A 1,153,433-nucleotide genomic window follows, 5' to 3' on the forward strand; every position below is an offset into this window, starting at 1 on the left:
ACTGTGCACCCTAGGGACTTCACCTTCCTTCCTTTCACAGCTGCCATAGATTGGAATTTCTGCCAGGGGGACAATGGCCAGCAGAATCTCTGATGGTTCATAAAGTGCCTATGAATAATGTCATGTATATTTTCTCCTGGGAGAAAAGGAATGTTGTTTCTAGCTTATTCAGATGCCTGCTCTGATGCTGCCAGATTGCCACAGCTCAGATTCTGTGGCATGTCTATGTGTTTGTTTTCTTCTGATGTAGATCCTTCCTAAAGCCCCAAACACTGGAGAGATCCAGAAGGGAAATTCTAGCACCAGAAGGTGGCTACAACCTCCGCTAGGTTGAGGGATTCCTTGCATTGCCTGAGCAACCTCCTCTGGTGGGACTCCTGCAGAGCTTCAGCCACAGCATAGAGATAATCAGAGAATCATAGAAATGTAGGGACTGGAAGGGAGTTCAAGAGGTTATCTAGTCCATCCCCGCATGCTGAGACAGCACCAAGTAGACCTAGACCATCCTGAGAGGTGTTTGTCTAACCCGTTCTTAACAACCTCCAGTGGTGGTGGGGGGTGTCCCACAACCTCTCTGCATAACCTATTCCAGTGCTTAACTATCATTATAGTTAGAAAGCTTTCCCTAATATTTAACATAAATCTCCCTTGCTACAGATTAAGCTGATTTCTTGTCCTATTTTCAGTGAACATGAAGAACAATTGATCACCATTCTCTTTATAGGAGCCTTTGGCATATTTGAAAACTGTTATCAGGTCCCCTTCAGTCTTCTTTACTCAAGACTAAACCTATCCATTTTTTTAACCTTTCCACATAGGTCAGGTTTTCTAAACCTTTTATCACTTTTGTTGTTCTCCTTTAGATTCTCTCCAATTTCTCCATATTTTTAACAATGTGGTACCCAAAACTGGACTCCATCTGAGACCTCATCAGGTCAGTATGATGGGACAATTATCTCCTGCGTTTTACACATGACATAGCTGTTAATATATCCCAACAAATCAGCCTTTTTTTGCACCTCCGTCACATTGTTGGAATATACTCAATTTGTGATCACTATAACCCCCAGATCCTTTTCTGCAGTACTACTGCCTACCCAGTTGTTTTCCATTTTGTATTTGTACATCTGATTTTTTCCTTCTTAAAAGTAGTGCTTTACATTTGTCCTTATTTAATTTCATCTTGTTGATTTCAGACCAATTCTCCAACTGGTCAGGGTCACTTTGAATTCTAATCCTGTCCTCCAAAATTCTTGCAACCCCTCCCAGCTTGGTGTCATCCATAAATGTTATAAGCATGTTTTCTACTACGTTATCCAAGTAATTAATGAAAATGTTGAATAATAAAAACAGGCCTACTGGCTCCCTTCAGCCAACTGGGCTGGGCAGCCAATTGGGAGGTCTTACCACATACCAGGTCAACTCATTAATCTGCCTGGAGGCTGGGCTGGCTAGTCCTCAGGCTCATCTGAAGCTCTCAACGAAGTCCTGATGCTCCCAGATGCTAAGTAGATGAACCACTATCCCTGCAGATCCCTCACCTGCTTCCTGAAGGACACCATCAACAGACACCTCTCACATTGGGTGGTTCCTCCTGCCTGGCTTTCTTCAGCAGGGACATGCAGGCCACATTCCTAAAAAGTGAAGCCCAAGACCTGGCTAGAGCCTGCAGGGTCAGGATGCTTGTCTGATGAGGGCCCCTACAGGTGCAGGCAGAGGAAAAGCTAGCAGTGGTGTGGGAGACACACTGTTTTCTTCCCATTGCAGGTTCTTCCTTGCAGAGTACGTGGGAGTTGAAAGGAAAAAACTACCGCCCTGCCTTCCTTTGTTGGTGAACTCAACTGGCTAATTCCCTTTGTCTCCAGCTGCCTTCATCTCACTTCCAGAAACCCTACTGTAGGGCAGATGGTGTTAGTACAGGAAAAGATTATGTAACTAAACCCAAATGGCAAGAAGAGGCTTGTCTTTGCTTTAGCCAAAGCTGGAGTGCCCATTACTCTGTTCAGGTGTAAGGATCACCTCCTTTTCACAGGCTTTCCCCCCTTGCTTTCCCCCCTGTAGAGCTTTCCAAAACTGTTAATGAAGATCATGTCTCATTCAAGTATAGGAAATAATTCCTAGGACACGTACCAACAGCAGGCAAGGTGGAATGGCTGACAGGTGGCCTAGAATGGAAGCCTTTGTCACTAGTTAATAGCAGACATAATGGACTTTATTCTTTTCTCACTTACAATGCTTAGACACCAGCAGTTTCACTGACTTCAGTGGAGTTATTCCTGAGGGAAGGACCAGGACAGAGCTGACATTTGGAAGCTAATTCAGTTGTGATGGATGGGGCTGTAAGCTTTGATGAAGGCATCTTAGCCAAAGTGTTAGCAATTCTCTGCTCTGTATACAAAGCCTGACATCAAATGAAGATGAGTCTGAGTACGTGAGGAGCAGCTTCCTGTCTAAAGCTATTTAAGTACTTGTGGCCTCTCGAATGTCCATCTCACACGTACAGCCAGAGATGTTTTGGAAGGTAAAAAACCCTAAAGTATCAGCTAGTTCAATCTCTCTCTTTTGGCGAGGAAACCTGCAACCTATTCAGAATTAATATGATGTTACTTTAAAGAACACTTTGTTGGAAAAAACCCACTCCAGAAGCCTGTCTCAGCCTATAATATGTAGTGTTGGTTTTGCATTTATGAATATTGCAGATAATCCTTTTCCCCCTCTTCTGCGCAGTTTCAACTGCTATAATTGTCAATTGTTTCGAGGGACCAGATAAAATCCTGTCACACGTTCTGAAACAGAGTCAACCAGAATGTGCCATTTGCCAAGGACATATCTACAGAATGAAAATGAACATTGATCTCTGTTGCTCTTTTTAGGCAAGGTACTGACTGAGCTTCCCAGATCCAAACCACCTTTTACCATGGTCAGGAAGGTTGCTCTCAATATTCTGGAGATATCCTTTTTTAAGAAAGGAATTTAGTGCTGACAAAAGATGCCTGTTTGACGCTGGAACCCTTGAGTCACAAATCTGGCACAGTGCAAAGAGAGGCAATGCAAGCCCAGAAAAGAAGCCTAAGGGTTATAGGCCAGCTTTGAATAGCTAAGCATAGTGGGTCAAATTCCTCCCTAGTGTGACACCAACTGAAGTCAGTGGAAATTCACCAGCGATTAATTCAATCCCTTCTGTTTCTTTCTCTCTGGTCAAAGTTTTACCTCATTAAACCTTCAGACCATGCTGTGCTCACGAATTATAAGGAGTTATGAATTCTAAGTAGCAAACACCTTCACATCAAGAGGTGATGGTTTGAAGTTGATCCCTTGAAAGTTTTTTTGCCTTTTTTTTTTTAAAAAGGCAAAGTTACAATAAAATGTTAAAATACTACATCGTAAAGGCAATGGATATATGAAGCTGCCTGCTTACTGAGGAGAAGAATTCCATGATGACTTAACCAGGCTGACCTTCACTTGACTGTACTGAAGCAGGGACAGGGTAGATCTTTTACATCATTGCAAACTTCCACCTCTTTATAGCCTTTTGGTGGGATCCTCTGGGATTCTTTCATTTCCTCTCAGTGTTCCCTGGACACTCAGAGGCCCTGTGGCTGCTTCCCATCTGGCTGAGGGAAGGGAAATCACTCCTGAGGGAGGCAAGCTGCTGCCTCCTGGTCCGTCCCTGCTTCTCACTGCTCCCAGTTGCTGGCTAACAGGAGCAAGACCCAAGCTCAGGTACCCTGTGTAGTCATGCAGTGAGGGGCTATTAGACTCCAAGGCCCTTTAAATCTTTTTTTAAATGCTAGTTTTATGTGAGCTATTTTGGAAAGTTTGGGGGATGTTTTGCATTAGCAAAACGTTTGCTCTCTTAGTGTCAGTTTGCTCAGTTTTGCCTTAAATATTTGATAGGGTATGTCAGATCTGAAAATGTATTGATAGGCTCAGTGAAGCAGCCTTGGGCAGTGTGGGTATCTTTAGGGAAAGCTTCTGAGTGAGCCTAACTCTTCTAATCCTGCCGTGCTACACTACTACGTGCTGATTACAGCTCTGGCTACCTGCTGCTCTGTATCTCACTTGTCTGTTATCTTAGGGGCTGATCCAAAGCCCATTGAAGTCAATGGGCAGCTTTTCAAATTACTTACTTTGGATCGGATCCTTAGACTACAAGCTCTCTGGGGCAAAGACTGTCTCCTGTATGTTCTGCACGGTTCTAGGGACACCATCAGCACTCCTTGAATAAACAATGCAAGAGTGTGAAAGCTACATACGTGTACAAAACTTAGCCAGTGAAAGCAACACCTGGGTAAATGGCCAAAGAAGAATGAAGTGTGCAGATGAGAGTGGACATTTCATATAAATCAAGGACTTATCAAGACAGAAGCAACAGTTGTATGTGGGTGGGGAAATTCATTGAAAGATGCTTAGCTGGCCACCGTTTAATATTCTTTGTACGTGCCTGGAGTATCTACAGGCATCCGTACAGAGTACAAATGTACTTCAGACTTTGGTTTATTGTGTGACCCCTCTTTTGCAGAGAATTTGCTACTTAAATGGCAGCACATGTACTAACCTAATAGAAATATCTGCTTTGATTAGAAAATAGAACTGTGTTTTTGTCTGGGAGAGTTGCTCCCCATGGAGTGCAATTCTTGTTGCCATTATGATAACCTTTTCCATATGTTATAATTATTCTAGAATGTCCCCTGCCCCTTAGAGAAAAAAATAAAGGAAATGCATTGTTTTGCCTAGAAAGGAACAGGCTCCATGAGCCAGTCTTGCTAATAATCTATTTTCCTCTCTTGTTTCTGTCTCCCTTTGTCCCCCCCTCCCCCACCCCAACCATTTACAGCTGGCTCAAGACTGAAACGTAGTAGAAGTAGAAGCTGGAGAGGTTCCTCTTAGTTATATTCATGGGAGGCAGTTTCAGCAGCAGCCCAATTCTCCAATGTGACCTGGACACATGGGGTAATTTGCTTCCTTTATGGAGCTATAACTCTGAAATTACAGCTCTGAGAAACAAGATCTGAACCAAATAGCTGTTTTGTGCTTTTTGTTTTTGGGGATATAGACTAACATAAATGAAGGGGAAAGACTTCAAGGCAGAGAGAAAACTCATCATCCAACTAATCATGCAGAGAGGTGGGGGAGGAACGGAAAGGGAATTTGTGGGTGCATCTGGAATGCAGGTTTGGGGCCACAGTTGCTTCTTAACCCTCAATTTTGTAGGGCCTCATAAATTATTTCTTTGTGGTATATGAGCACTCACCCTGTCTTTTATTAATCTCTTCTACATTTGCTTTTGAAAACATCTTGTTGTAATGGGTTTGGCTGCGGTCATCTCTTCTAGTAAACAACTATGACTCCATTAACATAAATAACTAGAGACTATGTTTTATAGAGAATTTACCTATTTCATTGTATTTAGGAAACCAAAGTTCAAATTCAAAGGAACTACAGACTCTTTATATAGTCTATTTCCATATACCTTTTTCTTCCTAAAAGAACCAGTTTTCCAGACAGTTACCCATTTAGTCAACAAATCAGAGCAATTCTAGAAGCAGCAATTCTACAAATCCTTCAGCAATATCTTTTCAGTCACAGAATAATTTCCACAAGCTAGTGCAAGGTCACAGCCAATGTATTTCTTTTAGTTTTAAAAATAACTACAGCGGAGTGACCTTGTCTGGCTGCTTGAAATCACCTATCAAAGGCCATTTGGTGACGTAGTGCTTCTGCATGGCTCCAATACTTTTAAAAAACAAAGTAAAAATTTTAACCTTTTTTGTATAATAAATTAGTATTTTCAAATCTGTAAAATTTAAACTAAAATCTGCCTTCTGATTTTCCTGTTTACCGCCTACCCCCTTGATACGTTAGGGAAGAAAGGAATTTGGTGCTTTTGTTGAGGTGGGCTCTGGGAGAAGGATTGGCTTGTGGGTAAAATATGGGGCTGAGAGTTAGATCTAGATTCTACTCCTGGCTCTGCCACAGACTTCACATGTGACACTGGGAAAGACACTTAATCTCTTTGTGATGTAGTTACCCCATCTGTAAAATTGGCATGAAAACTTTCAATCACAGAGGGTTGTTGTAATGGTCAATTCATTAATGTTCTTGCAGATCCTTGGAAGGAAGGGTACAAAGTAGTATATTTTATTAACAATGGGCAGAATAAGGAGAATTCTGGCTCCTGAATTGCAACACTGAATTGCATTCCTTAGTCTACCAATGATTAATGTTACTGATTTCTCTGTATTTTATTTCAGTTGGGTTTGTTTTGTATTTTTCTCTTGCTTTCATCCTTCAGATAAAATACTGAAACATCTCTTCACATTATAATTTTATTGTAATTAATAGCAAGGCATCAGTGACATTTTCTTAACAGCAAAGTCTTGACTTGTCACATGAAAAAGTGGTGACTCCATTTGATGAAAATGCTGGATGCTCTGTTCTTTCAGGTACAGTAAACTTATCCTTAGTAATGCACTGACGCATCTTAAATAAATTATTCAGATGGGTTGGCTTTTACCTGTCTGTTTTCTGAGTATGCTGCTTAAAGACAATACAGAGCAAATCAAGTTATAATACGGTTTGGCTAATAACTCACATACTCGGATGAATTACAAATTCTGGTTTTGAAAAAGGATAGTAAAATAGTGTTTTTTCTTTAAATTGGGGTCTAGATTTCTGGTCAGAGCACAGAGAAATCTACCTTGGAGACCATTATTTATTCCTTAAAGATGCTCAACTCAGACTCCGCCTCCCCTCCCCCACCATATGCATCAATGAGGCCTTTTTAGCACAGCAGCTTAACTCATTTAGCATGATAAATGATAGGAAACATTTGCTCTATTTTTCTTTCTAAAACTCTTTTGGAAATACACTGTATTAGCATGAGAAATACCCTAGTGAAACCAATCCTATTAAACATTAAGAGATGCTTTCATACATGAGAGAAATTAAACCCGCTCAGATATTCTGGCTAGAAAGGGGAAGATGGCGAAACAATTCTCTGCATCAGTGGTTCCCAAACTTGTTCCGCTGCTTGTGCAGGGAAAGCCCCTGCTGGGCCGGGCCGGTTTGTTTACCTGCCGCGTCTGCAGGTTCGGCCGATTGCGGCTCCCACTGGCTGCAGTTCGCTGCTCCAGGCCAATGGGAGCTGCTGGAAGCGGCGCGGGCCGAGGAACATACTGGCCGCTGCTTCCAGCAGCTCCCATTGGCCTGAAGCAGCGAACCGCGGCCACTGGGTGCCGCAATTGGCCGAACCTGCGGACACAGCAGGTAAACAAACCGGCCCGGCCCGGCAGGGGCTTTCCCTGCACAAGCGGCGGAACAAGTTTGGGAACCACTGCTCTACATTCTTCAGGCCTGACTCTGCAATTGTCCTATATTAGGCTGTGTCTACACTATGGAGATTACACTGGCATTGCTCTATTGGCGTAGCTATGCTGGCATAACCCCACAGTGTTGACACAGCTTCACCAGTGGAAGAGTTTTTTCTGTCACGGCATGCCTATATTTTAAATGCTGTGTTGCTGTGGTGCTTTACTGTAGACACTCACTACGGCAATGAGAGGTGTTCTCCCATTGCTGTAGTTAATCCACCTCCCCAAGAGGCAGTAGCTCAGTTGATGGAAGAATTCTTCTGTTGACCTAGCACTGTCCCCATCGGGGGTTAGGTTGGCATAGCTACTTCTCTCAGGGGTGTGGATTTTTTCACATCCCTGAGAGAGGTAGCTATGGCTATGTAAATTTTCAGTGTAGACAAAGCCCCAGGAACCCTCCATGAGCCTTCAATGGGAATTGCGGGTACTTAGCATCTCTAGGAATCATGCCCAGTGACTCACATGGCACAACGATAGAATTGGACCTCTCAGATTACCAGCTCCCATTCAACAAGGTATTTAAGTACATGCCAACTTCAAATATGTGAAGTAGTCCCCATGAATGGGGACTAAAATTTTGCTGCCTCCAAAAGCATGTCCAAATCCTTCAAGTTGTTTCCAGTGCTCAGACTGGCTGTGGCAGGGCTAGGAAGAAGTTCTGAGCTGGAAGAGCATTCCATGTACTGATATGCACTTCAATCTAGAATGCTGAACTGCCAAGGTGATGACACGGATGAGCAGGGTTGACCTACTTAACCAGATGGCCTGTGTTAGCCCTACTTCTGTTCCAAAGCTCTGTTATGGTCTCTACCCAATTTTCACTGAACTCAGTGGAAAGACTCCCTTTGACTTCAGTGGAAGTTATCCTCGGTCTCAGCTATAGATATTCTGAAGCAAAATATGGTGCTCTGTGCTCTCATTTGCAGATGATTACCCAGAATTCTCAACAGAGCTCTTAACAATGCAATTATCTGGGCTCCTAGAACAAAGTTCACATTTGATTTTGGATGCAAAGGTTTGTTCTTAGATTTTTGTTTTGCGGGGGAGGGCAAGGGGTTGAGTCAGAATTGTGAAAGGCCTCCCAACTCTTACTCACCTCACCTTTATTATGTCTAACTTTTAAAAATTATTGTAGGAACTAAAAATAAAGGTAACATTTGCAAAACCTGAACAAGACAGAAGAGAGGAGGGTCAAAATCTCCATACCAGAGAATTTATACTATAACATTTAATTAGGCAATGCTTTTGGATAAGACAAAAAATTTATCATGGAAAAACAGCCAAAATGGTTTTAAACAAAATGGCCTACATTCATTCTTAAATGCAGAAAAGACAAGATGGAAAGTACTGAGTGGAGGCAAAAATCCGTTTTAGCTGATAGCAGCATTTACTGAGGAATACAAGTCTGTGTTTGAATATACCATGTGTCTGAGCCAGTTTAAAGTGGGAATGAGGGAAGCAGTTCTGATCACAAGAATGAACAACCCAGTCTTCTGAAATTGAAAACAAACAATGTGTGGGCTTACATTTTTACTTAGTGTTATTTAGCCATTTTTGTGATTCCTTTCAGGAGTGGAAGTAGGGAAATACTACACAAGGGGTTGCTAGCTGTTGGATCTAAATGGCCAGACCGCCTTGTGGTGAAGGAAAGTCAAGAAGCCTTTGTGAAGGCATGACTGCGAATACTTGTGCCAAGATTCTCAGCTAGTATAAATTGGTGTAGTTCCATTGACTCCAAAGGAGCTACACTAATTTACTCTAACTGAGAATTTGTCTGCTTGGATGTTTTTTTCCTAGATCAAGCTTAACTTCAACAGTCTAATTAACAAATTGCACTAGGGAACTGCTAATGATATTTCTTTTGCAACCTTCCTTAATTTAGTGAGCCTTAAAATGCAATCTTTAAAAGTACAGGGACACAGGGGGAATTTTTCAAAAACACTGATGTGATTGAGGAGGCCAAGTCCAATTTACAAATGCAACTTAAGCATCTAAGAGACTTGGATTCCTCGATCACTTAGCAGCATTTGCAAATTTTATCCATGGACCCTTTTTTGCACATCCAAATCAAAGAAGGAGCAGGCATCAGTGACTGTAAGGAGATGACAATGGGCACAAAGGTAAGATTATGTAAATTTTTTTCCAGGCTTTCATGCTGGCACAGACACATTCGATTTAAGTGTTGAGAATTTCGTATGAGTGTTTGAAGTGTATTGGGCACAATGCTAAGTGGGATGTGGAGTAACCAAGAAAGAAGTTAAATTGATCTGCTTGTAGAGTGGAGGGGTTTATCAAGAGAAGATTCAATAAGATTACCATTGGATATGAAAGCCTTTGTTAGACAGTGAGGCCTCCTGCTAGGGAGGGGAATACCTGCAGAAGGCTACATCAGGTGGTGCAGTGGAAGCATCTGGTTTGTATTTGTATCGAATGGTACTAGTGTAAGCAGAGTCAGGATGGGCTCCACCCTGACATCTGGTGGTGAGGTGTGGCAAGTTGTGGAAAAGAACTTCAGGGGCTGATCTCATTTGCATAGGCACACCCACCCCGCCTAGAATGAGGCCATAACTGCCCAAATGGTCACTTTGGCTGTTGTGGGATCCCCAGTGTCTCTGTTATTGGGGCGGGACGAATAAATTGTTATTACCCTGATTATGGGAACTGTGCTTGGAACTGTACTTGGCCTTTTGTTATGATGAAGGGACTCACCATCAACTGAGTAGCACTCGCTAGGCAAGGGACATGGGATCCAAAACTCTGTGAATTGAGAGAGACTTGAGGCAGGTATTAGTACCTGGTGGTGTGGGCCCCTTTGTGAGGGCCTGAAGCACCAATTGCACCTCTGTCTCTCTCCACTGTGGAATGTCAGAGCTAATTTTGGGTCTATTAAGAGTCTTGCTACAGGTACTGTGCTGCATTCACTTTGGCCTTATGGTGCACCAGCACTAAGACTCCCACTACTATGAGCTGAAATCACTGAGAGCTGAAATCACTGAGCACTGTGTCAAGAAGTGGGGAGCCGGAAGATCTAGAGTGCAGCGGTGCTGTTCATGGATAGGCTGGCGGAGTGCTTATGAGACGGCGAGGTGAGCAGAGCTGAGCCGGTCGTGGTGGAGCGGAGCTGTTCGTGAGACAGCGGTGTGTTCGTGGGACGGCGAGCTGAGCGGAGCCGGTCGTGGTAGAGCGGAGCCGTTTGTGAGACAGCGGTGTGTTCATGAGATGGCGAGCTGAGCAGAGCTGTTCGTGAGACGGCGAGCTGTGCAGAGCGGAGCCGGTCGTGAGACAGCGTAGCAGAGCAGAGCCCTGTGGGGCAGTCAGCTTCAGGACACGTAAGGTGCCCCTTACCTCTTTCCCCCACACACAGGCACATTTTAGCCAGACTGGGGAGTAACACTCTGCAGATGAACTTTTGAACTCTGGGGCTGGACCTTTTGGACTTTGGGTGATTTGTGGATTGCTGGACTCAAGAGACGTTTGGGTTCTGGGACTCAAGAACCCGAGGGAAAGGATGTTGTCCAATTTTCTGGGGTGGGTCTTTGCTCATGGTTTCGTTAATGAACACTAGTTGTGGTGTTTCCCCAATTTAATGCTGATGTTGTTTACCTCATGTTATTAAAGATTCTCTACTACACAGACTCTGTGCTTGCGAGAGGGGAAGTTTTGCCTCTTTGAGGCACCCAGGGGGTGTGTAAGATTTTCCCAGGTCACTGGGTGGGGGCTCGAGCCAGTTTTGCATTTGCTTTGGTGAGAGGGAACCCCTGTGTACTGAACCCGGCCCTTGCTGCTATCAACTTGGCCTGGCAGAAGGGTTACACTAGTTTGCATCCACAGACACTTTTGAACTGAAGCAGCTCAGTGGCAAGGTAAAAGGGCCTGTGGGTCTTGAAGCTAGGCCTATAGCTTCTTGGGTAGTCTACACTTCCTGGCCATGAATGGGCAGCCCACCCAGAACTACTGGAAGTGAAGAGCTAGCAGAACTCTGACCTTCCCAGAGGCACTGCCTCTTCCAGAGGCTGCTGCAGTGGATCTGATTCTTGCTTGATCCGTGGTTCCCGATTCTGCCTCTGACTCTTGGCTTGGTTCCTGATTCTGGATCTGACCCCTGGCTTGGACTCTGGCTCTGTCTGACCACCCCTGCCTAGACTACTAGGTCAGACCGCCCACGTCCCAGTCCTGACACAAGGTATAAATAAACTCATTGACTGTTCTCGTAAAACCACATGGTTTTGTTACACAGAGCATTGTGGCCTACCCATTTGGATGTAGCCTCAGAGAGCAGGAGGCACTGGCAACCCACCACTCACCTGGCAGAGAGCCAGGTTTTGGCAGGGTGGGAATTAACTGTAATAACAATAAAAGAAGAGCTTGAATTCTAACCTCATTGTCTCCAGATTTTATATCATTCAGTGGCTATGGTAGTCGGTTTGCAATGAGGGAACTTGGAGGTGATGAAATAGGAATGCCTGCACCTACTGAGCAAGAGTTCAGAGCAGTTCATATATTGTTATATGCTGAGAAAACTGCAGTAGGCCACTTTGCCCTTTTACTGTCATAAGCCAAGACTATTAGTTGGAGAGCTGAAATTATGTCAGTTTTAGTATTTCACTTTCGTGCTCCTTCTCTGAAAGAAACATGCTAATCCCGAATCCTGTTTTAAACAGTCTTTTGTACTGTATTTACAAAAAAATACCCAAGTTATGGAAATAATTCTGCAACCTGCTTTGAAGACTGCTCCTTGAGTGTCAACTTCCAGTATGATTGTGTTTTATACTTTAAAGGATCCCAAAGAACTTGAAGAACTCTGGTTCTTGTCCTGAAATCCTTATTCACATGGGTATTCCTTATGGCAATGGTTCTATTAAATTCAGTGGAACTTGGCATGTGAGGGCAGCTCCACTGATGAAGGGCTGCAGGATCAAGTTTTTTCTTGAGAAGAATTGCTTCTCTCATGATTAAAATGTGGCAATCTCTGGTGTAGAACACAGCAGGGCTGTTACAGTGAACATTTCACTGTAGTTATGAACATAAAATGATTAATATGACAGCAAAGGGAGTGCACGATGGGCAGCAGGGACCAAACTTGTACTGGAAAAGCAAAAAAAGCCACATATTTAATATTCACTATTTTTTATATTGCATTTCAGAGCTTGATTTTCATCAGTGCAGTGCCCCTAAAATTCTTCATGCTGTGGCACTGGTTTGGATTTGATGTAAATGTGACCCACTGTGGGTAATTGTGGCCCCTAGAAGTGGATTCTTCCAAGCTAGGCAGTGGCATGGAGATTTGGGGGTTAAATCTCAGCAGCAATTTTTCAGAGCACTGAAAGTTTCTTCCTCAGCTGAGTCTGTACTGAGAATTTTCAGAAATGTTCCTGCTCTTGGTCTAGTACGGGTATAGCAGTTCCAGCAGTGATAGCAATGGTGGACGGGGTAGGGCAGGCATTTTCATCACTGTGTTACCTAGCCCATCACAGCTAGATAATGCAGAAGTTAGAATAACTGTGCCAGGTCTACACTACACTTCCACTGTTGCTAGTACTGGTGGAGGTGCATCATGGGAGAATTGCTAACAAGTCTTACAGTAGACACAGCCCTTAAGCCCAGGGTCACTGCGGGAGCCTTCACCTCAAAATAGGCTCAGACCTCTAGAAAGGGACATGGCTCCACTCAAGGGCTGGAAGCAGCCAGAGCTTTGCTGACTAGAAGCCAGGATGAAAACATCTGGAGATTAAATAGCTATCCTGTTCTCATTGTTTTGTAGCATCTACAAACTGTTAGGGTGCTTGACGGGAATGTGGCCAGCGGCTCTGCTGGCTTGTTGTTATGATTCTTCATGGGGAGGGAAAGTATGTAAATCTGAGACCCTGGAGAGGGTCTGCTTTATGTGGGACTCCTGCTGAATTCCGTGAGCCCTGGCCCTGTCACATACATTAAAGTACTGGTAACACTTTCTCTTTTCCCATATCCCTGTGTTGGTATGGTGGCAGCTCCATTGTACTGAAATACATTCCCATATCATAAAAGTCCTAGAAATGTAGGGCTGGAAGGGATCACGGGAGGTCAGCTAGTCCCCCCATGCTGAGGCAGGATTAAGTAGACCTGGACCATCCCTGACTGGTATTTGCCTAACCTGCTCTTAAAAACTCCAGTGATCTGGGTTCCACAGCCTCCTTAGGTAATCTATTCCAGGACTTAACTATCTTTAGAGTTACAAAGATTTTTCTAATATCCAACCTAAATCTTCCTTGCTGCAAACTATGCCAATTCCTTCTTATCCTACCCACAATGGACACAGAAAACAATTGATCACAATCCTCTTTATACCAACCTGTTACATACTTGACGATTATTATGTCGCCCTCTTACTCTTACCTTTGCTAGACTAAACCTCCCCAATTTTTTCAACCTTTTCTCATATGTCACATTTTCTAAACCTCTTACCATTTTTGTTGCTGTCCTCTAGACTCTCTCCAATTTGTTCACATCTTCCTGTAACCTCTCACCCCCCTGCAGCAAAGAATATGCTTCCATTGTCTACCAAAATACATTACAAATAGAGAGCAAATTGCTCCCTTACAATGTTAGTTTGCCTAAATGTTCCAGTTTGATTGTAATCTGTGAATAGCCTTCCCTCCATTGGTCTACTCCATAACTTTGTTTTGTATGGACACCTCTTCCAAAGGTGTATGTGTAGACACCTCTGTTTAAAGGAACACCTAGCCTTTACTCTAAGTACTACTTGCCAATTCTTAAATATATGGCTATGAAATGGAGCACCCCAGAAACTTCCCTCCCTTCAGCCATGAATTAACACATTCACAACAGTCCGCAATAACCCAGCAGCAAAACACTTTTTCAATCTTTAATAGAAGACCTTCAGGAGTCTATTGTCTGCATGAGGCACGAGCATAAATCCCCTTAGTACCAATGGCCATGTAGGAAATGGAAGATATTTAATAGTTTTAAAAATTCATTATGTAGCTAAACACTGAAAATGAAACATCCAAAGTGAGTGGGGAGCTTTCCATTTTCTGAGGTAAAAGAATAAAGGAGATTTGCCTTTCCACAGAACCACCTGTCACATGTTTCATGTTGAAATGAATTGTGTCTAATGCGCCTTTTGTATAAGGATCAAAAATACTATGTGAAAATTGAGGTTAACAGTTTCTTGCTGCCTGAGGCCATAGAAGTCCAAAGGCTAACAGTACAAGAATCATATATCTTTACTATCTGATTAAAATAAACCCTCTCCCAGCCTATTTCCTTGTCCTTCACAGGGCCACCATCATCCTCCAGTGATCTGCCACAGTCCCCTTCTCAGTTTCATATTGCCCCCGTAGTATCACTGTGGCCCCAGTCCTGTTCTCCTCACACACCAGGGACTCCTATTATATTTAGTGTGAGCTTTTGACATATAAAGTATTCAGTATTGAGCTCTTAATGATGGAAACCTCAGGCAGTGGGACAATAACTAGGAAGGTAAGTGGCCATTTGAGCTATCACTGGCATGAATGATCAATAGTAAAGGTAACATCATTATCACTTACCTGTGGGAGAAGGGCTTGTGGAATTACTCTAACAATATAAATCTGAAAATACGATCAGCTTTTTATATTTATTAAACAATTAATACATTGTTGTTAGCAGCCAATGTAAGAAGGCATTATAGATGTGCAAAGTAGTCATATAGATATAGAACTTTGTGAATTACTAAGCCTGAAAATCATTGCAAATGTGGTATTCCTGCTACTATTTTATCAAGACTTAATATGTGTTCCGTGGTCCAGTTTTGAGTGGGACAAACGTAAATCAAATCTTGCCACTTCCTTTTGAGCTGGGTGTCCTGCTATGCACATAACAAGCTGTTATTGATACATAAGAACAGTGATCCATAAAATGTTCCCCCCTTGCCCCATTGCAACCCAACTATAAGAACTCATTGTGGTCCTGTGACTGTTGTATTTTAGTCATTTCCTGTGCCCTTTTGTGGAGCACTTAATAACAAGTTAATTCTTCCAAAATATCTAATGAAGCATTGCGTGTTTGTTTATATCTTGAGCAGTTGGGAATCATATATAATATAACAGAACAACTGCTAACAGCAAGCTGAGCACACTAGAAAATTCAGACTTTTTTTTTTTCTGGACATGATGAACAGATCTTGAAGCTGTCCCTGAGGAAGTTCTATTTGATCCTAAAAGCAGCCAGAGAGATTAGCCTCATTTGAACTATACATGTGAGTTTGCATTTTGCTGTTATTAAATGAAAACTAGATAACTTAAGCAAGCTGTAGTAAAAAGACCCTTACCCAATTCTTGCTTTCTCTTGTTCTGCAGCAATTCATTTTTATAAATGTGAAGACTATGCCTGCCTTTGCACAAAAGATTTCTTGATATTTTGTGGTTGAGACCAGAGGTTACATTTATATCACAGAGAATTCTTGCTGGGCCTTCACATTAAGGGTACATTTACAAATAGCTTATAAAGTCTTAATAGATGTTTATATATATATATATATAATAGATGTTACAGACGTAAGGAATATGTGTTAGAGATGGTTATAAGCACATCTGTAGAAGGTGTTATAAATGGCCTAGGTTATAAGAAACATTTTGACCTGTTGGACTTTAACAATAGAATCATTTATTAAAACATCTATTACAATTAGTAATTTAACCCTTAATGAACAGTTTATAAATGTACCCTTAATAAAAAGTATGGCCAAATTTTTACAGTGCCTATTGCTGTTGTATGTAGGTGTGTTATGTGACTTATAGAAACTATGAGCTCCACTAAGTGAAGTGTGCTGGAGCGGCACAAATATAGTGGCGTGTATCAGTATGAGAGGATATCTGTCCTGTGAAGGTCTTTCTAAATTAGTGTTGGAACATGGAATGCAGTAGAAAACAGGGAATGAGGCTGTGATATGCTGTCTCAAGGTTTCCCAGTGTCGGAGATGGGATGCTGCACTAGATACCCACTGTAGTTTCTTCACCTGTTTCTTATGCACAGAGCATGTAGAGACAATTGCAGCATAAAGACATTAAGTGCTGTGTCAAGATCATTGGCTGAGAAGACTGGAAAGCATCGTCTCCTTGCTGGAGCAAGGAACTCTTGTGCCTGATCTAGCCGGGCTGAGTTCAGCGTAATCCCAAGACTCTTAACCAGCAAAGGGCAGTTGTCCTGCAGAGAGGGTGAGGTAGTGCTGTCCTCTGCCAATCCATTTTCCAAACAGAATCACCTCATTCCCCTTGGGTTTAGTTTGAGACAGCTGTTCTTTAGGTGGGAAGGACTGTGGTTTTGTTCTGTATTTGTACAGCATCTAGCACGATGAGGTAACGGTCCATGGGTAGGGCTCCTAGGCACTACAATAACACAAATAAAGTTAAGTGGGAGACAGCACTGTCTGCCTGGAATGAAAAGGGCACCTGTCATCACCATGTGGCTGGGATCATAGCCCAGGTTGTACATGTAATTAAATAGAGCAGTGTCTGGACTGAGCATTAAGGAGCTCTGCATGCCAGAGCTCTGGGAAAGAAGAGCAGTTCCCTATCGAGGGATCTGTTGGATAGGAATAAGCAGAGCCAGCTTAGCCTGAATCTTCTTTACAGGCTATGTCCTCCCAACACTGCAAGAAAGCATGTAATGTGAAAACATGCACCAAAAATTCCTCTCCGACAGGGTGATGTAAAAAGCACTCACGCATTCCATCAGCTAACTCCCAGATGAATTTGTGATGCTAGTCCCTGTCAGTGAATGTGGTTTCATATACAGGTAAGGTCCAAACAAGGAAAGGGCAGAAAACACATCTGCACTTCTGGCTCTTGGAGACACCCAGCAGATTGTGCATAACCCTGGTTAGTAATCCCTGTCAAACTCAGAAAAAGGCAATGCCAGGCAGCAGGGATTAGCTCACTCGGGCATAAAGATGTAAGAGTGTGCAATAAGGAAGGGGTGTGTAAAATACTGTGCATAGCTCCCCAGAAAGGCAGGTTACATGGAATAGGAGCAGGATATATTGGGGTGGTGTAGGGGTCATGGATGTCTGGCACAAGTACAGATTGTGGCAGTACTGAACTCTCAGGGCACCGTACCCCGCCCTTCTATTGCTCTGTTATCTCGTGCGGCATATTACTGTGTTTGAGGGCAGAACAAGTCAGATAGAAGCACCTTAGCTCCAGAATGTAAAAGATAGAGTTGAACTGTGTGCCACACCACTGATGACAGATACTAAACAAAGCAGCAGAAAACCTACATCCCAACAGGATATAGTAATTGTCCTTTGTGAAGAGAATTGACCACATTCCAGTGGTCCATTATGTGTTAACTCAAAGCTCAACAGTGAACAGCATGCATCCAAAACCAAGCAAGTTCAGATGGATTCAGTGCCTGTGTTAGCCCACTGGGGGCCCTACACAGGAATATTTTTGGGGGACCCCCACACAGCACATACTGATATTTAATAGGTGGCCCCTTGAGCTGCTTGGGCAATTTCCCTTGTCAGCATGAAACTAGTTTATTTCAAACGTGTAGTGTCCTCTCATAAGTGATTCATAGGCTGCCACCTAGCCCTTGGCACAGGCTTAATTAACCCAGAGCACCACAAGATACAACTAATTGACTTCACTTCTACTTTTCATTTTAACATCTTTGCAGCGCTGTGCAACATAGCATATATTTTATGTCAGTAGAGTTATGCTTCTACTGCACTTTCTGGAGAGAAGCAAAGGAGTGACAATTTCAGACAAATGTGAGGAAAAACTCATGGAAAGAGGGGAGCCAAGGCTATTTTGCCTGCTTTCCGTCTTTGCAGAAGTTCCACTCCCTACCCCCAATACCAATATATGTCTAGGGCTTCATGGGAAACCAGGGGATGAAGGTGGATAAAGGAGGGGAGCCAGCTCAGGAGTTGTTACACCACACAGCTTGATCCCCTAGAGAAAACTTTAATTTCCTACTACAGTTGACCACAGAACTTGGTATTAAATTAACAATGCATAGTCATGGACTGAAAACCAGCAGTGACATGGCCACAGCACCAGCTTTAATGTGAATGAGGAGCTCAGACGTGTGTGTGGATGGGCAGATACTCCGTGTGGGTGCCCTAAGATCTGCAAGGCTTGGGTCGAGATTCATCACTGATGCTTGTGTGTGGCTTTGCTTCCAACCCTTTTGCCCCAAAAGGAGACTATGTTGAGCTCTGTGACATTTCCATTGGATACACTTCATGACATTTTTTGACTTTCACAGGCCTTTTCCACAAGGCCTGAGAATTAAGGAAATAATTTCTATTTCTTTTTTCCCTTTATGTAAATGCTGGAGTTTGGGAAAGGTGACACCCTCTTTACCCTTAGAACAAGTGCAGCATAGTCAGTAACACCAGCGTAAGTTCCGCAACACCACCTTAACTCCGCCTTGCAGTCATCTCTAGGGTCATTTAGTCCTTGGAATCTCCACTGAGATTGATTCCGATGGTAGGTTTTAGGGTGCAATGACCACATCAGACTCATTTCTAATGAGGCACTAAACAACTGGTAACAACTCGTGGTTACTGTTCATCTTGGCTGCATTTGAACTAGTTATCTAGGGGAGAAAAGCACTATAGTCTACCTTGTTACCAATCCTGAGGCATCAAGCAACCTAGTAAAAAATAAGTTTTTATGTGTCCCCTTCATTCCTCAGTTATCAAAGGATGCCTGGTCTGACTGACTGTTTTATTAATTAATTTATTATTCAGACACTATTTTTGGTGTAGTTTGTATTTGAAATAATAATATTTTTTCATCACCATGTTTGTGCTAATGCCCTCATTTTATTGCTCTTCTAACGCCTGCGATATAAAGCATTCCCTGGAAGGCAGAATGTCATATTTATCTCTAGGCTTAAATTGTTTGCCTGTCTTTTGACTACTATGGAGAGTTATCATTTTAAACCAACAACGCAAATCTGCTCGATGCTAACAAAACTGAAGCTATTGTTCTTGTGACAAAAAATCATTACACAGTGCTCCTAATAATTCACTTTCGGCAATAAGCAGGCAGCAGTCTCCCTACAAGTGCCCTGTGTCACAAAGTGATATTTTTCAGAGTTTCTTTATCTAGAGCAATGGTTCCCAAACTTGTTCTGCCGCTTGTGCAGTGAAAGCCCCTGCCGGGCCGGGCCAATTTGTTTACCTGCTGCATCCACAGGTTCGGCCGATCGCGGCTCCCAGTGGGCGTGGTTTACTGCTCCAGGCCAATGGGAGCTTCTGGAAGTGGCGACCAGTACGTCGCTTGGCCCACACAGCTTCCAACAGCTCCCATTGGCCTGGAGCAGTGAACCGCGGCCACTGGGAGCTGCAATCAGCCCAACCTGCGGATGTGGCAGGTAAACAAACTGGCCCATCCCGGCAGGGGCTTTCCCCGCATAAGCGGCGGAACAAGTTTGGGAACCACTGAATTAGAGGAACTTTCGTGGGGGGAGGTATCTCCCAAACGTCATTCAATTAGCACAGACAGCCAATAAACTTTCTCTTGTTTTTCATATTTTCCCTTGTAACATTTGCTAACTATTGGACATATTTGCATGCAATAATGATATTTGGCACTTACTGAGCCTCTGTCATCCAAGAATCTTTCCTTTGTGAGTGGCCAAGCTCTTTGAGAACATCAGCTGGAAGGTCTGAGAGACATCTGAAAGCACTTTACAAAGATTAATTAAACATGGTAACCCCCCCGGGTTTGGTAGTTAAATATCTTACAGCCAGGCACTTGACCTGGACATGTCGTTCCCAGCTCAGGCAAATGGATGGGTCCTCTCTGTGGTAGAACTAGCACACTGAAAATAGAAGTGTAGTTGCAGCAACATGGATGGTGGGAGAGGCTAGTTGCCCCAAGTACAAACCCATCTGGGATCCTAGGTAAGTACTCAGGCCGCTAGCCCATCCTGCCGCCCAGGCCTCTGTGGCTACACTGTTTTTTCTTGTGCACACTAACTCGATCAAAGCTAGTACTCGTCCATCTACCCTAGCTGGAAATTACACCTCCAGCTCACATGTAGATGTACCCTGAGATTCAGAGGGGTATAAATGTCTTCATGAAGGTCACATAGCAATCCAGTGGCAACCGAACACAGGAGTCCTGACTAGAACTGGTTGGAAAAGGGGTGGGTAGGTTTGTTTTTCACAGAAAATGTCAATGATTTTTTTTTGTGTGGAAAAATCAAAAGATATTTTGATTCTGAAACTCTGTTGTGGTGCCTCATGCTCCGTTTAGGTAAGGCCCTCTGGTCAGATGACATATCCCATGCTCTCCCCTTTTGGTGAGGAGAGGTGCTGCATTGTGGCAGTCCCATGGCCTTATTCTCATGCTCAGTCTAATCACGGGACACAAAGCCTTCCCTTCCCTTTTAAACTCAGAGTTTGTTCCTCCTTCTCCCAGATTCCCCTTCAAACCTGATCTTGTTGTAAAGTCAACATTCTGTGACGTTGCCTCCATTTCTATGGTAATTGGCTATGACATCACATTTACAAAATCACAATGGTTTGGAAACATGTATATAGCACTTTAACGAGAAGAGTATACAATTACATCAGAGCAAATAATTCACAGCAAACCATTTATGTGATTCATTTTATCCCCTTTTTCTACTCACAGATTGTGGTTTCTTGAATATATTCAGCCATTGTCCTACAGGCTGACTGCAAATGTTCTAAATTTGAACTGTGTTGCTTAATTGTGATTAGTGAGATAAAATCACGTGGCTCCTTGACTGAATGAATCCACAAATACTTCTGGCATCGCCAATGAAATTCACAGAAATTTGCTCTCTGGGAATATTTGGGTCAGTAAATTAGCCTATTTATTCCAGTTCTAGTTCTGGCACTCCTCTTTAGAGAGGTCAGTGGGATAAGACACAACTTCCTAAAGGGCCACCTTTCCCCTGGCCCTGCTCCAAGAATATTGCATTCAATAGGTACCCATGCAGCCAACATTAACCAGGACTAAGTTTCACAGAGGTGGATACTGTTATGTTCATGGCATACACACAGAGAAGTTAGCAGGGGATAAAACTTCTTTCTGGAAGGTTGCGACTAACACCATTTTATTTCTTAGAATCCAGAACCTTAACACACACCAATCAAAACCTAAAGCAGAGAGGTGCAAGACCCACCTTGCGCTTGGCTGGCTCTTTCCAGACTCTCTCTGAGGACTTAGATCACACAGTTTTCCTCAGAGTTCACAAGTCTGCAAGCAGGGCCAGGAAACCCCTTACAATTTAAAATGGTAGCTTATCATTTTAACACAGTTTTCAATACACTCCAGATACAAAGGACAACCTCCTGGACCTATTGAAGTAAATGGCAGTACTTCCACTGACTTCAATGGGGCCAGGATTTCACCAAAATTATATTGAGTGACAGGCACCTGACTTTAAAACGCTTTACTGCAGGAGATCAGGATGAACTTGTCTATCCCATGAGTCATACATTTGCTGTTGCCTCTGCTAAGGAAGACTTATGCATTTTGGGTAGTGATCCCTTTTCCCGGTTAATACAAAGGCATACCCTACCAAATGATGAGGCTGCCTATATCCCATGGTGTTTGGCGCACTCCCAATATGTACGTAGATATGGAGGAGTTGAAGGTAATTTCAGGATTTCAAACTTGAGAGACAGATAGTATAGAAGAGTTGTCAATGGTAATACAGGAAAAGCAAGGAATTAGGAAGAAAGATACAAAGTTCTGTTTTTTGACATGTTTCCTTAAAGAAAGCAGCAGTAGATCCAAGAGGAAGTATTGGAAAACAGGAAGAGATGTGACCCAGGACAATGGAGGTAGATTTGACAGTCATGAGAAATGGAGACAGAGGTCAGTGGATAAGATCACCCACAGGGAGAGCGTAACAGGGGAAAAGGAAATATTCAAGTACAAGACCCCCACAAAGAAGAAGGAAGGAGGGGGCATACAAGTTCTTTGACCCTGTCGTTGAAATAATTAGGGCTGATATTTTTAGAAAAATATCCATGCAATTTTATACTTAATGCTTCAAATGACAAGTTAGAGACTTTGTTAGTCATTTTCACATGTAATTATTATGAATGTTAGTGCAGATGTACAGCTGTGCACCCAATTTTTGCTCAAGCAATTGTACCCACTTTTTTTTTTACATGTGGGTCTCAGTGCTCAGGAATATTCTAATTTCCTGTCTATTCCCTTTCTTAGCATTTGAAACACGCATTCTTGACAAATGTTAGTCTGTGTCTGGGGAAAGTGGCAGAAAATAAATGTTTGTGTGGCAGGCATGTGTGTATTTGCCTCAAACAATATTCTATTAGCTTCTTTTAGATAGAGATCATTAAAAAAAATGAGAGAGAGAGAGAGATGACACTAGAAAATTCCTTGTAGCTGAATGCAACCTGTTCTTTTTAAACAGGACAAAAAATGTAATTCTCAGAACACCATGCTTGCCTGCCTGCCTTCCTCCTTGTATTCAGGAAGGCGACAGAACAAACTAAAACATAGCCACTGTGTCATGCTCCAATGTTATGCTGAGAATAGTGTATTATATTGCAATTATGATAATATGTCTTTATTATTTTTTCACACCAGGAGCATGCTTTGGAAAATCCATCTATTACTTGTGTGTGCTGACTGAGAGAGGAGCAAATCACATTTTTATTAAAAATAAATGATACCCAGGGATTGAAATTTTCACTAGTATAAGGTTCAGAACTTACTACATTCAATCTTCGAACACAATCAAAACAGCTTTGCTGGATTGTGAAGGACCAGTAAAAGTCTTGCAATCTACCAGTGCTAGGAATGACTGCTATATGCAGGAACATGGGAGAACAACGTATCTTAGGGTATGTCTACACTACAAAATTAGGTCGAATTTATAGAAGTCGGTTTTTTAGAAATCGTTTTTATATATTCGAGTGTGTGTCTCCCCACAGAAAATGCTCTAAGTGCATTAAGTGCATTAACTCGGCGAAGTGCTTCCACAGTACCAAGGCAAGCGTTGACTTCCAGAGTGTTGCACTGTAGGTAGCTATCCCACAGTTCCTGCAGTCTCCGGTGCCCATTGGAATTCTGGGTTGAGATCCCAATGCCTGATGGGGCTAAAACATTGTCGCGGGTGGTTCTGGGTACATATCGTCAGGCCCCCATTCCCTCCCGCCCTCTGTGAAAGCAGCAGCAGACAATCTTTTCGCGCCTTTTTTCTTGAGTTACCTGTGCAGACGCCATACCATGGCAAGCATGGAGCCCGCTCAGGTAACCGTCACCGTATGTCTCCTGGGTGCTGGCAGACTTGGTACTGCATTGCTACAGAGCAGCAGCAACCCATTGCCTTGTGGCAGCAGATGGTACAATAGGACTAGTAGCCGTCATCGTCATGTCCGAGGTGCTCCTGGCAGACATGGGTGCAGGGACTACATTAGAAGTGACTTGACCAGGTCATTCTCTTTAGTCCTGCAGTCAGTCCTATTGAACTATCTTATGGTGAGCAGGCAGGCGATATGGATTGCTAGCAGTCCTATTGCATCATCTTCTGCCAAGCAGCCATGAGATGTGGATGGCTTGCAGTCCTTCTGCATCGTCTGCTGCCAGCCAAAGATGTAAAAGATAGATGGAGTGGATCAAAACAAGAAATAGACCAGATTTGTTTTGTACTCATTTGCTTTCCCCCGCCCCCGGTCTAGGGGACTCATTCCTCTAGGTTGCACTGCAGTCACTCACAGAGAAGGTGCAGCGAGGTAAATCTAGCCATGGATCAATCAGAGGCCAGACCAACCTGCTTGTTCCAATAAGAACAATTACTTAGGTGCACCATTTCTTATTGGAACCCTCCGTGAAGTCCTGCCTGAAATACTCCTTGATGTAAAGCCACTCCCTTTGTTGATTTTAATTCCCTGTAAGCCAGCCCTGTAAGCCATGTCATCAGTCGCCCCTCCCTCCGTCAGAGCAATGGCAGACAATCGTTCCGCGCCTTTTTTCTGTGCGGACACCATACCAAGGCAAGCATGGAGGCCGCTCAGCTCACTTTGGCAATTAGGAGAACATTAAACACTACACGCATTATCCAGCAGTATATGCAGCACCAGAACCTGGCAGAGCGATACCGGGTGAGGAGGTGACGTCAGCACGGTCACATGAGTGATCAGGACATGGACACAGATATCTCTGAAAGCATGGGCCCTGCCAATGCATGCATCATGGTGCTAATGGGACAGGTTCATGCTGTGGAACGCCGATTCTGGGCTCGGGAAACAAGCACAGACTGGTGGGACCACATAGTGTTGCAGGCCTGGAACGATTCCCAGTGGCTACGAAACTTTCGCATGCGTAAGGGCACTTTCATGGAACTTTGTGACTTGCTTTCCCCTGCCCTGAAGCACATGAATACCAAGATGAGAGCAGCCCTCACAGTTGAGAAGCGAGTGGCGATAGCCCTGTGGAAGCTTGCAATGCCAGACAGCTACCGGTCAGTTGGGAATCAATTTGGAGTGGGCAAATCTACTGTTGGGGCTGCTGTGATGCCAGTAGCCCACGCAATCAAAGATCTGCTGATATCAAGGGTAGTGATCCTGGAAAATGTGCAGGTCATAGTGGATGGTTTTGCTGCAATGGGATTCCCTAACTGTGGTGGGGCCATAGACAGAACCCATATCCCTATCTTGCACCAAGCCGGTGAGTACATAAACCACAAGGGGTACTTTTCAATAGTGCTGCAAGCTCTGGTGGATCACAAGGGACGTTTCACCAACATCAACGTGGGATGGCCGGGAAAGGTACATGATGCTCGCATCTTCAGGAACTCTGGTCTGTTTCAAAAGCTGCAGGAAGGGACTTTATTCCCAGACCAGAAAATAACTGTTGGGGATGTTGATATGCCTATAGTTATCCTTGGGGACCCAGCCTACCCCTTAATACCATGGCTCATGAAGCCGTACACAGGCAGCCTGGACAGTAGTCAGGAGCTGTTCAACTACAGGCTGAGCAAGTGCAGAATGGTGGTAGAATGTGCATTTGGACATTTAAAGGCGCACTGGCGCAGTTTACTGACTCGCTTAGATCTCAGCGAAACCAATATTCCCACTGTTATTACTGCTTGCTGTGCACTCCACAATCTCTGTGAGAGTAAGGGGGAGACGTTTATGACAGGGTGGGAGGTTGAGGCAAATCGCCTGGCTGCTGGTTACGCGCAGCCAGACACCAGGGCAGTTAGAAGAGCACAGGAGGGCGCGGTGCGCATCAGAGAAGCTTTGAAAACCAGTTTCATGACTGGCCAGGCTACGGTGTGAAAGTTCTGTTTGTTTCTCCTTGATGAACCCCCCTGCCCCGTGGTTCACTCTACTTCCCTGTAAGCAAACCACCCTCCCCTCCTCCCTTCGATCACCGCTTGCAGAGGCAATAAAGTCATTGTTGCTTCATATTCATGCATTCTTTATTCATTCATCACAGAAATAGGGGGATGACTACCAAGGTAGCCCAGGAGGGGTGGTGGAGGAGAAAGGAAAATGCCACACAGCACTTTAAAAGTTTACAACTTTAAAATTTATTGAATGCCAGCCTTCTGTTTTTTGGGCAATCCTCTGTGGTGGAGTGGCTGGTTGGCCGGAGGCTCCCCCACTGCGTTCTTGGGCGTCTGGGTGTGGAGGCTATGGAACTTGGGGAGGAGGGCGGTTGGATACACAGGGGCTGTAGCGGCAGTCTGTGCTCCAGCTGCCTTTGCTGCAGCTCAGCCATACACTGGAGCATATTGGTTTGATCCTCCAGCAGCCTCAGCATTGAATCCTGCCTCCTCTCATCATGCTGCTGCCACATTTGAGCTTCAGCCCTGTCTTCAGCCCGCCACTTACTCTCTTCAGCCCACCACCTATCCTCCCGGTCATTTTGTGCTTTCCTGCACTCTGACATTATTTGCCTCCATGCATTCATCCATGCTCTGACAGTGTGGGAGGACAGCATGAGCTCAGAGAACATTTCATCACGAGTGCATTTTTTTTTCTTTCTAAGCTTCACTAGCCTCTGGGAAGGAGAAGATCCTGTGATCATTGAAACACATGCAGCTGGTGGAGAAAAAAAAAGGGACAGCGGTATTTAAAAAGACACATTTTATAAAACAATGGCTACACTCTTTCAGGGTAAACCTTGCTGTTAACATTACATTCATAGCTCATGTGCTTTCGTTACAAGGTCGCATTTTGCCTCCCCCCACCGTGTGGCTACCCCCTCAACCCTCTCCCCTCCCCGTGGCTAACAGCAGGGAACATTTCTGTTCAGCCACAGGCAAACAGCTCAGCAGGAACGGGCACCTCTGAGTGTCCCCTGAAGAAAAGCACTCTATTTCAACCAGGTGACCATGTATGATATCTCACTCTCCTGAGGATAACACAGAGAGATAAAGAACGGATGTTGTTTGAACGCCAGCAAACATACACTGCAATACTTTGTTGTACAATGATTCTCGAGTACGTGCTACTGGCCTGGAGTGGTAAAGTGTCCTACCACAGAGGAAGCAATAAGGCTGCCCTCCCCAGAAACCTTTTGCAAAGGCTTTGGGAGTTTATCCAGGAGAGCCGCGAATGACAGGGCAAATTAATCCTTTCACATGCTTGCTTTTAAACCATGTATAGTATTTTAAAAGGTACACTCACCGGAGGTCCCTTCTCCACCTGCTGGGTCCAGGAGGCAGCCTTGGGTGGGTTCAGGGGGTACTGGTTCCAGGTCCGGGGTGAGAAACAGTTCCTGGCTGTCGGGAAAACCGGTTTCTCCGCTTGCTTGCTGTGAGCTATCTACAACATCATCATCATCATCTTCTTCGTCCCCAAAATCTGCTTCCGTGTTGCCTCCATCTCCATTGAAGGAGTCAAACAACACGGCTGGGGTAGTGGTGGCTGAACCCCCTAAAATGGCATGCAGCTCATCATAGAAGCGGCATGTTTGGGGCTCTGACCCGGAACGGCCATTCGCCTCTCTGGTTTTCTGGTAGGCTTGCCTCAGCTCCTTCAGTTTCACGCGGCACTGCTTCGGGTCCCTGTTATGGCCTCTGTCCTTCATGCCCTGGGAGATTTTGACAAAGGTTTTGGCATTTCGAAAACTGGAACGGAGTTCTGATAGCACGGATTCCTCTCCCCATACAGCGATCAGATCCCATACCTCCCGTTCAGTCCATGCTGGAGCTCTTTTGCGATTCTGGGACTCCATCATGATCACCTGTGCTGATGAGCTCTGCATGGTCACCTGCAGCTTGCCACGCTGGCCAAACAGGAAATGAGATTCAAAAGTTCGCGGTTCTTTTCCTGTCTACCTGGCCAATGCATCTGAGTTGAGAGTGCTGTCCAGAGTGGTCACAATGGAGCACTCTGGGATAGCTCCCGGATGCCAATACCGTCGAATTGTGTCCCCAATACCCCAAATTCGACCCGGCAAGGCAGATTTAAGTGCTAATCCACTTGTCAGGGGTGAAGTAAGGAAATTGATTTTAAGAGCCCTTTAAGTCGAAAAAAAGGGCTTCATCGTGTGGACAGGTGCAGGTTTACGTCGATTTAACACTGCTAAATTCGACCTAAAGTCCTAGTGTAGACCAGGGCAAAGGGTATTGAGTATTTGTTTACACCTGCCAAGGTAGCAAGAAATCAAACCTTAAAATCATGTCATTCTGATTGCCATCTTTCTTTCCTACCCCCACCTACCTGCCTCAGCTGAATTCTGACACAAGTTTTGTGGATGCTATCTCTTCAGTAAGAACCAGTGCTATAAGCTGTCTCAGAATGTACTGGAGACCCAGATCTCAAATGCATTACCAAGATTATGTCCTGCCTTTAAGAAGGGTTGAACATCCACAATCCATTGGCTATTAATGGGAGCGGCAGGTATTTAGCACCTCTCAAAATCAAGCCATTAATTTACATGCTCCAGTATTTTATGAGATCATCTGGTAAAATCATGTCGAGGGAGAAGAGAGACAGAAGTGAGATGGCAGTCAGAATCAGAACGTGGTTTTTGAGAACCATTGTATCCTGACTGGCCGGAGCTAGAAACTCTGCAGAATAAACACATTCAGGGACCAGTAAAATTTCCAAACCCTGGGTCAGTGATTAGAAAGGGAACATTTGAGTTGCAGATGGCATGCACTCACTTTTGTGACCTTGGTGAAGCTTGGCATTTCAGAGCCAAATCCCAGCCGACTGTGCAAAGTGATTAAGGCAGTTGGGAAAGGCTAAATCCAACAGGCAGGGCATGGGACATCTGTGGAGCAGGTGCTGTTCCATCACTTGGAAGTCATGACCCACTCCATAGTCCACTCCATATCAGATTTGTTGATAGTAGATGCGGTAAGTTTTCAGAAACACCATTGCCACAACATTCTCTACCAGTGACTTTTCCTCAGTGGCGCTCTGCAGAGAGAACTAACAAGGAACTCAACACTAGGACTCATGCAGGGGAACTGCATGAACCCTCCATTTCTAGCAACCTCTGCCTATTCCACAGCTACCACTGCTACCACATAGTGAAACATTTCAGCCCTACTGCATTTGAGGCCTTCTGTGGCCACAAAGAGAGCAGGAAAATCTGGCTCTTACAGAATGTTGGTATCTAGATGTCCCACCCCTATCATTTCCAAGTGCCTCACAATAAGCAGGGAAGTATTAGCTCAGTTTGGGGTGACTTGACCCATGTCACACAGGAAGTCTGAAGGAGAGTGAAGAATTGAAACCAGATCTCTGGAGTCCTCGATGAGCAGCTTCACCACTGATCCATCCTTCGTTTCTGGAGAGCTTAGTTTAAATATTGTGCCGAAGATACAGAGAGGCAAGATGCATTTCATTTTCTTCCTTGGCAGACTGGAACAATGGGCTTCACTCTGCTGTTGGACTTTATGTCCAAAAAACACAAGTCTTTTGATATTACATAAATTGGCCTTTTTGTGTTTATTTAATTCTGCCTCTTTGTTTTATTAATGCAGTCTTAGCCTGGCCTAAATATATACAGAGATAACAGATAAACAAGTTGGCTTTACTTTTAACACATAAAGGTACTTTCAATATTTCATGGGATTCGATAGCCTGTGAAATGGAAATATGTGCTTGACAATTTGGACATATCTTGGATTTATATTCATTTGGAGTCTGACATGAATTTCCAAAACACTTTAATCTGTGATTACAGCAGGGGGGTTTTTTAAATTTCCTCCCATTGTTTCAAAGAAAAGCTCATCTGGCTAGTGGCCACAAAATGACACATTAAAAGCTCTATAAATTGAGTTGTGTACAGGTGGAAACAAAAAAAGGATATTACCAAATGTTCGTCCTGCAAATTACATCTGATCAAATTATGTATAGTGGATAAATTATATACCAATTTTAACCCTTTTTCTGACCATGAATTGTTGATGATGTGATCCTGAGTCCCAGGAATGTATTAATTATCTGCAAGTATTCACCAAATAATTTGTAAATATATTGCAGTTTATGCGTTGTTCACAAACAGTTCATTTCAGCTGTTCACTATTTATATTATTCATGGTACATAGTTGGTCACTTAAATGACCAAGTGTGCTTTCTCCTCCTTGATTGGATGAGTGAAAGTTTTTAAACCAGAGAACAATGAATGCTGAAGAATGAATTCTACTCATGAGGAGATATTTTTGTGCCTTCCAAAAAACAAACAAAAAAAACAACCCCAAAATAAAAAACCCCACCACATTTGACTCTTCATCAATTTAGTTACCATTGAGATAGTTATGATGTCACAGAATATTGTGCCTGCCAAGGATGAATAAACTTTAGGAGCTGGTGTCTTCTTAAGAAAAAAAATCTAGTTTTCAGGTTTCCGTATTGTGATAAGTCCATTAGAGAGAAAGAAGAAATCTCTTTCAGAAAACATTCTTGTTTCTAACTGAGATGGATTGTTAGCTTTACATGGGGTACCGTGGAATTTTTAAATACCTTACACTGAATCCTATAGTATAAAGTAAAAACTGTTTCCCACATTCGCAGCACTCCAAACTTTCAAAGGTATGTTTCTGTTGTTGTTTTAACAGTCACTGAAGTAGAGACAACAAAAGAAAATAAAGTGGGAGAGCAATGTGGAAGCCAGGCTTTCTGTGAGCTAATGTTTTTGGTGTTCCAGTTGAAATAGATTACAGATATCAGTACATGTCAATGAGTTAGGAAAGGAAGTTGTTCTTGGCAACAACTCTCTAACTGGGTGGAGGATAAAGATGATATTCTACTGCTGAGTAGGAAAAAACATACAGAGTCAGTAGATCAAATTTCCAGGCTTCTGTTCTGGGGAAGGTTATAGCAATATCCCTTCTACAGCATTTTCATGGAAATCACTGTAATAAGGAAAGAAAACAGTGGCAGCGCAAGCATGTGACTATGATAAATTTAAAATAAATAAAAAATCCAATTATCTAGTTCTTTCTCAGGTGAAATTCTCATTGAAGCCAATGATAGGAGTAATGTATGGTAATAATAATGTCATGGTCAATATCACTGACCAGTATTTAATGGGATTAAATCTGTCTTCTGCTCTAGATTTATATGCCACTGGTATGGCATAAACTTCAATAAAGTTCTAATAGATATTTGAATTCTGATTAGGAAATTTCATTTTAAAACAACATATCACATCAGTTTTATGTTCTCCATTTTCTTCCTATTTGGTCTTTGCTTTCCAAAACATATTCCCATCAATTTAATGTTCTCATTCTGTTCCTTTACCTTCAGCTACTTCTGAGCTGGCCCTTTCAACACTGCAGCACTCACCATTTGGTTACATGCTTCCCACACAGGGCTTATATGACATTGGTCCCAGTCCTGCAACATGCTCAGCACCCTCAGTGCCCATTGAAATCAATGGGAGCTGACCCATTCAGCACAACTTGCACAAAACCAAACACCCTTGCCTTGCCGCTTCTCTGTGGCCCCACCCGGCTCACTCCATCCGCGTTCCCTCCGTTGCTCGCTGTTCCCCATCCTCACTCACTTGTTCATTTTCACCAGGCTGGGAAGGGTCCCTTTTCTACTGGGAGTTCTGGTTGAAAACTGGATACCTGGTAACCCTTGCAGGCTTACACCAAATAATTTATAAGTAAACTGGTTGTGTGTTTGTGTGTGTTGGGTAGGAGTTACCACTTAGATTTTCACATGGAAATCAAATATGCAGAGAAAAACCCTTTTCCTATTTGATTAATCAAAGCACTTATCCATATGCTTAATTTCATCCCTATTTGGTAAATGCTGAAAGCTGAGCATACACCTAAGTGCTTTGCTGAATCAGGACCTAAGTACCAATATGTGTAGTAAACAGCTATAATTTAAAGGGGTGTATGTGTGTATCTCTCTCTCACTTGAAATCAAATAATAGTGGCAGGACCCTGGGTTATTCAGTGGCTAAAGCACTGACCTTTCACCCATAGTACTAATGTTTAAATCTAGCTTCTACTACTAAGTGAAATTAGTTTGATGCTTGTAATGGGTAGCTGCCCCTTTAAGGGCCAGGTTTTCCCCAGTCCCATTTAATTAGCACCACTGCACCACACCTGTGCTGGGTGTAGGATTTAAAAAAGGATTGGAAAGCAGCAATGAGGAGTTGGCTGGGGAGACTAGTTAAGCTGAGTTGGAGCTGGAGCGCAGGGTCATAGGAGTGGTGCTAACTCCTGCAATAAGCCCCTGGAATAAGGGGCTAGGCTCTAAGGTGACAGTCCTGGGGCTAGTGTTCCACTCAAGGCACAGGGAAGTGAAGAGAAGCCCAGGAGGGGTGGAAGACCAGTGTACAATATGTTGTACTTGGACTCCCGGCAGGGAAAAGCCTGTGAAGTCAGTGCTCTGATAAGAGTGAGAGGCATTGAGAGTTGAGCCCCAAAGGAGTGAAACACTTTTTGTTGGTTAACTTGGGACTGTCATCAAAGGCGGTGTTTATTTTGGGACTGTGGGTGCCCTGAGGGGACTGAACTCTTAAGTAAGCTGGCTGGAGGATTAGGCCATAGAAGACCCAGATGGAGGTGACCAACAGGAGGGGGTAAACAAGGCAAAGGCCCGGCAACCCCACATCAGCCAGTGAATTACTTCTATGCAGGTATGGCTCACTCTAGGGTGGGATCCTATATCTATGGTTTACAGTGATTATATTTAATTTATAGCTATGACTATACCCAGTGTGTAGGAATCCCCATTGTACACTCACCTTCTTATAAACTGTTAACAGTCTTTACCATGTTTTCACTTGTGACTTAAAACATAAGCCTAGTATTTTTTTTTATCCAAGTTTCTAAAGGTATATTAGCTGTGTGTGTAAATTCTTGTTGGTGCTCTTCTAATATTGACAATATCTCTACATCCTTACAGTTAATATGAGCAGAGCAGACACTTCAGCTACTAAACTGAAATATTGATCTTATTGGGAAATGTATAATATGATGAGCATCAGTGGTACATAATCTCTGTCTTCACATCAGTTTGCAGCATCATTTATTTTTCAATGACACAAACTTTGGGGGCTTCACAGCATTTAAAATAACACTCTCTAATACAAACTTCTAACCAGACTCATTAATTTTTTTTAGCTTACAAACCCCCAACTTAATTCAATTTCCATACAGTCCAAACTCTTGGTAGGACAACAATACCACTGCCTAGTATAAAGATGCTACATTGTTTGAATAGCCTTCTAAAGGAAAATATATACTGTCTGGTATTTATCTTGTAAATAAGAGTTTGGATTATATTCTAGTGAGTGAACATATGTCTATTTAATTTAAACAGTTATTCTGTATCTTTGGAAATAAATATTTACCATTTATAGAAGTTTCCATTATAAGCAGTGTGATACCAAATTACATAAAAATATTAGGAACATGGGGCTACTTAGTACCTATGAATATTAGCATCTCCTCCTTTGCATTATTTAGGGTTCGAAGAGACTTAGGTTACAAAAATGTAATAAAATGTTTAAAATCTAATACTTAATGTTCAAAGTCTAGAAGAGCTGTTTCAGTGAAAAACATTTCTGCATTCTTATTACAAGTAACTCCACAATGCAACTGACTCTTCTGCTGTCACATTCAGGTGCATAACTGAGATGGATCCAATTACTGTCATAGAAAAAGGATGTTAATGAATTGCAGAATTGTGCATTTTTCCTCTCCATAAAGCACATGAACTGCACATTTTCCCCTGAGATCCTCACTGTTTATAGCAGGTGGGAAAATTGTTCTATGATAAACAAAAGTTTATCATAAACCACTTATGTACATAATTTAAAAATCAGAATTAAGGACTAATTTAAAATGCAGTTATTGTGGACACAGCAGTGCACCCACACAGCATGAAATGGGGGAAGAAGGTCAAGATCAGATTTTTAAATATTTATAACTGAGCTAGGAAATTATATTCTGGATAGTTTAGATGGTAACTTGAAGAAAATTCCTGTTTACAAGATAACCACAAACTCAACTGGGGGGTAAGGGGGGAAGGTGAGACAGATGGTTGAAGTGTTGATTGGCCTAATGCTGATTTATATTCAAACCTTCAAACATGTACCATGTGATTGCAGCTCTTGCAACCATCTTGGTGTTAGCTAGCAATAGATGGAGGGCCTGAAGTTACAAGATGGCTAAGATGTGTTATAGACAAGCTCCCTGCCAGACTCTCTTCAATGACACACAACGATGATAGAATCTGTTTGATTGAAAGTTGTTTAGGATCTGAAGGTTCCAGGGTATTGGAAATAAACTGAGGCAGCAGAAGAAAGACCGGTATAGATCCTTAAGCCTACAGTCTGTAAGGGATGGTTACAGTAAGATCAGCCTTGTATGTGCTAATGAGAAGCCCAAGCAGAATGCGGTTATGAAGTGCTTTGTATCAGCAGATTTGTTCAACAGTAAAACTACTTCCCAGGGAAGTACAAAGTAACACTGACACAGTGTTCCTCACAAGAGGAAAGAGACAAGACTCGGTTGCAATGAATGAGAAGGGGATTCTTTATTCAGGGTGCTGGAAACATACAGATCCTCCAGCTTACAGACTGAAGAACACCACTTATTCTATGCAGTGTCACCATGCGTGGTCTGCCTAAATCTGGACCCAGATTAAAAAATCATGGAATGAGGATGGCTCTGATTATATTACATGGAAGAAATTTTCCACATACTGACTGAGACTTGAAATGACAATGACGCCCCAGGAACTGTTGTTACACTGAAATATCTAATATGTATGATGTGACCCTCTTTCTCCAGTTGAACTAACTTCAGCAGGGGCCTAGTTTAGTGAGATACCTAGGACTTAGGAATGCAAGCTGAAGGCAGGCTGCTACCCAGACTAAGAGATGCATGTAACAGTTGCTTCTATGCATGCTCAGCAAAGATCTTTCCTACAACTCTGCCTGCTTGCCGCATCGCTTGCTGTCAGTGAAAGCAGTAGTGATCTGTCTAAGAATTTCTAGCCACATAAACCCTACTTGCTTGCTGTACCACTTATTGCCAACAAATTATAATAGTTGAATATTTTTGAGATGTAACTGGACATCTTTGTCTGTCCTGTGAATGAAATGAGAAGTTGAGGATGCCAGAACTGTTGTGAGCATATGGATGCTGAGTTCTGAGGATGCCAAAGTGCAGACATTATGATTCTATACAGTGAGTGAAAACTAATGTACATTTGAGAATCAGTAAATGCAGATAGTGCAGGGAGGATTACATTCCTGTGGCCATTCCATTCCAATATAATCTCTTCTTAACAACGACTAGAATGTATAGGTAATTCAATGTATGAAAATATCAAGGGTATGCGAAGGAAGGAGGCAAGGACACATTGTGTAAACATCCAAACTCCTCATGCAGGTAGAGATGTCCTAAAGCAGCACCTGCCACCTCTCGAGTGGTGACAAGCAACCTCGTCCCCCACAAAGAACACTTTGGTTCAATCTTATTCCCCCCAGTTTCTCTCTCAAATCTCTCTAATCCAGCTAATAGGGGAGGGCTGGCCCATCACTGTACTAACTAAGTTGCATATTGCAAATTACAACAGATTCAATCATTCTCCCTGGTCCAGTGCACTCTGTGAATGGGTCTCCCTTGGACCACAAAGGAAGGTAGGAGTCAACTGCCTCTGTTCACTCCCAGAACTCTAAGTCCGATCCACAGTTTCCTTACAGGGAGAAGGTGATTAAAGGCCTCATCTGGGGGTACTGTGTCCAGTTTTGGGCCCCACACTACAAGAAGGATGTGGAAAATTGGAAAGAGTCCAGCGGAGGACAACAAAAATGATGAGGGGGCTGGCACATGACTTACGAGGAGAGGCTGAGGGAACTGGGATTATTTAGTCTGCAGAAGAGAAGAGTGAGGGGGGATTTGATAGCTGCTTTCAACTACCTGAAAGGGGGTTCCAAAGAGGATGGATCTAGACTGTTCTCAGTGGTACCAGATGACAGATCAAGGAGTAATAGTCTCAAGTTGCAGTGGGGGAGGTTTAGGTTGGATATTAGGAAACACTTTTTCACTGGGAGGGTGGTGAAGCATTGGAACGGGTTACCTAGGGAGGTGGTGGAATTTCTTTCCTTAGAGGTTTAAGGTCAGGCTTGACAAAGCCCTGGCTCGGATGATTTCGTTGGGGATTGGTCCTGCTTTGAGCAGGGGGTTGAACTAGATGACCTCCTGAGGTCCCTTTCAACCCTGATATTCTATGATAATGTATTTCAACAAATAGATTTTTCTATGCTAAAGAGGCTGGAGGGGTCCATACACATTGTCTCTCATTCTACTGCCGAACCCAATGGGAAATCTTGCAGCCTACAAACTGCACAGAGACTCTTGGCAATGAGAAAGGACACTTCAAGGAAAGCTGTGCAGGCCCCACCTGGGCAGGGTTCTGAAGTCTTGACTGGGAGGTGGAGTGGGTGTAAGGGCCTCAGGATTGCTGTGGAGGTGCAAGGACTCCACAGCAGACTCGTGGCTGCAGCTGATCTACAGTCCTGGAGCTGGATGACCACCTCCCCTTGAGAAAATAGCTATGCTGCGTTTTCCTCTCTGTAGAACTCTGTTTTTCTTGCCTGTGGGAGGGGGGAGATTTCCACACCTAAATATTATTTACTATTAACCTGATATCAGAACCATTTGTGGAATTTAAAAAAATCCATTCTTTTTACATATTCTCATTAACATAGTGCAAAATACTATTTTCCCAGCCTATTTGTAGTGTAAGTCTGTATCTTTCTGTGCTATAATATGTACAAATGCAGTGAAGACATTGCAAAAAACACTATAGGTTAAGAGGGCAAATACACCAAAATGAACACCAAACACCAAAATGCTGTTGGAGGAGGCAAGAAATAGGTAAATATCTATTTTTCCCTCTAACTTATTCTTTTAGTTCCCATTTCTGACTGTACTTTAATATCTTTGTTAAATGTTAGTGATTGTATTCTGACTTTGCTGATCTTCTGTTGGGAAGAGGGGGGTGGGAAAGGACTGATTATTTCTTTTTTATGCCCATTAGAAGCTGTCTCTTAGCTTCCTGTTTCATAAGTCTGGTTTCCCTCTTGCCGCTCAGCAGACATTGTTCTCTTAAGACTCCATGTAGTAGAAATGTGGTACGTAAGCTGCAATATGAGCTCAAAAAGCCTTCCAGCACACTTCCTTATTGTACCAAATTAACTGGTAGAACAAGAATTCCCTGACTTTTTTTAATGTTACCTGTTGTCTCTTCTCCTTATCCCTGGTGCTTAGCTCTGGATAGATTTCATTCTGCAGCCCAACAGCAAATGCTCACTGCACCACTGGTGGGCCATTGATCCCATTTTGGGAACCATGTCAGTAGACAGATGCCTGGGGCAGTGCATGAGTCTGGGTGTTCGCCAGTCTCCTCACTACTAACCTTCAAGCCACTGTGCATTATTATATACGGCCAAGAGGGTGATTTGTTTGGCTATAGAAACTAGGGCAGGAGGGTTGGAAGTTATCCAAAGGCGCTTGCCACAAATATAGCTCTTCGCTGCTCAGATCTCCTCTTCACCAGCAATATTGGGTGGCCTCTTAGCAGCCTATTTGCCTGGCTCTGTGTCCTCTAAAAAATTGTTTGGCCCATTTAAGGAAGTCATAGGTGCCACGTGACAATGGGTTGTGGTGGGCAGTTTGCCTAATGCTGCCAAGACCCCTCTTCTATGACAGCACTGCCATATTGCTGCCGCATGTCCCATTTGCTTGATAATACCTGTTGACACTTATTTGCTTGAATGATTCAACTCAGAGCATTCTCCTGTTTATCACTCTGCATATGGCAATTACCCAGTGTGTGAGCCTTGTTCAATAGGGTGATTCAAACAACTGCATAAAAGGCGATTGTTGTTGGCATCCAGTGAAGGAGGCGTGATCTCATCCCTCACTGCTGTTTGACCACACAGCAGCTTTAGCTGGGAGGGGTTTCTGACACCAAGCGTTTGTTAAATCCCTCATTGTTATACTTGTCCATGATCAATATTCAGTAGGAAAATAGCAGAAAGCAATGTGGCTCATCATGCCCCTTGCATTTTTCCATAAATCTTGAACTGACTAACAAGAAGTGTCTCTTTCAATACCAGGCTGACAAAAGGGCAGCTAAAGGGCTCTGCAATCACCATATTACGATTGCTTTGCACCCACTGCTCTGATAGACCCTAAGTAAGTATTTGTCTCAGATGCTGGAGATCAGTTTGCCAAGTTCCTCCACTTGATTTCCTTACATCGGAGAGATCTGTGCATAGAAACCGTGCTGCTGGAAGTTTCTGGTCACCGTCCGGGGAATCAGAAGACAATATCACCTGGGAATGAGGTCAGCCACACAGCTGACAGAAACCAAGACACACGTTGTACTGTTGCTTTAAGTAGTCAGCAACCAGAGAGAGGCAAATGACATTGACAAATTGATGCTAGGGCATATGATTCTCTTTATTGTGGAGCAATAGCCAAGGGGCGGGGGAGAGAGGGGAATGGCACAATGTTTGCTCAGCAGTAGAAATACAGATGGTTGTAGAGGATGCCAGTGAGAACCAGCCAGTTAGTTTTCACCACAGAGATAGAAATAATGTAGATGCACACAACTAGGTATAATAGCTTATTTAATGCCATATACTTAGTGGGTTGTTTCAATCCAACTTTATTTCAGAAATTTAGCGCATTGATTTACTGTACATGGAGCTGTTACAATCCAGTCTCCCACTAATCCACTTGCTAAGGGGAATCAAGAGTCTTCTGATTAAAAATGTCCCCAACTTGAATGTGACACACACAATTTTCTGTTCCTCCCCACCCACCATTTCTTTATCAAGCAGTAGCGGATTTCTAGGGTGACCAGACATCCTGATATTTATTGGGACCATCCCAAAATTGGGGCTTTGTCTTATATATGCAATTATACCTCCTTCCCTCCCCTTCCCCCTCCCCCCTGCACGCCTCCCCCGCAGAAAGTGTCCCAATTTTTCACACTTTTTATCTGGTCACCCTGTTATACCAATAAAATAAAAACCAGCAGGATCTTATTAAAGGGAAAAAGGCAAAATACCACATTTATTGTGAATACAGAAAGAATCATAGTAAGCAGTTAGTTATAGTTATAACATTCCATTCAATCTCATATTTATTCACACATTCATTCATACAAACACATACACACACACACACACACAGGTTCTGCAAGGTTATCATAGTTACCAGCCTTAGAGTTGCTCATGCCAAGCCACTAGCCAGGTGGCCTGGACGTGAGGAGGGAGCAGGGCCTTGTCAGATGCTCATCTGATGCTCCTGGAAGTTGGTTTGCAGAATCAGACCCCAAAGTTCTCACTTTTTAGAGTCTATTTTTATAGGAATTTCTTCCTATGCCAGTCTATGGGAATTGTTTCATCATGCTGTTGCTGAATCAATCAGCAGATAGCACATTCCTGATGGCTCCAAGATGTTATCTTGTTCTTTGATTCTCCCATTCTTGAGGCTGTTGGGTGGATTCCAGTCTGCCCTCTGGGGCGGGGGGGTCCTCTGGTTATTTCCACTTGACGCCTTCTTCAGCCGATGGACACTGGATTCTTAGGCTGGCACCTCCCTGATCATTCAGTTATTATTCACACCAAGCATCCATCCACATACATCCTCTATCTCTATTTTAATCACAATGGTTAATACAACAAAAGGGTTGGGAGTCTCTGGGTGCTGTTTCTGTTGTTAGAGTATTGCTTTGAGACTCTCTCTCTGTGAATTGCTTTGAGAATAGACTCTGTCTTAGAATGTACTAACACAATTAGCAGCTTGCAAGTTTCACACATAGAGGGAGAGAAACAGTACCAAAAACCAAGAGACCTCTTAATTAGTAATACCCTGGAATTTAAACTATGGGGAATCAAACTCATTTGTGATTTTAATACAGAACTTCTTTAATATGATCCAACAACCTACAGCTGTCCAGAACCAGGTTGGCTTCCCGGTGGAGAGGAAATCAGTGACATGGAGTTTGGGTGTACTCTAAAAGTAACTTGTTCAATTTATACATATACATCAGTCACGTAAGTGACATGGTGACAACCCACATGCAGGCAATTCCTTCTTTCAGGAATCTCAGCCCAACACCAATACCTGGTTCCCAGGGAGTAACTCTGCCCCAAGAATTTATTCCAATCATAGGACTGGAAGGGATCTCAAGAGGTCATCTAGTCCTGTCCCCTGCAGTCATGGCAGGACTAAGGATTAACTAGACCATCCCTGACAGGTGTTTGGCTAACCTGCTCTTAAAAATCTCCAATAATGGAGATTCCACAACCTCCCTCGGCAATTTATTCCAGTGCTTAACCACTCTGACAGTTAGGAAGTTTTTCCTAATGTCCAACTTAAACTGCCCTTGCTGGAATTTAAGCCCATTTAAGCTTCTTGTCCTAGCCTCACAGGATAATGAGAACAATTTTTCTCCCTCCTCCTTGTGACAACCTTTTATGTACTTAAAAACCGTTATGTTCCCTCTCAGTCTTCTCTTCTCCAGACTTAACAAACCCAGGTTTTTTCAATCTTCCCTCACATGTCATGTTTTCTAGACCTTTAATCATTTTTGTTGCTCTTCTTTGGACTTTCTCCATCTTGTCCACATCTTTCCTGAGATGTGGCACCCAGAAGTTGAGCAGAAGAATTACTTCTTGTGTCTTGCCTACAACACTCATGCTAATACATCCCAGAATGGTGTTTGGTGGTTTCTTGTTTTTTTGGGTTTTTTTTTTGGAAAGTGTTACACTGTTGACTCCTATTTAGCTTGTGATCTACTATGACCTCAGATCTCTTTCTGCAGTATTCCTTCCGACACAGTCATTTCCCATTTTGTATGGGTGTGCAACTGGTTGTTTCTTCTTAAGTGGAGTACTTTGCATTTGCCTTATTGAATTTCATCCTAATTACTTCAGAACACTTGTCCAGATCATTTTGAATTTTAATCCTATCCTCCAAAGTACTTGCAACCCCTCCCAAGGGAGAGAAAACCCTCCTGCTGCTTGTGCAGTTCCTTCGGGCTAGAACTATGCATTACAAAACTCACCACACCATACTGCATATGCCTTTCCAAGAGTGAACCTTTTCTTTCATTCTGAGAAAAAGAACTTGGGAGCTATCAAGTTCACCACCTGGTGGCACCTGCTACAACACATATCACTGTGCATTAAAGAATCCCCAAGTGGGTATTTATCATATACCGCCCCCCCCCCAAAAAAACCTTTGGAGTCATCATCTTCCTTGTAACAGGTTTCAGAGTAGCAGCCGTGTTAGTCTGTATTCACAAAAAGAAAAGGAGTACTTGTGGCACCTTAGAGACTGACCAATTTATCTGAGCATAAGCTTTCGTGAGCTAGAGCTCACTTCATCGGATGCATTCAGTGGAAAATACAGAGTTCCTAAATACTCTTTGAGAGTTGTCTTAAACATTTCCCCTAAGCTTTCACCTCTTTGTAAATAATATTGTAATAACAGTTCAGGCATACAATCTCTTCAAATTCTGATGTGGACACCAAAAATACTGTCCTTACAGTGACTCACTCCAGTATGCCCAAAGAGAGAGAGAGAGAGTGTGTGAACAGTGCTTGGCAGTGATGGAGTTAAATGTCTTCATGTTAGGAAGGGAAAGGAGATTTTCCCCAACAGGATGGCATTCTCTCTATTCTTATCAGGTGAGAGAAATTCTTTCTGGTGTGGTTGACTGAGGTAGGCCAATAATAAGAATCATTTAATAAAGTGGTGTTATAGTAGCCAGTGGGTCCCAGGGTATTGGGTTCAGGGGACATGGGGGGGTAAAGTAATATCTTTTATTGATCCAGGCACAGAAGCTCTCGCCACAGAAGCTGATCCAATAAAATATATTAGCTCACCCACCTTGTCTCTCTAATCATTTAATGACACAGATAAAGAGTGAAGCAGGTTGCCTCTTATTCCTTGCTAAGCTCTGCTCTGAGAAAGAGTTTAGCCCCATGTGGAGGAGGAGACCTTGTCCAATACTTTTTATTATTATGTCAGCTGTAAAGCTGGTTATTTGATGGTCTGGCTATGAGACTTTTAAATGAATTTTTTTGTGCTGATGAGTTACTGGCCATGTTCTGACTTCAGCTGACCAGCTGCTCGTTGATTGGGTCATCTATTCTATATTTACTACACTGGCACAACATACTGCTCCAAGAACAGAGTTTGTTTTAATTCTGAACTGTCTTGTTCTTGTGGGTACTAATCAGCTTTGGGGGGATACATTTTTTCCATGTGTAACAGGGAAGATTTAGTTGCACAGCTCCATTAATGTTAATGGGAATAATATGGTTAAATCACTATGCCGGAACACACTTTTGGTGGTTTTAATTTAGTTCTGCCACCAGGTGGCACTGGCAGTGGATTGATGTTCAAATGTATATTATCTGCTGCACTCTAAAGATAAAGCATCAAAATCGATTTAAGACAGAACCCTATTTACAAACATGGATTTCACATAAAGGAGGAACTGCTTTTCTTGCCACTTGGCGTTGGTAAGAACTGAAATGCAGCCTGCTAATATTTAATGTCTTTCTGTGGAGCCGTATATTTGTTGGCCTGAACTATTACAAATGTGTATTTTAGTCTGTGGATGGCATTCATCATAATACTTGTTTTTTAAAAGAACAAAGGGTGTGTGTGTGTGTGCCTCATGGTTTTGCTGACCCTGAGTATGCAGATGTGATGCTGTAAGGGCGCTAAAAGTGGAATTGGGTCGATGGCTTCAGATAAAGCCATCAGCATCTTTTTCCTATGCAAAAAGGCCCTTGTCAGATTATAGCTGTGGTTACAGCAAGCAGAACAAGGGCAATGTCTGGCTACTGTAGCTTTAGCAGCAGGGTATTACTTACAGGGATAAATCCCTTTTGTGGCAGACATTCTCTGAAATGATACTGCATAATAAAGCAAGGGCCCGTGTGCATGGATAAGCTGCGCTCTTGCTTTGGGTGGGGAAATACTCCTGCAGCTGGAACCCAACTTCAAAAGTGACCTAGGGAAGAACAAGGGCAGCGTTTAGCTTGTGTCCCCAGACTCAGTCTTGTCTGGAGTGTATGGCTAGAAAGATGGCAGAGGGAACAGGAGAATTTTTTGAAGTTTAAAAAAAAGAAGTTAGGTGACAGACAAAGCACCAGTGTAATTATAAGTAATACCAAGAGCACCCGAGATGGCACATAGATCATTGAAATTAGAGCCATGTGCACGCTTCTTGTCAAAGAGCATATTTTTTTCTAAAAACATAAGCTTTATTGCTCTGCGGGAAACGAAATGGTAAGACGAAAAGTCTGTTGTACGTGGGAATAGACCAAAAAGAGGAGATAAAGAAAAAAACACAAAGGGTAAGGGCTGAAAAATCATCCCTAGGAAGCAAGGAAACCTACTGTTCTTTTAGCATGAAACTGGGATGTAGGCTTCAGGGTTGATTGTTTGTTAATAGATAAAGACACATAGAAGGAAAACACATTTTAGTAGATATAAGGCACAGCTGGAATAAAAATAAATTCCTGCAGCTCTATTTTAAACAGCAATTTCCATCTAACAGCTCATAGGGGAGTTACACATCACTGGTCATGACGCTGAAAAACCTTAACTGGAAGGCAAATTGGCCACAAGGTGAGAGAGCCCACAGCATCCTGGGCAGGTCATAGGTAAACAGTACATGGGAGAACTATGTTTCATGAGTCTTCATTGGAGGTGAGTGAAATTAAGTCAGGTGTATGTGAGTATTTATTTAAGCCACTTCACCTGTATCTGCAAAAGATGCTTTCCTGTGCTTGATCACATGACGTTCATAGTCTATCTTTGTTCTGTATTAGTTCAGCAATTAGATGAGTGACTACTATAAATCCTAGAGCCCCTGACATATGGTATAAAGGTTGAAAATACAATTCCAAAATTATCAAAGGCACCAGTCCCTGTTGAGAACAATGAAATAAATTGCATGTGGCATTTGGATTAATAACTACTTGTGATATGGCATCCCCCCAGCACCGCTCAAATTAGGAGACTTTTTTTACAAAAGGGAAACTGCTAAATTTGATACACACCTTGTTGGAAAACTCTGAGGTGTTTCAAAACAAAACTTCCTCTGACTGAGCAGCATATGTGATGCGGTTCAGGCAACTTAGTTTAGTTTTGGCAAAGTTAGGTCAAAAACAGAATTATAAAGGGAAACTAGTTGTGACTTCAACTATTTCAGTCACTGACTTAGCAGCTCCATAATATATTTTCCAGAGAGGAAGCAAATTCCTCTTCATGCGTCCCTTGATGTAGAGTTCCAAGTAGATGTCAAAAATGCGTAGATGGTAGCACTGGAGCATCTTCAGAGTTGTTGTTCCTCAAGGGAGACATTGAGAAGGCCAATTTTAGAAGGCCCAAGTCCAACACCTATCTCTATACACATCACTGGTCACGGAATATTTTGCTGTTACCAATACTTTTTGCCATCCTTGATAACTGACTTTTCTGTCCGTATGGTATAGCCAGCTCTGGACAGATGGCTCAGAATCAGACACAATCTTGCCATCAAGACTGGTTGCTCCTCTTCATTGAGAGGCAGCTGGAGTGAACAGCTTCCTTATCTCCAGGAACTTTGAAGAACTGTCAGGTTTCTCTGGTCCTTTCACAAGGATGGGTTCCCACTGCAAGAGAGAGAAACCCAGCCTTCTTTGCCTCTGTGTGGCAATTACCAACTAGCAAATATTTTTTTCATGTTAGCGTTGACAGAAATAACTCCCATATCTGTAAACCTGCACAGAGTTCAACAGAGCTTAACTATGCCGCTGTAGGGCTTCTTGATGTAGATGCAGCAGAAATGCTCATAAAACAGAGGCTGACAAATTACAAGTACTATGTAAAATACTTTAAGGTTCCTAGATCCAAATTGTAAATAGCACTCTTGTTATAATGATATATTGTAGATCCACCCCTATACTCCCTCTTATATCCCTTTCAACAATACAAATGAGAAGGGATGGGAAAAGAATGATTGTCTGATCTCAGCATTTACTGTTGAGTTTTCCATTCTCTATTTTTGAATCTTCATCAAAGACGACATGCTCCCCTTGAGATTTAGCCCCATTTATCAGTACAGAGAGCAAATAAAATTGATTTGTTTAGATTGTGATTTTATTTTATTTTTTGGTGGGGGTATAATACTACACAGTCTGAACTTCCAAGTGTATTTTTAAACATCAATAGTTGCTCCAAATTTCATTACTGTGAAAAGAATTTTTATTTTCCCTCAACTATTATCAGTGATATAGTTGCTATATTTTTTCCATTCCCCATTCATGAAATTTAAATCAAAAGCTATATTTCTTTCCCCACCATATTTTGAATAGAGATGCATGCTATCATCAAAAAATAATAAATGAAACAAAAATAATATCCACAATTGCAGATAAGTCAGAATGCAGATAAGTCAGAGGTGATTCAGAAAACAGACTACCCTAACTAGACTAACAAAAGGACCTATAGTCATGACACAGTCATGATGGTATTAATTTACCAAACTTCTCTTAGCACAGTATCAATCTGTAAGCAAGACAAGAGTCTGACATTTACATTATAGCACATTTGTCTGCTGATCACTCAGGATGTGCCTACACTAGGAAAAAGGTGGCTTCAATACACAAGATAGTTATATCATTGCAAAAACCAAGATAAGTGATCCATCCTAGGGTTCACCTCAACCAGATGCATCCAGGTAAAACTATCACTTATGTTGCTTACACTGGGTTTTCACAATGAGATAGCTATCACATATTAGCTACAGCACTGTAAATACGTCTCCCCCGCCCCCCCCCCGCCTTTTCCCCCCCACACACTTCACTAACAATTAACTACTAGACATACTACCTCGCTACTGTGATAGACTTGTGTTCAAGGAGCGAACACACATTGCCGTGTTCAATAGAACTGGGTTTACAATGGTGCCAATGGCTCTGTCACACCGAGTCTACACTCAGAAGGGACCAATTAGCGTTGCCAGACGATTGGATTGTCTGGTAAAAAAATGGACAAAAAGCGGACCTGGCAGTGTCCAGTCAGCACTGCTGATCGGACAGTAAAAATCCAGTTACAGGAGTAACCGGAATCAGCTTCTCTGCCAGGAGGGCAGGAAGAGCAGCTGCTGCTACCTGGAGGAGCTGCAGCTCAGCTGGAGAGAGAAGTGGCTCCACCCTGCCCCGGAGGGATCCTCTATGCTCCCCACCCCTGCTGTGTTCTTGCCCCCACCCCCTGCCTCACGCTGGGGACAAACTCCCCACTGTGCCTGCCCTGGGCCCACAAATATGTGGCACCAGGCCCACAAAAGGTTAAAATAAGTAATAAAATAAAAGACCTATCTTTAACAATTTAGAGGTTTCTATTTTAACCATCTTCAGTCTTTCTATGGCACACATCACTGTAGTTTCTGAGCACCACCTTCCTCACTCCTGTTGTATGGCTAGCTCACAGAAATCCAGTTACCCTGGTTTTAGTTAATAGCCATTTATATGGTAAAATACATGTCCTTTTTGAGAAATTATTATTGGTCATCTAAAGCAGAGAAAATTGGGCTTAGTTAGCTATGATAATCCTTAAATGACTTATATTGGCATAAAAGAGCCTGGTTTTAACTAGCAAAACGTAGAAATATAATAGGTGTGTTGTAATGAAAGAGCTTAACACCTTAAGACAAATGTGGTGGTGGGGGGGTTGACCCTCTGGTACAATATTGGCTCCCAGGTGGGTCATCAGCAGTGCTGGAAGCTTTAGATCCACAGCACAGACCTCTCTGCCACTTGGGCTAAATAACTGATACCAGCCATAAAAGGGGAGATGAGGCACATTTTGACAGTGGGTGTAGCTCACGAAAGCTTATGCTCAAATAAATGTGTTAGTCTCTAAGGTGCCACAAGTCCTCCTTTTCCTTTTGCGGATACAGACTAACATGGCTGCTACTCTGAAACCAGAGGAATGTTGAGACTCAGGAACCCTGGATTCTAATATTGGTACATGGGCATATACTCTAGTGGTTATAGACCATTCACTGTCCTGGCCACCCCAAACTGGAGTGTCTGCCCAGTCTGCTCCAAGTCTGTCTTTGTCCCAATCTCAGTCTACCCCGCATATCAGCTCCTCATCCCAGTCTCTTTCCTCTCTCAGGTTCCAGTCTTCCCACCTAGCTCTCAACTATTTTTTCCCCCAGTCTCCCTCTACTTCAGTCCTTGTCCCAGTCCCCACAACCTCCATCAGTCTATCCCATGGACACTATGCACCTTCATGCTTGACTCTTCACTCCTCTGCAGCCTATTTGAAATGCATCCTCCTCCTGAGGACCACTGAGAACACAGGAGTAACTATCTCATTTCCTGTGCTCAGTGATGCAGTGACCCTTGGCAGTCAGGTAAAGTAATTGTAAGAGAAGTCCTGCTCATTCCCTGCATTCCTGGGATGGAGCATGCTCAGTCACTCTGTGGGGATGGCACATGTGCAGTCCAGTTGCACACGAAGTGTGAGGGGATGGAGCATACTCAGTGCAGACACTCTTCCGAAAATGTAGCTGCCTAACACTAACAAGTCTCTGAGAATCTGTGAACTGTGTTTTGTCTGAGGGTCATAGCTGTGCCAAATTGCAGCAGATTTTGGTGGGGACACTGAAAGGCACATCCATGGCACTAAGGCAACCCCCCTGCCAAATTTACAGTCTCTGCTCCAAAGCCTGGAAACGCTAGCGCGTCCCAAAGGTTGTAAGAATCTCTTTTTACACGGGCAAAACAACATATTTTTCCCTAACCTTGTTCTGAAAAAGAGCTGAACTGTTTTTATAGAAATTTTCCAAAATAATTCCACCTGAGGTTGATATTGGGCATGGAAAATCTCAGCCCCCCTAGTTAAAGTTTGCAAAGTTATAAACCACTGAAAACAGTGTCTTATTATGCAAGTGTTGGGTAAACTTAACTATAAGCAGTACAAGTAGTGATACCTATGATGTAGTGTATAAAATAAAATGTTGGATTATGGATATAACTTTAATTCAATTAACAATCATTTGATATGACATTGTTACCTCATAAGTTGTTACTTTTTAGTTTCTTATTGGAAAATAGACTTCTCCAAAAAAGCGCTCTGTTCCTATTTGCTATTTAAAAGGAGTTTGTATTTATTGACTTTTTACTGTATACTGTGTATTAATACTTGATAAACTTGGCTAAGAAGGATGTCACAATGAAGTCATGTCTGATCATTTTAAGTTACAATGGCAAAAAACATAGAGAAAATGAATAATTTAGCACGCTGCCTTTTTTTTTTTTCCTTTCAGTGATTGCAGCAAAGTTGTAATTTTAGGACAAGTTTTATTTTTTTCATTAATTAGCTTCCCAATTTCTGTAATTTGTGATCCTTACTTTTTTTTCATAAGCCTTCTATTCATCTTTAACTAAAATAAAGTATTGTTTTAGATACTTAACTCTGTTCTTCACATGAAATAATGGCTAGACCTATGTTTTCCTTTCTCATTCATGACTTCCTCATCTTTGTTAATTAAACTCTTACATTTTAAAAAAAGGTATCCTTATTCAGTACAGCTTTGATTTGGCTTGAGTCAGAGCTTAATTTGCAGAACCAAGGAAAATTATTTTCTGCCCTGTTTAAAAAATAACTTGTTTAATTATAGGAGGCAGAGATGAGGTTGTATTCTAAATTTAATGGATCCTCTATAGCTAAATTTGAGTTACAGATTCTATTCTAATCCCACTTTTTCAGTTGCTCACACCTTGCTCAAGCAAATTTACTTAGGGTTAAAACTGCCCATGCTTAAGTCCCAAAGGCTAATTTTGAGAAGATCAGGAGGGATGTTTTAGAAAAATGTACTTGGTCTGTTTTGCATTATGAAAGCATGAGAAAAGAAAATCTCTTCCCCCAAAATATTCATAGTTTTTATGCTCTGATAACTTAAAACAAAAAAACCCAAACTGTCCAATGCTAGAATCTTCAAACTTGCCTTTTGCCTCAAAAAATAGGACAAGTTTTAAGAATATTCCATTTAGTAACTTTAAAGTTATGAACATTTTAAATTGCCAATTCCACATGCACAGTACACTTTTTCTGTTGTCTGATTTTGGGCACATATTTTTGGTACTCAACCTAATTCCTCCTAAACTTATTGTGTATAATATCTAATATGAGACTGTCTCATATTACAGAGACTAGAGCTTGGGATGTCTTTAAGCAAGGATATGCTGAATTGAGGTGTTTCAAAACAATGTTCTCACATGAAGGTATTCCAGATCTGGGTTATCCTAGATTTTTTACAATTCTTCAATAAAATTGTAATCCAGGGCGTCATAAACACAAGGCATCCCAAAGTAAGAGGGCTCAAAAGTCTTCCTAAACCAGTGCATCCTGAATTTGAGGTATCAAAAATTCAATCTTAAACAATTGTTTCCCAGATCTAGGCTGTTATACTAGTAAAGCCTATATCTCAAACCCAATGAATCCGAATTTCAGGCAATTTTTAAGTGACTCAAAGGGATGCACGGTCTATTCACAGCCCCATATGCACCCCAGAAACTTAACACAGTTAAAAATCACATTCATGCTTGTCTGGTGACTATTCAGAAGTACATTCATATGCGAGCTCTCCTCTCATGGACTCTGGATTCTGTCTCCGTGGACTCTCAACTGTCGATACACAAAACATACAGTAGCATACACAGATGTCCTCACTATGTATTTTCACACATGAAATTGAGCACTTGCATGTACGTTTATCTCTAGGTGTGATCCACTGAACAAGCATTCCCTTTACTGTATAAGCACATTACAGATCTGTCCCCTTCCATCACAGATAGACAGAAATGTTCCTTCCTAGTCTCTCCAATCTCCGTTCCTGCACATACAGCCCCTTGGTCTTTTATTATTTATTAAGCATTGACAGTGCTGAAAGGACCAAAGGAAGAAGTGATGCTTGCCTAAAGAGCTTGCATGTCAACTGTTTTTGTCCAGGACACATGGTTTCTCCTGCCAAAGACAATTTTGAGCTCTGGGCTTCTAAACAAAAACAAAAACAAAAACCAAGAGAATTAATAGAAACAGCCAAAAATATGAAGGAAGACAGAATTTTATTACATACACCACAGAATTAAAGACTTGGTTAAGTATGGCTGGGTTTATCAGATGTCCAGACTGATTAGCATCAGATCAAATTCTTCTGATGAAGCCTGTAGAACTTTTAAGCTACACAAGTTGGAAAAGCAAATATTTTTAATTTTTATTTTCTTTACAAATCAATTTAATAGAAATGTCTTACAAATAGGAATAATTAATGCACCAAATTTAAGAAACTAAACACTCAAGGTCAGAAAACAGTTCAAACTGAACACTCACCTCTACCCCCTTAGGTGTATGCCTCTAAATATGATCTGTTATCTCTCTGTGTGTCATGCTTTGCTTGTCATGTCTTACCTAGCTTGTAAATGCTGAAAGGCAAGAACACTGTCTAATTCTTCTATGTGCTAAGTAGACCTGTAAAACTATTATGTGGTAGTGTTGTGTAATGCAGATTGGGGATCTAATGCTATCCTGATAAGAAGACAAACCCAAGTGGTACTCTCACAGGGACAGGTCAATCCCAAGGAGAGGGTGTGGAGCTCAGGAAACTCCAAGGTTAATCCTGTAGAATTCCTTTAGTCTCCCCTTTAGGGGAAGGATTGAAGGAGGCAGGGGTGAGCCTTGTATGGAAAAGAACTCCCAGTCCTGCAGAAGGACCCACACAGGTGCACAATAGCACATACAGACCAGGCCCAAGCAACATTCATGCCAGATCAGGTTTTCAAGAGAAAATCCTCATGTTCAGGAGGGTATAAAACTGTGACAAATGACTTCCCCCTCTCCCAAACAAAGAGTGCCAGGAAGAAAGAACAGTGCTGTATGGTGTGCCCTTTCCACACATGCCAGCTGGAATTTTCTGGCTCCCAATCACCTCTGCTTATGAGTGTGGCTGATTAGTGAGATGTGAAATGATTCAAGGCCTGGAGAACATGTCGTATAATGCGAGGCTAAAGAATCTCAATCTATTTAGGTTTCAGAGTAGCAGCCATGTTAGTCTGTATTCTCAAAAAGAAAAGGAGTACTTGTGGTACCTTAGAGACTAACAAATTTATTTGAGCATAAGCGTTCGTGAGCTACTTCTGGTGAAGTGAGCTGTAGCTTATGAAAGCTTATGCTCAAATAAATTGGTTAGTCTCTCAGGTGCCACAAGTCCTCCTTTTCTTTTTGCGAATACAGACTAACACAGCTGCTACTCTGAAACCTGTCATTATGTAAGGCACTGAATTTAGCCGTATGGAGTAGAAATCTATCAACTTCATGATAGGAATGCATCCGATGAAGTGAGCTGTAGCTCACGAAAGCTTATGCTCAAATAAATTTCCTCAATCTATTTAGTTTATCCAAGAGAAGGCTACAAATACCTACATAGGGGAAGAGATTTCTGATAGTAATCCAGCAGAAAAAAACATAATGATGTCCAGTGATTGTCTGTCTTCAGCTTCCAAATAAGAACATACTAGAAATAAGGTGCCAATTTTTAACAGTAAGAGTAAATAACCCACAGAACAATTTACATAGTAACATGGCAGATTCTTCATCTTTGAAGTAGATTCGATCTCACATTTGCATGGTTTTTTTTGTTTGTTTTAGATATGCTATAGTTCAAACAGAAGTTATGGGCCTGATGCAGAATTTATTGGGTGAGGTTCTTCTCCATGTGTCATGCAGGTGGTCAGAGTAGATTATCATAACAGGCTTTTCTGACCTACGAATCTCTGAAAATAATGCAGCAAAAATTAACACAGCAAAAGAGAGAGAGAGTAAATATTGCTTCCCCTCCAATTTTTTAAGACATTGTGAAAGGGACAGAGTTATGGTTAAGCACAAGTCACTGCACTGCCTGACTTTTGGAGATTTGGTTTCTCATCCTTAACGTTGCACTGAGCTAATTTATGGCATGGAACGTAGATAGCAGAGGAGAGGATTGCTGCTTATATTCAGAGCCTTGCCCTGAATTTCTCTTTCCTTAGTCTGGATAAGTATCATACGTTCACAACTTGCAGTCTTCACTGGTATTTTCAGTTAAAATATAATGGGCAATGCTCTTTTCTTGAAGGACTGAAAATTAACGCAAACTGTGTACTGTAATGGAACATAGTTGAAGGTGGGCGCCAATAAACAGCATATAGCAACATTACACAACAATTGAGGGCAGAGAAGTAAGAGCAACAACCAACTGAAACTACAGGAGAATTTCAGGTACATAGACTGTAACTACCTGAGGAAGAGCTCTGTGTAAGCTCAAAAGCTTGTTTCTCTCACCAACAGAGTTGGTCCAGTAAAGGATATTGCCTTACCACCTTGTCTCTCTAGTGTCCTAGATTAACATGGCTACAACAACTACCTAAGGCAACAGTCCCAAAAAAGAACACGCAAAAATGTTTGGGTGCTCTTATCCATGGCAGGCATGGGTACAAGAACAACTTTGTGCTTACAAAACCTGATTTTAAAAAGGCAAATCAGAGCCTGCATGTGCACATCAGAGTTTGGGCATGTACAAATAACACAGCTGTTTGGAAATATTCTGATGTAACATTTTTGCATTGGAAAGTGCCAATACATCAACATAGAAATGTTCCACAGGAATATGTTGTTTTCAATAAAATTCCAATGGAAATCAGGCAGCTCCTCTACCGGGCAGCTCCTCAGCAGCCCCCATTGTGGGCAGATGAAGAGCCAGGGAGCTGGGGAGTCAGGACTTCCAAGCTAGCTCTGAGACAGCCCGGCTCTCTGGGCAGCTTGGGGAGCTTTGGAAATATTTCAGAACGTATATTTCATACTGAAATGTTTTGACTTTTTTCTAAATGAAATTTTGGAATTCCTGTTCTGTGGGAAACATCGTTTCATTTTTTATTCTGTATCAAAACAAATATTTTTGAAATTTCAGAATTTCATTAGAAAGAGGAATTCAAGTGTCCAACAGGCTCTAGCAAATTATGATTAGCATTATAGTAGCACTTAGAGGCTCCAACCATGATCAGAAAACTATTGTGCTATGTGCTGTACAAACATAAATAGAGGCAATCCCTGCTCCCAAGAATGTACAGTCTAAGGGGACAGACAAAGGGCAGAAGAGAGGAAATATCATTGCTGTTTTACAGATGGGGAAACTGAGGCACAAACAGATTAAGTGATTTCCCAAGGTCTCACAGGAAGTCTGTCTGCAACAGATCCAGGAATGGAACTCATATTACCTGAATCTAATTTATTGCCATAGTCATAAGACCATCCTTCCCCCATAATCATAAACTGAGAACCAGGTGTGGGGTAAACTCTCAAGGCAATAAAATGAGCAAGTATCTGAATGATAGTCTTCTTTTCTGGGCCCTTCCATCACCATTTTGCCAGGACACAGGATTTAACACCCTTACTCTTGCAAATAGTGCCATGGGCTACTGAATGACCATAAGAGGTCAAACTGTGGTATAATACTTCTCAGCTGAAAGCACAGTGGCCCGTCACCCTGACAAGGGGTGTTTCTTCATTACTGGCTAGGTGGGGAAAGTCCTCCTCCTAAAATGATCAACAATATTTACTACAGCATGCACGTTTTCCGTGCACTTTCTTTCCATGCAAGAATCGACCAGCCCCTGATTAGCTTATGAAAATGGGCAGGGTCCTATCCCAAGGTAATAGGATTGCAAATAAGCAAAATGCTATTTCTGTAGCTTCCATGTTTAAACAGGTTAGGCTGGAATTTCCTATATTGTTCTACAGTACAACTGGATCTGTTGTAACAAACCGCTTGCACCTGCCCCACATTGGTATGGAAACTGAGTGCCTTACTGATTCCATTAATATGCTTATTTTCTGAGTTTGCAAATTTTCTGAATGTATCCAACATCATGTGGCATGCGGGCCCTTTGGGAATCAAGGGAAGATTGAAATTGGCCCTATAGGGCAACTACCCTGCTTTTGCAACGTATCAGGACTCTAGTGGGGGTCTAGGAAACCAGCTGTTGCTCTTAGGGAGCCTCTGGAGATTGGATGTGCTCTCTCTCTCCAGGCCAGCTGGTGGGTCCCTCAGAGTAGAATTCCTGCTGAGTGGGTGTGAGTTCCTCCCTCTCTAGTGCGGCTGAGAAAAAGCAGCTGGACTTCTGACTGACAGCAGGCAGTTCTCGTTAGCTTGTTAATGAATTCAGGAAGGTAGACAAACTACTGCTATTCTCTCAGAGAAAGCAGAGGCTCTTGACAGACAGCTGGGACCTTTCTGATTTAGCTTATTTATTCCTCTAGTGGCTTATCTTAAAGGGTACTAGCCATGTAAACATGACATAGCTCTGTAGTTGAAGAAATGAGGGGCTTCTGTTTTTTATCTGTGGAAGAAGTTAAAATCGTAACCCCAGGAAGAGGAAAATGTTTCTTTCAATCAAGTTTAGTGTCACTTATGCCAATGCTGCCTGGGCCACAGGAATCTCTATCTACAAATGTCTTTTAAGCAGATACTAGTTGTACTAATGGCTGCTATGCTTCTACATGTGAAATACTTAATAAGTCTTTAATGTATACAGCTACACTAATGAATTTTGGGTGTTTGCATTTTATTGTGCATATATGAGTTTCTCCACTCTTTACCACTTGATTTAACCCTGTGATGAATAACCTGGCTGCATCAATTAATATTGTGCACTTTGTTCATCTGGGAATAGCTGTGATGAGAGATTCTTCATGTTTTACATCTCTTCAGCAATTTGTATGAAAATTGTACACACTTTTTTCCAGTGTGATGAGTTGTGGTAGGTTTACAAATATTTTGAAACATTCTAAAGCTGTGGTTACACTGCCACTTTCAGCGCTAAAACTTTAGTCATCCAGGGGTGTGAAAAAACACCCCCCCCCCAGCAACAAAATTTTTAGTGCTGAAAAGCGCCAGAATAGACAGCGCTTTATCACTGGGAGCTGCAATAATTTTCAGCAACTTTCTAGTGAGGCAAAGGTAATCAAGCTGTGGAAGATTTTAGCCTTAACCTATCACCTTCTGTATGGGTTACAATAGTTGTAGTAAAAACAATGAGGAATTCTTGTGGCACCTTAGAGACTAACAAATTTATTTGGGCATAAGCTTTCATGGGCTATAACCCACTTCATCAGATGCATGGAGTGGAAAATACAGTAGGCAGGTATAAAAATACAGCACATGAAAAGATGGGAGTTGCCTTACCAAATGAGGGGTCAGTGCTAATGAGGCCAATTCAATCAGGGTGGATGAGGTTTAGTGTAGTTGTAGTGTATTTAACAGAGGCTGTGGAAGATTCATCAGACCAAAAGGGTTTTTCTGCCCATTCACAGGAGTGTTAGTCCTCACTGGTGCTATAAGTTACATTGTTTCATGATTCAATTAGTCCATTAAGAAAAACAGCCCTTTAGTGCAGGAAACTATATCTAAGGTGAAATAATGGGATTTGATGAGTCAGATACCTTTGAAAATAAAAGTTTTAATACAGTTAGGCTACTTGCCAGAAAGGAATCTCTTCATTTCAGGATTTTTGTTGGTTTGTTTTTCCCCTTATGTTCATAAGTCAGTTGTACTGGGGAGATGGAAAAGGAAATCTGAATGCTGGGCCAATGCTGTAGTTTGGTGAGGTATGTGTCTGTTTTTAATGTTCTATGCTGAAGAAAAAAAAAGATGCTATGAAAATTTTCAGCTGCTGGGCCTGTGGATAGGGGCAGAGGTGTGATAATGTCCTAATATAGTAGCCAGAGCTGCTACTGGCCCTCTGGTTTCCACTCTGCTGAATCAGCCATGCTCCAGAGGCAATGTATCCTGGCCAAGAAGGAAAAATGCAGTCTCCAGAAGAGCTGACTCTGCAGAGGAGGGGACCAGCGAATTACTGACAAGACAGCAACACCATTTAGAGACATTGAAAACTTCGTTTTTTGGGGGGCAGGGGAGGGAGCTGATGATGAAGGAAGAGAAAGAAATGGGGGAAGAAAGGAAAGAAGCGAAAGAAGTGGGGGGCAGGGAGAAAAGAGAGGAAAAGAAAACAGAGTTCCCTCACATCTCCATCATCCTTCTCCTTCCTACATCCCCACTGGCACTTCCTTTATGAGCCTCCCTATTTTTCTAAGCCCTCTCTGCATCCATTCTCCTGGACTTAACCATGAGACAGGGAGGGACATGATTCCCCATAATGACAGGTTTCAGAGTAACAGCCGTGTTAGTCTGTATTCACAAAAAGAAAAGGAGTACTTGGGGCACCTTAGAGACTAACCAATTTATTTGAGCATGAGCTTTCGTGAGCTACAGCTCACTCAGTGAGCTGTAGCTCAGGAAAGCTCATGCTCAAATAAATTGGTTAGTCTCTAAGGTGCCACAAGTACTCCTTTTCTTTTTATGATTCCCCATAACTTTCTCCAGCCTGATGCAGTCTTGACAGACCGCAGTGTTTCTATTAGAAGAGGTTTGAAATGTCCAGGAGGCTGCTGGAAGAGGCAGACTGCCTCTTTGGTACACTGCACTACTACCGCGAGCAAAAATGACTTCAGGCAGGCTGGGAGTGAGGTCACATCTCTGAAGCACCCAGCACATTGGTGCTATTTGAATAGTAATTACTCCCATGTTCCAGCAGGAAGCCTTATTCTTCCAGCAGGTCTCCCACATTCCTGCATCGCTGATGGCTAGGTCGATGGTTCTAAAAATGCAGTATGGCCTTAGGCAATCTCTGGCCTGCCTTTAAGCCCGGAGTGGCAGAGCCGTGTTACTAAAAGAGCAAGACTCTAAGCCGCTTCCCGCCTTCTGCAGGGTCAGAAGGGGTGAGTGATTGGGTAGGTGCATGGCTGTACCACACCCAGTGAAGGATCCTGCCGTTTTAAGGAGGATCCCCCACATTTAAGAAAACCCTTCTTCACTCTATTTGCTCCCCAGCTCGCTGGGGATAGAGGGCAGGGGTGTCTAGTGAAATTGAACCCCCCCCCCGCCAAAAAGCGAGGTTTAAAGAGGTTTCCACCTGCACCCGGGGTTCCCCTCCCCACTGGCTTGGAGAGGAGTGTTCCACTGAATGCACCGTGGGCCCCTCTCCTTCAGCGGTGGGGCCGGGCTGCGTGCAGCGCAGGACCAGCCTGCTTCCGAAAGGGGACGGCCCACAGCAGGTGCCCGGCTGCCACCTCTCGGGGCCAGTGGTATCTTCCTCCGAGCCGTCCTCCCCGCTTCCGTCCGAGCGCTGGCCGGGAGGCTGCCCGCTGGCCACCCCTCGGTCCGACCCTGCGCTTCGCCCAGCCGTGCCCAGGGGCGGGGGGTGGATCAGCCCGGCGGCTCTCGCAGGGCAGCGCTGGGATGCGTCCAGCGCCCGCCTCGCCAGCCCCGCTCCTGCCGCTCAGCCCCTCTCGCGGCCCCCGACCCGCCGCCACTTTGCAAACTCCGCGCTGCCGCCGGCGGAGGCAGCTGGTGCTACTTAAAGCGCATCAGCCCCGGGGCTCAGAGGGACTCGGGCGGCGCGTGTGGTGGCGGCGGCGGCCAGGCAGAGGGAGGCGAGGGCTGCGCCGGGCGATCAGCCGGGCAGCAGGCACAGCCCCTCGCCTCCCGTGTCCTGCTCTCTGAAGGGCTGCTGCGCGCCCCTGCTGCTGCTGCTGCTGCTGGCGGCGGCTTCCCCGAGGCGCGGAGATCCGCAGGCGAGAGGCTGAGCCCGCTCCCGCTGGCGGGGCTCGCGGAGGAGGCGGACGCAGAGCGGCGGCTCCTGCTGCGGACACCGCGCCGGCTGCAGCCCCGGCTGGCTCAGTCCCCTCGGTCCGGACCAGGCGGAGGAAGCCGAGCACGAGCAATGGCGGCCCGGAGCCGGAGCCGCTGCGCGCCGCTTTGGCGCTCTCCTGGGCATCCCTAGCTCCAGGCAGCCGGCTACCAGCGGAGGAGTGGCCCTGCCGGGGGGTGATTTATTCCCCCCCACCCCGTCTCAAGTTCTCAGCGCAGCAGCCCGGCCAGCGCCTCCCGCCCCTTCCCAAAGCCTCCAAGGGGTGGGGAGGTCGGTGGCCGGCCAGGCCATGGAGAGCCCGGCGGAGAACCCCAGCAAGGCGGCGGGGTACCTGAAGGAGCTGAACAAGATCATCGAGACGCAGCAGGAGCTGCTGGAGAAGCAGAAGCGGAGGATCGACGAGCTGGAGCAGCAAGTGGCCAAGTTGTACCACGAAAACGCCTGCCTGCAGGACGAGCATCACAGACACCTGGCCACATGCAGGCTGCAACAGGGCATCCTCCCTGCGTACCCGGCGGGGCCAGGGCCGTCGATCCTGGGGGCCATCCAGGAAAACGCACAGCACGAAAAGTAAGAGCTGGCTGGGGTTTATTGGCCTTCTCTCTAAGGGTCTGTCGATGCATTGGTCACCGGGTCCTCTCCCCCACTCCACAAAACACCCGGAAAGCAGCCCCACGCTCTGCTTTCCCCTATGTTAGTCCCATTCCGCTTAATGGGCTGGCGGGCTCGCAGGAACTGGTTCAGAGGGGTTAAAGCACATGGCTGCGTGGATTGTCGTACCCCACAGGCTCAGTATCCGAGGCACAGATCTTGCAGGGAGCAGGGTAGGTGGGGATTGCTTGCCGCCGGGGCAAGTTCTGGTGAGCACTGGAGACAGATCCCGCTCTTAACAGCTTCTAGTAAAGCGATTCCTGCTGCTTTGCGCTCAGCCAGACGCGCTCCAGAGCCCCGGGCAGCGCTTTGCGCTCCGGATGGAGCTGCCTGGGACGCGCTTAGGCGCAGAGCAGCAGCAGCCGCAAGGTGTTTCAGAGCAGAGGGAGATGCAGAGGAGGTGCCCGGCTGTCACCTCTCTAGGCCAGTAGTATCTTCCTCGGGGCCGTTCTCCCTGCAGCCCGGCTCTCCTCCAAGCGCTGGCCGGGAGGCTGCCCGCTGGCTACCCCTCGGTCCGACCCTCCGCTTCGCCCAGCCGTGCCCAGGGGAGGTGCTTGCTGCTTTCTTCCCGGACCCCAACCTCCAAAACCAAACTCCCTAATAGCTGGGCAACCCGAATGTGTCCGTGGTGGAACGCATTTCGTGGGATACCAGCTCACCATGGAGCGGTGGCTTGTTAGTCTGAGAGGAGCCCAATGGCATATCTGTCCCTCTGGCGCTCCCCATATGGGTTAGTGTGGGGGGTATCGCATGCGTTCAGGTGGCATACCGATAAATTCTCAACCGGTGCTAGCAGGGGAGCTGGAGTAGCTTTTGGGGCCCCTCTGTCATTGTAGACAGCTGTCTCTCCCGCAGCTAATGAAAGTGGCTCACAGAGGGTCAGTAAACATTGGCAGATGGCCACCTTACCAACTGTGACTAGTTCAAATATAAACGGGTTCGTCTTGGAGACCTGTTTGCTCTCAATCTCTGCGTCTGTTTACAGAATCTCTGTTTTGTAATTAATCATGTGCTTCTTACCGCGCCTGGAAAGCGGTTTAAGTGCGCGAGATTTTTAAGTAACACAAGAATTCAGGAATAGCAAGAGTTGAAATAGTTACACTGGCCCGACTTGGTTGTGAAATAGTAATTAGGGATTAGTTTGACTTGAGTGAAGTGGGCAAAGCATGCATCGTATTATGAGCCCACTTCTCGCTCCCAGTGCGACACAACGAGCCTTTTGTAATCGCATACATTTTGGTTCTTTATATTTATAAACTTGTGCCTTGGAGTAGTGGGCTTGTCTCTTTCCACCAAAACAGCTTAATCTTTAACTGTCTTCTCTAACTGCTTACCCCTTAATACACCAACGAAGGCACAGTCGCGGACACATTTGTATTATTGCATAATCAGGACACCAGTAGCACAAGGTGTTTCTTACTAGCTCTGACAAGAGGAGAAGCGAAATATCACTTTGCCAGGTCTCTGCTGCAGGTGTGTGACTGTTTCCGCTCCTCCGCCTGAAGTATACGGGCAAGGGGCGTGGGGTGTTCTCGTTGGAGATAACACACGACCTGGCACTAAATCCTGTGCAGGTCTGATCTCCCGGGCTTCCATTGGTTTTCCTGTGAATTACCGAAGTAAATATCTATGGCCTAAAATAGCACGCACCCTGCATGCGGGGTATATGGTACCCTTGGACGTCGTGGCGTGCTGCTTTGGTAAAGTTGTTGAAAATTCACCTTGCGGAAGGTGATGAGGCGTCACTTCTCCTTGGCTTGTGTGTTTTCAACCTGCCTTTCGAGGGGCAGGGGGAAATCGCTGCTATAGAAGCAAGAGTACAAATCGGAGCATGACCACTTTTATGTGGAAAAAAACTCTTTGCCCGTTTTTCTCTTGTCGCCTCCACACGTGGTGACTCTCCTGCGTGTGCGTCTTTTGGTAACCAGCAGTGAGTTTGTGATAGGAGGAGGCTGTGTCCACACGTGTCCGAACTAAGTGAGGTTGGGTGAGCGGTGAATGTCCAAGACCTCCAGCTGTGTGAGTGGGATAGTGTTACTCTAGCCCCATCCGCTCTTGGAAAGGCCAGGGTTCTCCAGAGTGTCTTCAGGCCAGGAATAAACCCAAAGGCACGGCCTCATGGGTCGAGCTGATGACGGTATGTTTTCCAGCCGGGGGAGCATGGGTTACGCTAGGATACTAAGCGCTGCTTTTCAGACTTCCTCCCATGTGCTGTCCCGTGGCGCTCTGGCGTTGTTTGTTTCAGCTATTTAAAAAAATAATAATTCCCGGGGCTGTACTGAAGTGACTTCTAATTCCCTGCTCAGAGTCCCCAGATTGCCTCGCAGGCGCCTGTTGCCCGGTGTTTTGATTCCCTTGCGTACGTTTGCACCTTACTACAGAGACACCACCGCGCTGCCTGCCTGCTGGAGGCACGTTCACTGAACCCTTGTGTTTAACGCGATCCTGGGCTGTCTCTTCCCAGAGTCTCCCCAACCAGCCAAACCTTGAGGCCGGCTGAGAAAACAGCAGCTCCTTGAATAACCAGCCTGGAGAGCAGGCGCCAGGCCTCAGTGCCAGCCGCTTGTTTTCAGATAGAAGGGTCCTTTGCAGGGCACACACAACAGCTCTGAAACCCTGTCCTAGCAATCCCAGCCCCACCCGTGGGTGCCTTGTTTCGGGTTCCGCGGGCTGCAGGAAGAGGCGAATAAACTCTTCAGCCGGCGGAGGCTATTCTCCCCCCTTTGCTGAGCATCTGCCTAGAAATCGCACCCGTGCCTTGCAATGGTCCATGAATGACGCTTTTGTCTCTCCAGCCCGCCCAGGGCTCCCTTGTTGCAGCCTTGACGGCTCGGGGCTAAGTCTGCTAAGTGGATTTGATGCTGGCTCAGAATTAAGCTGGGATATTTATGGCCGAGTTCTCAGCGTCCCGCGGTGCAGGTCCCAGGGCTGGGGAGAAAGTTGCACGGCCCCTCTGCTGAGCCACGCGAGCCCGTGGGGGGGGGGGGGGGGTTGGGCCGCCTCCGTCCTCTGCAGGCTCCCCGCGGCCTGGGCATGGTTCCTGCAGCAGTGCCATAGAAGCAGCGGCTCCCCCGGGATGGCTTCTTAAAGGAGCCGCCGTACTCTTTCCCCCCCTCCCCCCCAGACTGTTGCCTTTGTTTACTTTGGTATCTCTGCTGCTCACGGAGCCCAGAGTGTAGAGGAAGCGCCAGCTATGCAGGACCAACTGAAAGGTGAAGCCACGTAGCCACCTTCCTGATGTCAATGAATAGCTGGGTGACCCCCGTTTTTGGAGGACTGTGAATGTTCCTGTTTGCAAGGCCTTGCCTATTTCCCAGTCTTGCAACAGCGGTTTCCCTTCCTTTTGTTTCCAAACGCTGCAGATTCTGGTTGCTTGTTATCATTTATAGATGGGGAAACTGAGACACAACTCAGGCTCAAGTATGTGGTGCATGAGCTTTGCCTCCTCTCAGCGGGAAGCAATGATGGGGAAGCAGGGCATCAGTGGAGGCTGGCCAGAATCTCACTGGGGTACTGGGACCCCCCCCCCCAGCTAGTACCCCATGGGACTAGCTGTCTGAAAGTGGCTGTAAAATGAAATTAAGAGGTGTGTTTCTCCCCCTCTCACCACACTGTGCCTTGGGCATGAAGTAGTGAGTATGCTGCACCAGGTGTGCAGGAACAATTTTTCATAGTTGGGGCACCGATGATGAAACAATGTTTTTGGTATTTTGTTATTCCTACTTTTAACCCAGGGAGTGCAGGAGCACCCCAAGTTCCAGCCCCACTATGCTTCACCCTCTGCTTGGGCTTTATCCCTGGCTCTGCACTAACCTGCTGTCTGACTGTGGGCAAGTCATGTCTCTTCTTGATGCCTCTGTTTCCCCTCCAACCCTCTGTCTCGCCTGGTTTTGATTAAGTTGTGTGCCAGAGACACTGTCTATGTGTGTAGCACAGCACACAGTGGGGCCCAATCTTGGTTGGGACTTTGTATTTCAGTGGCACCTAAAATATTTAATAATCTACCTGTGGCCAAGCCAGGAACAGAACTCGTGTTTCTCAATTCTCAGTCCAGGGCTTTACGTACAAGACCTGCTATCTGTATTTGCCTACGAGTTTAAAGTCCTATGGGAGTGGCTCTCTCCGGCAAGGTCATGTTAAGGTGATCCAGGGCCCTAGCCACATCATGACATGAAGTGCTGCCACAGATCAGCTGCAAGGGGGGGCCCTCTTCCATAATAGCAAAGCAGGGGTAGTGGCAAGGGATACCACTCCTAAGAGGAAGAATCCCTCCCACAGCTCCCAGGAGGTAAAAGCCCCCATGCACCCCTCTGCTTCCGGAGAGGCAGTGACATGGGGCAAATTGGCCTGACCCCCTGAGTATCAGCAGGGTTAGTCCTCTCTTCCCCCACCCAGAGAGGTGTGGCTGATGCGGGGAGGCAGTACTTAGTCCAGTTTCAGGGAATGTCTGCCTAGGTGGGCAGGACTTGTTGCATTCTTCTTCTCCTGCCACCCCTTGAGCTCTCTGCTGGGATGATATGTAGGCATCCCACAGCAGTGGGTCTTGGAGTTAAGACCCCACTGGGATGAATGGGGCAAGTCACATCTCTTGGCGCTATTGTTTCAGGCTTCTTGCAGATTGAGATGGATATCACTTCATCAGTTTCACTTGTCTCATGTTGTGAAGACCAGCTTGAAAACCATGAGGACTAGAAACTTAAAAAATAAGTAAGAAACATTGAGATTCTGTTGTAATCTAATGACTCTAGGAGCTAGGGCTTTAGGCATGGGCCCATAGTGCCTGTGCCTTAATTCAGTTTCTCCTCAAGAAGTTTATACCCAGGTCTCTAACAACTTGAAGGAGGAAGGTTTTCAAAAAGTGATGAGGGAGATTTTAAGGGTTTGTCTAGACTAGGGAAAAATATCAGTATTGGTGCCAGCCTCTAATGTAGACAATGCTGCCCCAGTGCAAAATGGGGCTTGTACTAGTTTGACTTGCCTTGGTAAATTACTGTGGAAAAAGTCATTGGGCTATTACAGTTCTGCCGCCAGCAGTTTCTGTTTTCTCTTTAGGAGCTTCTGGGTTCTGAATACTCTCTTGACAGTCCAGCCACTTAATGTATGTATATATATTCCCAGATATAGCAGAGCACTCTTGAAAATTTTTCTCTATGTACAGTAGAAGCAGGGGGGATACTTTTTCATATGGTACACACGTCTGAACCACTTTTACTTTAACTTAGCATGGAGCCACTCAGATTTGGACTGGCTACCCCCTGTCATGATGGAGGGGCTGCCGGGCAAAATTTATTGATGGTGTTGCAACCCAGTGTGACAGGTCGCACCACCCCCTTGGTTTGGGAGCCTCTTGAATGGGGTTCTCTGGGCAAACTGTCCCTTACCCCCGTGGGTGGCCCTGCCCTGGCCAATGATACACACACTGTGCAACATGCATATAACTGTGGCTGCCACTGTGTGGAAGTGCTGCACTCTCACTTTTCTCAACACTGTGTGTCCTATTGTGATACTGATTTTATTTATTTAGTTTTAATTGGACCTTGATGTTTTCAGTCAGGAGTTATGTATGATAACTGCATGTTATTTGGAGTTCTAAAATCTCTTCTTTTGGTATAATTAGAAGGGTTGGTCAAAAACCAGAATTTCCCATAGAAGGGAAATTCTGAATGCATGTCTTGGTGGTTTTGGGTTTTTGGGTTTTTTTTTTTTTTTTTGCCAGGGGGAGGGAGTGGGGAGTTTTTGTTCAATTTTGGAACAAAAAGTAGACATTTTCCATGAAAGGGAAATCAAAAACCAAATTTGTGAAATAATTGGAACACTTAAAAAAAATTTAAAATGAAATTCTACCTGGGAGCCGAATTGACAAATAAATTGGCATTTTTTGATGGAAAAACATTCACTTGGAAACTTCTGGTCAGTTCTCATATGTAGCCATATGAACAGCTGCTTATTACACTTCCTGGATGGATGCCTATGATACGTATTAACTTTTAAGACCTTAGCCCTGTCTTCTCATTACCAAAATAGAGCATATAGCCTAAATTAGTTAAACATTTCAGGAGCACAGGCATAGCTGAAGAACCTCCTATTGTTTGATATCTTGAAACCACTATTGATAATTCAAATAATTTTAGTGGAAAATAGTCACTCCCCAAAACAGTAAAAGTATTCTAGGTTGGGTCCTTACTTGTATAAAAGATCTAAATGGAGACAGTCTAATGGATGCTCCCATTTCCATTGTTAGTGTGTTTTGTTTTTGTTGGGGGTGATTTGAGTCTCACTGGGAAGACACTACGCCAGACAACTTACTTTTAGTGCTGCATCACTTGGTTCAGAAACAGCAAATGACTATAAAATTAACCTTAGAATAAACAAATGGGGCTGCTGATAGACTAGTTGATTATAAGGCTTTATACTGGGGGTAATGAACCAATATATTAACAATAACAATGGGTACTCATCTCAACAAGGAGCACAAGTCTAATTTTCAGTTGATCTGTTTCACTTAACATATAGATGGGGAAAACAGGAAAGCTTTCCAAAAATTACAGCTCCAGCTCACATCCTCTATCTGTTGACAAAAAAATAGTACTTGCTTAAGCGATCAGATTTAATAATGCTACTTTATCTGCTATGTGAATGTTATAAAGTGCTTTTAGGATCTCTTCAGATGCTGTGTAACTGTATGTACAGGAGTTATTCCAGGATTGCAAAACTGTTTAAAATTTATCAGCTCAGGTGCAATGTTTAGTCATCTGTTTTTTACCAGGTTGAATGACGAAGAAGATGGGGGAGGAGAACTGATGTTTTCCACATACTTTTGTTTTGTTTTTTTAAGTAATTTCTCTTCCCCCTCCTCCATCTCTCTCTGCATGCCTTGAGTGGGGACCTGTTTGTTATGGGTTGTTTATAATGTACTGCAAATAATGGAAAGTAAAAAAAACCCAGCTAAACAAGTACTACTTAAACTCTTAGGTTGGCACTGAATTTAAAGATCAATCACAATTTATAGCAGTAAAACACCTCTATCTTATTAGAAAATATTGTCCGTCTCAACTGAGGCCTCTGTATAGTGTGAACTAGTACCCTGAGATTAGACTTCGAGACATGGTTACCAGATCAAGGCAGCTTAAATAAGTTTGTAGTTTCACGTGTCACTATTAGCCAGCAAGTTTAGCACTTAATGCCATCTCGGTAGAGATGCCAAAAACTGCATTAGTGTCGCGTCTAACCTGATTTCTTGTTCCTAGAGGGCCTCTACAAAGCAGGGATGAGGCAGTCTGTAGGTGTGAGGTAGCTTATGTTCCATTGCTTGGGTTGTATCACCCAACGGAGGTCTTTGGTTTCTTAGCAGCATCAATCTTGGCAGCTGTCATAGGAAAAAACTCACCATCAATTACTATTCGATAGAATGCTTTTCCGACCTTTACCTTTCTGCAAATGCAGGATGTAGTCCGTATTAACCAAAATATAAAATGACAATTGTTTCAAATTTTTTTTAGATAAAACTTTTTAAACTTTCTGTTCTACATATAATAGAATTAAACTAGAAACAGATAGCTACTGAGCTGCCAGGATAAGAACTTAATGCTCAGTCATGGGAATGTGCATATCCAAAAGAGAACATGTGAATCTCATTAACTTAATGCAACTTACACATGTGAATTAACCAAAGACTGCATGTCTTAAAATACAGAGGTATTTTGTTCGGTCAGACAGATGTAGGTAAGTAAGCAGTATGAAGAGAAGTTAAATATCCGAAGACTAGAATCTTGAAAAAAAATCTTTATTCCTTCACCAAAATTGTCTGTTAAAAATCTTCATGTTTGTAACCTATCTCTAAAATGAAGTGAAGAGACACTGAGACCACTTATTTTTACAAATGATGGATACCAGAGGGTTTTATTTCATTATGCTGGCATCCTACAAACAAAACTACTGTAAGCAGCAAATGGCATGCTGGCGTCACCACTGGCCCTGAACATCTGAGGGAAAAGCTGAATGTACTCCCCCAAAGGAAACTGTTAAACAAAAGACTGCACTGAGGGTTAAAAAACAAACATGACAAAAGGTGCCAAATACTGTAACACAATGTTGTGTCTAAAACCAGTTTCAAAATCTTAGTGCATATGGAGCACCCATGGCACCAGCTGACCTTAATGAAAGCAGCAGGTGCTCAGCAGTTCTGAAAATTGGACTCTTAAATGAGACTCTTCATTCTGCTGACACTGGGAACATATGTTTCACTGTAGCTTTCTGGATGAAACTGTCAGCAATTTTATTTACATCTAGGTTCCCTGGTATTATTTGGATGCAAGTTAAGGACAGCTACATTATTCAGTTGTCTGTTCCATTGATGACTAGAGATAATTTTTAAATCTTCTGAAGCAGGAGAATGAGCATTCCACAGATCAGGATGATACAGGCACAGTGAGAAGGATCTTATGAATTTGCAGTATTCTGGAAACCTAGTGCTTTCAGAGTACTGCAAATACCCATCAAGAAAGATCTTGGAGTCAACAGCTAATTTAGGCACCATCATTTTGTATATTTTGTTGGGATTATATTTTGCCATGTGCATTACTTTGCATTTAATCTGCCATGTTGTTGCCAAGTCACCAAGTTTTGTGAGATCCCTTTGTAACTCTTTGCAGTCTGTTTTGGACTTAACTATCTTGAATAATTTTGTATCATATGCAAATTTTGCCACCTCACTATTTACTCCTTTTGCAGATAGTTTATGAGTATGTTGAACAGCACTGGTCCCAGACCAGTAGAAGCCCCTCGTGGGACACCACTATTTACCTCTCTCCATTCAGAAAAGGGACCATTTATTCCTACACTTTGTTTCCTTTCTTTTAACTGGAGTGTCTGGGAATGCTTTCAGGATCATCTAAGGATCCTTCATTTCATTTAATGACAATGCTTTTGTTTTCTTAGGTTTCAGAGTAACAGCCGTGTTAGTCTGTATTCGCAAAAAGAAAAGGAGTACTTGTGGCACCTTAGAGACTAACCAATTTATTTGAGCATGAGCTTTCGTGAGCTACAGCTCACTTCATCGGTATGCATCTGATGAAGTGAGCTGTAGCTCACGAAAGCTCATGCTCAAATAAATTGGTTAGTCTCTAAGGTGCCACAAGTACTCCTTTTCTTTTTGTTTTCTTAATCACCCTGCCTCTGACTATAAACAAACTCTCCGCCCCAAGGGCAGAAGTTTTTAGCAGCAGCACAGAACACACCAATTCCACACTCAAGCTCTGACTTCTGGGTGCTAAGCACCCACTATTGTTTTTCCATGGGTGCTTGAGCCCCGTAGCACCCACGGAGTCAGTGCCTATGAGTGTGCCCACATAGGGGCTTGCACAAATTTAATTAGCTGGAGCAAGTTTGTGTAGCCTTGCATAGACGAGGCCAAAACAGCTGTTAAAACAGGAGTTTAAAGAGGGGGAGAGACAATTTCTGTCAGCGAAGAAAAACTGCAAACCGTAATAAGTTCTGTACCTGCCTCCTGCCACAACCTTTTGTGAACAATATTGTACCACGCTGAGCTGTGGATTTTTTCAATTTGCCAGCTATGGGTTTGTTCAGAACTTGGATCAGGGGTGAAAGTAACTGAGGACACTTACCAGTAGGGGACAGTGGGGGGGCCCAGGCGGGGCTGGGGGTGTCAGCATCCCCCAGCCAGCCCTTCCATGCCGCCCGGGGCTCCCGTTGATTTAAAGGGCCTGGGATGCCATGGGCCCTTTTAAATCGCCGCCCCTAGGACAGCTGCTCCCTTTGCCCCCTCCCCAGGCCCATCGGCGGCCGGGGGAGCACAAAAGGGGCAGGGATGTTAGAGCGCTACAGGGTCCTTTGCCACGGCAGCGCTTTAATGTTGCTGTACCCCCCACCCCCACCCCATCGGCAGCCCTGCCGGTACGGATCCTACCAGCAGGGCCGCCGACAGGGGAGGCAAAAGGGGCGGGCTGGTTCTTACCTGTCCGCCGTGCCAGCTCACTTTCACCCCTGACTTGGATGGGGGAGATCTCAAAGAAAACCTGCCTGACATTAGCAATTTTTTTTCTCCATGTAGAACCAGGACCCCAAGTTGGTGTCTTGTTGACTTTGCATCTTTTGGGTGACGCATAAAACCAAGGACTGATCCTGACAACTATAGTTACTACTACCAAGATATTGTGGCATGAAGGTTGCTGGCCTATGTGACGTGGACAAATTTAAATCTGGGCAATTGCATTCTACCTTGCAATGTCAATAGATTAAAATAAGGGTTGTGCAATGTTTCTGAACATATACTAATGGCTGCTGAGTTCTGTTTGTAGTTGTTCCCATGTGCCAACAAAGTGCTTTTAGATCCTTTTAGAGGAAAGGTGCTATCTCAATGTAAGCAATAAGTAATTTAAAGTGTGCAAAAATGGAGAGGAAAAAGTGTACTTAGTGATGCTACTTTTTCAGAAAACATTATTATTATTATACATTATTGAGTCTGAGATGCTAACATTTGTTACCCCCTCTCCTTTTTAAGAGTCTGCCACATAATTAACTTCTCAGTGAAACAAATAAAATGCAGGCATAAAAGCAACAGACACTTATTTGCAGGTTTGATTCTTTTTAGTAGAAGGATATTCTTGGAGGTTTTTTTGGCGGGGGAGAGACAGACTTCCATCATCCACTGAGGAAGATGTCTCCTAGCTAGAAACAAGTTGCAGCTTGTTTTTGAAAACTTGAAGTGGATGGACAAAATACATCAGACTCAAAGGAATCTATCTATTGGGAAAGCCTTGTTTTAGTGGCAGATGGTGGAAGCTATGAGCGAGAATGTGGCATTTGAGAGTTTTTCCTTATGGCATACTGACAAGGGAAGTAAATTATTAAATTTAAACTTGATACATTATGAAATTCTCTTTGCAAACCAGCATCTCAAAAAAATTAGTTTTACTGGCTGTAAAATGAAATTTGGAAGCCTTTATTCATGTAATGGCCAGAGATTTTAAATTGGATTCACTGAGCCAGATTCATTACTCTAGGTCAGGCCATAGCCCTTAGAGGCAGAAAATCTGCCTAGACTGGCTGCAGCAGTGCAAACTGCCTGCAGTACCTTCCTGTGTGAACCTAGAGTTGGCCAGGGCATAGGCAGTCTAAGTGGGCAATGTGTACCTTAGAGCCCTGGGCAGGACTATTTTTAATACCACTCCTGCTATTATGGCAGCAGATCCTGCAGGACCTATGGGATCCTGGTCCCACTGCAGGCTCTACACGAGGCCTGCACAGGGCTCTATACCCAGGAAATATCCTGATTCAGCATGCTTCCTGAGTGCCTTCAAACCTGAATGCTGCTACCCTTCTCTGACAGGAAGTGGTGGCGCCATTCCCTGCCGTCCCTCTGTGGACGAATCCCTGGACAGACTATTCCACAGGCTAATAAATCTCACAAGCAGGAAATACTCTTTCCAGACATCCGGCCCAAGTTTTTCCTCTCTGTTTCATTCTGTTATTTCCATTTATGCTCCCCGTTCATTATGCTATAATCATCTCTCTCCTCGGTGTCTGCGCTCATCAAATATCTGTAGACTGTTACTATTGCCACCACTCCAGCCCATGGTCAATGCTTATCCAAACTATAAACAAATGGGTTGTCAAATTTAATTTTGCTCTGTACCTTTGCTCCATTTTGATGTTCCCCCCCTGCAGAGTTGTTAAACTAGAAACACAGACCATTTGGACTGGGCCTTGGTGGAAGATTGAGCAGCATGAGTCAAGGAGGATTCAAATGAGTTGTGCATTCTGTGACTGTTGGTTTTAGACTTCAGTGGTTGTGTGCGTTTGTGGGGGAGTGTTGTCCTTTCCACAAGGACAAGGAGTCGCCGATGAAGTGAGCTGTAGCTCACGAAAGCTCATGCTCAAATAAATTGGTTAGTCTCTAAGGTGCCACAAGTCCTCCTTTTCTTTTTGCGAATACAGACTAACACGGCTGCTACTCTGAAACTTGGGTGATTTCTATTTACCTACCTTTCTGTGAAATGATAGGAAGATTCTCAGCTGGTGTAAATCAGCGTAGCTCCATTGAAGACAATAGAGCTACGCTGACTTACATGAGCTGAGGATCTGGTCTAGTAGAGTATGTCCCTTTGCCTTGACTGAATATTTAACAGTATGGTTCTATGGATGAAATGCAGAAAGAGAAGTTATGAGGAGTGGGTTCTCTTTCCAGCTCTGACAATGAATTCTTGTTTGGCCCTGTAAAAGCTTGAGCACAAGGATGATAATTGACTGTTGACTTGTCCATTCTTAAACATTAGCATTGCCATTTTACCCACTTTTTATAAAGTGTTTTCAGAACTCTGGGTGGAAAGTGCTATGTATAAGTGCTACATATTGTCATTCGAGAGAGGGGGTGGTTTTTTTTTTTTTAAGTACTGTATAATTCTGGGTGAAATCCTACAAAAGCTACAATTGCCACTATTTCAATAGCTCACCTTAAGTGATCACTGTCTTTACAGTGTGTATGGTAACACCCATTGTTCCATGTTCTCTGTGTATATAAATCTCCCCACTGTATTTTTTCCACTGAATGCATCCAATGAAGTGAGCTGTAGCTCATGAAAGCTTATGCTCTAATAAATCGGTTAGTCTCTAAGGTGCCACAAGTACTCCGGTTCCTTTTGCGAATACAGACTAACACGGCTGCTACTCTGAAACCTGTCATACAAAATAGTGATTTGTGCTCCCTCTGCTGGCTTGTTAGCAGTAGTTCACTGTTCCCTAGATAACAGATTAGTCTCCGAAACTGGTATATAAACCAAATCTCTTTTGATGAGCTCCAATACAAGTCAGAATGTTTGATTTATTGAAATGAAAAGACACTCGCTTCCAATTTTAATTACATCCGTAACACTGGAAAGAAAATAAACATAAAATGGCTAAGGATAGACTAATCCCACCACATTGATTCTATCCTAACTGTAAAATCATAGAAATGTAGGGCTGGAAGGGAGTTCAAGAGGTATCTAGTCCAGCCCCTCATGCTGAGGCAGGACCAAGTAGACCTGGACCATCCCTGACAGGTTTTTGTCTAACCTGTTCTTAACAACCTCCAATGACAAGGATTCCACAACCTCTCTACGCAACCTATTCCAGTATTTTTAAAGTTAGATATTATGGAAAACTTTCTAATTTAAATCTTGCTTGCTGCAGATTAAACTGATTACTACTTGTCATATTTTCAGTGGACATGGAAGGAGAAAATTGGCTACCATCCTCTTTATAAGAGCCCTTAACATATTTGAAGACCATTATCAATTCCCCCAAGATTGGATATGTTTAGGGTTTTTTTGTTTTTTTTTTTAACCTTTCCACATAGATCAGGTTTTCTAAACCTCTGACTGCATCATTTCTGTTGCTCTCCTCTGGACTCTTCACACTTTAGGAAAGATGGACAAATTGGAAAGACCAAAACTAAACACAGTACTCGAGGTGAGACCTCACCAATGGTGAGTAGAGTGGAACAATTTTCTCCTGTGTCTGACATATCACACTCCTTTTAATATACCCCAGAAAGATAGCTGCCTTTTTTCCAACTGCATCACGTTTTTGACTCCTATTAAATATGCAATCCACTTTAACCAGCGGATTGATTTTTTTTCTGCAATACTACTGCCTAGACAATCATTCCACATTTTGTAGTTGTGTGTTTTGATTTTTTTTTCTTCCTGTCTTTATTGAATTTCATCTTGATTTCATACAGATTCTCTAATTTGTCAAGGTCATTTTGAATTCTAACCCTGTCCCTCAAAGTGCTAGCATCCCATTCCAGCTTGGTGTTCTGTGCATATTTTATAAGCATAATCTCCTCTCCATTATCCAAGTCACTAATGAAAATGTTCAGCAGTACCAGACCCCTGTGTAGGGTGATCAGACAGAAAGTGTGAAAAATTGGGACACTTTTTTTTTTTTTTTATTTTGGGGGGGGGGGGTCGGAAGGTTGGGGAGGATATAGTTGTTTATGTAAGACAAATCCCCTAATAGCAGGATGTCCGGTCACCCTACCGCCGAGGAATATCACGAGATAAGTCTCTCCCCGCCCCTGTTTAACAGCAAGGTATTGATAACTACTCTTTGATTGTGGCTTTTCAACTAGTTTTGCACCCATTTTCAAGTAATATCATCTAGACTATATTTCCCTAGTTTGCTTATGAGAATGTCATGTGGGAGTATGTAAAAAGCCTTAATAAAATCAAGATATATCACATTCTCAGTTTCCACCTACCCATTAGGCTAGTAGCCATGTCAAAGAAGGAAATTAGATTGGTCTGGAAAGATTTGTTCTTGACAAATCCTTCTTATCCTCTAGATGCTTATAAACTGATTGTTTAATTATTTGTTTCAGTATCTTTCCAAGTATCAAAGTTGGGCTGACAAGTTACCATGTTAATGCAGAAGACTTGTCTGCTGATGTTTCACTGTAGTAGTAAAAACTGTTCTATTGCAGATGACCTAGAGAAGTGTAGTACTACACTTCTGAAACTCAAATCTGTTTGAACCCATGCCTTCCTTTTTTAAAATGATGTTGATCAGACAAATCATGCCATGGTCTGAGTCCTGACATCCTTACAACGATTATCTTCAATAATTACCATTGACTACAGCAGAAGGTCTGCGCCCGCCTGCCCCAGCGCTCCCTGGGTAAGTATGTCAGAATGGGGTGTAATATTTTTAGCAATCTCTTGCTTTTAAAACCTCCTACTGAAACTGGCAATTACACTGTATAAACTGCATTGTTCTTGTCACTAATTTTACAAAAATAATTCAGCTGGGAGGTACTCTATAGTAAAGAGATCAAAACTAGAATTTGAGTAAGTACAGTTTTTCTGCAAATTTGGTATAATTACTTGTCGGAGCCCAACTTTCAAAAAGGACTGACGGTCATATGAGAATATTAGTTTTTAAATAGAACACTGGATTGATCAATGGCATGATGTGGCCTTGAGTCATTATCCATTATTTGGCAATGCTGAGCATTATTTCATTCAGGATAATTTTTTTTACCACTTCCTTAACTTTATCTTTCCTTAAAACAAGCAAACAAAAACCCTTACTTCCATACAACATTACTCTAATACATATACAAAGGAAATGAGAGAGGGCTGAAGACATCTGTGTGGATTGAATGGGATATTATTTATAAATAATACAGCAATGAGAATTCTTCTATTAGAGTAATTTCCTGTAGAAATTGATCAAAAATTGCTTACATTATTTGCATTTCAATGGGAGAGTTGTAACTAAACTTTTCTGATGAATGGGAGGACAGACAAAAACATTCATATTGCACATCAGTAAAGCTGAACTGCTATTATTTTGGTATTAAAATATTCTCCTCTTTAGAATAATTGGAAAAGATGCGGCGGAGGTAAGAGTAACTTTTATTTTCTTGAATTCTATAGTGTTTTTCTGGGATCCTGTATTTTCAATGGATTTCTAGTCACTGGAAACATCTGCAGGTTCTGTGGAAAATTCATGAACGGGAGGTTTTTAATGACTTGTGGGATTGAAACATGCTGTTTATAAATTGATCTGATTGGATGGTCTTTTATTAACAATCCAGGCTTGCCAAGTAGTAAGCATTCTCCCGGGCACCAGGAATGGATGCCCACCTTCTCTAAGATCATGAGCACCTTCTCGAGTTGTTCTGAAAGGGGTTTTAGCTCCTGAGAAAGTTGTGCTGCCAGGGTTGCCTATCTATGGGCTGGCCCTCTGAGGTGGTGAGGCCTGACTTTTCATGTTTGTCTTTGAGGTCTACCAGATTTGAAGGCTTACCTCACCCTCTCCCGTTCCTGTACCTATCCATGAGAAATAAATCCTTTCTGTACCCTTTTTCCCCTCACTGAGTGTTTTCAAGGGAAGGGAGTGTTTAGCTATTTTATAGAAATTACAAGCAGCATGTTTTATTTCCCTCCAGTTTCCTATCTACTTGTGCTGTGATCATGATTGTCAGGCCTGTGGCTGAACTCCTGTGATTGGACTGTTTTCACTTGCTGCTTATAAAGGAGAGATTTGACTTTCTAAATTGGCATGTGTGGCATATGGGATGGGACTGGTTTTTTTGTTTTGTTTTTTAAAAGGCTTTTAAACATGTTGGCCATGGCTATTTTGGGGACCTGCTCTTTGAACTTTTTGCTCATAGTTATTGGCCCTGGCAGTTCAGATAGGATGTTGAGAAAGACCCTTGAAGTCTCTGTAGGGTTTCCTCACCTTTTGCTTTAGAACTGGCCTTAGCATTTTTGGGCAATTTTCCATGCCCATTTTCTTCCCTCACCTACCTACCCAAACCAACCAACCAACCCCCCCCCCCCAATTCCTTTCTTCACCAAGTTTTTAATCATTTCCTGACCACCATTATGCATAGGACTGGCCTGAGGATTTCTGGAAGAGTGATCCAGATACACTGCAAACTTAATTGACTTACTTTATATGAGAAGTGATGTGAGTGAGCACTCTCTGTTATGAACACACACTATTGCTTATGCAGAGGTGGAGTACAGCAGCTTGTTTCCTTCAGCTCTAATAATCAGATGACATATGCTTTGAAATGAAAGCCAGTCTTCATGTGTACTTTTTTCTTTCTCTCTTTCTTTCTTGAAGGCTAGAAACCTACTTTAAAAAATTTCAGAGATTCTCCTTTACATTCCTAGTTCCTCAAATTGCCATTGCCCTGGGCTCTGCCTGCAGCATAGAACTTGCTCTTCTTTTGAAACTCACCTCATCTAAGGCCTGACCAAAGTGCCTATATTTGTGTTACACTGTTCCTAACTGAACTCAGAGTCCCATTGTGCCAGGTACTGTGTAAACTCAGTCAATGACAGCATGTCCCTGCCATGAGGTATTCTCTCTCTAAATAGTAAAGAGACGAAGGATAAGAGGAAAAACTGCGGCAGAGAAGGGAAAAATGCCCAAGGTCACACAGCAGTTCAGTGTCAGAGCTGGAAACTAAGCTCAGGTCTCCTCTCCTGACGCCTAGTTCAGTGTCATGTCCATGGGACTCCTCATTGAAATGCAATGGAATTAGATTGGGTACTTAAGGTGCTTCTAAAAAGTGAGGAAGGATTAATACTTTTTTCATGGGTGTTCCCTACATTTATTACCATCCCTTTTAGCCTCTTCCCCTGCCCCTTTTTTCAATGGTTTTTGTTTTGAATTTGAAACTATTTGTTGTGGTGTTAAGAGGATGATATTGGTCTTTATTTGATGGATTTCAAAGGTGCCCATCACCATGGTACAAAGTGCTGTTACTGAGGTAGCATGTTACCTGGTCCATTCTACAGGTTTGCTAGTAAGGGAATGCCTGCCAAAAGAAGAGTCTAGTTCACAGATGAGTAGGGGCAAAGTCTGAAGTATTTTAGATGGGTTATGAATGGAGTGCCCATTCCCAGCTGTTGGGTTTATTGTATGCAAAAATTATTAAAATGAAGTTAATTACTGATGATTGTGTTCTGTAGTGGCTCTGCAGGTTCAAAGTTGAAGCAGAGGAAACTGGATAGAGGTTATTGAAGTTCAGTTTATTGTAGTGGTTCTCAAACTTTTGTACAGGTGACCCCTTTCACATAGCAAGCCTCTGAGTGTGACCTCCCCCCACCCCTTATAACTTAAAAACACTTAAAATATATTTAACACCATTATAAATGCTGGATGCAAAGTGGGATTTGGGATAGAGGCTGACAACTCGCAACCCCACATATAATAACCTTGTGACCCCCAGAGGGGTCCCGACCCCCAATTTGAGAACCCCTCGTCTATTGGAGGTTGGAGAGGTGCAAGGCACTCCTTTTCCCCAATGACCTTTGCAGCACTTATTGCTCCTAACAGGTTGGGGAATAAAGGAGTGGGAATCTAACAAAAGCCTTCTTTATGGCAACACAGAAGACCATCACTAGTACCCAGGGTCACATGAAATAGAGTTGTGTTCCCACTGAAATAACAATTTAAAAAAAAATACTTCTTGGCTACAGATAGGGCCTCTGATGCTCTCTTATGTACCAGACCCTAAGAATTGCTCTGTACCTTGGCTCTCATTACAGCCAAAGGGAATTATAGCACTCCGAACATCTCAAGATTCCATGAAAGTTAGATGTCTCCGGGACTAGCAATATTTATAATGCTCTGCCACATTTATACAGTTTTATTTTAAATAAATGGAAGGTGCAGTCTCTGAGTCTGAATTATTTTCAAATATGATTATTGGTTAGGTCAGCAGCTACATTTAAAAAAATATTCATATTCAAATGGGAATTTAGCAGTCTGACACTAATAGGTTGTCCACTTGGTAAGTACTGGGTGTGGGTGTACGGGTGGTGCGTCACTCCAGGATTCAAGGAATTTCCACCTTTTGCTATTTCCTGATAATGTTATGCCATTTGTGAGAATGCTAAACATATGGGGTGTGCATGTAATCTTTGGGCATTGCACCCATGTAAAACAGAGCATCTCTGGATTGGTGAGCATATTACTTGGTAAAGGAATATTTTCTATGTAATTGGTGCATATGGGAGGATGGTGAAAAGAACATGCTGTTTAAAACAGCATGAAGTGAGCAGGGAGACTCAGACTTTTAGGAACGAAAAAAAATTCTAGACAACGATTGTCTTCTAAAGATCAACATAATGAAAACATTACTTTGCAGAATCCTTCTTTCAGAGGCTTTGATGTCTAAAGGACTAACTTGTCATAAATGTGTGTCTGCTCCACTTTGTAGAAATAATTCAGGAATTGGATCAGGAACTAAAACCCAGCTCCTTTTTCCCCTTTCCTGCCCTCAGTGGTGCCCTAACCACCAGCCTATAGAGAGTCTCCCTCTCCCTCTCCTCCTTGTGGAAAAGCTTCAACAGGTGAGATTTAGACCCACCCCTGTAGCTTGATGGGTAGGGGACTTGCCTGGGAGGGGCAGACCTGAGTTCAAGTACTTGCTCCAGGGTCTCCTATATCTGAGATGAGTCCCTTAACCACAGGGCTAAAGGTGAAAGGTAGTGCCCTATGACCACTTCTTCCCACCTGTATTTTATGAATGGCACCTAAATCCCCTTGTGAACTTAGCCTGAAAAATTTAAATGTTTCATTTTGATGATTTCAGTTTGTTTAGACACTTGCAATTTTTTTTTTTACCCAAACATTTTGTGAATTTGAATCAGTTTTGGTAACTTGTTTTGGGTTTATCCGGATCTGCATTGTTTCGGGAGGGGGGGAAGTTTCAGCTGAAAAGCTTCACCCAGTTCTAAGCATCATGCATGACTTATCACTTTTCTATTTTGATCTCTCCATTCAGTTTTTTTGGGTGGTTGGTTCTGACTTGTATTGTGTGCCAGAGTAATCAGTATGTAACCCTTCTGCCCATCAGAGTTGGCAGCAACAAGGGCCGGGTTCAATATCTAGGGGATCCATTCCAATAACACAATGCAAACCGGCTCGAGCCCCCACCCAGTGACCTGGGACAAATATATACCACCCCCGCTGGGCGCCTCCAAGAGGCAATACTTCCCCTCTTGCAAGTACATAGTCTGAGTGTAGCAAAAAGCCTTTTAATAACAGAGAGAAACAATGTGGCATTATGCTGGGGAAACACCACCAACAGGATTCATAACACAACCCATGAGCAAAAAAACCCACCCCAAGCAAATTGGGGCATGCCCCTTTCCCCTTGGTTCTTGAGTCCAGCAACCCCAAATCACCCAAAGTCCCAAAAGTCCAATGACCCAAAAGTCTCTGTCCCTGGTCAGGGCAGCCCCAGAGTTCGAATGTTTATCTGCGGAGCTTTACCTCCCAACCTGGGTGGAGATGGGATGGGGGTAAGAGGCACCTTACATGATCTGAAACTGACCGCCCCACAGCTCCATAGGCCTTCGCTTCGTTCCGCTCTGCCAGCCGCCCCACGAACTGCTTCACTCAGCTCCGCGACCCACAAACAGCTCCCGCCGTCCCACAAACTGCTCCGCGTCCTACCAGCAGCTCCCACTGTCCTACGAACTGCTCCACCAGCCTGTCCACAAGACACTCCAGCCATCCCGCAAACTGCTCCACAATATATCTTCAGGCTCCCCCACTACTTAACACAACGCTCAGTGATTTCAGCTCTTAGTCAGTTCAGCTCTTTGGTGAATTCAGCTTGTAGGAGGGGAGCCTCAGTGCTGGTGCACTATTAGCCCAAAGTGAGCTCAGCAGCCTGTAACTAGACTCCTAATGGAATCAAAATTAGCTCTGATATTCCACAGTGGAAAGAGGAGGAAGTGCAATTAGCATGTAAGGCCCTCACCAAGGGGCCCATGCCACCAAGTATTAATACTTGTTCCTAGCCTCTCTTAATTCACAGAGTTTTGGAACCCATGACCCTTGCCTAGCGAGTGCTACTTAGTTGATGGTGAGTCCCTCCATCATAACAAAAGGCCAAGTACAGTTCCAAGCACAGTTCCCATAATCAGGATAATAACAATTTATTCTTCCTGCCCCAATAACAGAGACACTGGGGATCCCACAGCAGCCAAAGTGACCATTTGGGCAGCTATGGCCTCATTCTAGGCAGGGTGGGTGTGCCTATGCAAATGAGATTGGCCCCTAAAGTTCTTTTCCACAACTTGCCACACCTCACACCAGATGTCAGGGTGGAGCTCATCCTGACACTGCTTACAAGTATATAGTACAAAAGGAGCAAACAATGCAAATGAGAAACCAAAATCGAGAAACAGCAATAGTTCTAATGATCACATTTCTATAGTTACAGAAAATGGGTGCATGTCAGGCTTTATAAAGCACACAGTATATTCATATGATGCCCATCTACAGCGCCTCTCATCTCAGAATCTCTGAGCACTTTTATAAATATTTGTAAGCCTCCCCATGCTGCTGAGGAGTAAAGTATTATACCTATTTTACATATGGGGAATCTGAAACATGGAGAGGTTAAGGACTGTACCCAACTGAAGAAACAGAGGGCTTGACATTTCCGAAGCTTTGGCACCCTGAAGCAGGGCTGCCAGACGTTAGTCATCTTAAATAATACACAAGTGGCATCCCTGTCACACATCCCCACATTCTTGCTGGGATATCATGCATCTGGCAGGGGGGCAGGAACTCCCCTGCAGCTTCTCCTCCTGGCTGCCAGGAGGTTCTGTGGCAGAAGAATTGCAAGCAGTCAAGCTGTTCTCCCTTTGCTCTCACTGCTTACCTTGCTGTGGTACCTTTCTGTAGAACAGCTGGGAGGAGAAGACAGTGGTGGCAGAAGATGGTTCAGGCTCCGTCCGGCTTCCTGGTCTTCTCTCACTCCATTAATGTGCTGCCTGCTTCTGCTGTGCACCCAGTCATCAAATGCCACTTTAAAAAATTAGAGCTTGATGTCACCCATATAAAAAATTAGCAGATTATTTTTGAAAATGTTAAACCAGTTTCACATAGTGAGCGACAGTATGTTTCTTTTATAGGGTGGTTTTCTCACATTGTTATGCTTCTTTTATATTCTGCATTACTGTACAGTTTCCAGGAGCATCTGGGAGGGGGGGGGGCTGTGTGTGATTGGAGTACATTAATGATTGTAGGGAAATTCTGTAATTATCACTACAATTATGAATTACTACGTAGTTCTGAGTTACAAATGTATTATAATGAATTAGGACTGACCATTTTGTTGTTGTTCATTAATTGTTATCGACCCCTTGTACGTAGACTTCTAGACACAAGCTAGGCTAGAAGGTTTAATTGGCTGGATAAATGTCTCTTCAAGCCAATGGGGATGTGGTATTTGTATCCTGTCAAAAGCACTCCAGGTAGGCCTATTTCTTTCCCCCTGGGGGCTTGGCTGACTTGCGCAGATTATCTGAAACAATAATCAAAGTACAGCTTTACTGCTGATAGTGCTCTTGACTGAATGAAAAGCAATGTTATTGGCAATGATGTCAAAACCAAACAAAAAACCTTCATCCTTAAACATATATTTTAGGGTGTGGGGTTTTTTTTTAAATTTTTTTTTAAAATTCTGTTAGTGTAATAATTGAATTTATATTTGCCCTGGAGCTATTTTAATTTTGGGAGATGAACAAAACAGGGATGATAATAGCTCCTTTGCACATATGCCTGACTTATGAAGTAATTTGGAATGTGGCATGTGAGTATTAAAGTGTAAGAAGCTGAACACATATTGAGCCAAATCTTGAGAACTTTGGCCCACTTTTGTCCTGTGAGAGAGCAGAGAGGGAGGAAAATATCCATGAAGATGCCCTCTTCGTTTCCTGCAGAAAACATGACTGGGATAGCTGCCAAACCCAGTGGATCCTTCAGGAATCATAGAGGCCAGAGTGGCTCCTTCCCTAACCATCTGTCTGCATCTCCTCCCACATTCTGGTTCCAGAGCTACGGAGTACAGTCTGTAAGGTGTGGAGGCTGGAGAGAAGGTGACACGGAAAAGGGACTCGACCTCTCTTTGTGCATTGTTCAGTGGATGACCTCCAGGTCACACCCTTCTGAAGTATTCTTTCAAATGGTTCAGCTGGAGGATTTGGCCTGCTCACCCACCAAACAGCTCATGGGGACTGCCTATATACCTAGTGGATTCTGAGTGATCAGCAGGAGGCTATACCACTTAAGCAGAGGTCTTGTGCCTCCAATGATCCCTGTGCACCCTGGTAGTTTAGTCATGGAGACTGGAGATTTGCCTAGCCATGGTGGCATGGGACTGTACTTGGAGGAATGTTCATCATTGCATAAGTAGCTCAGTGAGAGAGGCAACTTCAGCCTAATCATTGTGGGACTGTGTAGTGGGGTGGTCACCCACTCCTGCCTGGAAGAGCTTAAAACAGCCCTGGGAGAGGGCTGGGGCAGGGGAAAAGCTGGGCTGATTGGGAGGCAGCCGCAGCTGGGGCCATGCTCCAACCAGACCCAGCTGGCCCTATAAAGGCCAGGGAAGCCAGGAGCTGAAAGAGTCTCCTCTAGCTGTGGAGGGAGAGGAGCCTGGCTGCTGGGAAACTGAGAAAGTACCTGAGGTGGAGCAGGGCTGGGGGAAGGCCAGGGGAGCTCTGGCCTGGAAACCCCCCAGGCTGCAGGCCTAGTGGAAGGCCAAATAAGTACTGGGGGATGCAGGGGACAGTCAAAGGTAGGCAAAGGCAGCAGGTCCAAACCCCCCTTGCCTGTGATGAGTGGCACTTACACTGCAGTCGGCCTCATGGAACAGGGGCTAGGTGATGACTGGCAGTGGCCATAGACTGAGGCAAGGTGGAGATAGGGGGTGGGGGTTCCTTGCGGAGCGGAGACCCAGATCTGTGTGGGGTACTGCAGGTGGCAGCACCCCAGCATGAAAGGGAGTACCAGGGTCCAGGAGGGACTCGGAACCCAGCGGCAAGCAGGACACCGGCCTGCAGAGGGTGCTCCAGAGGCTGGAACGCTAATTCCCTGGACGACCAGCAGGAGGCGCCGAAGGGGTGAGTCGCAGCACTGCCACAGGCTGGAATGAGGAGGATAGGCATTTTATTTCCTCTATGTCCCCTCCACATCCAATGCAGTCCCTTTTTGCCACACTGATTTCCACATCTGAAGAAAGCCCCAACTATGCAGTGACCTGAGAAGTTGGAGGAGGCAGGGTGCTATGGTGATGGCTAATCTCCCGCCTCCCACATAGGAGAGGTGAGACCCATGGGAAGTATGTCCACTCTACATGTGGATTTAGGGCTCCATGTAGCCCAGAGTAGGTCCTTGAGATTTGGCCTGTTGTATGCAACTGATTAAAATGCTGTCAGTGAACAGAACGATCTGGACGACTTGGTAAGGGTGGGCCCCGTGACACAAAATACATTTTAATACAGCCAAATGCAAGTATGTACATCTAGGAACACAATAAGAAGGCCATATGTCCAGAATGGGGGGACTGTATGCTGGAAAACAGTGATTCTGAAAAGAATTTAGGGGTCACTAGTGAACAAGCAACTCAGCATCTGCTCCCAGTGCAGTGCTGTGGCAAAATGGGCCAATGCAATTCTTGAATGTATAAAAACAGGAGTAGGGAAGTGATTTTACTTCTGTATGTGGGATTGGTGAGAGAGATGCTAGAATACTACATACAGTTCTGGTGTCAACATTTTTAAAAGGTTGTTGCAAAATTGGTGAAGGTGTAAAGAGCATAAGAGTGTTTCAAGGGCTAGAGAAAATGCCTTAGACTGAGAGATTTAAAGAGCTCTCTCTGTTTCACTTGTTTCATAATAAATTGAAAGGTGATTTGATTGCCATGTATAAGTATCTTCATGGGAAGAAAATACTGGGTATTAAAGGACTAGCTAGCTTAGTGGAGAAAAGCAGAGCCACCCGCAGTGCTGGAAGCTGAAGTCAGAAAAATTCACATTGGGCCTTTTTTTTTTTAATTTATTTTTTATTTACAGTGAGGGTGATTAACCATTGGAACAAATTATGAAGAGAAGTGGTGGACTCTTCTTCTCTTCAGATCAAAACTGGATTCCTTTCTGGAGGATATGCTTTAATTAAATGCAAGTTATTGGGCTCAATACAGGAGTAACTGGCTGAAATGTAATGGTCTGACTTCGCGTCAGACCACATGATCTAATCATGCCTTCCAGCCTTAAACTTGATGAATGTTTGAACAATCAAATGTTGATGGTTTGAAGTGGTCTAGAAGAAATTTGGGAGGAAAATTATGTGCTATGTTGGCCAAAGTATTATATCCTAAATTAGGTTCCTATGGCATGCTTTCAGTAAAAGAATGGAACAGAATGGGGCACTCTAGATGGGAAGGGCTCCATGTTACTACAAAGAATTATTTCCCAGATTTCTGGCTGGTGGTTCTCACCCACATGCCCAGGGTCTAACTGATCACAATATTTGGGGCCAGAAAGGAATTTTTCTCCCAGGTCAGACTGGGAGGAGACCCTGGGGGTTTTAATCTTCCTCTGCAGTGTGGAGCATGAGACACTTGCTGGTTTGAACTAGAGTAAATGATGGATTCTCTGTAACATGAAGTCTTGAAATCTTCAAATCTTGATTTAAGTAACTCAGTCAGAGATTATGGGCCTATTACAGGAATGGGTGCGTGAGGTTCTGTGGCCTGCAATGTGCAGGAGGTAAGACTATATTATCATGATGTATCTTTTATGGCCTTAAATTTATGAAAATAGATCCCAGTTCCATGAACATGTAAAGCTAGTAAATGACTTCATTTGCTATTCCATACAAAAACATGGGATTCAAATATTTGGTAAAAGCATAGGTGCTGGCTTCCTCTGGGCCTGGGTGATCAACCCCCTGCTCTGTCCCAGCCCTGCTCCCAACCCCTACCCCCAAGTCCCACTTGCATCCCGCCTCTTCCCTGTGCAGTTGTGCGCCCCGCCCACTGTATGACCCATCCCCCCTCCTCCCGCCCCTCCTGCCCGGAGCCTCTTGCACCCCACAAAACAGCTGATTGTGGTGGGCGGGAGGCACTGGAGGGAAGGGTGGAGCTGGCTGCCAGTGGGTGCTGAGCACCAATTAATTTTTTTTTGAGCCTATGGGTAAACACAATTATAACAAAATGCTGGCTAAGATTTAGTATTCTGTTCTTTCTTATGCCGTCTTGATGTATATCTAACATAGGGCCTGATCCTGCAATCCTTTAAGCATGTGAGTAACCTCAAGTATTTGCAGGATTGGGCTGTTATACAGTCAGAAACCATATGCTTGTCTGAGGCTCATCTGGTAGGTGATCAGAGGCAGTTCTGAACCTGCCATTATGAAGCTACTAGAGTAAAAGAACCATGCGTAACAAGTTTCTGCCATATGCTCTTTCTGCAGAGAACAGTGAGCAATCAATCTTGGTGTATCTAGAGATGGGAGTCCAGATCCAGAATACTGGAAGCATTACTCCTTGAGTCCCACCATAATAGTTTATAACTCAAAACATGTTTAATATAAGCAGGAAAAGGCCCAAGAGACTACTTCATAGAATCATAGGATATCAGGGTTGGAAGGGACCTCAGGAGGTCATTTAGTCCAACCCCCTGCTCAAAGCAGGACCAATCCCCAATATTTGCCCCAGATCCCTAAATGCCCCCCTCAAGGATTGAACTCACAACCCTGGGTTTAGCAGGCCAATGCTCAAACCACTGAGCTATGATTTTAAAGTATGAATGAAGAGACTGACAGTAAACAAAAAGCTTAATGGAAAAAATAGGCTAATTTTGAAAATAAGGAACATCCCAAAGTACATGAACAACTTCTTCTCAAGATGGGAATGTTTGGCCTCCCTAGCTTCTCAAACATGTTCTGGAGCCACTGAGAGTTGAAAATGGGATTCCCTCCTGCAGGCTGAATCCAAGCTATAGTGCTTTGTCAATGTGGGAAGGAAGTGTTTGCTTTTTTTTTTTTTTGTTCAGTTCCTCCGTTTTGTGTGTCTTTCACATAGTATCAAGGACAGAAACACACCAGGAAATGTGATTGTAATGCTTTTGGCAGGGGGACTCAGTGGCAGGTAGAGTGCCTGAAACTACTTCAAACTCATTATTTGAAACTGACTACATTTCAAATTTAGTGTCCCTTTTAGCTAGAAAAGAAACTCTCATATTTTTCAAAATATATTTGGCGTGTGTCCTCACTCAGGCCAAACTCCACATAAGCAGTAAAAACTTGTGTAAGAGCCACATGATTGATACCAACAAGTAATTTTCCTTGAATTACATCTTTTAAAAAAAACTATCAAAAATGGCTTTAACACACAGTAGAAAAGATTACTTTTCCTCCATAAGAAATTCTAAGTTATAACATTTTTCAGTATAGCAGATTGTTTTAAGAAGAACTATCAAAGGGAGCATTTCATAATAGATCATTTAAATAGCATACTAGAAAAAACAGACAAACTTTTTAGATTAAACATCTTTATTTTACTAATTCATAATATGAAGGGTTTTTAAGTATAAATTTATTTTCTAAGAGCTAACCCCCCACCCCCCCAAAAAAAACCCCAAACTCCTTGAAGTAATAAATACAGACCTCATTTGGAAGTTGGCAGGAAAATAAGATAAAACTAGGCAGACAACTGGTATTTAAACCTAAAAAATTATTCTAACATAAAGCCTTTTTTAATCTGTGACATTTAATCTAGAAAGATTGTACTTTAATATTTAATTTTTTTTTCAAGGCTTTCAAATGGCAGCTATATATTTACACTCCTCCTGCTTGAAATCTAGGGTGAAATTGTTTTGGTTCTGTCTCAAATCTAAAACTGGCAAATAGAGACAAAGTAGGTGAGACTATCTTTTATTGGACCAACTTCTGTTGGTGAGAGAGACAAACTTTCAAGGCACCAGAGCTCTTCTTCATACAGTTGTATTCTTTCTATGCTTATGAAGACGTTTGTGTACATTTAGACTGTATCCAATAACCTTCGCTTAATATACTAAGTACTGTATTGAATTAGTTGAAAACAAATAGTTGATAACAAATGTAAACTAATTATGTAATGGACTTTTTTGTTAAGTGATTTGAAGTATAATGCTGATGGGAACAAGAGGATGCAGAAGCAAATTTTTCTTACGGGGGAAAAAAGGGGTGAGCATGTTCAGAAGAAATGTCAAGATTCTTTAACTTGATGTAAAAAATAAAAAAAACTTGTATGTGTTCAACAAAACAATCAAACTTTTAATCTGCAGATTTGCAACCTATTGTACCAGAAACACTCTACTTCCAAGTGTCATTACATAAGCGTGGGGGTGATGGGGGGAACCAACCCCAAGCAAGATATGATATGTTAAAGCTGGGTTGGTCAGCTAATGTTTTACCTTGAGCATAACTTCTAGTGGATAAGTTTTTTTTGTTTGTTTTGTTTTTTTGTACTGAAGTATTTGAGGCTGACTTGCCATCTGGGATTTGTTGATCAAGGCTAATAATTTAACTGCCTTACAGTGTGACGCACAATTTAAACCAGACTGAAATTATGTTCAGATAAATCTTGTAACTTGGTTCATCTTTTTTTGTTAAGCAAACAAATGTATCTTTTTATGATAGGTCATCCTGAAGCATGTGCTTGAACTTTTTGCTGCCTTTTTAAGGAATATGTACAAATTTTTTTTTTTTTTTTGGAGGATCTCTATCGGCGATAAAGGAAGCGGAATTATTTTTAAATTATGCTTTCTGACTTTTGCACATGTATGTGTGGGCTTTTTCAGATATGCACTTCTACTAAATGTAGCCGTCATTCTCCTTTTTTTATCAAATGGTTGAAACACTGCCAGTCGTCTTTGAACAGATATTTACCCCCCTACAAATGATTTTTAAAAATCCCTCTGCATAGTTCAGTCCTGAATCTTTCTGCCTGAGGTATTTCTAGCAGTACCTCATGTGTACTTACCGATAGTGAACAGTTCTAAGGTAGGTATAAACTTTGTCTCTAGATAAGAATCCTGTCCAGACCCTTTTAGTCCTCTTCACCTGTTCTCTTACTTTACATAAGTAAGCTTCCTTTTAGAAGACTACCTCTGTTTCCGAACCCATCAAATTCCAGTTCCAAAATGTTCTGCCAGTCAGTGTGCTTTCCCTGCTTTGTACTTTTTTAGCCCCATCAGAGAGCAAATAATTGCTATGGTTCCTAATACTGGTGTGTGACTGACTGGCTCCTAATGTGTAACAACTGTATAGTACTGCTGAGACACTGACTCTATTCTTACAATGTTCTTCTGTTAATATGGGTCTCTCTGTATTTATAGTTCCCCCTCTATTTTTGTATTGCTACACAGCTGAGTGTCTTTCTCCTTTGGCTTACACTTTGCTTTCAAAGCTACACCCTAAAGGAGGCCCTGCAGATGTATTTTGTTTAGTTCACATTTGGTAGCCTGTCATTTTTCCGAGGCTCCTTTAAAAATGTTGAGCTTGCAATTAAGTTGCATAAATAAAAACAGCACAATGAAACTATTATTTATGGAAAGCTTTCTGTCTCTTACAAACCCATGCTTAGTAGCCTTTGGGTTAGAGTTGAGTCTTTTCCACATGAAGGTAAGAAAAGTAATAGGTTAATGTTTGTATTGAATGTTTGAAATGCTACATAATTATGTCATTATGAGGGCTTGGAAAAAGTCTTTGACACTTACTAGCCCAAAGATGAAATCTACTAGCCCAGGGGAAAGTACTTGTACTCTCACTAAACCTTGATTTTTAGGATTCTTTCTTATTTTTGTATTGCTTCTTCCATTGATTGCAAAGTGCCTTTCAAACAATGAAGGCTCAGAATGCTTCTCTGATGCAGGTGATTGCGACTACACTCATTTTACAGATAAAATGAAGTTAAGGGACTTGTTCAAGGCCCCATAATGAGCTGGTGGTCCAGCATTACCCATACATTCAAACTTCTTGTAAGTCTTGTGATATTGGGTGTCAGTCTTTTTCCCCTTAAAGCTGCCAGCTCATAGCCATAGCAATGTGTGAGAATTTCAGTTTGCTTTTTCTTACATGAAAATTTCTAGTCCTCATGGTGTGATGATTCTCTGGGTACCCAGGACGGAGAGTCACTTTGTTAGCCCCTGCTTCTGTAGTGATAAGAGAGTCTTGCCTGAGGTTGCTGGGTGTTGGCAGCCTGTCAGCCACTCAAACACTCTCTCTCCTGTGGACTAGGCAAGCTTTGACTTTGCCTTGGAGGTTAACAAGAGGTACACCTCAGTCTGCGTCCCCTTGAAGCATTCCCCTGTGATATCCAGCTCTGACACTGGCTCCTCACAGAAATCCCAGATGCTCTGCTCTCAGTTTTACTTTAAATCACTGCTCTGCATAATGCACAGCACTTGTGAGCACTTAAATCTTCTTCTCTTTTATTCTAAGACAGAATAGGGTTCTTCAAGACACAGATATTGGCTTCCTCCGGGCCCTGGGGGCGCTGAACCCCACCCCATTTCCAAGCCCCCATCCTGCCCTGACTCTTTCCACCTCCACTCCACCCCTGCCCCACCTCTTCCTGATCAGTTCTGCCCCCTCCCTCCCAGCACCTCTTGCATGCCGCAGAACAGCTGATTGCAGTGGGTGGGAGGCACTGGGCGGGAGGAGTTGATTGGGGGGGCTGACAGCTAATGGGAGGCACTGGGGCTATGATTGTCAGGGGCTATGCCACGGAGTCGGCACCTATACTCCTAGAAACGAGAGTGATGGAAATGAATGGTTACAATACAAAACACAATAGTAAAAAGTGAACTAGGACCTAAGCTTATTAATAACTACCTGTCCTAGCTGATAAAGTAGGTTGTCCCCCAAAGTTCAACCTGTTGCGGAGCTAGATGGCTTCACAGGAACCAGGATTCAAATTTTCATGAAACACTCCCACTCAACAAGAAGTCTCCTCAGTGAATGAGTGCAGAGCATCTGTGCAATACTGAATTGTTTTTTTGTCTTTATTCATAGATGGGGCAATCCACTGTCTGTTATGTTCCTTTTTACTTCCCGTGGTTTTGATTGTTTGCAGCTGTCTTTGGTTTTCCATTAACTGTTTTGGGATGGGGCAAGGGTAGACAACTGATCCTTGCATTGCATTACTGGCTGACCAGGAGGGGTGACAACTCCCTCTCGCCTGAATGGGCTATCACTGAGACACATGATTCCCTGCTGACTAAGTTTTGCCTTCAAGACTATACAGCTTAGTTTTCAATATAATTCCATTATCCCTTAAATATTAGACGTAAATATCTCTCTCATTGGTTGAGTATTGATAAGTTGCAAACTTTCAGTAGAGACCTTACATGCTACCCTTCAAAGATGAGTACCATGAAAGTGGTGTATTAGGTGTAGTGAGTTTGTCAGATTTGAGGCAGGGAGTTGCTTGTAAAGAGCAGTGAACCCTTTGTCAGTTAGAACAAATAGGCCTCTGTGTCACACATGGTTGCAGAGGAATGGAAAAATGTGAACCTTAAAGACTCAAAACCAGAAGACAAATAAAATGAACCTAGGGTTAAAAATAAAACCTTTTCTCATGATTTGGGAATGCTTGGGGTTGATCATATGCTTGTGAAGAAGAGAACCTTTAGAGAACTAAAGCTATATTTCTTCTTAGCCAAGCTACACCCATTAATACAAACTCAGTGATCCTACAGAGGCTTACTCACGTGGGCAAGTATTTGTAGGATTAGGGTTTAAGGGCCAGATTTTTAAAGATATGTAGACCTCAAACTCCTACTGATTTCAATAGAAGTTAGGTGTCTAAATTCTCTTAAAAATCTGAGCTTAAGTCTCTAAATATTGGAAGGACACAAGCACCAATGAGGGAGATGAGTTGTTGAGGATTGTGCAAGGCGTATGACTAGGACTATAATTGGACAGTATAAATATGTTGTTGTTTATGAACCATCATTTTAATAGCTATGGAAGAAATGTTGTTTTTGTGGAGGGAAGAGCTCCAGCTGTTTCCTGAGACTACAATGGGCAATTCAATAATTACTCCTAGCCTATGCTACAAAGAGGATACGCAAAGTTACCAGGGGTGACTATTGAAACTTCTCAGCAGTAGCCAAACTCTGCTCCTGTTAAGCTCAGTGGACATAGTTAGACGAGTGTGGAACACTTCTAACAATCCCACCCACAGAGATTCTTCTACAGTGCATGTGTATACTGAATTGGACTTCACTGCTCACAAAGCATTTTTTACTAGGCCGTTCATTCAATGCTCTATCAGAGGGAGACAATCTTGTTTTCCTTCAAGGATACTTACCGTATGGACATCTACAGGAAATCTTAGCTGGGGAGCCAAAAAAATGTAATTGGTTTGATTCTGTTTCAGTGCACCCTTCTGAGCTTTCAGTTTCAGTACTCTAATGTGGAATAATTTGTTTGATTTAACATTTCAGATTGGGTTCTTTTTAGATGAATTGGTGGTGATGGGAATTCTGAGTCTCTGTACTTGTGTACTGAATATATGCACCTTCAGAGCAGCATGTTAGAGTTTTTATTTGAGAGTAGTCTCAAATGACTAGTACAAGTTTTCATCTTGTATTAATGTATGTCATTACAGATTAAATGCCATTCTAATTGAATGGAAGGCTGCAATTCTAACAAGGGGTTCTGAAATAGCCCCCTTCCACAAAAGAGCACTAACCCAGAGAGGAATTTTATACAATAGTCATGGATAGGATTTGTAAATCGCTTCCCTAATTGTATTGAAATTTTTGTTTCTCTTTTCTCTAAGGTAATTTATTGGTGTAATGCCCAAATCAGATTTAGGCATTAGATGGTTTGTTTGATCAAACAAGAGTCACTGATAGGTGTAAGACAAACACTGAAAATCATACTTAAAATCTAGAATGATCCTTATAATAATGAAATTGCAGAACTACTAACTGCATGGTATGTAATCTGTCAGTTAAATCAGCCTCTGTAGTAGAAGACTGGTGGATAGCTAATGTGATGCTGATTTTTTTAAAAAGGGCTCTGCCAGGGTTCCCTCCCCACTCTGAATTCTAGGGTACTGATATGGGGACCCGCATGAAAGACCCGCCCCCCAAGCTTAAGTTTAAAAACTTCCCAAGGCACAAATCCTTTCTTGTCCTTGGACAGTATCGCTGCCACCACCAAGTGAGTTAGACAAAGATTCAGGAAAAGGACCACTTGGAGTTCCTGTTTCCCCAAAATATCCCCCCCCCAGCCCCTTCACCCCCTTTCCTTGGGAGGCTTGAGAGTAAACAAGGTGAGCACAGACCAGATCCTTTGGTTTTTAGTGTCCTAGAAATCCATCAGGTTTTTAAAAACAGAACTTTATTATAAAGAAAAAGTAAAAGAAGCACCTCTATAAAATCAGGATGGAAGATCATTTTACAGGGTAATAAGATTTAAAACACAGAGGTTTCCCCTCTTGGCAAAACTTTAAAGTTACAAAAAACAGGAATAAACCTTCCTCTTAGCATAGGGAAAATTCACAAGCTAAAACAAAAGATACTCTAATGCATTTCCTTGCTATTACTTACAATTTTTTTAAATTTAGATGCATCATTTCAGCAGAAGCTGGATTAGTTGCTTGGTCTCTCTCTTTGTCTCCGAGAACAACAAAGAGCACAAACAAAAGTGTGTCCCCCTCCTCCCCCCTGCAAATTTGAAAGCATCTTCTTTCCCCATTGGTCCTTCTGGTCAGATGCCAACTAGGTTAATGGAACTGATTAACCCGTTACAGGTAAAGGAGGGATTTTGTGCTACCCTTAGCTGTATGTTTATGACAGGCTCCATAAGTGATCCCGGTAATTACAGGCCAGTAAGCCTAACTTCAGTTCCAGGGAAACTGGATGAAATTATAGTAAAGAACAGAATGATCAGAAGCCTAGATGAATACGATTTGTTGGGGGAAGACTCAACACAACTTTTGTAAAGGGAAATCATGCCTCACCACTCTGTTTTAATTCTTTGAGTGGGTTAACCAACGTGGACAAAGGTGATCCAGTGGATATAGTGTACCTGGACTATCAGAAAGCTTTTGACCAGGTGCCTCATGAAAGGCTCTTAAGCAAAGTAAGCAGTCTTGGGATAAGAGGGAAGGTCCTCTCAGGGCTTAGTAACTGGTAAAAGATAGGAAGCAAAGGATAGGAATAAATAGTCCATTTTCAGAATGGAGAGAGGTAAATAGCATGTCCCGCAGGGATCTGTACTGGGGCCAGTGCGGTTTAACATATTCATAAATTATCTGGAAAAAGGGGGAAACATTGAGCTGGCAATGTTTGTGGACAAGACAATATTACTCAAGATAAGCCCAAAGCAGGCTGCAACGAGTTACAAAGGGATCTCACAAAGCTGGGTGATTGGGCAACAAAACTGCCACATGAAATACTGAGTGCTGTTCTGGTTGCTCCATCTCAAGAAAAGATATTAGAAATGGAAAAAGTAGACAGGCAACAAAAATGATTAGGGGTATGGAACAGCTGCCATATGAGGAGAGATTAAAAAGACTGGGTCTATTCAGCTTAGAAGAAAGATTGGGGGTGGGGGATGTAATAGAGGTATTCAAAATCATGAACGGCGTGGAAAAAGCGAATACGGAAGTGTTACTTAATACACAAATCAGGGGTCACTCAATGAAAGTAATAGGCAGCAGGTTTAAAACAAACATAAGGAAGTCCTTCTTCACACACTTCCTATAGTCAACCTGTGGAACTTGTTGCCAGGTCAAAAGTATCACTGGATTCAAACAAGAGTTACCTAAATTCATGGAGGATAGGTTCATCAATGACTATTGGCCAAGATGGTCAGGGATGCAATCCCATACACTGGGTGTTCCAGAAGCTGGAACTGGATGAAAGGGGATAGATCACTTGAATAATTGCCATGTTCTGTTCACTCTCTCTGAAGCCACTGACATTGGCCACTGTCAAGACCAGGACACTGGACTAGATGGACTATGGGTCTGACGCAGTATGGCCATTCTTACGTAACATAAAAGGAAATAACTATTCTTCCACAACTTCATTTGTCCCTGCTTTGTGCACCAGGTGTCCTGCAGTTTTCAGGCTGTTGGTGGAATTACTTGTAACTTTTGAGGATTGGATGATCTCCGTTAGCAAGCCGGGCCCTTGCCTGGCTCCCATTTTACCGCAGCAATTTTGTTGTCATGAATTTACTCACAGGAAACAGCTTTAGCATTCCCTAACAATTTCCCACAAAGTTCATCCCTCCTCACCAATGGGTCTTGCTATACTACTGAGAACTTGCTTAAACTCCTTCTTTTCAAGTCCTATTGGCTGTGAGCTGACATGAATCCAAGCCTTTTACGCTGGAAGGAGAGAGTCGCTTTGAGACCATGCTATTTAACTGAAATTATATTTTGGTAGTGATAACTTTTCCAATGACCCATGATGCTCAAATACCTCCATAACGTTAATTAAATGTGTTGATTTACCAAGGCCTTTGGCGCTTTGTTTAATTTTAGTTCATTTAGATCTTTAGTCTAGCCTGGCTCCATTTATGTAGTTGCTGTACTCCCTCCTATATTACGGTCTAGTGAATAAAGTGATAACTAATTAAGTGAATAAATATATCTATTTTTTAATATATTGTAGTACCACTAAAATGCAGTGAGTAAATCTGCCTACCTAATGTTTGCATTTCTGTAAGAATTGAAATAAAACCAATTATTAAAAAAAAAAAAAAAAGATTCAATGGAGAACTCCTAGAACTAGAGGTGGGCAGAAAACTGTTTTGCTGTCCCACCAAAATTTTTGAGACCTCAGATAATCTTCCTGTCCCAGATTGGACTGAAGTGTCAGACTTGAAAATGTTTCTGGTTTGTATGAATTGAAACATTTTGTGGTTCAAAATGAGAGTTTCAAAACATCAGCTAAAAAATGAAACGGTCAAAACTGAAACAAGATCCTTTTTTTAATTTAGAAAATGCCAGAGCAAAACTTTGCAACAATTTCATATCTTTTTTTCCAATTAGTTTTCGTTTGAAAAATTTGTCAAAACTAACACCTTCCCGCATTCCATTTTGGTTTCAACGAATTGGCATTTTCCCGTTAAAAAACATGGTTGGAAAATTACCAACCAGCTTTATCCAGAACTCTACAAAAAGGCCAAAGGCAGAGGGTGGCCTCCATTTAAAGCAAGACAAACAAAAAATCAGCAACAAATAAGGCCATTTAAAGAGGAAAAACCCATTTTAAGTAGATTTTTAAGTCCCTTGCTAAAATGAAGCTCCTATGAAATATTTCAAAACTGGCATGTCAACTGTTCAGCTAAACACAATATTTCCCCCTCATTGTTCAGCTGAATAGATGTTTCCGTTGATGGAGAGCAGGAATGATATTTCACCAGTAATTCTTATTCATCCAGAACTGATCACAACTTGCAGTTTTGTAACCGTTATAGATCTGTTCCCTTTTCAGATAAAGGGATTCTTTCAAGAAGTCAGTCTTAATAATTGATGGCCATCGTATCCCATTATCTTCACCAATTAAAATGAATTCTGTTTCTTTATTCTAGAAAGGGAAAGTAATAGAAACTAAATTAGAATGTGCTGCTTCAGGCTTTCCATCAATTTATCAGCTGGCAATTTTAGTTGGAATGTGTTTGTCAAGAAGGGACAAAAGATTCATGACTCAAGCAGATCCCTTCCATTTCCAAAGAATAATGAAGTGTAGGGTAAATCGATGCTCCCTGTTTGGGCTGCTTGCCCTGGTACAGTACTGGGGCCGAGGGGAGAGAGGGTATTTGACCTCCAGTGATTTTTAAAGTCAGCTTTCTAATCCAACTAAAATCAAAGTCTTAACAGATAATAATGCCTGCACATGGTTACAACACCTTAAATAAATGATGATGGCTTGAGGACTCAGGCTTTGATTGACTGCCAAAGCAGATACTTTGGCCTTTTTCTTTATTTGCTAATGTAATTGTGTATTTTGATTTTAAGATGATATAGAGGGAAACTGTCATTTTCCTTAACTTTATGACATAATGTCAAAAATAAAGAATGGTTGGCTACTATTAACTCAGACTTTGCACTTATAATAACTAGTGCTTTTCATGTGTAGCTCTCACAGCTTCTTACAAGGGTGAATAACCACAACTGTTCATACCCATTATACAGATGAGAAAATTGTGGCACAGAGAAGCTAAACGACTTTTTTCAGCAAATGTAGCAAGTCAGAGTTCCTGACTCCTAGTCCACTACCATATCCACTGGAGTACTTTGCTTCCCTCTGTAGTAATTACTTTGCATATACATATAGATATATTTCTCCAAGGGCACCATAAAAATCCCTTAAATTAGAAAATGTCATGGGTGGATGGCATGCTGCTCTTGCAGTCTGACGTTAGTCATAATTAATTCACAAATCATATGTGATAGGAAGGGAAATTCAAAATGTTTAGCTGGAACATATAATGGAATAAAGAGAAATGAAACATTACAGTCGGAGTGTATCTTGGTTAGACATTAATTGTTGCCTGCTGTTCCAGCAGGATAGCCTTGAAAACAAAACGCCTTATCTGAAGGATTTATTCTACTCTAAAAACATAAATAAATAGCTCTTGTTGACTTGTTTGCACACACAAACTACATAGATGAGCATTGGGCTTGTTTTAAATACACGTTTATTTAGTCTCCATTATGGTCTTTGTGTGCTAGCAAAGTGGAGCTAATATCCTGCTAAATATAGATGTTATCCAGAAGGCCTCTAAAATTCCTCTTCTGTTGCTTTGTCACTTCTTAAACTGAATGACTGTAGTTGCTTGTAGTACTGCTTTGCTCCCTCTAAACTCTAGCACCAGAAAAACAAAGTGCACGAGTGAGAAGAGCACTCACCACTTAAACAGAAACAAACGAAGAGCTGGGGAGTGTGTGGAACATGAAGGCTTTGTGGAGTGGAGCTACAGAGGATTTAATAGTACAGCTATGCATCCATGCTTTCAGATGCTTGTTTGAATCTTTCCATTAGTTATTTTTATTTATTAACAGATCTTTCTTTTATAACAAATCTTTATTTGAAACTGTTTTACAACTTAAAAAGATAAACTTGATATCTACATAATTATAAATTGGTCTATGTAAGTCCTTAAAGCAGTATTGATGAGGTCTGCTATCAATCACTTTCTTCGTTAGTTCTATTTGTATATTTTGCTTGCTTGATGTTGGCTTACTGCATATGTTTTTGTACATGGTTTAGAGGCTAACTTGGTGTAGGCTGTTCTATGCCGAACCCGTCACACTATACATTTTTGTGAGTAGTAAGGGGCTTGTGTGTCCTGGGTTTAGATACTGTTTGCACTTGTAATCTTCAGAAACAAGGCAAGAATTTTTAATGGAGTTTGGGATTCACAAGTGAAGAGGGCAAACTTGGTACGTGTTAAACATTCTGTCTTATAGGGTGTGAATCCCAAACCAAATCTGTCTCATTTGCTTTCAGTTTTTACTAGCTGAACAGCTATTACTTCGTTTCTTTGCCTGTTAAAATCCTCTGAATGTAGGTTGCAAAGCAGTGACGCTAGATTGCCTCTTTGGTTCCTCTGACTTTAACTTTTATGTATTACACCTAGGGAGATAAATTCTGTGGCCAGTTATACCTGTCTGGCCCCACTGAAGTCAAATGAGTTGCATGGATGTAACTGGGGCAAAGTCTGACCCATAGCATGTTCCTGAGATTCTGTTTTCTCAAGCACTTGTGCTGGTGAAAAGGCCGGTTTATCTGCTGCTCCTCCAATTTGATGTAATTCTATTAAACTTCCATTTGCTGATCTTCAGTCTTGTGATACTATGTGCAGTGCATAGTAATGAGATCTACAGTCTTAGCAGTGGAAAAAGATCCTGACTAAAGAACAGCCTAACTGCCCACTGCCATGGGTACATGTACCTCCTGGTATATGCACCAGTGGGTCTTCACGCTCAATGGAAGATGTGGATACCGGGCACCCAAGCCCAGGGCATGATCATATTTCTCTGTGGGTGCTCTGTAGCTTTGACCCATGGTGCTGTGGTCTGATGTGTTGCCTAGGTCCATGACTAACTTTCTTCCCATGTTCTGTGCACTTCCCACACAACTAAGATGTGGTAGGTAACTATTCTGCTCTATTCAGCACTGGCGAGGCCTCAGCTGGAGTACTGTGTCCAGTTTTGAGCACCACACTTTAAGAAAGATGTGGACAAATTGGAGAAAGTCCAGAGGAGAGCCACAAGAATGATGGAAGGTTTAGAAAACATGACTTATGAGGAAAGGCTGAAAGAATTGGGTAGGTTTAATTTAGAGAAGAAAAGATTTGAGTGCGGGGGGGGAAATAGGTCTTCAAATATATAAAAGGCTGTTATCGAGAGGATGGTGTTCAACTTGTTCTCCACATCCATAGAGGATGGGAGAAGAAATAATCATCTTAATCTGTAACAAGGGAAATTTTAGGTTAGACATTAGGAACAGCTTTTTAACTATAAGGATAGTTAAGTACTATAATAGGTTTGCAAGCTTGATTGTGGAATCCGGTCATTGGAAGGTTTTTAAGAGTAGGTTAGACAAACCCATGTCAGGGATGGTCTAGGTATACTTGGTCCTGCCTGAGTGCATGAGGCTGGACTAGATGTACTCTCAAGGACCCTTCCAGCCCTACTTTTCTATAAGTCTATGAAAATCATTTCTAAGTAGAGTCTGGAGTTCTCCAGGAAACATAAGCATCTCTTTAAATTTTAAATGCATTTCACACTGTGTTCATTTTAAGAAGTGCATCTCACCTTTCAAACATTCAGCCAATCATTCTGTGCAAAATGGATCTAGATTTTCTTTAAGGAAATCTCCTTTGGCTTTATCGTCTTCATTTTTGCCACATATACATAAATAATTATTTGTTAGACCTGAGAAAATTTAGGGCACCCAAGAGAGCGTTATTTTCAGAGAGCATTTTTTTCCCCCCCGCAAGCTGTCAATGTGTAACAGATACATGGTACACTTATCTCAACATATTGCGTTTAATTTCTCAGCAAAAATGTATGTTTAATTTTTAATGAAAATCCTGTGTGTGTGAGTGGGTCTGATGATGTTTATGGCTAGGAAAATAGGCAAATGTAATGAAGCAAAAATATTAATTCTGCATCTTAAGCTTTTTATTGCATTTTAGAATGAACTTAAAATGCATCATATTGTTCTAGCTCTTGCTGTTTTCACCCTGTATGAAAGCTAATAAATCTCATTCCTCTTCTTGTCTCAGTTTACTTGAATTTTTAAGCAGTGATCTGATAGTGGGTTCTAAATAAAGCTGCTGGAAAAAGAAGAAAAGAACGGATTTGAAATAACAGTAATATTTTGACTTATTTTCTAAAATAACTTTCTCTTTTTAAGCTTGCAAATAGAAATGTGACACACTAGAGAACAGTAGAGATGTTAATCAAAGGCAGGTAAAATAACAAAGCCTAGTGCATCACTTAAGTGTTTTAGAGATTTTATTATTCATAGGATCTCTTTGTGGTTTCTTTTTTGACTAATCCAGTGTCTACATTGCAATTTAATAAATTCTGATTTAATGGTGTTTCTTGCTCAGTTTTTCCATCAACTCAAGAATGAAATTTGTCCAAATGTAACTGACCTATAAACATTATTTGAGCCCTCTGAACTGGTGTGACATCCCCACCCCCCACCTTTGAATACGTAAAACACTGTAGAGGAACACTTAAGTAGAATGTAGGGGTCTGACCTTGGAGTCTTTATTTCTCATGTGCGCGGCCCATTGATTTAAAGTAAGTCAGGGCTACTCCTGTGTGTCAGAGCTGTCGGATCAATTCTAGCATTTGCCCACTTTTTTAAAATTCTTGTACCCTTCTTTAAATTTAGTGCGGGAGTTTTGATTACTGACTAAAGATGAACAAATGGAGGTTGCCACAAGACATTATGATAAGAACCTAGGGGATGTTGACACTTCTCTTTTGTCCCATATAATTCTTATGTTAAGTGTGAATTACTACCCAAGTTCTACTGTGCATTCAAATCAATGGGATGACTCATGTGAGTAGGGAAGCATTTGGCTCTGCTACATTGTGCTCAGTGTAGCACCAAACCCTGCCCCCACTTCACCAGAAAACTAATGGAGCTGAAACTTAGTTAATTTAAAATCCTTTGCGCTTTTGCAGCATTATTCATTTTGAGGCTCATAGCATTTCACAAATAGTTGACCTTCACAACGCATCTGTGAGACAGCTAAGTAGTCTCTCAGTCTTGTAGATGTGGACACTGAGGCCATGTCTACACTACAGAATTAAGTTGACCTAACTTATATCTGCATAGAGCCGCCACAGTAATTGCATCACTTGTGCATGTCTGCGCTTTGCTCCTTGTGTTGGCAGTGCGCGTCCTTACCAGGAGCACTTGTATCGATTGTGCTGTCAGTTTGGGGCATTGTGGGATGGCTCCTTAAAGCTAGTAACAATTGATGTAAGCAATGCAATGTCCACACTGACACTGCGTCGACCAAACTATATCAACCTTAACTCTACGCCGCTCACAGAGGTGAAGTTATTAAGTTGGTGTAGTAGGGCAGTTACATTAGCAGGAGAGAAATTTTAGTGTAGACACTGATATAGTTAGGTTGATGAAAGCTGCCTTGCATTGATCTAATTCTGTAGTGTAAAGCAGACCTGAGGCTGCTAAATAAGTTGCCCGAGATAAAATAGCAAGGAAGTGACAGGTGGAAACAAAATCCAGAAGCCCTGATGATCAGTCACCTGACCTTACCCCTAGAGCACTCTGTTATAATTCAACACTTGACGACTTCAGAAATGTGAAAAAAAAATCTGATTTATTTCAGTCTCCACTTTTTGCAATTAGGGATTTTAAAAAAAAAAAAAAGAAACACACCCAAAACCCAAACTAGAAATATGTTGCCAGCCCCACTGGACATAACTTTGTTTGGGCTGTGTTGCTAAGGTCACTGAGTCATTGACCAATAAGGTCACCTGCTAAAATTTTCATTGGTAGCTTATTGCCAGTTTGTAAATAAATGGACTTCAAATGGCCCCTGTGTAGCTGACTCTTCCATGACTAATAGCAGAGTTGTGGGTGCTCACGGTGTCCCTTGTTTCATGTTGTATGTAAAAATGTTGTTGTGTCAGAAATCTGTGTAGGCTCTAGAAGAAGCAATGTTCCCAAATATGCACTAATTTATCATTAATCTGTGGACTTCTGCATAAAGGCCAGGGGTGAAATCCTAGTTCTGTTGAAGTCAATGGAAACTTTGCCACTGACTTCAGTGGATCCAGGAATTCACCAAGATATATATTTAAAGTAGGTGCATAATGTTGGATTCCTAATCCCAAGTGCCCAGTAAATCTGTGTCTGAAAAAACCCTCCAAGCTCATAATCAGAAGTAAGCTCCCCACAGATCCAGAACCCACAACCTCAAAGCAGCACCGCACCGTGCCATAACAGATGCAAAACCTGCAGACCCATCTCCACTGCTCTGCTGATCAATACCCCCCAAACACCCCTTTCAAGGTCCCTGGGTCCTACATATGCCTATTGCAACAAGTGGTGTACCTTATCCACTGCACTAAATGCCCCAATAACTATGTGTATGAAACAAGACTATCCACTCAAATAAACGCACACAGAAAAATGATAGACAAAAATACCACAGAACATTTTTTTCACAAAACAGTCACTCCATATTTGACCTCTCAGTCCTCATCCTCAAAGGAAACATGGGAAAGATGAATCTGGAAGCTTCAGTTCATAACTTTGCTAGACACTAATAATCATGGTCTTAATAAAGACACTGGATTTATGACTTATTACAACAATCTCTAACCCACTAACCCATCTTTTTCCTCTTATGACTGCAGAGGCGTTAATGGACCACTTCACTTTGAATATGTGTTAACTGCTTATGCTAAACAATCTGTTCCACCTTGAATTTAGCAGTGACACTCTGAGGCTATGTCTGCACTACACGGCTTTTAGCGACACGGCTCTCCTGCCAACAAAAAACTTCCACCCCCAATTAGTGGCGTTTGCATTTTTGGCAGGAGAGTGCTCCTGACAATAATGCTCTATTCACACTGATGCTTGTCATGGCAAAACTTTTGTCTTTCAGGGGGTAGGGTTTAACACCTCTGAAAGAAAAAAGTTTTGTCATTCAATTTCTAGTGTAGACGTAGCCTGAATATCTTTCCCAGACCTGAAGAAATTTGTCTCTTTCACCAACAGAAGTCAGTCCAATAAAAGATATTACCTCACCCCCCTCCACCATATTTCATTCTTTGAATATATCAACCATGATTTTGAACCTGAAAAAAGTCTGAAACTGCCTGCTACACTATAGCATTCAATATTTACACACACATTTAGCTAAGAAAATCTGAAGGCTGGATGAACTGACAATAGCCCAACATTGCTAGTTTACAAGTTACACACATGACTCGGGCATTTCCTTCTCTGAGTTGCTGAGCATTCTAAGCTCCCATTCACTTTAGGAAAAGCTGAGGCTGTCTATTACCTTACAGGACTGGTCCTTTGAGAGGGGTGAAAAGCTAGTGTAAAAAATCTAGTGGCCTGTAAGCTCTCTGAGGTGAGGGGGGAACCAAAACCAAATCTACCTTGATGTCCTACATGAAGTCACTGGGCTGTTGTTAGTCTCTTAGATGGGGTCAGCGTCAGCCTGACAATTACCTGTAAAAGAGGAATATAATTGCCATATATTCTATTAACCATTCGTAATAGGTCTTTCCATATATTGAACTGGATGATACAAAGTGCTTACAAAATGACATAGTCAATCTGCCGTGATTTAAATAAAGGTTTCAGAGTAACAGCCATGTTAGTCTGTATTCGCAAAAAGAAAAGGAGTACTTGTGGCACCTTAGAGACTAACCAATTTATTAGCGCATAAGCTTTCGTGAGCTACAGCTCACTTCCTCAGATGCCTGCTGCAGTTTCCACGATATGCATCTGAGGAAGTGAGCTGTAGCTCACGAAAGCTTATGCTCTAATAAATTGGTTAGTCTCTAAGGTGCCACAAGTACTCCTTTTGATTTAAATAAAAACACCCTATACTTTAACACTGATAAATTTTAATAGTATAAAGGTACCTAATATTATTCATGAAATGCAGCATAATGAGGGGAGCCTGCCATTATCTGAGTACCTGACTTCATTTGTATTGTGGCAGCTGTTGCTACTCCATTTGGTTCTCACTTAGATAAAACTTCCATTAATTTGAAAGGGAGCTTTGCTTGAGCCTAGTATAAAGTTGTACATAAACAACAATTGAGGAGTTGAAGAATATCTTCATTATGTTTAGTAGTGATAGTATTGCCTAATAGAAAATAGCAAAATGGAATGCCAGCCAATTGGAGTTGCAAGGTTTCTAAAAAATTACCCTATTTATTTTCCACTAAGTAAATCTCAAGTCCTGCATACTGTATAACTAAAAAGGATGGAAATGAATACTTTATGAATGCAGTAGAAAAGCATTTTCGTACAAGCCATGAATTTAAAGACTGGTTTTGCATAAATAAGAGAATGTTAGGAGTACTTTCCAAACGAATAACAAGTTAATTAAAATGCTTTAGTACTGGGGAAAAAGTGCAGGTCAGAGGAGCTTGCTTATCACCTTTTTGGAGTTGAGCTGAGCTGTTCTTCAGTCTTCTCCATACCTGGAGAACAAATTTCTGTGCTGAAATTAGACCGGCAACACCAGTACTACCACCTTACGCTAGTCCTTGTAGTGTTTTTAAAAAAAAAAAAAAGTCTGTCTTCCTTCAGTTATAGATGCCATGTAACTAGGGCTAGATGAATTGTTTCTGTTAAAATAAGCACCGTTCCAATACTTTGTCCTTCACTTTAACCAGACACATTTTTTTTTTTTGTTAAAACTGCTAGTTTGGTTAAGGGCCCACATTTTAACTAAAAGAAAAGGAGTACATGTGGCACCTTAGAGACTAACAAATATATTTGAGCATAAGCTTTCGTGAGCTACAGCTCACTTCATCGCATGCATTCAGTGGAAAATACAGTGGGGAGATGACTACAAGCCATCAGGAACAGTATCCCTGATAATGTCACGGCTAACCTGGTGGCTGAACTTTGTGACTTTGTCCTCATCCATAACTGTTTCACATTTGGGGACAATGTATACCTTCAAATCAGCGGCACTGCTATGGGTACCCTCATGGCCCCACAGTATGCCAACGTTTTTTATGGCTGACTTAGAACAACGCTTCCTCAGCTCTCGTCCCCTAATGCCCCTACTCTACTTACGCTACATTGATGACATCTTCATCATCTGGACTCATGGCAAAGAAGCCCTTGAGGAATTCTACCATGATTTCAACAATTTCCATCCCCCCATAAACCTCAGCCTGGACCAGTCCACACAAGAGATCCACTTCCTGGACACTATGGTGCTAATAAGCGATGGTCACATAAATACCACCCTATACCGGAAACCTACTGACTGCTATTCCTACCTACATGCCTCCAGCTTTCACCCAGATCACACCACACGATCCATTGACTACAGCCAAGCTCTACAATACAACCACATTTGCTCCAACCCCTCAGACAGAGACAAACACCTTCAAGATCTCTATCAAGCATTCTTACAACTACAATACCCACCTGCTGAAGTGAAGAAAAAGATTGACAGAGCCAGAAGCGTACCCAGAAGTCACCTACTATAGGACAGGCCCAACAAAGAAAATAACAGAACGCCACTAGCTGTCACCTTCAGCCCCCAACTAAAACCTCTCCAACGCATCATCATCACCTATCCTGAAGAACGACCCATCACTCTCACAGATCTTGGGAGACAGGCCAGTCCTTGCTTACAGACAGCTCCCCAACCTGAAGCAAATACTCACCAGCAACCACACACCACGCAACAGAACCACTAACCCAGGAACCTATCCTTGCAACAAAGCCTGTTGCCAACTGTGTCCACATATCTATTCAGGGGGACACCATCATAGGGCCTAACCACATCAGCCACACTATCAGAGGCTCGTTCACTTGCACATCCACCACTGTGATGTATGCCATTATGTGCCAGCAATGCCCCTCTGCCATGTACATTGATCAAACTGGAAAGTCTCCGTAAAAGAATAAATGGACACAAATCAGACGTCAAGAATTATAACATTCAAAAACTGGTCTGAGAACACTTCAATCTCTCTGGTCACTCGATTAGAGACCTAAAAGTGACAATTCTTCAACAAAAAAAACTTCACAACCAGACTCCAAGGAGAGATTGCTGAATTGGAATTAATTTGCAAACTGGATACAATTAACTTAGACTTGAATAGAGACTGGGAGTGGTTGTCATTATACTAAGTGAAACTATTTCCCCACATTTATTCCCCTCCCCTCCCCTCACACTGTTCCTCAGACATTCTTCCCACCTTGATTATCACTACAAAAGGTCCCCCGGTCCCTCCCCCCCCCCCCCCCCCGCTCTCCTGCTGGTGTTAGTTCACCTTGCCATACACACTGAAAGGAGAGTGATCAGGTAACACCCATTGTTTTATGTTCTCTGTGTATATAAATCTCCCCACTGTATTTTCCACTGAATGCATCCAATGAAGTGAGCTGTAGCTCACAAAAGCTTATGGTCAAATAAATTGGTTAGTCTCTAAGGTGCCACAAGTACTCCTTTTCTTTTTGTGAATACAGACTAACACGGCTGCTACTCTGAAACCACATTTTAACTGGCTATCATTACTACTTCCCTATGTTATGTTCTCAAGGGTTGGGGGAAGGGTTGCCAATCCACCCACCCTAATCCAATAAAGTATTCTCTCCAGGGTGCGATCTGGTGACTTGCTCCCCTGCCATTCCTTCCAGCCACACTGGTTTAGTGGGACCCACTTTCCCCCTCTGATAGGGCGGGTGATACAATGGAGTTAAAAGCTGTAGGCATCCCGGGGCTTCTCAGTAGCTTACATACCAGAATATATTGCAGGATCATGAAATCCAAGATGGCATGAGAATTTCCTCCCTTACTGCTGCCTTGTCTGATGATAGAGGCTTTTTGCAAGAACCCTGTTCTGTAATTAATATTTTGTGTGGTCTTGTTAAGACTTATCCAGTGCAACAACTGATTGTCTTGATCGCTATAGAATGAATTGCTAAATGTCAAGGAAAAAAGACAGACCTCCAGTGTTACCATTAGTGTTTCTTACATGGCTCCTTAGATTTGCAAACAATTTGAACAGGAAATTTGTGATGTTGCCGAACTCTGAACTGGCAGCAGCAGACACTGATGGCAGCATGTTCCTGTAACTCAGATTTGGCTGGTGAGCTAGAAAACCTTGCAGGAACTATATAAATAAGAATACAGGAGTTTCTGCAATCGGTTTTCTCTTTTTGTTTCTTTTGTTTCCCACTGTTTGTGTATGCGTGTACTCATTTTTTCATAGATCTCTCCTTATTAGCAAACTTCATCAATACAAGACAGTTCCTAAAAGGATTATTTATTGCAATACTTTATGCAGCCATTCTCCATTCGTAAATATAAAGCTGTTTAGGTCACAGTGGAAGCATCCTGATACCTCTTATGTAGTGTTTAAGCACAGTGTGATTTAGAGGGTAAATTAGCTAGGCTGCTTATTCCCTTTAAAATTTCCTTTTTTAAAATCTTCCCTTACAACAAAATGGTAACTAAGCATAAACTAGGGTGAAACAAAAGATGTATTTGTATAAAATACTGCTAAAATCTCAAGAAGAAGGTTCTTAAAAACAAGGAACAACTTGCATAAGGAAAACTTTGCAATAGAAATGAATTCTTGAAACTATCAATAGGAAATTAAACTGTCTCCTACCATGTAAAACATCCTTAAGCATGCCTTGAGGTTACTTAGTTCATCCAGTTCTTACCATTTTCACAGATCTCTTATCCTGGTCTCTCTGTGCTTTGTCAGTTTATTCTGTATGGTAGATTGCTTCCTCGATGGAAAAGGGGAGTTCTATCTCTCTAGGAGTTCAAAATCTCTCTCTCAATCCCATGGTGGGTCCTCTTGTGCTTTAGAGCAACAGAAATTCTCTTAGCTGTGCCGTCTCTTCACCTGACTGTTAATCCTTTCTGCTTTGAATCTCACCAAGACATGCTGCAGTCTGCAGTATGCTTTTATCATAGCAGCCCTCCAATGTCTACTAGAATGCCCCTGAGTTACAGGTTAACTTTATCTGTTCATGTTTATAAATTCCTGGCAGGGGGATGGGAAGATGGCATTTCAACAGAATGCGCACACTCAAGCCTAAAAGTACAGATTTGTACTAATAGCATAATCGTTATGTAATAAAATTAAACTGGTTTCCTGATGTGCTTCTACATTATAAACATTAAAACCACTATGACTTCTGTTCTAGTCGACATTTTTTTAAATGGATAGATAAAATAATTTTACAGTTAGTTTGGTACCAAGTGGTATCGAGTATACTTAAGGAGCCTGCAGAACTTTGAGAGCTTTTTTTTCTTCCTTTCTTATCCATTTTTGATGTTAATGCAATTAAAACCCGAAAAAGATGGCAGTGCCCAACTGTCAGTCTGGGTGGCTTTGCACAGGACAGGTCATTTTTAAAAAACAAAACAAATGTTGTTGTATCACTGCAGATACATTTAGCTGTCTGTTACCAGGAGGAATTTAATGCCCATGGACAGTGCCAGATTGACAACCCTGAATACTGAAATCCTCTTTGTGCCCAGAGAACAGGTACAGCATGTGCAAATTCCTTCATCTCTCTAGTCCCTCTCGCAGCTGCTCCAATTCCTAGCTCTGTTTTGGTTTAGTTAGTGTGTGTGTGTGTTTTTGTTTTTTTAAATTATTAACTCTAAGGTGCCTATCCAATAGCTTCAGGCAGCCTAGCGCTGCGTAAGCATGTAGAAATTCCAAATGTAAAGATGCTATGCAGCCTTGAACCACTCCCCACAAGATCCCACTCCATTAAATCAAAATAGCAAATTGACACCCCATTCCACTTCCAGACTTACCCCCTCTTCCCCACCCAAATGCTAAAGGCAATACACAGGGGCGGTTCTAGCAATTTTGCCGCCCCAAGCAGCCGCCACCAAATTGCCACTGCCACAACAGCGGTGGAGCGGCCGCCGCATTGCCGCCGCGGGACACGGACTGCCGCCCCGAGCACCTGCTTGGAAAGCTGGTGCCTGGAGCCGGCCCCGGCAATACACAAGGATTCTAATTAGTGCCCGCTGTTGTGGTGTGGAACCTTCCCATTGGGACCTGGACTGCTGGACTCATTTCACATAGACTACTTAATTGCCATTCGATAGAAATATCAGGCCAAATCTTGCTTGCCTGACACCAGTAAGACCAAAACCATTTGGCCTATCTTTCAATCACTGCTGACCTGGGTTGGATTTGAACTGGTGGCCTAATGCTGAAAATCTCGTTATCCCATTACCAACTCTTGAGCCATCTAGTCTCTAATCTCTTCTTTTAAAAAAAATAATATTTAACTAATTGTGCCAGGTATTAATCATGCACTTTTGGCAGGTTTTGTTAGATTTTTCAAGCTTTTTTGTTGTAATTTTAGAAATCAACTACAGGACATTAGCCATAAATAGACAAGTATCACCATGTTCAGTTCTCAAACTTTAGATAATCTCAGTGTTAATATGTCTACAAATCTTTTAAATTATCCATTTAGCAAGCTCTGAGTTTTCTACTGTAGACACCATGACGTATCTGCTAGTGTAGCTTTACTATACTTGTACAATTATTTAGTAACATTATACAGCCTTTTCGTTTTTATATCAACATTTATAAAAATGAACTACCATCTCATAGTCTCTATTTATGTAGCTATTCTTTTGGCCACTTGATATGATTTTTGTTTTAGTATAATATCTCATGCCACATCAAACTGGACTACCTTTCAATAGGTCACAACTGAGCTTGAAATATAATTTTTATGTGCTACTTTTATGGTAGTGAAGATACTTTTGTCATGTGAAACTGTTCCAATAAGTCATTGTTTGATGCAAGTTATGCTGGTATATAGTTACAGTCGATGTCTCCAACAAAAATTCCTGTGTGTTTCAAGTTTTTGTTCAGTCCAACCCATCTCAGTAAGTCAGCGTAACAGTAGACTGTCTTATGCCAACAGCTGGCAGTAATGACTACTGATTAATAATGGTAAATGACAGAGAAATGCTGGCAAGTTTCTAGTACCAGCAGTTGGAGATGGTTATAAGTAGTCTTAAGACTGACACTTTAGATTACTATGTATATTACATAGTGTGACAAAGTTCCTCCTCTACCTTGGTGGGTCTTGCGCTTATTATCGGATTTGCTTGCCTTGGAGCTTCATGGCAGCCTTCAGTTTGGCCGTTTTTGTGAACCCACAGTCCAGTTCAACTCCTCCTGTGTCTGACCAGGAGTTGGGAGGTTTGAGGGGAACCCGGGCCCGCCCTCTACTCTGGGTTCCAGCCCAAGGCCCTGTGGAATGCAGCTGTCTGGAGTGCCTCCTGGAACAGCTGTGTGACAGCTACAACTCCCTGGGCTACTTCCCCACGGCATGTCCGGAGGGACTGCCCCTTAGCCCGGCAAGGAGGGGCACCTGGGATCCCCGAGACCCGGCAGGACATTGGCCCCGTCATTGCCGACGCCCCTGGCCACCCGGTACCCGAACCCGCCCCCCCTCCTCTTCGGACCACCGCTACTCCCTCTCAGGCCCAAGGGGCACCTCCCCTACAACGCCCAGACGAGCGGGAGAGCCCCGCCCTCGCTGCTGACAATCTAGCAAGGCCTGTGGAGGAGGGTGTGGCAGAGATACCACCAGGCATGGGAGAGAGCCTGCCCCAGGGAGAATCCTCCTTCCCTTATGCTGTCCCACCGTTTCCCCCTCCCCCCCAAGTCCCTGAGCCATCACCTTTACCCCCTGACACAACCCCTGCTAACCAGCCCCCAGATGATGCCATGGCAGCCTGGGCCCTAGTCCAGGGGAAGCGAGGCAAGCAGAAGGCTCAAGCTCCGCCTCATCTACCCGAGGCGGAGGCCCCCCGGAAGACCAGGAAGGGGGGCACCAAGGCCGAACCTTCCGCTTTGCCCACGAGTGCATCCCATCCACCGGTGTCAGCCGGGAAAGACATGGCAGCACCGGAGGGTAGTGTCTCCCTTCCACGGGAGACCCTCCCCTCCGAGACCCTCGAGGAAGCCCCCTTTGTCCTGATGTTACCCGAAGCCCCTGTGAATCCTGAGACAACTGTCGTGGCGGGTGCCGGCGGGGAGAACCCCGGGGCAGCGGAAAGTGTCCTCTCCTCCATGTTCGAGGAGATTGAGGCCTTAGATCTGACCGCAGTCGCCCAGAGGGAGGACGACCTTTTGCCAGCAAATCTCGATCTGGGCGACCTCACTCCACCCCTCTTTTCCCCATGTTCCCTCCCCTAAACTGTTGCTTCCGCTCCCATCTCCGAGGAGCCCCTGGACTCCTCCACCGACCCAGCTGCTGGTGGCACCCCGCTGACAACCACCGAGCTTGCTCAGGTGACAGCCGGCATCACGCGGCCGGGGCACGAGTCGCCAGGGGCACCCCTAGTTGGTGCGGAGCAATCGACTTCCTTCCCGGGCGGGAGCCCTACAGAAGATAATCCACCTCCTGATGCTGTGACCTCTAAATCCACCACAGAGTGCGTGCCCAGGGTCACTGAGAGCTCCCTCCCCACCCCCTTATCCCTTGAGCCTGATGAGGAGGCGCCACCATCCAGCTGCTTGCCTCCCAAAACCCAGAACCTCGCCCCTGCCCCTACCCCTGTCCAATTTACCTCCTGCAATATCATTGCCGCCCCGGGGCTGTTTCCTTCCCTTTCCCAACTGATGACCCGCAGGGAGCAGCCTTTGTGTTCTCCTGACCCGACCCATTAGGAGCTGCTATTTTCCCTCCACCGCCCCCTATCGCCCCAGAGCTTGAGGCGGGCCTAGAAGCTCCAACCCATCAGGCACCCCGTCGGGGGTCCACATCCTGCTTGTCTGTTTTAGTGGACCACAGGGCTGCACCAGGGGCCCCGCCAGGGAAGAACTGGAAACCGTAACCCCACCCCCCCAGGAGCTGCGAGGAGAGCTGCGGAAGTTTTTAGAGGATGTCCGTGGCTCCTGCAACAAGGTACAGCTTGCTCTCCATCGATGGGGGGACTTTTCTCAAATCCTCCGGCCACAAGGACCCTCATGGGGGAAGGTAAAGGGATGGGGAAGCAGGATGCCGCGGCCTACTGGCGGGTCCGTGTCTTCCGTGACCAATTACTCACCTACGGGATGGGTCAAGGACTGTTGCGCGGCCCGCTGGGGGATGCGAGCGGCCCGCTGGGGGATGCGAGCGGCCCTGCCAGTGAGGACCCCCCCCGACCCTCCCCATGACACCTCTCACCATCGCAACGTTGAACACCCGGGGTTGTAGGATGGCTCTCCGCAAGTCCCAGCTGCTCTCCTTCCTTCGGGAGGGAGGGTACTCTGTGATTTTCCTGCAGGAGACCCATACGGATCCAACCGCCGAAGACAGTTGGCGGCTGGAGTGGGGGGACATTTAGCCATGCCACGGTTTGACAGGCTGGAGTGGCGACCCTGTTTTCCCCCGACCTACGGCCCGAGATGCTAGAGGTCGCCGAGGCCATGCCGGGTCTTCTGCTGCATCTCCGGGTCCGTAAAGAGGGGCTCGTGGTTAACCTCGTTAATGTCTATGCCCCGACATCAGGCCCGGAGCGGCTGCAATTCTATCAGCAGGCGTCTGCTTTCCTTGGCATCTTAGATCCTCACGAGTGCCTGGTCCTGGGAGGGGATTTTAATACCATCCTCGAGGAGCAAGACTGCTCGGGGACCGAGCAGAGCCCGGACACCCTCCGGGAGACAGTCGAACATCACTCCCTAGTGGACATCTGGCGTGACCACCACCCGGATGACACTTCCATGTTCACCTTGGTCCGGGTGGAAGCCCATCGTTCTAGCCACTTCCGGTTGAAGTGCATTTATTTATCACGCTTCCATCTCTCACGAGCCCACTCCTCCAGCATTCAGCTGACCCCATTTTCTGACCATCACCTAGCCACCGTGACAGCCTCCCTCTGTGCGGAGAGGCCGGGGCCGGCCTACTGGCATTTTAACAACAGCCTGTTGGAGGATGAGGGCTTTGTGATGTCCTTCCAGGAATTCTGGCTGGCCTGGCGAGGGCAGCGGCATGCCTTTCCCTTGGCGTGGCGATGGTGGGACCTGGGGAAGGTGCGCGCCAGGCTTTTCTGCCATGACTACACCCGGGGCACCAGCCGACGGAGAAATGCGGCAATAGAGCAGTTGGAACGGGAGGTCTTAGACCTGGAGAGGCGTCTGGCTGCCAGCCCCGAAGACCCGCTCCTCTGCGGAGTGTGCCGGGAGAAGCGGGAGGAGCTCCGGGCCCTCGAGGACCATCAGGCCCAGGGCACCTTTGTTCGATCCTGCATCCGCCTCCTTCGGGAGATGGATCGCGGCTCCCGCTTCTTCTATGCCCTGGAGAAAATGAGGGGGGCCAAGAAACATGTCACCTGCCTCCTGGCAGAAGATGGCACCCCCCTCACGGAACTGGCGGAGATGTGCGGGAGGGCCCAAGCCTTCTACGCAAGTCTTTTCTCCCCAGATCCAACCGACCCTAGCACTTGCAGAGTGCTTTGGGAGAAGCTCCCTACGGTCAGCACGAGCGACCGAGACCGGCTAGAGTTGCCTGTCACTCTGGCTGAGTTCTCGGAAGCCCTCCGTCTTATGCCCACTAATAAGTCTCCAGGCATGGACGAGCTGACCGTGGAGTTCTACAGTGTGTTTTGGGACGTCCTCGGCCCAGACCTAGTCACCGTCTGGGCCGAGTCTCTGCAGAGTGGGGTCCTCCCTCTTCGGCAATAAGGCGAGCACAGCTCGCCTGCACAAAAGAAGGGGGACCTCTGCGATTTACGAAATTGGTGTCCCGTCTCGCTCCTCAGCACGGACTACAAAATCGTAGCGAAAGCAATCTCGCTGCGGCTAGGGTCTGTGCTGGCGGACGTGATCCACCCAGAGCAGACCTACACCGTCCCGGACGGCAGTATCTTTGATAACCTATTTCTCGTTCGGGACCTTTTGGAACTCAGGCGTAGAGATGGTCTGTCGTTCGCCCTCCTGTCCCTAGATCAGGAGAAGGCGTTCAATAGAGTAGACCATGGATACCTCCTGAGCATTCTGCGGGCATTTGGCTTCGGACCCCAGTTTGTGGGTTCTCTCCAGGTGCTGTACACTTCCGCAGAGTGTCTGGTTAAGCTCAACTGGACCCTGACTGAACCGGTCAGCTTCGGGCGAGGAGTACGGCAGCGGTGCCCCCTGTTGGGCCAGCTGTACGCTCTGGTGATCGAGCCCCTCTTCTGTCTCCTCCACAGGAAGTTGACAGGGTTGGTGCTGCGGGAGCCAGAGCTGCGGCTGGTCCTGTCGGCATACGCCAACGATGTGCTCCTCATGGTCCAGGACCCCAGCGACTTGGCGTGGGTGGAGGCTTGCCAGGCCATCTATTCAGCAGCCTCCTCTGCCTGGGTCAAGTGGGTCAAGAGCTCTGGCTTGGCGGTAGGAGACTGGCAGCAGGCGAGCTCCCTCCCACCCATGCTTCAGACTGTCCGGTGGACCGTGGGTCCGCTGCTCTACCTCAGCGTTTACCTTTCTGCCACGCATCCCTCTCCGCTGGAGAACTGGGAAAATTTAGAGGGTGGGGTGATAGAGCGGCTCCGGAAATGGACGGGACTACTCCGATGTCTCTCCCTCCGAGGGAGAGCACTGGTGCTTAATCAACTAGTCCTGTCCATGCTCTGGTACCGGCTCAACACCCTGGTCCCAGCCCGGGTTTCCTGACCAACCTCTGGACATCGATTCTGGGGTTCTTTTGGTCAGGAATGCACTGGGCCCCTGTAGGGGTTCTTCATCTACCTCTGAAGGAAGGAGGACAGGGCCTGAAGTGTCTGCACACTCAGGTCCGTGTCTTCCACCTCCAGGCCCTACAGAGCCTCCTCTATGGTGCAGGCAGTTTGGCGTGGAGCACACTGGTGCACGCCATCCTGCGCCTCATCCGAGGACTCCGATATGACTGGCAGCTCTTTTATCTCTGTCTGGGAGGTCTTCCGCGAGACCTCTCCGGGCTGCCGGTTTTCCACCAGGACCTCCTCCGGACTTGGAAACGGTTTTTAACGACGAGGTCCGTGGCAGCCACCGAGGGAGTAGATCTCCCCGCGGAGCCCCTGCTACACAACCCCCAGCTCCGTGTGCAGGTGGCGGAGTCCCGTTCGGTGCACCAGAGCTTGATCCTGGCAGAAGTCACGAGAGTCGGAGACCTCCTGGACTAGGACCGGGGAGACTGGCTGGATCCCCTGACGCTCGCCCGGCACATGGGGGTCTCCAAACCTTGTACCCCCCAGCATGTACTTCAGGAGGTGAAGGCCGCTTTGCCGCCCGCTGCTCGAGCTTACCTTGATCGGGTCCTGCTCGAGGGCACGCCCCACCCACCCTCTACCCCAGGCCTGCCGGACCTTTTTAATTGGACCCCTGCCCCGCAGACCCAATCAACCCCCTCACCCCTTCACTGCGAGCCAGCTGCATGAACTGCAGCCAGTATGCTTCCAAACCGCGCCAAAGAAACATCTATACACGCTCATGTTCCACACCCTTCACGCCCTCACCCTAGTATCCCGCCCCGGCACAAAGTGGTGAGACCTTCTGCCACCTTGGAGGGTGAGCAGCCCCGGTGGGCCAGCCTATATTCCACCTTGGTTCCTAGGCCCATCGGGGACATCAGTTGGCGGCTCCTTCATGGAGCTGTGAGCACGGGCACGTACTTGGCGCGGTTCACCCCCGTCCCAGATACTTGTCCCTTTTGTGGAGTGAGGGAAACCCTGGCACATGTATATTTGGAGTGCACCAGGCTGCAGCCCCTGTTCCAGTTCCTCACAAATCTCCTATTGCGTTTTTGGTTGCATTTTTCCCCTCACCTTTTTATTTATGTACTCCCCATCCGTGGCCTCACAAAGTCACAGGATCTCCTAGTTAACCTCCTCCTGGCCCTGGCTAAAATGGCCATCTATAAAACCAAAGAGAGGAGGTTGGCCGATGGAGTTTCCTGTGACTGTGGGGCCGTTTTCCGATCCTCGGTCCATTCACATATCTGGGCAGAGTTCCTCTGGGCGGTGTCCACCGACTCCCTTGACGCTTTTGAGTAGCGGTGGGCGCTGTCCGAGGTTCTCTGCTCGGTGTCCCCGTCTGGGTCCCTTTCTTTGACCCTTTGATTGCGGGAGAGAGTAAGGGGCCCCAGCCCCAGCCGTTGCTGCTGCGGACACCACCATCTTAGAGGGGTCCTTTCACACATGGGTGCACGTTCCTCCCCCCCCCCCCCGCGGATTGTCCACCCCACAGCCTGCCCCTCTTGTTGGGTGCTTTCAGAGGAGAGAATTGTTGGTGACACTCGGGCGTGGCGCCAGGTAACTCGAGGGGGTGGCAGACCTTGAGAGTCAATGAAGCCCCCTCGCTCTGGACCACCATGTAACTTGGAAGAGTGGAAGACCACGAGAGTTGAGGAAGCCCCCTGCTCTGGGCCCAGGCAAGCTTGAACACTTCCCTCCCCTGAAGCTAATGAGAAAACAATTGTGATTGGTTGCTGTGTTACACATTGCATATGCTGCTGTTTTTACTTTGTCAGTGTGTTATGCAAATAAAAAAAAACATCTTTTGCTACAAAAAAAAAAAAATTACTTTCCTGTAGCCATCTGGCCTGACCCTGTCACAATAGTAACACGTTATTTGACTTTCCTATACAGATCAACAGATTGAATGTTGTCAGCATAAAAATAGTAATTTTAAAAGCTCTTGAGCACAAGAAGAACCTCCCAACGCTGCAGTAATGTGTTTTTATATGATGTATTGCGGGTTTATATTTTCTAGGGGGGAAAGTTTAGAGTAATATCTTGATTTACTTTGAACAATAAAATGTTCTTGTCACTTCTTCTGGCAAGAGCTGCGGATGGGGAATTGAAGTGAATTGTTTGTTCAAAACTAAATGTTTGTCTTATTGTTAATAATGCAGTACAAGCAGTTATGCTGGAATCACATTGGCTTGTTGTACACACCTGAATTTATACTACAGTAATAAAATACTTTTATGCTCACCAATGTATACGAGAACCAATGTTTAGTCTTTGGAAAGTAGAAGTGCTGTGTATATATTGATCTTCTAAGAAGCTAAATTGATTTAAATACAGATTAAAATAATTAAACCTGCACTAAAAGTCATCCCCGATGTCTTCTAGCTGATTCTGAGGCCCATTTACTGCAGTGTGGATGTTTTCATTTAAGAAACAATGCACAAGAACCTGTTCTGGATATTGGAGAAGTCATCCTCTCATAGGTATTGCACAGAGCAACTAAGCGCCCGATCCAAAGTCCACTAAAGTCAATGAAAAGACTCCTGTTGACTTCAGTGGGATTTGGATTAGGCCCCATGTGCTTCTATTTCCAAATGGTGTAAGTAGCAGTAGCTTTTAAAGGTATAAGTAAATTAAATTAGGTAAACTTAACTTGCGGTTACTACTTACACATTGCTAAAATGAAGTTACCTCTTTCATATCCATTGGAATGAGAGCTTTCTCCCAGAGGGAGAAGAGACACTGGCAAATATATAGCTAATTCACTTTTATATGCCTTACAAAAAGGCTTAGCACTTCTACATGTAGTGAACCTGTAATTTGCCGTTCTTAAACTTTTTCCTTCCATTAATTTTAAAACTATGGATGAAATTCTAGCTGCTTGGAAATCAATAGTAAAACTACTATTGGCTTCAATGGGACCAAAATTTCACCCTCTATTTTTAATAGTTTCTTAGGTATTGTGACGGGGCAAGGCCGGATGGCTATAGAAAAGTAGTGGGAGATAGATAGATATATTAGCTCCAGGCTAAACAAATCCCTGGTACCAGGTTAAGTGAAATAGAAGCTGCTCCAGGTCAATTGAGACACCTGGGGCCAATTAAGAACTTTCCAGAAGGCAGGGAGAATGCTAGGTTGATTGGGACACCTGAAGCCAATCAGGGGCTGGCTGAAACTAGTTAAAAGCCTCCCAGCCAGTCAGGTGGGTGTGCATGTCAGGAGCTGTGGAAGGAAGTTGCGCTGTTGGAGAGGCTGAGTAGTACACACCATATCAGGCACAAGGAAGGAGGCCCTGAGATAAGGGTGAAGTGGAACTTGAGGAAGTGAGGGCTGCTGTGGGGGAAGTAGCCCAGGGAATTGTACATGTCATGTTTCTAAAAGGTCTGCTACCATAGCTGATACTATTAGGGTCCCTGGGCTGGAGCCCGGAGTAGAGGATGGGCCCGGGCCCCCTTCCCCCCTCCCCCGCACCTTTGCCCCCTGATTAATCACCGAGACTGGGAAACAACAGAGACTGTGCAAGGAAGGATAACTTCTCCTCACCTCCCTCGCTGGCTTATGATGAAAATGGCTCAGTAAACAGTGACCCTTGTCTCTAGAGAGAGAAGGGTTACGTGGAGGGTCACAGTGAGCCTCTGAGGCTAGCGAAATCCGCCAGAACACAGGACCCACGGAGGCAAGGACCGAGCTTTGTCACAGTATAGGCAGTTTGTTTATGCTTACGTACTTCCTAAAATAATTTAAGTGGCATGATCGTTGGAGGCACTGAGCTCCTTCCAGTCTTATTGATGCCAGCTGGAGTGGAGGTTGCTCAATATCTTGCAGGACTAGGCCCTGAAGCCCCAGTTCAGCAAAGCTTGTGCTTAAATAAGCATGTGAGCAGTTCTGTTCAAAGTCAACAGGACTACTCTCCTTCTTAGAGTTAAGTGTGTGCTTAAGTGTTCAATTGAATCGGGGCCTATATGAAAAATTTAGCACTTTGGGATAGCCAAGGAGTTCTAGGATTGTTACTATCATTATCTTTGCCCATGTGGAATTGTTTGCAGGCCATGCTCTTGCTGCATTGTTTCCTTTCCAGAAAGTAGTGTTCAGTATGCACAAAGCCCACTGTCACCAACAGACTTGCACTCTCCAGGATTCAAAAATTGTAAAAAGCTTCAAATATCTCCCCTCAGCTCCAAACAATTCTCCCTCCAGCTTCTGGCTGAAACTTTGTAGCTGTGGAGAGAAACCAGGAGGGGAGCCAGAGCCAGAGCCAGTGCCAGCTGGAGAAGGCATCTAAATAATTATAAACAAAGCATTCAGTAAAAGTTCCCATTGATCTTGCTTGCCAGGCATGTACTCTTTGCAGATCACACGTTCCATCCAAAACCTGTTGAATATAGAATTTCCTGTGAAACCAGAGGATGCAATATTGTTTAGTATGGAAACAAAGGGTGAGGATTGGGGTTATGAATCTTGTTTGGGAGCAAGGAAGAAATTTGTAAGGTTTAATTCTGTGCTGGCCATCAGGAAGGTGTAATGTTGACAACTTTTGTAATATTTGGTATTTGAGTTTAAAGCGCCATCTATTCAAGTCATGATGCTGAGATTCTCAACTTTTTTCTTTTTTTAAAGTTGAGTTTCTAGCTCTCATGGTTGCAAAGCTTGAAAAAGTGACCTGAGCATACCCTAAAGGTTAAAAAAGCAGAAGGTAAATAACCCTCTCCCAAAATATCCTTAAAAAAATCTTATGACTTTTAAGCTAATTTTATAATGTTGGTGGTTATGGCTCATGATTATTGCAGGATTGGGGTTGGCAATACTGAAGGTGGTGAACCGCACTGTAACAGGAAATCTGGAAGAGTTACTGTAGAATGACTTTAATTTTGAGGCTCCATGGAAAACTACCTATTTAGAATGTTCAATAGCTACTACATTTCTGAAAGCTCTTGGAGAAAACTGGTTGTCGAATATACACACAGTATAGATCTGTTGGCATAGGAAAAAATTAAGGTAAATTGGTGCCATTGGTGGGTTTTATGTAGAAGTAACACTCTCAGAACAGAATTAGGAAGCATAATGAAGTCACTCCCAAAGTAGGGATGGATGAAAGGTTTACATTTCCTGATTAGGACAAGTATTGAATATCAGCTCTGTCACGTGAGCCAGCTATTTCCAAATATTCACTAACAAGTGTTTAGGCTCACATTGAACTAGAGCTGCACACTCCTCGTTCTTCCAAGCACTGTGGGAGGGGAACCTTTAGCACCATGCAGTCATAAGGACCTCTCTCGTACACATGGCTCCAACCATCCTCAGGGATTGTGGGAGATGGTGGTCCATAAGCAGAAGGGAGTTCCATGCAAAATGGGATATGGATTTTTAATGCATTTATTACACACACACACACACCCCTGTAATAATCTCTATGGCTGCAATTGCACAGATATGGATGATTATTGTTATTTAAACACAAACCAGAATTACTAAGTGTGTCCTATGTATGCTCCTAAGATGCAGACTTGAGGCCCAATCATCCTCCTAGGAAACATGTCATGGGGAGGAAGACAGTGTAAAAGAAGGAAGGGGAGGAGAAATGTAAATGGCCTCCTCCCCCAAAACCTGTGGGCCATGGTCTGCTGGGTATGGAGGACTTGATGGTGTTAAAGGTTTGTGGCCAAACTCTGGGTCCTCTTTCACCCTGAAGCCCGATAGGGATTTACAGGTACAGACAAAACTAAAAGCGTCAACATGATTTTAAAAAAAAAGAGTGATGGAGAATATAAGCTTTGGAAAGATGAGGAATGGCTGAAATAGGTTGAAACCCAGTCAGTCTGATTTATATACTTCCATCAGTGCCACAGTATGCACACCTATGTGTAATATTCACCCTGTGGAAAGGACAATGCAGTCGTCCCCTTCCTAGCTGCTAACCTCCTTGGACACTATCTGGCCCAGAGCTCCAATCACAAAATACGAGTGCATTTTGATTGATATAGTTACCACGAAGAGACACTAACTGTTAGTAGCACAGGAAAAATGCAAAGTATTCGAACCAGTAAAGATGCAAAAAAAAGTGATGTTGGCTGATCCATTTTTCCCTTCTGAAAAATGGAAAGCATCACATGTGGAATCCTTGTCATGTTGTTAGTGTGAAAATTAACTTTTTAAGAATAGGGTGCCAGGAAGGTGCTCAGTGTAATCAGTTCTGGGAGTACCTATTGAACTCTTTACTACAATTTTGCAGCCTAAACAGGTTTTTAAGATTTTTCTAATTTTAGACACAACAGAATTATCCTGCAGAGGCTTTGGTTGTCTTTAAATCAGTAAATCCTCTGGATTAGCAAGTAAGAGCAACATTGGCATTCACATTTGAAATGTGAACAATTCCATAATGAGACCGCTCTGAGCTTTCATGTGTTACCTGTGATGCAGGAAAGATTTATTTAACTGCATCACATACTGTACCTTATTTTATAGGACTAGAATCATTCGTGATCTCCTACAGAGAAACAAGAAACCCCTACAGGTTTTGATCTAAAGCCCATTGTAGTCTATGGCAGTCTCTTCAATTACTTCAGTGGGCTTTGGATCAAGCCCATGGTGCCCCTCATTCAAGAATCTCAAAGTATTTTACAAACTGAGAGCCTTATAGTGGCCCCACTGAGAGCTACCAGAGTGGCTTATATTGCGCTGGTAATAGTTTCTCTGTGCCTTACTGTATTGTATCATCAGATAATATAAACTGGTTTTAGATCACAGGCAAAATGCAGGGCTTGTCTAAACAGAGAAGTTGCACCAGTTAACTTAAATGTGTGTGTTTTAATTAACTCAGTTGTTTGTTTGTTTTTAAATCTGTTGACATCTCCCTGTGAACACGTTTTATCAGTTGAAAATTGGTTGTATTGGTTTTGCTTTCATTTGTGGTTTTATCAATGCAAGCTAATCCGATATAAGCCAGGTTTGTATCCACTTAAGAGTGTTAACACACAAAGTTTCAGTTTAATTAAAGTGGTTTAAAGTCAAACCTTTTATTTAAACCAGTGCAACCTTGTGTGTAGAGCAGGCCACACTGACTCCAGTGATGAAGAACTGTGCTTCAAATCTGGAGTGCTGTTGAAGTTGAGGGAGTTCAGCACCTCGGGGGTTGGTCAATTCACGGCAAGCTGGGGCATGAATCTTACCCTGCTTTTGCAAACTACCAGTTCCCTTCCTGTGTTTTTATCTACCCCACTTTAAAACAGGAGTAGATCAAAGAGCACTAAGGAATGATTGGTGTGTGTCAGCAGCATCAACCTGGGTATTTGGCCCATGGCAGGCTAGTAGGGATAGATTTACGCCCCTGCATGTTGCAATATAGCATTTGTGTAAACAAGCCCCTAAGGCATAGCTCTCACTGACTTCCACACAAATCTGAACATGCACATGAGCACAAGGCAATGTCTTGGGTCATGATCTGATAAAGCACTTAAACACATGCTTAACTTTAAGTCTCATTGTTTAAAGCATGACTTAATTACTGATCCTTTGGCCAACTGACTTAGTGGAAGGGATGGGGTATCAATTTAAAACAAACAAACACACTCCTGCTTAAAAGTGAGTGACAATCTCCTACTCAACTGTCACAATGCGCTGGATCTTTTTGCCTAATTACTTGATGATGGATCAGTGATTGATAATCTGCAAGGACAATTTGAAAGCACACATTTTATTTTTGTTCATAACATTATTATTTTTCTTTTTGGGGAAAGTAATAAACCTCAATATAAAAAGAAATACTGATGAAATCTTCAGAAGTGAAATGCTTTCTTGTTTTTCTGTTGTAAATTTGTGGATGGGTTGAACAACTTCTAGAAATGACCTCGTGAGAACTGTAGTCTTGGGTATATTTGTAATCTGCCTAACATCAAGTAAAGAGCTAATAATGGATCTCTTGTAGTAGAAGATGATGAAATGCCATGGGGCTAATGCCGTGCATTATGCTGCCTTTGAATTTTGAACAACTTTTGCACTGTGAAATAGTTTAACTGTTGTACTTATTGGGAAAAAAATACCAAATCTGCTACCATTTCAGTCTGTACTGGGTTATATTATTTAAATTATCTGTAATTCAACATAGACTTATAGGACCATGTTTACATTTTCAAAAATCCAGTGTGATACAGCAGTCATCTTTTTACAAATCAGCATTGCCAATATTTAGTTGTTAGCAGTGTCTCATACCATAGTTCCCCTTATATTTTGGAACAGAAAATAACTGTGGTAACTGGTGTGGCATTTATTGGCAAATATTAACTTTTTAATGACAAAATTTGTATTTATTATTCCAAAATGTAGGTGTTAAATCATGGAAAAAAATCATTAACATCCTCTTACTTATGTTGATATGGAGTGACTTTTTTATATCCTCTGCATAATTTTAGTCTAGCAAAGTTTCGCTTATTAGTATATAAATCAGTTCATGCTTGACAAATCAAAAGCTTAAACACACTCTTTAGGGTCAGCAAAATTTTTTATCTCTCTGTTCATCCAAGTTATACTTTCAAGGATTGCCTTCTCAATTTAGAGGAGATAAAATACAGATGAAACACTGGATGTTACATTTCTGACTCTACACCGAGGACAGTTTAAAAGGAAAGGGTTTCGGTCCACAATACTTTCGGATTTTCTTTTTGGATCTGATTCAGTGTACTTTTCTCATGCAATGCACAATGGTGCAGAAAGAATATCTGTCTTTCCATTTAAGTACTTACATGGGCACTGTCACCATAATATTCCAAGTATTTAAAAATAGAGATTACAACACTTTTTTTTTTCTTTTTTTCTTTTTTCTTTTCTTTCTGTCCCAGCCTATAGCGAAATGAGCTTCACCGGTTCATTGGATTCTTGGTTGTTTCCTTGTTTGTGTTTCAGTGTGGCTGAGTATGTGTAACTGTGTGTTTTTGTCTGAGGGAAAACTAAGTTGAAGACTTGAGTTCCTGCATTTGGGTCTTTGGTTCATTGTGATCTCTTGCAGGAGTGAGTTCCATAGCTTAAGTCTAGTTTGTGTGAAAATTCTGTTACGCTCTTAAGTCTCCCCCATTGGTTGACAGATTCAATGTTCTGTTGAAATGTAGCTATTGTCGGAGGAAGAGCCACTGTCTTTCCTAGTGAAGGTTAGTCCTATGGAGGGCTTTGCATATCATGATAGACACCTTGTACCACACTCTGTATTCAGTGAGCACTAGCACAGCTTGCAGAGCACCGGGTAACGTGCACAGCAACCTGTCCAGCTAAGCAAATGGGCTGCTATCATTTGCACTCTATGGAGTACAAAGGGATGGGGTACAATCTTCTAGTCAGTCACAGAAAAAAATTGGTAACTTTTTTTTTGTTTTAAGCCACCATAGCTATTTGAGCATCCGGTAGCCCTGAGGAGTCCAAAGAGACCCCTCCCCCGAGGCTGCGGTCCAGCTTAAGTCTGAGGCAAAGCTGAGAGATGGTACAGAGGAAGCAAGTTCTTCCAAGCACTTTCCTCTTCCTAACACCATGACTTTAATCTTAGCTGGCAAAAGCTGAACACCGCTGCTTTTCTTCAAAGTACCAGGCACTTGGGGAGCTGGCCGATTGGTGCTGTTCATTTGGTGGATATGTGTAGAACCTGGTGTCCAGCGCGTTGCTGGTGCTTAAGCCTGTGTTGTCTCGCCAGCTTTCCCAACAGCTTCAAGAAGACCTTGAATAATTTTGGCAGAGAAGATTGAGCCTTGCATGACTGCACAGCAGAGGATGGAAGAAGAGCTGGACATAAAGACTGTCTTCATTCTTGCAGCCTTTCAGAGGCAGGGCAGGAGTGTGTAATATTAATCTTTTCCCAAATGTTGCAGAGATCCTGGTAGGATGAGTATAACCCTTCCCCATGGACAGAGGGAAGTCATTCACCAGAGGCACAAGTGCTGACGTAGTTCCTGTTTCAGGATAAGACACAGTACTGAAATGGATTCAGCCTTCTAGCAGTTAACAGGAGTTGGAAGCTGGTTTTATTGGCATTTCCATTAGCTTCCTTAGAAAAAGGTTAGACAACCCTGTAAGACTTGCACATTGTTTCGTGACTCTTCACCAGGGAGAGGAACTCTGAGGTCTCTCCTCAACTTGTATTTCCAGCATGGAGATCAGCATGCTCCTGACAGAGCCACTGAGTTGTCTCCTGTTAACTTTAATTAATGTTGTTCAGCTTTTGTTTTATTTTTCTAAATTCTAAAACATAGGGTTTCATTCAGTGGCCCTGGCAATGGACTGGCTCTCCTGGCTTTGACTATCATGGAAACTAATCCTGACTCATGAATCAGAATAATTTTCCCCCCTTAAAGTTTGAATTCCTACCTTTCACCACACCACTGGAAGTACGGTATTCCTACTTCCATTATCCTTATTAGCCAACACACTGGGGGCTAGGGCTCAACAGAATAGTGATGTTCTTTCAGAGTACTGGTCAATTGCTGACGGGCATTGCTGTACTCATTTGCTCCTAATAGCAGACAGACAAAGGTGGTAATGCTGTATTGATATACTCCAATACATTGCCGGATTGCAGCTGGGATAAGGTGACTTACCTGTGCCTTGCACAGTCTAGACATGGGGTAAAAGCCTATGCAAAGTATCACTTATTCTGCTTGTTATGAAAAAGCTTTGTATACCCACTCAGAAAAAGTACGAATTCTTTTCAGCTGTTTTTCTATTTTCTAAGATTAAAACCTCATCTGATTCCTTTGTATTGGAATTGGGGCCAATCTGCTCTTGACTGTGGTGCCAGTTCATTCTACAAATCTGTGGATATAGCACAAACCTTCCATGCCCTGTATTATCATTTTAAAAGGTTTACATGCTTCCTGTGCAATATATACCGTCTTTCTGGCATCAGTAAGGGGCCACGAACCTCTTCTTTGTCCATTGTCCAGTTAGTCTGGTTGGGACATAAATATCAGTCTCTCTCTTTATGTGGAAAGGTATTTGTGGCTCCAGTACAGTATTCTTTTTTTTGTTTTTGTTAGTGACAGCAAACTTCCTGCAGGAAAGATGGCAACTGTAATTCTTATGTATGCTGCCAATCTTGGGCTGGCATCTATTTCCTAGAGAAAGCAAGGTACCACTTTGTAAGTGGGCACCATGCCATACTAACACACGGGTAGGCATGCAAGCAGCCCAGCAGTCATATTTGTTGTTAAGGATATTTGTGTGATATAGACACCTGGATAGAATTTTTGCTACAGCAGTCTGGCTAAAATGTCTGTGCTTAGGTTATTAGGGGATATATCATTGCTACTGCAGCTCAGAGCTGGATTAACTTCAAACGTCTAAAAATAGCTTGCACAGCCATGAAAAGCAAGAACATTTTTTTCTCTAGTGAATCAAGTGTTCTGACGGGGGGATGTAAAAATTAAATCTTCACTGCCTCTCCTTCTCTGTGGAAATCTTACATAGAACTGGCTAAACAATAGGACACACTGTTCTATAGGTTGAAAAGGCAAAGAACTTTCCACCTATCTTACAAAATAATACATAATACATGATGGTTTTAAATGGATTGTTAAATTTAAAATGAATTTAGTCAAGAAATACTCTCCATGTGTTCCTGAATTCGTTTCTTTCAATCATTGGTGTTTTCACCTTTCAAATACTGGAATCCATAAACAGTTGTCCTGTCTCCCTACTTTGTCACTGAGCAAGCTATTCTTTGTTAGCTCTTTCATTATTTCTTCATAATTCAGTCCTGGAACATTTATTATTTATAACAACACTTACACAGATCATTTTTTGTTGCTCTTTCAGCTCCTTCCAATTGCTATCCTTCTGGTAATGTTGTACCAGAATTTAACAGACTATTTAATGTGTGATCTCAGTAGAGCTGTAGAAAGAGGGACTATTGCTTCTTGTTTCAAAAAGCTCCATATCATGCATATAAACCCAATGGCATTGACTTCTTCTTTTATACCCATATCTCACTGGAAAGACATTTACTTTTTCACCATCACCCCAGTTTCTCTTTTAGCATTCTTGTTTCCCAGTTCCCACCCCCCTCCAATGATCTGTTTCATATTATTTTTGCCCAGATACATTAACTTGCATTTTTCCAAGTTTCATTTTGTTGTCTTCACACCAATATTGCCAATATTTCTGGTCCTTTGTGATTCCCGATCCAAAAGAAGCATTTGCAATTCCTTCTCTCAATATGATATCCTCTATAATTTATCTTTGCTAAAGTTACTCATTAAATTTGTTTTTATTAAAAGGCCACATTATAAAGAGAAAGGGGCAAACTCATCTGAACAAATTATGATTTAACTCAACTAATGGAAGTTTGAAAGTTCAGCTGAAACTTGAACAATATTAAGTTCACACTTGCCATCTGAAGGTAAGACTTGGGGGTTAGTGGAAGACGGAGAGGGATGACGTAGGAAAATTTCTAATGGAGTAGGAAAATATAAGTGCTGTTTACAAGCTGCACAGTTGTGTTGGCCTAGGAGGGTTGGATTCTATCTTGGATGCATTGCACAGGCTCGCAGGATTAAATCCTTAGGCCTCAATTACGCAAAGACTTAAGCACATCGTTAACTTCACTCACTCTGAGCAATCACATAGAAGTATGCACATAGACATCACAATGGAAGTATTCAACGGTGTGCAAGTCTTTGCAGGATAGAGACCTAAGACTGTAATCTCCTTTTGTGTGGAAAGAACCATTCACTCCTATGGTGCTATTAAATAATAAATGAGGTGAAGTGACTGGAAGTTGCGTACTTTTGTCTATGGGTAGAGTGACAGGGTCGGGCCAGATGACTATAGGAGAGTAATAGAAGGCAGATATATTAGCCCCAGGCTCAGTAGGTCCCTTTTAATCTGGGTAAGGTAACAGGGAAGGTTCCTGAACAATCAGGAACCTTCTGGAGACAATTAATACAGGCTGATTAGAACACCTGCAGCCAATCAAGAAGCTGCTAGAATCCATTAAGGCAGGCTAATCAGGGCACCTGGGTTTTAAAAAGGAGCTCACTTCAGTTTGTGGTGTGCGTGTGAGGAGCTGGGAGCAAGAGGCACTAGGAGCTGAGAGTGAGAATTCAGACTGTTGGAGGACTGAGGAGTACAAGCATTATCAGACACCAGGAGGAAGGTCCTATGGTGAGGATAAAGAAGGTGTTGGGAGGAGGCCAGGGGGAAGTAGCCCAGGGAGTTGTAGCTGTCGCACAGCTGTTCCAGGAGGCACTCTAGACAGCTGCATTCCACAGGGTCCTGGGCTGGAACCCGGAGTAGAGGGCGGGCCCGGGTTCCCCCCCAAATCCTCCCAACTCTTGGTCAGACACAGGAGGAGTTGACCTGGACTGTGGGTTCAAAAAAACGGCCAAGCTGAGGGCTGCTGTGAAGCTTCAAGCCTAGCAAATCCGCCAATAAGCGCAAGACCCACCCAGGTAGAGCAGGAATTTTGTCACAGTAGAATTTGGCTGAGTGTTTATCTATTTAAATTGGATTTTGTCACTTAATCCTTTTTTCTATTATCCTGACTTGTAAACGTGCAATACACAACAGCTCAGACAGAGTAGTTACCAGCAATGGCATTTAAATATACTTTGACTCCATACTCAGATTCAACAAAACAAACACACACTTCTCACTGTTGGCAAGGTGGAGACCCTGGCTCTTTTATGACCAGAGAGAGTTTCAAAAGTAAAATTTAACTTCAGGTATGGAAGTTAAGAGAACATCTTGTGATGATACTTGCTGATTAAAAATGAAACTTAAGCTGTGGAAAACTGAAACATGGATCTTGAAGAATTTTACTGCAGAACTCTTCAAGTTTTATTTAAGGCTGCAGCTGTAAATTATCCTCTCATCTTTGACTGTATTTAGAAACTGATTTAATCTAAACAGATTATTTTATGAGACGTGCACCCAAAACTTTTAATTTGTGTTATGCAAAAAGTACAAATAACAATAACAGGACTTTTCCATCAGGAGCATATCAGGGTTGAATGCAAATCTCTCTCCCCACTCGGTTTACATTGAAATAACAAAGTTGCCAACAAAACTGTTTTCAATGCATCTGGTGCAAAGGAACAATGTCTTCAAGAAAGGCCTCCTTTTAAACACGAGGACAAAGCCAGAAGACAAAGTATAGACTAATAGTAAGGAAAAATGAAAGTAAAGAGAAATGGTTGAGGTAGGGAATATGCAGGAGAAGGGGGAAATCTATTGTCTCTTTCCACCTATGTCTATTTACAGATATATCAAGCCAATCAAATTATTATTAGGGAATAAATTTGACACATAAATCATGTTCTGTTGCACAGTTGTAAAATTCTTTTAGCTTTGTTTGAGCTTCATATGTTTTGCTCCCCATTCTCCCCCTGTCTCCTTGAACCTTTGCTGTTGCTTATTTTGGTCTGGAAGTGACAATGCTCCAAAAGAGGCTGCTGCCTTGCTACTTCCAACGTTGCTGAAATCAGAAAGTCTTATGAGGATTCCAGCCAGACAAGGTTCAAGGAAGCGACACCTATGCATCCCTATCTACTCAGCCTGATGAGGTTCATCCAGACCTATTTTAAAAGGCAGAATGAAAGTTGATTTTAAAAATAAATAAATAAATACAGCCTTAAGGGAAGAGACGCATTTAATGGTACATTGTAATGGCTGTGAAGAGGGATCATTGTAATCTATTTTGCCAAACTTTCTCACAGGATCTTTAAATTACGGAACAATTCACAAAGTATGTGTGTGTTTAATATGATTCTTCAGGTGACTGTTATGGACATTAAATACTAGGGAAGATTTAAGTCTTGCTTTCTGGAGTGAAGGGGGTGTTTTAAGCTGCAGCCTTGAACAAAACAGGGTATAATGTAATACTCAGATATTATAGGTTTCAGAGTAGCAGCCGTGTTAGTCTGCATCTGCAAAAAGAACAGGAGTACTTGTGGCACCTTAGATACTAACAAATGTATTTGAGCATAAGCTTTCATGAGCTACAGCTCACTTCATCAGATGCATTCAGTGGAAAATACAGTGGGGAGATTTATATACACAGAGAACATGGAAACAATGGGTGTTACCATACACACTGTAAGGAGAGTGATCACTTAAGGTGAGCTATTACCAGTAGGAGAGCAGGGGAGAAAAGGACCTTTTGTAGTGATAATCAAGGTGGGCCATTTCCAGCAGTTGACAAGCACATCGAAGGAACAGTGTGTGGAGGGGGAGGAGGGGGAATAAACATGGGGAAATAGTTTTACTTTGTGTAATGACCCAACCACTCCCAGTCTTTATTCAAGCCTAAGTTAATTGTATCCAGTTTGCAAATTAATTCCAATTCAGCAGTCTCTCCTTGGAGTCTGGTTGTGAAGTTTTTTTGTTGAAGAATTGTCACTTTTAGGTCTGTAATCGAGTGACCAAAGAGATTGAGGTGTTCTCCGACTGGTTTTTGAATGTTATAATTCTTGACGTCTGATTTGTGTCCATTTATTCTTTTACGTAGAGACTGTCCAGTTTGGCCAATGTACATGGCAGAGGGCATTGCTGGCACTTGGTAGATGCGCAGGTGAACGAGCCTCTGATAGTGTGGCTGATGTGATTAGGCCCTATGATGGTGTCCCCTGAATAGATATGTGGACACAGTTGGCAACGGGCTTTGTTGCAAGGATAAGTTCCTGGGTTAGTGGTTCTGTTGTGTGGTTGCTAGTGAGTATTTGCTTCAGGTTGGGGCGCTGTCTGTAAGCAAGGACTGGCCTGTCTCCCAAGATCCGAGAGTGATGGGTCGTCCTTCAGGATAGGTTGTAGATCCTTCATGTTGCGTTGGAGAGGTTTTAGTTGGGGGCTGAAGGTGACGGCTAGTGGCATTCTGTTATTTTCTTTGTTAGGCCTGTCCTGTAGTAGGTGACTTCTGGGTACTCTTCTGGCTCTATCATTCTGTTTCTTCACTTCAGCAGGTGGGTATTGTAGTTGTAAGAATGCTTGATAGAGATCTTGTAGGTGTTTGTCTCTGTCTGAGGGGTTGGAGCAAATGCGGTTGTACCGTAGAGGTTGGCTGTATACAATGGATCATGTGGTGTGGTCTGGATGAAAGCTGGAGGCATGTAGGTAGCAATAGCGGTCAGTAGGTTTCTGGTATAGGGTGGTATTTATGTGACCATCGCTTATTAGCACCATAGTGTCCAGGAAGTGGATCTCTTGTGTGGACTGGTCCAGGCTGGGGTTGATGGTGGGATGGAAATTGTTGAAATCATGGTGGAATTCCTCAAGGGCTTCTTTTCCATGGGTCCAGATGATGAAGATGTCATCAATGTAGCGCAAGTAGAGTTGGGGCATTAGGGGACGAGAGCTGAGGAAGCGTTGTTCTAAGTCAGCCATAAAAATGTTGGCATACTGTGGGGCCATGCGGGTACCCATAGCAGTGCCGCTGATTTGAAGGTATACATTGTCCCCAAATGTGAAATAGTTATGGGTGAGGAGAAAGTCACAAATTTCAGCCACCAGGTTTGCCGTGACATTATCGGGGATACTGTTCCTGACAGCATGTAATCCATCTTTCTGTGGAATGTTGGTGTAGAGGGCTTCTACATCTATAGTGGCTAGGATGGTGTTTTCAGGAAGATCACAGATGGATTGTAGTTTCCTCAGGAAGTCAGTGGTGTCTCGAAGATAGCTGAGAGTGCCGGTAGTATAGGGCCTGAGGAGGGAGTCTACATAGCCAGACAATCCTGCTGTCAGGGTTCCAATGCCTGAGATGATGATATAGTGGTGGTGCGAGGTGGGTGGTCTCTATATAACTACATAGATAAAATTGGAAGTGTAACCAGAACTTAAAGCATCAATAAAACTGAACATACAGCACTAGGTTTCTTGCTCTCTTCATGAGGGAAGATAATGCTAGGGCCACTGAAATCTCTATTAAATGTTAGATCTGTCTGGACAGGATGCTGAAAGGGATTTTATGAACTAATTTCCATTTTTGTTTTCTGTGTTATGTCATCCTTTTCTGTACATTTTCAATGCTTGAATTGTCTTCAACTTTTAGAGAATGGATTCAGATTGCCCTCTTTTAGTCGTGTTTTTTATATTCAAACAAAATGTTTAATTTTTTTTTAAATAAAATCCTTATCAAATTACTGTTCAGAGCTGGAAGGAAACTCATTTGCAAGCTGACAGTATATTCCATATGCTATTTGCTAATAAACAGTAACAGTGAAGAATTGCTCCATTTGTAGCGACAAGCCTGATTTTATAATATACTCCACAGTTTATTCTTGGCAGCTTTTTTCACAGTCTGAATAAAGGCAGTACAGCTTTTGCAGAACAAACATTCCTTTTCTAATCTAAACCATCCTTGTCCCCTCCATGCATGCCCTTTCCCACTCTGCTCACTGTCAGGAGGAGATATCTGGGAAGGACAAAATCAGCCCATGACAACACAGTCAAATGGTGGCAGTGGCTGGTGTAAACAGTGAGTTGAATTTTAAAAATCAAAGGATTGTTCGGTAAATGGTAGAATCAGTACGTGGTTTAGTGACCAAATTGAAAAATTGGGAGGAAAAAAAATTTGAAAAACTTTTCATTCAACTTGAAATGAATTGTTTTGGTTGATTTTGTTTTTAACCTTATTTAAATAAAATTGAAGTAAAATTAAAAGGTAATTTTTGAATAGAAAAATCCAAACTGTTTTGAAAATGCCCAAATGAAATGTTTCAACTTTTTTTGGAACGTTTTTGTCATTTGGCAAATTTGTAAAATGTTTGTTGAACCAAATATGCATTTCTGAGTCCCATGCCCAAAAAAATTCAATCTGAAAAATTTCACCTAGTGCTGTGTGTAGTACGGTACCTATATTGGCTGAGGATTTGGACTTCAACTTCAGTTGATGAGATGTACATGTTAGCTACGCATATCTTTAGAAATTGCATAGCTATTAGGTCACTTCTAACTGTGGAAGATAAATTCTATATCCAAATTTTAGTTGTGTAGAAATTTTGGTTAGTCTACTATATTTGGCTTTTTCTTCATTATTGTAGCTATCTATTATGTGGAGCAAGGAGAAGGAAGAAATTATTTGATGTCTGAACTCATAGTTAAGGTTAATTAAATTTTAAGGAAAGAGAATTATAACTATTGGGCCCTGCTAGCTCAAATTTTGGTGTCCGGAGTTGTGCTATCTGTACATGCAGATGAGAACACAGGAGTGCAAGGGACTTCCTGGGTCACTGAGGCCAGTCCTCTGCTCTGAGGCAACCATGTCATATAATCCCTTTCATAAATTTATCAAACTCAAATTTTCACAGAGCCTTTCATCCAGTGACCTCAAAGTGCTTTTTTGGTTAACCCTCATAACTCTCCCTCCAAAGAGGCATTATCCCTATTTTGAAGATGAGTAAATAGGAGTGAGGAGAAATGCAATGAATTGCCCAACATCATACAAAAGATGACTGAGGGCCATCATACAGTGTCACAGGCAGAGTCAGAAATAGATTGAGGAATCCCGACTCCCGGTCCTCTGTTCTTACCCCTAGGGCCTGCCCCCCTTTGACATCCTTGATTAAATTTAAAAGGAATTGCCCGAGTCCTTAATGGCCATAAATTACTGCCACTATTATTGCCACACTTTCATATGTGTTCAGCCTGCACTCGTCCTGTTAGGAAGGCAGATAAATGACTCCCAAGGGAACTGATGTCAATGTTCAGTTTGTAAAGTAGCCATCAGGTCAGCACAGCACATAATGCAAAGAACCCATTTTATTCGTTTGGCTTAGACCTATAGGTATGATCAGTATGACAGAGCTTTGGGGTGGGTTTTGTTTCTTAGTATAACTCTTTTAGAATTAAAGCTGAATGCACTATATAATTAGCCAAAGTGGAGGCAATGTTTCTTACTGTCTAATTGCTGAAAAAGTCTGATATGAAATGAATATTTATTTTACAGTTAAATATACTACAGAAGATTCTCTTGTTCCTTATTAGAAAGCTAGAAAATTACTAAGAATACATTGTCTCCCCATATCATCGGTTTTAAAAAGCTTTGGGAAATTAAAAGTTCAGAAAGTCCAATAAACATTGCCTTTTGATTTCTTGTAAGATACATTTTTTTTCCCCCAAGCTCATTTGATGAAAACCTTGTAAGGCTAATTTGGTGCATACTAAATAGAAAACCACAGCAACAGTGCTCTCCTGTGTAATTAAATTAACAGAAGATAAGGATTCCTCCAATGTGGTTGCTGAGCTTGTATCTGGTGCAGGTCTGCCTGTACAAAAAGGGAATGTGAGAGAGGCATGAGGAAATGTCCAGGCAGTAAACTGAACAGCCAGTAATCTTAATCTCTGATATTGATATGAACTTTACACACTGTAATAAAAGTGACTTTCTCAGGCTTAACACTGCCCTTGGGTAGCTTTAGTATACATAGAAATGTAGGGCTGTAAGAGAAGTCCTCAAGTCCAGCCCCCTGCACTAAGGCAGGACCAAGCAAACCTAGACCAACCAGTTCTTAAATACCTCCAGGGATCAGGATTCCACAATCTTCCCTAGAGACTAAAGTGCCACAAGTATTCCTTTTCTTTTTGAGGATACAGACTAAAACAGCTGCTACTCTGAAACAATCTCCCTTGGAAGCCTATTCCCTATCTTAACTACCCTTATAGTTTAGAAAGATTTTCCCCTAATATCTAACATAAATCTCCCTTGCTGCAGATTAAGCCCATTTCTTCTAGTCCTACCTTGAGTGAATATGGAGAACAATTGATCAACGTTTATAGCAGACCTTAACATATTTGAAGATTATCAGGTCCCCCCTCTCCCCCCGCCTGGCCCTCAGTCATCTTTTCTCAAGACTAACATGCCCCATTTTTTAAATGTTTCCACACTAGTCAGGTTTTTGAAAATTTTTATTATTTTTACTGCATGTCTTTGGACTCTCTCCAATTTTTCCGTGTCTTTCTTAAATTATGATGCCAAGAATTGGATGCAGTATTCCAGCTGAGGCCTCTCTTGTGCTGAGCAGAGCAGGAAAATGACCTCCCTTGTCATATATGAAACACTCCTATTTATACCCCAGAATGCTATTAGTCTTTTTCACAGCTGTATCACATTGTTGATTCACATTTGATTTGTGGTCCACTATAACACCCAGATCATATTCTGCAGTACTACTGCCTAGCCACTTGTTCCCCATTTTGTAGTTGTGCATTTGATTTTTTTTCCCTTCCTAAGTGAAGTACTTTGTACTTATCTTTATTGAATTTAATTCTGTTGAATTCTATTCTCAAATTTGTCAAGGTAGTTTTGAATTTCTAATCTTGTCCTCCCAAGTGCTCTCAACTCTTCCCAGCTTGTTGTTGTCCACAAATGTTATAAGCATACTCTTCACTCCATTATCCAAGTCATTAATGAAAACATTGAGTAGTACCAGACCCAGGACTGACCCTTGCAACACCCCACTAGAAACATCCTCCCAGTCTGATAGCAAACTATTGAATATGGTCTTTCAACCGGCTGTGCACCCACCTTATAGTAACTCCATCTAGACTGCATTTCCCTAGTTTGCTTATGAGACTTTCCTGGGGGATTGTGTCAAGTCTTACTAAAATCAAGATATATGACATCTAGTGTTTCCCTACCATCCACTAGGCCAGTAGCTCTTTTAAAGAAGGAAATTAGGTTGATCCAGCATGATTTGTTCTTGTCAAATCCATGCTGGCTATTCCGTATAATCCTATTATCCTCTAGGTGCTTACAAATTGATTGTTTAATAATTTGTTCCAGTATCTTTCCAGGTATCGAAATTAGCCTGGCAAACTATAATTCCCTTTGTCGTCTTTTTAAAGATAGGCACTGTTTGCCCTTCTCCAGTCCTCTGTGACCTCCCTCATCCTGCCTTTGTTCGCCAGGATAATTGCTAACTGTTCTGAGATTGCTTTGGCTAGTTCCTTAAGTTCCCTAGGATGAAATTCATCAGAGCCTGCCAACTAGAATACATCCAATTTATCTAAATATTCTTTAACCTGTTCTTTCCCTATTTTGTCTTATGTTCCTTCCCCCTGGTTGTTAATATTAATTGTGTTGATGGTCACCATTAACCTTTTTAGTGAAGACTGAAGCCAGATAGGCATTAAACACCTCAGCTTCCTTGATATCCTCAATTATTAGCTCTCCTTCCCCGCAAATAAAGGACATACTCTTTCCTTCATCTTTCTCTTGTTCCTCATGTATTTAAAGACCCTCTTATTATTGCCTTTTATGTCCCTGCAGTTGTAACTTGCTTTGTACCATAGCCTTTCTGATTTTTGCCCCTACATGCTTGTGCTATTCTTTTATATTCCTCCTTAGCAATTCATCTATGTTTCCAGTTTTTGTAGGATTCCTTATTTTCTGGTCATTAAAGAGCTCCTGATGGAACCATATTGGCCTCTTACTATTCTTTCGCATGGGTATAGTTTACTGGTGTGCCTGTAATATTGTCTCCTTGAGAAACTGCCCGATCTCCTGAAGTCCTTTTATCCTTAAATTTTCTTCCTATGCAGGGGTGTGTGCAGGGATTTAAATGGGGGGAGGGGCACTTTAAACACTGGCCTCCCCACGCATCATCCTAGTGCCTTGCTGCCTCCCCCTCTCCACCCATTGTCCCAGGCTCCAAACACTTACTGGAGGCTTCGGAGAGGAAAGGACGGGGCTCAGCAGGCTTCCCGGGCCCCATGTCGCAGAACTCTGCGGCTAGCCCAGCTTCCCTGCTCTGGGCACCCTCTAGTGGGGCTCAGTGGGAGCACTAGCTGCAGTGCCTTTCTGAGGCACGTCTCTTCAACTGCGCTCAGCCAGACTCCCACCCTGGCAGAAAGTGGGGAGGATGAGCTCAGGGGAGGGAATCCCAGATGGTGAGCCAGGGCAGAAGCTGTGAGCAGTAGCGGAGATGATTATTGAGAGGGCTTGCCCCCCTCCCCTTGCGCACGACCCTGTCCTGTTCCCATGGGACCTTACCTACCAGTTCTCTGAATTTGTTAGTCTGCTTTTTTGAAGTTCATTGTCCTTATTCTGCTGCTCTCGTGCCTTTCTTTCCTTAGAATCATGACCTCCTATCATTTCACAATCACTTTTACCCAAACTGCTTTCAGTCTTCAGATTCGCTACCAATTCCTCCCTGTTGGTCAGAATCAAGTCTAAAATAGCTGTCCCCCTGGTTACTTCCTCCACTTTCTGAAACAAAAAGTTGTTTCCAATATGTTCTAAGAACTTACTGAAAATTTTGTGTTTGCCATATTACTTTTCTAACAGATGTCTGGATAGTTAGTCTGCCATTACTATCAGATCATGTGTTTTGGATTTTGCGGCTGTTTTGTCTAGAAATGCCTCATCCACCTCCTTGTTCTGATTGGTGGTCTATAGGAGATCCCTACTATGAAGTCACCCCTATTTTTTTATCCCTTTTATCTTTACCCAGAGACTTTCAACTGTTCTGCCTCTCACCTCCTTCTGGACCTCAAAACAAGCATGTATATTTTTCATATATAATGCAACTCATCCTTTCTCTTTATCCTGCTTGATGTTCATGAGCAAGCTGTACCCTCTGCCAATATTCCACCCATGAGACCTATCACTTGTGATGGCAATTGTCAAAATTCAGCCTATGGACTAATACTTCCAGTTCTTCCTGTTTACGCCTTGTGTTTGTGTATAGACATTTGAGATGCTGAGCAAATTCTCCCACTGATTTTCCTCTTATTGCTTCTATTACCCTATTTTAAATTTACATGGGACATTTTTGCTACAAGATTACATCCATTTTTGTCAACACCAAACAATTCCTTCAAACTGGTGCAAGCTCATGGCACAGATGCATAACTCTGCCCTGTACAGTATGTAAATAAAAGCTTCTGCTTGAGTAATTAACCCTTTGGTTGCTGTCATCTTTGGATATGGATTGCTTTTCTTTTTTAACACAGATGAAGGAAATGTGTCCTTACTTACCTTCCTCCTTCCCATTTCACTTAGGGATGAGGGGGAACGAGAGGAGGGAAAAACAGGACTCTAGCATTTTCCATTTTTGCACTTTCTTACATTATACATTGATTTATATTCTACAATCAGTTTATCTCCCTTTACAAAATGGTGGCTGTCTTTATTTCTCAGGTTTGTCTTTTAAATGTGCATTTGAAAATTAGGTGACAGAAGCACTATATTGTATGATTTCTACTCCACCAATGATAATTAGTTGCAGCTAGATTAAAATATATAGATTTGTACACAGAGGCATTAACAAAAAACAACCAAACTTAAAAATAGATGTTGCTCCAGACTGAATTAACTATTGCAGAAGACTGATTCCCAGCAAGTAGCTGTTAGTTCTATTTTTAGTACCTATCATATTGTCTGTCTGTAAACCAGAGCCGCCGTCTATGTAAATGAGTAATATATTTTTTTGTTTTTGAAAGCCTTTCTTGTTCAGAGAGGCCTTCTTTAGGGTGCTTATGTGCTTCATCAGTCTTAAAATCAGGAAACGACAACCTTTCCTAGATGAAGAATCTCATTTAAAACTGCGATGACTTTGTTGAATAGAAGAGCTCCCAGTTAGATAAGATGCAGACATAATTGTCCATGCATATATTACTATACCTTGGATGGATAATCTGATATTGTGAACTATTTTAAAGAAAATCAATGAAAAAGTTATTTCCATTGCCAACCTACTGATCAAAAGGAGGACAACTAAAATTGGAAGGCACAATTGGCTGTAAGTGCTTGTTGTTTAAACACAAAAGAATAGAAAAGGAAAAAAATAGGCCAAAGAGAGAACTCTAATTCTCCAATATGCCAAGAAAAAAATTAATGCAACATAAAAAGCAGAGAAACTCAGACTGCCTTTTGTCTCTCTCTTTCAGCCACACAGCCAAGCTCTCTTTAGCAAACACCATGTGGGTGTCTTCCTTGGTGTGGCAGAGAGAAGCATGACTTTGATGATTTTCCAATATATTCTCCCCCCACCCCATCTTCAGTCTACACCAGAAACCTGGGCCATTTCCCACTATCATCTGCACAGTCCCAAGGGGAAATGCAACCAACTAGCAGCCCTTCATTTTAAAAAAATTTGTGTGTGTGTGTGGTCTAGGGCTATCAAGCGATTAAAAAAATTAATCTTGATTAATTGCGCAGTTAATCGCACTGTTAAACAATAATAGAATACCATTTATTTAAATATTTTTGGATGTTTTCTACATTTTCAAATATATCGATTTCAATTACAACACAGAATATAAAGTGAACAGTGCTTACTTTTTTCAGAGTAACAGACGTGTTAGTCTGTATTCGCAAAAAGAAAAGGAGTACTTGTGGCACCTTAGAGACTAACTTACTTTATATTTATTTTTGTTTACAAGTATTTGCATTGTAAAAAACCAAACAAACCAAAAGAAATAGTATTTTTCAATTCACCTAATACAAGTACTGTAGTGCAATTTCTTTATCTTGAAAGGTGAACTTACAAATGTAGAATTATGTACTACAAAAACTGCATTCAAAAATAAAACAATGTAAAACTTCAGAACCTACAAGTCCACTCAGTCCTATTCAGCCAATCACTCAGACAAAAAAGTTTGTTTACGTTTGCAGGAGATAATGTTGCCCACTTCTTGTTTACAATGTCACCTGAAAGTGAGAACAGGTGTTCTCATGGTACTGTTGTAGCAGGCATTGAAAGATATTTACATGCCAGATGTGCTAAAGATTCATATGTCCCTTCATGCTTCAACCACCATTCCAGATGACATGCATCCATGCTGATGACGGGTTCTACTCAATAACAATCCAAAGCAGTGCAGACTGAAGCATGTTCATTTTCATTATCTGAGTCAGATGCCACCAGCAGAAGGTTGATTTTCTTTTTTGGTGGTTCGGGTTCTGTAGTTTCTACATCGGAGTCTTGCTCTTTTAAGACTTCTGAAAGCATGCTCCACACCTCATCCCTCTCCGATTTTTGGAAGGCACTTCAGATTCTTAAACCTTGGGGTGAGTCCTGCAGCTATCTTTAGAAATCGCACATTGGTACCTTCTTTGTGTTTTGTCAACTCTGTAGTGAAAAGAAAAGGAGTACTTGTGGCACCTTAGAGACTAACCAATTTATTTGAGCATAAGCTTTTGTGAGCTACAGCTCACTTCATCGGATGCATTCAGTGGCAAATACAGTGGGGAGATTTATATACATAGAGAACATGAAACAATGGGTGTTACCATACACACTGTAAGGAGAGTGATCACTTAAGGTGAGCTATTACCAGCAGGAGAGCGGGGGGGTGGGGTGGGGAGGGAAGACCTTTTATAGTGATAATCAAGGTAGGCCATTTCCGTTCCTCAGACGTTCTTGTCAACTGCTGGAAATGGCCCACTTTGATTATCACTACAAAAGGTGTGTGTCGTGTTTCCCCCCCCCCCCCCCCGCTCTCCTGCTGGTAATAGCTCACCTTAAGTGATCACTCTCCTTACAGTGTGTATGGTAACACCCATTGTTTCATGTTCTCTATGTATATAAATCTCCCCACTGTATTTTCCACTGAATGCATGCGATGAAGTGAGCTGTAGCTCACGAAAGTTTATGCTCAAATAAATTTGTTAGTCTCTAAGGTGCCACAAGTACTCCTTTTCTTTTTGCAAATACAGACTAACAAGGCTGCTACTCTGAAATCTGTAGTGAAAGTGTTCTTAAAATGGGTCATCACCCGAGACTGCTATAACATGAAATATATGGCAGAATGCGGGTAAAACAGAGCAGGGGACATGCAAATCTCTTTCAAGGAGTTCAGTCACTAATTTAATTAATGCGTTATTTTTTTATGACTGTCATCAGCATGTCCTCTGGAATGGTGGCCAAAGCATGAAGGGGCATACGAATGTTTAGCATATCTGGCATGTAAATACCTTGCAATGCCAGCTATAAAAGTGCCATGCAAATGCCTGTACTCACTTTCCGGTGATATTGTAAATAAGAAGAGGGCAGTATTATCTCCCTTAAATGTAAACATACTTGTTTCTCTTAGCAATTGGCTGAACAAGAAGTAGAACTGAGTGGACTTGCAGGCTCTGAAGTTTTATATTGTTTTGTTTTTTTTGAGTGCAGTTATGTAACAAAAACAATCTACATTTGTAAATTGCACTTTCACAACAAAGAGATTGCACTACAGTACTTGTTTGAGGTGAATTGAAAAATACTATTTTATCATTTTTACAATGTAAATATTTGTAATGAAAATAATATACACTTTTATTTCAATTACAACTCAGAATACTATATAGATATAATTGTATTCTGTGTTGTAATTGAAATATGTATGAAAATGTAGAAAAACATCCAAAATATTTAATAAATTTCAATTGGTAGTCTGTTGTTCAACAGTCACATAAACACCACCCTATACCGGAAACCTACTGACCGCTATTCCTACCTGCATGCCTCCAGCTTTCACCCTGACCACACCACACGATCCATCGTCTACAGCCAAGCTCTGCGATACAACCGCATTTGCTCCAACCCCTCAGACAGAGACAAACACCTACAAGATCTCTGTCAAGCTTTCTTACAACTACAATACCCACCTGCAGAAGTAAAGAAACAGATTGATAGAGCCAGAAGAGTTCCCAGAAGTTACCTACTACAGGACAGGCCTAACAAAGAAAATAACAGAACGCCGCTAGCCGTCACCTTCAGCCCCCAACTAAAACCCCTCCAACGCATTATTAAGGATCTACAACCTATCCTAAGGGATGACCCAACACTCTCACAAATCTTGGGAGACAGGCCAGTCCTTGCCTACAGACAGCCCCGCAACCTGAAGCAAATACTCACCAACAACCACATACCACACAACAGAACCACTAACCCAGGAACTTATCCTTGCAACAAAGCCCGTTGCCAATTGTGCCCACATATCTATTCAGGGGACACCATCACAGGGCCTAATAACATCAGCCACACTATCAGAGGCTCGTTCACCTGCACATCCACCAATGTGATATATGCCATCATGTGCCAGCAATGCCCCTCTGCCATATACATTGGTCAAACTGGACAGTCTCTACGTAAAAGAATAAATGGACACAAATCAGATGTCAAGAATTATAACATTCATAAACCAGTCGGAGAACACTTCAATCTCTCTGGTCACGCAATCACAGACATGAAGGTCGCTATCTTAAAACAAAAAAACTTCAAATCCAGACTCCAGCGAGAAACTGCTGAATTGGAATTCATTTGCAAATTGGATACTATTAATTTAGGCTTAAATAGAGACTGGGAGTGGCTAAGTCATTATGCAAGGTAGCCTGTTTCCTCTTGTTTTTTCCTACCCCCCCCCCCCAGATGTTCTGGTTTAACTTGGATTTAAAGTTGAAGAGTGGTCAGTTTGGATGAGCTATTACCAGCAGGAGAGTGAGTTTGTGTGTGTATGGGGGTGGGGGGGATGTGAGAAAACCTGGATTTGTGCAGGAAATAGCCCAACTTGATTGTCATGCACATTGTGTAAAGAGTTGTCACTTTGGATGGGCTATCACCAGCAGGAGAGTGAATTTGTGTGGGGGGGTGGAGGGTGAGAAAACCTGGATTTGTGCTAGAAATGGCCCACCTGATGATCACTTTAGATAAGCTATTACCAGCAGGACAGTGGGGTGGGAGTAGGTATTGTTTCATATTCTCTGTGTATATATAAAGCCTGCTGCAGTTTCCACGATATGCATCTGAGGAAGTGAGCTGTAGCTCACGAAAGCTTATGCTCTAATAAATTGGTTAGTCTCTAAGGTGCCACAAGTACTCCTTTTCTTGTTGTTCAACAGTGTGGTTAAAACTGCGATTAATCACAATTAATTAATTTTTTGAGTTAATTATGTGAGTTAACTGCAATTAATCAACAGCCCTAGTGTGGACTAAACTCCCTTCCTGAGTTAAGAACATAAAAATGGCCATACTGGGTCCAACCTCGAGCCCAGCATCCTTCAAAGGGAATAAACAGAACAGGGCAAATTACTGAGTGATCCATCCTCTTCCGTCCAGTCCCAGCATCCATCTCCTTCCGTCCAATCCCAGTCCCGGCAGTCAGAGCTTTAGGGACACCCAGAGCATGGGGATGTGTCCCTGACCATCTTGGCCAATAGCCATTGATGGATCTATCCTCCCAGAAACTTATCTAATTCTTTTTTTGAGTCCAGTTATAATTTTGGGCTTTCACAACATCCCCTGACAATGAGTTCCACAGGTTGACTATGTGCTGTGTGAAGAAGTACTTCCTTATGTTTGTTTTAAACCTGCTGCCTATTCATTTCATTGGGTGACCCCTGGTTCTTGTGTTACGTGAGGGGGTAAATAACACTTTTATTCACTTTCTCTACACTATTCAGACCTCTGTCATATCCTCCCTTTAGTCTCTTTTCCAAGCTCAACAGTCAATCTTTTTAATTTCTCCTCATATGGAAGCTGTTCTTGTTGCCCTTCTCTGTACCTTTTCCCAATTCTAATGTATCGCTCTTGAGATGGGGCAACCAGAACTGCACTCAGTACTAAAGATATGGGTGTACCATGGATTTATATGGTGGCATTATAATATTTACTGTCTTATTTCTATCCCTTTCCTAAAGGTTTCTAACTTTCTATTAGCTTCTTTAACTGCCACTGCACATTAAATGGATGTTTTAAGAGAACTACCCATGATGACTCCAAGATCTTTCTTGAGTGCTAACAGTTAACCTAGACCCCGTCATTTTGTATGTATAGATGGAATTATGTTTTCTAATATGCATTATTTTGCATTTATCAGCATCAAATTTTGTTTTTTTTTGCCCAGTTACCCAGTTTTGTGAGATCCCTTTGTTCTTTTTAAAATATGGAGTATATAGCTAATATCTTTCATTCAGAGATGCTGGTGCTTACCAACACTGATAAATTAAGCCTCACAGCACCCTTGGAGATAAGTAGTACCCCTTCTTTATGTAATGGGGAAATGGAAGCACAAAGGTGTTAAGTGATCTGCCCTAGATCATGTGAGAAGTCTGGCAGAATTGAGACAAGAAGCCAAATCTCCATAGTCACAATTATGTGCTTTAACCCAGAGACTATCCTTCCTCTTTGGCCCTTTAGGGTCGTCTGTGAACTCAAGCACACACATTCCTTCTCTTTGAACTTCACCAGTTGATTAAGTGACTGCAACTCTAGTGTTGAAACAGTGTCACCTTTTGGAATTTAGTGGCAGACAGAAATAAACCTTCTGTTGATGCGGTGCATCCTTTACTGAGTGCAAACTATGTTTGAGGAATAGGCTTTCTGATTTTGCAAAGTGCTGTTTTTTCAGCTTCATTTTCTTTGCTGTCCTGTAAGCAAACTGAGAGTTGGTTGTTTTTGTTCACTAAATGAATGACTTGGTGATGTTTTAATTTTTAAGGGTGTAAAGATATTTCAGCCATTTTAAGATATTTTGGAGGGCTCTCAAATTAATGCAGGTTCATAAGAACTTTTCCTCCTCTTTTATATTTATTTGTAAGTCCTTTCACAGTTCAGTGTATTCAAATTGACATTTCATGAGCAGGACTGTAACGTTGAGTATTCATGTAGTTCTCTCGCCGGGGAAATAGTAATATATACAGTATACTGTTAATTCCAGTGTCTCTTTGAAGAGTAGATAATATCCCACTCAAGGCTTCTCAAAGAATGTGGATGAAGAGAAATCACTAAAAACATTTAGCATGTTCAATAGTCATTCTTTTTAAAGTTAGAAATGTGTTGATGATTTGTTCTACTGACTATACGGGAGGGGTGGAGGAAAGGTGTAAGCTGCTGTTTGAATTTTTATTTTTGTTCATAACTTTTGTTAGGGTGCATAGAGCTCTGGATAAGTAGAAATCCGAAGAAATAACAAATAAAAATACATGAAGTAGTATTTGGACTAAACATGTAAGCAGTGTAACAAACTGCAACAGGAGTAGAGAGAATTTTATACTCCTGTTTTTCTTGGAATAGCTAGGGAAGAGGGTCACCTAGACAGATGCCATGTAATCTTTAATTTGGTCTAAAACCTTTACTGACTAGGTTAGCAGATGGACCCCAATTATCTCCCGCTGTCTACATGTACCTTTCTGAAGAATAATTCAAAAGCAGGTGGCTGAGATAAGTATAGACTCTTGACTATTTGCCATGACACCAGAACACCAGTCGTCAAAAGGAAGAAAGCTGTTCGCAGGTGTTGGATTTTGATGACTACTAGCATGGGTTTTTTTCTTTAATTCGCTAAATTCATTTTTGACCATAATTTTCTTTCACCTTGAGTCTTACAATAGTGAGATTAAATCGTATTTCTAAACATATTAGGTTATGTTCAGTCTGTCTCCTTGTTGACACAAGATTGTTCCCTGTAGGACTTTGTCCAAGCCAATTTTAAGTGTTGCATAGGATGGCACTTCTACCACTGGTAACCTACTAGCAAACTTATTTGGAAGCTGATTGGTGTGCAAACACGTATCTGGCAGGGAGAGGAGTCCGATGTAGTTTGATGACTATTGAATAAAAATATTTCACACTTCAACACCCACTTCCTTCTAAAGCTTGGAACACACTTTACCTTGTAGGGTTGTTATGAGGTTTATTTCATTAATGTTTGTAAATTGTGTGTTTTGTTCGGCTGGGTTTTATTATCCCCATTTTATAAAGAGGTAACTGCACCACCTACAGCTGTACAGATGTTACACACAGTGCATCCCATTGGCAGGGGAAGAGCTACGGAGGACAGTGCCTTCAGCTGTTCCTGGGCATACTCAGTGGCTGCAGAGGAGTTCAGGGATGGGCATGACACTTGGCAGGCGGGGCTGGAAGTCCAGGGCTGAGTGAGGCATGAAATCAGTGGGGGAGGTGCTGAGGACAGCAGCTGCAGCAGGGATGGCTCTGGTGGGATTGGTGGTAACATCTGGGATCTCCAGCTCCCCCTGCACTGGCTTGGCAGCTCATGGGCCCCACTGACCCTCATCATCTCCCCACTGGGGCTTTCCTTGGTTTACTCTCTCCTTCCCTCGCCATACTCCTCTGTCTCTCCTTCTTGTTTTAATTAATTGCCTGTTTTGCCGGTGAGCAAAGACAAAAAAGTCTAGGTGCCATGCTAAGTTAAAGTGAGGTTGGTTCATTTCAGCGTACCATGTGACAAATTTCTGCGGGGGGCCCTGCACTGAGAGAAGGTGAAGTGACTTGACCAAGACCATGCAGCAAGCCAGTGACAGATCTGGGTATAGACTTAGACCTTGTATTTCCCAGTCTGGGGCTCTCTCCACTTGACTCTGCATGCTCCCACATGGTGTTATATTACAGCCATTAATTAATGGGATCTATCTGATACTTGTGGAGAGACTTGTTCCCTTAGGGTAGATTGGTTGTGTGTGCTGGAACTAGCTTGCCCAGGCTCTTTTTAAATTAATGTTATTAATCAATATCTACTCAGAGCCAAGGTTGTATCTTAATTACATTTTTTTTTTGGTCTGAGAATTAGATCAAGCATTACAAGCCTGATGGGCTGTAGAATTCTATTCCTATTATTAAAGATTTAGCACTGTTTAGTGTGCCTGGTACTTCACAGGAATGGAAAAAGGCTCCACTTCTGAACAGATTGCAATCTAAAAATGCCTTAAACTTTCAGATATACATTGTGGGCATTCTAATTGATGATGAGCAGCCTCATTTAAGTTCCTGCCAAACCAAATGTGTGAGCTATGCTTTACAAAGAGCCAAATGCTATGTAGTCATAACTTAGAAATTGGACACTGCTCCTGCTTTTTGTGGCTAACTTACAGTCCTTAGAGCAATTATTCTAGTTAAAAATGGCACTTCTCACTTAATGTGGCAAACCAACTGGCTTTGGAGCCTTTGGAAATGATTCTCTATGCATTTTAGTTTCTAATGAAATAGACTCTACAGCATAAGGAATGTATTTATTTGTGGAAATTGCATGTGTATGATTGTGTTGATATATAAATTGTGTGTGTTTGATTATTCTCATTACTTAGTATACCAAATATATCTGTGCTACACAATATATTTCAACTATGGTTTATGTGTGAAAAGAATATACAGTTTTAATATATACTGACACTATTTTAATCTACTCTTGATCCTTTACATTCCTGTTTGGGAGCACTCAGACACTCACTTTTTCAAACAGATGTGACTTCCTCTCTCTGGGGAAATGCTTATGCAGGAAGCTTATGCAGGGTTTGCTAGTGCATATTTAATGAGAAAATGAACAAAAGATTTGTGAATTTATAGCTAAATAAAAATTTTCACTAGATTTTTAAGTTTGTCAAATGACCAAGTCCAGTAATAAGATTTTCTTTCTGGCAGTAGAAAATCTTAGATGTGCATCTCAATCTTTTTATGCATATTTCCAAGTAGTAAATGAAATAATGTCAATAATGCTTCAAAACTCTGTTTGAAATTCAGAAAATACTTGCTTGCCTTCCATAAATAGTACTGTCTAACAGTGGGCATTGTAAAACGAAAACCAAAGTGATTTAAAAATGTCTGCTAGAGAAGATGGAAACCTTCCTAATAAAGAGAGATCTCACAATTACCTATAACATAATGCCTGATTCATGTAATCAGCAGTTCTGTTTTAGAGAACATGTGCACATGATGCTCGTCGAAAAAAACTGAACCACCATTGAAACATGCCTAATTGGAATAGAACTAAAAAACTGGGTGAGTGTGAACAATGTGATAGCGAACATAAAGAGAGACTCTTGGTGGCTTTGCCTGGTAAAATATGACTGGGACACTCAAAGGAGTTAGGCTAGCTCCCGTTGTCAATCCTAGGGAAAGTATAGCTGTGAGAGAAGAATAAAAATGCAAAATACTTCAGACTATAACTTTTCAGGACCACTTCATGTGAATCTCAATTTGCTGAACAAGGATGGCTAATGCAATAGAAATGTATTCTATTAATAATTTGTCGTCTGTGGCGATTTAAAACTGTTTTAAATCTGAATGATACAATCATCAAATTCTTCACTCAGCTGATCTTTGTAACCACACCTTATCCTCCCTTCCCTTTTCCTTCCTATTGTTACATGATCTCGTCTTCAACGTAGATTGTAAATTCTCCAGGGCAGAGATTATCTTCCCATATGCTTGTACAGCACCGAGTTCAGAGGGACCCTGACCCTGATTGGGGCCTCTGAGTGCTATTTTAATACAAATAATAAACTATTTTGTTATTGTTGAAGTGGAAATCTGAAGTGGTATCAGTTCTTTTGTGCCTTACCCCTAGAGTGCATAGATTTGCCCTCTTGGCTCATGCTGTGGCATATGTAACCAACTGAGCGCTATTACTGTTTTGCTTTTAAAAGGGTTTGTCTAAAGTGAGAGCTGTATGTTGTTCTGTGTTTGTACTTATTTTTTTTTAATGTAGTGTTGGACTCGTTTTAGAGTCTAGCCTGCCGTTTAAGTATAACATTTGTGCTTTTTGTAGTTGAGAAGATGTTTTTGACCTGAGGCAGGCTGCATGCATTTGCATGCATCTGAAAAAGACTGCAGAAATGTTTTGTGCTGTGAAGGGAATTTGCCCGCTCTGAGCCCAATTCAAACTTCCAGTGCTGTCAGTAGAATAACTCCCATTGGTTTCAGTGGGATTTGGATCCAGCCTTATCGTGCCTACCTCCAAAAGTTTCATGTTACAAGATATAACAGCAGCAAGATATAAGCTGTTACGGCAGCACTGTGATTTATTGGTGGGAGGGCAGTGACTAAGGTGTGGGAAGCAGTGTATTATTTATAGCTATTTTTGTTTAATCCAGCATTTACGCAGAACTCATGGCACTGACTCCAGGTTTCCTGCTTGTGTGTCGTGATTGATATTCCTCCTCATTAACTCTGCCCTCTCATTCTCTCCTTCCTGAGGAAGCCTGCCAGCTGTGGATATCCATCTAGATTGGGCACCTGCTTCTCTCTCTCTTTTTTCCCCATTCCAACCACCTAAAGATTTAATATAATGTCAATGGCTCTGCAGCACTTCTGAGTTCTTCTTTTCAAATGTAGCCAAACTTGCTAGATGGGGTAGGGGAGGGAATCATAAACAAAACTGCTAATTGACTTTGTCACAGTCTTCAGAACAAAGTGCACCTGTGCAACACTGGCATCTTGTTTATATTTCAGGTTCTTAATAAGTTGTTTCTTTTCAGGGATACCAGGTCAGACCTATTGGAGAAGGATATAAAAGTTATTCTGTACTGGGCATACAGACCCATTAGAGGTTTATAAAGGGAATTATCTGGGGTTAGAATCGCCCTGCTCCAGGTTTGTCTAAATCTGTAAACTGAAAAAGGGAGAAGCTGTTACCGAGAGAAGGGAAGTGATTTCAGGAGTGAGAGCACATCCTGCTGACCTTGACTTTGCCTATAGATTCTGAACCAGAGTTGTAAAGTGGCCTGGAAATTCCTTTACTCCTGGTGTTAAATGGCTGGCTCCTGTTCGTTCGCATCCAGCTTTTCTCTGAGATCTGGGTGAGCAGGGCAGGTTGGGAATGGCAGATCACCACAGCTTCCATAGTTGTAGTTTTAGCTTCTGGTAAAGCCTGCTGGGAAATAGAAGATGTAAATAAACAGCAACCTCCTCATAGACCAGGTAGAGACTTAGAGAGAGCTATCCTGTTTGGGTGGCCTGTTCTTGAAGGTAGGTTCTGTTCTGCTTATACTTTATAACCCTTTGTTATGTATTATCTCTGGGCAGACATCTCTGAAGACTGTCTAGAGCAATCCCTCATTGTGGGTAGCTCTTGTTCTATTTTGGGAAAGTTAAAATAAAGTTATAAAAACATGGGGGATTCTTTTGTTAGCATGTTCCAGTGTAGGCTTTACTTCTTTTGTAGGGCAGCCTCTCACACAAGCTTGCTCAGACATTTTAGGCTTGTATGTCTGTGAGGTACTGAGTGCCACTTGTGGGCTGCTGAGTTGCTTCAGATCAGATGCCCATTGGCTTTAATGGGAACTGAGGGTAAGAGCTGCTTCAAGGATTAGGCCTTAAATGCACACTGGGATTACTATCCAGATTTTCTTATAATACATATAATATTTAACATTGCTGTGCTTGATGGAGCAGAATTGTCTGTGTGAGCTCTGCAGATGTATTCTGGGGGGTAATTCTCCCCTCACGCACCTCAGGCCAAATTATTTATTCCCTACTTGCTTCTTCTTACCATGTGTGCTTAGTGGGGGTTCTCAGTCAGGCAGTGAAGAACATAAAGTGGCTTTTGCCCTGACTTTCAGTATTTGAAGGTATGCTCCTACAGCACTACTGCCTTCCTCCCTTACCACTGAGTTTTAAACCTTCATGCCACATCACCCCTTTCCTTTGGCTACTCTCTGGAATGCAGCTTCAGGTGAAAGGAGAGACCAGGACCTTCAAGCTCTAACCTCTTTCCCCTTTCAAGACTTCAGGTAACCCTTCTGACTTGCCATAACGCCTTGTGGCATTCTTATCACATGTCCAAAAAAGTATAAGATGCCATCTGTGGACAATGGCCCCAGTAGTCTGTAGACTGGAGTGACCGTAAACATCTGCATTACAGATGAAGTCGTTCCACTTTATGCCCAATATACGACGTTGGCATTTTGTGTGGAAAGCCTCCAGCTTTGCCCAGACTGAGCGACATAGTGTCCATGTTCTGCAACCGTACAACAATACGGAGAGGATACAGCTTGAATAGATCCTGAAGTTGGTGGCTGTGCCAAGATGACGTTGATTCCATATTCATTGTAAATGACCCATGGCAGATTCTGCAATACCAATATGATGGAGAACCTCCATGTAAAAGTTGGAGGAACTGGTGAGTATAGAACTCTAATAGCAAAAGCTGGAGGCTGCTTTGACAGTTTCATTATTGAAAGAGATTGGGGTCATGGGTAGACCTGATCCTAGATTTTGCAGCTTTGTCTTTGACCACAAAACATAAAGGCTGACCTTAGCTGACTCCTCCTCAATTTGTTGGAGTGCCTCGTGAAACCTGTCGGGGCTCTGAACGTCATCTGCATAGTCAAGGTCTGAGAGTGAGAGATCACTGATCTTAATGGCCATGGATCTGATAGAATGCTGCATTACGAAATCCATTGCCCAACAAAAGAGCACAGGGGCCAACACACGCCCTGCCTGACATCAGATACCGATTTTAAAAGGTGCTGACATCTGATTTTCAAGATGTCTGTGAGCAGTGGTTTTGTTATGTAGCTCGGTAATCAAGTCCAGCAGAGTGGTTGGGACACTTATGCCTTTAAGGCCTTCCATAGCGTGACTTGATCAACTGAATCAAACACAGTCTGATGAATGACATACGCTACATAGAGGGACTTCTTGAACTCACGATGTATCTCTGCCAACACGGAAAGCAAGGTGATCGGCCTGTAGCTCTTACATTTGCTGCACGGTCTCTTGCCCTTATAAAGTGAGATCACAATACTATCCTCCCAAGGGGTTGGCAAGGTTCCAGTTCTCCACACCACGCGAAAGATGGCCAGAAGAGATTCCGCTACAGGGTCAATAGTGCAGCTCTGGGGAAATGCCATCAGCACCAGCTGTGTGTCCATTTTTCAGTTTGCAGGTGGTGCGTTTCACTCCATCCAATGATGGTGCGTCAGTACAAGTGTCTGGGTCTGATACCACAGTGGTGGCCAAATCATCCAGCTCTGAGCACGCAGCAGCGGGAGGCTGGTTCAGGGCGCTGTTATGATGTTTCACCAGCATGAGAGGATGTCGTCATCCAATCTACATGGATGGCCGTGGCTGTTGTTCAGGATACCATTCATAGTGACTACCTCTTGAGCACTGAGATTGCAGGTCCTGAAGAATGCTGGCTTTAAGTGTCCCATGGCTAAGCAGAGTTCAACATCATTCACCACTCGGTTATAATATGCCTTGCGATCGCAAAGTGCCAGGGCATTGAACTTTCACTTCAGTTGATTACGAATGCATTTATTGCCACGCTGGTGGGCTGTGGCCTTCAATTTAATTGTCTGGAAGGCCTCCTTTGACAGCCATGGTTGACATGCTGGGCACCTATAGCTGATCATCTGCTCAGCAGCTGGGCAGAGGATGGAGGTAAACAGAGATCAGGTGACCTCAGCGTTGTCTGGCAGGTCAACTAGGGCTGAGAATCTATTGCTGACGTTGATACAAAACCTGTTGGCTAAACCCGGCATGCGGAGAAGTGCATTGATGCCAAGGGTGACTTTCCCTCTACATAAGTGCAGTTCTCCCACAGATTCAGGAGCTGTCGAGGCTTTGAAATTGCTGGATTTTGTCAGTTGAACTGGGCCTTCTGTGGTTTGCAACCAAGCCATTTTAATACTAAATGGACTTTTTTTCCTCATAAAGACTTATTATGAAGTCAGAACTTTGTCCTAGTACTGTCATATCTGTTTTGCCATCTGTGCAAGTTAACATTAATTTGAAAAAAGAAAAGGAGTACTTGTGGCACCTTAGAGACTAACCAATTTATTTGAGCATAAGCTTTCGTGAGCTACAGCTCACTTCATCGGATGCATAATCTTATTATATACACACTAAACTTTCCACAGTATGCATCCGATGAAGTGAGCTGTAGCTCACGAAAGCTTATGCTCAAATAAATTGGTTAGTCTCTAAGGTGCCACAAGTACTCCTTTTCTTTTTGCGAATACAGACTAACACGGCTGTTACTCTGAAACCTGTCATTAATTTGAAGGCACTGTATATTCCCTACATCTCTAAGAAAGGTTGAGGCTTTGATTTTTACCCTGCAATGTACTAAACAGATGGACAACTGAAAGCAAAGTACAAGTTTTTTAACCGCTACTGTACATGGAACATATCTATACCAAGAGGTGTATATAGGGTATTACCTTTAGTGTTTTGCATTAAGCATCCACTAAAAGAAATGTTCAGTGATAATCCAACAGGAATGCATAATTACTATGCAAATCAGAATATGGTTGTTTAGGACTATACGTGGTAATCTTGTAAAGAAAAGTAATACAATGTCTGCCTTGTAGCTTGGTTGTACTAATCCTGCATGACAGAAAACTAATCTTGTTGTTGTTCTGTTTGTTGTTTTTAAAATGAACAGACTAATAAATTGAACACTGTTTATTTTTGGTGGTTTCCAGTCTTGGCCATAAAAACAACACAAAACAAAATAATTGAGGAAACCTAACCAGAGTTAATTAATAGGATCCTAAAAGTAACTCTCCTGTGCAATAATCTTTGCCTGCAATAACCAATAATGAACTGTGCTGAAGATACAGCAAATTTTCAGACTGCTGACACTAATGTATGGATGGATTGAATGTTCAATTGAGTAGAAGTGTTGATTACATTAATACTGTTGGGAAAATCAGTTAGATTTTAATTTTATGCATATAATTTTTCACTTAGGGTACTGTACAGGTATTTTTAGAAATGAAAGAACTCTGATTCATGTATTCATGAAGTCCACTTTAATGTTAAATAGGAATAGACTTGTGTATCTATGTGCATAATACGCATAATATACAAAAACACTACAGAAATCTTTAAGGCAAAAAATAATTTTTGTATCTACACTTGGTGCAGGAAAATGGGGAAAGTAGGAGGGGCAAAGGCACCATAGCATCTCCCTGTAGAGTGACGAGATGTCCCAATTTTATAGGGACAGTCCCGGTTTTGGGGTCTTTTTCTTATATAGGCTCCTATTACCCCTCCACCCCAGTCCTGATTTTTCACATTTGCTGTCTGGTCACCCTATCTCCCTACATAATGTCCCCAGTCCCTGAAAGAAATTAGAGCAACCTGAGGTTTGCTCTGATTTACACTCTGATACCCACAACTCATAGAATCATAGAATCATAGAATATCAGGGTTGGAAGGGACCCCAGAAGGTCATCTAGTCCAACCCCCTGCTCAAAGCAGGACCAATTCCCAGTTAAATCATCCCAGCCAGGGCTTTGTCAAGCCTGACCTTAAAAACCTCTAAGGAAGGAGATTCTACCACCTCCCTAGGTAACGCATTCCAGTGTTTCACCACCCTCTTAGTGAAAAAGTTTTTCCTAATATCCAATCTAAACCTCCCCCACTGCAACTTGAGACCATTACTCCTCGTTCTGTCATCTGCTACCATTGAGAACAGTCTAGAGCCATCCTCTTTGGAACCCCCTTTCAGGTAGTTGAAAGCAGCTATCAAATCCCCCCTCATTCTTCTCTTCTGCAGGCTAAACAATCCCAGCTCCCTCAGCCTCTCCTCATAAGTCATGTGTTCCAGTCCCCTAATCATTTTTGTTGCCCTTCGCTGGACTCTCTCCAATTTATCCACATCCTTCTTGAAGTGTGGGGCCCAAAACTGGACACAGTACTCCAGATGAGGCCTCACCAATGTTGAATAGAGGGGAACGATCACGTCCCTCGATCTGCTCGCTATGCCCCTACTTATACATCCCAAAATGCCATTGGCCTTCTTGGCAACAAGGGCACACTGCTGACTCATATCCAGCTTCTCGTCCACTGTCACCCCTAGGTTCTTTTCCGCAGAACTAGCCATTCGGTCCCTAGTCTGTAGTTGTGCATTGGGTTCTTCCGTCCTAAGTGCAGGACCCTGCACTTATCCTTATTAAACCTCATCAGATTTCTTTTGGCCCAATTCTCCAATTTGTCTAGGTCCTTCTGTATCCTATCCCTCCCCTCCAGCGTATCTACCACTCCTCCCAGTTTAGTATCATCCGCAAATTTGCTGAGAGTGCAATCCACACCATCCTCCAGATCATTTATGAAGATATTGAACAAAACCGGCCCCAGGACTGACCCTTGGGGCTGACTCCTAACTCCTAGGGGTCTTCTGGCCCATGAGCACAGCTGGAATGCAGCATGCTCTGGTCACACAGCCACATTCTCTCTCCATAGCTATACACCATCCAGGGAATCCCCTTACGTGTTTATTCCCCAGTGAGGGGATCTGCTTGATTTACAGTTACTTTATGCTGACTGAGCAGCATAAAGGGCTGATAATGCAACCCAGATCCCAGCCAAAGATTATTTTCCCCATAGGCTTTTAAAATTAAAACAACCTTTAAACTTCGAGCATAAATTAAAGGTGGCATTTTATTTTAAAAGGGTTGGAGATTTAGTAAGAAATAACATCTATAAACTAACTATTACGACCATATTATTGCATTTTTTGACCTCATGCTGTACAAATTTAAACAAATTATAAAGTTCATAATTATAAAAACACTTTCTAGAACAAGTAAATAAATCTTTAACCAAATCAGCACTTGGCTTTGATTTAACATTACTGGTTGTGTAAAGTTGGGACGGGAGTGAGTTTCATAACCACAACACATGCAGATTATAGGGAAGAGTTTTATGCACAAAGCTGCCATGAAAATGGGCTGTGCACCTGGCCAGCTCATTCAACAAGAAATCAGTTCTAGGGAGCTGTTTCTTCTTTACTCTGCATCTATGCATGGAGAGGATTAAAATGCAGACTAGGCAGTGCATGCCTGTCTCTGTGGATTGGCTTGCCCCCACACCTCTGCTACATACAGATTGTTTCAGGTCTGGGTTTGCTGCTGTAGTTGGGGGGATTGGATATAGAAGATTGCCTCGCTCTTGGGAGTGAAGATGGGATCCTTCCAGAATCCCCAGTTTTACTTTCCTTCTCTCCACCCCCATTCACAGAAAAGTGCCATCTTCAAAGCAGGATGATCTGGACATGTTTGTCTCCAAAGCTCCTCCACACTATGTGAGCAGTGGTCAGAGCAAGCTGTTAAAAAGTGATGAGGTGTTTTCCTGGCATGGTCCCCATCCCTTCTTCTGTCTCAGGATGCCACTTCAGCAGCAATTCTAGCTTCTGCTTGTTAGTAAAGCTCAGGAAAGAATGCCCATATTGCATAATTGCTTATCTCACCAGGGGGAAATTGTAGGTTTTTCATGATGTAATGCATAGTCTTTTATCCATTTGTGAAACTCGGTTCCTGGGGTTAGTAGTCAAACGTTGCAGTCCATTAGAAAGTGTGTGTACATTTGTCCTAACTGCTATAGAAACTAAATTAACCCTTTACCATTCACGAAGCATCAACCAAAGAAGCTATTGATTGTAGATTACTGTAATTGGCTAAAGCTCCTGCTGTACACTGTCACAAACGCATACAATTTCACTGAGGTCTGGGTTACAGACGTCACCCGTGAAAAAGCCGCTAAAGCAACAAATCGCCTAGTGGACTTGCTCCAGGATGCGTGCAGTATGGTTAACTGGGACTGCCTTCAGCAGGTTCCAGAGCTGAGTGTTTATCATTGCTAGGAATGGTCATGTGTAAGACTGATCAGCTTCAGTGCAGTCTCTCTGGTGCTGTGAAAACCTTGCTAAAGCAGTTGAGTTGCATCCATTTTCACAGCTGGAGCTTGGGAGAAGCGTCAGCCACTTATTGCATGGACCTAAGCGGCTGTGTGATCACTGGCCTGATGTTCTTTATTAATGTTCTTTATTGACTGCAATAGTCAATGCCTCCCTGGAACCATTAGCTACTGTTAAACCTGCTGTGGCCTGTGCCTTGCTCAAAGAAATCCTATAGGGAAGGAGATATCCTGAAGCTCTCCAATGGAGGTGGCTGAGGCATCATGCATGACAGCATTTAGATGCCAAGGTAATGGACACCTGAGGTTAGGAATAGATATATATTCAAGGCTGAATTATAGAATGCAGAGATGATGTGAGACCTATTAGGTGGTGTGGGATGGCTTCCTATTATACTTTTGCTATTCTAGTTCAGTTTTAAATATGCTGAGCAATCAGACTTTTACCACATTAGTTGGGGGAAAGAATTCCAGACATTTTTAAATCCACACATCCTGTTATTCCTAGTTACAGCCCCTTCACTGAGCTAAAGAATTCCTTTCTCTTCTTAATCCTTGGTATTTGTGAAAGCTATCTTGACACGAGGATTGAACCTAGGACTTTCAGAGCTGAAAGCATGAATCTCTAAAACTTGAACTGAAGAACCAGGGTCTCAAGCAGAGAGCTGTAAATGACCTTTATCCTCTGTGGATTGGGGACGGGGAGTGAAGGAGGGCACCTAGCACACGCTGACCAGTGAAGTACACTTAATTTACAAATATTTGTTGTAGGGCTGTCAAGTGATTAAAAAAATTAATCATGATCAATCGTGCTGCTAGACAAAAATAGAATACCATTTCTTTCAATATTTTTGGATGTTTTCTACATTTTCAAATATATTGATTTCAATTACAACACAGAATACAAATTGTACAGTGCTCACTTTATATATTTATTATTACAAATATTTGCGCTGTAAAAAAAAGAAATAGTATTTTTTTCAATTCACCTAATACAAGTACTATAGTGAAATCTCTTTATCATGAAAGTTGAACTTACAAATGTAGAATTATGTACAAAAAAAAACTGCATTAAAAATAAAACGACGTAAAACTTTAGAGCCTACAAGTCCACTCAGTCCTTCTTCAGCCAATCGCTCAGACAAGCAAGTTTGGTTACAATTGAAAGGAGATAATGTTGCCCGCTTCTTGTTTACAATGTCACCTGAAAGTGAGAACAGGTGTTTTCATGGCACTGTTGTAGCAGGCGTTGCAAGATATTTACATGCCAGATGCGATTTAAGATTCATATGTCCCTTCATGCTTCAACCACCATTCCAGAGGACATGCGTCTATGCTGATGACGGGTTCTGCTCAATAACAATCCAAAGCAATGAGACCAACATGCCACCAGCAGAAGGTTGATTTTCTTTTTTGGTGGCTCAGGTTCCCTCTCAGATTTTGGACAGCACTTCAGATTCTTAAACCTTGGGTCAAGTGCTGTAGCTATTTTTTAGAAGCCTCACATTGGTACCTTCTTTGCATTTTGTCAAATCTGCTTTATCATCGGAGACTGCTATAACATGAAATATATGGCAGAATGCAGGTGAAACAGAGCAGGAGACGTACAATTTCCCTCAAGGAGTTCAGTCACAAATTTAATTAACGCTTTTTTTTTTTTTTTTTTTAATGAGCATCATCAGCATGGAATCATGTCTTTTGGAATGGTGGCCAAAGCATGAAGGGGCATATAGATGTTTAGCATATCTGGCATGTAAATACCTTGCAATGCCATGCGAACACATGTTCTCACTTTCAGGTGACATTAAGCAGGCAGCAATACCTCCCGTAAATATAAACAAACTTTTTTGTCTTAGCCATTGGCTGAACAAGAAGTAGGACTGAGTGGACTTGTAGGCTCTGAAGTTTTACATTGTTTTGGTTTTGAGTGCAGTTATGTAAGAAAAAAAAATCTACATTTGTAAAGTGCACTTTCACGATAAAGAGATTGCACTACAGTACTTGTATGAGGTGAACTGAAAAATACTTTTTCTTTTATCATTTTTACAGTGCAAATAGTTGTAATAACATAAAGTGAGCACTGTACACTTTGTATTTTGTGTTTTAATAGAAATCAATATACTTGAAAACGTAGGAAAGCATCCAAAATATTTAATAAATTTCAATTGGTGTTCTATTGTTTAACAGTGCAATTAATTGCAATTAACTTTTTTAATCACAATTAATTTTTTTGAGTTAATCACATGAGTTAACTGTGATTAATCAAGAGCCCTAATTTGTAGACATACAACACCTAACACACATACATACATTGTCACTTGTGTTTTCTGTTTTCTTGGGTTTGCATAAGATAGTGAATATTACACATATGCAGTAGTGTGTGATTGAAGACCCTATTTTGGATGGAGGTAATTGGTCTCTTGCGCTCATTCTTTGAAAAGAGCATAGGTTTTGCTGGGGTAGAATGTCTTGGTGCACTAATAGCCTGACAACAAGTTGGTTCTCTTAAGCAGATGTACTTTCTTTCCAACTCTTGCTATCGAAGGACTTTTTTTTTTCTTTTCATGCACTCTGGTTCAAACCTAGATTTTCTTTTTTCCCTTGACTGTATCTGACCTTGCCTTTTTGTGGACTCTGAGCTTTAAACACTCTTTTCAGCTAACATCAGCTGGAAACTGAATACAGAGATATTCATGCTGTGTTTTTTCTGAGTCTATATCTTTAGCATTGGGAGCTGGAGCATTGTACATTGCGGGAAAGTTTTCTGAAAATGGTTTTAAACAGCACATTAACAAAGAAGATGTAGTTATGAATGATGTTTTTTAGCATTTGAACAGCTGCATCATATCCGTATCCAAAATTTCCAACACAATATTTATGTCAACAGAGAAATGTAAGGAAAAATTAGGCTTGGTTTGATTTATAAAAAACCCTAATCTACTGTGAGGGTTGAGTTCCTTTTTGTATTCTGGGCAAACATCCCACTGATTTGTTGTTGTTGTTTTAATAAAACATTTCGCAATAAAAATAAAATGCAGTTAATAATGCTTGGAAAGTACACTAGAGGATAAGCACTGAATTTGTTGGTACCATTCCAAAATATTGTTGGCATCTGAAAAAAACCCTAAAGCCTGGCCAGCAATGATACGATATTCTGTGGACAGTGTGGCCTCATGACTAGGGCATAGACTGGGCCCTGGAAGACCTGAATTCTGTTCCAAGTTCTGCCACTAGTCTGCTGGGTCACCTTGAACAAGTCACTTCACTGCTCTGTGGCTCCGTCTCCCCATCTATAAAATGGAGATGATGATACTGATCTCCAGTGTAAAACACTTTCAGATCTGTGGATGAAAAGAGCTAGAGTTAGGATGCTTGTTTTAAGTAACTTGTTATACAAATGAGAAATCTGTTTGGAAAGCCTGGAAAAAATTCTGTGTTCGCTGCCAACCCCCATATTAAATTCTGATCTCACTAAATCGAAATGTTTTATGATCCAATGTAGAAAGCACAAAGAATTGATTCATGCCCCCTTCTGGCAGCCAGTTGCTTGAGTGCAAAGTATCTGGGTTAGGGGGAAGGTTTTACTTTCTCTTGCAACATGTTTCACCAAAATATGGGAGGTACAAGTCATGGAAAAATATCCCCATAAAGGCTGAAACTAAATAACTGTACATGGAATCTTTATATCATTTTTCAGAGATACATTTATCTGTGGTCATATTCTTCATCCATCCATTCTGTCCTTGTGCTGCATTCTGTGCAGCCCACCATGCTTACAGCTCCCTGACCCGATCCTGTATACCAGACCTCTCACACTCCACCTTAAAGTCTCTGCTTAAAACGCACTAGGTCCTTCCAAGTGGACTATAAACCTTCATCTTTATAAGAATCTTTATAAAATCTTTTTTAAAAAAGAAATTCAAAATGCTTAGAAATGTGCCTTACTAACTAGAGCAGCTGGTTGATTTTACTGCTGTAACTCTTGTCCTTTCTTCTCTCCCCATGGTTACCAACCTTCAATGGATCATATATAAAATTAGGCCCTGATTGATTAAAGCATATACTTAAAGTGTTCTATTGAGTGGGTCTACAGAGCATAAGCTTTTTAGGGAAGGGCCATATTTTATTATTTGTCTCTAATATGAGAGTCATATTTATGGTGCTGTATAAATAATAATTCAGATGGTTTCCTAGCAATGCAGTCCTCTAATTCTGTTTCATCCCTATAAACCACAAGGAACAGCTCTGCCAAGGAGTAAAAAATATAGTGTAATTCTTTACATTTGTAAAGGCAAATCTTTTTATTGCTTATTGGAGGGACCTCTTCTGCCAGGCTCATTCCTAATGTGTGGCTTCAATGTGGCTATCTGTAGGCTTCTACACAATGTGAGTAAGGCTACCAAACTGGGTCCTGAATTTTTACTTAACTACATCCTTTTCCAGGTCCTTTACTACCCTCATTACAGCTCTCTATCTGCTGTTTATCCTGTTGCAAATGCAATATTTTTTAAGTTGATATTAAAAGGCATAGTTATATACATTGCATGTGCTGTACTCCTGAGCTGGGCAATTATAAAAAAAAACTTATGAAAACTGGAACATCTGCCGCACCTGCTCATTAGCTATTTTCAAGCATAAATATCTGCACTTATTGAAAATATTTTGTTTTAAATACCATCAGGCACCAGTCCATGATGAAGATTGATTAAAACTAGAAACATTTTAAAATAACAATAATTTGGTTAGAACTTTGAACCACAAAAACATCTCCTTTTGGTTTTATTTTTAAAGCTTTTTACATTAAACTTGATTTTAAGTGAGAACTTATTGGTTGTGCTATTTTAGTTCTAGGTCTGAGCCTGTAAATGCCTAGAAAATCTCAGCACATCTTGCTCTAATAATCAAATTATATTCAAATGAACTTCCTTCTGTGTGAGGGGGCATAATCTCAGAATTTCACTAGGAGCGTGGTGAAGCACTGGAATGGGTTACCTAGGGAGGTGGTGGAATCTCAATCCTTACAGGTTTTTAAGGCCTGGCTTGACAAAGCCTTGGCTGGGATGATTTAGTTGGTGTTGGTCCTGCTTTGAGCAGGGGATTGGACTAGATGATCTCCTGAGGTCCCTTCCAACCCTAATCTTCTATTATTCTAGTCTCATCTGCTAATTGGACCAGAGGCAGCAAGGGCCTGAGTCAGCAAAGCATGTGTTTAAATTTAAGCATGTTAATAATCCCACTGAAGTCATTTCTGCCTGACTTTAAGTGTGTACTTTTGCTGAATTGAGACCTGCATGCTGGCTCTTTCAGACAAGAGGAATTGACAGGTAAGGGACAACATTTTTCCTTAATGACCTTAAATGATGCAAAATCAATGTAAAAAGATATGAACTGATATTACAGTGGGGCAATACATGGAGTTTTGTAATTGTTTGATTTTTCTGGACAGTACATATCTAGCCCCTTTTGTGTTTCACAAGTGTGAAAAGCTGCAGTTAAGTATTATTCACTTAAATTATTTCAAATAAGTAGCAATTTATGATGAAAGAGAGAGATAATTGTTACATGATTTTATTAAAATGTCATGAACATACTAAAAATATTCCTGGTATAATTGTTTCATCAAGTTCTACACATGCTGTCACTTAATCACTGCTTAAACATTCTTCTCTTCAAATATTGAGGTCCTACTGGGTGTCAGACAACACAATCCCTTTTAGACATACATTTATCTGATCTGCTGAAGGTTATAACTTAAAGCGGCACAATGTGCGTATCAGGGAGGGATATAAATCTCAAACAGGAAGTATGCCCTTTTGTGAATAAAACGTCTGAGAAATTGTTTTGTAATAATTAATTATTTGGAAAGAGTTTGCATTGAACTTTCATGAGAGGAATGTCTCGGATATACTGTGTAGGTGGAATTGACCAGAATATAATCAGTCATTGTTTTTCTCCTCTTCTCTGGCAGGTTAATATGTGAATCACTTGGTAATCTAAACTGTTGTCTTGCCAGATTGTCTTGCCAATTCACCAGAAATAACTGCACTCAACTTCCTTTATTGTACTTTGACTTTCTGTTAGGACAGTAAATGCCAGATCTTGTACAATAAAATAAGACATATTAAAAATGCAATAGAAATATAATGCCAGGATTTAGATGAATGTGATTTCAGTGTTTGATATGAAGCATTCTGATGTAGACAGGTTATGTGAAGTTTGCCTGGAAGCAGATGCACTCTTCATAAAAGTTGCAACATCGGGCCCCGATCCTGCAAACACTTCAGCACATGCTTGATTTTACTACCGTCAGAAGTACCAATGAAATCAATGGGACCACTTATGATAGTAAAGGTGAGCACCAGCATAAGTGTTAGCAGGATCAGGGCTTTGGATGTGTATGTAGGTTCTTGAGCCATAAAACTTCCTCTGTCCTACAAGGGATTTCCAGCACTGTAGAAAGAATTCCATTAACACTTTCTATTTAATAAAGCGAAAACAAAGCACTACCTTCCTGCATGATCCGGTAGAATTTTAAGGTTCCAGGACAGTACTGGAAACATAAACAAGATATCATTCCTGCTCTGTGTTTCAAAAAGCAAATTCCTTCAGTAAATATCTCCTTTGGAATGTTTCATATGTATTAGACTTGTATTTTGGCTTTACAACTCTCAGCATCTTCCCTAGACCCCAGAATTCTCACAAGTACATCTTCTGCAGTGGACTGGTAGAATTTTAGACGTTCAAACCTTTTGAAACTTCTCTATCAAACGGTTTTGCATACCAGGTGATCTCCTTTTTCTGTCCCTTCTAGCAATCCAGGAGTGAGGGAAATGGAAAAACTTTCACTGATCCCATCTGAGAAACTGACTTTGCAATCTGTTCCTGTTAATAAATATTTGAAATAGTTATTGCCATTGTTTTATAATTTTGTGCATCTCATTTGGTTTCCGTGTCCTTGCCACCTAATTTTGTCTAGAATTCTGCTCATACTAATCATGGCTAATTCAGGAGAATGGAAGACAACTTTTTTACTACCAAGAAAACTCCATGACAGCAGTATCCTTGAGGACCTTTGCAACCATAGAAATCTGTATTAATAAACCCATTAGAAAGAAGTTGCCGATGGCCATTGCAAAAAAGCTCATAGAAGTCATTTTTAAAAAAAAAAGCCTTCATTCTCTTCCACTCTCCGTCCCCCAACACAGTAACGAATAGCCCTGAGCAGCTGTGTGCTAGTGTATTGTCTTACCTTACATCTTACTGGGTTACTTCCTAGTTCGGTGGCTTTCAACCTTTTTTCATTTGTGGCCCCCTAAACATTTTCAAATGGAGGTGTGGACCCTTTTGGAAATCTTAGACATAGTATGCGGACCCCAGGTTGAAAACCACTGTCTTAGTTTATCACCAATCTGTGACTGACTGCTCCATGTGTACTCAGGGGAAAAAGGTGCAAAGATCCACCCTTTCCCCACTCCTATATTCCCACACAGGGGGTGGTCACAATAAATCTTTGTGCTCTTCAGTGTCACTAGCCCACCCTAAAGGACCGTGGTCTTGATACCCTTTCAGCACTGGTTAGCAGAACTGGCCAGCTGACGATGGGAGCACTTGCTGCACAACTGCCCTTCCCACGCACAGCTCAGGGCTTTTCACAGGGCCTGCTGGAAACCCTCCGGCTGCACATCACCCCCAAGGCAGGCCAGTGCCTTCCAGGCAGAGTAGAGTTCTCATGCAGTAAATGTACTCCATTCGATTTCTAATGGCTGTACAAATTTAGTATCAATATCCAATGGGACAGAGACAGTGTTATTTATTTTGTGTTGTCCCAACCACACAGTCTGCAGTTAACTAATAATGATAGCAAACCCAATGGAATGTTGTAGATGAAGCCTGAGAGGCTTTCCTAATGGTTGTCAGGAAAAGACCAGTTCTATCCACAGAACACTGTATCCATGGCAACTTGCAGTTAATCATTTGATTTTTCAGCATGTCCAAAGGTAATTGCTTTTTATTTTCCTGTTCTTATATGTTCATGGTTTGTTACAGCAGTAATTAGTGTCAGGTTGGGCATTTCCTGGGTGGTAATTACTTGCTGGGTTAAGAATACATGGCTGTGGCTAAGGTCCTCAACTTCTCCAGCTATTTATTAATAGCCAGAAAAGGCTCCATTTGGAGGTCATCATTGCCTTATTAAAGTGTTTTTCAATTAAATCTGGTAATTGTTCATAGATATTTGCTAAGGCAATATGCCAATGGAGAAAATGGCACAATATTTTGTTTAGTAAGCCACAAACATTGTGCCTAAAATATCATCCTGGTTAGAGACCATCATTTGGACATATGTTTTCTTTGCTTCAGAAAACAATAGCCATGCACAGACCTTCAGGGAAATGTTTATCTTCCAATATGCTGAAGCACCCAGTGCTGTAAACTGAGCATTCCTGTAAAGCAGAACTATTGGTGCAAAATGATATCTTGATTCAGCTGTTTTGCAGCCTTACTACATGTTTGTCTGTTTAGTGTCTCTTACCAAGACTTGGAGGTTTATCACAAAGGATGCAGATGTCCATTAGCTCTTCCCCAAACTAGCAGTTATAGTGAGTGGATCTAGTCCCTGCTGTGACAAAAACATTTTTTGGTAGCTTGAGTGAAAAGGAAGTCGAGGAGGAAAGATGCTGAGAGCTGCTGTCTGCACTTTGGGGAAAAACAAAATGACAGGAACAAAAAAGTGGGAAAAGATAAGACTCTGTGACAGGAAGCATCTGTAGTGTTCTTAATTTCTCTTGTCAGCAGGGAGATATGAGTTATTGTCTGACAGGGACAGTGATTAGCTAGTTTGGGGAAACCTGTTCACATGGAATGACTTTGTCAGTGAGGCTTGTATGGTAGAGTATTTATTATGACAGACTTTTGGTTTGGTATGGTCTGTCTGTGTTTCAGATGGGCATTATATAATACACATAAAATATTCATAGTATCAAAATATTTTTGTGTTGTGCTTTAACCTTAACACATTTTAAAGCACAAATGGGAATTCTAAGACTTTGTTTAGCATTGTGGGCAGTAAACTCTGTCATAACCTACTTGCAGAATACTGCAGTGCTGACTTTCATGATGGCACCTTTGTTACACATCCTAGAATATCTTTTATACAGTGCTGTGTAATCACTTGGTGTATGAGCCCTTAGTGTCAAAGCAGATACATTAGGGTCTAATGAGTACTTCAGCTTTTGAAGCTTCAGAAATAGGGCAGGGCAAATGTACAGTATTTAGATTCAGCTGGTGATTCAGCAACAGATGTAGGTTCCAAATGTGTCTTAATGATGACATAGATGGCCTGGAAGGGCTAATCCCTTTTCTGGAGGTGAAAGATACCTGGTTCTACTCTGGGCGGAAGCTGTCTGATTGGTCAGCTTTAGTAAAATGGTTTTGCATTAAGGAATACTATCCACTGGGAGTTTGAAATGTATACAGTCAAACTCCTTTCACATAGTCCTTAGCATTGGCTTTGAGCCATGTTCTTATGAAGTAACAAAAAATTGGTTCCATAAAATCTTACCATCTTTCAGTTAAGAGTCTCATGAATATAAATAGCAAGACCATAGTTAAGGTGGCATCAGAATCTTCTGTTTTTCATGGATCTGTACCTCCGTGTCTCACTCCCCCCCCCCCCCAGCCCCGAGTCCTTTTTTGTTGTTGTTGTTGTTGTTAAAAATGCACTGGGGGAATTTGAACCAAATTTCAGCCACTTTGTGAGTGAGAGAGGGAGAGCGCCTCCAATGTAAATTGTGTGTTTTTATGTTGTCGGTCTTTTTGAGAAATTTGGGAAACTTGACTCTTCCCCCCTCGGCACAGTGCATATTTGCTGCCCCCTTCTGCTGTCTGAGCAGTAACATTGTGACATCAGAGATAATTGGCCCCTCATTACCCACTCCTTACAGTTCATTTGCATACTTGGGGACAGTTACAGTAGCCACAGTTGTCATGGCAATGCCTGCCTTTGATAACTGATGTACCTCAGATGACCAGAACATTGTAACGAAGAAGGATCCCAGGAGGAGCTTCAATGAAAGCAGACTGGGTTATGATAAGCCCAGCTGAGGTCCTTTTGGGTTTGTACTGGGGTAAATTACACTGTTTCTTTCAAAGGATAATTTTTGTTACTTTCCTCAGATAGGATTACCATGACAATAAGAGACAAATTCCAGTTCATTTTCACGTATGTTGTTTATTTGATTCGTACAAATTGTGGACTGAGGCTTTCTGAATTTTTGCTTTTTTTTAAAAAAGTGGAAAATTGCAACTATGATCCCCTACTTAGTTTTCCATTAGACATTTTTTAAAAAAAGTAATTCCCCCCCATACGGTGAAACCTGTATATTTCAAATATTATTTTTGCATGGCATTAACTTCACCCAAAATACAGGGAGATGTATTAAATTCATGTTGACAATGACATATTTACATATGTTGATTTTCTATGAACAATACAGCTTCAGTTTACAAATGCTGTATAAAACATTGTACTAAATAATTTTACGACACAGTTACTTATATGTATATAAAATGTTTTCTATTTAAAAAACTAAGGATATTCACAAACTTCTTTTAATGTTAAGATTTGCTATCATCAATAAACTAAATTAGGAAATTCAAAGGAAAGGATTAAAAGGTTGCAAAGTAAAGTACTCACAAGTTGAGAAATGCCAGAATTAATGTTGCCCATACAATTCAGCCCCCCATGTGTATCCATCATGATACAGTTTTCAATTACCGACACCCTGGAGACTTGGATTCTATCTCTGCTTCTACCACTGAGCTCCTATGTGATGCCTGGAAGGTCACTTACGCTAAACTTTTCACAGTTAATCACTTCTGCATGTAATTAAAGGTTGTATCATATGCACAAGAGGGATGAATCCGGGTTGCATGGACAACATTCATTCATTTCTTAACTTGAGTGCTTTACTATGCAAACTTTTAATCCTTTTTAGTCCTTTAATTTTATGTTTCCTAATTTTTAGGGTTTATTTTGATTGATGAGAGGAAACTTAACTAATGTTAAACACCATTTTTATTTTTGAATAGAGTAGGAAATGGGAGAAAACTGCAGATTACTGACTTCTAATTCAGAGGCTCTGGTGACCATGGAAATTGAAAAGTGAACTTGCACAGTTTGTGTTAACATTGGAACTTTCAGTAGAATTGTGGTTGTGTGTAAACAAGTCTAGTTCCACAGTTGTTCTCACAGAAAAGAAACCCGTTTCTGGCACAAGACAAAAGCCTGTTTGGGGAAACAGGTCTCTAAAATAGAGTAGGCCTAACACAAAGTAAAATCTCTTCATAAAGGCCTGCAGTTCTTAGGATGCTAATTCTAAACAAGCTTCAGAACACAAAATAAACCATGAAAGTACATATGTTGGGAACTCTTTTTCACAAGGTTCAAAGTTGTTTTTCTACAGTCAGCAGCAGTTTCCTTCTTAGAAGCCTACTGTCTTTATTTGTGCTTTGGAAAATTGGGTGCATTTGTCCTGCTTTCTTCTTTTGGGCTGCTGAGGGGGCTCTTCTGGGTCCTAATCCCCATCCATCACACGGATAGTTTCAAAGCGTTTAAGGCCAGAAGGGACCATCAGTCATCTTATCTAACCTGTATACACAGATTGCCAAAGTTCATCCAGATACCCCTATATTAATCCAAAGACTATAGTTAGACGAAAGCATTTCAGTCCTTGGGAGACTAAACTACAGGCAGAGAACTGGAGAGACCAAGGTGCCATGTTGTCTCCCCATGCTAAAGAAGCTGGGACATATGGTAACCATGACTACAAGGGCCACTTTTGAATCCTGAAGGGTCTGTACTGTCTATTATGCTCCATAATTTTGCACTTTGTTAATTTTATTTAATTCATGGATCTCAGGCTGGAGATTAGATGCATATTTTACACACTGTTATTGATTCCTGTTTCTTACCTATTTTACACCATTGTTCTCCTCTTCTTCACTGTCTCTGTGCTTCCAACTCTAAATAACTACCACTGTTTTCTCCACTAACCTTTCCTTTCACTCTGATTTTGAATAGCTTTCCTCTCCTGCTCTAGCAATGTGTTGAATTCCACTTTTTAGAATATCACTATCGACACTGAATCATGGCAGGGATTTGTTTGTTTGGATTGCAACATTCTTCACTGTTTCAGAGTTTCAGTATTGTTCCCCACCTCCGTAATGTGTCCATTACTGGAATATTCAGTGTACATTACCTAGGTTAGATCAAATACAAAACTACCACTTCTGAAAAATTGGAAGCATATACCCCAGGTCCTTTCCCCTGCACCAATCTAAAATCCCTGAAAGATCCAGAGGTTAAAGAATCCCCAAAGCACAACTTGTAAATTTTAAAACTTGAACAGGCTACTCCAGTACTTTAAATCCATTCTAATTATCTTAGCCATGACAACAACTCTTTATCCTATTTAAACTGTCTGTCTCCCAAGTGTGATATGGAATGTATGCAGTATACATTATTCATTAAAATGTTATCTTGGGACAATGAGTTGGGTAGCGATTGAAGCAGTGAGACGGTTGGGTGCTTCTACTATTCTCTGTTTCTTTTAGGACTCAAATTGCTGTGGTAGATATATCTTTTTGAGTGTTTGGGGAGAAAAAGGTAAAGAATTATAATGATAGCCTACTGACTGTATTATGTGTGCTTGTTTCAGTTTTTACTGCAAACTGGTCTTTCTTCTTTCTGAGCCTCTCTGTAGAATAGGTGCATTTATTTCCTCATTCATTCAATACATTTAGACTGAGGATTTAAGTGTTTAGACGATGAACCTATCAGGGCTCAAAGGCTTTGCCTACAGTAGAGTATATTGACATTGGCACTGCCACTGCAATCCCCCAGCAACTCTTCAACACACCACAGTGAACAGGTAGTCACATAATCACTGGGTCTGTAATTGCACTTGCTCTGAGCAAAGCTAAGAACTTTGCATTCTGTGCTGCATCCCTCTACCTTTTGTAGTGCCAGTGAGGATGCCAGACAGATGCAACAGCACAACTCGTCCTCCCAGCATACTCCCAAATGAGCCTGACTGTGCCCTGTCCTAACTGATAATGAGTGCTCTGTACTATCAAAGCTATGTCCTCTTTCAGATCACTCCCCTACTAGCTATATACAGGCCTGTGACCAATTGAGAAAATACTCTCCTTTTCCACTTAGATACTTGCAACCACATATCATTTCCCATAACTTACAGTATAAATGAACAGTAATATAGCTTCTTTCAAAGACCAGAAAAGAAATCTCTTTAACACTTAAATAGCCTTAGATGAATTATATATGTCTTAGGGAGTGATACCGGTATGGCATTATTGTCTGTTTTACATGCCAATGCTCATCTGATGCATTGCTGAAAATGTATAATGCAAAACCCTTAAAATGTCTGGCCTTTCTAATTTCTTCTTTGTTACAGCACCAGGCCAAACACCTGGGTTTCCTGTGTAGCTCACTTTGACAAACAGCTAAATAGCAAGACTTAAGTTTTAGTACCTCCACTCACAACTCTAACTCACAACATTCTCCCTCCTTTCCTCTCTCTCTTTTTAGCCTCAACAGCAACAAACTGGTTTTCCTCTGGAAAATGTCTGTGGAGACTGCAACTAAACAAAAAAAAAAAAGTATATTAAATGCAAGATACATATATCTCCATTAGTGGCCTCATTTTGTTCTGTTTACATCAAGGATTGCCACCATCTCCACTTCCTCTTTTTCTTCCTCCTCTTCCTGGAGAAATCTAGTTTTGCTGCAGTTATAGAAACATTAGCACCCAGAGCAATAGATTTCAACCAGACTCTTCTTCTGGAAATCCACCAAACCCTAATTTGAGTCACTAAAATCATTCTGACAGCTTACCCGAGTATCCCCTTGGATTTGTCATTACAGTTACAAAACAAAGTATAGGGATCCTTAATCATAGGTTTCTTCCTCTCAGTCTTGTCCTCCTTCGACTAGAAAAAATCAGGGAGAAGAAACCATTTGAATTCTTCTTATTATTCATCTCCTTGAGAAAAGAATATTCCTCTTATGAGTTCTCAGGAGATTTCTTAGGACTATCACTTGAACTTTGAGCAAGTATTTACAACATTGTATGCCATAACTTTCCTGATGAGAAACCAGAAAGTTCAACTAGATCTCTATTACCTATAGGGAATTGGGTGGGGTGGGGTGGGGGGCTTCCTTTTACATTTTAGTTGGGAGAGGGACCCTTCAGGTATATTGGGTCATTCTGGCTATTGAAAATTTCTCAAATCTCATCACAAAATACTTTATAGGCTATGTAAAATCAAGAAATCTTCCATCTTTATAAAGTACTATTTCTTTTAAACAATCAACTGATATAAAAATTGAATGCTGCTTTCAGGAAAGGTTGTGTTGTCTCAACTGTATGGGGTACATAAGCTGACAGCCTATTAATAGATTATCACCTGTGACCAGAGGGTTTCTGCATATCTTGGGAGCATTTCTTGTATTGTTTTAAACATCTTCCATGGCTAATGCTCCTAGCAATGAATTATCCTGTAATCTTCACCATTTGGAAAAGAGTCCATACTACATCTCACTACAAAAGCAATCATTTTTGGAGCCATCAGAGAGCAAAAGGCAAACAAGATAATATTCCCTATACTGTATCATCTCCAAGCTTAGGAGAGTTCATAGCAGTTGTGTGCTTTTTTTTTTTTAAAGCCCCAACAGTTTCAGTGCCTACAGATGTCAGATAATGGATAGTTTAATAATAAAAGTTGGCCATTTTTAAATAAGCATGAATTTTTATTAATACATAGTACTTGCGCCTAGGGCTAGACAGCATACCCACATATTTAGCTACCTATAGTATCTCGTGTGGTATATGGAGTGTGGTTACTTTTAAATCCCGGAAGATTTTTTTTTTTTAAAGAAACTATCCAAACTCTGTGCTATCAAGATTGATACTCCCTGAGAGACAGAATAACTATTGAAACTTCAGTGACGGCCAAAAAATCTATTGATATGACTTGGATACTAATAAGACTGTCTCATTGACTATGTGGGAACATCTGTGTTGTCTTCATGCCAGGAATATGGGGTCCGTTAGAAGGGTGGAGAGGCATTATCTCTTCTAGAAATAAAGGCCTTTCACAAGGCTATTTTAGCCCATTGGCATTTCACGAGCCAGTGGTGATTAATTATGGGCAGAAAGGTAAAGTACAGTAATGAATCAGGAACTGTTTAAAAGACAGAAAACACACAGTAAGAATAAACGAATAACTCTTAAAATGGCAACAGTTAACAGTACAGTGACCAAGCGTCTGTATTAGGACTCATGCTGTTTAATGTATTTATTAAGAATTTAGTAGAGGCTGTGAAGAGTAAAGTGGAAACACTTACAGGTGACATAAAAGATTTGTTAAGATTAGAGAGTGGACTGAAGAATTTCAGACAGATCTAATCAAGCTGGGTGAATGGGCACCATGTTAACAATTAATTTCAACATCATGAAGAAGCACATTGGAAAGAATACCTTGAACAACTCATCCATGTTGCTGGGTTTTAAATTAACTAAGGGCATGTTTACGCTACAAAATTAAGTCGATTTTTATAGAAGTCTATCTTTAGTAACCGATTTTATACAGTTGATAATGCATGTCCCCACTAAGCGCATTAGTCTGGCGGAGTGTGTCCTCAATACCATGGCTAGCATCGACTCAGAGTGGTGCACTGTGGGTAGCTATCCCACAGTCCCTGCTGCCCATTGGAATTCTGGGTTAAGCTCCCAAAGCCTGATGGGGCACAAACATCGTCACGGGTTGTTTTTGGGTACATGTCATCTGTCTCCCCTTCTTCCCTGCCTGAAAGCAATGGCAAAAAATCATTTCACACCTTTTTTCCTGGATTATCCATTCAGATGCCATATCATGGCAAGCATGGAGCCCACTCAGTTGCGCACTGCTTTTGTGAGCATTCTAAACACCTCACGCATTATTCTGCAGTATGTGCAGAGCCTGGCTAGGAGCCACCAGCACGAGGACATTTTTGAGTAGGAAATGGACACATGTTCCTGAAAGCACAGGATGTGGCAATTGGGATATCATGGCGGCATTGGGGCAGGTTGATACAGTGGTACTCTGATTCTGGGCCTGGCAAACAAGCACAGACTGGTGGGACTGCATAGCGTTGCAGGTATGGGATGATTCCCAGTGGCTGCGAAACTTTCACATGCATAAGGCCACTTTCCTTGAACTTTGAGAGTTGCTTTCCCACGCCCTGAAGCACAGGAATACCAAGATGAGACCTGCCCTGACAGTTGAGAGGCGAGTGGCAATAGCCCTCTTGAAGCTTGCAAGGCCTGACTGCTACCGGTCAGCTGGGAATCAATTTGGAGTGGGCAAATCTACCATGGGGCCTGCTGTGATCCAAGTAGCCAAGGCAATCAATAACCTTCTGCTAACAAGGGTGGAGACTCTGGGAAATGTGCAGGTCATAGTGGATGGTTTTGCTGCAATGGGGTTCCCTAACTGTGGTGGGGTGCTAAACGGAGCGCATATCCCTATCTTGGCACCAGACCACCTTGCCAAAGAGTACATAAGCCACAAGGTGTACTTCTCAATGCTATTGCAAGCACTGGTGGATTACAAGGGCCATTTCACTGACATCAGCGTGCGATGGTCAGGAAAGATGCATGATGCTCGCATCTTTCAGAACTCCAGGCTGTTTGAAAAGCTGCAAGAAGGGACTTTCCCTTCTCAGACTAAGAAAATGTACCATTTGGGGATGTTGAAATGCCAATAGTTATCCTTAGGGACCCAGCCTACCCCTTGCTCCCATGGCTCATGAAGCCGTACACTGGCAGCCTGGACAGCAGTAAAGAGCAGTTCAACTATAGGCTGAGCAAGTGCAGAATGGTGGTAGAATGTGGCTTTGGACATTTAAAGGGGCGCTGGCACTGTTTGCTGAGTAGGTTAGACCTCAACGCAACCAATATTCCCATTGTTATTGCTGCTTGTTTTGTGCTCCATAATATCTGTGAGAGTAAGGGTGAGACGGGGTGGGAGGTTGAGGCAAATTGCCTGGTAGCCAATTTTGAACAGCCAGACACCAGGACAATTAAAGAGCACAGCTAGGCGTGCTGCTCATCAGAGAGGCTTTGAAAACCACTTTCATGACTGGCCAGGCTATGGTGTGACAGTTGTGTGTGTTTGTCCTTGATGCATAGCTGCCCTGTTTGGTGAATGTTCTTCCCTGTAAGCTGATTCCCCTCCCCGCTTCGACCACAGGAATAAAGTTCCTATTGTTTTGAAACCTACCTTTCTTTCTTTTTCTTTCTTAAAAAAAAAAGAGATCACTGACAAGCTGACTAGTAAAACGTAGCCTGGATGATTTGGGGGAGGAGGAAAGGAAAAGGCCACATTGATTATTGTAGCCACACTACAAATCAAAGCTGTTTGAATGACAGCCTTCTGTTGCTTGGGCCAACCTCTGGAGTGGAGTGGCTGGGTGCCTGGAGCCTCCCCCGCACACATCCCCCCCATTCTTGGGCGTCTGGGTGAGGAGGATATGGAACTTGGCGAGGAGGGTAGGCATTTACACAATGGATGCAGTGGGTGTCTGTACACTAGTTGCCTTTCCTGCAGCTCCAACAGATGCCTCATCATGTCTGTTTGCTCCCCCATTAGCCTCAGCATCTCCTCCTGCGTGTTTCAGTCACGCTCACTGTATGCTTTCCTGGCCTCTGCCACCAAATGCCTCCATGCAGTCAGCTGTGCCTTTTCAGTAAGGAGGACTGCATGAGCTCTGAAAACATGTTAGCGTGAGTGTGTTTTTTCCACCTTCTAATCTGCGATAACCTCAGAGACAGAGTTGATACGGGGAGCATAGAAACATTTGCAGCTGCACAGGGCGAAAAAAGGGAGAGTAAAATTTAAGGTGATACAGTTCTGAGAATAAAAGGGAGACTCTTTCACAGCGAATCAAGCAATTCACAGCAGACAGCACATGTGTTTTAGGTACAAGGTTGCATTTTGTCTTTTATATTGAACAGCTGTCGTTATGGTGACACATCACACACGGCGGGGCAACAGAATTCGGTTTCCAGGCAGCCATGGTAAGCTAAAGGGTGTGCGGGGTTGGCTTCTTCGTTCATAACATGTGGGAATGGTTTCAAACTCCAGCACCCTCCTTTCCCATAGCAACCAATGCCAGTTGATTTTGCCATTTAAAAGGAGGGTCTGCGGTTGCCATTTAGAAGGAGGGGCTGTGGGTTTCGGAGTGGATGTGCAGCACACCCCCACCCCTATGTGGCTATTCTCTGAGATGATCCCTTTTAGCCAAGCGCAAACAGCCCAGCATGACCGGGGTCTAATGTGCCGGGGATCACCAAACAGAAGGGATTACTGTTCCCTTACAAAACTTCCCCTATTTCAACTAGGTGACCATGAATGATATCACTCTCCTGAGGCTGACACAGAAAGATAAAGACCAAATGTTACATGAAGGTAACTAAAATCCAGGACCATTCGCTGCTGTGCTTTGTGCTGCAATGATTCCAGACTACTTGCTCCTGGCTTGGCATGGTAAAATTTCCTACTGTGGTGGATGAAATAAGGCAGCCCTCCCCAGAAACCTTCTGCAAAGGCTTTCAGAGTACCTCCAGGAGGGCTTAATGGAGATATCCCTGGAGGATTCCCACTCCATCCCAGACACATTAACAGACTTTTCCGGTAGCTGTACTGGCCGCGAATGCATCCCAATTCTTCAGGGCAAATCAAACATTAAACACAATTGCTTTTAACCCCTGTAGTGTAGTTACAAATGTGCATTCACCAGAGGTCCTTCTCCACCTTCAGGGTGTGGGAACAATACGCTCTGGGAGGATGATGGAAAAAGTTCTGGCTGCTGGGGAGAAAGGATTCTTCACTTGCTTTCTGCGCAATATCCTCCTCCTCCTCCTCATCCACAAAATCCTCCTCCCTGTTGTGTGAGACTCCCCCCTTGCAGGTGTCCACAGACAGTGGTGGGATATTGGTAGGGTCCCCCCCTAGAATGCCATGCAGCTGATTATAGAAGCGGCATGTCTGGGCCTCTGACCCGGAGCTACCGTTTGCCTCTGTCTTTTTTTAGTAGGCTTGCTGAGCACCTTAATTTTCACGTGGCACTGTTGTGTGTCCCTGATGTAGCCTCTGTCCACCATGCCCTGTGCAATTTTGGCATATATATTAGTATTTCTTCTGCTGGATCAGATTTCTGCCTGCACAGACTCTTCTCCCCATACAGCAATCAGATCCCATGTCTCCCATTTGCTCCATGCTGGAGCTCATTTGCGATTTTGGGACTTCATGGTCATCTGTTCTGCTGAGCTTGCCACACTGACCAAACAGAAAATTAAAATCAAAAGTTCCTGTGCTTTTCCTGTGTATCTGGCTAGTGCACCGGAGTTGAAAGCGCTGTCCAGAGCGGTCACATTGGAGCGCTCTGGGGTAGCTCCCACAAGCCAATACCATTGAATTGCATAGCGCTGCAACTACAGTACCCCAAATTCGACCCAGGAAGGTTGATTTTAGTGCTACTCCCCTTGTCAGGGAGGAGTACAGCAGCTGATTTTAAGAGCCCTTTAGGTCAGCGTAATGGGTTTGGTTGTGTAGCCGCATTGCTTATAAAATTGACCTAATGTGGCTAAATTCGACCTAACCTCATAGTGTAGACCAGACCGAACTAACCATTCAGGAAAAAAATAACCTAGGCATCATTTTTGGACAGATAATGAAAACCTCTGCTTAGGGCAGAGCAATGGACAAAAAAGCAAACAAACTATTAGGATGTATAAAGAATGGGATAGAAAATATAACTGATACTATTAAAATGCTATTATATGAATCAATGGTATGCCCTCACCTGGAATAATGTGTTCAGTTCTGGTCACTCTGTCTGAAAAAAATATAGCTGAAAGAGAGGGGATTCAGAGACTTGGGGATATTCTGTCTGTACTGGAATTTTGGATGATTTTTTGAAATTGTGTCAGGAAATTATGTCACAGAAAGCTTATAAGTATGAGGATCTGCCACAAATTACCAGGATTGTCATGTCTCTGCCAGGCCAGACACAATGGTGAATGATCAGCACATAATGATCATCTCTTCAAAGTAAAACACCTTGGAACAAGAGGTTTGCTCTATCTAGGAGATAACACTTTCCCCTCTTGTCTCACAGGGGAGAAGTGGGGAGGGTGGGGGGTAGGAGGGAAAGGCATTTTGAGCTAGGTTAAGATGAGGGAGGCTGCTGCAGAGGCAGGGTATGCAAGAAGGTGGAGGACCCCTCCCCTGTCTGTGGGAGCACAGACTATCCCCCAAGGATTCTCAAGGGAAGGGAGAGTAAGCCCTGGTGTACACTACAGAGTTAGGTCAAATTTAGCCATGATAGGTCGATTTTTAAAATGAATGCATCTATACAACCAACCCCGTTCCGTTGACCTAAAGGGCTCTTAAAATCGACTCCTCCCCGGCTAGGGGAGTAACGCTAAAATCGACCTTGCTGGGTCGACTTTGTGGTAGAGCAGACGCAATTCGACCGTATTGGCCTCCAGGAGCTATCCCAAAGTGCTCCAATGTGACCGCTCTGGACAGCACTTTCAACTCCGATGCACTAGCCAAGTACACAGGAAAAGCCCTGGGAAATTTTGAATTTCATTTCCTGTTTGGTCAGTGTGGCAAGCTCAGCAGCACAGGTGACCATATAGTCCCCCCAGAATCGCAAACTAGCTCCAGCTCAGGAGCTGGAGCCACTGGTTCTGATTGCTGTATGGGGAGAATAATCTGTGCAGGCCAAACTCTGATCAAAAAGAAGAAATGCTAATATATGTGCCAAAATCTCACAGGGCATGGTGGAGAGAGGCTACAACAGGGACACACAGCAGTGCCATGTGAAAGTTAAGGAGCTCAGGCAAGCCTACCAAAAGACAAAGGAGGCAAACAGTCGCTCTGGGTCAGAGGCCCAGACATGCCGTTTCTATGATCAGCTGCATGGCATTCTGGGGGGGGGGGGAACCTACCTTTACCACACCACTGTCCGTGGACACCTGCAAGGGGGGAGTCTCAAATAACAGGGAGGAGGATTTTGTGGATGAGGAAGAGGAGGTGGAAGAGGAGGCGAATGAGCAGCAGGCAAGCAGTGAATCTGTTCTCCCCGGCAGCCAGGACCTTTTCATCACCCTGGAGCCAATACCCTCCCAAGGTGCAATCCCCAACCCTGAAGCCGGAGAAGGCAGTTCTGCTGAGTACACATTTGCAACTACAGTACAGGGTTTAAAAGCAAGTAGTCTGGAATCATTGCAGCACAAAGCATGGCAGCGAATTGTCCTGGGTTTTGGTAGCATTCAAGCAACATTTGCTCTATATCTTTCTGTGTTAGCCTCATGAGAGTGATATCATTCATGGTCACCTGGTTGAAATAGGGGAATTTTTGTAAGGGAACAGTAAAAGGACCCCATTCATGCTGGGTTGTTTGCGCTTGGCTAAAAGGGATCGTCCCTGAGAATAGCCACGCGGTGGGGGGAGGAATGAAGGGATCATCCCAGAGAATAGCCACGCAGTAGGGTGGGGGAGGTGTGTGCTGCACATCCACCCGAAAACTGCAGCCCCTCCTTCTAAATGTGAAACCCAACTGACATTGCTTGCTATGGGAAAGGATGGCGCTGAAGTCTGAAACCATTCCCACATGTTATGAAGGTGTAAGAAGCCAACCCTGCAAACCAAAAGGTTTACCATGGCTGCCTGGAAACCGAATTCTGTTGCCCAGCCATGTGTGATGCATCACCATACCGGCAGGCGCTCAATATAAAAGACAAAATGCAACCTTGTACCTAAAGCGCATGTGCTGTCTGCTGTGAATTGCTTGATTCACTGTGAAAGAGTCTCCCCTTTGTTCTCAGAAATGTATCATCTTAAATTGTACTCACCCTTTTTATCTCCCTCCAGGTGCAAATATTTTTATACTCCCCCTTTCATCTCTGTCCCTGAGCTTATAGCAGATTAGAAGGTGAAAAAAACGCACTCAAGATGATGTTTTCCGAGCTAATGCAGTCCTCCCGCACTGATAGGGCACAGCTTAATGCATGGAGGCTTTCAGTGGCAGAGGCCAGGAAAGTATTTAGTGAGAGTGAAGAGCAGAGGCAGGAGGCTAGTGGGGGAGCAAACAGACAAGATGAAGCATCTGTTGGAGCTGCAGGAAAGCCAACAAGAGCACAGACCCCTGCTGCACCCATTGTATAACTGTTTGCCTTCCTCCCCAAGTTCCATATCCTCCTCACCCAGATGCCCAAGAATGCTGGGGGGAGGCTCCAGGTACCCAGCCACTCTACTCCAGGGGATGGCCCAAGCAACAGAAGGCTGTCATTCAAACAGTTTTGATTTGTAGTGTGGCTACAATGAGCAATGTGGCCTTGTCCTTCCCTCCTCCCGCACCCCACCACACCCAGGCTACCTTGTCAGTTATCTCACTTTTTTTTTAACTAATAAAGAAAGAATGCATGGTTTCAAAACAATAGTTACTTTATTTCCTTTGCCAGCTCTGATCGAAGGGGGGAGGGTGGTTGGTTTACAGGGAATTAAAATCAACAAAGGGGGTGGGTTTGCAGCAAGGAGAAACAAACAGAACTGACACACCATAGCCTGGCCAGTCATGAAACTGGTTTTCAAAGCCTCTCTGATGCGCAGCACACCTACCTGTGCTCTTCTAATCACCCTGGTGTCTGGCTGCTCAAAATCGGCCACCAGACGATTTACCTCAGCCTCCCACCCTGCCATAAACATCTCTCCCTTACTCTCACAGATATTATGGAGCACACAGCAAGCAGCAATAACTATGGGAATGTTGGTTGCACTGAGGTCTAACCTAGTCAGCAAACAGCACCAGCGAGCTTTTAAATGTCCAAAGGCACATTCTACCACTATTCTGCACTTGCTCAGCCTGTAGTTGAACTGCTCCTTTCTACTGTCCAGGCTGCCTGTGTATGGCTTCATGAGCCATGGGAGCAAGGGGTGGGCTGGGTCCCCAAGGATAACTACTGGCATTTCAACATCCTGAACGGTAATTTTCTGGTCTGGGAAGTAAGTCCCTCCTTGCAACTGCTCGACAGTCCAAATTGATTCCCGACTGACCGGTAGCAGTCAGGCTATCGCCAGTGATGAGCTGTCAAAATCTTAACAACTGGTTCCCTATAAAAAGTTCTGATTTAAGGGATGTGCCAAGAGGTGGAGGGGGCAGGGGTGTAGTGGCAGGGAACAGCTTGCTCAGAGGCAAAAGGGGGTCATTGCAGGGGGTGCAGTGGCAGGCAGGGAGGGAGTGGCACAAGGGAGAAGTGGGCAGGAGGGGGTTGTTGCAAGGGGCTGGCAGGTAGGGGGGTGTATGTGCCCAGGGTTGTTGCAGGGGGGTGAAGGTGGCAGGGAGGGGTTTGCACAAGGGAGTAGTCAGCAGGAGGGAGATGGCAGGTGCGGGGTGTGGAGGGAGTCCCAAGGTTGATGCAGGGGTGAAAGTGACTGTGGCTGGCTGGGGGTGGTTGCCAGGTGGAGGTTGCCCAGAGGCAAAAGTGGCAGGACAGTGCGTTGTTGGGGCGTGGGGTGCACAGGGGAAAAGGTAGCTGGTTAGTGGGTGTTGGAGGGGGTGGCACTGGCTGGGGGAGGTGTGCCCTGGTTGCTCCCACATACACCATTCCCCAGGCAAGGGACTGGACCTGCCCACCCCCTGGCACTTCATGGGCCCGTGTGGCTCCCTGCAGCCTGGCACTTCATGGGCCCGTGTGGCTCCCTGCGGCCTGGCACTTCATGGGCCCGTGTGGCTCCCTGCGGCCTGGCACAGTACCTTGCAGGTGGAGTAGACACCCAGTTTCTCTGCCTGAAGAGAAGAGCGCAGCTGCTCTCAGGGCTCTCAGTGGCGGTGCAGGCAGCCAGCCCTGCTGCCCCAGAGCCGGGCTCCCAGCCGCCCCCCACCCCCAGACGGGCTCCCAGCCGCCCCCTGGGCTCTCAGCGCTGGCAGCGCAGGCAGCCAGCCCCCTCCCCCCTGCCATGCACCCAAGTCAACCACCGCTGAGAGCTCCGGGGTCAGCGGGGAGCTTGGCTCAGCCCACAGCACAGGGAACAAGGCGCAGCTGCTAGCGCTAGACCTTTCCCTGCTCCACTGCTAGCTGCTCCCCCGAGCGGGGGGACTGGCCATGCCGTGGGCGGCCCCTCTGGAGCTGGGAGGCGGGGAGCAGCAGCAGCCTTGTGCTCTGCTGTTTAAAAATTTGGGGGGGGGCACCGCTTTTTGGCACCCCCAAACACTTGGCACCCTAGGCGACTCCCTAGTCTGTCTAGTGGTTGCACCGGCCCTGCCCAACAGACCCCCCGGAACTCCCACGCCTACCCAACCTCCTCCCATCCCCTGACCACTCCCCCCCAGAACCTCCGCTCCGTCCAACCGCTCCCTGCCCCTTATCCAACCCCTCCTCCCAGTCCCAGCCCTGCCCTGCCCCATTACCATGCTGCTCAGGGCAGCGTGTATGGATGCCGTGCGGCCCGCTGGAGCTCACAGCCCCACCCCCTTACCATGCTGCTCAAAGCGGCAGGAGCTGCAGAGCTGCCCAGGAGCAGTTCAGGACGCCAGCGGTGCAGCACACTGAGGCTCTGCGAGAGTGGGGAAGGTACGGGACGGGGATGGGACGAGGGAGCCTCCCCGGCCGGGAGCTCAGGGATCCATAACAATTTTTAACAAGTGGTTCAAAAACTGATTCCTAATTTAACAATCGGTTCGTGCAAACCATCTCCAGCTCACCACTGGCTATCGCCACTCGCTTCTCAACTGTCAGGGCAGCTCTCATGCTGGTATTCCTGCACTTCAGGGCGGGGGAAAGCAACTCACAAAGTTCAAGGAAAGTGGACTTACGCATGCGAAAGTTTCGCAGCCAATGTGAATCATCCCATACCTGCAAGACTATGCGGTCCCACCAGTCTGTGCTTGTTTGCCGGGCCCAGAATCAGCATTCCACTGTATCAACCAGCCCCACTGCCGCAATGATGTCCCAATTGCCACAGCCTGTGTTTTCAGGAATGTCTGTGTCCATGTCCTCATCACAATCATCCTTGTGCTGGCGTCTCTTAGCCCGGTTCTGCACATACTCCAGGATAATACATGAGGTTTTTACAATGCTCACAACAGCAACGGTGAGCTGAGCAGGCTCCATGCTTGCTATGGTATGGCGTCTGGATGGGTAACCCAGGAAAAAAGGCACGAAACTATTGTCTGCCATTGCTTTCATGGACGGAGGAAGGGAGGGAGGGGCGACCGACTACATGTACCCCAAACCACCCGCGTCAATGTTTTTGCCCCGTCAGGCCTTGGGAGCTTAACCCAGAATTTCAATGGGCGGCGGTGACTGTGGGATAGCTACCCACAGTGCACCGCTCTGTAAATTGATGCTAGCCACAGTATTGAGGACGCATTCCGCCAACTTAATGTGCTTAGTGGGGACATACACAATCGACTGTATAAAATCGATTTCTAAAAATCGACTTCTATAAAATCGACCTAATTTTGTAGTGTAGACATGAGTGAGGGACATTGTGTTTAGCATGTTTTAATGTTTTGTATGATCTGTGCTCTCCTGTGCTTTATCTGTTAAGTAAAGAGCATAAAAAACTGGTCGATTAAACAAAATGTGTTTGCGTGTTGAGTGTTTCACAACTGCTGTGTGCCCCTGGTGAAGTTAACCTGTAAACCAGAAGCTTCACACTTTTGGGGTGGAGTTCTGGAAGAGGGGGGTGTTAAATATTGGGGAGTCTGAAGGGTCAGTGCTGTGCCCATAGGGGCTAGGTGGCTGGACACTGGGTTCCCACACTTGGGGGTGTGCCAGATAGACGATCTGACCCCTGAGATTGTGCCTATGGTCCCTGAGAGTGAGGCAGTGGCTGGACTCTGCTCAGGCTCCTGCAGCTTAATACACTTCTGGAACTCCCAGAGTGCAGGATCTTGGATTCTCCTTACAGCAATCCTAGTGGGTGGCTGGGAAGGAGCACTCACGAGGACCTGATAAGGACAAGGCAACAGTAATTTAAACTGAAAGGTAACAGATTTAAAGCTGGTGAAAGGAAATTCTCTTATATAATGGATCATTTTAACGTGTGGAATTCGTTGACACAATATAACACTGTGGCAGACAAATTAGTTGGTTTATCTGAGACATGATACTGAACTAGATAGACCACTGCTGTGATCTGGCATAGCAATTCCTGTGTCAGTACTATTTATGTAGCTCTTCACTTATATCTACCAGACAGTTTACAGATTATCCTGAGTCTCTCAAGCTCTCATATTCACCAGCATGTCATCTTTTGGCCCTAAAGACATTCCATAAAGCAGGAAAGATAGGAGGAGGCTGGCAGTCTGAGCAGTTAACTCATTCTTCCTGCAGAAGTGACTTCAAGGAATTGGTGTTCAGTCAAATCTGCCCAAGCTAGGTCTTGCCGCTCCAAAATTAATGCCAACACATGAAGTTTTATAGCCATTACAAGAAGGCAGACGTATTTTTGTTAAATGCTTCACAAATTTTTCCATCAAATTGTCTGCTTGTGCTAAGATGTGCTGTGCTATTAGTTGGAAAATTCTCTGCTTTTCCAATATATTGGATTGGAACTTCTGATCTGCTGTTTAGCGGGAAGGTGCTCTGAGAATGAATGCCCTGGTACTATTAGATATGTTGCATGCCTCCCAACCAGGTTCTCTTGAGATAGTGGTATGATTCACCCCAGGGCCAGATCCCCAGGAGGTATTAACTAGCAAAGCTCCGTTGAATTAAATGGAGCTATGCCAATTTATAAATTCCACCAGCTCAGGATCTGCACCAACTGTCTGGATTGATGTTCTCATTAGTGAGAAAAGCAAAAATTTGTTCTTATCTGTACATTGCGTTTCTACTAATTAGATATACAAATCTGGCACTTCTCCATACCTTGTTTATCTTGATTGACCAAAGAATACAAATAGGGCTAATATGCAATTGTTAAATATTTAACTGTTTTTGATGGCAGTAGCAACCGCAAAAGCGGGCAGATTAAGGCAAAAAGTTATGCCAAAATCTAGATCTAGAAACTGGTCCATCTGTATGTGAGCAGAGTGGGAAACTCCTCTGTCTGGATGAGTATATCAAATTAGCAAAACCTCATTTTGTAGTACGGACCAACTGTATTTATTGACTACAGACCTATATTGTTCCAGCAGTATCTTCAGTCATGCTTTTTTCCGAACTGCTATTAACTGTGTAGTATATTTTTAGAATGAATTTATCAGGATTGGCTCAGTTATGAGGATGAGAGTGCAGTTTTGAGCCTTTGACTGGCAGGAATCTGTGGAAATAATTCATGCAGCTCCAGGAACTTTCATGGAGGCAGAGTCCTTTACAATTTGAAGAACATTGTTCTTTAAAATGACAAGCCTCCTTCAGAGAAATTCATACACAAAACTGGCATTAAGGTAATCGTGTCATCTTAGAGACTGAGAACCCCATTGGCAATCTGGCTATAGGCTACCCCAATAGGTGTAAAAATATACATAATGTGTAAAATATAAACGTCACCTTAATACTTGTTTTTACTTGTATCTTCCTGGATAGGCAAATAGACATTACGTGTGTTTTAAATTGACTTCCCACAAATGGCAGTTCTTAAGCTTTGTCTTCACCTTGTAGTTCCAGGGGAAGATTGACTACAGCCTCATCTGACCACCCTTTCATCACTATAGTGGTGTAAGTACTGTGTGATTCTCAGGTCAGGATGTTATGGGAAGTGATTCTGACTCTTGAAATAAATGATTGGTGTTTTCATTTGCTATGGAACAGTGGTTCTCAACCAGAAGTACGCGTACCCCTGGGGGTGCACAAAGGTCTTCCAGGGGGTACATCAACTCATCTAGATATTTGCCTAGTTTTACAGCAGGCTACATAAAAAGCACTAGCGAAGTCAATACAAACCAAAATTTCATACAGACAATGACTTGTTTATACTGCTCTATATACTATCCACTGAAATGTAAGCACAATATTTATATTCCAATTGATTTATTTTATAATTACATGGTAGAAATGAGAAAGGAAGCAATTTCTCAGTAATAGTGTGCTGTGACACTTTTTTGTATTTTTATGTCTGATTTTTGTAAGCAAGTAGATTTTAAGTGAGGTGAAACTTGCGGGATACACAAGATAAATCAGACCCCTGAAAGGGGTACAGTAGTCTGGAAAGGTTGAGAGCCACTGCTATGGATTACTGTACTATTGATGGTTCCTGTCCCAGCCTTATTATTTATCCTGGTTCCTGTGTGTTCGCTTATGTCACTGAGAGCAGCTCCTTTCACTGTATTTTCTAGTTCACATGGTTTCTCTTTTCATTCAGTAACATGCAGTTAAAACAGTTGTTTGTAATGCTAATGGTTTCCAGGAGAAATTGCAAAGCAGAAATCTGTTTTAAAGCCACCTTTCACATTATTCTGCTATTATTGCTGCTCACCAGACCCAGAATCTGATTAATTGTAGTCTGGAGTGCATTTTCTAAACCAGTGTCAGGGGTGGGGCAAAGCATTTTATTTGTCAAAAAGAAATAACACTGTTGCACTGCTGGTTGGGGGAAAGTGGATATAAATCATTGCATGATGTGAAAATCAGTGAATGGAGATAAAGAAGAAAATTAACATCTCCACTGAAAACAAAGGAGTTCTTTATGACTCAGGAACTGACAATGGGATACTGAGCTTTTAATTTTTAGTTCATTGGTTCAAAGACAGTCCAATTGTGTAGTGCCTGGATTCCTGGAAATGGTTGGTTTTTGCCCAGAAAATGGGTAGTCTTAGTCAGAGATACACATCACAACTGGCACCCTGTGTTGTTTCAACAATGGACATGGAATAAGCTTGGATCCTTGCTACCCCTTCGTCTCTCTAAAAGAAACTTAACAAATCCCAGTGGCAAAGCTTGCCTGTGCTGTACCTGTCCGTAAGATAAATACAGCATTAAGGTTAGATATCCATAAATACTAGTAGTTTGTACAGTATATTTTTAGATAAATTCTTAAACTCCTTATAGCTATACAAGTCTACTTTGGAGGCATGATGCAACAATTAATCCTATAGCTAGGAGGGCAGCTGTAAAATATGTAACAGATATTTCTGTAGATAAATAGACATACCATACTATGTTCCCTTATTCCTTAGTTTTGGCAAGAGCAAGGAAATCTGAGCAAATACCAGAAAACTGATCAGGGCAAAAAAAATTTCAGCAAGGATTTCTTATTTTGGGTGCTTCCCTAAAGATACCTTGACCTTGACAAGTGCTGAGCACCTGGTAGTCTCTATTGACATCAGTACTAGTTGAGAATGGGTCTGATTCTTAGAAATGCTGAGCAAAGTGTCCCAAGTTGCGTATCTCAGTATTAAAATACCTACCAATCAATAGCCACTTATGAAAATTTTGTCCTAATTCTCTTATTGGTATTACTCAAGATGTACAGCATACCAGGACATTTTATTTCAACCAAATAATCATTCTAAGTAAGTTAATATGAACATTTATTACAGGGGTTTTTTTAAACTAGGACTCTGATTAGAGATTGGCTGGAACCAAACCCCATTTCCAAACACTCCTGAACTTCGAAATTGAGACATGGATCTAAAATTTGTGGCTCGGGCTAATCACTGGCTCAACTGTAGTTAATGTATATATGGATATGTATGAAATGCATCTGCAGTCATCAGTTTTAAATTTATATGTGTTGACTTATATAGAAGTAAATTTATTTTCTAAGGAAATGACTGTGGAATTCCATTCTGGTTTGCTTCCATGGTGTCTTGAGTCTTAGATCTTCCAAATATAGTGGGGTTGCTTTCTTCTATCAACTTAAAAGATCATTATGATGTCTCTGTGCTGACAGAATCTTATCATCATTAAACACACCTTAGAAATTTCTTTTTTTCTGGTTGCCTTTCAGGGGCTGGGTCTATGTATCACTTTTGGGCATAAAACATAATTAAGAGTTAAAATTATTGTATTATTGAAAATTCCATTGCCAACCACCGCCTCACAAAGCTAACTCTTTAAATAAAAGGGGCATTCCCAATTCAATCACTACTTTATCTAAAGGAAGATAAATCCAGTGCAGCAGAGAGTGCATGTATGTGGTGTGTATCTTTTTGATAAGATTAACATACTTGTGTATACAACTTTTTCTATGTGCCCATTGCCATAACATGTTATGCTTCATATCATTACAACAAAGAACTGCAAAAACACATAATGTCCAACTGATACAATCAACGAAACTGTATCATACTAACCAACAGGCAGTTGACTAGAGACCTGGTTGAACAGATAATTTATTTTGCTGCTTTCTCTTCTGACGGCTGCAAATTCCCAGACAAGAGCACTCATTGTAGAATTGCCTGCTGCCATTTTGATGGACTGGAAGCAGATACACATCACATACCATTGCATAGTGACTTTTTTGTTGTTGCAACCATATAAATACTTTTTTTTCCCTTAAAAGTCATTGGTTATAGGATTCAAAGGTCACCATTGACCAGTAATAGTACACCAGTTACTGACGCATATGAGATATGACCATTTTGTGGTGATATGTGAAAATCATTTATTCTTTACTAATGTGAATTAAAGAATTTTTGGTGTCAGTAGAGATTAAAACCTGAGGGGGAAGGGAGGGGAACAAAAGTATGTATTCTAAGTAGGGCTGTAAAGCGATTAAAAAAATTGTTCATGATTAATCGCGCTGTTAAACAACAATAGAATACCATTTTATTTTAAACACTTTTGGATTTTTTTACATTTTCAAATATATTGATTTCAACTACAACACAGAATACAAAGTGTACAGTGCTCACTTGATATTTATTTTTAATAATAAATATGTGCACTGTAAAAAACAAGAAATAGTATTTTTCAATTCACCTAAGTATTGTACTGAAATCTCTTTATCATGAAAGTTGAACTTACAGATGTAGAATTATGTACGAAAATAACTGCACTTCAAAAACAAAACAATGTAGAACTTTAGAGCCTACAATTCCACTCAGTCCTACTTCTTGTTCAGCCAATCGCTCAGACAAACAAGTTTGTTTACATTTACAGGAGATAACGGTGCCTGCTTCTTGTTTACAATGTCACCTGAAAGTGAAAACAGGTGTTCACATGACGTTGTTGTAGCTGGTGTCACAAGGTATTTACTTGCCATATATGCTAAATATTCATGTGTCCCTTCATGCAACAACCACATTCCAGAAGACATGCCTTCATGCTGATGAGGGGTTCTGCTCAACGACGACTGAAAGCATTGTGGACCAATTCATATTCATTTTCATCAGATGAGTCAGACAACACCGGCAGAAGGTTGGGCCTTTTTTTTGGGTTTTTTTGTTTGTTTTTTGGTTGTTTGGGTTCTATAGTATCCACACCAGAGTATTGCCCTTTTAATACTTCTGAAAGCATGTTCCACATCTCATCCCTCTCAGATTTTGGAAGGCACTTCAGATTCTTAAACCTTTGGTTGAGTGCAGTTATGTAACAGCAACAAAAATCTACATTTGTAGGTTGCATTTTCACAATAAAGAGATCGCACTACGGTACTTGTATGAAGTGAATTGAAAAATACTATTTATTTTGTTTATATTGTTTTTAATTGCAAATATTTGCATTGTAAAAGTAATAAAGTGAACCCTGTACACTTTGTATTCTGTGTTGTAACTGAAATCAATATATTTGAAAATTATAGAAAAACATCCAAAATATTTAATAAATTTCAGTTGGTATTCTGTTGTTTAGCAGTGAGATTAAAACTGATTAATCGCAATTAATTTTTTAATCAAGATTAATTTTTTTGAGTTAATTGCGTGAGTTAACTGCAATTAATCAACAGCCCTAATTATAAGGTAACTAACTATAAGAGAGACCAACTTTTTCTTTGCAGTCTTCTCATTTTTGTCCCATAAGAAATAATATTCCTAGTGATACTTCTGAAAATACAGGAGAGCACATATGTGTACCTGTGTGGGCATTTATAAGTGTGTAAATATGGAGGGCATACTTGTGATTACATGCAGACCTATGTCCTAAATTCTCTAATCCATCATTAGGATTTATTCTAACATTTCAAATCAATCAGCAGCTTAAAATTGCCACCATATGTATAATATATAAATCAAGCTGCGACATAAATGTTTTCTCCTTTTCTGCCAAAAATGGCATTTTCTCCTGAAAATTACATCTCCCTGAAGGTCAGGATGGGGAAGATATAATTCCTGGGCCAGTGACTGCTCTTCTCTACATAAAAATGTCATGGTTTTGAAGTGGGTCCCCTTGCATTTCTTGCTGAGCTACAAATGTGAGATTTTAACCATTTTTAAGAGTTACCTACTTTCCAGTGTGACATAGCACCTACTTTCTAGTTTTGGGAAGAGTTGAGATAGCAGGCTTTAAAGCTGTAACATCTTTATGTGTAGAGCAGCTATTTTTGCTCACTCTGAGAGATTTTTATGGCGCCCTCTGAGCCCTGTACAGCTGGACAACGGCAAATGCAGGGTTATGAAAAATAGTCTCAAATGTGTTTCAAATTCTCAAACCATGACAAAAATAATTTTTCTGTGCATATATAGAATACACAATGCTGTGGTATAAAGAGGTTGTCTGCACTTGTTTGGGATAATCTGCATAACTCCACGTATAGCTTCACCACTAATTATTTATATGCCTGTCCCAAACTCCTGATGATAAAATTTGTGCATGAAATCCTAGCCATAATGAAGTCAATGGCAAAATTTCCATTGACATCAGGGGGGCCAGGATTTCATCTTATATACCCATGCCACCATCAAAAGTTTAAATCATTCTAATTCACCTGTGTAACTCTACTCTACTTTTGAGAACTAATTTAAAACAGGATTTCAGAGGCTTGTCGTAATTTGATTAGATATTATGATTAGAATGGTTGTACGCACACATACATATATTTGATACATGTGTATTTTATACATATACATGATATATAGGAAATACATGATGGTGAGGTATGTGGGTTTTACCAACATGAATGCAATGTGCAGCACCTGCTGGCAACTTCTGTGGATTGCTTCAAATATTTTTATTTGAAGAATCCGTTTGTAGCTCTTTAAAAAATTGAAAATGTAAAATTATGGTAAGTATGAACCAGCCAAGCACTAGATTTTGTTTGTTTGTTTGTTTAGTATGTGCAGGTAAATGACCAGTTAGATAACTAACTAACTAGTTATTTGTGCATATAATTACTGTCAGTGCTTATATATATTATGCTTGGATGTTTTTGTGCAAAAGACTGCTAAACATGTATCTTTAAACTTAGATACAAATGTACAGATATAAGCAGTCCACAAAATAAAAGTATAGCATGGTATTTTACAGTTGATCAAATCCATTCTACAGTACAGTCTATGTAATAAATATGACTAATGTAGACCATTACATCCTCTTACTGTTCTCTCTTAATTGCATTTACCTTAAAGAGCTATTAGAAATGTTAGGATTTAACAACACTTTTAGAATTAGTTGCAATTCGTTTATTCAATATTTAATCAAAGGCAGAACGATCAGCAGGCATCAGAATGTAATGAACTGTTCTACCCTTGTCATGGTCGACTAATGAAATTATGTCTGTCACTGTTCATATCTCAATAAATATAACACACACAGCTAATCCCATTTGTAAGGCTCTCTTGCAGTACCATGCATTCTTCTTATAGGAGTTGTTTTTCATTTGTACACCCTCCCATTGGATGGGCCTCTTGATAGGAGTTAATTTTCTGGAAATAAAAATAAAAAGGTTTTCAGTGTTAAGAACAGTTTAAATGTCAAGGATAAAATCATCAAATTTAATTGTCCAGCAGATGTACAATATCACTCGACTGTTTCTTTTATAAAACAGTACAGGAGGTAGGTAGATGAAATCATAATCTTTCCTTCCATTGGGAAAATGCCAAAAATACCCATCATGTTTCTCTCTCTTGCTGTGCCTGTCTGCTTACAGAATCTATTGTGTCCTGTCCTCTGCACTGTTCTCTGTGCTTGTAGTAGGTATGGAGCTTGCTGAACAAATTATTTGATAAACTACTGCACATGTTGCACTTTGTCACCCTCCAGATTATTATAAAGTGAAAACATCTAAAAATGACCAATACTTAGGGGGAAACTGAGGAATGAAGAAAATCCTGACATTTTAATTTTATTTCTTTATAATTGGAGAAAATTAGGGAAGATCTCTCAGACCTACATGAAAGACATTAGACAACCCTCTTTTGTAAGCTCCTACTGCAAAGTATCCTCATCTACACTCTAGAAGAAATGTCAATTTACTTAGCATAACTCTGCTTGACAACCACTGGTCCGGTTGGTTTATTGTTGAAGAGAGACCTAACTTTCAGAAAATATTCACTTAACACATCTTTCCTGATGTAGCTTCCACCAGTAACAAAACTGGGTGCCCCTGTCCATCAGACAGGTAAGCCAATCGTGGAGCAGAGTTTCAGGCACAACTCCTCCTCAGCTTTCCTGTAGGCGGGCTATCTAGGTCTTTCTTGAATCCTGCATTGTGCCAGTGAAACAGCAGGTGCCACCACCTGAGACTTCCCACTCCCCCAAGCTACCTCCCCTCTTTCAGGCCTCAATTTTCAGTGCAAAAATGACATTCCTAAAGAAAAATAAATGCAGAATTGCAGCAAACCCTACATATTTCCATTGTTGGGGCTATCTGCACTCTGTGTCTCAACCACTCCTCCTAAAATCTTCTATGGATGTGGGGAATGGAGTAGAAGGAGGGAATGTGAATGTGCCTGAAATAAGTGGCTGAACCTTGCTTCAGACATTCTCCTAGCCCAGCCTACAACCATCTTTGAAAATTAAGATCAGAATTTTATCCTAATGTGGTGTGTTTTTTTTAAGCCAGAGAATGCCATTTATTTAACTTCCACAAACAATTATATAAGATTGATTTTGCATCTCAGACATACATATGAGTATTTTGTTTTGAATTTATTCACACAGGCACATTTGCAGCTCTGAAAGTTCTGTGTTGCTGCATTGCATTGAAGTCATCTGTTTTGAGTGTGGAAAGCATGCTTCTGACTTGGGTCAATGTTAATAATGAGCCTGACACCTTCCAAATATTTTGTATTGATCCAATGAACAACCAAGTTTCTCTTAATATTAATAAAAAAAAAGTTTCCTATTTCTCTTCCCTGTATATCTAACGTGCTGCTAGGGACAGAATTAGCATAGTAGCACATAAGGATTTACTGTGCAGGCAGACATTACATGACCCTTCATCTCAACCCATGTACATTTCTCTATATATCACCTCCCTAATGGGCTATTTCCTTTAATCCCCTCTTGTCTTCCCCACAAGCATGTTTAATTGTCTGTTGAACTCACTTAGATTATTGCCCTGTATGGTCTCACTTGGCACATTGCTCCATATATTCACCACTGTGTGTGTGTGTGGTAGATCAAGCTAAATCACTTATTTACACTGTTCAGACTCTGACTTGTGAGATCACAAACCTGAATAGTTCATGAACAACACTGGCCTGATTATTTCAAGGACTGAATATTCACCATAACCCTCAATCTTTTCCCAGGTCATTCTTCTGCCTAATAATTTGCTCAGTATTGTTGAGCTAGATGCACCTTGATACATCTCCAGAGCAAGGATTAAAATGGCAATTTTATCATTTCCCAGTGATCCATTATCTATGGATTATTGATGTTATTAGATTGTAATGGCTCTTGTGAGATATAAATTTTTAAAGTAGCTCCATCCTTTTCTTTAAATTTGCATATCTGGAATTTTATGTACAATTTGGCAATTTAAGTTTGAGTGTACAGAGTTGTTTTCTCCACAAAGACTTGACTAAAACAATGCATTCCTAAAAATGTACATGTAAATTTAGAGAACTCTTCTGAGATCTAAACACGTTAATATTCAGATATTAGTCTGCGCTATCCAGTATATGCACTAAAGTTGCATATTAAAAAGGTATATAAACATTTTGTTGACAAATGCCTAGGTAAAGGAATGTATTGGTAAACATGCAAAGGTACTAGACCATAGGATTGACTAGGGCTGTCCATAGTATTTGGAAGAAAATTAAAAAACCATAACAGAAAAGGTTTTTATATTTCATTTGGATTTCACAAAATGGGACAAATATAGTGAAATCCTTAGGGTTTTTTATTTTCTGAAAAATGTGACCACTTAAATAAAAAAAATTTAATTTTTTAAATAACAAAGTAGTCCTATTTTCAAGCAAAAAATCCACATTCCTGGGACTGTTTTGACAAAGATAATGTTTTAAACTTTATTTTTATTGTTCTTATTTAAATACATGAAAAAGCCATCTAAATACATGCACAAGATGGAAATACTATATAAACAACAAAATTCAATGTTCATTATTTGTAAACCTGGGAGAAAAAAAAAAAACCCGAACACCTGAACCCATAGAGGTCACGTAGGGCAACAATTGTTAAGTGACTAAATGGGTAAATAAGTGAGAACATAACCTAGAAGTATTGAAGGCTAAACTGCAAAAGCATGCAATAGTTTCATGTGTGACCAGACATCCTCCTATTTTTTCCAAGCATTTCTGTTAGTCATTTTTTTTTTTTTTTTTTTGCTGTTAATACAGTAGTAGAGAGCTCACTAAGCCAGTCTGTGTCTGAGGAAGGAATTGCAGATTTCCATTTTTCTCAAAATAACTGTTTTGGCCACTAAAAACTGCAATCAATTTCTTAACGGTAGCTGCAAATACCAACCCATCCAGTACCTCTAAAATACACCAGCTTGGAAAAGGAAAAAACAACAACATTTAATGTTTTTGACAGAGCACTGAATATGGTGTTCTGGAACACATGCATTTCTTGACAGGTATAGAAGATATGTGAAAGGGTGGCTGGCATGGGGCTGTTTGCATCTCCAACATTCACTGTGTGTTGCCAATCCTGCCTTAAACAAATGTTCTGGAGACCATTCCCTGTTTAATATCTTGTTCTGAAAGAATCTCACAGATGAGGAGCTTGAAGTATTTTTCACGTTAAGTCGGATAACCTCCCAGGTTTCTATAGTGATAGTAAGGCAAAGTTCTTTTTCCCATTTTTTGCTGAGGTTGAGAGGCAAAAGCAGTAAGCCTCCTATAAGTAATTCTTACAAAGTGACTTTTCTTTCCATATTTCTTAACATGTTTTTCTAGAGGTGAGAGAGTTGAAACAGACCATTATCCCCTATCCTTGCATGAATCCTTGAGTGTAGCCACTGAAAGGAGGAACTGTGAGATAACGGTAGATGATATTTATTGCATATGTAATCGAAAGAGGCCACTCTGTCATCTTGTATTATATCTTTGTTTGTTCATTGTTTTTCTATCCAAATTGTCTTAAGCGTAGACTTGCCCTTGATCCTGAGGCACAGGTTATCCCACAGTGGTACGAGAAGAGGATTAGTAAGATCGGATGCTGTAATCATCTTAATGTGCTGCAGGATGCCTCATCTAGATGCAAAGACTGGATTTTTCCTTAAGGGTGTGGGTAGCCTCATAAGGAGCAGTTCTCAATCAGGGGTCTGGGGCCCAGTGGGGGGCTGCATGCACGTTTCAGGGGGGCCGCCAAGCAGGACTGGTGTTAGACTTGCTGGGGTCCAGGGTAGAAAGCCAAAGCCCCATCGCATGGGACCAAAGCCCGGGGCTCTGAATCCCACCATCCGGGGCTGAAGCCGAAGCCTGTGCAATGTAGCTTCACTGGGGGCTGGAGCCTCTGTGGCGTGGCCCCTGCTTGCTACCCCCTAACGTTGGCCTTGGCTTTTTTATGTAGAAAACCAGTTACTGTGGCACAGGTGGGCCATGGAGTTTAATAGCATGTTGGTGGGGGCCTCAGAAAGGAAAAGGTTGAGAACCCCTGTCATAAGGTATATAAAAGAAGAGAGGGAACCAAATGGCATAACTAAGCTTTTTTTCAATCTCAAGCTAGGCTGGTGTGTATTACAGAGCCACTGGAGGGAAACAACCTTACAATGGCATACATTTAGAATGCTAGATAATCTGGTAACTCCATGTAGCCCATTTTTTTGTATGGGTCTTCGGTGACAAGCGAGGCTATTTTTTTTTATCCCATATAAATTGCACGATAAGCCTATTTATTTGAGCAAAGAGCAAGGGAGAAACCTTGAAAGGTAATAGGCTAATGATATAAGTCCTTCTTGGGCAAATATTCATTTTGTCTATTTATATTCTCCCCAGTAAGGATAGAGGAGACACCTCTCTACATTCTTGGAAATTTCTCTTAATATATAGCACCTATGTATAGAAACAATTTTCAGAAGATTAGGCAAATTTTAACATCTAAATAAATAAATCTAAATCTAATCTAATCTAAATAATCTTCTAATAATATAATCTAAATCTAATCCAATCTAAATAAATAAGTTATTTTCCTTGCATATTTGAAATGGAAAATGCTGAAACTGAGAAGAAACTGGTCTTATGGATACAGCCGTTGCTTGTGATTTTTATTCCAGTAAGTGCATAAACCAGAGATCTTTTCCAAAAATATCAACTGCATTCAATAATGGTGGGATTGATGAGGTTGGATTCTTCAATAGTACAAATATTTAATTGGCATATAAACTGATTTTGTATTTTTTCCTGTTTATAGTCACACCTTCAATGGCTGAATGACAGATACATTTTGAAAGGAAAAAAATGTGGAAAGGCAATACTGTTTGTGTGAAAACTTCCGTTTTGTGATAATGTTATAAAAATTGGAATTTTATGGTCATTAAATAGCCCAGAATGGAATTGCAAATAGATTTTTGTTAAATTACCTGCAAAAATATTTTCTAACTTTGTACAACTGTAGTATTGACTAATACATGTATTTGTATATTAATACTGAGAGGTGAACATGTTTGAAAATCTTCATATTCTGTTTCCTTTTTTATAATTTAACAGCTGAATGGGTTGCTTTTAAAATAACACGATCATACTAATTTGCATCCTATATAGAATCTCTATGGCTGGATTATAATTCCCTGGCACTAATTACAGGTTAATGGAAATTCAACTCTGTCATATTAACAGGGTTTGTAACATTTGGGTTTGTGAACACACACAAGGTTTTAAATGCTTAGTTAGGTGTTTTGTGAACCAAAGTACTTATTTATGCATTCAAATCCAGAAAGTACATGTAATTTTGGTAGTCAATTCAGAAAATTGGCCCAAGATCTTAACAGTACCAAGTCCACCTGATGCTGCTATTTCCTACTGACTATTGGCTCAATTCTGCACCACTGAAAGACAATGTGAATTTTGCCATTGTCTTCAGTGGGAGAAGAATTGGATCCTATATGATGGTTGCCCAATGGGTGTTGATTTAATATATTTAATACCTCCATAGTTTATGCAGTCAAGTCCAAAATGTAGTCTCGGCTTTACAACTTTCATTTACCAATATCAAATGTGTTAATAACACTTTTCTTATGATGATTTCCTTCGACTTTGACTTTCTAATAAGACTTCACCTTCATACCTAGCTATGGGCGTGATTTTTTCCCCTTCTTTTGCACTAAAGTAAACTATTGTCTTCAGAGCAGACCATTGACTTCAGTGGGATCACTGTCTGTACGTAATGGACTATTACCTCCCTTGTAGGTATCCTTCAACCATATGGATGCAAAACTCCAATTTACTTAAGCGGAAATTATTCATGAGTCAGAGCTGCAGAATCAAGCTCATATATGTTGAGAATAGGGGACTAGCTCCTTTGTAGTAACATCCAGAAGGTGTCTCGAATTGTGAAATAAAAAGGTGTACTATGTATGCTGCTGGTTTTAGGTTACATTGTTCCTTAGGGTTTATGAATTCAATCCATCTCATGAACAAAGGATATTTTGCCTACTTCCTGAGCTACTTTTTGCATTACTGGGCTTTCATTGTGTAATATTCAGTTGGAGCATCTCTGAAATAGTGAGTCTTGGTTATGTAAGAATCCCCAAGGTTTTAGTTTTCAGATTAGATGGATGAACAAAACTTGCACCCACCATCCTTCATATTTCAGGAAATAAACAGGAAGGCAGACTTCTGATTCTTCCTGTTCAAGGATTTCCTCTGCAGGTATTGCTTTTTCAGCAGCAGTTCAAATGAACCCTTTATCTTTGCAAGGGAGATCTTTAATCTTACTTGTATCAGTGGTGTGAGATCCTCAATTAAAGAAGTTAGATGAAATTAAATATTGACATTTCCTGGTTTAAACGGCACTCCCTCAGGGAAATCTCTGTTTCTACTGTATGTCTGGAGGATATTAGTATAAAAATCATGGTTAACTGTCAGTGACTAGACAGTTAAGTAGTTTACCAAATAACTAACCACTGTAATATTACTGTAACAGAGTATAGAGAGTTAACAGCTGAGCCTGCACTCTGATCACTCTGCCACCAATTAGTTTTCCAGAGAAGGATAATTGGGGAATGAACTGCCATTAGCTAATCAGATAGGCTGGGTGAGCGAAAGAGCTAATTAGCCCATCAGCTGAAGACCCATTAGAAAGGCAAGGGAAGGCAGTGCCAGGGAAAAGGAGCAGGGCTAGCAGAGCCCAGAATCGGAGAGATCTCCAGGAAGAAAGACCTCTTCTCCTTTTGTCCCTGGGGGAAGGGCTGAGGATATAAGGGATATTGTAAATAGTATTGCTGCACAAAACTGTAAAGGTGTTGGTGGAGGGAACATAAATAATCTGTATGAGTTGGTGTAGGGAGGCTAGCTGGGGCTCGTCTCTCTCCAGGGCAGCAGGGAACCACACTTCCTCACTCCCTTTGGGAACAGCTCTTGCAGGAAATTAGTCCAGCCACAGGAGTCTCTCTACGGCCTGAGTGAAGGTACAAATAAACACAGTGAGATCCGGCCCTGGGTCAGGGCAGGACACTGGTGAGTCAGGCGCTCAGGCCCCCAGGCAGGGCCTGAGCAGTTACACTATATAATAACAAGGCCAGGCCCTGGGTCAGGGAGAGGCACTGGTGAGTCAGGCGCTCAGGCAGGGGCTGAGCAGTAACAGTATATATAACAGCAGTAGGCCCAGGCCCTAGGTTCCAAAGGGCCTGGGAGAGGGGGAGACTGCCACCTGCGAGTTGAGTGGCGGGGGGGGACACAGGCCCTCCCACTCCACTGCGTCCCAGCCCGGGGCCTTGCACCGGCAGAAGACCAGCTGCTGAGTCAGTGGGGATCCTGGCTACAACACACTGACATGGGTGCTGGCAGTGCTGCAACCAGACTAGGTTTGGCTGCCCCCAGCTACTTCCAGACTTCCCCTCTTGAGGTACCTGGGTCAGGGTGGTATCCTCAGGGGGATCCAGCACCATGGGTTCCTTGGGATAGCTGGCCAGGGGCAGGCCCGGCAACTCCTCCAGGTAGCTGGCACGGGACATGTCAGGCAAGTCCTCAGGTCTTCCACAGGCCACTGGGCTTTTCCACTCGTGAGCTAGGCCAGAGGTGTCTGGCCATCCCAGTGGCTGCTTCCCCAGTGAGCCCTGAGGTCAGGCCTTTATACTGCCGGGGCAACGCCTGACCCTTTCGGGGGCGGGCTCAGAGTTCCCTGGCTCCACCCACCCTGGTGTCCAGAGGGGCTCATCTCTCTCCGTGGCTGCAGGGAACCACACTGCCTCACTACAGGTGGGTACCCAGACAATGGAGTCTGAGCAGGTTTCTGTGGCTCAAGAAGGAGCAGACCACAACCTGCTACAATTATCCTTCATTAAAGATTGCATTTTTTCAGGTCAATGCCTTTTTCTAGCATTGCTTTATGTTCATTTTCAAAGAAATGATAATACATTACATAATTTAAGTAAAGAATACGCCTCAGGTTCATTGCAATATAATTCTGTTTTATTCAGCTATCGACTCTTTCAGCATTTCCTTTCTTCTTAACATTCCAAGCGGTCAGTGACATATGTCCACTATTTGGTAGTTTCCTTTCAAGAACAATTTTTATAACTTCTGGGTCACAATTGGGTTCCAAACCCTATATATTCTGTGTGGGTGTATATTTATTTAGAGATGACAATGTATTCTACAGCCCACTCTAACCCTAAGTTTTTATTGACTGTGTGTCTGCTTTAAATATTACTGTCCCCGCAGTTGTCATTGTTGTGATCACAGGATGATATGTAAATACAATAATACTCCTTTATCACTGCTCATATTGATAATCATCTAGTTTTTTCCTCTCTATTTTCTGTCTTGTTCTTTTTGGTATTCTGATACTTCAGAAATGGTGTGTCTGCACTGACATCTTCCAAAACCTGCTACTATTAATCAATAAACAATGCCAAGTGAAACTTTAATTTTCAGGTGCCCTATATTTCTAGTCATATCTGTGGGGGCAGGCTATGGTGGGTTATAGGATATTTTCCTTTCTTTTATGAAAAGAAGGGTATTGCATTTCATTTTTTTTCTTCAGAAACTTTAGACCTTGTTTTTACCCATTGCTGGTTCATTAAGTAAGGCCAAATATTGGTGATATTTTCTGAGACTGAAATGCTGACAAGAGCATATGGTTAATTCTATGAAAATGTGATTAGCTACCAAAGTGAGAGGCACTTCTACAAATCCTTAAAATAAAAGCTTCTCACAAAGTATAATGTATTGGTTGTTAATCTCCAGGAGTCTTAAGTGACTAGCTGCTTTTGTCATTGAATGGCCTAACTGTTTTGCTGTTGCCCCGTGGTGTAAGATTCCTGTCCTCAGAATCTATACGAAATCTTTGTCAAGCATAAATGGAGAGGTAAGAGGATCAGCACTTTAGATAATGTGTTAGGCGGGGCTGAAATCAAAACATGTCCAAAATTCCAATTTGATTATGTACTTCATCCTGATCAAAGTTGGAAGTGTGTGCAATTAAAAATGAGATGAAGAACATAAAGGATGTCAGTCAATTTATCTTGAAGGATGTATTATTGTTGAAACCCAATGAAAACTTGTTCCATCGTGTTCAGTTGCTAAACAGTTTGAGAAATACAAGCATTCATGGAATAATGGATAGGATAGCCGACAACAAAATTGTCCATTTTTGTTGAAGAATGCTCAGAAAACCTCTAGACCTGCACAGTTTAACAATACAGCATGGGAATTTACATTGTAGGTATCGGTTGCCTATAGTCCTTGAAATGTAAAATTCTACAACTTCTTCATGAAGGAGTGTCATTGTTATAGGAATACAGTGTTTATTTAATGGAATATCCCTGACAGTAAAGACAGTCTCTTACAGAACAGGTGAAAATGTAAGGACTACACTATCTTAATCAGATGGGACTGAACTAGCTGCGCCAACTGAAATGGAAATTCTCAACTCAATACTGGAACTGCAAAAAAGGGAAAGGAATAGTTGTGCATATGTTCTCTGAGCATCCAAATATGCCAGTATAAGTAAGATACTAGGCTGACTATAAAATTTCAATTTTCTTGCCATTCTGGTTTGGAAAATGGAAAATATGCAAAAATATTTTCTGAAAAACTTGTGTGGATATTTGAATCAGGAAAGGCTCATAACTGTAGTGTCATCAGTTATTCATCTCTTTAGAATTACTGATGAGTGGGAGAGGTGTGGAAGATGATATATGAACAGGGCAAAAGAATGAGAGAAGAAACAAGTAACAAGTCAAGTAAAATAAGTTTGTAACTTGTGTCTGATTCTCCACCTCTCACCTTGTTTAATTCTGTACACCTACACAAAAAGTATGTAAAATACTGTGATTCTGATTTGGTTGCTTGTTCACCCATTTTGCACTCGCTTTACACAGTTGAGGTGGACAGTAGTGGAGAACTGGACCTGTAATTGTTAATGAAAACCAGCCAGGAGGGAAATGGGAGCCATGATAGAGAAATGCTTTGATTGAAGATGTCAGCATTTTTGTCTATAATCATCAATGTAAAGCCAAATCAGGCTTTATGCATGTGCTCAGGGTGAGAGTCAGGGGACAATGGCAACTTTTCTCATGTCCCAAAACCAAAGGGGTACCATTCTACAAATGTTACCTGCTTTCTACTGGAGCTCATCTTACACTGGGGCTCTGACCAGTGGGCTTGTGGAGGCTTACTGTACCATTGTCGCTATTTCCAAGTGCTGTATGTTGTGGTGGAAGGAGCTTCCAGGGAAACTAGGTCCAATGCCTTAAGCCCTTTGTGGACCTTCTCCATTTCTCCATATTTAGCCTGATATGTAGTGTTAATATAAGTGTTCTGTTGTCACATGGTTTGGATTGTGGCATTACTTTATTTAGGACGTCCTGTCCGAGGCCCAACATCATACACCATTTACTTTGTTTTCCATATAGTAATGGAAATGTTATGCTGAGACTTTCAAAGGAACCTAGAATAGTGAGGCAAAAATGTCCCACTGAAATTCAGTGGGAATTGAACTTGATATTGAATCCCTTCCCCCACCCCCCTTCCTTCTACAGTACTGTGACAGAGTGCTAGGAACCTAGAACCGACTTAGCGCTCTGGTTACTAATGTATTAGCTATTTCTCCCTAGACAGGACTTAATTGGGAGATAGGTGCTAAATGACTTCATTTAGCAGGAGGCTGTTGGGTTAATCAGAACAATGAACCCATGGAAAATTAAAGGAAAGGAAGAAAATGCAAGGGGAGGAAGCTGGCAGGTGCTAGGGGATCTCAGGATGGTGAGACCTTGTCCTCACCTCACAGCCCGCTCTCCAGGGAAGGAAAGTTTACTTCCAGTTGTATGTTGGTGCACAAGGCTGAACTGGTGTTTATAAACTGAGATGTGTCCAGCCTGTTTGTGGTGGTCTAGAGAGCAGAGAAGAGAGCCTGTTACAGGTACTGTGTTGTGGCCTTCAATCTCTAAGTTTAGGGTGAATTCTTTACTGTGGGACAAAGTAACTAGTCTAAGGAAGCCTCATTTAAAAGATGGATCAGAGAAAATGTCTAATGTGCGTGAGTATATATATATTTTGATGGGAATTTTCAAAAGCGCTTAGTGTTGGCTTAATTATGCTCCTATTGAAATTTACGGTAAAACTCTCATTAGCTCCAAAGGGAAGCACTGGAGTTAGGCCAACATTGAGCACTGTTTTGAAACACCCGCCACTGGTGTTGATAACTACGTGATACCGTATAATTCTATCAGAGGGATAGCCATGTTAGTCTGGATCTGTAAAAGCTGCAAAGAGCCCTGTGGCACCTTATGGACTGTCATAAATATAAAGGGAAACCACCTTTAAATCCCTCATGGCCAGAGGAAAAACCCTTTCACCTGTAAAGGGTTAAGAAGCTAAGATGGCACCTGACCAAAATGACCAATGAGGAGACAAGATACTTTCAAAGCTGGAGGGGGGGGAAAGAAAGGGTTCTCTGTCTGTGTGTTGCTTTTGCCAGGACCAGAGCAGGAATGCAGGTCAGAACTCCTGTAAAAAGTCAGTAAGCAATCTAGTTAGATATGCGTTAGATTCTGTTTTGTTTAAATGGCTGATAAAATAAGCTGTGCTGAATGGAATGTATATTCCTGTTTTTGTGTCTTTTTGTAACTTAAGGTTTTGCCTAGAAGGATTCTCTAGGTTTTGAATCTGATTACCCTGTAAGGTATTTACCATCCTGATTTTACAGAGGTGATTCTTTCACTTTTTCTTTAATTAAAATTCTTCTTTCAAGAACCTGATTGCTTTTCATTGTTCTTAAAATCCAAGGGTTTGGGTCTGTGTTCACCTATGCAAATTGGTGAGGATTTTTATCAAGCCTTCCCCAGGAAAGGGGGTGTAGGGCTTGGGGGGATTTTTTTGGCGGGGAGACATTTCCAAGTGGGCACTTCCCCTGTTGTTATTGTTAGACACTTTGGTGGTGGCAGCGTTTAACCTAAGCTGGTAAGAATAAGCTTAGGGGGTCTTTCATGCAGGTCCCCACATCTGTACCCTAGAGTTCAGAGTGGGGAAGGAACCTTGACATAGAGTAACAGATGTATTGGAGCATAAGCTTTCGTGGGTGAATACCCACTTCATCGGATGCCGTGTAATTGTAATTATGGTGTCATACAAAAATATAATTGTAGCTTCGTATTACTTTTTGAAGCTGTCAATTCACATGCCATTCTGTCAATGAGCTCAGGGCATCAGACTCATTATTCCCTTCAGTGTTTTGAAATACTTTATGCCTCATTTTAATATTAATTATTTAACCACAAAACCTGTTGGGATCTTAAGTTATTCTCAGCAATATCCTATTGAAAAGCATATGATGTACCTTTATGCAGAAAGTTGTTTTTCCATACGTGCACTGTCTATATTCAAACATTTGGTTTTAAACCTAAATAGCAGCTGTCTGCTAAATGATGTACTATTTAATAATTAATATATTTGGAAATAAAATTTTTTAAAAATAAATTAAGATATTTTATCCATTTGAATCTGAGTCCACATATGTACACAAGTTTTAGCAATTGCTCAACTTCAATATTAAGATTTTTTGATTAGGTAGGTGAGGGCTCCTAGATTTGTGATTTGCTAAAAAATACACTGAATCTAGGGTGAACATTGACCAGTTGTTGAGAAAACAAAGTATATTTCTATAATTGTCTTTTAAATCCAGGAGGACGAAGTCCTTATTGTCTTGCCATCTTCACGATGCTTGGAAATTCTCAAAGTTTAAAATGCATTCATGATTCTACTGCATGGAGCCTTCCTTCCTTTTTTTGTACCTATTCTCTGAGATGCTGACCCCGCAATGCACCATTTTTCTCAATCTCCTTTATTGCATTAAACAAATACACAATGGAGCTGAAAGGGGCCTAGTTTTGGATAGTCTGCACCAGTTGAGGAGGAAAGTATTCCAGTAATCTCTGATTGGTATAGGAGACTTGGAGAGAACCATTTTATAAGCAAGGAAAAATCTTTTTTCTAGTAACCGCTCTAACAAAATTCTCCAAGATAATACTTATATGAGCACCTATGGATGCTTGTGTGCGTGCTTTTACAAACGCAGATAATGTTTATAGCTGGACTTTTTAAGTCTAAAATTTCAGGGAAAAACAAGATCATGTGGCCAGATTATTACCTATGCGAGAAATACCTGCACAGGGATCAGGAAACGCCATATGTTGTAATTTATGAAGTGTCTGTCCTATTATTCTTTTGTAAGGATGTGATTTCTGACCCTTACCTGTATGCATGAAGTATATAGGGGGCAAGACCCACTTAAACCATAATGTCTTGAGATCCTTGTCCTGAAATCTAGTTTAATAAACCCAGGGAGAGCAGGGACACTCACACAGAGGCCCAGTGTTTCCTCACTGCCTCACGCGCACCCCTCAGCATCGGCAGCTCAGCTAACACTAGCTTGCTTTTGTAGACAGCTGTTCCAGAATCCCCTTTGGGATAGAAGTATGGCTGGTGTTTCACATATGAGGAGCATGTAGAGGGACTATTACAGGAGATAATGCTGACAGAGCAAGCATTCTCTTCTGCAAGGAAATTCCCATGGGTTTGTATGGGGAAACAACCTTCTGTGGGGTGGGAGTCTGCTATGGAGCCATTACTTCCCCTCCTCCTAACCCCGCAGCTGCTTCTTGGTGGGTTTTGCCTGCCTTTATTTGTGCTGGTAGGAGAGCCTGCCAAGACTTAGGATTTGTGGGAACTTTGGTATTTCAGGTAGTAGCAGGAAAACTGACAAAAGAATATCCATTTTAGTTGGCAGCTGCTGGGCCTCCCAGGGTCTGAGGACTGCCCCCAGAGCCTACCTCTTACACTGCCAAGTAGGCATACCAACCTGGGTCTGTGGGCTCTGCCTTATGGACTCAGTGTTTTTAAGCCCATACTTGAGTGTCCACACTGCATCGTAAATATAGGCTTACAACTGCTGGACCTGGGTCTCTCACCCATGCTAATGTGTCGATACTGCACTACGCAGACCTTCTGGCTTGAGTTTGCGGCTTGAACTGTGTCCACACTACAAAATGGCAGGGCTTGCACCCGAGTCACAGTGGGTCTGAGACTCTGATCCACCCTTAGGACCCAGGTCCTTGGACCTTGCTACAAGTGCTTTCTGATTTGTGTGTGGATGGAAGGAGGGGTTGGGCTCAAACTGAGTCAGAGCCTGGGCTTAGTGTGCAATGTGGATTACCCACAGCGGGCAGTCCCGGGCCAGCTCCTCCTAGGGCTGCCAGGATTGAGCTAGGGATCTCGGGTCTTCCAGGCTTCCTGCTGTGGAGCTAGGAGCCAGAGCCACAAGCTTGGGATCTCCTGCAGCTTGCCAGGCAAGCTGGCAGGGAATCAGGCAAGTATCCGGCAGAACCGTGCCTACAATTAGATGAAAACTTGTCAGATCCAAACCATTACTGCAAAACAATTCAGGTTCAGATTGGCATTTTCCAAATAAAACTGTTTAGTCAGAAAACTTCTAACCAGTTGTAGCTAGCAGAAGGTAGCTTATGGCTCTCTGTCAATATTATAGACAGAGTGATAACTCATAAGTTATAATGTGATTCCTCTTATAGATTTGATCAAGTTTCAATATACAGCATTATAATGGTAAGTGATTTATACACATTACCAGAACTCCAGTTCGACAATGTGCTTTCTCATCCCTTTGCTGCTGCTCTTTTAAGATGTCTGTATTACTAGCAGTCTCTATTCCTGCAGTTGTTCACTGACCTAGACCCTTTTTGGCACTGAGTCTGCGAAATCATCTCTCTGCAGTTAACAAAAGTCCATAGAAGGTGAAAACCTTTCAGCTGAAGCATTTTATATAGTGAATGAATCTTACAAATTGAGCTCTGCTCGGAATAAAAGTAATCCACGTCAAGATTCATACTTGGAATCTAATTCCATCTATTCAAATCTTAATTACGTTTTCTAAGTTAAAATTTCATCATGATCGAACTCTGTAATGCATCTAGGTTTACGTCCCCTCTCTTTGGATTTTTGTATACGATGAAGTTTTAAGAAGTGACAGGAAAACCTCACAGGGTTTAGCTTCAATTTGGATGCTCATCAGAGTTTTCCAAACCACTTGGGTCTGCAAAATTTATGCTGGAAATCTCATGCAAGGAAGTGTGTACATGTGAGAGTTCTAGTACTTGCTGCCTCTGTTCAGGAGGGAACTACTAGAAGAATAGCATCTTTTGCAATATTTCAAAATATCTCCTGGATCTATTCTGAATGTATTGGCATAGAAGTATGTGAAAATGAAAAATAATGGGTGGGGAAGCTGCACACACTTTGGAGTGCTAAACTAGGGTTCTGTATTAGAAGTTGGTTTCAGTTTTAACTATGAGAAGCTACTGATTCTCAGAAAGGAAGCTTGTAATTTTACTGTTTTGTTTTAAGGGATTACAGGGCTAGCTCCAGTAAGCCCGTGGGGACTGCGTTCTGCTGCCCTTACTCACCCAGAGGAGTACGTTACTCTGAGTCCCTCTAATACTACATTTGAAATAATTCTAGCACGCCATATGCTGTATAGGAAATAACGCCAATAAAAAAATCTCTTCTATTTCTAAAAAATTCTGACTCGTATTGCCACATAAGTTTCTACCAATGGATGTAATAACCTGATGCTATAGACCAGTGAACAACCTCTCTCTCTATAGTACATTGGGCCAATTAAATTGAACTAGACTTAGACAAAGACCCATGACATGTGATAACGCAGATACTGTAGCCCTTCAACCAAAAGCAATATTATTCATTGTAAGTTTCCCTGTTGAATTTTGTTTAGACACTTTTCTGAAAAGTAATATTTTAAAAATATTTACGGTTGTAATATTCGAAAATGAAATTAATCAGTATATTTCCTTTGTCTTAACTAAAAAAAACCTACTGCTTGTGAATCCCACTGATGATGCATAACTCCCAAATAACAAGAAGGAATGTTAGTCACAAAAAATGAATCCTGCATCTTCTAGTTAACTCACATTAATGCAATGCCTATGCAAGCTTGACAGTGCACAGTTGCATTAATGATCCAGCACACCCCTGAGGATACTGGAGCCAATAAGTGCAGGCCACTTTAAAATAAAATAAAAAAATCACCAGAGAAGCAAAAAAATCAATTTAACTTAACAGTCAAATGAGCATGAAACATAAGTCATTCAACCCTATCCAGAGCTTGGTACCAGTGACTGAAACAAAAATAGTCCAATGACAGATTGTATAGATTTCTTATTTTCCCAGGCAGGATGACTTGACTGTAGGTTCACAGCAGCTCAGCAGCACAGCTCCCTCTTCAAAGGAAACACCAGATAGGAAAAGGTGTTGGAGTGAAAACTCCGTCTATTTTTTTATCTTCCCAGACAGAATGTCTTGACTCTTTCCCATGGGAAGTTTGCACAAATACAGAGCTAAGTCTCCAATTCAAGGCACATCCACAGACACACAGCCTTGAAGCCTTGATGCAGCATGCATAACAAAGTCAAAGTCGACAAATACCCACTTCTGGAAAAAGGGTTTGAGATTACAACCTCCCCACCCCTGAATTCTCAGTTTTATAGTAGCTTTAGAAGAAAAAAAGAGATGAGTTTAGTACAACTGAAGATATAAGATGTAACACCTATTTCTTTCATTCACTACAAATATCGGAACAGGAGGCAAATGCATCAGTTGTCATCGAAATATTTTGAAATACACTTTTATTCTATACTTAGGTTTGCAGAAACCAGTCACAGCTAATCAAATAAAATCTTATAATAACCTGCTCAAACTAAAATAAGCTTCCTGAGACTTTCACTTTTTTCACTTTTATTACCAATTTTGAAGGAAATAAAATAATTTTAAAACAAATTAAATATGGATCAGTGTAAAGCCATGTTTACTCTTTGTACACTCAGATGGTGCCAGCTTGTCTCTCAGGTTAACGGGATATGTAGCAATATTCTCACTTGATTCTCTAGTCTTTATTTTAGTGTAATCAAGGACAAAATACAAACTTTGGATGTTTTACTGTAGATGAAAGTAACTGTTGATTTATGTCACACATACCCCTTGCTCTCTACCCAGTTCATTCAGGTTGCTTCTTGTTATGAGAAGATCTAAAATGTTGATATTGTAATGGAGATATATTCCAATTTTCAAATCAAGACAGCGTAACAGGTTAGGAGATTAGGAGGATTCTAAATTACGTATAACTCTTGTTACTCATTTTGACCAAAAAAGTTAGTCAAATTGGAGATGATGTGACTCCGAGTTGTTCCAGTCAGGAGAAATTGATGAGTCAGGTGTTTTTCTTTGATGCAGACTTGTTTATTGACAAAGAATGTACAAAATCCTGTTTCCTTGGACACAAGAGGAACCAAACTGGAGTTAGTTTCTTTGCTTATACCCCCAAACCTGGTTAGCCACCACCATACCCAGAAGCCCCCTTTCGCAGCTATTCCCAGGGTCAGGGTCACACATTGTGTTTATGTTTATGTGTAATTGTGTCAGACAATATTCAGTAAACCCTTCCCCCTAGGTTTCAGAGTGGTAGCCATGTTAGTCTATATCAGCAAAAACAACGAGGAGTCCTTGTGGCACCTTCCCCCTGTGTCATTTGAATTTCTGAGCAGCCTTAAGTATTTGCCTTTGTTTTGGGCGGAGACACGTGCCTGTCTTTTGGGTTTAGAGACTGTAAAGTGACTGAAAATAATAACATTCATACTGCACGGTTATGCACAACCCATACTGACAAGGTTTAACTCAACCTATCTACAACACTCAAATACACTCGCCTTTCCTCCACTTCAGGCTACTTTTCTGCTGAAGCACAGGCCAAAGCTCAGTCTTTTCAGGACTTTTAAATCTCAAAAGAGTGTCCTACAATGCTAAGGAGTAACATTTAATTTATCTATTACATCTGCAGCCTACATTTGGAATACTTGTGAAAACTGTCCCTTAACAACTGTTATGTGATACCTCTATTGGTGTCTTCCAATGCAGATTTCCCCACTTTGTTACTGGTACAAAAGTTTTTCAGTGCAAAGTATAAGTTAGCATGCATGTGCACATGTACCCACTCCCGGATCTCTTCAAGGAGTTGACTTCTCAGTCTGTGCCACATGGCATCAAAAGCGCAGGTATTTCACCTGGACACAGTACTTATAGCCAGAGAAGAATGGCACCCTCTTCCCCACCCTCTCACATAGTTTCCCTCCAAAATCCTTGGAATCTCCTCAGCGAAAAGCAGCCTGAAGATTCTCTCAGCCAGCAGAGATTCCAATCCTAGAGTCAAGAGCTAATTTCTCCTCAGCTCCCAGTGAGACATGAAGTCTGTAGTCTGCATCCAAAGTAGCACAGGCTTTGGGATGCAGCTCTCATGGCAGATACCTCTCACTTCTATGTTCAGCTGCTGAGTCCACAGACCAGGTCCCAACTCTCCTGTATTTATAGCCTTTTCCACCCACTGAGCTCAGCCGGTGGAGAGTGGAACCTGCTAGACTGCTTGCCCTTTAATGGAAACCCTCTGGACAGCCTCAGACAGCTCTTGAATGTTCTGAGTACCTACCATATGCCTATAGACCTTCGAAAAGCCCTTCCCTGCTTGCTTTCTGCACGTGAGTGGAGGCACAGAAGAGTCAACAAAAATTCAGGTCTCCTCCCCACTGCGTCTCTCCCTTTTTTAGACTTAAAAAACAATCAGTTGCTGTATACAAGCATGTAGGTTACAAGAGGTTTAACCTTGAGATATTTGATAATTGCCATTGGTAAAGTAAGTGGGTATCTGGAAAAAGGATTGTGCTGCAAGTATAATGTTCTTGCTGTATTTAGGGTAAATTTTCTGAGTTGATCTGGATTTTAGCTGCATGACCAAAATAACTATTTGTGGAGCCATATAGACAGAAACCTTATGCATTGCTTTGCAGTATATCTGGGTGTAATTGGAAAAGTCTTTCTGGTTTATGCACATCTCCAAAATTAACAAAGAAAACACACTTTCACCAACAACATCCTTGCCATTGAAGTTCTGACCTCTGTTCAGCCATGATTGACAGTCCTAATATTAAATAGGATTTCTGCAATAGTCACAAATGGAGACTAGTCTGGAACCATGGAAATCATTATCCCTATAAATCAAAATTCAGGATTTGAACCCACCTGAAAGGTTAGTTCATGTATTTAACGTACTGGCTAGCACCCTTTCTAGTGTTCTCCTCGATACTTGATTTTAAAAGTACTTGAATTTTATTATGTCAGTGAATTTATAGCACATGAGAAGAGAGAAATTATTATGGAGTTGAAATGTATATAAAGAATCCTCTGGAAAATAAAACTTTTTTAAATGTGGAATACTGATTAAGTTTGATCTCTGAGGTCAGCTATTTCCATATGAGTGGAATATAATTGCTCCGTAATGTTTGAGTATTCTGAAACTGGTATGTCATTGGATAAATTCCTGAAGGGAAGTCACACCTTCATGCTTCCCCCCAGCTACTGCACATAAACTGCAGAGTGGGTGGCAAGTAATAAATTTGATGGTGTTATACATTCTCCAAATATATTTAAGTATGACCCTCTAAAGGGCAAAGCTTGGTTAAGCAATCCATATATTGAGTAGCAAACAAATGTTATCATAGTTATTAGCCTGAGGCAGCGCCATTCATCAGGCACTATTTAAATGTGGGTGGCTCAAAGCATTGCTAAAAATAAAATGATCTTTTTCCAAAAGGGGTTTGACAACAGCAAAATTAAAACCATCTTATTTGTTGAAGGGGGAGGCACAAAGCCAAATAAGTGCTGATAATTTGCTGCAGTTTTGCTAAAGTATGCACTGTTGTGTGCTTGTTTTTTTTCTCCCCTCACCCTTCTTTCCTTTACCGTAAGCTTCTGTGTGCATTCCAGAAGAAAAAACAGCCAGAACACGAAGTAAGGGGCAGAAAAGGAGTTGCTGGAGGGGTATTCCAGGGCAGGGCCGAGAAGGCAGACAGCCACTACTAGGCAGTATACAGGCACATGGTAGCTTTTGTAGGATTAATCTCTGCGGCCAAGCTGCAGAATTCCCCAAACTGACTGTAGATGTTTGGGTGATAATTCAGGTATTTCTAGAGGATAGCCTTCACTGTAGCATAGGCAGAGCCTCCAGACCTTTGATGTGCTGAGGGGAGAAATGGCAAGTAAAATTAGCCCAGAAGCTTGAGGCAGACAAATAACTCATGCAAACCGTATTTGCTATGTCAATTGAATGAAGAATTTGAAGTAAATATGTTGTGAAACATTCAGTAACATTAATTTCCAACAAGCCTATTGCCACCATAAATGACCGCTTTATAGCCTGGAAAAACTACTGTGCAAAAAATGGCACTGTGGGATTCCATGTTGGTGTGTCAGCAGCTTCCAGAGCAAATGTGCTGAGTTCACATAGGAAAAATATTTCCCCCAACTTTTAGTCTAAAAACCCCTAACCTGTGACGTCAGTATCAAGATGGAATCACTAATAATAAAGATCCTGCTGATCAAACTGCGGCCACCTATATAACCCTCCTGTCTTCTGTGTAACAGACTTGACTTTAGTAAATAACTCCATTAATGACGCACAGGAAGAAATATACTCCATCTCTCAGACTTTTAGCTCCATTGGCTTTCCAGTGATAATAGGAGTTAATTATCACTGGTCAGTTAAGAGCTAAGGGATATATCCTGAGCTGGTGTAAATTGATATAGCTCTATGGAGGTCAATAGAGCTATGGGAGTTAATACCAGCTGAGGATTTGTCCCTTAGTCCAAATCCTTAAAATGTCCCTTGTCCTTCAGGGGATTTCTACCCTTGAAGGGTGACCTCTGTTGAATAACATTGAGTTCCTGTAAAAAAGAGAATACATCAAATAGGAAATGTGGAATTTTAAGTCTCCAGAAATGCCCTTCAGTCACTAAAGAAAGTAGATCCTAGTCTGAATACACACTCAACAGATGTGTTTTCTTGTACAGTAGTGCTGTTATTACACAGTAGCTTGTCAGAGTGGGACTGTCCCTCAGCGTAGGCCCAAGACTTCCAGTAAAAGTTTAATCAGCCTTTGAGTTTGCTGCTAGACAACTGATTGGTTAAAACAAGGTTTCACACAGATAAAAATGACAATAACACAACTGATTTGTTATAATTTTCTGGTAATTACCCACGAAGCACTAGGGCCCAGATCCACAAAGGTATGTAGGGCTTTTTAAACAGAAGAGAAAAGACTACCCCTACCCATAAGAGCCCACAATATAAACAACATAGAGGCAGGAAAACAGATGGTGAGAGGAGTAAGGGTTACCACATAGACCTAGTGGTCAAGGTGTTGGTTGGTCTTGGAAAAATAAGGCTCCGTACACATAAATATGTATATTGTATGTTTATTAGAGTAAATACCCATATAGCCTCATACATGTCATTATCAGTCAGCAAGTTTCCCATAGGCACCACGGCAGGAATCTTCCTTTAAGAAGGTCTTGAATGCAGTAAAGTCAGTGCCTTCCAGTTCACCTCAGGAAGAGTATTTTTATGCCTGGATGTGGAACTGAATAAAGAACAGCCATTTATGTAAGAAGCTGATGAATAGTCAGACAAGGTTGGCATCACTGGAAGACGGGGGCGGGGAGGGGCCAAAATAACACATGTTTGATAAGCAGACCGTGGCAGGCTTGGAAAACTGTGCAAGGAACTTGACCTTGATGCAGGGATGGAGCAGCTGGTGGAGGGATTCAGAGACTGAGCTGGCATAGTTAAAATGACAGGCTAGGAAGATGATCTTGGCATCAGTATTTTATTGGGGCTGGAGGAAGATAATGTTGGCATCACAAAACCATCTATGCATAAGATTTTGGGCTTCATCTGATCCAGAAAACTGATCCATTCCGGTCTTGGATCCAACCGAGAATTAAAACTATGGGGGCAATTTCCACATCTATTTCGGGATCTGAATCCAAAAATGCCTGAAATTCTAATGTTTTGGGATTCAAAGTTGGTCCGTCTGTAGTTTTAAATCCTGATCCCATTGGTATCTTTTTTAGAAAAAAAAATCTGGTTGAAGCCAAATGGGTAAAATTTTCAAAAGTGCTAAAGTTCCATTTTCAAAAGTTAGTTAGGCACTTAGATTCTTAAGTGCCTAAGTCACTGGAATGGGACTTAGGTGGTTTTAAAACTTCAACCTGTACACCAGTGTATTTTATGTAACTTTTGTAGTAGCTTAAATTGTACAGAAAAGCTTTAGCTGGTGGACTTTCTGACTTGTAGCTGTTGGATCAATGATTTAAAATGAATGAGCTCCCAGGATAAAAGGTCAAGTTCAGTCATGACTTAGCTGTTATTCTTTTCTTCCCACATTCTTTAGTGTTGTGCTGTATAAAAGATAAGTCTGTAGATTCATTGGGATATTATGCTTGAGGATTAAAGAAATGAATTCTATGGAAAAATCATTGGCTCGGTGTTATGAAGTCTTTTTGATTGGTCATTTTTGCTCCAATTCCATATTTTTATTTCCCCTTGACAAGGAGCCTCTCTAGATACTTCATAAGTTTTATTAAACAGACAGCAGAAATTCTTATAAATGAAAGGTTAAGCTTGACTTGATCACTTTTAAAGGTTTAAGGCTGGTGATTACCACATATATTTTGAGTTTAAATTGACTATAAACCCTGATATCTTCTTCAGTCTGAAGAGAAAAATCATTTAGCTGCCATCAGAGGCCGAGATCTTGTTGACGAGAGAACATTTTAATTAATTGGTGACACACCATCAGAAAGACACACTTCCTGAATTTTAACTTTTCATTCAAATTAGATATTAAAAGATATATGGTGTGGTTAAAAATATATATTTTTTAAAGAGAAAAATTGACTTATTTATGTTGGAACTAACACCTTAGATCAGTGGTTCTTAACCCTTTCTGTACTATATTACAACAGCAAAAAGTGTCAGGACCCTACTCCTATCTGCCATAAAGAAAGCGAGGGTGAATCATAATCGAATGGACCTATTCTTGACAAGAGGTGTCATGAACCTCAGGACGAGAATCCAGGAATTAAATGATTAAAACTGTATAAAAGAATTATTAAAATCTCATTTACTGTTCAATATTGATTTGCTTTTTTCATTTTTATTAGCTGAGAAAATAAAAATAATAGTAGTCCATTTCTCTAACTCTGGCTCTTGTGCCTTTACAAATAAACCTGGATAGGATTATACTAAAAGTACATGGGAATGTTTCTGTTTAAGAATTTTTTCCTGTGTGCACGTTAGGTTTCCATGAGTTCCTAAAAATTAAAATTTTCTACTTATCCTAGCTTTTCTAAAAGCTTATTATTGTACAAAATCTAAATTATGAACCAAATTTTACAAAACAGTCCCTTTAAATATTTCTGTTAAACTTACATTTTCATTGCTTTGGAAACATTTACTTGTCTAGATTTTTGTAGAATCTTATTTTCTTTTACAGGGAAGAATTGAGATCATTTTCCTTTAATACTTTGAAATTGTGCTGCTGCTTAGACTTTCATTGTAAGTGATACCACACGTTTATGGATCCATAACTTCATTATCTTAAGCTGGGCTATAATTTAGGGTATACTTTGGGGTCATTTAGGGCATTCTACTAAAGCTAATGGATAGTTGCTGATAACTGTAGTAGTCCTGTGTAGGACTACTTGAGTATTTCTGATCTTCCATCCAGTAGGCACAGGGGTGCCATTTCTGATTTTTTGGGGAGGGGGGGGCAACTTTAACCATGATTTCAGGGGCTACTTAGGCACCTGAAAACTAGGGTGTTTTTGTGTGTGTGTGCAGATAATTTAGAAATTAGCTGATAGGAGCACAGTATCTAATCCCTATATTATAAAAAGAGGGCTTAATAAATATTAGACCCACTCAGCACTAATAATAATATGTTCTCACATCTTGTCAAGTCACTTAAGTAACACTAGTTAGGTTTAAAATTTTAATGTATATTCTTTGTTACTAACTCTTGAATACAACAATTGAAAAATCGGTAGAAAGATATAGATTACTTCTTTCACTTTTTTTGCAGTTCACCAGGCTTAGAATAGATTATTTACCTTTGGAAACATCCTGCTAGGGCAAGACCCCATGAGTTTATACTGCACTTACCTGGGGCTCTAGAGATGTTACCTCACTACAAATAGTAGACTAAGAACTAACCTTAAATGGGAGTGAAACTGGCACTTTCAAGTCACTTTCACAGTAGTGCCAATCCCAAATGTTCAAAAATCATGAATCAAGGTCACCAAAAATCATGAGATTGGCTTTAAAATTATGAGCCTTTGTAAAAAATAACCGATTTGGGGTTCTTTTTATTTGCCTTCTGCTTTTTGAGCCTGTAGGGTGCACTGGGGTCACATTTTGAAGCTTTCTCCACAGCCACATGGTCTAGAAACTTCATTTTTCTTTAAGAATGAAGGCTGAAATCATCACATCACCACTTGACTCCAGGAGCTGGGGCTTTAAGGAAAACAATTATTATGAGACTCATGACAAAATCATGGGAGTTGGCAACACTGCTTTTACATCTGTTGAAAGGCTAGTTAGTTACTTTCTAGAAGGCTCTCAAAACACAACACTACAACTGAGTTGCAGTTCTCACAGGAGAATATTTAAAACCAAATACCAAGAAAATTCTACATTTTAAAGTTAAGAAAAAAACAGAGACATCAGGGCCACTGCAGGCAGGAAAGGAAAATAAACAGGCACAGGAGCTCTGGGCAGCTCTTCCTTTAGAAAGAAAGTTGGAGGGTCAAATCTTCTAGTCCTTTATCAACTAAAACTTCTATTGCCATCAGTGCCTCCACTCACGGTAACCATGTGATAATGTGTGGTCAATAGCTATACACTTCATACTTAAATATCTGAGCCATCTTATATGCATTAGCTCAGGGGCTGGATTTTCTGGTAAATTCTGAACAGTGCTGTGCATGCAGTTGGTGCCCAGTGAATAATGCAAATCATGACAATAATCGTCGACTTTATGGACTCTGTGGATGCAGTTTCTATTCTTTGTTCTGGAATTGGCCTGAATACAGCTGCAACCCTAAGAATTTGAGGTATAAACACATCTGATGCTTATATGACACTTTCTCATTCCTTCCTTTTCTCAAACTCAGAACAAAAAATGACTGAACAAATTAGTTTTCAGTTAAAATGTAAAATTGCACAGCAGCCATTGCTGTACAACCCCCTCTCATCTTACTCTCATTCTCCATCCTTCCTAACCTCTGTGCTGCTTTTTATGCTATCAACCATGATGTCCATCCTGGGACCATTTGCTGGAGTCTCAGATAACTGGCCGCCTTGATTTTGCTCCCGTCTATCAGAGTCCTCTTTTTTTGCAGTGTGCAGCGGAGAAAGAGAGGCTGGTCTGCTGGATAGGGAGCTAGCCCTGAAAGACCTGGGTTCTACTCCCCCGTAGATTTCCTGTCCAATCCCAGGCCAGTGCTTTAAGGACAGAATTTCAAAGGTTTTTAGGCACCCAAAGATGCAGCTAGATATCTAGTGGGGCTTACAAAGCACCAAACCTAAGTGCATTTGAAAATCTCACTAGCTGCCTAAATACCGTTGCAAATCTGGCCTTTAGTCTGTGTGTTCCTCAGTGCCCCATCTGTACAATGGGGATAACAGCATTGCTCTACCTCACCGAGGGGCTGGGAGGAGAAATAGGTTCGATATTGTGAGGCACAGCATCAGATACCATGGTGATGGGGCCACATAAGTACCACAGGTAGAGTAGGAACTTCTCTATACGCTGCTAGCCCTTCCCTGGGTTTGACCCCTTCTTTTCGCCTACACCCCCAAACCTCCCCCTTTTCTGAATGTAACCTAGGCTCAGTGCTTTGCTGTATCTTTTTTGAGTCCCCTGTGTCTAAAACAACCCCTCCTCCCACTCCCCCCTCCACAGAAGGATTCCTTTTTTACAGGCTAAACTTCCATATCCTTAATTTAATCATCAGCCTTTTCTTATCTTAATCACCCTGCCTCTTGTTTGTAACAAAATACTGACTCTCTGCCCCTGGGGGACCTCTCCTCTGCAGAATTTACATTTCACACTAATGCTGTGCTGTAGTTAAGAGCTCCACCTGGGAGCTTGCACTCCTCCTGTATGAAACTCGGGGGGCTTCTGTCCTCCCCTACCCCTCTAATTGGCACTCTTGAGAAGGCATCAGTAGTGTATACACGGTAACCAGTATGGGAGCTCTTTGGGGCAAGGACTGTCTTCTTAGTCTTTGTACAGTGCGTAGCACAATGGAGTCCCTGACTGGGGCTCCCAGGCATTACAGTACTGCATCATCAGCTGCATTTATCCTATACAGATCAGGGCTATGAAATATATCCATTCAGTGACTGTCCGACTTGATCCCATAATGCCTGCTACAAGGTTGCAGGAGCTAGACACAGATCAGACTAGCTATCTGGTACATCAGAAAAAAGCAAGCAATATTTGCTGTGTTACTTGTCCTAATGCCAACATCATCATGCCAAAAAGTAAATGTTTGACCAAACTTTATAGCTTAAACAGTTTATTACATACCAGTTCCCATCTTTGGTTTTGTAAATCAGATCTGTTCACTCCCGAGACCCCAACTGACCAGTCCATCCCTGTCCCATGTTCTTAAGTCCCTTTGAAGCCAATATGATGAAAACATGTGCCTAAAGCTAAGCATGTGCTTTATTGCTTTGCTGAATAGAGATGGACTTAAGCACATGCTTAAATGCTTTGCTGAAATGGGACCTCAGTAGTGAAGTTTGAAGGATGATTTTTGTACCAGGAGAAAATTGAATTACATTAACCTTTTACCAGTGAGCTAATGCCCACACATCAAAATCAATAGCTAGAACATGAGAGACATGGTTTTTTTGAGAGGGGGACTTGAAGCAGGTACAATTTCAATCTTCCTAATATCAATGAGTATCTTAGTAGAAGGGACTCACAAGACCAATAAAAATTAGTCATTATCAAACCAGAAATATCTGTAGAACTTTTTAAAGTGGAATATAAAAACATATGCAGATAAATTCAGATATCATTAGGTTTTCAAAAATAGTTTTTTATTGATCTGATATGCTGAGTTTGAAAGGTGCTCCAGAAAAAATGTCAAATGTCTATTTTCTCACAAAAAGAAAAGGAGTACTTGTGGCACCTTAGAGACTAACCAATTTATTTGAGCATGAGCTTTCGTGAATTAAATTGGTTAGTCTCTAAGGTGCCACAAGTACTCCTTTTCTTTTTGCGAATACAGACTAACACGGCTGTTACTCTGAAACCTGTTATTTTCTCACAGTCAGTCATTACTGCTGTCATTAGCAGCTCACTGGCTTCCCTTGATGTTTACAGCCTTAAAGTCCTGATTCTGTAGCTGATTTGTGCACAGACCTCTAATTATTTTCACCTCAGGTCCTGCCTCTGGAATAGCTATAGAAGCGCCTGATTCCATGAGGCCTTGCAGAGCACCTCCTGCAAAATGTTGAGTGAGAGAGCCTTCAACTCAAGGTTGGCATTTTGGAGGATCAGACCTGAAGAAATCATTTTGTTGCAATGTATTGTTGTTGAAGAGTATGATGCAAAGAAGTATTCTCAATCTAAGGCTATGACTACACTTAACAGCAGTGTGTAGAGTACAGGCACTACACGTGTAACTACGTGTTGCAGTGGAGAGGTAGTAGGGCAAGGCTCTTGTTGTGGGGAGGCAGTGGACAAAGATTTCAGTAGCAGGGAGCTGCCGCCAGAGCCTTTCCCCATTGCCTCTCCCTGCCCAGAGCCTTTCACTGCAGCAGGGAATGGCCCCACCAGGGGGGAAGCAGCAAGACACTACACTGCTAAAAATAGCGGCATAGATGTTTCACCCTAACTCCAGGGAAGAGTTGAGAAAGAAAAACAAAAGAAATCAGCTGTTGCCACAAGCTAATTAAACAACATATGCACAAACCTGTTAGGACACAAAAATCCACTCCTGTTCTTAAAAAAGGTAAATATTATTAAAAACAAAAAGAAAGAAAATACATTTGGAACTTAGGCTTTTTGCTTGATTTAAAAAACCAAAACAAAACAATTACAAGGATTAAGCATCAAGATAGCTCTCTTGAGGTCCAGCTTAAAGGTTACAAGCAAAGCAAAAGCACCTGGAGTTAGCACAGAGGAATCCACAAACCATAAGGAAATAAAAAGAGATAAACCTAATCGTGTCTTCCTAGACATTTCCTGATCTACTTACACGTCTGGGGTTTCAAATGAGTAGTTTCTAGGTATGATCTGATGATTTTCATACCTGGCCTAAAGCTCTTAGCATGGCTGCTCTGTCCCCCCTCTCCAGAGAACAACCACAAATAGACAAGGGCAAAGTTTTTTTCCCAAGTTTAAAAAGTTCTAGCCTTCCCATTGGCTCTTTGGTTAGGTGCCCACTCCCTTCCTTTTATCTATGCAGGGATACTTTTTAACCCTTTACAGGCAAAGCAAGTAGAGAACAACTTCTAAAAGGGATTTTATAGCTAACTGGCTGGCTGGGTGTCCATAAAAGGGAGCACCTCCTCGCATCCCCCTTTCATTTATCACACACGCAACAACCAAAAATAAAGTGTCAGGGCCCATCTGTGAGCAGTCTGACCTAATGGCTGAAGCCCAGAATAGAATTGGGGTTGTAGTCAGCAGTCATGCCCAGGGTCACAACTGGACTCAGAGGGAGAAGCCACGCGAAGGGTTAAAGCTGGAGCCAATAACTGGGGTCAGGCTGAGGCAGCAGGAAGAAGGAGTGGCAACCAGGCAAGGAGGCAGCAGACCTAGTGACTAGTTGCTCAGACAAGGGGTGTGGCAGGAGTAGGAAGCTTTATACTAGGAGGTGATCCATCAGCGGTGGGCCGCTAGTCAGCTGATCCCCCTGGGTCAGCGGATGTAGCCTCTGTTTGTGGTGTATCATATGCAGTTTCTTTATCTGCTCTTACAGCATGGTGGTGCAGCACAGGCTTCTGCTTGGCAACCTTGTAGGCATAGGTTCAAGCAGGGCCGGCTCCAGGCACCAGCTTTCCAAGCGGGTGCGTGGGGCGACATTCAGAATGGGGCGGCCGTCTGTGTCCCGCGGTGGCTGTTCGGCTTCGGCGGCGCCGCTGCTCTTCCCGCGGGGGCTGCTTTTGGCGGCAGCTCCACCGCTGTTGCGGCGGCGGCAATCCAGCGGCGACTGCTTGGGGCGGCAAAATTGGTCGAGCCGCCCCCGGGTTCAAGACCAGCAGTACCTGACACTGAGAGATACAAAGTAGGCTGCTACTTAAGACAGAGAGGTACAATTCACCCTTGCTGCTCCAGACTGGCCCTTTTGCAGACTGGCTGCTGAGGACCCAGATAGCTCTTCCTTCAGAGCACCCTTGCCTGGAAACAGGATTAGAAAGCCACATTGATAGCTTGTAATTTTGACATAGTTTTCAATACACCACAGCTTTTCTTTGGGGAAAACAGCTCAGCTAGGCAGAAGTGGGTCCTTCCAGTTAGTAGCAGCAGCAACATCCAGCGCTATTCTCTGTGTGACGCATATGCAAAGTTTGAGAAATTGAATCCTATATGGATGAGTCTATTGTGTAAGTTGAGGGACATAGCAGCTAGCTGGCTGGCTAACTTACCTGCCTTTTATTCCCCTCGGTTTATGACATGTGGAAGAAGTTCCCAAGCTCTGTCATAGTAAGAACCACATCTAAATAGAGAGCTTGTCTTCCCTTCTCCTTTCCCATTTACAATCACGTAACTTTCCTGTGCCAACCACATCAAATGCACACCTATAGAAATGTAACATTGGGAAAGTGATCATGTATTATCTGTCTCTGTTAGGGAACCAATAGCATATAACAGTAGTATTAACATAGTGCATGCTTGAGTTTGTATTGGAGTCTTTCCAAAAGCGAGAATATGGCTGGGATTTTGATACAGTCTCATTAAGAAAGATTTGTGGCAACTTTAGTTGCTCAGATTGTGCATATTCTCTCCTGTAAGCAGTATTCAGAGAAGAATGGTCTTACCTATCACCAAATAAAGCAAGCAGGAGCTAGCGATTTGGTGAATTTACACCTTACATATAGCTGGAGAACTCTATAAACCGAGCACAGCACTGTTTCTCAAATATTTCCTATGTGGCCCAAGATAGACATCAATGTGCACCTGTTTCCTGCAGAGTGACTCTCTGTTAATGGCTCAGGTATAATGGCTTATAATGGGGCCATCCAGGTGGTAGGATGAGGTAGCGTCTGTCCAGTGATCACTCTTTATGCTGGAGAGAGAACTGTTTTTATGCTCTCACAGTAAGCAAGCAGATGGTGTCCATAACCTTACTGTAAAGCATGCAGCAGAAACTGCAGAGGAACTTGCGTCTCATGAGGAAACATGGAATTTTGCATCCTGTCCATTGTTTATTTTCTTTTTTTTCCTCTTTCCCTGGGGAGAGGAGAATTGGGTTACTGCAAACATGTCCTGGATAAGCAAGATGACTCTGTGCAAAGAGGATAATCTCATCCCCAGTCCAGTTACCCTGAAACAGAGAAGCAGATGCAACAGAAGAGGAGGAATGGTAGCAGGAACAATGGTCAAAATGATCTTTTTCTGAATTTGTCATCAGTGATCAGAACAGTCTCAGAGAGAGCTTGAGATATGCATTTCTAGTACAAAAATAGTGTTGGTAGACTCTCCAGACTCTAGAATATCTAGCTCTTGGGGCAGGGACTTTCTTTTAAATTTGGTTTGTGTAATTCCAGTAGATTATACTTGTACAGCATCTAGTATAGTCAGGATTGATGCCTCTTGGCGCTGCTGTAATATAAATTATCTATTAATATTACTGTCCTCTACTTGCAGGACAGTTGGAGGTATATTTACATATGGCAAACTATTAGAATATTGGAAGCAGAAGCAGAAGTGGTGTCTACTATTTAACCAAGCCTCTGTTGAATTTTTAAGATGTTCATAGTCAAATATTTGGAACGTGTCTTCAGTATAGCAGGTACTATTGGAATTCCCTCTCCACAAAGATCATTGACAGTATGATGGTCATAGAGAGGAGAACTTTGATAGCACTGAAGGTGACCAGATTTTATAGGAATAGTCCTGATATTCTGGGCTTTGTTTTTATATGGGTGCCTATTACCCCCAGTCCTGATTTTTCACCTTGCTATCTGGTCACCCTCGCAGCAGCATTGAGACAGTTGATAGTAACAAAAGCCACAGTGAGGCTGGGGAGTCTACGGAAGGTATCCTTGTGGATTAGTGATGCATCTGCAATTAACACCAATATATACAAATAAGTGCCCTTATATTGCACCCTTGGGAGTTTGTTTACTTTTTTTTTTTAATCTGCCATATGCTGTATGTTTTTTGAAAATTTGATTGGGATTTCAAAGTTTAAAACCAACAAACATTGCAATTTCAATATAAACAGGGGAAACAAAGCAATATAGTAAACATGATTAGTTAAAGGTTATACTTTTGCATTAGATGTGTATCAAATTATTTTTCTGTCATTCTTTATTAAGAACATAAGAACGGCCATATTGGGTCAGACCAAAGGTCCATCTAGCCCGGTGTCCTGTCTGCAGACAGTGGCCAATGCCAGGTGCCCCAGGCATTTTGTAAACTATAGTTTTTTGATTTTGCTAATGGCTTGTGGTGAGTTTGAATTCTAACATGGGTGGTTTTCTTTACATTGATCAATGGAGAGGATTCAGATTTGGTAAATGCCTGGTCTCTTGCTTTATCATAGGTTTTTTTCCTATAATAGAAATTCAGAATGCTCTTGTATATCTAAAGTCCATTGCTGCTGTTTCTCATGGAAATATCCATAGCACAATAATTCTTTTTTCTATATGTAAACACGCTGTCTGGACAGTACAGGAAAATTTACAAAGCACAGTTGGCAATTAGTCACCTTGCTGCCACTGATTTTCAGTGGGAGTTAGGTGTGCTTACTGTTGTTTGTGCCTTTGAAAATCTCCCTTTGATGTATTTTTGTATATAATTAACTTCATACCTCACTATTTAAACAATTCATATGGTACTTGTCATATTCTTAAGTTATCAGTATTGATGGTGTTGCTGGATGGGAGAAAGGAATGCAAATTCCTGTGAGACCTGCAACAAGAATGTGCCATTGGCCTAAATATCAGTCCAATTACAGTTCATATAGTTTTTATGTGAGTTGTTATAGCTCATCAGTGTTGGAATAGAAATTCCTTTTCTTTGAAGTCAGGGACAACACACATATACACTCTCACATAAGCAAACGTTATTGTTACATAACTGAAGAAAGAATTGTTTCTAGTTTACACCAGATATCTTTTATATGTCTGTACCAAATGGGATCCCCTATTATGCTGATCCTCCTAGGCAAAACATATTCTTGCATAAAAATTAAGAGGCCTGTTAAAGAATCTCATGAATATTTTTCATAGGATTTCATTGGCATGACCTTGGAAGTCACTTGAATGCAATCTATTTCAGCTGTGTAATGAAGCCACAGAGATTGGTAGGCCCTGACCTGCTCTCTTTGATCACAGTGGTCCATTCTGGCCTCATAATCTGTATCCAGGGATGTATACAGCATTAAGAGTAATAGATACAGATGTTAAAAGGATGAACTTTCGATAAATTTATCAGACAAACAAGAAACCATTTCTTAAAAGTTGACATGAGATAAAATTTTGAAAAGCACCTGAGTCCAACATTCAAAAGTGTCATTGACTTCCAAAGAGACTTAGGTCTGGTCTATGCACAGATTCTGTACTGGTACAATTATTTCAGTTAGGGGTGATTTTTTTTATTATTGTTTTACTGAAGTAGTTATACCAGTAAATCCCCTAACGTGGATGCAGTTATAAAAGTGCTTTATACCAGTATAGCTTATTCCCATTCCTGTACAGGAATAAGCTATAATGGTATAAGCACTTTTATATCAGTATAACTGTGCCCACATAATGGGAGGCATATATACCGATATAGTTAAAGCAGTAAACCCCCTCTAATGTGAATGCAGTTATACTTGTATAAAATCACATCCCTAATTGAAATAGTTTTATTGTTACTGCATCTAGCATAATAAGGCTCATGTCTAGAGCTCCTATGTCCTACCGCAGTAAAAATAACAATATTAATATTGTACAAGAGCTGTGTGTGGACCAGTGTAACCGTGCCTTAGTGGGTCATAACTGAGAATGCCAAATTCAGGACGAACTGCTGAGAAATAGGGCAAACACAACCCAAAACTGGTGCTTATTCTTTTATAAGATATACCAAACCAGCCACAGAATTCAACTCCTGTTTAACGAAACAGGCTAACAAAAAACCATAAAGCCAGTTTCTTCAGGCATTCCAGTTCTTCTATCACCACCAAAAACACTGGATTCAGAGATGAGTGGTTCTTTACAACCAGTCTCATCATATAATAGGTTCTTCTGATCCCAAAAGACCAGCCACACACCAGGTCCATATACAACTTAGATCTTACCCAAAAATCACACTGATTCCAGTCCCTCAGTGTCTAAAATCTAAAGGGTTATTCAAAGAAAGAAAGAAAGAAAGAAAGAAAGAAAAAGTTAAAATTGAGAGTGAGAGTTAAAGTGAGAGTTAAAATTGGTTAAAGGAATCAATTACATACAGTAATGGCAAAGTTCTTGGTTCAGGCTTGTAGCAGTGATGGAGTAAACTAATGGCTTAAGTCAAGCCTTTGGAGTACATCCACAGCTTGGATGGGTCATTCAGTCCATTGTTCAGAGCTTCAGTTTGTAGCAAAGTTCCTCCAGAAGTAAGAAGCAGGACTGAAGACAAAACAGAGAAGATGCAGCTGCTTTTTATAGTCTTTTGCCATGTGGCCTGTACTTCCTTTGTTTCAAACACAAGCTGCCAAGCACATGGCTTGGAAGTCTTAGAGTTCTCTCCATAGGCATGTCCCTGCATGCCTTGCTGAGTCATAAGGTGTATCTGCTTTCTCTCTGTGGGTCAGTTGTATAGCTGATGGTCGTTAATGGGCCATCAAGCAGGCTAGGTAGTGCTGATGCCAAACTGTCTGGGGGTGTCAACCAGAAGCATAGCACAAGTTTGAAATACAGACATACATACGTATCTATAACTCATAATACAAAGGTGATACAAACATATAAACAAGATTATCATATCTGGCAAATTATAACATTTTTGCAGATATCTTACATGGCATATCTGGTTGTGACCGGTGTCCCAGTGTGGGATAGCTTTGGTCACTCAATTAGGGTGAACTGCAAAGAATGGGGCAGACAATCCCCATAAAGTTGGGGAATATTCCAATATGTATAACTTCACATACAAAAATGATACATGCATACAGATAGCACAATCATAACCAGCAAGTCATAACCTTTTCATAGACACCTTACTCGACAACCTTTGTACAATATTTGTTGCAAATATATAACAGTGGTTGCAACAATGATCTATATGGCCACATTTTAATCAGATAACATCAAAACCAGACATAGGACACACTTAAAAATGAGAATTATGCACTATCTTTGAATACTTGTTTGTTGGTTGTGAGCAAGAGCAGAAGAATTATTTGATTGTCTAATTATATTTGTTTTTTAAAAATGTTTGCTTCTGATTGTACTGAGAGCCCTATCTACTTTCTAGTATTTTACTTTTTTTTGTTAGTTGCCATTATATGTCTCTTCCCAAACTAAATCCTCCCATTCTTTTACAGCAGTGGCTCTCAACCTTTCCAGACTACTGTACCCCTTTCAGGAGTCTGGTTTTGTCTTGTGTACCCCATTTTCACCTCACTTAAAAACCACTTGCTTACAAAATCAGACATAGAAATACAAAAGTGCCACAGCACACTATTACTGAAAAATTGCTTACTTTCTGATTTTTATCATATAATTATAAAATAAATCAACTAGAATATAAATATTGTACTTACATTTCAGTGTTTAGTATATAGAGCAATATAAACAAGTAATTATCAGTATGAAATTTTAGTTTGTACCAAGTTCGCTAGTGCTTTTTATGTAGCCTGATATAAAACTAGGCAAATATCTAGATTAATTGATGTACTTCCTGGAAGACCTCTCCGTATCCCCAAAGGTACACGTCTGGTTGAGAACCACTGTCACCTGACTTAGACTGTCAACTCCTCAGGTCAGGAACCGAGTCTTTCAATGAGTATGTTACTGACCAAGTACACTGGCACCTCAACATTGACTGGGCCTTTGAGTGCTGCCATGATACAACTAATAAGAACAATGCTTTAAAGTAAAACATGAAACTTGAATCATCCAAAATAGGAATAAAACAGAAAAAATAGCCAAGTAAGGTGCAAATGAAACCATTATTGTAGATGGAGTGAAACTGCCAGTGTGTCAAGGTTGTATAAAACATCAATCAGGTTTTGGCCTTGGATACATGTTCCACTTTTTCTCAGCCATCAGAAGTTAGTGGGGGGAGAGGTTAAATTAGAATACTTTTAGTTTTAGTTCATCTCTCTAGCCATTATGTGATTTATATTTACCTTTGTGCTGCTTTGTTCCATTAAACACTTTTTCACTTTGAACAATAGACTACTTAAAAGGATTTATCAGACATGATGCTTTTTATTGGGTAATTTAATATGTAGTACCCTGGAGCATCTGTGATGGAGCAGTTCTAAAGAATGTATTATTAAAAAAAATTCTGACGTTTAATTCTTTATATCATAAGAAAAACATTAAAAGAGTGTCATGCTAGTGAAAGATTCCAGGTTGATTTGACAGTCCAAGAGATGAAAATCTTTTACTCACAGAATAAGTATAACTCATGCAGAGGTAGTGTAGCTTTCCCATGACCCTACCTGTTCAACACTTTGCCTGTCTTCTGAGACTGCCAACTGGGCTGTTCCTCAGTAATCATGACGGTGTAATGTGAGCACCTGTTGGTCAGGAGCTGGACCAAAATCTGCATTTTCTTATAGATAGGTCACTGAACAGGCATCAGGTGGTAATGACTTCTAGTCACTACCAACCTCGGTCATGCTTGAACTGATGACTTAGACCAGGGGTCTCAAACACGCGGCCTGCCAAGCTCCCTGCACCCCCTGCAACCTCCCTGAGTTATTTCCTGTGGCCCCCACGCCCCAGTGAGCCACATCCCCGCTCCTCTGCCTACCTCCAGGCACTTCCCACTGCCAAACAGCTGTTAGGCAGCGCTTAGCACTTTCCAGGAGGGAGGGGGGAGAAGCAGGGAGCCACTCACTCAGGGGAGGAGGTGGAGAAGACTTAGGACAGGGGTGGGGATTTGGGGAAGGGGTTGAAATAGGGCCAGGGAGGGGGTGGAGTTGGGGTGGGGACTTTGGGGAAGTGCACCATATAGACAAGGAGCCCTCTGGTGCATACTAACACACCTTGTAGACAAGCCCTGTGACAATTACCTGTCTTTGTTGTAGGACAGCGAGTTAATCTTGGTTCTGATTTTAACACAGACATGACCTTTAGATTTTTCATAAGTAATGTTTTTGTCACTTTGGACCATCATGTTCCCAATCCTTATATGCTGTGAAGAGATGTTGTGTTGTCTGACTTTAAAGGGGCCATTTTGTGGAGCCTGATGAAGAATCTATATCTCCTCCATGATAATGTACAAACTCTCCATAACCTATCTAAGACTTCAAACAAACAAACACACAGAAAATCTGCTATCTGGCGTATACCTATAAATGATTCATGTTGAAAGAATTAAAACTTCAAACAAAAATTTCATGGGGAGTTGTACTTATGGAGCTGAAGGCAAATTTGGCCAGTGGAACAGAAAAGATAAATTTAAAAAATTCTACTAAAGCAGAGAATCTGAAGTTTAAAAAGCGAAAGAGAGCGAGAGTTGGCTTCATTCTGTGCTTCCAACAGAGAATCTCTATCAATTCTAAGGATGAAGGGTCCGATTTTTTTAAAGATACCTAAAAATGCAGATAGGCCCATAGAGGAATTTTCAAACTTCCTAACCGCCTAACTCCCATTGATGTCATATCTTCTATGAAGTATGCGTGCTTATATTTCTCATGCCTAGAGCAAACAGTACTAGTAGGAATGCGGTACTAAAAATACAACAACACTGCTCTATTTACCTTTCATCTGCACACACCATATATCTGATTTATGTGGCATCAAACTTTCTGGAGTAATTTGCTTTATTTTGTAGAAATATTTTAGTGTTTATAGTCTGGTCCAATGGAATCCTAAGTTAATGGAAGTGTCACCTATAAGGCAGCTCTCAGACTGACCTCTAAGTTGTATGTGCCTGGAAAGAACAAAAGAAAAGCAGTTAGGCACTTTAATTGATCTGTTTTTCAATGGCACATTAGAAATAGCTGTTTTCATACTGTGTGAGAGATGTAATTTGTGGAAGTGCAGAAATACAAGGCTTCTGTTGCTAGTGATTCATGGTACTTTTTTTGTTAATTTGTCTTTGATTATTGTTAATGCTACGATAGTGACTCCCCAAAGCATGTTTTCATAGTGAAGGCTCTGCCCTTGGTTCCATTACATATGATAACAATATCCTGTTGTTGAAATGGTTATAATTAGCATTGGCTTGAAACATACAGATTTTCAGCTAATAATGTGTTTTTAGAGATCTTGGAACCTTTTAGGAACATTTTACCTTAAACTTAAAAAAAACAAAAAAACCCCCAAAAATCAAAAAAACCCAACCCCAAATACTTCATTTTAAAACCTGCACAAATGAGTAAGATTTTGAAGGGATTTTTAAAAACCAAAACATTAAATTTTTCAAAAACAACTTCATTTCAACAATAGCTGTTTTTCTAACTTTGTCTAACATGCATAGCATTACATATCACACTTTTTATACAAATACAAGTTGGTTTTTCCTCTTGATACATGGGAGCTTTCTGTGCATAACTCCACGTAGCATTAATTTGGTATTTTGGGCATAAGTCCAATGCATTGACACTGAACAAGACAATCATAATGTGGGATGGACAGAATGTATCCTCTTTTTAACACTGAACAAAACACTGCATAATAGTTTAGACCAGAAAGTGATGAATAAGGGCATAATCCTGCAAATTCTAATGCCCAAAATTACTGACATGCATAAATGTCTGTAGGATTAGGCTCTTATTCATCAGTTTCCAATCAAAACTGTTCTGTAGTGTTGTGTGCACTGTTAAGTAAATTATACATTCCACCCAAGGGATGATAGCAGTTCAGTGGTGTGTGAAGTGATCTTCTATTTAATTTGTATTTAAGAAAAAAGTAGGTAAAGTGATTTTTGAGATCTTTCTGGATGAATGGTGCTCTAGTAATAATTAAAGGATTACTTTAATAAAAATTTAATATTTAGGTGTTAAGATATCATAAAGAATGAAATAGGAGGCTTCTGAAAATATTAGAATATGTATGGCTGGAAAAATTAAAGCACTATATATTTGCTGTTCTAGGTTGTTTTGAACTTATTCGAGGTTTATATCTTCAATTGCTGCAATTTATATGCTGGCATGACTTCTTTTAACATGAAAAGACTTACTCATAAACAAACCAATGCTTTAGTAATTTTTAATTCATTGTATTTAATTCTAATCATGCCCTGTACTTTGCAGAGACTCTAGAACACAAAAGAAGGCATCTTAACTTTTAAAAAAGATTTCTACACATGATGGTGCACATAATGCAACTGAAACAGATATTTTTATACAAGTTTGTATAAACTTCTCAGTGAATGGGGAACAGATTGGGGTTTCTCCAAACTCCTTTCAGACAACAACAACGAAGAGTCCTTGTGGCACCTTAGAGACTAACAAATTTATTTGGGCATAAGCTTTCGTGGGCTCCATTACACCCAGGCAGCTCAACTGATACTGAAAGTTGCCTAGGTGTGAATGAGAGCAGAATTTGTTCCAAATGACATACAGCAGCTTCTGCAGATGAAAGGGTTATGCAATTTCCAAGGAGAATTATGAATGAGATAGAATAGAAATTGGAGACAGAATGCTGATGTAACTGGAGAGGAAGCCTGAACATCTCAAAGCTAGTAGTCTGTTTATACCTGACTGTCTCAAAGGATTCAGAGTGGTAGCCGAGTTAGTCTGTATCAGCAAAAACAACGAAGAGTCCTTGTGGCACCTTAGAGACTAACAAATTTATTTGGGCATAAGCTTTCATGGGCTAGAACCCACTTCATCAGATGCATGGAGTGACATCAGCAGGACTGCTATGAGTACCCACATGGCCTCACAGTATGTCAACATTTTTATGGCTAACTTAGAAAAATGCTTCCTCAGCTTTCGTCCCCTAACACCCCTACTCTACTTGCGCTACATTGATGACATCTTCATCATCTGGACCCATGGGAAGGAGGCCCTTGAGGAATTCCACCAGGATTTCAACAATTTCCACCCCACCATCAACCTCAACCTGAACCAGTCCACACAAGAGGTCCACTTCCTCGACACTACAGTGCTAATAAGCGATGGTCACATAAACACCACCCTATACCGGAAACCTACTGACCGCTATACTTACCTACATGCCTCCAGCTTTCATCCAGAGCACATCACATGATCCATTGTCTACAGCAAAGCTCTAAGATACAGCCGCATTTTCTCCTATCCCACAGACAGAGACAAACACCTAGAGGATCTCCATGAAGCGTACTTAAAACTACAATATGCACTTGGTGAAGTGAAGAAACAGATTGACAGAGCCAGAAGAGTACCTAGAAGTTACCTGCTACAGGACAGGGCCAACAAAGAAAATAACAGAACGCCACCAGCCATCACCTTCAGCCCCCAACTATAACCTCTCCAACGCATCATCAAGGATCTACAACCTATCCTGAAGGACGATCCCTCACTCTCACAGACCCTGGGAGACAGGCCAGTCCTCGCTTACAGACAGCCCCCCAACCTAAAACAAATACTCACCAGCAACTACAGACCACACAACAAAAACACCAAACCAGGAACCAAACCCCGCAACAAACCCCGGTGCCAACTCTGTCCACATATCTATTCAGGGGACACCATCATAGTGTGGCTGATGTGATGAGGCCCTATCAGAGGCTCGTTCACCTGCACATCTACCAATGTGATATATGCCATCATGTGCCAGCAATGCCCCTCTGCCATGTACATTGGCCAAACCAGACAGTTTCTACGCAAAAGAATAAATGGACACAAATCTAACCTTATGAATTATAACATTCAAAAAACAGTAGAGAACACTTCAATCTCCCTGGTCACTCAATAACAGACCTAGAAGTGCCAATTCTTCAACAACAACAACTTCAAAATCAGACTCCAACGTGAAACTGCAGAACTGGAATTAATTTGTGAACTGGACACCATCAGATTAGGCCTGAATAAAGACTGGGAGTGGTTGGGTCATTACAAAACCTAAACCTAATTTCCCCCATACTAATTTCCCCCTACTGTTACTCACACCTTCTTGTCAACTGTTTGAAATGAGCCACTCTCATTACCACTACAAAAGTTATTTTTCCTCTGTTGGTATCCTACTGTCAATTGAATTGTCTCGTTAGACTGACTCACACTTGGTAAGGCAACTCCCATCTTTTCATGAATTTATACCTGCTTCTGTATTTTCCACTCCATGCATTTGAGGAAGTGGGTTCTAGCCCACGAAAGCTTATGCCCAAATAAATTTGTTAGTTTCTAAGGTGCCACAAGGACTCTTCATTGTTTTTGCTGATACAGACTAACTCGGCTACCACTCTGAATCCTTTCAGGCAGTCAGGTATAAACAGACTACTAGCTTTGAGATGTTCAGGCTTCCTCTCCAGTTACATCAGCATTCTGTCTCCAATTTCTATTCTGTTTCATTCATAATTCTGCTTGGAAATTGCATAACCCTTTCATCTGCAGAGGCTGCTGTATGTCATTTGGAACAAATTATGCTCTCATTCACACCTAAGCAACTTTCAGTATCAGTTGAGCTGCCTGGGTGTAATGGAGAGGAGATTTTGCCCCCTTGTCTATAGAATTCTTCCGTACTGTAATCCACAAAGCTTGAGTTTTAGCTCGGTCTATTTATTCTGTTCTTTCTCCCTTTAATTGATTCTCCCTCCCTGGTTTCTATATTACTGTTTTTCTTAGAATCTATTAGTCCCAATTGATTGATCTGATAGATAGAAAGGGGGAAATGAGCCCTTTATAAGTGGAGTTACTTATAAGCATCACTGTCAATCTGGAACAGTCTTCTAGTGTCTTCTGAGGCCCAGTTGGAGGGTGGTGTCATGGAAGAGGGCTTTGTTACTGCAGATAACATAGCAACTTCACTTAAAATTATACATCTCAATCTTCCCACCTGTTCATGTGTGACACCAGCAACCAGAATGTTTGACAAAGGACTGAAGTGTGGAGCTGCTGTATCTAATGTGTTGCACCACAATGGGCCGATTCCTAAGGTTTTAATTATAAGGCCTGTTTTTAAAGGATATTTTCTAATTGTGTGAATTAAAACAAAAACAAAAAAACAAGACAACTGGAAAAACAAATGTTTTCACTAGGGGCTGTCGATTAATCGCAGTTAACTCACGCGATTAACTCAAAAAATTAATCATGATTAAAAAATTAATCGTGATTAATCGCAGTTTTAATTGCACTGTTAAATAGTACAATACCAATTGAAATTTATTAAATATTTTTGATATTTTTCTACATTGTCATATATATTTATTGTGTATTGTAATTGAAATCAAAGTGTATATTATTTTTGCTGACAAATATTTGCACTGTAAAAACGATAAACAAAAGAAATTTTTTTTCAATTTTTCAATTCACCTCATACAAGTACTGTAGTGCAATCTCTTTATTGTGAAAGTGCAATTTACAAACAGGCGGGCCTTACCATGAGGCAAACTGAGGCGGCCTCCTCAGGTGCCAGACTGTGTGGGGGGCGACACTAGGACCCAGAGTGTAGAAAATTGTGTCTGCTGTTGGTGCATATGTATTCTCTCTGCTCTAGATGCACAGAGATGGTGGAGTGCTGTGCTGGCGGAAGGAGGGCACAAAAGACATAACAGGCAGGCAGGAGAAAAGGTCAGAGGGAATAACAGAAAGCAGCAGGAGCTGCAGGGAGAGAGAGGAGGAGGAGCCTCTTATGTACCTCTCCAGCACACCCAGAAGCCTGGACTGATTAACACCAGCTTCTCAAGGAGCTTCCTGTTTCTTGTTGCTTCCCTGAACCCACTTGAGGAGAACAGGCAGTCAACTGAAGTAGTAGAAGCCAGTTAGGCCCTTAAGATGCTGATATCTTCCCTCCCTCAGGCCCTGCTACCAGCGTGCTTATTTGTCCCCTTCAACTGAGCGTTGAGGGCCACGATAGCTGGCACAGAACAGCAGTCATGAGTGAAAGAAGAAAACACCCCTCTGGGGCAGCATTCAGAAAAAGAAAGAAAGCACAGGGAGCTTTTCTATCTAAGCAGGAAGGAGCTCTCCTGAGATACATAGACACAAATGTTCACGGTGAGCCTTCCAGCGCCAGTGAGGATGTGAGTGGTGAGGAGATGCCTGATCTTCCAGTTAGTCAGAGTGCAGGTGACCTAGCAGCTACTGCAGCGTCCATATCTCCATCTCAAACAAATGTTACCCTGCACATTCCTGAAGAAAAGTGTAGATCAGAGAAGACTGTGGTGGAGGCGCAAGAAACAGCTGCTGCTGAGTTTAGTTCCTTAAGTCTAGATGATCCAGAACTGTGGACCCACTTGGGCAGTAGCCTGAGGGACTTCCTCGTACTGCATGGGCCACAGCAAGTGAAAAACTTCATGTTCCCCAAAGACAATGAAAATAGATGTTTCCATCCAACACATTACTGGCGTGAAATCCCCAATGGTGACAAAGTGGAGAGGCCATGGCTTATGTACTCAAAAACCCAGAATGCTGCATACTGTTTTTGTTGCAAACTCTTCTAGTCTAATGTTCCAGCCACATTGGGTTCTACAGGAACAAAGAACTAAAAAAATCTGGCTAGAAATATGGCATGCCAGGAGAAGGCAGCAAATCACCAGAGAGCATTCCATAGGTGGAAAGAGCTTGAGATGAGACTAAGTTTAAAGGCCACCATAGATGATCAGCATCAAGAGAAGATTGTATCAGAGTCTCTTTTCTGGCAACATGTTCTGAAAAGGCTCATTGCCATTGTGAGAATGCTTGCTACCCAAAACCTAGCACTGCGTGGCACTTCAGATCAGCGGTATGTGCCAAACAATGGAAACTTCCTTAACATTGTGGAGCTGATGGCTGAGTTTGATGCTGTACTACAGGAGCATCTAAGAAGAGTCACCACCCAAGAAATTTACACACACCACTACCTTGGAAAAACAATTCAAAATGAGATCAGACAGTTACTGGCAACAAGAGTCAAACAGAAGATTGTGGCAGATCTGAAGTCAGCAAGATATTACTCTGTTATTCTGGACTGCACACCTGACATCAGCCATACGGAACAAATGACTTTAATGGTGCGTTTTGTAGCAACAACAGAACCTAGTGGAAATGTCCCTGCAATGGTGACTGTCAGAGAGCATTTTCTAGAATTTATTGACATTGATGATACTACAGGAGCTGGTATGACAAATGTGCTTCTTAAAAAGCTGGAAGATACGGGAATTGCGATAGCTGGCATGAGAGGTCAGGGCTATGTTAATGGTGCCAACATGAGAGGAAAGAACAGAGGAGTGCAGACACGGATCCAAGAGTTAAACCCTCGAGCTTTTTTTGTCCCATGTAGTTCTCATTCATTGAACTTGGTGGTCAGTGATGCAGCATCAGCTTCTAGTGAGGCTGCTGAATTTTTTAATGTAATTCAAAGCATCTATGTATTTTTCTCTGTATCAACTCATCGATGGCAAATTTTGAAGAAACATCTGAGAACATCCTCTCTGACACTGAAACCACGGAGTGCCCCACTATGGGAAAGTTGAGTGGAGGCAATAAAGCCTATCAAAATACCAAATTGGGAAGATAGATGATGCCGTAGTTGCCATTATGGAGGATAATGCAATGACAGGAACTGTTCGTGGAAGAACAGTGGCAGAGGGAAATGGAATCACCAGAAAAATTCATAACTTCAAATTTCTGTGTGGCTTAGTGTTGTGGCATGACATACTGTTTGAAATAAATGTTGTAAGCAAGAGACTCCAAGGTCTTGACCTTGATATATCTGGAGCAATGGAACAACTGGACAAAGCAAAGTCATACCTACAGACTTACCGGTCAGACGAGGGATTCGAAACATTCTGAATAGTGCACAGAAGTTGTCAGAGGAACTTCACACTGTAGCTATTTTCCCACCCATTCAAGAATACAAGAGTCATGGAAGAAGAAGACATTTTGATTATGAGGAGATCCCAAACAACCCATAAGAGACCCCAAACAACAATTCAAAGCTGAATTCTTTAACCAGGTGCTAGATTGTGCAATGCAGTCGGTTGAAGAATGTTTCATGTAGCTCAAGGAACACAGCAGTATATTTGGAATGTTGTATGATATTCCAAAACTCCTCACTATACCTGAAGAAGACCTACACCAGCAATGCAGGGCATTAGACACTGTTGACACATGATGACATGCTCAATACTGATGCGAGTGATTTAGGTGATGAACTGAAAGCCCTTTCAAGATACATTTCAGCAGGATCAACTCCAAAGGCTGTTCTGGAATATATGTGCACAAATAAGATGACCACCCTCTTTCCAAATGCTTTTGTTGCTCTGCGCATACTTCTAACACTTCCTGTAACAGTTGCCAATGGAGAACGCATCTTCTCCAAGCTGAAGTTAATAAAAACACATCTACGCTCCATAATGACACAGGAGAGGCTGGTCGGCCTTGCAACCATCTCAGTAGAGCATGAGCTGGCCCAGACTGTGGACCTTCAGGAAACAGTTTAAATCTTTGCAACCAAGAAGGCACAGAAAGCACCACTTTGATTATTCAAACAGATAAAAATGCCAGTGTTTACAATGCAGACAAGAAAAGCTACATTTGCTGTTCAGGTGTTTGAAAGTGAAGTGTTACTTAAAATTTTTGAACAAGACATTTTAAGTTGTTAGTTCTCCTTTATTGGGGTAGGTAGCAGAGCAGTACCATGAGAGGAGTAGAACAGGAAGAAGGCAGAATTGAGACCTTTCAAAGTTTTGGTCTAAGCGAGAGGGTATGGGGGCGTCATTTGAACTCCCTGCCTCAGGTGCCAAAATGTTGTGGGCTGGCCCTGCTTACAAATGTAGATTTTTTTTTTTTGGTTACATAACTGCACTCAAAAACAAAACAATGTAAAACTTCAGAGCCTACAAGTCCACTCAGTCCTACTTCTGGTTCAGCCAATCGCTAAGACAAACAAGTTTGTTTACATTTAAGGGAGATAATGCTGCGCTCTTCTTATTTACAATGTCACCAGAAAGTGAGAACAGGCATTTGCATGGCACTTTTGTAGCTGGCATTGGAAGGTATTTACGTGCCAGATATGCTAAACATTCATATGCCCTTCATGCTTCGGCCACCATTCCAGAGGACATACTTCCATGCTGATGATGCTCATTAAAAAAATAAGCGTTAACTATATTTCTGACTGAACTACTTGAGGCAGAATTTTATGTCCCCTGCTCTGTTTTCCCTGGATTCTGCCATATATTTCCTGTTAACAGCAGTCTTGGATGATGACCCAGCACATGTTGTTCATTTTAAGAACACTTTTGTTAGAGATTTGACAAAATGCAAAGAAGGTACTGTGACAAATTTCCTCCTCTGCCGTGGTGGGTCGTGCACTTTTTGGCAGCCTCAGAGGTTCACGGCAGCCCTCAGTTTCGCTGCTTCTGCTAGAGGCTCAAACCTGCCATTCACTCAGCTAACCTTATCACTGGCCAGCATGAGGGAAACGGAGAACAATCTTCGCAGTCTCTATTGTCCCACCTAATGGGTCGAGGACAGGCCAGATCCCTTTCCAAATTAGACCTTCCCTTCTGGTGTTGCTCACAGATCCGGCCAATTCCTCCTGTGTCCAATTGGGAGTTGGAGAGATGGGGGGAACCTGGGCCTGCCCACTACATCAGGTTCCAGCCCAAGGCCCTGTGGATAGCAGCTGTCTATGTCTTCTGTATCAGCTGCATGACAGCTACAACTCCCTGGGCTACTTCCCCATGGCCTCCCCCCAGCACCTTCTTTTTCCTCACCGCAGGATCTTCCTCCTGAAGCCTGATCACGCTTGTACTTCTCAGTTCTCCAGCAGCAAGCCTTTTCACTCCTTGCTCTTTGCACGCCCCCCACTAACTGATGGGAGGTCCTTTTAAAACCAGGTGTCCTGATTAGTCTGCCTGCCATAATTGATTCTTGTGTGTTCTTAATTGGTTCCAGGTGTCTTAATTAGCTTGCCTGTCTTAATTGGTTCTGGCAGGTTCCTGATCTCTCTAGTGCAGCCCCTGCTCTGGTCACTCAGGGAACAGAAAACTATTCATCCAATGGCCAGTATATTTGCCTTCTACCAGACTCCTGTGCGCCACTGGTCTGGGTCTGTCACAGTACCAATGTGAGATTTCTAAAGCTGGCTAGAGCACTCAATCCATAGTTTAAGAATCTGAAGTGCCTTCCAAAATCTGAGAGGGATGAGGTGTGGAGCATGATTTCAGAAGTCTTCAAAGAGGAACACTCCGATGCGGAAACTACAGAACCTGAACCACCAAAAAAGAAAATCAACTTTCTGCTGGTGGCATCTGACTCAGATAATGAAAATGAACATGCGTCAGTCCGCACTCCTGTGGATTCTTATCGAGCAGAACCCATCATAAACATGGAAACATGTCCTCTGGAATGGTGGTTGAAGCATTAAGGGACATGTGAATCTTTAGTGCATCTGGCATGTAAATATCTTGGGATGCCGGCTACAACAGTGCCACAAGAACATCTGTTCTCACTTTCAGGTGACACTGTAAACAAGAAGTGGGCTCCATTATCTCCCATAAATGTAAACAAACTTGTTTGTCTGAGCAATTGGCTGAACAAGAAGTAGGACTGAGTGGGCTTGTAGGCTCTAAAATTTTACATTGTTTTATTTTTGAATGGAGGTTTTTTTGTACATAATCCTGCATTTGTAAGTTCAACTTTCACGATAAAGAGATTGCACTACAGTACTTGTATTAGGTGAATTGAAAAATACTATTTCTTTTGGGTTTTTTACAGTGCAAATACTTGTAATAAAAATAAATATAAAGTGAGCACTGTACACTTCGTATTCTGTGTTGTAATTGAAATCAATATATTTCAAAATGTAGAAAACATCCGCAAATATTTAAAGAAATGGTATTCTATTATTGTTTAACAATGTGATTAATCGTGACTAATTTTTTTCAATTGCTTGACAGCCCTAGTTTTCACTCACAACTATAAAGTCATTCTGACATGGGTCTTAAGTAAGATTTCAACCCTGGACCTTCAGACCGCAGCATAGATTTCTACTACTTAAGGTACAGAAATAACCATTTTCAGTGTGAGCCACCCACTAGAATATAACTTGACACACACTTTGCCTATGGATTGTAAGCTATTTTCTACATAAGGGGCACCATATAAGAACCTAGACAGACTAGAGAGCTGGAATCCTTTTTTCTGCCCCACACTTTCGGACTTTAGTGTAGTCTCATGGTTAGAGATCAGCTAATCTAAGAACACAAATTTAAACATTCAGTTGCAAAGACAACGTGGCTGAGATTTCTTTGCTGCATTAGAGACATGGGTTCTATTCCCAGCTCTGCTTGAAGTGAACTTGTACAACCTCTCAATATATTTGTAAAATTGGGTGGACTAATATTTCACGGCTGGCTGTGGGTAGGAGTCCTTGTTGAGTTATAAGGGTTGCACAGTAGTACAAATGGCGGTGAGTAGAGATGAGACTAGAATTTGTGACTTTCTGCCTCCCAAGACTAAAAGAACTTGAACAGCATCCTCTCTCCCCCTCCCTCCTGAGTCCATGAAATATTGTCTGATGTGGTAGTACAGTAGAACAGGCAGACTGATTTAGCTCTGAAGTGGAATGTTCTGTAAAATCCAGTAGTCTTGATTTCTGCTTCAAATGCTTTGAATTTTGCTTTGTTTTCAGGTTCAAATGAACTCCAAAACCAAAGTGAAACCCAACCAAAACTCACAGTTTTCCCTGGTTTGATCTTGAAACTCTGTGTAGTCCTAGAAATATTAAAAACTGCATTTGGGCTGCTGCAAAGTTTGCTTGCTTTGTTCAAGGTTTGTGTTGGTAATAAAATCTAACCCCAGCATATACCTGGTTCTTGGTTTTGGTATGAATATTTCTCACTACTTAGGAACAGTCGAGTGAGGAAGCTGAGCCATGTCTCTGTATCTCCAACTTTGTCATTCACATTGGAGGCAGAAAGGCCTATTTGATTGTGTAATCCTATTTAATGAAGTTTATTCAAGTTCCACTTGCTGTGGGTTTTCTCCTTTTACACACACTATTGCATATAAGGGGAATTTCAGTGCATGCAGCGGTGCCCTTTCTGTCTGAACATAGGACCTCAATGACCAGCACATTTTTTTGCAAGTGGTGCTGAGTCCCCTTTATATGTACTTTATTTTTAATGGTACACTGTGAAGTAACAGCAATAAAGCACTTGCCCAATACAATACAACACAATAAATTGTTGAGTTAGGAGTTGATGCAGTGGCATTTGTATATGAAAACATCAATATATAATTTGTTTTAATGGTTATAAAATAGTTTTCAAGATTAAATATAGTACTTTAATGTGTCTTCCTTTTAAAGCCTGTCCTAGGTGCACCTGTGGCATTAAAGGATATTTATATCAGGGTATATGTTTCATTTGTGGACATGTAATTTAGATGCAAGTAACAAATCAAATGTCATAAGAGTAAAACCTTTATTCTTCGATTCCACCACCCTGGAAAAATAGTTCCAGAGCACAAAGAAACCAATAGATTTTGAACTCTTCTAGAAGAGGCTTAAAACAAATCACATTTGTGTGATAACCAAAATTTGTTCTGTCTGCTGTTTTGCTATCTGCTTTATAAAAATGGCATGTTACAAAACTAGTGTATGTGTTACCTGTTGATGTGATGATTATAATGGTAGGATAAGCACTTTACAAAGAAAAGGCATGGTCCCTGATCTAAAGCTGTTGCAAAGTACAGAGAGCAAAATCAGTTGGACAGCTCCTTGGGGGCCAGGTGAATGGCAACACAGCTGTATGCTCTTCTTTTGTTAAATGGCTGCCCACAGGCCAGGTACAACAATGGCATGTGGCCAAAGATAATATGAATTAGAAATTCCGTGGCTTAGGGAATTGTGTGGAATTGGAATAGCTGTACTATATGGCATACTTCTGCTGTAACATTCCTAGCAAACTGGCACAAAAGCTAATGCTGACCGTTTCAGCATTGTGTCCTTCAGTTCCATGTGCCACTGGAGAGGTCTGGGCTTCCCAGCAGATATAAGGCCTGCTAATGGTAGGAAGATATGGAAAACAGCTAAGTGCCAGTGCTGGCTGGCTTTGAGGCACATGGAGGCGGCAGGAGTATGTGTGGATGTCCTGATATGCACGGCTTTCTGCCTTTTTATCACCCTGTGGATCTTTAGGGTTTGTTTGTTTACCAGGGTATTCCCATAGCTCTTGTGCACCTCCCCCCATGTTGTGCAGTCCAAAGGAGAGATGTAAAAGTAGCTCCTTGGAAGCTGTAATATATAAGGAGTAACTTTCCCACGCTGTGTTTTTTAGGGGCACGAGGACATGTGTCCCATGGTTTTGCAAACAAAAAGTAATATTGTAGAGATCAGTTTTATGATATAAAAGGTGAAATTTTCACAGTCTCAGCAACTGAATTCTCTTTGTTGGGGAAATTTGAAGCGTAAATAGGATTGCTTGGATCTCTAGTGTAGGCTTTTTCCTTCCAGCTACTTTTTCCTGTGAGAGACTTGTGAGCATTGATTTTAGTTTCAAGGCTGGCTGCATCACAGCTGGCCATGATAGCATTTGTTCCTCATGGCCTCTACTTGAAGTGGCCTGAGATTAAATCCTGCTAGGAGAAAAATGATAGTTTTGTCTCTAGCTGTTCTAATCTTAAGGATGTTTGGTTGCCAGTTTAGGCACATTTCCCAAATGGATAAGAGCGATCTGTCATTAAAAAAACAACAACCCCACTTCAGTGATGTGTAAGCATAAATCCAATTCCATTCAGTAAAATGGAGAAGAAATTTAAATTTCTGCAATTGAATAATGCTGTAAGCCAGTAATAGGTGTCTAAAACCTACTGTTCCTCATTTTCCTTTATTACAGTACATTAAAATAAAAGGCATTGGGAAGAGGTAGCAAACTGAGATTTCTTCATAGGTTAAATTTGTATTGTTTTGGAATTAATAAAACAGCTTCGATATGATGCTTTAGGAAACTTTTTTCTGTGAAAATCTCTCTTTCTCTCTCTCTCTCTTTTTTTAAATTAACTGCTGTAGTTAATTATGCAGAACTGTGCTCATCTGTGATGTTCTGCAGTCTTCTGCACTACAGATCTTGGCTGTGAGGCAAAATAGAGAAATCAGGCAGTGCACTGAAAGAATATTATTTTGGGGGTGGGGTGGCAGTGTTCTTTCACCTTCTTTTACTCTACCTACCACTACAGTGATCCTCTGGGGTATTTCAGAGGGGTGCTGGATGTGGCTTCTTCTGGAGTCTGCTAACTTGTTTGAAGATGATGAGAGCAACAGAAGAAGCTTTCTACTTCTCTAGTCTGGGGACTACAGGACCAAACTCTTAAATGATCTCATACTTTCTCAGGGCACCCTACCATGTGGTTTAATGTATCAGGCCAGTAGCCTTTAAGGTTTAAATTGGGATGCAGTGAGTTGAAGTATAGTGCATTTTCTATGCTAGTTCTGCAAAAGAGACCTTGTATCTTCTATATTTATTGTATATTTCAGTGCTTTAGACACCTAAGTGCCTGATATATTTCTAGCTGGATATTCACCATACGGATTTATTAGTAGGGGAGTTGGTCACAACATTTTCTGACCAAAAAATGTTCCTGTTGAAAACTGTATCAAAAGCAACATTTTTCACAGGAAAATGTTTTCTAAATGTTTCAATTGTTTTTGACAGATAACTTAAAAACAAAATTTACAAAATGTTCTTAACACTTAACATGAAATTTGTTTGGTTTTCTACATCTGTTACCACTCTGTAACATTTACAGAGATGTAGAAATCTTGAAAAGTTACAGAAGGAAAAAGGAAATATGAAAAGAAGAAAATGGATATGATGGGGGTCTAAACTGTCATTCTGTTGTGCAGAAGAAGAAAGAAAGAAACCAGAATTTCAAAAAAACTTGTGGATTTTGAAAACAAAAACAAAAATTTATTTTGAAACCAATAGAAAAGTTCTATTCTAATTGAAATTTTCCCATGAAAAAGAGGAATTTTGAATGAAACATTCTTTAGACTAGCTCTAATTAGTAGGAGTGAGGCATGAACTGTGATGAGGGAACTCTATTCCAGTGAGGCTTCCTGTTCATTCATCCTCTGACACCCACAGTACATATGCATGGATAAGCATATTTAGACGTTTCAAAGGAACACATTCATACGTTTGTAATTTTAGACTATATAGAGACATGGAAGATGAAATAGGTTTTTCCTCTTTAAGCATCTATTTTTTGTTTATTTTGTTCCAAACTTTGTCGACATTTGCAATATCTGGTTTGGGATCAATGAGATCAAAAGGGCTTTCTTCAGCACTTGATTGTGGTTATTCCATAGCCATTTGGACATAGAAACACAAAGCTATTTGAGAACTTGCCTTTAAAAGAATGTTTTATTTAAGGAGTTTGTAACGAGCTAAGAACATTCCTCCAACAAATTAGTTTGAAATGTTTGTGACATTCTTATTTTGCTACTTCATTTGTAACCTTGTGTTCCTCTCACCAAGCAATTTGCTTGTTCATAGGGCTGATTGGACGCTTAATGGGGAAAATACAAACCAGCTCTAAATAGCCCTGTTGGAATTCTCCTAAATAAATTCTAGCATTGCAGGTATGAGTGCAAATTTTGACAGTCACCATGCAAATGTTGACATTTCACTGCCCCTCAGGAAGGTTTGTATGCTGGTAGCCTGTGCCAGAAGCATAGGTTAAAAGGAAATGTTGTTTATCCTCCTTGGTTGCCTCCAGTTCAGCCCCAGAGAACAGTTGATACTGGACTGTGTGCTGTTGTTTGGCACAGCATGACCAGTATAGTGTTGAAAAATTTTGTTTAGGTAACAGATTGCTGTTCCTATAAAGAGAGTTTCTGAATTCCAAGAAGCAAGACAAAATAATGGTTTTCTAGTGAGCTAGAGGAAAGGCAAGCTGAGGTTGGCCATTAAGATCTTCTACTGCTGACCTGAGGCGAACATTTTCTGAGCATTAGTAAGACACTGTGGCCAAGAAAATGGGTTTTACTGTAGACCAGTTCTATTAGTGGTGTTGCTGTAGTTACCCTATCCATCTCACCTGTGTTTGAATACTCTATGGTACAAATAGCTGCATGTAACTTCTATAATTGTTCAGTACATGTCTGTATATATAACCTTCCAAAATTTTATTCACCTCGATGGCTGGGTGAGTTTTTTGCGTGTGTATTTAATTTAAAACAGGTAAGTAAAATATCACTAGTTTTTCATGGTAGGGTGTGTGTGAGCAGATTTTTTTTTTTTTTGCCTCTGCTAGTAAATTTTCAGGGTAATGTATCTGTGTAAAGCTAAGGTGAGTTAAATAATCTTTTGCATGTGTGTGCATGCGCACATATACACACAGATGCACACAACAAGATAAAAAAAAAACATCCTGGGTGCACATAAAAGCTTTCTTTTAGAAAGATTCTACTGAAATAAAAAATGATGCCCAAAACTACATCTTTCAAAACAGAAGGAACTTTTAAAGTGTTACCAAAAGAGTGAATAACGGTCATGAATACCAGCAAAGTGAATCAGCAGAGATCCTTTTGAATCCTACTTTGAAATAGTCACTCATCACTGTATTTGATTAATAGCAACATTAAGTCTGGGCCAGTGGCAGTTTTAAAGTTAGATTTTTTTGCAACCTGGCATAGGTAGAAACAGTTTCTTTATCCTACTGGAGATTTAATATTCTAGGCCTTCCAGTGAGGTGCAGAGTACAGCATTCATTTTCTATCCCTAGTCAGCCATTAGGTATCATTCGTGGTATTGATGCAGGGTATTATCATGATGCCAATTTAACCATAATTCCTCATCCAAACAGTAACAAAATGTTTATAAGCATTTGATCAAGATACCTACAAATGGATTAAACAGAGGTGCTAGACACATAGCCCTGGTCTACACTAGGACTTTAGGTCGAATTTAGCAGCGTTAAATTGATGTAAACCTGCACCCATCCACACGATGAAGCCCTTTATTTCGACTTAAAGGGCTCTTAAAATCAATTTCCTTACTCCACCCCTGACAAGTGGATTAGCGCTTAAATCAGCCTTGCTGGGTCGAATTTGGGGTACTGTGGACACAATTCGACGGTATTGGCCTCCGGGAGCTATCCCAGAGTGCTCCATTGTGACTGCTCTGGACAGCACTCTCAACTCAGATGCACTGGCCAGGTAGACAGGAAAAGAACCGCGAACTTTTGAATCTCATTTCCTGTTTGGCCAGCGTGGCAAGCTGCAGGTGACCATGCAGAGCTCATCAGCAGAGGTGACCATGCAGAGCTCATCAGCAGAGGTGACCATGATGGAGTCCCAGAATCGCAAAAGAGCTCCAGCATGGACTGAACGGGAGGTACGGGATCTGATCGCTGTATGGGGAGAGGAATCTGTGCTATCAGAACTCCGTTCCAGTTTTCGAAATGCCAAAACCTTTGTCAAAATCTCCCAGGGCATGAAGGACAGAGGCCATAACATGCAGCTTCTATGATGAGCTGCATGCCATTTTAGGGGGTTCAGCCACCACTACCCCTGCCGTGTTGTTTGACTCCTTGAATGGAGATGGAGGCAACACGGAAGCAAGTTTTGGGGACGAAGAAGATGATGATGAGGTTGTAGATAGCTCACAGCAAGCAAGCGGAGAAACCGGTTTTCCCGACAGCCAGGAACTGTTTCTCACCCTGGACCTGGAGCCAGTACCCCCCAAACCCACCCAAGGCTGCCTCCTGACCCAGCAGGTGGAGAAGGGACCTCTGGTGAGTGTACCTTTTAAAATACTATACATGGTTTAAAAGCAAGCATGTGAAAGGATTAATTTGCCCTGGCATTCGCGGCTCTCCTGGATGTACTCCCAAAGCCTTTGCAAAAGGTTTCTGGGGAGGGCAGCCTTATTGCATCCTCCGTGGTAGGACACTTTACCACTCCAGGCCAGTAACACGTACTCGGGAATCATTGTACAACAAAGCATTGCAGTGTATGTTTGCTGGCGTTCAAACAACATCCGTTCTTTATCTCTCTGTGTTATCCTCAGGAGAGTGAGATATCATACATGGTCACCTGGTTGAAATAGGGTGCTTTTCTTCAGGGGACACTCAGAGGTGCCCATTCCTGCTGGGCTGTTTGCCTGTGGCTGAACAGAAATGTTCCCCACTGTTAGCCACGGGGAGAGTTGAGGGGGTAGCCACGCTGTGGGGGGAGGCAAAATGTGACCTTGTAACGAAAGCACATGTGCTATGTATGTAATGTTAACAGCAAGGTTTACCCTGAAAGAGTGTAGCCACTGTTTTATAAAATGTGTCTTTTTAAATACCGCTGTCCCTTTTTTTTTCTCCACCAGCTGCATGTGTTTCAATGATCACAGGATCTTCTCCTTCCCAGAGGCTAATGAAGATTAGAAAGAAAAAAAAAAGCACTTGTGATGAAATGTTCTCTGAGCTCATGCTGTCCTCCCACACTGACAGAGCACAGACAAATGCGTGGAGGCAAATAATGTCAGAGTGCAGGAAAGCACAAAATGACCGGGAGGAGAGATGGCGGGCTGAAGAGAGTGAGTGGCGGGCTGAAGAGAGGGCTGAAGCTCAAATGTGGCAGCAGAGTGATGAGAGGAGGCAGGATTCAATGCTGAGGCTGCTGGAGGATCGAACCATATGCTCCAGTGTATGGTTGAGCTGCAGCAAAGGCAGCTGGAGCACAGACTGCCACTACAGTCCCTGTGTAACCAACCACCCTCCTCCCCAAGTTCCATAGCCTCCACACCCAGATGCCCAAGAATGCGGTGGGGGGGCCTCCGGCCAACCAGCCACTCCACCACAGAGGATTGCCCAAAAAACAGAAGGCTGGCATTCAATAAATTTTAAAGTTGTAAACTTTTAAAGTGCTGTGTGGCATTTTCCTTCCCTCCTCCATCACCCCTCCTGGGCTACCTTGGTCGTCATCCCCCTATTTGTGTGATGAATGAATAAAGAAAGCATGAATGTGAAGCAACAATGACTTTATTGCCTCTGCAAGCAGTGATCGAAGGGAGGAGGGGAGGGTGGTTAGCTTACAGGGAAGTAGAGTGAACCAAGGGGCAGGGGGTTTCATCAAGGAGAAACAAACAGAACTTTCACACCGTAGCCTGGCCAGTCATGAAACTGGTTTTCAAAGCTTCTCTGATGCATACCGCGCCCTCCTATGCTCTTCTAACCGCCCTGGTGTCTGGCTGCGCATAACCAGCAGCCAGGCGATTTGCCTCAACCTCCCACCCCGCCATAAACGTCTCCCCCTTACTCTCATAGAGATTGTGGAGCGCACAGCAAGCAGTAATAACAGTGGGAATATTGGTTTCGCTGAGGTCTAAGTGAGTCAGTAAACTGCGCCAGCGCGCCTTTAAATGTCCAAATGCACATTCTACCACCATTCTGCACTTGCTCAGCCTGTAGTTGAACAGCTCCTGACTACTGTCCAGGCTGCCTGTATACGGCTTCATGAGCCATGGCATTAAGGGGTAGGCTGGGTCCCCAAGGATAACTATAGGCATTTCAACATCCCCAACAGTTATTTTCTGGTCTGGGAATAAAGTCCCTTCCTGCAGCTTTTGAAACAGACCAGAGTTCCTGAAGATGCGAGCGTCATGTACCTTTCCCGGCCATCCCACGTTGATGTTGGTGAAACATCCCTTGTGATCCATCAGAGCTTGCAGCACTATTGAAAAGTACCCCTTGCGGTTTATGTACTCGCCGGCTTGGTGCTCCGGTGCCAAGATAGGGATATGGGTTCCGTCTATGGCCCCACCACAGTTAGGGAATCCCATTGCAGCAAAGCCATCCACTATGACCTGCACATTTCCCAGGGTCACAACCCTTGATATCAGCAGATCTTTGATTGCGTGGGCTACTTGCATCACAGCAGCCCCCACAGTAGATTTGCCCACTCCAAATTGATTCCCAACTGACCGGTAGCTGTCTGGCATTGCAAGCTTCCACAGGGCTATTGCCACTCGCTTCTCAGCTGTGAGGGCTGCTCTCATCTTGGTATTCATGCGCTTCAGGGCAGGGGAAAGTAAGTCACAAAGTTCCATGAAAGTGCCCTTACGCATGCGAAAGTTTTGCAGCCACTGGGAATTGTCCCAGACCTGTAACACTATGCGGTCCCACTAGTCTGTGCTTGTTTCCCGAGCCCAGAATCGGCATTCCACAGCATGAACCTGCCCCATTAGCACCATGATGCATGCATTGGCAGGGCCCATGCTTTCAGAGAAATCTGTGTCCATGTCCTGATCACTCACGTGACTGCGCTGATGTCGCCTCCTCGCCCGGTATCGCTTTGCCAGGTTCTGGTGCTGCATATACTGCTGGATAATGCGTGTGGTGTTTAATGTGCTCCTAATTGCCAAAGTGAGCTGAGCGGCCTCCATGCTTGCCTTGGTATGGCGTCCGCACAGAAAAAAGGCGCAGAATGACTGTCTGCCGTTGCTCTGATGGAGGGAGGGGCGACTGACGACATGGCTTACAGGGCTGGCTTACAGGGAATTAAAGTCAACAAAGGGGGTGGCTTTATATCAAGGAGTATTTCAGGCAGGACTTCACGGAGGGTTCCAATAAGAAATGGTGCACCTAAGTAATTGTTCTTATTGGAACAAGCAGGTTGGTCTGGCCTCTGATTGATCCATGGCTAGATATACCTCGCTGCACCTTCTCTGTGAGTGACTGCAGTGTGACCTAGAGGAATGAGTCCCCTAGGCGGGGGAGGGGGTGAAAGCAAATGAGTACAAAACAAATCTGGTCTATTTCTTGTTTTGATCCATTCCATCTATCTTTTACATCTTTGGCTGGCAGTAGAAGGTGCAGAAGTACTGCAAGCCATCCACATCTCATGGCTGCTCAGCAGAAGATGGTACAATAGGACTGTTAGCCATCCTCATCTCTTGCCTGCCTGGCAGAAGATGGTACAATAGGACTGCTAGCAATCCGTATCGCCTGCCTACTCACTATAAGATGGCTCAATAGGACTGACTGCAGGACTAAAGAGAATGACCTGGTCAAGTCACTTCTAATGTAGTCCCTGCACCCATGTCTGCTCAGGCGCTCCTGGCCGATGTGGCCAGGAGCACCTTGGACATGACAATGACGGCTACCAGTCCTATTGTACCATCTGCTACCACAAGGCAATGGGTTGCTGCTGCTGTGTAGCAATGCAGTACCACGTCTGCCAGCACCCAGGAGACATACGGTGACGGTTAGCTGAGCAGGTTCCATACTTGCCATGGTATGGCGTCTGCACAGGTAACTCAAGAAAAAAGGCGCGAAAAGATTGTCTACTGCTGCTTTCACGGAGGGCGGGAGGAAACGGGGGCCTGACGATATGTACCCAGAACCACCTGTGACAATGTTTTAGCCCCATCAGGCATTGGGATCTCAACCCAGAATTCCAATGGGCAGCGGAGACTGCGGGAACTGTGGGATAGCTCCCCACAATGCAAAACTCCGAAAGTCGACGCTTGCCTCGGTACTGTGGAAGCACTCCACTGAGTTAATGCACTTAATGCACTTAGAGCATTTTCTGTGGGGACACACACACTCGAATATATAAAACTGATTTCTAAAAAAACGACGTCTATAAATTTGACCTAATTTCGTAGTGTAGACATACCCATATTGGTTGGCTCCAACTTCGTCAGGCAGGTATTAGCAATAACCCTTCCAAGAGTTTACCCTTTTATACCCTTTAATAAACAGGTGGTGTTATTGCCTGATGCTAACTTAGCTGAAACCAGATTTTGGCCGGTTTGAGTTAATTACTGGTCCAACACGCACAATCCTTTCTTATTTACTATCCCTCATAACTGGGGCCTCTTCTTCCTTCTATCTTATCAGTTACCTTTCAGGTCCAGTTTTTCCAACTCAGCCATATTCTTTCAAAGCCCTTCCACAACTGCGAACAGACCTACGCTTCACATGATATATATATATATACACACAGATTGAGAGAGAACGTTTCATTATGTCATTCATGGTAAGCATCTCATGGTAACTAAGAAAGCCTGGCACAGTGGGTGGTCTACATTTTCAACAGTGATTTTAGGATGACTCAATTTTTGGGTGTCCAACCTCAGAGACACTCAAAGGGGGCTACTTGTCAGATCAGCGGCGCATCCGCCTTTTGAAAATCACTAGTTGTGTTTGAAAATGTAGGCTTGTACTGATACCTTTTGAAATGCTAAAATATTTCTTTTTTTTCTTAAAAAAAATCTTGTCAGCTGAGAGTCTGTATGTTTTAAGGAGTTATGTTGGGTATGTGTGAAAGGGATTTGTCAGATTAGGGTTAAATGTTAAGGTGCGCGTTGCTGGTGATAAATATCATTAGGATATAGCCTCTCTCTCCAAACTAGGTCTTTTAGCTCCACCTGCCTGCTTTGCAAGCTCACTAATGCACAGTGGAATTATAGGCATTTGGATTCTCCAACCTGGATCACAGGTGTCAGGTTAATTGCACTGGAACTGAGCACAGTCAGCCATGGGTTTCTTTAAGACAGAGAGAGGTATGATAGTGTGCAGCCCCACACCTGCCCCCTGCAGTGCAGTACACTTACTCATGTCTCTGACTCTCTGGATAGTCCAGACAATTCTCAAAAAGCCTACACAGGATTCCAATAATCTTGAAAATTGTTGCCCTATGTCCAATCAAAAAAGTCTCAATGACATTCCACATATAGCACTGAGTGCAGTGCTAACATCTTGGGGTTCAAATGGGCCTGGCACAGAAATGGCTTTGGTAGCCACTCACTTGGGGGGGTGGGGGTAGTTTGCAGGGATCAGTCTTTCCATTCTCTTTTTAAGTATATACAGAAGACCCTTCAGGAGTGAATTTACTTTGTGCACTCATTCTAAAGTCTTCACTATGTGTTTTCATTTGTACTTGAAACATTTAATGTATGTTTCAGTTACAAATAAATGTATGCTAAGCAGATGCCATCTTCATTAATGTGAACTGATCTATGGCAAGGGTCAATTCAGTATTCATTTAACTGACTGCCATTGATTTGTAGATATGTAGGGTTGTTCTACCCTCCATGTTCCTTCTGTGAAAAAAATAATTTATCTTTGTATACAGTAGGATTAACTTTATATACCGTAAATAAGACTACATTATATCACTGACACTTTAGAACTCAGGCATTCACAAAGGTCAGGATTGTTCTTCGCTAATGCCTTTTATAAGAGATGATGTTATGCTTGTGACTGACACCAAATACTACAGTAAACTACCACCTTTTAGTGCTGAAAGATACCACTAAGCATAGCATCCTCTTGTTAATTGGAGAATGAGGACACCCAGAAATATTTTCAGTAATCTTTAAAAGGAGATGATTGCAATGAAATTTTATCCAGACTTTCCAGGAAGGTAACTGTACCCGTTTACAATTTTTTTGTGTTATTTACATCTCCCTGGAATAGTTTAATTATATTATGTGGTTTGGATTTTACTACATTTTTATTTCTGGCAGTAGCATTCTTTACTTTGCTTAAGGCAGCAATATTCTCCAGAGCATTAATTTATGTAATTTTGCATTGAAAAGTTTGTGACGCTGCCTGTCAATACACTCAGCTATCTTACTCTTTTTACAGCTATTCAATATCTGGAGATCACTTCTTGGTCTGTATTCAGAGCACTAATCACAGCCCTCTCAATGACCAGTTTGCATTTTCTGGCAAATCCCTTTTGTGCCAAGAGACTATGTAAAAAGACAGCAATACTGTTCTTTAAAGTCTCAGCCACTGCCTGCCCAAAAAAGAGCATCTAGATCTGGTTCAGCTCAGATAAAGCCAAAGTGACATTTATTGGAAGTTATAATAGAGAAAACAGAAGGCAAAAAGACCTTCAACACCTGACAATATCTACAAAAAGATCCTGACAATAAGGTGCTGAACTTTAGTTACAGAATCTTGAAAGCTACTTGTTTCCCAATGTGGTAAAAATCTCTTGGCTTTTTCTTAGCCAAAGCTTTTCCTCACCTTTAGGATAATGTTTCATATTCTCCTTGGAGATTATGTATTTTTCTAACCAGGTTTTAGATACAGTCCATTCCTCTTTTCATCCAAAAGGTCACATGCTTACAGGAGGCATGAAATATTTTGTGTTTGTTGGTTTTTGATAACCAACATCCTTCCCTGGAAAGTTGCACAGACAACCTTAAGTCTGGAATTTCCTAACATCAGTTCTTGAATTTGCAACCTTAACATTCCTTTAACATAAAATTTGGGGTGCAATTTCCCAAGTGTGTTTAAAAAGAAAAAAAAACTGAACCAGAAATTCTGATTTTTTTAACCATATTGACAACCCATTCCTTACCCCTCCCACTCCCAAACCTGGATCATCATCAGAGTTTTGACCTTTTGATTAATAGCACAGACCTCTAATCCTTGAGCTAATAGCATAACTAGTAGCAGTAGAAGGCTGTTATCTTCTGTGGACCAGGCTCAAGATGAGGATGAGATGCACTGTTTAAAAGTGGGTTTCACAACTATTTGCTGACAGCAGAGAAATGTAGAAATGCAGGACTCCTGGATTCAATTCCAGATTCTGGAGAGGCGTGTACTCTACTTGCTACAGACCCCTTCTGCCTCTGGGCCCCCACTCTGACCCCACCCTCTCTCCTCCTCCCTGTGCCTGCACCCCAATGCTCTGCCTCCTGCCTTTTTGTGGCTCTGCACCCCCTGAACACCGTGGCTTCTGTCCCCTTTCCCTCTGCCTCTCCTGCAGCCCCAGCCTGAAGCATACACAGGGCAGCTCTTCAGAGAATTTAGCTGCCAAAGTCTAAGAAGTCTCTACTGAAAGTGTGCCAACTGAGATTTGAAAGCCTCATAACTTGGCCAAATTTGGACATATTTTCACAGGGATGACACAAGGGATATCCCTGACAGCACAGCAATCCTCCTTCCAAATTTAAAGCCCTTGTTCTAACATTTGAAGTCACTAGAGCTTCTCAACTAAATGGTTGTGAGAATTTTTTAACTTGGGGAAAACAGTTATTTCGACTAATTTTGTATTCAGAAACAACTGAACCATATTAGCTGAAACTTTCCAAAAGCAATTTAGCCTTAGGCAGAAACCCAACATGGAATATTTCAGTTTGAACAGTTAACATTTGGTGAAACTTATAAACAACTGAAAACAGGGTCTTATAATAGAACGTGTCACATAAACTGGACTATAGGCTCTACTACCAACTCTGCCTATAATCATGTAATAATTAGAATATGTACTCCTCAATAATTCATTACTCATAAGAACGGCCATTCTGGATCTGACCAAAGGTCCATCTAGCCCAGCATCCTGTCTTCTGACAGTGGCCAATGCCAGGTGCCCCAGAGGGAATGACAGAACAGGGTAATCATCAAGTGATCCCTGTTGCCCATTCCCAGCTTCTGGCAAACAGAGCCTAGGGACACCATCACTATCCATTGTAGCTAATAGCCATTGATGGACCTATCCTCCATGAACTTATCTAGTTCTTTTTTGAACCCTGTTATAGTCTTGGCCTTCATAACATCCTCTGGCAAGGAGTTCCACAGATTGACTGTGAGTTGTGTAAAAAATACTTTTTTGTTTGGTTTAAACCTGCTGCCTATTAATTTAATTTGGCAGCCCCTAGTTTTTGTGTTATGAGAAGGAATAAATAATACTTCCTTATTTACTTTCTCCACAGCAGGCATGATTTTATAGACTTCTATCATATCCCCCTTAGCCGTCTCTTTTCCAAGCTGAAAAGTCCCAGTCTTATTAATCTCTCCTCGTATGGAAGCTGTTCCATACCCCTAATAATTTTTGTTGCCCTTTTCAAACCTTTTCCAATTCCTATACATCTTTTTTGAGATGGGGCACAAAGTCACAATGATAGTTATATCTACTTCACATGGGACTTTGATCTAGAATTCGGTGATGACATTGTTAGATTTACTTGCAGTAACCAAAATTCATTCTGTGTTCTGTAGTTAACATCGTCTTTTTGTGCAGAACTGCATTAATATGCTTATGGGAAGTTGGCACAATGATAGTTCATTTGTGTAATCCCCAGCACAGCTCTTACTATAGGTAATTGAAAGGCCTAAATAAAGATTCCAAAACAATTAAGCTGTAGAGTTTGGTTACAGCTGTCATAGTTTTCTTTCATGCATTTTATTTGGGTTCTTACAAAGGATGTGGCACATGGTTTTTGTTCCTCCCTTTTGGCTACAGAAAAAAAAAATCAGCTACAGATTAGGGCTGTCGATTAATCGCAGTTAACTGATGCGATTAACTAAAAAAAATGAATCACGATTAAAAAAATTAATCATGATTAATCACAGTTTTAATCACACTGTTAAACAATAGAATACCAGTTGAAATTTATTGAATATTTTTGGATGGTTTTCTACATTTTCAAATACATTGATTTCAATTACAACACAGAATACAAATTGTACACTGCTCACTTTATATTATTATTTTGATTACAAATATTTGCACTGTAAAAAAACAAAAGAAACAATAACTTTCAATTCATCTCATGCAAGTACTGTAGTGCAATCTCTTTATCGTGAAAGTGCAACTTAGAAATGTAGATTTTTTTTGTTACATAACCGCTTTCAAAAACAAAACAATGCAAATCTTTAGAGCCTACAAGTCCATTCAGTACTACTTCTCATTCAGCCAATCGCTCAGACAAACAAGTTTGTTTACATTTACAGGAGATAATGCTGTCCTCTTGTTATTTACAATGTCACCAGAAAGTGAGAACAGGCATTCGCATGGGACTTTTGTAGCCGGCATTGCAAGGTATCTACATGCCAGATATGCTAAACATTTGTATGCCCCTTCATGTTTTGGCCACCATTCCAGAGCACATGCTTCCATGTTGATGATGCTCGTTAAAAAAATAATGTGTTAATTAAATTTGTGACTGAACTCCTTCCCTGGGGGAGAATTGTATGTTTCCGGCTCTATTTTACCCCCATTCTGCCATATATTTCATGTTATAGTAGATGACCCAGCACGTTGTTCATTTTAAGAACACTTTCGCTGCAGATCTGACAAAACTCAAAGAAGGTACCAATGTGAGATTTCTAAAGATAGCTACAGCTCTCAACCCAAGGTTTAAGAATCTGAAGGGCCTTCCAAAATCTGAGAGGGACGAGGTATGGAGCATGCTTTCAGAAGTCTTAAAAGAGCAAAACCAACAGAACCCGAACCACCAAAAAAGAAAATCAACCTTCTGCTGGTGGTATTTGACTTAGATGATGAAAATGAACATGCGTCAGTCTGCACTGCTTTGGATTGTTATTGAGTAGAACTCATCATCAGCATGGACGCAAGTCCTCTGGAATGGTTGTTGAAGCATAAAGGGACATATGAATATTTAGTGCACCTGGCATGTAAATATCTTGCAACATCAGCTACAACAGTGCCATGTGAACGCCCGTTCTCACTTTCAGGTTACTTTGTGAACAAAAAGCAGGCAGCATTATCTCCCTTAAATATAAACAAACTTTTTTGTCTGAGCAATTGGCTGAACAAGAAATAGGATTGAGTGAACTTGTAGGCTCTAAAGTTTTATATTGTTTTATTTTTTAATGCAGTTGTTTTTTGTACAAAATTCTACATTTGTAAGTTCAGCTTTCACGATAGAGATTGCACTACAGTACTTGTATTAGGTGAATTGAAAAATACTCTCTTTTGTTTTTTACTGTGTAAATATTTGTAATAAAAATAAATATAAAGTGAGTATTGTACACTTTGTATTCTGTGATTATAATTGAAATCAATATATTTGAAAATGTGGAAAACATCCAAAAATTAAATAAATAGTATTCTATTGTTGTTTAACAGTGCGATTAATTGTGATTACTTTTTTAATCGCTTGACAGCCCTACTACAGATTAATTAATCAAAATGTAAGTTTGTCATCATTACCTCACAAGGATACAGAGGCAAATATTTTAGGTCTTCTGTAGTGCTAAGACCAAATGCATTTTTTGACAGAATCAGACAAATGATTTTATATATTCTGCTCTGGATTCTTCACTCATTCATGAAATATTAAAACTATATCCAGTTCTATTTTTCTTCAGGGAAGTGAAGTTTGTCAGTTTGAATGATATCCTATTCAATCTCCACATTTAAAAATAGCAAACATGAGAGGGAAAAGTAGGTTTTGCATCATTGTGGATTCATAAAATTACTCTTCATTTGGAAGAGAAAATATGGTGGTAGCCTTTAAATAACTGCAAAAGAGCATATTTCCTTCACTTTCCCACAATTTAAGAAATATATACATTTTCAAAAAATCATATTTTAGGTTGATTGTATTTGCAGTCCATAGCTCTTTGGGAAGCAGAGCAGTATTTGAGAAGTCTGGGGATTAGATTACTAAATGTATTTGTCCATGACCTTTTAATACTGAAGACTGAAAAAAGACTAAAGAATGTAAAAGCTAATCTGCTGCTAATATGGGATGTCAGAGGCTGACATTTTTACTTTACAAATGTGGAACATAAATCTGTGATAGTGCATATTTACAAAAGGTCTTTATGAAAGTTCAAGAGTGTGACAGCTAACATTTAAGTGTCCTCATTATTGAGTTGTTAACTGTTATCTTCTTTTTAATTTCTCCTAAATGATTTCTTGTTACTTTAAGTAGAACCAATTTTTTTAATTGCTAATTGGTAGTGAAAGTATAAAAGCACTGGAGATATAAAATGAAACTTAAAGAGAGAAAGCATTAAAAATGAGTAAGTATTTCTGGCATTTGCAAAACATAAATGAGGGTATGTTTATTTTATGAATGCAAAGAGCTGAAGTGGTGGTGTTCTTAATACTACTTTTTGTTACTTTGCAGGTCTGAAGGTGAAAGCTCAAGAAGCGTCAGGTACGTGTTTACATTGTCATTTCTTCCTTCTGTCACACAGTCCTGTCACACAGAGCTGGCTATTTTAATGAAACAATGTGCTTTGATTTCTGGCTGAATGCTGCAAGTAAACTGTGTTTTGCATTAAAAAGGCTTGATTTAAAAGCACAAAACAAAAGAGAGAATGTTTTACAATCTTTTTTAACTTTTATTTTAAAATTGGTCCTATTTTACACAAAAATAAAAAAGCATGCTATAGTCACTGTGTTTCAATTAGGACCAACAAACAGACAAACACAATGTTTGCTGGCTTTGTTGTCTAGCTGCAACAGACTGCAAGAAGGTTTAGTTCAGATTTGTGTACAAGAGGATTTTCTGTACCTTAGCAAAACCAAGACTGGGACAGCCAGGCAACATAATTTCATTGTCATTTCTAGTGTTTCTTCTTACCGTGTAGCATGTTGGCCACTACTCTAGCGAAGGAGTGCACCAACTCTTAGTTCTAGGGCGTAACCACTGTCAAATTCCATGTCAATACAAAATGTCCCTCTGCTCTCATGTTTGGTTGTCTTTGTACAATCCTGTTTCTTTTACGTAACAAGGAAGAGAAACTCCTTAGATTTTCTTTAAATTAGTTTGATTTCACGGAGATCCTGATGACATTGGAAGATTTTGATGGTTAGGGCATCAGACCTTTAATGCATTTAACATATTTTATCATTATTGTCTTGGATTTGCCTCACACACTGAAAATATATTTCTGTTCTTTGTCATAGTTGTGAACTGTGGAACTCTTAATGGGCATTTAAAATCAGTCAGAACTTTAAAAACTGCACACTTGGAGCCTGTTTCTGCATTTCAATTGCATTCATACTCCTTTTAGCTACAACAAATGTGTTGATGCGCAAGCAATGCAGGCTTGGGTCCATGATTGCTAGATTGAGAATGGCAGCCACAAAATCTCTGCCTAAGTTTGCAGTTTGCTATATTCATGGTTACCATGTTTCCCCATTTGCTGGCATTGTAAGCTATTGCCGCCAGAAAATCACTACCATGAAAAAATCAACTCTAGGCTGCTCCAGTCCGGAATATCTGCAAAAACTCACAGACTTGCAGATTAATCAGTTTCATATTTGTGTATCAGACATCAAGGGATTTTCTAAAACATGAGTGAAAACTCTGCTCAGAATCACGCACCAGCTTTCTGTGCCTTTCAGCTGATTGCTTAATTAGGACACTTTCCAATAAATATCAAATCAATGTGGAACTGACCTGCATGTGGAATAGAGTGTGGGAGAAGCGGAAAGCGTGTTCTGTGCATACAATAGGAGAATTAGAATAATTGGCCAGTAGTTAGGATTGTAGTGAAGGAGACATACGCAGATAGACAACTGCCTTAAATTAGTAATTAGCATGGCCTCACATTTCTAGAGTTGAAGAAGAAACTATTCTTCGTATGGTATATTCAGATCATTCATAAAAGAAGGAATAGATAGCTACTGTTGGTAAAGCATTTGGAAACACATGCTATAAATGTGCTATCTACTGAATTTGTCCCAATGAATAAAACACTTAAATCCATTTTAAATTTGCCTGAAATAAGGACTGAGTGAAAACTGAAAAGAGAACATAGAATTTTGCCTGTTTATTTAGTTATTATGCTGGGAAGGGGCAGTAGAAAGGCCCCCACAACTTAAACTCCTTCCTGGAGTTGCTATAGGTTCCCTTAGTTGTCAAAGATATTATAGGTTGTGTACACAACAGTATCTGTTGGTAAGACAATTTTGTATTGCACTGAGTCCAATGGCCAGGCAGTGGAGTTTGACCACTTTGATAAATAATTATTTATAATATGCAAGTTCATTTACCCATAATCTCTTCTTATTCATTGCAATATTGATCTGCTTAGGGAGCAAGTTAAAAAGAAAAGCCCAAAATAGCTAAAATCACATTGGGTTATATTCTGATCTCATAGGTTGAGAATCACTCCACTGAAGTCAATAGAGTTACTTGAGACTTACCGTGATGTAACTGAGATAAGATTCTCGCCCATGATGATTTCCTTCTTTGGCATTTTGATTTTGTTGATTTGCCCTTCTTTGACTTAACTGCTAGCAGCCATTTTCTTATTGCATTTGGTGACTGGAAAAGGATGATCTGCTATCTTCATATGAAATCACTATGGAGAACCTATTCTACATTCAAGCATGTGTTTACTAAAGGTGCAATTCACCCATAGAGGGCCTGCTGAAGTTCTTCTACACTATGGGAGTCCCATGATAGTCTAGAGGGTGTAGTCTAGAGGGTGCAGATAGAGCAGAGATTCCTCTACAGTGTGGAGGTCAGTTAGCCTCCATGCTACCTTAAAATAAATATGTATTTATCTTTATAAAATGCTTTGTCTGGGCCCACCCCATGCTCTGGGTATGAAGCCCATAAGTTAGAATTATATAGTGCAAAAACCAAAAGAACTTGACAGTAAGTATCACCAGCAACTATAACAAGGATAATAAAATAAACCCAAACTCTTCAGCCCTCCACACATCTTTTCCTCTAATGCTTGGGAAAATAGATGGGATCTGTAGCACTCTTGGAAGACTAATAAATCCAGACTTTGGTGAACTGGAGTAAGGGACTGAGTTGCAAAGCTGGGGAATGCCCCGCCAGCAACATCCTACTTCTTATAGCAAAGAGGTTGTCTAGACTGAGCATCTTCACATAACGAAGCTGTGACAGTATAGCGCAGAGAGAAGCATCATTTCAGGTAACCAGATCTCAAACCATTTAGTCCTTTAATGGCAAACGCCAACACCTTGAATTCCTCCCAGAGGATAGGTGTAATGTTCTTTCAGCATGAAATTCTTCTCAGCACTAGCACTAGCTTCAGTTTCAGAGTGATCTCAGGGTGCAGCCCCAAGTAAAGCGTATTACACCAATCTAAAATAAACCAGCACAAAGGGTGTATTTAGGAGTAGGCCAGAGCTAACATAAATCTAATCTAACCAGAAATCCCAGCACATGGGGTGACAAAGGGGCAGCATTTGCTATTTCAGCCTATGGGGTATATTCTATACCCTACACAGTCCAGTTATGCTGAGATTTACAGAGAGTGGGTGAATTTAATCCAAAATGGCCTTATATCCTTTTACCTGTCTGTGTTCATGCTTTTTTTCCTTCTGATCTTACTACTTTTGCTTTGCTTTGTTTTCCACACAAAGGCCCACTTTTCTCTCTAGGTAACATCTTGACCTTGTAGTCAAGTTGCTTGTATTGTTTTGCTTCTTTATTACTTCTTTCATAGTGCACAGCTCAAGGTGCAATTTAATCATCTCAAATGAGGCGATGAAGGCAGTTTGGGGAGCAGCACTTCAGTTCTGTGACAAGAAGAAATAATCATCATTTCTCTACACAAATGAATACATCAGTGAATGTAAAAATGCTGGACAGATCAATATGCTGACCATAGCGTTTGTCAGTTTCTTCTGCCAAATTGTTCTCAGTAGAATCCATGAAGTAGGTTAGAGAGGCAAGATGCTGCAGTCTGGTGGCAATCCAGGAATAAAATGCTCAATGTGAATATTTATTGGACAGATAACAGATACTATGAAGGGATTTCATTCAGGGTTTGTTTGATACACTTATAGATAATAAACAAGAAAGAGAGCAGTGGCTGGAATTCACATATGTCAGACTCTTACTAGCTACAGTACACAAAGAAAACAGCAATTTCTACTAATAAATGTACCATTTCACAAGCACTGTTTTTGCAAAGAAGTCAAAAAAATAAGATGTTTGTAGGATTGGATAACTAATGGGATTGATAATGAGACATGGTGCTGCTTACCCCTAGGTCATCAAAAGGCATTAGCATCCCCTGCTGTTTAGTGGCCTAATATATGCAGAAGGAGTCTTAATTGACTTCCTTTTGGACTATTGTCCAAGTTATAGCAACCAGTACCATAATTAGCTCTTATGTTTGCAGTCTCAGCAAATGGACGTGGAAATTGCGAGTAGTAGGGGAGTGGGCTTCTCTCCCTCTTGTAAATGTGCTCAACGTAGGTCAGAGCTGAGGCGTAGTGGAGTGTGGGCTAATTAACTCCTGTGACTCTTAGTTCCTTATATTAACAGAAAGATGGATTAATTTAGTTGGCTCAAGTGCAAGTTTAATACATTAGTACCAGTGTTGTTAATCTACCATATAAAATTTAATACTAGCAGGTTCTTTCTTGTTTACCAGTACAGAATTTTCCTTCCCCTTCTGTATAAATGGGCTAAGAAAGGATTCTGGACAGTTACAACAAAGCTACAAATGGCTGTATTTTTGCAATAGTATCAGGAACTTTCTCCATTTTGTTAAGAAATAAAATAATAATATTAATGGAATAGTTGACTTAAATGCAGTGTTATGAAATTCAAATGCTTGGTAAGATTTGGACTCAAAGAATAGATTATTTCCTTTTTGGGAAGGAAATGAGTACATACAATACAGTAGTCTGTGTCTAACTTACAATATGTTTATTATTTGTATTATGGTCTTTCCTGGAGGCCGAGCTGAGATTGGGACCCCTTTTTACTAGTAGTTGTACAAACACCTAGTGAGAGCTGGTCTGTGTCCCAAACTGCTTACAGTCAAAATAGGACAGAACAGATAGAGGGTGGGAGGAGAAAAGTCTCATGGTATGTGGTGTTTTTGTTAAGGACCCAGCTCCTGGAGTCATGTGAATACATCAGAATCTCAGCTTTAAAAGTAACAAGTTTCTAGCTGCCATGATTGTGGAGAAAAGCTTGAAAATGTGAATTCTGCAACCTCAAACAAAAACAGAAGGCAAATAAAAAGGATCCTCTAAATTTTCTTCTAAAATTCCCACCACCCTTGGAGATGTACTATAAACAAGATGCTGGAAGCTTCTGGCATTTAACTACTATTCTCCAACCCAGCTCAGTCTAAATCTAGACAAGATATTGAAATCCACCAAAACTATTGGCTACCAGTGTCTTGTTTATACTAGAGCTTAATCCAAGTCTGATCTAGTTTACACTCAGGGCCAGTCATGCCGCCATCTATTCTGGGAATGCAGGGTATGTAAAGGTGAGTTAAAGCCATTGCAGGAACTGAGCAAACACACTGGATGTAAACATGGTTCTAAACCAGTGTTTCCCAAACTTGGGATGCCACTTGTTCAGGGAAAGCCCCTGGCGGGCTGGGCCGGTTTGTTTACCTGCCGTGTCTGCAGGTTAGGCTGATCGCGGCTCCAACTGGCCATGGTTCACCGCTGCAGGCCAGTGGGGGCTGCGGGAAGTGGTGCGGGCCGAGGGACGTACCGGCCTCCCTTCCTGCAGCCCCCATTGGCCTGGAGCGGCAAACCGCGGCCAGTGGGAGCCGCGATCGGCCAAACCTGCGGACACGGCAGGTAAACAAACCGGCTGGGCCTGCCAGGGGATTTCCCTGAACAAGCGGCATCCCAAGTTTTGAAAACACTGCTCTAAACACATGGCTATGTTAAATACTGCAAAACCAGTTGCAAGTTGTCCATTTACCAGAAGTATTTTGATTACTTTTGTGAAATGAATGCTGCAGCTGCTGCTGCTAACAATACACTTTGAATGCTCTGACAGCACATTTTGTGCCTAAAATTAAATAAATGATCTCCAGGTGGAAAATTACTGAAGGTAACTTCTCATCTTTAATAAGAGAGTGTTTACCTTCTAAAACAAGTAAAACTTGCTAGTCCTGCCATTGAATCAATAAAATTACTTGACGAACAATACCGTGTAGAACGTTAAATATGTTTTGTAAAATGTGGTAAGTTTGCTGTCATATTGAGTTTTAGAGCATATTTGATTTAGAATCCTAGGCCTACTGTAAATATAATTTTTTTTTCTTTATTGTAGGTCTCCCCCACCCCACCCCCAAGAAATTCTGAAATGTAGACAATGTATTTTACCTAACTGAATTTACCTTTGGGCACTATGTTTTTCATAATTCTTGTTGGAAAAACAAACCCTTTTTAAAAAGGTAGATGGGTCATCTTTAGAAAGAACCAAAGAATCCCCACACAACCAATTTCAGTCCACATTCAGATGACACCAGAGCATTTGTGCCAGTCTCTGTGGATGAGTAAGACCAACAGACTCCGGTCGTCGGGGGGGATCAAACCTGAGACCTCTGGAGCTTAGTGCATGAGCCTTTACTGCGTGAGCTAAAAGCCAACTGCCTGTTAGCTAAGGCTGTAGAGCAAACTCTCTAAGTGGTCTCGGTGCAAGTAGATGGGACAGAACACCAGACCCAGGAGGTTTGTGGGTTACACATGGATGTATTGAGCTGCAGTATAAATACTAAAGAGTTTCCCCTTGATAGATGGTCTTTCTTAAATATTTGGTTTTGAAGTACTTACCTATGTTTTGCATATGAAATGGTATATCACATAAGATCATAGGCGCCAAGTTTCTAATCTGCCGGGGGGGTGCTCCCCCTGGCTCCCTGCAGGCCCCGCCCCCACTCCACCCCTTCCCCCAAGGCCCCAGCCCTGCCCCTTCATGCTCCTTCCCCACCCAGTTCTGCCCCTCCCCCAAGCACACTGCTCCCTTTCTCCTCCTCCCTCTCCCCCAGTGCCTCCTGACACAACGATACAGTTGATCCGTAGTAGGAGCTGGGAGGGAGGGGGAGGCGCTAATTGGTGGGGGCCTACCGGCAGGCAGAACACACTTGGGGAAGGGGGAGGTTCTGGTGGGGGGGCTGCCAGTGGGTGCTTAGCACCCACCATTTTTTTTCCCGTGGGTGCTCCAGCCCCGGAGCACCCACAGAGTCAGCACCTATGCATACGATTGTTACATCCGAATAGGGCACTTTTGTTGAGTTGCTTGAATTTGATGGTCAGAAGTTCACACAGCTAGATAGAGGAATTTGATGTTCAGGGTCCCTCTGAAGATACCTGCTCTTCACGCTCCAAGCAGGCACATCAAAGGAAGTGCATGACAGTGTACATCAGCTGATCGCATGATGGTGCATATGGAAAAAAACAGTGGCCTAAAAAGTCATCAGGCCCTGGCCAATACAGGACTTTATTTCATTAGTAACATTTACTCTGATTTTACTTAAAAAAAAAAAAAAAGTCAGAAAGGCTGTGATCTTACAGTCCTCACTCATTTTAGTAGGATTAATGTGACTAGTACCTTCACTTCAATGGTGGTTTTCTTTGTCTGTGTGTTCTTCCAGATCAATAAAGATTGCCCATAACTTGAAAGAACACTTCTGGAAACTGAACTTCATTAAAATACATTTTTGTTATATTGAAATGTAACAATATTATAATAATATTGGTTTGAGGTTATTGGGGTTCACACTGTTTTCAATATTTATATTGTGTTATTACAGTAAATATGATCTAGATATTTAAATTAACGAAAGCCATTAAAATAGATAGTTTGAAAATTTACTTTCCCCAAGTCATAAACATGTATACATGGATCTATTAAATAGGTCCGTCCTTTTAATTAGCTGTGCCTTTTTTCATACAGCTGTGAGTAGAAAATGCAATTTATTTTATGAGTCATTTTAATACAATGTGACAGAGCTCAGAATATTTACTATGAAAAAAGTAGTATAAACCATCACTTCAAAGCTTAGAGAGACATGGTGGGTGAGGTAATATTTCTTTATTGGGCCAACTTCTGTTGGCGAGAGAGGCAAGCTTTCAAGCCACATAAAGGTCTTTCTCAGGTTTGGGAAAAGTTTCAGAGTAGCAGCCATGTTAGTCTGTATTCACAAAAAGAAAAGGAGTACTTGTGGCACCTTAGAGACTAACCAATTTATTTGGTACTCAAAGTGTCACAGCTAAATACATGTGCTAACTACCTATGCTAAATTATCTGTTCCATCATGGTATTCCAAGTGTCACAGATAATGTCTTCTGCAGTCTCCACAGTATGCATCCGATGAAGTGAGCTGTAGCTCACGAAAGCTTATGCTCAAATAAATTGGTTAGTCTCTAAGGTGCCACAAGTACTCCTTTTCTTTTTGTGAATACAGACTAACACGGCTGTTACTCTGAAACCTGAGATAAATACAAGATGTCAAGACCACAGTTCCTTAGAATATGTGCTATGTATGCTAAGCTATGTTTGATCTAGTATTTAGCTGTGACACTCTGAGTACCTTTCCCAGACCCGAAAAAAAGCTCTGTGTGGCTTGAAAACTTGTCTCTCTCCCCAACAGAAGTTAATCCAATAAAATATATTACCTCACTCATGTTTTTTCTCTAGTATCCTGGGACCGACACAGGTACAACAACACTGCATACTTCAAAGCTTGTAAGAATAGCATGAAGCAACACCTCAGAATGAAAAAAATCTTTTTCTTACCTCTGGATTACATAGCTGAATCTTTAATAGCTCTGACAGGCAACAAAAAGACAAAGAACTCAAGAATGTGTATGGTGTGGGAATTTCAAAAGAGGAGACTTACATACTTGTCGTTTTCAATCAGTGTGAGTCTTTCTGTCAAGCAAGACTGTAAAAGAATTCACTAGCAGCACTGTTATCTACCTTAAATTTCACTTTGGGGAGTCATGTGTACTCCCCCCGCAGTGTGTGGCTACACTGCAGTCATAGAGTGTGGTTTGTATAGACATACCAGAGCTAGCTTTAATCGAGTGAGCTCAGGAATTGGTGAAATGAAGCCATGGCTGCCTGGGCTTCATGCTGGGCTAGCCACCTGGGTGGGTCCAGGCAGGCTTATACAGACTGCACTGAAGCCCATGCTACCACAGTTTCACCACTCTCGTACTTGATGTAGCTAGATTAAAGCTCTCTTGGGTACGTCTATGCCAGCTGCAATCACACCCCCATCACTACAGTGTAGACACATGTTGCGAGTCACAGGGCCAAATCCTCATCCTCTCTGTTCCAGTGCAGCAATGCAGAGGGGCTGTAAAGAGGGCACAATACTTTTTCCCACCCTCAGGGAACTGCAGGGTGGTGCAGAGCTGGTGTACCCACTCAAAGCCATCCTTCCACATAGCCGCTGGTGTAGTAACATAGCCAGTGCAGTAGACCTGGTCAAAACGTTTTCAGTGAAACATTTTTGAGAACCAGGTTCCCATCAGCCTCTTTCTCTTTGGCCCAATAAATATTTAGTTTATGTATACAGCATGGAACAGCTCTGACAGGAGAGATTGAGACAGTCTGATTCTATAACCCAGTTCTTCAGGCACTCACCTCATGGGTGTTGCCAGCAGTGCCCTTCAGAACATCCACTGCAGCAACCTCATGGGGTCCTTGCTGTACTGGCCCACATGAAGGGAGAGGATGACTGGGACCTTACCCCCCAGCCCTTTTGTCCCCTTTCAGGTATCTGACACCACTGAGTGCTAGGAAGGAGCAGGGAGAATAGTCCCCATTGAGATTCAGGCCTGTTCCTGCACAGGAGGGCAAAGGTAGTGGGGAGGGGCTGGTAAGAATTGGGCCCTGAGAAGGAGTTTCAGATCTGAGCCGAAGAAACATCTAACAAGAAACAAAGCAGCTCTGCACAGTTATTTTACTTTTATTGATTGATTTATTTAGAAGGAGTTTATTAAAACTCAGTGTCTGCTTGCAAATCAATTCTGAGTAAAATAAAGGTATACAGAGCCACAACTTCAATGTCATAGTTTAGGGGTGAGTCACATGAATGTTCAGTTACTGTGTCATCTCTCTGATTCACTGACTGCATGTGACAGGGACCTTCTCTGGCTACTTTAATTGTGACATACAGACTTTTCATATGGTATTTATGGTAACCCTAAAAAATTAACAAAATTATCACTTAGTATTAATCAAAAACTATTACTTTTCTAAATAGACTCTTAAGCACCAACATTGAAAAGGTCAGGTTGACCCTTCAACTTTACAATAGTTAGGAGAACATGCTGAGTTGCTTCATATTAATTTCCTTGGCACTTTTATTGTTAATGGAGATAAAATGGACAGAATAGGTATTTTATTTTAAAAATATTTTAGATCTTTATGAAATTGCTTATATCTTTTTAAAGCAATAAAATACATATAATATCATTAGACTAAACTTTATGTATGGTAGTGCAATACATTCATTTTACAATGTTGTCAAAACTTCAGCAGTGCATTTTATAATTAACAAACTCTATATTAGAACCAAATAAGTTTGTTTTTTCAATGTCATCACGAAATAAGCTCTGGGTTGACATGAGGTGGTGGGGAGGAGAGGAAATGGGTTGCTTCAGGAAATAAGGTTGTGAATGTAGTTTTTAAAAAGCAGTATAAATTGAAGACACATTGTATTGTGCAATTCGCAAATGTATTTAATGTGTGTACTGCATATACATACATGGCATACAAAAATACATGACAGTATGGAGTAAAGGTTTTAATACCTGGAGTTCAGAATGGTCACATTACTTAGAGGAGATGAAACCACAAATTAGGTCATCCCAAACAAGAGCTGACCTAACCTTTATACCACACCGTTAGGTGTTCTGTATATGCCAGGTAGTTAACACGAAAGTGTTTCACAAATATGTTAAGGAAGTGACAAAAATGTGGTGAGACAATTATTTGTATCCTTCCACCTGTACCTCGGTTATCATGGGCCTGATGCTTATCTTATTTACATCCGTATTAAGCAGGAATACGTATAATTAGAATTATTCCCCGGATGTCTAACTTTGTGGCTTCTAAGGAAGGAAAAATTATTAATAAACTAGCAATAAACCCTAAAAGCATAACTCTACCCTCATCCTTCCCAGTTACACAGTTCACGAGCACAGGGATATCGAACACAGATAGACCATATAAGTTAGTGAGGTCGTAATTAAGATTTTGCATTAGATCATGAAAAATGTGGTGTGCGAATTGTGATACTGTATGTATTGGAAGTCTCAGGAACTTATTTAGACCCGCCGTCTGTCAGGAAAAGTGGTAAATGTGATGTGTTAGTTACAGTTTATTTCAGGAGGAAGCCTTAATGGGGCATTTCCTTGCTTGTCAGGGTTTGTGTGGGTAAGTGTTCCCCTTAATATTATTATATGTTATCACAGTAGCACTTTGGGGCCCCAACTGATATCAGGGCCCTATCTGGCTGGGTTCTGTACAAACACTAGTTAGAGACAAGTCCCTGACCTGAAGAACTTAGTGAAAATAAACAAGACTGACACCGGGAATAGGGAACAGAGGTGCAGAGAAGTGAAAGCGACTCACCTAAAGTAACAGAAAAGGTCTGGTTTCAGAGTAGCAGCCATGTTAGTCTGTATTCTCAAAAAGAAAAGGAGTACTTGTGGCACCTTAGAGACAAACAAATGTGTCAGAGACAAGCCTAGAAATCTTGTCACCTGCCTCTCACCCCAATGCCCTATTCAGTAGAATCACATTGTTTCTTGGCTTTTAATGAAGCTTTCACTTTGTGGGAAAATATATAAGATACATGCAGGGACACTACATAATACGTGCATCTTTAATCACGTTAAATTTGGAGTTTGATAATTAGATGCAATGGTGTGTGTGTGTATTATCTTTAAGTATATGTAATTACTTATAGAAGTGCTGGAGTATGAAGATGCCAACATATTAGCTAATAAGCATTCTTAAAAGGTGAGTAATGTTTTCCCTGTGAATCTCCTAATTAGAAACACACATCTCTTCCTATTAACATTTTAAAATTAGATTAAGCTCCTATTAATACATAACTGTAACTAAATGTTTTCTCCAGTTGTTCTTGGAGCCTATCAAAACAAATTAGCCATTTATTTATTAGCTCAGTCTTGGACTGGTGTATGTATTTATATGCAAGGGAGATAAGCCAAAACTGGATCTCTAAGGATGCAGCTGCTTTTTTAGCATAACCTTCGTGTGCTCCAAGTACCCCCATTAACCTTAGATATTTTCCATTGGCCTTGTTTGGTGTGTATCTGCTAAGGACCTGTCACAATGGTGGATCCACATACATATAAAAAACTCATGATTCAGCATTTTTTCATAATACAACTTCACAATATCAGCTAGAATTCATAAGCTGCACAGACATAGCCCCAATTCATCACATCCTCATTTAATATTGTACTTTCCTTGACAACAGTAGAGATGCTCCAGTCTTACACTAGTGGTACAGAAAGCAGAATTTGGTGATTTTTGTGTGTTGTAGAAGTGGAATGGGAGTCAGGACGTGAGCTGTGTAAATGTGATGGGTTTCAGAGTTTGCATCCAATCTCACTTAATGGGAGTTTGCTTCCATTATCTTTCCCTGAACTTTTAAAATGGAATGCATGCAAAAAACTCAAAATTCACTCAGTTGCAGATGGTCTTAAAATAGCATTCCTTCACAGTGCTGGAAACCAAAATACAGCAGCATCAGTGCTGTTTTTAATCACTTGGAAAAGAGAACTAGAGAATGAAACTAACTGTAAACAAGATTTTCAAGAGTGTCTAGTGGTGTTAAGTGCTGTAATTTTTTGAGTGACCAACTTGAGACAATTTAAAAGGGTGCTATTTTCAGAAAGCACTGAGCACCCACTCTCTGAAAATCCGGCCCCTTTAAAGTGTCTTGGGTTGGCCATCCAAAAAAATTAGCCAAGCAAAATCACTAGGCACTTCTGAAAATCTTGACCAGAAAGCAAAATTGCCAGTCTAGTGTCACTGTTTAAGCTGAATGAAGTTTAACAGTTAAAAAATCGTATCAATTATTTAAAAGATTAGCTGTTTTAAAAGCTTTTGGATTTAAGAAACAAATCATTAGTAATATAGGAGAAGCTTAAAAACTACTTTTATATTGAAGCTGTCGCTTGTAGTTTTAATAGAACTATGATTGAAAAAACAGAGAAAAAAATAACCACTGATGTAAAGAATAATGGATTGTTTGGATTAAGCAATCTAAACACAAAACTAAAAGAGTCAGGTAAGCTGTAGTTCTGGCACTGAACTGGCCGAATCATGACACTACCTGAGAAGTTGTAGCTCATGGCTGCATGGTAACGTGGGGTAGCAGGAAGAAGAGAGAGAAAGAAAATAGCTTTTTAACCTAACTACCAGCCTCTGAATTATCTGGTAATGCCTTAAGCATATTGAAGCACCATTCTGGGTATTAGAATTCTTCATAATTGGAATAAAAGCCTGAGATACTATAAATGCTCCTAAAATAATAACAGCCCTAGCATATATTATGTTTTGGTGACAAAACACCTTTTGCATGAGCTAAGCTAACTCTCATTTTATTTTCCCCCTTCTTATTGCTACATTAGGTCCAATTTGTAAAGAAATGCAACAATAGCAAGTGTTTGATATGTACATCAAGGGAAAATGTATTCCAAATTGACTTGATAATATATTTGATATGGCAGTAGCTCCAGAAAGAGGTATAAGCACATAATCATTTTAATGAAATTGTTGGTTCAAGTAATGAATATTATCATAATTTAATGTACAAAACAGATTTATATTTGTACTGAAAAATAGAGCTGTAACTCCTGTTAATATTCAGCATCATCCAGGTGGATAGACTAGCATTTGTAAACTTCGCCTTGAATTCTCTTCTCTATGAAATAGACAGCTGTAATTTATGAAAGTTTATAAGGCCTAGATCTGGAAAGGTATTTAGGTGTCCAATTCCCATTGAAATCAATTGAGGATCTGGGCCTAAGTGTTGATCCTGCTCATTGAATTATCTTGACTGATCGGTGGTTGTCCAATGTACAATCTTAAAGAAAAAAACTAACCTCTATAAGTGGATTCATATGTGTTCAATGTAAATAATTTTAGGCCCAATCCTGCAGTCCTTGCAGGAGCTGTCCTTATTAGTGAGTAGTCACATTGACTATAATGTAGGATAAGACCCTTTACCTGTGAGTGCAGTTTAACCTGCACAATAGATAAATCCTTTGTCTTTACAATATGCTCAATTGAGTGATTTAAGTAATTGTAATTTCCTTCACATGATTTCATTTTTCCAGGGCAGACAGCACTCTGAAATACATTCATCTTTAGCATTTGGCTAAAGCTGAAGTGACAGAATGCAAGTGTGGAAACAGAAGAAAAATTAGGATTTCTAGTCCAAGAGTATCTTTTCTGGAATAGGATGTGTTGTGCTTCATAATGTTCCCCAGTGGTCTCTGTTGAAGCAACCTTTATAGCCTCCATAGAACTGATCATAATTACTTAGGGCAAAATCCTGTCCTGGCCCATACAGCGAGGGGGAACAGAAGTACTTTTCAGTGCGGGCAGACATGCTTTGGATCTGTTCTACTGCTCCGACTCAGCAGGAGCACCGTGCACCCTTGAGTAGCTCTTACTGCTGTATACAACATACCTGCTGGCTGGCTGGGGAGCTGGGTATATACCCTGTAAACTGCAGAGTTAGGGAAGGTATGCACTAGCCAGCCCTCTGTCTTCCTTGAATGCTATAGACAGATCCTGCCCTGCTGCGTGTACTTAAGGAAGGTGTTCCCTATTCCCTCTATGCATTTGACTTCCAGAAGAGCACAGGACATGATGTAGCCTTGGAATACAGTGCTATTCGTTCTGGAGATACTGGGACAGACTCTATGGTGTCAGGTATATGCAACTCCTAGAATTCATTTGGGGGCACATGGGAACTGACTGCGTAATTGGCTCATTGTATTTAGAAAGTGATTGAGAGAACCTACTGTCATGACACAAATATGAGTATAACTGCAGACTTGGTTACAAAAGTGTGACTCTCATTAAAATCCTAGCTAACAACAAAATATGACCCTCTGAGCTTGACTTGTTTATAAACAATTTATAATAAATAATTCAGATAAAAGCATCTATCAAATATGTTAATAGAGACCAGGATTATTTTTGTATATAAGGAAGAGGAATAAAATTGATTTTATGATCAAGTTTAGACAGTTTATTTTATTCACATAGTATACTGAGCACATAGTCTAAACTGAGCAAACACATCTGCAGCACCTGTCTATATGCAATTGCCATGACTGTGCAGGTAAAATGGACAGTTGTGTGTAGTACACACAACTAGGCATTTTGTACCTGCAGTAGTGATAGAAATTGTGTGCAGGCTATTGTACATACATTTTCTCACATGCAGTTTAGAATATCAGGACTAGAAGGGAGAAATACCTGTGTGATAGAATTCTATAGTGTGTTTCTTGTTTCCTTGCTGATCCCAGGACATACTTCACATTTTTACTCTTATTATTGATGGAAGGCTTTTTTTTTTATTTTTTTTTTATTTTTTTAAACTGAAGAAATAAAGGGCAGGACAAATTACTGACTATGCAGGAGTATTTAGCCACCTTCCGAGTTATTAATTTCTTTATTGCCTTTATTTTATATGAATTTGTATTCTAGGCCCCTCAGTGGCTAACAGTTTAATTCAAGAATGATCCTAGGATTAGTGCTTAAACATGACTTAGATATTTTGTTCATCTTCTGAGCTGTTGTAATGACACTGTTGGAAGGATTCCAATAAAAGTGTAATTTGAAGCAAATTGAAGATGAGTTTGGTAAACTTCATTTTGTAAGAGCAGCGAACAATGTAACATTTTAATAGAAGCATTTCCCCTGGCTTTCTATGTCTGCATTGCAAAAATATAAAGCTTGCATTTTGGTCAGTTCTGACTATATAAAATTAATTTATGGATAGTGTCAAGGTTCCTCCCCCACTCTGAACTCTAGGGTACAGATGTGGGGACCTACATGAAAAACCTCCTAAGCTTATCTTTACCAGCTTAGGTCAAAACTTCCCCAAGGTACAAAATATTCCACCCTTTGTCCTTGCCGCTACCACCACCAAACTAATACTGGTTACTGGGGAAGAGCTGTTTGGACGCGTCCTTCCCCCCAAAATACTTCCCAAAACCTTGCACCCCACTTCCTGGACAAGGTTTGGTAAAAAGCCTCACCAATTTGCCTAGGTGACTACAGACCCAGACCCTTGGATCTTAAGAACAATGAACAATCCTCCCAACACTTGCACCCCCCCTTTCCTGGGAAATGTTGGATAAAAAGCCTCACCAATTTGCATAGGTGACCACAGACCCAAACCCTTGGATCTGAGAACAATGAAAAAGCATTCAGTTTTCTTACAAGAAGACTTTTAATAAAAATAGAAGTAAATAGAAATAAAGAAATCCCCCCTGTAAAATCAGGATGGTAGATACCTTACAGGGTAATTAGATTCAAAAACATAGAGAACCCCTCTAGGCAAAACCTTAAGTTACAAAAAAGATACACAGACAGAAATAGTTATTCTATTCAGCACAATTGTTTTCTCTAGATTACTTACTAAAAGTTCTAAGACTCCATTCCTGGTCTATCCCCGGCAGAAACCAGCATATAGACAGACACACAGACCCTTTGTTTCTCTCCCTCCTCCCAGCTTTTGAAAGTATCTTGTCTCCTCATTGGTCATTTTGGTCAGGTGCCAGCGAGGTTACCTTTAGCTTTTTAACCCTTTACAGGTGAGAGGAGCTTTCCCCTGGCCAGGAGGGATTTCAAAGGGGTTTACCCTTCCCTTTATATTTATGACAGATAGTTTTTAATTAATCTTTAGAATCAAGGTTCAGCAGTTACTATCCAGCATACTAACCTGAACAACTAAAGCTGATACTAAAAAAGGCTTGATCATCAGCCTGGTCTAGTAAGTTTGGGGCGGCAGGCGGTAAATGGTCTGCTCTCTCCTTGCTCCCCATATTCTCTAAGCTGATGAAAAGAGAGTGCCATTCTTTCTCACACTCTTTCCTTTCACCTTTAACACCGGGTCCCAGTAATCATTATCTTCATCTTGGTAAGACTGTTTGAGCAGACTTTGTACCTGGTCTGGTAAATTGTTACGGGAATTTAGCAAAGATAGACGAGGTTGATTATCTTTAAATCTATACTATTTAAAGTATGGTACAGGCTAGGGGTTCTCATTTTCTTTCTGAGGCCTCCCCATGGGCAGTGGGTGACACACCATCTTGGGGAGGCTGGCCCCTGGCCAACCCTGCCCCTCCCACCCCCTCTCACGCAGGAGCCCAGAGGCCTGCTTCCAATATGCTATAAAAATCCCATGCCCTACCTGTGCCACAACTGTTTTTCTGCATATGCAGTAGATTAAAAGCCGATGTTGGGGGATAACAAGCAAGGCAATTGCCCAGGGCCCCACAAAGTTAAATTGCTTGGGCTTCAGCTTTCAGCCCTGGGCCCCAGCAAGTCTAACACCAGCCCTGCTCTCTGGTTTATTTTGGCAGACCCCCTGAAACCTGCTCGCAGCCCCTCAGGATGTCCCAAACCCCTGGTTGAGAACTGCTGCTATAAGCTACTGTAATAATGACAAAGGATTAGATAGCACATGAGCAGGGAGTGACACTGTCTTCTGTGGACATAGCCATAATGTTGGGTGGGGAGCTTGCTGTGGAGTGCAGGCATTCCACAGGGTAGGTGGGTATGTTTGTTCTCCTGGCTAAAAGTAAAGCCAGTGACTGCAGGGCAGAGGGACAACACCTTTCTAATACTTTTTATGAAAAATTTTTAGAATCTTGTAAGGCCTTTTAAAATCTCAATTTAATTATTCTTAAGATATGTCAAGTATGACTTTAAAAGGAAACTGAAACTTTTTTTTAAAAAGGGGGGGAGGTGCTATACTATTGACTCCATACCGAACGTCCAAATAAACCTTAGATTTCAGTAATTGGGCACTTCCACACCTTTTTGTTGTCTCGTTTACCAGTCCATAAATGCAGCACTGCTGCTGCCCACATCCCACTCGAGTGAGACTTCTTTATGTACCTTGGTGACATTAGTAACCCTTAAAGTCAGGCTGGAGATAGGTAATCTGCATATTTAACTTTAATTTTCCTTCCAGTAATCCAAGCAATTATGTCTGATTTTCATTATTTTTATGTTCTACTTTGTCAGCTATGAAATAAGAAAATTACAGCAATGCCACTTTATCGATAATTCCCCATATTAACCTCACAGCCATGGGCTTACAGTAACACATAGGCAGAGACCATACTCTACCGCTGGTATGATTATCCCAGGATATATCATTGGAGAATACAGAGGGAATTTTCATTGGGGATTTGAGCAACTTCAGAAGAGGAAATATAATTTGTTAAATGAATTCTAATCATGCCCAGTATAAGTGGGCATTAAGTTTCTTATAGGGAAATTGAGCGGTCTTTATTTAAAAAAAAAAAAGTTTGGTTCACCTTTAAACTATTTCTGATTTCTGTATTTTAATCCCTTGGGTATTCATGTACTGTGTTTAAAGTCAAAATCAAAAGGAATAAAGCTGTTTATATACAGATTAACTGGAGTATAACTAGCAAAGCATTAACACATTGGCATCTTACAAATAAAATATAAAATGATCTTAAATACTTGCATTCTCATTTTCCCCTTCCCTCTTGAAAACATTTTTTTTTCTAGATTTCAGGTTGTTTTAATCATCAGTCCTGAGCGTAACAAGTACTATACTAAGAAATGGCCATTCCATTCCTGAATGTTGTTTTACTCTAAATATCTGTAAGTGTGTAACACACTGTTGGTGGTCTGAATATCCCTTATGCACCTTAGCTGTAAGTTAATAATGTTTTTTCTATTTCTAATCACTTTTCCCTCCTCATAATTAGCCTCTGAAAAAAATTTCTTGGGTCATCAAAGACATTTCATCAGACATTCAGAATACATTATTAATTTGATTCAGTCTTAGCCTTATACCAATTGCAATTTGGTTAATCCTTATAAAGGAAATAATATATACCAGCCTTGCTGGGTATACAGATCTTACTGAAGAAAAGCAGGTAAGTAATATATTGTAGGTCCTGAAGGAAGTGTTCTGGGACTATATTTTTTAAAAGTCACACACAATACAAAAATAATTCAGATGAGTGTAATTAATATAAAAAATCAGCTTGAGTATTTCTCCTAAGCATTATATGCTCCTTCATTTACAGCAATTTATGCTACTTATGGTGGGGAAAAAAACAGGAGAAAGGTGAAAAACATTGACGTGACAGTGAGTTACCATGTGTCTGCTTATAATTTATCATCCTGGTGAATACAGGTTTCACAGTGGACATATGAAATATGGTTGTGCTTCAGATGTAATTTAATTGGTGGCACATAAGCCAGAATCACAGCAGTGTAAATGCCAACAGAGCTGTGTAAATAAAAGGAACTAACTACAATTTGTGGGATTATCTAAACATTTAAAAACAAATCCCAAATATGGTGGTTTGCATTTCATAGTAAAAGGCACAGAGTGTGAAATTATTCCAGCCTAAGTAGTAAAAATATAGGAGCAAGTCATTGCCTTCTTAAATAACAAAGATAAAAGACCACAGAGTACTTTTAAAAAGTAATACTCTTCTTTTCATTCAGAACATACTGAATTTATTACACACCAGTGGAAATTAAATAAATAGAATTACATCAACTATCCCAGTTGCAGACTGCAGATGAAATAATATCCTTGCTCTAATTATCTTCAAAGAATGAGCCTTTCTGGGGGGCGGGGGGGAACAGGAAAAGTGGAGGGCAGAACAGGGGAAAGAGCTTTAATGTAGTGACTCTCTGTCGCTCCTTCATAATCTTTACTTGCATGTGTTGTGAGCATTGAGAATAGATTTGAAAACTGATCAGCCAAGAGCTAGCTTGCAGATGAGAGGTAGTTGCAGGGCTAATAGATTGAGTAGGGAGTGTGGATTTGGGAGACCCTGTCCCCCCACTGGACCCTATTCCCCCACTGCAGGATATAAGTAACTCCCACTGAAATGAATGGACATTGCTCAGATCATTTGGTTGGTATGTAGGGTCCATTGCTGAGATCTTGTCACTGACTGGGATAAGGGCAGTCTAGCATAGGGGTCAGAGGGGGCATAATGTCTAATGGTTAGAGTGAGCATCAGTAAACAGAAGCTGGAGCTGAGGGTCAACCTGGCGGTCAGGAGCTAGATACCAGAGCTAATGATCAAGCCAGAGTCTATAGTCAGAAGCCAAAGCCACTGGTCAACCTAGAGGTCAGGAACTGGAGCGAGCAGAGTAGCAGGCAAGGGGGGGTTCAGGGCAGGGCAGAACAGAGGCAAGGCTGCGTGCAAGGCAGGAGCAACAGGAACAATGGAATGCAGGAGCTGGCACAGTGGTGGGCGTGAGCATTGAGCAACCAGCGAGGAGCTGCTGTTGCTGGCTTACGAGCTGGCCTGCTGGCCTTTGCATTAAGTTCTTCCTGCTGTTCCTGCCAATCAGGTGACACGGCCAATCAGGCAGCCTGCTGCGGGCCAGGTGTACTGATGAGGCCGCCTGGAGATTAGCTCTGTTGCAGGCCCTGATTCCTGACAGATCTATCTCCAGGTTGATACATCTATCAAGGCCATCCCTGGGCAGGAGCATTAGAATGGGATGTTCCTGGTTACAGATGTCTGCACCTTGCAGCAATGAACAATTTTGTTTCAAGTGATTTCCCACAATGTTCTTGGTGGATGCCATTTTGTGGTTCTATCTTATGTAAATAAAGTTGCAGATTTTACCTTCCTCTTCTATGGGGTGGATTAACTGGAGGAAATGGAGGGGTAATAACCCTTTCATGCACATATTTGTAATTTGAATGAAATGAAGACTGTTTAGGTTTCTGTGACTTTTTTTCCTCTTCATTTAGTAAAGACGATTAACTGTAAGTGTTAACCTTTTGTACCTGCATTTCTTTGCACTGATCAGTTATCATTTGCTGTTCTCAGTTGGGGTTAGAAAGAGAAAGTAGAGCACTGGTTACTTTTCCCCATAATGAATGCCCTCATTTGCTGAAATCCAGTATTGATCTGCACAATCTTATCATTTTATCAATATATCTGTAAATAACTGTCAGCTAGTCTTGACTAATTCATGCCATCAATTTGGCATCTTTAAGTTCTGGTTGATTAAATAAAATACATTACTTAAAATACTCCTATAATTAATTTATAACAGCCAACAACTTTATCATGGGAAGGAGGGGAAATCTTCCTATAGATTGACTCTTGTTGCAAGAATCCAGAAGTACCCGAATGTATACAATGAATCAAGTGTACAAATTTATTTTGACTTCACAAAACATTTGGTATGTTTACCATTTCACAAGTGGAAAATATTTTAAATCAGATATAATTATATTGCTTAGTTTCCTTTCATGTTTGTCCAATTCAGTACAGCTCTCTATACGTGGAGTACATGACTCATCACTTGTGCGTCATGCTGTAGAATTTTGTAATGAGGTGATTAAAGTAAACAGAAAAGAAACAACATTCCCTGGATATATTTAGTTTGAGGAGCTTCTCTTTGGGCTTTTGTTTCTTAAACAGTAAATCCAGCTTGACTGTGCTTTAAAAATAGTACTGATTGATCATGTCACCCAGAGTGAAACAGACCTTGGACTTGCATTAAAAGCATCTTGCCTCTAATAAATAAATAGCATCCATCACTTTAAACAAGATAGCTGTAGTTGCAATGAAATATTCAGTTCGAGAAAAATGATCTACCATGTGTTCACTTAGATAACCTAAATCTCAAATAGGTTTTGATTTAAAAATTAGCCCTCCCCCAAAACCCTCAAATCTGAAAATTTCTGAATCTGGGAAAATTTCCACTCTCATCTGAAGATGAAGTGTGAAGCTCAGACCCATCTCTGCTTTCAATATGTGCTCAAATAAGCTATCGCTGTTAACCTAATCTTCACTAATGATACATATCACTATATTTTATTTCATCCCCAGGCTTCTCCTCTTTCCTCCCTTGTTGATTGAAATAAACAGGTAACAGCCTATCCAAATACAGCTTCACTCGGAGTCCCCTTCTTGGCTACCAAGTATTTCAACCAAAGTGACAACAATCCTTTTAAATATGTAACCACTATAGAAGAACTACATGCATTACAGTTAGCACTGTTTTGACTCTCTGGCCCAGACTTGTAAATCAAAAATGCTTCATTGACTTTCAAGATCTGGCCCTGTATGAGTTTTATTACAAACTATTATTATCTTATTTAAGTATGTATCTTATTTGTGTATTTGTATTATAATGGTACCCAAAATCTGCTACCCCTGGGTTGAGTTAATTGGCATTGCTGCTCAACATAGAGCAAAAACCAATGTGCTTCCATTGAAAACCCACAGCCATTGTCCAGCCACATCAGAAATAAGACAGGAGGCAATGGATGTGGTTTAATTAGGCAGCAACTTTATTAATTTAAAATAGCTAGGAATATCTGGCAATAAATTGTACAGCACGGGTCATAATAATTTCCTTAATCATTTCCACATATTCAATCATCAGTCCTCCACCTTTGCAAAATGGTCCTGTCCGCCATTAACTCATCCAGTGCTTCTTTAAACTCTGTTATAAGTTTTGGCCTTCACAACATCCTCCGGCAAAGAGTTCCACAGGTTGACTGTGCATTTTGTGAAGAAATACTTCCTTTTGTTGGTTTTAACCTGCTGCCTATTAATTTCATTGGGTGACCCCTAGTTCTTGTGTTCTGAGAAGGAGTAAATAACACTTCCTTATTTATTTTCTCCACACCAGTCATGATTTTATAGACGTCTATCATATCCCCCCTTAGTCATCTCTTTTCCAAGATGAAAAGTCCCAGTCATATTAATCTCTCCTCATATGGAATCTGTTCCATACCGCTAATTATTTTTGTTGCCCTTTTCTGTACCTTTTCCAATTGCAATATAGCTTTTTTGAGATGGGGCAACCAGATCTGCATGCAATACTCAAGATGTGGGCATATCATGGATTTATATAGAGGCAATATGATATTTTCTGTCTTATTATCTATCCCTTTCCTAATGATTCCTAACATTCTGTTCACTTTTTTGACTGCCGCTGCACATTGAGTGGATGTTTTCAGAGAACTATCCACAGTGACCCCAAGATCTCTTTCTTTAGTGGTAACAGCTAATTTAGACCCCATCATTTTATATGTAAAGTTGGGATTATGATTTCCATTGTGCAATACTTTCCATTTATCAACACTGAATTTCATCTGCCATTCATCTGCCATTTTGTTGCCCAGTCACCCAGTTTTGTGAGATCCCTTTGTAACTTCGCAGTCTACTTTGCCTGATCATAGAAATGTATCATATAATTAAAGGTCTGGAAGGGACCCCAGTGGGTCATCTAATCCAGTCCCCTGCACTGAGGCAGGACTAAATATTATCTTCTTAAAAACCTCCAATGACAGAAATTCCACACGCTCCCTAAGTACTTTGTTCCAGTGTTTATCTACCCTGACAGTTAGGAAGTTTTCCCTAAGGTCTAGCCTAAATATCCCTTGGTGCAATGTAAGCTCTGTCCTCAGTGGTAAAGGAGAACAATTTATAACCCACCTCTTTATAATAATCTTTTATATACTTGTAGATTGTTATCATGTCGCCCCTCAGTCTTCTCCAGATTAAACCCAATTTTTTCAATCTTTCCTTGTAGGTCATGTTTCCTAGACCTTTAATCATTTTTGTTGCTCTCCTTTGTATTTTCTACAGTTTGTCCACATCTTTCCCAAAGCGGGATGCCCAGAACTGTACACAGTACTGCAGCCGAGGTCTTATTAGTGCTGAGTACAGCAGAAAAATTACTTCTTGTATCTTGCTTACAACACTCCTGCTAATACATCGCAGAATGATGTTTGCTTTTTTTGCAACAGTGTTACACTGTGGACTCATATTTAGCTTCTGATCCACTATGACCTCGGATTCTTTTCTGCAGTACTCCTTTCTTGGCAGTCATTGGCCATTTTGTATTTGTGTATTTGAGTATTTCTTCCTAAGTGTAGGGTTTTTTTGCATTTGTCCTCACTGAATTTCACCCTATTTATTTCAGACCATTTCTTCAGTTTCTCAAGATCATTTTGAATTCTGATCTTGTCCTCCATGGACATTGCAAACATACCCAATGGTGCAGGGAAGGAGATGCAACATATAAGGTGTTGGGGTGTTGATATGTATTTAACCAATTCTCACTCGTCGTTCTACCTGATAGCACTGTACAGCTTTTCCTGTACTTTGAGCACATATATATTTGTATTCCCAGTGCTGAAGTTTATCTAAGGACTTTCCAAGTTCTCTAAAAATCAAAGCAAATAGTTCTATTCCAAAGTCAGGCTATTAAGAAATATGGAAGTTGTTATTATTGCTTATTGTTTGCAGTAGCATTCCAGTCCCATTGCACTAGGCACTGTATGTAAGACTGTCCCTTCCGTGAAGAATTTACAATCTAAATAAAGATGAGAACGTACAATAAAAATGGATACAATAAACAGCTGATAAGCAGTTATCACAGCACACCAGCTTCCTAACCATTGCTGAAATTCTTATTAGTTAATAAGAGTTTACCCAGGAATGCACACATGTAAGGTACAGATTTCTCTTATTATATTTACTCACCATCTAAGGAAAACAGGATGTGGCATATTATATGTATGTTAGACATGTTGATATTTCAGCCTTAAATCCAAGGGTATATTCTACATTTGGAAGATGTGTAATATTGAGTGGAGGGATGATGGTGTAGTTAATATCTCCTAACTAGGTTTCAGTATAGCCACAGACTTGGGCAACTCAGTTAATCTCTTTGTGCCTCAGTTCCTCTTTTATTAAATAGATATAATGCTACTTCATAGAATCATAGAAGATTAGGGTTGGAAGAGACCTCAGGAGGTCATCCAGTCCAACCCCCTCCTCAAAGCAGGACCAATCCCCAACTAAATCATCCCAGCCAGAGCTTTGTCAAGCCAGGCCTTAAAAACCTCTAGGGATAGAGTTTCCACCACCTCCCTAGGTAACCCATTCCAGTGCTTCACCATGCTCCTAGAGAAATAATTTTTCCTAATATCCAACCTAGATCTCCCCCACTACAACTTGAGACCATTGCTTCTTGTTCTGTCATCTGCCACCACTGAGAACAGCGTAGCTCCATCCTCTTTGGAACCCCCCTTCAGGTAGTTGAAGGCTGCTGTCAAATCCCCCCTCATTCTTCTCTTCTGCAGACTAAATAAGCCCAGTTCCCTCAGCCTCTCCTCATAAGTCATGTGCCGCAGCCCCCTAATCATTTTTGTTGCCTTCCGCTGGACTCTCTCCAATTTGTCCACATCCCTTCTGTACTGGGGGGCGTGGGCAAAACTGGACACAATATTCCAGATGTGGCCTCACCAGTGCCAAATAGAGGGGAATAGTCACTTCCCTCAATCTGCTGACAATGCTCCTACTAATGCAGCCCAATATGTCATTAGCCTTCTTGGCAACAAGGGCATACTGCTGATTCCTATCCAGCTTCGCATCCACTGTAATCCCCAGGTCCTTTTCTGTAGAACTGCTGCTTAGTCAGTCGGTCCCCAGCGTGTAGTGGTGCATGGGATTCTTCTGTCCTAAGTGCAGGACTCTGCACTTGTCCTTGTTGAACCTCATCAGATTTCTTTTGGCCCAATCCTCGAATTTGTTTAGGTCACTCTGAACCCTATCCTACCCTCTAGCCTATCTATCTCTCCCCACAGCTTAGTATCATCTGCAAACTTGCTGAGGGTGCAATCCATCCCATCATCCTGATCATTAATGAACATGTTGAACAAAGTCGGCCCCAGGACTGACCCCTGGGGCACTCCGCTTGATACCGGCTGCCAACTAGACACTGAGCAGTTGATCACTACCTGTTGAGCCCAACAATCTATCTAGCTTTCTATCCACCTTATAGTCCATTCATCAAATCTATACTTTTTTAACTTGCTGGCAAGAATACTGTGGGAGACCGTTTGAAAAGCTTTGCTAAAGTCAAGGTATATCACATCCATCACTTTCTCCATATCCACAGAGCCAGTTATCTCATCGTAGAAGGCAATCAGTTTGGTCAGGCATGACTTGCTCTTGGTGAATCCATGTTCACTTTTCCTGATCACCTTCCTCTCCTCCAAGTGCTTCAAAATGGATTTCTTGAGGACCTGCTCCATGATTTTTCCAGGGATGTTGTGAGGATAAATTGATTCATGTTTGTGAAGCACTCGCTACGCTGACGGGAACTCCATAACTATGGCATGTACTTACAAGTATAATTCTGCATTACAGTTTATCTAGTTATCTTCTTGCTTTCTCTAGTGATTGAGAACATAGAAATTTAGGAACTGTGTGAATATATCCAATGTAGATACACATTCTTTTAAAAAATCAATTTTCTAGAGTTTCTATGTTAAAAATACAACAGAATGTAGGCTAATAATCAAGTATGGCTAATTGAAGAACATTAAGATTTTATTTCTTCCACTGCCAAAGAAAGTACAATTAGCATTACAGTCCTGCAAAGGCTTAAGCATATGCTAAACCTTAAGCATTTCAGCAGTCCCCTTGACATGATTGGGATTACTCTTGTGCATAAAGTTATACACGTGCTTGTCTTTGCAGGGTCAGGGCCCAGGTTTGCACAGTAGGAAGGATTTTCTCCTTCCTGTTATGGTGCACTAATTCATTAATAGAGTCCAAGGCTAGAAGGGACCAATTTGACTGTCAAGGCTGATCTTCTGTATAACACAGGCCATATAACTCCCCCAAACTAATTCCTTTTTGGACTAGAGCATGTCTTTTAGAAGAACATCCAGTCTTGAAGGCAAAATTGTCAATGATGAATAATCCACCAGAACTTTTGGTTAATTGTTTCAGTTTTTGATTACCTTCACTGTTTTATAACTTTACACCTTTATTTCCAGCTTCAACTTCTGACCATTGGCTCTTGTTATACCTTTGATCTGCTAGATTGAAGAGCCTATTATCAAATTTCTGTTCTCCATGTAGGTACTTATTACTCCTAGGGGAATTCTGTGTGTGCATAATTAATGAGCCATGCATACTTTTAAATTTTTGCACAGAAAAAAGCTTCTGCTGAAATGTTGGTGCAGTTCCACCTTTTGCCCACTAGAGGGTGCAGTGGCACAAAACCATCAGCAGCTCCCAGCAGAAAATAACTTCTGCAGTTCCGCCTTTTGCCCATGTGGCGGTAGAACAAAGCAACAGCTCCTGCCAAGCCCCAGCCAGCTAGGGAAGAGAAAGAGCCTGCAGAGCCTTTTTCACAGTGCCTGTCAGGCCAGGTCAGGAGATGGGTTATGGGAGACAGATAGTGTGGGGCTGCTGGGGGAATCAGAGAGGGGCTCATAAGGACTAGTGGGGAAGGACAGATTGGGGCAGGGGCTGAATGGGAGTGGAGGCACAGGGCCACAGGGGGAGGATGGTGCAGGGCCACATGGTGATGGGGGAGGAGGTGCAGAGATACATAGGGACAAAGGAGTGGATGAGTGGGGGCACAGAAACACATGGGGACAGGGGGAGGGTGTACAAGGACACATAGGGACAGGGGAGAGGCTGGGTGGGGGCACAGACCCACATGGGGATGGGGGAGGGGGTACAGGGACACATAGGGACAGGGGAGTGGCTGGTTGGGGGCACAGAGACACATGGGGATGGGGAGGGGGACAGGGACACATGGGGGCAAGGGGAGGGGTGCAGAGCTACATGGCGGGGGAGTGGGAGCAGAGGGACACATGGACAGGGGGTGTAAGGATGCAGAGAGTGCAGGAACATGGGGGTGGGGCAGATGTGCCTGACTGAATAGGAGAGGCTGGGGGTCAGCTAGGGTCTGCATGGGGCAAGCTCCCTAACATCCTTCCCCGCCCCCCAGAAAACATGTACCATGCTTTTCCTACCCATACCCAAGAACTTTTCAAGTTCATACCCAGGCTCCTTTCCAGAAATTTACTTCCCTCTCCCACAGCTCTTCCATTACCCCTGACTGCACTTTGCACTGCTTCTGAGGGGTGTGGGAAATACGGTTCTGTATTGTAGTTTAAATGAATTATTACTCAGAGTTCTGTATTAATATGTGTAGTAAGGAATCTATTTGTCAAAATACGTTTCCTGAATCTTTTTTGTTGTCTGTATTGTTACAGACATACTTGCTGACAGTTATTTTGAAATAAATGACCAAAAATAATTGAAACTGGTGTGATTATATTGTATTATTTTGACAAATAAAATATGTAGATTTTTTCAGAATTTTAAAATATTGTGCACAGAATTTTTAATTTTTTGGCACAGAATCCCCCCAGGAATAACGTATAGACTGTGATCAAGTCACCCCTTAACCTTCTCTTTGTTAAGCTAATAGATTCAGCTCCTGGAGTCTATCACCATTAGGCATGTTTTTTAATTCCTGTGGCTCTTCTCTGATCCATCTTCAATTTATCAACATGCTTCTTGAATTGTGGAAACGGGACCTGGACATTCCAACATAGGTTGCACCAGTGCCAAATACAGAGGTTAAATAACCTCTTTACTTCTACTCAAGATTCCCCTGTTTATGAAGGATTGCAGTAGTGAATTTGTACTGCAACATGTTGCAATACAAAACACCTGATGATAGATCGTCAGTAGACTGGAGGAGAACAACTACTATCATAATCTCTAGTAATCAAATTTCTGCCAAGATGTTCCACCTCTTTCCACCATGTGGAAAGTTGCAAACTTGCAGCTTTAATGCTATTTGGCTCCAGGATGCCAATATATGACTAGCAGCAACACTATCACTGACAGGAAGAGGCTTGTGGTGTCATATCCCTTGCAGACATCTAATTATCATTATTTTCTGAGGGTTTCATCAAAGCTGAATTTTCCTTCATGAGGTCTTGTATTTAAGAGATTAGGTTCCATGAGATTTTTCTTAAATCAGAGTTCAGACTTCAGTGTTCCTATAACCTTTTCAGGGGGGAATTTAATTTGTCCAATAAGAATACACTCCAGGCTAAAAATTGGCATACAGTACAAGGTCTAAGTCTAAGAGCAACTACAGTCTTGAATTGGAAATCAATTCATCTGGCCATTTTTAAGTGATTAAGTGAAAGAAACATGTAACTTTCACTTTTACAGAATGTTTTTTCTACTCCTAAAATTAAAAAATGGTTTAAAATTTTGCAGATCGTTGGTTTTGCAATATGAATTAATTAATTTGGGCCATGGGGAAAACTACATTCACAATGATCATGTAGGAGCTATTGTAACCCACACACCTTCTGGGTGTGGGGTTCTGTGCCATCTAGTGGCCCTGAGGCCACTTCGAGAGTTAAATGAGTCTGCTCTACAGCCTTAGCTAAGAGCCAGTTGGCGTTTAGCTCATGCTGTACAGGCTCATGCATTAAGCTCCAGAGGCCCCAGATTCAATCCTGCCTGCCAACAGCCAGGGTCTGTCAGTGTTACACTAGCTCAAAGGTCTCCCACCGGTATGGTGCCATGCCATGCAAATGGGTGTGAGTTCACACCCTGGCAGCAGGAGTGTTGCAGAAGCTGACCAAAGAACAGCATGGATATGGTCTGGAGAGAGAGCCATGTCCAGCCTTCCTTTGAAGAAGGATACATAGCTCAGTTCAGGGGATCACAATAGACTCCTCTCACTTTTGTTTTAAACAAGTCATTATTTTAGAAAAGTAATTTTCTGCTCATCTGCACAATTTATTTTTCTACAAAGAGGGACTTAATGAAGGTGTGTGGTGCTTCCTTTTACATGACAGATAGTAATGTTGCCAGGGTGGCATGTGCTCTCTGTCACTCGGTCCAGGAATTAAGGCCTTGATCTTGTTAACACTTATGCATGTGCTTCACTTTAAGCATGTGAGTCTCAGTGAGGTCTTTTTGAAAATATGAATGATGCTATTTTAAGTGTGTTAAAGATACAGAAGTATCTTCTCTACAGTGGACTCTTAAATCCACAAATTGGTGCTTCTTTAATAAATTCTGGTACCACAAAATGTAAAGCTTAAATGTTATAGAAATCTTCCTTGGCATTCCTCTGGGACTACTCACATGCTTAAAATTAAACATATGTGAAAGTGTTTGCTGGTTCAGGGCTTCAGTTCCTAAACTCTCATGAGAAACTCTTTAATGGTAGCTTTGTAATTTGCCCATATGAATGCCAAAACAAGCAGTGATAATGTAAAGTTTGTTTATATGCCGAGCAGATAGCTACCATGTCTATAATATACCCCAAAGTCCACAAATAATGTTTTTAAAAAGACCCTAAATCCCCATAGTATTTAACCTAATAGTTTAGAAGTCCTAGGAGCCTACACAGTCTATTATGTAAATCCAGGTATCATAAATTATGAGCTCAAAGTAGCTATGAAAGATTCTGAAATGCGTATTATTTACACAATGGACCAAAAGGGCTCGTGGGGGAGCAGTATAGTCTATAGCAACATGGATGCACATAATAATGAATCAAATATCTGTGTTTTTAAAGGGCCCTCAAGAGTCTCAGTCTAAAAGAGCAATGGTACTTTATGGATTATATTCCATTTGAAAATCTCCCCACTGTATTTTCCACTGAATGCATCCGATGAAGTGAGCTGTAGCTCACGAAAGCGTATGCTCAAATAAATTGGTTAGTCTGTAAGGTGCCACAAGTCCTCCTTTTCTTTTTGCGAATACAGACTAACACGGCTGCTACCCTGAAACATTCCATTTGAGTTATTTTGGTCTAGTGTGTAAATGAAACACTTACTAATGTATCTGTAAAAGTGTTGATAAAAAGTCCCTCAGTATATATTAGCTCATAAATCTTAATGACTGGAAAAAACTAGTGTATTGGTCTCTTGTGTTGATTATATAATTAGTGCCGCCACCAGTGCATTATTTTACTGTAGCAACACAGGCAAAAAACATTATTTAATAGCTAAGAGTTTATCAGCTGTTGAGTCTTTTCCTTCCTTCTTTCTTTTCTATTATTGGAATAAAAGAAAGTTATTGCCGCAAACATATCGAACTGTATAGATTTGACTTACAGACATTAAAGGTCTGTAATTATTATCTTTAAGTGTTAACAGGACTTGAATATTACATTCTCAATATACACTAAATAAGGAGTTGTTTGAATTATACTTGCTGCAAGAGATCTATGTCCCACTTATAAATAAGATTAGATAATTTAAAGCATAGCACCAAAGACCAGAAATTATGTAAATATGGGAAGGTATAAATTTCACTACGTCCAAAATGCAGAAATTTTTCCATTTTCATCCATTTTCACTGAGACTAATAGCCATTGGCTTTCGCTCTTCTATTAGATAGTTAATGCCTCTTTCACTCACTGTTTGTGTCTCACCAAAGCCATTACCAATCTGAGTTTTTACTAAGGGCGTTGAATAAAAGTGCAGTTCAGTAATGAGCAACTTAATTATCACTTCAAGGGCAAAGATCCTGCTGTTGTTTCTGAGCCAAAGCAGGACAATGCAAAAACGCTTGATTATAAGAAACCAACACAGGCTAGGGGCTTTTTTTGATGCATGGCTTGTGGCTAAAATGATATGAACTTTGCTAAAGGAAGTGGAAAACTAATGGGCCTCGACCAATGAAGAATTCAGAATAGAAGAGTGATTAAAAAGTACAATAAGATTTTTATATGAACAAGGGAATTGGTAGATTTTTTTATTCAGAATTGAAGATGAGGAACCTACTAATCTAGTTTGTATTTTTTCTGCAGCTGTCTCAGGTGAAAAATATTAGCTCATAAAATGATCCCAAGTGAAATAATAAGTGAAAATTATTAACTAGTAAAAATGATCCCAAGTGAAATAAACAAACAGAAAGAGCCCCTGGGGGATGCGTACCCCCAAGATTCGAATTCAGGGCCTGAAGTCTAATCTGCCTACCGTCTACACACAAGTCATGCTAACCCAGGGCTCTGACTCGGAGTCCAAGACCCCACAGGGCTGGAGGGTCAGACAAAGACTGAATCAAACCGGGACTCAGAATTCAAGCCATATAGTTTTACAGTGTAGATCCAGAGCACGCATACTATGGGGATTGAGTCTACCAAAAGTATCCCACAATGCCCTGTGCCAACTTTCTTTGTCCTCTGGACAGCCAAGTTTGGTGGACAGTCAAGTTTTCCCACACTGCACCATGAACAAAGGGCTAGAGCAGCCACATATGGGGAGGGCAGTAGGAAGTCTGGGATATGAGAGGTTGGACTGTGCCCTGCATAATGCAGTGTAGACTCTGGAGCCCCCTGTAGGGACCCAGGGTTCAACAATTCCTAACCTGGGGCTGCAAATGAGTGTAAGTGCTCAAGCCCTAGGTTAACAAATCCAGGGTCTGCTAACTTGAGTTCTACTAACCCTAGGTTTACATTGTAGTGTAGACATACTCTAGAACACCTCTAGTGAAGACTTAGTTAACTTCAGCTGTGACATTCATCGATAAAACACAGGCTTTCATAGATTCCAAGCCCAGAAGGGACCAATGTGATCATCTAATCTGACCTCCTGTATGCCACAGTCTATAGAACATCCCAAAAATAATTTCTAGCACAGATCTTTTAGGAAAACATCCAATCTTGATTTTAAAATTGTCATTGATGGAGAATCCACCATGACCCATGGTAAATTGTTCGAATAGTTAATTACCCTGACTGTTAAAAATGTATGCCTTAATTCCAGTCTGAACTTCCCTGTTCTTCCATTTGAGATTATTTTATATAGCTCATATTTAAAAAAATGTTATAGCTGTCTTCACTTCTCATCTAAACCAGGTTAGTTTTATAACCAATACGACCTCCTTCCTTGATTGTGGCTTTTTTGGCATCTAGTAAGCAGTCTTTAAACAATTCCCAATCATTCACATTTTTCTAATTAAATTCTTCCTCGCAGCTGATGTGGCTCATAATTGTTTTCAGCTTTGTAATATTGTCATCAAGTATATACATTACTGGCCTACACTTTATTCTGGCTTGTGCCCCTTTCTAGTAATGCCAGTTTTGAAGAAAAGGTACCATATGAATAGAGCCATCCCTAGGGTACGGCAAATCGAGGCGACTGCCCCAGGCCCCATGCTTTGGGGCCCCCCCACACTTCGTGAGGAGACGGCCAGGGAGGTGAGATGAGGTCCTGGGGGGGGTGAGGAGGAGCCCCCCTACCAACCACCCCCCGGCAGATAGAAACTCGGCTCCTATGTCCTGGGCCCTGCATCCTCCTAGAGATGACCGTGCATATGAATATGAAACACTCCTGCTCCATTAGGTGTAAATGAATAAGATCATCATTATAACTTACAACAAGATTTTAAAAGCTAGACAAATATGTACATATCTATGTACATGTACATATCTTAGATGTGCTTGCATAGTTCAAGTGTCTGTGTGTGCTTGTGGCCTTTAGGCATTATCTTGACCAAGATAAAGAAAGTTGCAGGGATTCAGGACCCTAAGTTCTCCATCCTCTTATCCTATGACAAGCTCTGCAGCCTTTCCCGAACACAGTAGATAAGTGGCAGCCCTTCCCAAAGACTGACCCATCAGTCATTAAGTCTGAAAAAATCCATCCTGATGAGAAGCTAAAGTTTCTACCTCTGACTCTGAAGATGGAAAAGTGGACTCTACCTTAAGAAAACAGTATGAATGGGCACTTAAAGGCATCGGTATGTTCCTCAGTACTTCTCTGTTTCTTTCAATCTTCTCTTCTGTGTTTCAGAGAATATGTTAAAATCTGGAAGCTCAAAGCCAATTGCTTAGAAAGCTTAAATAAAGCAGCTAGACCTCATTCTCCTTAACAACTAATTTGAGTGGGCAACTCTGCCAGAGACACAGTTACAGGACTCATCTGAGTGATGACAACATTATAACTCACCATGTGCAATGGTTAAGACCATGGATGGGTGACTTTGGATCCAAGATCCATCTTATCTCCCTATCATTTTCAGGAGATCCTCCTCTTTGGGGATAGTTTGGATCAGCCTTGAACGGTATGGTGGATCTCAAGATATCATTTCCTTCAAACAATCTTGAAAAACCACAGATGACCTCAAATAAATTCAGTAGGAACCAACTGTCTTTTCAAGGGTCCTTAGCTGATATTGTTCCAGGGTCCAGCTGTTCAAATACACCACGGTTAACATGTGAGCTTATAGAGCCTACAGACCTGTTAATCAATTGGACAGGGTGCACAGGCCTTTAGGAATGGCTTCTAAGATAGTTCCTCTCCTCCTCCCCCCAGAAATTCTGCTAATGGTAACAGGGAGTATGAAGAAATCATTTCAGACTGATGTCTTCTATCCATTACTATTTTCTCACTTTCCTCCAGCTTTTTCATGGGCCTCTTCTCCACTTCCTTCTTCTCCAGAAAAAGACACCAGAGCTGAAACTGTATGTTGTTGGCTGAACATTTGTCTATACGCTCACCTCTTCAGGAAGAAGAGGAGTCTGTTGTCTCTTCTTCTAGTCATCAAAAGATCAGGAGGAAGCTGTCTAGTTCCAAACCTCAAGTAATTGAATGAGTTTATCCAGTTCAATCCATTTCGGTTGCCACTGAGCAGAGTGAATTTCTCACATCTGTAGAACTAAAAGATCTAGATTCTATCAGATCTAGAATCCTAGCACAGGCTTTACTTTCAAACAGAGACTTTACTCTGCCCTTCTGTCTTGCCTTGGGACTAAGGGTGTTCACAAAGACCGTAGCAGTGGCAAAAAGCCAGATGATTCTCTACTTGTGAAGGGATCATTACTACAGTTATATTTTTTGAAGTCTTCCCACTTCTATGTAGCTAGCTACATGCCTGGTGGTGAGAGAAATATCCCAGAAGTTAGTGATTGGTTATTCTACCTAGCAAGTTCAAACCGCAGAGGGAAACTCCTTGGTTCACTATCAATTGTTTCCCTGTAGAACCCTGATTTAGAAGGAGGGAAAATCTTCCTTTTCACTTGGCATTTTTGAAGAGCAGTAATATTTAATGTAGAATTCACTGCTGGCTTGGGATGTTTGGTGCAGTGCCAATGCTAGCCAGGTTAGTTATCCTGAGTAATTGATATAGGATGCACATGTAAAATACCTATTATAAAGTCATGTAAAATTCATGCAGTTGTAAATAATTGTCTCATTTGAAAATGTAGGCCTGTCATTTATGTTCATTCTTAGAATTTTAATACATTCATTTTCAAACTTTGAAATTGTGACTTGAAGCTATTACCTTTCAACTGGTCTGCAACAGATGGAGCTTTTGCTGGTGCATATCACCATTCTCATCTAAAACTCAAGGTATGTGAATTAATCCTTAAATGAACTTTTAGTATGGATCCAGTTTGAAATTGATGTTTTGATAGATGCAGGTTAACAAGAGTGTTTGTTTTCAAGACCAGGTAAAAGCAATATGAGTATTTGGAGGGTTAAGCATTTTTCTAGTGAGAAAGAATTTGGATTTAAACATGCTCCCAAGAATAGAGTATTTCAGGCTACATCACAAAAATATTTATACTCACTCCCTAACCTCCAATATATGTATATCTGTCACTGTGGCATGGCCTTTTTCTTGGTCTAACCCTATTCTGTACAATTCTCTTGTCACCAGCTTCTTTACATACAGATTCTAAAGAGCTCTATTAAACATGTTAATTCTTTCTTGAGGCTGGGGTCAAGAAATGAAGCAACTGCATGCTACTTTAGGATCCAAACCTAAAGCAGTATTCTAGGGCAGTGGTTCCCAAACTTGTTCCGCCGCTTGTGCAGGGAAAGCCCCTGGCGGGCCGACCGGTTTGTCTACCTGCTGCATCTGCAGGTTCAGCCAATCACGGCTCCCAGTGGCTGCGGTTCGTTGCTCCAGGCCAATGGGGGCTGCTGCAAGCAGCGGCCAGTACTGGGAGCCGCGATCGGCCAAACCTGCAGACACGGCAAGTAAACAAACTGGCCCGGCCCACCGGGGCTTTCCCTGCACAAGCGGCGGAACAAGTTTGGGAACCACTGTTCTAGGGGATAGCATATCACAAAGAAACTTAACATATTAGTAGATATTTCAGAAATACTTGGAATGCTTTCAACAGATATTTCATCCTAGGCAAAGACGGGGCCAGACTGTTGAACCTTTTTGACCTGAGTAGCTAGTCAAAGTTATGGGTCCTGGGGATGTTCCAGTTGGGGGGGTAGAAATTGACAATGGAGTCTGGTATTTTCTTTGGTGCAATTTTGTCTGCTTACAAGGAATGTACAAGGTCTTGCTTCTTCAAACACAGGAGGAATCATAAACAAAAGAGTTCTTTCTTAGCTTACAGCCCAAACCTCTAGCCAACACCTGACCCCCAAAACGTCTTTCTCTCTAGCTTTTTTCGGGTCATACACTGCTCACAGATTCCTGCTTGGCTTTCTTGCCTTTTGCCTCTGTCTTTTCTTCTCCTTTCCCTCTCATACACACACACGTTACTCAAAATAATACTCTGCAAAAGCTTCTCCACCCACCCAGGCTAAAACTCCTGGGGGGATTCATGTAACCCTTTTATCTTAGGTGTGGGGGAGGGGACGGGAAGTTGTGATTAATTTATCCTTACAGTTATGCTATTTAAAGGGTATGATCACATCCATCGACCTCCCCAAGATTTTTTATGGTGAGATGGTGATATTTTACTCATCTCAGAACACTACTGTCCCAGTGGTGATTAGCATCCCTTTTGACCCCAGACTCATGGAAGACTCTTAACCAGCCTTGGAAGAAGCTCACTCTACCCTGAAGCTTTAAAACTACTCTTATTTCAGCTCCTGTTCTACAAAGCATTTAAGCACCCACTCTGTTGAACAGGGATGAATTTAAATGTGTGCGTAAATGCTGAATTGGGGCCTCAAAAAGCAGAAATCTTGTCACCCTAAGAAACAGTCTTCATGAACTGTGAGCACAAGGTGATCATTCTTTTTGTGTTAAATGAACACAAAATCTAAGTGTACAAATAAGTTATTTTACTGTACTGATATTTGAAGGGAAGACAAAATTAACCTCAGTAATTACCAGTCAGTTAGGTTGACATCTAAAATAATAGCTAGCTTGTGTTTAGAAGGGGGCATAAAGGGAATAGTATGTGAAATAATAGAAACTGTCCTAAGTGACAGGTTAGAAGAGTACCTATATGAGAACAATGTAAAAAAAAATGACAAGTGTGGCACTGAGAGATTTAGATCTTGGTCAACAAGGCTTTCGAGTATATGGTGAATAAGCTTGATGATCATAACATACACAGTATAATTTATTTGAAAGTTCATAAGGCTTTCCAGGAAGATTTCTGAAAGCTTTCTCTATCTTTAAAGATCACCCTTCTGGAATGAAGGGTTGGTCTTTTCTCCCTTGACACAGTGGTGACTAATAGTGTCAAATAATTTTCAGTATCTTTCCTTTCTCTCTTGCTCTTATTCCTGGCATCCATTCTGTAGTCTCTCCAGTGGCGGATTAATGATTTTGCCGCCCCTAGGCCCTGAAATAATTGCCACTCCCGGCCCCATATGAATTTGTTTTAGTTTTTATACAAATTCGTTTGAACCCACCGGCAGCTCTTTCCTGCGGCAAGCCTGGGAGGGAGGGGGTAGAAGCGGAGAAGTGGCGTGCTTGGGGGAGGAGGCGGCGGTGAAGTGGAGGTGAGCTGGGGTGGGGAGCAGTTCCTCTGTTGTCCCCCCTGGATTACTTGCTGCTACCCTCCCCGCACCCCCAGCTCACCTCCGCTCCACTTCTCCCTCCCAGCGCTTTCATGCTGCAAGCTGGGAGGGAGGGGGAAGGAGGGGAAATGTGGCATGCCCGTGGGAGGAGGCGGGGCTGGGGATTTGGGGAAGGGGTTGAAATAGGGGGTGGGGAAGAGGTGGAGCTGGGGCGGGGAAGGGGGGAGCAAGCACCCACCGGCGCTGGGTAAAGTCGGCACCTATGGCTATTATAAATTTGCCGCCCTAGGCCTAGGCCTTGTCAGGCTAGGCAATAATATGCCACTGAGTCTCTCTCTGCTTCAATTCAGTTTTGAAAACACTTCCCTCTGATTTAGAAATTCTCAGTACATTGTATATATGTAAAGAAAGAAAAGAAACCTGGAAGAGTCCTACTTCTCAATGGCCAGTATAGCCAGGTATTACAGGCTCCATGAGAATCTACTGTTCTGTGCAAACTGGATTATAAGGTCATGTTAATTACTGTGTTTATAATTTTACAGTGTCCCAAAGGTTACTTTGTGCTCTGGTTACAGGAAAGAACCTCTAGACTCAGTGAGTAGCAACCCATTTTCCTACACTATCAGGGAAGATGAGGAGTATAATTCTTGGGTTCCACAATCTTGCCTGTTTGGTGGATTCCACTATAATGATGGGGGAAAGATTATTCCTTCCTTCACTTAACATAAGAATGGCCATACTGGGTCAGACCAATGGTCCATCTAGCCCAATATCCTGTCTTCTGACAGTGGCCAATGCCGATACTTCAAAGGGAATGAACAGAACTGGGCAATTATTGAGTGATCCTTTCCGTCATCCAGTCCCAGGATCTGGCAGTCAGAGGCTTAGAGACACCCAGAGCACAGGGTTGCAGCCCTGACCATGTTGACTAATAGCCACTGAGGGACCTATCCGCCACCTCAAGGCAAACTCTACTTTAAAGGCTGCACTGAATAAAAAAGGTTAATGGTTTCTCTGGAAAAAAATCACACAAAATATTGAATATTTGCTATGAAAATACCACTAGATCCCTTGGGAAATTTGTAAACTATTACAGGAATAGAGGGCCACAGAGATAGGCACTTGTGTTGAGCACATACACTTCACAGGAGCACAGTTTCTCATGAGACACATGAGTGGTTCATTCTAATCTGTCTAGCTCTTGGCACATCTTTCTGCCCTTTTACCTTGGTTCACTTCTATCTCATATAATTAAGTATAAGTCTACACAGCATATATATGGGTCTAAGAATATTTTAAAATTATTTGTACACCTAAATCAGGGTGTACACAAGTATATAGAGTAATATGTTTTTTCTTCATTCTTTTCTAGAGGTAAATGAATAGTGGAGGGAGTGGGGGAAACAGGGGAGGGAATCTGATCCTGAGAATTAGTTCAGACATTAAATGAATTTCAGTTCAGATGTATTTATGACTCTTTCACTTTTTAACAGCAGATGAACATAACTAGTAGAGAATTTTAAGCTTCATTATTTTGGGAAAGTTAATTTCAAATTGTATTTTCAGTTATAACATTAAAGTTTCACTCTGTGTATGTTAGTCATTCATGCTAGCCAATCAGGAAACAGAAGCAATATGATGTGATTTATGTGAATGACCAGTAATTGGCAATTAAAATAGTGTTAGGAGGAACCAGAAATGGTACAACAGAACATTAAAAAAAAATTGAGATAAAATCTTTAACATAGTCAGAGTTATAAATAGGTATCTAGATGGGGCCATATATAAGCACATAGATAAATCTATTTAAAACAGCATTATTAAAATGATTGTAGTTATAAAAACCTAAATGTCAAGATTGGGAGATAATAAATTAAGATTTCAGTGCCATCCTTACCTTGGTCCCTGTACCTCAACCTCTCATCTAATGCTCTACTACAGAACCTCATGATCCTAGAGAAATTTCTACATACTAGTCTGTAAACTGCAAACAGCCTCGCATTAGTTGTCAGAGTGTAAACTTGAATGACCCCCTTAGTACAGGCCAGGGACCATAACATATCAATTGTTAACCTCCACATATGCTTGATCTATTCCTGTGTTCCTCCATGTGCTTGTATAGCCTCCACCACCGTAGTATCTGAGCATAAGACCTCACCCTTGTTCACCAGGGTAGAGTGAGCTATTATGGGAAAGGTACCCCATTCAGCCACTTCCCCTGTAGTGGTCAGAATCCTCATACTTGGCTACATGCATTGAAATGATAGTGCCATGTTGGTGAGAAACTGATTATAATGAGATTGGCATAACATGAAACCATAGTGTTTGTGCTAATTGTTAGAGCAAAGCTGGTAAATGGTATACATCTAAGCTCTAGGACTGGTACATTTGTGGAGGCCCTACTATTGGATTTATGCCTTTGGTAAGTCTTACTAAAGATCACTGGAGCTAATTCTCCACTATCCTACATAGTTACCTTTTCCTGTGCTGGGTGTCTGAAAAGTGGGATAGTGTTTTAAGCTCACTTTTCACATAGGTGTAAATGACTACAGGAAGGCCAAAGCAGAGGAGAATTAGGCCCATTGCATTTTGTTCTGGTTGCTGCCTAATGATGTCACTTTAAAAGACCAAGGGAATTTCAACATGATTGATCTCAACACCAAAAAGTATAAACTGAGAAGTTGAATCAATGGCAGTCCATCTTGCTCAGGGGCCTGAGGGCTGCATCAGGTTTCTGAAATTGTATGGAGGGCCGGTTAGGGGAGGCTGTGCCTCCCCAAACAGCCAGGCATGGCCCAGCCCCCACCCCCATCAGACCCCCCCTTCTTCTTGCCCCCTGACAGCCACCCCCCTGGGACTCCTGCCCCATCCAACCTCCCTGTTCCCTGATGGCCCCCAGGGACCCCTGCCCCATCCACCCCCCGCTCTCTGTCTCCTGACTGCCCCCTGACCCCCCACACCTAACTGCCCCCCGCTGCCCCATCCAACTCCCCCCTCTCCTTCCTGACTGCCCCCTGGCGGGACGCCTGCCCCATCCAACCACCCCTTCTCCTTGACCACCCCCGGGACCCCTGCCCCCACTCAACCACCCTCTGCCCTCTGACTGCCCTGACCCCTATCCACACCCCCGCCCCCCTGACCACCCGCTCAAACTCCCCTGCCCTCTATCCAACCCCTCCCTGCTCCCTACCCCCTTACCGTGCTGCCTGGAGCACCAGTGGCTGGCAGTGCAGCTGCACCAGGACAGGCAGCCACGCCGCGCAGAGCACCCGGGTCAGGCCCCGGCTCTGCCACTGCGCTGCCCCAGGAGCGCGCTGCCCCAGGAGCTCGCAGCCCCGCCGTCCAGAGCATTGCGCCAGTGGGGCAGTGAGCTGAGGCTGTGGGGGAAGGGGAATAGCGGGGGGGCGGGGGCTAGCCTCCTGGAGGACGGTCCCGCAGGCTGTAGTTTGCCAACCTCTGCTCTAGCTCATAATGGAAGTGCTAAAGAATGGGTCTCTTTGAAGCAATTACATAATCTGAAGCATTTAAAAAAAAAGTATCCGGCATTTTTAAAACCTCCCATGGTATCAGTCATGCCACCGAGAGTTAATATGTTCAGTCTAGAAGGAAGAATAAGACAAGAGAGAGATAAATGCACTTTTTCATGCACGGAATATTAGATATGTGATGGGGAAAACTACCAGGCAAGGTTATTGAACATCACACTGCAGTTATACAAAAATACTAAATGACATTGTGGGGGGAATTAATTACTAAAATAGCCATAAGTCCTGATTAATCATAAGGCAAGACTAGAAAACTGCTTTATCTGTAAAGCCAGATTGAATCATGGGTAAGGTCTTGTCTTTAAGTCCAAGTATATTGTATACATGTTTCCAATTGGATTATTTTACATGCATATATAAATGGGGGATATGGGGGGCACTTGCTCCTGCTTTTAAAGATGTAGGTGAATGTAGTAATTGACTTCAGTTGTTCCATTCATCTGAGGGTAGGATTTTTTGTCTGGTCATTGCTCCATTTATTTATTTAATCTTCACCAACATTGTAAACCTGTGAAACATATATCTTTTATATAAATGTCTGGGCCAGGGGCAGGCAAATTTTTGGCCTGAGGGCCACAGCGGTTTTCCAAAATTGTATGGAGGGCCGGTTAGGAGGGGCTGTGTCTCCCCAAACAGCCAGGCGTGGCCCAGCCCTCACCCCCTATCCAACCCCCCCACCGCTTCTTGCCCCCTGATGGCCCCCCCACGACCCCTGCCCAATCCAACCACCCCTTGTCCCTGACCGCCCCCGGAACGCGTACCCCTGATTGCTCCCCACCGCCCCATCCAACTCCCCCTCCTTCCTGACTGCCCCCCTGGAACCCCAGCCTCCAATCAACCCCCCCGTTCCCCGCCTTCTGACCGCCCTGACCCCTATCCACACTCCCGCCCCCAAACTCCCCTGCCCTCTATCCAACCCCCCTGCTCCCTGCCCACTTACCACGCTGCCTGGAGCCAGCTAGACACAGCGCAGCACAAAGCACCAGGTCAGGCCACGGCTCTGCAGCTGCGCTGCCCCAGGAGCTCGGCGCCCAGAGCATGGCGCCGGGGACGCAGTGAGGTGAGGCTGCAGGGGAGGGGGAACAGCAGGAAAGGGGCTGGGGGCGAGCCTCCCAGGCCAGGAGCTCAGGGGCCGGGCAGGAGGGTCCCGCGGGCTGGATGTGGCCCATGGGCCGTAGTTTGCCCATCTCTAGTCTGGGCCGATAGTGTCTGCAGCTTTTAGAAGACAAGAGTATCAGACACACATGAACAAGTCTCACAATTTATTCAGGAAAGAGGAATGAGAGGAGGGATAGAAAGATGTCGTTTATGATACAGACTGTTACAACAATTGCATTCTCCCATTCTGGAAATTCCCCTACCTATGAAAAAAAATATCATAGTATCTCTCATTGCACAAAAGAGTGGAGGAGGAAGAGGAGCAGAGAAACAATTATGGGGAAGAGGTAAGTTTTGGAGCAGAAAAAGATGGAGGACATGAAGAGAGACTTGAAGAGTCTAGATAGGTGTTACAGATAAACCAAGGTAGATGTGGCCTGGTGGAGAGAGAGAAATGGGGTACAGATATTTAAAAAAAGTGGTTTAAAGGAGAGGGAGAGAATAGGCTGTCCGAGGAGACAGGTTTGAGGGAAGACTTATGTAAAGGAAACAGTGGGTGCTGAGAGGAGAAAAACTGTTCCTGAGACCCTTGATGCAAAAAGAGAGAGAACTGAGGATTGATAGGCAGCAGCTGCACCTTTAGTTCCTATGCCCCTACTATATAGGCCATGTCTACAGTACAAAGTTAAGTTGACTTCATGTAAGTCAACATTGAGCCTCCGATTTAAGCAAGTCAATCTTGTGTGTCCACACTATGCTCATTGCGTCAGTGGAATGCATCCTCACTGGCAGGGCTTGCATCAAGGCACGGAGCACTGCACTGTGGGTAGCTATCCCACAGGGCATGTAGCTGAATGGAATTTTGGGTTGGGCTTGCAATGCCTTATGGGACCCAAACATTGGTGCAGGTGGTTATGGGAACATGGCGTTAGCCTCCCAGGATACACTTACCTCCATTCCTCCTTCCCTTCCTGATATCAATGGCAAACAAACCAAGCCTTTTTTGTGCCTTTTTTCATAACCCTGGGTTACCCATGCAAATGCCATAGCACGATAAGCATGGGCCCTGTTCAGCTGTACACTGTTGTTGTGAGCATTACAAGCACCTTGTGCCTTATCCTGCTTATTGACACAGCCGATACAGGAGCCGCCTCACAGAACAATGTAATGCCATGCAAGCAGCCCTGCTGGGAGACGTAGAGCAAAGCAATTTGTAGTTGCTGGCAACAGTCACACATCCCCTTCACATGGTTGAGCACCATTTCTGGGCCCAGGAAACAAGCACTGACTGGTGGGACTACATCGTTATGCAGCTGTGGGATGATGAGCAATGGCTGTAGAACTTTCGAATGTGTAAGGCCACTTTCCATGAACTGTATGAAGAGCTTTCCCTGGCCCTGAAGTGCAGCAATACTAAAATGAGAGTTGCTCTGACAGTCCAGAAGTGAGTGGTGATAGCTCTGTGGAAGCTTGCAACACCAGACTGCTACCAGTCAATAGGGCACCAATTTGGAGTGGATAAATCTACCATGGGATCTGTTGTGATCCAAGTTTGCAGGGCCATTAACAGACTTCTGCTAAGAAGGGTAGTGACTCTGGGCAACATGCAGGACATACTGGATGGCTTTGCTGCGATCGGGTTCCCTAATTGCGGTGGGGTGATAGATGGAACGCACATCCCTATCTTGTCACCAGACCAACTTGCCAAGGAGTACATAAACTAAAGGGGTACTTCTCAGTGGTGTTGCAAGTGCTGTTGGATCACAGGGGCCATTTTACCGACATCAACGTGGGATGGTTGGGAAAGGTGCATGATGCAAGCTTCTTTAGGAACACAGGTCTGTTCAGAAAGCTGCAAGCAGGGACTTTCTTTCCAGACTGCAAAATAACCATTGGTGATGTTGAAATGCCAATCGTGATCCTGGGAGACCCAGCCTACTCCTTGCTCCCAGGGCTCATGAAGCTGTATACCAGCAGCCTGGGCAGCAGTAAGGACCAGTTCAACCATAGGCTGAGCAAATGCAGAATGGTGGTAGAATGTGCCTTTGGACAGTTAAAAGGTCACTGGCACTGTTTGCTTACTAGGTTAGACCTCAGTGAAAGCAATATCCCCATTGTTATTACTGTCTGCTGTGTGCTCCATAATATCTGTGAAACAAAGGGAGAAAAGTTTCTGCCGAGGTGTGGGGCAGTTGAGGGAGATTGCCTGGCAGCCAATTTTGAGCAGCCAGACACCAGGGCAATAAGAAGAGCACATCGAGGGGCTCTGCATCTCCGTGAGGCTTTGAAAACCAGTTTCAGCAATGAGCCAGAGTAATGTGACAGCAAGGAAAAGTAAGATAACCTGGGGCAAAAGGACTTATAACTCTGTGGGGGGAGAAACAAGGAAAGCTTACTTACAGGTGCACTGCAATAACAATCACAGATGTGGGAATGGTCACCTTCTGGTCCTTGTACCCTCCCCTGGTGTTGAGTGCAAGGGATACCAATTTCCCACCCTCCCCTCCATGCACACACACCTCATAGGATGTTTTGGGGAGGAGGATGCAGAACTTGGCGGTGATGGCAGCAGGTTTAGCATAGGCTGCAAGGGGACTCTAGCATCCAGCTGCCTTCCTTGAACCTCAACCAGATGCCTCAACATGTCTGATTGCTCCTTCATAATCCGCATCATATCTTCCTGCATAGCATGCTCTTGTTCCCTGCATGCTCTCCTGTCCTCCCTGTCCATGTCCAGGTTCTTGGACAATGTAATCCTCCATGCTCTGAGCTCTATCTTGTCACTCTTGGAGGCATGCATTAATTCACTGAACATGTCCTCCCAAGTCTTCTTTTTCCACCTTCTAATCTGGGAAAGTCTCTGTCCCGGTGTGAAGAATGTGCCAACGGGCAAGGTTTCAGCTGCAAGGAATGCAAAGCACAAGGGTAGCACTGACAGTGCATACATTGTTTCTGGTGCAAGGTTAATTTTTTTTTATTAAAAAAACCACGCCTCAATACACTTCACCACAAGCCACAATGTCATCACAACCACTGGCTATTGCAAGAGTCAGTTTGCTGCTCCAGCCATGGTCAGTAAGGCCACGAGGCATGGGCGAGAGGTCTTGTGCCTCTGCTTTTGTGAAGATATCCTTGAGATCTCAGGTTGGAATTTGAAAAAAGCCTCCTTTCCCCTATCAACCTGGATGGTGTTTGAGGACAGGCACCAGTGTAAAGCCCTCCCAATAGTTCTTTTTTTTTTACAAAAGCAGCACTGGGGGGAGGAGGGGAGACACAAACAGGAAGTCTCCCTTCCCCGCTTTTTTTTTTTCAATGCTGCTTGCAATACACAGTGATCCCGTCCAACCATAGCCATGGCACATTTGGGAAAGCATGGTTATGTGAACCAGATTTCACCGAACGGGGGAGGGGGGGTGGGATGGCTTACTTGTTGAATTGTTTGCATCTTAAGGGCTAGCACTGAAAACTTCCCTCATTTCCCCTAGATGAGCCTATGCGATATCACTCTCCTGAGAGTAACAGAGGTAGCAAGGGAGCAGATGCTGCAAGCGTCTGGGTACAGACCTGGCCCTTATTCTGCAATGCTGTGTGCTGCAATGATGCCAGCAGTTAATACTGAAGTGGTGCGGGAAAGTGTCCCACCGGGTTGGACGAAATAAGGCAGCCCCTCCCAGAAACCTTCTGCAAAGGATTGCAGAGGACCTCCATGAAGCTTCCTAATGATATCTGTGGAGGATTCCCAGGCCATCCCCGTGCAGATAAACAGTCTTTTTAGGAGAGCACCCTCTGCATAGCTGGAGTGGCCACTGATACCCATTACATCTACTTTTTTGATCAGATTAAACATTAAAAAAAATAGCATGTAACCCCTACAGTCTGATTGGCAATGTGCACTCCCCAGAGATGCCTTCCTCGGCATCATGCTCTGCCACCAACTGGTCCTGTGAAAGGGCTCCAGAGCGGTCACAGCAGAGCACTGTGGGACACCTCCTGGAGGCCAATTCATTCGAATTACACAATGCAGTGTCTACATTATCCCCATGTGAACCCGTGGATGTGGAATCAAGTGGTACGCCTCTCGCCGAGGTGGAGTACAGAATTTACTTCACAGGCCACTTAGGTCAGTGGAAGGGACTCGGTAGTGTAGACACATACATTATTAGATCGACATAATGTGACTTATGTCTACCTAAGTTTGTAGTGCAGACCAGGCCAGAGTGTGAGAGATATACCCAGTAGTTGTGAATCAACCAGCCTCACCCTAATATCTTTCTGCATTTAAGGATCTGTGCTATAAAGAGTTAAGCATGGGTCTGCTACTCAGGAGAACCTCATTGGTTTCCCTGCAGACAGTGCTCCATGCTTATGGAGAGGGGAAGCATAGGTTTTGCTCCATTTGCATAAAAATTACAAAATCTTAAAGAAAAATGGCAAAGCCTGAGAGGCCCATCAGGGTCAAGCAAGGGTACTTTTTATTCATTTCATTCCAAAGAGCAAAGCTCAGAAAACTGTTAACAAACTGCAACGCCTTTTGAAATGCATTCAAAGAGAAATACCATTCAAACTGCAGAAAAAGGGGACCTGATTCTGCTCTCACTCACGCTGATGTAAATGAGGAGTAACTCCATTGAGATCAATGGAGTTGCATCCATGTAAAGGAGAGGTGAACTGGGCTCAAGGAATCTTGGAAACCCTTGACAAAAAGCAAACTTATTATAATAAACTCTTCTAGGTAAGATGTTTACTGTTTAATCCATAGATGCATAGTGTAGTTCCCTCAGAGAGCCAAAGTCTCCCTCTTCCAGTCATCTGGCAGAAGGAATTGATAAGAACATAATATTAACAGATGGATAAGATATTCCTAGCAGGGAGCTTCTCTAAACAGGACAGGACCAAAGTCCCATGAAATTCACTGTGCACAAGGAAGTGGAGTGGAACTCATCTGCTTCATTAAACACATTTTAACTCCCGAACTCCCAAACAGCATAGGAGCATCTAGTAAGTCAAGTTTCGTCAGGAATTGTCAAATGTTGTACCACTGATATTCTGAATACCATTAAATTTTCTAGGTTCAGATATGGGGCATCCCAAATGTGGGCAGCATTCAAGCTGCACTCAGGAGTGACAGCAAAGGTGACAGATAAGGAAGAACTCTGGGCAGAGATGCCTGTAAGCCACCCTTTTCCTCTCCAAGCTTGAGACCATCCAGTCATATCCTTAGATTAAAGTAGACAAGCCTGCTCTATTTTATTTACACTGGCTGACAACAGCCTCCAAGGGGCAGATCAGGGATTGCTAGTATATAGGGGCATAACCCATTAGGGAGATCCTCCACTGGTAAGATCAGCCAGGTTTATGGCTGTTTTTAACTGCTGGAACAACACAAAGTGACTGCAATGCATCCAAGAACTGGGGCCAGTGGGTATAAAAGAACCAATCAATGTAAAGCATTTATTACCAAGAGGTGACAGTGATTTTAAATAGCTTTCTAAATTTATTTTCTCTTAGAAAATAATATGTCAACAGCCTTGAGGTAAAGGAGGGTTTAGAGCACTTTAATATCTTTATAATGAATAAGTAATCTTCTTTGTGATGTTAACACAATGCTGATATATGAAAGATGAAAATATATTGCTGCAATTTAGTAGTTCTATTCTTGAGAAGATCCCTCTTGAGTCTAGACCAAACACAGGCTGCTCAGAGAATAATAATAGGATGTGGCATGGATTTATACTGTTGGGTGTTTCTAGCATCCAGCAGTCTTGCAACATATTTAAACTAGTCTGTCTCAAATATTTACTAAATTAACTGCCTCTTTAGTCAGTTTCACATATCTAGCACTCTTCTGAACCATATGACCACTAGTCTACAGTTCAACAAATGCAGGGGAAGAAACCAGGTAATTAGAACTCATTCCTATTGGCAGCACTTCTCATTGAAATAAGGGCAAGGAAACCAAATAAGATGTATGAACACTTGCAAAATTCTGTCTTTGTTGACATTTTTTGCCTGAGCGGGTGACACTAATTGTGTATTTTGATATGCCAAGCGACATGATAAACACAGCACTCTTTGCCAGTGTCTTTTTTAAATAGTTTCATAGTTGACATTCTGCATTTTTTACAATGTCCATTTTGCATAGAAGTCATTATGTATTTTCATTGTCTTCAAGCATTCTATCCACAGTGGCTTATTCCTCACATTTTAAACGGCTGATAGATACAAAAAAAATATGGCAGAGGTGGTTCAACCCAGTGATATTAATCTGATAATTTTTACATGTAAAACAAGCCTAAACTTGTCTAAGTCTGGAATTTGATCAAATATTTCATACTGTAATATAGACCCAATTTCTCCACAGCACCTTTCTCTCTGTTCTTTAGGCAGCCTCTGCTATGCTAGGTGCTGTAGCTGCAGCCAGCTGCTGATGTTAACACTATCTAAACAAAGAGGGTGGGAATTCTGTGCAGAAAAAAAGAAGGAGGAGTGGATCACCTTGGGCCCCAGAAACATCTAGAATCAGTATGAAATTAAAAAAAACAAAAAACAAAAAAAAAACCACCCATAGGTCATTTACTCACCAAAACCACAATTTATAATATCTGTACCAAGAAAGACATGAGCCTCACATATATACATGTAAATTTTGTGTGTGTGGAAATATATAGTAGATATTCGAAACAGTATTGTTTTATAAAAATAAAATTTTATTTCTTGGCTGATTTTGTGTTGTTTATCATCGGATGCTAGGGAAAATGATATGTGGGATCACATCAAAGATTGGTATGTTCTTGTCCCCTTCCCCCAGCTTGTTTGTTGCTGCTGTAATGATGAGTTGCAAGATATGATCTGGGCATGTGTACATAAGAATATTATTGCAATCAAGCTGACCTGTTCCCTCCACTTTAAGTGTTCTTTGGGTATCTTCTGGTTGTAGCACTTTTGGGTTAGTCTAGTACAAAAGTTTAATTGCTAGTGTGATAATTTTCAGTGAGCTGTTTTCAGCTACATTTCTTCCTCTTAAGGCTCTTCCAACCCCAATAGTTTCAAACAAAAATTCTTCACTTCACAATCATTCTCATTGAATATTCATGATCAAAGTTACATTTTGGATTTGTGTTGTAAATATATTATTGAGTGCTAGACATGACTATTTCTGACATAAATATGTGATAGAATGGCTTACAATAAAATATACCGTATGAGAGTACTTTGAATTTAAAAAACAAAACAAAAATAGACTGGTGTATTAAGCAGCCTGAGCATGTTTCTCTTTGCCATTTGAGTTCTTAAATTAAGGTGTTAACCCATTTAAAATGAACTCATCTTTCTTCCCAACTTGGGCATTTTATACAATAATTCAGCTCTTGATTATATTAACTAATTGTCAAACCATAAATCTGCTGGACAACATTAAAGACCCATCACTGGATACAGTAAAGATGACATGTTTAGAGAAAAGAAGCACTTGGTGCATGTATTTATTAAAGCTGACAGTCTCTACAAAAAGAGAATGTATGTGATTATAATGAGGTTTAATTTGAAGCTAAGTACTGTTTCATTGTATAGTCAGCTAGTTATGAATCTGATATGTGCATAAGTGCGGGGTAGAGAAACTGCTATTGACTTACAGTAGTTGATTCATTTTCAAAAATAATAATATACCAATTTAATCTAGCTCTGGCAGAGCAGTTTCTGTAACTACTGACATTTGTACTCATTGGTTCTTAACTCCAATGGCTGGCTTGAAAAAAGACAACTTATTGCTGAAACTGACCTTAAAAGGCTGAGAGCTTTATTTTAGAAAATAACTAAAATCCATTGGTCAAATTTTGACAAATTACAAAGTTGTGGACTTTAAAACTGCAACAACAAAAAAATATAAATAACCTATGTGTAAAATAGGATGCTTCAGGCCCAATTTTCAGAGGTGCTGAACACCCATAATGCCCATTCAAATAAACAGAAATTGTGAGTGCACTTACAGCTCAATCCTGTCCTGTGAAGATCTGGTGTAAAAGAAGGGGAAGAGAAGTATATTGAGAGCTTCTTCCCTGATGGCAGCAGTCAAGAAGAATACCTCCATATTAGAGCTGTGCACAGGATGGAAATTCTGCTTTACAAAGGATTCAGAGACTTCAACGTTTCTTTGTTCTGGTTAGAAGCAAAAACTGAACATTTTAAAATTCTCTGCAAAAGAAAATTCTGGGGAAAAATTGCTTTGCGTCAATTAAAATGTTTCATTGTGACATCAAAATGTTTCATTTTGATTTCACCATTTAAAATTTGATGTATTTAACATTTCATAGTCATTTCAAAACAAAAAATGGAAATGTTTTGTTCTGAAAAAGTCAAAATGAGACATTTTGATATTGTCAGGACTCCTTTGTTTTGAAATGACTATAACATTTTTAAAATGTTGAAATATTAAATGGTTACATCAAAGTTTTTCTGACCCGGTCTGTTCTATAACATACATTAGTATCCTCCAGCTAACATTTCCACGAAGGATTTTGGCTCATTGTAAGCGGCAAGCCACCACATAGCCAGAGAGCAGCAAAGAGCACTCATCTGTTCCCTGGCCCACCACTCAGCTTACACACTGCTCAATGTGCACAGGCAAGTCAGGAATTTGTGAGCGGGGGGAAGGGGAATGTTTTGCCAACATGAAAAAGTGCCACAGTTGTCCAATTATTAACCTGGCAATGAATACATAACTACTTAGCAGAGTTGTACTGGGGTGTAATTGTTTATAAAGCACTTGAGATTCTCAGATGAAAAGTCCTATATAAGTTCACATTTGCATTCTATTGGTTTGGACTTGGAAAGTCACTCTTACAATTTATAACATGGTTATGTTGAAGTTTTGATTGTGATGCATAATCATAACTTTAATGGGTTGTGTATTCTACTGTGTATGCTGGCTTTGCTCTCCATTATTTGGTTATCTTTGCAGTGTGAAAAAGTCATATAAAAGCGAGAGAGCAGGCAGGCAAAGTGTACTGCAGCATATTTTGCAAGCTTTTGGTAGACCCAGATGTATAAAGTTCATTTAGAGCTGTCTTTTTACAAGATACATATGACTTGAATAAAATATATATATGTATTTGCTGTACTTAAGCTATCTGGGTTTTTTGCAGCCTAGATTAATAAAGGTGAGATTGCTCTATGCACTGCATTAGTTGTTGACATGTTTATGATGCGGTCTGATTGATTGTGTTGTGGCTTGCAATGCAATTGGTTTATGGAAAGAAAAGAAATGAAATCAAGCTCCCAATAAATGGAATTGGAAATATTTTTAAAACACCTACTACTGAGAGACATGATCAAACATGTTCTGTCAACATCTTCTGACAAATAATTAAACAAAACAGGCTCTCTACACTATGACAAGGTGGGTTTACTCTAAAGTAAACACTTGACTCTGTATTGATTTCTGCATAAATATTATATTTTGTATAATAGCTATTAATGACTATAATTTTAATACCATTAGATGTAAATTATGAAGCTTACAATCAAAGTATTTCTGGGAACTGGAATCAATGTTAACCATTAAAAGTTTGAAAATTTCAAAATGTGCATTATTTTTCAATAAGTTATTTTCAAAAGTACTGAACTGCATTTAAAATGTTTTCTTCTTAATTATTCTATCCAGAGAGAGCTCTGCTCTCTGAAATAATTACAGTACATTTAAAACTTGATAAAGAACAGACAGAGCCTTGTTTGAAAGTTAGAGTTTCTCATGAATAGTTTGTGGTATAATCCAATCTAAGGCAATTTCTATTTGGAAAGATTGCTAATTTACTAAATATGGACTAGATTAGCTCTACCAAGTCATTTCTCCCCACCTCAAAAACCCAAAGAATCCTGGATCTAGTAGGTAGGACAAATGCTCAGTCTGAGTCTTTTAATGCAGTTGGTTTGGGGAGGGAAAAGTCTATTTGTACATTTCACTAGTTACTTTATAGTGCATTGTGAAATGTAGTATGTATGCAAGCCACTGCCAGAGAAAATACCTAGATGTGCTTCAGCCTTGTAAAAACGTGTTTTACAACTGTCAAAACAAAACTCTTTCTTGCCATAAAGTGCTGAGTGGATTGATTTATTTTCAGCCTGAACCTCTTAGCAAAATGGTGGAAAAGCACTGATACTTATTTATTAGATGGGTTCTTAAGGTATCTTATGTCAATGTGCAGTAATGGCTATTGCCCGTTACATTATGTGTGTACCATTTTCTAAAAACTAAAGTAAATTACCTCTGTAGCAAAGAGAGAAGAGCTGCATAAAACCAAGGCACACAGTAATAAGATGTCAACACAGATGTGATTGGGGACTCTTTATTGAGAAGAATAGATAGGCCTGTAACCAGAGCTGATCCAGAAAATAGGAGGGTGTGCTGTCTTCCAGGTGCTAAGATACGGGATGTAGACCTGAGGTTAAAAAGGATTCTAAAGGGAGCGGGAAAGAATCCCCTAATTATCCTTCATGTGGGAACAAATGATACGGCTAGATTCTCACTGGAAAGTATTAAGGGAGACTATGTTAGGCTGGGGAGGACGCTTAAGGAAATTGAGGCTCAGGTGATCTTTAGTGGGATTCTGCCTGTTCCTAGAGAAGGGCAACAAAGGTGTGACAAGATTATGACTATCAATAGATGGCTTAGGCAGTGGTGCTATAAGGAGGGCTTTGGGATGTATGGCCATTGGGAGGCATTCATGGATAGAGGACAGTTCTCTCGGGATGGACTTCATCTGAGTAGGGAAGGAAATAGACTTCTAGGATGGAGGCTGGCACAACTGATTAAGAGAGCTTTAAACTAGGAATTTGGGGGAGATGGTTGGGAGATGTCCAGGTAATCTCCACGCCAGAATTTAGCATAGAGTGGAAAGAAAATGAAGTAAGAGTGGATACAGCTGTAGGTAGGAGGAAGGGCAGTGTAGATACAAGTCTAATAGGTTATACTGGTAGTAAAATAACCGTGCCTAATAGGGTACAGAATGTGAGTGAGGCCAAACAGCAAAAATTAAGATGTTTGTACACTAATGCAAGGAGCCTAGGTAACAAAATGGAGGAACTAGAGTTACTGGTGCAGGAAGTGAAACCAGATATTATAGGTATAACAGAGACCTGGTGGAATAGTAGTCATGACTGGGCTACAGGTATTGAAGGGTATGTGCTGTTTAGGAAAGACCGAAATAAAGGTAAAGGTGGTGGAGTAGCACTGTATATCAATGATGAGATAGAATGTAAAGAAATAAGAAGCGATGAAATGGATATGACTGAGTCTGTCTGGGCAATAATTAAATTGGGGAAGAAAACTATTAGAGCCTCCCCTGGGATAGTGCTTGGGGTGTGCTATAGACCGCCGGGATCTAATTTGGATATGGATAGAGCCCTTTTTAATGTTTTTAATAAAGTAAATACTAATGGAAACTGTGTGATCATGGGAGACTTTAACTTCCCAGATATAGACTGGAGGATGAGTGCTAGTAATAATAATAGGGCTCAGATTTTCCTAGATGCGATAGCTGATGGATTCCTTCAACAAGTAGTTGCTGAACCGACTAGAGGGGATGCCATTTTAGATTTGGTCTTGGCGAGTAATGAGGATCTCATAGAGGAAATGGTTGTAGGGGATAATCTTGGCTCAAGTGATCATGAGCTAATTCAGTTCAAACTGAATGGAAGGATTAACAAAAATAAATCTGCAACTAGGGTTTTTGATTTCAAAAGGGCTGACTTTCAAAAATTAAGGAAATTAGTTAGGGAAGTGGATTGGACTGAAGAATTTATGGGTTTAAAGGTAGAGGAGGCCTGGGATTATTTTAAATTAAAGCTGCAGAAGCTATCGGAAGCCTGCATCCCAAGAAAGGGGAAAAAATTCATAGGCAGGAGTTGTAGACCAAGCTGGATGAGCAAGCATCTTAGAGAGGTAATTAAGAAAAAGCAGAAAGCATATAGGGAGTGGAAGAAGGGAGGGATCAGTAAGGAAAGCTACCTTATTGAGGTCAGAATATGTAGGGATAAAGTGAGACAGGCTAAAAGTCAAGTAGAGTTGGACCTTGCAAAGGGAATTAAAACCAATAGTAAAAGGTTCTATAGTCATATAAATAGGAAGAAAACAAAGAAAGAAGAAGTGGGACCGCTAAAAACTGAGGATGGAGTGGAGGTCAAGGATAATCTAGGCATGGCCCAATATCTAAACAAATACTTTGCCTCAGTCTTTAATAAGACTAAAGAGGATCTTAGGGATAATGGTAGCATGATAAATGGGAATGAGGATATGGAGGTAGACATCACCATATCTGAGGTAGAAGCGAAACTCAAACAGCTTAATGGGGCTAAATCGGGGGGCCCAGATAATCTTCATCCAAGAATATTAAAAGAATTGGCACAAGAAATTGCAAGCCCATTAGCAAGAATTTTTAATGAATCTGTAAATTCAGGGGTTGTACCATATGATTGGAGAATTGCTAACATAGTTCCTATTTTTAAGAAAGGGAAAAAAAGTGATCCAAGTAATTATAGGCCTGTTAGTTTGACATCTGTAGTATGCAAGGTCTTGGAAAAAATTTTGAAGGAGAAGGTAGTTAAGGACATTGAAGTCAATGGTAAATGGGACAAAATACAACATGGTTTTACAAAAGGTAGATCGTGCCAAACCAACCTGATTTCCTTCTTTGAGAGAGTAACAGATTTTTTAGATAAAGGAAACGCAGTGGATCTAATTTATTTAGATTTTAGTAAGGCGTTTGATACTGTGCCACATGGGGAATTATTAGTTAAATTGGATAAGATGGGCATCAATAGGAAAATTGAAAGGTGGATAGGGAATTGGTTAAAGGGGAGACTACAACGGGTCCTACTGAAAGGTGAACTGTCAAGTTGGAGGGAGGTTACCAGTGGAGTTCCTCAAGGATCAGTTTTGGGACCAATCTTATTTAATCTTTTTATTACTGACCTGGGCACAAAAAGTGGGAGTGTGCTAATAAAGTTTGCAGATGATACAAAGCTGGGAGGTATTGCTAATTTAGAGAAGGACAGGGATACCCTACAGGAGGATCTGGATGACCTTGTAAACTGGAGTAATAGGAATAGGATGAAATTTAATAGTGAGAAGTGTAAGGTCATGCATTTAGGGATTAATAACAAGAATTTTAGTTATAAGCTAGGGACGCATCAACTAGAAGTAACGGAGGAGGAAAAGGACCTTGGAGTATTGGTTGATCATAGGTTGACTATGAGCTGCCAATGTGATATGGCTGTGAAAAAAGCTAATGTCGTCTTGGGATGCATCAGGAGAGGTATTTCCAGTAGGGATAAGGAGGTTTTAGTACCGTTATATAAGGCACTGGTGAGACCTCACCTGGAATACTGTGTGCAGTTCTGGTCTCCCATGTTTAAGAAGGATGAATTCAAACTGGAACAGGTACAGAGAAGGGCTACTAGGATGATCCGAGGAATGGAAAACTTGTCTTATGAAAGGAGACTCAGGGAGCTTGGCTTGTTTAGCCTAACTAAAAGAAGGTTGAGGGGAGATATGATTGCTCTCTATAAATATATCAGAGGGATAAATACCAGAGAGGGAGAGGAATTATTTAAACTCAATACCAATGTGGACACAAGAACAAATGGATATAAACTGGCCACTAGGAAATTTAGATTAGAAATTAGACGAAGGTTTCTAACCATCAGAGGAGTGAAGTTTTGGAATAGCCTTCCGAGGGAAGTAGTGGGGGCAAAAGATCTATCTTGCTTTAAGATTAAACTCGATAAGTTTATGGAGGAGATGGTATGATGGGATAACATGGTTTTGGTAATTAAATATTCATGGTAAATAGGCCCAATGGCCTGTGATGGGTTTTTAGATGGGGTAAGATCCAAGTTACCCGGGAAAGAATTTTCTGTAGTATCTGGCTGATGAATCTTGCCCATATGCTCAGGGTTTAGCTGATCGCCATATTTGGGGTCGGGAAGGAATTTTCCTCCAGGGCAGATTGGAAGGCCCTGGAGGTTTTTCGCCTTCCTCTGTAGCATGGGGCACGGGTCACTTGCTGGAGGATTCTCTGCTCCTTGAGGTCTTCAAACTACAATTTGAGGACTTCAATAGCACAGATATAGGTGTGAGGTCTTTTTTAGGAGTGGTGGGTGAAATTCTGTGGCCTGCATTGTGCAGGAGGTCAGACTAGATGATCATAATGGTCCCTTCTGACCTAAATATCTATGAATCTATGAATCTATGAAGAGGTGGCAACATTTAGAAATAACCATAGCTTCCAGTTCCTTTTCCAAAAGAATGAGGAAGACCTGGTTGTTTATTGAGTGCTTGAGGCAGGGTTAAACTATTAATGGATAAACAAGTGGAGCTGTAATAGACAAGTATGAGGATATTATTTTTAGTTCTCAGTAAAAAAGAGGGAAAAGTATGAGGCAAAGCCACAATGACTTTAAGTGTTCCTTAAAATGAATGAAAATGAGTGAAAATGAATGCCATCAATGAGATGATTAAAATTTCAATCTTCTGCTAGTGATTTGAAACGTAATCATTCTTATGAGGCGCACAAGACTATTATACTTTTATTCCAAAGGTAAATAAATAATAAATGGATGAGTTTAGAATAAAAATGAAAATAAGCTTAATGACAGAATGCAGGTTTAGCATCTTGTTAAAACTTTTAAAAAGCTATTTATTGGAGTTAGGCTTTTTAAACTGTTTTCATATTTGTACCTTTCACATGTGGTTAAGAATTTCCATGCATATTTTTGAACATTTAAAAAAAAGAGGAAGTACTGGTATGATTCCACACTGAAAGCTGTATTCTGCTATGGGCTTAAAATAGAAAATACATTCATGTTTTCTCTACAAGCTTCTCTTTGTGAAATTTCACAGTTTAGTTTTGATGCCCTTTGAATTTTCTAAGTAGTTTTATGTTTTTAAAATACATTTGTAATTGGAAGAAATTGGTCTTTGGCTGAAATCTGTCAGGGTTTCTAACATTTTATTGTGTGTATGTATGTTTAAAACAGCATTTTGTATCTACACAACAGATATTGGCACAGAGGTGAACCTTAACTATATCTGGTATTGTCGGATGTTCTGTGGTACTAAATATTTAGGATAAAGCGTAATGTTTTTGCTCTTATTCTTCATAACATGGTGGACACACATTTTTCTCCTTGAGAAAACAAAAAATTTCCCTATTTCAAAATGGCCGTCATCTCCCATTGTTCTCAGATTAATGCTACAGGCTGCCCTCAGCTGAGATGACCATGATTTCATTACAGCCTGTGCAACAGGAAACTTAGGCTGCCCTTAGCAATGATGGCCTCTGACTCCTGTTGTTCCCAACAGGAGTGAATCCAAGCTACCCTTAGGGAAGATGGAGGCCACCTATGCCTATCAAAAAGGAGACAATGGCATTGTGAGAAGTAAATGAATGTGGGAGGGCATGAGGCAAAAACTGGAATGTATGTGTGTGGGGAAATGTGGAGGGCAGGAATAGAAAACTGGCTGGGGAAGCTATGCAAAAGGGAGCCTGAGAAGATGGGATTAGCAAAGGCAGGAGGAATAATGTGAAGGGCAGGAGAAGAGGGATGGCAAATATGGGGGAATCCGAGGAGGATGGAAGAACAGAGAGAGAGTGTGAATGGGGCAGAGAAGAACAAGAAGTAGATAGGAGAATGATAGGGAAGGGGGATGGAGGGTATAATGGCAGCTACTCCTCCTTCGGGGATAGGTAAGGGTAAGTGGAATCTCCTCCAAGTTCCCCGTTGAGAGGTTTGTGTTTGTGTATTTAAGATTAAATTGTGAACCTGAAGTGATCAATGGAAGCAGAAGACTTCCCTCTAAAGGCTCAAAAATCTGAAGGCCAATGGAAAACAACCTGAGATTTATTATTTTTATTGAAGTCTTATGATTTTTAAGCAAGTTTGCTATTTGGTAGTCTGAGTCACGATTTTTGAATGCTTGTGACTGGCAATACAGTTATTCCTCACCCACACCACCACCAGTTCCTTCCACCACAATAGCCACATATCTCTTCTCCCCTATGTCCTAGCCCCTAGAAACTGCAAGAGGAGAAAAGGAAGCTCCCCTTTAACTCTGTTACTGAGCCAGTCCGGGGTTTGATGATCTTCCCATGGCTCACCACAGGAGCAGCTTCTTTGAAGCAAACCATGAGGGAAGTTTATTTGGCTCAAGACTGCCACCAGCTGCCATTCTGAGTCTGGGGTGAAAAGAGACATGAATTTGAAAACTGATGTGACAGCTAATACATTCGGGATACTGTTATAATAGCCAAACAACAAAATAGTAGGAGATCTTTGTACTCCCAGTGACACTGTTTAGCACCACTCTTACACCATGAGCAAGATAAGTCCTGTGCACATCAAGGTATAACTTAAATGTGGACTGTTGCAGCGTCTCCTAAATGATACAGACATCTGTCAATCACATGTCACACTTTGAAATCTGAATCTTAATCCATCTAATGCTGTACCCTAAATGTACATAATTGTGAGTATGACAGACAGAGTGCAGTGAGATTAGGCCCTCAGTTTTGGTAGCATTTGCAAATTTCTTCACATTTAGACTTTTGGAATTCTAGATGCTAAAGTGTCAGCCCTTGGCCAGGCAGGAGAGTAAAGCCCCGTTCACCTCCCTGCCTGGCCCTGCTTCAGTTGTGACTCTGATTTCAGGGGTCAGGGAACTCAGGAACTACTCCTCACCCTGTAAGCAAGTGGGTAGGGAGTTGAAGGAGCCCTAGTCTTGTCCCCCTCTAAATTGCCGGCTATGCAAGCTGGCTGGGTGCACAGCAGGGAGCAAGCTAGTCTATGGAAGGCTAACATCTTTCAATGAGCAGCATCCTCTCCAAGCAAGGGGGAGCAGGGGAGGAATTGGAGGTCTCTGCTCCTGGGGCACAATAGCTATGCGCTATCCACTGCTCAGGGCAGATTTTAAAGTTACATTCTATCCCCACATAAGTACAAATTTTTATTAGTATTAGCATAAAAGAATCTGTCATGAAGTTTATAAAGCTGTATATTCTTTATTATTTATAATAATTATTTATTATTAAGCAACCCATTTGCAAACACCTAGAATATAATAAGGTGATAAATAATAGTCAGCATGGATTTGTCAAGAACAAATAGTGTCAAACCAACCTGATAGCTTTCTTTGACAGGGTAACAAGTCTTGTGGATAGGGGGGAAGTGGTAGATGTGGTATATCTCGACTTTAGTAAGGCTTTTGATACTGTCTCACATGACCTCATAAACAAACTAGGGAAATGCAACCTAGATGGAGCTACTATAAGGTGGGTGCATAACTGGTTGGAAAATCATTCCCAGAGAGTAGTTATCAGTGGTTCACAGTCTTGCTGGAAGGGCATAACAAGTGGGGTCCCACAGGGATCAGTTCTGGATCTGGTTCTGTTCAATATCTTCATCAATGATTTAGATAATGGCATAGAAAGTACACTTATAAAATTTGCGGACAATACCAAGTTGGGAGGGGTTGCAAATGTTTTGGAGGATAGGATTAAAATTCAAAATGATCTGGACAAACTGGAGAAATGGTCTGAAATAAATAGGATGAAATTCACTAAGGACAAATGCAAAGTACTCCACTTAGGAAGGAACAATTGGTTGCACACATACAAAATGGGAAATGACTGCCTAGGAAGGAGTGCTGCAGAAAGGGATCTGAGGGTCATAGTAGATCACAAGCTAAATATCAGTCAACAGTGTAACGCTGTTGCAAAAAAAGCAAACATCATTCTGGGATGTATTAGCAGGAGTATTGTAAGCAAGACACGAGAAGTAATTCTTCCACTCTACTCCGCGCTGATTAGGCCTCAGCTGGAGTATTGTGTCCAGTTCTGGAAAGATGTGGACAAATAGGACATTTCAGGAAAGATGTGGACAAATTGGAGAAAGTCCAGAGAAGAGCAACAAAAATGATTAAAGGTCTAGAAAACATGATCTATGAGGGAAGATTGAAAAAATTAGGTTTGTTTAGTCTGGAGAAGAGAAGACTGAGAGGTACATAACAGCTTTTTCAAGTACATAAAAGGTTGTTTCAAGGAGGAGGGAGAAAAATTGTTCTTCTTAACCTCTGAGGACAGGACAAGAAGCAATGGGCTTAAACTGCAGCAAGTTGGACATTAGGAAAAACTTCTTAACTGTCAAAGTGGTGAAGCACTGGCATAAACTTCGTAGGGAGGTTGTGGAATCTCCATCATTGGGGATTTTTAATGGCAGGTTGGGCAAACACCTGTCAGGGATGGTCTAGATCATGCTTAGTGCTGCCTTGAGTGCAGGGGACTGGACTAGATGACCTCTCGAGATCCCTTCCAGTTCTATGATTCTAGGATTTCTATTTACTAAAGACTCTATACTGGCGATACCATGGGATCCTGGAGAGCAGTTCTACTTATGATCATTTTAAGCGGCCCCACGCCTGAAGGCCTCGGGGGCATATGATGCAATATTATTAAAACGTACAATGAAAAATGGCAGCATGTCCCAGAAAACTGCTGACACATCTGTATCCACAGAGTGCTGTTATACTGAGTGAGAGGGTTTTGTACCACGGTGTAGCATTTTACTGAGTAACCAATTTTTACATCCTGTGGTGCGTACTTCTGAAGATGAAGTATTGCTGATGCTGCTACAGGTACTGTAAAGGAAAGTTAATACCATCTTTTAGGGAGATCACAGTTATGGTGATCTATCTGGAAATCCTTCTGGACAAGTGATGAAATAGCAGATGCAAAACGTGAACGCTGAATTGCTCACCAGGGAATGGATAACAGGAGAGTTTAAGCGTCCCTTGATAGTCCTTTCTGTAAGGATTACCTACATTTCCCTCCACAGATACAGTTCTATTCCTATGATAATTCCTAGTCAATTGCAGTACCAGAATGGCAGTGAAAAAGAAGTTTCTAAGCAGTGATGATTAAAATTTATACCGCTATTATGTCCTTATTATAAAACCTCTAAAGAAAAATAGAAATTGATCAGTGGTTAGGTTATGCATTTCCTGTCTGTCTCTTTACTGTATCTCTACTGTTCTTTCTCCTAAATCAAACTGTTCAATCCAAGGAAACAACTATTGAAACAGAAAAATTTGAAGATTGTGGACAGATCAGATTTTCAATATCAGTCAGCATTTTTGGTGTAAATTGACTTATGCAAATAGGAGGTGTGACCAAATACAAAATAAAATTAATGCAGGTTCTTTGGTTCCTGTCATCTTCAACGCACATGGAGCTGCATCATGTTAGTCTGTGCCATATGAGAGTGAGAACTACATGGACGATATGTCAATGTGCTGTAAAAGTGCTATGCCACTTACCGGCATGCAGGCTTTACTTTCAGCGACATTGAAAGGGGTAACAAGGGTAACTAAGGTGGAGCTGTATGTTCATGCTTTACACCACATAGAGAGGGATGCAAACATGGAAAATACATAATTTGCCTCACAGTTACTGATCTATGCCAATTTGAGCTGCACTGTCAAAGTGTAAACATAAAAAATGTATCTCTGGTGTCAGAGGTCTATGTCTCTGCTAATTTCTGTTTTATGTTGATTGTTGAGAACTGGCAAGAAAGTTGTAAGGAAACCTTGGTAGAACTCACAGTTGCTATTGGAGTCTGGATGGGTATTGGAGTCAGGATAATTTGTCTGGCATTCCTATTAATAAGAAGAAACAATTAGTGACCATCCGAGTCTATTCTGTGTCTCAGTACACTAATCTGCAGTGCCCCTCACTTAGTTTTTTCTTATTGTAAAAAGGGTGCAAGTTATTTTTTAGATATTCTTCTAAACTTTTGGGGTGCTTAGAATTCATTTCATTAAGATGGTGGCCTAACTGGAAATCCTTTTAAACAAGTGATGAAATAGCATTCAGTTGTGGTCTGGCTAAAGGACAGATGATGGTACTTCTTACATTTCATTACTGGTAATGAATGTAGCTAAGGGACTGCATGGAAGGAGACCTCATCATCTGCATGTAGTCATTACGATCAAGATCTGTAATTTTAATAAAGCAAAGATCAGGTTAGTGTTTGTAATTAGATATACTGTACTGTGTAAAGCAGTATGTGCATGTAGAAAATATTAACCTTAATTTGTGAAATACAGCCCATCTCTTATGATGTCATTGGTTACAGCAGCACTGAATGCTTGTACAATAAAGAAATAACTATATAGTCAATTGCAAAAAAACATTTCAGTGAGAGAGAGGGAGAGAGAGATACAGAACAGCAAGTTGCACAAACTGAAATTAAATCAGGCATCCCTTACTATTACATACTTTTTAAGCCACCTGTCATAGAAGGGACACAGCCACAACATTAATGTGGGATTTGATTATATTCTCAGGATTATTTGTTACACAGATTTGAAAAATAAATTAAAACATATGGGGGATTAAGAGGCAGTGTTTGGCTCTAATACGTGGTGGATCCATACAGGGACTACTCCATGGAGAGAACAGAGATTATCAATACTTTATCATAGCAGATCCCTGCTTGGAAGTGTGTTTAGAACAGGAAACAACCTGAGAACAAACAGCAATAATGCACTGCCCTAGGAACAAAGAAAAGTTGCAGAAATGTTTATTTTCCTTCTGCAAGTGTCTGACAGATGTTATCTTTAGAGATACATACTCAAACGGACACCCTCAGTGGAAGACTGATTGAAATGGTTGAAATTAGGGCTGTCAAGCAATTAAAAAAATTAATTGAGATTCATCACACTGTTAAACAATAATACAATGCCATTTATTTAAATATTTTTGGGTTTCTACATTTTCAAATATATTGATTTCAATTACAACATAATACGAAGTGTACAAAGTGCTCACTTTGTATTTGTTTTTTATTACAAATATTTGCACTGTAAAAATTATAAACAAAAGAAATAGTATTTTCTAGTTCAACTAATACAAGTACTGTAGTGCAATCTCTTTATCATGAAAGTTGAACTTACAAATGTAGAATTATATACAAAAAATAACTGCATTCAAAAATAAAACAAGGTAAAACTTTAGCACCTACAAGTCCATTCAGTCCTATTTCTTGTTCAGCCAATCATTCAGACAAACAAGTGTGTTTACAATTACAAGAAATAATGCTGTCGGCTTCTTGTTCACAGTGTCACCTGAAAGTGAGAACAGGCGTTCACATCACACTGTTGCAGCCGGTGTCACAAGATATTTACATGCCAGAAGTGCTAAAGATTCATATGTCCCTTCATGCTTCGTCCACCATTCCAGAGGACGTGAGTCCATGCTGATGACAGGTTCTGCTCAATAACAATCACAGAAGATTAGGGTTGGAAGAGACCTCGCAGTCATCTAGTCCAACCCCCTGCTCAAAGCAGGACCAACACCAACTAAATCATCCCAACCAGGGCTTTGTCAAGCTGGGCCCTAAAAATCCTCTAGGGATAGAAATTCCACTACCTCCCTAGGTAACCCATTCTAGTGTTTCACCACCCTCCTTGTGAAATAGTTTTCCCCAATATCAAACTTAGACCTCCCCCAAGGCAACTTGAGACCATTACTTCTTGTTCTGTCATCTGCCACCACTGAACAGCCTAGCTCCATCCTCTTTGGAACCCTCCTTCAGGTAGTTGAAGGCTGCTGTCAAATCCCCCCTCATTCTTCTCTTCTGCAGACTAAATAAGCCCAGTTTCCTCAGCCTCTCCTCATAAGTCATGTGCCGCAGCCCCCTAATCATTTTTGTTGCCTTCCGCTGGACTCTCTCCAATTTGTCCACATCCCTTCTGTACTGGGGGGCGTGGGCAAAACTGGACACAATATTCCAGATGTGGCCTCATCAGTGCCGAACAGAGGGGAATAATCACTTCCCTTGATCTGCTGGTAATGCTCCTACTAATGCAGCCCAATATGCCGTTAGCCTTCTTGGCAACAAGGGCATACTGCTGACTCATATCCAGTTTCTCGTCCACTGTAATCCCCAGGTCCTTTTCTGCAGAACTGCTGCTTAGCCAGTCGGTCCCCAGCCTGTAGCAGTGCATGGGATTCTTCTGTCCTAAGTGCAGGACTCTGCACTTGTCCTTGTTGAACCTCATCAGATTTCTTTTGGCCCAATCCTCCAATTTGTGTAAGTCACTCTGGACCCTATCCCTACCCTCCAGCATATCTACCTCTCCCCGCATCTTAGTGTCATCCGCGAACTTGCTGAGGTTGCAATCCATCCCATCATCCTGATCATTAATGAAGACGTTGAACAAAACTGGCCCCCTGGACCGACCCTTGGGGCACTCCACTTGATACCAGCTGCCAGCTAGACATTGAGCTGTTGATCGCTACCTGTTGAGCCTGAGGATCTAGCCAGCTTTCTATCCACCTTATAGTTCATTCATCCAGCCATACTTTTTTAACTTGCTGGCAAGAATACTGTGGGAGACCGTATCAAAAGCTTTTCTAAAGTCAAGATATATCACGTCCACTGCTTTCCCCATATCCACAGAGCCAGTTATCTTATCATAGAAGGCAATCATGTTGGTCAGGCATGACTTGCCCTTGATGAATCCATGTTAACTGTTCCTGATCACCTTCCTCTCCTCCCAGAGTTTCAAAATGGATTCCTTGAGGACCTGCTCCATGATTTTTCCAGGGAATGAGGTGAGACTGACTGGTCTGTAGTTCCCTGGATTCTCCTTCTTCCCTTTTTTAAAGATGGGCACTACATTAGCCTTTTTCCAGTCATCCGGAACTTCCCCCAGTCACCACAATTTTTCAGAGATAATGGCCAATGGCTCTGCAATCACATCAGCTAACTCCCTCAGCACCTGTGGATGCATTAGATCCGGACCCATGGACTTGTGCATGTCCAGCTTTTCTAAATAGTCCTTAACCTGTTCTTTCACCACTGAGGGCTGCTCACCTCCTCCCCATACTGTGCTGCCCAGTGGAGCAGTCTGGAAGCTGACCTTGTCTTGAAGACCGAGGCAAAAAAAGCATTGAGTACTTCTGCTTTTTCCACATCATCTGTCAGTAGGTTGCCTCCCCCATTCATTAAGGGTCCCACACTTTCCCCGACCACCTTCTTGTTGCTAACATACCTGTAGAAACCCTTCTTGTTACTCTTCACATCCCTTGCTAGCTGCAACTCCAGTTGTGCTTTGGCCTTCCTGATTACACCCCTGCATGCTCAAGCAATATTTTTGTACTCCTCCCTAGTCATCTGTCCAAGTTTCCACTTCTCATAAGCTTCCTTTTTGTGTTTAAGATCATCGAAGATTTCTCTGTTAATCCAAGCTGGTCACCTGCCATATTTGCTATTCTTTCTGCACATCGGGTTGGTTTGTTCCTGCGCCCTCAATAAGGCTTCTTCAAAATACAGCCAGCTCTCCTGGTCTCCTTTCCTCTTCATATTAGCCGCCCAGAGGAAATCCAAAGTAGTGCAGACCGACGCATGTTCATTTTTATGCCACCAGCAGAAGGTTGATTTTCTTTTTTGGTGGTTCGGGTTCTGTAGTTTTTGCACAGGAGTGTTGCTCTTTTAAGACTTCTGAAAGCATGCTCCATACCTCATCCCTCTCAGATTTTGGACGGCACTTCAGATTCTTAAACCTTGGGTCAAGTGCTGTAGCTATCTTTAGAAATCTCACATTGGTACCTTCTTTGTGTCTTGTCAAATCTATAGCGAAAGTGAACACGTGCTGAGTCATCATCTGAGACTGCTGGAACATGAAATATATGGCAGAATGCGGGTAAAACAGAGTCAGAGACATACAATTTTCCCCCCAAGGAGTTCAGTCACAAATTTAATTAATGTATTATTTTTTTAATGAGCGTCATCAGCATGGAAGCATGTCCTCTGGTATTTCTGTGCCCTTTTCTTTTTAGCTTCCCTGTGCCTCTAGGTGCCTATATGGGGGCAGCTGCCTCAGAGGGTAGTCTAGACTTGTCACGCTTGGAGCTGGTGCATCCACATGCCTGGTTAAATGATGTGTGGACTTTCCTGCTAGAAGAAAGGAAACTTTCAGGTAGGCAAAGATGAATGTTCCTTTGTTATTTTTCCAAGATCTCAATACTGGACAATACTGTAAGACACAAGATCCTGGCTTCAATTCTCTTCCACTTTCCAAATGAAAAATGACTAACTAGATGGATTTGCTGAACTCCAGGCAACATGGATAATAATGCCACACTGTACTAATATTTATTACAAACCTCAGTCATTTAAAGCTATGACTATATAAATGTTCTGTAAATCTAGAGATGTCCTACATATGTAACAATAGTAAATCACTGATTTGCTTTTATGCAGCATCTGGTTTAAAATTAATCAAAATAAATTTGTAAAAGTAGATTGGACCTTCGTTCATATATTTTAATACATCAAGGAAAAGTGTTTGAGATCTTAAATATGTGTGTCATGTTTCAGTACTAAGATCTGATGTACTAGGAACTAAAATGACTAGGGTCAACGTGGAAGTCAAGCCACAATATAATCTATTGAAGATTTCTATCTACAGCACACTTTGATCTCTGTCCTTACACGAAGTAGGAAATATATGGTTTTGAAAGGCATTTCTAGTTCTTTTTACAATAGTTATAGTTAACCAAGTGTATTACCAGGAAAGACCTAGCTTTAGTTGTGCTTCCCTATAACAACAATTTTTAAAGCCTTCATCTTATTGCTGTTTTCTTATTTTGTGCAAATCTTAGAATCATAGAATCATAGAATATCAGGGTTGGAAGGGACCTCAGGAGGTCATCTAGTCCAACCCCCTGCTCAAAGCAGGACCAATCCCCAATTAAATCATCCCAGCCAGGGCTTTGTCAAGCCTGACCTTAAAAATTTCTAAGGAAGGAGATTCTACCACCTCCCTAGGTAACGCATTCCAGTGTTTCACCACCCTCCTAGTGAAAAAGTTTTTCCTAATATCCAACCTAAACCTCCCCCACTGCAACTTGAGACCATTACTCCTTGTCCTGTCCTCTTCTACCACTGAGAATAGTCTAGAACCATCCTCTCTGGAACCACCTCTCAGGTAGTTGAAAGCAGCTATCAAATCCCCCCTCATTCTTCTCTTCTGCAGACTAAACAAACCCAATTCCCTCAGCCTCTCCTCATAAGTCATGTGTTCCAGACCCCTAATCATTTTTGTTGCCCTTCGCTGGACTCTCTCCAATTTATCCACATCCTTCTTGTAGTGTGGGGCCCAAAACTGGACACAGTACTCCGGATGAGGCCTCACCAATGTCAAATAGAGGGGGACGATCAAGTCCCTCGATCTGCTCGCTACGCCCCTACTTATACATCCCAAAATGCCATTGGCCTTCTTGGCAACAAGGGCACACTGCTGATTCATATCCAGCTTCTCGTCCACTGTCACCCCTAGGTCCTTTTCCGCAGAACTGCTGCCGAGCCATTCGGTCCCTAGTCTGTAGCTGTGCATTGGGTTCTTCCGTTCTGTTCTTACCCTGTGCAGAGGGTCAACACAAGGCCTATATACTGATTATGTCTCACTAAAGCCCTGGTGGCACAATTCAGCTCACATTTAAGTCAATAGGAGTCTTTCCATTGACTCACTGGAGCAGGGCTGGCCCACAACATTTTGGCACCTGAGGTGGGGAGTGACGTCCCCATGCCCCCTCACTTGGTCCAAAACTTTGAAAGGTCTCAATTCTGCCTTCTTCCTATTCTACTCCTCTCATGGTACTGCTCTGCTACCTACCCCAATAAAGGAGAACTAACAACTTTAAATGCCTTGTTCAAAAATTTTAAGTAACACTTCACTTTCAAACTCCTGAACAGCAAATGTAACTTTTCTTCTCTGCATAATAAACACTGGCATTTTTATCTGTTTGAATAATCAAAGTGGTGTTTTCTGTGCCTTCTTGCTTGCAAAGATTTGAACTGCTTCCTGAAGGTCCACAGTCTGAGCCAGCTCATGCTCTATGGATCATTAGACTGGAAGAGTTTGCAACAAAAACAGTGCAGCATTCTGGGGTTTTGAGTACATAAGCCATGGCCTCTCCACTTTGTCACCATTGGGGGTTTCACACCAATAATGTGTTGGATGGAAATGTCTATTTTCATTGTCTTTGGGGTACATGAAGTATCTCATGAAGTATCTTTCACTCATAACTGCTGTTCTGTGCCAGCTATAGTGGCTCTCAACACTCAGTTGAAGGGGACAAATAAGCACTCTGGTAGCAGGGCCTGAGGGAGGGAAGATATCAGCGTCTTAAGGGCCTAACTGGCTCCTGCTACTTCAGTTGACTGCCTGTGCTCCTCAAGTGGGTTCAGGGAAGCAGCAGGAAACAGGAAGCTCCCTGAGAAGCTGGTGTTAATCAGTCAAGGTGCCTGGGCATGCTAGAGAGGTACATAAGAGGCTCCTCCTCCTCTCTCTCCCTGCAACTCCTGCTGCTTTCTGTTATTCTTTCTGACCTTTTCTACTGCCTGCCTGTTATGTCTCTTGTGCCCTCCTTCCTCCAGCACAGCACTCCACCATCTCTGTGCATCTAGAGCAGAGAGAATACATGTGCACCAGCAGCAGACACAATTTTCTACACTCTGGGTCCTAGTGGCACGTCCCACCGTCTGGCACATGAGGCGGCCGCCTCAGTTCGCCTTATGGTAAGGCCAGCCCTGCACTGGAGCCTGGACCAAGCTCTTATATTTTGCATAAGCCTTCTTGTGATTGTCTGGACAAGGGCAATTTTCACCCATTGTGGAAATGCAGAATTTGTTTAAAGACGAGTAAACACCACTGACCATATTTTTACAGTTAATAGCTAGGCACAGAACACTCTTCCTTCTCTTAGACCCTACATCGTTTCTTCAACACATTAAAGTTTCATATGCATAAAGTGTTGTACTAGTCTAGAATTTGCATAAGACAAATGAAGCTGAATAGATAGGAATCCGTGAATCACCATGCCTAAATGATAATGCTTTCTGATAGAATCTTAATAAATGTGTCTGTAGGAGAAAAAAACTGCAGTCCTGTGTTTTTATTGCTTAATGTTTGGAAATTGTAGAGGCAGCAATATTTCTACTAGCATAATGCAGAAATGTAAAAGAAAAATGGTTAGGCATAGTGGACGATTATCTGTATTTAACAGCATAAGGACTGGCATTGTAATAATGTTTGATTTACACTTTAATTCAGAATTGTGTCCAGTCTTTTTTCTAGAGTGTCAAAGAGGAAGCTTTTTTTTAAAAAAAAGTTTTTATAAAGGCTTTTGAATTTCTAGTGTGTCTTTTTTTCTAAATCCTGTTGCGATACTCAGTGGTTATGGCAGGACTATAACGCCAAGGAAGCATTTCCAAAGCAAAGTCTTCTCAGTGATGATTGTTGACCTTCTACAGAGGTATAGAGAGTTGTTCCAATAATCTTTGTAGAGTTTCCTCTGTCCTTACAGCAGGGGTGCATTACAAAGAGTGGCTGTTCGTAGTGTGTGCTGAGATCTGGAACAAAGTGCCAGTTACACCTGTTTGGAATCTGGACTGTCACAGCTGTTTTGGGGATCCATGTTGCCAACTCCACATAGCAGGAAGTCATCAGACAAACCTGAAAAGTCACAAGATGTAGCTCTTTATGCACTCTAAAGAAGTCAAAAATGTCACTAAACAAAATTTCCAGAGAATTATATTTTTGTTTATGCACCCAGGCAAGCATAGTCACAAAATCATTCACAAGCAGCTCAATAGTGTTAATAAAATCCATTCCATGCTCTTCTTACTACGTTGGCAGGGATGGTGTCCCTGGCCTCTGTTTGCCAGAAGCTGGGAATGAGCGACAGGGGATGGATCACTTGATGATTACCTGTTCTGTTCATTCCCTCTGGGGCACCTGGCACTGGCCACTGTCAGAAGACAGGATACTGGGCTAGATGGACCTTTGGTCTGACCCAGTAAGGCCATTCTTATGTTCTTATGTTCCTTTACACACCACATCAATGTCATTGTGTCTCAACTGAACAATTGTGTCCTTGGAAGGAATTGCATTCCAGGGCTTCTTGGACTGAAATCACTATACTCTGCTGGTGAGGAAGAAGTTTGTGGAGGCTAATTAAATACTTCGCTAAAGCCTGGCACACTTTGGAGAGAGCAGCAAATTAACCAAAGCTTGTTTTTACACAGATGTGTTCTTTCTTGCTGCTCCATAGTGGGTAGCATACATTGTGATGCAGGGAAAGATGGCTAATGAAGCGGGCAGGATGGGGGAGCTAGGTTAGCTGGCAAGGAGAGCCACACAGATGGAAGGTGGGGTGGGATGAGACAGGGTCATGTGCCCCAATGGGGCAGGGGATACTGTGCCTCCAGGGATTAAGCCCTTACTGTAGGATCAAAGGTGGAGCTAGCTTGATTTCGGCTCCTCTTTACACCTTGCCTGGGGTTAGCTGCCCAGCTCTTTTCAGAAATCAAACCCTGGAAGCAGGGGGATTGGGAAGGGGTCCAGCTAGTGGATTTTTGTTTTTAAATCTACTTTCTTGGCTCCCTGCAGCTCAGGTGAGGTGAATGCCGTCTTTCCCATGGCTCTGACCCCTTTCACTAACCTGTTGGCTCAAATCCAGGCTGGCAAGAAAGGGAGGCTTGGCTGAAATTAACCAACCCCAGTCGTACTGGGCTGCAGTGTACAGAGGGATTAAAGTAAAACTAAGGTTTAATTTTGGTGAAATTCACCCTTGGGCAGAGGATAATGTGACACCCAAATCCCACTTATGCTGTATTTTGAGGGTTTGTATGATACGATAGGCCAGGAGTGGGCAAACTACAGCCCGCAGGCCGGATCCAGCCTCTCAGGGCTTTGGATCCGGCCTGCGGGATTGACACCCCCCATGGTGCTGCGGGCCCCTCGCTGCTCCTGGAAGCAGGTGGCACCATGTCCTTAAGGCCCTGGAGGTAGGGCATAGGGCTCCGCGTGCTGCCCTCGCCTGCAGGCACTGCCCCCCGCAGCTCCTATTCGCTGAGAACAAAGAATAGGGGAGCCTGCCCTGGCCCCGGCACACCACTGCCACCCTGGAGCCGCTCCAGGTAAGCGGTGCCAGGCCAGAGCCCACACCCCGAACCCCTCCTGCATCCCAAATCCCAACTCCCTACTCTGAACCCACCTGCCGCACCCCTCCTGCATCTCAACCCCCTGCCCTGAGCCCCCTGCCGCACCCCACAGCCCTCCTGCACCTCAACCCCTGTCCTGAGTCCCCTCCCACGCTCCTCCTTGCACCCTTGCCCTGAGACCCCTTCCACACTTTGCACCCCCTCTTTCACCCCAACCCCCTTCCCAGAGCCTCCTCGTATACCCTGGACCCCTCCTCTGCCCCAACCCCTTGCCCTAAGCCTATTCCTGCACACCACAGCTCCTCCCGCACCCCAACCCCCTGCCCCTGCCCTACATTCATGGCCCTGTATGCAATTTCCCCACCCAGATGTGGCCCTCGGGCCAAAAAGTTTGCCTGCCTCTGTGATAAGCCTTGTGTACAGGGAATTCTACACTCAGGGAATTGAACGTGGATGGTTTAAATAGCTATATGAAATGGATACTGTCAGGGACTACATCACAAAGTAAAATGTGTATCATCTGCCTCTTGGAGGACATAAACCTTCTGACCGTTTGTGACCACTTAAGACTCTATATTATTTTTCAAAGATACAGGGTGCAAATCCCAGTGTTCTTGCCAAATTCCAGTTAAGATAGCTACTTCCTACCTACTTAAATTCTCCCACCAATTTAAACTGGCTGTGGTACTGTTATCTACTTCTTGGCTTAAACTGTTCAGTGGTGCTACTGTGTTTAACGGCTGTTGCATCCCCTCAGCAGTGAGATCCCTTATTATGCTGAAATTAATGGTCCTCATCCAGAGAGGATCTGAGCATTACAAATCCCATAGACTAGAGGAACAATGCTCCAATAAGAGCGGAGGAGCTGCCGTGCTCAGCACCTATCAGGATCAAACCCAATGACTGTAAAGTGCTTTGAGAACCTCTGGTGCTGTAAGTGCGGATTCTTTGAACTCTTCACGGTTTACTAGAAAGAAGTATAATTCTCGGCAACATACATTAATTTTTCTCATTTATTCTTTCTATCTAGAAAATCATAATAAAAGGTAGAGTTTCATAGATTCATAGATATTTAGGTCAGAAGGAACCATTATGATCATCTAGTCTGACCTCCTGCACAACGCAGGCCACAGAATTTCACCCACCACTCCTGCAAAAAACTTCACACTTATATCTGTGCTATTGAAGTCCTCAAATCGTAGTTTAAAGACTTCAAGGAGCAGAGAATCCTCCAGCAAGTGACCCGTGCCCCATGCTACAGAGGAAGGCAAAAAATCTCCAGGGCCTCTTCCAATCTGCCCTGGAGGAAAATTCCTTCCCGACCCCAAATATGGCGATCAGCTTAACCCTGAGCATATGGGCAAGATTCATCAGCCAGATACTACAGAAAATTCTTTCCTGGGTAACTCGGATCCCACCCCATCTAATATCCCATCACAGGCCATTGGGCCTATTTACCATGAATATTTAATTACCAAAACCATGTTATCCCATCATACCATCTCCTCCATAAACTTATCGAGTTTAATCTTAAAGCCAGACAGATCCTTTGCCCCCACTGCTTCCCTTGGAAGGCTATTCCAAAATTTCACTCCTCTGATGGTTAGAAACCTTCATCTAATTTCTAGTCTAAATTTCCTGGTGGCCAGTTTATATCCATTTGTTCTTGTGTCCACATTGGTACTGAGTTTAAATAATTCCTCTCCCTCTCCAGTATTTATCCCTCTGATACATTTATAAAGAGCAATCATATCTCCCCTCAACCTTCTTTTAGTTAGGCTAAACAAGCCAAGCTCCTTGAGTCTCCTTTCATAAGACAAGTTTTCCATTCCTTGGATCATCCTAGTAGCCTTCTCTGTACCTGTTCCAGTTTGAATTCATCCTTCTTAAACATGGGAGACCAGAACTGCACACAGTATTCCAGGTGAGGTCGCACCAGTGCCTTGTATAATGGTACTAAAACCTTCTTATCCCTACTGGAAATCCCTCTCCTGATGCATCCCAAGGCATGAAGTGCTACTTGTTTCCTTGGCTTTTTTTTTAAACTAACATTTTAACAGCAGTTAATGCTTTTAGGTTTGCTTCACTTGTGGCAAAGCCATTTTTAAATCTTCCTTTTTAACACCAAGGACCTGCTCTGCTTTTGTTGAAGTCCGTATAAAATCAATCATTGGCTTCAAAAAGAACAGGATCAGGCCCTAACTTGGGGACGACCACTCAACTCTCAAATAGCAGACAAAGGCTAGGGGTAGATTCTCCAATGAAGAAGAATTTATTATGGCATATGTTGCTGCTTTTATTGTTATAGTCCTGATGCTGGGCTCTGGCTGCAGAATGCTTGACGGAACTCAGGAGGGGTGTGTGCATACACAAAGATAGCTTTAAACCACTGTCATTCCCCTCTGATCTTAGGGACCAATCCTCTGGTGCCAATTAAAACAAGACTGACCATTATGGCAGCCACAATTGTGTCAGGGCTAGGCAATGTCCCTTTTCCCCCACCCACTGCCCCATTATGGTGGATCTACATGATGAGAATATCCCCATGTGCCTGGATTAATCTCATCTGGTCAACTCAACTGTCTTTAGGTGCTTATGTTTTTTTTAATTATTATTATCACTGTTAACTAAAGCTGGTCAGGAATTTTCAGTTAATTTTTGTTTTTGTTTTAAAACATTGATTCATCAAAACAGAAAGGGACAGGTCCCTTTTGACAAATCTCTTGATTTGTAGAACATTTATTTAAAAAAAGTTGAAATGTCCCATTTTGAAATGGTCAAAATTAAAAGTATCTCTTTCCAGTTTGAAATGGCTTTTTGAAATTTTAGTTGATTTATAGAAAATAATAGTAAAAATTTAAAAAGTCAGAACTGAGTTTTGATTGACTTATGGGAATCAAAGTCAAAATCAAATTCCCTAATGGGAAGTTTATTTGGATTATTGGTTTATAAAATCTTTTGAGATTTTGACTTTTCATTCCAACTCAGGAGGGAAAAAATTCTGAAATCTCAAAAACTCACTGAATGGGAGAATGGTTTTCACCCAGCACTACAGTTGACCAATCAGTTATGATTTCACTGAGCTATCCCCAGTGATACCTACATCTTGTTATTGAGCAGTAACTGTTAGCCTAGAACCTAGGAATATGTTTGAATACAAATGATTTCTTACAATGTGCACCACCTTGCGATAAACTGGTGTATGTTCACCAACAAGATTAGCTCTTGACATTTCCTTTTCCAAAAAGGACAATCCCTTATCTAGCTATGATATTTATACGGTTTCCCATCACCTTGGGATGAAGACAACAAACACAAATATGAAACAGCAAAGGTTCTCAAACAAATGTTGCTTTGTCTCCATCTTCCTAGAGTAAAGGTGTATGTGAATTTATATGTTCAAGCTTTGTTTAAATATATATGAGAAATGTTTCTGGGTGTCATTGTTGGTGACAAGCTAAATTGTAAAGGTGTGTCCTACGGTATCATCTGAACACAGTCAGGTTTGGGCTTAGTGTGATCTCTTCTGGCAAAAAGAAAAGGAGTACTTGTGGCACCTTAGAGACTAACCAATTTATTTGAGCATAAGCTTAAAAATTTATTTGAGCATAAGCTTTCCCATAAGTGAAAGCTTATGCTCAAATAAATTAGTTAGTCTCTAAGGTGCCACAAGTACTCCTTTTCTTTTTGCGAATACAGACTAACACGGCTGTTACTCTGAAACTCTTCTGGCAAGTAGTTCCTGCTTCTATAGCTCCTTCTGGCAAAGAGTTCCTAATCTTGTACTTTCCTTTGCTCAATTCTTTGTCATGTTAATGCTTTTAGATTCTCAAACTTTTCTATTGGTGACCCCTTTCACAAAGCAAGCCTCTGAGTGTGACCCCCTCCTTATGAATTAAAAACACTTCTTTAAATATTTAACACTATTATAAATGCTGGATGCAAAGTGGGGTTTGGGGTGGAGGCTGACAGCTTGTGACCCCCCACTTAATAACCTTGCAACCCCCTGACTGGTCCCAATCCCCAGGTTGAGAATCCCTCTCCTACAGTCAACCCTGATCACCATGAATCTAATCTTCGGGATAAGGCACCACTGTATTAGTAAATTCTTTCCCCTTCCCGCCTTGCCCGGATTTCTTCAGGGTTGTGAAGATTAAATGTTTCATTAGAGAACTTGTCTGGTGATACATTGTTTGTTGATGGGTTCTTTCTTTTGTTCTTCCTATGAAAGAGGATTATTCCTTCTGTATGCCTCTGATATCATAGAATTACTATGTTGATAAGATGGATGGCATTCATTTATTCTTTTATTATTTAGTCTATGAGCAACTGTATATTACATTTATTTATAATAGAATTTTCTCAAATATATAGTGTGAGGTCAGCTTCTGCTCTGCTATAGCATTATGTACCTAGAATAATTCCATAGCTTTCAGCAGAGTTACACTGAATTTACACCAGTGTTACTGAGAGCAGAATCCGGCCTTGTGTAGTTACGTCTGTCAAAGCAACCACTAAAATTCCCTTTCTTTTCTGGGTCTTGCTAAGAACAACTCTGGAATGGTTTAGTACCTATTGTATTGAAAAAATAAATATAAAAGTAATGCATACTGACATATTTGTATTAAGGCCCTGATTCAACAAAGCACGTAAGCCCGTTTAACATCAGGTATGTAAGTTATCTCATCTATTCAGCAAAAGCCTATGCTCAAGTGCTTTGCTGAACTGGGCCCTAACTTTCCTACTGAATCCCTGCAGACTGCCTGACCCACATCCTGCCCACCTTTTCCCCATGTAAGGATATCCAGCCCCACACAGACAGCCCCTCCATAGACAGAGAGACACATTGTCCAAACGGCAGATTCTTGTGTCAGGGGTTTCCGTCATATGTAGATATAGGGAGTGTAATGATCTTGGGATTCATTAAATAACAAAACAAATGAATGAGAAAGAAATAAAGCTTTTAATAAAACAAACTGAGCGCTTCTGTAATGAGCTGCTGCACACAACCATGCAGTGTTCTGTGGCAAATTGCCGGCACTACTTTGATGGGTCTTGTGCTTTCTCTTCTTGGGGAGGGTTCAGGGCACTGTTTCTCGCCCCTGAACTGGGGTATTAACTGCCCCACCAGTGTCCTAGAGGAAGGGAGTGGAGAGGGAGGAACCCGGGCCCACCCGCCCTCTACTCCGGGTCCCAGCGCAGGGACCCTAGGGATAGCGGTAAACCGCTTGAACTAGCAGTTCCTTCCCTGGACTACTTCCCTCTCCTGCCCTTCAGCTTGTGGGGCTTCCTACCCTCCCTCTCTACAAACCAGGCGTCCCTTTACCTAGGGTCTTGGTTTTCTTAGCCCAGCGCAGCACTTCTTCAAACTCTCCTCTGCTTCCCTCCATACTGCTCTCTGCTCCAACACCAATCCACTCTGCTTCAACTCCTTCCCCTGTCTGAGTGAAGCGGGGGCGGGGGGGGGAGGGTTAATCAGGTGACTGGCTTCAGGTGCTCTAATTAGCTTCAGGTGCTTTAATTAATCTATAGCAAACTTTCTTCCCTCTACAGGGAATAAGGCTTCCTTCTAACACTCTCCTGCTCGGTGACACTGGGCATGGCACTAGGTAACTCGAGGGGGTGGACGACCACGAGTGTCGAGGAAGCCCCCCCGCTCTGGGCCCAGGCTAGCCTGAACACTTCTCCCTCCTGAAGGCTGCTGTGTTATACCTTCTGTTTGCTTTGTTTTGCTTTATTCTCTTTGGTAATTCTTTGTAAGTGTTACACAAATAAAATTCTTTTCTGCTTCAAAAAAAACCACTCTCCTGCTCGGTGACACTGGGCGTGGCACTAGGTAACTCAAGGGAGTGGAAGACCATGAGTGTTGAGGAAGCCCCCCTGCTCTAGGCCACCAGATAACTCAGGAGGGTGGAAGACCACGAGTGTCGAGGAAGCACCCCCACTCTGGGCCCAGGCTAGCCTGAACACTTCTCCCTCCTGAAGGCTGCTGTGTTATACCTTCTGTTTGCTTTGTTTTGCTTTATTCTCTTTGGTAATTCTTTGTAAGTGTTACACAGATAAAATTCTTTTCTGCTTCAAAAAAAAACACTCTCCTGCTCGGTGACACTGGGCGTGGCACTAGGTAACTCAAGGGAGTGGAAGACCATGAGTGTCGAGGAAGCCCCCCCGCTCTAGGCCACCAGATAACTCAGGAGGGTGGAAGACCACGAGTGTCGAGGAAGCACCCCCACTCTGGGCCCAGGCTAGCCTGAACACTTCTCCCTCCTGAAAGCTGCTGTGTTATACCTTGTGTTTGCTTTTGTTTTGTTGCATAGTTTTGCTTTATCCTTTATGGTGATTCTTTGTAAGTTTTACACAAATAAAATTCTTTTCTGCTTCAAAAAAAAAAACACTCTCCTGCTGCCCTCTGGCCATGCTGTAGCACAGTTCCCAACTCCTGCCTCCAGGGCATATCTCCAAATTCCTATATTCATAAGACTGTTCCTTATGAGGGAGCATCTCTAAATTACAATAGTCTACAAATGTATCTCTACATCTTCCCTCTTAAAGAAAAACAAATTAATTCTTATATATATAAACAGCTAGCGACTATTTAATAACACATGCATTAAATTCTTAACCCATGGGTTACATTTCCATAAATCCCAATCTATGGCAAATTGCCTGAGATCTGCACTGGAAAATTGCGGCCCAAGATCACTAAAGACTTCATTTGGAATTCTATCCTTGAGAAGATTCCCTTCATGCCAGCTATCAATGATTTACTATTAGTACTGTGCAGTGTGCACATTTCTGGATACAGAGAATAATAAAATGTGATTATTAAATAATTTTTTAATTGCCGGTAAATAAGTCAGTGTCTACCTTCTCATAAGGCCTTTGTGGAACTGGATGAGGTCTCAGTGGCTCTGCCTGTTGGCATGACTTGTATTGGCATTACAACCTTATTGCCCTTGAAAATCACCCCACCTATCACAGTAAGTTCATGTCTGCAGCTCCAATAGGCTCTTATACTTGGAAAGCAACTGCTTATTTCTTCAGGCTACCCTTTAATGATCCCTTCTTTAAGTAGGGTGACCAGATGTCCCGTTTTTAAAGGGATAGTCCTGTATTTAGCCCTCCTGCCGGTGTCCTGACTTTTTCTTTAAAACAGGCAAATTGTCCCATATTTTCTGTCTCCCCCCATCAATACTTGTGGGTCCTAGCCAGATCAGTGCTCGCCAGTTGCTCTCTCACCAGCAGTGAGTGGCGGAGGTCCAGTGCCCCCCCAACTTAGGGCTTAACCCCTTCCTGCCCATGCTGTAGCCAGGGAGGGGAGGGCACAGGAGGTGGCTGGGTTAGGTCGGTGGCCAGCAGCAGCCTGGTGGTGTTAGCTGCCTTTCAACACTCTGCAGGCACGAAAGGACAAGCTCAGCATGCTGCCGGTCTGGGGTTCCATCTGCTGCCCATGCTGCCGGTCTGGGTCCTGGCCTCCGGCCCTGCTCATCCTGCCACCAGCCTGGGTGGACGGAACCCCGGGCCGGCAGCGGGCTGAGCGGGGCCGGCGGCCGGGACCCCAGCTGGCAGGGCCCAGCGGACAGAACCCCAGACTGGCAGCATGGGCGGCAGACGGAACCCCAGACCAGCAGCATATATAATCCTCATGCTTCTGGAAATAATAGCACCTAACCCAGACTGTTAAGCATCTGCTGAAATTTTAATAGACTTTCCTGTTCCTTCAACACCTGTTCTTGTAACAGTTTTTGTTTTAAACCTTCTCATGATTCCTCCTGTTTTGCACCCCAATACTGTTCATTTTCATTCTCTAGGAGTTTTCTCAAAGCTGCTGCTCTTGATAGATAGATTAGGTATGCATTTTCCAAGATAATTAACCATTCCCAGGAACCATTGGACATCATTCTTTGACTGGGGATGTGGCATCATTTCAGTGGCTGAAATCTTCTTTTTTCAGATTTTGCACCTTTGTTGGAAACCATGTCCCCAACAAAAATCAGTTCTGTAACCCCTAAAACACATTTCTCCCTATTTAGTTTGAGGTTTGCAGCTCCAGGTGCATCAAGGTTTTCCTGAAATCTATAATCATGCTCCTCTTTCATTGAGCCCCAGGTGATGATGTCATCTACTGAGGTATCAGCATCATTATTATGTTCATAGGTCATATGAACCGTATGGTTCTGTGGTACACTTCTGGTACTGAAGCTATGCCGAAGGGTAAGCATAAGAATCTGTATCTTCCAAATGGGGTATTAAATGTGCATAGTTTTGAGCTTTTCTTCAGTTAATTTTAGTTGCCAAAAACCTGAGCATGCATCCAATTTACTGAAATATTGAGCATTTGTAAATTGAGCCATAATCTCTTCTCTTGTTGACACTTTGGAAATGTTCTCTTTTTATAGCCTTGTTGAGGTCTCTGGGGTCTAAAGGAGCTCATCCATTCTGTTGGCTCCTCAGTTTTTTGTACTACTTGCATTGCTTCCATCCTTACAAGCTCAGCCTTGAGTTTATTACGGCATAGAAATGGCAGCTTTCTACATGGCTGGATAACTGGAGGGACCTGCTTGTTTATCTGGATTATATGCTCACCCTGAAAGGAACCCAACCCTTGAAACAGGTCATGATGTTCCTGACAGAGTGCCTCATAGGCAGGTTCAGTATGATCTTGCAGTGAGAGCACCCGTTTTACTAAATCGAGTTTCTCACATGCAGCCAGGCCTAAAATTGGTGTCCCCTCCTTCGGCACTACAATGAAAGGGAGCCTGTACATGGTGTTTTTATGATTGATGCTAGCAATGCACTTCCCCTTCACTAGTATATTTGTTCCAGAATAACCAGTTACTTCTATTTTTGTTGGTCCCAGTTTTGGTCTTATTTTCACTCTCTCATAAATTTGTTGGGACAGAATATTAACCTGAGGTCCTGTGTCCAGTTTCAGTGGAATAATTTTTCCATTCACTGTCATAGGCAGTATCCAGTCCCTCTCATCAGGCTTACTAGATCCCAGTATGTCTATGAAAAAATCCTCAACCAGATTGTCTTTAACTGAATGCACTTGACTTTTCTGCATTTGGGAACTGCAGCATTTTGCAAAATGATTATTTTTCCCCATTTATGACAGATTTCAGAGTAGCAGCCGTGTTAGTCTGTATTCGCAAAAAGAAAAGGAGTACTTGTGGCACTTAGAGACTAACAAATTTATTTGAGCATAAGCTTTCGTGTCCGTCCCGCCTGAGCTTCCCCACCCCTTTAACAACCGGTTCTAAACCGGCTTCAAAATTTAACAACCAGTTCGCACGAATCGGCTCCAGCTCACCACTGGACCCATCCACTCCCAGTCTTTATAAAGCCTAACGTAATGGTGTCCAGTTTGCAAATTAATTCCAATTCAGCAGTTTCTCATTGGAGTCTGTTTTTGAAATTTTGTTGTTGTAGTATTGCCACTTTTAGGAGTGACCAGGGAGATTGAAGTGTTCTCAAACTGGTTTATGAATGTTATAATTCTTGATGTCTGATTTGTGTCCATTTATTCTTTTACGTAGAGACTGTCTGGTTTGGCCAATGTACATGGCAGAGGGGCATTGCTGGCACATGATGGTATATAGCACACTGGTGGATGTGCAGGTGAACGAGCCTCTGATAGTGTGGCTGATGTGATTAGGTCCTATGATGGTGTCCCCTGAATAGATATGTGGACAGAGTTGGCAACGGGCTTTGTTACAAGGATAGGTTCCTGAGTTAGTGGTTCTGTTGTGTGGTATGTGGTTGCTGGTGAGTATTTGCTTCAGGTTGGGGGGCTCTCTGTAGGGAAGGACTGGCCTGTCTCCCAAGATCTGTGAGAGTGATGGGTCGTCCTTCAGGATAGGTTGTAGATCCTTGATGATGCGTTGGAGAGGTTTTAGTTGGGGGCTGAAGGTGACGGCTAGTGGCGTTCTGTTATTTTCTTTGTTGGGCCTGTCCTGTAGTAGGTGACTTCTGGGTACTCTTCTGGCTCTGTTAATCTGTTTCTTCACTTCCGCAGGTGGGTATTTTAGTTGTAAGAATGCTTGATAGAGATCTTGTAGGTATTTGTCTCTGTCTGAGGGGTTGGAGCAAATGCGGTTGTATCGCAGAGCTTGGCTGTAGACAATGGATCATGTGGTGTGGTCAGGGTGAAAGCTGGAGGCATGTAGGTAGGAATAGCAGTCAGTAGGTTTCCGGTATAGGGTGGTGTTTATGTGACCATTGTTTATTAGCACTGTAGTGTCCAGGAAGCGGATCTCTTGTGTGGACTGGACCAGGCTGAGGTTGATGGTGAGATGGAAATTGTTGAAATCATGTTGGAATTCCTCCAGGGCTTCTTTTCCATGGGTCCAGATGATGAAGATGTCATCAATATAGCGCAAGTAGAGTAGGGGTGTTAGGGGATGAGAGCTGAGGAAGCGTTGTTCTAAGTCAGCCATAAAAATGTTGGCATACTGTGGGGCCATGCAGGTATCCATAGCAGTGCCACTGATTTGAAGGTATACATTGTCCCCAAATGTAAAATAGTTATGGGTAAGGACAAAGTCACAAAGTTCAGCCACCAGGTTAGCCGTGACATTATTGGGGATAGTGTTCTTGACGGCTTGTAGTCCATCTTTGTATGGAATGTTGGTGTAGAGGGCTTCTACATCCATAGTGGCCAGGTGTCATCAGGAAGATCACCGATGGATTGTAGTTTTCTGAGGAAGTCAGTGGTGTCTCAAAGGTAGGTGGGAGTGCTGGTAGCGTAGGGCCTGAAGAGGGAGTCTACATAGCCAGACAATCCTGCTGTCAGGGTGCCAATGCCTGAGATGATGGGGCGCCCAGGATTTCCAGGTTTATGGATCTTGGGTAGTAGATAGAGTATCCCAGGTCGGGGTTCCAGGGGTGTGTCTGTGCGGATTTGATCTTGTGCTTTTTCAGGGAGTTTCTTGAGCAAATGCTGTAGTTTCTTTTGATAACCCTCAGTGGGACCAGAGGGTAATGGCTTGTAGAAAGTGTTGTTGGAGAGCTGCCGAGCAGCCTCTTGTTCATATTCCGACCTATTCATGACGACAACAGCACCTCCTTTGTCAGCCTTTTTGATTATGATGTCAGAGTTGTTTCTGAGGCTGTGGATGGCATTGTGTTCTGCACGGCTGAGGTTGTGGGGCAAGTGATGCTGCTTTTCCACAATTTCAGCCCGGACACGTCAGCAGAAGCACTCTATGTAGAAGTCCAGGCTGCTGTCTCGACCTTCAGGAGGAGTCCACCTAGAATCCTTCTTTTTGTAGTGTTGGTAGGGAGGTCTCTGTGGATTAGTATGTTGTTCAGAGGTGTGTTGGAAATATTCCTTGAGTCGGAGACGTCGAAAATAGGATTCTAGGTCACCACAGAACTGTATCATGTTCGTGAGGGTGGAGGGGCAGAAGGAGAGGCCCCGAGATAGGACAGCTGCTTCTGCTGGGCTAAGAGTATAGTTGGATAGGTTAACAATATTGCTGGGTGGGTTGAGGGAACCATTGCTGTGGCCCCTTGTGGCATGTAGTAGTTTAGAAAGTTTAGTGTCCTTTTGTCAGAGGATCCACCAATTTTATTGGATGAGCCCTTTTCTTATTGTGTACCTGCCTGTATTGCTGCTCTGGGGTGAAGGTATAAATGTAACTCTATGCTCCCACTTTGAAGACTAACTTAGCATTCATTTTATCCTTATGCAGGTTTATATTTAAGCAAGTAGAATGCAACAGTTTTCAGCTCTTTGAAACTCCCTAATGCCTCATGTCTAGATACAGGTGTAAAATGATTTGATGACAGAGTAAATTAGGCCACTTCTCCCTAATTACCCTTCATCTAGGAGATAAACAGAAGATTAATATATTTATGTAAACTAACAATGATGTTGTGTGTTCTCATTCATTTAATCTAGGTACATTTTGTAAACCTACTTGGAACAAAACCAAAAACATAGCCAACACCTCCCCTGAACAAACCCCAAAGGTAAATTATCCTTAACCCCACCTACACTACTGCAAGAGGAAATTATGCTGAGAGGGTCTTTGCAACTAGGTATTGGAAAAAGAAAACAGAGAAAAGCTAAAAAATCCTGAATAGAGGTTGGAGTCTTATTCTAAAGCTCTCCCTCCTGAGACAACATGAAATTGAGGGTAAATACTAGAAATTCTCTGTAGAGTTTACAAAGACACTGAGAGACTGCCTTGATGGTGACCTATGAGACAGGCTGTTAGTAAGACTTCTGCAAAAAGATGTAGCTAAGGAAGTTTTAGTTAATACAAATTAAGTAGCCCAATTCATACATTTAAAATGTTATCAATTTTTGTTTTGTTTTTATTCACAACCAGCTTGCAGGGTTTCATGTTAGACTGGAGACTAAAATGCTGTGTCTCCCATTTCACCGAGGGTCAGATTGTGCTCCCTGTAGAGATATCTTTGTAGAAGGTTATAATTTGGAGATGCTCCCTCATAAGGGACAGTGTTATGAACATAGGGACTTGGAGAGGTGCCCTGGAGGCAGGAGTTGGGAACACCGCACGGCTGGTTGCAGCGGCTCACTACAAAAGTTCTCCAGTTTGTTTTATTAAAAGTTTTATTCCTTTCTCATTCATTTGGTTTGTTATTTAATGAACCCCAAGATTGTTACATGGTGTCAGAAGTGCTGAATGAGAAGGAAACTACAGTAGTTTTGAAGTTAACTCCTGTGTTTACAACTGAAAGCGGAAACAAAGGGAAGCACCAGAGAAGAACATGAAGCACCAGGTAGAGAGGCTTTTGCATGAATTTGGTGAGCACAATAGTAGCTTGACTAGCTTAAGAAGTGGGGGAGCGACCAAAAATGGATGTGTTGCAACCTCCTTCTAGTTTGCAATTGTCCACTAATGTTGCAGAGAACTGGAAACAATTGAGACATATATTTGAATTGTATTTAGCTGCCATAGGGGCAGAGGAAAAAATTATAAAGTGAAATCATCTATCTTTTTGCATATTTTGTTGGGGAGAAAGCATTGGATATTTATAACAACTTTAAGTTTGAAGAAGGTGAAAGTTAAATACAATACTGACTACATTTGAGGAAAATTGCAAGCCGAAAAGGAATGAAACCTTTGAGAAACACACATTTTTACATGCATGCAAAAAATCTAATGATACCAGAGAGCAGTGGTTTTCAAACCGTGGGTTGTGACCCAGAACTGGGTCGGGGAATGGAAGGGACTGAGTCATGGCTGCTCTGGTCAGTATTGTCGACCAGGCTGTTAAAAGTCCTGTCGGCGGTGCTGTCCAGCTAAGGCAGGCTAGTCCCTACCTGTTCCGACACCACGCCGAGCCCCAGAAGCGGCCAGCAGCAGGTCTGACTCCTAGGCGGGGGGCCCATGGGGCTCTGGACACTTCCTCCTCCCTGAGCACTCGCCAATGGGGGATGGGGGGGCGGTGCATGTGGGCAAGAGCCGCTTGAAGCCGCTTGCGTGCCTCCACCTAGGAGCCAGACCTGCTGCTGGCTGCTTCTGGGGGGCAGTGTAGTCCACAGTGCCAGGACAGGCAGGAAGCCTGCCTCTGAACCCCTGCTGCACCGATGACCAGGAGCTGCCTGAGGTAAGCCCATGCCCCAACCCTCTGCCCCAATCCCTTGCCCCAGCCCTGAGCCTCCCCAAACACAGGGCCCCTACCTGCACCCCAAACCCCTCATCCCCAGCCCCACCCCAGAGCCTGCACCTGCAGCCCAGAGCCCTGACCCCCTCTTGCATCCCAAACCCTTTCCCCAGCCCAGAGCCCCCTCCCACACCCTGAACCCCTCATTCCCGGCCCCACACCACAGCCCTCACTCCTGCACCCTAACACTCTGCCCCAGCCCTGAACCCCTATCACACCCCAAACCCCTCATCCCCAGATCTGTTGGGTCATGGGCATCAACAATTTTCTTCAACCGGGTCGCCAGAAAAAAGGTTTGAAAACCACTGCCCTAGAGCAATATGTCACATAATTAAGGAAACTCAGTAATATGCCCCTACTCTACTTGAGCTATATTGATGACATCTTCATCATCTGGACCCATGGAAAAGAAGCCCTTGAGGAATTCCACCATGATTTCAACAATTTCCATCTCACCATCAACCTCAGCCTGGACCAGTCCACACAAGAGATGCACTTCCTGGACACTAAAGTGCTAATAAGCAATGGTCACATAAACATCACCCTATACCATCACCCTACTGACCGCTGTACTTACCTACATGCCTCCAGCTTTCATCCAGACCATTCTACAACCACATTTGCTCCAACCCCTCAGACAGAGACAAACCCCTACAAGATCTCTATCAAGCATTCTTACTTCTTACAAGCATTCTCGTTCACCTGCACATCCACCAATGTGATATATACCATCATGTGCCAGCAATGCTCCTCCTCCATGTACATTGGTCAAACTGGACAGTCTCTGTGTAAAAGAATAAATGGACACAAATCAGATGTCAAGAATGATAACATTCATAAACCAGTCGGAGAACACTTCAATCTCTCTGGTCACGCAATTACAGACATGAAAGTTGTGATATTGCAACAGAAAAACTTCAAATCCAGACTCCAGGGAGAGACTGCTGAATTGGAATTCATTTGCAAATTGGATACAATTAACTTAGGCTGGAATAGAAACTGGGAGTAGCTAAGTCATTATGCAAGGTAACCTATTTCCCTTGTTTTCCGAGCCCCCCTCCCCTTCCTCAGATGTTCTTGTTAAACCCTGGATTTGTGCTGGAAATGGCCCATCTTGATTATCATACACATTGTAAGGAGAGTGATCACTTTAGATAAGCTATTACCAGCAGGAGAGCGGGGTAGGGGGAGAGAAAACCTTTTGTAGTGATAAACACCCATTTTTTCATGATTTGTGTGTATAAAAACAAACATCTTCTGTATTTTCCACTGAATGCATCCGACGAAGTGAGTTGTAGCTCACGAAAGCTTATGCTCAAATAAATTGGTTAATCTCTAAGGTGCCACAAGTACTCCTTTTCTTTTTGTGAATCCAAAGAGTGATTCATATATAGAGTGATTCATACAGAGCCCCAGCTTGTCCCCACAGAATGCCACATTCTTTGAATTCTTTGCAGATTCTTTGAGTCCCTATCCCACTCATACTGTAGCTCCCTTTGGAGTTATGTTGACATTGCCTCTGGTGCACATGCCAGTGTGCTTCCTTCTCTTTTATAGGGGTTGAAGGCTGGCTTCACCAACATCAACTCATGGAGAGTTCTAGGGAGCATGCTACAGAAGTACTGCTTTTCTTTCCATAGATTTTGGGGGCTTTGGCCTGCAAAACTGAAGAAAGTTTATGGCTCTAAAGGGATGCAGAGGGGCTGCCTTTAATCTATTATTAAAAACTTCCATAAAGTCTCCTTGTTTTGGATTAACTCTGCCCCTCTGGGAGATGCCTGTGGCAAGGGTACTCAACTTTTCACCACCCGGTCACAGTGTGAATCAGACTTAAGAACAAAAATCACTATCTTAGCTGGTTCTCGAGCTGGTCAGAAAATGGAATTTTCATTCCATGGGAAAGTCTGACATTTTGAATTTTTTTTTGTTCCAAATAGGAACAAAAATTCTGAAAAATGTTTTTGATTTGGGGTTATCAAAATGTGGTGTTTCAATAATGTTGAAATATTTCATTTTGATAGAGTAAAAATGCTTCATTTCAATAATGTCAAAACATCACAATGTATAATATTAAATATCAACATTATATTATATAATATTAAAATCAGTATTTTCATATAAGCTAAACATTAAATGAATTGAAACAAAGTAAAAACAAAAACCAGAAAAGTTTTACCTTAATGAAACAAGAAAGTCTAATTGCATTGAAAATTTTAAAATCAACATATTCCAATGAAAATTTTTTATTTCAATGCAACTGCATTTTACCTACAGAAATCTGTTCCAGAAATGTTTCAACCAGTTCTAACCGGTAGTAAGTGGTAAAAATTTTTTAGTCTAACAGAGAGGCCAACACCTGAGTGGTGCTGGAGATTGAACTATCCACTCACCACTCTATATAGAATAGGAACATTGGTGGGACTCTGTGGAGTAAATTGTGCTACCTACCACTGCTTCTGGTGATAAACTGAAGACTTCCATTTCCAGGGTATCTGGTATCTTTTTAAAGGGCAGCCTTTTAAATTTTGCATTGAAATCAACATTTTTCATAGGAAAGTGTTTCATTTCATTTTCATAATTTTTTTTATATTAGTACATTTTATTAATTTTAACAGGTGTTCAGCAAATTTATGACATAAGAAAATTGTAGGTCTCTTCTGTAAACTGTAAGCAATAATGAAATAAAGTTCAGGAAGCACTGTAATAATCACATATGTAATCCCAGCTGAATATATTACCTTGATGTTACTTAGTAATATTTCACCTCTACTATAAATCTTTGTGGGTGCTTCATTTCTTCATAGATGTTCTAAGAAGTGTCTGTCACTGGCATTGGGCTTGTGCACAGCTGTGTTTAAAAGATGAATAAGGAGCAGTTTGAGATCTGTTGTGGAGAATCACATGCACTGTTAGTTATAAAATGTTGACTTCTATTTTCAAAAAAAATGTTACCTCTGATAGTAGAATTTAAAAAGTAGATCAGATGTATAGTGCTGCATTCAGCATGAAGGGTAGAGAGGCGTATTGAGCATCATGTAATTTTATCTTCAAAATTACTGAAATACAGAGTCTAAAGAAAGAAGAAATGAGAGGCCAAATCTTAATTATTTCTCTTAATGCTGCTTCAGGGATGTGACTCCCACTCTTTTAGTCATATGGGTTTCTTTCCAAGCTTTACGGGACACCACAATTAAAGATAAGTAAAATATTCACCGTTCTTTACTATGAATGTTTTATTATTAAAGAAGTGGGGAGGGGGGGAACAAAACAGAACACAAACAATAAACAATGGTTACACCTGCTGCAGTCTCTTCTGTGTGTGTCTCTGTGGAGAGCATTTAACAGATTACACTTTTAGAGGGAGTTTACCCTGGAAGGGACTCTTATTTAGGTAAACTACAACCAAAGTACATTTTTCCCCTAATCAACAGTGAGTTCTGTCTCAGTGTATCAGTGATCATTGAAACAGTTTATAAATGGGCAAAGGACTTTCATTTAAGGGTAGATGAGTCCTGTTTGGTTTATCATAAATAATCTAAACTGTTATTAAATAGACAAGATGAGTGTCGTGAGTGATGTTAACTAAATCCTATAAAACCAAAGACATTATTTAAATGAAGCCATACATAAGAAGTTGTGTTGAGACAGGCAATATAATTATTATTAATAATCTTAAATACTAAATTAAATCACAGTATTTCTCTTGTTTACTAAGGTTAATCTATAAAAACAACAAGGAGTACTTGTGACACCTTAGAGACTAACAAATTTATTTGGGCATAAGCTTTCGTGGGCTAGAACCCACTTCATCAGTCTCTAAGGTGCCACAAGGACTCCTCGTTGTTTTTGCTGATACAGACTAACATGGCTACCAGTCTGAAAGGTTAATCTATGTCTCCTGTCCAAGAATACATGATCTAACCAATCTTGTGTGTACAACAGGAGAAGCTGTTATTCTTCTAGATTACAATAGCATTTCAGTATCCTATTAAAACCATTAGATGAAAAAACTAAATCTGATCCCTTGAGCAGTGCTTTGGCAAACTTCATTTTACCAGTGATGCTGCAGAAACAGTGCTGACCTGGCAGGTTGCTGCTGCATCTTAATGCTGGGTTGTAGCTTCTTTCTTCTTCTTAGCTGCCTGTTTGCAGTATAGTGAGTTGAGCTTAGATCAGGATTTTGTGATGAGTGCTACTGCTGAGGCTGAGCCAGGGGAGCAGAGTATGGTTCTGGTTTGCTGAATTCATAGAGATTTTATATTCTAAGAATGTGCATAGGTTGAATAGAGGAAGGAGACATACCTCATTGAGGGCTTGGCTGGATTCAAAATATCACCTGCAGGCACCTTTTCATAGGCTTATTGCCTTCATAGGATTGTCTTGTTAACAGTTTGAGATCATCAGTAGAATACTGCGTAGTCTTCGATGTGGGAAATTCTCAGAGCATCTTTAAAGTGTAAAGTATCAGAGGGGTAGCCGTGTTAGTCTGGATCTGTAAAAGCGGCAAAGAGTCCTGATGCTCCAATACATCTGTTAGTCTATAAGGTGCCACAGGACTCTTTGACGCTTTAAAGTGTAGAGTTTTAACTTTCCTTTGTTCAATCCATTTTCCGAGATATCCCTTCAGTTCCATTAGGGTTTAGTAGGAGTTGAAATTCTGTTTCAAATGAATCTAAACGTGCTTATTTCCTATTTAAAGGTCTTTCAGTTCTCAAAATAATCTTTCAAAACTTGAATACTTACAGAGAGTCTTTAAATGTAAATAGTCACATGATATGTGTACACTGCCCCACAGCCCAGGCTAAGGGAGTGTGAATAGCAGTGCACACTAAAATGCTGTGTTGCAACTCCCTCGTGTGGACTCCAGTGGGCACGAATTTTAAGGTCCCAAGTTTGCACTAATGTAGTCCTCTTCAAAGGGTCCTCAGAACCTTTACATTCACTTCCCCAGTGTCTGCAAAGGGGAGTTACAGAGCAGCACTTTGGTGCACATTGCTGTTCACACCCCCTAAGTCTGAACTGATGGCCAGTGTAGCTGTGCCATGAGAAGTCATTATCTATTCTTAACAAGCTTTGGAGAGGTCTTTGTCTTTCTGCATTCTCTAAGAAGTTGTTTAAGAATTGCCATATTGCTAACTAATTCCCTAATTGATATAAATGTTCTCTACTCAGATGGTTTCTTAAATTACTAACCATCCTTCATTTGGGCATTGGATTGCATATTGGAACATAAAACATCGTACCATTTACATAGCAATGATATTAGGAAGTTATTACATTAAAAGGTTTGCATTAAGTTACAAAATATTTGCAAATATGCATCTCAAAAGAAATTTACACCATGTGTAAGCATTAAGGAATTAAAAGGCTTTCACCATTAAGAGGAAACCTGGGTTAGACAGAAGTAACCAGTATCTTCGGTAAAATATTTTCCAACCATCAATGTTCTCCTAAAAGTTTAAGGAATGAAGACGATAGAGTGTTATAAAAGCAACTAATTTAAACAGTAATTTTCCTAGAATCCTCTGTTGTGGGGGTTGAAAGCAAAGTTTGTCTTGCAAAGGCAGAGGTAAAGAGAAGCCCACTGTTATGATGCAGTTTATGGCTCTGAATAACACATCCCAAAACATCATTTCTCTTTGAAGTATCCAGAATCCTTATATTTTTACAAAGTCTGTTGCTTGAGATAAAACTCTATAGCAAACTGATATCTTATATACCAGAGGAAATTTTTTTTTAGTCTTTGATAACACAATCTTGCTGGTCTGTTTGCCTTTTGATCAAAAGGTTTTTAGATTTACACCCTACCATTTATAGCATTTACAACTTGCAGTCAAAAACTTAGATGAAATGTTCTATACAAATGCATGAGTCACAATAATATTTATGTACTGCTTTCAAAGCATAGTCTAAAAGAAAATAATATATCCTATTATAGCAAAATAGAAGTTATAAACTGTATTTCAGAGCCTGTATTAACATATTTAGGTGTTCTATGGCCAAGGTTGTTATACTCTTTGACATGAGACCTGTCACATTGACAGAAAACAGAATTCCTCACAGGAATTACCTTAGCTAGCTTAAATTTTTCAGATAATTAAATAAACAACTAGACTGCAAGCATGCAAGCATCATGTATGTGAAAATAATTGTAGGTATTTCTTAAAGTTGAGTAAAGGTTCAGGCGTGTTTGCACTGACCTAATATTATGAGGATACAAATATAATTAATGTTTGCATCAGTACTGCGTACATTGTCTGTCACCTACCTATGTTTTAGTCTTGGGGAAAGAGAATATAAATATTAAGGGGTATTTCTGTTTGCTGTAAAATAATACAGAATACTTGGTTTCTGATACATTTATTTGGTTGGTAATGTGTGGTTATAAGAGTTAAGCTACTATTTCTTTTCTTTCTGTGATACATTGCCACTGCACACTGTGGGATTCTGTTAGAGGCCAAAATATATGTCGGCAGTGTTGTTAAGGACAACTCTGAAACTGTCCTTGAAGAAGCAAGCTATTTGTTTCTGTAATAAGGAATGCCTACTGGTAATTACAGTCATAGACTCATAGGGTTAGTCGTCTCACTTTTGAAACTTTGACGTTGTCAAGTGCATTTTAGGGAGCAATCTTTTTGGAAAGAGCGGGAAGAAAAGAGAGTTTGACCCATCCACAGGCTTTTTAAAAAAAAAAAAATGAAAAGCATAATGTAACAGGACATTGTGAATCTTTTCAAGACGTACAACATGGCTCTAGTCTCTGTGAAAGTGAGTCCCTGAGGCTTGTCTTTGTAGAGGAATAGTGATAGGATTCTCTCTCCATTACTAAATATAAATGTGAAGAAGACACTGGAATAGTAGATGCCAATGCATACGTATAAAGGTAGTGATTCTTAGGATGAACTGATAGAAACAAATATGCTTACCATTAGGTTGAAAAAGGGGAAAACCACAAGAGCTATTTTAAACAGTACTAATGTGCTCTTTTTTTAAAAGGAGAGATGTAAAGTGTGTATAGTATATGGTGGGCAGGCAGGCGGGTGGGCGAAGAGCTGCGCTGACTTTGGTGGCATCTGGATTCCACCACAGTTAGAATTCAGAACCTCACAAAAACAGTAGCCCCCAAAGAGTTTCTGAGATCTTTAATCCCTGCAGGCAGTATTAGCAGCAGGTACAGATTATTCCACTCCCTGTAAGGCCTTCTCAAGAATAAATTAAAAGGTGATCACATGTTAACTAGCACATTTTAAAACCCTACTGTGGACAGAGCTAGTTGTATTTTAATGTGTTAGCTTGTCAAGGTAAACTAGACTTCCTGCTAGGGTTGACCTGGACCACCTAACACATGAAATATTAGGGTGTTAAAATGTGTTATCTATCATGATTTAAAATCACATTTTTAACCTAGTCTAGACCTTAAATGAAATTTTCAAAAGTAACTCAGTGACTCCGGAACCTGAGTGCCGTTTTCAAAAGTGACTTAAATCAATGGGACTTAAGCTCCTAAATTTCAAAGTCCCTTTTGAAAATGGCATGTAGGGCTTGTTTACAGATGAAAATTTATCTGGAATAAGGTAGGGTATGAGTTTAAAGCAGATTAAAGTATTCCTGATAACTCCATGTGTGGATGCTCTTATTCCTGAACACATGCCTTATTCCAAATTAGTTTAATAAACTATGCTGGAATAATTCTCTGGGCAGGCAAGCCCTAAGGCTGCCAAAACACTTTAGCACTTTTAAAAATACTACCCTTCAGATAAATGAATGGGAGGGGTGCTGAATGGTAGAACTCTAACCTCAAGCTACTTCCACTGTTGGTGAGTAGCCTCCAGCTCAATGTTGTCATTTCCTTTATGGAAGCTGAAGTGTTTTAAAATCAGTCCCTTTAAATTTGTATTGCAAGGTAATTATTAGGTGTATTTATTTATGTGTATTACTTTGGTGCCTGGAGGCCCCGCTCAAGGCTCAGGGCCACATTGAACTAAGTGCTGAACACACACACATAACAAGAAGTCAGTCCCTGCCCCAGAGAATTCACAGCCTATGAATAAATCAATGTTAATATGGTTTTGCACTTTACCCTTTTTCCATTTACTGCTCCTCAAAAATAAATAGGCCTGATTACTGCAGTGAGACTGCTTTCCATTGGCAGGAATGACTTTTTTGTTTGGCAGTCTTGCAGGAGTTGCAGGGGGGCTCAAGGCTGGGGATTGGGGTGCAGGGCGGTGCTTACCTCGGGGGGAGCCCCCTTCCCTCAGCTACTAGCTCCACATGCTGCCTCTGCCCATAGGTGCCGCCCCGCAGCTCCCATTGACCGTGGGTCCCTGCCAATGGGAGCTGCAGAACCGGGGCTTGGGGTGGAACCAGAGGCAGCATGTGGAGCTGGGAGCTGGAGGTCGCCGCTTCCCAGGAGCCGGGTAGGAAACCTGCCCTAGCCCCACCAACCCCTCCCCCCCTACAAGCACTCGCGGCGCCACCCCCGCGGGCTGTGCCCCCACAGCACCCGCGGTGCCCCCAGCGCTACCCCCCCCGAGTTGCCTCCCCTTCAGGTTTTAGTCGGGGTATATGGTGAAAGTCATGGACAGGTCACAGACTGAACTTTTATTTACTGCCCATGACCTGTCCATGACTTTTACTAAAAATACCCGTGACTAAAACGTAGCCTTAAAAATAACTCATTTTGAAATTCTTAATGGGTATGAAAACATACACCTGCTTTTCATACAGCGGATCAATTAAATCTCTTTGGTTTAGAGCATCCCTCCTCGCTGATTTGCTGGAGTAAAGGAAAAATCTTTCATAAGAAAATTACTCAACAATGTACAGTGTGTAATAGGGAGCCACTGTAAAGTCACATTTTCTCTAGTTGTCTAACTGCCTTCTTGCTTTTGAGAGATTCTGCAGATGATTGAAAATAAAATAGCTTGCTGGATTTGTAAGTCGAAAGGTTAGCAAAAGCACTGCCTAACCAAACCAAACCAACTTATGCATATTCAGGAGAAACACGACTCTGCAATGCTCTGACTGAGAACACTGGAGCCAGCTGAGGTTGAACCAGTGTTAAAAACACTAGGAAATTTTAAAACAGTAATTACATTCTCTGAATTCGGATAAAATATTACTGAATTGGTTTTATGACAATTGTGAAAATAGTTTTTATATCTTGTACAGTAGTTTCTAGGTTATATGTAGCAGTAAATTCGTCACTGGTTAGGATGTATGATCCATTGACTGTTGCTCACATGACTTCTCACCTTATGCAGTTTAGCCAAGCTCACTCTAACTAGCCTATCTCAAGTGGAGAAACCTCAGTGTAGTGTAGTTAAGTTAACTCTGCAGGGAAGACATACCATCAGTCTGTTCTCAAACAGCAGAATTCATTGGATACAGTAGAACCTTAGAGTTATGAACACCTCGGGAATGGAGGTTGTTTGTAACTCTGAAATGTTCGTAACTCTAAACAAAACATTATGGTTGTTCTTTCTAAAGCTTACAGCTGAACATTGACTTAATACAGCTTTATACTATGCAGAAGTAAAATGCTGGTTTCTCTGTATTTGTTTTTAGTAGTTTACGTTTAACACAATACTGTATTTGCTTTTTTTCTCTCTGTTGCTGCCTGATTTGCGTACTTCTGGTTCGAGGTGAGGTGTGTGATTGTCTGGTCAGTTAGTAATTCTGGTGTTCGTAACTCTGAGGTTCTACTGTAGTTGATTTTGCAACAAACTAGTCGCCCACCACTACTTCCTAAATAATTATGTGAAATAGCTAGTTCCCCATAAGGTTATACACTGGGTTTAAATTACCCTGTTGTTTTCCTCGATCTTTGATAGGTGAGGGTGAGGGAAGCACTTCAGAAGATAGCCTTTGGAAAAAGCTTTTCAACTGTTTGATATATTTAGGTATAGTAACAGTGCAGCATGTAGAATAATTCATAATTAGCTTTTAACCAGTTTTAAGACCCTGTATACATACCAAATAACTCTGTGCTCAACTTTTTCAGCGACAATTTGTCAATGTGGCTAGTTTTATGAAATGGGAAAATATCCCTTCAGTGAGTTGCATATGCTGGTAAATAAAGATGTCTGTGGCACACAGACTGAAGTGACTAACTGAAGCATCAAAATAATCAAGGGATCAACATAAGATACAGTCCTATGGAAATATTAGACTTTAATTTCATTCCAGTTTCTCTCTCTCTCTCTCTCTCTCTCTCTCTGTGTGTGTGTGTGAGAGAGAGAGAGAGAGAGAGAGAGAGAGAATAAATTCATTCTGTTGATCAAATAAGTCTGTATGACCTTTTTTTGGGCAAAGCTAAATTGCATGATTTCACATGATAATGTCATGTCATTTCTGCTACTTACCTCTCACAGTGGTTGTTGCATACTGGAATGCAATGGTGATAGGGATATTAGAATGCTAACTAATTTAGTGCTACTGAGCAAAGAGAGCAAACTTCAACAATCATATTTTCAGAAAAATAGCTGATGTGATCAATGTTCCTGATTAAAGCTCTTGTAATATCTGCGTAAACTGCTGTACTTTGGCACTAGAGAGTTGAACCTATTCTCTGGCATAAGAGCATTTTTAGTGACTTTGCAATTTGATACTTTAGAATGAAAGAGAAACATTAAGGTTGTCTTGTCTGGGTTTGTAGCTTCATTCTGCTTTCCCCTGAGTTCTGAATTACAAGAGACATTATTTAGCCTGATAGGGATGCTAATCTATGCCAGGTCTTTCAGAACAGAAAAATCTCCCAAACTGAATATATATATAGGAAACTCCTGTTTTGTTTACACTTCAGCTCCTCAATTTGAATTTGGGAAAAGTCTAAATTGTCTGAAAAACTCTAACTTTCTTTTCATGAGTTGCAAAAAGAAAAAGTGTTTTTTGTTTGTTTTGTGGTTTTTGGCATCAATTACAAGTTTGCTTTATTTAATGAAACTGGTACAGCTTTCTTTCATAAAAGCAAAAATTATAACACAAAACCCAGTATAGCCTGATCAAACTCTGGTATATACTTTTTGCTAAACATTCCATGTGTGAATTGAATACTATATGCTGTGGTTTTTATACCTCTTTCCTGAATTCATGAAGAACTTACATTCTTTAAAGAAAGTTTCCATTTTATAAAATATGGAGATATACCTGTAACGAAGATCACTTTTGTATTTGTATGATGCATCTTAATCTGCCCAATGTATCCAGAGGACTTCTCTAGCTCTGTTTTTCCTCCTCTCTAAAAGAATGAGATTTTTTTTGAGAGGGGCTGCTCCAGGAAATGTGTAGTTCAGATCCCAGCTCTGACATTGTGCTCACCACATCTTTATATGGTAAATCCTTGTCCAGCGGGCTGGAAAAAAAGTGGGGGTTGCCCCTTGAAGGGCTGCCCCTGAAACTGGTAGCAGAAGTGGAGGAAGGGGAAAAGATTACGTGTACAGAGCACAGACCAGAACACGGTGGTGTTTATACCCTGTGTGGCCTGGAGAAGCCTCTTTCACTTAAATCGGGCTGGCAGCCACCCGTGTACCTAGGGAATCTGTAAAAGGATTGGGTCCCTTCATGATTCGTTATGTTTTTCCTTGGGGGCTGGTAAGGATTTTTTCCTTCAATGCCAGATTGGCCAAGTTTGGGAGAATTTTTTTGCCTTCCCCACAGCAGGTTTGGGACCCAGCAGGGTTTAGGTTATAATGTTGCAATTTAGCAATAAAAACTTGTGGCAGATGTCCACTGCAGGTGCACATTATGGAAGGGATATGGTGATCAGATAAAATGAATTGGAAAAGGATGTAAAGCAAAATGTCCCTTAAGAGAGCTGAGGAAAGCAGTTTGGGGCTCTTACATTTGGTCCAGAGGGGAGCCAATCACCTTCCTTTTCTAGCCCCTTGAGCCTCTATAGGAGGGGAGGGCTGTAGGGTCCCGGTTGGTGATGATGTGGAGATGATTAAAAGAATGATGATGACCTGCACTGTACAATGTATTGCCAGGTACTTCCCGATATTTTAAATGAATAAAGTTGCAGCCTAATTAAACCACATCCATTGCCTTCTATCTGTCTTCAGGCATGACCAGACAATGACTCTGTGGGGTTGAGACAATCCCTTGTCCTCTCTGTCAGTTTCTGTGTCTACAAAACTGGATAATGCTCATCTACCTCACAGGGCTGCTGTGAGGTTTAATTCCTTAATGTTTTTAAAGTGCTCTGAAGATGAAAAGCACTCTTAAGTGCTGAGAGTTAGTTTATCATGTAACTCAAGCATTGACAAATGCACACTCAGCATGCTCTACATGCAAAGGTATCATTAAGCTTGTCTTATCTATGCAGATAAATCATGCATTGCCTGTCAAATAAAAAAAATCCGCTTCCTCCAGTTTCATCATGCCACAAATCTGGTGCAGCTGCATGTTTTTGATAATACCAAATTAAGGCAGATAGTTTTTCTCCCTGCATCTTTTTTTTTGTTCTGGATTATATACAGTGTCTTAGACCACCATTGTCTAACTAATTACTTGGGATGTCAGTCATTCCCTTCGAATCATCCCAAGGGACTCTGTAATGGTCAATGTTTAGACAAGGTGAAGTACCTTTCTGCCATGTTTATACTCGTAGTTAATTTCAAAGTTTAAGGAAAATAGAAATTTTAGTGACTTTTGCTTAAATCTTCCCCTGTTGCCAGTTCTTTGTTGTATGTCAAGTAAATCCATCAGTTCATTTCCTAACTATTTTATGAAGATAAAATGCCATATAAAGATTTGTTTGCTTGCATGTGAATTTAGCAGCCCCCACAGTATGCCCCTCACTCCTATTACTATAGTTAATTATCATTCTCTTTAGACAGCTAGTCATCTACTTGCTGCCAGTTTGCCATTAGGTTGCAAGGATTTGTTTTGCTTTGTATTAAAAGGATGGTCTTGGGTCTAAAGCACAGGGCTGAGTTGCAGGAGAGTTGAGTTCACTTCCTATTTCTGCCATGGGCTTTGGCAAATCATTTAATTTCTTTGCACTTTGTTTCTCCATTTGTAAAACATCTGACTTCCCTGCTCCAAGGTGTGCTGTGAGGCCTAATCCAAAGTAAATCGTAGTAAGACAGTAGAACCTCAGAGTTACAAACACCAGAGTTATGAACTGACCGCACACCTCAGCCGCAAACCTCATTTGGAACCGGAAGTACGCAATAAGGCAGCAGAAGAGACAAAAAGAAATACAGTGCAGTACTGTGTTAAATGTAAACTACTAAAAAAAAAAAAGTGAAAGTAGCATTTTTCTCCTGCATAGTGAAGTTTCAAAGCTGTACTAAGTCAATATGCAGTGTAAACTTTTGAAAGAATAGCCATAACGTTTTGTTTAGAGTTACGAACATTTCACTGTTACGAACAACCTCCGTTCCCGAGGTGTTTGTAACGCTGTTGTTTTTCTGTACTAATAACAATCCTCACTATTATGTTACAATTCTGGGGAGATACCAGTTTGCCCTTTCACAGTTTGTGAGAGGTATCATACTTGTTAGCTAGATCTTGTCCTCTTTTTAAATTCTTCAGAATATGTCCTGTGATCTTCAAGTTTTTTTTACAGCTATATTCAGTAGCCAAAGAATCTTTCACTGATCTAATCTAAGGTGAATTGGATAAGTCATATCTGACAGAGAGGCCATGGTAAAACGGGTAATTCCCTTTTCTGAAATGCTTAGAGTTTAGATCTTCACCTGGTGTAAATTAGGGAAAGTCTACACCACAGTGCTACAGTGGTGCAGCTGCACCGATGCAGTTGTGCCGCTGTAGCGCATCTCAGTGAAGACACGCTATGCCAATAGGAGAGCGCTCTCCTGTAAGCATAATTACCCCACCTTGGAGAGAAATATAAGTTATGTCAGTGGGAGAGTGTCTCCCGCCAACATAGTGCCAGCGTGGACAGCGCGAAACTTGCATTGCTCGGGAGGGGTTTCCACACCCCTGTGAGACGTAAGTTAGATTGACTTAAGCGGTCAGTATAGCTGACTTAAGCTGCCCTCAGTATAGCTCCGTTGACTTCAGTGGAATTATGCTGCGGGGCTGTCCCTGATGCTACTTTTTTGCAGGGGTTTTGGTCGTATTGCATCTTAAAAATGGCTTGGCCGAGAAACTTCAAATTTGTTTAATTCAAAAGCCCTTGATGTGATCTGTGCACAAGACTGTTTTTGAATAGTTAGTTGGATTTGTCTATTTTTAGAGTTACTTACCTAGGAAAGAGGAATATATGAATGCTCAGCCTGGGACTGTATTTATTTTTGTGGACTGTGCAGCACTGAACACGTTGTTGGCAAAAACCAAACTGATAATAATGTGAACTGCCTTAACGCTGGTACTCTGTCAGAGCCCTTCCTATCCTGTGCCACCAAAATCTCCTTTCACCTAGCTACCGTACTGTCACTACAATCTCTTTTTTACATTTTCAACATGGACCACAAACTCTCAACTCCCAAACTGTGTGTCTGTAATGTTAACCCTTGGCCAAGTGGTAGCAGTTTGCGGGGTTTGTAAGTGGATCAGTTTACAGTTGGAAGAGAGACTCTGGATGTTTATTTATAATATGTGCATGAGCCCTGTGTACCTTGAACAAAGGTGGACAAAACAGCAGCAAAACTGCACACCCAGGGCAATTCAATTTGCAGAAACTACATGTAATGCCCCAATATATGCAGCCCAATAGCTAGAAGAACTTCTTTTCTGACCCTACATCTCTCTAGCCTCCTTTAAGCCCAGTGTCTATTCCTGTGTCCTGCCTGTGCCCTGTGCTCTTCTTACCTGGAAATCTCCTCAGTCCAAGTGACACAGCCATTATTGTTTTCAAGACTATGGATGAACTAGTTCAGTTGAGCATGAGGCATTAATGCGCCTTTGTCCAAACTGAACTCCTCAGTAAGAATGGTCCAATGATTGGGGTGCTGGCTAGGGACACGGAAGATGCAGATTCAGTTTCCTAGTCTGCTCCAGGCTTCATGTTTGACCTTGAACAAGCCAGTTTTAGTCTCTCTGTCCCTCAGTTACCCATCTGTAAAATGGGGATAACAGCACTTCCCTATCTCACAGCTGTGTTGCAAAGATACATTTGTTAAAGATTGTGAGGTATTCATGTACTGTAATAATGGGTGGGCATATAAGTACCTTAGATAGGCATACCTAAAGTCTGGCTTTTGAATTACTTAAAAAGTTTCTGGATTAAGATTAATCACTTGAGGATACTTGCTGAGAAATTCAACTCGAGTATTGCTGCTTTTTCACATTTGTGTGATTGTTGGACCGTTCTGAACTAGTTGTTTGGTGGTGGTTGTGGTTTTTTAACAGAAGTGTTTTACCTTTAGATTAGCACATATTGTCTTTCTACAGGAAACTTTGTTTTTCACTGGATTTATGGAAACTGTACTTCTTTTTCTCTGAAGAATATCAAATTAATTAAAAATGTAAAATGAAGCCCTGTGCAATGTTACAAGCAGCAGAACACTGTTTAGCAAGAGTATACACCTCTTAATTAAAGCTGCTATTAAATTACAGATGTTTCAGTTCTGATTACACTTTTGTTGCAGAAAAATACTCTCTGAACGTTTGTGTTTTGGAACAGTGTCTGAAAGAATTAACATATTTGAATAATATTTTCCTTGTGCTGAAACAGTGTAACAGCATATGTGTGTGGGCATGTCCATCTCTGCATGTACTCTGCATGTATCTAGACAGAGGAGTCTGGTAAGGAATCCTAAGGTAGGAGTCAGGTGAGATTGCTTGTCTGTTCCATTCTTACAAATAATACATTAAAGTGAAAAACAATAAGCAGGGAAAGCAGATTTATTTATGGTGGCTGGCCCTGTACTGGAAGACAGAACAGTATGCATGTAGCTTAATACAGAAAGGGTGTAGCTTAATAAGAAATGCAAGCAAATCTCTTTTAAAGTTTTAAATAGAAAGGGATACAGCAAAAATATTAAAAATTGATTGAATATCTATCCTTTGCTTGTGCTTTTTACCTTTTTATAGATTGTATTACGGTATCATAATAGCCTTTCGGAAATATAGCTGTAGAAGTCTTGGTATGCAAGTATTAACCCTAGAAAATTCTTTTTCAACTAGATTTCATCTTAATTATTTGTGTTGAGAGAATATTATTTGACATGTGATAATTATCCTAGGGAAAATTAATTCTCACTATTGACAGTATTTTTTATTAAAACATAAGGGGAGTTAGTAGATTTTACCTATATCCCTAAATAATGCTGTGGCATAATGTATCATAACTTATGTGGTTTAATTTAAAATTTACATGCAGTTTTAAAATATTTTTACATTTACAGTAGATTCTGAAAAACGCATATTCCCTTTGCACTCTCTAAATAATTGGAGTATACCTAAAAAAAAGAAAAAAGAAACATTTTTGAACAGTATAATTAACACCATGTATGGCTAAATTCCTCTAGTCCCTGTCATATATTTTTATGAATGATTCTTTAAAATTTATTATTAGTTAGGCATTCCTTTAAGCCAGTGATTCCCAAACTTTAACAGCTCGTGAACCCCGTTCACTAAATTGTGAAATCTCATGAACCCCCTCCAAAAGTTGAATATTTCCAGGGATTTAAGTTTAAATTTCCTCTGCACTCCGTGGGGCTCCTGCTGCTGGACCCCATTGACCACCCTGGTCAACTGAGCTCCACTGAGCTCAGGCTGCAAGTCCCACTGACCGACGGGGCTCAGGCTGCCAGCCCCAATTGCCCGGCCCCGCTTTCCTTGGGGCTCGGGCTGCCAGCCCCGCTCAGAGCGCTGGGGTTCAGGCAGCTGGCTCCCCCACTGATGGGAGTAGGGCTTGGGCTGCCAGCCCCAACTGCCTGGCCCTGCATTTCCTGCGGCTCAGGCTGCCAGCCCCGTGCGGAGCACTGGGGTTCAGGCAGCCGGCACCCCGCTGACGGGGGCAGGGCTCGGGCTGCCAGCCCCAAATGCCCTGCCCCGCTCTCCCTGGGCTCGGGCTGTCTGCCCTGCAACCGGATCCCACCTGCTGCCTCCAATGTCTGGGGTCCTCTGGGTGCCATTAGTGAAATTTTTCTGGCGAACCCCCTGTAATATTCTGCGAACCCCCAGAGGTTCACGAACCCCAGTTTGGGAACCACTGCTTTTACCTGATTTTGCAGGTTGTGTCCCACCAGCCACTGGCATATTGGATAGTTCATTACTATTCCAAACCTGCTATTGCAGGATTTAGCCTACATTTCTTAAGAAAGACTTTCCTTTCACAGTGTTGTCAAGGTTCCTCCCCCACTCTGAACTCTAGGGTACAGATGTGGGGACCTGCATGAAAAACCTCCTAAGCTTATCTTTAGCAGCTTAGGTCAAAACTTCCCCAAGGTACAAAATATTCCACCCTTTGTCCTTGGATTGGCCGCTACCACCACCAAACTAATACTGGTTACTGGGGAAGAGCTGTTTGGACACGTCTTTCCCCCCAAAATACTTCCCAAAAGCTTGCACCCCACTTCCTGGACAAGGTTTGGTAAAAAGCCTCACCAATTTGCCTAGGTGACTACAGACCCAGACCCTTGGATCTTAAGAACAATGAACAATCCTCCCAACACTTGCACCCCCTCCTTTCCTGGGAAATGTTGGATAAAAAGCCTCACCAATTTGCATAGGTGACCACAGACCCAAACCCTTGGATCTGAGAACAATTAAAAAGCATTCAGTTTTCTTACAAGAAGACTTTTAATAAAAATAGAAGTAAATAGAAATAAAGAAATCCCCCCTGTAAAATCAGGATGGTAGATATCTTACAGGGTAATTAGATTCAAAAACATAGAGAACCCCTCTAGGCAAAACCTTAAGTTACAAAAAAGAGACACAGACAGAAATAGTTATTCTATTCAGCACAGTTCTTTTCTCAGCCATTTAAAGAAATCATAATCTAACACGTACCTAGCTAGATTACTTACTAAAAGTTCTAAGACTCCATTCCTGGTCTATCCCCGGCAAAGACAGAATATAGACAGACACACAGACCCTTTGTTTCTCTCCCTCCTCCCAGCTTTTGAAAGTATCTTGTCTCCTCATTGGTCATTTTGGTCAGGTGCCAGTGAGGTTACCTTTAGCTTCTTAACCCTTTACAGGTGAGAGGAGCTTTCCCCTGACCAGGAGGTGTTAGCCGACGGCCAAGGATGTTTGGTGAGGTGCCAGCTATGCCCGTTTATACCATCCGTGACTTTAACTGCTAGAGCTCAGAGCTCCTTCGCAGCGGGCAGCCAGGATTGACTGACAGGTGCCCCAAGAGTTTGCCCCGTGGAGGCGGCACAACTCAACGCTAGGCTCTTAGTACTCTCACCTAATGGCCAGGCTTTAGAGCCAAAACGGCTGAGGTTCTTTAATTGTGTTGGCTGCTTTACAGTAAACCAGAGAAAACAAGTCAGGCTTATGCATAAATGGTTACCAAAAATTTATTAAGCTAGATTCTAATCATGTGGTTACAAAATTGCTAGTGCCTACTTATTTAAATGTAGAGATGTTACACACACAAACAAGTTACAAAACTGAAGCCACAATCCCAAAGAAAGAAAACAAAGTATAGAGCTCTATTTCAAAATATGTGTACACTAAAGATAGGAGATCAGGTGTGGGTGCTTCTTACCCTCCTTGCATCTCTCGATTCCAGCGGTGCCAAGCCAGGATCGGTCACTCAATTCCGCGGAAAGACGAATAAGGGACAAGGCGTAGGGACCCTCTTAGCTGCAGAAGCCTTGGGAGGCTGTCACTTATCTGACCAGCAGATAGATAGTGAAAAGCACTCAAAAATCATGGTGCTGTAGGTCCCCTACTTATACCTCTGTACTCCTTTATTCTCTTTCTCCTTTCTTATGCCAAATTGAGGCTGGTCTGTCGGGGTGACGCCAGCTTTCGCAAGAGTAGTTTACACTTGCAAAGGAGAGAAACAATAAGTGTCGACTACTGGACATTTCTTTTATCAGGGTAAATATTTTCCCAACTAGGATGTTGGTGTGTGTGCATCACGCTATTTAGTAGGGGCTAACAGCCATGTCTGTCACAGGGCCTCTGCCTGCTGTGAGCTTAATCGTTGTATCTGTTCCCAGAGGCACATTGTAGCAGCACACCTGTGCTTTCACAGCTTCAAAGGCTGTGCTGGAATATATGTTAAGTGCCCTGTTCCTGCTTCCTCCTGTGTTTCCAGCAATGCTGGTCTGAGAGGGGGGGCTGGCTGTCTGGCTACAGGAGGGATTTCAAAGGGTTTACCCTTCCCTTTATATTTATGACAAGTGTCATTAGACATTTTAGTTCATCTCTGCTCTGAAATAAAGGCCTCTCAAAACTGTATTCAAAACTTTAAAATATATGTCTACTGAGAGGATTTTTGCAGGTGAGAAGGATGTATTGTTTGGGAAATGGCCCATGATCTTTCAGTCCAAGTTCCAGAGAGCAAGAGGCTTGTGGAGAAAAACTAAAATGAAAAGCATTTTTCATAGCCCAAAGCAGGGCTGCACTATCCAGGCAAACTGAATCAATGGAAAATTAGTTACACAACAAAAGGTCTATATGGACGTTGGGGAAGACCTTTCACTCTACTGGTAAGTGAAAAATCGACTGACTTCTGCTGTAGCTGAGTTATCCATTATCCAACATAAGAGAACTATATATTTTGAAAGCTAGTTGCTCTGCTTAGCATGGCCATACCTGAGTACTAGAGTTCTTTTAAAGAACATTTGTAAAGCTTCTCAGGGTTTATTGTAATCTGGCCCTATCACAGGCACTGACTTTCCATTGTGCCGGGGGGTGCTTGACCCCTGGCTCTGCCCCAGGCCCCAACCCACTCCACCCCTTCCCTCAAGGCCACACCTCCGCCCCACCCCTGCTCTGCCTCTTCCCTCCCCGTTCGGCCCCCTCCCCCGAGCGCGACTCGTCCTCACTCCTCCCCCTTGTCCCCCGAGCCTCCTGCATGCTGCAAATCCGCTGATTGCGGCAGTCTGGAGGTGCAGGGAGGGAGGGGGAGGTGCTGATCGGTGGGGCCCGCCGGTGAGCAGGACACACTGCGGGGAAGGGGAGGTGCTGATAGGGGGGCTGCCGGTGGGCACAGAGCACCCACCATTTTTTTCCCCATGGGTGCTCCAGCCTATGGGCCCTATACCACCTACTCTGAGGCTTAGTCAGAATAAAGAGAGATTTTCAATAGTTAGATTATTCTCCATTTCTAAAAACAATGTATTATTTTCCCCACCCCCAAAAAATCATGTGGTTAACTGGCTATCTAGAAAATTTAAAACTTGAAGATTTGTATGCCAGGCTTGCACAACTGTGTAACCATTAGGAAAGGGATGGATAAGAAGACAGAAAATCTCATACTGCCACTATATAAATCTTTGGTATACCCACTCCTTGGATACTGCATGCAGTTCTGGTCACCCTCTCTCAAAGAGATATATTAGAATTGGAAAAAGTAAAGAAAAAGTCAACAGAAATGATCTGGGGTATTGAACAGCATCCATATGAGGAAAAATTAAAAAGACCGGGACTGTTAAGTTTGGAAAAGAGATAACTGAATGGGGTTATGATAGAGGTTTATAAAATCGTGAATGGTGTGGAGAAAGTGAAAAAGGACATATTATTTACCCCTTCACATAACACACAAACCAGGGATCAACCAGTGAAATTAATAGGCAGCAGGTTTAAAACAAACATAAGGAAGTACTTCTTCATACAACACAGAGTCAACCTGTGAAATTCGCAGCCAGGAGATGTAGTGAAGGCCAAAAGTATAACTGGGTTAAAAATTAGATAAATTCATGGAGGGTAGGTTCATCAATGACTATTAGCCAAGATTGTCTGGGACTCAACACCATGCCCTGGGTGTCCCTAAACCTCTGACTGCTAGAAGCTGGTACTGGGTAACAGAGGATGATGGATCACTCGATAAATTGCCTTCTTCTGTTCACTGCTTCTCAAGCATCTGACAATAGCCACTGTTGGAAGATGGATACTGGGCTAAATGGGCCATTGATCTGACCCAGTGTGGCCATTCTTATGTTCATTACACTCAGATCTTAATTAAAAGATGGATCTTATTCTGATCCTCTAGCAAAGAGATTATAGTAAGGACCTGATATTTCTCAATGCTGAAATGGGTGGGGGAGGGGTGATGTTGGGAAAGTCATAAAATACCAGAGTTGGAAGGGACCTCAGGAGGTCATCTAGTCCAACCCCCTGCTCAAAGCAGGACCAATCCCCAATTTTTTGCCCCAGATCCCAAATGGTCCCCTCAAGGATTGAGCTCACAAGCCTGGGTTTAGCAGGCCAATTCTCAAACCACTGAGCTATCCCTCCCCCCCACCCCAAACCTGCTATTTATTAGATCTGAGAAAATATTGCAAAAATAAGGTCTGGATATTCACTCAAAATGAATGCCCTTCAGCCACACTTGTGCCCCTTTTGTATTTGCTTTCTGAAGACATACTGCCATGCCATGCAAATTTTAATTTGATTTTTAATTTACATGTACTATATCAGTATTTGTTCTAGGAGTACTTGTCCACATGATAAAATCAGGACTAAAAAGCCTTATTATGTGACCTATATGATTGTGACCAATCTCAATTAACCAGTTAATAGCTAACAATGAATACTGGCATAATGCTTTTGAATAATTTTGAACAATTAATAAATATGAAAAAATGAAATCTAGTCATGCACATTCCATGAATGGAATTAAGCTAATTTTTTAAATTATTTACTTAGCTCAGTTCTTCTGATATCATAAAGCAGCAGAGGTCAAAAGTTTCTTTATTTTCCTCTTCATTTATTTGTTTTAGTCTTCAGTTAATCTTCAGTATGGATTGAGAAAGGGAAGTAAAGCCTGTTCTTTTTATTGTTCAACATTCATGTTATTCTTCTCTCCATCTTATGATGCTGAGGTTTCATTTTCCCAGGCTCTGTGGCAGTGCTTCATCACATTTAGGTAAAACGAACCCACAAGTTTTATGGTACAGTACCAGAGAGATCAGATTTCCTGAAAACTTGTGAGAATTTGACATCTATTACTAAAAGGTATTTCAGCTCACTGCATTTAAAAAAAAAAAATCTTTTGCATCTTCATTTCTTCTAGGTAGGACTACTCAAAAAGGTTTGAACAAGATATTATCCCATCAGAAAATAGGGTTTTGGCAGATTTTTTTGTCAAGAAAATTGAAACAAAACAACTCCCATGATAAACAGTAGCAGCTCAACCACTGGGAGAGACTTCAATGCATCTTGAGAGTTGTAGTCTGGCCCGGGTGACAATGGTAGGAGGAGGGACCTGGGACTATACCTCCTGTGAGGTACCACGGTGACTTAGGCAGCTACAGAAGTTACTGTCATCTTGAAACAAAACTGTTTGCTTCAGAATTTAAATTTCTTGATACTTTTTTATTCTCCAAAATTTCAATATTTCAACATTTTCATCCCAGTTCAGGACAGAAACAAATGTCAAAATATCAGAATTTACTGTAGAACACAAATCCATTTAAAAAAAAATCAGATCTACTTCTAGGACAGTCCCAAATTGAAAGACTTCTTGTGTGATGTTAGAAAATTGACAGAAGGGATTATAGGAATACTTCCCCAAAAGCCTCTTGTTTCAGTGTGGGAGAAATGTTCTGATGCATGGAAATTAAACAGAAAAATACCTATTGAGTATATCTCTTTTGATTGGAGCCCCTGTGGTTGCAAAAACAAATAACTCCTGTGAAAATGTGGTTGGCAAAAATAAGAAAACAAAGAACAGTGGAAAGGAGAGAAGTACTTGTGGCACCTTAGAGACTAACAAATTTATTTGAGCATAAGCTTTCGTGGACTACAGCCCACTTCATCGGATGAATTCACAGTGGAATGACTTACTGCTGGGTTAGATTAATAATGTAACTACTGGAGAAAAGATGGATGAAGCATAATGAACTGATTAAACACAAATCTTTGCTATTGCACTACGATGAATAGAACGGGAGAAAGAGAGCTGGGTTGAATATAACTTTTGTAATAACAGTATGTATGCTGATTGTAACTCATAACATAACCAGCCTCAGATCTGCTGTTCCCATATCAGATATCTTTCCTGTTGCTACTTAGGCAATACAATGTCTCTATATTTTCTTTGGGCCTGATTCTCACTTATACTCATTTATGGCCATAACTTAAGTAAGGATCAGGCCCTTTGTCTTTAATAACAAAGAATTAATTTTACCCAAAGTATCTAAAAGTCCACTTAATTGTAAAGATTATGTAGATAGATAATATTATTTTCAAAATAGCTATGCTTCAATTAAGAAAGTTGGTCTTGCTTCAAAAATGTATTTTCTTAAGTATCAAATAGCTAAGTGTATAGCCTGCATGACTATCCCTGTCTGACTCAGTGAAAAAAATAACAGAGAAAGGCGTGTAGTGCAGTTTATTTTTTCATAGCTGGATCCTCCAAGTGTCCCAAAGACGGAGAGTAGGTGCAGTGGCCTTGTAGTTGCTTTGGGTTCTATCACTTGATTAGGCTGCTGTGAGATTTGCTGGGCTGCATGGTTCTCTGGGTCTTTTTTTAATTGTGCTATCTTTTAGCAGTGAAATAATTCTTCAGTGTATACTTTGTCAAATATATACAGATGCCTGTTTTGTAAGTAGAATAGGGTGGCGGATCATATACTTACATGCTGTAGCACAATGGTTCTCAACCAGGGATACATATACCCCTGGGGGTACACAGAGGTCTTACATCAACTTATCTAGATATTTGCCTAGTTTTACAACAGGCTACATAAAAAGCACTGGCAAAGTCGATACAAACTAACATTTCACATAGACAATGGCTTGTTTATACTGCTCTACATGCTATACTGAAATGTAAGTACAATATTTATATTCCAATGGATTTAATTTATAATTATAAGGTAAAAATGAGAAAGTCAGCAATTTTTCAGTAATAGTGTGCTATGACATTTTTGTATTTTTATATCTGATTTTATAAACAAGTAGATTTTAAGTGAGATGAAACTTGGGGATATGCAAGACAAATCAGACTCCTGGATGGTAGTCTGGAAAGATTCAGAGCCACTGCTCTAGCAAATGTAGATTTTAAAAATATCCAAACTCTTAAATGGTTCACAGGAGTGAATTCTGAGGCAAGGACAGGTAATATCCTGAACTCAGTATTTCAGTTATATTTGAAAGCAATGGTTAATCTATGGTAGTCTCAGGATAGGAAAAAATAATGAAGATTAAAAAGGGAAATGATTTGTGAGCCCCTACATTTAGATTGCCTAACAGTTGACTTTACAAAAGAGTCTTGCAACTTTTTTCATTGTGAAGCTCTTCCACCTCTATTATTTGCAGCAGACCTTTGCTGTTCAGTAGAAGGAACAACCTCAGGCTAGGAAAATACCTTCTCTTTGTCCTGTGAAATTCCAGTCAGCTTTTGCTGAGTTATAAATGGTTAAAAATCACCATTTCCCTTCTTTTACTCATGTTCCTCAGGGAAATGCTTGTAGCCTACCAAAATAATAACTAAATACACAAACATTCTAACAGCAGGCCCTCTCCCATTGGCCTGGCTTATGGCTCCAGTAGCCCATGCCCCTGTCTAGGAGCACCACATAGGGCACAAATCAGGCCAGGCTCTCCCCCATTCTAAAAAACCCACCTTGCACCCATCACCTGGTCCCCGTGGCCTGTTTCTTCCTACCGTCTATAGTGGCACTATCTGGGGCTGGAGCTCCCTTAACTCCCAAGGGTGGGAGAGAAAGAGAGAGCAAGCCAGTGGTGAAGCCATGTATGATGTAAGCTAGTATATGTCACTTTGGAAATATTTTAGAGACCTTTAAAAGTAGTCATTTCATATGGACAAACTGTTGTATCTTCTGGTCTGTAAAGTTAGGTGCTTTTGTTACCATGAGTCCAACTGTAAAGGCTTTAGAAGTAAAGAACTATAACTGAATACATTTTTAATTTTTTTTAAAAAAACCCTCTTTTTAAAAAACACAACTGCACCTAAAATAGCTTTTCTGTGCATTAAAATGTGCTGATTTTTGAAGTCTGGTATCTTAGGACCTTCCAAAGCTAGAAGCAAGTGTTGTGTGCCCCACTGAAAGATAAGGGATCTCCTCTTTTCAGTGGCATTAAGCTCCCTTTACATTAGTCATTGGTTCAGAATCTCATACTGGGCCATTGAGTAATGTAGCATATTGTGGGTAAAATTCCACAACTGTGCCATTGTGTATAGTTCTCTGAAAACAAGAAAACAATCACTCAGTGCTCAGCAGCAGTCAAAAAAGCTAACAGAATGTTGGGAACCATTAGGAAAGGGATAGATAATAAGACAAAAGCTATCATAATGCCACTATATAAATCCATGGTACACCCACACCTGGAATATTGCATGCAGTCCTGGTCACCCAATCTCAAAAAAGATATATTAAAATTGTAAAAGGTACAGAGGAGGGCAACAAAAGTATTCAATGGTATGGCACAGCTTCCATCTGAGGAGAGGTTAAAAAGAGTGGGACTTTTCAACTTGGAAAAGAGACAACTAAGGGAGGAGGATATGAGAGGTCTATAAAATCATGATTGGTGTGGAGAAAGTAATAGGGAAGTGTTATATAGCATAACACAAGAACTGGGGGGGTCACCCAATTAAACTAATAGGCAGTAGATTTACAACAAACAAAAGGAAGTACTTCTTTACACGATTCATAGTCAACCTATGGAATTCGTTGCCAGGGGATGTTGTGCAAGCCAAAACTATTACGGGGTTCAAAAATAATTAGATAAGTTAATGGAAGATAGGTCCATTAATGACTATTAGCCAAGATGGTCAAGGATGCAACTCCATGCTCTGGGTGTCTCTAGCCTCTGTCTGCCAGAAGCTGGGAGCGGATGATGGGATGGATCCCTTGATTACTTGTTTTGTTCATTCCCTCTGAAACCGTGGACGCCGGCCACTCCTGGAAGACAGGATACTGTGTTTAGATGCACCATTGGTCTGACCCCAGTATAGCCATTCTTATGTTCTCATGTTAAGAAAGAAACATTGCTTTGGCAGGTTGTGTTTTATTTAAAATTTGGTGGCTGTAAAACTACTGGGAGGTTTGGAGTGTTTTAAGTAGCAGTGACAGAGTTGGATTAGTTGCCAGAATGTGGCTGAGGCTGTCTAAGATGCATGATATATACAATTTTGTCACCACCATGCATGTTTTATATAGCCATCTCCACTAACTAGTTTTCTGAACAACTCCCCTCCTTCAAGCTCCCAGAGATAAACCCCCCTGTAACCAAGTGACAAGTTTAAGTTATGGTCTCTTGCAACCACTCCCTGATAGAGAGAGATTCTGAAGAAGTCCAGCCACCAGGTCTCCAGGCACACCAAGTGCTGTGCTCTGCTCTGTGTTGAGATAGTCTTATCTCTTCTTTGTCTCAAACGGGCATCAGTGGCCCTACAGCTGTGGCCAGGGCTAGGAACTGATGTTTCAGGCTATTAGGCTGCCTCAGGCAGGGCATACTGGGGATGAGTATCAGACGACAGTACAGTTTGTACAGCCTATGGCTGATTTTGTTTTATGCCTCTGCTGTAAAAGACAGTATGTATTTCAATATATAATATTTTGCAGAACAAGTGACAATGCAAAGTATTGTGCCTTACTACAATCAGTTATTACTTCTAGTCAGTATTGTTTCTTAGGAAAACTGCCAATTGCATTTACTTTGAGTGGAATATCCAACTCACATTATGTCTGGCCATTAAAGTGTGCATGCTCACCATATTTTGATTCTCTTTCTGTGAAGTCCCAGAGATAGCAAACACTCTTTATTCTTTTCGATGTCTGAATCCCTTCTGTCTTGAATTTCAGTTGCTTGTTGATATTTTATTCCTCTAGACTCTTGCCTGATTCATTCAATGTACTTTCCTGAGACAATCTGTATGAAATGTTCTTGTTGATATTTTCCCTTTCTTCTTCAATTTGTATACAGCCATTTGTCTCCTGCAGTCTTTCTGCTTTCTTTGTAAACAGCAATCTGTTTTGTATTTGGGTGTGTGTTGCATAGTCACACTGATGTAATCATTATGCATACGAAGGGATGAAAATGTACAGGACAAGAAAATTCTGTATGGTCACATGGGCAATATAATCACAGTACATAAAGAAGTTATGATTCACTATTGTAGTTTGTTTATATAATTATTTACACAGGACTGGAGTATTGTCAATACCACTGTTTGCAATGATTGGGTAGATACAACTGGAACACAGCTGCATTCTGTTATTGTCCATTTGTTAGAGAAGTAGCTTGTGCTATTTTCAGACAAATGGGACACTTCAAATCTTGATCCCAACTTCACATACTGAATCTAAAACCTCTTTGCTGCTAGCAAAGAATTAGTATCAAAATTCATTAATTTTAGTACCAAGCTAGCTCAAATTGAGGGCACGTTCCATTTTCTTCTTGCTTAAGATAGCTTCTTCAATTGCTCCTGGAAAGTCAGTGGGCAAAACAGATGTTACTTGTGCAGTAAAATAAACAGGAATAACCTATGTTCATAGATTCTACTGAGACAGCTGCCTTGCTCTGTGGCCACCATGTGTAGTGAGCCAGCCAGAAAAGCAGGCATGCGGCTGCTCTCAGACCAGTCAGGTGCATTCTTTGTGCCCTTATTCCTTTAAGTAAATAAAATAGATTTGGACGCCCAGGATTCCAAGCCAGTGTTGTGGCACCAGCAGTTAAAGTGCCACTAATGTCATCTGTCTTGTGGGTTCAGCTCCTGCAGAGGGCAAGCTTTTTACTTGTACTTTCTTAAAATTTAACTTTTATTTTTAAAGAGAAGTCTGCCTTATTTGGCCATTACTGTCAGGAGGTGTTGGAGAGGTCTGGGAAGGGTTGGGGATGTGGGACTGGGACTAGCAGTGGACAAGAAGAATGGGATCGTGGCAAACTGGCCTGATACCAGCGGTAACCTTGCTCTTCTTGCTGATAAGTCCCAGCCCATTTATTGCCTGCCATGATAACAGCAGGGAACAACTATTGTTACAGCAGGACCCTGCTAAATAGATCCAGTTTAAATAAAAAGAACTTGAAATCATCCTTGAATGAGAAACAAAATTTCAAAACTGTCTGTCAGTACCTTCTAGAAATGTATACATATTCAGTTAGGTCTAGGGAATAGGCATAAGCAACAGCAACCTTGAGGCTAGTACAAATCTCTCTCTGTATCTGCTTGATTCTGTTAAAAAGGCACTCATAGATATAAGCAATGGCTTTTTTAATCGCTAACCATTAGGTTTTAGTCTGAAGGACAGCAAGAGTTCTGTAAAACAAGGGATACCTTGATTTTCAAAGTCTTATTAGCATGTCAAAATCTGGTATTTGCATGGTCAGATTAGCACTTAGACATATAAATTCCCATTTTTCAAATACAGAACAGCCAATTCTGACAACTGAACCCTAGTGTGGAATGAAGATTTTCCTGATTTAAGTGGCTTAACTAAAATGTCAACTCATTACTATAAGAATGTTATTCTGTATTAAATTAAAGGCCTCATTTAATTGCTTTCAGGTTTCTCTGGGTTGTGGTTTTAATCTCTGTAATGCAGAAAAGAAACAGCAACATTTTGGTGTTCTGCTCTATCTGTCTTGCACGGAGTTACGAAGCAGAATGAATTTATTGGTGGTAAAAGAGTAGTGGAAAAATTAAAGATAATTAACATGGACATTGTTCAATACTGAACTGAGGGGAAATCGTTAGCACCAAAACAGTCTGATTACTGTGGGGAAATGCCAGTGACATAAATTGGATGTATACCTCTTTAGACCATAAAACTATTCCAGCAGTGAAAATTTCACTTCTAAAACCATCTAAGGTTGCCAAGTGAGGACAATCTAGTCACTGGTCATGTCATTTGCAAAATCAAACACTTTACAAGCATGTAAAGGAATAATTAAGGAAATAGTAAAATGTTACGGTGGCCACGTGATAGTCAGTGCGATCTATGGGTGCTCAGCACTTTTGAAAAATCAGGTCACTTTTATTTTAGGAACTTAAATATGGATATGGGAGCCTTATTTTAGTCATCCAGAGCCAATCTCCCTTTCAGTCCACCTTCTATCCTAATAACATGTCTCCTGAATGGAAGCATGCTTGCAGTCTACATTTGGTCTTCCCTGCAGTTTGTGGTCACTTATGCTTTATCCCGCTTATTGGTCTTTGATTATGTGATCAGTGTGACACCTGGCTCCTCCTATTCTGTGAGGTCCAGGGGCAGTTCAGAGTTGTTTTCTCCTGAAGAGAAAAATCCCACTCAAAACTCTCTCTCCTGGTTTGAGGTCACTGAGAGGAGTTTCCTTCCTCTCAATAGAAAGAGGGGTTTGACAAGGAGCAGAAGGCAGGTCACGGACTTTATCAATAATCTGCATTTTGTGTTCCGAGTTTGAAAATTATCCTCAAACAGAAGTGTTGGTGTACTACTCTGCCTGTGTACAATATTCTGTCCGATGAGGTTTTGCCTGTGAAGAACAACACATGAACACATCATGTTCCTAATATACACTCTCTTAACATATGGTGCCCTCAGTACGTTGGGGTGGCTTTGAAAAGAGCTTTTACCTCATATACACATTACTATACATATTAGCATCTGAAAACTCATTGTTTTCATAAAATCAGTTGATGGATGATCCAGCATTTGCAGATTACTCCAGGGCTGGCGGGGAGATTGTAATCTGTACATATAACAGAAATCACAGAACTGCACATTCTCATCTGTACTACCAACAATCACAATCCAGCCAATAGCGTGCTGGAGTGAAGTGCTGTAGAATCAGATATCAATTTAGATCTTTGATGTGCTTTTTCTTCAGACAGTTTGCTATCGTTTCTTATTCTGGTTTTATTCCTTCTGCCATTAAAAGATGCACTCAAAACTAGCACTTGTACATAGGGATGGCCAAGACTCAGGATTTCTGGTTTGCAAGCAATTGCAGCATTTGGAAATTTGTTTTTTGCAAGTTCTTATGAGCTGGAAACACCAAAATATCATATTTCCAAATAGAAATTTGCTCCCTGGACCAGCAGCTGCTGAGTGAAATTGCAGTGGTGAAACTGGCAGTGAGCCTAGAAACTTTGAGAGCCCCAGCAACTCAGGGTTCTCAGGACTTCCACGCTCCTTGCCATGGAGATCACCATTATATTTTTTTGCCTCCTTCATTCTTCTCCATGCTGTCCTTTCTAAGACTGATACCAGTGCTGGTACATGAATTAGTTATCCAGAGATGCTGTCATTGACCTGTCGGGGTCCAACCCTAGACCAAATGCTGCTCCAGGCGAGGATCGTCTTTGGGACACCCCCTCCATTTGTTAAACTTTCCAATACCTTATTTTTTATTGCATTTGTAGCCCATTTCATTACTTTGATGCATGATTTATCCCTGTCATATAAGATGATAAATTTGCATGCTAGGATCTGTAAATATGTATTTATTCATGCCATATATAAGCAAGTAAAAAATTCATTTACTCTAAGCTTATAGAAACTTTTTAATTTTAAGAATACCTGAAATGTGCTAACATCAGGAAATTGAACTGTGCACCAACATTGGGTGGACCAGTATTAAATAGTGTTACAGTTGGTGGCAGAGTTAGAATGTTAACCCTCGTCCTGTAGTTCAAAAGGTCACTTTTCTCGCCTTTGCCCTCGCAAAGTGAAGCACAGCATCGTAGAGATCCAAAGACTGAAACATTTTATTTCAAACATTCTATTTTCCCTTTTGTTGCTAACAACGAAAACAGCACCCCGATCCCAGCGCCTCCCAAGCCCAGCACCCCAGGTGGTCGCCTGCCCCTAAATTTGGCCTTGGACCCCTCCACAGGAGCTAGACTGCATTGCAGAGGTCTCTAACCCAAGCAGCAAGAGTTCTTGTCCAAGTCCCATTTTCCTGTACCACTGAATGTCTGTCAAGCCATCAGACTAGTTGGGTGTTTAATTTTCAAATAGCAACACTACTAATCAAAGTGATCTTAAAACAGGCATCTGACCTTAAAAGAGAGAAGGGACAGGTTATTTTTTTTAAAAAAATCTTACACTAGCAGTCAACAGGAGGATTCAGACAGAGATCCAAAGGTCACATAGTGGGTCAGCTCTCTGCATGATACCTTTGCATAACTCCTTTTGCCATGAATGAGGATTACATTCATTAATTGGGAGTGGAGGGAAGAAAGACTTAATGTACAAGATCACTGACAGCTTCCTAATTACCAACGAAGCAAAATCAACAATGATGTCATACAGTATTGGCTATGGTGTATTTTGCATGTTAAATGCACTTTTATATGGGTATTTGTTAGGTTGTAATAAAGCTGGGGCCCTGTGTCACTGATTAATTTATCAAGAAGCAGATTAAATGAAGGGTGAGAGTGTTCAGATGATGTTGATTTAGGGCTATCTAATGTCAGTAATGGGTGGAGCCAAACCTGCTTAAGAAGGCACAATTCCACAAGTTCTCTGATGTACAGATTCTGTTTTTAGGAACAGGCAGATGATGCTATACAAGGGTGTATCTGCAGGAACTACGTATGAGTGACCAGTGCCATCTGTTGGTAGACAAAACTGAGGCATTCCCCTCTTCCTGTAAGATTAACATGCTGCATACAGCAAGTGCTTCCAAACACCAGAACATGCATATTTAATGCAATAATGAAGACATAAATGCCTGCTGGGCATACATTGATGATACTTAATAATAGATAATAGTAATACTATTCATGTCATCACTGCATAGTGCTGTATACAACCCCTGCCTATCATCATGATCGTCTTGGGGTTTTCAAAATATTCTTCTTGCAAACAAAGCATACTGTTAGGTCCCATTCCCTGGAACAGGAGCTAAAGACAGTGGCTGTAGAATGAGCCACTCCATGATCTTAGAAAAGGAGGACTTGTGGCACCTTAGAGACTAACCAATTTATTTGAGCATAAGCTTTCATGAGCTACAGCTGACTTCATTGGATGCATACTGTGGAAAGTTTAGAAGATCTTATTATATGCACACAAAGCATGAAAAAATACCTCCTCCCACCCCACTCTCCTGCTGGTAATAGCTTATCTAAAGTGATCACTCTCCTTACAATGTGTATGATAATCAAGGTGGGCCATTTCCAGCACAAATCCAGGTTTTCTCACACACCCCCCCCCACACACACACAAACTCATTCTCCTGCTGGTAATAGCTTATCCAAAGTGACCACTCTCCTTACATTGTGTATGATAATCAAGGTGGGCCATTTCCAGCACAAATCCAGAGCTTGGCTGTAGACGATAGATCATGTGGTGTGGTCAGGGTGAAAGCTGGAGGCATGTAGGTAGGAATAGCGGTCAGTAGGTTTCCGGTATAGGGTGGTATTTATGTGACCATCGTTTATTAGCACTGTAGTGTCCAGGAAGTGGATCTCTTGTGTGGACTGGACCAGGCTGAGGTTGATGGTGGGATGGAAATTGTTGAAATCATGTTGGAATTCCTCCAGGGCTTCTTTTCCATGGGTCCAGATGATGAAGATGTCATCAATATAGCGCAAGTAGAGTAGGGGCGTTAGGGGACGAGAGCTGAGGAAGTGTTGTTCTAAATCAGCCATAAAAATGTTGGCATACTTATGTTCAAAGCTTATGCTCAAATAAATTGGTTAGTCTCTAAGGTGCCACAAGTACTCGTTTTCTTTTTGCAAATACAGACTAACACGGCTGTTACTCTGAATCCATGATCTTACTAGTGCAGCTCAGAGTTTTGAAAGAGGAGTGTGACACCAACAGACCCCGGTCTTCAGCAGGCGGGATCGAACCTGGGACCTCAGAAGCTCAATTCATGAGCCTCTATTGCATGAGCTAAAAGCCACGTAGCTCTTGGTTAAGGTTGTAGAGCAGACTCATTAATCTCTCTCAAAGTGGTCTTGTTGCCACTACATGGGACAGAGCACCACACCCAGGAGGTGTGTGGGTTACAGGAGCACTCCTGGGAAAACCTATTTTAAAAATAACAGTGTGACACAGTGATATATAACTGAATATCTAAGCTGTTTATTTTAACTGGAAAATTACCTTCTCTTTGTTTTACAGACACATCTTTTTGCCAGGGATTTTTCTTGATTTTTTTTAAGGCTGCTGTGGTCAGTGAGTTGGTTATAAGATGTAGTTTACCGCCAAGAAAAGTGAAATAATATAGATTGCAGTGCATGACATTTGAAATAACGTCTGAAATCTTGCAGTGCCTCTGCTATTGTGCGTAATCTGACAGATACTTTGAAATTTCAAAACCTGAAATAGCTAACTGAGTCATATAATTTGTTGTATTAGTATTATTTCTGTAACCAGATGCCCTTCTGTTAAATTGTTTGAACTTTTCCTCAGTGCTGTGATGAGGTTGCAGTTATCAGAGTAGGTTGGTTGCCTGCAACTGAGTATGAACAATGCAAAATGCTGATCACAAGCTGTATTCCTGGTAGATAGTATAAAGTTGCATACCACTCAGGGATCAGACAGGGATTAATTGCACTTAGCCAGCACCCACTTGAAGAGACTATTGACATTAGAGAAAGTGTTTTTGATTACTGAAGATTTGTTCTGCAGCTGAGCAGCAGAACTGCAAATTAAACCCAACTTCCTCAGTGTGAAGCATGAAATCTATACCAGCTAGCATCAGCCTGGACCCCTTGTGGCAGGAGCGTTCCCATATGATTATAAATATTTGAATGCTCCACTATGGCTTTTTAAATCTGGGGGAGGAGAAGATTAGAGGCTCTCTACAGGATAGTTTAGCTTCCTTTTATTAAATAAACTACTCCTGCAGATTCATTGTTTTTGTAAACTTTTTAATTTGGCTGTAATTTTCAATACATCTTGCCTTAGGTTATATCTTCATTTCTAAAATAGATGTGTTCTTACTATAAACTCCTAGTGGAGATAGGCACAGGTAGTTTTCATCTTGATAAAGTTAGTTGAGGTCAACACTTATATGCCCCTCACCTGTGGTTTAGCTAATGGAGGTAAAAACTAAGTGTTTGTCTCAACTATGATTTTACATCAACATAACTAACTCACGTTAGCTATCTCAATGTAAAAAACACGTATTTTTTACAATAAAGTCATAGCCTTAGAAAATACAACCCTTGAACAGGATTCAGCTTTGACTACAGCTGGGCCACTTTGCTCTGTTAACCCATCAGCTCTCACAAGCAAGTTCGCCCTGGTTTAGTATTTGGATTGAGGACCCCATAGAATACCTAGGTGCTGAAGGAAATGGTTATTAATAAATGGCATTGTTCCTTGGAGTCAGTATAACCCTCTTAAATGTCCAACATTAAGAAATACAGTGCAGTTGGAGGTGCTGCCGTTTGAATGAGACATAAACTGAGGTCCTGACCATTTAATGTCACTAAAGATATCATATTTTACAGGAGTAAGCTTCCAAGTTTTATGCAGTGGCTGGGAGTTGGGTGGGGATTTTTATGGTGAAAGAAAAACATTTGAGAGAGTTAGAGAGAAACTGAATCTATTTTCTTAACCCTTTCCTCTCCATTTCTGGTTCACCTTGCAGTTATAAATGTATCTTCTGATATAAAAGCAAAACCTCCCTCTTTCTCCCAACATATACCATGCACATTTTGACTATGTAAATATATGATGTTTCATCATAATGATCACATTTTGCAAAATCATTCAAAAACTTGAATACTGCTGCAAAATCCATAAAAAAGTCATTGATGGAAAACCTCAGAGTATTCAGAGTTCTTGATCAGGTTGCACAAGTGTACAGTTCCTGGTTTTGGATGCTGATCTCAAATTTCTCCAGACCTGCAGAGATCCCCCACTGTGCTCTGACACCCTTCACACTCCTTCTCCCCAACAGAAACTTGCACCATTCTGCTTGTTGTCTTTTCATCAGAGGTGTTGTGGGCTTTTATCTCTGTCTGGCTGATATGCTGTCTGGTGTGGCTCACCACTGTGAGTGCCAACCTCAGGGCAGACTCTCAGGAAGCCTGGCAGAAACCCCAAACTGGTTATATGTTCTATAATTAGATATCACCAACACTGTAACAAGTGTGAACATGTAAAGCACTATAACAGTCTTACCATGGAATCACAGACAGTCTCCTTGGGCTTTCCAGTCTATCTTGCTTTCCAGGCAAGTTGGACTTAGTGATAGATGAGTCACTTTACACCAAAAATCACAGCCATACGCAGGGTACTTCCAGTCCCAAAGGACCAGTCACTTACCCAGATCAATTTGTACCTTAACTCTCACACCAAAGACAATGTTTGTAGCCAATCCTACAGTAAACTACCTAAGGATTTAACTAAGAAAAGAAATGAGAGGTTAAAGGTTAAAGAAGGCGAGCATATACACACAAATGAGTTACAGTCTGATTCCAAAAGGTGACTGAGTTATAGTAATTTGTCAGCTCTGAATGTCTTTTAGGGCTAACCCAGATTGACCGTGGGGATCTCTGCTTCTGTTTCGTAGCTCTGGCCATGAGAGAGTCCAAACAGCAAAACAGATGAAAAATTTTCTCAGCTATTTTTATTTCCTTCTTCCAGAATTCAAGCTGATTGGATGAGTCCTATTGCACATAGCCTCTTTGTGGGTGTAAGGGGTAATGAACAAGGTATTTGTATTGTGATGTCCCAAAGTGGCCCATTTAACTTCGATAGGCCCTCTTGATTGGCAGGAGATGATCAAACATTTTTACACTTACAAAGAAAAGCTTAAACATTACCTTATAGCATGTGATAAAGCTATTATAAGTGAGTTTAATACATGCAGCAACTTACAAGCAGCTCATAAAGTCTAAACACATGGTTATAAATTCAATACCCATCTTAATTATACTAACACACAGGTGAAATAGACTGGTTTCCAGCACTGAATTGGTCAGGGCTTGGCTGAGGCCTAAAGACTTGGCAAGAGCTGGCCCCTGGTCTGCCTGTGTCATTTTCACGATACTGCCTCTTCTTCTTTGAGTAGTGTCCCTGTGGGTGCTCCACTTTAGGTGTCTGTGTGCCCCTGCACCTCTAATTGGAGATTTTTGGTAGCAGTGTCCCTTTGAGCCTGCACATGTGCTCTTCCTCCCTCCTGGTCTGCCTCAAGGCTATTCAGCACCTCATGGGCAGTTGGTCCTTACTTATCTGTGTCATTAGCATAAGTAGTATTTGTTTTGTTACCTTTCAGAGTAACAGCCCTGTTAGTCTGTATTCGCAAAAAGAAAAGGAGTACTTGTGGAACCTTAGAGACTAACCAATTTATTTGAGCATAACACCACCCTATACTGGAAACCTACTGACCGCTATTCCTACCTACATACCTCCAGCTTTCACCCTGACCACACCACACAATCCATCGTCTACAGCCAAGCTCTGCGATACAACCGCATTTGCTCCAACCCCTCAGACAGAGACAAAGCCCTACAAGATCTCTATCAAGCATTCTTACAACTACAATACCCACCTGCGGAAGTGAAGAAACAGATTGATAGAGCCAGAAGAGTTCCCAGAAGTCTCCTACTACAGGACAGGCCTAACAAAGAAAATAACAGAATGCCACTAGCCGTCACCTTCAGCCCCCAACTAAAACCCCTCCAACGCATTATTAAGGATCTACAACCTATCCTGAAGGATGACCCAACACTCTCACAAATCTTGGGAGACAGGCCAGTCCTTGCCTACAGACAGTCCCCCAACCTGAAGCAAATACTCACCAGCAACCACATATCACACAACAGAACCACTAACCCAGGAACTTATCCTTGCAACAAAGCCCGTTGCCAACTGTGCCCACACATCTATTCAGGGGACACCATCACAGGGCCTAATCACATCAGCCACACTATCAGAGGCTCGTTCACCTGCACATCCACCAATGTGATATATGCCATCATGTGCCAGCAATGCCCCTCTGCCATGTACATTGGTCAAACTGGACAGTCTCTATGTAAAAGAGTAAATGGACACAAATCAGATGTCAAGAATTATAACATTCATAAACCAGTCGGAGAACACTTCAATCTCTCTGGTCATGCGATTACAGACATGAAAGTTGTGATATTACAACAAAAAAACTTCAAATCCAGACTCCAGCGAGAAACTGTTGAATTGGAATTCATTTGCAAATTGGATACAATTAACTTAGGCTTGAATAGAGACTGGGAGTGGCTAAGGCATTATGCAAGGTAGCCTATTTCCCCTTGTTTTTTCCTCCCCCCCTCCCCCGCTCCCCTCAGACGTTCTTGTTAAACCCTGGATTTATGCTGGAAATGGCCCACCTTGATTATCATACACATTGTAAGGAGAGTGGTCATTTTAGATAAGCTATTACCAGCAGAAGAGTGGGTTTGTGGGGGCGGGGGGGTGAGAAAACTTGGATTTGTGATGGAAATGGCCCACCTTGATTATCATACACATTGTAAGGAGAGTGATCACTTTAGATAAGCTATTACCAGCAGGAGAGTGGGGTGGGAGGAGGTATTTTTTCATGCTTTGTGTGTATATAAAAAGATCTTCTATACTTTCCACAGTATGCATCCGATGAAGTGAGCTGTAGCTCACGAAAGCTTATGCTCAAATAAATTGGTTAGTCTCTAAGGTGCCACAAGTACTCCTTTTCTTTTTGTTACCTTTGTTCTCCCTAAAAGTACTCAGGCTAGTGTTTTATTTTATTTTATTCCTTTGGTTTAAGAAAAAGGAAAAGAACTTCACTTTCCTTCCCTGTCTGGGGGCATTCCCCGCCCCCCTCCCCAGGCATCTAGTAGACTCATATTTATTTTCTTTTTCAGTTTAAAATAAAAAAAGGAAAGAGGATGTTCTTCTGCATATTCCTCCCTGCTAGAGGATGACAACCCCCTGCCCAGGGGCTTGCCTGGCTCTCTCTGCTCCAAACGGTGCCTCTCCTGCCAGGAGTCAGTTCCTGTAATGGCCAGACACTCACTGTGCCTGGGAGACCCTCACAGAAGTGCTTTACCTGCCACATCTAAAACTGCAGCCTCACAGGAGCTGGGAGCTGAAGTAAAAATTCCTCCCTATAGAGAAAACACTTCAGTCTGCAGGGGACTCTGGTGGGTGTTGACCCTGGATCATCCCTGGAGCCTTCACTTCAAAAGGGGTCTAGTGGTGAAGAGAAGGAGAGAGAGAGAGAAAAAGAAGAAGCCACCAGCAGACTCCCCCTAGAAAGGCTCCTCTGAGCAACTGGCCAGCCAGAGGGGTGTTCCCTAGTGCGGCCATCTCGGCACAGATCCCCGAGCAACTGGCCAGCCAGAGGGGTGTTCCCCAGTGCAGTTGGGCACCGAGCTCTGGAAGCTGAAACCTGAGAAGGGGCTTCCTGCTGTGAGCTCTGCCCTGCTCTGAGCTCTGCTCTCTGCTCGGACAAGGGGCTTCTGTAAGCTCTGTGCTGCTCTGAGGTCTACTCTGGGCAACTACTGCACCGAGAGGGGACAGTTACCGGACCATCTCAAAAAGAGGGGCACAGAGAAGCCCTGTGGTCAGCTCTGCTTCCGCAGGAGGCTTCCACCATCCTGCTCTGAGGCAACAGTACCTTCCCCGAAGGAGAGGGGACAGTTATCGTACCATCTCTAAAAGAGTGGCATAGAGAAACCCTTTGGTACCAGATGCAACAAAAATCCCATCTAGGAAGTGTTCTGCACCTTCCCAACCATTGATAGCGTCTACAAACACTTCTCTGGGGTTCCAGATGAGCCCATGGTAACACAGGTGCTCTGATACTCTGGAGACCTGTGGCCTCAGTACCCAGGAAGAGACAATTACCATACCATCTCTAAAAAAGTGGCACCAACAAACTTTTTGTATTGAGCAAAACTCTCTTTTAGGGACTGCTCTGCCCAACTATCAGTACTGACAATGTACCACGGACCCTCCTCTGTGGTACCAAATGAACCCATGGTACTGCATGAGCTCTGGTACCCTGGAGACCTGATGATTGGGGAAGAACCCCCCATTACTTAGTAGCAGGACCCCAGTATCAAGCACATCCCAGCACCCAGAATCGCTCTTAGCACTGGGCTGTATACTGCCAATACCCCAGTCAGTGGCACCCTTACCCACTGATGAATCTGACACTGGCCAGGAGGAGATCATTCCCTGGCCCCTCAAGGTGGCCCACCACCACACTACAAGGGTCATCCCCAATTCCATCATGCCAACTGCCCATGCCTGCCTTCCTGCCTCTCCCTTCCAAGGCCATATTGTAACTCTTCGGGTATATACACACACATAGCACGACCGTCTCCGATGTTTCTCAGGGAGAGTCCACCAGATGGTGCTACAGCCTGGCACCTGAGCCAGAGCAGAAAAGCACCTGAGCCAGGACAGGGGAAAGCTTTTTCAGAACAGTAAAGAAGGGGGAAGAAGAAAAAAAAAGAAAAAAAAACCTGAAGAGGAAGCTCCCTCTTCAGCACACTTCTCCTCGTCTCTCCCAGATGAGACTGTGCTGCTGACCCCTCATCACTAGGTGAAGATTTAAGAACTTTCTGGATCTTACCAAGAGGGTGGCTGACGAGCAGCAGATTCCCTTACAGGAGATGGCAGATACACATCACAAGTTGGTGGAAATTCTGCACACTACCTTCTCATCTAGAACTGTCCTCCCAATTAATGAGCTGATTCTAGATCCTACCAAAATCATCTGGCAGAGCCAGCCTCCATTGCACCAACCAGCAACAAAGTGTAAACAAAAACAACCCTACATTTCTACCCAAAGAGGCAGACTTTGTTTTCAACATCCACAACCCAACTCCATCATAGTGGATGTGGTTAATACATGAAGCAAGGGACATAATGCCAGGTCAACTCCATATGATCAGGCTTCGCAAGATGGCATATTCATTGACAACATTACTGTTTAGAGTCATAAATTACCAAACTGTCATGGCCAAAACACTTTTGTTAAACTTGGGAAACCCAGGATGTTTCTGAAACATTACTGGAAACACAAAAAGAACAGATTCAGACCATTCTTAGAGAAAGTCAGTTAATAGCCAGACCGGTCCTAGAGACACCACTGGATGTAGCTGTTACAGCTGCCCACCCAGTCTCCATGACAGTGGTAGTGTGGTGGGTTGTGGATTGCTTTTTTTTTTTTTGCTACACCTCTCTAGATTGCCCAAAGAGCCACAGACTTCCAATTTGAAGGGCCAAACTCTTTGTGGAGAAGACAGATTTTCTCTCCACATCCTGAAGGATTCTCGGACCACACTACACTCCTTAGGCATCTACACTGTGGAACAGAAGAGAAGATATACCTCTCAGCCACACCACAGATCACAATCTTCTCAATACTCACCATCTCTGTTATGAGCCACAGTGTAAGAGGCCCAGGGCTCAAAAGTGAGAACAGTCCGCACCCCAGTCCATGACCTCTCAAACTGCCTCTTATAAGCATTTTTATGAGCTTGTCGGGGGCCTGAACAATGATACCTTACAGCATCAGCTGCCATCTATACACCTGTCATGCCACTCAGAAGTCATCTTACCTTACTTCTCAGCAGTTAGAACCAGCTCTAGAGCAAAGAGATTGATTTCTAGCCCTGAATCTACAGGGTGCTTACTTCCATATCTCAACACAACCATCATACAGGAGATTTCCTACTGCTTACCTTTGGGGCAGGATCATTATAGGTACAGACTGCTCCACACGGGGTATTCTCCAAGGTTCACTTCATTGTAGTGGCATACTAACCCCGGTACAGTGACTGGACTTTATCAGCACCAACCTGATGCAGTACAAGCAAGAGCGCTCCTTTCACTACCCACATTCACCACCCTGGGACACATGTCTCCCTAATATGCTGGGGAGCTCACCAACACAACAACAAGGTTCAGGACAAATGGCCTTCCACAGAAATGACCTTCAATACCACTCTTTTGGGGCTAAGGGTTATTAGGAGTGCCTGTGCACAAACTCAGCCTTTCATCAAAAACAACGCACAAAGGTTATGATGGACTTAATGTGACCTGTATGTTTTGTATAAACTGCCAAAGAGCTGCCAGATCTCCCTCCCTCTTCAAGACAGCATTCAAACTTTGGTATTGATGCACCCATCACAATGTGCTAATCTCAGCTGTCTGTCTACAAGGGATACAGAACGGGATAACCAACAGTCTCAGCTGGAATTTTCTCACGACAATGAGCGTATACTGAATTCAGAGGTGCTTCAAGATATAGCCACCCTTTGGGGAACCTGGCCTATGGATCTCTTCACTACTTATTGGAACAAGAAAGGTCCTTGTTACTGCTCCAGGGCCGGCTTGGGGAAACATTCACTGGCAATTGCCCTCATCTTCCCAGCGGACAGTGCCCACTTGTATGTCTTTTCCCAGTTTCCTACACTATCCAAGATTCTGTTGAAAATACAACGAAACAAAATGAGAGTTACTGTGATTGCCCCTCTCGACTATGACAAGTCTGGTTCCCTTACCTGACGCAGATGGCAATATGCCCTCCTGTTCCTCTGACGTCAGCCCATTCCTCACCCGCTCTCTCAAAACAATGGGCTGACCCTTCACCCCAACCCATGGGTCCTCCGCCTCCAGGCTTGGATCTTTCTTTGTTCCAAGGCTTAGAAGCAGAACGCTCTGACAAGCTGAAACACATGTTGCAACACAACCGCAAGTTGACCACTCCACATACCTATCTGCAAAATGGAAACGACTCCCAAGTTTGTACCATTCCAAACGGACAGACCCAACCTCATCTTTCCTCCCTCTGATTTTGCACTACCTTTTAAACTCTCACTCAGCTCCCTTAAGGTTCATCTCATGGCGAAAACTGCTTCCCGCTTGGAGTTTGCTCAACCACTAATGTGTAGATTCTTTAAGGGCATTGGGACTCTCTTCCCCCATGTGACACCACCCGCTCCAGCCTGGGACTTTAATCTAGTTCTCAAGGCTTGGACTAGACCTCAACCTGAGTCCAGGGCAACTTGTTCTCTCTTACACCTGTCCATGACGACAGCATTTCTAATTGCCATCACCTCAGCTAGGCACATAGGAGAAATAGCGGCCCTGATGGCACACCCATCATTCATGGCCTTTGTCTTTAAAAAAAATAAAATAAAATAAAATAAAAAAATAACTCTAAGGGCATATCCCAAGTTTCTCCCTACTTTTTCTGCACTTTCCATATGAATCAACAGATCCATCTCCCTGTTTTTTCCCAAAACCACATTGTGACAACTGGGAGACAATTGTGCATATGCTAGATATTAGAAGGACATGAGCATTCTACTTGGACAGGACTAAGGACTTCAGGAAATCCCCTAAACTCCTTCTTTCATCCACAGAAAGATCCAAAAGCTCTGTGATATCTCCTCAAAGACTATCCAAATGGGTCTCTAGTTGCATTAACCACTTAGCAAGGGCGCAACTTGCTCCCATCCATACGCACTTCATGAGATCAGTTCCTACCTCAATCACATTCCATAGGGATACCGCTATCTCCCCAATCTATAGAGCAATGATTGGGGCCTCTGTCCATACTTTAGCAGAACATTATGCGATCACTGAAGATTTGGCTGCTGACACCATCTTCGACTCCACCGCTCTCTCTGTAGTAAAAGACTCCACTCCGAAGTCCCAGCCTCCAGTGGTGGCTACTGCTCCGGAGTCACCTAAAGTGGAGCACCCATAGGGACACTACTCGAAGAAGAAGAGGAAGTTACTCACCTTGTGCAGTAACAGTGGTTCTTTGAGATGTGTGTCCCTATGGGTGCTCCACAACCCGCCCTCCTCCCGTCCACTTCGGAGTTCTCTATAGAGCTCTGTGGTAGAGAAGGAAGTGAGGGGGGTTCACCAGTGCAGTGCTAAATAGCCTCGAGGCAGACCACGAGGGAGGGAGAGCACATGTGCGGGCTCAACGGGACACTACTACCAAAAATCTCCAATTAGAGGTGCAGGGGCACACAGACACCTAAAGTGGAGCACCCATAGGGACACACATCTCAAAGAACCATCGTTACTGCACTAGGTTAGTAACTTCCTCATCCTCTCCTCCCCTCTCTCTTTCTCCCTCCCCCTCTCTCTTTCTCCCTCCCCCATCTCCATTAACTCAACTTTTTCTACACTGAAATACACCTCTATTTATCTCCCCTCCTCGCTTGCTCTTTCTGTGCTTCTCTTCTCTGGAGGCTTCCTTTTCTCTGTGCTTCCAGCTCCATACTCCATCCCTCTCCTCCACTCCCGAGGTGGTAAGATCATACAGTATAGCTACCATTCCCCTCTGTATTACCCATTTCCCTTCACTGTGCTGGCTCACACCCCATGGCATCCCACTGACATCACTGAGTTGTATATGATGTTAGACAGAGAAGACTTCAGCTCTATTGAATTCTGTAGGTGGTTATGGTTATGTGATGTGTATGGTTTGACTGAACACTAACAAATAAGTAATGCTAGGCAAGGTCATTGTTAATGTATGTGCCTCTATCACAGTTCTCAAGACGGGAGAGAACATTTGGCAAGTTCTATTCCTTTTTACATTTCCTAGTGCTTAGTTGTGTAACTCAAAGCTTTCTGAGTTGTTTATGATTTGTATATTGGTTAGTGTGCTAGAATTTTGTGTACTTCACAGTGAGTGACAATCAGGTTTTGCAAAACCTTATCAGTCTGTTTTCTTTGCAAAACTAGTGATGGATGGGAACTTGCTAATCTAGCTGATCTAATTTTTTCTGATCTACCAAAATTAAGCAGGAAAGACCAGATAAATAGCTTCAGTTTGGGGCTATCTCTAATTTTAAATGACATGTTTACATAATTCAGCTGTCCCTGTAAATTATATAAAAAAAAATCTGACATGTGGCTCATATGTGTAATGAGGAACTTTGGTGCAAACTGTGCATATGTTATTAGTATTTTTTTTAACCTGGAGAATCTAAAAATGAGCAATCCTGCAAGATTTCCTTGTGGTACCTACCACCATACAACACTAAGGGCCGAATAGTGTGCTAAGATACCCACACACAACTGCTGTTTAAGCTACAAGTATCTGAAGGCAGATACAGCTTCACAAAAATGAGACCCCGCTGTGGTAGGGTTCTGTTCTCATCATCTCATGCATAATCTTTATCAATATCAAAGGCAGGTAGATTCCTTTATCAAAGGCAGATTAAGACCCTGTAATGGGGTTGTTACCCGCTTCTGCCCTGTGGGGCTTAAAAGCCAGCCCTGGGAGAGAGCTAGGGCTGAGGGCAAGAGAAGCTAGGCTGATGGGGGAAATGGCCGCAGCGGGGTCATGCCCCAGTCAGGCCACAGCTGGGCCTATAAAGGGGCTGCTAGGCTGAAGCTTAGCCACACTCTCTCTCTGCGTTCAGAGAGGGAAGGGCTTGGCTGGAGGAACCTGAGGGAATACCTAGACTGGAGCAGGGCTGAGGGAGAAAGAGCAGGGGAGCTCTGGCCTGGAAACCCCCAGGCTGTGAGGCCAAGATTAGGGCCTATTAGGTACTGGAGTTGCAAGGGGGAGCCCAGGGGTAGACAAAGGCAGCAGGTCCAAACCCCCTTGCCTGTGATGAGTGGCTGATACACTGCAGTCTGCCCTGGGAAGCATAGCTAAGCGATGAATGGCAGTAGCCAAGACTGAGGTGAGGTAGGGCTAGTGGGTGGGAGTTCCCTGGGAAGGGGAGACCCTCAGGGATTGTTGGGGTTTACTGCCAGGGGGCAGCACCCCAGTGGGAGGGGGCACTGGGGCTGGCGGTAAGGCAGATCACCAGATGGCAGAGGGTGCTCCAGAGGCTGATGAGCTAATTTCCAAGGACCACCAGCAGGAGGTGCCGCTGGGTGAGACCAGCTCTATTACAGACCCTGATATGTGTTTTCCACCAAGGTTTCCTACCTCTAGCTTTCCTACTGCATACTCTGTAATTCTTAGTTTGTAATTCTGACTATATAAAAACTGTTGTATCACAATCTCCTTATGCATGCATGTGAAGATCATGGGGGAACTGCATTATTTATTTTCCCCCAAAAAAACCATAAAAAAGCCTGTTGGGAGATCAATTTATGGAAACAAAAAATTGGAAAACAGTGGAAGCTATTGATCTCCTTAATGGGAAGCTGATAGTATCAGCAAAAGCAGACAGCTTGGGCATTATGGTGGCAGCAGAAAATAAATGTACACTTCCTTCTCAAGGATGAATAGAAAAAGATTTATGTGCAGAAAAAGCATTTTGCTGTAACACTGCTGGGCAGTTCATTAAATTTAAGCTGGATGCAAATTCAACAGTTTGAGGGAGTTGTTTGAATAAACTGCATTCTTGATCACAAATAAAATCCTTATTCCATCTGATTTATAAGGCACAGAAACTGTTATTGAGATTACCATTAATCAATAAAAGCTTTGGTAGAGTCCACTGAATGATATTTATTTAGTGTGCCATTGATTCAGAACATTTTATTATATAACTTTAAAGTTCTGTGTTTATTTGAAGCTCATATAAACGAGCTGTATTCCATCTTGGCTAAAGATGGGCCCAGGCCACAGAATATGGATTTAATTCCAAACTTCCCTTCAGTTTGGGTTTGGTTGTAACTAGGAGTTTGGGCTAATCTCAGTTCATGGTCATGTCCATAATTCTTATCAGGAACCATAAACTTGTATGTACAGATGAAAAATGCTATCTAAGAACTAGATATATTACTTTTTTGCAAAGGTGTATGGAGCTTAGTTCCTGTTGCTAAACTCCAATAACTCCACATTTATAGAGCAGGTCACTGAAATACATCTTCTCTTTTAAATGGTTCCAAAAAAAGTATTTTTACAGCAAACGTTCATATTTTATAAATAAAACAAATTTAAAAATGTTTTAAGTAGATTCATACAAAATCTGAGAGTTCCACTTCAGATGGACCAATGTGAGTATACTTTTTGGTTTAGATAAGAGGGGCCTCAACCAAGGCTCCCAGATCTGAACACCTTCAGACTGGTTATTTGGTTGGGTGAGTTGGTGGTCTGAAGTTATTTCAAGATTCAGATTAATATCTGAATTTCGTGATGAGCTCTACATTTAACATCAGTTCAGAATAATGTGTATTTTCCATCCTGACCTGTGTGTATGTTGTGGTTTGGTTTGTTCTGCTTCCAATATTCCCTTGAGATCTTGGATTTTTCCAAAGCGTAAAGTAGAACAAGGTCAAAACTGCGAAGTCTTGTCTGTTTTGGTATGGAAACCACAAGATTTGCATGGGTTTGATACAAAACCCACAAAATCACCCAGGTTGTTTGGAGAGTTTCAACAAAGGTATATTTGAGCATCATGGTCAGAGTTTTGAGTTTGTGATGAAACCCCAAACCAACATAAGTTTAATGTGGATTTTAGAAGATGTGAATACCATAGTCTTGAGGTAATTTTACACTATTCAAAATTGACTTGGTTCCATGAATAATAGTCAATTTTTTTCTTGTGAAGGATTGTTAACCTTACTTCAAGCCAGGAGATGTCAGAGAGGGTCTATTCTCCCTCTTTCTGAAAAAGGTCTCTTCCTGTCTTCTCTTTCACCAATCATTCAAGCTCCTTTTGCTCATCTCTCTGCCACGAACATTCAACCAGACCCCGCTATACAGACCACTCTCCACTCACCCCCTTCCACAGTTAAGCACGTCAGTACTTAACCTAGCATTTATGTTAAAGAGCCCTAGACTATGCAGAGTTCTAGGAGATCAGATGGGGAAAGTCCCATTAGGTCATCTGTTCCATTCCACTGTGGGATTGCTTTGTGAATATTGTACAATTCTGTTTTACACCTATTAATTCATAAGAGTCCCTTCATACAACCTCTCTTGCACACTAAATGGCCACTCTTTCAACTCAATAGTAGGAGGAGGACCTTTCCTGATGTTTTCCAAAAATATATGTTGTTGGATAGGCATTTCATGAATTTGAATATCAAGAACTTCTCTGGGAGATGAAAAAGCCATTTCCCCAGTCTGTGATTCTCAGAATTCTCAGGTGCCTAAATTTGCAAATAAGTAATCATGGAGTCAGACTGATTTTCAAACAAAAGTTACAAACATTCTATAAAATTATTAGAGCCTTGAAAACAGACCTTAAAGTCTGATTCTGGTTTAAAAGTGACTCTGAAATGGCATTTTGGGATTCATTTTTATTGCAGTTCACTGATTTTGGTATCAGATGTGCTCAGTTTACAATTAAAAAATCAGATATTATTACTTTAGTGACAAATAATAAATCTCACAACCACATAGAAACAGAGCTAGGAGAGATTCTTCCAGGTGGATCGTCAACATAGTTTTTTAGGATGTTCCTGTTGCTTATACCTGTGCAAACACATTGCAGGCAATGGGACTTCAAGCCATTCCCTCTGTGACATCTGTGAAGACAACGAGGTTTCATAGATGTAACTATGGGACTAATTGAACTAGCAGAACCTTTATTATTAATGATAATGGAGGAGAAGTAAAGAATCCAAATGACCCTTAGTTTCCATGGAGAGTTTGCAGAGCTGGCAATTAGGAAACAAACATTCAGAATAATCTCAAGGGCCAGATCCAAAAAGGTGCCAAATGTATCCATCCATGTATCCATCAAAAAATGTTTTTGTTTTTGGTTTTTGTTTTTTTTTGTGACAACAAAAGCACTTTAATTAGCAATTGATTGCATGGCTATAAGATGAGTCTGATATCTTAGGTCTGTCTCAGAATGTTCTCCCCCGTGTGGACACTGCAGTGCACAAGTAGGTGCTCCCTTCTAGGTGCCTTTCCTTGGCACCTGGTAGTGGTGCAAATAAACAATCCTGATAGCAAATTATTGCTGGAAAACTGTAGAGGCTCATCATAGCAGCTTAGCTAATGTTTCAACTCCTTAGAAAATAGTTAATAATGTCCAAGACTGTGCAGAAGTTATTACCAATCACATAATGGTTGCTCCATTTTCTCTGTGCTGTCACCAAATTTCCAATCATTTTGTGAAGCTCTTCAGGATGCCTAGAGTATTTAGAAGAAGAATATCAAAAGAAATTCTGTTCTTTTTCTTCAGCCCCTTGTCTTTGTTTCCTTTGTACAGCAATATTCCTCATCACTCCAATCTTTCTCTTTCTGCCAATTCTTACCTCATTGACTTTCATACTCCCTCTCCTCTCTTCTCTTCTTCATCTTCTTCTCCCTAGTCATCTCTATCAGCTTCTCACACTCAGCTCAATTTTCTAATCATCTCTCCTTCCCACACTGCATCTTGTTCCTCTTCTCTCTTGCCTACCTACTTCTCTTCTGCTTCTCTCTCTACATCTGCACACCAAATCCAATTTATGGGTTAGCATATTGATTGAGGATGAGGTTGGCACTGAAAATGCTCTTTTAAAGGGTAACCTTTCTTTTTAGCCATGTTTAATACTGCTGGAATCAGGGTTTGAAAATGTGTAAACATAGCTGTATTTTATTCAGGTTACTGTCAGCATTTTTAGTTCTGTACAGTACTATACAAGGCCTTTCAATCTGTGTAGTATCACTTATTGGATATATACAGTAACATTGAGTCCTAATTTTTTTCACTAGGACATTTTCATAGAATCATTTTGAAACTATTCAATCATGAAACTCCTAAATTTAGTAATTTGTGATCTACTGTAAAAAGGAAGTGTAATTTTTATGCCATTGTGTGCATTGGTTCAAAGCCTATGATGTTACCTTTTTTGTGATCGTTAATACATCTGTAATTGGTTGCCTTAATATATGCAGAATACAGGTACTATACACCTGAACAGGCTGGGAACCTGTTAAGCCTTTTCATAATTATGCAATTTTCAAGAAGTGCATGCTGTAATGGCATACTAATTTCTTCAGTTACCAGCCCAACAGACATACCATGCAACTGCAATATATGTCAACAGGATACAGTAAACTGTCTAAGGAATGGGTATTGTATAGTTAAAAGCAAAGGAGTACTTGTGGCACCTTAGAGACTAACCAATTTATTTGAGCATAAACATCCGATGAAGTGAGCTGTAGCTCACAAAAGCTTATGCTCAAATAAATTGGTTAGTCTCTAAGGTGCCACAAGTACTCCTTTTCTTTTTGCGAATACAGACTAACACGTCTGCTACTCTGAAACCTGTTATTGTATAGTAGTATTTCTTGATGAATGAAACATACTTGCAAATGGTAAGATCAGAAGTAGTTACTCATATGTAAGCGGGCGAATAGTCCTGCTATTGTGGGAAACTTTCCTGGCTTCTGCACTACCCCAGTGAAGTGGGCTAGCGAAAGGATCTGAGTCCTCACTCCCACTTCCTTCCCACAATCCAAGTGTTTTCCCATGAAGCCATGTCTGTCCCTTTCACCTTTCCAAACATGCATGAGGTGCCCAAAAGATCTATCATATTCTGGTGACTACATAGACCCTCTAGACCTGTAGTCCAAGAGCAACTATATATGCACAGATGGCTCAGAAATCAAGGTGATGGAGGAGCTACTCTTGTAGCAAATGGGCAGCTCTAAATCACGTTTTGGTTTGCCTGTTGTGTTTATTTCAGCATAAAACCTGTACAGCTGCATCCTGGAATCAGGGATATGTAATTTAGCGGGATATGGCAGTTCTGTGCCATACAGTGCAACTTGCATATGGCATAGAAACAGTGCATCAGAGGACTGAGCCAAGGAGTTCAGTTTGAGACATTAAGGTGATGTCAACGCCTCTGATCTCTGATATAAGGTGCTACACCTTTCTATTGTGCTCATAGAGGGAAAACCTGTTGTTCTTTCTCATCTAAAGCATCAGGGAATTGATAGTTAACTACTAAACTGATTTTTGATGCTTTAGCAATACTGATTATAAAAAGCAGAGATGAGCAACTTTTCAGATTATTGTAAATTACAACAACTGGAAAGAGCAGCAGCATTATATTTTTTGGCTATTATTTGAAAAATGTGTCTTCTCAAATGACCGTAGCGCAGTTGGAACAGCTGTGCTGGAAAATCTGCAATTCCCAGGTGATTAAGCAGAATGCATGCTTTTAGGTTTATAACTATACATTTTGATAATTCCTAAAATGTTAAATGTATTAATGTGCTTCATTTTGTCGCACCACATTGACAGACTCTGGCAGAAGACTTTACAGCTGGGGGGATATTATGGAGAGGTGAAAACTGATTGCAGCAAAGTAGTTGCTCTGCCAGATAGCTGGGGCCTGATCCTGTGGGGTCCTGGATGGCCTCAACTTCCACTTATTTCCACTTATTGAGGAAACTCAGCACCACAGAGGAACCACTCAGTACATTGCTAATAACCTAATCCTGGAATGTGCTGGGCACCTGCAATCCTCCAATCCCATGCAGCACCTTTCAGGATCAGCCTTTCAAATGTATTTATATGAACAACAGCCAGACGAGGTTTGGGACTTTATTACAAAGTCAGTAGTGTTATTTTTATTTTATCCTTAAAGATTCATATAAAGTCTCTGAACATTAACTGAATATATCCGTGATCTCAGGACTTCGTTAATCCAGGAATAATAGCTCCTATAAGGGGAATATAAAATAGTTTCAGAAGGGAAAAAAAATACTCTAAAAGTGTAAATACCCATCAAAAATATTTTGTGGAGCAAATTAAGGTACAAACAGTACCAAATATGTATTCATGTATTTACTGCAAATAGGCCACAATCTTCCTGTGCTGAGTAAACCTGAATGACTTTCTCTTTATACCCAGCCTATATTCCTTTTAAATAGGTCTATTCATTTTCTCCTAATAGTGGTATAAAATTCAGGTTTTATGAGTGAACTAGATCCTTCAGGTGGCCTACTCAGCAGGGACATATTCTCCAGAATGTAGGACTAGTTTATCTCTTCTACCTAAGGATGGCATACTCCATCTGCTGCCTATGGAGCCTATTTTAAAAAATGTAATTTTAGTACAAGATCTATGAAAACTCATGATGTGACTCTCACATTAGTTTTGTTAATGACATTTGCTGTTTTTGCCTTCTGTATTCATGACATGGACCTCAGTAACTTACACCAGGAAAATCAGCAGCAGCAACCAAACAAACAAAAGGAAGAAATTAGGGCTGTCAAGAGATTAGAAAAATTAATCATGATTAATCATGCGATTAATCACACTGTTAAACAATAGAATACCATTTATTTGAAATATTTTTGGATGTTTACTAAATTTTCAAATATATTTATTTCAATTACAACACAGAATACAAAGTACAGTGCTCACTTTATATATTTGATAACAAATATTTGCACTGTAAAAAACAAAAAAGTATTTCAATTCACCTAATGCAAGTACTGTAGTGCAATCTCTTTATCATGAAAGTTGAACTTACAAATGTAGAATTATGTACAAAGAAAAACTGCATTAAGAATCATAGAATATCAGGGTTGGAAGGGACCTCAGGAGATCATCAAAATAAAACAATGTAAAACTTTAGAGCCTACGAGTCCACTCAGTCCTACTTCTTGGTCAGCCAATCACTCAGACAAACAATTCTGTTTACAATTTGCAGGAGATAATGCTGTCTGCTTGTTTACAATGTCACCTGAAAGTGAGAACAGGTGTTCGCATGACACTGTTGTTGCACGATATTTACGTGCCAGATGTGATTTAAGGTTCATATGTCCCTTCATGCTTTAACCACCATTCCAGAGGACATGCACCCATGCTGATGATGGGTTCTGCTCAATAACAATCCAAAGTAATGAGAACCGATGCATGTTCATTTTCATCATTTGAGCAAGATGTCACCAGCAGAAGGTTGATTTTCTTTTTTGGTGGTTTGGGTTCGTAGTTTCTGCATCAGAGTGTTGCTCTTTTAAGACTTCTGAAAGCATGTTCCACACCTCGTCCCACTCAGATTTTGTATGGCACTTCAGAGCCTTAAACCTTGGGTCGAGTGGTGTAGCTATTTTTAGAAATCTCACATTGGTACCTTCTTTGCATTTTGTCAAATCTGCTGTGAAAGTCATCTTAATACGAACATGTGCCAGGTCATAGTCCGAGACTGCTATAACATGAAATATATGTAGAATGCCAGTAAAACAGAGCAGGAGATATACAATTCTCACCACAAGGAGTACAGTCACAAATTTAACGCATTTTTTTTTAATGAGCATCATCAGCATGGAAGCCTGTCCTCTGGAATGGTGGCTGAAGCATGAAGGGGCACACAAATGTTTAGCATATATGGCATGTAAATACCTTGCAGTGCCAGCTACAAAAGTGTCATGTGAACGCCTGTTCTCAAGTTCAGGTGACATTGTAAATAAGAAGCAGGCAGCAGTATCTTCCGTCAATGTAAACAAACTTGTCTTAGCGATTGGCAGAACAATAAGTAGGACTGAGTGGACTGGTAGGCTCTAAAATTTTACACTGTTCTGTTTTTGAGTGCAGTTATGCAACCAAAAAAAATCTGCATTTGTAAGTTACACTTTCACGATAAAGAGATTGCACTTCAGTACTTGTATGAGGTGAATTGAAAAATACTATTTCTTTTGTTTTTACAATGCAAATATTTGTAATCAAAAATAAATATAAAGTGAGCACTGTGCGGTTTGTATTCTGTGTTGTAACTGGAAATCTATATTGAAAATTTAGTAAAAAATCCAAAAATATTTAATTTCAATTGGTATTGTTATAAGTGCAATTAATCATGATTAATTTTTTTTTAGTTAATCACATGAGTTAACTGCGATTAATTGAAAGCCCTAGGAAAAAATGGGTGAGAAGGTGTCATGTATCAGGACTATCTATAATTTTGATCCCTGTGTGTCTCTGAGTGCACCTCCTCCAGGCAATAGGCCCTGCAATTCACCCTTCTTGGGGTGGACTCCCACAATTCTCCCACGCTCCAGCTGGGTCATGAGGCATAGTACCCTATTTACCAACCACGATTGCTCAGCAGGCCCCACTGGATTCAACTGCCCTGTGAGGTGAGACCAGTATGTGAATACAGTGACCTTGAGAGGAAAAAAATTATCTACCTTTTAGAAAAATCAGATGTTTTTAAAGATGATTGCTTTCATATACACTCTGAAGAACATGTGTGATTTGGAAGTGTAGTCTCAATATATACCTTATGAAATACCTTATAGCAGTGTATAGTCATTGGGTAATATCCCTTTAAATAGTATTTAAATAGTTTGTGAGCTCTCTAGTGGATCACTTTTGTCTTCTATTGCAGAAACCACCAGAACCTAGCAGAAGAACATTGTGTATGTAGCTAGGCCTAGTCTGTTTGTATATAGTTACTAAATGCAGGTTTTGGGACACATCGGTGTCTGGTGATTTTTCTCATTCTGAATGTTGTGTACCCCCAAAAGATTTTGTTTTTTGCTAAATTTCACAAAGCAAATACCATGACTTGTTCAGCTCATATAATAATGATGAAATCATCTTGCATATCTATAGTATCTTTCATCCCCAAAATGCTTTAAAGCACTTCATAGACTTATGCTGATGTACAAGCTATATACAAGGATTGCTTCATTCACTGCTCTACAGGAGCCAACTGTAGGGTGAAACATAGCAACTGACACACAAACTTCAGCCACAAAACTCTCTTAAAGAGGCAGCAAAGGATCAGGCATCCTTGGCTTACTTAAGGCTGCTATGGGCCAAACCACAATCACATGGAGGACATGTCAGCGAGACGGGAAAGTGCCATGCTAGCAGTGGAGGATTCTTTGAACTTTGTTGGGTGCTCTTAGGTACCCTGGGGACTTTTTAGGAAGAGCTGGTTGGGAATTTTGTATATGACGTTTTTCCGTTCAAAATGCCAATGTGTCAAAATCAAAACTTTCCATGGGAAAGAGTCTGTTTCAATGAATTATTTGCTTGAAAAAAGTTTAGCAACTGTCTAAACGTTCTATTCTGACATTTTCTAAATGAAAGTTTCAGTTTTTCACTTCAAAACACTTCTGGTATTGATATTAAACTTAATTTATAGGAGAAAATGAATAAAAACATACAGGGTAAAATCAAAATGAAACATTTTGATTGAACTGAACCAACTTTTATTTTCAGGTTCAGTTTACAAAAAATGTTGAAACTTCAACTTTTTTTTCCAATTTGGGATGAAGAACATTTTTCAAAATCTCAGATTTCCCTGGGATAAAAAAGCATTTCCCATCCAGTTTTGCCATTGGACTATAAGGTGGATAGAAAGCTGGCTAGATTGTCGGGCTCAATGGGTAGTGATCAATGGCTCCATATCTAGCTGGCAGCCGGTATCAAGTGGAGTGCCCCAAGGGTCGGTTCTGGGGCCGGTTTTGTTCAATATCTTCATAAATGATCTGGAGGATGGTGTGGATTGCACCCTGTCAAGGTTCTTCCCCCACTCTGAACTCTAGGGTACAGATGTGGGGACCTGCATGAAAACCTCCTAAGCTTACTTTCACCAGCTTAGGTTAAAACTTCCCCAAGGTACAAATTAATTTTATCCTTTGTCCCTGGATCTCCACTGCCACCACCAAATTCTAACTGGGTTTACTGGGAAACGTAGTTTGGACACGTCTTTCCCCCCAAAATCCTCCCAACCCTTGCACCCCACTTCCTGGGAAAGGTTTGGTAAAAATCCTCACCAGTTTGCATAGGTGACCACAGACCCAAACCCTTGGATCTGAGAACAATGAAAAAATCATTCAGTTTTCTTACAAAAAGACTTTTAATAGAAGTAAAGAAATCCCCTTTGTAAAATCAGGATGGTAGATACCTTACAGGGTAATTAGATTCAAAACACAGAGAATCCCTCTAGGCAAAACCTTAAGTTATAAAAAAGACACACAGACAGGAATAGTCATTCTATTCAGCACAGTTCCTTTCTCAGCCATTTAAAGAAATCATAATCTAACACATACCTAACTAGATTACTTACTAAAAGTTCTAAGACTCCATTCCTGTTTTATCCCTGGCAAAAGCAGCATATAGACAGACCCAGACCCTTTGTTTCTCTCCCTCCTCCCAGCTTTTTAAAGTATCTTGTCTCCTCATTGGTCATTTTGGTCAGGTGCCAGCGAGGTTACCTTTAGCTTCTTAACCCTTTACAGGCCAGAGGATTTTTCCTCTGGCCAGGAGGGATTTTAAAGGGGTTTACCCTTCCCTTTATATTTATGACACACCCTCAGCAAGTTTGCAGATGACACTAAACTGGGAGGAGAGGTAGATACGCTGGAGGGTAGGGATAGGATACAGAGGAACCTAGACAAATTAGAGGATTGGGCCAAAAGAAATCTGATGAGGTTCAACAAGGACAAGTGCAGAGTCCTGCACTTAGGAAGGAAGAATCCCATGCACCGCTACAGACTAGGGACCGAATGACTCGGCAGCAATTCTGCAGAAAAGGACCTAGGGGTTACAGTGGATGAGAAGTTGGATATGAGTCAACAGTGTGCCCTTGTTGCCAAGAAGGCCAATGGCATTTTAGGATGTATAAGTAGGGGCATTGCCAGCAGATTGAGGGACGTGATCGTTCCCCTCTATTCAACACTGGTGAGGCCTCATCTGAAGTACTGTGTCCAGTTTTGGGCCCCACACTACAAGAAGGATGTGGGAAAATTGGAAAGAGTCCAGCAGAGGGCAGCAAAAATTATTAAGGGGCTACAGCACATGACTTATGAGGAGAGGCTGAGGGAACTGGGATTGTTTAGTCTGCAGAAGAGAAGAATGAGGGGGGATTTGATAGCTGCTTTCAGCTACCTGAAAGCGGTTCCAAAGAGGATGGATCTAGACTGTTCTCAGTGGAAGCTGATGACAGAACAAGGAGTAATGGTCTCAAGTTGCAGTTGTGGAGGTTTAGGTTGGATATTAGGAAAAACTTTTTCACTAGGAGGGTGGTGAAACACTGGAATGTGTTACCTAGGGAGGTGGTGGAATCTCCTTCCTTAGAAGTTTTTAAGGTCAGGCTTGACAAAGCCCTGGCTGGGATGATTTAATTGGGGATCGGTCCTGCTTTGAGCAGGAGGTTGCACTAGATGACCTCCTGAGGTCCCTTCCAACCCTGATATTCTATGATTAATCCCCAAGATAGCTCAGGATCTGAGAAGTGGAAAGATGGCTTAGAACAGAGGTTCTCAAACTGTGGTCTATGGATCACCAGTGATCCGTGAGCTCCATTCAGTTCTTCCAGGGATAGTTCCCTCTAAGGTGCGTGCCTGGGCAGTCGCACACAAGAGAATGAAGGGCCACCCACCTAATTAGTGGCTCTGCTAATTAGGTGCCTGAACCCTGGAGAAGATGCTCATGTAAGTGAGGTGTTGGCCGTGGGGGGAATGGAGGGTAGGTGGGAGGGGACAGTGCGGTGAGAAGAGGGGGTGGGGGGAATTTGGGATGTGCAGGGCTGCAGTGGAGAGAAAGGGGCAACTTTCCCCAGCTCTAGGGCTGTGGCTGCTGGGGCGAGACGGCCCTCCTTCCCAGCCCCAGCTCGGGGCCCGCCGTGGCAGGGGAGAGAGGGCACGTCCATTGCATTAGAAAGGTAAGACTGCTAATATTAAAATAGGAGTTGTGTGCTTTTATTTGTAGAACTAAAAGTTGTTAATTAACGTTTTTTTAAAATAGCACTTTTATCCAAAGTACTTTACAATAGTTAGCTAACAGTACAAACATCATTAAATGGTCCGCTGAGCAGGGCTGGCTCTAGGATTTTTGCCACCCCAAGCAAAAAAAATTTTTGGCTGCCCCCGCTTTTTTTTTCATGCTCTGGCTATGCCCCAACTCCACCCCTTCCCCCAAATCCCCGGCCCTGCCTCCTCCCCGGGCGTGCTGCATTTCCACCTGCCCATTGCTTCCTGCAGCTTCCCCCCACCCCGTCCCTGCGCAACTCCCCACCCTAGCTCACCTCCACTCCGCTTGCTCCCGTGAACACGCCACCGCTCCGCTTCTCCCCCTCCCTCTCAGGCGAGGGAGAGGCAGTGCATTCAGGGGAGCGAGCAAAGGTGGGCGGGGGGAGCACAGGAAGTAACGGGGGGGGGGGTAGAGGAACCACTCCCCAGCTCACCTCCACTCCACCACAGCCGCCGCTTTCCCCGAGTGTGCTGCCGCTCGGCTTCTCCCTCCCTCCCTCCCTCCCAGGCTTGCTGTGCTAAACAGCTGTTTCGTGCACGGCAAGCCTGGGAGGGAGAGGGGAGAAGCAGAGCGGCAGCGATGCACTCAGGGGAGCAGCCGGAGGAGGAGCAGAGGCCAGCTGGGGCGGTGGGGGCACATTTCTAGAGGCAGCATGGCCGGCGCCGGAATGCCACCCCTAGAAATGTAACACCCCCCCAGGCACCTGCTTGTTTTGCTGGTGGCTAGAGCCAGCCCTGCCGCTGAGACCCTCAGCAATTTTCAAGTGGTCCACATAAAAAAAAGTTTGAGAATCACTGGCTCAGCGCCTCCACCTCTCCTTTGACCCCTTCCCCCCAAGGATCAAGCACACTAACTGCCAGTGGTCAAAGCCCACATTTGATATCTTATCCCAAAGATGGCTACATTAAATGCAGAATGCTTTCTTTCCTGTAACTTCATGCTGAGGCATTGGTTCAATATTGACTCGGAGAAGAGCACCCTCTGTTGAGCCATAAGCAGCACTTTGTTCAGCATCCTTGTTCTTTTTTTTTAAAGTGCTCCCACACAGAAGTAATGACCTTGTCTGGCTCCCCTTCGTGTAAGTATAGTAAGGGGAAAAGAGAATGAGTTCTATTAATAATAAATTAAAAGGTAAAATGTTTTCCTGTATGCCAAGATTCAATTCCACCAAGTTTTCATGGCCAAGTTATATCAATTTAACTCTGTTTACAAACAATCTATGCTGATAGAGGATACTTTTATATCAATACAGCTATATCCACACCTCATGTTATTCCAATTTTACTATATTGATTTCTATACCATTACAGCTACATTGATGCAAATGCTGTGTTTAGACCAGCTCTAACTCTACAAATGGGGGAGTTATATTGAAAATACTGGAAGATTTTTATTTTTAGCTTTACTGATGGAATCAGATACCACTATGACTATGCACTTTTGAAGAAAGTCACTCATAGTCCGGCTATTGTGCTGCATTGTTGGATTATTCAGTGCAGCCACTGACTTTTGATATAAGATTCTTTAATTGACAGCACTGGATAAATCAGAGCTTCATTTATCTTTTCCTATTTAATTAGCGTAAATATTGGCTTTTGCTTCAATTGATTTTTATTGAAAAATTTCTCTTGCAGGAAACTACACAATATATTAAGTACAGAAACATAAGGACTTGGCTTTGATTTGAGGGTTGTTTTTTTAAATTAATGAGATAGGTTTCTCTCCTGTTTTTGAGTTATAGTGTACAGAATTAGCAATGGTTTCATGTGCCTTGTTCATAATGACAGTTACTGAAAGCTTGACACCTGGAATGAATGTCTGCCAGTGTCAGTCCAAGGTTCTATTGCTTCCTCAGAGTCAAATTAATCCCTCCGTGAATAAAAAAGGGAAAATAGTTCTGTGTGTAGAAGCTGTAGATTTATGACACAATATCCTCATTAAAATAGACAATGTGTAGCTTGTCTGACAAAGCAAAAATAAAAACAGAACTTGATAATAGAACTTGCAATTTTTAGTCAGTTAGAACTCTTGTGAAGAAAAGAAGAATTTTCCCCAAGTTAAGATGAAAGATTTGGGCCTAGATGCTTTTCCATTGTTGTAGAGAGAATAACAAAGTTAATCCCAGTCCTGCCAGGTGAGCACCTGACAAATCCAGAACTGTAATCTTTTAAATCTGAATTTTTTTGGATGATTATTTAAAATGGACAGCAAATAGCTTCCATTTTAGAATTTGTGAGGAGACAAATGCGAGCATTACCCATTAAAGGTATTTAATCAATTTAGTGAACAGTACTTAGCGAGAAGTTCTTCCCGAATAAAAACATACAATTCTTGAAGCACTGACTCATTAATACTCATCAGTTTTAATTTATTTTTATATTTGCATAATGTGAAAAACTATAGTGGTGTTTAAAACTGTTCAGCAGTGGAATTGTTCCTGTCTATAGCAGTGGAACTCTTCATACTGTTTTCCAATTACTCTGGCAGGCCTATGTTTCTATAATTTTGTTATCTGTGTTAATTTCCCTTCCCTCTTGGAGCCTGGCTGCTTTCTCCTTACATACAGAATTCTGCACCATCACTCTGGTCAGAAATCTGGTCCTGTAATTGATTTGGTGGTGTGGTTTTTTTGTGTTTTTTTTTCCCCGTCAATTGCCTTTTGTCATTTAAATGGTCTCTCTAAATAATCCATATATCCTTTCTGTACCACTTAATTTCATCCCTTCATTCTTTTAGTAATTTTTTCCTGGAAAATCCTTTTAATTCTTGGACTGTGGATTGTTAAGCAGTTCACCTGCACGTATTTGATATTCAGAATTAGAAATTTGAACCATGATGGTTGGTTTTTTTGGATACAGAGGTCACATACGTACACATCATTGTGAAAAGGCCAATTTGTGATCTTCCCCACTCTGCCCCTCGTATTCAGAGACACCACAACACTGCAAACAAAACTTCACATTTGTAGATTAAAGAAACCAAAACCAAACAAAAACTTCTCTCTCCCTTATGGAGTGTATGAAAACTGTATAGGAATAGGTTGATACTTTATTTGTAAGGAGTTTGTGGTCCTGCTTCCAGTATAAAAGGTTCTGTAGGAAAGTGCAATTAGACTCAGTCTAGGAAGAACAAGCCTAAAATAAGGTGGCTGAGTTATGCCTCTCTGCCTTAGGGAGCAGCCTGCTTTGTCTCTCTCTCTTTTTTGTTACTGTGTGTTATCATTTTGGATTCCAAGTGTAAAAGTAGTGTTTCTTTGAAACCTTCCAGCAAGAGTATTTGATATTTTTTTAGGGCTGTCGATTAATTGCTGTTAACTCACGCTATTAACGCAAAAAAAAATTAATCGCAGTTTTAATAGCACTGTTAAACAATAGAATACCAATTGACATGTATTAAATATTTTGGATGTTTTTCTACATTTTAATATACATTGTATTTTGTGTTGTAATTGAAATCAAAGTGTGTATTATTTTTATTACAACTATTTGCACTGTAAAAATGATAAACAAAAGAAACAGTATTTTTCAATTAACCTCATACAAGTACTGTAGTGCAATCTCTTTATCGTGAAAGTGCAATTTACCAAAGTTGATTTTTTTGTTACGTAACTGCACTCCAAAAACAAAACAATGTAAAACTTCAGAGCCTACAAGTCCAGTCAATCCTCCTACTTGTTCAGCCAATCTCTCAGACAAACAAATTTGTTTACACTTACAGGAGATAATGCTGCCCATTTCTTATTTACAATGTCACCAGAAAGTGTGAACAAGCATTTGCATGGCTCTTTTGTAGCTGGCATTGCAAGGTATTTATGCGTCAGATATGCTAAACATTCATATGCCTCTTCATGCTTTGGCCACCGTTCCAGAGGACATGCTTCCATGTTGATGACCCTCGTTAAAAGAAAATAATGCGTTAATTGAATCTGTGACTGAACACCTTGGGGGAGAATTGTATGTCCCCGCTCTGTTTTACCCGCATTCTGCCATATATTTCATGTTATAGTAGTCTCGGATGATGACCCACCATGTTGTTCATTTTAAGAACACTTTCACTGCAGATTTGACAAAACTCAAAGAAGGTACCAATGTGAGATTTCTAAAGATAGCTACAGCTCTCTACCCAAGGTTTAAGAATCTGAAGGGCCTTCCAAAATCTGAGCGGGATGAGGTGTGGAGCGTGCTTTCAGAAGTTTTAAAAGAGCAACACTCCTGTGCAGAAACTATAGAACCTGAACCACCAAAAAAGAAAATCAACCTGGTGGCATCTGACTCAGATAATTAAAATGAACATGCATCTGTCCACACTACTTTGGATTGTTACCAAGCAGAACCCATAATCAGCATGGACACATGTCTTCTGGAATGATGGTTGAAGAATGAAGGGACATATGAATCTTTAGCACTTTTGGTATGTAAATACCTTGTGACGCCGGCTACAACAGTGCCACGAGAATGCCTGTTCTCACTTTCAGGTGACACTGTAAACAAGAAGTGGGCAACATTATCTCATGCAAATGCAAACAAACTTGTTTGTCTGAGCAATTGGCCAAACAAGAAGTAGGACTGAATGGACCTGCAGGTTCTAAAATTGTACATTGTTTTATTTTTGAATGTAGTTTTTTTGCTCATAATTCTACATTTGTAAGTTCAACTTTCATGATAAAGAGATTGTACTACAGTACTTGCATTAGGTGAATTGAAAAATACTGTTTCTTTTTCTTACAGTGCAAATACTTGTAATCAAATATAAAGTGAGCATTGTACACTTTGTATTATGTGTTGTAATTGAAATCAATATACTTGAAAATGTAGAAAACATCCAAAATATGTAAATAAATGATATTTTATTATTGTTTAACAGTGTGATTAATTTTTAATTGCTTGACAGCCCTAATATTTTTATTTAACTTCTCTGTCTGTATGCCATGAGCATAATACTCCTAGGAGCTGGTTTAGGAACACAAGGGTAGTTCCAAAATAGTCTTAGACTTAAGATTAATGTAAGTCTTTTCCTCAAGCTTGACTACTACTATGGTTGCTTTATACAACGCTTGGTTACTTCTAAGCTTTGTTCCCTTCAGACCTGTTTGTCTCAAACCCATGCTATGTCTGCCAGATGGTTAGTTTCATCTCCATAATCCCATTCAGATATGAGCCAGCAAAGCCCACTTAACATTTTCTTAGCAGAACCATCATCTGCCAATGAGATGGGGTGTTTCAGGCACACAATATCAGCCTGTTACAAAACTGCCTCGGGATAATTGTCTGTCTCACCCTGTATTTTGTCACACAGTAGTACGCCCTGTGTTGCTTAAGACCAGACAAGACGTTAAAAGCAATAGCAGGGAAGTGCTATTGCTGAAGGACAATAAGAATCACAGGCACTTGCTCCTGTCATGTTTATAACAGCAGGTGATATAGGTGTAAGACTTGTATTTGTTTTAAAGAAAGAAATTAATTACCAGAGGGAGTTTACACAACAATAGATGAATGGAAAGAAAGGCCCTGATCTTGCAAACTCTTATGCATGTGCTTAACTTTATTTGCATACATAGTCCCATTGGCTTCAAATGTAATACTTATATTATTGAGGGTCCAATTCCTTTATTGATAAGACATCAGATGACCAGGCTTTATCAGTTTATTAATCAAAGATAAATCAGCACAATACAGAAAGGTGAACACATTATCAATCTGGAAAACAGTCTTGCAGCATCATTACTCTGTTCCAAATTATGAGCTTAATTTTGCTCATATTTAAATTCCTCTTGTTTGTGACAGACAGAAAATTGCACAGATTCCACAGACCTTAGACACTTTTTCTTATCTAGGTTTTGTACATATCATTTCAGATGTCAGTGGACCATAGAAAGATCTGGACTAACTATGCCTAGCTCACAATAACATTCCAGATGCCAGTAGACTGTAGAAATTTCCACACTACCTAGCACACAACTCATATTTGGCAAACCTTAGCCAAAGATACATCATGCTTTTTGACAGATTCTAAACATACAAATAACAGAGGTTATAACAATTTAATACTAGTAGATTTCCACAATAAAGCTTAGCAAGAGTACAAGGCATTCTGGGAGTACAGTTTATAGTTACACAATTTAGCTTAAATACAAAGCATTCTGGGAGTATATAATATTGCCTATCAACATGAATAAAGATAAGCACACATGTAAATGTTTCCAGCATGGGTGCCTAATAAGGGATCTGAAAAGGAGGTTCATTTTCCATTCCCAGGTGCATACAACAGTCAGAGTAGTTACTATTGTGATCTAGACAGTGCGAGAGGTATAGTTAGATAGAAGCAATTGTCTCATGAATGCAGCACATCGTCTTGAGAGAAACTAATAATCTTCTGAATAAGTAGTGCAACAAAAGACTGATGAAGAGATACTGTGTTCCAGCAGAATCATGTTCCAGAAGACTACCAAATTGCCAATATACTCAGTACGGAGAGGCAACAGAGACTATATGCTGTCAAAGTTTTGTCAGAAATGGTTGCTGTAAATACGGAACATTAAGGCCAAGTTCCAAGGATAGGTGAGAAGAAATCCTATGTAGAAGCAATATCTGGGCATGGCTACACTTGCAGATGTAGAGCGCTGTGAGTTAAACCAGTCCTCGGAGACCGCAGCAGGGAAATGCAGTGTGTTCACACTGTCAGCTGCAAGCGCACTGGCGTGGTCACATATGCGGCACTTGCAGCGGCATTGGGAGCGGTGCATTATGGGCAGCTATCCCACACAGCACCTGTTCCTATTCTGGCGCTGTGGCTTATGGGAAGGGGGTAAGCGGGTGCGGGGCATTCTGGGTCCTGCCCCATGCCCCATGATGCATCACTTCGCATCCCAGCAATCCCTGTGCTTCCATCCACATTTGGCGCCATCTTTCAACATTTTTTGTACTGGGCACTCTATCTTCCCTTTTGGTCTGTGGGAATGGATCCTGAACTTGTGAGGAATATGCTGATGGGTCTCGCCAGCACGTCACGAATTGCAGTCAAGTTACTCCTTCAGCTACAAAGTGACAGTGAGGAGTCCGACGATGATGTCGACTCACATAACACATTCAACACGAGATTGCTTGTGGAATTCACGGACAAGCTTCCCTCAGTGGAATGCCACTTTTGGGCTCGGGAAACAAGCACTGAGTGATGGGATCACATCATCATGCAATCTGGGATGATGAGCAGTGGCTGCAGAACTTTCAGATGAGGAAAGCCACTTTCATGGGACTGTGTGCTGAGCTCGGCCTAACCCTGCGGCAAGGTTGAGCGCTGCCCTGCCAGTGGAGAAGCGTGTGGCTGTTGCAATCTGGAAGCTGGCAACTCCAGACAGCTACTGATCGGTCACTAACCAGTTTGGAGTGGGAAAGTTGACAGTTGGAATCATTTTGATGCAAGTTTGCAGGGCCATTAATCGCATCCTGCTCAGAAGAACCGTGACTCTGGGCAACATGCGTGACATTGTGGCTGGCTTTCCACAAATGGGTTTCCCTAACTGCAGAGGGGCAATAGATGGGATGCATATTCCAATTCTGGCACCAGCCCACCTAGTCTCCGAGTACATAAATCAGAAGGTGTATTTCTCTATGGTTCTCCAGGTGCTTGTGGATCACCATGGGCATTTCATGGACATTAATGCAGGCTGGTCCGGTAAGGTCCATGACGCATGCATCTTTCAGAACACAGTCCCGTTCAGAAAGCTGCAAGCCAGGACTTTCTTCCCAAACCAGAAGATCACTGTAGGGGAAGTTGAAATGCCCATTGGGATCCTTGGAGACCGCACTTACCCTTTAATGCCATGGCTCATGAAACCCTACACAGGGAGCCTTGACAGCAGCAAGGAGCAGTTCAACAACAGGCTGAGTCAGTGCAGCATGACTGTTGAGTGTGCTTTTGGCTGTTTAAAGGGCCACTGGCGCTGTCTGTATGGGAAGCTGGACCTGGTCGATGACAACATCCCCACGGGTATAGCCGCATGCTGTACCCTTCATAACATTTGTGAAGGGAAGGGTGAAAGCTTCACTCAGGCATGGACCACAGAGGTTCAACACCTGGAGGCTGAATTTGAATAGCCAGAGCCCAGGGCTATTAGAGGGGCCCAGCGCAGGGCTATAAGGATGCCTTGAGGGAGCAATTTGATGCTGAAAGCCATCAGTAATGTTTGGTGCCCTGCACGGGAGTGAAGTGCAGTGGTTCCAATGCTAGTAAGCATCTGTGTTTGCGACGTATGATGGACTGACTTGCAGTACCTGTTGCTTTCCTGGGCTACGGTACCTTTTACTTAATGCAATAGAGAATATTTTCAAAGCCAAAAAATTCATTTATTGAAAAGAAATACAACTGCTTGGGAAACAGGGCATGACACATCTGTGCTGTGTAGGGGGAGGGAACGGGGGGCGAGGAACAGGACAATCACAGATTTGTGTATGTCCTGTTATCATACTCAGCCTTCATGTCTGGAGTGCCGTGCAGTGAGTGCTGCATTTCAGGCTGGCTACAATGCATGGTAATAGGGGTTGAGTGCAGTGCGTAAGGGTCGTAGTTTGCACGGCTGGGTGGTGAAGCTACAGGTGTTGGAGGCAGCTGGTGGCAATAAGAAACCCGATGTTGGGGGAAGTGGGTTGGCAGTGACATGGGGGCACAAGGGAAAGAGTTTTGGGACAAGGGCTGTGCAGGAGGGGGGAGGGGCGGTCACAGATGTGCTCCGTCTGCATTGCTACGAGCGCCTGTATTGAGTCCGCTTGGCGCTCCATGATGCTTAGCAGACGCTCCGTGCTTTGGTGCTGGCGATCCACATTCTGCTGGTGGAGCCTCCTTTCAGTCTCCCACCACTCCTGCACTTTTTGATTTTCATTAAGGGACTGCTGCATGACTTCATGCAGTAGGTCCTCTTTATTTCTTCGCGGTCGCTTCCTGATTCTTTGGAGTCTTTCGTCCATTGATAACAAGGACAGCTGGGATCTCAAGGTTGCATCTGTAAAGCCAAAATGCAACACTTAACAGAGGCAGCATTGCCCACACCAGACAGAGCAATGATTTGGCCATACTTAAAGACAAGTACAGTGTACACAATAGCAGAAATCGCCCAACCCAAAGAGAGTGCACATAACCCGCAGGAGCCCCAAAATGGTGAGTAAGCACAGGGGCAAGGGGGACTGATTGTTTCACATCCGTACTGTCCTCTGGGGTTCTGTGCCTTGAGGAGAGCTAACAGCTGCAGAGAGCATTAATAAACCCAGGGTGTCCACACTGGTGCCATGGCGCTCCAGCTGGGGCACAGCAAGCATTATGCTTTTCATGGAGGTAGACTACCAGGGCGCTCCAGCTGCGGAGTTTGGGCGCTCTACGTGCCTTGCTAGTGTGGACACCTCAGGAGTTAGGGTGCCTGGGGCTGACTTAATGCGCTCTAACTTGCAAATGTAGCCAAGCCCTTTGATTCTAAGAATCAATGGCCCTGATTCTCCACGGCATTGAATCTTTACCCCTGTGCAAAAGTGGGTGTAAAAAGCTGCCATTCTGAGTTGATGTAAGACCGTAGAGACTCAAGTGCAATATAATTAAGTAGTTGTTTAATGTCCAGTGAAATACATAGATACCAGAAGAAAGTGTTAATGAAGAAGCCACAGGTTTACTAGCCAAAATGCAAAAGTTGTTGCACCTACTTACATGGTTCATAGTAATGGTTCCTTAGTTTTGTGGCCCCAATTCTTCCAAAAAGTGTTAAAACCCACACAGTCTGAGACACTGATAACACCTTTGAGTGGTGATGCTAACAGTATAAAGCCCTAAAATAAAATAACATATATGATAGATCTTCCCATACGTGTAATTCCTCAAGTGATGTGGAAAAAATTATTGCATACAAACTCAGGACAACATTTTCTCTCCCAGAAATACTTGATCATTTTTGTGTGATTCCACTCTTTTGTTCAGTACACATCTCCATGTGTAGCTGTTCCAAAATATCCATGAAAGACAGTCTTGCTGACTTGTGATTTGTATTAAGTCTCATGATAGTTGGATGGTTTCATTTTAAGAGTTCTCATGAATTTGTGATTTCTGCCTTCATTCCACAAAGGTTTGCCCTTATCTAAAATAGCCAACATTTCCCATTACTGTCAACTAGGGTGACCAGACAGCAAATGTGAAAAATCAGGATGGGGGTGGGGTGGGGGGGGTAGTAGGAGCCTATATTAGAAAGAAACCCAAAAATCAGGACTGTCCCTATAGAATCAGGACATCTGGTCACCCTACTGTCAGCAGAACTGAAACCACAGGTACTCTCACAAAAATGGCTGTTACATCCTTCTAAACATTTGCAGGTGAAAGTGAAGCTTTCTCAAGCAGAGGTGGCTGCAACCTCCAATTGTTTCTAAAGGATTTGTAGCCAGGCTTCTTTTAGGGAAAATGATGACTCCTTGGTCACTTTGTGAGGGCCAGTCAGAAGCCAGGAGGATGTGGAGGTGCAGGGAATGAGACTGTAAGAGCAGTAGGGAATGGGGGTGTGTTAGGAAACAAGACAGGAAACTGAGGCATGTAGGGGAGTGACAAGAGAAGAATACAGAGTGAGAGAACAGCACAGATATGTGGTATGGGAGAGAGATTGTGATAGGTAGGAGACTGAAGGAAAAGGGAGAGAAACATGGGGGCAAATGAATATAGGGATTACGTGGGGAACCAGACACTGGTGGGGAGCATGGGGAGAGAGAGCATTGCTGCCTGTCCTGTCTAGATTGAGAAGGAGATAGAGAGCGATAGAATAGCCACTCTGCACATCCCTGTTCTGAGTGATGAACAGAAAGGCCTTCATTTTCTGGGTGTGTTTAAGGTTACATTTTGAACCCAAGATTATCACGCACAAACTAGGAGTAGCAGCTTCCCCCCATGTGTGGGAGAAAAAAACCAAAAGGCAGATAGAAAATAATAGGATTTATTATTGGGGGTATCTCTTAATCTTGGGCGGGGGGGGGTAAATCAATTTCATGATGTGGGGAAGAGGTGACTATGTTTTTTTGTTTTTGTTTTAAAATGCATGGGGTTGTCAATACTGGACATACAAATCCTCAGCTGTGGGGCCTTTAAATAGATATAGTCATATAAATAAACCAGTATCTTTAACAAGGAGGATTCAGTTCTGAAAGGATAATGCAGACTTGATTAAGATCAGTGTGGGGAAGCTATAAATATTTTAATAGGCTTCCCTTCCCCCCACTATCTGGGTTGTGAGAGAGGCTGTAGAAATGATAATTGAAACAAGTGTTCATTGAAAAGTGGAGCTGGCTCTGGCCTAGAGAGGCAGGCACTGTTGTGTGAGGGCTCTGTTGCATTTTTGACCATGTGGTCTCATTCCTTCGGATGCCCTTGATACTATAATATGTTGCATTTTTCATATATGAAGAGTCTCTAAACTTTGGGACATATTCTGTGCTCAGATATTTGAGCACAGTTTCACTGATGTGTACCATAGCATGCTTGAGCGTACACTTGGGCATGCTGAATGGGATTTCTGGGAGCAGCTCTTAAAGTACAGAAGTATGCAGAGTGCACACATTTTTCATCATCCTACATTTTTCATCTTTGGTACTGCAGCTGGTTCATTTGGCTGGCACTGGCCCTCCATATAGGGATTTGGAAATTTTAAGAGGATTATTTGTAACCTATTGATCATATCAGAAAATGCCAGATCCTTTTGGGAGAGAAAAATAGGTTAATTTGATTTTATCCAAAGTAAATAAAGCCCACCAAAGTCAACTTTTAGACTGTATAATCCAACTATCCCCCTCAGAATTCAAGCAACTCTGAACTCTTACTTACACTGACCGCAAAGATAGATTTGTTGCAAGTGTCAGCAGGTCTCAACCAGCTGCTATGAGTTAGCTTGTTTTGTTTTAAAGTGTGTTTTTAAAAAAGACATCCAGGTGAGCAGCAGGTTTACATGACATTCTTAGAAGCAATGCAATTGCTTGAGAAGTTCACAATAAAGGTAAGATTCTTCAGTGGAATGAATATTTCCCACAGATTTTATTTATCTTCTTGTATAATGATCAGCGAAAAGAGAAGAGGAATTGTGTGGAAGTTTCATTGCAGGTTATTATCTAATCCTCACTTTTTACAAATACTTACGAATATAATTATGGATTTCATTTTTATTAAGGCTGACAGTTATTTTGGAAAATACTTCAAGGCAGTTCAAGAATATTTTTGCTATTATAGGATACTATTCTGAGTGGTTTAATCATTTATTCAGTATACACTGAATGGTTCTGTTTCTGCTTATAGGCTTCCCCAAGGTGTGTTGATAGAAGCATCGTTGCATGATATGAGATGCAGTGTTTTCGAGATATAGAGCTACAACCTTCCCAGTCTGCTGGTGCTATGCAGAGCCTGAAAATCAGCATATTCAGACCCTTTACTTCCCTTACAGAGCGGGCCTGGCTGTGGAATTCTGAAGCCTAGATAATCACTGGCTCCTGGAATTGACCCTTGGGGCAACTGGTGGGTGGGCAGCCCCAGGACTGGGGGAAGAAAAGTTGGCTCAGAGCTACCTTTGTTTGTCCCCATTCTGACCTGTTCTGTGTACAGCTTTAACCTGGGCCATAATATTTGCATCAGTCTTAAGTTAGGAAATGTCACATACATGTAATAGTTGCTTTATTTTTATAAAGTAGACTAAATATGCTTTTTATAAAATATCCAATGATAGCCATCTATTGGGTAAAATGTATGAATAATCAGGACAGTATCTGTGGCTGTCCTCAAAAGTAATTCCATAATCCATTTGACTGACTATATTGTAGATCCTAAATCCCACTTCTACCACTCCACACCACAGAAAATAATGGATTTGTCTATTAAAAAAAATCTGTAGCAGGCATAAGAAAAGATGTAAAATTGCTGCTGGATACTATTGCTTAAGGAGGGTAAGTTGCTGAAGGATACCAGAGCAGGGTTAAAATCAGAATTGCAAAACCTGAATCCCTCTGAATTTCAGAGAGAACTGAATTATAGATATAATTGTGGGTGCACATTAATCACCGTGTTCAGAGTTCCTTTGTGAGACTCTCTCACAGGAACCAATGTTTGATCTAGGTAAGCAATTTCTTTCAAAATAGCTGCGTGACATGAAGGCTCAGAGAAGACGCTTCAGAAAAATTCATAACTGGGTTATACAACTTTCACATGCTAATTACAAATATTAATGCCTTTCCTGCAATGTCTCATGATTTTTCAGCCTTCAGCTTCTCAGCACATAGCACAAACTGAAATTGGAACATGTATCTTTTGGATACTTTGTAAAGTCATTGGGCCTGATTCTCCATTGCCCAGCACCCTGTGTAGTCATTTACACCCTTGCAAAGTCTGTAAGCAGCTGCCATTCTGTTCTCATAGATTTTTATATCCACTTTGCATGGGTTTAAATGACTGCACAAAGTGCAGAAAAACCGAGAATTTGGCCCATTTAAGTTTAAAGAAGAAAATCCCAATGTATCCTATCAGGGGAGCTGTTGCATAACAGTATACTATCTGCTTAGTATTTGTAACAAAAAAATGTTTTCAGTGGCGTGCAGCTAACACCCCAAAAATATTGTGCTTTACAACAATTCTACAACTCTTCAGAAAACCGACGCTTAAAAGGTGTAGAAATGAACAATCAAGGAATCCACTCACTTTCCTCACTGCCAGTGCAATTCTTCATCACTCACACTTATCCTCCATCTAAACTGAACCCCTAAAATTTTCAAAAATATACATATGCAGCAAATTACGATGAGATTATAAAATTCCATTACTTATTAAAGGATTTCTTTCCAGTGATCTTCTAGTAGCATTAATTTATAGATAATATTCTGTGAACAATACCATAGAATCATAGAAATGTAAGACTGGAAGGGATCTTGATAGGTCATCTAGTCCAGTCCCTTGCACTGAGGCAGGACTCAGTGTTATCTAGACCATCCCTAACAGGTGTTTGTCTAACTTGTTCTTAAAACCTCCAGTGATAGAGATTCCACAAACTCCCTAGGTAATTTTGTTCCAGTGCTTAGCCACTCTGACAGTTAGGAAATTTTTCCTAATATCTAACCTAAATCTTCCTTGCTGCAATTTAAGCCCCTTACTTTTTGTCCTGTCCTCATTGGATAAGGAGAACAATTTATCACCCTCCTCTTTATAAAAACCTTTTGTGTTATTGAAGACTGTTTTCATGTCCCCCTCAGTCTTCTCTTCTCCAGACTAAACAAATCCAGCTTTTTCAAATCTTTCCTCATAAATCATGTCTTCTAGACCTTTAATCATTTTTGTTGCTCTCCTCTAGACATTCTCCAGTTTGTCCACACTTTTCCCAAAATGTGGTACTCAGAACTGGACACAATATTCCAGCTCAGCCCTTATCAGTGCTGAGAAGAGTAAAAGAATTACTACCCATCTTGCTTACAAAACTCCTGCTAATACATTCCAGAATGATGTTCACTTTTTTTCCCCCAGCAATATTACTTTGTTGAACCATATTTAGTTCGTGGTCCACTATAACCCCGAGATCCTTTTCTGCAGTAGTCCTTCGTTGGCAGTCATCTCACATTTTGTATTAGTGCAATTGATTATTGCTTCCTAAGTGAAGTACATCGAATTTGTCTTTATTGAATTTCAACCTATTTATTTCAGACTATTTCTCCAGTTTGTTAAGATCATTTTGAACTCTAAGCCTGTCTTCCAAAGGGCGTGCAACCCTGCCCAGCTTGGTATCATCCTCAAACTTTATCAGTGTACTTCGTCATTATCCAAATCATTTCTGAAGATACTGAATAGAACCAGACCCAGGACAGACCCCTGCGGAACCCCACTCAACATGCCCTTCCAGCCTGACTGTGAATTATTGGTAACTACTCTTTGAGTACGCTTTTCCAACCAATTGTGCACCAGCCTTATTGTAGGTTCACTTAGGCTATATTTTCCTATTTTGCTTCTGAGAAGGTCATGTCAAAAGTATCAAAAGCTATACTAAAGTCAAGATATGCCACATCTGCTGCTTTGTTCCTATCCACAAGCCTTGTTACACTGTCAAAGAAGGATAATAGGTTGGTTTGACATGATTTGTTCTTGACAAATCCATGTTTACTATTATTTGTCATATCCTTATCTTCTAGGTGCTTATGAATTGATTATTTGATTACATGCTCCATTATCTTTCTGGATACCAAAGTTAAGCTCACTGGTCTATAATTCCCTGGGTTGTCCTTATTCCACTTTTTATAGATAAGTACTATATTTGCCCTTTTCTAGTCCTCTGGGATCTCTCCAGTCCTCCACGGGTTCTTATAAATAATCACTAATGGCTCAGAGATCTCTTCAGCCAGTTCCTTAAGTATTCTACTATAAATGTCATTGGGCCCTGCTGACTGGACGACATCTAACTTGTCTAAGTAATTCTTAACTTGTCCTTTCCCAATTCAGATCCTATCCCATTTACACTGATGATCACTGTTAGTCATCCCACCACTGATAAACTTTCTGGTGAAAACTGAACCAAAAAACACTTTGGCCATTGCTGTCTTTTCTGTTATTGTCTTTCCCTCCTCATTGAGTAATGGGCCTACCTTGTCCTTGGTGTTCCTCATGCTTCCAATGTATTTGTAAAATGTTTTCTTGTTATCCTTTCTGTCCTTAGCTAGTTTAATCACATTTCGTTCCTTGGCCTTTCTAATTTTGTCCCTTCATACTTGTGTTGGGTTTTTTTGTTTTATTTTATTTTTATATTTATCCTTCATAGTTTGACCTACTTTCCACTTTTTGTATGACACATTTTTTTAGTTTCAGGTCATTGAATATCACCTGATTAAACCAGGTGGTCTCTTGCAATACTTTCCTTATTTCCTATACATGGTGATAGTTTGCGCTTGTGCCCTCAATAATGTCTCTTCAAAAAACTGCCAAATCTTCTGAACTTTTTCCCTTACATTTGCTTTCCATGGGATTTTACCTACCAATTCTCTGAGTTTGCTGAAGTCTGCCTTCTTGAAGCCCATTGTCTTTATTCTGCTGTTTTGCCTCCTATCATGCCTTGGAATCATGAACTCATCATTTTATGATCACTTTCACCCAAGCTGCCTTCCACCTTCAAATTCTAAACCAGTTCCTCCCTATTTATCAGAATCAAATTTGAACAACTTGTCCCCTAGTACATTTCTCTACTTTCTACAATGAAAAGTTGTTTCCATTGGATTCCAATAACTTGACAGAAAATCTGTGCTCTGCACTATTATTTTCCAAATAGGTTCCTGGGTATTTGAAATCCCCCCTCTCCACCTACTTATGTGCTTTGGATGATTTTCTTAGTTGTTTTAAAAAAAGCCTCATCCACTTCTTCCTGGGTAGGTGGCCTGTAGTAGACCACCTACCATACCATCACCTTTGTTTTTTACCCGTTCTTCTTCCCCAGAGACTTTCTACAGGTCTGCCTCCTACTTCTATCTCAACCTTTATGTAAGTGTATACATCTTAGATATACAAGGCTAGACCTCGTCCCTTTTCCCCCTGCCTATTCTTCCTGAAAAAGCTGTATCTGTCTATGTCAATATTCCAGGTGTGTGAATTATCTCGCCAAGTCTATGTGATGCCATTTATGTTGTAATTATGATAATTCACTAGTATTTTTGGTTCTTCCTGTTTATTTCCAGTACTTCTTGCATTAGTATACAGACATGTAAGATGTTCGTTAGATTTCCCCTCTATATTCCCTCTTGTCTCTCCTTTGTGCCTGCTGTGGTTGCCCATGTTCCCTTTAGATTGTGACTCTTCACCCAAGTCTCCATGTTATCTGTGGGCTTTTGTCTCATGCCCCTGTTTAAAGCCCACCTTACTAGGTTAGCCAGTCTGTATCCAAAGATACTTTTCCCCTTCCTTGATAGGTGGACCCCATCTCAGCTCAGCAGTCCTTCTCAGAACAACATCCCATGGTCAAGGAAGCCAAAGGCTTCCTTGCTACACCATGTACACAGCCTGTGTTCACCTCCAGAATGTGTGTATCTCTGCCTGTGCCCCTAACCTGGACCAGAAGCGTTGATAAGAACATCACCTGTGCCCCCAAGTCCTTCATTCTCACTCCCAGAGCCCTGTATTTGCTTCTGATCTGCCCAGGGTCCTACCCTGCAGTATTATTAGTGCCCACATGGATGAGCAGCATGGGATAGTAGTCTGAGGGTTGGATGATCTTGACAATCCTTCTGTAATGTCTCAGATGTAGGTCCTTGGCTGGCAGCACACCTCTCGGGATACAGGTCAGGCTGGCAGATGAATGTATATGTCTCCCTTAGAAGGGTGTTGCCGAGCACCACAATTCTTCATTTCCTTTTGGCAGTGCTGGCTGCGATCCTCCCAGCCCTGTGCGGGTATATGACTTTTCCTCTTCCACTTTTAGGGGATTCCTCATCCCTTGTTGCTGGGACAGCATACTGGTTTTTGATCTCTATGGACAGTGGGTTGGGAGCAGGAGTGGAGTAGAGCCTGCTGCCAGAAGTAGCCAGCAACCAGCTTCCTCCCTGTGAAGGAGCCATTTTCTCCTCCCTGGGTGCGACTGCAGTTCTCACCAGCTCGATTGTTTCCTTAACCTTAGAGGTCTCCATGTATATATTTTCAATGAATTCTTCATGTTCACAGATGTTCTTGTCACTTCCTCCGGTAGCTCTCATAATGGAGGATTGAAGTTTAGAGTAGGATCTAGGATTCTGATCTTCCAAACACTTATACACCTTTATTTATTGTTCTTTACCTTAACTTTATTTGTGTGAGTAATCCTATTGACGTCAGTGGGACTACTCATATAATAAATTTAAGTATTTGTGTAAGTGTTTTCAGGATAGGAGCCTAGAACTGTAGACCCAACAGGCAGTGAAATCCTAGTAGTTGGGGAAGGCAGGACAATGTAGTAGAGTACTGTGGATATGGCAAAAAAAAAAAAAACCCCAATGAAGGTGGCATAAAGTAATCATTATGTTCTTTATTTAAACAAAATCAGGCCTTTCGTGTCTGAGCTTTTGCAAGTCTTGTGAAAATGGAAATGTTGCTGGTTTTGCTTACTATATGAATTGCATTGCATACTATATTATTTTAGTCCTAGTGTTGTAAACTCTACCTACGCTATGTGAAAGATTATTAATGCAGATTTGTTTTATGTTATAGGTAAGTAGATGTGAAATTGTGACAGTGTGCACCCAGGCCTTCACAGCCTCCTGCTGGAGGCCCCACTGCTCTGCTATATCCCGCCCCAGGAAATATATTTCTGAGAGGAAAAGAGCAATGAACATTAGATCTTGGGGCATGCTTAGAGAAGCATCCTGGGAGCAGCCATTCCAGGAACCACTGACGTCTGGGCCTTCAGCAACTAGAAGGGCTGGGGATCAGCAACAGCCATTCAAGGCTCAGCAGGCTGAAATAAAAGGAGCTGCCTGCTGCTAGCAAGGTAGTTCCCGGCAGGACTCTGTAGAGTGAGGAGAGACGCTCCCTAGGCAACAGCCAAAGGCACCACGTTGGGCCAGGTCCTGTTTCAAGCCGAAATCAGTGGCAGGAGTTCAGGAAGAACTCTGCTGATTTGATTCCTGGGAGGGAACTAAGCATAGGCAGTGACTTTTATTTTTCCCCCGGGGTGCTCCACCCTGAGGGAACTAAGCATAGGCAGTGACTTTTATTTTTCCCCCGGGGTGCTCCACCCCACCCTTACGCCGTCCCTTCCCCCAAGGCCCTGCCCTCACTCTGCCTCTTCCTGACCCCGCTCTGCTCCTCCCCCAAGACTCCACCCTCTCTCTGCCTCTTCCCACCCCCGCTGCAACCTCTCCTCCGAGGATCCCACCCACTTGCTGCTCTCCGCTGTCCCCCAAGTGCCTCCCCCAGTCGCCAAACATCTGATCTGTGGCACTGCCAAAGAGCAGTGTCTAGTGGGTGCTGAGCACCCACTATTTTTTTTTCCATGGCTGCTTGACCCTTGGAGCACCCACAGAGTCAGCACCTATGGAACTAAGCCCCAGAAGGGTAGGAAACCATCTTATTTATAATTGACCCTTAAGCACAAGGAACTTCTTGTAGTGGAATTTGTTGTACCCTGGAAGGAGTTTGAATTGTGTGACCGGCCAGAGGGCTGAGCCATACAAGACTTGCAGAGGTAGGCTGGCAGCCTGCAACAGGCTCTGGAAGCTGAAGAGAGGGGTAGCATCATGCGCACACATCAAGGGGTGCTCACAGGGTTGAGTGCGACTAACCACAGGAATACAATATACGTATATTGTATTTAAAGCTAAACTGGGAAGGCACTAAAACTTTTCAGTAATATTATTCAAATTGTTGCAGTGAGTTTCAGTTCTTTAATTCAGTCTAAAGACTTGCAAACTCCGTTCATACGGCCATTCATGGCTTTACTTTGACCATTAAGAGGGGAACAAATGAAACTAGCTTACTCCTAACATTCAATAAATATAGTGCTCTGGAAAAAGTTCCAGGAACTCTGCCATGCAATATAAATGTACACACTGATGAAGTACACTTTTAAAATCTTATTAAAACAGTGATTTCTTTTTTCTGCTTTTTTAAAGGGATCTAATCTCTTCTTACAGTCCTCCTTCACACATTTCTCTTCCTTTTTTTTTACATATTCCTTTCAGTTTTTCTTGTTCAGCTATTTTATTTTCAGTTGTAAAGCCAAATGTCTCTCCCTTGTTTTGTGAAGTTTTTTTTTATGCATCTTTAGACATTGTGTTCTGGCAAACATGGCAGCTGATTGCACATTTTCCCATGTAATCAACGGTTTATTGTACTTCCACATCAGTAATTTTTATGCAAATTGCCGATATAAAAAGACACCATCTAGACTTTTAGTCATAAAAGTTACAGATTCAAAACACAGTTGATTCCTGAAAGGCATGTGATTGCTTTAACTATTATAGTTTCCACTGGAAACCTATTCCTGAAGTAGCAAAAATAGCACATGTGAAGTGATAGCGTAACACACATAATTATAATGTAATGTAGTGTGATTAGTTCTGTGTTTGTTTCTAGGTAAGGTACACTTGTTATGTGCTTTAACCAGGAAAAAATTCATGACTACAGTCTGGTTACTGGCAAATGTTTGTACTACTATTATGTCTAATATGGAAGCATTTCTGGGTAGTATATGTAGGACTGTAAGGGTATGTCTACACTACGAAATTAGGTTGAATTTATAGAAGTCGGTTTTTTAGAAATCATTTTTATATAGTCAATTGTGTGGGTCCCCACACAAAATGCTCTAAGTGCATTAACTCGGCGAAGTGCTTCCACAGTACCGAGGCTAGCATCGACTTCCAGAGTGTTGCACTGTGGGTAGCTATCTCACAGTTCCCGCAGTCTCTGCCGCCCATTGGAATTCTGGGTTGAGATCCCAATGCCTAATGGGGCAAAAACATTGTCGCAGGTGGTTCTGGGTACATGTCGTCAGGCCCTCCCTCCCTGCGTGAAAGCAACGGCAGACAATCGTTTTGCGCCTTTTTTCCTGAGTTATCTGTGCAGAAGCCATACCACGGCAAGCATGGAGCCCGCTCAGCTCACTGTCACCGTACATCTCCTGGGTGCTGGCAGACACGGTACTGCATTGCTACACAGCAGCAACCCATTGCCTTGTGGCAGCAGATGGTGCAATAGGCCTGATTACCATCATCGTCATGTCCGAGGTGCCTCGGTAAGGTTGGTCAGGAGCGCCTGGGCAGACATGGGCGCAGGGACTAAAATAGGAGTGACTCGACCAGGTCATTCTCTTTAGTCCTGCTGGCAGTCCTATTGTACCTTCTTATGGTGACCAGGCAGATGAGGGATGGCTAGCAGTCCTACTGCATCGTCTGCTGCCAGCCAAAGACGTAAAAGATAGATGGAGTGGATCAAAACAAGAAATACACCAGATTTGTTTTGTATTCATTTGCTCCCCCTCCCTTCTTCCATGAAATCAACCGCCGACAATCGTTTCGGTGAGGTCTGTTAGGAGGACCTTGAAAAATGTAATGGAGATTCAGTCCTGCCTGAAATACTGGGGGGAGGGATAGTTCAGTGGGTTGAGCATTGGGTTGAGCATTGGCCTGCTAAACCCAGGGTTTTGAGTTCAGTCCTTGAGGGGGGCCATTCTGTGTGACAGTTGTTTTTGTTTCTCCTTGATGTAAAGCCACCCCCTTTGTTGATTTTAATTCCCTGTAAGCCAACCCTGTAAGCCATGTCGTCAGTTGCCCCTCCCTCCGACAGAGCAACGGCAGACAATCATTCTGCGCCTTTTTTCTGTGCAGACGCCATACCACAGCAAGCATGGAGCCCGCTCAGATCACTTCGGCAATTAGGAGAACATTAAAAACCACTCACATTATCTGGCAGCATATGCAGCACCAGAACCTGGCAAAGCGATACCGGACGAGTAGGCAATGTCAGCGCAGTGACAAGAGTGATGAGGACATGGACAGAGACTTCTCTCAAAGCATGGGCCCTGGCAATGTGGGCATCATGGTGCTAATGGGGCAGGTTCATGTGGTGGAACGCCGATTCTGGGCCTGGGAAACAAGCACAGACTGGTGGGACTGCATAGTGTTGCAGGTCTGGGACAATTCTCAGTGGCTGCAAAACTTTCGCATGCGTAAGGGCACTTTCATGGAACTTTGTGACTTGCTTTCCCCTGCCCTGAAGCGCAAGAATACCAAGATGAGAGCAGCCCTCACAGTTGAAAAGCGAGTGGCAATAGCCCTGTGGAAGCTTGCAATGCCAGACAGCTACCGGTCAGTCGGGAATCAATTTGGAGTGGGCAAATCTACTGTGTGGGCTGCTGTGATGCAAGTAGCCAACGCAATCAAAGAGCTGCTGATATCAAGGGTAGTGACCCTGGGAAATGTGCAGGTCATAGTGGATGGCTTTGCTGCAATGGGATTCCCTAACTGTGGTGGGGCCATAGACAGAACCCATATCCCTATCTTGGCACTGGAGCACCAGGGCAGCGAGTACATAAACCGCAAGGGGTACTTTTCAATAGTGCTGCAAGCACTGGTGAATCACAAGGGATGTTTCACCAACATCAACATGGGATGGCCGGGAAAGGTACATGACGCTCGCGTCTTCAGGAACTCTGGTCTGTTTCAAAAGCTGCAGGAAGGGACTTTATTCCCAGACCAGAAAATAATCATTGGGGATGTTGAAATGCCTATAGTTATCCTTGGGGACCCAGCCTACCCCTTAATGCCATGGCTCATGAAGCCGTACACAGGCACCCTGGACAGTAGTCAGGAGCTGTTCAACTACAGGCTGAGCAAGTGCAGAATGGTGATAGAATGTGCATTTGGACATTTAAAAGTGCGCTGGTGCAGTTTACTGACTCGGTTAGACCTCAGCGAAACCAATATTCGCACTGCTATTACTGCCTGCTGTGCACTCCACAATATCTGTGAGAGTAAAGGGGAGATGTTTATGGCGGGGTGGACGGTTGAGGCAAATCGCCTGGCTGCTGGTTATGCGCAGCCAGACACCAAGGCGCTTAGAAGAGCACAGGAGGGTGCAGTGCACATCAGAGAAGCTTTGAAAACCAGTTTCATGACTGGCCAGGCTACGGTGTGAAAGTTATGTTTGTTTCTCCTTGATGAAACCCCCACCTCTTGGTTCACTCTACTTCCCTGTAAGCTAACCACCCTCCCCTCCTCCCTTCAATCACTGCTTGCAGAAGCAATAAAGTCATTGATGCTTCACATTCATGCATTCTTTATTAATTCATCACACAAATAGGGGGATAACTGCCAAGGTAGCCCAGGAGGGGTGGTGAAGGAGGGAAGCACCGGGAGGGGTGGTGGAGGAGGGAAGGACAAGGCCACACAGCACTTTAAAAGTTTAAAAGTTTAAAACTTATTGAATGCCAGCCTTCTGTTGCTTGGGCAATCCTCCAGGGTGGAGTGGCTGGGTGGCCAGAGGATGTGGCCCCACCACATTCTTGGGTTTCTGGGTGAGGAGGCTATGGAACTTGGGGAGGAGGGCAGTTGGTTACACAGGGGCTGTAGCGGCGGTCTGTGCTCCTGCTGCCTTTCCTGCAGCTCAACCATACGCTCGAGCATATAAGTTTGATCCTCTAGCAGCCTCAGCATTGAATCCTGCCTCCTCTCATCATGCTGCTGCCACCTTTCAGCTTCAGCCCTCTGTTCAGCCCGCCACCTCTCCTCCCGGTCATTTTGTGCTTTCCTGCACTCTGACATTGTCGGCCTCCACGCATTCGTCTATGCTCTATCAGTGTGGGAGGACAGCATGAGCTCAGAGAACATTTCATCGAGAGTGCATTTTTTTCACCTTCTAATCTTCGCTAGCCTTGGGGAAGGAGAAGATCCTGTGATCCTTGAAACACATGCAGCTGGTGGAGGAAAAAAAAGGGACAGTGGTATTTAAAAAGACACATTTGATAGAACAATGGGTACACTCTTTCACGGTAAACCTCGCTGTTAACATTACATACATAGCACATGTGCTTTTGTTCCAATGTCGTATTTTGCCCCCCCCCACCACCACGTGGCTAGCCCCTCACCACTCCCCCCTCCCCGTTGCTAAAAGTGGGGAACATTTCTGTTCACCCACAAGCAAACAGCCCAGCAGGAACGGCCACTTTTGAATGTCCCCTTAAGAAAAGCACCCTATTTCAACCAGGTGACCATGAATGATATCACTCTCCTGAGGATAACAGAGAGATAAAGAACGGATGTTGTTTGAATGCCAGCAAACATACACTCCAATGCTTTGTTCTGCAATGATTTCCAACTACGTGCTACTGGCCTGGCGTGGTAAAGTGTCCTCCCATGGTGGACAGAATAAGGCTGCCCTCCCCAGAAACCTTTTGCAAAGGCTTTGGGAGTACATCCATGACAGCATAATGGAGATGTCCCTGGAGGATTTCCACTCCATCCCCAGACACGTTAACAGAGTTTTCCATTAAACACGCTTGCTTTTAAACTATGTATACTATTTAAAAAGGTACACTCACCAGAGATCCCTTCTCCGCCTGGCGGGTCCGGGAGGCAGCCTTGGGTTTGGGGTGAGAAACAGTTCCTGGCTGTCGGAAAAACCGGTTTCTCCGCTTGCTTGCTGTGAGCTATCTACAACCTCATCATCATCATTTTCCTCGTCCCCAAAACCTGCTTCCGTGTTGCCTCCATCTCCATTAAAGGAGTCAAACAACATGGCTGGGGTAGTGGTGGCTGAACCCCCTAAAATGGCATGTAGCTCATCATAGAAGTGGCATGTTTGGGGCTCTGACCTGGAGCAGCTGTTCACCTGTCTGGTTTTCTGGTAGGCTTGCCTCAGCTCTTTAAGTTTCATGTGGCACTGCTTCGGGTCCCTGTTATGGCCTCTGTCCTTCATGCCCTGGGAGATTTTGACAAATGTTTTGGCATTTCGAAAACTGGAACGGAGTTCTGATAGCACGGATTCCTCTCCCCGTACAGCGATCAGATCCCGTACCTCCCATTCGGTCCTTGCTGGAGATCTTTTGCGATTCTGGGACTCCATCATGGTCAACTCTGCTGATGAGCTCTGCCTCATCTGCAGCTTGCCACACTGACCAAACAGGACATTGAAATTCAAAAGTTCACGGGCCTTTTCCTGTTTACCTGGCCAGTGCATCTGAGTTGAGAGCGCTGTCCAGAGCGGTCACAATGGAGCACTCTGGGATAGCTCCCGGAGGCCAATACCGTCTAATTGCGTCCACAGTACCCCAAATTCGACCCAGCAAGGCCGATTTCAGCGCTAATCCCCTTGTCGGGGGTGGAGTAAGGAAATGGATTTTAAGAGCCCTTTAAGTCGAAAAAAAGGGCTTTGTCGTGTGGATGGGTGCAGGGTTAAATCGATTTAACGCTGCTAAATTTGACCTCAACTCCTAGTGTAGACCAGGGGCTAAGTATACCAAGAAATGCAATATACCAGATATAAGTAATTAACCAAAGAGACTGTGTATGCTTATCACATATGGAAGCTTATGCTGCAGGCAGTGTTAATGATACATATTTCAGTTAAATTACCAGTAAAAGTAGTACATTCGAGGAAACTGGTTCAGAATTTATCAGGTTCAGGGGCTTGGGGGGGCGGGGGGAACTACTCAATACAAAGAAGTGGAGTCATGATCTAAAGGAATAAGTTAGAGAACGGCAGAATAAAACAACTTCTCTTCTATATTTTTATTTGTTATAGGTCTTCGGGGCGGGGAGGGATAGCTCAGAGGTTTGAGCATTGGTCTGCTAAATCCAGGATTGTGAGTTCAATCCTTGAGGGTGCCATTTAGAGATATGGGGTAAAAATTGAGGATTGGCCCTGCTTTGAGCAGGAGGTTGGACTAGATGACCTTCTGAGTCCCTTTCAACCCTGATATTCTATGAACATTATTGCAAAAAAAAAAATGCATGCAAAGTAGTTTGGTGTAAACCTAGAATGGAGAGGAAAAATCATAATGTGATCCATATTCTTTCCCAACTCTTTCTCTGTTTTTGAGCAGTAAAAATATGAAGTTAAAAGGCATTTCTGGGATCAGTTGAAAATCTGCAAATCCTATATATATAATATGAAAGTGTGAAACCTCTAGTAAATATTAACTTTATTAAATATAAAATATAAAGTTATTTACTTGAGGTTTCACACTTTCCTTCTAGACTTCACTAGAAATTGAGCACTTCAATTTGCTAAACTCTCTAGAATTCTTATTCCCACTGCAAAACAACCCATAGGACTAAATTCATCCCTAGAATAAGGAGGGCCAATCTGAAGTCACTTGGCTTCCAACCATTTACACCAAGGTTATAAGTGGCCCTAAGGCTCTGTAAAGCCAATTAGTGTATTCCGCATATATGGGACATATACTGACAATAAGGTAAAACAGAAAACGGAATACTTAATTTTAATTTGTTCTCTCATTCCATTTTACATTTCCTATGTCCTTAATTATAATGGCTGTTGGATTGAATCAAGTATCTCATAGCTTTCTAATGAGCATACTTCAGTAGTGTGATTAAGAGTGTACATTCATTTGTTCTTCCAGATCTTTTTCTCTTGTAAAAGTTTCAAGTTCTGTACATTAGAGACATAGTCAATACATATCACAAATATATTTGTATCCCCTCCTACGATAAGGGGTCTATTGTCTCAACAATCCGTTTACTGACTTTTTTCTTCTTTTGCTTTCATGTTCAGAATCCCAAATGCGATCAAATCCATGGGTGGTGCGTGAACGCCTCCTTCATGGAGGCTAGCCCCTCCTCTTTTGCCTGAGGCACTGCCCCTACCCCAGCACTTCCACTCACCTCACCTACCAGAGCCCCAAGTCTCTCTCTCTATCCCAGCTCCCTACTGCCGGAGGAGCCCTGGCCCAGCCACCCCGGCCACCAGCCAGCTGGCCGGCCCGGCCCCCAGGCTACTGGCCGGCTGGCCCCGAGCCACCCTCTGACCCAAGCTGTCCTGGGCCGCCACTGGCCAGCGCCCAAGCTGACCCACCCCCACTGTCTTCATGGAAGAGGGGAAGCCGGGGGGGACCTTGGGCTGGCCATGGGTGGGGTCATGGCCTGCATTATGATACCTGCCACCCATGATCAAATCTGTTCAGATTGTCTACTAGTTTTATTAATACATTTATGCAAGTACTTTTCCTTCATAACTTTTATTCATCTGGACTACATACAGGCAATGTATTGATTGAAATCATAAAGAATAACCTCTCATTTTGTATTTACAGAGAAATAATATGTGTAACTGCAACCTTTAACTGCAAGGCAGGGTTCAAAAGTAGAGAATTAACAGAAGACATTTCTTCTGATTTAGAAGATGTTCTTTAAAAGAAATATCTGAGAACATTCACATTTTGTGTAGCAAAGCTTTATATCCTGAGGAGTATAAATCTCCTTTAGATGCCCTGATCACTGCCATTAACACTAATATATGCACAGCTATCTATAAAAGAATGAAAGACCCCTTCTATCATTCTTTCAGAATATGTGGTCAAGGACTTCAAGCAAGGCAAGTGACTGCTCAGGACCCCATTTACTTTGTAGTAGCCTCAGCAATTCACTGCAGGTGAAATTCATCTATGTGTAAAGATCCAGCCCAAAGCCTATGAACCACTTAAGTTTTGTGTCAGCCGTTTGAGAGGTTAATGGGCTTTAAGCAGCACATAGGACTTGTGCTGGTGCATTGCACAGGGGTGGATTTTACATACTCTTTCTGTACCATGAGAATTAGATAAAGAGGGAAGACATGCAACAGCTGATTGCTTCCCATCCATCAGCACCTGGCAATGCCTCCCAACCCAGTTCTTCTTGGTTGGGCCTTACGAATCATGAGGCTGCCACAGGTACTATGACAAACTTAAGTTTTAGGTGCTACATATTCATCTTGCTATACATGACCCTCTTGAATGTTGTTGGGAGTTTAGTTACTAAATCCATGAACACCATGCTGGAAATGTAAGTCATGTATTTTTCGTACTGCCAAGCTTTGTTGAAAGTATGATAGTTTTCATCAGAGACCAGGAGAACCTTACAGACAGTTGTAAGCTTTAAATTCTGTCAGAACTCTTAACCTCACGTTCTTAGGTTACAATATCCTTGACTTTTTTGAGCATTGCTTTACATATTATTGTGTTGTGACAGAACACAATGAAGAGTACAGTTCTTAGGCAATTGCTTAGCAGATTTAGAATGGAAAATATTTTTTAAAACACCACCTCTTTTTCTTTAAAAAAAATGGTGTCATTATTGTTTCTACTCTTCTTAATACTGCTTGCCCAAAATAAGGCTGTATACCTGTTAGACTTAACACTTCAAATTTGGCATGGACATAGCCCATATTGAGGAAGACATGCTTTTCTAGATGAGAAAGAATGTGGTTGAGAAATGGAGACATTTTGAATAAATGAAAATAGCATACTTCAAATATGTAACAGTTCTCTTTTCCTTAACAATGTAAGTGTGCTGCAGATGTTTGGATATCTGGCTATTCATGCACAACTTTTTGTGTTAAAAACATTTCTAGACTCAGCCAATCTATTGGCACAGTCCCAGACCATGCAAATTTTAAATGAATATGCTATCTATTAGGATCAAGCATTCAAATGTATATTTATTTGAATTTGCTATGCAGCACTCATGTGAATATACTTTTAACATTCAGGTTTCTCTCCTTTGACTAAGTCTTCCCAAGTATGCTAGCATCTTTTTTGTTTAGAAATTAGATTAAATGCAAATGATTACATTAATACAACACTGTAATCTAGGTTTTTTAACACTTGTCATGAATTCAGTGTTATGTTTCCCACAACTTTCCTTAGCTACATTGTACTTATCCAGTAAGGGTTCCAGCCCCAGTTCAGCAAAACACACAAGTATGTCCTTAAGTCCCACTGAAATCTATGGGAAAAAATAATACATGGTATGTCTTTTAATGCAAAAACTGCATTAATGAAAAATTAGGATTTCAGCAGAGCTAAGATCACAAAATGTTAGGAAATACAAAATTTCATGCATACTATGTTTTGTACATAGCTTCACATATAATCAGAAAAATAGAACTAAAAATAACTCTGCCTGAATTGGTTATGAGTATCGTAACTGGGCTGTTGGAACCGTGACCTTTGTGATTCCTGATTTTCTGTGATTTTTTTAGTTGTGAATCGGTAATGGCACAGTACTGTGGGGTTTTCCATTTAATGTCCTTAGAGTGTATTCTCCCTCCGCACCCCCCTTCCCCACACCAGTAGCAAAAATCCTAATAATGTTGGCATTTAAATAATTACAAATTGACTAGAATTTCACATATTGCTGAGGTGACTAGGATGTTAGAGGTCGAAGATCCCAAATTGGCTGAAATGTTGTGGGACTGGAGTCAATTTTCTGCAAGGTAAGCCTAAAAGTGCTAGATCTTCACAACAAACAAATACATAAATAAAATTAATAAAATATTGCAGAATGCAACTGAAGTTGTTGTTTAGGATCTATTATTTTGGTCACGTCTTCAATTATCTCTTGTCCAATGATGTTACGGGGGGGGGGGTGTCTATCTTTTCTGCTCTATACAGGTTCTTATACAGGTATCGTTACTGTAGTATCTCTACATCTTATAGTAGATCATTAAGTAACATGTTCTCTGATGTGGGGTTTGTGTGGACTTGTGTTTCACTTAAAATGCCTGGCAACTGTGGCTTTTCAGGGAATTGGCAGCTCCTTTCCTTAGACTTGAATTAAATGTCCTGTCAATATTTTCCTTCCCTGTCCTCCATTTCCTCATTCCTTTCCATTTTCTCTCCCCTCTTTAATTGTTCCTGCTTCCTTTCCCCCCCATATTACAGCATCCTCTTGGGAAGCCCTTCTTGACATGTAATTTTACCATGGTCAGCTCCACTTTCAGCTAGTCAGTGAGACACAGTATCTCAGCCAATCATGGATAAGCTTTCTTAATCAACTTTTGGCAATCAAATTCCGCATCTGCCTTTAATTTTCCTATTTGTTTTTAATGATATAATTTAACACCTAGCAAAATTCACATGGTGCCTGTTTAAACTTTGAACTTAAATGTTCATTTTTATGAGGAATGAGAAAATAGCATATGTTGTCTGACTTTTAGCAAAGTAGTTAGACACAATGCTGCCTGGCAAATAAAAGGTCTCAATTAATGTGGAGAAAAAAAATACATTCTGCCATCTCATTTTGATTTTGTATTTGCTTTCTTCTCTATATGGGATTGTTTAACAGCCAAAGATGAAATCAGATTCTGCATAACAGATATTAGGTTTGCAGACTAATGGTGGTGTTAGCTATGTGTTTGCAGAATATTGTGTTCCAGCAACTGGATTAATGGAGAAGGCAGCATTTTCTAGTTGTTTTTAAAGCTCAGGACTGGAAGTTGGAGAGATCTGTACTCTATTTTTAGCTCTGCCACCAATTTTCTTTGACTTTGAGCAAGTCATTTAATCTCTCTCTTTGCATCTGTTTCCTTGTCACTAAAAGGGATTGATAACACTTTCCTACCTCACAGTGATGTTAGGAAGCTTAATTCAGTAGTGTTTGTAAGCACTTCCATATCTTTGGATGGAAGAGGCTGTAGAAGATAATTCATACACTATTATTAAGCATTTAAAGAAATCCGAATGGGTTCTTTCTGATTCTTCAATACAAAATGATTTATCTCTGGCTAACATTTTCATGATAATTCTTGTTAGAGCAATTGAGGGAAATAATTAATGTAAAGATCAGTGACCAGTGGTTTCTTATTTCAAGAGCACAGCAAGAAAGACATAGCTCAACCTCAGTTGTCTGGAAAATAAGGACAATTTATTTTCTTAATAATTAATACCTATATAATAAGATTTTTATAATAATTACGAAAGCTCCAATCTGACCAGTTACATAATGCAATTTTGTTTCATTTGTGGTTAGCTCCTGCCTATACTCTCTCTCTGATTGTAACTATATTTTAAAATTCTGTTTTGTAACTATGGGTAAATGACCTTATCTAACTGTTGCATTTGTTACCATGGACAAGATTTCCTCATGTTAAAGTTTGGGGGAGGTCCCTGATGACTAGAAAAAGGCTAAAGTAGTGCCCATCTTTTAAAAAGGGAAGAAGGAGGATCTGGGGAACTACAGGCCAGTCAGCCTCACCTCAGTCCCTGGAAAAATCATGGAACAGGTCCTTAAGAAATCAATTTTGAAGCACTTAGAGGAGAGGAAAGTGATCAGGAACAGTCAGCATAGATTCACCAAGGGCAAGTCATGCCTGACTAACCTAATTGACTTCTATGATGAGATAACTGACTCTGTGGATGAGGGGAAAGCAGTGGACATGTTATTCCTTGACTTTAGCAAAGCTTTTGATCCGGTGTCCCACAGTATTCTTGCCGGCAAGTTGAAGAAATATGGGCTGGATGAATAGACTATAAAGTGAATAGAAAGCTGGCTAGATCATTGGGCTCAATGGGTAGTGATCAACGGCTCCATGTCTAGTTGGCAGCCGGTATGAAGCGGAGTGCCCCAAGGGTTGGTCCTGGAGCCGGTTTTGTTCAATATCTTCATTAATGATTTGGAGGATGGCATGGATTCCACCCTCAGCAAGTTTGCAGATGACACTAAACTGTGAGGAGTGGTAGATACACTGGAGGGTAGGGATAGGATACAGAGGGACCTAGACAAATTAGAGGATTCGGCCAAATGATATCTGATGAGGTTCAACAAGGACAAGTGCAGAGTCCTGCATTTAGGATGGAAGAATCCTATGCGCTGCTACAGACTAGGGACCGAGTAGGTAAGCAGCGGTTCTGCAGAAAAGGACCAACGGGATACAGTGAACAAGAAGCTGGATATGAGTCAACAGTGTGCCCTTGTTGCCAAGAAGGCTAACGGCATTTTGGGCTGTATAAGTAGGAGCATTGCCAGCAGATTGAGGGATGTGATCATTGCCCTCTATTCAGCATTGGTGAGGCCTCATCTGGAGTACTGTGTCCAGTTTTGGGCCCCACACTACAAGAAGGATGTGGGAAAATTGGAAAGAGTCCAACGGAGGGAGCAAAAATTATTAAGGGGCTACAGCACATGACTTATGAGGAGAGGCTGAGTGAACTGGGATTATTTAGTCTGCAGAAGAGAAGAATGAGGGGGGATTTGATAGCTGCTTTCAACTTCCTGAAAGGGGGTTCCAAAGAGGATGGATCTAGACTGTTCTCAGTTGTACCAGATGACAGAACAAGGAGTAATGGTCTCAAGTTGCAGTGGGGGAGGTTTAGGTTGGATATTAGGAAAAACTTTTTCACTAGGAGAGTGGTGAAGCACTGGAATGGGTTACCTAGGGAGGTGGTGGAATCTCCTTCCTTAAAGGTTTTTAAGGTCAGGCTTGACAAAGCCCTGGCTGGGAAGATTTAGTTGGGGATTGGTCCTGCTTTGAGCAGGGGGTTGGACAAGATGACCTCTTGAGGTCCCTTCCAACCCCGATAGTCTATAATTCTATGATTGTCTATGATATTTTAATTGAGGAACCGAATGGGCACAGTTTAAAAAGGGATGGGTTAGAAAATTCATAATGAGGTCCAGAACCTTTTAATCTCTCTACGTCACCAGCTCAAAACTGATCTAGAATGATAGTAATTGAATTTAACTTGTTCCTGATCTTTTGTGAAATGAGTTGGGCATCTTGGTCTATTTCTATATGTAAGCGGGGGAATAGTCCTGCTATTGTTGGAAACTTTCCTGGCTTCTGCACTACCCCGGTGAAGTCGGCTAGCGAAAGGATCTGAGTCCTCGCTCCCACTTCCTTTACCCAGTGGCCTCCCTGCCCTTGAGGACTCCCCTTCCACTCTCCTGTCTGGCAGAGTCGTTGTAACCCCAACAAGGCTGGGCCCAATATTCCTGGGGGGCTCAAACCTCAACCCTGCTGTGGTCACCTAGGACAGGAGCTAGGGTGCCCCCACTCCGGGGTACTCTCTCTGCACTGGGCACTTCTCTGACCCACTGACCATTACATACAATTTTAAGCAAATGCAAGTTATTTAATCAACAATTAATTTTAAAAAGAATAAGGAAAACTGAGAAAGGTTAAAGGAAACACATCAACCTGCTCTGTGGCAGGGAACATCACAAACAGTGTCTCTGGAATGCCAGAGCAGTTCACAGTCTGTTCCTTGTAAGTCCCAGGCCTTCTTCTCAGGCCCCGGTTATGCTGCAGGGATGCTGCGGGTTGGACACTTGCTCTGGTGGTGGCCACACGCTCTCAGGCTCTAAGTGGTAGGACCCTCCTTCCCAGTGTCGCCCCGCCCTGTCGGGGTTACGATCCAAGCCTGGCCTGCAGAGCCTCTTGGCTGAGGCGTCTCCCTGTGCTGGGCCCGCTGCCCAGGGTCCCCCTCGGTCTCCCCAGCTGCTCACTGCACCCAGCTCCGGACTGCTCCAGCCCCAGCTCCACCACTCTGTCTCAGTGCTGCTGCTGCTCTGCCTCCAGCTCCCTGGGCTGCTTCTCTGGCCCCTCTGCCTCTGGTTGCTACAGCTCTGCTCCCAGGACAGGTCTGCTCTGCAGGCTGCTTCTGTGACTCTGCTCCCAGCACTGACCTGCTTCGTGGGCTGCTTTTCTGGCCCCTCTGGCTCTGGTTGCTGCAGCTCTGCTCCCAGGGCAAGTCTGCTCTCTCTGGGCTGTGCCTCTGGCTGTGGGGCTGCAGGTTTGCTCCCAGGACAGGGTCTGCTCTCTCTGGGCTGCTTTTCTGGTCCTTCTGGATCTGGCACAGCTTTGCTCCCCAGCTCAGCTCAGGCCCCTGCTTTCTTCTTAGCTCGGCCCCACTCTGTCTGACCCAAGCAATTCCAGCTCACATGGAGGATGGAGTATGGGACCTCCCTGGCCTCCTGACTCCCTGATTAGCCTGCCCGTCCTGTCATTCAGGCTGACCTGGAGCATTGGCCTCTCCCCATTGTTCCTGGGGGCTGTCAGTCTCAGGGTCCTGATTCCCCATTAACCCTTTCCCCTTTTTTGTACTGGGAGCAAGCTACTAAAACACCCCCACTGAATGTTAGTACGGGGGCAATAGTCCCCTTACACATACAAATGTCCACATCAAAAATACCACTGTACCACTTAGCTGAAAGTCTCAGTAGAAGCAAAGGATTGAATTGGTTTGGAGAGGATGTGACTCTTTTATTTCTAGAGGCCCTGCTGGCTTTTTGAAGTGGGGGATGCTAACACAGTCAGGCTCAGTGATTTCACTTGCACTGCATTTGATTTAAAGCAAAACCAGACTTGTGAAAAATTAATAAAATACGTATTAGACTCCAGTCTCACAGGGCTAATATTCTCTCCGACCTGTCTCTCACTATGTCTTTCAACAAGGGTCCCTCAACTGTGGCTACTGTTGCTTTTTGGGGCTGTGCCAGAACATCCTACTGTGGACAACAGTTGACTCAGCCTACCTCTCATGTTACAGAGGTGCAGTCGCAAGTGTATCACTTAGCTGGCACAAAAGTGAGGCCCCTTCAGAATCTGCATTCATGACTGAAAGAAAAGGAGTACTTGTGGCACCTTAGAGACTAACCAATTTATTTGAGCATAAGCTTTCATGAGCTACAGCTCACTTCAATCGGAAGTGAGCTGTAGCTCACAAAAGCTTATGCTCAGATAAATTGGTTAGTCTCTAAGGTGCCACAAGTACTCCTTTTCTTTTTGCAAATACAGACTAACATGGCTGTTACTCTGATTCATGACCGAGCAAAGCTCAACTCTTTCTGGCTGTCACCTTGCAACACACTGGGGAAGCTTATATTATTAACTGTGCTTTACGTGTCTTGTAGGTAGGTGCAGAACAGCAGTCTCCAAGGCTGCCAATAAATTTTTTTTTTGTTGGACTGAAATTCACTTCTCAGTGGATGGGTCTAACACCTTTTTATTAAGGTAAAACAGTAGTAAATAATAACCACTTACTCACCAGTGGGAAGCTCATCAGGAGGACACTTACAGTCACCTCCAGCACCTGACAATTCGCAGCTTCAGCTTCACTTTGTTTAGGCTGACTGATTTATAGCTTTTGTTATCTTTTCTTATACATATGTATTAGCCTCTCATTTCCATGTTAACTCTCCCCTGTCAATACAGGTTTTGAGTTACTTCAAACCAGTTTCTTCTAGCTTTGTGGCTACTTTATATTTTATTTTCCTCACAAACACAATTGTGTGGCATCTTTTTTACACATGTGCAACACCAAACATGATTACTGTGCAATTTCTTACACATTCTCAGATCTGCTTAAGATGTTAAACATTATCAGAACAGACTCTTGAAAATTATAGTAGGCTTCAGTCAGGCAATATCCTTTTGCTCCCAATACTTTTCATAGGCACTAAATTCACACCATGGTATGTTTTGCAAGTGTGTATAAAAAAACCCAAACCCAAGTGATCCGCTACAAGAGAAAAATGAGGAGCAAAGCCAGGTACTCAGAAACATCAATAAGTTTTATAATTCCAGTTCTATCTCAGTCACAGAGTAGGCTTTTTAACATTTTCATTTTTATAAGTATTGTAAATTCTTCAGAAAAATAAAAGCTTCATCCAAATTATCAATGATCTAGTTCTCACCTAGCATCCTATCTGCCATTCTCCAATTTTTTTTCAAATCATTTACATATTATTAAACTTATCTCTCTCTCTCGCTCTCTCTTTTTTTAGTGAGTTAACTGTCTTATCCGCCAGCTTGCCTGCATTGTACATTTATCTCCCAGCTCTGTTTTGAAGTTTTAACAGAGAAGCTGTACACACTTCACTGAAGCCAAAATCTCTGAGATATGATCAGATTTCCCATGGGCTCAGAATCACTGCAGTCAGTGGAGCAATTACAAGTGGATTCTATGGACAAGAAGCTCCAGCTTCTTAACAAATGTGGGAGGTTTTCAAACGGGTTAGCAGAGGCTGTAGCGAAGGAAAATCTATCACTTTATTTTTTCTCATATGTTGGAAAGCACTGGTCACTGACATATGAAATATGATAATAAGACCATGTTTCCTTGGAGATATGCATGCATTATGATGTACATGCTGGAAATTTCCTTATGAAACAAGTGCTACATTTAAGAATTCTGAATATTGCTATAAATATCAGTGTGCCGTGTGGTCTCAGCATATTCGAGGGTCCCCCAAATTTAGATGAGGGACAAATTTTAATCTGATTTATAAAATAATATTTACTATATCTATTTAGTTTTTAGTCCTGAATCATTGGAGGTTGAGGATCTCTTAACACAGCTGCATATTTAGGCACTTCTGGGTTTGATATTGGTGTAATAGTTGTTTTCTGAAAAAATTAAAACAAATAGCACCTCACTTAAAAAACAGATGTTGCATCTCAGCTGAACAAAGCTTCCCCGAGTAAATAAGTTATGTCTAAGAACAAAAACAAAATATTGCATTAAAAGCAATAAAAATCAGGGGTTTTTTTTTAGATACTTTCCTATGTTCTAAGTTACACTTTTGTACCCAGAATAATTTCTGTACTTTTAGATGTTTGTGTTTCTTTTCGGGCTTGATCCAGCAAAATGCTGTTCACCCTCAGCTACTATTGAGTTCAATGGGGAATGAGGGCAATCAGCACTATGGAGCCCTTTAAAACAGCACTGCTTCTACTATGAAACAAGATGAAAGCACCAGTATGGAAGTCACTGCTCATCAAGCGTGATGAAAAGCACTAAGCTCACACAAAGTTTCTGGCACATTAACTTTAACTTTATCTGTCATAGTAAGAAACACAAGAATATTGCGTTTTTTCAAGGGCCAAAAAATGGTGACCCTGGCAAACGTAATAAGGCACTTCCTAAATGGAAAAACTAAATTGATCATAGAAAAATAAAATTAATAATTGATCTCTCTATTGCTAAGGTTTTCTTGCGGAGCCTGATCTAAAATCCACTCAAGTCACTGGTAGTTTTTCCACCAGCTTGAATGGACATGGAGTCAGGCCCATAAAGAGGTGATTCTCATTGGACATCTCCAAGTCAAAATTCAGTCCTTGGCAATATGTAATCTTTTTCAGAGATTAGATCTTTTCTTATATCCTATACATCTGGACCCTATTAAAAGTTGCTTAAATAATGATTGACTATCAGCTATTGCTTTGTCCTGACACGTTCACAACTATATGAAATGCTGATCATTCTCATAAATTCTAAGAGAAAAACATTGTGCAAAATGTCAAATGTCTTAATTCTTAAAATACAGGATATAATTTAACGGACACATTTTCCTGTAGTAATTTAGGGGGCAGATTTCAAAGGGAGTTATGGGCCTGACTCCCTTAAGCCTCTTTGAAATCCTCAGGCATTATAATTAGCAAAGCTAAATATTTTGAGCCATCAAGGTTTAGCAAATGTGATCACAAACACCTTCAATTACTAAATCTACATTTCCACTACGTTTTACATTTTCAAGAGATTTAAGAATTCTGGGCCTTGAATTGGTCATTGTGGTAGGGAAATCAAATATTTAATGTCCTAAACAGCATGAATACTGGCTATGTACTAGAACCTGCCCAGATATTTGTAACCGTGATTTGTGCTGCAGATTTCCAAGGCCCATTCCGTCTGAATGAGAAGAGCTAATATAGCTCCCAGCTCTGATCTAGCAGGGTTTGAATATTAGAGTTGAACACTTCCCTTCATGTAGGCCTCCAGGTAGGGTGACCAGATAGCAAGTGTGAAAAATTGGGACAGGGAGTGGGGAGGGGGGGGTAATAGGCACCTACATAAGACAAAGCCCCGAATATCAGGACTCTCCCTATAAAATCAGGACATCTGGTCACCATACCTCCATGGAAGGGAGAGAAGAAAATCCCCTGCAACTTCTTCCTCTGGGGATCAGTGGTGGGAGGGAGGGCTGCAAAGAACTTGCAGACCCCTGGGGGACCAGAAGAACACTGACCCCACTCTGAGATATCACCTTGAGTTGTCCTGGTATGTCCTGGAGCAGTCTCTGGGATATGTGTTGTGTGGAGTAGCTAATATTTGGATTTGAAGATCACAATGTCGTATGACTAGCTGAACCACTGAATACAGTATCATCTGGATGTGAATACTGGGGGCTTTTGCTTCATTATTGTATATATTTTTTCTTAAATCTGCCCTCTCCATTTTAGTGGGAAGATAAAACAGTTATTGTGGATATCTACAGTACTGACTGAAACCAACTGAATAGAGCTGAGCCATGTTCTGCTAGCAGCTCTTCATTCTGAATACTTGCTGCATAATTTTGATAACAGCAGTAGTACTTACGCTTGCCTGCATAGAGCTTCTTTTTCTTAGAAATGGAGAAGCTGTTCAATGTTTTCTACAGCTAAGCATTGCCCTCTGCCGGATACTAGATTCACTACATGCCAAAACAAAAACCTGAAGTAAAGATGTTGTACCTACTACTGCATAAAGAAAAGGAAGTCAACCCTCTCAAAATCTAATTCTGATTCTATGAACTGAAATGATTTAATCATTTCAGAGTCTTTACCTTTTATAAAGATTAAGTGGAGCAGATACGGCAATGGAATAATAATTCAGATGACTTCAGCACTTTATTCCAAGACATCTGATTTATCAAAAACTTTACAAATTCAGTGCACTTGTGATTATTCATTCATTAAAAGAGTTCTTTATAACTTATTGGTGCTTCATGGAATGTTATGTTTTAGCTCAGAATAGTTTATTCATCTACCTACTTTTAATGGACACTGATATAAAATATCAAAAAATACTCAGGTTTTAAAAGGTTTCTTGAAATTAATCTTGTTCATCATGATTCCGCCCCCTCCCCCAAGCATGCCCCATCCCCGCTCCTCCTCCTCCATCCCTCCCTCCCTCCCAGCGCTTCCTGTACGCCACAGCTGTTTAGCAGCGTGCAGGAAGCGCTGGGAGGGAGGAGGAGGTGTTGATCAGTGTGGCCCACAGACCCCCTGGAGTACCCTCATGGACCCGCAGAAGTCCACAGACCCTGGTCTGAGAAATGCTATTCTAGACCTTTTAATCATTTTTGTTGCTCTTCTTTGGAATTTCTCCAATTTGTCCACATCTTTCCTGATATGTGGAGCCCAAAACTGGACAGTACTCCAGTTGAGGCCTAATCATGATTGCTATCATACTCGCATGTAAGTGCCAAAGGTAATTGAAACTGGTAATTTTGTAGGTAGTGATCTTCCATGCAGATCTGTGGAGAGGAATGGTATATGCTGCAGCTACCCATGCAAACAAAATGTAACACCACAAAAGAAAAACTGTATGTCTTCCCTCTTAAATTCCAATTCTCATACAGATTTCCAAAATCCCATTCACTCAGAAGTAGAACCAGAAAAACAGAGACCGTTTTTGGGAATGACCAACAAGTCTCAACCCATTTTCCATATTAACTGTATCGGTGTATTATGCTAACCCATATAAACCTAATATTATGTTGATTTACAGCAATCTCTAAATTATACCAGCTTGAAATGTCTTTATATTTGTATAAATACTATTGTAGATTTAAACAGCGGTTTTTTTTATAATGATGCTAATCAGGACTAATAAATTATAGGCTGGGAGTGGTATTTTCAAAGACATTTATGGGAGTTCGGTCCCTAGTCCCCACTGACTTTGGAAACTCACTCTTCCCCTCGTCCCCCACTGTTATATCATTTAATTATGTTGAAACTCATATGAAATTTTAAGACTGTACAAATGTAGTTTTCTTGCCCAACACAATGAATTAGCTACCCCACACCTCATTTGACACTCTTGTTTTAAAAAAAAAGTAATTTCAGGTAACTGCATCTGTGGCTTTGTAAATTTATTCACTGCTTCAGTGGTGTTCTACTCTGAAAAGTGACTCTGCAAAGTAGTGTCACAGGCTCCATTTATACTGTTACTCGGTGTAAGGCAGTGTGAACTTGTTCAAATGGAAAAAAATAGTTCTTATTTGAGTGCCTCTACATATTCCCATTTCTGTGTAAGCAGAGTCAGAATGAGCTCTACCCTGACATCTGGTGGTGAGCTGTGGAAAAGGACTTTAGGGGCTGATCTAGTTTGCATGGGCACACCCACCCTGCCTAGCATGATGGGATTGCTTGCCCAAATGGTCACTTTGGCTGCTGTGGGATCCCCAGTCTCTTTGTTATTGGGGCAGGAGTAATAAAGTGTTGTTATCCTGATTACGTGAATCAACGACAGTAGAACTCTACTTGGCATTTTATGATGGAGGGGCTTGCCCTCAACTAAGTAGCACTCGCTAGGCAAGAGACATGGGTTCCAAAGCCCAGTGAATTGAGAGAGGCTGTGGACAGGTATGTGTACCTGGTAGTGTAGGCCCCTTCTGAGGGCCTTAAGCACCATGTTGACCCCTCCTCTCTCTACAGTGTAATAACAAAGCTAATTTTGACTCCGTTAGGAGTCTTGTTATGTGCTGCAGAGCTGAAATCACTGATTCCTAGGTCTAAGCATTAGACCTACCTTGGGCTAGTGGTTCCGAGTGTGCTAGCACTGAGGCTCCCCTACTAACCGCTGAAGTCACTGAGAGCTGTGTTCAGTGTGGGGGGAAGGCTGAAGAATTGTTGGTGAGCGGCTAGCAGAGAGGAGCGGCTTGCAGGGCAGCTGGCAGAGAAGAGCGGCTGGCGGTGAAGACTGCAGCAGAACCCCACAGAGAGGTGTGGCAATCAGCCGTCGACGCGAGCAGCGGAGCATGTAAGGCGCCACCATATCTCCACACCCCCTTCCACTCAGGCTGGGAGGTAAACTCTGCAGATGAACTTCTGAACTCGGGGGCTGCACTGACCAAGGACAGAAACTGTGGGAGGGGTGCCTTGGGTTGTTGGACTTAGGACCCTGAGAGGAAAAGGACACTGCCAAACTTACTTGGGGGTGGGTCTTTTGCTCATGGTTTGTGTTATGAATCCTGTTTGTGGTGTTTCCCCACATAATGCCACATTGTTTCCCTCCTTTATTAAAAGGCTTTTGTTACACTCAGATTCTGTGCTTGCGAGAGGGGAAGTATTGCCTCTTAGAGGTGCCCAGGGCTGTGATATGTAATTGTCCCAGGTCACTGGGTGGGAGCTCAAGCCAGTTTTTCCTTATGTATTGAAAAGGAACCCCTCGATACTGAACTTAGCCCTTGCTGCTGCCAACTCTGATGGGCAGAAGGGTTACATATCGATAGTGCATTGACTGGTGCACCTAATGGTGGAACCTTCTCCTAGCAGTGCCTGCTGTAGTGCCCAGGCCCTCTCTCCCACCCTTCCCTTCAGTGTTTGCATGCATTCTGAGGGGACTGGTATAAAAGAGTGCACTGTGTCCTCTACCACCTCAGTTCCTTCCAATTGCAGTTCCAGACAGAAGATGGGAAAAGATTAGATACCCTTTTGGAAGGAAAGTTTTCTCCTTTTCACCACTTGCTATTAGGGTGGCTAATTACCATGCGGCAATGTCCAACTACCAGTTTCATCTGTGCAGAAAATATGGCTATATTTATTCAGCACTTATACAATCAAAGCAAATTTGCCCGTGGTATCCTGACAGAGGGTCAGAATGTGGCAAAACATGCTCTCAGGGCTTCTTTTGACATTTCTGATTCTGCAGCCAGGGCATTAGCATCTGCTGTTATGTTAAGACATGCATGGTTGAGATCTTCTCTGGCTAAGGACACCAGGTTTAAAGTTGAGGACCTCCCTTTTGTATGTGATGCCCTTTTTAGTAATAAAATCGATGAACACTTGAAAAATTAAGAGGCCATGTCTACTGCTTGATCATTTGGTTTATATCCTACTTCTAAAAGGAAACCACTTACTCCTCCTTTGTGTTATCAGAGGCAACTTTATCCACAATCCTCTTCATATTTTTTGGCTCAAAGGTGGCAACAACAACAGCCTTCTTCTTTCTCTGAGTCTCAACAAAAGAAGTCTGTTTAGACTCAAACCAAAGTCAAAGCTATATGCTTTGTCGTCATCTTCACGGCATACATGATCACAAATTTGATATGAGGATTGAGAGTTTGTGGACCATCTGTCATCACTCTTTTCTACCCATTGTTTGAAGACAGGCTAGCCCATTTTGTCAGCAGTTAGAGCCTTATTACATCAGACAAATGGATCTGAGAAATAACAGGAAAAGGATATGCAATACAGTTCAAAACACTATCTCCTCTCGATTGCCCCTACACTTCCCTTTTCAGGGAGTTATCTGATTAACTTGTTTTTCTGTCAGACATTCAAAAATTCCTTCTGATGGCAGCAATAGGGAAAGTTCCAAAAGATCTATGGAGTCAAGAGTTTTAGTCAAGATATTTCCTGATGCAGAAAAAGATGAGGGTTTCCATCCAATTTTAGATTTCAGAAAATTGAACATGTTCATCTGGAACTTTTGGCTTAGAATGTTAACCTAACTCCATGATTCTTTCATATGAATTGTTCACAAGTTTTGATCTTGAGGATGTACATTTCCATATTTCTATTCAACCAAGTCATCAAAAATACCTTCATTTTGTGACAGGAGAGACATTTTTAGTACCAGGTCCTCTCATTTGGCCTTTCTGTAGCTCCAAGAGTCTTTACAAAGTACCTTTCTGCAGTAGAAGTGCATCTCAGGAAACAAGGTATTTTTGTTTACCCATATTTAGAGGACTGGCTGATGAAGTCAGCATCACAAGATGATCAGTTAAATCACATTCAGGGCACAACTTTCCTTTTTGCAGATCTGGTTCTGCTTCTCAAAGCCAGGAAGTCAAATCTCTGTCAAACTCAAAATCCTTTTCATGGGATCTTTACTGGATTCAGTAGCCAGAAGGGCTTTTCTCCCAGAGGATCGATTTCTGAAGATAGTGGCCTCAGTATCAGAGTTTCAACATCATAAAACTCAGAAAGGTGCTGTGACCTCAGAGCACCCCAGTGTCAGAAGGAAAGGGTCCCTGGTATGTAACATTAAAACTCACCTGGTCTGACCAGCTCATTATATCTCACACACTGTTGTCATGATATTTATTTTAAAAGTGTCATGTAATGTATCATTTGAAAACTAATAACACACTGGTCATTAATATCACTGTGAAAATGTTTGTAACAACACTGTAAGTGAAATTATATATTCTCTATTATGCCTTGGAGACTGCAAACAAAGAAGGCAAAATAGTTTTTTTCCAGACAGTGGGGAAGCCAAAGACCGCTGCTTCAATGGCAGATCAAGCCAGGTGTGACCAAAGACATGGACAATGGACTATTCATTTTCATTGGAGATTGTAGCAAGGCATTTGCATGATAAAATCACAGGTGACTGCAAGCGGCATCAGCTCCATGGGAGACACAGCAAGCTGAGCCCTTAGGAGAGATTCCTGACTTTGAAGTCAAAGATACACTTCGAGGAATATAAGGAACTGTTGTGGTGCCTACGCTGATGGGTGAGCTTCTCGTGTTAATCCCCCCGACAGGCAGTAGCCATGTTGGTGGGAGAAGCTCTCCTGCTGACACAGTGCTATCTAGTCGGGGTTAGGTATTTAGCAGGGACACTCTGAGGCTATGGCTACACGACCACTTATGTTGATATAATTTATGTCGCTCAGGGGTGTGAATAAGCCACCCCCCTGAGCGACATATGTTACACTGACCTAAACACAGGTGTGGACAGTGCTATGTCAGCGGAAGAGCTTCTCCTGCAGACTTAGCTGTCGCTGCTCACTGGGAGTCGATTAATTTAATTTACTCAACAGGAGAGCTCTCGACAGGCTTAGAGTGGCTCTACTAGAGAGCTTCCAGTGGTGCAGCTGCACTGCTGTAAGCTCTTTAGTGTAGCCATAGTCTCAGTTAGTGTCCCAGATCTGAAGAAGAGATCCGTCTAAGCTTGAAAGCTTGTCTTTCTCACCAACAGAAGTTGGTCAAATAAGAGATAATATCTCACCGACCTTGTCTGTTCATTTTTACCGTCAGCCTTGTAAATTCATCCTGCAAGCTGAATGTCAAGCTGTGTACTTTCTGGCTCAAGCATTGTTACTAGTAAAAATGATACTGTGGGTCAAATTCTGCCCTCATTTACACCGATGCTACCTCAGTGTTCTCAAATTCTGCCCTAAGGCACCCCTGTGCACCTTTCTTGCCTTCAGTGGGGTTGCACAGGTAGAAGTGAGGGCAGAATTTGATCCTGGAACTGCAACTCAGTTAGCAACCTTTCTGAAATATATGAATCAGAATCCAATACAGCTTGCTCTCCCATGTCTGTTATGGCTTTGCAGTGCTAAGAGGAGTAACAAGTAATCAAAACATAACTTTTTTCCCTAAAGTCAGCCAATACGATTCTGAATACACACCAGCAGTTGATTTGAGTAAGGAGGTGCCATATTGAGGTAGATGCTTTTCATAAGAAAACTGCCTTTTAAAAAATAAACATAAAAACTACTGAATTGGTAAGTGAATCATAATTATACATTCAAATGTATTTAGCCATGCTCCGCAAAGTGTGCCTGGCACAGCAGGAAATATATTTCAGCTCAGAGAATAGAGTGGTTTGTGTGCTGACTACTAGCTAAACTTTTCACTTCAGAAATGCAGCATTAGTAGTCAATGACTCAGACCTCCTACAAATATGCCCTAAATAAAGGCAGACTGGTGCTGTATTAACATCAGTGTCTGAATGAAGATACCAAGTCAGAATCACTGAGTCACAGTAGTGACTCAACTCATGTTAGAAAAAGTGCCCTACTGTTTTCATCTACAGTACAGGAACAAACCTAATAGGGAATCTGCCTAGAATTGTATTCCCTAAAACACTTTGACATGCACACTGCACTAATCAGAAACTAAAAATGCATAACTAACACACAGTGAAGATCCATTTTAAAGCTTATTCTTTCCATAGCAGGAGAATAGCCTATATTTCACCACCATCTGGCCTTCCTCAGGGCAGACAGGTTAGTCTCTTCACCTGCTAAGAGAAAAAATAACTTCAAAATTGATCTTTGTTACATGTGAGTCAAGCCTCTTTACTTTCTCAAGGCACTGCTGAGTGCATAGAACCACATGTCTGGTGGCATTCTGTATGCCAGGAGCCAGTTGACTTGAAGGCGTCACCAGCAGTCATTGTTCTCATCTAAGGAAATTTGTTGTAATGGTATAAGAATCGAGGCTATTGCTGTTGCTATCACATACTATTTTCAATCCTTTGGCAATTTTGTACAGAAATACCCACTCAACATCACATCAAGATGTATAAAATATCTGTAACATGATACAGTACTTATAGAGATAATGTGGCCCAAAATAAGGAAATTCATGTCTTGATTTTTTTTCTCTCATCCTCACATATTGTTATGGAAAATATATTGTACTTTAAGTGGTTTATATTAAATTTTACATCAGAGTACATCCTGGTTTCATTTGGAGAATAAACTTTGAACTCTGAGGTATCTACAATAATAATTTCTGTCAGTTTACCTTTTTAAACTATTTTTTAAAAATTCTGATTTTTGTATCCATACAGTGATTTAATTATAAACCTTAGAATCTCTCTAAATTACTAATCTTTGTAGGTTATCTGCCATGTATTGATAAGATTGTGATGGGTTCATATTCTGTGACAGCTGATAGATAGATAGATTAGATAACATTTCTCACTGTGATATGGATGCCTCATTTTTACCATTTCATTCATGTCAAAAGACATTCTTTGCTCAGTTGAAATATTTCAACCATCCTGTTGGATGAAAAAACATTATAAAATGTATACACTCTTGTGATACAGCTAAGTAAATTCTCACCACATTTTTCAAAATAAAACTACCTAACAAAAGTTCTAAAAGCCCCCAAAATTGAAACTAAAAATCAAGTAGAGATAGGAGGAAAAAAAAATAGTAATAAGTCACTCATGCTGTATCTATCAAACACTTTGTGTTAGAAAAGGTGTAGACATTTAGAAGGCCAACTTTGGTGTGGTTCTAACTGGAAAAGCTATTATATAAAAATAGCTGTGCTTGCTCAAAAGATCTGCTTCTTGAGTATATTCAGAGTCAGAGCTGCATTTTAATGACAAATAATTTGTTTTTGTTTGCTTTGTTACTTTAACACAATTTCTATTAAGGGCTAGACAGTGCATTTGCCACAGGCCTCAAATAAGGAACAGCATATAGTTGTGTTGTCTCTGAAGCAGACCGGGGAACATATTGCAATTCAACATTGTGATCCAATCATTCTCACTTTGGTGCCTTAGAATCTCCTTTTTGGTACTTTTCTCCTTTCTGATCTTGAGTACACTTTCCCCTTTTCCACTTGTCTTAATGTGTAGCTGCACAGCTTGTATCTCCCATAAGGCCTCAAGCTTTGCTGACAGAACTGGTAACCTTTCTAAGCACTATATCTGCTTATATGTGATTGCTGGTTGTGTTGTAATTGTGTATGTGTTTTGTGCTGAAAGATTTGTACAGGTGGGAAATAAGAGGAGTGAGGAGCTGTGTGTTTTTTTTGTTGTTGTGTGGGTTGGTTGTGTTGATTTGTGAGTAGGGGGTGCAGCAATTGGGCCAAGTAATCCACCATCTGTGCAGACTCCCTCATGTACCCAAGAAAATTGTTGCATGCAAATTAGCCATAAAGTAAGAATGGTGATTGGTTGATTTACCTCTGCTATCACAGCGATCCATGACTTTTGGCATTGCATATATACCTGCTTTACTGCAGCTGTACAACACATGGGTGTAATTCGTAAAGTCAAAATGTGTGAGAACTTAAAAATCGGATGGTAAAAGACTATGAAACCCAGCAATGACTGAAACCTGTTGGTATTCTGAACAAAAAAATGCTCTCAGCCATGCTTGTAGCTGTTTCCATTGCTTCACACTAACTGTACAGACATAATAGCTTCAGAGTGATACATAGAGTTACATTCCTGGAATTTTAGCATATTGCTTGTCCATTCCAAGGTTTTTTGCTCTTTCATCAGAACCATATTACTGTTGATTATAGGATACAGGACTGTATGGACCACTGGTCTCATCCAGCATGATAATTCCTATTGTCCTGTCTCTTTGTAAATGGTTGACAAATTGTGATGTCTTTTGAGGATTAAAAAAAAGCTTACCTCAAGCGGCTCCGGGAAGCAGTGGCATGTCCCTTCTCTGGCTCCTATGCGAGGCGTGGCCAGGAAGCTCTGTATGCTGCCCCATCCGGAGGCACCTCCCCTGCAGCTCCCATTGGAGTGTGTAAGAGCCGGAGCAGGGTCATGCCGCGGCTTCTGGGAGCTGTGTGGAGCGGACCCCAACCCTGCGCCCCAGCTGGAGCACCGTAGCGGAGCTGAAACGCATGGTGCGGCCCCTGACCAAGCGCCCCGGCTAGAGCAGGGCTGAGCCACGTGGTGCGGCCCCCAACCCAGCAGCCTGGCTGGAGCGGGGAAAGCCCCAGACCCCACTCCCCAGCGGGAGCTCGCGGGCCGGCTTACAACGGCTCGTGGGCTGGATCCGGCCTGCGAGCCATAGTTTGCCCACCCCTGATCTAAGGAGTAGAGAATTTTGCCTATCTTATTTCAATGAAATATATGGGGCAGAAGGAGAATGTATGCAGAACAAAAAATATTGTTTTGCTTAGTACATTTTGGCACCATACATTAAACATATTCAGCAAATATGGAACAACATAAGCTCTTCTGTTGACATTATTTGCTGCCTTTTTTTAATACATTTCTGGTCAAACTGCACACCCTGACATTGTGAGTAGTTTTTGGAATTCACTCAGAGAAACTTGTCATAGTTATTTTTAATGTTACACCAAATTTAGTTGATACATTTTAACAGAAAAATCAATGGCTCTGTTTTATCAGTTTATGGATAATATGTTATCCATAAAACGTTGTCCCTTTTCACATACCCATGAAAGTCAGATAAATTATCCATCACGTTTCTAATCATGAATATCTACTTTCATGGCTGGTGTATGGCCCAATTCAGTAAAGCATCTAAACACATGCTAAAGTCCAATTAAGGCATATGCTTAAGTGCTTTCCTGAGTCAGGATCTAAGGCCCAGATTTTTAAAGGTATTAGGTGTTGCTACTCCCAGCAACACAATGCCTAACAGATTTTCAAAAGGAATTTAAGCTCTTGGGTGTCTAAATTCTGTTGATATTGTTGCTTTCTGTGACTCATCAGTAAGGGCCCTGTCCCGCAGAAATTAGACATGTTTTCCTGGCTATATAGTGTGGTCCCCAAATTACTAGCTCATCTAACTCTCCTAAATTAGCATACAGAATCAGTTGTCATTGTGACCTATAGAATAAAATAAAAGTGGAGTTTCTAGGCCAACTTGGTTCTGCGATATGAGTCCAAAGAACTTAGGTATCTTTTCAAGAAGTGAACAGCACCTCATTTTGCCTGGACTGATCTGCTTTACACCACTTTGCCAACACAAAAGGGATCTCAACTTAGCGAATCTGGCCTCTAAAGGATTTCCTGTGTGCATGAGAACCCTTTGCATCACAGAGCTTCCCTCCCTACCAACATTACAAAAAGAAGGATTCTAGGTGGACTCCTCCTGAAGGTCGAAACAGCAGACTGGACTTCTACATAGAGTGCTTCCGCCGACGTGCACGGGCTGAAATTGTGGAAAAGCAGCATCACTTGCCCCATAACCTCAGCCGTGCAGAACACAATGCCATCCACAGCCTCAGAAACAACTCTGACAGCATAATCAAAAAGGCTGACAAAGGAGGTGCTGTCGTCATCATGAATAGGTCGGAATATGAACAAGAGGCTGCTCGGCAGCTCTCCAACACCACTTTCTACAAGCCATTACCCTATGATCCCACTGAGAGTTACCAAAAGCAACTACAGCATTTGCTCAAGGAACTTCCTGAAAAAGCACAAGAACAAATCCGCACAGACACAACCCTGGAGCCCCGACCTGGGATATTCTATCTACTACCTAAGATCCATAAACCTGGAAATCCTGGGTGCCCCATCATCTCAGGCATTGGCACCCTGACAGCAGGATTGTCTGGCTATGTAGACTCCCACCTCAGGCCCTACGCTACCAGCACTCCCAGCTACCTTTGAGACACCACTGACTTCCTGAGGAAACTACAATCCATCATTAATCTTCCTGATGACACCATCCTGGCCACTATGGATGTAGAAGCCCTTTTACACCAACATTCCACACAAAGATAGACTACAAGCCGTCAAGAACACTATCCCTGATAATGTCACAGCTAACCTGGTGGCTGAACTTTATGACTTTGTCCTTACCCATAACTATTTTACATTTGGGGACAATGTATACCTTCAGATCAGCGGCACTACTATGGGTACCCGCATGGCCCCACAGTATGCCAACATTTTTATGGCTGAATTAGAACAACGCTTCCTCAGCTCTCGTCCCCTAACGCCCCTACTCTACTTGCGCTATATTGATGACATCTTCATCATCTGGACCCATGGAAAAGAAGCCCTTGAGGAATATCCACCATGATTTCAACAATTTCCATCCCACCATCAACCTCAGCCTGGTCCAGTCCACACAAGAGATCCACTTCCTGGACACTACAGTGCTAATAAACAATGGTCACATAAACACCACCCTATACCGGAAACCTACTGACTGCTATTCCTACCTACATGCCTCCAGCTTTCACCCTGACCACACCACACGATCCATCGTCTACAGCCAAGCTCTGCGATACAACCGCATTTGCTCCAACCCCTCAGACAGAGACAAACACCTACAAGATCTCTATCAAGCATTCTTACAACTACAATACCCACCTGCGGAAGTGAAGAAACAGATTGATAGAGCCAGAAGAGTTCCCAGAAGTCACCTACTACAGGACAGGCCCAACAAAGAAAATAACAGAACGCCACTAGCCGTCACCTTCAGCCCCCAGCTAAAACCCCTCCAACACATTATTAAGGATCTACAACCTATCCTGAAGGATGACCCAACACTCTCACAAATCTTGGGAGACAGGCCAGTCCTTGCCTACAGACAGCCCCCCAACCTGAAGCAAATACTCACCAACAACCACATACCACATAACAGAACCACTAACCCAGGAACTTATCCTTGCAACAAAGCCCGTTGCCAACTGTGCCCGCATATCTATTCAGGGGACACCATCACAGGACCTAATAACATCAGCCACGCTATCAGAGGCTCGTTCACCTGCACATCTACCAATGTGATATATGCCATCATGTGCCAGCAATGCTCCTCTGCCATGTACATTGGTCAAACTGGACAGTCTCTACGTAAAAGAATAAATGGACACAAATCAGATGTCAAGAATTATAACATTCATAAACCAGTCAGAGAACACTTCAGTCTCTCTGGTCACGCAATCACAGACATGAAGGTCACTATCTTAAAACAAAAAAACTTCAAATCCAGACTCCAGCGAGAAACTGCTGAATTGGAATTCATTTGCAAATTGGATACTATTAATTTAGGCTTAAATAGAGACTTGGAGTGGCCAAGTCATTATGCAAGGTAGCCTGTTTCCTCTTGTTTTTTCCTACCCCCCCCCCCCCCCAGATGTTCTGGTTTAACTTGGATTTAAACTTGAAGAGTGGTCAGTTTGGATGAGCTATTACCAGCAGGAGAGTGAGTTTGTGTGTGTATGGGGGTGGGGGGGATGTGAGAAAACCTGGATTTGTGCAGGAAATAGCCCAACTTGATTGTCATGCACATTGTGTAAAGAGTTGTCACTTTGGATGGGCTATCACCAGCAGGAGAGTGAATTTGTGTGGGGGGGTGGAGGGTGAGAAAACCTGGATTTGTGCTGGAAATGGCCCACCTGATGATCACTTTAGATAAGCTATTACCAGCAGGACAGTGGGGTGGGAGGAGGTATTGGTTCATATTCTCTGTGTATATATAAAGCCTGCTGCAGTTTCCACGATATGCATCTGATGAAGTGAGCTGTAGCTCACGAAAGCTTATGCTCTAATAAATTGGTTAGTCTCTAAGGTGCCACAAGTACTCCTTTTCTTTTTGCGAATACAGACTAACACGGCTGTTACTCTGAAACCTGTCATTGTAAAGAGAGTGGTCACTTTGGATGGGCTATTACCAGCAGGAGAGTGAGTTTGGGGGGGGGGGGGCGGAGGGTGAGAAAACCTGGATTTGTGCTGGAAATGGCCCAACTTGATTATCATACACATTGTAAGGAGAGTGGTCACTTTAGATAAGCTATTACCAGCAGGAGGGTGGGGTGGGAGGAGGTATTGTTTCATGGTCTCTGTGTATATAATGTCTTCTGCAGTTTCCACAGTATGCATCCGATGAAGTGAGCTGTAGCTCACGAAAGCTTATGCTCAAATAAATTGGTTAGTCTCTAAGGTGCCACAAGTACTCCTTTTCTTTTTGCGAATACAGACTAACACGGCTGCTACTCTGAAACCAGAGCTTCTATAGCAGCTCTTACTCAACTCATTTACATCTGCTTTGTGTGTGTGGGAATGGGGATGGGTGGCCTGACAAAACAAGGCATAACTGTGATTCTCCATCCTCAGCCGCAGTAACCTATTCTTAGGGGCTACTCTAATCTGCACCAGGCAGTTGACCCGGTGAATACCCAGTTCAGGATTAGGAAAGTGTAAGAGGCACCTTCAGACCCCACTCCTCCACCTCTGCCAAGTGCTCCTCAGCGGCTGCTACAGCTGATCTGTCCCATTAGCTCTAAAACTGTTAGATTTGCCTAAATGTTCAAATAAACAAACTCTGGCCTGAGATCTCACATGGGGAAATTTCAGATTTGGGAAGGTAGTCATGACTGGGTTTCTGTTGGAAAGTTAATTTTAGTCTTAACTGTGGAGAGACCAGTGCCTCTTCATAATATACTGTACATAAACATATATGGAATATTTTTTTTAAAAAATGTAACATAGGAACTGTGAAGCAATATATTGGGCTGCAGATTAAACATGGCAAAATGTTTCCCTTATTTATGAGCAGAAAAAATTGGCTTCATATTATGTGCATATTGATATTCAAGTTGGTAGAAAATTCTGTCTCTGGCCTTGGCTGTAATGCTGGCAGGGTTATAAGACATGAAGACATCTGCTTCAGATGATGTTCCCAAACTAACCATTTGTCTAGCCTTGTGTGAGAATTCCTGACATCCCATTCTGACTCTTTCTTTCTCATAGGTGGGAGGTAATGTGTTATATTTAACACCTGTCTTAGGCAAAGCAAAAGATGCTTAATTTATTTGAAGAGGTTGAAAAAAATCTCTCAAATTCCATATTATTTGCTCAAAACAATGTGATCTTCATTCAATCCATCCTGGGCTTTAACACGCTAAATGAGATTTTTTTTTGTATGCTTTTCAAAGCCTGCCAAGTTACATCATAAGCCTGACTGCTTTCTTTTACTTTTCATAGAATCCTCTTTTTTTAAATGGTTTTAGCCAGCATTCATTTTCCCTATCTCTAAGCAATTTCCTTATGATCTTTGTAATCTCCCCCAAACCTAATGGTTTAGTGTCTGCTTATGAGAAGTCTCAGGTTCTTTGAGTCAAGCTCTTATAGATAGAATTGCGGCATCTTCAGCTTTTACCTTCAGGAGTCCAATAGAATATGCTTCATAAAGAAATCATTTACTGTGTTCCAGCACAGTACTACATTGTATTGCAAGCATGACATTGGTTCTAACATCTTATGTCTCATACTAAAAACCAATCTGGTCCTGTAGAAGAAATCTGCCAGCTGTCCAGGTATAGGTTTTATGTCAGGATGGTTTCTGCCCAGCAGCATAACTTGCCATAGTAATTGACTTGATATTGCGGCAATAACCGGAGATTGTGCTCTAATTTTCGGAGGGGACTAAGTCTTAAACTACTCCCCTGAGAATAAGAGATCAAGGGATGTAACATATATTTCAAAAATTATTTCTTGCTTCTGTATGAAATCTTAAGATCTTTAATTGGTGTCATTACAGCCATAGGAAGAAAAGGGAGATATCTCATCAGGAACCAAGGTGCAATAAAATGTGTTTGGATCCCTATGCCCCTCTATTCTTGCAACACATATTACACTATGTACAGTAAAATCTCCTAACTCCACAGCGTCACTATTTTAATCTGTAGTATTTTGGAAATTGTAAGTATATTTTATAAGATCATGTGCTAAATAAACAGAGACTTTTAAAATCAAATTATTTCTGAGAAGGGATGGAGATGCAGGTGAATATTTAAAAAACAAAACAAAACAAAAAAAACCACCCAACCAGTCTGACCCACCATTAAAACTTGAATTGAAAAAAAAAATTGGAAATGTTTGCATAACATTTTTCCCCTCACACTTCATTTCTGCATTTCCATATTCTAGCTGAAGCTGGTTGGGAGAGAGGTGTAATACAACAATAAAGCCTATTCTCCCAGTATTTGAAGCAAAAAGAATTAGCAATGTTACTAGAATGAGAGAGAGAGAGAGACTGTTCTTGTGTGATATGCAGCCCAATTTGCAGACCCCTCGGATATGTCTACACTAGAGATTTTACTCCTATTTTAACTTGGGTTAATTTATTGTCATTTAAGTCAAATTAACTAACATCTTTGCAAATCTTGTCCTAGAACAAATGTTTTGGCTAGATTAGCATTATAAAGGTATTAGTTAACTCAAGTTAATTGGGAATCAACTCAGTTTTAAATAAGAGAAAAACTGTAGCCTTGTCATACCCAACAGGTCTGAATAGCGCGAAAAAGCACCCAAGCATACTTTGCTACTGGTATTTGTCCAGTCTGAATTGCACATAGAAACTTTTTGGAGTTAATTTACTATTGCTTTGAAACATTAATAGCCATCGTAGATATGAGAACAGCACCAACTCTTCTTACCACAACTTTAACCCCTTCCTTCATCACTAGTTAGACAAGATGTTGTCCCTGGTCAGCACTGCCATTTCTTAGTTTCCCTTGTGAGGAAGGAAGAGGTTCAGGACAAGGAGAAGATGGGTAATAAGCTGTATCAGTTCAGACCCTTAGAGCAGTCTAGATGACTAGTGAGAATGTTTTGTACAGCACCAAGTAACTGTCAACTATTTAACAAATAATATATTTATAATAATTGTCTAATCGAGGCATTTAAAACATAGAAGTCCTATACATGTTGAAGCTTTTCCTGCTGGACCAGATTGAACTGATACAAGTTTACAAGAGAGGAAAAAATTGGTGAAAATAACTTTTGCACGTCTGTGTTTGAATATTAATATAATACTTTAACATAATTTGCACATTGGTAGAACTTTTCACCTGGGGACCCTCGTGTGCTTTACAAATATTAATCAATTCAGCTGCAGAGAGGAAAATGAGATCTAGGGAGCCAGCTTACATCACTTAAGTCAATGGAAAATGTACCTTTGATTTCAGTGGGAGCAGGAGCAGGAACTTACAAGAGTTGGAGTGTCACACAGGAAGTATATGACAGAACTTCGAAAAGAACTGAAAACTCCTGGCTCTTAGCGCTGGATGAAGTCTACAAAATAGAGAAATGAAAAATAAATATGATGAATAGTATTTTAAAATGTTTAAACAATTTTGAAATCTGTTCACGTGTCCTTTGTTATTCAGTCTCAATGAGTATTCCAGGAAAATGAGATCAGTGCAAGGAATTTCATTGAAACAATAAACTTTAAGCCAATATTCAAGGAAGGCTAAATTTTGAATTTGTAAATATGGGTATTCATGCTATAACTCTAACACTAACACTTATGCTTATCCATTCAGAGAACAGAAATATATCACGTCACGTTTGTGTCTATAGAAAATCCCATGTTAAGGGAATAAGAATAATGTACATTCATATTGGTTTTGCTAATTGCATCTATACTATATTGTCATCAATTCAAACATTTTAAAAATACAACCAATCACATGACCCTGTGACATCTTTTAGACTTCTTTCAGAGAGTAAAGAATATATGACATGTTGCTAAATAAATTGTATGGAAATTAATTTTTGTACCAGAAAGTCCATGTTAGATGCCTGAGGGGGGAAAAAAGCAAGGCCTTGTTTTCTAGTTGTTTCATCCTGCAAAATGTTGAGCACTTAAGCACATTGGGGTTAGTCCTGCTTTGAGCAGGGGGTTGGACTAGATGACCTCCTGAGGTCTATTCCAACCCTGATATTCTATGATTCTATGATTCTATACCTAACTTTAATCCGATGAAGTGAGCTTATGCTCAAAGTGAAGTGAGTGAGTTTATGCTCAAATAAATTTGTTAGTCTCTAAGGTGCCACAAGTACTCCTTTTCTTTTTTTAATCCCACTAAAATCAATAAATAAATCAATGGGACTAGTCACTCTTAAATGTTTTGCTGGATCAGGACCAGGAGTTCGGCATTTTATAGGATCAAACCCATATATTATGTCTCTGCCTTGCCCACTTGTGTTAGCTGAAAATCCCTTGGAACCAGCTCTCTCAGTATTTGTGTTCTGGCCTGTTGCTGGAATCTGAGTTGGCTGAAGATGGACCTTGATGGTCACTCTTTAAATTAAAAAAAAAAAAACTAGTTAATAACTATGTCAAAATAATGTGCAGAATTTTTATATTTTTGGCATGGAATTTTTTATTTTGTCTCAGAATTCCCTCAAGAATTAACAGGCTGAAAAGACAATGCTCTGTTTTTCAGAATTTTTCATAAGAAAGGGAATTTAATGGAGTTGGGAGAACAAACATTGTATTCAAGGACATTAAAATGAGAGAAAACATTTATAGAATTTACACTCCTACCATTAGTAATTTGTCTACAATACCATATACTTCCATGAAAGTTTATATTATAAATGAGATATATTACATCTGAGGAGTATTCATGTTTGGCACTTTGATAAACAGTTGAATAAACAGCTTCACATTAACATAAATTTATACAACATGTGGTGGTGACAAAATAGTTTGAGTATCAGCCAATCAAATTTGAATTTGTTAGTTAATAAATAAATAAATAAATACCTACTTTTTATCTAGTGCTTTTCCTCAGTAGATATCAAATCAATGGGAGTTAGGCATTTAGGTGCTTTTGAAAATCCCGTTAGGTTCCTATCTGCATCTTTTGGCACCTAAATAACTTTAAAAATCAAAGACATTTTTGAAAATGGTACCCTGTATTTTGTATAAATATACCATAGAATTTGCTTACAAGACAGAAAGTTAAATCAGATTGAGGAGAAAGAGGGAGTTGTGTGTTTGTGTATGTGGAGAGAGAGAGAGAACAAATATAGTATGTGCACCCATAGAATCTGTGTGATGATATCGTGCCTGCAGTCATAGAGATAAATCAAAGGAAGGGAATTCCTCAGGCTTTGAAAACATGTCAAAGCTAAGACACCTGAAGCAAACAGCTTCAAAGGAGTTAAGATAACAGTGGCTGGGCCATCAGTTGGGAAGAGGTTGCCTACCTGGCTCCATCCAGGCTTGAATGGTTTACTCTTCCGAAGGCTAAGCCTGGGATGAAAGGAGGATGCTAAACTGCTACTGGACTTCTTGCCTAGAAAAGGCACATGGTTAAGTGAGTGGCCAGCAGCTGCCCAGGAAGTGTGGTGAGAGCTTAACAGGCTGACAAGGAGGCAGAGAGAGACACACACAGAAACTGCAGCACAGTAGCTTGCTTCTCCCAACTCAGACCTACGTCAGGCCTAACTCCCTTGAGAATATTTAATTAAAGAACAGAAATTGCAAAGCGATTATGAAGTTTCTTACCGTGATCTGTTGAGACTGACACAGCTAGGGAACCCTGCTGCTTTTTCAGATGAATACTGACAAGTTTAGCTTCTCCCTCAGTTAAATATCCAGAATCATTTTTGGAAGCTGATTAATTGTTTTGAGTGACGCTATGAATTTCCCCCATTCACTAATACGGTATATTCTGAGACCTTTTCTTCAGGAAAGCAAATTATTTCATGTGCTTTTTTCACACACACACATTTTATTTCTTTGAAACTACCATTTGCCAGTGGATTTGCATAATCAGTCACAGAACAGAATACTTTCCAGAATGAAGACTTGATTTTTCTTTAACATAATAACTGAAATTATATTAGAGATAAATCCATTTTATGGTAATACTGTATTCATTTCCAAGCTACAGAAGGTCAGTGACTAGGTGAATCTTCATTATCTATACAAACTGTTTGATCCAAACTGACTTTAAGAGGGTACATTTTCAAAGTGATGCAAGGGGATTCTCCCATTATTATCAATGGGCATCTCAGAGCTATATCTTCATGTGTCACCTTAAAGATTTACTGTTCAGGAGAGAAACTTTCTGTTCACATAACCCTCTCTGCCAGACAAGGATAAGATTAGATCCTTAACTCTTCCAATTCCACAAAAATATAATCATGAAGATTTCAAATCTGGTATGAAACTAACACCTTTACCAATAAGTTTGAAATGTGCTAGAAACAGTATTAATGTAATAAGTCTTTTATCAATACTGTATACTTTAAACATAAATGAGGGAAATCCTGGCCTCAATGAAGTTGTCAGTTTTGCTATTCACTTCAATGGGGCCAAGACTTCACCTGTAATGAAAAAGCACAATAAAAGGAGCAAAATTACAGGACAGCTGTTCAGTATTCATTTTCATCCTCATTCTGTGCTTAGCTCATGTCTCCTACATTGCACACTCTGAAACCCCTGGACTAACATCCTTTTTTATATATATTCTCCCAATGGCTCAAGACTTTTCCTTCAAACTTTCAGTAATGTTGCCCCCAGGCTGAAATTCCATGTACCAAATTTCAGCTTGATATGTAAAAGTCTGGCAAAGTTGTTATCCCATGGAAGTGACCTATTAGGCAGCTGTAAATATGGAAGTTCCTAGGAGATCAGACTATAATTCACAAGCATGAAAAGTGTCAAATAGACAATAAATATTTGCTTTTAATGTTAATATCTGTAAACAGTGACGTCACTGAGGGGGAAAAGGAGGAAAAGAGTGCAATAGATTAAAGATAGAGGAACTTTCTTATTTTATTTTATTATCCCTTTAGATTTCTGTGATTGCTTCCCTGAGCTTGCAAACCTCTGATGTGAATACCCTCAAACTAACAGGCCAAATTAGATGGTATCTGACTTCCTAAAAAGAAAAGGAGTACTTGTGGCACCTTAGAGACTAACCAATGCTCAAATAAATTGGTTAGTCTCTAAGGTGCCACAAGTACTCTTTTTCTTTTTGCGAATACAGACTAACACGGCTGTTACTCTGAAACCTGAAGGCTCGCACAAAAGGAGCTGGCCAGCTCCCCCAGCTGCTGCCACTCGGAGAACAGCTGTCTGAACAGCCTGATGTCTCCCTGCATGAAATAGTGTTGGCCAGTTCCACAACCTCTCTTTCCAGCTAAGGGGACTGGCAAGTGGCCCTCTTCGGAAGTCTTTTTGTATGCACTGAAGTCCTCTTGACAAGACAACTTGACTGCATCCAGGTTTCTGCACTGAAATCTTTATGTTCTGAAGTCTCTATCTGCAGAAGGACTTGAGCTCATTAAGGTTTTTGCAAAAGAGGCTTCATGCCCTGGAGACTTGAAAATTATATATATATATATATATATATATATATTCCCCCAAATAATAAAACAAATAGTGGCTGTCTGCAGGGGATCAGTAGTATTAAAACAAAAAATGGAGTAGTTCCTTTGACTACATGAAGTCGAGATGGCTGTATTACTCTCATGTGTCAGACTGGGATTCACAAACTTTCTAAGATCTAGCTAAGAGCCAAGATTTGTCAGTGAAAATCAGTGGTGACATTTTGAGGCTTCTTTAGATCAGCTTGAAAGTATATTAGAGAAAGTGAGTGTCAGCACAAATAACATTCATTCTAAAGCTGAAGCTTCAGAAAAGAGGTCAGTGCATGTCTAGGACAGACCTTAGGATAGGGGTGGGCAAACTTTTTGGCCCGAGGGCCATATCAGGGAATAGAAATTGTATGGCGGGCCATGAATGCTCACAAAATTAGGCTTGGGGTGAAGGAGAGGGTGTGGGCTCTGGGATGGGGCCGGGGATGAGGAGTTTGTGGTGTAGGAGGATGCTCTGGGCTGCAACTGAGGGGTTCGGAGGGCAGGAGAGGGATCAGGGCTGGGGCAGAGGGTTGGGGAGTGGGGAGAGGCTCAGGGGGCTCAGGCTCTGAGTGGCACTTACCTCAAGCAGCTCCCAGAAGCAGAGGCATGTCCCTTCTGCAGCTCCTACGCGGAGATGCGGCCAGGCGGCTCTGCACGCTGCCCTATCTGCAGGCACAACACCTGCAGCTCCCATTGGAATGTGTAGGAGCTGGAGCGGGGCCATGCCACGGTTTCCGGGAGCCGCATGGTGCAGGTCCGACCCTGCACCCCAGCCAGAGCAGGGCCGAGCCACGTGGTCCAACCCCTGACCCAGTGCCCCAGCTGGAGTGGCAGAATGCGGCCTATCCGCGTGGTGCAGCCCCCGACCTAGCACCCCGTTTGGAGCGCTGGAGCGGGGCCAAGCTGCCTGGTGCAGCTCGCAGGCTGCTTGAAACAGTTCACGGGCCGAATCCGGCCCACAGGCCATAGTTTGCCCACCCCTGCCTTAAGAGGTTGAGGGCAGTAGGGAGCACATTGCAGAGGCATTTAGGAGAGCTCACAAATTAGGGAAATCAGGTTACTACAGTACTGAAATACTAATCTTGAATCGACAGTTTTGCATATTTGGGGCCTACCTAAGTGTCAAGAGGAACCAATTGTAGTACGTATACACTTGGGAGAATGCATTTCCACAAGTGATTCCTTTTGATTTGAGAGGACATATATAAAAAGCCTTTAAGAAACATGGCTAAAGCCACAAACAGTGGAGAAACAATAATTCTCTACCATTCAAAGCTCAGGCATAAAGACTGCGTGTGTTTAAAAGCTGCACAGAAAAGAAAAGCACTCTGGAAAAAGTATCATGTGTTAGGTAGTTGCATGATGTGGTGCCAACTACTTGGATAAAAAGATATCCCTTTAGAAGAATAAAGGCAGAACAGAATGCATTCTATTGTACCTAGTCAAACTGAAGATATAATATCAACAGAAAATATATCTTTTGGGGAACTGGATGGCTACAGAAAAATCTTTCGGATGAATTAAACAAGGAAGGAGCAGCAGCTTGTGAGTAAACCATAGATGTTTTATTTGACAAACTATTATATTATTTTAATTCTAAAATTGTACAAAACACCAGGAATTTTAAATAGGACATTCTTGGTCACAAAATTAAGTGCATGATGGCACATGATTTGAAATATATTCATTGTGTCCTGTGTTAGTAGCATTTGAGAGCTGAGTCATAATTTAAGCTCCAAAAGGGCTTAATGAGGAATGGCAAACTTAAATATTGCTGTAAGCATTGGACTTTTTAAAATGTGCTTCCCAAAATAATTTTCAAAGTCTTGTTCTAAACACCTCAAAATGGTGGATGTCCTGCATTTGCCCTGACCCTGCAAGCATGGGTATGAAGTCTAGTAGGTGTGCAAGTGTTTGCAGGATCTAGCTATTTTATTCATTCTTTAGTATGATTATTCAGTAAATCAGTAATGACTTGTCTTCTGAGAGGATATTATGGATGCCTTGTCATTTGTGATAAGTGGATGGTACTTTATTGCATGCTGTTTATTTTATATACAATGTTTTATTCTGTATATTGAATTTTCATGCTGTACTGTCTCGCTAATAAGTTGATCTATTAGTCAATGCCTGACAATTCCTTGCATTCTATAGTTATCTTGTTTAGTTTACATCAGGCCTATAAACAAATATTTCCCATTCCTGTTGTTTAATCATTTTATGGCAGAAATTTTATATAGGGCCTGCTCCCACTGAAGTCACTGGCAAAACTCTTATTGACTTAAGTTGGAGTATAAATGAATCGTAAATACACATTAAGCTCTGCATTGATGAATAGCTTTTTTAAAATTCTTTAATGATTCTAAAATCTCCAGACCTCTTAGTGTAATCTCCAACACATCGTGGTCATCTCATGGTTTCTTGCTGGCTTTCCTTAAAGATGAGCTAAAATGCTTTAAAAATATATATAAATGCAAAACATGATTAAGATTTTCAAACACTGAGTTTGAGAGTTGCTCTGCCTGCTACTGTCTGAGTATTTGTGCTCTATGTTAATTGAGCATGGGACCCTGAGAGGTGAAATTCACCTTCCCAATCCCGGGGACAGGCCTCAGTTCTTTAGCTGTTACTAGAAGTTATGGACTGGGATAGCAGCCTCAGCACCAATTGCATGGGTCACTGGGTCCACGCAAATGCAGATTCCTGGGCCATGCCCAGGACCGCCTCTCAGCACCAGCAAAGCAAGCACGTGTTTGGGGCGGCACAATTCCAGGGTCGGTATTCTGGCCACCCTTTTTTTTTTTTTTGCTTGGGCAGTTGCGCTCTTGGAGCTTGGGGTGGAAAATTTTGTGCTTGGGGCAGCTAAAAACCTAGAGCCGGCCCTGGCCATGCCCTGAGGACCTTCAAAGTGACCTCACCTTCAAAGTGACTATCTGTGCTGGCCTTGGACATACTGTCATGGAGACCAGTTCTGTGGCAGATGGGGGATTTGTAGGTATCTCTGAGCTATAGGTCACCTGGCCAACACCCCACCGCTCCTGCAGGTCTTTAATGCAGTGGGGCGTTGAGCTGATTCTTCATGCTAGAGGTGAATTTGCCTCTAAGAAACCATATGGGTAGCCTTAAAATTACAAATAAATATAAGGAACGCCACACTCTCCCCTAGTCCCCATCTGCCAAGTCCCCAAATACCTACTGCTCACGGCTACACAAGGAACCCACCAAATACCTGCTGCTCACTGGTATGCAAGGAACTACTCATAGCTGGGCTGCCTGTTGTGCAGGGGTACAGCTCTGCAGAGTTCTTCTCCCCCAAATCCTGCCATTGTCATCCCCATATACAACCAAACAATACCAGGTCAGGGCCAGGGGCCCCTCAGCACCAATAAGGTGAGGGCAATTTTTGATTCTCCGCAGTGACTCAGAATCTTAAACCACATTTTAAAATTACTTAGACACCATTTCAGTTTCCCTTGAAGTCTAGTAATCATAATCATGTTGTGGATGTCCATTATAATCTGCATTTAAGTTTGTTACTTAAATTTCATGTTTATACCATTGATTACTGTATAGCTACTTTTCTATATTCATAATCACTCATGGGGGGGAGGGGAGAGAGATGGTTTATGGTATTTGTGTGCATATACACACTTATCTGCAAAAATGCTGGAAGTTGAAGCTCGACAAATACAGACTGGAAATAAGGAGTAAATTTTTGACAGTGAGGGGAATGAACCATTGGAACAATTTATCGAGTGTCTTGGTGGATTCGCCATCACTGACAATATTTAAATCAAGATGGGACGTTTTTCTAAAAGATCTGCTCTAGGAATTATTTTGGGGAAGTTCTATGGCTTGTGTTATCCAGGGGGTCAGGCTATATGATCACAATGATTCCTTCTGGCCTTGGAATCTTTGACTCTATGAAATTTCCTGATGTAAGTTGTCTTCAGTTATATTTATTTATATTAATATAATTCAATGAATTCCTGGAGCATCTGGGTAACATTCCAGGTGCAAATATTCTATCTGGTGCATTAAGTAAAATCAAGTCTAATAAACTGGAATCACAAGATTTATTATTAGTCTGGTTTCTGGAGTAATTGCATGGAGAAAATCTTCAATTTTAAATTGTCTGAAAATGATTATATCTTGTTGAATTTTAACTAAACCAGTTCAGGACAAAATGTTGGAAAATAATTGATCAAATTAATAATAATAAGTCCCAATTATATCTAGTTTATAAATTTTTATGGAGGGACAGAATATACATGATGCTTTATAAGACGATCCAATGGCTGGAAGTTGAAATCAGCCACATTTAAGCTGAAAATAAGATGCACATTTTTAACAATGAGGATAATTAACAAAAGGGGCGGTAAATGCACCATCACTGGACATCTTTAAATCAGGATTGAATGTCCTTCAAAAAGAGATGCTCTGGCTCATCCACTAGATACAGTAATCACTGGGTGCATGACCTATGGCCTGTGTCATGCCAGAGGGCAGATTAGTTGTTCATTGCATTCCCTTTGGCGTTTAAAGTCTATGAAAATAGAAACTGATCATCCAGACCATTTCCAAATATTAAATGTACACACAGCACTCTATAACACAGTGCAATATAACAACATCTGTGGTCATAAAAATAAATTTTTTTTGTATCTGTCAAATAGTATGTCATGTTGTCCACTAGTTTGAGATTGTGTAGTAAAACACTTTATGGTAACAAGGATGCTGCTTATGGAGCCCAGGAGATCTGCAGCCTTTGACCATGCTTTAGCCACAACTTCTCAGCCAACTTTTATTCCTCAGTCCATGCTTCTTAGGGCATGTCTACAATTACCAGAGATCAACACAGCGGGGGTCAATTTAGCAGGGCTAGTGAAGACCTACTAAATCAATCACAGAGCGCTCTCCACTCAACTCCAGTACTCGACCGGAATGAGAGGAATAAGCAGCGCAGGGTAGACACGACAGTAAGTCGACCTAAGATATATTGACTCCAGCTACATTATTCACATAGCTGGAGTAGCATAATTTAGGTTGACTTACTCTGGTAATGTAGACAAGGCCTTTAACTATTCTGCTCCATTGCAGCCTGCTCAACACAGAGGGGCATGCAGCAGAAATTCTGCACAGTGGAGTATGCAGATATTAAATTCCTCTTTTCCATTCAGAGGATGAGGGAGCATATCCGCTTGAGGAAGAAAATCCTTTGTGTTTATTCTGCATAATTAACAAGATAATAAATGTATTTAAATTCAAAACAATCAGCAATTAAAACCAAAATCCTAATTCTGAAGAAATGTTATCACTTTTCAAATGCCTGTTACAGGGTACTTCATTAGACATATATTAGTTTGTTAGTGAGGACAGCAGCTGTGCCCTGATGTCATGAGGCACAGACCAACAGCTTAGGCCAAAATACTGTACTGAGTCCTTTTCAATAATTGTTTCCAGGCTGTATTCCAAATATTCCTTCTGCTGCAGCTTATAGTTTGCATATCTGAAACATTTCAAAAAGAAAAGGAGTACTTGTGGCACCTTAGAGACTAACCAATTTATTTGAGCATGAGCTTTCGTGAGCTACAGCTCACTTCATCGGATGCATACCGTGGAAACTGCAGCAGACTTTATATACACACAGAGAACATGAAACAATACCTCCTCCCACCCCACTGTCCTGCCGTATGGAGTGGAAATCTATCAACTGCATGAAAAAACTTGTACAGATACAGACAGACATCATCTTCCTTTCCAAATGCAAACAGATGGACATCGTACCAAAAGGACTGAAGACAGCAGGACAGTGGGGTGGGAGGAGGTATTGTTTCATGTTCTCTGTGTGTATATAAAGTCTGCTGCAGTTTCCACGGTATGCATCCGATGAAGTGAGCTGTAGCTCACGAAAGCTCATGCTCAAATAAATTGATTAGTCTCTAAGGTACAACAAGTACTCCTTTTCTTTTTGCGAATACAGACTAACACGGCTGTTACTCTGAAACCTGAAACATTTCAGTCTCAGAATGTTCCTGCCATTTTGATCGCTAGTTCAGGTCTGTTCTGTTCCAGCTCCAAAACATACTCTTTTTAAAGGCTTTCACCTATATTGGTTCTCTCGTTAAAGCATAATTTTAGGTCTTCCAGAATGGTTTGTGGCTTGAGTAGTGTTCTTTGTGTCATTTGCAAGCTGAAGTAAAGAGCTGCACTTTAGAAAGGGGTAATTCAATAACAGTGCAGCCTCTTGAACAAATAGAATTCTTTTCAGTCTAGGAAATAAATGATTAAAATAGGAAACATGCACTATGATCCACATTGTCAAAATAAAACTTTGAGGCCCACAGTTGAGACCTATCTGCCTAGAACCTTGGTTTAAAAGGATCCATGAGATTGGGATAGAAGGCTAAAAGGACAACCCCTGTTTTTGGATGTTTAGTGCATGTTTTAAACGGTTGTTCTCAGTTTGGGGATTATGACTCTCAAGGAAGTACTCACCAGCAGTTTATGGGGGATTCAGGTGCTGGCTCTCATTTTCAGTCTCTGGTCTTTGGAAGCTGATTTGCTGAACTGCCCCAGGGATAAGAAAATCTGGAAAAATTAGAGTTGCTGTGGTTCCTCCTACAAAGTATCTTAAGAATTGGTATAACATATGCTGGGATCAGTCTGAGGGTGAGTACTTGTAAGTGTTTGTATGTTGGGTTGTAGTACCAGATTTTCCATGGCCAGGTTTTCAAGGGCTCAGCACCCACAATTGGGGCCTATAATTGCAGAAATGCTCAGCAAACGGCAGTTCCCATTTTGACACTTATGTTCTGATTTTCAAAAGAGCTCAGCTCTCAAAATGCTCTTTTGAAAATCAGGGCATCTATTGTGATGCCTAAATGCTGTTTTGACAATCTGGTCTATAACATGTAGCATCTTAGGACTCCTTTTCTATGGCATTCAAATAATTTTGCTGAGAAAATTCTAGTAAGTTGGAAATGTAACAGTTTTGTCTTAGCAAAGTTCCTGGTAGCTGAAATATCTTTTAATGAAAGCACCGGTCACATAGGGCTTGATCCTCAGAGATGCTGAACACCTTCAACTCCCACTGACCTCACTGGGAGATGCAGGTGCTCTCAGGATCAGGACCACAGTAATTACATGGGATCCAGTATACAGTGCCATATAATTTAGTGAATTAATTTTTAAAAATAAACTTCATTTAGAAATATATAACCATATCACTGTAGAAGCTAACTTTCTAATGGTCAAACTATTGCTGGTGGATTGAAGAGCCTACTGAACTAGTCTGTGTAAATGCTGCCTATTGTTACTGCACTTTTCTTTTAAAATATTAGTTACTGGAAGCTTCAGTTTCTCTGCCACAGAACATGGAAGTTCTGGCAATTACGTATGAATCGATTTTCAAGTGATGGTCTGGGCTAAGGAACACAAAGCATGACAGTGCTATTCATTGTTTTTTATATATATCATGACTATGATCAAATGATGAATAGTTAGACTAGATGTTTGCTAAAGTTTTCTTCCTAGTAAAGTATTCTTTCATTGTATTTCTGAATATTTAAGATAGAACCTTTTTCAGTTATCAGTGGAGAACATTCTGCAGTTAATTTAAGTATCAACATAGCCCTAGTAAATTGACCATAGGTGACTTTAGAACAGCTCATAAGAAATCTGGTGGAGTTTGTTCTGAATCTAATCATACATAGGGTATAATTCGCTTATATATGGCTACAAAAATAACAGCAGGCGATGCATTTGAACACAACATGTGTAACACAATACCCTTCATCAACACAAATTGCTACCTATAAAGCTGCATTAAATTGGAACATAGAAGCCAAATTTCTAATTGTTAGACTGTGGCTGGTGGATTACAATAGTACGATATTAGGATCTCCAGGAATTTCACCTTTGAAATGTTGCTATTACATCCCTTTTAGACTCTGGGTATGACCTGGAAAGAACAGTTCCTTTTAAAATACACACATTGCTTTACAGTTAGGGTATCATCAAATTGTGGGACAAGGAGGCAGAAACAAGATAGATGCTGTTAACAGCAGGTCCCCTAAAATGCAGTGAGAGGCTTCGTGCAGTCTGATCCTTTGCAAACTCCAGGCCTCTTCTTGCCCTTCAACAGATATCAGTCTAGATCACAACAAACACTGGACTAGAAGTCCATACCACACTGTAAGTGACCCAGTCAATAAACGTAAGCATGCGTGACTTGTAAAACTCCTGACTTGCCCGGGCGGAGGGTGGGGGTTGGGGATGGAGATGCTACCTGTGTTGCAGGAACCCTGATAGCCAGTGTAGGATTCCTCACAGCAAACTCCTCTGGGACTAAATCCTGAAACACACATTCAGATAAAGCAGGTGTTTTGAGCAAGGACATCAGACCCCAGAGCAGAAAAAAATGTGCACCTCCCATCTTGCTGCCTGTATGGGTGATGGCAGCATACAGTATATGCTAGCTGTCAAGGGTCGAATCCCCTTGAGCCTGGAAACCATGTTATGCTGCAGTGTGGTGCACAGGCTGGCATGTCAGTTGGCTGCTATTCTTGGCATGCTCCACTGCCATCGAGGAATACATAGAAAACAATACAAAAATAGGAAATTTAATACCTAGAAAAATAAAACATTTTAAATCCTTGCCTTAAAATATGGCAGTGAACCAACAGTGAGGTTTTCAAAAACAAAACCAAAAACAATAATTTTGCAAAAAGCCATCATAATGGGAGAAAGCTCATACAGTAGTTTGCACATGGACTAGTACGGAACAAAACAGTGACAGAATGGAGATTCCAGAGTGTGTGTGTGTTCAAGTAAATAAAACAACATAATGAAGGGGTTTGATTGCCAGGCAGGAGGCTTTAAATTGATTTATTAAAATAAAATCTATTCCATGAAGGCGCTTACATGTGTTGTTTGTGAGAAACAGAACTGCAAAAGATCCAGATGAGCTGAAATATTGTTAAGTGATGGTGGCTTGGAAAGGCAAGCTCCTGGCAAGCTGTAACCATCCAAGAAAGACTCGGTGCATAGATTTGTGTTTTGACTGCTCTGGTAGTTAAACACATGTATAGTTGTTTGAATTCCCAATTCAGGAAAGTACCTAAGCACATGCTTAAGTTTAAGTATGTGCCTAAGTGATTCGCTGAATTAAGGCCTGAGTTGTTTAACAAATAGCGGAATATACACTTTTAATAGTAGAATCACTATGTTGATGGAAAGATAAGTCACTGTGAACAATAATACCCAGATTTCATACCACAGCAACACGAGTGATATGCATAGTGTACTGTGCCACAACTCAGGAGTCATGATACTCTGTCACTGCAATAGTAGTGAGTTAATATTTTGCAGAGGAGTTGCATTCATTCTCAGGAAGACATGTTATGTGGAATTTTATCCTTTATTGTCCATTGCAACCATTACTTTTTTTTATGGCTACTGTGAAAAGAGAGTAGATGTAGTATAGTTATACATATTGTAATACATTTAGTAATGGTCTGCAAAATAGTTCATTTTGTGTCATGAAATTTTAGGCCAAAATTTTCTAAAAATGACTAGTGATATTGGCTGCCTCAGTTTGTGGATGACCAGTTTGTTACCACTTCCAATACTTGATTTTCAGGTAGTGCTGAGTACTTGTCCTCTGAAATTCAGGCCCTTTCAAGGTGTCTCAAGTTGGACACCTAAAATCAGTAGCTATTTTTGAAAATTTAGATTCTAATGTGTGACTAGTGTAAGGTTTTTATATATAGTATAATTATGAAATCAGTACTCTGTCCTCTCAATGTCTTAGGATGTGCTTTACATGTCCTGCACAAAGCCAGTTGAGTAATCCTATCAATTATAGTACTTAGGACATGGAAATTAATTGCTTCCCTTTCTAAGTTCATAGCCATTGACCTGAAAGAGTTAACTGCTGTTATTTCTCCTGTGATGTTTTAGCAACAGGTGCATTAAAACTTAAGTCATTTCCAAAAGCAGTAAAACAGAAGGAATAGAGCAGGAAAAGTGGTTAATAAAACTAGTAATTTATGGGATTTCATCTGCCAATGTAAACAGAATATAATGTTAATAATTTTCAAGTATGTAATAGGTCACAGTACTCACCCCAGTGGGCTAATAGCATGTGAGTAAAATGGTCAGATATTTGTTTTATAATATAGTAATGACATTCTGTGAATCAGAGGGAATAGTGTAATTTGTCAAACTGACAAGTTGTGATTTTAAACCACCCCTGCACTGGGGTATTCCACTGCAACCGTCTATTTTATTATTTATAAGGATGTTGACATTTACAAAATATGTTTAGACAGAACAAGAATGCAGGACATTGTCTTGAACAAATTGTGCTTGTAGTCCATAATTATTTCTCTGATGTAGCGAAAATATTTATCTCCAGAGCACAGTGTTTAGAGAACATGCTTAATGTGCAGAATTATTAATTAGCACTTGAAATTGCAAACTAATCTTTTGGGCAATGAAAATGATAACAAGTAGTAAAATATTTCCCAGACCATGCTTTTAACTTTTAAAAGGTAAAATTTCAAAAGAAAACTCAAAATTGGGAAATCATGGAAACTAAGGGGCAGATTCTGATCTCAACGTCACCATCATAAATCTTTCTTTGAGAGGTATGTATAGATACCCATCACTATAGTATCTATGTAACTTTATTGAAATCCATAGAATTTCTCCTGATTTACACCAGCATAAATGAAAGTGCTCTCCTACTGGTTTTTGAATGTTATAATTCTTGATGTCTGATTTGTGTCCATTTATTCTTTTGCATAGAGACTGTCCTGTTTGGCCAATGTACATGGCAGATGGGCATTGCTGGCACATGATGGCATATATCACATTGGTAGATGTGCAGGTGAACAAGCCCTTGATGGTGCGGCAAATGTGGTTGGGTCCTATGATGATGTCCCTTGAATAGATATGCGGACAGAGCTGGCAACGGGGTTTGTTGCAGGGGTTGGTTCCTGGGTTAGTGTTTCTGTTGTGTGGTGTGGAGGTGCTGATGAGTATTTGCTTCAGGTTGGGGGGCTGTCTGTAAGCGAGGACTGGCCTGTCTCCCAAGGTCTGTGAGAAACCAGTAGAAGAACACGTCAATCTCCCTGGTCACTCAGTAACAGACTTAAAAGTCACCACTCTTCAACAAAAAAAAATTCAAAAACAGCCTTCAATGAGAAACTGCAGAAGTGGAATTAATTTGCAAACCATCAAATTACGCATGAATAAAGACTGGGAGTGGCTAGGTCACTACAAAAAATAATTTTCCCTCTGTTGATACTCACACCTTGTTGTCAACTGCTGGGAATGGGCCACATCCACTTTGACTGAATTGGCCTCGTTAGCACTACAAACAGTAATTTTCCCTCTGTTGATATTCACACCTTCTTGTCAACTGTTGGAAATGGGCCACTTCTACCTTAATTGAATTGGCCTTGTTAGCACTGACCCCCCACTTGGTAAGGCAACTCCCATCTTTTCATGTGCTGTATATTTATACCTGCTTATTGTATTTTCCACTCAATGCATCTGATGAAATGGGTTATATCCCACAAAAGCTTATGGCCAAATAAATTTGTTAGTCTCTAAGGTGCCATGAGGACTCCTTATTGTTTTTACTGATACAGACTAACACTTGTTATCTGTAACCTGTCACTTGTCTTTGTTTGTGGAAAGTTACTAGCCTAAGATGGAGTCCAGTGTCACATGAGCATATCACATGTCTTTACATGGCTTGATGACTCACAGGGTGTAGCCATTGCCCACATTCTTGCTGAGTCATCCACAGGAAGAGCTTTTCGAATGAGTTTCTTTTATGGCCCATTTTCTAAGTGTCCTTGATGGGTCATCAATACATTGCAGTATAATACCTTAATGTAAATTTTACCTGGGCATTACCCAGGAATACAACACATATGTATGAGGCCAGTACACAGGCAGTATTCATAACATCTGATACAAAATGATACATGCCTATAAACAGGATAATCATACTTAGCAAATCATAATTTTTCCATTGGCACCATACATGACATATTTTGTCTGAGATTTGTTGCAATTATTCAATCATGGCAATATCAATGATGTAAATGGTCATTGTAATGGGCAGGACTCCCTACCGCAGTGCCTCCTGCTGGCCATCCTGGGAATTATCTCTCGTTTTGCTAGAGTGCCCTTGTCTAGTGGTATCTCGCCTGTCGTCACTCTTGCCTCCACCTCTAGGATCCATGTCGCTCCCCAGACCACGGTGTCCTCTTCTGGATACAGCCCTCCAGCTGTGCCCCACTTGGTTTTCTCCCTCCTTCCAGGGGACCCAACAGTCCTCAGTCCAGCCACTTACCTCAGTGGCAAACTGCAGTCCATGCAGTGGCCACTCCCCTTGGTGGCAAGTGGGGGGGTGGAAAAGGGGTGGGGACCCTGGGCCAGGCCCACCCGCTACTCTGGGTCCCAGCCCAGGGACCCTATAGCCAGCAGCCATGTACTACCCCTCCTCCTACTCCACCATCTGTTTCCCTGGGCCACTTCCTCGCAGCCCTAGCACCTTCTCAGCCCTTGTATCAAGGCTGCAGTCTGGAGCTCCCTCTTGCTCCCCTGACCCTGCCCAGCACTGCTCTGTCTGTGGTGCTATCTCTCTCAACCCTCCTACAGGGTAGCCAGTCTTCCTCCCTTGGCCTCCAGAGAGAGACAGCCTCTGTTCTGCTCAGCAGCCCTTTTTATGTGGGCCAGCCTGGCCCTGATTGGCTGCTTCACTAAGCCTTATCCCTATTGGCTGGCTCAGTAAGCCCTCTTCTAATTGTCTGGGTTCTGAGCAGCCTCCCCAAGGCTACTTTAACCCTTCTTCTGCCTGTGTGGGGCAGCCGCCCCACCGCAGTCATATTCAACCATTCAGCATCACACCAAGACATTGTAAATAATAAACAAATGATGCCACACAAAGTAATAATTTACATTGTAAGGAGTCTGCAGAATTAGACCCATTGTGTGAAATGTTGGCCCCATTGAAGTCAATGGGAGCTTTTCCATAGACTTAAATGGAATCAGGATTTCACTCGTATTGTTACTTTTAGATTATAAACGGATTAGGACAGTGTCTTTGTCGTTTTTTATGCCTGTCTGACCCATGCCTGCATGGTAAGGCACTCTGTCCTCCTCTAGTGGCAGCTAGACCAGCTAGAGATTGATGAGCCTGCTACAGTCTTGGTTAAGTCTTTTAGCTCATGTAGTAGAGGCTCATGCTTTATGCTCCAGAGGTCCCAGATTTAATCCCGGCCACCAATGACTGGGGTCTGTCAGCGTTACATCTGTACCTTTCCCAGCACATTTTAGGCAATGGTGTCATATAAATAGTAATACTAGGGCCTATGTTATGCATGAGTCAGAACAGTTGAAATGTTAAGGAAAATTACCAAGAAATTTCTCCAAATTCTGTCAGACTGCCTATATTTTGTATATGAAAGGGAGAAGAGAAGCTTTGGACATAGATTGCTTGACAGTGATATCTTTCTTTAACTATTATTGAAAATGTACTTTAAAATATTTGAATTGAAATAGCATTGTGGTTACTTGGTTGAGATGCAATGATGCACAGATTATCCTAACTTCATTCATTACACCAAATCCACAGGCATGTCAAGGGAGAAAATTGGGATGGTACATGGGCAATGCATTGCAGGAATAAACTTGCATCGGCCTTGATTCAGTAAGCACTGAAGCACATGATTAACATGAAACATGTGAGTAGTCCCATTGACTTCAGTGAATCAGCAAGGGCTAGTTTTGGGTGCTTAGATACAAAGATACTTAGGCATTGCAATGGCACTGAACTATGGGATATTCTGGAGTGAACCTCTCTCAATCTCTCCTTTTGAAGCTGTTCCACTGTGTACAAATAATTAAATATAAAAGAGTGAGAATGACTTTATGGTCCACTGGGTAGGACATTCATCTAAGAGATGCGATACTCAAGTTCAGATCCCATCTCCAGCTCAGGCAGAGTGGGGGAAGTGAACTTAGGTCTCCAATATCCCAGATCTGTGTCCTCAGCACTGGGCCAAAGGTTATAAGGGAGGCTACCTCCTCCTCCCACTTCTGGCTGTTCTGTGTGAGTTTAGGTGTGCTCAGAGTACGGGTACCAGATCAAGCTTTGCAGGCAAGATAGACAGGACAAAACTAGTTGAGGATCCTCCTGGGATTTAGGAGTGAGAGTGGCCCCTGGGCCTCTAGACTAAGGCAGTTGTGCATGTGCTTGATAGGAGAAACTTAGGCACCTAGGAGACTTTAGCCGTAGAAACTCAGGTGCCCAGGGATTTTAGGTGCCTATTGGGTTAGGTGGCAGTTGAACAGAATCTCAGTGGTACCTAAACGTTGGACCTGGGCACTCTCAGTAGCAGTCAGGTGCCTAAGTCCTTTTGGGGATCTAGCCCCAAATGTTTTGCTGAATTGGTGGCAGGTCAGTTTTTCTAGCTGTTTTTTTTTCCTGGGTAAAACCAAACACTCAAGCCAAACAAAAAAGGCCATGTAAGCAACTAAGTGGTACAAAAGTAGTGTGCTTTAAAAAAAGTCAGACAGACACAGATAATTTGAACAGTTTAAGTTTTTCTGAATTGGGGGGTGATGGTATGCCTATGTTCTGTTTTGACATGTGCATGAGTGGTCTCTCTGGACACCATATTGCAAACAAACATTGTACAATTAGTGGCTTCAAATATTGGTAGCTAGAGTCTTTTAAAACCTGTATTCCATATCCAGTTGGTATCCATGATAACACACTGAGGAATCACTGATAAATAAACCAGGAAGACTTCCATCACATATAGAGACCACCCTGAAGGCAAAGTTAGTGATCTTTGAGCTAGCTGGCACACTTGGGATCCTAACTCCTCAGGCCAGCTGTAGAAAAATGTAATTTAAGCAGTGGGTAAGAGAATGAACCAATGTTCCTGTTGAGTCAAGTACACATACAGCAGTTGAGAGTCTTCTGACAGCATTAGATTTAGTGAAATCCAGATAAAGCATCTCATTGCTTAATCATGTTGCTTTCACTTGCTAACTTGGCGTGGCAGCCTGCATTACTTGTTGGACTGTTTTAAAAATTGTTTTAGTACTTGTGAAAAACTGACAGATAACTATCATGATTGGTTAATCCACAGGACCGCTACAGCAGGGAGTTACCCAGCCAATTCAATTCACTCTTGGCTTGAAGTGACTACCACACCAGGTGCATTCTTTTATATACGAGAGTGCCATTGATTCTTCATGTTCATTCCATCTTTACCCCCAGATTATCAAAAACCTTTTTGGAAACAACTTGAGATGGTTTTTCATACATTTGTTTGCTTTGGTATCAACATGCTTCCATTTTATTCTGCTCCTTCATAATAAATGGGTATCAGTTAAGGGCAAATGATGGAAAATGTTGGTGTAGCCACAAAAATACTAGATACTAAACTAATTTGTGATATTAGAATCTCCTAGAAAGAGAGATTAAAGAAAGAAAATATTTAATTTTACTTTCCCTTAGGTGTTGATTCATTATAATGTAGAGTAATGTAGTATCTGAATGAAAAGGCTTTATTGGATGGAACACTGATTATTTTTAGAGTATAATATATATGTACTTATAGGCCACATTCAATATATTTACAATCATTCACTATCCATTTTAGTCGGTCTTACTTCGTGTGAAAGTCATGCAACTTGCATGACTTGCAGAACTGAAGTCTGTCAGATTGCTTGCATGTATAGGAGTTGCAGGCTCCAACTCTTGGGCCCCGGCATGGACTGCAATGCAGGATCAGAGTCTGTGATTAACCCTGCTGTGTGATGTGTGAGGTAGCATCACTTCTACGGTGTATCTTTACACATGTGTATCTCTCCTAAAGTCAGCAAAGTTTTATAAATAACCATAAAATGTCTTTTTATTCTGTTAACATTAACAGAAAATAAAATTATGAAACATACAATGTATCTGTAAAACAAGATCCTAACCTTAATGTTTAGCCTAGCATGAAGGTACAGGAAAGAACTGACAAGAACTATGTCAGATAAATAAACCCTCAGCTTTAAACTTACCTGATTCATAGTAACCAGCTGATAGTATTCCCACATGTACTATCCTGCAACCCAAAACACTCTGCGCTGTGCTAATCAGAAACTGATAAAGAACATCCTCTTTTGAGAGAGATTTCTGCTTCAACAATTTTTCATTTCCAAAAATTATGAAATTTAGCAGCAGCTACCTGGCCTCAAGCATCTCAATTGCCTGTTGAACTTAACAGGTATTGCTGTGATAAGGAGAATTTGGTTAACGACCTTCTCACTCTCTTAGCCTGCTGTAATATTTCCAGGCTGTGGAACAGTCTTGAACCGATCACTGGATGACAGCTGATGAGCTGCCCTCATTAGACTGTCTTTATATATATTTAACTTAATAATATGAACAGACGGCTATTATAGTGATTCATCAACCGAAGGAGCCAGCTTGGCTATTGTCATTATGTGAGAACTGAGCATCTAGCTCTAAAAATGGGGTGAGGGTTGTCATTTGGAGACATGGTAGACACTGAACAAATTGTAAGAAGGTTGAGTGACCCATCCGGTCTCTAAATTCCAGACTGAGTATTGCTCTGGGGAAGAGGCAGTGTTGGTCCTGTTCGGACAGAGGAAGTGCAGCATCAAGTTTTTGCACAATCTGCGCTGGTGTGATGGAAAAAATGTGTTCAGCACCAGCACTCTGTGCCACCGCTATTAGTACAAATGACGGCAAGTCACTGGGAAGAGCATCAGAGAGTAAAAGATCGTGGTTAATTAATAGCTTATCTGTAATTTTCTGTATAAAAGAACTTTGTTTCACTGTCATCTGCCATAAGAACATTTTAACAGCATACAATGGCTGACTGAAGAGCAAGCAAGATGCCTGTTTACATAGTATACCTGTATTAACATATGCTGTCAGCTGCCCTGTGGAGTTCATATATTAACAAACCATGCTGGGTCAAAGGACCAGTTCATGCATTTATTTCTTCATTTTGGGATAATACTCAGTTTGGAAGAATAGTCTGTTGTTGAACCAAGAGCCTAAAACTAATCCTCTGTTTCTGTTCATGTTTCCCCTGGTTGTTGATTAGCCTTGCTGCCTTATCAGTTCCTATCATAGTATGTGACTATAAATTGACTTTGCAGTGAAGAGGGAGTACGGTTTGCCTCCACAGATGCTGCTGTTACCATGGAGATAAAAGGACCAATGGCCTTTTTTCTGATTTGGACTGTACTACAGTGTTCATAGAGAGATGGTGTATTCTAAAACTACATCAGTTGCTCCTGAAATATCGAGCTGAATAACCCATAAGGAAGCATTTTTTTTAATGTTGTAGATGAATAATACATGGAGGTTTTCACTGGAAGCAGAAAGCAAAGATTGTGAAAACCGCACTGGTGGTTTACATATTTGCTAATCCTTCTCCTTGGGAAGAACCTTTTGGCTTTGCAAAATATAACCCCTTACAGCCTGCGGGTTCATCTGATGCAGTGTTTGATGCTGGTTACATCACAGGCTCACTTTGCTGTGTTATTCTTCCGTGGTCAAGCTTGAATGAGCATGCAAAGGCAGTGAATGTAATTTTTTTTTTTTTTGCTTGTTACAAGAGTGACCTGTTCTACTTCCAATTGCTCGAAACAAGAGGGGAAAAAACAAACCCACAACACATTTGAGGATGGCTTGCAGAAGGTGTTATTTGTGAGTACTTTTTCCTTTTTCATCTGTCCTCTGGTCTCTGACATCTGGATTAAGGATTCCAGACTTTTTGAGACAGAAATATGAGTAGTGATCAGTTTCTTGCCATGAACCATTTTTTGGGTGTTACCTCTTTGGCAGATTACTGATGTGCATTTTAGAATGGTACAGACAACGGATGCTTGTAGAGCAGCAGAAATAAAAGTAATCCAGCGTATTTTTATAAAACACCTATTCTACAGTTAGCAGTGTGAGAAAAATGAGATATTCTAAACAGAAAGGAAGGAGCACAGAATTCTCAGAATAGGGTCTATCACAGGAATTGAAATATATCTTTCATCTTGTTTTAATGCTTTGTTTTATTAAAATGTACACTGTCATTTAAATACACTACTTATTCTAGGAAATGGTGTACCATTGTAGACAATGTGACCTCGATGATATATAAAATTATCTCATTCTGTGCTTCATGAGTATCATATGTATGTTGTTTTCTCATACCCTAATGATGCCGTAAATGCTTGGGAATCAGTTCATATGATATACATAATATTAGCAAGAGTATTGCAGGCAACACAGCTCGCATTTAATGTTTCATTCATTTAATGCAGTGTAGCAGCTCTTCGCATGAGTTGTCACCTGTGGTTGAAGAGCTAAGTGCTCGTACACTTGTAGCCAAGGGTGAAGGATGTTAAAGTTTGCATATACTTGTGGCATTACACAATCTACGTGTGTATGGAAACCGCATAAGGCGATTTTATTCATGTGTGTTTTGAAGGATCGAATGGGCTTTGACTCTCAAGCTTGCTGCCAAACACACCATAGTACCACACCAATGTGTCATCCCACCACAGCCCAAAATCAAAACAAAACTGATGCAAGTGCATAACCCAGTTCTCTGTTTTAATTTGCTATGAACACCAGTGGTTCACTTCTAATCCATAATAATTAATAAGGACTGTGCCCACTACTTGCGTTCATCATTTCCATTTAAAGATTCTCTCCTCCTAGGACTAAATTTAATTTGATCAAAGCACCCTAAGGTGAATGCCAGAACAGCCATTTCTAGCCTCAGTCTCAACAATTTCAATAACATCAACCTCAAACTGTCCACATTCTGATACCTTTATTCATGTTCAGTAATACCTATTTCACGAGTAGTGCTATTAAAATCAACTACTCAAGAATAAGGTGACACTCAACATTAGTAAAGAACCTGTCCCTAAATTTTCCTTCTCTGTGTGTGTGAGTGGCAGTGGGATATGGTGGGTGAGAGAATCTATGTAAATATTCTAAAATTAGGCTGAGCTTTGATCTGTTGTGTTCAGTTACACACAAGGAGGTTCAGGTGAGAAAAGTGAACTCAGATAATAGGTTGTCGTCATCAACGTGGATTCGCTCCTAAATGTTGGTGTTTATACCAAGTTAAAAAGGGAGAAACACTCTGTGTACTGGATTCCATTTGTGTGTTTGGTTTTGGGGTTTCTGGTTTTCATTACTGTCTATAACAGGACAGCGTTTATTTTAGTGCATAGCTCGTGTCAACTAGAAAGCCAATGTGTGTGTAGATGATTTGTCCCTCAGTATGCAATGTAGTAGAGTTCTGTAGTAAGTTATTCTTGTACTGTAAAGGGATTATTTTTTGCCAATTGTTATAATAGTCAATTGCTTCACTATACAGGTAATTTTATATTAAGAATGTAGATTTGGCAAGTTTTTGTTGGCTGCTTTGTTACTAATCTCATCATGATTACTATTGCAACTGACAGGTTTCAGAGTAGCAGCCGTGTTAGTCTGTATTCGCAAAAAGAAAAGGAGGACTTGTGGCACCTTAGAGACTAACAAATTTATTTGAGCATAAGCTTTCGTGAGCGACAGCTCACTTCGCTGTCGCTCACGAAAGCTTATGCTCAAATAAATTTGTTAGTCTCTAAGGTGCCACAAGTCCTCCTTTTCTTATTGCAACTGAGTTGGAGTTCATGTTTTCCCACCATAAAAAAATTGGAGGTCATTCAGTATTAGTGAAGAGCATTTAACTCAAAAGATTACTTCCTTTGACAGTGGCATTGCGGTCTCGTTTATAGAACCAAATGGCAATTTATCTCCCTCCATTACTGCTTGTTTTTCTAACGTTCCCCCATACATATGACAGCATTTACTGTAGGAAGCAAGACCTGACCTGTCACTTCTTCTGCAACTGCACTTTTAACTTGGTTAAGAGAAATTAGATGCATAGAGATCTGTATAAAGAAATATTGTAAACCTAGGTATTTCAGAAATATTTTTCTGTAGTGTTATACATTCATGATCTGTGTACTTGTCTTTTTAACTGATGAGCTATTTCTTGTGATAATATATCAAATATCTAACACTGTGGTAAATTAAAACGAGTGGATATGCACAAATGTTAATCTACATGCAGTAGATATTAAGGTTTCAAATAATGCTGTAAATAAACATGTTCTGTTTCTAAAGACAGATAACACAGCCATTCATAAACACAGTTTCCTCCTTTCAGAATACTGCATTTGTAAATATCAAATTTAGAAACCTAAATTCCTTCTTCTCAGTCTTTTCAGATCAAAATCAACCTGAATGTATGATTTAGTAGAATTACTATGTTTATAAATACTACACTGAGTGGAACATATGTCATTCCACAATGGTATTAGGAAATAATCTTTGCCTTGCTGTAAAGCTCTCTCCCCTTCATTTGCTCACTCTCTCTCTCTCTCTGTCTCTCTCTTTCCTCATTACTGTTTTTTCCTCCCCTTTGAATATTAGACTAGAAATTCATCAGTCTTGCTGCTGGCACATTTGGTTTCTATGTTTTTAGTATAGACTGAAACAATGTAAAATGACAAATATGCTATATAAAATATTTGTGTGCAACAAGATCCCTGCTATCTTAGGAAATTCTGATAGTATGTTAATGAAGTCAGAAATGTAGAAAATATTATTTCTTCCTCCCTCCACAAATTTTCTGATCTTCTCTAACAGCATTTATTCTCCCTTTCCTATGCTACTTCATTTTTCTCTTTCTAGGCTCTTCTGATTAATTTTAGCTTTGAAACTGCATCATTTAACTCTGGGATACAGTTTTGTATGAAAAAAATCAATAGAAAATAATTTCCTTTGTGCTGTAAATTGATTATTGTAGCCAGACCTTTAAGAATAGATCTTCTTAATCAAACTTGTGAAGGGAATTGAATGCTCCAAAGTATAGGTAGCTACACATTACTATTCTTAATTAAATTCAACCTAATTAATTTCCTACAAGCTGTACTGTGGATTAATATATAAAAATAGCACCTCTTGATGTATATATTTTACAAGGAATTTTTTGTGTGTTTACTTGACATAAATATTGTTTGGAAGAACTGCTTTTTATAGCCATAATGTATAAAGTAAGTGCTATACTTACTAGGATGCTACAAAATAGAAGGCATACTCCATGGTTACTATGCTGGTATAAATTAAAATGTTTTATAAAGTCAATGATCTTAGTCTTCCAGGAGAGTAGCTGGTGATTTATTTTAGGGCCACTGTGTTAAAGTGTAGGAGCACTAATAGCCTACTTACCAGTGCTTTTAAAAAGGTGATAATTTCTAGCTACTGACATTTGGGTGGGAAATAGAGGAAAAAGAGGAGGAAGGGGAACTGATCTTAAAGAAAACCAAGCCATTATTCTGTATATATCCTGTAAGACTCACACACAATGGGGGTGTTTGACCATACTGGTAATAGGGCAAAAATTGTGTAGTTCTTAGTCCTTTTGTAGGCACAATTACTGTTGAATTTAGTAGGGGTTTAGAATGCAAAGGACAAGGTAAAGACCAAAGGATTTAGCCCATATTCATGAGATTCAATGGAATTATCTTCATTTTTATTTAAATATGTGTTATCCTTAAATGTTTTTAATTCTTCTATATGACCACCATGCTCTTTTGTACCAAAGAACTGAGCCACAGCATATGGCAGTGCTGCTTTTTTTCTTTTAAGTCAAAATGTCAAATTACAATATTTGCAGATCCTAGCCCTGCATCACTAATGTGAGATCACGGGGTGGGGGGTGGGGGGAGTCGTTCTGATTCATTGCTCAGGATAAACAGAAAGCACGGTATATAGTGCTACTTGTGTTGACACCTATTTGCCACCAGATGTCTCATTTTCTTCCTGCAAGTATATGTCTGGGCAGCTATGTACTGAAAAGCATCTTGTAAAACTAAAGAAATGAGAGGACTAAGAGGCTATTGGGATATGTATTGAGAAAATTATTGCTGGACATAAAATCGAGTAAGTTACAAAAAGCTAAATTAATAAAAAGATTTTCAGTGTAGATATAACATCCAAAGTGGAGTCAAATTGCAAAATATATTGTGGGGAAAGAGCTCACACAGTGAAAGGGAGGTCCTTGCTGCCAAAACAATTGCAGTCTGTCCTTGTACCCTTGAATAGAACATTGACTAGGTGAAATTCGCCTCTGTGCAGAGGGCCAGCACAAAATTCGGATTTAAGTGGTGCATAAGTCTTTTGCTGGTCCTTTGCATTGAGTCAGTGGGGGAGAGTTTCTGAATAGCAAGATATCCCCTAAGAATAGCAAGAATATTAGGAATAGAGCAGTCCAAAGCAATTAATAAATTGCATACAGTAATATTGCCATGTAAAAGATGACCAAACCCACCTGATGGACCCAATTTCAGAAAAGAGGGCACTCTTCCACAAAGACTGTCTTTATAAGAATACGTTTCCCAACCAGACTTGGACTTTATGCTGAGTGTTAATACTACAGTACAGTACCAAGTACCTGAGTAACTCCCACTGTTTATTAGGTCCTCCGTGGAATGAGACATTAAACCAATGGTCTCTTCTACCCATATGTGATAGCTGATAATTTTGCTGGAAAGAAATATGCAAGGCCATCACAATGATTAACAATGATGTAATTGTATTGGTTTTCTTACAGTACTTATAGGAGTAGTAGCGATAACTGAAACAAAAATAAAACACACTTTATAAGTGCAAGAAAAGGTATGTAAGTGGTTGAATTTCCCACCTGCTCTCTGAATATGATCTACATACACTTTGTATACTTGACAGTTTACATTCGTCCTGTGGTTTGTCTGTATTGGTATTTCAAATAATCACCAAACAATCTCTGGAAAACATATCTTCAACTTTCTCTCAAAGCTGAGCTACTTCTAGAGTTTCCCTGCAGAGAACAAGTTCTGTCCCAGACCTTAATTCTTACTAACCAAAGAGCTACTCTCACCTCCCTCCTGTCCCAGGTGGAGTAAACAGGCCAGACCTGCTCCAGTCTGTCAGCAGGAATCAGTTAGCATATCCTTGCAGGGTACCAACACTTGCTAATAGTGCCGTTTGACAAAATTACCTTGTCACCCTGTTACGACGGGCAAGAAGATATTCAATATCTTGCAGAGATGGTTTACTTTGAAAGTAAAGGAAGAAAATAGCTCATCAAAGCATAAGCAATTTAGAGCTAATACCCTGGATTTCCTCCAGTTTAATGTTGTATTCTAACATTTGAGAGTCTACTAAACAAAGGAGTTTTCACAGCAAACACTGGGGGATCTGAAAGAGATGACACCGCATCATCTGCCTGCAGTTAAAGTTAAAATGATGTTCTGCGAATCTATTTCTCTATATGTTCTCTGTAGATTGAAGCGAAGATTCCAGTGCCAATATAGAAATTAATGGTGAGAGTGGGCATCTGGTTAATGTCACAGTGAAATACGAAGGTATCCTGTATGAGAATTCATTTACAATCAGCGTACTGGGAATTTATAGAGATGGGCTTGAGCCAAAACCTCAGATTTAAACCTTTTGCAAGTTTTGGCTAAGTTTGAAATTGTATCCAAGCTTTGCAACATTGGCTCATCTCTTATAATAATACTATTCTGAGAAGAAATATTTTTACTATTTGGGAGGTCTGTTTGAAGGAGAGATCTGTAAAAGAATATATATATTTTAGGTGACAAGCAAAGCTTTCAGTTCAAAGGAATCTTGGGAATTTGTGGAGATCTGAAAAAAATTGACTAGAATTAAAAAGAATTGTATGGCACCTATTGGAATGTTACAAAAACATCTTAGAAAATGAAATTGGTAGGATAAGCATCTGTCAATCTTTAAGCATTATCTTGAGTCAGTGCTGAGGTACCCATGCTGTATTTATATCTTCGATCAACTCTCTAATAGAGCTTTGAAGACCATAGATTGGAGTTTAATAAGTCAAACTTAATAAGGCTAAACATTTTAGATTCTGCAGACAGATGAGGGGGAAGGTGATTAAAAACTCAAAGTATTCAAATGTGTTCAGATGTCATTTTGGGCATTACTTTTTAGAAACTGTATCACAGACTTTATTTCAGATACAAATTTATTTCAAAAGTCTATGGAAAGGGTTGAATTACTGTAAAACTTACATTTTCTGACTTCATAATTTACATATTCAAATGACTATTACTTGGACTGCTATAAACAGTAATGTATGGAGGAAAAAATAGATGCTACAGCGATTGGTTGAAGGCATATGGGGTCTGATTCCGATTTCACTTATCCCAATGAAACATGAAGTTCCATTAGGTAAAACTGGAGTCAGGGGATCAGACTTGGGCTCATGGTATCGGATCTCAGAATGAATTGGAATGGTGTCAGTCCTTCAGAACTAGAGATGGGTTTAAATCAAATCCCTGTATCCAACAAGCCAGAACTTTGGATCTGACTCTGAACTTCATGATTGCCTCTATGGGTGTAAATGAATTGGAATAGAAATATGGATCTTAACATCCTGAGGCCTTGGAAAGTGGAGATATAAATCTGTATCTGAACACTGCAACTTGGTTTCATCTGTAATTAAAATTCAGAATGTCTGAATTCCAACTCTGCAGTTTGTTACGGTTTCATCTCGGGACAGCTGATCGGGGACTACCACAATACCATGCTTTCCATTCAGCTGTTAAATACCTCTTCGCTCTGATTTTATGTGATCTCAATATGGTTATTACCTGATCGACAGGCGCCACCTATACACTGTATACAATAATTGTGTTTTGCCTTTACAATGCACCTTTCATATGAGAATCTCAAAGCACTTAACAAACATATACTGCCTCCAAAACCTCTTGATAGTAGACGATAATATTAACCCCCTTTGCAGATGGGGAAACTGAAGCACAGAGAGCATAAGGAAAAAAATCCTGTCAATACAGTTGGAACTATTGGAGCAGGAGGAAGCCAAAGTGGGGCAAGTACTTTGAGTGGTGGTTGTTTTTTGTTTTTCTTTTTCTGCCAGAAGCGTCAACAGAAGCTGTTTATGAGTAAGCAGTGTGCAAAATCCTCTGCGCTGAGCAGAACAAAGTTCAAAGCCTCATGCCCAAAGCCCAATCCTCTGTGCTGAGCAGAACAAAGTCCAAAGCCTTACTCCCTTACTCTCAAGAGTAAGATATTGGCAGGGTGGAGAATGGATGTGTCTGAAAAGATATGGAGTTAATGAGCACAGACCTCTGCATGTGAAGGGGGCACTTAGCACACATGTCCTTCTTTGGTTTCCCTCTTTGGCCTTGGCTTTGCTTCTAGATTGGAGAAATTTGATGGCCATATAGCAGTGCTCTCAACAATACAGGGTCAGACTCCCTATACTGACTATTACGTTTTACCTTGCAATTCTCTCTCTCTTTTTTGCATCACAAGTCAATATCTAGATTGTTCAGCCACCTGACTGCTGCGTCATCAACAGCTGCAAGGTGTTGAAGTCCACCCTCCAATCTTCTAGTTGTGCACTCCTCCACCACATGTTTGACCATCTGCATTGCTGCCCCGCAGTCAGACTGTAAGGATTGGGCTTGCAAATGATATGTGCAACACTCCATGCTTGCACTGTGAAGCATGAAGCTCACTTCCTCTAATAAACCCATGTTTTACTTGTAAAAAAATAAGATTTTCTTTTTTTTTTTTACTGCTTTTTGATGTGTCCCTTTTAATAACCATTTTCTCCAGGAATGCCCTCTCCTCCTCCCCCAATCTCTCCATCCTCTTTTCCATTGTGAGTTGTTTGTGAAGTTGCTATCAATTAACAACTATGCCACGATGGAAAAACATCCTCCCACAGCACTTGATATTCTTCAAATACACACATGGTGGTTGTTTGATGAATGTTTTTATTTCTTTCCCAAGGGTCAAGTTCTTTTGGGAGAAACCATCAATTGCCATCCTTAATCAGGGAAAACTCACTCACCTTGGCCTTGAAGTTGCTGACACAATTGTTGGCAGCAGGGATCAGAGCGACTCGACCTTCATCTTTAAAGGATTAGTGCCTGACTCCTTTCTTTCTGAAGAAAGACTGTGTGGCATTTTTTCTGCTTAACTACTCCTTTTGATCTGATAAGAGGATGACCTCAGAGGACTCTCTATAAACACAGGGAGCCTTTAAAAAAAAAGGCAATCCTTTTGTGACACTCAGGAGCATGCTGTGAGCAAAAGAAATGAAGGCCAGAAATGACTTATATTTCAAAAAATCATAAATAGTTTATATGTTTTATTTTTTAAAATAAATTGGAGGAAGAATATCTGTTTAGCAGGCACATCTTCTTCTCCATGTAGATGCTGCAGGAGATATGAAATATTGGTTTGACTTTTCATTATTTTTATCTAGTTTCCAGAATGCTGTTTTCAGGAAATTTGATTTGCTTGTTTCGTCATGCAATACTTCCTGCACTAAATAATTTGTTTAATGCTTCCCTAGACAAATACTAAATATTGAAGAGCACTGCTGTGCATCATTTATAGATTGTTCACATTTTTCTTCAGGTGTGGCATTTTGTGTTGCCTTGTACCTTTTTCTTAGCTGTGATTTTACTAGGTTAACTGTACTCATCCGTAGTAGTAGTAATTATTATTAATAAAGAGTTATGAAATGCAAAATGTTTGGTTTTTATTGTGAAATTAGGACTTAATTTTGAACATGTGGCCATAACTTATCTATATTACTGATTTCAGGAACTTTTTCTTTTAATTCAAATGTCAACTCACATGCAGTAAGTTAAATTATCAGACTTACAAAGCAGTATGGTGCCATTTATTTATAGCGGCTGGGCCTTGAGAGAGTTTAAAGGTATTATGTTCATTTATTTACATATGCATCCCATTCTCCTCCTCATGTTGGTAAATACTCTTGTAATACAAATAGCAATAAAACAGCTTGACTGGTGCAGAGTAATTCACATATTTGAAATTTTATATTTCTGCAGGAATTTTAACCCTTAACCTCCATTATCTTTGCTTCTGTTGTTCCGCATGACAAGGCAAAAACATAAAGTCATAAATTAGCACCTTTTTCTTGTTTTGTTTTGTTCTTTGCAACAAAATTTCTCTTTGTTGCAATAATTCATCATAATCATTCTTGATGTATACATAAGTTTGGGACTATTCCCCTTTATTTTCTGGGAATCAGAGTTGACAGTTGTACTACTTCAAATTTCATTCAAACTTATGGAAAGTTTCAAACATACCTATTAGTACCTACCTTTTCCTAAAAAGCCCCTTTCTAGACACTTGGTGTTTTGACTTTGTGTTTTTCCTTGTGTCGTAGGTCTATAAATACTCTGCACCAGTTTTGCTGTCCAGCACCATTGTACCATACCCAGCTAACTGTCCCTGCCACACATTCAGAGTACAGGTAAGAGTAGATATGGTCCACCCATCTACTGTTATTAAAGAGAGATCTGGTTTTATAATCTTATATGATCAAATGATTCTCAGTTTGATGTAAAGCATCACGCAGCATTAGATAAAATCAAATTAGATTTTATATTGAATACATTTTAAATCCAGTAGGACAGTCCTGTGTCTATTGATTTCTCTCAAGTACTGCTGAATGACAGAGAGTGAAGTTATCTTTATAAATCATAGGCAGCAAGTCTCCCTAGACTCCCTGTGAGAAAGAAAAACATTTTATTCTCACAACACAAATGTATTAAATCATTTAATTCTCCCTTTATTCCCTAATTTACAGTAAAAAGAATGTGAACCTCTTTGCTCCAGAATACTTTCTTATTGTGTGTAAAATAAGACACATGTCTAGCTCTCCAGGGAGTAAGGACCTGATCCTGCAAGATGCTGAGCACTCTCCATTCCTTTTTAACTCAGTGGCATTAGAACATTCAGAACATCATAGGAAGCACTTGGCAGGATCATGCCCTGCATGGATTGAACAATGCCCTACAGTACAGCTAACTGTTGCAGATTCTAGATGTAGAATTTAATTCTGAAATTCTGTTTGAGTGTAGACAGTGAATATTATACACCCCCAGCAGAAAATTTGTAGAAGCAGTGAGTTACTCCAGTGACCTTTATAGAAATACAATAGGGCAAGTCATCTAAGGTATTTAAACATACGGAAATTATTAAGAAATTGTGCATGCAGTAGACAGCTTGTCTTTTATTTAACTTCTACTATCAAATTAGCTAGTGGTAATTGCCAGCTCATGAATAATACTTGTACCAAAATATTAGAAGTATGTGCTGAAAAACCCTCTGCTCACCTTGCGTTGGTAATAAGGAAAGAAGAAAGCCAGCAACGAATCCTAAATCTGTAAATGCATAAACACATTTTGTTATTTTCTCTGTTCCACATGTTAGTTATCCCTGATCATGCATGTGTTGGGTGCTTTCCATCTTTCACATTTTCAGTCTCCATCCATCTCTCCTCATGTTGGCTTCTTTTCATCAGCAGTATCCTCACTCCATGTTTGGCAGTGGAAATCTATAATCCAGTTGTAAATAATGACTCTGAACCTCATCCGGTGCTGACCAGTGTCCTGACAATGTACAGGTTCCCCCCTCTTATTTCTTCATGAGTTTTTAATTTTCCTTTGTGTTAAATGAACAGATATGAAGGCCACAGACGTTTTAGTTTCTTGGCCCTGTTTGGATAACTTTCTAGAAGTGGGTTATTTACCAGCAACAGTAGTATTGGAATGCTATTGCCATTTCTGTTGTTGTTTATAATTAATTTATACCCACATGTCATTGCGTATTTAAAGTCCCTTAGATCTGTAGCTTAACCTAATTCATGTTTTTGGTTTTAAAATACACATTTTTATACGGAGGCAGTGTTGCGCAGTGTGTAGAGCACTGCACTGGCTTCTATTCCCATGTCTGCCATAGGGCTACTGGATAATCTTAAATTACTTCATCTCCTGTGCCTCAGTTTCCCCATTGGGAAAATTAGGATAATGACACTGTCCTCCTACTGATGTTAAGGGCTAGGTGGTATTTTTATCACACATTTTTCTAATGTATTTTTTCTACTCAAATATTTTGATCACCTGTATTAAACATAATTGATATGATTAGAATATTTTTTTATTTCAATCATTTTTTAAAAATACTGGAAAACAATACACAATTAAATTTTAGTTTATTAATATTGTATAGCAAAGTACAGAAAATGTAGGTTACTTCATAGGACTCTAAAGCAATCTTATAACATGTACATTTTAGAACTATGAGGGATGGGGTATTCAAAAGCACTCACTGTTGACCTAATACTGTTTTCACTGAAGTCAAGGGGTCAGACTCTCAACTTGTGTAAATTATCATAGCTCAGCTGAAGTCAAGAAGTTCTCACAATTTACACCAGCTGATGATCTGGCCCAAGGAGTTTTACCATTGGCTTATTGGAAGCAGAGTTAGGCCAACTCTGAGTTCTTTAGAATACCCCATCCTAGAACATTAAAGGCAAGGTTGACTCTTAGTGTGCAGAGGAGTTAATTCATGTAAGCCCAGCCCCCTGCATGGCCTGCATGGTGGATTATGGTTCCAGGCACAGGAAGAATGCATGCTCTGTAGGGCTGCAACTCTCCCCTCTCCCCCGATTCTACTGTGAGAAAGTAGGTAGGGTGGGGTGGAGAGTGAATGGAGCTTTGCCTACCCCTTCAACATGCTACACCCAGCCAGCCCCATTGGCTAAAGTTGGAAGTGTGCTGTATCCTATCTGTAGCAAAGCAGTCCTTCCCCAGGAAGGAGCCAAGGGGACTATGAGTCACAATTCCTTCCCAGGGTTCTTCCTTGGCAGATGGAATTCTGGGCCACCCCACACTCAGGGCTAGTAGCAGTGTCTCAATTGATTCCACGTAGAACTGGGCAAAATGTTTGGATGAACAGCCTTTTGCTGAAAAATGCAGTTTTGAGTTGACTGAAATGTGAATTCGGCTTGAATTCAGTGAATAGTTTCAAATGAGAAAAATGAGGGGGGGAAAACACTGAAAAAATCTCAACATTTCATTTCAACATTCTTAAAACAAACTGTTGTGACTTTTCATTTCAAAATGACGTATCGTTTTCAAATTTAGCTACATTTTTTGTTAAGGTTTAAAGAACACCCGAAAACTAAATGAAAACAAGAAAAAAGAAAAAAGAATTGTTTTGGACCAAATGAAACCTGAATTTTGACCTGAATTCCTCCCCACCCACCCATCCAATTCAGCAAGAAAAACGGAGAATTTTCTGTTTCTGGTCAACATGAAACAATTTTTTTCAGATTTTTCGATTCAAGCCCTGAACTGAAAAATCAACTAGTAGCTTACCTCTAAATCCAAAGTTATCTGAGACTTGAATTAAGGGCCAGATTCTGATATCCCTTCATTGTGAGTAAGGCTATCAGAATCTGGCCCCAAGTAATTAGTTGTTGTAGATGTTGCTTCTGGATGTATGAAATTATAATGTAATATCCATATAAATACAGTTTATTCAATAAGTAGTATGCAAACTACAACCCTGATCTTGTAAGTGCTCTCTACACGGAACTCCCATTGATGATAGTGGAAGCTCAGCCTTTAGAACATTTACAAATTGGGCCCTACATTTGCATATATTTCAATAACATTCAGTGTAGCCTTAAATCTTTCAATTTTTATTAATAATGCAAACTACTGGAAAGAAAACAAAAACTAAGAATGGATGGTTAATTCTAATTTTAGGTTTTCGGCTTTATTTAGAAAATACACAAAGGGATTAATTTTGTACCTCAGAATTAGAAGTGAAATTTGCTTTGAAAGAGAAACAATTAATGAGTGCACTACAGTAAAATCTGGAGCATCTCTGATTTGCTGTTAGCTAATTGCTGGATCTTTTATTCACTCCAGCAGTTTTATTTCTAGCCAAGATGATCCTTGGCATCTGTTTTGAATTGTTAATAAGGAAATAATGCATTTTTAATAACTGTAACTATTGCAGTAATTTCTTGCTTGCTCATTTTTACATTGTTCAATGTACACTGTAATAATACAAGAGGTTTCTTAAATTTTTGAAATATAAAAAAGAGAAATCACAGTAAGCTAATACATGATGCCAACTCCAGCTCGTTGCTTGTCTCTTTGTGTAGAAATTAGCCCCTACACCTTGCATCTTTGTCCTTTTTTCATTCATTCTAAGAAACAGATTGTAAACAGAATACAGTTTGAATAGTTAACAACCTGCTGTTCAATAATAGCAACAATCATTTGATTTAGCAGAGAATGGGAGAGAGGTTTAAAACCAGATGCACCCTACAGTTAAGAGGGTACAGTTTCCATAGAAGTCTGCCCAAAATCCATCAGTGGATTATGTAAATTTGAGTGTAAATGGCAAAGTAATGTAATTTATGGAATAGCTAAGTACTACATTATTATTTATCGTTATTTAGCTAAGAAGCGTTATCACTAAGCCCTGGTCTGCACAACAAATGTATGTTGGTATAACGTCATCACTCAGGGGTGTGGAAAACCTAGACCCCTGAGTGACACAGTAATATTGACCTAACACCCAGTGTAGGCAGTGCTGTGTCGATGGGAGGGCTTCTCCTGTTGACATAGCTACCACCTCCTGGGGAGGTGAAGTACCTACCTGGACGGGTGAGACTGGCAGGCAAAATAAATAATAGAGGGTCTAAAATAATGCAGTCTACCCCTTGTTTGAAGGGGAACACGCTTTTCCCAGCATTACAAGTCAAATTTCAAATTCAGCCCTGCTGTAAGCAGGCTTCATTTGGGAACTGAGCCACTATGCCAGAGCTAAATGTGGTCACCATTTACACCATTTAAATGTGGTGTAACTTACATTGATTTTGTACAGCCACTGGCTGCAAAATTGCTGTATGTAATTTTACCATTCAACTTACATGACTGTTTGCACCGTCACTGAATTCGATCTTTAAATGGCTGCCTTCGCAAGCTGTGGATTCAGCCTGCCACTCTATTCATGTAAAAGGAGGGACTTCCAGGTCTGTTGGATGTAATTACTTAATGCACATGTTATTGCTCAGGATGCTCAAGCTTCTGTACATATGATTAAGGCTAAGATTTAATCACGGGTATTTTTAGTAAAAGACATGGACTGGTCATGGGCAAAAAAACAAAATATCACGGGGGCCTGCCACCGCTCCAGCTGCAGGAGGGGAAAGCCCCGAGAGCCTGCTGCCACTGCAGCCAATGCTGTGGGGAAGCCCGAGGCCAGCTGCTGCTCCAGCCACTCCGGGATTGCTGTCGGGAGCCCCTGAGCTGTGGCTCCTCCCGCCGCCCCGAGGACTGCTGCTCAGGTGGTCCCTGGAGCCAGCCACATTGGCCGCTGCCCAGGGCCACCACAGCAGTGGCTGATGCAACTGGCTGTGGGGCCATCCAAGCAGCTGGCTTCAAAGCCACTCCAGCAGCGGCCAGTGTGGCTGTCCCCAGGGCCATTCAAGCAGGTGGCCCCAGGGCCAGCTGCTTGGGCGGCCCTGGGGTCAGCCGCACCAGCTGCTGCAGAAGTCACGGAGGTCGCAGGAATCCATGACTTCCACAACCTCCGTGACAAACACAGAGCCTTACATCTATCTGATCAGTACTGAAGCTGTGATGGTTGAGTGCAAATAGGAGGATAACCGGGAGAGAAAGAGTGTGTGTGTAGAAAATATACCTCTATATACATATTTGTACTATATGTGCATATGTGTGTATATAAGCATTTACATATTACTACAACTGGACAGATTTGTTTAACATTAATGCTTGAAAGACATTGAAATAACTGTTTGAAAGGCTGAATTCCATTTGATCTGATCTGTTTCTTCGTATGAATACTATTTCTTTGTTTTATTGTGCATGAAATAACAGCTCCCAACCATACTCCTCCATCTACCCTCTTCAGCTTTCATTACTGATATTTTCAAACTAAATGCCTTGTCATATCCAAAGATGTTTTCTAAACTCTTGAAACTGGAGATTTCCTTTTCTTGTCTTTTTTTTCCCCAGTGATGCCTCTGAAAACAAAAAGATATTGCAAAGGATGTTATAGTACCAAAGAAACCCCATGATTTTCTTGCACTCTCTGCCTGCATAATGTTTAATCAGCACCTCTGTGAGGTAAAATTATTCTTCTGACAATTCCGTACTTATTCTGAAATTCAATACAGAATTTTTCAGTTTTAACCAGCAACGTTGGCTAATGTGTAACAATCCACTGCATCAAATATAGCAGAATGTTTGATCATGCTCATCCTTTTTGCCTGTGCCAGTAGTAATCCGTGTAGCCAAATATTACAGTAATGGTTAATAAGGAAATCCACCCTCCAATAATAAACCAAATGTCTAGCTGTTAGCTGTTGATGTATAAGTAGCAGGTTTCTTTTTCACAATCAGTTTCTCCAAGTGTTCTGTGAAATATTTGCACAGTCAGCACAATCAGGGAAAAATCAATTTTTGTTAGATTCCTGCAAGTGAAACTTTACTAATTTTTTCAGGTTAAAATAGCTTTTTCTGCCCTCAGATTCACTTCCCTCATTCAACAAAAGCACAATGTATCCTAGTCTCAGAGAAAATACCCCAAACTCCTCTGTAAAATCTCACATAGAAATGTCTTTTGGTCCTAGAATGCTATGTCTTTCAGGGAGCCTCCCAACTCCACAATCTACTAGTGAGGGTGTCCTGATGTGGTTTTCCAGCCAAAAGTCCATCACAGATACAGATGTGTCCAATGAGCTACATTTCCCAGAATACACTGAGTGGCTAAAATGACAGCTTATTAAGGCTTCACAAAACACCAGCAGTTGTTGGGAAGGTATCTTCATTCCAACAAAATAGCAATTTGCTAACTATGACTTTTTAACACATTTTTAAGTGTTATGATTTTCTTGTTTAAAATTCCAAGTTAATGCCAGACCATATTATTTCAGACTGATCAGAATGATAAAAATGACACGACTCATGCAAACTGGAGCAGAAGTTCATAATTTTGATGGCTCCTGAGAGAAATATAGCAATTCCAAACAGAGATCCGAAGAATCAATCAAACAATATATTTGGTAATAAGAGATTTCAGTGCCATATAATTTTCATTCTGTTTATATTGCCAAGTTGCACAGAAAAGCTAGTATAAAAACAGAATAATACTTTCAATTTCTCCACCTTCTGACCTACAAGACCTAGATATGGAAAAACTGTAATCTACACATTCACAGCCAATACACTGTTAAAATCAATTGGTAGATTATCATAAGAGCTACTCTTTGTCTTTAGATTTTCTTGTTTTCCTTCCTTCATTATATTCCTTTCCATCCTTCTTCTTTAGCCTGCTATATAGTTAAAGAAAATGGCCACTGGTGGTGGTGTTACTGGTAAAGAAGTGACATTGTGCAAGCTTCCTGATAAGCTGGCATCCCTTCCTCTACTTCCTCCCACCATAGAGTACAATATAGCATTACAGATGTAGGTATTCCAGATTGCTTTTGTAATTTAATAGCATATGTAACTTCTGATTTGTAGCACTATTCATGATGCTGGCAACTCTGAAAGCAGAGTTCTACCTAGCTTAAAAGAAAAAGGAGTACAGCCCAAATTTGTAAGAAATACTTCTATGCGTAAATCACCATTTGAAAAAATTATGCCTCCTCTCCTATATTTTCAATTAAATACAGTTGGAAGTCCTCATGGAGTCTGTCTCTTTGATCAGTTAAAACCAAGGACCTTTATCCTACAATAGATTGGGGCAGAGTGAGAAATTCAGTGAATTGTACACTTTGAATATTTGAAATCATTTTTCTAGTGGTAAAAATAGAAATCACCCTTCTAAAAAGTAGCTAGGCACTTTGATACAAAGCTTTCCACCTCATACAGTCTTTACTGCCATAAACATTAACCTGGGTCTGTGCTGTCTTTTGATTATTGCATGAAATCTACTGAAAATGAGGCCCAGAATTAAGCACCATGTATATTCTCTCAAAGATTCTTATGAGCCTTGCAACTGGGCTACCTTCCATTGCTTATAGATTGGCTGTACTGTTTTTAAATATTGTAGCTTAATTCTCCTAAATGTTGTTCCCTTGTGATTCTGTTCCTCTCTTTCTCTCTCTCTCTCTCTCTTCTTTTTTGCCCACCTTGGCAGGGAAGATAATGTTCTCCACCAGTTCTGTTGTCCACCTTCTGGGTCTAGTAGTCCATCCTCAAGATAACAGAGAAGCTCTGGGTCGCTAAGTGGGCAGTCAGAGGGCCACATCTGTATATTCCATCTCCCTCCTCTTCTTTCTCTTGCTGGTGTGTATGGGACTGATACTAACTTGCATGGAGACACTAAAGATTCTGGTTTACATCGAATTTAAATTTACTCAGAATGCCTGGTAACTTCCACTCTGCACTTTCTTCTCCAAGCTTTCACGGCTCACTCTTTCTGTGCCAACTGATTAAAATGCATATGGAGTGTAAACAAAAATGTAAAATGCACAATATATTTTGAACCAAAATAAACAGTGCCATAAATCTCCCAGCGTACTGTGCATTTTGTTATCACATGCAGTCATAATGATTTCTTATAGGCAGTAGATGTGCTAACTAATGTGATTTATTTTCTTTCAAATGGATTTTTGTTCTCTCGGAACATGTATTGCATTAAGCCTTTTGGAACAGTCTTGAATGCATATTTCAAAATTGGGCTTTAGCTGCATAGTGCAGATCCAAATCTAAATGTGACCAGTATTTAGGGATGTTCGAACCTGGGACTTAGGTTCAACTGCTTTTCTACTACTGTAGGTGTCGTCTGACTATTCCGGTGATTCTGCCAGATGGGTACTGTAGCTGCAGAACCATATTTGCCTAGGCTTTGAACAGCTGCATTTCTCAATGTTTTTTAAAAGTCTGTAAATCTACCAATTGTATATTTAAATGTTTGTGAAAGAGTCATATTCTGTATTAGGCATTGATAAACACACCCAACTGAATAAGTGCATCTTTCTCTAAGCTATATACAGTATCATGTAAAGGCCCAGATATGTCCGTGGATGGTTATGTAGCTCCCACTACAGTGAATGTGAACTGCCCATGTGCATCCAAGAGCTCCGAATTCCTGAAACCCAACAGGTACTTGGTAGGTGGAAAAGAGGGATGGAACTAGAACATACCACCTGCAAATGACCGTTTGAGGGCTGCAGCTGTTTGGCTCTGCTGAACTTAAAGGGCCAGACTCAGAAAGATATTCTGGGAAATAAAGGTCCTATAATAGAGCAACCCCACATTTTGGGATTGAATGCACCTCAGTTTCATATGGTTCCCAATCAGGGTTAGTGGGGAGCAGAAAATTGCTGAAGAAATTGTTCTTGGGAGAGGGGCTACTTTGGCATTAGGTCTATCACACCACAAGATATAATTCTAAAGGATATGAACTACTGGGGATTTAAATGGAGTTAGAGGATGGGGGCGGAGGGCAAGATGAAAGGCTTGCAAAAGAGTTGATGTTTTGTCTTAATTATATGTGGTTGTAAGGACAGGGGATGGAAAGGATTGGGACCAGTAGGATCAGGGAAGGAAGCAGACTGAGACAAGGCAGGGTAAGGGTCATCATATTCTTCTCTTGTTCCACACTATACACAATTCAAGGTCCAGTAATGGCCCAAAATGTGCCTGTTCATTTGGAGGACAGAAAATAGGAAATTTGCTCTTTGGGGCAGTTTTTGACTGCCTGCTCCTCAATTTTTCTCCCAGTTACCCCATGTCATGCCATTCTTTAGATTACTTCATGACCATGCCCCAGATACATGTGTCACATACCTGGGGAAGAATTTGGCCTTAAGAAATGCAAACCCTGGTACTGTTTGTCCATTTGTAAGAGGTTTTACACTACCCTCAATCTGTGTGTGCAGATTGAGAGCACTATATGGCTTGAGCCTACATTTGGGGATTGAATGCATCTGATTCATGTGGATCCCAATCATATGGCATAACAGTGGCATTAATGGGCATTCATTCTCTATGAGGAATTTGCAGATCATGTATGCTGAAACTGTTGTTTAAAGGATTTATCCTTTTTGATACAGATGTATCAGTGTTCTCATGTTTACCATGTTAGGCAGAGTAGAACATTAAAATGTCTGCATGTCACTGACATTTTCTTAGCCTTTTATCTCTTCCATTAATTCGGCAGGAATTTCTCACAGACTTGTTACACTTGGCTAGAAACTGTAGGGATTTGTATTATTTTGACTTGCTTATCTCTGTCACTAGCGTAAACAATAATTACCTCTCTCCACTCAGTGTACTGATCTGAAGCACAGTAATTATTCTCTTCCACAGGCAGGGATTTGTCAGATCTTCGCGTCTGTATTTTATTTGTTTGTTTGTTTTGAAGAAAAATAGAGGAAAGACGTATGTACATGAAAGTCCAAAAGCATTCATTCTGGGTGCCAGGCCTTTTGCAATGAAGAGAAAGCATCATCCTGAATGTAGTTACAGTTCATAATGCCTCTCATGAGAAAAGGCAGTCGAAGGCAGATCTGTGCTATTGTCTGTGGCAAAGAGAATACGATCACTTGGTGTTGTCTGCATTTTGCCCTTTCCAGTTAGAAGCAAAATTTGTGTCCTCAGTGGTTACAAAACTCTCAAGTCAGTAACTACGCTATCTTCAAACCATGCATTGTTCTGCACCAGAAAAGCTGACCTTCACTGATGCAGTGAAAGTCAGATATGGAGAAGTGCACATTTTCCTTTTAAAATAAATAATGGCTAGCTAAATAAAACGTGCTGTATATCTCAGACTTCAGCACTGGAACTGGGTAGAATTCTTTTCTAATTACCTCATCCAAGTTTTAAGCAGATGACCTAATCGGTGCACATTGTCATAAAATGGAAGGGAAGGGCTGCATTGAAAACTGTCTTTCCCTTTTCTTCTGATTTCTATATACTTTCCATAGTTGGGAGTGTGGAGGATGCCTCTAGTTGTGCATGAATGAATCGTTCAACAAATGGACCATAACACATACATCTTTGATATGGAAGACTGGGGGGAAATCGTTTAGCTGCTGTTCTCATGGTTTATTCACTTATTTTGTGTGAATGCATTCCAGAGTGCCCTTGCGTTAAGCGTTGAAGAAGAGCTACCGCTTGGGTGCTTTCACATAGAAAATGTTTTATTAGGCACTTGCAAATTGGTATTGATTAAGATCTGGCTCATTTTTATTTTTCCATTTTGAATACAGGCGCTTCTTTTGTGATCATATTAAGCTTTTAGTCATGTTTCTTTTTTGGATGGTTTTGGTTACAATGCACATACATCATACAGCCTTCAGTACTTTGCATGCATTGCAACTGCTGCTTACTTTCATTTCCCTTGTGCAGATATGAAGTTAACTTTCAATTTCTTTGACTGTAGGACATACTGTTCTATTTAGCAACTCAAAATGATGTCCATATTTTTACTGAATATTTGAACAACATGGACTTTATATGCCACTAGATGGAGCAGAGAGCAGTCCAAACCATGACATATTGAAGAACCTATGTTCCAGAAGTAGACTGTATCTTAAAATAACTTTCATTATTAGGAAAATCTAAATATTGCATAACTATCTACTATATGAGTAGAAGAATTAATTAACTGAAAAAGTTATTAAAATGGAGAGATTGTTTGCAGAAACAGTTCCGTATAGGTGTCATTATAGAATCAGATCAACATTTTAAAATTTTCCCAAGATCTTAACTAACTCAAGGTTCACAAAAGATAAGTAGTTCAAGTTCATTGTGGTGAGAAAGGCCCTTACTTGAAACAGATACGTGGAAATTACCTGTAATTCCAATACGTGCCAATTAAAATGTAAATTATTATCATCTTTATTTGCATTGACATATCAGGGGGTAGCCATGTTAGTTTGTATCCACAAAAACAACAAGAAGTTTGGTGGCCGGATTCCTTGTTGTATTGAAGTAGTTCTTAGATGCCCGAGTCAGGGATTGGGGCCTGATTGTTCTAAGCACTGTATACACACATTGCACACAGAAAGTCCCTGTCCTAAAGAAAAGGAGTACTTGTGGCACCTTAGAGACTAACCAATTTATTTGAGCATAAGCTTTTGTGAGCTACAGCTCACTTCATCACTTATTTGAGCTCACTTATGCTCAAATAGATTGGTTAGTCTCTAAGGTGCCACAAGTATTCCTTTTCTTTTTGCAAATACTGACTAACACGGCTGCTACTCTGAAACCTGTGCTAAAGAGTTTTCAAACTATGTAAACCAAGTTGATTAAAGCTGTGGAGTGTGTTGATGACATATGACATTGTCATTCCAGTGTAGACAAAGGTTAAACAGATGCACATTTGGTTCAGTTGTTCATTGTTTTGAAAATTGCTATTTAATACTTCATGCTCATATTACATTCAAGTGCTCATTTTGGTGAGTCACACTTAACCATTGCTTTTAATCTTTTCATTACAAATGCTGAAATTGTTTAGGAAATGTAAGTTTGCAAAGTATAGAAATACTAGGGCATGAAAAATACTACGAATCACTGTAATAGAAATACAAAATGCACCTTTTATTTGCTATTAGATGTGTAGATATTATGAGTATTCTAATCAAGAATATTTTTATGAGCAACAGAGATAGATTTTACATGACACTAAGGTTCGTGCAAATGGTTGCTAGAGGGAGCTCTGGGGCAGTGCATTTCAAAGCTTTCACAGTATTTGCTCATCGTGCTTTACTGTCTCTTGAAAGCGTGAATCACAAATAAAAAGGAATTAATGTATGTTAACCTGCACCTTTATGAACTTATTACTTGCTATTTATGTGGAGACAGTGAAGTGACATATAAACTGGCAAAATGTGCATGTGTTTTCCACTGTGGTCCATAAACTTTTCTTTGTTGAAAGCTAACAGTCTGTGTTAGTTTATTAATATTATTGACCGTATGCAGTTTGCAGTCTTAACAGTTTTCAGTGTTAGCCAGCTGTATATGGCTCTTTCCCCTATTAAGTTAACATAGAATTTATCCTTAGGAAAGTGCCTCTGACTCATGAAGTTGATAACAGTACAAAATACTTAAATGGAATCTTATTTGAAACCTGTACTGGGCATATTCTGCTGGGGTAGAAACAGTAACAAGATTTGAAGCAAATATTTTGGACCCCCAGCATAACTCCATTTACTCCAATGGAGTTATTTCTCATGCACATGGTCACAAATCAAAGGAGAATCAGGCCCTCATTTACAAGTGATTTGTCCGTGTTAACTTTGTCTCCCTTACAAGCAGCTTTAAGAATGTCTGGCAGATTCAATCGATCTGTGGATACTCCAAAATTTGCAAAATGGGCATTGCCACCAGTATAGCAAGTACTGTTGTTTGGGTGGGGAAATCTGTAAGCAGACACAGCTGCAAAGAAAGTCTGAATCATCTAACACAATAACAACCCTGTTGAGCTGAGTCATATTAGAAGTTTGTTTTTTCTGGTTGCTGACAAAGATACAGACTCAACCTCTGCTCTGAAATGAAGTTCTTACCTCTGTTGATATACAGGATGATCTTAAAGTTCCAGACTTATTTTAATCAGCTGTTCTGGGGGAAGGGGAAATATCCTTAGCATATATCAGAAGGAGGCAGCATGCTGTGATGAGTACAGCAGCTGAGAAGCAGGAGACCTATGATCAAATTTAGTAGGGACATAAGTAGGCGCAACTTCTAATGAAGTCAATGGGAGTTGTGGCTGTTTATGCCTGGGCTAAATTTATCCTCCCTATTCCACCACTCCATAGCTTTGAATGAGTCACTTAATCACCCTGCTCTTCAGTTTCCTCATCTGTAACATAGGGAATGATAATATTTACCAATCCTTGAAATAGCTTTGAGATTCTTAAATGAAAATCTCTGTAGGAGATTACTCTTTGGGTTATTGCCTGGGGCAGTGGGGAAGGATAATGACTGAAGGAAAATGGGGCATCTATTCATTTGTTTTCCTCCGTCTTGTATGGTAAAGGCTCATAGCAAAAGGTGTGGTGGCTATTCATTAAGGGACGTCTCTGTTAAAAACCATATGGTAAAAGTGATCCTGCTGAACAAATGCATTAATGATCACAGGAAACTTCTAGGAGTCTGATTCATTGAAGTCTATCTCTGCCTTTGGTACTTATATTAACTGCTGATGGAGTTTAGGCTCCTAGGCACCTAAATCCCTTTTGAACATAAGATTTAGGTTCCTAAATCAGTTGGGTGTTGTAACACTGAGCGCAACAACGCCTAAATACTGTTAAAAATCTGGGCCTAAATGGTCACATAGGAAGTCTGTGGCAGAGGAGGGAATTCAGTCTAGGTCTCCCAAGTCCCAGGGTAGCACCCTAACCACTGGTCCATCCTTCCTCTCCAGGAAGTCCAATGAGAATCCTTCCATAGATTTAAACGGGTGTTGGATTAGGCTCCTAAATGAAGACACGTGGCTCATTTCAAAAAGGGACACTGTCTCGTTGTATGTCAGCCCTATGGCTAATGCTTTTATTGATATATCATTTACATTTTCTTTCAAAATCCCAAATATATCCACAACACCAATAGATGCCATGGTAGGGACAGAGATTAAAAAAAGAAAAAACAAAGTTATAACATCTGACAGCTGAGTCGAGTAGGAGAGAACAAGACATAAAATAATGGAGCATTTATTTGATTTTATGAGCTCAGCCTAAAGTAAATTGGAGTTTCTGTACACACAGTCATTTGTGTTCACAAAAGACAGAGACTAAATGTGCAAATGGTATTTACAAGGACAGGTTGGGTAGTTAGAAGTCCAAATGCCCAACATGCATGTGCAAATGCCATTTGCTTAGATAGATTCTGATTTTGTTATTGCAGCTGAAAACAATCTGTGCATAAAAGAAAGGTTTTATGAGGCCTTTTAGGGAAGACATGGTTATATTTTAATTCTATTTTTTCTAATTTCTAATGATTGTGTACTGTATTTTGGGTGGTTTCCAATCACATTATGGTATTCATTTACATTTCATTCATTTTGTTGTCCACGTGTATTTTGTGATCTCTTAATCATTTTTTAGCTGATGCACCCATGCAGTAAAGCAGATAAAACCAACCCTGTCTATGACCCTTGAGTGTAGAGCCCAGTCTTCTCAAAGAAATTTGCTCTCCTCCTTCCCCTTTCTGTCCCCCACTCCTGGGACCATTTCCCAAGCAGTCACTCAGAGCCCTTCCCTTAAGCAGCAGTAGACCTGAAAACTGAGCTTATTCGCTGTCATCTTGGATGAAAAAGTGTCCCAGGAAAAAGTGTGACCAGACACAATAACTGACCCTTCATCATAAGATCATAGTAGGTGCTGCTATAACACAGAAAATTATGCTTACACCAGAAAGGTCACTTTAAAATAATTTCATCCATTTAAATCCCATGTCTGTGTTAATCAGGTAACGTATTTGTAACAGTGGAGAGAGAATGGGTGACTAGCCCGTTGTGTATTCTCTTGGATGCAGCAGATGTTTCTGACAAATAAGTTTGCTTGCTTGCTGGCCACGCAGTGTCTGATTAAAGCAATTTCCCTCTGCTTTGTTCTTTGTTAATCTGTGAGATGTCAGCTGAGCCCTGTCGATATCATCTGGCCATGAAATTGACAAGATCGCTACTGTGGTAAACAAAGCTTCTCCTCAAATGACTTTGGCTTTTCTAAAGTCCACATATACACATCTTCTATTTTAATCATATCTTTCACAAAAAATATTTTTGAAATCCTTTTAACAAGTCATTGGATATCAGTGAAACAGTATTTAATTTACTGTTGCAAATGAAATGCTGTGTTCCAGATGAAAAGTCAACAGCAGAGTGAATAGCTGTAGTGGCCTTTTTCTTCTCTGTAAACTAGTGAGTTAAATTTGTACCTGTTTAATGCTTCAAGGCGTAAAAGCAGCCTATTTTAAAAATAATAAAGTATCACGGACTGTGCATTATTCAAATCATTTAACAGTTTCATCAGAGGCTCAGGGATGAACAAAGAACAAAGAAAGCAGGGGTTTAGTTACACAAGTGAAACAGTAGGAACCTGTCCCTGTTCTTCAAACCAGCCTACCTGCTCCCATGCTTTAGTTTCACGTTTCATTAGTCGCTTGTCTTCCACAATCAGTAAATGTATTCTGTCTTCTAAAAGTCTTACATTCATTTTGCCATTGAGAACTTTGGCTGGGCTGTTATGGTGGCAAAACAAATGCTTTTATTGTAAATAGTGTCTCCATGTAAACAAGGTGCCTCCTACCACACTCTTGGGTTGGAAAACATCTTGTTCTATACAAACAATTCAGACTTGTTGTGGCTAGAAGCAAACATGGAAGTGGTGGCTGCTCCAGCCAAATGCTGTATTGTGAGGTTTGACAGATCATCTATCTTATCATTGTTATGGCACTTAACTTTCTAATGCCAAAGAATTAGAGTCTGGGTAACAAATGTGAAATTAAAGAGAGTGGCAGCCATGATGAAACCTGTCTGGGATGGGAGGTTTGAAAAATAAGGAACAATTCTTTTTTTCTAGACAATTTCACTGCTTCACTATAATTATCTGTTTTCCCTGTTTTGAGCTAAAAATAGCAGGAAGAAAATATACTCCTGATGCAAACGTGCTCCAAACTCTGTGTGCGGTCTCCAGCAGGTAGTAGGCAGGGAGCCATTGGCCATCTCTGGTGGACAATGTAGTGATTACAGTCTATAAGTATCTACATGGGGAACAAATATTTAATAATTTAATAATGGCTCTTCAATCTAGCAGAGAAAGGCATAACACAATCCAATGGCTGGAAGATGAAGCTAGACAAATTCAGACTGGAAATAAGGCATAAACTTTGGACAGTGAGGGTAATTAACCATTGGAACACTTTACCAAGGGTTGTGGTGGATTCTCCATCACTGACAATTTTTAAATCAAGATTGGATGTTTTTCTTAAAGATCTGTTCTAAAAATTATTTTGGAGATGATCTCTGGCCTGTGTTATACAGGAAGTCATACAAGATGATCGCAATGGTCCATTCTGGCCTTGGAATCTATTAATCTGTATGAATCTATTTTGTAGCAGACATGCTGATATAGAACCAGTTGTATTTGTTTTCAGATTCTATAAAAGTTTGCTGGTTGCATGTTGTTTGATTTACCAGTTGTTAAACCTCTTCAAAGTTGCTTTCAGAATTCTAACCCCATTGGCAGTCCAGAGGATTTGTAGTGAAATACAGGCGGGAAGCTATTAAAATGTTTACAGTATGTGTGCTCTTCACAAGTTTCTGTGCCTAGTATTTAAGGGAAATTTCATCTTATGACTGACTGATAAAGCACATTAATGTAATAAGAAACAGCACATTAATCATAATATTCAAGTATTGTGTACATAGTTCTTTAAACCCACTTAAGCAGTTTATATACAGTAAGTGTCTTCCTGGGAAATAAAGGGCCTGTTTGCATTGGTCCATGGTAAACATTCTTAGTAGCCTGACTTCATCTCAAATATCAATCGAATTAGACTGATTTTGTTATTTGTTGGCATGCAAATAAACAGTTGACAGTGTTTGACTGTAACCACTGAATCTGTAGGAACTGATTGAACACTATGTGAATTTGTGACTTGGGTTACTGCTGCTCCTGCAGATCCGAAACAGTGTTGTGATGGCCTGTGAAAAATTAGATTATATGGCCCAGACTGTGGCTCCATGTTGTCTGTTTGCACATCTGCATAGGGGTGTAAAGGGGAATAAAATCCCCTCTATGCCCCTGCACGGTCTCTACAGAGCTTAGATCCAGGCACCTGGGAGTGAGCAGGTGCAGCATGCTAATGGCTCTCTACAGAGTGCCTTAAGGAGGAGGGCAGGGAGTGGACAGAGAAAGGTGGGAAATAGGCAGAGCCTTGGTTTCATGCACCCAAAGTGCTGACCAGCAGAGTTCTGCTGGGAGGTTGAAATGTATCCTCTACAGGTATAGTTCAGTAGCAGATTACTACCTGCTGGAACGAGGTGGGAGCAGGGAAAGTAATTCTCTGTGGTCCCCCTATGATAGTGCAGCTGTGCACTACCCAATAGCAGGGTTAATTCTAGCCATAAATGTATTTGGTATTTGAGCTGACTGGTTCTTTCTACTGTCAGTAGCTATAGTGTTTGTGAATGTAGATCTCGGGAAATACTCCTGCAGAAATCTCCACACTCTAATGACATTTTTAAAGGATTCAGTCAGAAGGAAATTGTGCCATGCTCTCAGGAGATAATGTAATGGAGCTCTGGGAGACCGCCTGCGCTGCTGTCTCACAGACTTCTCTTCCTCCTTTTATCTTCATTTCATTGTCAGTCACATTTGTGCTATATTGTGTTTGTGTGGAGCTGCACATAAGAGTAATGGCAATGCAGCTGTAGCTAGGAATGCACTGTTAGAAAGTATTAACAAACGTTTGTTTGAATAACACCACAAATCCACTTCAGCTTTACTCATTTCTCCTTTATATTCATTTTCTATTATCATTCATATAATAAGTGAATTTGTGTGTGCGTATGTGCGTGTAAGAATATTTGTAAAAAGCAGAAGTCTTATGAAAACTTATGCAGATGTTTGTGTGAGGGTTTGTACTAAAAGTGGTTATGCAGCCATTCTGAAATCTCTCTGGTTATCCTCTACTGTTGAGTGAAAGTAGTATCATGTGACTTAGGTGATCAGTCACATACCAAGAATAGTGCCTAGTCAAAGATGACCTCCTCTCAAAGTATATTCTTCACACAAAAACCCCATAAGCACAAAGTGTTCAAGTGCTTTCAAATAATGAACAAATTCATAAACATCAAAGTCTGTTCACAGATGATTTATAAACAGAAAAAGGGTTAAAATGCTCCTATCTGATAGTTCTGTAAATAGTTTATCCTGTTCTGACTGTAGTAAACATCCTTATGTATTAGTTATGGAAAAGAGACCATCTGAAACTTGGTGTATACATAGTGGGAGAGTCGGCCATGAATTCCGAAGCTTGTCCTCTTATGATATCCCAGTCACACATTTCTTTATTCATCTAAAATAGTGTGTCTTAGCACATTTCTGCGGGTACAGCAGTAATGCTTTATATGTAATTATTAAAGCCTAACCAAACTATGGTTTAAAATATGGGCTTTGACTAAATTAGACATTTTTTTGCATTCTGATAAACATCTGTGAATTCCTTTTTTTTAGCTCATGCAGCCATACAATTATCTAGTCAGATAATTGGAAAATTTAGTGGAATTAAATCCAAACTGAAGATTTGCCCCCTTGCCTAGTTCTAGTAATTATCTAACATGCCACAACATTGAGAAATATCCAGCCATATTGTTAAACAAGGCATTTTCAAACATTTCAATTCTCAGATTACATTAGCATCCTGGACACTTGCCTCATGAAAGATTAAACACCGTAGTTCTGGAAACTTTTAATGTCTATAAATTAAATTATATACAATTGGATGCCATACATCAGCAGTGCATTCTCTCTTCCTTTTTTGCAAACATAAATAAATTCCCATGGTATGTTATGTGGGTAAGTTTGGTTTTATGGTTCCTAAATAAAGAAATCAGCAGAGAAATCAGGAGAGCTTGGACCGGCAATAAGAGTTGGCAACAAGAAGCAGATCTGTATGTAGTTATTCTGGGGTAATAAAAATGCTGTTCAAGTAATGAGGTTTGCTAAACCTGTATTTTAACATGAACAGGCTAGTTCTTATGGTGAACTGCCATCTTGAATGGCATTGATCTGGATAGTCAATAAGGACCAGATTTTCAGAAGATTTTGCATCAGTTGTTGGGTGTACACTTTAAGACACTTTGGGCATATCTACACAGCTAAAGTTGTGCCCGGGCTAGCCTACTCAAGCTAGCACAGGTAACAATAACAATGAAGACATCACAGTGTGGGCTTCAGTGCAGGTAGTATAAGCCCAGCACAGTCCTTAGCTCACTAACCTGCTTTGAACTCTGTACTGTGCAATACCTGGATTCCAGCTAGCTCAGCTAACCTCACCCCTACACAGCTTTTGCTTTGTAGACCTACTCTTTAGGCCTGATTTTCAGAGGCACAAGGGACTTGCAGCATCTTTGGCTATCTCTGCATTGCAGCTGGGAGTGTGCTTCTGCGCATGGCTAATAGACACACGCTAGCTGGCTCAAGCTAGAGCACTAAAAACAGCAGTGTAGCCGGGGGTAGCAAGGGTGGTGGCGCAGGGTAGCTGCCTGAGTACACACCACGAGGGTTCAGGTAGGTTTGTGCTCAGGTGACACGTCTGAGCTGCCACCCTGGTGACACTGCTATTTTGGTGCTCTAGCTCAAGCAGAGCTAGTGCTTGTCTATTGACCCATGCTGGGAAGTAAGTTCCCAGCTGCAGTGTAGATGTACCCTTAGTGAATCTGATGCTAGAGGTCTCAAGTTGGACACCCAAATACGGAGGCACAAAATTGGTGAACTCATTTGAAAAATGTGGCTGCCAGCCGTTCTGTGGGTAAAAAGTCTTGGTTGGCAGAGTTATTGATACTTGGGGATGTGATTTAAAAAAAAAAAAACCTACTGAAGAGCAGGCCATCTTATGTCCTCTAAGGCTTCTGGTGAAATCCTTTCTTACCACAAAGTTCAAACTAGACCTTTTCTTAATGAGCTTATTTTCCTTATTGCCACAACGTTAATTGCTCACAGCTACTGAGTTGGGAATGAAGGCCACAGCTTTCTTTATAATTAATCAAATTCTGGTACTCTTATGTAATTTTGCCCGTTCTGTGTAGAAAATTTACAGGCTCACCAGTCAGCAGTCCTCTCAATACTGGTAAAGCCACCTCTATGCTCTTTACTGGGTTCTGAACACAACAGTAGTTCCCAATCTAAATATTGTGTAATTACTTTATGGTCTTGCTAAAATAACTTGGCTTCTCACCTTATTGCTTATACTATAAATCTGAAATCTAATCATGGTACCATGATTGTAACTCACAGTCTGAAAGGCATGACAGAAGGATGAATGGTTCAGTGCACTCGTATAATCACATTGCAGCCTTTCCAGTACTCCTGAGCTGATGGAATCCTAGAACCTTGTGACATGTAGCGCTCATCCCTAAAGCAGAGGAACAGAAAGGAAAGGAAACATTTAGTTTGCACACAGCCCAACATAAATTACATAAATTTCCGGCATGTCAAATGGAAGTACATTCAAAGACTTCCTAGCCCTTTGTTTTTCTTGATTTGTTCTTTCCTCTGCGGTGAAACCCCTTCAGGGCACTTAGTCATTTGTTACATGGTAGATAGACAGCCAGAAAAATATTCTAATAAATCAGTATTTCCCCCCACAGTCAGCTAGCTGGGAAAGGCTCATATAATCTGCTCTTTGAACCATTAGCAAGTTTGACAAGCTTGCTAGGTTCTAAGGGTTGCAAAGCATGATATGATTTACCACTGGGAACTCAACAGTCCTTTGAGGGAGTCTCCCCCTCTTGTACATGCACATGCCTGACAGAACTCTGTGGAATCTTCAGGTCTCTGTTAGGTCAAGTTCAGGAAAGTTTCCCTATTGTCACCAGCAATTAAGCACGTGCCTATGTGCTTTCCTGGACTGCGGCCTGAGTCACTGAAGTATGTAGTGTAGATTAGAAAAGAGAAAAATAGAGAGACCATTTTTAAGGGACGCATTTAAAGTTCGATAATATCCTCATCTTATAGCCACTTGAGTCTAATTAGTAGATAGCATTAGTGTGACAGAAAAGCAGCTTAGAAGTACGTGGGCTACATCCTCAGCTTATGTAGTTCTGTTGACTTCAATACAACTGATGCCAGTTTACACTAGCTATGAATCTAGCCCATATTTTTTAAAATCTTCCCCAGTTCTCTCCTATTTACACCTGTGCACCCCCAATGAAATCAATGCAATCCAGTTTTCTAATTGCTTTGGTTATAATGATCTCATCCTGGTGACGGATGAAGATTACACATCCATGCTTATTTTTTTAGATCTGTCATCTGCCTTCAATACCGCTTTTAATGAGATTGTGATGACATGCCTGTAATCTCTAGCACAGGTAGATGGGATAGAAGAGTCCTGCTCCTTTGTTTCTGAGAGATCCTTGAGGGAAGCATCCTCCTTGGAATTTGACCACATGTGTTGCTGCAAGGGGAATAGACTTTAGGAACTTTAAGAAACATACAGTTACTGATACTTCTTATATTAATGCAGGATACAGCTGCTCACTGGTTAAATGGAGCTTCATCCAGACAGATATCACACCACTGCTCACACCCACATCTGCATAGGCTTCCCATTAGTTTTGGGGTTTGATTTTAATTTAGCATACACTAAATAGTTTGGTACCTGGCTTACTGACAGACTGCCTCTATCCTCATAGAGCACTACCACAATGGTAGACAGTGGAGGCACCCTAATTAACAACTCCCTAGTTTAACATTTGAATTGGCTGGTGGCAGGGCATATTTTGAGAGAGGACCTTGACTCTGAAATTTGTCCCCCAGGAGGTTTGGCAGATATGCAGGGAAAACCAAGGCCCACTTCATTAGTTGAGGGGACGGGTTGAAGGGATTTGGGTTGCAGAATGTGGGAGGTTATATTTTGGGAGCTATACAGCAAAGGTATACCTGTTGTGATTTCTATCCTTGGTTTTGTATATTAAGTAAGCACAAGTGCCTTCAGGACAGAGATTCCTTTAAACAATTGAGGAAATAAATATGAATGTACAGAGGACAGAACATAGCCCATTATGTCTTCTGGAAAAGCAGAGTTATAAAAACAGACATGACACTGTTAAAAACTAGAGCATTTTACGTGTTGCTTTTTTCTCCGTGGTTAGGAATGGGTTGGAAAACACATGGGTATTTCTCATCGTGTGGTTGAGAAATGAGACATCCTGGAATGCCATTAATGCTAATGGAAGTTATTCACAGAAAGTTCATATGTTTTTGCATGTACTGAGGCATAATGAGCCAAAATGGTCCCTACTGTGTCCACTGAAGTTGCCTGGAGTTATAACAGGCAAGAATTTGGCTGTTATGTTCGTAAATTGGAGCCCTCTAATGTAGTAATTATTTTCCTTACAAAATGTTCTTATTATGGCTCCAACTCTGTGATTCTCAATAGTACTAGAAAGCATTACTCATACGAGTATTCCCACTGACTTCATCGGGACTATTTGTAAGAGTGCAGGCTAGTGACATAAATTAGGCAAAATACCTGGAGATTTGTTAAAAATGAAAACCGAAATATGGAAGGATGATTTTTGTGCCCAAACCACAATATTGGGAGGCAGGAGACATGGGTTCTGTTCCCAGCTCTGCTACATCACTTCTTTGTGGCATCAAATAAGTGTGTGTGTGTGAGAGAGAGAGAGTGCACGATCTTTTTGTCATTGAGTTAGAGAATTAAGCCGCCTGATCTTCACCTGTACAATGGGGATAGTGATACCTGGCCCACTTTGAGGCTGAATCCTTTAATGTGGGCAAATTCTTAGAGATCCCCATCAGCAAGATACTACTGAAGTGAAAACTTTTATCACTAGTTGTGAGTGGCACATCGCAGTGCAGTGAAATAATCTGGGACTTTCAGTCTTCTTAATAATTCACTCAGTGGAATATCGCAGTATCAAAACTCACTATAAGTGAGTTCCATTTCTTCTACAGTACATTTTACGCAATTTAATAGAAATTCCTATCTGCATTGAAGAGATTGTGTGACAATATTATTCACTGAGCAATATCCTGTACAATGTTCTAGACAGTTAATATCTTAGGCCGCTGTTCCTTTCTTCTGCATTAAACTGATTGTATACTACACTGCTCCCAGATTTAAGGAGTATTGCATATCAAACATTTTGTAGAGGCTGTCAGCTATTTTCCCCAAGCTACTACCATTTTGGAGATAGCATAACTTTGTATCTTATTTATTGTTTCAAATATGTTGCACTTGCTGGACAAGAAATGATATCTTTAAAGATCTTTATTTTTAAGCAGGATTAAGATGTCAGTTTGTTGCAGCTAAGATGAATTAATCTTGATCCTTATTATGATTTTTAGCTGCTAGCTGAAGAACACTGGTTTTCTTTTGGCATTGAAAATCTTTCTATCCTTCCATAGAGTGTCTCACCATGATATGTAGCTTAATCAAAGGATTATGTAGCCTGTACCAACCTTAAGGTGTATAGTGCTGTAGACATTCACTTAAAGCAGTCAAAGTCCTGCATTCATCTGTTCTGAAAGAAAGAAGTGTTTTCCTATAGGAATTTGATGTCACTCAATGGAGTTGATGCTGTAAGACAGGAAATCACCTGTAGGACTGTGTATTGCAGCTCAGTGTGGCTGTCTCTCCATCCCAATGCATGGATTCTCGTTGAGTGGCTAATGTGAGTAAGACAACATTGTGGAAACACAGTGAGAAGCCCAAACATCCCCTCACACCCGCCATAGATCACCAAAGAAATACTCTTCATAGTACGTCACATAGTATAAGAAGTTTGTAACACAGCACAGGGTTAGTACTTGGCTATTAGATTTGCCCTTGCCATTATCTTATGCTGATCAGTCCCTACAAGTCTCTCCCCTCTCGACACTATGGACTATGAAAGCTTAAAGGAAAACTATCATGTAATAAGACACATTAAAATCATTATATCTACGGTAATCGCAAAGAAGATTGAATTACACAAATGTCTCCTAAATAGAATAAAAAGGAAGTGTTATCTGAACAGTTTGATGATACAGCTTTGTGATTTCCAGTGCTTTCTAAGGGAGGAAGCTAGTTTTTCTTGGCCCTACTTTGTGTGGTCAAACAGGGTCATGTTGAAAAGGAATCTTTAAGAAGGCAGTCCCCACTGAGGGAGAGACAAGCTTATTTAAGGGAGAAGTTCATCTTCGCAAAATCATAAACATTCTGCAGTGGTTGGCATGGGTACTGGTGGAATGGCTGTGAAGTTATGGTCCCACCTCCAGTCCAGAACATACTGGAAAATTCCCTACTCTGTGAGGAAAGGGGGGCCAGGGGCAGGTAGCACATGACTGGAAGATTCCCCTCGGTTAGTGGAATCCAAAGTTACTGCCTTACGGCATCTTTAAATCCCCATTACACTTTCAGAATATTGCAGACGGGACCTATGAGGGGTTGAGGTTCCAGCCATATATATATAGAAGCTGTGGATCATGTACTAAACTGCCTATCTCACTTGCTGCAGCAGGGTTTTGATAGGGCAAGAAAAGTCAGAAATCTGTGTTATGGAGTCTGTGGCAGCTGATTCTCTATCTCATCCCTTCCTGCAGTGCTTGCTGTTCATCCACACCCACACATGCCCTGTCTGCCATCCCTGGCACAAGCCAATCAGGCTTGTTCCTGCAGGCAGAAGTGTGAGGGGGACAATGGTGGGATCAGGCTTTGTTCCTTCCTCCTATGGTCCTGTTGGTCATTTCAGGGGATTCAGGGAGCTGATTGGCTCCTTGGCACTGTGTAGGAAGTCTCCCAGGTGTAGGAAGCCTAAATTGGCACCCAGACTTCCTGCCCCTCTTCCATCCCATGGACAGATGTGCTGGATCTCTTGGATCATCTGTGTGGTCAGTTGCCTTTCTTGAGGTCTGGAAGGGCTTTTCTCACACACCAAAACTGGCAAACAGCTTTGTGGGTTTTTTTACTTGGCATCCAGGATGTCTGGCCTGGCTGGGGGATACAGGGCTGTTGTCACAACTTGTAGTGGGTTGCCAGAGCCAGAGCAGAGCAGATTCATATGCAACAGTTGTGGGCCTGAACCTCAGCCTGGGGAGTTATTAAGCCATTGGTCCTGGCCACTGGTTTGGAATAAAGGGAGTGACAGCCTCTGTCCGTTGCAGCTTGGGGTCCCCCATCTTAATACCATACCTCATACGAGTCTGAGACATGTGTCCTGAGCCAATTTCCTTAGCTGGTGAGTAAGGGGAAATGACCTCCTCCTCCCTTTTGGTTCTATCAGTGGTTATTGTGGTCATGCTGAAATGCACAGTTAAGCTCTTCTGTCATCTGTGGTTTGGAGTGCCATTACCCCCAAATTAATTTGTTAATGAACACTTTCGTAAGGTTGCAGCCTCTGCGTTTAACCCATATTGCTGTGTCTGTGTCTTTTCGTGTTCATCTCCAGGTCAATAGTGGTGTTCGGTGAATCCCTTTCATACCACTGAAGATAAATTAGAGTTTCTAATCCCCAATAAATATGGCTTTCAATATCTATGACCAAATGTTTTATCAAAATCTAATGTATATATTTAGACTAGGGTTTCTCAAACTTCATTGAACCGCAATCCCCTTCTGACAAAAAAAATTGTTGTTTGTGTTTAAACTCTGGAGGGACGGCACTGTCTCTTCTGGGTTTATATAGGACAGAGCACAAATAGGGATCAGTTTTTATCTGGTCCTTTGGGTCCAAGCTTAATATAAATGAATAGTTATAAAAAAAAGAAGCCATTGTTTGATTTAAAAATAAATTTCTTTGTAATGTTGCTAGAATACAAGACTTGTGGGAGAGATTGTATTTATAGTCTGAAAACACAAACAACGATCTAAGTCAGCGGTTCTCAAACTGTGGGCTGGGACCACAAAGTGGGTCGTGATCCCATTTTAGTGGGGTGACCAGGGCGGCGTTAGACTTGCTGGGGGCTAGGGCTGAAGCCAAAGTTCGAGCCCCGTGCCCTAGGGCTGAAGCCAAAGTCCGAGGGCTTCAGCCCGGGGCAGCGGGGCTCAGGTTACAGTCTGCTTAGGGCTGAAGCCCTCAATCTTTGCCATCCCACCCCCACCCCTTCCCGGGGTCATGAAGTAATTTTTTTTTTTGTCAGAAGGGGATTGCGGTTCAATGAAGTTTGAGAAACCCTAGTCTAAGTATATACTTTAGATTTTGATAAAACATTTGGTAATAGATATTGAAAGTCATATTTATTGGGAATTAGAAACTCTAATAGATACATGCCCAGACAGGTTTATCATACAACACTTACATTTAAATACGTAATTGAAGAATGTGGGGGTTGGTTGTAGGTGTTGGTGTCTGTTGCCATGCCCAACACTTGAAGTAGCTATTTGTGTCCCCACTGAATCTTTGGAACTATATGGCATAGTAGATAAAGATGGTGACTGATTGTCTTGTTTAAATGTTAAAAGACAAATTGACTGATGCAGTTACATCTAGTTTGATAGCTGTCAGGAATATTATTTCCTCCTAGGTAGTACTTTGCAGTGGAAGCCTAATATCCCTTTTTTCTTTCTGCTGGTGAATGGAGAAAGACAGTGAGTTCATAGCAAAGTTATAGTTAAGTCTTAGCTGAATTCGTGTTTTCATAAGACTCTTTCGGGTTCAGAATAGACTGTGTAACCACTTGCTACACCTATTCTTCAAGCTCCATGTGAACACATTAGATCAGAAAAAATCTGATTGGACACAGGCCTTTGTGCCAGCCTTGATGTTACAAGGCATACATGATCCACTTTGCAAAAAACCTGCACAAACAGGCATGTGTTCCAGACTAGTTGACAGTGACTAACCACTAAAGCCAGTGCAGACTTCCTCTGCTTCCTATCCAAAAGGCCCTTGCAAACTCTATGGAAACTGAAGATGGAAAAAGACCCTTGGGGCATCTAGTCCATTTCCCTGCCACTGCAAGGTGATCCTGCAGTACATATTCTACTGTCCAGTGCTGTTTTACCATCTCATATCCTGGTGCTTTCACTGTTTCCCTTGGGAGAGTATTCAATAGCTTAGTAAGAGCTCTGACTGTTCTGAAGTTTATTTCTTGTGTAGCTACTAAGTGGAAATTCTCTAGTATTCTTTGGACTAGCCTTCCCCCCTGTAATATCTTTTATCCTGATACCTTGGGGACAGTTAGGGTTGCCAGGTGTCTGGTTTTCAACCGGAACGCCTGATCGAAAAGGGACCTGGGGGCTCTGGTCAGCACCACTGACTGGGCCATTAAAAATCCAGTTGGCAGGGCTGGCACGTTCCCTACCCAGCTCCACGCGGCTCTTGGAAGCGGCAGCATGTCCCCCTCATTCCTAGGCACAGGCACAGCCAAAGAGGCTCCATGTGCTGCCACCTGACCTGACAGCCAGCTCCGCAGCTCCCATTGGCCATGAACTGTGGACAATGGGAACATCTGGGGTGGCACTTGCAGCTGGGGGCAGCGAGCGGAGCCATCTGGCCATCCTAGGTAGCCACTTCCAAGAGCCGCCTGAGGTAAGTTCTGCCCTGAGCCCACACTTGCTCCCACACCCCAACACCCTGCCCCAGCCCTGAGCCCCCTCCTGCACCCTGAACCCCTCATTTCTAGCCTCACTCCGGAGCCCTCACCCCCAGCCCAGATCCCATACCCCCTCCCACACTCCAACCCCCTGGCCCAGTCCAGAGCCCCCTTCCACACTTCAAACCCCTCAGCTCCACCCCTCAGGCCAGAGCCCCATCCTGCACCCCAAATTCCTCATCTCCACCGCACCCCAGAGCCTGCACCTCCAGCCGGAGCCTGCACCCCAACCCCCTGCCCCAGCCTGTTGAAAATGAGCGAATGATCGAGGGTGGGGGGAGAGTGAGCGACGGAGGGAGGGCGTGGGACCTCTGAGAAGGGGCGGGGCAGGGACGTGGACTCAGGGCCGGGGGCGGGGCAAGAGTGTTCGGTTTTCTGCAAATAGAAAGTTGGCAACGCTAGGGACAGTACATGATTGTGTTTTCGTTATCTGGGCTACATATGTATTGGGCCAATTCTTTTTGCTGCTTCCTCTTCAGTGCTTGCTTCTGGCCCACTGGATGGCTAATGTCTTTTGCCCTATTATCCTTCTGTTTCTGCTGCTCCTCAAGGGCAGAATAACCACTGGAATGGTTGAAAGACTCCCCTGAGACTTGCTCTCTCTTCCTATTGTTCCTCATAGTTGCCACAATGTAAAATTTTCTTTTTGCTCTTCAGTATCCCAACTGAGGACTCTGTCTGGTGTTTCCTTCTCTTTGTGCTGTCTTCCTTTTGGTTTCCTCTGTTTATTCAAATGCCTACAACTGCTGTTCAAGTCCATCTTGTCCTTCACTTATATACAGATTTGGTCCTACAGGCCTTCATCTAGAAAAAGGAATGTAGCACAGCTTCCACCACAAGGGGTTACTTTGATTCTGTATCCATTCTTTATCTCAGTAATGTTATTTCTTCAAAGAAGTTACTTCACATGTTTGGGACTTAACAGCGGTCAGATGTTCCAGCCTCTCTCACTCAGAGCCCTATCGAGAAGTTCCCCTGTTTGCTGTTGACAGAATTTGTGGAGTTACAGCCTGGTTTACCTATGTCAGCTCTGACCCTTTATTATCAACAATACGTATGGGCCTCTAGTTGCTTATCCAGCCCCACCAAACCTTGTCTAAACTAGGGGAGTTTTCTAAATATTTCCCACCACTACTAACACTAGTTCAGCTCTATTTGTGTTAGCAACATTGGCAGCTGTAGCACAGACAGGTTGCCGGCCACTGTTGCTGTCATAAGCACCACATTGATTAGATATACTCTGAGCAGAGTTAGATGACATGGTGGTTAAAACTCCAGTTAACAGTCTCCACAAGCACTTCCAACATTGTTACCACTGTGGAAATGAACTGGTGTTAGCAGCAGTGCAAAATTTCTAGAACATTTCACAAGTGTAGACCAAGCCTTTCAGCCAAATTGCTTCACAGCCCCAGAAACAGTTCTTGAATCTTTGAAAACACAATGCCATAGAAATCTTCAATAGAAAAGTGGAGTAGGGGAATGGAAACAATTCACCCCACATTAAAACCTTTCTCCTGAGTCTATGTTTCTAATTATTTGGAGAGTCTACCTTTCTCTGTGTCTGAATTTAGAAAGAAAACGTGCTATTTTTAGTGAATCTGTACTCCCGCTACTTGTGACTGGGTTCCGAGTCCCTAAGGTCACAACACGTTCAATGTCATTCTGCACAATCAAGGTTCTACTGGGGCCGCAGGCTAATCAGTGTGGCTTAGTGTCTCATTACCATCTCTTCACTATGCACAACATATTGTCCCTGCACAAAGACGCTGAGAGTCTGTTAAATATTTATTTATAGTAACAAGGGCCAAAACCAGTTAATACAGATTTTAAAATATTCAGCTGAAAGTAAGACAAAGTCATGGTCACAGAGCAGGCTGACACTTCCACATGAAGACTGTGTTAAGCAATAAACTAAATTACTAGTAAATTAAGTTTGCCCTTTTCAATTGTCAAACTAATAAAGAGCCACAAGGCAGACATATGTAAACCACCCCCTCAAAATTCATTACTATTCACAAATCTTGAACTGTGCTGAAAGCAAACAAATTACAGGGCGGAAAAAGCACTTAAAAGGCATTTTAAAGCTTTGTATGTATGTTATGTAGTTAAAGGCTATTTGGACAATATGGTTTTTCTTCTATTCTTGAAGAGCTCAATTTTGCATACACAGTGCTTATATACTTCCTGCTATCATTCCCTAATAAAGCCCAAGTTATTTCTGTAAAGATATTAATCTCAGCACCAAAACTGAGAAAGGACAATCAATTTACAGCCATACAATCTAGTTAACTCAATTTCAGCTTTACTTTCATAAGCCTTCATAGACCACAGGCTCATTGCTTGGCCATCAACATTTTATTTGGAGCAGTTTGGCTGTGTGTCAATTATTTGCATATAAGCAGGTAAGAATAAAATAAACATTTTCAAATATATATTTGCTCATGAAGGAGGAGTCATTATGATATTTGGGATAAATAAGTCTGTAAAAATTTGACTTCCTTTCTCTTTTTTCTGCCAACATCAAATTGTGTATTAGAATGGATTAAATGTAAGTGCTATGCATGTCTATAGCCCAGGTAAATAGTTAATGTAAAATGTCACTCTTAAAAACATACTCATTTAACTTTGATAAATGGCTATGGTTACCTCCATACTTGCAGCAGACTAAGCTTAAACTTTCCTGTATCTATCTTGTAGGGAAGACCTAGAATATTGCAAAGACTGAGGTAAAGCTATGTAGTTATCTAACGCAATTGACAAGTGTTTTAAAGAGTGATCATTCCAACAATAAATAATGGTAAAAATGTGACCAAATGTGAGAAAAGCCAGCAAATACATAATCAGGGATGCCTTCTGGGCAAAATTCTCCTCTCTCATCTGTCCAGGCAATCCACTCAGGAAAGCAGAGTATAAGAGTCAAGTTTAATGAGGCTCTCATAGAAGAATTTAGCCTGTCTCCTTATTGTATGCAGCTGTTCTATTTTTGCATGGTTGGGTATATTGGGGATGAACAGAACTACTCTCCCATCAGTGTGCACATGTAAACCACACAGACCCAGCTCTGCTCTTCCATTAATATGATCAATTAACTCGCATTGTGGTCCATTCTGTAGTTCCTTTCTGCTCAGAGCTCTCTTTGAAGTCAATGGGGCTTCCCCATGGAGCAGCTATAGAACGGTGACAATTAATGATAATGGGACTTACTCATGTGGGGAGACTTAATGTCAGCATTAAGTTTTCAAGTTGGTGGAAGGAAGTTAAGGTCAGGAATAAGTTCCACAACCAAGTATGTGATTTGACTGGTGAATTTGGATTATTTTCTATGGGAAGAAGTCAGGAGTTCTGAGAGGAGCATACATTTTGATTGTCTGCAGTTCATTTGTGTAATTTTTAAAGTTGACAGGGGTTTTGCCCAGTTCCAGCCTATACATATGTACATATCAGTGCCTTCTATTCCAAAGTTGCTCGGCTGATATCAAAGAGGCCTAGATGAGCTCTGATTTTCATTGCTGGCAATTCCAGTGCTAGGCTGAACAACAGAGGGCAGTGTTCTGAAATGCTCAGTAAAATAAAATATACTGACAGCTGTAGTACATAAAACAATAGTAGGAGCTGTGTGAAAGCTTCCTCTTCTTTTACCTCTAACACAGATGGAAAAAAGACCAAAATAGAGCTGGTTGGAATGTCTTCATCAAAAAGTATTTTCAGAGAAAACTGGCTTTTCATTGCAAATGAGTATATTCACAAAAATATATTTTGATAATATATTCCATGTGTTCATCTATTTATTCATTTACTTAGGAAAACCTGGAGACCAAAATGTTTTTGGTTAAAATATTTTATTTCTGTTCTTTTTTAAAATTTGGTATTTAAAAAAATCAGTTTTTGAAACCACTTTGATTTCCAAACACCAAAAAATTTGTTTTGGTTTCCATGTCAGTTTTTAGCCTAAAAAGCTATACATTTTCATGAGTGATTTTGACAAAAACAGGAAGAAAAGTCCACAAAAAGGTATTTTTTCATCCAGCGTTAGCCAGAAGATTTAAGTTTGTGTAAATGTACATTTGTATGAATTTCAAGTGTTTTTGCTGTATATTTCATATGCCCTCTTGCAATGTTTTTAAAACATTGAGACCTGACCACAAATATGCCTAGGAAAACAAAAGTGCCTAACTATGTTTAATGCAGTGTTGTTGTAACTGTGTTGGTCCCAGGATATTAGAAAGACAAGGTGGGTGAGGTAATATCTTTTATTAGACCCACTTCTGTTGGTGAGAGAGACAAGCTTTTGAGCTCACACAGAACTCTTCCAATAAAGATATTACCTCACCCACCTTGTCTCTCTAACTATGTTTAAAACATTTCTTCAGCATATACCATTGTAAACATGAGAATCACTGTCAATTATTTTTTCTAAATAGATTCATAATTATTTTTTTTAAAAGCTCGTGGTTATTGACATTATAAAAATGTGAATTAAAAACTAGTAATAATCCTGGCAAGAAAAACCTAATAATTTTAAACTTTTGATGACTTTTATGTTTTTAATACTTTGTCAAATCATTGTTTTAATATTTTGTACCTTTATTCTTTTGTTACTATCTCAGGAGCTCGTTGGAAACAAGAAGCAGCATCTCAACTGATCCACTAAGGTACTGTTAATTAATATATAGGTTAAATATAGAACACAAATAGCAAGCTCAGCATCTGTTCTATTTCAAAACACTAAGCGCACAGCATACAATCTTAATTTCTAATACAAAGCTGGGAAAGGAATGATTTGATTATTTACCAAACCTCACATGTAGTATCAGAGAACATAAAGGATAGTTTCCCCCTCCCTACAAACATGAGGTACTTGAAAGCTTCCAACATTAAACATTGTGCATTCTTACACACATTGTTTGTGTCCATGCATGCATGCACATGTGTCTGTGTGTGCACATATGAAAAAAACACACTAATGCCTGTAAAACCCCATCCTATGTTGAAGGGAGGTTTGGCCTTTTGTGCTGGTTATATACCACTTTTTAATGAGTGGTGCTGATGGTTGCATCTGGATTCCTGTGGTTTCCCCCTTGCTCAGCATTCCACGAAGACCACATCAGAAGGTGCTTTCATATAAATCTTTGCAGTACCTTCCATTTTACTTTGATCACTGTATTTAATCTGGAAACAATGTTGGCACCATTAATGTTCGATATTAAAGGGGCACTGGTGCTCCCTGGTCATACAGTTACATGCTAAAGGATGCATCAAAAAAAGAAGCACGCTTCGTTTGGTTAATCTGGGGCAGAATCACTTTCTCTTAAAAGAAAAAGCTGGTGATTGTTTTCAAGAAAGCCTGCCTTTTGGGTTGGTCTGCGAGAGGACATGTGTTTTGCTGTGCCTAACCTGATTTGAACCAGAAAGTAATTGAAAGCTGTCCATTCTGTTTGAAATAACTCAAACTAAAGGGCCCCATGGCTATTTAAGCTCCTGTTGTTTTCAAAGCATGTGAATTATTGTAAGTAAAGTGATCAAATGAGTCAGGGTTCCTAAAAAATACAGTAAAATCTTTCTAAAACATCACTGTCCCCTCACTCTCCTCATTGCTGGCATAAGAGCACTGGGTGATACTCAGCCCTAACTCCAGTGCCATTCAAATAATCATGGATTGGCTTGCACACAGTTTCCCAGTCTGTATCATCACTCAGATACAGTTTCTGGTTTTGCCTTTTCCCTATTGCTCTGCAACCTCATTTTATCTCAGGGCATCATGTGGCTGGTGTGTGATGTGGCATTCACTGGGAGCGAGTTACCAGAAACAATCATTGCAGCAGGCATTGTTCTGGATTAAGTAAATCTTTGTGCAAGGGGCAGGTTTAATGCAATAATTTGTGTCTTTTGGGATTACTTCCCCTGGGCAGATGACAACAAGGAGAATTTAGGGAGTAGTAAATGAAGGAAGAAAGGGAGAAAAAAATCTAACAGCTGAAAAAGGAATGAGGAATTCTTTATGAACAGTGTCAGTAACACTCTTAATAAAATATCTGTCCTTTAGTTTGGGGTCCATTTAGAAATGCACAGGGGAGACAAATAAATTGACATTTTTATATAATTGTTTTATAAAACTGTTTCCCCAAATCCTTTTTTAAAACTAGACCTCATGATTAATATTCAGTATGTCCATTATCTTTACCCAGTGGGAGTATGAAAGATAGTAAGTTCATATTACGTGAATCAAATAATAAGCACTGCTAACATATTATTCTTTTTGCATTGTTTTTCTTGACTTACACTCTCAATTCCCAGTGTTATTTTGTTGAACCTGCTAACAGAGAGATGCTGTCTGGTGTGCATTCCGTGATTTACGTCCTTGTATTTCCAGTCAATAGTCTTATAACAACTGGCACTATTATAGTATCTTTATCACCAGGTACTATAAAAAGGCAACAGTTATGATTGGAGATCTTAGGGCTTTTCCCTTTTCTGCTCGTCTCCCTTTACCCAAACTCTGTATAAAGCCACTCACTGAACTATTGTAAACAGATTTTCATGAGAATATTTGTCTTATTGTCTCAAAACTGTCAGTGATTCCAGGTATGCTTTGCAAAGAACATGTATGCAGATGGAGAGTTATACAAAACCTTACAAATTAAGACCAAGGCCAGGTTTCGATCTCACAAAACCAAACCAAGGTCACTAAGGTTTTGCAATCCTCCCCTCTCCTCTGCCTCCAAAACAAAATTTGGCAGCACATAGGGCATGGTGAATGATGGATATATCCACATCTTTCCAGTAAATGTACCCCTCCATTTCATGGTGTAAGTGAGGGGAAACAAATGGAGATAGTGCACTGTTTTCTTGTATTTTTTTTTTCAAAGCTAAGGCAAGGGCACATAATTTTTTCAAGATGACAATGTGTTTTTTTTTAATTGCTGCTTTTGAACTACTAGTAAATGCAGTTCCAGAGCTCCAAGTGAACAAAGCAATCAGGAAAAGATATGTTAGTTTCACATCTAATAGGAGTTTCTCTAAGGTAGCTATTTTATATAAGGGCTAAATGATACTGGAGAAATAACTTGCAAAATCTAGTGTATATTAATAAGGTCAGGGCCTGATTTAGGAGTGCTAATACAATAATCCATGAGGCTGATTCTTAAAGCTCTTTGGTCACAAAATGGGATGAAGCAAAAGAAAGATTTCTGTTATTGAACATGGTGTGGACAACATCTCATCAGTTTGCTCAAACAAATCTACCACTGGTAGACCATAAAATAAGGTACATGCAGTGGTGCAAGTGAGCCGGTATGGACAGGTGCGCTGTACCATTAAGACATTTAGTGCCGGTACACCATACCAGACACATTTTCAAGAATGAATTGTAGAAACCTGCGTGGATACAAATTTATACCTGCATATATCTGCGGATAGAAATTGATATCCGCTGAACCGCAGGGCTCTCCTGGGAACCGCAGCGGTGAAAGGAGCAGAATGTGGGGCTGCCGCTCCCAGAAGCCAGCACCCCGTGCTGGCAGCTTCTCTGGCACAGCTGTACTGCCCCCAGCCCCGCCCCAAACCCTGTCCTCCAGTGGGGCTGTACAGACCCCAGACAGGAGATGCAGCTGCGTTGAAGGGCTGGGGGCAGGGCTAGGCGTGATACAGCCACAACAGAGGAGCTGCCAGCGTGGGGCACTGGCTCCTGCGAGTGGCGGCCCCCCATGCTGCTCCTTCCACCGCTGCAGTTCCCGGGAGAGCCCTGCAGTTCGGGGGATACCGATTTCTATCTGGGATATCCGCATTCACGGGTATAAATTTGTATCCGTGCAGGGCTCTAGTCACGGAACATATTTTGTAAGGAGGGGCAGGGGGTCGGTACCATACTGGTAAGAGTTAAAATCTACTTGCACCACTTGGTACATGATTTCTTTTAACTCACTGAATTTCCCAACAGACACACAATATTCTTCCAGGGATGCTGTGCTGTCTGCATGTCCATGTGCTTTTCCTTCCTGGTGTCTTTTGTCCCACCACTAACATAACAGATCTGCCTTCCAAGAAGATGTGACTAGCTCTGCATGCCAGGCATCATGCATTTGTGAGAACATCTAGTACCATTTCCATTTTGTATGTATCTGGTATAGGACACCAGGGGGCAGGGGCTGAGCTCAGTTGCACCAGAATATAATAGATCCAGACTCTTCATTTGATTAGATTTTTTGTTTTAGTCTTATACAAATTCCATACCAAAGGGTGTCCTGTGACTACATTGGATTAATTCCTTTGACTACATTAGTCTAGATTTACATGACAGTACCTGAGATTAGATTTGGGTCCATAATAATTAAAATATCACTACTACCATTATAATTCTGCTCACGTTCATTATGAAGGGGCCTTCATGCAAGTTGTTATGCTGTCTCGCAGTAAGTATTATATTTTGCATAAGTTGTCCTCTGCTATATATTGCATCAGAACAACTGACCTATGCACCCAGACATTTTGAAGCGGGCCCTGCCGTCTTCCACCCAGTATCTGATGTGGTATGGTTTCCTAATAACTGAGTCTTAGCATTAGACCCTGAACTTATTGATCAGTTCAGACCCTGAATTCTGGTCTTACCCAGAAATAATGCCAAACTTTCCAAAATTAAAGCATTCAAGCCTTGATTTTGTGACTGACCTCAGGGTTTCCTTTTATCATAAGCAATCTGCCAGTGGTTTGTAGTTTAAAGAATAGGGGTACAGAGAAGATATTCAGGAGCAAAAACCATCACAATGAATTTCCTGCTATTTCAGCTCAGAATGATTTGATGCCTCAGAGCCCTAATAAATGAAGATGAAGGATAATGTCAACCTAAATTATGTGTCTGTGGGATCACATACCCTACGTCAGAATTGTTTAAAACAAAAGAAATCTGTTTTGGGGTATTAGAGCATTCCAAGAGTCAATGTACTGTTGAAATGCTGAACACAAAGGAAAATTTGAGGTTTCTTCATTAATCTATACGTTTGTCTATGGTGCACATCACTGCAGTGTTTGGGCACCTCACAAACGTCAATGACATTATCCTCTGAACATCCCATGAGATAGGGAAATATTCTTTATCTTTTACATTCCATTATGCCAGTGGGGAAGTGAGGCTCTGAGAGATTTCAGTGACTTTCCACCAGTCACTCCAGAAGTCTGGCAGAACCAGGAATAGAAACCTGTCCTCTAGAATCCCCTTCCAGTGCCTTAACCACAAAAACATCCATCCTTACACACTTTGTTCAAGGAGCAATTCTGTGTGTACTCTGAGGCTCGAGCTGTGGTGGCTTTAGGCCTGTAAGTCATCATCACAGGACCTTTGTAGCCACATAGGACCTTCCACAGCCAGCAGCCCAAAAGCATACACCCAGACTGCCACATAGAATGTCGTCCATGTTTCCCCACCCACAATCTCATCCAAGGCTGATGCACACAGGTTGTGAAACAAAGTGAATGCTATAACGGCCCCTTCTTACTCCCAAGCCACACTTTGGCCCCATAACATTAAACCAGGGCTAATGGCATTCTAATGGCTAATCACAGCTAATGGCGATTCAGGGTAGATATTGCTTCTTGGAATTCTGCAAGGTTTAAGCAAATTAGAGATCTCCTATTGCAGGCTTGCAAAATTGAATTTGCCCACTTGCCTAGGTGAGTGGGTAATTCTACTGGGCCAGTAAAGTATCATTAAGCTTTAAGACGCTCAGATGCCTAAATAAACAGTCGAATTTGTAACATACATTTTTCATGTAAAGTGTGGTTCAGTGATTGCTTAATTTTCATGACAATTTTCAAGGCTGTCCTATTGTCATGCAAGCAAGTGTAGCTAGCTCTAAGTTCATGCTGTATTTATTTTATAGCGCAATCTCTCTCACTAGTAGTATGTTTGAGTGCAGCCTCACTACTCCATAGATTGTCAAGACAACCATCGCTAAAGGAGGATTTTGTACTGTATGTTTTCAACTTTGCCAGTCTTTTTAATGGCCACTTTAGAAGGGCCGGTTAAAGCACTCAGCACACTGCTGCCAGACCTGCCTCCACACACTGAAAGCATAAATGAATATGGAGATGCTGCACAGTGCTCTCTTAGGGTTACAATGCTGAAGCTGCACCACATCCAAAAATTGCTACACGAATTTTCATTAGGCCTATGAATTCTAAGACAAAGAAAGTAGCAGTAAAATGCCTCTTTCAAAGAACCAGTTTTATATCTAGGCTGAGCGTGAGAGGAAGCTTAATGTTTTTCATTACTTGTTTTCCAGGGGAAAAGATGAAGAGCGTGTGGAGAACATAGTGGTTTTGCTTTACAAAAGTTCTAATTAGCATTTTCCGTGCATGCAGTACAGGATAATCAGTATTAGTTTCTGTCAGAAAATTCATAGACAAGTAGCTTTTACTCACTGAAAGTTGGGGATTTAAAAATATGTAATTAAGGGGAGAAACACAGTAATTTCTTCTGGAAAGGTTATCACTAGCAGAGAAAGAAATTGCCATACAGTGTGAGCAGGAAAAAGAAGTGTTTTCTGAAAGCTGTGTCATTTCAGGAGCAAATGTTTTGATGGTGTCCTACTGGCTCAATAGTCTGGCAGATATTACCCTCTTGTGATCCAGGTGAATAATTTTTGTTTAAATTGTGGGGTGAGTTTGGTGGGTTTTATGAGCTTTTCAAGCAAAAGACTAAATATTACAGTTTTCGGAAAAACTAAAAGTAAATTTTAATAGTTTTCCCTGCTTCATTTATTTTATCTTTAGCTGGACAAAATTTATAATTTCTTCTAGTTTCTGTTTCTGTTAGCAACAGAAGGCCAAATTCCCCTCTCCTTAACACCCCCACTCCTTGCAGTGATCTAACTCAGATATAGTCAGTGAAGTAGCACCAGTGAAACAGAGGGGAGAGTTTGCTTATTACCATTAGGTATCAAACCCAGTGGTGCTGAAATTGAGCCTGTACTCATGTAAAACTATCATGTAATGTGGGAGCTGTTCTTGTTAATTCAAATTCAAAAGCTGGAATGGAAAAAAATAATATAAGTTTAATTTTCCTCTAACATGTCTGCTTAATTTCCTTGCTTGAAAATAGCCAGATTAATAAAGTCGGGGGAGCATCGTTTGAGTAAGGACCACAAGATTTGGCTTTCATATTATGTAGGATTGTTATAGGGGTCTGCTTTTCAAAGGTAACCAGTAAAACAACTCCAGCTGTACTTTCTCTGAGATCATTTCTACAGTACCAACCTCACTGTCAGTGGGAAACAACTAATAAGAGATAAACACTGCGGGGGGAGAAAATGATAAGGTTCCTTTAAAAGAGACATGCATCCTGTTCATACTGACTCCTGCAAGTTATACACAGGTTTGTGGTTTGCTCTATTAATTTAGATGGAATAAAAGACCCAAAGAGTCAAAGGTGTTAACATGACTCTGTAAGTGTGTCCAGCCTTAAACTGTTTTAAACAAGGTTAGGGTTTGGTATATAGAGACCTTGGTTTGTTAGTTTCCTGGCAAACCCACTAAGCAACCCATGCATAGAGTTTAGAAATTTATTAACTAAGTTACATAAAAGAAGAAGAGTTACAATGCAGTTCAAAATTGAAATTGAATGATTACGCAAAACAATCTTAACCAAACCTATCAAAGTCCCTTTTTAAGAAAGGACATCCATTAGTCTCCCCTGCTTACTTGGGCAACCCTTCTTGATGGGAAGGAAAGGGTTTGTGTTGTTGCTCAGTTCTGAGATGTGAAGGATGGTAACTCTTCCTGTTTTTAACAGACCAACAGACAGACATGAGGGGGAGAAAGAGACAGGATAGTAAAAGTGGAGGAAATACGACTTTTGCTGACGTTCTCAGGATTCCAGGGCCAGGTCAGATGGAGGCTGAGGGTTGGCAGGTCAGCTGCAACAGCAGTGCACTGGACTCTGGCTCTTCTCCTGGTCAGGGGTCTGAGATATCATCTGGTCCCTCTCCTTTACCGGTGTCTCTTATTCTGGACAGAACTGGCTAGAGCTGGTTGTACTGTTTCCTCTCCCTGTGCTGGAGCCATTGGTACAGTTGACCACAGGATCAGATTTTATGACAAGCTGAATGAGGGGGGATAGGAGGAAAAATAGTGGGACAGAAAGGAACACACAAGGTAAGGGGAGACAAGCAGGATCTCATGTGTCCCTGACTGGAGTCTCCGCTGATGCAGTGGTGATGACCAGCTATTCCCACTAGTGTGCCAAAGTCTGGACTTCCCGATGATTGATTGTGGCAATCTTTGGAGCCCCAGGGGAGAGGGAAAAGTCCCTGGGGCAAAGCAGGATGGAGTCCTAACAGCCCTCTTGCTCCTCCAAGAATTCCCCAGTTGGTTCACATGTCCTCACCCCCAAAAGTCTCTTTTTAAGAGTCCCAGAAAGGGGGTGACGGATGGACTAGTCCATCCTACCACTACTTGTTCACCAATCAGGCCTAACTTCTGACGTACAAAGTTTAGTCCGTTAACATCCACCCACACTTTCTTTGTTTGCCAGGTATGGTCTCAACACAGGCCTGGAATTATATCAGTAAAGCCCTTTGTTTAGACTAATTCAGTCTTTCTGTTTTTCACTTTTATTAATTTATACAAACTTCTCTAACAGTCTAAGTTGGACTTCCATAATCTTTTCCCAGCACCCTTTGTTATTACAGGTAATTGAGCCATTTTATAAACTTCCATCCATCTTCCCACAGTTAGGCTCACAACTGGAGTAGGTCTTCTAGGTCCCAGTTATTACAACATATTTCTTCATGCTTTCTGCAGCCAATTTCTGGGTTGTGCATTTATTTGTGTGGAAACATAGGATGCAAACAACAGCATGAAACTGTTTTATAGATACCTGTATCAAGACATCGCAAAAAGAAAAGGAGTACTTGTGGCACCTTAGAAACTAACCAATTTATTTGAGCATGAGCTTTCGTGAGCTCTGTGAAGACAGACTAACACGGCTGTTACTCTGAAAAATGTATCAAGACATATTTTTGATGTTTGTGTTTGTTTTATTGTTAATAAAACAATTGCTTACTGAAATACATGCAGTCACATTTCAAATAAATCTATATGAAGCAATTTTCTAGAAGCTGGAAGGCACGAACGTAAGCAAACAGAGAGAGTGTGACTGAGTAATACCAGAAACCAAAACACAGAATCCCTAAATATAGTTTATTATCCAGGCACTTGGGGAATTAGATATGCCACAAGCAGAAGAACCTTCATTTTAGAGCATCAAACCATTTTACAACAATGACAAATTAAACTGCTACAGGTCATATTTTTCAAAAGTGACTTAGGCACTTAGGATCCTAAGTCTTCTTGACTTCAGTGTGATGTAGGCTCCTAAGTCACTTTGTTACTTTTGAAAAATGTATCCTAGATTCTCCTTATTGATGTATTTTCAAACAACTCTACAAAATGAGAAGTCTGCATATACCTATTTCCACTGCCAAAATCACAGCTAGTAGAAGAGTAAAAGTCACAGCAGTTTGAATGCAAAAAACAAGATTACACTCTGGCTTTCCAACAAGGCATTTGTTTTTGCTGGTAATGTCTATCATTTGCTACAGATATTGTACTTGGCTATCCCTTCCCCAAAAAATATATGGCACAATTGTGCCATCCTTGCTTCCACCGAATGATGTCTTTTTCCATTGAAATCAGTGGAACTGCTTGCAGAGTAAGCTACTACTCAAAGTGAAAAATGGTGACAGAATTGGGCCCCATAGTGTCTCTTAAAAGATAAGAGTCCAAATGGTTTGATGTTCTAAAAAGGCAGAAAAGGAAAGCTGCTTTTGTCATGCCTGTTCTAGCCAAGGGATTTTAATAGAAAATGCCACTAATTTTGACATTTATTTTCTTAAAGCAGCTCACTGTTAATTGCTTCTGTGCTCCCTTCAGAATAAAAATGGGTTTGGATTTCCACTGTAACTAAATGACAACTAGCTGTTATTTTGCATTTCAGCTCATTAGTCCAGCCCCAAATTCACTCTCAGCTGATGAGGTTGCTATGAGTGCCTGAGCATTGCTTGTTACAGAGACATTTCCCTGCAAGCCAATGAAAAGCTGTCATCAAGGTTCCATTTTAGATTTTATCAATGTGTTTCTGTTGCCCTAGCAACTGGAATCAGCCTATCTCAGCGAGGCTTTATCTTGCTGGCTTTTATAGCTGGGAGCTTGCCCCACTGTGCACCATGTGGTTCAGATGATTAGTTTTTCTTCACACAGACCTAACTGGCTAAGTGTATTGGGAATAAGATAAGCATAATTTATTTTGTGAGTGGGGAGGGTCCACACTTTTGCTTGTCATTTTTTCCCCTGTCATAAGGAAACCCACATTTTTCATAGGTGCTGGCAGACAATGGAACAGATGTGATTCACACCAGAGGAGCTGACTAAAACAGTTGTATGCTGCTAGAAAACTGAGGAGTTTCCATAGGATGGGATGTTAACACTACTGTGATTATAGGGCAGTTGTTCTCAGATTGATTGGGATAATTGCTTGCATTTTCCTAAGGGCTGTGAGCTTCAAGGATGCTTTCCAGGGGGGCCATCAAGAATCCTAACTGGAATATATACTAATTGTTTGTCCAAAGAGCTTTCAGAATGGCCTAAAATAGCAAAAAGGAGAAGTTGGATTTCTGTGTAATAACAGCTACATTGATTGTGTTTGGAGACATTTGGAAAGATAGACTGAAATCAGGCTCAAAGAGCACAGTAAATGAATTTCTAGCCTTTGTGCTACTGTCTCTTTGTATTAAAGTAGTGTAACAGTGCAGGTGCTGTGCCATGTGGATGGGTCGCTCCGTACACGGGTAGCAATTAGAAACACTTATGCTGCAGCAATAAGGCGGGGGGAAATTGGATTTGAGTCAGTCAAATCAAAATTTAAAAAGTACTGTGTGTTTAAAAAAATAGCCAACGAGCTGCAGGCTACAGTTGCTGCAGTAGAACTATTTGAAAATGCTGAAGTTGAAGGCCTTCTGCTTGGATTACTGGCAGTTTTTATGTCTCCAGCCTCTTCATGGTTTCTATAAAAGGTAAGAAAACATTAACTTTGAAATGCTTTTTCAGAACTGGATGGCTGCACATCGTGCCACCAGTGCATTTACTTGCCTCTTCTGTTCAACTCTTGAAAGGCAGGAGAAAAAGGGAGTGGTGCAGCAATTAATGGGAACTTGTGGCAAATACTGTAAAGCTGCTTATTATTTCATTAGCTGACACCCCTTTTGTGCCTGCAAATGCAGAAGATGATAGTGTTTGTTGTTAACATTTGCTGTAAATCAGATTAACTCAAAAGTAATGCGTGAATTTGAGTGCTACCTGGTTATTTTATTCTCAGGTATAGTAGCTGCTGCTGTTTAGTTTAGGAACCCTAAATAGCATGAGGAGATTGGGATGTAATGGAATTTTATGTAATGATGATAAGACTTTTTCTTGCAGGAATATTTGATAATACTACATTTCATGTTTCTTTTCTGATAACAGAATCAATGCACATCACAGTCATTCAAAGCAATGGCACTTCTCCCAGGCAGGTCTGACAGAAAGCTTAAATGATTGATAGTGAATAGTGATCATAAAGAATAGGGAAGGGTGTCAGATGCGTTGAGCTTGCCTATTCATGGAAGAGCAAAATAAGCAATTCCATTTAATGCGTACACTGAACTTACCCTGATGCGGTTTTTTATCTAAACTTCGGATTGCTCACTCTTTGGGATATGTTATTAAATGGGGAAAACTCTATGCAGCTGAACTTTCTTTTTGGAGATCCACAATCAACCCAAAATGGTGTTCATTTGATGGTTAACAAATTTGGTGTGATTCTTTAAAATAGCATTCTGTCTTTCTTCTGTACACTTTGTATTGCCAGCTTCTATTATCAGCACACAGAAAGTGCTTTGTACTAAATGCTAATTGCAGCTGAATTTATCATGCAGTGAAGAAGGGAACTATTCTGATCATTTTCAAGGAATTAGGTCTCCCCCCCATCCCACAATTCAGGATTCTGTCCAATAGGATCCTCAGCTGTGACTGTTTGCCTGAAGGAGATCTGTTTATACTCCTGTTTTTGTTGTTTGTTTTTTCATGAGCTTTGTTTTAAGTAGAAAGATTCCAAAGTTAGTCATATGCTTCAGGAGATTTAATGTCCCTACAAATGAAATAGGACGTGTTATATTCTCCTGCATGGGACAACTTGACCTAATACTTTCCCCCCAGCCTATTGTGATGTCTTCCTTTTATGCTAATAAACTACATAATGTGATAGAGATACTGCCAGATTCTTTTGAGGTGGATAGTCAAATACATCTCAACTATAGCTTTATGTTTTGTGTGCCTGGCTAATTCTCAGGTGTGTTACAAACTGCCTACCCCATAGCTGCCTTATTTCTCTCGGTAGATGGCCTGAACAGTAGCCATGGGGCTACTATGTTCATTTCCATCAAGACTATTCATTTGTTTGTCACCAAAACCAGTGTGAACTCAGGCCCTGATTCTGTAATTGCATCTACGGAAGTGGACACAGGGGTCCACCCAGGCAGATATGGCCAGAAAGATCCAACGGGAGAGCGTTGGCAAAAAATCACGGAAAACTGACAACTTTCTTACACTTTGTAGAAATAAAAGAGGTTAAAAACAAAGCCAACAACAAAACCTTAATTTCTCACTAAAACAGAGTGACAAAATGCAAAGTACTGATTAAAAATATATGCCTCACTTTCACTTTAAATTTTTCTTCATTAGTGATTTTAAATTAGCTTAAAATGTTCTTGGAATAGAGCCAAATGCTGGCTATAAAAAAGGAATATATCTGTAATTTAAATTAAGTAACCCAAAATGGAAACTTGATTAACACTTGCCTTACATAGTGCTCAGCACATGAGCTTTTGGCAGGAGCATTATTTCTCACCTGGTCTATGTTGTGCTGATGGCTGTGGGGAAGGGAGAGGGAGGGAGAGGGTACTTCAAGGAACCTTGGCAGGGACTTGACAGGATACAGACCTTACAGGTGGTGCTCCCCTGAGCTCTAGGTGTGGGGCCTGGCTAACATGCCCAGTGACCATCTGTGGTCCTAGGAGAACACAGTGAGGCATCTTGGGGAGGCGGGTTCAAATCCTCAGCCTGGTCCACCATGCAACTGGAGTGCCCTTGGCAGAAGACGTTTTTCACAGCAACACTTGAGAGTACTGCAGAGCACGTTGTCCCTCTTGTCCCTTAGCCACGCTGCTCGGCACCCACATCTCGCTTTCATAAGTATAGCTGAGCAAGCGGTTTGCAGCAAGTAGTATAACGTCTTCTTTTTCTGTTTGTGGCGTGTCTCAGCAGAGTGTGATTTTTCTGCTCACATTTATGCATTATTCAAAATGATTAAGCAACATTAATAGCACTCTGGCCTACTCTTCCACGTTCAGTAACCAGCTGTGTTACTTCGTTGCTATTGGTCAGTAACGTCATAACTGTATTGTCTCTGTTTCCTGTCTGGATGAGTATTCTTATTTGGCCTGGTATTGCAACAGGATTCGCTAGCACTAACTCTTCCACCTATGTGGAATCTCACTGACCTCAAAGGGACTCCATGAAGGGTCAGTTACAAGATGAGGGGGTCACATGTAATACTGTAAGGCTACTATGGTGTTGGGTGTATGCCTGTGCGCAGCACAGAGATTAAAATAATCAAGTTTCTGGTATGAGTGCTCATGAAAATGCCCTGGCCAGTATTTCAACTGCAGACTTGAGATTCACTTCTGTGAGCGTTTGTGCTCATGGAGCTGTTGGTACAATTCCCCCAGAGTGAAAGCTGTCTGTGTGCAGAGGCCCAGCACAGGGTCGGTGCACCACTTAAGCCCTATTTGTGGGTTTATGTGGGCCTTAGTTAACGCATAAGCTTCGTGTTGACCCTTTGATGGGTGTATTTCACTCATCTGGCATACTTGGGCCCTTAGTCTCTTTGTATCCTTTTTATTTGGCACAGTATATCCAGAGGGGCACAGTATGTTAAATCAATCACATTGTGGGTGGAGAGATGCCCTTTTAGTTTACATCTGCCCAAAGATACAGTATTGACTGAAATCCTGGCTTTGTTGACATCAAAGGAGTTTTGCCATTAACATCAGTGAGGCCAGGATTTCACCCATAGTGTCTTTCATGGCATAAAACATTTAGTCTTCCATTTAAAAGAAACAGTTAAAATGATTCCCTGTTGAGTAATGACAGGGATGCCTCAAGTAATTTTGTGTTCCTGCCCTAATAAACTGCTTTTGTCTGAGTCACAGTAAGTGGCTTGCTGTACACAGCAAGTTTATGAAAAATACTTAATCCATTAACTGATGATCGCTTCTGTAAAACTCAAATTTCCTGTCTCTCTTCTTGATGACAAAATACTGGCTAATTTATGATCAATGCCATAGCCCTTAGTTGTATTGGCGAGATTTCAACACTCTTTGAATTTAAAGGGCACAGGCATAGTAAATATCCTTCCATGATGGATTATAGCCCAAAATGAACAAATCACTCCTGATTTTTTTATGGGTATTTGAGGATGAATGTGTCCTATTTAATCAGATGATTACAATGATGAATTGCAGACCCACGTGACTTTACTTCAGGTGTAGAGTGTGAAAGTGAAGATTCCTTTTAGTTCAGCCACTCTTCTGGTGCATCATAATGTGCATCTACCAGGTGGCGTGTAATAGCCCAAGTGAGAAATGTTACCATTAGCACTGTATTAAAGATAAAGCATAAGGTGAGAAAATCTGTCACTGGCTATGAGAAAAGTGGGGTCTGTAACCTTTATTCAGGCTCAGTTCTCCTCAGTACCAGACAATTAGATATAAAAAATCAACTAGCCACACTTCTTTTAATGACAGGTTTCAGAGTAACAGCCGTGTTAGTCTGTATTCGCAAAAAGAAAAGGAGTACTTGTGGCACCTTAGAGACTAACCAATTTATTTGAGCATGAGCTTTCATGAGGTACAGCTCACTTCATTGAAAACTCACTCACGAAAGCTCATGCTCAAATAAATTGGTTAGTCTCTAAGGTGCCACAGGTACTCCTTTTCTTTTTACTTCTTTTAATGTACTGTACTCCAGTCCAGTTGCTTGACGCTGTAGTTTATTTTTTTAAACAGTGAAATTATTTAACAAGGAACTGAAAAATACCATTGCATGGACAATATCTGAGCCTACTTCTTCTTAAACAAGCATAAATCCCTGTTACAGAACAGCCAAGAGCTTTTTTAACAAGCTTCACTTTCGAGACATCCCAGTGGATGAATATGGGATTGTATGGTAGGTGAGAGAGACATCTTTTAGGCCTTCCACAGGTTCAGAAATCAGGGATTAACTAGAATTATGTTTCCAACTAGGAATTATAACAACATTCTTTCAGGCCATGATTCAGGAAAGACTTAAGCACATGCTTAAGTTCATCTGTGTTCAGGTCAGCCCTGAAGAAGTGTTCACATGTAAGTATGTGCTTAAATTCCATTAAGGTGTTTCAGTGGTTGTCCTAAATAAAGATGCTCTCCTGAATCAGGCCTTAATTACAGGCAGCATGTAACTTACCATAAAAACATTCACCCTATCCAACTCTGTTGTCTAGTACTTGTAGCAGTTGAGGCCATTAGAGAAATCACTAGCCTTAGTTTAGACGCAGTTTGTAAGAAAGGCATAGATGCTCTAGATTGTTATTGTCCTGCAGTTTTATTCTTTGTTTAAAAACATGCTTCATTGGTTGTTATGGAGCCCTGGTACTTATTGGCTGTACCTAGGTACTGTTATTAATATTTCTAGGACAATGTTAAGTTGCCAGAGATATGCAAGATAACTTGGCTATTACACAAACAATAAGGAACTATGAAAGTTGTATTAACTGATTTTTGTTTAACAGAAAGTAAGCAGTTGCTATTACACAATTACAAATGGAATGAAGTTTTCGAATTTATTCTTATTATAAAAGAAAGTGGTAAGGTAAAGGGGAAAACGGTATCTAGAGTAGTTATCTGCAATATCAAAAGGTCCATCCAGGGAACACTAACCATAAACTACTCTAAGAAGACAAAATACAGTCACAATTGCTGTGGAGAGAGAGAGAGAATACTCTGGTCACCTGTGTGTGACACAGAGTCACACAAAACCAAACAACTTTGCCCTGCGCCTCCTCCAAGGCCCCACCCCTTCTCTGAGACCCCGCTCACTCCATTCCCCTCTCCCTCTGTCGCTCGCTCTCCCCACCCTCCCTCCCTCCCTCATTTTCACCGGGCTAGCTCAGGAGGTTGGGGTGTGAGAGGGGGTGAGGGCTCCTGCTGGGGCCATGGGCTTCAGAGTGAGGCCAGAAATGAGGAGTTCAGGGTGCGGGAGAGGGCTTCAGGCTGAGGCAGTGGGAGGGGGTGAGGGCTCTGGCTGGGGGTGCAGACTCTGGAGTGGGGCTGGGGATGAGGGTTTTGTGGTGTTGGAGGGTGCTCCAGGCTGGGACTGAGGTGTTTAGAGGGTGGGAGGGGGATCAGGTCTGGGGCAGGGGGTTAGGGTGGGGGGTGAGGGCTCCGGCTGGGGGTGTGGGCTTGGGTGGGGCTGGGGATAAGGGGTTTGGAGTGCGGAAGGATGCTCCAGGCTGGGATCGTTTGGAGGGCAGGAGGGGGATCAGGGGTGCAGGCTCCAGGTGGCACTTACCTCAAGCAGCTCCCGTAAGCAGCGGCATGTCCCTCCTGTGGCTCCTACATGGAGGTGTGGCCAGGCAACTCTGCGCACTGCCCCATCCACAGACGCCACCACCACAGCTCCCATTGGCTGCAGTTCCTGGCCAATGGGAGCTGCAGAGTTGGTGCTTGGGGTGGGGGCAGTGTGCAGAGCCCCCTGGCTGCCCCTACGCATAAGAGATGGAGCAGGAAACATGCTGCTGCTTCCAGGAGCCGTGCGAAGCCACAGCAGGTAGGGAACCTGCTTTAGTCCTGCTGCGCTGCCTACCAGACTTTTAACAGCCTGGTCAACAGTGCTGACTGGAGCCACCAGGGTCCTTTTTCAACTGGGTGTTCCGGTTGAAAACTGGACACCTGGCAACCCTAGTGTGTGTATGTATGCACACACACACACTTCATAGTCCACAAGACTTTCCCTTGCTTTTAGAGATTAGTGTCAATTGGATTATTATCTTTCTGTTCTCTTAAATAAGGAGTTACTCTCCTTAAGATTGCTGTCTATCCTGAGTAAACCAATGGCAAAGATGGTGGAAAAATAACTGAAATTTTGTCTTGAACTTGTATCTAGAGTTCACTATATATGTTACTAGGAACAAACAGTTTGACAGTGACTTCATCCAGAACAAGGCTGAGTCATAACGCCTCAGTGCAGCTCTCTAGGGAGGTTAATGTTTGGCAAATTTGCTGTGAAGTAGAGAACAGCTGAGAGTATGAAATCTCTCTTCTGCCCCATAAAATCTACCATCCCTTCATGGGGTTATTACAGTGCATACAGCACATGTTGCAGAACTCTTCTCATTTCAATATAGAAAATGATAGGGTGAAACCCACCAAAAATAAGTGTCTTAAATAGCAAAATACTATTTTAAAATGATCTAAGGTTTTACTAGCATCCTTGCACTACTAACCAGTTTTCATGTAGTGTCTTTCCACTCTGCGGCTTTATGCTTAAGATTCTTTGAGTATGAAAATGATGTAACTGTCCTTTGGGCTTTTAAAAAAAAGGGGGGGGACCTGGAGTGATAATAAAATTGACTGTAATACGCAGGTAACAGTGAGAACCCTGAAATAAGTAATTGTCTACATAACCTTGGATATTTTATAAGTGTAGAAGGAATCATATATAACAACTGTTTGTTCTTGTTGTTCTCTTGGTCACGTCTGTGTGTCTTTTGGAGAATATCTCATGAGGGAAGATGGTAGGTATATGTACGTTGGTGAGAGCAGGAGACTGGGACTTCACCTAAACTACAGAGTTAACTCGAGTGATCTACCCTTGAGTTACTTCCCTTCTGTTAACCTATCACAAGGAGAGCAGCGACACTGCAGAATAACAGCTGAGTTGCTGTAACACCCTGAATCCACAACAGCACTCTACTACTTCCTGTGCGGCACAAAGACTTCTGGGGGAAGTCGGAACTTCCTGGTACTAGTCCTGGCTATGTTATTTTGTCACCTTGGGGAAGTCCTTTAACCTCGTCATGCCTCGTTTTCTCCCTTTACTAAGGATGGGGAAGCTATGGGCTGTCATGCGGTTTAACATTTTGAAGGACTTTGGGACTCTTGGATGAAACCCATAGTATAAAAGTGATTCATTATTGTGCAGTTCATCCTCCCTATTTGTAATAAAGTAAACTGATGATAAATCTAATTTGAGGTAAACAACCAGAACTCTGAATTCTTATTCATATATTTCTTCTCCACCTCACTCCTGCTGTTTTATTTCTCTGCCTCTCTGTGATATCCAACAGGCCAACCAACAAGTCCTCCTTCCAAAATGTCCATCATCCCCCTTCCTCTCTACCAAGAATGGGAAAAGACTGTCCTATGTCTCTCCCAATTGCCTCTCCTTTCAGCTTCTCTGTAAACTCCTTCAACACAGACAGCTTTGAAGGGTTTATCTCAGAACCTTGTAGAACTCCAGTGTCTATCCTGGACCCCATACAGCTGTGCAGTTCAAACCATTTGCCCATCAGTTATGCCCCCAGAGTTGCCTGCCAGATTCTTCTTTCAGTATCTGGTGTCTACCACACTCATTGATGTAATTGATGGACAGGCCCTAGCGCTGTCAAATTTTAACCGTGCATTTGGCTGTTGGCCCAACAGAAGGACTTGGAGTCCTTCTGGATTCCCTCTGATAGCCTTCCAAGCAGAGGCACTTGTAGGGAAGGAGGGGTAAACATACAAACTGGGGAGAAAACAAACATGAATAGAAAGAGACTGTCAGAAGTTGCAGGTGGAAGAGTGCTAGAGGGGCTAGGTGTAAACAGCACATGTTGACTGATTTATCAACTAGATTGTTGGAGAATGAGGTGGGATGCCCCTTAGCCAAACCTTTCTGAACCTTAAAATCACTTTGGTTTGAATCCATAATAGAACTGGGATTTTGACCAGTTCTTAGTGTTTAGCCATCCCTGTTAGAAAGAGCAAAGAAAACCCAGGCCAAATGTATCAGAAAGATTATTTTAAAATAATACGTTAAATGTTCTGCAAACTCTCCTTTTCTGTTGTCTAGAATGTGCCTATAAGGGTAAAATCAGAGAAGGAAAGGAATATAGAGCAAAGAGTAAATGAGAAAAAAATACAAGGTAGAAAGGACAGAAGAATGAGTTTAAATAGAACATACTAAAAATGATGGCTTATTACAAATGAAAGATCTAAATATATTGTAAATATATTGTAAATTGCCTAAATAGCCAGAGTGCTTTTTGATCTAAAATTTTAAACCCTTCCATTTGAAAGGCTTCTGTCCATCCTTAATTGGTAGAAACATTCCCTTTAAGCAGTCACTTACCTAGCTAAAAATAGGCCTAGAACTGCCCTGACATCCAGAAATATATGAGATAGTTGCTAGCTTCAACACTTACCCACGCCTCTCAACTGAGGGCCCTACAAATATCATCTGTCAACTTCATCATGAAATTGCTTTCAAAATCCTGTTGCTTGATCATTTCTTGCTAGAAGAAAATATTTAAAAACAAATAAACTTGTTGGGCACAGTAAATCTGTACCCCTTTTGAATGTGCTTTTCCTAACTCATTATAACAAAAGAGCAGCAGTACTGTTTAACTAACAAGATTACTTTAGTTTAAAATACGTACTGTGTAAAGTGAGGCATATGTGCAGAGCACATGACTTCATCAAAAAAGCAAATCCGGTAAGATGTCCTGGATGATTGTTTCACCAGTGAAGCACTTCAGAGTGACTTACATGACGGGGATGACACTGTCAGGCTATCTCCTTGACTGTACTGGCAGAACCCTCTGCCTATCGAGTTAGCTTTTATGTAGAATACGGATGATTCTCACGGGGGTGGAAGAAAACAGAACTTGATCCTCTGACTTATGTGTTACCTTCCTGTTAATATCACATAAAAGTAGTAAACCGCCTACAATATCTGTTAGAACGGTGGCTCTGGCATTTTAAAATGCTTATAAATAATGTATGTCTGTTTAACTGTTTTTTATCTGAAACAGAATTTCATTCTGATGTAAGAAATACGAGCTAATGTAAAATGTGAATAAAATTCTGTGGCCTTTGTATATCTCAGATAGTTCCCAAATAGCCGCTCCCTTTGAAAATGTATTCCTCACCCCACTCGTTATGATATTGTTTCAAGGGCACTTACATGTCAGACACACATTCAGTGAGAAAGACTAAGTAAGGATTTAAGAGGCAGGCTGGGGTTCAGGGCCTTCCTCCCAGTAATACATATTTAGAGAGCTTTGTCCACAGAATGGATATTATTTTTATTAAGGAAAAGTATGTATGATCTTTGCTTTTAGAGTGAGTCTGAGAATGGTGGAAGAACATTTTATCTTAGTTTTTAGGAAGAAATCCCTAATTAATGCAAAGATATGAAAGTACTTCACCAAGATGGGTGGTGGTATCTCTATTTGATACAAGAGGAACCTGAGCTAGAAAGAGGAAAAATGACCTGACCACTTGACACAGAAAGCCAGTGGCAGTCAGGAATAGGCTGGCGGAAGTCTAAATTCTGATGTAGTCTGCTGGTGTAGGTACCACAAAGTATTATTAGATATATTAACAGCCGTTATGATACTTACCTGAGATGCAGGAGACCTGGAAGAACAAGGTTCGGATCCTTGCTGTGCCTGATTCAGAGTAGGAACTTGAATCCAGGTCTCCCACATCCCAGGTCAGTGACCTAGCCGCTGGATTATCGAGTCAGTCTGTGTGTCCCTTTCTTAATCTCTCCAGTTGGAGTTGTTTCCCGATGTATGAATAATTAAATGTTCCCGGGGCTGGAGAGAGACTGACTCTCTTGCCTCATAGTTAGGTCACTTAACTAGTATGTGGGAGTCCTGCTCCAATGAATAATTATTTATATAAAGGGGAACAACTCCAATAGGGCCCACCCCAGAATAGCCAATAGCCTGGTTCTTCAAGGCACTCTCCTCGGATGTACAGGGTGGGTGTGGGATGTCTCTCTCAGAAATTCCACTCTGCACCTGAGAAACCTTCCCAACAAAAGTTTTATCGAAACTGCCTCTTTTGCTGGAAAAGGGGTTGGGGGTGCTGAATCGGCATCATCTGACAAAAAACTGTTTCATCAAAAAATCCTGACCAGCTCTGTTCCCAAGGGTCACATGAGGGGACTGATGCACATGAGCCTAGAGTTGCTGGTCCTTAGCATCTCTCAGGATCAGGTCCTTGGTTTCTAGGGGCAGAAGTACCCATGGAAGAGCAATAGACTTTCCCAGACAACAGTTTTCTAAACACAACCCTCATCTCCAGCCCACCATCACCCCAATTTGCTGTATTGGTTTGCTCAATGTGTCAGTGTGCAAGAAGATCGTCACTTATTGCAGTTGTTACAGTAGATTATGATTGATGTATGAAATGGAAAATACATGTCTAATGTCCCTAAGATAGATGTGGTGCCGGGGGGACCGTTCTGTGCTCTGGCACATCCTGACTGGTGTCATCTGGTGAAAGAGTAAGTCTTCAAAAAAAAATTAAATAATTTGATATGCTCTTCTCCATTGTGTTTCAGGCTCACGAAAATCAGGGGGAACTAAAGTCAAGGAAACTAAATAGCCAAGACAAAAGGCACTAGCTGTGTCACTGCTTCCAAAATCTTTCCCCTCTCTCCCCGAATGAGATTTTAAAAATAAGTGAGAATAAAGACCAAAGGAAAATGCACAGTTTAGCTAATCAGTCCATTGTCTCAGCCGAGAGAAAGATTAGACACAATGAATGCGGCTTTATTAGGACACAACTTTATTCACTTAACTTATGTTGGAACAACCAACAATAAATTGTACCATGCAGGTAGGTCATCATTATTTCCTTAATCATTTATACTTATTTGGGAGGGCTGCCATCAGCCCTCCTGTGTCCCATCCTGGTTCTGGCAACCTGTTGTTGGTACCAGACCAGCATCCCCTTGTATGAGGGTTAAGAGGGGCTGGGAAAAAGTGGGGAGGTTGTCACCTCTGCTCTACCAGATATTACAGCTCCAACCCCCTTTCCTTAATTTCTCCCCACAAACCCTCATCCATCTCCTGTTTATTCTTGAACCATATCCCTTCTGCAACAAATACTTGCACAGGATATCTGCCAAACCTGTTGCCTACTGAGTTGCAGCATTATTGACCTAACCACTATCCCTGTCTCTACTGGGTCCCTGACCAGCTGTGGGGAAACCCACCCCACCTGATCAATGTGACAGTGCAGGAAAAATTCCTTCCAGCCTAAAAGGAGCAAGATGACTAGTACAGCGCCCACAGCCGATCATAGAAACCCATTCTACTCTGACCCTGTGGGTGGGTGTTGCTGGCCTGAGATGTGGAGAGAGAATTCCTACCAAGGTACACTGGGTATAAATACACCTCTGCTCAGGCACATGTTGATCCAGTTTTTCCTCAGACTTGGTCCGACCATTTCCCTTTCCTCCCTGGCTTTGTTCTGGTAAGTTCCCCTTCCCTCCTCATCACGCTAACTTTGACTGCAGCTCCTTAAAGAGCTTCTTTCTTTCTATAGCCAGACAGGGACTTACTCAGTTGTAGTGAGCACATGCTCTCTTTGTTGTCCTTTTTGTCTCTTGACCCTATAGCAAGGGTACAATTTACCAAGGAGCAGACTACGAAGTAACAAGGCAAACACATGTTCTTCTTAGGGTATGCACAATGTACCTCAGGTGGCAGGTGACCAGGATTCATCACCGAATTTGGTCCACTGGTTGGATCATTAGCTTGCCTGGGCCGGGTACCGGTGGGGAGTGACGGGTGGGGGGCAAATCAGCCACAGGTTTTGTTAATTACCAGTTCACAATAAGAGAATGCCTTGTGTACAGAGATGGTTGTGCATTGGTAATCTGCAACAGCTGTTGCGGGATCAGTTGCACTGATTGACTGTTGTTGCTGGGGCAATGATTGAACGTGGCAGTGTGCTGCCCCCCTTCAGTGAAGCCTTGCCAAGCAGATGCCAGCAGGTATTAAGCATACCTCTGAAATGTTCCTCATTTAGAGGGACATCCCCCATGTACTCCCAAAGTTACCTACATTCCACGCAGATTTAGTGGCCTCTGAAATCTATTGTAGAAAATTATTTACATCAGAAATAAAAAATAAATAAATTATGAAACTGTAGAAAGAGTTATTGTCCCCAGAAGAATAAATCCAACAGCATTCTAACTTTCCTGCGTATGTGTATGTGTGTGTGTATCCCTCATTTGATATCTTTGTCACACACTGAGTCCAAATGTGGGTGTTGGCAGGTTGAGGGCAATGAGAATTCCACTCCCTGCAAAGTGCATTTGCCTAAGACCTCATTGAGAGTTAGTGACACAGCTGTGAATGGAACCCAGATGTCCTGAGTACCAGTCCCTGAGACCGTAGTCCTTCCCTTCTGTGGTGTAAACTATACTAGCAAAGTGCGGACATGACAGGAGTTAACATCTAAGTTTTATTTATGTTAATATGAGATGAAGTAGTGATATGTTACACTTTATGGCATCAGCTGGAACAGAATAATCTGCACAATGAAAAGCTGGCAACATTTAAAACAACTCAATGGAAAAAAAAACCCTCTTCTCATGATGGATCTCAATCTGGTATCTTTCTAAATTTGGCTTTGTAAATAGTATTTCTAATGCACTTCTCACTGCAGCATCTAGATCTTCTGCTCCCTCTACTTTCACAGTTCCATTGATAGGTTTCAGAGTAGCAGCCGTGTTAGTCTGTATTCGCAAAAAGAAAAGGAGGACTTGTGGCACCTTAGAGACTAACCAATTTATTAGAGCATAAGCTTTCGTGAGCTACAGCTCACTTCCTCAGATGCATATCGTGGAAACTGCAGCAGGCTTTATATATACACAGAGAATATGAAACAATACCTATTCCCACCCCACTGTCCTGCTGGTAATAGCTTATCTAAAGTGATTTCCAGCACAAATCCAGGTTTTCTCACCCTCCACCCCCCCACACAAATTCACTCTCCTGCTGGTGATAGCCCATCCAAAGTGACAACTCTTTACACAATGTGCATGACAATCAAGCTGGGCTATTTCCTGCATAAATCCAGGTTCTCACATCCCCCCCACCCCCATACACACACAAACTCACTCTCCTGCTGGTAATAGCTCATCCAAACTGACCACTCTTCAAGTTAAAATCCAAGTTAAACCAGAACATCTGGGGGGGGGGGTAGGAAAAAACAAGAGGAAACAGGCTACCTTGCATAATGACTTAGCCACTCCAAGTCTCTATTTAAGCCTATGTGACCAGGTCAACTTATGTAAAGATGTTACAATATCGCAGTTTAGATCCAAGAGGAGATTGTAGCCTAATTTTGTGTCTTCCTGAACATGTAAATTATAGAGATACAAAAACAGAACAAGTAGATGCTCAAAGAGATACCAACAGACGTAGACAGCTAAGAATTCCCCCAAGCTGTACAATACCCCCAATAGAAAAAGGGATAGGTATCTATCTTGTGCAGTGTATAAAATATATTTGTTAAATGAGCTATTCCAGATGCAAAAGAACAATTCCATCTTGTAGGCATGACATGTATCAAGTTTGTAAATTAAGAAGATGAACTGGATCCAGTTGGTCTGTGTGATGAAGTTGTATCGTGTCCTTCCAGTGCAGAAAGATTGTTTTAAATGGTTATGTTAATAGCGGCTCTCCAAGAGTTTTCTGTAGTAAATAAGTCCATTCTGTGTCAAAGCTGCTGGTAACATGCCTAGTTTTAATTTTTTTTTTTTTTGTGAGAAATTACTAACTTGGTCCCAGAATAATTGTTAAGAGACAGTGAAACAGGATAGAATTCAGGATATTTGACATAACCTGTGAGAGTTATTAGACCAATTTTGTGCATTTTGACTGGATATCTATAATGCTTTATGCAGCAAGAAACGAAAACAAGGATTGGAGCAGAAAAGCATGTTCGTTCCAAGAAAAAAGCAGCCTGAACTTAGTTCTTTCTCTCTTTTATAATAACATAAATGTTTGTTTAATGTCTTTCATCCGGAAGGATCCAAAGCATTTTATTCTTGACCTCTAAGTGGAGGGATAGTGTGATTTGGTTGGGCTGAGCATGAAGCTAGGAGACAGGAACTTCTGAGCCCTAATCTAGAGACAGAGGGAAGTGAATTAACTTACCCAAGGCCACGAGCAGAGCCAGAAAGAGAACCTATGTCATCTGAGTCCCAGTCCAGTAGTCTATCTACTGAGCCATACTGTATCATTAGAATACTGTGAGAAAAACCTGTAAGCTTGACATTAAAAAGATATCAGTGGAAATATTTCATTTTGTTGCTATATCAGGAATTGTAGGTCAGCCCTTCGGTTGGAGCTGCTGTGTTTAGAATTTTGGAGTGGTGTCGGTAGCCATGCAAAATAAATTTAAATTGGCCTTTTCCAGTTCAAGAGTTCACAGCACAATAAGAGAATCTCATGTGCACAAAGAATTGTTTTTTTCCCTTTTATTCAGACATTACCATTTCAGTTTTGAAAATTTAACTTACAAGCTAAGTCTCATAGTTGCTATAGTCTCTATTGAAAGTTCATGTTTCCTGTGTGTGTTCATGTACGGCTTTGGAAAATGACTCATTACTTCTTTTGGCACTAAAAAAGTTTATTACATTTAGACAAGTAAGAAATTTTGCAGACAGTTGGGAGTTTATACAGTCTCAACCATATGATTTAGGGTGTATTTGGTAAGCACTTGCCGGTCTAGTAAATGATATTCATGGCCCTGTAGTCAGGCTGCTTTTTAGAGTGGAATAAACTACACTAATTTTTCCTAGGGTGCTACATAGGTTTTTCTTACTTGACAATTTGGGACAATGGCCTGTTACTCTCCAAACAGCCTTTAATAATGTTCTCTGGTTTGCGAGTGATATAAAACCACAATTATTGTACATCATGAAGGAAGTAACTTGAGACCTCAGATGAGAAAGCTGGCTTCCCTCTGCAAGTAAGTTTGTTTAAGTGAGTGGAAGTCGGAGGAATCATTTAGAGATGATGATTCAGTGCCTGGCTGCTGCATGAACCTTGGACTAACTTTGTCTTATGTCTGCTGAACTTATTTGTTCCTTACGTTCTTTGGAATCTCTCTGATTTCACAAACACTTCAAAGCACGTCATGAAGGGAGATGGCAGTGCAATTTGGAATCTGATGTGGAAGTACTGCATTTCTGTCAGGACAATCAGGTACAGTAAGATCTCTTTAAAACTTCAGTCCATGATCAGTCTCTTTAAGTTGCATGTGTTACAAACTGATCTCTTCCAATAGCTGTATTATTTTACCCTATATAGTTATCTACGAGCTATGTGAGATTATCATTAGGTTTGATTCCTCTGTTCCCCCCCACCAAAATTTGAATTTATAGTGCAGAGTTACAATAATAAATCTGGAAAGGAAAGTGGCATTTCCCTGCTTTTGGTATCTTGGGAATATTTCCATCTAGCAGCCCATTCCACATGCCGTTGAATGTTGGAATATGAACGAAATCTTGTTTTATACGTATTTGCCAGTTTCCTGTTTTTATTTTGTTCTGTTGACTCACAATTACTGCATGTGCACTTTGCATTCCATAAACAGTGTTTGCTTCAGAAAAGGAAAAAGTTAAGATGTAAATAGGCAACGCTATTGTATAACAAGCTGAATCTTACCTGTGCGTATTATGTGAAAAGGCAGCTTGTTTCAATCCAATGACAGGCTGTGGGTGCTGTGCATCGCTGTTCACATTCTTTGAGTGGTTCATATCTGGCATTCTACATGGCCCTTGCCAAACTCAGTTGCTGTAGATTCCAGCAGAGTTTTTCTGGGAATGAAACCATTAAAGTGAGACACTCGGTGATTGTGTGTTCTCACAGTGGTTAATATAAATATATTTAAACACAGCTAGTCACTTTACTCCTTCTATGCTGTAATTTCTTTATGCAGCAGGGTTGTATGTTTTGAATGGTGTGTTTTGTGGTGCCAACCTCCCTCAAGGAATCGCATAATCTAAATAATTTCTACATTTCACGCTGTGTAATTATTCACAGTGCCAAAGAAACAGTCTAGAGCCTGAATTCCTATATGAACTTTCACAACAACTAAAAAGGGGCTCAGAAGCCTCTTTACCTTGAGGACCCTGACTTCAGATAGCAAGTCCCCTGATCCACAACAGTTATAGAAACTGGATTTGATTGGTAAAACTCTCCTTAATAGAGGATTCAAAGGAGACAAAATCATTCTTAAAGATCATCTGGGTCAGGACTGAAGGCACTGGGATAGGGGCTGTCTGAAATGAACCTGGTTTGTGCTTAAGTACAAGAGCTGCACTCTTCGTAGCACAAACATTCGCCCTGACCTAAATAACATTAGAAGTGCTCAAGGAAAGTGCTGTGCAAAATGTACAAGAAAAATACAAGCATATGCTCTTAATAATGCAGAAACTATTAAAAATTACCAGAAGGGTTTCAAAGATCTCTGAAAAGGAGGACTTGTGGCACCTTAGACAGTAACAAATTTATTTGAGCATAAGCTTTCGTGAGCTACAGCTGCATGTATCCAATGAAGTGAGCTGTAGCTCACGAACGCTTATGCTCAAATAAATTGGTTAGTCTCTAAGGTGCCACAAGTCCTCCTTTTCTTTTTGCGGATACAGACTAACACGGCTGCTACTCTGAAAAAAGATCTCTGTGGGCATTTTGGTTGTAGTGGTTGATCTTTTACTCTTTATTTAATATTCAGCATTCAAGTCATGCTCATCAGTAAATAGCCACTTTTATTTCTTTGCTTCAGTACATTTGTTTTTGTTTAGAATATGTAGGTTGAACATTGGATTAGTTGCTTTCAGCAATGCTTATATGTACCGTAGCTTACATTGGCTGCCATGGCTAGTGCAATGCAAAATAAAGTTCCTCTTTGCATAGTTCTGTGAGCATTATTTGTGAGGTTTTTGGTTGTTTTAGTAGTTAATCAGAACCTCTTTTCTTTGGAGGTAATGGGTACTACCTGTGACTGTCAGGGAGTCCAGAGAAAAAAGAACATTGCCTTTCAAAAATCCTAACTGCCTTCATAATTTCTCTCTCTGTACTTCGTATTATTTTTCTTAATCAGCCCTCACACTCATTTTCAGAAAGCTGAAAGGTACCGCTAACTCATCCTGTTTGCCTCTTATTTATCTTCACCAAGTAGCAGCCTCTCTCTCTCTTTTTTTTTTTCTCTTCTGCCCAGAGGGCAGCTGCTGCAGGAAATGTGATGGGTTCAGATTTGGAAAATGCGAGGTACTATCTTGGAAGTTTAACCTAGGGTTGAATCATATTATGTCTCAGCACAGCGGGATTCACTTGAAGCAGTGTATCATGCTGGCATATGGGTGTGTCTAGTATCGTCCTGAGCATCTGCAGTTGGGAGAATGCCCGAGCCTTCTTGCCACACTGCCAGGTATCTATACACTATTTTTGGACCAACAGAACTATTTCAGTTAGGGATGTGAGGTTTTTATTTTTTGTTTTTAACTGAAATAGCTAAACTGGTACAGCCCCTAGTACAGATGCATTTATGCCAGTATAAATGTGTATAGCACCAGTTTACCTTGTTCCTCTTCCACTACAGGATTAAATTATACTGGCATAAGCACCTTTATAATGGCATATGTGTGTTCATGCTAAGTCATGTTAAGTATACTGGGACAGTTAAAGCAGTACAACTTTTGCGAGTAGACAACCTCTAAATGAGAAATCATAAAAATAAATATCTCTCTGTGAAGGCAAATAAGTATTGCTGTTGACATACTAAATTAGGGTTCTGTCCAGCTCTCGTTAAAGTCAATGGAAAGCTGGATTGGGTCCTTGTTGCAACTGTCCTTAATTAGCATGTGAGTGTGTCAGGGGAGGGATCATGTCTGCCTACAGCTCCTATCTTGCAAATGCTCATGCATGTGTTTAACTTTACTACCATGAGAACGCCCACGGAAATCAATGGTAGCAAAGTTAAGCACCTGCATAAGCATTTGCAGAATCCAAACCGAAGTGTGGTGATACAGCACTTAGCATAATGGGGCTCAATCCTGCTTGGAGTCTTTGCACAGTACTGTCATACAAAACCATACTAAAACCAGCAGTCCAGTGGTACTTAGAAATATACTGAACTGCCTAATTCATACTTTCTTTTCAACTACAGCAGAACCTACTTAGGGTATGTCTTTTTACATAGCAGTTAGACTCCCGTGGCTGGCCTGTGCCAGCTGACTCAAACTCACAGGACTCGGGCTGTAGGGCCATTTAATTGCAGTGTAGACTTCTGGGCACAGGCTGGAGCCTGGGCTCTAGGACCCTGTGATGTGGGAGGGTGCCAGAGCTTGAACTGCAGTCCCAGCCGGAAGCTGTGTACCGCAGTTAACCAGCCCCACAGCCTGAGACCCATGAGCCCAAGTCAGCTGGCATAGGCCGGCCACGGGTGTCAAATTGTAATGTAGACTTACTTACTGTCTAGCAAAATTCCAAAAAGTGAAACTCCTTCCATCTATGAAGTGAAAGGGAAGTCCTGAATTGCTTCAGTAAATAAAAGCTCTGCTTAACGTGAAGCTTCATTCCATTCAAAGGATTGAATTTTTGAAACCCACCAAAAGCCCAGCCAACTGGGTTGCATTTCATTGTCCCACAGAAGGGGCAGCAGGAGGGGACAAATTCAGACAAAATTCATCCTCACAATATATGGGCAAGCAACAGAATTGGTACTTCAGGCGACAGAGAGCAGATGCTAATGCTGCTTTTCCTCCACATCCCTTCTATAGGGGTTCCTGGCTATTGGTCCTGTGTCAGTGATGATTCAGAATCCCCTTTCACAGCCCAGCCCCAATGCTCCCATCCTGCCCACTGTGACTATGTCAGTGTGGAGTCTTCCTCTCTATGCACAAGGAATGTAGAGGCCTCCATGTGGGACTGCTCCATCTATGCTCCCCAGCAAAAGGCTACTACAGGGAGTATATGGCACAGGGGGCCTCCCTCAAGTCCACAGGTGAATTTTCATTGTGAAGTTTCATGCCATTAAAATTTGATCCCATTGCACAAATTCCCTTAGGATGTAGCAATTGTTATCTGTTAACTAAGTTTCAAATGCTTCAGACCAAAAGGATTGTACATTTCCCTGCCTCTGTTCTACCTGTGAAGGGGGAAAATGTTTGCCACAGTCCAGGGGTTCCCAAACTATTGTACATGTACCATAGGTGGTATGTGATCTTGACGTTCCATCCACTCACTATAGAACAATTTTTCAAGAAGGTGGTACATGAACCTTTGGGAGCTGCTGCAGTCTGCTATTGAGTGAGGGGCAAAGAGGAATCTCTCTGCTTGTCTTATTGCAGCATCTTACATCAAAGAGTGAGAAAAGGCCAGTCCTGCTACAGTTACTTCCCACTCCCCAATAAACAAGTTGCCTTCCAAAGCACCCTGTGCATGTGCAGAAGGTGAAGGGTGCACCTCTTGCCACTCCTGGGTTGAATAGGAAAGAATCTTTTACTAAATAAGGGCTTTTCTGCTTATAGCAAATCTCCACTTGTAGTGATGAAAAACTCCCCTGCTGTAAGAGGGCTCCATTGTGTATACTTACCTTGCAAAACATGAATGTGACCTTTGAGGCTAGGGCAGAACACAGCACTATTCATTTAACTTGGTTAGTGTTGTCTTTTGAGTACTTTTCCACAGTTTGACTGCATAATATAAGCAAATATTTAATTAGTATCCAGTTAACATTTTTATTATGCTCCCAGTTGTTATGACCACTGTATTTTCACAGAAAATACAGAGTGGCATTTACTGAACAGGACTGGACTAAAATGATTTTCCTATTAAATTGCTAGTGCTCTTAATAATATGCCATATGCTAGCTTACTCACAAGGATGGGGTTAGTGGTTAGAAGAGCAGACTGGAACCATTTGAGTCAGCAAATCCACAGCCCACAGAGAATAAAATGAAGGGTTTATAATAAAATAACACATAGTTTTCAGATTGCATCTTAAAGTTCCATTTGCAAGTGGAGCAAAATAGTCAATAGTTTGTTTTCCTTGCTCCACACATCTGGAAAAAGTAAAAATTTGTTCTTTCGGTATGTGAGTTGTCATGGTACTTCCTTACCTACCCAGCCCAACATTTTCCATCTTGATTCAGTCATCTTACTTTATTTTTAGTTATTCCATATATTTTTGTCAAAATAGTGACACAAGAACAGTTTGACTTTTCTTCATTTCATCAAGAAAGAACGCTTCTTAGGGGTAGTTACTAAATATTGCATGGAGAGGCCCCAAAACAATAATAATGCAAAATAGAATGTTTCATGGTGAAGAAAAATATACAGGCTTTGTCAAAGTGTAATATTAGATCAAAGGCAGAGACATAGTCGAAGCATTGGACTGAAAGACAAGAACTCTTGAGTTATAATTCAGACTCTGACACTGGTTCTTTCTGTGGATCTGCACAATTTACACGGAGCTTAATCTGCTAACTCGTATTTAACTCTTGCATGTAGTCAGTGTGTACGAGTTACATGATCAGAATCTTAATTTGTTTGTCTTAATTTCCACATCTGAAAATAGGTATAACAATAACCACCTCACGCGGTGGTTGTGAAGAATGACTAATTCATGTTCACAGAGTATTTTGAAGATGAAGAGTGCTGTATTTGTTCAAAGTACTATTATTATAAGCAGCCCAAGTAGCAATGCCTATAATTAAGATTGCCCGACATTATATTAAAAGTGTGTCACTAGTTATCTTCAGGCTAACAGTTTAAACACCAGTATGTAGTCGTAAAAATTGTAATGTATTGGGATGTACACTATCACTAGTTCAAACAAGTCTTTCATGTAGGTTACCAGACTTTTAGAATCTGTATTATTTGTATGGGTCTCAGTTTCTATTATTTCACTAACTGGCCTGTAGTTTTAATGCTGTTTTTTAATTTATAACTCCCGTCTGCAATGTGTCAAATTCGGAAGGCTGTAAGGCAAAGATGTTTGAGTCATTTTAAGTGCTCTGAACATTTACATCTTTGTAACTTCATGCTCAGCACATGGCTCTTCTTATAGCCATTCTTCTCCTGGTTTAATGTAGTGCAGCTATAATTATCTTAACACAAACTGTCCTTTGGGCTGTAGGATCTCTTTAGACTGACAGCACCAATAACTACACACCACTTGGGGAATCTTTAAAAAGTCATTGCTGCTGAATAACAAATAAATTATATTGTGAGGTAAGCATAAAGTAGGTGATAGTCTTTAGAATTTACATATTAGGTATGTCAGTGGACACAGCCCCTGCATTAAGTATGATAAAGAATATTAATATAAATTAATTGGGTAGAACATACTGTTTTTTGGTAATGTCTCTATATAGGACTAGAGAGGAAATTTTAATGTACTTACTAATCTCTGCACACAGCAGCACTCTTTGCTGTAGACTTGTTCTACATGTGAAACATCATTTCTGCTCTTCTGCTTTAACTTCTCTTAACTCTTTAATGTCTTCAACTCAACTAGGGACCTATGTGTTTTGAGAGCAGGCTGACCTGAATTCTACCTTCACTTGTGACAAATAAATTGTGGGCAGCTGTGGTGAGCTTTACAGTGGAAGTCAGAGGGCCTTGGTGGTCACAGATCCATAAAAGCATTTAGTAGTTAGAACAGGAGACAGCAACTAGAACTCCTGGCTCCTGTTTTTGCCTCTAACTTGAGCAAATCAGTTAACACACTGTGAAAGTTACTTATCTCTCTGTGCCTTATTTTACCTCTGTATGAGATGGATATGCTTAACAAAGGTACTGAGGATTAATTAATATTTGTAAAGCACTTCAAGATCTTCTAATCAAAGTGGTGTTGCTAATTATCATTATTACATATTCTCACCTTGATAGACTTGATTTCCCATCAGAATCAAAAGTTACACATACATATGAAGGGGAGAGCAGTCCAATAAATTGAGTGATCTCCATCTAATCACTACTGAGCTTTCATCCATGTTGCAAAACCACTACCCTTGGCATATTTCTACACAGTTAAGAGTCTCAGTTCAAAGCTAAAGATTTGCAGGTCAGGGGTGAGTGCCATTGTATATGGAAATAAATATAGAGCTTGCTAACACTGGCTCAAGTCAGTGACATTCATTTTCACAGCATATAAAGAAAATTATTTAATCCACCAATAAACATCTTTTTAAAGGCACACTACTTTATTTAAGAAACTTCCATTCAAATTTGCTCATGTTGATTTTTTTTATCATCAGCTTGCAAGAAAATGACAATTTGTAATAGATCAGCGTAGGATCTAGGGACTAGTCTACCCACAGACATGCAACAATTTAACTAAATTTCTTTTCTAAAACTAATTTAGTTATTTAGATGCAAGTCTGTGTTTGGACACACTCTTATTCTGGAACAATAGTGGCTCAGGTAGATGTAGCTAGTTAGTTGCAAACTGACTTTAGCTAAATCAACTTTAACTACTTTTATTCTCAGTAAAGAATTTCCACACACTCGCACCAAAATAATGGCACTGATTTTAATTGACATGTTTTATTATTTTGATCCAAATTTGTGTGTAGACCAGCCCTAGGTCCTAACCTAAATTATGCCGAAGTGCTGTATTTTCATGAAACTGAACACTAATGGTATGCAATGAAACCCTAGAAGTCAGAAAGCTGATCCAGGCAGCCTAGAGAAGTTAACAGGAACTGTTTTATTATTTATTTACACAGAAGCTTTCAGAAGAGCTTGTTGATGCAGGTCCACAGTATACTGGCCTGGTAAAACTGTTTACTTTGGGATGGGGGAGTTAGATTATATTTAGGGTACTTTATGTTTTATTGTGCTCACCCAAAGTGATGCATACATCAAAAAGATCTATTTCCTCTGTTTCCTGAGACAGGTTTGGGGCATCCTGCATGTGGCACTACTGAGAAGTTTAGTGTTTAGCACATTACTTTCACTGCTTGTTTCATTGCTTGACAGCTCTTCAAGTCACCTAGAAATTATCCTTTAGTACTGATATTGGCTTGTCCCTGCAGTTCTCAGCCTTTGCTATTAATATTAAATTATGCACTCGTTTAGTTTTTGAACTTTTTATTTTTAACGTGTTTTAAGAAATCCTGAAGATAAATCATTGTTGTACTTATCTTTATAATTTGAATCAGCATTTCAGTGCCTTGTGTAGGACCCCTTTCCTGCACTAAATGCCATTAGAGACTGTAAGGATGTGAAACTTAAATCTTTTTAGTTTAAATGGGATTATTTTCTGAGTTACCAAAGAATAAACTCGGTAGGAGGGAGGGGATATAAAACTTTGAGCTTTCATAGCTTGATCTCACATTCTTCCTGGAGGAATTGGATCACTTTTAAGTAATCGGTGAGTACTGATCAGTTATTGGCAGTTTTATTGGTATAAATGGACACTGTAATGTCTGAACGTACTTTATTAAATGTGGGATATGCAATAACATTTTCTTTTTATACATTTGTAATGTTTAAATTATACCTTTTTCAAAACATCAGCTAATATCTGGAAAACGTTTTTATCATTCACCATCTTAGTTTTTTAATAGATTGGGGGGGTTGTTTTTGGGTTTTTTGGGGGATTTTTTTGCTACCCAATTTAATCTCTTGTTGATTACTGAGTTTTTTGCATGCTGGAATGAAGTTGCATTTAAGGACTTTTTTTTTTTTTTTTTTTTTTTGCTATGCTGTCCATACGATATCTGCATATCAATCATTTTCCTTGGCATCTATAATAAAAAGAGCAAGAATTTGTGTAGTAAGCAGAGTCTTGCTATCTGTCTTCAGTTAGGAATTAATTCATTTTCTCTTGCTATAATTTACTGCGTGACAGTTAAAGAATGATTGAAATATTTGAAGTGTAGTTTTTTACCACTAGATGGGTAAAGGAAAAAAGTTAAGGGTGAGATTTATTTTACTTTGTTTATTAAATGAGTAGAGGTTCTGGGGATGTTTGTTCCACAAAAACTGTTTAAAAGCAAAAGATAGACATCTGCTTAGTTACTTTAGAACCTCAAGTTTGCTTAGTTAAAAAATTCTGTACAGAATTTGAAATAGCCAACACCGATTGCTTGACTAGGCATGCTTGTATGGAATGTTTCTATGATGAAGGTGAACTGAAGTCTATAAATTTGAATGTCACAAACTGATCAATTAAAAATGGTCTCAAGTTAATCACACCTTCTTTTCCAAAAGTCTTAGCAGCATGCATGGTATTTTGCCTTTAATGTGTTCCTATTATATTGTTACATCGTGGTAATGAATAGTATTCTTTCATAGCACTAGGCAGGCACTTTGATGATCTAATGGGGCCAATTTGCATTGGGAGCAATAACATATTTGTAAATTACATGGGAGGAATTGCTACCATGACATGAAGCACTGACATCCAGCTTTCTTTAAACCCATCATTTACATGCAGATTGTTTTTATAATTCTGATGTGTACCTTGATAATATGTTCTGTTTGTCATGTCGCGGTTGTGGGGCAGCCTGCATTCTCATGGCGTATAAACAGCCACAGGTAGGTCACTCGTTTCCTTCCCTAATTTTCACCAAATGCTACAACCCTCTGTTTGTTAATCACACATTTAGATGCACTCTTTCAGAGAGAATCATTGTTTGTAAAAGAGAGTCTGAAGATTTATGCCTATTAATTGAAATGGAGTGGGCCACAATGAGCATATAATGCCTGGGCTCAGTGCTCTGCATTGACTGCCAGTGGTCTGGTAATGATCTGTTAAAGCACAAATGGTGTGAGGTGAAACTGCCTCTCCCTCTACGCTCCATCACTGAAGTTAAGATCAGCTGGGTATTTCTGCTGCCAGTTCCTTGGACAGAAGTCTAGATATGCCTCCAGGCATTTGCACTAGAGCAGAGTGGAAAAAGTCTGTCAGTGTGGTGGTGTCTGTTTGTTTTGAATGTCAACAGGAGAAAATTCCCCTTCTCTCCAAATATCCTATGTTTTGACCAGCTTTAACCCTTGACCTCTTGGCCTAGCTCTGACATTTGGTGTCTTCAGGATATAGTGTTAGGCATATGGATAGAACAGACAGTATATTATTCCTATACAGAGGGCTCTAAATATACACGACTTAGTTTGCCATCTGTGTACACCAGCAAGCTTTGTTTCCCTCTAGCCCTACATCCCCACCTTTGGCCTTTAATATTAGGCATCCAGATTATACTAAAAGAGTCAGATTTTTCAAGTAAGACTGGAACAGTGACCCACACAAAATGCATGCAGGCCCATTGTGCCGCTAACCCCACATTTTGCACAGGCAGGCAGAGAGACTGCTATTGGCAAATACATTTTTATGAACTTGTTTGAATCTGATTCCCAATCAGCTTCACGTCAGAGAAGTGTGAGTTATTTCCTCTAAGAGGTGGGCCAGCTTGAGATTTTCAAATGGTCTCTGGTTAAGTGATTTTCTGATGACTTAAACTGGATTGTGTATTGTGATAAGTATACACTTTCTTATTATTTTTTTTTAATCAGACAGTTTGTTGCAGCTTCATCTGACACACTGTGGGTATATGGATCTGGACTGAAGCCTGCTTCCATGAATGAAAGATTCCCAAAAAGCTACATTTGAGAATTTTGGCTGTTGACATACTAAGTTATGTAACTTTTCAGACTGGTGTATATAGAGATCTGATGATAGAATTTCACCAACAGTTTGTGTTTATTCAAGTTAATGCAATGAACGCATCTAAGGACAAATCTACGGTACAGCGCAACATCTGGTGAAGACGCCCTATGCCGATGGGAGAGCACTCTCCAGTCAGCAGAATACTCCACCTCAGGGAAACTTGCGTCGCTTACGGGGTGGCTTTTGCACATCCCTGAGCAATGTAAGTTATATCGACTTAGGCTGTAGCATAGACCTGCTCTAAATGGCAGGGAGTCATTGAGAATAGAGAAAAACTATGGGATTTTTCACAAAGTACTCTCAATATTTTTTAAAAACCTTGCAACTTTAAAGAAGAAAAATTTCTTAAGGCAACCATCCCAAGCTGTCAATAACCTTTTTTCCCCTTTCAGTCCCTGAAACCATACCATCCTACATTTGAGCCCATCTGCTTAACCTGTGTACTTACTAGGACCTCCATTATTCAAAGGCAAGTGACCCCATTCAGTCTTCTGAGCGTCACACTAGAGCTCAGATCTACTTTTGAATCCAGCCAATCTCTGCACGGAATTTGAGCTGATGCCTAACTTACAAAGAAGAACATAATCCGAACCGCTGTAGGAATAAGGAGAGCCAACACTGCTGAAAGGAGTCTAACTCATGCTGGCAAAGCCTACCATCTACTCCAAGCCTGTGAAACAAACCACTGTTAAACAAACCTTGCTAGGCCACGCTTTTTCAGCAAACCCTTAAAATCTAGACTTACCATGTTGCACAACTTTGCAACTGCTTCAAAGTAAAAATGACCCATGCTCACATCTGACAGTAACTGTGATGTCCAAAACATACACTCATACTGGCAAACCCACAAAAAATTGTTACTAAAATCACCCACCCTTTTAAATTATTAGAGCATAAGCTTTCGTGAGCTACAGCTCACTTCCTCAGATGCATATCGTGGAAACTGCAGCAGGCTTTATATATACACAGAGAATATGAAACAATACCTATTCCCACCCCACTGTCCTGCTGGTAATAGCTTATCTAAAGTGATTTCCAGCACAAATCCAGGTTTTCTCACCCTCCACCCCCCCACACAAATTCACTCTCCTGCTGGTGATAGCCCATCCAAAGTGACAACTCTTTACACAATGTGCATGACAATCAAGCTGGGCTATTTCCTGCATAAATCCAGGTTCTCACATCCCCCCACCCCCATACACACAGAAACTCACTCTCCTGCTGGTAATAATAAATAACAGAAAATAACAGAACGCCACTAGCCGTCACCTTCAGCCCCCAACTAAAACCCCTCCAACGCATTATTAAGGATCTACAACCTATCCTAAAGGATGACCCAACACTCTCACAAATCTTGGGAGACAGGCCAGTCCTTGCCTACAGACAGCCCCGCAACCTGAAGCAAATACTCACCAACAACCACATACCACACAACAGAACCACTAACCCAGGAACTTATCCTTGCAACAAAGCCCGTTGCCAACTGTGCCCACATATCTATTCAGGGGACACCATCACAGGGCCTAATAACATCAGCCACACTATCAGAGGCTCGTTCACCTGCACATCCACCAATGTGATATATGCCATCATGTGCCAGCAATGCCCCTCTGCCATGTACATTGGTCAAACTGGACAGTCTCTACGTAAAAGAATAAATGGACACAAATCAGATGTCAAGAATTGTAACATTCATAAACCAGTCGGAGAACACTTCAATCTCTCTGGTCACGCGATCACAGACATGAAGGTCGCTATCTTAAAACAAAAAAACTTCAAATCCAGACTCCAGCGAGAAACTGCTGAATTGGAATTCATTTGCAAATTGGATACTATTAATTTAGGCTTAAATAGAGACTTGGAGTGGCTAAGTCATTATGCAAGGTAGCCTGTTTCCTCTTGTTTTTTCCTACCCCCCCCCCCCAGATGTTCTGGTTTAACTTGGATTTTAACTTGAAGAGTGGTCAGTTTGGATGAGCTATTACCAGCAGGAGAGTGAGTTTCTGTGTGTATGGGGGTGGGGGGATGTGAGAACCTGGATTTATGCAGGAAATAGCCCAGCTTGATTGTCATGCACATTGTGTAAAGAGTTGTCACTTTGGATGGGCTATCACCAGCAGGAGAGTGAATTTGTGTGGGGGGGTGGAGGGTGAGAAAACCTGGATTTGTGCTGGAAATCACTTTAGATAAGCTATTACCAGCAGGACAGTGGGGTGGGAATAGGTATTGTTTCATATTCTCTGTGTATATATAAAGCCTGCTGCAGTTTCCACGATATGCATCTGAGGAAGTGAGCTGTAGCTCACGAAAGCTTATGCTCTAATAAATTGGTTAGTCTCTAAGGTGCCACAAGTCCTCCTTTTCTTTTTGCGAATACAGACTAACACGGCTGCTACTCTGAAACCCACCCTTTTAAGAAAGGACATCACCAGCATACATCATCAGCAGGGGTGTGGCCATTATTACTGCTCTGGTTAGCTCCACCACTCCTGATAATATATGAATCTACCTGAACAAAGGAGAGAGATGGTCAGTTGAAATCCCCTAAATGTCCAAAATTAATATAAAAATCCATTAAAAAACAAACCCCCCCAAAAAATCTAAGATTGGTCATTTCTGCACCCTACCCTTCATAGTTAGCAGGAGTTCAACCATGCTATAAATTATTGTTGCCTTAGTTTCACTAGAAGTCTTGGAGGTTTTAGGATCTGGTTTTGATCTGCTTTGTTTAAAGTTTGGATTTTAAATGGATGGAATGTGCCTGTACTGCACACACTAAAAAATATTACTAATGCAAGCCCAATATTTTCCCCCTCTTCAGGTTGTCTTTAAGGAGAGTAATTACTTAGCTTTTTCAGTGTGCCTATCATGCTCTATCAGGGATCTATCTATCTAAAAGGGATTGAAAAGTTACTCTTTGCTTGTTTTTTAACCTTAAAAAATTAAGGAATGTCAAGCTTTTGTTCTTCTGTTTTGCTCAGCCCTTAGTTAGAAAAACTTCCAAAATACTTTAAGTAAAGAGGTTTACTCCCAACCGGTTCCTCAGAAATTTGAATTCAATTGTTGCTGAGAGTAAACAATCTAAATGCAACAGGGTTCTACTTGGTTGCTATCTGTGATGTCCTAATCCTTCTAGTTCTCCAGCTGTCCACAGAATATTACAAAAAGAAACAGATATGTAAAGTTTGAATTTCCTAATGGGAAAAAGAAATAAAGTAGGAAGAGAAAAACTCAGGCATCCTTTATACATAGTCAAGGATGAAAAAGGTTGAAAATACATTTTTTCCCCTTTGCAGGTCACCCTCGAAGAGACATTTTTCTATTCGATGGTGGCTTGCCATCTCTCAGTACCTGTTCAAAACCGTCATCAGGCTGGGCAGTTTTTTCTTCCATTAAAATTTGGCCGGGTCAGTCTTGGGGCCTTTACCATTACTATTCTATTGCTCATGATGTTATTAATAAGCAGAATTGTACGCCTAATTCTCCATTTGGGCATTGAAAAATGTGTGCCTTTTTGTTCTTGGAGTGCAAATGTACTGTACATGTCCAAGATAGATGAGAGGGTGATGGTAAACAAAAAAGACCCAGGACACCAGTCTAACCCATTTCCATAGCAGCAGCTCCTAGTTTTTCTTGTCCCCAAAAGCACAAAAGATGGATTTCAGTGTGTCAAAATCTGCTGAGAGAAGGAGGGGGGAAGTGTTCTGTTAAGTCATCAGAATTCAGCTAAAGGGATCACAACTTCTACAAAGCTTAAAAGAAAATGTGTACCCCTGGATGTCAGCTATCCATTCATTGTTGCTAGCTTTTCTTTTAGAGAAGTAAATTATTAAAAAAGCATAATTCTAGGGTGCATTCAGTGTTGTGTAACAATCTTTGAATGCCTTGGAATTTATCTTTTGCCTATGGTAATTTTCAGTCTTCTGAGCTCATGTGTCAACAAACTAGTCTACTGTGTTACCATTTCCCCATGGGCTTTTAAAACATATTCATCTAGGGGAAATCTATGGTCCATATGGACAGTTTGTCTGAATATATTAATAAAAATCAAATGTAACATTTTGAAAGGTAAAGCCTATTCACAAGAGAAAGTCACTCTTCTCTGATGAAATGACATGCCAGTTTTATGTGACATTGACTAGTGGTTTCTGGATCTCAACTGTAATGAAAATTTTCCTAACAGAGTTACAAATTACCTAGTATTTTCCTCTTCGCATTAAAATACAAAAAAAATTTGATAAAGTCATGACTATTCTGTTGAATGAGTTCAGTGTCAGGGGAATTTGCTAATGATGAGGATTTTCTGAACCCACATATCACACAACATTTGCTGTTAAAGGCTGAAAGAAGCTAAATTGAAACAAGCCATAGATCCAAATTAATATAAATACCTCAAGTTGTTTGTTTAGCTCTCAAAAAAAGAAAAGCACATGGCTGATAGTAAAGGTCTCAAGCTAGAGTATCTTGTTTTTTGGCACACATTTATATGTGCTTCCAAATCCTCTTCGAAACATAGATCTTTCTAATTAAACAACTATGACAACAAACACTGTCCAGCTATGGGTCAGGAAGAAAGTTCAAATCCCAGATGGTCACTATCTATACATGACCCATCTACCAGATGCGTCCCCATCATGTTCCACTAATTTTTTTTCCCCTCAAGTGTTAAGGCAATTTGTGATAGTCCTAATCAAATATGTATGGGCCTCAAGATTTTTGCTAGGAAGGATTCTGCTAGTGCTTGGTTTCACAGCAGCATCTATGTGTTGTAATTGAGAAGTATTTTTCAGGTAGAAAATAATGGAAAGGAAATAGTGGAGGCAAAGGAGCAAAGAATATTATCTTACTTCTGAAATAGAGTGAAAGAAGTTAAAGAAGTGTAAGATGAAAAAGCACTTTGGTATAGTTCAGTTGTACTCTTTCTGTGGGAAAAGAGAATGGTTATCTAAAGTCCTTATGTATATTGTGATATTGTCCATCTTGACAAAAATATTTGACATTTTTAGTAATCATCACCAATAAGCCTTGGTTGGCTGTAAAAGCCTATTGCCAATGAGAGCTATAGAAATAAAAGGCACTTCTTATTATGACTTAATATTGTGATGGAATGATATTAAGCAACATACAGTAGTGCAGATGGCAGTATGTTGACTTAAAGTGAGCTTCTTAATTACATTTTGAATATTTCAGAGACCAGCTTTCTTTTGGAAATGAAAACTTCTATCTCAAAGTCTTTGTGTTTCTAGAGCTTGTTTGTTTTTGTAATATTGTACAGTATTATTTCAGCACCAGTCCAAACAACCGATAGGTTCAGTGGTTTGCCTCAAACAATGCTGAACTGTTTAAATACGGCTGGGCCAAATCTTGCTGTCTTACGCCCACCTTTACTCCTGTTGAAGTCAAATAAATAAGGTGAGGAGGACCTAACAACCTATTTTGCCTAGTTATAATTTCTGTTTGATTGTTTTAAATTAGATCGGTTTCAGAGTAGCAGCTGTGTTAGTCTGTATCCGCAAAAAGAAAAGGAGGACTTGTGGCACCTTAGAGACTAACAAATTTATTTGAGCATAAGCTTTCGTGAGCTACAGCTAACTTCATCGGGTGCATTCAGTGGAAAATACATCGGGGAGATTTTATATACACAGAGAACGTGAAACAATGGGTATTACCATATACACTGTAAGGAGAGTGATCAGGTAAGATGAACTATTACCAGCAGGAGAGAAAAAAAACCTTTTGTAATGATGATCAAGGTGAGCCATTTCCCCATATTTATTCCCTCCTTCTCCCCCCCACTGTTCCTCACACGTTCTTGTCAACTGCTGGAAATGGCCCACCTTGATTATCACTACAAAAGGTTTTTTTTCTCTCCTGCTGGTAATAGCTCACCTTACCTGACCATTCTCGTTACAGTGTGTATGGTAACACCCATTGTTTCATGTTCTCTGTGTATATAAAATCTCCCCACTGTATTTTCCACTGCATGCATCCAATGAAGAGAGCTGTAGCTCACAAAAGCTTATGCTCAAATAAATTTGTTAGTCTCTAAGGTGCCACAAGTACTCCTTTTCTTTTTAAATTAGATTGTTACCAGTTTCCATCAAACTGGTGACATTCCCAAACAATGGTTAACGTTCATCAAAGCCTCAAAACTTTAGCATTTCAACCTATACTAGATTAGAAACAGAATGTTGCTATAATTTGGGATCCTATCTGTATGATATGCCTGTCTAGCAAACAGTGTGTGTAATTTCTTAACGAGTTAAACAGTCAGGCCCAAATTTTCCCCGGGGCTGTCTATCAATATGTGAGCACACATATTTGCAAATGCCTAATTGGTATATTTGCACCAAAACAGGTTAATCTGTACAATTTACCTGCACCTTTCTGGAGACCCTTTTGAAAATTGGTCCATCGTATCTGTTCTGTGGTGCTGCTGCAATTTTGGGGTTGAGGAATCACTTTCATTCTGACAGACTCTATTGCTATCTTTTCTGTTGTTTAGTCCTAGCAAAATAGTATGTTCTAAATCTATCTTTGATAGGGAAGTGAATGTTATTGAGATGGGTGACTACTGAAATATCTAGTGAGAAATTCTGGGTCCATGAAGCCATGGCAAAACTCCAGTGGGCTCAGGATTTCACCCCTAACATATGAGTACCACTTAATTAGCACCCCTACAAGGTCCAGTATCTGACACTAACACGTGGAAAAATATGTGGAGATTTTCTTAATGGGAAACTTCCTCGGTTCTTCATCCCTTCCATAATGGTCACAATTTCCCTCACCTTGGATCACCACTCTTCAGGCAACCTTACAGCCCCTAGCCTTATCCTTTCCCTCGTTTGATGGTGTTTACTGTAAACATTATTCATGTTTTAACAGCAGTTTTAAATATTTTAAGGAGTACAGGTACAGATTTATGAATAATCTGTGTGTTTTAGTTCAAACCCTACACAACTAAAGTAAAGCAATAAGAAATGAACAGATGCCTGAAGTCCAAGAAGGGTCTGACTTATTAATAATGTGGAGTAACCCAGAGTATCCTTTCTCCTCTGGAGTACACTCTTCATACTCACATCTGGCCAAGTTCCTTGTCTCTATTATCGTCCAGTCTGACTGTGCCCTTCTTAGACTGCTCTCCTTAGAAAAGGACGTATACAGATGCCCAGAGATAATGATTCAATTCAGTTCCTGTAGTGTCTTGATCACACTGTGACATTACCCAAAAGAGTTCCTACTCCAGGAAACTGACATTTACAAGGGAAGAAAAAGGGTGGCTACTTCCCTATCTGATCTTCTCCTGAAAAGCCCCCGTGAACATGTCTTGACAGCTGGCTCTATTGGTCAGAGATTGCAATGCAGAGATTATACTGCAACAAATATGTTTGTCATGCAATGCCACTTTCGCCACAACTGAACTCGACAGTGACATCCCAAAGCTAAACAGTTAAGTGTACACACAAGAACCTCATTTCCTGTAATATTACTGAGTAACTTTTGAATAGCTGCAGGAATTAAAAACAGATCATGTTACTCAAGGTAGTTAGAAGCTGAGCCACTAAAACCATGTTATTAATACAGCTTTCCCCTCAAACTGCAGTATAGGTGTACGGTTTAAAAATGCACCTTTTGCAAAGCCACTAGCATACCAAAGTGAGTGAGTTGAAGGCATTCAAAGTTAAAGTAAAAATGTACTATCCAGTCAAGACAGCACAAAAGTGTCTGTCCTATTAAACGCAAACAAATATGAAAGGTAAATCTGCCTATGTAGGTATTTGTTGTGTACCATGGTGTCTGAGTGTGGTATGTGGTACATAAGTACAAACAGTACTACAGCTATCATCGCTATATAGGTATGAACATTCTGGTCCTGATTCTCCTCTACAGAAGAGTGGCATAAAGTGGACAGTCAGGCTCACTGTATTTTTAAACACTACTCTTCCGGTGTGAGTTATGTGATTTTTTTTTTTTAAACCACACAAATGTTGTGCCTACGCAATAAGTACGTTAACTCAACCATGTCTAGTCTAACGTAACCAGTGCCATAGCCAAATGCCCTGGTAAAGCGATAAACACTGTAGTGATCATCTGCTTTAATTAGATTTAATGTGTTTAATTTTAAATTCAAGATGAGAGCTGAGTGGGCGTTCCAAAGAGATTCCCAAGTTGGCATAAAGCATCTGTTGGAGTGTACAACCTTTAGTTCAAAAGCTCTCAACAATTTACCCACGCATGGGCTAAGAAGAAAGAATGAGTCAACAAACAAACAAAATTCTGTGATCCATGAGCCTTGAGAAGAAGCAGAGTGAGGATGTTGAGTTCTCACCAGGGCACACCATTTTAATTCACCATTCATTTTTAATAAACTCTTTCTAGTTGGGTGAATTTGTCAAGGGTTTCTGTCTTTTTTATATATAAAAAGCTCTCACAACTCTATTCATTTTTCATATTGCTGTGACTTAATTAGTTATTTTTGCAGTGGGCAGCCCTGTTAGCAGGTGAAGAGATCTCCGTTTGTTTGCTCAGTTAATATCACTCCCAAATTACTAGCATTCTGAATTTGATCAGCTGGCTGTTTTACAGATGATGCCTCCTGTGTTTTTTAACTTGGCTGTAAAAACAAAAGCCAGTCATGCATGTGTTTAACTTCCTGATTGCTTGCTGTGGTACCAGAGGGGACTGTCAAACTAACTGGGCAGCTGGTAGACCCACTTCTTTTAATAAGGCTAAACCCTACTCCCAGTCAGTGGTCCCCATCCAGCAATCTGTTTTCTAGGACTAAATTAAAAGCAGTTTTAGCATATGATTAGCTGTATAATAAGACCATGCTAGAAGTTTGGAGAACAAAAGAGTGGAGAAAGGGAGAGAGACATACATCCTATCATTTTGTGTTCCATGATTCAGAAAGGAACAATCACTTTCTAAAAATTGCACTAAATACAATAGAAGAATTTTAAACAGAGATTCATCATTTTTGAGCAACAAAAGATGCTAAAGATTCATTTTAAAAGTTTATTTTTGTGTTCCTATGACACATTAAATAGCTTACATGTTCCACAGTGTGGCTACTCTGTCCAGTGTTATATATGGAAGTGGTAACTGTATGCTGTAAACATTATTAGGATTGTGTACACAAGCATATCCTCTAATACCTCTAATTCCTAGGACTCAGTTTAACAGTATGCTTCTTGTGAGTACTTTAATGGTGGAACAAGCCATGCATGTGAGAGTGGGGAACTGGGAATAGGAAGCCATGGAATTAGTTGGCAAACATGCAGGGCTGGCTCTAGGTTTTTTTCCATGCCAAGCCAAAAAAAAAAAAACACCTTCCAGAATGCCACCCCTGGAATTGTGCCGCCCCAAGCATGTGCTTGGTTTGCTGTTGCCTAGAGCCGGTCCTGCAAACATGAAATAGTCTACACTTAAACTTCTTTTTTCAATTACACCCATTGAATAGGGCTGATTAAGGCATAAACATGATTGGTCCAGACCAGGGGCTCCAGCTTCTGCGGTCATGTGATGACATCATAATGTAAGCTTCCCTCCCTCTATCTTCCTCCCACCCCCCACCCCCCCCCATACAGTAAGATTTAGCCCACATGCAATTAAGTAAACCTGAAAACTTGTTCTGTGTGTAATCAATAGAGGGATGTCTGAGTCTGCAGGTAGCATAAAATGAAGCTCTGAGAATAGTGGACTTCCCCGTGCCTCTCAATAGGGTGTTAACTCCCAGACCCACTGCTACAAGGGCTTCTGCCAACACCACTCTGCAGAGGACTGTGTGTGGCTGGAGAAGAGCGAAGCAGGCCCAACCCACACAGCTGAGCAGATATGTTCTGACTGCTGAAGTAAGTACTGCGGGCCTCCCTTCTGCTCCCAACTGGAGAAGAAAGGCTGCTACCCTGCTTGCGTTCCTTGGGAGAAAATTGCTGCTGCTGGCACAGAGTTAGACTAATGGACAGAGCCATGCAGGCAGGGAGCCAGGTTGTATGTTTCCTTAATCCAGCCCTACCCTTTGAGAATGAATTTCATTAGAACAATTTTAAGAAACTTTAACTGATTGGGAGGCACTTCCTGATCTGCATAGGAGAGGATCTTCATCTTCCTCTTTAGCTAGTGCTGGAATTAAAATAACCACAAAGAAACCTAAAGACTGGGTGTAATATATAGGTTTCCCAAATACTGCCTATATATTTAAAGTTAGATAAATGTGGTTTTAGGTTGTCCCCTGTCTCTTGATGGCATGCATGTTATGGATTCTATTTCTGGGAAGCAAATAGCTTAGCTTCAAATGACACTAATAAAGTGTGTTTAGTGGGAGGCCATTCTCCACAGGCACATATCTCCTTACCCAGGAAAGGGTCTTGTGGTCAAGGCACGGAACTGAGAATCTAGATATTTTTTCAGGCTCTCCCACAAACTTGCAGAATGACCTTGGGTAAGTCACTTAACTTATGTTTGCCTGACCCTTCTGCAAAATGGGGATTACACTTACCGCACGGGTATTGAGGCTTAAAATATTGCTTATAAAGCCCCTTTGAGACTGTATTTAAATGTTAACTATTATGATTATATATTACATAAACAAATTCCTTAGCTACCAAAATTACCATCATTTCAAGAACACACTGGAAATGACCATTTCTGCTACACTATAATTTTTGTCAAGTATAACGAGAGACACTATGGATTCTATAAATGATTAATATTTTAATTTAATGCGTTACCAATAACAACCATTACATTTTCCACATTTACTTAGCTTTCATAATGATTATTTTTATTTTGAACAATGATTATATTAGGTTGAGCAAATTCAACGTTTGTCAAACAAAATTTAATTAAACTGATGTAACGACCTGTGGGGCAGTCTCGAGGATCAGCACTAGTATTTGTGTACATGTCATACATGCAGTTCTGCTATTGCTCCCTAGAGCTTGATGCTCAACTGGCTGTTTTGTTTGGGTCCCACCAAACTGGACCCATGTGCTTTAAGCCTCTTGAGTCTAAACAGTCCAGGTGCTGTCCCTGGTTGGGGTTTCTAGGCGCATTTAGGGGTGCATCTGTGTAGTTCTCCCTTCTGAGAGGTGAGACCCTGCAATCCAACTGTTTAGTCCTGGTATTAGTGCTGATCCTTGAGATGCCCCATAGCTTAAGGATGCCCTCTTCTAGAACTCCAGCCATGAGGGTAGTCTGGGTTTATAGTTCCCCTTCAGGGGCACATGACAATGAAAGCCACCAGATACACAGCTAGGCTTTGCATAGGATTCTAAAACACATTAGTCTTTACTTAGATAGCATGACAGATACACAGATCTAGGCAAAACAATAAACACATCTATATGCACTTCTCTGCCTCAGTTTTCTCACCACTCTGGAGAGGTCTTTGGGTATAGGACCATCCTCTGGGATGTCCAGGATCCCCCTCACCTGCACATGGCCTCTCTTCAGAGTCCTGGTGTGTGTTTCTCCCTCTCTGCTCCAAGTCAGCTTGCTTTCTTTCACCACGCCTGGTCCTGCAGTTAAACTGGACCCCTTGCTATGAAAGCGTGTCCCTCTCTTTCTCTTTCCTCCATGAACTTTCCTGTGTATCTGAGTATTTCGAGACCCACCCAGCCTCTGTGTTTTTTAAAGGCTTGCATCAACACTTTGATTTCTCTGTTCTGATGCTGGGGATTTGCCATTCGCCATTTCCTGAGCCCCCAGCAGAGAAACTTGGTCAAACTGGTTTCCGTAGGCTGTAGCCAATACATTGTCCCAAGTTTCTTCTACCTGAACAGGCAATCATTACAGGCCTTACACTCCACCATTGTACCTGGTCTGGGAGGATGTACTACAGCCCTGATGGAAAACGGCTGACTCCACATCCACATTGATGCATTCTTTGGTACAACAATTTCATAACTTCATAACATTCACCAGAATTCTGTACATAGGCAGATTCCCCAAATTGTCACAGTACACAAGAGCATTCTTCTGATGTATGGGGCTTAGAAACCGTGATTCAGCCCATCCATCGGGGAACATGAAATAACTCTAGCTGATTACTTTTTTTGGTTAGCTTTGCTGTGAAATTGCACAGAAGAACTGCCTAATTCCCTTGAAAGAGATGCATACATTAGGTATAGTAGATATTGCCTTGAGAGTTTCTGGGTTGAATCCTCAGATGTGCCAATGTAACAGTAGCATGGGGGTATGTGACTTTCTGCCCCCTTTCTAATCCTTGGGAGCAGCTGGGAAGGCAGATTGCTCTACATTGTGCTGGGTTCTAAGGTCTTGTTGGGACCATTACACCAGTGGGCATTGCAAGAGAAGAGCACACTCTGGCCATATCCCTTCCAGTGCCTGCTTGCTGCTAGAGAGCCCCTGAGGGGAATCCTAGCTGTCCCCTTAGGGCAGCTTTAAGTCCCTTTTAACACTGCCTAAGAAGCACAAAAGGGACTTAGCATGGGCCAGGATCTGGCTTGGTGTCTTCCCTCTTTCTCTAAACAAATATTCTTAAAAAAAGGAAAATATCAATTCGAGATGGGTCTGACCCAAACCCAAGGCCTGACCAGCCCCTTTATGGGGAAGATGCTAATTCTTCACTGTGACTCATAGCTGTGTTCTTTCCAGTATTATTCAACCCTGAACAAATCAAAACAAAATTAACATGTGCTGACACATTGGGGAGTTAACACAAGTTCAGAACAAGACTCCTGGCCCACGGGTGAAAACAGAAAGAGAACAAGAATCAATCCTCGAAGGATGTTTTGGAAGAACTCACTTCTTGTGAGAAGCAAAGGAAGTTAACTGTGACGGGCTCTGCCAATCCCCATCTCCTAAGATCTTCACTACTATAATGGAAAACGCTCCCTTATCATACCTGTAGCTTCAAAATATTGAGAACTTGATCTCTCCCAGGAACTGATCCTTCCCCTATGCTGCACTGTACTGGAACTCAAATAAGCACAGACTGACTCTGTACAATTTGGACTCATTCAATTTTCATTTTGGTGACCTGAAGTTACAAATCTCTGCTCTGAAATGTGAAGCTGTGGCACACATTCAATAGAAGCCAAAAGCATTAAAATATTTTACAGAGGTGTAATTTAAAACATAAGTATAGACATTTAATAAGCTATATAACTGCACAAGTGGAATTCATTGTAGAAATATAAACAAGTCTGAAGGCCTGAAAGATGTCTATAGAATAACATTGCATAAAGGTGCTATTATCACTGTGTGAAACTCTTCAGAGTTTCAAAAATCACAACTCAAACATGAAGTCTCGTCATTTCAAGGGGAGATAAAAGCATAGAGTTTAATTAATCTGATCACTTAGAGAGGGCTAATGAAATGCAGAGCTTGGGTGCTATGCCAGCACACACGGTTTGGTGTCTGATTTAGCCTTTTAGATTACAAAGGCTTTACATCCTTTATATATAGAGCAATATCTTTTAGAAGTAATTAGAAATGAGCCCAAGCCAAGAAGTTGGCACCTGGATCTGAACTTTCCACAAGCTTTGGGGGCTGTGGTTTTAGTCACAGCCCATCTTTAATATGTAATGTAATGTAAGTGGGGCAGCTTTGGAAACCCATAAGGGAGATGCTGAAGAGCCTAAGGTAGAGTTGGGTGAAATTCTTCAGCTGGACCTCTTTTTCTGGTGAAAATGCAGATTCAGTGACACCAAAATGTTTTGTGAATTCTTGTTGAATTCACCAGATTGTTTCAGCCAGGACCCCTATTCCCCAAAAGAAAACAGTCTGAAAAAATCAAAATGTTTGGTTTTCAACATTTTCAGAATGAAATATTTTGATTTTTTTGGTTCAAAGTAACTTTTCATTTTGAAGTTTCCTCAAATTTTATTTGCAATTTTTTAAAAAAGTGCTTGAAATACAAATTAACTGTTTCACTTCAGGTTGACCGAAACATTTTGTTCAATCCCAAAGGAATTTATTTTTAACTGTTTTGATTCTCCCAGAATTTGGAAAAAAAATTTCAGGTCAATCTGAAATATTTTTCTTAATTGCTAGCGAACTGAAAAATCACATATTCTCACAGCTCTGGCCTAAAGTCCAAGCTCCAATTCAGCAAAGTGCTCAAGCCTATGCGTGTCCTTGATTGCCAGTAAGATTGCTTGCGTTTAAAGTTAAGCTTATGTGTAACTGCTTTGCTGAACAGACCAAAATCCTCAAGTCCTTCCTCAGCTCCTTTAGCATTTTGCTTGGGTGAGGACTTCAGCACTTACGCCTGTAGAACCATGTTTGAATCCTAAAATAACATATATTTCAGTGACTGAAAATATTGATTTAAAATTTTTAATATAGAAATTAAATGTATTCTCTAAATCTCAAAAGTAACACCAAGGGGCTATACATATGAGTAAAGATAAACATGAGATTGTGTATGTAGTCTGAAATTTGTCTAAAAAAATTGGATTTCTTTTTAAGATTGTCTTTGCATTTTAAAAAAAGCAAAAATAAACATCTTTTATTCTATTACTAATGATGTATTAGGGTGCCTAGAGCTTTCGATACATGTCTTTTTATTATTTTAAATAAATGCATATTAAAATAAATTACAGTATTTACAAAAAAGATATCTCCAGTAACTAAGATAGCCTTAGGTCAAAACACTTCCCCTAGAACTGAAGAAATTCAATCTCCTTTACACAGTAGAGTAACAATAGTCCCATGGCTCTAGGAAGACAGAAGGTGGTGCCATTTACCCAGGAACCTGCCTGAAATGCTCAGCTTAGCAAGCAACATCTAAACATTCAGTCAATTAATTCTTAATTGGTGACACTTTAGTAGAACAGTTATTAAATAGGAAGACCCAAGTACAGTGGAACCTCAGAGTTATGAACACCTTGGGAATGGAAGCTGTTTGTAATTCTGAAATGTCCCTAACGCTGAACAGAATTGTTATATTTGTTCTTTCAAAAGTTTACAACTGAACATGACTTAATACAGCTTTACTATGAATGAAACTTTACTATGCAGAAGAAAAATGCTGCTTTTAACTATCTTAATTTAATGAAACCAACACAGAAACAGTTTCCTTACCTTATCAAATCTTTTTTTAAATTTTCACTTTATCTCTTTAATAGTTTACATTTAACACAGTACTGTACTGTATTGCCTGATTGCGTACTTCCAGTTCCAAATGAGGTGTGTGGTTGACCAATCAGTTCGTAAATCTGGTATTCGTAACTCTGTGGTTCTACTATAATCATAGGTCTATTTGCCCTGACATCCTGGGCAAAATAATTGAACAGCTGATACAGGATTTGATTAAAAGGAACTAAAGGAATGTGATATAATTAATGCTAATCACCATGAGTTTATGGAAAATAGATCTTATCAAACTAACTTGATATCATTTTTGATTACAAGTTTGGTTGACAAACGTAATAGTTTTGATGTGATATATTTAGACTTCTGTAAGGTGTTTCACTTGATACTACACAACATTTTGATTAAGAAACTAGAATGATACAAATTTAATATGACACACAAAAAATGGATTAAAAATTGGCTAACTGGTAGGTCTCAAAATGTAATTGAAAGCAGAGAAATATCATCAAGTGGCTTTGTTTCTAGTGGGGTTCTACAGGGATCAGTTCTTGATTTTATGCTATTTAACATAAAAGAAGAAAACATAAAATCATTACCAATAAGGTTTGTAGTTGACACAAAGATTCAGAGGTGGCAAACAATGAAGAGGACTGGTCATTGATACAGAGCAATCTGGATTGCTTGGTAAACTTGGCACAAGCAAACAATACATGTTTCAATATTACCAAATGTAAGGCCATACGTCCAGGAACAGAGTGTAAGCCATGACTCTATCATGGCAAGTAGTGACTCTGAAACAGAGTTGGGGGTTATCATGGATAATCAGCTGAATATGAGCTCCCAGTGCAATTCTGAAGCCAAAAGGCTAATGTGATCCTTGGACATAAAAACAGGAGAATAGCTAGTAGGAATAGAGAGGTTTCAGAGTAACAGCCGTGTTAGTCTGTATTCGCAAAAAGAAAAGGAGTACTTGTGGCACCTTAGAGACTAACCAATTTATTTGAGCATGAGCTTTCGTAAGCTACAGCTCACTTCATCGGATGCATACCGTGGAAACTGCAGCAGACTTTATATATACACAGAGAATATGAAACAATACCTCCTCCCACCCCACTGTCCTGCTGGTAATAGCTTATCTAAAGTGATCATCAGGTTGGGCCATTTCCAGCACAAATCCAGGTTTTCTCACCCTGCACCCCCCCACACAAATTCACTCTCCTGCTGGTGATAGCCCATCCAAATCAGATGTCAAGAATTATAACATTCATAAACCAGTCGGAGAACACTTCAATCTCTCTGGTCATGCAATCACAGACATGAAGGTCGCTATCTTAAAACAAAAAAACTTCAAATCCAGACTCCAGCGAGAAACTGCTGAATTGGAATTCATTTGCAAATTGGATACTATTAATTTAGGCTTAAATAGAGACTGGGAGTGGCTAAGTCATTATGCAAGGTAGCCTGTTTCCTCTTGTTTTTTCCTACCCCCCCGCCCCAGATGTTCTGGTTTAACTTCGATTTAAACTTGGAGAGTGGTCAGTTTGGATGAGCTATTACCAGCAGGAGAGTGAGTTTGTGTGTGTATGGGGGTGGGGGGGATGTGAGAAAACCTGGATTTGTGCAGGAAATAGCCCAACTTGATTGTCATGCACATTGTGTAAAGAGTTGTCACTTTGGATGGGCTATCACCAGCAGGAGAGTGAATTTGTGGGGGGGGGGGGGTGGAGGGTGAGAAAACCTGGATTTGTGCTGGAAATGGCCCAACCTGATGATCACTTTAGATAAGCTATTACCAGCAGGACAGTGGGGTGGGAGGAGGTATTGTTTCATATTCTCTGTGTATATATAAAGTCTGCTGCAGTTTCCACGGTATGCATCCGATGAAGTGAGCTGTAGCTCACGAAAGCTCATGCTCAAATAAATTGGTTAGTCTCTAAGGTGCCAGGAATAGAGAGGTTACCTCTGAATTTGTCACTGATACAACTAGTACTGGAATACTGTGTCCAGTTTTGGTGTCTACAATTGAAGAAGAATGTTGAAAAACTGGAGAGGCTTCAGAGAAGAGCCACAAGAATGATGAAAGGATTGGAAAACATGGCTCAAGGAGCTTAATCTGTTCAGTTTAACAAAGGGAAGGTTAAGGAGTGACTTGACCACAGTCTGTAAGTACCTACATGGGGAACAGAAATTTGATAATAGAGGGCTCTTCAGTCTAGCAGACAAAGGTATAACAAGATCCAGTAGTTGGCGCTGAATTCCAGTCAATTCTGGCTCAAAATAAGTCCTTTTTTAAAAAAAAAAAAAAAGCCATGAGGATAATTAAGAATTGAAACAACTTATGAAGGGCTGTGGTATATTCAATAGATATTTTAAAATCAAGATAGGATGTTTTTTTAGTTCAAACTGGGATTAATTCAAGGAAGTCTGTGCCCTGTATTATGCTGGAGGTCAGACTATATGATCACAACTGTCCCCTCTGGCCTTATAATCTATGAATCTGTGGTTGCTGAGCCAGGCCCTTGGTGCCTAATCTTAGGCATCCCCATTTGAAAATTTTGGCCCCAGTATTTTCAACATAAAATCTTTACCCCCTTCTATTGAAAGGGGCACTTTTTTATTAGCACGTTCTTAAGATACTTATTTATAATATATTGTACTCATTTGTATAGTTTTGTAAGCACTAAGTGTGTGTATGGAGTCACATATTACTTTGTCAAAGTTATCCGTAGAAGGTCTACCAACCCACCACTGACGAAGTGAAAAGAAAACTCTGCACTCCTCCTTTTGCTCCCCCATATTTCTGTTCTGATGCTGATGTTTTGCCTCTCATTCTGATAGGTTCTTCATCAAGGGTTGATGCAGGATTGAAACATAAGCTTCAGCAACCACAAGAGGCAAACTAGAAAGAATTGAATGTGGGATATAGACAGTTACCAAACTAAATCAGGGAACAAATGTGTAAAGATTTATTGCATTTATCATGCTTCATAGATTTTATTCCACTGATGTTTAGACATTCACGTTGTACATATATAGTATAGATAAATCAATTATGTTATTTAAAATACTGTACCTTTTTTTTTTGCTTTATGGATCAGAATGTTAATACTGGTGGGCAGCCTTCTAGGGAAAGGTACTTGCTATGCTTTAGTTAGTAGGTTTAATTAATTTCTATTATAAACCTCATTTTCTGTGGTTTGATACCCAGTATTGACAATTTGCACTAGGCTGAAATGTGTATGTTTTGGTCTGAACACTTCTCCCCCTCACTTCCCCCACCCGCACTTCCCCACCAATCTTCCTTAAAAAAAAGAGGGGGGGGTGTATATTTAGTTACTTTACATTAGAGAAGTGCAAAGAAGAGTTCAAGTATTATAAACGTGAGTGTACTGATTACAGTAAATTAGTATCTCAGTTTTATAGGTAATTAATTACCTTATGGCTGCTTTCTCCCCGCCCCCCAGCAAAGTTACAGAGCACATGCAGGATGGTTTTGTCACTGAAAATTTTAATGCTGGGTTTTGGTCCATGATTTTACAATTCTTGATAGGCACTTTATTGCACTTGACTCAACACCTCATGATGGCTCTGAAGGAGCTATTAAACTGTATCGGATCAGGGAACTGCAAACTGAAAATTCTCTGGAAACTGTAGATCTTGACCGCCTATTAATCCATAAACGAAACATATGCTTAATACTTCGTAGCAGAACCTTTTAGAGTGCTGTGTGAAGGATCTTCATTTTAACATCTATCTACCAATTCTGCATTTTTAAATGTCCTATTCATTTGGCTGTTAGTTAAGATGTACGCAACACATAACTTTTCAATGCATTTTGTGTCAAAGGAAAATATTTATGTGCTAGAACTCTCTCCAAAAAGCACTGTTATCTAAATGTGTTTGTTCTCTGGCATGGAGCATTTCAGTGAAAAATTCACCCTTTTGCATGAACCTGTTTATCTGAAAAATATCTATTATCCACACCAACCCCATTCCATTTGGAATTTCTATTATAATACCATAGAAATGAAGAGAATTCAATTTCAAAAGACTTTCGGCCTTATTCAACTCCCAGATTGGGGTAAATCCTTTGAACCAAGGAAGGTACGCAAACATCAAGCTGGCATGAAACAAACTCAGGCACACATTTCGAAAGACTGGAGTAAACTCAGAAAAGCACTGAGAGTTAATGATACTGCATTATCCCATCAGGTGGGACATAAAGGAAAGAGAATCAACGTGAGTTAAAATCTGAAGACCGGATCCTCTTGGTCTTTTCTGCTACACTTGTCACACCTTGAGGAACATTTTATGGCTATCTTTGTACCCCTCTGATCTTGGAGATAGCAAGGAGCCAATTATGGTCCTCATGTGGGTTAAAGTACCAACAGAGTGGCTCTAATTTGTGCCATCTGGAATGGCCTTAAATTACTGGAGAGTAACGTATTCCTGCCACACCTACTCTTAGTTCGGATCTGACTGTAGCAGACAGAAGAGTGGGTGAAACAGAGGCTGTGTGTTTCATTAGTGAATACTGAATTTTCTTGGTTTTGTGTGTTTAGATCACGTTCTTGTTACGTGATTTTTTTATTTGTTAGTAATTAAATATACCATTAGAAATACAACTAAATTAGAACAATGCTGGGCAGATTATTTGTAATGTCTTCCATCCCAAAGTCTCTGTCTTTCAAAGCTCAGTTAGAGAAGATGCAGTTTTCTTTATAGTGGTTTTGCATTCAGATCCATTAAGTAAGATTTGGTGGAGACATTTTGAACTGATTTGCTGTGGATGTTTTCAGAGCTTTGGAATGACTGGAATAACTTTGGTAATGTCTAACTTGGAACTCCATTAGGCAGAGTGTTGGTTTGCAGACATCAGGATAAAGTGCCTTTGACCTTCCCTTGTGTTTGTCTCTGGACAGTTTTACTAATAACTCCTTGCACATATGGAGCAGTCTTTTAGACATGACATACTGTATATATGGCTTTACAGCACCCTATCATCAATTACTTCTTAACACAAATGATATCATCGACTGGTTGCTCTCTCAGGATTGAAACCTTAGACTCAAAACTAAGCACAGACACTGAGGGTTTGGAACAGATTTTTTTTTTTTTAGTTACTCTCTTCAGTGGCAAAAGCAAAGTATATTATTTCATTATTCCTTCTTAAGATTAGCTTTTAACAGCTTGTACATTAAAATACTGCTGTCTTGATAATAAGACTAAAAAGCACAGAGAACTGCAATGGTGACGTGTGAGAACCTCCAGCATTCTGACTTAAGTTATTGATCATTACAGGCTATACCAGAGGTTCCCAAAATTTTCTTATTGCATACCCCCTTCCAGATCTACCCACTGCCCACGTACCCCCTTCCAGATCTACCACATGCCTGCATATCCCTACCCTTCTCATCACTGATACTTTGTGTGTTTTACTTAACACTACCTGTACTTAGCCATCTGTCCATATTTGACTGTTATGTACAAATATAGTTATAGTGCGACATGTACAACTGAGGGAAAAAAACCTTGACTAAGTTCTGAGCTCAGTTACACTGGACAGTTTCTGGGCAACTGAACCCGTGCTGTACAGTGATTGGAGGTGAGGGCTCTGTACGTCAGCATCTCTGTGTATCTGTGTTCTCCTTGGTACATCTTGAAGTAAATTAACCATCATTTTTATATAACAAATTCACACAGAGTTTTAAAGCTTCGTCAGAGTAGCCTATTATGAAAATGCAATAAATAAAATAATTAATAAATAAAACCCACCATTACACAATTGCTCCTGCGTACCCCCCAGAGATGTCTTGTACCCTTAGACAAGTAATTTGCTATAGATCTTGCAGCCTTGTTTCCGTTTTATTTGTTAAAACAACCAAATTTATGACAACTAAAAAAAACTTACTGCACAATGAATTATTATTTATTATATAATAATCATAGCTATCTCTTAAGTAGCGCTCTTGTCAGTAGATCTCCCTGTGTTTTACAAAGGAAGTAAATATCATTATTCCTACTTTGCAGATAGGTAAACTGAGGCACGGAGCAGTGAAGTGACGTGTCCAAGGTCACCCAGCATGCGAGGAATATAACCCAGGTTTCCTGAGTCCCAGTCCAATATGCTGTACAATAGACCACACTGCCTCCCCAATTGTTATTCATGCATTATTATTGTCGGTAAATCAAAAAGCTTAGTCCACCATAGGTTACTGAATATTATAATATCAAAACACTTGCTTAAAAACTCAGTTACATATATAGCTGAGATTCTCTTACATAAAATAGTGTGGGAAGACTTTACATCTTCATCCCAATGTTCATATATAATCAGTTTGAGGTTGCCTGTCATCATAAAGAGACAATAAGACCTCCCGCATAGGGTTGTTGAGAGGATTTGTTAGCCAGTAATCATGAACATATTCTAAATTCTAAGCATGATTACTATTAGTTCTGTCAGCCAGATGTCAAAATTACTCCCCCTTGTGCTGTATCCTATAATGTTACTTTTATCCTCTGCTGCTATAAAGATGATAGGAAGGGAGAATCTAAAAATTGTTTATCATCGCTATCAAATTTCCTTTATAAAATAGAAAACTGTTGAGCTAAGAAGATGTTGGCAAAATTTGTTGGCTTTCTGGATTCACTAGCTAGCGAAAATGCACTCATGAATTCAGGTATCTGAAGAGTATAAAGAGAAAATTAATGCTGCATTCTTTCCTAAGTTGTTGGGAAGGCTCGAGGTTTTTGAAACTTGTCATGGCGCACACTATAGGATTTTTTTCAGGGAGCTGGTATTTCATTTCTTCTGTAAATTCATTATTTAGATTCCCTTGTTCTGCTACCTACCCACCCATCTGATACCCTCTATAGCAGGGCTGCACAAAGACATAGGTTACAGACAGGTGCAAGCAGCTAGAGGACTAACCAAGGATGATGAGTTATTGCCATCTGCTAGATGATGAAGCATAAGGATCACTTTTTATCTTTTAAGTAGGAAAGATGCCCTGCATTATCTGGCACCATTTTCATTATATTCCTGACTCCTTTAGGCAGCCTCTCCTCTGTCCCTTAAAGGCATCAAAAGTGTTTCCATATCAGGCGCAGGGGTGACTATTTCTGGCCCTTGTGAGATTTTATTAAACACAGCTGTGGCTGAGTGGAGTGACATCACTTGATGATGTGGCATATGATCAACCCTTAGCTTTCCTTTATTGGAAAAAGGAAGGTCATTTTTCTGACAAGCTGATAGGAACTGTAGCTGACACTGCTCTCCCACCTTGGCTTGGGAGTGGAGATTTGGTTTAACATTGTTCATGAAGAGGTCACTCCACTGTGGAAGTCAGTGGAAAGTTCCAGTAGGCACTGGATCTCAATCCCTAACATCCTGATTCAGCAACCCTTCCTTATTCAGGAAAGCACTAAGTGACCCACTGACTTTAATGGGACTTAAGCACATGCTTAAAACAGAGCATGTGCTAAAGTGCTTTGTTGGATGAATCAAGGCACAAAATCTGGTAAAGACAGTTCCAGGAGCAGAGCCTAGTAAAAACAATAGAACATTGGACAATATGCTGGCTGACTCTATCATGGTAACTGTGTGTGTGTCGGGAGGGGGGTCTAAAACCTCACCATCTAGGGAACATCTAGAGAGAAATGGGAGACTATGGCCATTCATTCTGGTTCCTCTGCTTATGGGAGCTGCTGATATTTATTTTCATTAGTAGTAAGCAAGAGTCTGAGAACCACTGATGTCTGAAAATTATTTTAAGAAGTCTGAAATGGGTCAAGTAGCAGCTCGCCCGCTCTCTCTCTCTCTCTCTTTTCCCCTCCTCCCCCCCCCCCCCCCACCAGAACACAGTGCTATCTCTTCCAGTTTGCAGATATATTTAATGAGATCCCCTGAGGCGGGCAAAGCATGACGTTGTGATACTGCATTTGTTGTGTTAATTAAAAACATAATGAGACGCTAACAGCAATTGTCTCAAAGCCCAGACATGGTCCCTCTTATAGTAGTTCCTCTTTGGATTAATAATTGTATAGTGTACGTAGGTGTCTCTGTGGAAGATTAACATGTAGCATCATCATTTATAAACAAAATAAAGGGTCTAGTTAGAGTCCATGTGAAACATCAGCTAGAGCTGGAATACTCAAGCATGTGTTTGGTAAAACTGTTTTTCTGAAAACAAAATAGGTGCAAAAATACAGGTGTAGCATTGTAACAATACTCAGTATTATTTCCTCTTTCTACTGGTGCATTTTGGAGATACTGGATTAAATGCTGCCTGCCTGGCATAGTGCAAATCCTCTGTCATATGAATCCTGACATCCAGGGCACTGAAGAGTAGGAACATATTATTGATCTTCTGCAGAGAACCAACATATACGCATACCAGTCATTGTATGATCACACTACCTAAGGGTATGTCTCCACTACGATATTAGGTCGAATTTGTAAAAGATAGATGGAGTGGATCAAAACAAGAAATACACCAGATTTGTTTTGTATTCATTTGCTCCCCACTCCCTACCTCCATGAAATCAATGGCCGACAATCATTTCGGTGAGGTCTGTCAGGGGCATCTTGAAAAGTTTAATTGAGATTCAGTCCTGCCAGAAATAGCAGGGGGAGGGATAGCTCAGTGGGTTGAACATTGGCCTGCTAAACCCAGGGTTTTGAGTTCAATCCTTGAGGGGGCCATTCTGTGTGACAGTTATTTTTGTTTCTCCTTGATGTAAAGCCACCCCCTTTGTTGATTTTAATTCCCTGTAAGCCAACCCCATAAGCCATGTCGTCAGTCGCCCCTCCCTCCGTTAGAGCAACGGCAGACAATCGTTCCATGCCTTTTTTCTGTGCAGACACCAAACCACGGCAAGCATGGAGCCCGCTCAGATCACTTTGGCAATTAGGAGTACATTAAAAACCACTCACATTATCCAGAAGTATATGCAGCACCAGAACCTGGCAAAAGAGAAACTGGGCAAGTTGGCGATGTCAGCATGGTGACAAGAGTGATGAGGACACGGACACAGACTTCTCTCAAAGCATGGGCCCTGGCAATGCGGGCATCATGATGCTAATGGGGCAGGTTCATGTGGTGGAACGCCGATTCTGGGCCTGGGAAACAAGCACAGACTGGTGGGACTGCATAGTGTTGCCGGTCTAGGACGATTCCCAGTGGCTGCAAAACTTTCGCATGCGTAAGGGCACTTTCGTGGAACTTTGTGACTTGCTTTCCCCTGCCCTGAGGCGCAATAATACCAAGATGAGAGCAGCCCTCACAGTTGAGAAGCGAGTGGCAATAGCCCTGTGGAAGTGTGCAACGCCAGACAGCTACCGGTCAGTCGGGAATCAATTTGGAGTGGGCAAATCTACTGTGGGGACTGCTGTGATGCAAGTAGCCAATGCAACCAAAGATCCCCTGAAATCAAGGGAAGTGACCCTGGGAAATGTGCAGGTCATAGTGGATGGCTTTGCTGCAATGGGATTCCCTAACTGTGGTGGGGCCATAGACAGAACCCATATCCCTATCTTGGCACCGGAGCACCAAGCCGCCGAGTACATAAACCGCAAGGGGTACTTTTCGATAGTGCTGCAAGCTCTGGTGGATCACAAGGGACGTTTCACCAACATCAACGTGGGATGGCTGGGAAAGGTACATGACGCTCGCATCTTCAGGAACTCTGGTCTCTTTCAAAAGTTGAAGGAAGGGACTTTATTCCCAGAACAGAAAATAATCGTTGGGGATGTTGAAATGCCTATATGTATCCTTGGGGACCCAGCCTACCTCTTAATGCCATGGCTCATGAAGCCGTACACAGGCACCCTGGACAGTAGTCAGGAGCTGTTCAACTACAGGCTGAGCAAGTGCAGAATGGTGGTAGAATGTGCATTTGGATGTTTAAAAGCGCACTGGCGCAGTTTACTGACTCGGTTAGACCTCAGCGAAACCAATATTCCCACTGTTATTACTGCTCGCTGTGCTCTCCACAATATCTGTAAGAGTAAGGGGGAGACGTTTATGGCAGGGTGGGAGGTTGAGGCAAATCGCCTGGCTGCTGGTTACGAGCAGCCAGACACCAGGGCAGTTAGAAGAGCACAGGAGGAAGCGGTATGTATCAGAGAAGCTTTGAAAACCAGTTTCATGACTGGCCAGGCTACAGTGTGAAAGTTCTGTTTGTTTCTCCTTGATGAACCCCCCCCTTGGTTCACTCTACTTCCTTGTAAGCTAATCACCCTCCCCTCCTCTCTTCGATCACTGCTTGCAGAGGCAATAAAGTCATTGTTGCTTCACATTCATGCATTCTTTATTAATTCATCACACAAATAGGGGGATAATTGCCAAGGCAGCCCGGGAGGGGTGGTGGAGGAGGGAAGCACTGGGAGGAGGGAAGGACAAGGCCACACAGCACTTTAAAACTTATTGAATGCCAGCCTTCTGGTGCTTGGGCAATCCTCTTGGGTGGAGTGGCTGCGTGGCTGGAGGCCCCCGCACCGCATTCTTGGGCATCAGGGTGAGGAGGCTATGGAACTTGGGGAGGAGGGCAGTTGGTTACACAGGGACTGTAGCGGCGGTCTGTGTTCCTGCTGCCTTTCCTGCAGCTCAGCCATACACTCGAGCATATTAGTTTGATCTTCCAGCAGCCTCAGCATTGAATCCTGTCTCCTCCTCATGCTGCCACCACCTGTCAGCTTCAGCCCTCTCTTCAGTCCACCACCTCTCCTCCCGGTCATTTTGTGCTTTCCTGCACTCTGACATTGTCTGCCTCCACGCATTCATCTGTGCTCGGTCAGTGTGGGAGGACAGCATGAGCTCAGAGAACATTTCATCGCAAGTGCGTTTTTTTCACTTTCTAATCTTCGCTAGCCTCTGGGAAGGAGAAGATCATGTGATCCTTGAAATGCATGCAGCTGGTGGAGAAAAAAAAAGAGACAGTGGTATTTAAAAAGACACATTTTATAGAACAATGGGTACACTCTTTCAGGTAAACCTTGCTGTTAACATTACATACATAGCACACGTGCTTTCGTCACAAGGTCGCATTTTGCCTCCCCACTCCCTGTGGCTAACAGTGGGGAACATTTCTGTTCAGCCACAGGTAAACAGCCCAGCAGGAACGGCCACCTCTGAATGTCCCCTTAAGAAAAGCACCCTATTTCAACCAGGTGACCATGAATAATATCACTCTCCTGAGGATAACACAGAGAGATAAAGAACGGATGTTGTTTGAACGCAAGCAAACATACAGTGCAATGCTTTGTTCTACAGTGATTCCCGACTACGTGCTACTGGCCTGGAGTGGTAAAGTGTCCTACCATGGTGGACAGAATAAGGCTGCCCTCCCCAGAAACCTTTTATAGAGGCTTTGGGGGTACATCCAGGAGAGCCGCGAATGCCAGGGCAAATGAATCATTAAACACGCTTGCTTTTAAACCATGTATACTATTTTAAAAGGTACACTCACCAGAGGTCCCTCCTCCGCCTGGCGGGTCCGGGAGGCAGCCTTGGGTGGGTTCGGGGAGTACTGGCTCCAGGTCCAGGGTGAGAGACAGTTCCTGGCTCTCGGGAAAACCGGTTTCTCCACTTGCTTGCTGAGAGTTATCTACAACCTCATCATCATCATCTTCTTCGTCCCCAAAACGTGCTTCCGTGTTGCCTCCATCTCCATTGAAGTAGTCAAACAACACAGCTGGGGCAGTGGTGGCTGAACCCCCTAAAATGGCATGCAGCTCATCATAGAAGCGGCATGTTTGGGGCTCTGACCTGGAGCGGCCGTTTGCCTCTGGTTTTCTGGTAGGCTTGCCTTAGCTCCTTAAGTTTCACGCGGCACTGCTTCAGGTCCCTGTTATGGCCTCTGTCCTTCATGCCTTGGGAGATTTTCACAAATGTTTTGGCATTTCGAAAACTGGAACGGAGTTCTGATAGCACGGATTCTTCTCCCCATACAGCGATCAGATCCCGTACCTCCCATTCGGTCCATGTTGGAGCTCTTTTGCGATTCTGGGACTCCATCATGGTCACCTCTGCTGATGAGCTCTGCACTTACCTGCAGCTTGCCACGCCAAACAGGAAATGAAATTCAAAAGTTCGCTGGCCTTTTCCTGTCTACCTGGCCAGTGCATCTGAGTTGAAAGTGCTGTCCAGAGCGGTCACAATGAAGCACTCTGGGATAGCTTCCAGAGGCCAATACCGTTGAATTGCATCCACAGTACCCCAAATTTGACCCAGCAAGGCCAATTTCAGCGCTAATCCCCTTGTCAGCGGTGGAGTAAGGAAATGGATTTTAAGAGCCCTTTAAGTCGAAAAAAAGGGCTTCGTCATGTGGACGGGTGCAGGGTTAAATCAATTTAACGCTGCTAAATTTGACCTCAACTCCTAGTGTAGACCAGGGCTTAGAGTCTTAGTATATGATCTGGCATGTTAGTGAGTCCACATCCTAACAACCTTTTGAGTGCTTTAGAGAAGGTTGGCTTGTGGGCTCCTTTCACACCTTCTTTCCCCAACCTTGCATATCAGACTGTGTTTGGGGTTTGAACCAGATGTGGAGGGTTTGAAATAATCCTCTTTTTAATCACCATGTTCAGTGCTGTTTTACAATTCATCTGAGGACTTGCAAGAAATACTTAGATTGTGCCAATTAGTCAACAAGGCAAACAATAAGTATAGTCATTATTTATAACAAGAAAAGAGAGTTCATTAAGCAACTCCTACTTAAAGTTAGCTTCAAGCAAATAATAGTATTTATTGTTAGTAGCTCCAGGAAGTTTTAGATATTGAACACGCACAGATGAATGGTTATTTTTATTACCAGTGACTTGAGGGAAATATTTTGAAAGTGGTACAAAATAGTGGATTATAGTATTAAATGTTTGTACAGGGTAAGCCAGGAAAAGAGAGCAGCCCAACTCAAACATTGGATACCTTAGCTGAAATGTATTAGAGAGAGGTCTTGTCTGGGAGACTGAGTCAGGAGGTCCTGAGTTCTAATCTCAGTTCCAATACAGCCTCTTCCTTGTGACTTTGGGGAAGTTATTTAAACTTTGGTAGATCCTCAGCTGGTGTAAGTTGTCATATCTCCTCTGAAGTCAATGAGAGCAATTATAATTTACAGCAGCTGATGACTGTACCCTCTGTGCATTAATCTTCCTGTTTGTAAAATGGGAATAATGATCCATACCTACCACACCCCACAAAGCGCTGACAGGATGAAAAGCACAATGGAAGTGATAAATATTATGATTCCCTAAGAAGAATCTAGAGTGTATATCCACAGTATCACTCATAATGAAGCTTTTGGAGCAGGTGACCCCATGTAATGGAGTGGACTCACCCCTGCGGCACCTCCCGCTGGTTATTGGGAATTAGTGCTTTTCCAGCCTGCAGTGCCCTCTACAGGCCCGGTGATCCACACAGCTCTGCACCCCCCACCCCACCTCCCTCACAGACCCCAGTGCCCCTTTCTCTGGGGTTCTGCCCCCGGCAGTATCCCCACATTCTGCCTCTGGGTCTCCCCTTCCTGGGGAACACCCAACTCACTATCCCCACCTTGCCTCAGTCTGGGCTACTACCAGTCATCACCAAGCCCCTGCTCCCTGGGGCAGACTGCAGTGTAAAGGCCACTCATCATAGGCAAGGGGATTCGGACCTGTTGCCTTCCTCTGCCTCACAGTACCATTATGGGCCTTGGGCCAGGACTTACAGCCCGGGGAGTTGCCAGCCTGGAGTGCCCCCGCTCAGCCTGCTCCTTCCCCAGCACTGTACCACCCTCAATACCCTATCAGGCAGGCAGCCAGGCCCTGCTCTCTCCCAGCCTGGAGAGAGACTCCTTGGGCCTCTGCCTGACAGCCTTTTTATACAGGCCAGCTGGGGCCTGATTGGGGCGTGGCACAGCTGTGGCTGCTTCCCCAATCAGTCATCCCCAGCCACAGCCCTCTTCAGGGGTGCTTTTAACCCCTTCTATTTTAGGAGCAGGGTAGCCACCCCATTACACCCCACATATGGGAGTGGGGGCGTGCGAAAAAGATCCATAGCATGAGACCAAGGTGCAAGCAATGTCCAACCCACCCCCAAACACTGACAGAATAAGACTGAAAGAAGTGGTGGTGCCCCATTGATGCAAAAAGCTATGTCAGCATTTCATAGAGCAGGGAACTATACACAAGGCCAGAGTTAAATTTTGAGAAGTAACAAGTAATAAAGGCACCGCTAGTTGTTTAACTAACTAACCAAAGAAGCAAGCAGACAGGATGGCTCCAAAATTGTTTAACCACAGTAACCATAGCATAATAGTATAAACAGCAATACCAAAACAACACAAGCACCCAGAATAACTAGCAGCCCTTAGTGAGAAACGTCAGGAAAGAAAGGTCTCTTTCCCCCACACCTTTTGTCTCCTTTAAGCTGGTATCTTGCTGGGGACTGGCCAAGATTGTCTCTTGCCAAGTTGCTTGCTGGCAATCCAAAATGAATCTTTGAGTTCCTTTAATTTTTGACTATTTCAAAACTTTCCTCTATGTCCCTAGTCTTGGTCTGGAATTCTGGGGACATTACTTGCCTTGTAGGACATAATTTTTACAACTATCTGACCAATGTTATCAATACAAAGTAATAAGATTCAAATGCTGACTGTAACATTATCATGTCATCCTGCTTTCTCCCAAATGTTTTAGAGTTATGGGTTATCTGCCAGGGAAGTGCAATAAAATGTAGAAACATATATATACAGAATTTACTGATCTAGAAGTTTTGTCTTCTGCCTTATTGCTCCATTTTTGTGAAGTACCAAAGAGTTGTGAGTTCATAAAAATGAAACTTGAGTTCTGAGTCCAATATGCTTAATTATTTTCTCTGTGAATGAAAAATAAATGGTGGTGCATATAATGTCTGCATAAAAAGTTACTTAGTCTACATACATTGATGCAGTGTCTTCTGAGAGAGTGTGCAGATGTATGCAGGTGAGGTACCTGTTCTTTGCAAGGCAAATGAATTGAAAAAGGAACCTGCAAAGAGATGAGGAGTTTCCCTTGACTTATTTTCTCTAAAAACAGTGCTCAGAAAGGCAAGCTCTATGCCCATCCAGTCTCCAGTAACCTGGATAGATGACAGAGTAATTCCAGGGCTATTGGTACAAACTACCTATGGATCCCACCAAAAAGCTAAATGCTTCACTATATGATGATAAACCATTTTACTATAGCCATTTAACTGAGGGCATCTCCTACTTTGAGTCGGGGTGTGGAGAGGAGGTGGCTGCTTGTGGCCAGTTAGGATGTATAGTGGTCAAATGTCCTTCAGGCAAGGAAGTAATAGTAAGCCTTGAAGTAGAATGATCTGCTGTGGCAATGAGCTGGTGAATATATAAATAACTTAAAGCAGGTGTGCCTTCTGGGAAGCACAATGGGTTAGCGCATTAGCTTTGGAGATATTGGTTCAAACATGGTTTAGGTCACATGTATATAAATGAGCAACCTCTGCTTAGCTGAAGGTGAATCTCTGCATCACAAACTATTCATTAAAGCAATGTTGACTTAGATTTGTAGTCTAAGGATGGAACAGAACTGGAATATTTATTTATTTATAGTTTTATAATGTGCTGATCACATTTTCTCAGGCTTTAACAGATCAGAATTGAGCTGCAAGTTAAAAAAAAGTCCTATTTCCCAGAGTGGAAGCAACAGTTGCATTTGCCAACCAAGCCAGAGTAGACTTTGTGGTAAAATAAACTACAGTTTGATTGCTTGGGTCTGCAAAGCACAATTTGATTTGATTTTAAGGAGCAGTGGTTCTGTGGTGTATTTTTCTGCATCCTCTTGCAATTACAAACTTAGATTGTGTTGCAAGAGCCAGACAGTTGAATTTGCAAATCAGTCCTTGACTTTATACATTCACTATTTTAACAGGCTTGATTGATTTTCTCTCTCTCTCTCTTTATATATTGTAAGTATATATAATGTGTGCATATGTGAATAAGTATATATGTTTATATGTCTGTATATATGTGTAAAATGAAATCAAGCCACCCTATTGTATTTGGGGGGGGGGCTAAAAAAACCACCATAAGCCAGAATCAGCGAAGAGTAATACTGTAGGTCCTGAGTCATATGATGTAAAGTAGCACATGACACAGAAGAGTAAGCTAAGGAATATGGGAAACATAGACATAAACGGCATTTTCAAGAATTAATTAAAAACTAAAAAGGCATCCATCTCATTTCAGAAATATGAAATATTTGTAATTTGCAGAAAGCATGAGAAACTATCTGATAAGGCCAGTCCTCTTGTAAATGGATTGTAAGAATGTTAGAATTCGTTCCCTATGTGTACATGGCTGCTCTGATGCTCATGTGAAATGTGTGGAAGCAGAAAATACGTTGCTTTATTCGCAAGAAGCTCTGATTACTAGATTGCTCCATAAAATGCAAGGTGAGAACCCCAATGTGTTTTTTTGCTGCTCATATAGTAGCTAAAGATTATTCCTGTTTTAGGGATTCTGAAATAAACTACAATTCACAGGTCGAAAATGTCTTAATTTTAGATCAAACTATGTATGTTAACACCGACCCAAAATGAAAGACTTCAGAGGAGTGACTGCAGAATCTGTTAGGAAAGAGCCTGAGAAATGCATAGAGAAAGATAGCTTTATGACTGCGCTTGCTGGTGTATCCACTGACAATTCTGCTTGAGTCATGGTGCATGAGATTAGGGCAGGATAGGACAGTAATTAGTTTAGGATGGGATTCTGTATTGTCTTTGCTAATGTGGTAGACTTGGAATCCGGGACATCTGGTGGTATCAAATAGAGAGTAAAAATAGCTTTAGTAATTGTGGAGATCAAGGCAGAAGAGTACAAATGAAAACTGTTTGGTCTGAGTTTAGATTGTGAACCAGTGAAGATGGGCTTTTCAAACAGTGTGCAGATCAAGTTTGGAAAAGGTACTCCTCGTGTTCTTGTAGTTGCGCACTGTATCAACCACAATCTTGAGCTTGCTAGTCATGATCTGTAGAGAATTTCCCCCATCTTAAACAGTTTGAATGTTTTGAAAGACATTTGCAAATTTTACTATTTAAGTCCCAAAAGTGCAATTTCAATATCTTGCTGATACTTTTGAGATAAGATTTTTGAGTTACCCATTGTGTGTGCTGGCCAAAGCACTGTAAGATATGATAAGAATTAGTCACTTGCTTGTCATCTCTCTTTGGATCAGAATTTCTACCATATTGTGAGCTGGGGGATGATATGCCCTGAGTTAGACGTGTTCTTAAGAAGATGAAATCGGGCACACTTGTGGGCAAATTGTATTTCATGATGGACTTAATTGCCATTGTGACTGAAGTCTCCCCTCTTTTTGAGGAGAAAAAAGCTCTTGTTTGAGGCTTTGTGAAAGCTAGAAAGTGCTGTGCTGAAACTCTCAGCAATGAAAGCCAATCCTGAGCCTTCTGTCTACAAAATGATTCTTAAAAATGGGAAAATACATAGGGGTAAACATTTCTGGGTCTTGAAAGGCAAAGCTGCAGAAACTTCAGGTCTATCTGCTAGAGATTGCCACTGAATATCAGGGGTTCTGGAACAATTTTTATAGTGGGGGTGCTGATTTTGGAAACCATGGAAACAATGTATTTGTTGTTTGTTCTTACTACTTGAAGCCAGGGGGTGCGGCAGCACACCTAGCACCCCTAAGTCCAGCACCACTGCTGAATATATGGATTCATGGAGGTACAGAAACCACCAGTCACATGATTTCAAGGCTTGAACACTATCCAGTGAGCTAGTGGTTAAAGAAATTGGCCACTTATGGTAACAAACAAATTGAGAGTCGGTTAGAACACTTTACGTAGTGAGAGGAAAATGGAGAGCATCCTACATCAGTGGCTACTCTCTAATTACACTTAAACATCATAAGAGCCACACAAAATAACAATGCCCATGCATGTTCAATAAGGCTTTTAACTACCTGCCTTTTAGGATATTAGGGTCTTGGTGGAAACACTATTCTCATTGTATTGTTACAGTGCACAGGTAGAATGTGGGTTTCCCCAAATTAACATACTTTTCTTGAATTTATGGTGCCTGTTTTCAGGTATGTGAGATAATGGTTTTGAAATGAGTGCAGTTATAATCTACAGAGTGATCTGCACACAGGACTAGGAGACAGGAGCTGAGTTCTAATTCCAGCTCTGATATAGACTCACCTTGGGGACTTGGCAGTTCTCTCTCTCTCTGCCTTGGTTTCCTCATCTGTAAAATGAGGATGATAGTTCATCTCTTCTACTTCACTGGAGGGGAATCAAGATTAGCTAGACACCATAGGCCAGTGGATAGAACCCAGCAATGAAAATCAGGAGACCTGGATTCTATCCCATTTCTGCTACTGACTCCTTATTTGGCACCTCCCTGCACCTTATTTACCCTATCTGAAAAAAAAAAGGGAGAATAATATTTATATTTTTTAGTATAATATATTTTGGAAAATAAATGTGTTATATGGGTACATCTACACTGCAAACAAAAAAAACAAACAAAATATCCCGCTGGGCCATCTCTTAAAGTCAGAGCCTACAAACTTGGGCTCATGGGGCTCATGGTACAGGACTAAAAATAATGCTTTAGACATTCCCACTCAGACTGGAGCTCAGAACTATGAGACCTACCTCCCTTCCCGTGTTTCAGAGCCCAAACTCCACCCTGAGCAGGAACGTCTATACTGCGATATTTAGCTCCGTTGCATGAGCCCAAGTCTGTAGACATGGGTTCTGAGACTTGTTATGGCAGAGCTGGTTTGGGTTGGATTTTGTTTGTTTTTGTTTTTTCCATATAGATGTACCCAATAAGGCTAATGCTACTCTCAGGTAAAGTTATTCAATAATGCAGGAGCTGTCTCGCATGTGGTAACATCCAACAGATAGAATAATAATACGTCTCCATCGGTCACTTGATAGGATAGAAATTAAGTTAATTTAAAAGAACATTGTAAAGAACAAAAGTTTCCTGCTTTATAAATAAACATATTAGTTTGTCTTTGAGATGTATTTTTTATTAAGTGATGAGGCAGTGCAGTAGGCCATAGTCACATAACAAAGTTAAATTCCTTTGACACAGTTACTCAGGCTATCTCTTTCCAACTCACAATTATCCTTCACTAATTTTGTTGCAGTTTCTTTGGATACAGCCTGTCTTCTCTCTGATTTTCACTTTGTGTCTATAGAGTTTTAATTAGCCAAGAAAAGTTTCTGTTGAAGCAGATAACCATGTATGTGAAGTATAAACATTCCACCTGTCTATTACAGACTTGATGCTATCATTTGTGGACATTTATTGGCATTTCTGTTAAACTGGTGGGTGCATTTACTATTTAGAGCCAGAAATATTGTTTCTTAGATAATACTAGCTCTTCTTGAACTATGTATTCTACCTTCCAATCTAGTTAGTTTAAACAATAGCAGATATCGATATATAAACAGGGGTTTTTGGTTGTCATGATTTGTTCTTGGTAAAAGGGATGAGTTACCTTTTTTGACATTTAGGTCCTGTACGATAAGTCTAGTTGTGGGCCTCATTCATTATAATGTGTTTATCTTGTACAGTCACAGTTGGCTTTTCACATCTTAAATCAACCATGACTGCATATCCTTTCATTCACTGGATACGGATTCTGCAGATTTTCTTTGCATAGGCTTTCATGCTGGTCTTAGGGAGATAAAAGTGAACAGTACTGGCTAGAAACCCTTGGAAGCAGCAGTTACACAGGCTGGGATACTGAAAATTGATCTAGTTATAATTGTTATAGTGGTTAAGGAGCAAAAGAAATTAGCAAAGAGTGAGATAAGAGGAAAGTGCAAATAGGGAACAAATCGCAATTGCTTTGTTCAGATGAGTAGACCCATTGATTTCCAGTAGGATTTGGCCCAGGAATATCTTTGCACAGAAAGACCCAAAGGGAGCAAAAGTCAGGAGTGTGAGACAAATTGCTCCCCTGGTTCTTCACTTAGCTAAAAAAATTATTACAATTACAGAATAACTTCAATCAATCTGGATCAAACATAGCTAGAGAGACAGCCAGTCAAAATAAAAAGAGGAATCAAGGAAAAAATGGTTCTAGCAGGAATGGAGACCTTAATTTTCACAAAAAGCTTTAGGAAAAGCCACAGCTGTTGGAAATTGTGGATGAGAACCATAAAACTCCCACATAGAAAGGTGTCAACAACCTAGAAGCGAATGAAATGTGACAAGGAGGCATTCTGCAAACAGAAAGGAGCAGCAAGAATAGAAAAGGCAAGCCTGCAAAGTGACAGCGAGAAGTTTACTGAGATGGTAGTGTAAAGGAATTCTGTGACAGGAGAAGGTGCAAGATGGGTGGACAGGATCAGCAAATGCTATGATAGAATCAGGAAGTGTAACTAAGATGATGTGCTGGAAGCAGGAAAGCAGTGGTTCCAGGGGAGATCATAGAATAAGTATTTAGGAGTAGAAGAGATCTTGCTTATGGTATGCTAACAATGACTTGATCATGACAAGAAAAAGATTACTAGTAAACTAACTGAACTTGAGATTGAAGCAGCTCTGCAATAAAGAAGATGCAAAAAAGGAAAATCTAGGGTATCTGAAACATTTCTGCTGAAGTCCTACAAGCTGAGAAACCTGGGAGGTATTAAAAAAAGAGAACAAAACTGATCCCAAATTGTGCATTAGAAGGAGGATAAACAAGGGGGTAAAGACCTGATCCTGCTAACAGTTGCTCTTGCAGGGCTGGATTCACCAAGATGGTGAACACTCTAACACCAATTTAGCAAAGCATTTAAGCATGCGAGCAGCTCTTTTGAAGTCAATGGATCTGCTTTCATAGTTATAAATAAGCACATGCTTACATGTTTTGTTGGATTAGGACCAGGAGATTCAGCAACTTGCAGAATCAAACCCATAATTTGGCCTGGGCAAAATCCCATTGAAGACTGGATTGGATTAGACCTTGCTTGAATATCAAGAACATTTTGTATCAGTGAGGTCTGTTAGTCTGTAGAATAATTGCCCACTGCTGTGGTGGAAACATCATTACTTGAGTCATTTAAGAATAGACCAGGCAAAGCACTGAAGAATATATTGTAGAAAACAATACTGTACTGGCAGAGGATAGACTAGATTACCTGATTAGATTACTCCATCTCTAATTTCTGATTTCATGATATCAGAAGTAATGATACTTGCTTGGTCCATGATATGCTAGAGAAGCAAAACATTCAAAAACTTAGGTTTTAATAAATGAGAGCTGACCGCTGTTTATATATAACAAAGTTGTAGTGAACACATTGAGCTCTTCCCCTGAAAACCGAATCTTACCCAACTTGGGGAGGATAGCAGTGATCACTTGCACACATCAGAAATACCCTGAGATGCACCTCTCACACAATAAAGATCAGTATGATAGGCCTACATAAACCAAAGGATAACACTTCATACACATCTTCTGTAGGGTTGCCAGGTGTCTGGTTTTCAGCCGGCATGCCTGGTTGAAAAGGGACCCTGGCGGCTCTGGTCAACACTGCTGACTGGGCCATTAAAAGTCCGGCTGGCAGGCACCCTACCTGGCTCCACGTGGCTCCCAGAAGCTGCAACATGTCCCTCTGGCTCCTAAGCGGAGGGAAGACCAGGGGGGCTCCACACGCTGCCCCCACCCTGAGTTCCGGCTCCGCAGCTCCCGTTGGCCAGGAACCACAGCCAATGGGAGCTGCGAGAGTGGTGCCTGTGGACAGAGGCAGCATGAATGGCACAGAGCCACCTGGCTGCCCCTACACCTAGGAGCCAAGGGACATGTCGCTGCTTCCGGGGAGCCCCCTGAGGTAAGCACTACCCAGAGCCCCCTCCTGCACCCAAACTTCCTCCCAGAGCCTGCAAGCCTTCCCATGCCCCAAGCCCCTGCCCCAGCCCTGAGCCCCCTCCGACAACCAAACTCCCTCCCAGAGCCCACACCTCTGACCCAGCCATAGCCCCGTCCCACACCCTGAACCCCTTATTTATGGCCCCACCATGGAACCCACACCCCGAGCCCAGAGCCCCCTTTCACCCCCTCCCACACCTCCTCCCACACCCCAAGCCCCTTCCTCAACCCAGAGCCCCCTCCCACACTCTGAACCCTTCAGCCCCAGCCCAGAGCCCCCTCATGCACCCCAAACCCCTCATCCCCAGGCCCAGCCCAAAGCCTGCGCACCAACCCCCTGCCCCAGCCCAGAGCCCCCTCCTGCACCCTAACCCCTTATTTCTGGCCCCACACCCCAACCCCGGAAACATGAGTGAGTGAGGGTGAGGGAGAGCGAGCGACAGAGGGAGGGGGATGGAGTGAGCAGGGGCGGGCCCTGGGGGCAGGGCAAGGATATTTGGTTTTGTGCAATCAGAAAGTTGGCAATTGCTGAGGTCAGGCTACAAGCCATGACAAACAAACAATATAGTGCCATTGTCAAGCTGGCAAAGTCCTTCAGTGTTTTGAAGAAGTGTTGTCTGTTGGCTTGGGTACAGGACTATGGGCTTAGAATTCCTAAATTCTAACTCTGATTCTGCCTCTGACTTTTTTTATGACTTTGAGAAAGTCACTTTGTTTCACTTTCCCCATCTGTGAAATGGAGATCCTGATATATGCCTATCTCACGGCTGTTGTAACGATCAGTTAATGTTTGGATAGCCCTTTGAAGAAGAAAAATGCTATGTAATTCATATTATTATTATTTATTATTATAACATAACAATAGTCCAGACATACAGTACATATTTTGTTCAAGCAGTAACCTCGTGACCAACCAGTGCGATGGAGTGTGCAAAGATGCTTTCAGTAGAGTGGCAGGGTTTATTGGACTCTGTCAATCTCTTCTCTAAATTGTCCTTAGCTGACTATTATTCTGCTACAGCTTATTTTTAGGTCTTGCCTAGTCATTTAACATCTCCCCTGTGACTACTAGCCAGGCAGTTCAAAAAATCAGATAGGAACTGTTGACAACTTATATTTAAGTCTTTCCCCTCAGTCTCTTTGCGTAAAAGAAGATGGTATACACTTCCATAATGTTATTTTAATGTATATATCATACAGTAGTATACAATTCTTTGTTTCTTTTTCTCAAAAGGCTCTTTTCTTTCTATCTCACTGAGAATGTCAAAGAGTTTACAGAATTCTTTGTTGCTTTCATAAAAGTCAGAGATGGAAATGATCTGTTCGATAGTCTTGTCCATCTCCTTTGTCAGTGCCACATTGGTCCCTACAAAATATCTACAAGTGCTTGGTTTGTTTGGTCCTCTGCTAATTTCAGACATTCTACTACATTAATTTCATGCCAGGTTTGTCTAAAGTTAATTGGAAATATATTGTATATGCCATTGCATACAAGCGATCCTCAGCCCTATGTTGCCAGTCAGAATTACAAATGAGGAAGTTTGAATGTATCATAAAGGTAATGAAATCATGTGATACAATATTACTATTATGTTGAATTGATCAAAATAAATTACTTGTGGAACATGAATTAAAGTTTCTATCCTCTAATTGTTATAATTGGCTATAATTGTTACCTCTAATAGATTTCAAATTGCATGCAACATGTCTGGCTTTATTAGTGTTACTTGCTTATGAAGCACTCAGTAATCAACTCAGTGTACCCACAAGCATGCCCAGACCTTTAGATAGAGAGAATAATCCTTCAACACAGCTATGAAGTAGTTGTGAGCTGGAGAAACATGCTGGCTATTGGCCTGTAAAGGAACACACCAAGTCACTTGCTTTAACCTCAGAATTCTTGAATCCTCCTCTGTCATGATCAGTAGTTTAGACCCAGTTCAGACACTGAAGCCTGTTTTGGTAGATTAGGTTGATTGGCCTGGTGTACAACCAGACACATGCTGGCCTTGAAGAGCCTCATCACCACTGTTTGTTTGACTTTTCCTAATGTAAGTGAAGCTGGGTATATGACTTCACACTAAGTGGAGGCTTGCATGGAATTTAAAAATGAGGAAATCTTTCCACATTTAAAAACCACATAGGGGTTTACCCAGGCTTCTCCAGCTTAACTGTGGGTGCTTAAAATAAGTAGAACCACACTTTGAAAAGTTACTAGTATTGGCAACATTGGATGTAGGCATTCTGTGGCAAAATAGAACAGCTGATATGTCTATTTTTCATTATAGTAAGCAGAATTCACTTGTAGTACATAATTGTTTGTTAGCAGTGCTGGTGTCTGAGCCTAGGAAACAAGCCAAAAGGTTTGACCATGGTTCCAGGTGCATGCTGAGGGCCAAATCTTCCTAAGAAGTCTAAGTAAACGAGAATGAACTTTGGGGATCAGAAACCTTCCCCCATTCCCCTGCTGTGAGGCACCAGCAGAGTCACTTCACAGCACATGGGCTACAACAGCCTCCGTAGCTGTTGACTTAGCTGGTGGTGTTAATTATGTTTTAACACGTGTTAACTAACACAGGTGTAAAACTTTGTTGAAACAGGGCACAATGTTAGTTCCCAGCCGTGTTTATCATGTGTGGCTACACTGGAATTTTCAACTGCATCAGTTGACATGTTAAAACACAATTAAAAATCCCAGAGCTGCAAGACCTATGCGTGTGTGTGCGTACCTGTGCATGGGACACTGTAGGGAATGTTTGTGTGCTGTCCTCATTCAGTGGCTAAACAGAGTATTTCAGAGCCCCAAACTGTTTGTCTGGCCCCTTTCATAAGCTACGATGTGACACAGAAGCTAAACAAAATGAAGCAGGCAAGTTGAAAGGGGAAGTGAGTCAACTTAAAAACACATCTAAATAAAAGTCCTTCTGGCAAACAGCACTGAGTCAAGACAAAACCTATGCTACATGGAGAAGTTTCACTGCTAGAGTTGGTGGAGTTACAGGGTCTGTTCTGGCTTAAATCCATTTTACATGTGGTAACTCCACGGATAACAGTGCAGTTATTCCTGATTTACACCTATGTAAATGAGAATAGAATCAGGGCCATGTTATCTATGGGTTTCTCTCATTCACACTCGGGAGGTTTACCTGAGATACTCTATAACACAATTAATACAAGACAGGTTAATAGCTTTAAAAAAATTCTCATATCATTGCTCATGCAACTGTAATCAAGGTTGTATCAGTATTCCCGTTAAAAACTCCTTTCCCAGGATCAGTAAGTCCTTTGGCTTCCCTATGCCCACGCGGATTTTCTTATGCATGTGAATGTGCTTAATCTTCCCTAGTGTCTGTGCGCCACAGTGAGGCAAGTGATAGGCAAATTCATTTACCTGAAGGTAAAAATGCTCTTTGTGACATCACAACTGATTGCTGTAGAATTGACTAATATCACAGTGAGAGAGAGGATTAGGAGGCTTCAGGTGGGAAATAAGCAGCAGGAGCCAATGATCTCTTATGAAACAAGGCTCTTGTTTTCTTGCAAATAACACCAGATAAACAAAGGAGGGGAGAGTCCAGGAGAAGGAGAATACAGAAACAGAGCTGTTTACAGAATGTCAGACTTGTCACATTAAAACAGACCAATCGTCTATCTTGTCTATCTCCTGCTTGTGAAAGTGATTGATGTTGAACATTTCAGAAGAAAGCAAGCTCCCCTACCAATCGACCCCCAGTCTCTTAATTGGACAATATTATACAACTGGGAGAGATTTCTTCCCAGCTCCTGCAAGTGATCAGCTTATACCCTGAAGAAGGAGGAGTTACAACTCTTGTACATTTATTGTAGCTAGTGTAACTGCGGTAGTTATTATTCATGCAAATGATATCATAATAATACTTTGCACTTACACAGCATCTTTCATTGGATAATCTGAAAAGTTTATTATAAAAGGTGAGGATTTTATCCCCGTTTGCAAATGGGGAAACTGAGGCACGGCATTCAACATGTCTAGTGTGTCCCAGCTAGTCGATGATGGAGCTGAAAACTAATCCAGTTCTGCTGACTCTCACTCCTGCTCTAATTGCTAGGCAATGCTTCATCCTGCACTAGTATTTAATCCTTTCTTCTGCCTATGCAGTAAGCATAAGACATAGAGAACAGAGCACTAGCTTGGGAGTCAGTAGACCTGGAATCTATATCGAGCCCTGCTCTGATTTGCTGTGTGGTCTTTAATGGGTAATTTCTTCTCTATGTGCTTCTGTTTCCTCTCATCCTCCCATTCCCTGGTTTGTTGTGTTTATTGAAATTCAGGGCTGTTTGGCTGTTCAGTGACTAGTACCATGGGGTTCCAATCTCAGTTGGGCCATTGCTGTAATACAAATAGTAATAATCACTTATAAAGCACTTACCACCATAATGTTTTTATTCTTACGAAACTTTGCCCCAGTGATATCCTGGAGCAGTGAATCCCACAGGTTAACTGCACATTGTATAAACAGTGTGTCCTAGTATCTGTTTTTCAAATGTGTTGCCAATGAGTGACATTTGATTCTTTTTTATTAGAGGAACGAGGAAATTGGAATACCTTTCTCTCTTTCTCTGTAATGTTCTTGCCTGTATCCTATCTCTTCTTAGTTACATTTTCCAATCCCTCCAATCTCCAACCCCTCAGACAGAGACAAACACCTACAAGATCTCTATCAAGCTTTCTTACAACTACAATACCCACCTGCGGAAGTGAAGAAACAGATTGATAGAGCCAAAAGAGTTCCCAGAAGTCACCTACTACAGGACAGGCCTAACAAAGAAAATAACAGAATGCCACTAGCCGTCACCTTCAGCCCCCAACTAAAACCCTTCCAACGCATTATTAAGGATCTACAACCTATCCTAAAGGATGACCCAACACTCTCACAAATTTTGGGAGACAGGCCAGTCCTTGCCTACAGACAGCCCCGCAACCTGAAGCAAATACTCACCAACAACCACATACCACACAACAGAACCACTAACCCAGGAACTTATCCTTGCAACAAAGCCCGTTGCCAACTGTGCCCACATATCTATTCAGGGGACACCATCACAGGGCCTAATAACATCAGCCACACTATCAGAGGCTCGTTCACCTGCACATCCACCAATGTGATATATGCCATCATGTGCCAGCAATGCCCCTCTGCCATTTACATTGGTCAAACTGGACAGTCTCTACGTAAAAGAATAAATGGACACAAATCAGATGTCAAGAATTATAACATTCATAAACCAGTCAGAGAACACTTCAATCTCTCTGGTCACGCAATCACAGACATGAAGGTCGCTATCTTAAAACAAAAAAACTTCAAATCCAGACTCCAGCGAGAAACTGCTGAATTGGAATTCATTTGCAAATTGGATACTCTTAATTTAGGCTTAAATAGAGACTGGGAGTGGCTAAGTCATTATGCAAGGTAGCCTATTTCCCCTTGTTTTTTCCTACCCCCCCCCCCCCCCCGCCCAGACGTTCTGGTTAAACTTGGATTTAAACTTGGAGAGTGGTCAGTTTGGATGAGCTATTGCCAGCAGGAGAGTGAGTTTGTGTGTGTGTGTGTGTGTGTGTGTCCGGGAAAAAGGGGGCGGGGTGAGAAAGCCTGGATTTGTACTGGACATGGCCCACCTTGATTACCATGCACATTGTAGGGAGAGTGGTCACTTTGGATGAGCTATTACCAGCAGGAGAGTGAGTTTGTGTGTGTGGGGGGGTGGGGGGCTGAGAGAGCCTGGATTTGTGCTGGAAATGGCCCACCTTGATTATCATGCACATTGTAGGGAGAGTGGTCACTTTGGATGAGCTATTACCAGCAGGATAGTGAGTTTGTGTGTGTGGTTTTTGGAGGGGGGGTGAGGGGGTGAGAGAACCTGGATTTGTGCAGGAAATGGCCCACCTTGATTATCATGCACATTGTGTAAAGAGTTGTCACTTTGGATGGGCTATTACCAGCAGGAGAGTGAGTTTGTGTGTGTGTGGGGGGGGGGGGTGGAGGGTGAGAAAACCTGGATTTGTGCTGGAAATGGCCCAACTTGATGATCACTTTAGATAAGCTATTACCAGCAGGACAGTGGGGTGGGAGGAGGTATTGGTTCATGATCTCTGTGTGTATATAATGTCTGCTGCAGTTTCCACGGTATGCATCCGATGAAGTGAGCTGTAGCTCACGAAAGCTCATGCTCAAATAAATTGGTTAGTCTCTAAGGTGCCACAAGTACTCCTTTTCTTTTTGCGAATACAGACTAACACGGCTGTTACTCTGAAACCTGTCATTTTCCAATGTAAATAGTCATGACTGTTAAAATCGCTTTTAATGTGGGAGCTGTCCCTCATAACTACCCATGCCTCTCATCATATTCTTTACCCTTCTTTGTTAGTATGTGGCTAAGTTATTTCTAAGTATAATGTGCTCCAAAGTTTTTCATGAGATGCCACTGACACAGTAAACTAAGCAACCTGAAGAGAGCAATGTAGCTTTATGATAGTACAGCACTGAGAGTAAACCAAAGGGGGAGCAAAGGAAAGCAAGTGGCTAGAGTGCTAGCCTGGGACTTGGGAAACCAGAGTTCAATTCCCTTCTCTGACAAAGACTCCCTGTGTGATATTTGGCAAGTCATTTAGGGCCAGTTATATAATAGTATTTAGGCACTGAACTCTCATTGAAATCAATACCTTTAAAAATCTGGCTTTTAGTCTCCCTGTGCCTCAATTCCCCATCTGTAAAATGGGGATAATAGCACTTCCCTACCTTATGGGGCTGTTGTGAGGATAAATACATGAAAGATAGTGAGGCACTCAGGTATTAAGGTAACAGGCCATATAAGTACCTTGCACAGATTGAAGGAAGACTATGTTCCATAATTTATTTGTTATTTCTACTGATTATTGTTTTATTAATATAAAGTTGTATTCTAACATTGTTTTAACAGTTCAATCTTTAGAAAATTAGCTAAGAATTTTAGCTCAGGCAGGTGTCCCTTTTCAAAAGCCATCAAAGCCTCTATCACACAGAGGAGATGTAGCGGACATAGCCTTGAGATTGGACTAAGGGCTTTTCTTCATTAATGGGGAGATTAACACTGCTGCAATCAGTGCTGCGGGTGTCGATTTAGTCTAGTGAAGACCCACTAAATTGATGGCAGAGTGCTCTCCAGTTGACCCCGGCTCGCCGAAAAGAGTAAGGTAAGTTGATAGGAGAGTGTCTCCCGTCGACACAGCACAGTGAAGACAGGGTGGTAAATCGACCTAAGCTACGTTGTCTCCAGCTACTTTATTCACGTAGCTCGAGTAGCGTAACTCAGGTTGACTTATCCCAGTAATGAAGACATGCCCTAAGAAAGAATGACCCTGTTCAGTCTTCTTTTTATTGCCCCTCTTAGATTAGCAGGTACCTGTGCCCCTGGTTGAGAACCACTGCCCTAAATTACCCCAGGCAGGTACAAAGCCTAGCCACAGAACATCCGTGAATCTGGCCCAAGTTTGTGGCTTTGTTACAGGACACATGGGAATGTTGCAGTAATAGCAAATAAAATACAGATATTGTCCTTTCAAGGGGTGCTTGTCTAGAGGAAGAGGATTGGACAACTTTTCTTGCCCTTATAAGACAGAGCAAGCCTGGGAGAATAAGAGCTTAACTGCGAGAGGTGCTGAGCAGCCACAATTCCCAATGAAGTCAGGAAGTGCTCAGCACCATCCAGCTACATAGAAAAGTTTGATTGACAGGGTGCATATGTCCACCTCATCTGATTAGGTGACATAGGAGAAGAGAGTCCAGAAAAACGCATTTCAAAACTGAAATCACAATTCTATATCAAATATTTGTCCCTGTGCTTGGGCACAGATTTAGCGTTATGCCATTTTCATACATTACATCTAGGATATTACCCCAAATTTAAAGTCTATGTCAGTGTCAAGTGTTTAGCTGAAGACGGTAACAATTAAATGTAATGTTTTTAAGTCAGGGGCTAGTTTGATTCTAGAGAACTACGTGTAGTCTCATCTTTTTTATACATACAGTTCAGCATCTGCCACTTAAGTCCTCTGATATGTCTTGTAAGGCTGAAAAGGCCACTGACCTTGCTCTAAGATTGCTTAATAGCCAGAATCACCATAAATATTGGGTATTAGTCATGTAATACTACGAAAAGTAGTATTGGCTACTGGCTGCGAAAGCTGCTGAACAGAGAAGCCATGAGGTCCGGCCCATCAGAACGACATTAGGTAAATTTGCTGATCAGTACAGTATATCCGTCAGCTAAGAGCCCTGCACTCCGTGCTTCATAACGAGGCATTGACCCAGCTTTATCCTCCGGTAGAACCAGCTAGCTTTTTTTAAAAAAAATATTCTTACTGCACATCCACTGCAAAAGGAAACTGTGACAGCTCCACCTGGATGTTTGATTTTATTTATTCATGGCCTGTGGAACAATGAAGTCAGAGGTAGGTGAATGATGCAGTGCAGGAAGTTACTGCAGCACTAGCTTTTGCTGGAGAGATGATGAATTAATGTACCAGTCTAGCGGCAGAGGAAAATGTTAATAAAATCTGTTTGTTATGCAGGAGTAGGGCAATACTTGCAAGGCAGATCTTTCTTTCTAGGTGCAGTATGTACTGTACATTTATTATTATTGTTATTATAGAGCCTCCTGTTTTCCTTAAAGTAGTGCTGTAGAGAATGGGTGTTGCTTTCCTTAAAATCATACCTAGGAACCATTTTTTCAAGGAAAAGTATACATCTAACTTATTAGAATTAATGGAATATTTTGTTAGTTTGTTCCTATAAACGGTAATGAGTTCCTAGCAAGAAATAAACATGCCTGTCATTGGAGCTGATGCACTGTTATGCAGATTGTTATCATTGATTCCAGACTGAAGGTTCAGGCTTCTTATTTGCATTTAGTCAATTAAGCGCATGCCCACCCTGAATCACTTCTGGTGAGTTTCTATTGATTTATTACGTTAGTCAAGATTATTTATTCTTCTCAGTTTATCTGTTTTTAAACAAACCTTCAGCACGAGAAAATATCCCTTTTGCCTGTGAACAGAGACAGCAGCAAATTGAAAATTGTAGGGAAGCAAAATAATTTTATTTTATAAAACCACACAAAATCTGCCCAATTTTTAAAAGGAACTTTTTAATCTAAACAGAGAACATGTTATTAATAAATGCGTTCTCTTTAATTGTATACATTAGTCATGTGGGTTCTGGAGACAGAACTGTAAATAGATTCTTAACATAGTTTGTAAACCACATTTCAGATAACGGTGTACACAAATAGGTACTTTATTGTTATATAATGGATAACAAAGCCATGTGGTTAAAGTGGTTGAAAGTTAGTTATGTTAGTGTACTAATGTATCTTCTTAAAGTCATGATTATTGTAATTCTTGTTTGGTTTTTAATGTGCCTCTATAAGGAATGTCCCGCTTGTTTCTACCTATGTCATTGGGTTTGATAGCTTTGAAAACAATAATGTAAGATTTATTTATTTACTTAATTACATATGTACAGCTGTTACTTTAAATTCTTTTGAATTTTGTTTGACTGCATGTTGTCAGAGTTGAAATATGGTTGGAACAAATGAACTAGAAATCTGACACACTCAGCCAATGTTGGAAAACATACCGAATTGGAGGCAGGAACCTCCTACACTCATCTGTAAACTAAAATATAAAGATAAATAAATGTGACTTGTGAAGAAGACACTGTCCTTAATCTTTATACATTGGTTTGATGTCTAGATAGCCTTTTTATAGTTATTTTAATGTATACAGCTAGAAGTGCAAAAATGAAAAATATCTTCAAGTCAAATGTCTGGCACAGCTTTAGTTAAAATTCATAGCCAGATGAATGTTTTATGAGAAATTGTGTAAACAGAATGAAAAATGCCCTGAATTGTCATATGCTCACTAATATACATGTCAGAAATGTTCATCTGTTACACGATGAATAGAGATGAGTTCAAACCACAAAATTTGGGTCCAGATTTTGAACACTCTTAAAGTTCAGGGGTGTTTTGATTTGGGATTTTGAATGAGGCCCATCTCTATATATGGCATTTCCTTAAGCAGACAGCAAGATGCCAGCAGTATAGTAGCATCAGGTGATTAAAGGTTACTTGTGGGGTGAAAGTACATGTCATTTTGGGAAGGTCATGCATAAAAAAGTTAAGGTCTTTCTCCCGGGTATGTACAAATTCCGTTGTCCTTATACTTTACCATTTTGTGGTCTACAGTGCAGTTTAGCACGAAGACAAATGTTTGCAGGCATTTCTGCCTTCACCATTTAGTTCAGTGTTTTGGAAAGTGCCTGTCAATGTGCAGGTTGGGCTTGTGAATAATTTCAAATCAGTGTTCCAGGTGCATAGGCCCGAGCAGCAAATTAGCAACTATGTTAAAAATGTGCTTTATGAAATACAAAATACCGGGAATTGCACTTTCTCTTTCACCAAATTAGCCATCAGATTTAAACTTAAATACTGTAAAAAATGTACTGGAGGAATTTATGCCTTCAGCTTGTTTACTTGATTGATTTTGATTTTTTAAAAAATATTATTCTATAGCACTTTTGTTCTTGTTAAGTTATACATTTCCCCCCTTGTTTAAGTACTAATTTAGGCCTCAATCCTGCAAACATGCACATTGACTTCAGTGAGACATCTCAGCAATTTTCAAATGGTCCGTGGAAAAAAACTTTGAGAACCACTGCTCTAGAGCATTTCCAAACTTCAAAAGCTGACCTATTTCTTAGGTGAAACCTAATTAAAATACACCTAGTGTGCACACCTTCACCAATAGAATTCAAAGAGAAGTAGATTACCCCATCACTGGAGCGGTTTCCAATCTGCTCAGATCAGAGATTGCTGGTTTATTGCAGAGGTGATACATTTATTATCTGGAGAGGAGGCAACCTCCCTGAACATAGGGATGCTTTGCAAGCTGGCAAAGGAGAAACAGTGGTGATGTCAGCTAAAATTGCCTAGTGTACTGGCTAGAAAACAAGGTGCGGGAATCTACTGAAGCATGAGAAAAAAGATGAGAGGGACAGTAAAGGTTTTTTTGTTTAAATAGCTGCATTCAAACATGCCAAGGTTATAAATGTATAATACCTGTGCCTAACATTTGCAACACCATTAATGGCTGCTTTTTTAAACCATTTGATGAAGCCAAAAGATTATCAGTATAGGCTAGGATTATTGAAGGGTCCAAGCACCCAAATCCCATTGAAATTCAATTGGATTCAGGGTCATGCCTCCTTCCAGGCTCTGAAAATCACAGCCCTCTATGCAAAGAATCAATAGCATGGATTTTAAGAGTTGTAGCCAACTGTGTATTAATAAGATTGATTTAAAAAAATCTAAACAACTGTAAAGCAAGATATACAAGCTATAGTGATGGGAATTATTTTCTAGGGTGATAGTTTTAATCTAGGCCTTAACCTGAGCTGTCATAGTATTCCAGTTACAGACAGCTGTAATCTGGGAATTTGTAGCATTAATATAATAGGTCTGATTTAGGCATTTTACTCAAGCTTTTGGGGAGAGGTTGGCTGAGGGGAGGAGGAGGTTTATTTTATTTTATTATCCTCAGTTTGGTTGGTGGATAGTTATTTATGTGTCAAAGGGAGATGAACACTTCTTCATGTCTATGGCATGAGTAGCTAGAGCCTGATCAAAAACCCACTGATGTTGAGTTGAATGGCTTTAGATCAGGCCATGTCCGGAATGTTTTAATATATACACATAAAACAATACATGTGTCAAATCATACATATAAAGCTTTTCCTCCCCTCAGCCAACCTCTTTCAGCAAATATTTCCCAGGTTTTTCAAGGGAAAGGCAGAGAGATTAAGTAGTTTATGCAGCTGCATAATGAAGTTGGTGTCACAGCCAGGGCTAGAATGCAGTAGTTCCTGGCTCCCAGTCCTGTACTCAGACTACTAGTTCTGATCATTATAGAGGAAATGTTTTAAATACTCAAAAAATGGGAGGAAATACAATATTGAAAGCTATTGTATAATAATGATAGACAATGAAACTTAGAACGCACTGTCTTAGAACCCTCTGCCATGTACATTGATCAAACTGGACAGTCTCTACGTAAAAGAATAAATGGACACAAATCAGATGTCAAGAATTATAACATTCATAAACCAGTCGGAGAACACTTCAATCTCTCTGGTCACTCGATTACAGACCTAAAAGTCGCAATATTACAACAAAAAGACTTCAAAAACAGACTCCAACGAGAGACTGCTGAATTGGAATTAATTTACAAACTGGATACAATTAACTTAGGCTTGAATAGAGACTGGGGGTGGATGGGTCATTACACAAAGTAAAACTATTTCCCCATGTTTATTTCCCTTTCCCCCCACCCCCCACTGTTCCTCAGACGTTCTTGTTAACTGCTGGAAATGGCCTACCTTGATTATCACTACAAAAGGTTTTCTTCTCCCCCCTGTCCCCCCGCTCTCCTGCTGGTAATATCTCATCTTAAGTGTTCACTCTCCTTACAGTGTGTATAATAACACCCATTTTTTCATGTTCTGTGTGTATATACATCTCCTCACTGTATTTTCCACTGAATGCATCCGATGAAGTGAGCTGTAGCTCACAAAAGCTTATGCTCAAATAAATTGGTTAGTCTCTAAGGTGCCACAAGTACTCCTTTTCTTACTGTGTATATGGAAAGAGCAAAATCAGATGGCTGGCAAAGATTAATTTTTCACAGGTTATTACTGCAAAAAGTGAAACCAGTTCAGGTACCTATGCTAAAATAATAAGTCTTGCAGATTATGATGAATTGACTGGCTTTTATCTGTGCATTCAATCTCTAATGCTATATATTAGAGTACAACTTATTAACTGCATTCCAGTTTTTACCAGTGTATTTCGTTAAAAAATAGAACATTATTGGGTAAAGCCCTTTGGATTTTCAGGAGTGAACATAGCAGTCAGGATTGCATGAATCATTAAGAGTTACAGTAAAATAGACAAGAGCGGCTTTTATGTTTTTATTTTATTTTTATTTTTTTGGTCTATGGGTATTTTGTATTTTAAGCTCTTCCCATCTGATTTCTTCTTGCAGTGTTAAAGCTAAAACACACTGTGCAGATAAAACGGCATTAGTTAAACAATACGTAAGCTGTACAGTTATAGTTATAAAATAAAACCTAATTTTTGTGGGCAAAAGTGGGATGGATGGTGAGCTGTTACTCTGAAACCTATTCAGGCTCTGAGTTGAAACTTTAATGGATTTGTGCTGGAAATGGCCCACCTTGATTATCATACACATTGTAAGGAGAGTGATCACTTTAGATAAGCTATTACCAGCAGGAGAGTGGGGTGGGGGGAGAGAAAAACTTGTGATAAACACCCATTTTTTCATGGTCTGTGTGTATAAAAATATCCTCACTGCATTTTCCATTCTTATGCATCCGATGAAGTGAGTTGTAGCTCACGAAAGCTTATGCTCAAATAAATTGGTTAGTCTCTAAGGTGCCACAAGTACTCCTTTTCTTTTTGCGAATACAGACTAACACAGCTGCTACTCTGAAACCTTTAATATTGATGTTATGCATTCCAACTGTATTTTGCTAAGATTTAAGCCTTGCATAGAATCAATTGAGACAGTCCTCAGGTCAGCAGTCAACAGAAAAGAACACAGGGATCAAAGAGAGCTGTTTGAGAAATGGCCCATCATGCCACGGAACATTTATTATGTTATTCAGAGTGTGTAATAGAGGGTGTTAGTTCAGCTGCATGCCCCCTCCATGTACTGTTTCATCTAGAGACTATTACAGGACTCTGTTACAAAGAGGAAAAAATAACACTACTTTTTAGACACTACTCTCTTTCTCCCTGTTTGATAGCTGCTGCCAAAGTGTGCTGGCTTGAGATATGTTCCTTTCCAGTGCAAGGGAGTAGGAAAACATTTCCTGTTAGCAAGACTGTAATGCATGGATATTATCAGTAATGTGTACTGGAGGCATTAGTGTAACTGGGATGTTTTGCAAGGTGGTTCTGTAACTTCTGATTAGCATAATGAATTGGCTAATGGAAAAGTAAAATTCCACGGTTTTATCAGTAACAAAACCGATGAGATAGCAAATGAAAAAAAAATCCACCCTGTTTAAGTATGTATTCAGCATAATGCAATTGCATTCCGTGTCACAGTTTATCTGTACCTTTCCAGTGTTAAATCAATAGCACACAGTGATTTTCAGAAGCATTGTTTGGGGTTTGGAATGACACAAACACTGGATTTCTGAAAGCATACGAGGCTGGGTTGAAGGAAATAGGCCAGGGAAAATATACTGCTGAATTTTTACTCAGCTACCCTCCTTCCTTCCCTCCCTGTTTGTGTGTTACTTCGAGCCCTGTTGTCATGGCACTCATCTATAATACCATTTGTTTTGTCACTTCATCTCACCCCAGCCCTTACTCCGCTGAGCTTTATAGCTTTCCAATATCACTTGCTTGGCTGCTCTGTTAATCTCTCCACACCGCACCGCACTTCAGAAATTCCTATTCCTTCCCCTCAGCAAAACATATAGCTACAATTTGATATGTAAGTCCGACTCTCCAAATAATGAAATTCCTTGTCTCAATCCTTGTCTCCAGAGTCCGCATCACACAAACCTTATCACCAACAGGCAGCCTTCTTGGCAATCTCGGCAGAAGGACGAAGAACTGAATGCATCCTGGAGACTGAGCTACTCCCTAACACCCACAGGACTGAGTGTGAGGAAGAGTTTTGTGATAGTATGAGGAATCTTACTTTTCCATTGCCCATGCTACACTCAGACCCAGCAACCTTTCTGAGCATAAAATTCACATTTCATGTATTTTAAGGTAGCAGAGAACAAGGGGGAAATTGTAGGATCACTCTCTCTTGCCAAGGCTGTGGGTGGAATTAAATTTCAGGTTTGGCCGAAATAAGGAAGATCTTAATTTTTTTCTGAAAGTGTTATTCTGGGATTATTTAGTCTGCAGAAGAGAAGAATGAGGGGGATTTGATAACTGCTTTCAACTACCTGAGGATGGATCTGGACTGTTCTCTGTGATAGCAGATGACAGAACAAGGAGTAATGGTCTCCAGTTGCAGTGGGGGAGGTTTAGGTTGGATATTAGGAAAATCTTTTTCACTAGGAGGGTGGGTGAAGCACTGGAATGGGCTACCTAGGGACGTGGTGAAATTTCCTTCCTTTGAGGTTTTTAAGGTCAGGCTTGACAAAGCCCTGGCTGGGATGATTTAGTTGGAGATTGGTCCTGCTTTGAGCAGGGGGTTGGACTAGATGACCTCCTAAGGTCCCTTCCAACCCTGATGTTCTATGATACTATATACCTGCTGCTAGATACCTGTTCTGCTAAACCCTGTGTTCCTCCTGCTTTAACTCTACCTCCAATGCCCAGACAGTGACCACTACCACCTCCTGGCATAGGAGAACATGATGGGATGAGCGCTGCTCATTTGTGGAATAGAGCAGTCACTGTTGGGCAGCACAACTCCTTGATCTGAGAAGCTGGGTGTGCTGCCTCTAGAGGACTCCAACTCTCAAGGGATTGTGTGTAGGTGAGTCAAACCCTCATCTTTGTATGGAGTGTCCCCACTATATCAGAATTTAGGATTTCAGCTTGTTTCTCCACACTGGGAGCTGGCAGTGGAGAAATGCATTAAACAACATGGTGGAGTTAGGTTTCCAAATATTTTCTTAAGTTCTTTCTAGGTAGAGTGACCATGCATCCTGTTTTGGCTGGGAGAGTCCCTTTTTTAAGCCCTGACCCAGCCATTCTGACTTTTTTGGCAAAAGTGGACATTTGTCCCATTTGCTCTTGCCAACTTGATCAGTTGGCAAGAACAAACGGGACCAAGACCCACTTTTATCAAAAAGTGGGGTGCAGAGGAAAGTGTGTAGGAGGAGGGACGATGCCAGCCCTGCATGGGGGGGAGAAGGGGGCAGGTGGCTCGGGTGGGAGGCAGGCAGGGCTCTAGTGAGCAGCAACGCCAGCCCTGCAGGCGCAGGGTGGCAGGGTTCGGGCACAGTGATGCCAGCCTCACATGGGGGGCTTGGGCCAGCCCCTCACGCAGGGCAGAGGGGGGCCTAGGGTCAGCCCCTCACAGGCAGGAGGCAGGGAGGGCTGGGGCTGGCCCTGTGCATGGGGGAAGGGGTTGGGGGGCTCGGGCCTCCCCTGTGCGGTGTCCTGTTTTCCCTTTGGGAAAATATGGTCACCCTATTTCTTGGAATGGGCTCAGTCAAAAATCCTGCTTCTTGCCACACCAAGGCATGGAGGGAGTTAGGATCTAGATCCCTCCTCCACATCTGGCCATTATCTCTGCAGTGAGCTGAACCTAGAACCCAGGAACCAAACACCCCTCAACTTTACAGCTTGCGCCCAATTCTATTTCTTATGAGATAGCTTATTCTTCCTTTTCTTTAGGATAATAATGAATTCCACAAAACAGAGCTGAATGCACTCAACTATACCTTCTGTTTCATTCCCAGAGCTGCAAAGCCAGCAGCTGCTACAAAATAGCTGTCAGCTAGAAAAGGGTTCTGAGTATTAGTATGCAGAGAAGCAGCCCACTTTGTTTTGAGGTTCCTACATCCAGTACAAGCTGTTTGCTGTGCCTGTGTCAGATTTAGGAATTCTGAAGCAAAATGAACTGCCTGCTGTGTGTGTTTGCATATCAATACCAGAATGGTTTTCTAGTTTCACAGATGATTCATAGCAAGACTGGCTTGAGCTCTGGTAATAACGTCAGGTGTCTGGATATGTGTGAATACAGTGAGATTTTTATGTTTGTTTTCAAGGCCAACCGAGGAAGGCTTTCCTCAGTTTGAGCCACCTTCATTCATTAGTTTGTGTTGTAACCTGTATACAACCTGTATTTAACAAGGTCTGGTTACTGCACCATGCTGATGGATCCTGACAAGGAAATATATATGTCTACATTTGAATATCTGGAGTGGCTGTACTTTGCTCATTGAAAAAGCTTACCTGGGGTTTCAGCCAGGATCCTGAAAAGATTTACTCAGATACTTAACTTTAAGCAGAAGAGAAGCACCCCTGAACTCAAAAAGCAGATTTAAGAAAAGTTAAAATTGGGAACTGAATGACTCAGTGGGTAGAATCTTTATCCCTGCATCATCAGTTGGAACCAGACTGGTAGCAACCAAATTTAGCTACCATCTGCATATATTGCATTCATATTCAGTTACCTAAGTAAACAGGTGGTGATCTCAGTCTAGTTGCTGGTAGACTAATTTCCATGGAATGGAAATTCCAAGTTTCAATCAGCTCTACTGAAGAATACAGTTGAGGTATATTGGTGGGGCAGTGTAAGGAATCCTGACAGCTGATTGCATTCCTTCTTGCAAAGAGAGATCATAGGAAGAATGAGAATACTACTTATTAGAGGTTGTTAGGGTATAAAAGAGGGCAAGGGATTTTTGAACTAGGACTGACAAAAAAAAAGTCCTAAATACATTAATATTTAGGTCCTCAAAAATACCATCAGATGCAAGATCTGAGTTCGATATTTGTTGAAGTATAGACCAGATCTTGAGTAACAGAGTTAAGGACATTATGCAGAAACAGTGCTGGAAAACAAGGCTACCATTTAATTTCTGTAGTTCTCTCTGGATCTCCCTGGTTGTGCTTCTGCAGCTCCATTAAGGGGCTTTCCACACCTTTCGGGTCTCAGCTGACACAGTGGCAACATTTACATAGAGTCTGCAGATTAGGTGAACAAAGTGAGATATTGCATTTACTGACCTACAAGTGGGCTGAACAGTGTGTTGGATGAATAGTAGATAGGGTCTTTGATCAGGGTGGAACTTAAAATTCTTAGAAGCATTTGAACAGTTTATCGACTAATGCAGTTTTCCTGAAGACCTCACTTCTGAAGGGGCCTGGCAAGTCTTAATTAGAATGGTGTACTCACTGATGTGGAAGTGGATGACTGGTCAGGAGTCCCAGATGGAACTGACTGAGTCGCAGTTTCAGTTGACTGCCCTTCTAGAGACCCGGGGGGGGGGGGGGGGGTTGACTGAGCAATCAATGACCAGTTAGACACTTTGTAAGGTCAGCACTGGAAAAGGAGAACCAAACCCATATGGGAGGGAACTGAGATATCCTGCTGACCAGAATAAGGTCAAAAGCAGACTCAGTGGACCAGACCACAGAAGGAAATTGTATCCATTCATTTGCATGTAGTCGGGCAGTAGAACTCTGTTATCAAATAGACTTTCCTTTGCATACCTTTCATGAAAAGTCCAGTGTGGATATTTGAAAAATTCAGACAACGTGCTCTGGATATCAACAGTGGGCCATCCTCTTAGAATATGTTTATACAGTCTTTTGAAATGTTTCTCTGACATTTTTATTTATCTTGGCACAAAACTACCAAGCTGTTTCCCCTTTATTGAGCTCATTGTTTTTAAAGGAAGCTGATGTGCAGACACTTGCTAGAGATTTAAACAATTTGGTAGGAAAAATGCAGATAAAAAATAATGACCCCATCTTACAAGAACTGTCCTCTAGCCCTCTCTGGTTCTCATAATGAAACTAAAAATCATAAATCAAGAATGAAGAACAATCTCCGTTTTGTAAGTCTCATCCTTGTATGAATGTGTTACTGCGACAATAGAAGTGGTTTCAAAGGTAAGCTTGTGTGCTGTAAATACCTTATCGTATTACTGAATTTTACTTTACTAAACCTTTCCAGACTGGTTGAAACAGCCTAACTCCAATGGATTCACAAGGTCTATCATTTCAATGGATGCCGCTTAGCAGCTTTAAAAGTATTTCAGTGCCTTTGAATTTGAATTATTGCAAAATGGTTAAGATGATATTCCAGCTTCTTTTAGCAATTCTCAGACCCTAAACATATTTGTGCACAATAGAAATTAAAATCAAGAAATGCTCTGTCCTTTAATAAATCCGTAGAGTCTATGTTTATTAATTGCCTGATTAATTGTACTTGTAATATACCCCTTGTTATATGATAAAACTCAGTTGCTTGAGACACCTAGCAAACGGCAGAGAGTAAAATAATAAGCGAAATATAGGAAATAAAATTTGCCCACCACATTATTTTAAACTGTAATGGAAGGAATTAAGTAAACATGCACATCTAATTTCACTGTAGGTATAAGAGTGCCGTACATTTCCTAATGTATTAGAAGAGAAGATGGTGTTTTCTTTCATTAAACAGAGTTCATTATTTGGATGAAAAAATATTTGGCATGCAAAAAAATTGCAAAGTGCTTGTCATCACAAAAGATTCCCCGAACCCTTAAACATATGTATAAACCATTGAAATGTGGCCGCTTCCAGGGTAGGTGATAGCAGCCAGTTGGCACTGACTGCACGCACAACGCTGTGGGGAGCAGAAACATGGCCAAGGTCAGTGGGCAGACCCCTTCTCTTACAGGAATTGCCATGGGAACTTTAGGGTGGGATTTCTAAAAGCAATCAACATTGGCCTTACTTTGCCCCCATTGAAGTCAGTGGGAGTTTTGCCATTGGCTACAGTGGGAACAGTTATGCACAAAGAGAACAGTTCTGAAAATCCCACCCTGGTTGTACACAAGAGCTAGGCTTATAAGATTTCATTCAAAAGATCCCATTTGCCCTCCTCAGAGCTGCAATTCTAAATAGGGTTGCCCACCTGCCAAGAGGTTTTCCCAGGATCATCCTTTTTTGAGTAGCTGTCCTGGGAAATCTCAGCACACACTGCCAGTTTTATGGGCTCAGTATCATCCCAGAGGTCCATTTTTTTTTCACTTCAGAGGTGGCAACCCTATTTCAAAAACAGGCCACCATGCTCACAGTTAACAAATACTAGGTAGAGACCAAACTTCTTATCAAAATAGCCCCATGATACAGCACTCAGCGCCACAGTGTTACCACTCTGCTGCTGATCCCCTAAAATTGTCTCATGTACCACAGATGTCTTTATTCCTAAGAGGGCCACATGTCAGCCAGCTCCTCTGTCAGGGTGGAGAAATCCCGCTGTTCACAGAGGAGCGGATACACCCTCAGTGGCTCATCCCATTCCAGCAAGGTCGGCTCCTAACATTATTCCCCCCTCCTGGTTTATCCCATCAGAGCTGCTCATGCAGCAAGAGAAAGCAATGAGGGCACAGGGAAGAGAGCCAGGGGTCATCAGCAGAAAGCAGTGGGGATTTCAGTTACCACTTCAGAGAAACTGTGAACACGCTGCTTAAAAAAATCCTTTAGAAATATAAATTTGCTGGAAATGGAGAGCCTGTTCATGGCAAATACAGCAGCACCAAGCGAGTCGCACAGTGGCAGTCTTAATCCCATCCCTCCTGCTGAGCTAATGGAAGGGCAGGAGCAGAGAGACAGTTGAACGTATGTGCTAGGCACCCTCCTGTTTCTACTGCTGAGCAGAAGCATCACCCCGTTCTGTGCATATAGTGCCTGATCCAACACCCATTGAAGTCAGGGAAGTATTTCCACCCACTTCAATGGGCTTCGGATTAGACCTGTAAATCAACTGTAGATTTATTTCATTTGTGTCCCAGGTTAGATTTGAAACTAAAGCCTCCAAAAGTGAGGCTGGTGCATTCACCTCACCCCCACATACTAATATGTGACCTACAAGCACTATGTAAAACAAGAAAGATTAGCAAAATGGGAATGTTTGCATTTTTTAGGCACATACAGCAGGATTTTCTTTCCTAATTTTTGGTAAACAGTCAGTCTAAAACCTTGACTGTCTGCACTTTGGGCAAACCTCTGACCAGTACAGTACAAACTCCAGTCCAGCAATGTTGAGTCTCACTAAAATTCACAGCAACTCATCAGAAGGTTTAGAATGTGGAAGATAAATAGGGTGAATGAATGGAGCGCATCCCAACTTGTCAGCTGAATGGAATCTACTTCTGGGGCCTTTCTAACCATGTTTTTAATATCAGAATGGCAGAGTGGCAGAAGTGGGTTTGCTGCAAAGAAAAGAATAAACTGGATATTTTCAGTTGTAAAACAGTTGATGTAATTGAAAAAATAGAAATTTTCAAAAGCTCTGTCTTCAAACGCAAGCTAACTTAATGCATTAAAGGCCATCAGCCATCATATGCTATCTTTTGCATGCTGAAAAACAATGGGGAATTTTGTCTGCAAGTGTTAGGAAATGCAAAAGTCAAGGTTCTCAGAGCAAAGGAAATTCACCCAGGCTGTATATGATCCAGTGGGGTTTATATATTTCATGACATACTTGTAAATAATAATATATTAAGCTGCACATTTAACCAGAAAAAAGTAGAAAATACTACACCTGAGCAACACTGCTGAGTTAGTGTTTGTTGTGTACCCTTACTATTTGCATTTCCTGTCTTAGTTATTTTAACTGGGCGTTGTAGTGTTTCACTAATATAGATTTGTGCATTTCATTTCCTTGGTTTTCTTAATGAACAAAAGCGTGTGCTTGATAATACTAATATTTCAGTTGACCTAATTAGACTCTGAAGTTGATTAATATAAGTGGGATCATCTTGCTACCATTGTTTGTCCAAATGCCATGTAGTTAATGGTGGGTTAACTGGGCAGATATATTGTGACATCATGGTATTGACAATGTGGTTAGGAGAGTGTGGTGTTACAGGTTTTTGCCAGAGAAAAAACTACAAAACAACCAGGGCCAGCTCTAGGTTTTTTGCTGCCCCAATCAAAAAAAAATTTTGGCTGCCCTCCACCCTAAACCTGCTCCTTTTTTTTTTTTTTTTTTTTGGCTTTTACACATGTTTGTACTCTGCAATGTTTTTTTGTTTTGTTTTGTTTTTGACTGTTTAAAATTTGCAGAGAATTTGTAGTTAGCGAAATAAAACAATTTCCTACTAGTGTACTCATTTAATTTTAAGCATTGAGAAATGTTTGAGAAACGCTTGCCTAGGTCTAATCAACTGTGAATAATTTACATTCTGAGTCCAACTTTTCAGTATAAGTGAATCTGACTTTTCTCAAAGCTGTATATGTGTTTGAAAGAATAATTTTCCCCATTTTCTAAATATATTCTCCTGTTTAGCACTTTCTTTACCAAAGGGACAGAATCTGCCAACCCTACTGCTGTTCCAGTGCCACATTTCCATGCTATGCTAAGCCAGTCCTTTTGTAGGGAGTATTTCTTGTTAGTATGGCACAGGAAAAAAGGTAAAGCACACACAAAATCTGTGGAGGTTCCTTTGCTCTGGCAGGAGAGGGGGAAAAATAACTGGCAAATCTGGTTCACAACTGAGATCAGACTGATTGATTGCAGTAACAAAGCCAAGTAAAGTTTAACATGGATTTAAGGTTAACAGTGTGGCCTTGTAAAAGACCATTTGAGCTTTTTGACTACAGTCTCTGGCTTTTGTCCTTTTGGGGCACAACCTGAAAGTTACTTGTTATCTGTATTTATTTTTTGGAGTTCTGATCTCTGAGCATAACTTTTTGAAGAATATATTAGTACATCTGTAAAAGAATTTACAGCTAGAGTGGAGGAGGTGGGGTGAAGGGCTGTGCACAAGGCTGCTCAGCACAGACAATTATTGCTCCAGCTGTTTGGACAAAGACACAAAATCCTAAGAGGGGAAAGGGTGGCGGATTTGGCAGCCCTGGGGAGGCGGTGCATTGCCTGCCCGGAGCCAGGCTCGTGCAGACTGAGCTGGCGGGCTCGGAGTGACTGGGATTCCTGCCCCCTCCCTCCCGCGGGAGGCTGGCGCTGGGCAGTGGCGTCAGGCACCTGCCCAGGGGTGGGCTTGGCTCAAACGCTGCGGCCCCAGCACCGCCAGAGAGGGGAACCCTCGGATCTGCTTCTCAGCTGGGCTTCCTGTTCCGGCAGCCAGGGGCTGCTCTCGGGAGGGGACCCACCTCCCCATGCATGTGCCCGGACGGAACTGGTGCTGCTGCTCGGGTCTAGCCACCGTCTGCTCCCCCAGTGCACAACCCTGTGCCCAGGTGCAGCCACCTGACAGGAGCAGCCCATGGGCACGGGCTTGTGCCCCGGCCGTGCTGGTGCAGCTGCCCGGAACTAACCAGCCTCCTGCGCTGCCCAAGTGCTCCAGCATGCTTTACTTGCAGATGGTGATCATGGCAGGGACCGTGATGCTGGCTTGTTACTTCAAGTACATGGACACCTTCACGGTCAACATGCAGGGCTGCTTCTGCTACGAGGGCTCCTACCCAGGGCCAGCTCTAGGTTGCCGCCCCTGGAAATGTACACACCACATTGTCAATACAATGATGTCACAGTATATCTGCCCAGTTAAATTGCAAAGTAATGCATGCCCCAAGCATGTGCTTGCTTTGCTGGTGCCTACAGCCGGTCCTGACAACAACAACAAACAGCTAGTTTTGCAAGCTTATAGTGAATATTGAACATGGAATAGTCTTAATAAACAGAGAAGAGGAAGAACATTCTAATGGTTCCCGAGGATAGCATTGCCTTGGAGGGTTTGATGCAGATGTATTTTTAATCTGGAGGTATTTCAGAGAATAGAAATTACTTATAATGAGGATTCGTACATGTTTCATAAAATTGCGCAGCAATAACTGGCAGGTCTTGGATTTTTAAATAAGAACAGAGATTGTCCCTGACCTTCTGCCCCATAGCAAGCTTATTCAAGAGGAAAGTAGGCTTTGTTGCAAAGGTCCTCTCTCCCCAAAGAGCCATCCTATGGGCTGAGGAATGATGGAGCAGCTCTTCAGGGAGCTTCTGTTGCATATCAAAGATGCGTTTGTACTATTTAACTCGCTACTCTGAATGGCTTACTTTCACCTACTGATTTCTTACCACCCTATGCTTGAGTAAGCCACACAGAACTCTGAAAAAATCCAAGTGCAGCCAGCCTAGGAAATGAGTAATAAAAAAAACCAATATTTATCTGCTGGTGGATGGAAGGCCTCTCTGACGCAGGAACACTGGGCAGGGGGCCTCCTGTTCCCAAATGCTAGAAAGGGATTGGACAGACAACACTATGTAGCAGCTACAGAGGAGAAAACACAACTTTTAAACAGGGATCCATTTCCATGGCTGCATAACCAGAGAAACCTGCAAACTGTCCATGGGCCAGGAACCACAGAGACTTCTTTCTGCTGAATAGGGGCTTTACTCTACGAATGCTTGTATTTCAAATTTAAATAATTGAGTAGTGTCTTGCACTAGTGATACAGTACAGTACAAATAACAGTACAGTAGTAATTGCACTAAACCATACAAACATTCAGACAATCTGAAGGAAATAGAATGGTCAATGAGAATTAAACAAACCAGAGAGGGGACCACAAGGGAGATGGAATTGCTAATAGTCAGACAGTAGAGAGGAAATATGGTTTTCTACATCTGCGCAAATTGCAAATCAGATTTCATTTTAGAGCAGACTTCTATGCTAAGCAATTAATTTTAGACAAAGGCTTCTGAAAATAGAATGAGGCAGTTGTGCTACCAACCATGGAAGTGTAGGCCAGTCGGGTTTTTCCTTACATAGAATGTAGTGTATATTTCAGCTCCTGACATTTGCTTTGTTAGGGACATTTGCATTCTTCATTTCAGCAAAGCCCCTGACTAATGGAAATAATTATAGCATTACAAATATATAAGGATAGCTGATGTAAATAAAAAGTATCCATGTTATCTGGCTGCCTGGGCACTGATTATTTCTTTTTCTGGCCCTGATTGTCCCCTCTTGGATAAAGAACTCCAGTAAGGGAAGTTTTAATGAAAGAATCTTCATGAACATGGGGTAAGAGGGAAGGTCTTCTCATGGGTCAGTAACTGGTTAAAAGATAGGAAACAAAGGGTAGGAATGAATGGTCAGTTTTCAGAATAGAGAGAGGTAAATAGTTGTGTCCCTCAGGGGTCTGTACTGGGACCAGTACTGTTCAACATATTCATAAATGATCTTGAAAAAGGGGTAAAGAGTGAGGTGGCAAAATTTGCAGATGATACAAAATTACTCAAAATAGTTAAGTCCCAAACAGACTGCAAAGAGTTACAAAGGGATCTCACAAAACTGGGTGACTGGGCAACAAAATAGCAGATTAAATTCAATGTTGATAATTGCAAAGTAATGCACATTGGAAAATATAATCTCAACTATATATATAAAATGATGGAGTCTAAATTAGCTGTAACCACTCAAGAAAGAGATCTTGGAGTCATTGTGGATAATTCTCTGAAAACATCTGTTCAAAGTGCAGCAGCAGTCAAAACAAACAAACAAAAAAAGCTAACAGAATGTTAGGAATCATTAGGAAAGGGATCATAGAATCATAGAATATCAGGGTTGGAAGGGACCTCAGGAGGTCATCTAGTCCAACACCCTGCTCAAAAGCAGGACCCATCCCCAATTAAATCATCCCAGCCAGGGCTTTGTCAAGCCTGACCTTAAAAACTTCTAAAGAAGGAGATTCCACCACCTCCCTAGGCAACGCATTCCAGTGTTTCACCACCCTCCTAGTGAAAAAGTTTTTCCTAATATCCAACCTAAACCTCCCCCACTGCAACTTGAGACCATTACTCCTTGTCCTGTCCTCTTCCACCACTGAGAATAGTCTAGAACCATCCTCTCTGGAACTACCTCTCAGGTAGTTGAAAGCAGCTATCAAATCCCCCCTCATTCTTCTCTTCTGCAGACTAAACAATCCCAGTTCCCTCAGCCTCTCCTCATAAGTCATGTGTTCCAGACCCCTAATCATTTTTGTTGCCCTTCGCTGGACTCTCTCCAATTTATCCACATCCTTCTTGTAGTGTGGGGCCCAAAACTGGACACAGTACTCCAGATGAGGCCTCACCAATGTCGAATAGAGGGGAACGATCAAGTCCCTCGATCTGCTCGCTATTCCCCTACTTATACATCCCAAAATGCCATTGGCCTTCTTGGCAACAAGGGCACACTGCTGACTCATATCCAGCTTCTCGTGCACTGTCACCTCTAGGTCCTTTTCCGCAGAACTGCTGCCTAGCCATTCGGTCCCTAGTCTGTAGCTGTGCATTGGGTTCTTCCGTCCTAAGTGCAGGACCCTGCACTTATCCTTATTGAACCTCATCAGATTTCTTTTGGCCCTATCCTCCAATTTGTCTAGGTCCCTCTGTATCCTATCCCTGCCCTCCAGCGTATCTACCACTCCTTCCAGTTTAGTATCATCCGCAAATTTGCTGAGAGTGCAATCCACACCATCCTCCAGATCATTTATGAAGATATTGAACAAAACCGGCCCCAGGACCGACCCCTGGGGCACTCCACTTGACACCGGCTGCCAACTAGACATGGAGCCATTGATCACTACCCGTTGAGCCCGACAATCTAGCCAACTTTCTACCCACCTTATAGTGCATTCATCCAGCCCATACTTCTTTAACTTGCTGACAAGAATACTGTGGGAGACCGTGTCAAAAGCTTTGCTAAAGTCAAGATACAATACATCCACTGCTTTCCCTTCATCCACAGAACCAGTAATCTCATCATAGATAGATAGATAACAAGACAGAAAATATCATAATGTTTCTATATAAATCCTTGTTTTGCCCACATCTTGAATACTGTGTGCAGATCTGGTCTCCCATTTCAAAAAAGATACATTGAAACTGGAAAAAGTACAGAGAAGGGCAACAAAAAAGATTAGGGGTATGGAACAGCTTCCGTATGAAGAGAAATTAAAAAGATGGACTTTTCAGCTTGGGAAAGAGCTGACCAAGGGGGGATATGATAGAGATCTATAAAATCTCAACTAGTGTGGAGAAAGTGAATAAGGAAATGTTATTTACTCCTTCACATAACACAAGAACTAGGAGTCACCCAACGAAATCCATAGGCAGCAGGTTTAAAATAAACAAAAGGAAATATTTCTTCACCCAATGCACAGTCAACCTGGGTGTCCCTAGCCTCTGTTTGCCAGAAGCTGGGAGTGGATGGCAGGGGATGGATCAGGCAATGATTGCCTGTTCTGTTCATTCCCTCTGAAGCACGTGTCATTGGTCGCTGTCAGGACACAGGATACCGGGCTAGATGAACCATTGGGCTGACCCAGCATAGCCATTCTTATGTTCTGAAGTAACATTTCCTTGTAGGGGTTCCCCTCCAGCATGCTATCAGCAAGGCAGGTTTAGATCTTCTCTGTAAGGCCACCAAACCTTGCAGCTCCACCTGGTCCACAGCCATCCCAGAATATAATATGTTAAGCACATGCTGTTCTCATTCTCTATTTTCTGTTTTTAATTTTGTATAAAGGGGTTGGGCCTGGGGAGGGGAATCAGTCAGCCAAGTAAGAAATAAAGATTTTAAATATCTGTGACTTTAGGCGGAGGTTGCTTGCCTATAAAAGGATCCAATCAGATGAATGCTCAGAGCTACACTTTCCAAAGCAGGGTGGAGTAGTGAGTTTTAAATGCTGTACTTTCAGTCATTGTCATCCACCCCAGTAATGGTCGATGCAGAGTTCTCCAGCTGTTTTATACTTATGATCTCATGTCCATTATTTTGAATCACTAATTATAAATACAATTCTCAAGATTATTTTTAAATTGTGCTCCCTACCCATGAGATTTTCTTCATTAACTTGTACAAAGCATCCACAGTTCATAAATTCCTATTCCCATTGCTTCTTTAACGTATTTTGGCTATTTGCATCCCTACACTTCTGAACTTTTTCCAGTGCACTGTCATAGTTCTGGCACCGAATACAAATTACTTCATTTATTGTTTTGCTGTATATCATTTAGAATCATAGAATCATAGAATATCAAGGTTGGAAGGGACTTCAGGAGGTCATCTAGTCCAACACCCTGCTCAAAGCAGGACCAATCTCCAACTAAATCATCCCAGCCAGGGCTTTGTCAAGCCTGACCTTAAAAACTTCTAAGGAAGGAGATTCCACCACCTCCCTAGGTAACGCATTAGAGTGTTTCACCACCCTCCTAGTGAAAAAGTTTTTCCTAATATCCAACCTAAATCTCCCCCACTGCAACTTGAGACCATTACTCCTTGTTCTGTCATCAGCTTCCACTGAGAACAGTCTAGATACATCCTCTTCGGAACACCCTTTCAGGTAGTTGAAAGCAGCTATCAAATCCCCCCTCATTCTTCTCTTCCTCAGACTAAACAATCCCAGTTCCCTTAGCCTCTCCTCGTAAGTCATGTGTTCCAGTCCCCTAATCATTTTTGTTGCCCTCCGCTGGACTCTTTCCAATTTTTCCACATCCTTCTTGCAGTGTGGGGCCCAAAACTGGACACAGTACTCCAGATGAGGCCTCACCAGTGTCGAATAGAGGGGAACGATCACGTCCCTCGATCAGCTGGCAATGCCCCTACATATACATCCCAAAATGCCATTGGCCTTCTTGGCAACAAGGGCACACTGTTGACTCATATCCAACTTCTCGTCCACTGTAACCCCAGGTCCTTTTCTGCAGAACTGCTGCCGAGCCATTCAGTCCCTAGTCTGTAGCGCTGCATGGGATTCTTCCATCCTAAGTGCAGGACTCTGCACTTGTCCTTGTTGAACCTCATCAGATTTCTTTTGGCCGAATCCTCTAATTTGTCTAGGTCCCTCTGTATCCTATCCCTACCCTCCAGCATATCCACCTCTCCTCCCAGTTTAGTGTCATCTGCAAACTTGCTGAGGGTGCAATCCACACCATCCTCCAGATCATTTATGAAGATATTGAACAAAACCGGCCTGAGGACCGACCCTTGGGGCACTCCACTTGATACCGGCTGCCAGCTAGACATGGAGCCATTGATCACTACCCGTTGAGCCCTACAATCTAGCCAGCTTTCTATCCACCTTATAGTCCATTCATCCAGCCCATACTTCTTTAACTTGCTGGCAAGAATACTGTGGGAGACCGTGTCAAAAGCTTTGCTAAAGTCAAGGAACAACACGTCCACTGCTTTCCCCTCATCCACAGAGCCAGTTATCTCATCATAGAAGGCAATTAGATTGGTCAGGCATGACTTGCCCTTAGTGAATCCATGCTGACTGTTCCTGATCACTTTCCTCTCCTCTAAGTGCTTCAGAATTGATTCCTTGAGGACCTGCTCCGTGATTTTTCCAGGGACTGAGGTGGGGCTGACTGGCCTGTAGTTCCCAGAATCCTCCTTCTTCCCTTTTTTAAAGATGGGCACTACATGAGCCTTTTTCCAGTCGTCCGGGACTCCCCCGATCGCCATGAGTTTTCAAAGATAATGGCCTATGGCTCTGCAATCACATCCGCCAACTCCTTTAGCACTCTTGAATGCAGTGCATCTGGCCCCATGGACTTGTGCTCGTCCAGCTTTTCTAAATAGTCCCGAACCACTTCTTTCTCCACAGAGTGCTAGTCACCTCCTCCCCATGCTGTGCTGCCCAGTGCAGTAGTCTGGGAGCTGACCTTGTTCATGAAGACAGAGGCAAAAAAAGCATTGAGTACATTAGCTTTTTCACATCCTCTGTCACTAGGTTGCCTCCCTCATTCAGTAAGGGGCCCACACTTTCCTTGACTTTCTTCTTGTTGCTAACATACCTGAAGAAACCCTTCTTGTTACTCTTAACATCTCTTGCTAGCTGCAACTCCAGGTGTGATTTGGCCTTCCTGATTTCACTCGTGCAAGCCCGAGCAGTATTTCACAGAAAGAAACAAAAAAAATGGACCATGCTTTTAAGAAGTTCTAACCCATTTTCCGCTTTGAGGCATTCAATAATTACAGGTGCAAATATGCAGGCGCAGTCAAGTACTTAGGTCCTAAATGTCATTATTACATTCCCAATTAATTGTGGTCACAAAACTGGAATTTGACTCTAAAGAAAATTGCCAGTAAATGTATGTGGTGGAGCATTCTGTATCAGCCACTCCATAAAATTCTCCTGTGCATAGTTTGCACCGGCACTGGCATTTGGCCCCAAGCTACCATTTATAGTAGTACCACCTTCCATGTCCTGTGATAATACCAAAGTACCATGCTCCATATCTTGTTGGTGTTTCATGACAATTGAATGCAAAATGTTCTGCTGATGCAGTTACCAACTTCAAAGATGGGGAGCTAGACGATTTCGAGCATCTGAGGAAATATTGACATATTTGGTTCACTTTTGGCAGCAGATTTTTCCTGTCAGCATATCTGAGGAGTGCTGTGACTGCATGCTGCATCTTGGCACGGATTAAGCACCTAATGTCCAGCTGAACAAGACTAATCCTCTGGACCAAACTCAATGAACGGCTTGTAGGCCCGTTGCATAGCAAGTTCAGGAAGACTGGCATGCTCTGAGGAGTCCTTTTAAAACACTTTCCAAAAGCTGCTCTTCCAGCAGGCTGCCTGGGGTGCTAAGGTCTTTAGTCAGGTTAAATAAAGAGATTCATAAACAGTCACATGTTCAATCTGAATATACCACAGAGGATTTAACCTGCACTTGACTTTGTTTTAGATGCCATCTCATTAGAGCTCAGTTGCCTCCAAGACATATTAACCTAATTATTTAGATCCTTCATTATTACTTCAAGGCAGAGGGGGTCCCACATTTTTATTCCTGGTTTCTAAAATCACTGCAGACTCTATGGAGCAGAAGTACGCTTCTGCAGCTGCTCTCCCCACAGAGTACCCATTAGCCTCTTTGGCTGTGCAACCCGTTCTATATAGTGAGAGAGTGTTTCCCCCCTTCGTAGCAGCCATATAATGCCAAGTTAGGAATCATGCATCCCTCCATATCTGCTCCCTTCTCACAAGTAAATGCTCTGGTTCATGACATAGAGGGGACCCCTTTCTTCCTCTTTCCCAGTGGGGTTGTGCAAGACTCATGTAGAGAAAGGGGAAGGTCCAGGAGAGGATTCAGGAATGGCAAATGCCCAGGTTTTCCTCCCGATACCCGCTCAGTTCCATAACCCCTTGGAACCAAGTAAATTTATTTTTTCCAAGGGATAAAGGGATGTGGGAGGAGGTAAGGATTAAAGTATGTATAAAGCTAGCTTCTTTCCTGAATAGGTCAGCATGTGGCAGAGCCAGCATCCAAGTTCTTCTGGGACCTTTGCTGAGTTAGGAATCTAGCTGCAGCTGCATTTCAACATGAGGAAAATGGAAGCAGCAGTGTGATGAGGATAAACCCACTCTGTTGCGGTTCTTGTTTCCAGAAATCAAGTGAATAAGCAAGGAACTGCTCCCATGTTAGTTTTCATTACAATGTACGTTTCCGTAGTGCCTGGGTGAATTCAGGGGGTCAGAAAGCTTTTAAGAGTAGTGGTACGGTCAGTCCTACACTGGAAGTCTTTGGATATGCATCATACAGATTTCTGTTGAATGTGGGGTGCAGTGCAATTATTGCTGTGACACTGATCTCATGATGAGAATGACTTGAGTAATGAAAATTGTCTAGCCTATAGAAGGAGTTTGTGTTGATGCAGTTTAATGGCAGCATGCTGTGGTTATGGGTGTTTAATTTCATAAGAGCAGTAAACTAATTTCATATGTATATACATGCAGAGCAGGGTACATTCAGATAAATGCCGAATATCCAGTAGACCATTCCAGGACATGACTTGAAAGCGAAGATACATAGCACAAAATAGAAAGCATGACAGCTTGGTTATTTTAAAAATTATCTGTATCCCTCTAATATTATAAATAGATCATAACAGCTTACACTGTAAACAAGCCATTTACCTACATTTGAGTTTTTGAGCATCTACTGAAATGAAAATTCAGGACTACATACATTTTCCCCTTATGTATGGTTCAGGTACCTGACAGGAAGGCTCAAAGGGAAAGTTCTTCATTCCTGTGCAGGGAGCTGGAATTTGCTACCCTTTTATGTAGTGTTTCTGCAGTGGGCTGAACACACATAACTCCAGCTGAAGTCAACGGGAGCAGTGAGTGCAAAGCAATTCTGAAAATCAGACCCATGTTCCCATGCAAACTGGATTGTTAAGGTCCTAAGTATTTCAGGACTAGCTCACACCAGTAGTTACTGCAAATGGAGAGATGAGGAGCGGGGGGGAAGGGGAGGGGGAACCCAGGCATGGATGCACTCTGACCCCAACGATAATCTAAATTCCTAACTTCCTAATATGCTGTATTACAAGTGAGTTATACAGATCATTCCAAACAAAAGATAAATCCCTTGCAACACATCACGTATTGTGTCTCTGCCACATTTTACAGTAAAAATAATTTAGTTTTAGAGTGTTACAAAAAATAGTCCCAATAATTTTTTTAATCTCAGCACCTTTAAAGCTAAGCACCTCAGTTACTATGAGTTTCAGAGGGAGAGAAAAATTAAAACCATAAATAATCTAAAATAGTTTTTCTAGATCTAAAACTATTGTGAAATTACATTCCACTCTGTCTCATGCCCTTTCAGTGTTAGAAGTAGAAGATGGGAATCTCCCCTTTTCTATGAGCTACAGCTACCATTTTCTATCCTTCTGCGGCCATGACTTTAGAACAGGGGTGGGCAAACTTTTTGGACCAAGGGCCACATCTGAGTGGGGAAATTGCATACAGGGCCATGAATGTAGGACTGGGGCAGGGGGTTGGGGTGCAGGAGGGAGTGCGGGGTGTGGGAGGTGGTGTGGTGTGCGGGAAGGGGTCAGGGCAGGGGGTTGGGTGCAGGAGGGGTGTGAGGTGTGGCAGGGGGCTCAGGGCAGGGGGTTGGGGTGCAGGAGGGGTGCGGGATGCAGGCAGGGTGCGGCAGGGGGTTAGGGGGCAGGAGGGGTGCGGTCTCCAGCCCAGCACCACTTACCTTGAGCAGCTCTGGGGTGGCAGCAGCACACACTGGGGTCAGAGTAGGCTCCCTGCCTGCCTGCCCTGGCCCCGTGCCGCTCCCAGAAGCGGCCGGCACCACAGGGGAGGAGGGGCATAGGCTGTGTGCACTGCCCTCGCCTGTGGGTACCTCCCCCAAAGCTCCCATTGGCCATGGTTCCCCATTCCTGGCCAATGGGAACTGCGGGGGGTGGTGCCTGCAGGTGAGGGCAACACCCGGAACCCTCTGCCCCTCCCTCCACCAGGGCCGCAGGGACGTGGTGCTGGCCTACAACACCACAGGGGTGGCAATCCCACGGGCCAGATCCAAAGCCCTGACTGGCTGGATCCAGCCCACGGGCCATAGTTTGCCCACCCCTTCTTTAGAATCTCTCCATTGTTTCATCAACAACAACTGTTACTGGACCCAGTCTGAGGGTATGTCTACACTGGGAGAGTTACAGCACTGGCAGTTACAGCACCGCTCAGAGAGTTCTGAAGGGAAACCGCTGTTGTGTGTTCACACTGTCAGCTGCCTGCACAATAGCATGTTCACACTTGTGGCACTTGCAGCAGTATTGGGAGTGATGCACTCTGGGCAGCTATCCCACAGAGCATCTCTTCCTCTTCTGCTGCTAAGAGTTGTGGGAAGGCGGAGGGAGGTCGTGGAGCATCCTGAGTCCTGCCCCAATGCCCCATGATGCATTGCTTCACATCCCAGCAATCCCTGTGCTTCCGTCCACATTTGGTGCCATCTTTCAACAGTTTGTGTACTGCATGCTCTGACTCTTCGGTCTGCAGGAATGGATCTCAAACTGGCTGAACAGTATGCTGCTCGCTCTGACCAACACGTCATGAGTGACAGTGGAGTTATTCCTTAAACTGCAAAGGCAAGAGGAGGGTGACATTTATCTTGCCGTAGTAGCTATGACACGAGAATGCTTGTGGCATTCACAAAGGTGTTGACCACAGTGGAATGCCACTTTTGGGCTCGGGAAACAGGCATAGAGTGGTGGGATCACATCATCATGCACGTCTGGGATGACCAGCAGTGGCTGTAGAACTCTCAGATGAGGGAAGCCATTCATGGGACTGTGTGATGAGCTCATCCCAGCCCTGCGGTGCAAGGACATGAGAATGAGAGCTGCCCTGCCACTGGAGAAGCACGTGGCGATTGCACTGTGGAAGCTGGCTACTCCAGACTGCTACCGATTAGTCGCTAACCAGTTCGGAGTGGGAAAGTTGACCGTTGGACTCATGTTCACAGAAGTGTGCAGGGCCATGAATCGCATCCTGCTCCAAAAGGCTGTGACTCTGGGCAACGTGCGTGACATTGTGGATGGCTTTGCATAAATGGGCTTCCCTGACTGTGGAGGAGCGATAGATGGCATGCATATTCCAAATCTGGCATGAGACCACCTAGCCACTGCGTATATTAATTGGAATGGGTATTTCTCAATGGTTCTCCAGGCATTTGGGAATCACTGTGGGTGTTTCACAGACATTAACGCAGGCTGGTCCGGAAAGGTGCATGACACGCATCTTTCGGAACACTGGCCCATTCAGGAAGCTGCAAGCAGGGACTTTCTTCACGGACCAGAAGTTCACCATAGGGGAAGTCGAAATGCCCATTGTGTTCTTGGGAGACCCCACCTACCCCTTAACGTCATGGTTTATGAAGCTATACACGGGGCACCTTGAAAGCAGCAAGGAGCGGTTCAACAATGGGCTGAGCAAGTGGAGAATGACCGTTGAGTGTGCTTTTGGCCATTTAAAGGCCTGCTGGTGCTGCCTATATGGAAAGCTAAACCTGACTGATGACAATATTCCAATGCTTATGGCCGCATGCTGTATGCTCCATAATATTTGTGAAGGGAAGGGTGAAAGCTTCACTCAGAGCTGGACCACTGAGGCTCAGCACCTGCATGGTGCCATAAGGATCAGGTATGCCTGGAGGCAGAAATTTGAAGCTGAAAGCCACGAATATTTGTTGCTGTGCTCAGGAGTGCAGTGCTTGTAATGCTAGGAGGTGATTGTGATTGGTGCAGACAATGCAATATGAAGGTTTAAGATAATTGTCTGTTGCTTTGCAGGGCTCTGTTTGCTTTCAATGAATAGAATAAAGATTACTTTCAAACCAACACAATTATTATATTAAAAACCAACAACCAGAGGAGAGAGTCAAACAAAAAACACATCAGCACTGAGGGGGATGGGGGAAGGGGGAAGGGAAGGTCCCAGGAGGAGGTGGGTTCCTGGGATGGTTAAACATTTGTGTCTGTCCAGGGATCATATCCAACCTTATCCTTTGGAGTATAATGTAGTGCAGCAGGTACTGTACTACAACAGAGCTAAACTGCAGAGGGATGGGCATTGAGTGCAGTGGGTAGTGGGAGTCCACAGTGCTGAACTGTGAGGGGGGAGGAGTGGAATGCCGCGGGTACAGTCTGGGGGCAGGAGGTTGATAAGAATGTGTTGGCAGTGCCTGGGGGGCGCATGGGAAAGAGTTTTGCGACAGCGGCTGCAGGAGAGGGCGGGTGCGGAGCTACTCGGTTTGCAGTGCTAATATCACCTGGAGCATGTGCTCCATAACGTTGAAGAGCTGTTCCATGGCTTCATTCTGGCATCCCACGTTCTCCTTTCGGTCCCTCTTCTCGCTGTCCCGCCACTCCTTCAATTCCTATTTTTCGGCTGTGGAGTGCATCATAATGTCATGCAGAAAGTCCTCCTTAGTTCTTTATGGCCACTTTCTAATTCTGCGCAGCCATTCAGCTGGTGATAACAAAGCAGCTGGGCTCCCAAGGTCATCTCTGTGAAGCCAAAATGCAACATTTTACAGAAGCAGTATTGTTTGCAACACACAGAACACTGATTCAGTGATTGAAAACACAGCCACTATTCACATACCTGTCACTAACTGGCTGACCCCAGGCAAGCACACATAAGCCACAAGACCCCCACAATGGCGAGTAGCCACAGGGGCAGGGTAAATCAGTGTTCCCGGACCCTTCTGTACACTGGACATCTGGCTCTTGGGGAGAGCCAGCACTGTAGTGGTGGCCTGATAATCATTCCTGTCCCCACATTTGCCACAGGCTGTGTTCATTATGGAAGATATCTCACTGCTGAGGGTGAGCAGGGAATCAAGGGAGGGTCTTCTCCAAGACTGTGACTTCCGCCCTGGCCCTTATGCAGCTCACCTGTGTGCAGCAATGGTGTCGTGTGTCATCCATCCCCCTTCCCTCCCCGTGACAGAAGAGTGGCATGGGAAAGTTACCCTTAATGGGGCAAGAAACAAAGCCTCTCTGCCAAAGAACCTGCGGCAACGGATTGCCCAGTATTTCCATGAGCGTTTCATGGAGAACTCTGAGGCAGATTCCCGTGAACTGAGGGAGTCAATCAACAGCCTGTTCCACCGCTCAGACTAGGCATGTGGTGGTACACGCATCATACAGACACGAGCCTGCTTTCTGCAACCCTCCTGCCACCAACAACTCACTTCAGTGATTCCCAAAACCAAATCCACTTACCAGGAGCCTCCTCTCCTGTTTGCGCTTTGCCAAGATCCAAGAGCTGTGACTGGCTAGCCTCCTCTGGGGTAGAAAAGAGCTCCTGGCTGCATGCATCTCTGACCTCTGAGTCGTCCTCTGCCTCTGGGTCACCTCCCCCTCCCCATCCTCTTCCAAGATTTCCTCCTCCTGGTTCAGTCCACTCTAGATTGGCACGTGAGCCACTGAAGTATCCAGAGTGGCCTTCGCAGTGGAGGTGGGGTCGCCACCGAGTGTTGCGTCCACCTCTTCGTAAAATCAGTAGCTCGTGGGCGCAGCACTGGAGGGGCGGTTTGTCTCCCACACCTTGTGGTAGGCGTTCCGCAGCTCCTTCACTTTGACCCTGCACTGCAGTGTGTCCCAGTCATGGCCCCTTTCTGTCATGCGTCGTGAAATCTGTCCATAGGTATCATAATTCCTACGGCTGGAGCGCAGCTGGGACCGGACAGCCTCCTCTCCCCAAATGCTGATGAGGTCCAGCAGCTTGGCATTGCTCCAAGCGGAGGATCGGCTGGTACATGGAGCAGGCGTGGCCACCTGGAAAGATGCGCTGAGACCACTGCATGCATCACCAAGCAAACAGGAAGGAAACTTTCAAAATTCCCAAGGAATTTAAGGGATGGGGCTCACGGTTGGTCATCTGAGGGTAGGGCAGTAGAGTTCAAACTAATGACCAGAGAGGCGAGAACAGGCATTGTGGGACACCTTCTGGAGGCCAATCGCAGCGCTGTAATCAACCAAGGTGTCTACACTAGCATCACGGCACTGTACCCCTGGGGCAGAAAGCTCTACGCCTCTTGTTGGGGTGGGTTTTTTACAGTGCTGCAACTGCGCAGTTGCTGCACACTAAGTGGCTTGGCAGTGTGTACACCTCGGGAGTTACAGCGCAGAAATCTGCTTTACTGCACAGAAACTTGCCAGTGTAGACAGGGCCTGAATCTTTCCTGTCCTGAACCTTAAGTAATATCGAGATGAGGAGGAGGAAAGATTTCTCTGGATGGCAGGTCCAATTTGGGTGTGGGGGGGGGAAAAGAGCAGCTATTTGAAGATTCTTAAGGTGGTGGAAAGTGAGGTTAAATCCTGGTGAGATAGATTACTAGGCAGGTGATATGGGCATGGCCACATGATAGATATATGTATCACATGTTTGTCACCTCAACCTATATGGTGTGTGTATTTATTGGTGAAATCCTGGCCCTGGCTTCAATGAGGCCATGACTTCCCCCTGTATGTGGAGGGTGTAAAATTATGTATATATACATATATTTGTGTGTGTATCTATGTGGTCATTAGCCTGGTGACAAAATTATTAAATAAAAAAACCTACTCGACTAATAAAGGGTTTTGTACTATCCAAAGCTTTGAGCTTAATGCCACAGGCAATTCAGGGTCAGTAACACTCAGCATGACCCTCAAGCATCTACAGTTTCCCCTTGTCTTGCAGACCCCAGGGTCAACATTGTGGCATTTTGTGTTATGACAAAATGGCTAATGCAAAATACCCACTGGAATAGTGGAGCATGAATAATATATCATCTAGTAAATAGCCCCATCCAAGTGATGTCCGTATAAGCACTGCCTATTTCAGAAAAAGTTCCTCCATTTATAAAATAAGAATATGCAAACATGCCCTTTCTAAAATGAAGGAGAACTGCAAGGCCTCATTCACTTTATTCTGTAATTTTGGTGGCACATTAGCCCTTAATGAGAAACAGAAGGTACAAGACTTTCCTTCATTGTAATTCTTGGCCTGGAGCAAAGATAAATAGTGAATTCAGTACATTTCAGGTGAGCTGCCATTGCTCTACCAGTGCTTCTGATTACAGTTGCTGTCAGATCCTAGTTTGGAGGAAGAAAAATAGCCAATTAAGTTTTGGTTTTGTTTCATTTTGTTTTTTCTCAATCTGGAAAGTAATAAACTCTGAATTGTCCTTAAGACTTTATTAGCAAAATATGCACTTTGTCTTCATTTGCATGTACGTATGTCCTTGAAAATCAGCAGCTCCCTAAGTCATTATTCATTTCTTAGGTTGCCAGGTTAGAAAACCTATGAACTAATAACAGTGATAAACACAATATGATTTTACAATTATATCTGTTGATTATGTGGCCCGTGGATGCTGATGATGTGCCAAGAAGTCTATCCAATTAAAGAATGACAGTCTTATTACATTAAGAGGTAGATTGTTTGGGGGGAGTCCCATTTCATATTAAATGCTTAATTTTCTTCTGGTTGCTGGTTTGTGTCACAGCAGGTTTAACCTCTTTCTCCCCTGGTGTGGCCTGATTTCAGTGCTCTTACCTCTCGGCTTATTTAATAAACAGTGGATCCAAGAAAAAGATTATCACAGTAACTGAAGGGAAGAAATAAATAACTAGAAACCCACTTAAGGAGACTGCAAATTATTTTAGTTATCTCTGTGCCTTTGGGAAGCATTTTTCTATATTAATAGGCTGCGCATTTTAATACTTTTAGTGGTATAACTTTATAGGCTATGTACAGTCTGGCCAGTGGAGTCTCAAAGTCGATATTTTAGGTGGCTAATACATCCCATCCATCCCTCCTTCCCCCAAAGGCATTTTTTGATATGCCCCTCAGTGCTCTGCTGATGCATTTGGGCTGTTCAATGATCTCCCATTGCTGATGCTGCTTTAGAGACCCCTGCTAGGGGGTGCATTATTCAGTATTATATATGGGAGCAGCTACTTCCATATGTAGCAGTACAGAGTCTTCATTTCGGTCAAGTTAATTTCTGTTACTGAATCTCAGAATTGAGACAGTGGCCAATGTATTTTACCCTAGTTTTATTTTCTCAGTTTATTTTGAATTGGACAATGCTACTCTATGTGAGCTATTTGGACTTGTAATGGGCTTTATAACTTTCATGTTGGTTCTGAAACATTGAGGGGCCTGATTCTCTTTATTGTGTGTACAAAAATAGACATACACTTGCATGTTACCACACTTGCCATTCAAGTAACTGAGTGGAAAAATGGCCATTTTTGAGCCTAACTCAGGGCGGGCAAACTTTTTGGCCTGAGGGCTGCATCAGGTTTCAGAAATTGTATAGAGGGCCAGTTAGGGGAGGCCCCGCCTCCTATCCCCCCCCCCTTCCTTCTCGCCCCCTGACAGCTCCCACCCCGGGACTCCTGTCCCATCCAACCCCCCCGTTCCCTGTCAGCCCCCCAGGGATTCCTGCCCCATCCACGCCCTCCCCCCCCCCCCGCTCACTGTCCCCTGACTGCCCCCGGAACCCCTGCCCTAACTGCCCCCCGCCACCCCATCCAACCGCCCCTCCTTCTTGACTGCCCCCCAGCACCCCTGCCCCCATTTAACTCCCCTATTCACCGCCCTCTGACCGCCCTGACCCCTATCCACACCCCCGCCCCCTGACCACCACCCCAAACTCCCCTGCCCTCTATTCAAACCCCCCCGCTCCCTGCCCCTGGGAGCCAGCCACACCACAGAGCACCGGGTCAGGCCGGGCTCTGCAGCTGCGCTGCCCCAGGAGCTTGCAGCCCGCCGCCCAGAGCATGGCGCGGGTGGTGCAGTGAGTTGAGGCGCAGGGGAGGGGGAACAGCAGGGGAGGGGCCAGGAGCTAGCCTTCCGGGTCAGGAGCTCAGGGGCCAGGTAGGAGGGTATTGTGGTAGGCGTTCCGCAGTGCCTTCACTTTGACCCTGCACTGCAGTGTGTCCCAGTCGTGGCCCCTTTCTGTCATGCGTCGTGAAATCTGTCCATAGGTATCATAATTCCTACGGCTGGAGCGCAGCTGGGACTGGACAGCCTCCTCTCCCCAAATGCTGATGAGGTCCAGCAGCTCGGCATTGCTCCAAGTGGAGGATCGGCTGGTACATGGAGCAGGCGTGGCCACTTGGAAAGATGCGCTGAGACCACTGCACGCATCGCCAAGCAAACAGGAAGGAAACTTTCAAAATTCCCAAGGAATTTAAGGGGTGGGGCTCACGGTTGGTCATCTGAGGGTAGGGCAGTAGAGTTCAAACCGATGACCAGAGCGACGAGAACAGGCATTGTGGGACACCTCCCGGAGGCCAATCGCAGTAATGTAATCAACCAGGGTGTCTACACTGGCACCGCGGTGGTGTGCCCCCGGCTCAGAAAGCTCTACGCCTCTCGGGGTGGTTTTTCACTGCTGCAACTGCGCAGTTCTGCAACTAAGTGGCTTGGCAGTGTGTACACCTCGGAAGTTACAGCCCAGAAATCTGCTTTACTGCGCAGAAATTTGCCAGTGTAGACAAGGCCTAACATTTTGTATTTCCTGTTCACTCACTCACTCATACAGGGCCTGAATCTGTTCCATTATACAGGTGTCAATTGGAAGCGACTCCATCAAAACAAATGGATCTTGACTACTGTAAATGCATATAAATGAGATCTCCATAATGTTTTGATACTGTAAAATTTCCCCTTTCTAATAGCAGAATGTCCATTTTTATATGTATGCAGCCCATGTACACTGTTAGTCTTTCTGGGAGGATTGTACCTTAGAAACTACAGCTCAAAGAATATTTCTAGCCAAGAGCTACTGCTCTAGTTCCCCATATTTCATCAGGCAGATTTTTATATAAATTCTCCCTAAAAAGATTTGTTATCATTTATAGATTTGGCTTTTATAACTTGCTCTTTGTTATTCTGATATGTGTGGAATGGCATTAAGCAACCATAAATTGCCCCATAGCTGAGGACCAAACAGTATCATTACAGGCACCTTATGTATACTTAAAAGAGGGTAAGGAAAGCCTTTTCCAGAACCACATTTTGTCTACTGCAGACTTTTCCCTCCTACTGTGCTACATTAAATGAAATGCAGAGTATCTCACTTGATCTTATATTCTCTCAGATGAGAAAAATTACAGCTTACTCAAATGAAGAGCAGGAAGAAAGTGTTAGACATATGGAGTGCCAATATGCTGACACCTGGAAAGCTCTGAGCATTCTTCCTCTGACTCTTTATGCAAACTGACCTATATGCTCCTTAACAGTGTTAGATAAAATAATATTCAGTCTATTTGATTTAAGAATTCTGATCTTTAAACAAAATGTCAGATTTACATGAAGAGACAGAGGCAAAGACGCAAATGTTTCCTAAAGCCAAATTTGCTTTTGCTTTATCAAACCAAGCTTGTTTAACAACAGCATTATCACTAGTGCAATGTTTTGATAAGAACTGAATATAAATATTGAGCTTTCTCAGAAGAGATTTTTATTTTAATACTCATCTCCTGCTCTCCTAGGCTGTTCTAGTTACTGCATCAGTGTTATGATAAAAGCATAGAGAAACAAATCTACATCCAGAGAGACAAATATTGCATTCTCTGTTTTTTTAATCTTTCCTTTTAGACAGACATTCAGAAACTTCATTCACAGACAAACAGCTCTTTTCCTCAGACAAACTTTAGCCGGGCAGGCCAAATTGCTACAGAAAACAGTGATGGTACCTGCAGGGGCCAGGTGTATTTCCTAGAGTACTTTTTATTATCTGCTTACTGATTTTACAAAAAAAATTTAAGCTGTAGAGACTGTGTATAGAAAAAAGATATTGAATCTCTCCGATTAAAATTTGAGATACTCTTTAGGGATTGTTAACAGCTTTTAAATGGAATGAGGCAAGTAACCCAAGAGAGCATCCCCCAACAGGCTTCAGCTTTTGTTCCTGAGATAGTTACCTCTTATTTTTTAAAAGCTGTAAATCTGAAGCTGTGTGAGAGGTCAATAAGATTCATTTATGAAATCCAGGAATGTTTATAGACTGATCCTGTCTCCATTATATATAAGCAGTTTCAAGAGCCTCAGCAGTAACAGAGACACAACGAAGGAAGCATTGGGCCCTTGGAATATCATCATTGTGCTAACATTGTAACTGGAGTAATGAGCTCTGCTGACTGCTTCCCAGCCTCTTTGTCCTACATTTAAATGGCCAAATTAATACCTTATAGGATGAATTTGGCCTGGTTTTCTAATATGCAAACAATATTTGTTAAATCACCAAAACAAGGGCTAAGTCTGGGTCACTTAATTCATGTAGTCACGTTGAGATAAGGCACGCTGGAGTTGTGAGAGGAGCATAAGAACCGTACAAGCAGTGCAGCACAGAAACAGTCAGATCCTGGCTGTGCACATGAGGAAGCAAGTGGGATCTACCTAACGTAAAAATCCCACCTAAGGAGGCTTTTGGGAACACTTCATGAGTTCTTATGCTGGGGGGGAGAAAAATGAAAGCATGACTTCTGCACCATTCTCAGTCTTTGCCAAGTTCCTTATTAAGATAGAAGTTGCCCATTCCTTATAGAAAATAGCCAGAATTAGATGGCATTGTACCTCTGCTGTTTCCATGGACTGAGGGAGACATTATGCTCCTTCAGTGAATTTATTAAGCCCTTTTTTAGATGACACAGTCTTTGAACATTCAGTATGTTTCCTGATGCTTCCTGCAACAGAGGCTAAACTGGTTCAGGGGCTAATCTCCTTCTTGGGATTTAGCACAGTTCCCTCATTCTATCAGTGCCATTTAAAGAGGTAGCTATGACTCCCTCATCCCTAGGACATGCAGCCTATAGCCTAAGACCATAAGAATGGCCATACTGGGTCAGACCAAAGGCCCATCTAGCCCAGTACCCTGTCTTCTGACACTGGCCAATGCCAGGTGCCCCAGAGGGAATGAACAGAACAGGTAATCATCAAGTGATCCATCCCCTGTCGCTCATTCCCAGCTTCTGGCAAACAGAGGCTAGGGACACCATTCCTACCCATCCTGGCTAATAGCCATTGATGGATCCATCCTCCATGAATTTATCTAGTTCTTTTTTGAACCCTGTTATAGTTTTGGCCTTCACAAAATCCTCTGGCAAAGAGTTCCACGGGTTGACTGTGTGTTACGTGAAGAAATACTTCCTTTGGTTTATTTTAAACCTGCTGCCTATTAATTTCATTTGGTGACTCCTAGTTCTTGCGTTATAAGAAGGAGTAAATAACACGTCCTTAGGTATTTTCTCTACACCAGTCATTATTTTATAGACCTCTATCATATCCCCCGCTTAGTCATCTCTTTTCCAAGCTGAAGAGTCCCATTCTTATTATTCTCTCCTCATATGTTGTTTGATACCCGTAATTATTCTTGTTGCCCTTTTCTGAACCTTTTCCAATTCCAATATATCTTTTTTGAGATGGGGCGACCACATCTGCATGCAGTATTCAAGATGTGGATGTACCATGGATTTATAGAGAGGCAATATGATATTTTCTTATTATCTATCTCTTTCTTAATGATTCCCTACATTGTTATATTTTTTGACTGTATCTGCACATTGAGTGGATGTTTTCAGAGAACTATCCACAATGACTCCAAGATCTCTTTCTTGAGTGATAATGCCTAAACCTAATCTGTCATTCTAAAGTCAACCCTAATTTAGCATGCTGTGGTCTAAGAGGGTTCGGCCTTCAGATCAGCTACACTTGTGAGGTTTTTATGAAAATGAAGACCCCAAGACACACAGGGAAAACAATGTAAAACCTATATTCTTATTAGCTATTTATTAATAAGTCAAGCAAGATCACACACATTCCTGTGTAACAAAGGAGAAAGAGATAATAGAGAATGTCCAGCACTTGCATTACTCACATCAGCCTTTGCGAGAAGCCCAGAAGTAGGCCAAGTGATGCCTAAGGAGTCAATAGGTGGTCATAATCTTGGTGTATCCCACTGTGTTATGCTGGGAAACATTCTTTATACTGGGTAATACTAAAGCTTGCTGCATCTTCTGCATATTCATGAGGGTTTCAGGACCTTTTCCTTATCTGAACTTCCACACCCAATTTCTGTTGGGGTCCTCAGTTCCTATAGGTTAATTGATGTCGTGGTTAATCTCATTAGTATTTATGTCAATTAATTGTTGTGGTGCTTCTATCATATTCCCGCAGTTAACAAATGTAAGTTTCAGTTATACTTATTCCTTAAACTTATCCTTGAATACCAATAGCCCTTATTTGTGGTTTCATACTTCCTACCAGTCAGCTTTCTTATGACTGGTCTTAATCTTGTGACTTGCTGTCAATCGCCTGTTAGTTCCTTATATGAAGCTACTCATATCAAGCTAGGGCTTAGTTATGCTAAGCAACCTATCATACAGGCTTAGGGCCTGCTATTTGTCACTTATATCATAGCCTTAATCAATACTTTTCTTACCCAATATATATGCAAGGCTACCGACGTTCATTGGGCATCCAAAAACACTTACAAACTGGAGTCCATTCCGTATTTAATTTCCTGTACTTCTAACTTTCATGGAACAATAGTACACAGAGCCTTCACTTTTACTCTTAATCTTCTATATAAATTGTAAATAACTCTATAACAGTATAGTCCAGAAGTGATCTTCTATAGACCGTGTCACACTGTATGTGTGCATGAGCATGTGTGTGCACTTGTGTGTCCGCGTGTGCATATATGTAAAATATTCACTGTGTTTTAAAAAGTACAAATACCTAAATGTATTCTACAGGGTAAAATTGACTGAGATATTTTTTGAAATATGATGATAAATAATAAAATAGTATACTTTGGTTTTATGTGGATAATTTTGCCTTGACATACATATATATATATATATATATATATATATATAAACTAAGTCCAGATAAAAAAATTCTGACTTGAGTTTGAATTTGCCTGAGTGAGGAATGAAATAGTGACATTTTTATGCAGTGATTTGTAAACTGGGAATAACAAATTCCTTAAAGAACTGCAATGTTATTTTTATTTGAAAACTTTACAGTATCTCTGGGTTATTTTTTTTTTACTAATACATTTAAAGAAAAGTATTCATTAGTTTAGTTTTTAGAAATATATGTATTCAGAAACATGTCCAAAGGCTGTGCGTGCCATTGCAGGTGCGACGCAGGGCCCTACACAGGACCATCGTAGTGCTATGTGTAGCCAAGCAGAGTGCATGGAGTAATCTTCACCAGATGTTGCATGAATGTATATTTCCACTACATGTAATCAGATTGTATATGAGGCAAGGATTCAATGTGTATTCTCTGATTATGTAGAGCGAATGTATGCATGTGTGTGTGAGACCCACACATACCAGCGATGGGCAAACTAGCTCAGGTAAAATGTCCCGCCCCCCGACCCCAAATGTTCTCCCAGCAGCCCAATAATCAAACCAAAGTTGAATTTCTGAAACAAAGTGCAAATGATTTCTCTCTCACGATTCCTACCTGTGTGTGCTGCTGCTGCTCTTTGGGGCTGTGACCAGGACTGAAAGCCATAGTGCCAAATTACAATTTGAGTGGTGACTATTGTAATATTTCTGACCCAAACAGAGACAAGTGGCAATTGTTTTAAATCTTGGCTTCAGTAGGGTTGCAGGGGTATCAGTCAAGGAAGAATCAGGCACAATGTTGTTAAATGACATGAAAATCTGAGCTAGGTACCATGCAGATAACATCAGGACAGAGTTGTTATTTTAAAGGTTTATTCCTATTATGTGCATTTCAGGCTTTGCTATTCATAATAGGGGTGCACATCTAGAGAGGAAGCATTGAAGCACAGGACTGGAAGTCACACAATATTTATTGGCAGTTCTTTAGATTTACTCCTGGACTTTGGGCAAGTCCTAGCATGTTGTCTGGGCAGCGTGGGGGAGCTTGTGCTGCCAGTGTGTGTTCTGTTGCTACACAGAAGACTTCGCTCTCCTTTGCTGCCTGTTGTGCTTTTTTTCATTAGTGTTGAATCCATTAAAAATATAAATAATATATACAAATAAGGATATTCACTCTGGTCCAACTCCATTTGGACAGTCTGCAGTCCCTTCCCTTCATTTTACATACAGGGAAATACCTGAGGCAAAAACCAACCAACCAAACAAAAACCTTTTACAAAACTTCTCATTAAAAGCTGGAAGTGGTAAGAATGGAATATTATCTATTCATATATTTGTCTGTATCCCTCTGTTCATCAACGACAGAGCCTATCACCATAGTATCTGAGTGCTTGTGTAGACTGATGCACTTGGGTTTGTTTTTTAGCAGTAAAAAGCGAATAGGAGTAGTTTTCCTCAGAGTACTCCATAGACTTTGCAAAACTCTCCACAGGTGCCAGTATGCATCTGTGCAGTTTCCATGTTGAAAGGACAGGTTATGTGTTGTATGCCTCCATTAAAGGAAAAGATCCAGCTGTGAGTACACAAGAGACCCACAAAGGTGCTTCTGCAGCATGTTCAGGCTTCTCATCCTGAACTTCAAGACCCATGACTATATTCCACTTTCCTTCTGTTCCCCGCCCAAGCTCACACCCTGGCTGCTGCTTTTACAGACATCTACCCAGCCTCCACTTGCACTTGAAAAAACATCTCTCTGACTGAACATCAGGCAGTTCAGGGGCTTTGCTGATTCCATAATCCAGGTTAAAGCAGGGTGAATTACTTCTTTGGTATTCAGCCCAGGTTAATGCATTGTTGTTTATAATACATAGAAGAAGATTAACAGTGTAAGCAAAGAAATAAGGTGATTGTTGTATCATTTTTCAGTGATAAGATCTGTCATATGTGGGAGAAAAATTACTATATAAATGTTGTGTGATGAATAGCAAAAAAAATTGCTCTATATGTGATGTAGGAGAAGACTTTCTGAAGATGTCATGCAAGAGAGAAATTCCAGAAAGATTAAATAAAGTATTTTGCTAAGAATTAGTTGTATGCATTACAAGAACATCTGAAAGATCTTGCTGGCAGTGGGAGGGGAGTCACTGTGAAATCAATACTAGGAATCATAGAATCAGGTCATCAATAATTTTATCTCTGACCTTCTGGTAGAAAGAAAAGGTAAACCTAACAAGGACATCTTTTCTGAAGTGAAATCTGGCTAAATTTGTGATATTACTTTTAAACAAGTTATCCTTGTTTTTTTTAATTACTTGCAGTTCACAATTTAAACAATAGATGGTGGAATACCCAAGCTGGTGATCTAATCAGATGATATTCAAGGATACTAAATGTGCTTTTAGAAGTTAGGTATGGATAACTTCCCTTTCCCTCCCTCTCAAGGAAAATCTTGAGTGCTATTCCTCTGATGCCCAGTGTTTGCTACAATCTCCCTGCCCCAGTCACTTGGGATCCAAGCAGGCAGGTCTTGGATAAATATAAATTTAAGGGCATGTTTTATTATGAATAAAGAGATTCCTTCTTTGACTACTGAAGAGTACAACAAAAGTCATAACACTACCAAGGTAGAATATTTTACATGGTATTCAGCCCCAGAGCAGTTATCTGCTCATGGTGTATGAGAACAGGTTGATTTGTTATAATACCTTTTAAAAAATACAGGCTTAGGTGTCAAAGAAGATTTTATAGTGTATCTTCACCAGGGAAGGGAGCTCAACCACCAGTGAGTGAGATTCTTCCACACCTTGCCCACATTCCACTCTTATACCAGGGTAAAACCTGGGGTAAATGTATTGATTTCAGCAGACTTCAGCTTACAACACTATTACCGAGAGCAGAATTTGGCCCAGTATGTTCAAAAGAAACAAATGTTCTGATGATAATTGAAAAGACGTTTGTCACGAACACACTGTTGTGCAAGACCAGTTGTCCTTCAGGTAGAAACTTCCCCAACAATCTGCCATGGTCTATGAGATGTCCACTCCATCCTCTACTATGTATGTGCATGGTGGTTGTGCAAATTAATGTTTTGTTACATTTATTGTGGGGGTAGATGGAGCTCAAATCTACATTTCAAGTTTGGGAAGCATTTTCCTACCAAACCTTTTCTATATTCTCTATCCATTAGACTTCCAGCCTATGAAATAGCCAACTCAGATCATACGGGTTTTCAAATACCCAGGCAGCTATCATGCTCATTCAATCGGAAAGCCATTTTCAGCCTCTTTAATTTTCACTTGGACTTTTCCCCAAGTTTGCTTAGGATAGCACTATTTGTAACCTCAGGATTACACCCACATGATACATGTCAACAGCAAGTGGTACCAGATTACACATAATTGGCCATTTTCTGTCCACCATTGCCACAATGCAATCCCATTGACTAAATAAAAGGCTCTTGCAAAGAAGTTAATTTAGTCTTCTAGATGGTAGGCAAATGAGCTTTGGGCAGTTCTAATGAGATAAATTCAACTCTAGAGGATAGGGAAGCATCTTTACTGTGTTAACATTAAAGGATATAAATGGATAAAATTATCAGGGCTCTTCAACTTATTTTTAAAGTAACAATTGCAGAGGCCCTTTAAATCCACAATGTCTGTCTTCAATATTAATGAGGGTAGATAGTGCTGATACAGCGAGTTCATCTGATAAGATTATAGTGAGTACATAATCTATTGCTATTTAAGGATCATCCAATTACAACAAATTCTCCCTCATCCATTTTATTAGTGCTCATTCATTTTAACTTGCCAAGATGCAACAGTTTGTATTCAGACTTCAAACGGATTAGAGAAAAGACAAACCTCTGCAAGAAGGAGAAAACGTATTTGCCTTCTTGTAACAATTTCATTTACTTTGCTGGCTACTTCATGTTTTATTCTACAAGTTGTTCACAACCAGCTCCTCGGAGAGTTGAAGATTCTTTATAGTGGAAGGTAACTTTCTGCATTTGAAAGGCCTCTTGGGTGCTCAGCATTAACTATACAATGTTGTTAATTAGCATAATGGATTTCCATTTTATTTTTATCTCAGGTTTCCACAGGACATGATTTAATGAATGAGTTAGGGAAAGGACAAGAAGTCAACCAAATGTTAAATGTTTTCTTCCCAACAATAGATAGATTGTCAAGGGACTCTCTTGGATCTCTACGGCTGATACAAACAAAATGGGATTATTTGTATTATTGTCCACAGCCTAAAAACAGTGTTTTAAAAGTACATTTGCATGTAATCTAATTCTCTCACCTCCCTCCAAATACTTGTGAACAAAATGGAGCTGTTGCAAGGAACAGCCTCTTTTGGATTAGCAGAGGTGTCATTAAAGGGAAGATTTATTACAAGCAAACTTTTCCATCCGGTACATTGCAGTGGGAGCAATAATGCTCACTGGTCAAAGGCCATTGATTTATTTTGTGCATGATGATGCTTCCTTATTGTATGCCCTTTTAATAGAAGCCAATATTGGGTAATAATTTCAACAGTTTGATTGCTTAGTAACATCTTAACATCTTGCCATTATTTCTATATTCTGGTTGGTGCACAGCTATGGCCAAGTATTACCTAAGTTAAACTTCACGAGTTATGCCTGGCCTCACAGTTTAACTAAAGGGCAACCAGCAAGTAAAAGTTTTAAATATCTTTTGTTTGTCACATAATTAATAAAGAGGCAGAAATTTTGCATGCTGCTTGTGAGCATAAAGACAAGGCCTTTCATGTCTTAGCATGTACATATCAATCCATCTTCATGTGTAAGATATTTTTACTACTCAGCATCCTGCTAGGGATGTCTTACTGATCTGACAGGCAAGTCTGGCATAAACCTGTTTAAACAGAGAGCTATGTTCTGCTAACATACAGAGGGAGATCAGGACAGTTTCTGAGTGTTCGGAGTGGAGTGGAGTGGAGTGGAGAGTAGGCAGACCTATAGCCTGGCCCTCCACCTACTGATTGGCAAATCTTGTTGGTTTGCTGTGCACAGGTAAGGGGAGTAAAATCCTGCCCTCTTAAGGAGGTGAAGAAATTTGCACTCAAGAGCTTCAGACAGGCATTCTGCTGGCCAGTTTTCCCCCTTAAAGGCACAGTCTAGCTCCAAATTAGAAAGAAAGAAAAAGAAAAATGTGAAGATACTCTCTTCTGGTGGCATTGTTTTGCCAAATGTGTACACTAGTGGCTGAGCAAATGTTTTTGAATAACGCCACTGGTGCCCAACCAGTTTTTTCCCCCCATACATAGATTGGAATTTTGGATTTTCACCCTTTCACAGTTTTCTTTAAAGCTACAGCTTTAGAGCCTTAGAGTTACGAACACCTCGGGAAAGAAGGTTGTTCATAACTCTGAAATGTTCATAACCCTGAACAAAATGATGTTCTTTCAAAAGTTTACAGCTCAATATTGACTTAATACGACTTTGAAACTTTGCTATGCAGAAGAAAGCTGCTGCTTTTAGTCATCTTAATTTAAATGAAACAAACACTGAAACAGTTTCCTTCCCTTGTCAAATCTTTTAAAAACTTTTCCTTTATTTTTTTAGTAGTTTACATTTAATACAGTACTGTAGTTTATTTGCTTTTCTTTTTTCCTTTGTCTGTGTTGCTGCCTGATTACACTTTTTCCAGTTCCAAAGGAGGTGTGTAGTTGTCTGGTCAGTTTGTTAATCTGGTGTTCATAACTCTGAGGTTCTACTGTACCTGCTTACATATGCATCACTCTGTTCTGTGCCATCATTCCCAGAATGACAGATAGCTGAGAGCAGTATGGAGATTCCTGTGGGTCCACATAACAGAACAGGTATGGGAGTCTCCTTGCACGCTAATTAATTATTTACCCTCTAGTTGTGGGTATCCCAGTTTTAAAATTCCCAATGTATTGTATATAAAATCAGAATAATTTCATTTTGTTCTTCCTGCTAATTTCCTTGCTCTTTCATGGGTTTAATAATCTCTAAAAAGATGATTATCTCCTCTCACAAAATGCTGAGCGTCCTAGAGTCCTGTTCTCTGAGCACTCCCAATGCACCCAATTACTTAGCGAAAACAATGAGAGCTATTTAAGCATGCTGCACTGCTTGGGGGGTAAATCCACTGTGCTTCAGTTGCTGGCTGGACCGGCTCTAGGCACCAGCAAAGCAAGCGCGTGCTTGCGGCTGCATTCGGCCACCCGCTTTTTTTTTTGTTTTTTTGGGGGGGGCTTGGGCAGTTGCACACTCGGAACTTGGGGCAGCAAATTTTTTGCTTGGGGCAGCAAAAAACCTAGTGCCAACCCTGGTTGCTGGAGATATCCAAGCAAAAATATTCCTTTCCCTTCCTTTTTAAACTTACTCGGTGGTGGTATGGGAAGTTTCTGTCCTGAGGGGTTTGGTTTATCTTTTATTTCCGCTAATCATTTTATTTGTGTTTGAAAACAAAATATCTTTGAAAACTTCAACTGGATACAGCGGTCACCATGGCAAAAATCAGTATTTGCTACTGTAATCCACACTAGAAGAGAAGGGGTACTGAAGATGTTACAGCTGGTTCTCAGACAGAGTATAGGGAACAACTCTGATGCTGCTGTGTAATCACCATTGGCAAACATTAATTTTTTCCTGGGCACTATTGGTTGCATTATGTGTAGGATCTTAAGTCGCAAACCAGCAATTGTTCTGCGTGGGTGGACCGTTGAACCCACACGGAGCAGCTTGAGGGCTCAGGACCTTATTGTGGTAAGCATGTGTGGTTGCCAAAAGCCAAGCAGTCTTTCTCTACAGATGTATGCACTTGAGTTAGTCAGTCTTTTATCTAACTGACTAACACAGTAACTCTTAATATTGATGTATTTGGCAAGCACAACATGAAGGTAGATAAGTTTTCTTCCTGCATTAATCACTCTTATTATATTGATTAAGTATATTAGTATGGTAATGTGGAATCTACTCAAATGTTTTAGTCTAATAAACTGTTACTAAATATAACTTCCTTATCATAATTCCCTCCATCTATGATTGACTTAGTTTTAATGGGACTAAAAAGTGATTTCTGATGTGTTTAAATTAATATTCTATCTTTGGGTGGAGGTTTTATTTATGTATAGGCTTTCAGTGGTGCTCAGCATTGTAGTAACATGATTGAATTGACAGTAGCTGCAGCAAAAAAAGAATTCCAGTGCAATCTAGGCTTTAATCACATGAATTTCTCTATTCAGAATGTATACTGGACTATATACTATAGTGGAGTGTGCCATATTTACTTACAGATGGTGCATAGGATGCATATAGCACTTCGTTATAACGTGTATTTATATTTACTGAGCCAGATCACAAAATGCTAGCATAAAGAAATAGCATCTTACTGGATGTAAATATCCACATTCAGAGTATTTTTTCATAAATCAATCAATAATGAATTTTACAAGCTGTCAGATGGAGCCCGGTTTGAATATCTTTTTTGTGATCAAGAATAATCTTTTATGTAACACACAAAAAATCCCATTCTGAAAAATTTAGACAATTGTAGAGTCACGTTGCTAAAAGCATTCATGTGCTTTCTCACAAGCATGGATTGTTCATGTAAAACACACAATGTGCATGTACGCACACATATTTCATTGTCAAAAATGTGGACCATACTAAATTTAGAAAGTTTAAAAGAAGTATAAAACAGATGACAACTGGGGCACAGGACTTCTCTGGGGGGATTGAGAGGCACTTAAGAGCAGTTGATGGCATGAAGTACATCCAAGGAGCTTTAACTTCAGTTTGTCATAAATCCCAAGGAAATGCCTTGTGAAGAGGTCATTATTACTGCCATCAGATGAAAATGAAAAAACTATAAGTGTATTGATTTTTTATGGGTGATTCAGTTGGTATATACAAGGCATTTCAAGAGAATTAATACCCTGTACGTTAGCCAGTCAGATCATATGAATCATCTCAACATCCCACTCCTCTTTTATTCTAATGTAGAGATATTTTACTTAGTGAAAGTACTGCTTACTATTTAACAGACTACAGTGTGCATAATTCCACATCATCCTCTTTCAGTGGCTGTATTGTAGCTGTTCAGCAGTTATACCTAGTAATTCCAGAAAAAGTCATGAATAATAATTATATACAGTTTTTAGTACCCATTACATTCTTGCGGTTTGCTGGAAACATTACCTTAATGGCAAAAATATGTCTGATATATGTTGCCCTGCCTTTCTGTTACACCATCAGTACACATATTGGTTGCCACATCAAGAGTGGTTGCTATTAAATGTTTGAAGTTGAGATAAATATCTCACTTGGTAATAGGAAAGAAGTACTTGTGGCACCTTAGGGTGCCACAAGTACTCCTTTTCTTTTTGTGGATACAAACTAACACGGCTGCTACTCTGAAACCTGTCACTTGGTAATATTATTGTCATGACCTGATCCAGTCCCACTCTTTGAACGGACACCAGTTTGTTGTGACATGATCCAACCACTGAGTCCCATGTGCTTCTAAGCCCCCTGCTGGGTAGTGACTGGTCCCTGTTTCTAACTCTGGTCTCTCAGGCACACTCCCCCGTGCCTTCTTGGACACTAGAACCCTATAGTCCACTTGCCTAGACTCCAGAACCAGCAACTCAGCTCTCCGGAGCCCCTCCAGTTGCTTAAACACTTTCTCCCTGGAATCCACCTGGCTGTGGGAGCAGTGGTTTCTTAGTTACACCCTTCAGGAACAACATGGTATTGAAGAAAGGAAACACAAGCTTAGCAAAGAAATTTCTTATACACACACACTTTACTCTTTAAAAACAAAAGAGTTACGAATCTATGGAAAACAACAAATTCCTGACGGCAATCCCCCTCTATGTCCTCACCACCCCTATGATTTAATCAAAGTCCCTCCTCCTTCCGCTCTTTCCATGTGGGTCTTTGGTTTCTGGTGATGAAATGACTTTGTTATTGTTTTTATTACCATAGCATCCAGACGTTCCAGTCATATTTGGCTTAGAGAGCATACCTTTTTTAAAGCAATCTCTGATACCTGTGCTTCTGCTGGATAATTTCCAGTCGTCAGACCTTCTCCCTTTTGCTTCCTTCCCCTGTGGGTTTCTGGGCAGAGAGTCAAAATCAATGGCCCTGTTAGTAGCAAACCCTTTATTCCACTGGGGTAGAACCATTCAAAATTGATTGCTCTGTCACAGCTTCCCACACACAGTTTCTCCACTAGGTGTCAACTTTCAGCTACAATAATGAATGCTCAAAGTCACTCTGAAAGTTACGTTGAAATATAACTTGGCATTCACAAAACCAAAATGGAATTCATAAACCGACACAGACCTATTCCTCAGTCTGTCACAACTGTATCCTAGGAAAAATTAAATATCCTGCCTTATGCTGTATAGGTGGTATTACAGTGAGAGAGAGGTTTATTTTCTAATGGCAAACCATGAACTCTGGCTAGGATGGAACTTCAAAAGTGTGTTTGAGCTGAAATTTCCACTATGAGCTGCACTTGAAAAGGTGAGTCATGGAGAGGAGACAAACCTAAATCAGAAACAGTGTGAAAAGTGTAAATTATCTTGAACTTAGAGGAGCATTACAGGAACATAATACACTGAGTAGACGCTGTGCTCCAAGTTAGTGCTTCAGAGCCTGTGGCTGCAAACCCCTCTTGACAGAACAAATCCTCAGCCATGGGAGTGCATCCATCAATTGGATGAATACCATAAATTAGAACTGCTAGCATAAGTGAGGTCTTCCAGGACTGGTAATTTATTTTGGAGGAACAAAATGTGATAGAGTATTACACAGTAGGGAACTTAGAATCAGGACTTCTGGGTTTTATTTCTGGCCTTGATACTGTCTCACTGTTTGACCTTAAGCAGGTCCCTTATCCGCTCCGTGCCTTGCTTTTCCTATCTGTAAAGCTGCTTTATCTATCTCACAGTGGTGTTGGCAACCTTCTTTCAGTACCACCTTGCCACTTCATATGGCTACTTATTACATACTTACAAGCTTGCAGATGGGGGGAAATGAAATCCAAGCCCAAGCAGTAGAGTTGTCTGAATCACATCTACGCATCTACAAACATGCTTACTTTTTTCCTAGGGTAAGACCACTCCTTTTTCCAAAATTAGGACGCCATTTCCACAAATGTCTTCCAGAGATAGAGAGAGTTTTCTTCCAAACCCCATTACTGCTGCTCTCAAAAGGCCAGCAGGGCTCACTGTTGAGGCCAGAGGCTGATCATCACCTCTCTTTTCTCTCCCCAAGGGTTAAATATCCTGTGTTATACGAGGCACTGTAGTTCAGTAGTGTCATGGGGTGTTGTCAAGTTTCCTTCCACACTCTGAACTCTAGGGTACAGATGTGGGGACCTGCATGAAAACCTCCTAAGCTTATTTTTACCAGCTTAGGTTAAACTTTCCCAAGGTACAAACTATTTTCCTTTTTCCCTTGGACTTTATTGCTGCCACCACCAAGCGTCTAACAGATATATAACCGGGAAAGAGCCCGCTTGGAAACGTCTTTCCCCCCCAAATCCTCCCCAAACCATACACCCCCTTTCCTGGGGAAGGCTTGATAAAAATCCTCACCAATTTATATAGGTGAACACAGACCCAAACCCTTGGATCTTAAGAACAATGAAAAAGCAATCAGGTTCTTAAAAGAAGAATTTTAATTGAAGTAAAAGTAAAAGAATCACCTCTGTAAAATCAGGATGGTAAATACTTTACAGGGTAATCAGATTCAAAACATAGAGAATCCCTCTAGGCAATACCTTAAGTTACAAAAAGACACAAAAACTGGAATATACATTCCGTTCAGCACAACTTATTTTATCAGCCATTTAAACAAAACAGAATCTAACGCATATCTAACTAGATTGCTTATTAGCTCTTTACAGGAGTTCTGATCTGCATTCCTGCTCTGGTCCTGGCAAAAACAACACAGACAGAGAGAACCCTTTGTTTTCCCCTCCCACCAGCTTTGGAAGTATCTTGTCTCCTCATTGGTTATTTTGTTCAGGTGCCAGTGAGGTTATCTTTAGCTTCTTAACCCTTTACAGGTGAAAGGGTTTTTTCTTCTGGCTAGGAGGGATTTAAAGGTGGTTAGCCCTTCCCTTTATATTTATGACAGGTTTATAGGCCCTACACTGGCCAGGCAGTCAAGCAGTTAATGCAGGAACTACCAGCCAACGTTGATTGGCAGCCTCACAGCAGCTGGGAGAATAACAGAGTTCGGAAGCGGAAGAGTAAGGTGGCTACCAGAGGAGCAAGTAGGCCAAAGAAAGAAGGTCCTGCCAGCAAGCTGGTGAGAAGCTGCCCAGGAGTGACAGCAACCCAGAGAAGGGATGATCAGAGCCCTAATCTGCAGAAGCCAAGGGTGGTAGGAAGGAAGTCACGGTACAGCAGGAGAATTGCTGAGGATTGATTCTGCCTGCCTGGGTTAAGGGCCTTGAGTTGGAGCCTAGTGAAGTGAGTGTACCTGGGTTACTCTACTTACCCCTCTACAGAGACTTAAGAGCCAAAAGAAGTTCCAGGCCTGTTGAGGACAAGGCCCCGCATACCCCTGCCGACCCCCTTGCCTCGAGTAGGACTATGGAGATTCAGACAAGAAAAGGCGGACTGACCACCCTGACGAACCAAACAGACTCTGCTCAATGCTCTATCTGGCCAAAGGGGTGCTTATGCACTGCGGGATCAGAAGTTCTGGATTTTATTACTGGTTCTGCCACTAACCTGCAGAGTGATCTTAGGCTTCAGTTTCCTCATCTTTCAAATGGGGTTAATGCTACATCTCTTCTTTTTTAAAGTGCTTTTGAGATATATGAATGAAAAGTACTTTAAGACTCTGATCTACCACCCACTGAAGTCAGTGGAAAGATTCCCATTGACTGCAATAGGCTTTGGATCAATTCCTAGAAGAACATAGTCTCTAAGATGCCACAAGTATTCCTTTTCTTTTTGCGAATACAGACTAACACGGCTGCTACTCTGAAATAGTTTTGTTGTTGTTGTTGTTCTATGGGGATTCACTGTTATGTCTACTTCATGGCAATAAATGTGGTGCTGCCAGTAGGCATTTCCCAGTTGTACTGTACTTGTTAAAAAGCATCACAAGTTCATTTAAAAACAGAAGCAAAGTTGGAGCTACCTGCCATTTAACTCTGATTTTTATTTTATTTTATTTATTTTTATGTTCAGATTTTTAAAAATAGGCAAGGCAGAAAGCTAAAGGAAATGAAGGAACTTATTCAAGACATCTGATTAGAAATTCCTTTTAGGGAGACAAAATGTACAGTATGTGCTCTTTGTATCAATGCTTAAAGAGTGGCCTGCTATATTGGAGAATCTACATGGGACTCCAGCCTATGTGAAAAATCATCACCATACATCACATTCTCTTGCAGTTGAAGAACCAAGGAAACATTTATCACCCCAAAAGATAGTCTCTAGGAGACCATATTCCATATGTAATACATTCACGTTGCTAGAAGCCCAGAGTTATATAAGGAATATTTCATTTCCCTTAGCAGTAAAAATAGTGGAGAGAGGGTATAGAAGGCAGGGAATTCTTCTTTCTTATTCTCTTCCCCTTTTTGAGAATATCTGACCCATATGCAAGTGCGTACAATGACTCTGCCATACTTTGTTTTTTTCCTTCTAGACTAGCAAAACTTATTTATGACACAAAATGTGTTGGAAATGAACTAAGATAGTCTCAAAAGCTGCTCTGTGGAAGGAATAATGTGCCTTTTAACTGTCTTATGTATTTTTTTTTCTAGGATACAACTAACTCGTATTTTAACTGGTATGGAAAGAACTCCTCTGGTATGGTTATATTGTCTTTTGGGTAATCCCCTTGGTCTATCCAAGCAAAACCAAGATAAATACCCATTTCAAACTTTTAGATCTATGTGAATAACACTGTATTGAATGTGATTAAGTTTGGAATTACTCTTAACCAGGGTAATAATTAGTGTAGATTTAGATGACATGTATAAATTGCTGTGCGCTTGTAATTACAAATTGCATTTGTTGCACTCTGTGGGTTTATAAATCATGATATTTTAGCTATTAACACATTAGATTAGTGATTTATGCAAATTGTTAGATAAACTAAAATTTCAGTGTTGTGCTTTACATGAGTTTATACTTCTACAGCAGGAACAAAATAGGGTCCATTTTAAGATTAGTCTGTTCTGCCTTCCTGGCTGCCAATGACATTCTCTGTCAAGTTAGTATCAGACATGCTAACAGTAACAAAAATGGAGCATTGTTATATGTTAATTGGTCACACACATGTGAAAAATGTAGAGTGATAGAGCACTGAACATTGTTAGCAAGTGCCACATTAGACCAATCAGTGTGTTTTGCATCAAGTTTGTTTACTCCCTTTAGTACTAGACTGATCTGGTGACAGTGGGAAACTGAGGCAGCGAGGTTAAAGGCTTGATTCTGCTCTTAAGGCATGATCATGCAAGTGATTTTCTTGCTGCTACTTTCTTTGATGCTTGAGGATAGCTGTATCCTGATGTCTTTGAGCTAACATAAGAGCTGATGAGATTACAATAGATACAACAGTGTTGTTTAAGGCAGCTGTGAGGCTATTCGCTTTTACAGGGAAAACACAGAGGCTTGAACTTAGAAGGTAAGTAAAGGGGAAAGTGATTTTTTTTTTTAATTCAGAGGAGGTCAGCAATGCTCGTGCACCTGCCAGCAGAATCTGATGTCGTAAAATGTCTATCGATGCAACGCCTACCCTCTTGCTATGGACTGTGTTTGAAATGAACCCAGACATTTTTAAGTGAGCTGAGCCATGGAGCACAAGTAACGCCAATGAGGAAAGTATAGCAGGGAGTTTGGAATATATTGTGGTGTTACTTAAGGGGTATTCCCCCCACTTCTCTCTATTTGTATTTTCCTCTTTATGTAAGACCATTTAGTAAACATATACCCTATTTAAAACTTATAATGCATCAGAACCTTAACGAAAATGAACCTAAAAATTAAGTTTGACTTCTATTAGTTGCGTAATTTATTTACTTTTTAGGGACAGTTTCTGGCTAGAGATCTGTACAGGTTTATGCATATGAAAAGGAATAAATATAGTTGTGTTAACAGTGTGTATATAACTAGGCTCCTAAAAAGCACTGTGCCCTAAATCAGTCAAGTTTCCACTTCTGTGGAAAATCACAACCTCAGGGGTTGCTTGACTGAGAGCTGCTACCAGCAATCTGGGACCTGGTTTGGCCAAAAGTGGGTGTGGTATGGCCCAAAAAAACCAGCATTGTTTTTCGTCTGTCGTTTTTCGCCAGTTCGTCTGTCTCTCATACCACACAGATATTCCTCTGTATGGCACAGGCAGAATTTGGTTTTTAATGTTTAATTTCTCCTTATGGAAATATGTGAGCGGAATTCTATCTTGAATACTTAGGGGATTTTTATGTTTAATCCCTACATTGTATTTCAGGGGTAGGAATTACAATTTTAAAACCCAAAGTGAATTTACAGGTACTTTTAGCAGAATGATCAAAACACCAGAACTGACATTTTCGGGTTCTTTAGACTCGGGGAGGGAAGGAGCTGAGGGGCTGATTCAGATAGTTTTTGGAACAGAAAGACACCGCTATGTCCATTTCTGGTTCTTTGTATAAGTAAATGGGTTTCTGACCAGGCATGTTCATATTTGTAGAAGGAGGATCCAGCTTGAGGCTTAAGGCCTCAACTCAGAAAAGCGCCCTTCTTCAGTAAGCACTTAACATACATGCTTAAATCCCATTGAAGCTAGTTAAGCACATGCTTAAGTGCTTAAATGAATCCGGGCCTCACTGTATTGTGCACGTGCTAAATAGTTACCCAGGTAAAACAAAGCTGATGTGTAATGCGGTACTATATTCAGAAAATGAACCAGATGTGGTGGATTTTGCAAATTGATGGGATCAAAATTCTGACTTACGGCTAGTTGGAAAATGGAATTTCCATCCCATGGGAAATTCTAGTACCTAATAATTTGGTTTAATTCCTAATCAGATCAGAACGATCAGATCAAAAGTCAAATGTTCTACATCATAATATAATAAAATATTAAATATTACATCATATTACATTTATTATAATTCAGTACAATTTTAACTTCTTATAAAATAAAAACTTATCAAAATGAAAGCGTCACTATCTAAATGAAATGAGAAAGTTAAAATGATTCATTTTGTCTTTTTCCAATCAAAAATGTCATTGAAATCAACATGTTCCTGCAAAAAGTTTTGGTTTTGGTGAAACTGTATTTTCCAATGGAAAACAGTTTTGTCAAATACTTGTCAACCAATTCTACTCATGTTACCTAACCCTTTCTTGGCCATTCATTTTTCCCCACCAAAATACAATGCAAAATTATGTACCAGCTGCCAATATCTAAAGTGAGTGTAGTTAAAGTTTCCTTTGATCTTTTACCAGGAGGAGAGATATTATCGACTCTACTGGTATTCCCCCTTATTAGTATAAAGAATGCTGTACCTGTTCAAACCAGTCATGCCTTATCTACTGTAAAAATGTTAAAGGCACTCACTATATGGGAGAAAACAAGATATACATGTAAATTAAGGGAACAGTTGTGCCTTGATGTTTTTTGTTTTTTTACACCTGCTTTATTTGAGCAATGATTTTAGTGTATTAGTTAACAAAGCCCAAACTAAGTTCTATAAAGCTACGATTGGCCAGTGTTTTCCTTTGATTTATTTTCATGCATTCATTCTCAAAGGGCATAATTCAGATTGCTTTGTTGCTGTATAAAGGTTGCATAAAGGTTGTGCAAATGATTTGTGAATAAGACCTTTTTTAGTAAAACATAAAATGTAAGATGTTTCCTACATTTGTAAAATTAGCTTCCAGTTCTCTGGCAACTTAATGTGTACAAAGAGAGAGCATGGTTAATAGTTTGTCATCTGATGCAGAAAAGATGCTTATTTAGACAAAATGAAAGTAATTTGGAGAGGAAAACAATTTTACACTCCCTTGGAACACTTTCCCTGGTAGCTCAAAACACTTATAATTTGCATTACTTTCTTGTACAGAACCTTAACTGTATGCACATTACAGTTATTTCCGTGCACTATAACTTCATTGTACTTGCAGGCTACACCATTTGCCTGTTAGTTTCAGCATGGAGTTTAAGGTGCTGTCTTTTTTTTTTTTTTAACCTATAAAGCCACAAATGGTTTGGGACTTGCCTACCTCAGTGACTGCCTCTCTCCCCATGCTATACTGCTACAGCTGTGATCACCAAAAAGCTCGTGCTCTGGTTTAAATGGGAGCAGGCAGCTGGTAGGGTGATCTCTAATAGGGGTCATAGACTCTGGAACTGACTTCCCCTTTTGGATCTTCAGAGCTCAGATTGTTGATGTTCCAAATACACTGTCAGGTTCATCTTTTTCTTGGGAATCTGGGGAGCCAGGCTTGAAAAACATAGCTGGAGTATGATACAGAGTTGTTATAGTGAAGGGTAAAAAATATACTGGTGCGAGAAGAAATTATGTAATTCAGTTTTAATGTTCTAATTTTTGTAGCTGTGTGCACACACAGAGCAAATAAGAGGGGCTCTTAAAATAAATTAAAGAGGGAGAATTCTGCAAAACTCTGGGAGATGTGATTGCGTCTATTTATGAGTCACAGCATAATGGCCTGAATTCAGATTTGCTATTTTTAAATATTAGTTTTATTATTGCAGTTTCCAGATACCTGTTAAGGATCTCGTACTTCAGATGCATCTGGTGCAGTTAGGTGAAAAAACTGGTCTGGATAAACTTAGGTTTACATACTATATGTTCTAGAAAGATTGTAGTATGTTCTCTAATGCTTCATTTTGTTCAGCTTCTGATGGTGCAATAAGGTCTGATCTTAAACTTATGAGGCCATCTCCTAAGAGCTCTGATAGCACTGAGAACTTACATGGTCCATATTTAAACAGTAACCATTAGGTATAGAGTCAAGCATGTCAAAATCCTCAGCATACAGGCATGGTTTTTAAAGTTCTTAAAGAAAAAAGTGGCATAATTATTTTCAAGATAGAGGGTAATGACCTCATTCATAGGAAAATGGCTGTGTTGTGGAATGAGTGGTGGAATGTTGAGAAGTGCAGGGGACTGGGAGTCAGGAATCCTGGATGCTAGTCCCAAATCAGCCAATGACTCCCTGCGTCACCTTGGACTAATCTGTAAACTTCTCCATGCCTCAGTTTATCCATCTGTAAAATGGGGATAAGGTTTCTCACCTCTATCATCAGCATTAGCTATACCACCAAAAATTCCATGGGTTTGGATGGAGGGCTGCCTGGGGATATGATGCTACAGAATCTGCACTCCTTCCAGGCCAGGAGTCAGGAGAGCTGAAAGGAGAATATGGCTCTAAAACACTATTTTCATTATTCATTCACGCATCAGCAGCCCTTAATATGCCCATTCCTTTTTTGTATATTTACTGTGTGCTGGTTTCTTCACTGGTCTAAAAGTGCATTTTCTTCCCTCTCTTCATTACGCTCTACAATAGTAAAGAATAGTTCAGGTGTTTTTGCAAACAACAAGTCATCACATAGTAGTGAAATACATAAGCTGTATAGAACACAATCAACATTTGAATTAATGTTCCCACAAATATATGTTGCACTAATATCCAGAGTACTAAGAAGGAAACTAGACTTTGTTATTTTGAATGACAGGATCCAGAGTGCTGACAAAATGGCTCATAATTCCATGGTCACGTGCTTTGAATTAATATGTGGAAAATAAATGGAATTTTTGTGTCACCAGAATTTTGCAATGTAGCTCACTGCTTTGAGTTATGTTGTATGAAAGCAGCTGTATTTTTTCTCCAGTTCTTATTCTGGTGTATTTAAAAATATTTTTAGCCTTGCTATTTCTGGATACTGTGCACATGGACCATTTCATGGAAGCTTAAATGTAGTTGGTTAGAAGCTCCAAAAAAGAAATGTAAACACACCCTTCTTCTTTGTCACAGGGAATCTGTTCTCTGATATACTGCCTTTGTTTGCATTCACTGCTTTAAAAGAAAGATTCAAAATACTTTAAAAGATAATTGATAGAGTTTAGTAGTTAACAAGGTGGGTAAGGAAAAATAAAGCTTGTCAAGCTGTCACTGTGTGAATGAGGCAGATATCAACAAATTATGAGCAAAATTATAAATATCTCATCAAAACCCATCTTGCAAAATCCTTTAAATTGAATATTTTAAAATCTGCTTTAAAATTAACCCCAAACCAGGAATTCTTGCTCTAAATGAGTGAGTCTTTTAATCTATAAGGGCCTTTCTTGCATTCCTTGTGCACACTACTTAAACTCCCACTGCAGTTATGCGGCTTAATTCTGACCTCACTGATTCCGCTGTAAACAGAGACTAACTCTGTTGAAGTCAACGGGAGTAACGCTGATGTAAAAAGAGTGTGAAAGCAGAATAAGGCCCAGGAGGAGTTTGGCATTTTGCTAGAATCCCTTGTTTTGCAGTAGTCCCCATGCGTGCATCTCTTTTGGGAACTAATCACTACTAAAAACCAATCTGAACCTGACCCAACGGAATGTATGTGGAGTATCTGATTTGTAATTAATGGAGATTTGAGCGTATCTTAATGCTCCAGTTTTAATTAAGTTTGGAAACAATTATGAGCGGCACTCCACGCTTGCAGAAGGAGAGAGGTGCTAACAGACACCTGCCTGCTCCCAGGCGGCGGGGATGTGTGGATTTGAGGGGGACTGAGAGACGCTGCCTTTAAAGCCGCGCCAAGTGGGTTGAAAGCCAACAGCAACGTCTGTTGTCACCGAAGCCGAGCGCGAGCCTGGGGAAGGAGCCGCCACCCAGAGTCGCCAAGCTGCGGAATAGCAGTGAAGCCGGCTGCCTCTCCTAGCCTGAATGCAACGATTAATGGAGCCTCTGCTCTCCCCCCGCCCCCCGACACGAGGAAGGGGATGGGGAGGAGGAAGAGGCAGGAGTAGCCTCCTCCTCCTCCCCCCCCCCCCGTCACATTCCTGCAATGCCCAGAGCTCGCTTGACTCCAGCCCCTGCTCTTTTCCTGGGGCGGGGGCCGCCTCCTTCCCCTTCTCTCTGGCAGCCAATCTCCGCTTAATCAGATCAGCGCACCCCTCCCCGTGCAGGCATTCGTATTCCCTGCCTCGCGTTGCTAGCGGAACAGGGCGGGAGCCGGGAAGGGGGGACCGGCTCGTGCCTTCTCGGCCCCGCCGCTAGCAGACTCACCCGGAGCGAGGACTGGGGGGCGCCCACGTGTCACTGTGCTGGCCTGGACAAGGGGAGCTGAGGCGAGCCCGCGGGAGGCTATGCTGGCCGCCTGGACACCCCCTCTCGCTACTTCTCTCCAGCCATGTGGTGCTTGCACTGTAACTCGGAGAGGACTCAGTCCCTGCTGGAGCTGGAGCTTGACAGCTGGTAAGCTATTGCCGAGTTGCGTTGGAGGCGCTGGGAAGCGGCGTGGCTTGTAAAGCAGGCTCCCTGCGTGCAGATTGCTTCTCGCTTCGCCCGTGTGCCGGGGCCAGGCAGCGCTCTCGGGAGCTGAGAGCATCTCTCTTGTCTCGCCGCAAATACAGGTTGTGTATGCGTGTGGGCTCAGCTCACCGAAATGTGTGGCTGCAAATACACCAAGGATCCTGTGGCACAAAGGGGTTTTTGTCTTTGGAACTTCTAGCTTTCGCTGACTCCTTTTTTTCGTGAGGCTTTAGTTGTGGGGGGAAAACAACAACAACCCACTTTCACCTGGAATTTCCATCAGTGTGGCACACGCTGCTGGTGTGTAAGGAAACGATTTTACCACCACACACAGGTTACCCTTCCCCAAAAAAGCCCGAAATTTTCAAAAGCACTTTCTAAAGCCCACCGTGTATAATGATGTACCTCTTCGCTGAACCATATGTGCATTTACGGATTTTCTTTGCATAGGGCTAAAGACATGGCACTGTGTAATATAATCTGGCTAATTATAGCCAACTGTAGCTTTGTAGTAGAGGACCCTGTGTTTTTCTGGAGCTTTCATAGCACCCATACTAAGGCTTTCATAGCACCCATACTAAGGTTTAGGGGGGAAATGCAATTGCCATGACATCTGCCTTTTATAGACATAGGCCCAAATTAATAGCATAGACATTTGAATATGGGATCAAAAGTTGTTACCTTTAAAACTTATTGCGACTTATTAGTGACAGATGATACTGCTGTTTTTATCCTTCCTCTTTTATAAAGAGGGCTGCTAGTAGGATGTGATTTGCCCCAGGTATGTGCAGTATTTTACACACACATTTTTAATTCAGTTTATGATGTATTCCATGAAAGCATGTGACTAATATCAAGTTAACCATAAGCTCTACTTCAAAGCCATTTTATGTACTTTTCTTCCTAGTTGTCGGAAATCCTCCAGGGAAACCATAGTTAATGTTGTTATCAATGTATTTAGCATAAATGTGCTGAAGTTAATGATGTTTCCTAGGATCAATTGTGATCCACAATCTTTGCTCCCAGCAAAATAACAATGATCGGTTTTTATTCAAAGGCTTTAATATTATTATGTGTGTGATAAGCAACTAATTTAGGAAAAACAGAATAGTGACAGTATTGGTTATTTTGATATGCACATAGGAGTCTCCATATTGCTTCATATTTAACTTATTTAAATCTTTAATTACCTAAATGAGAAGAATGCTGAAACCTGTGGTGTTAACCATTGGATATATTAGTCAATTGTGGAAACTGGTAGTTAGGCAATCTTTTAACTGTGAATAAGAATGCACATTTTAAAGAGTCAAGAAAAACAATTGCTTTCTCATATGTAAAAGCCCCTATTCAAAATAATCTCTTGTCCATTTAAAAAATGTAATCCAACAAGCAATATGATATTTTGAAGTGATTTGTTGAATTTTTTTAAAGCTTAATTAGGCAAATGTATCCAACAGCTTAAACTGGTAAACTTTTAAAAAAAAGTAGTATAAACAAGTCTCAAAAAATGACTAGATACAATGTGGCTTTATATGGATACAGAAAGAGGTATGTTTTCAATAGAAGAGAGAAAATGGACTCACGAGGAAAAAAAATACCATTTACTATAGCTTCTAAACAGAAATATAATGAGACTGAAGCCTAATATACTTATTGAAAAAGTAATTGAAGTTGTATAGGAAAGCTTCTTTGGAAATTTTGGTGCTTTGGGAAAAAAATGATACGCTTCATGGATGGAAATGTGGCACTTTGCCACAGTTGTGCACACTGAATAATATTTGATTAAATGACATTCCAACTGGGCAGCAGATTACAAAATATAATGCATAACTTGTTTCATTAATAGCAGAATGACTGTCCTTGCAGAGCTACATTTTGCCACTAGGTCATCATTGCAGTCCTATACTTCCATCTCCATGTGTTCATGCTCTTCCTTTCAGGAAAGCCTGATTGCTCTATCTGATATGTGTTGTATGAGGAATTACAGAGCACTCTGTTTACTATAGTCCTGTTTAATTGTGTCTGTGCTTATAGGGTAATACTCTTTTTATAAACACAACATTTATTACATCTAACTACTTCCCCTAGATAATTTCAATATTGTTGATTAAAATTATATATTTGTCATTTTACTCTTTTATACCAGGGCTGTCTTCTAGCTGTGGTCTCCCTTTCTAATCCCTGGAGTTGCTGATGTTTATAATCCTGTTATATAGTAACTAGAAGTTTTCATTCTCTTTGTTAAATAGGTGGCTTAGTTAATTCTAGCATTTTATGTGTGGAATGGGCTTCCAACCATTTAAATCATCTTTGTAATAGTATTTAAAATGTTAAATCATTTTAACTTTCACCAGAGAGATCCAAAGTTTCAATTTCAATAAAGTAGATAATGCAAACGAATGAAATATTGATTCTAGACACTGTGCAAGGTGACTTTTTATTGGGGGGCGGCTGTATCAGAATTCTGATTTGAGAAGGAATTCCACATCCCAGCCCTGCCCGATATTGATAACACAAAGAGCCAGGCAATTTTATTAAATCTGCGCTGCTCAGGTGGGAAAATCCAAAAGCCCAAGTACCCTCTCTCATCTGAGAAGTGCAGCTGTCCAGCCTAACTATGCCTCTTGATTTTTTTCCCTATAATAAATCTATACTGAAACATTTTCTAACAGCTGGCTAGTGAGTTTACTGGATACTCACTGTTAGGCCTCTCCATCATTGAGTCAGTCCTCCTTTGCTGGAAAAAAAAAATCATGTTCAGTTTTCACTGGCAGTGTGTTTTTCTGCAGTATGAGCTGCACGTGCCTGGGCCACAAGGTAGCTCTGGTCTAATTGAGGGATTTCTCTGAGCCTTATGTCAGATTCACATTGTGCAGAATGAAAACTTTATTTATGTATTTATTTGTTCTGTGCCCAGAATGGATAGAAATTGAAGAGAGACTTCTGAATGTGAAGTAAGGTACTATTATCTTAGACAGCCTGAAACAACAACTTTAAATAAAAAAAAAAAAAAAAAAGCCAGCTGCCCCTATTCATCTTGCTGGTGTCAGCTCTGAAGTTTAAAGATGACATTTTGAAGAGTAGATTTTCTTATTGCAAAGGCTGTACAGTTGTGTGACTAACTTAAACACAGTTACTGCACATGACCAAACCACAAAATTTAGAAATAGCTGTAATTCCAAAAGTGGATCTGCATCATGTAGCCACTCCTGACTGCTGGAACAGTAAGTATCAACAATTTAGACCAACATCTTCAGAGGTGACCTCAGATTTAGATTGCTGCAGATTCGGGGTCTCCAAGTTGGCGGTATCTTGGGCTTTACAAAAGTGCTAAGCACCTGCAGTTCCCATTGGCTCCTGTTAAAACTGGGGGTGTTCGGCACCTCTGAAACTCCAGGCTCAAGCTGTCTCAGGTTGAGTATCTAGAAACAGAGGCATAACAAACCCAGAGGTCATGAAAAAATTAGCCTGATTCTCTACATTAGTGTCATATTCTATCTTTGTGCAAAGCTCCAGCTGACATTTGCTGTGTGGCTCTAACTTTGTACCCCAGCGCAGGGGCTGTAATTAAAAATGTAATTCAGCCCTCATCACAGGGCTGGTTTTTGGGAAACCGTGAAAAAATGATGGTCATAACACTGAACTGCCAAGCATCCAGCAGGGCCAGACAGAGTCCCTGTAGTTTCTCCTTTTGGACACTGCAGGCTCAGGCTCCCTCCAGCTTCACTGTCCCATTCCTCCTACACCTCCCAAGTTTCCTCAACTGCCCTTGTCTCTCAACAGCCTCTCCCGTCAGCTTTTGAGGTGTGCAAAAATATAGGCTCCAGCCTCTCCCACACCCCCGACTCTCACTCATTCCTGGCCCACTGCATGCAGACAAGGGGGCACAGCCTGAGGAAAATATAATTACTTGTTCTCACTGAGAATATTACACATGGATCTGCGCAAAGCTTGGCGTCTGTGTTGCAAGAATTCACCCCATTTATGAGAACTTCACCCAGCATTGTAAATTTGTTGTACGTAAAGACAGATGTTGGGGTGATATCTTCAAAATCCCTTAATTTTTTTCAGCTCCGTAATTTTAATAGCACAACACGCTGTATTTGAGTTTTCTTTTTACACTGGAATGGATTATGGGCCAAGGGCCAAATTCTGTTCTCAGTTTCACCCATGAATTTCCATTATCTAATGAGATTGCATAGGTGTGAGGGGAATCTGGCCCAGAATTTGAATGTTAATTTTCAGCATCATGGATGTTGTCACCTTATGTCAAAAGTTATTTAAATATAGATTGTGCTTAATTTATATGGCTTGGGTTTGCAAAAATAACTACTGATCACAAGCTTCTAATGACACTTATTAGCAGAAATATTTTAATCACGTACCCATATAACTTCTTATGTCATGCCAGATTATATCATGGTTTTGTGAGGTAGACATTTGTAATTAGGATCTGGATGGAGACTACAGGTTTATTTCACTCTGACATAATGGTTTGATTCAAGTTGCCAGAGAATAAGGACTGGTGCTTTGATCTTCTATACCACAAAGCCCTAAAATATCTTCATTTTAATGTTAAAGGTGACCTGCAAATGACAAGAATAGTTTTTGCCCTTTTTTGATTCCTTATGATGGACAAAGAAGGCCTGAAAGTGTGTGTAATTTTTTAAGGTTATTTTTTTTTCTGATCCAGTATATCAAATTTTCTGGGGTTTTTTTTGTTTTTTTTTTTTGTTCTGGAGAAGGGGAGAATGAGAGCTTTCACAGCCCTCAATTCACAAAAAGTGGGGTGTTGTATATCTTAGGCTTTGTCTACACTTGCCAATTGAATGACACAACTTTTGTCATTCACAGGTGCTTTAAAAAGCCCTCCCCCACTCCCTCCCCCCCTCCCCCCAAGACAAAAGTTTTGCCAGGACAGCTGGCAATGTAAACTGCTCATTGTTGGCAGGAGTGCTCTCCTGTTGACAATGTGAACCCCACTCATAGGGGGTGGAAGTATTTTGTTGGCAAAAGTGCCGACAAACAGCATTTACGCTGCCTGGCTTTTAGCGACACTTTTAGCCATGTCCCTAAAAGCTGTGTAGTGTAGACAAAGCCTAACAAACTTTTTTTTTTTTTTTTTTTGTTAATACCTATTTAACTCAAATGTCTTCCAAACAGCTGGAAGTACAAAGGGCCTGATTCTCTGATGTCCTGCACAGTGTGTAGTCATTTGGACAGTGCAAAGTGGATATGAAATGCTACTGTTCTGATATGTATAACTTGACACTCACCTTGCATGGATATAAATGACTACATGGTGCAGAACAATAAAATAAAAATCAGGCCTTTTAACCATTTTGACAAATATTGTCTGGTTCTCTTTCTGTCCATCGAGTCTTCCAAACTAAACAGGGTAGACATGTCCTACGTTTCTAATGTGCTTTTAAAACAAACAAACAAAAAAAATGCAAAACCCCTCCACATCCTGCCAACAAAAGGGCACAAAACTAATATTTTTTTTCTCTTGTATGGAACTCTTTAGAGTAGTGAAGAGCTCCCTCCAGATCTGAGCAGCTCACAACTATGGGAAAGTTCAGTTTTGGATTCAGATCTGAATTTCGCACCTGGTCCCTAGCCCTATAAGAGGTCAAACCACATCTGAACACCTCTGAAGCTTGGGGAAGTTGTAATTGTGGCTCAGGCTCATCTGTGTGTAAATGCATTCTTGACTTGGGTTAGGGTATACTTAGCCTGCAGCCATAACGACTGGTTCTGTGATCCTTTCAGTTCCCACAAACTGAGCAGGGTAAGGCCAGGTCAGTACTTGCATGGGAGAACTCCAAGGAAAAAAGCTGCAGGAAGCAGTGTGGGTGATTCAGTTAGTAGCTCTTCCTCCTTTGAGTTAATGTTGCACCAGTACCCTGGTGTTGTGTTCGAGGTTCTGTATTGCCGTGGCAGGAGATGCTATCATTCAAATGACACGTACAACAGAACTCCCTGATCATCTGTGTGTTAGAGCTCCAATAGTATTTTCTGTATGAGTGGGGCTGTTAAACTTAGGCTTCCTGGTCATATTTCAGCTCAGTAATTACTTTTCTTGTGACCTAAATTCCTTCTGCACTTTTAATTGGATATAGAATTTACATTCACTTTCCCTTCTTACGCTCTTATGTAGTTTGCCATTAAACAACTGTTGCGTTCCATTCCAGAAGTGGCTGGACTGATCCCTATGCAGATATGCCTTTGCTATCAATATCTCGCAAGCGTTTCATGAGTTTTAGTTAATGTTTGTAAATGCTCAGGGCTCTGCTAAGAAAAGGTGGCGCAGAAATACAAAGTATTGTTGATTATATACTCTTGTTACATTGAGCTGCTGTGTCTCAAACAATTTTCTGTGCACCTTGGTAAGAAGACATTGATATTGTAAAACACCGGACAACCGGTGTGCACTTTTTTTTTATTTAAAGATACTGAGAGAGGAGGATGTTTCTTCAATATGCAGGGAAATGGTTGTAGTTGTTATGGGCTCACTGCAGCCTCAAGTTTTTTTTATTTTTTAGTAGCGGACCATGGTGAGAGAGAGTTGAGTAGGACAAGGGCATAATTAAGAAGAAATAATGCAGTTTATTCCCACCCTACCATGTTGGTGCATGTAATACAGGGTTAGTTTAGACTGACTATTTTCAAAAGTGGCCTCTGATTAGTGGTGTTCAGTTTGTCTCAAGTTTGGTTAAAAATACTGAGCACCCATCTTGGTCTTTATTTCTTGCAGCCCTAGAAAAGTATTCCCTGGGGCGGAGAGATTAGACTGTACTCAGCCATAGCTAATGGCCTATAAAGCCTATGTGTTCTGACTATTTTATTGGGGGAGGTTTGTTTCCTTGTCTGGAACCAACTAGTATTCACTGGGCTAGATTCTCTAATCTGCTAAATTTATTTTGCATTGCCTAAGCAGCACAAAGTGAACTTAAAAAGGCCAGAGATTCCCCCTGGAGAATTTCCATTGTGTAGAGGGACTCCACACTGGTATGAAAGTGGCAAGGTGGCATAGCATCCTCTTCTGCCTGCTGTCCCTACCTATCCCCAGCATAAGGTGAAGGAGGGGTTGGGGGGCAGGGACAGGCTTGGTAGGAGCAAGTGGGGTGGAGCTGAGCTCTGTACGCCCAGTTCTCAACCAGTGAAAGCTCCGTTAGTGGACGTTAGAATAGGCCCCTTGCTACTAGAACATCCCTCAGGGCTGAGTGGCTGGGATCATGGAGCTGTGAACCCACCACTGTTCACTACAGCTCAGCACAGCTTGAACATAGTGGAGAATCAGGACCTGAGTAATCTGTCTCAAAAATAAGCTATGAAGTATGTGTGTGAAAGAGATGGGGGGGGGGGGGGCGGGGAACAACTCTCCGGTGTTAAGAACTGTTTGCAAGTGGCCAATAGTTTTGCATATAGAGTGAAGTACCCTGGAGAAATTCTAAGGCTGTCTTCAAGAGGAGAAAGTTCTTGGCTGAAAGCAAGCTGTAGTAGACACCCAAAACCTCTGCATCTTAAGGATATGTTTCATTTCATACAAACAGAAAAACTAGATAAATACATAAAATGCTCTTACTGAAAGATTGCAATGTAACACTGTTTCTCAGAATAACAAGACCCCGAAACCAAAGAAAGACAAAGCAGGTTGCTCCCTAACTGAGAGAGGCACAACTCAACCTACCTTATTGTAGGCTATTTGTCTGTAGGCTGACTTTGATTGCATGCTTCCCTACAGAGCCCTTTTGTCTGAAAGCAGGACCAGGAGAACCCCTCTTAATTTCAAGTGATCATAATTTTTAACACTGTTTTCAACACATCACCATAAGGCCCACCAGTAGTGTCTACCTTTTTGATACCAGGGACCAGCTTGCTGCCTTCCTAAACTGTCAGGAAGGTCTCCAGGATTGGCACCAGTCCATGGACCAGTCATTGAGAATTACTGCCCTAGTCCTACTCCACCTTTTTACTGTGATCAGTGAGAGGCAGGGCTAGAAAACTCCATCTCCAACCCACTGAGAATCTGCACTTAGTCCACCCTTAATAGAGATGGGACCATTTAAAATGGCAATCAGAGATCTGACAGATCGCAGGCTCAGTTTAGGGGAGAGGAGCTGGAAAAAGCTGGCTGTCAGATAAAAAGCTGTTGATAAATCTTGTACTTGTTAGAGACTAAGGGGTCTGCTGGTTTGTGTCTCACCCTGGGTGTGAAGGGGGTGCACACAGTAACACTGTATGGTGAAGTCTTGTACAAAAGACTACAAGTCTTTTGTGTATGTTGATTCATTAAATTATTTTCCCAGAATGTAAGAAGCTCTGATATTTTATCTCCCCTCAATACAGAACCCATCTCCCTTCCAGACTGTTTTCCTAAATACTGTGCATACTGCAATTCTAGAAAACTCTGTTTGTGTTGCAAAGGATAAAAAATCACTTTTATGAAGAGGTCTATGATTAAAGGCTGCTCAGCTTTGATTACATTCCAGTGAGTCACAATATAAAGACATCTTTCAGAGTGTGTACCTCACTCTTGGCCAGTTCCTCATCTCATTGGTGGCATAACTCTCATCTGCTTCACTGAGCGCAGGAGCAAGCTCTGTACAGTAACTGTGTTGTGTCTATTATCCAATGTCTTTACTACCCAGTGAAGTAAATTCTTGTCTGTTTGTGCACATTTATGCATGTTGAAATGACGTTGTTTTTCTTTGAAGTAAAACACTGCTAAATCCTCTCCAAACTCGAGCTGGATTAAAGGGCAGCCAGAGTGTGCAGCATTGTCAGAGGAGTACTGTTTCTAGATGTAGTGGAAAATAAGCAGAGTTGGTGTGCTGGCATTCTCCAGTTATCTTCATTTTGAATTTGGCTTTTCACAATTATCCAGCTCTGTAACATCACATTTATTGATAGCTGGGGAAAATCCAGCCACTGGGGGAAGACAGTCTTTTTAAGTTGTAAGAAGGTGAAAAATCTATTCAGACACTTAAATTTTTTTTTAAAGTAGAGAATGGGGCATCCAGAGCTCCAGACTAATTGTAAATCCATTCCCTGTTCACTCATCGGGTTGTGTCAGAGTTGAACCAGCTTTGGTAGTTAACATAGGCTTTTGAGGAGGCATGAAACTGAATCCATTTGTTGTTTAACATACTTTCTGAATCGTTGATCCTCCTTTAGAATATTTGCTTGTTACCCAAATGAAAATATGTTTATTTTAAAAAGTAAACCAAGTTGTGAGGTGTTATGTAAAATAAAACAGCATTTGTTTTTGTAGTGGTTGCTGTTGCTTGAGGCCCTTCATATGTTCTTTAGTTCCTTAACTTCCTTCTGCCTGTGAACACTGAGGTACTTGAAGGGGAAGGCTGGCCTGCTCAAAAATTGTTCCCAGCTGTGTAGATTGTATTAGCAGTTGTTTCAAATAGCAAAGGAGAAAAACCCTGAAATAGGTCGAGTGGTAGAAGTCATCAAATTGATTTGATTTAGGATCCTGGTGTAATTTTTTTGCCTGAATGAAATTTCAACACATGAAACATTTTCTGGCTCAATAAATGGCATTTCATTGTCTATTTTTAAATAGACAAAATGTATCAGGTAGGAAACAAAAATGGAAAGAGAGAATATTAACAGGGTCTGACAAGAAGTAAAGAGCAGGACTCTGATGCTTGACTTCCTACAGAGCCTAAATGCCAACAAGCTGGATTTTAATTCTCTGGGCAGTGATATCATTCAGGCTTATCTTTCCCTCTGATTGGCTTGACACAACAGCTGAAGCCACAACAGAGTAGAAGAACAAGGGTGGCTGGTCTGAAGACAAGGATTATTGTTGTACTGTAACAAATGCTGTCTCAGCTGTGCACGCTGATCAGTTCTTCCCCAGCTGCAGAAACTGAATCTTTCTTTTTAAAATTAGCATGTATAGGCTGCAGCGCATATCTTGGTAGCAAAATATTAATGTGTATTTTGTAGCTACTCAAAATAAAAAGGGGCTTCCCCATGTCAGATGATGCATCTAAACAGTTCATCTCCTTTTGTAAATAAATATTTCAGAGCATAATTAATTCTGACACTAATATTGGGAAGTCCCACAGACTTAAGTGGAATTACACAAATAAAATAATACACAATATGAATAGGGGGAACAGAATCAGGTCTGGTGGTAAATGAAATGTTACAGGGTATCAAGGGCTTCAGTTTAAAAAAAAAAAAGTCATGTTTGAAAGAAAAAATGGCTGTTTTATAAAATGATGTATGATTTTTGGTTTTACTTTTTCTGTGGAGTCTAAATATCCTTTTGATGCACATGCAACATCCATTAGCATTAACATGCTTTGCATATGCACACAAACTAATAGATCCTATGTGATACCAACTATCTTTCTCTAGGAAAGTATCCAAAATTTGTTAAATTCATAGTCTATTTTATGCTGGAAAAGGAGTTAATAGTTTCCTTTTAGTAATACATGTTGTTAGGTTTTTTTTTTTTTTTTTTAATTTAAAGTCTGGTGTAAATTCATTGCTAAATTAAACTTTATAGAGAGCTGAGAAACATAGTTTACAATTAAATCGCCTCCTAACTTTGCCAGAGGTAGCAGCATGCTATTAAGCCGCACAAGTTCTGTTGGCTATTTCACAAATTCTAACAAGTGAAAAATAGAATATGAAATTAAAAAATACAGCTTTGACATTGGCATCAGAACAGAAAATGAGCTTTACAGTGCAGTAAATAGGCATTTTGAGGCTTTTTTATGCTTGTTTTGAAGAGGTACTTCCAGCCACTAGTCAATGTGTTGTCTCTGTTTGAACTGGTCAAGGCTGCTCTATCAGTTATTTAACCTTCACCATCTTCCTTGGGATAACCCTCAGCTTCCAAAGCAAGCTCTTTTTAGATCGGTATTTTTAGTTCATAAATCTATAGTAACACAGTTTTCAGAGACACTGGTTATGAGATTTTGTTTTGTTTTCCACCTTGTTTGTGCTTACCTCTTCTTTGAAAAACAATGATTTTTTTTTTCCTGCTACCTGGACTGGAGCAAAAGATTACATTACCCCATTAAAAAGGGCATAAGATTATAACTCAAAATGTGGAGTGAAGGAAAGGGCTTTTGACTTATTTTCTATTGCCTTTTATGGGGAAGATAGTTATTCACTGAGGGTGCCATTGAGATTAATGGGCATTTTGCCACTGACTTGAGTCCAGGATTTGGCCCTGAGGGCAAAATTGTCCTCTACAATCCATGTGGTAGTACTTGGCTTTAGTATTCTGATATCCCTGCACACACAGATTCCATCCACAGTTGCCAGCAAAATATCTACATTTTGTCCTACAGTACACCTTTGATTGGCAAATTTTGCCCTAAAACGTCCTGTATCATAATGTTTTTGTTACTTCTGAGAAACATGCAACTCTATCTGGGTTTTTCTTTAAATAATTCCAAATTAATAAAATCAACTGATTTGTGACATTGCTTTGTGGTTTTGAAGGTTACATATTTTGGTTTTAGCAGAACCAGCTGAATTTGTGAAAGAGCTTTCTAAGTAAAAGAAACTGGCCAATATTTCTTTCCCAGATCAAAACCTTTGTCAGTACCCAGGAATGATGTTGTCAGTTGCAAGGACTTTGAACTTTGGGACATCATAAATTTGAAGAGAGATTAGCTGAGGAGTGAGTTAGCATTGTTGCTGCTTTTCTGGGGGTGGGGAGAAATTAAACCAGTTCCCTTAATATAACTGACAGTATCATTTACTAGCATTTTTCAAAATAGAAATGGGAATGAACTAGATTCTCATCTGTAAATGTTGCAAATAACGTATCTAAACTCACTTTATCTCACCAATTTGAAGATTGACTTGAAATATTATAATGTGGAAAGAAGCAGGTATTAAAGCAGTCACCAACATGAAATATCTATAGAAAAAGTTCTGTATTTTAAAGGATACTTTTAAAATTTCTCACAAGAAGTCATTTGAGATAATCCAGCGCATACATCAGAGCTTTAATGAAACAGACCTCCTCTTTCTCAGTGGAAAGCACCACAGGTGTATATAAATCTAAGCCAACTTTGAAGCAGTGAGGTGCACTGTATGTCAAATAAATACTTATGATAAAGTTCAATTATGCATAGTGTGGCATAGCTTTGCTTTCAGCCTCATTTGTGTGTGTTTGTGCTTGTGTTTTGAGATAATTGTGGTTTAAGACTTGGGATTCAAATGAGATCTTGTAGCTGTCATAAGCACCAAATCATATGTGAGAACTCCTTTTCTTAGGTGATGGTTCCTATATGGAATGCCTAGATTTTGATCTGAACATTTTTTTGCCACTGTAGTGCTTTTCCTAGGCGTCATTTCAGGAGGGTCTAACCATAGCAGCTGCTTCTGCAGCTGCCATTCTGTGTCTCTGTATGACTTCAAGTCAGTTCCACTGATGGCTTCTGGCTGCATATGGCTTTCCCTGAACCAGGTGTGAGAACTTGAACTTGAATCCATTTCAAGGCAGCATCTATAATTAGTAGGAGCTACAAGAGGCATTGGTGTACTTTTTTTGGAAACACCTAGAGTATGAAGATACATATTTGATGCAAAACTGATAGGCAGTTCTGCTCCCCTCCCTGATATTTAGGCACTCAGTAATATTAGTTTTTAAAACTAGGACAAATATTTTGCAGTGGAATACTTTTATAAAGCTGCATTCTCATATAAAACCTTCACTGTTTGTTTGATTTGAATTTAAACCCTCTTCACAAGTTATGACAAATTCCTCAAGTGCCTACATATTCCAGTTCTGGATGTTTTTGGTAACGTTTATGGATAGAAGTGTAGCTATGACTGGAAGAAAGTAAGCAATCTTGTAAAATTATTTTCTCTCCTGTATGACTAACATAGTATGTTTGAACCATCTCTGCCCAGGAGAAAGGTATACAAACAGATTTGGGGAGGGAGTAGGAAAAACGAGAGCTGGAGAAGGGGCAGATTTGATTGAAGAATTTCCCCAAATTGGCACCTGTGGAAATAGCATGTGATTTCAAAGTACGTAGGGACAGAACAAGATGATGGCTTGTCCTCTTTAGGTATTTATGGAAACACAGGGACTTGATGGTTTAGGGCAGTGTTTCCCAAACTTGGGACACCACTTGTTCAGGGAAAGCCGCTGGCGGGCCCGGCCGGTTTGTTTATCTGCCGCATCTGCAGGTACGGCTGATTTGCGGCTCCGACTGGCCGCGGTTCGCCGCTGCAGGAAACGGCGGCCGGTATGTCCCTCGGCCCGCACTGCTTCCCACAGCCCCAGTTGGCCTGCAGCGGTGAACCATGGCCCATGGGAGCCACGATCGGCCAAACCTGCAGACTCGGCAGGTAAACAGACCGGCCCACCAGGGGCTTTCCCTGAGCAAGCAGCGTCCCAAGTTTGGGAAAAGCTGGTTTAGGAGGATGGAGGCTGCATTATCTAGTGGCTAAGGCAGATAAATAGGAGTCAAGAAACCTGAGCTGTGTTTCTAACTCTGCCAATGAGTTGCTTTATAATCTTGAGCAAGTCACTTAACCTTCCTTGTGAGATATTTATAAGTTTGAGATCCTTGAAGGAAATGCCCTACATAGGAGCAAATTATTATTATTGTTGCAATTGTATATAGCAGCCTGCTTCTCTAGGTTATTAGTCTGAATCCAGCCCATGGAAGTAGTGACTAAAAATTATAATGATCTGATGGTTGAACAAAGACCTGTGTTAAATGAGGTTCGTGGTTTCCACCCAGTTATCAGTGGACAACTATTCAAAATAAATATTAAAAAAACCCAAACCAACATAATCAGAAATGGTTCTGATACTTTGATAGGAACGCCAACAACTGTTTTTGGTCAGGGATAATGAACTTCTTCTCTTGTCTCTAGAAATGAAGCTTATGGAGGCAGGTTGCACTGCCGCTGCTCATGCTATACTTGTTCAGAGATACTCCAGCAGTGATGATCAAGAATGTATCATGAGCACTAACATTCCGTTTTATAAAGGAGAATGTAAAGCAACCTCTCCATTCTAATAACTATTTAATATATATTAAGAGGGAGTTTTTACTGGCTGCGTCTTTCACATTGGGTCCAATTGCACATTGAATCCTGCGGAAAATAAACTGCCGAGAGTGAATTTTGCTTTATGCAGTCTTAGTACAGTTCTTACTGGCTTATTCACAGAAAAGCTTTCTACTGCTTCAGCTGGCATAAGGCTTGAACAATGAGGATCCTGGATCAACTCCCAACTGTGGTATGGTACAGGATGCACACACCATGCATCCAGAAACTGAAGGGAGAAAAGAGGGCTCTGTTATTAAGTCTTTTCTATCCAGCCACCAGTTGGCAGACTCAACAGGAAGATTGCAATTCCCGAGGCTAGGGTTTGTTTGCATTTCCTTGCAAAATATTTTTGGTCTGATGATAAGGAGGCAAATGGCCTGGTCACTGCAAACTAATATAAATGCTTTAACCGTCACAGTAGAATACATTTCTGGAAAAATGTAGCATCTTAATAAATAAAAAAAAAAGAGAGAAACTTGGGCATAAATATTTCATTAGGTTTTGTTTTAATTCAGATTGTGCAGACTGTCTGGAGTCTGGACTGCCATTCCTGGCAATGTTTAATCCCAGCCATGCTTTAAAAATTATCTGCTTCCTATAGAACAGAATGGGAGTACTGTCATGGACGAGTTGAGTGCTGGTTTGTTTTTTTTTTCCCCCCTCCTATCTGATGTCAACTGGGAAGACAAGAAATTGGCTCTCTTTCACTTTCTATTCATAATCCTCAAGCACACTTTTAACACCTTAGCAACTGAAGAATTTACTGTGCATGCCTTAGAATTCATGTTCATTCATTTTTATGTAGTTACAAAACATTTATGGCAAAATGTCTTAAGACCAGAGATCTTAGGAGATCCACCTGTAGGACCAGAAGCAATGAAAGCAGGGACTACTACATTTGGAGAGAACGGGTAAAATGGGTCCCAGCCAGGGACCACCCTTCTCCTTTGCACCCCTTTCCCCTGGACTCAAAACTCTGTAGGGGAGACCTGCGTCCTGAGATTCTGGAGGCACTGGAACCCAGATGGTGTTTCCACTCCCTATGTGGGCTTGGGAGAAAATTGCAGAGGACAGCCAGCCAGAGCAGAAGCAGCCAAAGCAGGGACCTCTGGGCATTCCAATCAAAACTGTAGAATATTTTTGACTGTTTCTGCCCTGGCTGATCAACGGTTTGCTCCTTCCCTCCTCAGTCCCCTCACCTCCGCTTCACTTCCCACCTGCCCTTTTTATTCTCAAACCCTGCCTTGTCTCCTTAGCCCCCTTCCCTTTTTCTGTCCGTTTAACTGATCTCCTCCTAAGTAAGCCCACTTCTCCCCCTTTCCTCCCTCCCCCCCCAACGCGGAACTAACATCAAATAGCAAAACCATGTTAAATCACGCTGTTCCCTCTGCTTGTGATTTCTACCCCTTCCCCTCGCTGCATCTATTTTTGTCTGTTTAGACTCTAAGCCCTTCAGGGCAGGGGTCATCTGTTATTCTGTGTTTGTACAGTGCCTAGCACAATGGGGATTCACTTTGGGCTGGCCCTTAGGAACTACCTTAAGAACACGACTGATAATATAGTAGGATTGAATAGGCCAGACAGGCTCAGAACTACCAACACAGACTATTGCATGCCTAGCTTATGCTCAAATAAATTGGTTAGTCTCTAAGGTGCCACAAGTACTCCTTTTCTTTTTGCGAATACAGACTAACATGGCTGTTATTCTGAAACCTATAATTTAGTCCCTTTCTCAACAAATCTTTAAGGAATAAATAAATAGTGCTGATATCTCTAATCCATATAACACCACCGGATTTTTTTTAGTTCCTGCTTTTGTCCTCACCTCTTTGTACTGCCTATTCATAAGCCCATTTTAAATAAATCCTCTGATGAAAAATAACCAGTGAGTTCACATAGTCTAAGTAAAATATCCATTGGCAAAAATTTCTCTCTCAAAGTTTTATTCCTCCCTCAATTTGATCAGATGGAGGGGCTTTCTAGTGTGTTTGCTGTTCAAAAACTGCCTGCGGTGTGGTTCTGCTAATGCACTGTTCAGAAACATGCTGATTTCTCTGCTACTTTATTAATTCAGAATAAAATCTACAGTGTGCTGGATTTCAACTTTTGTGCGGTTACTGTCGCATGTGTCCACTTATTCCATCACTTTGTGAACCCATTATAGCCTTATATATGCATTCAAATGCTTCATGACCTGAGTGATTTCAGGTTTTTATTTTACATTGTCTTGAATACTGAATGTTCCTCTTGCATCTGAGGTGTTTTTTTTTGTTTTTGTTTTTTCCAATGTCTTTACACTCTGAGTTAGCTGCTAAGGATCACAAGGTAGAGTTGTCTGTAAAACAGATATTTTTAAAGATGAAGCAATGAGACTTTTGTAAAATATTAATATTTACCATCTAATTTGCATTTCTTGATGTTCCTGTCGTAGCATGGTGTGATGTTTATGAGCGTTAAATGTGTCCACCTGTGGAGCCCAGTCTTACAGCCTCTGCAGTCAATGGGAGTTTTGCCATTGATTTCGGCTGGGAGCAAGATCAAGCCTGTAGTGTACAAATACTCAAGAGAAAGCTCAGGGTTTACTTCTTACTTTCCTAAAATTTTGGGGCAGCCATTAGTCTCTGTATTTGGCCCAAATGTGAATAAGTTTTTGTATTTTTTAGTTGCCTTTGTTTATATGTTTGTTTTGTACAGTGTCAAGTTAAAGGTAGGTAAGATTTGTTCAGAAGGGAAAATGTGAGTGTGCAAATGAAAGGGCCCTATTATTCTATCAGTAATATTAAATATGAAGATCCTTTAGTGTGTTAAAAAAAACACCAAGATTCTTAAATCGATTAAGCCTCGCAACTCGTTTGTGATCAGAAGTATTATTTGCTGCAATCAGGTGTAAACTAAGACGCAGAGACAGTAAGAAACTTGTCTAGGATCACACAGAGTGTGGCAAGGCCAGGTCTGGAACCCAAAAGTCTTGACCTTTCCTGCTGTGCCCTAACCACTAGACCACTTCCTCCAGTTGCAGATTTAGTGAAGGCCTTGATAAGTTGAGTGTACAGCTGCAGTTTTGCTAGTTTGTCTAATAAGTAATCCCAGATGACTTCTGCCATCAAAATTGTAGGAAAGGATTTTAAAGATACAACAAACTTTATTGTCATTATTAACATCCGTTTTGCTAATTGTTGTCCTGGTTATATAGTATACTACTTTGGCTTAGTGTGGTTCCTGGATCCTTCAGCCTGTCCTTCCTTGACATCCAGATAAATTAGTTAGAAAATCAGCTTTTGGCAGCCATGGTCTCACATTGCCATCATTCTTTGATTCAAACAGAGCAGCCAGCTTTGATTCTGTAGCTGTTAGAACTCAGTGCGCATCATGGGTAATGCAGTGTAAGTTGCACTGCAGGCATGACCCTGGTCTTATTGCCCTGCCGATGAGATGAACAGATCCTACTTGCATTCACGTATGTCACTTCTATTGATGTATTTTCATTTTTTAAAAAAGTATGTATGCTTGTGTGTGTTAGATGAGGAGAAGCTGTTTCAAGAAATCCAGATCTGCACATGTGGTGGAGGGCAGAGAACCTCCGAACCCATCTATATTTAATTTTCCACAGCAGTTTTTATTCCTTGGGGGAAGGCAGGTTATTCTGAAGTGTTGATTTTTCACCTATAATCTTAAATATCTGTGAGAAGTGAAAACATATCCAATTTGTTTCCATGTCTCTCCATGCCTTCCTCCTCCCCATCTCCTTCCTCCTTTTCTACTGCCTTTTTTTTGCCTTGGTGCTATTAAAATCTGATACAGTTTGTGGTCTCTGCAGGCTTCTTTATAGCAGATCCTTGCTAATGTCAACTGAGCCAGTTCAGATGGCTTCTTTGCCACTTTCCTTCCCCCCAAAAAATTGAGGTGCAAACAGCATCTTACAAAGGATTTCCTTGGCCCAGTAGAAAGCCTTATTTGTAATTAGTAATGTCAATATCATGAGTTATTCCAAACTGTAACTTTCCTTTCTTTCAGTCTGTCCACTTCACTTCATTCACTCCTTCGGTACAGTGCTGGCAGCAGCCTTTTCCTCTTCCTGTCTTGTCTGACGACTAAATTCCACCCTTTTATTGAGACTGGAATGATACAGTATCACTAGAGTCAGAGTCAGTCTGTCCCTATAAAAAGAAAAGGAGTACTTGTGGCACCTTAGAGACTAACAAATTTATCTGAGCATAAGCTTTCGTGAGCTACAGCATCCGATGAAGTGAGCTGTAGCTCACGAAAGCTTATGCTTAAATAAATTTGTTAGTCTCTAAGGTGCCACAAGTACTCCTTTTCTTTTTGTGAATACAGACTAACACAGCTGCTACTCTGAAATGTGTCCCTATAGTTACTCTAGTCTCCTCCTTTTATTGTTTTATGATTGCAGTAGAGAGGCCATTGACACTTAATACTCAGATGACATATTAGGAGGTTGTGGGGGAGAGGAATCAGTCCATAAATCCAAAGTCTCCCTAAATAGACAGGAGCCCTGAAGAGTATCTTACTATAAACTGGGAATATCAGTGAGTATCATAAATAATACAGGTACATCTCAGTTGGATAAAGCTAAGAGATGGTGGAAGCCCCAAATAAGAATTTGGCCTATAGTAATTATGCCTTGAAGGGGTGGTGGTCACAGTTTTTATTGAGCACTTCTCTGAGGAACTCACTGTGCTTTACAAGCATGAATGTAGTTAATCTCACAAGTTCTGCCAGGAAGTAGTTGTATCCCCCTCTTATAGAAGGGGGGGAAATGAGGCACAGAGTGAATAAGGCCTACGTTTTCAAAAGTGGTCACTCCTTGAGGGGATCTCAGCTTTGGATGGCCAACTTAAGATACCTAGGCCTGTATCTTCAATGGGAGTTAGGAGCCCAAATTCTTTTGAGGAGCTTATCCCTAGAGTTGTGGTGTTTTGTTTTTTTTGTGTTTGTTTTTTTCAGAGGTGTCTTGCACGCACACCTCCCATTGCTTTGAATCTGAGTTGTGGGTGCTCAGTAGTTGATCAGTGACCGCTTTTGAAAATTTAGGCTTAAGTAACTTGAGGTCTCCTGACTTCCAGTTCTCTTGCCTTAATCACACGCCCATCCTTTCTCCCCTTGTATTTCATCATGTGTTTTATTCCCTGCTGCTGTGAGGTATGGCAATTCAGCAGTGTTGGAAACGGAAGATGCCAGATTAATCCAGGAGGAGAAGACTGATAGGAGGAGGGAACTAAAGGAGGCAGGAGAAGCTGAATGACCCCCAGTCTGTCCTACACCTCCTTGCAAATGTGCTTCAGTGACTACAGGTTAATTGGCAGGTGGCTCCTTGCAAACCTCCTGCATTCCTTCCTTGCTCCCATGCAGCCCTTCATGGGGAGCAGCTGACATATCCAGGCATGCCCTTAGGCGTCTGCCCACCAACCCATGCTCTCTTTCTCTGGTCCTGAAACATTCAGCACAGCTGCAAACATGTGCAAAGCCTGGTCTAACAGAGCCACTAATGGGTGATCAGCTGAAGCAATGTGTAGCCTGCAGGTGAGATGGGTAATGAGGAGAGCTGGCAGGCAGGGTGAAAGAGGATGGGGACCAGCAGGGGAAGGAGGGAGACCAAAGAAATAAGAGTTAAAAAAAATAATAAATTACCAGGCCACGACATAAGAAGAGTAAAGGCAAGAAAAGGGCTAATATATATGGGGAGAAGGAGAAAGGACAGGGAAAAAACAGCCTGGGCCCAGAGCATGGAATAAGAACTGTGCCAGGGTGTGTGTACTTGTTTCCCAGTGGGAAACGGGGAGGGCAGAAGCCCTCTGTGGCTTCCCCCCACTCCTGGTGTGGAGCAGGTAGACAAAATGGGGGTTGAGGGGAGCCCATCAGGAGCCTGTGGGGCAGCCAGGCTCCCGACAGGGAGCTGCTAGAGGAGCTGAGAGACTGGTGTCTCAGCTCCCCACACTTGCCCCTCCTAGGTTGGTGGAAGTGCTCCACATGAGGACGCATACCAGGAACCCAAGGAGGGTAGTGTGGACATACAGCCACCTCAGCTATTACTGAAGTGGTGGAAGTAGACCTAACACAAGTAGACTTACATTTCTAGTGTAGCCATATCCTGAGAAATCACTGTTTACCCTTCCAGACAGGGTGAATCTCATGATTGTAATTGTCACTACAAGGGCAGAGCAGCGTCCTCACACAGGATGAGAATGTGACTCCTAATCCGTGGCTGGGTGAAAGTCTGGTGATGGCCTCCTCCTCTGCTCGTACTCTGAGGGACTCCTGTCTGGAATCCATTTTGGAGGAAATGAGTTACCTTAAGTACTGTGGCTCTCAACCAGAGGTACACTTCCAGGAGGCACACCAATTCATCTAGATACTGTATTTGCCTAGTTTTACAACCGGCTACACTAGCGAAGTCCGTACAAACTAAAACTTCACAGACAATGACTTGTACTTACATTTCAGTGTATAGAGCCATATAAACAATATTCCAGTTGATTCATTTTTACCCTTTAATTATAAAATTAGAGTGAGCAATTTTTCAGTACTAGCGTGCTGTGACACTTTTGTATTTTTATGTCTGATTTTTGTAAGAAAATAGATTTTAAGTGAGGTGTAAATTGGGCGTACGGAAGACAAATCAGACTTCTGAAAGGGGTACAGTAGTCTGGAAAGGTTGAGAGCTGCCACTTTAGTATAACCATTGTCAGGAGTAATGGGGGTGGAGATGATCCTCACCAGCCCATTGCTGTTGTAAAATAAGACCTACTCTCCTAACTGCCACAGTTCTGTTAAATCCATTATATGATGGGGCAATGTGCAGCTCAATAACAGTTTGGAAAAAGTGACTTTAGCTGTCCTTAATACCAAACACAAATCACATTTATTAAAATGGTCATACTTGCCTTGAATGACATTTTTAATAAGGGAGAGGGAAGGTGTGTTTGACAGGTGAATTTCATATTTGATTCTGTTCTCACTCCCGTGAGCATGCGCACACACAAGCCACCTTTTAAATTAGTGGGCAATGAAGGTGGAGAAATGAAGAAAGCATCCAAATATGCAGTGGAGATCTGGCTTGCTTACTTGAAAAGCCTCTCCTACAGGAGGGCTGCACGTTGTAAAAAATAATTACTTCACTGCTGCTTCAAAGGTCAGACACGTGGTAGCAGGGAGTGGGTTTACAACCAAAATGAGATTAGCTATACCAATAATTCAGGGTTCAGAGTAGCAGCCGTGTTAGTCTGTATTCGCAAAAAGAAAAGGAGTACTTGTGGCACCTTAAAGACTAACCAATTTATTTGAGCATGAGCTTTCATGAGGTACAGCTCACTTCATAATAAATTGGTTAGTCTCTAAGGTGCCACAAGTACTCCTTTTCTTTTTGCCTATAATTCAGGGGTTGCGTTCACTGCTGGGGGGAAAAAAAAACCTTAAAATATTAAGAGGGAAGACCAGAGAATTTCAGAAAATCCATGACTTGGTCCCAAAAAAACAATGTCTTTCAAATCAGTGCTGCAACTTTTTATTAATGGCATTGAAGGTCATTAAGAAGCCATGTACTGAAATAATCATTATTAAAATGTCAGTGTGGTAATCATCATAGTAGAAGGATTATTAAATCTTTTACAATTTAAGAGGGGAGAAGGGCAAAAAATGTTAGAGCTAAGAAAGGAAAAATATTAAAACTTTGTGATAGTCTGGCATCGCTTGTCATAACTAGAGTATAAAACAAAGTTTAATGTGCTTGTACTGAAACTACTTACATGGATAAATTTTAATTAGGAACTTACTAGGTACAAACAAATGCAGCCTAACAATTCAACCCTCAACTGGAAAAATTCTTCTTAGCGCTGAAAGAGGCAATATGATGCAGTTTGGTAAGGAAATTCTCAATGGAATTTATTAAGATTTTTTATTTTAAATTTTTTAAATGGATGGCTTCATATTTTCAATGTCAGTTACTAAATTTGGGATAATTAATTTTTTTAATTGAAACCCAGCTGTATTTAAAGGGAAAGGGATTTAGTTTCCTGTCAGCTTCCTTTTCAGAAAAAGTGATTTGTGTATAGACTGAAATCTTTCCTGTTTGCATGTCTGAAAACACCTTTTTTGGGAGAGTCACGTTTTGGTGGGGCAAGGAAAGAGGAATTGCTTTCGATTTTAAATGTTTGTAGAAATATTTGGAGAAATCTAAGAGCCTTTTTTTTTCCCCACTTACACAACTACACACTGTTCAAGCCAGAAGAGGTTTGACAGTGTTAACCTTGATCTGTTCTGGCACTGCAATCTACTGGAGAATGTTCTTTCAGAAATCACTCTGTACTTTGAACTGCTGAAGGGACTGCTGTGGTATGTGTCTAACAGGGACCTTAGCATTTCATTTCTAAGAGACAACAGAAGAGCTTTTTTATGTTTGAGTGTATGTGAGCTATATGAAAGTAATACATGAGTGTAAACCAGGGTGAGGGCACGTGGAATTTTATTTCTTGAGAGTCCTGGTGTATCTGCTCTTAAAACAAAAGGTAGGTAGGGAAAGTCTGTGTTTTGTGCACACGTGGGAAAGGGTGTGTTGCTGAGTCTTTTGAAAACCAGTGTAAATGAAAATCCATTTCCTGTCAACATGGTATGTAAGCAAGATAAACATGGAATCTGTCAATGTTTGATTTGAGCTGTATGAAAAAGAAATATGGCATCTTGTACTGTAAGAGTTTTCTAACATAAATGCAAAAAGCTAATGCAATATGCCATTAAAGAATAAATGGTACCTCAAGGTAAACTTTGGACAAGATTCAGTTTAGAAAAAATTCTGGTTGTATGTCACATTTCCTGGATTTCTCTTCCCCTGGTTCCTAAGTATTAGTATTATTTGTATGAAAACCGAATATTTGTTTTTGAGAGGTCTCAAGTAGTCCTAATGTGTATTCCACACCTGAAGTTATGGTCCTTTGTTAGCTAGAAAACCCCATCTCCTGGGGTATTTTAAAACTGGATTGGACAAAGCTCTACAAAATATAGTGAGAGAATAATCCTGCACTGGCAAAGCGATTAGATTGCCCTCATAGATATTTTTCCCCGTCTTTAATTTCTATGAATGCATTATACCTCACAGGCCACAGAAAATCTCAAATTTACTTTGCGTAAGGGGGAAAATAATATTTTTATGCTGCATTGAAACTTAAAGATGTGACATTATTTCTTGTATTTTGACCTACATGACAAAAAATATAAATATACATTTCGTAGTTTTGCAGTGGACTGAAGTAGAAATGAATGGAAGAAGCTCCTTTTGGAAATGTTTCTTTTTGCCTAGAAATGGTTAAGTGAGTTATTCAGAATATTACTAAAAATTGTTACATAAACAGGAAATCTCACTTTTGCTGCCTCAAGACTTCTGCAGCAAAAATAGAAATCTGTTTAAGTAAATGCTAAATTTATGATAGTTGACCTATCGCCTACCTGACCCTACAATATAAATAACTACAGGTGAATTTTAACAAATAGTGAATTAAGTCTGGATAATCTGAAGCTTAATAGAGCTATACTAATAGTTAACTGCTGAGATCTTTGGTGTATAATACTTACTAGAGGCTTTTTTCCCCCACCCTTTCTTTGTTTATCTAGTGTTGAAGGCGAAGCTCCAAGTAGTGAAACTGGCACATCTTTGGATAGCCCATCTACTTACCATCAAGGACCTATAACCCATAGTTCGGCTATAAGCCCAGACCATTACGACCATTCTGCTTACGGGCTGTATTCTGTCTCACCTGGGCAGCAAAGATCTCGGAGGCCTAAGCTTCAGCACTCAACATCAATACTGAGAAAACAAGCAGAGGAAGAAGCTATTAAAAGGTCAAGATCACTTTCTGAGAGCTATGAACTCTCCTCAGACCTACAAGATAAGCAGGTATTTAAGCTATCTTGCTTTATTTATGAATAAGGCAAAAGGGTCTGTTTGCCAACAAAAAAAGCTTTAGGGAAGTTCACGTGTGCTGCTGAAAATGACTCATTTTTATTTGTCTAAATCCAAGTTAGTTCAAAGATGGCATAGTTGAATATTATAAAAATTCCATCCCCTCCAGTCCGCTTTTTCTTTAGCTCATTGAGGCAACAGCCAAAATTGGAAAAAACGCCATATTTGTTATTAACATAAAGTGAAAACTTAATTCTCCCCATGGTTATGATTTCATGCATTTGGCTTATATCTTGTTCACAGTGTGAAATAATGCAATTTTTTTTCTCAGTAAAATTAGTAATTTTAAACTTGGAATGGTTTTGGTGCTATTGAAAAAAAAAAAAAACTGTTTCCTCTATAGTCAGACTAAATTCGAACTGCCAGATCTTGAGTTGTTCGTTCAGTTTTTTCTCAGTCAGGCAACACTCCATTTGACTTCACTAAGATCTGAGTAGAAGTTGTGTAAGGGCTTCAGGATGTCTCTCTAAAAAGGCCCTTCTTCTTTTCTAAATGTATGAAACATTTTAAAATCACATTTGAGGTATCTTGACAGTAGCCGTATTTGGAATGTGCTACCTTCCACATTCTATCCAGTGTGTCCTTTTTGAACCAATGGTTTCACAATTTAAAATAGGTAAGCATGTGTTTTGTTTGTTTTTTTTTTAATTGAAAGATTTGTAGTAAACAATACACCAATACATGTAGGTTCTGCTACAGAGATCATATTTACCATACGCTATTTTGTTTACTGTGAGCCATGCACTAAGTCCTCTGTTGGTTTGCTTTAATGTTTACTGTGACAGCCATGATCAGCTGAAAAAAACCAAAATACAGCAACATTATCTAAAAGGTAAGATATTCTAGATGGGACTAGAATTAAGCTCTTTGCCATTTTTATTAGAATATGCGTACTGCAAAAAGAGGTGCACTTCAAAAGAATATGCATTTATACAGTATATTTCTGAGTTACAATGATCTCTGGTGTATAAATTTGTATTATTAGTAATGGAACAGACAAGTTTTTCTAATTTAACAATGATCAAGATCAATTTAAATACAATGTTTTAGCTCATTTTAAAGTCATACAAGGTATTTGTAGGAATGAAGTTGTCAAAGTCAGATTCAGGACTCACATAATTTATCAGACCACTCTGTTTATTAGCAAAGCGCTTTGCCAATGCACCCAGATGTGAGCCCCTCTCTGAGGCCCAAGATAACTTATTTATACAGGTTTCAGAGTAACAGCCGTGTTAGTCTGTATTCGCAAAAAGAAAAGGAGTACTTGTGGCACCTTAGAGACTAACCAATTTATTTGAGCTTGAGTGAGCTACAGTTCACTTCATCGGATGCATACCGTGGAAACTGCAGAAGACATTATATACACACAGAGACCATGAAACAATACCTCCTCCCAGGACAGTGGGGTGGGAGGAGGTATTGTTTCATGGTCTCTGTGTGTGTGTATAATGTCTTCTGCAGTTTCCACGGTATGCATCCGATGAAGTGAGCTGTAGCTCACGGAAGCTCATGCTCAAATAAATTGGTTAGTCTCTAAGGTGCCACAAGTACTCCTTTTCTTTTCATTTATACAGCTAAGCCAAAGCCAATTTAACATAAGAGACAAAAGAAAGCAGAAACTGACAAATATACATACATATCTTATTTGCATACTAACGTTTACCAATCTCCTAGCTCAGTAGGAGCTCTAAGTTAATATAGTTTGAGGACCCATTGTCTCACATTCCTTAATGTTTCTCTTCCTGACAACTATATTTCAACAAACCCCTCAAGTAGCATTTCTTTAATGAATTATAATTTCAATATAATTCATTCTACTTTCACAATCCCTCCTTTTTGGTCAAGCTACGCAATGAACAACAATGACTGGGTTCCACATATCAATCGTTCTTTATTTCTTTGTTCATCAGTGATATTTAAAATCATCAAATTAGCACTCTGGTTTGGGGCAGCTATCTGTGTAGCATGCCTGACACAATTTTGGATACAACAGGAAAGTAACTGAAAACATATAAAAATTATTAGGATTCCAAACAGGAGAGTTAGGGCTCCCTGAAACAACCAGTTTCCTATGCCAGAGAAATTGAAAAGGTTACTTAGCTGCTTCCACAAAGAACTTGGCTCTTCGTGGGGAAGATATGCGATTTGTTCTAAGTGGCTAGCACGATCTATTACCTCATTGGTGTTGTCTGGTATATACACACAGCAGTCTTTTCCAATGAGAGCACAAGTCCCTCCTTTTGCCGCCAGCACTATGTCCAATGCGTGACGGTTTTGGAGGGCCATCTGTTGGATTGCCCCTGTTTCTTTGGCCAGGGCTTTTAAACTTTCTCCGGTTTCATTTGCCATTATTTCAACTACTGCTTGTAACCTTAGGAGCCTTTTTGCATGGTGTATTACTCCCCCCTAATGGTATGAAGGAACTGCCAATGGCCTCTTCCCAGGTTAAGGGGCTTATGTTATTTACATACTATTGGGCATCTGTTAAGTCCCTTTTTCGCCTGAAATTGCGGAGGCATTCTCGAGGGAAGGTTCCTAGCACTCGGAATTGTGGGAGGAGTCGGACGGGATAACAGATTCCTGCCCAATTAGCTGGTAGTGTGGTATAAGCTCTGGTCCCACACACCCAGTGATGGCCTATTAAGGCCAGGAAGCGTCGGTTGCACCTATTTGTCATATAGGTGTTTGCAAAGGAGGAGGAGTATCCCCCCAAAGGATACAGGGTAATTCTCCTCACAAGGAATGGTGTTATTTGCATGACTGTAGGGGGAACATGAGATTGATTTCTCTGTTTGAATTCATATCTCCATACCCGGCCCGCCACTTTTTAGTTTTGTTTGAATAATCCCATACACCATTGGCCACAATATGCTGAAGGCAATGGCTTTTCGCCAGATCCAGCCCTGTCCCATTACACACCCAACACCAATGACCTTTCCCCTCCATCACATTTATCCATTTAGTTGCATTTATTCCCACCGCTTCCCAAGTGTCATTGCTGATCCATATTTTGTTAAACGGACGAGGCCCTCCAGTGAGGTCTGGAGACTTGAGTGGGATAGCCAGGACAAGAACACCAGTTTGAGAGTGGGCTGGGATGTGGCTGCCGACCCAGCAATTAGAAATATTAAGGGTCTGAGCTATCCACACCTGCTGCTGAATAAAAGAATTGTCATCGTGGTCTCCCCAGACTGTAAGATACTAGCAGCCGAGGAACAGCGTCTGCTTCTGGCAACCCTTACGAGAGCATAGATTGTAAGGTATTGCAGACTGTTCCTCTACGTCGTCTTCTGGAGTCAAAATTGACTCTGAGTTGTCCTGAGGTGGTGATTGGTTCTCTGGGGATGGTGCCATTTTACACTGTGAAGCATGTATCCACGCTGCGATGCCAGATAGTCTAACAGCCGTCTGTGTAGTAAGCAGTACCTGATGAGGACCCTTCCACCCGGGCTCCAAGGCGTGCTTTCGATGATGGCGCCGTACATAGACCCAATCATCTGGCTCGAGGTTGTGGCAAGCATCGGAGGTGGGTTCCGTGGGCCGGGGGGCTCGAACCTGTGAATGGAAGTGACTTACAGCTTGCATTAGTCCCTTGCAATATTGAAGGAGCGCACTGTGAGTCAAGTTCAAATCTGGAAAGGGAGTCATAGCTCGCATAGGCTTAAATACACTATTTCGTCTTTCAACTGCACCTGCACTCTGTAGGTGGTAGGGACAGTGCAACAGATGTTTAATATGCAATATACGGTCCAGGTGTTGAACAAGTTGTCAAGTAAAATGTGTACCCCGATCACTAGACAGAGTAGCAGGAATTCCCTTGGCAGGCATAATATGATTTAACAAATATTTGGCAACAGACAGTGAGTCAGCCTTGCGACAAGGAAAGGCTTCAATCCAACCGGAGAATAAACATACCATAACCAATATAAATTCATATTGTTGACACTTAAGCATTTGTGCAAGAACAGTGCTTGAGGCAGGCCCTGGAACCCCTGGGCCACTTTTACAGGTTTACCAATATTATGGCTTTTTAGTACAGGCTGCACAGTGGCAGGCTGCAAAAGAGCTAAAATGGGGGGGCCCACCATCCTGTCTTAGTTACAGCAGAGACCATCCCCTCCTTTTTGACCTGCAAAACACCGTGTAGCAGGGTGGCCAGAGATGGGTAGAGTGTAAAGGGGGCTACAAAGGCGCCAGTAGGTGAGCGCCAAAAGGAATCGGGATGTAGAGAGCAAACTTGGGCAACCCAGGATTCTTTCTCGGTTTCTGGGGCAGAGTCTTGGAGCAGGGTGAGGTCAGTGAGGGACCAGGAGGGTAAGAGGAGAGCGGAGAACAAAGGAATCAGACATTTCGACTAGGCATGCTGCAGCAGCCACAGCACACAGGCAGGGGGGGTAAGCCTTGGGCAACAGGGTCTAAAGTGGCAGAGAAATAAGCCACTGGGCAGTTCTTTTCTCCGTGCATCTGAGTGAGAACTCCAAGTGCACACCCAGATTGTTCGTGGCAGAAAAGAGTAAAAGGCTTAGAATAGTTTTCTGCCACGAACAATCTGGGTGTGCACTTGGAGTTCTCACTCAGATGCACGGAGAAAAGAACTGCCCAGTGGCTTATTTCTCTGCCACCTTAGACCCTGTTGGAGAACAAAGGCATACCCCCCTGCCTGTGTGCTGTGGCATGCTGCAGCATGCCTAGTCGAAAGGAGCATATGGATTCCTTTGTTCAAAATCCGCTCGCCTCTTACCCTCCTGGTCCCTCACTGACCTCACCCTGCTCCAAGACTCTGCCCCAGAAACCGGAGAAGTGCAGGGAATCCTGGGAGAGGAGAAAGCCGAGGTATGTGACAGAAGCTTGACAGAGTTGTAGTTTAGAGCGAGAATCTTTGTGACCCTTATTTGCTAGGGCAGTAAGGAGCACTAAAGAGTCAGTTTCAGAGGCAGACAATGAAGGGGAACAGAGGAGTAGATCATCTACATATTGGACTAGTGTGGACCTGGACAGGAAAACAAGGTCAGCAAGGTCTCGGGCTAATGCTTGGGAAAAATATGACGGGCTTTCATTATACCCCTGGGGCAGTGTGGTCCATGTGTATTGTTGCCTCTTGTAAGAAAAGGCAAACAGGAACTGGGAGTCAGGGTGAACCGGGAGAGAAAAGAAAGCAGAGCACAAATCAACAACGGTAAAATGAGTTGCATCTGGTGGGATAGAAGCCAGAATCTTTGAGAGAGGCAAGTTTTGATTCTGTCCACCTATGATTTGCCTCTTCCCACCACTGCATGAAACAATCAACCTCTCCTTTTGCCAATTTAGTTGTAGGTTGGCCGAGTTTTTCTTTTAAGACGTCTACTCAGTCTTTGTCCCAAGATCCTAACAGTGGCCACTGAATTTTGGAATTCTCCTGAGTTAGCCTTTTGCAGTCCCATACACATCTTTCCCCCCCCCAGCCAATGTCAGCCTTTTGAAGCCATCCCCCACCCATGTCATGAGGTTGTCTGTTCATTAAAACACAGCAATGCTAGCAACAAGACAAACACCACAGACAAACAACACAAAACATAGATCCATGGTATTCCGAGTTATTCTTCCGCTGGCGCTAGCTTGCTTATAGAGTCTAAAAACAAAAGAAACAATTTCCACCCCCCTGGTGGGGACAGATTATTGCTTAATAATAATAATAATAATACCACTTTCTTTTACAAATTTCCTTGCTAATTGCAGGAAAAACAGAAGAATTACCTCTAGGCTGTCCTTATTTTGTTCTATAGTCAGGCTAGTGAATTACCCCACTCACTGGTCATTTATGAAATTCATGAGGTCGTGTACCTCAGTTTCCCCTCTTGTGCAACAGACCATGTTTGCAATAGTTTCTCTGCTGTACCAAGCTATAAGTTTATTCTCAGGTAATGGCGGAGACACAGCTTCAGATTTTAGCACTATTCACACACACACACAATTCTCTTTTGCCTAACATCCCTTGCGCTGTGATTACTCTTTTACACAACTGTACCCCGATTACACTTCCATCTTGTACAACTAGACACAACCAGGAGCAGCCAAGTTAAGTTCCAATAGAAACCCCTTACATCCTTTAGTGATTTTGATTACATTACCAAATAGTTAAATAATTTTGATCAGATTCTCTCTCTGCCTGCTGCCTGCAGCAGTCCCTTTATAGATCATTTCTGTGGGGAAAGGGCCCATTTTCCCTCAGAATAGCTGTAAAGGCTTCTGGGGACAGAAGCGTAATGGTGGTAGTAGCCACTCTACCTGACCCCTTAGCCTAGACCATTTTTCCAGAAATTTACAGGAGTCCGGACTCTTCCTAAAATACATAAACTGAGCCGGCGTCCCTTTCGGGAACTGTCCCAACTTAAACGTCTGGTTACCCATACAGGAGGACTTCACACACCAATCACACAAGAAGGAAAGTCGGGTTCATCAGAGTGATGCCCGGTGCAACACACAAAAGGAGCCCACAGGCTACTGCCTCAATTGCCCTTGCTTTCACACTAAGGGTTTTACCCAAGGCGCGGTGCGGCTGCGATTGTGCAAATTTCACTCACTTAGACCGTGGGGAGAGGAACCCTTTGGTCAGCCGATCCCCGAACGGAGATGGCGCCCAGACTCGAACACACCACAGGGAGGACGGATAGACACGGAGACAAGACGGTCCTCAGCCACGGCCGTCCTAAGAACAGTCAGGAGTCACATGGCCCCAGTGAAGACGGTTGCCATCTCGGTGGAACCTCCAAATTGTCAAAGTCAGATTCAGGATTCACATAATTTGTCAGACCACTCTGTTTATTAGCAAAGCGCTTTGCTAATGCACCCAGATGTGAGCCCCTCTCTGAGGCCCAAGATAACTTATTTATACAGCTAAGCCAAAGCCAATTTAACATAAGAGACAAAAGAAAGCAGAAACTGACAAATATACATACATATCTTATTTGCATACTGACGTTTACCAATCTCCTAGCTCAGTAGGAGCTCTAAATTAATATAGTTTGAGGACCCATTGTCTCACACTCCTTAATGTTTCTCTTCCTGACAACTATATTTCAACAAACCCTTCAAGTAGCATTTCTTTAATGAATTATAATTTCAATATAATTCATTCTACTTTCACAAAGTTCAAAGGTAGATTCTGGCGCATACTAAGCTTCGTTGACAGACAGATTTTATACGTAGTTATTCTTCGAGCTGTACATTGATCTGTGAAACACAAATGCATTCAAAGCTGTACAGAGGAGAGAAAGTGACCTGCTTGCGGTATTTGGCCGCGTATTGATAGTAAGTGGCAAAAATAAGGACTCTAGTTTGCAATTTATTAAAAGATTCAGACCCAGCTTTTGGGTGCCATGGAACATCAACACACTGAGACACGAAGGACCACATTCTGAGCTACACCTAGGAGGTATAGCCCAGGGTTGTGGGGTAAGTGTGGCTTTAAGCCAAATTCTGAGTCTGGCTGGGGGCATGTCCAACCTGCAGTGCAAGTTAGAGCAGCCACAAGGATTTCTCTAACTACAGCAGCACTGAATGGCCCTTTATGGGCCTTTTTCCCAGCCCTGGCATCCCTGGCACACACCTACACCAGGGGCTGCACAGAGGATCTGTATAGAGCTCTAGACTGGCTGAAGAGGCCCCCTGCACTGCAGATACTCCAGAGGGTCTAATTTCATCTGCCCCTTTTATGCCATCTTAATGGAGAATCAGGGCTGCAAATGTTACATTATGAAGCATGCATTTGGCCTCGCAGACCTATACTAAAAGATAGTAACCCTTCAGAACAATATAAACGTGGTGGATCGCTGTTCTGGAAAGCTTTAATTGCAGTCATGAAAAATATTTAAGCTGTTAGCAAATATTGGCAAAGGTGTATCAGAAAGCAAGATAAATAGTTGAAAGATATTATAAAATGTAGCCACAGGGCTAGTGAGCAATTGTGTGATCTATTTCCTCCGCCTCCCCCCCCCAGCAATACTTTTCAATTGAAGGGCCCAACAAAAAGAAAGTTGATCTTGGTATACTTGATGTGTTGGTGTCATCTTCTGGATGTGACTAAAGGATAATAACTTAGGATGTTTTAAGAAAAACAATCCTTGCTCACTCTTGGGAAATATATTTTATGAAATGTCAGCTTTAATTTTACTGTTCCTTTTGAATTTATATTAGTAGTTTTTAAAGACAATAAAAATCATGAATTATTCCTACAGTGTTTTGAGATTTAGTTAACTGAATATTCTCCCACACGAAATCATATATATTAATTTGTATGTTCAGCTATTAATAGATATAGTAGTAAATATATTTGATAACACTAGGTTATAATAATGTTCTGAAGAAGAAATGTTTACCAACATCCTTGCAGCATCTCTGTGAAGTAGATAAGTCAGTATTATCTGTTTTACTGATGAAAAGATTGAGGTAGAAAGTGTAAGTGTCTTGTTGAAAACCAGGTTAACTTAAAATACACCCCTGTTTCATTGCTTCCTGAGGTTGCTTGAAATATTTGCAAGCTAGAAAAGGTGAGCAAGAAAGTATTTTAAGCACACCGCAGCTGTACCAGACACCTGGAATGGCTTCTCCGAAAAATATATATTCTTTATATATATAAATAAAAATGGAAATGACATTATGACAAGCTTTTTTTTTTTTAAAGGACCACTCAAATTTTATATGAAATTATATAGCTAATCTACTGAGTTTGAGGGTTTTATTTTTTTACATGTTGAATATTTGTCTCTTTGAAAGTTCTTTAGATGTATATAAATACCACAGAAAATTATATTTTAGTTAAAGATATATCTAAGCATCTGGTGTCAGCCAGTAACTTTTTAGTGAGTCCTTGCATTATAAAATATTTATTTATTTCCTTTCTAGGTGGAAATGCTAGAACGGAAATATGGGGGCCGTCTCATAACTAGACATGCTGCTCGTACTATACAAACAGCTTTTCGCCAGTATCAGATGAACAAAAATTTTGAGCGGCTTAGAAGTTCTATGTCTGAAAATCGTATGTCAAGACGCATTGTGCTGTCCAATATGAGAATGCAGTTTTCCTTTGAAGGACCTGAGAAAGTCCATAGCTCCTACTTTGAAGGGAAGCAAGTTTCTCTTACAAATGATGGGTCAAAAATAGGAGCCCTTGTCCAATCTGAATGTGGTGACCTTGGAGAATCGGCCACAATGAAATCTCCAGCAGCATCCACTGATTTTGCTGATGCTATAACAGAACTGGAGGATGCTTTTTCAAGGCAGGTCAAATCTCTTGCAGAATCAATCGATGATGCACTAAATTGCCGTAGTCTACATTCTGATGAAGTCCAGACTCCTGATCAAGTCAGAAGTCGTGAAATGGAGAGGGATAGTTGTAGTCAAATTAAGCCAGCAATCCATAACGTGGATCACAGGAAACTTGATGAGATGACCGCATCATATAGTGATGTTACATTATACATTGATGAGGAAGAGCTATCTCCACCTCTTCCCCTTTCCCAATCAGTGGACAGACCATCTAGCACAGAATCTGACTTGAGGCTTCGGTCAGTGAACTCTTCTCAAGAGTACTGGTCCATGACCCACAAGGATGATAAGATAGACACTGATACAAGCTGCAGGAGCACCCCTTCGCTGGAATGCCAGGAGCAAAGGATGAGAATGGATCATCTGCCATTGCTAACCATAGAACCACCTAGTGACAGTTCAGTGGACTTAAGTGATCGCTCAGAAAGAGGCTCATTAAAGAGACAAAATGCATATGATCGGGGAATCACTAGTCAGCAAGGAAGCCCAAAACATATCCCACATGGTATTCCTACCAAGATTATATCCCGAGAAGAACAGGAGGCTAGACACAAGCCAAGGCCTATTGATAGTCACTTAGCAATTAATGGCACAGCAAACAGGCAAAGCAAATCAGAGTCTGATTATTCTGATGGTGACAATGACAGCATCAATAGCACTTCCAATTCTAACGACACAATAAATTGCAGCTCTGAGTCCTCTTCTAGAGACAGCCTAAGGGAACAAACCTTAAGCAAACAAACGTACCATAAAGAAACTCGGAACAGCTGGGATTCGCCTGCCTTCAGTAATGATGTTATCCGAAAACGCCATTATAGGATTGGACTGAACCTTTTTAATAAGTAAGTACAATGCTGTTCTGTTTTCCCTCTCATTTGGTAATATTTCAGTCCCTCAAATGAAGGAATATGTAACTCCGAATTGGAGGATGAATAAGACTGATAAAATAACCCCCCAGACCTACCGCTGGAGGAGTTTTAAGTAAGAAGCAAAAAGAAAGCCGTAGATGTGCATAGAAATCATAGCAGTTAGATATGGAAATGGGCCAGTTAGGTCATATACCTGTTCCCTTGTCGGTGCAGTGCATGATTGTTCTGTGTGGCATGTTATTGGTCATCATGAATAAAATTGACATCTTTACAGTTAACAATGAGTATGAGAAGAAAAATAGCATATGGCAAGGCTACGATTTACTCACTGAGATTGTGGAAGTCCTGGAATCCATGACTTCAGCCCACAGCGGTCAGAATCTGCAAGGTCCCTGCTGTCCCCAGGGGCAGGGAGCTGCGGGGTACCCCCACCGCCTCTGGTGGCCCCTGGAGCTCCAAGCCAAGGGTGGTGGGGGGGACCCTTGAGCTCCGACATCCAACCCATGGTGGGGACCCCTGGAGCTCCTAGACCCCATGCTGCTGCCTCACTGTAGGCAGTGGGGGACCCTCAGATCCCCATTTTGTCAGACATTTTTAGTAAAAGTCACGGGCAGGTCACGGCTTCTGTGAATTTTTCTTTATTGCCCATGACCTGTCCGTGACTTTTACTAAAAATATCCATGACAAGTTTTTGCCGTACTAACAATTTGAAGAGACTATAGGACAAAATAAACCACTAGCTTCTGGAAAATGATTCACCCTGTCTGGCTTTTGGTCATTGTAAGTATTATAGATTCAACTTTTTTCCCCACGTAGTCATATGTGGATGTTATAAATTTTGTCACCCATGCATTTAAAAATGATTGAAATCCTGGAATCATTAAAGTCAATGGGGAATTTTGCTGTTGACTTCAACGGATAATTTCTTCATTTGAGACCATTTTGTAACTGTTAAAAGCAACCAATACAGAGGGTACAGGGTAAGACATATACTACTTTTTAAAAATTCCTTGTCTTCAAATAACTGAAGTTAAACAGTCAAATCTAATTACAAGTAATGTAATCTGATGGTTAGAGCAGTAACTGGGTAGTAGAATTTCTAGATTCTATTCTTGGCTGTATTATTGATTTTGCTGTATGGAAAGATACTTTTGTGCCTTTTTTTTCCCCATCTGTACAATGGGTATAATTACATTAGTCACAAACTTCTTCTGGGCTTAATTAATATCTATAAACCTCCTCTGTATGTGTAGATGAAGAGTGCTGGACAAATGCCAAGATTCATTCTTATCCTTTTAAAAACATTGGCAGCCATGGTGCTATTTGCAGAAGTGTTAGGAATTCTTCTTGAAGTCTTGCAGGACCTTTTTTGTGAGAATTTTGTAGCTTCTAATGAGCTACTGGGTGCTTCAGCTTCCATTGCAATTTCATACAAGTCAGTTTACTGTTCCTATTTAGCTGCCAGTGTTGCAATTTATTTTATTTGGATTAATAAATCCTCAGTTTGTCTATTATATGCTGTAACATTGCAAATCATATAAATCTGTTGACACCTTCATATATGGCTTCATATTCTAGTACAATATTAAATATGGATCAGCCAGGTCTGACTGTAAAAACCTTAAGGTGTAGGGATGTGTGTGTGCTTTTTGAGGTTCTTTGCAAAAGGCATTTAAAGTGCCTTTAATTCACTGGCATCTTATAAGGGGAAGGGCATTTCCATTTTCTATTTTTAGACTGTCTTCAAAGATTGCAGTTGGTTGAAAAAGGAGAGAACAATGAAACAGTTTGGATGACCTTTTAAAATGCCTGATGTGGTGATGCATTTCTGTCAAGCCATTAGACTCTGAGTATGGTGTGGTGGTTTTTTTGGTTTGTTTTTTTCATTGAGCTTCAGGTCTGACATACAGCTCTTTTGGTGGGTTGTGGAAAACAAACTTAAGGTAAGGAAAAGTACTCAGGCAACACACACAAATGAATGATGGCATCTGAAACTGTCAGCTGCTCCCTGATCACATGCTGCCCTGTCAGTATGGAGCTGACAATGGGGGGGGAAAAAACAAACCCCGAACATGTACAGAAGAGAACAGAAGAGACTGTTCTTCAAAAGACATTTAAGTGATCTTTCTGCATTGTTGGTTGGGCAACTGAGAGGATAAAGAATGCTATTGAATTTACAGTTAGTGATATGGTGTGTGTTTGTTTTTTGTTTTTTATCCTGTCAGTGGCAAGCCCTCAGAAACACAGTAATATACAATAACTCAGGTTTACTCCTGGGGGAATTCTGCACCAAAATGTTAAATTATGTGCACAATATTTTAAATTCTGCATATTTTATTTGTCAAAATAACATAATATAATCACTCCAGTTTCAATTATTTTTGTAATTTATTTCAAAATACCTGTCAACAAGTATGTCAAAAATACAGACAACAAAAAAGATTCCACCAGGAGCAGAGAGTTAAAGAAATCATTACAACAAGCCAATTTCAGTTGGGAGGTGATGGAGGGGGCTGTGTGGGGCACCCCCAGACACCTGCACCGCATTCCCCACAGAGCCCAGCTGTGGGGCATTCCTAGAGACCAGACACCAGCACCCTACTTCTGCCAGAGCCCATACATCACCAGCAGAGCCTTTACTCCCCCCAGCTTCTTTTACTGTCCTGCCAGAGGATGAAGTGTGGGGCGGCTCTGCCCTTCGTTATCCTTTACCAGAGCTGGGTCTCCCATGTCTTCTCCTGTCCCCAGGAGAATGAGGATAAAGCTGGGCAGCCAGAGCATGCAGAGCAAGGCTGAGCGCTCTGCTCACTGAAAGCTGGAGAGCTGGGTTCCGCAGAGTCCAGTGGTCCCTAATGGCTGTCAGCAGCTTTGCAGCCCCATTTCTGCAAGGGGAAACATGAAAGTCTGCGCAGAGTTAATTCTGAGCATTCTGCATTGCGCAGTAGCGTAGGAGTACAGGTTGCACCTTTTGTGTGATTTTTTTTTTTTTAATTGTGTGTTTGATTTTTCCCATATGAGCGTCTATGTTGGCACATGGCTGCCAAGTCTTACAAACTTGCACTGAGTCACCCAGATTCTATGGATAGAATACTTGCACAGACCATGCCAAGTTTCATATAGATCTTGCTTGGCACTAGAGCTCTTCTTTAAGACCCATGGCATTGTGTAAGACTTGCAGATGCTGGCTCTGTCCAAGAGGGCAATTACACCTTCTTTTGGCAAGGTAAAAGCAGCAGAGAAAATTTTTGCTGAGAGAAACAAGTAGGTAAAGCTCCTAGAACAGTAATTTTCAAACTGCGGGTCGCGACCCAGTACGGGGTCGCAGAATGTAAGGCACTGGGTCGTGGCAGGCTGTTAAAAGTCCCGTCGGCGGTGCTGCCCAGCTAAGACAAGCTAGTCCCTACCTGTTCTGACACCGCCACTGACCGAGAGTCACCTGAGGTAACCCCACACCCCAACCTGAGCCCCTTTCTGCACCCCAAACCCTTCATCCCCAGCCCTACCCCAGAGCCTGCACTCCCAGCCTAGAGCCCTGACTTCCTCCCCCACCCCAACCCTCTGCCCTATCCCAGAGCCCCCCTCTCATACCTTGAACCCCTCAATCGCAGCCCAACCCTCTGCCCCAGCCATGAGCCCCTCCCACACCCCAAACCCCTCATCCCCAGCTCCGTTGGGTCATGGGCATCAACAATTTTCTTCAACTGGGTCACCAGAAAAAAAGTTTGAAAACCACTGTCTGAGAAACACCCATTGGGAAGTCAGAGTGTATCGTCTCTCTTGAACTTCAGACAACCATCAGCTCTGTGAACATCATTAATGCCTATGCAGCAACACTCATATCTAGCCCCGAGGAGAAGGATACATTTTACGACTCTGCATCAAGTCATCAAAAGAATACTAGCAACTGAGCAACTTTTCCTCCTTGGTGGTGATAATGCAAGAGTTGGTGCAGACAACAACTGGTGGCTAGATTGCCTAGGACATTTTGGCATTGGCAAGATGAATGAGAATGGCCAACGACTTCTTGAATTCTACGTCCAAAACCAAATGTGCATTACCAATTCATATTTTACAGGAAAAGATCACCACAAAGTGTCATGGTGACATCCACAAGCAGGCCACTGGCACCAATTAACAAAGGACCTTGTTATCATAAGAAGGAAAGACTTACCCTTCGTCCAGAACACTCGCACGTTCCACAGTGCTGGTTATGACACCGACCTCTCCTCCTTGATTTATTAGCAAAGCGAAGATTACAGCCAAGAAACCACATAAAGCAAAACCTAGGAGCAAGCCCACAATCAATGCTATTTACACCGAAAACCAGAGGTAATGCCAGGAGTTTGTGAAGGCTTTTGAACTTACCATGCATGGGAAGTCATTACCAGAGAAGGCAGAGGAATTTTGGGAAGATTTTAACAACAACAATCCTTAAAACAGCTTTAGTTACATTTGGGGAAAAGAGATCATCAAAAAAGGACTGGTTTGAAGAAAATTAAGTGGAACTATTACCTATCTGGAACACCACAAGAAGCCAACAAAGAGCACCAAAGTGAGACTTTGACATGCAGAAACTGAGATACAACGAGCAAGCAGGCGCTGTGCAAATCATTACTGGATCAAGCTGTGTGAAGAGATACAGACATCCTTAGACACAGGAAACCTCAGTCATGTATAATGACCTGAAGAAAGCTCTAGGTCCCATTGTCAACAGGGTTGCCCCTCTCAAATTGCACAGCGGTGAAATCCATTACAGATAAGAGCAAGCAGTTGTCTCATTGGGCTGAACGCTGTTCAGAGCTATACACACAAGAATGAAACCTCACCAGCAAATCACTGGACCAAATACAACTCTACAGGTCATGCCAGAGCTAGATGTGGAGTCCACTGTAGAAGAGCTAAGCAAGGCCATTGATTTGCTATTAAGTGGCAAGGCTCCTGGAAAAGATGGCATCCCAGAGGAAATCCTCAAGTGCGGGAAAGACAGCTTATTACCATATCAGCTGCTACTTAAATGCTTGAAAGAGGGTGAGGTACCACAAGAGATGCATGATGCAAACATCATCGCTTTGTATAAAAAGTGAAAAGGGAGACTGCAACAACTACAGGGGTATTTCCCTACTAGGTGTAGCAGGAAAAGCTTTCGCAAAAGTCATCTTAGTGCGCCTACAACAGCTGGCGAATTGTGTCTACCCTGAATCGCAGTGCGGATTGAGGGCTGGAAGATCAACTAAACATGATATTTTCTCTGTGTCAGCTCCAAGAAAAGTGCAAAGAGCAAAACCGACCATTGTACATCTTTGTGGACCTAACCAAAGCATTCGACACAGTCAGCAGAGCAGGTCTATTTGCACCAACCCCATTAAGTTTTATACGTTCATTCCACAACAACATGAGAGCAACAATCCTGTTTGACGGGTCCACTTTGGACAGCTTTGAGATGAAAAGCAGAGTGAAGCAAGGAAGTGTTCTTGCCCCTTCACTCTTTGGAATCTTCTTCTCCGTACTCTTGAACTGTGGGTTTAAGGACATGAAAGATGGAGTGGATCTCCACACAAGATCAGATGAGGAAACTCTTCAACCTGTCGGGACTTAAGTCAAAGACCAAAGTCAAAAAGGTGCCAAATAGGGAACTTCTGCTTGCTGCTGATGCTGCCCTTGTAGCCCACAATGAAGATCTATTACAAGAACTCATGGACTGCCTTTCAAGTGCTTGTCAGGCATCTGCTCTCACCATCAGCATCAAGAAAATGGTTGTATTAGGACAGGGGGTTCCACAAGATCCTTCAGTTACCTTAAATGCAAACCAGCTCAAAGTAGTCCAAAAGCTCAGCTATTTAGGTTCTACAGTGACCACTAACCTCTCACTGGATCAAGAACTAAACGTTCGCATTGGAAAGGCTGCCGCCACCTTTAGCAGACTAACTAAAAGGGCATGGAATAACTCAAAGCTTACCAACAAGAACAAAATGCTGGTGTACCAAGCTTGCGTCGTCAGCACTCTCATGTATGGTGGGGAAACATGGACAACTTGTGCTCATCAGGAGAAAAGGTTAAACAGTTTCCACCTACATTTGTTTACGCCTCATACTCAACACCAAATGGCAAGATAAAGTCCCCAACTCAGAGGTTCTTCAAAGGGCAAGTTTACCAACTGTGATAGCCCTGCTCAAGCAAAGATGACTGCACTGGCTGGGCCATCTGAATAGGTTGGAAGACAGATATATACTCAAGGACATGCTATACGGGGAGCTATCAGAGGGAAGAAGAACAACAGGATGTCCCAAGCTTCGCTATAAAGACACATGCAAGCGAGAGATGAAGGAATTTGGAATTGATCCTGACCAATGGGAAATCTTGGCAAGTGATTGTAACAAGTGGTGCCATCATCTCCATCAGGGTATCAAAGTCCATGACAGGAGCTGGCTCCTACAGCTTGAAGAGAAAAGAGCCCATAGGAAGCAGGCAGCTCCCAACCAAGATATATACATTTTCAATAACTGCCAAAGATCATGCAAATCTCGATTTGGCCTATTCAGTCACATGAGACATTGCAGACCATCTACATCATAGGCTGCAATTTCCACCGTCTCTTGCAGATGAAAGGATGCCAACATGGCATTGTGACATTCCATGTAAACCCCTTGTTGCTCCTGCAAGCAATCTCACTTTCAAGAACAGCACCTGATAGAACATGCAGCTTTAACACTTGTGAACAGGTGGTGGGAAAACAACTTTAAGGATACTGAACTTTATTCTTAAAAGTTTTAATAGGAAACTACTAAAGAGGGAACCTGTGGGACTGGAATTGCTTTGGGGCAATTGATATGATAGAAATTGCTTTAGGGCACCCTCTAGGTAGCACACTCAGTGGTTTACAAGTGAAATGCCCTTTACTGTAAAGAACCCTTCCCCTCCGCGCCCCACTATTAGTTATTCCATTTGATTGCTTTGATGCACTGTACAGTGTCAGTTTGGATTAACTTTTGAGTTACCTTCAAATAGTGTCATGTGTCTATTGCTCTTAGTGCACAGGTATGTCATGGTATCTTATATGTCCAAAGGTAATTTGAAAAATAAGTCACATCACTTTAGATCTGTTTCTCTAGCAATAAGCTACACTGTTCATCCGAGTATATCTGGGGAGGTTTAAAAATTCCACTGCCCATAAGTGACTTCAAAGCCTCTTAACTGGAGAAGTCAAGGTTTCCAAAAGTCTGCATCTTACAGAGGACCATGCAGAGATGGTGTTTAGGGCTACTTTCATTTCATTTTGTCATTGCCATAGTTCTGAGAAATAGAAAACTATATATAACAATTCCGTTCTTTCTGAATTTTAAATTGGAGGAGATAAAACAATCCCTAACAAAGAGGCTGAACTCTCCTTTTTAGAGGAGGAGGTGCTCTGTTACCTAATTGAATGTGATTTTTTTAAATTATTTTTTAGTTTATGAAACAGCAAGGCTTTAAAAGTACAGTAATGAAAAATCACTCTCCATTGCCACAATAAAAATGACATCCTGTGGAATTCCACCTAGCTCTGTTGGAAGTATATGCATGATTTTACTTGCTTATATAGCTGAGTGATTATTTTCAAAAGCTGAAGACCTTTTGCCTATTTTGCATGGTAAGCTAGGGTGTAGTAGACAAGCCTAGGATGATTGCTCCAATTGCCCACTTGTTGGATGTCTTCTGCAAAATGTAAGCAGGTCAGAGATCATCAGGGAACAGGGCAATAGAGAGCACAGCCATGAATACAACAAAACGTCTATTTCCAGGAGTTCATATCTTGGCAATAACACTTGGTTTTAGGCTATAATTTGGTATCAGACTAGGAGCAGTTGTTTAATGTTGCTAAAAATACATACTTTTTAAAGATGTTTTGTGGCATCTGCTTCATCTGAACTTCTGTTATCCCCAGAGTAGACCAAATTTCTACCTGAAAAGCAGTCCTGTGCACACAGATTTTTAGTTGTAACTGAGAGAACAGACCCTGTGCATGGGTTGGCAGGAAGAGTGTTGTACCACTCATTCCCTGAGGAAAGATCATAGCTGCATGCCCTAACTGCAGGAGCTGGTAGGGAAGTCTGGTGGGGCCAGCTGTGTTTAATTAGGCAATTCCCCCAGCACAATCTGAGGGAGATGTGGTCTGAATAGCCAGATCTAAATGACATTAGAAACCATTCCTTCTTTGTAGGCAGGAGGAAAACACTACCTGGAAAGGCTTTCTTTTGATGGATTCAAACTTTGTGGTTGGGCTCATTGAGAAGCCAGACTGTAGGAAGCCTTTGGGTTGTTAATTTTTTTAAAAGAATGATCCTGGGTTTGTCCTTGTTTGTTTTTTGACTGCAGTCTGGAAATGCCTGGTTTACCAGTCAGCTGGACTTGAAGACCTTGGGATATTCAGGTCCTATATCCCACCAATACTGCCTTATTAGTACTAAATGATGAAGTACAGTATAGTACAGTGATTATACAGTACTGTATAGAAGTGTGTAAGGTTGATTATGGTAGGTGACAAATGTTTCTGAGGACCCACAGATAATAGGTGGAATGGTTTTAAAATGCATTGTATAAGTGGCCATGTCTGTGGTAGTGTAAAGTAGGAGAGATCCTTCATGGAACCATGAGCATAGGCATGAAGGAGCCACCAACTAATGTCCCCAACAGCTGCGGGACCAGAGAGGAACTAGCCCACCGGGGTTCCTCACCTTCCTGGTTGGCAGGAGGTTCCACCACTTGATGTTGGGGCAAGACATGTGGATGAGGAAAGGAAGGGTGTGGAGCATGAGTATGCACAGCTCAGAGGCAGAGGTACATAATGGGTGGACAGGGAGTCTGGAGGGGCAGGGGCCTGATAATAAGGTGCTGAGGGTGAGGGGCGAGAGGTGGGCAGGGAGCACCCTCCCATAGGACCCACTCAAGGAAAATGCAAGAGAAGGGCAGTAGGGCTGCTCTTGCCTTCTGGAGCACATGATGGGAGGCATGAGGGATGGAAAGCCCCATGCACTGGCCAAGCACCATGTGGTCCTCCCAGTCCCCCCAGTTGTAGTGCAGGCATTCTCCGATCCTGGGATACCAGCTAGGACCAGCCTCTGGTGCACCTCCCTCTTGGAGAGTGCTAGAGGAATTGCCAACTGCACACCTAGATGGGGGTTGTGTAGCAGAGCTCTGCAAGGAGGTTCTCCCCCCCCCACCCCCCCAGTGCAGAGGTGAAAGTAAGCCGGTACGCCCCTGTACGGCGTATCGAGAGGGCAATTTAAAGCCTTGGGGTAGCGGCGGTGGAGCTGCGGCAGGGATTTAAAGGGCCCTGGAGCTCCAGCCACTGCTACCTCTCCCCCCCTGGGGCCCTTTAAATCCTGGCCTGAGCCCTGCTGCCCGAGCCCTGGGGTAGCGGCGGCCAGGCTCTGGTGGGGATTTAAAGGGCCCCAGGGCAGTAGCAGCAGCTGGAACTCCGGGGCCCTTTAAATCCAGGCCTGAGCCCTGCTGCCTGAGCCCTGGGGTAGCGGCAGTGGTGGGGCTCTGGCAGAGATTTAAAGGGCCCCAGAGCTCCAGCCCCCGCTACTCTCCCGGGGCCCTTTAAATTCCCCATGGAGCCCGGCCACCGCTACCCCAGGGCTCGGGCAGCAGGGCTCAGACGGGGATTTAAAGGGCTCGGGGCTCCGGCCGCTGGTACCACAGCAGAGCCCCAGGCCCTTTAAAGCTCTGCCAGAGCCCCAGGGTAGCGGTGGCAGCCGGGAGCCCCCAGGGCTCCTCAGTGATTTAAAGGGCCCAGGGCTCCGCTGCGGTAGCGGCAGCTGGAGCCCTGGGCCCTTTAAATCACCCCGGGGCTCCCAGCCGCCTCTGCAGCTAGTAGCTCGGGGGTGATTTAAAGGGCCCCGGGCTCCCAGCCGCCACTACTGCAGCTGAAGCCCTGGCCCTTTAAATCAAGAGTTAAAGGGCCAGGGGAGTTGAGGCCACGCCTCTTCTGGTTGAGGCCACGCCCCCTGCTCAGGACTCTGGCATACTGGTAAGTCCTCTAACTTACTTTCACCCCTGCCTCAGTGCTGCCAAAGACCTGGTCGATGAGACTAGCTTCCACGTCCTAAGGAGGTCCTGGTAAAAGACCAGCAGCTCAGAGAGGTCTTGTAGGAGATCTCTCTGGGTGAAGATAGAAGAGCTGCCAATCGTATTGAAGGCGGCAGAGGTAGGCATGTGCCGGTGTGCTCCACCCCAGACTACTTGCATTATAAAGGAGCCTCTGCAGGGCCAGAAGCGGAAGATGTGGTCCTGACTGTGGAGGCAGAGTAGGCCCTGTCCACCCTCTTCCAGTGGGAGGCTCAGGGCCCCTCCCTGCATTCCACACAATCTTGTCGCTGTTTACTGTTACTGTAAATCACTGACATCAGGAGTATTGGATTGAGGTTATAGAATATTGTTTATACATCACTTCCAGCTTTCTATTCTGTCTTGTGTTGTATCCTGGCCTCACTTTGGGATTTGTCATGTTTTAAAGGCCAGTGTTGCATGTTTGTCTTGCAGGGATGTCATTTCTATTAATGCCATATATTTATAGAATAGAGGCTAAAGGCTGTAAGTGTTTTACATTAAGAAAAAATTCCTAAATTTCCCAGATCACTTTGATTTTTTTGTTCATTTATTGCCCTCTTTTATTTTCTAGAAATTATAGATCTAGAAAACTACTGTCCCTGTATCAGATCATCAGCTTTTCCATTTTAAAAATACTCCATAGGCTCCTGAGTTTCAAATTATCATCATGGTTCCCCCCGTTTCAAAATTCTCCCAGAGCATTTCTTGATGCTGCCAGAAGGTGTGAGAACAACGTTTGTATTATGCAATGATAATATGTATATTAAATCTGGGAGCCCCAAAAGCCCTATGTGTGGATCCACTCGTAATTTCATTTTGGGTAGATTTATTTATTTATTTATTTTAATGAAATCCTTCCTCTGTATCCCCTGTGCTCTTGGACATTCCCACCAAATATGGAGAAAGGTACTTTACATTGCACATGCTTTCCCACAATTGTTTTAATACATCTCTTTTTCAAACATGAGGGTGTCGTCATCCACTGGAAGAGTAATTAATAATTTATTTTCTTTTAGTTGATATGGATAGAAATGTAGAACTGGCAGGGGTCTTGATACGTCATCTAGTCTAGTCCCCTGCACTGAGGCAAGACTTAGTATTATCTAGTCCATCCCTGACAAGTGTTTGTCTAACCTGTTCTCAAAAATCTCCAATGACAGAGATTCCATAACCTCCCTGGATACTTTGTTCCAGTGTTTAACTACCATGACAGTTAGAAAGTTTTTCCTAATATCTAACCTAAACCTTTCTTGCTGCAATTGTAAGCCCATTACTTCTTGTCCTGTCCTCAGTGGCTGTGGAGAATTATTTATCACCTTCCTCTTTATAACCTTTTACATACTTGAAGACTGTTGTCATGTCCCTCCTAAGTCTTCTCTTCTCCAGACTAAAGCCCAATTTCTTCAGTCTTTCCTCTTAGGTCATGTTTTCTGGACCTGTAATCATTTTTTGTTCTCCTCTGGACTTTCTCCAACTAGTCCTCATCTTTCCCAAAGTGTGGTGCCCAGAACTGGACGCCATATTCCAGTTGAGGCCTTATCAGTGCTAAGTAGAGTTGAAAAATTACTTACTTACAACACTCATGCTAATACATCCCAGAATGATGTTTGCTCTTTTTGCACCAGTATTACATTGACGACTCCTCTTTAATTTGTTTCAGAGTAACAGCCGTGTTAGTCTGTATTCGCAAAAAGAAAAGGAGTACTTGTGGCACCTTAGAGACTAACCAATTTATTTGAGCATGAGCTTTCGTGAGCTACAGCTCACTTCATCGGATGCATACCGTGGAAACTGCAGCAGACTTTATATACACACAGAGAATATGAAACAATACCTCCTCCCACCCCACTGTCCTGCTGGTAATAGCTTATCTAAAGTGATCATCAGGTTGGGCCATTTCCAGCACAAATCCAGGTTTTCTCACCCTCCACCCCCCCACACAAATTCACTCTCCTGCTGGTGATAGCCCATCCAAAGTGACAACTCTTTACACAATGTGTAAAGAAACAGATTGATAGAGCCAGAAGAGTTCCCAGAAGTTACCTACTACAGGACAGGCCTAACAAAGAAAATAACAGAACGCCACTAGCCGTCACCTTCAGCCCCCAACTAAAACCCTTCCAACGCATTATTAAGGATCTACAACCTATCCTAAAGGATGACCCAACACTCTCACAAATCTTGGGAGACAGGCCAGTCCTTGCCTACAGACAGCCCCGCAACCTGAAGCAAATACTCACCAACAACCACATACCACACAACAGAACCACTAACCCAGGAACTTATCCTTGCAACAAAGCCCGTTGCCAATTGTGCCCACATATCTATTCAGGGGACACCATCACAGGGCCTAATCACATCAGCCACGCTATCAGAGGCTCGTTCACCTGCACATCCACCAATGTGATATATGCCATCATGTGCCAGCAATGCCCCTCTGCCATTTACATTGGTCAAACTGGACAGTCTCTACGTAAAAGAATAAATGGACACAAATCAGATGTCAAGAATTATAACATTCATAAACCAGTCGGAGAACACTTCAATCTCTCTGGTCACGCAATCACAGACATGAAGGTCGCTATCTTAAAACAAAAAAACTTCAAATCCAGACTCCAGCAAGAAACTGCTGAATTGGAATTCATTTGCAAATTGGATACTCTTAATTTAGGCTTAAATAGAGACTGGGAGTGGCTAAGTCATTATGCAAGGTAGCCTATTTCCCCTTGTTTTTTCCTACCCCCCCCCCCCCCAGATGTTCTGGTTTAACTTGGATTTAAACTTGGAGAGTGGTCAGTTTGGATGAGCTATTACCAGCAGGAGAGTGAGTTTGTGTGTGTATGGGGGTGGGGTGTGTGTGAGAGAACCTGGATTTGTGCTGGAAATGGCCCACCTTGATTATCATGCACATTGTAGGGAGAGTGGTCACTTTGGATGAGCTATTACCAGCAGGATAGTGAGTTTGTGTGTGTGGTTTTTGGGAGGGGGGTGAGAGAACCTGGATTTGTGCAGGAAATGGCCCAACTTGATTATCATGCACATTGTGTAAAGAGTTGTCACTTTGGATGGGCTATCACCAGCAGGAGAGTGAATTTGTGTGGGGGGGTGGAGGGTGAGAAAACCTGGATTTGTGCTGGAAATGGCCCAACCTGATGATCACTTTAGATAAGCTATTACCAGCAGGACAGTGGGGTGGGAGGAGGTATTGTTTCATATTCTGTGTGTATATAAAGTCTGCTGCAGTTTCCACGGTATGCATCCGATGAAGTGAGCTGTAGCTCACGAAAGCTCATGCTCAAATAAATTGGTTAGTCTCTAAGGTACCACAAGTACTCCTTTTCTTTAATTTGTGATCCACTAAAGCCCCCAGAGCCTTTTCTGCAGCACTCCTTCATAGGCCGTCATTTCCCACTTCGTATTTGTTCGATTTGATTATTCCTTCCTAAGTGTAATACTTTGCTTTTGTCCTCATTGAATTTCATCTTTTTTAATTCAGACCATTTCTGTAGTTTGTCAAGATCATTTTGAATTTCAATCCTGTCCTCCAAAGTGCTTGCAACCCCTCCCAGCTTGGTATCGTCCACAAACTTTATAAGTGTACTCTTTATGCTGTTATCTAAATCCAGTGATGAAGATATTGAATAGAACTGGACCCAGGACACGTCTCTGAGAGACTGTACTGAATATGCCTTTCCAGCTCATTTGTGAGCCATTGATAACTACTCTGAGTACTGTTTTCCAGCCAGTTGTACCCCCACCTTATGGTAAATTGGCCTAGGTTATATTTCTCTAGTTTGTTTGTGAGACGGTCATCTGAGGCATTATCAAAAGCCTTACTAAAGTCTAGGTATGATATATCTGTTGCTTTCCCCACCCCCCAACATCCACAAGGCTTGTTGCATGTGGAAGAGTGAGCTGTCCTTTGCCAAATAAGTAACTAGTGCTCGATGGGAATTTCCTCATTTTATTCATGGGATTATGTTTGTCATCCATATGAAGGTTAATAAGACCACTATATATCTTTGAAATGAAATCTTTGAAGCTTCTATTTATCACTTTTTCAATCTCTAAGTGATCTTGAAGTCTTTCATGTTTGGAGGTTTGACATAAAATGTTTTAATTATATGTAATCATATATAGGTACCATATCTACACTGAAAGTCTTTTTGCATTGTTTCTGGGTTCTTCATTTTCTTCCCTTTTAATTGGCTGCTGTATTCTTTGCAAGCCCACTTTTTTCCTTTTTTATAAAAAGGGTTCAGTGTCTCCTGGAGAGAAGTTTGGATTTCATCTAATTTTTTGTTAGATGGGAGGGTCCAAAGCTGGCTCTCACCTCATACCTGAGGCAAAAAATAGGGTCAGAGGAAATGCACAGTGGGAGTCTTTTTGAAAAAGACGTGGGTGTTCTGGTAGGAAAATTGTCTTTAAGGTGGTAGTGAAAAAGCTTCTTTCTCCAGCCTCTGTTGCTACCATCATTGCATATAAAGGCCTGTAATTATGCTGCCCAATACTGTCTCCTTAAATTTGGGGCGACTACCACTGGTCTGTAAAAGGATGTTATAAGTCTAAGGCTCTTATTGCCCCAAATATACTATAAAATTGAGGACTTTAACTCTTCACAGGGATTTCTTTTAGAAGTCTTTGAAATAAGAATGTAATTTTGGGAAGAAAGGACATATCCACCAATTCAGTGTTGTTAGCTTGTCGTTTTTTATTCAGTCTTTAAGCCTATTCAACAGAGGCACATAATTTGCATCATTTTTTTCTAGATTGGAGGCAATTTGGACCCCTGGACGCTTTATTGAGTTCATAAAGCGCTGATTTTATACTCCTCCTGCAACTTCTTCCCACAGTTCTTTGAGTAAAGGATGGATTGGAAATCTTTAAAGGCTTTGGTCGGGTTTTAAAAAGATACTTTTAAAATGCTGTATCCAATTGCCTCACCCATGTGTATGTTACAAATAATCCTCTAGTTTAGTAAAGCTAAAAGAACTTTTAGTACTCCAACTTTTCACTCTCTTTACTGATTGAAATTTAAAAAGTAAACAATCTGGTTTGGAGGTTGAAAAATAATTTCCCATTTATTTATAGTCCTGTTCTCCTCCATTCTCATGCATCAGTTCAATGCTGTAATGTCTGGGCTGCAAAATCGAAAAGAGGAATTTTTTAGAACTGACTCTATTGGAATTTTAAAATAAAAACTTAATGGAGACATATTTGCTGGTATTAGGCTTTGTATAAGTTTATTTCTGAAGAGGGAGTCTGATCAGACAGGGTTCTTTGAATTTTGTAATTTTCTTTTTCTTTGTGGATCCTTCATAGCTTGACGCTTCATAGCTTGTTAAATTGTGTTTCTTCTGTGAAGAATATATTTGATTCTATAGAAAAAGAAAATGGAGGGGGAAAGCTTGCCTAGAACTTCATCTCAGAGGAATTTGTCAACCTACATTGACTATATGCAGTATAACAGGGATGTTACTATTGTTACTGCAACATCTGGATAGCAGATTACTCAGCAACAGACAGTTTCAAGACAAATTAAAATCAAAGCACTCAGTGTAGTTTGTCCCCTAACATGCAGAGGAGTATGGAAGAAGAAGAAAACTCTTATTAGTTCTAAAAACACTTGGCCATAGATTAGAACACCTAAGGAAGAGGCCCGTGTTTTTGATTTGCCTTTTTGTTATGCTAGTATTCCCCCCTGCCCCCGAGGACCTTTTTTTCAGTAAAATGGGTGCTTCAGAGCACAGTGTGTTCTACCCAAAGAACATCTGAAATGCGTAAGCATGTGAGATTCAGCCTATCCAATAGTGTATTAAATGCTGATTTCAGGTATGCATGTGGGGATTCCCTTTATTGACATTAAAAAGGAGTATAAACTTTACCAAATGTTGAAAATGAAATCTAGCCGTTGAAAAGCTGCAGGGTCCCAGCATAAAGGATGCATGAATGTCTTATGGAACTCTAAATAAATCATTACCTCACCATCAGCCAATCAGATCCTTTTGCTCTTAAATATTCCAAGCACATGTTTCCCTCTAACTGCTCCGTGCTAGGAATAGGCAAATATTCTGCTTTCACAAAGCCTGGATGGGCATTTGGGATGTTCTTTTACTAGAAAATGACCATTATAAAAGGAGGCATTTGGTTGGCTGCCCACAGTTCGAACCAAGTGAGTATCTGAGATAATTGTGCAGGCCAAGGTTTGTCAGCTAGTTTATTTTCCCCTCAAATCCACCGTGACCAGATTTTAAAAGTGGGGAAAATGGGAACAGCTGTCTGTGCAGCTATGCAGAGGCGTCCAGTTTGGATGGGGTTAAGGAGATGTGCACAGAAGGGTTTTGGAAGCTGGAGCCAGGAGAATGAAAAAACAGGAACCGTTACTGATTTCCAAGGACACGTGGTCACCTGACTTAAATCACATCTGACAGTGATGGCAATAGCTATGGGAGAACCATTTGGGAAGTGATACTCCACCTGTGCAAGCCACACTTAAGGAATCCATAGACCTCCTGGGAAATCTAATGTCTCACTAGAGCTTCTTTTGCTCTACCTAGCAGAGTGAACAAAGCGTTGACTGCACAAGATCACCTGCTCCCTGTATTGCCTGAAAAATACAAGATTGAGACAAGGGCAGATGAGGGTGGGAGGTGGCCATGGAGTGAAGTACTGAACAAGCAGGCCAAAATAACCAGCCAGGAAAAGGGGTCAGGTAGAGGGAGAAGAGGAGAAAACCTTCCCAGCAGCCGAGAGAGGGAGTCTTAAAGAGCCACAAAATAACCACAGCATGGCTTTTTCAGCACTTTTTTTGTCCCCCCCCCCCCTTTTTTTTTTTTTCTTTGTGAGAATAATACAGATTTTAGAAGCAGTCTGGCTCCTAAGGCCAAATCCTACTCCGCTCATACTGAAGTCAGTAGGACAACTCCCCTGAGTATGGGTGAGCAGGATTTGGCTCCCAAAGTCGCTATTTTCTATTTGCTGAACAGCACTTATGGGGCTCAGTCTGTAACTGCATCAGAATTTCCCAGTGCTCTAGCAGCTTGGCTGCAGACTGCTAGTCCTGTTTCCATGGAACTGGGTGGCTGTAGGGGGAAAAGGGATAAAGGGGTTTTTATGATCTTGTCTTTTTCAGGTGATGATTTTCAGACAAGTCAGAACATTGCACAGTACCAGTCATAATGTGTGGTACATCATTTACCCAGCACTTTGCCAGATGGTGGGTAACATAAAGAAGCTGCTTTTTGATCTCATGGAAAATTTCTATCTTCAGTTTTCTGAAAAGATGGTTACAGAGTTCGTTCCTCTTATCTCCCCACCCCTTTATCAGCTAAAACAGGACACTAAGATCACTTCTTTAGGGATGAACCTAAATTACACCCATGTAAAGCCTAAGGAGCTCTGTTCTCTGGATAGCAGGGGTGTAACTGAGAGTGGAACAAGGCACTTTGGCCCAATCTTCCATTCAGCAGACGGCCTGAGAAGCGGGGCAGGGCACTGAGTAGATGTGCCTGGGGCAAGTGTGGAAGAATCCTTCCTCCCAAGCCCTGGGGTTGCTGTGCAACTACCCTCTGGCAGCTACCTCAGATTCTATAGGCCTTTACACAGCCCCTGTCACAAGCAAGAGGATGGCAGCCCCTATAAAACACTGGAATCTCTGTCCATGCCCTGCTTCTCCTACATTCCCCTCCTTTGCAGCTATGGACGGATGTTCCTCAGTAAATAGGCCCCTTCTAATAATAATTAATACCTAGCTCTAGTATAGCCCCTTCCATCTAAGATCTCAAAATGCTTTATAGTGGAAGTCAGTATCATTATCCCCATTTTACAGATGGGGGGAAAAGAGGGAGAGATGTGACTTAGATTGGTTTTAGAACTGGGAATAGAAATCAGCTCTCCTGAGTCCCAGTCCAGTGCCCTTACCGCTAGCCCACAACGTTTCTTCATTTTATCAGAAGGTACTTGCCTTTTAAAATTTAGAGCTTTAAACAGAAAAGGTCCTTAATACCAGAAAGATGCAGAGAAACTGGAGGGCATTTTATCAAACCTGCAAAACTATCGAAAGGACTGTAGAGAATGATTCACGAGAAAAGATAAAAAGAAATAAACATGTCCCTTGTTAAACCACATCTAGGAGGGGACACACCTGTCTACAGGTATTTGAAAGGTTCAGACATCAAAGCAAGCTATGAATGAATGGGTTACTGGTGGAGGAGGGAAGGAGATAAAGAAGAGTAATGGAATGAAATAAAGCAGGAGTTTTAAGGCTGGTTAGCAGCGAAAACTACCTGACAGTGAGAGATCCCATGGAATAGTTTATCGGGGGGGATGGGGGAGTGGTGAAGTACCAGAAGACTGAACAGATGTCTTCTATTTCTAACTTCTATGGCTGTAAGTAATGCCAAGACCCAATGTTTTATTATCTGTCCAGTAGAACCTTAGAGTTATGAACGGACCAGTCAACCACACCCCTCAATTGAAACCGGAAGTACACAATTAGGCAATAGCAAAGACCAAAAAAATGTTCCAATACAGTACTGAGTTAAATGTAACCTACTAAAAATATAAAGGGAAAACGCATTTTCTTCTGCATCGGAAAGTTTCAAAGCTGTATTAAGTCAATGTTCATTTGTAATCTTTTGAAAGAACAACCATAACGTTTTGTTCAGCGTTACCAACAACCTCCGTTACTGAGGTGTTCGTAACTCTGAGGTCCTACTGTAATTCAACACCTGTTTACACTCCTTTAGCTCTCTGTGTGGATTTTTTTTTTTTTTTTGGCGCTTTACTTCTTACTTGTATAGCTGGTGATGTAATAACCTGATTTCTGATGACTTGGTGACCAATTTTTCCCTCCAAAGTATTAGTGAAGGGCACCCAATCTTGGCACCAATGGGATAGCTGAGGCATGCAAAATGAAGAGCAGACAGTCTGTGATTGGCTTCCTTGTTTTCTGTGATAATCCTATGAAAGCCCCTCCGCAGTCTGGGCATTCAAATTATGAGCTTGTATCTTGGCAAGGCTGGAGGGTGTGTGGTGGGATCACTGCTCTCCATGACATCATTCTCTCGCCTTCCAAAGCCATAGGGATTGTTCAGCATGAGCTAATGCTGACTCTGTTTGCATCATTTTACACCGTCTTCCCTTTCACGTGCTGGGGAGAAGATTTAGGGAGTGGTGAGCATGGAAACAATGGAGCCCATGAGGAAGATGAAAATAATACAGAGGTACTGGGCCCTCGCCAAAAGCACCTGCCTTCTGCAAGTGTCTCAAGATCCACAAGATTTCCACTGAATGCATCCAATGAAGTGAGCTGTAGCTCATGAAAGCTTATGCTCAAATAAATTTGTTAGTCTCTAAGGTGCCACAAGTACTCCTTTTCTTTTTGCGAATATAGACTAATGCAGCTGCTACTCTGAAAGATTGCCTTCTGTTTCTCAGCACTTCTGTGGGCTAGAAGAGTCCCATCTCATACCCACTCCCCTGACCCCTATAAGCACACACAGCCAATGGCCTACGCTGAAGAAAATAGCAGGTTTCAGCTTGCCGAGTTTCATTGCCCATAAGTGGGTTTTTCCTGATCAGGGGATGATATGTCCCTTTATTACCAGCGGAAGCAGGTTTACATTAGTTCCTCTTTCTGTTCATTAAACAGTTTCTCAGCATTAGGACGGTGTAGATCAGACACTGCAGTCAATCTGTCTACTCATCTTCCTTTTTTTATCCCTTTCTTCCCTTGCCATGTTGTGGAAAGAACTCTGACCGAGTGTTCCTTTGGCTCTGATTTTTGTAACATTTTAAGGTTGTTGTTTTTTCCTTCTTTCCCAGAAGGTTTAAAATAAGCTCAGTAATTTCTTTTCAGTAGCTGTAATGCTGTAGTGGTAGGAAGCTGAATACAAAGGAAGAAAAGCAGTGAAGCTATCGAAGCAAAACTTTGCTGCCTGCCAGAATTAGTGTGTCCAGTCAGCCTACTATTTGCCATCTTAGCTATTTAAAGAGTATTTTGATTTCTAAACTCAGACTGAGAGATGTTTCAGATTCCTTGCATTTAAGGATTAATCTTTCCTGGAACAAGGTTATAGTACTGTAGTAGATTTTTGTGTAAGTTTCAATTACAGACTAATCCTTGGTTGTATGAGTACTATAGAGATTTTCAAACTGGAATCACTACTGATGCCGTCAGTAGACTCCAAGAAGACTTACTGGCATTAAAACTGGATTGATTTCCCCCTTGTGAAAACTGTTCCTAAGCTTCAAAATGTGGACCATTGCTCTGTGTAATATAGATGGCCTTTAAACTGAGGTCCTGCTTCTTGCTCTCATTTGCTTGTTTATTAAGTGCGCCTTAGCTCAAAGCTCCATCACAGTAGTGCATTTGCCTGAATTTAGGGGAGAAACTGAAAAGTATGGATGTGCTTTTGGAAGGACTGTATTCCTTTATAGGTGCTTCACGAATGGTTGAGGGTTTCTTCACCTCCATCAAACCGGATAGGAATTCCAAGTTTTAAGAGGGTCAAGCATCTGTGGTTGTACACGTCTTGTGAATAAATCCCAACTCTAGTTCAAAAGCTACTAAGCATTACTGAAGACAAAATCTAGCATAAAGGGAGCAGCTTTGTGTGGATATACTACTCCAGTGCCCAGATCAATGTTTGTGTCTGTGTGTTTGCTATTTTCTGAGCTCTGAAAATGAACTTTAAAGGATTGACTGACTGTGGTTTTGGATGCATTGATTCTGCATGTTTTACAAGTCAGTAGTATGGAAGAGTTTTTTTACTTACATTTAGGTTCAGTGCTTTGATTTGTGTTTTGCTTTGTATTCCATTAAGAGCAGTTAGGAGGATGGCCCAACAAATAGATCAATTGTGTAACCTGAAGCGCTAGAGTCCGTGTACACCAACCCCTTTTGTACTAACTAAAGCTGGCCAAAACCTTTTCTTGTACCTTCTTTTTGTTCAAAAAAAAAAAAAGACTGAAAATAAATTTTTGCAGAAAATTTTCTTTTTGGTTGATTTTTTTTTTTTAAATTTTAGATGAAAAACCATAAACGTGTGGGTTTGGTCTTCTCCTTTCTCTCCCTTGTTTCCGCCCACCCACGCCCACCCCATTAGAGAATGAAAACCAATTTTTTTTCTAGTTTTTGTTTAGTTGAAAAATGTGGGGGGAAGGCCACACACAAAAATTGAACAAATCCTTTTGTAACGTGTCCCGGCTCATATGGCAGAGGCCCGGGGCTAAAAAAGAGCAGTCTCGTGCCAGAACCCCTGGTACCTACCTTTTATTACATACAAATTGAGTGTACAGAGATGTTTTGAAGATCATTTTTCATATCTCAAAAGTAAAAACAAAGGTCTGCTGGCACTTCAGGGTAACTGCACTTGTATTCCCCGCTCCATGGTCCGCTCCAGGTGTGCCCAAGCAGGTCTCAAGTCTCCAGCCATCACCGGTCTCTGGACAGGGACCCTTGACACGTAGTCTTCTGATTTGGGGCTTTTATCACAGCCCTCTGCCATGCACTGTGATATCCCCAGCAAACCAGGCTGCCTAATGCCAGCCACTGTGCTTTGATTCCTCTGTTGAGGGCTATGAGCAGTGTATGGCCAGCAGTTACAAGTACCCACACAGCTCGTTCTAAGCAAGCAAAATGTATTTATTCTTAAGATAAAAGCGTTTCAGAGAAAAACCATAAATACAATAAAGTTCCTGTATACATGCCATCAGCTTACCAGAGGTCACCCATCTGTCTTATGAAACCCTAGCAGTCCAAAGTTCTTCAAACCATTCATTCCTCAACCGTTAGGGCTACTCCTTGACAGAAGCGCCCGTTCTTCTGCTGAATCCAAAGAGGGCTCTGTGTCAGTTCAAACTCATCCTGTTATACCAAATGCCCTTTCTTTGTCTCCTAGTCTCTTGAAAATCCACTTTGAACTAGTATATGCAAATCACTCCAGTGGGCAGTACCTCTCTAGAATTGTTTAGTCTCAGTAACTTGCCTTAATAACCTCCATTGTTTTTAGTTCCTGTAGGAGCTATGGCAACCCTTCCCTGTGGAGCAGAACACATTCATACATTAAAACGTTCATAAATGTAATACTGTACAGTTGTCCCCAAAGATACTGCAACTCCATGCAGTATCTGTCACAGTTTGATCATAGGTTCAGGATACTTTTGTACAACCACAGTGGATATTTTAGTATGCCCACTGTTGGGCGCAGAAGCCTTGAGTGATGGTTCAGACATATAAGGCATATGAGCCACGTCTGATGGGTGGTGATGCTGAGGCTCTGGGACTGAAACATACTTACTGATCTTTGCTCATACATCATTTGTGGTGGGCTGGAAAAATGTTTCCCTACCTTGGCAATTCACAGATCATTGGACCTAAGAGCATGATGTCACTGCACTAAATTATTTTTCCAATATTTGATATCATTTGAAAATGTGATTTTATTTATTTTTTGAATTTTTTAAAAAAAGGATTCAGTATTTTATGGAATTCAAGGGCTAGAAAGAACGGCTATTCATCATTGACAAGATGGGATTTGTAGCTAGCCGTTGATGTGCAGTACTGGTTACTGTTTCTGTTGGTTGGTCTGGGCTCAATTATCATCTGGCCTAAATCAGGGTAGCTCCATGGCATGTGAAAATTATCATTGGTCATTCAGAAGTGACACAAATTTAAGGGACTTACCAGACAGACCAGGATGCTTCCAGCATTGCACATATTCAGGTCACTCCACTCCTCAAGAATTCTTGAATGAGATAATAAAAAGAATAGAAATGTAATGTCTGATGCATTAAGATGCAGCAGAACATTTACATAAGTGTGTTTTGCTCAGTCCTGTGAAGAAATAATTGAACTCTTCCCCCTCGTCCCCCTTTTATATGTGCATTGTTTGGTCAGGTGGTAACTTCTCTCCGAAATGCACCAGAGTGATCAGAACATAGTGTGGCATTTCCATAGGAGCAAAGTACATTTGTTCCAAAGAAAGAGAGTTCATTTTTAGAAGAGGTTAATCTAAAAGTTATACTACCCCAGCCGGCTGACCTTTCTGTAGCTTTTCAAGGTTGCTTGTCCGCTTGTTAAAAATGGAACAATTCTCACAGCTAGCAGCTTTTGCATCACATGCTGTAAATTGCTGTTTGTGATAAACAGAACTTCTCAAGAAATCTACACAAATGTCAACCTCGACTGAATTTACACTTTCAATAGTGCAAACCGATCTTTTTGAGTAAATGGATTTTTATCATCTGGCATTTTGAAAATGCATTGAAAGACCTTTTGAATTTTTTAACTACATGAATTTAAAACCCAACACTGGCTAGGGGACACAAGACAAAAATGACAGAGTGCATGACTTTGTTTTTCTTCTTTTTAAACTGTAACTAAATGACTGTAGCAGAATTCCAGCCTGGTCATAGTTTAGCTCCTGGAGTGCTTGTTCTTTGTAAGAGTCTGTTTTCCATATGTTGTTGTGTGGTGCAACATATGTTAATCAGTTCTTGTGAAGCTTGCTTTACTTCCTCCACTTGCTCATCTATTTGTCCTCCACACACATCACTTTGGGACCTCATAAGATGTCTTAGTTTTCAGTCAGAGTTCCCTGTACACTACAAGATCTGAAGTAAACTAGAACAATCCCTGATTGGTTGGGTTTTTGTTTTTGTTTGATAATTAAGCTGCTTGAAAAATAAATGAGTGCAGTTTACAACTTTTTTAGAAACTGATTGTTCTGAGCTATTTTACTTCCATTAAGAATATATCAACTAACTTTAGGTATCATTCAGTCTAGAAGTGAAAGCCTAAACCTCAACAAACAGCAAAATATTGTTCTGTTCATGCAGTTCCACTGTTACAGTTCACAGACTTTTCATCTCCACACTTATTGGAGGGTAGAATTATCACACCAGCATCAGGAATTTTCATACCCACCAAAGACCATCTTGACTAAAAATACAAATCAATCCTGCTTCGGTTCTGCTTAGGCAGAGTTCTGGGTGGCCTCTGTTCTGAGTTGCTCCATATTTGAGGGGAAGGTTATACATTTTGGTTGCGATTAAAACCAACAACAAAAAAACGTAGTAGCGCTATCTATCCAGCACAGCTATTGCTGTCAGCAATAGGATTCTTTCTTCCTTGTAACAGAGGAAACCAAAGCAATCTTGCAGGAGGCCCTAACAGCAGGTTGGGTGGGTGGGTCGGTCAGTCTGCTGTCGCTCAGGCTATATTCACACTAGAGACCTTCATAGCGTCCCTGCTGTACCTTTGCAGGTGTGTCGCTGTAAAGTCTCCTGTGTAGCTGCTCTGTGCTGACGGGAGAGAGAGAGTCTCCCACCGACATAGCACTGTCCGACATAGCACTGTCAGTGTAACTTATGTCGGTCCAGGGTGGCTTTTTTTCCCCTACACCCCTGACTGACAAAAGTGCTAGTTTAGACATAGCTGAGAGAGAGAGATGTGAGGCCTGAGATAAAAGCCCTTACTATGTCTCAAACAGGCCTTTTCTCCTATTTACCAAAACTTGAAATCTATAAATAGGAACATTTGGGGAAAAGGGGAGGGGATGATTTTAAATTTCATTGAAATACATTGGACTAAGATGATACTGGAGGGAATAGAGAGAGGAAATAATTCATTTTGTATTAGAAGAGGGGCAGGGCATCTTCCTGTGTGCCTTTTACTTTACTCATTGTTAACTTTTACAGGAAGTTCAGGGTAGGTACCACTTCTAAAATTAGACAATTCTCTCTCCAAGTCATAGAACGCCCAGTTAACATTTTCTCTAATTAAGCCATTTAAAAACAAGAAGGAAGAGGAAAAAAATCTGAATAACTGATTCTTCCCTCTAGCTCAAAATATGACAGAGGAATATGAGTCTTCATGGCCCTCAAAGGAAGCTTTCCTGAGAGATCTTAATTTAAGTTGAATTAATACCTGATTTAAAATATTATGAGTTAGAGCAGTTCCTCCTAAGGAAACTTTTCCAGATAACAATAAAAAGAGGCTGGAACTGTTCAGCACTTCCTCAATTACAGAAAGTGTGAGAAGATAAAGATGTATATTCTGGGTAAGAAACATTCTCTTCCTCAGGAATTTAATACATGAGTAGCGATGGATACTTAGTATTTATATAGCACTTCAGACATTCAAGGCACTGTATAAACATCAATCCTCAACATACCTTGCTATCCAAGAAATTAAATAGTAGTATATCTATTTGAGAAAACTGAGAAACGGAGCTGTTAAGTGACTTACCCAAAGCCATGCAGCACGTCAGTGACAGAGGAGTAAGAATTAGAATTCAGGTGCTCCGGGCTACTAGACCTGGGTTCTGCCCATTAGGCAAGACTGTCCACTGTTACTTTAGACAAGTTACCAAAGGACCAAGTTGAGCCTTGGGTTCCAGCTTGAAAGCAATTCTGCCAGTGTTGCTTGCTTCAAGAAGTGCTTTATTCCCATTAAAAGTATTACTATCTGGTAATTTGAAGACAGATAAAAGTGGTGTAAAAGAAAGAGTTTGAATTCTCCTCCCAGGAGGGAGGTGGCAGTTCTCAATGTACCATTAAATTCTGGAGTTCGGAGTCAATGGAGTTTCTTCTGGGTTATCACTGGTGTCACCAAAGTAGAATTTATCCCCAAATATCTTAATCCAAGAGATGTAATTACATTTTAAAAAACCCTACTGAGATAAACAAGGATGTTATGAAATGCATGGAACTTTTTAGCAGACTTTTTTTCATCAAACACTAATATTGATATAGTCAGAATTTTTGGAAAAAACCACGCGTCTAGTATTGCCCGAAGAAAGCTATAGCTCTGTTCACCAATAACCGATTGTTATGTGTAACAAAAGTTATTGACTTTTTAATCAAGGTTCTTTTTTGGAGACTTGGCTTTTTGGAGAGGATTTATAGGCTAACATAAAGCTTTAAAGGACTTTTTAAAACTCAAGACTTTTTTTTTTCCCCCATGAAGTTGAAAGAAAAAGTGCTTTACTAATCTCCTGACACCACTTTTTCAAATGAATCAAAGTGTATGATTTGCCATAAACCAAAGTTTAGGGCTCTGGATTTTTTTTAAATTCCAGACATAAGGGACATTTGGATATTCTCATGGCTTAAAAACTGCAAAGAAGGGTTTAGGTTTTGATTCTTTGATATCCCTTTCTTAGAACATTCTTTTAGAGGGCAGGATTTGGGTTCCTTTTGTTATTTATTTACTTAAGGGGGAAGGAAAGTATAACTCCTAAACTCCATTAAATGTATACTCAATAACTTTTAAGTTCTCTAACTTCTTGATTGATTCCATAGAGTCACCTGATGGAACTTGGGAAAGATGGGATAGTTTTTACTTAAATCTACAATGTACAGTAATCATAGGAAATATAGGACTGGAAAGGACCTTGATGGGCCATCTTGTACAGTCCTCTGCACTGAGGCACGACTAAGTATTATCTCTCGACCATCCCCGACAGGTGTTTGTCTAACCTGTTCTTAAAAACATCCAACGTCAGAAATTCCACTACATCCCTAGGTAGTTTGTTCCAATGCTTAACTACGCCTTACAGTTAGGAAGTTTTTTCTGATGTCTAACCTAAATCTTCCTTGCTGCAATGTAATCCCGCTACTTCTTGTCCTGTCCTAAGTGGTTAAGGAGAACAATTTATTGCTAGGGCTGTTGATTAATCACAGTTAATTTTTTTGAGTTAATCGTGTGAGTTAACTGCGATTTTAAAAAAAAATGAATCCCGATTAATTGCACTCTTAAATAATAGAATACCAATTGAAATTTATTAAATATTGTTGGATGTTTTTCTACATTTTCAAATATATTAATTTCTATTACAACACAGAATACAAAGTGTACAGTGCTCACTTTATATTACTTTTGATTACAAATATTTGCACTGTAAAAAGATAAACAAAAGAAATAGTATTTTTCAATTCACCTCATACAAGTACTGTAGTGCAATCTCTTAATCATGACAGTGTAACTTACAAATGTAGATTTTATTGTTCCATAACTGCACTCGAAAACAACACAATTTAAAACTTTAGAGCCTACAAGTCCACTCAGTCCTACTTCTTGTTCAGCCAATTGCTAAGACAAACAAGTTTGTTTACATTTACGGGAGATACTACTGACTGCTTCTTATTTACAATGTCACCTGAAAGTGAGAACATGTGTTTGCATGGCACTGTTATAGCCGACATCACAAGATATTTATGTGCCAGATGCGTTAAAGATTCATATGTCCCTTCATGCTTCGGCCACCATTCCAGAGGACATGCATCCATGCTGATGATGCTTGTTTAAAAAAAAAAAAAGACTGTGTTAATTAAATTTGTGACTGAACTCCTTGGGGGAGAACTGTATGTCTCCCGTTCTGTTTTACCCACATTCTGCCATATATTTCATGTTATAGCAGTCTCAGATGACGATCCAGCCCATGTTCGTTTTAGGAACACTTTCACAGCAGATTTGACAAAATGCAAAGAAGGTACCTGTCATAAACATACAGCTAAGGGTAGCATAAAATCCCTCCTTTACTTGTAAAGGTTTAAGAAACTCAGGTAACCTGGTTGGCACCTGACCAAAGGGACTAATGAGAGGAGAAGATACTTTCAAAATCTGTGGGGGCAGGGGTTTGCTGTTGTTTGCTCTGGGTCAGTGAGGAATCAGAAGAAGGAAAATATATCTCCCTAAGCCATATGTGAACTAAGAATCTAATCTTACAGAAATAATAAGTAATAGCAAAGAAATGCATTAAATTATCTTTTGTTTCAGCTTGTAAATTTTCCCTGTACAAACAGGGAGGTTTATCCCTGTTTTTGTAACCTTACAGTTTTGCCTAGAGGGGAAACCCTCTGTGTTTTGAATCTGATTGCCCTGTGAAATTATTTTCCATCCTAATTTCACAGAAGTGTTTATTAAAAAGTAAAAGAAAGTTCTGTTTTTCTTCAAGTAATGTCCCTATGGGTGCTCCACTTTAGGTGTCTGTGTGCCCCTGCACCTCTAATTGGAGATTTTTGGTAGCAGTGTCCCGTTGAGCCCAGACATGTGCTCTCCCTCCCTCCTGGTCTGCCTCAAGGCTATTTAGCACTGCACGGGTGAACTCCACTTCCTACTCTACTGCCTTTGGCCTCTGACAGAATGAGCAGTTGTCCCTTCCTTATCTGTGTCATTAGCGTTAAGTAGTATTTGTTTTGTTACCTTTGTTCTCCCTAAAAGTACTCAGGCTTGTGGGTGTTTTTTTGTTTGTTTTTTATTTTATTTTATTCCTTTGGTTTGAAAAGAAAAGAGAAAAAGGAAAAGAACTTCACTTTCCTTCCCTGTCTGGGGGCATTCTCCCTCCCTCCCCAGGCAGCTAGTAGACTCATAATTATTTTCTTTTTCAGTTTGAAAGAGGATGTTCTTCTACATATTTCTCCCTGCTAGAGGATGACAACCCCCTGCCCAGGGGCTTGCCTGGCTCTCTCTGCTCCAAACGGTGCCTCTCCTGCCAGGAGTCAGTTCCTGTAATGGCCAGACACTCACTGTGCGTGGGAGACCCTCACAGAAGTGCTTTACCTGCCACATCTAAAACTGCAGCCTCACAGGAGCTGGGAGCTGAAGTAAAAATTCCTCCCTATAGAGAAAACACTTCAGTCTGCAGGGGACTCTGGTGGGTGTTGACCCCGGATCATCCCCGGAGCTTTCACTTCAAAAGGGGTCTAGTGGTGAAGAGAAGAAAAGAGAGAGAAAGAAGCCACCAGCAGACTCCCCCTGGAAAGGCTCCTCCAAGCAACTGGCCAGACAAAGGGGTGTTCCCCAGTGCAGTTGGGCACTGAAGCTCTGGAAGCTGAAACCTGAGAAGGGGCTTCCTGCTGTGAGCTCTGCCCTGCTCTGAGCTCTGCTCTCTGCACAGACAAGGGGCTTCTGTAAGCTCTGTGCTGCTCTGAGCTCTATTCTGGGCAACTACTGCACCGAGAGGGGACAGTTACTGGACCATCTCAAAAAGAGGGGCACAGAGAAGCCCTGCAGTCAGCTCTGCTTCCGCAGGAGGCTTCCACCATCGTGCTCTGAGGCAACAGTACCTTCCCCGAAGGAGAGGGGACAGTTATCGTACCATCTCTAAAAGAGCGGCATAGAGAAACCCTTTGGAACCAGATGCAACAAAACTCCCATCTTGGAAGTGTTCTGTCCTTCCCAACCATTGATAGCATCTACAGACACTCCTCTGGGGTTCCAGATGAGCCCATGGTAACACAGGTACTCTGGAGACCTGTGGCCTCAGTACCCAGGGACAGACCATTACCATACCATCTCTAAAAAAAAGTGGCACCAACAAACTTTTTGTATTGAGCAAAACTCTCATTTAGGGAGTGCTCTACCCAACTATCAGTACTGACAATGTACCACGGACCCTCCTCTGTGGTACCAAATGAACCCATGGTACTGCATGAGCTCTGGTACCCTGGAGACCTGATGATTTGGGGGAAGAACCACAATCCCTATTACTTGGTACCAGGACCCCGGTATCGAGCACATCCCGGCACCCAGAATCGCTCTTAGAATTGGGCTGTATACTGCCAATACCCCAGTGAGCGGCACCCTTACCCACTGATGAATCTGACACTGGCCAGGAGGAGATCATTCCCTGGCCCCTCAAGGTGGCCCACCACCACACTACAAGGGTCATCCCCAATTCCATCATGCCACCAGCCCGTGCTTGCCTTCCTGCCTCTCCCTCCCAAGGCCATATTGTAACTCTTCGGGTATATACACACATGCCGCGACCGTCTCCGGTGTCTCTCAGGGAGAGTCCACCAGATGGTTTGCTACAGCCTGGCACCTGAGCCAGGGCAGGAGAGCACCTGAGCCAGGACAGGAAAGCCGCCTTTTTTCCTGTTCTGAAAAAAGCTGGGGGGGAACCCAAACCTGAAGAGGAAGCTCCCTCTTCAGCACACTTCTCCTCATCTCTCCCAGATGAGACTGTGCTGCCCACCCCTCATCACTAGGTGAAGCTTTAAGAACTTTCTGGATCTTACCAAGAGGGTAGCATGCTAGCAGCAGATTCCCTTACAGGAGATGGCAGATACACGTCACAAGTTGGTGGAAATTCTGCACACTACCTTCTCATCTAGAACTGTCCTCCCAATTAATGAGCTGATTCTAGATCCTGCCAAAATCATCTGGCAGAGCCAGCCTCCATCGCACCAACCAGTAACAGTGTGTAAACAAAAACAACCCTACATTTCTACCCAAAGAGGCAGACTTTGTTTTCAACATCCACAACCCAACTCCATCCTAGTGGATGTGGTTAATGCATGAAGCAAGCAACATAATGCCAGGTCAACTCCATAAGATCAGGCTTCGCAAGATGGCATATTCATTGACAACATTACTGTTTAGAGTCATAAATTACAAAACTGTCATGGCCAAAACACTTTTGTTAAACTTGGGAAACCCAGGATGTTTCTGAAACGTTTACTGGAAACACAAAGAACAGATTCAGACCATTCTTAGAGAAGGTCAGTTAATAGCCAGACCAGTCCTAGACACACCACTGGATGTAGCTGTTACAGCTGCCCGCCCAGTCTCCATAGAAAGTGGTACTGAGGTGGGTTGTGGGTTTTGGTGTTTCTTTGTTTTGTTTCGCTACACCTCTCTAGATTGCCCAAAGAGCTACAGACTTCCAATTTGAAGGGCCAAACTCTTTGCGGAGAAGATAGATTTTTTTTTTCTCCACATCCTGAAGGATTCTCGGACCACACTACACTCCTTAGGAATCTACACTGTGGAACAGAAGAGAAGATACACCTCTCAACCACACCACAGAACACAATCTTCTCAATACTCACCATCTCTGTGCTGTTATGAGCCACAGTGTAAGAGGCCCAGGGCTCAAAAGTGAGAACAGTCTGCACCCCAGTCCATGACCTCTCAAACTGCCTCTTATAAGCACTTTGAGCTGGTCGGGGGCCTGAACAGTGATACCTTACAGCATCAGCTGCCATCTATACACCTGTCACGCCACTCAGAAGTCATAGAATCCTAGAATATCAGGGTTGGAAGGGACCTCAGGAGGTCATCTAGTCCAACCCCCTGCTCAAAGCAGGGCCAATCCCCAACTAAATCATCCCCGGTAAGTCACCTTACCTTACTTCACAGCAGTTAGGACCAGCACTAGAGCAAAGAGATTGATTTCTAGCCCTGAACTTACAGGGTGCCTACTTCCATATCTCAATACAACCATCGTACAGGAGATTTCCTACTGCTTACTTTTGGGGCAGGATTATTATAGGTACAGACTGCTCCACACAAGGTAGTCTCCAAGGTTCACTTCATTGTAGTGGCATACTAACCCCGGTACAGTGACTGGACTTTATCAGCACCAACCTGATGCAGTACAAGCGAGAGCGCTCCTCTCACTACCCACATTTACTACCCTGGGACATGTCTCCCTAATATGCTGGGGAGCTCATCAACACAGTTCAGGACAAATGGCCTTCCACAGAAATGACCTTCCATATCACTCTTTTGGGGCTAAGGGCTGTCAGGAGTGCCTGTGCACAAATTCTGCCTTTTATCAAAAACAACACACAAAGGTTATGATGGACTTAATGTGACCTGTATGTTTTGTATAAACTACCAATGAGCTGCCAGATCTTCCTCCCTGTGCAAGACAGCATTCAAACTTTGGAATTGATGCACCTATCACAATGTGCTTATCTCAGCTGTCTGTCTACTAGGGATAACCAACAGGCTCAGTTGGAATTTTCTCACGACAATGAGTGTATACTGAATTCACAGGTGCTTCAAGATATAGCCACCCTTTGGGGAAACATTCACTGGCAGTTGCCCTCATCTTCCCAGCGGACAGGGCCCACTTGTATGTCTTTTCCCAGTTTCCTACACTATCCAAGATTTTGTTGAAAATTCAACGAAACAAAGCGAGAGTTATTGTGATTGCCCCTCTTGACTATGACAAGTCTCGCTTCCTTACCTGACGCAGATGGCAACATGCCCTCCTGTTCCTCGGAAGTCAGCCCATTCCTCACCCACTCTCTCAAAACAATGGGCTGACCCTTCACCCCAACCCATGGGTCCTTCACCTCCAGGCTTGGATCTTTCTTTGTTCCAAGGCTTAGAAGAAGAATGGTCTGACAAGCTGAAACACATGTTGCAACACAACCGCAAGTTGACCACTCCACATACCTATCTGCAAAATGGAAATGACTCCCAAGTTTGTACCATTCCAAATGGACAGACCCAACCTCATCTTTCCTCCCTCTGATTTTGCACTACATTTTAAAATCTCACTCAGCTCCCTTAAGGTTCATCTCATGGCAAAAACTGCTTCCCACTTGGAGTTTGCTCAACCACTAATGTGTAGATTCTTTAAGGGCATTGGGACTCTCTTCCCCCATGTGACACCACCCGCTCCAGCCTGGGACTTTAACCTAGTTCTCAGGGCTTGGACTAGACCTCAATCTGAGTCCAGGGCAACTTGTTCTCTTTTACACCTGTCCATGACGACAGCATTTCTAATTGCCATCACCTCAGCGAGGCACGTAGGAGAAATAGCGGCCCTGATGGCACACCCATCATTCATGGCCTTTGTCTTTAAAAAAATAAAATAAAATAAAAAAATAACTCTAAGGCCATATCCCAAGTTTCTCCCTACTTTTTCTGCACTTTCCATATGAATCAAAAGATCCATCTCCCTGTTTTTTCCCAAAACCACATTGTGACAACTGGGAAACAATTGTGCATATGCTAGATATTAGAAGGACATGAGCATTCTACTTGGACAGGACTAAGGACTTCAGAAAATTCCCTAAACTCTTCCTTTCATCCACAGAAAGATCCAAAAGCTCTGTGATATCTCCTCAAAGACTATCCAAATGGGTCTCTAGTTGCATTAACCACTTAGCAAGGGCGCAATTTGCTCCCGTCCATACGCACTCCATAAAATCAGTTCCTACCTCAATCACTTTCCATAGGGATACCGCTATCTCCCCAATCTATAGAGCAATGATTGGGGCCTCTGTCCATACTTTCGCAGAACATTGTGATCACTGAAGATTTGGCTACTGACACCATCTTCGACTCGACCGTACTCTCTGTAGTAAAAGACTCCACTCCGAAGTCCCAGCCTCCAGTGGTGGCTACTGCTCCGGAGTCCCCTAAAGTGGAGCACCCATAGGGACACTACTCGAAGAAGAAGAGGAAGTTACTCACCTTGTGCAGTAACAATGGTTCTTCGAGATGTGTGTCCCTATGGGTGCTCCACAACCTGCCCTCCTCCCGTCCACTTCGGAGTTCTCTATAGAGCTCTGTGGTAGAGAAGGAAGTGAGGGGGGTTCGCTCGTGCAGTGCTAAATAGCCTCGAGGCAGACCACGAGGGAGGGAGAGCACATGCACGGGCTCAACGGGACACTGCTACCAAAAATCTCTGATTAGAAGTGCAGGGGCACACAGACACCTAAAGTGGAGCACCCATAGGGGGACACATCTCGAAGAACCATCATTACTGCACAAGATGAGTAACTTCATCTTTTCTTTAAGAATCTGATTGGGGTTTTTAGTGTCCCTAAAAACCCAAGGTTGGTCTGTGCTCATCTTGTTTATCCTTAAGCCTCCCCAGGAAAGGGGGTGTGGGGTTTGGGGGGATGTTAGGGGGGAGATAGGGTTCCAAGTGGCCCTCCCTAAATGTTTGTTTGAATCACTTGGTAGTGGCAATGTTTACCTAATCCAAAGTACAAGGGAAAATTTGTGCCTTGGGGAGTTTTTACCCTAAGCTGGTAAAAATAAGCTTAGAGGGTCTTTCATGCAGGTCCCAACATCTGTACTGTAAAGTTCAGAGTGGGGAGGGAACCCTGACATGGTTGTAGAGGTGGGATCATTTTGAACCAGAAATCATTTTGAATCAAAAGCACAAACGTTAAGAATTTTTTTTCCCTTCTTTTAGCTGCTTGGGGAAAGCAGGAGTTTTCTTTTCCTTTTCTCTCTCTTTGCCTGGAGGCAGAGGTGTTAGTTTTTTTAACAAAGGTTTAGCTACAGCCAGGAAATTCACCAGCTGAATTGTTGTTTTTTCTTTCTAGCTCTCCGGTTAGGCTAGGTTAAGTACCAAAAAAAAAAAAAAAAAACCCGAAAAAAACAACCATCCGACCAGAAAAGTGATTACCAGTGGTGCAGCTACTAAACTAGAGTTGGCTAAACTGAAAGCAACAAAGAAAGAAAACAAACATAAGAGACAGCCAAAAAAGCTGCCCACAAGAGAGCTGTGGAGGCAAAAAGAGCCAAATAGGAGGCTGCCCTCCAGATGGAGGCCCAGAAGCATGAACTGGCTGTTATGGAGTTGAGGAGACAAACCCCTCCAGCTGCTGGCTCCACTTCCCCAAAAATCCACAAATGGGAGCGACTATGACCCAGTATGATGAAACCAGTGATATTGTCGAATATTTCATCACCTTTAAAAGACTGCACCCTCCATGCAATTCCTGATCATCACAAGATGACCACCGTGGTAGCAAAATTGACTGGCAGAGCTCTGGACGTATTCAATAAGATGCCTATAGGTGATGCTTCTAACTATGGTAAATTTAAGGATTTGGTTATAAAACCATTTCAGATTACTCCTGAAACTTATAAAGTAAAATTTAAAGCCCTTAAGAGAGGGGCTGGACTAAGTAATGTGGCTTATGTAAACCAGAAGACTAATCTGTTTGATAAATGGCTCAAAGAATGGGATGTAACTAGCTTTTGAAGAAATGTGGAATTTGATGATACAGGAGCCATTCCTGACTATAACCAATGATGATGTAAAACAGTGGTTATGGCATAAGAAAATGGACTCAGCAGAAGGGCTTGCTTCTTAGGGGGGAGGGATAGCTCAGTGGTTTGAGCATTGGCCTGCTAAACCCAGGGTTGTGAGTTCAATCCTTGAGGGGGCCATTTAGGGATCTGGGGCAAAAATTGGGGATTGGTCCTGCTTTGAGCAGGGGGTTGGACTAGATGACCTCCTGAGGTCCCTTCCAACCCTGATTTCTATGAACTGCCTTGTGTAGCTATTATGCTGATCAATTCGAGCAGTCCCAGACCGCCAAAGAGGCGCGGAAAATTGGAACCAAAGGGGTGGAGGTAGCAGAGAGGAACAACCCTGGTCGCAGTTTGGGTGAATACCAGAAGGGACACCCCGAGACCACACCACCGGGGGCAGCCCAAGGCCCCACCTACACCCCAAGTAAAACCGCAGACCCCTTATCATCCCACCACACCATTCTCCAGCAACCCATCTCGCCCCGCTGGGCGATGTTTTAAATGTAATGAGCTGGGGCATGTGAAGGCCAACTGCTCAAAGAACCCCAACAGATTACAGTTCATTGTACCGGGGTCACACCAAAGGTCCTCAGGCCCAGATGCCTCCTAGATACCGTCAGAGCGAAGGGAAACTGAGTGTGTGGGCGGGAAGAAGGTTACAGTGTGGAGGGACACTGGAGCGCAGGTGTCAGCTATCCACCAATCCTTAGTGGACCCCAACTTAACCAACCCAGAGGCCTAAGTGATGAGTCAACCCTTCAAGTCCAGCTCTTTTGATTGGCCTACAGCCAAGTTGCCTGTCCTGTATAAGGGATGGTCAGGGATGTGGACTTTTGCAGTCTATGATCATTATCCCATTCTCATGCTGCTGGGGGAAGACTTGGCCAACCATGTGAAGCTAGCCAAGAGGGTGCGAATGGTCACCCGCAGCCAGGCTAGGCAAGCTTTCACACCTATCCCTGTTCTTGAGCCTTGGAGTTTTACCTAAACTGGTAAAAATAAGCTTAGGGGGTCTTTCATGCAGGTCCCCACATCTCTACCCTAAAGTTCAGAGGGGGGAGGGAACCCTGACAGTACCAATGTGAGACTTCTAAGGATAGATCTAACACTTGACCCAAGGTTTAAGAATCTGAAGTGCCTTCCAAAATCTGAGAGGGACGAGGTGTGGAGTATGCTTTCAGATGTCTTAAAAGAGCAACACTCAGACGCAGAAACTGCAGAACCCCAACCACCAAAAAAAGAAAATCAACCTTCTGCTGGTGGCATCTGACTCAGATGATGAAAATGAGCATGCATCAATCCGCTCTTTTTTCTATTGTTATCGAGCAGAACCGTCATCAGCATGGACATATGTCTTCTGGAATGGTGGTTGAATCATGAAGGGACAGATGAATCTTTAGCACATCTGGCATGTAAATGTTTTGCGATGTCAGCTACAACGGTGCCATGCAAACGCATGTTCTCACTTTCAGGTGACGCAAACAAGATGTGGGCAGCCTTATCTCCTGCAAATTGTAATCAGACTTGTTTGTCTGAGCGATTGGCTGAAGTAGGACGGAGCGGACTTGTAGGTTTAAAGTTTTATATTTTGTTTTTTGAATGCAGGTTTTTTTTGTACATAATTCTACATTTGTAAGTTCAACTTTCATGATAAAGAGATTGCACTACAATACTTGTATTAGGTGAATTGAAATATTCTATTTCTTTTGTTTTTTACAGTGCAAATATTTGTAATAAAAAATAAATATAAAGTGAGCACTGTACACTTTGTATTTGTGTTGTAATTGTAATTGAAATTAATATTATTAATAATTATTTGAAAATGTAGAAAACATCCCAAAATATTTAAATAAATGGTATTCTAGCATTGTTTAACAGTGAGATTAATTGCAATTAATTTTTTTAATCGCTTCACAGCCCTATTTATCACCCTTTATAACAACCTTTTATGTTCTTGAAGACTGTATCGTGTCCCCCCTCAGTCTTCTCTTCTCCAGACTAAACAGTCCCAATTGTTTCAATCCCTTCTCACTGGTCATGTTACATAGGACCTGTAATCATTTTTGTTGCTCTCCTCTGGAGTTCATCCAGTTTGTCCACATCTTTCTCAAAAGTGTGCTGCCCAGCACCAGATATAGTACTCCAATTGAGGCATCATCAGTGCGGAGTAGAGTGGAAAAATTACATCTCTTGTCTTGCTTACAAGACTTGCTAATACATCCCAAAGTGGTGATCGCTTTTTTTGCATCAGCATGACATTGTTGACTCGTATTTAGTTTGTGGTCAGCTACGACCCCCAGATCTTTTTCTGCAGTTCTTCTTCCGAGACAGTCATTTTCCCATTTTGTGTTTATGTAATTCTTTCCTAAGTGTAGTATTTTGCATTTGTCCTTATTGAATTTCATCCTATTTATTTCAGGCTATTTCTCCAGTTTTCAAGATCATTATAGATTCTAATCCTGTCCTCCAAAGTGCTTGCAAGCCCTCCTAGCTTGGTATCCTCTGCAGCCTTGCTGGAGGATTCTCTGCTCCTTGAAGTCTTTAAACCACGATTTGAGGACTTCAATAGCTCTGACATAGGTGAGAGGTTTTTCGCAGGAGTGGGTGGGTGAAATTCTGTGGCCTGCGTTGTGCAGGAGGTCAGACTAGATGATCATAATGGTCCCTTCTGACCTTAGTATCTATGAATCTAAGTGTACTCCCTTTGCCATTATCCAAATCATTTATGAAGATACTGAGTAGAACCGGATCCAGGACAGATACTTGTGAGACCCCCCTCAATATACTCTTCTAGCTTGACTGCAGACCACTGATAACTACTCTGAGTACGGCTGTCCAACTTTATAGTAGGTTGGGCGAGGCTATGTTTCCCTACTTTTGTTTATGAAAACGTCATGTGAGGCATTATCAAAAACCTTACTAAAGTTGACACATTACATCTATTACTTTCCCCAGTACCCAAACATAATCTTGTTACCTTGTCAAAGAAGGAGGTAGGTTAGCTTGTGATTTGTTCTTGTCAAATCCATGTTGACTGTTACACACTACCTTCTTATATTCCAGGTCCTTACAAACTGATTGATTGATTATTTGAACCTTTATCTTTCTGGGTACTAATGTTAAGCTGACTGGTCTATAATTCCCTCGGTTGTCCTTTTCCCCCTTTTTATAGAAAGGTACTAGATTTTCTTTTTTCCAGTTCTCTGGGATCTCTCCAGTCTTTCACGAGTTCTTAAAGATAATCACCAATGGCACAGAGATCTCTTCAGCCAATTCCTTCATTTTGGGATGTATTTCATTAGGCCCTGCCTACTTGAAGACATCTAATTTGTAATTCTTAATTTGTTCTTCCCATATTTTAGCCTCTTAACCTTCCTACCCCATTCATACTTATGTTCCATATGTTAGACATCCAATCACTGCTAACCTTTTTGCTGAAAACTGAAACAAAAAAGGCATTTAACACTTCAGCCACTGCTGCATTTTCTGTTATTGTCTTTTTCCCTCCTCACAGAGTAATGGGCCTACCTGTCCTTGGTCTTCCTCTTGCTTCTAATGTATTTGTACAATATTTTCTTGTTACCCTTTATGTCTTTAGCTAGTTTAGTCTTGTTTTGTGTCTTGGTCTTTCTGTTTTTGTTCCTATTCATCTAGTTTTTACTTTTTTGTATAACTTTTTTGAATTTCAGGTAATTGAAGATCTCCTGGTTATACCAGAGTGGTCTCTCGCCATAATTCCTGTTTTTCCTGCACACTGACGTAGTTTGCCCTTTAATAATGTCTTTGTAAAAACTGTCATCAATCCTGAACCCTTTTTTCCTTTAGACTTGCTTGCCATGGGATCTTACCTACCAGCTCTCTGAGTTTGCTAAAATCTGCCTTCTTAAAGTCCACTGTCTTTATTCTGCTGTTTTCACTTCTACCATGCCTTAGAATCACAAACTCTGTAATTTCATGATCACTTGCACCCAAGCTGCCATCCACCATCACATTCTCAACAAGTTCCTTCCTATTTGTCAGAATCAAATCTGGAACACCCTTTTCCTCAATAGAATCAAGGAAGCAATCATCTAAAGCCCATTGCTGCACTTGGAGTGAATGTATGGATGGGTGTGTGTATATGCTCCAGCATGAAATACTCACTATGTTAAGTATCTGTTAGCAGAAGATAAATTAAAGGACTTTCATTAATATTGTGGCCGCTGGTTGGAAAATGTGTTAGTTACATGTCAAAGTTAAAAGATACCAAAAGTTGGGATAATACCGAAGTTAGGAGAATCTCTTTCTTCCTTAGACCATTAATTTGATTGTAATTAGGCTGCCGTCCGTCATCCATTTGAGCTTATAGCTACTAACCTTTTTCTGTTTTAATCTTTTATAAAGTTGCTCTATTAGTCATATTTGCCTCTGCTAGAAGAGTAAATGAACTGTTTTTGTTTCGTTTGCAGACATCTGTTTGTTGTTGATTATGATAAAGTAGATGTTTGAACTATTCCCAGAATCCTCCTTAAAATCAACGTCCATTGTCAACCTAGAAATTTCACATCCATCTCTTTGCCCTAAACTTAGATAGAAAAAACATCATGGGACCTTCTCGCTATGACCAGTTTTAAAATTGTACATGGACCACATGGTTCTTTGGTGGACCAAAGCATCGTCTGTGTGAAATAAGTAGCTGACAGGTATTAGCATAACAAAATGCCAGAGTATTTAGCACTAATTAACAGTCTCAGCAGATAAGGCCAGGAATTAGTGGGAAATAGCTAAGAAGGTAGTTTGGCCTCTATCTTTAGAGGTGGCTTCTCCAGGTTTGAGTTGAATCACATTGGTGCATCATTTTGATGAAGCTAACACTATTACCACCAATGCTGTATTGTCATGTGGGTAAATGGCAGCCCTCGTTCTGGGCTCCCAGTCCAAAGATTTTCACAAGCAGTGTTTTCGTTTCATACTTTTTATAACCAAATGGAATTTTTCTTTTTCAAAAGATTTGATTGCTTGACTCTCTGCTGATATTTCACTAAGGCAATAAGAATGCTTCTGGCCTCAAATAGCTAAATGGATTTGTGGGTCAGTTTTGGAGGCTTTTATCCAGTGTCTGTTAAAGTGATTTCATGTTCCTAGACCAAAAGAAAAGCTTCTGTGAAGAGCGAGACCCTAAGCTAGTGCAAAGTGCTGTAGTTCCATAGGATCTGGCCCAAAATCTCTAAGGCAGCCCCCTAGACTCGACACCTTTACAGCTTGAATTAGAGCCTTTATGCTGTAGGTCTCTAATCTTTATAACCGTCTCTTCTTTTCTTTCTCATAATTGTTCCTTTAAGGTTTGTTGGTTTTTTTTTTTTTTTTTTTAATCATGGTTAATTTTACTTATAACCACGAGTCTGTGTTATGAATATTGTATAAGCAGAAAGGAAAATCCCTATGTGTAAATTTTCCCCAGTGTAAATTGCGGTTCCAGAAGTTCCAGGAATGTGGATAGACATCCATGCTACTCTTTTCATGATCCTATTAACATTAATTTTTGGTTTGGGGTTTTTCTTTGATGCGGGGAAAGAGGAAAGCAGGTAAAGTTATGATTTAGCCTAGGAAAAATTATCAAATATCTTCTCAATCTGCAGAAGATACAGTCTCCGGTGGATGGGAGAAGCCTTACTGTTTTGATTAGTCCTTTTGTTTTCCTTGCTTAGTAACTGCTGGAATGGAAAGTTCACTAGTAGGGAAAATTTCCTGTCATAGACTTTTTTTTTTTTTTTTTTTTTTTTTTGTGCTGTTTAAATTAGACGTTCAGGGAGATCCAGAATTCTGAAGTGTGACTCAAGAATATAAGAATACAGCTCTTAAATATTTTTCTTCTGATGAAATCTGTTTTGGACTAGGGGAGGATTATTTTATGAATTTGTCCTCATGGGGTAACTGCATACATTACTACTTTAACTTCAAATGAAAAGAGCCACCAAACTTGATTTAAGAAATTCTGAGATGAAAGTTTTTGAGACTGCTCAGTTTGGATGAAATACATATATTTTTCTGATCTGCCTAACACTTAGTTGGGCATCAAATGTATAATAGTGTAATGTCGCAGAGAATGGGGACTGAAGGGTTATTTGGTAATGTTGTTTTCAGTGTTAAAAACAAAACAAAAAAGCCTGAGGAAAGGGTTGTATGATCATCCTTGTATAAAAATAGCAGGGTCACCTTGTTCTTTGAAATTGATTTCACTAGCATTAAGAAATGCAATATCCTTCTGCTCATCCGGAAAGTTGCAAACCATTCATTTTTACAGGTGTCCATTGTGTCCTAATCTTTAGAAAATAGAGAAGGCAATGAAACTATTGGAGCTGTGAAAGTATTGCATTACAAATTGTGGACGTCTGCTGGGTAGCAGCACTGGAAACATAACATACTGTTTATGCTGTGAGCAGGACTCTGTCATTTAAAATGCGAGCAAAAAATATATGACTGCTTAAGCCACAGATTTATAGCAGGAAATCCTCACCATTTAATATGTTTGTCAGAAAAATAGCTGCGTACTTTTCATTTTTGTGGGATCTGAAATCACGCAGAGCTAAATTTGGAAGTGTAGAAAGGAGTGTAAATTACACAGAATTAAATGATTGTGAAGGAATCAGAATCTAATAGTCATATGTATATGTATATTTCGAGAAGCTGGAAGAAGTTGTAAATTAAAGGAGGGGGTTACCCCTTCTTTGATTTACCTTTGTAGTAATTGCATTTTCTGTTGCTCTTCTCTTCTTTTCCTTCAGCTTGTGAGTTGCATCATCTTAGATGCCTCTTACTTTTCTGCATACTCTAGGATTTAGATGTTAGATTTTTTTTTTAATTATGTTTTCATAGGACATGGTGCTCTCTCATTGATAGCACAAGGTATGTCTTCAGTTTTGTATCTGATGTTGATGGTCATTCTAGACTTTGGCTTATGATGTAATAACTTCCATGGTATGTCTGAAGCTTCTTATGTGCTGTGATTGGATAGACTAGCTCCTGGAAAGATCAGGGAGAAGGGTCAACCTAGTTCGGATGAGTACTGCAGAAATGCAGTTGGAGAGATTTTCAGTGCCTCTTCACCTTGAAGATCCATTTCAAAGCCAATACATAATTAAAAATAAAACAACTCTATGGTTTTACAATATGACTACTATTATTTTAAAGCTACAGCCGCCCACCTTCTAACTCAGCCAGTCTAATGTGACTTATGAATAGATGAGGTTTTGGGAAAAATTCAAATGCACATGGGAATGAAGGAAATGAAATAAGTGGCTTTATGTTTATATTTCTCCCTAGAAAACCTGAAAAAGGAGTCCAGTACCTAATTGAGAGAGGTTTTGTGCCGGACACTCCAGTTGGTGTCGCCCATTTTCTCCTGCAAAGGAAAGGTCTCAGCAGACAGATGATTGGAGAGTTTTTGGGCAATCGACAGAAGCAGTTCAACCGAGATGTATTGGAGTGAGTAGTGTGTAAGGGGATGGGATGGAGCACTTAGGTATTCACATGTGCCCTGTGGGACACTTAAATGGGCTAATGCTCATGGAATATTTTGTGCATGGAATGAAAGTTCATGGATATTTTGTGCATGGAATGGAAAGAAAAAACTGCCAGACTGTAAGGATTAACAAAGAACAGGCAAAAATAAATACTCTTCCTTACTTACCAGCAATGCTAACATTTCTCAACAAAACTGATCAAGTAGGATGCTTATAAGGATTTATATACACTATAGAATTCACGTTTACTGTAAATTTATGTTGCAATTTCACTGGGGAGGACTGTCTGTTAATTTTGAGACCGTTTTCCTTCTTCAAGCTCTGAAATAACTTACTGTGTGAAATTAAAAAAACAAAACAAAACCCATTATGCGCTACATGACACTTCATCAGTAAAGGAACCTGAAAATAACCATTACTATTTTATAGATACACAGACACTTCTTATGATGGCGTTTGTCTAATAAGGGTGTCTGAGAACCAGTTTCTTGCAAAGGATTAGATAAAAACCTATTACAAAAGGGGAGCAGCAAATTACACTCACCAACAGTTTGGTTAAGGTTATTCAGATACTGTCTGTTAAGGATGGAGGTTGCTTTTGTTTATTTTAAGTGATTTGATATTTCATTTAGCAGCGACTCTTTTCAAGACCAGTATGGATGACGTGCTCACTAGCAAAGCTCGTTGCATCTTGCCCCAGATTTATTGACTTGCGTGCATGTGACTTGCATGAAGAATTACCACTTACTGCACAAACAGCCAGTTAGATGTTTAACAGGCTATGTAACTGCATCGGGTACATTGGGAGGGGAATACCCTTTTCCCAGTGTAAAAAGACAAAACAAAAATTCTAAGCGCACAGTTTTGGCCAAGACCACAGAAAAAAATTGCTGAGATTTGCATAGAAATAGTCCTTATTGAGGACTGTATGCCTTTCCTGGCTTTAGGGCCTGTGGGGGATTTTAAGTTTAAAAACGATTGGAAAATCACTTTCTGAGCCTGGTCAACAGAGGCTTAATTCAGCCCCCATGGAAAATCTTCCCTTGACTTTACTGGAGGTGAATCAGGCCCGAGGAGCCCTACTCAGCATTACTAACTCACTAACCTCTTGTGATGTTATCCCAAGTCTCATGGTAGTTGGTGTTTCTCTTAAAGCCAAGCTCTAGGAGCCATGTGATTACATGAGAACCTGGGCATTTATTTTTTTAAGTACATTTCTAGCCCTAATCAATATGGAGAAAATCCTGAACACGTGACCTCCTAAAGCCACAAAAACCAGAAAGCAAAGTAAAAGAATGCCCAAAGTATTATTTTTTAAGTCTCATGATTTTTAAGCCATTTTCATAATTTTAGAGATCTGAGTCATGATTTTGGAAAGCATGAGTTTTTGGCAGTGCTGCTTCTTTGTGGTATCATTGCTTACCTAAACACTGGGGTGGATCAATGGGGACCTCTTGTGTGGCAGAATGCTCCACATGAACTCTTCCAGCTGCCCAAGAAGGTATCTTTGATGTCATCAGCTGACCCCAGGACCTGGGACTATAGGCATAGGCCAGTTGTCCCTAATGGTTAGTCCAGGGGTCGGCAACCTTTCAGAAGTGGTGTGCCGAGTCTTCATTTATTCACTTTAATTTAAGGTTTCGCGTGCCAGTAATACATGTTAACGTTTTTTAGAAGGTCTCTCTCTATATGTCTATATATTTACATAACTAAACTATTGTCGTATGTAAAGTAAACAAGGTTTTCAAAATGTTTAAGAAGCTTCATTTAAAATTAAATTAAAATGCTCGTCTTATGCTGCTGGCCCACTCAGCCTGCTGCCAGCCTGGGGTTCCATTCACCTAGGCTGGCAGCAGGCTGAGCAGGGCCTGAGGCCAGGACCACGGCTGGCAAGGGGCTGGCAGCCAGAATCCCAGATCGGCAGCCCCAGACCGGCAGTGGGCTGAGCAGCTCAGCCCGCTGCCGGTCTGGGGTTCCGTCCGCCGGCTCCTGCCAGCCACGGTCCCGGCTGCCGGCCCTGCTCAGCCCACTGCCGGTCTGGGATCCCGACCCTGCCCACATAGAGTGGGTACATACCTTCTCCCTGGTTCTAGCCCATTCTCTTCCTCTCTCTGCACTGAGATGAGGGTGGGAGTGCGCTGAGCACAGGGCTGGGGGTGAAGGAGCAGGCTGGGGGTTAGGGTGTAGGGTCTGGCCAGGAGCTAGAATGAGGGTGAGGGCTCAGGGTTGAGGCAGGAGGTTTGGGTGTGGAGTGCTTACCTCGGCAGCTCCCATTCGGTGCAAGGGGTGCAGGTAGGAATGTGGGGAGGGGGGTGCAGGAGCTCCCCTTTGGTGCTCAGGTTGGGGGTGAGAATGTAGGGGGTGCAGGGGTGCTGGGTATGTGTGGGGGGTGCTGGAGTCAAGGCTGGGGTCGTGGGGGGATCTAAGGGTCAGTGCAGAGGGCTGGAGGGATGTGGGGGGGTGTAGGGGTCAGGGCAGAGGGCTGGGGGTGTGGGCTAGGGTCAAGGGGGTGCTCCCTGCCCAGAGCTTACCTAGGCAGCTCCCATTTGGTGCAAGGGGTGCAGGCTAAGTGGGCCAGCAGTGTAAGATGAGCATTTTAATTTAATTTTAAATGAAGCATCTTAAACATTTTGAAAACCTTGTTTACTTTACATACCACAAAAGTTTAGTTATGTAAATATATAGACATATAGAGAGAGACCTTCTAAAAAACGTTAACATGTATTACTGGCACGCGAAACCTTAAATTAAAGTGAATAAATGAAGACTCGGCACACCACTTCTGAAAGGTTGCCGACCCCTGGACTAACCATTAGGGACAACTGGCCTATGCCTATAGTCCCAGGTCCTGGGGTCAGCTGATGACAACAAAGATACCTTTCTAGGCAGCTGGAAGAGTTCATGTGGAGCATTCTGCCACACAAGAGGTCCCCATTGGTCCCACGGGGGGGGGCTGGAGGGGATATGCCATGATTCCACCCCTTTTCCCCAAGGCCCCATCCCCACCTCATCTCCGCCTCCTCCCTAGAGCAGCGAGCACGCAATGGCTCCGCTTCTCCCCCTCCCGTGCAAGGGCCATCAGCTGATTTGGCGGCAGGAACCCAGGAACCCGGCTGGGGGAGGAGGAGGGGGAAGGGGACCTTGCCTGCCCTGCAGCAGCAGCTGGCAGGACCAAGCTTCTTCACCCTGCCCCCACAGGGGGCAGGGCGGAGAAGAGTGGGCCGGGGCAGGCAGGATTTTTAATGGCATGCTGCTGCCTGCCAGGGTCCCGGCCTGGGTTCTGCAGTGGGCTGAGCAGGGCCGGCGGCTGGAACCCGGCAGGCAGCAGCGTGCCATTAAAAATCGGCTCGCGTGCCGTCTTTGGCACGCGTGCCATAGGTTGCTGACCCCTGGGTTAGTCTATCCCTAACTCCTTCCTGCCACATCCACCTCAATGAATCATGGACTCCGAAGCCTAAATGGGATCATATAATTGGGAGCATCAGTCACAGGCAGTTGGTTTTTTCTAAAGCATGGCAATTAAATGCACTCTGTCAATGCACAATTTCATGCACCCAAATGACGGAAGTGGAAATAAGGTTCCCACACCAACTTTTCACTAGGCCTTGTTTCAAATTTTTTTTTATTTTTAGTTATTTTTTTTAACTAAATGTGTAGCTTGATCTATTACTGTGTGTTGTTTATTGTGTACAAGATGTACAATGCTGTTGCTGTTAGAACCTCTGTGTCTCAACTGTGCAAGCTGAACAGTGTGTTAGTATAGTTTATTTGCATTTATACACACATCATAGATCTTTGCTTACAGGGCCCGGGGCTTTTATTTGTAAACCTTCTGGTTCAAGAGCTGCATCTTTACTTTACAAACAGCAGCAGGAGGTAATTGAATAGAGAATGTGGGTTCTACACAAAGGTATGCAGTGAAGTTTAGTGACTTGCCCTAAAGAAGTTGAAGATTTCAATTCAACCAATCAGGCCATTCAGCAGGAAGTTTGGCTGGCCCATTCTAACCATTTGCAACCATTCCCTGGATCTATGCCTCTATTAGACTGGGGTGAAGATTTTCCAAGGAAGGCGTATTGTCTAATGATCAGACTAAACTGTGGTGAGCAAGGAAGAGGCGGGATTCTAACCTAAAATGAGTCATTGATTCTCTGTGATCTTGGGCAAATCATTTAACCTCACTGTGCCTTGGGCAACCTAGCAGAAAATTGGGTAAGAATCTCGTTGATAGCCAGATGGTGTATGTTTGATGAGATTTCCTGGATGGGTAAATTGCCAAAAAGGACATCCACCTGCCTATGACCTCTTGACTGTATTTTTGCTGCAAGTAATCTGTTCTTAAAATAACCTGCCCCAGTCATGTTAAGAAAAAATATTGTTCTGAGGCAACCCCAAGATAGCCTAATTGACTCACATATAACACTTTGAGCCTTGGCAGCAAAAAAGCACAACGGTTTTAACCAAGCCGACCTGCCATTAGGGATGTTCACACGCATTCTTTGTTGTGCTAGAACAAAATGGTGACTGTTTTTCCATCTGTGATAAAGACATGCTATCAGACTTAAAATCATGTCTTAAATCATACTTGAAACACGATTCCATTCCCCCGTGATACTAACCGCAGCTAAGGTAGTAAAAATAATGTTAAACATGTAATTATTTTCCATGATTGATGCTTTTATTTTGTGTGCTTGTGACTATATATTTCATTTGCCATCGCAGTGCACTTCCTGGTTCTTATACATGAGCGTAAACATGCGTGTATTGTATGGGAACATTTAATTGCTTTAAAACATCTTCACCATGTAATTTTGAAAACCTCCAAGAAAACAATCTACATTTCAGACTCTGGGCTGGATCATTGCCACTCTCCAGCTGCTTTGTGGTGCTTCATAATTGGCTATCTGGGGATTCCCCTAATGTGAGGGTCTCCCTGGGTGGCATAATGACTTGATGCTATACCCCTTGCCAGGATATGAGGGGTGTCAAGGGGAATGGCTAGAGCACTGCTGTACTGCAGTGATCCCTGGCCACTAGAGTACCCCGTGGTGGCCATAAAGACACCTTTCTCCCTCCTGCCATGTGTGACGCAGTTCCTCCTCTGCCTTGGTGGGTCCTGTGCTTATTGGAGGATTTGCTTGCCTTGGAGGTTCACGGCAGCCCCCAGTTTGGCCACTTTCGTGGCTCAAATCTGCCGTTCACTCAGTTAGCCTCATCGCTGGCCAGCATGGGGAAAAGGAAGAACAACAATCCCCGCAGTCTCTGCTGATCCATCTAGTGGATCGGAGAACAGGCCAGAGACCTTCCCCTCTGGTGGAACCCACAGTCCAGGTCAGCTCCTCTGGTACCAAGTAGGGAGTTGGGGGGATAGAGGGATGGGGGGAACCCAGGCCCATCCTCTACTCCGGGTTCCAGCCCAGGGCCCTGTGGATTGCAGCTGTCTACAGTGGCTCCTTAACAGCTGTGTGACAGCTACAACTCCCTGGGCTACTTCCCCATGGCCTCCTCCCAACACCTTCTTTATTCTCACCACAGGACCTTCCTCCTGATGTCTGATAATGCTTGTACTTCTCCGTCTTCCAGTAGTACGCCTTCTGACTCTCAGCTTCTTTCACCTCTTGCTCCCAGCTCCTCGCATGCACACCACAAACTGAAGTGAGGTCCTTTTTAAACCCAGGTGCCCTGATTAGCCAGCCTTAATTGATCCTAGCAGCTTCTTGATTGGCTGCAGGTGTTCTAATCAGCCTGTCTGTCTTAATTGTTTCCAGAAAGTTCCTAATTGTTCTGGAACCTTTTCTGTTGCCTTAGCCCCAGGTTGAGTAGGTCCCTTTTCCCTGGGTAATATATCTGCCTTCTATCACTCTCCTGTAGCCATCTGGCCTGACTCTGTCACACATGCCATACCAGCACAGCTGAGGATCTGGCTATCTATCTGCCTATGCCTTTTCTTTTAACAAATGGGATTTGTATTAACAAAACAAATGTCTAGCAGTGTGAGTGGATAGTTAGATAAAACTCACAGCGTCCAAGTGACATGTGGAAAACATGGTGTTGTGTATTTCCTTTCAGTTACATCCATTACAGAATTCTTCATAAAGCCTTAAGACCACTGTGCTCTCTCCCCAGCAATACAGTAGGGAGCTAAACCTCCGAGGCAGTTGTGGTGTTACGCTGATGGGAAAAGCAACTGAATGGGGTGTTCCTTTGTACCCTCCTTTCTTCACTCTGCGTAAGGTCTGCAAAGAAACAGCAGACAGAGAATAGGCACCAGGAAGAAGCCATACTAAGTGGCATGTCATCCTCCAGACACACACACACCCTACAAAAATTTAAGAAGACCTGGAGTAAAGATCATGGAAAGCTAATGCTGATTGAAGTTAGTAATTACAGTTATGGGCTCTAGCCACTGGCAGCTTAGCTACTGTCCCTCTTGCTGATGAGAGGATGTTGGAAGGAATAATGGAGGAAGCTTCCCATTGTGCTGCTGGCCAAGGATATTTGGAGATCCAGATACCCCAAATATCTTCACTTTCCACTTTATTTGACTCTACCACCTACTGTTCCACCCCTTTCAATAAAATAAATCAATCAATCTGCAGTGTTGAAGAGACCGTGATGTTCCAAACCTCTAGAGTTTACAATAGTGATTCTGTTGTGTTTGTAGAATCAACTTTGTCCTTCTAGGAATGAACCTGGAGGAGTGCACATCTCCTTTGTTCCTCTCCTTGCACTTTTGCACAGAAGGAAAGAATACAGGCTTTGGAATTAAACTGTGGTAGCGCAGTGCTTCATCCTGCAAGAGAAATGTGTATGCTAGTCTATCACTGTACATCAAAACATTTAATAACAAACCTTTTAACCTGGATCATACTTCATTATTGTAGGATCTGCATTACTGTGCTATAACTTGCGGTGATTCATGGTTGGTTATTAAAACCTAAAAGCCAAGTTAGAAGACAAGGAACCCATGACTCTCTGATTTGAAAGTAGCTTTTAAACAAGGTGTTAGTGATATAATTTGATCAGTGATGATCCTATTTTAATAGCTCTCAGTACTGTCTATCCCAAGCAAGAAGATATTTGCCTTGCTCAGCATGAGTAAATTGAAGGATGGGGTGAATGATGAGATGAGATTTACTGCAAAAAAAAAATGGAGGTATCCCATAAAAATATCATGCAAGGCCAGAAAATGTACACTGCTTTTAAAATAAATAAATTCTTGAACCCGCAGCCACTTGGTACAGGATGTCCTATTTTCTGCAGCTGTTGGAGTCAGTATTTTAATCCTTATAAAATCTTTTTATTTATCATTTTATAAGAGCTGCTTGGTGATAATTTGCTGATTTGAGAGGACAAAACTGATCATGATTCATGGCAATGTGGAGTTTTTTACATTGATCAGCGTCCGTCACATCAGCAGCTCTGCAATAAAGAAAAATTTATAGCTTGCTTACATCTACTCTTCCCTCTCCCGCCCACTCCCAATTGATGTATTCCTTACAATTCTCCTCTTATGCTTTCATGGACAATTACTGCAACATGCTGATGTTTTGAGATGTATTTGTGGCTTTGTATTTTACTAGAACTGGGGGAATGCTGAAGACGCTGGAGGGGTTTTTTTTCTTTCTACATAATGTATATTGAATAATTATATATTGTTGAAAGGGCAAAGAACAAATGAGAATGTGTTTTGTCCTAGCTGTGTTGTGGATGAGATGGACTTCTCAGCAATGGAACTGGATGAAGCACTCAGGAAATTTCAGGCTCATATCCGTGTTCAAGGAGAAGCTCAGAAAGTAGAACGACTCATTGAAGCTTTTAGGTATGGCACTGAAATACGTTGTCAGAGCACCTGACGTGATCCAGCTGTCCCATGTGAGACAGGGAGGTTGGGTAGAGTTAGGCTATTCCCTGCTTTATTAAGCTGCCTTTGAGAACAATAGGGGTTTTTTATGCAGTTACATGATGGTAGATGTTTACTTTATACATTAAATATAGAATAAGGAAGTTTTATGTGCTATTGTTAATGCATATTGTTAGTGTAATTATTTTTATTCTTTTATATAATATAGCTGTACTTCTAAATTGAAAAATTCCCTCCAAAATCAGTCTGATTGGCAAGATTTTTTTTTTTAAACTTCAAATATCTGTCCCTGAAAATTCACTGTTGTAATTTAGGAGCTTGGTTTCTGTACATGGAGGCACTGGACTTTATTTACATTTTACAGTATCTCCATGTACTTTTTTTAACCTTCTGTTAAGCAGGTTAGCACAGTGGGGCAAAGAGAATTAATTTATTAAAGCCCACAGAAATGTTCTTTATTGTGGAAGGAAAAAATGTAAATCATCTAAAATATAAATGTAAAAATCCTGGCCAGATCCTCAGCTGCTGTAAGCAGGTGTAGTTCCACTGAAGTCAGCGGAATATTGAAGTTAATGAAGTTACCCCAGTTGAGGATCTGGTCTGGCTAATGAGTTCACTGGTTGTAAAACGGAAAACTTAAGCCTTCAGCATTCTAGGATGTTAGTTCTGAGAATGTGACTGGGCAGAGAAGTACTATAGAAAACTAAATGTGTATGAAGTATAAAGGATACCAAACTTGGCCTCTTGAATGTAACAGTTCATTGATTTGGTTTTAGTCACACAGCTTTTGTTAACTCTGGCCGACTTCCCCCCCTTTGTTTCTTACAGCCAGCGATACTGTATCTGCAATCCCGGCGTTGTGAGACAGTTCCGAAATCCTGATACCATCTTCATCCTAGCTTTCGCAATCATATTGTTAAACACAGACATGTATAGCCCAAATGTGAAACCAGAACGCAAGATGAAGCTTGAAGATTTTGTTAAGAATCTAAGGGGTGAGAAAACTTGAATGATTGTCAGCAAAGCTTTTTATTTGTTAGGGAAATTACAATATATCAGATATTATATTGAATCTGAAGTAGGTTTGCTTTTAGGATGGCTAGGGAAATTATATATAAAATGTTGGTTTTATAGATAGATATATATAAATTTCCCTAACCATCCTAAAAGCAAATCTACTTCAGATACGATCTAAGACAAAGATAAAATATATAGAGCCTACTTGTGATTTTACTTACTTTGCATTTACACTGCTGTGAATATATTGACTTCAGCAATGTTATTCCTAAAATAATGTGAAAGCAGAATTAGGCTTGTAATCCTTCATCATCCATATTCCATCCTCATTGTAAAGAACTTCTATTCAGTCTTTTATTCCCAACTCCCTTGAGATCTGTTATAAATATCTTCTATCTTGTATTCACATCTCTGTAATGTGCCAATTTCCTGGATATAATTGAAACTTGGCATGTTGGCACCCTTTGTGTAGTCAGATGGCAGCTCATAAAGTTTGTAATTTTACATACATGAATGAGGCTGAATAAACCCTATTATATAGTAAAGTTGTCCAACAAGTGAAAGAAGGTACAAAGATCAGTAGTGTTAATGGATAATGTAGCCAGTGTTTGTGAAATGGGGAGTACAGTGTGTAGACAGGGATGGGTAACTACATTGTAAGCCCACTAATGACTTCTGTACTCATACCTTTGGTCAACAGAGGCAGAAACACTTCACAAATCCATCACCAAGGACACTGGTCCTCGATGCTGACAGAATTTTAGAAGTAGGACCTTTTGCAGCATTCTCCAAAATCTTGAATTTCATTTTTAAAATGAAGTTTCTTTCACTGTCTTGTTTCAAAGGAAACTTTCAGGATCAACTTTTCTGTCTGCCAGACAGACAAGTTAGTCCTCCGTGAACCAAGAACTCTCCCACTCATATTAAAGGGGAGTTAATGTGGGAGCTGCATATCCACAATGATTATCCACGTTCTCAGAGATGAAAATTAAAAACTTTGTTTACTAGACCCCCATCCAACAAATGTTACCTAAGATAACTTGCGCTGTGAACACATAAATATATATAAAAGTCTGGAAAATAATCAGTGTGCCATGCTGAAGGCCTTCTGAAATAAACAGAGGCTTTAAATCCCTTAGAAAAAATCAGTTCTAAGGCCCTTGTAAAAGTCAAGTGGGAAGGAAACTGAAACCCAGCTAACCTAATTGCATTGAATTCTGCATCTGTGTGGATGTGGAATCCCCATTCCATGACTCGAAGAGTGATTTCCAGTCAAGAGGCTTAATCTGTTCTCCAGCCCTTGGCGCTCTGAAACCCACAGTCAGACCTTTCTGCTCTTCTGCTTTCCTGGTTCACCAAATCTATATCCCATACCTCCCCACATTATATGCTGGTTCCCTCCCCAGAGATGAAAAATCTTGTCCCATTCACCAGAGCATGGCTTGTTAGAAAGAAGAGCAACATTATCTTAAAATATGTTTGAATTCCCTCCACCTTTTGCTTGCAAGCACAGCTCTGGTACTGACCTAAACTGGCTCTCTGTGCCACAGATAAAGAACCAGACTGTGCTTGTTAGACACAACCCCAGATAGTGTGGAGCTGCACCCCTACCCAGGCCTGAGGCTGAACTCAGGAGGAGTGGACACATTGCAGCATGTATATGGGAAGTGGATGGCTCAGCATCTACAGCTCCATAGTGGCCGGCTCGGTTAGGGTGCTGGACCTTTTCCCCGCCCCACACCTTTTCAGGTTGTTTATGCCTGAGGGGGCACTAGGAGGGACTATGATTATCTCTGGTCCTTGCAGGAAAGGCACAATAAAGAGAAGGCTGCCTATGCTTACTCTCCCCCACCTCAACTCCCATGCACGGGTCAGGCACAGTCCAATCCATAGTGTTTCTTCTGATTGGTAGCATTTGATTGTGGTAGAGTATGGGCTCACTGCAGTAGCAGAACAGACACAGGAGCTACGCCAACAGTAAGCACAAAGATACTGGCTGTAAGAAAAACAAAACAAAACACCTTTTTCTCCATCGCACAGCGTAGTTCGCTGCATGGCAGGAAGAAGGCAGTGGAGTTCATTAGTGGCTACTGGCCAGACTTAGGTCTATGTAATTCAGACAGCTGCCAATCTTCCCTTCATATCTACAGATGCAGTTGGTTCATCTTGATACTGATTAAGTCACAGATACTGATGTATTCTGGAATTTCAGATCTTGACAATGAAAGTGTTGGTTTTCCATTTCATTCCCTATAAATCAGTATTGCACGCTATCCTTGGCAGACATTTTAGTGTAGAGTGCAAGCTAAACAAGATTAAGTTTAGTATTGTCATTTTAGTTAAAAGTCTACAGAAGAATAAGGTTGAAAATGGCCTCATACTCCTACTTTCTATGCTCATTTAGCAGCTATGTTCTTGACTGTTTTATCAGAGCAAGGGTGTTTCTAGAGGCTCCCTCTTACTAGATTCCTACTATTGCTTTTTATATATAACTTTTGTCATAGAGAGCAGTCTAGTAGGCTATACTGTTCCTAACTTGTAATGAATGGATGGGTCTTCGGCTGTGGTCTGTGGAGCATTTGCAGCTGTTCACATGGTGCAAGCTCCCCCTTGCTTCCAGCTGCTAAGAAAAGATTAAATATTGTCATCAGACTACTTATGTAAGCAATTGCTGTAGTTGCCACAGGGATGTTGTGCGTTTGCAAATGGGAAAGAAGGTGAGCATGAATGGGAGGGGAGATATCTGTTAAGATGTGGTCCAGCCTGTGTTAAAACGTTTGAGGACCTGTGCTTTAAATTACTCACCAGATTTGACGTGCAAAAGGTGTATTTGGATTCTGTCCATGAAAGTTAGGAATTCAGGAGCAACTTCCAGGATTCTGTCGCGCTTGTTGGAATACTCTCAATAATTATGCAGTATTAAAAATTAAAACAGCATAACAAGACTGATGTGAATTAGTGTAAAATGCTCTTCTAGAGTAAACTGCATTCTCTCAAAATTAATATTAAAACAAGAAATGATTAGTTAAAATTATTTTAATCATTAACCAGCACACTTGTATGATAAGGTGTCTAATGTCATCTCAGACTGGATAATAGTTATTATTTATGGTAGAAGATCTAGCAAATGAGATGGGTGAGAGAGAGAATAATGTGTATTATTAGTTTGGTTTGTATAAGATGTATGGCTATGACTTAAATGAAAAGTTTCATTTAAAAAATGGGAGAGAAAAGTGTTTGATCTGGGATGTGGGATTCAGAACTTCTGGTTCTCTAGTTCAAATCCAGCTGAGGTCATTAGTGACCAAAAGTCACTAGAATGTGAAAACTGTTAGGTGGCTTTTGTGAAATGAGTCAGACTCCTTGGGACTGGGTGTGTTGGTGCAAAGGTCTACCTACCTGGGCAGGTCAGCTTGCAGAATGAGGTGCTCAGGGTGCTTATTTCCTTCCTGCTAGACAAGTGTCCCCCTCACCAAAACCACCACCACAATTCACATTGTTTGATTGGCACCCTTGCTGGTAGTCTCCACAGAGAGGCCCAGGACTGAACGGACACGAAGACTGCACTCCCATCTTGCCTGTAGAGCTGATCCCTGCAGGTCAGGGCTGAGGAGCACTGGTGAGGAAGATTGGAATCATAGTACTGGTTCTGCCCTATGCTATACTGTTCTGGGGACAAAGGTAGAATTTAGTGTCCAAGAACATTATCTGGTAACTTTCATCTGCATTAAATTCACTTAAACTTTAATATAGTGGGGTTTTTTTATTTCATCTGCCTTAGTAGCTATGAAGGTTTGCTTAGGGAATTACTCTTGTGGGCAAATTTTGCTTTAGTAATTTAAAAAAAAAATCAAAAGTATAATTCACAATTAAAATATTTCAGTCAGTGGATGTGTGGTGTGATGAGGGAGTGAAAAGTAACACTTTTGTATTTTTTAATATATAACAGTGTTTTCTTCTGCTGTAAGATTGGCAAAATGACAGTGCATCAGAAAAGGATTTAGACTCCCTCAACTGCTTGTTGGCTGGAAGATTATTTGACTATATTAGGTCATGGAACAGAACTACTTAGATTAACAGGCATATTAGTGATCCATATAAACAAGGCAGCTCCTTCTTTGTGGTTAGTAAGGTAAACAAACAGTACCTATGTCCTTATCTTGTTCTTGCTAAGAAGCCCACATTATTGAGCTGTAAGTGTGGAGAGGAGCCAGTGTTGGTTAGTCAGGTCATTGTAAGCCAAAGTGGTAATGAAAGCTGTTGGTTTCTGCAGGTGTAGATGATGGTGAAGATATCCCACGAGAGATGCTGATTGGAATATATGAGCGAATCCGCAAACGGGAACTGAAGACAAATGAAGATCATGTATCCCAGGTCCAAAAGGTCGAAAAACTCATCGTAGGAAAGAAACCAGTAAGTTAATTTTGCACTAAAACTTAAGCTGATTATGCCAGATGACTGAGAGTTGCCGGGCAAGGGATGCTACCTGAGGCTTCTTGTAAACATAAATTGGACTGGACAATGACAAAATATGGGAAGTATGTCAATGTAATAAAATTGCTACAAAGATGGCCTTGTTTTCATAACTTTCACTAAGCAAGTGAACATTTCTCTGCACTTTAGTCTGGACAGAATTGCACATCTGTGCATGGTGAGGTTATGAATATTACAAATTATTTTTTTAAATAAAGATTATAAAATGTACCTGTTTTACCCACATATTCTCCCTGTTAGTTTTAATCCTGAATTTTGGCTCTGAAATGTCTGCATTTTAATAATCTTCAGTGATTATATTTCAAAACGACTGGAGCATGTTGCTGCAAAGTGATGTCTTAGAAAAACATATTTCAGCTTTATACCTTTTAATTAAAGATTTTATTGATGTCAGTGTTTCCTCCTCCTTAAAACAGGCTGTACAGGCCCATGTTTAAAAGAGAGAAGATCTGTATTAGAGAGTGATATAATCTTATGGTCTAAGAGATAATCTGGGAACCAAGTTCTCTTGAGTTCTAATGCTGGTTCTGACGCTCGCTCGCTCCCTCCCTCTCTAGGCTTCGCAATTCAATTAACTCCTCTTCCTCATGTCCTCTATCTGTAGGAACGGGATAATAATATTTACTTAGTTCACAAAAGTGCTGAGTATGATTCTGACTGTTCTGTACTTAGTCATTGATTTCTATTCAGGGATCTTGAAGTGCTTCACAATCGTTAATTACTTTCTCTTCACAACATCCCTGTGTGGGAGGGAAGTATTTTTATCCCCTTTTTGGAAATGAGGCAACTGAGGCACAGAGAAATTCAGGACAACATTTTAAAAAATGTCCACTAATTTGGGGTGCCTTTGTTTTTGGATCCCCCCAAACCTGCAGCTGAAGTCAGTAGAGGCTCCAGATACTCAGCACTTTTGAAAGTCAGGTCCACATCTCAATGAGCGCCTTTTGAAAATGACAGGTTTCAGAGTAGCAACAGTGTTAGTCTGTATCCGCAAAAAGAAAAGGAGGACTTGTGGCACCTTAGAGACTAACAGATTAAGTGAGCTGTAGCTCACGAAAGCTTATGCTCAAATAAATTGGTTAGTCTCTAAGGTGCCACAAGTCCTCCTGTTCTTTTTTTGAAAATGACTTGCCCAAAGTCACATAGGAGATCTGTGATAAAGCTGGAAGTAGAACCCAGACCTTCTAACTCCTGAGGCTGTGCTGCAGTTTTTAATGGATTCTTGGCTACCATTTGAGCTTCAACTTGTTACCTGCCATAGGGAGTTTTAGGTGAGTAGGGACAGATTAGGAACTGAGGAAGGATCTCAAGAGTTGCCCAATTATTTGTAAAGAGCTTTGAAGATCAATGCTAAGTATTATTTGTCTAACCTGAGACTATCCCAGTTGGTTTAAAGCAGGGGAATCAGGGCATGAAAGAGAACTGAAGACCCTCTGGAAGAACTGGGGGAAGGTGTCACCAAATATCAGAAAGCGAATAGTGTCTTACACCATGTGCTACAGGGGGAAAGGAAAAACTTCTTGACTGTTCTATAGTGTTTGGGTGGGGAGGGGAGTGTCATATTTATTGTCAAATAAAACTTTCAGTTGACAGTATTTGTATGTATTTCTGCTCCTGTCTGATTCAGGCACATAGCATTCTAGACACAGGGCTTGATCCTCCAGTGTGCTGAGCTCATGCAGTAAGGGAGACTTAACAGCCTTTCTGGAAGCAGTGGTTTTTCATAGAATCAGGTGCATTTGGTGAGAATTTTTTTACTGTGTGAAAGAAAATGCAGGAAATAGCCACATATACTCATAGAAATGTTTGTTTTTACTTTATAGGAGTTTAGTCAAGTAAGTAGTAGAAAGACCATGAAGTATTTACTTGCTATGATACAGTACTGTTTCTCTGAAGTTTAATAAACTTGTATGTGTCTCTCTACTGTAGATTGGATCTCTGCATCATGGACTTGGTTGTGTAGGTATTCCTTTTCATATTGATTCATGGTTTATAAACCACACTAATCAGAAGCAGTTTAATATTCAGGATTATCCCTTACTAACACTAATATTTTTCTGCTGTATTTTTGGCTTTTTCAAAATGTAGGCTTCTTTCAGTTTATTTATCTTTTAAGCAAACTTTTCTCACTGTTGACTTAGCAAAAACACACCAACACTTCCTGCAGAAGTCAGTTCATCCTCTAAGGTATAAAGATTTGCTAAGAATGAAAGTTTTTTCTTCGTGTAGTTTGTTTATAATTCATTGCCTAGAGTTTTTTAGATTTTGTTTTTTCTCATGCTCTGTCTTTTTTTATTTGTGCATTACTAATGCAAATTGTCACCAGACTATCTATCTAGGGTGCCCTATGCAAAAATGAAAATCGCATTGATTCTGTCCCAACAGGCACACCGTATCACCTAGCTCTCACTTTATCAACTATTCCTTGTTTGTTTGTTTGTTTGTTTGTTTGTTTGTTTGTTTGGAGGATATTGCCAATTAATTTGCAACTCTCTTTTCAAAGGTAGATGAGTACAACAGGCATTAAATAAAAATTGAAGTCCCACACAAATACAATTATATTCTTAAAATTGAATCTCCTAATGAAGTGTTCCACTTATTTTAATCTCAGGCTAGTGTTGCCAATAATAGTAAAAACCATTTTTTAAAATGCAAATATAAATGCTAATTCCCCATCACCTGACTTAGCTTTGTACAATGTAGCATCTTCTGTCAAAAGATTAGATGTCATTTTACAAATTTGACTCTTAATAATTTTATTATTATAAATATTTTCCTTTGCATTATTATTTTATTCTAGGATGATCCAGAGAATCTGGAGTACTTCCAGAGAAGTACTTCTCACTTGCATTGCTTTTAATCTGCTTGCCTCCTGCAGTCCTTGCATGAGCAGTCAACATGGAAGCCTTGTTAGAGTGGTGGAAAGCTTTTTTTCAATAGTCTAATGAAAGTATCTATTAGTACTTCCTAGGTGTTTGTTTAGCAATGCCTGCAGACTACGGAAATGCTCTGGAGGACACTTCTGTTGATTGTTAAGAATGAATACATTTTCCTTTCAGTTTAATTCCATATGTAGGTCTCTGTAGTTAACTCTAAATTAATTAGGTTCAGTTTACTCCTTACAGTCTGTCATCTTGCAGTGGCAGATGCCAGGCTGCGAGCCCCAAGGGGAAGTAAGTCTGTCTGGAGTTGGGGGGGAATGCAGCAGCTTAACCCACATCTAAGCCCTCTCTGGTGGCAGCCCACAACAGCTAGTCCAGCACCAAAAGTGGGAAAGGGTGACCTCTAGGGAAAACTGATTCAGCACCTTTTCTCTAGCATTCTCTGCCAGCTGGATTCCTGTAGAGCATTAGCCAGGTTTTAAAACTCTCCTCCCCTGGCAAAAACCCCAGGAGAATAAGTTATTAATATAATGCCACAGGGGCATTGGGGGTGAAATTCTGGCACGATTGATGTCAGTGGCAAAAATTTCATTGATTTTTAATAAGGCCAGGATTTCACCCAATGAAATGACAAAGAGGAGGGGAAGGTGTCCATTTATCAGTTTCTATATTAAAATATAGGCCATACTATGAGCAAGTTTTGAGAACCACTGATTTAGAGGACTAGTGTGTACTTACTAATAATCTCTGCTTTTCAGCTTCCTTGGCCTAATAAACCATATTGTTCCCGTATAGAATCAGAGGTTGTAATAAAATAGTTCATTTAAAATAAGAAAAACAAGTCCTAGGTGCAAAGGAATATTCTATGCTTTACATGAAAATATAAATTTAAAACATCCCTTTTTAATATGATTGGCAGAATAATCTTATTTGCATTTGAAAGACATGAAGTCTCAGTAGGTTCAGAATAACTATATTTTCTGTAGATGCTGTAGGCAGGAATGTTTCAAGGTAGAAAGTGGGAAGTTACAATTGGTTTTCTTATCAGCATGAGAAAAGAAGTCAGACTGAAAATGCATTTATGTTTTCCTGATGTGCATGCCACCTTTCCTTGATGTTAGAAATACATAGGTAGAATTAAACAATTAAAAACAAACCCACCAAAGCCTGGTGTATTCGCCATCTCACAAAAGGTGAGATAATTTTGCATCCCCTGTTATTTGGTATTAGATATTTAAAAGTGTGCAGCAAAATGGAAACACTTTGCTTTGTGATCAGTCTTTCTGCTTTATTTTACTCAATGTTTTATAGCTATACAAACTAGGGATTGCTCCTGCTCCTATTGAAGACAGTAGCAAAACTCCCATTGGCTTCAATGTGCAGGATACAAGACCCTACAGAATATCTGACCTAATGATTTCATTATGTTGTGGATCTGTTGCAGCTCTGCAGCAGATATATCTGTGTTATTATATTGTTCATCCTGTGATGAAAAACAGTCTACTATTGGTCTTAAAGAACTAAAGATATTAGAAGTATTCACATAATCATAAAGACTTCAGGCAAGAAAGATACTCTTTATTAACTGAGTTCAGCATTGTACTTTTCTGTATACCATAGGTTCTCTCTCTACCCCACCGGAGACTTGTTTGCTACTGTAGGTTGTTTGAAGTTCCAGACCCAAATAAACCTCAGAAGCTTGGTCTGCACCAGCGAGAAATATTTTTATTTAATGACCTCCTTGTGGTACGTATTTTCAGATACAATGTTTTTTTTCTTAAGATAAGCTTTTATTAGCACACAGATTCTGATAAGTAGAGAGACTTCTTAAGTACACTAAGAAGTGTGTAGAAAACTATATTTTCATTGCTAGATTTCTGCTGCCATTCATTTGTTTATCTTTGCTTCGAGGGAGACAGCTTAACCTTTGCCCTGATAGTCTTATCAGCATATTTTTGGCACCAAGGCTGAAGGGTTTTTTGCTAGGGAGCTTTACTAGCACTATCAACCAGGTTTTCTGTGACGTGATGATGATTTTCTTGCTTATAAGGTCCAGCTTTCTAAAATGCAAATGTTTTTCAGATCTTGCTAAAGGCTGGAGGCCAGACTTTTAAAGATATATGGGTGCCTAAGGTGTAGATGGTACCTAGCGGGACTTTCAGAAGTGTCTAGGTGCCTAACTTCTATTGATTTCAGTGGGAGTTATGCATGTAGGTGCATCTTTAGGCACCTAAATACCTTTAAAAATCTGCCCCTTGGTCCTTCTTGGAGCTGAGCACTATCTGGATGGAGCTTGGTGCTGTGAACTCCCATTGATTTCCATGGGAGTCAGCAAAAAGAAAAGGAGTACTTGTGGCACCTTAGAAACTAACAAATTTGTTTGAGCATACAGCTCAAAACCCAAGAGGCAATATGTGCTAAGAGGCAGAGTGTTATGAATTTAAACAGCTGTAAACTAAGGATTTTGTATCCTCCAGTTATCTGCAACATAGGTTCTCCTTCCCATCGCATATGCACACATACACACCCCTTGGAGGAAATAGAAGAGTTTAGTTTACAAGGGGAAGCTCTTGTCTGAGTAGTGAGTATATCTGTGCAAATACGTTGAATTTTAGAAATTGAGTTTTACTAATTGAGTTTATCCTTATAATAAATTAAAACAGTTCTAGCAAATCTACAGGAAAAAAAAAACATGTTGTAAGGGCTATGTATTGCTTGCATGAATATCATTAATACCTCATTACATCTAAGCCCGTCATTTTCCCCAGGCATTTTGGAAAGGGATACCAGCCACGGCTTTGGATTATTTTTATTATCTGGCTTTAGCTGGTCAGTAGTTGTTTGAGTCAAGATGGGCTGAGCGCTCCTTTGTTTCGCATTGTGCACTGTTTGATTTATTTGTAGGATGACACCCAGTGCATGGGACTGGAGCCTGGGTTTTTATAATTCAAATGCATTTAAAAAATAAGATTCATGGATAAAATCGGAGACGCTATTTAAAATCCAAATTGTGTTCTAGTGATCCATGAATATGACCTTGAGCTTCAACTTGTCTAGGAAGAGTTCATGTCCAACTGTTCATAATTAAGGCTGCGAGTCTGTCATGGAGATCACGGATTCCGTGATTTTCTGGGACCTCTGTAACTTCTGCAGGTGTGCCTGACCCCAGAGCTGCCCGAGCTGCTTGGGCAGCCCTGGAGCCAGCTGCACTGCCCCACCCCCAGCAACAGCAGCGGTCCCAGGGCACCCCCCACCAGCAGCATTGGCGGCTGTGGTCCCGGGTCGGCCCTCACTGGCAGCGGCGGTCCTGGATGGCTTCCTACCCCCGAGCTTCAACGGGAGCCCCGGAGTGCGCGCACGCACGCACCCCCACAGCATCCCCACAAGCACCAGCGGGCACCACGAAGCTCCCCCAGCAGCCCAGGTGCCCCCCCAGAACATTCAAGATGTAGTCAGGGGTATATAGTACAAGTCATGGACAGGTCACAGGGCTGAGCATTTTTGTTTATTGCCCATGACCTGTCCATGACTTTTTTACTAAAAATATCTGTGACTAAAACATAGCCTTGCTCATAATCATTGATAATCCCCTAAATATATATTTAATCAAGTACATAAAAGGTTGTTACAAGGAGAAGGGAGAAAAATTGTTCTCATTAACTGCTGATAATAGGAAAAGAAGCAATGGGCTTAAATTGTAGCGAGGCAGTTTAGGGTGGACATTAGGAAAAACTTCCTAACTATCAGGATGGTTAAGCACTGGAATAAATTCCCAGGGAGGCTGTGGAATCTCCATCATCAGAAATTTTTAAGAGCAGGTTAGACAAACACCTGTCAGGGTGGTCTAGATAATACTTAGTCCTGCCATGAATGCAGGGGACTGGACTAGATGACCTCTCCAGGTCCCTTCCAGTCCCACAATTGTCATTCTATGATTTTCTTTGAAACCTGAAGATTCTTTCTTGTTACTACTATTAGTTATAAGAAAGTGGTTTGGTACAATAGTTTATTGTTGCAAAAAATATTTGTGATAGTTCCAGTTTACCTGTTTCAAAAAAGGCTCATCTAGCTATTGAGATAAAACAGGAAAGGGTAATTAATCTGGCTATTGATCTGTGTTCAGTTGATCTGTTATGATCTAGACGTGTCTTTTCCCTTGAATATAAGTTGAGTAAGTTGAAATATGTTTTACAGTTGACTTTCCTTCCCAGCATACATTCAACTTGACCCAGTGTCTTTTAAAAATACAAATAAAAGGAGTGACAGCTTGGAAGCATTTTGTTGAATTACTTTCAAAAACAGGAACACTTGTAGTACTTTGTAGTCTGAATGTATTTTGATTTTTACCTGGAGAATTAAGTTGGTTGGATATTATATGCCATATTTTGTTGTGAGTGATAACATAAAGGTACATTGCCTGCTCATTATTTATAATTTGTACTCCTTACTCAGGGCTTGAACAAGGCAGCCTTCCCTTAAAAACAGAAAAATAGCCTTCAGATCCAAATGTGATCATGAGTGTAAATCAATGCAACAGTGTCATCCTCTGCAAACAGTCTGTGTTTTGTCTCCCTTAGTCTGATGCTAATAGCTTTGCCAAATTGTATCAGAGTGAAAACTGACTAGAGTCTTGTTAGTTATCAGTGGTGCAAATGGGGAACTCTATATCCAGAAGTTAAAATTAACAAGAACTGAATCAATTTTATTCTGCCACAACTTGAGCAAGCTGTGAGCTGCAGCAGAGGCAGGATCTAGTTATGGTGGAGGAGGTCCCAAAAACAGATGCTGAAGAGCAGGTTATTTAGTTATTATTTGTATTTCTTTAGTGCCTAGAGGCCTCAGTCAAAATCAGGGTTCCAGTGTATTAAGCACTGTACAAACACAGTCTAATCAGACAAGACAGACCAAGGGCAGGAGGAGAATCAGAGGCACTGGGAGGTGAAGAGACATGGCCAAGGTCACACAGTAGGTCAGCAATAGATCCCAGAATAGAACCCAGGTCTCCTGAGTTCCAGGCCCGTGCCCTGTTCTGCCTCTCTGCAGTCTCATTGTAGTACAGGGGACAGAGAGAGGAAAAGCTCTTTCTGACGTCTAAGAGCCAGAAGGGATGCGTGCTTCAGACTTATCGGATACCACCTAGTGGGAGGCTAAGATAATCCCACCGACCACACACTGATAGGAATCCTACCACCATCCCTGTGAGTTGGCTCAGTTTCTTATCTGAGACTAGCTCCTGGACTAGTGAGTGATTTAGTCCTTGAGCTATTTTGGGTAAATCTGCACAGCCTGTGGAAGTGAGCCTCTCAGCCTGGGTCGACAGACTTGGGGTGGTGGAGCTCACACTAGCTCTCTCTAAAAACAGCTGTGTAGACAGCACTTTGAAGTTGCGGCTCAAACTGGAGCGCTGGCTCTGAAGCTTAGGGAGGGAGGTGGCAGAAGTAGCTTGGAAACTCACTCATGTGGCCTATGTAGACATACCCTAAGTGTCTGGTAAACCTCTCAAGCCCTACATATGAGGCGTAAGAGAGGGAGTGAATAGGAATGAGGGTGGAGGGTAGCAGAGGGAGGGAAGAGGCTGATAGAATAAGGTAATAGAAGGGAGAAATAGTCAAGTACTGAGAGATTTTTGGGGGGAGTAGGAGAGACAAACAACTATGTGGCAGAGAAAGGGACGAATGACATATGTATGACATATGTAAGCTAATTGTGAATGTTTCAATTACATTCAATAAACAATATGTAATTGTTTCATTTCTTTAAGATTTAGGGGCAGTGGCCTTGGGAGATATGGTAACACACAGATACTTTGTCCCAAGCCCCCTGGTTGGTAGGGGTCATGTACATTTTTCAAGCCTTGTTTATCTGTCTGCAAGCAAAGGTTGTAGAATCATATCCCAATAGACTGGTTCCAGTGCAGGAGGGGGAAAAAAGAAAAGCAAAAGTAGCAAATAGTTACTGTATTGGAGACTGGAAGCTGTCTTTGGGTAAAATATATATATATTTCTGATATGCCAGTACCAAGAGTAATTAAAGTAGTGTGCATAGAATTGTTTCACTATTGTAGTTGAATACTTTCCACTGATGTTCAGATCAAAGAACACATTCTTATTTTGTCTGGGTTTTTTTAATTGATATTTTCAGGTCACCAAGATCTTTCAAAAGAAGAAGAATTCGGTCACGTACAGTTTTCGACAGTCCTTTTCCCTCTATGGAATGCAAGTTCTTCTTTTTGAAAATCAGTGTAAGTTTTTCTCTCTATTTTTCTCCATATGGTTTTCTGATATCAGGATGAAGAGCTGCCCATCAGTTTCTTAGGTCTAGGAGGTGAAGTCAGTATGTGCTGGAACTAGCCCTAGAATTAAATACAAGATGCTCTTTGAAAATAGCAGGACTGTCAAGAGACTTCTGGCTTAAGGATCGGAGTCACATCTGCCTCAGAATGGTGTTTCTGAATGCAGTGAGGACAAATTTGGTGTATCCTTTTTCTTCAGCTGCAATTAACAGATATAGTTCTAAATAATGACTGAGAGACCGATTTGAGTAAAACAGTCTCTCAGCTGCTGTTTGTTTGTTTAATATCTTTACTGATTTATAACTCAACTCCGTACCTAAAAGATTAAATACAAAATATAGTTAGATGAAGTTTCTGTATTTAAAAACCTGCATCTCCTGTCCCCAGGTGTTCCCAGGGTAATTTAAATGCTTCGCCCATCAGATGTATCAAACTCAGTCTCCAGGAGACAGCCAGAGGGGGCCTTCCATATGACTTTCTTGCCACTGCTCCTGGAGAGTTGAACCCCAGGAATCAATAGCAATAGCAATCTAACAGCAAGCATAGCTGTTTCTATGGGACATAAGTGGTTTCTCTGACATTTGGCACCCAGACCATGTATGGCTTTATAGATAATAGCCAAAACCTTGAACTGTGTAACAAATCCAGTGTGGTTCAGTGGTACAATAGTTTCTGGTTTCTCCAAGGTGTTCCTTGCCTGCCATTCCCATAACCCCTGAAAATGAGGTCACATGCTCAAATGGCTCATCCAAATAAAGAAACAAGTTGGTGTATTTTACATGAGCTGAAAAATCCAGGTGATTTTTTTAAAGGGTTACAATTACGGTTTATTGCTGTAATCTAGCTGTGAGGTTACAAAGGCATGACTTACTCAGGTACAGTCCACATCACACAGGAATGTTTGCAGCCTGGTCATAGATGAAAATAGTTGTCTGCCTCCACTGTCACCTGGGCATCCAAAAGCAGCTACAGAGCTAACATAACTTCAACTGCAAACTACACTGGCAAAGATCAGACATACACCTTCAATAGAGGGCACACTTACTGACTTTGCCTAATCCTAGAGATGCTTCCCCATGCCTTTTGCTATCGATAAACCTCTTGGTTCTTGTCCACATCCTCACTTCTGTGTAAACATAAAGACCTATGGTATCTTGGAGTCAGCGGAAATTAAGCATAGCTTTGAGTGCCCCCCACAGACTGATGCTGCTGCAGCCCAAGCCATCTCATTATATGTCGCCTCTTGCAGAAGTGAAGGCACATTGAGCAGGTCCCCATATGGGAGAAGCCTTGGGGTTGCTTCTTAAAGGGAAAGGAGCAAACCCACTGAAGAGGATGTTGTGTCCATCCCTCAAAGATTCTGCAGATGAGTCAACAGAATCAGTCACACTCACAAGCACACTTCAGGGCTATAGTAACCCATTTTCTTGTTGGAAAGTAAAGCCTGATCAAATTTTTAAAAACTGTCAAAATAAAAGTAGTTTTCCAAAGAAGTTAAAAACCAAAGTGTGCAGCTAACCTGTGTATAAGCTATTTATGGACAAAGAGCTTAGAATGTGCAAACAGTACATTAGCAGGGGAAGAGAAAGTCTAGTCCCCTGTAACCTGTGAAATTCATATTCTCTTTCACTCCTGTGAGTGAGAAGAGACTAACTCAAAGTATTGCAGGGCCAGCAGAGCAGGCAAGTAACCAATATCAATCCATCCAGTAAATCTACATGTTGCAGCTGTCAGAATCAACTTGTTCTCAGGGAATGCGATTCATGAACATTCTGAGGCCAGTGTCACTAACGCAAAGGGAGCGAAACCTTTCAATTTGGCTGATGCTGAGTCGATTGAAATTATTGGCATTGCACGGTTGATAAAGGTAAAATATATTATGGGATTTGTTGGCTCCAGATAAGGAAGTATGGCATTTATCTCTAGTGCATAAATAGGCCACAAGGAAAACATTTATATTTACAAACAAACGTAGTTTTAAAAATGTTAAGGTTAGCGGCGTATTTTTAGTGGAGTCCAGCTAAAACCTAAATTATTTATCTCAGTGTTTGCTGCTGTAGGAATCTCAGTTGTATTGATAGCCGTGCTGGGCATAGGAGTTTTATTGGGGAGTTTGGTCTCTGCAGAAGAGCTGATAAGTACAATTCACTAGCTTGAATTTCTCTCTAAGTGTCTTCATAGTTATCGAGTTGCCTTACTTTTCCATGCTCAGCTGTTATGAATGTCTTCCCCCCCCCCTTAGTTCTGCACTTTTTCTGGTTTATAACTGAATAGCTAGTTGGCTCCTCTTCCACCCAAGAAAGGTGAATGACCTGATTTCCCTTTTGGTTGAAACTATGTATGGTGCATAAGTCTTTGTGTAAACTGTAGCTGTATTTGACTCTGCGCTTCTTAAGGCAGTGTAATACTTTTTTTGGAACACAATGACCTTGGCAGCTGGGGGTAGAGATTGTCGCACACCAGATGGTGTTTCTTGAGTGAATGACCATGAGAGAGGATTTGTTGTTCTGCTTAAATAGAAATCTACAATGCTTGAATTCCATTTTGTTGTGCACTTGGAAGCACCCTGTGTTGGAGTAATGGATCATGGACTTTAATCCATGGAAGAGATCTGTATTTACTTAGTATTCAATTTGGGGACCTTCTGTCGATAAATAAGGTCGGATGGCTCAGAAAAGACATTTTATTAAATTATTTATTGCACATGTTCTAAGACTGTGTGAGGCCTCATTTCCAGGGGCCAGCAGTTCAAGCAAAAACTCAAATAGTTTTCTGTAGTGGAGAAAATCTTCATTATGTGTATATCTCGGTGTGTCTGTACCTTTCTGCTCAACTGGCAGATGTTTGTGTGACCAGCTGTTAAGACCTGCTATGTTAGATGCACAACTGGACTGCAGGCAGCTAGTTCAAGAATTAAAACGAGGACAATCTGATAAGCAAGGGCTGTTTGCCCCATCATTTACACATGCCTTTAATTAAATGATCCCCATTGTTGTAAATAAAGGTCAGGATGTCACTGTTCATGCCCTATAGAGTAAGCACATTTTTACTCCCTCGAAGCATGACACTGGTGGGTAACATTGAACAAAAAACGTGATTGGAGAGCTGAGGTTAATATGAAACATTCCTGCCTGTTTACTCACAAACAACCAAAACAAAATGACCAAGAAGAATCTATAATTCTGAGGGTTAGTGCTAGAGTCTTTGCTCAGCAAAAACTCCCACTCAAACATGAGCAAGGTGGTGGGATCAGGACAATTGAATATAAATTATCAGAGTTATGCATGTATTTTGTCATGGATTTTTCTTCCACGCTGTACAGCACTGTCAGTGCTTAAAGGGAACGAGTGCATAAAGCTTAAATACTTCAGTATTTATTATGGAACGTTAAGTTAAGCAGTTCCATATATAGAAAGTTCTAATATGCCTTGAGGCATTTTCACTAAGCCCCTCTGTCTCTTGAGCTCTTTAGGCTTCTTTCTGTTATGTCCACTATAATTATATACCGAAGTGTTACATTTTCAAGGCGACCCTGACCTGCTATCTCAAATTACATCTGTAAATTTTTCACTTACAGTTGTTTGCATGTGCAGACTAGATAGTTCATCTGGCTGGTTCGCACATGCAAAACGAGACTGTTAGTGTGCTAGCAATTGCACGTGCAAAGATGCCAGGCATAATTTCTGAGAAAGTTTTGAAAATCTGGCCCATAATGAATAAGAATATTAAACTTAGCCCTGGTCTCCACTAGCACTTTAGGTCGAATTTAGCAGCATTAAATCGATGTAAACCTGCACCCGTCCACATGATGAAGCCCTTTATTTCGACTTAAAGGGCTCTTAAAATCGATTTCCTTACTCCACCCCTGACAAGTGGATTAGCGTTTAAATCGGCCTTGCCGGCTCGAATTTGGGGTACTGTGGACACAATTCGACGGTATTGGCCTCCAGGAGCTATCCCAGAGTGCTCCATTGTGACCGCTCTGGACAGCACTCTCAACTCAGATGCACTGGCCAGGTAGACAGGAAAAGAACCGCGAACTTTTGAATCTCATTTCCTGTTTGGCCAGCGTGGCAAGCTGCAGGTGACCATGCAGAGCTCATCAGCACAGGTGACCATGATGGAGTCCCAGAATCGCAAAAGAGCTCCAGCATGGACCGAACGGGAGGTACGGGATCTGATCGCTGTATGGGGAGAGGAATCCGTGCTATCAGAACTCCGTTCCAGTTTTTGAAATGCCAAAACCTTTGTCAAAATCTCCCAGGGCATGAAGGACAGGCCATAACAGGGACCCGAAGCAGTGCCGCGTGAAACGTAAGGAGCAGAGGCAAGCCTACCAGAAAACCAGAGAGGCGAACGGCCACTCCGGGTCAGAGCCCCAAACATGCCGCTTCTATGATGAGCTGCATGCCATTTTAGGGGGTTCAGCCACCACTACCCCAGCCGTGTTGTTTGACTCCTTCAATGGAGATGGAGGCAATACGGAAGCAGGTTTTGGGGACGAAGAAGATAGCTCACAGCAAGCAAGCGGAGAAACCGGTTTTCCCGACAGCCAGGAACCGTTTCTCACCCTGGACCTAGAGCCAGTACCCCCCGAACCCACCCAAGGCTGCCTCCTGGACCCAGCAGGTGGAGGAGGGACCTCCGGTGAGTGTACCTTTTAAAATACTATACATGGTTTAAAAGCAAGCATGTGAAAGGATTACTTTGCCCTGGCATTCGCGGTTCTCCTGGATGTACTCCCAAAGCCTTTGCAAAAGGTTTCTGGGGAGGGCAGCCTTATTGCATCCTTCATGGTAGGACACTTTACCACTCCAGGCCAGTAACACGTACTCGGGAATCATTGTAGAACAAAGCATTGCAGTGTATGTTTGCTGGCATTCAAACAACATCCGTTCTTTCTCTCTCTGTGTTATCCTCAGGAGAGTGAGATATAATTCATGGTCACCTGGTTGAAATAGAGTGCTTTTCTTCAGGGGACACTCAGAGGAGCCCATTCCTGCTGGGCTGTTTGCCTGTGGCTAAACAGAAATGTTCCCCGCTGTTAGCCACGGGGAGGGGGGAGGGTTGAGGGGGTAGCCACGCGGTGGGGGGAGGCAAAATGCGACCTTGTAACGAAAACACATGTGCTATGTATGTAATGTTAACAGCAAGGTTTACCCTGAAAGAGTGTAGCCACTGTTTTATAAAATGTGTCTTTTTAAATACCGCTGTCCCTTTTTTTTTCTCCACCAGCTGCATGTGTTTCAATGATCACAGGATCTTCTCCTTCCCAGAGCTAGTGAAACTTAGAAAGAAAAAAAAAACGCACTTGCGATGAAATGTTCTCCGAGCTCCTGCTGTCCTCCCACACTGACAGAGCACAGACGAATGCGTGGAGGCAAATAATGTCAGAGTGCAGGAAAGCACAAAATGACCGGGAGGAGAGGTGGTGGGCTGAAGAGAGGGCTGAAGCTCAAATGTGGCGGCAGCGTGATGAAAGGAGGCAGGATTCAATGCTGAGGCTGCTGGAGGACCAAACCAGTATGCTCCAGTGTATGGTTGAGCTGCAGCAAAGGCAGCTGGAGCACAGACTGCCACTGCAGCCCCTCTGTAACCAACCGCCCTCCTCCCCAAGTTCCATAGCCTCCACACCCAGACGCCCAAGAACGCGGTGGGGGGGCCATCGGCCAACCAGCCACTCCACCACAGAGGATTGCCCAAAAAAAAGAAGGCTGTCATTCAATAAATTTTAAAGTTGTAAACTTTTAAAGTGCTGTGCTTAAAGTGCTGTGTGGCATTTTCCTTCCCTCCTTCACCACCCCTCCTGGGCTACCTTGGTAGTCATCCCCCTATTTGTGTGATGAATGAATAAAGAATGCATGAATGTGAAGCAACAATGACTTCATTGCCTCTGCAAGCGGTGATTGAAGGGAGGAGGGGGCGGGTGGTTAGCTTACAGGGAAGTAGAGTGAACCAAGGGGCGGGGGGTTTCATCAAGGAGAAACAAACAGAACTTTCACACCGTAGCCTGGCCAGTCATGAAACTGGTTTTCAAAGCTTCTCTGATGCGTACCGCGCCCTCCTGTGCTCTTCTAACCGCCCTGGTGTCTGGCTGCGCGTAACCAGCAGCCAGACGATTTGCCTCAACCTCCCACCCCGCCATAAACGTCTCCCCCTTACTCTCACAGATATTGTGGAGCACACAGCAAGCAGTAATAACAGTGGGAATATTGGTTTCGCTGAGGTCTAAGCGAGTCACTAAACTGCGCCAGCGCGCCTTTAAACGTCCAAATGCACATTCTACCACCATTCTGCACTTGCTCAGCCTGTAGTTGAACAGCTCCTGACTACTGTCCAGGCTGCCTGTGTACGGCTTCATGAGCCATGGCATTAAGGGGTAGGCTGGGTCCCCAAGGATACATATAGGCATTTCAACATCCCCAACAGTTATTTTCTGGTCTGGGAATAAAGTCCCTTCCTGCAGCTTTTGAAACAGACCAGAGTTCCTGAAGATGCGAGCGTCATGTACCTTTCCCAGCCATCCCACGTTGATGTTGGTGAAACGTCCCTTGTGATCCACCAGAGCTTGCAGCACTATCGAAAAGTACCCCTTGCGGTTTATGTACTCGCCAGCTTGGTGCTCCGGTGCCAAGATAGGGATATGGGTTCCGTCTATGGCCCCACCACAGTTAGGGAATCCCATTGCAGCAAAGCCATCCACTATGACCTGCACATTTCCCAGGGTCACTACCCTTGATATTAGCAGATCTTTGATTGCGTGGGCTACTTGCATCACAGCAGCCCCCACAGTAGATTTGCCCACTCCAAATTGATTCCCAACTGACCGGTAGCTGTCTGGCGTTGCAAGCTTCCACAGGGCTATCGCCACTCGCTTCTCAACTGTGAGGGCTGCTCTCATCTTGGTATTCATACGCGTCAGGGCAGGGGAAAGCAAGTCACAAAGTTCCATGAAAGTGCCCTTACGCATGCGAAAGTTTCGCAGCCACTGGGAATCGTCCCAGACCTGCAACACTATGCGGTCCCACCAGTCTGTGCTTGTTTCCCGAGCCTAGAATCGGCGTTCCACAGCATGAACCTGCCCCATTAGCACCATGATGCATGCATTGGCAGGGCCCATGCTTTCAGAGAAATCTGTGTCCATGTCCTGATCACTCACGTGACCGCGCTGACGTTGCCTCCTCACCCGGTATCGCTTTGCCCGGTTCTGGTGCTGCATATACTGCTGGATAATGCGTGTGGTGTTTAATGTGCTCCTAATTGCCAAAGTGAGCTGAGCGGCCTCCATGCTTGCCTTGGTATGGCGTCCGCACAGAAAAAAGGCGCGGAACGATTGTCTGCCGTTGCTCTGACGGAGGGAGGGGCGACTGACAACATGGCTTACAGGGTTGGCTTCAGGGAGCTAAAATCAACAAAGGGTGTGTCTTTATATCAAGGAGTATTTCAGGCAGGACTTCACGGAGGGTTCCAATAAGAAATGGTGCACCTAAGTTATCGTTCTTATTGGAATGAGGAGGTTAGCCTGGCCTCTGATTGATACATGGCTAGATTTACCTCGCTGCACCTTCTCTGTGAGTGACTGCAGTGTGACCCAGAGGAATGAGTCCCCTAGACAGGGGAGGAGGCAAATGAGTACAAAACAAATCTGGTCTATTTCTTGTTTTGATCCACTCCATCTATCTTTTACATCTTTGGCTGGCAGCAGACAGTGCAGAAGGACTGCATGCCATCCACATCTCATGGCTGCTCGGCAGAAGATGGTACAGTACGACTGCTAGCCATCCTCATCTCTTGCCTGCCTGGCAGAAGATGGTACAATACGACTGCTAGCAATCCGCATCTCTTGCCTGCCCGGCAGAAGATGGTACAGTACGACTGCTAGCAATCCGTATCGCCTGCCTGCTCACCATAAGACGGCTCAATATGACTGACTGCAGGACTAAAGAGAATGACCTGGTCAAGTCACTCCAAATTTAGTCCCTGCGCCCATGTCTGCCCAGGTGCTCCTAGCCGACATGGCCAGGAGCACCTCGGACGCAACGAGGACGGCTACCAGTCATACTGCACCGTCTGCTGCCAGAAGGCAATGGGTTGCTGCTACTGTGTAGCAATGCCGTACCGCGTCTGCCAGCACCCAGGAGACATAGGGTGACGGTTACCTGAGTGGGCTCCATGCTTGCCATGGTATGGCGTCTGCACAGGTAACTCAGGAAAGAAGGCGCGAAACGATTGTCTGCCCTTGCTTTCGTGGAGGGAGGGAGGGAACGGGGGCCTGACGATATGTACCCAGAACCACCCGCGACAATGTTTTAGCCCCATCAGGCATTGGGATCTCAACCCAGAATTCCAGTGGGCAGCGAAGACTGCGGGAACTGTGGGATAGCTATCCACAGTGCAATGCTCCGAAAGTCGACTCTAGCCTCGGTACTGTGGAAGCGCTCCGCCAAGTTAATGCACTTAGAGCATTTTCTGTGGGGACACACACACTCGAATATATAAAACCGATTTCTAAAAAACCGACTTCTATAAATTCTACCTTATTCCGTAGTGTAGACATACCCTTAATTTATAAAGTATATCATTGTTTGCAATCTGCTGAATCAAACTAATGTAACACACTAGATATATATATAATTTTAGATCAATTTTTAAAATATATTATTTGTAAAGACCTTCAATAGATTGTATTTGCTTGCTGCAGTATTGTTTAGGTCTTTAGTAATGTTAGGGTTAATGTTTTCATTTAAACTAGACATGTTTGGTTAGTCTTTTTGTTTGTTTGTTTTAAATCCAGGGATACTGACTGGGATTTACTTTACTTTAGTCAAGGTTAGCTTAAATCTGAACAAGTTGTCCCTTTGAGCAAATCAGCCAAACCTGTTTTTTTACTGGCATTGCTACTACAAACAGATTTCATTTGTGTGTTAGTGTTGTTATTGTCCATGAGGATGTTCAGTGAGATTTATCTTCCTTTAGAAAATGCATCTGGGTTCTGAGCAGGTAAAATGGCCTTCTGAGTTTTTGAATGTGGTAGTAAAGACTGCTTTTCTCTGACGTCTGTCCAGGGTTCGGAAATGGTAACAAAGAGAATTAGTGAAAAAATAAGTAAAAATGGAAGAGAATAAAATTAAAGATAATAAACATTATTTAGCCTTGTCTTTTCTCCCTTCCCCCTTCCCACCCACAGATTATCCAAATGGCATACGGCTTACATCAGCTGTTCCAGGAGCAGATATCAAAGTCCTAATAAATTTCAATGCACCCAATCCTCAGGATAGAAAGAAATTTACGGATGACTTGAGAGAGTCTATTGCAGAAGTTCAAGAAATGGAAAAGCACAGAATAGAGTGTAAGTACAAAGGTACATATAATAGAGCATTTTCAAACTAATCAACAATTAGTAAATCAGTTTAAGATATATGTAATATAATCCACCAGGATTTAAATCTTAAAATAATGTAGCTCTCCATCTGTGGCTTTGATATTATTTTAGAGATAAAACAGTGATTCCTAAAACTCCTGCCAGGATCTTTAGACTGATAGCTAGCGTACTATGTAATTGCAATAGAAATATATCTTAAGCACCAGCAAAAACTGACTGATGAGTAAGTAGAGGGTGGGTCTATACCAAATACGGTGAATAAGTTGTACTTAAGTTTTAGGGCTATTTTAAATGGCTTCTTAAAAAGAGGTATTGTCTTTTGGAGATGGGCTTTAGAAGAACGTTCACTCTATTTCTCTTTATATCAAACTTTATTCTTTTGAAAAGCATCATGTTTGCTGCTGCTTCAGTAGCCATTGTGCAAATGAACATACTGGAAGCTGCAGATATCTATCTATCTATCTATCTAAACATAGGATTTTATATTCTATTTTTCCAGCATGTGACATCCTTTCATCACATATGTGATGTTATAAAGCCACTAGGACAGGGATCAAGTCTTCCTCCATGTACAGTTCAACTCCACAATAAACTGACATCTCTGGATACATAATATTTGGCTTGTCATGTCATTGGCTCCCTTTCATTATAGTCAATAACTATGAACTGTACAATCATTCTCTTTGTTTCAGCTGAGCTAGAAAAACAGAAAGGTGTGGTACGTCCAAGCATCTCCCAGTGCTCCAGCCTCAAAAAAGAATCTGGCAATGGGACGCTGAACAGAGCCTGCCTGGATGACAGCTATGCCACTGGGGAGGGACTGAAAAGGAGTGCACTCAGCAGCTCCCTTAGAGACCTCTCTGAAGCTGGTAAGCACCACATTTATTCCCTGCTCCATATACCAGTGCATGCAAAGAAGTGTGATAGATAGTTAAACTTTCTGTATTGCTTCTTTACATGGTCGCCATTCACAAATGAGCTTGTTTTTACGTCTATTTGCTTTTTTTTTTTTTTAACATTTGTTCTTGGTTTTATTGTTGGGTTTGTTTTTTATTTATTTTATTTTACCTTATTTTACTGAACAAACTCTTTGAAAATATCAAACTGTTATAGCTTGCTATGTATACTTTTAAAGGAGAATGGAGACTGAGGAAAAATTGTAAGTGTATTATAGAAAAATGGTTGACTAGTGCTAGGAATAACCCACTTAGAATTCCTTTGTTTTTTCTCTTATTTTTTTCCTCCTTGTTAATGTAGACTTAGAAAGAAAACACTGAGGTCCCTATGCAATGACTGCTTCCTGTGTATTTTGTGCTTAAGTGTACCCATGTACTACATTGATGAATGAAATTGAGTGAAGCCCTACTAAATTCTATCTAGAGTGATCGTATCAGTCACACAGCATAACTGAATTATATCTCATCATTGTATTACGCGCAACATAGGTCCTAATTCTTGCTGAAGCTGTTGTTTGCAAAATACTATTGCCAGAGTAATAGGAAAAAGCCCTGCTGGGCACAGTAGTAATGTCCCCAAGAGTCATAGCTGCTGCTGTGGCTAAAATTGGAACTGACCGATCTAAATGGGGTTTTCTAAATATTTATACATTACAAAAAATGGAAATGGAAAGATTGGTATGTGCCTGTTTTTATTTTATTTATTTGTTTTGCTACATGTCATTAATTATTAGTAATTAGCACCCTCATGTTTTCCAGACTTCCAGGGGCAAATGTTCAGCCCTGTGTTTAGAATGTTAGGCACACTGCTCCTGTTATTGCTAATAGAAGTTACACCTGTAACACCAGCCACGCCACACTGACAGTACCCATAAGAGTAGCAGCAATTGAATTTTTAAAAAAATATTTTATCTGGCTGTATTATTTATTTTGATTTGTTTTTTTAAATGGTGTATGATCTACAGTGGAGGCATAATTTTGTAATACTGTATATATCTTGAATAGTTAGCCCCTGTTAGCCTTTCCTTTTAATATCAAAGAGGAGGATTTAGCTGTGCTGCAGTAAATAAAACACTGGTAAATTGAATATGTAGTGTGTGTACGTACGTACGTGTGTGTGTGTGTGTGTGTGTGTATATATATATATATATATATATATATATATATATATATATATACGTACACACACACACACACACGTACACACCACCCCTCTATTATCACTTGTGTTTACTCTCTGTTTATATCCATCTATACCCATCTGCCTCATTAAAGGACATGGGGCCTGATCCAAAGCCCACTTCAAGTCAGTGAGAGTCTTTCCGTTGACTTCAGTTGGGGTTGGACCAAGCCCAAGTCCTCATTGTTATTAAATCTAAGCTGTATGGATATCTTCATCATTTTTTGTTTTATTTTAAGTTCATTTAGAATGAGAACAGCCATGTTACTGGATGTGGGAGTTTCATGGCTATACAAACCAATTTCCGTGGTTCCTGATTAACTCTCTTCATCCCAAAGGAATTTTCCATCACGGTCTTCCAAATATTGCCATGTACATAAATCCCTTTACAGGGTTATGTTCAATAAACAAGATGAATTTCTCTTGATCATGAAAACTTTCATATTTCAAAATTGTATGCCCGCTGTTGGCATGCTTATTATTGAAAGTGGTCTTTTTCGATGTTAGAAAGTAGAAATCATTTACAGACTGGAGGGTTTATCGATTAATTTGTTAAACCCAACCCAACTCAACTTAATTTTAATATTTACCCACTGACAGTTATGGAGAGCTTCTGTTTGGTCTTGTGCAGTGCATTTAACTTGAAAAATTACACACCTGTCACTTGATTTAGGTTAATAAAACACCATTTTCAGTCCCTGGGTACATACTACTATTTCTGTGATACATCAAAATCACTGTAGTGCGTTTTACAAGTACCTCCTCTAAGTTTAGCTTGCTTAGGGGGATTCACTCTGTTTTAGTATGGAACAGATGACCCCTAGAAAAATCAAAGAAAAATTTACCAGTTAGCAGAGGCATTGTGGTTCAATGACTGTACCAAAGCAGCACACACACAAATAACTTCTGAAAAAGGTGGGCTGAAATAAGTTCATCCTAATTCTTGGTGTTTGTACTGCTATGACGTGAAATATAGGATGATAAAGAAAGAGGATCTGGGTGTACTGTGTGTGTATGTGTGTTTGTATAGAAAATGGGGATAGTGGGCTGGATTTTTAAGGTGTTTCTTAATTTTGCAAAAATCCAATTTTACATGTGCAAACTGAGTAATTGCATATGCACAGAGTTCAGTGCATAATTTCCTAAGGAACACTGCAGAGGTTTTTTTGAAAGCACTCTAAAAATATGGTTCTATGCAAGGGGAATCTAATTCTGTAAAGAAAGTTTTGGCTATGCAGGTTTCTGATGAAGCTGTGGTTTGGAAAACATTAGCTAATTTCCCCTTGCCAGAAGTCGTCATACCTATCACAGAGGAATAGTAGTAGGGAAAAGTGCCTTTAAAATGTTTTCTATGCTTGAAAAGGAAAAAATAAATTAAGTCTCAAATCTAAAGAGAAAAAAGACTGTTTGACCCTTTCACCTCCTACAAGCTGAAATTGGTTTTTGGAGAGCAATAGTTCAATTCCACAACAGGCAAACAATATCTAATATTGACCAGGTACTCTTTGCTGCTGGCTATGTTTCCATGAAAACATAAGTTGTATTTGCAAAAATTAAGTGAATGGGGGCTTTGGGGGTTTTAAGGTTAGTATTTAATAACCCTTATCTTGTTCTCTCTGATCTGACAACTGCTGCCATGGAATAAAAAGTAGAAATGGGAACTGGCAGCCAGCTGTATTACAAAACATGAATGAGTCAAAAGCATTTAATACTTCATCCTTTTTCAAATATGAAAAATGTGAGCATTTTTGTTGCTCATAACTGAACTGTCAGCCTGAATTGTCAGTGTGATTAGCTCTGTCCACTGAAAAATAGTCAAGAAAAAACATACTTATTTACCCTAGAATGTAGAATTCCAAATGCATGTGTAAAATGTTAGAAGGAAACAAAACACAACTAGAAAAGGAATGGATTGTGCCAAACTCTAAGAGAACTTTAGACAATTCCAAAGCTTTCTTCCATTTATGATATTGAAATGGGCCTACACATAGATATGAAAGATGAAAACTATCCCATCACAATTAGTAATGGGGGAACAGTGGTTTTGTGATTAAAAGACAGGACTGGGGAAGATATGTGGGTTTCTGATTCTATATATGCCACAGATTTCCTGGGTGACTTCAAGCAAGTCACAGCCTGATTTTCAGAAGTGCTGAGCACCTGTAGTTCCCAGTTACTTTCTATGGAGTTAGGAGTGCTCAGCATCTCTGGAAATCGGGCCCTTAACCTCTTTTTGACTCGCCATATCAATGTGTAAAATGGGGACAAATATTTACTTTCCTTCCAGAGGTGTGGTGAAGTTTGATGCACTCCTGATGGTAACATGCTTTGAGAGAGTGCACAGAAGTGCAAGGCTATTGTTACTACAACTGCAAGAGGGCACTGTTCCTGGTAGTCTCAGCAAATATCCCCAATACTTGTACTGTAATAGTATATGAGTACTGACTGGCATTAAGGGCTAGAAACAATAAAATATAGCCCAAGTTTAAAAATTGTCCCTTTGCTTCTTGTATATTGCCCCAAACTTAATTTGTTGTCCTTTTTTTTTTAAACACTCTTCCTGCCCTTGAAACCAATATATGATGATTTTTATTAATCCTTCATAGTATTTTCCAATTTTTCTCTTGCCCATAGTTTATTCTCTGGGGAAAGACTGCAGGGATCTTCATTACCCCATATGTTCCATATACAGAAGCAGACTTCATGTTGTTGCAGAACCCTTACCCACCAGTAGGAGGAGTCTTCAAGGGAATGGTTCAGGCTCTAAGGTCCTCCCTCATCCACATGATGCTGGGAGAGATTAAAAGTTTCTCTACTCACTCTTCTCCCTTGGGCTGAGGTGGAAGGAGGCAAAACGAACATTATTTGGGGTATGAAACATTAGAGCTCTTCTCCTGCCTTAGCAATCAAGATCTCCAGGGGAGCAGAAGGGCTGAATCTGTTTCCATAGAGAAAGTGGTGCAGGGGAGATACAGGACCCTAATGCCACAAGTTTCCTCTTTCCTTGCTATCATTGTCATCTTCCTTCTGTCCCCACTGGATGTTAGTGATGCCTGGCATGGTTCGTGTCTCTGGATGTGTGTACTATTGCCTGCTTCTGTTGATTCTCATTATATACCCCATTTTTAACCAAGTGGATTCTTATGAAAAAATCTGGTAGCTTGTGTTTATGTAAATACCCAAAGCATTCTGCAAATATATATATATATATATGCAGGGATCACCCACACACTCACCCCTGAAATATAGCCGCCACCAACACTACTCCACTGGTTTATAGAGGGGAAATTATTTGCTTCTCCAAGGCAAGGGGAATTTAGGTAGGCAGGATGTAATTACATGCACTGAATTTGACCAGTGTGCCAAGGATAATGCTCCTAAAGTGAAGAGAGCCAGGAGTTTTTTAATCACAAGTGGTCAAGACCACAATTGCATGCCTCAACCAAAAGACTGTATTAAAAGACCCCTAGAAGTGGTCCTTCCAGATTATGATTGTGGCATGTCGGTGAGGTAGTATTGGGCATTTGAACTACCTCTGCTTGTGTCAGGCCTGGCCTCTGGGTAACTAGATGGCAACAAAAACAATGAGGCACCTTACAGACTAACAAATTTATTTGGGCATTTGTGGGCTGTAACCCACTTCATCAGATGCATGGAGTGAAAAATACAGTAGGCAGGTATAAATATACAGCACATTAAAAGATGGGAATTGCCTTACCAAGTGGGGGGTCAGTGCTAATGAGGCCAATTCAATCAGGGTAGATGTGGCCTATTCCCAACAGTTGACAAGAAGGGGTGAATATCAAAAGAAGGAAAGTTCCTTTTTGTAGTGCTAACGAGGCCAATTCAATCAGGGTGGATGGCAACAGTTTTCACTCCCATGAATACTACTTTCACAACGTGCTGAAGCTAGTACAGTGACTCATTATTTGGTAGATGGCTGTTAAAATAGTTTACTTCACTAAGAACATAATTTGAATCCTTTTCCAGACTATTTTAGCCAAGAATCACAAACTGAATCACAAGAAGTGCCATTGATCTCAGTATGCCTCTCACTGGCATAGAGCAGATAGACCCAAGAAGTACAGTACAGTAGTGACAACTGAAATTTAACATTTCCTTTAACATTCTGCATATCTAAGGTCAATTTCTGCAAGGACACAATGGATTTTCATTCAGGATTCCCTGTAAGAGCTCACAGAATTTGCAAGTCTCTGTAAGGATATTCTAATTTCTAATTGTTTCAAGTGTATTGAGTTTAAAGTGACCTTGTTTGTACATGTGGAGATATGTTGCAGTAGTGCACCTTAGTGATGCTTACTCAGAAGCAGCATACAACCATCACAGTCAATTACCAACCATGACAGAAGTGAATTGGTCAAGAGAACAAGAATTTAACTTTCAAAGGAGAGGAAAGAGAGCTGGAATTTAATTTTACAAAGAGAGGAATGAGAAACGGTGTTGTGTAACGACCTTCAAAAATATTAAAAGTAAAACTCAACTTGCTGAGCACGAGTCATAAATTTGATAAACATCACCTAGTTTTATAGCACAGCAGCTAATAATCATTCTAGTGTAGAGTTATGCTATACGTAACAGCTGAATAAGCTCCTTCTATCCTGGAGTTACCATTTCCCTGCAATGCCTTTTGAAGACTGCAGCTCAAAGAAAACATTTTAAGCTGGGATGGATGTAGCATTGAAAAATAGTTTGTAATAAAACGATCCTACACTGGCAAGGGAATACTCTGTAGGATCTAATAGGTCATTTCCATTTCTGATTGTCTGTCTACAGCCCATAGTGAACCTGTTTCACTTTGTTTTTAAGAAACTATGTCTTTGCTCTTGGAAGAACTTACCAGAGGGCTCTTTAATGTACAGTAGTGATTATTATAGATGTCACAAATATGATTTCACTTTTTTCTGCTAGTATTCCTTTGCCCACAGTCATCTTAGGTACATAGACAGATGCTCACCCATCTGTCCACATATACTGCATTCACCACTGTGGCATCTGAACATTTTCACTCCTGCTTTACCTTCAGTGGGAGACCTTAGGTTTTTCTGTGTTCCTTCATGCCTGGCCCCTTTTATTCACCTTTGCCAGAATAATACCCATCTCCCCATTCAGTGGTGGATCTCTTCCTTCAGGATTGTGGATTGGCTGGCAGGAGTGATTTGACTGTCACAACCAGCACCATTACTACCAATAAACAAAGAGCAAAATTCACCCTCTGACTAGGCAATAAGAATTCTAAGATAATCAAAACAGCTTCTCTCTCATGGCACACAATACAGTATTGACATGTTTTCGAGCAAGGTAAAACTGCAGTAAAGAATGTACCACAAAGATTTTGGCAAAGAGCTCTTCCAAAGGAATTGCTCATCTGCAAACACATAATCTCAGTTTAAAGGGTTTATGTTGAGAACTGTGAATTGTTGCAAACGTAGGACCCTTAGTCATAGCAAAGGGGAAAGGAATATCTCATTCCTCTCCGGCAACACTCTTTGGAGCAGCAATGGCAGGCTCTGAAGAGAACTGTATCAAGCCTTCCGATACAGAAAGGAGGTTTGCTGTGACACTGGGCCTTTTAAGAAAAGTGGTGGGGCATCAAGAGAGAAATATGGAATGCATGTAGCTTTTGGAGATGCTTGGAGAAGCTGATCACTCTTCCATCCTGATGATACCTTAGAGACTAACAAATTTATTTGAGCATAAGCTTTCATGAGCTACAGTTCACTTCATCGGATGCATGATGCTGTAGCTCACGAAAGCTTATGCTCAAATAAATTTGTTAGTCTCTAAGGTGCCACAAGTACTCCTTTTCTTTTTGCGAATACAGACTAACACGGCTGCTACTCTGAAACCTGTCATCCTGATGATGTTAGCTTTGTTTGATCATCCCCTAAACAGAACATTCTTACATTTGTTAGCTTAATATCCAACAAGCTAAATTCAATAAAAATAACTATTCTATGTAGATACACATATTATCTCTGATGAATTAGCTGGGCAGCCCAGTTATTAAATCTGGGTGCATAATCTTATATTTGGGCATCCTGTTTTTCGGCACTTAGCTTCCTAAAATCAGTATTTAGAAGCCAACTGAGGGTTCCACATTTAAGGTTTGGGCAACTAACTTTGGCATCCACCTTAGGAAAATTCAGCCCGACTACTTTGTCAGCCTTAATACCTAAATGTAAAGCACTGCACAGCTAGACAAACAAAATCTAGCCATAATTGAATGGCTACATTTAAGTTATTTTTCTTTTTAATCATCATGAAAGAAGATTATATGAAATCCATTGAGGTTCAAAATAAAACATTCAAAGGATGACAGAGATTTTCCATTTCCCCTCCCCACTGAAATCAGAAAGTTCCCCATAATTCAAAACAAAACAAAAGGACACCACCCACAACACTGTTTGAGGAAAACAGATTTATGGACATATTTGAAAATTTGCTTCTAGGAAATTAAGAAATTAAAACTCTAGCCAACAGTGAACGTTATGACCCCCACTGCTAAATGTAGAGACTAAAATATACATATTTTAAGATTCTTTTAAAAAACAAAAACACAGTAAAGATGACAACTTGCTTCAAAACAAAAGGATCATCCTTTATAGGATACATATAGGTACAGAAACTTAATTTAATTAATGGCCTTAAAGTTTAAGTTTCTGCCTTAGTAGTTACTATACCGGTCTAACTTACCATAATAAATTAGTTCCCCCGAGGCCCCTCTAGTTGCGTTTAGAGGCTCCTGTAGTAATTAAGGGAAGTGGATATTTTTCACCCAGGTCTTGTCTCAGTCTCTAATCTATGGTATTGCATGTCCTGGGCAGGCAAGCGTGGGCGTCGCAGCAGTGCAGGATCGCTAGACAGCAATATGGAAGTAAGTAGGAAGTTACTGATGTCTAGCTGGATGTGATGATGTGCATTTCAAACCTTTCTTTTATATACATATTTTTTTGCTCTCTTTCTTCTAACATATAACCTGCCTGCCTCAGATAAAATGCATGCGTAGGCTACTCACTTTGTATTATTCCAGCTTAAAAAACACTTATGGCTTGTTTTAGACTAAGCACCATTTTTGGTTTCAGCTAACCTTGTTCCCTCCTCTGTTCCTGCAAGCATGGTTAAATGAACATGATGTCCTTTTGCCACCATTTCGGTCTGATCCCAGCCTGAAGGCCCACTTGCACTTCGTTACACAGTACACTGTTCTATGCTGTTTGATATCTAGCTAACACTATTGACTTTCATGCTCAGCCATTCCCATTGCTTATTTTCTAGTTAAATTGCTAAATGTTTGCAGTCATACCACCATGGAATTGCACAGATAGGGCATGGGAGGAGAAAATGAGTAAGACAGATGAATTCAATGTGGATTTCATGAGATTTCATTCATCTTCAAACCATTTATATATACTGTTCATGTCGTTGAATTCAGCTTGCAGATTTATTTATTTTTTTGTGTGTGTGTGTTTGCGTTGGGTAGATTGCAGTTTAAATCTAGCACGTTATTCTTAAGTACTGCTTTGTCCCTAATTGTTTAAAAAAAAAAAAATCTCCAAAGACTAAATAGACAATTCAAGGCTAAATAGTAGGGAACATGGGCCATAGGTCAGAAAAAAATCACCACGTAGAAACCTTATTGAAATGAGTTGTAGAAGTATTGTTGCAGTCTAACATATAATATAAAGCTAGGTTTATGAAGCAGCACAACCCTTCCCTACTGCGGTTTACAATAAGAAAAAACTACTTTTAAATTTAAATTTAAAAAAAAATCTATTATGAAATTGGAATGGTAACTAACATGTGTTACTGTGTGTTCATTTCAGTTTAATTTAATGTAGCTTTTTTATTTTAAGAAAAATGTGACTGGTATTTTAAAATGTATTTTTTCTTTAAAACAAATTCCCAGGTATAATGTCATCTTTCATTGACATTTCTCTTAATTTAAGTATCAGATTTTTACAATAAAAGTATTAAAAGAGAAACCAGATAATGGCTATTAATGTTTATAAGCATTCCAAGAAGGGCATGAATGCCTCAACTGTAGCTTGAAGAGAGAAACTGTCAGAAGAGAAATTCTGCTATAACACTTAACATAGTCAGCCCATGTGAGCATGTAAGGAAGACTTGATGGATCAGTGTGAACTTTTTCTTTTAAACATATTTTAAGATTTTTTTTTTAATTTTCATTTCTATTAATTTCTTTTAGGGGTCCATCATTAGCAGTCCTCACATGCGCCGAAGAGCTACATCAACCCGAGAGTGTCCATCTCGCCCTCACCAGGCTATGCCTAACTCTTCCTCACTCCTAGGTTCCTTATTTGGTAGTAAAAGGGGGAAGCCACCTTCCCAAGGCCATCCACCATCTGGCCCATCGCAGCAGCCTCAGCACCCACCTGTAATCCCACATCAGCAACACTCTCAGCATCCTTCTGCCATGCACCATGCAGGGCCAGCTGAGGGGCAGGGGCAGACGCAGGCACAAGTGCACACTCACCATTCACAGTACTGTCACATGCAGCAGAACCCACCCCCTTATCATCACCATCACCACTATCATCCTCCACAGCACATCCAGCACACGCACCAGTACCATCCACATGTGCCTCATTCCCAGCATGCAGCACATTCTTCTTACATGCAGCACCCTCATTCACAACATACCCACCCTCCGCACCCTCCATTGCCCCCCCCTCACCCTGGGCACTCTTCTCATTCCCAACATGCTCAGCATCACCATGGACAGTCAGCTCCTCCTTCCACTTCAAGCAGCGCTAAGCCCAAACACAGTGGCATCAGCACAATAGTCTAGAAGTATTTGTCCTAATAATGGTAGTTTTAGGCACGGTTATAAAGGCACTTAAAGGAAGCAGCAAATAAAATGTGGATTTTTACCCAGCCAAACAATTTTTGACTTCTGCAAGCTTAAGGACTTGCTGTTACTAAATACAACCATTTGAATTAGTGTGATCAATATTGGTTTTACTTATCTCTTCAGCAGAGGCTTGCCTTCTGGCCAGTCCTTATCTTCAATTGCCTTGAAAACATGCTGCTTACTGAATACAAGTTAAGCTTCCTTTTTCACCAAATCCCATGACAATTTTACATGCATAATAAAAACATAACCTATTAAAAAAAAAGTGATTCAGAACCAAGTGTTGCATTCTTGCTCTTTTATTGTCAATAGGCAAAAAAATAAGTAGACCTGATATGGTTGATGAAAGTACGTAAGTAAACTTTATGTAATATAAATATATATATAAATATATATATACTGTATAGTTAACATTTGTGCTTCGAAAGCAAATTTTTCAGTCCACAAAACTAGCAATATAGACTTTACACGGAATTACACTTACTTGATAGAAGGACAGTAACAATATAGCTTATGAAAGAGTAGACCAAAAACTTTAAATGCTAGGAATAAATTTCAGACATTTCAGTATTTTAATTTAAAAGTCCTCTAGACATATTAAGACTCTAAGCAATCATTACTAAAATGTGCCAAGTAACATAGTATTTAACTGTTGTAGTAAAATATTGCTTTGTATAAATCCTTATTTTTATTAACATAATATCATATGTAATCAGTATTATAACTGCTCTGCTATTTCAGGAAAGCAAACTAGTTAAGATGCAGTAACTATACAGTAGCAACATGGGATGACCATTTACCACTGGTTATCTTAAAGCATTGGTTACACAAATTCTTAGACACTTTAAAGGCTGTGATAACTGTGAATTTACATGATCCGCATTTCTTTTATATGCATATGATTTTATGAACACATATGAAGAGTTACATGAAAGGTGCATGCCTACACTGCAAAAACATTCATCTCAAACATGATGAAAATTACAAACACCCATCCTTCTCAGTCACTTCATTTTCCTATTTACCATGACTTGCTCATTTTTTCAGTTAAAATGAACTATAATCTGACAGTGTTTCCAGATGGAACTGCTCTAAAATTTTAAGGTGTATTTTAGTATCTAGTATAGTGTGGTTATTTGGTTTTGGTTTTGGTTTTTTTAGTAGTGTAATTCCATATAGCCATATGCTAGCGGCAAAGTGGGTTCACCATTTTTACTCATCACATTTGTTAGTTTACACAGCACTCAGCAGGCTGAGTTTATGCTCAAACCCTCACTGTCCTACTCCAATTAGTTGCAAGACATCATATAAAAGCAGGCTGTGCTATTGTTGTTTGTGTTGTAATCAAGCCGTTTGCAAATTCATATGAGATTTTGTATCCCTGAATCCTGTACAAAGTCATACATGGAGCATACTTTGTAGTTTCAGCATTTTGAGCCACTGCAAGGACTTTACACCTAAATGGTAGAAACAAAGGAACCACAACTGCAAAACTACACCAGCTAAAATGCAAAACTTGAAGAAGGGAAAAAAAGAAGTTCCCGTGTGAGATGGGTAAAAAGAAGTCGGAAAAGAACCAGATCTGTCTGTTTATTTGAACAATACAAATATATAGTAGCGTTGTATAAGGAACGGATGAACTTTCCGTATTGAGTTACTTTTGGTATCTTTAATTTGGTTTTTCCCCTCCCCGTTTCTCCTACAGTTGATATCTTAATACCAGCAAAACTGCAAACTGAGCACTTTGTTAATCTTCATAAAGAGCAAATATAGCAATCTAGAGTTTAGCCTTTTGCTAAAATCTGTCCATGTTTGTTCCCCCGTGTGCAATATCTTTGATCCCTTTTGCTCCTATAAATTAATCTTACATGAAATGAGAATAACACAAATATTTTTTAATATCATTCAAGCTATCCTAAATTCTGTGTCTTGCCTTACGAGGCTGATCTGGGCCCTCGGAGGCTGTATTCCTTGCAGTTTAAAAAATACTGTTCTTGTAAGGGAAAGTAGAATTGTCTGCATGTCCTCTAACATTAATAGTGTGAGGCTACACTCTACATATTGTATATTTGCACAATACATCAGTGTTACTGTTGATATTAGTTGAAGTAAAGGGATACATATTTAAATATGTCTGCTTTTCTTCATACCTGTGTACCAATAGTAGAGTCTAACTGTAATTTATAGGTTGTTCCAGAAAAGTTAAAGATACCATTCAGGTACAAAAGTCTTTCTGAAACCACATCTTTTAATGAAAACTGAGGTAAAAATGCTCCTCTCCATCGCATACTATATATTCTGAACTTGTTCTGTATGCAGAATTATTGATGTCAGTGAAAGTGCTGTGTGCTGAACAAGTGCAAAATATGTACTGGAGATCTGCATTGTACCGTGGAGAGGAAGATTTGGCCCCAGATGTTGTTTAGTTAGCATGCAATGCCTTAAGTATTTTAGCACTGAAATACTTCACATTTGTTTGGTTTGGTTTCACATTACCCCTTAGGTTCATTTAAGAAAGGTGTAACAATAAATTGCCTTAGATTTACACTGTGGGCCAGGTTTTAATTTTGGCAGGTGCAATTGATGACGTGCAAAAGCTGTCACAAATTTTGTACGTGCAAGAAACCATTTGCACATGATTTTATGCGCGCGCGCATACACACACATACTGGGGAGGGCCTACTTAGTAGGCCCACTAATTCCACAGGGAAAATCAGAGGCCATCTTGTGGCTGCTAAAAGTATTGGGTCCTTTTAAGAGCACAATATTTGAAAACTTTCTCATAGTTTAAAATCATTGAGAAGAAACACAGTATGCTCATTCTTTCTTTCTTTTTGGAACTGATTACCTTTAACAAACGTCTTGGTGTCAGCATAAGTCTTAAGAACCTCACTACTACTACTTTAGGTAACATGTCAGACTACATCTGAGATTTAGTTGCACACAACACCACAGATCACGCCTAGAATGAGAAGATGACCGTATTCTGTTACTGTGTGCATTGGAGAAAATGAAATAGTAGACGTTGAAAGGTTTTAGTCCTATTTCCTTATTGATTAAAAATTAGCATAGATCACTACCGGGGCCCATGTTTCTCTGTTCCCATGAATAATATGGCTAAGTAATAGTGTCAGTTTGAAAGAATGAAAGGGAAACCGAAAGAATGCAGATCACAAAAACCACAGATCTTTTCTGGGACAACGATCAAATATGTATTTGGGTTTTTTAATTTTTTTAAGTTCATGAAATGTACAACAATGTAAAAAAACCAAGTTCATCCTAATATAATGTACGTCTTGTATTGCTAAAAAAAGTCTTCAAACATACAGTGTAGAATGATTTTCCCATCATGTACTGCATGCAGCAGAAGCCTCTTGTTTCTTGATAAAATGAGCTGAAAGACAGTCAGCAGATATTTAAACAATGAATCTCTAAATGTTGACTTGCTGTTCCATATGAAGCTGTGTGTTTTCTGCAGTTAAGCATGCATTTTGCTGTTTCCGTTGTAAAATATCATTGCACTTGTTGCCTGCAAAATGAGTTAGTGTGTATATAGTTAAAAGAAAAATGAAACCAATAACAAGATTAAATTGCGGGGAGGGGGTGGAGGATGTTGGAAGTGGGACCAAGTAGGGGCAATAGATAATTCTCTAAATTGTATATAGTGTGTAAATTAGTATTACTATAAGTCTGCAGTCACTTTGAGGTTGCATACAGTACCTATCTCCTGCTAGGAACTTTAATCCAGCTTTGAGTTGTATTAAACTGTTAGAATTAGGTCTTGAATGCAGACTGTTAAAGACTTCAGGAAACATCATGCTCACAAGAAGCTTCTGTTCTGGGGAGGCTCAAGACCCATTTTGTAATTGCAGGGAAGAAAGGAGTGCTTTCATTTTAATATGCATTCTGTTTGTAAGTAGTAACAGGCCCTATCGATGTAAAACTATAACTGTGATCATGTGGAGAAATCAAATAAATCATTTAAAACTCTTTCTGTTTCTCATTTTTGTGCAGTGGAAGAACATCAGTTCTACAGACTGGAAGAAAAGAAAATCATTTCAAGTGAAATGTTGACCCCCTGAAGTCAATGGGAGTTTTGTAACTGACTTCAAAGGGGCCAGGGTTTCACTCTGAGTGTTTAAGTTAAAGCTGAGGGGCGAGAATTGCAATTCTATTATCAAAATTCTGGTCCAATCACTTAAGGTTTTGGTTTGTTTAATGCTCATGTGGATGAGTGTACTCCTTAAGAAAGTTAAGGAGCAATGCAGCTGGTTTGAGCTGGACAAAGCGAGAGGTGACACTTGAGCAAGGCTCTTCACATGACCCTCCTAAGTCATTTTAACTTAGATATGTGGGAACCCAGTCCTGATGTTTCATCTTAAACAGAAACTACCTGTCATGACCAACTGGTTTTGTGCTGTGGACAAATCGGGGGGAAGAGGGGACTATACCAATATCTATAGTGAAAGTTTAGTTTTATTGTGTATATTGTTGGTGATTTTTTGTCTCTTTTAGAACCTGACCTCACTGAGGACCTGATCCAAAACCCATTGCAGTTAATGGGAGTCTTTCCAGTGGCTGTCAAAGATACATAGATTATAAGGTTAGAAGGGACCATTGTGATCATCTAGTCTGACCTGCATAACACAGGCCACAGGATTTCTATTAATTAATTCCTACTTCAAGTCCAAATAACTGTGGTTGAGCATACCTTTTAGAAAAACATCTAGTCTTGATTTTATGATTTCCATTGATAGAGAATTCACCACAAGCTGTTTGTGAGTTATTCCAAGGGTTACATACCCTCCCTGTTAAAATGTGTGCCTTATTTGTAGTCTGAATTTGTCTAGCTTCAGCTTCCAGCCATTGGAACTTTTTGTACCTTTTGTCTGCTAGATTGGAGAGCCCTCAATTATCAAATATCTGTTCATAGATACTTATAAACTGTGATCAGACTACCCCTTAACCGTCTATTGAATAAACTCAATAGATTGAGCTCCTTGAGTCTTTCACCATAAGGCATGTTTTTCAATCTTTTAATCATTCTTTTGGCTCTTCTATGAACCCTCTCCAATTTTTCAGCATCCTTTTTAAATTGTGGACACCAGAAGTGGATACAGTATTCCAGTAGCACTCGCATCAGTGCCAAAAACAGAGGTAATATAACTCCTCTGCTCTTCTTCAATTTCCACATTTATATAGCCAAGGATCATTTTAGCCTTTTTGGCCACACCATTACACTGGAAGCTCATGTTTTACTGTTTATCCATCATGTCCTCAATTTTTTTTTTCCACAGTCCCTGCTTCTGATGATAGTCGCCAATCTTGTAAGCATGGCCTATGTTCTTTGGATCACGCTTGAGAGTACAGGAAGTCCATTCCAAGCAGCAATTGGGTAGGCAGGGATTCACCACCTCTGTAAATGGTATCTCTGAAAAAATATGTTCCTGTTATCATCTATACCTGAATCTGTTTGTTATATAGCTTATCTTCCAAAACCGCAAGATGACCAAATTTATTTTCACATGTGACCTATGCAGGATTTGAGGTTAGGTTCCTCCCATTGCTTTAGTTAAAATGCCTTGGAGAGTTCATTTGTTTCAGTTTTTGTTTTTCCTATTTTATTTCCCTGTTTTCAGGGGAATTATAATTAGGTTATAAAACCTCAATTAAGACTAATCTTGGCATATAAGAGTTCTGTCTAAATGTTGTTTTATGTTCGCTTGTTTGTTTATTTATTACAAATTACAGGAGAATCCTGAGTTGGTTTGGGGAGATAGTCAGCTGTGACCTATTTCTGAATTACTGTCACTGCAAGAAGTATATTCTGAACAATGATTGTTTGACAGGTAAGTACCCATACATCATAAGATGCCACCCACAGCTCCCCATTGTGTTGCATTAGAAGATAGTTTGTGCTACTACTCTGCCATATAAGCTCCTGATTTCATATCTCATTCTCTGAGTAGAGGGACATCTGCAATAATGTAATCTATTGGTCATAATATGCCAGTCCTGAGAATTGCAGTAGGTTAAAAAAGTCTAGGTAAACCTGAGTTTCCTCTCCAGGGGAAAGGCGATCTGTTTCTTACTATGTGTATGTACAGTGCCTGTCACAATGGGGTCTAGAGATGTCTCAGTTGAGGCTCTAGGCACTACTATAAAAACAAATAATACATATAACTTTTCCTTATCTATCTTATTTGAATTATTTTAAAAGGAGGACCTAAATAGCCACTAACTCCTAATTGCCTGCAGCTCCCCGCCTCAGTTGAAGCCTAGTCTTCAACCATTTAGGATCCTCCACCACTGAAGCCAAAGGAAATTAGCATGTTCACAGGAAGTAAATGCTAGCAATTCTGGATATTGCATCAGTAGTAGCAACAGCATGAAATTTAAAGAAAAAAACATAGTGTACACAAGGCTTTTGTTACAGTCCCACTCATGTTTTAAACATTTGGCTGATGATTGACATTTTTAATTTACTTTTAGGCTGAGATTAATCTCAGGTAGGTTTTGCACATTTTGAAATATCTCCCGCTGAGCTTTCATGCACATGCCTACTTGGAGAAGGGTTCAGAATAAACAGTAATATTCCCTCACACCTGAGATTACAATCTAGCCCTAAAATAAGAAAACATTCCAAGTTTCCCAATAGAAAAATCAAACATTTTGGAACACAGAGCTCTAGCCTTTGAAATCTTATCTTCAAATTTATTCTCATTGTTGTGCATTTGATATACATATTATACGGTAATGATATTCCGAGTTAACTTCTATCTAATGCCAAACTTTGCAAACGTGCTTTCAGACCACAGTTTTTTTAAAAAGGGCCGTTTTATAACCATTTTCAGTGTTGTTTTGCACAACCAGGAAATACAGTAAGTATAATCCTAAATTGTCAGGGAGATTGTGTAGATGACCTAATCAGTCTTCTCGTATTTTATTTCTATGATCTGTGTGGAAGTCTGTATTGTCTGTTTCTTCGAATACTTGGTAATGGCCAATTAGTGACATTCACAGGGATTCCCTAGTCAGGAGCTTTATGTAGAACAGGTTTTAACAGTTGCCATTTTAAACTACCTGAACATTTACTCATTTATTTTGAATATATTCAGAGGTTGCAAGAAGCTGCACTTAACACTTAGTATTCATGAACTGCATTTGAAATAATTCAGGGTCAACAATTTCTCCCTTTTTTCATTCTCTCTTTCACAATATTGCAGACATTGACTTACAGAATTACAGGCGCAAAATGTTTTCATTACTTTTTAACCAACATTATGGCTGACCCTGAACGTTGTTGATGGAGCTGGAAACATACTTGGCAAAGACGGTCTTTTAGCCTTTCATACAGTTGCTCAAACAGTTGTCACTAGATGTCAGGATTACGCTCCTGTTCGCATGATGTGATAAATTGTACTTCACCAAGTATATTTACTGACTGACTTAATTGTATAATATTAACAATGTATTACAAGAACATGCCACACTAAATCTATTACAGACTGGTATACTAACTTCTTCATATATAGTACAAGCAATTTTTTCATCGGGAAGCATCCCATGTACTAGGACTACTGAGTTGCCATTTAGAAATAGATAAGCTTCCTTGTTTATATAAAAGGCAAGCAGGTAAAGGTAACGCAATTAACTTAATGTACGTATGTAAAAGAAATGACTGTGGAAAATCTTACACATTTTTAAAATACCATTTGCTTTGTGGGAATTTTGGAAAAATATCGAGTAGTTCAAAGTTTAAACATTAAAATGGATGTTTCTTCGTGTACTAGGCAAAAATAATTTTCAGTATTAGCTAAAAACAAGATTTTTGCTCTTATAATTCAGACAAATGTATTTTCAGCTGCAGTAGATGTGTGGGAAGTTTTGAGCATAAAAACTATAAATAACAAGGATGTATGCACAAACTTCGGTACAGCACTGGAAATGTGCCCCTTTGGACATTAGTGTACATGAGAGAGAAAAATGCCTTGTTTAGGAATAATAAGGACAGTATATATGGCTGAAAGGCTAGTAACAATAGTGCAAAATGCCCCTTGCATCATGTCAGCCAAATTTAATTTTCTTTGCTAATGGACCCATAGTTGGCTAAAAGCTATGGATATGTATGAAATAAAGATCTGTTTGAAATAAAACACATTCCACCAGCCAGGCAGAAATGTAATCTCAATAAGAATCTGGTGCTAATCAATATTGGACTATCCTAGGGTCTTACTGGAGTGATATGTAGAGTCATTCCAGTGTCTAATACTTCCCAGTGAGTGTAGATATGACGATGGATGAACAGTATTGGCCAGATTGTGGCTGTATGCTGTAAGGGAATGCAAGAGCATAGTGGGGAGAGGACAAGACCATACTAAGGGTTGCAGTATATGCACATGCTTGAGTTTAGGGAGGCACTGCCTCACCATCCCCAAAAGGAGCAAGAAACTAAAGCCAGAACTGAGACCTGTGTTGCTATGCTGTACGTCACAAGGGAGCTGCCATTAAAAACCCCAAACCCACATCAGTAGAGCATGCTATAGTCGTAGCCATAAGAAAAATATCACTGCCATATCCTCTAGTTATTTGCTATACCTGATTCATGTACATGAATAAACATACATGGGGCCAAATCCTGGTGCCCTTACTCAACTTTTACACTGTCCTTACTCAGGCAGAAGCCCCATTGGAAAGCGGAGGGTGAAATCTTTGCCGTATGAAAGTCAGTGGTAAAACTCCCATTGACTTCAGTGAGGCCAAGATTTCGCCCTGGGAGGTATGCCTGAAGAGAGACTGAGTAAGGACTTCAGGATTTGGCCCACTGATTGGAATCTGGCCAGTATAATGGGTTAGTGTACAATTAAAATTATAGCTTTCCAAATCCATGTCTCTGGAATTCATATTTTGAATGTTGCTTGCCAAAGCACGTACCCTACCTGATATGCACAGCAGAAGCAGCAGAGAGGTTTTTAATCACCATTTGCATATCTCTGCAGCTCTGAAAACTGCAACCTGTCAGCATGAGCCTGTCACATTAACCTGTACAATAGGGTGATGGAGGAACACTGCATATTTTACTGTGCTGCTTCAGTAAAGCCAATGACAGACCTGTCAAACACATTTCATTGAAGGCATGAAGCTAAGCTTGAATTCTAGACAACGAGGTGGAAGGTCAGTAATTTCTCTATTATTGGATATGTTCACAACGAAATTATTCTTAGGATGCAGAATCACATCTACATTTTCACCATATCGCCAGGGGAACATTAAAGCGTAGCTGTTGCATAATAAAAACCTCTGGGACATGAAATTGGAAAATGGACACTAATAACACTGGATGTAATACTTAATGTGGAGGGCCTGATTCTCCTCTCTCGCCAATGTAATTCAAGAGTAACTTCACTGGACCCAATGGAACGCTACTATGAGGGGAGAGCAGGGCCCACAAAGACACAAAATCCATCACTTTGTGATTTAGTGACATTCCCTTGAGAATTTAGGATCCTCAAGCAATTAATGGATTACTTTGATTCATAAAATTAACATTTTCATCTGCGACTGACATAATCTTGACCTTGTGTTTTTCATGGCACCTAACTTTCAGAACACCATTCTCTGAGGGAATATGTGAATGGGAAAATGCTTTATAAACGTGGTGCAAACTGATCCAGTATACTGTATGGTAAAACATAGGTGGTTGTAACTTGCAAACTTCTTAGGGTGCAAACTGTTGTACATATTCCAAATGCTGTAAAATTAAATAATAACTTGCATATACATTCATGCCATTCATTCCAAAATGCTTTACACACTAGACACAGGGATCACTTTATCCCCACTACAATAAAACAGAACTGTGACATCAAGCATGTCAGCTGATCGCAACTGTTATGGTACTGGGTAGAGAGAAGCCAGTTCTGAGGCACCTAGAATTTAAACTACGTCGTGCTTTACAGGACACAAGTAACACCTAGAACTGCACCTGGAAACGAATTGGAAGGTACTGCAGATCATCACAGGTGTCATACACTTATAGAGAAGTGCTAATAGTCTCAGTGCCAGGAGCTAGGAAATCCTGAGGACCTTAGAAATTGCCAAGGTTGTTTTGCCACCATCTTCTCTATGGTGTTCCCCCAAACAATGGAGATTAGAAATCGGGCAATAATTCTCAAGGTTATTTTAACCAAGCAATGCTATCTTGAGCAAGGGCCAACAATTTCTGCTTTTATGTCAATTGCCCTGGTGTTTTTCTTGCAACATCAGATTAAAACCCCAAACTCATTTCTTATAGGCCAAATTTTAAATCACTCTTGAGCTGGCCTAGATTCAAATCCGAGACCTAGAAGTGAAAGGTTGTTTATCCCATTACAAGTCCCTTGAGAAGCCCAGTCCCTTACAAATTTTTATACTTAAAAAAACAAAGAACAAAACCATTGTTCCTAAAAGGCTAAGTGTGAAATAGGAAATGGTATCTGCATAGTTAGTTCATAGCCTCCTGTGACTTTGGGAGAGGTGAAATTGCTCTACAACCATGATCTAATAAATACACTTTGCTGTTGCTACATTGGTTAAGTAGTAAGAGTAGGTGCAAAATTGCAGTTACTTAATTGGTTTTACTTCCTGCACAGTCTCTTTTTTAGTCTTGTTTCAGTTATCTCTTTAGGTTGCACCTGCTGTTTAAGTGGGGACATATATTGGTATTTCAAGCGCATGTGTACATTTTTCATTGACTTTTTAATGTCTTGGAGATATATTTATAAATCCAAAATAACCTGGTGGCGTTATTTATTTGTTTTCTGAGGGTGGGGTAATAATGTGAGATCATCAGATCCTGTGGTTTTCTAGCTTTATACAGCATTTAAACAGCTGGGGGGGGGGGGCAGGAAGCAAATACAGACAAATTCAGCTGCATTTGGCTTAACTTCATTACGCCTACTTCCAGTTATATTTAGATTCCTGTAGAATACACAACCCTATTATGAAGTGAGAGTTAAGATTTTGTTAATACAATTTTCAGGTTTGTGAGTAGAGGAAATGGGGATTTTCAATCACATCCAAATATATCATGGAAATAAAATTTCCCTCCCAGAATAAAACACACAAGGCCAAATTCTGTGCTGCTTACTTAGGCAAAACTCCCGTTGACTTCAATGGAAAGACTGCAGGGTCAGACACATAATGTTGGGAAATCTCAGCTAAGGCCCTTTCCTGAAGAGGTCTCCAATCCAAATTAATATTTGAACTAAGAGCACTTTTGGTACAGACTGTTCTGTACAAAACGACAACTCAAGAATGGTTGCACTGTGCAGTGAAGTACTCAGACCTAGTCAGCTGGTGGGTTTCATTATTTTTACCAAATTCAGGGCCTTTAATTACTGAACTTTTGGGAAGCAAAAGCTCATTTTACTTAGCATTTTCACAGTAACTGAGATGTGAAATTAGCCGCATGGTTCAGAAGACATATCAGCCAGCTGAAATAAACAACTACCCCAGAGTAGGGTAATAGAGAGATAAAACTTCTTAGTTGTGCAATAGGATAACATCGACAGTAACTTCAGCTTTCATTTGTTTCCTTCCTTTATAGAGATAGTGATTTTAACCCACACAGATAATAAACAAAGACTCTGTTGTTCTCAATATGAATTAACTATTTCTAAAGTTAATGAAGATTTATGCATTTTGAACAGTGGAAAAATATTTCATATCTACACCTACTCATTACTGCTGCAAAATAAGACTTTTAACGAGTGGTTGGCAAAGAAGTGTGAAGCTCTTTTTATCTTAAGGAACAGCGAGAGCAATCAATCTGCAGCTGCTCTAACTCAGCAGACTAATGTATTGTCATAACGTCACAACAGACCAGAAGAATTAGGTAATTAATTCATTCCCATTATAAAACAGCTTTTAATTAAGAAGTAATGCACCATTACCCGGTAACCTACTGGTTATGTGCACCGTTACCCAGACATGCACTGTTACCTGGTAACAACAGAAACTGGGAGTGGATGGCTCATTACACAAAGTAAAACTATTTCCCCATGTTTATTCCCCCACCCCACCCCCCACTGTTCCTCAAACGTTCTTGTCAACTGCTGGAAATGGCCCACCTTGATTATCCCTACAAAAGGTTCTCCACCCCCCGACCCCCGGCTCTCCTGCTGGTAATAGCTCACCTTAAGTGATCACTCTCCTTACAGTGTGTATGGTAACACCCATTGTTTCATGTTCTCTGTGTATATAAATCTCCCCACTGTATTTTCTACTGAATGCATCCGATGAAGTGAGCTGTAGCTCACAAAAGCTTATGCTCAAATAAATTGGTTAGTCTCTAAGGTGCCACAAGTCCTCCTTTTCCTTCACATTAGTTATGTGCACCGTTACCCAGTGCACTGTTACCCAGTCATGCACTGTTACTCAGTAACACATTGGTTATGGCCTATCAGCCCCACTTTCCTATCTCATATGCCAAGATCAGACAGAAATGATGAAGAAGAAAACAAAATTTATAAAATATTTCCCTGTTATTTTTCCATCTCTTTTATTTCATTGTAAATGATAGAGTAGACTACAGGCCTTAGAACCTTAAGATCTGGATAGCTTCTAGTATCCAACTTTTAACAAGTAGGTTATTTGAAGTTGTTCTGGCTTGAATTGGAATTATTTCCCCTAAACTAATTTTAAAACAAAAACAACCCCCCCCCCCACACACACACACAGAGTTCACAAATTTGTCTTCAGACCTTCAGCTCCACTCTGATCAAATAAAAATAACACTGGCTACTTAATATTGGCCTTATCTGAGCCTTATGGTGTCATCTCCTTGCAATGTTTATATCACTTATTTTTCCATATTAATGACGATCTTCTTTCACTCTCCTTTCTGTCCTCTTCTTTTCTTTCTTACTTTAGAGTTATCCACCATTACAGACTTAAAAGCAATGGCCTGATTTTCATCTCCTTTACACTGATTTTATACCTGCGTAGTTCCACTGCCTTCAGTGGATAATCCTGACTTACACCAGTGTGAAATCACTAGCAAGGACAAAATCTTGACCCCATGTTAGTTGGGCCAAGTTTCACCCTAAGGTCTTCATGAGATACCTGCTTTGCCACTAAGATCATTTGTTATGTACTTCCCTTCGTGCTTTGTAATTATACCATAGTAGTTTCTCTTGCTTTATTACTGAGAACTTAACAGAATTTAACAAAATTGTTTAAAAAAACCAAAATTTAGAAAACACCAGCTTCTCAAGCAATGGCAAATTCAGGGCCAGGTTCAGGAGTGCACTTAAACATATGCTTAAGTCTATCCATACCCAAGACTGCACTTTAACACATGTGTATCTTTAAGCATATGCTTAGGTCCTGTTGCTTTAGTGGGATTTAAACACAATCTTCATGATAAGCAAATGATGAAGTGCTGCCCAGAATAGGGATGCTTTCCTGATTTGAGGCCTGTGTGTATAAGCACATTTGGGGTGACCTTGATTGAAATGAGACATTCCCAAAAAACAACAGCACCTCTGAGATTCTTACTGGGACCAGAATCCTGTACTATCTACATATTCATGTAAAAAGGAACAGATATAGAAAGTGAACTCCTTTACCCAGCCCACTACGTCCCATCCTTCTCCCATCATATATGGTCTCTGAGGAAGGGCATCTCTTTCAAAAGAATGTTTTCCCTTTTATGGTTTTCCATTCCAGCTTTCCCCATTCTGCTTCTTCCACCATCCTCCCTCCCATCCTTCTTCTTTATTCCTATCCTATCTTTCTGTTCCCCTTGCCAGCCCCTCCTGCCCTTTTCCCCATGTTGTTTCCCTCTTTTCAAGCTTCTCTTTTCAGTCTGTGTTTTGTCCCCACTTCTGGCACTGCCTCCCAGTGTGGCCCAAAATTCCATGAAATTATTGTACCTAAGGAATGGACATTATGTGCCACAGATTCAACTTTCCAGAGCTTAGGGGGCATATTTGTTGCACCTCAAAACTCAGTGGATGAAATCTTAAAGAACAGTGACAAACACAGCTCCCTAGCCCTGTGGAAAATGTACCGAGTGTTGTATGCCTCAGGCGTTAAGAACGTTGCATCTCTGCAACACTTTATCAATTTTATTTAACTTCTAGCAACAGGTGCTAATTACTTTTCTGTCACAGTCTGTAAATTGTCCATGTGTTCTTTTTACACCTGACCAAAAAAAATTTGATTTCCATAATGACCTTTTGCAAACTTTGATCATCTATAAGTCTCCTAAGCATTAGTTTGGCTGCCAGTCTAGAAAATACCATTGTTAAAATTAATTTCATTTCATCAAGACACTTCCCACTGCAATGAATCATTTCACTTACACTGCCTGTGTGTATACATATTTATATTAAAACAGCAGAGATTCCACAATAGTGGAAGTTTGAGTTCCAGTTTTCATTTCAATTCCATCTTCCCCGACCCTGCTTGCTCCACCTCTTCCCCAATTGTTCATTTCCTCAAGCAAATTCTTTTTGGATTGAAATGCCCCTGGGTCTTTGGTACAAAGGTGATTTCTTTTTGTAGAGAATGGCAACATCTTGAAATCTCTTGAATCATTTTTGTGAAGAGCAAGAATAATCTGTTCATAAAATTGACATAGGAAATGTAGGCTAATGAATGTGCTGCTGACATACGCAATTTACAAACTAGACTGTATAATCAGACACATTTTTCCTAACATTATCTTCAGTGGAAACACCTATTTACCTTTCTAAAGGCATTCCTTTAATAAATAGGATTTTAAATGATATTTTGTATATTTGCAAACCAAGAATTGATTTATTAAACAGTTCTCTCTAGAATACATAGTAAAACATCACATCTCATTCAAAATATAGTCCAACTGCCAGCCAAGCTCATTCCATGAGAAATGCTACACAAAAAGATTACACTTCCATTGCAGACATTAAAAAAAATGGAAAAGAATCAGACAGCTAGAAAGCTATGGGGTATAAGAGAGAACATTCTTGCAGGGGACTCACTTTTGCCTGTCTGCCTAGTTTAATCTCTTTTTAGCTCCTTATTTACAATGGCAATTTGATAAATATACCGTCTTTGTCTCTCATATAAATTGAAACAGTAACATTTATCTGTTTTTTTAAATTAAAGTCTCTCACTCACTCAGAGAGAGAGAGAGCCTGTCTGGAGTTGGAAATCCAAGTTTATAATCCTGAGAGAGAATTTGAAAAGGAAAGCCTCTAAGGATTACATGCTTTTCGGAAAAACCCATTTGGCTGCTGTATATTAGCACTGATCCATAAAAGGTCAACTAAACAATTTCTCTGACAACCAGGAACTTGTAATAATTTGAAAGAGAAGCAGACAGTAAAGCACTTAATTGTATTCTGGGTCTGTCCATCTGTCCCTCCATGGCTGATAGAAAAAGATACCTCAGCTGGGTTGGATCAAACCACTTGCATAAAAGTCAACATTGGTACAATATTCTTGAGATAATGAAGCTCTGTCCTTGCTATTGGGTAAGAAAGGGAAACTATCAAAATTTAATGTTGGGAGAAAAGACACTGAAATGAACACTAAAAATCCCTTGTCAATGTTGTCAAGATTTGTAGATGCCTTACTGAATCATTGCATGTTCTTTTTACACCACTGTTGTTCCCTCCCTTCCTTTTCACCTTCATTTTTGTGTCATGTTGAACTTAAGCACCAGTCTTCCAAACTGCTCTTCACTGATGACCATGTGGAGCCCCACTGAAGGAGCTCGCAGCATCAAGACCTTGTACTGTGTCTTCCTTGGGGCAGGGACTTGAAAAGAACTGTAGTATATCTCAACTGATTATTTGGGAGGTCGAAATAAGTATTTCAGAAAGCAAAATATTGTTATGCTTTCTCTTAATTTAACGTGACACTCCCAGTCTGGTCTTTTCTAATGCATTTCTAATTTTCCTACCACTATGTTATCAAAGCATCAATATTCCCTGACTATACAGCTCTTCTTGAATTGCAAGGAACCTGCTTGGCCGAGTCTCTCTCTTTTTGCAGGTACTTCAGTTGATAGCCACAGTATAATGGTTTTAAATGCCTGTACAAATATATTATGATAGTACTAGCATCAGTGATTCAGATACATTACTTCTACACATGTCACCAGGAGCAAAAATGGAAAAACTAGTTCTTCTTCAAGTGATTGCTCATGTGCATTCCACAATAGGTGTGCGTGCTCACCATGTGCACCGGTGCCAGAAATTTTTCCGTTAGCAGTACCTGTAGGGGAGCACCCCAGTGACCCCTGGAGTGGTGCCGCTATGGTGCGGTATAAGGGGCACTGCGTGCTCTCCCCACCTTGAGTTCCTTCTTGCTGCCAGTGATGGTGCTTCAGAACTGCTCTGCTCCAACTCTGCTGAAGCGTCCCTGTTTGGACTTTGTTTAGTTCGTCGTTAGTAAGTACCTGTAGTTAGCAAGCCCTGCTAGGAAGATCTGATTTTAACATGTGGGGCTCAATGCCAAAGTTTGCGGACTCCCTCCAGGAGCATGATAAGAAGGAGTTTAAGCTCTTGTTGAGGAGGGCACAGGTGCCACCAGAGTGGCCCTTCAGGCAGCCTCGGACTCCCCGCATACGGCTGCAAGATTTATGGCCTCTGCAGTGTCCATGAGAAGAGTGTCGTGGCTCTTGTTGTCAGGGCTGTCCAGTGAGGCACAGAGCTCCTTGCAGGACCTTCCATTCAGCAGCAAGGCACTGTTCACAGACCAAACAGATGTGAAGTTACATGGTCTCAAGGACTCCCGCACAACATTAAAGACTCTTGGTCTCTATGTCCGAGCCCTGGCCAGGACCAAGTTCAAGCCACAGCAAGCCCCAGTCAGGCCACCCACTCCAGCTATGAGCCCCCTTATAAAAAAAAAAAAATCAAGGGACTATAAAAAGTGCCCACAGCGGCAGTCTTGGCTTGCGTCCCAGCCTGGGCCCTCCAAGGGCAAGCAGGTGGGTAAGCACCAGTTTTGATGGGATGCCCGGGGACGACTTACCAGTTTGTACCAGGAATCCACCCGAGCATCTCTTCTCCAGCCGCCTATGTACTTTCCTCCCAGAGTGGTCGCTGCTGACATCGGACCGATGGGCCCTCAACACCATCTCCTGGGGCTATACCCTCCAATTTCTGTCTACCCCACCTACCTTCCCTCCCCATGCCTCTTCAGGGACCTTTCTCACGAGATCTTACTCGACCAAGAGGTGAGGCAGCTCCTCCACTAAGGAGCAGTGGAGGTGGTGCCGGCAAAGTTCAGATACAAGGGGTAGTACTCCCACTATTTCCTTATCCCGAAAGCAAAATGGGGGCTCAGGTCTATCCTGGGCCTGTGAGGCCTGAACCAGTACATGGTAAAGCTCAAGTTCTGCATGGGGTCTCTGGCCTCCATCATCCCCTCCCTGGATCCCGGAGACTGGTACTCCACCCTTGATCTACAGAACGCGTACTTCCACGTTCACATATTTGAGGGCCACAGGCATTTCCTCTGTGCCCGAACATGTGCTAGCCTCCCTCTGCTGGTGGTCCATCCCAGGGAACATGCTCCAAAGAGTCCCATTCAGGGGCTGACCTCCAATTGTAGAGTTGTTGTCTGATGCATCGGACTTGGGTGGGGAGCCCATATGGGAAACCTCCAGACCTGTGGTCCATGCAGGAACTAGCCCTGCACATAAATGTCAAAGAGCTCAGGGCAGTCCCTCTAGCCTGTGTGGCCTTTCGCTCATGCCTAGCAGTCAGGGTAGTCAGTGGACAAGACACTCTCGATGTTCTACACCAATAGGCAAGGCGGAGCCCATTCCTCAGCCCTCTGCCAGGAAGTCTTCAGACTGTGGGACTTCTGTATAGCCCACGATATCAACTTGGAAGTCCACCACTTACTGGACGTTCGAAACTCTCAGGCAGATTAGCTGAGCCAGGACTTCTCCTCTCAGCACAAATGGTCGCTGCACCTGGAGGTAGTGCACAGGATTTTCTGAACGTGGGGCACTCCCCAAGTGGACCTCTTCGCAACCAGGCAGAACCGCCAGTGTCCTTGTTTCTGCTCCAGAGGAGGACTGGGCACGGGCATGATTTCCAACACTTTTTCCTTCTGTCCTGGTTGGGTCAGCTTTTGTATGCCTTTCCCCCGATTCCACTGATTGGCAAGGTCCTGGAAAAGATCAAGATGGACAGGGCTCACGTCCTTCAGATCGCCCTGGTGTGGCCCAGACAGCACTGGTATGGGACTCTCACAAGCCTGGCAGTTGCCAACCCACCCAGGTCTTCTCTCTCAGGACCAAGGTCACCTCCTCCACCCCAACCTAGCAGCCCTCCACCTCATGGCATGGCTGCTCAATGGTTTGGCCAAGAGGAGAGGACATGCTCAGAGGGAGTCCAGCGTGTCCTTCTGGAGAGCAGGAGGCCCTCTACGCGTCAGGCCTACCTGGCAAAATGGTCTCAGTTTTCCTGTGGGCTGCTGATCGGGGCGTCTCGCCGGTGGCTGCCCCGCTCCAGCTTATCCTGGATTACCTCCTTCATCTCAGAGCCCAGGGCCTACCGCCCCTGTCTAACAATGTGCGTCTGGCAGCCATATCAGCCTCCCACCCGCCAGTTCAAGGCCACATGATATTCTCTCGTGCCATGACTGGTTGATTCCTTAAGGGCTTGGATCGCCTTTTTCCTTATGTTAGACCCCCCCCCGGTCCCTCAGTGGGACCTGAACTTGGTGCTGGCCAGGCTAACAGGACATCCATTTGAGCCGCTTGATACATGCTCCTGGTCCCACCTCTCATGGAAAGTGGCCTTTCTTGTGGCGATCACCTCTGCTAGGAGGGTCTTGGAGCTTTGGGCCCTGACCTCTGAACACCCATACATGGTTTTCCATAAGGATAAGGTCCAGCTCAGCCCACACCCTTGGTTCCTCCTTAAGGTGATCTCTGCCTATCATATGGGCCAGGACATTTTCCTGCTGACGCTCTGTCTCAAGCACCATGCGTCCAGTGAGGAGTGGCACCTCCACATGCTAGATGTGAGATGGGCTCTGGCCTTTTACCTGGAACATATGAAACCATTCAGGAAGTCTTTCACAACTGTTCTTTGCCACGGCTGAATGCATGAAAGGTCAGCTGATCTCCACCCAGCGGCTCTCCAACTGGATTGCTTCATGTATCTGGACTTGTTACAACCGGTGGGAGTTCTCCTGTGGCCAATTGCGAGAGCGCACTCAACAAGGGCGCAAGCCTCGTCGGCTGCCTTCCTGGCTGACGTCCCTATTCAGGACATTTGTAGGGCTGCCACTTGGTCATCAGTTCACACGTTCACCTCGCATTATGCGATAGTCTCCCAAACTAGGGAGCATGCCGGGCTCAGCAGGGCAGTGCTCCATCCCGAGTGTCTGTGAACTCCTACCCACCTCCAACAGATATAGCTTGGAATCACCCATTATGGAATGCACATGAACAATCACTCGAAGAAGAAAAGACAATTACCTTTTCCGTAACTGGTGTTCTTCAAGATGTGTTGCTCGTGTCCATTCCACATCCTGCCCTCCTTCCCCTCTGTCGGAGTTGTCTGGCAAGAAGGAACTGAGGGTGGGGGGAGTCTTCAGCACCCCTTATACTGCACCATAGCGGTGCCACTCCAGGGGTCGCTAGGGGCGCTCCCTGATGGGTACTACTAAGAGAAAAACTTCCGGTGTCAGTACACGTGGCGAGCACGCACATCTATTGTGGAATGGACATGAGCAACACGTCTCGAACACCAGTTACGGAAAAGGTAACTATCATTTACTGCTCTTACCTTTCCTACAATTTAATTTTGTAAGTTGATGGGCTTTTTTTAATAGTAAAAGTTAGAATTAGTGCATCATGTCATGCTCACAGGGTAATAGTCATGGATTTCAAGTGCATAACTTTGCTACCATCTATCTATCACTTTTTCTCCTTAATTATTCTAAGGGAAGGAGATGCTACTTAAGAAAAAGAGAGAGTTTTATCTTTCTTCCTGAAAAGCAGCGCAATATGACATCAAGGTTGTGGGCCAGAGTGACCTTAAGGATGGTGTGATTACTGAGAGCTGTGAAAAAGGCACAGCTGGGGCACATAAACTACTGTGATTCTGTTTTCAATTGGGGCTGCAAAGTTGTAGATATGGGACAAAATAAAGGTAGGATCGTTCCAAAGTGGAGATGTATATTTTTCGTGTCATCAGCCCAGCGGTGAAACAAAGATTATATCAGTACTGTAGGAATTAATTTTCATCCACATTTTTTTCTATTTATCCAGACTACGGGATTTACATTTTTGAATTTTTTCATAAATACTCTGCAATACTTCCCAGGTAAAGTAAAATCCAGGTATTTTATGATTTATTAATCTCTTAACTGTTCAATGCTACTTTAGTAACCTAATATTTTAAAGTCTTTAATCTACAAGACAAAACACAAGGATAGTTGAATAAAACTGGGACATGTTAAAGTGAATCTTAAAAAGGAGAGAGAAATAGGTATAGCTCAAAGCAGAAAAATCTGAGTTAGAAAAAAAAAACGTGATTAAAGGATACTTGAAAAGAATATTTGAAATGTAAGGAAGGTTCGTTTGTACGTGCATTTTAGTATTCACAGAGAAAGTGCATTGGTTAAAGAATTTCTATACACACACGTACGTACGTACATACGTACGTACTGGTTTCTCTACTCAAGAAACAGAAGAACACTTGTTTCATTCCTAACCAGATTCCAAATTTCTAGGTAATTATTTTATTCATCTGTATGTTTCTTGCTGGTTCCTCCCTAGCATCTGAATGGGAAGCAGACAGAGCAGGATTTAGCTGTGTGGGAGACATAGGAAAAGGAGAAATGCTGGGCCAGGATCTTCATTGCCCTGCTGCTTATATAGCAATTTACACCATAAAAAAGTGGATGTAACACACTACCGGGTCAGCAGAGTAATGTTTTGTACCTACTTGGCACTTCTTTTGCCTTATGTAAATGACAACACCTGTTGCAGGGCACCAGGCAGTCCCTCTGTATCTGCCATATACTCCTTCACCTTCTACCAGTCCTTCAGAAGCTGGTGGTCAGAAAGGGCTGAGGTTGATGATTGTTTTCTATTAAGATTTCCTCTAACTAAGTTCATACTGACCCAGTCAGTATTATCCTACACTGATGGCCCCTTCTGCACAGTATTATCTACCAAAGTTCAGGGACTGCCATTGATAGCTTGTACAGATACTGAGAAAGCAACTGTTTAACCCTTGTGACATGTATCTGGTGAATGTGATCAGGGGACAAGAAACTGAACAAGTGAAAAACATCCCAGAATATGGCAAATCATGATTTTAAATTACACAGGGGAAGCATTTACTACTTTTTACAAGGATTAATTAAAGTAGTATGTTAAAAATTAAAATAGCAATTTTATTCTTTTCAGAGTAGCAGCCGTGTTAGTCTGTATTCGCAAAAAGAAAAGGAGTACTTGTGGCACCTTAGAGACTAACCAATTTATTTGAGCATAAGCTTTCGTGAGCTACAGCTCACTTCCTCAGATGCATATCGTGGAAACTGCAGCAGGCTTTATATATACACAGAGAATATGAAACAATACCTCCTCCCACCCCACTGTCCTGCTGGTAATAGCTTATCTAAAGTGATGATCAGGTGGGCCATTTCCAGCACAAATCCAGGTTTTCTCACCCTCCACCCCCCCACACAAATTCACTCTCCTGCTGGTGATAGCCCATCCTATCACCAGCAGGAGAGTGAATTTGTGTGGGGGGGTGGAGGGTGAGAAAACCTGGATTTGTGCTGGAAATGGCCCACCTGATCATCACTTTAGATAAGCTATTACCAGCAGGACAGTGGGGTGGGAGGAGGTATTGTTTCATATTCTCTGTGTATATATAAAGCCTGCTGCAGTTTCCACGATATGCATCTGAGGAAGTGAGCTGTAGCTCACGAAAGCTTATGCTCAAATAAATTGGTTAATTTTATTCTTGAGACTCGTCTCTCTCTTCAGACCTCCCAATGTGTGTTCTAAAATACGGCAGCATAAAACATTTTTCATTGGAATAATATGTGACATGTATGAATGACTTGTAAACATGATGTGATTTGTTAACATTGTGGCCAGGGCCTATACCTATCCTCTCCACTGCCTACTGGTCCCCTAATAAAATGTTCTCTGGGTCTTATCTTTTCTTACATAAACATACAGCTAAGGGTAGCATAAAATCCCTCCTTTACCTGTAAAGGGTTAAGAAGCTCAAATAACCTGGTTGCACCTGACCAAAAGGACCAATAAGGGAAGAAGATACTTCCAAAGCTGTGGGGGAAGGTTTTTGTTTGTGCTGTCTGTGTTCTCTCTGGGACAGAGGGACCAGGGCAGGAAAAATACATCTCCTAAAGCCATATCTGAAATAAGCGTCTAAGATTACAAATTGTAAGTAACAGCAAGGAAATGCCTTAGGTTATCTTTTGTTTTAGCTTGTGAATTTTCTCTATGCTAAGAGAGAGGTTTATTCCTGTTTTTTGTAACTTTAAAGTTTTGCCTAGAGGGGAATCCTCTGTATTTTAAATCTTATTACCTTGTAAAATTACCTTCCATCCTGATTTTACAAAGGTGCTGCTTTTACTTTTTTTCTTTTATAATAAAGTTCTGTTTCTAAGAATCTGATTTGGTTTTTAGTGTCCTAAAAACTCAAGGGTCTGGTCTGTGCTCACCTTGTTTACCTATTTGGTTGGTATATGATTCTCAAGCCTCCCCAGGAAAGGGGGTGAAGGGGCTTGGGGGGAGTATTTTGGGGAAACAGGAACTCCAAGTGGTCCTTTCCCTGAATAGCTCACTTGGTGGTGGCAGCAATACCATCCAAGGACAAGGAAGGATTTTTGCCTTGGGGAAGTTTTTAACTTAAGCTGCTAGAAATAAGCTTAGGGGGCCTTTCATGCGGGTCCCTACATCTGTACCTCAGAGTAGGGAGGGAACCCTGACACTTGGACTGATAATAACTATTAAACTGCTTCACCAATAGCAACGTCTCCTGTGTGAACTAAAAATGTAATACACAGTACTAAAAGCCTTCCTGTTAATGAACTGAAAAAGTATGATTACATAATATTATAATATAGACAAATATGATTGAAATGTTGCTGTTGAGAGGACTGGGAGAGGAGAAAAAGCCTGGATTTTGTTTATCGTGCATCAGAAATTGATGACTACCAAGAAGCTTAGGTGCAATAGATTGGATGGTGGGCATGCAGCTTGTTGTGCAGTACTGAAACACAGATTACAGTCTGAAGTATAAGAAATAATTGTCAATGATTATATAACAAGCCATTCAAGGGAAAATTTCCTCCTCTCAGTGTGAGCCCCAGCCTGTGTTTTCCTGAAACATAGAGGAAAGTACACACTAAGTATAGTTGCTGCATTATAGGCCCAGTAGTGCAATTATAGGATCCCTAGTCAGGCTGTAATAGCCATGCTAATAAGGATGTTTATTATTTGATTGGGGATATAACCCTCTTGTCTCAGGCCATAAAGCTTAGGAAGAAACAGTTTCTTAACCTACCACTATGTGCAATCACTCACCACAGCCAGATGCAACTGTTCAATATCAGCTTCTCCCTTAAAACTCATGAGAGTGGCTTGAACCAATGGGTTTCAGAGTAACAGCCTGTTAGTCTGTATTCGCAAAAAGAAAAGGAGGACTTGTGGCACCTTAGAGACTAACCAATTTATTTGAGCATGAGCTTTCGCAAGCTACAGCTCACTTCATCGGCTGTAGCTCACGAAAAGCTTATGCTTGAAACAATGAGATTTTTTTTAGCAATGAATGTGTTGAGGGTGTTTTCCTGTGGCCAGTTTTTTCCTGGAGCCAGCCGGGCCAAGAACATCCCCTTTTTTAAAAAAAAAAAGGGCTGAGCTTCCCAAGACTCCAGGAGCTGGGGGTCTAAGGAACAGCTAGGCAGGGCATCCCTCACAAGGCTTCCCCAGCCTGCTCCCGCGCTAGCTTAGTCCCGGATCGCCTCTGAACCCAGACGGCCCCGGCTCCGGCCTGATGGGCACAACCGCAGGCCAATGTACTGCTGGGGGCGTGGCCTGAATGGTGTGACTGGCTGCGCGGGGGGGGGTGGCGTGTGAGGGGCGGGGCACATGGCGCCCGCCTCAAGCCCATCTGCAGGAGGGAGGGGTTGAGAGGGGTTTGTGTCACGTGACCCATCTGATGCGTCATCAGCGCGCGCCCCTGACGGCTTCCCTAGGCAGTGGGCGGAGCCATGCCGGTTTCGGGCACTGCCTAGGGGCACAGTGACCCGGTCGGACATGAGCGGCCTCAGCCTTCTACTGCGGGTGGCGCGCGCCGCGTTCCCCCCCGGGGCCAGGCAGCTACGCACTGGCGGCCTCCGCAGTGCCTACGCCAAGGAGCTTTTCCTGGGGAAGCTGCGGAAGGTGAGGTTGAGGGAGACGAGCCCGGGCTCCCAGCACCCTCCGCAACTGTGCCCGGCCCCTGGGGGTGTCTCCTCCCCTCGCTGGGGCACCTCTGGGGCTGCCAGCCCCCGCCACTGACTTCCCGGCCCCTGGGGGTGTCTCCTCCCCTCGCTGGGGCACCTCTGGGGCTCCCAGCCCCCGCCACTGACTTCCCGGCCCCTGGGGGTGTCTCCTCCCCTCGCTGGGGCACCTCTGGGGCTCCCAGCCCCCGCCACTGACTTCCCGGCCCCTGGGGGTGTCTCCTCCCCTCGCTGGGGCACCTCTGGGGCTCCCAGCACCCGCCACTGACTTCCCGGCCCCTGGGGGTGTCTCCTCCCCTCGCTGGGGCACCTCTGGGGCTGCCAGCCCCCGCCACTGACTTCCCGGCCCCTGGGGGTGTCTCCTCCCCTCGCTGGGGCACCTCTGGGGCTCCCGGCCCCTGGGGGTGTCTCCTCCCCTCGCTGGGGCACCTCTGGGGCTCCCGGCCCCTGGGGGTGTCTCCTCCCCTCGCTGGGGCACCTCTGGGGCTCCCGGCCCCTGGGGGTGTCTCCTCCCCTCGCTGGGGCACCTCTGGGGCTCCCGGCCCCTGGGGGTGTCTCCTCCCCTCGCTGGGGCACCTCTGGGGCTCCCGGCCCCTGGGGGTGTCTCCTCCCCTCGCTGGGGCACCTCTGGGGCTCCCGGCCCCTGGGGGTGTCTCCTCCCCTCGCTGGGGCACCTCTGGGGCTCCCGGCCCCCGCCCCACCACGGACTGTGTCTGGCTCCTGGGGACTTTTCTCCTCTCTCTGGGGCAGTCCCAGGGCTGCCAGCACGCCCCTTGCAACGGTGCCTGTCCCCTGGGGTGTCTCCTCCCTTTGCTGGAGCACCGCTCAGGTTCCCCACCAGTGACTGTGCCCAGCCCCTGGGGACTCTTCTCTTGCTGGGGCACTCTTGGGGCTGCAAGCACCCTCCTTGCAACTGTGCCCAGCCCCTGGGGACTCTCTTCCCCTTGCTGGGATACCCCTGGCTGTTTGTCTCCTCAGGGTTCTCCTCCAGGCCACATCGTTCTCTGGGGCCTCCTTCCAGGTTGTCCCACCCTGGTGCCTCTCCCTTCGGGGGACCCCTCACAGCCCCAGCCTTTCTCCTGCATGGAATGGAGCCGTTTCATCCCCTGTTCTCTATGTGCAGACAATGATTTACAGCCTGGCTCTTATCTGTACAGGAGCAGCTCAGGAGTAGCTGTTACCTGAGTGATCTGTGTAAATGAGACCACCTATTCACTGTCTCTACACTTGTCATGGTCCAGTTGGGGGACCCAGATTCTAGAGTAAGAGGACCTCCCACCAGAGCATTTTGCACCATGTGAAGCACATCTACGCTTCCTATACACTAAGTTTTTTCTGAAAATCTTCCTTTGGTGCTAGCAACAATGGGAATGCTATTAGAAACGGCTTGCAAGGATTTTAACACTATTGCTTACTCGAGTCATTTGGTATTCAAGTTGGAGCATTAGGAGATATGTTTCAGATTGTGGGGTCAGGAACAGGTACGAAGATCTGCTATAAAAGTGAATGTGGCCTGAATGGTGCACAAGGGAAAGGAGACAGTTTATCTTGCACTCTGACCTATAGGACAGCAGCTGCTAGATAGACTTTAGGTTTGTTTGGTTTTTTTAAGTGATTTGCTAATCCTCTCCCTTCTGGATTACTATAACCTCTTCTTCAACCACACTGACATGCTTATTGCTCCTCTTAATGGTGTCCAAAGTGTAGTTGCCAAAACTATCTTCTAGCCAATTAATCTGATCATGTCTTCCCCTTCATTTTAATCCCTACACTAGTCCCCAAACACACCAGTTTGTTCAGACTCCATTCATAGTCTTTCACATTTTCATCCTGATTTTCATCTATTACCTGGTCTGCTATTGTCCCCTCTTCACCACAAGTGATACTGCGTTCATAATTTCCTCCTATTTGCATCTCTGTGCAATTTACTGTGGTTTCCCTTTATATGTGGAACACTCTCCCCATTCTAGTTTACCAACCTGCCACCCTTTCTTCATTTAAGTCCTTTTTAAGAAACCACTTCTACAATGACAGGTTTCAGAGTAACAGCCGTGTTAGTCTGTATTCGCAAAAAGAAAAGGAGTACTTGTGGCACCTTAGAGACTAACCAATTTATTAGAGCATAAGCTTTCGTGAGCTACAGCTCACTTCATCAGATGCATATCGTGGAAACTGCAGCAGACTTTATATATACACAGAGAATATGAACCTATACCTCCTCCCACCCCACTGTCCTGCTGGTAATAGCTTATCTAAAGTGATCATCAGGTGGGCCATTTCCAGCACAAATCCAGGTTTTCTCACCCTCCACCCCGCCACACAAATTCACTCTCCTGCTGGTGATAGCCCATCCAAAGTGACAACTCTTTACACAATGTGCATGACAATCAAGTTGGGCTATTTCCTGCACAAATCCAGGTTTTCTCACATCCCCCCCCACCCCCATACACACACAAACTCACTCTCCTGCTGGTAATAGCTCATCCAAACTGACCACTCTTCAAGTTTAAATCCAAGTTAAACCAGAACATCTGGGGGGGGGGGGGTAGGAAAAAACAAGAGGAAACACTTCTACAATGAGACTTACAAGGAGTAAGTTTATAACTAAAGAGGAAAAAAGCAAAGTTGTCTCCCCCTCTTGCCAGTGTATTCCAGATGCTGTGGATCTGTCATCTAGGTTGTAATGTTTTGGAGTTTGGGACTCTATATTCTTCTGTGTACTGTACAGTGCCAGGCATATTCTAGGTGCTTAACAAATAATAGAGCCAGTATTTGTATACAGACTGAAATCATTCTGAAACTTAATTTCTTTCCTTTAGAAGTTACACTTTATTCTACGGAGATTGCATAAGGTCCAAAATTCTGGATTCTATACTTCTGGGTTATCTGATTTTGCAGTAAAAACGTGCTTAGCACTTCACTTTTTGTTAGTTTAAATTGTTAGGAAACAGAACTTGTATAAAGGTGAGTTCTTTATATTATATCTAAAGGAAGATTTAATTGTGTGGTCAGTTTCACTTCCACATTTCGATGAACTGTTGGAAAGGCAGCTACAGAGGCACATACTCAAGTTTCCATTGCTTGTTGGTAGTTAAGTGTGCCCTTGGGGATGAAACCTGTTACACAATGTACATAGTCTATATTTTCTCTTTGCCCTTCTTCCTTTGAACCCTGCCCCTGCTGATGTCTTTTGAGCAGCACAATGAAACAGTGTCGCTTCTGCCCAGAGCTAGCCACAGCCATTGTGAAAAATGAGGCGTATCAGAATGGTCCTCTGGAACATCTCTCTATTAAGTGCCCATTTCTTTCCAGAATGCAGTTCCCAGGCCCTGTTCAATGCCTTCATTTTTAACATTGGCATCTAGTGAGTAGGTGGCAGTAAATTAAGGCCTTTCCCCTCACAAGCCACAGATGACAAAGGAGTGTATAATATATACGTGTGGACAATACAAGATTGCCAGCCTTCATGTCAGGAAATTGCTCTTTCACACGTTATGCAATTAATATTAATGCTTCAGTTTTTGTTTTGAAGAAAGGGGAGAAAATAATTGAAGGACATACTAAGCAACAGAGTGGATTTGACTTAAATCACTAATCAGGAAGACATGATTTAATCATGGATTTCTACATAAGAGCATTCTTGTTGGTTGCTATAACCTTAATACATACATAAGCTTCACAACTCAGAGATAGATGTAGGCTTCATTTTTAGAAGGTACACACTATACATTTTTAAAGTGATTTATTTTGAAAACTTTTCAGATTAGTTTTACAACTATATCAGAAAATGAATGATTGTTTGGTTATTTTATTTACCAAAGGTAATTGAAGCAGATACTTATGAAGTCATTGGGAGGTAAACTATTTATCTCCAGTTCAACAGGTTAATCATTAATATTTGGAGGATTTTCTTGCCACGCTGTATTAGGAAAACATCACCAGACGGACATTTTAAATTGTTTTATTTAACTAAAATAACCACGTTATGTATTCTGGATTTTTTTAACCGTAAACATATAATTTAACAAAACGAGCATATGAATTGTTGAATTCAAGTTTTTTAAAATCAGGTTTGTTTTTGTTAAAATTGTTAATTAAAATAGTTAAATGAAATATTTTAAAAAAAATTAAATCAACTATGTCAGCCAGGTCAACATGAGAAACTTAAAATATTGGCTTCTGTAGCTAACTCAGTTATCTTCATCTTCATTTTCCTATTTTTTTCATAATCTGGAAAAGAAAAACAAGCTTTCCTGCTTTTTCAGGTCCCAAACGATTTCTCAATTTGGAATGAATTAGAATATTTTCTTCCTTTGGACTTTCTACACCGGCAGAAGAAGCTACTGCTGTTAAAAGTGAGATTATCACTTCACTAGTCTCTGAATCCAAGTGCTTAAGTGACTTCCACCAATTCACTGGTGTGACTTTCTTTAAAACGTGATCAGCAAACATATTTCTTGAATGGTTCTTATTCACAAAGTGGGTCTCTTTTATGGCCTGCTGCCATTATAGGCTACGCTCAGAAAGACCTCAAGACTTCTGTAATGTGCTGCTCAAACAGTTCCACTGTTTGTCTGTATTCGCAAAAAGAAAAGGAGTACTTGTGGCACCTTAGAGACTAACCAATTTATTTGAGCATAAGCTTTCGTGAGCTACAGCTCACTTCATCGGATGCATATTGTGGAAACTGCAGAAGACAGTACATTGAGTACTCTTTACATTGAGAGTGGTCACTTTGGATTGGCTATTACCAGCAGGAGAGTGAGTTTGTGTGTGTGGGGCGGGGGGTGAGAAAACCTGGATTTGTGCTGGAAATGGCCCAACTTGATTATCATACACATTGTAAGGAGAGTGATCACTTTAGATAAGCTATTACCAGCAGGAGAGTGGGGTGGGAGGAGGTATTGTTTCATGGTCTCTGTGTATATAATGTCTTCTGCAGTTTCCACAGTATGCATCCAATGAACTGAGTTGTAGCTCACGAAAGCTTATGCTCAAACAAATTGGTTAGTTCCACTGTTGTTTCTACAGCCTGTCCCTCCCTTCTCACATTTATCTCCAGACTTCTGCTCCTTGTCCAGATCTGTTCCACCCCCAACAATCTTTTATTCATTGAACTTTTTGAAACTTTACACTTTTAGAGAGGTAAGGGATTGCAAATGTATGTACACAGAGTCAGAGGGACAATAGGGTTGAGGTTGGTTTTTGCTGTTAACAAGCATGTTATCTCTGGGGAGACACATACACAGTTTGAGAACTGCAAAACTAAGCATCTTTGATGGTATCTTCTAGATCAGGATGGGCAAATTATAGCCCGTGGGGTGGATCTGGCCCGTCAGGGCTTTGAAACTGCTCCGCAGGATTGCCACCCCTGTGGCGCCAAGGTAGGCTTCCTGCCTGCCCTGGCCCCACACCGCTTCTGGAAGCAGCCGGCACCACGTCCCTGCGGCCCTTGGGGGAGCAAGGGCAGAGGGCTCAGTGTGCTGTCTGTGCCTGCAGGCACCGCCCTCCGCAGCTCCCATTGGCCGGGAACAGAGAGCCGCGGCCAATGAGGGCTTCAGGGGAGGTACCTGCAGACAAGGGCAGCGCGTGGAGCCCTCTGCCCCTCCCCTCCCCAAGGGGCTGCAGGGATGTGGTGCTGGCTGCTTCCGGGAGCAGTGTGGGGCCAAGGTAGTCAGGGAGCCTGCCTTAGCTCCGCTGCGTGCCGCTGCCACCCTGGAGCTGCTCAAGGTAAGCAGCACTGGGCCAGAGCCCATACCCCGAACCCCTCCTACACCCCAACCCCATGCCCTGAGCCCCCTCGTAATCCTGCACCCCTCCTGTGCCTTAAGACTGCTCTTGCACCCCCAACCACTTGCCCTGAGCCCTTTCCTGCACACTGCACTCCCTCCCATACCCTAACTCCTTGCCCCAGCCTACATTCGTGGCCCTGCGTGCAATTTCCCGACCCAGATGTGGCCCTCTGGCCAAAAAGTTTGCCCACCCCTGTTCTAGACTGACCACTGAGTCCCATTGGGCAGATAGAAAGATTAACCAAAATAATCTATACAGAAGTCTGTGGACCCAATTTTATGGGGTTCCAGGATCCATCAACTATTGAAACTCATTTACAAAACTTTTCTTAAACATTACGTGAATATATGGTCTCATACTATAGAATTAGAATATATAATCCCTATTCAATGGTGAGAGATCTTTGAGCTATAATGTGATTTAATTAAAACTATCTTTAGATTGCTTTTTTCATCAAAAAGAATTTTATCAAAATTTTGATTTTTTTTATTTTAAAAAATCATTGATTTTTATCCACCCTGCTAAGCAACCAAGTTAATTGCTTAATGTTTTAAAGTATAGTAAATTTTCTTTAAAATAGAAATGGGTAGCTAAATGATATACTAATTATCAGACAATTAAATGTCATGGAACTTACTTCTGAAGTAATGCCCTCCACTCACTGATAGTAATGGGATTTTTGCCATAGACTTCACTGGGAACAAGACTGGATCCTTTATAGTGTTCGAAGAGCATTAGCTTTTCTTCTGTGCCCTTAAACAAGCCAAGGAGCATAAACACTGCCAAATTACCGTATATGCTCGTTAATAAGCCAAATTTTTTTAGTAAAAAAGGGAAGCATCAGAAAAGAGGGTCAGCTTATGAACAGGTATAGAGAGGGAGAGGTGGGACACAGCCCCCACCCCAACAGAGGGAGCAAGGAGAGGCAGCAGAGTCAGAAGGAAAGAGGTGGGGCCAGAATCTCTCCGCTTCTGGCCACGCTGCTCTCTCCCCAGCCTCCGAAGAAGCTGCAGCTTCGGGGCTGGCACTCTGCGGCCGCACCGCCCGGCCCAGCCCGCCGGAGCACGCTGCGGCCACGCCAGAGACATCCTCCCCGGCCCACCCCAGCTAAGATGGGAAGGGATGGGATGGGAGGAGTGTGGGGGTCCTGGTCTAGGGGTGGGATCATGGGGTGGTGGTCACAGGGGTTGCTTCTCCCCCAGATGCTGTCCCGGCCCGGCAGGGTGAACAGCTGGCGCGCCGGGACGCTTTGTTTTCTTAGTTTTACCTCTGTGCCTGCGGACGCTCAAGGTAAACAAACCATCTCGGCCCGCCAGCAGCTTATCCTGATGGTCCAGGAGCCAAAGTTTGCTGACCCCTGAATTATAGGGTCAGCTTATGAATGTGTCATAAAAATTTTCCATTTTTACTTATCTATCTTGGCGGGGTCGGCTTATAAACAAACCGGCTTATGATCGAGTATATCCGGTAAGTGTAAAAATATAATAAGAGCCAAAAAAGAGTTTGAAGAACAGCTAGCCAAAAACTCAAAAGGTAATTATTAAATGTTTTTTTCAGTACATCAGAAGCAGGAAGCCTGCTAAACAACCAGTGGGGCCCCTGGATGATCGAGATACAAAAGGAGAACTTAAAGACGATAAAGTCATTGCAGAGAAAATAAATGAATTCTTTGCTTCAGTCTTCACGGCTGAGGATGTTAGGGAGATTCCCAAGCCTGACCCATCGTTTGCAGGTGACAAATCTGTAGAATTGTTACAGATTGAAGGGTCACTAGAGGAGGTTTTGGAATTAATTGATAAACTTAACAGTAACAAGTCACTGGGACCAGATGGCATTCACCCAAGAGTTTTGAAAGAACTCAAATGTGAAATTGTGGAACTATTAACTATGGTTTGTAACCTGTCCTTTAAATCAGCTTCTGTACTCAATGACTGGAAGATAGCTAATGTAACGCCAATATTTAAAAAGGGCTCTAGAGGTGATCCCGGCAATTACAGAACGGTAAGTCTAACGTCAGTACTGGGCAAATTAGTTTAAACAATAGTAAAGAATAAAATTGTCAGACACATAGAAGAACATAAATTGTTGGGCAAAGGTCAACCTGGTTTCTGAAAAGAGAAATCATGTCTTGCTAATTTATTAGAGTTCTTTGACAGGGTCAACAAACATGTGGACATAGTGTACTTAGATTTCCAGAAAGCCTTGACAAGGTCCCTCACCAAAGGCTCCTCCGTAAATTAAGTTGTCATGGGATAAGAGGGAAGATCATTTCATGGATTGAGAACTGGTTAAAAGACAGAGAACAAAGGGTAGGAATAAATGGTAAATTTTCAGAATGGAGAGGGGTAACTAGTGGTGTTCCCCAAGGGTCAGTCCTAGGACCAATCCTATACAACTTAATCATAAATGATCTGGAGAAAGGGGTAAACAGTGAGGTACCTAAGTTTGCAGACGATACTAAACTTCTCAAGATAGTTAAGACCAAAGTAGACTGTGAAGAACTTCAAAAAGATCTCACAAAACTAAGTGATTGGGCAACAAAATGGCAAATGAAATTTAATATGGAAAATGTAAAGTAATGCACATTGGAAAAAATAATCCCAACTATTCATACAATATGATGGGGGCTAATTTAGCTACAACTAATCAGGAGAAAGATCTTGGAGTCCTCGTGGATAGGTCTCAGAAGATGTCCACGCAGTGTGCAGCGGCAGTCAAAAAAGCAAATGGGATGTTAGGAATCATTTTAAAAGGGATAGAGAATAGGATGGAGAATATCTTATTGCTCTTATATAAATCCAGGGTATGCCCACATCTTGAATACTGAGTACAGATGTGGTCCCCTCATCTCAAAAAAGATATACTGGCATTAGAAAAGGTTCAGAAAAGAGCAACTAAAATGATTAGGGGTTTGGAACAGATCCCATATGAGGAGAAATTAAAGAGGCTAGGACTTTTCAGCTTGGAAAAGAGGAGACTAAGGGTATATAAAATCATGAGTGGTGTGGAGAAAGTGAATAAAGAAAAGTTATTTACTTGTTCCCATAGTATAAGAACTAGGGGCCACCAAATGAAATTAATGGGCAGCAGGTTTAAATCAAATAAAAGGAAGTTCTTCTTCACTCAGCGCACAGTCAACCTGTGGAACTCCTTGCTTGAGCAGGTTGTGAAGGCTAGGACTATAACAGGGTTTAAAAGAGAACTGGATAAATTCATGTAGATCAAGTCCATTAATGGCTATTAGCCAGGATGGGTAAGGAATGATGTCCCTAGCCTCTGTCTGTCAGAGGGTGGAGATGGATGGCAGGAAAGAGATCACTCTGATCATTGCCTGTTAGGTTCACTCCCTCTGGGGCACCTGGCATTGGCCACTGTCGGTAGACAGGTTACTGGGCTGGATGGACCTTTGGTCTGACCCAGTATGGCCATTCTTATGTACTATCAGAATAGATAAACTCCAAATTAAATTTATTGATTATTAATCAAAAGAAGGATTCTTGAAGTATGAACTTAAATTGAGCCAAACAAATCCACAAGAGGCATTAACCAAATTCAGTAATGTGAGGTTAGCAGCACTTTGTGATCTTCCAGAACAAACCATGTCGTGTCAAGGAAAGGATCGTGGAAATCAAGCAAACAAATTTCGTCCCATAGAGCCTGACCATCACTTATTTCATACTCAGCTCCTCCTGATATAGCAAATTTTTTATACATTGGTCCTTTTCTGAAAATTTTAGAAGTTACCAAATCCTAAGTGTTGTCTCCACACTCCTTTAGGAGTACTTGAGTGAAGAGAGAATGACATGGTCTTGCAAAGGGGAGTTTTGTTTTGAGAAGGCAGGGTAAGGGAGTAGGAACACTGTCACTTTAGCGATATTTCACATCTCTTATTAGCTGCTCATAATTTTCTCTTTATTCAAGTCTAAAGATTGTAATGCCTCCAACTTGCAATGAAAAACCCCTTGTGTGAGGGAGAGACTGGAGCAAAGCGGAACTGCATTGTGCTAATCCATGCACTCTATTATTGAGCACCCAACGATGTGCTGAGAGTTTCACAAAACTAGTATATATCGTCCCTGCCCCAAGGAGCTTACAGTCTAAAATTGGCCCAAGTGAGGGCCATAAACAAAAATGTGTACTAATTGGTAAAACAGGATTCTGGTAACAGGGTCATGTGGTTACTCAAGTATGTACTTGTTGGTCGCTCATTTTACCTGTTAGCACACTTTCTTGTATATGAGCAGTTTTCCTTCACCCCAGTTTTTCATTTTCAGATGCTATTCCTCGTTTGTTTCAACATGCAGTACAATTGAAAAATGTAGTTTTCAGTACAGAACAAGTATCTTTCATTTACTTAAGTTTGCTTATTTGAGACTACCTGAATTCCTGTAAACATTTTCCACAATTTTTGTTTTTAGAGGTTAACATCTAAAAGCCACATGTTCTTCTTCAGCCTGCTTTTTATTTTAAATTACCGTAATCATATTATACTCTGACGTTTTAGGAGGAAGTTTTCCCTTATCCAGAGATTTCTAATGAAGAATTAGAAGAAATCAACCAGTTTGTAGGACCAGTAGAAAAATTCTTCAGTGAGGAAGGTATGGTTATTCATCTTTTTCCATACAAATGGTTTCTAATTAGTGATATTACTATAATTGAAATACTAAAAAGGAAACACTGTTACACTTTGTGCATTTATCATGACTTGTATAGTGTCACTGTTTTCCCTTGCATAGTCAATTTTCTCTTTTTGTTCAGTTCACTCATGCATCAAAGAGGAGAGAAATAAGAAAATTATTGTAAAACCACAAAAATTTGAAAGGAGGGCTCTGGGGCAAATGTAAGAATTGAAACTGCTTTTCCCTTTAAAAGTGTGTTCCTTTCACTGTCCTGTAATTTATAAGCATCTGATTTTGCTCATCTTTTTCCAACCAAATTCAGCAGAGGCAAGCAGAAAGAGTGACTATTTCAGAAGCTATGAGCATATAAAAATAGATGTTCTGCAATACTAACTAGATCAGTGAATCTGTTTTGGAAAATTGATGAACTTTTTGCTTAGCAAAGGCACAGTGTGATTAAATGTTTAATTTTTTCTCTGTTCTCTCAGAGAAACATTGTTGAATAGCTCCTAATTTCTTTACAAGCACTTATTTTCACTTCTGACGTAGTTAAGCAGTATCACCCCCAATTTCCAGATGGCAAGTGTGGGGCAAAGCTTCTGACTTCCCCAAAGACTCGGAGGAAGTCCAGGGTCATGACGTGGATTAAAACTCCTGAGGCTATTGGGCCAACTAGCAGCCAGTGACTATGTCCCTGTTCAATGGAATAATTCAGCAATTTAAGCTAAAACTCAAGAAATTCTTAAGAGTGACAGAGAAGACAATGCATATTTAGAGGGCCATGAAATCAAAAAATAAACAAATACTCTTCAGTCAGTTTAAGAGCTGATATTTAATGGAGAAATGAAAAGGAGTACTTGTGGCACCTTAGAGACTAACCAATTTATTTGAGCATAAGCGTTCGTGAGCTACAGCTCACTTCATCGGATGCATCCAATGAAGTGAGCTGTAGCTCACAAAAGCTTATGCTTATGCTCAAATAAAGCTTATGCTCAAATAAATTGGTTAGTCTCTAAGGTGCCACAAGTACTCCTTTTCTTTTTGCGAATACAGACTAACACGGCTGTTACTCTGAAACCTGTCATTATGTAATGGAGAACATGAAAATGAAAAACATTAGGTTACACGGGTCTAGTTGATGGTGAAAATGATTTAATTTTGTTTGGGTACTCTGCCATTTCTGGTTAGATATTCAGGGATAATTCTGAGCAGCAAAAAAAAAACTGGAAAGCTGCCTAAGCGCTTGGAAATTTGATACAGTTGGCACTGAGCAAAGAAATTCAGCTGAGCAGAATCTCTGAAGCTTGGCAATTCTCATACACCATGCAGATGTCTGTATCACTCTAGTGAATGAACAAGTAAACAACAAACGCTTTTCTCTCCCAAATCAGCAAATTATAACCCAAGTATATTCTTGATATGATGTGCTTTGTAGCCTAAACCATTACAAAAAATCAGTTGCTTTGTTACAATGTTATGTTTTCTGACTGAATTTCATCCCTCAACCAAGCATTGTGGTTGACCCCTTCTACCTCATGCAGTCCTTGTTAAGTCCCCTGCCTGTGATGAATAGGAATCTTTCTCAGGGAAGTGCCACTGGACTCTGCAGGATTTGCTTTTTTCCCTCAAGAATTTTTTTCGGCAGGATAGCTTCAGCCTCTGCTGCTGAACAGCAACATACCGTAATGAAAACTAATGAAATTCTTGTCAGTTTACACGCTTGCTATTCTTGAGGACCTAATGGGCAGCTGTGCAACTGGCAAGAACCAGATCTGTTCTTGCTTAAAAACTACCTAATCTATTAAAATTTATTGGGATAAATGTTCTTGAGGCTGTTCTGTGACAAATTCCGAGTTGTTTTTTTTCTTTATCCCAGTGTTTTGGAATTGTGGAATTTCTTATACTATTCTAATGCTTCATGCTAGTGTACACCTGAATATGCAAAGAAATGTTCAACATGGTTAAAAAAGCTATAGATTCTCCCCACTTCCAAGGCCCTACTATTCATGTGTCACCACTTGGAGTATAACTTCTGTCATTGAAACCTTCCAGTCAGTTCCTTCTTGAATGCAGTCAGGGAAGGAGCACCGTGAGGAGCTGTGCCTCTTCAGCTGGAGAACTGTTTCAGCTGAGTAGAGCTCGTTCTTGCAGAAATCTCTTCAGTCTTATTTTTTTTGTGGAGCGTTCTCTTCTTACTATGTAAGAAACAACTGGAAGATTCCAAGGGCTGTTATGTGCTATCCAGGAGCCACCATGAAGAGAGGAGTTGGCTCAAATTCTCTCCCACTATTACTGCCTTAGGAACTAGAACAGAGGTGGGCAAACTACAGCCCACAGGCCGGATCCGGCTCACCAACTGTTTTAATCCAGCCCTCGAGCTCCTGCTGGGGAGTGGGATATGTGGCTTGCCCTGCTCCAGCACTCTAGCTGGGGAGCAAGGTTGGGGGCCACTCCATGTGGCTCCTGGAAGCAGTGTCATGGCCCCACTCCAGCTCCTATGCGTAGGGACAGCCAGGCTGCTCCACTCTGCACGCTGCCCCTGCCTGAAGCGACGTCTCTGCAGCTCCCATTGGCCAGGAACTGCAGCCAATGGGAGCTGCAGGGGTAGCACCTGCGGATGGGGCAGCGTGCAGAGCTGCCTGGCCGCAGCTCTGCATAGGAGCCGGAAGAGGGACATGGCCACTGCTTCCAGGAGCCACTTGAGCTAAGTGCTGCCCGGAGCCTGCACCCCTGCGCCTCTCCCCACACCCCGACCCTGATCCCCCTCCCACCTTCCAAACCCCTCGGTCCCAGCCCAGAGCACCCTCCTACACCCCAAACTCCTCATCCCTAGCCCCACCCCAGAGCCAGCATCCCCAGCAGGAGCCCTCCCCTGCGCACCCCATTCCACCACCCCCTCCCGCACCCTGAACTCCTCATTTCTGGCCCCATCCCAGAGCCCTCTCCTCTCCCTCCCCCCCGCCCCACCCCAACTGCAATTTTGTGAGCATTCATGTCCCACCATACAAGTTTGCCCGCCCCTGGACTAGAACGAGTAGAAGCAGAATTGTGAGGTCAAGTAACTTCTTACAGGAATGTACCTGAGGGGTTTTATTTCCCTGCAGTGTAGTGGTAACCTCCGTATGCAGTGGGTCACAGTATTCCACCTTGCATCTACTTCAAAACTGGTAGTGAGCCGTAATGGTATAGTGCCTAATGATTGCTGGGGGGCTGTTTAATACTTTTCCAGATTCAGGGGAGTGAGGGGTTGGGGCATGTTAGCCATTGTTAAAGGCAGTCTGAAGCTAATAGGAGCAGTTTCTGTAAAGTTAAATGGGTGAAGCATGTGCGCATCTGTTGGAGCATGAGTCAAAAGCTAGGGTGCTGAACATGTAGTCTGGTTTGCTGCTGAGGATGCTTTGAGATGCTAGAGGAGAATACTTGTTGAGGGCTTGGAGGCAGGTGAGACACTCTGATTGCTCCTTTTTCCATTAGCCATATCCTGTTTTGCAGGTCTATGCTCTCATGTTGATTATTGGGAATAGAGGTTATGCTGCTATTAACATGCCATGGTATTGAGAGTGCTGTTGTAGCCTGCCTGCTTTGCACTGATGCAAATACTCTTGTGGAGGCACACTTGCTGTAACCAGTCATACTTCTATTTTCAGTGGACTCTACGAAGATTGACCAAGATGCTAAAATCCCACCAGAAACTCTAAAAGGATTGAAGAGCCTTGGACTCTTTGGCATGCAGGTTCCAGAGGAATATGGTGAGTAAAAAAAGATACTGAAAGTAGAGCCAAACAATTTCTTCCTTTCAACACAAAATGCACCATAAGGCATCACATGCCACTTCCCCCTGTTTTCAAGTCCTTGGCTGAAATGAGGAGGGCTTGGTGTTGCATGGGCATCTCAGTCTCCCAGCACTTGCTCAAAATGCATACATAACACTGGCTTACCAGACAAACTATGGAGTCTGATGGAACTGTCAATATTGAAGCCACTACCTTTGACTCACTCAAGTAAGCAAGGAACCCATTTGTCCATTTTAAAAACTTAATAGCTGTGTTGAGACATAGTTGTATTTTATTAAACCAAAAAACCCTGTCTTCAGCTTCAGAAGTGTCTGTGGGCCAGGGGCACTAGTTCCTCAATGGAGTAAACGCCCAGAGTTGCGGAGAGAGGACGAGGAATATGTTTTCATGCCCTCATATGTGCACAGTGAGGTGGTCTTGAGAGTGTTATAATTTTTTTTTATCAAGATGTAAAATAAGAAATGAGATCGCTTGCCTAGCGGTCTTAAACAGGGATTTGAAGGAGGATGGGACAGTGGCTTTAAAAACTAGTTTGGCCTGGGTATGTGGTGTATGAAGGACAACCTGAACTACAATGTATTTGTTGCAGTGAGTATAATAGTGCTGAATAAAGCTGGAAGAAGACCTAACTCAGAATTCTTGTGATTTAGTTAGTTTATATCTTCTTTTAACCATACTCTTGTGTGTTGATGCATGCAAGTTGACCTATTACTTATTTTTGTTTAATTTCTCATGAGTGCAACAGAGATGCAAATCTTTCTTCTGCAAAGATCTGAGAACAGCATCCATTTGATCCCGTTCCAAGACTAATACATAACACAAATAACTAAAAAGAAAAAAATGGAAGAGTTTTTTTTATTAATGAAATTGAGTCATGCTAGTCACTAGAATTCATAGCAGGTTTAATTTTGTCTTAGAATACATTAAATTATCTACTGCTCTAGTAGTCTTAAAACAGTCTTTGTAATGCCAAATGGGTCTTCTACTGTTAATGTCAGAGAAATTTTTGAAAAATCTAAAGTCTGTGTGCACAACTAATACTATCATCAGACAATAGCTGTGTTTACATACAGGTAGCTAATTAGACGTCATTTCTGTGTGGGGATCTCGGGCTTTTTCCAAACATCTTCTAGCTTTTTCTCTTCACCTTTTTGTATGTGGTCTATATTGAAATATTTTAGTAGACATACAATGCTGAGTGGGTTAGTGCACCAGGAGGAAATGCGCTGAGATGTATCATAGTGAAATGGATACATCATATAACACTAATTACATTAATCAAACTTAGGACAATCCTTTTGTGAAAGAGAATCTAATCTAGCATAAGCCTCTGTATGAGAGTTGCTGGTTCGTTCATGCTGTGTTTACAATCCTGTCTTCAATTTTGTAAAAACAAAATTCTGGCATAAGAATTTTTTGTAATCACTTCCTATGAAATGGGACATGATTGCATTCTAAAAGTAGATTAGGAAAAATCAGTCCAGGGTTGTAAGGGAAAGATGGTCTGAGGGGTACAATAAATCCTCAGAAGTGAGCCCTAGGATTTCAATTTCAGGTCAGTCCCATAAGTTTTTCTGTGTTGCCAGAAGTGCCAGCAGTCTTTCCAGTTCAAAAGATCTGCTATATGGACTAATGTCCAGTAGATCAATGAGTGGTGATCTGCTTTATGAGCAAGTGGCATAAAGCAAAAGATGCCTTCTTGACGCTGACAGGTATGACACATGAGCAGCTTATCTAATGATGAGCCTATCTCCTATCCCCTGAGCTCATTCATTATAAGACATTAATAGAAATAGAAATCATGGCTCTGGGCCTCATTGGTGTATTCGCCAGGCTCACGAATATGAAAACAGCGAAGACATTGGAAACGGCTTCTGTATTTGAATCGGTTACATCCACAGTATATAAAGTTAAGTCATGTACAGTTGTGGTTGGTAAGTTAATGTTTGTTTGGATGTGGATTTCAATTGTACTTTTAATTTATAAAAATGTGACTTAAGTCTTGGTCGCTTAAAATTTTCATTTGGCATAACCTCTTGAATAATGTTAGTGCCAGGCGCAGCAAAAACAAACAAAACTGGGATTGAATTTCAAATAAACTAATACTTCAGCAAAAAAAAAAACCTCTTGAAATGTATGTTTCCTCAAACACAAATATGAACCTGGAAATTTCAAATAAAAGAGCCAAGTTGCTTACTAGCCTGACTCCCTCCCCCCCCCCCCCAATAAAATAACTTCTTGTAATTGGAGGCTTTTGAGAGCACCAGAACAATCTGCTACAGCACCACAAGGGCAATGTTAACTCTTACCTCTTCAACTCTAATCACAAAGTAGGAGAAGGTACTGTGCTTGTGCAGCTTCCTGATGAAGTGTTGAAAATGTGAATTTGTGAACCATAAAAGGTGGTTTTGTAACTGGTTTAATAAATGTCTGAGACTAAATTATGCTTTTTCACTACATGCTCTTTCCATCTAATAGTCATAACTGGATGATCTGTGCCTTGAATATGTGAAATTTTTAAACTGAGTAATATACTGCTTAATCTGGAATTGTTAGTCTTTACTTTGACTCTGTATAGCTATAAGGAGGATGGAGGCTGAGCAACCTCTGTACAATTAAGAGTAAGATATTAAAGTTTTTGTGGTCACTGATGAAATGAACCTGTGATGGGTGAAGAAGACTGTCAGTCATATGATATAGTAGCAATAAAGGTCAGAGTTAAGATTACTGGATTACCTATACTGTGTATTTCATACTTTCACTCTGACATTAGCCCCCCCCCCCCCCCCGACCCTGCACAGCAAGCAGGAGACTTGTGGAGCAGCTCCAAGGCACAGGGCAGGAGCAGCACATGGCAGAGAGGAGAGGGACAGCTGAACTGCCAGCAATTGGCAGCCTGCTGGGTGGTGGCTGCCGCACTGGGAACTTAGGGGAGTGGGGAGCTGATAGGGCGGCTGCTGGTCCACCCTGGTTCTAAGCCCCCACCAGCTAGCTCCAATGGGCTGCTCTTCCTGCAAGCAGTGGACAAAGCAGGCAGCTGCCAAACAGCATTATAAAGGAGCATTGCACAACTTTAAAAGAGCACGTTCTCTAATTGATCAGCAACATAACGTTAACTGGGCTGACTTTGAGTGAGGAGTTACTTTACCATAGACTTTTAATTGTTAAGCTGTTCAATGACAGGAGTACCCCCCATGCGCTGCGCTTCCCCCCCCCCCCCCCCCCGCCACTCACCTCCCTATGTGGCTACCTCCTTCCATTCCTCATACTGAACCTCTTGTTTCCCGGGTGACTTTCCTTCTCTTCCCAGACTTAGTTCATCTGTCATTCCTTTGAAGTTTGTAGGTGAAGCTGTTTTGGAGACAACTTTAAAAAAAAAAAGTTAAGTTTATATTTGAAGAGAGAAAAAACTAGGCAAATCAATTTAAAAATCTACTTCAGGTTAAATTTTGAACTCCTGTATTTCAAAAACCTCTATGCCTGACATTTTGCAGGAAAATTTCATGTGACGTTTCATATCTGTTTATTTTGAGTTTGACACTGGGGTGATGTAGGTTTGAAAATCAGGCTTGTAACAGGAATCCAGCTTCAAACTTGACCTCTCCAAAACCTCCTGTGAGAGAGAAGAGACATCAAAGTTGGTCATGTTCTGGAAACATTTACATCATAAAGCAATGATAAAAGCAAGTTGGATAACGCCTGCATTCTATTTAAGTCACTTTGGAAAGTATTGAAAGTTAGTTCTGTGCAACAAGGCAGATGCTTAGCCCTGGTCTACACTAGGACTTTAGGTCGAATTTAGCAGCGTTAAATCGATGTAAACCTGCACCTGTCCACACGATGAAGCCCTTTTTTCGACTTAAAGGGCTCTTAAAATCGATTTCCTTCACCCCGACAAGTGGATTAGCACTTAAATCTACCTTGCCAGGTCGAATTTGGGGTACTGTGGACACAATTCGACGGTATTGGCCTCCGGGAGCTATCCCAGAGTGCTCCATTGTGACCGCTCTGGACAGCACTCTCAACTCGGATGCACTGGCCAGGTAGACAGGAAAAGAACCGCGAACTTTTGAATCTCATTTCCAGAGACTGCGGGAACTGTGGGATAGCTACCCACAGTGCAACACTCCGGAAGTCGACACTTGCCTCGGTGCTGTGGAAGCACTCTGCCGAGTTAATGCACTTAATGCACTTAGAGCATTTTCTGTGGGGAGACACACACTCGAATATATAAAACCGATTTCTAAAAAACCAACTTCTATAAATTCGACCTAATTTCGTAGTGTAGACATACCCTTAGGCAGACCTAATAGAATATTTGGGTACTAATTAACTTTGTATTATAAAATAGATATCTGCTGCTTTCATGTCTCATTTATACAAAATCGTACTGTTGTCAATACCATGGACAAATAAGGATGCTTCTAATAGCAAGAACAGCCTGTTGTCCAACAAGAACTCCAGTTTGTTTACATACTTCAGTAGAAAGTAAGTTGTTAGCTTGATACCAATTATAAAGTAAATATAAATAGGTTTGTGCCTTTTTTCTATTTCTGAATGAGCAGTTTTGTCCAAAATGGGTCTTGATATAGGTACCTATTCATTCTTATTCCCTCTCCCTGTGCATCCCCTCATGGGAAGTTTCTGGCAGTTCAGGATTTCCGCTTGTTAGATATTGTTGTGGTTGTTGATGCCAGAAGGGGCTGCTGGGGGGACGGGACAGCACTGCAGGCTTCTGAATGGCAGTTCCAGCTGCCACAGCAGAGGCTGTTGCTTCGCTGAACCCTTGCCTATGCATTGGGTTAGCCCTCAGGCAGGAGCCCCGAGCCACAGACTTCTTACTGGCTCAGCCTCCATCCAGAGGCCTAAGCTCCCCTGTGCGCAGTGGTTCAGCTGTGAACTAGGACAACTGATTGTCTCACTCGACATGAGCACCAATTCCTTGCCACCGCCAAAAGGGCTCTGGAGGAGTCCCAAGGAACCTTACATTAATAAACTTAAAATTCATCTACCCCGGCTATTTTCATCTTTGAAATCGACAGCTCACTGCATCATCCACTCCAAGTTGCGTTTTATAAAATTTCATAATGGGGGCACATTTGCTAGATGCAGTAGTATTCCTAATTTTCTTGTAAGAAAAGAACCAATAAAGAATGAAAACTTACACATGCACTGAAAAGAAAAATATATCAATCTAAGTGAATGGGATATTTTTAGAGCCCATTTTATGCCAATGAGGTAGATACTTGTAGTTGATATGTAGCCCCATTAATGACCTCACAGCATCACTCAGACACACTCTTGCATTCTGCAACTGAAGAACATGAGGATGCATGGGACCAAATTCTCTGCTCTCATAACTGTGAAATCTGTGGAGTTACAGCAGCAGAGAAATTGGCCCACTGAATGTTCATTAAGGCCATATGCACTGAAGAGTTTTATATGAGAATTTGCACCAACACTACTCCTGGTTCATGTGCCCCCTGTTGTTAGCACCAGTTGGAGCCCTAGTCTACACCAGCCTCCTGTGGCCAAATCAGTCTTTACCGCTATTAGTAAAACCAGTTGTAAAACTGGATCTGGCTTTGGGAGCTTAGTCTAAACTAAGGCTTCAGTTGGTGCTAACACCAGGTCATGTGAACCAGCACTAGTGTTAGTGAGAATTCTCTTGTAAAAATCCTAATGTGCATGAGGCCTTGAAGAATCTTGTGTTTTTGTAACTGAAACACACCATCAAAAAGCCAGTTGGAAACGCATCTCATTGGACTACAACACTGCTTTCAGGTTTGAGTGTAATAACCTCTTTTGCAACTGCAATAAATACTGTATTTTAAAGAAAATGTAAGGCCTCAATAAATGGAATGATATACATGAAGGACTGCTTATTATGGTAGTAAAATATATATATTAGGATTAGTAAAAATGTAAACAAATATTTAAGATGCTAAAATATTTGTACCAAATCAATCTAAACAGGTTACTTACGTAGCGAGCTTCTTCCTGTATACCTTGCTCTATGTGTGAGTGAAATAAAATCTGACTTGTTTTATTCTAATCTTTACTGTTAGAAAAGTAAATGTATAAAAACTTAATATCTAGTTTCTTCTGGATGACTAGGAAACAAGCAGACCTATGGCTACAGCATGTAGAACTATGTACCTTGATGGAAGAGTTTCCATTATGGAAATTAATACACTGTTCATACTCTTACATTGCGTATATGGGTCATAAAACTAAACCACATCTATAGAAATGTTAAAGGAGAAGAAAGTTCAACCTAAAGCAATGCTGCAATTTGAAAAGTAGAAGTTTATTCTTTAATCACTACAACAGATTGCTATTTGCAACTGTTAAAACAATGCTGCATTAGACTACTTTAAAGTGTTGTTCTCAAGCTTTCAGTACATTTGAATGAAACAAATGGATGGTTGCTGAGAGACCAAAGTTGACTTCAGAAGAGTGGGAGAAGTTTCAATGGATGCATTAAATTGATTTTGAGGTGTGCGCTATATGTCTGGTAATGTCATGAAGACTGTTCCATGTGATTTATAAATCAAACTAACAGGGAGATAGAACAGTGGTCTGAATGTTGTTTTGGAGAAAATTTTAAGTAATGCTTTTTAAACGAGCTGCCTCAGCATTCTATAGGTATGCTTTTCCATTCAGTGTCTTCGATGCTTTGGGTAAAAGACTGAACTCTAGTAGCCTCTTTTAAGAGGCAAATCCCTTAGGTGAAATCTTGGCCCTTTTGGAGTCAATGGGAATTTTGGCGTTTACTGCAGGAGGGCCAGGATTTCACCTTTTGTGCAGTTTGGAATAGAATGCTTTGTTCACTTGACTGTCACTTTAGTCAAAACAATTGTATTTGGGTTAAGGTTAATGCACAATCTTGATGAACTTCAAGAATAGTTTGTATTAATTCAGTTCAGGTGATATTTGGAAGTTTGCCAGTTAATGTCAAATGTTTGGCTTTTCTGAATTTTCATATATGTACAGTGCTGGGATAGCTTTTTCTGCAAAAATAAATGAAGATGTTCCATACAAACAGCTTTCTTAAGAAACTGACCATTAAGTTTGCATTGTGATGTACATGTATCACAATAGCATTTAATTTCTCAAATGCACAATAATATCCTTCTTTTCTACAACTTTAGATATGAATATGTGGCATCTTGTAATATTTCTAACACTTAATTCTTGCACTAATTTTGTGGCCCTAGAAGCCTCCAACTTTGATTTACATGATTTCTCTAAATTATGTATTCAATACCTCTTCCATAGCCACATATGATAGTCTCTTGTCAACCAACAGTACTGATTTCATTCAATGCATTTAACTGCAAAGCTAATGTCAATGTAAAATTACATGGCTTGTGGAGGGCAACAGATTTCTATTTAACATGCAATATGTCTCTAAGCATGATTTACCAGGGCTTGTCATCCAAATGACTGTTATAGCAGACCAACATAATCCAGGGAAGTAGTATTGTAAGACATTACTGTACACTTGTAAAATATATTGTATTTGCTATGACATGTTCATGTAATTGGACTATATTGTAACTTGAAAGGGGGCGTAATTAAGGTTGCACACATGAACATAATTTTAGCATTTCTTGGTGTGAGCTTTTGACTTTGATGTAATCTTTATATTCCTAACAGACTTCTGTGTAGGGAAGCTTCTACTTGTCTTTAAAAGAAAAAGAAGGGGGACAGGTGGAGAGAGGGACAATTTAAAAAAGAGGAACTTCATTGTCCAATACTCCTGAAATATATTGGTTTTCAAAAGGACAAATAAATACATAAATAATCACATGTAAATTCTACAACTTGTAACTGCTTGGCTAGACACTGCACAAAGGAAAAAACTATCCCAGTGGTTCTTAACCAGAGGTCTGGATGCAGGTTTCAGGGAGTCCACCAAGCAGGGCCAGTGTTAGACTCTTTGGGGCCCAGGGCAGAAAGCTGAAGTCCCACCCTATGGGGCTGAAGCCCAGGGCCCTGAGCCCTTCCACCTGGGAGTGAAGTCAAAGCCTGAGCAACTTAGCTTACTACCCCCTAATGCTGGTCCTGGCTTTTATATGCAGAAAGCTAGTTGTTATGGCACAGGTGAGCCATGGAGTTTTTTTATAGCATGCGGGGGAGCCCTCAGGGGAAAAAACAGTTGAGAACCCTTGCTCTATCCCACCTACCTTGGGCAGTCCAGAGGCAGGCTGGCTGGCTCCCCCCATTCCTGCAACCCTTAGAAAAAGGGAGTGGTTATGTGGGTGGGGAGAGTGGCGGAGTGGAAATTGTAATTAATATGGAGTATGTATTGAATGGGGAGGGAGGCATAAGCAATGAGTGAATGAAAGGGGTAGGAGTTAGTTTGTTAATAGTTTTAAAGTTGAGCTTGTGCTTGTATTTATTGGGTGCACAGGGAAAAAAGTGAATAGATTCAGAGGTTTATCTGAATATTGTTCCCATTCTCCTTTGTTATCTTATGAAAAAAGTATTTGTGTTTTAATAGTAATTATCTGGGTTTGCATTCGGTTACGTAAAACTAGTACTTTTCTATAGCCCAAGGTAGCAAAATTATGCATATGCGAGTGCTGGAAATACAAAGGAAAGATCTTTAACATGAGATGCAATTATGCATAATTTTTCCCTTGCCTAACTCTTCTTAGCTCCTTTTTAAATAAGCAGTATATGTATTTACAGCTCGAGATCACAAAATGGAAACAAAGTTCATACCTGTGGCAAATTAGTTTCTCAACATATTTAATTTTAATGTTAGACATTCTTAAGATTTTTAACTCTTACCCTTATGTAATACCCATTTAGAACACTGAATTCCAAACACTTTTCTATCAGTTTTGTCCTCTTCTTAATCTCTTCTCTTGTAAAGTGCAAGCCAACATGGCTTTGCTTTTACTCTTCATGTTCTTGTCTTCTGTACCAGGTACAATGACATCAGCACTCTTCTGAGACTAAGGTTGTTAAACTATACTCCCTCTGCTGGCTGGTTCTGCAGCTGCTGAGCAAAACAATCATACGTGAACAGTAGCTGGCTTTCTTAAAAACTGAGTGAAGGACTCTAAACCAAACTAGATGTGTAGTATTAGGTGAATGATCCTTCAAGTATAAGCTGAATTTCTGTCCTAACACCCCTTTGACATAAAAAGGGAAATGCTGAGTATTCACTGGACTTTGTTTCCTAACATTCAGTGTACTGAATCATGTCCGTTCTAGAGGGGGGGTGGGTGTGTGTGTGTGTGTGTGTGTGTGTGTGTGTGTGTGTAATATGTAATATATAGTGTCAACGTCTCTGGGTAGAACCAAAATATCTATGCTTCCACACCCGGGGAAAAAAAAACGACCATAAGTAATTTTTAAAAGTTCATTTGTTTCTTCTAAAATGTGTTCCGCCTAAATTGCTATAAATACAGTGTGGTGTTCACTTTGTGGGCGAACTATATGCTTCAGTTACATGTAATATACCATTAAAGGCTTCCTCAGTATTCTTTGAGCTTTTAAAACACTACTTATTTATGTTTTTTTGTTTTTATATACTTTCAAAGTATTTCTCTCTGTAGGGACAGCTCTTAAAGCAGTGAAATGTATATGGATTGACAAAAGAAAAACATTTTTCCCCCCAGGTGGACTTGGTCTTTCAAATACAATGTATGCTCGTTTAGGAGAAATCACTTCTCTAGATGGATCTATTGCGGTTACTTTGGCAGCTCATCAAGCAATAGGGCTTAAGGTAACATTGGGTTATTATTTTATTTGTTATACACTGCTTGTAGAGGCCAGATGAGATGAACTTACATTCAAGTGTAGATTTGAGGGGGAGAGGTCCTTTAACTTATTTTGGTAACAAATAAATAATAACTACCATCTGTGCATAGTAAATCAAGGGGTGCATTTTGACTTCATACTGGCCTGTTATAAATTTGTTTCAAGAGTGCTCCTCCCATACACTGATCTCCTAAAGTGCTTTGAGATCTACTGATGAAAAGTGCTATAAAAGAACAAAGTACTGTTTGTTGTTCTCTTCTTGTGGCCAGTCTGGGATAATTGGGTTAACCCTTCCCACTGCCAGAGAGCAATCAAAAAGTTTTGTTGAGACTCTGTATCCTGGCCTGGTACACAAAATAAGCTCTTAATTTGTGTAAAAAAACATCTGATTGTAACTTGGTTTCCCTTTGATAAAAAGCCCTGCCTATAAAGATCTAAAGAAAAAGTTTCATTTTATATAAAACATTTTGGAAAATAAGTAGGTCACGCCTTGGTCTTTGCTTGATACCCTTTTTATTTATAGTACAGCAATGGCAGTAAAAGTACCACATCCTCTAATGGAGAGGGGTACCTCTAGGACTAAGGGAGTAGTTCAGGTTCCATGCTCATGTAGTTATTGGCCTCTTTGAGATGGACAATTAGGATTTCAGTTGTGATGGGGGGCTACTAGATACCATGTCCAAAAGGAAGTGGTCTAATGCCAGCTTATTTCAAGTAGGCAGTTGATCAGCTATCTGATGATTTATTAATTGGACATGAATATGTCAAACACAATTTCAGTCTGTTAAATACATAATTAGATAAAATCATGATTTTAACGTACAAATTAATTTTCTGTATATAATGAATTAAACATTGTGTGAATGATGCTTTACTTCTCGCACATCATGATGTGTTGGTAAGTCTCTTATTCATTTCTTTACCTAGGGAATCCTGATGGCTGGCACTGATGAGCAGAAAGCAAAGTATCTACCTAAATTGGCATCTGGGGAGCATATTGCAGCTTTTTGCCTTACAGAACCGGGAAGGTAACATTATTTTGTAACTAAAAATGTTTTATTTTTTTGATGACATACATTTGTTTGGTTTGTTACAATGGCACCTACTTCAAATCTATTCTATTTTTTGTGTGTGTGACTTTAAGGCGGATGTTATCAATAAATGATACAGTAGAACTTTGGGAATGGAGGTTGTTCTGAAATGTCTAACTGAACAAAATGTTATGGTTGTTCCTTCAAAAGTTTACAACTGAACATGACTTAATACAGCTTTGAAACTTTACTATGCAAAAGACAAGTGCTGCTTTTCACTGTCTTAATTTAAATGAAACAAGCACAGAAACAGTTTCCTTGCCGTGTCAAATCTTTTTTTAAACTTTCCCTTCATTTTTTTTTAGTAGTTCACATTTAACACAGTGCTGTATTGTACAGTATTGGCTCTTTTTTTGTGTCTGCTGTCTGATTTCATACTTCCGGTACCAAATGAGGGGTGTGGTTGACTGGTCAGTTCGTAACTCTGAGGTTCTACTTTATTTCAAACTACATAATTCATCTTCTCCCATGGAGGTGCACCTGTGGCTTCCATGAAATTACTGAATGTTTTTTTTACTTCAGATACATTAATTGGCCCAAACCTTGCCATATCAGACACATTAATTTATCAGTGGAACTGAGTATGGTTTGAAGGACTCTATTGGCTGTGCAGGGAACATTGTGACACCATGAGCACTGAACTGGTTACTCTAAGCTTCTGTGACATAGTTAGAGGAAAAATTATGAAAGCTTCTTCAATACCTGGCTCAGTTGACAAACAGTATTAAGAAACCTTTGGGCTTGTCTGTGTGGCAAGCGGGGGTCTGAATCTACCTTGCACTTCCTGCCACCGACAAACTGTCCATGTGGACCCTGCTGACCCACATTAACAGTTGTTAATGCACTTTGATCTAGTCCTCTTTGAAATGGCAGAGTCAATAGGAACACTTATTCCATGGCATGCTACTATAGCTTGCTGCGAACTAATTGTTCATGTGGACAAGTCCTTTGTCTTCCACTGAAGGTGTGTAAAAATTTTAACTCTTTTGTGGCAGCAGCTTCATTTCAGGTTTGTGTTTGTTTATTGCTTGGTTGTAGGTAAGATTTGAAAGTGGCTTTAATTCAGAGGAGTACAGTGTTTGCCTACAAATATGAGAATATCTGATTATGCTGTGACTCTTAAAGTGTTTGGAAGAAAAGCCTTAGCCCACTCGAGCAATGTGTGCTGTATTTTTAATTTTAGCTGTAAACTCTATGGACTTCAAGAGTGGACTAGCATTTTCTAGAACTTCTTGCAATAGGCACTTTATTTCTATTCCTTGAGTGTTATGAGGCAGTAGCCTCATCATAGTTAGTTAAGACTTCTTCAATCCTAAGCTAGGCTTTGGCCCCCCTTTAAAGTCTTTTTCCATTTTGCAGATGTGGACTGTATTAGCAGAGGTTTATTTTTGAAAGAAATTCAGGCAACTGATTTTTGAAGTGACACTTTGGGGGGGGGGGGGAAGAGGGAGAGAATAGGTGCTAATCATGTTTTGAAAATTTTTCCAACATTTATTTAGCCTGTTTAACTCAATCTTTTAAAATCTCTAGTACACAGGTGCAATCTGTGAAAAGAAAAGGCATAGTTCAGAAGTTATTTGGTGGCAAATAGATAACATCAGAAAGTTCCAGGCACTACCCAGTATTTAAAGGGTATATAGTTTAGACTGGTGGAGACCTAGCTTTCATTTATCAGGGGAGGGAGGCAAAATACCATGACTGTCACAATCCATGTAAAGTTTGCATGGCTTGTGGTTAAGATATCAGTCTTGAAAACTGAACAGGTTTGGTCTGGAATCACTGAGAGTGTGTACCTGTGAACTCATCATACCACTTTTAGAGTCCCTTTTAGGAGTGGAACTCCTTTTAAAAACTCAAAGGAGATTTGGCTTTTATAAAACCTTTTTCACCCACCACAGCAAATGTCACTTTTAGAGAAGTTATGCCGGTATCAAAGCTGGAGATCTAGAAAGGAAACTTATCTAAAGAAGAACAATACATGCCTGTAGTTAGCACTATATAAGTAGGTGGTGATTGAGAAGATGTTTGAATTTATTGAACTAGGAGCATTCATACTCTCCCCATTGCTCACCCTGGAAGTCCATATAATTGACCTGCTACATTTGTCAGCATACAACAGTAGATGATGTACACAGCTATTAATTCTGTGAGGAATACCAACTATTCCATTTTTCCCTTTCTGTTGCGTATTGCTTTCTTTCAGGATGTGCAACAATATAGCATGAATTGTGGGTAGCTGCTTCTGTGCTTCAAACCAGCTATGCGTTGTGACTCTTTTTTTTGCTGCCTTCCAGTACTTCAGAAAGGCAGCAAAGCTAAGCTGATTATCAAGGATGTCATTTCTAAAATATTCTAGCTGTTCCTAGTCAATGTGGCACCATACAGTATAAAATAAGTGAGACTCCAGAGAGAGGTCTCCTCAGAGGACTATGTTTGAAGTATATTTCTTCAGCAGCCATTGGATTTAGAAAGTTACACTTTTATTTAGAAACTGAACTTGAGCGTTTGAAAATTTGGGCCTATATTTGTATCCCTCATATTGTTTAAGCGTCTCTGGAAACTAAGCACATTTTAACTACTTTGGCTTCTAGTGGAAGTGATGCAGCATCCATCCAGTCCAGAGCTACCATGAGTGAAGATGGGAAAAGCTTTTTACTAAATGGCTCAAAGGTATTTATCCATAGAATAATGAATTGAAATATTTATTTCTGGTATGAGTTTCATAGGGAAAATTCCTACCTCATGGAGCATTGCTGGTCACCTTGGTCTCCCAAATGAGAACTTAACTTGGCACCTTCCTTTGATTTCTGAGGATCCCAGGCTAGTAAAGAACAGTGTCAAAAAGACACTTCATTCACTCTTGAGGCCAGAAGAAATTACTACTCAGAGAATAACCTTTGCTAATCCTTGGTAAAAAGGCTAAGGAGGTCTCACTCCGTGAACATGCTTTTCTTCTCTGTATTTTCCCCATCCTGTGTCCTGCTTTATTCCGGGAGGGTGAGAGTCTGCTCCTCACTGTGCACACCCAGGTGAGGAGGAAACCTGAAATCTTTTTTTTTTCCAGCTCTCTACCTTCTCTGCCCAATGTTTTGATGAATACTTTAAAGGGAAAAATTAACACTGACTTGGAAGTAGAGCTGGTCAGGCCACCTTTTTGGCTAAATTATGTATGCTGTTACATCAAAGCCAAAATGTTTAGTGAGACACATTGGTTCTGATATATGAAAATTTTGGTGGTTAGGCACTGGCCTGGCATGTGGAAGACTCAGGTTCAACTCCGTGTTCTGCCTGATTCAGAACAGTTTTTCATCCCAGATCAATCTGAAACAAATGGAGCAGGGCCTTGAATCTAGTGTCACAGTTTCAGGGTTAACTTCACCCTTGACACTCCACCCTCTTAGCCCTCTTGAGGGCATTCACTTCACATTTCAGGCTTCCTGTCCATCACCTCTTTTGAGTGGATGTGATCTCTCCCACCCCAGACTGGGGGTTTAAGCTTGCACTCTTTTGCAGCTCACTGATTTCCCCAGCAGTCCAGACTGGGGTCCAATACCTGTGATTTGTTCTCTCTCCAGGGGGTACTACAGTGTCCGCGAATTACCAACCAGCCTTCACAAAACAAAGTGTACTTGTTCCTAGGGCAAAAGCATTAGAGAAAACATTTTTTTTTTTTTTTTTTAAATTGTCGTCCTCTGGTCAGCTCTTCTTGGAAGTATAACCTTGCCGTAGTCACAAAGACAGTGCAAGGGCAGAGATTAAAACTTGACAGAATGAGTCAGTTAGTCCTGTGCTGAGACAGCTTCTGTTCTGAAATAATAAAGTATTGCATCTATCACAGCACAGCTAATGTACTTTTTTTCTTTTCCCTACCTCCTCTCCCAGATCTGGATATCCAATGGTGGACTGGCAGACATTTTCACTGTGTTTGCAAGGACTGAGGTTGTTGATAAAGATGGTGCAAAAAAAGACAAAATTAGTGCCTTCATTGTAGAAAGAGCCTTTGGTGGAGTCACTAATGGGAAGCCAGAAGATAAACTGGGTATTCGAGGATCTAATAGTAAGAAGCAATTAAATTCAATATTTTCATAGAAGTGTGTTTCAAAATTCATGTATTTATCAGAATCCACAAGCAAATCCATTTTGGTAGGGTAATACACTACATTCCAATTTGATTGTGGACGTTTTGATTCCTATTTCTTTAACATCCTTCTCAGTTTTCTGCAGACAATTCAAAGTGCATTTTCACAAATATAAAGATCCATGTTAAGTAATTACCTTCTCATCTGCTTATGTCATCCATTTCCAAACACCTGACACTCTCATCTTGCCATGGAAATTCCCCTTTGTGTGCTGCACTGAGAAGATTCAGTAATAAGCAGCATTACTATGATACAGCAGCACTGGGAGCTGGTTTCTCTTTGTTGTTCTATTTATTGGTAGATCTTATGCTTCACCATCAGTCATTCAGTTATGTGTGTTCTTTCGGTCTTTCTTCCAGTTCCAGGCGAGACTGTAGTTTTCCCCAGTCGTGCTGTACAAGTTAGAAATATTAGTATTTGTACATTTCATAAATTAAAATGCCAACTCCCAGCTTTCTCACCGTTAACTTCTTTGACAAAGTGTATTTAATTCTGTTGTGTTGTATTGGGAAAAATCCAACTTCTAGTACAGAAAGAGTAAGTTAAATTCTGAATATTGCTATATCTTTTAACAGTATTTCTCAAAAGTTTTCTGAAATAATTGAATGCTATTTTTATTTCAGCCTGTGAAGTACATTTTGAAAACACAAAAGTGCCTGTAGAGAATGTTATTGGAGAAGTAGGAGGGGGGTTTAAGGTGAGTTGTGGAGAATAATAATTATTATGTTTAAACCGACCACAAAGATGTCTCTGGGGAAGAGAATTTTTTGTTTGGTGCCAGATTTAGCTCTGCTCTAAAAGGACAAACATTGGTTAACGTCTAAGATCAGTAAATGTGAAAAAGATTAGAGGATGGAATTACTCTGTTACATTCTCTATGTTCATAGGCACTCCCTTTCTTAAGCACTGTAGTAGTGTATGTAACAGAGAAGCTTCTGCTGTTGGAGTTTCGTTAGCTGGTGCTTCAGTTTTGCCATCCAAGATGACTAAAACTGTTTGTTTGAAAAGAACAAGTTTTTGGTAAATTTCAACAACTTTCACTTTACCCATCCTGGGGTGGGTGATACAGAACAAAAAACAATAGCATTGGAGAAAATGTGAACACCCTTGGATATCTCCCCTCACATGAATGTGCAACTGTGAGTGAAGCTGTAAATGGCTCTTTGAAATTTGCCTGTCCCCATCCTTACCCTTACAGCCAACCTGCCATAAGCAGAGTTCATATGCAGAGGGATGTAAGTTCAAGGCAGCGGCCCATAGGCACAAAATTTTGTTTTGTGTTACTCTAATGCTTAGCATTGCTGCAAAAGTGTATTGATCCAGTCCTTTGGAGTTTCCAGTGGAGACCTCCCTGCCAAGCAACATGTAGTTGTCAGCTGAGTAGGGAAAAAGGAGAGTGAGGAAATGCCACAAAAAACACAAATTAGGATGATGCAGGGAGGGGAAAGAAATAAGAAAGGGAAAACAAAGCAGGCAGACAAGGAGGGGGTTCGGAATGGGGAGAGCAAAAGAGATAGTAGGAAATTCCGGAGGACATAAGGGGGCTACCCATCAGCTAATCATCACAAAAGGACTCTACCCAAATGAAACGCAGCAAACCACTGCTGAGATACTCAAACATGAACTGAGTGTAAACATTAAACTGAGCATTTATATGTGAGCATGATACAGGCTGCCTCCTTTCTTGATGTTTAAAGGAAGAAGCCTTTCTATAGAAAAGAAAAGGTTAAAATCAGAATCAGTTCATGAATTTTGATAAATGGGATGTGATCAGTGATGAAAGCTATAAGGTTTAAGCTACAGTGAAAGTAATCTTGTTATATTTGTAGTTTAGTGTTTAAATGAAACCCATGTGGGGAGAGATAAAAATTCTAGATGTCAACAGAAAAATTCTTGGGGAAAAGGTAGAAATATTAAGTAAGATTTCATGGGGTAATCAATAAAGGAAATGGGAAAGTGAAGGTATGAAGTAGCCTATACCCAAAGGCTGCATTTCGTAACAACCAGCCAAAAATATGTCAAGAGTCTGTAAATCATGTGGATTAACAAAGTGCGAATAATGAATAAGGTTAAATGAGGCCAAGCAGAGAGTAATTTCAGGTACGGAAGAACAGCAAAGACTGAAAATGAAGTTGTTTTGAAGGAAGGGGGGAAAGCATAAGGACAGGTAGAGAATGAGAAGATAAGAGATTAAAGTAAATTGGACATTTAAGTACATAAGGAGCACGAAATCAATAAAGGAGACAGAAGGGACTCTTAAGAGATAGTAAGGGTAATTTATTTACAGAAGAGGACAGATACCGCTAAAGTAATTGAATTCTTGTACTTAGTTTATAAAGGAGTTAAGAGTTCAGATGCCAGAAACTGAGACGGTTTTCAAGGGGAGCTGAAGAAATGCTGAAAGAAATTGTGATTGTGCTGGAACAGATGATCAAGAAATTAGAACTTCTGAGGGACTGAAAAACAAACTTCAACCTTATAGAAAAATTGTTTATAGTTTTTAAATTACACTTGAAATGAAGGTTGAATATGAGATTGATATCCTGAACAAAGGCTAACAATTGTCTGTATTTAAAAAGATATTTAGGGAATGTCTGATAAAATACAAACCTTAGCTTCCTTTCAGTGGGATAATACTGAAAACATTTATAACAAACTGAACAGACAGATGGAAAAATAATGGATTGTGTGCATAATTCACAAGGGCTACCATGGAAATAGTAAATAAAACCTAATATAAGTAAATGCATTGATTATCTGCCGTGTTAAATATACACCATGGGCAGTGAATTTGTCACAGAAAATTCTCAAGCATTGCAGATGAGTTTTGGTAAACCTTATTTAAAGTTTTGTGACTTATTTCTGAACTTGTTTAGCAAAATATTCCTTCCTCTTGTGTTTATGAAGCAAAAAGTCTTGAAATTCTCAGTGCCCTTTCTGTGTCAAGTAATATCAACTTGTCAGATTTCTGAACTAAAGTCTGAGAGGTAAATGTAATTAATATTCACATAAAACAATATTTAGCCTAAATTTAAAATATTAGCTTTAAAAAAAAAAATGTTCTTCGAATACTTGCATGAGTCCATTTCACTGTAGGTGTTTGTGCACCTAGTGCACAGTTGTCAGAACTTTATCCCTCGGCAGTACTCATCCGGGCAGCTCAAGCAACCTCTGTCTCCACATGCCACTGTGCGCTGGTGTAAGCGGCTGGAACCACTCCGACCCCCCTCAGTTCCTCTTCCCGCCAGTGGTGGTTGTCGGTGCAATCTCAAACTTGTCATAAGAATCCCTCGCTCCTTTGCTTGTGTATACTGTTACTGTTAGAAAATAGTTCAGTTGGTTAGTTTTAGCAAGTTTTTGTGATAGATTTTAATCTTAAGTCTTTTGGGGGGGACGGACGGACTAGTTTTCATCTTATCCCAGTACTGAAACGATGCTGCGCTCACCAGGTTTTAAGTCCTGCCGCACGTGTGTCGAACCTGTGCTGGTCAGTGACCCACACACAACCTGTCTGAAATGTTTGGGAGAATCCCACATCAGTGACAAATGTCACATTTCGTCAGATTTAAGTCCTGCTCAAAAAAAGAGAGAGCAATGAGGCTCAGATGTTTGCTCAAGGAGGCAGCACTCGCCACCCCCTTCCATCGGACTCATCACACACAGCTGTGCCCCAAGTACATCAGCCTGGGCACAGAGCGCACCAGAGAGGTCTGCAGCTCCTCAGTCCCGTTTGCTGGTACTGAAGAAAAGACTTAAACCCTCCTCAGGCTCAGTACCTAGCTTGGGGTTGTTGGTGCCGAAGCCTAGTAGAGGCAGAGATTCTCTGGAGCACCCTTCAGCACAGAAGGGATCATTGCCTCTGGAGCCTGTGCTAGGTCCATTGAGGGCATCCCCTGAAAGGCCTCTGTGGCAGAGCCATCAGTCATTGCTGCTCCCAGTCACCCTGGAGGTGCATGCAGCTGAAAGGGATCTGCTTAGCCTCTTAGTATGGTATTGCTGGTGGTGCAAGAAGGTTTACAGTCGGTACTCATGCCAGTGGTGCCTACCTCTCTGTGTCAGGAACTCATCATACCGTTACCTCCCAGGCAGCCACAACGGCTACTACAGTTGAAGGGCAAGCCTCCAATGATATCCCTGGCACCACCATGCCTTCGTTTGGGCTACCTGTCTCCAGTCCCAACTGGTTTTGCCTCCTCTTCTGCCCCGTCCCCCCTCCCGCACCCCATTTTGGATGTTTTGCATTCTTCCCCTTCAGACTCGGAGGTGCATCCCTCTGCCATCCAAGACAGAGAGCATACGCTCCATCAGAGACTTGAGGACCATGGGTCATGCAACAGTCACAGCACTGGCCTTTTCCTCCTTCTAATGGGTAATGGCCCCATCAAAGTTGGGTCCCAAGCCCATGTCAGTGGCTGACCATGAGGCACCCCTCCTCCTGCTAGGACATTCCTGCAACTGTCTGGTTCTTTGTCATTGAGACTGCTCAGGTGGCATCAGCATCAGACATCATTTTCTGGTACCTGTACCAAGAACAGTGCCAGCCAGCCAGAAGTCACTCGGGCGGCTTCCCCACCATAAGTATTGGAGCAGCCTCCACCTCAGAATCCTGTGGTGTCCTCTTCCTCATTCCCAGATGAGGCTGTTGAGGCAGCAAGCGATTCACCACCTCCAGAGGACCATGGGGCTTATCAAGATCTGTTGAGAAGGGTGGCCTCTGTTCTTGACATTCAGGCAGAGGAGGTGTGTGAAAGCTCCCACAAGTTGGTGGACATTCTGGTATTGCCAGCCATGACAGCTAGCCTCTGCCAGTTTAATGAAGCCATAATGGAGCCAATCAAGGTGCTCTGGCAGTTACCATCCTCCTTACCTCCCACCGTAAAGTGAGCTGAAAGGAGGTACTTCGTCCCCAGTAAGGGATATGAGATTTGTACTCTCACCTTCTTCCAAGTTCTTTGGCGGCGGCGGCTGCTAATGTTGTTCAGTGTATCCGCTGTCCTGTCTGCATTCAACACACTGGGGCTCCTAGATAATCAAAACAAATCTGTTCTCTGTACTGGTTTTAGAATTGAGTTTGTTGGAGCAGCCTTAGACTCCAAAATCCAGGTTCAAAGTACTACAGGGTTTGGTGTTGTGACTAAAAGCATATGCTCTCTCACAGCCCACCGCTGCCTCAGCCTGCTGGGTCAAATGGCAGCATATGCCTATGTGAATCAACACACCAGGCCGCATCTCAGAAAGCTGCTGGCATCAGTGTATGCCCCAAGTTGTTGTCATGGACAAGATGGTTTGAGTGCCAATGTCAGTTTTATTATTTTTAGATCCTCTGAAAGTCTGTGGGGAGGGAGGTCCCCTTATTGCCCTGCTACCAACCCTCACTTCAATCAGCCCCCTTAGGGTCTCTGTTTGCCTTAGGATCTAATGGCTCATATAAACATTAGGGAGTTAAGAGCTATGCAACTAGCCTGCTCATCTTTCCACCCGCATGTAGTAGGAAAGAACTTGGTAATTCTAACCGGCAACTTGGTGACTATGTTTTGCATAAGACAGGGAGGAGTGCAGTCAACCCAGCTGTGCCAGGAGGCAATTAGCTTCTGGAACTTTTGCATACCCAATCAGTTCATCTCAGGGCTGCTTATCTTTCCTGGAAGCAGGACACGTTTGCAGATGGTCTGAGCAGGATCTTCCCCAATCACCACAAGTGGTCTTTACTCCTGGACATCTCCAGATGCATCTTCTAGCTCTGGATGACTCCCCAAGTGGACCTGTTTGCAACAAAGTGCAACAGAAAATGCCACTGATTTTGTTCTCAGGGAGTTCTCAACCCAGGCTGATTGACCGATGCTTTTCTGCTACCTTGGAAGGACCCCCCCCTCCCCCGTATGCCTTCCTTCCAGTTCCCTTGCTGCCCAGAGTCTTGTTTAAAGTCAAACATGACCGTGTTTGTCTCATCCTGATAGCACCAGCTTGGCCTCGACAGCACTGGCACTTGACCCTACTGAATTTTTCCTACCGGATCCAGATGTGATTTCTCAGGACCATAGCCGCCTGCTCCATCCAAACCTACAAGACCACCACCTGACAGTCCTGTTCTAGGGATGTCCAGGAAGTGTTTCGGAATAGTAGTAACCGTAAACTAGAGGCACTTACCTGACTAAATGGAAGTGCTTCTCCATTTAGTCCCAGCAGAAAGACACATCGCCAAAACATGCACCCCTGGACCTTGTACTAGACTGTCCTCTATACCTAAAACATCAGCTTTGTTGACTAACTCTGTATCTCAGCCTTCCATACCTTGGTGGATAGTAGATCCCTTTTCTCCAACCCCATCATTACCAGATTCCTAAAGACCTTGGTCACATTGTATCCATATGTGCAAGATCCTATCCCTCTTTGGGATCTGAACTTGGTCCTAGCAAAGTTAATGGGACTGCCATTTGAACACCTTGCAACTTGCTCTCTGCTCCACCGCTCTATGAAAGTAGAATTTGTAGTTGCCACTATCTCCACCAGAAAGGTGGGCAAGTTGAAAGCCCTAATGTGAGAGCATCCCTATATGGTTTTCTATAAAATTCATCTCATCCTCACTCCATTTCTCATTAAGGTAATGTCTGATTTTCATGCTGCTGATCTTCCTTAAACCTTCTGCACATAGAGATGAGGAGAGACTTCACTCATTGGATGTGAGAAGGGGTTTAGCCTTCTGCTTGGAGTGTACTCATTCCTTTAGATCCTCCACACAGTTGTGGTTGCAGACAAGACTAAGGACCAACCGATTTCCACTCAGAGAATTTCATCCTGGATCTCTCTGTGCATTTGTTTATCGCTTTTCTAATATAGCTCTGCCAGCTAGAGTTTTGGTTTGCCCTATTAGAGCACAGGCAACTTCTGGGCTTTCCTGATGCTAGTGCCTATCATAGCCATTTGTAAAGTGGTGACTTTGTCACACTTTTGCTTCTCATTATGCTATTTGCCAATTTGGGGCAGGTTGTCTTTCAGTCACTGTTCAGGTAGTCTCAGGGCACACCACCATATTTGTCTGCTTGTGAGTCCCCTACAACGGAATGGACATGTGCAAGTACTTGCAGGATAAATGGTTGCCTACCTTTCTGTAACTGTTCTTCAACATGTTGCACATATCTATTCCCTAACCCTCCTCCCCCTTCCCATCTCTGTTGGAGTCTATCTAGTACAAAGGAACTGAGCTCTCCCGATGACATAATTAAACCACCTCCAATGAACTGAGGTAGCTATGTCAGCGGGAGTGTCACCAACCGAAATAGCGCTGTCCACACTGGCACGTCTGTCCATGTAACTTATGTCACTCAGGTTTTTTCACACCCCCGGCAACATGAGTTATACCAACAAAAGTGTTAGTGTAGAAAGACCCTAAGTCCACGGCAGGCTAATGCGGATAGATTCACACCCCAGCTTGCTGCAAACTTAATGTTTGCATGTACAAAGCCTTAGTCTGAAGAGCTATATTAAAGCATTTTCAGAGGGACTTTTGTGCAAAACTTCAGGATTATCATTCCTGTATGTTAAATGTTTCAATTGTAGTGCAACAATGAAATCTGGAGAAATGGAAACATGAAGTTAAGATCCAGACCACCTTATTCCTGGATATATTTAGTGTAGCCTTCTGAATCCTGAATTTGTAATGGTTTCAGCTTGATGAGATGTGACCTTTGCTTACTTTGTTTGCTAAGCACAGATGTTATTCTTTCAGTCACCTGAAACATTTTAACAAAATATGTGCACTAATTTTGAACACAGTGTTCCAAGTTACATTTCCCTCCCCTTAATAACATTTAGGTTTTGATGTCCATGTATCAATATTCTGTATATATAACTGGCTTTTTTTTTTTTTTAAGTCAGCCTTTTTGTCTGCAGCATGGGTGCTGTTCGAGCAGGGCCGGCTCTAGGTTCCCCCCCGCCCCCCAGCGCAAAAAAAAAAAAGCCGGAGTGCGGCCGAAGTGCAAAAAAAAAAGGGGGGGGGCCAGAATGCCGCCCCTTGAGAAGGGTCGCCCCAAGCATGTGCTTGGTTTGCTGGTGCCTAGACCCGGCCCTGTGTTTGAGGGCATTAAAGCTGTGCCTGGTTTCCACATTGCTTTAATCTTTCCTCAGTAATCTGACTCTTTGGCAGTAGTTAAGGTCAGCTTCATAGACATTTTTTTTTCTTTATTTTGGAATTGGAATGCCCCTCACCTGTCTATCCTTTGGGAGGGAAGGACCATCACCTATACAAGCTTGCTCTAGCAGTTTAGAGACCACAAGCGCTAACTGAGTGGAGTGCATTTTTGGGTGCTTCCTAGTAAAAATCTGTGATAGTGAGACTTCTTTTGCTTTCATGGATAATTCTTTGATGTCACATGATTATCACTTAAATAATGAAAGCTATGGAGAAACAAGACTTTGAGCTTTCGGGAAACTTCTGCAGATGCTTTTCCAGCCCAGGTTTCTTGATATAGTCCATGAATTGGGAGGAAGAATGAGATTATGCAAGAAAAGGTTCTGTTCTCCACTTCCTGCTCCCTTTCTTTTTAACCAGCAGCTATGAGCAGTGTATAGATATATCATTCCAACAACTCAAGCAAGCATTGCCTTAGTAACTTGAATTTATTTGTCATACACTTAGTAATGCACTAAGTTATGGGTATTCTACCTTACCAGTTAAGAGATGCACTCCTGTATTCATCTACAACCTTGTATTATATAATTATTCATTCCTATTTTCTGTTATTAGTCATGATTCTAAGCACCTTTGCTAGATGCACAATGAAATTCCTAAGGACTGAAAAATATCATGATTCTGATTATAAGTAGGTTTCTATTTTCTTATGCTGTCACTGTTACCTGTAGGCTCCTAGCATAAGGAATTATGCGCATACTATTTTCTTCTATAGGGTATGCATCTAATGGATATGTTTTCCATCCTAGTGAGCTTCATGGATTTTTTTTTTTCCTTTCCCTCCCCAACCTTCAGGATTTTTCTTCTTTATTATGCATCTTAGCTCTGGAAACACAGGATATTATTTTATTAACTTACTCTATTCTTGTTTCTAATGAAAGGGCCCAAACTGAATAATTGCATATAATGTAGTTTGAAGAGGAAGTTAATCTATTTTAAATAGGCTTTATGCTGCAATGGTCTGGACACAAACTTCATTTTTTGGGAAAATGATTAACATCCACTACATACATAGAACGTCTCTGTTCTAACCCTTAACTTGTTCTCTGTAATTTGTGACTCTTGACCTTTGCTGAGAATAAGCACCTTCCTTTCCATGAAAGCCTATTCTGCCTCCTGTGCACCAGCTACTACACAGAATGGCTGCCTCTACCTCCTTCAAGAGTAGCTGTGTCTCTTAATGTATGCTAGCCAGAGAGAGACCAATGGGAGTAAGGGGAGGTAGAAGTGAAAATGATCCAGTGTGACTTGAAGACTTCCCCCACCTCTATTCCTTTGTTGTATAGAGTAGTGAAAGATAAGAGACAAGCAAGCTTAATACCCCAAATTTTCAAGGTAGTTGGCTGGCCTCAAGCTAAGCGAAGGAGGTCTGGCCCTGCATAGCAGGATTCTCTAGCCATGTGAACTGAGTACGGGCACAGGATGAAAAGTGTGGTCTGCACAATCATACATTAATCTTTGAAGCCCTGAGGGTTGTACTGTTCTAAAATGAGACACCTCTAGAGACAATAAGGCAGCCTGATATTTAGGGCCCTACCAAATTCATGGCCATGAAAAACACGTCATGGACCATGAAATCTGGTCTTTTCTGTGCTATACAGATTTCACAGGGGAGGCCAGCGTTTCTCAAATTGCGGGTCCTGATCTAAAGGGAGTTGCAGGGGGGTTGCAAAGTTATTTTAGGGAGATTGCGGTATTCAGAGCTGGGCGGCCAGAGTGCAGCAGCTGTTGGCTGGGCGTCCAGCTCTGAAAGAAGTGCCTTGCCAGCAGCAATGCAGAAGTAAGGATGACCTAGTACTGCCACCCTTACTTGTGCGCTGCTGCTGGCGGCGGTGCTGCCTTCAGAGCTGGGATCCCGGCCAGCAGCCGCTGCTCTCCAGCCACGCAGCTCTGAAGGCAGCGCCACCGCCAGCAGCAGCGCAGAAGTAAGGGTAGCAGTACTGCACACACCCCTACAGTAACCTTGCGACACCCCCCCCACACACACACACGCACCTCCTTTTTGGGCCAGGACCCCTACAATTACAACACCATGACATTTCAGATTTAAATAGCTGAAATCATGAAATTCATTATTTTTTAAAATCCCGTGACCGTGAAATTGACCAAAATGGACCCTGAATTTGGTAGGGTCCTACTGATATTCAATCGTTTCTCTAAGTATAACACTTTTGTGTAACACTTAACTGCTGTGCTCCGTTGGTGAAACACTGTTAAAAACCTGTCTGGGCCACCAATTGGTATTTTCTGCTACTAATTGCTAATGCAAAATGCTTGTCACTTGCTGAGGCACCAGGTTTCCTGTGCTTTGGGGTCTGCCATGTAGTAATTTAAAATGAATAATGCATAGTAATATTTTAATTGTATTAACCTCATAAACCAATCTGTGAGCTCACATTTCATTAGTGAAAATTCAAAGGAACAACTTCTATAAAACTGCTCTAAAAGTGTTTATTGCAAAGGCATAGTTAAATACTAAAGAGAGAGACATCCTTTTCCACTATCAGAAGTAACATCTTCAATGACAAAAGAGCCAGCTGCTAATGAAACTAAGTGTTTTTAATGTGGGGTTTCTCTGTAGAGTATGAGTAGGCATTCACTGAAGAAAATGTCCTTCATCTGATGTGTTCTCTCTGAATTCTGTTTTGAGGATAGCTATAGCTAACTTAACCCTTATTCCTTTTTGGTATACTTTCTGTAGAGGAACATAATGAATTTTTGGAGGTGCATTGGTATCTACCAACATAAAGCTGTGGCATTTTACAAAATGGAGTACATTTTACTGAAAGTATAACTTATTGAATAAAGGCCTGTATTTCTTCTTGTAGGTAGCTATGAATATCCTAAACAGTGGAAGATTTAGCATGGGTAGTGCATCTGCAGGAATGATTAAGAAACTGATCGGTAGGTAAAATGAAGCTTACTGAATTTCTGGGAGGAATGAAATCATCAGTCCTTGCATTACAAAAGAAAACTTAATACCCTGTGAAAAGACAGATGTCACGTCTTCCAAAGACACTGTAATAACAGCACTCATTTCAGATATGGACTCTAGAACTGAAAATTTAGACTCTGGCTAACACTAAAGGTTACTTGTCCATAAAATGCTAAAATGCTAATTTTCTAAACAAAATATGCTATCCGGGATATCTGCCTCTGCAGCATCCTGGCTGGTGGTGGGCTGCAGGGGAGCCAGGCAGGCAGGAAACCAGGTAGGCAAGCTGACCGACCTGCCTGCCTCATTTCCATGGAAAGTTTTGGTAGAATCAACATGTTCCTGCAGAACATTTCTATTCTGTCAAATCAGCTTCTTCTGACAGAAAGCTGTTTCCTTGAAGAATTTTTGACCAGCTCTAGTTATCGTAATCTAGTGAACTGATGTTAGTCACATTGCTTAAAGAACTACTGGAAGGTGATTAGATATCGCATGGCATAGAACCTACATACTAGTTAGATAGAAACTTAAGTTTTATCGTACAGAAGTCTATGCATAGTCTCAGAGATCTGAAGGCTTGCATTTGTAGGAACCTGGATAAAGGTGTTCATTGTATACTTACACACCAAATCCTTTATGTGACATAAATCACTTTTTTTGAATTTAAAGAATCATTCAGCTGGTAAATTCAAGTAAGAGTAACTAACTAATTAATTAACATCACTGCCTGCTCAGAAGCTATTTCATAAACAGTAAATGATTCCAGAATAGCAAAAATACCACAAAGCGGTTGTGTGGTGTAACACTTCGTATGAAAAAGGGTCATTTTGATGTAATCCCCAACTAGGGGTGTATGAAAGAACTGTTGATAGGATTTCTCTCCTGTAATAAGGCTTTTTTCTGTATCCCAAGGAGCTGCATTTTAATCGCATTGCTGCTACCACTCTTTGCTTCTAAAAAGTTAAAATAAAAAATTGCATGTTTTTAATACTTTCATGCATCCTCAGTCCATTGTAGTTTATAGCAGAACAGAGTACAGATTATGTTCTCACAACTTCCCCTCTGCTGATGGCATGTTGTTATGTGTTAGAGGAATCTTTCAGGCAATTGTTTTGCATCAATGCAGTCTAAGTTTGAATCTTGTCATCAGATTTACATCAACACAACATATTTACTGGTGGAAATAGATGTCTAAAGGAATAGATTTAATTATGTAAGATGTACCATATAGCTGAGATTACATATTCAGGGAACAATTGAGTTGTTTCAATGAGTTATTTTAAATACCTTTTAAAAAAGATTCCACTCATTGATGTGTTCTCTCTATTATTTTTTTTTTAAGAAATGACAGCAGAGTATGCTTGTACAAGAAAACAGTTCAATAAGAAACTGAGTGATTTTGGATTAATACAGGTAATCAAGAAACTGAAAGCCTATGTTAGAAGATTCTCTCAGCCTGTGGTTTTCATGATTTGTTTTTTGAATAAGGGGTGGGAGAAGGATTTTGTTGCAGCTACTGGTTTAAAAAAATGTTGCTGGATTGCTAGATGCATGGTATTCAATTTGCATAAATTTAGTCTAGAAACTTGTGTTCTGATGTTTTGAATATATAGAAGTATTAATGTATCAAACTTAAAACTTTTTCAAGTTTTTTCGTACAAATACAATTGCTATTAGGTATTCTAAATAGCATTTAATATTTAATGTTGTAATACGTATAAAAGCTTCTTAGTTATGCACTAAATTTTATTATGACTGCTGATCTGACTATAACAACTCTACATCTAAATGTATGGATGGTAAATGTTTGTTTGCTATTTGGCAGGAGAAGTTTACCCTTATGGCTGTGAAAGCATATGTAATGGAGAGCATGGCTTACCTCACTGCAGGAATGATGGACAGGCCAGGAGTGCCCGATTGTTCAGTTGAGGCAGCTATGGTTAAGGTAATCCATTTTATTGAAAAAGACCAGGCATAAAACATTAGAATAACATTTAAATTAAAACTTCTATTTCTGATACAGTTTGAACTTGTAGCCTCTTATCCGAGACATTCAGACACCACAGTGGTGGGTGTGATACAAGAACTTGTAAAGAGCATGGTTTGTTTTCGCTCTCACCCTCACTTTGGTGGCCCTTCAGGGCCTGATCTAGGCTCTTGTCTTCCTATGAAACACTCTCGTACAGGTAGCCTAAGTACTTTAATCCCCCCAGAATTTCCAGAAGCAGCTGCATTTTGACATTGCCACATACAAATCGTGGCTATGCACATAGTGAAGAGAGAGAGCTTCTGAAATTCAGTCCTCATCCAAATGGGTCTTGCAAAAAGATACTGAATATTCCAATTTCCTCAGCTCTTCTCAAATTTGACTTTACACAGAGCAGCATAGAGCTGTTCTTTCACTGTCGGACAGACTGACACAAGATTGAAGTGTTGCCGGTGGGCAAGGGGAATTGTTCTGAGGATCCTGCTTACGTACTCCCTGTATTTAGGGAGTAGGGGTGCAAATAGAAAGTCAGCAGGTGTGGAATTTGGGGATGACATTGGATTCCTCTCCAATTGTGAGAGGCCTGTATTGTGACAGTCGTCAAAGACGACAGTATCCAGGTGTTTCTCCAGGCATGGACCACCCCACCCAGTTAAAATGTAAGTAGTAAGGACCCACTGTCCTGGCTTTCCTTGAAATTGACTCAGAAGCTGGGAAACTTGCAGAATGCAGCTGCTCCCTTAGGATAGGGGTGAGGGAGGGAGTCAGACCTGCCCTCTGTACTGGCTGGCAATATGTAAAAGGATACAATTCAGGGCTTTACTGTTGATATCTCTCCAGCATTTCCTAAATTAGTTTTCAGAATGTTGCTAACTGGCAAAGCTTTCTTGAGAACTGAAGGCTTTCCACTACCTAGAAGGTGAACCTATGTTACTACGTGCTCAGTCCAAAGTAACTTGCTTCCTGGACATGTGAATTTGGGGAGATTTAAACTGTTGAGTGGTCTGCTCCATTCTCTCCCAGTTCATGGATCTGAATCCCCAGGGAGCTCACAGTGGAGTTTCCATGTGACCTAGGGGAAAGGAGGAGCCAGCATGGCACAAAGTCAACTCTCTTTTTAAAAGGATGAAAGAGACTAAGTTTGAGATTTTTGGGCAGTAGAAAACTGTGAGATTTTGGATGGAAGGTACTATAGAAATGTTAAGTATGTTGTTTGTCTTTCTGTAGTCTGAATACAAGTAGCTATTTTCTTAAGGTGGCATCAGTCCTCTAGCATGGATTAATCTCTAAAGCAGGCTGAAAGTAATTCTGCTGTCTTGTGTTCATCTATCCTAATAGAGAATTACCATGTTGTTTTTGTGATATGGAGTTTGGAGTGGCTGTTCAGTTTGAACATTAATTTTTATGGACCAGTGCACTTCCCATGTACTGTAACCAGTGCAATCACAGAAAACTTTAAATTGTCTCGGATGAAAGCCACTGCAAGATACATATTTTGCAAGTTGTTTATATAAACAGTTAATCCCAATTCATTCTTAGTCTTATCCCTCTTTTTGACTTAGGATATAAGAATAAAGCAATCTAGTTTCTGTTTAACTTTAATTACTGCGACAGTAGATGCCAACTTTACTGTGCTTTTGGCAGGTATTTAGTTCTGAAGGTGCTTGGATTTGTGTAAGTGAAGCTTTACAAGTTCTTGGAGGCCTTGGCTATATGAAAGATTACCCCTATGAACGTTATCTTCGGGACAGCAGGATCCTTTTGATTTTTGAGGCAAGTATGAATAGATTCATAGATACTAAGGTCAGAAGGGACCATTATGATTATCTAGTCTGACCTCCTGCACAACGCAGGCCACAGAATCTCACCCACTCACTCCTGTAACAAACCTCTAACCTATGTCTGAGCTATTGAAGTCCTTAAATCGTGGTTTAAAGACTTCAAAGAGCAGAGAATCCTCCAGCAAGTGACCTGTGCTCCATGCTACAGAGGAAGGCAAAAAACCTCCAGGGCCTCTTCCAGTCTGCCCTGGAGGAAAATTCCTTCCCGACCACAAATATGGCGATCAGCTAAACCCTGAGTATATGAGCAAGATTCACCAGCTAGATACCCAGGAAAGAATTTTCTGTAGTAACTCAGATCCCACCCCATCTAACATCCCATCACAGGCCATTGGGCCTATTTACCATGAATATTTAAAGATCAATTAATTAACAAAATCATGTTATCCCATCAAACCATCTCCTCCATAAACTTATCGAGTTTAATCTTAAAGCCAAATAGGTCTTTTGCCCCCACTGCTTCCCTTGGAAGGCTATTCCAAAACTTCACTCCTCTGATGGTTAGAAACCTTCATCTAATTTCAAGTCTAAACTTCCCAATGACCAGTTTATATCCATTTGTTCTTGTGTCCACATTGGTACTGAGCTTAAATAATTCCTCGCCCTCTCCGGTATTTATCCCTCTGATATATTTATAGAGAGCAATCATATCTCCCCTCAACCTTCTTTTAGTTCGGCTAAACAAGCCAAACTCCTTGAGTCTCCTTTCATAAGACAGGTTTTCCATTCCTCGGATCATCCTAGTAGCCCTTCTCTGTACCTGCTGCAGTTTGAATTCATCCTTCTTAAACATAGGAGACCAGAACTGCACACAGTATTCCAGGTGAGGTCTCACCAGTGCCTTGTATAACGGTACTAAAACCTCCTTATCTCTACTGGAAATACCTCGCCTGATGCTTCCCAAGACCACATTAGCTTTTTTCACGGCCGTATCACATTGGCGGCTCATAGTCATCCTATGATCAACCAATACTCCAAGGTCCTTCTCCTCCTCCGTTACTTCTAATTGATGCGTCCCCAGCTTATAACTAAAATTCTTGTTGTTAATCCCTAAATACATAACCTTATGCTTCTCGCTATTAAATTTCATCCTATTACTATTACTCCAGTTTACAAGGTCATCCAAATCTTCCTGTATGATTTCCCAGTCCTTCTCTAAATTGGCAATACCTCCCAGCTTTGTATCATCCGCAGACTTTATTAGCGCACTCCCACTTTTTGTGCCAAGGTCAGTAATAAAAAGGTTAAATAAGATTGGTCCCAAAACTGATCCCTGAGGACCTCCACTGGTAACCTTCCTCCAGCCTGACAGTTCACCTTTCACTGGGACCCGCTGTAGTCTCCTTGTTAACCAATTCCTTATCCACCTTTCAATTTTCATATTAATCCCCATCTTTTCCAATTTAACTAATAATTTCCCATGTGGCATGGTATCAAACACCTTACTGAAGTCTCGGTAAATTAGATCCACTGCGTTTCCTTTGTCTAAAAAATCTGTTACTTTCTTAAAGAAGGAGATCAGGTAGGTTTGGCACAATCTTCCTTTTGTAAAACCATGTTGTATTTTGTCCCATTTACCATTGACTTCAATGTCCTTAACTACTTTCTCCTTCAAAAGTTTTTCCAAGACCTTGCATACTACAGATGTCAAACTAACAGGCCTGTAGTTACCCGGATCACTTTTTTCCTTTCTTAAAAATAGGAACTATGTTAGCAATTCTCCAATCATACGGTACAACCCCTGAGTTTACAGATTCATTAAAAATTCTTGCTAATGGGTTTGCAATTTCGTGTGCCAATTCCTTTAATATTCTTGGATGAAGATTATTTGGGCCCCCCGATTTAGTCCCATTAAGCTGTTCGAGTTTTGCTGCTACCTCAGATATGGTAATATCTACCTCCATATCCTCATTCCCATTTGTCATGCTACCATTATCCCTAAGATCCTCTTTAGCCTTATTAAAGACTGAGGCAAAGTATTTGTTAAGATATTGGGCCATGCCTAGATTATCCTTGACCTCCACTCCATCCTCTGTGTTTAGCGGTCCCACTTCTTCTTTGCTACTGTAAATCAGAACAACTTTACCTTCCAAGTATTCTTGGCATAAATTTGAAACTAAATGAAACAAATTCTATATAAAATTCTTTCAGAATGGACAACGAATCGTGTTAATGATCTTCATTTGGAGTTTCAAATTATCTGATGTGCCATGGAGAAGAGTGTTCCTTCTGTAAAGACCGTAGGACATGCAGGGTCTAGAGAATAGATTGCTCCTTTTTGGGCACACAGTTTGAATACCCAGTGGAACTGGCATCTGTCTACCCCTAAAGAGTCAGTGGTATGTCTTTTTTTGGGAAAAGATTCTGATTGACATAATTGCCTCCTCTTTAAACATTTAGAAACTGACCATTTTGACCAAAAAGATAGTAGCTATTACTAACTATGGTATCAGGAGAAAACATAGTGAAAGGAAAAAAACACAGTCCCAGCTCAGCATTTTTATAGCCAAAGGATTCTGACTCAAAATTTTAAAAATCCATTGTTTACTTTATGCTTTTTAGCTAAAACTTGTAACCAGCTTACACCAAGTAAATATGCTTCACTGCATGTTAGTTGCTTAAATAAGAGGTTAATTGGGGTGAAGTCTTATTAGTAACAAGAGAATTTTCCACTAACTTCCCTCCATTCTTATTCTTTGTTATGTGATGAATCAGTGCTAACACATGGGTCAGGTTTGGTGGTAAGAACTCTAGACAAAATGTTCAGGTGTTTCAGAATGCATGAATGTTAGTTTCTACATTTGGAATTGCATTCTCTAATGGAATTGTTTGACTCAAACAGAAGTTTGTTCAAAGATACTTTGTGATGTAGCTTACTTTTTTGGAGCATAAGCATAGGTAAACTTAGTTTATCTTGTAAAGATTCTTCCTCACAGGCTTCTTACAAGTAAAAAACAAAAACAAAACAAAAAAGAAATTTGAGTAAAATTTGTCTGAGACCACCAAGCCTATGACAGTTTTAGAGTATGATTTTTTTAAAAATAAATCTTGTTGATTGCAAAATACATTCTCCCTTGTTTCATAGCTGGGTCATCAGTAATCATTCCTCTAGTTTGTTTGACTCCGGTTTTCAGTATAGATTTTTTCCAGAAGAACTATTACAAATAGAGGGCAATTCTCACTTTAATTTTAACAGGACATCAAAAGTCCTGTGCCACAAATGAAAATGTCCTATAATTGTCAGGCCACTGGCATTCACCTAGCTTTACCACACCTATATCCGATTTTTATTTCGCTGCGTTAACTAAATCAGTGAGCTCCACAACTGATCAGTTAGTGAAACAAAAATTCGGAGCAACTGAAAGTTGGTCCTTCAAAGTAAAGGAAGGATTTGGCGGATAGAAGGATTTTTTTTTTTCTGGTTATCCCAAATACGGGAAGATTTTCCTACCAGATTTATAGGAAGTCTGAGTCAAGTCAACTTTCATCAAAAACATTGCAATTACATCTCTTTTTTAAAAATGCTTGCTTTCTATCCAGTCTTCTCTTCTAATCTTGACACTTGGGTAAGTTCCTCCCTTGCTACCAGATGGAGACAATACACTGACCTTATTGGTGATGTCATCCCTGTTCATAAGGGCCTTAGTGAGTCATCGGGGTCAGTTGTTTCTCTCTCCAGCAGCAGGGATGCACAGTATTTTACCAGCTGACAACAGAAGTCTGAAGAGAAGGAAAGGTCTGGTCCCTCCTTCCCATCCTACCAAAACAAATTGGCCTAGCGGTGTTCTAAAATGTCTTACAGAAATTTACTAGTCATTCTTACTTAATGAATCCCCTTTCCTCTGGATTTGTAGCAACCAGGATCAGGCCCGTCATTAATTCATCACACATTTGGCACCAGCCTGGTGTGTCTAGTACATTTCCCCATCTCCATCAATCCTCCTTATTTCTGGATTTTGTCTACATCTGTTAGAACAATCACATAATGGACTGTTTGGCACCAAACTCTTCAATATCAGGTTCACTCCTTGTTCTGCTTCTACTTGCCAAGTAGGCATCTGGGGTTAGTTACAATAATTTTTCAAGGTTTCCTTATTAAAGCAATGTAATATGTGATAGTCCTACTGACTGACAACATTTCTGTTGTTCTAATTAATGTACAGCTTCCTCTTTTTCTTGTGCTGTTACATATTTGTGGACTGGCAGAAGAAAGCCCATTGGTTTTTTCCACAAGTCAACAAATAAAATGGTCAGAATTTCAAAATTAAGATACAGAAAAGCAAGCCGAAACCAATGGTATAAAATGGTCATCTTCTGTATGAATTGAGCAAGAGGAACTTACTCCTCTCCCTCCCCCCATTTTGATTGTCAGCCAAAAATATTAAAACAGACTATAAAAATATTGTGGGAAAGTGTTTCCTTTGTTTAATAAAAGAACAAAGTAAGTACCTATGTAGCAAATACATTTTATGTTGTCCCAGTAATCTAGCAGAGTAGAGAGGAGTAGATTAGAGGATAAATTAAAATAGGTACAAATGATTCTCATTTCTTTTGTCAGGGGTCTTGTGCATTTCAATTAAGCATAAAGGGACCACATTCTCAAATGTATATTCCTCTTAATTTATACCCTTCTGGCTGCATTCCTTTTTAAGCTTGTCCTTCTGTTCCTTAATTGGCCAGACTTTACGGTGACACCTGTCATTACTTTCTTGGACAGGAGCCATATTGCCTCTGTATTACTCCCTGACAGAAGGTAAAGGTTCAGGAGTAGAGCCTGAGTTTCCCATAAAGATGGCTGTATAAGAGTCACTCTGGCTGGTTTATGAATGACAATTGAAAGAATATTTTACCTACTTTATTTTGTGCTCGGTGTCAGAGGATCAGACTGATATGGCAGGACTGGGCCTATGGGCTCTTTGTTTGTTTGCAAATACCTGTTGAAATCCTAAGGTAATAGTTACGGAGTGCTGCCATTCTCCACTGAAGTAGATGAGTCCCACAAGTTTAAACAAACCACACAGGAGCACATTGACTTAAACCCTATCTCTCAAGGTGTTGAGGATGAATACATCAAAAGTTGAAGGCACTCAATATCCTACACTAATAGGAGCCATATAAGTACCTCATAAAGATAGTGTGGAAGAAAACAAACTCCACTTTTAGGTTGGAAGCAAATTTCAAATAAAAAATATCAAAAACTCCTTATTGCCACAACCACTGCCTCTGCCATTATCTCCATTACCATTGCCACCCCTGTAATATATCCAAACATAAACAGTACTATCTAGTCTAATAAAACCCAATGGCCAAGGCCTTCACATGTTAGTAATTTATTTAAGTATTGTTTAAAAAATTTATTTTTTAAAATTCAGAACGTCATATAAGCAAACAATTAAATAAAAAACAAATAAATCAGTAGAAATAGAAGTATATGACATTACCACAAATGACTCTAGGGAATTTGAATTGGAAATAGATGGGTTTTATGAAGGGGTTGATATGATGGCCATTCCAGGGGTTTGTAGTGTATTGGGAGAAAGGAGCCCTTATTGTTATTTAGTTACCCAATTATAAATAACCGGACTCCTACTCAGAGGGTATTCAGAGTAGCAGCCGTGTTAGTCTGTATTCTCAAAAAGAAAAGGAGTACTAGTGGCACCTTAGAGACTAACAAATTTATTTGAGCATAAGCTTTCGTGAGCTACAGCTCACTTCATCGGATGCATTCAGTGGAAATGCACTGGAAATTTCCACTGAATGCATCCGATGAAGTGAGCTGTAGCTCACGAAAGCTTATGCTCAAATAAATTGGTTAGTCTCCAAGGTGTGACTAGTACTCCTTTTCTCTTTTCAGAGAGTATGTTCTGCCACTGGAAATTTTACCTGTACTGAAATGATCCCAGTAACTAACAATTTAACCTGTACCATCTTACAATATACCCCTTCTTATGCTATTGATGTTAATGCCTCTCAAAGGTATTTGAAAATAGTGAAACAACAGACGTGGTATAATGCTATCCCTGAAAGAGATGTAGTAGGACATCGAATAACCATAATTAATGCCACATTTGAGACTGTGAAATTCACCCTGCCCCTATCCAGCTTTCAGATTACTTTCATGTATCCCAGTTGTTCCAAGGGAGCTGCTATCCAGTTTGAACAGCAAAGAGCATGGGTCTCCTCTAGGAAGAAAAGAGGCTTAGCTGGACACTTACAGGATGGTGCAAATAGTGCAGCAGCAATTTGGAATATTGTTAAGGGACAACAACATAATAAGAGATTAGAACAACTAGAGAGAACCACAGGTGCAAGCTAAAGTTGGTGAATTACCAAAAATTTGTCCTAAAAAAACAAAAACAAACAAAAATTAAGAACTTTAAACAAAACAAGGGCAACAACATAATAAGAAATTAGAACAGCTAGAGAAAGAAGATAGGCAAGTCTTGCAAACTTCTGTTTGCCTGGGATTGGTAACTTTTTTTCAGTGGGTATGTATCATTAATTATAGCAGTTGACAAATGCATTTTTATGCCTGGGCTGGGGAGCTTTCTTGATTATCTTAAATTTCTGAGCTAGGCAAATTCTTTTCTCCTCCAAGGTAAACTTTTCGATACAATGTTTTTATTAAAACAAAATTTCATATTTCTTAGCTTTTCCTTACTAATCTTATTTGGAAACTTTTCACTTTAATAATGGAGTCCTTTTGCATTGGAAAGATTTGATACAAATCTGTGTACTAGATCTGCATCTGCCTCATCTTTGGGAGGCTTATTCTTTTTAGTATTTTTGGGATGGCGGCATGACCACCAAAATTCTATGCAGCTATATGATATTTTATGCATGTTATTAAATGAGCATATTTGCAAATAATTGGAATGTAACAAACTTTAGTTTGTGGTCAGTTCACCCCCAAGCAGTGGCAGGGGTAGGAACTTGGCATGGGTAGGTGGGTGCTAGAGGGTGCCTGAAGGGTTCTGAGACTACCAGGGTGGATGATAGGGTAGGTCAGGGGTTCAGGTGTCGGGTGACTCTGTGGAGGCTGTCTGGGGGAGTGGCTCTTGGACAATAGTTGAGGTACTTGGGCCGATAGCTGGGTAGGGGAGCCTGGTCCACTATTGAGTCCCCTCACGTTCTGCCCTTGCTGCCACCTACGCCTCCCAGCTGTTCTTTTCTCACTTGACTCCAGTGCTGGAAGCAGCCGTTCAAAAAGCAAACAAGTTGCCTGCAAAATAGGCACACAAGGGCTCTTGGTGGTAAAAGCAGCAGCTACAACTGTGTGATACTCGGCAGCCCTGTGGCATTGCCATTTTAAATAGTCATTCTTAAGACGTGAAGCTAAAGGATTGTGTTTAGATTTGGTTTAAACAGGTTTTGCTAATCTATTTTTAACAAGGTTTGCTAGCCAGCCTAGGTGACCCCAAACAGAAATATATTTCAAAAAGTTTATTCAAATCTTAACAGTTTAGTCCATCCAGATTCTCCAGTCAAGCGGTCGGTAGGATCTTAAAACATTCCACCTTCATTAGAAGGCTTTCAATAACTCATTCTTTGATACCAGCTGCTGTAGTTCGCCTCTGAAATACAGTAAATTTCATTTGAATCACCTCTTTAAAATGCTGTAAATTATTCGCTCTGAAGAATGGTATTTAACACCAAGTATACAACAAAATCAATTAACTTCCCGTGTACGCAGTCTATATATTTAATTGTTTCGGCCAGTTTATTTTAAAATGAACAGCTGGCAGAAGAAGATATCATTATGTTAGACTGGCACCTGCTAATACTGCAGTAGTTTGTCACCATTTCTGTTACCTTCACGCTTCTGAAGGGATTGCAGTTAAGCAATTTAAAGCTTCTTATTGGACATAAATTTTGCATACCAGGTAAAAGCACGGCAGCTAGTTCTTTCTTTCGCTCCCCCGCTCCCCTCCCCTTCTGCTTCCAAAAGCACTAATATAACACTAATTTGTCTGCTTTAGATATAAGCTGTCGTCAAAAACCATTTAAATTCTTGGCATTTAGGGAGGTTTTATGTGTGCACAACTTATCGGAAATATGGCTATCTTTTTAAAGCAAAATTTAATGATTAAACAGGAATAAATGCTTCACCTCTTTTCCCAGATAAGTGCGGGCAAAGAACTCTAGCAACAATAACTTCCTTCTTTTTTTAGTGCATAAGCATTATCTAGGTATTACATAAAGTCTTATTGACTTAATCAGCGCTCAGCCTAATAAAATGGACTCTGTCCTCATGGTTTCATTCATATTTTAAAAAGGTCCATAAAGACAGGAAGAACAGTTTCAATGGCAAACTTTGGGATTTTGCAGAGGCAGAGTACTATGCACAGAGAGAAGGCTTCAGTTTACTGGGATTTTGCTGACACTTAATACACAATCTTAAAATCTTGGCAAATGGCTGCCAGAAATACACAGAATAAGAATACTATGATAGCTGGAACAGGGATCCAGTGGCCTTTAATCAGAAAATGAACGTCTTTCTGCCAGTTGGCCGAAACACAACTCTCTACCATGTTGGCTTTCCTCTGTCAAAAATTCAAAAGGACAAAAAAAAAATTCAGTCTTAAAGCTTGTGGAAAAATGGGTATTGTAGCTAAATAGGGCTTAAAGAACAACAATTATATATAAGTAAATTTCTGTATGTGTAAGATAATAGGTCACTAGTTTGAATTAATTACCCAGTACCATTTTCCTATTAGCCAACAGTAGATTATGTATGGTGTGGGTTGAGTAAAGTGTGATGAGACTTTATCATGAACAGTATATAGCCTTATTTTATTCTGCCAAAATTTTTTGTTCCTAAAGATGTTCAGAATGCTATATACTCAGGCTTTAACTCTCTGAGTCTTTCCTCCTAAGTTAATGTTTTCTTAATTTGAAGCGGCGATTACTTGGCATAAAAGTAGCTGCTTGACAAGTTTAAAGATACTTGTGTTTTTCTTTGACAAAAACATTGGAAAAAGTTTACGTTCTATCTCATTGTGGGGGCTAGAACAAGCACTATCAGACAAGAAAGTATGTTTCTACTCCATGCAAGGACAGAATGCTTATGTTTATTTCAGCATTATTATTCCCTTGCATCTTCTTTCAAGGAAAAAATCCTAATGTGTTGTGGCAGCGATAACAGACAGCTCTCCAAATCAGCATTAGCAGCTACAAGCTTTTAGGCCTGGCTAGAACTAAAAATGATTTTCCAATTTGAATGTAATATCCAAATACATTTAGTGCAGGATAAGTTCATGTTTATTTCAGTTTGAAATTGGTTTCTAAAAATGCAACTGTGGAAGAGGAAAGTGGAATTAAATTAAAATGGACTTCTAGACTATTCAAATAAAACTAAATCTGTGGGAGCAAAGTGCTGTTGATTTTGGAGTGCTCTGACATTTATATTGTAGACCAAATATGCCTGATGTTTAGTGGTGGTGTTGCCCTTTCCTTTTATTTAGAGAAGTGAAGTATGCAGTGTTTACTTCTCTAAGCAAGGAGGCAGACCAAAGCAGTCACTAAGCACCAGTGACACTTGGGATGTGTTGAACAATTGGGTTTTGAATCTCATCAAACTAAAAATAGCTAAAAGCTTCAAAGAAAAAGAGGCTCCGAAATTCATTAATGTTGTTTAAAAGATCAAGTAAAATAATCCTGAAAGCTGAAAATTATCGATGTAATCTAGCTGGGGCAGTAAGGTAAATACTGTGGATTGCTTGTGGCTACTTATAAACTAGAACTGCATGAAATGTGTAACTTAAAAAATGCAAAAGATATGTGCATAAGTAGGTATGTTAGCTAAACAACTTGTGTTCAAAATTATAACTCTAATTCCCATGTTTTAATTCATTCATTATTGATTCTTTTGCAGTATTTTGTCTGCCAGCAATAGTGAGGGAGTTCTTTGTCTTGGATAGACCACCAAAGAGGAGTTCATCCTAAAATGAGTTTGAATTCTTAAAAGTAATGTGGAAAAAGAACATATCACACCCTACCTTTAAACATTAAAAACTCTTTATTTAAGAACCATTATTTAAGAAAATATGTGCATTGCATAACTAGGTTTATGAAATACTGGAGGTAATGGGCACCTGGTATTGACTATATTTGTATCATGTCTCTTACAGGGAACAAATGAAATTCTGCGAATGTATATTGCTTTGACGGGTATGCAGTATGCAGGAAAAATCTTAACTGGAAAAATTAAGTATGTTCTTACTACTTGCTAGTAACATTCACTTAAGTTAACCAAAATTGATAGTCAATACATTGTCCATTTAACAGGAGGTTAGAGCAGAGAGATTGCAAGCAAAAATTAGAGTATTTTGAGACCTTCACAAAATTTTGAAAAGTCATTTCAACTCTTGATGCTTGTTTAGACATCTTTTCTGTATGTTTATGAATTTTAGACAACTCCATTTTATTTTACAACTTTAAAACAGTGACTTAAATCTCTACATGTTTTACTAGCCTACATGGGTGGACTAGAGTAAATCCGTCTTGTAGGACCTTTTTATCATCCAGCTAGTAATGTAACTTTTTGTCCAGAAATTCATTAATGGCTATTCTTATATACTAAGCCATGCTCGGTAGCCTTGTTCTAGGACCGCTGTAGGATCCTCAACTCAGTGATAACAGAGCCTGGGTTTCTAGATTTTATAGGGAAAAGGCTCTAGCCTACTTAAAGAATATACTAGCCTTTTGTAACTTAGTCCTGGCATCTTTGATAAGGTAGCTGCATTCTGCTTCGCAACATGCTGTATATTTTGATCACTCTTGTACTACTGCTAGCCAGGCTACACAGTAAGTTCAAGACTTAACAAGGAGGGAAACCACAAAAGTTCTGGCTAACCTTCCAGTACTTTCTGTGGCTATTACAGTAGCTTGAGACCTCCCTCCGTCCTGCAGCCCGCAAGCGTCCTCCACCATCTGGCTCGCCGTTACCTTTATTTCGCTGTCATTTGTCAGCTGTGTTGCAATAGCGCCAACAGTACCTTTGGCACTTCCCAAGCACGGTACGATGCCGGGCTTGGCTCCAGTGGGGGGCTTTGCACCAGCGTAACTACACCACTAACTGCTCCAGTGCAAAACCCCAGGATGGAGACCCGCACCAGGGAAAAACGTGCCTTGCACTGGTGCATGCTGCTTTTACATTAGTGCAACTGCATTGGAACCAAAACCAAACAGCCCCCAGAGTACACATGCCCTCCGTCTGCTCCAAAGATCTTACGGTCGGCAAAGCTCTGCTTCCCTGCCCCCCCCCGCCTTTTCTCTTGGTGGTAGATGGGGGAGGCAAGAAGCAGAGCAGGATAGAGAAATTTCTGCTACAGCTGCTGCTTCTGAGAGAGAGAGCATGTGTGCTCCTATTTCTCCTTTCTACTTTTACCCCGTTCACGGGACCTTAGTCATTTGGGTACTTCTGAAAATTTTATCCAGCATCCCCATATTTGGTTGCAAGCATCTTCAGGAGTCTTCTGTTTCCTGGGTTTTCCCTAAATGACACAGTGCGTGTTTGGCTATAACTCAAGGATAAACCACAACAGCACCAAATATACAAAGACAAGGGCATGGGAGAAAGTCCACATTCAGAAAGGTAATGAAGATGGGCTTGGGTGTTATGATTAAGGGAGAGCACCAGAAATTTGTTTAGTTTGCAAGAGGTGGGGTTAATATGAGCCCATTAAAGGCTTTGGTGACTGGCAAAGTTCATGCCAGATTGTAGTTTGTTCAGCATGCAATGAGCTCTCATATATATGTATTTATACATTTGTTCCTTCTTTGCACTTGTGTTGCTGATTCTGAGGACATTTCCCGTGTCTGAGATGTGGGGATGGGGGGCGGGGAGGGAGAGAGGTACAGTCTTCAGCGTACGTTGTCCTATAATGTTTCAGGGAAATGAAGAAAGGAAATGTCGGCGTGGCATTGGAGATATTTGTGAACAAATTCCGTGACAGCATGGGCAGAAAAATGGATTTAGGCCTAGTTGGCAAAGATGGAGTAGTACATCCCAGCCTTGAGGTAAGTACTGAATGTTAATTATCAGACAAACCTATTGGACTAGAAAAGCTAGTGTCAACTACTTGACAGTTTTCCTTCATCTTAACTCAAGGGGAGGTGCAGGAAGCAGTGCCCTTATAGAATATCTGGACTCTGGCCTACCACCACGCTAACTTGGGTCTCTCAGTTCTTTGTCACAGCCTTAGGCCCTGATCCTGCAGAAATTTAAGTGTGGGCTTTATTTGTATATAGTGTAAAATTGGGAGTTTATAGAAAAATGACAATGACCCTTCCAAAGGAAGGGAAGAAATTAGTGGAGAGTAGCACAAGTTTGTCACAGTAGAAACTCTTACCAGTTCCTTCCTCATCTGACTCCCTTCTCTTTCAAAGTATTGCTCATTTTCTTGGCCTTAGTGGAACCCCTTTTTTCTTTTTTCCTTTCTCTAATTCCTCTCTTTTTATTGAATAGTTTGGTCCTAGACAGGGCTTTGTGTTACATGCATGATAATAAGCATTGGTTTACAAATGGATGACCTAGTGCAGTGGAGTACATGTGACTTGGTACCTGTAGAAAAGTAAAATATAGTTTTCCCCATCTATCATTAAGATGCAAAAATCATAGGAAAACAGTGAAATGGTTTTATTGTGCTAGATAATTTTGCTCGGTGTTAGTGGCACTCAGACACAGAGAACTTACTAATATTATTCTGCTCACACAGGGGAGCTTTAACAATGTGAAGTTATCCCCAGGATAGGTACTTTGTGCTCTATGGTGCTAAAAGAGTGACGGGATGTCACTTAAAAATTAATCCATTTTTTTACTACAGCAAACTCTCTGCTGCTGGCTTCATTCTGGGAGGTATATCAGTTATGAATCTTTTCTACAAGAGGTTCAAGCCATGCTTTTTTGTTCTCTCTGCACTGTGAAAACCATAAAATAGTGCTAAAAGTTACACTTGAGAGTTGCTACGAGCTAAATATGCTGTGTTCAGTATTTTCCTCCTGCTTGGTGCCAGGAGTTGAGAGAATTGATCAGTTTTGATGTATCACCATTCTCAGGATTAATAGCCTTAGACCTAACAATTTTGCTGTAGATAACTAAATGGCATTACCTCAGTATTTGCAGCATTTCTTATTCCTGAGCGTTTGCTATATTTCCCAACACTGCAAATGCCGAGACCTTCTCAGGTAAAATTGGGAAGTTTTAATGTATAGCCACTGTGCTGTACTTGCCTTTGTGGAAGAGTAAGTGAAATTAATGCCTGCAGAATGGGCTCTTAAAAACGAACTAGCATTTGCTGACCAAGGAAAACCTTGGTAATGCTTGGCTGAGGGAATCTGCAACCAACTACTATTTCTCTCAGGGAAAGGGCAGTCCGATGCTTCCTAACTACAGTGCCTCTTCTCCTTTTGGAAAGTGGCGGGTTTTCTTCCTTGTTGGGAATGTCCCTTCACAAATCAGAAGTAAAAGACCACTTCAAAACTGGATTCTTAGAAAAGACCAAAATTACCCAGGTCTCTTATGGGTAACGAACATACTTCATCATTAACTGTAATGTTTCTTTTTTCAAGTGTCCTGCAAGGCAATATTTTTAATTAAATTGGTAATTTTGTTTTGTTTTGTTTGCTATATGAAGGCAGCCTGCCAGGTGTTTTTGAAGGATTACTTCTGCTTCTTTTTACTGAAGAAATATTATTAAAATGCCAAGACTGGACTTCCAGACGTTTTCCAACAGAACCAGGGAATTCCAGACATGTTCATTTTGATCTTTAACACCATTAACTGAGGTGTCAAAGGTGCTATGTCTAGCAAAGTCTTTCTTTATCCAAAATGCTCATCGAGTTTAAAAACAACAACCCAACTTGCTATTTTGAAAGGTACTGTTGAAAACTGGTGGCACTTGCTACATTCGGACCTGGTACTGCACTTGTTGACTTCAGTGGAAGCAGGTCGTTCAGGCTGGAATTACGCACATTTTTTCCCCTGTACAACTGCCCTGTTCGTTGCTTATTGCGCCCTCTTTCTTCTCCTTTCCCCTTTGATGCACGACAGCATTGAGGTGCTTTAACAGGATGGCAATGAGCCTCAGACTCGACACTTCACTAAAATCCAGCCTTTTTAAATTAAACATTTATTTTTAACATAGCCAGTGCAGTTCTGAAATCAAGGAATTAGAAGTTGTGCTACACCTGTTAGGAATATTTAAATTACTGCCTTCTCACAACAGTCTGAGCTTTCCCACGCTCAGTAAGTAGTCCCATCCAGCACCGGGTTTTGGATTCCTGACTGGGCAGTGAAGGAGCAGCTTGCCCTTTCAACCTTTACGCTATGTAAACTGTTTGGCTAAATCTGCAGTGTTGCCAGTTGTTAATCTAGTTTCTTACAGAGCACTCAAAACACGTATTTAAAATAATTACTAAACAGTAGATCCCCTTTGTTTTCACTTACAGGAAAGTAGCAAGAAACTTGAAGAAAACATCTATTATTTTGGAACTACAGTGGAAGGCTTGCTAAGGAGGTTTGGCAAAGTAATCACATTTTTTAATAGGATTTTCATGTTGAATAGGTTACATCAGAATTTAAAACTGACAAAATACAGACAGTGGTTTGCCTCATGATAAGCTAGTATTCCTCGCGTATAATACAGTTCCATCTAATGTATTAAACAAAAATCAGTGGGGATTCTACGTTCACCCTTGGTAGTGGTAGACAGCCTCTGCTGAAAGTTCTGTTGTCACTGCAATTAGCTGCCAACAGGTGCAAAGAATTGGTGGAGTCCCTGATGCCCTTAGTGTAAAATCTGTGTCATGCATGACACTTAAGGACCGTTTGCTGTTAAGGAGGAAGGGGAGAATACATGTGGAAAAGCAAAGGAAACTGAAGTGTAAAAGTTTGTTACACTGGCTTGACAGGCTGTGCTAAAGGAAGTAAACCAGTGACACAAGCATACGTTCTTTTTTGAAATGTACTACATTGTGTTTGGGTGGACATTGCTGGGTAATTGCGGTTTTAAATGATGTAATGGAAGCTGCTAAACTTATTTTTTTTAATCTTCTCTAGACTATAGTTGATGAGCAGTTGGTTCTGAAGAGAGTGGCAGATGTCTCCATTAATTTGTATGCAATGACAGCAGCTATATCCAGGGCTAGTCGATCCATCTGTATTGGTCTACGCAATCATGATCATGAAGTAAGTGCACTTACATTTTCTATGACTGACTAATGCATGTGGTCACACCCTTTCAATATCCTATCTAAAGAGTCTGTTGAAACTAGAGTTTTCTATGGAGAACTGCAGACTCTGTACCTTAACTTAACCTTCAGTTCTAGGACCATCTAGAGAGCAGAGACCTTTGTAGCTGTATTCACAGCCGCTGCAGATTGGAATGAGATCCTTTCTCTCCTCCACTGAAGCGATGGTTTTGCGTGCTCTGTGCAACAGGATAGACTTTAAGGAGCTAACACAGGGGTGGGCAAACTTTTTGGCCCTCGGGCCACATCGGGGTTACAAAACAGTATGGAAGGCCAGGTACGGAAGGCTGTGCCTCTGCAAAGAGCCAGGCCCTGGCCCCTGCCCCCTCCCACTTGCTGCCCCCTGACTGCCCCCCCAGGATCCCACACCCTATCCAAACCTCCCTGTCCTCTTCTTCTCCCCCCCCCCCCCCAATCCAACCGCCGCCCCATTACCACGCTGCTCAGAGCAGCAGGACAGGCTTATTGGGAGGTGGGCAGGTGCAAGCTGTGCTGCCCGCGTGGCGCTGTAACTGCAGGGGAGAGGCCAGCGGCTACCTCCCTGGCCAGGAGCTATGGGGCTGGACAGGACGGTCCCATAGTTTGCCCACCTCTGAGCTAACACCATCCTGCATATATCCTTTAAAGGGTGGGCCTTCAGGTAAACCAGGGAAAGGTCCACTTTCACTTCAACAGAAATGTACTCCTATCCTTAAGAATGCTGTTGGGCTGCCAGTCTTTTATAAATTGAGACAACGCACGTTAGCATCTCAAGTTTTGGAAAGCCACAGAAGAGAGACTTTTTGTTTTTCATTTAACACTGGGGTGGGCAAAGGGCCACATCTGGGTATGGAAATTGTATGGCGGACCATGAATGCTCACAAAATTGGGGGTGAGGGTTCTGGCTGGGGGATGCTCCAGGCTGGGACTGAGGGGTTCAGGAGGGGGATCAGGGTTGGGGCAGGGGGTCAGAGGAGCAGGCTCTGGGTGGTGCTTATCTCAAGCAGCTCCCAGAAGCATGTCCCCAATCCGGCTTCTATGCGCAGGCGTGGCCCTGCAGCTCCCACTGGCTGCGGTTCTTGGCCAATGGGAGCTGCGGGGGCAGTGAGCGGAGCCCCCAGTTAACGTGCAAGGGCTGGATGCAGCCCCCAGGCCATAGTTTGCCCACCACTGATTTAACTGTTATAGCAGTACAATGAGATTTATAAAAACAGGTTCATCTCAGAATATAGAGAACACAGTTGTTCACAAATAAAACGGACAATACAGCAAGAGGTTTCTAATGGATGTTACATTAAATACCTCTCAGGTAGGAGAGGAAAAGAAATATGGAGTAAGTTAACCAACTTCCAGTTTGTGATCTTTGTACACAAATGATATTTTATGAATTATTAAAGCTAACACTGTCATCCAAGTATTCTCTTTAATACCACATAATTTTCTGATGTTCGTGTCAGGTTTTTTCCCCAGACATAATGGGTAGGAGATTAAAACTTCAGTCTTTAATGAACTTGGTATGTGAGATTTTTTTTTTTTTTTTTTGTAAAGTCACTTATGGATTTGTAATGGAGTACCCATCTTCTAGTCACTGTTGGGTGATAGGGTTATTCCATTTACTGGAAGTAGTAGCTGTGGAAAAAATGGCAACCTGTCAGAATTCTTCCCACTTGTATCAATAGAAAATCAGGCTCTATACCATAAGACTAAAAGAAGAATTACACTCTCACACACCTGATCTCAAACCCATTAGCTTTTAAAGACATTTAGCATGAGTTAGTAGTAATTATTTTCTTGGAGAAACTTGTTTGTATTACAATATTGTATGATTTGCTTAATACCTTTCTTTTGTTGGATTTCTTTTATCAGGTGCTGCTTACAAATATTTTCTGCACAGAGGCATATTTTAAGAATAATTATGCCATGGCGGAGTTAGAAAAATGTAAGTGCTCTAGTAGTGGGAAGGATAAACTTAATGTGATTAGAACAAACTATATGCAAGGACCTAACATGGCTTATGAGCATGTTGAATGCACATAAGCGGCTTCACTTGGGATTAGGGTGGGTGTCACCAGATGCCACTAAATAGTACTGGCCTGTTAAGAACTTCTGAAACTAACAAACAAAGAAATGCTGCTTTGGTTTTGTGATGCAGTTTTTTTTTTTAGGGGGGGAAGGCGTTGCTCCATGGGAACAGGGCATTGAAGGTTTGGCTGAGGATTCTGAAAGCCCAAAGGTTGTCATAAACCACATACAGGCAATTCCCTCTAAAACTGGTGTTCCTTGAAACAAGTTGCCCTAATGTACCCCAACGCCCACCATTTGGCAGAGGGACAACACTGTTTATACAGAAGTGTCTAACTCCCTCTCTCATGGTTATTGGTAATACAAATATCAAGAGCTCCTCATACACAGAATTCTTAAGAGAAAACTAATGAGTGCTGCCTTCAAGGCCTGGCCCAACTTCCTCTCTTGGGATCTGCTGATTTCTGTAATATGCATAGCATCGTTAGGAAGGAAAAAGGCCACAGACGCTGCTATTGAACCAATTAGTAATATAGGTCCTTTAAGCGGTACTAGTGATAGAGTGCTCTGCTCTACCATATAATAAATGCAATTTAGGGAAGCTCAAACCTGTTCCTAAAGTCTTGAAATATTAGTCAAAGTTGCTGTTTCTTTGTCTTCCTCCTGTGCTGGCCTAATAGATGTCTGGACTCTTCAGACTTTCTGCAAATAAATGCATACTAGTGTCCTGAATTTAACTAATGTTTTTCCTTGCTTCTCCCCCTACCCCAGATGCTGCTGAAAACCTGGATGACAGTATTAAAAAAGCTGCACAGCAGGTGCTGGAAAAGAGAGCCTATATCTGTCCTCATCCACTAGAGAGGACATTCTGATCATACTGAACAGGGAGCCAATTAACCTATCGGAAACTTTAGTTTTTGTACAAATATTTTTCACTAGCTGCTGAATGTAATTGTAATCTTGTAAAATAAAACCTCTTCTCACACCATGGTGGGGGAGAGACTAAAAAGAAACCACTAGGCAGAACCTTTGTAAGAGTAGGCTAAAGTGATGCTCATTCAGCTATGGGTATTTACATGAGATGGCCAATGAAGAAAACTTTTTACAACCTGAACAGTTATTGGGAAGAAGAATACAGCCAAGCCTTTCATCACTGGCCCAATACTTTTGACTGCCACCTGTTTTCTCATCCTTGGCTTCAGAAAGTATTACAGGAATGAAAATGTCACTTTCCAGCCACTGTCATACAAATTAGAGTTGACAAATTTAAGAATGAACTTTTTTTTTTGCCAGCTACAAGTTTGAAAAGCTTGTGTGTGGTACTGATATCTGTAAGTGGATGAACAAACTTTTTGCTAATGGTGAAATGTTCAAATGATGGTGTATAAAAATTAACTCTCACAGTGAGAACTATGGGCTTGTCTGTCTGCTCCTGCTGGGAACATAAGGATGCCCATCAGTCAAGTGAGCATTCTCCTGAACCTACGTTGGTGCTTTAATGGTGTCTTTTGTAAAAACAAATGGTAAGTGACTTGTACTCAAAACTTAGAGAAACAGGCAACCCTTGCTGTATGGGGGTCAGACACTTATAATTTAGCTTCCTCTTTGCCTATGATCATTCTAGCTGTGGATAAAGGGAAATTGCTTGGGAATCTAGGGAGAGGTAACTTTCTGCAGCATTGGGGGGAGGAGGGGGAGGAGGAAAAGTTCTACAATGGTCAGCACCACCTTGCCCTCCTGGAGTTTTAGTAAATCAATCCTCCCTAGGGGGTCATTAATATCTGAAAGGCTGATATGCACTGAAACCATTACACAGGCTGTCTATACTTGGAGTTGGAGATATAAATTCTGGCTACATACACAGGCCAGCTAGCCCCTCATGCGGTACTATATTTGTAGCAGATTAGCGCAATTACAGCTAAGGCTTGTATGTCTCCTGAAGCTAGAATTTACAGCTCTACTTTAGGCATGCCTCCAATCCATCCCCTCTAGCACTTTGTATTTTAGTTGCTATCAAATTACCTGACTCTTGAGTGGAGTCTTGCTGTAGCAGAAGGGTTGTATCCTCCCCTTTCTTCACTGGTCTCTTTCTCTTGTAAAGAAAGGAATGTTCATAACAAAGTAACCTGGAATGAAAAATCAACATGCTAATTACATATGTCTTTACAAACACTGGACTATCTGTGACAAAGGATTTAATTGTCTGTAAATGTGCATATTTCTATGCTATTATATGCCATAGGGACTTGTACAATACAGTAAATCAGTTGTTAAAACCACTAATTTTAAGCCCTTCACTACACTAACCATGAAGTCTTCCCCTCCAAAGGTTTTATGGGTCCTCACAGAACAAGTTTGTTAGGAGCTAATGAATACTTGGTTGTACCTACATTTCTGCCAACTGAAAGCATAATAAATGCCCTAATTTTCCAGTCAGATGATTGTACTCATGGAAGGATCCTGTAATACTAGAAAAGCTGTTTTAACATCTGTTAGGATGTCCTCCTTCCCTTTGCTTACTCAGTACCAAACACCTTTTCAGCTACTATTAATTCCTCACTTTTAGTAGTAGTATGCAGAAAACTAGGACTGCAGAATTATGGCAGCATTGTGCCCTACAGGTGCTGATTTATAAATTGAGATGGTTCTTTTTTACAAGCAAAGTTACATGGGTGAAGCACTCCTTGATGTGTATTGGATAAGTATTATTAAAGGGCTGAATAGTCATCAGTAACTGACTGTTTAAAATGAACTAGCAAGTTAGTTGACTCACTTGAGCTGAATTTGTGCCCTGTGTTACATCTGTAAATCTCAAATAACTCCCTTGCAAGCAGTCAAGTTTCTCTATATGCTACACCAAGTGACTCCAGCAGTGTTAACCAAGCATACTTAAAAATTCCTCTGTTTTCCAAATCAAGAGTTGTTTAATGGAACAGATAAGTTTCTGTTTCTGCCAGTGGTCATAGCCACACCTACACAAGTGAGTGCATATATTTGTCCACTGAAAGATGGGGGTGTGTTTTCAATGTGATACCTGTCGTCAGTATACGAATATCATATACTGACAGGTATTACATAGCCACACCTATATAAATGAGTGCATGGTCATGACAGTATACTTCCTTGAGCACAAAGGTTTTCCTTGGAATTGTCTATACTGTACGCAATAGAGTAGGCACAAGCTTCCTTCAGCGTTAGTACTGAAATTAAGCCCCTATGATAGTGTCGGACCAATATGCTCCTCAGCATGAGAATTAACATAATCTTGATCACTTTAAGTCATTAAAAGCTTATGCAAGAGCAGGAGCATTACCCTAGTATCCTTCCCAACTCTGGGGTAATTGTATTCTATTTACCCAAGTTACTCCTTGCATTTTTCATTTCCTTCCTAAATGAATTTGGGTTCTTGTGCATTGTAAACATTACTGTGCTGTACCCTCAATTACTATGCTATTCTGTGCATCCGGACTAAGCTGCAGGTCAGCTGCTTCTCCAAACTAAGTGGCTTACTTGAAGTCGGCTCCTTTCAGCTTTTCAAACTTTCTGTGTTCCATGTCATGGCAGGGAACTATATTCCCATTCCACTTCAAGCTGTGCTGGTCTTCAAGACCTGGAACAAATCCAGTGGTGGTGCTCCTCTTTCTTGTCAGGTCTGGGTGACTGTCAGTGGCAGGTAGATGCTGCAACACTGACAGTGCTGGGATAGGCTAGGACAGTACAACAAAATTAAGCAGAAACAGGTTTCAGCCTGTGCAGTACTACTTTTGCTTATTGAATAAACAAACATTTAACAACGTGGGCACATGTTAGTAAACTAAATCCTGCTCTAACTTTTTTTTTTAATTTTATTTTTGCTCAACAGGGCAAAATCCTGGGGCCAATATTTGAACCCCGAAAAGTAAAGGAAACATCTATTTTCTCCTTGACTATTTCCCACATATCTAGAAGAGTCAAGGCATACAAACACAGTTTGAAATAAGCTGTCAGCAACTACTGATGTGTATGGGGGAAAAGCTGGCTGTTTGTTAGTCATTCCATACTGATAAGATGAGCACTCTCTGTGCAAAGAGACCTTTATGTGCTGGTTTCTGGCTAACACTGCTATAACGGCTTAAGAGTTTTTAAAAAAAGTGAGAGAAGGAGTCTCTAAAGTATTTTGTCGTATGACCAAGCTGGCTGCAAGAGCGGGCAAGCGCAGTTCCTGAGCATTTGGGTGTCATGAGTCTCAGCTGTATTTTCATTTTACTGCAGCAAAGTCTCATGCGTCATCAGTATTCAAGACCAAACCTACAACGGTCTTATTTACAAGGTTTTGTCACTACTCTTTACTCTCTAAACCCATGTAACCTTCTGTTTCCTGGGCAGAAAAAATTCATGCCCTATTAACTATCACACAGAGAAGCTGTAAAGTAGCCCAGTAACACTGACACACTTTAGAGAAGGGAAGGAATGCCTGAAAATTAGGGTGCATATTTTATCAGTTACCTCCTCTGTGTCAGTGACTATATTGGATGAGGCAGTGAGCATCTGAGCTCTAGTATTCTAGCGGCAGCACCCAGACCTCAAAAGATGATGCGAAAACACTTCAAGGAGGCAGGAATCCTACTGCGCAAGACAATGAGGATGATGACACTGCTTACAGTACAGAGAAGGGAAGAGTCCTGGGCACTTACTTAGGAAGTGGCCTCTCAGCTGCTGCAATGCAAGCTTTTAAAAAATATACAACTCGCCTGGCTAAGACACAGCCTAAGGCACCATAATCAAAAAGAAAGTGGTGGAACTACAAGTTGAATTAGGGACTCAGTAGAGGAGGGGAGTGATTGAGTTCAGGTAAGGGGTTCTCACATTGGGGGTTGAGACCCCCTCAGGGGGTTGAGACCCCCTCAGGGGGTCATGAGGTTATTACACAGGGGGTCATGAGCTGTCAGCTTCCACCCCACTTTGCATTTATAATGGTGTTAAATATATTTAAAAGTATTTTTAATTTATAACAGGGGGGAGGGGGTTTGCACTCAGAGGCTTGCTGTGTGGAAGGGGTCACCAGTACAAAAGTTTGAGAACCACTGGTCTAAGGGGAAAAATATGCAGGTAGAGAAACTAAGTTCAAGCTCTTCCATTAAAAAAAGACGAACGTGCAGAAAAGAGTGACTTTTTTTTATTGTTATTACTGCATTTGCTTTGGAAAGGGAAAGACAAGCATTTTACAGCACACTTAACTTCAACCCAAACTCTGAGAGTGTGAACTGGGGAAAGGAGAGAGGGTCTGAGGGCATGCTGCTGTGCGTTCATCCAAAACAAAAAGGGAGGTGGCGGATGTTTACTTTAACTTTGCTTTGTAATAAACAATTGACGGTTCCTGGGGTTGTTTTTTTTTTTCCTCTCCAAAGTATTTGTAACTGAAAGGAATCTCCACTTTGAGTTTTAAAGTTTTCTCATTGTTTGGGTCAGTTATTTATATGCAGTCACTAACCGTCTGAATCATCCAACAAGAGACTAGTTCGGTGCAGGCAACCCCTGTAGCTTTTCATATCAACTAATGCAAACCATTGAATCTTACAGGGCTGGGGGGTGTCTGTGTGGTTTCTTCAGTGTCAGCTCGCACTGCAGTGCTAAGAAAGCCCATACTGCATAATGGTTTTCAGGAGAGCGTATGGTGGGACAGTTGGTGTTTAGTCCATAGAAGTGGTTTGGGCCCTGCGTAGCGTTCAGTGGAGAATATTACCATTTATCTTAGTGTTTTTAAGCCAGCTGGCCAAAATCATATTCACCTTCTCCCCTAGAGGAACTAAGTTTAACAACGTTTTCCTGGCTGGTAAATTATTCTGAGAGTTTGGTAAGGCTGAGCTAAAAGCGGGGCCATATGCCTCAAAGATAGCACTGACTCTTTAAATGATAATCTATGTCAACAAAATATCTTGATCAGCTAAATATGGAAATTGTTTTAAAATGCTGCAGACTGTCTATCAGCATGGCACTCTTCCTATGGGAACCCCAACCCTGAGGATCCCAGAGAAATGCACATTACCTGCAGGATCATGTCTGGTCTCTTAAGTGAGAATTTCTCTGGTTCATCTTTCAGAAGTCCCTTTAGTTTGTCTAGCTGGGCACTGGCTTTTGGGCCACGTGTGGTTAGCTCAGCTGCTGTGGAGCACCTGTAAACTTTCAGCTTGGTGTCATCAAATATAGTTTTCTGAAGCTGACCAGAGTCTTCATGCAGCCAAGTGTCCACTGAAAAGAAAAATAATGACAGGAAACAAGTGTTTAAGCAAGATTGGACTGATATTCAAAAGAAGGGCATGCAATTACAGCTGAACAACCTTCCTCATCTGTACCAAACCATACCGGGCAGCAGAGTAATGGCTAACACACACACACCAACAAAGATCTGGGTGCAAATTCATGCAGAAGGAATGAAAATGAGTTTGGTCCCACTTGTTTATATTCTGAACCTATCACACAACGAGAAGCACTCTATAGGCCCAGGCCTTGAATAACAGGCATATTGCTAGTCATACATGTAGAGCAGTAGCAAAAACAGAGCAATAGAACTGACCGTAGTCAGGCTCATTGGCACCTCTGCAAGTTCTAGTCAGTCTTAATTGTTTCTAAGTGGCAAATACAGAACCAAACATCCAAGTGTAATTCCGTGTTTATCAAAATCAAACGTTAAGAAAACTTCCTGCTCAGTGTGTATTTGTGGCAGTGGAGTTCATGACACACCTGGGGGAGAATAGAATACCACGTATTGAATTTGGCCAAGAAGTTACAAATTTAGGTCTCCAATCCTCTTTGTTGCCAGTTAGCTTGTGGAGGAAGCAGTGTGTGGAGTGAGGCATGTTGTAGCCTGGTGTTGGAGACAAAAGACTGAACTGGATCTCTATGGGCACCTCCTCCGGCTTCTCTGTCTGACATTAGTTCTGGTCTGAGAGGCAGCTGGCTGCCTGACCTTTGCCTGAGTAACAAAAACGATTGTCACCGTTCACTAAAAATAAAAGGTCAGCCACCCAGTAGCGCCAGTTTTATAGAGGAATAAGCCATGAACGAGCCCCCCCCCCCACTCTGTTGTATCAGCTTTGTCCAAAGGCAGACCCTCAAGTTCAGGGACTAAGGCCAAGAACTGGGAGGCAGTAACAGTGCTCCACAAAATGAAAGGAGCGTAGCAGCTGCGCTCTGATACCTATTAGCCTAAAGCAAAACCTTGGTCTAACGATTGCCTCACCGCTCTGCTAGGCCAGCTCCTTAGCCAAGTAACCAAGCGCTCAACTGGGGAGCTGCAACAAAAATAATCCTCCCTCCCCAGGATATGGACTGGGTCGCAGATACAGTCCGCTGCTGCTTCAGCACAGTGCTAGTGGACCTGCACAATCGTGAATGCACAAGCCCTGCCTGTGTTTCTCCCTCAAACTCCGTGTGTGCTGGGTGCAAAGAGCCACTGCAGCTCACAGGCCCACTGGCACAGTGATTGCAGTACCCTGAGCAGGATTGCAACACCCTCACCCCCTGCAATGGCAGCAGAACTGGACTGGTCTCATTATGCCCAAAGACCTTTGCCGAAGTTGCCCCACAATTTTACTGCAGACTGCCAACTTATTAGTCAGGCCACACCACACTGGAAGTTCGTTACACATGCACTTCTACAGAACGAGGCAGCATTTCAGGACTAGAGCCACTGAAAACAATCCTCCTAAGTGTATGTTAGAACTCAAGTTGAGAAAAATGGGGTGGTTAGATATTGAAAATGGACCAGTTACCTGCCCGATGAGTAGCAGAAGCTGATTCTGGGAGGTAAACAGGTGGCTTCTTGTAAAGATCAAAATCTATGCGACGCTGGTCCCAACGCCATCTGTCACGACTCAGCACTGGCTCCAAAATGTTAGCAAACAGAATGTTCTCCTGCCATTTCTAAATGAAAGTTGCATCTCTTTATGCAGTCATATTGCTGGCCACCGCAAGCAGTCACAAAAATACTTAGGAAATCTTTCCAGGAAGGACAAGGATTAGGTCACATTACTCAGGTAATAGTTTGTAAAGTACCACATGTAAATACAAAGGAAACACTGTTGTCTCTCTCTGGGTTGCCTTTCAAGTTACTATTTTTGATTCATGGAGGAAAAATGTATTTTATAGGCGAGTTACTGAAATTCTAGTGTGTAATGGAACACAGTGCCAACAGCAGTTCCCTAACACCCACCCATGCACAGAGTCATGTTTTATATACAGCTCGCAGGGAATTGTCTAATTGCAAATTTGTGTCATCCCCTTGTCTGTAACATTAAGACAGTGAGCTTGTCACCTTATTCCGATGTGATAACCTAGCAGAGGGGTGGGATCTAGCAATCTGAGCAGAGGGCCACCATAATCTGACAGAAACTCGGTCCATGATTTACAGCAAATTTTGCCTCTATCTCGTGTAAAAATGGGACTAGGAATGTAAAGACCCCAGTCCGGAAATTGGCAGGTTCATCTCACCCCTCTCACCACAGGAAGGACCACTGACCACCCGCTGAAAGGTAGAAGAGTTAGGCTGGGAGCGCAGAGTGAAATAGTGGCTCCAGGGCACTCTTCAAAGTGACATGCTTTCAGCAGACAGGGACAGAGTGTGGGAGCGACAGTCAAGATGGAGTTCTAGTCAGAGGGCAACCAAGATGGGGAAAGGTCTTTCACTTCCTCCCCATGACTGAAAAGCGCTACACCTTTGCTTTGGACTTGCTAGAGGGAAGACCTCTGGCCTCTTAACAGGGGCAGGGCACTCTGCATCACTCTTCTGGTTTGCAGCAGCACATGCTGGAGTGGCATTCCGAATCCTTTCCTGCTTGCCTGGCCGGTCACAGGGATGTTTAGAGGGTAAAGTGTTCCCTTCTAGAAAAGAAATGGGAACTCTGACATGATAAAAGACACCCCACCACCACCCAAATCTAACACTTTACCTCCCAAGGACAGCAATGGCGCTCCAGGCAGGGAAAGGGAGAGGGATTTACACTAGCTGGGAAAGCAATTTTAATTGCTCAGGAGGCAGTGTACCCTGAATAAGGCACCTCATAGTGCTCCCTCGTGGTGTGGCGAGAGGACTGGGATTGCATTGCTGAACAAAGGGACGTGACCCAAAAGTTGGCACTTCCACAGGTGAAACGCTCATGAAGGAAAGGCTCAAGCATGTGGAGGATGGGTTGGTTTCTTCCCCTCAAGCAGAGTGCCGTAGACTCAGCTCACCTTGTTTCTGAAGAGACACTTCTCTGATGTTTGACAGATGAGTGGATTTTCTAAAAGCCTGGAGGTATTCCACAGTGTCAGCATTTCAGTGACAAAATTCTGTTGTTTTGGGCTGAAACCTGGCACAAAAAGGCTCAGTGTAGCAGCAACTATTCCACCTACCCCACTACGTGTGGAGAAAAATCAAATTTGCTGGCTGTTAGCTTAATGCATGCAGCTCTACACAGAGCTGTCAGTGGATGGGAGTGGGCGAGAGACTGGATTTCTTTTTCCTTTGATTAAAAAAAAAGCTGATTTCTGGGGAAAACACAATTTTGCAGGAAATTTGAGCTTTCTATGAATGTAAATATTTTTAGTATCAAGATAAAAGTCTTTAAAGGTGGATCAGCTCTCGTTGCCTCCAGCTGAAGTGCAGTGACACTGTGCATTCTTAATTAACGTAAGTAACATCTGTAAAGCACTTTGAAGAGGGAAACTACTATATGGACTGAGCAATACTGTAGCAAAACAAAGCACTGACCAATGAGAACATAAAAGGACTCACAGTTACATATGGTACAAGGGAGATTATTTACCAATGATATCTCAACACAACTATACTGTTGTCTGATTGAAGCAAAGCTATGTTGTATCGGGCTTGACGGTATATCAGACATCATTAAGCAGCATTTCAAAGAGTTCCTCGGGTCTAAATAAAAGTGAAGGAAAGTCCTAGAGACAGCTCAAGGACAAGCAGCATGAGGCTGCTCTGGTGCCGAAGTACTTGGCTTGCTGGACAATACTCACCACAGCACATGGGGGAAAGAGAGATCCCAGTTGATCCAGAAAATGTAGACATCTAATTTACATCAGATGCTGGTGGAAAAAGGACAGGTCCCAATGGAAGCTGCTGAGCACTTTTGAAAACCTGGCCACTTCTTTTCAGTTAACGTCTTAATGAGAGCTGAACTCTTTTGAAAATCTGCCTCCAATTTTAAGTGCAGAACACTATTCAAAATCTTGCCCTAAGAGCTCCGCTGTGCTGAGGAAGCAGGTGAGAGGAAGAATGTCTGGGGGAAGTATTCATTATCCCAGCTCTCTTGAAACTGTAACATCCTCAGGGGTGGCTCACTCAGATCCAAGACTGAGTCCAATTGTAAAAAAATCCAGACACTGTCTTTTTTTAAATTCCCCTGGCTGAAATGCGAGTTGTATTCCTCCAAGACAGACAGCTCTTTTCTAAACTGCAAGTGGAGAAAATTCCTATCCATACAGTTTCACCTGTGCTCTCGAACAAGATGACGCTTGAGTGAATGCAGGAACCAGAATTAAATCTTTTAGGAAGCCAGACGGTTTAGCTTCCCCGAAGACGACATTCCAAGATGCCCTGGTTAAATTCAGCTTTTAAGAAGAAATAAAACAAAGGGATGAATCCACAATAAGTGGTGGAAGTAGCACCATACCGAAACCAGGCTCTCTCAGAGTAGATTCTGCTGGCTTTACATCTTCACTCGACTTTTCAGGAGACATGAATAATAAATTCAGCAAGTCACTATCCATCATCATGCCTCAATGCTGAGAGGTGTTGTGCCCTAAGAGGCTGCTTTTGAGTATGGCGAACCGGCTTCCCCTTTTCTTTCTGTTGGCACTGTCATGCTGGAGTTAGTGTCACTTATGCTGGGCTGGTCAGCTGCCTTCTCCTCTTCATCCCAGCAGTAAGAGCAATACAATGTCCCAGGCGACTCTTGCTCCCACATCAAGCATTGTGCTCTTCTCCCCTCTCTTTCAGTTCACTAGTTCTTGCACCCATCAGCTGCTGCTTCTGACTTAGGAGTCTGCAATCCACCTTCTTTCAGCTTGACGGTTTTTGTCCCACGCTGGTCAGCTGCCTTGCTGTTTATGTAATCTCTTCAGTAAGAGGCGCTGACAGCTGCATTGTACTGGATGGCTGCTGTTGACTCTAATCAGTGGTGCTTCTTTGCGCCTCCATGAGAAGGCACATTCTCCAACAGTGCAGATCAGCAGAACACATGGTTCAGAAGCGTTGTAATGCAGATGAAAACTTAAAATGGGTATTAACTTTGTTCCACACTTGGTGTGTTCAAATAATTTGTGAGGACCCAATGACTCTCCATGAAAATTCCCATCTATTCCTTTTTTTCCATCCCACCAAACCCAAACAATGCATGTGCATTTTATTTGACTGCATTCTCACTTTTCATATATACAGTGCTGCAGGCTGGGTAACTGTTCAGACCAGGGATGAGTGAACTGGTCTAGTTGACAGGCCAGTAAAATGCTAAGGAAAGGGGAAAGCGAAACTGTAAAGAACAGCAAAGAAAATGGAAAGAGGGGGAGAGATCAGCGGACTAGGAAAGAGCAGGCATGAATGGAGAGAAAGGGGGAAAAAAGAGGAATAAATGGCAGGGAAGGGAAACGGGCAAAACCTGTAAGACAATCTTCCTTTTTCTGAGCCTCCTGTCCTTGTTACTATCAGTTTGGATACGAGAAAACAACTTTCTGGGGTTTACTACTTTAAGTTTCTAGATTACCTCAGTTAACTCCTTCAGACGTGCCTCATCAGGCATCCGAGGGTGCAGATTGGATTCGATGCAGCTCTTAAATCCAGGATATACAAATCCACTTGGTGATACCCACATATTCTTGGATTTTGCAATAGATTCTTTCCGGACAGTGTCCAAATCCACAGGATCAAACATGGCTGACAGGTATTCGTGGCAATAAGCAAATCTCCTCTCTGGTTTCTAGAATGACAAATGTTTTATGTTAACATGAGTTCTCCTCTACTGGAGATCACCACAGACCTGGAAAGTATAAAGTAACATCAGCATCTACTGTGTCCGTTCTACTTACATCTGAAAATAACCATAGATTAATCAAGTCAGACAACATGAAGAAACCTGATTAAGTACTTCACAAAATACTTCCGAATGTCATCTTATTTTGCTCCCTCTCCTAGCTGTGGACTTAAAGATAATGCAAGTAAAAACTGTGGAATCATTAGAAAGATTTGCGATATTAGTTCGTTATATTTATTGATATATATCTCCAGCTCCTCAGCTGGTGTAAACTGGCATAGCTCAATTGGTTTCAATATGGCTACTCTGGTTTACACCACTTGAGGATTTGTCCGATATTATACTAGAGAAGTTGGTCTCTCTATAGTTAAGATTAAAGTTAGATTTCCATTGTAAACCCACTTTTGACACACCTCAACAAACTGTTACAAAACACCATCAATCCACCCGTAATTCCATAGGCAAGATTTCATGTCAAGATAGAATTTTTCTGGAAAGACTGGAGCAAAAGAGGCTTGAAATTTGGAAGACTTTAATGCACATTTATTTAAGGGATGATCCAACACCCACTGAAGTCAGCAAGAGTCTTTCCACTGACTTCAGTGGAAGCTGGATCAGGCTCTTAATTTGTTTGTCATGATGAGGCCTGCTGCCTTTGGTAATCTTGAAGGGTTTAAAGCAGAGGTGGGCAAACTACAGCCTGCAGGCCATATCTGGCCTGTGGGACCCTCCTGCCCGGCCCCTGAGCTCCTGGTCCAGGAGGCTAGACCCCAGCCTCTCCCCTGCTGTTCCCCCTCCCCTGAAGCCTCAGCTCACTGCGTCCCTGGTGCCATGCTCTGGGCGGCGGGGCGACGAGCTCTTGCCGGGCAGCGCAGCTGCAGAGCGTCGGCCTGACCCAGTGCTCTGTGCTGCGCGGTGGCGTGGCTGACTCCAGCCGGGCGGCGCGGCTGCCTGTCCTGGTGCTCTGGGCGATGCGGCTGCAGCGCGGCCAGCCACTGGTGCTCCAGGCAGCGCGGTCAGGGGACAGGGAGCGGGGGGGTTGGATAGAGGGCAGGGGAGTTTGGGGTGGTGGTCAGAGGGCGGGGGTATGGATAGGGGTCGGGGCACTCAGAGGGTGGGGAACAGGGGGGTTGAATGGGGGCAGCGGTCCCGGGGGGGCAGTTAGGAATGAGAGGAGGGGTTGGATGGGGCGGCGGGGGGCAGTCAGGGGCAGGGGTCCCAGAAGGCAGTCAGGAATAAGAGGAGGGGTTGGATTGGGGGGCAGTCAGGGGCAAGGGGGGTGGTGGATGGGGCAGGGGTCCTGGGGGGGCCGACAGGGAATGGGGAGGTGGTGGATGGGGCAGGAGTCCCGGGGGTGCCTCAGGGGGCGAGAAGCCGGGGGGGGGTTGGATAGAGGGCAGGGGCCGGGCCACGTCTGGCTGTTTGGGGCGGCACAGCCTCCCCTAACCAGCCCGCCGTACAATTTCGGAAACCTGATGTGGCCTTCAGGCCAAAAAGTTTGCCCGCCCCTGGTTTAAAGGGTATTATTTATGGAGTTATTAAAAGCAGTTTGTGCACCTATCAGAAACTCAAAGTATGTATGTTTGATTTTTATGGAGCTCAGGAAGTCCACACAAGAGGAACTTCAGCTTCCCAAACATCACCTACTAATATGTGTGCTTTGAGAGCTTTGCATGGTGCACATGATCTCTTGTGGGACTTTCAAAGCTGCTGGAGGGTGGGAATTTTCAAAGGCTCTCAGCATTGGCTTTAACTCTGCCCCAAGTCAACAGTAAAACTCCCACTGACTTCAATGGGAGCAGAATTAAATCAACACTGAACGTTTTTTAAATCCCACCCAAGCTGTGCAAAGTTCCAAAGAGACAAAGAGCACTGCAGAATGATCCAAGCAGCTCGCATCTGGCAAGAGAGGACCTCCTAAAATCCATAAAGTGGAGGTGCCTTCCTAGAGACGGATCTGACTCAGTCCTACATCCCAAATTAAGGCACTAATTTGAAGTCTTTAAGTCAAGACCTGATCTCTTTCTCACAGATACACTACAGCTCATACAGAAATTATGGATTTGACAAAGAAATTATTGGGTGAGGTCCTCTGGCCTGTGTTATGTAGAAGGTCAGATTAGACAAACACAATGGTCACTTCTAGCCTAAAAAATCCATGAAAAAGTAAGTTCACACAGACGACTTTGTGGATTTACACATAAGACCTTAGTCCTTTGTGGATGATAAAGAAAATTCATTAAACACAATGTATTTATTTAGCTTGAAGTACTTTTGATCCAATGCCCCAGTGTAAAGTTTCACCTCATCCCACAGCTGTGCAGTGTCCTGTGGCCCCCCTCCCACCTCAGAGGTTGCTGCAGTATCTATGTAATTTGTAAAGCGTCTCCATATGAAAAGCGCCATACACATATAAAATGTTGTTACAATACTTTACTTCCTACTGAACCAGGATGTCCACTTTAATAAAACATCTCCCAGGAATTCTGTTTTGCCTATGACAGTGAATGTTAATGACTGTTGTATAATCAGGACAATACTAGCATAAATTCTGCTGTATGGATATATTCAGCAAGTGCCAAGGAGTTAAGTGGTGGTAAACAAGGGGTTAAATAGGACTTTATATATATTATTCACACCTACACAAATATTTGATTACATTACACACCATGTTAAAGGATGTAGAGTTAAGTGAAACAACTTTTCAAACTACTTTACAATGCATATAAAATGCAGGAATATATTTATAGTAGCTCAGGTTCTCTTCTCAGTTATAAACCTGTGGAACTTCATTGATTTCAGTGGAATTAATTGGTGGGAGACAAACATTTTACAAAAATTAGTAATATTGATGGAGTGTCTCTCTCCAAGAATTTAATACAATTCTATGCTCCCATCCCACCTTTGAACATAGTCTGGGTCCCAACCCAACAGTGGGTCATGGGAAGGGTCTAGGTGGGCTGCCTATCACTGCCTCCGATGACTCCCCACCCCATACATGCCCTGGAAACACTCCACTCTGTGCTCTCATTTCGGTTGGGCCAGGGCAGAAGGGAGCAGCATGGTGAGTGGGGTGCAGTCAGCAGCAGCACAGAGGAAGTGGCCAGAGCCAGCAAGTGAACAGTTGTCAGCCTGGTAGCGAATGCGGACCAACTGCAAAGAGAAAGGGACCAGCTGGTTCTGCAGAAGGGGGCATCGCCTCACCTTGATGCAGGGGAAGACTGGGATTGTTTGGCTCCCTTACCAGGACGAGAATCTGTGGTGTTTGGTGTCTGTTTCAGTGAGGCCCCCTAGCCATAAAAGGATCTTTGGGAGGCTAGTTCTCTCCCAGGACAGAGATGGACTGGAGGGCTGTTTTGTGCTTTGTTTCATTGTACTCTTCCACTCTCACTTACAGGGGTGTAGCAGAAGCCCTACTGGAATTCTCTGTCCGCATAAGGGGACAGGACTGGGGGACAGAGAGCAAGAGGGAGCTGGGTTGGAAATGGGGATAAAGGGGCCACCCCACCCCACTTTAAATGGTGTCTGAGTGAGAGAGAGGGACTACATAACAGTGAGTCCCCAAAAAAAGACAAAATGCAGTTGGTGGGTCGCCTTAGTAAAAAGTTTAGGAACCACTGTTTTAATATGAAGGGCACTAACGTACATCTATTTGAAGCCCCATCTCTGTCTCAGGATTGGACTTGGTAAGCCAAGTCTACCCAGTCACACACAATGAAACATTCCACTATACACATACTGTATCTCAGTCTCACCTTTGCCAGCTCCTTACGAAGTTGCATCTTTGCCCATTCTGCAGAATTCAGGTTCTGAGAACTGTAGTTGTACACCGACTTGTTGTCAGCAGGAGAACTCCTGATGGCTCTGAACTTCGGCTTTTTCACCTTCCTACTGAGTAGGTACACGGCATCAATGTTAGTCTGAACAGAAAAGTTACACAGCAGTTTAGTATGACGAAGTTTAACCCTCATGATAAAATAACTGTGCTTCCAGATATACCAACAGGGCTTCCCTCATTGGCCATCACCCCAAAAAAGGGGACCTTAATAGAGCTTGAGTCATCATCTTTTCTGATGACTAGAGCCTAGGGTGCTAGTCTCTCAGTCTGCTTGTGCAGACGGCACTCTGCAGGGTCCCAGCAGTTCCTCAGAGGTGGGTGCCCACAGCACAAGACCTCATACACGTGGGTCTAAGCAATGGTGCTGCTGGGGTGGCATTTGCCTGGCGCTGTGTATGTGATGCCAAGGGAAATAAAATCCATCAACGCATTATTTTATTTCTACAAATCTTCTATGTTAACACCACAAGCGGGAAGTTCCTACCTCATGTTCCTTTGCAAACAGCCTTGCTGGCATGGTATAAATATACCCTCATGCTCTTTTCATTTATTTGAGATGGCCATACTGTGGCCTTTGAGGAAATAACGTGTCCCTCAGGTGCTAACACAAATGAACATAGATTGTGTTTACATTTCTTACCATCCTGTGTTGACGTAGAGAGAAATCCTAACATGTTATAAGCATTTGGCTGCAAAATGTTTGTTTTGTCAGAAAGGCTGAAAGTCGACATTAGCCTACAAATAAGAAGGAATGTTCCTGTTTTTCTGTAGCAGACCTTTCTGTCAGACTTCTCCACTGCGGACCCAAAAACTACAGAATGGGAACTGGTTATGTACTTCTACAGGGAAAGTTGCATATTTTACACAGACTTTCATTTGTACATAGTACTCAGGGCTAAGTACTGATCCTTCTATGGGTATGTCCACTCTGCAGCTAGAACTGTGCCTCACAGCCCGGCTAGACAGGTTTACGTTAGCTCGACCCAGGGTCGAAGGGTTCTGAGCACAGGTAGCTAGGCCCAAACCCCCACCAGTCCTGCAACATCCACTCTGTCATTTTTAGCACAATTCTGTCTAGCCAGGCTGGGGAGGATGCTCTCCCCTGCAGTGTAGGCAAACCCGGTGATGTTACAGCAGCATGTAACCAGGATGCTTACATGAGACTGCTTCCCTCCTGGCCTCACACAACTGTCCCTTTATCAAAAACAGAGTCAGTGTAAATAACACTAAAGTGTCCAACTTATTCTCACATCAACAGCACGAGTACTCACAAAGCAGGGTATTGGGAAATAGGAATGGAACTTTACACACATGCCAAGGAAAACCTTTTTTGTATTAAAATACACACAGGAAATACACATTCAAAAGAACTCATCACAAACGAAGGATGCTTATTAGTCCTCAAATAAATAATGTGTTCTTAATAACATGACCTCAGACTCTCAGAGCTGCCAGGAAAGCTTCTCTGGATGACATCCAAGATGGTTGGGAACACTCTTGGGCCTGGTCTATATTACAAGGTTAGGTCGACATAAGCTGCCTTGCATCGACCTAGCTGTGGAAGTGTCTTCACTTAAATTTGGCTCCTGCCAACCAAGTGCCTCTCTACACTGATTTAATAACACCACCTCCCCAAGTGGTGCAGAGTCACGGTCGATGTAATTAGGTCGACACAGTGTCAATGTACGCACGGCACTGCTTCCATTGACTGTTCCTGGCTTTCAGGAGCCATCTCACAATGCCCCTCACTGACAGTACAATCAGTACAAATGCTCCTGGTGAGGACACGCACCGCTGACATAAGGAGCCAAGAGTGCGCACACACACACACAAGTGATCTTATAACTGCAGCAGCTGTATGCCGACATAACTTAGGTCGACATAATTTTGTAGTGTAGACATGGCATTAGGCTCGGCCTGCTTTCTTCTCAGGCAATATATGGAGAGGGGCTGCTTCCCACCATGGCAACAAGAGCCAGAAGTTCTACATCCCTTCCCTAACCACTTGCATGGGGCTCAGTGCTTCACTGTCTGTGCCTTTCAGCTATTCTCAGGTGGTAATGAGTATCATTTAAACTGCCAGCTAAAAACAGTTGGTTTGCACAAAGCACCTACATCTCTTCCTCCACTGAGGGCAAGAGGAGGTAGTGCAATTTTACATAGTTTGTGCATGGTAGGTTTCCCTGTCCTAACACACCTGAAGCCTGGATTAGAGGCTGAGGCAAGAACAAGCGACAACATGAAAGGGCGGAGTACGGAGGAGAGAAAAAGGCAAGAAAGAGAAGGAACCAGCCCAAGCCAGAATAAGAACGCTATTAAATAGTTAACCCACCTCCCTCTTTGCTTTCTTGTATGCTGTCTTCATCTGTAACCACTATGCTCCCCCCCCCCCCCGATGAGCAGTCAATTCTGCAATACAGCTTCTGCAGTAGATAATACACTGCTGATCTTGTCCATGGATGGTTTTATTAAATGTTTCCAACTCTAAAAGACATTAGTTCTGGAGGGGGTAGGGGGAATTAAGGTGATGCACTATAGTGACTATTAGTATTGCTTCAAGTACGATATACTTCTACATCCCACACAATTCACCTGGATGTGGTCTTTGTAATGCATTTTATCTTCCATTTCCTTTTTCCACTGAATGTATTTTTCATTGCGGTTATCCAGTAAAGACTGCATTGCTCCTGGTTTTATGGTAACTTCTCTGGATTTTTGCAAAGCAGATGGGAAGAATGAAGGCAGGAGAGGTCTTGGAATAAACAAATCCTCCTTAGTTAGGGGAATCCCAAACTCATGACTCAAGACTGTGATCATTTCTGCAGAGGGCAACAGACCTCTGTGAATGACATCCCTTAACTTCTTACTGTGGCAGAGATAATCAAGCCTACAACACAAGCAGACAGAATACTTCTATAGATTATCACAAAATGTACCAAGTTTTATTCTGATCACATAATGAGCATTAAACTATTACTCATGAAAAAACCACACAGTTCTATCATAACATCTTCTTGCTAAATGAATGGAGCTCTTCAGTTCACTTATACTGGCACCAAGCATGACCCAACTGGAAAGAGGTGGCATGCCTAGGATTTATCAAAAAGTACTGAAGATATGCTACAAGAGGACAGACTGAACAGTGACTTAAATGGTTACATGTTGACTATAATTCAGCTAGAAAATGGGTGTAAGTAGTAAAGCAGTATAAATTGGACTGGTTGGACATTCATTGTATGATAAAGCAGACTCCCTTTACAGGATTGGTATATGACCTACATTCATTTGTACACCCACTGAAAGCTAACTTGGTGCCAAGTATACTCTTTTACCTTTAACATCCATTTCCTGACTACCTTACAACACACGCATAATACCATGATTCACGCCACTGCTAAATTTGTCCCAGAGAGTTTCATGGAAATTGCAAATTATCCCCCAAAATGTGTAAGCTACAAAATTAATGAGCACTACACCCAAGCATTCTCACTCTCTATATATACCCATATACCTATATACGCACACAGAAAGACACATCAGACAGGGCCAGATCCTCAGTCCCTCTTGTGGGGCACAGTGGGCCTTAAAAGTTACTTTAAGGCAGGAGCTGAGGATTGGCCTAGCAAGCCAGCCGCTCCACATGGACCCCCACCCGAGAAAAAGGATGTTCCAGGGCTGGGGAGGGACAAGGAAGTGGAGAGCAGGATGGGAGAACATTATGCCCTCTGGCAGCCTTGGCTGGAGGAACAGCCCCTTTGGAATCATTTTCTGCTGTTAGGCCTTGTCTACACAAAGTTGCACTGGTTTAACTAAAATGGGTTTCAAACCTGATTGAATTAAACCCCTATGTGGGGTTCACTTTATCCTAAAATGATTACTTATCAGCTTAAGCTAAATTGACATAGGACAGGTTCAAATCAATTTTGAATGCGTGCTCATAGGGCTTTCCACCAGTTTAACTAAATCGGTTTACAAAAAACATACTGGAGAGCAGAGGAAGCAATATACATCACACACATTTTGCATAATATAGTGACTGTTTTCCAAATGGACCATAGCTGTTCCTTTCTGTGCAAGTCAGACAGCGAATTCCTTGTTGTATGCAATAAGAATTATTAAACTAAAGAAGTAATAAGTTTATTGTCAAAACTAGTAACAGAGTTTTGCTCATCCTTTTGTCCATATGCTTGGTTTTGGAGCAAAGTAAAAAGTTATTTTCACACTCTAAAAATTTAGAATTGTAATATCTCTGCGGTGAGTTTATTTTCCTTAACATTATTTCTGAACAAAATACATAAAAGCTAGTTCATAACATGTAATCACACAAATTACAACTGCTTTAATGACTCAAATGTTTTGCCAGAGTTTCTTTTTTATACTGATGTTTTAAAACATGTTGTTCAACAGAGTTAACAAGTATGTCCAGCTGATGTACTGAGAAGCAAAAGTTTCAATAATGGACACATGACACTGAACTATAGGATGACTTGAACACAATACAGCGGAATTCTTTTGCTGCTGAAGTTGTCATTCTGCTGCCAAATGTAACTTCAATCCTTCAGTCAACATACAAGCACCTGTAAAGGTTTGAAAGGACTGAGAAATTTGGGGACAAGAAAAGAGATGCAGTACTCCCAAACAAATAAAAGTCAGACACACTATACATTTGTTACCATTCATTACGTAAACCATTAATGACCGATTAATACATTAATTTATGTGCCATATCTACTGTTATTTTGAGATTTTCAATTTTATAAGCTCTTCAAATCAGTTCATGAAATAGAGGTTCTAGTGTACATGGAAGCTACACCTGACTCCAGACTTTATTTGCATCCTTCTGAGATGCTCTCTCTGAGTTTACGACAGTGAGTGCTACAGACCACATTGACTTTCCTGTCGCTCCACTTCTCACTAGCACATAAATGATAGCTGTATTTAAAACCACTCTGACCACCATGTTTCATACTGACAGCCTTTCAGTCATTGATTTCCACTGAAGGAACCTCAGCTACAGTTATCAAAAGCACTGCAGAGCTGCTGCTCCATAAATCTGGGATAATTTTTCCCACAGAAGATAGACCATAATAAAGTTGCTTCGAGAAACAAATTATTACGTACCTATTATCAGCAGAATTTTTCATCATATATAGAATATGCAGAGTTGTGTTATTCCCTGGCTCAAATTTTGGCAGTTTCCCAGGAGTTTGTCCTTTTGCAGTTTGCTGGCAAGCTTTGTTTGAGGAGACAAGATCTTTTTAAGGACACTGAGGTGACACTTAGCTTTCAATGGAAGTTCTCACTAAATTCCTTTCCTCACTTATTGGTTTCCCACAGAAAACATGTACAAATGTAACAAATTATGGCTACATATATAAAGACAGTCTTCATAGAGAAAGGACTCAGGACCTTCAAAAGCAAAACTACAGACCCTCTACCCCGTGAGCTAAACTCCATTCACTGTCAGTAAATAACAGGCTTTTAAAAACTTACTTAGGCCAGCAAGTAGAGCAGCGGTTCCCAAACTATGGGTCATGATCCCAAATGGGGTCGCACCATTCGCAGATAGGACCTGCAAGGTGATGGGGTCTGCCCCCAAACTTGCCCAAAACTCCTCCACAAGTGATGTGCCAGAAAGCCACCATTTTGATCTAGGGGTGTGCACAAGGTTACGCTGTGCAGAGGCCACCATTTTATAAAAATGTCAGCCTCCTGGCCTGCCATTTGTGGAGCAGGTCAGGACATGTTGGCTGTGCAGATGTTATTTTATCATTTGCATCATCCAGCTGCACAAGCACCTAGTTGAGACTTGAATCCAGAAGATCTTTATCTGTGGATAGCAACCTCTCTGCTTGAGCTGGTAGCCTGTGCTAGCCTTTTCTGAGATGAGAATCTGCAGTGACTTGTAAGCTCCTTAAGGCAGAGCCCATGTCTTCTTTCATGCCACTCTGAATACCCTGCTGGCACGCCTTAAAGAATCATTGTAAGTCATTGTTTCTGCGGTGCCCTACTATCACCACACAGGGTCTTCTTAAGTCCAGGCCTTGGTTGCTTACAAGTGAATTCCTCTTTCTGATGTGTGGCACAATGGACTCATTTTTACGCAGAGTATCTGCTTCAACCTCCAGCAGAGAGTCTAGTGATGGAGTTCTAAACAGAAAACAAGAGTGCAAGAAACATACCTGCAAATCTGATGAGGCTGTCTTGGAGTATGGCTTCACCAGTGTTTTCGTCAAGAACAAAGAAAAGCCAAAATGCCTGCTATGTCACACATGTTATCTAGTGAAAGCAGGATGCCTCATAACCCTTCACAAGGAACACACAGGGAAACCAAGGTCATTTTTCCAATGCCAGAAAGAAAAACTTTTGCATCAACAAGTGCAATTCAAGAGACCCATATCCGCCTCTGACCACAGTCAAAAGGCATCATTTCAGGTGAGTGACTGCATTGTGTAAGCCAAGTAGCCTCACACAATTGGAGAGACTTTAATTTTGCCAGCTGCAATCGATATGGTGAAGATAATGTATGGGAAACCTAAGGCAAACAAACAAAGCCATATCACTGTCCAACAATACAGTGAAGCAAAGGATTAAGGCAATAACGGCACACCGGAAAACACACTGGTGGAGCATCTGCCAAACCCTTATGCTTTTGCTCTTCAGGTTGATGTGAGCACTGAGGATTGTGATGCACATCTCTTGGCTTTGTGAAATACACAAATGCAATTCTCCGAGACATTCTGTTCTGTTTCCCTCCTCTCAGACATGAGATAACACAAAGAATGTTGGATGTGCTACACAGCTACATGCAATACAAAAATAACCTGTGTGATGGCATGGTAGGCTTTTGTACAGACGGAGCTCCCTCCATCTATGGCAGGCCACAAAGCAGGTGTACGTGCCTTGGTAAAGAAAGCTGCTCCGTCTGCTGTGTAAGCTCACTGCATGACTCATGGAGAACAGTTGGCTTTTAAAGCTCTGAGTCCAGAGCTAGGTGAAGTTTTGCAGCCGGTCTTGTCTATTGTGAACTACATCAGGTCTTAGTCTCTACACGTGGGTCTGTTTGCAAAACTGCGTGAAGACACAGTGTCCAATCATTACGTGTTGTTCCACCCTGAAGCTCATTGGCTCTTCAAAGGAAAAACACCAGGATGATTTTTTGAAGATGGACTGCACAAACAGTGAATTCATTGATTTTCTAGGTGACCAAAGGAAGATGCGCTTTCTTGCCTATGTCACTGACATATTTGGGAAACTGAACGAACTGAATACAGGTCTGCAAGGAAAGAACACCCACATGCTTCAGCTGAGTGACTGAATCACAGCATTCATGAAGAAAATGTTTTCTGGAAAAATAATCTATTGAAGACAAACTATGAATTCTTCCTGCAGCTTTGCAAGTTCCTGGTTGACAAAGTTATTCAGCCGCCCACACAGGTGATGGCTGAGCATCTCAGCCAGATGGGGGGAACAGTTTGCTTCCTTTTTCCCTGACTGGGACATGACAAAGTGGGTGTGAAACTCCTTTCGATGCAATCCTGATGCCATAGATTTGCCAGCAGCTGAAATCGAACAGCTCATTGAAATTTCCCGGGATTGCTTCTTGTGAGGAACATATGCCCAGCTTATGCTCCCAGAGCTCTAGTTCACTGTCAAGAATGAATATCCTGCACTCTCAACACACACCTTGAAACGGATAGTACCATTTGCGAGCACGTATTTCTGTGAAGCTGGATTCATCCCACATGCGTCAATCAAGTCTCAGTATTGATCTACCACTGATGTCACATTGGAGATTAAATGTGCAATATCTCAAAGCCGCCAGACTTTGAGAAGCTGTGTCGCAAAATACAAGCCCATATGTCACATTAGAGAGCATTAAATGACATACTTAATATGTAAATTCCTTAGATCCCATGGTCGCTATGTTGCTTTGTTTTTGTCTAGGGTCACAGGAAACAGTAAGTCTCAAAATGGGGTCTTGCAGGCAAAAAGTTTGGGAATCCTTGCAGTAGAAAGAAACAATCACATGAACTAAATAAGTCTGATGCATCAAAGCCTGCGTGTGCTATTGGCAGACATACACTGAAGTATTCAAGACTGCAGCAGCCACCTTGGAAATGATACCCAATCAAGCACAATCATGTGACATTTTGTATCTGAGTCACTCCTTTGTTGCAAGGTTACAAGAAGTGCAAAAAGAAACTTGGAAGTCACTAATAATGTTCTCCTCCTCCTCTAGCTGGAAATAACAGCTTTGCCATTTAATTTGAATGCTTATTTGGTGAGGCTTCACCATAAGCACTGTAGATGAGCAATGTGGGAGTTTTATCATTTGAAACTGAGTCCTCTGAAAGAAGTAACAAAGGCTGGGTGTCTCAGGAGTGAAAATCACCAGTCATTTCAGTGACAGCTATGTGGATTTTAGTTCAGAAAATAATCTGAATGAGCCAGTCTATTGACAGCAGGGACTAAAGTACCCACTCTCTCTCTCTTCAGCCTTCTAAGCACCTGAATTGCTTATTTCAAAGATGGATAAAACCCATTTCCTATTTTTCAAAAGCAAGGAGTTTTTTTGTGCTGATTTTACATAACAGATGGCTTTCTCTCCATTTTTCACAAAAAGTAACATTTTATATTTGTAGCTACACCCTCACTCTCATTCTGTGTGTCCAGACTGTTGTTATGCTTTCTAACAAACTACACACACAGGAAACATTTGGGATACTAGGAGAACGGGGCTGAATATAGCCATATGCTGCTGAACTGAGCCTGAAAGCTCCTCTCTCCTGTGTTTAGAGCCTTCCCAGGCTTGTTGAGGGCATGACTGGGCCTGTCGTCCTCAGCCTTGCTCCATTCCTTCACCCTATAGACCTGTAGGAAAGCTAAGCAGGGAACGAACTCCCAGCCAGTGTTCAGGTGGGACATTGCACCTGTCACAAGACAACTTTATTTCCTTTTTCCCTATTCCTTCTCTCCTGCCCCATAAGGAATAACTTCATGCTCAGAGAGGTGTGATTTCAAAAATTATTTGAGGGGCAGGAGCAGGTGGAGAGTGATGAAATTGGCACTCTAATCCCCAGAGATGAAGCATGCCCCATTTGCATCGTGCCCATCTGCCATACTCCCATGCCTGACTTCAAACCTAAAACTCACTCTCAGGCCCACTGACCTGCTTTCTTTGTGAAAGCAAAAAACAAAGGCATTAATTATTGTATCAAATATTCATGCTACTTTGGTGATGCTTCAATTATCAGTTTCCTGACTACAAATCTAGGAATGGTCTTACCTGGACAAGGCTTGGAAACATGCCCGAGGAACCATATCCCTGACATAAAGGAGAGGTTGCCTTGTTATAGCAGAGAGGGGTTTACAGAGGTGGATATGATAAAGGATTGCTTCCAGGTCTGTATACAGGCGCTGATGGAAAGACAGCTGTGAGTTATATAATATATCCAACCTTCCATTTTCACTTTTGTGAGTCCTACAACAGAGCACCACAAAAGTAATGTTACAAAACCAGTCTTTATCCCATGAATCCCACAGTGCTGCAGCATAATCCCTTATGAAACTGTCTTGTCTTTGTTATTCTAGATGGAACCTGTTGCCACTCTGACACTTTATGCCAAGGATTTTAAAAGAACAATAACAAACTTGCAAAAAAAAATCCCACCTGCTATGAATTATTATTAAAAAACCCCTCATATGTAACCACACAATGTAATATTCTGCAAGGAAGTTTACCAGAGTACCAAATTTACCCTTATTATAGTTACAAAAACAGTACAATATCAATTACTGGGGTAAAAACAGAATTAGCGATTTACATGATCACAACAAGAAAGGACTTTTTTACTAAAATAAATCAGTTCAACAATTTGAAGGGAACAAGCATGCAAAGAAAAATAAGTAAATTAGGAAAGCAATTAACAATGTTTCTGTATTCCTTCAATGCCAAAACAGAAAAGAAATTAACTCTTTTTTTAATCTGGAAATCTGACGGAGACCCACATTCACTACAAATCATGTAGGAGTTATATAAGTGAAAGGGGAGCCTTTTAGAAAGGGTTATAAATTGTATATGGTGTGTGTCTGTCTCTCTTTCTCTAAAAAGTCAATGTCCCCATTCATTTTGGTGAAATTTGTGTGGGTTTTAGCCCAGAAAGTAATCTGAACTTTCTAATCTGTTTAGAGTAAGTCACAAAGTACCCAAATTCATTAAGTACAGTTGTGTGTATCTTGTCTCATGGAACCTGTAGAAAATTGTAGCACATTTAAAAAAAAATGTTGAGGTAAGAGCTGCAAGATCATTGAAATTATCTATACATTTCCAGGTGTACCATATATTTGCACAAACAGATTTTGGATAAAATTTTCAGAAGGGCCTAAGTGACTTAGGAGTCTAAGTCCCATTTTCAAAGGTGATTAGGCCCTTAGGCCCTTTTACAAATTTTACCCCTAGTCTCACTACAGGTACAGAATTTAACAGCTCATTGTAAGTAGTAACTAAAACAATTGCCTTTTTCATCTATATTTGGAGTTCATGACAACATTTCACCTGCCTGCGTTACACATCTATCGTACTGTCCAAACAATTGCCAAGAAGGCATAGCCGCTCTCAAGGGTTCTTGAATTTAAAACAAATTTTTTTTAAATTCGTTATACTCCTTCACTTATACTAATCTTAAGAAAGCTTGATATTAAAACATTTCATTACTAAATCTTGTGTCTTCCATTATGTAGGTACATTGGTTTGTTATTGTAGAATTAGCCAAGAAGAGATAAAGAAATTCTAATTAACAATTCATTAAATGTGTTTCTACAAAACATGTTATCAATGAAAAAGATACCTGCCATTGTAACAGTGTGATGACATGTTCTGATACACAGAAAATGTAGCTCAGCATCTGAATTAGAGATGGGCTCAAATAAACTGCAGATCCAAACACCCTCAAACTTTAGGGAAGGTTGGGTCTGCGTCAGAACTTTGAGCTCAGGCCATGTCTAACCTGAATGCAGAAGATGGGCAGGAAAATGGAAAGTTCAAGGAAACTTCTATTATTTAGAATTTTACAGACGAAAGTAGTGTGGTTTATCCAAGATACATAGTAGCTTAAAGTGCCGTGTTGTAAATTTATAGTATTCTTCTAAACATAGCCCTCCTCTATGCACTGAGGGATTATCACATAGCTGATAAAAATGTAAGGGTCAGTCTTCAGATTTTGCCCCAGGCATTGGGTTAAATTCGTATCTTGTATAATTCCAGAGACAACACCAGGGATGAAATCAAACAACTGTCTTTATAAAAGAAAAAAGAAATCAGTACAATTTTGTTTAAACCGTTTTAAATCTAGAGGGAAATAATTACTGAAAACATTAAACTATCTTACTTATCAAATTGCTGTTCCCACAGTCTCCTGATTGCTTTGTCCTTTAATCCTTCCAAGACTAAAAGGTGAATTGTTCCATCCAGGATATGAAAACCAGTAATGATATCCAGCTCAGAAATTTCCTTGATTGTGGTTTTCAGTTTGAAAGTAGCAAGAGCCATCTGAATTACTTGTAGGGGATAAGAATCAAGTTGGAGTGCTTCAGCATTAATTTCTGTAATCTCTTGCAGCAAATCATGTAAGCAAGGTGCATTATTGTAGTCAAAAATATAGATAATGCAACCATATGGGCAATCTGCAACTTCAGTGTCAGCCGTTTCTGCCTGCAAACCTAGCGGCACAGCTATTTCAACTCTTACTTTCAGAACTGAGTCGGATTCTAGATAATGTCCCATAGGCAATGGAGAAGTCTGAGGGCCAGCCACTGATCCCAATACTCCCATAATTTTTTCAGTCTTACTGTCCTTCTGGTAGCCAGGATCTGGAACTGAGCAGCTGTGAATGGGCACACTGATATTCAAGTACTTTTCACCTAGCAGTAGGTCAGTTAGACTGACTTTAGCTACCCCATAGGGATGCCATAAATTGTCCTTTTCTGTAAATGGATTATAGACCGTGTTTTTGCGAGAGACAAGACCAACATTACTCAGCTTTCCATCATCTTGCTCATCACCAAACAAAGAGGGTTTTTTAATATCCTCTGCCATTTTTCTGTCCCGGTCATGAACCTCAATCTCCAAAGGTGGCCCTCTAAAATACTCATGCAATTCCCCAGGATTGATTGTCCCTGTTAGAATCACATTGACATCCTTAAAATAGATGTGAGTTCCATGGGTTTGCCCTTCCGTTTGATGAGGAGGGAGGTTGTGAAATTGGTATCTGCAGTATGTGGGAACACAGGTTGCCTATAGAAAAAACAAGGAAGAAAGTGAAATACCTGTAGGGCTAACTTTTCCCTTCCCCTCACCTTCCATCATACACTTTTCTAATGAATAATGCTGAAAAAGCTCCTTTTGCAAACAGTCAGCATACCACTCCTTCAGTCATCTTATAGGGAGCTACTGGGGGGGGGGGACTTTTACACAACACCATAGCTACCAAAAGCCAAATTCTTATGTAGCAGAAATACTGAGGGAACAGTTTGCTTCTGAAGTGCAAGGTCTCTTGGGAGGCAAACTGATACCATGGACCAAGGTCCACCAACAGGAAGTAGCTGCATCTCCACTTCCGGAGAGAACCGTGAGGGGTCAGTGCAACAGCAAATGGGCAAAAATGGCATGGAAGGGGCAGGAGTAATGTGTGATGATTCCCTGGCTCCATTCAGACATGTTGTTTCCCCATCTGTAAAATGGGATCATGTGCTTTGGGCTCTAAAGCATCATTTCAGAGCTAGGTACTATTATCAGTATAGTGCTCCTGTTGAAACCTGGCACAGGGCAAAGTCTGAAGTACCCTCTATCCTCAACAGTAGTGACTCTCCCCCAGCCAGTGCAATGGCTTACTGGTGCAGAATATACTAGAGTGTGCATTTTATAGTCCAAGCACAAACTTTGCTGAAGTCCTCCAAGGCAGTTAGCAGCATTTTGTGTGAGATTCCTCGACTTTAGAACTTACTCCCCTCTTGGTCCACTGGAGCCTTATTAACCTTCATGTACACTGAAAAGCCCATCTTTATTCTCAGGCCACTAAAGAATGGACAGGCTGGGGACTGGAGTGGTTTATATTTATGTGTGGTCCTTTAGTATGTTTTACCTATGGGATAGGCACCCAAAGCAGTGGATGGGTGCCTATAGCTACATTAAAAGTTAGACAAAATAACATTAATCCACAAAGACAGTACAAGCAAGGACTCTGTAGGCTTCCCCTCACCACTCTTTCAATGTATCTTGTTGTTGGCTTGAAGAATCAGGGTAATTTATTCTTGATGACACTTTATTCCTTGGCATCTCTGCCGAGGCTCCTCCACACAGGTGTGAATTAGCACCATGGTGGTTTGTGTGGAATGGACACTTTGCTGAAGATTGGACTGATACCACCACACCTAGAACTTGGGCCTGTCACCATATACACCACCACATTCGGGGAGGAGGAGGAGGAAGGGCACAAACTGCTCTGCTACCTTGACCCCCATTAGAAACCTTCGGGCAACACCTAGTTTGTTCACTTTCCGTATTTACTGGGTTGCACAGTTACTACTAGTGTTTTTTCCCTGTTACTTTCCAAAAATGTAGAGCCAGCTGGTCTGAACTCATGCATGGACTGCATTATGAAATTCCCCTGTGGAATCTGATGTGTCATTACAAAGTTCTGTAAGAGTAGTTACACACTGGAATAGGCTTCCAAGGAAGGCTGCAATATCCCCATAACGAGGTTTTTAAGATCAGGTTGGACAAACACATACCAGAGATGGTCTAGGTTTGCTTGGTCCTGCCGCAGTGCAGGGGGCTGGACTTGAGGATCTCTCAAGATCCCTCCCAGTCCTACACTTAGGATGTAAGGTTATTAAACTCTTTGATCAACATTTTCAAAAGTGACTACTGATTTTGTAACTGTTTTTCAGAAGTGCTGAGCTCCCATAATTCCAAGAGAAGACAATGGGAGTTCTGGGTGCTCAGCATTTCTGAAACATCAGACTCCAGGTTTTTCAAGATATGCACCCAACAAAGGAAGCACCCAATATTAGAGACCACTTTTAAAAGTGTGGCTGTTTGTATACAAGGTTAACTGAGCAGTAAAATTTTACTCCTATCTTTAATTCCATATCAACTAATATATTCTATTCAGCTAAAGGGCTTTCTCTTTTGAAAAGTAATCATTCATAAAGCCTAAAAAATCCAAACATTTGAAAAGAAAAGTGTTTTGTCCCATAACTTATTTTATAAAATCTATACAAAGCTTTACTTGTCTTCAGAGAGTTAAAGGACCAGAACTCTTGGGCTATATCCTCACCAATGGTGAACTGGACTCATTATGTACAAAGTTTGGGATTTTACTTAGTTCTGCTAAGAAGTGAAACATGCACAATTTCTCTAGTTAAATAAATTTTCAATACAAACTACAGTATTTCAAACTACTTGATATTGTGACTCAAACAGTTCCCTTGTTTGTCCAAAGAATCAGAAGGGAAAAAATTGCTTAGCAATGAAAGCATGATTACTAAGTATAAAGCTACAGTCCATAAGTTTTGGCCCATTCAACAGGATTATTATTTTTTTGCCAGTACATAATGTAATGGAAGGAGACAATTTGGTCACATATTCCTTCCAGAAAGTCTATGTCTTATACATGTTCTGCAAATGTTGCGAGGCAAAATCTGGCAAATAGGGAACATTCCTGTTCAAAAGTGTATTCCATATTTTAAAGGAAGTCACCTCAGGTTAAACTGAGAAGTGGAATCCTACAGAAAGAGCAGCATTCTCCATTACCTGCAGCACTTCAATTGGGACAGGAGTCATCGGGAGGCATGTAGCAGAATGAATCCTAATAATCAGTGGATTTAATTCACTTATCTGTCTCTCAGACATGAGAGGTTCTTCTATAGTGAAAGTCACATAAGCATCTAAAATCTTAGGGGATTTCTCTTGCAGTCGACTGATCACTAACCTTTCCCCTGTGAAAAAATATTAAATTAAATATTAAACGTTTTGAAAGCAGCTGCATCAAAGAAAGACTGCTTAATACCACCGCTTCAGTTAGTAACATATGCTGGCACTGGAGCAATGCTGAAAATGAAAGACAGTGGTATTTTCAATTGCTCTAAATATTATCGTTATTTATTATTTGTACAGTAGAACCTCAGAGTTACGAACACCAGCGTTAGGAACTGACCCATCAATCACACGCTTCATTTGGAACCGGAAATACACAATCAGGCAGAAGCAAAGACAAAAAAAAAAGGAAAACACAGTACAGTTCAGTATTAAATGTAAACTACTAAAAAGAGAAAGGGAAAGTTTTAAAAAAAATATTGACAAGGTAAGGAAACTGTTTCTGTCCTCATTTCATTTAAATTAAGATGGTTACAAGCAGGATTTTTCTTCTGCATAGTAAAGTTTCAAAGTTGTATCAAGTCAATGTTCAGTTGTAAACTTTTGAAAGAACCACCATAATGTTTTGTTCAGAGTTACGAACGTTTCAGAGTTACGAACAACCTCTCACTCCCAAGGTGTTTGTAATTCTGAGGTTCTACAGTATTACAACAGAAACTAAAGGCCCCAATGAGGTCAGGGCTTCACTATACTAGTACTGTACAAACTGCTTTTGTAGAGACTTACAAATAAGCTATGCACTGTAAATATATATGAAGCTATTAGTATACTTGTTAAAAGGAGTTTTTTCACCAAAAGTTTAGACATTTGGTTACAAACAGATAAATGTCTTTAAAAAGAAAGATCAGCTATTTTATGTGCTTTCTTTATGATTCACCATGTTATACTTAAAAGAAATCTGTGATGTGTATATTGAACTACTTTCACTATTTCAGAATCAACTTCCTTTGGCACCAGAAGTAGGAGATATTTCAGTTAGGATTCAGCAAGTTTGCTATCTAACACCAAGGGCCGACCTTCCATACAGGAACAGCTAAGTTGCAAGCACATGAGCCCACAAGTGTAGGGTTGGTTTTTCTGAAGCGTATGACAAGTTGCAAATACTTACGGCAAAGCTGAGTTAATAAATAAGGAATTTTACACAAGACTGGCCATAGGGCTTTTTCCCCAACTTTTCAGGCAAAATTTTCAACGGGCTTTCTGAAAATGCACCCAAAATTTTTGCAAATGTATTCATTGGCACTGCCAAATCATCCATTTGATACTTGTATATATGTATTTTTGCTAAAACAAATAGCTTAAAATTTTTGTAGGCCCATTTAAAATGTGCAATCCCTTCACAATACGCTATCATAGACATTCAAAATACTGACCATTTTCACACAATCATTCCTTCAAACCCCCACCTATAACTGCAATTATCTTTTTAATATCTTGTATTAATTACTTTGCCCGAATTTAGTCCGAAGAGACTGAATTTGTCATTACCGGTAGCCTAGGCATGACTGGTTGGGAGATCAAACCCTTCACAATGCAAACAAAATACAGATTTATTGCCGGTTTTGCCCATTTAAAAATATGTTTCACATAAGGGGATCACAGTAAACTATTTACAGTGACAGGATCTTCAGCTATTTCTGTTGTTCTAAAATGCTGAGGAGACCCATGGATTTGAAGGCTGCAGAATCACAGATAGGCAGCAGGATAGCAATCACAGTCACTTCTATTACAAAGTAGTTATTTACAGCAGAGTCATGTGCTGCAAAAACTGGTGCAACTACAAAGCAGTTTGGCTCTGGTTTGGGTCCTGTGGAAAGTAGCTGCTAAGAGAATCTACCTGCCTATCTTAGGTACTTACATGACCCCATTACCATAATAGCTGAGCGTTAACATACTCCATCCTCGCACATGCTATGAGGTCAGGCAGTACTATTATTCTCATTTTACAGATGGGGAACTACAGCACAGAGAGGCTAAGTGTCTTGCCAAAGCTCACACAGGCAGTCTGTGGTGCTCCAAGATCTCCCAAATCTAAAGCTAGTGCCCTAACCACTGGACTATCCCAGATTTAAAAATGGAAAACCAGGACACCTGGTGGGCACAGAGTTGAGGGCACTGAAAGTTGTACATTCCTTTTCCCCTTCCAGTCAGATACCACCTTGCCTTTCAGAATAAGAACTGGGACATGAGGCAGAGACGGGCAGGTCAAGAAAGAGAGAGAAAAACCCACACAGAGTATTTACCCCTCCATATTTACCCCTTCACTGTTTTCTCCCAGCATCACAGTTTCTATCCTATTTATCATGGACCAGGATCCTTTCTATTTTTAAATCTCCCCAAATTGCCTGTCTGATCTATTGCTTCTCTCTCCCTTGTGTCTCTATAACCTCATATCTCCTGTTCTTCTGAATTTTCTATTCTCTTGCCTTTTCTCTCATTTCTTGTCCTTTGTTACTCACTCTTTTTCTCCAAACTAATGCTGCATGTGTGCCCCTCCTCCCTCTCTTTTCACCTCTCCCTCTCTCTCGTTCACCCTTTTCTCTCCCCTCAGTGCCTTTCCCCATCAAAATGTCTCCCTTTATCCTCTCCAAAACCAGCACCACTCCTCCTTACCCACAGTCCCCGTCCCCACAAAAAAGGCTACTGCCTTTCCTCCCTCTGACGTCACGTCTGACCAGAGGCTTGGAAACTCAGAGAGGAGCCAGGTGGAGGGGCTTAGAAGCCAGAAGAGCAGCCAATATGCAAAGGGTAGGCAGCAGAAGTCACGTTCTTGGCTGTACCGGTGACTGGGTCACCAGATGCCTGGGCACAACAGTGCAGAGAGAGGTAGCAGAGAAGGGGAAAAGCAAATTGAAATAAAGCCTACAATCCTGTATATCTTCTCCAAGAGGCTGGGGTACCCCAACACCTGAGTGTTAGAAAAAGTCTTCTTTTTTGTTCAAATAAACAAGGAGAGCTTTCACTTGCAGTCAGTGTGTCAGAGAATGTCAAATAATCAGTGTGACCAGAGCTCAGGCACTAACGACATTAAAATAAATTGGGAGGGAAGATATTAGTGTGAATCTTTAAATGTATAGCCATATCAGAAGGAAGACACTGCTGTAAGAAGTTACCAAGTACCAGAGGAATTTACAGAAGATACTATGGAAGCAAGATAATTGTTCCGTGAGTCTATCAAAGTCCTTGAGGTTTCAGTTTCAAATCAAAACAATAGAAAATTGTATGAAAGAGCTACTTTGTATGCATGAAACAAATAAAGCAAGTGCACAACCCCAGAGGCTGTTTGCCAATCTGTGTTGTCCTGTACTTCTAATGAACTGAAGTTACCATGGCTATTTATTTTCAGGTTTTTGCTCCATGTCAAGGTTCCTCCCCCACTCTGAACTCTAGGGTACAGATGTGGGGACCTGCATGAAAAACCTCCTAAGCTTATCTTTACCAGCTTAGGTCAAAACTTCCCGAAGGTACAAAATATTCCACCCTTTGTCCTTGGATTGGCCGCTACCACCACCAAACTAATACTGGTTACTGGGGAAGAGCTGTTTGGACACGTCTTTCCCCCCAAAATACTTCCCAAAACCTTGCACCCCACTTCCTGGACAAGGTTTGGTAAAAAGCCTCACCAATTTGCCTAGGTGACTACAGACCCAGACCCTTGGATCTTAAGAACAATGAACAATCCTCCCAACACTTACACCCCCCCTTTCCTGGGAAATGTTAGATAAAAAGCCTCACCAATTTGCATAGGTGACCACAGACCCAAACTCTTGGATCTGAGAACAATGAAAGAGCATTCAGTTTTCTTACAAGAAGACTTTTAATAAAAATAGAAGTAAATAGAAATAAAGAAATCCCCCATGTAAAATCAGGATGGTAGATACTTTACAGGGTAATTAGATTCAAAACATAGAGAACCCCTCTAGGCAAAACTTTAAGTTACAAAAAAGATACACAGACAGAAATAGTTATTCTATTCAGCACAGTTCTTTTCTCAGCCATTTAAAGAAATCATAATCTAACACATACCTAGCTAGATTACTTACTAAAAGTTCTAACACTCCATTCCTGGTCTATCCCCAGCAAAGACAGAATATAGACAGACATACAGACCCTTTGTTTCTCTCCCTCCTCCCAGCTTTTGAAAGTATCTTGTCTCCTCATTGGTCATTTTGGTCAGGTGCCAGCGAGGTTACCTTTAGCTTCTTAACCCTTTACAGGTGAGAGGAGCTTTCCCCTGGCCAGGAGGGATTTCAAAGGGGTTTACCCTTCCCTTTATATTTATGACACTCCAGGAGCAGCAACAGCTGTGAAGTTAGAAGGAAAGTGAACAGCTCTGCAAATAATGGTGGGTGGTTACCAGCAGAGGGAAAACGTCTTTCTTTGAGAGTATGACACGAGAGTGGCTCCCTCCCATACACAAATTTCTTGTCTACACTTACCGGGGGATCAACGCACGGCGATCGATGCATCGGCAGTCGATTTAGCGGGTCTAGTGAAGACCCGCTAAATCAACCACAGATCACTCTCCCGTCAATTCCTGTACTACACCTGAATGAGAAGTGCAAGGGGAGTCGACAGGAGAGCATCTCCCATCGACATAGCATACTGTGGACCCCACAGTAAGTAGATCTAAGTATGTCGACTTCAGCTATGTTATGCACATAGCTGAAGTTCCGTAACTTAGATTGATCTCCCCCCGTACTGTAGACAAGACCTTAGTAATAACGTGTTGTTGTGGGTTGTAAAAATCTAGAATTCCTACGACATTCCTCACTTGGTCATAATCTTTAGAAAGACAAGCAGCACAGGCTCAAAAATGTGATCCCTTTGAATGAAAATGCCATTACATACAAACCCCTGACATACTTCCCACTTCCCTTTTTTCCAGTTTAAACTCTTTCCCACCTTAAAATAGGAAATTGGAGAAAATGAAAAACTGTTTCTTTTACAAAAGTAAAAGCTTATAAGAAGTTTATAGTGAGATGGTGTTTAGCATCTTTATTTATATGGCTTAATATTTCCACAGCACAGAACAAGTATAAATTTTACAACCTTTATCCCTCTCCGTGGCTTTTTTGGCTACTGTAAAAAAATAGCTAGAAAGAAGCTGAATACTTATTTTTTATAATTTTGGGTGTTAATAGAATCACCAAAATTTGCCTGACTGTACACACACACAAACGCATGTACCATATCAAGAGAAAGAGAAAAGACATACAGATGCCACCCAAAGGTACCAAACAGGTTCACGGTATAGCTGTGTAGAGTTTCTATGTAAGTCTTGCAAAGCCTTACACACATGTTTAGCTTTTACGCATTGAGTAGTCCCACTGAGGTCAATGTTCACAGTGCATAAAATTAAGCAAGTGTACAACATCTTTGTGGGCGCAGGGCCTACATTTTTATGTTATCATCAACATTCCCTGTGTTCCTCCTTTTGGACAGAGTGTAATTCCTCAATTCCCATCCACACCTCTTTCCGCCCAGTTAGGCATTCCCTTAGCTCAACACATTCCCTCAATATTACAGAAAAGGAATATTTACTTACAACAATATGAACAAAACTGGACAAAGACAGTGAACACAGTATACATGAAAACCTAGAAAAATAACAATGCATGTGAACCACAAACCTTAACCCTAACCCTAGCTAAAACATGCAGAGAAACTAACCTCTCCACCTATGAATGACACTCCACCCCAGCAGGTCCTGAACCAAACAGGACCCAATAAAGTGAATGTCTGCCTTTCTAGAAGCCTGCAGGAGTCTTGTAACACTCTAATTTCCAGTGCCACTCAGAGCATACAGAGCTATAGGCAGATGTCAGGCTTCCTTGTTCAAGTCCAAACCCTAACTAAACTTTGTAGCCATTTTTCTTCTCCCCAGCCAGAACCCTCTTCCATTCCAGACCCCCAGTGCTCCCCATGGTCATCTGCTATGGTAACTCCCGAAGTCACTTCTAGCATGCATTTGGGTGCTTTGGAAACCTGTATTTTCACATAGTGCCCCTTCCCTCCCCCCCAGTACTGAACAGTACCTGAGAGGAGAGGCATGAGATCCAGTTGCAAAGATGCTATGCCACACTTCTTTGTCAGTGCTGCAACAAGTGTCTGGGCATTGGACACTTTACAGGTGCTCTGCTTTCGTTCTTTAAGAGCAGGGCCTCTTTTAGGAGTAGAATTTTTCCTTTTACCTGTTAATAGAGGTGAGAGAGAACTCCTTTAAGGTTAAACAAGGCAAAAAGTTACAAACTTACTGGAATGGGTAGCATAGCCAGGTAGTGGCCCGAGTGTAAGATTTCAACAATGTACTCTAAATTAGTTAGGCAAGTGATTTAATACAATTGAGAAATCATTTCTACAACCTACTTCACACTATATACAAATATATATATATATATATATATATATATATATATATATATATGTTAAAAGAATGTTAAGATTTTGCAGTCAAGCACTTGAAAGTTAGAAAATTAGTAAGGATGCCTGTCTAATCTTAATTCGGCCCTCTAGTATGCATGTTTAATGATACAGTCCTTAATTACATTATTTTTCCCATAGGACACCTGCCTCATTCAGTGCAAAGAATGGACCTGCTCTGAGAATTAGTCAGGGTTGCATTGCAATGGAGGCCGTCTGTAGGAACCTTGTCTCATTTGTTGCAGAAGGTGGAAGGTGAGAAGTGAATGAGAAGAGGACTTCAGGAAGAGAAAGGATGGTTTTGTGGTTGAGGCAGATGAATGGTGCCTTGGAGGGCTTCTCTCCCTGCCACTGAGTTCCCATGTGATACTAGGAAAGCCACCTAAACCAAACTTTTCACATTTGGTCAGTATTGTGTGCTCCTCTTTTCTGAGTGCATGACTTGAGATCCTGGAGTCTGGTTCGCAGAAGTGCTGAGCGCTCACAACTGTGACTGAAATCAATGGGAGCTGGGCTTTGATCATATAACGTGCTGTATAATGCTTAATACATGCTGAATAATGGTGGTACTACCTGTAATAAAGGGAGGGTGCAGGGTGATCTTGTGGTCCAGGTTCTTCCAGCACAGGATTGGAGCCAGAAGAACTGAACTGTATTTCACACTTGGCCAAATATGACTTGTATAATTGTAGGACAATCACTTGACCTCTCTGTACACCAGTTTCCTAATTAATACGATAGGAACAATGGTATTTGCTTATCTCAAAGTGATGTTGTGAGACTAAATTAATTAAATGAGATCCTCAGGACAGAAGAAGGTATAGGAATGCAAAGTATTATTCCTATTATTATTAAAAGGGGCAGACATCAAGAAATGGAGTTAACAATACTTGCCAAAAATTACACTTGGGAAAAAATCCAGTCAGCTCTGAACAAAAGCAAAGACAGGCTTAAATCATAACTAAGAAGAATTCCTCCCTGAAAAGCATGTAAATGTTTATCAAAAGCTTGTAGAAAAAAAGGCTCCAACTGCCTTAATTGTGAAGGAATTAGCTAATGAAAAGGCAAGATGTAATATGTGGAACTGATCACATAAGTCATGGGTCTCCAGAGTCATGGGAAAAAGGACTTAAACAGATCTGCGAAATAAAACAAAGCAGACGTGGCACCAGGTTTAGTCCTTCAAAGAGATCCATTCCTGTGCTGCAGACTGAACTGCCTGCGACTATTTGCATGCACAGGAGCAGGCTATACAATGACTGCCTAGTGACTCTATGCTCTGCTCGGCACTATGTTTCTTTGTTTATAACATTCCTATAAGGCCCCATCCATAACTGTGGAAGCCCCAAACTGTGCTACGCTTGACAGCATTAGAAAACAGCTATCAAGTATGGTTATGGCTAACACGGCTTGGTGCATCAATGATGCAGAACTCTGTTTGGCAGAACCATGTTACAACTGTGTGGGAACATTCAGAGTCAGTGCTTATTTAAGCCGCTAGTATCCCTTGGACTATGTGTATTATGGGAGATGAGTACTGCTATATGCCATGATGCCACATCAGCTGTCAACAGGATCAGCGTGTTACATACCTTGAATGCATCGACAGATCCTAAAATGTCCCTTATGGCCATACACAGACACATGACCAATGATATCAGCCAAGAATGAGAAAAAAAAATATCACAGCAGGCCATAGTGCCCTGTTCAACAGCATGGATCAGTACTGGAAGGGTAGAGGACTGCACTCTGTGGCCTCTGGTGGCCAAAGAGAGCGTAGCAGACATGGAATGGCAAAAGCAGATTGCCTAATTTCAGCATGAGTACGGTTACTCTAGCGCCAACATTACTACTTGTATTTCTAGCCACTGCTATATCACCATAACAGTTGAAGTTTGAGAAGGGCGTCAATTAATTAATTAATCCTCACAACACTCACGTGGAAAGTATCATCAGCATCCTCGTTTTACAGCTACAAGATGTGGAAACTGAGGCACAGAGAAGTTAAGTGACTTGCTGAAGGTCACACAGGAAATTTCTGGGAGAGTTGGGACCAGAACACTGAGCCCAGAATTCCTAGTCTTGTGCCTACACGACAAATACATCTGCACAAACCTATTACACGGACAGAATTTCATGTTCCATTTAGCTTTTAAAATCTGATCTTAGATATCATTCAAAAAACTTACCACCTTTTGGATCTTTTTTGTTTGTGTGGTCTTCTGGATTTTCCAAGCTGAACTTCGTTTTTACTGGTTTTTTTGGAATTACATAATCTGAAAAGCCAACAATTGTATTCTGCTTCAAATTATTGCCCTCATGCAGGATTTTGTCTCTGTTAGAAGGGACGTTTCCCGAAACACTAAGACGACTTGAAATGTGTACAAGAAATAAAGAAAAAAAGATACTGTTATATTTGGAGAAATATTTGTATAAATTACACTTCAATGTTTTTTAAAATGACTCATCTTCCTTGATAGTGAGAGTGGGACCAATTTTCAAAGGAGGTCTCCAAAATGATAGAATGCTCAAACCATGCATCGGAGTCTGCATTGGCACATATGTGGACTTATCATAGTGCATGATGCTAACATGCCCATCTCAAGTGCTAATTTAATTGTCCAAATGCTGGCTTGGACATCTTATTTAGGCACCTAAGTTTGAAAATTGGGAGCAGTATATCAGAGGATAATCACTTTGTGGAATGACCTTGATGTTGGCTTTGTAATGATCCCATACCAGCTTCAAATCAGTGACAAGTGGGACAGGGCTTATCAGCCATTTTCATACTGTACCTCCACACTAAGTCACTTGCAACCAGTCAGAAGATGTGCCCAGATTCCTAGGCACTGGTTACCATGACACTTTAAAGGATTGGCCTGGGCCTGCAGTACTTCATGTTGACATGCTTGGGACAAGTTCCAAGAGACAGAGCATGAAGATCAAACACAGTGGTTGGGAGCAAGCATGCCCACCCTTACCCCCAAACAATTGGAGGCAACCGGTGTGTGTGGAGACTGCATTGAACCAGAGAGTTGCATTCATTTTCACTAAATGGAGCAGAGCAAAGAGGTCCCAAGCTTTTAATACAGTGTGATTGCAGTGACTACGGGTCCCAACATGCAATGCTACATTTGAGCAAGACAAGTCTCCCTTCTTAGTTGATATGGAGCAGCGCATGCAGAGATCTGCACCTCTATATTAATGAGCAGATTGCCTGAAATTTCTCTTACAAGAACTGAATTCTGGCCACTGCTGAAGAAAAGGGACCATACTTAGTTTATATTTCATAAAGGTCTTAATGATCCACATAGGAAGGACCCAGTCCGCTAGTAGGTCCAATGGAGTCAACAAGACTTTTTTCGTAAGGGATGCAGGCTGAAGCCATTAATCTAAATGTTTATCAAACAGTGCAATGAAAGACAAAGTGAGTTTGTGTACTGTCCCCAAAATTTAAGAAAATGCTAAGAAAAGGTGTAAGAGCACAGATACACTTCTCCACCCTTAGCAGCTGGTACTCTTGAAAACTCTCTACCACTCTGTAGAGTCACACTCACTGTGGAAAGGCCAGATGGCCCAGCAGGCATTTCAAATAAAACCCCAAGCCTTAAAGAGTTCAACAGACAGAAAACGAATGAAAAGCAGATCAAAGCAGACAGGTCACCAAAGGTTATTACGGTGATGAGGACCATATAAGTACCTGGACAGATACATCAGCAAACGTCCTCCTAGTATCTGATTCAATACCTTGCTCACATTACTTTGCCCTTTAAGATTCTCAGAATGAACGACTCTATATATGTGCAAAGCAGTAGTAGTAGTAATCATATTGTTGCTGTACTATAGCACAGCTCACATTTGATATATACCTCAAAAAAATTAAAGATGCAAACCAAAAGCTATTCTCTCCAGATTTCTAGTCTTTTAGGTTCATAATCAAGGCTAAATCTTTTCCCAAAGGAAAGGTGCAGCAGGGACCTCTAGACAGCCCTGCGTTAATTAACTAACAGCCCAAACTTATTAGCAATACCTCTCATCTGTCACTCATTTTACTCCCAAAGCTACCCACCTTTTACACACACTTAGTGATCCCTCACTTTTACATCAGAAAAAAAGAATAATTAAGCGCAGGTTACTGAAAGAATCATTTACACCAAACAGATGAATCCCAAAGCATTAAGTCTCCTCAATGGAAGACTGTGGTCCTGATTTTGGATCTCTGTCATACACTGAACCCCTTATTTAGGCCTTGGCAGGCTGAGAAGTGTTATAATAACAGTAATAGTTTGCCTTTACAGGGCACCTACCATCCTTGGATGCTTTACAAACACCATGAAGCTTAACTAACACCCTTGAGAGGTAATAAATGGTACTATACCCATTATACAGATGGTCAGACTGAAGTAAGGACATCTGCCTAAAGTCATATTCACTAGTCAACGGCAAAGTCAGAAACAGAATTCAGGAGTCCAAGCTCTCAATCCCTTTCTCTAATTATTAGACAACAATGCCTCCAAGAACATCAATTTTGCTAATGACATTTAGCAAGTGAAACTCCTGGGCAAAGGCAAAATGTCTTACGTAATGCAATAACCTTCCTCCTTCCCCGCCCCCCTCTATTTAGTGCTTAATATATAATTTAAACGTTACATTAATGCTATGTTCAATGCTCATCTCTCATAACATGATATACATGAGTATATCCAGAATATATATAGTATATACGTATATCCAGAATATATGCTTCAGAATAAACTTCACATGATTTTTACTAAGATAATTTTCTTATTAAATACTTTGCTGGAAAGCTTCAATCTCCTATGTAGCAATTATTTGAAAAACACAGGTAGCAATTATTTTACAGTTACAGGAGGTAGGGGATGGGAGCTTGCACAAATTCCATATTTATTAATGTAGATTCTCTCCAAGGATATGTTGCAAAACCTAACGTCTACTCTGAATATGGCAGTAGATTCAAGAAATTTAACCATATGTTTAATTGCAGGCACATACCTAGTCCATTGATTTCTAAGCCACATTTTCATAGCAAATCTTTGAATGATGGCTAATAATACATTGAGTACAGTTAATTCTTTGACAATAAATGTATTCTGAAGTTCTGCCTTTTCCTCTCTACTCGATACTGAGGAAGCAATCCAGGAGATAGTTGACAGAGATAACAGAACATGAAAAACAACAAAATCATGCTACACTTTTCAGTATTTTAGGGCTTAGCCTTCCCCATGTACAAAACACCTGATGTACAAGAAGAAGCAGAGATATTGCATAGTCAACACACTGTAGGGTTTTCTGCTTTCAACAGCACCAATTGCTCACAGGTATCACCACTTTGCACATGCTCAGCCCTGTAAAATTCTACTCACCCCTGCCCCATCATCATGATCTACGGTGGGTGAGTAGATTTTGCGCCAGGGCAGGTAAGCTTCCCTAACAAATTTACAGATCTGCACTTGTGGATGATTGCAATATGCATGCCAGGTAGTTTGGGGCTAGCTCTACCCCTTTTCCCAGCACCACCACCTCTCCTCAGGCAATGTGGCAAGAAAATTCTTACACATTAGCCATGTTCCTATATATTTCGTACCCTGGTATTACTGTGTCCCATTGACTATCATCATTCTACCAAGTTTCTGAGATGCCTATTATATCAATATTCTCATTTAATACCAGACACTCAAGTTCACCCATCTTAGCATTTAGATTTTTTTATGTTTGTATACTAGCCTTTATAAAATTTGTCAATATTTAGCTGTCTGCCTTCATGTGATGAAACTGAATGGGACTCTTTTTCATCTGAAAAAAGAAAAGGAGTATTGTGGCACCTTAGAGGCTAACAAATTTATTTGAGCATAAGCTTTCGTGAGCTACAGCTCACTTCATCAGATGCATTCATTTGACTGTTTCTCTCAGCTCCTACCTGTACAGTATCAACTTTTATTCTCTCCTCTTTACCAAGATAGAGCATCCTCTTTAATAAATCTTCCCCGAGGGATGTGTCTATCTGAACCATGTGCTCCTCCATACCTGTTGGCTTTTCCCCAGCTCTTAGTTTAAAAACTCCTCTACAACCTTCTTAATTTTACATGCCAGCAATCTGGTTCCATTTTGGTTGAGGTAGAGCCCATTCTTCCTGTATAGGCTCCTCCTCTCCCAAAAGGTTTCCAAGTTCCTAATAAACCTAAAACCCTCCTCTGAACACCACTGTCTCATCCACACATAGAGACCCTGCAGTTCTGCCTATCTAACTGGCCCTGCTGTGAAACTGGAAGTAATCTCTTACCTAGCAAACCACATGGAGCTCATTTCAGGATAGGAGACTAAGATTTCAAACACAGGGACATTATACATGAACAAAGCTAAGCAAAAAAATGTTGCTGGGTATTTGGACAGTGGGTGGGTACATAACAGAAAGTTTTTTAGTACCAGTGGGTAGGTCAGTTTCATGCCAGAGAGGCCTAGGTATGATCGAAGAAGCTTAAATTTAAATATTGTTAGTTTTTAATGCTATTTTGTGAATTTCTTAGTGAGTTAACATGAGCTATTAAAAAAGAAATGAATTAGTAAAAAGAACAGGAGTACTTGTGGCACCTTAGAGACTAACCAATTTATTTGAACATAAGCTTTCGTGAGCTACAGCTCACTTCAGCAGCCGATACAGTGAGCTGTAGCTCATGAAAGCTTATGTTCAAATAAATTGGTTAGTCTCTAAGGTGCCACAAGTACTCCTGTTCTTTTTGCGAATACAGACTAACATGGCTGCTACTCTGAAACCTGTTATTAATAAAAAGTGTAATTCACTCCCTGTTCATGATTCTCCTGGGGCACCACATAATACCAACAGCATAAAACAGATCTCTCACACACACTTCTGCTTACTAATGCATAGGTCAGTGTGTACAGTTGCTTTGTGTCAGTTTTGTATCTGTCACACACAGGCACAGCCAATGGTATGCCACAAAATACAGTGGCCTTAAGGCTCTCAGAAGTTTAATAGGGAGCCATATGATTTATTGGTATGAATTTATCCTGCATGATTAGTCATCACAGAATAATGACTTATGTCATTCAGAAGAAGAGTGATAAAATTCATGAAATAATACTGGCTGCATGATATTTTAAAATCTGATATACAAAGTAAAATTGAATTTAGATCCATGCCAGTCAAATAATAATTATGCTGTACAAAAGGTGTAGCAGCCAAAAAGACTAAAGGAAGGGTGGCTTACTGGGATCATTACCAGTAAACCAATATTGGAACGTGATACATTGTTGCTTGAAAATGTCTATGGAATAATCAGGACAGTAACATGCTAGATTTCCATTTAATTCTTACGAAAGGGAGGCAAATGTCTAGTGTGACTGCAGCTTCAACTGGCTGTGAAACTGTTCATTGAAATAAACTGGCTTTCTAAAGCAAGACAATCTGGTTATCAAGTCTGCAATGTAAGACACTTTGAAAATCTGCTAATATCTTATATGAAATATGCTTTTAAAAAGAAACTACCATATTTAGGTGGGGAAATTCAAACTTGCCTCTAATTAATGTGAAATAGTCTTGACAAACATTTCCCCAAAAATGTATAAATATTACAGGAATAAATTGACTGTGAGCCAGAAGGTTATTATGGCCATTCTCCATGTATAGATCAGTCTTCAAAATGCTATGGATATGATATAACATGAATACATGCAGGTCTCATTGAAATGAAACAAAGACTAAAAAAACCTCCCAGATTACTGACATATGAACACAGTGGAGATTCATGGAGGTAACTGAAGAAAGGAACAAAAATCACAATTTTTGTCCATATTAGTCTTTAAAGGGAAAACTTGCTACAGGAACAATAAATCTGAATTTTTTTTGAACTGGCATGATTAAGAAAAGCATAGAATTGGGTGTCTGTAGATATATTTTCTAGCTCTGCAACAGACTTTCCGTGTAACTTCAGCAAGTTGTTTAACCTCGCTCTCTGCCTCAGTTTCCCCATCTATCTCATGAGGGTTCATAAGGTTAACTCAATGGCTGTGAAGTGCTTTGATATCCCTGACTAGAAGGTATTATACAAGTGTGAAGTCTGTATATTAAAATCTCAGTTAATCTTGCATAAACGTAGAGATTTTTGCATACTACTACAAACGACTCTACCTCAGACATTTTGGATGACTAAGAAAAGCACCCTAGCAGAGAAACAGTTTACTTTTTTCATTTTAAAGCATATCTAATCCTATGGAATTCTGAAGCCATAATCCACCTGATTTATTACCTCTCCTGGGAGAATTCTCTTTCATCATGTAGTTTGCCTCGGATTCAAAACCATCAATTACACTTTAATTATGTGATTTAAGCATCCAAAACAGTATCAAGTTATCTGATTAATGGGACAAAAACAAAGCTGAGAAATATCTTCAGCATCACAGAGCACATTTAAATTCCTATAACTTTTAGAATTTATTACATTAGCAGTAACAGATACCGCTCATGGTTTAACTTAGTATTATACAGTTACTTAAGTGGACTATCAAGGAATATTAATATGAAAGTAAAGCTATTTGATGGTTTCTGATAGCTAATTCTTTCAAAACACTGGCACAAAACTTACCTATTAAATAATTATTGCTGTGAGGTAAATGTATGCATATGCCTTATTTACTACGTTTGTAGATGGCTCTATCTATCTATAAATACCAGGGCTGTCTCTGTCTTTTTTTCTTTTTAGGATTCTTCAACCACCCTAAAAATAAATTTCACTGCTCACTTTTGTTTGTTGTTAACAGGCTGGTCCCCATTTTCACAATATAAGAGCTACAGGTCACATTCTGCCTTCTATTATACCTGTGCAACCCTGAAGTCAATGAAGCTACACTAATAACCGAGGGCAGACTATGGCCCTGACAGTTTTGAAACATGGCAGTTTCCCCTTCTCTCCCCTTCTAGCTGAATATTAACAGGAAACAGAGTGAAGCAGGCTGCTTGTCTAGAGGTTCAGACAGGCAGCTCCAAAGCAACAAATTCTTTGGGACATGAAGAATCTTTAGTTTACCCTTGCCATTAAATCTTCCCACCATTCCCTTCTTCTCCTGGAAATCTCAGTGGTCCCAGTTCTGCAGTCACTCTATGAGGAATAACTGAATCAGAGAAGCATCCATGCAGTGGCTAATGAACCAGAGCCAGAGTTGTGAATGTGGAAGCTATGTATAGCTATGGCATACATAATAAACAGTAATAGTCCACTGCATGGATTCACTGTTGAACAAATCTTCCCCTGAGAGCCCCATACATCCACATTAGGGGTTAAAAAGTCAGAACAAAAATACACACACACACATGTAAAAACCACCCCTCCAGACACACACGCTTCATTTATTTCTGATATTTAGTAGGCTGGATGTACAAAACTAGAGGTATTTTAATTATTGCTTTTTTTAAAACATCAGTAACAGAGCAGTGGAAGTAAATGACGAGCATAAAAATGTAAAGCTCTTTGGGATGCTCGGATAGAAGACATTATAGAAATGTAAGGTGTCATTGTTACTAAGCACTGATGTTAAGTATTGGAAGACAGATTGTCAGAACAGTTTCCTTTGAGCTACAAAATCTTCAATGACAAAGCTAATGTGAGGGTTTAGAAGTAAACTATCACACTCGGAAACCATCAGAACTGTTAAATCTGAACACTGCAAGTAATAAGGTGGTCGTTTTATCTGCACCAATGAAAGAAAATGAACTGCTTTGAAAAGCGCTTGAAACATAAGAACATAAAAACAGCCACTCTGGGCCAGGCCAATTGTCCATACAGACTAGCATCCTGTCTTCCAACAGTGGCCAGTGCCAGATGCTTCAGAGGGAATGGACAGAACAGGGCAATTTATCGAGTGATCCAGCCACTGTCACCCAGTCCTAGCTTCTGGCAGTCAGAGCCTTAGGGACACCCAGAGAACTGGGCGGTGTCCCTGACCAGCTTATCTAACAGCCATTGATGGACCTAGCCTCCCAGGAACTTAGCTAATTCTTTTTTTAACCCAGTTATACTTTTGGCCTTCACAACATCCTCTGGACATTTGTTCCACAGGTTGACTGTGTGTTGTGTGGGGAAGTATTTTCTTTTATTTGTTTTAAACCTGCTGCCTTTTAATTTCATTGGGTGACCCCTACTTTGTGCGTTATGTGAAAGAGTAAACAACATTTCTTTATGCACTTTCTCCACACCATGCATGATTTTATAGACCTCTATCATATCCCCCTCAGTTGTCTCTTTCTAAGATGAACAGTCCCAATCCTTTTAATTCCTTCTCATATGGAAGCTGTTCCACACCCCTAATAACTTTTGTTGCTCTTCTCTGAACTTTTTCCAATTCCAAAATATATTTTTTGAGAACAGGAAACCAGAACTGAATGCAGTATTCAAGGCGTGGGCATACCAGAGATTATAGAGTGGCATTATGATATTTTGTCATATTGCCTATCCCGTCCCTAATGTCTCCCAACATTACATTACCTTTTTTGACTGTTGCTGCACACTGAGCAGATGTTTTCAGCGAACTATCCATGATTACTCCAATATATTTTTCTTGAGTGATAACAGCTAAATTATGTATGTATAGTTGGGATTTTTTTCCAATGTGCATTACTCTGCATTTATTAACATTGTATTTCATCTGCTATTTCGTTGCCCCATCACCTAGTTTTGTCAGATCCCTTTGTAACTCTTTGCAGTCAGCTTTGGACATAACTATCTTGAGTAATTTTGGATCATCTGCAAAACTTTGCCACTTCACTGTTACCCCTTTTTCCAGATCATTTGTGAATATGTTGAACAGCATTGGTCCCAGTAGAGATACTTGAGGGACCCTGTTATGTACCTCTCATACCACTGTGAAAACTGATAGTTTATTCCCACATTTTTTTCCCCTAGCTTTTAACCAGTTATTGATCCATGACAGGACCTTCCCTCTTGTCCCATCACTCCTTACTTTGCTTAAGAGCCTTTGGTGAGGGACTTCTCAAAGGCTTTCTGAAAGTCCAAGTACACTAAATCTACTGGATCACTCTTGTCCACATTTGCTGATCTCCCCTGAAAGAATTTTAGTAGATTGGTAAGGCATGATTTTCCTATACAAAAAACATGCTGACTCTTCCCCAACATATTATGTTCATCTATGTATCCAATAATTTTGTTCTTTGCTATAGTTTCAACCAATTTGCCTGGTACTGATGGTATGTTTACTGGCCTGTAACTGCCAGGATCCTGTAATTGCCAGGATCACCTTTGGAGCATTGTTTTTTTTTAAATCAGCATTACATTAGCTATCCACCCGTCATCTGGTACAGAGGCTGATTTAAGCACTAAGTTACACACCACAGTCAGTAGTTCTGCAGTTTCATATCTGAGTTCCTTCAGAACCCTTGGTGAATACTACTGCTTTATTACTGTTAGGTGCTTTATCACTGTTTATCAGTTTGTTCCAAAACCTCCTCTTCTGACACCTCAATCTGGGACAGTTCCTCAGATTTGTCAGCCACAAAGAATGGCTCAGATGTGGGAATCTCCCTCACAGCCTCTGCAGTGAAGACCAATGCACAAAATTCAGTTTCTCTGCAACGGCCCTATTTTCCTTGAGTGCTCCTTTAGCATCTCAATAGCGGCCTGACTCGTTGCTGTTAGTTTTGTGTCTTTTGTTAGTTGCTCTTCAAATTCTTTTTTGGCCTGCCTAATTATACTTTTACACTTGGAACCCTAGAAACCACCACTAAAAAGAATAGGAACCTTCAGGTGTTGGAAATAAAGGGACTAATGGTGTGGAGTCCACAGAGGCCATTTGGGATTTATTGGTGGATATGTTGGAAACAAAACCTCACCTCCCCACTGCAGGCAGAAAAGGCATACAGGAGGTGGGCCCATCTGTAGGTGTTTACAGCACCACTGAAGAGTTTTGCTGGAATCAATTTAAGAGAAGAAATACAGCATCCAATTGTACTGTGGCTATTATTCTCCCTGGAGACAGAGGCTGTGCATGGCATAAAATGAGGCAAGAGGGACGTTTCCTTTCAGGAAAGATACGTTCTTTTCCAGATGTGACCAGGACAGAAAAAATTTTGGTGGTGGTGATGGCACAATTTGACTTTTTAAATTCCATATGCTCATCTCAATAAGCACAGGTGGTGTTGTCAGCTTGTCATGACCTAATTAAAGAGGATTTTAAAATTAATTTAATTTATTTTGATGCCAACATTTTTTTACACAGGAAGTTAGAAGAAACACAAGAAGGGAGACGCAGAGGCTGCCCCAAGTTACAAACAAAACTTAACCCCCTACAGAGAGAAAAAAACAAAAAGGTTTCACTATCTTTCGGGGCTTTTCTTCAGTCCATCCTCTAGGCCCTGTTCCAAGCCCCTTTCTGGGCTACCTTTTAAAGTCTTTTCCCCTTTTCCAGTATAAAGCTCTGGGTCACCAGGCTGGTTCCCCATCATCATCATTGCCTTCACTGATACATGCCATGCGACTCCCCAACCCTGCAAGGTCAATGTCCTGTTATGTACAGCATCATGTACATTTATCATACCAAACAGTTAGTAAACATTATGTGGCAGAGTCACCTCAGCAGCAGCTCTCTCAGTCAGTGTATGAACTGGGTCTAACCCCCTACTTTCCTGGATTACTCTCTACCCTGTCAAACATTTTAAAGGTGACCTGCAAAGATACTAAGTTTTGACACCTAGAGGCAGTAACAGTTCAGGTGTTAATGGCATATGTGCTATATTTTGTATTTACTTAGCACCTTCCACCAAAGAGTTTCAGGGGGCTTTACAGACATTATGGTCAAAAGCCGGTCCTGTTGAGTCAAAGACAGAACTCCCATTGACTTCGGTGAGACCATGATTTTGCCCCATTTAACTGAAGTTGGAATTTTTATCCAAGAAAGAAAAAAAAAAAAAGAAACCCCTCAAGCTCCTGCTTATCTACACAAAGACTGCAGGCACAGTGCTGCAACTATATCTAAGTATCATTTCAGTATATTTGGGGATGGTGGAGCAGGAGTCAAAAAGAATCACCCTCTCTGATAGATTAAAGGGGACAGAAACAGGACAGTAAGAAATTGGGAAGGGACTTGCCTCCTTCATCCCAAGCAGTGTCTCCACTTGTAAAAGATCAAATCATGCTGTGAAAACTGATCAAACTTAACTGTTGTGATTTGGGAAGCTCTGGCATTACAAAGCTCAGGTCTGTTACTCCAAGAATCAGCCTACAAGGGGAACATCTGACTGAGTGTCATAGTGGTATGGTTCAGTCAGTCATATGACTCTCAGCACAAAGTTTTGTAATGAAACTCAGTTTTTAATCATTAATGTCCATGCAGACATAGCAAAATGTTTTGCTTCCTGTTTTTGTAAATTTCATGGATATACAAAAGAAATGTTTAAAAATTAACTCATTTCCATATTCAAAATGGAGCAGAGTTTCATATAGTTTCATAATGAAAGATTAACACAGCCTTATTGCAGAGTGAATGATAACCCTTATATATGGAAAAGAGCAATAGTGATGTATGCTAGGGGTTTTCATTTTTCAGTCATCAAATTTATGAAGAACTAATATTGATTTTGAGAAGTATTACACAGCACTGGAGAGTCAATGGAGTGCATTAACTGTAGACTCCCTCCCACTAATGAAATATTGGTTAGAAAACCCCTAAGACACAAAGCTAACAGTCTCTATGCATTCATATGCAGTGCCAATGATGCCATTTAATTTCTATTCCACTAAAATGCACATGGGAGATTAAGGTGGCACAAGTACTCCTTTTCTTTTTGCAGAAGTTCTTTAGAGACTAACAAATTTATTTGAGCATAAGCTTTCATGAGCTACAGCTCCGTTCATCGGCTGCATGAAGTGAGCTGTAGCTCACGAAAGCTTATGCTCAAATAAATTTGTTAGTCTCTAAGGTGCCACAAAAGTACTCCTTTTCTTTTTGCGGATACAGACTAACACGGCTGCTACTCTGAAACCTGTCATTAAAGAACTTCTGTGAACTGTTCAAGTCTGATCCTGAAAACATGTATGTTTGTGCCTAACAATCAGAAAAGTAATTTATGCCTGCATAAAGAGGATTTCTACTTAGGTCAATCTAAAAGTTGAATTTGTTTGAGAGGTAAACTACCTTGTGCTTTCAGCTTTTTTTAAAAAAAAAAAGTTGTATTTTTTTTTTAAAAACTGTCAGTATGTATGCTGGATATTACTCGAGTTCACCGAGTTCATAATTTCCTGCAACTATGAAAATTTTATATAGACAAAAATAGAAAAAAATGCTTAAAAATAAATATCAATACTATCTGTCAATTATAAAAACACAACAATTGAATACTGCCAAGCCAAAATACACTTTAAATGGTTAGGAAGTACCTATTTAGTCTACAAAGCAGGAACTCAGAATTGTTAAGAGAGAGCACATACAGCAAACCAAGAAGCATTAGAGAAGTTGTAACAAGAAATTAAACACAAACAGCAGCTTATCAAAACTTACTATAAAATTAGCTCAAGGTTATGTAACAAATGTTTGATTTCTAACAGGTCAAAGCAATGTACCAGAACATTTGGAACACTGGAATATTCAAAGCAAGGTACTATTTTTTTAAATACAGGGACAATCATTTCATCGTTAAAGATGCTGTTCCTCTCACACAAAACACCATTTGAAATAAAATCAGAGTATTTTGCTTGCATGGGCCACTCAACCCGGTTTTTGAAGTTCTCCACCTCTACAGAGATTTGTGATATTTTTTATTCTGTATATACAGCACAAAATCATTTGAGTTGCAACCTACACTTAGGGTATGTCTACACTGCAGTCAGACACCCACATCTGGCCTGTGCCAGCTGACTTGGGCTCTCACGACTTGGGCTAAGGAACTGTTTTATAGCAGTGAAGATGTTCAGGGACCTCCCACCTCGCAGGGTCCTAGAGCCCAGGCTCCAGCCTGAGCCCAAACATCTACACTGCAACTAAACAGTCCCTTAGCCCAGCTGGCAGGGGCCATCCACATGTTTTTTATTGCAATGTAGGCATACCTTTAAGGTAGGTCTACACTGTACACTCTACATAACAGTGTGTAGAGTACTTACACTGCAATCCCCTCTCCCCCCCATAGCATGGATATAAATACCAGTGTAGATGGCAAGGTACTCCTTAGGCAACTAAAGTAAAAACATGTTTGAACCCTGTGGGTATGAACCTTATATGGCTCTCTACATGGCCAAGCAGTGCCTCCCCCATCTACACTGCTATTTTTAGCAATTTAGCGTCCCGCCGCAGGGAAAGGCTCCAGCAGGGGCGGGAGGCAGCAGAAAAAGGTTCTGGCAGCTCCCCGCTGTCTGAGCCTTTCACTAACACATGTAGCTACACACCTCAGTGTGGATGTGGCCTGTTTTGCACTGTGGCATGTAGCTACACATACCCTACATGCTGCCAGTGGTTGGCAGTGTAGATGTAGCCTTACAGTAGTAACCCATGCTAATGAGTTCTGTTCCTAGTACACACACATTGCTCAGAAGAGTCTACCAGTAGGGTTTGCTCTAAAGCCCACTGACATCAATGCAAATCTTTTCATTGACTTTGCTGGGATTTGATCAGGCCCATAATCTTGGCTCTATCAGTAATAAGGAAAGGATAGTTCTGCATAAATCTTGCTCAAATGTCTTACGATGAAGAAATTCTAAATGTTGTGTGATAGAAAGTAAAATGGTCTAAGAATCTGATAACAAGAGTACAGTGTACCTATCAACACGGACAAGACTTTTAGAAAAAAAGTGAAAACCCTGAGTAAGTCAATAAAAATGCAACACAAACTGTTTTGTTTTTAAGATGTTGAACTGGAAATGCACTCCATTTGCCTTCATTTGTTTAATTATTTTTACATCACCAAAATGCAAAGCTTTCTATTAACAATGGATATTATGGGACACTGTCAATTTGATTTCTTTTGATTGACTAATTTTTTAAAAAAAAATTTTTCCAGTGCCCTGAACTCTGTAGGCTTTGGTAAAATTTTAGGATGTTGCATGTTTATTTTCAGGAAAGTACATTACTGATAATTGCACCAGACTTTAAAAACTATTCAGCAATTCTGAGTCATTAAACAATATGAACAATTGCTCTTGTAAATAAAGCAGAATTTAGCCCATGAACTTCTTAGTTACAGCAATGTAAATCCAGAGTGACTCCCACTTGTTTCAAGGGAGTTACCCAACATTTACACCAGTGTATCAGAGCAGAATTTGGCCTTGTAAATATCTGTATTTACAGAATAAATTTGTTCAGCTCACAAGCCAATGGTGATTATTGCATACAAAACTTTCTGCTAATGTCTTAATGTTGTTTCCATCCTCATCATTTGAAAAATGTTATTCCAAATGGCATATTTCAGGACTAAACAGTTTATGTAACAGAACAGAACTCTAATAGAATAAGAAAACTGAAATAAAGCTCTTTGCATACAAAAAGTCAGGCATGTAGCCAAGAAGAGACTGGGATTTATATCACTGCATTCTCACAAACGGCTGTCCAAACTTCTCACACTTTCACCACAATCTCACAATAAAAGACCCAGCTGACATATTCAAAACAACACACTCAAACCAAGGAAAAAGCTTTCTCCTTCTCAGCTTCCACACAGAGATAATCTATTTCCACATACGTGGTCACTACGTTCCACACTCTTGCCACTGCATCCCATTTTCTCTCTCTTGCCAATAGCCATTATCACATTTTCTAGTGCAAGCATCTAGTTTTATTCACACTTCCTAATTCCAGCAATTCTGAAGCCGCTTGACTCAGTTGAAAGGAAAGAAAGTGTCTGGAAATAAACTGGTTGATAATTTTATGCAAGTAACACGTTTGTATTTTTTGTAAAAGGTACTTTTCCCAAAATAAACCACACATAGCTTGATATTTTAGTCTAAAGGGTGTTTTAATTATGCTGTTTCTTTGTAACAGTTAATATAACTCCAACAGATGTGGATGCAAAAAATCAGAGTTAGCAGACCCTGAAATCAGAACATAACCATGACAACCCTTAAAAAACCAGCTGCTTTCAATTTTGTTTAAATCATAGCATATCCCAGGATAACATCCTTGGTGGTAAACAGAAGACATTCTTACCTCACTGAAGGAAAGTCATCTGTCCTTGAGGGAGGAAGTAAAGATTGGAAAACAGAAAGGGATGCTGGTGCCTCATACAGTTCAGCTTCCTCTGGTAAAGGCTTACTTTCCCCTGAGGTAAAACAGGTTTCACATTTGTTACTAATATTTCCTTTTCCAGAGCATCCCATAAGACTAGTCAAAATACAACTACAAATCTCTCGGAAAACAGAAAAGTATGTTACCTACAGTGGTATTTTTTGAGTAGTGACACACTTAGTGTTGCATAGTGTTTGTGTTTAGGTAAAAAGAACAGGAGTACTTGTGGCATCTTAGAGACTAACAAATTTATTAGAGCATAAGCTTTCATGGGCTACAGCCCACTTCATCGGATGCATAGAATGGAACATATAGGAAGAAGATAGATATATATATATATACACACATACAAATAAATTGTATGGAAATTGCCATACAAACTGTGAGAGGCTAATTAGTTAAGATGAGCGATTATCAGTAGGAGGAAAAAAAACAAACTTTTGTAGTGATAATCAAGATGGCCCATTTAGACAGCTGACAACAACACGTGAGGATACTTAACTTAGGGAAACAGATTCAACATGTGTAATGATCCAGCCACTCCCAGACTCCACTCAAACCCAAGTTAATGGTATCTAGTTTGCATACCAATTCAAGCTCAGCAGCTTCCTGTTGGAGTCTGCCCCCAAAGCTCTTCTATTGCAAAACTGCCACCCTTAAATCTTTCACCGAGTGGCCAGAAAGGTTGAAGTGCTCTCCCACCAGTCCTTGAATGCCATGATTCCCGACGTCAGACTTGCATCCATTCACTCTTCCACGTAGAGACCGTCCGGCCCGGCCAATGCACATGGCAGAGGGGCACTGCCAGTACACGATGGCATACATCACAATGGCAGATGTGCAGGCGAACAAGCCCCCGACGGCGTGATCAGGTCCCATGATGGTGTCACTTGAATAAACATGCATCGGGCCCTGCTGCAAGGATAGGTTCCTAGGTTAGTGTTCTTGCCGTGTGGTGTGCGGTCACTGGAGAGCATCTGCCCCAGGCTGGGGGGCTGTCCGCAAGCGAGGACCAGCCCGCCCCGCAAGATCCGTGAGAGTGAGTGATCATTCCTTAGGACAGATTGGCCGGGCCGGACGGTCTCTATGCGAAAGAGTGAATGGACGCAGGTCTGACATCGGGAATCATGGCATTCAAGGACTGGTGAGAGAGCACTTCAACCTCTCTGGCCACTCAGTGACTGGGAGTGGCTGGGTCATTACACATATTGAATCTATTCCCCTCACGCTTTCTTGTCAGCTGTCTAAATGGGCCATCTTGATTGTCACTACGAAAGTTTTTTTTTTTTCCTCCTGATTATAATAGCTCATCTTAACTAATTAGCCTCTCACAGTTTGTATGGCAACTTCCAACTTATCTGTGTATATATATATATATATATAATTTTCTTACTATATGTTCCATTCCATGCATCCGATGAAGTGGGCTGTAGCCCACGAAAGCTTATGCTCTAATAAATTTGTTAGTCTCTAAGGTGCCACAAGTACTACTGTTCTTTTTGAGGACACAGACTAACACGGCTGCTACTCTGAAACCTGTGTTTAGGTAGGTATTGACTTTGCTGTCAGGATTTGTGTGTGGAAGTTTGTGTATACTAAGGGATAATATATTCCTTTTTGCTTATTTATGCCAGATGGTACTATATTTTAGTCAGATTTTGTCTTTGATATTACAGCTAATATTTATACAAGATGAGCACACGCTCAATATTATCGGCCAGATCCCCAGGTGGTGTAAATCAGCATAGCTCCATTAACTCCACTATAGCCAGCTGAGGATCTGGCCCTATATGCTCTCTATGTACTATCAGTATGGTACAATATGTCTCCTGAGCTTAGAATTCAATAAAGATTTAATTAAAAGATAAAATAGAGCAGGAAATTCAAAAAGTTGAAATTTATTAAAGTATTGTGCAATTTTAGCAGTGAAATTCAGCATCCTTGATGTTGGCGATTAGAGCAAATTTCTAATTAAATATGTGAGGATATTCTACCAACTATGCGCAAAACCCTGCTACCACTGCCTGGAGGAATTGAGCAAGGAAGGGGAGTGGAGAGGTAGGTACTGCTTGCATATCTGGCACAAGAGCCATTCTGCAGCTACAGGATACAGGTAGGCTGCAATGTGCTGTTTACTGCTCTACTAAGTAAGAATGACCTATATGCCCAGCAACAGGCACTTTGCAGAGCTGAATAAAGCCCACTTGGAGACTCAGTGTGTGGACTGACACCATAGCTGGATGCAATCCCAAGTGCTCTTGAGCAGAAGGGCTTTTAAAGGTCACGCACTCTTTTCTCCCTAGTATAGTACAAGGCAGGATTTAGCCCTAAGAGGGGAGAAATACATCTGAGTGTAACACTGATACATGCCTACGGTCATGCTATAATGTACCACCCTCAGCCAAGCTAAATCATCATCCTGCAGGAGGTGACTACTCTTAGCAAAGGACTCCCTAACAGGAAGTCTAGGCTGTACTGTAACTTACTATAGGATCTATCTGTGCCAAACAAAACCCTAAGTCCTAGCAATAGGCATACATGTTTCTTGGTGACATAAGGTTGTTCTGTGTTGTTGGTTACTTATAAATAATAACACACGTTATAGCTGTTTACAGCAACATTATACAACAGTTTAGGGCAGGAAATGCAGAACTCTATTTAGCTGAAACTGGAAGGGAATCCATTTAAATAAGAAAAATGCAATTGTTCACATGGAAACTGGCCAAGACACTGTAACAACATCTACCTGCTGCAGGCAACAACTAGATAATTTATACACCTATGCAGATAAGAAGCCAGAATTATTGTCCTTCCATTCCAAAAACACAGACTTCTACCACTTGAATTATCTCCCTTGCTGGTCATAGTAGCAGGTCCATTATCCTCTATGTGAATCAGCCACTAGATGGCACTATTGCCAACATACAAGTACATACATAGAGAGAGCCAGTACATTACAGTTGATGCTAACACCCACCGCTGAAATTGTAAAATTTTCCACTGGATCTTTAATAGTCAGGGTCTCAGTTTTACACCTCCATCTGAAAAAATGCAAGCCCAGCACCATAGTCTAAGAGGAGCAAACAAAATTCTAATACTACAATGTTTCATTAATAAAAAAAGGAAAGTACTTCCCTAAGAGACATTTAAGATCAGAACAGAGTTATGGAGGTTCACAGGTGGTTCCGCTCTAAACAGTACTATTTGTTACACACACACAAAACTATGTTAAAAGAACACAAAAAAGTGCATAGTCAAGCACAGGCAGTTCTGGCATTTTCTAACTTCCGAGTGCTTGACTCTGCAACCTTAACAATGTTCTTTTAACAGTTTTTTGTGTGTAATTTCCTAGGTTTATAATAAAGCAAACTATAGACAGATCCTCCTATGTGGCATCCTACTGAGCCCTACATAGGCCATCCGCAGGGTTGGAATCTTTAGGTTCACATAACAGTCCTTTGTCACTTCAGCTAATAGGGTAACTGGTAGCAAAAGTAGCCATGTGAGGGGAATCAGAAACACTTTGCCAGTGAGCGTCACAGATATTTGCTGACAGTAGATGAATGGTGAAACTCAGGAATCTTGTGTTCCACTCCAGGTTTTGGAGGCGAAAGTGCTCTAGTGGGTATACATCCCTCCTGACCCTTTTCCCCTTTCCTGACCCCTTCTACCTACATCCTGGTCAGCCTCTGTGTCAGTCATGCCGCTCCTTCACCCGTTTACTCCTCTCAATCCCCACACTCACGCCCTCAACTACTCATGTCAGCCGTAGTATCGTTGCCTAGCCCGTTTCAGCCTCTCTCGCTCAGGGCTCTGTAGATGAATGCCAGTTTTTCCAGTCCCTGTCTTCCAGCTCCCAGCCCCCGTTTCCCTCCCTGGGATCCTTATCCCAGGATCCCCACCCAGCCTGTGTTCATAAAACTCTACCTGCTGCAAGACCCATTGCAGGTTTCTCTGGTGCACTGGGTACTTTCACACCTTTAATTTTAACACAGCTGAGTTCTGGCTGATTGTCCTCAAAGAGTTTTCTTTGCAATAACACCGTATATTTTACCCCACCTGGAGGGGGAAAAAGGTAACAAGAAATTTCCATTCAGACATCTTCATTTTGCCTTATTTTTGTTGTATTTTATCTACTATTTAGGCCTCCCTTTTGGGTCACAGCAGGGTAAGTGTCTCCTCCACATCATGCTTTCCCCTCCCCTGTGATCCAAGGGAACCCACTTTATGAGCACACAGTTCTGTGTATTTGGAGGTAAAGGTCAAGCAGGGCCAGAAGGTTCCTTCCAAAACCTGCAGACGTAGCTAGCATAAGTGGTTTTCACTCTTTGTGCTACAAAATACACTCTGAGGGGGCAGCTGAGGTTCATAGGAGCTCATGGCAGATTACTCCTGCAGGAGACACAAGAAGCCATAGGAACAGATGAGAGAAATTGACCTTTGGGCATAGATTCTTTATGGAATGAGAGTTTGGGAGGTGGAACCTCTGGCCTCTCACCCTTTTTGCCCTCACCTTGCTGCATAAATGACTGGCTCCAAACTCTCATGCCCTCCAGAAGAATCAGCAGGAAACACTGAGAGTGAAACACATGAGTTTCCAATCCCAGCAATTGCTATTTCCTGGTAGATGAGAATTACATGCTTGGATTGCTTTGACAGATAGGAATCTAAAGCTTCATTAAAGACTCTTACTAAGAGATCTTTTATTCTGACAAAACTCTTAGTATTTCTTCAAATATTTTATTTGGTAGTGACAACTCACTTTAAAAAAATCCACAGAGCAGTCTACTTGCCAGTAATTGAAATTTATACATAAAATATCTTGTGAGATAGGGACATAATTTTTGATTCCACTGAAATACATGGAACTGGAAGAGCTTTCCTGAGCAAACACAGCTATTTTATTATTAGAGTAAAAATGAGAAAAGGAAATGCATGCAACTTTAAAACAGAAGTACTCCCTCACTACACAAAAGGGGCCTGTAGCAGGGTTGTATTGGAAAACCTGCGAAGTGGGAAGGCGCAAGCCCGCCCACTGCTAAAGGCCCCTCTCCCAACCTAGCGGGAGGGACCATGGGACCAACTGCTTACGGGGGACAACTAATGAAAAACAGGGATCGGAGTGAAGGTCAGAGGTTCAAAACAAGGATACCAGATGGGGACACCAAGCAGAGAACCTCAGACAGCGCCCACTGCTCCTCAAAGCTGTCAAGGGAGCCAGCGGACGCTGCCCAGTGGAACTCTACCCGGATGCGTGAAACTAGGGAGGAATGGAAATAGGCCCCAAAGTCGCAGAGCATCCCCTCATCCAACATCCTCCTCCTGGTATTATAGATGGAGACTTTGGCCAGAGCCAGGAGGAGGTTGACGAGGAGGTCTCGCGACTTCATGGGGCCACGGATAGGGTGTGCGAAGAGGAACAAGTGTGGGGAAAAGTGCAGCCAGAAACTCAACAAGAGATTATGGAGGAGCCGGAATAGGGGTTGCAACCTGGTGCATTCGAGGTAGGCATGCGCCAGGTTCTCCCTCACGCCACAAAAGAGGCAGGCCTCAGGTATAGGGGTGAACCGTGCCAGGTACACGCCTGTGCTCATGGCTCCATGAAGGAGCCGCCAACCAATGTCCCCGGTGGGACATGGGACCAAGATGGAGTAAAGGCTGACCCACTGGGGCTCTTCACCCTCTTTAGGTGGAAGATAGTCCCACTCTGACACCAAATGGTGAGACTCGAGGGTGAGGAAATGCAATGTATGGAGCATGAGCGTGTACAGATGGTTTCTGGGCATGGTTCGAAACCGGACCGGCTGCAGGGTATGCAGCCTGCTCGGAGTGTGGGAGCGGGGAGGCCGGGGGGGGCTCGCGGAACTGAGGCCCAAGAAAAATGTCTGGAGGGCTAGGGGTAGGCGGGGAACGCCCTCTCGCAGGGCTCGCTGCAGGAAAGCGAGAGAATCGGGTGACGAGGCGGCCTTCACCTCCTGGAGTACGCACCTAGGGATCAGAAGGGTGGAAAGCCCCATGCGTCATCCGAGCGTGCGCGGTTCCACCCAATTTCCCCTGTCGTAGTCCAGGAGGTCTCCGACTCTGGTGGTTTCTGCCAGGACCAACCTCCGACACACCGAGGGAGACTCCGCCACCTGCACACGGAGATCAAGGTTGTGTAGCAGGGGCTCCACGAGGAGGTCTGCTCCCTCGGTGGCCACAAGTGACCTGGTCACTGAAAAGAGCTTCCAGGTACAGAGGAGGTCCTCATAGAAGACCAGCAGCTCGGAGAGGTCTTGCGGAAGGCCTCTCGGATGGAGAAAAAAGAGCTGCCGGTCATATCGGAGCCCTCGGAGGAAGGCGTGCACCAACGTGCTCCACGCCGGACTACCTGCACCATAAAGGAGCCTCTGCGGGGCCTGGAGACGGAAAACATGGACCTGGCTGTGCAAGCAAACCAGGCCCTGTCCTCCCTCCTCCAGGGGAAGACTCAAAACCCCTGCAGAGACCCAGTGCAGCCCCGGCCAAAAGAACTGCAGAGCCATCCTCTGGAGCCTGGCCAGGATCCTCAAGGCCAGGCTCAGGGTGTTGAGCCGGTGCCAGAGCATGGTTCAGCACCAGCACCCTCCCTTGCAGGGAGAGACACAGGAACGTCCTGTCCATCTCCACAGTCGCTCACCAACCCTGGCCTCCAAATCCTGCCAGTTCTCCGGCGGAGAAGGATGCGTGGCGGATAAACGCCAAGATAGAGCAGTGACCCGCGCTCCACCAGATGGCTTGAAGCGCGGGTGGGAGGGAGCTTGCCTGCCACCCATACCCAACCACCAGGCCAGAGCTGTTAACCCAGTTGACCCAGTCGGAGGAGACCACCGAGTAAACGGCCTGGCAGGCCTCCACCCGCACCAGGTAGTCGGGGTCCTGGAGCACGTCGTCGGCGTACACCGACAGGATGAGCCGCAGCTCCGGGTCCCGAAGCGCCAACCTCCAGCAGAGGAGACGGAGAAAGGGCTCGATCGCCAGAGCATACAGCTGGCCCGAGAGGGGGAACCCCTGCCGTACTCGCCGCCCAAAGCTGACCGACTCAGTCAGGGTCCAGTTGAGCCTGACCAGACACTCTGTCAGTGTACAGCACCTGGAAAAAGCCCACAAACTGGGGCCCAAAGCTAAACACCCGCAGGATGCCCAGGAGATACCCGTGGTCCACCCTGTCGAACGCCTTCTCCTGGTCCAGGGACAGGAGGGCGAACGACAGACCATCCCTACGCCCCAGCTCCAAGTGGTCCCAGACCAAATACAAGTTGTCAAAGATGGTCCGGCCTGGGACAGTGTACGTCTGGTCGGGATGGAACACGTCCACCAGCACGGACCCCAGCCACAGCGAGATGGCCTTCGCTACGACCTTGTAGTCCGTGCTGAGGAGCGAGACGGGACGCCAATTCTGTAGGTCGCGGAGGTCCCCCTTCTTTGGCAATAAGGCGAGCACAGCTCATCTGTACGACAGAGAAAGGACCCACTTTGCAAGGACTCGGCCCAGACGATGACAAGGTCCGGGCCAAGGACGTCCCAGAACACACAGTAGAACTCCACGGTCAGCCCGTCCATGCCTGGAGATTTATTAGTGGGATTGCAACGGAGGGCTTCCGAGAGCTCAGCCAGAGAGAGAGGCAGCTCCAGCCGGTCTCGGTTGCCTGCGCTGGCCGTCGGGAGTTCGGTCCAGAGCACCCTGCGGGCACTGGCATCAGTCGGATCCGGGGAGAAAAGGCTAGCATAGAAGGCCCTGGCCCTTCCACGCATCTCCTCCGGATCCGTGAGGGGGGTACCGTCCTCCGTCAGGAGGCGGGTGACGTGCTTTTTGGCCCCCCTCCTTTTCTCCAGGGCGTAGAAGCGGGAGCCGCGATCCATCTCCTGAAGAAGGTGGATGCGGGATTGAACAAAAGCGCCCCGGGCTCGATGGTCCTCCAGTGCCCGAAGCTCCTCCCGCACCTCCCGGTACGCTGCGCAGAGGGGTGGATCCTAGGGGCCAGAGGCGAGATGCCTCTCTAGCTCTAAGACTCCCACTCCAACTGCCCTATCACCATGTCCCTCCGACAGGTGGCGCCCTGGGTGTAGTCGCGGCAGAAGAGCCGTGGGCGCACCTTCCCCACATCCCACCACCACCTCGCCGAGGGAAAGGCACGCCGCTGCCCCCGCCAGGCCAGCCAGAACTCCCAGAAGGATGCCACGAAGCCCAAATCCTCCAGCAAGCTGTTATTGAAATGCCAACAGACCAGCCCCGCCTCTCCGAACTGAGAGACACTGTCACGGTCACCAAGTGGTGATCCGAGAACGGGGCCAGCCAGACACCAGAGGCATGGGCTCGTGCCAGATGGAAACGCGAAACACCTCCACCCGGACATAAGTAAAGGTAACATCGTTGTCTGGGTGGTGGTCACGCCATACATCCACCAGGGAGTGATGGTCCACGATCTCCCTGAGGACGCCCGCGGCTGCTTGGGATGTCTTGATTCCTGAGCGGTCCCGGTCCTCGAGGGTGGTGTTGAAGTCCCCGCCCAGGACCATGCACTCGTGAGGATCCAGAGTGCCGAGGAAGGCCGACGCCTGCCGACAGAAATGCACTCGTTCCGGACCAGAGTTCGGGGCGTAAACGTTGACTAGGTTTAATATCAGCCCCTCCACGCAGGCTCGGATGTGCAACAGGTAACCTGGCACGACCTTGGCTACCCCCAGCACCTCGGGCCGTAGCTCGGGGAGAACAGGGTGGCCACCCCAGCCAAACGGGCGCTGAAGTGGCTAAAGTAAACCTCATCCCCCCACTCCACCCGCCAGCTAGCCTCGACAGCTGGAGCCGTGTGGGTCTCCTGCAAGAAGATCACAGAGTACCCCCCATCCCGAAGGAAGGAGAGCACCTTGCTCCTGCAGAGACCCACGCTACTGCCCCTGGTGTTCAGCGTAGCAAAGATGGTGTCCTTCATAGGGAGGGCTGGGGCGAATCCTCACGGGCAGGGTGATCAACAACCTCCAGCGGGCCCCGCATGTTCGACCCCAAAAGTCATCAGGGAGTCGTGGAACTTACGGGCCCGCTGGTAGGCTGCGAGGCCCTGCCTCCCGGTCCCTCTCCCCTCCCCCAAAAGGCCCTTCATGGCCCGGAGGACACGGTGGAAGTCCCCCCAGCGCTGGAGGGCGAGCTGCACCTTGCCCTTTGAGCCACAGATGTCCAGCAGGAATGGGCACAGCTCTTTCCTCAGTGCAGAGGGGGACGCAGAAGCCAACCCGCTGCCATCCTCCAACGAGGCTCCTAAAAGATCTTCGTGGCCTGCAGAGACGGGCAAGCATGAAGCGGAACCCCGGCGCAATTGCCTGTCCCCATCCCTGGCACAGGAGGGGGCAGCAGAGGGAATAGTGCAGGCCCATGATGTTGGGAAGAGGGGACACGAAAACTGCCCCCTGAGAATTGTCCGTAGACAAAGGAAACGAGACAACCTCGGGGGGGGGGGGGAGCAATAGCATGGGAGGTGGCGGGGAAGGGGGCGAGCGACTCATTGGGAACGGAAGTAGGATCCGGGACGGGAGCGGGGACTGGGCCAGGGACTAGGACAGACGAAGGGGCGGGAGCAGGGACAAGGGCTAATATTGGAACCGAAGCAGGAGAGGGGCCGGGAGCAGGGGGTAGGAACAGGAGCGGGGACACTGGTAGGTCCACGGTCCCCGACAGCCGGGATATTGGGGTGTGGCTCCTCTCGGCCGGGATTAGGGGCCAAAGGGACAGGGGTTTGAGGGGGGCACCTTCACTGACACTGGGCACAGGAGCTATGAGAAACACGTCACCCGCAGGCATGGCGTCAGACACTACGGAAACTTCCGTGGGGCCCCGCCGGAGGGGAAGCCAACCACTCCGTCCGGGTAGTAGAGGGTACGCCCACAGGCCTGGGACCCAACCGCTCAGCATCAGCCATCACCTCTGGGGGCTGGGCGGCCTCAGGTGAGGTGCCATCTGCGGCCGGGCAAATGGGGAGAGCCAGGGGCGCCCCCAGGAGCAGAGCGGGGGCTACAGCTGGGAGTGAGGGGCAGGGAGAAGGAGGAGGGGATGGTGGAACTGAACTGCAGCCCAGATCGAGGCCCACTAGCAGGGGGTCGTCCTCCCCCTGGGTGACCGGGTCAGACCCAGAGCCTTGATCTCCTCAAATATGGAAGTAAATTCAGTCCCTGCAGCCCCAGAGTCCTCCCTGCCCGTAACCGGGTCAGTAATAGTCCCGGTATCGACAGCGGTGGGGGGCACAGATGGCAAAGGGGCCAGGGGAACTCCTACAGAGGCCTCCTCGGGAGGGGACTCAACAAGGGGGGTGGTGGCATCTCCGTCTGCTGCCATGGCTACCATGGCCGGCGTCTCCTGCTGGGCTCCATCTGGGGGCGCGGCGGAAGATGCAACAGCGTCAGCCCCCCGCAGCATCTTTCGGGGGGCCTCCTCTCCCTCTCCGTCGGAGGGGAGGGATCGAACCCGCGATTTACGGGCGCCGCACTTCTACGAACGTGGGGTGAGGTGGACACCAGGAGGCAGCGGACACCAGGCCTCCTGGTCAGCGAGGAAGAGGTGCCCCGGCCGCCAGGAATGGTACCGGAGGTGGCAGTCGAAACAGATGGCGCGGCGGCATGCTGCGGGGGCGGCCGCCACCACCTGGGCGTATGCTCTGGGGGCTCGGGATGGAGCGCCCCCAGAGCTGGTGGAGGGAACAGCTGGGGAGGAAGGAGCTGCGGCAGATGTCGGGGCCGCAGCAGGGAGGAGCTTAGCAGGGAGGTTTTGTTTTCCGGGTGGGGCCTTTGCCCTTTTTATTCCCCTGGCCCTTTTTGCTGGTGGAAGGGGCAGCCATGGCAGCGGCGGAGTCTGGGCTAGTGGTGGCCGAGAAGGTAACCGCTGGGGCAACCAAGGGCGGTGACAAGGGGGAAACTATAGGACCAGTAGGGGCAGGGGCAGGGTCCTCCTCCATAGTGGGAAAAGGCAGGAGGAGGCCCTAAATTGAGGATAGGACAATGGACAACTGCTCCTCCCCGCTAGACCACACGCAGGGGAGGAGGGTCCAGCAGACAGGACAATGGGAATAGGGGAAATGGGACAGGGCCAACCACTCCGTCCTGCTAAACTGTATGCAGGAAGGAGGGTACCAATGTGGGGGGGCGGGGGAACTGTAGGTGGGCACTGGGGGAAGGGAAGAAGCAACCACTCCTCCCCACTAGGCTGCAGGCAGGGGAGGAGGGTGCCAGCAGCAGGAGGACATGGGGACAACAAAGGAGAGGGGGACAATCGCGGGCGTGGCACCGGCTCCTCTGGCTGCACTCGGATGGGGAAGGACTACAATGGCATCAGGGGGTGCAGTGATCAGGGTAAACAACTTAAAAAGAGGGGGGCACAAGCGCTCCGGAAGGGGACGTGGGCGCACCAAACGGCAGGTTGGGCAGGGCAGGGGTCAGCGGGAGTCAGGAGGAACAGCAAACAACGGAGGGCGGGGCAAGTAGAGAGCAAGGGAACCAAACTCCTGGGGAAGGACAGAGCAGGCGAAGTGACAAACTTGTAAGGTTTGGGGCGGTGCAGGAACACTAAAACCCAGGAACCGAGGACAGGGCCAGGGTGGGACAGAAAAACAAACAGGGAAAAATCTTCCGGGAAGCTACGGTAGGAAGGGAGGAAAAAACTGGGCTGGGGGGTAGTGCGGAGGCCCCCGACCCGCTCCTGCCTTAAAGGGCTTAAAACAGCCCTGGGAGAGGGCTGTGGCAGGGGAAAAGCTGGGCTGATTGGAGGAATCAGTCTCAGCTGGGGGCCACACTCCAATCAGGCCACAGCTGGCCCTATAAAGGGGCTGCTAGGCAGGAGCTGGGTCAGTCTCTCTTGGGCAGTAGAGAGAGAAGGACCTGGCTGCCTAGGAACGAATGAAGGTACTGGAATAGAACAGTGCTGGGGAATAGGGCAAAGGAGCTGCAGAGCTCCCGCCTGGAAAAACCCCAGGCTGCAGGTCTAGCCAAAGGCCTAATAGGTACTGGCGTTGCAGGAGTTCAGCCCGGGGTTAGGCAAAGACAGCAGGTTCAAACCCCGCCTTGCCAATGATGAGTAGCTTGCACTGCAGTCCGCCCCAGTGTGTAGGGGCTAGAGGGAGACTGGCAGTAGCCATAGACTCAGGCGAGGTAGGGATAGAGGGTTGGGGGTTCCCCAGAGAGGGGAAACCCAGAGATGGCAGGGGTACTGCCAGGGGGCAGCACCCAAGACAGGGGGACACCGGGGTCCGAGAGGGACTTGGGGCCCAGTGGCAAGTAGGCCACTGGCCTACAGAGGGTGCTCCGGAGGCTGGAACACTAATTCCCTGGATGACCAGCAGGAGGTGCCAGAGGGGTGAGTCTTGCATTGCTACAGGGCCCAATCACAATTTTTTTAAAAAATAGGAAAAAACTCTGATTATACATCTGAAATTGCAGGTCTAACCAGGCAAGATTTCAGAGATCGGCCTCTAAGGTTGCTGGGGACAAACCTGAAAACTTGTTAAAATATGAACAAATAGCAATAATTCTTAAGGGGTTCACATTATATGAATCTGAAATAACCATCTAATAACTTATTAAACAGTGGGCACATGCAAGTTGGTTATGAAAAACTGAAGTGATATGTTAATGCTATGATGAATTACTGTAATCCTGTATTAAAACTAAAAATAATACCCTTTTGTTTTCTTGTTTGTGCTAAACCTCCTCTCTCGCAATACATTTTATAAGGAGTGTGGCTATTTATATTAATACTTACCAATAGCATCTGAATCCTCTACTGGTGAATCAGGAACCCTGGATTTACTAAACCTAGCTTTTGCAGAAACTTTGTCCTTGGTATCCCATATCGTCAGAGTTACTTTGTGATCTCTCAGTTTTATTAGAAACTCATTAGTAACATGAATATCAATACTGTGGTTCCAGGACACCCATATTTGGTCATTTTCAAACCACGGTTTCACAACCTAGGAAGAACAGAGTTGAAAAACATTAATGAATGTGAGAAGTACTGAAGAAAGATTCACACAATGGACATTCTGTTGCCATTTAACTGCGGATATTGAGGGGAAAGGATCCATTAATGACCATATTTTAATTGAATTTTTAAAGAGCCTTAGAATTACAAAACGCCAGATATGTGCACAGGGAGCAGTAAAACATTTAATTAATTCAAGGGGGCATGGATTATACAGCCACTAGATAGATAGTATGGAGTAAAGCACAACATAGCACCCATATAATTTTTCCCACTCAGAGAGCAATTGGCCATCAGCTGGGAGAGGGGTAACAAACTACATTAATAAAGGTATGTGCTAAAAACTAATGAAATTGCTCTTAAAGTGTAAATTAAAATTAGATCATGCTGGGGGTTAGCAGAACCTTTTAAAGAGATCTTGTATGTAATTATGAGTGTGCCAGCTGACTGTCACAGCAGCACATTTTGCAGAGCTAAATCAAAATGGCTATATCAAACAAAATTCAGATTTTGCAAAGATGTGGGATCAAAACAGAAGTTAAACGGCCAATAAGAGGAAGAACATATATTGAAGACTGAATGAAATACTACAAGTTTGTATATACACATTTTTAAATGTTGACTTACTATAGACGAAATGAAAGCCCAAGTGCTAAAATCCACCCTATATTCTACAATATATTATCTCATGTGTCTTTGATTTCCAGGGATGTAACTCTGACATCTTTTATCAACATGCAATTGACTTTAAAACATTGTGTTGTTTGGCCAGGAGGTGAAAAAAGAACCTGAATCTTAAAGAAATGGGCAAGAAATCAGACAGCCAATCAGAAGGGCTGGGAATACAGAGGAAAAGATGACAAACAAGATATAAGTTGGCCTTTTTGCATCCAGTGTATGAATACGATATTACATAATCCAAGTGAAAATGTAAAGCCTGCAACCCTTACTCATGGGAAAACTTAATAAGCCTACCCACATAAGTAAGGTGAGTGGGCAGGATTTGGTCCCAAATCTATTTCCAAAAAAAGCCTCAAAACCTTTCAGATGAATATTTGAAAGTAGACATTTTATATATGAAATTTCAGTGGGAGCTAATTTGTCAAACCAATGAAATCACTAGGGCTATTTTGGTAAATAAGGGCTGGATCTTGGAACAACAAATTTCATTTCTGTGAGTTAGCCATGGCCTCTAGGACATCATACCTGAGCACACTCTTTCCTCCACCACCCCCAATCCTTCCTTTATTTATAGAGGACCTTAAATGGCCTAACATAAAATATCAGATACTATTTCTATCCATCATATCATCACCTATTGTACAGAGAGATTTCAGAGTAGCAGCCGTGTTAGTCTGTATCCGCAAAAACAGGAGTACTTGTGGCACCTTAGACTAAGGAATTTATTTGAGCATAAGCTTTTGTGGGCTACAGCCCACTGCATTGGATGCATGCAGTGGAAAATACAGTAGGACAATTTTATATACACAGAACATGAAACAATGGGTGTTACCATACACACTATAACGAGAGTGATCAGTTAAGGTGAGCTATTACCAGCAGGAGAGGGGGGAAAAAAACCCATCTCATTTGTGTCCATTTATTCTTTTACGTAGAGACTGTTCATTTTGGCCAAAGAATAAATGGACACAAATGAGATGGGTTTTTTTCCCCCCTCTCCTGCTGGTAATAGCTCACCTTAACTGATCACTCTCATTATAGTGTGTATGGTAACACCCATTGTTTCATGTTCTGTGTATATAAAATTGTCCTACTGTATTTTCCACTGCATGCATCCAATGCAGTGGGCTGTAGCCCACAAAAGCTTATGCTCAAATAAATTAGTCTCTAAGGTGCCATAAGTACTCCTGTTCTTTTTGTATAGAGAGAATGTCATAACATAATCTTCACTTTTTCACTGGCTGATTTTTTTTGCTGCACAGCTCCCTCCATCTCTCTAATTTTCCCCATCCCATTTCAAAACACTGCTTGAAACACACTTCCTCCCAGGTTTCCTAAAACAAGCAAGGATCTGATCTTCCTTTTTCTGACTGTTGTTTGCAGTCTTGTTGTAGCCATCCTGATCCCAAGATATGAGAACGTCAAGGTGGGTGGGCAATATCTTTAATTGGACCAACCACTGTTGGTGGGGACAAGCTTTTGAGCTTCACAGAGCTCTTCCTCAGGAAACCCCTCTTCTGGCCTTCAAACAACTCCCCAAGCTCATTAATCAGAGGCTAGCACCCCACAGACCAAGATAAACCAATTCAAAGAGGCACCAGACCCTTACAGAACAACAGATGCAAACCCTACAGGTATATCTCCACTGCTCAGATGATCAATATCCTCCACAATTCACCTTTCAAGATCTATGGGTCCAACATATGCCTAACAAAGAGCGTACCTCATCTAGTGCATCAAATGCCCCAATAACAGCTATGTAGGTGAAACCAGACAATCACTTTGCTCTCAAATGAACTCACAGAACAATGATAAAGAGACAAAAACACGTTATCACCTGAGGATGACCACATTTCACAAAGTGATCACTCCATATCTGGCCTCTCAGTCCTCGTCCTCAAAGGCAACCTGCACAACAACTTCAAAAGAGGAGCCTGGGAACTTAAATTCATAACTCTGCAGGGGGCTAAAAATCATGGATTTAACAGACACACTGGTTTGATGGCTCATTACAACAATTTGTAACATACACTGCAGCCTACTACCCCTCCTTTACCCTAGAACTGCAGAGGTGTTAAGTGCCCACTTCATATTACAGGTTTCAGAGTAACAGCCGTGTTAGTCTGTATTCGCAAAAAGAAAAGGAGTACTTGTGGCACCTTAGAGACTAACCAATTTATTAGAGCATAAGCTTTCGTGAGCTACAGCTCACTTCATCAGATGCATATCGTGGAAACTGCAGCAGACTTTATATATACACAGAGAATATGAACCAATACCTCCTCCCACCCCACTGTCCTGCTGGTAATAGCTTATCTAAAGTGATCATCAGGTGGGCCATTTCCAGCACAAATCCAGGTTTTCTCACCCTCCACCCCCCCACACTTCATATTAAATGGTCTCCTACAGCATGTGTGAATCTCTTAAATTTAATAATCTGTTCCACTTTGTATTTAGCTGTGACACTGCTTCTCCAGACCTGAGGAAGAGCTCTGTGAAGCTGGAAAGCTTGGTTCCCTCTACCAACAGAAGTTGATCCAATAAAAGGTATTACCTCATCCACTTTGTCTGTTACTTTTCTCAGTCATTCACAGCTCACATTCTCTAGTATCCTCATTTCTACTAAAAAGCCTAAGTCTCTAAGGTGCCACAAGTATTCCTCCTTGTTTTTGCTGATACAGACACCACTGTATCTTTTTTTTTTTTTTTTTTTTTGGCTGATACAGCTACCACTCTGAGACCGCTCACTTCTACCCATCGATGTGCCTTTGCGTGATTCAGTGAAAATCACATAAGATTTTTTGTAATTTTTCAACATTTAAAAATGTTTGTACGTGCTGAATGATTTCTGTTCAGAGATAAAACCTACAAATCATTGGCAGCGCACAGATGGACATTTAGAAAAAGTGTGGGATTTTTAATTGAAAAGTTAATCTCGTAAGGAAAGACAAAATAGGTGAGGTAATATCTTTTATTGGTCCAGTGAAGGACATTACGTCCCCTATCTTGTTTCCCTTATATCCTGGAACCACTACAGATACAAAACTCATGGTCTGTTTGCAGTGTTACTGTACCCATGCCAGTCCTAGCATACAAGACACAAGGCAGGTGAGGTAACATCTTTTATTGGACCAACTTCTGTTGGTGGAAGAGAGAAGACTTCGAGCTTCACAGAGCTCTTCCTTGGGTCCTAACATCACTTGTTTCAGGTCCTGAGGATGGGCTCTGGAAAGTGTACCCCTTCTGCAAACAGAGGTTGGTCCAATAACAGGTATTGCCGCACCTCCTTTCTCACATTTATGTCAGACCTACTATTTCAATCAGCAGGTAGGCTGAATGGTGAGGGAGGCTGAAATTATGAACACTCCTGCCTCATTTAGTGCACGATTTATACGGAACGCAATGAGTGAGGCATCAGGTCACACATTAAACAAATAATACATTAAAAAAGGCATCCAGGGTCTATAATTCTCCATCTCTAAAACTCTCCTACAGTTTTATATCCACTCACTGAGGAAATTAGTGTTGTCGACTGTTTCTGCCTGTAGCACTCTGCTTGAACCTGTGCGGTCGACGGCTAACAGAAAAAGGGAGCGGATGGCAAAAATAGGAAGGAAAAGAAATGGAAAAGTGAAATGATAAAGTGAAAGTACCTTAACTGCACTCTCTCAAGCGAATATACCTTTCTATCATTCATATAAATTGAGCATTTTAACTGCATATGTAATGTACCTGTTTTTATTATGTATTGCCAGACATCATATCAACAACGATTTAGAAAAAATCAGCAACCATAAATTCACTCAGTTGCACTCTTTAAGGAATGCAGAAGTTTATATACCACCATTTTGACAGTACACACTTGAGAATCCATGCAATGTACGGACAGACTGCTCAAGTTGTGTCTGTGGGTACCAAAGGCAGTATGAAAAGACTAGCTATCAAAGTGAGGAGGATAACATCAACCAGGCCTGTCCCTCAGTATTCTGGAGCCCTACTCAGCCCCACCATGGGGGGGATGGGGGGGCTGGCTCGGGGCAGGGGGGAACTGCCCCCTGCACTCAGCGGTGGCGTGGCTGGGGCCGGGTCACTGCTTTCCGCCATCGGTGAGTGCAAGCTTGGCCCTGCTGTAGTCCTCAGGGGTGGGAAGGGACAGGGCTGGGGCAGAGCAGGGGCAGGAAGAGGCGGGGCTGGAGCAGAGCAGGGGCAGGGGCTGGATCCGCACGCAGATGCGCAGGGCAGCCCTATACAGCTGTGTACTTTGTGTGTGGGTAAGGACAGCTCTGACATCAACATTAATACATTAAAGTTTCAGGCCGTGTTCAGTGTTGATCACTGATAGGTGGGCAGGGCAGGATTCATTGTCAAATTAAAGGGCAGTGGTTTCTGGGCAGAAAACAGACTTTCATCCACATTATTCAACTATGCCCTTCACCTGGAAGCAATTTCAATTTAATTTTCCAAGATGGCCCTTATTAAGTTGTGCTCTTGAAGCAAAAGGAAGCTCAGTGAACTGTGCCAAAGACTGAAGTTGCTCAGTGTTCTTGCCCCCACTTTCTGCACTTCCTGAAGCATAGCTGTAATTTTCACTACAGAATTATTGGAGTAATACAGCAACAGCTGTGTACTAGTGAGTTAGCTAACACTGGACTGTCAATACTCAAAAAGTATCACTCCAGGCACAAGTGTTCTGAAGGAGTTGGTGAAAATGTCACAACTAGAAACTGTGCACATTAAAGGTAGTTAGGCCCTAAATGCCTTTGAGGATCCGGGCCTTGGGAGCCTAAGTAACTTAAACACTTTTGAAAGTTTTGCCCCTTGGCAAAAAGAAAGGAACTAAATTAAGTCTTCCGTCTTACAGCACCTCTTCTGTGCTATAGCTTTAAGAGAATTCTAAGCATGGAATGTATATATTACAGTACTAAGTTTTTTGGCCTTTTGGAAAAAAGCCAATAATAATAACAGGGCAAAATCAAGTTTATGCCCTAGCGGAAACAACAAAAACATTTCAGTAGATACCTTTCAGGGTTTTTTGTTATCTGTCTCTAACTGAAAATATAAAAGCACACAGAAGTTCTTTCTTTCTTTTTTCTTTTTAGTTTAGATAACAACCCACTTTACAAATAAAGGGGATGATAATCGGGGGGCTGAGGTCCCTTTATGCTACAATACACGTCTTATTCACATTATCATAAGTAAGTTTTCCCCTCAATTCAATGTTTAAAAAAAAAAAAAGAACCTTTTTGAACACAAAGCTCTGAAGTTAAAATTTTCAGCCAACTATGGCTACATTTCCTATTTTACTTTGAAAAAATCTACAAATTAAACCAATCATGTTGAGAGATTAGAAGGAGAAATAAGTGATTAATTACACTTTCAAAGGTTATATTCAAAATATTTATTTCTCCCATATTCCTCAACTCTTACAGAAGTTATTGGTAGTTGAGGACACTCAACAACCTGCATTGTGCATCTCTCTATACAGTAACTCCTCACTTAACGTTGTAGTTATGTTCCTGAAAAATGTGACTTTAAGCGAAATGATGTTAAGTGAATCCAATTTCCCCATAAGAATTAATGTAAGGTTAGGTTCCAGGGAAATTTTTTTCCCAGACAAAAGACTTATACTCTGTGTGTGTGTGCATATATAAGTTTTAAACAAACAATTTAATACTCTACACAGGGATGCTGATTGTGAAGTTTGGTTGAGGTGGAGGAGTCAGAGGGTGGGATATTTCCCAGGGAATGCCTTACTGCTAAATGATGAACTAGCAATTGGCTGAGCCCTCAAGGGTTAACTCGTTAATGTAGCCTCACACTCTACAAGGCAGCACGAATGGAGGGAGGGGAGACAGCATGGCAGACAGAGACAGAGACACACACCGTGTGTGCGAGAGAGAGATGCGCATTTCCCCTCTAGGTACGCTGACACCACTCATTAGTACACTACCTTGTTAAGTTAATCAGCAAGCAGAGACCGCAGCAGCGACTGCCAGGAAGCCCTGTCTTGTGTCCCCCCCTTGCTCTATCAAGATGGGGTAAGTAGGGTGCAGGAGAAGGGGGGAGGGGGACACCCTGACATTACCCTACTCCCTCCCCCCCCCCCGCCCCCCAGCCCCAGCAAGCAGGAGGCTCTGGAGAACAGCTCCAAGGCAGAGGGCAGGAGCGGCACATGCCAGCAATTGATAGCCTGCTGGGCGGCTGCCGCACAGGGAACTTAGGGGAGAGGGGAGCTGATAGGGGGGCTGCTGGTCCACCCTAGTTCCAAGCCCCCACCAGCTAGCTCCAACGGGCTGCTCTTCCTGCAAGCAGTGAACAAAGCAGGTGGCTGCCAAATGACTTATAAGGGAGCATTGCACAACTTTAAACGAGCGTGTTCCGTAGTTGATCAGCAACGTAAAAACGTTAACCAGGACGACTTTAAGTGAGGAGTTACTGTACTCATTTTGGAGCTTTGATTCAAACAATTCTACAATATAAAGTGTTTCTACATTAGTATAGACTGAACCTATAAAAATGTGATATTATTAGGAAATTTCTTAGGAAGTTACTAGGAATATAATTTAGCTTCTACAAAACAATCTACTATTTTGTAAGAAAAACTGATTAGATGATTTACTTTGCATATGTTTTTTTCAAACTGAAGTCTTATTGAGGAATAGACTTTCAATACGTTGTAAAGAATTTAAAGCGCAAATCTCAAACCTTGTCTACACACAGATTTTGTAGTGGCATAACTACTTCAGTTACAGGTGTGATCTCTTTACGTAAATAGTTATTCCAGTACAACCCCTAGTGCAGAAGCATTTATACCGCTATAAAGATGCCTTAAATCAGTGTAGCTTATTCATCTGTCTTGTATGGTAATAAACTATACCCGTATAAGCACCTTTACTTCAATACAATTAAGTCCATACTGGTCGAGTTAAATAACTTGTGTGTGTAGACAAAGCCCAAGTAGTGCTAATAAAAGTATGAGCATGACTCACCTACATCACATGTGGAAGCATTCTCCTGATTCCACTACATGAAGTACAGGACTGTTCAGTTTTAAACCGGTATGACAGCCACTTTTGCATAAATATTTCAGAAATATCTCTTATGCCAAATAGAGATAATAGTAAATAAAAACTAGTTATTCCCAAAATGATAAACATCATACTATTTACCTTGGATTCACATTCCACAAACAGCTTGGCCACCACACCAAACAACACCAAATCAAGTTTCCTAGGCTCAACATCACCTGGTAGAAGGAAGTACTCAATGTGGTAGTAACGTCGCATTTTTGGAATAGCTACTGCATCTTTCCCAGCATTAGACTTTTTTCTCTGCTTGTCAGTTAAATTGGATGGCCTATGCTTTGGACCTAGGAAAAATATTTATATAGATTTAGAGAGTTTCAGATCTTGTCAAGCTCAGCACTGCAACAGAGCCTACAGCCCTAAAACTCCCCACCAACTATGATCCTATGCTACACAGACAACTTGCATGGAAGAAGCAGAACTCCTTACCACACAATGTTGTGTTGCCTATGTACACTCCTGCTACATCCAGATACCCCATTCTACATCAGAATTTATATTATTTTTTATTACAAATGTTTGCACTGTAAAAAAGATAAACAAAAAAGTATTCTTCAGTTCACCTCACACAAGTTAACTGTAGTGCAATCTCTTTATCGTGAAAGTGCAACTTACAAAAGGGTTTTTTTTGTTACATAACTGCACTCAAAACCAAAACAATGTAAAACTTTAGAGCCTACAAGTCCGCTCAGTCCTACTTCTTGTTCAACCAATCATTAAAACAAACAAGTTTGTTTACATTTACAGGAGATAATGCTGCCCACTTCTTATTCACAATGTCACCTGAAAGCGAGAACAGGCATTCAAATGGCACTTTTGCAGCCAGCATTGCTAGGTATTTATGTGTCAAATACCCTAGACATTCATATGCCCCTTCATGCTTTGGCTATCATTCCAGAGAACATGCTTCCATGCGGATGACGGGTTCTGCTCCCTAACAATTCAAAGTAGTGCAGAATGTAGAAAACATCTCAAAATATTTAAATCAATGGTATTCTATTATTGTTTAACACTGTGATGAATCTTATTTTTTTAATCATTTGATATTCCTAGTTCTGATGTCTCCTTATTTTATGTTCTTTTCAATATTCCTTAAACATGATGTTTCTGATCCTTTGCACTTTTTCTATAGATCTGCCCTCACAGTTTAAAATACAGGTTTCTCTCTCTCCCCCCATCCCAAATATTGTTTTGGGAATACAGGATCAGGTCTTCAGATGGTGTAAATCAGCATAGCTCCACTGACCTCAACAAAGCTGCACTGATTCACATCAGCTGAGGAATACATGGTTCATAGAGTCATATCATATCAACCAATATTAGCTGTCCAGATTCACTTTAGCATTTCTATTCAGCCATCTGGGGTTCCTCTACAATAGAAAAATGTATAATGCAGATCCAGCACTTAAGTCCATGGTTTATAACTAACAGACGTTTGAGAGGGAAAATGTTTTTTTCCCTCCCCCCTGTCCCCCAAGTCTGGGCTAATCCTACAGCCTCTCTCTGTACAGAATTGCCCAATGCTGTCAATAAGAGTTCCACATGTGGCTTCAGAATCAGGCCCATAACCTTGTCTTCATCTCCACTAAGTTGCATATAATATCAAATTTATCATTTGAGTTTTTTGCTTAGTTTCAGTTTTCATTACAAACTACAAACTAAGTCCAGGTTTGCCAAAAGGTTCAATGATGTTCAGAACCTCTTGAGTAAAACCCAGGACCAATTCTTAGTTCCACTTTAAAATCGTACAAAATTAATGGCTATACATGATCTTGACCTGTTAGTAGATGAAGTTATGACAGAATCTCCCTTACAGATACTGGTTTTGTCCCACATATAGTCATACTGTAATCCAAATGATTGCTTGCATAAACCTTTAGCCTTCACAGTGAAAGATGCATACAGGGAACTGTTAGAGTCCATTGGAAATATATTTTCCTGATTTTTAGTGCTGATGTATGTATTAGTTGTAAACACTGAACTGTTTGGCAGCTAACAATCCTACAGAATTATTTTAATTAATCATAAATTCATCTGGATTATACATGATGCATGAAAAAAGAAACAGTATCACTATTAGACAAAAAGTAATCTGTATCCTAACTAAACATGGTCATTCCCACAGTTGTATAAGTATCAGTAATGCTGGAGAATAGGCAAGAAAAGATCCTGAAAGTAATAATGTTCATTATATACACCTGAAGGGAGACCAAGATCTGTCAAATAAACAAAGGACAAAAATGAGAATTTTCCAGACAATAGGGAATTTTAAAACTATAATAAAAACATACTGATTGGGAACATCTGCACATAGATACTATGGTAGCAGGTGCATTAAATATTTATACCTAAGTTAGATACAGTACCTAACCCACCTTTCCCTTAAATTACAATGGAGGTCAATGGGCCAGCTCACAATGAATAAAGATTAGCATAAATTCTTGCAGGACTGGGAATGCTTGAAAAGGGGCTTCACTGGAAAATAAACGTATAGATGAGGTACAGCATAGCAGCAGCTGCCCAAGCTACTCTATACTGACACATCAAGTGAGCCTTAACCTTGATCTAAGGAAACCACGTTTAGAGCTAAAGGAAAGGAGTTTAACCTCCATACCCATTAACCTCTTGGCCACACCAGTGAGATTATAAACACAGGAATCAATTACAATGACTGCTTTTGCAATGACTGACTAAGACCATCAACTTGAATAACACTGGCTACTGAAGAGCTATCAAATGGTAAAGGTTTTCAGTCACTATGACTTAAGCCTGAAACTGAATCTAATGGAAAAAGGCAAGGCAGGGTCCCTCCCCATCACCATTCCCTTGAGCATCTTCTATATAATACTATAAAATTAGCAAGTCAACAGGACTGCACAGTAGTATTACAAGGGTGAGGAGACCCACACACAACTATAGCTAGAAGGAATATAAATGAGCCAACATCCTTTCTGCAGTTTGCCCCCCAATCCCATCTGGGTCTCGAGATGAGCCACAGGGGTTAAAAGAACAGGAGGGGTCATGTCTGGTACCTACCTGCAGCCATTGGCACAGCTAATGAAATTGAGAATGTACATGTTACTGTGTGTGAGGTGTCAAGTTGCTGCAGGCTCTTATCAAAGAACAAGGGCCCGCTGTCTTCGTCCTCGGGGGTGGGGTGGCCACCGTCCCCAAGTCCATTTGGGGTTTCAGTTTCAAAGCTGCTCTCAGAGCCAAGGTCCTCCAACTCCACTTCCACCAGTGCTTCTTCCTCTTCCTCCACTATCTTTGTCTTTGAATCCTGGGCAAGAGGTTCTGTCAGCTCTCCAGAGACGTCCTCCTCTTGCTTTTGCAACACCATCCTATGGCCCAGTCACCAGCACCTTGGTTCTCTGGCTGAAGAGTAGAAAAGGACAAGCCCTTATTCCATTGCTGCTGTATACTGGGAGCGAGCAGTCACCTCTGCCAGTGCCCATGCAGTGGCAGGGAAGAAAAGTTTAGGGGAGGCAGAAAAACCTGTTACTTCTCTCTCAAGAATGCTTTTAAACCCACACATAAAATATCCAGGGATTAATTCCTGGAGGCAGGGAGAAGCCACACAAAGGTCTCCAAGCAGCAGACCAAGGCAAACAGCAAGTCAACATACTTGGCAAATAATAAAGCAAAGCACAGAAAAAACACAAAGGAAAAATGTGTTCAGCTAGTAGCTAGCAAGCTACCGATTTTTTTAAAGGGAAGAGAGATTTTTTTCATGGGAAACGATGAGTAGGAGCAGGGGAAGAGAGCTTAATATAACTTCCCCCACCCACATATAAATCACCAAGGCCCTGATCCTGCAATCACGTAGGCACGTGCTCAGAACCTAGCACAGTAACCCCTGGCCAGAGCAGTAACAGAGGGAAAGCCACCACCCTCCCACGGCACCAGGGAGAAAGTGCCTTTTTCAAACAGCGAGTCCATTAGGAAGACGCTGCGATTCCTGCCCCCAGTGGTGGGTAGCTGGGGCGGGCTTGCGGCGCTCCCCGGGAGACCGGCAGGCAGCAGCAGAGAGCACACCCGAGTTATTAGGGGAACCTGGGTCTCAGTCGACCCGGCGCTGCGCACACACGCAGATACCCCTCCCACCAGCAAACACAGCCTCTCTCTTCTAACCTGCCTTTTTAAACGTGGCATCCAGACTGAGGGAGGCTCCGCGTACCAGAGCCGCCCCCAGCCCGCGCAACAGCAGCCAGAGGAGGAGAGAGTCCTCCAGTTTCCTCGGGCTTCTCCCCTGCAAACGTCCAAGGGGCTCAGCGCTCCCAGCTGCGCTGCGGGGAACGCACCTTTCCCCTGCCCCTGGAAGCGGAGCGGCGAACGCGGCCACCCCTACCCCGGGGCCCGGCTCCCCCAGCCTGCCGCTGGCAACAGAGGGTTCCCCGGGGCCGAACCCAGCGTTCGCGTGTCCCGTCTCCCTCCGCCTCGCCAAAGAGTCCCCGTTCCGCTCGGCGCCCGAGCGCGCACGGATCCGCGGCGGGGCGAGGTGGCCGTAGAAGTTGCGCGGGCAGAGCGAAAGCCGGGCTGGGAGCTCGGGGCAGAGGCGGGTCTGACCGGCCCACCCGCGGGGAACCCCAGGCGTGGGGAGAGGGCACAGGGGGGCGGGGCAAAGGCACGGGGCGGCGGGCGGGGTACACTGCAGGGATCACCGGGGTGCAGCACGAGGAATGCGTGGGTAGCACCAGGATCGCCGTGGCCATCACCCACCGCAGCGGAGGGCAGGGCGAGGCCTCAGCAGGGTACAGCCTCGTGCACTTCAAAGCAGGGACCATGCCTGGGGCCTTCTTTTGCGCCTGTGCAGCGCTTAGCACACTGCGGGCGGAAATGGAAACAAGAAACGAATAATAGTAATAACAACAGGGCACACCAGCAGGCTTGTGCAACACAGTATATTACAGAGACAGACTGTAACTGGACGTTACCCGTGCCAGGTCTCTTTTAAGGCACTAAGCATAGGCCTTTCCATAGGCCCTACGGCCTGTGGCAGTGACAAGGCACTAAACACAGCCCCTGTAATTTGCCTAAATAGTACCAGTAGAAACTGTACATGTGTCTGAATTACTGCTGGGTCTAGCAGGGACTTTATGTCCTCATGCTGGCTCCCCTTTCCAACGGCCAGCTGAGTCCTGGCTGGAGCACTGCTCCAATACTGACTGAGAAGAAGGCTTAGTTATTAAATCAACACCCAACTCCTACAGTCCTATTGGTCTACTCCAGAGTCTCCTGTCCACCTACAGAATTAGCTGAACCTTGCTTAGTTTATGAGGCATGACAAAAATTACAGCTGGTGGGAGTAGGGCTGCTAAATTGGATTGATTGTGAGCTAGCTGATGAGAAATAGATGTTCTTCAGTAATGGTCAGCAGAGCCTGAAAGAAAAACAAGGAACACTACTTAAATAAGTCACTGCTCAGAATAGGGAATGAGATGCTGATTCAGGCAAAGGCACTGGAAGTTTAGATGTCTAGTTAATATTCTGTAGAGCAGGGATTTTCAAATTTTTGTACTGGTGACTTCTTTCACATAGTAAGCCTGTGAGTGTGACCCCGCCTTATAAATTTAAAACGCTTTTTAATATATTTAACGCCGTTATAGATCCTGGAGGCAAAGCGGGGTTTGGGGTGGAGGCTGTCAGCTCATGACCCCCCCCCATATAATAACCTCATGACCCCCTGAGGGATCCTGACCCCCAGTTTGAGAACCCCTGTAGGAGGGGGGTGAGGTAATATCTTTAATTGGATCAATTGCTGTTGGTGAAAGACAAGCTTTTGAGCTACACAGAGTTCTTCTTCAGGTCTAGTATTCTGTAGGATAATTATTTTTAAATGGGTATTCATGTATTTAAAATTTAACTACAACTTGCCTTAAGGACCTGAATAAATATATTAGGGTATTTTTAACACCATAGGGGGACAACGTGAAACATTTTATGGTGGTTTTTATTTTGCTTGAGATTTAACTTGTGATTATATTAAATAGTCCTGTTTGAAGATTGTTATTGAATTCTTATGTTAGAATCCATGTTGTGATTGATGAGTAAGGTTAGCCATGCATTTAAAATAAGCAACTGCTGTTACAATGTGGCGATTTGTATTTCTGCTGTGTCTCTTCATCAGGATATTTCAAAGAATTTCACTAAAATTAATCGATTAAGCTTTGTGGCATAGGCAAGTATAACTCTACACATTTTACAGAATGATAAAGTGAGACCAGAGATGCTGTGGCCAGTTTGACAGGTGATGCTGTGGTCTAAACTCTGATTGTGCCCCTTGTCTGGCTAGCCATGCCCCCACAACCTAAGGATTCCCAACAGTGCAGAGTTCCCATAGGTTTTGCAGGGAAGGAGAGAATGATTTTGCATAGGTGCAACGCCCTTTTCTCTGACAGATTTGGGGCCTTTTTAGTGGAGGTATTGTTATTTTCATCCATTCCACAGCAAAATTCAGAACAGTTTTCCCTTTATGTAGTATCCTTGTAGAGGACAACAGTCGGGTCTGCCCCGTGAGCCAACATGCAAAACACAAAGAAGGTACCACTGTGAGATTTTTAAAGATAGCTACAGCATTCGACCCAAGGTTTAAGAATCTAAAGTGCCTTCCAAAATCTGAGAGGGATGAGGTGTGGAGCATGCTTTCAGAAGTCTTAAAAGAGCAACATTCTGATGCAGAAACTACGGAACCCAAACCACCAAAAAAGAAAATCACCCTTCTGCTGTGGCATCTGACTCAGATAATGAAAATGAACATGCATCAGTCCACACTACTTTGGATTGTTATCGAGCAGACCCTGTCATCAGCATGGACGCATGTCCCCTGGAATGGCTGAAGCATGAAGGGACATGAATCTTTAGCGCATCTGGCACATGAATATCTTGCAACGCCAGGTACAACAGTGCCATGAGAACACCTGTTCTCACGCTCAGGTGATATTGTGAACAAGAAGTGGGCAGCATTATCTCCTGCAAATGTAAACAAACTTGTTTGTTTTAATGATTGGTTGAACAAGAAGTAGGACAGAGTTGACTTGCAGACTCTAAAACTTTACATTGTTTTATTTTTGATTGCAGTTTTTTGTACATAATTCTACATTTGTAAGTTCAACTTTCATGATAAAGAGATTGCACTGTAGTACTTGTATTAGGTGAATTGAAAAATACAATTTCTTTTGGTATTTTACAGTGCAAATATTTGTAATAAAAATAAATATAAAGTAAGCACTGTACACTTTGTATTCTGAGTTGTAATTGAAATCAATATATTTGTAAATGTAGAAAACATCCAAAATATTTAAATAAATGTTATTCTATTATTAACAGTGTGATTAATCGTGATTAATTTTTTTAATCACTTGATAGCCCTACTTTTTAGTCTCTTGGCTACAATCAAGTGTCATATCAGTTAAATATCTGATATGTTCACGATTGTGCCCTGCACTGGTTCTGGGGGAGAAGGGTCAGGTGAAATGATGACTCTAACTAGTTTTTTCCATTTCTAATTTCTGTGACTTGGGGGCGGGGAGGCTGTTTTCCTTGATTTTATACATTATTCTGGGATTTCCCTCAATCTATATTTGTGATAATGCTGAAATAAATGGTGAAAGAAAGGTGACAAGTGACTTAAAATGAGGAGTGGTAGCGCCCTCCAATATACTCCCCTTGTGGCTCTGTTGATCTGACCAGGTACACTAGGATCCAGATGTTAAGAATTATGCATATGCATAATATGTGTTTGCAATTACCAAAGTTATCCATACAGTCATAGTATTTGTGTGGCCAAAGAGCCAGGTGGATCTTTAATTGAGCATGTATATATAAGAACATAAGAATGGCCATACTGGGTCAGACCACAAGTCCATCCAGCGCAGTATCCTGTCTGCCGACAGTGGCCAATGCCAGGTGCCCCAGAGGGAGTGAACCTAACAGGTAATGATCAGGTGATCTCTCTTCTGCCATCCATCTCCACCCTCTGACAAACAGAGGCTAGGGACACCATTCCTTACCCATCCTGGCTAATAGCCATTATTTAACCTCCATGAATTTATCTAGTTCTCTTTTATACCCTGTTATAGTCCTAGTCTTCACAACCTCCTCAGGCAAGGAGTTCCACAGGTTGACTGTGTGCTGTGTGAGGAAGAACTTCCTTTTATTTGTTTTAAACCTACTGCCCATTAATTTCATTTGGTGGCCCCTAGTTCTTATATTATGGGAACAAGTAAATAACTTTTCCTTATTCACTTTCTCCACACCACTCATGATTTTATATACCTCTACCGTATCCCCCCTTAGTCTCCTCTTTTCCAAGATGAAAAGTCCTGGTCTCTTTAATCTCTCCTCATATGGGACCTGTTCCAAACCCCTAATCATTTTAGTTGCCCTTCTCTGAACCTTTTCTAATGCCAGTATATCTTTTTTGAGATGAGGAGACCACATCTGTACTCAGTATTCAAGATGTGGGCATACCATGGATTTATATAAGGGCAATAAGATATTCTCCGTCTTATTCTCTATCCCTTTTTTAATGATTCCTAACATCTCGTTTGCTTTTTTGACTGCCGCTGCACACTGCATGGACGTCTTCAGAAAACTATCCACAATGACTCCAAGATCTCTTTCCTGATTAGTTGTAGTAGCCCCCATCATATTGTATGTATAGTTGGGGTTATTTTTTCCAATGTGCATTACTTTACATTTATCCATATTAAATTTCATTTGCCATTTTGTTGCCCAATCACTTAGTTTTGTGAGATCTTTTTGAAGTTCTTCACAGTCTGCTTTGGTCTTAACTATCTTAAGCAGTTTAGTATCGTCTGCAAACTTAGCCACCTCACTGTTTACCCCTTTCTCCAGATCATTTATGAATAAGTTGAATAGACTGGCCCTAGGACTGACCCTTGGGGAACACCACTAGTTACCCCTCTCCATTCTGAAAATTTACCATTTATTCCTACCCTTTGTTCCCTGTCTTTTAACCAGTTTTCAATCCATGAAAGGATCTTCCCTCTTATCCCATGACAGCTTAATTTACGTAAGAGCCTTTGGTGAGGGACCTTGTCAAGGCTTTCTGGAAATCTAAGTACACTATGTCCACTGGATCCCCCTTATCCATATGTTTGTTGACCCCTTCAAAGAACTCTAATAGATTAGTAAGCCATGATTTCCCTTTTCAGAAACCATGTTGACTTTTGTCCAACAATTTATGTTCTTCTATGTGTCTGACAATTTTATTCTTTGCTATTGTTTCAATTAATTTGCCCGGTACTGACGTTAGACTTACCAGTCTGCAATTGCCGGGATCACCTCTAGAGCCCTTTTTAAATATTGGTGTTGCATTAGCTATCTTGCAGTCATTGGGTACAGAAGTTGATTTAAAGGACAGGTTACAAACCATAGTTAATAGTTCCGTAATTTCACATTTGAGTTCTTTCAGAACTCTTGAGTGAATGCCATCTGGTTCCGGTGACTTGTTACTGTTAAGTTTGTCAATTAATTCCAAAACCTCCTCTAATGACACTTCAATCTGTGACAATTCCTCAGATTTGTCATCTACAAAGGACGGCTCAGGTTTAGGAATCTCCCTAACATCCTCAGCCAGGAAGACTGAAGCAAAGAATTCATTTAGTTTCTCTACAATGACTTTGTCACCTTTAAGTTCTCCTTTTGTATCTCGATCATCCAGGGGCCCCATTGGTTGTTTAGCAGACTTCCTGCTCCTGATGTACTTAAAAAACGTTTTGTTATTACCTTTTGAGTTTTTGTCTAGCTGTTCTTCAAACTCCTTTTTGGCTTTTCTTATTACATTTTTACACTTAATTTGGCAGTGTTTATGCTCCTTTCTATTTACCTCACTAGGATCTGACTTCCACTTTTTAAAAGATGCCTTTTTATCTCTCACTGCAGTTATTTTCCCACATAATTCTAGAAATCTGGGCCAGGATGACTGAAGCACTGGCACATACTTATTATTATTACATTCATTTGTAAAGCACCCACCACCACGGCTAGGTATAAGCGCTTGCCCATGTACCAGTTTATGTTTGGAGTTTACTTAGGACTTCTAGATCAAAATTTCATATTTGAGCTCATATTTGCAAATAATCATTCAAAAGGCTTCAGCTTTCAAATTGTCAGCAGCTGAGTTGGAACACACTACAGAAGGATAAAACCATCATTTCTCAAAATTTTTAATATACCAAATATATATGAAATTTTCCCAGTGTAATAACAGTTAGTGTATAGACATTATTATTTATTCTTCGGTGAGCGCTGACAATGTACTCCAGTGATGCACATAACAAGGACGGAGAAACAGGGAATTTACAGTTTATACTAGTTACACTCCATATAGTCAAAACAATTTCATATATACAAGCTATTATGTGTTGAATGACAAACCTTCAGGCAATTAATTTTAAGTAAGATGTTTTGGTTTCTTTAATATAGAGCAATGCAAAATGGCTGACAGACTGTCATCAAACATCTCAGCAGAATAAGTGAACTTTGAAAACGCACCTTTCTCAAGGACACCTATAAACCCTGGCATGGGATCACACCATGTTAACTTTCAGAAATTAATGTGTGTGTGTTAAAAAACAGAAACTGTAAAAATTGGAGAGTGAATCAGGCACATGTTTAACTTCACCCTGCACTCACATTAATTTTGTTTTCAAATTGTCCCACTCCCTTGTCTACATATTGTCTACTTAAACTCTAAAGGGCAGAAGACCTTGTCTTCATATACCTCTGTAAAGTGTCTATCTCACTGCAGAAAATATACAAATAGTAATTAAGCCGCACAACATTGAGGCAAGTACCAAATTTACATGCTTTACCTAAGGCACAGAAAGGTGAAGTGATTTATCCATCATGCAGTGAGTCACCAGTAGAGCAGAAGATAGAACTCCAGTGTCCTAATTCAGCCTCCTGCTCAACACTGCCTCCCATAATGAGATGCTATTCTGTATTTATCATTTTCCCTTTGTATTTTACTGTATACACAAAACTTTTCCAAACATTGCTGGGCCTAATAAACAAGAAGGCAGGTAGCAGATAACTTAGAATATGACAAGGACAAGACTGTACCATTATTACTGCTATTAGTTCATGCCAGAAGTTTTCTTCTGTGATAGAAGAAGCTTAAGAGACATACAATATTAATTCCAAAGTTATACATATGATCGCCTCTTTGTTAGAAAGGATTTGGGGAAACAAGATGTTTGGTATAAAATCTGTACTTCTATCTCTAGCACAGCACAATATGAAGTCTTTCTAAACCTCATATAGTCTATATTTACCAAGATCACAGGACATCCCTTTCCTGCATGTTCTGTTAACACTCAGATTATCATACATCATGTCAACATACCCGCCCCCTCCCTGCAGTTTGAGGAAGCTAGCCCCCTGCCCCAAGGTCCTGCCCCCAGTCTGCCCTTTCGACTCCCCCCTCTCACCAACCATTAGCACAGCCCTGAATCCCAGCTTGCCCACCGGCACCCAGAGCAGTCTGGAGGAGGCCCAGCCGGCTGGCTGGTGCTCAGGCCTGAGCCTAGGTTGCCCAAAGGAGTTCTGAGCCCTGCCACAGCACAGCCCCAGGGCTGTGGCAATTACCAGAGGTTTGGGGAGGCTTAGCCTTCCCCAACCTCCAGTAGCCGCCGTCCATGTCATACATAGACAAACTATACTAACCAGCGTCCTGTATATATAACTACTATTCATAGCCTGCCTTCTGGCTGCACTATCAGCTTCTTCCTAGTGTATTATTCGGTGATTATGTAAAACTAATTTTATATAATTTGATTCACATGATATAGACATATTGGATAAGTCTCCAGTGTGAAGGAGAACTTTTCTCTACAGACCCCGTTAAACAAAAGTATTGAGTGAATAAGACATTTTTAAAAGTTCTGACATGATTTTGCCTGCAAGGTACATTTTCTCCAAAGTCTAACAGTTCTAGCAGGCCTATATAGTACTACTGAGTGACAATCCACCACAGCTATGGGACCATTATATTGTTATTCTGGAACTTTGAATAACAAAGCAGTCAGTGCTGACTACTTGTCCTGCAGCATGTACCAACTCTAAAATAAAAAATTGGTCTACTTCCCTGAAACTCAGAACAGTTGTTTCTATAAGTGACTTTACTGCATTTGAATCTAGATCAGAAACAAGCCCATTCCTAGCTAATGTGGTTACAATTAGCAATCCATCAGCAGTACTGGCAGTCAAATCAAAGTCTTCTCGGTGCAATAAAATTGAGTTGGACTCTTAAATTCAAACATCACTTCTGTTTAATGAATTTCAAAGGCAACATTTTAAATGTTTTTAATTTTCAAATGCTGTCACAACACTGGGAGCAAACACTCCATTGAACTCCAGCTGTCACATATGGCCTTGTTTATTATATGGATTCATCATACAAACGTTCCACTGGTGCTAGTGACAGTGGGAGCCCTGGTGTAGACAAAGTGCTTACATTTTTAACACCATATTATCAGACCCACTCTGAGCTGTTTAGAGAATATGGTATTAAAAATGCTAGCAGATACAGAAGACTTGTGTGCACTAGGCATGACTCCTAGCCCCACTGAAGTCAAGGACAAAAATCCCATTGAATTTAATGGAGCTAATATGGTCTTCCCAACATTGCTAACACTGGTGGAACTGCAGTGCAACAGTGGGAATTTTTTACCAACATCCTTAGTAAACAAGGCTTGTGTGTGTACAAATTCATGTCTTCCTTTTAAAGGTAAAGGTTCTATAAGCAAATGCAAAGCTTCCTTTTTCAAAAAGCGGAAGCCCAATAATACAGAGGCTGAAGTGAGCTGCAGTAGTGTAGTCGAGAGTAAATTGAGTTTTCCCTCTTTTCATCTGGGGAATAAGGAGTTTAGTTTAGATAAATTAATTTATTTCTTTTTTTTACTAATACCCCACTGGAGGAGCTGCAGACTTTTTTGGTCTAGCTGCTCTTACATCATTTTCAAAGATTGCACAATTTACTGAAGGACCTCATCATGCAAAAACAACTGCTTTCAAAGAGATGAGAAAGGAAACGATGTAATGGCCAAGGCATTTACGTTCATATATATCTACTTTGCATCACAGATATAACTTAGGTGAACTGAAACCAGTCTGACCTACTCGTTTTTCCTATAACAATGCAAAATGACAAGCCACAGATTTATCATGCCATTTAATGGTCCTCCATTCTTTTAAAACAGAAGAACAACAGATGCTTAGTGGGCAGTTCAACAAAGGCCCAAATGTCTTTCAAAGGTGTTTTAGTACCTGTATTCTAGCATGAGATATGACCAGAAAACTCAATAGCAACTCCAGGTGTTGCAGTAAAATTTATGTTGACATGTTTACGGTCTGGTAAAGATTCTAATCTTTAAATCAATTATCTCCACTATGGAAATTTTTTAAAATTTAAAATAGCTAGACCAAACCAAGTGTAAGTGTTTCAGCATCTACTCTAAGACCTTTATGCCTTAGTTCAATTGATGTGTCTAGATAGAAGATGTGGATTTACATAATACCTACTAAAATCTCAAAAGCGTTAATGGAACCTTATGAATATAATAGGATTGAAAAAAGAGGTAGGTTTAGATAGAGTTTCATATTTACATACTATGCCATTAAACAAAGTGTTGGGGTTCCCCCAAGACCTCTTTCACTCGATTCCCAAGGAACTCAGTTTGACTGCAGTCTCATCACCCAGGTTTCTTTATTCGGCATACAGCAAAGCTCTAATGAGTTGATCAGACTTAAGTGTAGGGGATGGGCATAAAGCATAGCACACATCCAGTGTTACACAGCAAACCTCTTCCTTTATACACATTTACATTGCATTTACTATACATCAAATTACATGTTTTGGGACCGGCTTGATTCCTTTACAGGAACCAAACCCTGTACAGCATGTTCTGTCCACGCGCTGTCCATGTACGACCTACTCTTTACTTCAGCTTTACCTCATTCCCAATTTACCTTGCCCATTGTAAATGGTTCCCTGAGTGTTGCCCCTTATCTTAGCTAGTACAGATATTCTGTTTCTAGGCTGCTGATCCATTTACTCCCTAGTCCTGTCTCCCAAGAAATGGGGCCTCAACCATGTCCAATTACTTTTGTTAAGCCAGGCCTACACAAAGAAAGCATAGTCATTAAGGATGGGAAAGACTTCTAAGATCATCTAGTCATTCCTCTTGCCAATCAAGAACATGATAGGTTACAAGTTTTGTGAGCTAAAAATGTATCGTGTCAAGTTTTATAAGCAGGAAAAAAAAAACTAAGAGAGAAAATACTCCTTAAGATGAGGTATGAGAATACACTGAGCCTTAACAAACCAGAAATGAACTGATGAAAACCAGGAAGCGGGTTTTACAGTCCCCAGTGGTTGCATAATTACAAAACAAATTACTGTTTTCGAAAATAAACATGCAAAGGAGAGAACATGAGTTGGTAGAGCTCAGTCCCTGGGAAAATAGGGCCTGACCATGAGGGACATTGAGTGCCCTGGAGGAACTCCAGACCTTAAAGCAGTGGTTTTCAACCAGTGATCTATAGATGCCTGAAGGACCACAGACTGAATCTAAGATTTCCAAAGGGGTCTGCACCTCCATTTGAAATTTTTTAGGGGTCTGCAAATGAAGAAAGGTTGAAAACTACTGAGTTAAAGCATCAAGGCCAAAGGGAGCTCTTCAACAATACAGTATTGTATGTTGTCAATGTACAGATTTTTATCGTATGAATAATCAGAAATCTGATTTATATTAAAGAGGACAGGACAATGGGCCCCTTTGTTTTAGGAAGATGCTTTATCTTGGAGATTCACAGCAGATGGAATTAAGTCATCACTTCCATTCAGCGTGAACTAAGGAGAGTCAATCTATTCAGCAAATACTATCTCTTACTCATGCAATGAATCCCAATGAAGTCAATGGGACTACTAATATGCAGGGGCTGCAATAAACAGTTTTTTACAATTTGAATAACAAGAAATTAATGTTGACAGGTTCATGTTTGAGAAAACATTTAATTTTTAAGAAGAACGTACTCCCATCAGATATACATCTTCTGGAAATTTCACAGCTTTAGAAAATACCATAGAACTTCAGAGTTATGAACACCAGAGTTACAAACTGACCGGTCAATCACACACCATACACAATCAGGACGCAGAGACAAAGAAAAAGAAAAAAAAGACAAATAATGTACAGCACAGTACTGTGTTAAACGTAAACTACTAAAAAAAAATAAAGGGTACATTTAAAAAAATGATTGACAAGGTAAGGAAACTTTTTCTGTTCTTGTTTCATTTAAATTAAGATGGTAAAAAGCAGCACTTGTCTTTTGCATAGTAAAGTTTCAAAGCTACATTAAGCCAATGTACAGTTGTAAACTTTTGAAAGAACCATAACGTTTTGTTCAGAGTTACGAACAACTTCCATTCCTAAGGTGTTCCTAACTCTGAGGTTCTACTGTACATGGATTTAAGCCAGTTAACATTGTGGAGCAAGTAGACGTACTTTTATGTTACATCAGTCAATTTCTTACAAGGCATATACTTATGCCACAGACATATCACATCTACCGAGAGGTGCAAAAATACAGGAGCAAAACCAAAACCAAGCAAATTATGGCTGTGACTTCTACAAGGTACTTAAGTATATGCCTAATTTTAAGCATGAGAGTAGTCCCAAGAGAGTAGTCCCAACAGTTTCAGTGGAACTACACACATGCTTAAAATTTGGCACATGCTCAAGTACCTTGTTGAATTGGGACCTATCATATTTTAGATTTTTTGCCAACTTTAGGCTTGCAATTTTATGAAACTGGAAATGAATGCTCATCCAAATTCAGACTCAAGAAAATACAACCAAAATAGCAATGAAGGCGTTAAGGTTACTTATTCTGAACTTTTAACAAAAACATTGTTGAAATATGACTGTGGCATCTGGTTGTGCTGTTACAACAGTGGATTTCCATTATAACGCCCCTATTTTTCATGGCTCTATACAATTCAAATGAAAAAGTGTTCCTGGCTGAAACTGAACGGAAATGTTTTGAGACTAAAAGCTGTTTTCTTTAAATAAAACCTTCAAAACATATCAGAATACAAAGAAATGGATATTTACCAGCCTCTAATGCCTTTATTTTACATTCCCCTAAAAATAGCTAGTTTGAAATGAGATTCTGTCGATATATTTAAAGTAATATATAGTTATATGACAGATATTTAAAGTGCAGCTACTTCTAATTGGTATTCACAATAATCTTTATTATGTGATTGATAGTGGATATGTAACACAAAACTGAGCACTGTTAATTTGCTTTCACAAGACACTGCACACTCTTTGAGTCTCTGGTGTTTGGGTATTAACAATAGTTCCAACATTTAACTTTGGATTTAGGGCCTGATGCAGTGTTCATTAAAATCAGTGGAAAGACATCCACTGATTTCAGCAGATATTGGGTAATACCAATAATCCTTCAATCTTCTCAGGCAAAACGCATCACTGCAATCACTTTACAACAGTGCCATCTTTGGGAAGTGTTACTTGAAGAATAAATGAAATCAATGAAAAAACCACCTGGGCTTGTACTCTCCTCTTTGCTACTTAGGATGAATAAGGAAGGCCTGATGGATTGTGACCCCTCCACCTTTCCCCAAAACAAAAACTATTTTTCTGCTTTTTCATATTAGAAATTTAGGATATGTCCTCCCTGAAGGACTGTCCAACAAGATGTCACAAGAATCAGAAGACAAAGTTGAACAACTGAACAGAAATGTTTTGAGACCAAAAGCTGTTTTCTTTAAATAAAACCTTCAAAACATATCAGAATACAAAGAAGACATTTTTTTAAAATCAGGCTGTTTAAAATCCCATCATTTGTTTCAGTGGTAGCCAACACCTGTCAGGGGCTTGGGGTTTCTTTAATTTTGTCTTTTGTGTCGAGTTATTGCTAGGGTCTCCAAACAGAGGGTCATCTTACAAATCAGGATGCGAGCCTGCAATCCTTACTGATGCCAGGGGCTTCCCACAGGAGTTTTGCTTGAGTGAGGTCGACAGAAGGGGGTTCTAGGGTTACCAAGACATAAACCCAAGCACATATATTTTCCTCTTTGCTCAGACTGACATATATTTGAGGTTGAGTTGTTGTTTGATTAATTCTGTTAACCACAACACCAATCTCCTGTCTTGGGAAGGAAACTCAGTGTAGTGGATATTTGACATTAGCAAAAGCAGCACTTGTTAGAGAGAAAATAATAAAGGGCAAACATAAAGCCACCTGAAAATATTTAAAGCAATAAACTCGATTCAAAACATGATCTGACAATCACGCCCCAGCTACACAGTGTAAATTGTAAAGTCTTTAGAACAAACCCCATCTCTCATTCTGTGTACTCTTCAGGGGCATAAACAAGACAGCCAGACACACAAAACAGTATAGCATAGTTCCGGGGAAAGTGTTGGAGGACCAGGAGGAGTTCAGTGTAATTCAGATTTTTCCTGCCCGTCCGGCTCCCCCAGACACCCACCATCTGCTCCATCTCCCCCATACACCCTCGCGATCCCCCCGTCTGCTCCATCTCCGCCATCTCCCCCCACGCACCCCGCAATCTGCTCCGCCCCCCACCCCACGATGTGTTCATTCACTCTTCCCCCCACCCTCCTCTAGCTTCCCCACCCGCCGCTCCGCTCCGCTCCCTGTCCCTTTCCTGCACGGCTTGCGGGAAGCGGAGCCCGAGAGCAAAGGGCAGCAGCTTCCCTTCGCCCCGGAGCCTGTGCACATCTCCGCGCACGTGCTCACGGGGGCGGCGCGTCCCGCGGCCGGACATTGGCCCCTGCTCTGACCCCGCGCTGGGCTTGCGGGAGCGGAGCTGCCTGCAGGGCTCCGGACACTCCCGCGCGCCAGCAGGGGCAGCATGGTGGCGGGGTGAGAGATGGATCCCCTCGACGCGTGGGACCCCTACAGCCGGCCGGCCCGCCGGACCCAGTGGCTGGTCAGCGCCCTGGCGTATCACTACGGGCTGGACCGGGGCGTGGAGAACGAGATCATCGTGCTGGCCACGGGCTTGGACCAGTACTTGCAGGAGATCTTCCACCACCTGGACTGCGAGGCGGAAGGCAGGATCCCCGGCGAGGACTTCCGCACCCTCTGCCAGGTGCTGGGGCTGGCGGACCCGGAGGAGGCGGCGGCCGACCCGGAGGAGTGCGCCGGCCTCTGGGAGGACCTGGCCCCGGAGCTGACTTTCCGCCAGTTCCACGCCAAGCTCTGCGGCTACTTCAGCACCAAGGCCGGCTGCGCGCCGCAGCGCCCGGCGGTGGGCCGGCTGCCGCTGGGCAAGGAGAGCGAGCACATCGAGACCCAGATCCGGCTGCGCAGCCCGCTGCGGCGGCGGCGGGACAAGGCGGGCCAGGGGGCTGCTGCCCTCAAAAGCGGCAGCCCCCGAGGGGCTTCTCCTCCCCCGGCCGCCCCGGGGCTGGCCCCGCACGCCAGGCGGCCGGGCCCCTGCTCCAGGGAGTGCTACGAGGAGATCGTGGCTCTGGAGCAGGCTGAAGACCGGATCGTGAAGCTGGAGGAGGAGAACGGCAGCCTGCGGGAGCTGGTGGAGGACATGCGGGCAGCGCTGCAGAGCAGCGACGCCAGGTGCCTAGCGCTGCAGGTGAGCGGGGAAGGGCACGGGCCGGTGCACGCTCGGGGGGAACTGGCCAGACCCCGCTCCGGGGACTCAGCCTGCGGCCAGAGCGAAACCAACCCTGGGAAACTGACACATGGAGTTAGTGTCAGCGGCAGCTACTGTCCTAGGGCAGCAAAAGCTGCAGACGTCCCTGTAAAGGCAGGGTGACAGGTCCCACTGTTCCCAAGCCCTGCCACGCCTACACGCTGGCAGTCCAGCGCCCTGCCCGCCTTCTTCCTACCAGCAGAAGTTTGAGAGCCGAACGCTGCTCTGATTTCAGGGGCACCTTGGAGTGTAAATTGGGGCAGGGAAAATATGTATTCACTAGCTGCATTTGTCTAGCTGGGGTCGTGCTGCTCCAGGTCCTTCCCGAGTGTGAGAGAAAGAGCTAAAACAAGGGAATATGAAATGCACCATGTTAAACTCTGCGCTCACCCCACTAGGTCTATGAAAGATTTCCAGGAAAACTAATCAGGTTATTGTTGGGTAACTGGATTATAAAAAGGTTGGATTATTATTGCTACTATGTTTGGGGAGAGATTTAATTAACGGATAAACAGAGTGCATCCATTTCTATCAGTACTGCTGGACAAGGGAGAGAGGCTTCCATTTCTGGTGTCACTGTAACTGCGCATTAAAAGTTGGTTTAAATTTAACCTAAAGCAGGACAGTACTTTTGTTAACTGAAAGTAAATCTCACTGGAGCTAGTAGTGGTTAAAGGAGCTCATTAACGCTTGTGTTCAGAGCAAACATTTTGTTAATTAGTTTGTGACCTATTTGCACTCACCTCAGTTTTGGGTGAAGGGGCTCTGCCTACCTCCAAATGCTTGTCATGAAAAGCCATAGAAAATGGATCTTGGTGTTAGGTTCATTCAAACTCCCAATGGTTACACAGTGCAACAAGCTGCTGGAACATATTTTAAAAAGTTAGATCAGTAAAAGCCCATTGAAATAAATGTGGGTGAAAGTTCAAAGGCAGGTGGGAGAATTTATATTCTTCCAGGCCTGGCTGGGGCTACTTGCTGGAAAAGATTTTTGACCTTTCAGTCAGTTTATTTCCTGAGCCATCAAGGCATTCATACTTTTTCAGTGTTAATGTTATATGTAAATTGAAGATGAAGATGCTGTGATTTTCAAAAAATGAACATCTGACATACTAATGATGTTTACCCGAATGATTCAGAGAGTTATGTTCCATCTAGTTCCAGATTACTGAATATAAATAGTTCTGTTTCTAAACAAATGGCAACTTGGATATTTGTCATTATTTCTTCCTGGGTATTGTGTGTTTGTGTTGTTGCTGGTTTTTGTTTAAGACAACCAGTTTGGTTACGTACAATTTTCTAGAGGAAATGTTTTGTTGCAGTATTACTATTTATTAATGAGGCACTATAAGCTAGTGCATTATAGCGTTTGGTGTGTTTTGATCTTACTCTTTTCTTGTATATGGCTTTGGTTTGTCAGTGTTTTATCAGTAATGGATGTGATATTTTAAAAAATGTAAATAAATATGAATGTTTGGATTTTTACCTGTGAGAGAAACAAGTAGGCAGTTCATTGAGCAAGCAATGTTTTGGGACTCACAGATAACCTCTTGAGTTCATAGTTAGGCCCCACTCCTACAATTGAACTGGTGAGCAGACTCTTGCAGAGCCCCACTGACTTTGGGGCCTCAATGCACAGTCCTTGCTCAGGCGGAACTCATTCATTCCAATTAGTAAAGAGTACAGGATTTTAATAGCAGGCATTGCTTGATTGCTCTAGGGAGACAAAGAATATTTCTGGCATGAAGGAGTAGTATAGAAAGGGTGAGGCCCTAGAAACTTGACTTATGCAGGTTTTTTTGGTGTGACTAGTTAACTTGAGTTAATAAATATACTTAGCATTCAGATAATGCTTATATATGTTTGAAGATCTAATTTGACATTAACTATGAAATCTTCACAACATCCCAGTGAAGTAATACTATCCCTGGTTTACAAATAGGAAAACTGAGACAAAACGGTGAAGTTACTGGCCCAGGGCCACAGAGTGAATTACTGGAAGAACTAGGATTAAAACTCAGGACACCCACTGATTACCAGCTTCATGCTAATTCATATAGCCCACATGCCTAAAAGAAGTCGTGGTATGCTTCTCAAAACGCTAGTTGCGCCCCTAAGAACTGACTGAAACAATGGGGAGACATGAAATTAAAATAATATGTGAACATGTAAAACATTTGAGACAAAGTTTGCTCTGCCTCTAATGAGTCAATTTTTCTACATAAATTATGTATTTTGAAAATAATTGCATTACCCAAGGATTGTGCCCAGAACTTTGTGTAGGCCAAAGGTAGATTCCTAATTAAGGGTAGGTTTACTCCAGGTGAAGAAAATATGTAAAAAAAATCTGCCCATTTTCAGCTTTGATTAAAATGTTAAGTTATTTTCAAATAAATTAATCTGTGTTCCTCTTTCTGCTCCTGTTGATTGTAGGTAGGACTGTGGAAAAGCCATGCTAATCATAAGAAAGATGGGACCTGTTTTATAGGAAATAGGAGACTGTTAACTCCCAAACACTCCCAGCCCACCAAGTGCCTTCAGAGTGTCCTAAAGGAGGTGGAACTAATCCGGAATTCCAGGGATGGACAAATTGAAGAAGCAATTAGGTTCAATCAAGAACTGCAAAAAGAACTGAGGAGTTCCCAGGAAGCTATAGTCACCCTGGAAGACTGCAACCGTAATCTGAAGAGGGAACAGGCAGAAATGAGGAAGAAAGTGGAAGAAGCTAGACATGCAGTCCTTAACAGTCTTGGCAAAGTGAAGGAATTAGAAGCAAAAGCCAATAAAGTGCCACATTTGCAAATATACATCCAGCAGCTAGAATCAGAACTACAGTACTATAGGTAAGTCTGATACCATTCAAAATAAATGTATCAAATCATATTTAAACATAGCTGGCTAGAAAATAAATGCTTATATTAATGAATCTACTAAGATATTTTCTAAAGTGTGGTTGGAGAGGAATTAGGAGCTATCTATTCATTTTGTTAGAAAGGGTCCCTCGCAGAGCTCAATGCCTTCACGGAGTTTGGCCTGAGAAAGAAATACTGGTTTTGGCCTACAGTGAGGTGGAAAGACTCCCAAAATAACTTACCCACCAATGAAAGTTAGAGTAGTGACACCTCAAGATAAACCTAAAAAGCCATTGTTTACTCAATCCTTTATATATTGCATTTTTCATCTCAAAGGTTTTTTTTGCTATAACTAATTTGAATTGGATTAGTTCCTGTTACTTAAATTAGATACACATAAAAACAGTAACTGAACAGATGATGTTCCATCACTCAGTCTAAACTGACACCTGGACAAACAGCTCAGAAGTGCCATACATAAGGCCAAATTCTGGCCTACAATGTTAAGCTGTGGCGTAACTTATGTCCATCATTTTTCATTGATGGAATGTATTTTACTCCATTAGACAGGAAGCTAATTCAAAACAAAACAGATGATGGGTAATGATTCCATGCCTTGTACCCACTACATAGCCTTCCATTGATGGTAAGACAAAAGGAAGCCAAAAGCAAGAAAAAATAAGCAAGCAGTTAAAGTTGTGGCTTACAGTTCTTAATGTATCAGGTGGCCCACTTCACAGTTTTATTAATAGTAGGAGCAATGTTTAATTGAATACCTACTGCATGCCAAGTGAGCACCCATAATTATGACAATATACTTGTGAGACCATGTATCAGTTTTCATACATAGATCACAAAGTCTTTTCAAAGACTATCCCTATTTTACATATGAAGAAACTGAGGCATAGAGAACTTAAGTCAAGTCACACAGTAATTTAGTGACAGTCTGAAACAGAACCTAGGCCTTCCAACTCCTAGCCTTGTGCTTTAACCACTAGGACAACTGCTTGGATAAATATATCTCCAAAACAGAAAAAAATGTGCACAAATTTACTTAGTACCCAATCCTGCTGTTCTTGCTCAGACAAAACTTTCAGTGAACTCATTGATGATTATTTAAGTCGCTGGCAATTTTGCATGCGTCAGTGCTAGATGCATAGACTTAATGTACACATTTAGACGGACATATAACAAAAAGGTAACTCATATGCAAACTGACTTTCTTTCAATTTTTTCCCTGATTCTTTATTTAAAACTGTTATTTTAATATTTTGACTATTCAGAACAGCTTTTCCCTTTTTAATCTGATATTTCCTGTTTCCTTATAGGAGCTATTTGTGGCGTTACAGCTACTATATTGTGTTTATAGGGTGGGGGAAGTATCTAAAAATAATCACTCTTTCTGGTGTCTTTCTATGAGCATTGTGTATGTTGATATCTTTGGGTTTAAAGAAAATAAATGCATTTCATTAAATAGCTGTACCATTTTAAAATACCATCAAGAGCAAGTAACTTCCAAGACAGCTACTCACAGGGATTTGCTGGCAATGGGTCCAGAACAGAACTGGGAGAAATTTTTTGACTAAAACTTTTTTCAGTGAAAACCACAGATTTGGTGACACCCAAGCATTTCAAGAATTCATGTCAGTTTTGCTGAATAATTTTGGTAAAAAAAATTCATTTTGGTATTTTCAAAACAAATGTCATTCAAAAATGACTGTTTTGGATTTCTTTAATTTTATTTTTAACATTTGTATAAAGTTATAAACAAATGCTTGAAATCAAAATAAAACAGTTAATGAAACAATTTTTTAAATGTTTTTATTCGCAAAAATTTCAAAAAAATTAAGTTTTGGGTTTTACCCAAAATATTTTTTTTTGTTTTTTGGAATTTCCAGCAAATTGAAAAATCTGTTATTTACCCAGCTCTAGTCCTGTATAAGCCATAAAGCCTTCTCTCTACTGCCTGAAATAGAAAGTCTCCACTGGTCAATGCAGTGAGAGCTCACTTCCAAAGTTTGATGGAGCATGAAAGCACATTTTTGAGAAGAGGGTAATGAGCTAGTTAAAGATGAATAAGAAACATCAGCCCAGACTTGCTCAGTGAGCGCTGACCTTTGGTTCTGAAAATAACAGCTGGTCTAACAGATTTTTCTGTTAGATTTCACCATTAATGAAATGATGATGATGAGCTGGTAGCACTGGTTATACTTAAGACTTCCCAACACTTTCCATTATAAGACTCTGTATTAGTTGCTTATAATTTTGCCAGACTTCAATCTTTTGAGCTGAAATTTTCCATACTGGGTGGTTGCCTCCAGATCAGTGATCTCCAACCTTTTTACACTGAAGACCACTTTTTGAATTTAAGGGCAACACAGAATCTACTCTGGCCCTTCCCCGAGGCCCCGCCCCTTCCCCAAAGCCCTGCCCTGCTCACTCCATCCTCCCATCTCTCCATCGCTCACTCTCCCCCACCCTCACTCACTTTCACCAGGCTGGGGCAGGGGGTTGGGGTTCGGGAGGGGTGCAGGCTCTGGGCTGTGGCCAAGGGGTTCGAACTGTGGGAGGGGGCTCCGGACTGAGCTTAGGGCAGGGGTGCAGGAGTGGGTGAGGGGTACAAGCTCTGGGAGGAAATTTGAGTGCAGGAGGGGGCTCTGGGCTCAGGCAGAGTGTTGGGGTCCAGGAGGAGGTGTGGGATGCTTGTTCTGGTGGGGTCAGGGCTGAGGCAGGGGGTTGGGGTGCAGGAGGGGGTATGGGATGCTGGCTCTGGGAGGGAGCTCAGGGCTGGGGGTTGGGGTATGTCCTCCCACCAGGCAGCACTTACCTCGGGTGGCTCCTGGTCAGTGGTGCAGCAAGGCTAAGGCAGGCTCCCTGCCTGCCCCAGCCCCATGACTCTCCTGGAAAGGCCGATGTGCCTCTGTGGCCCCGGGGGGGGGACTGGGAGGGCACATGGCTCCGCGCGCTGCCCCTCTCTGCAGGCATTGCCCCAGCAGCTCCCATTGGCCACAGTTCCCCATTCCCGACTAATGTGAGCTGCGGTAACGGTGCTTGCAGGCAGGAGCAGCGTATGGAGACTCCTTTCCCCGCCCCGGGCCGCAGGGGTGTGTTGGCAGCTTCTGGGAGCAGCGTGGGATAGGGGCAGGCAGGCAGGGAGCCTGCCTTAGCAGCAGCCCCACTACACCGCCAGAGATCACGATTGCCTGGGAGAGTTTCTAGGATCGACCAGTCGATCGCGATTGACCAGTTGGTGACCACTGCTCCAGATTAATTTTTTTTTTAGCAAAGTTTTAACAAAAATGGTTCAGCCATTTCAGAGAACAAGATTGGAGGATAATATGTTTTGCCCATGTTAAAAAAAAAATTCTCTCCAGCCCTAATCTTTTTAATCTCTCCTCATATGGAAGCTGTTCCATACCCTGGATCATCTTTGTTGCTCTTCTCTGAACCTTTTCCAGTGTGGCCATGTCCTTTTACAGATGGGGCGACCAGAACTGGACACAGTATTCAAAGTATGGGTGGATTTATATAGTAACATTATGATATTTATGGTCTTATTTTTATTCCTTTCCGAATGGTTCCTAACAGACTATTAGCCTTTTTTGACTGCTCAGTGCACAGCAGCATTAGTTTTCAAAGAATATACATGGTGACTCCAAGATCTCTTTCTTGGGTAGTTACAGCTAATTTAGAACCCATCATTGTATATGTATAGTTGGGATTATTTTTTCCAGTGTGCTTTAATCAATGTTGAATTTCATCTGCCATTTTGTTGCTCAGTTATCCTGTTTTGAGAGATCCCTCTATAATTCTTCACAGTCTACTTTGGATTTAACGATCTTCAATAATTTTGTATCATCTGCTAACATGGCCACTTCACTGTTAACCCCTTTTTCCAATCATCTATGAATATGGTTAACAGCACAGGTCCCAGTACAGATTCTTGGGGGAACCCACTGTTCATCTCTTTCCATTGTGAAAAACTAACCATTTACTCCTACCCTTTGTTTTCTATCTTTTAACAAGTTACTGATCCATAAGAGGACCTTCCCTTTCATCCTGTGGCTACTTAGCTTCCTTAAGGTCCCTCACCCAAGGCTTTTGTCAAAGGCTTTCTGAAAGTCTAGATTACCCATATCCACATGCTTGTTGACTCCCCCATAGAATTTTAAGATTGGTGAGGCATGATTTCCCTTTGCAAAAGTTTTGCTGATTCTTAACAAATTGTGTTTATCTGTGTGTCTGATAATTCTGTTATTTATTAAAGTTATAACTAATTTGCCTGCTACTGAAGTTAGGCTTTTCAGCCTGTAATTGCTAAGATCACCTTGGGAGCCCTTTTTAAAAGTCAGTGTTACATTAGCTACCCTCCAGTCATCAGGCACAGAGGCTGATTTAAGCAATAGGTTACACACCACAGTTAGGGTGTAATTTTGTAGTTTGATATCTGAGCTCCTTCAGGACTCTTGTTAATACATAAATGCCCCTGTGGCTGTGGGAGGCATTATGGAAGGTTTGCATGAGCTCTCTTCTGCACAGCTCACTGGCCTCAGATCTGGGGGTGAAAGGAAGGGGGATAGTTGCCTGTGCATAGGTTTGTGTGTGTAACTGATCGTATACCAAAGGGGTCTTTTTAATTAACTGTTACATTTGAAATTTTTCAGACAAGTTTTTAGGAAAGAATCATTATGAATTGTAAGAAAATCCTTTCGCAGCAACTGAAATAAATTCCAGAACCCCTCCCCTGCAAATGTCACAAAATTTCCTGATATACTCATCCCACTGATGTGGGTGAGTGTTTTGAGGCCAACAAGTCATGGCTGAGGTGCGTGTGTGGGGAGACCTGCATTACTGGTGCCCTTGTTCTGTTGATAAGCAGAATCCTGTCTTTTCCAGCATCAATCTGGTCCCTATCTGGGGAACTAAATTAACTTAGAAAACAAAAAAACAAGCTTCAAAGAAAAAGCTCAGGTAGTCTTTAAAGAGCTTTGAGCATGGAGGCTAGAAAAAGTGTATATTAAATTCAAAAATTGTAAAGAGTAAAATGAATTAAACTCACTAAAAGCAAGGACATTTTAAGTTAAAAGACACCATCCCGCCCTCCCCACACCATCCCCAACCTTAGGAAAAAGTCAAGTCATAACATTCATCTTCAACACATCATGACTACTGTAGATGTGTCCCTATCATATCATATGAGTATGACCTAGAGGCTTTAATAAGCAAATCTTTTGGAACAATTTTGTAATGTACTTGCTACAATATATACATATAGTGCATAATGAAAACAATTACTGCACAGGTCCAGTACTGAATTTTAAAATGTTAGTGAATTGAGTATTAAAACAAACAAAAACTGAACCACCATCTAAAATGCAACACCAAAAGAAGCAATCCACAGTAGGGATTATGGACTGGCTAAAATGGATTAGAGAAAAAATTACAGGTTTTTCTCCTTAAAGCAGCAGAGGGACAAGGAGGAAACAAACTGTTTTTTCATCCCACTTGAAACAAAAACAAAGGCCAAACTGATCTTAGTGAAACAGAGTTAGTAATGGAGATGGGCATCACAAAATGCGGAAGAGATGGCCAGCCCTCTGTGGAGATAGAGGCGGTTAGGGACTATTTAGAAAAGCTGGACGTGCACAAGTCCATGGGGCCGGACGAGTTGCATCCGAGAGTGCTGAAGGAATTGGCGGCTGTGATTGCAGAGCCACTGGCCATTATCTTTGAAAACTCGTGGCGAACCGGGGAAGTCCCGGATGACTGGAAAAAGGCTAATGTAGTGCCAATCTTTAAAAAAGGGAAGAAGGAAGATCCTGGGAACTACAGGCCAGTCAGCCTCACCTCAGTCCCTGGAAAAATCATGGAGCAGGTCCTCAAAGAATCAATCCTGAAGCACTTGCATGAGAGGAAAGTGATCAGGAACAGCCAGCATGGATTCACCAAGGGAAGGTCATGCCTGACTAATCTAATCGCCTTTTATGATGAGATTACTGGTTCTGTGGATGAAGGGAAAGCAGTGGATGTATTGTTTCTTGATTTTAGCAAAGCTTTTGACACGGTCTCCCATAGTATTCTTGTCAGCAAGTTAAGGAAGTATGGGCTGGATGAATGCACTATAAGGTGGGTAGAAAGCTGGCTAAATTGTCGGGCTCAACGGGTAGTGATCAATGGCTCCATGTCTAGTTGGCAGCCGGTATCAAGTGGAGTGCCCCAAGGGTCGGTCCTGGGGCCGGTTTTATTCAATATCTTCATAAATGATCTGGAGGATGGTGTGGATTGCACTCTCAGCAAATTTGCGGATGATACTAAACTGGGAGGAGTGGTAGATACGCTGGAGGGGAGGGATAGGATACAGAAGGACCTAGACCAATTGGAAGATTGGGCCAAAAGGAATCTGATGAGGTTCAATAAGGATAAGTGCAGGGTCCTGCACTTAGGACGGAAGAACCCAATGCACAGCTACAGACTAGGGACCGAATGGCTAGGCAGCAGTTCTGCAGAAAAGGACCTAGGGGTGACAGTGGACGAGAAGCTGGATATGAGTCAGCAGTGTGCCCTTGTTGCCAAGAAGGCCAATGGCATTTTGGGATGTATAAGTAGGGGCATAGCGAGCAGATCGAGGGACGTGATCGTTCCCCTCTATTCGACATTGGTGAGGCCTCATCTGGAGTACTGTGTCCAGTTTTGGGCCCCACACTTCAAGAAGGATGTGGATAAATTGGAGAGAGTCCAGCAAAGGGCAACAAAAATGATTAGGGGACTGGAACACATGAGTTATGAGGAGAGGCTGAGGGAGCTGGGATTGTTTAGCCTGCAGAAGAGAAGAATGAGGGGGGATTTGATAGCTGCTTTCAACTACCTGAAAGGGGGTTCCAAAGAGGATGGCTCTAGACTGTTCTCAATGGTAGCAGATGACAGAACGAGGAGTAATGGTCTAAAGTTGCAGTGGGGGAGGTTTAGATTGGATATTAGGAAAAACTTTTTCACTAAGAGGGTGGTGAAACACTGGAATGCGTTACCTAGGGAGGTGGTAGAATCTCCTTCCTTAGAGGTTTTTAAGGTCAGGCTTGACAAAGCCCTGGCTGGGATGATTTAACTGGGAATTGGTCCTGCTTTGAGCAGGGGGTTGGACTAGATGACCTTCTGGGGTCCCTTCCAACCCTGATATTCTATGATTCTATGATTCTATGGTTGACAGAGCTTTTACTGTAGCAGTGCTAACCAGCACTACGCTAGTTATATAGGTCAATGCAAGGGGTCAGACAATGCTAATTATGCTCCTAGTATGCATGGCCTGATTCACAATTATTTAATTATCCTTTAGTATTTATATGAGTTAAACAAGAAATCTCTTCTGTATGGACTGCACAATAGTCTGTTTCATCCATTCACATACACATATAAATCTGACAAATGGATGCTTACGATGCCATTTTCCTCTGATTTATATTCACCAGTGCTGATTTTTCAAAATAGTTACATTTTATATCAACAGTATCCGAAGATGATGTGTGGATCTTCCCTTTCTATAAGTCTACAACCTGACTTTGTGGAGGGTGAACCTAATGTAATAGGTCTTTTCCATTTCTAAGGGCATGTCTACACTTACCGTGGATCGACATTGCAACGATCGATCCACAAGTGGTCGATTTAGCAGGTCTAGTGAAGTCCCGCTAAATCGACCACAGATCGCTCTCCAGTTGACTCTGGTACTCCACCAGAACAAGAAGCATAAGGTAAGTCAACCCAATGCGGTGTAGACACCGCAAGAAGTCGACCTAAGCTACGTCGACTCAAGCTATGTTATTCACGTAGCTGGAGTTGTATAACTTAGGTCGACGTAACCCCATAGTGTAGACCTGCCCTAATTTTCAATATGGACCAAGTAAATCCAAAGTAGACATGCTGATCCAAGAAGGCGGAGGAAAGGAATATTTCCCCCTACTGGTCTGTTTTAGAATGCTTCTATTAGGTGAAGGTGGGAAAATACTACAGAGAAAATACTTTCCCTGCCCCCACAAAAAAGGTGTTTTCATGGTATCAATATGTAAATGTGTTATTTCAAGCCAGACACTGATGCAGAGCTTATATTTAGCTCTTTTCCGCAATTTTAATAAAATTAATATTAATAGAAAGAAATTAAACTGCAGAGTTTCAGCACAAGAGCTTTAGGAACATGCTGTTTAAAGTTAATAGTGCCTGTCTGGTATGATAAGCATTTTACAAAGATAAAAAAAGGGAATATTCAGTGTTGGGAAACATTTAAAATGGATTGTATAGTACAACTGGGCAGAACCAGATTTTTCATTTCACAGGGAGTGCCATGAGTTTGAAACATTTTCTGTTTCAAAATAAAATGAAAGCAAAAAGCTTCAAAATTCCCCACAAAATGAGATTGCAGAAGAAAAAAATAGTTATAGGTCAATTGCAATGCTTTGTTTCAATACAATCAAAATGTTTTGTTCCAATTTTTACTTTTATTTCTTTTATATTACATTTATAACAGAAGTCATTTCAAAACAGAAAATATACATGTTCTGTTCTGAAAAGGTCAATATGGAATGTTTGACCTTATCAAGATGTTTTTCAATTTTTCTTTTGAAAACTTTCCTCGAAGTAAACACATTTATGTAAAACAATTTGCTTTCAACAAACAGGCATTTTCTGACAGAAAAACATTCTGTTGGAAAATGTTGTGTAGTTGTCATACTAGAGATGTCACAAGAACCTCCCCCCCACCCTGCCAAAAAAAAGAAGAAGATTTGGGTATATCTAAATGTAGAGAGAAAGTACCTGGCCTTTCACAGAAAGAACCTTGCCACTTACAGACAGCTAGCCTTCCCCTTCACCTGGGGCACTGTGCCATCATGTTTCCGATCCTCAGGTGGGGAAGGACCATCTGTACTAGCAGAGACAATGTCTGGAAATAGTTGGATCACAGAACATACTCACTGATTCAGAAGTCCTTACTCAAGCAAACTTTTCATTCAAGTCAATGAGAATTTTGTGTTAAGACCTGCCAGATCAGGGCTAAGGTGCATTATATTACTCCTTTTGCACTGTTAGAGCACAGTGGGTTGGCAAGAGAGAGCTGACAAACATATCTAGGTGCAAGAGAAGTGTGGAACTCTGACAATATCTAATTATTGAAATGATTTCCCTTCTTTTACAAAACAAATTCTTTAAACATCAGATTGTTTATCAAGTATAAACAAATCAAAACTGTATCATTATTTTCTAAATATCATAGATGTGGTGAGGGAGAGGAAATCATGGTACCTTGCAAGTCATAGTACAGTAAGGTTTAAAAAAAAATCTAGATTTGCACTGATCTTTGGATGCCAACATGTTAAAGCACTTCATATAATCAAATGTATCGTTTCCTTTTATATTTCAACTGTCTTGATGTATAGAATTCAGTTTCCTCTAGTACTGTAAATTGCAGCCTTTACAGCCAAATAGGTTACTCCAGAAATTCTTAATTGAGAAGTTTTAATGATGTTGGAGATCATAGAATCATAGAATATCAGGGTTGGAAGGGACCACAGGAGATCATCTAGTCCAACCCCCTGCTCAAAGCAGGACCAATCCCCAAATGACAGCTTCATGTCTTTCAATGCAAAGTAATATTTTATGGCCACTCTTGTACATGTGCACTGAGGTTCCTGCTGTCAGCTCCATATGGAGGCCCTGAATGACTGGTAAATTTGAAAGGGGAAGATAATCAAAGCTAGCCTCCTTATTATAAAAGTGTACTTTTAAAAACATGTACTGTTTATGGTCCCAATCCTACAAGATGCTGGGCCCTCTCAACTCAGTTTAATGGGAATCCCCTCTAGAGAGGGCATGAAATCTGAATGGAGACTGTGGGCTCACTAGACTGCATATTCAGATCCACAAACTGATAAAAGCCCTGGCCATTTTTTCATATTTGTTTTTCTCCTTTGTTTCTAAAGAAATTAAATACAAAAACAAAACAGAAGAGCCTCAAAAAGTTAATGCACTATGTCAAGGTTCCTCCCCCACTCTGAACTCTAGGGTACAGATGTGGGGACCTGCATGAAAAACCTCCTAAGCTTATCCTTACCAGCTTAGGTTAAAACTTCCCCAAGGTACAAAATATTACCCCCGTTATCCTTGGAATGGCCGCTACCACCACCAAACTAATACTGGTTACTGGGGAAGAGCTGTTTGGACGCGTCCTTCCCCCCAAAATACTTCCCAAAACCTTGCACCCCACTTCCTGGACAAGGTTTGGTAAAAAGCCTCACCAATTTGCCTAGGTGACTACAGACCCAGACCCTTGGATCTTAAGAACAATGAACAATCCTCCCAACACTTGCACTCCCCCTTTCCTGGGAAATGTTGGATAAAAAGCCTCACCAATTTGCATAGGTGACCACAGATCCAAACCCTTGGATCTGAGAACAATGAAAAAGCATTCAGTGTTTTACAAGAAGACTTTTAATAAAAAATAGAAGTAAATAGAAATAAAGAAATCCCCCCTGTAAAATCAGGATGGTATATATCTTACAGGGTAATTAGATTCAAAAACATAGAGAACCCCTCTAGGCAAAACCTTAAGTTACAAAAAAGATACACAGACAGAAATAGTTATTCTATTCAGCACAATTCTTTTCTCAGCCATTTAAAGAAATCATAATCTAACACATACCTAGCTAGATTACTTACTAAAAGTTCTAAGACTCCATTCCTGTTCTGTCCCCGGCCAAGAGGACTACAGACAGACACACAAACCCTTTGTTTCTCTCCCTCCTCCCAGCTTTTGAAAGTATCTTGTCTCCTCATTGGTCATTTTGGTCAGGTGCCAGCGAGGTTACCTTTAGCTTCTTAACCCTTTACAGGTGAGAGGAGCTTTCCCCTGGCCAGGAGGGATTTCAAAGGGGTTTACCCTTCCCTTTATATTTATGACACACTACTTGGCCACGTTCATACAATATTAAGTGGAGATGGGACAAAACTGAAGGCACTTGGATCTGAGGTTCTGAATTTCAGGGCAGGGGGAATTTGGCTGCAGATCAAGCATTTATGGGATTTCATTCCAGGGCTTTGTTCAGATGAGGCTAAAATTGTATGAGACCAACTGACTTTGTGAGACTTGTGCAATTTGGACCCCAGCGTCCCACAAAAACATTTTGTGAGATTCCAGTGAGCCCCAGCTCTGATTTAACCTTTACTCTGACAACAGCCCCCCCCCCCCCCCGCTCATCCAGATCTTAACAGCCCTTCCTGGGCCCATCTGTAATATTAAGGCATTCTTAAAACCACCTAACAGATATGTGTAAGGTCTAGGAGGGGTCAGGTTTCAGTTTCTGTGAGAGTAACAACTTCAAATTGCTTGCCTTTGGGGTCTTTAAAATCTTTTTCTTCAGCACTTAGCCAGACAGTCGGCCGTAGCAATGGCTCATCATTTGGTCCATTCCTACAAAAATGTAATAGAACAGGTTTATTAATTTAAACTGAGAAACATTTATAGGTGAAGAACAACGATAACCTGGGAACTGAACTCTTGGATGGTGAAACAGACTGTGACTGAAGCAGCTGCCTGAATATTGACACTCTATCAGCTGTAAGAGCAGTCAACCAGATTGTTCTAGGTGATTGCTTTGACCTTCTCCTTCTTAACTCCCACCCACCAAGCACGTTCCCAGGGTAAACAGGAGGTTGCAATTAGTTACTTGTTATGTTAAGAGTTGGAAACAAAAAAAAAGAGAACTTGAAAATGAAGTTCTTAAATAAATTAAAAGTATTAACAACTGAAAACCTTTGCATGTGTCCCTTGACTGACTAAGATTCCTTACAGTGCATTGACCATTCCTAAACAGGGTCAGGTTGGGGTAATACTGGCAAGAGGGCACCTTAAAAGGGACATATAGGTTTCTGGTGGTCTATTATTATTCATCTCCAGTAGAAAGAAGCTTAAACAACCATTTCAACATACTTAGGTCTGTTCACATCAAATAAAATGTATAGAATCTGTTTCAGCAAAGGTTGTTTTGTTTTGGATGTACAAAGTGTTTATCTGTACTTTTGACATGTGTTTGTTTCAAATAACAGCAAAACCTTTGCTCCAGATTCATTAAAATTAACACTGAAGAATGCTTATCCAAAAGGAAGGCTGCTCTTGCTCTGTTTAATCTGATAGCTGAAATATAGCCAAATCTAGTTCTCTTTAGGCTTTTCAGTGCTGGACATTTAGTTACACAGCATCTATTCTTGGGAGACTTTGCTGGGCTTCTCATTAAATCCTCCTTTTTTTTATCCAGCTTGCCCTATTTGATGAGTTTCAATGGGAGCACAATAGCAGTGTTGCATGTAGGGACACTGCCTATTCATTCCAACAGACCTACATTTGCACAGCCTGAGAACTTCTTTCCATAAGTCTGAGTAGGAACTCTTTGTTGCACACATTGTAGCTGTCACTTAGCAACCCCCACTGCAATGAATACTTTCCAGCTGCTGAAATATTAACGCCTGTGAGCATTACAATGGTGAGGAAAGACAAAAATCATCCAGACCAAAGGACCGAATGAGTTTTGTCATATAGCATGTGCCATATCTATTGTGTGCAAAATCTTTAAAAGCAGATTCCAGCATTTCATTGGTTAATTAACTAGAGCCTCTCTAACAAAATTCATTTAGTCCAAAAGCAGGCCAGGTGATGTTTCTGCCTCTGTCAAATTTGTTCCAGGGAGGGGAACTTTAATTTCAGCCAGCAGCTCCATTGGTACCCTGCCCGCTGAGGTGGATGTAGATGTACTCCATCAGTGCATCCCAAGGCTGCCCTGGCACATCCCCAGTGACAGCACACCTCCAGTTCTGAACTGCATTACCCTCCCCCACTACCTATGGAGTCCCCAGCAGAGAGATGTGGCCACCTTGTATCATCACAGCCTTTCCACTGGCAGACTTTCTGAAGCCAGGAGCCATGCAATTTGGTTTACACCAGCAAAACCAGCTGCCCTTTAAATCATAAGCAGCTTCCTAAACAGTCCATTTACACATAAAAAGAAACAAATGAATTCCCTTCTGCAATTTGATGGGTGCATGCTTTCTCTGTCTCTCATAGGCTATCAAACTTGGACTTCTCACTTCTCAGAAAGGGATCATTTCTTGATTTTCATTCTTGTGAACCAAGTCTGAAAAGAAATGGCACTAGTCCGCCCATCAGATACATATAGAAAGTGAGAATAAAACCTAACAGACAATTCCTGCTTTCTTTATTCATGTGAGTAGCTCCACTGAATTCACTGGGACTACTCATATGAGTAAGAAAAATAGGATGTGGTGCTAAAAACTTAACGAATGTGAGTGTTGCAAACCTTTTAGATATGCACTTCAAAGCATCACATTAATCTTGAACTTCTGGTTCTTTTGACAGAATCTCTCTGGCTCTCTACTTGTCAAACAGAGCTTGAATAAAATTCAGAATGCCAAGCAGAGTCTAGGTACTAGGGCTGGATCCTACAGGAGCCAAGCCGAGCATGGTGGTCCTGATTCAGCAAAATACTTAAACGCATGCTTAACTTTAAGACTTAGGCAACCCCGTTGAAGCCCCATTAAGAAAATTAATAAATTAACAAATCATCTCTCATAATAGTGGATGGGATTTTGGGTCCCAGCTCACCCAAGCCACTTTGAAAATCAGCCAGTATTGATACTGCATGTTCTGAAAGACACACAGCTGACGAATTCTCAACTCTTTTAGCCTTTTTATTCTATAGTAAGTGTAAAAGGGAGAGTTAATTGTTTCAGAGTGTTCAATCACAATCTCACAAGAATGAAGGGAAGGAGAATTTTAAAGAAAAATATATTACTTTCCCTCAGCTCCTCAGACCATCCTCCTAAACACAGAAATGCCTGGAGGATGCAAAAACAGTCAGTAGTTTACAGGAAGTTACTAATAGCCCAGATGTTAGAATTGGTTGAAATAATTTGTTCTGTACAAGGGAAAAAAATCTGCCCTCATAATGTGGAAGAATTACTGTTCTTCAGGGGAGGAGACCTTATGTGCAGGAATGCACCCTGAGGACCATAATAATATGACAAAATGAATGAAGTCACCCTGGAATAGCTCACGGGAGACTTGCAGATGTTACTGTAGAAAAAAATATGACCTTTTTGTATTCCAAAAAAAAGCATGGAAGGACAAAGTCATGCATTCGGAATGAATGATCTAGAGACACCATATTCTAAACTGTAGGGGGGAAAAAACACACTTTAGTTGATTTTTGATTTGTAGATCATATCTTTTGCTTCACCTCTGCTGTAGCCAGAGTTTGCACTTCAGTCTTTAATCTACTATAGTTTAACCATCTAGAGAATGGTTTCAGAGTGGTAGCTGTGTTAGTCTGTATCAGCAAAAAGAATGAGGAGTACTTGTGGCACCTTAGAGACTAACACATTTATTTGGGCATAAGCTTTCGTGGGCTAAAACCCACTTCATCAGATGCATGCAGTGGAAAATACAGTAGGAAGATATATGTATACAAAGAACATGAAAAAATGTGGGTTGCCATACCAACTCTAACAAGACTAATCAATTAAGGTGGGCTGTTATCAGCAGGAGAAAAAAAACTTTTGTAGTGAGAATCAGGATGGCCCATTTTCAACAGTTGACAAGAAGATATGAGTAAGAGTAGGGGAAAAATTAGCATGGGGAAATAGTTTTTAGTTTGTGTAATGATTCATCCCCTCCCAGCCTTTATTCAAGCCTAATCTGATGGTGTCCAGTTTGCAATTTAATTCCAGTTCTGCAGTTTCATGTTGGAGTCTGTTTTTGAAGATTTTTGTTGAAGAATTGCCGCTTTTAGGTCTGTTATTGAGTGACCAGGGAGATTGAAGTGTTCTTCTACTGGTTTTTGAATGTTATGATTCCTGATGTCTAGCTGTCACCTTCAGCCCCCAACTAAAACCTCTCCAGTGCATCATCAAGGATCTACAACCTATCCTGAAGGATGATCTCTCACTCTCACAGATCTTGGGAAACAGGCCAGTCCTCACTTACAGACAGCCCCCCAACCTGAAGCAACCAGAAACCACACACCACACAACAAAAACACTAACCCAGGAACCAATCCCTGCAACAAAGCCCGTTGCCAGCTCTGTCCACATATCTATTCAAGGGACACCATCATAGGACCTAATCACGTCAGCCACACCATCAGGGGCTCGTTCACCTGCACATCTACCAATGTGATATATGCCATCGTGTGCCAGCAATGCCCCTTTGCCATGTACTTTGGCCAGACTGGTCAGTCTCTACGCAAAAGAATAAATGGACACAAATCAGACGTCAAGAATTATAACATTCAAAAACCAGTCAGAGAACACTTCGACCTCCCTGGACACTCAATTACAGACCTAAAAGTCGAAATTCTTCAACAAAAAATCTTTAAAAACAGACTCCAACGAGAAACTGCAGAACTGGAATTAATTTGCAAACTGGACACCATTAAATTAGGCTTGAATAAAGACTGGGAGTGGATGAGTCATTACACAAACTAAAAACTATTTCCCCATGCTAATTTTTCCCCTACCGTTACCCACACCTTAGAATCATAGGATATCAGGGTTGGAAGGGACCTCAGGAGGTCATCTAGTCCAACCCCCTGCTCAAAGCAGGACCAATCCCCAATTAAATCATCCCAGCCAGGGCTTTGTCAAGCCTGACCTTAAAAACTTCTAAGGAAGGAGATTCTACCACCTCCCTAGGTAACTTCTTGTCAACTGTTTGAAATGGGCCATCCTGATTCTCACTACAAAAGTTTTTTTTCTCCTGCGGATAACAGCCCACCTTAACTGATTAGTCTCATTAGAGCTGGTATGGCAGCCTCCATTTTTTCATGTTCTCTGTGTATATATATATATCTTCCTACTGTATTTTCCACTGTATGCATCCGATGAAACGGATTTTAGCCCATGAAAGCTTATGCCCAAATAAATGTGTTAGTCTCTCAGGTGCCACAAGTCCTCCTCGTTCTTTTATCTAGAGAATGAAATTAATTTAGCCCTTTACTTGATTACATGTTCTTCTCTCTTTTAGCATTCCTAGATCAGTATTTTGATAATGTTCATGCTATCAATTGCCCCAGTAAATTATTTTTTAATTATCTAAAAGCATTGGAAAATATCCACGAATGGAAAAATAGGAGTTGAGCCACCCAGCTATACTGAAAACTCACCACTGTCAAAGATATGTTTGGACTCCATCTTTGGGCCAGTCTGGGCTGATATGTCGCAAAGGATCTTGAACACCCCTAGTCTATTTAGAATGATTATATGGTCTTAGGAGATGTTATTATGGCAACGAACCACAGATTTTTGGATATACAAATAGACAACAGCTCCAATGTGACTTGAAGCTGCCAAGATTCTAAACTGATTAGGGCAGGTGAGCCAATGTGCGTCATTTATAAAACCAAATATTTCTGTATTTTCAGAGAAGCAGGAATGTTATTTAGCAGTACATGTGGGTAGGATTACAGCAAATATATTCCATGCTGGCCTTCTGATTTTATTTCCAGTCTCCTCTGCACTGAGGATAGCAAATAGAGGATTATTGCTCAAATTCAGTGCCAGGTTCTATTCTATTTACTTTCAATTACATGTATTTTTTTCCAAGTTTATAATAAGCATCTCATCTATGTAACAGGTGTAAATATTACTTGCAGTGCAGAATAGTAGGGCTTTAGCTTTGCAGTGGTTTTTTTTCCCCCAGGTTTTTATTTATGATACTCAGCAGATTTGTGGATAACTGTAAAACTGCCCCACAAATCTGAATCTTTGTCATCTACATCAATAGCTGTTGGCAGTTATTCAAGCAGTCACAACTCAAACAAAATTCTGCTCTCAAAAGACTTTAAAAAAAATTCCACACCCTATGGGCAACATTTTAATTAAATGACCTCTGCTAGAGGTTTTGCACATCATCCTGAGAGATTATCTCACACTGTAAACATTCGGATACAGGCAGACACTCCAAAACTCCAAAGTTCAGAGTTGGATCCAGGATTTTGGCTGAGACCATTATACAGATGAATGACATTTCCAAAATCCAGATCCACATCTGGTGAAAGAAATCAAATAATCCTGGAGTTCTGTTGTGCATAAATCCTGGGTTTTGGTTTTTGGCTACAAAAATCAGCCCTTTACCTATGCATTTCCAATAATACTTTGCCCTTTTATAGCACCTTCTGAGGATCTCACAACAGTTTGCAAAAATTAATAAATGTGGCCTTTCAGCATCCCAGTGAGAGAACTAGATATTATTTATCCCCATTTCATAGATGGGGAAACTAAGGCACAGAGAGAAAATGATTTGTCCAATGTCTCACAGCAAATCTATGTTCTAGGACCTTGATTCCTCTCTACACCCAATTCGCAAATGATATTTTCACATGAACTTTCATATGCAAAAATTTAGGTGGGAAGTAAGTTGCATATGCAAACTTGGAGGCCAAGATGAGGTCCCTTTGGAAATTTCTGTGGAAGAAAGAACCTCAATGCACATAGCAGAGTTCTTAAAAACTCTTGAAAAATGTGTACAAAGCTAATTGATGGCGTTTTTCAATGCTGTCTTTTTGGTGGAAAAAGCTCTGAAGAGTGCCCGAGTTTCTAATGGAAACTGGCATCACACATCATTCAATTTAACACAGGAGGTGCCAAGTGTAAAGAATCAGATTGCATTGGAAGTGCCCCAAACCATTCAGTCTAACCACAGAACAAGATTAGGGCCTCATACTTAGTTTTATGAAGAGTTCTCTTTTCATAGCATAAAATTTTGGTGAAGGTTTGTGATGTCACATTAGTCATAACACTGGAAAACCTGGCACATGCAGCACATCTGCTCAGCTTTTATTCTCTCCCCTTGACTTGACCCCATCATATATACTTGGCATTAGTTCACAACACAGAACACTGGAGGTATTCGGTAGTGCTTACTGAAAGGTCAGCCAAGTTTAAAGTAGAATTTAGTAAGATTTGAGTTGAGGTTCGAGTAAAATATTCCAGTATTCCTGGAGCTGGCAGACCTAGGTAGCATTTTGTTTACTAAAAGACTAGAGAGTGACCCTTTGAAATATAAACAATCTGAATGAATGAAAAGCACAGGTAAGACTTATGCAAATGTCAGGAATCCTTACAGAAAAAGCACTTATTCCACCAGCTTCCATGGCAGCAAATATTTAGAGTGGGATTTGAAAATGAAAGTGAATTGAATGATTTTTTTCCTTTGAATAATGATCCATAGCACCTAAGTAATTTAGGAGTACAAGTTCCATTGATTTTCCATGGTGAAGAAGGGTGGGGTGGGACATCAGGAAGCTGTTTATGTCTCTGTGGGCCGGTCTGCACTGACCCAAACCCTAGCTCTAGTGCAGGGGTTCTCGCAACAAACTTTTTGGTGGCCTCAGAGTGTGGCCACCAACTCTTGCTGGTGGCCACACTGACACTTTGCCCTAAAATTATTTATTTTTCCTAAAGCTAATAAAGTAATATGCACGTGTATACATCCAAATCAGTGTAATTTATTTATGTAAGGTTTGGGGTTTTTTTTTCAGACTCAATAATAAAAATCACACACAGTTATCTCTATTCTTTACTGGACCTAACAGAGTAGAAACACAAATAAGGTGTTTTGCACATTCTTGTCCTTTTTATTCTTTTGGTTTTTTGGTAAAAGTGGTTCTCTGTATAACAATTCTGAAGTAAATTTAAAAATGCTTTGACACAACAGAAGTCCAAAAAATAATGAAAAACATATCTGGGTGGCTTGGGTCTGGGGAGGAGAAGAGAGGGGACACATGGCTGCGGCTGGCCTGGGGCTCCTCCGGGCAGGTGTTGGGGGGTGTGGGTCTCGGGGCTTCGGCCAGCTTGGGGCTCCTCCAGCTAGGGAGGTGCTCAGAGCATCTCCAGGAGGAGGGCTTGTGGCTCCAGGCACAGGGGTTCTCGGGGCTCCAGCTGCCGGGGGGGACCGTGGGCAGAAGGGGTGGAGTCGGGGGCTAGCCTCCCCAAAGGGGGGCTCCACCTGCCTCTCACCTCCTCACCCCCGCCCGCCTCCTGTGTCCTGCCTCCCTCCCCCACCACAGACACCCCCCTGCCCGCCGTGAGAACTCCTGCTCGCTGGTGGCTCAGCACTCACCACCTCACTCCCCTGCGCGCAGCCAGATCCCCCTGCCTGCCTCATCACCCTGCTGCTGGCTCACTGCTCGCCTCTTTATTCCTCCGCCAGGGCCTCCCCCAGCCGCTTGCCTCCTCACCCCACCCCCACTCGCCTTCTCACTCCTCTGCTGAGTAATAGAAATGGTGGATGCAACCTTTTCCAAACAGAATAAGTGACATGTACTATGTGTCATACAGTGTATTATAAATAAGGCTGTTATGGAGGTACTAGTAGAAATAGTATTGCTCTCTGTATAGAAAAGTTACCAGAACTGTGATAGGAAACTAGAGACCAAGGGCAGAGGACATTTTTACAATCAGGTTGTTTACTGGAAGGACATTTTAAGATTTTAAGCAAGGCACAAGATTTTTCACTTAAAGTCAAAGTTTTCAGCTATGATGTTACAGCCATGGAATATAATCCTCAAATGATACAGCCATGAGATAAGATTTATCTCATTTCCAGGCAATGAGATTTTTGCAATTTCTAACATATATTTCTGAGAAGTGAAGGAAAAAGGGGCATATGTAAGAGTTGTGTGTTTAAATATATAGTATGTTGGGTCCTGGAGTGGTCTGGGATACCCAAAAACCCAGCTGTAGAAAAGGGAATCTGGTTGATGAGAAAATAACCCCTATTTTATTTAGCTATATTGCTCAGGGCTAAGAGTGATTTCCCTGGTGCTTGCAGGTTGATATCATAGCCTGTAATAAGGATGGTCACAATAGGGTACTTCCTTCTTTGCTCTACTGTAACTATAAACAGTGGATTGGCGGGCGTGGAGGGGAGAGAGAATTAAAAAGTTAGGTTTATTCCTATAAATTATAAAAATGATTAATTAGTATGTATAAAAAAGCAGGGGATTCAGAAACCGAAGAAGTGAAGCAATATACACAACATAGAGAAGAAAAAACACCCAATATCTGTGGGGGAAAACCCAAACCTATTCAAAATAATCCCATACTAAATAAAGTATTCACTCATCCTTAACTAAAGCTCGGGCTACAGCAGTATTCCCACAGCTTCAGTCACTTGGCTCACACAGAATCCTTTCCAGATGGATTGGGAAACCCCTCCCCCCGACCGCCATTGTGTCAGATAGTACACACACAGGAATTGTATTAACAGAGCAGTGCGAGCTTTGTCTAAAAGCTTTTCCAGCAATCCCAGCCAGTTTCATTACACAGGTGATATAGGGCCTGATCCAAAGCCCATTGAAGTCAATAGGAGTCTTTCCATTGACTTCAGTGGGGCTGCATCAGGGCCTTAAAGCACACACTTTTTAAACTCTTGGAATGCCCCTCTCTTCACCCCAGTGTCTAGCTCTGCGCTGTGAGGTAGCTTCTCTAGTTCCAAAAGATGCTCTGAAACAAAATTTTGGTTTTGCCATAGACCCCTTCCAGTTCCTCGGTATACAGCTGGAACTCTTTATCTCACACATGGATCATTCAATTCATATCAGGCAGCCACTGTCAAAGCTAAAAAGCCTTGAAAGCATTGTGGATTCACATCATTTATTTGTCCTTTATGTAAATCTGAGGCAGTATCAGTGTTTCAGACTTGGAAGAGAGGATTTCTCTGTGGTTTTATTGCAGTTGCTCTGAAATATTAAAAATCTCTGACATTTGAAAACCAGTGGTTGCTGGTATCAAACCTTAATTGGTCAATGCCCCATTTCTGAAAAATTAGTGTTTTATTATTATGAACCAGCCTTTTATCCTCTTGGTAAAACCCAAGTTATTTGTAAGCTAAAATGCCATTTTCCCCTCCTCTTGTGACTCAACCTTAAGGTGTTCTTTTCAAAATAAAAGATTGCTAAGGATGGAAGTGTAGCAATTATTTGTCTGATCTACTAAAACAAAGAGTAATTTTCTACAGAAGCTTTACTATAGGCTCAGCTAGTTTGCTAAGCTAATGAAGCTTTGTTTTTGATAGCTAACAGCCATCACAATGCAGAAGTCACCAGGAAGTGTTTGAAGGTTGCCAACTTTCTGATTGAGCACCCTTGCCCCGCCTTCTTCCCCACAGCCCTGTCCTCTTCCCTGAGACCCCACCCCCCACTCACTCCATCCCCCCTCCCTCCGTCACTCATTCTCCTCCACCCTCACTCTCTCACTCATTTTCCCTGGACTGGGGCAGGGGGTTGGGGTACAGGAGGGGGTAAGGGGTGCAGGCTCCAGACAGCACTTACCTCAGGCAGCTCCTGGAAGCAGTGAGATGTCCCTGCAGCCCCTAGACGCAGGGGTGGCCAGGCAGCTCCACACTACCCTCGCCTGCAGGCAGCGGTTCCTAGCCAATGGGAATTGTAGGGGCGGTGCCTGTGGGCCAGGGCAGCACGTGGAGCACTGGGCTGCAGGGACATGTCACCACTTCCAGGAGCCATGCAGAGCCAGGGCAGGCAGGCAGCCTGCCTTAGCCCCACCACGCCACAAACTGGAGTTTTTGCTGCCTGGTCAGCAGTGCTGACTGGAGTCACCAGGGTCCCTTTTTGACCAGGCGTTCTGGTTGAAAACGGGATACCTGGCAACCCTAAAGTGTTTTGCTGCAGCACATACTCATGGAGAAACTTTAATTCCATTAATCTGCATATAGCCATCATTATACACAGGGAACAACAACAAACCCCCAAAACAAACAGAAAATAACCCCCAAACAAAGCAGTGACTCTATAGGCACAGCCCACCAAGGAAGCATGCAACCTTCTGGGTCAGGGTTTCTCAAACTGGGGTCCGCGGACCCCTGGGGGGGTCTGCGAGGATACTTCTGGGGGTCCGCAAGTCATGTCTGGGACCGCCAGCCCCACTGATCAACTCCTCCCCATCCCTCATAGTGCCTCCTTCACAACACGGAACAGCTCTTCAGTGGTGTGCAGGAGGCACTGGGAGGGAGGGTGAGGATTGGGGATGGGCGCGCTTAGGGGCAGTGGCTGAAAGAGGCAGGGAAGAGGAGGGGCGGGCCTTGTGGGAAAGGGTGGAGTAGGGGCAGGGTCTGAGCAGGGGCGTCCACAACATTTTAAAAATCAAAATGGGGGTCCTCGGGTTGCTAAAGTTTGAGAACCGCTGTTCTAGGTTATCTAGTCATCACAGGAAGGCACAGCAGAACTGACTATTTCTATACAGCAACACCAAAGGGTGAGGGGGGGAGAAGGCGGGTGGAAAACGAGATGGGAAAGAAAGAGCAGTTTGGCTCATTACTGTGAAAAAGAAGCCATCAAAGTGCCACTTTCTTTCATCCGTCCTCCCTTGCCAGCCTTTTCTTGACCTAAGGACTGGAAACTTAAATCAAACAGTCAGAATGAATGATGAAACAGCACAATCCGTGTAAAACAAAAAAAGGGGCTGCTGAGAGAGGTAAAAGGGGGGCACCATCTGGAGGCAACAGAGAACACTCAGCTGTTTGTTTCCTTGTCACAGAGCCTGGTGTTTGAAGAGCCCTGGTGGGAATAGAGACTCCCTTCACTTTATAACAATAACCAGAGCCTGTAAAGCTCCTGCATCTCTAAAGCATAGACCCTAATTTTGTGGTCAAGGGGAAGGAGAGTGGTGAGGATATCAGAGGAATGAAGAGCCAGCATTCTTTGAAAGGGAGCTGGACAATGGTCAGAAATAAAATTTTAATACTGGCAGCTGGGATGGCTAATTTTGATTAGGTACTCATATCAGAGGGAGAGTGGCTTAAGAATTCTGCAGTAGCTCAGATGAAATGTTTAGCAGCTCTTGCAGCTCACAAAGAAGAAAAGTGAGCTCCAGAGAAACTTTTAAATGGTCTGTTATTTTTAAAGGGAGGCTTATGCATTTTATCTGTCAGTTCATTGTGCAGAGTCCCTAATACACTCAGTTTTATTATTCATGGTGATGTTAAACAAACCACACCAAGCTTTTCCAGGTTTGGGATTTTGATTAAGGCCATTTGCAAAGCCAGAAGTCCTATCAGGGTTTTTGGGACATATGTATCACTGCAGTGCCTGCTAGAATGATAGACTTTTCCCATGGCATTTTAAGTAATAAGTGAAAATGTGATCCAGCCTGAAATGTACCGTACTAGGTGCCAGTTCGAAGGTGAGGGCTATGAAACAAGAAAACAAAACAAAAACAAAAAAAAGAAAAAGTTGGTGGTTTAGCTTTTTGTTTATTCTTAAAATTTAAAAAGCCTGTTTTTCCAATTAGACAAATGTAGTGTTGCTAATTGTTAACGTACAGTTTAGCTGATGGTCTGGACTTCAAAAAAATTTGTTAATCCTCCAGATGTATTGTGGACTAATGAGACTCATGTAACTGCTACTCATCTGGATTCTCAAATTTTCCACACTGATGTTTCCCAATATACCATCTGCATGTTAAGAATGCAAATGTGCAACTGCTGACAATCTATCGATCAAATATATGCTTGGTGTAACTCCATTGCCTTCAGAAAGCTATATCAGGATTGTAATTTCCCCAGGTCCATACAGTTGCAGTTCCAAAGGAGCAATTATAGTATGTATAGTGAATGGGGATTAAGAATTATGCATTAAAACAGATTTATTTGTTTGCAAAAGGGAGGAAGTTTCTGTAATACATTAAATAAACAATGTATAAAGCTGTGTTGTTGGAATAAATGTGTCAGATTACTTCACATTTTTTTCTATCCCTTTAACACACTGCAGAACATACAGTAGTTAAGATGAGAAGCCAAATTCACTTCTGCTATAAATCTACTGAAGCCAGTGAAGTTCTACCAAGGATGAATTTGGCTTATCATGTCTTAACTAAAGAAGGGGTTGAACCAGGAAATTTGGCTCCAGTTCAGAATTTCCCACAGTTAGAGAAGGAGCTGGATCTGGGACTTAGGTTCTGGTCCATCTCTAATCATGATATGCAGAGTGTGTTGCCTGGTGTTTGAAAACATTTATGTTTGCTTGCTCTGTATTTCAGTCAGGAAAATATGCTGTATTCCACGTGAGGCAGAGCAGTCACAACAGTGTGTTTCTTATTTCATTCTAGAGGAATTGAGAGGGCAAAAGGATTCCCAGACTGATAGAGTGTAAGGCCCAGCTCCTCAAAGGTATTTACGTGCATAACTCCCAAAGAAATTAGTGTCAATTGGACAGAAGAGAGGGGAACGAATGAAGGTGTGGGATGTGATGGGCAGGATGCAGAGACTTAGGCTGAGACCCTCAAAGATATTTAGGTACCTATTTCCTCCCTCACATTTTAAAAAATGTTTTCATTGCAAGTACTTTTTACATTAGAGCTAAGACAACCATTTCACTCCTTGTGGGGACCGATGACATACTTTTCTATGTTAAAAACTTGTTATTTGAAGGTCATTGGCTATGACTGTTATGTTCACGGCATACACCCAGACAAATTAAATAAAACCATATGCTCTTGCTGGAAGATTGCAATATATACTCCTTGGGGAATTCTGCACCAAAAAATTAAAAATTCTGCACACAATATTTTAAAATTCTGCAAAATTCTGCATATTTTGTCAAAACAACAATATAATCACACCATTTTCAATTATTTTGGTAATTTATTTCAAAATAAATGTCAGCAAGAATGTCTGAAACAACACAGACAATAAAAAAGATTCAGGAAATGTTTTTTGACAAATAGATTCCTTACTAGGCATATTAATACAGAACTCTGAGTAATAATTCATTTAAACTACAGTACAGAACCATATTTCCCATACCCCTCAGAAGCAGTGCAAAAGTTTGGGGGAGTCAGAGGTAACAGAGGAGCTAAGGGAGAGGGAAATAATTGCTGGGAAGGAGCCTGGATATGAACTTGGAGGGTTGTTAGGTATGGGTGGAAAAAGTATGGAACAGGTTTTTGCGTGGGGAGGGGAGGGATTGTTGGGGAGTGTCCCCCATGCAGACCCTGGATGACCCCTAGCCTCTCCCATTCAGTCAGGCACATCTGCCCCTGTCCCCATGTGGCCCTGCACCCCCTTTCAATCTATATGTGTCCATCCACTGCTTCCCCATCCCCATGTCTCTGTGCCCCCACTCAGCCACCCCCCATCCCTATGTGGCCCTGCACCCCATCCCCCTCTGCCCATGTGGCCCTGCACCTTCCTCCCCCCTATGGCCCTGCACCTCCACTCCCATTTAACCCCCACCCCAGTCTGTCGTCCCCTATTAGCCCTTATGAGCCCCTGTATGACCCCCCAGCAGCTCCACGATGTCTGTCTCCTGACCTGGCCTGACAGGCACTGTGAAGAAGGCAGGCTCTTTCTCTTCCCTAACTGGCCAGGAGCAGCTGCTCTGTTCTAGCACCACATCACCCTCTGGTGGGCAAAAGGCAGAACTGCAGCAGCTTTTCAGCAGAAGCTATTTTCTGCAAAAAATTAAAAATATGCATGGCCCATTAAATATGTGCATGTGCAGTGACACAGAATTCCCCCAGGAGTAAATGTACAGTATTTTTCAGTATTCAGAATGATAACACACAAGAACCCCGAAACAGAAAGAGAAAGCAGGCTGGGCCCTAAAGACAGAGGCACAGCTCACCCTGCCTTATTCTAGGCTGGGTGCCTGCAAACTGAGGCTATGTCTACATTACAGCTTATGTTGGAATAATTTATGTCACTCAGGGGGGTGAATAAATCATTCCCCTTTAGCAACACAGGTTATACTGACATAAGCACCAGTGTGGACAGTGCTCTGTTGGCGTGAGAGCGTCTCTTGCCAACGTAGCTACTGCTGCTTGCAGGGGCTGGAGTAATTAAGCCAACAGGAGAGCTCTTTCCCTTCGGCTTAGAGAAGCTATGTTAGAGAGCTTGCACCAGTGCAGCTGCAAACTCTTTAGTGTAGCTGTACCCGGACTCTGGTTGCAGGTTTCCCTACAGAAACTTCTGCCTCCCAGCAGGCCCAGGAAAACCCCTGAGAATTTAAAATTGTGATCTATCACTTGAATGCAGTTTTCAATACAGCACTCCATGAAGAGAGTACAGACACCTTAGCCAAAGGTGATAGCAATTAGAGTGCTCAGTTATCTTACTTTAGAACTCTGTAGACAGAGATTTGAATTGTTGTCAGGAGTGGTCTAACCCTGCAACACCAAAGGATGATACTGGCAACTTCCTAGGCAAGTTATGCCAAATTTGCAGATACAGTCACATACTTAGAAAATTAAACGGTGACAAGTACACACCCTAGTACCTGCTGGTATAGAATTGCCAACATTTTCACACTTGGGACCCTAGCTTCATATTCAGGTCTGTATACAGGGTTGCCACTCACTGCTAGTACACCCCCTTGCATCTCCATCTGGGAATGTTGCTTTCATTGCATCAGGTGCCCCCTGGCTGCTCATTGCTGGCTCTATGACAGTCTTTCTTCGGGTAACTTGGCCCTCCAGCCAGGTCACTATTTTAGTCCACCCCTTCCAGCATTATGAAGTCCAAATGTCATCTCTAGACAGTGTTCAGTCCCAGCTTGTCACTATACCAGTGGCTGGCAGGGGAGCCCAGGCCCACCTGCTACACCAGGTTCCAGCCCAGGGCCCTTATAACCAGAAACCCAAGTCCTCAGTCCCAGTCAATATAGCTTTTCTGTTTCTCTGGGCTCCTTCCTACCTAGCCTCCCTATCATCTCTTGCCTGCTTCTGGTTACTCTACTCCTCATGGCTACTTCACTCCCTCCTACCCTCTTGCCAGACTCCTTGCTCCAAGAGCAGGATCTCAGGGCTTACTCTCCCCCGGACTTCCTCTTTGTCTTTGAGGAACTCTCATCCCAGGGAGTGACAGCAGCTTCCTCTGAGCTTTCATCCTCCAAGCTTTACAGTGCTGTCCCAGCCCCTTCCCAGTTGAGCTTCACCCTCAATTAACCCTGGCCCTCCCTCTTGCAGGTGACACCATTTAACATAACTAGTCTCTCAGGCCCTCATTAACCCTTTCAGGGCTGGTGTGGGGTACACATCTCATCACAAGGGTCCTTCAGTGAAAAGTGGCCCAAATTTTCAGACTCCCATAGTTGGGAGTGCTCTGAAAATCAAACCATTGTTACTTCAGTGTCTAATTATAGATGTAGCAGTTTAGTTTGAGGAACACAAGTTTGAAAATGTTGGCCTCTATGTAGATGTATGTATGAGAGAAGCAGAGCCAAAAAAAAAAAAGGTCAGAGTAGTGTAAGGTGTTTTCTTTCTTTCTTTCTTTTTTGTAGGAAAAAGATGAGCCTACAGATACCAGGTAGAAATACAAGGTAGGGCTGGGTCTGCGAGAAAACTGTAAAGGGGCAAATAACTATTTCCACCTCCCTCAACCTCACACTGTAACTCGTTCTGAGTTTTTATTCTGAAAGGATTATGGGTAGCAAATTGAGATATAGGAAGGGAGGGTGTAGTTGGTAACCGTTTCTGTCATCCCCCACACCCTGCCCATCTGACAGAGGCCTCCCATGAATTCCTACCTCCCTGCCCTCCATCCCACTTCAGGAGTCTTGGTTTATTACTCTAAAAATCTGCTTTATCTAACCATAAAAGAAACAAGATATGGTCTGAGCACAGAACTAGGAGTTAGGAACTCCTGAGTTCTAGTCTCAGCCCAGATGCAGTTAATTGCTCTGCCTCAGTTTCTCCATCTATAAAATAAGGTTAATTATATCTACCTACTTGTGAAGATTAAAATTTCTAAAGCACTTGGAAGGAAAAGAACTCTAGTAATTTATTAATAGAAACCTGCTGTCAATCTGCTTTATTCCTTCCAGAAGTAATAGGGAGAGGTTGCTGTGGGATATATTTGAAATTACTTATGCATTGCATGAAAAAGTATCTGCATAACTCATTGCTATGGGATAGCCTTGAGGCCAAGAGTTTAGCAGGATTTAAAAAGGGATTAGATACTGATACAGTTAACAAGGATATCAAGAGATTATAATAGCAAATAGCACCAAGAATCTTGGAGTGATACAAACCCTCCTTCGTGGCATAAGCAAACCTCTGACTATTGGATGTTAGATGTAACTGTCCCCAACACTGCCGATTGCAGGATTGCTTGCACCTTTTTCAGAAGCATCTGGTCCTGGCCACTGTCAATGGCAGGATATCGGACTAGACAGACTATAGGTCTGATCCAGTATAGCAATTTCTAGGATTAGAATTCCCTGCTGCTTCAGGGTCATGTTTTCGTCATCCATTCACTAGATCCTTTTTGACTGACATCAATTGTGTCATCCCAAATCATTTAATCGATTTCAGTACAATTTTTAGACATTCCCCACTGGGGTTACAAACCAGCACACACTGTTCAAGGTTGTTTCTGTTTTGATGTAAGAGAACCAAACCCAGACTGAGGAAACTGATTTGATCCCTTCTTGCACACAGCAAAGGCTAGTTCTCCAGGTCAGCTTTAGAGTTCTTGACATGATGCCAGAGCAAACGTTTACAATGTATTCTCTTGCATATAGCCAAGTAATTGAAAAAAGGTTATTCTTAGAAGAGCTTGCATTATGACCACCTGCAGAGCTCCAGGTTTGAGGGCAAACAGTTCTGAAACTTGCGAGTTTCTTCATAAATATAATACTTATTCACTTTATCTGTCATTCATATTAAAACTCAGACCAAAAATATTCTATGTTAGATTTGCATATACATACAATGGGCTTGATTTTAAGGGGCACTGAGTATCTGCAACTCCCACTGACTACAACCACAATTAGGCTATGAATAATAAATATATTGCATGCTCTGAAACTGTACTAATGTGTTAATTAATTAGGACCACAGGGATAATTTAAATCACCAGAATAATAACTATTCTATTTTGCGGGATTGAGAAAGTACCATTATGTATTACAAAGATCCTGTTCCCCAATTCTATGCAAAGAAAACCAAGGATATATGTACATTTTGAACTTGGACATTAATATTTATTATTTTAGAGATGGCTATGTGCTTGCATTCGACAAGACACAAAAGACAGACCATCCCTGCCCAGAAGATCTTTGGCTACACCGCAGCTGGGGGCGTGTAATTTGTGGTTCATGCAGATTTACCCGCGTTAGCTTTCACCTAGCTAGCTTACTACAAAGAGCAGTGAGGATGTAATGGTGCAGGCTTCAGCACAGGCTGAACAAGAAAATACATACCTGGTGCAGCCTGGGCGTAACTCCATGACTTTGCTATTTTTAGCAAGTTAGCTACGGTGCAGCTAGCATAGGTACATCTACATGAGCTACTAATTATAACCCTGGCTGCTGTGTAGACATGAATATATAGGTAATCGAGGGTGTAACTCCCTGTGCACCAAGATGAAATTATCCTTTTGTATTAATGCAGCATAGCCTGATCCAAAGCCCATTCAAGTCAGTGGGAGTCCTGTGTGCTCATATGGGATACTGTAAATCTAGCAAACTCTTTTCGTTATCAAGAGAACTCTGAGTATCAAACAGACATTTAGAAAAGTGACTTTTCATCTTTGAGGGTGCTACAGGCAGAAATAAAGTTATTAGCAGTTTAGTAAGTGTTGTGCTATAGTAGTCCTTTCCATGTGATGTAGGTGCTCTCTAACTGAGTGCTTAAAACAAAGCGAAGTCTTGTATCAGACTATAGAGGAGCAAGTTGTGATCCCAGACAACAATTCGCATATCACCAGAGGCCTGTAGAACAGTCTGCCTTTATGGATTTTCATTTTAGTTATTTTCATTTATAAAGTATCTTTCCGGTGCTTTTGGTGCTGGAAAATAAGTAAAAATACTAAATAGAAGTAAAATTCAGAAGTCTCATAAACCAAGTGTCATAAACCAACTGCCGAACTAGGGCATTCCTGTGCAAGTGCATTAGCAGATTCTACCTGTTAGACTAAAATCAAGTTTTAAGGACAGCTTTAGGCCCCCAGAAAAAAGAAAGCTAGCTGTACTTAAATGCTCTGACTTTAAATGCTAAAGTATATAACTATTTTGGATTCCAGAGCCTTCACTCATGATACTTACCCTGACATTCTTTAGTAGGTGAGTTTATTGCAAGGTGACAATTTGAATTTTATAAAGGAATTTTACACAAAGTCTGAGGGTTTTTATTTTGCTTTTCTGGATTTAATCAAATGTATAGCATGAACAAGAGTCAGATTTGTTGCATAGAAATGGTGCTGATTTGATTTCAAGATCACTCACATAGAGATGCTATGTCTCTTAGAAACACTGGGCATGATCTTGAGACATGCTAACTCAATGCCCTCAGTTCCCACTGACACTGTTGCAGCCCACTGACTTTAGAGAGAATTGAGTGCACTCAGCCTCTCTCCGAATTAGACCCATTAGTCATAATGAAGTAAGGCAATCCAGTTGGTTCCAGTGAAGGCAGCTACAAGAATCAAGCCCAATCAGTTTCTAGGCATATTAAAAAAGATCGTTAAGGCTTGAAGAGACTGAATGCGGGATCTTTAAAAAACCAGTGAAGTGAAATTCTCTGAAGCTGCCAGTCACATAAACATGTTATGAATTAGCACCTAGTGTTTTCTCCTACAGTATACTAAAGTTATGATCACATCAAAAGAAAAACATTGTGATTGCTGCTTCAGCATCACAACATTTCAAAATCCACTTTGTCAGCTAGGAGTTGACAAACTTGTCAAGTAATCCTGTCTTGTTCAGAAAAAGACTTTACAGCTATCAAAACTGTTTCACTACTTAGACTCGGCCATGGGAATATGGACAGCCCTGAAGCTTTAAATGTGGTTTCTTTCCTAAATCCTATGGGAGGCCTTTGGGTCTTTTTAACCCCATGTATATGGTCACAGTCTGACTTTATTATACTGTAAACAGAGGAAATAGCCTGTCTATTCACTCACAAATTACTAACATGTGTTCTGTCTACTGCTGTAATGTTCCGTAAAATAATGCACTAAAAAAAAAAATCAATCTTCTGGGATCCCTCTCCCACTCATGCCCCAGACTGCAGGGCTTAAAAGGGACCAAACTATTGTCAAAGTCACTGCTCTGTGCCATTAAACCACAGTTCTATGACTCCAGATAATCAGCTATTGCATTGGCAAAATTAACTTTAAAGGCACAATTCTGTGAAATCTGTAAAAATCACCCTTCTTAGACACAATGGTTTTTGAAGCAATTAATCTAGGAAGGGTATTAGCAGCCCAATCTCTCTCCCTCCACCCCAAAAAATACTTACTGATACATTAAGTAATGGGTGACATTTTATAGGTGAGCAAAATTTTACTTTATAGAATCTCGTGCAGATTTTTTCCCCCCATCTACATAGGTTTATACCCCAAGATTTATGTTCATTTTCATTTAAAGTGAAACATGGTTGAAACCACCAAACTTTGTCTGGTTTTCAAACATTGTTGAAATCATATTAAACTGCAGGTTTCACACAGTTATGATATGACACCATTAATCACCTAAAGTTCACTCAAAACTAGGCCCTGGCTGCTTAGAAGTGGAGATGTGTTTATGCTACCAAATTCAGATGTGGATTTTTAAACACCCCCAATGTCCGGGGAGGTTTGGGTGTGGAGCCATCTCTACTTAAAATGGTAAAGATCTTTTATTATTCTTATTATGGCAGCAACAAAAGGCCTCAACCAAAATATGGGCCCCCTTGAACTAGTTACAGTAGAAACTGTCCCTGCCCCAAACTGCTTAAAAACTTCAGTTTGATCTTTCAGTAAAACTGTTTTGCATTTCAGGTTCATACCTAAAACTGGACCAAGGTGAGCTTCACATCATTTGGGATTTCTCTGCAAATTTTTCACCATATGGTTTAGCTGTTAAAGCTAATGCGCTCCTGTCATTTTATGTTAGCGTGGAGGGTGGAATGGGGGCAAAAAGTGGCAATAGAAGCCCATACACAGCAGTATGTACTGTCTCTGTATACAACTTAAATATAGTACCTGCATCCCATTGGTATGGTATTTCTGGTTTTATAATTGTAGAGGGAACGCTTAGTCCTTCTACAGCTTTGACTAATGTTATGGTTTTGTATATATGTGATGTTGGAAATTAGAAGCTGATAAATGACTTCAGACTGATACATGGCATCTTGGAAAGCCATCTGAAAGCAAAGGTGGCACCAAATCCCTCTCCCGGAGCAGCATAGTTGAAAATACTGACTGGAGAGCAGCAGATTTTTCCTTTGTTGGATTTATTTGCTCTGTAGGATTTTCCTTTTTGGTTTCATTAAGTCTTCAATTTCATTTTAGGAGAGGGGTAATTTTTTTTTCTTGACAGAGAACAAATTGCTGTCAGAGGGGCATTGCCAGAGTAGGCAATCCCAAAACATTACCCTTCCCCCATTTGTTTGCTTTAAAGCATCTTCTTGATAGTATAAAACTTTGCCACTCTCTGAAACAAGGGCAACAGCTGTGTTAAAGGCCCGCCCGCCCAGCCAGGCAGCCATCACCAATAAACCTATTAAAAAACCCTAACTGGATTTGTCGTCATACTGGCCCCACACCCACATGTTGTGAACATGGGTTTGCGCATTGTGTGTGTTCCTCTGCAGTCCCTTCTTAGCTCCATTAGGAAAATGGAATTAATTATTTTTCTTTGTCATCTTCCCTCTGAGGGTCATCAAGCATTTTATAAATGTTAATTAAGCCTCACAATGTCCCTTGGAGGTGGATGAGATTGAAGCATGATGCTTCACAGAATAGAAATGCAGCTAACTTCAGCCATTGCCTGTCTGCTTCATTCTTTTGAGGCAGCAGAAAGAAAAAAGCAGACCAGTTTACAGACACATCCATGATCTGGTTCCCTGTTTGGGGTCCCTTGACTGAGATTTTAACTAGTGCTATGAAGCCATGTGAACCAGATTAGTTGAACACGGAAACCAAACTAAATATCAGCAAAAGAAGTTTTGTATGAAATTCAGTGAATAAGCATGTGTCTGTGAATAAGCAGAAATTTTAATTTCTGCAGTTCTGTTCTGGTTTGTATAATGCAGCTAGTGATATTTGGTCACGGTATAGGTCTTCTGGGATGACAAACCCTTGGAAAACCACATGCAGTGCAGAAGTGGAACAAAATCAGCATTTCATTTTGAGTTTTGCCTTCACCAAATTGCGATAAAATGAACCAAAAGCACAAAGGGTTAGATTTTCTAAGGTATTTAGGTATTAAATTTGGTGCCTGTTGATTGTGACAAAGTTCCTTTAATTTTCTTCTGGAAAAGGTTAATAGGTGAAGGGAGAAAGTGTGTAAAATTTGAGTCAAATGGTGATATATCCTCATGGAATTTAGAAATCGCTGAAATGAAGAAGCTTTTTTAGCTATATTGCAAGGATCTGCGAAGATACACGCACAGGCTGTCGTGTATAAGTGAGAGAGGGAGGTACAGTAGCACCATCATTTCAGATACTAAACAGTGTCTCTGCTTTCCCTCTGCACTGTCATAGATTTCTAATGGTTCTGTAGATACCACGTTCAGGCTGAAATCTAGCAGTAATAGGAGAGTGAGCAGTACGTCAACAAAAATTCAAGGTACTAAAAATCTTTGCTTTCAGTTAGTACATCCAAGGCCCATTGAGATTTTAATTTACTTTTTCATATTTGCTTTTTAAAATATCACCAGAAAAATATGAATTTACATTGAAGGTCAAATTCCTTCAACAAGATGATTTGCTGGCAAAAACTCATGTGCAACCCTTGTGCCTCAAAAGATCTACGTTTACACAGGTAAACTAGGTGATTGTGCTCAGGAGTTACCATGCAAAGATATCTCAAAGGCGTTGTACATGGGGATTAACCTACGACCCTCCACATCTAAAAACACAAGCGTGTGCTGGTTGAGCCAAAGGCCCAGGTCCATTAACTTGATGCAAGTGATGGACTAACTTTTGTGCATGGTCTCTAACTGCTAAAGGACGACAAACTCACACTGTGTTAGCCTGGCTTAGAACTGCATATGCTCAGTAACCCAAATTTGTAAATGGAAATTGGACACTTTGCAAACAAATATGAAGTTTTCCCAAGCCCATTTGTGCACCCTTTGTTGATGTAAAGGGTCAGACTTGTAAACAAAAACAAAAAAACTATAGTATATAATAAGACCATATTTTAATTAACTCCTCAGTTTTGCTCTGTTGCTTTCCCTTTAAACAGTGGCTGATCTCATATGCTGTAGACCTAATGTTAACCCTAGTGATGTCAGTGAAATGACTCCACTGATTTCAGTGGGCTTTAGATCAGATCCTATGTGCACAGCCGTTCCTACCTTAAGCACAACAGGGTGGGTTAGAATTTGAGTCTCACCTGAACTTCCCAGCTATTGAGACAACCAACAGAATATGACAGCAGCAGCAGAATATAGTAACAATTTCTCAGCATGAAGGTATATGTTCTCTCATTGATTTATCAAATAACTCACATTTAATGCTAAATCCTCTGCCCATCAGTAAGAATGTAGGTTTCTGAGGCTCTGACTTGGTCGCATCATTCCTGAGTTTTGTGAGAGACAGCTTGATGGTGGTGTCTCTCCCCCCTGGTATTGAGCTGAAATTAACAACAAGGAATAGAAATAGTAATTAACCCCAGAGTTTCAGATTTGATGCATATGGTCGGGCCGAAGGCTTTCATTAAGGGTCGCATATTAAAAGTTTGAAATCATACTTTCCGGTTTCCTAAGACTGTAAACCCAGATGAGTCAATAAATAGCACAATCTATAAACAGGGCACATTTAATAAGCAATTTTTTTTAATCTAAGCACCATCCTTCCTCAATGGGAAATCATTTTAAATTTGAGCCTGTGTAATGAGACCTTCAGTGTCAAGCTGTATATGTCAGAAGGAAACTCCAGGTTCTAACAGCTTATACAAACCTAGATGGAAAGTATTCTGACTCCGAGTCAAATGCCAAACATCTTGATGGATTTAAATTCACCAGAACCTGATGAAATGAGTGCATGCAATTAACTTTTTTGGAATGAGAGAAACCATTCAAGTTCTACCTGAAGACAAGCAGCTGCTGGACTTTTTTCTTAGCAGTAATGATACCCTTTGAACTAACCTTTGATCCAGCATAGCATTTCAAAGGATTGATGTAAACAGTGGTTTTAAGGGGATGTTTGGGCATTTACTTGCAAATCAGTAAGCCATTGCTTATTACTCTTATGACTTTACTATGCAACTCTGAACCCTGAAGCCTCAACTCATGTCACTCTCATAACTATATTTAAATGAATTATTTTGAAAAATTCTGTGGGAGTTCACGGGGGCTCACAAAGGACTTTCCCAAGCCATCATGTCCTAAACGAGGATACAATTTTAAATGCATATGAAACTGATCTGCATGAGATGTATTTTTTCACTTCTGTTACTAATGGACTGTTTGGTTTTTGACTAAAGGTTTGGAAATGAAGGGCTTGGCTTCTCACTTCCAAACAAAAACTCCTGCTAGGAAATTAAGTTTACATTTACAAGTGTGGTCCCTCCTTTGCCTGGTGTCTGTCAGTTCTCCACTGAAAGTTAAGAGTGGCTCTGTCTACTAGCTGCTCCGATTAGATCTGAAGTAAAGGTCACTTCTTTTCCAGGTAGGGTGAGGACCTGAAAACATGCTACATTTATCCTACAGATCCCAATTCTGCTCAGAACAAATGAAACTCAGTGAGCCTTTCCTGATGCAAACCAGACTTCCGCATGTTTATGGGATGCTTTCATCAATCCTTCAAAGAGATAAAACTTACAGCTGGCTTAGTTTACAAGCAAGAACTCTTATTTATTTAAATGACCCTTCATGACATATGTTGTTTACCCTTCGGTGCCCTATTTCAGAGTTTATAGTTGGGTCTTCAGGCAAAGCTAATGGCACCCTCTATGACAGGGAATCGTTGCATGCCTAAGTACTGACAGCACACACACAAAAGCTACTGAGAGTGATACAGAATTAGAGAATTACATATTTGCTGAACAGTGTGACACTCTGCACAGTTTCCTGTGATTCTATAATGAAAGGCCTCATCATGACTACATACAAGTAACTAAACTGAGTTAAGATTGTCATGAGAACTTTAATAGTTTTTTTTGAGCTTTTTTGTTCAAAATTTGAGGCCTAATGTTGCATCAATATAGCTTTTTGCTCTTTGATGATACCTGATGTTTTCTGTTTAAAACAAATATTTTTTTAAGTATTGCTATAAGGATTTACTATTGCTTTGTTTGCAAGCTATCCAATAGTTATATCAGATAAAAAATGCAAAGATGGGAAATGCAAAGAGACTGTATTAAATCTTTTCTATCAGGAAAAGGTGGCAAAGACAGCAGACTCGGTTGGGGGACTAAACCTGAAAACAGTCTCAAGTGTTGAGGTATGCTGGGCCTGATAGATTCTGCTTTCATTTACCCTATTGATTTCAACTGAATTACTCTTGATCTACACTACTTTTACTAGTCTTATACCAACCATTTAAAAGTACGTTAAGTAGCATCTTAAAGATCATAGCATGACAAACTCTTTATAAATCTTTGCCCATCATTTTATAGAGGTGTAGGTATTTTAATCAAACTACAAAAAGCTAGACCTTTTCTTAGTATAATCTCGAGAAACAAAAATTAAAGTAGCAGGATTGCCAGCTGACTAGTATGATACAGAGTTTTCTTAACAATATTTTAAAGGCCTGAGGTTAGTGAGGATTTTATTTTAAATATTATTTTAAGGACCTCTCAGCTTCAAGAAGGTACTCAGCTAAAATGTTTGGAATTAAAATTATGAGAACATTCATTCTGTACCCATTTCCCCTTGAGAATTGAGCACAAAATATGAGCATGTGTGCCATTCCTAACCATTCTCAGCCTGACAACACACTCATCTTTTTCTAAAAACAGAGTAAATAAAGTAAGGTTCAGCTCAAACCTTCTCCTCAAGTTTGGCTGCTACTAGGGTTCCTCTCTCAGAACTGTTCAGCCCACATCCTAGATCCTCCTTCTCTAAAGGACCTCTTCTCCACCTCCTTTTGACCAGGTGGGGCAATGAATCCCCTCTCTCTGCAAGTTAGCAGAACCCATTTAACTCTTCAACACTTGCTAACAAGGTGGGATGTTTCAGACAAACATTACAAGCCAGTTAGAGCGCTCCACAACAAAGCATAGAACACTGACCAATTTCTTCATGGTTGGTGGGAACTGGGTATTGTAAGGGTTTGCAGGGGAGTCAGTGAGGGCTTTCAGATCGGAGGATTAGTAAGGTTTCTGGTAGCAGAGACTCTTAGGTAGATCAAATCCTGACTTTATCCCAGGAGTAGGGGTTGGGCTGTGGGAAGCTGAGGGAGGGGGTTGAGTCAAAGATTGGTTGGAAGAGATCAGCATTTGGAGGGTTGGGGTCTCATTGGGGGCAGAGGGAGATGAGGTGTTTTTACCTTCAGTTCTCAGTAAGATTAGAGCATATTGAGTGCTCTGAGGGTTAAACATACAGTTCTCAATAGTTTCTGTATTAAACCACTTCCACTCTGGACTCAAAACAAAATGATAAAAATATCTTAATAAATAATTAGTTTTTCTGTTGGAGTCCTGTGATGTTTGGTTTAATCAGCTGCTTTCATAGCAAGACAACACAACTGGTGTCCACCTATGGCCTGTGTCTCCAGCAACTGTGTTTATTTTAGGTCTTCCTCCTTGTGCCATGCTACAGTTTGCTTCTTCCGAGTGTTGTTCTCTGTTTTTCATACAGATTTCGCACTTTTCCTGAGGAAATCTATTGAGGAAACTATGACAATAGGAAATATTTGTCTGAATATCTGCAAGACTGTCCAAAAGGCTCCCCTTTACTCACTCATAGATTCCTGTAGGATATAGGCTTTGCAGCTTATCCAAGAAATGTTCTGCGTGTAGAATTCCCATCGAGATCAATCAACGTTTGAGTGCCCATATACTAGCAGGATCTAGCCAATGGACAGTACTGCCCCACTCCGCCTCATCTATAAAATTAAGCAGAGTTCAGACCCTACAACACTCTTGTGGAAGAACTTCCACGGGGATGGCTTTCCCCCTTCCACACCTCCCTGGTATGTTCTGCCAAAATTGGCTATCCTCCCTAGAGAGCTGGGCTGCACTGGACCCTGAGAAGCCCACTATAAGTAACTTTTATGCAGAGAATAAGATACAATAGCACGGACTTAGAGCCACGTATGATTCAAGATATGACCTAAATATTGTAACTACTATTTTCTTTTATGTACCTTAGGCTATGTCTACACTGGCAACTGAATGACAAAACTTTTGTCTTTCAGATGTGTTAAAAAAAACAAACAAACACACATCCCCCAAAAGACAAAAGTTTTCTTGAAACAAGCGCCGGTGTGAACAGTGCTTTGTCAGCAAGAGAGCTGACAAACCACAGCTACACTGCGTGCTGTTTAGCGGCCTGTCTGTAACAACACAGCCATGTTGCTAAAAGCTGTGTAACAGAGACATAGCCTTAGTGTCGGTAAGTTTTTAAGTGCCTTGATTTTACAATGATCAAAACAATTACACTTAGCGGTATTACAACTTGAATCACTTTCTTTTCAAGCTGCACTCCACTTTGCTTTTGACATCCTCATTTCCAGACTGTGAAGTTAGAAATTCCAGTATAGGAAAAAAAAAAAAGAAAAAGGCAATTGAAGTATTGCAACATAATTTCAGCATCTGTTTCCGGTTTCTGACAGTCTGCTAGGCTCCATGGAACCTGGATGAAATTTGCTCCCCAAAGCAGCTGTATTTTAGCTAGATGCGTGGAGATTTCAAGAGGCTTGGTATTAAAGCATTAAGGGACAGAAGATGTTTTCCTCTCTTTTTTATTCTATTATTGGGCTATTTTTGTGCTGTTTACAGTGGGCTGCCTTGCTGCTAAATCAGGTTTTCTCCTGGTTCATTGAAATATAGTTGAAAGAATAAGGAAAAATAGAATGTGTTGGTAACTGTCTTGAAAAACCCTCTATCAGTCCAATTTTCCAGGAAAAATTGACAAGTTATTATTTATATTGTAGTATTGCCCAAAGGCCCTGATCAGAATTAGGACCTCACCGTACCTTGTGCTGTACAAACACATGGGAAGATAGGAAGCCACTGACCCTGCCCTATAGAGTTTGCAGTGTAAACATGCAGAGGCTGATACAATCTTGGAACGTTATCACAACTGTGCAGTGTCAGTGGCCAGTTTCCATTGGATAAAGGAGGACAACACTGGGCTTTACATCAGAGACTATTGTTTTGATTTATTTGTATTGCAGTAGTGCCTACTGGCCTCAAGTAGATCAGAGCCTCATTGAGCTGGGTACTGTACAGACCTGTAGTGAGTGACAGTCCCTATGACAGAGATCCAAAAAGCATGGTGTCATTCTGTAACTGTACATACATTACAAAAGAAGAGATCAGATAGCTGACCATAGCAGTGTAGTAACATTTTAGGAGAGAAGAAAGCCATGTGACCCATCAAGATCGAGACACCAATGTAGCATTTGTACCCTGTAATATCCCCACGCCTCAGGGATTTGGCTAGCTATCTTAAAGTTGCATCTTCTGTTGTTTTTGGTGGCCTGTTCCCTACACTAATCACTGTTTTCATAAAGAAATATTTCTTACCCTCCTTAGGGTTTGCTTGTTGCTTAATTTCAGTTTGCATATCTTTTAAGACTGTAACCCCTTGAATAAGACCATATTCTCTCATCAGTTTCTATGGATGACTCCCACTGACTTCACTGGGAACTCTGCCCACTAATTGATATATTGAGATATGTCCTATGTTTATGACAGCCACCTTATCTGGTCTTTCAGAAAAGTGTGTCAATCACAGTTTTTAATCCCTAATGATTATTTCAGTTTAAATTGTTCTTCCTATCTATAGCCTCTGAGGCCCTTTATTGCCTTTGCATAAAGGGCAGAACTCTCTCAGCTAGCATCTTCAACTCTTTTAGGTTACAGGGGAAGTCGATAACTTATGATTAAGGGTTAATTTGTATTGATTTCCCATAAAAGTTTAAGAACTTTACACATGACCACATGAATCCCAGGTGTTACTGGATGGTAGAGGAAAGTACTGTTCCTTGAATAGGACACTGGTATATTTCTAATCCATTTGTGGAACCACATGCCAGTGGGCACCACATAAATGTGTGCAATATATTAAGTTATGGAAACTGAAATCCAATGTTTAAAGAGAAGAGTTTGAGGAAAGTTGGCAAATGAATTTGCACAAACAGCCTGAATTTGGATCAGATCAGCTACTTGAAGGATGTAAACATGAACAGCCAGGTAGTTAAAGGTATTTAGGTGTTTAACTACCAGTGGGAGTTAGGCACCTAATACCTTTAAAAATCTGGGCCCAACACCCTGATCTAGTACAGCACATAACCAGGCTCCTAACTTTAGACACAAGTAGTCCCATTGACATCATAAAGCACAAATTAACTCATATGTATTTGACTTCAATGGGTAACGTGCTTAAAGTTATACACCTGCTTAAGTGTTTTGCTGGACTGGGGCCTTAGCAGGCAAATGAATTATTTAGGAATTATTATTATTTATAAGACATAATAGTAGTGAGTTGAAATAGAGGGGAAATTTAAGATGGATATAAGAAATAAATTCATACACAAGGTGGTTGTCTGCACCAGAGGACTGTAAGCTGTAATGCACACTAGCACGTTGTGCACTAACCGGCCCCTATGGACCCTGCTGGCATGCACTACTTCCCTAGTGAGCGTTAACGTAGTACTATTCGAAACAGGACTATATTAACTCGCACTAGGGAACTTTTAGTGTGCTCCAGCAGAGTGCACACAGACCAGGAAGTGCACGACATGCCAGTGCACACTACAATTTACATCCCTCTGGGGCAGACTAGAGCACCACGTAGACAAGCCCTGAGGTTCATTAGATTGAGAAATAGACCCATCAATCGAGATATTTAAAACTAATCTAGACAAAGCACTAGAAAGTATAATATGAGGCCACGACCCTGTATCAGGCAATGTAATTCTGCATGTGTTTTCACTCTCCAACATAACAATCCTAACATTATGTTTCTAATTCAACTGCATGACCAGTAAGGCCTGGTCTACATAGGGGGGGTGGGGGGACGGGGGCAAGCTAAGTTGGTCTAAGTTATGCAACTTCAGCTACAAAAATAGCGTAACTGAAGTTGACTTACTTAGAGCCACTTACCCATGGTGTCTTCACTGCAGTAGGTCACCTGCTGCCGCTCCCCCGTCGACTCCACCTACGCTTTTCGCTCTGGTGGAGTACTGAAGTCGACGAGAGAGTGCTGGGCAGTCTATTTATCATGTCTTCACTAGACACAATAAATTGACCCCCGGTAGATCGATCGCTCCACCATAAGTGTAGACATGCTCTTAGGGATCAACTGGGAGAGGGATATAATTGCTGATAAAACAGAGTTAGACTGGTGGGATCATAATTAAACAGAGGGAAGAATAAGCAGTATTTTTCAGATCTCCATTGTAATTTATTGGCACAGAACATATAAAGGTTAGCAGGAATTCAACTTGAGTATTGTAGTAAAGGCAAGTGCAATTGTTTGTGATTAACCTAGCACAGCAGCATAGGAGCAGTAGAATGGGGGCCAGGTTGCTGTCTGGAAAGTTTAAACTATTTCAAACAGTGGATTGCTTTAAATCAAAGCTATTAAATCATGGGTTTTAATTGGCAAGCAGGAAACCTTTATTTAAATCTATTTTAATGGTGTCGTGCATTTGTACTTTTTAGTTATTTTCCTAAAGAAGTTGATCCTCATTGGCTGGTACCCATTAAAATACATTGATTTGCAACTAAATATAGTTTCTACACTAGCCTTTATATTATAGTCTAAATAGAACCTTTACATTAGTCTTTTGCTAACCAGGAGGGTACACTATATCTATGTATTTAAGCAACTATATAGCTTCCTACATTTTTTCAGATTCTTATTTTTTTATGTTTTCATTATGTTAGATGCGTTTCTTATTTCCTAGATTAATTTTTTACTTGTGATTTGTGCCAAACTATTTGGATGGAAATTCAAATGCAATTAAAAATGCAGAAAAAACACATTAATTTTTTTAATGAAATCAAAATACCTTAAATGTGCTGGAAATATAAGAAAAAAGTTGATAAAAACATGTTTTGCATTTAAAACTAACTGATTTATTAAACAAAGGAAGTGCCTATAGCTAGTAAACTGAACTGATTGTTTCTGGTCACCATGTATTTCAAGATTTTAGAACTAGGAGATCTCATCCCCTCTGTTATTTTTATTCATAAATTGGAAAAGAAAAACAAGTTCTCCTGCTTTTCCAACTCCAAATTGGTTTCTTAACTTTGAATGAACTAGTCATTGAACTGAATTAGCTGAATAAACTAAAATGAAGAAAATATTCTCTCTGCACCTGCAGAAGAAGGTACTGCTGTCAAAAGCCAGTTTAGCACTTTAACAGACTCTGGTTCCAGGTGTCTAGCTAGTGACTTCCACAAGTTCAGTAGCCTTACCTTCTTTCCAACTTGGCAGCAAATATGTTTTGCTTAATATTATTTTATATATTAAAGTAATCTAAATTAAATGTATTAGTAAGTTTAGGTCTTGGCATCAGCTGTCAATTTAAAATTGACATTTTAAATAGGCTTATTTTTAAAAAAAATAAGCCTGTATTTAATTTAAACCAAACAAATCTGATTTAAATAAAAAGCATCTGAATGTTTAAATTGATTTTTATCCACCCTAATTTCAAACAGGCCTCAGAACAGCGGACGCAGAGCTAAAATGCAAAGGAGGCATGTCTAATTAGACAGGTTTAGTATTATAACAGTACTTTGCAGTTTTGTAGAGCTTTCCATCCAAGGATCTAAAAACACTTTACATACAGTAGTGCATTAAGCTGCAGAACACCATAGGTTAATTGTTATTCCTATTTCCTGATGGAGAATCTGAGGCACAGAGAATTTGTGACTTGCCTATGATCATATAGCAAGTCTCTGGCAAGAACAAGAATAATCCAGGCTTCCAGTCCTGCCCTGTAATAACGACACACTTTGTTTGCACTTTGGGCACCCACACACTGCATTAGCACCAAGATGACCTGTTTGTGAAGGACTCAGCACAATACAAGGGCCATTTATCTGACAGGTTTTTGGCCTTAGAGTGACTATTTTCTGGGGGCTTTTTAAAATATGGAGCTATAAGAAATCAGTGAATGCAGCTCCTCTAAGGAATGTGAGGTCTGTATTTTTTCCAAAGGATTAGCAGCCATAATTGGCAAGCATTACTTTGCAACAGGTTGTCTTGTGGTGTGTGAGGGAGGAATGCTGCTGTCAAGAGCAGCCATCACCTTATTCCGCACTTTCGCATTCACAGAGTCCTATCTCTGCAGTACCTAGCATAGGAGATGAAGGAGGAGCATGCCAAGGAGCTGGCACTGCCTTATGTTGTGCCTCCATTGACCATAAACTGCAGTTTTGCACAAACAAAGCAGGGTTACAATTAAATAATATTTAATCAGACGTTTTAAGGCTCCTAGGATTGTACATAATATGGTCCCCAGTCGATTGAAGAGAACACATTGACTCCTAGTTTAGCCAGAAACATTTATTTATATATTAGGTACAGGAGACATTAAAAGACTCATAAGACACATCTCCGCTACTGGCTGGCACCCTGCAAGATTAGTGCATTAGTGGTAACAGGAGAGCCGCTGGCAGTTAAAGAACACACATCTAATCTACATATAGGATACGTGCAGCTTTTTGTTTGCTTTACAAACAGAGGCAGGAGGAAATGATTTGGACTTCTAAAAAGCAAAAGCTCTGGTCCTTTTGTTTATTATCTTACTGATATGTTTAATATCAGACATCTTGATTACAGTCACAATCCCAGTGTTTTAGGATGGCACACTATTTTAAATATTAGTTTTAGGTTATGGCCTTCCTCGAGGGAACTAATTAGTAGTCACACTAATAATCTAAGCAACAAAATTAATTTGGATATGAGGACTAGGTTGGATATTAGGAAACACTATTTCACTAGGAGGGTGGTGAAGCACTGGAATGGGTTACCTAGGGAGATGATGGAATCTCCATCCTTAGGGGATTTTAAGGCCTGGCTTGACAAAGCCCTGGCTGGGATGATTTAGTTGGTGTTGGTCCTGCTTTGAGCAGGGGGATAGACTAGATGACCTCCTGAAGTCTCTCCAATCCTAATCTTCTATGATTCTTTGACTGCACCATCCCGTGCAAATTTAATGGATCTGCTGGAACAAATGCAAGTCTTGGTCATTGCCGATTTCCCCCATATTGACTGGGGATTTTCAAATCCACTAACTTACTAGTTTATTCTTAGCTGCAGTATTACAGTAGTACCTTGAAGCCCCAACTGTAATTGGAGACCTGTACTGATATAGAGTAAGGGTAAGGGAACCAGTTCAGATAAAATCCTGAACCCTCACTGCAAACCTCAGCTGAAACTTTTTTGAAGTTTAAGGGAAAATGCTAAAATTAAGAGATTTTTATTTTCACTTCCTTGGCTCTTCCTGCTTCTGGGCTAGACTGAAAGTGAAAGCGTCAAAAATGGCTATAGAGGTTGTTCTCATGGTATCCAGCCTGACCAGAAGCAAAAAATACTGCAGGTCCCACTTGAGAACTTGTTCCTATGAGATCTCCAGCCCATTCTGCAGATTAGTATTTTCTGATAGTTTGGAGAAGTGTATGTACTTTTGGATGCTGATCTGAAATGAACCTCCCAACCATCTCTGGTTGCTGAGACAGAGTCCTCAACAAATGTGTGCACGGCCAACCTGACCTGAGGGAAGATAGCCCAGTATCCTTAAGTTCTGCAGGAAAGGGAGGTCTTGCTCAGACTCCATTGATATAGTCATAAAAAAAGCAGACACTGATTTTGAAACCAGTCTTAGTGATCAGTGGAGCCAATCTAGTAGTCTTCCATATTGAGTGAAGCCTGTCTGCCCCTCAGAACAGTGTACTTAACAACTTGGGAGGGTTTGATATCTGCTGCAAGGGTAGGTCTACACTGAGCTGGGAGGTGCAATTTCCAGGTTGGGTAAACATATCTGCACTACCTCTGATCAGGCTAGTGTGCTAAAAATAGAAGTGTACCCACAATTGTGTGACAGGATAGCTGCCCCGAGTACGATCCCCTCCAAGACCCTAGGTACGTACTCAGGCAGCAAGCCCATCCTATCACTTGCACTGCTGATGCTACGTGGCTATTTTTAGCATGCTAGCTCAATCAGCGCTAGCATGGATGTGTCTACCTGAGCTGGAAATTACACCTCCAGCCCCAATGTAGACATACCGTAGGAAAAACACAGTACAAAGAATGTTCTGCATAATTTGAATGCAAAATATACTGTATTGTTCTTGAGGTGCAAACAAGCCACAGACTGCAGCTCCCACTCAACATGACAAGCTAGCATGCATAATGCTAGTGTCTGTAGAACCTGCCATAGAAGCCCACAGGCAATCTACAGGTGCTGGTGGGGTTCTGGGGCAGTTGTGAAACCATCAGTATAACATGTATTATGTGGCATCACTGAGTGGACATGTGATCCACCATGGGTTCCCAATTCACTGACTGAACAGTGGAGAGGAAACTCAGTTTCCTAGATCCTAGGTGGGAATAGCACATAAAGGGGAACACTGGACCCTACAAGCTCCATTTCCATGACAAGAAAGAAACTTCAGTCCACCTTTATGGCTTGGACCTCTGGGAGAAGTTATGCAAGCTTTAGCGAGCTCATGCCGTGGGCTCTACAAGTGAGTAATGTTCCTTAAGAATAGGGATATTTACAGTTTCCCAACTTCCCTTAAAACTGCACTGTGAAAATCCAACTCACAGACTTCCAGTATGAATATCTGAATTTCTAGCTAGCAGGGTGTGGCACTGCAATTTTTTGCTTCACTTGAACAACATCTGGAAACAATTTATTTTGTAATGTCACAAAATAATTCATTAAAGGGACAACAGTATCTAAATGGACCATTCAGAAATGATAGGCGTTCATCCAAGACAATGTAGTCACTGTCAACCATCAGATTTTTAAAAAGCAGTCATTGCACTACATACATACTCAATATTTCACCACAATACAATACAAATTCTAACCACATCTAAAGTATAGAAGTTACCAAAATTACCACCTCTGCTTAGTGTAGTAGCAGGTTGTATGACAGTTATTAAATACATCTTCCATTAAACAGCACAAGTCTTTAAACTAAATATTATAAATACATGATTTAATAATAACAACAACGGACAACCTTGTTGGCAATCTAAGCAGGCCAAGGGCTGAATAATCACAAAGACTGAACTATCCTCATCTTTAAAAGTTTTTCCTTCAGTTCAATGCTGAGCCACAATGAATCCCAGGAAAGTTTAAACTATTGCTCTTGGTGCTATATCTGTGCTACAGACAAAGAATTTCAGTCAATAAGGTTGTCAGTCTGGCACCTTTCCTCAATGCCAAACTCTCACATGCTGGGGGTCTCACACACACAGGGTGTATGTAATATACATAATTAATTGATTGAGTGAACAGTGTTATGCTGCTGCCAAAAAAAAAAAAAAGAGGTAAATATGCTGGGTGGCGTTAAGAGAAGTGTCATAGGTAAGACGTGGGAGCTAATTGTTCCACTCTACATAGCACTTGTCAGGCCTCAACTAGAGTACTGTGTCCAATTTTGGGCACTCATGTTTTGAGAAGGATGCCAACAAATTGGAGAGAATCCAAAGGAGAGCAAACAAAAATAAGAGGTTTAGACCTATGAGAAAGGTTGAAAGAATTGGGCATGTTAAGTCTAGAGCAGAGAAGGCTGAGGCAGACATAATAATCTTTAAATATGTAAAAGGTTATTGTAAAGAAGATGGTGTCCCACCACAGGTAAGAGAAGAAGTAATCAACTTTGTTTGCAGCAAGGGAGAGTCAAGTTAGATATGAAGGAAAACTTTGGGTAAGTTAAGCACTGGAGCAGGTTACCTAGGGAGGTTGTGGAATCCCCAGTATTGGAGGTTTTAAAGAACAAACACCTGTCTAGGTATACTTAATCCTGCCTCAATGCAGGGTGGGGTTCTGGGGCTGGACCTCTTCAGGTCCCTTCCTGCTCCACATTTCTGTGATAAAACAACAAAAAAAAAAGTTGCAAATTCCAGCTCCCAAAAGTTAGGAAATACCAGAATTAAGGAAGCCTGTGCAATCTTAATTCAGCCCCCTAGTGTGTGTGCATTTTGATACAGTCTTTAACTACAGAACACAGTATTTTTTCCTACAGGACCCCTGCCTCATTCAGTGTGTAGGATGGATGGTGCTCATGGAATGAGCAACTATATTAATTTCCTCCTGGGCTTTTCTATGGTGCTTATCATTATAGTATCTGACGGCTTCACAAACATTAATGAATTTATCTTCATAACTCTTCTGTGAGGCAAGGGGGTATTATTATCCTCATTGTACAGAAGGGGAACTGAGGCATAGAGATTAAAGTCAAAAGTGCCCATGCCTAGGGGCTGATTTTTCAGAATAATTAGTATTATATAGCACTTCATATATTCAAAGCACAGCTCCCTTTGACTTCGTTGCAAGTGTGAGTGCACATCAGACACCAAGGTCGCAAACTGAGCACCCACAACAAGAGGAATACAATTAGTGACCACTTGTGAAAAGTGTGATTTACGTGACTTGTCCAGCAACACACAGAAACTCTGGAAGGCAGAGACAGGGATAGCATCCAGTTCTCCAGGGTGCCATTCAATGCCTAAAGCATGAGATCATCCTCTCTCGTCTTGCAGTCCCCTGCCTTCCCCACTACACAGTATCCAACTTCTGCAACAAGGGAGACAGGGGCATTATGGACAATGTATCTTTGGGGATGGAAACATTCAAATCAATCCATTTTTGCTCTTTAGCAGATGCTACTGTCGACAATAAATGACGCATGTCTACACTGTAATTTCGTTATGCTGTGCAAAGTGGTTCAGTATAAGACCCTCCCTTATTAGATGACTCCACATTAACCAGCTGGTGGTTATAGCTATTAGAGCCCAACTAACAGAGTACCCCATCTGGTGGCTAGATTTGCTCTGAGGGCATCGTGCGTGTTACAGCTGAGACTTGAACTGGGACCTTCGTGAACCAAAGGCTGCCACTCTAACATTTGAGCCAAAAGGGTCAGCCAGCAGGAGCCAGGCTAAGCTTGTCCCCATAAAGGCAACCGCTCACTCCTATATGTATGGGGAAAGAATGTAATTCCAATAGGACAGTCAACCCCCTCCCTCGGCTTGATGGCCCAAGCTCCCTGCCAAGCCGCAACTTCAAAGAGCTGTCTGTTCAGCTATTTTTAGAGCACTCGCGTGAGCCCCGCTGACACAAGTCTGTCAAGCCAAGCTGGGAGGCTTGTTCCAAAATGCTGTATAGACGTACCCCATGTGACATGAGCCAGTCCCTCAGTCTCTCTCTGACCTTTCGATATGGAGAGAGCTACGAGAGCGCAAAGCATTATTATTCTCCTATCTTATGCTATTACGTGTGGCAGCACGGCCTGTTACATTTGCTCCTCTGACAGCACATGCAGACAAGTAGAATGATTGAGCAGGAAAAGTTGCAGTCAGCAAGGTCATTTTCCCCAGAGTTTTCTGTAAAGGCCCTGTGCCTTATTGACAGCACTCCATTCAAACCTCTGAACAACAGAGTTTTCTGGTTTCTTCTGCTTATGTTAATCTATGTTAATTAACAAGAAAATCATCATAAACAGAAGATAACAAAGACACCCCAGAATTATGACCTTATTTCAGAGACCAAATTTCCCCTCGTGACAGTTTTATTCCCAAATCATTAAAATTCCAAGACATCTGGTCTCCCTCATTATAGCTACTGCACCAAAGACTCTGCTAAAGACCAAAAAACCCAAAAAAATAAAAACCCAAAACTGCCCTATTTTCAGGGGTTTAAAACTTGGCCCTAAAAGACAGACTAAAACTTAGCATAAATAGTTTTAATTTGTTTATTTGGGGTGGGATGCAATAGAGGTTTAAAGAAAACTTTTGCCCATCTTTGGACTGTGAAAGTGGAAGGAACTTGAGGCTGGGATTTGGAAGAGTGCAGAGCTGCAGGGACAGCATGCTGAGGGAATGGAGGGCATAAGCGAATAACCCTCTGAACAATGTTTGGATCACTCTGGATGCACTGTGGGAGGTACATTTGTGCTATTTCGGCTGGAAGGAAAAGCACTGCTTCTTGGGGCTTTTAAGAGTGTGGGAGGGGGAAGGGAATCCTGACAGACCACACACTTATTTAGCTCTAATATAAAGCTATACCATGATATTTGAACTGCTTCATACGTGTTGAGAAGCTGTAAATATATGGTGGTAATACATAATCTCTTAAAAGTATAGTTCCTTCCTGATTAGAGATGGCCCAGAACTAAAACCACTCTGTGGAATCCCTGAACTTTGAAGGTCTGGATAAAATGGTAGCAGAATCAGTCCTAATTTTAGCTTTACAAAATCAAAAATACCTTCTCTTTTGCCCACCTCTGAAATTATATTGTATTTTTACATCAACATATACTGCTATGTACGTACACACACTATAGAGACATGCATTCTTTTAGGCAATATGGTTAAGAATCTGCCTTGAAGCATTTCAGAATCTATGATTATGATGCCAAACAATTCCCTAGAGCCAGCCTCGGATTAAACAAGAAAAATTTAAAAGTTTGGTCAGTGGCAAAAATATGTGCTTTGTGTTGCAGTTAGAAGTTTCTGTAACAATGACAGGAGCACTAATTAAAAGCCAATTAGTCACAGACATTATTCTGAGGTCCAACACTTTGCAAACTCTCTGCTGTTGGATTTTCCATTTCTCAAGCTGCCCATTATCCTCAGTACAAAGGCCTTAAAATGAATGTGGACTGTTTGACTGTCACTATGGAAACCTTGCCGCAGCATGGTACACAAATGCTTCCCAAGAATCTTCAGTGCCACTTTCTCCTGTGATCTTTGCCCCACACAAACGTGTTGTTTATTCACTCCTCTCCCTATTGATGAAGCCCTATTAGATGGTTTGTGAATATTAATGAAAAAGAATTGAACCACTCTTTAAAAAGTTAACTTCCTCCGATGAGGCAGTACAAAGTGTCATGGTTGGGCTGCTTAGTCCCACTTGCTTAAAGCTCAGACACCTCTGCAGGTTCACAATTCACAACAGTTCTGTGTTTTGTATTACATTGTGCTGCTGGACAAAGAACTTGTAAAGAAGAAGAACTGTCTAGTGGTTAAAGTACATGATTCAAAATCATAAGATCAGGGTTTTTTCTTTATTCTGTCCCTGACTAGCTTCGCCATGCCCTTGCCCCTTTCCACTCAGCGCTGCATCAGTTACTGTAAACATGCTGGTATTGGGGCATCAGCTGTGTATCCCACCAGTGTGAATTAGGAAGCATGAGTAGGCACCCATGAAAAGCGCTTCTTTATTGCTTGACTTGGTCCTATAATGTAGCCTAACCAGGAGTGGGAAATCAAGACAGAACTTAGCCCATTACTTGAATCACTCCCCTAAGGGAATTCAGGGTCATGTGGCAATGGTAAAGAATCACAGAAAGATACACTTTCTTCCAACAGGGAGCAAGAAATTTTGTTATCCCTAAAACCATTCTGTCTCTTTTGCTCCAGTGCAGAGTTTCTGTCTAGAACCTTCCTCACTCTCCCTCAAACCTGGCATCCTGCTACAGTTGTAAAGAAACCGGGCACATGTCCTTGCAGGAAGATCAGCAAACATTAGCTGTCCCCCACTTGCTCTGTAAACAAAAAGGCTTGCAGCTGTACCCCTTTGATCTCAAAAGTAGAGTTGGCTGTGCAGCAGCTCAGACTGTTCCATAGCTTCTCCCATTTTGGTCAGTTTTTAAGTGAGAAATCATCTTTATACGTCTTCAGCTTTCCCCCTTGTCCCTTGAACAACATGCTGGGTCCCTGACACAGGGCATCATCCTCAGTTTATTGGTCCACCAAGCCGTTTTCCTTTATCCTGCCCTGGTTGCTTCTGTCAGACATGTAATGCTGGATCCCTAGCAAGACATTCCAGAACAATGAACAACACCCCCTCTCCCCATCCTCTGATATTTAATCCAAATTACAGGATCAAATTCAAACAATTTTTTTTTTTTTGGGCTGGAGGGAGAGGGTAGATTACCAGCTGAACATGAGCTCCCAGTGTGACACTGGGGCCAAAAAGGCAAATGCTCTTGCTCTGCCAGAAGCTGGGAATGGGTGTCAGAGGATGGATCACTTGAACACTACCTGTTCTGTTCATTCCCTCTGAAGCATCTGGCACTGACCACTGTTGGAAGACAGGATACTGGACCTTTGGTCTGATCCAGTATGGCTGTTCTTATGCATAAACAGGAGAGTCTCACACAGGAGTAGAGAGGTTATTTTACCTCAGTATTTGGCACTGAAATAGTATGTCCAGTTCTGGTACCTATGATTCAAGAAGGATGTGGATAAATTGGAGATGGTTCAGAGAAGGGCCACAAGAATGGATTAAAAGGTTAGAATGCATGCCTGATTGTGACTGAGCTTCTGGAGTCTATTTAACATAAGGAGAAGGCTAATAGACGATTTGATTACGGCCTGCAAGTACCTACATGGGGAATCGAGGTTTAATAATTAGGTTCTTGAATCTACCAGAGAAAGGTATAACACGATTCAATGACTGGTTGAAGCTAGACAAATTGGGGGGAGGGATAGCTCAGTGGTTTGAGCATTGGCCTGCTAAACGCAGGGTTGTGAGTTCAATCTTTGAGGGGGCCATTTAGGAATTTGGGGCAAAAATTGGGGATTGGTGCTGCTTTGACCAAGGGGTTGGACTAGATGACCTCCTGAGGTCCCGTCCAACCCTGATATTCTATGAAATTCAGAGTGGAAATAAGACAATTGTTTAACAGTGAGGGTAATCAGCCATTGGAACAATTTACCAAGGATCATGGTTGACACTCCATCACTGCCAATTTTCAAATCAAGGTTAGATGGTTTTCTAAAAGATACACTGTAGGAATTTAGGGGAAGTTCTCTGGCCTGTGTTATACAGGAGGTTGGACTCCTGATTCAAATGGTCCCTTTTGGCTTTGGAATCAATGAATCTATGAAATCTGATTTATTTGACATTTCCATTTGTCAACCCTGTTGCTGCTTCTCTTGATACTTCAATCTAATCTGACACAGAAGAGCTAATTAGAATAGCTTGGATCTTGCAGCAAAGTAGGGGTTTTGGGAGGTGGGGGGTACAGAACAGTAAAGAGGGGGTAGAGGATAGAACAGATGAGTAAAATGAGTTGGAAGAACTGGAGGTAAGAAAAAGCAATTTTTCAAAACAAAAGATATTTTAGAGAAACCAAAATGGAAGGCTTTGAAGTACTAGCATGGATGGACCTATGCTCTCTGGTTCACACTTCAAATCAGTCCAAATTCCTTGAAACAATGGGAGTTGTCATTTTTCCCCGCAATCAGGAAATGAGCCTTTCTAGAGCAGCGTGCAGTCAGTCATGGCATCATACTTTTTATTCAGGGCCAAAGAAACAGTAATTGGCCTTACAACATTTGGGGAAACTGAGGCACAGAGGTTAGGAGACTTGATGCAAGCCCCAGAAGTTGATGTCTGTTCTGGGATTTGAACTCCCAAGTGCCTAATTCTCAGTCCCCTGCTCAAAACTCATCTCTTTCTAGTTTCACAGCTGACATTCCCAAAGATGACAAAACAAAGATGTGCCCCTGTGCCCGAAGTTTCTGGGCTGGGCAGAAAGATTAAATAAAACACCTTGTCTGTTGTGCTTCCCCCAGGTGCTTCACATTTGGGGGTACCTGATCATACCTATATGCTTTCATCCCATCTCAGGAATCTCAGTCCACAAGAAGCTTCTGAACTACAAAGTTAAAGATAAATTCAGCTAGTTAGAACATTCTTTAGTAATAACTATAGGAAAAGAGTACAAGATATTGTTTGGCTTCATCCTGAATCTCATCTAAGCAGAGACAGTCAGTAGTGCCAAGCCATGACAGAGCAGAGTTTTATGGAAGGAATTATTTTTACTAGTAAGCTCTTGAATGTGCATAGGGCTGCAAGCTAATTAAAACCAGATCTCCAGATATGAAACACCATAGCTATCAACATTTCCCGATTAACCAGCCCGACACTCACCCACATCTATGAGAAAAGATTTTCACACTAGCGGAAGATGCTCGATGGTTTACAGGTTCAAAGCTTAAGCAGCAAACGTACAGCTTAGTGCAAGCCACTCTTTTAAATGCAGAACTAGGTTTGGTAATCTCTAAAGCCCAAAGGGGCTGTCACAAGGCAGGGCTTCTCCCCAGCTTCCAAACACACTCTGCCCCACTCAGCTTCCTTTAAGAAGGCTTATTGTCAAAACTATGGTGACCATTCACATGTTTCCAACATACTCAACATTCTGGCACTTCTGGGAACAGCTTGGGCCCACCCCCGCCTGCATGACCCCTCCCCGCCACCAGCATGACCATACATGGTGCATGCAAGGTCATGCTACACAGGGGATGCCATTTTCAGCAGTGCACCACCCTGCCCCCATCAGTCTGACCTCACACGTGTGCAAAGTCACGCCAGCGGGGGCAGAACCACTGTTCAAAAAGGCATTCCCGCATCCAATACTGGACAAAACTATATCCAGTGTCATCCCAGTACTGGACAGAGAACAAGCCAGCCAAAAAGAGGCCTGTCCAGTATAAAACTGGACGAGTGGCCTCCCTAGGCCAAACACAAGCAAGTAAAACAAACAAACAGTCCTTTAGCTCATCCTTTGTCCTAATGTTTCACAGCCTCTCCTCCTGGGAGGTGATCCAGCTTCTTGCACTTCTTCCACTCTCAGCCAGTTCTTCTCCCTTTCTGGAACAACAGGTCCAGGACAGCCTTCCAGGACCCCTCCATAGGATTTAGCTCCTCTCCCCCCCCAGGCACAGCCTGACCCAATCACTCCTCCTCTTCCTGCCTTCTGACAGGTGTTTATAGCCCCAGGTGTAGCCTTGCCCCCTTTAATTAGCTCAGTTGGGCCCACCTGCTCTGACACACAGGCACTGGGCCTGGTGTACTTATAGGAACCGGCTACCCTGTAATATACCTCCCCATTTTCGGAGAAAATAAACCTTGGTTTTTTTGCTTTGATCTGTGAGGTGCCTCATTGGGCTTCTCTCAACCCTACCCCAAGGCAAAATACATTTCAGAAAAGGTTCCATATAATACTCAAGGGCTCCCCCCCATCAAGGTGGACTCCCAAATTTTCCCAAACCAACCAAAAAACTTTCCCTGCATTTATTTAACATAACAAACCAACCATTTCACATTACACAATCAGAGAGAGCACAGAAGGTTCCTGGGAATTTCCAGAGTGCATGCCCTAATGCCTGTGAAGGTTGATGTAGGAGCCAACTATCCAAATTCTACACCTGTTTGTGGCTCCTCTATGTCAAGGGACTCACCGGCTGGGAAGCTTTGCTGCTTTTCTCAGTTTGTGACACCTGAATGACGCAAAGGAGATGAGCAGACCAGTACAGCCCAGAAACTTTTCCCTTGGTATGACAGAGCAACAGAAGCTTTCTGCCCTGTTTCCACTGAACTCTGACATTATTGCTACTCTTAGATATTGTGGAGGAGGAGCCAGAGGGAGTGATGATGTTACCATCTCTTCTTCATTTTTTTCATACAGAGAGAGGATCTTTTGCTTCACAATCTGAAGCTACTCTTGGCTTCTCAGACCTTCTTGGAACCAAAGTTCTCGTGGAACTGAATTTCAGTATGCCCTGAAGGCCTGATCCAGTGTCCGTTGAAGTCAGTGGGGAGTCTTTCCTTTCCTCCGATGAGAAGGCTTGGAGCAGTCTCCTACTCTGTCCTGCAAGTTCCATGAACAGCTTCCATCAGCATGGGCCAGAGACAAAATTATGGTCCTTATGACCCAAGTAGCAAACTTCAGAGAGAGGGACCATCCGTTGAGCAAATGTCCCTTACCTAATCAAAAAGCCCTAGGATACGGGAGTCATGCACATTTTTTCACAGAAATGGTTGAAAATAACATTCCCAGGCATTAGGATCACAGACATAGGGAGGCATTCAAACAGTTAAAAAACAGATCACAAATTCTCCAATTCTGAATTGTTTGGTCAGGTGCCCAACCATGTTCTTCAGAACACATTGGGACAACTAAATGTGCAGGAAGAGCAGCCAGTTGCGTTTGCATTGAGATGTCGAAAAATGGAGTAGAAAGAAACCACACCAGTTTGCAAATGATATAATGACAATTGTTAATTCAAAGCACCCTCCTCTCTATCCAGGTTTTAACTTTAAGCACCTAAATCCTTGCAAAATTGGAGCCAAAAGTGATTTATTACTCTAGTATAGTTCAGCAATGTGGGTTTTGCCCACATGCTTAGGCTCTAACTGATCGCCATATTTGGGGTAGGGAAGGAATTTTACTAGAGACCCTGAGGGATTTTTGCCTTCCTCTGCAGCACAGGACATGGGTCACTTACAGGTTGCAACTAGTGTTGTGTGTTAGTGTGTGTGTTAGTGTTAGTGTGAATTCTCTGTAACTTGAAGTCTTTAAACCATGATTTGAGGACTTAAGTAACTCAGCCAGCAGTTAGGAGTCTCTTACAGGAGTGGATGGGTGAGGCTCTGTGGCCTGCAATATGCAGGAGTTCAGACTAGATGATCATGATGGTCCCTTCTGGCCTTAAAGTCTATGAATCTAAGTCCCATGGACCCTAACCCAGTCTCACAGAAATAAACCCCTAATCCCCATTCTTCTGAGTCCAGTGCAGTGGAGCCAGAGTCTCATACTCAGCCTCGCATAGCACAGTCAATATACAATCTTATCTTCTCCACCTGGACTTCGAGCTCACTGCACCCACAAGTTTTTCAGTGTCTGCACACAGAGTTTCTAATTCATTGATCATGAAGATTAAGCATCCTCCTTCCTCCTGAGTGAGCCACAGGTGTGTTGCCAGTTGCTCTCTCTCGTACCTGGGGTTCTGTAACCTGCATCCCATCACTTCTAATTGTTTTGCGAGCTCCCCAGCTTTCAGGACGGGAGCCATAAAAATTAGGGCTGTCAAGCGATTAAAATTTATCACAATTAATTGTGAGATTAAAAAAATTACACAATTAATCATGTGATTAATCGCACTGTTAAACAATAATAGAATACCATTTATTTAAATATTTTTGATATTTTATACATTTACAAATATACTGATTTAAGTTACAACACAGAATATAAAGTGAGCACTATACACTTTATATTTATTTTTATTACAAATATTTGTTCTGTAAAAAACAAAAAGAAATAGTATTTTTCAATTCACCTAATACAAGTACTGTAATGCAATCTCTTTATCATGAAAGTTGGACTGGCAAATGTAGAATTATGTACAAAAAATAACTGCATTCAAAAATAAAACAATGTAAAACTTTAGAGCCTACAAGTCCACTCAGTCCTACTTCTTGTTCAGCCAATCGCTCAGACAAATGAGTTTGTTTACATTTGTAGGAGATAATGCTGCCCACTTCTTATTTACAATGTCACCTTACAGTGAGAATAGATGTTCGCATGGCACTGTTGTAGCCAGCGTTGCAAGATATTTACGTGCCAGATGCACTAAAGATATGTCCCTTCATGCTTCAACCACCATTCCAGAGGACATGCATCCATGCTGATGATGGGTTCTGCTAACTGTTTAATAATCTTTTCCCGTAGGTGCTTACCTCCTCCGATTCTTATTGGCAAGTTTTAAACTGCTCCTGCATGCCTTGGGGATGGTCGCATGCTCCCTTTTCACTCCTCCTTCACCATCCTTATTTCAGCCTCTTATTTCCTTTTCCAGTCAACCCCAGACCCTCCCTGTCCTGGGCTATTGTTCTATTTCTCACTGCATGAGGGAAGAGAAACCCACCCAATCCCTCTCCAGAATTATTGGCCAGGGTAGCTCCTTGACCACTCCCATGTGCAGCTGAGTTCTCCGGCCCTGGACCTCCAGCTCAACTTCTGCTGTGGGGTAGACATGGGTCTCACCCTGGATACATGAGATGCATACCAGCAGATGTCAGTCTACCTTGTTGGTCTACCCTGGCCCCATTTTCTCAGACAAAAGTGAACCTACAACCTACAGTCTATGAGTTCCTCAATCACCACTTCTCCCAACCTACTGATAACACGTATGGCCAAGCCCTCTTAACGTTTCCAAATGGACCCCGACCCCTAGACACACAGACTGGACATTCTTATCTGAAATGCCCAGGCTGGCCACATCTGAAGCATGCCAGAGGGCTCCCTTTGCCATCCCCATGAGTGTTTCCATTAAATTGTAGAACTACCTGGGGCCCCTGGAGCTCTTGTGTATCCCCCAACTTTTGGCCACTTGCGGTCTTCCCCATAGGGAGTGTCCCTCAGTTTGCCATACTACCCAGCTGCTTGTGTCCCTCAGCCTCAAAGAAGGACTCTGTTCGTTCAACAGCTTCCCCAACTAAGGCCAGCTGAAAGTGCCTTACCCTGCTCTGGCTCCCATAGGTAGAACCTTTAGGAACTGCTCCAGAACAATTTAATCCATGATCCTTTCTATCGAGCTGGTCCTTGGAGCAGACCCACCACGCTGCAAGGTCACATAACTTCTGGGCCACTACCCATGGTTGTCCTCCTCACAGAAATGAAGCAACTCAAAATCTGTGTTTATATGCCTCTGGATTCCACCCTAATTGGTCCAGAATTAGGAGTTCACCTGTTCATCATCACTTGCTTACCAATAAGCTGCTTATGCCTTAGCCATCAGGAACAGTGCTAGGTAGGCTGCCCATGTCAATTCCTCCCAGCTCGCTGCCCTCATCACTCTCTCAAGTGTTTGGAAGAAGGCCTTGCAGTCATCTTCTGGTCCCAACTTCACCAGGCCCAGCCACTGCACAATCCCATCACCAACCATGTTCCCTGGTGTCTCTTGCTCCAACTGTTTATGTAATCATTCTTAAAAGCGGGCTTCTTACCATCTCTGTGGTGCAGCAATTTGTGTCTCCTGATATTTCTGCTGGTTCACCGTCATTTGCATGAGCAGAGCCTGAGTCTGCTGCTGCAATTCTTGTTGCCACTGTATCGCAGCTCTCTTGCTGCTGCGGCCCCATTACTAACAGGCAGATCACCTCCTCCATTTTTCCCCTTAGCTCCCAAACTGTGTGGGGTCACTCAGTATTGCAGGTGGGGCTCTCTCTTCACTGGGCACCAAAGGTCCACTTCACTCTTCCTTTGTATCAAGGCCCGATCAAAGTGCCCACATTCTCCACCGTATGTCACAGGGCAGGGCTTCTCCCCAGCTTCCAAACACATGCTGCCCAACCCCATCTTCTTTAGGAATGCTTATTGTCCCAACACAAGCAAGTAAAAACAAACAAAACAGTCCTTTAGCTTACCCTAGGGTTTCATAGACTCCCCTCCCGACGGTTTTTGATGATCCAATTTTTATTTTTTTTTTGCAATTTTCCAGTCCCAGCCAGCTCTGCTTCTTTTCAGGAACAATGGGTCCAGTTCAGGGAAACCTTTCAGGGCACTTAGCCCCTTGCTCCACAGCCCCACCACAGGCCCTCTTCCCCCAGACACAGGCTGCCCCAATCACTCTTCCTCTTCCTGCCCTCTGGCACATCTTTATAGCCCTGCCCCCCTTTAATTAGCTCACTTGAGCTCACTGGCTGTGACACAGGAGCTAGGCCTGGTCTATTCTCAGGGACCAGCTACTCTGTGACAAGCCCAAATCATGTAACTGTTCCAAAAAAGGGCCCAATCCTCCAAACACTACCAGATGTAGTGCTTACTGCCACTGAAGCTTTTGTAGGAAGTGTTTGTAGAATCGAGTGCTAGATTATTTTTGTTTAAAAGTTGAGAGAAAGGTTGCATTTCTGAAAAATAATATATAATATACATCCCTTATAAACAAAAAACACTCCATTCCACAGCAAATGGCCCAGCGCACTACAGCTTACAACAGTGGTACTAAAGACCATCATTGCAAAAATGACTGGTAAATTGGGCACCCAAAAAATTGAGGTGCCCAAAATAGAGTGGCCCAACCTTGAAGTGGCCTGATTTTCACAACGTGGTTGCTCAGAACTTTCTGAAAACCGTACCCCTTTAACGTATCCATAGTCAAGATATGGCCCAAACGCAAGGCACCCAGAATCACTAGCCATTTTTAAAAAGCTTAGCAATAGTTATGCAGTCAAGAGGGCAGTGGGGGAACCTGGATTCACTTATAGATGCTGCTGATTCCTCTTGCTCAGAGGGTTGGCGAGAAGCCTTTTTCAGACTTCTAAAGAGAGTTATGTTTTAGCTATTTGGAAAAATAACAACATTTTAGTTTGAGTTTTCTCAGGCGATTATTTTAAAAAAGCCTTTCAACAGAAACCTTTAAGTAATGCCTTTGATGTGTTGCCCTGCACTTGAACGTTGTGAAAAACATCTGGGGGAAAAAAAGACGACTATGGAAATCATTTGGATTTTAACTGAAAGCTGTACCACAAACATTTCACAACCTAAATGATTGCCTTATTTTAAAAGGACTGTTATAGACTTCAATATTCTGATTTTGTACAGAACAAATGAATGGCAGGTCCCATTCTGAAAGTTACCATTCTCCTCTCTTTTGATAGGAAAGCTAACTGTTGCTAAACTAAGGATCACTGTAGATTGTAAATGAAATACATCATTCGTTTTTGTACACCCAACACTATTCTTGGAAGGATTTTTTTTAGCACAGTTTTACGCAACTATTTCCCTAACAGACAGTTCTAAATAATGCCCTTTTCTGTTACGTTTTAATCTACTTGCCTGGTGCGCATGTGTCAAGGTTCCTTCCCCACTCTGAACTCTAGGGTACAGATGTGGGGACCTGCATGAAAGACCCCCTAAGCTTATTCTTACCAGCTTAGGTTAAAAACTTCCCCAAGGTACAAACTTTGCCTTGTCCTTGAACCGTATGCTGCCACCACCAAGCATTTAAACAAACAGGGAAAGAGCTCACTTGGAGACATCTTCCCTCAAAGTATTCCCCCAAGCCCCATGCCCCCTTTCCTGAGGCGGGCTTGATAAGAATCCTCATCAATTTGTACAGGTGAACACAGACCCAAACCCTTGGATCTTAAGAACAATGAAAAATCAATCAGGTTCTTAAAAGAAGAATTTTAATTAAAGAAAAGGTAAAAGAATCACCTCTGTAAAATCAGGATGGTAAATACCTTACAGGGTAATCAGATCAAAACATAGAGAATCCCTCTAGGCAAAACCATAAGTTACAAAAAGACACAAAAACAGGAATATACATTCCATCCAGCACAGCTTATTTTACCAGCCATTAAAAGCAAATCTAATGCATTTCTAGCTAGATTACTTACTAACTTAACAGGAGTTATGAGGCTGCATTCCTGATCTGTTCCCGGCAAAAGCATCACACAGACAGACCAAACCCTTTGTTCCCCCCCCCTCCAGATTTGAAAGAATTTTGTCCCCTCATTGGCCATTTTGGGTTAGGTGCCCGCGGAGTTACCTTAGCTTCTTAACCCTTTACAGGTGACAGGATTTTGCCCCTGGCCAGGAGGGATTTTATAGCACTGTATACAGAAAGGTGGTTACCCTTCCCTTTATATTTATGACAGCGTGCACACGCACAAGGAGCCAGCACTGATGTAGTTTCTTAGAAACTGACAGCAGCTGTGTTAGATTAAACAAAAGCTCTCCATGATACTTATCTTTTTAACTTGGCACCAGCCTTTCCATTACTCCATATAGAGTTTTGTTTCTAAACACTTGAGTGGATGCATATAACTGTGGGAAATGTCTGAAAGACTTGTATGAAAAGATCAGGTTACAAAACTGTTTTAGTAGGACCAATTTTCTAAGTGTTTTACTCTCATTTTCTTTTTATATATGTTTAAGAGAGTGTGTTAAGTGCAAGGAATATTCCAGCTTGCATGGAACAAAATCCATTCCCCAGACATATTTGGAGAGAACTAACTTATTAAGTAAAACTCCAGGATTTGGTTTGCTTTCATATACATTTAAATAAGAATTTTTGTGAGCTGTGAATCATCTCTCAACAGATAAAGTGCACAACAGCAGCAATGAATGGTTTAAGTCAGAAAATGTCCTGGTGAAAAATATTAAATCTATATATCAGTGATCGGCAACCTTTGGCACACGGCTCGCCAGAATAAGCCCCCTGGCGGGCCAGGCCGGTTTGTTTAATTGCCGCATCTGCAGGTTCGGCCGATCGCAGCTCCCACTGGCCACAGTTTGTCATTCCAGGACAATGGGGGCTGCAGGAAGTGGCGTGGGCTGAGGGACGTGCAGTGAACCACGGCCAGTGGGAGCTGTGAACCACGGCCAGTGGGAGCTGCAGTCTCCTGAACCTGGAGACGCGGCAGGTAAACAAACCAGCCCAGCCTGCCAGGAGGCTTACCCTGGCGGGCTGCGGGTCAGACGTTGCCGATCCCTGCTATATATTTTTTAAAATAAAGCTATGGGAACCTAATTCTTGAACATGAGCAGCAAAGAGGCAGTGTGGTCATTGGAACATAGAAATTGCCATAATGGATCACACTGACAGTCCACATGGCTCCATATCCTGTCTCAGAAAGTGGCCAATATCAGATGCTTCAAAGGAACATGCAAGAAACCCTCAAGAGGAGTATTATGGGATAATCAGCCCATAGGGGAAGTTTCATTTCATGCATTTTTTGCTTTTGTATTATTTTAGATGGTAAATAGGGGTGCCTAAATTACATTCTCCAGACCACTCACTATTCTGCACACCTTTGTCATGTCCCCTCTTATTCATTTCCTCTCTACAGTAAAACACAGCCTTTACAATTGCATCATTCCACTGCTGCTACATCATTTTGGATGCAGGGTGGCCAGAACTAAATAGCCCTCACCACTGGAATAATGCGTTACCACTGATTTATACCTAGCATTACAATCTTTTCAGTATTTCAATCCCACATTGTAACGTGGGGGGGGGAGGAGGGATTACAGCATCATATTGGTCAGTTTTCATTTTGCTGTCCACAGTGACCCCCCAAGTCTCTTTCCTGAGTGATTATATACATTTGGAACCCAGCAGTATATACCAGTACTTCAAAGTATTCCTTCTAATGTACAGTATCTTGCATTTGTCAACAATGAATGTAATCCACCATCATGCTGCCTATTCTCCTAGTTTTGTCTGACGTTCTTCAATCTTCTCTATCCAATGTCTAATCCACAATAGCACTTTACTTTGTCAAAGGATTTTTGAAAAAGTCTAAGAAAGTTATAGTGATATCAGCTGGTTTTCCTTTGTCTTTTTATTTTGTTGAAATGCTCAAAGAATTCAAACAGATTAGGGAGGCATGATTTTTTTTGCAGAAGTTATGTTGGTTACTCTCGGTTACATCGAACCATCTAGATGTTTTATAATTCCATTTCAGGGTACGGTTTCAGCCATTTTATTTTACATCAGGTTCACCCCAATGCCTTTAAAAACAAATAGGTACAACATTTGTGACCTTCCAACCCTTCAGGATAACAATCTCACTAAAATCAGCTGCTAACAGTTCAGCCACTTCATTAAGTACCTTCTGAACTGTGACTTCTTGGTCTTTAATTTGTCACTCTGTTCTAGCACCTCCTTTGACTTCAGTCTCTGACAGCACTTCATCTTTGTTACCTGAAAGGGATAGAACAGTAGGCATTTTCCTAAAAACCTTTGTTCAGATTGACTGAGCACCAGGTTAGCTGCCCAATGTACTAAAGTCTAACTCTAATTCTGCCACTGGCCTTGCTGCATGTTCTAGGACAAGACACAATCTCTTTGCTTCAGTATCTCCACGTGTATAATGGGGGTAATACCTGTCTTATGAGGGTATTATGAGGTCTAATTTATCTGTGTTTGTGTTTTAAACCTGTGAAAAGCAATAGCAATGATAAGTATTTCTGTTAATACAACACTTCTTCAGTCATCCCAGTGCAGAGGACCCCACACAAAGACCTAGAGATACTTAAATCCTAGTTTAGTGCTGACTTTAAAAGCTGAAGTGGGGGTTAAGTTCCCTGAAAAGCCTTGCACCAACTCTGCTCAGCAGAGTGAATTTCAACTTTGGCCCAGTGCTTAAGCATGTAAAACTGACATTTATAAATCTAAGCACCAACATAAGTGTCCAAATACAGGATTTGCTGCCCTGAGTAAAGTTCCACACTGGAAAATCAGACACATAATCAGTGTCAGTGGAGAAGGCAGATTTTATGACCAAAGTAGACTGTGTTTTAGAGACGTCTTGAATTTTAACTAAAAGCTGTAAGTAATGTTTGTTTAATTATTAATTCCTAAGTCCAAGAATAGTTTAATTCCATCTTTCTCTGATTCTTAATAAAGTCTTTTAAAACTACCCTTGAGGGCTATGTTTAATAGGCATTGAATGCAGATGCCCCTGTGCTTCCGAAGTATGTCTGAACAATTTCATTTTAGCAGAATGGTTAATGGGGCAAAGCAGCCTCTGCTGGGCACATTCACCCAGTTTACTGGAAGTTTACTAAACGTCCACCTTCTTTTGCCTTTTCTTCTCCAGGTCAGAAGTTCTGAAGCTTCAGCTTCCTTCAAGAGGCAGCACAAAGCAAAAAGAAGGAGCAGCACTGCTGGATGGAAGACACTGTTTATCTGCTGTGCAACTGGATCGAAGCTCACCCACTGGGGGAGCAGGGATGTCAGAGAACGGTATAGAGAATCCTTTAAGTGCAGAATCCCTAGTTATTTTATTTCCTCAATGATGTGTCAGATTCTCAGCAGACAAACTAATATTTGCGTTAAAGATTTTGAACAATCAAAGCCACGGACTAATTCTAATGAATTTTGAAACCTTAAACAAAAAGTCAGTTTCCTCTCAAAAAATGTCTTATGTTTATTAAAAACCTGAACATGTCACTTGTAACTAACACTCAAAAGAATCACCTCATTTCTAGAATTCACTGGAACCAGAGTGACTTTTTTTCTTGCTTATTAGTAAGTGGTCCTAGCTTCTGTATGAATAATACCTGGGAACTTTAAGTTACAATCAGCTCCAAAAAAATCATTTACAGTTAATATTCCACATACTCTTTGAAAACAACCGTATCCCCTATCTAATTTTGAATGATCCGACTGGTTTAGAGCATGTAATGCTAACTACTGCTATAGACATGCCATTCTGTTGCAATTTCCCATGGGATTGCACATACTATGGTTTGAAAGTCTCGTAAAGCCAACAGGTCTCCGAAGACTGGCGCTAGTGAATAATTACACAGAATACCACTGGACTTCTATAGAGAAAAGAATTATAGGGACTCCGGATGGGATGACAAACTTTGTTGGCTCGTTTATATGCTGTAATGATGAGAGCCATTTAAGAAAGCTGCCTTCTTATCCTAAGGACCTTGATCCTGGTAATGGTTTATATGCCAAGTAGACAGCAATTGCAAACTTAGAGCTTGAGTTTCTCTTGGTGGTGTTGGACACAGCTACACGCAAATGAAGACAAATGTCAGGCTGCTTAGGAATTAACCATGAGCAAGAAATTGTGCTACAGAAGAAATCCATTGAGAAGAGATTTGAAGGTGAACAGCTAAATTTGACTTCTGAAGTGTAGGCCTGGAAGTGTGATATAATAATGCCCTCCACAAACAGAGAGAGATGTCATTGGGGTCCTGGATTATAAAATAAAATGCAGGTATTTTGTTCTGCTAGAGTGCAGCTGTGCATATGGGTGTCTGTTAGGGGAGTGGTAATAAGAAGTGCTTCTAGCATGATTTTCTAAAGGCATCTCTGTACTTTTAATTTGAGTTGAATACAACAAAACGGCCAGCATAGACCTGATCTGATTGCTTTGTGACAGTGGCTCTGTACTGTCATGTGAGAGATTTAGGGCTTGGCTTGCAGATGTAGAGAGCTGGGAGTTAAACCAGCCTTCGGAGACTGCAGCAGGAAAAACGCTGCCATGTGTGTTCACACTGTCAGCTGCAAGCACACTGGCGTGGCCACATTAGCAGCTCTTGCAACCCCACAAAGAGCATTGTGGTTGCTATCCCAGTGTGCAAGTGGCCGCAACGTGTTTTTCAAATGCGGTGGGGGAGATGGGTAGTTCAGACCACGCTTTGATCAACATCTTCTCAAACAGACTGAAGGGAGGCACTTAAAAGTCTGTAAGTGGTGTCCCAGCCAGTTCTCTGCTGGAAAGATGATGGCCTTCACATAGGCTGTTTATGGTGGGGTGGAGGTGAGCTGAGAGAGGGTGTAAATCCTCAGGTCTCCCATGGGAACACATTTGCATAAGTGAAAAGATCTTTACTAATGGATCTAAGATCTGTAAATATTCACCAACCACCCAATTTTTACATGTGCTATTTTAAAATCCTGGATGAAGAGCTGACCAGAGATTTGCAAAATATTCAAATGCAAAAATACTTGAAATTTTCAAAAATTTCTAAGGTTAGGAACTAAAAAATGAGCCCATTTTCACATAACATTTTGTTCAGGTAGGCCTCATTTCCAAGCTAAAATAACCTGTATTTCTAGTTTAAATGACTTTCCTATCAAGAATGATACAAAAAAAGTCATATTCACACCTTTACAATATGAAAATAGACATTTTCTCCAGTAAAGACCAATTTTGGTGTGCAAGGACAGGAGTGACAAAAATCACTCAGAATGAAACTGGAAAGTTGCACAAACAAAATTAGTCAGCTTCCCACAGCTCTAGGGTTGGCAGGTGAGATGATTTCATGCATTATAGATATATGGTTTGTAGGTCTTTTATAAATTTTAATTTCTCATTGCAGAAGAGAATGTGTAACTATGGTTGAACAGTGTGTAATTAGATAATTAGATTTAACAAGCCTGAGAATATTTGTCTTATGCAATTTATATGGCTGTTTGTGGTGCCATGTAAGAGATTTCACTTGGCTCTCTGGTTTCCAGTCCTAATAACCATAGGCAGTAAAGGACATGTAAAAGGTAGTATCTGCTATGTCATGCTGTTGTGATGACAGTAGTGGATGTGTAAGTGGACATGTTCATTTACAGAAAGTGGCATTTCCACATGTGGAAGAAGTGATAAATAGTGGTTCAAATATGCAAGCATTAGGGCTGCTTGAAAGTTTGTGTTCTTCCCCCCCCCTTGCCATTTGCAAAGAGCTAATCTGTGTATTGCACATGGCATATGCGACACTGACTAGTAGAACAAACATGACAGTCTGCAAGTCTTAAAGGAATTGATGTCGTTCTGTAACATCGGTGGCTCATCAACAATTCTGCTACCCCCACAACCACTGTAACCCTGATCCCTTTTCTGTTGAACTCCATTAGCAAGATAATGTAAGTGATTATGCAAAAATGTGTACTACTAATGTATCACAGATTGAAGATCTGAAGGGAATTCTTTGTTTTGGCAATGTGAAGAGTTCTGAAGGAAAAGCAGTTCTAGGAAGTTAACTTCCCTAACATTATGACAGGTTTCAGAGTAGCAGCCGTGTTAGTCTGTATTCGCAAAAAGAACAGGAGTACTTGTGGCACCTTAGAGACTAACCAATTTATCTGAGCATAAGCTTTCGTGAGCTACAGCTTATGCTCAGATAAATTTGTTAGTCTCTAAGGTGCCACAAGTACTCCTTTTCTTTTTGCCTAGCGTTAAGCATTGCAATATAAATCTACAAACACTATGTAATACTGCAGGGAACCTGCTCAGCAGATCAGTTATTGATTGTGATAACCCATCAATTAGGTAAATGGAACCCCATTTGAAGGCAAATTGGATTAGCATGCCACTGTCCAATATTTTTAAAACATAACTAGAAACCAGATTGCCTTTTTTAATTGTAGAAAATATACCTAGCAGGGGAGCTGGTATCGTACCATTTAGGCTTGTAGCCAGGTAAAAGATGAATGTATTGGCCTGTATGTGCAACAAAACTGCCCTCTAAAGGATAGAATACAGTACATCAGACCTACCCAAATCTTTGTGATTACAGCCCTTCTGCCAATAGAGGGTGAGGCAAAGAGATTACATAACAAGCCCTACCACTAGTGCCAGCTAATGGATATGGTTCTTTAAACTTGAGCGGAAGAGGTCTGTATCTTGAAGATGGCTGAATTTTATTTCCTGGGCTGCGTGAATATTGTAGTCTATTGTAACAAACCCATAGGCAGCAGCCTACAGCACAGTTTGGGTGCCAACTGCAAATAAAATTCAAGTCTACAGACAATTATATAAATCTCCCACTCTCCCCCACACACGTAGACACAGAAGTAGTTAAGGTTAGAGCTCTGGTTCTTCAGTTCCTAAAACACAAGCCTCTATCACTTGACCTCGAGCCTTTAGCTCGGGGCGGGCAAACTTTTTGGCCTGAGGGCCACATCAGGTTTTCAAAATTGTATGGAGGGCCGGTTAGGGGAGGCTCTCTCTCCCCAAACAGCCAGGCGTGGCGTGGAGTGGCGTGGCCCAGCCCCTGCCTCCTATCCCTGCCCCCCACCCCACTTCTCTTCCCCGGGACTCCTGCCCCATCCACCACCTCCTGCACTCTAACTGGCCACCCCCAGATCCCCCCCGACTGCCCCCTGCCGCCCCATCCAACCCCCCCCCTCATTCCTGACTGCCCCCCCCAGGACCCCTGCCCCATCCAACCCCCCTGTTCCCCACCCTCGGACCACCCCAACCCCTGACCACACCCCCGACCCCTGACCACACCTCCTAACTCCTCTGCCCTCTATCCAACCCCTCCCCCCCGCCCCCTTATCGCGCTGCCTGGAGCGCCGGTGGCTAGCGGTGCTATAGACACACTGCCCAGAGCACCGGGTCAGGCCGTGACTGCATCTGCGCTGCCCGGCCGCCCAGAGTGTTGGGTCAGCGGTGTGGCACGGAGCCTGCAGGGGAGGAGGAACAGCAGGGGAGGGTCTGGGGGCTAGCCTCCCAGGCCAGGAGCTCAAGGGCCTGGCTGGAGGGTCCCTCAGGCCGGATGTGGCCCACGAGCTGTAGTTTGCCCACCTCTGCGTTAGCTAGTTGAAGGTGCAGATCTCATATCTTCTTTTCATGCCTGCCTCTAGAGGGCACCATCACTCGTTCATACACACAAAGCTAATACCTTACACTAAAAGCACTTAGTTCCTCAGACTGTAACTAAATGTGCACATACACTATACGTGAAATATTGTTTAAGGTTTAAGAACTTTATATTTATGAAGAAATAAGCTTTATAGATTGTTTATAGATGGTTTGACTTGCTTACTTTGTGGGATAAGGTGGGTGAGCTCATGTCGTTTATTGGACCAACTTTTGTTAGCAAAAGAGACAAGCTTTCAAGCTACACAGCTCAAGAGCTTGTCTCTTTCACCACCAGAAGTTGGGGCCAATAAAAGATATAATTTCACCCACCCTGTCTAATATCCTAGGACCAACATGACTACAACAACACCACTGCAAACAATTGCTAACTACTGAAACCGTGCATTTTAATGATCTGACACTGCACTTTATTAAAACAATTAAAAATTAAAAGACTACGTTTAAATTGATTTAAACTGATATAAATTCAGGGTTTAGTGCTCAGAACAAAACTATTGCTGATGCTGCCCACTAAATACTTGTTTGCAGTGGATCAAATCTTAGAACCACTAATTTTATCTCACATGCTGCTAAAAAGGTATGGAAGTATTTTTATGCTATTATGTAAATATGTCATTTCCCTCTTAAGCACATTAGATTCACTTTCACCTAAATAGGTGGTGTTGAGAATTAAGTATCCAAAAGGTGATGAGCATGACCAAGCTTTAGCTCCAGCTAAGTGGCTGTTCTTTTCCCCAGTGGAAGACCAGATGTTCCGTTCTGTGGAGGGCCAGGCTGCCTCAGATGAAGAGGAGGAGAAGTGGATAGGGGACCAGCAATCCCAGGTGGCTGAATTGAAGAAACTTCTGGACAGAGTCCCCTGTTGTGGAAGTGGGTATGTTTCACGGAAATTAGTGTTTAGGCTTTGGTTGTCCCATTGCAAATTGTATCACGATTTAAAAGATTTCAGAAGTATTGTGGCTTCAGTAAGAAATGATAAAACTATTTCACAGAAACAAAAGGTAGCAATCCCCCAGTCACAGGACACAGATTGGATGTAATATACTCATCTGATCCTAACCGGAGTCAGAGAGGAAAGTGAAATATTGGGGAGTGGAAGGGGAAGGTATGTGCATGTGCCTGAACTTTACTCAATGCTAGAGAAGAAAGTAAAAAGATAGATTTCCCTCTAGCATGTGGACCTTGGGCTTTCTCAGCATGCATACCCCAACATGTCACATGAGTCTTTATTGCATAAACAATCATTCTATATTAGAATTCCTTCTGGGAAATCTCCCCCTACTCTCCAGAAAAGATCTTTTCCATCATAATCCTCCTTCCAGTAATGCCATGGGTGAACAGGCTTTCCAGTCTGACCCCAGTCTCTTTCCAGCTGTACAAAATGTAGAAGATGTTAGTTCAGGCTCCTCAGCTGTCAACTAAGAGGAGATTGAAAACCAGTATAGTAGGGACCCAAACCATAAAGAGCTCTATAGGTCAAAGTCACAAGTTTGAATTTATGAGATGCCAGGAGAACAGCAGGAAACCAGTCATAGCTCTTAAGCAGCCTGACCTTGGCTGGGAGGTTTCACTAATTTTTCTTTTTAAAACATAGCTGTGATGACAAAATAGTGAAGAAACTGATGTCTTATTTTGGGAGCACCAATAATGACGACCATGAGAATACCACTGTGGAGCTAGCAGAGAGAATCACCAAGTTAACTGAACAGCTTGAGATGAAAGGGAATGAAGTGAAAAAACTGGAAACAAACATGAAGGAGGTAACAAGTGCGAGGTTTACCTTATTTTATGTACACACAGGATTCGTTTCATTAATATTTTAAATACTCATGTTTTGTATTTACATCTAATTTCTGTTAGCTTTCAACCTTGTTGATGCCTCACCACAATGTCACCATTTCAGAAGTGGGGCCACGTCCTAGCTTTCTATGGCAACAGCACTTCCAATATGACTATTGCATGAACGTCCATGGATCTGAAGGTCTATACTGTGCAACACAGGCTGTTTTAACAAAATAACATGTTTAAAATTCTGTCAGATATCCATGTGGATTTAATAGGTGGAAAAGGCACGGGACTGATAGTAGGTGCAGAAAATACATGGTTCCCCTGTGGTGTCTCAGCACTGGGTGAAAGGCTTCACATATACTATTACCAATCTTCTCACCAGTCCCCCAAAATAACCTTTGTAAATACACCTCCAGTTGGCTCAGTTGCAGGTGCTCAACTTAGATTAAATCTTACAGCTCACTGACAGACAGAAAATCTCAATCTCAGCCTTGCGGGGCTGGGGTTACCTCAATTTCTAGTGTGGACATAACTTCAAGGTTCAAAAGACAAATGTGTTGTCTCAGTATCTTCACCTCATCTTATTTAAATGCACAAAACCTCAGCTACTCATCTGTGTAAATGCCACCAGTCTTTCCCTGACAGATGTATTTAAAAGTAATGAATACAGAACATGGCCCAGATAGTCATCTGTACAACAGAGAAGCAAGTAAGTAGCATATAATACCTTGGTACAGCTGGAGGGGAATAAGGGGGAGGAGGAGAAAATGTGGCCATAAACTGCCTTACAACTTGCCTGATTGGGTATGGCAATTCATTTGTTTCTGTGCCAGAAATTGTGAATACTATAAAAATGTTATCACCTCACATTGTTTTAGCCTAATTTGTTCCAAAGTTTCATCTGCTTCATAACCAAAAACTGGCTCTTTTATGCTCCTTTGCTCAAAAGAAGTTTGTGGACTTAGTGTTTTTGGAATGATTTTATTAACCACTAAGGTCTGTTTAAATTCATAGCTGAACGTTCAACTTTTCTGCATGTTGCCACTCAGTGGCTTTGTCAAGATTTCTGTTTCAAGGACATGCTCTTCCCTCCCATCCCCACACACAATGAAATTTGCTTAAGGGGAAAAGTGTGGAAAACGAAAGGAAGACATACTTGCACCTGGTACAGTGTAGTAGGGATTGAATACTGTCAGTACACTAGGTTCTATGACAATGTATCCCCGTAATATTACCTAGGTGAATGGAACGCTTTGCTTCTGTGCTGCTTAAACACCAGCCACATAAAAAGCTAAATTTACTCTATTCTTACAGATGGTGGCCAGGTTTACCTCTTTTCCTTGCCTTCCACTCACACTCTTAGATGTATTCATCTTCCTTTTGCAGAGCTAGGAATGTCCTGTTTGTAACCTCTGCTGATGGATAGGAGTTCTGTGTAACTTTCTCAGAAAAAGTCCATTATAAATTTTTAGTAGTTATACTAGTATTCCAGAAAAAAAGTATCAGCTTTTCCTAAAAATCATACCAAAAAACCCAAGATAAACTTCACATAGATCGTAGCATAACCACAAATTTAAAAATCATCATTTGTGAATCAATTTGCCTTTGTCATTAGATGAATTGCAAATCTAATGGACTGTATATTGCTGGTATGAAGGCATAATTTTAGTTGGTTGGTTAGCTTGGTGCTACTGCTGCTGCAAAGCTCTTTGGCAATGAGAGATGGTGATCCTGAAAGGAGCAAAGATCAGTTTTGAAAAAGTGAATGCTCACCTGAACTTTCTAAATGCACAAAAAGCGTGCAGGAAAACTCTTAATACCCTCTCTCACCAAATTAAATACATTTCCTGGTTTAATAAAGAAACCACGAAAACAAGCTGTCACTTTCCATGTTGAGTTGGGGAAGCTAGCACACAAATAGCAACAGGTTGTTATTTAGATTTACAAAACCAATTCTGAAAGATCACACAAACAACGTCAGCAGGCAGGTGAAGAGCAAGAGCCGCACATATTGACCAATCATTGATCCAATCTAAGACTACAAAAACCAGAAGATAAAAGAGGAGCTAACTTTGATTCCTTTTATAGTGAGCTCCAATTCTCAATAACTGAAAAGTCTAAGTACCATCTACCAAAGACAGGTTAATGAAGGTGTCAGGCTTAGAGGATAGATTAAGGAAAACATGAGAAAATTCTAAAGATATATCAGCACTTTACAAAGCTTTGTGCTATGAACAAATGTCTCAGCTTTGCAAGGCCAAATTAATCAAAAAGGAGAGAATTAATTTACACCTGTCAAAAATGCGCCCTTGTGTGCAAATAGGTAATCATGCAAGAATATTTCCAAGCACAAGTGCAAGTTTGCACATTTAGTTATGTCTGCATGTGTTTTTCTCTCTCTCTCTCTTTATTTTAATACACGCAGATGGAAATGAGCCCCCACTTTTGAGACTGGTCCAGAGTCTTCAAATAGGGACAATTCACTAGCAGATTCTGTACCAAACAATGGTAAACACAGAAAGAAAGGAGTTTAGTAAGAAACTAAAAATTGCCAAACATAATTTATCAAATCTCTATATCCTGGTTTTGTATTTGGGTATTTCTGTTGCACTTCTCATGTTAGTATGTGAGCACCCCATGAGCAGTAATGAATTTTACTTCATGATCCCCTTTGAGGTAAGGAAGTATCCCCATTTCACAGATGAGACAGATTAAGCGACATGCCCACAGCCAACCAGAAAGTCTATAACAAAGCTGGAACCCAGAGTCCCAGTCCTGTGCCTTAAAAATCGATCATCCTTCCTCCATATCTATTTTAGGGAACAATCTATACTTTATTATAGTCGTCATCATCTAACTTGCAACAAATGGAGTCAGAGAAGATGATAGATATAGCCTATGTGAAGCAAACTACCTTGGAGAACTTTTTCAACCTACATTGAGCCACCATCTTCAACTGCTGGAGGAACAGTAAAGCACCAAAAGCAACTACAGACATCTTAGATGTAAACAGACTAGGGGATGAAGGGAAACTAGCATCTATTTCATAGTAGGTGGTGATAGAGCATCAAGAGGTAAGAACTGTCTTGGGAAAGTTAGTATAATAGCAGCAGACTGGGAGGTGCAGAAGAAAGAGCACCATAGGCGAGGTTGGGACAAGGAGACAACAGCAGAAATATCCAGTGATATTCCGAGCAGAGTATCTATAAAAACTAAAGCAGGTGGTTATGACACTGGACAGCTGAATGCTGGGTGGGCAGAATTAAAGAGGCATGCAAACTAAAGAGAAAAGACTGAGTTTTTTCCAGAAGAGTTTGTTTAGTGACTGAAGGCAAACAGCATGGGGTCTGCTGCCTTGCACTAGCATGCAGCAGAGGACATCCAAGTTCATGTGTCTTTTTCCCCCAGTGTGGCTAAAGATAAGATGCTCTGAAAAAAAATCTCGTCAAAGGGGCAGACTGGGTTCCTGTTGGTTGTCGATGCAGAGGGCTGTTCAGGTTCAGAATAGCTGTTTGTGAAAGAAGCAGCTGCTGCCTAACACATGAGGAGGGTGGTGCAGGAGAAGAGAATCAGAGGGGCTAGAATATTGGGGAAACGTCCCAGAAATTTTTAAGAAAGAAGTGCTCTGATTAAGCAGATAAAGGCCTTTCCTCCCCTGCCCCCCTTTCATTGATATATTGTCCCTTGCATTGTACAGATGCGAGGGGAAAATACAGCTCTGCTTCACGTGTTTGTACATGGCTGTAATTAGAGCCCTGTGCTGATACAAAATTCGCAAAAATTATCCCGGATATAAAGTAGGTATCCGCAGATTTGCGGGACTCTCTCTCTCTGGAATGGGCAGCACCTATGATGTGCAGGATATCTGCAGTGCAGAAGAGGAAAGGAGGAACTCTGCTAGCTGAAAGAAGCAATAAGATTAATTCACAATAGACCATTCCCTCCCCACAACCTCAGAGAGCATTAATTGTGCCTTAGCCTGACTGCTCCCCGGTGATGGTGATTATGTTGGGTGTATGTACAGACAACTAGTCGTTTGTTCGCGTAGCTCCTGCAAAATTGGTGTTCACTGAGGAACTCTCAAGTCACTATTTGGCAGAGGATATAGATTAAGTCATCCGAACTGCACGTTGTTCAGAGCTGCAAAAAGAAAAGGAGGACTTGTGGCACCTTAGAGACTAACATTTATTTGAGCATAAGCATCCGATGAAGTGAGCTGTAGCTCACGAAAGCTTATGCTCAAATAAATTGGTTAGTCTCTAAGGTGCCACAAGTACTTCTTTTCTTTTTGCGGATACAGACTAACACGGCTGCTACTCTGAAACCTGTTCAGAGCTCGTTACTATCATTTAGGTCACATTAGCATCTTGGCATTTTCCAACCAGCAAGGAAGACTGTTCTTGTTCCAAAGACGGCATAGCATCTGACAGGCAAGAGGTAGGAAAAGGGATACAACGTACAACCGAGGTGATCAGGATGATGACAGGCACAAGTCCTATTTCTTTACAAAAATGAAACTTGTAAGTTAAACATTAAGTTGCCCTTCCTCAACAATGCTGCCTTCTTGACTCTCTTCCACACCAAAACCCAGCTTTGATACCAGCCTCCATATGCCCTCTCCTCCCAACTACATCCTCCCGCCACTAAATGAGCATTTAACTCATAAGAAAAATACATGAAACAAATAAGTAGATGACTTAGACAGTTTCTTGTAAACATATGGAAGTAGTAAGTTGTGAGGAAGGATTTAAGACCCTGATTCAGCAAAGTGCTTAAGCAGATACTTAAGTTTAAGCACGTGTTAAAATCCACCCCTATTCAGCAAAGCACTTGTGCAAATGCTTAAATGAGGAGAGGTTATTAGAACTGGTCAAAAATATTTCAACATGACTTTGTTCCATCAAAATATGTAGGCTGGTAGCTAGAGCACTTGCCTGAGATGTGGGAGACTGACTACAGAGTTTGTATCTCTCTGGCCTGGTCCACAGAATATTTAATTACTTTTACAAAGTAGAACAGCTCCAACAGAAAAGATGGGGAGAGAAACTGATCCTATAGCCTGGTGGTTAGGATGCTGACTGGGAATGTGGGAGACCCATGTTTTATTGGTTATTGGCCAGTCCTAGAGATTGGCTTTGCAGTAGCTCAGGAAGGTCCTGATCCAACAAACCACTTAATCAACATGCTTAACGTTAAGCGCATGAGTACTTCCATAGGCTACCCTTCAGCCTGCTTCAGTGCCTTATTCGAACAGGGCTTTCTTGAGCTGGTCTGAAAACCATTGCCCTCTCCCCATTTAAGCATGTGCTTAAATGCTTTGCTGAATCAGGGTCTTAAATCTTTCCCCAAGACTCACTTTTCCCAAGATGCTGACAAGAAACTTGCTGACTAAATCACCTACTTATTACTTTATTTAATAAGTCTGTGTTCTATGCATAGTGGATGGGATAGAAAAAAGTGTGAAAGTTGTGAGAGAAGCAGAGCCCTCTCTGTATTTATCCTTCCTTGAAAAATATAGATATAAGAAAGGCTGAAGTACAGAATTCAGAATGAGAACAGTTACAATTTCTGAGTAGTCTGGGATTACACCAAATATTGAATGAAATGTCATGAAGTAGAAGAGCAAATACATTTCCTAGCAGCATTTATTCAGTGCCTTAAAGAAACATAGCAATAGAACAAAGTGAAGAATTTCCCTTCAGAGTAGTTTTCTGGAGCAAACTGACATTTACCCAGACTGGAGGAAAAAAGTTAGCTTTGCAATTATTATGCAAGAGAACAAAAGCTCCAATGCTTTTAACTTCCTGTGTCGTTGTCCAGATGAAAGGCCCAATGCTAGGTGAACTGCAACAAAAGGTGGAGGAGACTGAATTGTTGAAGATGGAGCTACAGATGTTGGAGACTGAGAGAGTTAGGCTGTCCCTGGTGGAAGAAAAGCTCATGGATGTTTTACAGCTTCTTCAACAACTTCAAGACCTGGTACGGCAAGAAAGTAGTCCAAAGAATGGGAGCTGGTTTTGATAGTGTCCCTCTCAAACTGAAAAGGATGTTTGTACCTTACATCCAAATGCAAGGGTTCCCTTACATGCAAGACACACAGCTTTGCCACTGGAACCATCAGCTCCAATGGTTGCCTTGCAGCAAAGAGGAAAAGCCTAGAAGCTCTTATGTGTAACTCTCCAAAAACTTTCCCCTCCTTCCGAACAAAAGTTTGGAATCATAGTAGTTTCAGATTTTCTAAAAATCCACTAAATCAGGTCCAAGCCCCTTTCAGGGCAGGATTTAGTCCTCCAGAAGAAAATGCATCAAATATTAAATTGATAGCGTATGACCCACCCAAACACACAGCACATATAAGAAGCTGTTCTTTGGGAGCATACCTACATCACTGCATGGATTGCTCTGCAATATGAATTTCTAAGGATCAGTCAATACTGCAGAACCACATCATGATATTTTCTCAAAGGCTGGGTGTAGGATTATTTTTATTTCAGCTGTCTTCTGGAAGGAGCCTGCTGGCTTTCAACACTGCCCCAGTGATAGAGCTTTAGAAATAAATCCCCTCACATCAGACTGACCTCTCTTTCCCCATCTGAAGTCTCTGGAGTGCACAAGTTAGGCCTGCTCGCCCCCACATCCACAGGAAATATTTTTGGGAATGGGTTAGTGGCAGCCTGACTGCCTTCAATTCAGTAGAAACAGGCCTGAGAAATACTTGTCTGATCCTATTGCCACTACTTTAAAGGGCCTTTGCCTGGCACACCCCCAGAATGCACCAGGCATAGGTTATGCACATCCACATGTTACTGAAAAAAGGAAATGAACATAATCCTCTTACATTTCTATAACTCTTTTCATTCCCAAGCACTGAAATACCAGCCTGATGTACGGTCAGTGCTGGACTCAAATGCAGCAGCCTGCTACATTACACAACAGTTCCTCAGTCTTCTAGCACATCCAGCTGCATCATATAGGAGCATTAGTGCAGCAAGACGAGTACAACTTACAGAAGGAGCAAAACTACTTCCTGCAGAACCAGAGATGTTTTTGAGAAACGTCTCATCCAAGTACTAACCCAGTCAGGGGCTATTTAGTTAATCAGAGCTGATGGAATCACAACACAAACTGGTTCTTATTTAAAATGTGATGGGTCAGTCCTCCTTAAAAAGCTATTTTAAAATTCCTGCTTCAGGCAGGGGGGAGTGGTGAGAATTAACCAAGAGATGAGCAAGCTGGATAAGCTGTTGAACATGGGGTATGTTAGGAGCTGTACAGTCTGCATTGCACTTTTAGGAGTTAATTTTTTAGATTAGGATTCAGAGCATCACCTGAATTTTCAGCAGAGCTGTACACTGTGTATTTAATTAGATTATTCCCACATACGACGACTTCACCATGCCTGAAGTATGCTGGTGTGTCTACTGCTGACTCTAGGGAACAAATGCAGTATCTCAAATTATGTTACCTTACTTTAGTGCTTCGCATAGCCCATTTTATTTTCACATCCCAAGTCTGACACTGCTTGCCACATGGATCAATAACAATCCAACCCAATGAAGGATGTACTATTAAGCTGGCAAAGAATGACTGATTGTGATTGACAGCAGGCATAAGAACTTTCCGTGTCAAGACTTCGACACGTCATTCACTGGTCAGCCGTGTTGTTGAAAATCAGTCCAGCTTAGGAGATGATCCATCACACAATGTGCTACATTGTTGTGAAAATACTGCTTGATGCTAATCATTGCTGGAAATATGCCTTTGTGTGTGGTCATGTTCCCTAGCTCCAGTGAATAAAGAAAGATGATTTACAGGATCCCCAGTAGAGCCTGAAGAAAGTCCCATGAGCCCTATGGAGGAGGTGCGTTAGACAGATGAATGAGAAACTGCAGTTACAGATGAATAAGCTTTTAAGGCTATATTGCCTCTGTATTTTCACCCTTATGGATACAGCATTCCCAGCATTACACAAGTGCAGGAACCTTCTAGAAAGCCAAGCCAGTCTGGAACCAAACAAACATCCTCTTGAATTACTGAATGTTCAGAACAGAGGTTAATTGAAGGGTCATGCATTCCCAAACACCCGAGTTCCTGCTTTCACTAAACCCAAGGGCTATAGACAAGTAGGACTCTGAAGAGGTGGATGGGACGGGACATGTGAATAAGCAGATGCAATAACACTTGAACTGCAGTTGTGAGTTGTGCAGTTGTCTTTTCTTAGGAATTGTTTCTGCCTATTGCCACTCCTTGGGGTTTAATCAAAACATCTTGCTCTTTCAGGTAGGTGGGCTGAGGGTGCTAGTTAGACTGCAGGACTTCCTCTCCCCCAAACGAGATTTAGGTACCAAATTGAGAGTGATGCTTTCTAAACACCATGTGGCAGCCTCAACCATTTCTAAAATGGAATCATTACAAAGGCAGGCCAGCCAAGCTGCCTTAGCCCTAAAAACTGGAGGTACTCTCAATGTTAAATAGATCTCAGTAGACAGCAGCCAAGAGAGGGCTGATTAAGGACCTTCCCCAGCTGTTTCCCCTGAAGAACACATGCAGTAACTTCCCCTAGTTTGTGTGTGCTTAAAATGGTATCAGACATTTCTGAAAATAGGTATGGGGGGCCTATTTCTGAGGCCTCACCCACAACTCATGTATTTGTACTGCCCATCTTTCAACACACAAGGGCTTTTGCATGAGCCTGGCCAGGACTTTGATAGTCCTGAGCATGCCTATATCCTGCTTGCATTCCATGATAAGCCCATGCATCTGGATTTTTCTGGCCACAAGCTTTTGAAAGCTCAGCTCTGTGCTCTCCATTTCCCTTTGAACTACTGCAGATTCTTATGGTAAAGTCAGGAACTAAAGAACAGGGACACCCAAATCTTCTGTTCACTGTGCAGTTTGACTCAAAGATTGAAAAAGATTCCAAAATAAGACACCATGTTATGAGGAATTAATTTTGTTTTCATTTTCAAGTGCAAATCCACTGTACATATATTTAGATTTTGTTGTGTATATTAAGCTGGTGTGGGAGTTAATTGTTCCATGATATTGTTTTGTGTTTTAAAGAGCATATCTAAGCGAGCCTTGGGAAAAATCTTGCTGAGCACTTTGGAATCCTGTCGTGACCCCCAACATGGTAAGAAAGTAAAACTTTATGAAGAATAAGAAATGTGCAAAGTATATTTGTAATTCAGAGTCACTTGGGAGGCAGATTATATACCTTGTAAACAGTAGACAGAAAAGCAAAGTCACACTCCCAAAGGGGGAAACATTACTGTGCAAGACCCCTACTAAAGATGAAGGCTTCAAATCTTTGAAAGTACAGAAACTGGGGCATCATGCTGAATTTTACCCTTAAGATGAATTCTTCATCCCACTGAAATCAATAGAAATTGCCCACAGGGCCAGATTTTGCCTTCTAAACACATTAAATCCCTCCAACTTCAGTGTGGTTGCACACGTATCAGAGAGGAGAATGTGGGCCCCTAGTTTGTAGACTGACCACTCATCAACATTTACAATTCCATTGTCTAGAGCTCTTCGCTGCCTGACTTAAAGAGAAGTTACAAAGGAAAGCAGCATCTTTCAGTAAAGTCAGTGGGTCAAACCTGCTCTCCTTTAATAGCAGCCTTTCGTGTTCTTGTTACAAAAATTAAACTTGCAAACTCATCTCCCTGGACAATAGCCCACTGTGCAGGAGCTGCCTATGGAAGAACCATGCAGGCTTCACAGCCTGGAGGTTTAAATTTGATTACTTTGTCCCTGTTAGCAGAGCTTTCGCGTTTACCTTCTTCAAAGAAGCTGGCACACTGTACCCAGTTAGTCTGCATAGGAAGACTGCCTGTAGGGGCTTTTAATAGGCAGAGAGAGGTCAAAGAACAGATAATGAAAGGGTAGATGCAGCCCGAGGGTTTGTTCTGCAGAATACTAACAACAGTAATTCAGGGAAAGTAACATGTACAAAACGCTCTGATTTCCACTGAGCCTTCTTGCCATACAAAAAGCTTGTCAGTAGCATGCAGTGATTCAGTGTCCAGACATTCTCGATCAAAGTGGTGCCGCTCCAGCCTGGGTGTCCTGAGAACAGGGGGAAATGGCACAGCAAACCCTCCTCCTGCTGCCCATGAGCACACACACACACACACACACACACACACACACGGCAGCCATACCTGAGCTGTAGGCCTGGGGAGCAAAAGAGAGGTGGCAGCTAGTGACCTCTGAGCAGCTCCAAGGAGTACAGAGGAAGTGTTCTGGCAGGGCCGCGCTCCATCTTATGGGATAGCTGTCCAGCACTTCCCACAGCACCCAGGAGGTATTGTACCTACCTTACAGGGAAATAACTACTCCAAGCAATGCTGCTGAGGCAACATGCCCTCTCCCTAACCCTAGCACAGCTCGGCCTCCAGAGATACATAATTGAGAACCAAAGTATTTAATGAGGGAAAGCTGATGAAGCCCAAATCAATATATTCTCTATCTGTTCTGCATCACTTTTGCTATAAAATCCCTATGTTTCCTCTGCTTTGGATTTTCTGGCTTTGCACTTGATGTGACATGAGCTGCTTTCCAAAATCTCTGTAGTCAAACATTCTCACTGTGTGAGAATGCTACGCCAGTGGCTGATTCAGTTAGCTACATTTCATTGCTGTGACTTGAATCCAGTCTCCATTTGAATGATGAGTAGGTATTTAGACCAGCAGGGTGTACCCATCCTTCAGGGATGGGTTTTAGGAAGTTTAACTGCTGATGCAGTGCAGCACACAGACAGCCAATACATTTCAAAAATCAGTCTCTGTTATCACAAGGATGAGGGGATTTAATGAGCAGAGAGTTTGCAGTAGGAGGAACTGCAGAGGACTCAGTCCCTGTGTACTGTTCCATTCTGTGTCCCTTTGATATGCAGAAGAATTCATTCTCTGGTCTCCACATTCAGAATTCTATATGTAAGAGGGGGGATTGGTCCCACTATTGTGGGGAGCTTTCCTGGCATCTGCACTACCATGGTGATATGGGCTACCGGAAGGATCTGAGTCCTTGCTCCCACTTTCTTTACCCAGAAGCCTCCCTGCCCTCGAGGACTCCCCTTCCACTCTCCTGTCTGGCAGAGTCCTTGTAACCCCAACAAGGCTGGGCCCAGCATTCCTGGGGGGCTCACCCCCCAACCTTGCTGTGGTCACCTAAGACCAGGGCTAGGGTGTTCCCACTCTGGGGTACTCTCTCTGCACTGGACACTTCCCTGACCCACTGATCATTACATATGATTTAAAGCAAATAAACTAATTGTTGATTAAATAAATTGTAAAAAGGAATAAGGAAAAATGGGAAAGGTTAAAGGAAAACACATCACCCTGCTCTGTGGATGGGAACATCACAAACAGTGTCTCTGGAATGTCAGGGCAGTTCACAGTCTGTTCCTTGTAGGTTCCCAGGCCTTCTTCTCAGGCCCTGGCTGTGCTGCAGGGATGCTGCGGGTTGGACACTTGCTCTGGTGGTGGCCACACGCTCTCAGGCTCTTAAGTGGCAGGACCCTTCTTCCCAGTGTCACCCCTGCCCTGTCAGGGTTACAATCCCCCTCTAAGCCTGGCCTGCAGAGCCTCCTGGGTGAGGCGTCTCCCTGTGGGTGGGCCCACTGCTCAGGGTCCCCCTTGCTCTCCCCAGCTGCTCACCACACCCAGCTCCGGACTGCTCCAGCCCCAGCCCCACCACTCTCTCTCAGTGCTGCTCCTGCTCTGCCTCCAGCTCCCTGGGCTGCTTCTCTGGCCCCTCTGGCTCTGGTTGCTGCAGCTCTGCTCCCAGGACAGGTCTGCTCTCTCTGGGCTGCTTTTCTGGTCCCTCTGGATCTGGCACGGCTCTGCTCCCCAGCTCAGCTTGGGCCCCTGCTTTCTCCTTACCTCGGCCCCACGCTGTCTGACCAAGGCAATTCCAGTTTACAGGGAGGACGGGACCCCCTGGCCTCCTGACTCCCTGATTAGCCTGCCTGCCTGCCTTGTCATTCAGGCTGACCTGGAGCATTGGCCTCTCCCCATTGTACCAGGGGACTGTCAGTTTCAGGGTCCTGATTTCCCAGCAACCCGTCCCCTTTTAGTACTGGGAGCTAGCCAACCAAAACACCCCCACTGAATGTTAGTAAGGGGGCAACAGTCCCCTTACATATATTTGAAATTGCACCTATGGGAAAGAGAGGTAGTCTTATGACTGTTAAAATCTGCATCTTCCTGGCTTTGCCAATATGCTAATGTATTCTGAAATTTTCTTTTAAAGGAAAAGCTCACATCCTTGAGGTCCTAGATACTCTCTACCATGAGCTGGCTGCCTGCGAACTCCTACAAAGCAAGCCTCTAGAGAATGCTCAAAGTCACCAGTCCTTGTCTAACCCACTGGTTATCTCTTGTTGAACAACAGTGCCATCTGCAGTTCATCATGATTAGTCAAGTATCTAAAATCATACGATGTTAAACAGAGGATGGAAGAATAAGATTGCCAGATTTGGAGGAGTTCAATAATAAAGGGACAAGTTAGGACAACTAAGCCATGAAATCACAGGTGTACTGCCTCTGGGAAGACCTCTAATTCTTCAGCTAACTTCACAGCTGGCCTCTATAAGTGTTGACATTTCATGAGAATTATTTGGTGTCCATCTCTGAAGCCTGACAACCACCACATTATGGCACTGTAACTGTACCAGTCCACCAAACGAAAAGTATTACAAATACACTGACCAGCTCAATAGAGGAAAACCCCAAACTGAATATCTGATTGTCGATTAGCTAGAAATTTTTCCTCTTCTGATAGCTGAACCAGTACATTTAATAGTGGAAGACAGACTAACTGGCTGATACATATGTTGTTTTCTTAAAGTACGAGACAAAATTACTATATTATAAAGATATATGCATACTAGTATATGCCAGTAGGGCAAGTTAAAGACCCATGTATAAATGTAGGTGTGTTTGTGACTGTGATTATACATCTTATTTAACTCTAGAGATACATTTATGCTTCTGTTCATGCGGATTTTGTATTTGTAATTACAGATCCGTTAGAAGTAATGCTTTTACATTAATCTGTAACTGTCCTTGCTAATTATAATCTTAGATTTTATGTTAAACATTAAATTGTTTAGTAAAAAGTGAAGAATGCTCTTGTTCCCCAAGTTGCCAGGAACTGGGAAGGCTGCAGAGACAGGGAGTGAAATGGAGAGCTTCATATTAGTCTTTCACCAACCAACTAGCAAATGATATACATATAAGACATTCCCATCCTATGTAGTTTAAATGAGATTGTAAAGATATAAAGCAAGGCATCATTTGCAGGCAAAGAGCTTGATGGAAGCAAAATGCTGGACATGCTCATGAAAGCATATATTCTGCTCAGTAATAAGAGAATCCCCAGGGACAAATATAAGAGGATAGTGTGTTGCGAAGTTGCTGTTGCTTCCTCAATCATCAACAGAAGAAAATAAAAGGCAAAGCTCTTAAGACATTCTACTGAATCTATGTAATGAAAAAAAGATGTACAGTAGGCTCTTCTGGGAATATGAAGAGAACTCGATTTACCTGAGATAATGCAGGGAACAAAACGAGACCACTGAATTAAAAATTATGCAGATTAGAAAGCACAGCCTTCCTAGGACAAAGGTTTTCCTATAGAGAAGGGTTACTAAGAGGATCAGAAGTATGGGAAATCTACCTTATTAGAGGAGACTCAAGGAGCTCAGCTTGGTTAGTCTCACCAAACGAAGGCGGAAGGGAGATACGATTGCTCTCTCTAACCACATCAGAGGGATAAAATACCAGGGAGGGAGAGGAGTTATTTAAGTTAAGCACCAATGCTGACACAAGAACAAATGGATATACACTGGCCATCAGCAAGTTTAGGCTTGAAATTAGACAAAGGTTTCTAACCGGAGGAGTGAAGTTCTGCAACGGCCTTTCAAGAGAACTAGTGAGGGGCAAAAAAAGCTAACTTGTTTTAAGACTGAGCTTGATAAGTTTATGGAGGGGATGGTATGATGAGGTTGCATGCAATGGCATATGGCCCATATGCGTCTGCTATCAGCAAATCTCTAATGGACAGAGATGGGACATTAGATGGGGAAAACTCTGAGCTACTACAGAGAATTCTTTCCCAGGTGTCTGGCTAGTTGGTCGCACCCACATACTCCAGGTTTAACTGATTGCCACATTTGGGGACAGGAAGCAATTTTCAGATTGGCAGAGACCTTAGAGGTTTCTTCACCTTCCTCTGCAGCATGGGACACGGGTCCCATTGGGTCACTTGCAGGTTTAAACTAGAGTAAATGGTGGATTCTCTGGTACTTGAAATCTTTAAATGATTTGAGGCCTTCAGTAACTCAGTCAGGAGGTTATGTGCCTGTTACAGGAGTGGCTGGGTGAGGTTCTGTGATCTGCAGGAAGTCAGACTAGATGATCATGATGATCCCTTCTGGCCGTAACATCTATGAGTCTATAGCAAAATGGCTCAAACCACAATCCCATTTATTTTGTGGGTTTTTTTTATTTTGTAGTCCTTTGTTTTCAGACCACATTGTGCTTTATTGTGCAGGTGGATCACATCAACTGTGTACTTTCCATCCAAAATTGTACATGACACTATATCATTAGCAATGTGTTCGTAACAAATATTTGCAACAGATCTTTTCCACTCATTTTGGGGAGGAAAAAGGGTATGGAAACAGTGAGCCAAATTCTGTCTTGTGTTACACATGTGTTATTTCAATAGGATTACTGTAGATTTACACTGGGATAGCAGAGAACAAAATTTGGCCCAGTGGATATACATTTTTACACACATGCAAAATTAGACTTAGGGCTTCTCTACATGGTGGGGTAATGCTTTCTACAGCATACTAGCATCTTGCACATTAATTGGTCCTTGTAGACCCGGCTGGTGCACACTAAAGGTTCCGTAATGTACTTTAATGTAATACTATCTCAAACAGCACTGCATTAAAGCGCACCAGCAGGGTCTCCACCCAATCCATTAATGCACAATACATTAGGGTGCTTTAGAAATCACCTCCACAAAGCACATTACCCCATCACGTAGACAAGCCCACAGACAGACAGTTGCAGTATAGGAGTCATCTTGCAGGCAAGGAAATTATGTACAAAGATACAATAATGAAATATCAGATAAAAAGGGCACCATGTGTTTCCCTGTTTGTGTTCATTTCCGCCAAAGGCCAGAACAATGAGCCAGATCCTGCCCTGTGCATGCATTAAGAGGCAGAATTTGGTTTAGCATGACTGCTGCAAAATCCTTAAATACTGAACAGTGTGTGTGTATTTGGTGGAAAAGGTGTGTAGGGAATCTGTTTATAATGCAAGTGCATATCTGACCATATACTCCCGCAAATGCGGGAGGTATCCTCAGTTCCTTGAATGTGTATTACTAATAAGCTGTGTATGGGGGAGGGGAGGGGAGGAATACTATAATTTTTTTCTGCCATTGGGTTTCTACTTCACTGTCTAACATAGCCTAGGTATCTAAAACAGTAAGTAAGTAGTCTGCTGTCCCAATGAGAAACTGAAGGAGCAGTGTAACTTAGATGCCCTGTAGCACAGACAAACAGCAATTAAGGTGTAACTGGAGACAGAAAAGGTGTCACTGTAATAAAAGTTATTGCTGCCACTAAGAGTAAGGTAAAGAGCAGGTGCTAACAGGAAGCTTTTGCTGATTTCATTGGAACGTAATGATTAGGTCAACATGGGAAGTAAAGGAATCTTGCCGTGTGAAACTGTTTTTCCATTATGGTAATATTATCGAATTGTAAAAGAAATGGCTCTCTCAGAGGTACAGTTTGTTTGTGTTTAGTCATCAGGGTGTCCTGGCTGGTCCTATTGATACTGGAACAAAATTGTGTCATCAGCATAACTGGACAGAATGGTTGGCCAGTCCAGCTAAACTGGGATAGTCCAAGTACATCAGATCTTCCTAGTGAAAGAGGAGTATTTAAAATACAAACATTTAATTTTGAAGATCAGACTTACAGTATCTCCATAGGCAGACTGCTGTCTTCAGTATAGACTGAGGCATTTCCATCACCAGCTCACTGCATGCCGAGTGTCTGAGGCAAAGTAGGACACTGGTGATACAGGAGAGCTACTTTGGTGGCCTAAAAAAAAAAAAAAAAAAAAGGAAATTAAAATGCATTTTAATGCTTTTCCATTTAATATTTTTATACTCAAATTAAGTCAGTTGAAAGGGTGGATGAGGTTCCCAAACACTTCACACAAAGCTGGGCCAACTTATGGTTTTGCATCAAATGCATGAAAATTCAACTACTACTCAAAACTAGGCGGAGTTTAGCAGTTTCACTAGTTATCTGGAGTTTGTTCAAACCGCAATCTCCAAGTAAAACTCAGGTGGGAGGAGAGGCTGTGTACAAAGCCACTCAGATTGTAACCAAAGGAAACAGTCACACTACCCCCCGTGAAGCAAACCAGTGTTGCCAACTCTGATCAGTTTATCACAAGTTTTCTGATATTTGGCTGTCTTCTGAAAGCTTCATCCCTCAGAGTCAAGTGATTATGGGAGAATCTCAACTTTTAATAAAACAAAAAGAAAAGAAGTTTCTAACCCTTTGGATTGCAGGAAAAATTTGAAAAAATGACCAGAGTATATCCTTAAGGCTCAGAAGAGAGAAGAGGGAAAAAAACCCAAATTGTTGGTTTTTTTTAAATCTCATGGCTTTTTTGGAACTTGACTTATGACTTTCGAACACTTAGAGTTGGCAATACTGCAAAACCTGCACATTTCATACCAGTTTTCAAGCCTCAGAACAGTTGTTATACACACCCTTGACTGATCTGTGACCTTAGTAGGACTGCAAAGTAAACTGCCTCTGAACGGTTATCAGTGCCCTCACATCACAGTATCATGCTCTGTACCCACGCTTGTGGCACAAGATGGTATAACCAGTATTTTGTGGTTGTGTGGAAGAATCTCAAGTTTTAAACCAACCTTGTTAAAAAACAAAAAACAAAAAACCCACCTTTTCCCTCACCCTAAAAAAATAAATACACTAGATATAAATGCAGACCTAAAAAAAAAAAAACCCTAAAAACTTCTATGTAAGAAATAACGCTACAAGTCCAAGACCAACTTCCTGCATGCAACGTAGTACAGGATTTTTGCCCTCTGCTTTGCAGTAGCAGCTACCCAGGCCTTGCAGGTCAGCTTCCCAGTGCAGAAGAAATTAGTGACTAGGAGTATGGGTATATTCTAGGTGTACAAGTGCAAACTCTCCTGCTGCTTGCCCAGCTCTCTCTACCTAGAACCTTGTGTAACAGAATGACCACCACAACACAGCATGTCTTTGCAACACTGAACATTTGCTCACACACTAAGAAAAGGAACTTGGAACACTATGTGTAACAGTTCTACCAAGTGACACCTACCGTAACAATACAGCTTGGCTCTCTTGTTATGCAAATGGAGACCCCCCCTCACTCTAAAGTAGACTCCTACTACAATTGGAGACCGAGCCTCACATCAAGCAGTTCTAGATTAATGTATTACATTTGTATAAGCAAGACTCTTGTAAACCTCCTTCTGAATAGCCATGCTGAGCAGTACCCAACATGTATGGGTTACTTAGGCCCATTCTCTGAATGAAAAAGTTTTACAGATTTAACTAAAATTGGTTTAGAAACTGATGAGTGTCCATACAAAAGGGTTGCACCAATTTAGTTACATCTGTAGAATTTTTCATCATTATTTAATGTGTTTGAGCTCCCCCACCCTTTTTCATGCTTATTTCTGATTCTATTAGGAGTAGATAGTAACAAGGTTTGTTTTCTCCTCAACTGTATCTGTTGAGTGAAACATCCTGTCATCCAGAAATTTGGACTCTTCCTCAAGCAGTTTTTTCCCATAGCTAGTTCTACTGGCCTTTCCCTCCTCTTCCATAACCAATCCTCAGAAAAATAAATTCACAACCTGCCAGGTTTCATACTGACCCTGAAGCACGCAGTCCTCTCCTGTACAGCTGCTTAAAGCTCTCTCACCAATCTCAAATCTTCACCCCAGAAAGCATCAAGGAACTTGTCCTTTTACCTGCAAATTTGCATCTCCTAGAACTGACAGCTTGGCTCTTACAGACTTTCCGTATTATGATTTTGTATACATATCCAGCAGTGCAAAAGACCGACACACACCTCTCTCACACATTCCTCTGGGGAATATTACAGAAGAATTAGAAGGGAAGACGCTGAAAGATCTATACTCTGTTTCACTGATGGCAGCCATGATTTATATGTCTGTATCCTTCAGGACGAGTGTTAAGATACTTGCCACAGAAACAGATTCAAAAACTTACCACCCACTTGGCTTTGGCCCCTAATGTTAAATGACAGTCTTATTTTTTACCAATTTCTTTACAGATGGTCCAGATAGTACGATACCAAGCAAGTTTACTGCACAGTACATATACATTTATTTCCCCTAAATTCAGTAACCTATTCCCTTTTTATCCCGATCTTCTCTTCTCTACAGACTGCCATTTTAAACAGTTCTCAGCTATTCCAATTTACTTTTTGATTATTGGATCTCTTCACCCAAGTAAATCTTCCCAATACTTCATGCAAGCCTTGCTTCTGATCACTCTTCCTGGTAGCTTCACTTAATTTCCTCCCCTCATCCCCCATTTCTCTCCTTCTCCCATGCACTCTGTTTTCTTTGCAGATTATTCCAGAAAGCAGTGGCATAGATGTGAGATCATCTCTGTAGGGGAACTGAGTGCAAGAAAAGTTCCTTCTCTTTTTCTGTTTCATCACAATAGTTATCCTCCTCATGAAGAAAGTTACAAGTATTATAGTCAATATAACCAAGGGAATAGAATGGCTAGGCTAGGCAGCTGGTGTGCTGTGACCACTGCTTATTACACTAATCTTCATGGCCTCGCTGCTACTTTGTGCTCCTGTATATTTGTTGAATCCACTTGTTGCATCTCACCACATACATCAATTGTAAACTCTCTTGGGCAGGGACCCTCTTTTTATTGTGTTGTACATGTGTATATAGTGCCTAGTGCAACTGGGCCCTAATCCCTGACTGGATGCTACTACAGTGCAACAGTAAATAATAAGGAACAGTGCTTCCAGGGGGTTGCCCTTTTCAATATTTTTGCCCCAGGAAAGAAAAAAAACCCAAGAAAAGAAATGGTCTTTGCTAGAATGTGATCAGACTTCCTTGAGCTTAATGACTGAAAAGAAGTCCTCCACAGTCCCAGAGTCAAATTGATTTCATGAGCAGCTACTATTAAATATCCAGTATCGTTTAAATTAAAAATGGAAGTTTGCCTCAGCACAGAAATCAAAGCATTTCTCCCACTGAGCGCCAAAGTGCCCACATATCCCCCCCACCCCCGCCCAAGTCCTCCTAATTAACTTTATTCTCCACACACACTCTCTTCCTTCCTTCACCTTTCTCACTCCTGGCTAATCAGTGGCTCCAAAATGGTCAAAGTACAAGTTGTATTCTTCCCTTATAATTTCCTCCTACCAGTATTTCTAATCTATATGTAATGTAAATTATTGGCAGATTAAAGTCCACCTGACACAGCAGGTTATTCCATAACTGCCTATTGCAGGGTTTCTTGACCCTCCACTAGAGTATATAGCACTGCGCACTGTCACAAACAGGACACTTGGTCTGATCAGCAGGGCAATTCCTATATTCCTAAATCTTCCAAAAGGATTGGTGGAGCTTGTACACATTTCAGGAACTAAATAGTTCTTTTGTTTTTGCATACAAAAACTTGCATAGATGAAGCCACCATCCGGGTGGTATAGTCCGTTAATCCATTATATGGTATGTTTGAATTATGACAGTCAGACTGCAAATGTTTTAGACTTCAGTCTTTTAGTTTTTCTGGTAAAATAAAAAACAGAATTCCTTGCAAGTAAGTATGACAATAACACTCACAGCGTGTGAGACACATCACATTACCACCCAAAGAGTTTGCTATAAAGGTAATAATTTCATGGAGGTTTAAGCCTTTTAAAATCTACCTCAATTTATTTGCTTTATAATCTACACATAATTCAGCATTCCATAATACTAGTACAGTGCCCTTCTTAGTGTGAAATTTAATTGAATACCATCTTTTTTTCCTGAAGTACCATTTACTTTTCCAGAGGCCTGGATTTTCAGCATTCTTGTCATGTTTCTGTTCTACGTCTTTCAACACTTTGTAACTTACCAGCATCATCGCCTATATCTAGTGCTACCTGCTGGGGTACCAGTGCAGCCTTTAAGGACAAATGTGAAGAAAAAAAATAGGTAAGGCTATCAAACGATTAATAAAATTAATCATGATTAATTGTGAGAAAAACATCATGATTAAACAGTTTTAATTGCATTGTTAAACAAGAGAACACTATTTATATATTTTTGATGTTTTCAGATTCAATTACAACATAATACAAAGTGTACAGTGCTCACTTTATATTATTACAAATACTTGCACTGTAAAAAAGAGTGTTTTTCACTTCACCTCATACAAGTGAGGTAGTGCAATCTCTATTGTGAAAGTGCAATTCACAAATGTAGAATTTTTTTTTACATAACTGCACTCAAAAACAAAATAATGTAAAACTTTAGAGCCTACAAGTCCACTCAGTCCTACTTCTTGTTCAGCCAACTGCTGAGACAAACAAGTTTGTTTACATTGACAGGAGATAATGCTGCCCGTTTCTTATTTACAATGTCACCTGAAAGTGAGAACAGCGGTTTCCATGGCACTGTTGTAGCAGGCGTTGCAAGGTATTTAGGTGCCAGATATGCTAAACATTTATATGCCCCTTCATACTTAGACCAATGTTTGCCACTCCGGCTACAACAGTGCTATATGAATGCCTGTTTACAATGTCATCTGAAAGTGAAAATGAGAGGAGTGCTTGTCTGGCTTTGTCTGCCTGCCAAAGTAGTTGAAGTTTATTTTGGCACCTTGACTTTTTAGAAATAAGTTTGGCCCTCAAGCTGAGAAGGTTGGAGTACAGCACTCAGCTTTTGGGACAGATCTCCTTTGGCATGTCTGCTTTATTTTCACCTTCACTCACTCAGATGAAGTATGTCATTTTGGAGTGAGATTTAAATGCTTAAACTGAGATTTGCTTTTAAAATGACATTTCTCCCCTAAAATGACTTTATTCTTAACTGTGGTCTGTGTAGAATTTCTGCTGAAGCTAATGGGTAAACTTGTCAAGGTGGGGAGCATTGCTTGTGCTTAGAAATTAGATGAGAAGACAATAAGCCACTTACTCATATATAACTGCTTTAGGATTAATTCTAATTTACACAGGTGTAACTAAAATCAGACTAAGGGTATGTCTACACTACGGAATAAGGTCGAATTTATAGAAGTCGATTTTTTAGAAATCGGTTTTATATATTCGAGTGTGTGTGTCCCCACAGAAAATGCTCTAAGTGCATTAAGTGCATTAACTCGGCGGAGCGCTTCCACAGTACCGAGGCTAGAGTCGACTTCCGGAGCGTTGCACTGTGGGTAGCTATCCCACAGTCTCCGCTGCCCATTGGAATTCTGGGTTGAGATCCCAATGCCTGATGGGGCTAAAACATTGTCGCGGGTGGTTCTGGGTACATATCGTCAGGCCCCCGTTCCCTCCCTCCCTCCGTGAAAGCAAGGGCAGACAATCATTTCGCGCCTTCTTTCCTGAGTTACCTGTGCAGACGCCATACCACAGCAAGCATGGAGCCCACTCAGGTAACCGTCACCCTATGTCTCCTGGGTGCTGGCAGACGCGGTACGGCATTGCTACACAGTAGCAGCAACCCCTTGCCTTGTGGCAGCAGACGGTACAGTACGACTGGTAGCCATCATCATCATGTCCGAGGTGCTCCTGGCCACGTCGGCTGGGAGCGCCTGGGCAGACATGGGCGCAGGAACTAAATTTGGAGTGACTTGACCAGGTCATTCTCTTTAGTCCTGCAGTCAGTCCTATTGAACCGTCTTATGATGAGCGGGCAGGCTATACGGACTGCTAGCAGTCGTACTGTACCATCTTCTGCCGAGCAGCCATGAGATGTGGATGGCATGCAGTCCTTCTGCACCGTCTGCTGCCAGCCAAAGATGTAAAAGATAGATGGAGTGGGTCAAAACAAGAAATAGACCAGATTTGTTTTGTACTCATTTGCCTCCTCCCCTGTCTAGGGGACTCATTCCTCTAGGTCACACTGCAGTCACTCACAGAGAAGGTGCAGCGAGGTAAATCTAGCCATGTATCAATCAGAGGCCAGGCTAACCTCCTTGTTCCAATAAGAACGATAACTTAGGTGCACCATTTCTTATTGGAACCCTCCGTGAAGTCCTGCCTGAAATACTCCTTGATGTAAAGACACCCCCTTTGTTGATTTTAGCTCCCTGAAGCCAACCCTGTAAGCCGTGTCGTCAGTCGCCCCTCCCTCCATCAGAGCAACAGCAGACAATCGTTCCGTGCCTTTTTTCTGTGCGGACGCCATACCAAGGCAAGCATGGAGGCCGCTCAGCTCACTTTGGCAATTAGGAGCACATTAAACACCACACGCAGTATATGCAGCACCAGAACCTGGCAAAGCGATACCGGGCGAGGAGGCGACATCAGCGCAGTCACGTGAGTGATCAGGACATGGATACAGATTTCTCTGAAAGCATGGGCCCTGCCAATGCATGCATCATGGTGCTAATGGGGCAGGTTCATGCTGTGGAACGCCGATTCTGGGCTCGGGAAACAAGCACAGACTGGTGGGACCGCATAGTGTTGCAGGTCTGGGACGATTCCCAGTGGCTGCGAAACTTTCGCATGCGTAAGGGCACTTTCATGGAACTTTGTGACTTGCTTTCCCCTGCCCTGAGGCGCATGAATACCAAGATGAGAGCAGCCCTCACAGTTGAGAAGCGAGTGGCGATATCCCTGTGGAAGCTTGCAACACCAGACAGCTACCGGTCAGTTGGGAATCAATTTGGAGTGGGCAAATCTCCTGTGGGGGCTGCTGTGATGCAAGTAGCCCACGCAATCAAAGATCTGCTGATATCAAGGGTTGTGACCCTGGGAAATGTGCAGGTCATAGTGGATGGCTTTGCTGCAATGGGATTCCCTAACTGTGGTGGGGCCATAGACGGAACCCATATCCCTATCTTGGCACAGGAGCACCAAGCCGGTGAGTACATAAACCGCAAGGGGTACTTTTCGATAGTGCTGCAAGCTCTGGTGGATCACAAGGGACGTTTCACCAACATCAACGTGGGATGGCCGGGAAAGGTGCATGACGCTCGCATCTTCAGGAACTCTGGTCTGTTTCAAAAGCTGCAGGAAGGGACTTTATTCCCAGACCAGAAAATAACTGTTGGGGATGTTGAAATGCTTATATGTATCCTTGGGGACCCAGCCTACCCCTTAATGCCATGGCTCATGAAGCCATACACAGGCAGCCTGGACAGTAGTCAGGAGCTGTTCAACTACAGGCTGAGCAAGTGCAGAATGGTGGTAGAATGTGCATTTGGACGTTTAAAGGCGCGCTGGCGCAGTTTACTGACTCGCTTAGACCTCAGCGAAACCAATATTCCCACTGTTATTACTGCTTGCTGTGTGCTCCACAATATCTGTGAGAGTAAGGGGGAGACGTTTATGGCGGGGTGGCAGGTTGAGGCAAATCGCCTGGCTGCTGGTTACGCGCAGCCAGACACCAGGGCGGTTAGAAGAGCACAGGAGGGCGCAGTACGCATCAGAGAAGCTTTGAAAACCAGTTTCATGACTGGCCAGGCTACGCTGTGAAAGTTCTGTTTGTTTCTCCTTGATGAAACCCCCCGCCCCTTGGTTCACTCTACTTCCCTGTAAGCTAACCACCCGCCCCTCCTCCCTTCAATCACCGCTTGCAGAGGCAATAAAGTCATTGTTGCTTCACATTCATGCATTCTTTATTCATTCATCACACAAATAGGGGGATGACTACCAAGGTAGCCCAGGAGGGGTGGTGGAGGAGGGAAGGAAAATGCCACACAGCACTTTAAGCACAGCACTTTAAAAGTTTACAGCTTTAAAATTTATTGAATGACAGCCTTCTTTTTTTTGGGCAATCCTCTGTGGTGGAGTGGCTGGTTGGCCGGAGGCCCCCCCACCGCGTTCTTGGGCGTCTGGGTGTGGAGGCTATGGAACTTGGGGAGGAGGGCGGTTGGTTACAGAGGGGCTGCAGTGGCAGTCTGTGCTCCAGCTGCCTTTGCTGCAGCTCAACCATACACTGGAGCATACTGGTTTGGTCCTGCAGCAGCCTCAGCATTGAATCCTGCCTCCTCTCATCACGCTGCCACCACATTTGAGCTTCAGCCCTGTATTCAGCCACTTACTCTCTTCAGCCCGCCACCTCTCCTCCCGGTCATTTTGTGCTTTCCTGCACTGACATTATTTGCCTCCACGCATTCGTCTGTGCTCTGTCAGTGTGGGAGGACAGCAGGAGCTCGGAGAACATTTCATCGCGAGTGCGTTTTTTTTTCTTTCTAAGCTTCACTAGCCTCTGGGAAGGAGAAGATCCTGTGATCATTGAAACACATGCAGCTGGTGGAGAAAAAAAAAAGGACAGCGGTATTTAAAGAGACACATTTTATAAAAAACAGTGGCTACACTCTTTCAGGGTAAACCTTGCTGTTAACATTACATACATAGCACATGTGCTTTCGTTACAAGGTCGCATTTTGCCTCCTCCCACTGCATGACTACCCCCTCAACCTTCCCCCCTCCCTGTGGCTAACAGCGGGGAACATTTCTGTTTAGCCACAGGCAAACAGCCCAGCAGGAACGGGCTCCTCTGAGTGTCCCCTGAAGAAAAGCACTCTATTTCAACCAGGTGACCATGAATTATATCTCACTCTCCTGAGGATAACACAGAGAGATAAAGAACAGATGTTGTTTGAATGCCAGCAAACATACACTGCAATGCTTTGTTGTACAATGATTCCCGAGTACGTGTTACTGGCCTGGAGTGGTAAAGTGTCCTACCATGAAGGACGCAATAAGGCTGCCCTCCCCAGAAACCTTTTGCAAAGGCTTTAGGACTACATCTAGGAGAACCGCAAATGCCAGGGCAAAGCAATCCTTTCACATTCTTGCTTTTAAACCATGTATAGTATTTTAAAAGGTACACTCACCAGAGGTCCCTTCTCCGCCTGCTGGGTCCAGGAGGCAGCCTTGGGTGGGTTCGGGGGGTACTGGCTCCAGGTCTAGGGTGAGAAACAGTTCCTGGCTGTCGGGAAAACCGGTTTCTCCGCTTGCTTGCTCTGAGCTATCTACAACCTCCTCCTCCTCCTCCTCATCTTCTTCGTCCCCAAAACCTGCTTCCGTATTGCCTCCATCTCCATTGAAGGAGTCAAACAACACGGCTGGGGTAGTGGTGGCTGAACCCCCTAAAATGGCATGCAGCTCATCATAGAAGCGGCATGTTTGGGGCTCTGACCCAGAGCAGCTGTTCGCCTCTCTGGTTTTCTGGTAGGCTTGCCTCAGCTCCTTCAGTTTCACGCGGCACTGCTTTGGGTCCCTGTTATGGCCTCTGTCCTTCATGCCCTGGGAGATTTTCACAAAGGTTTTGGCATTTCGAAAACTGGAACGGAGTTCTGATAGCACGGATTCCTCTCCCAAAACAGCGATCAGATCCCGTACCTCCTGTTCGGTCCATGCTGGAGCTCTTTTGCGATTCTGGGACTCCATCATGGTCACCTGTGCTGATGAGCTCTGCATGGTCACCTGCAGCTTGCCACGCTGGCCAAACAGGAAATGAGATTCAAAAGTTCGCGGTTCTTTTCCTGTCTACCTGGCCAGTGCATCTGAGTTGAGAGTGCTGTCCAGAGCGGTCATAATGGAGCACTCTGGGATAGCTCCCGGAGGCCAATACCATCGAATTGTGTCCACAGTACCCCAAATTCGAGCCGGCAACGTCGATTTAAGCGCTAATCCACTTGTCACGGGCGGAGTAAGGAAATCGATTTTAAGAGCCCTTTAAGTCAAAATAAAGGGCTTCATTGTGTGGACGGGTGCAGGTTTACATCGATTTAACGCTGCTAAATTCGACCTAAAGTCCTAGTGTAGACCAGGGCTTAGGCTACAATTTCAGATTCAGTTTGGGAAGGCCTAGTGGTTAAAACACCAGACTGGGAATCAGGAGACCTGTGTTCTAGTTCCAGTTCTGCCAGGGGCCTAATATGGGCCATTTGCAAATCACTTCATGCCTCTGTGCCTCAGTTTCCCCATCTGTAAAATGGGGATAATGACACTCACCTTCTTTGTAAAGCCCTTTGAGATCTATTGATGGAAAGCACTATACAGTGTATTATTAGGGATCGGATTCAGTGGCATCGCCAGCTGTCCAAGATATTCAAGAGAAATTCTGGTGGATTTGTACACTGGATTAAGAGGTACTAGACAGTGAGAATTCTCTAGCCTTCTGAGTATTGCACAGACAACATTGCAAAGTAATAATTGTTCAGCCAGTTGATCAGTTAGTGATATAGGATATAAAAATCAATGTGACACATTGGCCAGCTCAAATTAAAGCCAGAGACTAATTCACTTGTGGGTGAATATCAAAGAAACGTTAATGTCATGGTCTTCACTAATATATAACCTCTCATTTACGATTGCATTTCATTATGTATACTCAGTATCAGTTAACCCTAGATTAAAGTGTGTGTTAGTGTTAAGATATGATTGTACTGGATGAACTTCATGAAAATTAATGAAGGATTGTTTCTGGCTATCACGTTGTGTTTACATTACTTTTACACATCACATGAGATTGCAGCCTTGGAAATGTAAAAAGATTGCAGACTTCAAAGCATGGGTTGTTTTCTTCAACAATGGAAGTTCAGACTCTGCTTGCATTTAATCAACAAAGAAGAGCCCATGCTGTGAATGAAAAAACACTTGCCAACTGACTTTTTGGGAAAGAGTTAGAAGAATGGTTCCAGGGATCGATCCTGTATCTCTTAGGTTGTTTTGGATTCTAACAGGGTGGAATAGTGAACAAGTGGACAGAGATCCCCAGAATTATTTTTGATAACCCTAAGAGACTTATGGAAAACTAGCAGATCACTACAACTCTGCTGTCACTTGGACTTATAAACTTTGACTCACCTGTTAATGTATTTTACCTGCTTTAACTTCTCAATTATGCTCATTTCTTTTCTTAGCTAATAGTTAGTTTACTAGAGAAATTGGCTGCTAGCATTGTCTTTGGTGTGATATCAAGAGTATCCATTGACCTGGGGTAAGTGACTGATCCTTTAGGGTTGGAAGTAACCTAATCTGATGTGATATGTGGTATAAGGAACCATTATCACAAAGTTCAGTTTGTCTGAGTAACCAGGCCTATGGGGACTGTTTGTGACTCCATGGTAAGACTAATATAGTGATCCAGGAGTGCCCATTTGTTGCTGGCTTGGTGAAATCTAATTATAGAATATACCAGCAGTTTGGAGCATCTGGCCTGTTTTCTGAGTCTGACCTGAAATTGGCACTCTCAGTTGTGAACCACTTTAGACAGCGTGACACAATGAGCTGGAACAGGGGTTCTCAAACTTCATTGCATCGCAACCCCCTTCTGACAACAAAAATTACTACACAAACCCAGGACAGGGAACCGAAGCCTGAGGCTGCCCGAACCCCATTGCCCTGGGGGTGAGGGAGGGGCAAAGCTAAAGCCTGAGCCCCACCACCCCAGGTGGGTGGCAGGCAAAGCTTAAGGGCTTCAGCCCCAGGCACGGGGCCTGTAACCTGAGCCCCATTGCCCAGGTCTGAAGCCCTCGGGCTTTGGCTTTAGACCGAGGCCCCAGCAAGTCTAAGCCAGCCCTGGCAACCCCATTAAAACAGGGTCCCAACCCACAGTTTGAGAACCACTGAGCTAGAAGAAAACAGAAAATCATTGCTGGTAAAGTTTGCAGAGGACACAAAAATTGATGGAGTGGTAAATATTAAGGTAATTTCTACAGTACAACCTAGACCACTTGGTAAGCTGGGTTCACTTGAACAACATGCATTTTTAATGCAGCTAAATGCAAGGTCACATCTTGGAAACAAGAATGTAGGTCACACTTATAGAGAAGGGCACTGTATTTTTAGAAAGCAGTTTCTCAGAAAGAAAGACACTTGGGTTAGAAGGTGAACCACCATCTGAAAACCAGCTTCTAGTGCAATTTGGTGGCTAAAAGAGCAAATGTGATCCTTGGATATATAAGCAGGGGATTAGTGAGTAAAAATAGGGAGGTGGCATTAACATGGCAAGAGACATTAGCGAGACCATTACCAGAATACTTTGTCCAGTTCTGGTGTCTGCACTGCAAAAGACGTTGATAAATTGGAAAGGGTTCAGTAAACAGCAACAAGAATTATTCAAATCTGGAAAACCTATCTTATAGTGAAAGGCTAAAGAAACCCAATCTATAAGTTTATCCAAGAGAAAGCTGAGAGGTGACTTGAACATAATCTATAAGTATCTGCATGGAGAGAAGATTTCTGACAGGAGAGTCTTTAAACTAGAAGACAAAAGCATAACAGCATCCAAAGGCCGAAGCAGATGCTAGATAAATTCCAACTAGAAATAAGGAAAAATTTTAAATCAGTGAGGGTAATTAACCACTGGACCAGCTTATGGAGAATGTGCTGGATTCTCCATCACTTTAAGTTGAGTATCTTTCTAATATAGATGATCTAGCTCAAAATAGAAATAATGGGTTTTAGGAACAAATCACTTGGTGAATTATATGACCTGGCATATACAGATCAGACTGGATGATCCTAATGGTACCTTTTGGCCTTAAAAAAAATATGATAAATATAAGAACTGTCTCTTTAAAAAACACAGAGATATAGACTCGAGAGAAAAACCAGCCCAAAGCTTCTGAACCAAAGACAAGAGAATTATTTAAATCTGTAAATTCAGCATTATACTTTGTTAAATTGTTTTAAGGTATATTGCTTAGCTGCGAAAACTTCTCTCTAACTCACAAACATTAACTGTATTTTCAAAAAGACTAAGAGGTTTTTTGGTTGGTTTTTATAAAAATCAACAGGCATATTCAAATGCATCTTCCATATCAAACAAACCCTGTCAGTAGCCACAAGATTTTTCTTAAAAAGAGTCACACACACACACACCACACTTCTATATTAGAAAGAAAAAAGAAAACCCGAGCGCAAACTCCAGAAATCATGGCTGGCATTTTAACACAACCAGCCAAGTTAGAAATCAAATTCACAGCATGTTCCCTGCTAACATGGAGAAGCGCTGTCTTTTTTGGTCTAAAGAAACTCAGAATGGGATGGGCAGGCTATTAGAAAATCAGTAGACACGACTTTTTAAATTGATAAAACAGGAGATCTCTTCGTGAAACCCTGGAAGCACAAATCAGAGCTATTTAGTTTTCAATTAAAAAAAACAGTCCAAAAGACAAAAGATTGTATTTTAAATTAATGTGATATTAATTCACATTGCAGAAAGCATAGGCTTTATACCCCCGCACTTAAATTCATAAGGGAAGAAGCCCTAACTGAAAAATCAGATTTTATGTTTTCTATCATCATATATAAATATTAAGGACCAAATCCTGCTATCAACAGGAGTTTTGTTTATGTTAAGAGTGCAGCATAAGGACCCTGGTAGTGGAGTATAGTTGCTGATGATAGCACAGCGTACAATATTCAGGACAAAACAGCAAACCATTGAGTAGAGACAAACTTCAGTTGTGTTTAGGTCAATGGTAAGTATGTGTGCCAGACAAAATGTGATAAGGGGCCAGATTTTCTAGAGAGCTCAAGTCCCCTTTAGGCATCTAAATGAAAGGGCCAGATTTTAAAAAGTGCTCTGCACCCCCCATTGTTTTTGTTATTGATTATTTGCATTACCATAGCAGCTAGAGGCCCTAATCATGGAGCAGGACCTCATTCTGCTGAGCGCTGTACAACCACAGAACAAAAAGACAGTTCCAATGGGAGCTTTTGTGTATTTGGGCACTTCATTTAGTTGCCTAAGTGTGAGCTAAGCAATTTTGAGAATCTGGTCACATTATGTGGTTGGAGAGGAAACACCAGCACTTACTCGTAGGTGTAATGGACAGAAGGGACCACCATGATCATCTATTCTGCAGGCCACAGAACCTCTACCACCCACTCCAGTAATAGGCCAATAAACTCTCACTGAGTTACTGAAGTCCTCAAATCTTGATTTAAAGACTTCAGGTACCAAAAAATCCACTACTTACTCTAGTTTAAACCTGCATGAGACCCCTGCTGCAGAGGAAGAAGCAAAGTCCCCAGGGTCTCTGCCAATGTGACCTGAGGGAAAATTCCTTCCTGTCCCAAAATGTGGCATTCAGTTAGACCTGAAGCATGTGGGCAAGACCCACCAGCCAGATACCTGGGAAAGAGTTCTCTATAGTAACTCAGAGCCTTCCCCATCTAGTGGCCCATCTCTTGCTGCTGGAGATATTTGCTAGTAGCAGTCGCAGATGAGCCATATATCGTTGCACACAATTTCATCATGCCATCCCCTCCATAAATTTGTCAAGCTCAGCCTTAAAAAAAGTTAGTTTATTTGCCCCCACTACTTCCCTTGGAAGGCTATTCCAGAATTTCACTCTTCTGATGGTTAGAAAACCTTCATCTAATTTCAAGCCTATGCTTATTCTATGAACTGCATGGGCAACCAGCTGAGAACAAGGGCTTGTCTACACTACCAAGTTTTGTTGACAAAACTTATGTCGACACCCAACAGTCGACAAAACAAAAATCACCAAAGGGTGTTCACACTTGCTCCCTCTGTTGACAGCTCATGTCCACACTGGGGACACCATCATCGACAGGGTGAGCAATGCACCGTGGGTATGTATCCCACAGCGCAGTGTTGTGGGAAGGAAGAGCTTATCGCTGCGCATCTTGGGATCCTCCGAGTTCTCCCATGGCCCCCTCAGCTGCCGAGAGCAGCAGCATGAGTAGCTCCATGAGCTCTTGATGCTGAGGAATGGCAAAGCAGCACAGCCGTCTGCCTGCTGCTGTGTTCCTAGTGCAGGGCAGAACAGGAGCATTCCAGTGATTTGCTCTTTGTTTATTCCCCAAGCCGAGCAGCACATAGATACTTCCCGGAGCTTTGAAAGGGGAAGGTCACATGCCTGCAGGGCAACAGAGATCAAAACACTGAGCAGAACAATCAGGGCAGGCATTGTGGGATACTGGCAGAAGCCAGTTCTGTTGACAAAAATAATCAGCAGCATCTACACTGGCTGTTTGCCGACAATAAAGGGAGGGGAAAAGACAAAAAAGTCTCTCATAGGGGCGGAAGTTTTTTCCCCCAAACTGGGCGTTTTTCACGACAAAATTGTAGTGTGTACGCTCTTGCTGCTTTGTCACCAAAAGGCAGTTTTTGGTGACAAAACTTGCCAGTGTAGACAAGCCCTGAGAACTCAAGCAGCTCCTGTTCTTATCTAGACTAGGATTTAAAGGTGTGATGACAGCATGTCATAGCTAGAGCATTCTAATGTAGACAAGGCAGTGTATATTTTAAAAACATGCCAAGATGGTCCAGTCAGTCAGACTCCTCCCTCCACTTTAATTCAACCATATTAGCACACATGAAGGCTCTGCCTTGCCTACACTAGACTTATAAAATATGTGTATTAGCACATTAGCTAACACACCCGCATATCACACCTTTAAATCCCATCATAGACAAGACCCAAGAGACATTTTTTCCCCCCACATGGAGGGTATGTCTGCACTGTACTTGGACATTAATTGTTTCATAAGTTCTTCTGCTCTTGCTGTTTATTCAGCACAAACTTAATTCAAGACAATTATTTTGGTTCTAGTCAATTATGTCAGAGATTGAATTATGACATCAGGGGGGTGGGGGGCAGGAGAAGCATAAGAAATAATGCTTCAAATGGAACAAAAATTCAGTGTGCATGGAAACGTCCTGTAGTGGTGAAAATGGGAGAAGAGAAACACAAAATATGGTAACTGGGCAGATTTGGGCTAAGGATACTGTTCTCACCCCCAAATAAATATTTTTAAAGAATATGTTCATCGGAGGGATGGAGAATGAAGTCCTTCATATAGGCTTAGAACAAGTATAGTGCAAGCAGCAGGAGTGCTACTTTCTGTCACATAGCCCTGCCACTGCCCTGCTCCCCTAAGTAGGAGGGATCATCTCTCAGGTTGAGAGGGGAATTCAGCAAGGCTACCAGTCATCCAAGTGCTGTTTAGGAAGGCTTGTCTATCAGGACCTGGGCAGAGACACACCACCGAATCATCTCTCAGGGCTCATATCCCCCACCGCACGTGAAGCATCACCAGGTCTTTCAAAGTGACCTGCCAGTTAGAAAATTTCCTCACCTTTGAACAGTGCATTGAATGTGCTCCAGTTTTAAATCTAGTAATCTGCTGGAGGCTCCTCTCAGCCTGGCCCTCCCTCGGAGCACATACATTAAGCATATACTACTACTATGGAAACCATTTGTAGGTCACCTTTACATGCGAGTGCAGCTACATCAACCCAGCAACAAGACCACAATTAAAGCACACTTTATTAATAAAGATTACAGTAATTGACCCTCTGACATTTATTCTAATCTCATGCTGTAAACTGCAGCAAAAAGACATTCTGGCCCCAATGCAAGGATATTAACATGCACATCATGGAGGTGATCTTTGCTCTGTACTATTAGGGTATGTCTACACTACGAAATTAGGTTGAATTTATAGAAGTCGGTTTTGTAGAAAGCGGTTTTATACAGTTGATTGTGTGTGCCCCCACACAAGTGCTCTAAGTGCATGTAGTCAGCGGAGTGTGTCCAAAGTACCGAGGCAACTGTCGACTTCCAGAGTGTTGCACCATGGGTGGCTATCCCACAGTTCCCGCAGTCTCCGCTGCCCATCTGAATTCTGGGTAGAAATCCCAGTGCCTGATGGGGCTAAAACATTGTCGCGGGTGGTTCTGGGTACATATTGTCAGGCCCCCATTCCCTCCCTCCGTGAAAGCAAGGGCAGACAATCGTTTTGCACCTTTTCTCTCGAGTTACCTGTGCAGACGCCATGCCACAGCAAGCATGGAGCCCGCGCAAACAGTCACCGTATGTCTCCTGGGTGCTGGCAGACGTGGTACTGCATTGCTATACAGCAGCAGTTAATTGCCTTTTGGCAGCAGACAGTGCAATATGATGGTAGTCATCGACGTAGTCCTGGGTGCTCTCTTAATCGGGCGCCTGGGCAAACATCGGAGTGACTGAGCCAGGTCATTTCCCTTTTAAGTTTAGTCTTGTGGTGATTCAGTCCTACCGGCAGTGCACTGTCTTTTAACCTCCAGCCAGCAGAAGATGGCTAGTCGTCATACTGCACAGTCTTCTGCCGAGCACCCAGGAGATGACAGCTAGCGGTCGTTCTGCACAGTCTGCTGCCAGCAAGATGTATAAAGATAGATGAAGTGGCTCAAAACAAGAAATATACCAGATTTGTTTTGTATTCATTTTCTCCTCCTTCCCTCTGTGAAATCAACGGCCTGCCAAACCCAGTTTTGAGTTCTATCCTTGAGGGGGCCATTCAGTTTCTCGCAAAGCCACCCCCTTTGTTGATTTTAATTCCCTGTAAGTCAACCTTGTAAGCCATGTCGTCCCTCCATCAGGGCAACAGCAGACAATTGTTCCACGCCTTTTTTCTGTGCAGACGCCATACCACAGCAAGCATGGAGCCCGCTCAGATCACTTTGGCAATTAGGAGCACATTAAACACCATGCGCATTATCCAGCAGTATATGTGGCACCAGAACCAGGCAAAGCGAAAGCGGGCAAGTAGGCGATGTCAGCGCGGTGATGAGAGTGATGAGGACATGGACACAGACTTCTCTCAAAGCACGGGCCCTGGCAATGTGGGCATCATGGTGCTAATGGGCCAGGTTCATGCGGTGGAACGCAGATTCTGGGCTCGGGAAACAAGCACAGACGGGTGGGACCACATAGTCTTGCGGGTCTGGGACGATTCCCAGTGGTTGCGAAACTTTCGCATGCGTAAGGGCACTTTTATGGAACTTTGTGACTTGCTTTCCCCTGCCCTGAGGTGCAAGAATACCAAGATGAGAGTAGCCCTCACAGTTGAGAAGCGAGTGGCGATAGCCCTGTGGAAGCTTGCAACACCAGACAGCTACCGGTCAGTTGGGAATCAATTTTGAGTGAGCAAATCTAGTGTGGGGGCTGCTGTGATGCAAGTAGCCAACGCAATCAAAGATCTGCTGATATCAAGGGTAGTGACCCTGGGAAATGCGCAGGTCATAGTGGATGGCTTTGCTGCAATGGGATTCCCTAACTGTGGTGGGAGCATAGATGGAATCCATATCCCTATCTTGGCACTGGAGCACCAAGCCGGCAAGTACATAAACCGCAAGGGGTACTTTTCAATAGTGCTGCAAGCTCTGGTGGATCACAAGGGATGTCTCACCAACATCAACGTAGGATGGCCGGGAAAGGTACATGACGCTCACATCTTTAGGAACTCTGGTCTGTTTCAAAAGCTGCAGGAAGGGACTTTCTTCCCAGACCAGAAAATAACCGTTGGGGATGTTGAAATGCCTATAGTTATCCTTGGGGACCCAGCCTACCCCTTAATGCCATGGCTCATGAAGCCGTACACAGGCAGCCTGGACAGTAGTCAGGAGCTGTTCAACTACAGGCTGAGCAAGTGCAGAATGGTGGTAGAATGTGCATTTGGACGTTTAAAGGTGCGCTGGCGCAGTTTACTGACTCGCTTAGACCTCAGCGAAACCAATATTCCCACTGTTATTACTGCTTGCTGTGTGCTCCACAATATCTGTGAGAGTAAGGGGGAGATGTTTATGGCGGGGTGGGAGGTTGAGGCAAATCGCCTGGCTGCTGGTTTCACACAGCCAGACACCAGGGCAGTTAGAAGAGCACAGGAGGGCACGCTGGGCATCAGAGAAGCTTTGAAAACCAGTTTCATGACTGGACAGGCTACGGTGTGAAAGTTCTGTTTGTTTCTCCATGATGAAACCCCCCGCCCCTTGATTCACTCTACTTCCCTGTAAGCTAACCACCATCCCCTTCTCCCTTCGATCACCGGTGTCAGAGGCAATAAAGTCATTGTTGCTTCACATTGATGCATTCTTTATTCATTCATCACAAATAGGGGGATAACTACCAAGGTAGCCCGAGAGGGGTGGTGGAGGAGGGAAGGACAAGGCCACACAGCACTTTAAAAAAGTTTAAAAAACTTTAAAACTTATTGAATGCCAGCCTTCTGTTGCTTGGGCAATCCTCTGGGGTGGAGTGGCCAGGTGGCCCCCCCACCGAGTTCTTGGGTGTCTGGGTGAGGAGGCTATGGAACTTGGGGAGGAGGGCAGTTGGTTACACAGGGGTTGTAGCCGTGGTCTGTGCTCCTGCTGCCTTTCCTGCAGCTCAACCATATGCTGGAGCATAGTGGTTTGATCCTCCAGCAGCCTCAGCATTGAATCCTGCCTCCTCTCATCATGCTGCCGCCACATTTGAGCTTCAGCCCACCACCTCTCCTCCCGGTCATATTGTGCTTTCCTGCACTCTGACATTGTCTGCCTCCATGCAGTCATCTGTGCTATGTCAGTGTGGGAGGACACCATGAGCTCAGAGAGCATTTAATCAAAGTGCGTTTTTTTCGCCTTCTAATCTTCACTAGCCTCCGGGAAGGAGAAGATCCTGTGATCATTGAAACACATGCAGCTGATGGAGAAAAAAAAAAAAAAAAAGAGGCAGTGGCATTTAAGAAGACACATTTTCTAGAACAATGGCTACACTCTTTCACGGTAAACCTTGCTGTTAACATTACATACACAGCACATGTGCTTTTGTTCCAAGGTTGCATTTTGCGTCCCGCCACCACATGGCTAGCCCCTCACCACCACCCCCCTCCAGCTAACAGCGGGGAACATTTCTGTTCAGCCACAGGCAAACAGCCCAGCAGGAACGGGCACCTCTGCATGTCCCCTTAAGAAAAGCACCCTATTTCAACCAGGTGACCGTGAATGATATCACTCTCCCGAGGATAACAGAGATAAAGAACGGATGTTGTTTGAATGCCAGCAAACATACACTGCAATGCTTTGTTCTACAATGATTCCCGAGTATGTGCTAACTGGCCTGGTGTGGTAAAGTGTCCTACCATGGTGGGGGGAATAAGGCTGCCCTCCCCAGAAACCTTTTGCAAAGGCTTTGGGAGTACATCCAAGAGAGCTGCAAATGCCAGGGCAAATTAATCATTAAACATGCTTGCTTTTAAACCATGTATAGTATTTTAAAAGGTACACTCACCAGAGGTCCCTTCTCCACCTGGTGGGTCCAGGAGGCAGCCTTGGGTGGGTCCAGGGGGGACTGCCTCCAGGCCCAGGGTGAGAAACAGTTCCTGGCTGTCAGGAAAATCAGTTTCTCTGCTTGCTTGCTGTGAGTTATCTTCCTCGTCCCCAAAACCTGCTTCCATGTTGCCTCCATCTCCATTGAAGGAGTCAAACAACACGGCTGGGGTAGTGGTGGCTGAACCCCCTAAAATGGCATGCAGCTCATCATAGAAGCGGCATGTTTGGGGCTCTGACCCAGAGCGGCTGTTCGCCTCTCTGGTTGGCTTGCCTCAGCTCCTTCAGTTTCACGCGGCACTGCTTCGGGTCCCTGTTATGGCCTCTGTCCTTCATGCCCTGGGAGATTTTCACAAAGGTTTTGGCATTTCGAAAACTGGAACGGAGTTCTGATAGCACGGATTCCTCTCCCCAAACAGCGATCAGATCCCGTACCTCCCGTTTGGTCCATGCTGGAGCTCTTTTGCTATTCTGGGACTCCATCATGGTCACCTCTGCTGATGAGCTCTGGCTAGCGTGGCAAGCTGCAGGTGACCATGCAAACAGGAAATTGAAATTTCAAACGTTCGCGGGCCTTTTCCTGTCTACCTGGCCAGTGCATCCAAATTGAGAGTGCTGTCCAGAGCGGTCACAATACAGCACTCTGGGATAGCTCCCTGAGGCCAATACCATCTAATTGTGTTCCCAGTACCCCAAATTCAACCCAGCAAGGCCGATTTAAGCACTAATCCACTTGTCAGAGGTGGGTTAAGGAAATCGATTTTAAGAGCCCTTTAAGTTGAAAAAAAGGGCTTCATTGTGTGGACGGGTGCAGGTTTACATCGATTTAACGCTGCTAAATTCGACCTAAACTCCTAGTGTAGACTAGGGCTTAGATTCCTGGAGAGGAAAGCAATATTACAAAAGTGATGACAGCCTAAGGTCTCTAGACCCTATCCCTCCACTTTGTAGATCAAGCTGTATGGCACACTTTGGGTGAAACTGAATGCTTTAGCATGTATAATTAAACACTGAATGGAATCTGCAGAAAAGGAGACCACAGCTGGAATTGCTTTTATATAGGGTTACCAGAAAGCAACTGTGAAAAAATGGGATGGGGGTGGGAGGGGTAATAGGCCCCTATATAAGAAAGAGTCCCCAAAACATGCGACTGTCCCTTTAAAAATGGGACATCTGGTCACCCTACTTTTGTATGGGACTATTGATAAACGAGTAGCAGAACCATGAGATTGCATCATAAAATCAGGGAGTAAGAAACCAGTTAGCTGAACACCACCACATTGAGTAGACTTAGAAAAGAGACAGGAGGTATTTAAAACTTGTCTCTAAGGGGTCTTTTCTGCTCTAGGAGCACCAGCAGCATTTCCTACATGGGAAGAGGAAAGGGATACTTTTTATACTGATTGTTAATGAACGCTACACCCAAACTAATCTAAGTTTGATGCAGAAATCCCACATGTCCAAAAATAGACAGTTCAAGCCTGTGAATGAAGTGTTAGCCTTTAGCACACTTGATATTAAAATGAGTTATTGGAAAGGGAATAGGGTTGCCAACTTTCTAATCGTACAAAACCAAACACCCTTGCCCCTTCCCCGAAGCTCCGCCCTGTCCTACCCCTTCCTTGGAGCCCCACCCCCACTTCCTTCTGTCACTCATTCTCCCCACCCTCACTCACTCGCTCATTTTCACCAGGCTGGGGTAGGGTATTGGAGTGCAGGAGCGGGTGAGGGCTCTAGCTGTGGGTGCGGGCTCCAGGACCGGGCCAGAAATTAGGGGTTCAGGGTGCAGGAGGAGGCTCTAGGCTGGGGGGGAGATCAGGCATTTGGGGTGCAGGGGGATCCAGGCTAGAGCTGAGGGGGTTCGGCGTGTGGGAGGGGTTTCTGAGCTGGCACGAGGGTTGGGGTGCAGGAGGGGCATGTAGGGTGCAGGTTCTGGGAGAGAGTTTGGGTGCAGGAAGGGCTCAGGGCTGGGGCATGGGAAGGGGTGAGGGCTACAGGTGGCACTTATCTCTGGCAGCGGCGACATGTCCCTCAGCTCCGAGGAGGCGGCACAGCCAGGCGGCTCTGCACAGTGTGCGCTGCCTTCACCTGCAGGCGCTGCCCCCGCAGCTCCCATTGGCCACAGTTCCTGGTCAATGGGAGCTGTGGAGCCAGCCCCAGGGGCGGGGCAGCCTGCGGAACTGAGGAGCCAAGGGACATGTTGCTGCTTCCAAGGAGCCACGTAGAGCCAGGTAGGGAGCCTGCCTTAGCACTGCCAACCAAAAACTTAACAGCCTAGTCAGCAATGCTCACCGGAGCCACCAGGGTCCCTTTTTGACCAGGTGTTCTGGTCGAAAACCAGACACCTGACAACCCTCAAAAGGGAAGCTAATAAACATTTCATATTACATGAAATGGATTGAAATCTTTACTGTCACAACAACAACAACCAAGAGGTTGCGTTCAAGACCTTCAAGCTGTACTCAGAAAACTGCAGGTTGCCTCATTTTAAGAGCCATATAATATACAATGTTCAGGCCTTAATACTAATTATCCACAAATCTTTAAGCGGAAAGGTAATTGTAAGCGTTATTTTTGTTTATTTTTCCAAGTGAGTGGATTTTTTCTTATGAAAATGCACAGCTGTAAATAAAGTGACCAGTATTTCATTACTGGAGCTTGTTGCTAAATGGCCTATTTCACAAGTCATGGTTGACTGATCCCAATTTACATCATGCTTTCAATGTAGCGAATGTTGCTTAAGTTGTCTCATCAGCTATCCCACAATGTTTGAGAGTTAAAGCACAGATAGCAGAGGGAGAGAGTAATTAAGACATGCAGGAAAGGGAGGAAAAATAGGTTTTCAACAGAAATTTTGAAGTGAGATTAAGCATTAATGGTGTGGAGAAGTAAAGGAAGAGCAGTGCAGTTGACAAGAACTGCATGGGGGAAGGCTCTCATGCCAGGGGAAAACAAGGATGTGGATAAACATGAGAAATTGCCTTCCTCTTCTCGCCCCTCATGTATGGATGGGGATTTCAGCAGAAGTGGAAGAGAGAGAGAAGGCTGACAAGATGGCATTGGGCAGACTTGGAAGGAAAGCTTTTCAAACAAATATATGATGGAAGGGAGTCATCACTAAGTCCAAGCTACTTTGAAATTGTGGATAAATTAAACCATGTAATTTTTATGATTATATAAAATCCAGTATCTGAAAATAGCTTCACAATGAGCTACAATAAATACTTGCTTAGTCTCTGGCTGAGGAGTGCTTGAAGGTACGTTAGCACAAAATCAATGGAGGTCATATCAGATATGTTCACATTGTGACCCCTTGTCCCTCTCCCATTTCAACTAGCCATGGGAGAGATCCAATCTGACAATATGCACTGAGACCGCAATAGAAAAGAGACAGGTGTCAACAAAAAACAGCCCCTTTCAGAGCCTCAGCCAAAAGACAGGACTCAAAATTGTCAGTTTCAATGTGGAAGGATTCCCAGCACAGAAGGCTAACATACTGTCATGAAAGCAGACATCAAGTGCTTGCAAGAGACAGCCAAAAGCACCAAACATCCCTGGCTCTCACATTGCTGCAAATATTGAAAGCAACATCTGTGGCAGCATACTACTTGTATGTGACAGGAGACTGGTGAAAAACACCACTTGGAAACACCATAGTACAGTAGAACTTATGATTGAACTCAATTGAAAAGAAGTAGTTTCTGTTTAAAAAACCAGGGTGAACACTTTGCAAGGCCTACCAAATTTTCCCCTGCCAGAAAAACCATGCCTTGTCATAAGTGACTTCAACATTCACGGCACCATTTGGGGATACCCCCCAACAATAGGGGAGAAGTTGAGAAGCAAGTAGCAACAACCAACTTGACCTTGCTCTAGGACTTCAAGGACAAATATACCTTGGCACACAATAGAATCAGGGGTAAAATTCTGACCTTTTGTCACTTGTGACTAGACCACTTCAGAAGGGAGGTCTTAGCAGCAATCCCAAAATTGCAGCAGAGATCAGTGCAAGTGACAAAGGCTGCAGTATAATCCAGGAAAACAAAAGTATCTGTCAAGATGCAACTTCTGAAAGGCTCACTGGGAAGGCTTTACTTCTGAATTGGATGAATCCATCTGTAATATTATTCCAACACACAAGCACTATGGAGAATTTATCTCCCTGATTTGGAAGGCAGCCCAAAAGTACAACCCAAGGGGATGTCAGACATATGTACCGGGCTTTCAAACCAACAATATAAGAAATATTCAGTACTGTTTGACTTGGATCCCTTCAGTGAAGAAACCAGTGGGCTTGGGGAAATGCTTATGAGAGAGCTTGGAACGGAGCATGTGACTGCTGGAGCCTGGAGGAAGATGATGGAAACAAACCTGTGCCATAATAGCAAAAAAGCCTGGACTACCATGCACAAGCTGAATCCTGATGGGCAGCAATCAAAGCACATCACTGCTGTCTCTCCCAGCCAAGTCGTCTACCAGCTAAATGGTAAGCCAGCCCACAATGCAAAGTGAAATACTCAAGCAGGAACTTCACTTACTCCTCAGAGATAGAACAGTCCACAATGAGCCGCTCAAACACCACGGAGCTAGCAATAGCCATGAAAACTCTGAAATGTGGAAAGGCAACTGGACTCAATGGTATGTCTAATGAAATATTACTCCACTTAGGGATGAGAACATAGATGTGGCTGCTTGACCTTAATGCTTGCATAGAGACCACGTAGATGCCCAGGCTGTGGAGGCAGGCCAAAGTGGTTGCACTACTCATAGAATCGCTTGACTGGAAGGGACCTCGAGAGGTCATCTAGTCCAGTCCCCTGCACTCATGGCAGGACTAAGTACTAACTAGGTCATCCCTGACAGGTGTTTGTCTAACCCGCTCTTAAAAATCTCCAGTGATGGAGATTCCACAACCTCCCTAGGCAATTTATTCCAGTGCTTAGCCACCCTGACAAGAAGTTTTTCCTAATGTCCAACCTAAACCTCCCTTGCTGCAATTTAAGCCCATTGTATCTTGTCTTCTCCTCAGAGGTTAAGAAGGATTTTTCCTCCCTCCTCCTTATAAGAACCTTTTATGTACTTGAAAACTTATGTCTCCTCTCAGTCTTCTCTTTTCCAGACTAAACAAACCCTATTTTTTCAATCTTCCCTTATAGATCATGTTTTCTAGACCTTCAAATCATTTTTGTTGCTCTTCTCTGGTCTTTCTCCAATTTGCCCACATCTTTCCTGAAATGTGGTGCCCAGAACTGGACACAATACTTCAGCTTAGGCCTAATCAGTGCAGAGTAGAGCGGAAGAATTACTTCTCGCGTCTTGCTTACAGCACAACATGGAAAACCACCACAAAGACCCTAACTCTACAAAGAGTTACTGCCTAGGGTTGCCAACTTTCTAATCTCACAAAATCAAACACCCTAGCTCTGCGCCCTTCCCTGAGGCCCTGCCCCCTTCCCCACAGCCCCGCCCCCTCTCACTACATTCCCCCTCCCTCTGTGGCTCACTCAGCCCCATCCTCACTCACTTTCACTGGGCTAGAGCAGGGGTTTGGGGTGCAGGCTCTGGCTGGAGGTGGGGGCTCTGGGGTGGGACTGGTGATGAGGGGTTTGGGGTGCAGGGAAGGGGCTCCAGGCTGGGGGTTGGGCCAAGGGATTTGGAATAGGGGAGGAGGCTGCAGTTTGAGGTGGGGGTTTGTGTGGGAGGGGGTGAGGGCTCTGGGCTGGGGCCAGGGATGAGGGGTTTGGGATACAGGAGGGGGCTCTCTGTGTTTAGGGGGCTCAGGGCTTGGGGCATGGGCTTACCTCGGGTGGCTTCCAGTCAGCAGCACAGCAGGGCTAAGGCAGGCCTTCCGCCCCGGAAGTGGCCAGCAGGTCTGGCTCCTAGGCAGGGAAGCCAGGAGGCTCCATGTGCTGCTCTTGTCTGTAGGCACCACCCCCCAGGTCCCACTGGCTGTGGTTCCTGGCCAATGGGAGTACGGAGCCAGTGCTCTGGGTGGGAGCAGTGTGCAGAGGCCTCTTCCCCCCTGCCTAGGAGCTGGACCTACTGGCCGCCTGCGGGGTGCAGCACAGTGCCAGGATAGGTAGGGACTAGCTTGCCTTAGCCCTGCAGCACTGCTGACTGGACTTTTAACAGCCCGGCCAGCAATGCTGACCAGAGCCACCAGGGTCCCTTTTTGGCTGGGTGTTCTGGTTGAAAACCAGACATCTAGCAACCCTAGATCCCCATGGTTCCAACACTGAAATTTCAGATTTAAGCATCTGAAAACAAGAAATTTACCAGTTTTCAAATCCTATGGCTGTGAAATTGACCATAATGGACCATTAATTTGGTAGGGCTCTACTCATTGGGGATTATATCACCATCAGTGAAGCATGATGCTTTCAGTAAAGGATAAACAAAAACAGATATACAATCCAAGACATCTACTGCATGAACATGTTACACCACCCAAAAGACTGACATCCAGAAAGAACTTTGTCTCTGAAAATCTCTTCTCAAAAATACCTCTGTGGAAGGCTACAGAGCAGCAAAATGGTAGGAAATCAGATAATCTTGGAGAATCTCATTCCTTTAGAACAACTCCCTCCAGGCACTGACCTCTAATGAAAATGCTTGTGTATTCTAACTCAAGCAAGAGCTGAGGCAACAATGACCAAGTGGAAGCTGAGGAATGACCCAAATGTGCTCGTGGAGAGACTAGGCAAACAGTTGAAAGTTTCCTGATGCAGTGCCCACTGTCAACATCCTGTATTCCTAAGGAACTATTCAAAATAAGTGACAACATCAGGTCTTGCCAGTTTTGGAGCAATCAGCTACCATGATGAGATCAAAGAAAGGCTGCAAAAACCAAGCCAAAAGGAATATTCAATACCACCTCAACAGAGGCAGAACAAAATCCTCACAATCAGAAAAGGGAGATTCAGTTCCAGGTGAATGAAAAGACCAGGATAATAACATAGCACAGAGTGAAGAATTACAGGGAGGGAAAATAGCTGTCCAGGGGAAAAGCCCCTATAATAGACTCCAATAAAGATGCAAGAAATGACTAAAGAACAGACTGCTCCCTCCCATGGAAAAACCTGGGGCTGAGGAGAGGGAGAACATATCAGCAATGCTACTTTCACGGAGTTTCCCTAGATAGTTCCATCAGGAAAATGGGGATCCCCTCCCCTCATGAAATGGATTGTGGGGAAGGTGAGCCTCAGACTCCTTGCATCTTGCAAGGTGTTTGCCTAACACTAGTTCCAATGGAGCTATACGACTAGAGACTCCACTGCTTGCTGCTAACCCAGAACCTCCTCCCCAAGCAAGGGTGCCTGCAAGTGTGCAGTGGGCTTCACCCTGGGATCAAGGTTACTAAAACTATGAATACCTGGCATTAGGCATCTCTTCCTGCAGTCCCCTTCCTCATTCACTACACACCTTCCAACTTCTGCAACAAATAAGGCAGGAGCCCTACAGGAAAAAAGCCTTATTCAGGACAGCCCCGATTCATTACCAGAGCACGGTCCACCCTGTGCATGGAATGAGGCAGGGAGTCTGTGGAAAACAATGGTTATGTAATTAACAATAATGGATACACACAAGGGCAGAGTTAAAGTTGCACAGGCAACCTTAATTCTGGCATTTTCTATCTTTTGAGGGCTTGACTTTCCAATTTTAATTACATTAAAAACATGAAAAGAACATCATCATCATATTACGCCATGGGCAAGTCCAACAGTGTTTACAATCCAACATATACAGGTAACATTATGCGTAAAGGAAACACCAACAAGGGAGAAGGGGAGATTAGTGGAATGACAAAAAGAGGTGCGATTTATGATGTTTCATATGTGGGAATATAGTCATTTGAGTTGTTGGTATGATGGCCTTTTGGGGTTTTTTAATACAATAATAAAATTGTCAAGATCAGGTGTGGGAAAGGTAATGGGGATCATTTGTATAAAGGATAATGGTGGACTACTAGTTAAAAGATGAAGTTTTGAAAAAGGATTTGAAGGAGGAGAGAGATGGCTGGACTAAAGGGACCACACATCCTAATTTCTCATACAATATCCCAGTTCGAGGAAATTTCAGGACACCTGAAATATTCAGATTTTTTTAAATGTTTGATTTTTTATTTTAATACGACAGAGTTTGGCCATCAAATATATATTGCTACACTGAGTAGAATTTGCTTGTGTTATAGCAGGAACACAGTCCAATGGAATGAGTGTTCAGTGAGATGAACAGTGTTGGAAGTGGAAAGTTGAATAATGGGTTTTGAGTCAACAAAGCTATTTTTTGCTCATAGAGAATGTTAATGCCTAGAACTCTAAGTTACTGGTCAGAAAACCTCCACTCAGACATATGTAGGTGTTGCTCTTGTTTCAGAAGAGACATCATCATACATTTCTTTTAACAAAGTAGTTTGTCTTTTATGACTATTCTGTGACTTATGAAATGTTGCCACAAAAAGTGTCTTGGTATTTGATTTTGAAAACATGATCTCCTTAGGTTAAGCTGTGGGGAGAAGGGAAGGCTGTTCTAAGCATATTGGTGACACAAAAAAAGGGCAGTGTTTATTATATAAAACAAACACAGAGCCAAAGTTAACCAGCTCTTGAACTCTCCAATAAGGATTTGAGAGGTTTCTTCTGGATCATTACAACAAAGATATGGAGACAAATACTTTTTTGATCCTTTTGTGCTTGCAAATGAAGAAACAGAAGCGCCTGCTCCTACGGCTCCTTTTGGGAAGAGAGGCAGGTTCGGAGTAAGGTAGTTTGAAACAGTTTTCATACTTCACTCACACAATAGTGCCAAACCTTGTGTGGGATTTTGCATTCCCACAATATGGAGAGGCAAAACTAAAAAACAGAACACTAAAATGCTACAAATTGCAGTTCACATTCTGTTCCTTCTCATAAAAATATGCATGATGGAATCCAGCACTTTGAATGAAACTGTAGGAAACTATGCTACAGAGTCCGGATTCACTTTCATTTTTTGCACAGAATAAAAGTTGTAAATAAATAGTTTTAAAGCTGCATCTGCTCTTGAATATTATGAGGACATGATACTGGCTATTGCTGGAAACAAACAATAGGGGATCTTAAAGTGACAGTGGAATTGCCTCAAAATAGTTTGTTCTTGTAGTTTATCCTTTGGCTCATAAATTGTCACACAACTGAACGTCAAATGCAATCTAATTTCCCTCTATTCTTTCCGTAGCACATCACAGCCAAACACCACATAAAAATTTCAATACAAAATTATAGCAACTGTGGGTGCAGAGCATTAGCAAGTCACTCTATGGCCACCACACTAGAAGGATATTCCTGGGGAAGGAGGCCAAAAAACTAAAAAAAACCTGTTGCATTATTTTACACAATTAACAGATAAGAATGCAATTTTAAAAAGGACAAAGTTATTTAGAAGCATATTTAAAAATTATATAAAGTAGTCTAAGTGAGGAAGAGGGAGATAAACTGTTTAAGCAATGAATAGTTGGTAGGACACACAGTATACACAGATGCTTTTTATTTGCAGTATAAGAGACTTCTACATGAGACAAGATCACCAGCCCAAAAATGTGAGCTTTCATGTGTAAGACCTAACTATGTACAATGTTTTTAATCCATGGGCTATTTATTCCTATTGGGTCATATCTGCAAAATCCTCTCTAAATGGCGGAGTTCTACTTTTTACAGTCTTCAAACTCCTTGCCTCTCTTCATTCTCCTGAATTGCATCTTCTAAACAAAGTCTTGCCCCATACAAACCATTAACGGCACCAAAATGTGTCATCAAGGCTATTTGCTTCTAAGTATTCCCAAAAAACAAAAACCTTTCACAAAAAAAGTATAACGTTTGTCAAAAACTGACAAAAAAATTTGAAAAGACAGAAAATGGGTCCATTTCACACCCTGTGAATAGAAAAAAATTGACATCCATATTTTTCACAATATTGTTCCTGGTTTTTGGCTAACTTACTTTAATTGTGGTTGCCCTTTTCAAATTTTTCTTCAACCATCAAAAACAATTTTCTAAGGGAAGGTCTATCCCTACATTCCAGAAGGCGTTTGTATTGCACTATGGAACAGAAAAGCAGTTATGTCATCAAAAGGGCTGGTTGAAAGTTTTCCATCTAATCTGTATTTTAGAACAAAATTAGGTTTTTTTCACTAAATAGGTTTTTTCACAAAAAAGTCTCATCTGCTTTTTGTGGAATATTTTGATATTTTGTTGGAAAACTATACCTGAAAGTTAAAAGGTTTTCAGGTGAAGACAAATATTTAATCCAGAAACCAAAATATTTAGATTCTGACAGGACTGGGACAGAGCCAGGTTTGAGAAGGAGAGGCCCTTTTCAGAACCTGGCATGAAACCCAAGGATTTCTGAGTCTCAACATCCCTCTGTTCTCAACAAATGGCTGTGAAATCAATGGCAAAGTGTGTCTCATCCCCTCCAATGGCTGATCCACATAGTCAATAATTGATTATGACAATTTGCTACTGCTATCTGAATAGCGAGCATGGTAGAATGCTATCATTGTGTCAACTGCATTGTGCCTTGGAGGATGAGTGCCTACGCAGCAGAAACAGGAAGCCCACTAAAAGGCTGGTTTGGTTTAGTCTGTAGCCTCAAGTTGCTTGTTGAAATTAAGAGTTCTTCTCTATGCTAGCCATCAAGAGCAGGTCTTCACTGCAGAGTTAGCCCACATGACCAGCACCTGAGTTAACCAGCAAGCAGCCACCCTGCAAAGGCCTACCCATGTTACCATGTCCTCATGGATGCTGCACTCCTTCTGGGGAGGCATCCCATGGTTCTTAGTGATGCAGTAAACTAAGGCACTAGGATTCTTTCCAAGTGAATTGTAGGAGAAGTTGTCTGTCCTTCTGGCCACAGAGGGAATTGTGGGAAAGTGTTGGAGGACAGACAATGCAGGAGGGTTTAGCCTGCATCCTCACTCTTAAGTGGGTAGGTTACTAGCCCAAGTGAAAGTGGGACACAGACTTTAACGAATGCTCCCAACTGTGCCAACTCACCCTGGGTTGAAAGCACCAAACTTGCGTAAAAAGGCTTGGGTATGTGGGCACCAGGGTGGCTAGGGGCAACACCCAATAAGAACCCATGCCATGAAGATATCTCCCCAAGTTGTGTGAATGTGGGGAAGGAGAACAATTTGTTTACATAAAAATCCTCTAGTGTGAATAAAAGGGCAGGCACAATTCCGTATCCTTTCAGAAAGTACTAGGAAAAAGAAAGAAGAATAATATCAGACAATAGATTAGAAAATAAATGTAGCCAACTGAATAGACTATAAGAAGTCAGTGTGAAACTGAGTGCTGCTGTATCTAGAATGTGAAATTAATCCTGCACATGGTAATGATTGCTAAGCACATCACTATGGAAATTGAAAGCTCACAGCAGGCATAGGGAGCCCTTAGAAAGCTGGCAAATCAATGTGCTCTAGGCTGCGGCAAAGAACAATTCCAGCAGCATGACCTTTAAACAACTTCACGTATTGTAAGTAAATAAAAGAGAAACTGTACTGAGACAAGTATAGTGAAATAAAAATATACTGTGGCCCTGTAGCACCTTAGCTAGCATCAAAGGATCTCAAAGCACTTTGCAAATAATTAAACCTCACAGCACTTCTGTGGGGTAGGGCAGGAATACTAGCAGGGACTACTTACTCACTGCTGGAGTGAAACAGGCAGCTGTTTAACAACAATACCACAAAGGGGTTTTGGAAAAGAAATAGAGTACACTACTCAATTGAAACTGCACAATGTATTCAAGTAGAAAGAGTGTACTTAATGCATTTGGCCAGGATAGCAGATTTAACATCCCAACCCTTAGGAAGTCACATGGCCCTTTTAGATGAGAAGTGCTCAGAGTAATGAGGGTAAAGAAGGCGGGATATCCTTCTCTCCACACTATGGGAAGGATGGGCTTTAAGGCACTGGGCTGGAATTCAGGAGATGTCTTTTCTCCCTTTCTCCCACACATTGTCATCCTTGTCTGTCTATTTAGAACGTAGACTCTTCTGCAGAAGGATTGTCCGTTACTGTGTTGTTGGGGTTATTTGTTTTTTTAGTGTTTAACTCCAATACAAATACAAAACAGTAGCAGCTATTTTCTGATGTCCCTTGGACAGGAGGAGGAATGGAAGTACTAGGCTCATATGGCTCAGAAAGTGTGGCAACTGATTTGAGCAGCTGTAGTGGACAGAAGTGAGGACAGTGTATTAGTGACATATATGCAAAAAATGGAAAGTAAGGAGAAAAGTAACAGGGAGTGTCGCAGGAAGAGAAAAGGTAACAGAGGGGATGAGAAGAACAGGAAAAGAGGGTTGCAGAATAATCAGTCATCACCCCAAAAGAGATGAGTGCTTGATCTGAGTAGGAGCTTCCAGTCAGAGATGTTGGATTTTTGGCTGTGATGGGGCATACAAACCCCACACAGGAGAAGAAGGGATTAAGGAGCAGCTCTTACTTTGTGCACAGTCTGCTCTTTGTACAAAGATTCCCTGTTCCATTGATGAAATTAAACTGGGCAGGCAGCAAGCAAGTGCACGCACAGAAAGAAAGCGTAGGAAGGAAGGAGAGGTGGGGAGAGTGTGCTTGCTCTCATAGATCGTTGGGTTGGGCCTGAGAACATTCTAAACAAAATTAGGGAGCTGAAAAACCTTTCAAGCAATTTTCCAGAGGATTTTTGTTGTGTAATGACATCCTGTTGAAAGAGCATTCATTGGAAACTTGAACTTTTAGTCAAATTAGCCTCTATTTTTTTTTCCTGAGTGACCACAGGGAGGAAATAATGGAGGGGAAAAGGCCATGCAACACACATACAAGGGAAGAGGAGATTTCTGGTTATCCTACCTAAGCTAGAACAGTCAGGACCTAAGTTCTACATCTCATCCAACACCTCTAGCCACTCAGCACCCTTGAGCACAGGCATGGTTCCAGCATTTTCTCAGAGAAGAGTATCACATCTCAATGACTATCACCACTTCCTGCTGCACCTCTAGGTCCTCAGAAGTCTTTCACAGAAGTACTAATGTAACCTAACCATCCTCAGCTTGTGGGGTCTGGTAGGATTCATCGTACCAGATAGTCTGGGGCCAGACTAATGCTTATCCAGTTTCCCAGCATATTTTATTTCACTCTACAAAGTGCAGTTACTCCCTTCCCTATATTTCACACTTGACAAAGAGCTATTTCCTGGTATACTGCCACAAGATCATCATCAATCTGATTTTTTTTTTTAATACATACAACTATTTTACTAAAAGCAAGCATGGCACAGATTAGTACTGCATGAAACTATTGTGCTCCTATAACAAAGCTCTCAGTACTTATCAGCTGTCAGTACTGCCCCGATAAGGATATACAATTTTTTTTTTTTTAATAACTGGACCCTTTATTTACTATATCAGTGTGGTTTACTGGTCAAAGCAAGGGACCAAGAAATCAGAATTCCTGGGTTCTATTCCCAGCTCTGTTACCAAATCACTTACCTTATAGGAGGTTGTGAGGCGTAGGCTGGGTCTATGCTAGAAAGTTAGGTCGACTGAGCTGTGTCATGAAAGCACCTGTGAACTCTGGGTCTCCACTGACCAAGAACAACAGAGGTGGGCTGTGGTGGTGGGAGAAGGTGGGGCACATAAAAGGAACATTTGTTTGTTGGACTATGTTTTAGTGACTTTGCTCCAGAATGCTAGATTTGTGACCTGGAAACCAATATAAATATACACATTTCCTAGTAGGCAATATTTTTAAATGCATTATTTGCCAAGGTCATTATCTCATATCTTCACTATTGAGAGGTCATTATCTTGGGAAGTTTCTGTACTAAACATTATAATCATAAATTACTTTTTACATAAGAACTTAACGGTCATACTGGGTCAGACCAATGGTTCATCTAGCCCAGTATCCTGTCTTCTGACAGTGACCAATACCAGGTGCTTCAAAGGGAATGAACAAAATAGTCAATCATCAAGTGATCCATCGCCCATCGTCCACTCCCAGCTTCTGGCCAACAGAGGCTAGGGACACTCAGAACATGGTGTTGCATCCCTGCCCATCCTGCTAATAGCCATTGATGGACCTATCCTCCATGAATTTGTCTAGTTCTTTTTTGAACCCTGTTAGTCTTGGCCTTCACAACATCCCTTGGCAAAAAGTTCCACAGGTTGACCGTGTTGCGTGAAGAAGTACTTCCTTTTGTTTTAAACCTACTGCCTATTGATATCATTGGGTGACCCCTAGTTCTTGTGTTATGAGAAAGAGTAAATATCCGATGAAGTGAGCTGTAGCTCATGCTCATATAAATTGGTTAGTCTCTAAGGTGCCACTAGTACTCCTTTTCTTTTTACTTCCTTATTCATTTTCTCCACATCAGTCAAGATTTTATAGACATCTATCATATCCCCCATTAGTTGTCTCTTTTCCAAGCTGAAAAGTACTAGTCTTTTTAATCTCGCCTTACAGTTGTTCCATATCCCTAATCATTTTAGTTGCCCTTCTCTGTACCTTTCCCAACTCCAATACATCTTTGAGATAAGGTGACCAGAACTGCACTCAGTATTCAAGATGTAGGTGTACTATGGATTTATATAGTAAAAGTGATTTGCCAGACTGATCAGCAAACCAATGCTGACAACCTATGTGAAAGGATGCAAGACACACCACCTCTGGACTGCATCGGCGTGCAGAAAACTTTATAAGCCAATCACTGTCAAAGCCAAATTTTAGAAATTCTTAATGAGGCTATTCAGAATGCTGGAGAGAAAACACAGTTTATGCAAACATGACTGTCACATACTTTCTATTTAAGCAAGAGATACCACATACTATAAACTAGAGGCCAATGTTAAGTGCATTGTCACTTGTTAATCCTGAAGCTGGACACTGGTTCTGACCAAGACCAGCAAATGCTCACTATCTTTCTGCAAGAAACTCAACTGACTGTGTTAGAAGCATGCAGCGCAACAGCGAAAGACTCAGCAGTTGAAAAAGTGAAGAACTCTCACCGCATTTAGAAAACGTGCGTACATGGCCTGAATGCACCAATGCAAATGGACGCCAAGTATTAAGTGATTGCATACATTATCTTGATGTCAGTGATAGGCCATTAGATGCATTTCTAGATGTTCAGGTTATAAAAGACATTGGCTGCATCTGTGACATCTTAGAAGAGTTAAATGCTTATAATTTGAACCCCGAAGAGATGGCTGCTTGTGCATTTGATGGAGCTGCAAACTTTGCTGGAAAACATGGTGGAGTACAAGCTTCACTCAGGGAAAAGTGTAACCCTAATCTCTCCTATACACGCTGCAGAGGCCATCTACTCTAACTAGCACTAGTACGAGCTGCAAAATTTTCAAAAAAAGAGACATTAAAAAAGCAATAAATGTAATGTCTTTGTTATACTCTTTTTTTCCAAGAAGAGTCCAAAAGGACTAAATGTCTTGGGAAAAAATAGAAGATACACTGGGACTGAAGTTCAAAGAAGTCCGACCTGGGAAAACCTGCTGGCTTTCTCTTGAGCAATCCTTGGCTGTTGTCTTAAAATGGCTGCAACCATTATTATTGGCTTTGGAAGGAAACCCCCGGAGATGGGATGGATTTAAGTAGTGAGGCTGGTGGACTACATTTGTTATTAAGTTCAGAGAAGACTATTGCCATTCTCTCTCATAAGTCTACTGTTGAAATCACTTGGGTCATTTAACAATGCCATCCAGGCATCTGCTACAACAGCAGTATATCTCTGTCCAGCAATAGAAGCTATGCTTGGATCAATCAGATATCCATGGAAAACATAGTGGAAGAAGCAAATACTTCAGTTCAGAAGTTGACTAATAGAGGCACTCATACTGAATCCTTAAGTGAAGAGGACAAGAAGCGTTTAAGCCAGCTGAAAAAGTACAGAGACTTGATTCTTACAAATCGAGAACAGCAACTTCTGGATTCTACTCAACCTCTCTGTACCTTTTACAGATGCATGTCTTATAAAAGACCGACAGCTGACTGGAGTGAGGTACTACCAGCAATGGGGCTGCTATGTGATCAGGACAGTAGAGAATTTGAACAGAATGGAATAGCATATGATAAATGAATGAAGATTTGACTTCAACTTCTTCATCACCACCACCACGGCTGAGAGTTTGTCACGGAGGTCAGATTCCGTGACATTCTGGGACCTCTGCAGTGGCCAGTGTGGTTGGCTGGAGGCAGTCTCGGGCCACGGTGCCCTCCCTCCCCCTGCAGCAGCAGGAGTTTGGGTGTGGTAGGGGGCTTAGGACTGGGGCACAGGAGGGGGTGAGGGCTCTGGGTGGCGCTTACCTGGGGGAGACTCCCCGGAAGTGGGAATCTCTTTCAGCTACTAGGCGGAGGCGTGGCCAAGGGTCTCTGCACACTGCCTCAGCCTGCAGACCCCACCCCCACAGCTCCCATTGGCCATGGTCCCTGGCCAATGGGAGCTGTGGAGCCAGCACTCGGGGCAGAGGCATTGCACAGAGCTAGCTACCTGACCACACCTCCACTTAAGAGCTGAGGGAAGGGGATGTTGCTGCTTCCCTGGAGGCATGGAGCCAGGTAGGGAGCCTGCTGGCCCCGCTGCACACTGCACCCAGCACCAGCAGTGCCCTCTGGGCCGCCTCCCCCTTCCCCCCAGTCACAACAGCTACAGTCTTTTTCCTTATTGAATAGGATTTTGTGTTTTGAAAGGAGTCGCCTTCTGCCTGACCATGAGCATATCATGAAAGACTGGAAGTACCGGACACACGAGAAGCCACCCAAGATGAATGCACTGCATTCAAGAAATTCATTAACAGAGTTGAGCAAAATTATGAGAAACCAAGAAGGATGTAGATTTAGTGCTTCAGAGTAGGCTTGAGTAGCCAACCTTAATTTGTGTCAGGATTTTAAAACATGAGTGAAATAATAAAATGGTCGCAAAACATTTCAGTTTTTACTATCGTGCCCGACAGCCTCATGGGCTCACCCCTTGTCAGCCGTCACCCTTGCCCTCACCCCGTATAATCCAATACCCCCGCCTAATTTCAATTCCTGGGGAAAAACACTGCTGCAAGGAACTGGCAATTTGGAGGCAGCTAAGAGACAGGATGCCTTGTCTACACTTAAAAATTAGGTTGACTTAGTTTGGTCAGTTGGGGCTGTGAAAAATGTCAAGCCATGAGCACGTAGTTAGGTCAATCTAACCCAGTATTGATATGGCTAGGTTGATGGAGGCTTCTCAGAGAGGCGGATTAACTACATAAATGGAAAAAACCCTCCTGTTGACTTAGGAAGCATCTACACTACATGCTAGAGTGTAGATATGGCTTGTCAGTCTAAAAATCCCCTGCTAAGTATCTTTGCACCCTCTGGTACCCTAAACAGCTCCATTCCCATATAAACCCCCGTAAGAATTACTTTCAAGGGTGGGATAGAGCTTTCAGAAACACAATCAAACTCCCAGCAGCACTGGATAGAACAAGCAATTGACCATGACAGTTGCCTGGTCTGGTAGGTTTCTGGTTCAAATGGTCTGAAAGGCAAAAATAATCTTTAGGGCTCAAGCAATTAAAAAAAATTGCATGATTAATCATGCTGTTAAACAATAGAATACATTTATGGATGTTTTCTATATTTTAAAATATATTGATTTCAATTACAACAGAATACAAAGTATACAGTGCTCAGTTTATTTTTATTAAAAATATTTGCACTGTGAAAAACAAAATACCATTTTTAAATTCACCTAATGCAAGTATTGCACTTTCTATCATGATAGACTTAAAAATGTAGAATTATGTACAAAAATAACTGCATTCAAAAATAAAAAATGTAAAACTTAAGAGCCTACAGATCCATTCAGTGCTACTTCTTGTTTGGCCAATAGCTCAGACAAACAAATTTGTTTTCATTTCCAGGAGATAATGCTGCCCGCTTCTTGTTTACAATGTCACCTGAAAGTGAGAACAGGCATTCACATAGCACTGTTGTAGCCAGCATCGCAAGGTATTTACATGCCAGATGCGTAAAAAATTCATATGTCCCTTTATGCTTCAGCCACCATTCCAGAGGACATGTGGCCATGCTGATGACGGGTTCTGCTCAACAACAATCCAAACCAGTGCAGACCAATGCACGTTTGTGTTCATTATCTGAGTAAGATGCCACCAGCAGAAGGTTGATTTTCTTTTTTGGTGGTTCAGGTTCTGTAGTTTCTGCATCAGAGTGTTGCTCTTTTAAGACTTCTGAAAGCATGCTCCATACCTCATCCCTCTCAGATTCTGGAAGGCACTTTTGAGTCTTAAATCTTGGGTTGAGTGCTGTAGCTATCTTTGGCAATCTCACATTGGTACCTTCTTTGCATTTTGTCAAATCTGCTGTGTTCTTAAAACAAGATGTTGTGGGTCATCATTCAAGACTCCTATAACATGAAATATATGGCAGAATGCAGGTAAAACAGAGCAGGAGGAATACAATTTTCCCCTAAGGACTTCAATCAAAATTTAATTAATGCATTTTTTTAAATGAGCGTCATCAGCATGGAAGCACGTCCTCTGGAATGGTGGCCGAAGCATGAAGGGGCATATGAATGTTTACCTTATCTGGCACGTAAATACCTTGCAATGCCTGCTACAGAAGTGCCATGTGAATGCCTGTTCCCACTTTCAGGTGACATTGTAAATAAGTGGACAGCATTATCTCCTGGAAATGTAAACAAATTTGTTTGAGTGATTGGCTGAACAAGGAGGAGGACTGAGTGGCCTTGTAGGCTCTAAAGCTTTTCATTGTTTTGTTTGAGAGCAGTTATGTAACCAAAAAAAAAAAAAAAAAAAAATCTACATTTGTAAGTTGCACTTTCATGATAAGGAGATTGCACTACAGTACTTGGATGAGGTGAATAGAAAAATATTTCTTTTATCATTTTTATAGTGCAAATATTTGTAATAAAAATATAAAGTGAGAACTATACACTTTTTATTCTGTGTTGTATTGAAATTAATATATTTGAAAATGTAGAAAAACATTCAAAAATATATAATAAATTTCAATTGGTATTGTATTGTTTAACAGTGTGATTAAAACTGCAATTAATCGTGATTTTTTTTTTAAAAAAAATCACTATTAGGTGACAGCCCTAATTTAAATTCAGGCTTTAAATTAAAATCAGTACAACTTTCCTGTTTAGACAAGCATAAGAATGGCTTATTTTGGAGCTAAATCTGTTCCTAGTCAGCTGAAACAAAACTGAAACATGCCAAAATAAGACTATCCACACAGCCTTTTGCACCAGTACAATTACATTGGTTTAAATTACTGCAGTGCAACGTATTAGTGTAGGCAAGGCCTAAGTACAAAAGGAATTGTGGTCTCATTTCAGTTCCACATGGCGAGGTGCCCACATCACCAAAACCACCACTAATCACCGCTGTCCCCTTGCTGCCCATTGTAGCAGAGAGGCTAAGTATTTCGTGGGCATGAAGAGAAGACTGTCTTACTGTGCAGCTGCCTGCACTCTATTTTGTGAACAGAGAATTTCTGTGAACCCAGCTCCTTCATTAGCATTACATTCACTTAAAACCACCCAGCAACACTCCTCTTTCAGATGGGCAGAATGTACATGGCTTGCAAACACTAGCTATGGTTTTTGCAAGTGCCCCCTTATTCTGCAGGATCTTTCACTAGCAACAAGTGTGTTTGCTACATTACCAGAAGGGGACAGATTTCAGAGAAAATGTGTTTATCTTTAAGAGACATTGTTTTCAAAATGCCAGAGGCATTCCTGCACAGACTGTTCAAATACACTCTGCACATGTAAAAAGGATTGCAAGAACAGGAGTACTCGTGGCACCTTAGAGACTAACAAATTTATTTGAGCATAAGCTTTCGTGAGCTACAGCTGACTTCATCACATGCATGCAGTGGAAAAGGATTGCAGCTCAAACCTCAAGCATACTTACACTGAAGCATTTATTTCTTCTACCATACATAATTCTTTTTGCTTGTTATGGCCCTTGTTTCAAGTATTTTAAATCCATTTTCCTGTCACTTATTTACTGCCAGTCTGGAAAGGCTTAAGTTTCCAGCTTCTCCTCTTTGAGCTTCAGCTCACATCATATTTTATGAGGATTAGAGCAGGGGCAGAAACTATGACCTCATTAAAATATCTATTTATATAGATTTTAATATTTAATAGTGTTTTGCACTGACTCACATCAGAGACCTGTTATTCGCGCACTCAATAAATGCTAACAATCACTGCTATCTTAGTCAATTCCCTCTGCAAGACACAGTGATTGAAATCCCACCAGCTCATTCAGCATATTTAGAACTTCAGCCTCTGAAGTCCAATCAAGTTGCAAACGTTCTGATATGCAGCCATACAAATGTAGTGGCATATAAAAGCCTATTTAAAAACTACCCTAAATGACAAACATTTCATGTGAGTGGTAAAAGGAAGGCAATTTCCTTTTAGGTTTTAAAAAAAAAGGCTAAAGAATGCAGTTTTCAACAGTGACTAGAAGTTTGGGCAACTCGATCTTGCAGCACTCAGTTCAAGGCATCCTAAAAAAAAGGCCTGAATTTCAGAGAAGGAGCACTCAGCGCTTTCTGAAAATCACGCCCTTTTATGGTGTCAGAAGTTGGCCACCCAAACCTGAGGCAGTAAAAATCACTAGTCTCTTCTGGAAATGAAGCCTGAGTTATAGCTCATGAAAGGTGCTGGACTGACAGGAGACCAGTGACCTCTGCTAGGCCAGTAAACGTTCCCCCACCTTTCCTCTCCCTTAGGTGCCTCAATCTAGAACTCTAGGGGGAACTAGAGAGTCGCCAACTTACATTCCATACTTTCCCTCTGCTGCAAATGTCCTCAAGGGTGCCAGTGATGTTTAGGGTGGGTTTTGTTTGTTTTCAAGTGTTGTGGGCCCACCTTCAGAAGGAAATTAACTCAGACCACAAAACTTATTTCACATAAGCCACTGAACAGTCCTTCTGTGGTAAAAGGGTTTGGTCACTACTAATTTGAATGGGATGTAAGTCAGTGGCCTAATGGAGAAAGGCTTTATATTCCCTAAGCAGTCCAGTATACCATACAAAAACTCCTATGGATTTCATCCCCAAAAGATACAATATGGATATGAACAAAAGGAATTCTGCATAAGCTGTGGCCATAGAAGTAGAAATCTATTAGTTAGTAAGGCTAGCATGTTATTTCTTACACACTAATAATCTGATCAAAAATCATGACTTCCTTGCATACTAACCCTACTCAAATGTTAGTGTGTTGCTGGCTCAGGTTTTAGCCTCCTCCCTTGAAGATTAGGCTACAAAGGTTTTCTAGCCTTCCAGATTTCCTGTTTCTACTAAACTATCTGCAAGAATAATTCCAACCTTTATTTATCTACCAACCTGAGAACTGCAAAGAGTGATCATCCTCAGGCTGAAAAAACAAAATTTCTGTCATGAAGCGGACAGAAAGGAACCTGTCTGAGCGTTGTAAGAAACAATTTGAGCTTGGCGTGTCAGAATTTAAAATTTGTTGACTCATCCCTTTGTCACTGGTGTCCAGCTGACCATGGGGCTTAATATTTATAGTCACATCATTTGTTGTCACAGATATGGCCAAGACTAACGACATTTCATTGAGCCACTGTGTTCACTTGTCAGACAGATCATTCATTCCCTCTCAGACTATGTGTACGCTCATTTCCAGAGTCCGACACAGCTTGGTGAGCAAAACATCAAGAGCCAACAGGATAAAAGCTTTCTTCTAAATCCTTTGTGGAAAACATGTTCCTTCCCAGGAGCATGTGCAGACTAGCCTCTGTGGTTTAATGCCAGTGGATTTTACTTTGAATGGCCTGGCTCAACAATCCTTCATTATCTGATTTCATTTTGATGTAAGAGCCAGATAGGACATATTCTATTCATATAGCAACCAGTAAGTGGCATGGTAGCCCATCATGTCAATAAAGTAGCAACACAGAGCAGAACCAAAAGACCCCATTAAACAAGGACAGAAAACCTTAAATGAAGATTTAAAAAAAATAAATAAATCAGGGTTTTTTGGTTCTTCCCCTCCCCCCAGTAAGTACAGGCATTGGAATCATTACTAAAGAATAAGCAATTTCAAGGTCAGCTCCCATAAGTCCTTTTAAGATATCTCACTGAGCATTCCACCAGTAAGTGCCCATTTTTTACTAGCCACATTTAATTTCACACTGCACATTCTTACAGAGCCAATGACTTGCATGACAGTTATCTACCTTGGTCTTCCAGCCTCAGTGCTTTGCTTCAGATTTTCAGGCCTGTATCGTCAGTTTGGGTTAGCTGCATTAGTTAATCATGGAGCTGATCTCCCACCACCATTCAAAAACCCCTAATTCAAATTATAGCCAGGAAAGACCATCAAATAGCATATTTCCATTACCTGATTGCTTCATGAGTTTTCTGTCAGGACCCTTGTTAAATAGGTACAACCAGGTCTGTGAAAGGTGATATCTGAACCTCATTAAGCCTTTGAAAGGTGCCTATTAATCATTAGAGAGTCATCCTCTCCTCAAAAAAGAAAAAGGAGTACTTGTGGCACCTTAGAGACTAACCAATTTATTTGAGCATAAGGTGCCACAAGTACTCCTTTTTCTTTTTGCAGATACAGACTGATACGGCTGCTACTCTGAATCCTCTCCTCAGTGGGCCATCTTTTCCCCTATTGTGTGTGTATGGAGCTGGAGAAAACAGGTTTGGAAAGCTAGGTTAGCTGCCCTGGATTCTGAGCAAGGAAGGGGATTTGATAATACTGGCTTAGAGAAGAAAGCAAATGCACCTCTCTCTAGACAGCAGCACAATGCCGACAGGCAGACCCAGAGCAGACAGAGGGATTGCAGGAGGGACTGCTGTGAGTAGTTTACATCTCTTAAACTTCCCTTTTCCCCCCTGTAACGAAGACAGTCTCATCTAGTTTTTCTTATAAGTGTAAGCATAATATGTTAAACTACTTCCTTTGCTTTAAAAAAAAAAAGCAGAGAAAATATAAACTGTGGGCTCAGAGGGACTGGAGTGATGCTGAGGCTTTGAGCAGGCCTTTGGAATAGAGAGAATATCACCTTCTATCACAATGTTTACAAAGCTGACCATCTCCTAACTTCAGAAGGCAATACCACATTCCTGGTGGGATTTCCTTTCTAATTGCCCCATACATGACCTCAAATGAGCCCCCTGCTACTGCCAGAACATAATTTAGGAATTTTCCACTTTGAGCTGGCAGTTCTCCATACACACCTTTCCACTAACTTATCATGAGATGACCTCAGCTTTATTTCATGAAATGAGCCGAGACTTCTCATTGTATTTTTAATCATTCCACCCTCTGGACTTTTTCATCTAAATGAAAAATGCTGTTAGCGGCCCTGAACATTATGAAAATTCTCATAATGCCAACATCCCAGCAAGACCTGTAAAAAGTCTGGAGGCATGAATCTCAAGAACAGTCATTGAGAATACTAGCCATTTTCCGCCTCTTCAAGAAACCACTTCATGTGCGGACTCTAAATGAAAAGATGACACTGAATTATGGATCAAAGACTTCCTTGGAAATAATAAAAGCCTAAAAATAAGGTGACATCTGCTCTGTTTATTGGTTATTCTTAATATTCTGAAGACTGAGAAGAAAATCAGTCTCAAACTCTGCTGAATTGAGAATCAGTGTAAATTCTTCCAGGGCTTTGGAGCTGTGCTCCAGCTCCGCTCCAGCTCCAGGCAAAAACCTGCAGCTCCACTGCTCCAGAGCTGCTCTATGCTCCAGCTCCGCTCCAAAGCCCTCAATTCTTCTTTCCCCAGGCTGTTCGACTTATACCCAACAGGAACTCTGCCCTGTCTGATGACTCCATGTTTATTTATTCCCACCATTAATGAGAGGGAACATGGAGGCTGCGTCAAACACTTCCCTTTGTTTTAACTGAACACAGGGATTTGATGTCCCTGCTTGGCATGTGCCAGGGGTGGGGAGGGATAATGAAACCAGAGTGTCCTAGTGATAAGCAGGCTTGTGCTTTTCTGTTCCCCAGAAACAGCCATTTCACCATCCACAAAAAATATGGAACCTAATTAATTTTACCTTCACAGTGAAGGTCATTTTGTAAATGTACTACATTGGTCAGGACTTTGAGTGTACTACATTAATACTGGTGAGAGATGTTTCTCTTTTCCCACCTCTGGGAGAAACTGGTGATTGACTGGACAGGGGGATGGGGAGACCTGGAAAACTGATCTCTTTTCCCCTACTTTCATTGAGTGGTTGGTACTTGGCAAGGCCAGGTTGAAGAAAGCACTCTGGGTTTGTGGAAACTCTACAGTCATTGTTTTCTATATCTGAACCTTGTTTTGGTTTGGAGAGTCCTGTGTTGTAAGCTCATATGAGGAAACAACTCTTATTGTTTCCTTTATTGTCCTTGTGTGAAGGGTCACCCACTGGTTGGTGTGTGCCTTTTTGGCTGGGTGTTTTACTGCAGCCTCTTCAACTCTAGCACCCTGTTGTCAGCCACTCCAACCCTGCAGTGGTTTGCCCCTTCTCACGACTCAGCCCATCAGCCAGGTCATTTATAGTCCCCACCCCTTTTGGGGGGGGGGGGTAATGAATCCACAAAGTCCAATGACCTTATTCCAGGTCTTCAGCCCCCACGCCAAGCTCACTGCTCCTTGCATCAGAAGAGCTTTTTAAAGCTCTTTTCCTGGTGCAGGTAGGGGAACCAAGGCTCTCCCTCTTTTCTGGGTTCAGCTCAGGGACTTTGTACTAAGCAGCTATGGTCTGTGTCCTCAAGGTCAGTGCTACTGCTTCCCTGGGCCACTACCTACCTTCAGCTGCCTCCCAGCCCCTTTCACAGAGGCTCACAGTGCTTTGTCCCTAGAGATTTCAGCTCCTTGGCCTGCTTCCTGCCAGTTTGTAGCTAATGCAGATCCTTCTTCAGGATCCCTAGCCACTTCCTTCTGCCTGGTCTGCAGGCTCCTAACCCTACTATTGATGAATTTGCCACCTTGCTATAGCTGAGGAAGTATCGACTCTCTTTCTTAACCCCCTTAGTGGCTGTAGCAGGAGGGTGTTTTATATACACATCACATCTTTACCACCTCCATCCTTTGTGGGATGGAATAAAACTTAATTTATCTGATATGACATGGGGGTAGGTCATCTGAACCAGCACTTGCAAGCCCCCTTAAGATACTGTGAGGGGGTTACCAACTAGCTAGAACTGAGAAGTAGGTAAGTCCTTCAAGCATAGTTTTGATCACAAAATTGACTAAACATTAATTGAGGGGCTATATTCTCTCCTCCTGACTTGCAGATCAAATATGCTTTGTCTAGAAGTCAAATTTATATGTTTTCCCCCTACCTGCCAGCATTGCAAACTCAGCCTAAGCTCTTAAAGCCTAAGCTCTGTTGTGCTTCCTATATAAACAACAACAAGTAGTGAAGATTATGCAGTCAGAACTTAACTGATGATATACTAGGTATAACTGAAGCCAACTGTCTTTCAAAGATGTACTGCCACCGCAGAGTTATGGAGTAGTTACAACTTGTGTTTCCCACAAGAAAGATAGATTGCATAAGTTGATAATGTTTTTGCAGAGTTATTTTTTCCCTTAAATTACACTTTAGGAGTAGCACTAATTGGAGCAATGTAATAACACTTACGAAACTAGAGTCAGTATATAGACGTCAAATTGCTGATCTTAAATTCAATCACAGAGAGGCTAACAGCATAGGGGGCTATGAGCAGCATAGGTTGTGTCTGTCTTATGACAGTTGGTTGCAATTGATATTGGAAAGTGTGATTAGGCGTATTGTGGGGGAAATGAAGACACTAAAGATGAGCGAAGATAAGCAAATAATGGAAACAATGGAGGCAAAGCTGACAATAGCAAAACTGTTGTGATTTCACCAAGATAGTCTAGATCTTAATGAAAAAGTTTCCTCCATCAAACCAGTAAAGAGCTGAAAAAGTGGCTTTTTGAGATGACTGGGTGACCCAGAAAACTGGCAATCAGCTGTAGATGCTTTCACCAGGTCTAAACAAGCATAGGCCTCCGTGATAAAGTTACCACCATAAGCATTAAAAATTCAACATGGATTTTTTAAACAAGCAGCCTATCCTTTCACCACAGTCCCAAAAAAGTCTGTTTCAGAGAGTCATGTGGGATGACTCATCTTGAAGAGGCTTACACAAACAGTTGGTTAGCAGGCTTTATCTATTTTTAGACCCTGAACAATGTCCTTTGAACCTGTGTAAGTGATACTGCTGCAGCTAGACATACTTTGGCTGGCTGCCTACTGCATGAGACTAATGCTGATTGATTTCAAATGCACACGAGTGGCATGCTGCTGATCAACAAGGACAGAGCTTTTTGCCAGTTCCAACCTCCTATTTTTTCCCCATTAGAGGTGCCTCACCATTTGGTGTTGTATCTGTCTGACAGGAGAGAACACCACGAGTATCATTATAGGACAGCTTGAATCTATCAGAATTCATCCAGACTGACATGGGAATTAAGTTATAAACCACCTCCAACTAAGTCTGTTAAATAAGAAAGTTTCACCAAACTCCAACTAGCAACATTTCATTTGACCACAAAGGAGCAGATGAGGGCAAAGGCAGGAACAGACTGTACAGGGAGAGACTCTTGCAGCATCTTTCAATGAGCTAACAATCCTTCTTAAAGCAAGACTGCTTTTCAATGCTTCATATTCGTAACCTGGAAGTGGGATTCTGTGCTTAATTCATCTGCCACCTTAGTAAAACTGAGTCTCCAAATTGTCAGCATATTAGTATTTAATTATACAAACAAATAAGATTAGTGATTTCATCCCAAACCTTGTGATATTTAACAGTTTTGTCTAAACACCTGAAGTAATGTGATTCTAGAAGAATCTCAGCTTTCATTTTAAAGCAAGTTCTAGCCCTTATGGTTGTGGAAGGAATCTGAAAATATAAATGTAAGTGGTGGCTTTTTGAACCACTGACAAGGTCAATAAGAAAGAGCCCACATTTATTGCTTTGGCTTTAAAATCTCATGATTTTAAAGCCAATCTCATGGTTTTGGGGGCCTGACACACTTGGGTTTGGCAATACTGCCTGAGGAATCTTCTCTCAGATACTCCAGAAAATCACATTCACTGGAGTTGCACTGGTAAATCATGATAATGGACCCCATCCTAAATAAGTGAAAGGGAATCTGTGGATACTCCTAGAAAGAGGAAAAGAAAAATAGGTGACTAGACCCAGGACCTCTACAGATTAGACAGAAAGGTGCAGGTGATGGCGGTGGTGGGATGTTTTATAACACTGACACTTCATTTGTACAGCAAAGTTTTTGAGAGAGCTGTGTAGAAAGCCATAGCACAGGAAGATCATAGATAACCTAGAACCAATACACAATCCCAGCAGCACAGAAATGGGAATTTGAAATCTGGACACAGATCCAAATTTTGTCGTTTGAGCCACTGTACCAAAAATTCAAAGACAGAAAATTATGATTCAGATCTTTTGCGGGGTTGGAGAGTTCAGACCTCACAGAGTATGTCTTCACTGCAGTCATCTCAGGCTCTTACTCGGGTACAGCCCCTAACCCACACACAAAACCCACTCATGAGTTTAGTAGTGCTTTCAGTCTGGGCTAGCTGGGGGTATGGATTAGAACCTGGATTCCGCTCTCTCCTGGGCTACTAATCTGCCTACTCACTTTGCTGTGGGGACTAAAATCACTGGAATGCTGATAGTCCTCCAACACCTGCCCTCCTCCCTCCAATCCCTACGTGCCCAGAGGGACAGACAAGTCCTCTTAAACTGGGAAAGAGCCGGTCAGAGCAGCTCATCTTACTACAGCACAAGAAACTATGGGATGTGCCCCCCAGAAGTCCTAACAATACACATGGGTGAGTGCAACACCAGTTAAGATGCAATAACTCAGGTAGGGCTTTGCAGTGTGGATGCTCACACTCAGACTAGGCTAAACCAGGTGCTCAGACCTGGGTGACAATCACCCATGTTAATTTTGCAGGTGTCAAGGTTCCTCCCCCACTCTGAACTCTAGGGTACAGATGTGGGGACCCGCATGAAAAACCTCCTAAGTTTATCTTTACCAGCTTAGGTCAAAACTTCCCCAAGGTACAAAGTATTACACCCGTTGTCCTTGGACTGGCCGCTACCACCACCAAACTAATACTGGTTACTGGGGAAGAGCTGTTTGGACGCGTCCTTCCCCCAAAAATACTTCCCAAAACCTTGCACCCCACTTCCTGGACAAGGTTTGGTAAAAAGCCTCACTAATTTGCCTAGGTGACTACAGACCCAGACCCTTGGATCTTAAGAACAATGAACAATCCTCCCAACACTTGCACCCCCCCTTTCCTGGGAAATGTTGGATAAAACGCCTCACCAATTTGCATAGGTGACCACAGACCCAAACCCTTGGATCTGAGGACAATGAAAAAGCATTCAGTTTTTTACAAGACGACTTTTAATAAAAAATAGAAGAAATCCCCCCTGTAAAATCAGGATGGTAGATATCTTACAGGGTAATTAGATTCAAAAACAGAGAACCCCTCTAGGCAAAACCTTAAGTTACAAAAAAGATACACAGACAGAAATAGTTATTCTATTCAGCACAATTCTTTTCTCAGCCATTTAAAGAAATCATAATCTAACACATACCTAGCTAGATTACTTACTAAAAGTTCTAAGACTCCATTCCTGGTCTACCCCCGGTAAAGACCAGCATATAGACTATAGACAGACACACAGACCCTTTGTTTCTCTCCCTCCTCCCAGCTTTTGAAAGTATCTTGTCTCCTCATTGGTCATTTTGGTCAGGTGCCAGCGAGGTTACCTTTAGCTTCTTAACCCTTTACAGGTGAGAGGAGCTTTCCCCTGGCCAGGAGGGATTTCAAAGGGGTTTACCCTTCCCTTTATATTTATGACAGCAGGAAAGACAGACCCATAGTCAGCTTGTTTTAGTGGAGCAGTGCTTATGTCATAGCTTATAGGGGTGGGAAGAGATATTTTAAACCTGCCCAACTAATCATTTACAGATGGCCCTGTGACAGAAATGCTACTGAAGGCTAATGGGGTAGTTACACTACTTGGCTTTTTCCAGCTTTAGTCTCTTGCATCAGCCACAAATTCATTTCTAATTGATGCTGTGGAAAACAACTGCCAATGTGATAGTAAAAGCTCAATGCCCTGTCCTTGCATTTAGTGCTCCTCAAGCAGAAAATAGCAGCACTCTTGCTACTGGAGGCCCAGCCAAAGTTTCTTCATATCCAAGCTCCTTTAAATAAAGAAAGCAACAAAGTATTCAGAGTGCAGTTTAATCTTGTTGTATATTTTGTGATCCTGTCAAAGTAGGTGGGGGAAAAGGCAATTAAATATCTTTGGCTGCTATGGACTGCTCAGCTACCAAGCAACTGACTGGCTTTGCTACAAGGTTCGTTTCTGATGAAGCCAACTAACCCATACCAAAATATTAATGGATAGAATGTTTGCTCTCCAGATTATCCTTCCTCCTTGAAGAAGTTTTATACTGAGGAAACAAAAAGCCCTCGAAAAGCATAGGAAAGATGGGCACATTCTCCTGCAGAGAGAGGCAGCAGTGAAGTTGGATTGGTGCCTTCATGGCTTTTGGATGAAAAAGTCAACACTCAGAAGCATTTTGTGGGAGGGACAATTTCAGGTATTGTTAACATCAGGAATAGAAGTGGTGCTGTAAGATGTGGCTAAAATGCACAGTCAAGGTGAAACTCACTCCCACAGCTGTACATTACAGACAAAAGACTAGAGATAAGCCTGAACTGAAAAAGCTAGATCCAAACACCCCTGGAGAGGTTCTACACTGTGAAAGCCTTTACACTACCATCACTATCACTGGATGTCACTGCAGGTGAACTACATAAATGGGAAAAAGATAAAGTAAAATGGCCTTCTTTGGAGACAGAGAATGGTCCTGTCAAACCATTGGTCTGGGACTTGATCAGAGTTGAATTCCTAGGTCTGCTGCAGACTCCCTGTACAAACTTGAGTGAACCACATAATCTTTGTGCCTCAGTTCTCTACCTGTAATCCTTCCTCCCCCATATATTCTGTCTATTTAGAATGTAAGCTCTTTAGGGCAGGTACCATCTCTAATTATGTGTTGGTACAATGGCAGCACAACAGGGTCCAAATCACAGTTGTGGCCTCCAGGTGCTACTGCATACAAATAGTAAGAAATGTTTTTTAAAAAACAAGGAATTAAAAAGTCAACAGGTTAAGAAATACATGTGTAGGATCAACTATAATTGTGTTTAGAAAATTATTCTATAGTCTTCCTATGTAATAATACACCTGTAACCGTGCCTCAGTGCGCCACAACTGAGAATGCCAAATTCAGGACGAACTGCTGAGAAATAAGGGAAACAACCCAAAACTGGTGGTTATTCTTTCATAAGATATACCAAACCAGCAACAAAAATAAATTTCTGTTTCACCAAACCGGCTAACAAGAAGTCATAAAAGCCATTTCCTTGGGCATTCCAGCTCTTATATCATCACCAAAACCACTGGATTTAGAGAAGAGTGGTTCTTTATAACCAGTCTCAATCAAATAATAGGTTATATATAACTCAGATCTTATCCAAACAATCACATTGATCCTTTTGTATCTAAAATCTAAAGGTTTATAAAAAGAAAAAGGGCAAGAGTTAAAATTGGTTAAAGGAATCAAATACATACAGTAATTGCAAAGTTCTTGGTTTACACTTGTAGCAGTGACGGAATAAACTGCTGGCTTGATAAGTCTCTGGTTGCTTCCAAATCATTGGAAGGTCCTCAATTCCTTGGTTAGGATGCTCCCATTAGTATAAGTTCATAGTCCAGAGGCTGAACTAGGATAGAGGCAAAATGGAAGGGGTTTCCAGGGCCACTTATATCCTCTGCCATGTGGAAGGAAACCCATTATCTCAAACAAACCTCAGCGCAGCTAGTGGAGAATCACAGGTGACCAGATAGTGTTTGGAGTGACATGGGCAAATCAAATGTTCATGCCCAATTTTGCTTGGTTATTGCAGAAAGCCATTACCTATATTCCAGGCAGCACGTTTATAGGACAGTCCACTCAGTGTAGATGGGTGTATGCCATGGTCCATTGTGAGTTAAGTGTCCTTTTGATGGGCCACTCAATGTGAATAGTCCCTCCAAGAAATGCTGGCTAACTGCTTTGTGTGCGTTACCCCAGGAGCAAACATTTGAAATCCAGGTATAAATATGCATAACTTTAAATATAAAAATGATACATGCATAAAGATAGAATAATCATAACAAGCAAATCATAACCTTTTCATAGATATCTTACATGCCACATATTTGCAACAAATCTTGCACAAAATGTAATTGTGGTTGCAACAATTATCTATATAGTCATATTTTAATCAGATAATGGTCACACCACTATCTACCCCCTCTTTCATCCATTAGATCTCCAAGTGCATTAGTAAGGAGGTTAGTATCATCATCATCCCCATTTTAGATATGGGAAAACGGAGGCATATAGAGGTGAAATGGCTTGCCCATGGTCACCCAGCAGTCCAGTGGCAGAGCCAGGAACAGAATCCAGCTCTGAGTCTCAGGCCAGGAGAGTGCCTTATCCTCTAGGTCACACTGCCTAGGGAAAAATTAACAAGAGTGACAGTTTTGAAGTGAAAGAAAATTTGAGACAATTTGCCCAACAAAACAATAGCAGCTGTGTTAGTCTGTATTCGCAAAAAGAAAAAGGAGTACTAGTGGCACCTTAGAGACTAACCAATTTATTTGAGCATAAGCTTTCGTGAGCTACAGCTCACTTCATCAGATGCATCCGATGAAGTGAGCTGTAGCTGACGAAAGCTTATGCTCAAATAAATTGGTTAGTCTCTAAGGTGGCACTAAAACAAGAGTATTGTCACAAGAGCTTTTTTGTTAGGGTGAGAGGAAAAACTAACATTTTTTGCTAATATAATAATCAAAAGCCCAGCAATATCAAGCAACATAACAGCAACAAATACCAGATAAGTCAGTCTCTTTAATGTGATTGTAATTGAACTTCTACAGCCTAGCTGTAACATGGAAAGACACTATGGTAAGATTTTAATATATTCACTAAGGTTTAAAATAGGATATAGTAAAAAATGATAGGCAGCAATTTAATCATGCTGATGAGGTACTAGATTTTGCTAATTTCCTTGCAGCAATATTTCTTACAAAGCAGCAGTTATGATATATTACCTGAAGTGTTAACTTAATAAAACAAATGTATAATAGAGGATTACCACCAGTTCAAGCCTCACTCAAATATTGGCTTGAAATGCCTGTCCTCCCTTCTTGGCCCTGTCTTTCCTCAAAAAAGAGATGCCACTGTCAATTAACTCCTTACCTGCTCCCCCAGGCATCAGCTTTGGATCAGTCCTTGTTAGGGTCACAATGGGTGAGGGTCTGACTGAAAAGCGATTGCTACAGATGTGTTTATAATGAAAGACTGGATGGGGAGCTAGAAAACTAATTGCTTTTAACAAGAGCAAGTTATTTATTTCAGTAAGACAAGCAAGATAGAAAGGGGCAGAACTTTTGTTTTTTTTAAAACAAACCCCCAAAGCTTCCTGGCAGGATATTAACCACACATTCTGCTAATGAAACATGCATTAAAACTTAGACTCCCCTTAGGATCACTGACCATTAATTAGTAACTCTGTGAGAAGATTAATTCTCCAGGGAGCACAGCACACAGGATAGGTGCTAGGAGGTCCTGAAAAACACTGCATTAGTGGTGCATCCATTAAAGATTATGATCTAAAGGTCAGCTATAACAAGAGGTTCCCCAAGTGCGCCTCTATCATTGGTAAAATATTACTGTCATTTATGGTCCATTATAACAAAGATGATTTGAATCCAAACCCTGGGTGAACATTCTTTTCACTAAGAAAGGCAAGCCTGGTGGGGTGGGGGGGGATTTTCATAAAGCAATGAAATGTGGTTATCTGATTTATAAAAAACTTCATAGATTCCAAGGCCCAAAGAAACCATGGTGATCATCTAGTCTGACTTCCTGCACAACACAGGCCATAAAACTTCCCCAAAATAATTCCTGGGGCATAGAAAAACATCTAATTGGGATTTTAAAAAATGCTCAGTGATAGAGAATCCAGCACAAACCTTGGCAAATTGTACAAATGCTTAATTACTCTGTTAAAAATTGATGCCTTACCACCAGTCTGAATTTGTCTAGCTACAATTTCCAGCCATTGGATTGTGTTACACCTTTTTCTAATAGATTGAAGAGTCCATTATTAAATTTGTTCCCAGTATAGATACTTAGAGGATGTAATCAAGTCATCCCTTAAGCTTCTCTTTGTTAAACTAAAGAGATTGAGCTCCTTGAATCCATCACAAAACAGATTTTCTAATCCTTTAGATGTTTGTGGCTCTTCTCTGAATCAGTGTTCCCTCTAAGTTGCACACCTGCATGGCCAAGCAGCACCCCAAGCGCCATGTAGGTGCGCACATCCTCAGCGGTGGTGGGAAAGCAGCACCCAGGAGCTGAGTGGGGCTGGAGAACAGCGGCAGGGGCAGCTGTGGAACAGGACCTGGGCAGTGGGGAGCGCTGGCCAACCTGGCTCGTGGGATGGGGCAGCGGTGGGGCACCTCTCCCTGCAGCAGGTAGGCTCAGCACCAGGTGGGCCCTCATCCCTGCCTCACCCCAGAACTCACAGGGCTACTGCGCAGTACCCTGCCTTCTGATTTTTGCATAAAACCCTCCCCATCCTCCTCCCCCGGGCCATCCTGAGTTGTCAGGATAGGGATGGTCTTCTCTCCCAGGCCCCCCTGTCACCCCTCATTGGGAAGGAACCAGTGAGAGCAGAGACTTGAAGTTGTGCATGGCTGCAAAGTGGCCAGGAGTTCAGGGCAGTAAAAAAAAAGGGGGATTTGGAGACAAGTGGCTGAGCTGCCTGGCCATGCTTAGCACAGCTGCAACCCCTAGTAAGTAGCACTAGCAACTTCAGGGTCCGCTTCAACACACTGGGTGGGCATGAGAGTAATTGGCACACACAAGGGAACCCGAACTGGGAAACCTGGACTCAGGGGTATTGGGCCTGGGGATAGAGTGGGCAGCTTCTCTAGGCACAAAGTCTTGGGTCTGATTCTGGGTTAGTGATGCTGTTTGCACTCTGTAAAAGTAGAGGGAGGGCCCTGAAATAGCTAGGGATGATTTTTTTTTAAAGCAAAATTGTAATTACACTTCAACTCCGGACACTGCATTGATCTCTCTACCCCCTTTCTTTCCTTCTCTTCCTCGGCCTGTGCCACTTCCAGCGGCTCCCATTGGCCTGGAGCAGTGAACCGCAGCCACTGGGAGCCATGATCGGCCGAACCTGCGGACATGGCAGGCAAACAAACTGGCCCGGCCTCCGGCAGGGGCTTCCCCTGCACAAGTGGGAGAACAAGTTTGGGAACCACTGGGTTAAACTATGCTATAATACGTGTGGATATTAATCACCTACACATTACCTCAATATTGGTGCACATAACAAAATTCATTCCACAGATGGAAAAAATTAGAGCGAACATTGCTCTGAACCCTCTCCAGCTTATCAACATCCTTCTTGAACTGTTGATACCAGAACTGGACGTAGCATTACAGTATCAGTCAGATCCAGGAACAAAGAGGTAAAATAACCTATTTCTACTTGAGACTCCCCTGGGTATGCAGCCAAGGATTGCATTAGCCCTTTTGACCACACATACCTCTGCTATATTTTGATCTCAGAAGATATTCTAAAACAATGTTTCAGTCTTGCAGACAATTTTAAGATGTGTATAATATAGATTGAGCCAGAAGCCATAGACAGCATCCATCAAGAAAAATGACTTCAGTGACCTCTAGTGGAAAGAAATGAAGATTATCTGGTGTTTTGTTTCTTGTAAATGCTCTCTAATGGAGTCTATCTATGTAATTGTCAGTATGTAAGGTCTGATTTTACATCTGTATTGACCCAGCATGTAAGGCACACCATTTAAAACTTTAAATGCAAAAAGGGAGCTAAAATGTGAAAAAGCACATTTTTAAAAATACACTCAGGTTTGACTTGTTCTATGTAGACTTTTTATATTAATGTCTAACCAGGGCTGACTTCTAGATCAGATTTGTCATTTGTATTCATTCAGAGAGAATTATGAAAGTTTTGGAGACAGTGTTCCTAACACAACAAAAATAGGACCAAATTTTGCTAGTTCTACCAATGTAAATAGCCACATCAAAATCAATGGGCTACCCATGTGAGCAGGATAGGGGGTTGTGGTTAAGGGGTTGGAGGCACGGATTTACAAAGATAGTCTAAAAGAATTGTAATTTATAGCCCGGATAAGCAATCACTAAGGTGAACACTGTAATAATGTACAAATATTTGAAGGACGTAAACCAAGGAGGCAGCAGCATTACTTTCCATAATGAAAAAGGGTTTACACTAGGAGTACATTGATAAAGCGAGGGATATTTTAGGCAGAAGAGTTTCTTAAGAGTAAGATCTGTTCACCTGTAGAAAAATCTCCCAAGCAAGTGGTAGAATGCTTGATGTATTTAAAGCTAAATTGGACAAATCCATAGTGACCCTACAATAAAAAAGAAGCCTACCAACGGCAGGAAGATGGGACATAAATGTCTTTTCTGTGTCCAAATAATATAGTCACTTTATAGGCTAGAGCACCAGGTGTGTTAGAGGATTACACAGAGGTATAGGTGGCTTTTGTCCGCTCCTTTGGTCCTGGGAGCCACACCAGCCTCTAGAATATGATAAAACAGCCAGAACAAGTGCCTGTTGTGATCCATTACCCTTTGTTTTTTTTCTTTAATCATTTGCTTACTCACTAATTTGCAATGGGTCTCCCAATGACGAATGTTAATTCTGCATATTTGTTATGCAGAGGACTACTTTGATAGTTCCCCAGAATTCAGTGGCAGCAATCCTACCAAAAAGCCCTTTAATGAAGGCATCAAAATCAGGTTCTATCAGAGGTAAAACTCAGAGGAGAAAAGAGGTGGGTTAATGATGTTGTACATTGAAAACGTGTGACAAGATAATAGCAAAGCCATTCAGCAGGAAGAATGGGTACAGTTCTCTAAATACCTCCATCTTGAAGGGTTTAAGAGTAGCTGATGGCAATGAATGATAATAGCTCTTTATCAACTTCCTGTAAAGAGGATTCAGGTTTCTGCTCTGCACATTACTTAGATTTGACATAGGCAGGCAGCCTGACTAGTCATGCACCTAGCCTAGCATTTAGTTTTAATTTGTGTCCTTTCTCCTAAACAGTAGGAGTCTAGTCATCCCACCCCTTGCATGTTCATTTCTTCTCTGTAAGTGAATACAGGCTGCACTCATGCAACTGATGAGAGAATTAGGCCCCATAATAAAACTCTCCAAGAGTACTTTGAAGAAACAAGGCGGTGAATGAGGTTGTTTGGAAAATTTGATAAAGTCCACCAAATCACGGTTCCTTAAGTCCAGGAGAAACTAGCAACAGCTCTGACGCTGTAAATATAAGGCCCAATCCTGCAGGCTTTACGCGTCTTTAGGATGCATTAAGACCCACTGGGACTAACCTGTGTGAATAAGGACCGTAGGACCTGACCCACAGTCCTCTCCAGGTCTAATAGATCCATGGGCTCAATGTGATCAATGACCACTTGCACCATGGATAAATAAAGTGATGGGGCGGGGGGAGAAGAGAGAGAAGCAGCTTGGGACCAAATGCAAAGACACATCACTTATCACTGATGATACTATAGCGAAGAACTTTAAGCAACCCGTGGGGAGGAATATAAATATTCCTTACTTCATTTAAGGACTACAGAAAGTGCAATACTTGATTGCTCTGTGGAATAATGTACTTCCATTCTGAACAGGATCATTCCCTTAATATGTATAGAAATGGATTGTGGGATACAGAAGAATAGGGGAAACTGGGCATTTTAAGGAACCTTTATATTCTCAGAAGCTGCATCATTTTCAAACTTACTGCTGTTAAAGGAAGAGAACTATATATGCAGGAAGATATAGATATATAGTATATTTAGTAAACAGGCAACTACCTAGCTTCTAAATTTATTCTTTTCTGTGCTCCAAAGGCAATTCCATGGCTGCAATATCATCATGGCCTTTATTTTCCATTTTAGAATGCACTATCCTTCCTGATCGCTCTTTACATGGATGCATCATCAGCTGTATTTACAATTCACCTTCTGAGTTGTCTTTACTTCGTATTAAAGGTGTTTTTAAGCTACAAAGTCCTAATGAATCAAAGCAATTAAGACACACACAGTCAAAATCTTTCAGGAAAATCTTAAATCAGCAAGATCTTCCCCATCCCCACCACTCACATCATCAGCAGTCTGGTCACAAATCAGACTGTTGTGCACCTGACAGACAGATGGACTATTTATTTAAATAGGGGTCTGTAATGGAGCAGGACTCACCTCTGTGGCACCTCCTGCTGGTTGCCCAGGGAATTAGCATTTCCAGCCTCCGGCACGCCCGCCGCAGGCCGGTGTCCCGCTTGCCGCTGGACCCCAAGTCCCTCCTGGACCCCGGTGCCCCTTTCAGGCCAGGGTGCTGCCCCCTAGCAGTACCCCAACAGAACTGGGTCTCCCCTCCCCAGGGACCCCCCACCATATATCCCCACCTCACCTCAGTCCATGGCCACTGCCAGTCATCACCTAGCCCCCATTTCCTGTGGCAGACTGCAGTGTAAGTGCCACTCATGACCGGCAAGGGGGGTTTGGACCTGCTGCCTCTACCTACCCTTGGGCTGCCCTCTTCAACAAGGCCTGCAGCCTGGGGGGTTTCCAGGCCAAAGCTCCCCAGCTGCTCTAGCCTTCCCCCAGCCCTGCTCCAGTCTTAGTACCCTTCTTAGCTCCTAGCAGCCAAGCCCATCCCTCTCCACATCTAGAGAGAGACTGAGTATTTGCTCCTAGCCCACTGGCCTCTTATAAGGGCCAGCTGGGCCCTGATTGGGGCATGGCCACATCTGTGGCTGGTTCCCCAATCAGCCGAGGCTTGCTGCTTTTCCTAGCAGCACCCCTCTCCCAGGGCTGATTTCAAGCCCTTCAGGGCAGTAACGGGTAGCCACCCCGCTACAGGGTCAAATCACTTTCTCCAAATTCATAGGAAAAAGATTGGAATTCTAAAAGGATTTGTAGGGCTTTTATCTTTTCCCCATTATAACACTGTTCAAAACCATTTTTAAAAACATTCAGAAACAAACATGCACCAAAAATCATCTTTTAAGAAAAAGGTCTTCACTAAGTTTGGGCTGCTGGTAACAGGTTTGTGCTCCCTAAAGGTCAGTCAATTTAAAAGTCAACAAATAAATCCCAGAAGTTTCTCTTCCCCCCTCTTTTTCCCCAGTGGACAGCTGGTCATAGTCATCCATGAAATAGAGGAGAGGCCTTACAAAGTAGGGATGTGCAGCACGTTTGTAACACAAACAACTCACCTCGGTTTTATTAAACATTCAAAACGCAGATTAGATTCACTGAAAAAATGCGCTAAAATTCACAAGCAACTTGAGCAGAGATGAGTCTGAACTCTCAGAACACAACACTTCTGAGATTTCGTGAGGTTTTGATCCAAACCTCAAAAAGTCAGGGCCCATCGTAACATGGACACTTTTGAGAAATGGGTTTTGAGCCCAAAACTCCAAGTAAAACTCAAATAGTGGGTGGGTGAAACTAAGGAAAAGCTATTTCAAGTCCATTCCTAAATTTCATAGAAGAAAGCCTGGAAAGGTGAAAAACAAATGATTGTTTTGTTGTGTTGTTAAACAAACCATTCATTATATACATCAATTGATATAGATACATGCACAAATACACACTCATATATAATATTGAATAACATGCCTTTTCATAAACGCATACAGAATATTATATATTTTTGTCTTAGAGCAATAGTGAACACATTTATTTGAAAATGTGCATAACTTCAATACAATATTAATAGATCAAGGCCCCATGCTACCACTTTTAGTCATTAAATCCATTGAGAGTTTGTCTAAATAAAAGCTTCAGGCAGCTGGCCCAGATGTTTCTGAAGGAGTCAGGAACCTCTGCATTTAAAAAAAAAATTTGTAAGGAAGGTGAATTATTTATGTTTTTGACAGTAACTGTTCTTTTAAAGACAGTTTTCACCAAATTAATCCTTGTTAGGGCTTCCAGATTTTTTCCTTTGGAGTTTTACATTTTTAGGGTGACCAGATGTCCCGATTTTATAGGGGCAGTCCCGATTTTGGGGTCTTTTTCTTATATAGGCTTCAATCCCCCCTCCCCCCCGTCTCGATTTTTCACACTTTCTGTCAGGTCACTCTATTTACTTTATGAATCCAGAAAGTTTTATTTTGATTTCTTAAGTGTTTGATTTCAATCAAGTCCTTAAAATATGGCAAAACCCATTAAATTCTGACTTGTAAAAAAGGGTTCTAGAGGAATCCTTATAATTCTTGCTTTGCCTGAGACATTTAAATGAGCTCTCATATATGGCCATTAGACTTACCACATAAAATGGCTTTTTATATTTTCCTGAGCAGATCTGACACTAGCAAAAAGTCAGTTTTACATGAATCACCATGCATTGGTTTTATTACTTAGGAACAGAATTCCTGACTATATTCCTGACATGTCCCTACAGTGAAATTTGTCATGCTATAAACTAGACACATCATACTTTTATTTAATATTTACATGCTTTACATTGTTTTGTTTAAATAAAGATGCAAACCAGTACCATTAAGACTGAAGCTAAAATTCTTGAAGCACTCGGCAGAGCCACAGCTTTGGACTCTTAACAGGGGACAGAAGTCAGAGCCATGGGAAAGTTATACTTGTATAAGCTAAGGTGTGAATTTAAACCAATACAGGTGGATAACTTCCTGTGTGGAAACATAAGAATGGCCACCAAGGGAATTATACTCGTGTAAGTATCAGTTTAATTATACTACTATTATTATGTCATTGTTATTAGTAAAAGCTTTCCTGCATAGACAAGCCCTTACTTTAGGACTTTGGGGCCAAAGGACATTCTGATTTAATGAAATGGAGGCTGAAGTGAACCAGTCATTGAATAAACTGAAGACACAATATTATATACCTTCATCTTAATTTGGCTTCTGATTGGGAGTGCATTTAGTAACAGTCTGTTGTCAGATAAAAATCTTTCAAAATGTGTGTACATAGCTCACCCTGCAGTTATTCTCCCTGAAAAACTCCCATTAACTTCAATGAAAGATACACATGAAGGATGATTGCCAATTTGGGCCTATTTAACTGGTATGAGGTGAAATCTTGGTCCCCCATACAAGGCCTAATTATACTATATGTGCTTGTACAGTAGCACAGAGAGGCTCAGAGGTCATATGGCTCCTTTTGTAAGAATTGGAGGTTTGCTCCAGAGTAGTGTCATGCCCAAGCTGTGTCCCCTTTCCACCTCTCTGTTGTGCAAACTGAACAAGAATGCTAGAGGGTCAGACATGATTGTATCTCACAAGTGTCAATTAGAGAGAATTATTCTCATCTCTCAGTAGGTTTCAGGTCACCTATGCCGAGCTCCATCCTCTAGAGTCTGTACCTCTGTGTGTGCTTTATTAACTGGCTGTACAATGGTTGTTTGGGATTGGTATGTTTTATCTGCATTTGATTTTTTTTTAAAGGGGGAGAGTTGAGAGGGTCAGACATAACAGTAGCCATTGGAGTCATTGGACACTTGACCCCTTCCTTGTGACTGGGTCACTTTTGTAACCTTGATCCTCACAAGGGGGTGACTTTTTGTAACAGTAATGGGTGTTGGGTTGGTTTACTCTTCCAAAAGATGGATGAAGCAATAAAGAGTCATGGCCAGTCTCCTCACCTGACAGGTACTGTAACTTTTGTTTGAGTATTTCATTGCTTTATGTTTCATTCTTACATGTTGTCAACTTAAAGTGGCTTAGATTTGATTTTTACAAAACGTACAATTTCAGCAGAAAGGGCTGGAGGTTTTTAAAAACAGGTTAGACAACACACCTCTCAGGGATGGTCTAGATTTACTTGTTCCTGGCTCAGTGCAGGACTGGGAGGCTAGACTAGGTGACCTCTTGCTGTCCCTTCCAGGCCTACTTTTCTATGATTTTAAGTACTCTGAAAAAAACCTCCTATAACCTCCCACCATTTTCCTGGCTATTGTTGGCAAGGTACAGCAATTGACATGTCTCCTGCACTGAACCAGAGTATATTATTTCTGTGTGCATTACTAATAAAATGTAGCATTTACTCAATTCTCCCCTTGGGTTACCCCCAACAGAATGGTATCAGAGACAATTGTACTCAGGGGGACAGAGATACATTTTATCATTTTCCTCAGCCAGTTGACCTACAGGATCTATGGGATGGATTACTATTAGGAGGTAGACAAGAATAAATGGAAATAGATTACATTAGTTGATTGTAAGCCATACATTTACTTTATATTTGTACAAGCAAAGCAAGGATTAGTTTTAAAATGTCTCTTTGGGAATGGAACAAAGGAGAATTATCTGGTGCTCTGGACTTCTGCCTGTAGAACCCAAATCCAAATCAGACTGCTCACAAAAGATACTTTGGAGGTGGTCTAATTCTTTGTTTAAATATTAGGTGAATGCAGTAGTTATAAAGTACTAGACTGACAGCTCTCCAGACTAGGGTGATCAGATGTCCCAATTTTATAGGGACAGTCTTGACATTTGCAGCTTTTGTTTTATATAGGCGCCTATTACCCCCAGCCCCCAGCCCAATTTCTCACACTTGCTATCTGGTCACTCTACTCCAGATGGAGGTGCTCGATTTATCCATAGAACCAGCTACGACACAAGCGGTACTAATGCAAGCTTTCCCACCAAGTCTCTCATTTGTGCTTAAACTCTGACTTGCAAGTACCACTTCTTGAAGTGAAAGATTGGTCTGGTCTCAAAGCCTATTCAGAATTTGGTCTCTTGACGTTCCTGCTAACACTGTCAACAAAAGTGCTATTTAGTGGCAATAGTGGGGTGGTTTTGGTGATGCAGATGTGTCTCCTGGGAAGTGGCCTGAAACAACTCCATTTATTTCACACAGGCCACTGAAAATTTATAAATGGTGTCCACTTTCAGTTGGTGCCAACCTAGGCAGGATTTGACTTACCTAATTAACATACAAGGCTTTATATTCCATTCCCTAAGTCTAATTCTTTGTAAACTTCCCAGAGCCCTAGAAATTCACTGGACTTCTTGTAACAGGGTTCACGACCCACCCCTTTTTCTGGGGCCTGCTTGCAGCCCCCAATAAGGCTCAGAGAGGCTTCAGGGTTGCGCAACACCCATGTCTTTATTTACTTAAGGTTATCCCACCACCAGTATCAATCTCTGTACAAGCTTCACAGGATTAGTCACCTCCTTTACAGGCAGGGTCAGCCTTCAGCTAGGAGGCCTCCAATTCCCTCCCTGACTGACTTTGCCCTGGATGCTCCCCGCCTTCTGGCTCCCTCCCAGCCTTTATAGCCCTTGGCTTGTCAGGCCAGCAGGTGTTGCCAATCCTCATGCCGGCATCAGGCCTTTTCCATCAGCCCCAATCTGTTTCCCCTGATTGCACCGACTGGGCAGGGCTAATTAGGTTCTTTTGCACCAGCACCCTGCTACACTTCTATAGTCACAGTTTTAGACTCGTGTAGATTTTTATATGTGGTGAGTCTAATAAACAATGTACTATAATTGCACTTTCCTTGGAGTAAATGCTGCAATATAGTTTCTAAAACTTTAAAGATATATGTATATAACTGGGACCCAATGGGGAAAATAGCATGTGATTATGTATGTAAAAAGTACAGTAGAACCTCAGAGTTACAAATGCCAAAAGAAATATGATGAGGTTCAACAAGGACAAGTGCAGAGTCCTGCACTTAGGATGGAAGAATCCCATGCATCGCTACAGACTAGGGACTGACTGGCTCGGCAGCAGTCCAGCAGAAAAGGACCTAGGGGTTACAGTGGACGAGAAGCTGGATATGAGTCAACAGTGTTCCCTTGTTGCCAAGAAGGCCAATGGCATTTTGGGATGTATATGTAGGGGCATTGCCAGCAGATAGAGGGGCATGATCGTTCTCCTCTATTCGACATTGGTGAGGCTTCATCTGGAGTACTGTGTCCAGTTTTGGGCCCCACACTACAAGAAGGATGTGGGAAAATTGGAAAGAGTCCAGCGGAGGGCAACAAAAATTATTAGGGGACTGGAACACATGACTTATGAGGAGAGGCTGAGGGAACTGGGATTGTTTAGTTTGTGGAAGAGAAGAATGAGGGGGGATTTGATAGCTGCTTTCAACTACCTGAAAGGGGGTTCCAAAGAGGATGGATCTAGACTGTTCTCAGTGGTAGCTGATGACAGAACAAGGAGTAATGGTCTCAAGTTGCAGTGGCGGAGGTTTAGGTTGGATATTAAGAAACACTTTTTCACTAGAAGCGTGGTGAAACACTGGAATGCATTACCTAGGGAGGTGGTAGAATCTCCTTCCTTAGAAATTTTTAAGGTCAGGCTTGACAAAGCCCTGGCTGGGATGGTTTAGTTGGGGATTGGTCCTGCTTTGAGCAGGGGGTTGGACTAGATGACCTCCTAAGGTCCCTTCCAACCCTGATATTCTATGATTCTATGAACTAACCGATCAACTACACACCTCATTTGGAACAAGAAGAACGCAATTAGGCAGCAGCAGAGACAAAAAAGAAGACACAGTACTGTGTTAAACTACTAAAAAAAATAAAGGGACAGTTTAAAATGAGATTGACAAGGAAGGAAACTGTTTCTGTGCTTGTTTCATTTAAATTAAGATGGTTTAAAGTAGCATTTTTCTTCTGCATTGTAAAGTTTAAAAGCTGTATTAAGTCAATATCTAGTTGTAAACTTTTGAAAGAACCGTAACGTTTTGTTTAGAGTTACGAACAACCTCCATTCCAGAGGTGTTTGTAACTCTGAAGTTCTACTGTAGAATGCAGATGCACAAGGGGACAAAATTAAGGATGCATGTGCAACCTTAATTCTGGCATCTCCTGACTTTAGAGTGCTTGACTTTGCAACCTTAATAGTGTTCTTTTAGCATATAGTTTTCTGGTGGGCTTGTGAGAGAGTGTGTGTGTGGGGGGGATTAATTTCCTATACTTTTTTTAAAAAGCAAACTGATAAAACAGAAATTCCGTTCTATGGCATCCTACTGACACCTCCAGGAATCAGCAGCAGCGTTGGAGCCCTTGCTTAGATCCATCTCACAGACCTCTGCCACTTGAGCTGACAGAGTAACTCAGAGTAGTAGTAGGCTGTCATCCTGTATGTGGAACAACAGTAGAGCGGGAGGGGACATTTTACCAGTAAATTTCACAGTTATTTATTGATAGCAGAGAAATAGTGAGATTCAGGAATCTTGGGTTCCATTCCAGGTTCTAGAGAGAGTGGGCTCCGTAGGCACAGACTCGTCTAACCATTCCCTCCAAGAGTATGTCTACACTGCAATTAGACACCCACAGCTGGCCCATGCCAGTTGACTCAGGCTCGCAGGGGTCAGGCTGCTGGGCTGTTTAATTGCAGTGTAGATGATCAGGCTTGGGCTGCAGCCTGAGTTCTGGGACCCTCTCCCCTTGCAGGATCCTAGAGCCCAGGCTCCAGCCCAAGCCCAAAATCTCTACACTGCAATTAACAGCCCTGCAGCCCAAGCCCTGCGTCAGCTGGCAAGGGCCAGCTGCAGGTTTTTAACTGTAGTGTAGCCATGCCCCAAGTTTGACCCACTTTTCCTGGTTCCTTCCAACCTATCCCTGTCCAGTCCTGTCTCTTTCCTACCCTTGGCCCCTTGACCCAGTCCCATTCTCCTCACTAACTAGTGCCAGTCTCTACCCAGGCCAAATTTGGGCAGATTTGCAAAGAGACAGCAAACAGCACATCCCTGACACAAAGACTACTCCCTGCCAAATGTCAAGTCCCGGCTCCAAAGCATGGGGGCACAAAAGCTTTTCAAAAACAAAGTAACCAGAATTTTTTAAACAGAGTAAAACACTGTATATTTCCCTAGCCTTGTTCTTAGAAAGAGCAAAAATATTTTTGCTGAAATTTTCCAAAAGCATTCAGCCTGAGGAAGACACTGAGCATGGGCAATATCATTCATTCCAAATGGTTAAAATCTGGCACAGTTATAAACAACTTGCAAACAGGGTCTCATAAATGGGAAATGTCAGGCATCCTTTTGATTCCAGTTAAGATCCATCATATTTTTGCTGCTTGGGGGGAGCTTCATTGCAGGAGGTGAGAGGAAAAGGGAACATTCTTGCACATGTGGTGGTTGAGTCCAGGAATTATTAAAGAGATTCATCTTATGACAAAACACCAGCCTTCTAGAGATTCCCTGAGCTCATTACTTAATGCTCCAGTAAAGGATCTGCATTTTAAACAGAATGACAAATTTACTTCTTTTTATTGTTGGCAGCAAGACTTGATATTGCACATTACTGGAATAATGTGATTACTCCTCCTATGGAATTGTGGTATAGTAAAAGGTGGACTGTCTTTGTAAAGGAAAAGCTTTCACACCAAGTATGTACACAAAAGAGAAGGGCCAAAAAAGAGGATAGATATTTTAAAATTTGGTAACCTCTTTTAGTGTACTCAGAGAAGTAGGGCTCCCCTGACAGCAATCCAGCATCTGTAGGCAAGTTCTTTGAAATATTAACCTGATCCTGAATAAGGAATAAGTAATGTACAGTGTAGTATGTTCATGTTTTATCCAAACTTTGCCTTAATAAAAAAGTTACTAAAAAATAGTATGTGGTGCTACCGGCACACCTATAATGCATGAACACACACACACACACACACACACACTCAACCCTCTCCCTCACACCCAATAATTGCACATTTGCTATTGTTCAGCCTAGCCTTGCTGAACATCTCTATTTTCGGTGTCTGTGGTAAAAACACACAGTGCCCAAATTTTAGAACTGTGCACAATTTTCTGTTTAACTGGAGCATACAGTCACTGAGACGGCATGCACGATCTATTCATCTGCATATGCAATGCATCAAGCACTTATGCATCTAACTGACCACTTGTGCATCTATGCACTTATGCATCTAACTAACCATTTGTGTGTTCAAATACCTGAGTTGCAGGAATAACTAGGATAATGGCACTTGAAAATTAGGCATGAATTTACAAAATCACTTTTGCACCTGTACATACAGGCATGCAGTTTTAAAAATTGAGGTCCTCAATGACTGATCATTTATAAAATTCCCAACTTGAATGCATATCCATACATTTACAGTTAATATACAGAACAAATGTGCAGGGGGGAATAATATCTATTGGTCCTCCTTTACAAGAGTGAAGAAGGAATTGCAAAGTATATGTTCAGCTGTTTAAGTATTCAGAGCCACAGGTCTGGCAAATCTCAAACCTGTGTGTTTTTCACATCTATCTTTGTGCATGCAACTGAGTGTGTGGTGCAAATATGACCACATGTCCATTTAGCACACACAGAGCAACTAGGTAGCCAAATGCCCAGTTTATATGTACAAATAGGTTTTTGTGCCCACAAAATGGTTGGATGTCCACTTTTATGGGTACAATCAGTTGTGTGCACATGAAAAGAAGATACTAAATGAAGGCCAGAGCTGAAAATTTGGACCTGGGTAACTTTTTGTAACAGTGGTGATTGGTTTGCTGTTCCAAAAGATGGATGAAGCAATAAAGAATCAAGGCCAGTCTCCTCACCTGACAGGCACTGTAATTTTTGTAGGAGTATTTTATTGCCTTATGTATGTTTTATTCTTACATGTTGTCAACTTACAGCGGCTTAGATTTAATTTTACAAGTTCAGCAGAAAGGGCTGAATGGAAACACTCTTAGCTTTGATGAAAAACCCCCCCAAAACTCTTATGGTCTAGCTTTAGCTGTTTCTGGAACTTAATACCAATCTCTTATCCTGCCTGTCCCAGTGACTGATAAAGTCCAAGCTGCCTTTTTTATACCTCTAGATTTTTACTTCTGATGAAGAAATACTTGTCAGACTGGAGGGGAGTCATTTGAGGATTTTAAGAAACCTGTCACCTTTCACAGAGGAAAAATATTTAAATAACAAAAACATAATAAAATATGAAATTCTTCTCTTTTCTGCTGAAACAATAAAAATAGCTCAAAGAGCTATTTGACTCTACGCATTTCCCAAGAGGAACTGCTGCCTCACAGACGAGGCAGAAGGCTTGTCATCTGTTACATTCGTTTCCGTCCTATATCTTTAAAAACCCAAGAAAGTTATGTTTAATCCAGCACTGCAGATCTTCAAAGCCTTACTACGCAAACAAGGGAAAGGATCGAACACCCAAACATATATATATATACACACACAGAGGTAAGCAAGCTATGCAGCTCACCAATTCCTTTCTCCCTGCTCCTCTTGCCCAGGCCTCATTTCCTTTTGATTTAGCATTTCTTGGTGTTTACGCATTAAACTGTGGCAGAGGATCCTTAGGATAGGTTTTGCTCACCCTGCTTTTAGTTAGATAAAGATCTTTATCCACAAACTGACACGTCAGGTTGGGATTAAAAGGTGTAGCCACTTTTAAGAAGTTATCAACGGCTACTGGATTCCTGAAGCTGCAGCAGGGCACTCCTTTAGACTCAGCACCAAAGGGTTAAATTGTGATTATGAGGAGATCAGAAATTGCCAAAATTAATATTCCAGCTGTTCTGTTATGAAGTTCATAGTATTATGGAGTAGAAATCCAACTTAAGCTATAGGGAAATGGTATTTCACCGGACAATTGTGATAAAAATCAAGAGGTGCCTCACTTAATTTTGAGAAACTAATTACCTGGCTGTACTATTATTTTTTAAACACAGTCTCAGTCACATATTTGTAAATAGAGTTAGTAAAATGTGAAATCTCCCTTAAGCAGGGTGTGCTCCTTACAAGCGTTTAAAAGGGAATTGTGGGGGCTGGTTTTGTTGGTTGGTTTGCTTAAACAATATAAGACTTTCAAAACTACTTTGGGTTATCAAATCCATGAAAGCAAAAGATTTTCTTAAATAGATCAAAGCTGGCATTGCAGCATTACCTGGATTTAAAGCTCCAAGGTTGTAAGTCTTTTCCCAGTATTCAAATCAGCTGGAAATTGAAACAAATGGCTTTTGTTTGTATTTTTTGCTTTCACTATAGTTTAGAAGAAAGGTTTTCATGCCCTTGTTTTTTTGTCATATGGTTGTCACATTAGCTGTGTTTAGATCTCTCTCTCTCTCTCTCTGATCGATCTAGGATTTCATTAAGAAAACAGGACCAGCATTTAGACCATCATATTTCAGAATGGATAAGATGAGTTTTAAGCAGCTCTGTCATCCCACGCTGGTCACTTTTCATTATGCAGGGCTTTTGGATTATTGTAGCTATTTTAGAAAAAAGGAAATAAAAGTGTTATGCTTTATCTACATCTGGGCATGTGTAGATACCTAAATAATTTCTTGTTCAAAAATTCAAGACTTGACCAGAATTGATGCCTTCAGTATCTTTGAATTAATAATCTGTATTGCAAGCTACTTGAAAGGAAACTGATACCTTCTCTAGATTCTGAAGCAAAAAGTTATTAAAAGCAAAACCAATCCAACCTCACTCAGCCTTTAATAAGTTTACTGAAAGAAAGCAATATCAGTTCAATTTTTACCATGCCAAATGAGACATTTTCCTAATGGGGTTATTAAGGCTGGTCACATTTTAAGATATCAAAGAATATTCTGTCCAAGTTCTATGCTTACATATGTATAATTTCCATTATATATTATTTTTATGTAAAAGGCACTCTAACATGAGGTTAGAGATAGAGAGAATAAATCCATTAGATAATTTCTATTTGTTTGCCAACTCCAATGCTTTGCCTACTTTAGTTTTAAATTGCTTTTGTGCTGGGCTTCCAACGTTCACCTGCAAAGTAAGTTCTTAAGTCTAATAGAGTAGATCTCACCTTCTTTTTTGGGGTGGGGGATGGAGAAAGGGGACAGGGAAGGTCTGAGTGTACAATAATAAGAAAACTGACACCTATTAACAGTACATCCCACTCCCCAGATTAGTATTCAGGGCACCATACAATCAGAATTATTTTCTTAAAATTTCACATTTAATCAGTGGATTTCCACATAGAAGGAAGGGGAAAAGAAAAGTTCTAATTATGGGGTGAATTATGGGCATAATTAGAGATGGTTCCAAACAACAAAGTTTGGATCTGGATTTCCCCAACAGTGCAAAGGATTTTGGATCTGGAATTCCTGTTAGGTCCTTTGATTGGCCATACTGGGGGATGGGGAGGAAATATTTGCAGTTGTGCAAAGAGGGGATGGGTGGGACCAAGATGGATGATAGGTGAGAGCCACTTCCAAACAACAGGGGTTGCCACCGCAAAGGGATAACTACCTGCCAACCTAAGACATGATGGTGGTATCCCCCCAAAAGTGAGCTCTGAGCTGTGTCAGAGTACAGATAAGCACAATTTGTAGTTTTGTATTCATTTTACATCTTAAAACAATAAGCTCTTATGGATGGATGCACGAATTCATGCACAAAGTAAAAGAGCAGTGATAGGCCAAAAAAAAAAAGAACCTCTAATCCACGCCCTTCAAATTCTCACATCAGAACCCAGCCATAAAGTACCAATTCTAGTCAAATCCATAACAGAAAGGATCCATTTTCCAAATGGGATGTAGCTAAAAATCTCTGGAGATAACTTCTTAAAATCAACTTATACCATTCAAGATGGCAAAAGTCTTGTGAGCTCAGCATTTGTAATCTCACATGATTTCAATACCAAATTCAAACCCTAGCCCTGAACCTAAATCAAAAACCCTAACCTAAAACTAACCTGGATCAAGCCATCACCTACTTGGGCCATCTCTATTCAAGAGCTTTTGGCAGTAATATTTTGTATAATAAAGCACGAAGTGAGAGTGGCAAGGACTCACCACACTCTTTCATAAATGCATTAGTATTAATCAGGTTAAGACAGAATGGCATTATGGGAACTGTAGGGCGTGAAAAAAGTTTTCCAGGAAACTCAGGATTTTCTGCTGACCCTAAAGCAGGATGAAGTGGGGATAACTTTATATTCTAGCTTTACATTTAGAACCATGACAACTAATCAGTTGTTTTTAAATATTTATGTTTTTGTCCTTTATTTAGTGAAAACATAACCATCATGAAGATCCCCACTGCTGCAGGATTTGTTACATTAATGCTGTTCTGTTTAGTCAATGCGGAAATCTGCCCTCTGCCCTGCATCTGTAAGCCACTCGGAGAAATGAAGGGCTGGCTGGTAGACTGCAGCTCAAAGGGACTGAAGGAAGTGCCTTCCCTGTCTGTCAGCACCAGGAAACTTTATCTACAAAATAACAGTATGACCACAGTTCGTATTGGAGCATTTGACAGCTTACATAGCTTAGAGGAAGTGAATGTGTCCGACAATCCCTGGAATTGTGACTGTGACATTCTGTATCTCAAACTCTGGCTGGAGGACTTCTCCGAATCGTCTATTGCCAATGTCATCTGTGCAAGCCCAGCTCCCAGCGCGGGGAAGCCTTTGAGCCAGTTGAGTGGGAATGAGCTGGACAGCTGTAGGAAATCCCTCCCAATTAAATGCCTCGATTTCTTTTGGCGAGACCTCGCTTTGATCACTTTTGTAATACTTGTACTTATTTTAACATCATGTGCCCTGAGGTTTTCCAAAAAGCTAGCCTACCAGGTTACCACAAGAGATTATTATTCTGCTGTCCCGTTGCTGCAGAAGCATAACCTAGAAAATTACATGTCACAATGAGATGTTGCTGTCACCAGTAGCTCTTCACAGAAATGCCAAACTAACCTAATACAAAGGATACCCTTCTTAGCTTCTACTGCCTATGCAAGTGTAAGCGTACTCGAGATGGGTCCCAGGCCACAAAGTTTGTGGGGAGAAGTTTGTATGAAGATCCAGTATTCAGATCCAAGGTTTTGGTTGGAGGCCACCTCTAAAATGCACTTAAATTTATTTACTGGCAAGTCAGAATAAGTTATTTTAAGCTTACATTCTCTAAATGTCTAAGGCAAATAGTTAAGAAATTTTACTTGTCCCATCTTGTGGTTTTTGAAGAATTAATTTCGCATTTTTACCAATGAACTCCCAGCTCTTCTAGGAAAAGGCTATTTACAGTCTACTGCCAGCTAGTTTCTGGTGGATTTTGATTGCACTATTGTTACAAATTTAGACTCTGATCCTACATCATGCATGTGGAGTCCTATTGACTTCAACAGGTGCAAACTTGCACTTGCAGAGGAGAGGGCTGAATTTGGCAGCATGCAGAGGTTCCCTTGGCAGCAGAACCAGTGTGGCTACTGGGGCCAGCCCTTGGATTTATCCCTTAATAAGCATGATTTTAAGCTTCCTGACAATTAATGTGCATCCATGAAGGAGTCCTTTTATATACTACTGAATTTCCTAGAAACCACCTGAGAAAAATTGTACTCCATGTGTGATAATTAAATAAAAGGTGTTTCTTGTGCATTCACATTTGTCCAGTCTGTTGCATAATTACACGGGACAACCAAAGATAGTGGTTAAACATCCTGCAAAATTCCTGGGTTGGTTTTCTGGGGGGCCACAAATTACTAGGATTTTTGCACAAACCATTAAAAGATCTCTTTCTCTCTGGGGAGTAAAATATCTCCTCACAGGAAAATTACAGGGGCAGCTAAAGCTTCTATCTTCTCCCCAACCTGAACTACTTATAAGGGCCCCAGCCATGAGACTTTATGCTGTGATCTTCTCAGATCAGTCCCATTAGGCAGGGCCAATACTTAGATTGGAGAACTCTGAATAACTTCTAGAAGAAACACAATATGTGGCACGCCTCACACACAGTTCCTGCTAACCCAAAGCCCTAGCGTGGGGCTGGAGGAGGTTCTCTGCTTCTAGAGCTTCCCTTTTTTGGACGCAACATAGCACTGATGTCACTATTGCATGATTGCCTGGCCCTTTTTGAAAGAGCCGAAGGAAGTTTTTTGCAGGTACCTGTGCAAGTTACTTGTTAAAATGCCTCAGGTTCCTGGCTGAAGCTGGTTGCTGTTCAGCTTCCATGATACAAGTAAGCTTGCTATGACTGTGTATCGTAACTATGCTAAGAAGAGCGAGGCCTCCAGCCACAAACAGACACACAGCAATGCTAGTAGAAGGATAAGGGGCCATTACCTGTCCAAGTACGCTACTGATGAGCCACATTGATTTAGGAGCTTGGAGCTGAGCTGCACCACCTGCAGCAGCCTCCCTCTCTTTCCCAACCTCCCTGTACACTCAGCCCAGAATTTGCAACCAGGGGCCTCCCTACAAGTCAGGTGGGGAAGACATCCTGATTAACTGACTCTCCTCCCTCCCCAGGCCTCAAGGGGGCCAGTCCTCAATCAATTACTTCATCTCCCAGGACTCACGAAGCCTACTTCTTACCTGACCCTGAACATAGGCTGCAGAGGACACAGCACCCCTCACCTGAGACACATAAGATCTACCCCTCCAGGCCACAGGAGATCCTCTTTTCAACCAGCTGCCCTCCTTCAGGTCAGAAGGGACTCAAACTCCAACCCCTCAGGCCACAAGTTACCTACTGTCCTTCCAAACCCCTTCCCATAAAAATCAAAAAAGTGACCTGCTCCTCCCCTGCCAAAAAGTAGCCACTCCGCACTCAATCATCACAGATCCAGAGGCCACATGATGACATCACCTCTTCCCGCTCCATCTGCCACCAATTCTAACTCAAGGAAGAACACACAAGGTACAGGAGCTGCTGAGAGGAGTGTCCAGGAGGTGGAGAGAGAAGCACAGTGGGTGTGAGTGACTATCCAATGGCACAGGGACTTAAACTGAAGGCAGGGAAAGCAAGGTGCTTTATGGTGGGAGGGAGGGGAGCAAAAGCGAAACCACAGCAGAGTGGTTTTTAGGAAGCCTCCTCACAATTTTGGCAGCACATTTCTGAAGTAGGTGCATGCTAACCCTGGTGGTCTGGCCAAATTCCAACAGTGTCAATCACCTTACACCCAGCTAACTTTCCCCTGCCCTTTCAATTCTGTATTGTATTCCTCACTGCTTTTCCTCAGTGCAACATACTGTTTGATGTTACACAACTCTTCCAGCTGCAATGAGGAGACTACAATCAATGGTGCCCTTATCTACCCAGCCAGGATGGTGCATGACTTATAGAGGCTTGACCATTCTCAAGTGAAAAACCAGGGCCAAATTCTGGCTCCAGATTTATGTGCACTTTTCAGTGAGAGCTGCACACACAAATCCAAGATTAGAATTTGGCTGTCATTGTTAAATCGGGCACACACATGTTACCTCTACAAGAGAGAATCTCAAGGAAACAGACACCAGTATTATGCTTATGTAGCTCAAGGACTGTTTTCTCTGCACCTTAAAATTCAGCTGCCATTTTGTGAGGGAGTGTTAATGCAGCCCATTACAGAGGACGCATTCTCTCATGGAGACTTCCCTGTTGCCTTGTATCCTTTATCTAAAATATAAATCATTCAGACTGAAGCACATGATTGCTTTTGTGCATGGAAAGGCAAATATGTATTTTTGTACTAGCTGTAAAAAATGGTTACAATCTGTACTACGAAACCTCACTACGATCAATGGGTGAAATAGAATGTAGAACGTGGCTCCTTACATACAAATCTGCAAACAGTTATGGAACAGGGAAGTTGTACTAGATTCAACTATCATATAGTCCCATGCATAACTGGGAAGCTTACCTGTTACTCTCAACTAGCGCACCTCACCGTTGTAGGATTTTGTTTGTTAGAACATACACAGGAATGACCCAGTGACAAATAGGGTAGCTTCTACTTTGAGTCCGTAGAAGAGTGCATGCTGAATAAAGAGCACTGTAGATAAAAAATTATCAACATACTATACAGTTTGCAAAAGGGTTGCTTCAGGAAGATGTGTTTCCTGGTCTCTGGTATTCTGAGTCCAATAGTAAATGAGGAAAAGGGGAGAATCATTTCCAATGCAGCATTTCCGTTCCACAAGGCAGAGTTCTATTTATCACTTCTGAACCATTTGGCTTTTATCCGGAGAAACCCTGGAAAAGGGGCAGCTGATCTGAATGGTTATCTAGGTTGGAGAGTACTGTTAAATGCTTACCTGACCAGGTCACTGCTGTCTATGTAAGTCATGTTCTCTAGCCAGCTTTCCCCACAGCTAATCAAATCTGTCAGTTACAGCCAATTCACAACAGACAGAAGCAAAAAATAAATAAATGCTACACCGGCCACCTACAATGAAACACAACAGATCCCAAAGCAGATTGTGAAAGGCCCAAAAGACAACAATGCCCTATTCCACCATCTCATACTTTCCAGCATGCAAAGTAGTGAATATATATATGCACTTTCGTATTTCTCTAGGAATCACAGTAAGTGATGTACTATTTAAAAAGGAATTTGCACTTTGTGATTTAAGCTTAATGACCACATACTTTTCCCTGTATCTAAATAAAGGGGGAATAACTTAAGATCGTGAATGAGTTGGAAAGACACCACCAGAGAAGGATGAGTCAGTATTTGTTCAAAGATAAGTGTCTAATCCATCTGTAAGTATCCAGTCTATTTATAACAAGAAATCCCTGATCCAGCAGCCCTTCTACATGTTTACTGCTTATCAAAAGTCAGCAGCATCTGAAAGGACTGGACATTTTGGATTAGATAACAGTTGCTGGTATTAATAAAGAAGATTATCTAACACCTAATCTTGTTGTACAGAAATACTGGAATGCAGCCACTGCTAGTGTGGATGGCACCAACCAGCCAGTACACAGCCTGTTCCTATAACACTTATGTGAATAGTCTCATTAAAATCAACACCTGCTCACATGAGTAAATGCTGAAGGATTGGACATCAAACTTTATTATTGTTATTCTATTGCTTACAGGTAAGGAAACTAAATAATTTATTCCCTGTCTCACAGATGTGTCCCTAGGACTTAATATTTGTAGTTACTTGAAATCCTAAGACAAGCAGTACTATAGAAATGAAAAACTTTTGTATCGTATTAAAAAGAGAGGCAAGTTCATATTCACAAAAGGATCATAAAATAAGCATTGGTGAACTTCAGAAAAGACAAAACCTTCAGTGAGGGGAAAGTACACTACAAAGTATAATTGCTGGGATTCTGAGTAATTAAGAGGTTTGAGATTTGGGTTTAGATTTAACAAGACAAATGGCCTTACACAATATTAAAGCAGAGGGCAGTAAAAAATTATTGATCATACTAAATATGTTCATAAGAAACAATTGTTCCCTGAGCTACAGTAAGCTGAGAGTATGTTTATGTAACTGACAATTAAAATGCTGTAGTGGAAAATATTTTTTAGGCTTCACCTGAATAGAAATATCTGCTAAATAAACAAGCAGCCAAAAACATCCTCTTCTCTTAAATAACTGACTTGCTTACAATGCTCATAAATCATATGCACGCAGAGTAATTTAACATGAATACCTTTAATGTACTTTAATGTTTTCATTTATTATGTGACATATAATTAGGTCCATGAAAGACTCACTTTTAATTTCATGCATCATAAGGTTTTGTTGCTTATTTCACCCACCAGAAGCTGGCTTCTGATGTATGTGGATTTTTGTTGTTATTTCGGTAACAGGACATACCATCAAATGTGAAAAGTCTTCAGAACAAAGGAGCAAATTCCAACTAGTGTAATAGAGCCCTCCCACTCAAAACAGATGCAACACAGAATCATAGGGCTGGAAGGGACAGCAACAAGTCATCTAGTCCAGCACCCCCTGTGCTGAGACAGGATCAAGTAAACCTAGACCATCCCTGACAGGTGTTTGTCTGACATGTTCTTAAAAACCTCCAGTGACAGAGATTCCACAACCTCCCTTGGAAGCTTGTTCCAGTGCTTAACAATCTTAATAGTTAGAAAGTTTTTCCTAATATTAATCTGCAACAAGCAATATTTAGGTTAAGACTGTTACTTCTTGTCCTACCTTCAGAGGACATGGAGAACAACTGCTCACCTTTATAACAGCCCTTAATATATTTGAAGCCTGTAACAATCTAATGCCTAATATTAGCACTTAATATATAGAGGCTGCAAACATACAGGTATTTGTTCAATGACAATAGAACCCAGGACCTCAGCACTAAAAAAACCCCAAAAAAACCAAAAGGCTTCTGCCACCACTTTTGCTGAATAAGAATTCCTTTATCTGTAGGCAGCAGGCTACTAGTATAATCAAATATGAATGGGTGTTTCATGTTGCCCTCTGGTGGATCGAGAGGGAGGGAGGCAGAGAGACAGACCATGCTAGTGTATTATACATGTAGGTGCTACAGAAGCAGCATTAACATATATATGTATTATGGCTCAAACCAGATATCCCTTTCACTTATCCTGGGCATGATTCACCAATGCCTTGCATCTTGTGTCATTTACATCAGTGCGAAGTGAATGGTAGGATTTTACTCCCCATTTTCACAGCTATAAATAACTACACAAGTTAAAAGAACAGGAGAGAATCAGACCCTTTATTCCTAATAAAAAGGAGGACTCAAACTAAGCTACCAGTTTCTGGGGCAAGCAAACTTTGGCATATTTTTTTTCCAGTTAGCTCTTTGCATGGTTCCACAGTCCATGTAACACCTGATTAGGCAGAGTTCTATTAAGTCACAGAAGGAGATGTTCACACGGGGCTGGGGCTCTGCATTCAAACCCGTTTTTGTTTTAAAGAAAAGATATATGTATAGTACCATAGTGAGGTGCAAAGTGGACTGGGAGGTGGAGAGTTCAAGCACACAAGATCCTCTCTCTCGAGGGCCAGCAGACAGATTATTTTGCAGTATAACCGTATGAGGGTTTGAGAGCACAAGGCTTAACTTTGTTTCTACATAAGGGCAGCAGGTTGAAGAGGTTCAGGATCCTCTCTTTACACGGTTGGTTGTACTGCTTGGAGGGAAATTTCTCCTCCATCTGAAGGGATTTATTCTTGATATCAAGCCTATGGCCTTTAATATTCTTCCTTGGCTGATTTACTAGTCTGGCCCTGAACAACATGGGAGTTACAATTCCTGCAGATGTACCTTGAGCACTAAATACATATATATAAATAATGTGCACTTTCATCTGTGTAACTCAGAGCATTTCAATCATCATTGAGCCTCACAACACCTCAGAGATAGGGTAACACTAGTCCCATTTTGTAGATGAGAAGCTGAGGCATATAGAGATTAAGAGCCTTCAAGCGAGTACTTCATCTTCCATTTAGTGACCTAAATTGAGACATTTTCCACACTTGTAGAAATCAGGCTTAAGGGGCGTACCCAATGTTATGTTGGATCAATTAAAGAAGTTCTGTATTAAAATCACAAATAAGTTTGATTCCTCATAGTTTAAATTCCAGGGTATTACTAATTAAGAGGTCTCTTGGTTTTTGATCTCTTATTTTTACTGTTTCTCTCCCTCTCTGTGTGAAACTTGCAAGTTGCTAATTGTGTTAGTACATCCTGAGACAGAATCTGTTCTCAAAGCAATACTTTGTAACAACAACTACTCACACAGAGAGAGACTCAACGCGATACTTTGTAACAACAGAAACAGCACACAGAGACTCCCCGCTCTTTTGTTGTATTCATCTTGCTTTGTTAACAATTGGGATTAAAATAGAGATAGAGGATGTATGTGGATGGATGCTTGGTGTGGATAATAACTGAATGATCAGGGAGGTGCCAGCCTAAAAATCCAGTGTTGATCAGCCAAAGAAGGCGTCAAGTGGAAACAACCAGAGGACCCCGGAGGGCAGACTGGAATCCACCCAGCAGCCTCAAGAATGGGAGAACCAAAGAACAAGATAACATCTGGCAGCACGGAGCCGTCAGGAATGTGCCATCTGCTGATTGATTCAGCAACAGCATGATGAAGCAATTCACATAGACTGGCACAGGAATAAATTCCTATAAAAATGGACTCTAGAAACTAAGAACTTTGGGATCTGATTCTGCCGACCAACTTCCAGGAGCATCAGATGAGCTGACAAGGCCCTGCTCCCTCCTCATGCCTAGGCCACCTGGCCAGTGGCTTGGCACGAGCAACTCTAAGGCTGGTATCTATGATAACAACCTTGCAGAACCTCTGTGTGTGTGTATGACTGAATGCGTGAATAAATATGAAATTGAATGGAGTGTTATAGCTATAACTAACTGCTTACTATGATTCTTTCTGTATTCACAATCAGTGTGGCATTTTGCCTTATTCCCTTTAATAAGATCCTGCTGGTTTTTGTTTTATTGGTATAACACCAATGCCACTCAGAAGTCAATGGCAGAGTCTGGAATAGACCCCAGGAGTTCGGACTCCCAGGTCCTAATAACATAGTAATGTATTCTACTGGCTAAGAAAGCAATTAGAATACCTCTCTTCTACCTACAAAATATTCACTGAAGGCCCAATCCTGCAGCATCAAGAGCACTCACCTCCTTGCAGAATCGGGCCTTTTACACACACACACACACACACACACACACACACACACACACACACACGAATATTCCAGAATTCAGAGTACAGAATATTTACATCTGTGTTGCTTAAAGGAAGTTATCTATTTATACAATTCAGTCATTGAACTGTAATGCACAGGGATTTAGTCCTGCTTTAAGTGAGAGGTTGAGATTTTCAAGTCACTAGCAGCACGTCCAAAACATGTGCTAATTTAGTACTCTTAGCAGTTGCTGAATTGATGGCCCTGGATACTGAAGTCCACCATATATCACAGAACACATACAGTGCAAGCTTCCCCTCTCTGCTCTACTAATGTGCCTCAACCTGACTTGGAGGGGGTGCTTTAATAAATAATTGGGCCTACAAATGTATCCTAATTGTGATCTTAACTGTAAGGAGGGAGTGAAAGTTCATAACGTCACAATAATCTTATAACCATAAATGCTGATGGGAAAAGGTACAAGACTGAATTAGTACAAATGGAAAGGCCTACTGAAGTAATTCAAAGACTGTGCTAATTTTATGACTGGTAAACAAGAAAAGTGTGGGACTGGAAATCAACCAACCAGAATTGGTGTGTCAAAAATTAGGCCTAATTGGTGAACCAAATAAATAATGAGGAGAGGGGTTATTCCACCCATCACTCCCTTTTGGGGTAAGGTGACCAGGTGTCTAGTTTTCGACCGGAACACCCAGTCGAAAAGGCATCCTGGCAGCTCCGGTCAGCACCACCAACCGGGCCTTTAAAAGTCCGGTCGGTGGTGCTGCAGAGCTAAGGCAGGCTAGTCCCTACCTGTCCTGGCACCGCACTGTGCCCCGGAAGTGGCCAGCAGGTCCAGCTCCTAGGTGGGAGGGCCATGGAGCTCCACGCGCTGCCCCTGCCTCGAACACCAGCTTTGCACTCCCATTGGCCGGGAACCACAGCCAATGGGAGCTGTGGGGGCGGTGCCTGCGAGTGAGAGCAGCGTGCAGCGCTGCCTGCCATGCTTCCACCTAGGAGCCACACCCTGCTGGCCGCTTCCAGGGCACAGTGCGGAGTCAGGACAAGCAGGAAGCCTGCCTTAGCCCCCCAGCTGTGCCGCTGACTGGGAGCCACCAGAGGTAAGCCTGCCCCCCAACCCCTGACCCCAACCCTGAGCCCTCCCCCAAACTTGGAGCCCCTCCTGCACCCCAAACCTCTCATCCCCATTCCACCCCAGAACCTGCATCCCCAGATGGAGCCTTCACCTCTCCTGCACCCCAACCCTCTGCCCCAGCCCAGAGACGCCTCCCATATCATGAACTGCTGTGCCCCACCCCCCAGCCTGGAGCCCCCTCCTGCACCTCAAACCCCTCATCCTCAGCCCCACCCCAGAGCCTGCACCCCCAGATGGAGCCCTCACCCCCTCTGCACCAGCCCAGAGCCCCCTCCCACACTCTGAACCCCTCTGCCCCATCCCCAACCTGGAGCCCCCTCCTGCACCCTGAACCCCTCATTTCTGGGCCCACCCCAGAGCCCACATCCCCAGTTAGAGCCCTCACCCCCTCCCACACCCCAAGCCCCTGCCCCAGCCCAGTGAAAGTGAGGGAGGGAGAATGAGCCACCAAGGGAGGGAAAATGTAGTGAGCAGGGGGCAAGGCCTCAGGGAAGGGGCAGGACTAGGGTGTTTGGTTTAGTGTGATTAGGAAGTTGGCAATCCTATTTTGGGGTCCTTAAAAAGGGAAGGATGGGAGAGAGGGATTAAGAAACTGTCTGACAACCGCTGGGTGGACGATGGGTTAACCAGAAGGAGAGCTTTACCATCCTGGTTGCCACCCCCACTGTCTCCTCTGGGGCTATGGAATCCACAGTGATGTCTCTCAGGATCAGGAAAGTGAAGACCCAGAGGTGTCCTGACCACACCAAGTCAGAGAGAAGGGCACAGATGACACCATCATTTCCACTGACTCTGGTTAAATCTTGAACACCCCCAAGGGTATAAGACTGTTTTTCCCCGCATCCTGCTTATTCCCTACCTTATTTCTACTCTCCTATCCTGTTCTTTTTATTATTATTTTTCTGTCTAATAATAGTCTGGTCTATCTAGCCAAGACTTCATCTTTTGCAACACTGCTGTAAGCCTGTGACCAAAGAGGCTGTTACAAACAATTCCCTAAACAGCCCCATGCTGGAACAAGTTTGTCAGATCTTGGAGTAGCTAATGAGACCATGTGCCATGTCTGTGTTTCTCCAGCAGTGAGGCTGTAAGGGGGAGTCAACAGAAAAGACAGAAGCTGCATTTTCTATCTTTGCTGTTCTTTTCTCTCCTCTCGTGTGTGTTTGTCTTGCTTTGTATTTTTGGAAATGGGATCGGACTTCAGCAACAGTTCCAGCCCACCTCAACTAAACTTTCTAGTTTTCCCTCCAGACAAAAAGGACAGTTATTACCATCTTTAATACCATCTCAGCATCAGTCAAAGAATTTCTTTCTAAAGTTTCTCTCCAGCTAAAGGTAAAGGGAACAAGGGAGATTGTTAAAATAAAAGCCTTATTCCCCTCCCCCTTCTTTTCTGTATCTTTAATGAAAGGTTTAAAAGATTTTTAATGGTGTTTGTGCCATGGTACTAAACAGGTTGAGCCTCTAGACACCAAACCCTGAACCTTGTTTCAGTCTGTTTAATGTTGAACAGTTAACAAGGTCATGTTAACACCTTTAACTCTTTGGGCCCATTTATTCCATCAAAATTAACACAACACAGCAGCCACTTGAGAATAGGTCTCTACTGTAATCAAAGGTGTGGCTCAAGTAGACATACTCAAGATATATTAAAGCTATCTAACTCAGGTTCTGGAGTGGTGGATCCACAACAGACTGGGCTACCCTTGCAAGTAATTACCCAGGGTTCCAGGTGGGTTTCTACAGCCCATGATGAAGAGGGCCCTGCTGCAGCTTCACTGCTCCAGGACCCAAGCTAGCTCAGGTATTTCTACTTGCTCTGCAATCACACCCCATGTTTACAGAATAAACATACCCTAAGATGGATAGGATAGGATAGGTTAGTCCCCATGCCCATTCAGATGCTGGCCTCTCTACTGGGACTATCAACAAAGATGTCAACTGGGATTAATCACAGTAAACACCTGTACTGAGTGAACGCCTCTACTGAGTCCAAAACAGCCACCACACAGTCACATCTTTCAAATACTTGTATTTTAAAATAAGGATAAAAATACTATTTGTCCAGCCCTCTTAAATTTCTCCAGCAACACCACTAAGGATAATGGGCCTGATCCTCTGTTGCTTTCTGTCTTGAGTAGCTATTTACACCAATGTAAAATGAATTCTGATAGTAGTATTATTGTCATTCACTTTGCTGAGATGTAAATTTTTACTCAAGGAGAATCAAATTTCAGCATCTTTTAGCATATTTCACCTCTCCCTTCCCTTTGTGTGTACACACTAATAATTGACAAAAAAATATCTAATAGTGGATTACCCACTGCCCATGCTGTGTGCACTTAATATTTGTCTCCTGATTTCATGGTGCTGTTTTCTCAAACAGTTCTTTACACTTGGTTACACTTTAATGGCAGTCTTATTCGCAGGGATTAGAGAAATTATGTGGCTATTGTATTTGCAATATAAAGTGAACTGGGTAAATTACTTTCTCTCATTATCTAATGAGCAATAATGCACATATTCTTATAATTTTAGGCTCTGAACTCTCACTGAATCTCTATTTTCCATTTTCAGTATGTTGCCTGTCCAGAATTATTGGTGCTTCTATTGCTAAAAGCTCCTGTCCAGGTTCCTGCCCCCATCACTGCCCATCTTCTTTTAGCCTTAAGTCACTTCTCTGAGCCACAAGATGGACTGTAGCTTTAGAGACTTCCTCTGTTACCCAGTGCAACACAAGAACGTTATCTGCAGCACAACCAACTAAAAGCAAAAGCAGCAGGAACATTTGACAGCCTTTGCATCCTGAAAAGGATCGATTTATCTAACAATGCACGCTACTGTGACTGTCAGATTCTCTACTTGAAAATGTGGTTAGAAGCCCAAACTGCAAGTATGTTTACCAGCAGGGTTATTTGTTTCACTCAGCTGTTGCTGAGAGAGTGAATTTACCTCTTGCTCCCGTCCTAGAAGACATTATTCTGACTTCTTGTTCAATTATGTGTTTCTCTTCATTATTGTTTTGCTATTGTTTATTTTACCAATCTATGGGGTCTTGATGACAAGAACCACCACATTTCAGACGGATGTTTACAGTGACAGCATGGAGCTCCCCTCTACATCACCTTCAATTTCTAATTAACTTAAGAATCACAGGGTGCTAAGCAATGCATCATGCTAGTGACTTATATATGCTAAAATACTGGGTGGGAAAGGACAACAAGAGCATGTGTTTCTGTAAATGATTCGTTAGTAAAGCATTTGACTGACAAGAACAGATGAGAATGGCACTTTGGTATTAGGAATCTAATCAAGAATGTGCACACTACACAAAAAGCATGACATACAATTGATCTTGCAAGCTCTAAACTAACTGGGGTGAAACCTTGACCCCACTGAAGTCATTTCACCCCAGGTGTAGTACTTACTATTTGATTTGGTACAAGTAGTCAATCTACTCCTAGTAATAAGGGTTAAAAATTTGAACTCTTAATTTCTATTGCACCCTTCATATTAACTGTATCTCAAAACTTTTTACAGAAAATTGAAGCTACTAGGTTAAAAATAATAATTTAAACCACAATTTTTACTTATGTTACAAAAGACCATAGATAGCTATTTTGAAATCTAGCTTAATCATCACTATATTTGTTTAGTTTTTGTATTTCTCTCCATTTGCACAGTAAAAATGGAGCAGCCAGTTTCACTTCTGCTTACAATAAGAATGTCAATTCCACTTTTAGATTCTGATGTATTAACACAACACCAAAAGATTTGAGTTTCAGCTTAGAAGCAGATCCAAACCAAATTCCCCGGATGGTATCTCAAGTCAGATCAGAGCTCACGGCTCATACATATCTCCACAATGAGCCGAATCTTAAGTTACTGTAATTTTGGAAACTTCATATTACAGTACAGTCCTCACCATTGGAAAGTCAACCTTCGTTAACAGTTATCACTGCAAATGGCTCAATGGCCTTAGAATAGGAAATAACTTCAGTATCTCAGATACCAAAATGTAACTGCTGATAAAATGCTATTTTTACAAGCATCCATTATATAAACATACATTTCAATGGCCTAATTGTCAGAGGTAAGGCCTGAAGTCCACATATTTTTCTACACACATTTCTGTGGTCTTCTCAAAATTACTATTGTACAAATGCCCAGTTTTCAAGCATAATCATGGTAATTATTCCCTACACAGTAGTGTGCAAATAAAAGTACACAAAAATGCTTGAGATCATTGGGGCTTAGGTTTATCAAAAATCAGATCCTTAATATTTTTAGTGTGTATATACTATAAAAATAGATCACAGTTCGTCATCAGTGCCCAGACAATGGGGCTTATAAATGGTTTTCAGAAAATCATTTTGGTGTCAAAAGCCTTCCTCTGCCCCACACCAATACATTCCAAGAGCTTCAGGAATCAGCGATCCATATAGTGACAGTGAGCATCCATATCGCTGGTGAGCATCCATATCGCTGGTGCTCCATCAGGCCACAATAACCGTGCCATTTGGTTAGAAAAAGAGGAATTGCTCAGGACATTCTAAACTACTCAACACACACACACACACCAATCCCCCACTCCTCCCTAGCTATTGCTGCGCTGTCTCGCAAATTTTTGACACACTAAACATGTGCAAGTGAGAAAGCATACTGTGCATTTTCATCCACAAAGCAGGCACCTTGAGACACAAGATATACACTAAATGTGAGTAACAATAGGAAATGTACTGCTTGACCTAAACAATGCAGCAAAAAAGGTTTAATAATTGGATGTGAAACCAGCTGGAAAAGTACAATGAACAAATATGCTTGACACATTTATTCCAGTGCTTGATAAATTTAGCTGAGAGCATAACCGGGTTTTGCTTATGCTTCTGGAACATGTGTGATTATGGGTAAAATATAGGGCAGATAAACAATTTTGAAATATAACTAATTCAGAAATTATTGGAGATGTTAATACAGAGCAAATACAGCAAATTCTATTCACATGTATAGTTTCCTACTGTAGAATAGCTTCTCTTAATGAGAATCTTAAGAGACAGATTGGTCAGACCATATCAAATACCTTGTGAGAAAAATATAAAGACTAGAGAGAGAGAGCGTTAAGGCAGGGAGTGTGCAAGTGGAAGAGGGAGAACTTATTAGACATTTTAAAATGTTTAATTGAAGCTATCTGACAAACATGTGCCAAACACATCGGCTTGATCACTTTGTTTTTATGTTGCATCACATCCCCACCCATCCCTTTCATCTCACATTCTTCAGCTACATTTTCTTCTGTTTAGCTTGTCAGATCTTTGGGGCAGGATCCTTGCCTTTATCTATGCTCTGAATAATGCAAAATACACTTCTGGGGTTATATAAACACACTTCTGGGGTTCTAGTGCAGAGCAGTGGGAGTTGGGAGTAGAGAACTGCATCTGCCAGTCTTTCATAAAGAAGCAAAGAAACCCACAAATGTAAAAATACAAGAAAAAAAAAAGACAGCTCTCTCTTTTTAAAAGACATATTAAGACTCTCAGGCAGTTTTCTCTTCATTCTCATCAAAAGTCTCAACTGGGAGATCTTGTCCCTAAGAATCTGTATCCCGTGTGGAACCTGTTGTGGCCCAATAGTTGCATAAAAGCATATTGACAGGTTTCAGAGTAGCAGCCATGTTAATCTGTATCCACAAAAAGAACATATTCATTTTGGAATATGAACAAGAGGCTGCTAGGCAGCTCTCTAACTCCATTCTACAGGCCATTATCCTCTGATCCCACTGAGGATTATCAAAAGAAACTACACCATCTGCTCAAGAAACTCCCTGAAAAAGCACAGGAACAGATCTGTGCAGACACATGCCTAGAACCCCGACCAGGGGTATTCTATCTGCTTCCCAAGATCCATAAACCTGGAAATCCTGGATGCCCCATCATCTCAGGCATTGGCACCCTAACAGCAGGGTTGTCTGGCTATGTGCACTCTCTCCTCAGGCCCTATGCTACCAGCACTCCCAACTACCTTCGAGACACCACTGACTTCCTGAGGAAGCTACAATCCATCGGTGATCTTCCAGAAAACACCATCCTGGCCACTATGGATGTAGAAGCCCTCTACACCAACATTCCACACAAAGATGGACTACAAGCTATCAGGAACAGTATCCCTGATAATGTCACGGCAAACCTGGTGGCTGACCTTTGTGACTTTCTCCTCACCCACAACTATTTCACATTTGGGGACAGTATATACCTTCAAGTCAGCGGCACTGCTATGGGTACCCGCATGGCCCCACAATATGCCAACATTTTTGTGGCTGACTTAGAACAACGCTTCCTTAGCTCTCGTCCCCTAATGCCCCTACTCTACTTGCGCTACATTGATGACATCTTCATCATCTGGACCCATGGAAAAGAAACCCTTGAGGAATTCCACCATGATTTCAACAATTTCCATCCCACCATCAACCTCAGCCTAGACCAATCCACACAAGCGGTCCATTTCCTGGACACTACGGTGCTAATAAGCGATGGTCATATAAACACTACCCTGTACCGGAAACCTACTAACCGCTATGCTTACCTACATGCCTCCAGCTTCCATCCAGGACACACCACACGATCCATTGTCTACAGCCAAACTCTAGGATACCACCTCATTTGCTCCAATCCCTCAGACAGAGACGAACACCTACAAGATCGCTATCAATCATTCTTAAAACTACAATACCCACCTGCTGAAGTGAAAAAACAGATTGACAGAGCCAGAAGAGTACCCAGAAGTCACCTACTACAGGACAGGCCCAACAAAGAAAATAACAGAATGCCACTAGCTGTCACCTTCAGCCCCCAACTAAAACCTCTCCAGCGCATCATCAAGCATCTGCAACCTATCCTGAAGGACGACCCATCACTCTCACAGATCTTGGGAGACAGATCAGTCCTCGCATACAGACAGCCCCCCAGCCTGAAGCAAATACTGTCCAGCAACCACACACCACACAACAAAAACACTAACCCAGGAACCTATCCTTGCAACAAAGCCCGATGCCAATTGTGCCCACATATTTACTCAAGTGACACCATCATAGGGCCTAATCACATTAGCCATATCATCAGGGGCTCGTTCACCTGCACATCTACCAATGTGATATATGCCATCATGTGCCAGCAATGCCCCTCTGCCATGTACACTGGCCAAACTGGACAGTTTCTATGCAAAAGAATAAATGGACACAAATCTGACATCAGGAATCATAACATTCAAAAACCGGTAGAAGAACACTTCAACCTCTCTGTCCACTGAGTAAAAGATTTAAAGGTGGCAATTTTGCAACAGAAAAGCTTCAAAAACAGACTCCAACGAGAAACTGCTGAGCTTGAATTAATATGGAACTAGATACCATTAACTTGGATTTGAATAGAGACTGGGAGTGGCTGGGTCATTATACATATGAATCTATTTCCCTATGTTAAGTATCCTCACACCTTCTTGTAAACTGTCTAAATGAGCCATCCTGATTATCACTACAAAAGTTTGTTTCTCCTGCTGATAATCGCTCATCTTAACTAATTAGCCTCTTACAGTTTGTATGGCAACTTCCACTTTCTCTGTATGTATATCTATCTATCTTCTTACTATATGTTCCATTCTATGCATCCGATGAAGTGGGCTATAGCCCATGAAAGCTTATGCTCTAATAAATTTGTTAGTCTCTAAGGTGCCACAAGTACTCCTATAAAAGTATATGCGGCTGAGCCTCCACATTGTTCAAGAACAGAACAAGTCCTGCATATTACAGACATGCAACCGAGGTTTCTGCACAAATTTCAGTTTCAAAAGACTGCTAGCAACTTATTTCGCTGAGTGGAAAAAAATAGTAGACTCAGATATGGCCTTGCTGCAAAACCAGACAAGAACACCATGCAACATTGCCTCCATGGGAATTTTGACCCAACCTATCACCTGCAAAATTGACTGATTTTGCACTACTGATTGTTGAAGATTAGTGACCACCACTAGGCTCCCTGCAAAACTTGAGTCACTGTGTCCTAAGAAAGAAAGCAGCCAGCCACCTTAGGAAGGCTTCTAGTCAATCTGAAGACACTGACACTTGGCACCAATAATTTCACCAATTTTGGCAATTTTTTCCATCTTACCTTTTCCTGGGCAATACTTATGTAGTTTCACAAAGTCCCCTTCAAAAGGATGTGTCATGGAGACCCTTGGGAACTAATTCCTGTCCAATGCCCTCCCCCTAGTCCAGAAAGAATGGTGCTAGTCCTGCCATCAAGCTGACTGTAATTATTTTTGTACAGCAAAACCTATAAAGCAAGTCTGCATTGCTGCCATGTCTTAGATCCTCTACTGAGTCAAAATCTGGCAAAAACAAGCAGCTCAATGGAAACTAATAGTCTCAGCACAAAAAGTTAGTGATTGTATTCATTGTAAGAGCCCTTTTCTAATTACATTACTGCAGGTTCAGATAATTCTTCGAATTTTTGAAGGCAGAGCAGTTTTAATCCTGTTTTGTTGGTTCTCCAACCTTCTTTTCTCACATCTTCTTAAAGTTGATTTAATTTCAGACTGTTGAATTATCCACTGACAGTTCCTCTCTTCAAATAGCTTTTGCTATTGCACAGCTACTTTCATGAATACCATTTCATAACAATAAGCTACTCAGGAATAGGTGTCTGTAGGTAATAGGATGGCTTATGTAGATCATTAATATGATAGGCTACAAAGCCTTTTACTGCGAGAGCATGAGTTTGAATACAGCTAGGTTCACTAGTGACCAAAAGTCTGTATCAGCAGATTAATTAATCAAAACCAAACGCTTGGTGAATTAATTGGATGGTCGTGTTCCAGCTCCTAGTGTGCAGACTGTTAGATCACAAAAAAAGGTACTGTCACTACCATCACATTGGTCAATTGTGGAATTGGCGATTTCAGCAGCGAGGCCAAAGACTGAATGGGTATCAAGCTAGTGTGCGAGGCAAAGATAGGTCCATCCAGTTCAAGATTGGGACACATTGGCGGGATGTGAGGAGGTGGCAGCAGCTTGAGTTACCCTTGTCTTCTGTGGACAGAGGGCTACAGTCTCCAGGTCTGGCCAACTGGGTACCTTTGAAACCTCAACTGTTTTAATGTGTAAATAACTAGTTAACACTATTGCTTGGAATAGGAGATTTAGCTCATGTGTGGGTGAGGTCCTGCTGCAAGCCCATTTAAATGAGCGAAATTACATCAGGGATGAGTCTAGTTCTGGGTGTTTATGGTGTCATTTATACTGCCATTGTGTACAACCTTCATTCTGGCCACCCAGATACATCACAGAACATTATTCTCCTTCATGCTCAAGGCCTATAGGCCATTGATGGAAAGCCATTATTTCTGATTAACGTGTTACCGCCAACTCTGGAGCTATATAATGTCAAATAACCAGAGAAAAGCTCATTTTCTACAAATTACCAGGTCTCATGCCTTTCATTCCACTCTCTGATTAAGCTGAGACGCCTCTGGCAAATATAACAGTCTCAGTATATTAATGGAGTCAAACTGTGACATGATTATGCAGTTATTCAGACTTGACAATTTTGCTTTGCATCCCTAATACCCTTGTTCTGAATCCAGCCACTTGGGATCTGCCTTTTGAAGTTGCTACACTCAGAAGATCACACTGTTGTTCTCTTCACTGAAGCAGCCCAATAATTAAGAATGAAAGCATCATTCGTCCAGCCTGAGATTTTCCAGGCAAGGGGAGAAATTCTCCGAAAAAGTTTGGGACACTGAGAACAAGAGAGAGTATGCAACATTCATCAGGAGTCCCCATTGTGGTGTTAGGGGCTCTGTCGAGGAGAAGCCCACAATGGCAACAGAGAATGTCCTGGGGCGCACAACACAGAACAGCCCTGCATGCGAAGGGTGGGGCTAGATGAAAAAGGAGAACTGGAGAAAGCAATAATATTTTCTAATGGAAATGTGAACAACTAAATGGTTCAATAGCTGCCTAAAATAGGCACTTTTTTAAAATATTACTTATATATGTAGGATAATCACATTCTGAGGTGCTGTATGTCGAGTGAATTTGTCTGGGCCTTGTAGGACCTGTTTCATTCATTTTGTCACAATGTTGCTATTTTGGGGACACTGATAGCTCAGGTGTTTGGGGTCCTGCTTTTCAGAGCTGCTGACCACCCACTCCACCAGCTAACACAGGTGGGAAGTGAGGATACTCAGCACCTTGGCATCCCCCACAGCAAGAAAGGAAACTGTTTCCTAACAGTACAGGTTTCCTTCTCCTTCATTGTAGTACTGCACAGGTTTTGAAGGATATTCAAATCTTTTCCAGGAGCCTGGGTAGTTCAAAGAACGAATAAATGGATACACAGCCTTTCACCTCTTCGGTGGTCTCCCTCAAAAGCTTGGCAGTTGCCATAGGTAGCTCAGTATCTTCAGTAGTCTAGAGATCCCTATGGTCTCTGGGTCAAATCCAGCCTGGGATGATAATGACTGTAAACTGTTACATCCCCAATTCTGGTGTGGCAGACAATAAAATTAGCTGTTGGTCCCAGTCCCTTTCCTAGTACAGTAACTCCTCACTTAAAGTCGTCCCAGTTAACATTGTTTCATTGTTACGTTGCTGATCAATTAGAGAACATGCTTGTTTAAAGTTGTGCAATGCTCTCCTATAATGTCGTTTGGCAGCCGCCTGCTTTGTCTACTGCTTGCAGGAAGAGCAGCCCATTGCAGCTAGCTGGTGGGGGCTTGGAACCAGGGTGGCCCGGCAGCCCAGCATCAGCTCCCCACTCCCCTAAGTTCCCAGTGCGGCAGCTGCCCAGCAGGCTACCAATTGGCAGCAGTTCAGCTGTCCCTCCCCACACTGCCATGTGCTGCTCCTGCCCTCTGCCTTGGAGCTGCTCCCTGGAGCCTCCTGCTTGCTGTGCAGAGGGGGGGAAGAGGGAGGCTAATGTCAGGGAGGCTAATGTCCCCCTCCCCCATGCACCCTGCTTACCCCATATCTCCATAGAGCGGGGCAGGACACGACAGGGATCAGGACGGAGGGAGCTTCTTGGCAATAGCTTCTGTCTCAACTTGCTGATCTACTTAAAAAGGCAGTGTACTTAAGAGTGGTCAGCATACTTAAAGGGGCAATGTGCATCTCTCTCTCACACACACACAGTGTGTGTCTCTGTCTGTCATGCTGTCTCCCCTCTCTCCATTCGTGCTGCCTTGTAGAGTATGAGGCTACATTAACCACAATGGGTTAACCCTTAAGGGCTCAACTGATTGCTAGTTCATCATTTAGCAATAAGGCGTTCCCTGGGAAATATCCCACCCTCTGACTTCACCACCTCAACCAAGCTTCACAATCATTATCACTGTGTACCAGTATTAAATTGTTTGTTTAAAACTTGTACTCTGTGTGTGTATATATATAATATAGTTTTCTGTCTGGTGAAAAAAATTTCCCTAGAACCTAACCACCGTCCCTCCCCCCCCCCCATACATTAATTCTTATGGGGAAATTGGCTTTGCTTAACATCGTTTCACTTAAAGTCTCATTTGTCAGGAACATAACCACAACGTTAAGTGAGGAGTTACTATATTCACATTGCAAAGCCACCAAGCTTGCACTACCACTGCCATGTTTGTGTAGGTGAATATAAGGGTTCAAAGCAGCCCATTCAGAAGCTGGGAATGGGTGACAGGGGATGGAGCACTTGATGATTACCTGTTCCTTTCATTCCCTCTGGGGCACCTGGCACTGGCCACTATCGGAAGACAGGATACTGAGCTAGATGGACTTTTGGTCTGACCCAGTATGGCCGTTCTTATGTTTCACCACCACTAAAAGTCACAGTAGAATCAAGACACGTATTTGCCTCACTCCAGTTACTGTTGCTGCTACTTCTCTTTTTCCATACTGTCACTTGCTGGAAACTGCCTGTGGCTAGTGATCTGGCAGCAAGAGCAGCTGTGGTGGGAAGGTACAATGGCTCATGCAGCCATTTCACATGAATCGTAGGACCAAACACAGTGGTGCTGGAGGGGCACTGAATGTTACACATTGGAAAGCAGGCCTAGGAATCTATGCTGGTGTGATTTACACAACAACAGGCTGGTAGAAGAAGCATCTGGCCCCTATGAATCTCTGAGCGGAAGACTGAGAAGCATCAAGTGAAATGGGGAGTAGTCAAGTCTCAGCACAAACAGAGAAAATATAGTGTGAAACAATCTCCCTACTTCAATCTGATCGGTTGTGATGTGTGACAATGTACTATCCTTCTATTCACACTAAGTAACATTGTATCCCTGAGAGTTTTGTCTGGGGATCTGTGTGTGTAAATATAGGATGACCGAGTGAGGTAGACAAGCCTCGGTGAGGCTCTTGTTGTCTGCACTAATGCTCAGAAACTTTGGTGTTGAGGTGTGGAAGAGAACAGCTCCCACATGAGGAGGTATTGATATAGAAGCAACAATCCAACAAAGAGCTTAAGCATGCGCTTAGTGCCATTGGAGTTAATGGGACTATTGATATGCCTAAAGTTAAGTGTGTGCTTATGTATTTTGATGGATTGGGGCAAAGAGAGCCAAGACAAAAAAGTAGCTTTTATGATCTGTTTTTCTGCTTGTGGATCATAGCATTTATCTATCTTCCTCTTATTGATTCCAGATCTGAATTAATCTATGGTCCTTACTGATCCTGTAGCATCTCTCATTCTTTAAGGGACAGAGGAGATGGGAAAAGAGGAGGAAAGAAAGGTGCAATGCACTTTACTGAATTGCCCTTATGGAAAACATTACAGTTTTCTCCAGTGTTATATATGGATTGCTTTAAATCAATGAATTTTTCACCTACAATGTACTGTATTGACTGATGTAATTTACTTAACAGAAAATCAACCTCAATAATTCTGGAAGACAACGCTCTAATGAACACTAGCTAGTGCTTATGCTATATTGAACTTTTGACCCCTCTCCCCCCCCTCCTGCAAAAAATGGTAAACCAAATGAAGTTGCACTTATTTTTAATAAGGCTAAACTGGATTACTCAGGAAGTTAGTAACAGACTCACCTCTAGGTCACTGGTTAAAATCCAAAACAGGTCAGCATGACCTAAAGCAATTACCATTTGATGGTTATCAAATTTCACTGATAATTCCCCAACCCAGCTCCAGAAGTTTCTGGGTGTCAGACAGTCTAACAAAGAGATGTTACAAATAAATAGGCAACATGGTCCAGTATTGTTAAGGAAGAGGGGACGAGGAGCTGGGAAGGAAAGTGACAAATGCATAAGCCATCCACTCACATGCATACAAATGTAAACAACTTGCATTGTTTCCTGAAAAGCAGCAGTCAGATTCTGACATTAAACCAATGTCAGACAGGCAAATTTTTATTGTCTGATATGCATAAGCAACTGCCAGAAGATCCACAAGCAGAACCCCCTCCTTCCCAGTCTGGTTCCCTAAAAACTACACAAAGAGGCTAGTCTGCAACAGGAACCATGGATTCTGAAATGGGGCCTAAAGTCCAGAAAGCATAATCACTGCATGTTTGTACCAGTGCATCTAACTCAGCAATGGCAATGACTTTCAGCCATTGGCCCTGATTCAGGAAAGCATCCCTTTGCAGGAAGGGCACTTAAGTATGTGCTTAAATCCCATTTAAGTCTGTGTGAATCAATCACACGTTCAAGTGCTTTCCTGAATAGGTGTGGTCATAAGCACATGCCTAAATGCTTCCTAGAATGCAGGGCCGTCCTTAGGCATACGCAGAATACACGGCTGTGTAGGGGACCTGAAAATTTGGGGCACCACTGTGTCTTAGTGTCTACCCTCCCAGCTCTTCCTATCCCTGTTCTCAGAGTAGCAGCCGTGTTAGTCTGTATCTGTAAAAAGAACAGGAGTACTTGTGGCACCTTAGAGACTAACGAATTTATTAGAGCATAAGCTTTCGTGAGCTACAGCTGAGGGAACTGGGATTGTTTAGTCTGCAGAAGAGAAGAATGAGGGGGGATTTGACAGCTGCTTTCAACTACCTCAGAGGTGGTTCCAGAGAGGATGGTTCTAGACTATTCTCCGTGGTAGAAGAGGACAGGACAAGGAGTAATGGTCTCAAGTTGCAATGGGGGAGGTTTAGGTTGGATATTAGGAAAAACGTTCTCACTAGGAGGGTGGTGAAACACTGGAATGCATTGCCTAGGGAGGAGGTGGAATCTCCTTCCTTAGAAGTTTTTAAGGTCAGGCTTGACAAAGCCCTGGCGGGGATGATTTAATTGGGGATTCGTCCTGCTTTTGAGCAGGGGGTTGGACTAGATGACCTCCTGAGGTCCCTTCCAACCCTGATATTCTATGATTCTATGATTCATCGGATGCATACAGTGGAAAATATAGTGGGGAGATTTTATATACACAGAGAACATGAAACAATGGGTGTTACCATACATACTGTAACAAGACCGATCAGGAAAGGTGAGCTATTATCAGCAGGAGAACGGGGTGGGGGAGGTAGGAACCTTTTGTAGTGATAATCAAGGTAGGCCATTTCCAGCAGTTTACAAGAACAGTAGGAGGGGAAATAAACAAGGGGAAATAGTTTTACTTTGTGTAATGACCCATCCACTCCCAGTCTCTATTCAAGCCTAAATTAACTGTATCCAATTTGTAAATTAATTCCAATTCAGCAGTCTCTCGTTGGAGTCTGTTTTTGAAGTTTTTTTATTGAAGAATTGCCACTTTTAGGTCTGTAATCGAGAGACCAAAGAGATTAAAGTGTTCTCCGACTGGTTTTTGAATGTTAGAATTCTTGACATCTGATTTGTGTCCATTTATTCTTTTACATAGAGACTATCCAGTTTGACCAATGTACATGGCAGAGGGGCATTGCTGGCACATGATGACATATATCACATTGATAGATGTGCAGGTGAACGAGCCTCTGATAGTGTGGCTGATGTGATTAGGCCCTATGATGGTGTCCCCCGAATAGATATGTGGACACAGTTGGCAAAGGGCTTTGTTGCAAGGATAGGTTCCTGGGTTAGTGGTTCTGTTGTGTGGTGTGTGGTTGCTGGTGAGTATTTGCTTCAGGTTGGAGGGCTGTCTGTAAGCAAGGATTGGCCTGTCTCCCAAGATCTGTGAGAGTAATGGGTCATCCTTCAGGATAGGTTGTAGATCCTTGATGATGCATTGGAGAGGTTCTAGTTGGGGGCTGAAGGTGATGGCTAGTGGCGTTCTGTTATTTTCTTTGTTGGGCCTGTCCTCTAGTAGGTAACTTCTGGGTACTCTTCTGGCTCCGTCAATCTGTTTCTTCATTTCAGCAGGAGGGTATTGTAGTTGTAATAACGCTTGATAGAGATCTTGTAGGTGTTTGTCTCTGTCTGAGGGGTTGGAGCAAATGTGGTTGTATTGTAGAGCTTGGCTGTAGACATTGGATCGTGTGGCGTGGTCTGGATGAAAGCTGGAGGCATGTAGGTAAGTATAGCGGTCAGTAGGTTTCCGGTATAGGGTGGTGTTTATGTGACCATCGCTTATTAGCACCGTAGTGTCCAGGAAGTGGATATCCTTCCAGATAGCTGGACAAAGAGTGTCCCTTTCTTTACTTCTGCTATCTGATGAACTAGCTTTAAGAGAACCCTCCAGCAAAATCAGTACCTTAGTAAGACATAAAATCCTTTGTTATGCCTAAAATCTTTGGAAACATATTTTTTAAAGTTGGTGAAATTTCATAAGCATGTCTATTGTTATGGAGATCACACAAAGCAAATTAGTGTTCCCTTTTTTAAAAGCAATGAACATTGTTATGAACACACTAAACCTCTGTGACTGATTAATTTAAAATAATGTCTTTGTTTCAGTGAGTTAAATATGTAGTAATCTGGAATGATTACTTTATGAAGGTTTAAGGGTATATTTAAAATATAAAATCAGCTTAGAAATACTGATTAAGAAAATGTTAAACAGAGAAGAGCTGCATCATGTATTCCATAGTATTTAATGTTGTATTCAGCAAGACAGCTGACTCACCCTTACTACAAAGTTTTTGCAAATAAATCTTTGACAAACTTCAGGGCATATCAAAAAACCTGTGACTGACATTTTTTATTCCCAAGTTTAGTGCTTTTAATTGGGTACCTTCTGCATGTCCATTCTGTGCAAGGGAAAGGGTACGGGGGTCTCTGCAGGGAACTATGACTCTCTGCCACCATGAGGCGGGCTGGGCGTCTTGCTATCCTTTGCTGCCTCATCCATTCCCTCCCCACCCCCGGCATAGGGGCACCAGTTAAATATTGTGTAGGGCCCCATAAATCCTAAGGACCACCTTGCTAGAATGGAGTAATCGTTAATAATCCTAGAGGGAATAATCAACATGGAAACGGGAGGGTGGAGGGGGGACGGAGGACGACTACTACAAGCAAGGACATGGTTGCACACTTAAATTGCTTTTGCAGTGTCTATGTGCACCTGTTTCATGAATATTTACATTGGGAACTAGCTTTTGGCCCACTGTGTGAGCCCAAGAACAAGAGTAGTTTTACTATCAAATACTTTTGATCATACCAGAGGTTATACTTCAAGTATAGCATTTGTTTGTGAGTAGTCCCTCTAATAGCTACAAGCATCTGGCCCCATATGGTGGGAGAAAAATACTGTTAATGAAAACAGCATGCCCCACATTTGTGACAAATGAAGCTTTTCCGCCGGACAGAACCTTTTATGTATTTTAGTAAGATGCAAATTCATAATGCATCTGTGGTTTGCAGTGTGTGTTAAAAGCTCAGATATTAGCTTCACAGGATGGTCATGATTAACAACAGATTTTCACCCTGAGGCACTGGGAAGAATGGAAATTTTGTGATGCTGGCTGACAGCAGGGGCACATTTGTAGCACTGTTGTACTTGGAAGTACTAGGAAACATGGGGCTTGATCCTGCACCATTAAAGTCAATGAAAGTTTTGCCATGGAGTTTAAATAGGCTTAGGGTCAGGCCTCTGACCTTTAGATAAACAAAAGGTTCATTCTAACATGCATTCAGCTAACGGAAACCTGAATAAAACTCCCCACTGCTGTCTCAAGTCCATTTTGCCAAGGTCAGTAGCTACATGTGTTCTAATATGTCGTTATTTCTCCTACTTATGGACCGTCTTTTGGCTCTTTTGCCATTGGAGAAAGCATTCTGAGAGGATACATCATGGAACAAGTTGCCCTTGGGGAAAGATTTCAATATAAATAGCAAATGTGTGGCTTTATATGGAACTACAGTAATTTGTTGTCACACCCCCACGATTGACTGTAATCTAAAATTAATTGGAACTAACATCTAAGAGGAAAATATTTACATGCTCTGTTAGTGACAGTGTTTAAGGTCATTGCATCTTCAAAGCATTCAACAAAAAATAATTACCAAAGCACTATATAAATCCTAGTATTTATTATGAATATAATTCCTTTAGTGGCCTTCTTCATTTTCCAATTTGGGCAACTAATTCCTCATTTATATCTTCAAATTAGAAGTACGGTGCCTTAAATGGGTGCCTGAACACTCAATTGTGGCACCAACATTTGAAAATTGAACCCAGAATTTTCTCTTTTACTGAGTTTAAGGGAAGCAGCTTCATCACATACAGAGAACATTTGGAAGGTGATTTACTTACTGTATTATTTACATAATAATCTGTAGTTTGGGATGTTAAAAACAGCTGATCAATAAGAAAGTTCTTGCCACATTTATACTGTGTACAGTAGTATAATGAACCTGCTGGCTAGGGCTGGTCAAAAATTTTTCTTCAAAACCATTTTTCACCAAAAAGTTGGGTTTTTGATTAAACAAAATCATTCACAAAAGTGTTTATTTTCCACTGAAAATGTCATTCAAAAACCAGATACCCAAAACCAAAAAAAGTTAGGCCAAAAAGCAAAATATTTGGAATAGGAAGTGCTGTTCCAGTGCCTCAAGGGAGTTGTAGCTTGGTTACTTCATGGTAACCCAGGTTCCGCAGCCAGAATATATTTCTTGTGATGCACCATGGCCAGGGTCTTCCATGAAGCACCTCTTCTCCTCTCCAAGAGTTTATGCATTCCTTCCATCTACTGGACCAGAGGGCATTGGACTCAGGAGGGGAGCTGTAAGCTGCATTACAGCAAGGCAGCAGGTTGGAGAAAGCAGCCTGGGAGGTGCAGAGAGAAAGCTGATTAGCGGGCAGCCTGGGAGGTGGGATCAGAGGGCCTGAGAGCTGGGCTGAGACACACCCTGTTGCTGGCAGGAGCCAAAGGTAACAATAGCAGGAGGACACCTCATTGCCGTTTACAGGTTGGTGTGGAGGATTACAGTGGGACTCTTTCCTTCCCACCCGTGGGGCTGGGTTGGGAACGATGGGGTTCTCTTTGTTAGAACTGTTACAGAAATCGTGCCCAGGCTGTTGGCACCATGTGTTCCTGGCAGGTCTACTGAAGGAATCCTGTCATGTATTTAGGGTTACCACCTGGCCAGCATTTGACTAGCCAGGCCGGGTTTTTTATGGATTTGCCAGTTGCCAGAAAAATGAATGTAATCTGTTGGGTTTTTTTTTAACATGGATCTAAAGATTTGCATGATCACCATAATACATGGAGATATCTAATGATAAAAGTTTCTGTGGCCAGCTAAAGATGCTGCAGTGCTCCCACTTCCGCAGATTAACAACAAATCAAAACCACTGAAAATACAGCAGCTGTCTGTCCAGCAACATGCAAGTGCACCATGCATGTGTGTAAGAGAGGGTTTGCGGCACGAGAGAGTGAGGAGACGTGTGATGTTATCAGTGTGTTATCTAGATATTGTAAATGGCTGTTGAAGGGGGGGGGGGTTGCAGAGCTGCCTGATGGTTGGGATTGTGGTGGCTTGCCTTGTGCGGGGGGGTGCTGGATTTTTTGCATTTCAAAGGTGGTAATCTTACATATATTCAGAGTCTATGAGTGGTTTTGGGAACCCACCAAGGACTAGAGTGGGCCAGAAGACCCAAGTGTATGCAGTGCCTACAGCACTCAATTCCAAGCTCACAGGACGCCCCCACACTACCAAATCTCTAGGGGCCTGGCTTACCATAGCACACACAATCCCACCCTGCAGGCGGGTTAGCTACAACTGATACTTTCACAGAGTTCTAAGGTACGTTGGATGTGGTTCCCAAGGAATCCAGCATAACTGAGTGAACTAGGTGGGAGATGCTGGACCTGAAGAGAAAAACCTCTGAACATCAGGGTTATATCCCCACCCCAAGTTAGCAAATTTAATTCAGACTCCAGCCTTGCAGTTAGATATTTAACTGCCTTCTCTCACACATGCAAACACTCCCTGGGAAGCATTTCATAAGAATGTTATAACCAACACCTTACATATGTTTCATAGAATCATAGAATCATAGAATATCAGGGTTGGAAGGGACCTCAGGAGGTCATCTAGTGCAACCCCCTCCTCAAAGCAGGACCAATTCCCAGTTAAATCATCCCAGCCAGGGCTTTGTCAAGCCTGACCTTAAAAACCTCTAAGGAAGGAGATTCTACCACCTCCCTAGGTAACGCATTCCAGTGTTTCACCACCCTCTTAGTGAAAAAGTTTTTCCTAATATCCAATCTAAACCTCCCCCACTGCAACTTGAGACCATTACTCCTCGTTCTGTCATCTGCTACCATTGAGAACAGCCTAGAGCCATCCTCTTTGGAACCCCCTTTCAGGTAGTTGAAAGCAGCTATCAAATCCCCCCTCATTCTTCTCTTCTGCAGGCTAAACAATCCCAGCTCCCTCAGCCTCTCCTCATAACTCATGTGTTCCAGTCCCCTAATCATTTTTGTTGCCCTTCGCTGGACTCTCTCCAATTTATCCACATCCTTCTTGAAGTGTGGGGCCCAAAACTGGACACAGTACTCCAGATGAGGCCTCACCAATGTCGAATAGAGGGGAACGATCACGTCCCTCGATCTGCTCGCTATGCCCCTACTTATACATCCCAAAATGCCATTGGCCTTTTTCTCACCCCTACACACACATCCCAAATGATATTAAGGGGTAAAGTTAATAAAGTAGAAAGAATTCTGCACTCATTCTTGTCTGGAAAAAAGAAAAGGTGTCCATGAAGCCAGGACTCAAAGGTGATGTAAAGCAGAGCAAAACAAGGCAGGGCAATCATTAGGGGTGTGATAGGGACAGAGTGCAGGTTTTCTGTGTATCTTTGTCTCAGGTATGAGTCCTTGATCTGCCATTATTTCTAGTCTCTTTCATATTGATGGGTTTTGGCCCCTTGTATGTCCATTAACTTAATTTCTGGCAATGATTTGTTGTTTTACTTCTGTGAATGTAGGAGAAAGGATTTGGAATTCCTTGTGAAGTGATATGCCTGTTAGTTATGCTGTAGCAGTTATAGCAAGAAGCATTTCATAAGAATGTTATAACCAACACCTTACATATGTTGCACTCTTACAAAGAGGTTGGTTATTGTAGTAGCTGATGTTCAATTCCACTAACATTTTCAAAATGCTCCCAGTAACATAGCTCTCACAGCCAGTCAATAACATCCAATTGTAAAGCACTAAAATGCTGATTTATTGGAAAGATTGGGACCAAAAATAGCAGCAAGAACTTGAAGAAAAAGGGCAGCTGGAATTCCCAGAAGACAAATCATGGGTAATTAAACCTTAGAGACCCTAAAGTGTTTTCTTTGACTGTAGTGAAAGCTCTGTCAACAAAAAAGGCTGCTCTAAAACTGGATCAACATTGTCACCTAGTGGCCACTAAGATCCTCCAAAGTGGGAGAAATTCCTTGAAGGCCCTCACCATTCCCCCACAAAGATATCACTGGTGGAATGTGATAGAAATATTTTCCAAGCAGGCAGCCAGTTACTTAGTGCTAGTTCTTTATAGTATTTTAATAGAAGTTTTGTCTCAAAGTGCGTCAGATTTTGCATTATGTAAGCAGTTGTGTGTTGACATGAACTTAAATTACTATTCTTTTGGGCGGTTATTTTCCTTGCTATCTCTGTTCCTTTTAGAGACCATCTTTCAGATTTCATGCTACTAGAACTATTGAGGATGCTTAGATATGGTCCATCTCTGCTTTGTCCCTTTACATAATAGCTCTGTATATTCTCTTCCAGCTGTGAGCTTCTACTATGTGAAGAACTTTGCTTGTATCTAGCATCTCATTACTCTCTCTAGTTTCCTGTCTTCCTACTATCACCAGATTACAACAGGTTCTACAGTTAGTCTTTTAATTGAGCAACTAAAATAAAAAGCAAACAAAGTAAAGCTCCTTGTACAGTGCTTGCTATCATATCTCCTTAGGGACTGAAAACTAAGAGACATAGCTTATTTATAAAGGACTGCTTCAAACAGCAAAAAAATACAAACCCCCCCCCCAAAAAAAACAGAAGTTTAAGAAAAAGAATCCTGCTGACTCAGTTCACCTCATCAGGAAACAAAGAGAAAGTTGTTAGGTGTCTTACTAAGATATCTTTAGGTCAGGTCATTTACTACCATAATCAGTCTTTTCAAACATGATTATTTCCACACGTAGGACATTACCCTACCATTAATTTGTGTACATGCAAACTGCCACTGACTTCACTAGGTTTTTATTTATTTAAAGAAAGTTAAAAGGGTATTGCATTTTGCATAAAACTACAGGGACAGTGTGAACTTCCACTAGGACAGTATATCCCAGGAGAGGGAAGCAGCAAGTTTCAGTGTTTTCTTGCATACAATTTAACATGATACAATTTTAGTTTATAATTGTTTTAAGTATTTTGTTGACAGCAGCTCAGGGTATTTTCTAGAACCAAATAGCATGGAAAAACAAATTTGTGAGTAGAAGTATATTAAATAAATTATTGCAACAAAAAGCAACCATATCTGGTGCTTACAACCACTTAAGGCCAAGGATCTCATGTAGCTTTATCATCAAGGTACTGACAGTGTGCATGGTGCTGTACATGATGCAAAGCTGATGCACTTAGGCCAGGATCCTCAAACATATTTAGGCTCCTAATTTCCACTGATTTCAGTGGAAGTTAGGAGCGTAAGGGTATGTCTACACTACGAAATAAGGTCGAATTTATAGAAGTCGGTTTTTTAGAAATCGGTTTTATATATTCGAGTGTGTGTGTCCCCACAGAAAATGCTCTAAGTGCATTAAGTGCATTAACTCGGCGGAGCGCTACCACAGTACCGAGGCAAGCGTCGACTTCCGGAGTGTTGCACTGTGGGTAGCTATCCCACAGTTCCCGCAGTCTCCGCTGCCCATTGGAATTCTGGGTTGAGATCCCAATGCCTGATGGGGCTAAAACATTGTCGCGGGTGGTTCTGGGTACATATTGTCAGGCCCCCGTTCCCTCCCTCCCTCCGTGAAAGCAAGGGCAGACAATCGTTTCGCGCCTTTTTTCCTGAGTTACCTGTGCAGACGCCATACCACGGCAAGCATGGAGCCCGCTCAGGTAACCGTCACCCTATGACTCCTGGGTGCTGGCAGATGCGGTACGGCATTGCTACACAGTAGCAGCAACCCCTTGCCTTGTGGCAGCAGACGGTACAGTACGACTGGTAGCCGTCATCGTCATGTCCGAGGTGCTCCTGGCCACGTCGGCTGGGAGCGCCTGGACAGACATGGGCGCAGGGACTAAATTTGGAGTGACTTGACCAGGTCATTCTCTTTAGGCTTGCAGTCAGTCCTATTGAACCGTCTTATGGTGAGCAGGCAGGCGATACGGATTGCTAGCAGTCGTACTGTACCATCTTCTGCCAGGCAAGCAAGAGATGAGGATGGCTAGCAGTCGTACTGTACCATCTTCTGCCGAGCAGCCATGAGATGTGGATGGCATGCAGTCCTTCTACACCGTCTGCTGCCAGCCAAAGATGTAAAAGATAGATGGAGTGGATCAAAACAAGAAATAGACCAGATTTGTTTTGTACTCATTTGCCTCCTCCCCTGTCTAGGGGACTCATTCCTCTAGGTCACACTGCAGTCACTCACAGAGAAGGTGCAGCGAGGTAAATCTAGCCATGTATCAATCAGAGGCCAGACTAACCTCCTTGTTCCAATAAGAACAATAACTTAGGTGAACCATTTCTTATTGGAACCCTCCGTGAAGTCCTGCCTGAAATACTCCTTGATGTAAAGACACCCCCTTTGTTGATTTTAGCTCCCTGAAGCCAACCCTGTAAGCCGTGTCGTCAGTCGCCCCTCCCTCCGTCAGAGCAACGGCAGACAATCGTTCCGCGCCTTTTTTCTGTGCGGACGCCATACCAAGGCAAGCATGGAGGCTGCTCAGCTCACTTTGGCAATTAGGAGCACATTAAACACCACACGCATTATCCAGCAGTATATGCAGCACCGGAACCTGGCAAAGCGATACCGGGCGAGGAGGCGACGTCAGCGCAGTCACGTGAGTGATCAGGACATGGACACAGATTTCTCTGAAAGCATGGGCCCTGCCAATGCATGCATCATGGTGCTAATGGGGCAGGTTCATGCTGTGGAACGCCGATTCTGGGCTCGGGAAACAAGCACAGACTGGTGGGACCGCATAGTGTTGCGGGTCTGGGACGATTCCCAGTGGCTGCGAAACTTTCGCATGCGTAAGGGCACTTTCATGGAACTTTGTGACTTGCTTTCCCCTGCCCTGAGGCGCATGAATACCAAGATGAGAGCAGCCCTCACAGTTGAGAAGCGAGTGGCAATAGCCCTGTGGAAGCTTGCAACGCCAGACAGCTACCGGTCAGTTGGGAATCAATTTGGAGTGGGCAAATCTACTGGGGGGGCTGCTGTGATGCAAGTAGCCCACGCAATCAAAGATCTGCTGATATCAAGGGTAGTGACCCTGGGAAATGTGCAGGTCATAGTGGATGGCTTTGCTGCAATGGGATTCCCTAACTGTGGTGGGGCCATAGACGGAACCCATATCCCTATCTTGGCACCAGAGCACCAAGCCGCCGAGTACATAAACCGCAAGGGGTACTTTTCAATAGTGCTGCAAGCTCTGGTGGATCACAAGGGATGTTTCACCAACATCAACGTGGGATGGCCGCGAAAGGTGCATGACGCTCGCATCTTCAGGAACTCTGGTCTGTTTCAAAAGCTGCAGGAAGGGACTTTCTTCCCAGACCAGAAAATAACTGTTGGGGATGTTGAAATGCCTATATGTATCCTTGGGGACCCAACCTACCCCTTTATGCCATGGCTCATGAAGCCGTACACAGGCAGCCTGGACAGTTCAACTACAGGCTGAGCAACTGCAGAATGGTGGTAGAATGTGCATTTGGACATTTAAAGGCGCGCTGGCGCAGTTTACTGACTCGCTTAGACCTCAGCGAAACCAATATTCCCACTGTTATTACTGCTTGCTGTGTGCTCCACAATATCCGTGAGAGTAAGGGGGAGACGTTTATGGCGGGGTGGGAGGTTGAGGCAAATCGCCTGGTTGCTGGTTACGCGCAGCCAGACACCAGGGCGGTTAGAAGAGCACAGAAGGGCGCAGTACGCATCAGAGAAGCTTTGAAAACCAGTTTCATGACTGGCCAGGCTACGGTGTGAAAGTTCTGTTTGTTTCTCCTTGATGAAACCCCCCGCCCCTTGGTTCACTCTACTTCACTGTAAGCTAACCACCCGCCCCTCCTCCCTTCAATCACCGCTTGCAGAGGCAATAAAATCATTGTTGCTTCACATTCATGCATTCTTTATTCATTCATCACACAAATAGGGGGATGACTACCAAGGTAGCCCAGGAGGGGTGGTGGAGGAGGGAAGGAAAATGCCACACAGCACTTTAAGCACAGCACTTTAAAAGTTTACAGCTTTAAAATTTATTGAATGACAGCCTTCTTTTTTTTGGGTAATCCTCTGTGGTGGAGTGGCTGGTTGGCCGGAGGCCCCCCCACCGCGTTCTTGGGCATCTGGGTGTGGAGGCTATGGAACTTGGGGAGGAGGGCGGTTGGTTACAGAGGGGCTGCAGTGGCAGTCTGTGCTCCAGCTGCCTTTGCTGCAGCTCAACCATACACTGGAGCATACTGGTTTGGTCCTGCAGCAGCCTCAGCATTGAATCCTGCCTCCTCTCATCACGCTGCCGCCACATTTGAGCTTCAGCCCTGTCTTCAGCCCCCCACTTACGCTCTTCAGCCCGCCACCTATCCTCCCGGTCATTTTGTGCTTTCCTGCACTCTGACATTATTTGCCTCCACGCATTCGTCTGTGCTCTGTCAGTGTGGGAGGACAGCATGAGCTCGGAGAACATTTCATCGCGAGTGCGTTTTTTTTCTTTCTAAGCTTCACTAGCCTCTGGGAAGGAGAAGATCCTGTGATCATTGAAACACATGCAGCTGGTGGAGAAAAAAAAGGGACAGCGGTATTTAAAAAGACACATTTTATAAAACAGTGGCTACACTCTTTCAGGGTAAACCTTGCTGTTAACATTACATACATAGCACATGTGCTTTCGTTACAAGGTCGCATTTTGCCTCCCCCCACTGCGTGACTACCCCCTCAACCTTACCCCCTCCCTGTGGCTAACAGCGGGGAACATTTCTGTTTAGCCACAGGCAAACAGCCCAGCAGGAACAGGCTCCTCTGAGTGTCCCCTGAAGAAAAGCACTCTATTTCAACCAGGTGACCATGAATTATATCTCACTCTCCTGAGGATAACACAGAGAGATAAAGAACGGATGTTGTTTGAATGCCAGCAAACATACACTGCAATGCTTTGTTGTACAATGATTCCCGAGTACGTGTTACTGGCCTGGAGTGGTAAAGTGTCCTACCATGAAGGATGCAATAAGGCTGCCTTCCCCAGAAACCTTTTGCAAAGGCTTTAGGACTACATCTAGGAGAACCGCGAATGCCAGGGCAAAGTAATCCTTTCACATGCTTGCTTTTAAACCATGTATAGTATTTTAAAAGGTACACTCACCAGAGGTCCCTTCTCCGCCTGCTGGGTCCAGGAGGCAGCCTTGGGTGGGTTCGGGGGGTACTGGCTCCAGGTCCAGGGTGAGAAACAGTTCCTGGCTGTCGGGAAAACCGGTTTCTCCGCTTGCTTGCTGTGAGCTATCTACAACCTCATCATCATCTTCTTTGTCCCCAAAACCTGCTTCCGTATTGCCTCCATCTCCATTGAAGGAGTCAAAAAATACGGCTGGGGTAGTGGTGGCTGAACCCCCTAAAATGGCATGCAGCTCATCATAGAAGCGGCATGTTTGGGGCTCTGACCCGGAGCGGCCGTTCGCCTCTCTGTCTTTTCTGGTAGGCTTGCCTCAGCTCCTTCAGTTTCACGCGGCACTGCTTCGGGTCCCTGTTATGGCCTCTGTCCTTCATGCCCTGGGAGATTTTCACAAAGGTTTTGGCATTTCGAAAACTGGAACGGAGTTCTGATAGCACGGATTCCTCTCCCCAAACAGCGATCAGATCCCGTACCTCCCGTTTGGTCCATGCTGGAGCTCTTTTGCGATTCTGGGACTCCATCATGGTCACCTGTGCTGATGAGCTCTGCATGGTCACCTGCAGCTTGCCACGCTGGCCAAACAGGAAATGAGATTCAAAAGTTCGCGGTTCTTTTCCTGTCTACCTGGCCAGTGCATCTGAGTTCAGAGTGCTGTCCAGAGCGGTCACAATGGAGCACTCTGGGATAGCTCCCGGAGGCCAATACCATCGAATTGTGTCCACAGTACCCCAAATTCGAGCTGGCAACGTCAATTTAAGCGCTAATCCACTTGTCAGGGGTGGAGTAAGGAAATCGATTTTAAGAGCCCTTTAAGTCGAAATAAAGGGCTTCATTGTGTGGACGGGTGCAGGTTTACATCGATTTAACGCTGCTAAATTCAACCTAAAGTCCTAGTGTAGACCAGGGCTAAATATGTTTGAGGATCTGGGCCCTAAACTCTAAGGCCCCATCCTACAATCAGATCCACACAGGCAAATCCTTACAACCAAGCAGAGTCCCATGGATTTCAGTGGGGCTCCATACTAGCACAAAGCAATACCCTTGTGGGCCAAATTGTAGTATCAAGGCCTTAGACAGATCAAACATGGAAACATCAGGAGACTGAGAAGATCCTGATAACTCAGAATTTTGTCTTTTTGTATATGTTAAAGATGGGCATAGTGATGTTATTTTAATGTTCACTAGGCTCATGGAAGCAGCAGATTTCAGGAAGAATTTAAATAGAAGCATGAGAACCTGGCACACTGTAGTGGGCAGATCTTCTCAGGCACTGGGGAGTAGGGCAGGCATGAAAGAAGGCAAAGGAAGGAAGGAGAAAAGAGGGAACAGTTAACTGGACTTATTTTCTAGAATTCTTCAGCTTTTAAGCGTTTGTGGTATTTTCCTCTAAAATCTTCTCTCTCTCTCTCTCTTAGACTTTCCTTATTAGGCCTTCTCTCCCACAAATCTGTTTCCACCTTCAGTATTTTCTTGGTTCTGAGCCATTCTTACTTCAAAAATTCTTCATCCTATTTCACCTTCTCACAGGGCCAGGTAAGGAGAAAACTGAATTTCAGTCTGTCCAGGGCCGGCTCCAGCGTTTTTGCCACCGAACACAGAGGTGGAGTGATGGTGTGGCCGCCGAATTGCCACCGGTGACCAAAGAAGAGTCACATCCCTGCTGCCGAATTGCCGCCGAGCGCAAAATGCGCTGTGACAGAGCGGCTGCCGAATTCCCTCTGCCGCCGAGGGCGGATTGCCGCCCCACAGCCCAATATCCTTCCACCCCTTTACATTTGCTGCTTGGTTCGCTGGTGCCTGGAGCCGGCCCTGAGTCTGTCACTCACGCGTACACCTCACCTACCAGCCTTCCTTGGTTTTTGCTTCTTCCCCACTACCCTATTTATCAACATTTTTCTTCTGGTCCTCAATTCCTCCCCTCCTCCCGCCAGAAGCTGAGAAGAGAGCAGCATACCCATTCGTCCACCTGAGTGAAGTGCTGACTGAAGCAGTCAACTCTATCTGCCTCTCCTTCTGAATCCCACCCATCCTGCAAAGAATGGATAATGGGAAAATTTCAGAGGGTGAGAAGAAAGTTGCAGGTCTCACACACACACATCACTGAATGATTTTTGTGTTTTGTTTGTACAGATTTTAGTACAATGGAGTCCTGCTCCATGATTAGGGCTGCCAGCCAGTACAGTAATACAAACACACACATGCGTGAGCTTGTTGGTAAGCCTCAGAGCTGCTGATTGCTCAGCACTTAAACAAATGGCCTGATTTTCTAAGGTGCTTAAATACGGATTTAGAAGCCTAATTTCTGGCACCTATTTTTTAAAATCTTGGCCTTAATTTCTGGACCACAGTAATGGAGCAAGGGTTAGATCTGATGGTAAATTCCATAGCCACAGAGTTGGGGCATACATGAGGACCCTTGCTTTTAGCTGTGGCAATGCTACACTCTCCTCTGACATCGTTTAAGCACAAGAACCATGATTATTCGCAAAAAGAAAAGGAGTACTTGTGGCACCTTGGAGACTAACAAATTTATATGTAGCTCACGAAAGCATATGCTCAAATAAATTGGTTAGTCTCTAAGGTGCCACAACTACTCCTTTTCTTTTTGCAAATACAGACCAACACGGCTGCTTCTCTGAAACCCATGATTATTAGTTGACAAGACCACACACTGTTATGTGTTAGAGAAAAATGGGGATGTAATTCTATCCTTTTGCTTAATCTTCAGAGGGTGTTTTTCTTTTCATTACTCATTCATAGATTGCAGATATACCCTCCTTGAATATTTCTTCAAGTTGCTGAGCTAAAAATGGAAGCTATTTTTCTGAGACACTCTTTAGCATAACCAGGTAGGCCCCAAATTAATATTTTAGCAGATTTTTAAAGAACAGGACATGAGGAAAAATAAAGACAAAAATATTTAGACTGATTTCTTTAAGCCCTTAACATCCTTCAACAGAAGGTTCCATGCTCACACACACTTATTTGGCTGTGTTGGGAGCTAATCTAACAGACTGTTTTCTTTAACACTGGCATACTCCCCTTCCAGCTCTGCCAAAGCTGCATTTCCAATGGCTCAGTACCACAACTGTTGGCAAGAAAAAGCCTCTGCTTTATTTAGACAAATGATCGTGTAAACCATGAGCATTTTCCATTCTGGCCTTTTCTAATACTGTTGATCAAAAATGTACACTGATCTTGATCTTTAAAAATCAGTATTGATTCAATTTCAGACAGGAAATCCCTGGTTTCAGCTTAGGTTGTGAATTTAGATCTCATCTTTATCCCTACCCTAGCCCCAGAGCCTATGTTGCTGCTCCCGTGCTCTATTACAAGATCTCAAGCTTTATTCCACATTTCTTTGGTTCTAACAGTATGTTCCTCAAACATCTCATACTTTAATTTTGTAAATATTTCAGCCTCTAAACTAGAAATTTTTGAGAAAGCAAAAGCATTCTGGCTTCTGATGTATGTACTAGTGACTCATTTATGGCTAGAACTTACCCAGCTAGAAAAAATATCCTGCCCCAAAGTATGGTCTTCTGAAATTGTAGCAGGCTTGATTTCCATCCTACATTTTCATATGCCTTACCTACAGTTTGGCACCGTGGTTAATTTTCCAGATAGACATCCAACCTATCAATTAAACTATGGATGGGCTTCAATGGATCCTGTAAATTTTGCATTATAAAGCCACCAAGTGCTAGAAGCACTCTGCTAAGATGCTGACACCCCACAAAAAAAAAAAAAAAAATCAAGCACCAAATGGAATTCTGCAACAGACTAAAACATTTTATTGAATTCTAGTGCCAGCATTCTGATATGAGCCAATTGAAGATCAGCAACTTGGTTTAGAGAACCACAGGCATATGCCTGGCTCTGACAGATGCATGAATAAATACATCAGAGCAAACACTTTCATTAAAGTTCTGGCCCTGAATTTACTGCCTGTAAACAGCCTAAACTATTCCCATTTCTTTTTAATCTTTACTGAAGAAGAGCAAAAACATGACCTACAAGAATAACCTTACAGACAGTTAAAATGATTTATTAAACTAAACTGAAGTGACTCATCAGATTATATCACTTTGAAAAAACTGTTCAACCAAAATACTGTAGATGTCATAGATTTAGTTTCTCTTAATGGAAAGATTCAATCCTAGTGTAATTAAATTCATCATGATAATAGCCAATAATTATGATCATTAAGCAGGAACCCTTAAACTTTCCCACAATATTAAGAACTGCATATTTGCTAGCCATTCCAAGAAAGGATTATAACAATTCCTGGTCAGTGACTCCTAAGAGGGCACTCAAAGAACTGCATTCAAAAGATATCCTCCAGACACAGACAGAACCAGCTACTTCAATGAATGTACAAGATACAGCAATGCAACCCCTACACCATCCAAAATCAAACCCAGAGTTCTAATCATTAAGTTCATGGCTGGCCCATGTTAAACATTGGGTTGAAGTGCATTTCAGAGAAGAGGGACCTTATACAAATTTGAATAGATTTGGTCTAACTTTTTAGAAGCCTTTGAATAGTTCCTAGCAGACACAAACCAAAATGTTGCTCTTCTTTCCTCTTCCCCTTGTGACTCCTTTACTTTTATTCCTTTGTCTCATTCCCCACCCCCACGCCACCCTTGCCCACTCTCTCTCTCTCTCTCACACACACACACACCCCTTCTATTCTCCTCTTGTTTATGGGGAGGAAAATTTCAGTAATAAAATTAAAAAAAAATAAAAACCATGGACCTGTGGAAACTACATATCCCAACATGCATGGTTTCATCTCGATCAGCATGTCCTCAATAAGGTTTCCTACATGTTATGGTCAGAATGAGTAATGCCCATAGTTCAGGTTTCATGAGCATCCTGTTCTAAAAGGCCTCCTTGTAGTTTGAAGTCAGGGCACAAATCTCCTGGTGTGGTGTGGAAACTGTTTTGATGTTCCACCATGGTGAGGTGTGGAAGCTGTTTTGATGTTCCACCATCAGAGGTTAACAGAACCTGAGGACTTCCAGAAACCTATTGCTGAAGCTGATCATATGCATTAACAGACTTTTTAAATACTTATGCTGTGCTGTTTTCCTTGCTTCCACCAAAGCGTTTACTAAGACCATGTGTATGCACTTTGCTGGCACAGTTATGTCACTCAGGGACCACACTTCTTCATAATACAGCTGTGAGGGCAGAAGCCCCTAGCACAGACAGAGGTATAGCAGCAAAAATGCACTTTCACAGGATAGCCTGTTTCACTCCAGTAAAAGCACAGCTTTGCCAGAATAAACTGAGTCCACACAACGAGCACTTTGCTGTCTAGTGTACTGGTATTCCCATACCGGTAAAGCACCCCTAAAGGATACATGGCCAAATCCAATCAGTAGGTGTGATAGATATGACAATATCCTCATTTAACCTTACTGAAGGCTAGTCTACACTAGAAGCAGTACATCAGCACAGCTGCACCAATGTAGCTGCACTGCATTTGGTGAAGACTCTCTTTGCCAACAGGAGAGCTCTCTCCCATCAGCATAATTACTGCACCTCCATGAGAGGCAGAAGCTGTGTCAACAGGAGAACATTTCCCACCAATATAGCGCCAGTGTGGACAGCGCTTAGGTCACTGTAACTTGGGTCACCCAGGGGGGTGGCTTTTTCACACCCCTGAGCAACAGAAATTATATCAACTTAAGCGGTAGTGTAGGCCTGCCCTGAATTAAATTTAAATGTATTGAATTAAGCTCAAGTATTTGAGGAGTTCATTGTTTTAAAAATGAAAGTGTGCATGTGTTACTGTATGTAACTTCTTTAAGGACTAATGTAAACCCTAGGATGTGTTATGCACTTCAAAGGACTCTGAAACCATGTGCTAGACAAACAGAGTAGGGAAATTCCTAGGAAATAATTGGACAAGGGAAATGCAAGTGTCACACCGCTGGAGCCTTCCACCTCAAGCAGAAACCCCATTGTCCAACAGCCTACCTATTCTGTGTGGCTTCAGGGACCCAAATGGATTAAAAGAGTGTCTCAGAACCATGAGCGTGCTGGTTCTGAGCTGAAGCTCTGCTCAACTTGTGACCCCAGGAGACGCTCTTGTGAGAGATTTGAAGGACTTATCACCAACCCAAGCTCTTGTTGGAGAAACAGTGTGATATCTGTTGAGGTTTTTTATTGTTTCTAATATGTTCCCTTTGTAATGCTTTCACCTTAAGAACTGTGCTCTCTTATAAAGGGCTGTGAGGTAATTCAACTGTGGCAGTTACTGTGTGTATTGTCTGAGGAGAAAAGCAAAGTAGGTCTGCATAGGCAGCCTGTCTTTTGCTGGGGATGTCACAGTATAGGAAAGGAACTGTTCAGTCCGGAACTACCTCTGTCAGAAGGGAAAGAAATGTCTCCACCCCAGAGAGGCAATGGCTGGGGAGCTAGAAGCCTAGAGTGGGTGGACCCCAGAAGAGGAATACAAGTGCAGAAAGCCTTGTAAATCTGAATTGCCTCTAGTTGGCTGCTATTACAAATTCCTCCTAGGGGGAGGAATTATTTGGTTACTTTTCAGATAAAAATTGTATTTGAATTGGACTAACTTGTCTGCATCCTTGGATGCAGGGCAATGTCTGGAGGGAGAAATATTGGGTCTATGATTGGATTTCAGACATTGTAACTTACAGACTTTCTAACTGGGTTGGGGAGGGGAGGGTACTTACTGGCACACCCTATATTTTAGATCATTGTCCCTCCTGACTGGTGAAAGCTAGAGAGAAGTATTATGTCCTTTGACAGGAGGGATTACCCATGGCACCTTGTCATCACCAAAGGAAGGCATTTGCTTAAAAGGAAGCATGTTTGGCCTATGTTAGGGGGTGGGGTAGGGGAATTCTTTGATGCAGACAACACAAATCAATAACTAAACTTCTATTAAGTTTCTTAACAAAGATTGTAGCAAGAAAACTCTGTCTTTTGGATAGCGCAGACTTCCTTGACCCTTTGTCCGTTGACATTCCAACTTGCGTCTAGCACAGAGACCACATTTATAATGATCATTAGGGGTATTCTCCTGCCACTAGATAATGACCTGTTCATGCCAATATGAACTAGATACATCAGCTGCTGTAGATACTGTGGTTCTTGAATCGGTGTTGGTGGGACTGGAGTGCTGGAAGGAACTGGATGGCCCTTCCCTGCAGTGGCTTCATTCCTTTCTTTCTGAGAGATCATCAAGGATAAAATTGGACAGATAAATTCTGCCTCACAGCCTCTCTCATGAGAGGTGTCAAAGTCCTATGTTTTCATTCCCATTAGTGCTTTCATTATGCTGATGGCACTCAGCTTTCATTTTCATCTCATCCCTTGTGAAGAGTGTAGGCACATATCTTTCGTGGGGCTGGGCAAGTTTGGGGCATGAATGAGAAGAACTTGGCTGACAGTTTAGATAAGACAGGGGGTATATCTACACAGTCCTGAACTTCGGACTAGAGAGTTGTGGTGTAACACCCCTGTGTGGAAACTACAGGCATAAAGTAAAAGGTTCCAAGTTCATATTAATCTAGCCCTCTGTGAACAGGACTACTTTAATTTGAACTAGGATCAGTGTCCACACAGAGGCATTATAGCACAGCACTTTGATGCACACTAGTATTCACAATCCTGTAGTCTGAACTGCAGGGCAGGGCAGGGCAGGAGAGGACATGGCACATCTACACAGAAAACAAACAAACCCCCACAGACTAATTCCCCAGATCACCTGACTTGGGCTTGTGGAGCTCTCACTACAGGGCTAAAAAAAAAAAGCAGCATAGCCTAGGCTCCAGTCTGAGTCTCTAAAACCCAGCAAGGGAAGGGGGTCTTGGAGCCCAGGCTCCAGGCAAAACCCAAACCTGAAGGTCTATGCTTGCATTTTCAGTCCTGCAGCACAAGCCCAAGTCAACTGACTCAGGCTTTGAGACTTGCTGCCGCGGTTTGTTTTTGCTGTGTAAATGTACCTGTAGATATGCCCTGAGATCATGATGTGGAGGGGAAGGAAAGTTACTGTAACTGTTACTAAAGAAGTGGTTTCAGAAGAGAAGGTTACAATTGAACACTTTAAAAAAAACAAATAAATTAAGAGATTTAACAACTTCAGGACCTACCTATAACCGAGTATTAGTAGATCCAGTTAATTTTTCCATGAGTTATAATTTTTGTTCAACTCCCTAAATGGAGATATTGAACTCTGAAAGGAGCAGATGTGTGAAATGGACTAAGTCCCCACAGGCAGAGACTTCATCTATGTATGTTTGGACAGTGCCTATAACATAGTGTCCCTTACCAGAATACAAATAATTGAACAATGAAGACAAAGCCAGGAAAATTGGGTCAGGTATAAGTCAATGTTACAGCATTCCTACTAGCCAGTTAAGATGGGTATTGCAAGCTGTCCCCAGCTAGCTCTGCATCCTGCTCTACATTGTCTGAACTATTATTAAATATTATCATATAGCATCTAGGCACCCTAGTCATAGGCCAGTACCCCATTGTGCTACAATATAAGAATACTTCACTCGTATACTTGTGGCTCTTTCTAAAGGAAAGAGTGCAAAAGTAATTTATCTTGGTACGAACTTTCAAATTGCAGTTTCCTTAAAACACAGTAGCCGGGGCGAGACAGGTGTTTGGTATTTCATAGGACACTGAA

At 41.8% G+C, this 1,153,433-nt stretch overlaps 5 protein-coding genes and 3 long non-coding RNA genes across 26 annotated transcripts; 4 read left to right on the top strand and 4 right to left on the bottom strand.

Moving 5' to 3' along the window:
* Positions 1-57,818: 57,818 nt before the first annotated feature.
* Positions 57,819-773,827, top strand: IQSEC1 (IQ motif and Sec7 domain ArfGEF 1). Of its 12 annotated transcripts, none has more exons than XM_084635153.1 (17): positions 57,819-58,228; positions 253,315-253,344; positions 480,095-480,181; positions 512,644-512,688; positions 673,961-674,243; positions 683,190-684,454; positions 726,678-726,839; positions 734,577-734,699; positions 735,570-735,736; positions 740,032-740,171; positions 742,182-742,211; positions 744,755-744,880; positions 749,276-749,375; positions 758,614-758,787; positions 759,501-759,677; positions 767,790-767,839; positions 771,260-773,827. In XM_084635153.1, the coding sequence occupies exons 1-17, from the start codon at positions 57,948-57,950 to the stop codon at positions 771,296-771,298; spliced, it is 3,279 nt and encodes a 1,092-aa protein (XP_084491279.1). In that variant the 5' UTR covers positions 57,819-57,947; the 3' UTR covers positions 771,299-773,827. The 12 variants fall into 12 exon arrangements, with proteins under 12 accessions (XP_084491279.1, XP_084491278.1, XP_084491282.1 ...); XM_084635152.1 differs by lacking the exon at positions 771,260-773,827 and adding an exon at positions 769,172-770,181; XM_084635156.1 differs by lacking the exon at positions 771,260-773,827 and adding an exon at positions 769,172-770,181 and having other exon boundaries at positions 758,614-758,775.
* On the bottom strand, positions 483,840-539,008 carry LOC311524252. 2 transcript variants are annotated; one of them, XR_014712509.1, is made up of 3 exons: positions 538,899-539,008; positions 500,730-500,849; positions 483,840-485,779 (listed from the first exon to the last, which is right to left on the bottom strand). It is a non-coding gene; the product is annotated as an uncharacterized lncRNA (long non-coding RNA). The 2 variants fall into 2 exon arrangements; XR_014712510.1 differs by lacking the exon at positions 538,899-539,008 and adding an exon at positions 531,855-532,051.
* Positions 773,828-794,070: 20,243 nt separating the features above from the next.
* Positions 794,071-856,760, top strand: ACAD9 (acyl-CoA dehydrogenase family member 9). The gene is made up of 18 exons (XM_084635179.1): positions 794,071-794,267; positions 804,624-804,717; positions 808,386-808,487; positions 818,171-818,277; positions 819,240-819,340; positions 821,995-822,073; positions 823,286-823,460; positions 824,166-824,239; positions 834,559-834,634; positions 836,008-836,078; positions 836,491-836,610; positions 838,297-838,425; positions 848,624-848,703; positions 850,388-850,514; positions 852,945-853,022; positions 853,555-853,683; positions 855,591-855,663; positions 856,518-856,760. The coding sequence occupies exons 1-18, from the start codon at positions 794,142-794,144 to the stop codon at positions 856,616-856,618; spliced, it is 1,842 nt and encodes a 613-aa protein (XP_084491305.1). The 5' UTR covers positions 794,071-794,141; the 3' UTR covers positions 856,619-856,760.
* On the bottom strand, positions 826,611-829,525 carry LOC311523201. The gene is made up of 3 exons (XR_014712290.1): positions 829,151-829,525; positions 828,480-828,564; positions 826,611-826,859 (listed from the first exon to the last, which is right to left on the bottom strand). It is a non-coding gene; the product is annotated as an uncharacterized lncRNA (long non-coding RNA).
* On the bottom strand, positions 845,238-935,492 carry CFAP92 (cilia and flagella associated protein 92 (putative)). Of its 6 annotated transcripts, none has more exons than XM_084635177.1 (19): positions 935,083-935,492; positions 933,988-934,322; positions 931,036-931,235; positions 922,967-923,174; positions 914,134-914,265; positions 910,129-910,240; positions 895,143-895,324; positions 892,569-892,724; positions 886,408-886,592; positions 882,983-883,887; positions 880,882-881,076; positions 874,185-874,479; positions 871,510-871,674; positions 867,488-867,700; positions 863,498-863,648; positions 861,772-861,974; positions 859,257-859,453; positions 857,769-857,872; positions 845,238-846,067 (listed from the first exon to the last, which is right to left on the bottom strand). In XM_084635177.1, exons 2-19 carry the CDS (start codon positions 934,289-934,291, stop codon positions 846,027-846,029), a joined length of 3,948 nt encoding a protein of 1,315 aa, XP_084491303.1. In that variant the 5' UTR covers positions 934,292-934,322; positions 935,083-935,492; the 3' UTR covers positions 845,238-846,026. The 6 variants fall into 6 exon arrangements, with proteins under 6 accessions (XP_084491303.1, XP_084491302.1, XP_084491301.1 ...); XM_084635176.1 differs by lacking the exon at positions 845,238-846,067 and adding an exon at positions 854,173-855,353; XM_084635175.1 differs by lacking the exon at positions 845,238-846,067 and having other exon boundaries at positions 857,295-857,872; positions 933,988-934,326; positions 935,253-935,478.
* Positions 935,493-948,641: 13,149 nt separating this feature from the next.
* Positions 948,642-1,038,365, top strand: EFCC1 (EF-hand and coiled-coil domain containing 1). Of its 2 annotated transcripts, XM_084633218.1 has the most exons (8): positions 948,643-949,627; positions 952,121-952,530; positions 1,016,297-1,016,442; positions 1,021,556-1,021,691; positions 1,022,412-1,022,577; positions 1,028,426-1,028,584; positions 1,031,669-1,031,738; positions 1,034,867-1,038,365. In XM_084633218.1, exons 1-8 carry the CDS (start codon positions 948,905-948,907, stop codon positions 1,034,998-1,035,000), a joined length of 1,944 nt encoding a protein of 647 aa, XP_084489344.1. In that variant the 5' UTR covers positions 948,643-948,904; the 3' UTR covers positions 1,035,001-1,038,365. The 2 variants fall into 2 exon arrangements, with proteins under 2 accessions (XP_084489345.1, XP_084489344.1); XM_084633219.1 differs by lacking the exon at positions 1,028,426-1,028,584 and having other exon boundaries at positions 948,642-949,627.
* On the bottom strand, positions 963,807-1,087,969 carry LOC311523345. Its single transcript, XR_014712321.1, has 4 exons — positions 1,087,882-1,087,969; positions 1,038,619-1,038,743; positions 987,040-987,164; positions 963,807-963,988 (listed from the first exon to the last, which is right to left on the bottom strand). It is a non-coding gene; the product is annotated as an uncharacterized lncRNA (long non-coding RNA).
* An 18,419-nt stretch (positions 1,087,970-1,106,388) lies between these two features.
* On the top strand, positions 1,106,389-1,110,616 carry GP9 (glycoprotein IX platelet; the record flags this gene model as incomplete). The annotated part of the gene is made up of 2 exons (XM_084635652.1): positions 1,106,389-1,106,483; positions 1,109,295-1,110,616. 2 exons carry the CDS (start codon positions 1,106,389-1,106,391, stop codon positions 1,109,926-1,109,928), a joined length of 729 nt encoding a protein of 242 aa, XP_084491778.1. The 3' UTR covers positions 1,109,929-1,110,616.
* Between the last annotated feature and the right edge of the window lie 42,817 nt (positions 1,110,617-1,153,433).

Source organism: Lepidochelys olivacea (assembly GCF_965140295.1).
Source record: "Lepidochelys olivacea isolate rLepOli2 genome assembly, chromosome: 7".
In the NCBI taxonomy this organism is placed as follows: Eukaryota; Metazoa; Chordata; order Testudines; family Cheloniidae; genus Lepidochelys; species Lepidochelys olivacea.

Bases quoted from the DNA above. Each gene is read 5' to 3' on its own strand.
- IQSEC1 (XM_084635152.1), top strand. From the start codon at position 57,948: ATGGAGAGCCCGGCGGAGAACCCCAGCAAGGCGGCGGGGTACCTGAAG. The intron at 744,881-749,275 runs GTACGTATTTTC...TGATATTTTCAG, and splicing joins TATTTAATGACCTCCTTGTG to GTCACCAAGATCTTTCAAAA. The intron at 759,678-767,789 runs GTAAGCACCACA...TGTCCTGGGCAG, and splicing joins TAGAGACCTCTCTGAAGCTG to GCAAGCGTGGGCGTCGCAGC.
- ACAD9 (XM_084635179.1), top strand. From the start codon at position 794,142: ATGAGCGGCCTCAGCCTTCTACTGCGGGTGGCGCGCGCCGCGTTCCCC. The intron at 834,635-836,007 runs GTAGGTAAAATG...TTTTTTTTTAAG, and splicing joins AATGATTAAGAAACTGATCG to AAATGACAGCAGAGTATGCT. The intron at 836,079-836,490 runs GTAATCAAGAAA...GCTATTTGGCAG, and splicing joins GTGATTTTGGATTAATACAG to GAGAAGTTTACCCTTATGGC.
- CFAP92 (XM_084635175.1), bottom strand. From the start codon at position 934,291: ATGGTGTTGCAAAAGCAAGAGGAGGACGTCTCTGGAGAGCTGACAGAA. The intron at 931,236-933,987 runs GTAGGTACCAGA...TATTTTTCCTAG, and splicing joins AGCTGTGCCAATGGCTGCAG to GTCCAAAGCATAGGCCATCC. The intron at 867,701-871,509 runs GTGAGACTGAGA...TTGTCATTCTAG, and splicing joins TTCGTAAGGAGCTGGCAAAG to AAACCAGAGAGGAGATTTGC.
- EFCC1 (XM_084633218.1), top strand. From the start codon at position 948,905: ATGGATCCCCTCGACGCGTGGGACCCCTACAGCCGGCCGGCCCGCCGG. The intron at 1,021,692-1,022,411 runs GTATGTTTCACG...TTTAAAACATAG, and splicing joins GTCCCCTGTTGTGGAAGTGG to CTGTGATGACAAAATAGTGA. The intron at 1,031,739-1,034,866 runs GTAAGAAAGTAA...TTTCTTTTAAAG, and splicing joins CTGTCGTGACCCCCAACATG to GAAAAGCTCACATCCTTGAG.